This window comes from Lissotriton vulgaris, chromosome 10, assembly GCF_964263255.1.
Source record: "Lissotriton vulgaris chromosome 10, aLisVul1.2, whole genome shotgun sequence".
Taxonomy (NCBI): Eukaryota; Metazoa; Chordata; class Amphibia; order Caudata; family Salamandridae; genus Lissotriton; species Lissotriton vulgaris.
The window spans coordinates 466,551,851-467,426,655 of NC_141698.1; the positions used below are offsets into that span (position 1 = coordinate 466,551,851).

Consider the following 874,805-nt stretch of genomic DNA (forward strand, 5'->3'; position numbering starts at 1 on the left):
TCTGCATAAAATCTTAAAGTCCGGTATTCAGATGCAGGAATTTGAACAGGTCGGTCATCATATCGACCACCTTGACCTGTTGGAAATAACTGAGGAAAACAACGAGCTTCCAAGCTTTCTTCCCATACGCTAATGGGACTTCCTTTTGCTTCTTTCATTTGGAACAACTCAATAGCATTCCCCATTACTTCTTTGGAATGCAGAGGATGAACACTATAATGTTCATACATGTCTTCACTTCTAGACACATCTACTTTTTCAATTTGCCCAGCTGAGAAATCACTGTCCTCTTCTACAATTGTTTCTTCTTCCCCTACATATTCATTTTTGTAGTACTGATTGTTTTTTACCAAATGCAACGTTTCCTTTTTGACTTTCCTAACATCTACTAATTCTTACCAGATTTTCTTACTCTTTTTAGGAACGCCATTAACTAGAATAACCAGAGGTACCTCTTTCACTTTTTCAACACCAATTGTATCAATATTTTTCTTTAAATCTAGAGGCAAATAAACAACTCTTCCCTTTAATCCTCTCTGTAAATCTGAAGGAGGCAATTCCCCTGTCTTAGGCTCCATGCGAACAATAGCCTGAAATGGATGCACACATTGAATCAGAATAGACTCATAAGTATTTAAAACCATCAATTCAGAAGGAATGTTTACCAACTCAAGATTATTATGTACAGCTCTATCGGGAATTTTGTTTTCATTTAATTTATTATAACAATATTTACAAATTCCGCAGATCAGAACCCAAATCAAAACAATTCTCTACCAACAAATAAGTTGCAAAATCTTTCCACTCATTATTATTTTCTTTTCACTTTTTACATATAAATCAACTAACCTAGTCTGATTCTTATAATGAGTTCGTCGACAACACACTCAAGAAAAATTTGGCCTTTCACTTTAAATGACCTTAAACTTTATAATTTCATGGTAAAAAATGTCTGTACTTAAATTCTGTACATTCTCTTCCACATTACCTTCTATTACTGTATCAGTTTCTGCACTGCCTCTTTTTCACCAAAGTAACTAAACTCAATTTCTTCACAAATGTTCTTCACATATAATACAGATCCATGCAAAAGAGCACTGTTTAACTGTTTTAGCTTAAGTGCTGGACTTTTTCCATAATACAACCTTCTCACTAATTTCCTCACTTTAGTATGATGTACTGCTAACATCCTAAAATGATGAAAAACACTCTGACATACTTTTCTAGAAAGACAAGCCAGTGAATGCCCATGCAAACCTGTTTTTTCTCTCACTCTGCAAGGATCTAACACTTGCAACATCTTAATTTTTTGTTTAAGACTTTTCTTAGTATATGTACGTAAGTCATTGCAAAACAAATCAAATGAATCCTGTCGCACACTACAAATACTACTACAATTCCAAGTGTACACTGGAGCCTTAGGATGTCTCCCTAAAACTTCATCAGCTAACACCTCTTCTGCATTTCTAGGCTCAATTTTTTCTTTTTCAATCGGACAACCGTCCTTCACCTCATATCCTCGACCACTGGTGTCAACTGCATGTGCCAAATCATTATCCTGAAAATAACTCTCTTTATTAAAAAATGGCTCACATCTTGAACTATGCTTCCATTCTCCATAAAAAACATCACAAAAATTAGTCCGATTAATTACTCTTTTCCACTTACTTTTTGATTTCAAAACATTGATTGCCTTGTCTAGGGTACGAATTCTATTAATTACTAAAATATATATATATTTTTTCATTTCAAAAGCCTGATCAACTATCCTCTCTATACTTTTCTTTTTCTTGTAAAAAGCAGATTTCCTTTTATAATTCTTAAATTTTTTAAATAAATTTAAAACAATTCTGTTATAAAACATTCGCCTACGAATGTCAATGAACTGATTTTTACATCTATTAATATAGAAAATATCATCTCCATAAACTTTTTCTACATTTTTGCTGGGATTTTGCTTTTTCTTTGTAGTTGCAGACACGTTTATTTTCTTTTGTGCATTTTCTTGACTTTTTTTACATTGAGTTAATTTCCTTATAAAATCCTTTGTTGCCTTACCAGGAGCATTCTTCTTTTTCTCCGTATTTTGTTTTTTACATACATCTTGTAATTGCGTTTTCTTGGAAAAGTAAGCTTTTTATATTTTCTTCTTCGAACAGATTTAGTAGGCATATTGCTTCTTCTTTTTGTAGATAATTACAATCTGTTGTAAAGAAAAAAGAACATATTATAGACCACTACTAACATACTACATAGCAATTACAATAACTAAACGATATAAACACTAGTTTACAACTTAAGTAAGTTTATAGCACAGCAACTGTGTCTCACCAGAGTAGGAAATCATGCAGTGAGTGCTGTTTCTCAGTTTATGGCAGTGCAGAACAGTTTCAACATTAATGTCACTCTCTGCCTGCACCATCTCTCTCTTTGCTTGTGTCATCTCACCCTCTACCTGCATCATGTCTCCCTCCACCTGCGCCATTTCTCTCTTTGCGTGTGTCATCTCATTCTCTGACTTCGTCATCTCTCTCTTTCCGTGTGTCATCTCACCCTCTGCCTGCATCATGTCTCTCTCTACCTGCGTCATCTCTCTCTTTGTGTGTGTCATCTCAGTCTCTGCCTGCGTCATCTCTCTCTTTGTGTGTGTCATCTCACTCTCTCACTGCGCCATGTCTCTCTCCACCTGCATCATCTCTCTCTTTGCGTGTCATCTCTCTCTCTCCCTGTGTCATGTCTCTCTCCACCTGCGCCATTTCTCTCTTTGCGTGTCTCGTCTCTCTCTTTGCGTATGTCATCTCACCCTCTGCCTGCGCCATCTCTCTCTTTGCGTGTGTCATCTTACTCTCCGCCTGCGTCATCTCTCTATTTGCGTGTGTCATCTCACTCTCTGCCTGCGCCCTCTCACCTTCTGCCTGCATCATGTCTCTCTCCACCTGCGTCATCTCTCTCTTTGCGTGTGACATCTCACTCTGCCTGCATCATTTCACCCGCTGCCTGCATCATGTCTCCCTCCACCTGCGTCATCTCTCTCTTTGCGTGTGTCATCTCACTCTCTGCCTGCACCATCTCTCTCTTTGCATGTGTCATCTCACTCTGCCTGCATTATCTCCCCTCTGCCTGCATCATGTCTCCCTCCACCTGCGTCATCTCTCTCTTTGCATGTGTCATCTCACTCTCTGCCTGCGCCATCTCTCTCTTAGCGTGTCATCTCTCTCTTTGTATGTGTCATCTCACTTTCTGCCTGCACCATCTCTCTCTTTGTGTGTGTCATCTCACTCTCTGCCTGCACCATCTCCCCTCTGCCTGCATCATGTCTCCCTCCACCTGCGTCATCTCTATCTTTGCGTGTGTCATCTAAGCATGGGCGAATATTTTGCAAATCTGGTGTTCGCGAATTTTGCGAATTTGCGAACTCGCAATCCGCAAAATCCGCGAATTCTCGCGAATTTGCGGATTTTTTTTTGTGTTCGTAGAGATTTCTGCCAGTTCGCAAGGATTTCTGACAGTTCGCGAGGGTTTTGTACCAGTTCGCAATTGCGAACTTACATGTCGGCTCGCAACAGTCACGATTATGTTGTTTCTACGTCTGGTTCATCATCACAGGTTCCCAGCACCCTCTGTTTCACCCCTGCCACCCTCTGTTTCACCCATGCCACCCTCTGGTACATCAATGCCACCCTCTGGTTCATCATCACTGTAGATTATGGGGGGAAAAAGCAAGCACACCTGCCTGCTTCAACTGACATGAATTAATTTGGGGTTGATTTATTAATGTGTCACTGTTTTAAAATTCCAGTCTGGCACCTGCTTCCTTATCTGTAATTTGCTTTCTGTTGCAGTGCAATTTTTTTTTCCAGGACCTTTGTGGCCTACTTGTAGCTATTCTATAAGCCTGCTGTGAGGGTCAGAGCAGGGTCATACAATTGTTGCAACTAGCAACTGAACTCTGGAGGGGCCCTTGTCAGGAAGCACTACAGGGAATGGTTACTAATGATGAGTTTGAACTTTTGAACCTGCTTTCACTTTTGCAAAACTCGTTTTTCTGCAGAACAGCATTACAGCAACTGTAATGCCCCAAACAAGCTTATATGAGAAAGTTGATTTCTAATCCAAAAGTTATCCAAAGAAAATCAAAAGGCCTCAAATCCAAAAAAGTGCAGGCAAATGTCAACCTGAGGAGTTATTCTGATAAAAATCATCATTTTCAGAAGGTCTATGCTGCTTGCTAGTAGATTTCTTGTGCAGAATTGCAATTTTTGTAATTTCCCGAGTGCGAGATTGTTGCTGCCCGCCGCACCTACATGTTCGCAATTGCGAACTTACACCGCACGCCGCAAAATTGTATCACCAAGAAAAAAAAATCCGCTGCGTGCGAATTTGCGGATTTTCGGTAAATTTACGAGCGTTCGCGGATTGCGAATTTACCGAAAATCCCCAAAATCCGCGAGCGGAACGGATATTCCGCCCATGCTTAGTGTCATCTCACTCTCTGCCTGCACCATCTCTCTCTTTGCATGTGTCATCTCACTCTCTGTCTGCGCCATCTCTCTCTTTGTGTGTGTCATCTCACAGAGAGAGAGGTGCCACAGGCATAGGGAGTGATGGTGCAGGCAAAAGAGACATGGTGAAGACAGAGGGGAGAAATAATGCAGGCAGACGGCAGATAGCGCAGGCAGAGGGAGAGATGGCGCCAGCCCAGGGTAACATGACGCAGGCAGTGGGAGAGATGGCGGAGACAGAGAGTGAGATGGCACAGACAGAGAGGGAGAAATGATGCAAGAAGAGGGAGAAATGATGCAAGAAGAGGGTGACACAGCAGAGGGTGAAATGGTACAGGCAGAGGGAGAGGGCTTGTGCAGTCAGAAAATACATTTCCAATTTACAGCACTATCTCTATACCAGCATTGAATGAAAGCATGAGAAACAATATAAAAAAAAGAGTACCCTATAAGCAAAGAGATGCAAACTGTGAGGAGACACAGGTGACATTATAGAAAAAGGTGCAAATATAATTCTTTACAAACATGAGACACAATGCCAAAAGAAACAGTACCCTATAAGCAAACAGATACAAACTGTGAGGAGACATTGTAAAAAAATGTGCAAATATAATTCTTTAATTTACAAAGACACTCAGTGTGATCCTAGTTAAAAATGTTAAAAACAATCATTTTACCTAAAAACATGTACCACAATAAATCATTTAAAAGACAGAGCACAGCCCATATAAATAAGCACTACATTACAATGCAGAAACCTGACTCATTTCCAAAATACATTTCCAATATGCACCATTAATTTTTTACCAGCCTTACAAAAAAACATGAGACACAATGCAAGAATAAAGAAGCCCAATATGCTTGTTAATCTACCCCATAGTGCATACAGCACCCTCTCTATCTTAAATGTCAGTCACACACACACCAGATTGTCTTAAGCAGAATCTCTGAAATGCACCTCAGACACTGCAACCACAAAATGGCCCTGATGCCCTCTTACTTTTCGCACATATGCCTGTGTATAACCAATCAAATTTCTTCCCACACAAATTCAAAACCAAACTAACATTTTAATTGGTTCTACATTTCAACACTTTCAAACTCACATCATATTCACCCATCCCCCCACTGCTCTTTCTGCCTGTTACCATGGTAACACTCCACACATCACCTATCTGAGCACACAAGTGAAAAGTTCATCATATTATGTTGCAAATGAACCCAGCAAGGGTGTTTGACTTCTCAATATACCAGCTTATCCTGTGCAACGTTTCTTTCAATGACTTTTTCTCAACCATTAGAATTACTTCTTTAAAAAAACAGTAGCATGCACCCTAATTTTCAGTGTTGAATTTTCAGAAACCACCAATCAGTTCTTATTCTTCAAGTGCACTGAATCTCATCCACATTTTTTTCTAAACTCCTACTTTTCAAATTGCCATTTCATTTCCAGAGCCCATCTGAGTACAACAAAATCTCCCTTCAAGATGCCTAAAGTGTGGATTGTGGGACACAGCTATATTTACTGGAGTGAAAGGCATGCAGCAAACAGAGGTATTCCCAACCTTGATTTACCAAATGTGGATATTATGTGGATTGGCCAGAGAGGATTGAGATGTCACCAATTGATACCATTGGTAAAATCCTTTTTGCATCTCCCACACCCTGACCTCATAATTGTGCACTGTGGTGGAAATGACCTAGGCACATTGACTGGGGTAGGTCTGGAAATGCTTTTAAAGGACACCTCTGGGAAATTGATCTCACTTTTTCCTCAAACTGCCTTTGTATGTTCTAATATATGCCAAAGGCAAAAATTGAAATGGTCCAATCAATATTGTCCACAGATTGAAAAAGCAAGGAAACATGTGAATAAGTCTGTTCCTGCGTTCCTCCGAGACTATGGTATGGGTTGTATATACCACAACAACTTAAGTTACAAAATGCAAGGCATTTATTGAGGATACGGTGTACATTTCACAGATGAGGGGAACAGAATCTTCCTCTTGAATTTTAGACTCCCCATCAGTACCTACTTGTAGGTACTTAAATCACCCACATACCACAACAGCTCTTTTTAGAGCTACCCTACCTCTAAGCACTCTAAATTCTTATTTTACTCTATTTTTTCACTGTTTTTCCCCGTGGTACGCTCAGGGTACGCGTACTTGTAAACGCACATGTAAGCGTACATGTAAACGCGCCCTGAGAGTACTCACCGACATTGTAAAAAAAAATAGTTTTTTTGCTCTTCGGGGTCCTTCTAGGCCCCCTGAGAAAACTTAGGAGGTCAGGGGGTCTCTACCCTGCCCCCTTTTAATGTTTTCCCCTTTTGTTTTTCACCTCTTGTGTCTCGGTTCTTCCGAGACACAAGATGGCGGACTCTCCGGACCATTTGGAATGTTCACAGACACCCGAGAGCCAATCAGCTTTCCGCTCGCGTACTTCCGTGGCGCGCCAGGTGCGCTTACCGGTACGCGTACCCAATGCGCTCGAAGCGCGCATATAGATATATCAATTTTATTGAAGTTAATTTTCATAAAAACCACTGGAGCGATTTTCACCAAATATGGAAAAGGCCCTACTGCGTACCAGTCCCTACCATTTTGTCAAGTTTGGTGTAATTCCGTTCAGCAGTTCGGGCTGTAGCCATGTCTAGTCGTCCCATGGAAATGAACATGGGGAAAACACGTTTTGGGACCCCCCTTTTTTCTCGGCCCCCGCTTCACGAATCCCCCCGACACTTTCAGGGAAGGAGCGGAGCGTAACGAGCCATCTTCTTTGAGAAATTCACAAAGATTCATCCACCGGCGCAAAAGTTATTCCCAATAGAATTTTGCGGATTTCCTATGGAAACTAGGTCCTAACTATAACTACCTACTGGCGACCGCCAGTAGGTAATAAAAAAAAAATATATATATATAGCCCCACATTATTCAATCAATAGTGAGGCCGCTGTCGTCAAGCATTGGGGCATGACTATGGTCTCCTATGCTGACGACACGCAGTTGACGGTCGCCTTGAGTGGGGACTCCGACCTTGATGCCACCAGATTTCGGGATGGACTCTTGGCAGTAGCCAGCTGGATGAATACCAACTGTCTCCAGCTTAATGCTAAAAAAACGGAGGTCATGATAGTGGGCAAGCGAACGGATCTCTGGGGTGACATGTGGTGGCCCTCTGAGCTGGGTGTAACTCCTATTCCAGTCTCAGAGGTAAAAAACGTGGGGGTCTGGTTAGATCCTGCACTCAGTTTCTGTGGCCTCACAAAAAAAGTGGCGGCCACCTGGTTTGGCATCCTACGAGGGTTGAGGCCTATTTTGAGGTTCTTTGATGCCTCTACTAGGCAGTTGGTCATACAAGCATCCATACTATCTCGGCTTGATTACGCCAGTTCGCTACTGTTGGGGGCCAACCAGGCTGAAATCGCCTGGATGCAACTTATCCAGAACGCCGCAGCCAGAGCCCTGGTGGGTTTACCGAGGTTCTGCTCTGCAGAGAGTACCATCCGTTCTTTACACTGGCTGCCTATGGCACAGAGGATCCACTTCAAGACCTTGTGCCTTTCCTTCAAGATCCTCAAGTTTGGCTCCCCCCAGATTCTTGATAATCTTCTGAGGCCTTACGTGCCCTCGCGCTCCTTGAGATCCTTGGGCCAAAACTTGGTCGTGGTCCCACGGTTCAGACTGTGCAGGGCGGGAGGTCGCTCCTTCCGGGTTTTGGCAGCAAAACTGTGAAATTCTCTTCCGTCCCACATTTGTGAAATAGATGAGCTGCTGAAGCTCAGGAGGGCTATCAAAACGCATCTGTTCCCTCATAGATCTTAGTATCCTGATCTGTGCGCTTCCGCTCTTGTACTGCTGTGTTGTGTCTGGGTACCCTTTCTGAAGCGCCGGGACGCCCCTTGGCTGGGGCAGCTGCGCGCTATAGAAGTGTTATTAACATAACATATATATATATATATATACACAAGGCCAGGTCCAACAATATATATATATATATATATATATATATATATATATACATACATACATACATACATACATACATACATACATACATATATATATATATATATATATATATATATATATATATATATATATATATATATATTCACAGAAAAAAACATAGGTTATACTCCATATATAGTTAGGAATTTGCATTTACAAAACCTTGAAAATTCAATGAAAAAACCATTGGTTTTAGGCCATATATAGTTAGGGATTTGCATTTAGAAAACCTTATTTTACTCGCATAAAACCATTGAAATTCCACATATAGTTATAAGCGCTAACTATATATCGCGCACCCGCAATCCACTGCTGATGATGTCACATATTACATCATTCATGACATGGTTAGTGACATCACTGATGACATCACTGATGACATCTCAAATGACATCACTGATGACATCACTGATTACAACATCCAGTGACTCTATGTTTCTGTAAAGTTAAAATATGTTTTACATATTGAAGAATGAGTAGATATATAAGTGTCTGGATGAAGGATTTAGTAGGTGCATGACTGACTGTATGAGTGAGTGATTAAATGTGTCTCACTGAGGGCATGAGTTAGTGACTAAACTGTCTTAATTTGTACATCATTATATCTGTTGTTCTACAAACTGCTGCATATGTTGATCAGTAGCTATATGAGTAACTGTATGGGTTATTGATTGGTTGTCCAAGTATTTGTATGGGAAACTGAGTGTGTGTGTATGGGTGGCTGGGAGGTGTGTGACTCTGTACATAGATGTGTGAGTAGTTGATTCACTATATGTATAGATTCAAAACTGCATGTGGAAACAGCTGTATGGGCGGTTGACTGAACATGAGTGTATTAGTGAGTGAATGGATATCTCAGTGCTACATGTCAAATTAAGTACATATGTAAAACACAGTACATGTGAGAGTTGACATCTATAAATAACTGTGCATAAGAGCCAGTGAATGTGTGAGTGGCTGTATGGATCATTGTGAACATGTATCAGAGATTGTATAAGAGAGTAAAGTAAATATGTGTTAGTATATGTTTGAATAAGTAAGGTGTGTATAACTGTATAGTTGAGAAAATGGAGGTGTGATTGATTTTTGGCATAACTGACTAGGTGTGTGAGTAACTCCATGGATGAGTGACTGTCTGTTTACACTGATTGTATCTAAGGTTATATTAGAGTCTGAAGAGGTTCATGGTATTATCACATGAATGATATCATCAGTGATGTGATCAGTCATGTCAAATGAGATGTTATCAGTGATGTCATCAGTGATGTCATTTGAGATGTCATCAGTGATGTCATCAGTGATGTCACTAACCATGTCATGAATGATGTAGTATGTGACATCATCAGCAGTGGATTGCGGGTGCGCGATATATAGTTAGCGCTTATAACTATATATGGAATTTCAATGGTTTTATGCGAGTAAAATAAGGTTTTCTAAATGCAAATCCCTAACTATATATGGCCTAAAACCAATGGTTTTTTCATTGAATTTTCAAGGTTTTGTAAATGCAAATTCCTAACTATATATGGAGTATAACCTATGGTTTTTTCTGTGAATTTCAATGGTTTTTTAATAGCAAACATCAAAAGCTGTCAAATGTCAAGTACGTGATAGGTAAAAACGTTTTCGTGTTTATGCACGCTGATGTGCTTTAAACGCTGCCCCCCCTCCCCACTCCCCTCTTTTCTCTTAGTAGTACTCTCTCTTTGCAGATAGTGAACGGTAGTTAACGCAGACCTTTACCCCTGTTGTAATCCGTCGTACCTGCTTGTCTCTCCATTTGATTGATTATTATCCAAGCATTTACTGTTTTACAATTGGTTCTCTTTGGATCATTCTCTATTTACAAACAAGCACAAAGTCGCAATACTCTGTTTAGTCTTTGCAGATAGTGAAAAATCGTGTAAAAAAATAAAAGTAATCGAGCAAAATCAGTAGGCCACTAATTCGATCTCTTTTTAACCTCGGTAAAATACAAACATTAGGAATAACCCTTCATGAGAAATACGAAAATAGTGAAATGAATTGAGCTCCACACCATGAGGGCTGCAAAACAGCTCGACTCCGCCACCCACACCGCCCAAAATAACGGCAAACCCTATGCAAATATTATAAATATACACAACACACCACCAAAGAAACAGAATAAAACATTTTATTAAATAACTATTTACATAACTATTTTATACTTTTTATTGCCCGATCCGGCTAGCTCAATCGATCGAGCATGAAACTCATGCACTGATAACAAGCGTTGAGAGTTTGTAGAATGATGGCTTCAGATTTTCCACATACGGTGTAGTGGCGCGAACTGGCAGGGGGCGTTTGGATTCTACCCCTTCTCCAAATAAGATTTTCATACGTGAATGTTCGTTCATGCTTTTTGTCCCTGAGTTGCTTCCATGTCACTGCCTTACATAAATGGCATAAGTCTTGGTTATTGAGTGCCATACTTCAGAATTCTAAGCAGTTCTTGTAACACTGTTTAAACCTTATTTGCACCTGCTGCAGCTTCACTATTCAAAGTAAGTGGGGTCCATTTGTGGACCTGACTGCATTGGAAAACAATGTGATACGGTGCCTCCCTAAACCGCTTGACGGAGGCCCCCGAGGGGCGGTGAGATGGCGCGGACTGAGAGGGGGCGCTTGGCTCCTGCCCCCTCCCCAAGTCGTGTTGCCCTGGTGAGGCCTGAGATCGCCCCCGGCATAGGCGGCCGGCTCCCGGGGTCCGGCGGAATTTTTTCCCTTTTGAAGAATCTTTCATTCTGGACCTTGTCCCACAATCCGTTTCACCTGAAGACACGCTGTCGTAGGGCGCCCCTTTACCGTTTTAGTTGCCATTCCGCCCGCTTTTGGTACTCTGTGCCTCTTCCGCCATTCAACTGTTTACCGCTCGCTCTTGCGACTACAAAGTCTCGCTCACCATGTAGTTGAGTTGCTCCCGCTCTTAAGATTTGACCGAACTTTTTGGACTGCTGAAAGCGGTGGAATTCCGACCGCTGGTTGGTGGAGACATTTTGACTATATTCGGCACCTGCATTGTCGCGTAATGCGTCATATGACGCGACGCGTTAGCGCACCCGGAAGTGCTCCGGTGCGCAAGGCGCAGCTTCCCGGAAACGATCCAGAGCGCGCCGCGCAGCGCGTAACGTAAGCATAACAGGTCATGTGACTTGTTAATAAAACTTTTCATTGGTTCATTTTACTTTTCTTTTCCTAATTATGTAAGACTAGGTCATGTGACCTAAAAATAACACTTTTCATTGGATTAAAACATTTTTTTTCCCCAAACGATGAAAGCCCCACCTTGTTTCTGGATGTTTCAGACTGAAGCTGGCGTCACCATGAGAGCACCACCATCTCGTAGCTCCGTCGTGGCCATTCCGCAAGCAATCATGGCAGCCGCTCCCCACCGGAAGCCTGCGGGAGTCGAGGGCCCCCAAGACTTTTGTACAATCTTCAAGGCTGAGGGGACGCTTTCGAGAATGGAACCCAAGCCCTGGCAGACAAGCGTCCGAGTTCCAAGGTGTCCCAGGGCCATTTTACTGGACCAGGCCCAAATCCGAAGAGCCGGCCGCCATTTTAAGAGTCCTGTGGCAGCCGCCTACCGCTGCACCGCAAGAGTGGGAACAACTCAACTACATGGTGAGCGAGACGCTGTAGCCGTAAGAGCGGGCGGTAAACAGCTGAATGGCTGATGAGGCACAGTGTAGCAAAAGCGGGCGGAATGGCGACTGAAACGATAAAGGGGCGCCCCACTACAGCAGACAAGCCTCCGCCATGTGCTTCAAAACTGCATATGTATCTCGTGATATCAAGGTTGGGCAACCAGTACAGAACAAGCAGTTACGAGTCCCATTTACACCGGCGCCATTTTGGGCGCGGCCGGGCAGGTCCAGGATCTACTGAAACATAAAAAATGAGGCTGACGTCTCTGAAGCAGTTCACGAACAGCAGGACATAGCAAATAAACATGAACTCTCTAAAGCTGTTAACTCACTGCAGAACAAAACAAGTGAACCTGAAACCTCTGGAATAATTGTCGCTCAAAAGAACAACACACAAAACTCTGTAGAGCCTGAAGAAAAAAAAACAGAAGGGCACTGTAGTTTCAGACACACTTAACACTAATGACGAAACAAAGATATCGTCTGTTTATAAAGCAGTTATCATCTTGACAGAATTGACAAAGAAGTGTACAGACACCAATGCATCAGCATTCTCGGAGATAACATCTTAAGGAACAAAGAAAGACCTGTTCACTCTTGACACCCCAGGTGCTGTGTATATTGCACTATAGTGCTGCATCGAGAAAACGGGCAACCCTATTGATGTGGATTTTTCATTATTGATTATTGTAAAGAAATGGCGACTCCCCCCTTTAGCAGATTAGCTAAATGTTTGCGTAATTTAGGCATAAAAGTTATATTATTGTTGTTGTTGTTGTTATCGTTATAGTTCTGGTTAATTTCAAAAAATGGTTAAATATATTTACAGTTTTTGTTGCGTTCGTTATATTTAAATATTAATAAAGTTTTAAAATGTAACTGTCTTGGAGTACTATATTTTTTTAAAAAATCGGGTGAATGGGGCCTTGAATCGGGTTATTGTCATGTGTGGGCTTTGCAAGTGTACTACTACAAGATCGGACATTTCAAACTCAAATGCACGTTCTTTTTCTTACCTTTCCGAAGCATGGAGCGCAATAGCAGGCAGAGAAAAGGTGATGCACGTGTTGAACACTGCCTGGCCTGCAAATTGCTGCCAGTGCCCCCCCGCCCGCTCCTGAAAGAGGACACACACACACCGCCGCCCCGAGTACTTCACAAATCTTTAAAAGACCATGCGCTTGTTCAATGGGAAGTGGATAACATGGCTAAGAGCATTTGCTGACTAATGCATGAATATCGCTGACTTTTCAGCGATATTCATGCATTGCGGCCGTTTTTTATCGCATTTGCGATAAACCTTGCTAATAGCAAGGTTTATGTGCGATAAAATTCGCCGAAGTGCGGCGATAATTATTGTCTCTAAACAAGTTAGAGACAAAAATTACCGCTAGATGTTGGAAATATGCCCCCGGGTTTTTCCTTGCAGGAATCGGGAAGCGAAAGACTAGCACTGAAATCAGTAGTCTCACACCTGAATCGGGAGGGTTGGCATGTCTGGATACTCTACAGCTGGAGCCATAAACTACATCCGCAGGGCTAGGTGATAGCCTAGGTCCGGCCTGGACAATCGGACACAGAGGAAGAGAAGTGTCAGAGGGTGCGGTAGTGAATAGGGTGAAAGGGAGGTGTCGAACGGGCACAGGGTGTGATTCTCAGAGAAGAGCAGCGCAGATGGGGGAAGTATATGGCCCATGCATGAGAGAGAGAGCGGGGGTGACCATTGCGTGGGGGAGATGCGTGCGAGGGTGGGGAGCCATGCTGAGAATCGACGGCGTGCAGAGAGTGGCCCTGGTCAAGGCATCTAAAATGGCTGCCGTGCACGACAAAATTGTGGCATTGGACAAAAACGCAAGATGGCGCAGACAATGTTTATCAATAAGGATTCATTTATAACAAAATATTTACTCGCAGTGACAAAATGGTGTTCAACACTTCCTGATTTCCATCGAATCGAACGTTAACAAACGTCACGCAGCAAAAAAAAAAAAAAAAAAAGCTCACGCACAGAGCGGTTTTTAGCCATGTTATCCAATGGAAGGTGGATAACATGGCTAAGAGCATTTGCTGGATAATGCATGAATATCGCTGACTTTTCAGCGATATTCATGCATTGTGGCCGATGTGCGGCGATAATTTTTGTCTCTAAACAATTAAAACGAAGCACAAAATGGCGAATTCCCGTTTCACTACCAGTTTGCGGCCCAGTTCGCGGCCCGTGAAGCGCTTCTACCGTGAAAAATCAATTTTTTTTTATTTTCCCCACGGGACCCTTTAATAACTCCAACAACATTCCTAGGGGGTCAAGAGGGGTATACCTTGCCCCCTTTCAATAAATTCCCCCTTCGTTTTTCACCTCTTCTTCTCTCTCGATCCTACCGAGAGATAAGATGGCGGCCGCTCCGGACTATTTAGAATGTTGACAGACACCGGAGAGCCAATCAGCTTTCTGTTATCCAATGGAAGGTGGATAACATGGCTAAGAGCATTTGCTGGATAATGCATGAATATCGCTGACTTTTCAACGATATTCATGCATTGTGGCCGATGTGCGGCGATAATTTTTGTCTCTAAACAATTAAAACGAAGCACAAAATGGCGAATTCCCGTTTCGCTACCAGTTTGCGGCCCAGTTCGCGGCCCGGGAAACGCTTCTACCGTGAAAAATATATATTTTTTTATTTTCCCCACGGGACCCTTTAATAACCCCAACAACAATCCTAGGGGGTCAAGAGGGGTATACCTTGCCCCCTTTCAATAAATTCCCCCTTCGTTTTTCACCTCTTCTTCTCTCTCGATCCTACCGAGAGATAAGATGGCGGCCGCTCCGGACTATTTAGAATGTTGACAGACACCGGAGAGCCAATCAGCTTTCTGTTATCCAATGGAAGGTGGATAACATGGCTAAGAGCATTTGCTGGATAATGCATGAATATCGCTGACTTTTCAACGATATTCATGCATTGTGGCCGATGTGCGGCGATAATTTTTGTCTCTAAACAATTAAAACGAAGCACAAAATGGCGAATTCCCGTTTCGCTACCAGTTTGCGGCCCAGTTCGCGGCCCGTGAAGCGCTTCTACCGTGAAAAATCATTTTTTTTTTATTTTCCCCACGGGACCCTTTAATAACCTCAACAACATTCCTAGGGGGTCAAGAGGGGTATACCTTGCCCCCTTTCAATAAATTCCCCCTTCGTTTTTCACCTCTTCTTCTCTCTTGATCCTACCGAGAGATAAGATGGCGGCCGCTCCGGACTGTTTAGAATGTTGACAGACACCGGAGAGCCAATCAGCTTTCTGTTATCCAATGGAAGGTGGATAACATGGCTAAGAGCATTTGCTGGATAATGCATGAATACCGCTGACTTTTCAACGATATTCATGCATTGTGGCCGATGTGCGGCGATAATTTTTGTCTCTAAACAATTAAAACGAAGCCCAAAATGGCGAATTCCCGTTTCGCTACCAGTTTGCGGCCCAGTTCGCGGCCCGGGAAACGCTTCTACCGTGAAAAATAATTTTTTTTTTATTTTCCCCACGGGACCCTTTAATAACCCCAACAACAATCCTAGGGGGTCAAGAGGGGTATACCTTGCACCCTTTCAATAAATTCCCCCTTCGTTTTTCACCTCTTCTCTCTCGATCCTACCGAGAGATAAGATGGCGGCCGCTCCGGACTGTTTAGAATGTTGACAGACACCGGAGAGCCAATCCGCTTTCTGCGCGCAAAGTTCCGTTTCGCGAAAAGTAAGCGGACCGGATCGCTGCCCGGAGCGCTGTTACAGATATATATCTTGTTTTGAACGTTAATTTCTCAAAAACTACTGGAGCACATATATTGAGACCTAGCAAAGGCACATCGGGCTAACAGTCCCTACAATTTTGCCAAGTTTCGTGCAAATCCATTCAGCCGTTCGAGCTAAAAGTGAGTCCAACCGCCCTATGGAAAAATGAATGGGAAAAACGCGTTTTGGGACCCCCCTTTTTTCTCAGGCCCCCCTTGACGAAACCCCCCCAAATTTTCAGGGGCTGCTCAGAAACAAAATGTGCCATTTTCCTGAAAATTTCAGCCGATTCCGTCCACAAACGCCAAAGTTATTAGGCATAGAATTTTCAGAAATCCCATAGGGAAAAAATCCTAACTATATATACCTACTGGCGATAGCCAGTAGGTAATATATATATATATATATATATATATATATATATATATATATATTCCTCACAAAGAACGTATTCCAGCACTCCGTTAGTTATCAATGTTTGGTTTATTCAGTGCAAAATGTACAAGCCTACGCGTTTCGAACCCACTGGTTCCTTTTCACGGCGGCATATGCCGCCGTGAAAAGGAACCAGTGGGTTCGAAACGCGTAGGCTTGTACTTTTTGCACTGAATAAACCAAACATTGATAACTAACGGAGTGCTGGAATACGTTCTTTGTGAGGAATCTAAATACGGAACCCGGTCCTGGTTCCGACTCCAGCACCAATCTGCCAAGCGCTCCCTCTGCGACAGGACAGCTAGCGTTGAACATATATATATATATATATATATATATATATATATATATATATATATATATATATATATATATATCCCGGTGTATGTATGTATATATATGTATATATATATATACATATATATACATACATACACCGGGACATATTTACGTGCACCCACACTTGCTTTGTTTAAGTTCACCAGCACCTACTATAGGGAAAAGAGTTGACGTTTAGCGCGTACCTGCCAGCCAAAGATGGTGCTTCCTGGGTAATGCAGTCCGCAGATGGAGACTGCGTTCAAGTGTTCAAGTGACCTTTCAACTCATCTGGGCTCCGTAATTAGGCGGCAACATGGAACATTTAAAAAGCGGCGGATGGCAGTTACCGGTGTAATGGCATTTGAAAAAGGCAATCCCAGCCGAAACGCATCATGCCTCCTGCTGAAATAAAGGTGATCTTCTAATTTCCCTGTGTGTCCCTCTGGTTCCTTTCCGGCCGGCGAGGGATCTTGTTCTTCATTGTTTGCACACTAGCCCTAGATGTGCTAAAGGAGGACCCGCCTCGCAAGTGCCAGAAGATACAAGGGCAAACCACTTTACAGCAACTTTCTTTCAAGGTATTGGATCAGCTTTGGCCCCCGCATCCCCAGGATGTTGCAGTGCCACTGTGAGAGACAGTGTGTGACTTCACACAGAGACCCGCTCACGGCAGTTGTGTCTCCATCATTTGCTTGGACCTGGAATTGTGGTATGAGACGTTAAGGGGTCCCGGGAGAGATCCTTTGTACAGCCGGCATACCGGGACATATTTACCTGCACCCAAACTCGCTTTGTTTAAGTTCACCAGCACCTACTATTGGGAAATGAGTTTACATTTAGCGCTTACCTGCCAGCCAAAGATGCTGCTTCCTGGGTAATGCAGTCCGCAGATGGGGACTGCGTTCAAGTGTTCAAGTGACCTTTCAACTCAGCTGGGCTTCCGTAATTAGGCCGTAACATGGAACATTTAAAAAGCGGCGGATGGCTGTTACTGGTGTAATGGCATTTGAAAAAGGCAATCCCAGCCGAAACGCGCCATGCCTCCTGCTGAAATAAAGGTGATCTTCTAATTTCCCTGTGTGTCTCTGTGGTTCCTTCCCTGCCGACCAGGGATCTTGTTCTTCATATATATATTACTATCCTTTATTTTAAGATGCATTTTTATGTTTGTAAATGTATCAAGTGGGGGTGCGCAGCTCAAAAAGTCCAACAGACCAAAGTAGATAGAAAAGTCACTTCTTTATTTGAAAATATTTCTTTTATAGAAAACATTCATAATAAATCATCCAGCCTACGCATTTCATTCCCTTACTGGGAACTTCATCAGGGCTTTAAAGATACAATGAAAAACATATATAAATGACAAATACAACAGAACGCAACATACAGAAAGCAAAATTCTAACAAATTAAACAAAGGGTTCTCGAAGCTCGAGGGGATATAAATGCCCTCGAGCTTCGAGAAGCCTTTGTAGAACATTGGAATGTTGCTCTGCGGGCCTTGACCGGCCCGCAGAAGCAGGGAGCACACCATTGTCTGCAATGGAGCTCCCAACATTCCAATGTTCTAATGATAAGTATACCACTCTGTTACTTCCATACTGGTTTTGACTACAACTGTTATATTAATATTTTGTTTACAATAATCGTTATAGATTCTATGTAAATTGCCTTATTAGAGAAATGTATCATGCCTTCACGGTATGGTGTCTTTTCATGCAACACTTTGGATTAACACCTTCGCCGCGGGGCTAATTCCCCTGCGGGGCGTGGGGGAGGGGGGCCGGGCACGGCGCTGCGGTGCTTGTGACAAGCTCGCTCGTCAAGCTGCACGGTGGCGCTGTGCTCATGAAAAGCTGAGCTCGTCACAACTCCGCCCACATAATGGAACGCCCCGCACAGGAGGGGAATTATCCCCGCGTGGGTTTTCCACAGCGGTTATGACGAGCTCAGCTTGTCATGAGCACAGTGCCACTGTGCCTCATGACGAGCTGAGCTCGTCATGAGCACCGAAAGTGTTGACAGGTTTGTTTCTTATATCCTTTTTAGGTTGCGCCTAGCGTTGCAGCGCGTGCGCAGCACGCTTTGTGAGGCATGCTGTAGTAGGGTATGTTTTAGAAGTGGAGTGGAAGCCCTACCCATATTTTTCAATGGCTGGTGTCATTGTGCAATTGTAAATGCTGGCTTCCGATTGATGATGAGGCTTTTAAGACCCACCTTGTTACCGCCCTGTCTCCTTTTGTGACCGCCCATCAGGACTGCATCTTTTACTTGCGGCGTTACCCTGTCCCTTTCATTAGTCGGTAAGCACTAATTTGGCAGTGGCGGCCGGCTGCGTGTTTATTTTTGCATCGCGCTTTCACTTTAGCTGCCTCCCCACCCTTCGAGTGCTTTGTGGGCCGGCAGCTATTGTAAAGTGAAAGTGTGATGCGAATCTAAACAGGCAGCTGCCTTTGCGCAATGGCGACAGCTTGTTTATATCGCTTGCTAACCCTATTCGAGATGCTCAAAGGCCTCCCTGTTCGGGCAGCACGCTACTCCATGTAGGGTTTGCGGTTGAAAGAGTGTCGTCCTTGTTTTTGATCCTATGCAGGTAAGTGTTTCGAGTCTCTCCCCTGGGCTCGCCTCCACCCTGACACCTCCTCAAAGTAGTACAGTATTTGATATTGTGTGTGCCCTTGGCCTGGTACCATCGCGCCATGCTACGCTGATGGTGGTTTCTAGCAGCTGCTGCCCTGGAAAGCAAAGTCTGGCACAATGAGAGCGGCCAGGCTGTGAAAGGGAGAGAGGTGCCATCTACACCGAAAGCTGGGTAGGGGCTGCGGCGGGAGATGCAGGGGTGACTGTGAAGGCCAGGACATACATAAGGTAGGGCTGGAGACACAGAGACTAGCTGTACATCTGCCCATGACCGGCAGGAGGCACAGAGTTAGGGGTCATTTGCATGACCCTCATGGCTCGATGCGAGGCCTGAGACATATGCAGTGCTAGGCAGGAGACCTGCAGTAGACTTGCAGTTGGGAGGAGACCTTCTGCACACCAACAGCTGGATAACAGACCTGCAGGAGCGCAAGGGTCGGAGGGGCGACCTGTGGGCAGTGGGAGCAAGCAGGGCTTTAAGTGGCCCGGGTCTTGCCGATTCTGAGCACTGGCAGGTTTTAAAATTGGACAGGCAAGCCTAGGGTATGTTGGGCTAAAGCGCGTCCTTGTGGGAGCTTATGTCTTGCATCCGTGTGTACACAGTAATCCCAGATGCGTGCATGTGGCATCTTATTTTACAATCGGAGCAGAAAGCGTTTCGATCTCTAAGCTGTCTGTGGGCTGCACCAAGTCTAACAGCAGTACTGACTGTAGTCTCCGCAGAGAGGTCAGTCAGTCAGTCAGTCAAAATCTTTATTCGATTAATTAAAATCATAAAAGAAAAACAACACATACATCCCCTGTTGCACCAGAATAATTACAGACAAAGTTTCAGTTAGTTAAAAACAATCATTCAGTAATGATCACGGAAAGGGCGGTATACGCTAGCAGGGCTTGCCCGAGGAAATGGAACAAGATCTGGACCCCATGGAACACATACAGGGGTGACATTTGTGAAACCTTACCGGAAGACGAACCACTAACGTCTGATGAGGAGGGGGAGGACGGTAAGCGAAAATTGGGGATGAGAGGAGTGGAGTTGGGGGTAGGAACTGGGAGAGACCTTGGAAGTCGGGAGGGGTGAGATAGAGGGGCATATAGGGCAGGGACATAGAAGAAAGTTCCGTTTACACATATCCCCGGTAATAAAAGCAGCGAATGACCCGGCAAACACATATACAGACAAACCTTTCAGTAATCTGTCGTAACGCAATTAATGCGAATTCACTTTATCACTTGATGACCTAAATGTGATTTCTTTGTTGATTCTTACGTTGTTTATTGTTTAAAAAAGAAAAAACCAAACCTACTCATATTAGTAAACTACTTGAGATTGATGTACCTTTACTGTATTGCGAAGTTGCCGAACCCCGAAATTGGAGGCCACTGTACGGAATTATCCAATAGTTACCCTATTGTTACGACTGTGTAGCGGCCGGCCCCCCGGGTTGTAGGCCAGAAGCTGTGTAGAATGAAAGGTGCAATAGAGGTTTTATAAAAAAAATCAAAAAAAAAAATCATTCATATATATACATTATATACTATTGCAGGAGAAGAAGTTGCAGAAAAATTTTCAATAGTTAAGAATAATCCTTCATATATATACACTTTTATACACTGTACAACCCCATCAATTAATAAACCGTTATTTGGGGAAATTCACTAGGTCAGACCTAAAGGCATTATGCAACAGTGTTTCCCAAATCCTGATCAGTTCTCCACTGTGCTATTATTTATAATCAAACTTTTTTTATTAGCCCGTGCTGCAGCCACCAAAAAACTTGCCACGCTAAAAATAACGTGCACGCTACTTAACATTTGCAGGTATAAGAGCGCGGGCCTTACTTGCACAAAAGCAGCTTCTCTCAGAATGGGATATAAATATATTTTCCTTGCCTTAGAGAAGTGCTTGCAAAACATTTTGAGATGAAGTGTATCTTCTGTAGAGAAGTTATCACAAGAGCATGGTACAGTGTCTTCCGGTTTTCCCCAATGCGGAAAATTACCCAGGGAAAAATGGATTAAATTAAACCTAAATCTGGTCAACAGAAAGCGATGGAATGGCTTTGTGACGATCTTCAGGTAAGGTTCAATAGAGGGAAGAGTCTGTAGGCCATAGATATTTCTAGCCCCCGGCTTTTTAAGCTCCTTTTCTTCCCTTTCCGTCTCCATCATGATCCGGAAGTTGTGTTTAATCCAGCTCAGATTTTCTTTCCTAATAGACTCCGGGGCAGTGTATAGGTCAGAGCGTCCCATCCTGGCACACGGCGCTCTAACGTATGCCAGCCATGGGATTCTATCTGCCCCATCCAGGGCCAAGCAGTCCTTGAGGATTAGGTGATTTAGAGTGATCTCCTCACTAAGCCATGTATTTGCCCAACTAGTCAGTGGGGCCAATTTTAAATGATCAGTTATGTAGCCCAGGCCTAGTTCAACGTGTATAGCAAATGTCGGCGATGACTGGGGTACCGCTAGTAGAGATCTGAGAAATGTATTTTCAGCCAGTTGTATTTTTCCCACTGGTGCATAGCCCCATATTGCTGCCCCATAGGAGGCGATTGCACAGCATTTTGATTTGTATATTTTGAGCATGGCCTCCATGGGCCTTGCGCCTAGCCTCTTAGAGAAGCTTAGAAGTGCTGTTGTAGATCTTGCAACAGCATTGCACTTAACTGCTTCTGCTGGGGACCCCTGGTGCCCTATTCATCGGAAAGCACACCCAGGTAGGTGAAGCCTGGGACCCTTGAGATTTCCGCGCCCAAGCAGGTAAAAGACTTGACCTTACTGTTCTTCCTCTGCGCCCCTCCGATCATTACATGGGATTTAATTACTATTGAACTTTAGGTCTATAGACTCCATCAAGCAGCCAAAGTGATCCAGCATCTTTTGTAGGCCTATACCTGAGCGAGCAATTAAAACGGCGTCATCTGTGTACAGGAGGACCGGGATACCCGTTCCCCCGGCACGCGGAATGTCTTTGCAAGCTACGGCCAATGATTCTTCCAAGGTATTAATGTAGATCGTAAAAAGGAGGGGGGCCAGAATGCAACCTTGTCTGACCTCCCGCCTAGAGCTGAATTTGTCAGTACAGCGGCCTTCCTGCGTCACCCTGACGACAGCAGAAAAGTCCTGGTGGAGGTCACTAAGGAAATTAACCAAAGGGGCTTCTATACCTATGTCTCGCCGAATGCGCCATAATTTGGAACGATTCACCAGGTCGAATGCCGAGGATAAATCCATGAACCCCAGATATAAAAGACCACCCTACGCTATTGTATATTTACTTATAAGAAGGTGTAGGTTCAGGCATTGGCCTATAGAGCTTCTGTGCTCTCTGAAGCCATACTGGAGGTTAGAGAGGACCCCCCTGCCTGACATCCAATCTCCCAGTTTTTGTAAGATTACTCTGCCCAGGATTTTAACAGATGAGTCCAACAGAGAGATTGGCCTGTAGCAGGCTGGGTCCCCTCTATTCCCCTTTTTAAAGATAGGAACTATGACAGATGAGGCCCAAGTGGGTGGGAAACCTACTGACGATGACGCATTGAACACATTGGTTAGGATCTTCGCCCAGAAACTTGGGTACATGATGTAAAGATCACCTGGTACCCCATCCGGACCTGGGGCCTTGTGTTTAGACGTGGGTCTAATCGCCTTTTCTACTTCGGCTAAGTCGAATTTAACTGGGTTAGTATGCCGGGAATTGGCAGTACTGCCTGCTAATAATGACTCCCTATGGTCTTTGTCATCATAAATGCTCCTAAAATGTTGGAGCCAACTGTCATCGGGATGACGCAGTCCGTGTCTAAGTTCTCACTTTCAGAAAAAAAGGTGATTCATGGTGGACCAAAACTTTCTGCTGTCCCTAAGATTGAAGGTTATCCCATGCCTCCTCTTTGATTTCACGTTTGCGCTCATTGGTTGCCTGTGTGTACTCTTTGCGAAGAACGGCAACTAGTGCCTTATCCCTAGGGCTTCTCTTAAGGGCCTTGAGGAGTGCGTATGTAATAATTAGAGAGAGACCCCGTTCAAACCAGGGGATTAGGGTACTAGTCAATAGTAAAAGAGAGAAGAATCCCTTGGTGACACAAACTAATATTAAACCGTGATGTATAATTTACATCAATTCAGTCCATATATTAGAAATAGATGTTTGAAAACCAAACCATGAGTTATATGATTTCTCTTTATTTTATGATAAAAACTGAATATTTGCACAAGATTAAAAACAGTCCATTACAAATGCATTCAAATACATATACTTTAACAACACATGATATTAAAAACGATCCTTTACTGAAAAAGGTTACTAATACATATAAAATCATAAAAGGTAGAGAAAGAAAAAGGAGAGAACAAAGGAGACAATCCTGTTTGTCATACAAATACATATCAGGGAACCAAAATTAAAAAGCTACTCCAGAATACGCTCTAAATTTGGTATCTATAGAGTAGGCTTAGTCCCTTGATTATGTGAATCTGGGCGTCGACGCGTTTCGATGGTTTAATTACAATTGACCATCTTTTTCAAGACCAAATAGATACGTCCCTCCTATTTTCAGGCACTGGGTGGTTGCCAATTTCGAAGAAATCCTGTGGGTAGACATACTTAAATAAGTATTCTATATCAAATAATTCAAACCTATCTAGTACAGTCACATTATTGTGATCTCACATCATTTTAATCCATATTATGCCTCATGTTACACGATCTATCCACAATTCATTTTGATTTTACCAACATAGAGCACTGAGATATTTATGTGCTGTTAGACACTCATCATTACGATCCCTCTTTTACCTTTCTTTGGTACAATTGGACAATCATTTGTTGTACTTTTTCAGCATATTCAGAAAGCCGATGTAACCGCTATTAATTATACATTTCTAGTCATTGTTGGGTCTCACAAAGATGTGATATCGGATTCTAACCATTTCTTATATATGGGCTTTTAATGTTCTTAATTTTTACCCATTATATAAACCCGGTAGGTAATGTGATCAAACCACCTTTTCTCTTCCCACCTAAGATGTACGTTATATCAAAAAAGGGGGGGGGGGGAAATAGGTGGATTTTACTGTTGTTTTTACCTTATATCATAATCGTTTTATTTCTTCCACTCTTCTTGATTACATTTTTTGTTGTTTATTGATTGTTATTTTTTCGGTCATTGACATGGGGTCTGTAAGAAAATGTTCTTTTATCAATATCCTCTAAGTATTAACTTTTATGTCCCTAAATATTTCCTTCTTTCACTATTACCTTCTATTGGATGATATTCCGTCTATTTCTCGCAATTTTCTTTCTACTCAGGTTTTAATCATCCCCGTTTAGGATCGTACAGTCATTTGCTGCTTGATTCCTAACTCTGTAATGAAGTGCAATAACATAGTCTGTTGTTATAATTGTTGCTGCTTTTATACTTAATGTGTATTGGCACAGAAACCAAGAGTGACAACATACCTTTTATTGGTTTTTGTCACTGTTTCCCAAAGAAATCTTCCTAACTGCCGATTTTTATGACCTCCTGATAAGCGGTTTTAAGAAACATACACCTTCCTTCCACACTGGAAATTAAGGAGACATCACAGGTAGATGTTAGATAGTGCTAAGAGATTCTCCAAAAATCTCCAACTGCTTGGACGGACAAATATATACCACTTACAATAAAAAAGGTAGATGGGATCCTCCCTTGTAGTTGTGACCGCCGGGGTGGTTATTTTGAGGAGTGCTCCATGTGCCTTAGAGCAGGCCGTGTCAAACCACTTGTGTGCCTTCTTTAAAGAGGGTCTACTCTCTTTCTGTAAGTTCTTGGCAATATGCCTGCACACTGCTTCATAAGCTATTATAATATCCGTACCCAGTGTGGCTCAATCAAGGCAGATGGCTAAGATATCCTCAGCCTCCCTGGCTAGGTCCTCAAAAAAGACCTCTGGGACTACATCATTCCATTTGGTCCTCCTTCCCTGATCTCTAGTTTCGTAGGCCCCTTCCCTCCGATTGTGTGCTCTGGGTGTGACAACCCACGTCAACCTCTAGTGAAAGCGGGTGTGATCACTGAAGGTCACCACTCTGTATGCCAACGTCTTTGCAAAAATTAGGGGGGACACTAAAATATAGTCGATAACCGACTTTGCTCCCCTTCCTATAAAAGTTGGGACCCTCTCACTCCCCTCCTCCTTGCTTGGTTCAAATAGGTTTAAGTTGGATAGTAGTTCCTCAAGGGCATCGCCCTTCCTGCTGTGTTCAAAGTGGGGTACCCCCCCTGGCAGCCCGCCATGATCATCTCCATAACAGTCCCACAAACAGGGATGTATATTAAAATCTCCCATTAATAAAACTTCTGGTACACAGGACTCATTATGCTTATAGACTGACAAACATTTTTCTAAATTACTAAAATGCTCCTTCTGCTGGGAGCCTTCCATTGCATTATATAAATTTATTAAAAGGTATTTCTGATCGGAAATGGTTCATTCAACTATAATAAAATTACAGGATTCCGTAGTCATTTTTTAAAGGTGCCGGCAAGATTTAAGGAGAAAAGGAAGAGCAGGCCCCCCTTTGGCCTCCCCACATGTCCTTGGGCTGCAGGGTTAGTGAAGCTAAGGTAGCCGTCAAATGCAAAGCTAGAGGCGGCATCCCAGGTTTCCTGGAAGGCCAAGATATCAAATTGCCTTATAAATTTCAGCCAAAGGGGGTCTGTGCTTTTCGAACGTATCCCTGCCACATTCCAACTTAGGAGTTTACAGGGTACAACCTGGCTGATAACTGAGCCGCTTGTAGTACCCAAGACCCCAGCCTGCCCTGGATTTTCCGTGGGTAGTCAATCAATTGACTCCATCCCTGACAGAGGGGAGAAGCGATTGGAAATGCTTAAATCCCCCATAGAAAGCGAAACTGGCCGTGGGGCTGGGGCAATGTTTGTGGTAGAGACTTCCCCCCCATGTAAATTCCCCTGAGCAGTACTCAACTTTGCAAAGTCTCTACCCTGGTGTGGAGCCATGTGCACAAGGTTATGCGGTGCATATACCCTCCTAGGTGGCTGAGGGGGTCTTTGCCGAGTTACTGGGGGGTAGAAAAATCCCAAGGGAAGTGGCCTGATACCCTTATTATCAAGATCTGAGGCGTCCCAAAAGAGTCTTTCCGCACTGGCCCTATTATTAACGGAAACCACCACGCAGTCCCCTGGAATACTCTTGTGACTCCGCCCTACCCACCCAACCCTCCTAGCCATTATTACTGTGTGTGAAATATCAACTCCTCCAGTGCTAAATTCCGCAGATCACTGCCTAGCTTGAGACATGAGGTCATGGGTTGATTCATATGAGCCCTCCCTTAATGGCGGTACCCCTGTGAAGACCGCCATCAAAGGGGCGGCCTCTGACGGCAAATCCAGGGTTCGGCCATATGATCTATGCTGCCTAGAACCCCCTTGTGCCTGGTTCTCCCTAGTACTCACTTCCGGGTTACAACTCCCACCCCCTGCCCTTGTGGGTGAGTGAATCTCTATGCCTACGAACCCAGTGTCATGACAAGGTCTACTGGGTGTGGGGCCCGTGGGCATTGCTCCTACCAAAGGCTTATTCCCCACGGTTACTTGTGGCAGAGTTGCAGGCACCTTCCCCCCTGGGTACTGTTTAAAGAACAAGTCGATTTTCTCACATTTAGACAGTATCCCCGCCACACAGGTATTAAGTGTATCCACAATGTCTTTAGCAATAGACACTAATGCAGGTTCTAGTCGTGAGGTGAACAAGTCCTCTATTAAGTCCTCAATTTTGTCTTTCAGGCGTTGGTCAGGTTGACTACCCTCAACCCTTGGTTTTGTCCTCCTGCCGGCTGTTATAACTGTCTTGCGCTTTCTATGCCGCTTATGTGGTTGCACACCATGTGGGGTGTCGCTCAGTAGCCCAGGACTGGCCAGTGGGGTTGGTAATGTTAGTTGCTGTAAGGCCAGACCTTGGTTAGGGTTCGTGATCACGATAGACGGTTCCAGCGGTATGACCCTGGTGCGATTTGTGCCTGCTGCTGGGTCATTTTCCGTCCCCCCCCAGACCCAGTTCTTTCTCCGCTTTGGCAATCTCTTTAGACAGAACCCCCACCGCTGACGTTAAATATGATATTATAGACTCAGACTTTCTGGGGTGCTTTGCTCTTTTACCTTCATCTGCGTCCCTAGCGCAGGCCTGCTTCCTCTTCCCCATGGATGGACTTTAGGGGGGTGGCCCGTCCCGTCCTCTGCTGGCCCCTGATGGCCACAGATGGCCCGCCCTCTGCCCGGGCTCAGCCCGGCGCTGCCGGCGTGCGTCCCGCGGGGCGGGAGAAGTTCCGCGATGTTATAGCGCCAGCAGGCGCAGCAGGAGCGTCCCAGGAGCGCCGGGGGGCCAGGGCTGCTGGGGGATGTAGTCTCTGGCCCAGGAATGCCTTGGTGTGCTGGCCGTTTCCCTCACGGCAGGAGTGTCTCTGGGTGCTGGCCGTTTCCTTCGCGACAGGTTATAGCGGTAAGTTGCTGTAGCATGCAAGTTCAGGCGTCCCCTCTGTCCCGTACTGACTGTAGTCTCCGCAGAGAGGTCAAAGACTGAATGGGCATGGAACATGATTTGGAAATCTTCATGTGGGATTCGATGAGGTGATAAAGTATCTGTAGTGTTCCAGGGCAAGGTTGAGGCATTTTGGCTTCGTTGTACTTGGGCTCTAGGCAGTGCTTGAAATGGAAGCATAAAAGTGTAGGTATACAGTACCTGCTTTCTTCTGAGGATGATGGTACTGTGCAAGTGAAAGTATTGTACCTCTGCTGACAAGTGCAGGTACTGTCCCTCTCTAAATAAAGACATGCAGGTACAGTACTCGGGCCTACTCATTTAAAGCACTGGCTCTAGGGCTGTACCATCTGGGGGCTCCATAGGTCAGATCGTACAAATGACGCTGGTGTGTGTTCTGGGGTCCAAGTCTTAGACAGGAAGTACTTCTTGAGTTCAGACTGGAGGCAGTCGGTTTCTGTAGACACTAAACGGCGATGAGTCTGAGTCCTGAAACCCTACTAACATGTGATGTTACATGTGGACGGACTGGGGGGAGGGGGCAGTCTTGCTCTCTCTCCTGACATAGACCACTTGTGCTGAACATGGGCGCGCTGGGGCTCATGAACTACGCGTGTGGTCCTGGGAGTGAGCTCTCCAGGCACGACCCCCCTCGCTGCTCTGCACGTGGTAGCACCCGAGCCATCTCCGGCGACACGTGAGTGAGAGGAGGAGAGCACATTGGGAGGGAAGGGGTAGAGGTGCCAAGAGGGAGTAGAGTATTTTTCTCTTTGCTCTTTAGAACCCCTCATTCTTTCTTTCCTTCGCTCTTTGTTAATATCCTCTCAATTGCCCTTGCGCTCTCTTCGTCCTTCTTTCGCCTCTCCCTTCTTCCCCATCCTAGTTCCCTCCCCTCCCCACCCTAGCTCCATCTCCGCTCTTGCTTATCCCTAGTTTCTCGCTCTCACCTGCTCTTGCTCCCCTCTTGCTGCGAACCCCTTTCGATACCCTACATTCTTCCTTTCTTATTTTCTTTCCTTATGCTGTCCCCGTTTGTTTCCTGCACTCTCACTCACTCATCTACCTTTGCGCAGTCCTTCATTCTTATCATCTTTCCTCTTGGGCCCCCCTCTTCTTGCTTGACCTCGCATTCTCTTGCTGTTCATATTCTCACAAAGGCTATATCTCTGTCTTTTTTATGACACCTTTCCTTTTTCAGTATCACAAGTTACCTCACTCCCTCGCGTACTCTCACACCTTCACCATCCAGCTTTTACCGGCTATGTCTCTTATGCGCTGTATCGACTACTACTTTTTAGGTCGAGCCTAGCGCAGCGCGCATGGGCTGCTCTAGGAGAGGGCCTCTTGGAATCACTTGGAACCTTCAGAAAGCTTGTGCCTGTGGTTGTTACATTTTGTTGGCCTTTGCATGTGGCTTTCAAAAAATGAAAGCACGCAATTGGGGGGTGCATGTCCCACCTCTTCGTAAAATGTTCACTCCCATGGCGTTTTGCTCTCGGGAGTGAGCTGGCTGACAGCTGCATTCCTCCTTGGTCACTTGCTTTTGCTTGTTATCTGATAAAGCAATGTATTGCCTTTCCGAACGCTGCCGCCCTTGCTTAACCTAGTATCCTGTATCATGTTACTAATTGATTTTAATGCGCTGCCCTGCTTTTCTTTGAAAAGCTTGTTTTTTTAATGATTACCTGCTTGTCCCAGCTTTGCCCTCTACGTCCATGCAATTATGGTTTCCTACGCCGGGCTGAGAGAGCTTCTTGTCATGGCAACATGCCACACAGGGATACATTGTTTCTCGCTCTCTCTGACAGCCCTGCCCGCCCGGTCTCGTTGAGACTCACATGCAGCTGCTGGATCTCCCAGCGCGAGCGGGGATGCTTAATTGTGTGTGTGTTGGGCTATGACCTTGTGCACCCATACCAGCAGGGACCCCGGAAACAGCCGTATGGGACAGTTTAAATTACTGCCAGCCTGCTCTGCACGTCGTATTTTAAGATTCCGGGACAATCCCCAGACAAGAGTAATCACTCTCAGCACACCGTCCACGCTTTTTGGGCTGAATAATTCCTGAGGCCTTCAAGAGCACACAGGGGGTATCTCTTCCTTCCGTACAGGTGTACCCAGTCAGCGTTTTCATAGCGGAAGAGTAGGCCGCTTGGATGCCCTGCTGGCTATTAAGTTCGTAAACACAAACGTATTAAGTCTGCCTTGGGAACACTGCACTACATCAGGGTTTTCAAATGTTAAGCAGGAGAAAACCAACCTACACGGAAGAGCTATCTTAACTAGCAATCACATGTGATGTATATACTACATGCATATTTGTTTGTACCACTCACCCCTAAACTGGGACAGGGGATGTCCAACCACATGCGAGGCGTATTACACTCATGCTCTCCGTACCACTCACCCAAAACACGAGACTGGATTTCCAAACACATGCTAGGTGTATTACTCTCATGATTGTCTGTACCACTTACCCCCAAACAGGGACAGGGGATTTCCAACCGCATGCGAGGAGTGTTTGTCTCTACCACTCACTCCCAAACAGGGGACAAGGTATTTCCAATCTCTTGCGAGGTGCATTACTGCATGTTTGTCTGTTCAGTGCACTTGAAACCGAAGGACATGTCTGCGTGTACCCCAGCTACCTGACTGTGTGTGCGCGTCTACAGGTGCTGAGATGCTGCTGCTGGACAGGGATGCGAAGGGCGGGGAGGAGGACGGGGGGGGGGGAGGGAGGGTTGTGCTCAGTCCGTGACTGCCCGTTACAAAAGAGGACACGCATACCTGCCCTAGCTCCTGCCATCCCACAGACAGAGCTGGTGTATACTCCGAGGTTATGTCGTTTATTGGCCAACCTGCGCTGTCTAAACCGAGGGACCTCTGTTTTCATAATCCCGGCTTTCCTACGCAGCAGTGTGATCTTGGGCGGATAGTTCTATCTACCACAGCATTTGTTTCCTTTTAGCAGAATATAGGGACCACTTTCAGATTGGTGTTCTATGCTGTCCCTGGACGTTCGATTTGTCCTTCTTTGAAAAAGCGACATTCCTCATGTCAAATAAGCTATGAAAGCACCTCTCCCTGATCCTACAATATTGGAGTTTTCTGAAGTGGCAGGACTGTGTGTTTAGTTTTAAGTTGATACATGGCCGGGAAACATCCTTTACAACGCAACTTTTACCACGCAGTGCTTTTACATCGCAACTTTTACAACGCAAACCATTACAACGCATTGCGCTGGGGGGCGCTCTAGGATAGGGAATAGATTTATTTTACTATCCAACACCTTCCCTACTATCCACGGGGACTACATTTGGAATAGTAAATTAAACTATTCACTATCCAGCACCCCTCAACACTATGCGTTGTAAAGGCATGCGTTGTAAAACTTGCGATGTGAAAGCATACGATGTAAAAGCATGCGTTGTGATGTCATACATCCACATGGCCGGTCTGTGTTTGTAAATAAACTGATGGTCTTTAAATGGGATGGAAAAACTGGGGCGTCTAGAGTCGGAGAGCATGTGCTGCTCTGCGAGGCATGCTATATTCTGTGAGGTTTGAACACTCCAACTTAGCTAACAAACATTGGCAAAACCAATAGCTGTAGCTAAACACTTATAAAGCCCCAAAGGCAAGACCTATTGGCTATGCCAATGATTGTTCTCTTTTGTCCTTCACTGCGTCATGGTCTTTCAAACACTCCCTCGTTCTTATTTTTTCTTGTACTTCTCACTGTTTTTCCTCTGTTGCCGTCAATCTCTCTCCTTTTTATTCTCACACTTTCAGTCAGTCAAGCTACCTGGAGCTTTTTTTTTTTATTCCCTTGACTTGATTCTCTCACACTCTTTCTCCTGCTCTAGCATAAAATTCCCCTCTTGTATTTTCTCTAGCTCGCTCTCTTGTGATCTTTGACTTTCTTTCTTTTTCTCTTCCCTCTTTATCTCTCTCCCTCCCTATTTATCTCTTTCACTCACTATTTTTCTCTCCCTCCCTCTTTCTCTTTCTTTCTCTCTTCTTCTCTCTTTATCTCCCTTTCTCTCCCTATTCCTTTCTTACTCTTTCCTTCCCAATTTCTCTCTCCCTCCCTCTTTCTATTCCCCTCCCCCTCTCTCTCACTCTTTCTCTCTCACCTATCCCTTATGTTCCTCTACATATATCTTTTTCCTCTATAATTACACAAAGGTTCTGGATAGTTACTCCATGTAGGAAGGACACTATCTAAAAGGATAAATGAGAGCAGCCCAGGGCTGTTAAGACACTCATGTGTCCTTGATTTAAATGACAAACAGGTTCCTTATTTGGGTCACAAAAATCCCATCTTTGACCAGACCCATTATTATTTTGGCCTCCTTCCTTATCCTTACACCCCTTGAATTGCTCTTTCTAGCAGTGGCCCAGTGACTTGGTTGCAGTAAGTGGTGATCGGGATTGTGCTCCCCACCAGAGTGTTATGATTTGCTGTCATGAGAACATGGGATTTACATCCAAAAGTACTATAGGTCTGCAAATACATTGCCTTTGCCTGATAATTTGTTTTATCTTTATTTCATCTTCGGCCATATCGTACAAGATCAAATGCCAGTTAAAAAGAGTGGCCTGTCACTAGCAGAAATGCCTTTCCACCTACAGGAAGCAGGTACAAGGCTGGCTGCTTTCAGCGTCCTTCCATGGTCCGGAATAGGCACAATTCTCTAGGGGAAAGAGAGAAGGAGCCATGTTCAGGAAGATTTATTTTTGTATTATATAGCCAAACTTATCAGAGAGCTTTACATGAGCACCAGATGCGAACGCATTCATTTTGTTGGGCACAGGGAGATTGAGTGATTTGCCCAGAATCACAGGATGTTGAGCATCCCTGCCGACACTCGAACCTGGTCCCCCAGCTTTGAGGTCGACCGCTCTAGTCATTAGGCCGCAACATAGTTTGCCTGTAACCTCAGGACTATTGATGGGTACTTTTAATTCAGTCCCTTTTTAGGTCGAGCATAGCATGCGCTGCTCTGTGAGGCTTGTAGTATTTAGTCATGTTAGTTAGGCCACGCCCACCGCTTTCCATTTGTTCCTACTCTTGCCTTTCTTAATTCCTTTGTTCTTATTGGCAAGACGCTGCTCTTTGGCCCGCCTTTGGGTGCGTTTTTCACTTTGTGGCGACGACCCATGTTACACGTCCCCTTACACTCTTATCATATTTCCTGTGTTTGCCGTACTCTTTTTTCACTCCATTAGACCTGTGCTGTGAACACAGCAGCTCTTTGTGTCTTCCCTGCCACGCACCTTTCACAAACGTTCTTTGTGTATGAATGTTTTTGCACCCCTGCCAAATACGTTTCAAAAGTCCCTTGCTTCCTATTTCTTTACATGCCAAAAATGGCCACCCGGAATTTCCTTTCGTTTTCATTACTGTTCAACATGTGAGCAAATGGGAAACAAGCATTTGGAATGCAATAGGTCTCGCATTTACGCAAGTTTAAACTGATGGCATTGTATTTAGGTTTAAAAACCAAACCATAAATAAAAGGCATTGTCATTTACAATGCCAATAGCTCAAAGTCACGCAAATGCGAGACCTATTGCATTGCAGATGCTTGTTTCATAGCCTTCCAATGTATGGTCGGCTTATTTACCCTCCTTTTGCCTTTTCAGCGCTTTTTAGGTCTCGCCTATGCAGCGAGCATGCGCTGCTTAGGAGAGAGACCTAATGCCATCAGCACAGCTTTGGGGGCAAAAACGTGCACACGTTGCATTGCTTGCAATGGGAACTCATGCACGTCTGACGATTTCCTTGCAGAAGCGTGCAGCACCATATGGTCGCACGCTTCCGCAAGGGAATCGCGCAGGCCCCTTCCTCCTGCTGCTGCTTGTTCTGAGACATAGACGACAAGCGCCACCTAAAGACTCTAACTCATCGCTTTCCATAACATTTGTTGACCTTGGACGCCACCGTCTGTTCATAGCAGAGAATACAGCCAGTGCTTTGTGCTTTCGACAACTGCCTTTTGGATTAAACCGTTTTTTACCAAAATACGCTCAACAAGTTCATTTACTAGAAGCAAAAGTTGAACATTAGCTTCACACAGTAATTTCTTTACCTTGAATTCGCTGGAAGCAAAGTTTGTATATTTCTAAGCTTACAAGCCTCTTTCGCCCTCTACTTCGTCTGTGTGGACCATCAAGAACTGACTCCCCGACTTCACATCGGCACAGTTATTGCCCTCAGTAGTTTCCAGTAACTCATCAGAGCCGCATGCTGAATGACAGAGTCCTCTTAAATCTGCAACTAAACTAAGTGATGAAAAGACTACAATAGCAGCTGGGCCTGTTTGGAAACAAACTAATTTATTCCGCAGTCCGTTGCTCATGCTGTTCACATACTGATAGCTGTATTTTAAACCTAGTTTAATGTTAAATCAATGCCAGCATCAACCAGGCTTAGTCCCTCCTTGGAGAGGAACCTGGCAACCTACTGCATTTATCCACTGTCTTTTTCTGGACCCTTTGTGGAAGAAGAGTAATTGGTCCAGTAAAACTGTGATAAAACTGAAATCTTGATCAGAGGGTCTGGCAATCGTTCCCCTTCCTTCTGCCTTGGCCTGATGAACTGGACACTCCCAACCTTTGTGGGAAAATCATAGTTTGAGAGTGCTCTTTGCCTGCAACCTACCATTTACTCCCCAAAATCAAGGCATTCTTCAAAACAGACGCTCCTTTTTCAACTTTCTACTGCTTAGCTGCATGTGGTCCACTTGACCAGTTCTACATCGCACAATGGATCTCTTATGGATTAGGGCAAAGCACCAAGCCATCAGACGCGGGCAGCCTGAAACACAAGATTAGGACTGGCTGACTGCTCCCCACGGAGGGGTGACCCGAGTTCTCAGCCTGACACACAGGCTGTCTTCACCAGCCCCTTCTGTTTTTAATCCCATCTATTTTCATTTAGTGTTGAACGTTACCCACCCACCTGTCAGTGATCAACATAAGAGAAAGGATTGTCTTCATGCGCTATATTTTTCTTTATTCATACGTTTTTTCCTTATTTAATTTGTTTGTAAATGGTCTTTTTATTGAGCTCCTTTGTCTTCTTTCTGCTTTTACATATCTGAAGGTATTTAAAAGAAATGTGTGCCTTGTCAAGTGGGAGAAAAGGTTTGCATCTGTTTTATTCTTGACCCAGTCCTCCAATTTCACACCCCATGCGGTTGGCACGGGTCTGGAAGTGCCAAAGTGAAGCTTATACTTTGCACGTAACGGGTTATGTATGCTCAAACTTTGGAAGAACTGGCTCTAGTTGTCAAAGAAACGTGTTGGTGGTACCAATAATTCTTTAACTTATAATTTGAAAGACTGAAGTCCAACCATAACTCAAGTGAGCAAATTTTGGAGGCTGTGATAAAGGGAAATCAATGATAAAACTTATATCATTCGGACGTTATTATTGCCAAATACTTTTACGTCAGCACTCGATCCAGCGATATCCAGGTTCCTGACTGATAAATGTTCACAAATGTGCATTAATCCACTGAGCATTCATATTGAGTGCATTTAGTGCATGTTTGGCTCATCTCGGACACCAAAGGGACATGGGGTAAGTTACTGTGTTTTTTTCAAAGCTGAAAGTAAAGTGTCTCGCGTATTTCCGCTCTCGCCTCTATTTCCCAGTCCTCTTCACCTCCACCCTGAGGTCTCCCCTCTCCCTCATGCTCCCTTAAGTATGCTTCCTTCTCATGGTTAATGTGGATGTTCCTGCTTTTTAAAGATGCATCATTTTTTGGAAGTCAAACGCTGATCTAGACTTAGCCAAACAATGTCTGCTTTGAGGTAAAGTTGCTGTCTGTTCAGTATTCTGAGGTGCTTTCATCTGCGCTTCATTGCATTTTTAAGCTATTAGTATTGTAAATAACAATGCCTTGTATTTAAAACCCAAAACATAAATAGAAGGCATTGTCATTTTCAATGCCAATTGCTCAAAATCGTGTGAATGCGAGACCTATTGCATTGCAAATGCTTGTTTATAAAGGATCCTTGCCTTCATAATGTTCTAAACAATAGTGCTGGAATTGGGTTCGACATAAAATTACAATGTACACTCCCGAGGTGAGGCGCAAACTTTAGACGCCTCAACTCGCTTCCTATGTATCAATTTTAATTAAAAAAAACAACTTAAAAGTTCAAGCTCGATCCCCATGGCAGTGGCTATCAAGTAAGCTCACTGAACTGGCAAGGCAGAGTGCTGTGACCTCACACGAGGAAGTCCTTCCTCTCTGCCGGTATCCTTCTCCTCCAGCGTAGCCATAGTTACAGCTCCAAACAGACTAAGGGCTGCGCAGGAGAAGGACTGCTACAATGACGATCGCATTCACATTTAGGCTGAATTTAAGCATTTTTGACATTCTGGCACCACCTAGTGCCCGTTTCTGGTATACTTTTTAAGCATGCAACAGAGATACACAGTTTTTAGCCAAAGCTTAATTTCAAGGGTTCTTTACCCTTAACATATATTTAAAGCTGTCTACTAGCCTATTAACTCCCATTTGAATTGTCATACATTATTTTTCAGCCTAATGGAGATGAATAACTTCCAGAACCAGGGAGAATCAGGCATTCTGGGGGACAATATTAGAAAGTATTTACAGGAGGAACTCAAAACCTCCTTCAAAGAGGCAGTAGATGCCTCTTTGTCTAAAAGAAAGAGAGGATCTCCCTCTGAGGACAATTATTTCTCACTATCTGATGAGGATTTACCCTCAAGCTCTCTTCCTAAAAAAGGGAAAAAGTTGATCATAAAAGCAAACACCTATCTAAGCTCTTGAACAAAATTTTTTTCTGGTAGCCCTTGCACTACAATAGATTCAGGTGCTCGCTGCAGCACAAGAGAGAATGGGCACTTTTACGGAGCACAGAGAAAGGTAGCCCATGGCGGCGCAATAAGAATGAGTGACGTTAATGGTACAATAGATGTTGAAAATACTATGTCATCAGCTGATAACTAGGTAGACGAGTTTATCTTTGACCCACCGGATAAATTCGATCTAGATGACCTGGATGATGATATTGACCAACCCTCTACTTCCCAGGGAATTAAGTATCCCTTTGGGGAAGAGGTGTTTAACCCCACAACTATTAAGCATCCATGCAGCGCAGACTGGTGGCCACTATAACATGTCTCCCACTTTTTAAGTGTATGGGTCAAAAAAAACATTGACAAGGACACACATAACCTCCTTAGGAGTGAGTGTCCAAGACTCTCTACAGAGGACAAAGTGTGTATAACACCTAATTTGGATCCCGAGACTATACATTTCCTTTTTAAATATGGCAAAGACCAGTGGTGGCTGGTGACATTTGAAAGTGGTGGGGCGAAAAGGTTGTCGCGAGTGAGCACAACTATCATAAGTGAGCTTCGGGAGTGGGGGGTTTCCCCCAAGAAAATTTGAAAAAAAGACTGTGAAAATCATGCATTTCAAAGCAAATTTGCTGAAGCAAGACGGTCTATGAAGCAATAGTGATTGTGTAGACTTGAAATATTAAAACACATGAAAAATATTCCATATTTTAAAGAATTATAATTGTTTAGTTACTGTAGTGTGCAAATTTTGAAATGCAACAAGCAAGGTTTGTAATTAGTTTACCTGCCCACACGTTTGTCTTGTCTGTCTACTGTCTGCAGTGCACCTGTCTGGCATTTTCTTCTTATGTTGTGATGTTAATAAAGGCATTTTATGATAACGACAAAGCTGCTCCATTCGGTAATTAGAGAACTTTACATTGGACTTGAGATAACAGTGCTCTGCTGCAAACCCACTGGAAGTCCGGACTAATGCTGACGAGTAGTACTGTGTCACAGGGTGATGTTTTACGCCTTGTTCAGGAGATTAAGAAATATGATCATCTAGACATTTGTTTCGTTCCAATGCCTGAACTCAGAGTCCCGGTGAACTGCATGAACTCAGACAAGGGTGCTAGCAGCCTTGTCTTGTACACAGGAGTACAGGAACAAGCGATGAAAGGAGGAAGTGGAGCTGGTAGGAAGTGGATAAGAGAGAAAGGAGGGGTAATAAAGGAAACAGAAAGCAAGATACGAGGCACGAAATAAGAGAGTATTGAAGCATGGGGAAGAGACATGTGGGGGAAGAAAGAAATGGAGAGAGAGAGGAATGGAGGGAGAAAAGAAAAGCGTGAGGTACAGGCATTAGAGTGAAGGAAGAGAATGGTAGAGACATGGAGGAAGGAAATAAGATAAAGAAGAGACATGCAAGGAAGGAGGGAGGAAGGGAAGCCAGAGAGGGATAGAGACTGAGTCATGGAGAGAGGAAAGAAAGAGGAAGAACTTGCCGTTCCAGGGGCACAGATAACAATAAATAATAATGTGGCTGTGCAGGCTGTAGCGCTGGCGGAGGCCCGTGGAGGCAACAAACGAGACATCATACATTCAAAATGAGAGGTTTACTGTTTCCCAGACTAGAGCTTTGCGCATCCGTCCATTATATTATTAAAAGTATTCAGCCTCAAGGAGCCTACAAAAGAAAGTGATTTGAGCAAACAATCACCTATTTGATAGTGTGACATCACACAACGGTCCTCCAACTTGCAAGGCTGAGCACAATACTTAAGAAAAGGGGGCCTCTTAGAAAGTAGTGCCCTGGCTAACCACCACACACTTTTCCCAAGCCTTACAACAACGTCTCGGTTAATCAGTAATTGCAAACACACCTATCTATCAGACAGCCATGCCTTAGCTTACAGGAAGGGGCAGCCCTTCTCAACCATCCCAAAATGCTCGGTGCAACACACGATGAAAAACAGCAATCTCATAGCCAGGCCTCAGCATGCACCGTTCAGTACAGGTCACTCATGGATAGACCGTTACAACATGCACCTTCCCACAAATGGCCGTACACAACAACCAGGGCTTAATTAGTGAAAAATCTTACACGGGGTCGGTCTCAGAGATTCTTTTAGGAACCCACCGCTAGCGCTGGTGAATGCCAGGGTCCCGGAGAGGACGGCTCTACTCCAGGAGACAGATAGGGGGTCTAATGGAGAACAGCTACTGAGGTGTGGAGTAGTGACGTGAGGTAACTGAGTATAGCCCTCGTATTGACCTCGGAACCAGGAGACCCAATTAATTGTGATTCTCGCTTCCCATCACGACCGAGCTGTGTGATCCTAGACAAACACTCACCACCTTCTTGTCTCATTTGCAGGCGTCTTGAGTTTCAGCAGTTTCTGTCCCCCCTCCTCCTCCCGGCCCTCAGTAGGTCAGCGTATCCTCCCTTCTCTTCAGGCACTTGGGTACTGCTTTTCCTGACCATATTAGTCCAGCTCCTACTCCCCCGTCCCCACCTCTGCTTCCTTTGTTTAAGGATTACACACCATGGCTACTGTGGATATTGTTTAGCCAACAAGAGGAGGGTGAGGAATGGATGGAGGGGCTGACTCAGCCCATGACACAACCAGAGCCCCGGGTCGAAAAGCCTTGCTTGAGGAGTGACAACAATGCAGGAGAGGCGGACAGATGAAAACGGCGGGGAGGACACGGAAAAGAGAGAAAGAGAGACTCGGGAGGCATCAGAGTCAGAGAGATATATTGCACAAATACAGTCGCGGCTGGGGTGGGTGGGTGATGTCGCGTGGAAGGGGAGGAATTAAATATTATTAAATATAAAAAAACAAAACTTACCTCTGGCTCAGTCACCGTGGTCCGGGTCCACGCCACCTCTGCTCCCCGACCCCTTGGTACCTCACGTCACGAATGGGGACTGGCAGCCCCTCGCAGCCAATCCTGGCGCTGCTGCCGCGCCAGGATTGGCTTGGGGCACAGGTTTCTCTTCGCCCGCAGCACGCCCATTAGGAGCCCGAAGGGCTCCTAATCGGCATGCGCAAAAAGTGGAAACGCAAGTGCGCATGAGTGGGCACGGGTAGAAAATTCACCCTCCTTCCCCACTCATGAGCACTTGTGTTGCTTGCCCTGGTGACATGACATCATCATGTCAGTCAACATGACGCCACCCCGCCCACCTCCTTCAGACTCTGAAGGGGGTGGGCGATGTGATGTCATGCTGACTGACATGATTGGAATGTCAGTTCTGCTCGGCTCGTCTTTACTTTGAACTATTACTTTAAGTAAACTGAACTGATTCAGTTTACTTAACGCCGAGGGAGCTGCGGGCGGCTGCGGGCGGGGGGGCTACGCCCTCACGCCCCAATGGACGCACCACCCCTGGCAAAGACCCTAGGAAAGGCATAGAGAGGTGCCTGAGACAGTCTCAGGATAAGCTCTTGGATATCCTAGGGCCCCTAACACGCATCCTGGACATGACCAAAGATGCCAGGGGTAAAAATATTCCTGTGAACATTGACTTACTAAGAGGTTGGGTGCAAAAGGCCTAATGCATGCTAGGCAACGCAAATGCAAACCTCATAATCGAGAGATGTAAGGCCGTCCAATGATGAGAATTAACCCGAAGTTAGCAGATCTTGCTTTCAAGGAAGACACTAATCCTACTAACGATTTTCTTTTTGGTGACAACTTTATAATAACTTTGGGCATATACGTTTCAACCTTTCCTGCCTTCAGCAAAGCTCAATACAACATGTGTAGAGTCTTTGCCTTACGTCCACTTTTTGGAAAGGCTGACAGAAGGGGGCAACCTGCCAGCCGTGGATCCTTCAGGTCCCAATTCCATCAGCCAGAATACTGCGGAGGAGGAGCAAGAGCCTCCACTCAAGATTATCAAGGTGTACACCTCTTTTTCTTCACTGATACTAAAAGTGGGGAGCAGACTAAAACTCTTTACCCAGAATTGGAAATTGATCACTCTTCACCCCTGGGTCTAGAAACAGTTACAGGCTTCATAATAGATGTTTGGTGAACACCACATCAAGTTAGGGAATTGATGGAATTACATGTAGAAGAAGAGAATATGTCTCTTATAGACATAGAGGTAACTCAAATGTTAAGCAAGGGTGCTCTAGCAACAGTGGGCAAACGGGACACTACACAATGTTTTGTAAGTCCAATATTTCTGGTAAAGAAAAAGGACAAGGGTTGGAGTCCAGTCATAATTTTGAGATACCTGAACAGATTTTTAACATACATGCATTTCCGAATGGACGGTATTCACCTGTGAACCCCTTCCATGCTCATGACGAGCCCAGCTCGTCATGAGTCACAGTGGAGCTGTGCTCATGAGGAGCTGGGCTCGTCATGACGCCGCGGCCCTCCCACACGCGATTGATTCCCTGCCTGTGCTGGAGAATTAATCAGTAGGCGGGGTCGTGATGAGCCCAGCTCGTCATGAGCACAGCTCCACTGTGACTCATGATGAGCTGGGCTCGTCACGAGCATCGCGACGCCGCGGGGGAATTACACCCACGGCAAATGGGCTAAGGGACATCCTACAGTCAGGAGATTGGCTAGTAAAACTAGACCTCAAAGACGCCTACTTCACCATCCCCATGGACAAGGACGGACAAAAATATCTCCGCTTCAGATGAAGGGGCATACTTTACCAATTTCTTTGCCGCCCTTTCGGGCTGTCCTCAGCCCCTTGGTGTTTCACGAAAGTACTTCGTCCAGTGGTCGCTCATCTCAAGGAGAGGGGAGTGAAGTTAATTATTTACCTAGACGACCTACTCATCATGTCACAGGACAAGCTAGACTTACAAAATCATTTACTTATGGCTAGGAATCTCCTGGAAAGTCTGGGTTCCGTTTTAAATACGGAGAAGTCAGTTCTGACTCCAACTCAAGATAGAATTCCTAGGTTTTCAGGTAGACTCTGTCCTATCCCACCTGATTGTACCTCACAAGAAAGTGGTAAAAATAAAGAAAGATGGCAGTTGTTCTTATCCAAGGACACAGTACTAATCAGAGACCTTTCAAGGGTTTTGGGACTCCTTTCATCTTCCACCCAGCCCATATCTTGTGGCCCACTACACTACAGAGGTTTACAGAGACTGAAGACCTTTGGTCTAAGGAAAGGTCTATGGTACGAAGACACTATTCCCCTTTCACCTGGTGCACGAGAGGATCTGACATGGTGGTTAAACAACCTCGGTGCATGGAACGGCAGGCCATTTTTCGGGAATGTACCGGACTTTATAATAGAGTCTGATGCAAGCAACACAGGCTTGGGAGCCAGTCTAGGAGAATTAGAGGCAGGGCATTCTCCTATTATTATGCAGAGAGAATCTTGATTGTTATACATGTTCATGAACATTCTACTTGTTAATGATGTATTAATGTTCTTTAAAGGGCTGCATGTTTGGGCAGCAAATAAAAGTATATGCATAATGTTAGCCTCCGTTTGCCTTTAATAAAATGAAGATTCTCTCCGCATGATAATTGGAGAATCGTCATTTCATTTCACCTGAAGACACAAGGGTAGAGAATTCATCTGTGGATAATGCTTTGAATCTAGTAAAAAAGAGTGGAAATCGGGCTGATGTAGGGACTCTGCATACAGACTATTGCCAGTTAATGCGGCTTATTTTTACCTCTCAGGCATGCAGTATGAAGGGGCAATTTACGTAGCTAGAGTTCTGCCTATGGGCTTTGCAATATCTTGTTTACTATTTGAGATTGTTAGTACCTTTTTGCAGTGTTTTTTTCCTAATATTTCACATTATTTCGATGATTTATTGGTAAAAAGATACAGGTGAGTGTAAGAGAGCTTTACAACACTTTGAAGACATGCAATTTGAGTTAGGTGTACCTTTAGATCCAGAGAAAACAGAAAGCCCAATTACTGTGCTGACAATTTTAGGCATTAAACATGACCCACAAGAATTGGAGGCAAGGATGCCACAGACCAAAGCAGTAAAATGAAGAGATTTTCTGGATGAAGTAATTGACATGAGGCGACTGGAACTGCGACGGGTACACAAGCTCTTGGCTCTCCAAATTTTACATGTAGAGTACTGAGAAGAAGTCTAACATTTTGCAGAAGACTGGGGGCGGCAAACTTAGGGGCAACTTTACCGCACCAGAATGTCCATATTAATAAGAACTGATTCTCTCATTTGGAGGATGTTTTTGGAAAATTTCACATAGCATCTTTGTTTTTTCTGAATGACAACACAATTTGGCAAGTTCATATTGTTCCTAACAGCTCAGTGGCACCTGGTTTTGGCCTTCTTTGGGATGGAAAGTGGAGTGCTGAGAAATGGCCGGAGCATTGGATAGGACAAGACAATAGCATTACCTTTTTGGAGTTCTTTCCCTTAGTAGTAGCTTTAGTTGTTTGGGGCAAAGGATTATCAAACATATCAGTGATATTTAGGGCCTTATTATGATGTCCTGACATTGTCTCGGTCAGGGGACCGACCAACACTCGGTCAGTGGTCCCCACTGACTAATTAGGATGCGACCGAACACTGTTTGGTTGCACTCCTATACTTTACAATGGAAGCATGCATTCCGGCCAGAATGTATTCTCTCATTGGAAAATGCAAGGTGCAATTCATCCTTGCACCCCATGGCAAGCACCTCAAGGTGCCTGCCACAAGGTGCAGGGATCAACAGTGGCGGCCTCCAACCGGAGGCTGCACACCAAAGGGGGCACTACTGGGTCCCCCAAGTCGAGTTCCGACAGCCTTTCTGTGTTGGAAAGGCCAACACAGAAAGGCTGTCTGAACCTGACATTGTAATCCCTCTGGCAGAAAGAGCCGCCTTTGAGATTAGGGGCCGCATTCCGACTTGCGGTTGGCTCTCTAAGCTCGTCGAAGCGAGTCGGAATGACTGGTCTCATTCCTTTCTGACCGACTCCATCATAATGGGTCGGTCGGAAAGGAATCCGACGGGCATATTATGATGCGGTCATAACGGCTCCAACCGTTTCCGACTGCATCATAATTAGGCCCTTAATGTAGATAATACAACAGTTGTGGAGTTGGTGAACAAACAAAGCATGTGACCATAGGGTTTTATGGTTGCTGAGACAATTTATGCTACTATGTTTGCATCTAAACATTGTGTTTTGGGCAAAGCATATGCCAGGTGTGAAAAATATATAGCAGATGCTTTTTCTTCTTCATAGTGACAAATATTCTAAATGCTGACACCTGGAGCTGAAGACATGAAGACACAGTTACCACAAGACATTTGGGCATGGGGAGAATAAGTGTTATTGAACCAGTTTAAAAGCCAGTAGCAAATTCCACAAGGAGCATGCATGACAGGTAGGAGTTTAGAGGTTTGTTTCATTTGAACAGATTTGGAATAATAATGAGCATGAGAATATAGAACTTAGGGTGATATGTTTTGTACCGCAACTAATAGACAGAGGCTTATCTCTAACTAAAATAGCTAGTAAACTAGCAAGTGTGTCATTTTATGGAAAGTTATACTGGGGCTATGATCCGGCAGAAGGTGAGTAGGTACAGAGGAGTTTGGCTGGTTAGACTAGGGAGTGTAGTTCAATTGCTAAGTTGAGAGAACCAGTGACATTTGATTTGTTGCAGAGATTCTTGGAAATATTACCAGAGTGCTGTTATAATTTGTTTGAAGTTACTCTTTACAGATTTTGCATGTTGTGAATGTTTTTGGTGGCTTTAGGATTTCTGGATTAATAGGTTCCAAGGTGAGAGCTGGAGTATGCCATTATGCAGTTTGCTTGTATGGCGGAAAACTGCGGATTTGTTACGAAGTTCAAAGACAGATCAGCTAGGCAGGGAAAAATTGCTATGGCTAAACAAAGGAAGAAGAGCAGAGGCATGTCCGAGAGAATGGGAAAGATTTACTGAATGGCTTAGGCAGAGACTGAATAAAAAAAAATACATGTGGGGGAAGGGTTACGGCATCTTATTTGTTGTCCGTGATGAGAATGGCTTTAACTAAATTTAGGTTAGAGCTAGGCAGTTATTGGACATAATGGTTCAAAAGTTGGAGCTCCTATGGAAACAGCAAACTTGGATTGGAATTGGGGCCAGGTAAGACGTATAGGGAGGTGGTAATCAAAATGCTGTGAGCCATATGTAAGGAAATAGGACATAGTCGACAGTTGATTTGCCAATTTTATGGTCTTACACAGCATTTCTTCTTTTTCTATAGGTTGTATGAACGGTCTCACAAGGAGTAAGATGGTGTATAGGGCTTTACAACAGCTGTTGCAGAACCATGGCTTAGTAGATGGGTGGGCAGTAGCGAACCAGGGGGATCCAGAGTATACGTTTTATTCGTACCCATATAATACATTTGTTCGGCTAGACTATGTGTTTTTACCCCGGTTATTTACGGTTGGTGCTAAGATGCAAGTATGGCCACGCATTACATCGGATCACGGACCTGTGCTAGTTGATCTTATCAGCCTTAGTTCCGCAAAGGAAAACAGATCTTTTACTTTTAATAAGAATTTATTATGCGATCCTGATTATATTATTCATATTAAAGTCTGGGCAAAATCGTTTTTGGAGAGTAAGAGAGGCTCAGCTACATTACCAATGGTCTGGGACGCTCTGAAAGCTGGATTTAGGGGGGAGACATTTAGTTATGGATGGAAAAAGCAAAGGATGGGAAGGAGCAAATGCGGGGCTTTTTAGCAGATTTAAGGGTAGCAGAAGAAGAACTTATACAAACAGTTAGAGACAAGGTAGATCCGAAGGCTGCACAAACTAAGACGGCCTGCTGTAAAGCGCAGATTAATGGGATATGGTGTCAGGAAATAGCAGCTCAGTATAAAACCTACAAAGAGGAAAGGTATGAATATGGGGAGACGACTGGTCGCTGTTTAGCTCAAAGGCTGCGGGGGAAGCAAGCTGCCAAGAGAATCTCTATTTTAGAAGATGGGAAAGGGGGTGTTGTAGAGACTAGGGAAGGGATATTGAAGGTGTTTTATTCTTTTTATAAAGAGCTCTATAAACAAGATGTTGTGCAGCAGGCTAATATAGTGTTGAAAAAATGACAAAGTCCCAAATCAGAGGACAAAGTAAAATCTGTCCTATTTTAGTGTTGGTACTATGAGTTATCTCCTAACTTGGCATGTCGACAAATCAACGGGAAAAGCAAAGGTACAATCGAATGTGTTTGATTATCGATCTATATCAGTTCCACATTATATTATCACGGACAAACATAGGTTGTGACAGATTCGGTACAGTGCTAACAACAAGAATATAAATTAAAATAAGACTTATAACAATGTATGTTTGGTAACGATGTTATTAAAATTTTATTCCACATAAACAATTTACAATTCACAATTCATATAAAATCATCATTAAAACATTTGTAATGTGCATCTCAATAAAATAATTTTTTGCCGGTTGACTGAGACGAGGAAAGGCTGCCAGATGACAGGAGCAGGGAGGCCGTAATAATTTACGAAGTGCACGACAACCCTGTGAGGCGAACCCCAAGTGTGTTGATCGTCCCACTGCGAGACGCAGATCTAATTGAAAGAGATCTCCGACTTTAAAGATCGATCCCCTAGGCCTTATGGGAGAAATTGACCGATAACCTTCATACAAACGGTGGCTCCTTCTGGCAGTTTTAACCCGGCAGGATTATATACAGATAAACATATAAATAAACAGAAAATGAGATCAAAAGGAAATTGAGGGTACTCCTTTGATAATAGAATCAGTCCTGAGGAAGGTGTACAAAAGAAAGCCGAAACGCCGCGTCTGTGATTCTTTTCTTGTTTTTATTTATGCAAAAAATTATTTTGTGAATCTGTCACAACCTATGTTTGTCCGTGATAATATAATGTGGAACTGATATAGATCGATAATCAAACACATTCGATTGTACCTTTGCTTTTCCCGTTGATTTGTCGACATGTCAAGTTAGGAGATAACTCATAGTACCAACACTAAAATAGGACAGATTTTACTTTGTCCTCTGATTTGGGACTTTGTCATTTTTTCAACACTGTTTTTCCCCCCCGGTCCCTTATAACACTGCGTGGGGTCCTCCTTCTTCTTCTTCAGCAGGCTAATATAGAACAGTTTTTGCAGGTATTGGAGGTGACTGGGCTCGCACAGGAAGAGCTAGAGGCGTTGGAAACCCTAATAACAGAGCTGGAGGAAGCGCTGGGGTTATTGGCTTTAGGGAAAGCGGCTGGACCAGACAAACTCCCGCTGGAGATCTACCGGATACTGTTCTCTATTCTCAAAGACAATATGTTGGCTAATTTTTTAGAGGCTCAGGTAGGAAACCCTTACCTTCTCTGGACAATGCTAATATTGTGGTTTTTAAAAAGAAAGATAAGCAGGTGAGGCTTCCTGGGTCATATAGACCCATATCATTAATAAATGCGGACGGCAAGGTGTACTCAAAGATTTTAGCAACTAGAATGGCCAAAGTTATATCTCCGTTAGTATCCAAGTATCAACATGGTTTTATACCAGGACGTAGTACGGTTAATCATATACAAAGGGTGATTGCAACTATAGACTATGCAAGTGCACAGCAAAAGCCCATGGGCATAATCCTATTAACGCCGAAAAAAGCGTTTGATCGTGATTCATGGCCGTTCCTTTGGGCTGTTATGTTAAGGATGGGTTTGGACCCTGTTATATAACATCCATATAAACAATGTATAAAAGACCTCGGGCTAAAATATGCACTATGGGCAGTGAGTCATCTTATGTAAATATCACTCAGGGAACAAGACAGGGGTGTCCATGTTCACCCCTCCTTTTTGCCATCTATATTAATCCATTGTTAACTCTGTTGGAAACAACTAATGGAATACAGTCAGTGACACTTGGGCAACACCAAGTGTGTGTCCTTGCTTATGCTGATGACATTGCAATAGTGACGTGCGACCCAGAGCAGGCTGTAAGGGAAATTGAGAACCTTACTCAGAGATATGGTGAAGTTGCTGGGTACAAATTGAATGTATCTAAAACCCATTTAGTCTGCACAGAAGGTCTGTTCCAGGAGAAGCGCGGGTTACGCAGGCAGTTCGATATTTGGGCATTAGGATTAGGATGGTGCTTCAAGAGGTTGTGGATGTTAATTGGGGAGATATAGTATCTTTGGCACGGCAACAATTGGAACGGATTGATTGCTTACATTTGTCAATGGTAGGGAGGTGCAACGTGCTCAAAATGTGCATACTCCCTAAGGCAATGTCTTATTTTAGGACTGTTCTACTAGAACTAACACGTTTTCAATTGCTACAGTTACAAACCCTCGCTGATAAGTTTATTTGGGGCCCAAAAAAACCTCGCAGGGCTTCAAGATATATGACGCTACCATTAGAACGGGGGGGGTGGGCACTGCCAAATTTTTCATTTTATTATTTAGCTTGTTTCCTCCAAAGCATGCAGTATCTAGTGACAGGAGCATAAATACAGCAGGCGGAAGTACCTAACATATATCAAATGTTGATGGAGGCTTCTGTCAGCAAGGCTTTATTCAGGTTTTTTTAACCCAGCTATTTTAAGAGAACATGGTTCAAAATATATTATACAGCATATAAATCCTGGAAGACAATGCGTAAATTGAGATCGCTAGGTCGCATAAATTACTATACACTCTTAAATGCCACAGAATTATTTCCTGTTATTTTTTGGGATGCAAGGATGGCTAGATGGTGTGAGCAGTGGGTGCAAAAACAACAGTTGATGGACAGAATGCAGAACAATGTCATACATTCACCCCAGTACAGAGATCTGGGCCTAAATCCATCGTTTGTTTGCACTCCACACCACCCCAGTTCAGACATGGCCATATGCAAATCAGCCTTGACCCTGTGCCTCATGGGAACAGTCCAGCCCGAACTGCCAAGCCATGTCTTTCCTGGACCGGAATCAAGCATCCTAGGACCGGTTTCTGGCTATCAGCCGTCTTCAGCCAGGATAGCTTGACTCCAGTGGTGTGGAGAGCATGGGACTCACGTCTGAGCATACCCATCCCACTTGGAGTGACAAATGCAAAAACAACCGTTGATGGACAGAATGCAGAACAATGTCATACATTCACCCCAGTACAGAGATCTGGGCCTAAATCCATCGTTTTTTTACACTCCACACCACCCCAGTTCAGACATGGCCATATGCAAATCAGCCTTGACCCTGTGCCTCATGGGAACAGTCCAGCCCGAACTGCCAAGCCATGTATTTCCTGGACCGAAATCAAGCATCCTAGGACCGGTTTCTGGCAGGGGGTGCAACAGCTAGGAGATTTGTACAAGGATGGGATAATGGCCTCATTTACCGAATTGGCTGAACAGTATAATTTAGCCAAACATGATTTATTTACATTTTTACAAATCCGTAATTACTTAACTAAACATCAAAGACACTTAGTGGTGACATCTTATACGGTAATAGAGGCTGTTAAAAAAAGAGCCAGGATTGAGACATTATATGGTATTTTGATTGAGACCCTGCCGGATGATATAGAGAGACATGATGCGAAGTGGAGCGAAAGATTTGGGACTACAAGCACATATGTGCAACAATCAATTGAAATGGTAGCGAAAATTCTGTTGACAGCGAATTTGCGCACACAACACTATAAAACGTTGTTTAACTTATATCATACCCCTGTTAAAATGCAGAAGTGGGGGGGACCCCACGATGGGAAATGTTTTCGGTGTCAGATGAATAATGCTGATATTGTACATACTTTTTTTGATTGTATAGGCTTAGATCAGTTTCGAGAAGACATATTGCAGTTTTTGACTCATATTACGGGGGTACATGTGACTATTTCTAGAGAAGTGATGTTGACAGGAGTGGGTGAAGGCACACAACCTACTCAGACATGTTACTCATTTAGATACCTTATGTTTATGGCAGTTGCACGACTATGTATTACTACTGTGTGGCTTAGGCTGGAAGCACCTTCGTTTGAAATGTGGCGCACAAAGTTTTATAATGTATTTAATTTGGAATATAGGTTCTATAGCATTAAATCAATGAGGAAAAAAACTGGGGGCTAAAATGTGGGGGCCTATGTTGCACCATATGGACAAATCGCTGTGAAAACATCTAACCTCCTAGATATTCATGTAATATTTTTTTATGTTGTCCTTTTTGGTCATATAAATTATGTCTGCATCGATGATTTAATTTCTGGTTGTATAAACATGCTTTGAACTGAACAATAAAGAATCTTTAAAATAAAAAGGAGTAAGATGGTAACATGGATAGTAGGATATACTTTTGCGCGTTGGACAGCTAATTATGCAGATCGGCAAATCTATAGACAAAGTCTTAGACTACATTGTAGCAGACACAAGGTGACATGATGGGGAAGAAGTGGGGGAAGAAGTGGTATGCATTGGGGCAGTTTATTGCTCTTCATAGTGAACCTACTGCCTAAGAGGGTGTAGTGTAGTTCCTATATTTCCAATAGGCTCTGCGCATTGGAATATTATACACTATAGATTTGACATAGGACTAAGGTCAATATGTCTCTATCGAGTATACTAAACTTAATTGTGTGTGCCAGCTAACTCAGAGGTCAGTAGAAACTTTCTCGAGTAAACAAGAAGGGATTATGATTAGTCTCTGACAACTGCATAAACATGACAACTTTGTTTCCCCTAGGACTGGAACAAATATCTTCAGAGTCGTGGAAACAATAGATAACTGTTTCACTCAGTCAATCGTGCATGCTGCGTTTATACAGAGTTTTGCACAGAAATAGAGAGAAGGGCGTTTCCATAAAAAGGGTTTATTGAACAGTCTTCTTTCTCATGCAAGAGAGGTGAACTGCTACAATCGTTAGACAGAATGCGAAGTATAATGCGTACAGCGTAAACAGTAATATAAAATTATATTGTAATAGCATTGTCTGTTGCTATGACATATATAAAAATACATACATAAATAACACAGGCTAAAATACTCAACTGGTGCTTCAAAAATACGCCTACCCCAATGTACCTAACTTAGGTCTAGTACGAAGTAAGAAGTAGATGTTGCCTTAGCATAAGTTTTAGTTCTGCCAAGAATTGCCAAAGGTTTATCTAGGTTCTAATCAGCTCCATACCTTAGAATGAGAGAGGTTGGTATCTCTTTCTCAGGACTCGATTTCCCAACACCCCGCAAGGGGAGTCAGAAACACTGGAACTGGATTCTCAGCAGGAGGATGACAGCTCCTGGTCAGTGCGTCAACTGGAGAGTTGGCTTCCTTCGGCACTTGCTGTAGCGAGCGTGCAAGTAGGTAGTCGAACTGCACCGAACTACACCGTGCTTTGCCATAGCAAGTGAAGGTATATTTATACCTTGAAGGTGGAAGTAGCCATGCCTGTATTTTGGTAGCATGGGCTATGCCTAAATAAGGACTGGATTTCTATGCCTATATAAGGGCAATGCAAATTGTACCTATATGAGGGCATGAATCTGGAAATTCATTTGGAATCTAAAACCGAAGACAACAAGGGGCTGTCCTTATATGTTGTTAATACTTTGGAAGAGAATGATTTTATCTAGGTCTCAGGTTTAATACAGTTAAAACAAATGAAAGAAGATTTGCAACTGAAAAAGAACGTTTTCAGGGACCAGTAAAATTCGGACGGAATTTGTGCCAAAAACCATTGGAGAGGAGTGCTAAAACAAGCAGCTATTGACAAAATATAGAGGAAATTGAACAGAGCCATGAGAGGTTTTTGTATATCAGTTAACATGAAGGTATGTTCTTGTTTCGGGATGATGGTGCTCATTTGTCTCAGTTCAGCAATGCTTATTACATGATTGAGTTAAGGGAGTTAGTGGGAAAATTGTGGAGGGAAAAAGTTTGGTGCACAGGTGTTATTTAGTAGGAACTTTTTGCATAAGAGTTGCTGAGTGTGACGCAGTAAAACACCCTTCAGGATTATCCTGGGTGGCATTAGTTTGGGTGAATGGAGGGTCAGGTATGGGCATATTCACTTCTAGGTGGGAGTGGGAGCACAGGTGGGGGGAGAAAAGTTTGAGGCTTTGGAGCAGGACACAGAGGTTTCACTTGGTGATGCTTGATAGGGTGTGAGAGTGGCAAAGGCAAGGCAAGGGGATAAAAAAAGAAAGAATCAGATTTCGGATTCAGCGGAGTTGGTTGGAGAACGGGTTGTACACTTTAGGGAGTTGTTTAAGGGAGGGGATTTGTCAGGAATTTGATGTGTTAGCGTTGTTGATACTATGGTGTAACTGTATTTGAATCAATTTACCCAACTACAAAACTGTCCTAATAAAGTGACTTTTTATGCTATTTACTGGTTTCTGGAATGTGGTTTATTGTACGATACGTATTATACAAATGTGCAATGATCGAAGTTCAAAATAAAATGTAATTAAATCGTATTTTTTATAGTAAACGTATTGAGGAATATACAAAGGTAAAAATCATAATTTTTTTTTCTTCAGGAATTACTGGTGGCTTAGTACTGATCTACGCTGGTTCATTCAGTATACAAAAACTAATACTACTAGCATGTGGATAAAATAAATGTTGTGACGCTGCCAGTGTTGACTGCGTCGTATATATATATAGGAAGGCGGAAGCCGAAATGCATTCGCCGCCACTGGATTTGCACTGAGAAAATAAAGCCTCTTCGACAAGTTTCTCCTCTGGGCTTCTGCTTCTTTCTTTGTTGGAGGGAGGTTCCTGTTCATATTTTCGCGCTTGCCAGCAGCGTGTTACAGAAGCCCCTGTCACGTCGTGGGTCTGGACTGTCAACTGGCACGCCTCACGGCTCACTTTGTTCTTCCAGGAATGGAATGGGTCCGGACCCGCCCCTGCTTTCATGAGGGCAGACGCGGTTGAGGTACATACCTCTCCCTGTGGCAATCTGCACTGTGCATATAGCCCCCGCATTTTGGACATTTTGGAGGCAGCGGCTGTGATAGTACGAGGGGACTCGAGGAGGGGCTGCATGATCTCAGAACAGACTGGTGTTTCACCGCGTCTTGCTCCTTGTGGGTCCCGTGACAGAGGGTCACATCAATCTACTCTCTTTCCCTCAATTTCCACCAACCCGGATTGCTGACATACCTGGGCTCTCTGGGAGTTGTAGTTCGGAGTACTTACACGATCTGCAACAGGTGAGCTCCATTTGCAGGGGGGAGGAGCGGACCCGTGCTCACAGCATCAAAGGAGGCAGGACACACACTCTCACCGTGGCTGTTATTCTGGTGATGGGCGCTGAGGAAGGCGGAAGCCGAAATGCATTCGCCGCCACTGGATTTGCACTGAGAAAATAAAGCCTCTTCGACAAGTTTCTCCTCTGGGCTTCTGCTTCTTTCTTTGTTGGAGGGAGGTTCCTGTTCATATTTTCGCGCTTGCCAGCAGCGTGTTACAGAACCCCTGTCACGTCGTGGGTCTGGACTGTCAACTGGCACGCCTCACGGCTCACTTTGTTCTTCCAGGAATGGAATGGGTCCGGCCCCGCCCCTGCTTTCATGAGGACAGACGCGGTTGAGGTACATACCTCTCCCTGTGGCAATCTGCACTGTGCATATAGCCCCCGCATTTTGGACATTTTGGAGGCAGCGGCTGTGATAGTACGAGGGGACTCGAGGAGGGGCTGCATGATCTCAGAACAGACTGGTGTTTCACAGCGTCTTGATCCTTGTGGGTCCCGTGACAGAGGGTCACATCAATCTACTCTCTCCCCCAATTTCCACCAACCCGGATTGCTGACATATCTGGGCTCTCTGGGAGTTGTAGTTCGGAGTACTTACACGATCTGCAACAGGTGAGCTCCATTTGCAGGGGGGAGGAGCGGACCCGTGCTCACAGCATCAAAGGAGGCAGGACACACACTCTCACCGTGGCTGGTATTCTGGTGATGGGCGCTGAGGAAGGCGGAAGCCGAAATGCATTCGCCGCCACTAGATTTGCACTGACAAAATAAAGCCTCTTCGACAAGTTTCTCCTCTGGGCTTCTGCTTCTTTCTTTGTTGGAGGGAGGTTCCTGTTCATATTTTCGCGCTTGCCAGCAGCGTGTTACAGAAGCCCCTGTCACGTCGTGGGTCTGGACTGTCAACTGGCACACCTCACAGCTCACTTTGTTCTTCCAGGAATGGAATGGGTCCGGACCCGCCCCTGCTTTCATGAGGACAGACGCGGTTGAGGTACATACCTCTCCCTGTGGCAATCTGCACTGTGCATATAGCCCCCGCATTTTGGACATTTTGGAGGCAGCGGCTGTGATAGTACGAGGTGACTCGAGGAGGGGCTGCATGATCTCAGAACAGACTGGTGTTTCAACGCGTCTTGCTCCTTGTGGGTCCCGTGACAGAGGGTCACATCAATCTACTCTCTCCCCCAATTTCCACCAACCCGGATTGCTGACATACCTGGGCTCTCTGGGAGTTGTAGTTCGGAGTACTTACACGATCTGCAACAGGTGAGCTCCATTTGCAGGGGGGAGGAGCGGACCCGTGCTCACAGCATCAAAGAAGGCAGGACACACACTCTCACCGTGGCTGTTATTCTGGTGATGGGCGCTGAGGAAGGCGGAAGCCGAAATGCATTCGCCGCCACTGGATTTGCACTGAGAAAATAAAGCCTCTTCGACAAGTTTCTCCTCTGGGCTTCTGCTTCTTTCTTTGTTGGAGGGAGGTTCCTGTTCATATTTTCGCGCTTGCCAGCAGCGTGTTACAGAAGCCCCTGTCACGTTGTGCGTCTGGACTGTCAACTGGCACGCCTCACGGCTCACTTTGTTCTTCCAGGAATGGAATGGGTCCGGACCTGCCCCTGCTTTCATGAGGACAGACGCGGTTGAGGTACATACCTCTCCCTGTGGCAATCTGCACTGTGCATATAGCCCCCGCATTTTGGACATTTTGGAGGCAGCGGCTGTGATAGTACGAGGGGACTCGAGGAGGGGCTGCATGATCTCAGAACAGACTGGTGTTTCACAGCGTCTTGCTCCTTGTGGGTCCCGTGACAGAGGGTCACATCAATCTACTCTCTCCCCCAATTTCCACCAACCCGGATTGCTGACATATCTGGGCTCTCTGGGAGTTGTAGTTCGGAGTACTTACACGATCTGCAACAGGTGAGCTCCATTTGCAGGGGGGAGGAGCGGACCCGTGCTCACAGCATCAAAGGAGGCAGGACACACACTCTCACCGTGGCTGGTATTCTGGTGATGGGCGCTGAGGAAGGCGGAAGCCGAAATGCATTCGCCGCCACTAGATTTGCACTGACAAAATAAAGCCTCTTCGACAAGTTTCTCCTCTGGGCTTCTGCTTCTTTCTTTGTTGGAGGGAGGTTCCTGTTCATATTTTCGCGCTTGCCAGCAGCGTGTTACAGAAGCCCCTGTCACGTCGTGGGTCTGGACTGTCAACTGGCACACCTCACAGCTCACTTTGTTCTTCCAGGAATGGAATGGGTCCGGACCCGCCCCTGCTTTCATGAGGACAGACGCGGTTGAGGTACATACCTCTCCCTGTGGCAATCTGCACTGTGCATATAGCCCCCGCATTTTGGACATTTTGGAGGCAGCGGCTGTGATAGTACGAGGTGACTCGAGGAGGGGCTGCATGATCTCAGAACAGACTGGTGTTTCAACGCGTCTTGCTCCTTGTGGGTCCCGTGACAGAGGGTCACATCAATCTACTCTCTCCCCCAATTTCCACCAACCCGGATTGCTGACATACCTGGGCTCTCTGGGAGTTGTAGTTCGGAGTACTTACACGATCTGCAACAGGTGAGCTCCATTTGCAGGGGGGAGGAGCGGACCCGTGCTCACAGCATCAAAGAAGGCAGGACACACACTCTCACCGTGGCTGTTATTCTGGTGATGGGCGCTGAGGAAGGCGGAAGCCGAAATGCATTCGCCGCCACTGGATTTGCACTGAGAAAATAAAGCCTCTTCGACAAGTTTCTCCTCTGGGCTTCTGCTTCTTTCTTTGTTGGAGGGAGGTTCCTGTTCATATTTTCGCGCTTGCCAGCAGCGTGTTACAGAAGCCCCTGTCACGTTGTGCGTCTGGACTGTCAACTGGCACGCCTCACGGCTCACTTTGTTCTTCCAGGAATGGAATGGGTCCGGACCTGCCCCTGCTTTCATGAGGACAGACGCGGTTGAGGTACATACCTCTCCCTGTGGCAATCTGCACTGTGCATATAGCTCCCGCATTTTAGACATTTTGGAGGCAGCGGCTGTGATAGTACGAGGGGACTCGAGGAGGGGCTGCATGATCTCAGAACAGACTGGTGTTTCACCGCGTCTTGCTCCTTGTGGGTCCCGTGACAGAGGGTCACATCAATCTACTCTCTCCCCCAATTTCCACCAACCCGGATTGCTGACATACCTGGGCTCTCTGGTAGTTCGGAGTACTTACACGATCTGCAACAGGTGAGCTCCATTTGCAGGGGGGAGGAGCGGACCCGTGCTCACAGCATCAAAGGAGGCAGGAAACACACTCTCACCGTGGCTGTTATTCTGGTGATGGGCGCTGAGGAAGGCGGAAGCCGAAATGCATTCGCCGCCACTGGATTTGCACTGAGAAAATAAAGCCTCTTCGACAAGTTTCTCCTCTGGGCTTCTGCTTCTTTCTTTGTTGGAGGGAGATATATATATATATATATATATCATCAAAAAGCCCGACAGCTTTAGGGGTGCACACCCCTAAATCGGTACCAGAACAGCACAGCATTCCATATGCGTAATTAACCTGCCTGAAAACTCCGATACCTACTAAAGGATTTAAAAGTGCGCACAATGAAGAATGCACATTGAACTTACTATAAGTGAAAAAATGTATTCTCACATCACGGCCTCGTTGTCCCAGCATGTACCAAGGGACTGTGCACTGAGCATTCGGCCACTGTAGGCGGAATTGAAAGAAAAAGAAATAAAGCCGGAAATTTAAATGGATGTGAGCTTTTGATGTGTTTTCTGCAGCAGCCTGTGAAGAAGGGGCTTGTGACCTTGAAACGCGTTGGCGATGACTAATTAACTTTGGAGAAAGAAGGCAGGTAGCATCAAATTGTAAGAATGCTGTCGAGTGCCTTCTCATTGCTTCAAGGCACTTTGTTTTCAATATATATATACACGGCAATATTCATCTAGTTTTCCAATGTGGTAATAAACGCACCAGAATGCTAATATGTATTTACATGTTCCAAGATGGCGCGACCCAGACAGAAATGTAGTCCGTCAACCATGTCTATGATTGTCTGTAGCTATATCCCAGGCTAACTCGCACAATGTAACTGACACTGATGAAGGCGTAATGCTGAAACGCGTCTGTTAAAACTTTGTGAATAAAACTTGATGGTGTGAGCACTGCAAAAAACTTTGGTTCCACGAGTGCGGTTCTTTGGATAAACGAGTTCTGAATCCGAGCAGAGTGTTATTGCGGGCACCCATTACCGCATACCGCACCCGCCCGCGAGTGCCCTGATTTTCCAGTGGGACAGGGAGCGTGGATTTAAAGACGGGCACCACTGCAAAACCGAAGCGCTCGAAAAACAAGAAACACGAACCTGAGGAAGGAGGCGAGCTGTTGGAGACCGGAAGGCAGACGCAGAAAACGCTAACCTCACGGTGAGAGCGCGAGCCCGGATCTAAACGGGCGGCGGTGCATTAGCAGCAGGGCGACAGTGGTTAACCAATTTGGTGCTCACACCAACTCTCACAAAGTAACAAGTGTAATCCATGTGAGGATATGTACTGCGAGAATACGCGCAGGGATGCAGCGAAAGGAATGTTTAAAAAACAAGAGACTTTAACAGCAAGTGCTAGTGCAAGTACAGCTCCCCCACAGCCCAAAACAAAACTTAACGAACTTTTGGTGAAACTTGAGAGACTCTATGAAAGAGAAATTTGGAAGTGGTGGGAGGCTACAAGCCTCCAGAGTTATATAGACGACAAAAGGGTACCAAGGGGTCTAAGAGTGTATACCATTCCCTCCTACGAAAACCCGGACCCTCAGCTCTTAACCGAGTGGGCTGAACACACCGCACAGTACTGTGAAGGTACACTGGCAAAACTAGTGAGATACGCGTGGAGTGACCGCGAAAAGACCTTAGCGGAAATACAGACATTGGAGGAAGAACTGCTAAAGGAAGAAAACCCGGAGAAACTGGCAACTCTGAAAGATCAACTTAAAATTTGTTTGAACAAATGCGAAGAAAAAATCAAAACTCGTAAACAAGAGAAATACGCGAGAGACGAAAACGACTACCTCTCTGGCAGAATATTAACATTCGCCAAAAAGTACGACGCACCCAGAAGAGAAGTTGATCGAAAAAGAGCCCAAGGCGCAGTATCGCCAGTGAACACATCGGAATCAGAAGTCACCGACAGCGAGGCGGTGGAGGAACAAAGAAAAAGAACGACAGCCGGGAAACAAAGAGGACAGACCCCCATCCCTCCTCCTTTTCCCAACGAGTGCACAGTAATCCACCAGTCATGGTTACGAGGCGGCAAGAACAAGCCTCCGGAAAATGAAGCAGGAGGAGAACAAGGAGGGCAGGTGGAGGCAGAAAGAGGAAGGGCCCAGAAATGGAGGAACAGAAGAAAAATCAACAAAAAATAACCACCACCCACACAGACGACCTCACGGTAGTTAACCTATCGAAGAAGAAGTTAACGGAATCAGAGAAGAACTTACTTAGCAGGGGCTTAAGCTTCTGCCCCAACAACAAAAGCGAATATACACAAATGAGGATCGATCTGCACGCATTTGTGAGGAAACTCAAGTTACACAAGTATCACCAACTGAGAATAAACACCAAAGGATCTAAATTTGTAAAAAAGAGACTAACTGCTACCGATATTCAAAGGTTCAAAGGTTCAAAATATGCTTTATTCGATATTTGGCAAAGAAATATCATATAAGCGTAAAATTTCATAAAATATTATACAAACATACAATTACAGAAATAAGTTAAAAACAAGCAATTTGATCAATTCATTAAGATAAGTAAATGGCGACCATTTAAAAGGAAAAAGAAAAGCAAAGAAAAGAAAAACGAAAAGCAAGATCGGGAGAGCCATTCTTTTAGAGTGATTAAGAGTTAATTAGCATGTACGACAAAATACATAAATACAATTGTTAAGAGCATATTTGGGTTTTTCCATTTTTACATGTCTGGGTAAAAGGATGATAAACACATGGTGGTCAAAGTCCCCTTTCACCAAGTGTTATTGTTCATTATTCTGGGGCCCGGGTAAAAATCAAACAAGTCCCAAACAGAAATAGGGCCATCACCGGGTTTTGGTTGGGAAAGTCTTAAAAAGGGGACGATGTTCCTGTGTTTAAATCTGATCAGTATCAGGTCTCCCGAAATGTCTTTAGGGAATCTGCCTAACCACCCCACCCTCCTGACGCTCACAATTCCGCCATCTAGGGCGGGCGGCAGCGGTCTGTTGTTGTTAAGCCAGAAGATGGTCTTATTTAGCAGCTCCTCGCTTGTTTCATGATTGCCCTGGCCAAGTTCGGGCACCCCGGAAAGAACGGACACGTAGGGGGCAGCCTCAGGGGGTAAATTAATTCTATGCCTTCTTGGCTGAGGATGTCTAGAGGCTTTAAAAGGAGCACTATTATGGTTAAGAGTGTTATTATGGCCCCTTGAGAAGGGTATACTCCGGGCAGGGTCAATTGTTCGTGCTTTTATGGGTTCAGTAGGAATTGGCTTGTCCGGGTTTGTACGGAGTGTAGAAAGTGGGGAGACAGCCGGTTTTACAATTGGTGGGTGAGTCATTTTTACTATTTGTTCCACACTGGACAACCTGTCTCCCAACTCCTTAATTTTAGTGACCAGGGGTAACAGAGCAGCATTCAACAATCGTTCAAATTCGGCCAATAGGGTGGGTTGAAGGGGGGAAACAGGATTATTTAATGTGGTCCCTGCTTTATGTGGCGTTAAAATAATTGGAATGGCGGGGAGGGATGAGGAGCTACAACACAATAGATTGGGAGTTTCCTCGTTGTTAAACAGGATTAAATCAGGGGATACAGGAACATCTTGGGTGGTACAGGGTACGAGATCAATGTCTTTGCCCACTCTGGGGGGGGTTAATATATCAGGGACATAGTTAGTGCCACACACGGCATTAAGCTCTTCCCAAAAAGACATCATGGGAGGACTGTGTAGAGCCCGATGACGACACTGGACGATAGAAATATGTATACAGTATTATGTGTCTGTACCTCTTGAGTTGGGACCAAGTAGGGTGGCCCGCCCCGTCCTCCTCAGGTCCTCGGAGGGCCACAGAGGGCCCGCCCTTTGCCCGGGCTTAGCCCGGCTGGTCCCGCGCGCGTCCCGCGAGGCGGGAGGGGCGGCTGCCTCTTATGCGCCTCCGGGCGCTGCTGTGTGATCCGGCGGTTCGGCGCCCCCGGTGGCAGGTAGGGGACGCCGGGAACTGTAGTTTTTCCCTTAGCTCTCTCCCCGCTGCGACCGCGATGTCAGGAGCGGCGCCGGCGGGGGGAGAGAGCGAGTGCAGCAGCGAGTGCGCCAAATGTGGAGAGCTGGTCCCCGCAGGTAAGTGCCCCTGTGTAGAAAGAGATGGCCCCCGCTCAGCAGCAGGGGCGGCTGCCTCTTATGCGCCTCCGGGCGCTGCTGTGTGATCCGGCGGTTCGGCGCCCCCGGTGGCAGGTAGGGGACGCCGGGAACTGTAGTTTTTCCCTTAGCTCTCTCCCCGCTGCGACCGCGATGTCAGGAGCGGCGCCGGCGGGGGGAGAGAGTGAGTGCAGCAGCGAGTGCGCCAAATGTGGAGAGCTGGTCCCCGCAGGTAAGTGCCCCTGTGTAGAAAGAGATGGCCCCCGCTCAGCAGCAGGGGCGGCTGCCTCTTATGCGCCTCCGGGCGCTGCTGTGTGATCCGGCGGTTCGGCGCCCCCGGTGGCAGGTAGGGGACGCCGGGAACTGTAGTTTTTCCCTTAGCTCTCTCCCCGCTGCGACCGCGATGTCAGGAGCGGCGCCGGCGGGGGGAGAGAGCGAGTGCAGCAGCGAGTGCGCCAAATGTGGAGAGCTGGTCTCCGCAGGTAAGTGCCCCTGTGTAGAAAGAGATGGCCCCCGCTCAGCAGCAGGGGCGGCTGCCTCTTATGCGCCTCCGGGCGCTGCTGTGTGATCCGGCGGTTCGGCGCCCCCGGTGGCAGGTAGGGGACGCCGGGAACTGTAGTTTTTCCCTTAGCTCTCTCCCCGCTGCGACCGCGATGTCAGGAGCGGCGCCGGCGGGGGGAGAGAGCGAGTGCAGCAGCGAGTGCGCCAAATGTGGAGAGCTGGTCCCCGCAGGTAAGTGCCCCTGTGTAGAAAGAGATGGCTACCGATATTCTATCCTGCGAAGATCTGAGAGGGATAGAAAATCTGGAGAATCTAAGAATGGAAAGAGATACACAAACGTCACAGGGTAACACCATGATCGACAGAGCCATAATTAATGACATCACACAAGAAAGAGAAGATAGTGGATTTAAACCAATGTCGACATTCTGTCCCGTAATGCCATGGGATGCGATAGACGCCTTCTCTGAAACTGTCTTAACTGATCTGGTGACCCAAAGAGGGAAACGAAAAATCGCAATAAAGAATGACAACATCAACTCGCAAGAGAGAGAGGCTTTACGAAACCTCGAGAAGGATGAAAATACGATAATCAAGCCCTCAGACAAGGGTGGTAACGTGGTGTTACTTACACAGGAATATTACCAAAGAGAAGCACTAAGACAGCTCTCGGATAGACAATACTATCGAATGACAGACGAGAAGCAGTACAAGGATGGCATAAGGAGATATGATGAACTAATCAACAAGTGGTACAGGAAATTGATGCTGGGAAGTGAAGAAAACATGTACCTAAGAAGCAACAACCCCACAATCCCCACTTTTTACCACTTGCCCAAGCTACATAAGAACGCAAAGGAGCCTCCAGGAAGACCAATAGTGGCATCTATCAATGGACTAACAGAAAATATGTCAAAATTCATAGACAGCTTCCTATTTCCCTTGGTAACTCAACTCAAATCCCACGTAAAAGATACCAAAGACTTCTTGTCAAAAATCTCTGACGTAGTATGGGACCCATCATACCTGATGTTGGTATTGGACATAACCAGCATATACACCAATATCAAACATGAACAAGGTTTGGTAGCAGTAGAGTACTTTCTTAACAAAAGACCTGCCAGGTTTGCATTACACAACCGTATGTTGCTGGAATTTATAGAGTTCTGTTTAACAAGCAACATTTTCCTGTTCGATGACCAGCTATACACACAGGTCTCCGGGACCGCAATGGCCACCTGCTTCGCTCCCAGCTACGCGAATCTCTTCGTCGGCTGGTGGGAGGAGCGGGTGCCCATGGTCCTTCAGACTGAGGGGCAGGAAACAGAGAAAGTGATAAGGTGGTTCAGATATATTGACGACCTCTTCATCGTGTGGCAAGGGACGATGGAGGGGGCACAACAGTATATAAAAACCCTGAATGACAACAACTGTAACCTACACTTCTCGGGAACGATAAGTCCAACTACAGCTGACTATCTGGACCTGAGGGGGGATGTAGATAAAAACAGGTTACATACATCACTGTACCGCAAACCGACAGCGGGCAATTCCATTCTGAGAGCCGATAGCAACCACCCAAAAAGACTGATACAAAGTATCCCGTACGGTGAACTGCTCAGGGTGAAAAGGAACAGTAGCAAAGAGCAGGACTTTGAGAAGGCAGCGGAGGGTTGCATAGAAAGGTTCTGCAGAAGAGGATATGATCCTGTGTCTCTAGACAACACCTTAAAAAGAGTGAGGAAAATCAAAAGAGAAGATCTCTTAAAACCGAAACCACCAAAAGAACAATCTAACAATGAAGGGAAATTTCGCTTAATAACACCATATACAAGCGATTCTATGGGATTAAGAAAAATATTGCAAAAAAACTGGCACATCCTGAGAACTGATCCCATACTTAAAGATGACATCCCAGCCAAGCCCTTAATCACCTATCGGAAGGCAAGGTCACTGAGAGACTCCTTAGTGAGAAGCCATTTCAAAAAAACAACACAAAAGACAGGTAAAATCGCAGAGTTGGGGGTTTTTTTCCCCTGCGGGAAATGTAAGGCCTGCACAGGAAGTAAAAGGGTGCGGAAATATGACATCCCTGGCGCCTGCATTTCTAAACCTATCAACAAGTTTCTGACATGCAGCACAAGCTATGCAGTCTACTGCTTGGTCTGCCCATGTGGGCTAAGATATATCGGAAGCACGATTCACCAACTAAAAATCAGGGTGCTTGAACATCAAAGGGCAATAGAGAAAGCAGACCCAGCATACCCTGTCGCGAGACATTTTGACCAAGTACATCAAAGAGACAGGAGTAAACTGCAATACTTTGGCTTAGACTGTGTGCCCGAAAGTCCGAGAGGTAGGGACAGGTTAAAAACATTGAGACGTTTGGAATCCAGGTACATTATAGACCTTATGACCAAAGCACCACTGGGATTGAACAGCGGGGAAGAACTGGCTGTACATCTGGGGAAATAGTTGAGTGAGACACCTACCGCCCAGTACACTAGGGATCAACCATTCCCTTCCATATTTGTGGTTCTATGAGACACTCTGAAACAATATGGATTGAAATATTAGTTAAGTTTTCACTATATGTTTCCCCCTTTTCAAGACTGAATTCAGGAAAATATACATAGTATGAAATATGGCTGTGGCACTGTAAATAAATTGCACTAGAGTAAGCTGGAATATAAGACTCGCCAATACATGGCTTGATGGACATTTGGAAACCTTGAAATGAGGGGGCTGTACGGCTCTAAGCCCCCAACAATCTCCCCGGATGTGCAAACACGGGGAGCTATGCCGATACACGGCAATATTCATCTAGTTTTCCAATGTGGTAATAAACGCACAAGAATGCTAATATGTATTTACATGTTCCAAGATGGCGCGACCCAGACAGAAATGTAGTCCGTCAACCATGTCTATGATTGTCTGTAGCTATATCCCAGGCTAACTCGCACAATGTAACTGACACTGATGAAGACGTAATGCTGAAACGCGTCTGTTAAAACTTTGTGAATAAAACTTGGTGTGAGCACTGCAAAAAACTTTGGTTCCACAAGTGCGGTTCTTTGGATAAACGAGTTCTGAAGCCGAGCAGAATATATATATATATATATATATATATATATATATATATATATATATATAGATAGATATATATGTATATATATATATATATATATATATTTTTTTTATTTTTTTTTACTTCCAGCCATTCTGGACAGCAAGTGAGCGGTTGTACATACAACATGGCTAAAACACATTGACAAAGTCAATAGATGTCACAGACTAGACCTGGTAATTTTTGTCCATGCTCTAAGAACATATTAACGCTTTTTGTGTGTCTGCGGCTGCTACCTGTGCCTCTCTAAAATCATGTATGCTAAAAGTGCTCTGTATTTTGTCCAACATCCTTTATTTTCTTTTAGTTTATAGCTTTGCTGTCTTTAGTAATTTGTTATTATTTTTTTCTTTTTAGATACGATGGGAACTGTGATTGGCGATTCCGTAATTCATGCTATAGCGATCAGCACCGCCTCTTAATTTACAACAGCTTCAGAGTACAGAGTGGAAAAGGGGTTTCACCCAAGGCCAATAGAGAACGGGCAGGGCCAAGTCAACTGACATTGACCTCTCAGCCTGACGGACATGTCAGTACAGATGGATATGGGCTTAAATTGTGTTCTCTAACATACAGCAGACCGCCATCTGCATTATTCATAACGTACCTTATCCAGCAGCTGAATACTCTGACATTCTCTAGTATAACCCAAAACACTTTTTAAAAGTGGTCCAGGACGTGAAAACCGAAGAGAGGCATTAACTCAATAATTAAATACTTACTCTTCTACAAACAAATGTCGAGCCTGTCCATTTTGCAGTGTGAGCTGTAAAGTCGATGTTGTGCGACGTGTCCCGTTTTTATATTCATCTGAATCACGACAGCTATTCCCTTTCAGATTTATAACCTTTAAAAATGCCTGCCAAGTGGTAATCATTGGCACTTTCTGTCACTTGGTCACACTCCTTTGAGTTCTTTTTCATGCTCCGTTACAGGCCTCCAATTCTTGTTTTGTGGCACATGCCCCTATAATGATTATACTACAAAGAGTATAATGATTTCAGCATCTTCTGGGGTCGCCATGACGCCCCCTCTGCCTTGTTCCACATGCACCCTGAGCTGACCTTTCCAGCTCACCCCCGGGGGTGATGGCTGAAACTCGCCGGGTGCAGCTCAGCTCTCTCCCAGTCGTGGCCCTGACACCACTGGACCTCAAAAAAACACTTGCAAGTGATGCTAAAGATGAATCCGTGGATGCTGAGTCAGCAGCTGCAGTCCGAATTACCCTCACCCTCTTTGAGCCTGATCACAAGCGATGCCCGGAGTTTTTCTATCCAGAGCTCGTTCGGAACCCATGGGGTAAAGCAAAGAATGTGCTTGTGGGAGAGAAGGTAAGAGCTGCCACAAAGTGTATTGAACCATCAGTGTTTTAATACTTTACAATGATGAATCAGTGCCCATGCAGAATATGATTTAAATGTGAACTGTACTCAAGTTCTAGTAAGATGGAAAAGAAGTCTAGATTTCCTAATATTACCACTCAATACCCAACCAAGCAAAAAAGGTAGTCCTCCGAACCAGGGGGTTTTGGATAGTGGGGGGTAGGTAAGGGAGAGTGTCTGCAATGTTTTGAGGTGTTGTTAGGAATGCTAGTGGGTGGGCGAGTGATATGCTCCAAGGTGTACATTTTTAAAGCCATTCAGAACTATTCAAGCATTGAGGTATTTTTTGTGATGTATGAAGAGAGCCAGTGGAAGCTGCCAATAGACTGGTTAAAGCTCTAAACGTTGAGTGCCTGCTGTCCTGATTGTTTATTGACCTGCAGGCCAAATATTCTAACCCGTAAGACAGTTGGTGAGTAAATTCATCTGCCGCACAATTCTATGCATGCATGTCTGTAACCTCAAGAATATTCTGTTTTATGTTGGATATTTGCTAGAGCATCAAACCAAACCCAAGGAACATTTGAGCTCCTTACAGAGAGCATTTCTATGTTATCTTGACAATCTCAAACTTGAGTTCCTGTACATAGAACAGTATTGTGTGTCTGGTCCAGTTGAAATCAGAGTACAAAACCTAGAATTTGCTGAGGAAGAAGCCAATAGCAATCTGTTAATGGGGCAGCACTAGACAAGGCACTGTTCAGTTAGTTGCTGCATAAGTAATTGTTTTCTATTAAACATATTCATAGTTTGAGGTATGGAGAGATGAGCCTACTTAGTCACAATTGCAAACCTTCATGTCTGATGTCAAAAGTCTGACTAGAACTGAAACAGAATGAGTGGCCCCAACCTGCACCTAAAGACACCTAACAAGCATAGTTCTTTGGTTTGTTTTTTTCTGGTTGTTACTGCAGTTCTGGTTTAGGGAGGGTCAAAATAAAAAACCTGTAAACAATTTCCTCTCGCTCCTTTATTGTTTCTTTCATTACAGAGCGGCAGCATAGCTGCACGAGCCTCATTGATACATGTGTTAAAGCCTGAACACTGTTTCCATATAACTAAAGATAACAATTGCATTGTCAGTTCAAGGTGACTTATACCTCATAGTTCTTCCCTGTAATACTATTTCACAAAGAACATTCCTTGAATAGGGAAACCGGTTTCTCGTATGTCCAAAGACCAGGATTTAACAATGAGATGTTAACCGGTAGTCTAGCAACACCATCGTCTCCAGATGATACCACTATTAAGCAGGTGTTTGGTCACGTTTATGACAAGGAAATGCCCTCTAGCCAACAATAATCAAATCAAACCGCATTATATTATGGCATGATTATGCAGTATCTCGTGGTAAAGGCCACACCTAAAGGACTCAAAGTGGGCAAAAAGCCAAGAATTTTCTTTAACAATGTGTTTCTATTCAAGGCGCCAAAATCCTACCTACAAACTCTGAGGTCACAAAGGGCAGAGAAGACAAGTGTCTCCATATTCCCCCAGCGCCTAGTATTTCCCCTATTCAAAAAAAGCAGAAAGCGACTCATATGGAGGGCTGTCCTATTAAACAGAAAACCAATAGTCCTAGCAGTGAAAAACTTGATTCTCTCACTAAATTATTTAAGGAACCCCTGTTAGAGAGCACTCCTCAGAGTACTCCCCAAATGATCACCCCTATGTTCCCAATTTTCGCACAAAAGGACCAACCAGCATTTACAATGCAACGGTTTCGCCTTTGGAAAAGTTTGAGCTATTGGCATTGTGAATGACAAACTTTTTATTTATGTGTTGGTTTTGAAAACAGATAAATAAATGGCATTGCCATTTACAATGGCAATAGCTTATTCTCTCGCAAATGCGATTTGTATTGCAACTATTTCAGTTAGCATTTTGCACTACGATGAAAACTGGCTAAAGATAGATACAAAAAACAAGTCTTAGCTAGGAGGTAAGGCTCACCAGACAGAGACACCCGGCAAAAATGACTTCACTTAAACTATCATATGTACAGCACTAAACATTGCACATCCTTCGTTGAATAACTGTTTGTTTACTGCACTAAAGATTGAAGATTACTCTAGTGTTATTTCTATAGTGCTCACATGCTTCAGAGCAAAGAGGACTCTTGGAAAAACACTTGTAAACAAATAATCATCGTGGGGTGAATTATAGTCAGGCATTGTAGAATTACAGTTCGTTTTGGAGCATGTAAATGCTATAGACGGGAAATGGTTAAAGGTGCTGGTTCAGAATTTGTAGCTGTGGTTCTGTGCATTTGCAACGAGTGCATTTAGTCGCAAAGTTTCAAACTAGAAGACATGGAATTCATTCCTAGCCTAATAAACTGATCAAATTGTGTGATCCTGTGTAAATCATGTTTTGCCACTATGCTCTATTTCACTTTCGAGTTTGTGTTGGGCATGAAAATACATTATTTTTTTAGAGGGGCCGGGCAAAGCTCCCACTCAGCCTGACCCAGGCTGCATGTCTCTTTCACAATAACTCCTCACTGCTCCAATATCTACAATCTCAGCCTTTCACCGAAAGTGCAGCAGACTCTGGTGAAATGTCGGTCCGATTACAGCTAGACGCGCCCCCACGTATTCTTCCTGTGGCCCAGTCCGCTGGCACACACTCTTATTATATAGCTCCTCACTAACTCTGTTGTGGGAATTAACAGGTGGGAGTGTAAGGAAGCAGCTGTATTTTAAATAACTAAACGGAATCTCCAATTATTGAGCGCTATAATACCGAAACTCAATTGCTTTTGGGAAAACGAAACACAGCATATAATTTCTTTTAATGTAGCATTGTTACGGGACATCCACTAAATTGTCTCTGATTATTACAATTCGCTCTTCAATGGAAGGGCGTCACCGAAGTTAGGCCCAAGCAACGTTTTGTAAAGCGCTCGCCTATGAGAGGACGAGATGTAGCAATTTCGTTGAACTGAATATTGTTAAGCAGACTAAACAACTTAACTAAAGAAGACGAGTATTCATTCGACTCAGGTCATTTTTGGACATGTAGGATTGTAAATATGATTTGGGCATACGTGTCTATAAACGATATTTCAGCTATCAAGTGGAAATATTACTCATTTAACACTGGCACTCGTACAGCAATGCAAGGCATTGAAGATCATACAGACACACATAACGATCATGTGACGTTCACAAGTATATACACACACACACACGTATGCATGTTTGTAAATAATAACCATGGGGCCTCCAACGAGAACAACTGCATTATCAGAAACATGTCATGATTGGCACTGAAGACGAAGGCTCTACGGGTATCAAATCACTTGACATCTCAATTCATCTGCCTCAAAATCAATCACAGTTAGTGAATCGTGTAGATATATTTGGAGTAAATACCGTATTTAATGTGACCTGGATTAAGATAATACGTTGATTCGCGAGGAGGCGCGCCTATGTTTCAGTAAACTTCAAAAACAGAAGGTGCCCCTCAATCCGGGCCAACGTTTTCAGAGCACAATGCTGCTTCCGCCGCCTACCTATCGCCTACGCTGTACCTGACAGATTAAATGCCTTCGACGAGTGTCCAGTGAACAAACATACCCCAAGAGGAGGAGGGGATCAGAGCACAGAGGCAACAGAGGAGAAGAGATCACAGGAGCGCAGATCAGGGCACAGAGGCAACAGAGGAGAAAAGATGAGAGCACAGAGGCAACAGAGGAGAAGAGATCAGAGCACAGAGGCAACAGAGGAGAAGAGATGAGAGCACAGAGGCAACAGAGAAGAGATCAGAGCACAGAGGCAACAGAGAAGAAGAGATCAGAGCACAGAGGAAACAGAGGAGAAGAGATCAGAGCACAGAGGCAACAGAGGAGAAGAGATGAGAGCACAGAGGCAACAGAGGAGATGAGGTCAGAGCACAAAAGCAACAGAGGAGTAGGGAGCAGAGTTCAGAAGAGCAGAGATCAGAGGAGCAGAGATCAGAGGAGCAGAGATCAGAGGGGCGCAGACCAGAGCCGCAGCCAGCAGACCAGCGCTGGCAGTCCAGATGAGGCGTTCAGAGCGCGGGGGTCGTCTCAGCAGCAGCAGCAGCGTCGGCTCAGCAGCAGCGGAGGGAAAGTTTTCCGAAGCGGCTGCAGGGGATCCAGAGCCACCAGACCCGGGGCTCGGGCTGGGATCCAGCCAGGAAGGGATACGGCCGAGGATGCACCCGGGGACCCACCGCCCGCAGTGCCTCCAGCCGAGCCCTGCCACTGACCCAGCTAGCAGCTCCCGGCGAGGGAGAGAGAGGGAGGGAGGAGGGAGGAGGGAGGAGAAGAGGCAGAGGGAGGGCCAAGGGGAGGAGGAAACACCGACATTAAGGAGGAGAGGGAGGGGAGACGGGAGGATGCGGGGGCCACAAGAGGGCAACAATGCCATGGGAGACAGAGAGGAAGGAGGGAGCAGCAGGAGGAGAAAGAAGAAGGGACCGAGGGGACACTCGGAGATAAAATCAGGCGCAAGAGAGGAGAAGAGGCAGAGGGAGGGCCAGGGGAGGAGGAAACACCGACATGGAGGGGGAGAGGGAGGGGAGACGGGAGGGTGCGGGGGGCACAAGAGGGCAACAGTGCCATGGGAGACAGAGAGAGGAAGGAGGGAGCAGCGGGAGGAGAAAGGAGAAGGGACCGAGGGGACACACAGGGATAAAATCAGGAGCGGGTGAGGGAAAGGGGAGGAGAAAGAGGCGGGGGAAAGAGAGCATTGAGAGGAAATGAGTCGGACAAGGGGAGGGGGGGAGAAGAGAGAGATATGTACTGAAGAGAAAGAAACATATGAGGCAGGTAATCAGTGGAGAAGACGCCTGAAGCAGGAGGGTGAAGAAGAGAGGAAACCGAAAGAGTACGGAGGAAGAAAAGGAAAGACAACAAGAACGGGGGGGGCATGGCCGGGGGTCAGTGCAGGACGGACGGGGAGCAGCCACCCCTGCCCGCAGCTCCAGACAGGGGCACGAGTCTGTGATGGGAAAGTCCGGGGGTTACATAGTGTGGGGGGGGGGGGCGATCAGAACCATGGGCAGAACTGGGGAAAGCGGGAGGAGAAAGGAGAAGGGACTGAGGGGACACACAGGGATAAAATCAGGAGCGGGTGAGGGAAAGGGGAGGAGAAAGAGGCGGGGGAAAGAGAGCATTGAGAGGAAATGAATCGGGACGAGGGGAGGGGGGAGAAGAGCGGGAGGGGGGCGGGAAAGGAACAGACGGCGGGAAAGGAACGCACTCACCTGGACTTCCTCGGCCGGCGGTCGGCCGCCAAATGGCCCAAACAAACCTCGAAGAGCAAAAAAAAAAGCACCACCCACCGCCGCATGACGTGGCCAAAAGAGAAAAATTCTCGGGAACGCCCCCGAATCTGGTCCGGCCTTGACGGACAGATCCGGCACCCAATGGCTAGCCTCCATTTATGGAGCTAGCCAATGGGAGCCGGGGGACGTTCCTGAAGTCCTTTTTGTAAACAATGGATTTCGCCTGCGCCGAACAGCTGCGCAGAGCGCAGCCTTCGGCAGGCGAAACCCAAAAGGAGGACTTAACCTCCTTCCTCAAAAAGATCTCAGGGGAGCATCTAATTTAAAACAAAAAGCTCAATAGAGTTCACAACACGGCAAATCAAAAAAAGGAAAAATACGAACAGAAAAATGTGCAAAAATAACAACAACAAGAAAAGAGCCTAGCGAAGAATATTGAGATCTTCAAGAAAAGTAATGTTTCCTCATTCTTGCTCCACAGAGCAGGCAGAAGAAGAAAACATATGCCATACAAAAGCTATAAACGCAACTCAAATCATAGCCCAGCAGGCTGTTCCATCTGAAACTCAAGAAGTTCTCAAAGTTTTAAATCCTCTCACACCAAGTTTTGCAACAAAATTTGTAAAGCATGTTTACCCTGATACTGTGAAGCATTTGGCCAATCATAAAGCACAGGTCAGCGGGGAACAATCAGTATCAAGTGTTCTTGAATTAACAGATTTATTTCCCAGTGACAATGTTCCACTAAACCACAGGAGAATATTAGATCTATTACATAAAATTCGCTCACTTCAATCAATCACCACTGCAGAAATAAAATTAGACTCTTTTCCACATAAACTCCTCTCTTCGGTGGCAATTATTGAGTTCTGGTCTAATTTAATTCCTTCTATAATTATAAAAGAAAGTGACATTCTTCATGAAAACGGCTTTGACATATCCAAAGTTAAAGAAATCGAAGATCTCTACAAATATCCAAAAGGGACTGATGGGCATAAGGCTTCCCTTTATAATAATAGCTAGCAATTCAAACACAGCAAAACACCTAGGAATATAACGGATGACCCCCTAATCATTTAACTTAAAAATGGAGTTTGTCGGATCTGGAACTGTTCTGACACCAAAAAGATGTCCCAACCTGATGAAAACACTTGGGCGTGGATTGCTGGCGCCTTAAACAGCAATAAACCGGGAAAAGACCAAAAACTACCTTTTTAGCGGCAGCTTAAAACTGGTTTCATGGAATAAAGCCGGAAAAACCTCAGAAAAGTTATCTTTTATTCTGGAAAGCACCCCAGCCATAGTGATGCTGCAAGAAACATGGTCCCTAGCCCTTTTCTTTCAAAAAGATTACTTTGTGCTTTTCAAAACAGCAGAGGCCACAAGAAGGGGTCATGCAAGAGGAGGCCTTGCGATCCTCCTAAAAGAAGAATTTGATTTGTACCTGTTGGACCCGGCCCTTTTGGCAGGTTCACCCCAAAACTTTGTTTGCTTTTGCCTAGCCTGTTTCTGTAACCTCGTTTTGGTGATTTCTGATAGATACATCTGCCGTGTGGATTCCTCACCTTGTGAATATTCCCCTTGCGTCAGCAACATTCGGAAATTCTTTTCGTAGCCTCGCGCCGACGTGGACTTGGACGTCATAGAGACACGGCATCGCTCGCGACTCCGCTGACGTCACCGACGCCTACAATAGGCCCACGCCGGCGTGATGACATCAGTTCCCTTTTTTCCGCATCGTCGACGCTAACGGTTATCGGGAATCTCTGTAGCCAACTGGTACTTTGTTGCCTTTTTGTTGCAAATTTCTGCTTCTTTGTATCCTGTCTCTTCGACGATGTCATCTAAGAAGACCGGCTTCAAGCCCTGCAGGGAGTGCGGTAAAATGATGTCTATTACCGACCCGCATGATGACTGAATCTGGTGTTTGAGTCCCGACCATGATGTGGAAGATTGTTCTTCATGTCGGAAGATGAACCCGAAGGCCCTGAGGGAGAGAGAGGCCAAACTCCTGGTTGCGAAGATGAAGGCTGGGAAAGAGAAATCGTCGAAGTCTCGTTCTCGAAGGGTGAGGTCGAAGTCGAGGACGAAGTCGAGGTCTGGTTCTCGAGAGGGGTCGTCTTCGAGGTCGGCATCGGATCATGTTTCGAAGTCGAAGAAGAAACATAGGAAGAGGAGACATGAGTCCCGACATCGTTCCGGTAAGGAGTCGGGCTCGAGGTCGAGGTCACCAAAGAAGGTACGTTCGAAGGTGGTTACTCTGGATGTCTCCGAGCCTGAAGGTGAGGCCTCACCTTCGGAGTCGCATGGGCGGTCTCCTACTCCGGCTCCGAATCCTTCTCCTGCTCCGAACCCATCTCCGGCGCCGTCCCCTGCCCGAGAAGAGGAAGAGGCTCGGGAGGATGTGGATTCCGCGCCTGTTGAAGAGCCGAATCCGATCCCTCCTCAGGACTGGCCTGAGTGTTTTCAACCGCCCTTTCCTGCCCCAGGCCAGTACCCTTCAGCGTTTCTTAACGCTATGTATGGCGTCTTCTCAAGGGCGTGGTACCCCTCTGGTGCACCTTCGGGTCCCATGGGTCCTTTGGCTTACAGCTTTGGAGTTCCTCACTCCTACCCTCCGGCTCCGTTTATGCCTTATATGCCGGCTCTGACGCCGCTTTGGCAGTTCCCGGCTCCGCCAAAGTCATTGACGCCGATTCCGGCGTCGCCCGCTCCAGATCGTCCTTGAGGGCATTCCTCTGTGCCATCGGATTCGATACCGTATCAAGCAACTACTGGAAATAATGCCAAGGGGTCTTCCAGTTGTGACGAGACCTTTCTCTAAGTTAATCATGAACAAACACATGGTGCAACAGTCGACGCAATGCAAGCAGCCGACAATACAACAGAGCTCTGCACAAACAAGGAATATAGCAGCGAACAGCTGAAATATCAATCCGCCCACCAGACGGATAACAACACAGAGCAAGTTACCTCCTTAAAAAACACATCACTGGACAGCTTAAGTACCGCTTCAAACTTTACTCCGCATCCTCATTTGTGCAGGCCTGTACTTGAGAACTCAATGGATTAATCAGTTCTAACAACTACAATACCGCAGCGGCAGGAGGGCTTAATATTAGGTTCAGATCTGCCAGATTCTCGCATCCTCGCGTGACTCCTTCTGCAGCTGCGACAACTCCAATCGAGGAAGTTCTATACCCTCACAACAAATAGACATTGAACAAAGACTAAACGACCAAGGACCATACTTAAAAACTTCCCCTCGTCAACTTTTGGCAACTATTAGCCTAGATGTAGCAGCACTAGGGTCTCAGGAAGGCCTGTCGCCAATGGACAAACTCTATGGAAAACCGCAAATAGAGAATGGACAATCGCTCCCCAAAGAAGATTCGTCCCTAACAACAGTGACATGTCCTTTTTAGCTTCCCAAGAATGGGAGGACTTAGTTGCTTCTTATAATCAGGACTCTAACACCATTCCAAAAACAGTACAGACAGATAGAATCAATATTGACCATAGTAATAAAAACCTGATATGGGAATCATTATTAAGTACTATACAATATTCAACTGCAGACTTACAATACCAGTCCCACAAACTGGACCACCAACTTACAGTTCTTCAAACACTAGCTGATTTCTGGGATTGATAGGAAGTTAGCCGATCTAAATGCCCTAATAAGGAGAGGGCAAGAAGCGGCCTTCAACACATTGCCTGTGCAACAAGAATGTTCCTGTGCTCCAATTGTGGACAAACTGCTAATGCTCCAGACAATTTTGGGAGACCTACTAATTGTCCTGAAACCAACAGCTATAACCTTGAATACTGCTAGCAAGGATAAAATGACGGTAGATAAAACAACACTGGACCCGCAATTGACAGGGCCATCACCGTTAGGCAGTAATAACCCAATAGAAGGAAGTGCTCCCTTGCAAGTCTCTAAAACCGGACCACAAAACAGAAATTATATCTCACTAAAAACAGGCCGCAAGCAAAAAAGGAAAGGCAGGAAAAAGACACCAACTATACAGGCTATTCATCTTCAGCCGGCTCTGTCCTTAACGGACCAAATAAGAGAGGATATTCCAGACTCAGCAGCTGCAGCACCAGCCTCTGAGACAAAGGACCCGGCGAATGAAAGACCCAACCTCATAGAAATACAGTATAGGCCTTCCTGCCTCTCAGTCGGTGCCAGCGCCCATCTTGAAGTCGGCAATGATTCAACCAGGAAACCTTCTAATAGCATCCCCCTTCTTAGCCCTTTTACCCAGGGCACCAAACAGGCAAGCACCAATCCAAGCCAAGAATCATTCATAACTACTTTAGACAGGAAGGAATCTGCTGAGGATCCACAAGTAATAGATTTGAAAGGCCTAGCCTTACGGGACATCTGTGTTGAACCTTCATTATTGTTAAGTCAAAATTGTGAGCAAGCCATTAGCATGCAAGACAAAGCTTGGTCCTCCTCTGGTCAACCGAAATCTTCCCACAAGAGTTACAACCAAGGAAGAGATAAAGTTAATCCTCTACATCAAGGGGCCCTCGTACATACACTACATAATAGCACTGCCTCACACTGCCACCATCTTGAAACATCTGCTAGCACAGCAATTAATAGTGAAGGCACAATGCTTCAAGCCAAGGACACAACAAAGGAAGAGACAGATACCCTAGTTTTCATCCCTCAATATGAAACACGGGGCGTGAGGACACGTTAAAAAGAGGGAATGTTCTACGGCTCTTACATTCCATCACATCTTTAGCCAACATTGATACATCGGACTTACTATCAGTCGAATTTATGCAATCTAACACCAGTCAGAGCTCTGAAGCGACCTAAACAAGATGGCAAACCCCGGAGGTAGCAGGCAGAATCTTGCGGGAAAGAAATGGATTTCAAAATTGGGGAATAACTTTGAAATCAATTCCAAAGCCACTATATCCAACTCCTTTTCTTAGAAAAGAAGCCAGCAACCTACAACAGACTACCTTCTCAGTTCTGAAAGGAGAAAGGAGCAGAAAACCAGGCATAACTACTGCAGCAAATTTGTCAATTTCAGTATTACCAACTCAAGGTCGACCTGTTCCAATTCATCCTTCAACAACTAATAACATCTGCACGACTAAATTGACAACAGAAGTCTGCAGCACAGCCAATTTATACAGCGAAATATGGCACGTCAATTTGCATCTCTGGAACATCAATGGCTTGGCTTCTAAAACGAGTGACCAAGAGATTCTAGATTACCTGAAATCTTTTGATATGATTTTACTTCAGGAAACCTGGGAAGATAAGCCTTACGATCTGCAAGGCTATACCTCCTACTCACTCCCTGCAATCAAGGGATCTGACTTTGGCAGTCGCTCAGGGGGGTTCTGTTCCTAGCTTCAATAACAGAAATTGGGGACTTTCTTCCTATCACAACACACTTAACACCTCCAAGCTGTATTCAAGCCGTAAAAGTTACACTTAAGATTAACCAGTTCAACAAGGACATAATAATAATGAACGTTTATGTACATCCCAAACAAAAATCAAAGGCAGCAAAGGAGTTGATAATGGAGCTGAAGAGAATAATGGATGGGTAGACAACAGAACTCCTTATCCTTGCCAGAGATTTCTACATGCAGCTTCTAGGGTCCACCCAGGCCGATGATATAACACAGGCCCTTTCGGCTGCTTGGGAAATTCCAACACAATGTCAATTAGAGACCAGAAAGGCCTCAAGAACAGCAAAGATCTTGCTCCAGGATTTGGAGCACCTAAATATGAGAGCTTTAAACGGCTGGTTTAAGGAAGATATCCCCCCCAGCTGCAACGTATCATTCGACTATAGCATCAACTCATCTAGACTATACCTTCACGACAGAAATCCACCAGAAATTAGACGACTAATTGGGCAAGACGAGAGCAGTAATCTTAAAAGAATAAGATGTAACTCTAGTAACATAGACGAAATAACAACAACAGCTAAAGCTCTATTCAACCAGGTAGGAGCAAATTTGGAGCAGCCCGTGGGAAGTTGGGTAGACTTTGTCACATCTTTAAGAGGTAAATTTGAACCGAGGCAAGGCCCGAATCAGAGGAAAGCCCCAGCAACCACTATCAAAGTTGGAAAGAGTCCTGCTTCTAAAAATTTAAAGCAATCTATAGACCGAACGTTAAAGCAAGAACGGAAATTTCCAAACAACCGGGGCCTGCAAGGCACCCTCCGGGAAATAAGGACATCGCTTATACAGCGGAGATGGGTGAACAAAAGAGCAAAGGAAAACGTACTATGGGTACAACTTCTTCATGACGCAAAACAGCGAAATAGGCTAAATTCTGGGAATCGGTAAACAAACTGCAGCGGCCTAATCACCGTGGCATAGATTCTAACATTATAGAGGCAACCTGGGCTGATTATCAATCTCAACACTTTAATGACCTTGAACCAGTCCTTGTCACCCCTCTGGTAAATCCTGGAAACGTCAATGCCGACAATTCAATAGGGGCAGTAGTAATCTATCAGCATTCAAATAATGGCAACAGCATATAATTAGAGCCCACGCAACAGGAGATAGCACTGCAACCAGATCAGCACAATCAATTCAGTGTATTAGATGAGCAAAATGACATCCTGGCTTTAGCAATAAGGGAACAAATAGCAAGAGGTAGAAGGGCGGGTGCACCTGGCCCAAACTGCATACCTCCAATGCTGTACAAACAGGACCCTGAATTTTGGAGCAAAGCACTAGCCCCAGTGATAGGATATGCTTTAAGAACCTCTGTATTTCCAGAGTCATGGAGAGGCTCAATCATTAGCCCAATACATAAGCAGGGGTCAAGGACTGCTCCAAACAATTATCAATTGATAGCCCTAATAGACACTGAGGCCAAATACTATGCGGGCATCATCTTAAACGATCTGGCTAGCTGGTCCTCTGTGAACAACATCGTAACCCATAACTCAAACAGGTTTCCGCCAAGGGCACGGCACCACCACTAACATTATCGCCTTAACTATGCTTATGGATGCTGCGAAGCAGGGCAACTATCTTCTATACCTCTGCTTCATAGACTATTCAGCGGCCTTCGATCACGTTGATCATAAGAAGCTCTGGCATAAGCTGGACAGATGGGGCATACCAGCACGCCTTTTAGACCAGCTCATTAAACTGCATACTAATACATGGGTAAGAATTAAGTTAGGTGCTGGGACCCATCTTTCAACCAAAATCACTACATCAAAGGGTCTAAAGCAAGGATGCGTTTTGGCCCCCCTGTTATTCAGTTTTTTCCTGGTGGATCTACCAGACAAGCTCAACAGCTTCTCTTCCCACGCTCCGAAATAAGGAGGCATAACATTAACAAATCTGTTATACGCCGATGATCTGGTCCTGATCAGCCGGACCCCTATCGGACTTCAGCGCCTCCTAGATGCGACTCACAAGTTCCCCCAATAGAATGGCCTAAATATACATTTCCAAAAAACCAAAACCATGGCAGTAAACCATCACAAGAATGCAAATCCTAGTTGGTATCTGGCCGGCAAACATCTAGACCAAGCAACAATCTATAAGTACCTGGGTGTGTTGTTAGATCACAACAACTCCTTTAAGCCGCAGCTGAAATCCTTGCGAAGGAAGGGAGTCATGACCTATCTAGTGCTGAAACCCCTGAAGAAATTGCTTCTGGACCTAACTCTCAACCCTTTTCTAAAAGTCCTCTGGGCCAAGCTGAAACCTATAATCACCTGCGGAAGTGAATCTATGACTGGTAGAGATGCTGCAACTCTTGACAGCATAATGGTATCCTCCTATAGAGCAATTTTCCACCTTCCCAATTACGTTTCACCAGCTCAAATTAGGCTGGAATTTGGCATTTAAAAACAGGCAGTAGAAAGGAAGGGAGCCTTCATAAAAAGCTGGCACAAAATTAGAGGTGCTGAAATAGGGTCCTTAAATAATCATCTTTGGGTAGAGCTGCACCGCACCGTAAAAATGCCAGCTTACATGTACCTCCAAGAATTCATTAAAACCCTAGGCTTGACAGATGCCTGGAACATCTCAATCGGCTACTTGGAGTTTAAAAAACTAGTAACAAAGACAACAAGATTAATATCATCGATAGAGGACAAGAATACATTGTCCAAACGTGCTCACGGTTGGGCTGTGCTCAATAATTATGATGTCCTTAAACTCCAACCCTACCTTATGGCACATACAAAGATTGCTACCAAGAAAAAGTTCTTAAGACTTCGGCAGGGAGTTGGCCTGATTAATCCATTTCTACCGCCTTGGGAAAGAAAAGGAGGCGATCAGTTTTGCCGTCTGTGCACCTGCGGCACGGAGAGTCTTATTCACATTATATGTATCTGCAAGAACTTAAAGGACATACGGATCTCCTTGCTGAAACCATTCTGTAATCTGCATGGCGTTAGGTCTTGCAGACAGGCGGTGATGCTGTGCTTTAATCCAACTTTCGTACAGCTTAATTGCCGTCTTGTAAAATTCTTCGAATTAACAGGAAAAAGGCTGAAAAATGTATCCTCAGTTGTCATGGACTAGAACCGCTAAACGGCACTGGCTCTTCAAGATCTTGCCCAGTAAAGCTACCTTATGGCTTCCCAAATTGGTATTGCGAACTACAAGCAGGGACATCAGGTAGTTGTCTCATGCTGCACAGACGCATCCCATCAGTTTATGGTGATAAACTTTATCAAACTGACTTTTCACAGACTGAGTATTAATTGCGCAAATGATGTTAGCACGTATGATTCAATAGGAAGCAATTTTTTTATGTAGTTATTTTAGCCTTGCAAACTCTTCATTTATCGTAATTTCAATGTTATTGTTCATGTGCTATATGCAAGGTTTTAATTAATCAAGCATAATAAATTACTTACTTACACTCTGTCCTTTAGATAGTCCTCCTATGACAACAGGATCAGTTCTGTGAAGTGTTGTTCCCTGCTGTGGTTAGATTGGACAGTAATGTGCTTTTCTGAGAGTGGGATGAGATCTGAATTCCTCCTGGTTTTCCACACAATCTAGACTAAACATTCAAGTTTGCATATTTCCATCAGCGTAGCTCATCTGGGAATTGCTGACATTGATTTGATTAATGTTTGCACTGGTTTCACTCCTGTGTCTGCTCTGTTGAGATATGAGTAGAAGCAAGTATTGAAAATCGTTTTTTTAATATCATGCCACATTTACATAAACCATGTAGATGGCCTCATAGTTTAAAATGCTTACCCTTTTCCTAGTTAAATTGAATTGGCTTTCAGAGACCCAACTTCAAGTTCATCAGTGAAATGGGCTATAGAAAGCTAACTTAAAGAAAATAAAACTGGGGCAGTCACCTGGAACATGATTTGGGATGCTGTTAAGGTAGGAGGAGCCAGTTAAATGTTCGCGACTAGATTCATGTTTGGCAAATCCAAGTACATAACTTTGGAGAAATTATTGCACAACTTAATTGTAATACATAGAGTCACATGTTTGCCCACCAACAGTTCGATGTAAGGTGTGATCAAGGGACCTCCCAACAAGTTATCTGCACAAAACAGAAATCATACAAATGCATCGAAAAGGCCAATGAATTTCCAGCCCCCGGTATCAAAGCTGAGTAAAGGAGGAGATGTAATATTCAGATGAAAGATCAAAAAGGTAGCCGTATGAAGGTATTTATCAGATTCTATTCCTTAATATACATGGTTGAGCCACTTGATCTTGGAGCCATGTGAAACGATTTAGTTGACACAATTTTTACATTTCTTAATGAAGATATCTAGCAGTCTTTTTAACTTCCAATCTCAGACGATGAGACCATGTAGGCTATATGTTCCCTACTAGGCAATAAAGAACCACAATTGTACAAGACTTTTCATACCGTCTTGGAATCCCCATTGAAAAAGGTCCACAAGTTGTTTTTACATTCTGGGGCAATCATGGCTTCCATCAATGAATTCAGTCTCACTAACATTCCCAACACTGAACAAGGAGACAGGCCTGTGCTGATGCAAATTACATTGTTGAATGGTGATAGCAAACTATATTCAATTTCAATTTAGTTTTTAGTTGTTACGGAACTCCTATGGAGGTCCACAAAAGTACAACAGTACAGTAAAAGAACATACTTGAAATACTTGTTTTTCTTCTTTTTTTCTTTTTTTAAATACACCAATGAATAAAAACAGAGAAAAGAAAGAAAAACATACTTTGTAACGGATACAAAATTCTACATTGGCCAACCAGCAAACATTACATATACCATCTAAACTCTTTAAAAATGTCCTAATAAATGGCCAGAAGTGTTTTAAAAAATTGAAATATTGTATTGCAAACCATTTCATTTGGTGGGGACAAGACAAAAGATCGAGCCTCCTGAACAGAATGAATATTACATTTGATAAATGAGGGTCTTAAAAACATGCGCCTTGCCCTTAGAAGTTCCGAACACACAAATAGCACGTGATTAAGATCCTGAATTTGAGAACAGCACAATTCGCAGATTCTCTCCTCTCCAGGAGTTTTTACCCAAATCCCCGTCACTTCTCTCAAAGGCAACAGGTCGGTTCTTAAGAGTAGTATCAACCTTCTAATTCCATGTGGAACATTCCATGATAGATAGGGCTGGGTTCTACTCCCCATCGCACTCACACAGATCACCACATTGCAGGCTTTAGGTTGACTTAAGGCTGTGTCTCTCACCGTACTAATCGTGCTTACTGACTTCTTTAGGAATTACTTCAATACAGGCTTGGGCATGGGTGAATCACAATTTAAACTAAGCCCAAATGAGTCTTTTGCGTAAGCAAATGATCTGAAGAAATCTGATTTATCTTTTAATTTAGCAAATATTTCCATCTTCAAGGCGGCCCTTAGGGTGCACTCATACCCCCAAATGAGGGAGTTCCCCCACCTCAGGACCGCTGCCAAGGATGAATTATAAGAAGAGACTAGATGGGAATCCAAGTGTAGAACATCCGGGGCAGCCAAAGAATTTAAATTACAAATTTGGCGAAAAAAACGGCCTTCTGCCTTATCAAAAGCAAGCTAGTAATTCCTGTCCAGTACTTCTGCAGCATATGTTAATGTAGGAGGGATTTTAACCTTAAATACTGACCGAACATGATAAAAATGACGTCTCCCACAGGTTTTATAAAATCTGTTTAAAGCTCCAGCCTGGGTGGCGGCCTTACCAACACACCGTTTGATATGCTCTGAGTCACGCCCGTTTTTAAAAAAAACCTTCCCCAAATACTAATACGAATTGACCAATTCAAGTTCTTCCTGCCCCAACAACGATTTATACCCTTTCTTTATTCTGAGACATTTATTGCGAAAGACTAAAATTTAGCTTTTAGCAATGTTGATTTTCAGAAAATGGTCCTTTGCATATTTGGTCAGGGCATCCAGATGACGCTGTAAGCCAATAGGAGTTCAATCGAAAATTGCAACATCATCTGCATATAGTCGAGAGCCAATGGACATTGTACCAATTCTAGGAGCATCCCCCCTCACTAAGTTGAATTTGCCGGGGAGGTCACATATATAAAAGGGAAACAAAAGAGGTGCCAACAGGCAACCCTGCTTAATCCTACAAGATAACCCCTGCGAGCCTCCCATCATTACTTCACACCTGTTGTCTGTCTGTAATTCTATTATAAGGCCCTGGAGGTGGTATGCCATACCAAGATGGGAAAGCTTTCTCCACAACGTCTGATGATCCACTTTATCAAACGCTGTGGAGAAATCAATGAATGCTGTATAGATTAACATGCTTCATGAGAAGACATATTTCTCTACGATTGTCTGGACAACCGCAGTGTTATCCAGCGTTCGATGGTTCTTTCTGAAACCTGCCTGTTCTGGCGGTAAGATTTTTGGATCATGGGCCCATTGCTGCAAATGCTGAAGTATACTTTTTGCAAATACTTTGCCCGAAGCATCCAGCAGGGCAATCTGTCTAAAGGTAGTAGGTGACCTTTTGGGCCCTTTTTGAACAACGGAACTAATACTCCCCTTCCAAGAGGAGGGAATACTAATCGTTCGAAAACAGAAGTTAAACAGTGGCGCCAGAAAGGCTCCCCATGCAGCTGTTTATTTTTTAATTAGCATAATTGGGATACCATCCGGTCCTTGTGCGCCGGAGGTTCTGGCATTCTTTATATATAGCCCATCACTTCATCCCTTGATGGAGGACCATATTCAACGAAGACAGCCTCCTCTATTACAGGCATCTGAAAAAGCACTGAGCTGTTAAGTTTATATAATAGTGAAATATAGTCCACCCACTCACTTTCTGGGATCGGAATGGGGAGTGCCCTATGTCTAGAATCACAATATTCTGCAATCAAGTGTCAATACTTTTTTGAATTTTTGGCTCTTGCGGCTTGACTGAACCCAATCCATTTAGCATCCATCTCGTTTCTCTTTGCTCTGATTTTATAACGGCTTCTAACTCGCTTAAGGCGATTAATTTCCTGTTGCATACCCGTGGAAAATTGTTGATGTTGTTTTCGAACTAAATGGTTAATTTCTTGATTTAGCGCCTTCAGAAAAGGAGTTCCCTGATTTACCCTACGGGGACCAGTGGAATCTGAGATAAAACATTTTATCTCCCTCATTTGGGCCTCAAAAAAATGTATAAAATTAGCAGAAACATGGCCCTGCTGTTCTGAAAAAGTTTTCTTCACTATCGCACCTACCTTGGTGGTATTTTTTTGTGTCCAAAATGAAGGACCATTAGCTTTATTAAAAACCACTGAACGCTGGCACAAGTGCCCTTGATTCAGTGCAGGTAGATTAAAGGCCAAAGTCAAGCTTATTACACTGTGATCACTCCATACTGACGGGGAACCTCTACATTTTCACAGGCCCCAAACATTTGTTAGGAAACAACTACATAGTCCAATAGGCTTTGTGTGCGATGGGATTGAAATGTAAATTGTGCTGTTTTATCGACTGGCAACCTCCCGTTTAGAATGACCAAGTCTGCACTTCTAATGCTATCAAGCAGGAGGAATCCCCGTTTATCTGTTTTTATTTTATCCGGTAAAAAGGAGTCAGGAATATACCAGATTTCCTCTTTATCTGGGTTAGCATAAATTCCCTGCGCAGAATTTGAAATTTTTGCATTTAGATCTCCCACTAATACCACTAAGTGGCATTCTTCCGTGGTAGCTATCTCATTATATATAAGAAGAGTGGGCTCAACAGATGGTCGAGATTTTTCCCGGGGGGGGATATAGAGATTTGCTACCAGGAAGAAGGTGGGCCTGCCAGACTCTCCCAGACATGCCAGCTTCAGGCAGATACAGAGATTTGATGGATGGTAAAAAAACTTTCTGATTCCAATTAATCGAATTCTTAAGCAGAATGGAGACCCCCCACAGGCATGTCTCCTTTCGGAGTGCTTAGCATAACAAGAGAAAGTAAAAAAAAACATCACAATCAAAATCTTTGCACGACCAAGTCTCTTGTAGGCATATAATCAGAGGATTTAAAGATTTTAAGAAGTTACATTTTTCCTCGTTGTGACCCAAGCCAGCCATATTCCAGGACAGAAGTAACCCCTCCTGGCTACCTCAGAGGAGCGCTTCTTTCTACCTCTGGACAGTTGGTATTCAAGGCTTTTGCTACCCAACTCCACTGGGCTAAATCATCTTCTGTGTTAGGGGTCTGACGCGCAACTACAGAATCAGGAACCAGATTTATCAAGCGGCCCTTTTTATTTAGTGAGACCATGATATTTTTGGCGTTACCCTAAGAGTACTCAAAGGCGGGCCCATAGCGTCTAACATCACAGAATTACCGGCCCTCAGAGCTTGTGAGCGCAATGTTTTACCACACATGGTAGAATATTTCTCAGAATTTGATACAGGTATTATATCTATCCCTCATTTTAAAAAGTGCTCACAGTTCTGTATGGCCAAATTGGCCACTAACAAGGAGCAGAAGGTAACTCTGGAGAAGGAAACATTCTCATGCTGAATAATATTCACATTTAAAATATCCCTGCTTTCTAACTGCGTCAGTGCCTCTATTTTGGAAAAAAGTTTGAGAATGAGTCCTCTATTTATGAGATCGGATTCAGTCTCAAATAACCAAATGAGATCCACTATGGGCGAGGAAGCGTCCTGCACCACATTGTCTTTCTTTACTGCATCTCTTTGGGGAAATTCATAGAGGCACCCTATAACCATTATTAACCGCCTGTACCTCCGCGTTGGACTTAATCTGCGTTTGAGGTCCCACCTCTAGGTTACCATCTTGTCTAACCCCTCGAGCTCTGGACCATGTTTGAAATATAGGAACCCCACTTCCCAGTATTGTTCCCCTTCCCAAAGGATTACCCCCCTCACTGAGCTAAAGAGGATGAGGTACTAGCGGAGACTGCAGAAGAAGACTTGATGGAGCTGCTCCTGTTCCAGTAGTCCCCACTCTCCCAATAGGAGAAAGATGTACTGTAACAGGGTTCCTGGGTGCACCTTCCCATATTAGCAGTTTAGGACCACCCTCCTCTATTATCGTCTGAACAACACTCTTGCTATCTGGGATCTGTAGAAAATGCAACTTTGACACATTTTGTTTAGGGAATCGTCTTGTCCTTTTTTTGTTTCCTTTTCCTATTTTCCCTTTGTGGTTTGTTGTAGGACCTCCCCTCTCCCCTGCTTTTGATCCTATTTTCACGGAAGAATTGGTAGGTTGGGCCTGTAAGGCGGATGGAGTTGGGGCCTCTCCCTCTGTCTCTCCCTCGCCTTTTTGCCCAACGTCACCCTTGATTTTCTCTGCTTCCTCAATGGCTCCACTAGCCCCCTTTTTAATGAACAAAGGATAAGGTTTTAGTGTGACGTTTCCCGAAGGGGGACCCACTGCAGCCTCCTCAAAAAGTGAACTTAGACGCAGCTCTTAATTTTCAAGATTACAGAAAGGTTTAATCGGGGACAATGAGGAGAGAGGTGTTCCTGCTTGTACAGACACATCTCTCTGCTCTCCCCGGGGAGCGAGTAAGGGGGGCCTAACATTGTCTGTTCTTACGATCGCACAGGTATATTAGAGGGGGGAATAATGGTGTCCAATTTTTTTACTTTTTGCACTTCAAACAACATTACAGAGATCATTTCCCGCATATGATCTGAGCTTAAGACAGATTTCTCTAGTAAAGACAGAATGGAACTTAAAAGTCTTTCGATACAAACAAAATATTCAGAAGGCACACCACCCCTCTCATTACCCAGCTTTAGTTATGAACAAGGCAGGAATACATCATGAACATCATGAGCATCATAGACAGACTCCAGAGAATTACCGTTCAAGAGAGTTGTTCTACAATATAAAAGAGGTAAAGAGAGACGCCTAGGGGAGGAGCTTACAATAGGAGTTTTCTCCCTCGGACTGCTCATTGAATAACCATCCTTCAGAGGGTGAGCGCGAGGGGCTCCCCAGCCCCTTGTTTGAGCTTCAATATCAATGTCTGGGTGTGTAAAGTCTTCCCTTGGATTACATTTTCCACAGACTGAAGCCTTATCCACCATTGCAGGGACATCCCTCCAGGCATCCTACTGGGATCCTCTAGCACACCCAAGCGCACCCTCTTCACTGGATCCCTTGCCGGTGTTCCCCTCCGTAGGGGCAACAAATACAGCCGCAGGCTTACTGTTTGTTTTTTTTTTGATAATTGGACAGCACCCTTCAAAAGTTATACACTGTTGCAGAACAATTACTAGAAACATATGAATGAACAACATTAATGGTTTTCCCAGCTTATCCAGATAAGACACACAAAATTAGTGACTAGGATTTTCTTTCTTTTATTCAATTTTTTATTCTTTATTTTCTTTTTTTGATAGTTGCAGATAGCCGACGCGTTTCGTCCGTTGCCGGACTTCTTCAGGGCTATACAAAACACATACAAAAATATATATTACAAAAATTTCATTAATATTGTTTTTCACAATTATTATATACATGGACACCCCAAACCTAACAAAAGGAGAACAGAACCAGAAAGAGTTTGGGGTTCCAATTGTCATTTACAATACGAGTGATTTACAAATTACAAGTTTACAGATAATGGGAAAACATTTGCAATCCATATTAAAAACACTACAGTAGGAAATTGAAAAAACTAGAGAAAAACAGGGATACAATCAATTTTATAAAAAGATCAGACAATGTTCTGTCATCTTGATACATGGGATTAGGTACCATAGCTAAGTAGTTGTTAGTATTCCATACCTAAAGTTGGTTTAAACACAAGAGAACGACATATTGTTTCAAGATTGTGACCTTAAAGAAAACAATGGTAATATATGGCATGAATGCCACAGATGACTAATTGTCGGAAGGCTAATTTAGTTTTAGGTTTATAACTCTAAAAATAGCAATAATATTATATAAACAAACACATGTATTTAAAAGATTTTTTACCTTAAAACAAAACTGTATGATATCTAGTTTCACATCCGTCCTTGTCGGGCTTTCATGGAGTTTCTTTTATTGCTCTGTTAAAATAATCGCCACAGGCTGCATCAGAAATACTCTCTACACTTAAAATCTGTACAGAGCTATCATATCAGTTATAATATGATAACATTTCACTCAATATTAGTGAAAACAGGAAAGCCAAATAGCGATAGTCCAAAACATTGGTTACCATGCCTTTACACTACATTGCTAGAGAAACTCCAGGTCATTCACTATAGCCAGAATAATGTCTATACTCACTGATAAATTGTAATCAAGGTCACAGATTCTAGTCACAGTCGTTGTCAGAGAAGCAAAGGTAGGCCTACAGAAAAGTCTAGAGAGAAATATTTTCAAAACATGTGAATTGGTATTAAAAAAGAGTATATCATATGCATCATCATATGCATAATATTAGATTGTTCTCGGTCATTGATCATTTAATAATCAATTAACAATATACTGTAAAAAGTTAAGATGAAAACAATTCTATATATTCCAAGTTACATTCAATAAAATATATATATGAACTTTGGTTATCTCTAATGTGGAAACAACAAATAATGCTGAGCATAACATGGCCAGGATTGACCCCAGAAAAAACATTGCAATTCAGGACCTATAAGTGGCATTCATCAAGAAAGATGTAAGCCTCAAAGGATTAAGGCAAAGGAACAAACAAACAAAACAATACACCAGATTAGGTATAGAGGAGCCGCCATCTTGGGCAGGGAAGACTAGTCCATAAACCTATCCCCAATAGTAAAGACATGCATATCTCTGATCAGTCTATACAGTCTAACCCTAGGTCCACTCTAAAATCCAGCAGAAAAAGCTAATTGTTACATAAAAAGTTCTAAAAGCGAGCTGAAGAGATATACAGAAATTAATCAAAGTTTAAAAAAGGAAAGTTAGTGTCAGTGCGCAAAGCAAGACTCACCAAGGGGCTGGAACATGCAGGATCATCAAGTTGTGGTCTTCTGGTTCAAAACCTTGGCGCCAATTTATCAGTGAGTATAGACATTATTCTGGCTATAGTGAATGACCTGGAGTTTCTCTAGCAATGTAGTGTAAAGGCATGGTAACCAATGTTTTGGACTATCGCTATTTGGCTTTCCTGTTTTCACTAATATTGAGTGAAATGTTATCATATTATAACTGATATGATAGCTCTGTACAGATTTTAAGTGTAGAGAGTATTTCTGATGCAGCCTGTGGCGATTATTTTAACAGAGCAATAAAAGAAACTCCATGAAAGCCCGACAAGGACGGATATGAAACTAGATATCATACAGTTTTGTTTCAAGGTAAAACATCTTTTAAATACATGTGTTTGTTTATATAATATTATTGCTATTTTTAGAGTTATAAACCTAAAACTAAATTAGCCTTCCGACAATTAGTCATCTGTGGCATTCATGCCATATATTACCATTGTTTTCTTTAAGGTCACAATCTTGAAACAATATGTCGTTCTCTTGTGTTTAAACCAACTTTAGGTATGGAATACTAACAACTACTTAGCTATGGTACCTAATCCCATGTATCAAGATGACAGAACATTGTCTGATCTTTTTATAAAATTGATTGTATCCCTGTTTTTCTCTAGTTTTTTCAATTTCCTACTGTAGTGTTTTTTTTTTTTTTTTTAAATTTTTGAAAACCTTTATTGTGCTCAAAGACAGTACAAATACGGGCCTACAACCATCCGGCCGGCCACGGTCGCACATTTAGCACTGGTGCATGCAATACGGCGCCAGGGTAATGCGGCATGGCAATGGTTACAATGCAAGAACAGACTGGAAAGCGCCGTCATACCTAGGCACAGGAGCAATGTAGGTTAATTTCAAAGTCTTTTTTTTTGTGCAAATATTAAGGTCAGGTCATACTACTCCGTACTTAAACAACGAAAAGAGAAAAACAAGGTCCATGTAGGCGGGACTCGACAAGAGACATCAGTTTCTGGCAGAGCAATTCACAACATGCAAGTCCCGACCAGAGGATGGCCACAGGATAGTCAGACCACAGGAAGCTGCCTCAACAACCCATCTTCAATGGCGCCACCACCCATCCCCCAGCATACCTAACACGGGCCTAAGAAAGAAGGGAAAATCATAAAAGAGCAAAGAAAGGCACCATAGAAAAAAAAAACTCAACTAATAGTTAACCCCCCACCCTACACACATGCAGAGGCTATGGCCTACCCCCCCCCTAGCAGAGTGTCTGTCGCCCCATAAACCCGAAATATAGCGAGAGAAGAGAAGAGAGGAAGAAGAGAAAGCGAAAGTGAAAGGAAAGATAAAGAATAAAATCCATGACATAGGGAGTAGGAACAGGAACCCCGTCCCTAAAACGTCCCTAAGAGGAGATCCGGGAGGAGGGCCAATTAAACATGCGCGCAAGCTCCGCCGGTCCAATAAGCAATCCCCACCCCAATAGCAACATCAATAGAGCTGCAGCAAGCAATACATTGGGGAGAGAATCAATGCGCAATCAACAGTAAAACCAGCCAAGTTCGGGGTCCACCCTACCTCCACCCACCCGCCCGGGTACTAAGCAAAGAAAGTCCCCTATCCCTGGCCAGACCTGGGGCTCAGTCTCTCACCCCCTCCGCTCGCTAGTCCAGTGTAATGCAGGAGAACAAAGGAAGATGGCCGCTCGGGGGAGGGGGGAGGTGCACAATCGAAGAAAGAATGGCGTCCGGTCCCAGGAAAAGAATCCACCTCGGTCCCAGTCCTCTCTGGCATGGTCCAGCCGTTCAAGTCACAAATCAAAGCAATCCGAATCCAAGGCAAGCATACCGGTGGTGAGGCAGGAGGGCAAAACACTGGTAGCCAGGGCCATGATCTCTCGCGCAGCTGCACACAGTCTAGCATGGAGCAAGGGGGAAACACTGTTTCGTTGATGGTACTAATAAGTGGCAACAGTCCATTACCAGCCCCTGCGATGGCTACAGTATCTTCCACTGCGGTCTCACGAGACAATGTTGCGGCATCAGGCTGTAGCAACTCCCGTCCGGAATCTTGTTGAAGACAATGCCCCTGCTCCAGGCTGGAATCTCGAGAACAGGCATCGAGTCGTGCCCCCAGCGCGCTACAGCTGCCCCTCATCTCCAATTGTAACTCACCCAGGGCTGCAACAACGTCAGCAAGGGTGAATGCGGGCTGTAGAGACCCCATGGTCGCAGTCCCGTGGGGAGGAGTTGCTCCGATCCCTTTCGCGCCGGGGAGCTCGCTGCTTTGAAAGGGGGCTGTGTAGACTGTTCTTCAGTGGCCAGCCGTCTTCTGCACCATCTTGATTCCTGCCCAGCGCAGTGCGGGGGGAGTCAGGGGGAAGCAGCGGGACGCGATCAGGCGGCTACCGACCACCCACCGGCTAGCAATGATCCGCCCGTCTCGGTGGATCATCAGAGGGTCGACAAATGCATGAGGAGGCACGCAGATCCGGGGTGGGTTAGCCGTCGTCAGCCAGAGGGACTCTGGGCACGGAGCAAAAATATGGCGGCCAAGAACAAAGGTCCCGCTGGCAAGTCGCCCCAGCCGTCCGGCACCATGCAGCCCAGGAGGTGTACTGCGGTCCCCGTTGGCAGACAGTGCGCCGGTCGTGGTCTCACAGGGAAGCGCCGTCCAGCCGTATCACCCCCGTCACAGAGCAACAGCGGGAGGGGGCGCGAGGGCAGCAGGGCGCTGCGGAAGAAGCTGGGTCTCGGGCCAGGGCGCGTCCGTCCACAGCGTCTGAATCCGGGCGGGTGGAGAGGCCGGCGGAACACCGGCAGCAGCAGCTCCGTCACCCGCACCTTTTAGAACCAAAACTGGGTAGTCGGGCAAGCAGGATCGTGGTGCGGGATTCCGGGGCCGGCGGAGCCGAAGGCTGCACGTCCGCTCAGGTTGCCATCTTGGCTCCTCCCTACTGTAGTGTTTTTAATATGGATTGCAAATGTTTTCCCATTATCTGTAAACTTGTAATTTGTAAATCACTCGTATTGTAAATGACAATTGGAACCTCAAACTCTTTCTGGTTCTGTTCTCCTTTTGTTAGGTTTGGGGTGTCCATGTATATAATAATTGTGAAAAACAATATTAATGAAATTTTTGTAATATATATTTTTGTATGTGTTTTGTATAGCCCTGAAGAAGTCCGGCAACGGACGAAACGCGTCGGCTATCTGCAACTATCAAAAAAAAAAATAAAGAATAAAAAATTGAATAAAAGAAAGAAAATCCTAGTCACTAATTGTGTGTGTCTTATCTGGATAAGCTGGGAAAACCATTAATGTTGTTCATTCATATGTTTCTAGTAATTGTTCTGCAACAGTGTATAACTTTTGAAGGGTGCTGTCCAATTATCAAAATTAGTTTTCGTGGGTGGTAGGCTACCTATCTCCCTTAAGACCCGTGTGGGAATCGTGTGTCTGGGCATAGCACCTTCTATTTTCGACACAATACATGGTACTTCAATAGTGGTGCAGTTTTTTCCTTAATTCCCAGTTCTCTTGCCTCACTTACTGTTTGGGTTTTCCCTGTTCAAGGAGATGATTTGCTAACTCTGCTGGTTAAGAAGGTGATCCGAGCTCAACTTTGCGTGCAAAGCAGCGTCCGATGCAACGGATGTACCAACAACAGAGTGCTCCATTTTTGATAGGTTCAAAGAGATGTGTTGGCTCTGTTGAGACTGTTGGACCTTTGGATTGAATGGTTAACACATAAACCAGGACCCAGATTTGCACGTGAAGAGGTGTCAGGCGGGAAACTACTTGAGCCATCTTCCACGCCTGATCTTGTCTGGCCCAGGGCCCCTTCACAGGATATTATTAGGCTCTCTGCAGGACCACAATGGTTTTCCCGAGCTTCCCCTGAAGACAGGAGGGGCGGCGTTACTACGCCGAACTTGGAAACCAAACTTTCTTGACCCAATGTTGCCTCCACAGGAGCATCCCGGGGAACTTTCCAAAAGAAACCTATGATGGTTGGGTGAGATTTATAGCAAAGGTGCTGTAGATTTCTGGTTCCGCTTTATGATCTCCTCAATTTCCTTGTACAGCTAAGAGACGAGGTAAGTACGCGTCCAGAGCGTAATTTTCTAGAAGTCCTCTCACGCACAAGATAGAAACTTTTGCCTCTCACCCACCACCACCACCACCTTCGCTCGATTGATTATTCAATAATTGTGTGCTCGTAAAATGCCCCCTTGCAGCACCAAACACCTGGTGCTGCTGCTGGTGCTGCCGCTGTAACTGTAGCTGTCGACCAGCAGACAATCAGAGATAACCAGAAATGATGCAGCTGGAGAAAGTCAGAGAAAGACACAAAGCGGCTGGGTCTGATACTGGGTCTGATGCCGGTACAAATTCCAGGGGCTTTTTTCTCCCAGCGACCCAGAAGTGTCACTGAGCGTCACTTACCACACCGCTTAGCACAACTCCCTACAACTTCCCAACAGCTTCACTCCTATTTGTGTTCCCAATCAGTTCTGCTGTTGCTCTGTCCCTGGCGGGTGCAATAGTAGTTGATAGATAATTGATATATTTGTAATATGAGCAGACACACTCACCTGCTGTGCTCACCTTAATGCTTCTTTGCACCGATAACGCCCCCTGCGCTGTGGGGTAGAGCGTGCTGTATCAAAAGAGTGCTGAGTCAGTGGTGCAGCTCCGTGCCTCCAGTAACTCCTTGCGAGTGAAGGGGGGACAGCTGGGCGGGCGGACATGCGAGGCTGCTGAATTGGACCCCTGGAAGGTAGCAGCAGGGGTAGCGGGGGAGGCTGCATGTCCCTCCTACCACACGCTCATCTATAGAGCGGCGTCGCCAAACAGCGGGACTCCCGTAATTGACTACAGAACCTCTACACACCTCTCCAAGGATGCGGGCAGAAAAGCAGGCATGAATCACCCCCGCGGTCATGGTTGCGGTCCCGGAGCGATTAACAACATCCCTGGTAACCCTGCGTCGACTCACTCGCTCTCGTGGCCTCCGGAGGGATCAGCAGGAGCAGCTCCGCGACGGCATGCCACAGCCCCGACCGCAACTCTCTCTCGTCCAAACAGGAAACAGCTGATTGCGATATGCTCAGCGTGCGTCCGAGAATATTAAAATGTGATAATGGTTCAATTAGAAGTGTTTATTTTAACACTCATTCACTTGAACAAGCAAGGTTTATCCAATGTAAACCAGCTGCCGATGAAATAAACTATCTCTGAATACTGCTGACCTAGCTACCCATCCAGGACTCAAGATGTAATTCCTTGACATTTAACTTAAATGGCAATTGATGAATACATAAGGAACTATTTAACATTGGTTTTGTAAAATGCAGGTTTCAGCCATAACATTATCAAATATATTCTAGAGTATTCCACCCAGATAAGATAAGACACGATCTTCAGACTAGCTCTCAAGAGGCTTTAAGAATCTCATCTCCCTGAAAACATTCACACACCCAAATAACAAAATAAGACACCTTGGTTCAATGAAGGAACAATGAAGTTGCAATCAGAAAAGCTTCCACTTTTTAGCCGATCGAAGAACTTGAGGTCAGCCCTTGAGAAAATCTGCTGAGTGGGTTGATTTATAACTAAGTAAAAACGTTTGGGTGCAGAAGACGTTTTAGTATGGACAGATATTTAGCTTGTGTTGAGGGCTTTTGGGATACCAGTAGAGTTTGTGAAATGTATGATTTAAGTGGCCCGGATGACTAAGGTTTGCCAATAGGTTTGTGACTCCACTATGGTAAATTGCACATTGTGGGGGTTGTTTGTGTGTGGCCCAGACATTGCAAGTGGCCGTAATCAAGCCAGAAGGTTAAATGGTCAGAGCAGGAAGTATGACAATCTTCAGTTTAAGCCCTAATTATTGGATATCAGGGTTTCCAAGCCTGGGCTATTTTCTTTCATTTTTTATGTGTGTGCAGGAGAATTGAAAGTCAAGGGTAACCCTCTGTGATTTATCCTGTGTACCGATTAATGTCTTTGAGTTATGTGATATTATGTCATTTTTGTAAAGTTGCCTCTTGATGCTGATTGCAGTAGGTGATTCCATGTACTTGTATGTTTTTATTCCAATTTCAATTTCAATACCACTTTATTCGATTCATAAAAAATCATAAAAGTAACAATACAAGAGGGGTTACAATGATATACATAAAACAGTTTAAAAAATTGTATATATACATGTGCAAAATCTTTTTTTTATTTTTTTAAAAAGACATATTTCATTTGATGTAATAAATGTACAGCAACAGTATCAGTTAATCTATCGCATTCCGTGTCTTACAGCGAATGGAAGCCACTATAAAACTTGCTACTCCAAACATGATCACTGGGGACTCCATTAACTGCAAATAAAGTAGCGCTGGTTTAACTTGCAGGAATCCCTTTTCCTTTAACAATGGTACAATAAACTTTCTTCTGGCTATTCTATACAAAGGACAAAAAAACATAAAATGACTGGTATCCTGAAGTGAATGGCCATCACACCTACAGGGGGGAGCATCCTCTGGCTTACACCATGTTTTGTGATCAGTTAATAATATGTGCAGCTGATTAAATCTAAACTTTGTCAATACCCAACGATGGAACGGAATTGTTTCTATCGTAAGATATGGTTGGATGGACAAGGTCGAGATCAATAAATAGTGCTCCCTAACCGTGGGTTTTCTGACTTGTTCCATCTCTCGCTCCTGCTCTCTAATTTTAATAAAATTCACTTTAATCCATTTTAAGTCAGCTTTTACCAAGGCCTCAGGATTTGTAAAAATTTCTGGTCGACACATGTCCTTAGTAATTGTTTTAATGTAAGATAGCCATTGGATGTCCCTGGCTTTCTCTAGGCTCATGCAATCCCGCAATATAATGTGATTCAATGTCAGGTTAGAGTTCAGCCAGGTTTTTACCCATAACAGGATGGGTGCCATGTTGATCATATCAGCATTGTAGCCCATACCTAATTCCTGGTGGATTGAAAAGGTGGCTAAAGATTGGGGTAAGCCAAGGAGGGCACGGAAAAATGTATTTTCCTCCTGCTGGATTAGCTCAGGGTTCTTATATCCCCATATTGCAGCCCCGTATCTCGCAATGGCAATTGTTTTTGCTCTATAGATGGTTAGAATTGCTTCACAGGGTTTCCCGCCAAGCCGCTTAGCAAAACCTAAGATTGCAGCAGATGATCTTCTTACGGTGTTGACCTTAGACTTAATTTGGGGAACCCAAGCACCTCTGTCATCAAATACTACACCCAAGTATGTAAAAACATTAACTCTGGAGATCACACTACCATTACAAAGGAAGTTTTTTGTACTATACTTTCTAGCTCCCATTGTCATCACATGTGATTTTCCCACATTGATCACTTGGTCCAGGGACTTCATAAACTCACCGAAGGAGTTTAATAGCCTTTGTAAGCCCAGTGGTGTCCGAGCCAAAAGAACAGTATCATCTGCGTACAGGAGTACGGGTGTCGACGTCCCTCCCATACGCGGTATATCAAGCGTTGCCTTCCCCAGTGCGTCTTCCAGAGAATTTATTTAAAGGGTCAATAAAATTGAGGCTAATATACACCCTTGGCGTACCCCTCTCCCTGACTTAAATCTTGCTGAGCATTTACCCTCCTGGGACATTCTTATTGAGGCGTATAGATCTTTATGTAAATCTGCCAGGAAGTACACGAGCGCCTTATCGAGGCCCAGGTCCAGTAGTATTGTCCACAGCCTTGACCTATTGACTAGGTCAAAGGCTGTGGACAAATCCATGAACCCCAAATAAACCGAGCCTCTAGAGGCAACCGTGTATTTATTTATTATTAAGTGCAAGTTAAGGCACTGGTCTACGGTCCCTCGACCCGCCCTGAACCCGTATTGAGCATTAGCTAGGAGGTCTTTCTTTGAAACCCAGTCATCTAGTTTTGCCAAAATAACTTTCCCTAAAATTTTGAAGGACGAGTCTAAAAGAGATATGGGCCTGTAGCATCTAGGGTCCCCTCTTTGCCTCTTTTTAAATACGGGAATAATTGTTGAACATGACCATGTTGCAGGGAACCCAGAGCTTACTGCGGAATTGAATACATTTGTTAAAAGTTTGGCCCAATAGCTAGGGTTGTCTTTATACATATCCGCAGGAACACCATCGGGCCCAGGGGCCTTACCTCCAGATGTGGTCATAATGGCCTTCTCGACCTCCTCAACCTGAAAACCAATTTGTGGCCTAAATGATGTAATTGGGACGACTTCAAAGGGTTCTATAGCCAAGTTGCTACCATATATAGATTTAAAATGGCATAACCAGTCCTCCTCTGTGATGTTAACTTCTAACATACAATTCTCTACGGCGGAGAACAGAGGGGTATTGACAATGGCCCAGAACCTAGAGCTATCCCTCATTGTCGCCTTGTCCATTAGGGCTTCCCAAGCCTCCCTTTTTAGTTCATTTTTGCGCGCTTGCACTATAACTTAATATTCTTTCCTGAAGCGTGCAACCTGCAATTTATCCCTAGGTGTTTTTTTAAGGGCCTCCAGAAGCATCCTATGTGCTCTTGAGCAATTACTGTCAAACCGCCTCTTAACAGGGGTTTTATTTTGACGGGTTTTTACCGTAAGTTCTTTATCCACTAGGAGACAAATGGCTTCAAATGAAGAAATTACTTCCCCCCCCCGGCTGGATGAATCCAGGCAAATATTTAGTTCCTTACCAGCTTTTTGATTAATAATATTAGCAAAGTCTTGTGGAATAACTTTGCTCCACTTTAGTCTCCTCCCTTGATCTTTAGTTTTAAGGGCGGTTATTGCTTGTGTGTTGGTTGGTTTGTTAAGGAAATTATTGCTATTGTCCAGTTCCAGGACCACCGGATTGTGGTCACTAAAAAACTGATACAACAGCATTATAGAAGATCACGTAATTTAGTAATCCCGGGGAAATAAATATATAATCAATAATTGATTCAGACTCCCTCGCAGAATATGTTACTACACGATCGTTATTATCGTGAAATCCAGGTTCATAAACGTGAATCTTTGAAATAAGTTCCTCCAGCGCCTCCCCTTTAGAACTATGTTCAAAATGTTGGACTACTGAGTGTGCAGGGCCCTCCAGCTCTTGATATTGACATTTCAAATTACACAAATGAATATTAAAATCCCCCATTAAAATGTAATTCGACAAAAGTGGACTGTTTCTCTTTGTAACCATTTAAAAAGATGCCTCATGAGCAAAGATGCTCATTAGGTTGCCCATCCAGAATATATTTATAAAAATTGACTACCAGAAGTTTTGAGTTATTTTTCCTAGTTATTTCCACTATTAAATAGTTATCAGAGGCGGTGTCTAGCTTTTTGACAGTCCCAGCTATGTTGACTGATAACAGGAGTAAAAGACCCCCCTTATCTCTCCCTGCAATCAAGCTACATGCAGGGACAAACCAGTCACCCAGAAATTACACCCCCTATCCCAGGTCTCCTGTAAGGCAAATATATCATACTGCTTTAAAAAGTTGAGCCAAATATCCTCTTCTCTTTTCGAACGTAGCCCGCGATGTTCCAGCTCAGTAGTTTCACCTTCATCTCCCCCCCCTTAACAGATGATACTTCATGATGATGTGTTATTTGGGGCCTACTCTGAGGGCCAACCAGTCAGTCTATCTCTCCCACCTGGGACAGAGGGGAAAAACGGTTCTGTAGGACCAGGCCCTCCAAATTCTTGCGACCAAACTCGCTAAGTGTCTTTGGACGTAATCCCATTTTAATGGTTGCCCAACTGTAACTTGAGTTCTAGCAGGATAAGAAGGTGAAATATACATAGGGTGCTTCAAGTTAGCTATATTCCTAGCCTGGGGAGGCCTCACTCCCATAGTGCCTAATCTAGCATCTGGGTAAAAAAAAACCAGAGGTAGTGCTCGAATTTCTTCGTCCAGAGTGTCTAGTTGTGAAGCATCCCAAAAGAGGCGACATGCCTCATTCGGATTAGCAAAATTAACAGTAAGGCAATCTCCTTTTAAAGTTTTTTTGGTTCGGCCCAACCATCCCACCCGTCTCCTAGTTAATATGCTACGAGATATATTCTTTTCCCCTGAGCAGTTTTCATCACACCAAGTCTTAATGTTTTTTAATAAGGTCTCAGGTGATTCCCTCTCACCAACAGCAAGGGGAGGGATGTTGACAATAATAGCAACATACGGGGTAACCTCCGGGGGCAAATTAATGGTCGGTTAGGTGATCAGAGGTTTCCTTATAATGGGGCCTTTCCTTGTATCTTTTTCCCCAGACAATAAAGATTGTCCCTGTGGCTCAGGTCCCTTAATAGCTTGATTTGGATGGGGGTGAATTATTACCAAGGGGCTCTGCAAGAGACATATCCACAGTGGTTGGTGGGACTAGACTCTCAATCCGTTCGCTGAATTCGTTAGAGGATTGAGCCCTCCGAGGAGTCATAGTGACTCCCAGGACTACAGGGGGTAAAGAATCTTTAGCTATCATAAAGGCATTCAAGCGTTCACATTTTTTTAGAATCCTCGCAACACAGTCTTTTAAAGTCTCAATAATGTCATTAGCAATAGTTGTCAATACAGTTTCCACTTTTTCAGTAAGTATAGTTTCCACCATATCCTTGATTGAAGATTCGAGTGGACTCAGGGTAACAGGTACTTTGGCCATCAAGTCCTTATTCAAGGTCTTCCCCTTTTTCTGTTGACTTTTGCACTGATTCCTTACTGGCTTTGAAGTCTCTCCCGCTGGGCTAATACTGGGTACAGTTACACAAATCCCAGGGGGCGAGTCTGGCAAAGGGGTTACATCTATAGTAACAGTGGGGTTGGGACGTTCAATTATGACCCTAGGCTCTAGTGGTACCTGGTGCTTAGCTAAGTTACCCCCCCTCCTTAGTGTTACAATTGTCAATTTCCAGTCCCAGTTCGCGTTCAGTGTTCGCTATTTCGGTATTCAAAGCCCCTACTGCCGTGATCAAGTAGGAAATGATACTAGATGCATTTCGGGGTACTTTAGCCTTTATTCCCCCTCCACTGGTGGGTGACGGCAATTTGCGCTTACCCATGTTCTGGAGATGTTAGGGAGCTGGCCCGTCCCGTCCCTCGTCGTCCCCGGACTGCCACAGACCACCCGCCCTCTGCCCGGGCTCCGCCCGGCACCGCCCGCGCGCGTCCGCGACGCGGAGGTAGCAGCTGATCTTTATGAGCCTCCAGGCGCGCTCCGCCAGGAAATGGGCGGTTCTGGCCCCTGTGGACGCTGGGAGCAGTAGTCTTCCCCCACAGCGGCAGTGCAGTGTTACAGGCAGCGGCGGCGGGGAAGAACACACAGCGTCAGGGCCTCAGCGATGATGATAGGAGCAAGCATGGCAGGTTAGTCTGGCCCCCAATCCGTGTGGCGATGTCCCCCGCTCCACCGAGGTAGCAGCTGATCTTTATGCGCCTCCGGGCGCGCTCCGCCAGGAAGTGGGCGGTTCTGGCCCCTGTGGACGCTGGGAGCTGTAGTCTTCCCCCACAGCGGCCGTGCAGTGTTACAGGCAGCGGCGCGGGGAAGAACACACAGCGTCAGGGCCCCAGCGATGATGATAGGAGCAAGCCTGGCAGGTTAGTCTGGCCCCCAATCCGTGTGGCGATGTCCCACGCTCCACCGAGGTAGCAGCTGATCTTTATGCGCCTCCGGGCGAGCTCCTCCAGGAAGTGGGTGGTACTGGCCCCTGTGGACGCTGGGAGCTGTAGTCTTCCCCCACAGCGGCCGTGCGGTGTTACAGGCAGCGGCTGCAGGGAAGAACACACAGCGTCAGGGCCCCAGCGATGATGATAGGAGGAAGCGTGGCAGGTTAGTCTGGACCCCAATCCGTGTGGCGATGTCCCCCGCTCCACCGAGGTAGCAGCTGATCTTTATGTGCCTCCGGGCGCGCTCCGCCAGGAAGTGGGCAGTTCTGGCCCCTGTGGACGCTGGGAGCTGTAGTCTTCCCCCACAGCGGCTGTGCGGTTTAACAGGCAGCAGCAGCGGGGAAGAACACACAGCGTCAGGGCCCCAGCGAGGATGATAGGAGCAAGCGTGGCAGGTTAGTCTGGCCCCCAATCTGTGTGGCAATGTCCCCCGCTCCACCGAGGTAGCAGCTGATCTTGATGCGCCTCCGGGCGCGCTCCGCCAGGAAGTGGGCGGTTCTGGCCCCTGTGGACGCTGGGAGCTGTAGTCTTCCCCCACAGCGGCATTCCAGTGTTACAGGCAGCGGCGGCGGGGAAGAACACACAGTGTCAGGGCCCAAGCGATGATGATAGGAGCAAGCGTGGCAGGTTAGTCTGGCCCCCAATCCGTGTGGCGGTGTTTTTATCCCAAGATGCTATGTGTAATGGGGAAATGGTGCTTGAGTAGCAATTTTACAACTTGAGGAAATGAGCAGATTGGCTATATGGGACTTTAGTGTGGAACGTCTGAGGGTGATGTTAGCCTTGTTCAATGGGTGGTGATTGATATTGACAGGGACTATATTTCAAATCGGAGGGGGACCCCACATCAATTTAGGCAGGTCGATGGGGAAAGTAACAATCAAACACTGAAAGGGGACCTGCCCGCAATAATTTTAGTCAATGGCCTAGGAGAGGTCCTTTGTATTATAAAAATTGTCCTGAACCCAAGCAACTCATATAACAAGTTAGATTTTATCAAAATATATTTTTTATTTTCATGAATTCATTATCATTGTATATAGATATAAATAGTTATACATCCAAATAAATAAACATCTTGACAACAATTAAATGGTGGTTCTGACTTCATACTAACATACCCTTCACATTCTTACAAAAAACATTCACACATCATGCATCCTACAACACTAGGCAGAGATGATTTTTAGATGACAGGGGGACCGATGATCAGATGTCCGGGTTGGTTCAGAAGGTTCCTAAATAGGAACAGACGCCAACGCGCGTTTCGGTGTATGGCCCCGTCCGGGGCAACACCTTCATCAGGGCAAAGTGGGGTAGAGAAGAAGGAACCACACATGTACAGAAAATTGGTAGCGGAAGGAGCTGGCGTATGGTTAACCACAGTTGAAGGCAATTTGCTTATGCCTGGAAAAGATCGTGTTGCCGTGGGTGAATGGCTGGGATAGAGGGAATCCCGTCCCCAATTGTATGTGGCGGAGTCAACCCCAAGGGGGGTAACGCAAGGATAAGTAAGATTGTGAGTCCCTTCACATCAAGAGGGAGATACCGTGGAGGACAGTTGGAGGATGCTGACCTTGTCTGCTACTCGTATAGAATAAATATACCTTTTCTAGGTTGGGGCGAAAACCACAGTTGGATTCTGGTCAGAGCTGGGGCCGCCGGCTGAGAGTGTAGGTTAGACTTATCACAGAGGATGTCTTGGGCGAATTCGTCAGTACTGCCGTCAGGTTGGTTTCGAGTTTAGTCTGATCCCTTCTAGATGGAACCTGGCGCATAGGCAAGGGGCAGTCTCCAGTCGGCGGTCCGGGTCGCTCGCACGAGGATAGGCAAAAACAACTGTGGTTAACCATACGCCAGCTCCTTCCGCTACCAATTTTCTGTACATGTGTCCCCTGTCATTGACAGGGACTATAGTCAATCCCTCATCGGCGTCTTATCTTTTCTGTTGAAACAGGCATGTTTTACTAATTCCCTGAAAGTAAGTAGATGATTGATGGTGCTTAGGCTGCAGGGAGAGCATTCATAGTGCTAATCACTGACTGCAAATGACCATTCTCCCATTACGTTGTTTTGTAGTTTGGCAGTGTGTACAAGTGAGCTGAGTCTGATAGAGTTTGGAGCGGTAGGAGTTGTCAGGCTCTGCTTTCTGGCCTCTTCGGGGCTGTGCTGAATTACCTATAACCTCCCCTATGAACGACCTCAGAGTCTGAAGTAGAAACATAGACCACTAAGTGAGTCCAACCGGGAAGGGAAAGGAAGGGAACAGCAGGGAGGGAGATCTGCAACGACAAACAACAGGTATTTAGAAAACACCCCCACGTAACTTTAAGTGCTGACCCACCCGCGTGTGCCCCTTTTACTCAAGCACTTCAAAAGAGTCTCACTCATACCTGTAAAGGAAAATACTGTTGACCATATCCTAGGAGCCCAGGCATGAGGTGGTACCAGAGATTCTACCCAGCTGCAGGGAAAACACAGAAAGGCATACAATGAAACATGAAACCTAATAAGGATTGTGCAATACTTAATGAGGACCTACACACATACCAAAGTTCATGAACGAACACACTTCAATGGGTGAGATGTAATCCTTCTGAATTGGTACCCCTCATGTGTCTCCTGCATAGGGTAAAGATAAACAACGTTGTGGAAACAAAAGGAACAAGATAGCAGACAGGGTTAAAGTACTATCAACTCAGTCTTCCAGTGGTGTTATGCACACACCTACATTCTTTAACACAGTTCGCCTGTTAGAAGGAAGTCCGCCTTCGTTTGCAACTAGATGAAAGCAAACGCGGCAGTGTTCCGGTCGTACCAAAGTTGAATGCACTCTGGAAAAACGGGAATGCTTTGTAGAAATGAAGCCACAATGTCCGCAGAAAAATGCGGCAAAACAAGTTCCCTCTCAGCCGAGAGGAGAAATCAATGGAACAAGGTATCATGCAGGAAACGTGGCTTGACTCCCGAACACGGAAGTTCCAAGATGATACTATAGTAAGTATCTCAGCTCCGGAGGTGAAAGACCCGCTTTCTTACCGTGACACCAGGAAAACCAACCAACAGTAAGGCACTTCACGGCAATGGTAGGAATTATCGGCATGGCCGATTCCGCAAGTTTCTCTTTATTTCCGGGGATGCGTGCGCACTTCGTGTCACCTGCGTGACGTGCCTCCCGGAATGCTGGGAATTGTAGTTCCTTTGCCATCCCAATGTTTTCAAGAGTGCGCTGACGTGTCAACGCACTGCATGCTAGCGGGTTTTGACAGGAGTATAGAATACTTGTTGTGTAATGCAGAAGGGAGTGAATGGAAGTCCATATTTGATAGGCAGCCAGTTTGGGCTTCATTGTGCTGCATAAATTAGCTCCCTTGTTCTGTATTGAGTACTTTTCTGCCCGTGTTGTTTTGAAAACGCTCAAGTCATCGGAGGAAGTAAAATGGAAGGCATTTGTAGAGACGGCTGATGTCAGTTTAGTGAAGTAGAACAAAGGCATTAGTTGTTATATCCTTGTGATGGAATACCAGTCGGGGAAGATTCCTCTCTGGTTTCCATATTGGAATTTGAATGTGCTGCTTGGTGACTGGTTTTGTGCCTTTGCACTAGTTCCCTTGGGGCAGTTAGTTAGTATACATTTTTATTAGGATAAAGTGTAGCCATTTGGTCAACTGTGCATTTGATTTTGTCCATCGTGATTTAAATGTACAATTACAAACCAGCTGTGGATTGTGCAAATGAGGCCACCAGCTTTTGTAAGGGATACCGAAGGGTGACATATTGTTCGAAAAGTAAGGCAAGAAGATGGATCCTTGTGGCACCTTTCTGGGCAAGGGATATCAATAGGTTGATTGCTGCAGGCCTGTGCACAGGTCAACGTAAAAAAGCAGAGTAAGTACTCCTTTCAAAGTTCCATAGTACCACAATCAATATATGTTTGAATAAAGACAAAGTGAACAATCTTGTGTGTTGTGTTCTTCTTTTACAGTTTTTTTTTTTTGAAAAACTTTATTGTGCAAAAAATATCATTACAAGTATGGGCCTACAACCACAAGGGCCGGCCACTAGAACATGTGAAGCAATTGCGTAAACTCACAAAGCAGCGACCGCTCTCCAGTGGTCCGAAATAATACAGGATACCTTTTCGGCAACACAGGATTTAGGCAGGATATAGATGTTTAAAAAATTTTAAAAACAGAACAAAAAGGAAAACAAAGAAAAGAAACTCAAGGCGAAAGGCGTTCTAGACAATGTCAAGCTCTGATGGGGGGGACCTACAGTACCAAATAACGAATCAGGAGGGCATGAAAGATGGTCAGGGGGGGAGGCAGTGAGGAAGTCAGACAATAGGAAAAAGGAATAAATCGTTCCAGGAACCTCAGGATCAGGGGGAAAGTGGAAAGTCCAAAGTGTCTTCGAAGGGGGGTGTGCAGATGTTCCCTCGGTAGGCGTTCGATTGACCCCAAATTTTACTCCACGCCCTAGGCTTGCCTCTAGCCAAGTGTACCATCTTCTCTCTAAACATGCACCAGTCCATATTCTCCTTCCATACCGACACGGTGGGAGGGCGTGGGGAACCCCACAACTGCGCAATATCTCTTTTTGCGATCATGTTCCCCAGTGCCGCCCACCGGGCCTGGGCAACGTTGTAATCATTCGGCTCCCACACATTCAACAGACATCTACGACCCTCAGGCAGCAGAGCGACCCCTGTTACACATTCCATGACCGCATGCACCCGCTGCCAATACGCCGCCACCTCCCGGCACTCCCAGAGGATGTGGAGAAAGGTGGCACTCATTCCACATCCAGGCTTACACAACCCATCCAAGGAAAAACCCATCGCAACCAAACGAGGACCTGTAACATACACACGATGGAGAATCTTGAGCTGGACGAGACGGAGACGGGCAGGAATGGCGACCTCTTTCGGGGAGGATAAGGCGGATTGCCAGTCTTCGTCATCCAACTCCAACCCGTCTCCGGTCCAAACCTCTCTGAGACGCACAAGGAGATCTGCCCGATTGTTAATTAGTTTCTTTTAGATCAAGGAGATCGTACTATCGGGCAGATGACCGTCAAGTATACGGTCCTCGAGTGGGGAAGATTCAGAAACCGGAACATCAGCTGTGAAGACAGACAGCACAGCGTGGCGAACCTGCACATATCTGAAGAACTCCCGATCCCCCAACTCGTACTCACTTTGAGGCATCGGAAAGGTCTTCACCGCGCCTTTCACCCAAAGATCACCCACTCTGCTAATACCAATCATATCCCAGTTCTCAAAACCCTTCGTCGCCCAGAGGCATCCCAATTGTTCAGAAGCATACAAAGGGGTCGCTTGCGTCAAGCGATCATTCCATCCCAAAGCCACAATGGCATATTTCCACACACGTACCACAATCTTAGTGGGTCCCGTTAGGTTCCTCCCCGCCGTCCGAGAGTAAAGCGCTCTATTGAAGTTACCACCGGGCAACTGATATTTGTCCATCTCAAAAGCAGGAGTCGGACCGGTTGCATACGTAGCATTGTTGATGGCGGACAACTGGGAGGCCCAGTAATACCTCCTGATGTCCGGGAACGCGATGCCCCCGTCATACCAGGGGAGAGTCAGCTTTGCAAGAGCGATGCGTGCACGACCGTCCCAAACGAGCCTCCTCTGCAAACCTTCCACTTCCCGAAAGTATGCATCCGGAATAACGTCAAAAGAATTTTGAAGCGCGTAGAGAAATCGAGGCAGACATCATTTTAAAAAGTGCCGCTCGACCAAGTGGCGACAACGGCAATCTTCGCCACCGAGCCACGTCCAACTTTAATCGTCGGATAGGAGGAAGGAGATTATGCTCATAGCGGGCAACTGGGTCCAATGATATATGGACTCCCAAGTACTTGAAGCCTGCTTGCGAGATTTGAATGGGAAACCTACTCGGTAAGGGGGAAGGCCGCCCGAGATGACATACACACACGATTTGGACCAATTAATAATCAAGCCGGAGTTCTTGCCGAAAGAAGTGAGAACGTCGAACAGGACGTTAAGGGATTTACGAGGGGAGGTAAGGTATAGGAGGATATCGTCAGCGTACAACGAAACACGATCTTCAAAATCGGGGGTCCACTGAATGCCCTTTATCGACGGCTCCCATCGAAGCCAGGCTGCGAGCGGTTCTAGAGCAAGAGCAAAAAGCAAGGGGGACAGCGGGCATCCCTGCCGAGTACCCCTCCCGAGAGCAAAGGACTGGGACACTCTGCCATTAACGACAACCTGAGCTAACTGATCAGAATATAAAAGTCTAACCCAACTGATAAATTCCGCGCCGAAACCAAACTTCGCCAGATTGGCCCAAAGATATGGCCATTCAATCGTGTCAAAGGCCATCGTGGCGTCCAAGGAAGCCAAGATGGCCGGCTCCGATAGAGACTCCGCCCTAGCGAGAACATCGTGTAGGCGCCGCAAGTTAAGAGCAGTGTTCCGGTGCGGAATGAAACCGGATTGATCCGGATGGATCAGGTCACAAATTACAGTGAGTAAACGATTAGCAAGAACCTTGGCGAGAATCTTCGGCTCGGCATTCAGTAGGGAAATAGGCCTATACGACGCACAGCGATCACGAGGCTTGCCCTCCTTAGGAATTACAACTATAGTAGCCAAACGCTGGTCACAAGGGAGGGCGCCAAGCTCACGTGACTCCCTGCACATTGCACGAAGATAAGGCGCGACTTTGTCCGGGCACAGTTTATACAGTTCGATAGGCAGGCAATTAGGGCCCATAGCCTTGCCAGAACGGAGGGAACGGATTGCGGTAGCAATCTCATCGACCGACCAAGGGGCCTCCATGCGCTCTCAATCCTCCTCAGACAGACAAGGCAGTGCGATGTCCCTCAGCAGCAAACGAGAGTCATCTTCGTCTCTGTCAGACACCGGGGAGTAGACCACATGAAAATAATCGGCAAAACATTCCACAATCTCGCCAGGGTCAGTCACACACACACCATCCGAGGTCTGAATCACAGGGACCACACGATTCGCTCTTTCCTTTTTATCAAGCCAGGCAATCAATTTACCCGCCTTATCCCCAACATCGTACAATCTACCCTGCTGTTCCCTGAACATTGTCTTGGCAGCATCCGTAACATGGGATTTATAATCAAACTGCTTCAAACTAAGGGCGTGGAGTCTCTCCCGGGTGACGCCTAATTCTAGAGCAGCCACCAATTCAAGTATTTCTGCCTCCAGACTCACAACCTCCACATTTCTGGCCTTCTTGGTCTCAGCTATTAAAGATAGAGCCTGACCACGAATAACAGTTTTGAAGGCCTCCCACAGGGACACAGAGGACAAAACAGACCCCTCATTCTCCAGGAAGTAGTGATCTAGGTACTTTATCAGGCTGCTACGGGTCTTGGGGTTGCGCAAGTACCATGGATTGATAGGGGCGATCCGCCCGCAGCGTGTATCCCCGTATCAAAACTAAGCCACAAAGGAGATTGATCAGAAATGCCTCGGGCCAAGTGTCTGATCTCCCTAACGTAGGAAGACTGGACAGCAGGCATAAGGATATAATCAAGCCTGGATAGACTCCCATGAGCCCCGAGGTGAAAGGTATATTGACATTGCGTCGGATGCATTAACCTCCAGCAGTCCACCAGACCAAAGGTGTCTATGAACCCACCAAGCCAAGATTGGGAAGTGGGAAGAGTCCTGAGAGGGTGGCGATCCAGACCGCCTGAAAGCACAGAATTAAAATCCCCACCCATGAGGAGAAGACTGTAAAGGAGGTCCAGCATCATCCGGCCAACATCCGAGAAATTAGAGGTCTGGAGACCCGGGGGAACATATACAGTAACCAATGAAAGAGTCTTACCCTCCCACCTACCAGTGAGGGCGGCGTAGCGCCCTCTGTCATCAAGGATGACATTATCAATCTCTAGGGAGAGAAGACCGGATCAAAATACCAACCCCTCTGGAACCAGTGGTGAATCCAGCGTGAGCAACCAATCGGTAACCCCACCTATTCAAAGCATGACACATATTTCCCACCAAATGCGTCTCCTGCAGGAGTACCACATCAGGAGACAAACGATGCAAATATTGCAGTACAACACCCCGTTTTATACGATCCCCCAATCCATTGACGTTCCATGACACCAACCTCAACCCACTACCCCCCATCCCCACAAGTGATGCATAAGTCACCCCACAAAGAGCCGGACACCTGACACAAGGAAAAAACCAATACGCCGCCTTGAGAGAAAAAAGCACACACACAAACGGCTCATCCCACCACCCCAACCAACGCCCGTTACAACTCCCCCCTCCCTGCACCCCTGCAGTAGACTAAGAAGCCACCCCAACATGCAGTGTGCCTGTCGCCCTAACAACCCCATTCTACAAAAAGACCCCGGAGGAGGAAAGAGGCCCGTCACCACCCGCCACCCAGACGTGGACAACAATGAAACATACTATAAAAAGAAATAGAACCCAGCTGAGAAATGTCGAATGTTCGGAGGTCAAGGACCGAGAAGTCACTTCTGTGTAGGCTCACCACTCTCGGCACCGCCAAAAGTGCTCCGTCCGATCGCCTCGGGTAGTCAGGGAATCCAACCAGTCACTAACATTGTCCGGTCGATCGAAAAAGAAGATCTGCTCCTCATACTCCACTAGAAGCCTAGTAGGGAAAAGCATTGCGTACTTTAGACCCAGGTCCCGAAGGCGTCGTTTTACCCCCTGAAAAGCCATCCTTTGTCTCTGGACAAGTTGAGTGAAGTCCGGGAAAAAATTGACAGAGGAGTTCTCAAATTTTACCGGACCGTGCACTCTCGATGCCTGCAGGATCGCATCTCGGTCTCTGAAGTGGAAAAGTTTTGCGATAATAGGCCGCGGAGGGGCGCCCGGCTTGGGCTTACCACCCGGAACACGATGTGACTGCTCCACTGCAAAAAACTAGCTGAGTCCAGAGGGGGAAAGATGGTTCAGGACGAGATCCTCGACCAGGAGATCCACTGAGTGAGGCTCGGAATTTTCTGCAACACCTATGACGCGAATGTTGTTGCGTCGCGCCCTGTTCTCAAAATCCTCCAGCCGGTGGGACATCAAGTCATTGGCCGATTTCAAATTGCCAAATTCTGTTTGGAGGTCCGACACATCGGCCGTGAGGCTGGAAGTCTTCAGGTCCAATGACTTCACTTTCTCATTGGTCTTGGACAGGTCGGCCCTGATCAAGGTGACATCAATGACGACCGTGTCGATTTTACGAGCCAGAGCCTCATATTGCTGGCCGATGGTCTCCTTCATATTGGAGATGGCGCCCATAATGTCCTGCAGGGACAGATCAACAGGAGCGGACGGGTCCTCTTTGGCATCCTCTGGGGTACGACTGGAGAGTCCGGGGGATCCTTTGGATTGAGTGTATCGATCCATAACATTTGTCTGGACCGGTCCCCCATGAAGAGGTGTCTTTGTCTTCCGCTTCTCAGCATCACCCCTGCCAGCCATGTTGGAAGATGCGCCCCGGAGGGGCCCGTGAGACCTGGTGAAAATGGCCGCTGGTGGGCCGGGCTCCAACAGACCACAACGGCTGGCTCGTACGGCCAAAACAAAGTCACAAAGTGATCCAAAAGGCTGTGATGTTAAAGCAGTGCTTGCATTAAATGGAGGCTGGACTGGCCCCCCGCCGAGCGAAACGGTCTCTCAATCAAACCGTGCCGGGATCCAGAAACGAAACCGAAAGTTGTGATGGGGCTACCAAGGAGACCCCCCTGCCGTTGTTGTTCAACATCGCCCATGATCCACAAGTCGCCCAGTCCCCGGCTCGCCTCCAGGTGGGCCCAAAAAGTTCAGATCGATGTAGTTTCGGTTGCCCAAGTCCGATTTAAGTTTTGAAAAGAGTTATGGACCCAGCTGAGGTTCATCTCAAGCAATCCGTCCAAGAAATCAGGATATAGTCAGGATAGATTGCAAAGGGTGGCGAGGGTCCGGGGAGCCCTGTGCTCACGCGCCCATCTTGGATGCGCGCTAAGCTCCTCCTCCTCTTCTTTTACTGTTGATTGATTGCCCAGCCAACACATGTTTCATCTGGGGAGGAACCCCAAGACTTCTTCAGGGCTATGAAGCCAAGCCAGGCGGTGTCTAGATTCTCTGAGCTGTTAGCATGTCCGTCCTGACAATCTAACAGGAGTTTGATGAGATCCGCCAGAGTACAGGGTCCTGGATGCGGAACTCTGTGGTGGAGCCAAGAGTATGCTTCACTCTAAGCCTGTTATACTTCCGTCCCGGCTGGGAGCTAATGAATACGGAGTGGGGAGAAGTCCGGCGTGGGGGACTCTCTGTGCATGCCCCTGGGGGCAATTCTGAAACAAATGAGTACGCTTTCAAAGTTGACGACCGCAACTATTGGGACTGGCCCTCTACAGACCACATTTGACCAAAACCCTTCCCTCTGCTTGCATCATTAGATTGATGATGGCCAAATATTTCAATTTGGGTTCTGTCTTGCAGAAAGAAGAAGCTATAGTTGAGCAGTTTTGGTGTTGAAACAGAAATGTGTGATTATGGTGTCAAAGACAGATAATGAGCTAAGCGAACATGGTAAGCAATCACTGCTTGAGTCCTGGATCACCAGCATTTTATTTAAGTAACTTCTGACATGTTTTTAGTGCTGGTTAGTTGGTTGAAACAGGATTAGCAGTTGTTCAGGGACTAAGTGCTATGTGACATTTTTGCTGTTGAATGATTGCATTTTCAGGATAGATACCAGGTATTGGGCACTTGATTGAAACTGTTAAAATCTTAGGCTAGAGATGCATATTATTTGTGTTGATTCACTTTTGTTGTTGGTGATGCATGGAGTATGTGATTGTCGTTATGTGAAGTATTCCCTTCCTCTGCAATCCTCAATCAGAAAGGGACTATGACCTCAAGCTGAATGAAAACACCCACTCTCCTGGTGGAAGGCCTCTATGTGCACTGATCCCTGAAGTAAAGCAGAGAACCCTACTTCCATATCCTTATGGTTGAAAAATTCCTTTCAACAGGAAGGTTTAAATTAAATGTTCTTTTAGGGCTATTGTAGGGTTTATTGACATGAGGTGGTGAAGCACTCGTTGTTTAAGGATCACATGCGTAAATGTTATCTGTAGATGTAGTTTTTGTTGAGAGGGTGTTTCCACAGCAAGGCCTGTGTATAGTTGTTAATCCCAACGTTCTATTTGGGACTTCATTTAAAACATGTACCAAGGTAACACTGAGTGGTTTATTCTCTTTTGCAGACCAAGGGAGCCTCAACTCCTTTTAATGATGAAGAAAATGAAAGGCTTGATGTTGAAGCTCTGGCTAAGAAGTTTGAAGAGAAGTATGTAAGTGTTGTCCATGGATTCGCATGTTAAGTCTGTAAGGCATTTAAAAGAGAACTCTGTGTGCCACAATTGTTATCACTTCCTTCCTTCCTCTTGTGTGTTGTGTCGTTAGTAATATCTTTTTTAAATGCTTGCAACACGTGCAAAACTTATCTTTGTACGTTTACTGCTATTCATGAATTTTAATTCAAACCAGTGCATGCCCCGGTACACAGAATTATTAAAAAACTTTACAGCAGCATTTTAAAGTGCCTAGAATAGGATCCACTCAAAATGCAAGAGAACAGTTCAGTTTACTGTCTTTCATAAGCTTTTATGGGTTTCATAAATATATTGTTGCCACTTGCCAGATGTTTAATCCCGCTTTTTGTGGCTTCTAATGGCAGTATGTATAAATTAAGTCACTTTTAAATTGATAAACCACCTGTGATTTTTAGATTCTCAAGGCTCCCTGTAGACTCCTTCAGGTGGTCAGTACCATTCAACAGTTGAGTTAGAATCTCAGAACATGTTAGTGTGATCGGAAGAGAGCATGATAGGTACTCTGTGACTCTTCATTTTAAGGAAATTCATAACAGTGAGTTTACGATAATTAGGTTTTGCATGAATTTTGTATGTTACCAGATAATCCACTTGGGAGGAAAGGTAAGTGCAAATTATTTCAATTACAATCATAACTTCATTTTGAACTAATAAACCTTATGGACTTAATCTGGGTGATGATCTCCATTCTTTAAGGCGGCTAAAGTTAGGTTTGTCTCCTGAAACTGAATTTGGGTAGGGTCTCCTAGTGACCTGTGATTATATCAAAACTTGTAATTCCTCAATCTTTCTTGTGCTATTGACTGGGGTATTTATTATATCTTTTGTATTTCTTCTCACTATTTGTGGTCTACATGAACTTTAATTTATGGAATATTGCATATTCCCTATATGAGTGTTGTATAAAATATTCATTCATAATGTTTGAAGCTCCTTACCCATTGATTTCAGGGATATTTTATGAATAGATTGTCTTTGCAGTTTTTACACGTTATCTGTTATCTTTGCTACATCAAGAAAAGTGTTTAGGTTATGAATCTATATAACTTGATTTTTTTTAATGTTTGTATTCAGATATATATATATATATATATATATATATATATATATATATATATATATATATATATATATATATATATATATATATATATATATATATATATATATATTACGTCTCACAAAGCCCACTTAGGAGAGCCCACGCAGATAGCAATATTTCGTTTTTATTGGGAAGTTGCAGCACAGCAAAAGCAAGTTTGTTCCAGAAGAATTACACAGCCTGACGCGTTTCATGCTTCACACAGCATTTCTTCAGAGGCTAGAGTCCTTGTGAAGTGAAGCACTCGGCATTACAAAAATAGTCTCACCAGCTGCCCCAGTGGGCGTTGGCTCTCGCTTGGCCTGCTGGTTGTTGTAGTGCCGACAATAAAACTCCAGTGAGTTGCTTGCACTCGACAAACTTTGGACAAGAATTAAAAACCAAGTGGTTCTGGAAAAGAGTCCCGCTCTCACCATGTTGTGTCATGTTGCCTCCCAAACGGCTAATCTGCCTGCAGTGCTGCCTCAAGTGAAAAGCAGCGCAGTCCATCCATCCATGGCAGGTCTCTCCCACGACCGGGACCGGCCGTCATTTAATTACGTCTCACAAAGCCCACTTAGGAGAGACCTGCCATGGATGGATGGACTGCGCTGCTTTTCACTTGAGGCAGCACTGCAGGCAGATTAGCCGTTTGGGAGGCAACATGACACAACATGGTGAGAGCGGGACTCTTTTCCAGAACCACTTGGTTTTTAATTCTTGTCCAAAGTTTGTCGAGTGCAAGCAACTCACTGGAGTTATATTGTCGGCACTACAACAACCAGCAGGCCAAGCGAGAGCCAACGCCCACTGGGGCAGCTGGTGAGACTATTTTTGTAATGCCGAGTGCTTCACTTCACAAGGACTCTAGCCTCTGATGAAATGCTGTGTGAAGCATGAAACGCGTCAGGCTGTGTAATTCTTCTGGAACAGACTTGCTTTTGCTGTGCTGCAACTTCCCAATAAAAACGAAATATTGCTATCTGCGTGGGCTCTCCTAAGTGGGCTTTGTGAGACGTAATTAAATGACGGCCGGTCCCGGTCGTGGGAGAGACCTGCCATGGATGGATGGACTGCGCTGCTTTTCACTTGAGGCAGCACTGCAGGCAGATTAGCCGTTTGGGAGGCAACATGACACAACATGGTGAGAGCGGGACTCTTTTCCAGAACCACTTGGTTTTTAATTCTTGTCCAAAGTTTGTCGAGTGCAAGCAACTCACTGCAGTTTTATTGTCGGCACTACAACAACCAGCAGGCCAAGCGAGAGCCAACGCCCACTGGGGCAGCTGGTGAGACTATTTTTGTAATGCCGAGTGCTTCACTTCACAAGAACTCTAGCCTCTGAAGAAATGCTGTGTGAAGCATGAAACGCGTCAGGCTGTGTAATTCTTCTGGAACAGACTTGCTTTTGCTGTGCTGCAACTTCCCAATAAAAACGAAATATTGCTATCTGCGTGGGCTCTCCTAAGTGGGCTTTGTGAGACGCAATTAAATGACGGCCGGTCCCGGTCGTGGGAAAGACCTGCCATGGATGGATGGACTGCGCTGCTTTTCACTTGAGGCAGCACTGCAGGCAGATTAGCCGTTTGGGAGGCAACATGACACAACATGGTGAGAGCGGGACTCTTTTCCAGAACCACTTGGTTTTTAATTCTTGTCCAAAGTTTGTCGAGTGCAAGCAACTCACTGGAGTTTTATTGTCGGCACTACAACAACCAGCAGGCCAAGCGAGAGCCAACGCCCACTGGGGCAGCTGGTGAGACTATTTTTGTAATGCCGAGTGCTTCACTTCACAAGGACTCTAGCCTCTGAAGAAATGCTGTGTGAAGCATGAAACGCGTCAGGCTGTGTAATTCTTCTGGAACAGACTTGCTTTTGCTGTGCTGCAACTTCCCAATAAAAACGAAATATTGCTATCTGCGTGGGCTCTCCTAAGTGGGCTTTGTGAGACGTAATTAAATGACGGCCAGTCCCGGTCGTGGGAGAGACCTGCCATGGATGGATGGACTGCGCTGCTTTTCACTTGAGGCAGCACTGCAGGCAGATTAGCCGTTTGGGAGGCAACATGACACAACATGGTGAGAGCGGGACTCTTTTCCAGAACCACTTGGTTTTTAATTCTTGTCCAAAGTTTGTCGAGTGCAAGCAACTCACTGGAGTTTTATTGTCGGCACTACAACAACCAGCAGGCCAAGCGAGAGCCAACGCCCACTGGGGCAGCTGGTGAGACTATTTTTGTAATGCCGAGTGCTTCACTTCACAAGGACTCTAGCCTCTGAAGAAATGCTGTGTGAAGCATGAAACGCGTCAGGCTGTGTAATTCTTCTGGAACAGACTTGCATTTGCTGTGCTGCAACTTCCCAATAAAAACAAAATATTGCTATCTGCGTGGGCTCTCCTAAGTGGGCTTTGTGAGACGTAATTAAATGACGGCCGGTCCCGGTCGTGGGAGAGACCTGCCATGGATGGATGGACTGCGCTGCTTTTCACTTGAGGCAGCACTGCAGGCAGATTAGCCGTTTGGGAGGCAACATGGCACAACATGGTGAGAGCGGGGCTCTTTTCCAGAACCACTTGGTTTTTAATTCTTGTCCAAAGTTTGTCGAATGCAAGCAACTCACTGGAGTTTTATTGTCGGCACTACAACAACCAGCAGGCCAAGCGAGAGCCAACGCCCACTGGGGCAGCTGGTGAGACTATTTTTGTAATGCCGAGTGCTTCACTTCACAAGGACTCTAGCCTCTGAAGAAATGCTGTGTAAAGCATGAAACGCGTCAGGCTGTGTAATTCTTCTGGAACAGACTTGCTTTTGCTGTGCTGCAACTTCCCAATAAAAACGAAATATTGATATCTGCGTGGGCTCTCCTAAGTGGGCTTTGTGAGACGTAATTAAATGACGGCCGGTCCCGGTCGTGGGAGAGACCTGCCATGGATGGATGGACTGCGCTGCTTTTCACTTGAGGCAGCACTGCAGGCAGATTAGCCGTTTGGGAGGCAACATGACACAACATGGTGAGAGCGGGACTCTTTTCCAGAACCACTTGGTTTTTAATTCTTGTCCAAAGTTTGTCGAGTGCAAGCAACTCACTGGAGTTTTATTGTCGGCACTACAACAACCAGCAGGCCAAGCGAGAGCCAACGCCCACTGGGGCAGCTGGTGAGACTATTTTTGTAATGCCGAGTGCTTCACTTCACAAGGACTCTAGCCTCTGAAGAAATGCTGTGTGAAGCATGAAACGCGTCAGGCTGTGTAATTCTTCTGGAACAGACTTGCTTTTGCTGTGCTGCAACTTCCCAATAAAAACGAAATATTGCTATCTGCGTGGGCTCTCCTAAGTGGGCTTTGTGAGACGTAATTAAATGACGGCCGGTCCCGGTCGTGGGAGAGACCTGCCATGGATGGATGGACTGCGCTGCTTTTCACTTGAGGCAGCACTGCAGGCAGATTAGCCGTTTGGGAGGCAACAAGACACAACATGGTGAGAGCGGGACTCTTTTCCAGAACCACTTGGTTTTTAATTCTTGTCCAAAGTTTGTCGAGTGCAAGCAACTCACTGGAGTTTTATTGTCGGCACTACAACAACCAGCAGGCCAAGCGAGAGCCAACGCCCACTGGGGCAGCTGGTGAGACTATTTTTGTAATGCCGAGTGCTTCACTTCACAAGGACTCTAGCCTCTGAAGAAATGCTGTGTGAAGCATGAAACGCGTCAGGCTGTGTAATTCTTCTGGAACAGACTTGCTTTTGCTGTGCTGCAACTTCCCAATAAAAACGAAATATTGCTATCTGCGTGGGCTCTCCTAAGTGGGCTTTGTGAGACGTAATATATATATATATATATATATATATATATATATATATATATATATATATATATATATATATATATATATATATATATATATATATATATATATATATATATATATACACACACACACACACACATTTGAAACTATTGAACGTCGATGTGCAAATGTTGTTGTTCATTCTGGTATAGCTTACCCTTGATTGTTATTAAATAAAATGAGTACTTTTTGGGAGGGCCTGGCTAGCAGCCCGTGGAGTATCATTGGCTCCACTCAGCTCTCCACCAACAACACCAGCACAATTCATCCTGAGCCAGTGGCAGGTTTTGAGTTCCCTAAACGTAGAGTGGAAACAAAAGATAGGCTGTAGAGCCTGACAACATCGTAAGGCTTGGTGAGAAATGCCAAGGAGAAGCAGATTGTTGGCAGAGACTGCCATGAAACGATGGGCAAAATAGCAGGTGTATCAACCTTAAGCATTCAGACACTGCCCTGTACAGTGGGTCCATGGACTAATCTTATATTATGTTATTTTAATTTATAGCACGCACAGATACTCATGAGTGTCAAGGTGCGATACCAGCAAAGGGGAAAAGTGTCTGATTAAGCGAATAGATGTGTTTTCAAATGTTTCTTAAATATCACCGGGTGCTGAAAATTACGTAGGACAAGGGGCAGAGCATTCCAGGCAGCAGCCACCTTCCTTGTCAGTGAGTTACCTCCAAGCCTCTGGTATTTGAATCGAGAAACCTGCGCAAAGCGGAGGAACATGGAGCGCAGCTGTCTGGATGGAGCATAAAAAGAAAAGCGTTTTTGTAGATATAGTTGGCCAAGCCCATGCAGCGCTCTGTGAGCCACAACCAATGATTTGTACTTAACCTGTTTCGCAACGGGGAGCCAATGCAGTGAATGTAGATGATGTTGCACACTGCTTCTGGTAGAGATATCCAGAAGTAGTCTGCCCACCGCATTTTGGACAACCTGCAGCTTTTTCAGCAGGTAACCCGAAATGCCAATCTATAATGCATTGGCATAGTCCAACCGGGACAAAATGAGTGCGCAGGTCACAGTTTCTCTCGCTGCCTGGGGTAGAAGAGGGAAAAATGTCCCCAGAGTTTTGAGAAGGCCCAAACAGTTACTGGCCAGCTTCTTAATATGGTATTAGAAAGATAAGCTCTCATCAATCCATACCACCAAATTCTTGGCAGGTTTCCCTAGAGAAGTTGGCACCAGGAGCTCAGGAGGTCAAGGAGCTTCTCGGAAATTAAGAGGAAATGTCCTGAATAGGAGAATTTCGGACTTCTCCTCATTGCACTTTAGCTGTGCAGCTGCCAACCATTTAAAAATGGATGAGAGGCAGTGATGGACTGAAGAAACTGACTCATCATTGTTGTCTCAAGTGAATAGCAGCTGGGTATCGTCAGCGTAGGCCATCACCTTGGCTCCCAAGCTCTCTGCCAAGTAGACTAAGGGTGTAACATAAATATAAAAAAAGGGGGCTAACACAAGACCCCTGGGGCACTACCGTGGACACAAACTGTGTAGAGGAGGAGCACGGGGGCATCCAGATCTGTTGGGCCCAATCTTCTAAGAAGGATCTATGCCAGTTCCAGGCAGTGCCCAGCACACCTATCTCGGTGAGTCGTGAGAGAAGAACAGAGTGGGGGACCGCGTCAAACGCCTCAGAGAGGTACAACAGGATCAGTGCTGCCCTCCCGCCGGCGTCCATACACTCCCAAATAGCCTCCACAACCTCCACCAGGATCGACTCTGTGCTATGGGCAGCCCGAAACCCAGATTGTGCAGGGTGCAAAATACCCTTTCTCTCAATGAACTCAGTGAGTTGATTATTGACAACCTTCTCACACACTTTAGCCAGCCCCGGCAAAAGGGAAATAGGTAGATAGTTTCCCGTATTGAGGGGATCAAGTGAGTTTTTTTTATAATTGGCAGAATCCTGACCTGCTTCCAGCCCGCTGGAACACTGGCTGTCTGGAGAGGTAAATTCACAATGCTATTTACCTCTGCGTTGATAGTTTCTGCTGCTGCGGCAACCAGTCTAGGAGGACAAGGATCAGAGGGTGAGCCAGATTTTAAGCTCCTAATAATTTTCAGAGAGTCCTGTAGATCCACTGTCTTGAAGGCGTCCATCCAGTGTTCGGCCCTGGGAGTTGGAGCCCGGACAGATACCACAGTCTCTGTATCACCGTGTGAAAAGGCCGCTTGAATAGTGCGGATATTATCCAGGAAGAAATTCGATAAAGTATTTCACCAGGTTTCAGAGGGTAGTAGCACACTAACAGCAAGGCACACACATTAGAGAGGATATTAAGCACCACCCAACTTCAAACTGTGGTCACTTATACAGAATACTGATGTAAAACAGTTTGTGCCACAACCCCCTTTTGTAATACTAATTGCAATAATTACCACCCATTGTGATGAAATAAGCCTGGAGCCTCCCTACTTACCTTGTACTTGTCCCTGAAACCGCACCGCCGACTCTCGACACCAATAGAACACCTATGCTGGAAAGAGAAAAAGGATTCAAGGAGGGAAAACAACACTAACAAAGGACTGTCATGATTTTCCACGGAGGGGCAGAGTTTCCATTAATGAGGGCAAATCCAGAAGAGGAGGAGGAGGATAAAAGGATGCCAAACCAGGATCGACGAAAAGCTAGGAGGAAACTGGAAAGGAAGAAGATGGAGAAACCACGGAGCGACCCAGCGAGAAGCCATCAAAGTGGAACCAATGTGTTGGGAGACGCTGTTGGCCTGGACGAGATTCCTGACTCCTGGAGTAAGGAGTGGTGGACACTGCCAGAGGATGCTGGAAAGCCAGTGCAACTTGGGAGAGTTGCAGTATAGCGGGTGACTGTCGAAGTCGAAGATTTGTGTGACTATTTAGGAGGGGGAGGAGGGAATTGAGGTAGGATTGAGCTCAGAGGGTTACTTTGTTGTTTTACGCTGATTGGGAAGTCTACAAATGTCCTAGGGGTTATATTGGTACACCCAGCCTTGCATGGTTTAGATATTGGCACAACGAACCTTGCCTCGTAAAAATGCGGGCACAAATCTTTGGGAGACATGAGACCTTGATTCCAAATGATGTTAACCTGGCTTGTATCCTTAGCCCTTACAAGAAGGGGAGGAGGTCTGAGGCCTGCAGGAACAAGGTTGATTGTGGGTTAGATCTTTTCAAACCAAATAGGTGCATGCTATCCTCGTCCCCAGGCGCAACCTTCCCTAAATAAAAACTTACCCAAGTTGTAAAGGCACACATACGGGTGTGGTGATGGATAGAAAGGAGCATATCCTAGCACACACTTACCACTATTTTCTCATTTCTTTGAGACTCTGGATGGCGCCATCTTGAGAAGAAGATCCTGAGGAAGGAAAGAAGACAAAGCTAGGACTGATTAAAGACGTGGCACCTGCTACCTTTAGGCCCAACAAATTATTTACGCAAAATATAAAATAAACAGCAGCATTCAGAACTATGTTCAGCCTCCACATGTATATATATCTGCCCAGCCCTCTAACAGGTGGTGTCAGAAGTGGGATCTGGCGATATGGAGACTATGGTCAACAAAATGTCAGAGAGTCAAGAAAAACTAGAGAATATTGTGGGAAAATGCCTAGCGGTAACGACGGAAGATAGAGAAACCCTCCACAAAGCATTACAAGGCCAAACTCAGACCCTGGAAAGCTCGCTGGTGTTTTGGGACAGCAAAGGGACCGTACGGCCTCACCCTCTGTTGTATTAAAGAAGTATGTTGGAGGAGAGGATACTGGCTTCTTTTTCAATAACTTTGAGCGCAAGGCTCAGGCTGCAGCCTGGCCCCCAATTAAGTGGCCACAGTACCTAGGCCTCTCAGTTATCCATCGACCTCCAGACTGCCTACCAGGCTGCTAACCCAAGGGAACCACTGCCTATTGCAAAATTAAGAGAAGTATCCTCGAACGATTAGGGGTAGACGAGGAGGCCTACCAGATTAAACTGCAACAAATCATAGAAGGACCACAAGAAGCACCACAAGCCCTATACAAGTGCATCAAAGGTATGACTGATCAGTGGTTACAACCTCTCACTGCCTCAAAAGAAGACATTCTGGAGAAAATATGTTTGGAACAGTATCTCACCTCACTTCACCCCCTATACAGATGTGGGTCTGTCAGCATGCTCAACCAACCCTAGAAAAGCAGTAGACAGAGGGAGTGCTTTTAGTCGGTCTCATGAGCTGCAGAGGAGATGGGTGGACTCCAATTGGAGACATCCAGGAGGGGGTAGTCAAAGACTCCAGAGACCCCCTCTGACCAAGAAGCCAGATACCATGACTGTGTTACCTTGGCCTATATCTAGACCTAATCCTCTAGGTCCGCAATATTTCCTGTTTGGCGGTTTTGGCCACAATACTTTTATTTTTTGCCACCGAAGGAAGAAACCATAGATATAGGAATGGTTAGGACTCTGTATTGCTCTCCCTCGGAAGCTAGACCTCCCTATCATTGTCGCATATCTGTGAATAGTAAACCCGTTGCCGCCCTCTTGGATACAGGGTGTCTGCTGAGTGTGATGTGCAGTGGTGTAACGAAACTTGAGGGGGCCCCCTTGCAAGGTTTGTGGATGGGCCCCCTCCGAACTCAATTAGGGGATATCTGCCCGGGGTACTGTGCTGAGGGAGGCCCCCTCACAACGAGGGCTGCAGGGTACTATGTTACGCCACTGGACAGGCCCTTCAAGGGTTTGGGGCCACCCTGTGCCGCAGGGGCCTGCATTAAGTCTTTTTTTGGTGGGCGTAAATTTCACTGCTTTATAATTTTGATTCCAACCCCATGCCTCTTTTATTCACCCCCAGAAACTCCCTGCCCATGTATCTCACTCTTTCAGGTTCTTTTTCCGTATCTCCTTTCTTTTTTGTCACTGTTTTTTTGTCTTTTTCCTTTCTCCTTCTTTCCCCCTTTTGTGTTTTTCTCTCTTTTGCTCTGGATCACAGACTGATGGAGAAAAATAAATGCTGGTCCTCAAGCATGAATACCTGTGGGACCCATCGGTTCATATTAAGAACTAGAAATACACTTTTATTTTTCTATCCCTTTTAGGTGACATTTAGGCACCAATATGTCTTATATTTGTACCTAAAATCAGCATTTAGCACTTGTACACTTGCATTGAATTTTTTTTATGTATCTTGGATAATCCTTTTATAGGTTTATCTTCTTCTGGGTCGATTTTTATCTCAGGCTGCCAGAATATAGCAAAGCTGCTATCCAGAATAAGTACCTCTTTCACATTAGATTTTGTTTTTAATATAATTTTTAAAATAACTTTGTTTGCCATACGCTGACGTGCCTCTTCGGACCTGCTGCTGGGGATCCTTTTGGGACGCGATCCTCTTTGCCCAATTCAACGCCGCACCCGGTCTCTCCCTGCCGCCGCAGCAACTCGAACTCGTGCGCGGCCGCAGTGGGGGGAGGGGGGGAAAGGCAAGGGACACAACAGACTACACCTCCCAGGTGCCCTTGCGGCCAGAGTGCCGCTTCCAGCGGAGTACGCGCCAGGAGGCGCTTTAAATACGAACTTCCCCTTGGTGGAGCGGGGACTTTGTTTGCCATACGCTGACCTGCCTCTTTGGACCTGCTGCTGGGGATCCTTTTGGGATGCGATCCTCTTTGCCAAGTTCAACGCCGCACCCGGTCTCTCCCTGCCGCCGCAGCAACTCCAACTCGTGCGCGGCCGCAATGAGGGGGGGGACCGAGGGGCACAACAGACTACACCTCCCAGGTGCCCTTGGGGCCAGAGTGCCGCTTCCGGCGGCGTACGCGCCAGGAGGCGCTTTAAATACGAACGTCCCCTTGGTGGAGCGGGGACTTTGTTTGCCATACGTTGACCTGCCTCTTCGGACCTGCTGCTGGGGATCCTTTTGGGATGCGATCCTCTTTGCCCAGTTCAACGCCGCATCCGGTCTCTCCCTGCCGCCGCAGCAACTCCAACTTGTGCGCGGCTGCAGTGGGGGGGACCGAGGGGCACAACAGACTACACCTCCCAGGTGCCCTTGCGTCCAGAGTGCCGCTTCCGGCGGAGGACGCGCCAGGAGGCGCTTTAAATACGAAATTCCCCTTCACGCCGCGGGACACGCGCGGGCGGCACCGAACTAAGCCCGGGCAAAGGGCGGGCCATCTGTGGCCGTCCGCGGACGGAGGAGGACGGGACGGGCCACCCCCCTAACATCGTGATATCCATGACCCAACAGTATTGGTGTTTATTTTAGATTCTCATTCGTTTGTATTGATTTGGGGTAGGGGGTACACTATACTGGCTTTTGAAGGTGGTTCCTATCCCGCGAATAATGACTAAAATTATTTGAAGGGGTGGTGGTGTTGGGACATTGGACGCATTTCTTAAACGGGCTGAAGTGGAAATTAACAAGGAGATAGCACTAGTAGAGAGGAGACTCTCACTAGAGCCATTACAAAGTCAAAATTCTAACCCTGATTTAGCCGTGGCCCCAGATGCTTCCGATAATATATGTCCTGACCCTGGTGCTGGTACCGCCCTCCCTGGACGACAGTGAGGGCGTTTTACAAATTTCAAACTCAGATGGTTCATCTATATCTAGCCCCACACCCTCCCCTCCCTCTACACGTACTAGGCAGTCACGACCACCTCCTGGGGCTAGAAAGAAAGACCAACCTATGAAGATAAAAGCTCAGTGTTGGACCCGGCCTTGTGGCGTGGTTCCACTCCTCCCGCATGGCGGGCCCTGGACGACATCGACCCCTGTCCTCCGGCCTGAAGCTACCCTCTCCAACCTTCACGAGAGCCGCCACTCATGGCGACCCCCGAGTCTCCCTCTCCAGAACATGGCGACCCCTACTCGCCCCACGCTGCTGGTCCGACCCCTATCCCGGGCCACCCTCTCAGGCCCCGACTCCATCTTGGGCCTTCCACGTCCGGGCCCCGTGGCCTCGGCCCGACCTCGGCCGCAGCCCCAGCGAAGCCCCGACATCGAGTCACCAAGATCCGACCAGGTGGTAAAACGGCCACTTGACGGATCAAGGAGGAGGAGAGTTTCGATGGCCCTCCAGTCGTCCCCGGAGACGAACTCACTATGGAACCCTGAACCCTACTCGGAGCCCTGCTGGCGCTGCCGCGGCCCGACCTCGCTGAACCATCTTCGGAGCCCTGCTGGCCCTGCCGCGGCCCGACCTCGCTGAACCATCTTCGGAGCCCTGCTGGCCCTGCGGCGGCCCGAACTCGCTGAACCATCTTCGAAGCCCTGCTGGCCCTGCCGCGGCCCGACCTTGCTGAACCACCTTCGGAGCCCTGCTGGCACTGCCGCGGCCTGACCTCGCTGAACCATCTTCGGAGCCCTGCTGGCGCTGCCGCGGCCCGACCCCGAGGAAACCCCCAGCTAGAGGATTGAGAGCTGAGCGCCGGGTATCCCGGTACCAGGCTGGTACCAAGACTGTCCCGCTACCCCCTTCCCACCGTTACTGAGACATTAAGGATCCCTCGATCCATTTGTACATATATCACTGAGATAACCTGCCTTGATTGCTGATAAAGACGTTACGAATCTATCCTTGTGGGGTGTCCATTTGTAGTGGTGTGATTGCTTACCCGTACCATTCTAGGAAAGGAACCTCGCCAGGAGGCCTCTCGACGGCGCTCAGCCAACTCCAGAAGGAGAGGTGGGTCTCGGGGTGGTCGGCCAGACAACCGCAGCCTCCCCCCTAGGATCGCCTTTCTAACATTGATGGCAGGCGGTGCGATCCGAGCCGACGCAAATCGTACAGAGAGTGACTCGCCCACTACTGACAGAAAAACACTACAACCATGACTACCAAGGAAACCAGACCGACCACGGAGTTCCAGAAGGAACGGTTGGAAGACTATAACCACAAAGAATTGAAACAATTCTGCAAGGACCTGGGCATCGCTACCACAGGACTAAGCACCAAGGACGATTTCAAACAGGCCCTACAAACATGGGTAGAGGCAGGAGCAACGCCACCCCAGAACGAAGACAACACGATCCTAGATGTGCACCCGGAAACCATCACAACCGCAGCAGAGGAAAGAAATACCAACGTAAACGCGGGCCTCTCCCACGAAGACCCCCGAGAGCGAGAAAGAAGCCGGCTCCACGAATTGGAGCTCGCCCGACTCCGTCTGGACGGAGAACTACAGCTGGCCGAGAAAAAGATAGCCCTTGAGCAACTATGGCTGCAAGGGGACCTGGAGGAGAAACGAAGGCAGAGGGACTTAGAGGAGAAGAAGCTCACGTTTGAGCACGAGTGTGGTTTAAAAGAACTTGAGATCAAGGCCAAAAATGGGGAGGCCGGCGCCTCCGGGAACCGGAGCCCAACTCCTCCTGCGGACACGAAGGTCCACATCCCCAAAGATGTCGTCAGAGAATACTATAAAAACGACAACATCCAACAATGGTTTAAGGCCTACGAGGTAGCCATGACCTCGCACCGGGTACCGCAAAAAGACTGGGGTGCCGGCTTGTGGGGGAAGTTTGTCAACGAAGGGAGAGACGCCCTACTGGAGCTCCCAGACGCCGAGATGACCTCTTACGAACATATGAAAGCCGCCCTCCTTACTCGCTATGGACTCACCCCCGAGATGTACCGGCAGCGATTCCGAGACTGTAAGAAAATCCCCGGTACTACATGGGTGGAGTATGTGAACTTCTATAGTAGAGCCCTAGAGGGGTGGATCAAAGGCAGCCAGGTCACCACCTACGAGCAGCTGTTCAACCTCATTGTATGGGAGCACCTTTCCAACAACTGTTTTGTCGAACTCAGGCAGCATCTCCTTGACAGCAAGCTGACCGAGCCACGTAAACTCGCCGTCGAGGCCGATCGGTGGGAGAGCACCCGGGTCCCCCGGAACTCGATGGGAGACCACGGCCGAGCTCCCCAGGGGCCCTAGCGTCCGCGAGGCGGCGGAGGAGGCCAGAACAGGAACCGAGACTCCCCCGCGGTGCCTCCCCCAACCAACACTTCGCCCTCCCTGGCCAGAAGAGGGCCCCCCCCCCAGCACGGCCGGGGCCCCACTCAAACGTTATCTACCACAAATGCCAGCGACCCGGTCACTATGCCAATGACCCCAACTGCCCAATGAACCAGCGATCCGGCGCCACCGGTCCGCCAAACCGCCAGATCGCCGCCGCCTCCCTGGGTGAGGAAAGGGGCGAAGAAGAGAACTATGACCAAGACCGAGTGGGAGCCCGCCGCCATGTCCCTGGTATGTCTGGGCGAAAGAGACATGGTCCCCCGGGCCCGATCCCGGGCAACACTCAGAAGTACCGCCAGTGGGTCACCATTAATGGACACCGGGCCGAAGCCCTCCGCGACACGGGAGCCAGCGTGACGGCCGTCCGTTGCCACCTGGTGACCCCTGACCAAATCCTGCCCAATGTACTGTGCCCAGTGCGGTCAGCGGACAATTCAGAGAGCCTGTGCCAGATGGCCCGAATCCCCTTTGAGTGGGGGGGGAGTGTCGGGCATGCTGAAAGTGACCGTCCGGGACGATGCCCCCGTGGACTGCCTCCTCTGGAACGACCTGGAAAGTTCCCCCTGGGCCGACGTCGAGCGGAGAGAGCATCTAGGGATAATAGGCCTCCCCGAGTGGGTCTGTGTGACCACCGGATCCATGAACCGCCCGGGCCACCACCACAACCGAAGAACCGGAGTGGCCCGAGCCTCCACCGCCCGCCGTCTCCGAAGACTCCGACCCTGAGCCCGGTCCACTGGGGCCCAACGGTGAAGGAATTGCCCCGCTCAGCGACCTCCCGGAACTGGCCCAATGGCGCCAAGAAGGTGGCCCCACACGAGAACAGTTCCGTCAAAAACAGAAAACGTGTCCCTCCCTCGAGGGGATCCGACAGCAAGCCGCCGCTCAAACCGCAGGAGACCCCTCGGGGTCCCACTGGGTCTATTGGGACAACGATCTCCTCTACAGCGAACAAAAGATTGCCGAGCTGGGGGCCAGCCGGGTGCTGGTGGTCCCCCTCCGGTTCAGAGACTTCCTCCTGAATCTGGCACACGATGTGCCCCTCACCGGGCACCTGGAGCAGGACAAGACATACAGCCGCCTGGAGACCCATTTCTACTGGCCCAAGATGAGGAATGATGTAACCAATCACTGCCGGACTTGCCCCACCTGCCAAGCCAGCGGGAAGAGCGGCGGGAAGCACAAGGTTCCCCTGCAACCATTCCCAGTCGTCAACACCCCATTCCAGCGGGTGGGGATCGACATTGTGGGACCCCTGGAGCCCCGAACATCTCAAGGTCACCGTTTTATTCTCGTCCTGGTGGACCATGCCACCCGCTATCCCGAAGCCATCCCTCCTAGGACCGTGACGGCTCACATGGTGGGCCAGGCGCTGATGTGGATCTTCTCCCGGGTGGGCTTTCCCCGAGAGGTCGTCAGTGACCGGGGTACGAACTTCATTTCCCGCTACATGAAGTCCCTGTGGCAACAATGCGGGGTCACGTACAAATTTACGACCCCCTACCACCCCCAAGGGAACGGTCTGGTGGAACATTTCAATCGAACCCTCAAGGGGATGATCATGGGCCTGGAAGAGCCCTTGCGACGCCAATGGGACGTGTTGCTGCCCTGCCTCCTCTTCGCCTATCGGGAGGTCCCTCAGAAGTCCCTGGGGTTCAGCCCCATCGAACTATTGTACGGGCACCCCGTCCGGGGTCCCCTAAGCCTGGTCAAAGAAGGCTGGGAGGTGGCCGCCCAAGATACTCCCCCCGACGTATACCGGTACCTCCTGACCCTCCGAAACCAGACTCGGCGGTTCCGGGAACTTGCCAAAGACAACCTCGAGTCCAGCCAAGAAGAGATGAAACGCTGATATGATCAAAACGCCTCTTCCATTGAGTTCGAGCCATGCCAACAGGTCTGGGTCATGTCCCTGGTCGAACCATGTGCCCTCCAGGACAAGTGGACTGGGCCCTTCAAAGTGGTGGAGCGCAAGAGCCCTGTCACATACCTGGTGGACATGAAGTCCCCCAGGAACCCCCTCCGGGTCCTCCACGCCAACAGGCTCAAACCTCACTTTGTCCGGACGGAACTTAGCCTCCTGATGGCTACTGACAACAGGACCGAAGACGACTCCGAGCCCCTACCGGACCTCCTGAACGCCTCCGAGAAAGACGGCTCCGTGGAGGGAGTCAACCTCTCCTCCGCCCTGACCCCAGAACAACGCCGAGACTGCCAAAAGCTGTTGGGACAATTTGCAGACTTGTTTTCTCTCACCCCCGGAGTCACCCAGTGGTGCGTCCACGATGTCGACACCGGGGACAGCCCGCCTGTGCGACATCGGGCCTACCGAGTTCCTGAACGAGTTCGGCCTGCATTCAATCGGAAGTCTCCAAGATGCTGGCTCTGAGAGTGGTCGAACCCTCTGACAGCCCGTGGGCCAGCCCTGTCGTCCTGCTCCCCAAAGCCGCCGCCCCTGGCGCTTCTCCCGAACTAAGGTTTTGTGTAGACTACCGGGGATTGAACGCAGTCACCCGGACCAATGCCACCCCATTCCCCGGGCTGATGAACTGATCGACCGCCTGGGGGCGGCCCGCTACCTAAGCACATTCGACCTAACCTCCGGCTACTGGCAGATCGGACTCACACCAGGCGCCCAAGAGCGCTCCGCTTTCTCGACCCCCGATGGCCACTACCACTTCAGGGTGATGCCCTTCGGGATGAAAATCGCCCCCGCAACATTCCAGAGACTGGTGAATAAGGTGCTGGTGGGGCTAGAAGAGTTCAGCGCCGCATATCTGGACAATATCGCGGTGTACAGCCTCCACTGGGCCGAACACCTCCAGCACCTCCGGGAGGTCTTGGCGGCCCTCCGCCGGGCCGGATTGACCATAAAAGCAAGCAAATGCCAGATCGGCCAAGGTTCCGTGACCTATCTGGGACACCAAGTGGGGAGCGGCCAGGTGGCCCCCCTCCAACTCAAGATCGACGCCATCTTGGCCTGGGAGCCCCCGGTCACCCAGACAGCGGTCCGCACCTTCCTGGGGCTCACTGGGTATTACCGGCGCTTTGTGAAGAATTATGGCAGCATTGTGGGCCCCCTCACTGAACTCACTTCCAAGAAGCAGCCACAGAAGGTACACTGGAGACCCGAGTGTCAGGCCGCCTTTGAGACTCTAAAGACAGCGATGTGTACCGCCCCCGTGCTCCAAGCCCCAGACTACAGCCGGGAATTTGTAGTCCAAACAGATGCCTCCGAGCACGGTGTCGGGGCAGTCCTGTCCCAAATCAACGCCGAAGGAGTTGATCAGCCGGTGGCCTTCATCAGCCGACGTCTGCTGGCCCGAGAGCAACGCTGGAGCACCATTGAACAAGAGGCCTTCGCCGTGGTGTGGGCCCTCAAGAAACTCCGACCCTATCTCTTCGGCACCCACTTCCGGGTGCAAACTGACCACCGACCCCTGCGGTGGTTGATGCAGGTGCGAGGGGAGAACTCGAATTTGCTACGTTGGTCCATCTCCCTGCAAGGGATGGACTTCACTGTGGAGCATCGCCCCGGCGGCGACCACGCCAACGCTGACGGCCTGTCCCGCTTCTTCCGCCTCTCCCTGCCTTCAGCTGGGGGGACGTGTATTGGACCCGGCCTCGTGGCGTGGTCCCACTCCTCCCGCATGGCGGGCCCTGAACGACATCGACCCCTGTCCTCCGGCCTGAAGCTACCCCCTCCAACCTTCACGAGAGCCGCCACTAATGGTGACCCCCGACTCTCCCTCTCCAGAACATGGCGACCCCTACTCGCCCCACGCTGCTGGTCCGACCCCTATCCTGGGCCACCGTCTCAGGCCCCGACTCCATCTTGGGCTTTCCACGTCCGGGCCCCGTGGCCTCGGCCCGACCTCAGCCGCGGCCCCAGCGAAGCCCCGACATCGAGGCACCAAGATCCGACCAGGTGGTAAAACGGCCACTTGACGGATCAAGGAGGAAGAGAGTTTCGATGGCCCTACTGTCGTCCCCGGACGCCTGGTCTCGATCGCCCTCCGGCCTCCCTGGGCGCTGGCTCCACCCCCCTGCTGGGTGTCTGGACACTCTCATCCGTGCCCCTCTGACCCCCAGGTGCGAGGGTCCGGACATCAAAGGACTCCAGACCTATATCTGGGGCCGCTCTGAAATGGGTCGGCGGTTGTATCCTGGAGTCGAGAGCCCTGCAGGTTGAACCGCGGCTGACCCTGAGACGAACTCACTACGGAACTCTGAACCCTACTCGGAGCCCTGCTGGCGCTGCCGCGGCCCGACCTCGCTGAACCATCTTCGGAGCCCTGCTGGCCCTGCCGCGGCCCGACCTCGCTGAACCATCTTCGGAGCCCTGCTGGCCCTGCGGCGACCCGACCTTGCTGAACCACCTTCGGAGCCCTGCTGGCACTGCCGCGGCCCGACCTCGCTGAACCATCTTCGGAGCCCTGCTGGCGCTGCCGCAGCCCGACCCCGAGGAACCCGCCAGGCTCGAGGATTGAAAGCTGAGCGCAGGGTATCCCGGTACCAGGCTGGTACCAAGACTGTCCCGCTACCCCCTTCCCACCGTTACCGAGACATTAAGGATCCCTCGATCCATTTGTACATATATCGCTGAGATAACCTGCCTTGATTGCTGATAAAGACGTTACGAATCTATCCTTGTGGGGTGTCCATTTGTAGTGGTGTGATTGCTCGCCCGTACGATTCTAGGAAAGGAACCTCGCCAGGAGGCCTCTCGACGGTGCTCGGCCAACTCCAGAAGGAGAGGTGGGTCTCTGGGTGGTCGGCCAGACAACCGCGGCCTCCCCCCTAGGATCGCCTTTCTAACACTCAGGGCCCCCCGAAGGGTAGCCGCCAACAAGCAAAATTAGCAAAAAACTAAAATTCTGCAACTGGGTCAAGTGAAAATCTAGAAAACTCCATCCCTCAAATGTTTCGCCCAGTGCCCAATCCCAGGTCTGATACACAGTCCATTCCTTCAAATGGCCCCATTGAAGGAACCATGTCCGATCTGATTGGGCACATGGAGAAGCTATTCGGATCCCTTCTTCGTCCAGTAATGAAGAAACTTGAGATGATAGTATGTAGGCTGGATCTAATGGAAAATCATCTTAGAAACGATTGTCTGCCCGCCAAAGGGGCTCAGAAAATATCAGCATTAACTGCTAAAACATCTCTTGCTCCTGTAGGTTTAAAGTCCAATGACCCAGGAAGTTCAAAGATCATTAGCACTAATGTCCCCATAGCCCCGGATCTTCCCTTAGTAACACCAACCATTAATCCCCCAGCTAAGTCTCCCCCCAAGGGCCCGAGTGGGAGATTATTTCCAAATGGTAAGCTACTCTTCATCTACCCCCGTAGGCTTGTCCTTACACTGTCATTCTGGGTAATGTTCCCAAGCTTCCAGAAGGTGAGGTAGATTACTGGTCATCGTTGAAACATAAGGCCCTACACTTCCTGAGTATTAAAACAGTTTTGGGAGAACACTTATATGCTAATTTCAAGATGGTTCGCAGAGTATCTTGGTTGGGTCACTCAAACAAGGGAATGCGGGGGGACTGTGTTATTGTAAATTTTAGTTCACCTGAATTGGTCAGACTCATTCTTATGCAGACTGGATCGTTTAGGATTCATCAGGACTCTGTAAATGTCCTTCCACTGGGCTATTTCTACCGTCCACACTCCGAATTAGGAATATACACAAAGGGCCAGGGCTTGCCACTAGCTGCCCCCTTACGTAGTACTCTTCCACTAAGTAATAGATTTGAGATGTTTAATTCTCTAGACTGTAATGACTGACTCCCTCTAGCTAAGAAGGGGGACCATGAGGAATTATGGCCTCTCAGAAATGTGATAGAACTTTGCCCCATGGTAAATATTTTACCAGAGGATTCCACCTTCCTTGGGACTGATGGTCTAGCAAAGAGTAGTACTGACCCAATTCATGAATTAGTAAAGGTCAGGAACTGTGGGGGTATTACTTTAAAGGAGGGCAAGGATGGCACCGGATCCTCTGTTCAACCCAACAGTACTAAACATCCATATGTATCCACCCTGGTCTCATGGAATGTGGCAGGGCTGAGAAGTAAACTAACATCCCTGGATTGGCTAGCCTTTTTAGATACCAGAGATATAATCCTTCTCCAGGAAACATGTCAGGTGACCCCAGAATTTAAGCAAGGATATTTAAATTGTTATAGTCCGGCTAGTCCTAGTTTGTGGGGGAGAACAAAAGAAGGCCTACTTACATGGGTAAAGCAGGATAGTAGGTATTCTACTTCCCAGTTGGCTACTAATAGCCCAGACATTTTGCTAATTAAACTTAAATGTCCTGATTATAAAGGCCTATTCATTTTTAATATTTACTCAAGGGGGCTACCAGGTGGCAAATCTACTGAAGCAGTTGACCAATTAGATGCTCTTCTTGAGCGCTACCGCTCAAAGGGTGATATTATTGTAGCTGGAGATTTTAATTGTTGTTTAGAACCTCTAGACAGCTATGACATAGACCTCACGCTGGAAGAGGATTATATCTGGAATATCCCTCAGTTGATAATACCACCTATTAAAAGATGGACAGAGGCCGCGCTGCAACTTAAAGTCCTATGTGTAGAGCATGGCCTACGTGCCACGAATGGAAGAACGGGTTCTGACAAACAGGGCGCATCTACCTTTAATAATGGTGTATCCCATAGCCGTATAGATTATATCCTCACTAATAAAGAGAATTGGGCTAGTATTGAGGATATGCGGATAGTGGAAAGAGTAGAGAGTGATCATGACCCATTAATCCTATCATTTAGGCTATTTGAATTATCCTAAAGCGAGGGCCAATTTGATTGTGTGGAAATAGCCCTCTCAAATGACTATAGACGAGTAAGATGGGCTAATTGTGCAATGAATGAAGAAAGTATTGCTGCTATGAGTGATTTGACTCTCCAGGCTATACAGGAACTTCAGAATAACTCCACTGTGGAGGAAATTGTATCAAATACTGGCCTAATCCATGAACATTTTTTTAATCAGTTAAGATTTTTTTTATTAAAAAAGTGACTAAAAAACCGAGTAGGCCACTGAGGAAGGAAGACCAATGGTATGGCAAGACTTGTAGAGTAGTGTATAAGGCCCTATCAGATGCAGTTAAAACCAAAGACATAGTTAGGATTAAGACTGCCCGAGTCATGTATAAACAAACCCAATATAAAGCAAAACGTGACTGGGACGAAGAATATTGGAGGGAATTGCTGAGCGCCAGTAGCGAAAGATCAATGTGCTCCTTTAGGGATATGGTCAAATGGGGAAGGGGGTTAAAAGGGGCGAACCCATTAATTATGTTTCACCTAATGCCTGGGTTTCTCACTATGCATCCCAGTTTGCGTCTACTGACAAAGATGGTGATGAACGTGAGGTTTTTTCTAATATAACCCTGGGTACAAATCATCTTTCCTTTACCAGAACAGATGGTATTAAGATTTTGAACAAAATCCCCAAAGCTAGAGCTCCAGGCTTAGACTCAGTCCCAGCAGACCTCTTCATGCATGACAAGGATCTTTGGGCTTCCTATATCCACTTGTTAGTAAATGGCATTGCTATGGGCTCACCTATACCAGAGTCCTGGAAGGGTGGCGAGATCATCCCAATTTTTAAGAAGGGGGAGTGCTCGGACCCAGGAAATTACAGGCCAATTAGCCTTATAGCATGCATACAAAAAGTGGTGGCGAGGCTTTTACTACAGCGTATCCAGGGCTGGATAGAAACTGACGATGTTTTATCGCCACTCCAGGCCGGATTCCGTAGCCATACCAGTACGGTTGACCAAGTCTTTAGATTTGTCTTAATATATTGGTGAGTAGTGTTGTTAGGGGGGGTATGCTGTTTGCAGCCTTCGTTGATCTTAAATCAGCGTTCGATCTGGTGCCACGCGCAAAACTGTGGGCATCCCTAAAAGATCAGGGTATCCCTTTGGATATCCTGTCCATCCTAATTAGACTTCATGATGACAATTTTGCCCGAGTTCGTTGGAACCAGCAGGGGAGTGTAACTGACAAATTTCCTATCGCAAGGGGAGTCCGCCAAGGGTGCGTGCTAGCCCCTACACTCTTCTCACTGTACATCAACAGGGTGATCAGCTACTATGAACAGCAACCAACTGATGCACCGAAGTTGGATGGTAAGCTGATCCCCCTGTTGATGTTTGCAGACGACACGTTATTAATTTCGAAAACACAACAGGGCCTTCAGAAGGCCATTGATGTTTTCAAAGTCTTCTGCAATGACCATGGACTTGTCATTAATACGACTAAGACTAAGTTCATGGTCTTACATAAAAATAGATATGTTAAAGGGAAAGTGGTTATGGATGGGGTTCAATTTGAACAGACACAAGTATTCACTTATTTGGGTATCACCTTATCATCCAAATTAGATTGGAGATACCACACTAACCAGCTGGTCACAAAGCATGCACAACTATCGGTAGCACTTACTAAGGAATTTTATTTGTTACATACCAGGCCAATTACTCCGATTTTAAAGATTTACGATGTGAAAGTGGGAGCGGCAGTCCTCTATGGAGCGGAACTGTGGGGACTTAGTAACTTAAAAAAGTTGAGGGGTGCGCAATGTACATTCTTGCGCAATATTACAGGTCTCCCGGCTTCTACTCCGCTGATTCCTCTTTGCTACCACCTGGGAATTTATTGCCTCTAAGATATGGCCAGATACAGATCAGCTGCCTACTGGAGGAGAATATGGGTTATCCCGGAACTCTCCCAGTATGCACGAGCCTTTCTCGAGGTTAGAGATGCTGATAGGGCTCACAAAATATTATGGTTGAGGGAGGTAAAAGCAATATATTCGGCCATGGGCCTATCCCCATTGTGGGAAGACCCAACAGGGAATACCTTTCCACCTAGGAAAACATTTAGAGACCTGTACTGGAACATGCTTGAGGTAAAAAGTTTTGGCCGTTGTATTCAACCATCATTTACGACGGAATTCCTAGGACTGAAACACTCTCCAGCCTTTGAGGGTTACTGGGAATGGATTACCATCCCGGGGGACAGGAAGAAATACCATCAGTTCAGGGTGGGGACACTACCAACAATGCCTTCACTGCGAGGTGGCACGGGGGTCAAGGCTTTGTCTGCCCCTTTTGCCCCACCCAGCGGGAAGACTTTGGGCACATCTTATTTGCCTGCCCTGAATATAAGGTCCCTAGATTATCCTGGATAAAACCCATTTGTGTTCAGTTAGGTCTCAAAACAGGTTGTGAGTCTGTCAGGATCCTTCGAACTGATAATTCCCAGGCTGTGTTATAGCTGTGGCTAAGTTCCTTCACTGGATATGGATCATCCGGCCCCGTAAAATGAGCTTACAGTGATATTTTAGTGGCACTTCCTTTTTCCCTAATGTCTTTTTATGGGTTAACCTTACCTGAAATTATGGAATGTGTTTAATGATGAATTTATAAAGTTTTTTTTAACTACAGAAATGGTTTTTTTTTAAAAACTGTAAAAGAATCTTTTTAACCAGATTTAATTAATATTTGCTTATATGTATGTAATTTATGTGTTAAATTATTGTTGGATGGCCAATAATTGATGCGGTGTTTAGTGGTTGTTATTAACTGTTAATGGAGGGCAATTTTAAAATCTAAAAATCTAAGTATTTGAATATGACTAGTTGCTGTAAATGTCTTTTATGATCTAAAAATTGAAATAAAGACTTATGAATTGAATTGAATATAATTTGGAGAGATCTGATAATTTGTAACAAGATAATATTACATTTATCTTAATATGTAAGTGATGGCTTTATGAACATTTTATTGTTAATATCCAAAATAAAACTTTCTGAACAAAACCTCTGTTTCCTTTCAGCTAGGTTAGTGCTATGCAAACAGCAAATACGTACATATATACCAGGCCATCCATAAGGGGGCTGTTGGGTCACAATTTAGGGCCCCATGATCTTTTGAAACAATTAATTATAAAGTTTAAAGCTAGCCTGCCCTATTTAATGTTGAGGGCGCTAACATATCTAACACCACAGGATGGCGCCATGTGTAACACCACAGGATGGCGCCATGTCTAGCACCACAGGATGGCGCCGTGTGTAGCACCAAAGGATGGCACCCGGTGCTAGATCTGTTGTGCTTTATCTTTCCCTGCAGAACATTTTGTTTTAAAAAGATTGAAACAGATCTTCATGCCACTGGGGCCCCATTCCAGGGAGAGGTGTGGCGCAGCGGTGGACTCCGGAGCAAGGGGATCGCCGGCGCCGTCTCAGCATCAGGTGACTCAGGGAAATAGCTCCGTTAATATCCCTGAAGCCCCCCAGTGCCTTGAAACCCTTAAGGAGGCAATATGTTTGCGCTTTACAAATAAGGATTATTTTTATTGTCCCAGGTCTCGCAGCAGCTCCTAACATGCCTTATTATATACATGCAAGAGATTACCATTAAAGCACACTGTACCAGAAAGGTACCATTAAGGTAAACTGCATGTGATGCCATGGAGTAGTATTTTATTTACATGTGTGCATAACAGGTCAACATGCTGCCAAGATCCACCTGAGTGAAAGGGAGGAACCGGCCCCAACCGTACCTAGACAAGTTTCAATATATTCCTCTCCCTAGTTTTAGAACACTTTCACATTATTTATATGATGCGACCAGACAGGCAGGTACACATTACAGCCATAGCTTTGGGAGGAGGGTACAGGGTACCCTACCCAACAGGCCATCACTAGATCATTGACAGCAGGAGGGAGATTATCTGCTTGAGCTATCTGCTGGTGCTGGTGGAATAAATTTCCTTTTCGGGCGGTCAGGTAAAACCTTCCATTTTTATTCTCGCCTGGTTCAGCCAATTGTGGTGAAACGCACATGGAAGGTTAGTTTAGTGCTTTCAGGTGTGAAAGGATGAAGCTGGTAAGCAGGGCCAGCCCAAGGATCTTTGCTGCACTAAATGACGTACTGCTTCTGGTCGTTACCCACAGTGGTGGGCCTTTTAGCTGACAGCTCTTTGCTGACGGTGACCTGGTCTGTTACCTTGTCACAGTTTATCAGTGGAACAACCCTGGCTTGAAACATACCCTCAGATCGGGGGTTGCAGTCTAGATCACTCACCGTTTGTCACAGAAAAAACGAAAATGCAATCAGTTTTAAATTTTTAAGCTGTTATCAGACCCTTACTGGCCCTATTGGGCACGGGACATTTTCCAGAGAGGCTGGAAAGGTGGGGGCTCATTTTGATGCTGGGGAGCAGGGAAGATTTTCTTACACATGCTTTTAAAGCTCGCACAGTCATATCGGCAACGCTTTAAACAAAATTTGTTTCTTACATTTTGCTTTAAAGTGCCGCAGGAGGAGGGATGACTACCACCCAACTCCCGCAGCACCGCAATGAGACCATGAGGCCACGAGAAGTGCGGACCTCAGCGCATGGATGCCATCATGAGTTAAGCTTGGCATTTGCCAAAGTCCAGCAAGCTGTCTCAAGTCCTAACCTGGGGCCTGCAGGATACAAACACCCAGAGGAAGCTTACAGCGTTATTCACAAACCTAGTGAAATAATATTTTTCGTACTCACTTTGAAACTGTTGCCCCCAGCATGCAAGTCCCTGTCAGTCCCTCTCAGCTGCCTCCTCACCTCACATGCACTTTTAATTGCGCAAAGTGGCATGCACATATGAATGCCCAGCCCCACCCTATGCTCCACCCTAAGAGTGAAGATTTTGCATTTATGATGAGGCTGCGATTGCAACTACGGAGAGCGTTACGTAAGTAACATAACTCCTATCTTAGACGGATGTGTGTAGTTCTAAGTCAGTGTTTCCCAAACTTTTTCGACCTGTGGCTCCCTTGACATAGTTGGCAGTTGGCCTTGGCTCCCCATCATGTCATTTTATTTACCGGTGGGGGTTGTTTTATTGTAAGATTCATTCTGGGGAGGCTGGGTTATGTCAGGGTACACTTCTAAATGTATTTTTATCTGTGAATTTTTATTATAATATGTTCTTTTTTGTACACGTTGTCACATTAAATGTATACTTGTTGAATATAGGATGTTTACTTGATGTATGCGTTGCACTTATCTTGATGAAATATATATAATTGTATGATTAACTGATCAAAATTTGAATCATTTATTCCTCTTTGTCATCATAAATATAAAAATAAAATAATGAGACTTTTCCTTTGGCTACGTATTTACCTTCTGTAGATTGTAAGTGCTTTTTGTGGTTTCACTTTTAGTAAAGATTTCTAATAGCTGAATGAATGATTTGAGCGTCAGATGAATTCTACAGGTCTACAGTAATAGACCAGAGTGAGGAAGGTGCAATATTGTTGAGTTAGACAACCAAGGGAATCCCCTTTTTTTGACTTGATCTTTTACCCTGTTCCCTTGTGGTTGAGTAAGGGTGACTCTCTTTCTTTTTATACTGTAATCCGGATTCAGCCATCACAAGTTACCGGCTGAATATGTGGATTGCAACTTCCACAGAATAATCTCCTGTTTGTGTTTACCCATCCCCCAGCATTTTTACGCGCTAAACGTGGTTTAATCTCTGGGTGAGAGATCGGATGAAAATGGAGAATTGCCACACAAATGTGTGTGCGGCGGTAATAGCAATTCCTGAAGTAAATCTCCATTTTTCAAAGACCATGGTCATTGTCAATGTCAAAATAACAGTAGTTACCAAATTTACAACTAATTATTTGCCATAGTAATAATTTTATTTGGGAGCAGAATACCACATCAGCCTCCTTGCCCTCCTCGTTATGCGGGTTATCGAGCTTAGCAAAGGCAAAACAATGAAGCTGGTAACAAACATCCACCAAGTGATAAGTTACACACCAGATGTCACTTCTGGCAAAGATTTAAATGCGTTTTCTGTCCATGGGCAAGAAGTGTGTGATACCATGAGATTGTTGGTGAAGCCTTAGGAGAGCCTGTGAGGCACACATAGAGGTCACAATCAGGCAGGCTGACTATTATTTCAAAAATATGACAGCAGTATAATTAAGTGAGCAGCCAGGGTGTCCGGTGGGCCGTCTGCTACTGCTGCGAGTATAGAATCTATTAATGAAGAGTGACGCTCGTTTACTTTTAGGTTATTCTTTATTCAGGACGGAGCGCCGGGTACACACTACTGCTCTGCGTGGAGCGGTCGGCGCCAATGACTACAAATGGCCGCCTTCCGTCCTCGCGTGACGTGTTTCCTGTTCCGCCTAGCGGAACACTGGTGCGCTGACCTAAGTGCGTCACCACATATCTCCCCCCTTTACACATCGTAACTCAACAATAAAAGTTCTTACTTCCAGTCCATGTTAAAGTCCTTGAATCTCTCTGGCGTCTTCACTTCTCTTCCCCTTCTGGTTCTCACCTTCATCATTCCCTCTTTGCACTCCTGTTCCATGCTCTCACCAATTTGCGTACCACTCTTGTCTTTCATGTCCTTGTCCTTCTCTCCGTTCCTTTCGCTTCTCCGCTCTTCTTGCTCTCCTGCACCGTCTTCTTCCTCGGCTACTTCGTGCTGTCCTTCTTCCACATCCACGTTCCTTCCTCTGTTACTTTCTTCTTCTCCGTCGCTTCCGACATTCTCTAGACCGTCTTCCACATCACATTCCACTTTGACTACTTTGCTGCACTTGGCCATCCTGTCCTGTGACCATACCTTTCCGTCGCTTAGCAAGGCTGATCGGCCATACGGTTCCAAGACTTGTAATGGCGGCGAGAATTTGCTCTCACCCTTCTTCTTGTGGACTGCTAGTTTGACTCTAACCCAGTCCCCTTTGTCCAGCTCTGCCTCCTTTACTTTGTGGTTCTTGTTGAAGTGAGTCGTATAGATCTCCTGTGCTCTTTCTAGGTTTCTTTTCACTATTGCCGGAGACCATCTGCTCTGTATCACCAGTTTCCTCCACGCCTGATTGTCCTTGGTGAACGCTTCTCTTCCCCGCAAGATCTTGAACGGGCTGTACCCGGTGCTGCCCGGGGTGATCCTGTATGCCCATACCATCTTCTCCAGTTCCTTCTCCCAATCCAACCCATCGTTGATGGCTGCTTGGATGGTTCCCATGATCACGCGGTTAAACCACTCCACTTGGCCATTCCCTGCGGGGTGGTAAATGGGTGGGTGCTTCACTTCAATCCCATTCCTTTCGGTGAAGGTTGTCCATCTTGTCGAGGTGAACTGGGGACCGTTATCACTAACGATGATCTTGGGAATGCCCTCTCTTAGGAATGTGGACTGTAAGAAGTTTATCACCGCTTCCGTGTCCATGGTTTCTCTAACTTCGATTTCTGGCCATTTGGAGAATTTGTCCACCAGCGCTACCACATATTTCTGGGTCCCCGTTTTGTTTAGGACCGGTCCTAAAATGTCCACTGAAAGCACTTCCCACGGACCATCTGGTATGGGGAATTTCCCCAGGGGCGGTCTGATTAGGTGTTGAGATTTGTCTGCCTTGGCGCAAGATTCGCACTGTCTCACGTGCCTTTCTATCTGCGTATCGATAGCCGGCCACCAGTAGGCCTGTCTGGCAAGGGCTTTGGTTTTTGTGATGCCCTGGTGTCCTTCATGTAGTAATCCCATCAGGTGTTCCAGTACTCCCCTGGGTGGTATCACCTTGTCTCCTCTCAACAGGAAGATGGAGTCTTCCGCTAGTGATAGTTCCTCCCTGACCTCCCAGTATCTTCGGAGTTCTTCTCTTAGGTGCCTCTTTTCCGGCCACCCGTGGACTACATACCCCTTGATGGCTTCCAGATCATCATCCTCTTTGTATGCCTCCTCCCACTCTTGCATACTTATTGCCTTCTCTACCTCCTGGATCGTGGCGACAACATAGCCTGCCCATTCATGATCTTCATGGTCACTCCTCGCTTCCATGGCAGCTGCCCTGCTGAGGAAGTCCGCCACCTTGTTTTGAGGCCCAGGAATGTGTTCCACGTCGTAGAGGAAGTCTAACAGGCGCAGGGTCATCTTTGCGATCCTAGGAGTGGCATGCGCATGGCCGCTTGATGTCAACACACGGACTAAGGGTTTGTGATCCGTTTTTACCAAGAATCGCGCTCCCCACAGATACTGACGGAATCTCTCCATAGCCCATACTACTGCCAGCATCTCTTTCTCCACCACGCTGAACTTCTCCTCGTTGGGGGCTAGAGACCTGGATGCGAAGCTGACGGTGTGCAATTCACCCTTTTCCGAGCGTTGCATTAGGACTGCTCCCAGTCCTCGGTCACTTGCGTCTGTCGTGAGGATTGTCTCTGCCTGGGGATCGAATCCTTTGAGCGGGATGGCGTCGCTCATTTCTTTCTTTAAATTGTCGAATTCTTTTTGTTCCGCTTGACCCCACTGGAATCCGTTCCTCTCTTTGAGTAGCTGTCGTAGGTGGTGGGTTTTGGAGGCAAATTGTGGCACAAACTTGCTGTAGTATTCGGCCATTCCTAGGAATGACCGAACGTCCTCCTTTTTGCTCGGGGTGGGTGCGTCTTGAATGGCTTTCATGTTGGCGGCTTTGGGTCTGATTCCTTCTTCACTTATTTCGTGGCCCAAATAAGTGACTGATTTCACTCCCAATCTGCATTTGGACCATTCCGCAGTCAGACCATTGTCCTGTAGGATCTTGAACACTTTGTGGAGCTTCTCATTGTGGTCGTGCATGGACTTCCCCATTACCAGGATGTCATCCTGAAAGAATTGGACGTCGACCACTCCCCTCAACAATTTGTGCATCATCTTTTGAAAGACTGCGGCTGCTGACGCTAGGCCGAATGGCATCCTTAGGAATTTGTAACAGCCAAACGGCGTGATGAACGAGGTGAGGTGTGTACAGGAAGGGTGTAGCTTGACCTGATGGTATGCCGATGACAGGTCCACTGTCGAAAACCACTTGATGTTTTTGGTCTTGGACAACATCTCGTTTATGCGTGGCAGGGGGAACTTGTCAACGAGTATGCTTTTGTTCAACTCTCTCAGGTCCACGCATAATCTGACCTTGCCGTTGGGTTTTTGAGCTACCACCAAGGGGGAGAGCCACTCTGCACTTTCTATGGCCCTGATCACCCCTTCCTCTCGAGCCTGTCCAACTCTTGCTGTACCGCCTCTCTACTTCTGAACGGGATGTTCCTTACTTTGTGCACCACCGGCGTTGCTCCTTCCTTTAGTCTGATTAAGTGTTTGTATTTCGCCAACTCCCCTATTTGGCCATTGAACACTCTTGGGTACGCTCTTCTCCATGACTCCACATCGTCCCTTTTCTCCATGTCCATGAGTAGGATTTTCTCGATACCACCTGGATTCAACTGGATCCCTAAGGCTCCCTGGTCTCTCCAGCTCAGGACTGAGGGGCCTTTCTCAGCTATGTACAGTTTGCATATCGCTTGGCGGTCTCTGAACTCGAATGACAGGGGACAAAACCCCAACATTGGGATCCTCTGCCCAGTGTACGTGACTGGACGCAAGTCCATGGGACGCAGTTTCTCACCGTGTGTGGATGCAAATTTGTCTTCCCATACCTTCCTTTGGATGATCGAGATGGGGGCCCCGCTGTCCGCTATCATTTCTAACGGTATACCTCCAATGTGCATGTCCAACCGGGGCTTGTCGTTGCCCGAGTCATCCATCTCCAACACTTGGACATCAATATACAGTATTTCCTCCTGGTCATCAGTTTCCTCTGAGTCATTGGTATCGTCTTGCTGTTCTCGGTCAACGAATTTCACTGTGGCCCCTTTCGGTTTCCGGCGGCATACCTTCTCGTAATGGCCAAATATGCTGCAAAACGAGCACTTAGCTCGGAACGCCGGGCACGCTTTATCGTTCCCTAGATGGTTGACACTCCCACATCTGTAACAGCTCGGGCGTTCTCCCTTAGCTCCCCTCTGGTCGGTGGAATATGTGGACTTCTGCTTCCTGCCCTCCGGTTTCTTCTGTGGTTCCTTTAGCCTCGGGCGTTCTCCTTTCTGGTGCGTCGATATCTGGCACACAGACTGCGTACCTCCTGAGTCTTTTTTGGCTGCTTGGGCACAGCGTTTTGATAGTTCGGCCTTCTTGACCATGGCCCAAATTTCTTTGAGTGGGGCATCTCCGTTTACCCACAGTTTGTCCTGGACATGGGAGCTCGACGTATGCATGATAATTTGGTCCCGGATGAGCTCGTCGTGTAGAGCGCCGAATTTGCATGAGAGGGCGAGCTTCTGTAGGGCAACAACATATTCATCTACTGTTTCGCTACTCCTCTGTTTCCTTTGGAAGAAGTTGTAGCGGTCAATCGCGACACAAACCACGGGCCGGAAGTGTGCGTCCAAGTCGGCAATGGTGTGGCTGAAGACATCGTCGTCAGGTGCGTCTCTTTCTGCCTTCGCAATGGTGTCATAGATTCTTATCCCCTCCGGGCCCAGGTTGTGTAGCAAGATCTTCTTTCTGCGTTTACTTGAGTATGGAGCGCCTGCTTCTTCTTCCAAAGCGTCGAGGTAGTTGAGGAAGTACCGCTTCCAGTCCTCCCATTTCCGCTCCGGTTCCCCTGGGTTGGTTAGGAATGGCACCAGTTGCGTGAGGGACGACGAGTGTACCGCCATTCTGCCTTCTCTGTTTCTGGAGGGTTGAACAGATACTGACTTCCCTTGGGGGCTGCCCGGAGCGTTGTGCTTGGTGGGGTCCCCTTCTTCCGGGTCACTCTCGCTGTCTTCCCTTGGTTGTGCGTTGGACGGGGTGAGTAGTGGTTGCGTCCCAACCCCTCCTGCTGTCTGCACTCCTATGGATTCTTTAGGGCGAGTGTTCGAAGACTCTCCCCTGCCTTCACTCTGTTCCGCCAGCTTGCTCGGCTGGTCTTGCTATCCTTGGGGTGGTGCTCCCCACTGCCCCTTGGTTCGCCTCTGTTGGCGCGGGCCCAGTCGCTACGCTCGCTCGCCTTTTCGAACCTCCGTGGCGCCTGGTGCCCCGTGTGTCTGCAGGCCTACCTCCTCAGCTGTGCAGTCCTGCTTACTCCGATAGGGGTGCGCGCCGCGTGGAGCCAGGTGCAGGCCTCTGCCACGCTCCGTCCTGCTGTTCAGCACGTGGAATGCGAGTCCGCCGGTGGGATCAGCGTCTTCTGACCTTTTTGCTTGCATCCGGGGTTCTGCGTCAAATCCTATGCCTCGTCGCCATTATAGAATCTATTAATGAAGAGTGACGCTCGTTTACTTTTAGGTTATTCTTTATTCAGGACGGAGCGCCGGGTACACACTACTGCTCTGCGTGGAGCGGTCGGCGCCAATGACTACAAATGGCCGCCTTCCGTCCTCGCGTGACGTGTTTCCTGTTCCGCCTAGCGGAACACTGGTGCGCTGACCTAAGTGCGTCACCACAGCGAGTTCAGATAGTTAAGTTAACATTTACTTGCAACAGTTAATAAACTAAAGAATAGCGAGTATTCTGTAGCAAACAGAAAGCATTTACGTAATTATAAACACACCCTTGCTGTAAAATGCAGCTTTGCCATTTCACCCTTCAGTGCCAGAGCCTTCCCTCCCACGCTGTCAGGACTCCATCTCCGTAAGAGATCTCTGAACTGGTATCAACTTTTCCAATTCGATACAGTCAGTTTCTCTCACGTGAAGGGAAACCTCATAACTCTATTTCAAATAGGTTTAATCTTTCTTTTGTTAGATGAGGCAGCTCACACACCAGCTGGCGCGGAGCCGCGCCGAACCTTCCTCACAGCTTCCCGATTTCGGGCAGCAGGATATGAGTGGCGTCCCCCTCGAATCGACACCTGACTGGCTGTGGCATGAACAATTTTGGATCATGGGGTCATGACGTCAGGCTATCATCAGAGGCACTGGCGCTGCAGTGAAGAATCTGATGAAATGAAGTGAAGTTTGTTTATCCCCCGACACAGCCCAACACAGCCAGTAATGCATAGACTGTTGACAACAAAAATTTCACTGAACCCGCTCTTAAACTAAACAAAAGTAATCTCTCCCAGCTGGTCATGGGTAGGGTGAGATAGGGCGGGACTGGTTGCCTACACAATTCATTTCTCAAATATTTTGCGACAGTTGATTTAGATGATTCTCTTCCCATCCGTTCAAATGTATAAAGTGCATACAGTGCGTGTCTGACCTCAACATTATCCTTAGGCTCAATCCTGGTGGGGTCTGAGAAAAGATTGCCTCGGTCCACGGCGCTCAGTGTTTTGAAAACTCCTGAAAGCCATGGAATCGCCATGCCATGATCACAGTTTAAGCAATCCTTTATAATATTTTGTGTGAGGGTAGCTGAATTGTTCCTCCAAACCCTGATCCAGAAAAGTGCTGGTCTGGCTCTGATAAAATCGCTTACAATTATCATTGATAGTTCTTTGTAGGAGCAAAATCTGGAACTTCTACAGGCCGCTATACAAGCCATGGGTACAAGTGGGTTGAAGATCAACCCTGCGAAGAGCCACTTAGTGGGCCAGGAAGGTAAAAAACTTGGGGTTACTTTTGGTGGAAGGCCATATAAATCCCCAAGCGCAGAAAGCAGCAGCAATTTCCAGTGTTCCCTTACCCAGAAACAAAAGAGATCTCTGTTCCCTTTTTGGTCTCTTTGGATACTATAGACCATTCATTTGATGATTCTCTCAGCTAGCAGCCCCCTTAACGGATTTGCTAAAGAAATCCACAAAAACCAAATTAGAGCGGTCTTCGGAAGTCCTGGAGGCCTTCCATGCTCTGAAGCAGACCCTCTTCTCCTAGCTGGTTCTAATCTGCCCTGATTATATCAAACCTTTCATTTTACAAACAGATGCATCAGAAATGGGTCTAGGGTCCCTATTGTCACAAACAGGTGGTTAAGGGGAGGAACGTCCCATTGTATATATCAGCAGGAAACTGTTCCCTAGAGAGAAGAACTACGCAGTAGTGGAAAAAGAAGCAGTAGCCATCAGATGGGCCTTAGAAACACTTCATTACTATCTAGAAGGTCAAGAATTCACCCTCTTTACGGATCATGCCTCTCTTGAGTGACTGGCCCCCAACAAAGGCAATTATGAACAGGTACTTCATTGGTTTTAGCCTTACAGCCATTCTGCTTCCAGACCTTACAGAGGAAAGGAACTGAGCCGGTGAATGCAGACTTTTTGTCTAGATATCCCAAGGAACTGTTTCTTACCAGTAAGAAAGTAAGGGAATAGAAATGTGAGGAAATAGGCCCAAGCCTCCCTATTTACCTCGTACTTGTCCCCGAACTGCGCCGCCGACTCCAGATGCCATGGAACACCTATAATGAAAAGAGAAAAGGATTACAGCAGGGAAAACACAAACAATACTCACAAATGACTGCCATGTTTTTGGACAGAGGGGCAGAGTTTCCATCAGCGAGGGCCAATCTTGAAGAGGAGGAGAAAAGGAGGACAAAAGGATGCCACAGCAGGACAGACAAAAAGTGATTAGGAAACCGTAAAAGAAGAAGACGGAGAAACCACAGAGTGCCCCAGTGAGCAGCCATAGAGTCCAACCAACTTGTTGGGAGACGTCGCTGAGTGTCAGAGGGGAGTGTTTGTGTGAATGTTTGGGAGGGGGAGGAGGGACGGGTCACAATATGTAATTGAGCTCAGGGAGTCACTTTGTTGTATTAAGCTGACTGGGAAGTCTACAATTGTACCAGGGATAATATTGGCCCACCAGGCCTTGCATGGTTCAGATATTGTTACACCGGATTTTGCATCAGTAAAATTACGGGCACAAATCATTGAGAATCATGAAACCTTGACTCCAAGTGATGTTAACCTGGACTGAATCCTCAGCACTGAAGAGAAAGGGAGGAGGTCTGAGGCCTGCAGGAACGGGGCTGATTGTGGTCCAAATTTTCCTAAACCAAATAGGTTCATGCTGCCCTCGTCCCAGGGCACAACCCCCTCCAAATAAAAACCTACCCCAGCCTTAAAGGCACACGTACGGGTGTGGTGACGGATAGAAAAGAAAGGAGCATTTCCTAGCATGCACTTACAGCTATTTTCCCATTTATTTGAGACTCCGGTTAGCGCCGTCCTGAGGGGAGGATCCTGTAAAAGAGAAGAAGACAGGACTGATTAAAGACCTGTTCATCTGCTAACTTTTGTCCCAACAAATTCTTTATGCAAATTGCAAAATAAAGTGCAATGCTCAGAACTATATTCAGCATTATAAATATGCACAGTCCTCCCACACCCATTCATTCGTTGAATGGGAGGACTTTAAGGTGGTGATTGAGAGTCTTTGTATAAAAACAATGTTAGAAGAAAGGCAGGCATTTGGGCGAAATGTGGGCAAACAGGAGTAAAAACTAAAGAAGCTAGAGAGACAGATACCCGGGGATCACTCAAAACTTGACAGCCCGGTGACAGAGAGGGAATGCCTGCTCCCCTTCTGGAATGCTTGTACTATAAAGGAGAGGTTTTTTTCTCTACAGTTTCATACGTGGTCTTACTTTAGGCGTGACTGAACTTCTTTGTTGTGTATTTCAGTTTACCCAGATCGCAATTTCCTGGAGCATTTTTTTTGTTCCTCTGATTCTTCACATGAGCACTTGATATTTACTGTTCATTGTCAAATTGTACGCAGGTTTACTTATGTGGTCTAATTTGAGGTGTTACTGAATTTTCTTTGCTGTCTAGTTCAATTTCCCAGATCGCACTTTCCCTGCCTTTTTCACTTGTGTTCTATATTTTAGGTGTGACTGTACTCTTATCTTCAGTGTGGTACGGTTTATGTGTTAGGTGTACGCCACCTGTTTTCTTTCTTTACTTTCATATCTTCCTTGTTTCCTTCTTCCTGTTGTTGTGTTCAGTGGTTCCATACTTCCCGCTAGCCTGGCTAGTTGGTGTAGTTGTGATGGTCACACTCGTGCACTACTTCTTTGTTAGTCTTCATGGTATTTTTACTTCTTGCTTATGTACATTTTCTTAGTTTGCTTTTATATTCTTTTACTTTTTCCTTCCTTTTGAAACTTCTTACTTCAACTTTTCTCTGCTAAGGAAGGAGATGTGTGTCTTTTCTATTTTTGTATTCCTTTCGTGCTGTAAAATTTGTAATTGGAGGAAAGCGGTTCAGAGGTGGTGTGCACTGTAATACACAGACCAGGGAGGTCTTAATCCTTTATATTCTTGTTCGAAATAATTTTTTCAAAATCCAAAAATAGTTTCAAACCATGTTTGTTTATTCATCAATTTTTTCTATAATTCTTCTTTCTGAACTTTCTGTTGGTGATTTTCACATCATCACGAAACACAGTTTATATTTTCCCAATGCATTTCGGGTCATCTTGGACCCTTCCTCAGTGGTCTATGTTGAAACAAACAAGGAAAATATTATGAGCCGTCCGGCCTGATAATCTCACATACCATACTTAACATTTTAAATGCTCAACATAATTAAACGTTTTCTGCTGATGGTACAATGTAAATATATCGGTAAACATCATCTCATACAATCCTGGTCGACTTAAAGCTCTATGTTAAGACTCTAAATTACACATGACCAATTGAACTCATAATCTAAACAAAGTTCTAAAGAACAATTCAAATGAAAGTGTAACATCTGGTTGAACTCGTTCCGGTAACAAAATTCTATCCAGTGTCAGTCACTAATTCGTTTATACATGCTTAAACTCGAGCCTAAAGCAAAATGCTAACCTATTTCTAAGTTACTTCTAAGTTATTTCTAAGTTACAGAAACAACGCGCTAAGTTTCTAAACATAAATTTGTCATACTGTTCTCACTTTGTACTTTATTACATGTTTTCTTTTCCTTTATTGCTTATGTATGTGGAGTGGTGTGGCTCACTGGTTAGAGGCGGCAGACCCGAGAGCAGAGGAGGGCCCGGGACCAGGGTTCAATTCCCGAAACGGCAGGGTCGTGGACCAGGGTCATCGGACTCGATAATTCTCATCTCGGTGCCTACTCTAACCAGGGATCACACTCGGCAACTCTGGGCATTAGCTTGCCTGGTTTCACCTTGGAGATACCCAGTAGGGACCATCTCACAGGGAAAGCCAGGACGGGTTCCCCAGCGGTCTACTGCGCAGAGATACTCCTTCGGGAGTCGATTCTAGCGCATTACAAACCCACAATTAATAAATTAATTAATTAATTAATTAATGTTTACATCACATTTCACCTTGCTTATTTTAAGTTTGTGTGCATTCACAATTTTCTACTGCAATTTCTTTTTGATTATTCTGTGATGTTACTTTACATTTGCTATTTACATTTGCTTTCTCTTTGTTCATTTTATAAAGAGGGAAGGTGTGTTCTATCTAAGGTTTCTAGAAATCTAGATTAGGAGGGAAATCGCTTTCCCATCTTGGCCCTCGTCTCTGGAATGAGCTCCCTCTCTCTCTTAGACAGTGCTCTGAACATCTGATTTTTAGAAAATCGCTTAAAACCCTCTCGTTCTGTAAGAGTTAATCTGCTAGTACCGCTGCCTCTTCTTCAAGTCCGTTAAGCGCAGAGATACCCCTTCAGGGGTCGATTCTTGCGCTATATGAACAAACAAACAAATAAATAAATAAAGAATGTCAAGTAAGATTCCACAACAAGAGCAATAAGGCAGAGAGGCTCCTGGCAATGTTGTCTAGGATGGAGGTGAGGTCACTCTTTATTAAAATACACACAAAAAAGGGAGATACAGTGCGCGCACAAACAAATCATTTAGGTGATCACTCCTAATCCGATTTATAGAAAGCAAAGTACACTACTATTGAGAGTTATATGGAAAAATACATAAAACGGGCAGGTTGGGATATATTTATTAATTTATACTGAGTTTATAAAGCGCCTGGTTACACTAGCCAGTGTGTCCCCGCGCTATTCAGTGGCCTAGGAAACCCCCCAGTACAGCTCACAAACTAATGCAGTTAACCTTTTGTGAACAGATATGTTTTAAGTTCTCTGCGGAAGACTTTTTCAGAGGGCTCCGCCCGGAGTCTAAGAGTAAGAGCATTCCAACTCCGGGCCGCCAAAAGGCAGAAGGATCTGCCACGCATCCTGGCCCTAATGGTCTTTGGGATACACATCAATCCAGTACCCGCAGACCGCAGAAGCCGTGTGGGTTTGTACAGTGTGAGCAGGTTCCGCAGGAAACTTGGGCCAGTCCCATGGGCGATCCGATGGCCAATGCAAAGAGCTTTGAATTGGATACGCTCCTTGATTGGCAGCCAGTGTAGCGTCTTCAAGGCCTTCATGGAGGAGGATCTTTTCGGCAGTGTCAATACTAGACGTGCAGCAGCATTTTGAATGTGCTGCAGTCGCTGGAGACACCTCACATTGGCTCCCAAATATAAGGCATTCCCGTAGTCCAGCCTGGAAGTAACCTGGGCATGGACCAGGGCCCTCCTAGCTGACACCGGGAGCAAGTCGAGCGTCTTCCTTAGGCAGCGGAGGATGCCAAAGCACGTTCCAGCTACATGTCTAGTATGACACTCGAAAGATAGTTTTGAGTCCATCCAGATACCAAGGTTCCTGACCTGATCTTTAGGTTGGGGTAGAGGGCCCAAGGTCTGGGGCCACCATGCAGATGTCCAAACTGACGGAGACTTGCCAACAATTAGCACCTCCGTCTTGTCCCCGTTTAACCTAAGACAGTTGTTTGACATCCAGCTGGCCAAGTCCTGAAGACATGACGCAAATCGACTGGCTGCCTGCTCAGCTGGCTGTGAGAGAGCCACAACCAGCTGAGTATCGTCAGCGTAAGTCACTACATCAACCCCATGTTTCTCCGTCACTAATGCCACCGGAGCGACATAGAGGTTGAATAAGGTGGGGCTCAGACTGGAACCCTGCGGCACTCCCTGGGTCAGGGCAATATCCCTGGACCTATGGGGTCCCTACTCCACGTAGAAACTGCGCCCGTGGAGAAAGGATTCCAGCCATTTCCACGCTTTACCACCGATTCCACCCTCCCTCAAACGCTGAAGCAGAGTGTGATGAGCCACCTTGTCAAACGCGGCACTGAGGTCAAGAAGAATCAGTACCACTGTTTGACCTTCATCCACATGTTTCCGCAGCATCTCCGTGGAGTGGAGTAATGCTGACTCCGTGGAATGGAGAGCGCGGAAGCCTGCCCGAGTGGAATGTAACAGTTGGTGGGTTTCAATATGAGCCGAAAGACGTTGATTGACCAATTGTTCCGCTATTTTCGAAATATAGGGAAGGAGTGAGATAGGCCGTAGGTTACTCATTTGAGTTATACTAATCTGTGGTTTCTTCTTAAGTGGGAGTACCACCGCTTGTTTCCAAGTTGTCGGTACCCTACCAGAGTCAAAAGACAATGTACGAAGTTGCCTCACATACGGCGCTAACGTCTCCATATTGCCTCGCATAATTTTGGCTGGGGCCGGATCTCTAGGAGAGCCAGATTTTATGCCTCCGGCCACTTTACCCAGTTGGTCTATGTCCGGGGCTGTAAAAGCACACAGACTGTCTGTGACCAAGGGTCCCTCCTCCATTGGTGTATTACCACTGGCCCGAGCTCTGGCCGTGCTGGGAAAAGCAGAGTAGATATCCCGCACCTTATTATGGAAAAGGTCGGCTATCTGATTGCAAGATTGCACAGAAGTCACCACTCGTTCTTCAAGAGAGGCCAATGAGGATAACTCCTTGTATACTACAAATAGTTCTTTAGCGGAGCAATCAGCTTTGACAATCCGCTCAGTGTAGTAGGCAGCACAGGTTTTCCTTATCAAGGCATGATACCCTCTAAGACTCAGTTTATATGCCCTCTCATGGTCTGGCAAGTACCCCTGTCTCCAAAATCTTTCGTGACGCTTACAGGCTGTCTGCAGCACGGGTTTTCCTTATCAAGGCATGATACCCTCTAAGACTCAGTTTATATGCCCTCTCATGGTCTGGCAAGTACCCCTGTCTCCAAAATCTTTCGTGACGCTTACAGGCTGTCTTAGCCCTTTTTAAGTCATCGTTAAACCACGCTGCCGATTTAGTTCGCCGCGTGGGTCCCCTATTGGACCAAGGGGCGGTTTCATCCAAGGCAGCCTGGATACGACGCTCAAGCGTTTCGCTGGCCCCATCAATTGTTAAGCTGAGGCTTTCCGGTGGTCCCCCCTGCAACAAACTGGTCCTAAAATCTGCAGGGGAAAACCTAGCCCATTTCCTCTGTTTCTTAAAAGTGCCAACTGCTTTCCCTGGGATAATTCCCATGGAGCAGTTGATCTGAAATGGCACCAAATAATGGTCGGTCCAGACCATAGGTTTTGGGTAATCAACTTTAAGAGTATCCCAGTTACAGAAAATGGGGTCTAACATGTGTCCGAATCGATGTGTGGGTAATTCAGATTTTAAAGCTAATTGCAAGGTTAGCAGTTCATTGCGAACCTCTTGGGCCAGAGTACTTGAGGTATCATCAAAATGTATATTGAAATCACCCAGCAACAAAAAGTTCTCATAGCGCAAAGCTGGTGAAAGTATATTTTGCATAAGACTAGCAGCAAACTGGCTACCATTTCCAGGGGGTCTGTACACTAGGATCCCTTTAATTATGTAGTTTTTAGACACAGTTATAGAAAAAGTGCCCGCCTCGCTATCCGATATCGAGGTAGTCTCAATGGTGCACTCAATCTCGTCCTTATAAATGACCGTGTTCCCCCCCCCTCCCCCCCTCCCCCCCCTCCCGCACGGTCTATCTAGTCTGCATATACTGTAATCTGGAGGGAGAGCTTCCAGTACTTCAGGAGCCGAGTCCTCATCTAACTTGCTATCCTCAAATAGATCTCGCACTTCCATACTGTGTTTCCTAAGGGACCTGCAATTAATTAATGCGCAACTGAGCTTTCTATTGAATCCTCTCAGAGTCTTCCAGTGGCTAAACGAATAACCACAGAAACTGCATGTGTTCCCGGGGCAGTCTGCATCAAGGTCCCCAGCATGCATGCAATTGGGTTCGGTGCCCACGCGCATTCCAAGTAGCTCCTGACGAGAATAACACAAGTCTACCTGAACTCGAGCAGGGGTCCTGGCCCCAGGCCCCAGCCGGCCACGGACGGGCGCAGACGGGCTTGCCTTTGGCGCGCCGCCGGCGTGCCCGCTGCGCGGTCGCTGGGGCATGTGAAATTTATGGCCGACTCTCTCCCTGCAGCTAGAACGCTGACCCACCAAACCGGAAGTGCCCGACTCTACTCGAGTGTAGAAAATCACCTCAGCCACCAAGCGAGTGCAGGAGGAAGCTGCCACCGACCCCCTTTGCTCACAGCGCCGCCGCTGGACCAAGCGATATTTATGGCCGAGTCTCCCCCTGCAGCTAGAACGCTGACCCACCAAACCGGAAGTGCCCGACTCTACCCACCACGCCCTCCGCGCAACGGTACTAGTTACCGCGTCGGACCGGGCGGGTGGGACCGGTCACTGAGTGCAGGCAGACCCCTTCAGGTAAGGTGAGCGCTAAGCAGCGCAGATACAGTTGTAATCACCGCAAATGCACACGTTTAAGATATCACAGTTAAAATGTGTTAAAATTCAGATTTTAAAAATAGCATTAAATCAGTGAGCGAGTGTAGGAAATCACCTCAGCCACCAAGCGAGCGCAGGAGGAAGCTGACACCGACCCCCTTTGCTCATATTACTACATTATGTAACTGAAGAGTCAGAAACAGAAATATCAGAAGTTGAAATTAAAGCCGCAGTTAAAACTATAGCCATGCAGAACACCTGCTGTAATAGCCTGGCTGTTGAATTCTACTCCACATTTTTAATGGGTAAGAATCAATACCTGCAGAGGTATGTCTTATAAGAAAGACTCCTCGCTCCAAAAGATTGCAAGGCTCTCATAGTGTCACTCCCCAAGCTTGGATGCGATGTCGTTGACATGGCGGCAAACTGCCCTGTAGCGATCTTAAACATCAGTTGAAAAATCTTGAGTAAGAGTTGGCTAAAAGACTTATCTCGTTACTCTCCCGGTTAGTTGATCTGGCTCAGCATAGTTTATCCTAAAGCGTAATTGATATCCCTGAATATTAGACAACTATTCCAAAATCTGAATGGGTAAATTCAATCACGAACAGTGATCTTTTTTTTCACAACATATTTTATCGAAGTTTAGTACCATATGAACCGGGAGGACCCGGACAGGATAAAATGCATATTTCCCTATTAAGATAAAGCACAGCAGTAATTTCGGATCTCCAACCATCTATGGCTGTAGCATATACATAGAAGAAAAAGGAACTCAAGAAAACAGTGTAACACATTGTGCATCCACACATTGTGTCCCCCACCGTATTCACCCCCCTACCCCCACACACACACACCGCCTTTAGTTAGAAACATTGATTGGTCTAGTATTTTTCAGTTCTCGCCCATATGACATTATCTCATCGTCTAATCGTTGGTCCATTGTGGTATGCGGTTCCAGTGATAGGCCTCTAGTGATCATATTTTTGAACTTCGAAAAAGCATTTGTCAAGTTTAGCTTAGGTTCCTGCTCGCTGGAATGAAGCTGCAGGGCACTTGCTTTATTACATGGATAGTGCTGCTGTTCTTTAACCCTGCAGCAGGGTTTTGCACTGAGAATGTTATCTCCCAGTCATATGCAATTGAAAGGGGAACACAACAGGGGCGTCTGCCGTCTCCGCTGATTTTGATCCTGGCAATGGAGACGTTTGCAAACGTGTTACAGTCGTAAGGGAGGAACAGAGGCGTTAAAATTAACAATTGAATGCATGTCATTTCTCTCTACAAGGACATCAAAGTCTGGGGCTGACAAAACAATAGCAGTGTTGAAGAAATGTGGTAAAATCTCTGAGCTGAAAATCGACTGGAATAAATCAAGCATATTCCCTGTGCATCCTACTATATATTAAAGATTGCTGCCCTGGCCTTATGCCGTGTTTAAATTGGACATTGTCTGATTTCACTATTATTATTTGGGAGTGTGGATTTATCGCTCGGACCCAGACATATTAGAGGGAACTATTAGACCAGCGATGGTGGCTCTCAGGAGCAGCGTTACATTTTTAAATTCCGTACCCGGGACAATCTCCTTACGACAAGTGGTGGTCCTCCCACTCCCTTTATATTATTTTGCTAATTTACCGATCTTCATCGCAAAGACCATGTTTGTGATCTAGGCACAATAATATTGTCCTAAATATGGTGCACAGACCGAGACAGGCTAATGATGAAAAAGCTAATATTACCAGTAAATGAAAGTGTTCTAAGTATTCCGGACCATCCCCTAGATTCATCAAAGTAACGTTTTGCGAGTCCTTAATAGCGAATATTAAGGAATCGCTATTAAAGACTCGCAAAACGGGATGCATGTAGAAATCGCAATATTTTATGCGATTTCTACAGCTTCCTTATTTGCGATTCGCTAATTGCTAATCGCAAATAAGGAATGGCTTTCCCATTCATTCCTATGGGCCTAAAGGCCCATAGGAATGAATGGGGAGTCATTCCTTATTTGCAATTACCAATTAGCGAATCGCAAACAAGGAAGCAATTTCAAGGGTGCCAGGGTGTTCAAAGGACACCCTTTAGCACCCCTGAAATAGCAATGTACACTGGTGTTGCGCACAAACATGTCCAAAGGACATGTGTGTGTGTAACATACAACTTAGAAAAATGCACTAAAGTGCATTTTTCTAAGTTTTACCACGTAGTTAGACTTCGCGGTAAATAGCGGCCCTAGATTGCGAATTTGCAATTTTTAAATGGTTCTTGAATTGCATTTAAGGAATCTCAAATTGAGATTCCTTAAATGCAATTAATCGCAATTTAGCGATTTCTAGAATTGCGATTTTTGCATTTGGGATGATGAATCCCAAATGCAAAAATAGCACTCGCAAAGGGCCAGATTCTCAGAATCTGGCCCTTTGCGAGACGAATTTACTTTGATGAATCTGGCTGCATGAGTTATATTACAGGGCTGTGCAATTTCAATGGTCACTAAGGAATTTAAATACTCAGTAGAAACAGACTCCAGCATAGCAAAAAAAAGGACATTCGCAAAGAGAGAAGTGATGAGTGCACTTGAGGCCCACTTTATAGACTGCTGAGATTGGTAAAGTTCTTTAGGTACTGCTGGACATGCTATCTGAACGAGACGCATATCGTAGCCCAATATGCACCCTGGAGCCTCCTGATGGTTTTACTCTGGCTTGAGCAGGAAAACGTCATGAGAACTAACATCTTGGGTGAAATTATATTAGTACAGTTGACCTCTTCAGCAACGTTAGACAAAGGCAGTTTCAGGATCTGATTCAGGAGAGCAAACAGATTATGAACCACAGTATCCATAGAGGTCTACATATGATGTGCACATTGGGATGGGGGAAAAGACTGTATTTTTTCATATGATATGTCATTGTTCTCAAGATGGACTCAGAGAAGAGGTAAGTGGATATAGGAAGGGAAATTGAGGAAGTAGTGTGGAGTCAAATATTGAAAGATACACCTAGAGTGTTTAGGAATAACCGTTTCAAGTGGATTCAGTTTAACGTCAAACATATAACCCACGCTACCCTTCAGAGGATTCACAGGTTTTCCTTGAAGGCAAATATCTCATGTCCAAAATATGAAACTGGGATTATTTCATATCGTCTGCGATTATCAGTTCTGTCACTGCATTGGATGGAAATTATATTCACTTTAAATGAAGTGCCTGACAGGTTGGTTAAAGCACAACCGAAGGTGTGTCTACTGGGCTTCTTCTTATGCCCAAAACAAAACAAACCATTTAACAGAGTTGTGGAACTTCTCCTATTGTTAGCTAGAAAGTGAGTGAGAGGGTCAGACCTGGTTTGAGCCTGGGATGAGATATTGCCTACTTGGTTTGAGCTTGGGATGAGATAATGCCTGCTATGTCAGGCGACGATGAGGAGGACACTCTATCTTAAAAACCTGGCTGAAATGGCATACAAGACGGGAATGTCTGGTGGAGCCTAGGAAACTCATGCAAAGCAAAACCAAAGGGGATGATGGACGGAGTGTTGAACATTGCAAGCACTCACCCCCAGTCAACTGATCTGGGTTTAATCCATTATCATTCTTTAGCTCACTCCGCCACCCCAGTTCCATCATGGCCATATGCAAATCAGTCTGACCCTGTGCCTCATGGGAACAGTCAAGCCGAACTGCCAAGTCATGTCTTCCCTGGACCTTTAACAAGCATCCTGGGACCGGTTTCTGGCTAATCAGCCGTCATCAGCCAGGCTAGCTTGAATCCAGTAACAAAGTGGGCAAGGTACCCACGTCTGGGCATACCCTGCCAACTTAGGGCGAACAAAGCAAAACCAAAGGGGATGACCTGTGTCATGGGCTCACTGTGCCACTGGAATCAAGCTATCTTGGCTGAAGAGGGGTAAAACCCCAAAACCTGTCCTAGGATGCTTGTTTCCGGTCCAGGGAGGAACTGGCTTGGCAGTTCGAACTGTTCCCATGAGGCACAGTGTCTAGACTGATTTGCATATGACCAGGTCTAAACTGGGGTGGCATGGTGAGCAAAAGAATGATCAATTAAACCCAGATCTTTTGACTTGGGATGAATGTTTTGATTTGTTCTGCATTCCGTCCATCGAGTGTGTGTCTTTTGCTTTCTCGCCCTAAGTGCGCCAGGTATGCCCAGAAGTGGGTCCTGGGCTCACTGTGCCACTGGAATCAAGCTATCCTACTTCAAGTAGGTGATATACCAGCCACAGACGGGATTCCAGGGGATCCCGTACCCTTTGTGAATGGCAGTGAAAACTATTTTTTAAAAGCAGACAGTGGTCCCACGGACTACAGCCTAGTCTTAAAACATGAAACAGAAACGTTTCATTTTTCTTTTTGAATCGCATCCCATTTTCTTTTAAGGGAACGGGCTGCATCTCAGAAAAAAAGTTGCTTTATTTAAGTCAAATACAGACATGGTGGGCTACTGCCCCCAGTAAGCCACCATCCCTGTGTTATTGCCCATTTCCAATGGGTTGCAAATTTCGACCTGCCTCATGAATATTGATGAGGCAGGTCATTTGCGACCCCATTGGGAATCGCTAATGTGTCTGAGACACAGTACATTTCATTTTGCGACTCGCAAAATGTAAAGGTCGTACAGCTGGCCCCATATACCTCTGGTGAAGTTAAACCATCCCAATCCACCCCTTACCCGTAGAGTGCATGTATCTGCCCCCTTTCAGCCTTCTGAGACAGAGGTAATTCTTTATCACCCCTGCCATTGGGGTTGTATTATGCTTGCTGCAGCAGGTCCTCTAAATTCCAGAAACGTTTAAAGCAGTGCTCTACCCTTTAAGGGTCCATAGATTCCCCCCCTAAAAGTCCTGGTTAGGCAGTAATCGTCTTTTTCAGTAGGCTTTGGGAGTTCTAAATTACAGTGGATGCCTAAGTCCTGTGGGTGCTTTCCTACCCTGAAAATGTTGACCATGACAAACCCATTTCAAGATAAGGGATCTTAAGGTTTAGGATCTCTGATGATCTTCAGGCTATGTGTTGGTCCTCTGCTACATCTCTTCCCATTTAAGAGGGCATAAAGACTTGGATTCAAGTTAGGTTCTTAACCAGCCTGCATTTGAAATGGGTCCTGGCGGACAAAAACTAGTGGATCCCGAGTAGCTCATATGAACCAGACACTCGTTCTCCTTGCACCTTAAAGTTATCCCTTTTACCTGGGTGGACACTAGTGGTGTGTTTGTGAATGGAAAGATTTTTGGACCAGAAAATCAGTCACTGGATTTCAAACCGACCGACTTGTCTATTTTGAAGCCAGAGAGCATTAATGCGGAGGTTCTGTCATGTGAAAAAACGCTTGCCAGTTTGTGCCTTTCTGTCTGACGCCTCTGTTCTATTGTCTGGCTATTTGACCCCATGTGATAACATTGACTATTGGGCTCAATGTTATTGAAAAATCTAGTGCTTTGTATCGGAACTCTTTAAAAGCAGTTTTAGTTGAACGTCAACCAAGAATATGTTGGTGGCTACTTGTTATACTCTTTTAAAGCCTTGTCCACTTAACTTTATAAGTCCTTAGCTTAGCGTCCAAAGGGACTCGTTTTTTTGTTGTTGCAGTTGTAGTGAGATGGCGTTGGTGACCCTGGGACACCAGAGAAAATAATAGTAAACAAATTACATTATATGCTTTGTAACCACTGACTGCCCAAGAACAACGGAGCAACAAAATCTGTTTCCAAATATTTTTCTTTTGTATTTTCCAGTCTTCATGCTTGTTTCCCATTCTTGTGATTGTGTTTCTAAGTATTTTTCCGTGTATTTCCTAGTCTTTGTCCGTGTGAATTCCAGTCTTTGTCTGTGTATTACCTAGTCATTGTCTGTTTTTGCCAGTCTCTCTTTTTTCCAGTCCGTGTATTTTTCCATATCTTTGAGTATATTTTGCCCAGTCTTTCTTTCAGTTTTTCCTAGTCTGTTTTTCACAGTATCGTTTTTTGTTTCTTTTCTAGTTTCTGTGCATTTGTTTCCTAGTTGCCATGTTTCCTAGAATGTATGTTTCCCAATGTGCCTGTGTTTCACAGTCTACTTGCACTCTAGTGTCCTTGTCATTCATTTCCAGTCTCTGCTAATCCCAGTCTCATTGTTTTTATTTTCTAGTCCTTTTCTCCAAGTCTCTATTTTTTTTCCAGTTTCTGTGTCTATTCTTCCTGGTCTTTAAGCCTGTGTTTCTCAGTCTCTTTCTTTGTTTCCCAGTCTCTTTGTCTGTTTCCCAGTCTTTCCCTCTCTCTCTGTGTTTCCCACTTTATCTTTCACAGCCTATCTGTTTCCTAGCCTGTAAGCTTGTGGTCTGACTCCTTGTCTCTCATTTGTGACCCCTACCTTTTAACCATCGTGTTTGCCTGTGTCGTGATCTTCCTACATTTGTGTCGCATACTCTCTGTGACCTTGCCATCTTGTTCACGTGGGTGTTGCTCATTGTCTGTGTTGGAGTTTCTGCTCACCTATTTCTGTGTTTTTCAGGCACAGTGATGTTATACACCATTTAAGCCTACCTCCCTGCCCCTCCAGTGATGGCTTGGGGATGGTGGGGCATGGCCTTCCTTCAGCAGTCTTCTTTTTTCTGCTGATTGTCTAGGTGAATGGCGAGGAGGGAAAATTACAGAAAACATATGTGGCTCCGGCAGGCCCATGTATTTTGTGCTCCTGCTACTTCCTTCACAACACCTGAAATTAGACGTAATATTGACAATTCCAGAAGCATCAAAGAGCCCGCTAGAGGTAGCACCTGAGACCCCTAATTAGCGCCCATGTCATTTGAGTGTGTCTCTATGTCTGCATCTCAGTGTCTGTGTCCCCCCTCAATGTGTTCTTCTGCTACTCGATACACTGTGTCTGAGTCACATTCTTGCTATGAAGGTGTACTCATACCTCTTTTGGCCTCCCGTGTTTGTGTTCCCTTATTTGCTTCCACTGTTCTTCTGAGCATTTTTGTTCATATACCCGTGTGCCTCTGTCACAGCACTTATTTACCCAGTCTGTCCTTATGTACCTTTCTTTGTTCCACTGTCTCCGTAACATAGCCACCTCGTTCCCCTTGCTTATTTCCCCGTTCTTATAATTTGGATTCCTGCCCCATAACACTGATACTATGCCCTAAGGTCTTTGTGCTATTGTACCGGAAGTCATTATTTTTCCAGCATTCAATTATTGAATTGTAGTTACGTTTGTGAATTATTCCTCATGGTAGTGTCGAACTGGACTTTTTACAATAGCAGCAAACCATGTTAACATGCTTTAAAAAGGCATCCAATAGTGTTAAACCATGTGAACAAGCTATAAAAGGCCATCCATAGTGTTTGAAAAGCACCCCAACTTCATCCAGTGAGGAGACTGTGCTCTGTACTCTAGTCGCTCCAGAAGCGATGAGAGCTCGGATTTCTCCGGGATGTTATGAATGCAGGAAATCTCCTGTGAGCTGTGCTCTACTACTTCCTATAAATGCTTAATTAGTTCACAATTTCTTCTTATTTTTCCAGCTGTTGGCGTACCAAACTGTCTAGCAACCCCTCCTGCAAGAGAGTGTTGTTTTTAAAGCCTTGGACCACGGGAAATCTTAACTTCTGTGGTGATAGCTGAACCTGTGGTGGAAAAAAATCCTTCTTCAGCCTTTGTGCTAAATGTGGGCATAAAAAAGCTTTGTAGAGGACCATCACACAGACTATGTATACTGCCTGCATCCTAATCAAAATTTGCAAGTGATTTGAATATCTACCACTCTTTTTCAACTAGAACCTCGAATGATTTGGAAAGAGCTAGGTGGCTTTATCACTATCTGGAAGATTTGTCTTTCAAAGCTTTCACGTTCTTATGGGATGAATACGTTAAGAGTAATCCATCATAACCCACCAAAAAAGCCTAGAAAATTAAAGAATTTTACATTTGTAAAACTCAAATGATTCGCACAGTGACATCCACTGAGTACCTGTCTTTCACTTCCATAGAGCTACGTTGAACAAAATCAGGATAGACCTTAAACATTCCACAAAACCAATTTTCATATCTGCATTTCGTCCAACCAAACACTTGTTTATGATATTGGCATTCAGGTCATTCATTATTTCCTCATCAGAGACGAAATTTTCTGCGACATGGATGACCTCTTTGTCTGCGACCAAACTAATAAAAACTTAAATGTCTGGACCTGCTGCCTTATCTTTGAGAGATTCATTGTCGACTGTCGACAGCCATCCCCATAATCTGTCAGCGCTTCATCAGCGCTATTTTGTCAAAAACACCTTATCAAATACTGGTTCATCAGTAGTTGCCTCATCGACAACCACTATTTTAAGAGGAGATTGACCAGCACTGGCACTATGACAGAACCTACTGCAACATTCGGAGCCACCAGTGTTATACATCCTCCTGGGTCATCACAGCTTGGTAGGCTACAATCCATACTTTTGCACAATGGTTCCTTGTTTCAAGCAACCCCATCCACCACCGCAACCTTTACCACCACTCTTCTCCTGCGATGCAGCAGCCTTTCTACAGGTGTCTCTGCTACCGGTACTAATGCCCCGCAGGCCAAGGTTCACACTATGGAAGATGATGAAGAGAAAGGGGACATCCTAGAGATAAATGGGACTGTGACAAACACCTGTATCACCCAGTTCACCACTTCATGGTTTTGCTATATTTCTTTCAGAGATTTGTGGTAAAACACAGAAAATAAATTATTCAGTGCGCTAGTACACTTCACAGTGGCACTGGTCACCTCTCCTCTCCAGAATGACGAAGTTAAATGAAATCTAACCAAGTTGGAAGCACCTCCTAGATGTTTAAATACTTCTTATCAACCCTTATTATATGATAAATATATTGTAAAACTCCACTATGTATAAATTGGTCTTGATTTTACTTAACCTTCAACAGGTACTTTCGCAATTCTTAGTCATTCATCAAAAAATTTTCATTGACAGCCAGCACTTGTTTTACTGTATGTCAAAATATCTTAGTCAGAAATATTTCTTGTCATAAATATTGTATACTAAATATTATTTATAAACGGAAGGTCACATAGGGTGTAGATTTTCTATTATTAACTCTGATGGGGTAATATTTCTGTAGAAGCTACTTAGAGCACAATATTTATGTCAGACGATGTTTTGATTACGACATTCTGGTACTGCACCATTTTGCTCTTAGTTTACTGCTTTTTCAAAAGAAATTATTCAAGTTTCAAACTTAAAACCATAGTATTCAGAGTAGGTCCTTCTTATCAAATTGAACATTCAGTTTCTGTAACCACCCTAGCATTCACTCCAGTCCCATCACAATGCTGTGGATTTTCAGTCCTCAAATGTATAGAATCTAAAGAATGATCCCTGTACTAAACCAATTAGTGTACGGTTTAACTTCATTTATTAGAATCTCTGGCATCTCAAATGTGTGTGTGTGTGTGTGTGTGTGTGCGTGTGGGTGTGTGTGTGTGTGTGTGTTCGCAATCAAAGCTGGTTTGTTATTTTAGATTCTATGTCAGGACCGGAGCTTCGGATTATGCTTTTATCCTTTCTTCGCTTTTATTATCAAAAATTCACAGCAGCCCAAAAAACATAAGGAATGCTTCATAAATACCCAAACAAGGTAGAAAAGCATTAAACAGTAAGGACAGAAACGTTTTCCTGTGTCCAACAAACTACGACTCCCATCATGCCATCTAAGCAGAGTCCAACATTAGTCCTTCAACTGTGTCCATAATATGTAGAAAGTCCCTCCATCTTGAGTCCTCCTCCTCTTTCTTCGCTGCTTCGCAGCCAGTTAAGGGCCCCTTTTTTTCTTCATCTCTTGTGGGGTTTGTTGCGGTTTATAATTAATTCCTGGCAGGTTCTTGTGCTAGGGGAGGGCTCTGCGGGGTGTCAATTGTTGACTTTCATGCTGTTTTGCCCCCACAGAGTCCCTTTTAATCGCGGGAAAGCTCCGTCGTTCCTCACACGATTTATTCCTGTGTTGTGGCCTGTGCGGCCACTAGGGGGCGCTGTGGCGTCGTTGCTCCTCGGCGCGGTTTTTCCTCACATAGAGGAGCCGCGCTGAGGAGCAAGTCACGTCGGAGCCTTGACCCCGCCGCCTCACCTTGAACGCCCAGCTCCTGGGTCTGTACTAAGCCCCATAATCATTTAAAACGCCCCATGTGGGTCCGTATTGCGGTTCTGCCACTTTGAACGCCTGCGGGCGCATTTTTCAACACATTGCGTTTTTTTTTTACCGCATTGGGCCTATACGTGAAGTGGTGACTTGTGGTAAAACAGGGACAGGTTCTTACAGCAGCGCGCTGGGAGGCGGCTGAGACCCGGTCCTAGTGAGGGTCTGCGCGCTGTGAAGGGGGTGTTGCCTTCTATGCCGGTCTCTGGCCGGGTATACTTGTTGTGGGTCTCTGGCCTTCACTGAATTTGGTCTATTACAGACTGCCTTCCCCAGCCTTTCCTGGTGCTTAGTTCTGACGCTCACCTTAGCCACGCCCTGCAGGGTTCGTGCTAGCAGGTATGGAGCAGGAGGGGTTCTATGAGGAGGAAGAATACCAATACCTAAATGATGATGAATTCTACAATGCAGTAGACCGTTCAATCTACCAGTGTGTCACAGAGATAGTGGGCCCTATGGAGGACCGCTTATCCGCCCGTATTGTAGAGGAATGCGCAAAAATGGTGCAGGGTCGCACTGTTTCGCCGGGGACTTTACCAGCCCCTGTGGGGGAGGAGCCTCCCGCCCCAAAAAAGCCCTGCAGGGAGGGGGTCTCTGCGGGGGCGCAGGGTGTGGACAGGGACGCCTTTGAACGCCTGCGTGATGCGTTTCTGGCCAAGGCGACCACTTCCACCCCGGCGCCTCTGTCGGGCCCAGAACCCTCGGGCCTTTGGGCACGGCTCCCTCGTCACCTGGAGTGGTGACGCCGGCGGATACTGACGACGACGAGGACTCAGTGCGTTCTTGGAGACCGTTCACCTCAGCCACTGCCTTGCCGCAGGATGGTTCAGGTATACTGGACCCGGATGAGATCATTCACCTGCGGTCCGCGGCCTGGGCTCCCGGGGACAAGGTGGCTAAGTTTGTGGCGGGGCGTCTCCAGAAGCCCCTCGAGAAGGAGGCAAGGAGTTGCCTGCGGGGGGAATGTCTTCGGCCTACACTAGAGGGAAAGGTGGCTATGACACCGGAGCTAGATCCTAAGATGGCCACGTTCCTTGCGAAGTTTGTAAAGGATCCCCGCAAGGGCATAGACTGCTCCTGGCGCTCCTGTCAGGATAAACTGCTGGACGCAATAGGGCCCATCACTAAAATTCTCGATATGGCGGAAGAGGCGAAAGTGACAGGGGCCACGATATCACTAGACGTCCTGTCGAATTGGGCGCAGAGGGTAGTCATCTTCTTGGGGAACGCCAACTGCGCCCTCTCGACCGACAACGACGCTCCCTTTTAATTAAACTGGACCCAAAGTTGGGAGATTTGGCCTCCTCGGAGGCAGGAGCGGTAGCCCAATGGGGACTCTTTGGAGACCCTTTCATCAAAGAATTAGGCAAGTTTGTATCCACATTTACCTCCCTGGACAAGGCCCAGTCCAGCATCAAGAGGGTTTTCCAACAGCGTTTTTCTCGTGGGGCCTCGTGACCGGCTGAGGCGGTCAGAATTTTAACAAAGGTCAAGACTCCGGGCGAGGACAGTACAACACCTCAGCCAACTATAATAACTTCTACCCCACCAGGGGTCAGCGCTGCAGGGGCCGAGGAGACTTCAGGAATAATTCTGGCAACACCAATTCTGGCAGTAAGTGTTATTCCTGCACAGCAGGTGCGCATTGGAGGCCTCCAATGCGCACCAGCTGTGCAGGAATAACACCGCCGGAATTGGTGTTGCCGTGGCTTGGGCACTGATCACAGCAGACGCTTGGGTATTGCAAACGATCCGCGGGTTTCACATAGAGTTTTACGACCGCCCCTACCAATCCAGGCCCCGCGGCCTATCGTTTTCTCAAAAGTAGATGCACAACTGATCAACGGAGAGGTGGCGGAACTGCTTCGCAAAGGGGCCATCGGTCGATCTGTTCGGCATCCTGCAGGTTTCCTCAGCATCATTTTTCTAGTGGAAAAAGCGGACGGGGGCAGACGACCGGTGATCAACCTCAAAGAATTCAATGGATGGTTGGTCTACCGGCACTTCAAGATGGAGGGAATCCATCTCCTTCGGGACGTTCTCCTCACGAACGATTGGATGGTGCGCCTAGACCTCAAAGATGCGTACGTGGTGGTGCCCATCCATGCTCCTCACTGTCGTTTCCTCCAATTCATCTGGAAGGATCAGGTCTTTGAGTTTACGGTCCTTCCGTTCGGTCTTTCCTCTGCTCCTTGGTGCTTCACCAAGCTGCTCCATCCGGCAATGGAATTCCTTCGGAGCCAGGGTATACGGATGATTGTATACCTGGACGACATTCTCTTGATGGCCCAGTGCCCGAAGCAGCTGGGCCTTCAGCTTCAGCAGACAATTTCCCTTCTTCAGGGCCTAGGTTTTGTCATCTACAAAGAAAAGTCGGTCCTGTCTCCCTCTCAGAAAGTAGTTTTTCTGGGTTTCGTAGTAGATTCATTGCAAGCCTCCTTGAGCCTTCCATCCCGGCAGATGGCCAGGATCAGACACATTTTACGTCAGACGGTGGCCAAGTCACATACTTCCCTACACCAGATTGCCAGGCTGGTGGGACTTCTCTCCTCGTCCATCCAGGCAATCTTCCCGGGGCCCCTCCATTACCGGGCTCTCCAGCGTCTCAAAGCGCATCACCTCAGAAAGGGTATGACTTACGATCAGCTAGTTCCCCTGTCCGCAGAGGTGAAGGACGAGATGTCTTGGTGGCTCACTCACATGGAGGCCTGGAACGGACGAGCAATCTTTGCGTCCATCCCGGATCTGGTGATCGAATCCGACGCCAGCAGGTCATGTTGGGGCGCCCGCTGCGGAGAGTGTTCCACAGGCGGCGCCTGGTCCTCAGAGGAGCAAGCTTTGCACATCAACTGTTTGGAGTTACTGGCGGGGTCTTTCGCGGTGCGCTGCTGGACCAGAGATTCAGTACACTCATGCGTTCTTCTTCGGATGGACAATATCTCGGCGGTTCGATACGTCAACCACCTGGGCGGTCCACGATCCCGAGCTCTGGCGGATTTGGCGAAAGAGTTTTGGGATTACTGCCTCAATCACCATGTTACCATTTCAGCAGAGTACCTACCAGGCCGGGCCAACCAGATAGCGGGTTGGCACTCGAGGCATTTGTGGGATTCCAGCCAGCGGAAGCTGGACGTTGGGGTGTTCCGCTGGTTGAGCAACCTCTGGGGTCCGTTTTCAGTGGACCTGTTTGCATCCCGCTTGGATCATCAGCTCCATCGGTTCTTCAGCTGGAGGCCGGGCCCTATAGCGGAGGCCACGGATGCTTTCCTGCAGGATTGGAGTCAGGAGAAGGCGTAGGCATTCCCTCCTTTCTTGATGGTGTTACGGACGGCGGCCCAACTGCGCCGTCAGAGAGCAGAGCTGGCGGTGATCAGGCCAGTTTGGAGATCTCAAGTCTGGTTTTTGGTTCTGGAACTTTCTTGGGATTTTCCAATCCTACTCCCCTGATTTCATCACCTTCTTCTCAATCCGGACGAAGAGCCGCATCCCCTCATAACTCAGGGGTCTCTTCAACTCATGGCATGGCGCCTTTCAGGCGACGCTGGTCGCTCCCAGGCCTTTAGAGACCAGCTGAAGACTTTTTGTCCAAGGCCTGGGCCAGTAGTACCGCAAAACGCTACAGTTCCGCCTGGAATAGGTGGGTGCGTTGGTGTCTTCGACTGGACCTGGATCCCATGGTCGCGGGTGTCGTTCCCATCTTGAACTTTCTGGCCGAGCTGGCCTCGGAAGGACTAGCCTACCGCACCATTAACGCGGTGCGTTCGGCGATTTCATTTGCGCATTCCCCAGTTGAGGGATCGCCAGTGGGTGAGCACCCTTTTGTCTGTAGGCTCCTTCGGGGTATACGTCTTTCGTTACCTCCAGAACCTCGTTACTCAGTCCTAATGTCGTTTTCAATTTGTTTTTGTCTTGGCAACCTAACAAATATCTCTCCTTGAAAGAGTTGTCAGCTAAGCTAACTATGCTCTTATGTTTAGTATCTTTCCGCAGGGTATCAGATGTCCGGGCATTGGATGTATCAGCGAGAGTTTTATCCCCAGACGGGGTCACGTTTACTGTAGGTCGTCGCACAAAATCTGCGTCTAGAACCATTGCTTACCGGGCGTTTGTGGACACTCCCAAGCTGTGTGTTGTTCAATGCCTGAAGACCATTACGTGTAATGGGGTAACCCTGTAACCCTCAGAACCTGGGCGGGTAACAAAATAATTAATGATGGTTCTGTCGGACCGACAGAACCATCATTAATTATTTTGTTCAATGCCTGAAGGCGTACGAAGACATGACCTTGGAACTTCGCCCTCCGGGGGAGCGTCAATTGCTCATTGCTTTCAGAAAGCCACACAAGGCTGTCTCTTCACCCACCATTGCTAGATGGGTGAGATGGGTCATGCAAGAGGCAGGTATTGACACTAGTCTGTTTGGAGCACACTCAGCTAGGGGAGCCATGGCGTCCAAGGCTTCCACGTTAGGAGCGCGGTTAGAAGACTTAATGCGTGCAGCTGATTGGTCTTCAGATTCCACCTTTAAGAGGTTTTATTTTAAGCCAGTGGTGGATATTGCACATTTGGTGGTAAGTAAGCTTTGAACTAGCATAATCCGAAGCCTCCGGTCCTGACATAGAATCGAAATTTGCCTAGCTTAGTAACAGAAAGTTTCAATTCTATTAAGGACGTGGAGGCGAGGATTATCCCGCCCGATTCCTCCTTCGAAAGACTTCCCACCCGTACTTCAGTAAGTAATTGAGTCTTAATATCTCTGATGGTGTTCAGTTCAATGTACGTTGATGCAGTTTACATGCTTTCAGGGAAGTTCTCTTTCCAAACGCTTACGCTGTTCTTTTTCCGGTAGGAAATGACGTCCCGAAGCAGGATCAATAGGATGGGAGCATGACTCACGCGAAGAAAGAGGAGGACGACTCAAGATGGAGGGACTTTCTACATATTATGGACACAGTTGAAGGACTAATGTTGGACTCTGCTTAGATGGCATGATGGGAGTCGTAGTTTGTTGGACACAGGAAAACGTTTCTGTCCTTACTGTTTAATGCTTTTCTACCTTGTTTGGGTATTTGTAAAGCATTCCTTATGTTTTTTGGGCTGCTGTGAATTTTTGATAATAAAAGCGAAGAAAGGATAAAAGCATAATCCTCGCCTCCGCGTCCTTAATAGAATTGAAACTTTCCGTTACTAAGCTAGGCAAATTTCGATTCTGTTTTATAGTTCACTGTAATAAGGTTTAACTTTATTTCTTAGAAACCCTTGATGTAGCTCTTGGTCCCTGTACTCTCGTTCAAATATGTTATTTGATTGTTTTTGTTTGTTTTGGGTTGTGAACACATATTTGAACAAGACTGAATTGTCAAGCAGTGGGTATCCTAATTTGGCTGAAGCAGCAATTCGCTGCCACCAATGATGGTTAAGGAACATCTGCTTACAGTTACTATGTGCTATCTGTGCTCTCATGCCTTTCACTAGGGGGCCTACCTGTGTGAATTTTCATTGTTAGCCTAAAGTCCCTGATTTTGTGCTGTATCCGTGTACTGACCTCCAGCATCCTAAACAATATTTTGAACTTGCCTTTCATTTTTGGGTTCATGTTGGGGTTTGTGACAGCTTGAATGCTTTTCCTTTTAAAAAACGATATTTCCCAGAATCTTTACCTTGTGACCTTTCCCGGTACTGATGTGCAGCTTCCCAGACAAAGGTTCAGGACTTTTATTTGTATTTTAAGCCCCATGCCGGAGTTCTACCCGCCTGTTTGATTTCCTGCCAAATTTTGCAATTCTAGAATCCCCTTCATGCTGCTTTGTCTCCACCCTCTCAGACCAGAGGTGGATGGAGGAGTTGCCACATCTGTGTCTGACAAGTGCTAGCTTGGGCACAATTGAGGCATGTGATATTTAGTGGGATCTTTATAAGTATCTATGTGGTTCAGTCCAGCACTTTTTAGGTCTAGCCTAGCGCAGCCGGCAGCCGCTGCTCTAGGAGAGGGCCTCTTGTAATCACTGCAGACATTCAGAAAGCTTTCTGAAAGCTCTTGCATCTGCTTGTCAAACTCTATTGACCTTTGCGTGTGGCTTTCAAAATTTGAAAGCCCGCAATTTGCCAAAGGCGGGTATATGTCCCGCCTGTTGGGCCCGGGGTCTCCGGTCCACCTAGGGTAGCTTGGCTCAAGGGGTATAGGCTTCACTCCAAGACCACTGTTTTGTACTTGCTACACACTCAATGCAGTAACTCAACGTACCTCCACCAAAAATGACACCACACCATATTTAGAAATGCTTTATATTTCTTTTAAGTTTGTTTTTTCAGTTGCAACACCAATAATAAATTCACATTATAGACATTTCATTTGGATTACCTGCTTTTGTAAACATAAGCCATGACATAAGATTTCGTTGCCCTGGTGCATTAGAGAGCAGGCTAGCTGTAAAAGATTAATTAAATTAATTACTCCCTTCAATACAACAGTAAAAGAGAAAGGCTCTAGGCAGTTTTGCTGTATTCTGTCACCACATCTAGGCCTCAAGCATTAGAATCCATTAAATTAAACACAGGTATGTATCAGGTCGATTTACCAGTCAAGTAAGCAATTAATTGTTCTAGAATGGTAACATTCAGAAGCATTAAGTTCAAGCAGACAGTGGTATTATAATAAATGGCAGGGCCCTTGGAGACCCAGCAAATTCAATCAACTTTCACCTCCTGCCGTTTAACTTTCCTCTTCTTTTAAGTCCCTCCTTTGTGGAACTGTGTGGGGGGAATTAGTCCCGTCTCAAGTGCTCCCCCTCCTGTTCTTTCCGCTACTTCCAGCAGTCCCCAGTGAAGTTTTGGAGGCAGTAGTGGGGCCCTCTCACCACCTGAGGCCCCACACAACACTCCGACGATCTTACCGGGTTTCTGTCAGGTCCTTGGCCCAGCCAGTCTATTCAGCCGTTACCTGTCACCCGTGCGATCAGGTCTCTACGATGTCAGTTTCTGCCTTATAACCCGGGGCAGGCTCCCAGCGACTGGCCTGAACCGGGACTTCACAGCGTCTCTTCCGTGCGTTCCAGCTGGCTCTGCGTCCCGCCCTCTCACTCTTCAGAGAGGGAGGGAACTTAACACGGGCTCGGCCTCCTTCAATCCCGCCCCCTTCTTCCTGACGCTCACTTCGTCAGTGCCGGAGCAGGCTTCCGCTATGCCTCAGTGGGGGCCCGCAGATGCTATCAGCCCCGGGCAAAAGGCGGCTGCCCAGGGGCAGGGACTTCAACGGGGCCAGCAGCGATGAGGTGAGGTCCTCGTGGAAAGCGCCAATGAATCTAGGGGCAGCGGTGGTGATTTATCCTGCGCTACTTTCTGAGGTAGAGGCTCAGGTGGCTTTCTTTTGGCGGGACAGCTAAAAAGTCTTTGCGCACCCTGACTCCAGGCAGCAGCAAGGTTGAGGAGAGCTAGGGCAGAGGTCAGAAGCCCTTACCAATGACAACAACACGCACCCCTCAACTCCCTGGTCAGATGTCCTCCACTCACCAGAATGAAACCAGGGTTCCTCTATGAAGGGGCATAAGGGGGGGGTAGGTAGCCCCAAGGAAAATGATGTTGTCAGGGCTTGGTCAACCAGCAGGGGGTAGTGTCAGCAAAGAGGGATAGCAAGTCCAGAGACAATCAGACCCCCCTCAGTGCACCAACCTCCACACAGGCAGCTTTAACTCCTGACTGGTCTCACTCCTCACACAAAGACCAAATTAGCCGCACAACATTCCACCTTTTATAGCCTGGGCCAAGAGAGTCCAGAGTGGACCAGAAGGTTCTGGAACCCCTCAATGCAACCCCATGGCCCCCAGGGTATTAGGTGATTTGGACAGGCCACCATTTTGTGTTTCACATACTCTCCCTTCATTTTAGAGGAGCCCTCTCGCCACATTGTTAATGAGCAACCATGGGCGTCCAGAGACCTAGGGTCAACAGCAAAAATATGTAGTGGACACACAAAAAAAATACAGAAGGCCAAAAAGAGGATAAAAAAAATATTAGGAGGGACCACCCAAAGGGCTGACAGGTCTAACAACGCCTTCTCTCTAAACGTTGACTCCCATGGCGTAGGGGTCTCGGGAGCAAGTAGCGGCCCGCAGAGTGCCTGCTGCATTCCTCGAATTCCTTGCAGTGCGCGCACACCACTTGCAGGCTTGTTTTTTTTTTTTAAACAAGCGTTTCGGAACTGTTGATGCTGACCTTCATTTAACACTGCTCCTCGGAGCCTAGTCCCTATATTTTTTTATGTACTTCACCCTCTGGGTGCGTGGAAGAAGCATGCGGCCTAAATATATTCGGTGGGTGTGCAGAAGTCCATGGACGTACGTCCCACCTCTTTAGCTCTTCTTGCTGGGTTTACAAGTAAGGGCACCCCCTTTCTGTCTTCCAAAAGCAGCCCGCTGTGCCTCTTGCATGCACTGTGAGGGTGTCCGGCCCATTCGGTGAGTGGGAGGAGGGGTTAGAATTTTTATTCCTCGTGACCTGGCACTCCATGCGCGGGCTCTGAAGCAGCGCCTCCTCAGTGCCACAAACACAGGGCGACCTGTTTCTGGTTCCTGTCTGCTTCCCTCAGCTGAGCAGGCTTCAAGGCCGGAAGCTGCGTGGGCCTCCAACGGGGCCATGGGGCGACCTGCGCAGCGCTCCGCAATGCAAGGCCTCTCCACGGTATAACTTCCGCAGGGCCCCGGCAGAGAACCCTTCAACCCGGGCCCATGGAAGCCCCAACACCTGTCTAGGTAGCCCCCGGGTGCACCACAGCACGCCCAACTGTCTTTCAGTCACGTGGTACAACCCGCACCCAAAGAGAGTGACTAGGGAGGGCAGGCTTGAGAAAGAGGACAAGGAGACTGCGTCCATAAGCTAATGATTGAATCTCCGTTTCCAGCTTTTCCCCTCTTCTATTCCTCTCGACCCGTATTTCTCCCTCCCTCCCTTCTTTCCATCTTCTGATTCTTCGTCTTTCCTCTCTGTTTTCTTCTCCTACTCTTGCGACTCTCCTCACCTTCCGAGCTCCAGTAAAAAACCTGTGTAAATCCGTGAGAAGTGCAAACTGATCCAACCCGGAAACCTCTGCAAATCAAACCTCGGATGTTGAAAGAGTTGATCCGAGTTCAAAGATTACGTTGTATTTGTTGATGGTTCATAAAACTATACAAATGTCATGAAACGCTACTTATAAAGATGTCCTTCGTAATATCAAACCTATATGGTTCTATGCTGCACACTTAAAAAAGCTTCTCATATATGTTCCTTATGGCACATTTTAGAAAAAAATAGCGGCTCCTAATACGTCCTATGGTGATATCTATCCCTTGTCAGGCAAATTAAGCCTTGAATGGATGAAGAAAAAAACAACCTCTACTGAACATAAAGCAGCCAATCAGATCGCTCCCTCTGTAGTGCAAAGACATACACAGGTGTCTATTGTAACGAGGTCGCTAAAACACAAGGTCTTTGAGAATAAGGGCCCACAGAACTTGCATTCCCTTCTCAAACCTTCCACTTAGAAACCTCGGATCTTCTGGTGCCATGCTGGCCTGCATCCCGGGAGCTAAGAAAGCGCGCATTGGGGGTAGCTCCATAGCTATCTAGCGCCTAAACTCTGGAACTCCCTCCCTCTCTGAGTACATCTTCCTGTCCTCGTAGCGCTAAAAAGACACAAGTCACTATTCTCCTCTGCACTAACCAAGATTTATTTCTGTTTCCTGATGCCAGCATGTATTCCTTAATCAGACTGCATGGCCCAGTGTGTAGTAATTGTATAGCTCTTCAATCCGTAACAGCACAGCACCCATGGTAATATGCTGTATGGTTAAACACTTATAAGGCTCCAAAGGCAAGAACTATTGGCTATGCCAATGCTTGTTATTAATGCAGTGTTTCTGTCTAGCTGAAAGTGCCTGTTTCCAGAGATTCCGGATTTCTGTACTTAAGATGTGCCTTCTTTTCTGAATCTGCCCTGTTATGCAATGTTTCCTTGCTGCTTCAGGTGGTATTGTCACACAGTGGTTTTACCTAAATTTTACTATTCTGCAGTGTTTCCCTGTTTACTGAGCTAGAATTATTCAGTGCCATCTTAGTTCTTGAACTTCTCTATCTGTCTCTCTCCACAGTCCTTGCTTTGTTTTCTATCTTCTTTGATTTCCAGTGTGCTTACATCCCTGCTGCCTTAGTTCCCCTTTCATACTGCGTTATGTTTGTTTGCTTTCTATTAAGCTGTGTTTTCCATTGACCTGTTAATTACTATTTGTTGGACTTGGCCCTTCTGGCAGGTTCATCCCTGAACTTTTTGCTTAGTGATTTCTGGTCTTTGCACACTTTGACACTGTGGCGCAGTGTAAAGTGCGTCCTCTCCCTGAGTGCATGTGTGAGATTGGCCTGCTCTCCCATAGGAATGCATGGGGAATGTCTGTGTCCCTGGTAGTTCCTGATGCGTGAGGCGTGCATGGTCAAGTCTGTTATGTGCGAACTCGTGAGAGTGAATGCTGCGCAATGGTATGTGCGGTGTGTATGTGTCTTGTGCGGAAGCGCCACTTCTAGACATGGCTGAGTATGTGCTGTGAAGGTGCTGGCGTGTGATTGGCTGGAGCTGGCTGGGATGCCAGGCTCCAGGAAGTCTGTGTGGGTCTGCCCCGGTGGTGAATGGAGAGATTAGCATGCTGATGTGAGGGAGGGGCTGCGCCTGTGTCCTGAATGAGGCTGGGTTTCCCCCACACAATGCTGGCTCCGCCCCCTGTGGTGCGACTGATGACCCTAGCCTGCCTGATGAATGAAAGGGGTGGTTGAGCCATCAACAGTGCTCACAGACCAGCTGCGACTGGTTCTGCCCCCACCCTGCACCGCCAGACAAAGGAAAAGGTGTATAAAAGAGGGGCTGTGACCCCAAGAAAATTTTCTTGTTTGCTGCTTGAATCTGCCAGGGGCGTGCTGCTGCTTGGGCCCAGGGGAAGGCTTGCCTCCCCTGGGCTCTGCCCAGCCCCTGGACTCCTAAAGGACTTTTGCTGGACCTTTGTTTGCCATAGCGCTTGGGAGCGCTGTATTTACCCTCCAAGCGCCTGAAAGTCCTTTCTTTCCCCTCCTAGCGCAAGGAGCGCTTTATTTGCCTTATAGCGCTGGGAGCGCTTTTATTTGCCTGCCTGGGCAGAGCGCTGTCGTTTTCCCTCTGAGGGAAGCGCTCCTGCCCCTTTTGGTACCCCCGAGTGCTTCGTTGAACTTTATTCTTAATTGACGGGTGCCACCCCGATTATGGCGCCCTTTGCGAGTGCCCACCTCGCTTCACTGTTTACTTTTGGTCTCGAGGGTGTCCACCCCTCTTAAATGCCCGAGAATCACCGCCGCGGCCCGAGCGCCGCAAAACAGGAAGCCAGGCACTACGGTGCCTGACGTGGGGCGGGACTTCCGCATTTGGAGGGAAGTCCCGCCTGCCGCCGCGCACCGATTGGCTGCCCGCTGCCGCCGGGAAAAAGAAACAAACAGCGCGAGCCATTGACGGCCCGGTCCCGAGATGGGGGACCGGGGGAACAGGTAGCGGGCCGGGCGCATTGTGAAGGCGGGGCTCTCATGTGCTGAGAGAGCCCCGCAAAGCGCTACCGCCACCCAGGAGAAAGGACCGGAGTCCCCCACGAACCGCCCGGTAAGTGAAGGAGGGCTGGTGGGGGCTCCGTGACTGTGCAAGGCTCTGGGGGCAGTTCCTATTTGTTTGCCGAGCGGCCCCAGTTGGCAGAGGGCCGCTCCAACGCGTCAGGTGGCATCTTCTTTTCGAGCCGGGAGGCTCAAGGGGCATTGGCGGCATCTCGAGTCCCCCGAGCGGGACTCCAGCGAAAGGGGGCATTTCTGTGCATTTCGAGTCCCCAGGAGGGGGACTCCAACCCGAGCCAGAGAGGCTCTTGCTGCCATTGGTCTTCCTGAGTCCCCAGGAGGGGGGACTCCACCGTGCCCACATTTGGTTACTGAGTCCTGAGAGGCTCACAGTTCTGAGAGGGGCACCAGGCGCCCTAAGTGTTCCTGGGTCCCCCGTGAGGGACCCCCCTGCCTAGTGAGGCAGAACTCCTGTTGGAGAGCCTGAGAGAGGCTCAGAGGGACATTCTTTTTGTGCAAAGAGCCCAGCGAGGCTCAAAGGGGCCAGTTGGTTGGTTCAGAGCCTGTGAGGCTCCAACGTTGTCCCCACCATTCTCACCAGTTGCCCAGCACTTTGTGGGCAACTGCCACGTTTAGGACCCTGACTTTGGACACAGGGCGTCCTAGCCCTAGAGAGGCCAGTTGGCCTAGGGACTGCCACAGGTGGTGGCTAATGTGATTTTTGCGCAACTGTGTGTTTTTTGTTTACACCTCTGAATGGGTAGATTATTCATCATGTGTTCTCTTGTGCTACACCGCTGAACGTGTGTTGATGCGTCATGTGTTCCTTACACCGCTGAATGTGTTGTTGATACATCATGTGTTTTGTCCCCCAGGTCTATACCCCTAAATGTATGGTGATATTTAGTTGGTTGTTCTTGCTTGTACAGGTGGTGCTAGTGAGGTCCTGGTTCCCTGCGTGACCTGTTCCTAAGGTGGTTAGGATTGCGTAGGGAGTACTTACCTGATTACCAGTAGTTACTTGTATTGAGCTACAGTGATTTTCTGTTATGGGCTAAGTGATATTCCAAGGGCTTGATACTGAGCTTGCCCCCTGACCAGAGTCCCAGGACCAGTGGACTCTATTGTGCCTGCCCTGACAAATTGCTGGGACTTGTCTGATCTCCCTTGGGCCCCTGGGGCCTCGCTGAAATGTGCCTCGCTCATTCCCCTCGGCAGCTCGTGCACGGCAGCCCGTCCAAGCCTCGAGCAGCACCACTCTCCCCTGAGCCGCGCCGCTTCGCTGGGTCGCCTGCATCCTGCCTTCCCCTCCTCTTCTGAGCCGCGCACATTGGTCGCCCCAGAGAACCGCTTGTACCTTGCCGGTGGCCCGCTCAAGCCTCGAGCCGCACCACTCTCCCCTGAGTCGTGCCGCTTCGCTGGGCCGCCCGCTCAAGTTTACTGAGAAGGTCACTCGCATTATCCCTGCAACCAGGTCGGGAGGTACTGTCCGTTAGGCTCTATGTTTAAGTTCTAGGCCTACAAGTATTGTATTCTAAGTTCTAAAAGTGCTGATTCCTGACAGTGGTCCAGGTGGCCCTGTCTTGTAAATATCCCTTGTAAATTCTGCCCGTGCCTCTGGCACAATGTAAAGTGTGTGTTTTATCTAATGTATGTTTATTGGAATACAAAGGCTATTTTTATATATACCCTGGTGTGGAGTTTCCTTTGTGGTGGGCCTTGGGTGTTGTTGCTGGGGTGCGTGCGCAAATACTTAACTCATATCGCCTCCAAGTTTAGCCTTGCTGCTCGCGCCACGTTACCTAGAGGGCGAGTAGGGGTTATCTTGGCGTGTAACTCCCTTGCCCTGACTTAGGAGTGGTGGTCTCTGACTGACTTTGGCGCAAGCCCTGGCCAGCCAGGGATCCCGTTTCTAACATTGGTGGCAGCGGTGGGATAAGGATTTGTGTTTGCGTTGTACCACAGTGGCAACTGGCCACTACAAAGCTCTGCATTTTAGATAAATCACATTTTGGGGATTATTGTATGGAGTTTGCTAAAAATGTCATTTCTGTGGAAATGTGTTTCTTGTGCACTTTGAGTTAGGTGTCCCTAGCTCGGGAGGGTAGATCATCCCCCTAAGTGCAGTGTGTTTTCTGGATTCACCGTGAGGGTGGGATCCAGTGGTGGCAGCATAAGTGTGTTCAGTGCATGTGTCCCCCGTCCCTGCCCTGGAGTAATGGTACCTGTGTCACTTGTGGTCAGGTTGAGAAATCAGGGGTGGTAGAAACTGCCTTACCAGTCTGGGGAGGGGTGTGTGTGGATGAATGGTGTGTGGCACTGGACGTGTGTGTGAGTTCTCTGGATGGGGAGCTTGCTGAATGCTTGTGTACTCTTGTTTTGCTCAGATACCTAAAGTTCCGTGTGTTAAACTTTTCCCAAGAACGTCTGCAGACAGTGGAGCTGGCTTTTGATTTCTGTGGTCTATTTAGAGACAGATGTTTGGAGTTGGTAATGTTCTGGGAGGAGAGAGGCATGGGGGATGGAGTGATTCCAAAAGGAGTGGCTGAGGTGTCTTCCAGCCCAGAGTGGTGGAAGAGGGTTAAGTGTAGCCCAGCTAGGTCTCGGTGTAGGGGCTCACGTCCTGTCTCAAGAGGAGAAGGAGTGGGTGGGACTGCATGTCTCCAGGTGCCCGAAACCCAGTGTCAGGGCCTGGAATGTTTCTGAAGGGAACGTCAGGTCGGTGGCCTCGGCTGTACCAATAGGTCATTTGAGGAAGATCTCCCATAGTATTTGAAGAATGTAGAACATCAGTGAACAGGATTTCATGGGTGGGCCTGAAGCTCATGGGAGTTTCCCCTGCCCTGTGCCATTGTGTTAATTGTTGGGGAGTGACCCTAAGGAAAGGTTCTGGTCTTCCAGCCCAGTGTGGTGGAAGTGGCTCAGAGGAGCACAAGCCTGGTCTTCGTAGTCTGGGTGTTTTTTTCTTAGGAACACCAGGTGAGGGAGCCTAGCATGTCCGTATGGAGCGTCCTTGTAGGGAGATCTCCCAGTGTGGAGAGAACGTGGAGCGCCTGTAAGCAGGGCTCTGGTAGTTCTGTTATCTGGCAGTACCGCTCCAGTTGGGAGGGTGCAGAAGTCCAGATGGAGGGGTGCAAGGGGGATAGGTTCCCCAGTGGAGTAACCAGTGGGTCAGGGGCCAACCAGAAGGGTTGTGTCGCCAGGGAGTGACCAGGGTGATGCCACTTCTGTCCTGAGTGTCAGGAAGACTTGTACACGACACTTTAGTTATGTGTCACCCTCAAGGAAGTCCTGGTGCGCCAGGCATCTGACCAAAGGGGTACGTCCCTCGGTTGGGGAGCCAGTAGCCGGTGTTTCCGGATCTGGACGTAGGGGCAACTGTACGTAGTGTCCTGGAGTTACAAGAAGGAACTCCTGCCTGAAGAGAAGGAACCGGGTAAGCTGTATGGGGGATTGACCTACAGTGGTTGCCTTGCTGCTGAAGGAGGAGAGAAAGTCTTAGATTTTTGTTTTCAACTTGTAGAAGTCCTGGTGCGCCAGGCATCTAACCAAAGGGTAGCGTCCCTAGGTTGGGGAGCCAGGTTCAGGTGGTTGCCTGTCCTGGACGGCAGGGCGACTGTAGCCAGTGTCCTGGCCGGTTTGTCTTCTAGGGGTACCCCTGTGAACACAGGTGGGGCTCATCTTAAGTGAAGAGACCCTGTGTTTCCCAGAAGGGGTGGTACAGGCCTAGCAGGGATTTTTAGGGTTCTTGGCTGAGTGTTGTGGTACTACCCTGAGAGCAGGTGGGGCCTACCTTAAGTGGAGGGACCCTGTTCTACAGTGGGAGGGTGCTGAACTCTGGAAGGGGGTCAGAGGAAGTCTGACCCCTGTGCATCCGGTGAATTTGAATCCCAGGTGGGAGAGTTGTGTTCTGGAGGGTGCTTCAGAAGTAGAGGTAGGGTGGGGCATTCTTGCCCGTGACTTCTGGTCAGCCTGAGGGTGTGGACCCTAGGTTGAAGGATCAGTGGTAGTTTGGAACTACACTGAGAAAGGGAGTGGAGAATGGCTATTGTAGGCCAGGGGTTACTACCCCCCACTCTATGTATTGGCAGGGACCAGTGGTATCTGGATGGCCTAGGGCCTGGTCCTAGCCGTGGACAACTAAGGAGTACCAGTGGGGTAGCCTAGTTGGGCCTGTTCTTTTTTTAAGTATGTGCTTGTCTTATGGATAGACGTGGCGTAGAACCGGAGGGTGTCCCTGCAGTGCGGGCCCGCGTCCGTGTTCTATCGCCCCAAGCAGGGAAGTCCATCACGGTGGTGATTGTTCTCCCCTGCGTTTTGGCTGGAAGGGGGTTGTGTTGGACTTGGCCCTTCTGGCAGGTTCATCCCTGAACTTTTTGCTTAGTGATTTCTGGTCTTTGCGCACTTTGACACTGTGGCGCAGTGTAAAGTGCGTCCTCTCCCTGAGTGCATGTGTGAGATTGGCCTGCTCTCCCATAGGAATGCATGGGGAATGTCTGTGTCCCTGGTAGTTCCTGATGCGTGAGGCGTGCATGGTCAAGTCTGGTATGTGCGAACTCGTGAGAGTGAATGCTGCGCAATGGTATGTGCGGTGTGTATGTGTCTTGTGCGGAAGCGCCACTTCTAGACATGGCTGAGTATGTGCTGTGAAGGTGCTGGCGTGTGATTGGCTGGAGCTGGCTGGGATGCCAGGCTCCAGGAAGTCTGTGTGGGTCTGCCCCGGTGGTGAATGGAGAGATTAGCATGCTGATGTGAGGGAGGGGCTGCGCCTGTGTCCTGAATGAGGCTGGGTTTCCCCCACACAATGCTGGCTCCGCCCCCTGTGGTGCGACTGATGACCCTAGCCTGCCTGATAAATGAAAGGGGTGGTTGAGCCATCAACAGTGCTCACAGACCAGCTGCGACTGGTTCTGCCCCCACCCTGCACCTACAGACAAAGGAAAAGGTGTATAAAAGAGGGGCTGTGACCCCATGAAAATGTTCTTGTTTGCTGCTTGAATCTGCCAGGGGCGTGCTGCTGCTTGGGCCCAGGGGAAGGCTTGCCTCCCCTGGGCTCTGCCCAGCCCCTGGACTCCTAAAGGACTTTTGCTGGACCTTTGTTTGCCATAGCGCTTGGGAGCGCTGTATTTACCCTCCAAGCGCCTGAAAGTCCTTTCTTTCCCCTCCTAGCGCAAGGAGCGCTTTATTTGCCTTATAGCGCTGGGAGCGCTTTTATTTGCCTGCCTGGGCAGAGCGCTGTCGTTTTCCCTCTGAGGGAAGCGCTCCTGCCCCTTTTGGTACCCCCGAGTGCTTCGTTGCACTTTATTCTTAATTGACGGGTGCCACCCCGATTATGGCGCCCTTTGCGAGTGCCCACCTCGCTTCACTGTTTACTTTTGGTCTCGAGGGTGTCCACCCCTCTTAAATGCCCGAGAATCACCGCCGCGGCCCGAGCGCCGCAAAACAGGAAGCCAGGCACTACGGTGCCTGACGTGGGGCGGGACTTCCGCATTTGGAGGGAAGTCCCGCCTGCCGCCGCGCACCGATTGGCTGCCCGCTGCCGCCGGGAAAAAGAAACAAACAGCGCGAGCCATTGACGGCCCGGTCCCGAGATGGGGGACCGGGGGAACAGGTAGCGGGCCGGGCGCATTGTGAAGGCGGGGCTCTCATGTGCTGAGAGAGCCCCGCAAAGCGCTACCGCCACCCAGGAGAAAGGACCGGAGTCCCCCACGAACCGCCCGGTAAGTGAAGGAGGGCTGGTGGGGGCTCCGTGACTGTGCAAGGCTCTGGGGGCAGTTCCTATTTGTTTGCCGAGCGGCCCCAGTTGGCAGAGGGCCGCTCCAACGCGTCAGGTGGCATCTTCTTTTCGAGCCGAGAGGCTCAAGGGGCATTGGCGGCATCTCGAGTCCCCCGAGAGGGACTCCAGCGAAAGGGGGCATTTCTGTGCATTTCGAGTCCCCAGGAGGGGGACTCCAACCCGAGCCAGAGAGGCTCTTGCTGCCATTGGTCTTCCTGAGTCCCCAGGAGGGGGGACTCCACCGTGCCCACATTTGTTTATTGAGTCCTGAGAGGCTCACAGTTCTGAGAGGGGCACCAGGCGCCCTAAGTGTTCCTGGGTCCCCCGTGAGGGACCCCCCTGCCTAGTGAGGCAGAACTCCTGTTGGAGAGCCTGAGAGAGGCTCAGAGGGACATTCTTTTTGTGCAAAGAGCCCAGCGAGGCTCAAAGGGGCCAGTTGGTTGGTTCAGAGCCTGTGAGGCTCCAACGTTGTCCCCACCATTCTCACCAGTTGCCCAGCACTTTGTGGGCAACTGCCACGTTTAGGACCCTGACTTTGGACACAGGGCGTCCTAGCCCTAGAGAGGCCAGTTGGCCTAGGGACTGCCACAGGTGGTGGCTAATGTGATTTTTGCGCAACTGTGTGTTTTTGTTTACACCTCTGAATGGGTAGATTATTCATCATGTGTTCTCTTGTGCTACACCGCTGAACGTGTGTTGATGCGTCATGTGTTCCTTACACCGCTGAATGTGTTGTTGATACATCATGTGTTTTGTCCCCCAGGTCTATACCCCTAAATGTATGGTGATATTTAGTTGGTTGTTCTTGCTAGTACAGGTGGTGCTAGTGAGGTCCTGGTTCCCTGCGTGACCTGTTCCTAAGGTGGTTAGGATTGCGTAGGGAGTACTTACCTGATTACCAGTAGTTACTTGTATTGAGCTACAGTGATTTTCTGTTATGGGCTAAGTGATATTCCAAGGGCTTGATACTGAGCTTGCCCCCTGACCAGAGTCCCAGGACCAGTGGACTCTATTGTGCCTGCCCTGACAAATTGCTGGGACTTGTCTGATCTCCCTTGGGCCGCTGGGGCCTCGCTGAAATGTGCCTCGCTCATTCCCCTCGGCAGCTCGTGCACGGCAGCCCGTCCAAGCCTCGAGCAGCACCGCTCTCCCCTGAGCCGCGCCGCTTCGCTGGGTCGCCTGCATCCTGCCTTCCCCTCCTCTTCTGAGCCGCACACATTGGTCGCCCCAGAGAAACGCTTGTACCTTGCCGGTGGCCCGCTCAAGCCTCGAGCCGCACCACTCTCCCCTGAGTCGTGCCGCTTCGCTGGGCTGCCCGCTCAAGTTTACTGAGAAGGTCACTCGCATTATCCCTGCAACCAGGTCGGGAGGTACTGTCCGTTAGGCTCTATGTTTAAGTTCTAGGCCTACAAGTATTGTATTCTAAGTTCTAAAAGTGCTGATTCCTGACAGTGGTCCAGGTGGCCCTGTCTTGTAAATATCCCTTGTAAATTCTGCCCGTGCCTCTGGCACAATGTAAAGTGTGTGTTTTATCTAATGTATGTTTATTAGAATACAAAGGCTATTTTTATATATACCCTGGTGTGGAGTTTCCTTTGTGGTGGGCCTTGGGTGTTGTTGCTGGGGTGCGTGCGCAAATACTTAACTCATATCGCCTCCAAGTTTAGCCTTGCTGCTCGCGCCACGTTACCTAGAGGGCGAGTAGGGGTTATCTTGGCGTGTAACTCCCTTGCCCTGACTTAGGAGTGGTGGTCTCTGACTGACTTTGGCGCAAGCCCTGGCCAGCCAGGGATCCCGTTTCTAACACTATTCCCCTAGAGCGCCTCGTCTTTCATGACTGTAGTAGGTTTCCTACCTTTTCTGTGTTACCTTGTGTGTTACTATGTTATTGCCAGGATTCATGGTCATAGTTGGCAACCTCTGTGTTGTTTTTTGTCCACTATGAGTATTGTCCTTTTGTTACTTTTTATAGTACCACCAAAGATGTATTGACTTTGCCCTTACACCTTTCTCCTGCATTAAGATATATTGTAGACAGTATGTGTAAAAGCAATTGTGGGTTAGGAACCTACTGAGTATGTAGAACTTACTTTTGTCACACCACGTACCTCTAGTATAAATGTTATTATGTGTATGCCTTGCATGCCCCAGGTGTTAGTACTTATCAATGTTGATTTGCCTTTTGAATGCTTGCTCTTGTTGAGCTTTGACTTAAAAAAATTCTTATTCTACTTTACTTCCCTGTGCATCTTGCACAGTTCTGTTAACATTAATCGCTTCCTTTTGTCTTCCTTGCTACAAGTTTCTGATAGACCCCTGTCAGACCCTTGATACTTCCATCAAGAATTGCGAAACATTAAATATTTTGAAATATGCAAGTAAGCTACAAGATGTGGCACAATGGGTGGCAGAAGGCAGCATTTGGGCGAAGTCTCCGCTGAGGGGCATCGATGGGGGCACTCCACTGAAGAAGTAGCTTAAGAGAGGCTTGAGGGTTATTTGAAACTTCCCCTACCTAGTACGACAAACGCTGCATATGGGAGAGATTGGCCATCAGAGCTATGAAACGACCCTCACTCCCTTTGCAAGAGATTTGGATTTGTGAAGACCTTGGAGACCCTGGGGAACGGTTCATCTAATTCGCAGATGCCTGCAAGGTGTTTTACATGAGGACTGGTTAGCTCCTACAGTATGTCAAAATTGCGGGAACAGCACGAGAAATCTGGACATAAATCCTTTGAAGCTCCCCCTCATACAGAGACCCTGCAGATTGTGCTAGACTGCAGGTGCCACCTGACATCTTGTGTCGATCTTTTACCAAGCGCTTAAAAGGGACAGGGTCAAGGAGAGCCTTAAAGCCTGACAGGCATGGATTGACGAACTACAGGACTCGCTGATGGACAGAGAATATAAGGCAACATGTAAGCTGATTTCAAAGGTATTACGCAACACCAGGTTCAAATTGATATATTTCAGTTATGTCCACTGTACTTGCCTGACACCAGTTAAATTAAGTACAATGTTTATGGGAAATAAGGCGTCTTGCCCGAGATGTGGAGTGGACAAAGCCTCTTTTCTACACCTGACTTGGCTGTGTTCAAGAGTATGTGCATTTTGGACGACGGTGGTGATAAGATTTGAGGCGGTGACTGGAGTTGAGCTCGAAGGCTCCCCACAACAACGCCTCCTCAGTGAAACACTGTAAGCCAGGGGAGGGGAGAAAATGCAATGGAAATTATTACAGCTGGCACTGGTCCTCACTAAGAGACAAATAGCCATGGGATGGCAAGTAAACTTAACTCTGTGATGCAGGGACACAATCAAGTGGGCGTTAGCAGAAGAGGCGCACATCAGATTGTCTAGAAAGGACAAAAAAGTACTCAATGATCCAGATGCTTGGGCTGCGACGCTTAGTGCATTCCAGAATGCAGAAGCGGGCACTCAGCACTCGTGGACACAGAGTAATGACAGTGGTACCCTACACACTGGCATTGAGATGGAGGTAGACAGAACGACCATTGTGGGGTCCACAGCACTGGAAAGGCAACTGAGTGATTGAGAGAGACATAGTGATTCTTGAGAGGTTTTTGGTCACTTCATGGACAATGGAAATGGATGCGTTCTTTGTAAGACTGTGCTGAGGAGGATAAAGACCCACATCTAGCAAAGAACATTGAACTACAATGTAAGTGAACACTCTGATGCTGTTGACTATGGTTTATGGCATATTTTTATGATGTGTATGAAAGTGAAACCGATAAGTTGTCAAGGCTGGCATGGATATTGCTTGGTCTCTCAGGGTTCATGAAGTTTTAATGCAAATAGCCTTTTTTTCTGCCACCGTTCCCAGACATCCTTGGTCTTGAGGAGGCTTCCGTCATTACCACTAGTTGCAGCCACAAAAGACCTTTTGACAGCCTTGCTATTCTCAAAAGACTAGACTTCAGCAGATATCCTCGTTTACCAGGCAGTTGTCTAGTCTAAGAGGGGCATCCCATTCCAGATTCCACAATACAATGAAGGGAATCTGACTCCTCACCTACACCGACCACTCTTTCATCATCTGCATCTACAGTGCTCCCTAGAGATGGAATATCAGACTGTCTTCATTACTGGCAGTCCTGACCAGTAGGTCATTGACCTATTTGGGCACATGCAAGAGTTCTTCAAATTGCCTCTTCGTAGCCCAATGCAAAGTGTTCCTTCAGCTTCTCAGGCTCATTGAAGCCTAAGTACTCTCAATGTTAATTGAACGGCCATCGGAACCCCTTCCCCAATCATAGTGAAGCAAAGGTTTCTATTTTACCTTATTCCTTGCAAGGAAATTCAGGACACTGACTTCTCAACTTGAGCTTGTACTACTTGAACACATATTTTAAAAAGCAAATGCTTTGAATGGACACTCTTCAGGAAGTTCTACAATTGCTCCAAGAAGAAGAAATCCATGATATTGTTGAACTAACAAGACTCTTACGTTATTAGCCCAAGACATTCCAAGCCACATCGTTTTCTGGTCCTGTGAGTTTGAGGTAGCATTTTGGGTCTTGGTGATTAACCTTCAAAGAAATGGCTTGAAAGGGTGTATGATAAGTTTTGATATTTGTTTGCCAGAACAGATTCAGGATCTTTTGGGTCAGGGAGATTGTTTTTATCAGCATTGTAAGTTTACTCAAACTTCTGATTGGTTTTGTTTCTGAGATGCCTGGATGCGATAGAGTGGCACTGCCATTGTTACATGAAATGCATTTGTATGCTAAATTGGTCAAGCTCACAGATGAATAATTGGTCTGACCATATTAGTGGGTGTACAGTGAGGTTCGATGATTCAAGGTTATGGGTAATATTATGTTGAGCTTATGAGCAGATGAGTTCAGTGGGCCACTCAATTCCTGGTTGAATTTAAGAGCCAACATGTTTCCGATTAGACCAGCAGCAGGTTTTGAGTATGGTCTTTGAATCTGCAGATTAAATTCTCCCATGATCAAAATGTTGTTGAATTTGAACTGTTAGTTGAGTGTCATCTCAAGGAACTCCTCTATGTAGGTTTGGCTGTGGCTTCTTTGGCACTTAGTAGTACTGCTACATTTTCTTTTTTTTTTAATAAAAACCTTTATTTCCGATATGCGCAGTACACAGTGTCTGCCTACAACCCAACGGGCCGGCCGCTATGACAGATAGCATCATAACATTGTTTCTTGAAGCTTACATTTCACTCATAGATCAGCAACTTCTCGGTGTATCAAGCGCATGGTACAGGGTAAGCAAAAGGATGAAATAGGTTTTATTTTAAAATTTTGGTGAAAGAACATCTAACAAACAAACCACACAGACACATGGCAAAGAACGATTCCAGGGACTCTGGTAGAGAGGGCAGGGTAATCAATAGTACTGCTACATTTAAAGAGATTTTGGAGTTGATGGAGAAGCTATTGGCTACGCACTTGTAAGTGCAGAGCTAACTCAACCCCCCTGCTAATTTCTCTCTCTTATTTAGGGAGATTTTGTGACACGTGGGATTTAGGTAATTGAGTATTTGAGCCCCAGTTCCTATGTCTGGTGTCTAGTAATTGTCTGTGTCCATGTGTTTGTTTGTGTTGTTCAGACTGTGATCCATTGTCCATCAAGTCTGAGTACCTCTCAGATTCTCTTAGTGATGTCCCTTCTTGGCCCATTTTGTTTCTTTCTTAGTTTAGCGTATTAGATGTTTTAGGCTGTCTTTGCTTTGCACAGCCAAACTTTACCCTAACTGTCGATTGTAAACTCATTACTTCTCTCATATTAGGTCTTATAATCTCTTTGCCTTCCTTATTTGATACTGCCTTAGTTAAAAACATGTCTTTAACTTTAACGGATTCCACCTATGAAATAGATTCCCAGTTAGAGAACAGCTCGGGTCTGACAACAAATTTCAAGGTTTTTGGGAAATAATTCAGCCATGGAATTCTTAAACCATAGTCAGAAGACAGAAAATCCTCAATGATCTTGCGGTTGAGGGAGTGTGTTGCTTCACCCTACCAAATAATAGAAAATACCGCCTTTGCACACGGAGGCACAAACACGGCGGAGGAATAAAAACACCACCTGGAATGGAATTTCACTCTCATAAAATGAGGAACATCAAAAGACCGTTCTCAGAATAATTGTGTATGAGGACACAAGGGCCACCCTACTCCCACGGAACCAGGGTAAATAAAGCTTAACAAGGAACAGTGGTTCCTGTGGACAATCAACATGTAGTAAACAATAATAAACAGCACAATGACCTTCAATTATTGCCATTGTGCTGTTTATTATTGTTTACTACATGTTGATTGTCCACAGGAACCACTGTTCCTTGTTAAACTTCTCTCCGAATAAGGCATGGGGGTTTATTTGTGCAACACTCTTTACCAAAAAGGTTTTCCCAGATGTCAAATGAACAACATTTGTTTGTGTGTCTGTGTGTATATATGTATGTACGTGTGTGTGTATATATATATATATATATATATATATATAGAGCCTTCCTATTCGCTTGTGCATGACATTTGCGTAATCTAAGCTTTCTGACGCTTTTATAGATGTCAACTCTTGATTTTGTGTAGTTGAAACTACTTTCCGGACAAAATGATAGCCCCAGGGCTAGCAGTTGTGTTTCAGCCGTATTCAGTACCAGATCAGTTAAATTAACCACTGTTTTGGCACTGCTCTCCAGGATATTTGGTGGTGTTATTTTTCCAGAAGGTTTTCTGGTGTCTCTTCTTCTGTTGCTGCTTTTTGTTGCTGTTATTGGGCAATCCGCCTTCTGCAGGCTTTTCTTCTTTCCCGCCTGCTTTTGTTCCTCCTTTGTTTTCGCCTAGTTGAGGCTTTCTCGGTCTTAATGTTTGCAGGCGTTCCCAACATAAAAAATCGACTTCCTCAGAGAGTGAAAACATACGTCCCCTGGTTTGCTTTGCCTTATTCCGGGTATCGGATTCAGAGCCGCTTTCCACTGTTGAGCTGTCTTCCGATGCTGAGGTCAGCTCAGAGAGTTGATTTTCTGTTGCTGGCCCCTGTTTGGATGCTCTATTATCTGCTTTCAGAGCATCGAATTTCCGGGCAAAAGTAAAGATTCTCCCTTGCTCATAATCACAGCGGTCGCAGTGAAATTTATAGGTTTTACGTTCCCTGATTATGTCCTCCTCTTTTTTATTTGTTTCTTCATTTCGTCTTTTAGCTTAATAATTTCCTCTTGTTCCTCCATAGCATCAAGCTCTATAGTTAGAGTGTCAATTTCATCTGCCAATTTAGCACAGTCTTTTTCAGCGTATTTTACTAATATAAATAGCAATTTACGGGATGAGTCTAAGTTTGTTTCTGCCCATTCACGCATCATTTCGCGATCCGGTGCCTCATAGCTCGGGGCTATCAGGATTCTAAACCCGGGATGGACTCTCCCTACATCAATATATCGCTGTAAGGATTTTGCCTGCAACCATCTTTTCTTCTCAGTTCTCCATAATTTTTCTAGCTGCTTGCACTTTTCTTTTATCCCAATATTCGTGTTAGATACTGTTGCCCTCTGGGAGTTACAGTCCACTCTCAGAACTGTGTCATCACTAAAAATGGTTGCTGCCGCCTCCTCCCTTTCCCTTCTGGCGTCGTCCGCCGACATTGTGTTTGTGTTTACTGCATGTGCTTTGCAATTTCACAGGCTCCTGTCAGACTGATAGGCTCGATGAAGAAATCCTCTTAAGCGACCGTGCTGGCCGCTTGCTGCCCCAGAGTCTGTCAGTACGCTACTTCCTCGCACCCAGCATTAAACTTCTCCCAGGTTAAACGCCGCGTTACTCCTTACTGGTGCACCAGTGTCCCGCCAGTCGCGTCCTCCGACACTCCTCTCGTTCACCTTCGTGCTTCCTCCGGATTCGGGGAGTCCACAGCTGTGTCCCGTAATTGTTTTGCTGGGGGACTCATATGCCGTTAATCCTTCCGGATTGCTCTGCTGACTTGTTGCCGAGTAAAGAAACTCCTTTGTGGCCAATTGAGCCCATTGTGCGAGGGGGTCCGTGTGAAGGCAGGCGGAGTCAGAACCTGCTGTGTCAAATCGCCGAAAACTCCTACTGCTGCTGCTTTTCCCTCGCAGGATGCAAACAGAGAGCACGGACCACCAAGCTATTTCAAATGCCTTTTAGTTTATTTGCAGCCATGAAACGTTTCGTCCCTGCCGGGGGGACTTGATTACATGACGCTTCACTACCAATGGCAATTCTTTAAATAGGTAATCACTTTTTTTCATTTTTTGTCATTTTTTTTCTTCTTTTTTTTTGTCATACTTATTGATTCACCAAAACTTTATTCAACGAAATGGCAATGACATTGAGGTGCAGTTAACGTGTACAAAAAACAGACCGGTATTAACATGACATAAAATTGTTGTTAGCTATAACTTATTTTTTTGACATTGGTTGATGTGGGGCATAGAATAGTAGTTACAGTAGTTACAGTGCTAGGTTAAACACATACAATTAGTGCATCAATGCAATTTCCGTTATAAGTGGCTTTGTACTTTGTAGAATTATTCTATATATATATAAATATATATATATATATATATATATATATATATATATATATATATATATATATATTCCAAAACAATCCACTCCAATTCGGCTAGAAAGATGACCAGCACACAATACCATAGATTGTGAATTATTTTAATTCAAGCCCCTACCCCCACAACAGACGCGTTTCCCCAGAAGGCTTCGTCAGTGACAAAGCCTTCTGGCGAAACGCGTCTGTTGTGGGGGTAGGGGCTTGAATTAAATAATTCACAATCTATGGTATCGTGTGCTGGTCATCTTTCTAGCCGAATTGGAGTGGATTGTTTTGGAATACGTTGGCGGCTCACCACCGCTGACCAAGCACCCGGGACTGAGAAGAGCGACGGCGGTGAGGACTCTGTCTTGCAAAATATATATATATATATATATATATATATATATATATATATATATATATATATATATATCGAAGCTCCAAAATCCTAAAAATGCCCAGCCGGGTCATAGGAAGGAAAAAGCACTCGCAAGCACGGCACAGCTCGTTTTCACAGGGCAGGTTTATTGAAGACAGACGCGTTTCGGGAGAGCCCTCCCTTTCTCAATGTTTTCATCTTACAAAACGGGCGCAGCGCCATTATGAATGTTTACAAACACATATGAAAACAAACAAAGGACTGGTGCTTTTTCGCAGCAAGGGGCGCCATCTTAGAATGTATCATTTTTACATATGTTATACTGTTTTGCTTATCGTAAAACCACAAACAACAATAATGCCGTGTATCGGCTATCCTACTGTCAAAGAAAAACCCAATACTATTCTCATATAGTATATCACAAGGCTAAGACAGTAGTAAGATGTTGGAAACTGACCAACCTACGACATGAACACCGTGTTTATAATGTGCACAGGTCGGATAAATCTTGCCGTGGATCGGCAATTGCAGCCCCTGAGTGGACTGCAAAACATACAATGTGGTTACCTATTTAAGCATATCCTCCAGTATAATTTCAGTGGTGATGAAGGCATCCATCACACAACAGAAACAGAGAACAAAAACAAAAACATACAAAACAATCCCAATGAATCTTAGCACAAATTAACAGAATGTCAAGTCTATGTTGGAAATTCAGTACTCAACTTGACGGGAAGTCATAGCATAGAACTGCACATGTGTTCAACCCAGGTGAGAGGCCAGTTCCTCTCCCATATTTAAGCCTCCAGGTGCTTTCGTCTCGAGGTCTATGATATACCGGGACTCGAGTCTCCTGAGTGCAAGTAATCTATTACCCCCTCTGGGATTTTCCTCGACTCGGTCCAGACAGAAATATCTAAGAAGGTTTCTATCACTGTTATGTTTCAGGGAGAAATGACGGGCCACTGGATACGTGATGTCCTTATTCACAATGGCCCGCATATGTTCCAAAATTCTCAACTTAACAGGATTGATGGTACTCCCAACATACTGTAACTGACAGGGGCACATTAGGCAATAAACAACAAAGTCAGACTGGCATGACATAAACTTTGCTATTTTCCTACCATTCTTTATACCTGGGACTTGGTATGTTAAAGTCCTTTTACTTGAAGCGCAAGCTTTGCATTTTCCACAAGGAAAAAAGCCTTTGGCGTCTTTCAAGGTTCCTAGTGATCTTTTCATAGGTGGTAAGTAGCTATGAACCATTTTGTCCCTGAGTGATCTGGCCTTTCTAAATGTGATCAGTGGGGTGTTGGGAATATCCGGCCCTACAATTTGATCCGATTTTAAAATGTGCCAATGTTTGGACAGAATGGATCGCAGTTTACATGAGTCGGCAGCATATGGTGTTATGATGCGAAATTTACCTTCAGTATCAGGGCCTTGTTCTTTGACAAAAAGACTAGCACGTGGTATTTTTCTGACCCTGTCTAGGGTGTTTTGCAAAAGGGAAAAGCTGTAACCTCTTGTTAGAAATCGTTCCATGCATTCACCAGCTGCTTTCTCGAAGTGGGTGTTGTGGCTGCAATTACGTTTTAACCGCAAAAACTCCCCGTACGGGATGTTATTAATTAATTTACGGGGATGGCCGCTGGAAGCGTGTAAAACGCTATTGCCGGCCGTAGGCTTGCGGTAAAGTTGCATGCAGATACGTCCCTCATTAACACTCACTTCTAGGTCTAGATAGTTGACCCTGTCCCTGCTGATTTCACTGGTAAACCTCAGATGGTATTCATTTTCATTGAGCAGTTGGATGTATTGGTTAGCTTCCTCAACCGTACCATTCCACACCAGGAACAGATCATCTATGTATCTGCTCCAGGTGACCACCCTGGTGTTCCAGGTGGCCAGTCTGGGGGCCCAGGCTACCTGCTCCTCCCACCAGCCGACGAAAAGATTCGCGTAGCTGGGGGCGAAGCAGGAACCCATGGCCGTACCAGAGAGTTGACGGTACATAGTATCCTGGAAGAGAAAGATGTTATTATGCAGGCAGTATGAAATCAATTCCAAAAGCATCTTATTATGCATCGCATATTTGAGTTCTTTTTTGTTGAGGAAGTATTCGACTGCCTGTAACCCCTGTTCGTGGTCAATACAAGTGTATAAACTTGTTATATCCATGGTAATCAAGATGTAAGATGATTGCCACTCCAACTATTCCACCTTTTCAATGAAATCAGTAGTGTCTCTGATATATGATCTGAGGGACAGTACAAAGTTAAACAGGTGGTGATCCAGGAATTTGGACAGATTTTCAGTCAATCCTCCTATGGATGAAATAATTGGTCTCCCTGGAGGTTCCTTGATGTCCTTGTGAACCTTAGGTAGGTGGTAGAAGCAAGGTAATATAGGATTCGTAGTTTTTAGAAACAGATATTCCTCCAGCGTTAGCATTTGTTTATCATACCACTTCTTGAGTAAGGTATGAAGATCGTTGATGCTGTTGAGATATTCTTGTTTTTTAATCACAGCATAACATGACGTATCCTGTAGCTGGCGCATGGCTTCTGCGATGTATTTAGGCCTTGACATGATTACAACGTTGCCTCCCTTATCTGAGGGTTTGCATACAATGTTCTTGTCCTCCATGAGTGAGTTAATGGCATGTTGTTGCTCCTTCGTGGTATTGAATTGCGTCTTCTGGTTGCTTTCGGCGTTTCTCAAAGACATCAGATCCCTGATGACCACATCAGAAAAGACGTCAATAGGATCCACTGGTGATTGGGGCACAAATTTGGAAGCCAACTTGAAATCACTCTTTGGTGCAATCTGATCTATGTCGACATTGGCCAGTCTTTGTGTGAGTGTATTTTCTACTAGACTGGCTTCCAAGTCGCCTTCTCTTCTCAGATTGTGTAATACTTCGCAGGCTGTCAGGTCGTTAACTGTGAGGAGGTCCGTTACATTCCGGTTCAATCTCAGTTGTTGAACTTCTTTTGCTGTGGGCTTAGTTTTGTGAAACTTGTGAAGTTTGACTTTCCGAATAAATTTATACAAGTCAATACGCGTTTGCGTATATTCCATGTTCCTATTCGGACAAAAAGTGAGTCCTAGCTTTAATACAGACTCTTCAGTTGGCGTGAGGTGTCTTTCGGAGAGATTAACGATGGTGAGTTGTTCTGACAGATTTACCGTCTTCCTCTTCTTTGACTCCTGGTAACCCTGGCTGTCGGTTTGGTCTGGTTGGTGCCTCTGCCTTTTCCCTTTTCTTTTCCAGCCTCCCCGTCGGGTTTGTCGGCCACTTCTGGTGGCTTGTTCTTGCCGCCCCTTAGCCAACTTTCTTGGATGACCGTGTACTCCTGTTGAAAAGGGGTCTGTTCATCTACTGCCTCAAATGAGGATGCCGCGCCAGATGTTTCTTCGCCTGACAGTTCACTGGCATTAACGTCGGAGTCTGAAGTTTCCACTCTCGTGGCGACGTTTGATTTGGGCAGTTGTCTTTTTCTTGCCACCTCCTTGCGTGGCTGATCATATTTTTTAGAAAAGGTCAGAACCCTTCCCATGGCATAGTCCCGTTCATCTCGGTCAAACTTTTCTTGTTTCCGTAATTTAATTTTTGTTTCATATTTTTGGAGTCTTTTTTTCATATTAGCCCTCAGCGTGTCTTGCTCCTCTTTGTCAGTGTTTTGTGCTATGACAGATTCCAATTCTTCAATTTCTTTAACCACTTTGTCGCGATCACTCCAAGCGAACTGGATTAAGATGTGCAAGCAATAATGACACACTTATAAGTAAGCAAATGCAACTGTTAAATGCATGGAATATAAATACATGAAATATAATCCAAGCAGATAATGATATGAATGTCCACTGCAAGAAATCAGAAAGATAGATACACTTAAATACATCATATAATTATAACCACTTTAGACTTGAATGTGCACACAGACACACTCACATATCACAATACCAGTAACCAAAAATAACACCTCAGATGATTATAACCACTTGAGACTTGAATGTACATACATACACAATCACACAGAACAAAGTCAATAATCAATGAAAACACACCACACACTGCAAACACTGCATCTTAGCCCACTCCAAACTGGGGGATTCACAGCCGGGGTCAAGAGCCTCAGCAAGCCGGGTTCTGCTACACTGAAGTAGACGCGTCCATCCCCATTTGGTTTCCAAGTCAACAAACTCCGGTTTTATAATCTCAAAGCACTAGAAGTTTCCGAGAGACCCTTCTCAGCTCCAAGGAAACTTACAGGAGTTGGCCACTTTCCATGCAAGAATTCCAAAGGCAAAAGAGTTCTCACGTATCCTTCTGCGCTCTCACATTTTCCAGCCCCTTATCTTACGAAGCTTACCTCCAACAGTACAGAAAACAATATAAAACAACCTTGAACGTGAATAGCCTGAACAACTTGACTAATCTGGGGGCCTGATTGTTTTCTCAAAAGCTCAAGCTAAACAGTGTCCAAATTCAAGATGGCATGAGGGCATGCCAAAGCCAATAGTCAGAACTTCATAATACTTTCAAATGTACAACACAATGCACATTTGTGCACCACTGCCTATAGCATGACACACTTCATCTCCCAATTACAACATAATTCACATTTGAGCACCAGTGCATATAACACTACACTTCAGGATTGAGAAGGACATTTCACACCTTTCTCTTCATCATGCTTTCCAATGCACATCCTGCATGTTCTGTTCCTGGCAAGGCTGTTCTGCTCTGTGAAAGTGTTTTGTAGGGGAGAGCAGTTTACATACAGGAGGTAATCCATAATCAGGCTCAGGTTAGCCATAACTACCATGGCTGTGACGCTAGGGATATCAATACCCTTCCATTTCAGTCTTAGTCCCTTATCCTTGATGGCCAGGTTAATAGCACCTTTCGGTGGAACAAGTTGATTGGACTAGGGGGAGGCTAAGTGTCATTTCTATGGTGTTATGGTCATTAAAACTACTGGGAGGACTCCCTTGAACACGACCCAGTTGGCTATCTCCCATGATAATAAGACATAGTCTATTGTTGTACTCTGGCCCCAGACTATGAAAGATGGAATAATAACATAACATGTGAATTTGTAAAGCACATGTTCACCCAAGGGTATCTTGATGCTCAATGGAACTCATAATTGATTTTTGGCTCCCTCCAAATTCAGTCAAGTTAGAAAAAATAAAATCCAGTAAATTTTTCATAAGGGTGCGCTCCCTAGAATCAATCTCCCTGCTAGGCCCTGTCATGGTGGTCACTGAAAAAGGATCACAGGTTGTGTCACAGAAGCCAATTTTGGCATTGAAGACCCCTCCCCCACAATTGCCAAAAATCCACCCAACTTGCACTCTGCTCTATGCTTGAGTAGCCTGATAGCAGTAATGAGTGCATTAATTGGGCATCCCATTTCCACAACAGCATTATAAAAATTAAACACAAAAATGGTAAAAGTGGAGTAATGGACAACCCATAAGCTCTGGATCCTGGGGTGGTTGCATGCAATGGGGAAGGTTCTAAAAAATGTTGTGATCCTTACTGTAGTTACCTCTTGCCCTCCTTCCGGTTGAACGTATAGCGGGAACAATAGAAGATTCAAAACCATCCAAGCTGATCTCCCCTGTGGTCCAGGTTTCTTGCATCATAATGATGTCAAATTTAGAAACGGGGAAACACCAATCCTTATCATGCTTTATGGACTGTACTGCAATTTTCAGCTGGGAGGAAACAGATGAGCCTCTGAGGCAACCACCTTTGATGAGGGTTCCCAGCTTGCTCAGATGTGTCCGAATCCCCCCTGCTCTTGCTCCAATCAGTCCAATTCCTACAAGCCTGATAAGATGCTGAACCTATTAAAGGTAGGTAAGCAAGGTACAGATGGTTCATACTCCAAGGCCGGGGCCTTATAAGACGTGTCCCACATTGTAAATTGAGAGGTGTTTATTTGTCCATTAGGCGGTCCTCTGTTACTGGCTTTGGGTGTGCTAAGATGACTATAGAAATAAACTAGCGGGAGTGCTGTAGTACCATTGTGCTCCATTGCAGGATGGGCATGGGACAAGATTTAACGTACAGCAAGGGCCGGGAATCTGCAGTTCACCACAACACAATCATCCGACAAGTCCTACGGAGAGGGTTCCATCTAGTCCACCCTTCTTACAAATAAAATGTCCTCAAACTCGGCGCAAGGCAGGGCCTTTTTTTTTAAGCCAATGGCATCCTTTGTTCTTTAGGGCCGCATGGGGTAGTTCTTCTACTCTTGGATATACATGGCACATTGGTTAAAACCACTACATACGGGCAGCATTCTGGTGGGAAAACAAGACAGGAGGAGTTGGCAACCAGGCGTAGAAATTGTTATACACAGCACCCTATAAAATAGCATAAGCTGGATTATCATCGCGATTAATCTCAGGCTAGGTAGATGGGGGTATAGATGACAAACCTGCCCGGCACAGGTTTGTGACTGTCCTTGTTGAGGGCCACAGAATGAGACGTCATGAGCCTTCTTGGGTTTCCTTTAGAGTCAGATCAAAATTAACAGAGGTGCAATCAGTATCGACATACGCTGCCCCTGATTTAAGAGTAGAAACTCATTTGGAGGCATTTGAAACATTTGATTCGAGATACATAATTTTGCCGATTTAAGGGGGCAGCACATCCTTGAATTCTCTTTCAATTTATCACACAGCTGGTCAAACATAGGGTTTTTCGTTGCACAGACAAAAAATCGAACTTTTAATTTAGACCTACATTAATATCGAGTTTTAAATATCGTAGGGACAGAATAGCGACATCAAGGTAAAAAATATCGTTTTTGTTAATATCGAAGTTATTAATATCGATTTTAAAAATATTGGTGTTAATAATATCTATGATTATGTTAGTGTTATGTATTTTAGTATGTATTTTACATGTACGTGTTCCACGTGGTTTGTTATGTTTTATATTATTTTTTTTCAATATATGTAATAATTGTTTAGAAGTTAGTACATTTTTTTAACAACATTTTGCGTGTTAGTACCATAGCGGGTTGTGGGTTTATTGGGGAATAGGGTGGGCAGTAATTTAATTATAGTAAAATAATTCATACTTTTTTTAAATTATTAATTATTTTGAATCAAATTTTGCATTTCAGTTCAGTAGCTTGTTGTGGGTTTATAGTGGAATAAGGTGGAAAGTAATGAAATTGTAATTAAGTAATTATTCATTTTTATTTATTGGTATTGATAATTAATTGTTAATTATTAATTGGTAATTCATTTTTATTAATTGATTGATAATGATATTGTATACATTTTTATTGGAGCGGGTTGGGGGTTTATGGGGGAATATGGTGGGAAGTAAATAAATTATTATAAAGTAATTCATAATTTTTATGTTTGGTATTGATAATTAATTGATTGTTTAAATAATTAATTGTTATTAATTAATTATTTGATAAATATACTAATTGGGTTAGTTTGGGATCGGGTTGTATGTAGATAGGGGAATAGGGTGGGAAGTAATTTATTATAATTAAGTAATTATTTATCAATATTGGTATTGATAATTAATGTATTGTTAATTATTAATTGGTAATTATTTTGTATTAATTATTATTGGTATTGATGATTATTGTATTGTGAATTAATTTTTATTAATTAATTGATAAATCTATTAATTGTGTTAATTTAGTTTAGGAGCGGGTTGTGTGTATATAGGGGAATAGGATGGGAAGTAATTTATTATAATTAAGGCTCCCGGTTTTCCGTTTTTACGGATTTTTACAGATAAATACAGACAGAAAACAATTTGTTTTCGGTCTGCATTTATCTTTAAAAGTGGATAAATACAGAAAATTGTGCTTCTTTTAAGGGACTCTCCGTGCTTTCTTTCATGAATTATAGGCCAGCAGCTGAGCATATGGACAGCATGGAAAATTAAGAAACAGGATGAAATGTCTTTAAATAATGGAATATGTTAAGATGTATTGATGGTATAGTGCTAATATCTACCAGTGTATGTATTGTGTAATATTTGGCAGCTTAAATAGCTAAAACACGACAGACATCAAAGTATGAGTACGCGTCTGCCAGTTAAATAGATATGGCAATGTACAGTTTTACAACTTTATTTATATGCAAACTCAAAATAAATATGGATAAATACAGATAAAATGGCCAAAAAATAAATATGGATAAATACAGACGGAAATGGCCAAAAAATAAATACCCTAAAACCGGGAGCCCTAATTATAATTAAGTAATTATTTATTGGTATTGATAATTAATGCATTGTTAAGTATTAATTGGTAATTATTTTTTATTAATTATTATTTATTGATATTGATAATTATTTTATTAATTCATTATTAATTGGTGATTAATTTTGATTAATTCATAGTTCTATTAATTGTGTTACATTTTGGGGTCGATTCCGATTCGGGAAACAAATCCATACGACGATTCGAATTCGTAGCCCTTTCCGTACGAATCGTACAAATCCATCCGAATCGCGTAGTACGATCCGTAGGAAATAAATACGTCCGCATTTTTGCGAACCGTACGAAAAGCAAGGGAAAATCCGTACGATACGGACCCTGAAAGTGAACCGTACGATTCGTAAACATGCTGTACGACCCGACAAATACGATCCAGACCGGGGAATCCGAATGCGATTCGTACGGAAAACGTCGCCTATGAGCTGCAATTTGTACGGTAAACTTCGCGTATGAGCGCGCCAAAAAATCGAATACGAGACGAACCCACACTGAACGAAGCACACGCGAACCCCTTAAAAACTTTGCGTATGAGCGAGCCACAAAATCTAATACGAGATGAACCCACATTGAACGTAGCGTACGCGAACGCCGTAAAAACGCCACGTATGAGTGAGCCACAAAATCTAATACGAGACGAAACCACACTGAACGAAGCATACGCAAACCCCGTGAAACAGCACAAGGAGGTAGAAAACGACCCGTACCGCGAGAATGTCGTGTTGGACACACAAATAAACAGAAGTAAATACAAGTAAACAAGCCGTACTGAACCACGCGGACACTGTAAAACAGCAAAAGGAGAGTAAAAACGACTTACACAACACCACAAAACACGTCTCCAGTGTACAAACCATGGAAATGAATGTCCTGGGCAGATCCAAACAGGAAAACAGAGGGGCTAACTAAGACCACCCCATATAACACACCCACAAAAAATCTACTAAGCCCCACCCACAAATGGACCAATAAAAAGGGCCCAAACACACAAACCATGATCCTTTGCAACATACCCAATTAGCAGGAGACACTGACAACGCACCACCAACTGCACACATACACCTTCACACATACCCCCAATCACATTCAGACCCACACACCCCCATTCACATTCAGACCCACACACCCACATCCATACACACCGTCACCCCACACCATGTCTGCACAGAAGAATCCAAAGTTCACAAAGGAGGAGATGGAGATCCTTGTAGATGAAGTCATCAGAGTCGAGCCACAGCTGATTGGCGCATTGGTCAGACGGACCAGCATAGCTGAGAAAACACAACTGTGGGAGAGGATAGTCAATAGGGTGAATGCTATTGCACCCATCAGACGCACAAGGAAGGAGTGCCAGGCCAGGTGGTACGATCTGCGGAGGATGATCAAGCGGAAAATGGACGAAGAGTACCTACAGATCCAGCACACTGGAGGTGGTGGTCCCCGCAGACCAGTACAGTACCAGCCCTGGGAGGAGAAGGTGATGGCCCTCATACCACCGGTAAGAGTACATTGAATTGAAGGAGTCGTAGAGCCTGGTGAGTACACAAACAGCTCATGTAACATGGGGGTAATGCCATCCACACCCCAAGTACAAAACATTCCTGCACCAACCCCCAAGCGCCCAGTGCCCACAACTACATCCAAAAACAACGATAATGCCACTAACAAGTGTATGCCCCATCGAGAAAGCAAGGCCATGCTATGTCCCATGCTACAGGAAGCACAGTCCCAAAATTGGACGTCTGGTATCCTGGGAGGGTGGGTGTCACAAAATGCATTGTGGGACTCCAAATCTGACCCAATTGCATGGGCGTCTGCAGGGGGGAGCAAGGGGGGCTCTTGGCCTCCCTGGATCGCCAGTTCATCTGGTGTGGACCCAGTCAGGGCCAGACCTAGTCCATCATGCTTTTGAAATAGTGACATTGTTCCAGGTGGCAGCCCCCTCCATTGGGTGGGAAGGGTGCAATGGGGTGTCCGACGAGGGTGCAAGGCAGAGGGCGAGAAAGGTGCAAGGGGGAGGGCGAGAAGGGTGCAAGGGTGAGGGCGAGAAGGGTGCAGGGGGGAGGGCGAGAAGTGTGCAAGGCAGAGGGGAGAAGGGTACAAGGGGGAGGGCGAGAAGGGTGTAAGGCGGAGGGGAGAAGTGTGCAAGGCAGAGGGGAGAAGGGTGCAAGGGGGAGGGCGAGAAGGGTGCAAGGCAGAGGGGAGAAGGGTGCAAGGGGGAGGGCGAGAAGGGTGCAAGGCAGAGGGGGAAGGGTGCAATGGGGAGGGCGAGAAGTGTGCAATGGGGAGGGCGAGGAGGGTGCAAGGGTGAGGGCGAGAAGGGCGCATGGCAGAGGGGAGAAGGGTGCAAGGGGGAGGGCAAAAAGTGTGCAAGGCAGAGGGGAGAAGGTTGCAAGGGGGAGGGCGAGAAGGGTGCAAGGCAGAGGGGAGAAGGGTGCAAGGGAGAGGGCGAGAAGGGTGCAAGGGGGAGAGTGAGAAGGGTGCAAGGCAGAGGGGAGAAGGGTGCAAGGGGAGGGCAAGAAGGGTGCAAGGGGGAGGGCAAGAAGGGTGCAAGGGGGGCAAGAAGGGTGCAAGGGGGAGGACGAGAAGGGTGCAAGGGAGAGGGTGAAGATGGTGCAAAGCAGTGGCGAGACGGGTGCAAGTGGGAGGGCGAGAAGGGTGGAAGGCAGTGGGGAGAAGGGTGCAAGGGGAATGGTGATGAAGTTAAAAATGTGCCTGCCCCTATAAACATATCTGTGGACGCCCCTGCCCAATTTCCCTCATCCCATATGGCCCAGATACACACCCATGCACCATGCTCAATGCATAGGGAGTGTGATAGTACTGACAAGATAGCTGACACTGGGCCCTGGTGTAGGCAGCACAAGGCCCTCCTGTGACCAGTGCAAACACAAACACCAGGACAACAAGGTCAGATATCTTAAACAGGAACCCACAACCACTGTCTTGGCAGCATGCTCCATGGGGGGACAGTCACACCACAAGGGAAGCCCAGTTCCAAATCAGACTCCAACTACCAGCAAGGCCTTTCACACACACCCCTTACGCAAACATAGCCTCCTGGGACAGGAAATGGAGTGCCCCACTGTCACAATGGCCATGTAACACAAAGAAACCAATACAGATCTGCTGAAGCATCCAAGCAAAAAATGCACGGTGCAGATTCACAAGCCCCTTGCGCTTCTTTCACGCCGCTGTTGCGTCACCTCTGTGACGCAGCGGGCGCACAAATGTGGCGCCATGGTGCTGGGTATTTACCAGGTGACGCATCTGGGAGATGTGTCACGTTCTAAAGCCCTGCGCCAGAAGTAGGTGTTCTGGGGTGGTGTGGGTGGGCGTTCCGGCACAGCAACGCCTCCCAAAAGTGGCTGAGTGAAATCTACAAGATTTCACTCGGTCACTTTTAAGCACATGCTGTGTCAAAACCCTGCACATGCTTGAAGCAGGCGTAAGGATTGACGCAGCATTGTGCAGATAGGGCCCCACAGAGCATTGCTGGAGCTGCGTTGCGCTGGTGACGCAACTCCAGCAATGCGCCACTTCTACGGCACATATGAGTGACGCAGCTGTGCCGTCTTTCCCCTATGGTGCTCCGCATTGTAAATGTGTTGCATCCATGCTGGCATAGCGGTGGTGCACAATGACAATCGAATCCCTGCTGAAATGCAGGGCTGTGCCAGTGATTGTATATATGCCCCCACATGTCAATGACTCCTGAGCACAGATCAATCTGACCCCACAACATACCCATCCACTAGTGAACATTGAGGACAATCCAAAAGCATCGACAACTACCTGGTGGAACAGTGCCAACTACAATGTGTATGAAAAATGGATGTTGCATTAAATGACATTAACGTTGTCTGTCTTTCACACCCACAGGGCAACGTGCTGAATCTAACCCCAACAATGGCGGAGATGAATCGCAGTCCCAGGCTACGCAGGACCCTGATCCCACCGACAGCGACGCCTCTCACCACTCCACGGATGCCCCCGACCAATCTGGCACCTCTGGTGCCCAAACCCGTGCAGCAGCTGAATCAGGAACATCTGCGTCAACCACTACCACCATTCCTGCCACATCCCAGCAGACATCTCGGAGCCCTGCCCACAGTCAACAACTGAGCCAGTCTGACAATGAGGGACAAGCTTCCCCCGGGCTCCCAGGAGGTGGCAGACAACACCACCACTGCCATCCCTCAGGGAACCCGTCGACCCGATGTGCCCACAAGGGCAGGTCAGGCTCGTGTGGGCAGGGGTGGTGGGAGTGGTGCCAGGCGGAGGCAAGAACCTGACCAGCCAGCTGTAGGGCCCGGTATGTCTCAACTACGCAACATCATGGAGGCATACCGGCGGGACACCAGGGAGATCAGCCAGGTAGTGGGGACCCTCACAGAGATGAAAAACCTGCAGGCTGAGCAACACGCCAGTCAACAACAACACCAAGGACGGATGGAGGCAAGACTGGCTGATCTCTTGGCGGTGCAAAGGGACATAAGCCATTCACTCCGTCAGATCGCTGACAACATGGAGCACCCTCCCTGTGTCACCAGGCAAGACACTTCTAGGCGAAGACCGCCACCAGGCACAGGAAGGGAGGAGGAATCGTCCGAGCAAGCGTCCCATGGATCGACAATGCCTGCATATGAGGGTCCCCCAAGGAAGGTGGGTCGTCCACGGAAAAGACAGTGAGAGGCAGCGGGCCATGCCCATCTCCCAGGTCACCTGGTCTGGCACCTGGACTTTGCATGCAACAGCATCACCTCATTGACTGTCCTACTCTGCCACATGGACTTGCTGGTTGCAGTTTCAACAATGATGCCAAGCACTGTGGTCTGGACTCTGGTGACTCCAACTGCAAAGCATCACATCTCCCTCTGTGAACTTTGGATTCCCAGCATTTTTGTACAGCACCTATCACTTACTCACGATTCACGCACCTGACAGATAAATGAACAAAACAATCACAAGGAAAATTGATGTTCTATTCATTTTGCATGAGTCAACAATATACATGTGGGGACATGTCAAAGTATTTCTGAGTGTGGAACAAACTCAAGCTGGGATCTGAGTCCGTTCGAGGACACACATAGGTCACATTCTATCATCAAATACATACATGGAGTGCAAAACTCACCCATGATGTTTTCAAGCTGATGAGGGGGGGGGGCTTGCCATACTGCTCGGAAAGACAGGTTTTGAAGAGTATCATGAAGGCGTAGAGGTCATGGGTCATGTGGAAGTGCCCAGGGAGGGAGTCCCAGGTCTGTTTGGTTAGGTGGGAGATCTATCTCCCGCATTCAGTTGTTCTGTGGATGTGATGAATGGTGGCCAGGGCAACGTTGGCTGGACGGAGTTGGGGCAATGGGGTGTTGGATGGGAGACGTCAATGTTCGTCTTTGGGGCTGGGGTTGTGGAGTTCCTCCTGGGTGTGGCTGAGGAGTCTGAAGCTGATCCTGCAGTTGACAGTGAGCCTATTGTAGGTATCTCAGGTGGACGGTCATGTGGCTGTGGCAGGGGATGTTGAGCATGAGGTGTGTGGATGCACCCTGTATGTGTAGATGTCCTCCTGGAGTCTGGCTGTTGTTCCTGCGTAGAGGGCGTTGCAGTAGTTGACCCGGCTGGTGTTGTGGACCTGAGTGACTGTCTGTCTTGCCTAGGAGTGGATCTATCTGAGGATCATTTGCAGCATGCGGAGGGTGTTGCAGCATGAGGTAGAGATGGTGTTGAGTTGTGAGCGAGGAGTCTACGATGAACACCAGCTTGCGTGCGTGGCTACTGGGTGCTGGTGCGCTGCCCAGGCCGGTGGGACACAAGGATTTGTCACAGCCGTAAGGGGACAATCCTCAGAGGATGACCTAAGTCTTGTCCAAGTCCAGCCTTAGGTGGCTGATGTTCATCCATTCGTCAATGCCTTCATGAAGGTTGGATCGGGGAGTGGCTGGGTCTTTGCTGAGGGTGAGGAGCAGCTGGGTGTCAATGGCATAGGACATGATGATGAGGTTGTGTGCACATGTGATGGTGGAGAGGGGGGGTCATGGAGACATTGAAGATCGTCACGCTGAGAGATGAGCCCTGGAACATGGGCCAGATGACCCCAGTGTACTACGTGCTGAAGGGGGGAGGCGGACTCCCTGGGCCTTGCTGGTGAGGTACTTGGCGATTTAATCCTGGGCCCTCCTCTGGATCCTAGTGTTGGAGATGTGTGATTTGACAGTGTGGTAGCACATGATGTAGAATGCCGTTGAGAAGTCAAGGGGGTGAGGTTGGTGGTCTCACCATTGTTGAGCAGGGTCCAAAATGTCGGTGGTGGCAATGAGGCCAGTTGCAGTGGTCTGATTACTGTGGAAAATGGACTGGGGCGAGTTGCCTGGAGGTGTTTGCTTGGAGGGATTTGGTCAGTTGCTAGTTGACTGTCTTCAAGATTACATTTGCCAGGTAGGGAAGCAGGGTGATATTCCAGGAGATCCTGCGGTATTGCCATCTGTTGTTTAAGAACGGCCTGGGTCTCTGCATGCCTCCAGCTACCATGGAATGTGGCGTACTCAAAGGAGACATTCAAGACGTGCCGGAGGTGGGCTTCAAGGATGGGGTATTCTGTGATTGAGATGTTGTGTGGGAAGGGTCCTGATGGAGAGCCAAAGTGGATGGTGTACATGAGCCGGGTGGTGTCTGTCCTGCTGACGGGAGTCTAGGAGCTGAGGGGGGGGGGGGTGTATGTCCCGTGGATAATAGCGGTGTCTGCCTCAGTGTGGCGAGGCTGTCGTGTATGTCCACGAGCTTGCAGTGGTAGAATGTTGTGAGGGATTCCCCTGGCCTTGCAAGGGTGGGATGTCTTTTGGATGGAGAGCTGGGGTTAGATGGTTCACTCATGATGCTGATAAGCTCCTTGATGTTGTGTGTGTGTGGTGCCTGTGCCCTACCTGAAGGATGTCCTCTTGTCCGTGCTGATGATATGGTGATGTCTGTGTGTGGTGGGTTTCAGGGCTGAAAGGTAACTGATGGTTGATTGTTTCGCAAGGTATGCATGAGAGTCCGGCTAGATCTGTATGAGTCCAGTATGTCTGCCTTGTCCCAGGTGGCTTAACTGTCGCTGTGATTCACAGGAAAGTCCGCCAATGTGGCAAGAGTGTAGGATCAGTCGCTGATCCAGTGTGTGAGGTTGCAGGTAGTGGCGGTGGCTTTGGTTGGATTGTCCTGGGCGAGGGTGCCACACAGCCCGTCTGTGGTGACTTAGATCAAGCATCTTTGGGGGATCTGTAGCGGAGTGTGGGGCAGTGTGTAGCTTGTCGGAGAATTGGATGCAAAGGTTGATGTACCAATGAAGGATGGTGGTGTGGTTGTCCTCCAGCCAGAAGTTTCTGTCCCCCAGCCACATGTAGTCTGTGGAGGTGAGGGCCTGCGTGCTGATGTATTTGTTGATGGCTTAGCGGAATTGTGGGTGGAGGGTTGGAGATCTGTGGATGACTGTTAATCTGAGGGTGGTCAGGGTGTTGGTGTGAAACCTGAAGTGCAGGTGCTTGGCAATGCTGAGTGTGTCCTTGGTGTTGTATGTGACTCTGAGGATGTACTTCTGAATGAATTGCAATTCATCCTCCTGGATTGATGGTGCTGTCCCTGCAGGTGATCTTGTATCCGTCTGTGATGGCAATGTTGAAGTTGTGTGCTGAGGATGTATACAACAAGGTTACTGTAATGAAGGTGATGTGTGGGGCTGTTGTGTTGAGGAAGTAACAGAGTCCAATGGCGTGCTGGTGGACGGAGCGGGTGTGGAGTAGGAGGCACATGACCTAGTTGTACGGGCATGGTCTGGTAGGCGGGGCAGCGTTGTGTAGGCAGTTGGAGTTGCACACCCAGCATGCAAAGCTGTCGTGTGTGCGCTTAGGGTTTGCCTGATAGCAGGTGGTTGATTGTCTGGTGTTCATTGCTTGGAGGATGGCTGGAGCATGAGTCTGTTGTGTCACATGGTACATGCAAGCACCAGAGGGTCTTGCACTGTGCACGTTGCAGGCGCTGACGGTCCTGCCTTTGTCACGGCGTTGGTGCAACAGTGGCACATACAAGCTGCTTCCTGCATCAAGAATGGTTGGAGAGAGGGAGGAGCCTCTGGCAGGCGTGTGTGTTGCAGATTCAGGGCCCTCGGTGAGGTAGTGCCGCACGGGAGGCAGCAGCAGGAATGCGTGAACACATGATGGTGGCAGGGGTGAGAAACTAGGTGAACACTAGCACATAAAGACAAGGAGGTTAGAAAGCCACAGTGTAACAGGTGTATGGAAAGGAAGGAGTGTCTGGTCACTCATGGGTCACTTAAAAAAAAAGGATGAACAATAACCAAAAATGACGGGCACAGAATCAGGCTCCAAAAGGCCAAGCTTCGCACAGGACACACAGCGTCAGCAGGTGTTGCCTGCCCGTTGTGGGTAGCAAGCAGCACAAATAGATACACAACCAAGTACTTCATGCACAATAGGGATCATTAACCATGAAGAACTGCATGCATGTTTGACAGTTATGCCATAGATGATGCATGTAAAGTGGCAAGAGATCTGCGGTGAGAGATGAGGCACATTGTACTGTGGTGAACACATTTACTACACCAACGGATCAAGTATGTGTTTTGGGCCATGCTGCATGAGCCAATGTCCGTGGCCAGTGCCATTGTTCTGCGGAAATTAACAGTAATGTAATGAGTCTACCTGTACTGCTGGTGATCCAATGTGCACAGGACTGCCTGTGACTGTCAGGGCCTTTAATCGTCGGAAATGTGTGATGCTCAAAGGGGTCCATCTCCCGATAGCCCCTTGGTCTGATTAGAAATGACAGACTCAAAAGGGTGATCAGGCGAGGGAAGGAAAGGAAGGGAACAGCAGGGAGGGAGATCTGAAACAAAGGTAAACAAGCATAAGGATTCTACACTTCTTGTCACTGAATCACAGAATACTTCAGGACCTATACAGTAACAGTAATACCTGTAAAGGAAAACAACAGCCACTGTATCCTAGTTGAGATCCCAGTAATGAAAGTGCTAGTGGATCTGAGGATCGAACAAGGACATTACTACACACTTACAAAGAAGGCAGTTCCATACGTTTCCATGTATTTATCCAGCAGATAGCAACATACCCAAAAAAGTCTTAAGAGCCACGTACCTGGGGAATTGGAGTTTTCTTCCCGACGAGCTCTACAAGCCCCTGCTGTGAAAACAGAGATGAACAATCCACATGAATTAATAGCACATGTAAAGTTGATGAAACACCATAACACACCAAAGATATTGTTGTATGAGTTGCAAAATAAATGGCCAACATTATGATCCTGTTCCAAGGATTGTGCAACTAGCACAGGGATCACAGAAGAAACATAACAGGTAGCAGAGTATTGCAGCGATATGAGGGGGTATAACGCTCTGCAGGCTGCTTCAACAAAATTAAAGGCATGCAGTCATCCAGAAATTCACAGTGTATGAATAAAGTCCAGGGAATCAGTGAGGGTCAAGAAGGGAAATTACACAGCCCCCGCAAGAGTCTTAAGAAGCTTGTCCAACGAGGGAGGGAATTTGGTAAACCCAAGGAAGCCCCACAAGAGCCAGTCATCGGCTCGTCCAACTGGGCTTTAAAATGCCAAACATAACAAGGTGCTGGGCCGGAACTCAACAGAGTAATGAGGAGTGATGGCGCAAATGCACCCCTACCGTGACCAGGATATGCAGCACGCCACAAGAGAATCTTGGAATAAATGGCACCCGACTGGTGCCACGGTAGCGTTTGCATTCCTTCCACGCAACGTTGTGACGTCATCAGCGCCATGTTCTTGGCTTCATGGGAAATATAGTTTCTCATCCACTTACTGAGAAGGCTTGCACCGCAGTGTTATCCACCGACCCTGAGGAAGCGACATGACAGTGACATGACATACTGGCACAAAGGGCAATGCATCCATACGAACAGACTCACAGGACGGTTGACAGAACATGTGGGACATACGCTGGCCCCCACCTTCACAACATGGATGTTTGAAATCCAATTGTACTGGCACACACGATTAAGTGGATGAGCCAAACACATCCTGCTGCACACAGAGAGTCTGCAATTCCCCATAGAGCCTGTTGTTGTGATGTCCCACACAATGTCAACCCGTGGCATCCGCAATGTGTCAGGGGCAAAGTTTAAACACATTGATGCCTTCACCAGAGTCCACACTCGAATACAGATGACTGTCACGAAGGGTGATTGTCATGTCATGGGAATGGTGAAACATGTTAATTGATCCATGGTGATGAGACATGTATGCATGGTACAAACATGCGCAGAAACAGTTTCCACTCATTCCCAAAGCGTACCAACACCAAAAAGCCTGTTTGGCTCTCTTACCCGAACTGACATTTACACATGTCTGTACATGGAACGCTGATTCAGCCCACGTTGCAATCATCATGAGGAATAGTAAGAGGACAAAGATGACACGAGCAGACAACAGGCACAGCAACCAGGGAATGACAGACACACAAGAGGTCACCGGTAAAAATCTTTGCAATAGACATGGGCAGTTACGAAACATGAACAATATAGGATACATGCAAATATCAAGGAAAGTCATTGTGCATTACTGTGTGGCCTGACATCAGCACAAGAGTGACACATCAGAATACACATCAAAGTCACTTTGCATACAGTCAGCTGGACACACATATTGCAACACATGCCACTCAATGCTACAAGCTTGCTCACTCATACCCAGTGACTCACAGTTATGAGAAGAAGTTGCGTATGAGCTGACTCCGGATATCATCCTCCTCCTCCTCATCACTTGCATCGTGACCAAGCCCTTGATCCTCAACTTGTGGATGTTCCTGCTCCTCAGGATCCAGGATGAGTGGCAATGCCTTCTCAACTGCCATATTGTGCAGCATGCAGCACACAATGAAGATCTTACAGACCTTGTCCGGTGCATATGGGAGGGATCCACCGGTCTTATCGAGGCACCGGAATTGGCTTTTCAGAAGGCCAATTGTCCTCTCAATCCCTCGCCTGTCTGCCCGTGTGCATTATTGTACCGCTGATCTGCAGCTGTTCTTGGGTTGCGGAGAGGTGTCATTAGCCATGGCATGTTGGAATATCCCGAGTCCCCTACATAGATACATCATGTAAAAAAGTGGGTCAGGAGATGCTGTTAGAGCAAAAGATACTGAAACACACAGGACAAACAGAGTTTACCAACCAACAAGCCATGCCCGCCCGTTGCGCAGCTGCAGCATCATTTGTGGCACCCTGCTACGCCTCATGATGAATGCATTGTGTGCCGATCCTGGAAAACGTGCACAAACGTGGGAAATCAGCATGTTAGCAAGACACACCACAAGGGCATTTATTGAATGCCCTTGTGGTGATGTTTACGGTTGCAGTAAGCCTGCTCCTGTGCCTGTGGTGGCACCAAAGCCACATGTGTCCCATCAATGGACCCAATACATGTGGCATCCCTCCCAGGACAAAGAAATCACCCTTGACATCTCTCAACTCTTCAGGAGTCGGAAATTTGATGAATTCATCAATGTGCTCCAACATGGCTGCCAAAACATCACTCAGGACACGGCTGAACATCGTCTGTGATATTCCACCAACATCAGCTATGGTTAATTGAAACGTACCTGTTGCAAAAAAATGTATGGCTGCCATCACCTTTATCTTGGGGATCAGCGCAGTAGGATACCTGTGTTGCGGTTGGAGATTTGGTGCCAGCTTGTTTGTCAACTCCTGAATCAACTGTTGAGTTAATCTGTAACGTCGAATGCTGGCACGTTCCCTCATGGTAGCCAAGTCCGGGAATGGCCTTGGTAGAGGCGGTGCCCTGCAGGACATATTTTGGAATAATGGAGATTGACAGTCAGCCAACATCAATGGCAATGTACATGCAAAACTGCTACTAGAGATCAGGTCACTATGGAGTCTGGCGTGTGCTATACATCCAGGACACATATGCCAGCTTGCTGGCACTCCTACGAAAAACCAGATACACCTGTTGATTGACAAATCAACATGACATGCCCTGAAATGAGCTGCTGGGCAGGTCTGAGTGAACAGCCAGAGATATCACCGGAGTGACACACGTCACAATACCTGCAGTGGAAGGATGTCATCCCATCCAGACAGCTGACTGCAAGGCACCCTCACAGGTCACATGGAATGTCAAATGTACATATCAAACACATTGCGATTAAGGTGTACACATGACAACAACACAACACATCCAGTGACACGACGCAGACATGTATGCCTGGGGAAATATGATGTCTGATGCACACAGACCCAACAGCTGTGGGAATTCACATGTGGCATGGTGTACATAGATGTGAAACCATTCCCATCTCAACACAGACCCATGTTCGATGCACCAACAGCAGATGCAGTTTACGGAACACAAACAGAAAACTCAATATAACACATGACACACATCTGACATAGTCACATAGGGTAATGCTGAGCGTGACATGTCAGTTGACAAACTGCCCCAGTCCCTGGCATCAGGAGACAGGTGCCGGTAGTGATGACTGTGCCATCCCAGTGTTGCTGTGCATGACAAAATTGGACTAATTATATACATGTGACAAGTGTCAAGGTGAATTGTGCCACATAGTGCCCCATCACACATGACGTGTACACAGGTCATCCGACATTGATTTGATTGTGCGACAAGATTAGATGCCCTGTGCTATGTCACTGTCTGCCACACCTAGGGCCTGCACATGAAAGTATGCAATTACAAGTACTTGATAGACATCCTTGTGCGAACCGTACCCCTGCATTCGCATCAATGTGTGAAACGCACCGTACCCCTGCATTGGCATCAGCGTATGAAACCCACCATGTGAAACGCACTGTACCCCTACATTGGCATCAGCATGTGAAAAGCACCGTACCCCTGCATTGGCATCAGCGTATGAAACCCACCATGTGAAACGCACTGTACCCCTACATTGGCATCAGCATGTGAAAAGCACCGTACCCCTGCACTGGCATCAGCGTGTGAAACGCACCGTACCCCTGCATTGGCATTAGCGTGTGAAACGCACCGTACCCCTGTGTGTGCAACTCACCATGTGATACGCACCATACCCCTGCATTGGCATCAGCGTGTGAAACGCACCATGTGAAATGCACCATACCCATGCATTTGCATCAGCGTGTGAAACGCACCGTACCCCTGCATTCGCATCAGCGAGTGAAACGCACCGTACCCCTGCATTGGCATCAGCGTATGAAACGCACCATGTGAAACGCACCGTACCCTTGCATTCGCATCAGGGTGTGAATCTCACCGTACCCCTGCATTGGCATCAGCGTGTGAAACTCATCGTACCCCTGCATTGGCATCAGTGTGTGAAACGCACCGTACCCCTGCGTGTGAACCGCACCATGTGAAACGCACCGTACCCCTGCGTGTGAAACGCACCATGTGAAACGCACCGTACCCCTGCATTGGCATCAGCGTGTGAAACCCACCATACCCCTACTTTCCGGGCGTGTGTGCGCATTGTATCACTATTGTAATGGTGCCATACGCGAGCGCGAGAAACGCAACGTACACGTGTGTGGATCTCAAAATTACTTAGGGGACGAGTCGTAGGACCTGAATGCATCCTGGGTGTCATGGATACTAAGTTTTGAGTAGCTATGTGTCCAACAGGTGTCCTGCAGAAGTCAGTTGGCCCAAAAAATACAATGTTGCAAAATGATTGTTGAGCTGAAACTCAAATTGTAAACGATGTGAATGCGTGTCAGAGCCGTATGTTTAAAGGGATTGAAGGAAACTTACAATGCGAACAAATCTGACCTATCACTCTGTACTCCTCGAAGTGAAAGCCCCTCAGCAGCACTGATTTAATGCAGCATGAACCCCTGAGAGGGCACTTGCTTGCACAACATTGGAGTGGACCACACTGCTGCTGTGTCTACATCCTCTGACATATCATGGCACGTACTATGGAGAGGGCCCCAGCCTTCACAGAGGCGGAGAACCAGGCCCTGCTGGGCAGCCTCCTACCACAGTACAGCAAGCTGTATGGGAGACCAGAGGAGCAGGTGAGTGCTGACTTCACTACCTTTGACTGTGCACCTGTTGTGTGAGTGTCACAACAGGCATTGTGTATTGGTGGGACAGACATGCAATGTGGTTTGGAGTAAGTCCCAGGGGATGTACATGGTGGTGTCTCATGCAGAGCATGATGTAGTTCATGTGTGTTCACTCCTCACTTGCATTGTGCTTACTGTGACATTCTCTGCATAGTGAATGACACATTCAGCAATGCCAGACCTTGGTCGCTTTATTTCCAAATGTCCTGAGGTGGAGCAGTGGTCCCCCTGGAGTGACAGGTGACTGTACTCACAGATGTTTATGACTTGAGGGGACCTGTGGTGAGATTGTCCAAATGTTGTGTACAACCTTATGGACATTGATGTGTGTGAATGTGCCTTGTCATGTGGGTGAGTGTGTATGTGATGTGTTGCACCACTGCTACATGGTGTATGCAGCAGCTCTACCCATCTGATGTGACAAGTAAGCAGTGCTGTGTGCCTGACTTGAAAAGCTGGCACGACACCTGTGTCACCCCAGTGGCAAGTGGCACATGTGCAAAGTGAGGGTTGTATCCGCTGTTGTCAGTGACAGGCGAGTGATCTGTGGCAGGGTGTGTCTGTCTAGTCTGCTCAGGGTTCTTCAGTGGAGTGGGATATGTGGCTGCTTGGCACGTGCTGTCCCACACCCTGCCTTTGCATGTGTTGCTCAGTGTGTGCCATGATCAGTGAGTGTGTTGCCCCCGTTACGCCATCTGTTGGCTTTCAATGCCATGTAGTGCATTGGGGCTTGCACACAGGCCAAATTCACAGTGACAATGATGCAAGTCCTGTCAGCATCCTGGGCCCTGTTCACATTATCAAAGATGTGCAACTGTGTGTATCTGGGACATGGAGCAGGTGTAGTGATGTTTCACTGTGTCTTTCTGACAGGTAACTGCCTACGAGAAGGGGAAAATCTGGCGGGACATTGTCAGGGCCTTCAGGTCTGCGGGGGGCCCTCGCCGGCGCCTGAGGAACGTGCAGAAGAGGTGGCAGGACATCCGGTGCTGGACCCGGGGTATTGCCCGGGTCCAGCTGAAATTGTCACCTCCACGCCGGCATGGTGGACGCCGTCACCGGACCCCCCACATGCTCCGTGTCCTGGCGGTGGTGTTCCCAGACCTCAATGGGCAGTTGCAGGAGAGACAGCAGCAAGGAGGGGGTAGGTACATGGCTGTTTGTTGTGTTGTGTGTCACCTGCTTTTTGAAGTGCTCTGAAGCCTGGCTACACTCCCACAGTTGGGGTGTCAGCTCAGACAGGTTATATGTGCAGTGCCTTTTCACCTCCCCATAGTCACCTGGTGCTCATTTTCATCCCTTCCCCTCCTTAACATGTGTCCTCTGGTCTGTGTGTAATCACATTTGCACATGTTCATCAAGGGTGCAAGAAAATCAGACTGCACATTGATTTCCGCATCATGTGGGAGGGTGGTCTGTGACATGTGTTGGGACCTTGCCTGTGCCATGACCTTTGCACTGTGTTGGGGCTCCATATTTGTTGGCACTGATGATGACTCTCAACATAGGAGTGTAAGGTTTCAACTGCACACCCTTGCAGCATGCATGACCTATGTAGTGTCCTCCGACATGATGTACATCAGTGGGAGATATGCATAGTGCCATGATGGTTGCTCATGGTACTGTCAGCTCCTTTCAGACCCACGGATCAGTGTGCCCACTACAGTCTCCTGCGACACCCTGGCCTCCTAATCATTTGTGTCATCCAACACTGTGCCCATTGTATGTGGGTTCAGCAAGGGTCTGCCTCTGTGGCATTGGTCCCTGCCATAGTTTGTATTTTTTTTGTGTCTGCTACATGTGTCCACTGGACAGGGGTACAACATTTGGCTTGTGCATACTCACACTGGGCAGTGCCTGTGTGCCTATTCACAACAATCTGTTGATGGTTCTTTGTCACAAATATGTATTGCCAGCCCCACAAGGTGATGTTGGGTTGCTTTTGAAATTGTTGCTGCACAGTTTATGTAACCCCCATTCAGAGGTCTCTCTTCTTGAGCTGTATCAATCACATTGACTGAGGTATGGGGGTGTTGTGCGGGAGAGGTCTACATGGGCCCGCCTGATTTTGCCCTGCCAGGTCTGACCTGTGGGTGAGAATTGGCTTAACAATGATTCACCATGCACTGCCCCTGTGATGTTGGCCAGTGATTTCATTTGGAGCTTTGCAGCCTATGTTGTTTTGTTCCAGACATGATTCAGACTCATACATTGTTGCCACATGTATGTAGTTCAGATGCAACGCTGTTTTGTCTTTTTGTGCAGACATCTGTGTTGACATTTTGCCAGGGGATAAGGGTGTGTTCACAATGCAGCAATGATTTTGTTCATCACAATTGCCGGCCCCTTAGCTTAAGCATTGTCCTGAGTTGGGACATGTGTGCCACTCACATGAAAGCCAGTATGTTTTACTTGCAAGCAACTGTGTCATCAGGGAATGGATGCCCATTTGAGGACTGACATATTTGAAGTTGTGTCACATAAATGATAGTACCTTGGAACTCACAACACTTGTTAAAAGTTGTTCATGTTTAGAATGTGTTAATATGACGATTTGTGTAAATAACACATCTGAAAGAAACAGGTTAGTATTAGATTCCTTACCTTAGAATATCCCCAGGCGTCAGACTGGATCTGGAAAATTTTGCGTAGCAGTACCCCTGCACGTCGGTAGGCGTCGTCTGCGGCTCCGCGTCCGTCGTTGGCGCCGGGATGACGTCGTCCGAGTACTTGGACACCGCCCTCGCGCGCTGACGTCAGTTCTTCTTTTTTCCACGCCAGCAAGCGTAGGTCCGGAGAAAGTGGCACCCTTTAGTAAATTTTTGACTAAACTTCTTGGATCTTTTTGACCGACTCGGATGGTTCCGGTAGGGATGCCCGGATTCAAACCCTGCGTCGACTGCAGCCGACTGATGTCGGTTACCGACCCCCATCGCCGGTGCCTTCATTGCCTGGGGCCTGACCACAACGACAAGTCTTGCCCCGACTGCCGGGACTTGAGGTCGAAGGCTAGGCGGGAGCGGTCCCGCAAGTGCCTCGAGCACCGGCAGTCGGCCCGCACCGTTCTAGGTCCGGGTCCGGAAGGAGGTCGAGGGACCAGTCGCAGGGCCAGAGTCGTCATAGCTCTGGGAGTCGTCATCATTCCTCGGGCTCCAAGTCCTCAGGTAAGAGGCACAAGAAGTCGAAGAGGCGACATCGCTCTTCTGACTCCCCCCGACGCTCGCGCGATGCGACCAGGGGTCCGGGTGACACCGCCACGCGGCTCCACCGGAGCCGCAGGCGTCGCGGCCTGCTCCATACCCGCCGGTCCCTGGGCAGAACGCGGCACCAGAGGAGATCGAGGCCTTCCTCATGGCCATGAGGTCGCTCGCTCCTCCGTCGGGTTCCGCGGCGCCTTCGGCTGGGTCCCCAAGCGGGCCCGGTGCTTCGGCCCCGGCGCCATCGGGTGCTTAGGCGCCGTCGGCGACTTCGGTCCGGGCGCCGCAGGGCCCCGCCGGATCCGGGTCGTCGGCGGTCGACCTTACGACCTTGCTGGCGCCGACTCCCAGGGTGTCGCCCCCAGTGCCGTCCCAGGATGACGCCGTCCCCAGTCATACCCTCGACTCAGGTCCGGCACCGGAGCGTTCGACGCCGCTAGGAGATTTTTACTTCTATGACCTGGCCCCATCCTTTGACCCTGAGTATCAGGAGATGGGTGGCGACGAGGATTGGGAGGAGTCTGAGGACCCTCTGGCACGTGAGTGTCAGCCTTACCAGGACTGGGCAGGTGAGCTTGGGGATGCCAGTGGTCTGGACATTTCGCCAGACACTGGTTTTGTCTCCCCCTACCGTGGCTACGGAGGAGGGGGCTGCCTATAGTGTGGTGTTGACGCGGGCAGCCAAGGCCTTATCCCTTGAACTCCCCGTCGCGGCCGTGAGGAGTAACCTCCTCACTGAGGTCCTTAAACCGCAGGCAGGCTCTTCGGAGCCTCAGCTGCCGTTTAATGAGGCCTTATCTGAAGTTCTTCTGGGCACCTGGTCCAGGCCCGCTACAGGTCCGCCTGTAGATAGGAACGTGGCCAGACACCATCGCCCGGCTCCGGGCGACCCTTGATTCCTGTCCACCCACCCCACCCCTGAGAGCCTGGTCATCCAGGCCTCTAACTCCCAGCCCGCATTCCCGACGGCTCCCCCCGATCGGGAATCCAAGAGGTACGATCAGCACAGAAAGAAAATGTTCGCCTCCATAAGTTTGGGGTTGCGGTCAGTTAACACCGCATGCCTCTTGGGCCGTTATACCCATTCTCTGTGGGACACGGTCGCGGCCGTGCTGCCACAATGTCTGGAGGAGGCCCGGACTAAACTCGGCCAAGCCCTTGCGAAGGGTTGAGATGCGGCATGGTATTCTATCCGATGTGGACTGGATACAACGGACTCGCTAGGTAGAGCGATGGCAACGACGCTGGCGATTCGACGCCACGCCTGGCTGAGGTCCGCCAACTTTTCAGCTGATGTCCAAAACACCCTTATGGACATGCCGTTTGATGGCCGTCGCCTCTTTGGCGACAAGGCAGACAGTGCGCTTGAGCGCTTTAAGAACTCCAGGGCTACTGCCAATACCTTGGGCCTGTTGGTCCCGCACCAGCAACCTGCTGCCTTTCGCTCCTTTCGTGGCCATGGAAGGGGCGACCCTACACGTCCTGCCAGCCACGGGCCGCAGACTAACATCCAGTGCGGTGGCGGACGTGGTAACTGCTGTGGCGGTGCCCGGGGACAACGGCGAGGCCAGTCCACATCCACCCCCGCAGCATCCGCCTCAAAGCCTTCCTAGTCCGAGCTTTCAGGCCCACATGACGCCAGTGGGGGGCAGGGTTCGCCATCACCTCCTTCACTGGCGCAACATCACTTCCGACAGGTGGGTGCTGCAAATCGTCCGAAGGGGCTACTCCCTCCCCTTCGAGGCGACCCCTCCAGCCATACCACCGCAGTACCACAGCGTGTCGGGGGATCACTTGAATCTTCTGCGAGAGGAAGTTACGGCCCTCTTGGCCAAGGGGGCCATCGAGCGTGTTCCTGGGCCAGAAGTAGGGTGTGGTTGTTACTCCCACTACTTTCTGGTTCCCAAGAAAGGGGGCCTACGCCCTATCTTGGACCTGCGGAACGTCAACGGCTTCCTCCGGAAGGAGAAGTTCAAGATGCTGACTTTGACTCAGGTCTTAGCTGCCCTGGACCCGGAAGACTGGATGGTAGTGTTGGACTTGAAGGACACTTCTTTTCACATTCCCGTCCTGCCAGCCCACCGGCGTTACCTGCGGTTCACGGTAGGCCACGAACACTATCAGTTTACCGTGCTCCCCTTCGGCCTCACCAGCGCCCCATGGGTGTTCACGAAAGTGATGGCGGTGGTCGCAGCTCATCTGCGCAGGTTAGGAGTTACAGTCTTCCCCTACCTCGACGACTGGTTGTTGAAGGCGGGCTAGCCCCAGACAGTCGTCAGCCACCTCCAGACTACGGCCGACCTTCTGCACCTGCTGGGGTTCTACATCAATGTGCCGAAGTCACACCTGTGTCACTCTCAGAAGCTCCTCTTCATCTGTGCGGTTCTAGACTTGGCGCAGTTTCGGGTTTATCCTTCCGAACAGCGGGTTAAGGATATTCAGGCTCTGATTCCGATCTTTCAGCCGTTATCCCGAGTCTCGGTCAGGTTGACGCTGCGGCTTCTGGGGCTGATGGCCTCCTGCATCCTTCTGGTGCATCAAGCCAGGTGGCGGATGCGGGCTCTGCAGTGGGCCCAGCATCAGGGCAACTTGTCCGACTATGTCTTGATCTCGGAGGGCACTGCAAGACAGTTACAGTGGTGGCTCACGACCGCGATTGGGTTAGTGGCAGATCACTCTCCCTTCCCCAACTGGAGCACGTAGTTGTGACGGACTCGTCCCTCCAGGGCTGGGGGGCCACATGGGAGAGGCGGAGATCAGAGGCCTCTGGTCTCCGGCGGAGTCCCGGTTCCACATCAACCTTCTGGAGCTGCGGGCAATCCGGCTTGCACTGAAGGCTTTCCTCCCCTCTGTCCGGGGGAGTGTAGTGCAGGTGTTCACGGACAACACCACCGCCATATGGTACTGCAACAAACAGGGCGGGTGGGGTCGTGGACCCTATGCCAGGAGGCTCTGCACCTCTGGCAGTGGCTGGAACATCAGGGCGTGACCCTGGTGGTTCAACACCTGGCAGGTTCCCTGAACGCCAGAGCGGACAAACTCAGCCGTCGGTGCATGATGGATCACGAATGGCGTCTGAACTCGGACGTGGCGCAAGGCCTCTTTCATCAGTGGGGAGAGCCTTGGTTAGATCGATTCGCCACAGAAGAGAACGCGCAATGTCATCAGTTCAGCACGTTGGAATTTCCAAGGCGGCACTCGCTCGGAGACGCTTTTCGGCGCGAGTGGATCTGCGGTCTGTTGTATGTCTTTCCGCCTATACCACTTCTGCCCAGAGTGCTGAAGAAGATCAGACGCAACCCGGCCCAAGTTATCCTTGTGGCTCCGGACTGGTCACGAGGATACTGGTATCCCGAGCTACTCAGCATGTCTGTCGATCCCCCGATTTGTCTGCCTCTTCAGGAGGACCTTCTGTCACAGCAGCAGGGGACGGTCCTCCACCGGAACCTGTCCAGTCTCCACTTACATGCGTGGAGATTGAGCGGCGGCAGTTGAGGCCATTTGACTTGCCTCCTGAAGTTTGTAATGAGATTCTGGCAGCCAGGCGTCCTGCCACAAAATCGGTATATGCCTGCAGGTGGAACAAATTTGTGGCATGGTGTACTGCAAAGGCTGTGGATCCCCTTTCTGCCCCTCTTTCAGAGGTTCTCCTCTTTCTTCTTTCTCTTGCCCAGCAGGCCTCTGCTCTGGGCACTATCAAGGGCTACCTCTGTCCCATTCCCGCCTTCTTAAGTCTCCCTGATCAGCCTTCTTTGTTCAACTCCCGAGTTGTAAATAGGTTTTTGAAGTGCATCACTCATATGTTTCCTCCTGTTCCTTTCGTGATGCCTCAGTGGGACTTGAACCTTGTTCTGACTTACCTGATGTGCTCTCCTTTCGAGCCACTTCATAACTGTCCTCTTCGTCTTCTTACTCTCAAGACTGCATTCCTGGTTGCCATCACCTCTGCCAGGAGAGTGAGTGAGCTCCAGGCTCTTTTCTCTAAACCTCCTTTCCTTTCTGTCCATCCGGACAAAGTTGTGTTGCGGACGCGACCCTCTTTCCTGCCCAAGGTAGTCACAGCCTTCCACATCGGGCAGTCCATCACCTTGCCCACCTTCTTTCAGCCTCTGCATCCCTCAAAAGAGGAAGAGAGGCTCCACCGTCTGGACCCAAAACGTGCGCTCTCATTCTATTTGGATCGCACACGCCAGTTCCGGGTGGATGACCAACTCTTTGTTGGTTACGTGGGCGCTAAGAAGGGTCGGGCGGTACAATCTCTCGGTGGGGCGTGTTGTGCATCAAGGTATGCTACTCTTTGGCTAAAAAGGAGCCTCCTGTTGGGCTGAGGGCCCATTCCACTCGGGCCACGGCAGCTACTACTGCCCTGGGTCGGGGAGTCCCTTTGCAGGACATCTGTCAGGCAGCTATGTGGGCCTCGCTGCACACGTTTGCAAGACACTACTACCTGGACAGCCAAGTCCGGAGAGATGGCTTCTTTAGCCGTTCCTTATCTCCAGAACTTTCTGGTGTGATCATTGGTTCGCAGACCCACCACCGGGGTTGGTATTGCTGGGGTATCTATTCTAAGGTAAGGAATCTAATACTAACCTGTTACTTTCAGATGCACAAGTTACTTATCTTCGGTAACGATATATCTGTCAGAAACAGTAGTTAGTATTAGATTCCTTACCGCCCCACCCATCCACCCCATTCTGCGAACCGATATCTAGGGTTAAGGTCATCCTCTTTCAGGGCCCTAGTTTCATGGCACCAGTGTTGGTTTTTATCATGGCTCTGCGTTTCTGGCGCGGAAAAGCTATGTATAAGAACTGACGTCAGCGCGCGAGGGCAGCGTCTAAGTACTCCGACGTCATCCCGTCGCCAACGGCGTTGACGACGGACACGGAGCCGCAGACGACGCCTACCGACGCGCAGGGGTACTGCTACGCAAACTTTTCTGGATCCAGTCTGACGCCTGGGGATATTCTAAGGTAAGGAATCGAATACTAACTACTGTTTCTTATAGATATATCGTTACCGAAGGTAAGTAACTTGTGCTTATAAGCCAGCATGATAGATGTCTCACAAGGTAGTGCACCCAAAACGACATTTCCACTTTCATGTAAGACGCTGGCACCTTTTCAAAGAGGCTAGTGGTAGCGATAAATGGTGTGCCTTGATCTCCATATACATCTTCCCACAGTGGTCTTGGGGGTTTTGAAAGTCCTTTGTTGTCGATTATACAAACTAAGGAGTGTCAAGACATCAAGACCTCCGTTGGCCTATGTATATGGACAATCTGCAAGGCCATTTGTTTCTAAGTGTTTTATTTAGTAGGGTGCCAGCTTTTTCAATGAATGTGGAAATGTTTTTAGTGTGCATTTCCTTGTGAGACATCTTTCATGCAGGCACATAAGTGTCCTTTTCTCAAAAAGGCGAATTACAACATTCAATACATGTAGATTGTGTAAAGTTTCGTGAGTCCCAAGGTAGCAACATTTATTTAAATTACATTTTTGGCCAATGTACTTACAGGGCTCCGAGTGTGGTGACACCTTAGGGAGTGAGGTTGTTTAGTTTGCCCTGAGGGGCACCACTACTGTTTCTTTCTTGGTGAACAAGAGGTGGCATCACTTCATTGTATTGATCTTCTCACTTGTAAACAAACACTAGCTTCTCTGTGTATTTCTCATTCAAGGTGTGGCATGAATCATTTTGTCCAAGTAGCATTGTGTCTATACCAACTGGGCAGTACAAGGCTCAAATATGTGCAGAGTTATCTGGCTGTAAGTCATGATGCATGGCATGATTTCCAGCGTGACCTATTGATTTTGTGATCATGTGTACAGGTGACTGATGCATTTCTGTTTCTTCTCCTTGCCCACAGCATCATCACCCGAAACTGGAGGAGACACCTGCACGGAACAGGAGGACGGACCCAGCCACGGTGCCACCAGCGTGGAGAAGTCAGAGGGAGCCAGTGCACGCAGGGTGAGGGGAGACGGTCTGCGGACCTGTTGGAAGGCGAAACATCTTACCACACTGATGGATCCGCATCTGACTCCCAGGATGAGGGGGAGTTTGCAGCAACACCGGGCAGCAGCACCGAGCCTGTCCCCGTCCCCTCCAGCACCATATCCACGCTCCCAGTTGCTCCTGTCCCTTCTGTCCATACAGCCCCCCATGTCTCCTTCAGCCCCGGCCCGCAGCTCCTGCCCCTGTCACCCCTGCTGCCCTCAGTGCGGAGTCTGTGGACTTACTCCGCCAGTTACAGGTTGGTCAGACATCGATGCTGAATGTCCTCCATGCCTACACACAAATCTTGACATAGTTGTTGTCTTTCATGGAGGGCACGTCAGCAACGATGTCTGACCAACGTCGGATCATGCAGTCCATGGACTCATCACTGACGACTGGGGGATAGATATATATGGTGCACAGCACTTTTGGTGCATTTTAAGGAGAAGGTATTGTGATTGAACATAGCGATACAAAGGTAAGCAGTGGTTTAGCCCTGATAATTAGAAGTGAGTGTGATTAGGAATGTTTAGATTCCTCCTTGTTATATATTTCTTTTATAAAATCGACAAAAATTATCATTGGGCTCTACAATCAAAAAACAAAGGCTGAGAGATAAGAAATAGGTTAGTTTCTTTTTGAACTTGACTTCCCAAAAAATCCTATGGTTTTGGTCTATTGATAGGAATATAATCCTTGCCTTTTCGTTGGTTGCAGTTTGGTTAACGCAATTGAAGCGTTTCTGTGTCACTGAGTTCCTAAAGGTCCCGGCTCTGAAAGACTTTTTCCAGTTAGAATACGTGAAATATATCACAAGTAAGCATTTATAAATGAAACCTCTTCGCAATCTAAGGAATAGACTTGGTTTATTATAAAAAAGGAACATTTATAAGAAGAATAATAAATCTGAGAAGAATAGGCTCTCTCTGTTGAAAAATATTTATTTTCTTTCTCCCTTTCTTGCTTTGAAAGATTCTGATTGTATCTATATCACATATGGCATTTTTCATGTCTTGTATAGTTTAAAAAATAACATTGGGCAAAAAGTGAAAAAATGTATATAATGTGATTCTCAAGTTGTATCGGTTTATATTGGATTCATTAAATAAAATGTGCAGTTGATTTTATCTTGTAAACGTCTATAGCTAGAAAAGAACAAAGCCTCTGCATATGTAATAGATATTTTATTATTGAGACTGTGAAAAGTTTTCAAGTGTGAGTTCAATTGTTTTAATTTTGTAATTTGAATTTTTAGGAAATTGGTTGGCTTTTCCTGAAGAAGACACCTTTTTGTGTCGAAACGTGCGTCGATTTAATTATTGCCACCCATGTAATTTTGAATAAAAATTAAATGTTTTTAACATTTAAATGTGTTTCTGAGAATGTATTTTTTTAAAGATTTCTATATATTTTAAGCTTTTTTTTAACTCATTTAATTGTTTGACAGTCTCTGTTATATGCATACCTGTGTAAAGTTACTCGGGAAAGATACTTTTCATTGTGCTCCTCACTGACGACAGCAATTTTCCTCCTGCAGCGGTCCGTCGGACCCATCCACACTCCCCTCTCCCATACCTGTCCTACGCACACGCAGGAAGACACCATCATGCACACCAACAGACACAGGCAGCACACCCCCACAAAAGGCGAAGCGCACACCTCCTGGCACGCACACTCGGGGCTGCAGGCACACCCACAGGGACTGGGGATAGACCGCATACACGCAGCCAGAGTCACAGTCCGCAACCCTCACAGCCCTCTCCCTCCACTCCCATAGTGTCCTCGGTTGCAGGGCACCAGTGTGCAGTGCAGAGTATCTGTCCACCTTTGGCGCTGCACAAGCCACTGAGGAGGATACGTCCAGCCCTGCACCCACCACACCTACTCTTCCCACTCCTGTCCCTGCGTTGCCTGGTCCTGCCCCCGATGATGCCCCCCCAAGGATCAACATCCCATTAGCTACTCCATGTGCAGGCAAGTTAGGGGTAGACGGCCTACCCAACGTTCCCCTAAAAGGACATTTGTGTGGACTGGCCATTGGCCTTATTTGAGCACGGACTAATTTTTGCACATCTCATTTTTTCCAGCTGAATAAAGCCTTTTATTTTACGTTCAACACCATTGCATTTCAGGTACTTGATGTTGGTGATGGGGGGCCTGGAGTTGGTGTCATGGTAATGTTTTGGGGTTCTGAAAGATGTTTTTTGTTGATGGTCATGAGGTGGCCCATGGTATCTGTGTGCCATCACAATGTCTCTGCAATTAATCATTGGTTGTGTGTGTTCAGTTTGGCTAGAGACATTGTCCCAAGGAGTGTTCCTTCCTCTGTGGCACCTGACATCTTCACTGCAGACAGTTGCACAATTGTTGTGCTGACAGGTGTGCACATTTCCTTTTTAGGTGACAGTTCCCTTCAACAATGGCCATGACTGCTCACAGATGTCTACTGCTAATTCGTTTGTGCCATGCTTGCAACTCATTGTACTTGTGTTTTGAGTATGTACAAATGCCTTCATGGACACATTCACCCTTTTCACCACTATGCATGTGTGTGTGTAATCACAGCCTACCCCTATGTTGGGAATTGTTATGCAGGGTATTTGGGCACATGACTGACAATTGTGTGCATTGCGCTTGAGAGACTACATCTTGGTGGTCTAACAACACCTGAACATTCACATCAGTCCTGAGATGTGCGTGACAGTGTGTGTTCCCTTTCGCTCTCTTTGTTTGGTAGGCTGTTACATCACTATACACTATTGTGTCATGATGGTAGGGTATGTACTTCGCCTGCAGCCTCCATGGGTGGGTATGCATGTGGAATTTGACATCACACCCGCATGCGGGGTGTCACGCAGTGTGTGGAAGTAATCCATCCTTCCGGGAGTGGGACACTGCTGTAAGTGATGTGTTGCTATGGCACTATCATTATAGTCACAAGTTAGGGATGTGCACATACCCCCATGTAGTTGTGGTATGCTGATGATGATGTACCCCCCATATATCTGAGCACTTCTGGTAGTCATATCCACCCACCCCTCATATGGCTGGGCATTGCTGGGAGTACTCTGCACCCACCCCCATACTGTTGGCCACTGCTTGGAGTCATCTGCACCCACCTCTCATATGTCTGGGCACTGCTGGGAGTCCTCTGCACCCACCCCCATACTGTTGGCCACTGCTGGGAGTCCTCTGCACCCACCTCTCATATGTCTGGGCACTGCTGGGAGTCCTCTGCACCCACCCCCATACTGTTGGCCACTGCTTGGAGTCCTCTGCACCCACCTCTCATATGTCTGGGCACTGCTGGGAGTCCTCTGCACCCACCCCCTACTGTTGGCCACTGCTGGGAGTCATATCCACCCACCCCTCATATGTCTGGGCACTGCTGGGAGTCGTATCCACCCACCCCTCATATGTCTGGGCACTGCTGGGAGTCCTCTGCACCCACCCCCATACTGTTGGCCACTGCTGGGAGTCCTTTGCACCCACCCCTCATATGTCTGGGCACTGCTGGGAGCCCTCTGTACCCACCCCCATACTGCTGGCCACTGCTGGGAGTCCTCTGCACCTACTCCTCATATGTCTGGGCACTGCTGGGAGTCATATCCACCCACCCCCATACTGTTGGCCACTGCTGGGAGTCCTCTGCACCCACCACTCATATGTCTGGGCACTGCTGGTAGTCATATCCACCCACCCCTCATATGTCTGGGCACTGCTGGGAGTCATATCCACCCACCTCTCCTATGTCTGGGCACTGCTGGGAGTCATATCCACCCACCCCTCATATGTCTGGGCACTGCTGTGAGTCATTTCCATCCACCCCTCATTTGTCTGGGCACTGCTGGGAGTCCTCTGCACCCACCCCTCATATGTCTGGGCACAGCTGGGAGTTGTCTGCACCCACCCCCATACTGTTGCCACTGCTGGGAGTCCTCCACACCCACCCCTCATATGTCTGGGCACTGCTGGGAGTCCTCTGCACCCACCCCCATACTGTTAGCCACTGCTGGGAGTCCTCTGCACCCACCCCTTATATGTCTGGGCACTGCTGGTAGTCATATCCACCCACCCCTCATATGTCTGGGCACTGCTGGGAGTCATATCCACCCACCCCTCGTATGTCTGGGCACTGCTGGGAGTCATATCCACCCACCCCTCATATGTCTGGGCGCTGCTGGGAGTCCTCTGCACCCACCCCTCATATGTCTGGGCACTGCTAGCAGTCCTCTGCACCCACCCCCATACTGTTGGCCACTGCTGGGATTCCTCTGCACCCACCCCTCATATGTCTGGGTGCTGCTGGTAGTCATATCCACTCACCCCCATACTGTTGGCCACTGCTGTGAGTCATATCCACCACCCCTCATATGTCTGGGCACTGCTGGGAGTCATATCCACCCACCCCTCATATGTCTGGGCAATGCTGGGAGTCATATCCACCCACCCCTCATATGTCTGGGCACTGCTGGTAGTCATATCCACCCACCCCTCATATGTCTGGGCACTGCTGGTAGTCATATCCACCCACCCCTCATATGTCTGGGCACTGCTGGGAGTCATATCCACCCACCCCCATACTGTTGGCCACTGCTGGAAGTCCTCTTCACCCATCCCCCATATGTCTGGGCACTGCTGGGAGTCATATCCATCCACCCTCATATGTCTGGGCACTTCTGGGAGTCATATCCACCCACCCCTCATATGTCTGGGCACTGCTGGGAGTCATATCCACCCACCCCCATACTGTTGGCCACTCCTGGGAGTCTTCTGCACCCACCCCTCATATGTCTGGGCACTGCTGGGAGTCATATCCACGCACCCCTCATATGTCTGGGCACTGCTGGGAGTCCTCTGCACCCACCCCTCATATGTCTGGGCACTGCTGTGAGTCCTATGCACCCACACCCATACTGTTGGCCACTGCTGGGAGTCATATCCACCCACCCCTCATATGTCTGGGCACTGCTGGGAGTCATATCAACCCACCCCTCATATGTCTGGGCACTGCTGGGAGACCTCTGCACCCACCCCCATACTGATGGCCACTGCTGGGAGTCATATCCACCCACCCCTCATATGTCTGGGCACTGCTGGGAGTCCTCTGCACCCACCCCCATACTGATGGCCACTGCTGGGAGTCATATCCACCCACCCCTCATTTGTCTGGGCACTGCTGGTAGTCATATCTACCCACTCGTCATATATCTGGGCCCTGCTGGGAGTCATATCCACCCACCCCCATACTTTTGGCCACTGCTGTGAGTCCTCTGCACCCACCCCTCATATGTCTGGGCACTGCTGGTAGTCATATTCACCGGCCCCTCATATGTTTGGGCACTGCTGGGAGTCCTCTGCACCCACCCCTCATATGTCTGGGCACTGCTGTGATTCCTCTGCACCTACACCCATACTGTTGGCCACTGCTGGGAGTCATATCCACCCACCCCTCATATGTCTGGGCACTGCTGGGAGTTCTCTGCACCCACCCCCATACTGTTGGCCACTGCTGGGAGTTCTCTGCACCCACCCCTCATATGTCTGGGCACTGCTGGGAGTCATATCCACCCACCCCTCATATGTCTGGGCACTGCTGGGAGTCCTCTGCACCCACCCCCATACTGTTGGCCACTACTGGGAGTCATATCCACCCACCCCTCATATGTCTGGGCACTGCTGGTAGTCATATCCACCCACCCCTCATATGTCTGGGCACTGCTGGGAGGCATATCAATCCACCCCTCATGTCTGGGCACTGCTGGGAGACCTCTGCACCCACCCCCATACTGTTGGCCACTGCTGGGAGTCATATCCACCCACCCCTCATATGTCTGGGCACTGCTGGTAGTCATATCCACCCACCCCTCATATATCTGGGCACTGCTGGGAGTCCTATCCACCCACCCCCATACTTTTGGCCACTGCTGTGAGTCCTCTGCACCCACCCCTCATATGTCTGGGCACTGCTGGTAGTCATATCCACCGGCCCCTCATATGTTTGGGCACTGCTGGGAGTCCTCTGCACCCACCCCTCATATGTCTGGGCACTGCTGGGATTCCTCTGCACCCACACCCATACTGTAGGCCACTGCTGGGAGTCATATCCACCCACCCCTCATATGTCTGGGCACTGCTGGGAGTCCTCTGCACCCACCCCTAATATGTCTGGGCACTGCCGGGAGTCCTCTGCACCCACCCCCATACTGTTGGCCACTGCTGGGAGGCATATCCACCCACCCCTCATATGTCTGGGCACTGTTGGGAGTCATATCCACACACCCCTCATATGTCTGGGCACTGCTGGGAGTCATATCCACCCACCCCTCATATGTCTGGGCACTGTTGGGAGTCATTCACCCACCCCCATACTGTTGGCCTCTGCTGGGAGTCCTCTGCACCCACACCCATACTGTTGGCCACATGGGGTTCATGGCGTGTGTGTGCCTCGTATCACTATTGTGATGGTGCCGTACGCGAGAGCGTGAGGCGCACCGTACCCCAACATTCCTGGTGTGTGTGCGCCTCGTATCACTATTGCAATGGTGCTGTACGCGAGCGCCTGAAACGCAGCGTACCCCAACATTCATGGCGTGTGTGCACCTCGTATCACTATTGCAATGGTGCCGTACGCGAGCGAGTGAAACGCACCGTACCCCAACATTCATGGCGTGTGTGCGCATAGTATCACTATTACAATGGTGCCATACGCAAACGCGTGATACGCACCGTACCTCAACATTCATGGCGTGTGTACGCATCGTATTACTATTGCAATGGTGCTATACGCGAGCGTGTAAGACGCACCGTACAAGTACACTTCCGTTGTTGCGGTACGTTGTTCTCACCGTATGCGCTGTCATCAGTTTCTGTGCACCAGGTTGTAGGCGTACAGGACTGGGATGACACGGACGATGGGGTTCATGGCGTATATGTCGTGTACCGGGGATGAGGTTCGGCTTGGACTCTGCTTTTACGGATGTTTTCGGGTCGTACTTCATCGTACGTACGGGAAAGTTTATGGGTACGATTTGTACGGGAAATATGCAACGTACGGCTATTTGTAGGGGATTTTACCGAATCGGAATCAACCCCTTTATGCGAAGTGGATTTTGTGTTTATTGGGGAATAGGGTGGGGAGTGATTTAATGTTATTAAAGTAATCATTCATTTTAATTTCTTTGTATTTATAATTCATTTATTGTTAATTTATTAATAAATCATTATCTAATTAAAAAAAGATTTAATTGATAATAATGTTATTTTTAACCCCTACGCTATCCAACACTTTCCCTACTGTTGCACCCTGGAGTGAGAATAGTAATTTTTACCCCTACGCTATCCAACACTTTCCCTACTGTTGCACTTTCTGGAGTGGGAATAGTAATTTTTACCCCTACGCTATCCAACACTTTCCCTACTGTTGCACTCTCTGGAGTGGGAATAGTAATTTGAACCCTTTCACTATCCAACACATTCCCTACAATTGCACTCACTAGAGTGGGAATAGTAATTTTTACCCCTATGCTATCCAACACTTTCCCTACTGTTGTACTTACTGGAGGGGGAATAGTAATTTTAACCCTTACTCTATCCAACACTTTCCCTACTGTTGCACTCACTAGAGTTGGAATAGTAATTTTTACCCCTACTCTATCCAACACTTTTCTACTGTTGCACTTTCTGAAGTTAGAATAGCAATTAAAACCCCTACGCTATCCAACATTTTACCTACTGTTGCACTCTCTGGAGTGGGAATAGTAATTTTTTAACTCTACGCTATCCAATACATTTACTACTGTTACACTCACTGGAGTGGGAATAGTAATTTTTACCCCTATGCTATCCAACACTTTCCCTACTGTTGCACTCACTGGAGTGGGAATAGTGATTTTTACCCCTACGCTACCCAACACTTTCCCTACTGTTGCACTCACTGGAGTGGGAATAGTAATTTTTACCTCTATGCTATCCAACACTTTCCCTACTGTTGCACTCACTGGAGTGGGAATAGTAATTTTTACCCCTACGCTACCCAACACTTTCCCTACTGTTGCACTCCCTGGAGTTGGAATAGTAATTTGTATCCAACACTTTCCCTACTGTTGCACTCCCTGGAGTTGGAATAGTAATTTGTATCCATACGCTATCCAACACTTTCCCTACTGTTGCACTCACTGGAGGGCGAATAATAATTGTTACCCCTACGCTATCCAACACTTTCCCTATGTTGCAGTCTTTGGAGTGGGAATAGTATTTTTTTTCTCTCCGCTATCCAATATTTTTCTGTATTGTTTTAGTTAATGTTGTGTATATATATCAAATTTAAAAAAAACATTTTTTGCCAAAGCTTTTTATTCAGCAACACAGGTAAATGTCATTACAAGTGCTTAGAAGAAGGCATCGGGCCTTGAAACGAAATAGATAGCTACTTACAGTCCAGTTTCGCCTATCAAAAGAGCTCAATACTTCCCCCTCTGAAATATGCAGAAATGCTGGGTTTTCAACAACATGTTTCATGGGGAGGCCCCCTAAGTACAACCAACAACAGAAAAAGGCAAATGAAGAGAAAGAAAGAGAAAAAAAAGGAAAAGAACCCTCCCACTCCCCTGGTGGTGATGATCGCTCAAAACTTTACATTGGTGTCCTCGGACACCATGGGCAAGCGAGACAGCGAGTGGCACATCCTGATCTTACACGGAGAAGAGACTATGGTCCTGAACAATAAGTAATAGGTCTAGAATTGAAAGAGGCCATTATGAAAAAATGGGGTCACCCAATAAAGTCAAAGGTCCTGGGTATTGGTCGGCACAAGAAAAACAGTGGTCCTAGACTAACGTAGCAAGAAATTAAGTCGTAGCATTGAATAATTCAAGGGATCTACTTCCAAAAGGCACATCCAGTGTTATAGGCAATAGAAAAAAAAGACCAAAAGATCAATCTTTGAGGCCACTATAGTAATGATTAATAACACAATTTATTACTCAATCAAAAAAGATAATCATTTCATAGAGCCCACCCAGTTAATTCAGAAAAAATATATATTTACATGGTTATCATCAGAAAAAAAGGGGGGGTTGTGTGAAAGATCAGTGCTCTTGTGAGAGAGAGTAAAGAAAAGAACAAGGAAAACAGTCGTTATTTACAAACTGAGATTCCAATATTTTCAGCATATGAGATCCAGTACAAGTGAAAATGGTCTCTCATCAAAATTCAGGCCAGCCCCTATATGTACAGTTTGATGTAATATTCTTAGTTAGACTGTTGTTCTCACAGTGTAACCTTATCTGTGTTACAGGTGTAGGGGGTCAGGTTTAGGGTGCCGGCTGGTGCCGGCCCATTTGACATCCCCCAAATAGGCCGGCACCCGAAACCTGTATAAATGTATTTATAATTTATCAAATGTTGTTAACAATTTGTAAGTCATTAAAATAATTATTTATGAATAAGTATATATATTATATGTTATATGTATATGTTTAATTAATTTTAACCTTATATGTATAAGTTTTTATTTTTAATTAAAAAAATTTTTTTAACTGTTTCTTTTAATTATATGTATTATTTACTTTATTTTACATAATTTGTTTAACATTTTGAAAAAAAACTATTTTTTTAGAACAATATTTTTGACATCGATATTTTTTTCTCGATATTTTTGTACTTACCATGATGTAGATAGGATGTCGATATTCTTGGCTTCGATATTTTTGTCACAATATTTTTGTACATCCAATATTTTTTAAGCCGATCTTTAGGTCGATCTGGCGTAAGCAGTGCGAAGCGCTGCTGTCTACAGCGAGCTCTATTGTTAGGTAATTGCCTTGGAAGTGGGACAGGAGATGAGCACGAGCTTTCGGCGATTTCAGCAGGTGCACGCTCACGTACAGCCACACGCAGTGCACATATCCTGTCCCGCTTCCGAGGCAAGTTAGCCTCAAACAATAGCATTATTTTGACTAACACACACACACACGCACACGGATACACAGACGCACACGCATACACAGGCGCACACACACACACACACACACGCGCACACACACACACCCCCGCCCCCAGCCAGTGCACGCAACTTGTCTTCAAACAGCCTGCAAGCTCTCACTTACCGGGTCGGTCCTTGCCCGTCTCCTGGCACGCCGCGGGGCTCTCCTCACCACTCGGGAGCCCCGTGTTGCCTCTGGTGCCATGCAGTCTTCGCCCGGTCCCTCTGATGGGGCCAGGGACTTCAGCATTGAGCCTGCAGGGTTTCGGACGTTCTCCCGGCGGTTCCTTCCTGTTTCTTTTGCAGGCCCCGCCCACGTCCCAACGAAGGCTGCCTGACTTTCACGATGTCGCCTCAGTTCTTCCGGTCAGTATGATCGGCATTTGTAATTTTGTTTCTATTGCTTGTTTTATTAGCGCGTTTACATGAAACCGACATGAGCGAATTTTGCGGATCTCGCGTTCGCGAATTTGCGGATTTTTGAACTCGCAATCCGCAAAATCCGCGAATTCTTGCGAATTTGCGGATTTTTTTTTTTTTTTGTGTTCGCAAGGATTTCTGCCAGTTCGCGAGGGTTTCGTACCAGTTCGCAATTGCGAACTTACATTTCGTCGCGCAACGGTCGCGAATTATGTTGTTTCTACGTCTGGTTCATCATCACAGGTTCCCAGCACCCTCTGTTTCACCACTGCAACCCTCTGTTACATCAATGCCACCCTCTGGTTCATCATTACTGTAGATTATGGGGGGGAAAAGCAAGCACACCATCCCTGCTTCAACTCAGATGAATTAATTTGGGGTTAGTTTATTAATGTGTCACTGTTTTAAAATTCCAGTCTGGCACCTGCTTCCTTATCTGTAATTTTGCTTTCTGTTGCAGTGCATTTTTTTTCCCCAGGACCTTCTTTGTGGCCTACTTGTAGCTATTGTATGAGCCTGCTGTGAGGGTCAGAGCAGGGTCATACAATTGTTGCAACTAGCAACTGAATTCTGGAGGGGCCCCAGTCAGGAAGCACTACCGGGAATTGTTACTAATGATGAGTTTGAACTCTTGCCCCTGCCGAGTGCTTTCACTTTTGAAAAACTCGTTTTTCTGCAATTTCGCGGGGTTCGCGGGGTGCGAACACGCGCAAGATCGGATTCGGAAGCCGCAAATTCGTGCGAATATGCAATTTGTTTTTTTTGCAGCGTGTTAGTTGGCAAGGTTTTGTGCGTTTTTGCGAGCCGCTCGTAGCGCAAGACGCGAAGTTACCCTCGCGGTCGTGCAAGGGCGCAGCCATCTTGTTTGCCTGACGTATTTCCGTTTCCGGGCGCGAAGTGTAATCTCGCAAAGTCCGCGGTTTGCCAGTACAGTCTCGCGCGTGTTCGCAAGGAAAATCTCGCGCGAACTTACCCGCGCGGTCGTGAACGGGCGCGGCCATCTTGTTTCTCATTCATTGCTATGGTTCTGGGCATGGTCTTTGTATCCTCTGTCAATCTCTGCCATCCTTTGCTTGTTTGAAGTTTTTTTTTATCTATTTTACTTATTATCTATCCCTCTATTTTTCTAGCCCTATATTTTTGTGTTTACTGCTACTTTTGGTTAATTTTAAACTACTTTTGTAAACTCTTTTCTTTTCTTCTCTTCCCTATTCTATTTTCTTTATTCCTTTCCGCCCAGACCATGGTGAAGGGAGCCGGGAAGCATCCCGAGAAGGGGAAGGGTCCCGCACCCCGAGTCCGGCTCCCGTGCGGGCGTTTGAGGGGGGAGCTAGTGATGCCACGGGAGATCTTTACCCCGGAGGAGGTGGGCCAGCTCATTTTTTATGTTCAGCGCCGCCTCCCCAGGACCATCATGGGAGGCGGCAAGATCAGTGCCGGGTACGGGGCCCGGGAGCGCCGGAAGCGGTGGGAGAAGGTGTGCCAGGCCATTTACCACCACTCTCGGGTCTGGCGCACCTACAACCAGGCCACCCACCGCTGGACGGATGTCCTGACCCGTGAGCGAGATCTGCTCGACCTCCTTGGCCTTGAGATCCCCGGGCTTGGTGAGTAGTAGTAGCTATGTCTTTACTACTATGTTTTCTCCTGCTGTGTTATTATATTGCAAATTTTTGTTTTTTTTACAAGAGCAATAATGCTGCTCATTACATTGTAGGTACATTTTATTTCAAAATCTTCTGTGCATTTCAGGTACACTGCTCTCCTTCTCAGTAGTGTTGCTACTATGCTTATTTGTTTTAGATTTTGTGTTCATTTCATTGGCCTGTGAAATTATGTATGAGTGTAGTTGAAAGAACTGCGCAATGCTACACACTAAGGTTCAGATTTTTAATTACCGGCGCATCCCTGCAAAGTTGCAGGGATGCGCCAGTAATTGTGCGTCACGCCACCATCACCCATGGTGCGCCGTATTACAATGCGGCGCGCCATGGGCCCAAAACGTCACCAAAGCGTTACGCATCTGTGCCGTAAAGGTGGCGCATTGCTGGAGTTGCGTCGCAACGATGGTGCAGCTCCATCAATTCTCTGGGGTGCCCTATCTCCCCAATGCTGCGTCAAGCCGTACGTCTGCTTCAAGCAGGCGCAGGGTTTGAGTCACGCATCATTGTCCTCAAAGTGACTGATTGAAATCTTGTAGATTTCCCTCAGCCACTTTTAGGATGCGTTCCTGCGCAGGAACGCCCTCCCTTGCGCCGGAACACCCCCATTGGCGCAGGGCTTTACAACGTGATGCATCTCCCAGATGCGTCACGTTGTTAATATACGCCGCACCATTGCGCCTCTTATGTGCTGTCGCTGCGTCACAAAAGTCACGCAACAATGGAGCAAAAGAGCCGCAAGGGCCTTATAAATCAGCCCCTACAGACTCAAGTCCAGTCCTTCCTTTGTACACATGGCGATAAGAAGAAATAGTGGTGGTGGATTAATAGTTTGAGTATTTTAATGACTGGTGAATGTAGTAGGAAACTTTAGTGTTGTCGCTGATCTTCAATCACAATGGACTTTGGCTGTCACTTTGCGTGCTGCGGACTGCTGCCTGCCAATCCTAGGCAAACCTTTTTAGTACTTTGTTTAGTGAGTTACATAGGGTAGTTTCCAATTCGACGGTCCGCAAATCAAGCAATACTAAAGTAATGACGTAGTCGACCACATGAGATTGGTCAATAATATATCCCGTGGAGTCGTTCCCTATTTGCTATTTCGCAAAAATATTTTGTTACTTTGTTAGTTCTTTTTTAAATGTTTGATTTGGTTGAGAAATAAATATCATCCATGTTTTCTGTTTTTCTTTCTTTCATGTTGTACATCAGCTTCCCCCAGGGGCAAGAGGAGGACACAGGAGGAGGAGGAGGAGGGTGCTGTTGTCGATGCAGGCCAGGACCGGGCAGTCGAGGGCTCCTTTGCTGGCCCCAGTAAGTTTTAATTTTAATATAGAGTACTTATTTTTTCCTAGCGTTCCTCATTCGATTTTTTCTAAATCGTCTTTGATCTTCTTGTAGACAGGATCTAAATTCTTATCCCTATGACTCCGTGTGGTATTACTAGATTATTCTTATTAGTCTGTCTGTGTAGCTAACTAAGATTGCACATTTGGCATTTCCATTGGACTCCCATTCTAGTCAGCAATAGCTCTATGCACTGAGTGTAGTCCTCTGGGATTGTCCATATTGTCTTTTCAAGTATTCTAAATGTTTATGCTTTGACCATTGCCAACAATAAAAAGGTGAATGACCACCACCAAGAAATAATAAGATACTACTTTACTTTTGGTTTGGATAGGACAATCCATTCTACTACTGTTGCAGGGACAAATCTGCACAAACAGAACTATGGACACTAAATAATGCATCGCTTAGCTTATCAATTATAATAGGTGCTGTAACTGTTAGACTTTCCACATACCTCAGTGATAACAGACTTTGTAGTTGAACCCCGGCCCCAATCTCCTTACTGACTAGATAGTGTGGCAGAGTCATTTAGCTCCCAAAGTCACCGATGGCAGAGGCACGGACTCATGCTTGCAAAAATTCGAAAACCTTTAGCTCATCCACTCTAGTCTGGAGGACCAAAAACCACAGACTCTATTTAAGTTTAAAAGCTTTATTAAAAGTAAACACATTTATTAAATTCAAGTTTGTCATAAAAGTGAACGTGTAACTGAAAATGGAAAAGTGCTTAGTGCTGACGATTAATTGGACACATTTCTTGTGGTCGAGCCGAGCTCTCACCTGGTTTGAACTTGATCCTGCTCGTGTTCTTAGAAGTCAAGGTTCTGTCTGTTAGGAGAAAAAGTGGTGCGTGTTAAAAAGTAAAAAGCAAACATTCATCAGTTGTGCCAAAAAGTGCAGCAAGACAACAGCCTTCCCTGGAAAAAGGGACCTTTTTACTCTAGAGTAGACAGTCAAAAATTATTAAATTGTACACTTTTTTTCACATTTCTTTCTTCCTCCTAGACCAAATATTATATAGTAGTGAGTGGTGTATTCTAACATTATTAAATGTACTTTGTAGGTGGAACATCTGGAGACGGGGCCAGCGCGGAGGTGGTGGCATTGGACGAGGAGGACAACTCTGGGGAGGAGGCGGTGCAAGTGCCGGAAAAGGACATGCCTGTGAGGGTTCACACGGTGGTGGCGGGCAGAGGTAAGCTATACATTCCTTAGTCATTGAGATTGAAGACTGCAGAGTGTGCTTTCTGCACGGGTGTATTATAAAAAAAGCAGGTAGTAGCCTCCTCTAAATGTACTTCGACTTAGCTGTGAAGTTTTTGGCGAGAAGAATCCCAATCAGATCTGAGGTGAACTTGATGGATGGGATGAACGAAAAGCGAAAGAAGGGTGTAAGTAAGTGTGGAAGCACGAGAAATGTAATGATGACTGGCAAAGAAGAATGATATGTGTTTGCTTGGTCCCCGAGGTGGCTGGGAAGGTAAGAAAATGGTATGGTGCATGGCTGGGTGAATGATGAAGCAAGGATGGGTGGAAGGAGAACAGCCTGGGTGGGTGAGACAGAAACTGTATGTGTGCAATATACTTTGAATGGATGGATGCCTGGATCATTCATGGTACTATCTGACTCTTAGATAGCATATGTGAATCTAGAGAGAGTAGACGGTCACTGGATGAACTAAGTGTTACTTTGAAGAGCATGTAACACCGCACCCGCACGTCCGTTCCAGTGTAGGAAAGGCAAGGAAAAGAAGTTGTAACGTTGTCCAAAGACTACCATGAATAGTAGCAGTAGTTTGTATTGCAACTGCAAGCACAGCATATATCCAGTTATTACGGTGGGCACTCCCTACCTCCCTTAATAACTTTAGTTTAGTAGTAGTACGTCATTCATGTGTGGGGGTATCACTGTTCACTCAATAATAAGCAAAGCACCTAAAGTCATCCCATATGTCATCAAATACATCCCATGTGAAGTGATAGATAATCAGATAATTTAGCTTCTTCATTTTCCTTTTCTAATACTCATTTGCACTGTAGGGTGAAAGCTAAATTAATTAAGCAGTAGCCCTTTTAACAGAGTATTCTCAGTGCCACCCGTAATAGAAAAGTAAGAGCTTCACCACCTGCATGTACTGGACCGGTACAGTAACGCAAGTCTGTCTCACTCACCATGGTGTGCGTCTGTTTTTCTCGGGTGCAAGTTCACTGCGCTGGCATTATGCCGGCTTGCATAAGATAACGTACCAATTGTCCTAAACAAGAGAGAAGAAGAAGAATAAGAGTGGTGTACTGTCATAGTCGACTGTAATAGAAGTCCATAGTGCTCGTAGAATTTGTTCCTTAAACTCCCACTAATGTTAGAGCAAGGATGAAGAAGTCGGAGGTTACATAGATACTGTCCTCAATAGTTATGCACTGTGCTTTCAATTTGCTACTTGTACTGTGACAACTTTCTGCTCAATCATTTTGTGTTAATCTTAAGGAGCATTGGTTACAGACTATGTCTTTCTTTTTTCATGTAGTTGCTCCTTCCAAATCCAAGACACCATCAAGGAGGAAGGAGCAGGCTCGAATGGCCCGGCAACGGAGGCTGGATGCCACTGTTGCTGAATATCGGCGGCTGGTGGCCCTGGAGGAGGAGGAGACGCAGTCTGGAACAACAACAACGTCCACTGGGACAGCTGCCTCCTCCTCCGTGCGGGCTGCCAGCCAGCGCAGTGCTCCAGCGGTACGGAGCCGGGCTACCAAAGCCAAACGCCACCGCCCAGCAGCAAAGAAAGCAGCTGCCCCTCACAGGAATTGCAAGGCACACCGGCGCCGCTTATCCCTCAGACTGTCCTACCTGGAGCAGGAGGTCCATAATTATAAGAACGTGGTGGAGGGCCTCCGCTTCGAACTTGCCACCCTCCGCAAGGAGCATGATGCCCTGGCTGCTAATTCCAACAGCACCCTGCCATAGTGTCCCTTGCCCCTTTTTTAGAGACTTTTGGGGGGTGGGAATTGGGAGTTGTGATTTTTGGGGACTTTTGAAGGACAATCGTTGGGGTTAGGGAGGGTCTTGCGGGAGATTCTTTTGTTAGGGCTATAAAAATATACTTTTTGAAACTTTATCTGACCATACCTGTTTTTTACTGCTTTTGAGTCTGGTGGGTGGGGGTTTAACATAACAGTAAGTTTGTTTTCCTGAATAGTCCTAGGACTTTAGTAGTACTACCGTCAATCAAATCTCTCGTCTCTCCTAATACTCCATTATACTACCTCCAACCAAACGCCTATCTTACCTGTAATTTCTGTTTGCAAGTAGGGCTAGGCCCAGGGCTGGCTCCACGGGAAACAGCAAATAAGGTTGGCAATCCTGGGCGGATAAAATTTCCTCATAGCGGTGGTACTAGTGGTGTGACACAGTGGCAGTTGCTTGCCTATGAAAAAAAGAAAATGAAATCTGGTTTGTGCTCCTGAGCAATACAAAGGTACAATACAGAATATAGCAGGTGACAGAAGTACACTAGAACAGTGCCACGTTGTAGCCTAACAAATGTTAAAGTATAACTAATTCGGTTGAAGTTCTTTGACATTAGCCATGGGTCTTTGTCAAGCAGAGTAAGAATATATCATCGGATTTCTTCACCAGCCTGTTGCTATCACCTTATCCTCCCCAGCAAGTGTGTGGATTTATTGCTGTAATTTAGTCACACATCAATCAAAACCACACAGCCCGGGGGAAGAGGGTTAGGGTTTGAAAAATGGATGGGTACGGGGGTTTTTGGGAAAGGTTTTGGGAGACAAGAAAAAGTAGCACAGCATGGACGAACAATTGTGAACATAAACAAATCTTTGGGTACAAACCTATCCATCAATCTTTGAAAGTGCATACACTACTGTAACTGCATGCATGTCAGTTAAAAGTAATTAGTACTTTCGACAACTGTGGAAGAAAGAATGCGACAGTACAGGGCGTGGGTGGAAATATTGATAACTATATTCAACATAAGGTCTCTGTAGCCAGATACCTGAGAGCCTTGCTGGTCACTATAAATCCATTCACAACAACACTCAATGGGGTTGGTCTGGAAGGTGTCAGGTTTACTCCCCGTGATCCAGTCGATGCAAATATGGTTCCACTTCCAAATGTCACCAACACCCAGAAGTGTAAACACAGGGTGTTCGAGGCATTAGGCGGGGGAGAAAAATAACAAACTAAAATAAAAAATGTGGGATGGGTAAAGGTAGGGTCAGCAGGGAAAGGATACCTGTAACAGAAGACAAGACAGGCATCAGTGAAGTGCTGTCCTAACATACAAGGGTACTCTCATATAGTCTCACTAAATAGTCTGCAAGTCTCCCGCCTACTCATGGGAAATGTAGTTTCATAGTACGGTAGGCGCTTAGGGGCTGCGTAACCTGACAGAAGGTATAGTAGATAGAAAAGGAGAAATTGCTTTTTTTCTAGGTGTCCCCTCACTCACCAGGGTTGCCCCTTGGTGACATGCTTCATCATTGGGGCCATCCCAGTCCTCTACGGCCTGGGGCGTGCTGCGACTTGCGAATTACGTAGGAGCACTTACAAATGACTATGTGTGGTGCAGATGTGATAGTGGAGTGGACTAAGTGATGTGTTAAGGGATCAATGTAGAAGCAGAGAGAGAGCCAAGAAATGCAGTCACAGTCAGAGAAAAAGGCAAGGGATACTGTATCTATGTGGTTGTAGTGGTCCTGTTGGAAGTGGTAAGTAAGTTGCCCGCAGAAAAAAAATCCTCCTATTAGCGGCACTCCTCCATTGCAGCCGACGCTTCGTCCATCGATGTTGGTCACCAGAAGACACCCTGTCCACTGCCTGCCTGATGCTGAATTGTGGCTCGCTACTGTGAAGCCTGACTCCATCCTTTTTTCCCCATTGCAGAGACTGAAACCCGGCCTGTAATTATTCAACGAAAAACAGGAAGTGATATAATATTACAACACCACTGATAAATAAATATAAGGCATGTAGGCTGTGGAGTGCAAAAAGTCACAATTTGTTTTTCCTAGTAGACAGTACAATGTTTTTGAAAGTGCGTACTCTGAGTCACCTTTTGAAGGATGTATGGGCAAATTAATGTATCGGATCTTGCCCCTCAAGCTAGGTGTACTGTAAACTGTGTTTTAGAACAAAATTAGATCTTCCTAGCAGTGCTCCCACCCAGACCCTTACTAAAGCCAGTCGCAAAAATGTAGAAGACCCCCAATCAAATCTCAAAAAACGAGGCCTAGCAGAAAACTGGTGACAAAACTTACTTTGAAAGTAAAAGTAGGCCGAAGTACCCTAATTACCCATTACCCACCGTGGATTGCATTCAAACCACTTGCAAGCAACCAAGCAAAAGTAGCCATAGCCAGCATCGCTCCAAGACTCGAAATCCCCCCCACTCAAACACATGCAATAGAAATACTGCTAACCCTAACGAACCCTAAGTTAAGAATAGTGGCAAAGGCTTTCTTTAACTATGCCAAATCCCCCCTTTCCCACCATGGATTTTCTTCAAATGACTTGCAACCAAAATTACACATTCTCACGAGTGCTCTAAGACCCCAGAACTCAGTTTGAAAAATCTAGAACACCCCGAAACACATGCAATCCTGCTGCTAGGGCTAACCCTAACGAACCCTAAGTTACAAAAAGTGCCAAAACTAAAGGCTTTTCCGCGCGGATTTTGTCCCAACCACTTCTACCCGGTATTAGACCTTCCCAGGAATGCCCCAAGACCCGGCAACCCACCCGCCAAGAAGCGTAACACCCCCAAACAGGCCAAAAGCAAAATCTCATACTTGCAATATTTCTGGGCCTTCGGTCCAAACGCGCTGCGTAGCTAGGCCATAAGTCGGGGTTGGCACGACGGATTTCCTGAAAAGCAAATGCAATCAAGATTAGAGTGTCCCAGCAGTGCTCCCAGACCACGAAACTCACCCGCAAACAGACGGAACCCCCCCTAAGAGCACGTCAAAGGCAAGCAAGTCATCAAAAACACAAAAAAAATTCCGCCTGGGATTTGGTCCAAAAGACTTTTATCCGGTATTAGAGCTTCCCAGCAATGGCCCCAGAGCCGTCAACCCAGGAGAAAACGAGTAGAAGACCCCCAAACAGCCAAAGAGCAAAAGTACAAAAATGGGGACTTAGTCACTTTTTCACAAATTTCCCAAATCACTCCGCGCGCGCTCTGCAGCTAGGCCCTAAGTCCCCTCAGCCACCATGGATTTGCTTCAAACCTCTTGCAAAGTAAAGTATATATAGCCAGCAGTGCTCCCACACCACGAAACTCACCCGCAAACACCAGGAAGCCCCCCAAACAGGCCCCCGAAAACGCTACATAGAGCAAAATGTCAGAAATAGCCCAAAAAAAAATCGGCCTGGATTTTGTCCCAACCACTTCTACCCGGTATTAGACCTTCCCAGGAATGCCCCAAGACCCGGCAACCCACCCGCCAAGAAGCATAACACCCCCAAACAGGCCAAAAGCAAAATCTCATACTTGCAATATTTCTGGGCCTTCGGTCCAAACGCGCTGCGTAGCTAGGCCATAAGTCGGGGTTGGCACGACGGATTTCCTGAAAAGCAAATGCAATCAAGATTAGAGTGTCCCAGCAGTGCTCCCAGACCACGAAACTCACCCGCAAACACCAGGAAGCCCCCCAAACAGGCCCCCGAAAACGCTACATAGAGCAAAATGTCTGAAATAGCCCAAAAAAAATCGGCCTGGATTTAGTCCCAACCACTTCTACCCGGTATTAGACCTTCCCAGGAATGCCCCAAGACCCGGCAACCCACCCGCCAAGAAGCATAACACCCCCAAACAGGCCAAAAGCAAAATCTCATACTTGCAATATTTCTGGGCCTTCGGTCCAAACGCGCTGCGTAGCTAGGCCATAAGTCGGGGTTGGCACGACGGATTTCCTGAAAAGCAAATGCAATCAAGATTAGAGTGTCCCAGCAGTGCTCCCAGACCACGAAACTCACCCGCAAACACCAGGAAGCCCCCCAAACAGGCCCCCGAAAACGCTACATAGAGCAAAATGTCAGAAATAGCCCAAAAAAAAATCGGCCTGGATTTAGTCCCAACCACTTCTACCCGGTATTAGACCTTCCCAGGAATGCCCCAAGACCCGGCAACCCACCCGCCAAGAAGCATAACACCCCCAAACAGGCCAAAAGCAAAATCTCATACTTGCAATATTTCTGGGCCTTCGGTCCAAACGCGCTGCGTAGCTAGGCCATAAGTCGGGGTTGGCACGACGGATTTCCTGAAAAGCAAATGCAATCAAGATTAGAGTGTCCCAGCAGTGCTCCCAGACCACGAAACTCACCCAGAAACACCAGGAAGCCCCCCAAACAGGCCCCCGAAAACGCTACATAGAGCAAAATGTCAGAAATAGCCCAAAAAAAAATCGGCCTGGATTTTGTCCCAACCACTTCTACCCGGTATTAGACCTTCCCAGGAATGCCCCAAGACCCGGCAACCCACCCGCCAAGAAGTATAACACCCCCAAACAGGCCAAAAGCAAACTCTCATACTTGCAATATTTCTGGGCCTTCGGTCCAAACGCGCTGCGTAGCTGGGCCATAAGTCGGGGTTGGCACGACGGATTTCCTGAAAAGCAAATGCAATCAAGATTAGAGTGTCCCAGCAGTGCTCCCAGACCACGAAACTCACCCGCAAACACCAGGAAGCCCCCCAAACAGGGCCCCGAAAACGCTACATAGAGCAAAATGTCAGAAATAGCCCAAAAAAAAATCGGCCTGGATTTAGTCCCAACCACTTCTACCCGGTATTAGACCTTCCCAGGAATGCCCCAAGACCCGGCAACCCACCCGCCAAGAAGTATAACACCCCCAAACAGGCCAAAAGCAAACTCTCATACTTGCAATATTTCTGGGCCTTCGGTCCAAACGCGCTGCGTAGCTGGGCCATAAGTCGGGGTTGGCACGACGGATTTCCTGAAAAGCAAATGCAATCAAGATTAGAGTGTCCCAGCAGTGCTCCCAGACCACGAAACTCACCCGCAAACACCAGGAAGCCCCCCAAACAGGCCCCCGAAAACGCTACATAGAGCAAAATGTCAGAAATAGCCCCAAAAAAAATCGGCCTGGATTTAGTCCCAACCACTTCTACCCGGTATTAGACCTTCCCAGGAATGCCCCAAGACCCGGCAACCCACCCGCCAAGAAGTATAACACCCCCAAACAGGCCAAAAGCAAACTCTCATACTTGCAATATTTCTGGGCCTTCGGTCCAAACGCGCTGCGTAGCTGGGCCATAAGTCGGGGTTGGCACGACGGATTTCCTGAAAAGCAAATGCAATCAAGATTAGAGTGTCCCAGCAGTGCTCCCAGACCACGAAACTCACCCGCAAACACCAGGAAGCCCCCCAAACAGGCCCCCGAAAACGCTACATAGAGCAAAATGTCAGAAATAGCCCCAAAAAAAATCGGCCTGGATTTAGTCCCAACCACTTCTACCCGGTATTAGACCTTCCCAGGAATGCCCCAAGACCCGGCAACCCACCCGCCAAGAAGTATAACACCCCCAAACAGGCCAAAAGCAAACTCTCATACTTGCAATATTTCTGGGCCTTCGGTCCAAACGCGCTGCGTAGCTGGGCCATAAGTCGGGGTTGGCACGACGGATTTCCTGAAAAGCAAATGCAATCAAGATTAGAGTGTCCCAGCAATGCTCTCAGACCATGAAACTCACCCACAAACAGACGGAACCCCCCCTAAGAGCACCTCAAAGGCAAGCAAGTCATCAAAAACACAAAAAAATTTCCGCCTCGGATTTGGCACAAACCACTTTTAGTGCTTCCCAGCAATGGCCCCAGACCCGTCAACTCACCTGCAAAGAGGTAGAACAACACCCCCACAAGTGCTGAGTCTTTCTTCATTGGGCGTAAACCAGCCCTCTGCTTTGATGGAAATAGGAGTCTGGAGGAGGAGGATAGAGGAGCATGTTCTTCTGAACTTGTGAACCTGAGGAATGCAGACTGCGGCACCTTCAAATAAATTAGCAAACAAGTGAAGACAGTTCTGCTGATGGGCTTGTCTTTGTGATTATCTGATTAAAGTTTGAATTATATTAACTGTGCACAACAAAGAAAGACAGACACACAGGAATAAAAGTGAATAAGGATGAAAAAGAAAGTTATTGATTCGTTGTCTCATTTTCAGGGCTCGAAGTCGGAATCACGGTCCAGGAATAAGAATAAGGCTTCGTCATCATACTCTGCGAATTCAGCCCGGGTGAGGTCAGTGCCACCTGACAGAGTAGAAATTCCCTCATCTATGGTGCTGGCCACCTCCTCTTCATCCGGCACGCTCTCTCGTACTCTTATATCTGGTGGTATGAGGTGCTGATTCATCTTGATCATTGTTAACCTCTCCACATTTTTGGGCGAGAGGCGGCTCCGTTTGGGAGTTACAATCCCACCAGCCGCACTGAAAACCCGTTCAGAAGACACACTTGCGAGTGGGCAAGACAAGTAGTTTAAAGCCAGGTTGGTGAGCTGTGGCCACAATTCTTTTTTCCCATGCCAATACGCCAATGGGTCAGAATTAACATAGACCTCTGTGGAGTCATTCAGATAGTCCTTCACCATCGACTCAAGGTCCTCCTCCAAGGTTCCTCCACTTTGCGTAGCTCTTGCTGTGCCTCTGGCCTTTTGAGAACCAAACCCACGCAGAGCTAGCCAATCCTCTTCAGCCTCCAATGTTTCTGCTGCCTTTCGTGCAGATGATGCGGTTGCCGGTGTCTTTAACGGCTGAGAGGTCACTTGTGCCACAGCCACAGGTGCAGAAGTGGATTGTTTTGACTGGGGATGGCCTGCTGATGTACTGCCATTTCCTTCAATTTCCAGCCGTTCTGTTTCAAACTTCTTGGCTGACAAGGCTAGCCAACGTTTGTACTTTGTAACATCTTCATCAGCAAAAGGAAAGAATGCTCTGCCTGCCAGCGCCTTTTTGTAGCGTGGATCCAGAATAGTAGCACAAATGTAATGCTGTTCTGAGTGGATCTTTTGAAGACGTTCATCACCTTGTAGGAGCTCTAATAATGTCTCAGCCAGAAGCAAAGAGTCTTTCTTTTTGTCATCTTTTCGAAACACAGAACACACCTCCTTCAGTTGGTCCTCCAGCATGTACAACAATGGGATAGCTTTTCCCAAATTAGAGTCCTCCTTGCTGACTGCACGTGTGAAGACCTCAAAAGGACGAAGCATGCGTGTTAGGCTTTCAACTATGTTCCATTGCGGCCCACCCATCCTCAGCTCCTCTATACCCTCTTTCAAGAAAAATTGATCGAGTTGCGTATACTGCTCATACAGACGCTCAAGCATGTAGAAGGTTGAGTTCCAACGTGTTACCACCTCCTGGATGAGTGCTTTCACTGGCATTTGACTTTGATATAGCATGCTCCTCAGCTGCTTGCGGGCCTTAAAAGAATGCCTGAAATGCTTGCAAATTTTTCGGCAGTTCTCCAATACACTGTACGCTGCACTGCGTTTATTACCCAAGAATTTTTGGACAACCAGGTTTATACAGTGCGCCAAACACGGCACTCTGAAATAGTAACCGTCCCTCATGGCCTTAACTATATTGGAGCCATTGTCTGTGGAAACATAACCAACCTTGCGTTTTAGTGGGGACAGACAGTTAAGGACCTTTGTGTTAAAGACATCCAAAATGTTTTCTGCTGTGTGACGTTTCTCCAAACCAAACATGGCTAGTGTTGCATGTTTCCGAGCACCTTTAAAAACAATGTTAGTGTCAACACCTGAGTTTAGCTTTGCTTTAGCCCCTGAAAAAGAGACCCAGTGTGCAGTGATGCACATGTAATCAGCGCCTGCGCCACTGGTCCACATGTCTGTTGTCAGATGTATAGTGTGAACAGCACTCTTCTGCAAAGCTGCCCCAATCACCTTCAGAACATCTTCATGTAGTGCTGGAACCGCAACTCGGGCAAAATAGAACCGGCTAGGAACCTTCCATTTAGGGCAGAGCACTGTCACTAATTCTAGAAAACCAACCCCTTCTACAAAAGAAAAAGGGAGAAGGTCCAGAGCTAGCATTTTAGCCAGCTTAGTGTTATACAGACGGGTCATTGGGTGGTTGCGTTCATATTGCGCTTCTGTAAACAACATCTTTTTAATGTTGCCCTGGACCAATGATTTACGGGATGATGATGATCTCTTCGACCCAGTTACGCTCGCTGATGAACTTTTCCGCATTGATGTCTCACTCTCTCCCACACTCTTAGTGTGGCTCCCATGGGGTGTGCTGCTGACATGGGAACTGGGTGTAAGTGAAGTGTTTGAATCGTCTTCTACCTCCTCGTCATCAGCAGATGACAAATCAACGTTTTCATTACGTGCAATTCCGGCTTTCTTGACCGCCTCTAGGTGCGGAAACCATTCGACAGGGTGCCTTCTCTCAAGATGACCTCTCTGGCCTCCGGTACCATAGTTAGAACCAAGCTTACCACGACTAAATCGAAGCTTACAAAGGCTACAAATGGCTACGTTTTCCTTTTTTGGGCAAACACTAAAGAAGTCCCAAACTGGAGACTTGAAATGTCTTCGGGGGCCGGAGGAGGCGGCGATACTGGTGGTGGTGGTCCTGCTGCTAATGACAGATGAAGTGGAGGATGTGGATTGCCGAACTTCAGTACGTTTTGCACTTTCACCACCACGAATTGAGGTCGAGGACGAGGTGGGTACCTTCTTGCGAGGAAGAAATATGGAAGCGGTAGGTTTTGGTGTACTACTTAACTCCAAATCTAATGATTCCATTTCCATTGCCTCCTCGCCGACATCATCATCACGCTCAGCAGCTTCTCGGGATAGGGTCAAAATGTCTCTTTGCTGCATGCCCGGTGGGGCTGCAGTGACCTTTGTGATGACTGCCTCGTCGTCATCGTGAGAGGCTTCATCACCAGCAGTATCTGTCACTTCTTGTTGAGCCTCATCACACTCCATAGGTTTGAGTTTTTGGACGACCTTCCTTTTACGCTTAGGTACCGGTGGCAGATCATGGTGTGCCTCTGCCTCACTGTCAGACCGCAGTTGTCGTGGTTCCCAAGACAGATCACTTGCACCAGAACGAGGTGGGCTTGAAGAAGATGTAGACACCCCCCTTGATCTTTTCCTTGCTAGGGATGTGGAAGACAATGAATGATCATCAGGAGGAGTGGCTTCCAATGATACCTCAGCTTCATTGTCGATTTCCAAATGTGCCCCTACTTCGGGAGGAACAACTATTGTGGGCACTTGTGAACGTCCATGCACCTTTGCTTGCGCATCTCCTTTTGCTGCCTCTCCTTCCACATGTACTTGGGCGTGTACTTGCACATGGTGTTGTTGTTGCGGCTGTGGTTGTTCAACACTTGTCAGATGAGTTACAACAACCTGTGTTGATTCAGGGACATTGCTGCTACTTTCTTGCGATGAGCCAACATCACTGGTCGATGGTGATTGGAGAAGTACACTGACTGCCTCTGAAGCACTCAAGGGCTTTGACTTAAGTTGGCGTGGTGGTGGAGGCACTGAACCCAATGGAGCAGGGGTGCTGCTCTCAGGTTGGTCCCCAGCAGATCCTGCTGCTGCAGGCGTACTTTTTTTTTTGCTCCCAAAAAAAGTGGCGGGTGGCACACCAGCCTCCTTGGTAACTTGCTTCTTCTGCTCCTTACTAGCAACTTTCTTGCTAGAGGAGCTACGGAGAACTTTCTTTGGGGCCATCTTCTTCAGAGCAGGTCAGACAGCAGGCCGCAGTTGCACGAATTGTAGAGTTGTCTGAGGCCAGACGTGACGTCGCGTGACGTTATGCTGCACACACACACCGCTGCAGGACTTCTTCCTGGCACTGGTGGTTCTCTTGAGTCTTGTGCACCTAAAAAAAATGGAAGACAGAGGAACATCAGTTCAGTTATAGAGCACAAAAAAATCGAAAAACACTGCAAAATCAGCACAATCCCAATCCATCCATGCCCTCCATAATGTTTAAATTCAAGACAACCCACAGAAAGACTAGGCCCATGCAAGACTCACTACCCCTGGGCATAAATAAAGGTTGAAAAGTAGGCAAAATGGTTGGAGGCCTAACAACAAAGCCTGCATTCAAAATGGCCACTTGCCTGCCAAGCACATGGCCAGTGCCTGTAGCTGCACTCAAAATGGCCACCAGCCACATGGCATGTCCCTCCCCATGAACACCCCCAAAAATCGAAAAACACTGCAAAATCAGCACAATCCCATTCCATCCATGATGTTTAAATTCAAGACAGCCCACAGAAAGACTAGGCCCCATGCACCACTCACTACCCCTGGTCAAGGCCCCAACAACAGGTCAAAAATCGAAAAACACAAAATTTTACAAAAAAAAAAAATCGAAAAACACAGAAAAATCAGCACAATCCCAATTCATCTATGGCCTCCATGATGTTTAAATTCAAGACAACCCACAGAAATACTAGGCCCATGCAAGACTCACTACCCCTGGCATAAATAAAGGTTGAAAAGTAGGCAAAATGGTTGGAGGCCTAACAACAAAGCCTGCATTCAAAATGGCCACTTGCCTGCCAGCACATGGCAAGTGCCTGTAGCTGCACTCAAAATGGCCACCAGCCACATGGCATGTCCCTCCCCATGAACACCCCCAAAAATCGAAAAACACTGCAAAATCAGCACAATCCCATTCCATCCATGATGTTTAAATTCAAGACAGCCCACAGAAAGACTAGGCCCCATGCACCACTCACTACCCCTGGTCAAGGCCCCAACAACAGGTCAAAAATCGAAAAACACAAAATTTTACAAAAAAAAAAAATCGAAAAACACAGAAAAATCAGCACAATCCCAATTCATCTATGGCCTCCATGATGTTTAAATTCAAGACAACCCACAGAAATACTAGGCCCATGCAAGACTCACTACCCCTGGCATAAATAAAGGTTGAAAAGTAGGCAAAATGGTTGGAGGCCTAACAACAAAGCCTGCATTCAAAATGGCCACTTGCCTGCCAGCACATGGCAAGTGCCTGTAGCTGCACTCAAAATGGCCACCAGCCACATGGCATGTCCCTCCCCATGAACACCCCCAAAAATCGAAAAACACTGCAAAATCAGCACAATCCCATTCCATCCATGATGTTTAAATTCAAGACAGCCCACAGAAAGACTAGGCCCCATGCACCACTCACTACCCCTGGTCAAGGCCCCAACAACAGGTCAAAAATCGAAAAACACAAAATTTTACAAAAAAAAAAAATCGAAAAACACAGAAAAATCAGCACAATCCCATTCCATCCATGGCCTCCATGATGTTTAAATTCAAGACAACCCACAGAAATACTAGGCCCATGCAAGACTCACTACCCCTGGCATAAATAAAGGTTGAAAAGTAGGCAAAATGGTTGGAGGCCTAACAACAAAGCCTGCATTCAAAATGGCCACTTGCCTGCCAGCACATGGCAAGTGCCTGTAGCTGCACTCAAAATGGCCACCAGCCACATGGCATGTCCCTCCCCATGAACACCCCCAAAAATCGAAAAACACTGCAAAATCAGCACAATCCCATTCCATCCATGATGTTTAAATTCAAGACAGCCCACAGAAAGACTAGGCCCCATGCACCACTCACTACCCCTGGTCAAGGCCCCAACAACAGGTCAAAAATCGAAAAACACAAAATTTTACAAAAAAAAAAAATCGAAAAACACAGAAAAATCAGCACAATCCCAATTCATCTATGGCCTCCATGATGTTTAAATTCAAGACAACCCACAGAAATACTAGGCCCATGCAAGACTCACTACCCCTGGCATAAATAAAGGTTGAAAAGTAGGCAAAATGGTTGGAGGCCTAACAACAAAGCCTGCATTCAAAATGGCCACTTGCCTGCCAGCACATGGCAAGTGCCTGTAGCTGCACTCAAAATGGCCACCAGCCACATGGCATGTCCCTCCCCATGAACACCCCCAAAAATCGAAAAACACTGCAAAATCAGCACAATCCCATTCCATCCATGATGTTTAAATTCAAGACAGCCCACAGAAAGACTAGGCCCCATGCACCACTCACTACCCCTGGTCAAGGCCCCAACAACAGGTCAAAAATCGAAAAACACAAAATTTTACAAAAAAAAAAAATCGAAAAACACAGAAAAATCAGCACAATCCCAATTCATCTATGGCCTCCATGATGTTTAAATTCAAGACAACCCACAGAAAGAATCAGTCCACCCACCACTGAGTACCCCTGGGAAAAGGCCCCAAAACAGCCCAAAAATCGAAAATCCCAAAATTTTAGTTGCAGCAACTGTAATGCCCCAAACAAACTTACTTGTAAAATTTCTAATCCAACAGTGATCCAAAGAAAGTCAAAAAGGCCTCAAATCCAAAGATCCAGCAGCATCCACAAAAGGTAATCCTTCCAGGTCCACATCCGAATGAAAAGTGACCAGGAGATGGACAAAGCACTGGGAGGAGCCTGCTGAACAGGAACAGGAAGTTGAAGACTATGGGGCACTTCCTTCCTCCCACCCCCCTGCCCCCTCCCCAAAATGGACTCCTCGCTAAAAAAGTGCAGGCAAATGTCAAACTAAGGAGTTATTCACATAAAAATCATCATTTCTAGAAGGTTTATGCTGCTTGCTGGTGGATTTCTTGTGCAGAATTGCAAATTTATATTTTCGCTCGCCGCATCTCAAATCTCGCAAATTGCGAAGTACCGCGAGACGTGATCTCGCCGTACTCGCGTTGACAAACTATCGCTGGCAAGCCGCGATGACGTAATCGCGCTCGCCAATTCCCGCGGGATCACACAGCAAGATCCAAAATGGCGCAGCACTCGCAAACTATCGAAAAAAACAACTCGGCAAACGATGATAAGCGCCGCGCGCCGCAAAAATTGTATCACCAACGCCGCGCGCCGCCAAAAAAATCCGCTGCGTGCGAATTTGCGGATTTTGCGGGAAATCCGCAAATCTCGCGGATTGCGGATTTCCCGAAAATCCGCAAAATCCGCGAGCGGAACGGATTTTCCGCCCACGCTTACTCTAGACGCTACACGTTCTCAATAAGATGAATTATTGTAGGTGATGTGTGAAAGCATGTATTTTTTCACTTGTAAAATCCCATGAAAATTATGCAAAATGTTGATTTTTAGCACGAAAGGGTGTGGTTTGGGGATATCTTACATCAGTTTTTTCCCCCACGAAGACATACTTCAGACTGATTTGAAATTTTCATCGCAAACCTCTATACTGCAGGCCAAATAGCATTTTGGGAAATGTGAATTTCGGTTAATTTGTCATTGTAATTCCAATTTCGCCCAGACTTAGTTTTCCCGAAAGTGCTGAATGTGATGGGACAGGCTTCAAGCCCTGAGTGGACTGGTAAGAGCTTTTCACAGTTTGAAATCAAGACTTGTGGGCATCCTCCTACCCCAAAAGTTCTAGCCTTTGAATCACGAATTGGTTAAGCATAGGCATAGCGCTCCTGTGTCTGCCTCAAAGCTAGATTCTGCTGCAGGTCGAATGGCCCAGTTTAAGGGAATCCTTTGTATATAATCACTTGATTCCATGTTGATGCTCGTGGTGCTTGAGAGGAGAGTGCGCGACCGGTGATCAAAATTGACTTCTCCTTGGCATATCCAGGGTTTAATACGCGCACGGATTGAGCTCTAAGAAACCCAGTGTCAGAAAGCACCAGACGCCATGCAGAGCGCTGGGGAAGCCACGGTAACGCCGGAGACTACGGGCAGCCGAGGCAATACATGGGAGTCGTACTTGGAAGGGATGTCAAGTAGAATAAGTGTAAAAATGTTGGGATAATCCATGTACTTTCTGTTCATATTTCACCTGCTTTATGTAATCTTGCATTCCCAAAGAGTTTGAGCTATTTGTAGTATGCTGTGTTATGGTATATTTTTCAAGCAGCCTGTTACTATTGTATAGTGCATGTTTTGAATTGAGTCTCATCCAGGTGATTCTAGGGGCCATGATTGAGTTGAGCCTGAATGCACTGAACGTTTCTCTCAATGCGGCTCAGTGGCTAAAACATGTTTTTGGAACACATGGACATTCAATTCTTGGCCTCCCTGTAGAGAGTGCACAGAGCAGTGATCATGTATGCTAGTTGCTCTTGGGATTTTCTGCAATTGTGTGGTAGGTTATCAATCTGGGAATTTTAGTTTACATGTTTAAGCCATGCCCTTAATTATACAGCCCTCACCCCTTTTAGTCCCCCCCCCCTTTTATTTCATCCCCTGTTAAGCCCTGGATGTCTGGCACCGCACATCGTTTGTTTACCACATCTTCTGGACCACTAAGTCTGTGTGTAGTGTCCTACTCTAGCTACCTCCGTGAATTCACTGTGTGGCACGTTGGTGCGTCTTGAAACAGCTGAACACATTGCTTGGTTGGCGCATAGCTCCTTGTGTTTTCTAGAGGCGCTGTAAAACACATGTTTAGATGCAGCATTACACTTAACAGCTGCCAGACACAGAGTTTTCTTCCTCTTTTATTTAGTTTTTGTAGCCTGTATCCAAACCTCACTTTTTACTAATGGTCATCCCTGGTTAGGATTGCACCATTTATTCTCTGGGTAGCCGTTGCATTGCCGCATAAGGCGCAGTAAGAAATACTGCCATTTACATGCACATGTTTCTTACGTTTCCTTCATTTCTTCACAATGACTTTTGACACACATTTGCCTGTGTGACAGTGCAGGATTAGTTGATCTACAACCACAATGCTTACATATCCACTTTGTAAGTACACTATAACGACACCTTGAACAGTTAGTACACAGCCTATTCATCAATTGTGCAAATGTTGTTGTTTGTTATTTGTCCGTAAGGCGACATAGCTATCACAAGAGGATAAAAAATGACAGCCTGACTGAGCCATCAGCACGAAAGCATGGATTATATGTACACACACATTTCCGTGTTCAAATCGAAGAAGCACTTTGCTGTCACTGCGAGGTAGCTGTTATCAGAGTCTCAGCCCAGCTGATTCCTGTTTTCCCTCTCCGAGGATGGATGTCCAATTTGTGACCAGGACGGGGACTTGAACACATTCACCCTCTGGTAATGGGGAGTTAGATCATCCAGTAGGGGATTTTGGCAGATCACCTGCCCTAGGTAACTTTATTGATTTATTAATTAATTATGTATTTTGAAGTTTAATATAGCGCTGGCCAGACCCGACCACACACACAACCACACACAACCACACACACAGCCACACATACAATTACACACACACACACAAAACCATACACACACACAACCACACCCACACAACCACACACACAACCACACACACAACCATGAAACCACACACAACCACAAACACAACACACACAACCACAGCCACACACACACACAACCACACACACACACACAACCACACCGTTAGTGCACACTTTCACCAGGCACAGACACCATCAGCCACCCGTGCACGCTTTCATCGGGCACGAACACCACCACCGTCAGTGCAAAAGGGGGTAGGAGGGAGGAAGGATTAGGGGACAGCCACAAGTACTAGTGTGTTGTGGTTGAGGGCCACTTCACATTTTTTTTCTCTGCTGGAACGTGTCTACTGTACAGTTGTCCCTGAAGGGCACTACATTTCCGAAAAGCCACCTGGGTAGCTTTGGGAAAAAGCAGACGCAGCTTTCAAAAAGAATTAAACAAAGAAAAAAAATGCTCAGAATCCATTGGCACCTTTATCGTTTTTCTTAAGGCATAAACTCTGAGCGATAAAGAATCATCCCACAGGCCCCTTGGAGGGGGGCGATATAGTTTAAAAAGGACAGAAGGGTTGTCTGTTCCTCTCTCACTTGGTATTATAGCCCCCTTTCCATGTATATATGTTTGGATAACCCTATCTTCGGTTTTCCTATTTCTTTGGATTGGATTCCTGACAGTTTTCCTCTTGCTAATAAATAGCCATCACCTTCCAGAACGCTCTGCCTCAGAAGTGGTCGACAAGGTGTTAACGCCTCACACATCTTCAGATAAACTGGAAAAAAGACTTGTCCCTTGTGAACATTTCAGCTGTCCCAGTAACTGCTGGAGTTTTTTGGAATAAGGCCCCTTGTGATATTTTTGGCCATACAGAAATACTGCACATTCCTTATGTTTTTAAGGTGTGTATGGTTGGTGTTATTGTATCTGGTTGCATTTTGACAATTGGGATGTTGATACTGTAAACTCCATGCTCTCTGAGGTGTAATATTATACTGTTTTTGAAAGTGAAGACTTGTATCTAAGTTCTAATTATGGTGAAATGTTCTGTTATCATTATAGACATCTTTATTTACATCTAGCTAGTGTTCAATGCACGCTTTTTAATTACACAATGGGAACATTGACCAACTCCATCACAGGGGAGCCCAAAAACGTATAGCAATAAATGTACTTTTTGTTCTGGCCATGATTCATTAGACCCAAACTCTTTTTATTTTAAACTTATCCCTACACTGGCAAAAAAATGAATGCTGACACAAACCAAGCTAATATATACAGATTTGTTTGTCAAACAGTTATCCTTAAAAGGCTATGAGTATTTGAAGGGTACAATTGACATGAAATCAATTTGAGATACCAAACATTAGAAGGTTCAGGAAACAGACACCTTATTTAGAGCCTGTTTAATTACAAAACAAATGATTTTTCTAAATTACACAGCTCAACAGACTACTTGTCTAGGACTCGCTAAAATTAAAGACATGAATTGCCCAGGATTTCATCCATTGGCCAGCAAAATTTAACAACTTATACTGAAGAACCGCTGAATAGTATGGTGCAGTATGGTCCATTCTGCACCATACTATTCAGCGGTTCTTCAGTATAATTTGTTAAATTTTGCTGGCCAATGGATGAAATCCTGGGCAATTCATGTCTTTAATTTTAGCGAGTCCTAGACAAGTAGTCTGTTAAACTGTGTAATTTAGAAAAATCATTTGTTTTGTAATTAAACAGGCTCTAAATAAGGTGTCTGTTTCCTGAACCTTCTAATGTCAAGGAGGGGGGCCTTCTTTTGCCAGTGTAGGGATAAGTTTAAAATAAAAAGAGTTTGGGTCTAATGAATCATGGCCAGAACAAAAAGTACATTTATTGCTATACGTTTTTGGGCTCCCCTGTGATGGAGTTGGTCAATGTTCCCATTGTGTAATTAAAAAGCGTGCATTGAACACTAGCTAGATGTAAATAAAGATGTCTATAATGATAACAGAACATTTCACCATAATTAGAACTTAGATACAAGTCTTCACTTTCAAAAACATTTTTTAATATACTTTTTAGTTGTTTTGCCTTTTGTAAAACATTACAAACATGTAGGAGAAATAAAACCTAAGGGGGAAAAGGGAAAAATGGGGAGGGATGGGGAGGGAAAGTCCAGGGTAATCGAGACACCAATAGAAAGTAAGCAAAAGATGTGAACACAAAGGGTAATTGCGCCACATTGGTACATAGGGTAATGAAGTACAGTCAGTAGTTAAAACATGAAGAGAGCCATTAAAACATCATGACAAAGTAATATTACTAGCAGGATTGGTTCTGGTCGCACCTCGGTCCTCATGTTCCAGTTTTCCATTGGATGATAAGAGGTCCTCCATACGGGCGCGCCACAGGAGAGTGGGTGCAACGATGATGAGGTTCACCTTTCTCTCTTGACATACATCTTGGGTGACCAAATGCGCTCAAATTTAGACATCTTGTCCGCAATCAAAGCAATCAGTTGTTCCATAGCATAAGTGTGCCATATATTAGTCCACCACAGAGCCAAACTAGGCAGGAGGGGGGCCTTTCCAGGTCTGAGCTATTGTAAGCCTAGCCACCAATAGGAAAAAGGTGAGTAATTTGCCCAGAGAGGTTGTTTATGGATAAGTGGAATCTTCCCAGCCAGAATGGTACATTTAACGCCACACTTTCACGTCCAAACTGTTAGTTATTGTGGCCAGTGGACACAAATGGTTGTTATGGTCATTTTTTGTATTCCACTCAGGGGTTTAAGGCAAACAGACCTGACCCTCGCTATTCCCACACTCAACACTCAGGGATTGTCCCCACCTATTTGATTGGAAAATTGTACCAATAATGGTTGAAACATTCCACACTGTCTGCAGTAAAACAAAATGGGTCCCTCCTGTCCAAAGACAGGGACTTGTCTGATTTCTTGTTGGATCCTAAGCCTTTGTATTCTTGAAGATTAATTTATGCAACTTACAATGACATTTGAAAATTGCCACAAATGGAAGCAGCTGCACGTTTAAGGCAAATTGATCAAGATAATTTGGATAAAGTACTTGCTGTTATTGATAATAGCATTAATACACAGTCTTCTCACATTTACAGTTTGAATAACATTGTATTGTCTGTTATTGATAATATGCAAAGTAACATGTCTTTACTATACCATGGGCAAATCAGCTTTGATCTATCATTCAGTTTAGTTGGACACTACAGGTTCTTGAAAATGGCCACGTGCCATGGCGTCACCTAAATTCTACATAGCTATTCTTGCCTTTCAACCTGCCATGTAAACAACAACTCATGGCCAAAAAAGATGCCACTTACACATTGTTACATATAGAGATGTTAGAATAATTACCCTTCAATGTAGCTGAAATACCTTCCACTGTATAGTACATGGTGTAATAGCTTTGCCAATTTCCACATTCCAGTCCACTTCTTGCATGAAACATTTCCCAGTAGGTCGATATGAAACCCTGGGAGGGATCTTTATTCATGAGTTGTAGTCACTTCCTTTTATTATCGATGTGAACGGGCATACAGAGAAGTATTACTTACTGGAAATTAATGTGACTCTTCTGTCAGCCCCACACCTTTTTCTAAAAACGTTACCTTCCACAGAGCATGTAATACTTCGGTAGCAAATTTGCCCTGTTGTTTAAAAGGAATACCAGTCCTTTCAATTCTCCTCCTTATAACTGTTCTTTCCAATGGCAGTTATTTCATCTTAAGCGACCAAGACTGTTGTGGAATGAAGGATGGAATTCTGTATGTCCTTTCTGTTTGAACTGAAGGTTACAACGACGTCCAGTGAAATGCAGTCACTTTTAAGCACAAATCTCCCACTGCATTTCGCAAGCTTGCTGATTGAATTATTAATGTCGGTATTGCACACTTTTTATTTCAAACAATCGGGACTGGCTTAATCAGTACCTTTCAAAAAATCTGTGGAGTAATACTGGCTTTTATACATTCCATGTTTTTGGGGGCATACCCTTTGTGTTATTCCTTATTATCAGCGTTTTGTTCTATTTTTGCTACTCTGCTATGGATATTCCATTCCGAAGCCCACTGGTACTGGAACTACCTCTAGTCCAGTTTTACTATGAGCGCATGATACAAATCTTTGGCGTCCATCCTCTCCAGGAACTGAACACTGACTGGTCATTGCCATTCCGACCTGCCTGGTTTACCTTCATACAACCTATGTTTTATTGCCTGTGGTGTCCCTGGGCATTTGATATTTACCTTGCGCTGCAATTGCCTGTTTCTATGAACATGAACCTGTTGATGAGTCCGATGATTTCCGAACTCAGGCGCTGAGCAGGACAACAAACTACTCCCTCGGCATCGGGTGATTACGAGGATCAGGTCTGTTCTTTGGAGTTTTTGAATGGGGCTCTTAAGGAATCATCGTCTGCCGAGACTAAATCCATTTTGGATTCTCTAAACATTGATACTGTGGAAAAGAATCTTGGGCGCCCCTGGCTCGACCTTATTCAGCCACCTTTTTGTAATTTTTAGTTTCGGCTTATATCTTTGAATATTATGCTTATTAGCTTAGCATTGAATTTGCTTAGAGTGTGACATTTATTATTTTGTCATTTGCTAAGGTATTTACCCAACCAAGGAGGGGATGTAGTGATGTCCCTTCTGGGCCCTCTTTAGTTCTCCCTTAGTTTAGAGTATTAGATGTTTTAGGCTGCCTTTGCCTTGCACAGCCGCCTATAACACATTTGTATTCATGCCATTATTTTAAGAATAGGATTTGCATGTTGTTTTGTTATACAGTGATTCTTCTGGAGAGTCATTCTGCTTGTTTTGTACAAGGTTGCCTGGAATACATATCAGCATAATGTACTTTTTTCTTTTGCCCTGTCAGCAACAGCTCCTAACGAGTTAGACACAACACGGTAGCACAGCTGCAGCTTTCCACCACACTAGTTTTATTATAACTATTATATAAACACTGCCTGTCCCCTTGGGGACTGAGAGAAGAAATCTGGCAGAGGAACCTGTCCTGGAATGAACGCCCTTTGCAGCCTGACATGCAGCTTTGCGTAAACTGAGTTTACACCTATGATGCATGTAGGAAGGTGGATATCTGACTATATGGTTACCCCAACTTTTTGCCTAGTGTTTAGCTGGTTTTTGACTTAGTTGGCCTGGGATCCTGCTATTCAGGACCCAGGTTATCTGCTCTCTCTGTAAAATGGACTCCATGTACTTTAAGTACGTACCTAATTGGGGAATGGGTCACCTTGTGAGCCCCTGTATAGTGTACCATAGGTACCCAGGGCATAGGTGCATCCAAGGCCTACCAGGGGCTGCAGCATGAATTATCACCTTCGCTGCGGCGGCTATTCCGCCCCAGCGCTAACGGTCGCGGGGGGCGCGCGGCTCACCTGCGCGGGTGACAGAACCGTTCCGTCGCGGGTGAGCTGTGCTTGTGACGGAACGGTTCCGTCACGGCCCCCCCGCTTAATGAAACGCGCCGCGCAGGCGCAAAATCAGCGGCGAGCGGGTCTTGATGCCCATTGGGCTGAGTTCAGCGCGTTATAAATCTATTTTCATTTCATTTCCTTCATTTCATTCATTTCATTCATGAGCACAGCCCACCCGAGAGGCGTGACGGAACGGTTCCGTCAATAGCGTCGAAGTGGTTATGCCACCCCTGGCTGGCCATCCAAACTGACACCACAGGCTGATCACTCAGCTTGGGCACGGTGGTGTAATCACCCCTTGCTTAGATATAGTATTCCTATATCTACCCTTATTTGTAGACACATATATACCTATAAGTCACTCCTATGGCAGGCCTTGACAATTCTGAAGGCAGAATACTTGGTTTTATGTGAGATGGTGCTCTAGCATGAGCTGAGCCTGTCTGCAGCTTTCGGAACCATGTCCTTATTGCTGTTCTATGATATAGCCATACCATATACTCTTAAGTGCATTATAATCCTTGCAGTTAATGCTAACTTTGGTTTGGCTTTATCAAAACATGTTGAGTAAGGTGTCAAACACTTTGGAATACTACGCCCCCCCCCCCCCCACCACCCCCGGCGGGGGTAACATTCCACCCTTCTAGAGGGAGAAGACATGTAGTTACTGCTTTACCCGTTTAAAGTTAAACAGAGCCTCAGCATCACAAAATGGATGCTGCTGCCACAGACACAAGTCTGACCTCCTGCAGCTGGACGAAACTCCAGCAAGGGAGGCCTGGACAATAGGTTTCCTGTGAAGGGAGGTGCTAGCACCTCCCCAGACAGCCCGTAGTGGATTGGGACAGGGTGGGTTCAATGGAAAGATGCTTTTCCAGACACTGCCTGGGGCACACAAGGTGCTCCATGCATAGCCCGGTTCAAACCAGTTGCTGGGGCACTCCAGGCCCAGCTCTGGCGCGAAACTGGACAAAGGGAAAGTGGTGTAACCACCCCTTCCCTGGTTCCACCCATATGAGGGACCTTGCAGATAATCCAGCCCCTTAGTTTAGTATAAAGATAGGAGCTGTGTCTAGAGACATTAGATTATCCTGGAAAGAAACTCTGAAACAAAACTCTTGGACCTTCGACGTTCCATATCGACTGGAAGACTGACATCTCCCTTGTGGTCAAGGAGAGACCACCCTGTGCAAACAGGCATCACCAGTAACTTGCCGGTTTGCTTTGTCGACGCTCCCGCCGGAACCCGAAGACATACGACTCAGGAACTGGACTTCCAGACTTCTCCGACTCTGATCCACATCCACAGCAAAGCTGAGACTCGTGGCGGACACAAGAGACTTGGGACCGGACATCCTGGACTACCTGCTCTTTGCTACCTGTGCAGCTTCTGAGGTACCCTCGAAGGTGTGCATTGGGGTTTGAGAAGCCCCAGACCCGAGAAGCATTTGCACCGAAGCTCAGCCCTCCACACTCCACGAGTGCCACGAGGGGCCTGCGCCTGCATTTCAGCTCAACGCGTCTTCCCGGTTGCTAGCCCTTTGGCTAGTTAGCCCTCCGAAGACTTCTTTGTGAAACTACACTGCTTGCCTGGTTGCTCCGGGCTTGCTCCAGCTTCCCTGCGAAGGAGAAGCTCCCCAGACCTTGCTGGTCTGAACTGAAGCCAAGCTTCCCATCCTGCGTGGATTGCGTTTGCCAAGGCTTGTTGGGTCCAATCTGGATACCGACACCGCAGTCAACTAGATCCTTCGTGGGACAGCTCGAATCCAGCTCCTGGTCATCGTCGACGCCTCCTGGTACTCGTGGCTGCATACACAAGCTTCACCTCTTCATGTGATTGCATCTCGACATCGCCTGGTTCCTTCCTGGTCACTGGCTAGTGACCCAGACTCTGTCCCCTCTGCTTTCAGGTTCTTCTCGACTCCGATCCACCCTTGGATCCACCCGGACACTTTTCTTCTGGTTGCCTGCAGCACTTTCTTGCAGCTCTCCATAGGAATCAGCGACGAAACCCGACACGAAAGAACACCTATGCACCCGGCTTCCCTGGGGGAGGTAACTCGAGTACTCCGGTGCTCCTGTGGGTGTTAACTATCCAAGTGTCTTAGTTTAAAAGGGTTTTACCGTAGTCCATCCAGAAGTGTCCAAAATCTACTACTTTGTAACTTTTACGTTCCCATTCTAACTCTATGGTAACTCGCGGGTGTGTTTAGACATAGCACACGCCTCCTGTGGGCCTCCTACTTCCAATCCCTTGGTTGTTCAGTGTAGCCCCAGCGATTCTCTAGGCCCTAGGCCTATTCACCTTTCCTGAAGTGGGTCTTATACCACTTACTTAGTATATGGGTCGTGAGGCCCCTAGGGGAGAATTGTATTTGTGCAACTTATAGTATGCTTAATGAGTAACTTGTAACGTATCTCGAACTCTGACCTCATAAATAGTGCAGAGGGGTTGTGTTAGTAATAAATACATATATATTTGATATATCACTTCTGTGGTGTCCTTTCATTTGATATTCATGGGATTATTATTGGTAAAACAGCTGGCTTCACATGCTCTGTGAAGTTTTAGCCTAAGACTGCTTTGTCCATGCTACCACTAGGATATCTGGTCTATAAGGTTGACTTTACAACCATCACCATAAGGGTTGTTTGGACTGGTGCAGGGTGCCCACTAGAATAGTGGACATCATATACCAGGCCAACTTCTCACAATGCAGACCACTGAACCATGTACACCAGGTATGGGGTCTATTGCTAATCCCAGAGATCACTAATATATCCCTTTGCTTATACAGTAAGGATAGGAATAGACAGAAAATGTGCCATGGTGTGGTTGTTTATTGTATACAGCCTGCTAGTAATATTCATTATGTTGCTTAGTTGTATTTGTCTACTTATCGCAGCACATTCGCTTTCTAATAGACTTCAATAGTTTCAATAAATATATTGTAAACCTTCCTTGTGTATTTCTGTTGTTTACTATGGGCATGTATGAGTGGGAAGTGAAAGGTGATGATCTATTTCCACGGTTTCCTTGGGGACTTGAGGATCATGTTCTAGGTTGCCAAAATCACCTGCTATTCTGGGAAGGTTAGGAGTTCAGGTGAAGCACTGTGAGCTAGCCAGGATTTGGGTTCTGATGTTTTAGAGATACTCAGTCCCTACATGGTAAACATCTATTAGTACGTGGCTGTTACACCGCCTACCATTACTTCGCAAGTGTTTACAACGCATGCCATGTTACAAAGCGTAGCCTTTACTACGCAAGTTGTTACATCGCATGCGTTGTAACACATGTGAAGTAAAGGCTATCCACATAGTTGTGTGTAAACGGACGCGCTTCCGCTTCGACGTGCTTCCGTTTCATCACAACGATGTAGAGGCATTGCCCCTCTCAAGGAACAGTGAATGCAGGGTTAAATTGGAATCTAATGGGAAAGAAATGCAGGGAAGCCGCGCAAGACCGCCAGGGGGAGGGTCGTGCTGGGGGTAGTGTTTTAGGATTTAGGATAGTGTTGTGGTGTTAGTGTAGTGTAGGGTGTTTTAGGGTTTAGGGTAGTCTCGGGTTGTCTTGCAGGGTAGTGTTTCAGTGTAGGGACCGTCTTGTGGGTAGGGGCAGAGTTTTAGGGTTTAGGGTAGTGTTGTGGTTTTTGTGTAGGGTAGTGTTTTAGGGTTTAGGGTAGTGCGTATAGGATAGTTTTTTGGGAGTAGGGACATGAATGGGTGCAGAGGCAGAGTCGTGCTGTGGGTAGTGTTTTAAGATAGTGTTGTGTTAGTGTAGAGTAGTGTTTTAGGGTTTAGGGTAGTGTCGGGGTGCGTGCAGGGTAGTGTTTGCGAGTAGGGAGCGGGCTGGGGGAAGTGGGAGGGTCATCCAGAGGGTAATGATTTAGAGTTTAGGGTAGTGTAGTGGTGTTTGAGTAGTGTAGGGTAGTGTAGTGTTTGATGGCTTGGGTAGTGTTTTAGAGTTTGTGATGTGTAGGGTAGTGTATTTAGTATTTAGTGTAGTGTTGGTTTTTTATTACTAGGCAAGTTTTCAGTTCGCATACATTAACCCTTGCAATGTAAAGGTATGCGAACGAAAAACCTGCGTAGTAACAGTATTTGCTAAGTAAAAACATTGCAGTAAAAAGCTGCGCAGTAATGGCTGAGGACAAGACATGTTGATTTAAAAGGTTGACACCAACACCATAAGAGACCATTGCCTTTGTAGCTCAACTCCTCCTGTAAATTGAAGTAGCAGTCATGAGGTTTGAGATTTCATGATTCTGGGCAACCTATTACATCCTTATATGATTTCATTCTAGTGCAAAAGGGAGTTCCTACCTTACAAAGCCACTTGTAACACAAACACATCTAGATCCACTCTGGGATTGATGAAGTACCCAAAGCCAAATTCACCAAAAAGGGTCAGTTGGCAACAGTCTAGGTTTCTTTCATTGGAGGTTTTGTCAGGGTTCTGGTACACTTGTACTCGTGTGCTGCCCGGGTCCTGGTAGCTCAAAGTTGCATGCTTCTCTACCATACATAATCCATGCTCTAAATCTACCTTCTCAACAAGCTGAACAGTTCCATTACATTGTACCTCTGCCAAAACAATGGTTATAAAAGTGAACACTGACACCAGGTCTGAAGATGGTCTATCGCCGCCTTACTCAACAAAACAGTTTCAGGCAGCCATACACAAGGCAAAGCAAACCTTTCACTGGGTTCCACCATCTAAAGCGCCTTCAACTGGACTAGTTTCTAGGTTTACACATTTGACCAGGTCAAAGCTATTGTTATGTTATGTTATAGGCACTTGTAGAGCGCTCGTACACCAAAAAGGCTTCTTGGCGCTGTGCACAGCGGGGAGAGAGGAGACACAAGATCTAGATTAGGTCACTATATGCTTGAGTGAACACCTGTGTCTTGAGTGATTTCCTGAACTGGGCATAGGGGGGCACAGACATTAGCTCCACGGGAAGGGAGTTACAAAACTGTGGGTCCAGGAAGGCAAATCTGGAGCCGCTGTGCTTCTTGCGTTTGAAGGATGGCGTAACTAACAGATTGAGGTGGGAGGATCGCAAATTTCGAGAGGCAATGTAGCGTTGGGTCGTGAACGATATAAAGGATGGACTGTTGCCAGGAAGAGCTTTGAAGATAGTGCATCCCAGTTTGAAAGCACACCTCTTGGCCACCGGAAGCCAGTGTAGCTTTTTCATGAAAGATCTGATATGTTGCCACTTGGGTAGATGAAAGATGAGTCTGGCGGCTTGGTTTTGAACTAGTTGGAAGGGTCTAAAGCTGGGATGACGACATACAATGAATTGGCGTAATCCAGACAGGAGATGGCTAAGGCTAAAATAACCAGGGTCAGAGCTTCTCTTGACAGGAATCTGCGGATCTTTTTTATTCTCCTCATTTGAAAGAAGCTAGCAGAAACCACTCAGCCGATCTGGGCATTTAGTGACCGGTCGTTAGAAATAATTATTCACAAACTTTTGGCGGAACTGGCTGGCACCAGGGGATTGCCCAGAGATGATGGCCAAAAGCTGGAACGCCACTGGTTGGCAGGTACACCTGTCAAAATCAGCTCAGTTTTATCTGGGTTCAACTTAAGTTGGTTACAGTTCATCCAATCACTGATGAATAACATGGTGGCTTGAAAGTTGAGAACAGATGATGCTGATGAATTTAAGTCAAACACCAGTTGAAGATCATCAGCATATTTATATGTGCTAATCTTTCCTTCTGTTAGATAGCGAATTAGGGGACAAAGGTACAGATTAAAAAGAAGGGGGGACAGCGAAGAGCCCAGGGGAACCCTGCACGTCAATTCTCTTTTACTGGAGGAAAAATTGCCAAGCCACACTGCTTGGGACCGGTTGCTAAGGAAGGAGGATAGCCACTTCAGCGCCAAACCCTGGATCCCAAAAGAACAAAAAGAATTGCCAGTGCTGATGTGAATACTATTTAAACAACCAATGTCCAAACCTGAACTCAAAAAATAAGAACGGGGTGCACTATTTAATAGTTTTTTATTTTAAACAAAATTTAAACCAAGCAGAAAATTTTCAATATTTTCATTTACACAGGGACGTATTTACAAAAGGACACAAAAAGCTAAGATCGTGATTTGGAAACCATCAATCATACCGAATTTCATACATATCACATCCATTCAAAACACAATCACACCATTCAGGGACAGGGGGAATATACAGCGCGATTAAAAATCTGTACACCAGTATATACTACAAAATCAAACAATAGGCCACTGTCTGCGAAGACCTTTTTTCGAAAACAGATAACAGAACAGATCGTTGTGTATTGTACAATCCTATACAAGTTAACAAAAAAACCTCTAAATAATAGAACACAGTATTGTACTAGCGACCAAGGGAAAACAAATCAACTCTTGTCGCTCTGGCAGACACGTTGTGGCTAGGGGCCTACGCGTTTCGAATCCCGCTGGTTTGTAAGGGATTCTCCTCAGGGCCTTCTGTAGTATCAAAGGAAACTGAGCAGATTTAGAGCTGAAGCGTGGGGTGATACAGAGGTCTTGATGTCTGGTGTCCTTGCGTAAAGAACCGGCGGAGGCGTGAAGAACAAAAGGACAAAGTTCCTTCAATAGTATGAGCTGGCCTTGAAGTATCAAGGTGGATTTTGTCGTCCGTTCTGGGCTCATCCAGCGCGGCGCGTTTGAGGAGATACTAAATTCTTCACAAGGAAGGAAGGAAACGCTCCGGGTATCTGAAGGAGCTGGAAAATCCGCCTAGGATATCAATCAGGCTTTCTACTATTGATAATTCTGACACGTTCAGGGGATTTTAACTTTAGTCCGACTAGTGCAGTCAGCCGGCAGCCGCCGGTCTACTGGCGTTGTAAGGGGTGCTACTCTCTGGCGCATGCGTCTCAGATTGATATCCTAGGCGGATTTTCCAGCTCCTTCAGATACCCGGAGCGTTTCCTTCCTTCCTTGTGAAGAATTTAGTATCTCCTCAAACGCGCCGCGCTGGATGAGCCCAGAACGGACGACAAAATCCACCTTGATACTTCAAGGCCAGCTCATACTATTGAAGGAACTTTGTCCTTTTGTTCTTCACGCCTCCGCCGGTTCTTTACGCAAGGACACCAGACATCAAGACCTCTGTATCACCCCACGCTTCAGCTCTAAATCTGCTCAGTTTCCTTTGATACTACAGAAGGCCCTGAGGAGAATCCCTTACAAACCAGCGGGATTCGAAACGCGTAGGCCCCTAGCCACAACGTGTCTGCCAGAGCGACAAGAGTTGATTTGTTTTCCCTTGGTCGCTAGTACAATACTGTGTTCTATTATTTAGAGGTTTTTTTGTTAACTTGTATAGGATTGTACAATACACAACGATCTGTTCTGTTATCTGTTTTCGAAAAAAGGTCTTCGCAGACAGTGGCCTATTGTTTGATTTTGTAGTATATACTGGTGTACAGATTTTTAATCGCGCTGTATATTCCCCCTGTCCCTGAATGGTGTGATTGTGTTTTGAATGGATGTGATATGTATGAAATTCGGTATGATTGATGGTTTCCAAATCACGATCTTAGCTTTTTGTGTCCTTTTGTAAATACGTCCCTGTGTAAATGAAAATATTGAAAATTTTCTGCTTGGTTTAAATTTTGTTTAAAATAAAAAACTATTAAATAGTGCACCCCGTTCTTATTTTTTGAGTTCAGGTTTGGACATTGGTTGTTTAAATAGTATTCACATCAGCACTGGCAATTCTTTTTGTTCTTTTGATATTTTGGCTCAGCCTTGCTGATTAGAGCCCCCCCGTAGTTGTTTTCCACTGAAACCCTGGATCCCAGCATTTCTGACATGGTCGACCCAAATATTGTGATCGACCGTGTCGAATGCAGCAGATAGTTCTAGAAGGTATGTAGGAAAAAGAGCACCTAGGCAACTGAACAGTTCAACAAAACAAAATAAATGTATCTATATAGAACGCAACAGATCAAGAAATGTTAGACTATATTTCAAATTATTTAATAATCAATTATTAAAAACATCATCATTTTATAAGAAATACATATTATTCAAAACATGATTTATTTTCTTGAAAACACATTAAAAACCAAAACGTGGCAATGAATTAGGTCTTCGCACGTTTCCGCATACACAACGCCTTCGTCAGGAGTAGCCCCAACTTTATCTGAAAATGATAAAGAATGCATACTCAATGCCAAAATTTAATATAATGCTGAACACATTGTTAAATAAAATCATTTATCTATAATTTACAAAAATATTTATAATAAAACATATCACCATTTCAATCTATTACATTCGAAATCTGTTGCTGACAAATGCCAGGTAAATGAAACCGACATTGGCAGAAACATGTTGACCATCACTTAATATTACTGGAAACAGACCAATCAACTTAGTTGGTCTAGTTTTCCAACACATTTTTAATATGTCTTATTGATCAGCTAATAAAACATTTTTTGATACAATTAAGGCATTTTTAAACTCACTATTCACACGTTTATCACTGACACAATCACTTAGCTCCCACATCTTCACATTACCCGCTCCGCAGTAAATCTGGCGTTGAAGCACACTGGGGTGGCACTCGGTCATTCCCAGTGGGGCCCAATGATGAAGCATGTCACCGACCAGGTCGGTGAGTGAGGGCTTTCTAAACACACCAAATAGGTGTTGTTTTCCTTTGTGCTTGAATACTCCTTTGTTCTATAGTTAATAACACTCTTTCATTGTTGTTCATGATGTCGAGTGGGGAATAAGAGTGTTGCTTGCTCCCTACCTCTCTTCTTGTTGATACACACATTTCCTTTATGTAGTCATTGATATCAATATGAGTGTCCCTATTTAAACAACGTACTACAAATTATGACACAACTTTTTAGATGCAAAAACGGATAAAGCAAGAAGAGAAAATGAAGAGAAATAAACAATATAAAAATAGAGGGGATTCCTAATATCAATTAGGACCTGAAGTAGCTACTTTTGAACAAGTTGTTCTACAACGGTTAGAACAATCTCTCCGTTTTATTCCTAAACTCAGATACAACCTAAATAAAGAAGAATTTGTAGCATTGAAATTTTGATCCCAGAATAAAACAGTAACAATAAAAAGCTGTGATAAAGGAGGAGGGATTGTGATCATCACACTGATGACTACGAACAAAAGATTACATCAATGTTCAGATCAAATCAAAATTATCTTTATTCGGGTTTCATTTGATGGTACAGAAAAACCATAAAAGTACATTTTAAAAACAATAATTAAAAAGAATTTTTCAATCTCATTAGACATTACAATTTAAAAATCACTGTGCAAATAGCAAATTCATGGTTTTTTGTATTGAGCTCGAAAGCGAACAGGAAGTAGTAAAAAAGTTAAAAGATAAGCTTATTTGCTGAAGCAAATTCATAATAAAAACCATTTTCACAAGTTTTCCCTATGCCTAATACTAGTTTTCAGAAATTGTCCAATATTTCTCGCAAAGCATTCTGCGTCTAAATATTGCAATGCGAGACAGGCTGGTCGACATTGTCTCATGCCCCAAATTTTTAAAATCGGTTTAATCCATTTTTTCCTTATTTCATTGTAATATTTACAAAACAGAACCACGTGCATTGATGACTGGAGTGATAACTCGTCACAGGGGCAGTTTGATAGATTTTTTGCCCAATCATTCATTTTTGGGAAGCTAACCAAGCGATGGAATATGTTTAGCCTCAACCGTGTGAGTACAAATCTGTCGTGCCCACTTGAAATATATGTGAGATACGGTTGAATACTGTGGCTAGTGTGCATCATTAAATTATTTTGAACAATTTGCTTGGTTGCCTCTACTGCAAATCTCAACCCCTCCATATGGCTCATACATTTGTTTTTGAACACTTTCCTGGGAGTTTGGGCTAGTACGATAGGATTACTATCATAATTTGGCAGTCCCATATCAAACAGGAAGTTTTTTACATAGCTGAGCCAACCAATCTTAAGGACATTCTCAAGGCCTAAAAGATCTTTCAGTACCTCCCGATTAAATGATGTTTTTGGGCATGACCAAATACGATGCCATAATAGGAATGGTTGAATTTTTATTGTATCTGTGATAAAAGGTATTCCAAGTTCTGTGTGGCACAGAAATGTTGAGGTGCCTTGTGGTACCGTCAATAAATACCATAGAAAGGCATTCTCAGCTTTCTATATTTCGTCCACGGGTCCGTGTCCCCAGAGGTCGCTGTACTGACACACTTGGCTTTATATATTTGGAGCATTTCCATCAGGGGTCTCTTGCCCAGCCTCTGCGAAAAGTTGTCCGCATAAATTGTAGCTTCCTAGCTCTGATAGCCTGACGCCATAAGCCTTTGTTGTCAATTAGGATACCTAGATAGGGATTTTTCAATAAAGATATCCTTATGTTTGCTGCTACCTATTCCACAGGTCATTACAAAAGTGTTCTTAATATTTATTCTTAGGTCTATATTTGCCATGTATTCATAGTAAATATTGAGGGCACGTTGTAACCCCAGAGCTGTCCGGGCCATAATTACGGCGTGTCCGCATGGAGTAGGGCAGGTATTGGGGGTTTCAGCAGGAGTGGTACATCCTGGCACCCCTCCAACAAGGCTTGTTCCAAACCATTTGTATAGAGTTTAAAAAGGAAGGGTGCCAGGACGCAACCCTGCCTGACCCCCCCTCTCTACTTTGAACGGACCCGTATACTCCCCATTTGCACCGAACCGCACCCTGGTAGTGGCATTTCCATGGAGCTCTCTTAGGAAGTTAATTATGGGGATCTACACACCCATTTCTTCCAAGGCCCCCCATAGCTTGGCATGGCTTACACAGTCGAAAGTGGCTGTTAAGTCGACGAAAGCCATGTGCAGTTTTCCCCCTTTCACGCTTACATATTTACCCCTAAGAAGAGCAAGGTTAAGGGCTTGCTCGATGGTGCCCAATCCTTCCCTGAATCCAAACTGGAGGTCCGACTGGCACTAAGACTGGTGTTAACCGTATCTACTATCGTATGAGTCTCCTCAGTAGCCAGGCCAAAAATACGGTAAAAGTGATCCATCCAAAGTCTTTCGTCTATCACGATTTCTATTGATGGGAGATCCTCAGCCATTGTGAGGAAAGGGGATTTAACCACTCGCCAAAATGCTGTGCTGTCCTTGTTAATACAACTTTTGTGCAACTCCTCCCAATTTTCTTTTTTTTATTCAGTTTTCCTTGATTTGACTGCCTGGTTATAAGCTTTTCTAAAGTGTCTAATTTCTAATGCATCCCTGTCCTTTTTGTGTAAAGCTAATTTTAAGTTGGTGTATTCTCTTGTACAGTTCTTATTGAACCATCTTCTTTGCTTACCTTTCCTCGATTTCGTTTGGATTCTCCGAGTTTCCCGAATTGCTTTAGTAATCTCCCCATAGTTTTTTAAAACCTCAGAGTGTAGAATTGAGGGGTCTAAGCACTTCATAATTGGGTTTAAAGATTTTTGACCACTACTTTTGTGAACACCTGTGGTTCAACTTTATTCCATTTTAAGAAATAACCGTTTATTTTGTCAATTTCCAGATTTTTTAGCCCATACAGCTTCTTATTTTTGCTTCTGCTGGTTAGCTGATGGCAAGATAGTGTCACACTTATTGGGAAATGGTCCCTAATAGCACTTTTATGCGTACAGAAATTTAATATGCGAGAAGCATACCGATTTGGTATTAGGATGAAGTCTATAGTTGTACTTGCTCCTCTGCCATTAAAGGTCTGTGAGAATGGGATTGGTGGAGAAAACAGATCATTCGCAAAACCCATTTCCAGGACGAATAGAATCTCATTCAAGCAGTCACCATTGGTTGTGTGAAGGAAGTGGAATAGATTACTATTATGCTCGTCAGTAAGGCCGCATGTTAGTGTATCATTTTTTGAACACAGTGATACATTAAAATCCCCCCCCCAGACAAATAATACATTTTGAGTGCAATTATTCTGTATTTCCAACAAAGTGTTTCTAAGTTGTTTTAACACAACCACCAGATGTTACTTTTTTACGTTATTGTAGAAATTGATCAATACATACATATCTTGTTTATTCATATTAAGGGTTACTATTAGGAAATTTGGTTCTGATTTTACAGAAGTAATTTCCCTTATTTTCAGCAAGTTGGAAATATATACTATCAAACCGCCCTTGGCCCTCCCAAAGGTGGACGGAATAGTTGGAGTGAAGTATGTCTTGTAACCCTCAATATGAATTTTCAGACAGCTTAAACTACGAGTCTGTTTTCCATAGCATTTACTGTGTAGTTCCGATCACGTGATACTGTTTCAGCTGGTTTTAAATGGTGGCAAACTTTATTCACTCTGTGGTGAACAAGCCTGTAAACTAGGCGAAACGCGTCCAGCAGCCGTTTTGTAAATAAATTCTTATTTATGCAAGACATGGCGTTGTCTCCCTGTACTTGGGTATAGGTTCTTGGAATTAATTACGGACGTTGTCGAGTCAGCCCACACAAGACGACGCACCCTTTGGTTTGGAGCAGCGGCAGTTTTTGCGACTTGGCGTGTGGAACTGTGTTTCAATTGACTGCCGCCCCCCCCCCGCATTATCTAGTACCGGAGGGAATGGTACTTTGAAAGGATACCCTGAAGCAGAGCCTGGAGGAGTAGGTGGAGAGACCACGAGTCGGAGGACCCGCGGCCAAACACCGAGACTTGAGGTAAGCGAGGGCTATTTTTCTACACGGTTCCAAGGGGAAAAGGGGAAGCCAGGAAAAAGAAGCATTTTTTACGCTGCATTGGCAGTGTGGAAACTGGCGGTTCTTGCAGGAAGAAAGTACCACTTATTTCCAGATTTCAACATCTACAATTAAAATGTCGGCTGACGAATTAAAGGAAAGGGAGGAATCTGCCTTATCTGTTTTTGATCTTACCACGAACAGACCTCTTATTAGTAACACAACACCAACAGATGCTAACAAAGTGGATGCCCTGTCACGCCTTAAGAGGTTGGAAAAATTGAAACAAGCAGAACTATCTAAATGGTGGAAAGCGAAATCTTTAACTAAGTATTTGGAAGTGAAACGAATTCCGAGAGGACTCAGAATTTTAGTGGCACCCACCTATGAAGATCCGGACCCTAAGATGTTAAGGGAATGGGCAGAGAACAATCATGAATCCTCGGCCAGAATGTTACTTATTCTTATTAAATATGCTGAAACAGACAGAATAAAAATTATTGAAGAAATTAATCAAATCTGTGAATTTCTGGCAAAAGAGAGTGATCAAGATTTTATAGTCAAATTCAAAGGAGAGATGCAAACGAGACTGCGTAAATTAGAAACCTCAATTAAAGACCGAAAGGCCCAGAAATTCCTGCGCGATAAATTGGCCAAGAGAAAGGCCAGATTTATACATTCGCCAAGAAATTTGAGACGATTAGAAGACAAAAAATCAACATGGCAAGTAAAAATACATCACAAGGCCAGTCTGAGTTGAGCAGTGCAGTGAGCTCGGAAGTCGAGACAGATGCCGAAGAAGGGTCCAGCAATCGCGACATACACAGTGGGCCTGCACCATCAGTAATTGATGAATTCGCTTTTTTAGAACAGGAGCAGAGATTCAATCTCAGACCCAGACAATTTGTCCAGTATGCCAAACCTCAAAGGGGAAGAGGCAAAGGCACAAGAGGAGGAAAGGGGCAAAATTACGCAGATGCAGGAGAGAACTTGAAGAGCAAGAAGAAGCAATAGAGGAAGATAACCCCACTATTGTAAACCTGACTAACATCAGTCTGACAAAATCAGAAGAGAAAATTCTCAAGTTAGGTCTATCATTCTGCCCAGAAGAAGATTGTGTCTATGTAACCACGAGAATAGACACTTTCAAATTCATTTGCACCCTGAAATTGAAAAAACACTTTATTAACAACACCAATTCTCCAACCCCAGTAAGAAATTCTCCTGAGATAAGCGAAAACAATGAACTGAGAGTGGATGATATGAATCTTATGTTGGATGTATACCAAATGCAAGAAAGCACAGCAAGCACAGTAATGGAAGCAACGATTGGAAAGAGCCTAGGACAGGCATCTACAGTAGCAGAAGAAGAAGGACTATATATGTCATGAGCAATAATCCTACGACCTTTAGACCAGCTTCTAGATTCACCCCCATGACAGGGAAAGACTCAATTGACATTTACAATGAGTTAGTTGTGAATGATTTGAAAAAACTTTGCAGCAGTATTCTCACAAAAACTAATAAATTCTCACAGCAGCAAAAAGATTACTATGCGTTGGTGAATAAATTGGCTACAAATTCAGACTGCATAGTATGTAATGCCGACAAGGGAGGGAATGTGGTGCTGTGGGGGAGAAATCAATATCTCTTAGAGGCTTACAAACAGTTAAACAATCGTTCTAACTATGTAAGAGTGTCGGAATCAATCATGTTCAATAGTCATTCAATATAAATCTGTAAACTGTCCGATTGGTATTTGCAAGGTCTGCTTAAAAGAGAGGAAATGGCATTTCTTAAAATAGAAAAACCAGTAACACCTGTAATGTACTTGATACCAAAAGTACACAAAGACCAGCACAATCCCCCAACCCGCCCCATAATATCTGCAATCCACAGTGCTCTCTCAAACACCTCGAAGTACATAGACACATTTCTATGCCCATTGACAAAGTCCCTTCCTTCATACATTCAGGATACGGGGGATTTTTAAAAAAAGGTGTATGACCTACCTTGGGAGGAGGATTTTCTGCTAGCAACAATTGACGTCACAAGTCTGTAGACTAGTATATGCCACTGTGATGGCCTTAATGCAGTTAAACACTTCCTAGGCAGCAGACCAGTGAAATATTGGGCGCATACACAATTGCTATTGGAAATGACGTCGATATGTTTGCAAAATAACTACTTTTTGTTCAATGGGGGAATTGTTTCACCAAGTCTGTGGTACTGCGATGGGCACCTGCTTCCACCCCAGCTTTGCTAATTTGCATATGGGCTGGGGGCCGAGGAGCAGGTGGTCCAGAAGCAGTACCCAAGCATTTGGCAGAACAACATTATGCATTGGAGTAGGTTTATCGACGACCTTTTTATTGTATGGAAGGGTCCGGAAATACAGTTGGTAAACTTTATTAAGACACTGCAATCCAATGACTTGAATTTGAAATTCACCAGCAGCATCAGTAGTACAGAGGTGAATTTTCTGGACTTGACAGAATACATCCACAAGGGCAAACTCAAGACTGCACTATATCGTAAGCCAACAGCCGGCAATACATTGTTGCACGCAAAAGATTTTCATCCCCAAAAACTCATTATGAGCATCCCCTATGGGGAAAGTCTGAGAACTATTCGCAATTGTAGTAACACTGAGACCTGTGAGGAAGCTTTGGAAACACTAGAAACACGTTTCAAAGCTAGAGGCTACACTAAAACCTGTATCACTTCTGCTCTTGTTAAAGCCAAAAAACGTACTAGAGAAGAGATTCTCTTTGGTAAAAACAACAGTAGAAAAAGAAAGGAAGGGAGTAACAGAAATGAGTGTAGAATGATTACAACATATAATACCCAGCACAATCGAGTCAGGAGCATTTTCAACAAACACTGGCACTTAATCCGAAGTGATCCAGTCTTGGGTAAAATTGTGGCTAGAAGACCTGAACTTACATTCAGAAAAGCAAGATGCTTCAAACAGATATTAGTAAGTAACACATTAAAAGTCCCACCACCTAGGAGACCGACTTCGATGTGGCTCAACAAGAAGGAAGGCTTCCTCAGATGCACCAAGTGCAAAGCGTGCCTCCTTGGGAAAAATACCTCAACTTACACTTCTAACCTCACAGATAAGGAATTTAAAATTAAAGGCCATTTCAACTGCAAAACGGATCATTCGATCTACGTACTTCAGTGTCCTTGTGACCTGAAGTACGTGGAGAGCACGACACTTCCGGTACATATGCGAATTTTATAACATCTAAGAGCAACCAAAAATGGAGACAAGTCGTACCCAGTGGCAGGATCCTTTGATAAACAGCATCAAAAAGACATATCTGGATTAGTGTACTATGTAATAGATGCGGTAAAACATCATGAACGGGGTGGAAATCAAGAGAAAAAATTTAGAAAATTAAAGTCTAAGTATATAACTAAGCTCAATAGCAAAACCCCGGGAGGTCTTAACATGGAAGAAGATCTACATACACATCTGCAGTTATTAAGCAAAAACTATCCTCTGCTCCTGTTTGCTCAGTAATTTTATTTTTTATGTTTATTTATATTTTTTGACACTTTATATTCTTTTAGGGGATTATTTAAAACTTAGGAGCAGTAGGAAGACACAATATGAATCAAAAATCTGAAAATGCCCACTTGGGCAGGAATTATGATCTCTGTTTACTGTAAATAATTGTGGTTTTGAGTGTAATCAATAGTGATATTTGATATCTAATGCTGGTATCATTATGTTTGGTTAATTGGGGCACTTGCCGGTAATGAACTAACAATGTTCTCCAAACCCAACAGGGTGTCGGTATGAATTGTAAGCCAGCGCCTACCATCTGAGAAAAAATCAGTTCACAAACAATCACAAGTAAACAATAAATTATGCGTCATGATAATTATATTGACAAATAATATGTTACATGGATATTTCACACTATGTGGTTAAATGAATTAACATAATGTTTGATGTGTGCAGACAGCTTAAACTACGAGTCTGTTTTCCATAGCATTTACTGTGTAGTTCCGATTACGTGATACTGTGTCAGTTGGTTTTAAATGGTGGCAAACTTTATTCACTCTGTGGTGAACAAGCCTGTAAACCAGGCGAAACACGTCCAGCAGCCGTTTTGTAAATAAATTCTTATTTATGCAAGACATGGCATCGTCTCCCTGTACTTTGGTATAGATTCTTGGAATTAATTACGGACTTTGTCGAGTCAGCCCGCACAAGACGACGCACCCTTTGGTTTGGAGCAGCGCCAGTTTGCGACTCGGCGTGTGGAGCTGTGATATATATAAATATATATATATATATATATATATATATATTTTTTTTTATTTTTTTTTGATGAAGCTAACTGGCGAAACGCGTCTGTCAGGGGTGAAGGGGGGTTTGGAAATGAATAAATCTTAAAAACAACATCTCAGCATCGGAGTGCTTGCCGTTTTTTGACCTGGATAGGTTGGATCGTGTGGACATATATATATATATATATATATATATATATATATATATATATATATATATATATATATATATATATATATATATATATATATATATATAATTTCACCTATACTCTACAAATGAGTAAATTAGCTGGTTTTTAATTTAAGCAGATAATCAAAACCGGATGATGCATTATAAAATCGAAATATTGGAAGTATTGTAATAGACATTGAATTACCTTCTCCAATAGAAATCAGAATCAGAAAAATGCTTTATTCGATTTTAGCAGAATAATAAAATCATAAAAGCAGCAGTTAAAATAAACAAATTCATACAAAATTACATTTAAAATCATTCCATGCAAAAAAGGTAATACTTTTCCCTTTTAAAATATCTAGCAAGTTATAGGGTTCCGCTTCCTCAGAATACTCTTTAAAAGACCAGTCATAATTCCAGTACAATATTCATTATCCAGTAGCGGTAAAAATAAAAAAGCTGGACGGCATTGCCGCCATGCACCCTGCTGCGGATAAGGCTTAATCTCACGTTCCCTAACGTAAAATTTACAAAATAGGCCCACATGAATGGTCGTTTTCAAAGAGAGATTATCGCAAGGGCAAAGCACTAGGTTCCTTGACCAATCATTTTTAGTTGGAAAGGTTACCAGTCGATGGAAGGTCTCAAACCTAAACCTGGTCAAAATATATCTATCAAAACCCCTTAAACAATAAAGCAAATAGGGTTGGATAGTATAACAGGCCAAGGTCATTTGGTGCTGAATCACAGTTTTTTGTTAATTGTTTGCTCGAAGTGATTAATGCATAATATTTTCAGTTTTTTTCTGGTTATAGAACAGATCAACTCAGACTTGTCATAAAATTCTGGTCTATTTAAATCACATAATAAGTTTCTGACGTAATTTAACCAAGGGATATTTCTAGCATGGTCCAGGCCCATTGTATCCTTAATGATTTCTCGGTTTAGGTCTAAAGTGAGCGAAGTCCAGACTCTATGCCAGAGTAAAATAGGTTGTAATTTGATAACATATGTGATATATTCAATTCCCAATTCAGTGTGACAGTTAAAAACAAATTTACTCTGTGGAACAGCTAAAATGAACCTTAAAAAAGCATTTTCTACAATTTGTAAAGAAACTACATTATAAAAACCCCAAACGCCCCATAGATTGCTATACTTCTACATTTTGCTATATAAATTTTTAGTAGGATCTCCGGGGTTCTTTTTCCCAGTTTGCGGGCAAAATTAATTAGCGCCGCGGTCGAACGTTTAAACAAAAGAGTCCTACTCTTGACCGCTTGTCCCCAGGAGCCTGAGTCCTCAAGGAGCATTCCAAGATAGGAAAATGTTCTAGTGGATTCGATTCTATCATCACCCACTACTAAATTCCTACATTTAGTTCCCCCTTTCCCACACGTCATCACAACAGTTTTCTTTGCATTGTTTTAGGCCCCTATTGGCCATAAACTCAAATAGGTGGAAAGTGCTCTCTGTTGGCCTATCTTGGTTCTAGCCATTAACACTGCGTCATCCGCGTAGAGAAGGGAGACAATCTGCTTGTTGTTATATCTCAGTGATTCTCTTACATTGGCTCCCAGTTCCTCCTCCAAAGCATTGGTATATATGGAAAAGAGGAATGGGGCCAAGATGCAGCCTTGCCTAACACCCCTCTCTACGCGGAATGACTTGGTGCACTCTCCCTTGAGGCCATGTCTCACCTTCGCAGAAGCTCCCGCCTACAATTGTCATAAAAATTGCACAATCGAGGTTTCTGCCCTTATATCTTCTAAAATTTTCCATAGCTTGCTATGGTCCACGCAATCAAAGGCGGCCGTTAGGTCGACAAACACTGCATGCAGACGCCCTGTCTTTGCTTAAGTGTATTTCTCTTGAAGTAAAATAAAATTTAAAACCTGTTCAATAGGTATGATAACTGATTCGGACCAGGATTTTATAAACCCAGTTGAACAGCATGCATCTAGAACTCGTGTTAAAAGAGGGGCCCAGAGATCAGTAGCGATTTAAATAGATCAATGGGAATCCCATCAGGACCCGGTGCTTTGTTTCCTTTGCTCATATTAATGGCCATCAGCACTTCCCCAAGGGAGAACTCAATAGGGATCGGTACATGAGCTAGTTGACCCCCCTGCACATCTATAGTGTCTGAATGACTTACAAGGTCACCAGCCTCATTACTATAAACTTTGGAAAATAAATTAATCCAGGTATTTTCATCAATCGCGACTTCTACGCTCGGCCTCTCGCTGGTAACAAAAAAGGGGGCCTTCACTGCCTGCCAGAAATAGTAGGAGCTCTATGCAGAGAGGCCTCATAGATTATCCCACACCTGCTCCTTAATTTCTTTTTTACGTTTTTTCCTGGCCTTCCTGCATACTCTAATTTTCTCGCCATCCCTCATTGAGTTACAGAGTGCGGCCTTGAGAAGGGAGTACATTTTGGTACACTGGCTATCAAACCACTCATTACTCCTATTTAGAGGCTTCTTACTAGGGGTGGACAATATATTTTGTATGACCTGTGTAATCTGCATCAAAGCATTTAAAGTGTCAACATGGGGAGTATCTTCTTTTAGACATACTAAAATCGGGGCTAAGGCCTTTGATATAATTTTAGTATTCATCGCCGTGGGGTCTTTCTTTCCCCACCTCAATGAATATCCATTTTGGCGGGCCAACGCAATATCTTGGGTCCACGCCAAACTTTCTACGGTGGAAGGGGCGTTATTAACGATTACCGTTGAATTCATACTAAGTGGCAAATGGTCACTAAGACCATTAGAATGAATCATATATTTTTCCACCCGGTTAGCATATCGGGTTGGAATAATAATTAAATCAATCACTGATTTGAAACCTCGGCCTATATTTGTTGGACCAAACTCCATGGTTGAAGAGCACATCATGTTAGCAAACCCGAGGTCAAACATGGCCATGATGTCATTGAACTTTTCCCCTCTATCTCTGTGTACGAAGTGTTTAAAGTGACCATTTTCCTTTAGTTATAAGAGAAAGGCCAGCAAGGGGTTTTATTATCTTTCTATTACTCAGCACTGGTAGGGCCTGTTGTAAATAATCAGGATACCTAAAACTGTTTTTAATCAGAGGCTGTGATATATTATTAGCTTTTAGTGAAGGAGTCCCAAAGGATCAGTGCATACAGTGTTACCACACTAACACAGTAAATATAGTAGATAGTGAATAAATGCAAGAAACCAGGGTTTTGTATTGTCTGAAGATTATTATTTGTTTTCAAGACAAAAACATATTTTTATACAAAAGAGATAAACATTCATATAAAATAGGGTACATACACAGATAATAGTTAGATATTCAAGGTATCGGTTGTTTCCTCCTTTGATATATCTAAATCATAAGTCCAGACTGCTCAAACACAATGATACATTGATTTCAACTCCAAATCAGAAGAAAATCAAAGATGATATATTAAATCAAAATGCAGAGTTGGACTAAATAGTCGATGTTTCGGTCTCTTTAGGAGTTTTTCACAAGACCATCATCAGGACAAAATAATTCTACATACAGTAGATGACCCTCTGTAAAGAAAACAACATTATATTACAACATATTCATATATATTCAAAAACCTGGTTACAAATCTATACAACTTTAATTTAGAACAGTCTATAATTATTTACATTATTGCAAGCCTATTACTTAGTTTCCTATAAAAGTCGGTGTGGCGACTAGAAAACATAGGCAAGACAGATTTTTAATCTAGCTTAAAAAAAGGTCAAAGATCCAAGATATTCAATTCTTAGTATTATGAACTCACTTTTACTTAGATAGAGAGAAGTCCCTTCTCTAGTCAGGACGGCAGCAGCACTTTCAATTGTAGCGTTGATGCAGGGCATAGAAGTAAACCTTTTAATGCCAAAGTTTACTGTAAAACATGGGGGCAAACGGTAAGCTATCTTCCCACCATGAATTTGGAAAAAACATTTGCATAAATTATTAAACCAAAGAGGAGTTTATTAGTTTACCTCGTATTATATACAGGAGTGCTGTCAAAAATTACTGACACGGTATCCAAATTATGGTCAATTCCAAGACACCTGTGTAGTTCTAATTGGGTACAAAAATGCGCAATTTCAGATTACCAGTATATTGCTTGTCCAACAAAGATTAATGTAAATCCAGTTATTTAATTCATTTGTTATCGCCTCTAAAAAGACTGAAATATATTGAGTCCTGTCAATGGTGGCTTAGAAAAACCATTGGCTATTATTGAGCAACCTATGCGTAGTTAGATAGTAATTATCGGTTGTACTCCCATGTATTCGTTATATTCAGTGTACAGACCGGTTTAGCCAATTAGCGGTATTAGTATACAAAAGGTTTGTGTATAGAAAGCTGTTAGATCTAATACTAGCAACTAATTGGAACGTTCGTTGAATTTAACATGTAGCTGTTACAGTTGCTATTGGCACCATCTTATCTTAATCATTTAAATGGGTACCAGTATACACAAGACAAAAATAATGTCCCTTAAATATTTCATATACGGATATACCGTTCGGGGGGCAACGCACTCTGGCTATAGTAGTGCATCAACAAAGCATTAAAGTCTCAATAATTAAACAAGTACGGTTCGCTTTAACGATTATCGCGGTAAGGGATATCTTTCCTTTAGTTTACTTACTTCGAGTCTCGATCGTAACCGCGCCAAACTCCAAACGAATCAGGTTAGGGCTTGTAACAATGTTACCGTATTGGTGCTTGTTTATAAAGCGTCACGGATGTCAGATTGTTGCGTAATCTCGCGAGATTACGCAATGAAGACAGTCGCTATGTCCTTGAGTGTAACCAAGGCGGCCATTTTAACCTATGCAATTTGCATATGGGAAACCAGTATTGTATCTCAATTGCAATTAATCGGTGGACCTTTTAATTGATCATTAATAAAAAAGAAAGAATCAATACACCGTGTTATTGTTGTTATATTCTAGGATTTGAATCGATGCAATTTCAAGTGTCACGTAACTGATTAAGAAAACACTTAAAGGGGTACAGTCAATCAACAAATCATATTTGGACAAGTTTGTATCAACTGTGTTGGTCCTGTCGCCAAGGAGGAGGCGCTCACAGTCTCAGAGTTTGTCACCATGGTAGAGGCGCTCACAGTCCACGCAATTATTATACATATTTATCTAGATGAACCAAGTATATATTTATGATTAACATATAATTAACACAGCATTGTAATCTACACATATCTTTTCGTAAAAGTGTGTTGTGTCAATATGTATATATACTTCAAATAGTTGATGGCTGACTTCAGACTTAACCCAGATTTAACTAAACTACTCAGAACAGGTATAGACAGTTTTAGGTCAAGCATGCAAGAGTATGCCACTCAGTATTGACCTAAAACTGTCTATACCTGTTCTGAGTAGTTTACTTAATCAGTTACGTGACACTTGAAATTGCATCGATTCAAATCCTAGAATATAACAACAATAACACGGTGTATTGATTCTTTCTTTTTTATTAATGATCAATTAAAAGGTCCACCGATTAATTGCAATCGAGATACAATACTGGTTTCCCATATGCAAATTGCATAGGCTAAAATGGCCACCTTGGTTACACTCAAGGACATAGCGACTGTCTTCATTGCGTAATCTCGCGAGATTACGCAACAATCTGACATCCGTGACGCTTTATAAACAAGCACCAATACGGTAACATTGTTACAAGCCCTAACCTGATTCGTTTGGAGTTTGGCGCGGTTACGATCGAGACTCGAAGTAAGTAAACTAAAGGAAAGATCTCTCTTACCGCGATAATCGTTAAAGCGAACCGTACTTGTTTAATTATTGAGACTTTAATGCTTTGTTGATGCACTACTATAGCCAGAGTGCGTTGCCCCCCGAACGGTATATCCGTATATGAAATATTTAAGGGACATTATTTTTGTCTTGTGTATACTGGTACCCATTTAAATGATTAAGATAAGATGGTGCCAATAGCAACTGTAACAGCTACATGTTAAATTCAACGAACGTTCCAATTAGTTGCTAGTATTAGATCTAACAGCTTTCTATACACAAACCTTTTGTATACTAATACCGCTAATTGGCTAAACCGGTCTGTACACTGAATATAACGAATACATGGGAGTACAACCGATAACTACTATCTAACTACGCATAGGTTGCTCAATAATAGCCAATGGTTTTTCTAAGCCACCATTGACAGGACTCAATATATTTCAGTCTTTTTAGAGGCGATAACAAATGAATTAAATAACTGGATTTACATTAATCTTTGTTGGACAAGCAATATACTGGTAATCTGAAATTGCGCATTTTTGTACCCAATTAGAACTACACGGGTGTCTTGGAATTGACCATAATTTGGATACCTTGTCAGAAATTTTTGACAGCACTCCTGTATATAATACGAGGTAAACTAATAAACTCCTCTTTGGTTTAATAATTTATGCAAATGTTTTTTCCAAATTCATGGTGGGAAGATAGCTTACCGTTTGCCCCCATGTTTTACAGTAAACTTTGGCATTAAAAGGTTTACTTCTATGCCCTGCATCAACGCTACAATTGAAAGTGCTGCTGCCGTCCTGACTAGAGAAGGGACTTATCTCTATCTAAGTAAAAGTGAGTTCATAATACTACTGATTGAATATCTTGGATCTTTGACCTTTTTTTAAGCTAGATTAAAAATCTGTCTTGCCTATGTTTTCTAGTCGCCACACCGACTTTTATAGGAAACTAAGTAATAGGCTTGCAATAATGTAAATAATTATAGACTGTTCTAAATTAAAGTTGTATAGATTTGTAACCAGGTTTTTGAATATATATGAATATGTTGTAATATAATGTTGTTTTCTTTCCAGAGGGTCATCTACTGTATGTAGAATTATTTTGTCCTGATGATGGTCTTGTGAAAAACTCCTAAAGAGACCGAAACGTCGACTATTTAGTCCAACTCTGCATTTTGATTTAATATATCATCTTTGATTTTCTTCTGATTTGGAGTTGAAATCAATGTATCATTGTGTTTTAGCAGTCTGGACTTATGATTTAGATATATCAAAGGAGGAAACAACTGATACCTTGAATATCTAACTATTATCTGTGTATGTACCCTATTTTATATGAATGTTTATCTCTTTTGTATAAAAATATGTTTTTGTCTTGAAAACAAATAATAATCTTCAGACAATACAAAACCCTGGTTTCTTGCATTTATACACTATCTACTATATTTACTGTGTTAGTGTGGTAACACTGTATGTACTGATCCTTTGGGACTCCTTCACTAAAAGCTAATAATATATCACAGCCTCTGATTAAAAACAGTTTTAGGTATCCTGATTATTTACAACAGGCCCTACCAGTGCTGAGTAATAGAAAGATAATAAAACCCCTTGCTGGCCTTTCTCTTATAATAAGTATTGCCAAAGCCCGCAAGGGTATATTGGGTTGCTCACCTACATATCTTGTTCATTTTCCTCTAGATCATTTTCCCCAAAGCCACAGTCATTCAGGCTACAGATGCTTGTGTTAAAATCCCCACCTCATATCAAAATTACATCTGTCCCTTTAGGGATAGCCTGGCTACTTAGATCATCATGAAAACTTTTTATAACATCAACAAATTTAGCTTTATCTATATTATTATAGAAGTTTACAACCAACAGCTTTACAAGCGAAGACAAGTAGATGGTAACGATTGGTAATAAGCAGTACGTTTTAACATCTTGATGTTCTGGAACCTCATCATGTTATACATATATACACAAATTCCCCCTTTATGTCGCCCATGTGCTGACCGCAATGCAGGGGCGTGAAATGTTTTGTAGCCATCCAGGTGTTTCTCATTTATTAACCACGTCTCCCAGAGACAAAGAATATCAAAATTATGAATAAAGTCACTCCAGACTTCATTAGTGAACTTCGACTCAAGACCACAAATGTTCCAGAAAGCTATTCCAACAACCCCAATAGTTGAAACTGGTTGAGAATATAGGGCAAATGCTTTTTTTCCTTGACCCATAGGTACTACCGCCTGTGATGGAGGGTCCACATGATCTTCAACTTCAATAAAGGGAACAAAGGGTTCACTTGTTCCACGACAATCCAGTTCAAGCGGGATGGTTATTAAGGTTGCTATTGGGGATGAGTCATCCCTGCTCTGAGATTCTGGATGCACGTACTTATGATCAAGCTGATTACAAGACACTTCAAGCGGTACTTTTACACTCGTCAGATCACAGGGATCAAGAGGGGAAGCCTTAGTGAGTACCCTGACACGTACCCAATAGGATTAAAATAGAACTATTAAATATATATAAGGACCTTAAATTAATCCGCAAATATAAGTTACAGGAATGTAAGATTAATCTGTAAATATAAGTGATAGGAAGGTAAGGTTAAACGCTATCCCTGTCTGGAGTAATCAGGTTGAAAAAGATAATGAATTAAAATCTGTCTCCCTCCAAAGGAAGAATAAGATATATCATCCTCACATGAACTGAATTTGAAATATATGGACATAAATGAATGCATTGTGATTATCACTGATATAAATAATTAAAATACCTATATATCGCCCACCATATAATGTGAGTTGTCATTAACATCAGTATAAATAAAGTTATTGACAGAATACTGACTTTCGTGAATATATACGCAATAAAGACAAGTTTATTATTTTTAGTTTTCCGTTTAAATCATTTTTGCTATCTGATGGAATGTCTGAATCATATGACCGGGGATGAAATAAATAGAGAATAGTTAATACTACAGAGAGTTCAATGTGATGCAAATAATTATTGACAAAATATAGTGAGGTCAAGTACACAACATTTTCCAGCCAGTAGGGCCCGCGCCCCCTCCCCCCGCCTGGCTCAGCTTCTGCCTGCAAAATCTGGAGAGAGCATCATAAGAGGACTAAGGGCCTTCTGAGAAATGACATGAGTCATAACGACCTCCTGACCCGCCCCCCCCCCCCCCCCCAACCTGGAGAGAGAGCAGAGAACCCTGCCAAACACGCACCACCGTAAAAGACTTAAGACCATTAAACCCTCTCAGTTTATTAGTAGTACATCATCATGATTAACTAACTTGCGCCATTTTATAAATTAAGGACAGTGTGTGTGTGCAGATTGTGACATCACCTAACGAACTCAAAACTCAAGTAAACATGAAATTAGCATCTGATTTTAGCTACAGACTCAGTCACTGGCTGACATTTAAAAATTCCTTAAGAAAGCTGAGGTAAGTTTAATTACTTAAATTACCAGAGTAGTAGGGTCAGCGTCAAGGCTAAATGTTTTCAATGAGGTGGAGCCCAATGAAAAACCTCAGAAGGTGTCACGAGACAAAGCAGACCTGCGGCATGTAGATTATTGTCTTCTGAAATCAGATCTTTCAGATAAACCTGAGAAGGATGACCAGACAAAGCAGCCCTGCCTGCAACTGTGTCTGACAACAAGTAAGACTACAACACATCATTACTACAAACTGGCAGCAGGCGGGCTGCCTGGCCAATAAGTACTTACTTGGTAGTCTATCCCTATCACACTGCAGGTCCGCGCCGCACGGGGACTCCAGACTCCCCGCAGCGCCCACGATCTGGATCACGATGCCTCTCATGCTGTGCCCATAATTGCTGAGAGTGCCTGAGTCAGGTCGATGATGCTGCTGTCCCCGCCGCCGCCAGCCTCGTCGATGCCGGAGTTATGTGCAGGCTGAGGCAGCACTGGACGATGAGGTCAGTCATTTTCACATGATTCATCACTTTCAGACTGTGACCCATCAAAGTTACTTCATTAGCTATCAGGTCCATTGTGATCCTCGAAGGTACTGGCGGAGAGGGCGAGTGCTCGGATTGGAAGAGCATCTCCATGAAGAGCAGCTGCCTCTGTGACTTTCTAGTTGCTATTGTGGGACGGTGCATAATTGACAAACCTCGTAGTGGGTAATGTGAGGTGGGGAAGGAAAACTTGGTGCAAGAGCATGATGTGAAGAGGCACTCAGTGGGAGAGGCAAGAAAAGGTGCAGTGCTCAACCCTTTAAGGTGGGGCGGTAGACAATTGGGGGGGATGAGGGAGGAGAGATATCTAGGACCGTAGAAGGCAAGTCCTCCGAAAAGAAGAGGGGGAAAGGAGGTAGTGTCTCGGATTGAGCGATCCGAAATTGGGTGAGGCATGGTTCAGCAGGGTATGGCCATGTTACACATGGCCCGGGCTTCTCTGAAATAAAATTGCAGTCGGGCAGCATTGGCATTTTGTTCCTGGGCCTGTTCTGTCCCAGCGTGGGGGCCTGACTGCAGGGCAGGTCTGAGGAGGTGCGAACAGCAGTGTGGTGTGAGCGCGGCCATAAAACAGTCAGGCTGTGCAAGAATGACGACGATCCAGTTCCAGCAGAGGCCTCATCAAACACAAATTCGCCACTTCGCGCGATGTTAGCAGGACGTGTGATGTCATATTCTTGCGGGCCTGAGACTGTCACTCAGCCCCTTGGCGCCGCGGAAAGCAAAGAGATACATTGTAGCAGCACTGACTGACTGCCACTGCAAGGATAAGAGCACCTGCGAAGGCTCCTGGAACTGCCCGAAGCCTGTGAGACCAGCCAGCCAGGAACTAGAGCTCGCATCTACTACTGTTTGTAGTGTGCTTTCTGACACCTGAGACCACGGCATTATGCGTGACAATGCATTTCAGCGCGGTGATGCGGAGCACCACACTGAAATGCTTTAGTGTCACACCTGAGGCGTGATTCTTGGCAGGACTGAGCCTGGAGTTTACATGTCAACCAGAGGCTGGAGATTTGAATCTCTACACACAATGTTTCTTCTGTCTGTGTTTTTACTTACTGGTTGGGGTTCTACATGAAGATCTTGTGCATAAATAAATAACAGGAGGCACATTTTGGGCTCGAAAAATATCGAAAAACATCCTTTAACAAGAAGCAAAAAATGCGAGACCTATTGCATTGCAAATGCAATAGGTCTTGTTCTAACATGCGTTGCATAACGAATGCACCCAAAAACTAACATGTCCACATCTGTAGAGCTAGACGATGTTTCACGAACAGAACACGGACAAAAATTTGAAAAGTTATCTTCTTGTAAGAGACACGCTTTCACTTTAAATATCCAGCAACTTTGCCCTGCAATTACAACATCCATTACAGTCTTCCCCGATTTCTAGCAAGTGGTTGCCAGCACAGCCAGTAAATCACCTGATCCGATTCCAAAATCAATTACTGCAGTACATCTCCACTGCTACCAACCTTGAGATGCCAAAGGGATATTGATTAACTCGCTGCAAGGTCAACAATTTCCTAAAATCCTCGGCTCAGGGACTTTTAACGTGACTCCAAAGGACACTGCAATGCATCGGCTTCAATCTGAAAAGAAACAAGTTACCTTTGGCTGGCTTGGGCACTCGATGGACAGACTCTGCAATAGGTCCGATGTATAGCTGCAGGACAGCACGTCGGAGCAGCAGGTCGGCGCGGCCCAGCCTCTTCATGAAGGAAGAAATGATGCTCCCGCCACAGCCGCACATTGACTTGTTCATCAAAGGTGGTTTTTCGGACGTTAACTGCAGCTGGTGCTATGCCAAGTGCACTTGGACTGCTCCGGCTGCCTCATTCCGCAGCTCGCCTGGCAGGACCCAAGGGTGGCAAACAAGGGAAAACAAGACCAGCCCTGCAGCAAACACCGACCTATATCTCATCAGTATTAAAACAACGGAGTCACCTGGACAAAACATTAAAAGGTATGAAAGATCCTGTAGGGCTTCCAATCACCCTCTTGGCAATGAGGGCAGAAGAGTTAAGAAGAAATGACATTGAAGGAACTAACATCTCCCAAAAAGCATTTCCCTTGGCCACGACTGCTCTCCTCAGCTCCATTTCCACACTTCAGTAGCTCAGCACATTCACCCTGCTCCTCCCCACTGCCGGTACCCTCGGTTCCGGCAGCCAACGCGAAGGAGCCACACCTCTCTCCTCGCTGTCCCTATGAACACTGTGCTCTGGAACCGCTCGATACCTGGAAAGGAACTCACCTCGTTCCTCACCGGAAGAACCCAAAGAGTCCGCCTTCCTCCGTTCAAGTCCGAGGCCTCTGAAGTCATCTGCGGCGTACCTCAAGGATCCTCACTCAGTCCCACCCTCTTCAACGTATACATGAGCCCCCTCGCGGCCATCGCCCGCCAACACAACCTCAACATCATCTCTTACGCGGATGACACTCAACTGATCCTTTCTCTCACCAAGGACCCCTGCACCGCCAAAACTAACCTACACGAAGGAATGAAAAAAGTTGCCGAATGGATGAAACAAAGCCGTCTGAAACTGAACTCAGACAAAACAGAAGTCCTCATCTTAGGTACATCCCCCTCTGCCTGGGACGACTCCTGGTGGCCGGAAGCCCTCGGAAAAGCACCCATCCCGACAGACCACGCACGGAACCTTGGCGTCATCCTGGATTCTTCACTCTCAATGAACAGACAAGTCAGCGCCGTATCCTCTTCCTGCTTCAACATTCTTCGCATGCTCAGAAAAACATTCCGCTGGATCCCCTCCGAAACAAGGAAAACAGTCACCCACGCTCTGGTCACGAGCCGACTGGACTACGGAAACACCCTCTACGCAGGCACCACCGCTAAACTCCAGAAGAAACTCCAACGAATCCAAAACGCCTCAGCCAGGCTCATATTAGACATCCCACGTAACGAACACATCTCTGGTCACCTTAAAGACCTCCACTGGCTACCCGTCAATAAGAGGATCACTTTCCGACTGCTTACCCACGCACACAAATCACTCTACGACATCGGACCAGATTGCCTCAACTCTCGACTGTCCTTCTACACCCCCTCCCGCCAACTACGTTCTTCCAGCCAAGCCTTCGCCACTGTACCTCGCATCAACAAGACCACCATGGGAGGCAGATCCTTTTCATACCTGGCTGCTAAAACATGGAACTCACTCCCCGCTTACCTTCGCCTCACCCAGAACCACCTAGCGTTCAGAAAGCAGCTTAAAACGTGGATATTTGACATATAATCCTCCTCCCCTTCCTAAGCGCCTTGAAACCCTCTGGGTATGTAGTGCGCTATACAAATTATTTGACTTGACTGACTTGACTTGACTGCAGCGATGCTCGGGCAGGGAGCACGGCTCACTGGCTGTATTCAGCTGCAAATCAGCGGTGCTGACCTTTCATGACTCGATGCTTAGTAGAAGCTGCTAATTACACAAGGATGCTGCTCTAACCGCGCCATCCATTTGTCACAAGCGTTCAACAAGAAGCGGCAACAATCACCCTTCAAAGCAAATCAAATCAAATTACCTTTATTCGGTGCAACAAATACCACCATAAAAGCATACTAAACAACATACATTCCTACAATATATCGTATAAAGGTATGCAATTTTAACAATTTTAACAATTTATTTATTTATTTTATTTATTTACTGGCTTGTATAGCGCTGGTATCGACTCCCATGGGAGCATCTCCGCGCTTTTGACATCTGCCACAGTGCGATCGGGAGAACGTGAGCTGTCTAGGAGCTGAAAAGGAGGGTCTTTAGCATCTTCCTGAAAGGAAGGTATTCTGTGCAAAGCCTTAGGGAATTGGGAAGGCTATTCCAAAGAGACGGCCCAGCTATTGAGAGAGCTTTACTGCCCTGTCTTGCCTTCCTTGCCCTAGGCACTACTAGAAGGCCTTGTTCGCTCGAGCGAAGAGGGCGGGAGGGCTTGTAGGGGACAAATTTGGTGGCCAGGTATGCCGGACCCATACCATTGAGACTCTTATGTATGGTACAGCATACCTTGAATTTAGCCCTCTGTCTGATAGGTAGCCAATGAAGCTTTTCCAGTAGGGGTTTAGAAGGGGAGCAAGGGGGCGCATTTAGGACTAGACGGGCAGCCGTATTCTGGACTACCTGCAGTCTTGCCATGACTCCCTCATTGGCAGCTAGCAACAGGCCGTTACAATAGTCAAGACGGCTTATGACTAGTGCCTGTACCAATGTTCTTCTGCTGGCATCTGGCAGGAGGGGGAAGAATTTGCGTAGCATACCAATTATGTGGAGGCAGGATCCCACCACCTGGTTGGCGTGTTGCTTGAGGGAAAGTTCCTGGTCCAGCCGGACGCCCAGGTTTTTTACAGATGGTTTCGGCTCTGGTACTGGGCCAAGGTCTTGTGGCCACCAGTCCGGAGTCCAGAGTTGTCTTACCCCCCCAAACAACATGACTTCCGTCTTTCCAACATTGCATTGTAAAAAGTTGGAAGACATCCAGTGTGCTACCGCTTTCATTCCCAAGGAGAAGGAGTTCCTAACTTCGGGTATTAAGGTTTTAAAGGGAAAGAGGAGTTGAGTATCGTCAGCATAGGATATAGGAACAAATCCATATGCTCTCAAGATGTTGGCCAGGGGTGCCACATATATGTTGAAAAGAGTTGGGCTCAAGCATGAGCCCTGTGGCACCCCCTTGGTGATCTCAACTTCCTCTGACCGAAAATTGCCCATGATTACCTGTTGGGTCCGATTGGTTAGGAAACTCCTTACCCATTCGAGGGCTTCATCTTTTAGGCCGATGTTCTCCAGCCTGGTCATGAGAATGGGGTGAGATACGGTGTCAAACGCCGCAGACAGATCTAGTAGTACCAGGATGACGGAAAACCCCCCATCCTGGTACATATGCAAATCGTCTGCGACTGACATTAAAGCGGTCTCCGTACTGTGTTTGGGCCTGAAGCCCGATTGCGATGGATCCAGTACTCCTGCAGACTCAATGTATCTCGACAGATGTTTATTCACATGTTTTTCTGTGATTTTGCCCAAGAAGGGGAGTAAGGATATTGGTCTGAGATTGTTAAGCTCACTCCAGGAAATGGTGGTATTTTTCCTGAGAGGTTTAACCAGTGCCTTTTTCCATCCAAGTGGGACCTGCCCCGTACTAAGTGAGAGATTTATTAATCTCTGGATGGTAGGTCCTAGGGCTTTAGCTAGAGTGGGCATAATACGTGCTGGGATAATGTCTGTGGGGGAGCCACTCTTTATCTGGGACGTAAGCGCCAGTACTTCCTCAATCTGAATAGGGGAGAATACAGAAAGGGAGTTCTCAGGAGGGAGAGGACTAGCAGGGTTTGTTATGAGGTTGTTTGTAGTACTGTGTGTCGAGTTGGAAAGTAGGATTTTGTCATAAATGGCCTCGATTTTATTTGTAAAGAAGTGGGAAATATTGTCGCATAATTGTTGCGATGCCACTTCCGGACTTTCACAGGCAGTAGGTTTAGTGAAGGTCAGTAAAATCTGATACAGGGTCTTGGAGTTATTGCCGGCCGCCAAAAGCTGTGAGGCTATATGGCTCTTCCGTGCTGATCGGATTTCTTTGTGGTATGCCTTCAAAGACTCTTTGTAGATATGTTTGTCGCTGTCTAGGCGGGAGACCCTCCATTTCTTTTCTAACTTCCGTGTGGCTTGTTTGGATAGTCTCAGGCTTTCCGAGAACCATATCTCCTGTTTAGGAGTGGGTTTAGGTTTAAAAGTTCTCAAAGGGATGGTCTTATCAATTGTATGCGACAGCATTTCTTCATATTCCTGTATGGCTTTGTCTATGTTGTCATTCCCACTCATTGTGGGCTTTCCAAATGCTTTACAGAAGTTTTCCTGAGTTAATCTGTGCCAGGGTCTTCTTTTACAGGGTAAGGTATGATGTTTTTGGGTGTGAGGGGTGGGAGGGGGGGTGGAGAATTCCAGAACATAGTGATCTGTCCAGTCTACTTGGTAAGGGAGGGAGCATTCGATAGATAAAGAGTTAGTGAAGATTAGGTCCAACGTGTGTCCCGCCGTATGGGTGGGCCCGTTGTTGACCTGTTTTAAACTTAGTGAGCTTAGATCACTAATAAAGGTTTTAACTTCGGAGCTGTTAACGACCTCACTGTGAATGTTGAAGTCCCCTAAGAGAAGGAAGTCTGAGTTATCACATACATAGGGTGCCAGAGCTTCCATTAATGTCACAGAGGTGTTTTTACATGGACCAGGGGGGCGGTATATTAACGCTCCTTTCCTGCTAGATTTTGTAGAAAAGTTAAGATTGAAAATCATAAGTTCTAGTTCAGGGGTACATATTTCATCCAGAATGTTAACATTGATTTCCTCCTTGTGTACTATCGCTATCCCGCCACCGATTTTCAATGGCCGATCCATCCTAGCTATTTTGTAGCCTATAGGGATTCCCAGTGTTATAACGGGTGTTAAATGGGGTTTGAGCCAGGTTTCTGTCAAGAAGCATAGGTCCGGCTCCCTACTGGAGATCAGATCCCATACTTCGACGGCATGTTTTGATAGTGACCTGATATTACAAAGCATGTTTTTACTGGTGGTCTTAATCTTGATATTGGTTGAATCGTCAGATAGGTACCTTATTTCAGGTTGATAAATGTGAAAGCGAGGATTAGAAGTATGTGCTATGCTCGTGGGGGCCTCAAATTGAGTTTTACAGTGACGACAGGAGAATGGACCCTCAATATTGTCTATCATCCTGTTAGAACAGTCGCTGGCGGAGTTATGCAGTATATTTAGTTGTACCTGTGAGGTGTAACTTAGTCGGTGTGCTCGTTGATCCGACATGGTTACCGGCCCCCGGCCACGTCCTGTCGCGGACGGGCGCAGACGGGCCTCTCTCTGGCTTGTCTCAGGCGCGTCACTGGCGCTTCCCTGCGCGCTCAGGGCGACGAGAGGGCTAAGTAGCCCCTCCTAACAGCAGGCTAGAGCGCTAACCACTCCGCAAATGTGGAAAGCGGAAGTGGTGTAGTCCCGGTAAAACGCGACCCAGTGTTCCCCCAACAAATGTGTGCAGATAGCAGCAAAACAGGCTGTTGTAATTGAGGTAGTGTGCAACAGGTAAACACCAATTTAAAAGTGAGCGAGTACAATTCTATAAAATACGATTTTTAAAATTGACAATTTCACAGTTCTCTGTTTAAAATTATGCTTGGAGCACTGGCAGGCGTCAAGTGGCTCGGTCGACACTGCCACTGTCTCCCTTACCACCGTCGGCGGCCGGCTCCTCGCTGCCTAAGTAGCCCCTCCTAACAGCAGGCTAGAGCGCTAACCACTCCGCAAATGTGGAAAGCGGAAGTGGTGTAGTCCCGGTAAAACGCGACCCAGTGTTCCCCCAACAAAATTGTGCAGATAGCAGCAAAACAGGCTGTTGTAATTGAGGTAGTGTGCAACAGGTAAACACCAATTTAAAAGTGAGCGAGTACAATTCTATAAAATACGATTTTTAAAATTGACAATTTCACAGTTCTCTGTTTAAAATTATGCTTGGAGCACTGGCAGGCGTCAAGTGGCTCGGTCGACACTGCCACTGTCTCCCTTACCACCGTCGGCGGCCGGCTCCTCGCTGCCTAAGTAGCCCCTCCTAACAGCAGGCTAGAGCGCTAACCACTCCGCAAATGTGGAAAGCGGAAGTGGTGTAGTCCCGGTAAAACGCGACCCAGCGTTCCCCCAACAAATGTGTGCAGATAGCAGCAAAACAGGCTGTTGTAATTGAGGTAGTGTGCAACAGGTAAACACCAATTTAAAAGTGAGCGAGTACAATTCTATAAAATACGATTTTTAAAATTGACAATTTCACAGTTCTCTGTTTAAAATTATGCTTGGAGCACTGGCAGGCGTCAAGTGGCTCGGTCGACACTGCCACTGTCTCCCTTACCATTTATTTAAAAGCATCAATAATATTTAAAGGTAAAGCAGATACTAATGCATAAATATATTTCAAGTACACAAAATGTAACAATATCATAGTTTTAAAAATTAATAATACTTCATATTAATCAAGTTACAAAGCGTACATACAGGGGGTGTAAAGTGCCAACGCATAGGAGTACATTGGGTAATATAAAGTACAAATTCCACCTCCCATCTTGGAACAAGAAACTGGTCTAAAAAGTTTCATCCTGGTTTTCATATAACAATGCTTCTAAGTATGAACAGTCTTTTTTTTTCCTAATTGCGAGGTGTACAAAAAGAGAGACAGCATTATTAATTTTCACATTTTCCAGACTGCATATGAAATTAAAAGCATATTTATAATTAAAAAGTCTATGTGATAAAAAAAGGGGTTTTAAAACTGATTTCCGAATATCTTTATAAAAGCTACAAAAAAGAATCAAATGCAACGTGGTTTGTTTGAATTTTCCATTGCAGGGACAATTTGGTAATTTATAATACCATTTATCCATTTTTGGAAATGCAACTAAATGATGTATTAAACCCATCCTCATTCTAGTTAAATAAAATCTCTGTTGTACGTTTCTCACCATTGTTAAATAGGGTTGTAAGCCTGTACTAAGTGGGCGTTCACAATAGGAAACAACAGTAGATTTATGGCCGGCACTTCTATCTCTTTCATTTTCTGCGACATTTAAAAATCTTGACTTCAACTCTGTTTTACTAATATCCTGTATGAATATAGGATTCTTAATATCGATGGTAACTTCACAATATTTATGTAGTTCAAAAATATATTCCAGCCAGAGTATTTTTCTACTTTGGTCAAGGGTTAAACAATCCATAATTAATTCTTTTGTGAATTTAGTTTCATCCTTAGCCCAAATTCCATGCCATAAAGTGAGGCCAATCGATCTTATGGAGTTGCTTATATAAGGGGCTGAAAGTTCTTTATGTACTATGTCATTTGCTGTTTGCCTGGGACCTGCCAACAGTGTCTTTAAGAATTTATTTTCCAAACCTTGTAGGGGAGCTACATTGGCTCTCCCCCAAATTGCAGCCCTATAGCAAACCCTAGTAACACATTTACTCCCGATACAAAGTCAAGATCTCTCGGATAGGTTTATTGCCTATTATCGCTGAAAATCTTAGTATATTCTCTATAACTCTTAGGAATTTCTTACCCTTCTTATGGCGATGTATGCAGATTGAAGTCTGCATACAAATGCACACAAAATGCATAGACATGACTCTTAAATAAAAGTTACATTTAGAGATGCTGAACAGAGTATATCCATACCCTGCGAGGAGCCTCTGCGGTGCCACGGTGACTCCTTTGGCAATCAATTCACCAGCGGATTTCAGGATAATTGCTGATGAAATAATTGCCTCTTGCAAGCCCGTTCCTTGGGATATAAGCACTCGACTTCATTGACGGCATACTCAGTGCAAGGTGTAACCAGAGGCAGGGAAAGCGTTCGCTTTCACTTCCTATTGAAAAAAAGAAAAAGCCTGCGCGCGCGACTGCGGGCCATGGCCTATTGGTGTCTATTACGCGCACCTAGCGCGTAATAGACTCTAATAGGCCACGGGCGGAGCAATGCGCCCGCCTGTGGCCTATTGCGTGCAGTCTATCATTAAAAGACACACGCAAAGGCCAATCGGGTCTCACCTAAGGAAAAGCACACGCACGAGTGTGTGAGATTCCTAGGTTAGCCTGATAACCCTGTTTTTTCACTCACTAAATGTCTCGCGCTGTGCAAGCACTGCTGCAAAGTGCAACGCTAGGCTAGATACCTAAAAATCTATGAGGGATATGCAAATGCTCCATCTGGCAAGCAAAAAGGAGCCACCAGGAAGCATTACAGCTGGAGCTATTGCTGGCTTGCCGAACCAAAAACTCTAAAGCCTTTTGGATCGTAATAAATCGACTAAACAACAAAAGCTCCACTCCTCGACTTAAAGGAAAAAAAAGATGACTTTGGACAGCTGGTCTTACTACATCAGCACTCTGTATCAAACTGAACCCAACCTGTCTACCATCCAAAACTTGCACTCCCAAACGGACCAAATTCCAAGAATCCTGGAGGACGTCAAAGACCAAATGCACTACCTAGTCCAAACCATCACGGCTAAAAGGATCGCCATCTTAATCAAAAAAAGTAGAGCAGACGGTGCTCCCGTACCAAAAGGTATCCCTGTCTCCATTTACAAACTAGATATCGAATTTTGGTAGCAATTGCTGGAAAGACTGTTTAGAACCTGTCTCACCACATACACTATCCCCCCTCATGGCAAGGATCAATGCTGCACCTCATTTACATAAAAGACCCAGTGGCTAACCGTGCGAGCTCATCGCTCTCCGAGACATCAAAGCAAAATACTTTGCTTCCCTATTAGTGGAAGATCTAGAAGCATGGGCCAGATCAAAACACCTCATCTCATTTAACCAAACTGGATTCAGACACATGTTGGGCACTACCAATAATCTAGTAGCAATCTGGATGTTAGTATCAAAACAGATAAAGAAAAAACACCTCCTTTGCAGCTGTTTTATTGATTAAAGCAAGGCCTTCGATCATATCCAACAGGAACTTTTCCAGTCAAAACTCAAAAATTGGGACATCACTAAACCGTTGCTCCTAGGCATCAAAGTACTCTACTCCGAAACACAGACCAGATGTAAACTTGTTATTAATTCAATAGTCTCCAACAAGATCAGGATAGAGTAAGAAGTGAAACAAGGGTGTGTTTTGCCCCTGTTCTTTTTTAACTTATTGATGAGTGACTTTGGCTTCTGCCTTTGATGCTGTTGTTAGTGACGTGTCAAAACTGGGACATCATTACATCACTTCCCTTCTTTACGCTGAAAATGTAGTTCTCCTGAGTCACACAGCCAAGGGACTACAAAGGCTGCTTGACGTTTTATTTGCACATTGCACGGCAAACGGCATGATAGTGAATTTTGAGAAGAACAACCTTGTAATCTTCGGACGGAAAAAGAACAAGTCTAGAACATAGTACTTCCGCAAACACCGTCTGTCCACCGTCCCCAGTTACAAGTACCTTGGATGCTAGCTAGATGATAAGGGAGGGCACCTAACTCAAAAGAATTCCCTCAAAGTGTGCATTGCTACTCTTTGCATTTCAATCCATATTTAAACACACGAAGATACCCACCTTAGAACCTCTGCTGAAAGAGTAAAATCAAAACTAATCCCCATGTTGGCATGCGGTTTGGAAGCCTTTCGGAGTAAACTAGGCACCTTTCTGCACAAACCTCAGAGCCAAGTGTTCAGAGCATTATTTAAACTCCCAACCCATTCTGCAGTAGCCCAGATTAGTTTGATATTCATATTATGCAATCATGTCCTGGCACAAAAGGGCTGCATTCTTAAATATCTACATGCTACGCATGCTGCTAAAGTAGGAATGCAGAAAAATTAAATCTGGAAGGAACCATCCTCAACTAACCATACAATCGTTCAAAATCCTTGGACTGTCGCCTTTTATAAGATTTGAAACTTAAAATAGCCATGACTCTTTGGAACAAAAATGTTCCACACCAAAACTTTAAAAGGGTGTTAAACCAAACAATCCAAAAAGCTTAATTTGTACAAGACCTTTGGGCCCTCATGGTCCGAAAGCATGCTAAACTCATACAAAGAAGCTACAACAAAATAGAAATTCAAAAATATCTTACATACATTTTTGCTATGTACTACAAGATCAAGTATTGCTTTATTAGGATGGAAAACTTCACATCACTCAATCTTTACTGCCATGGTCGACCTGCCCATTGTCAACCGAGTGTCGGCTATGTGGTCGATTTCAGGAGAACTTAGCTCACCTTCTCTGTATTTGCCCAGCCTTAATCAATGACCGCAGGAAATTCCTTCGTCAAGTATGGATCAAAAAAGTATCCCGAACAACTCAAGCAGCAGTAGATTTCCTGCTCAACGACGCTCATCCTCTAGCTATTTGTGGGCTGATCAAATTTCGAAGTAACACCGACAAGCTGCTAAGAGCTTTCACCCCGCCAGTCACCTTTGTAAAATAAACTGTAATTCACAATCCCTTCTTCCATATGAGTCTTTATGCTTAAAGCACTGTTGCATGCAAACTACCCTCACTGACTTGCACTTTTAATCATGCACAAACTCACGAAGTACTGATCCACGACTAATCAAACAAGAGCGCAACCAAAAGCGCATTTGACCATCAGACTTTTAGGAGTTTGACTCCAGAATTCTATACTAATGCCTCACGCAGGACTTGAAAAAAATCTTGCCTTTGTGGAACGTGCTTACTTTTATTAAACATTGACACTTTAAGCTTCACCATAACGGGTGCAACAGCAGTGACTGTGGTTTTAATCAAACACGTATTGCTATTAACTCGCTTATAAGATTCAATGGTTGCAACCAGCTACCACTATCATATACTAAGATTACCATGTTGATCCGGGTAATATTCTGACATTGTGTAGAGTGAATTATTTTTTTAAACAATGATGTATTGACAATTTTTTTAAATGATTTTTTAATTTGTGCAAAGGCATTGTCCAACACTACTTGTTATTGTAAGCAGGCATTTTTGCACGCAACATTTACTTGTAAAAAAATGGTACATTTTTCTCTGAATTATATTTTATGAAAGTGTTTGGTGCGACACTTAGCTGCGTTTGTTTTTTATGTTTTATCAATTTGTAATGTCTTTAATTAGCTGAGCTTAAAAAAGAAACTGGAAACTTTGCAGCGGAAGTATCTCAAAGATCTGAAGCATACGCTCATGGTAATGTTGGAGCGATGCCAGCTCCCGGGCGTCCACAGAAGGAGCATCCATTACGAAACAGCAGCGACAGAACGAGAATGCCTCCATGAGCAACAGCAATAATGGGAACCCGCAGAACACAGTGGAAAAATGGTGTATAAAAGCTAGAACTACTCCAAAGATAGTCTGAAAAGATATCACGAGGCCAGAGACTACAAGTTAAAAAAAGTGGGCTAGACCAGCTGTATCAGAAGCAATAAATATTTAATGTATCAGTTCTCGGAAATGCAGGGGAAGTTTTATATTTAACAATGATTGTATTTCACTGGAAGTTCTAGCCACTTGCTATTCGAAGGTATCAGGGGCAGATGTGAGAGCCACTTGTTGGGACAATAATGCTTTCGGTCTGCTTAGCTTGTTAAATTCTGCTTTGAAAGTTGGAATGGAAGTCATCAACGAGCTATCTACAATCCTATGCTAAGGGGGGAACAAGACATTGTTGCAATAAGTGACTAACTGGGAAACTGATACAATATACGGGACTCCCGCCCGCATACCACAACAGTCTTGATTATGAAGTATGAGATAGCTTCCATTTGAAAGTAGTGTTACGAAGGGATGAATTACAGTATTTAGAGTTCCTTTCAAATAACAAGCCAAATTGGGTGCTAATATGTGTGCCATGAATTGTAACTTGCTGGCAAACGAGTGTTCGGCAGTAGAGGCACATTCCCTCGTAAGAAAAACATCCCTATCAGCACGTTCACAGTGATAGGAAGAGGGCAGGGACCATAAGTAGTGTATATAGCTGCTCCCAAGCGGTTCATATCTACCTATTGGAAAATGTTTCATGCAAGCTGTAAACTAAAAAGTCGAGATGGGCAATGAAATAACGCTGTGGATTAACCACATCGCTGAAGGCGTTTCGACAATAGTAAATGGGCGTCTTTCTAACTTTTCTAAATGTGACTTTGTGTAAGTGGCGTCTTTCATAGCCATTGCACGTTGGTTATGTGTTAAATTGAACGGCAGAAACAATGCAGTACAGTTCAGGTAATGCCAAGGAACGCATCCATTTTTGAGTGTTTGAAGTGTTCAGTTAAACTGCATAATAGATGTGAGCTGACTTTGACCACAATAAAATGATGACTTAACACTCTGCAAAATATCAATAACAGACAACACAATGTTATTCAAATTATAAATACGGCATGACAGTGTGTTAATACTGTTATCTCCTACACCAAGTACCTTATCCAAATTATCTTGATCAATTTGTACAGCAACTTCCATTTGTAAAGCTGGATATATAAATCTTTTAAAACAAGGGGACTTAGGACCCACTAAAGAATTGGATAGATTCATGTCCTCAGACAAAAGAGAAACATGTTGTTTTGCTGCAGATAACGTAAAATGTTCTTATTATTGCTGGCATAGCTTACCCACTGAATAGAGGATAATAGTGTTTGAATGGGGTGACTGTGAATTTTGTATATCAGGTCTGCTTGATTTGAACCTATGTGTGGAGTTAAGGAAACAAGCATGACAACCAATGGTGTCCACTGGCCACAATAACCACACACCAAGATTTGAAAATGACGAGTTAAATGTTCCTTTTTGTATCATACCATTTAACTGATCTTCAGAATAGTTTGTCTAAGACTACCGATCGTCAAAGCGGGCAATGGAAGGGATGGTCAGGGTATTAATTTCTTACATTTTTGCCAATCCCAGAAAAGTAGTCTGTTGGATCATTTAAAAAAAGTATTTTTGTGGGGATGAGACAGGCTCTAAATAAAGTTTCTGTGCCCTGGACTTGCCAGGATCTTGTACCCCAAATTGATTTCAGGTCAGTATTGTCTTGCCAATAATCATAGTCTTTAAAGACCTGCTGGTTGACAAATGAAGCCACATATATCAGCTTGGACTGAGTTAGTATATTTTTTTTCGAAGGGGTTTGAACCAATTTGAAATAGTATGACCTCTGGTCTGAAATATCTTAGCTCATAAAATATGTGTATTTGTCTATGTGTGTTTTTGAACTTCCTTGGACGGCAGTTGGACAATCTTCCCATTGTGTATAATTATAATGGAAACACTGTCTACTTGCCCTATGCAGACAATTATGTCATAATGGTGGTAGCACAACATCTCAGCATAGTTAGCAGAATTGTTATAAATCTTCTGATTCAAACACAGTATATTATTCTAATTTAGAAAGCCATGAATTCAAGGTGTCAACATCCCAATCATCTGACTGTAACTCCTGTACTATTACATCAACTATAGCAACTTTGAACGCATATGGTATCTGCAGGGTCTCAGTAGGACTGAATATATCAAAAGGAACTTTATCCCAAACAAATCCATCAGTAACTGAAACGGCTCAAATCTTGACAAGTGACAAGTCTCTTTTTTTTATGTGAGGAGGAACGGGGCTCAAACACCCTGTCGACTTGTTCTGTAGCAGAATGGTCTGGGAGGTAATGGCCATTAATCAACAGGAAGAAAGAGTCACAAATCCAATCCACATGAATAAAACAATCATGGAAAATACGGTCCAGACATATATCCAAGGAGGGACCATTAAGTATGTTTTAACCAAGAAATGAAAACACAGATCTGTGCTTGAGGTGGATGCAACACAGAAGAAACTGACGAACTGTTAGAATAAAAATGGTCTTGATCTTAGAGGAGCCTAGCGCGCGCCGAAGATGGCCGCTTAGGTGAGCAGCTCCGCCGGGATGGAACTCTCACCCCATCATCCTGACCTAATCCTGGCACGCTATCTCGATATTCGGGCAGCGGAACCCCGTGGCAGCATCCTTCTGCAACTCCGGTCCCGCTGCACCACTGGGGACCGGAGCGCTGCGCTTGATAACTCCTGGCCTCCGTGACGTCTGGAGCCGGGGGCTCGCGTCCCTGCAGCGGCTGACCCCGAGTTTGTCAACACCCGCGGCCGCGACCGGAAGTGACCCGAGGTACGGAGCTTCCCGAATTCCTTTTGATGGTTAGGGGGTGGGCCCCACACCCGCGGCCGGGGGACCCTTTTGTGCAGCACTGCTTCGTTCTGTGATGGTTGTTGGCGCCGGGGGCCCTGCCTTCTGCCCCGAGAGGATTTGATTACTGTGGCTGAGGCCAAAGGATCTGAAGCGGGCCATGGGGGTGGGGGTTGGTGGTCCGGTCTCGCTCGTTGTGTGGCTGGGACTCCCCCCTCCTGGAGCAGGCCCGGTCGGCTGGTCTGTAAGGGGCCAGGACCCGAGAATTGAGGTAGTGGGCCTTCTGGACACCCTGAGCCGGGGAATTGAGAGTGGTGCACGGCTGGCAGTGAATCCTGCTGCGCCTGTGGCTTGCTGACGACGACCAGCTCCTCCGGGGCTCGGTGGGAGCTGTGACCGAGGCTGTGAGGGGCATTGCCCAGACTGATCCTTGACCCCCGGGCTCCACCCACTGGCACAGAGCCGTCTTCATATACTGTGGACCCTGCAGGATTGCTGGCAGGATTGACCAGGCGGCGGCTGGGGCTCTGAGAGGTGGCTAAGGTCGCTGCAGCGGTGGCTGGGGGTCCATTTTCGAAGGGCATGTGAGAGCTGCTTCGGCTGGTGGTGAGGCGGGAGCCCGGACTCGGAGAAAGTTGGGCTCCCGGGGCCTATTGACCACATTGCTTCATCAGGGGGGTCATTGCTGCGACGTCCTCTCCCCCTGGGCTTTCTCCCCTCTGGATCACTGGCGGGTGGGCACGGAGAACCGGTGAGTGCATAGAGACGATCCTTGACCACTGACCGGCCGGCTTGATTGTGGTTGATGCCTGGAGTTGTGCTGCTTGGTGGGACCGGGGCCCTCGGTCTGATCCATCACTAGAGATACAGTGGATGCTGAGTTGACGGAGCAGGGGTGCTGGAAGGCTGAGGCTCCGGACGCGTCTACAGTGCGGGCTGGAGTTGTCGTGAGGCTCTGTGCCGCCTTGGTGGTCCTGGTTGAGGCCCCGGGATGGCGTCCAAACCTGAATCCGTGAAGCCTCAGCCCCGATCCTCCAGATGTCCCCGTTATGTTCAAGCTAACAACTTAGACCGTTACACGACGTCCAAGGGGTCCCCACAAGACCTGCGGAAGGTGCAAGATTCCAGGAAGGAGTCACATAGCCCGCTGGTTGAGCCGACGCTTCTGGATGTTATGGCAGCAATCGATGGAGTTAAAACATCCCTCGGACAGAAAATTCAGTCACATGACCATAAGTTAGACACTGTCACTATTGAAGTCAACCTCATCCGAGCTGACCTCACCAAAACTAGCAAGAAGGTCAAGTCACTCGACGTCAAATCGGTGAGCCTGACTTACGATGTAGCCTCAGTGCAGGTGGAGATGCGGGAGCTCCGGAGAGCTGGTGAGCTTGCGAGTCAGAAGCTCGATGACTATGAAGGGAGGGCTCGGAGAAACAATGTCAGGATAGTGGGGGTTCCCGGATCTGTTCGTGGAGGACCTGGTTCTCAATCACCTTCAGCCCAAAGGATTGAGCAACTTCTTTACAGTAGAAAGGGCGCATAGGGTCCCGGGTGGTAGGCCTCGGCCGGAGGCCCCCCCACGTCCGATGATAGCGAGAGTGCTGAATTTCAGAGATCGAGACGCTATCCTGCAGGCCTCCAGATCCGGAGGTCCTCTGAAATGTGAAAATGCTAATCTCTCCTTTTCCCCCGATTTCACGCAAGCGGTCCAGAAGCAACGCCAAGGTTTTCTGGACATTAAGAGGAGACTCAGGGAGAGAGGTGTGAAATACACCATGATGTTTCCGGCCTGACTGCGGATTGAACTGGGTGGGAAAGTGTGGTTTTTCGACAATCCGGGAATCATTTTAGATTCGTTGGATTTGCACCCTGAGCCGGAGTCTGAGGCACCGGGGAACATGGAAGGGGGTGAAGTTTTAGAGTAGGAAAAGGGGCGCGTCCCTGGAAATGCCCACGGCGTTTCCGATATATGTGTTTGCTATTACGAAGTTAAGAGATGTGTGTAGTTAGTGAAAGGGAGTTCTGTGGGTGGAGGGGGGGGGATGTCCCTAGGAGCGGTCTTCCTCCTCATTACTATTTTTAGTTAGTCGGTTAGTTAGAGTGTAGGGCGACAGGCACACTGCAAGTTGGGGTCAGGCGTAAGCCAGGAACAGGGGTGCAGGGAGGGGGGAGGAGGGTTGGTAATGTTTTTTCATTTGTTGTGTGTGTTATTTGTTGATTGTGGTTTTTTTTGTAATTATTTTTTGTACTCAGGTGATAATATTGTCGTATTTTGGCTTCACCAGGGGTCCGTGGACACAGTATAGTCGAGGGTCGGGGATGAGAGTGTTGAGTTGGAATGTAAATGGTTTGGGTGACAAGATTAAAAGAGGGATGGTTTAATCAACTGGTTAGGAGGCACTCCCCAGATGTGATTTTATTGCAGGAGACACACTTAGGGCTCCATTAGGATGTCGGGCGTATCGCCACCGCCATGGTGGCGGTGGCGATCCGCCCGACAGAAATGACCGCCCGCCACCCTTTTCCCCCGCCACATTACAATGGCGGGGGGGACCGCAACGGAGGCAAACACCGCCCGCCACTATTCCGCCCCGGTCGCATTGCGGCCGGGGCGGAAAATGATTAATATGGTGGCGGTGTCTATGAGACACCACCAGCCATATTACAATGGCAAGTGTACAATGCCTTTCCGCGGCGGCAATGCCGCCACGGAATGGCAGGCGGTGTTCACTCTGGGGGCCCCCTGTGGGCCCCCGGAGTGAAGGCCAAAGGGGGGTGGCACACGGGGGGTACGTGTGGTACCCCCCTGCATTTGCATAATCAAAGCGGCAGGCACCGCTCGGTGCCTGCCGCTTTGATTATGTAAATGCTGCTAAGCATTTTTAGTATTGTGGCGGGCGGAGCAGAGAGCTCCGCCCGCCACAATACTATACATACAGGATGTGTCCACCACTGTGGCGGGCACATCCTAATGGTGCGTGCGGGACCCCCGCCCTTAGGGTGGGCGGTCCCGATTTCCGATAGGATGGCGGGCGGGCAAAGCCCGCCCGCCAATTTAATGGGGCCGTTAGTTTGTAATAGGTGTATGGCCCTTCATAAGGGAGGGTATAAATTGGTGGTCCACGCCTGATTCACTACTGGCTCCAGAGGTGTCGGTATCCTGGTTAAGAACTCTTTCCCCTATCAGTGCAGGCCACATGGATTGACCAACGGGGTAGATATGCCGGTGTCTCCGGTAAGGTGGGGGGCCGGCCGGTTACCTTTCTATCTATCTATGTCCCGCCTGTCTTTCAGACAGAGACTTTCGGAGATTTGAGTACTATATTCCTTACACTGCCTCTTGGTGGTCTAGTCTTGGGTGGCGATTTTAATTCAGTGATTGACGGAGAGGTCGATCGGAGTCCGCCCGGGCGCTCAGGCTGACGCAGAGATGGCTCTCCGAGGTCCTAGACACGCTGGGACTGGTGGATAGCTGGTGAGTACGAAATCCGACTTTGACGCACTACACCCATGTCTCGGCTGCTCATGGTAGCCTGTCTAAGTTGGACTATTTGCTTCTCCCCGCGGACATGGCGCCCATGATCCAGGAAGAAAGATATCTCGGTCGGGGAATCTCTGACTTCTCCCCGTTATGGCTGTCCCTCGCTCTAGATATGCCTACGGTGGGTAGGGTGGCTCCCATTGCCACCTGGCAGTTAAGAGACCCTGTCCTTATGAAGGAGATTCTCTGGATGTCCGATAGTTATTTTAAGGAGAATAAAGGGTCAGTAGATTCCGCGCAGTCCCTTTGGGAGGCATATAAAACGGTTGCCAGAGGTGAAGTACTGTCTTTGGTGTCCGGGAAGAAGAGGGCGAGCCAGGCGGAGGTGGCGCGGAAAGAGGCGGAGGTTATACTCCTGGAGGAGAAGGTTGCCAGGGCGCACACGCAGGCGGGGCTCCATTTGTTGCTCCTTCGGGAGGAGGAATACAAGAATCTTGTCAGGAATAGAGCTGTGACGCAACATAATGCCGTCCAGAGCCGTATATACGAACACAGCGATAAAGCGGGTAAACTGATTGCATGGCTCGAACACTGGGAGCCTGCGTCCAGGTTAGTGCCTGAGCTGGAAGGGCTGGGATCACGTATGGTCACGGAACCGCAGGCTGTGGCGGATGAGTTCTCTGCTTACTACCAGAAGGTAGTGACTTCACTGAAACGGATAACGCCGAAATGATTAATGATATAATTATGCCGCGTCTGACAGAAGAAGACAGGGACTCCCTTGACTCGCCGTTGTCGGACGATGAGGTAGCTCAAGCTATTAGGCAACTGCGATCGGGTGAAGCGACGGGGCCCAATGAGATACCCATTGAATTGTATAAGTTGCATGCTAATAAACTTGCCCCTCACATACGCGCCATGTTCCTTGAAAGTAAAGAAAAGGGGGATCTCCCTTATGATCAGCGGATTGCCAATATAGTGGTAATACACAAGCCCGGCAAGCCTCCAACACAATGTTCCTCTTATAGGCCCATATCACTACTTAATGCGGAACCTAAAATACTGGCGAAACTCTTGGCCACTAGATTGATCAAAGTGATCACCACCCTGATTCACCCGGATCAGTCCGGGCTTATGCCGCGTCCCAGCACGGCACTGAATCTGCGAAGGCTCCATGGAGACCTTGGTGGCTCCTTAAAGATCCACTAGCCAGCGGTGTTGGTATCCCTTGACGCCACAATGGCCTTTGATAGGGTAGAGTGGAGATATCTGTTTGCCGTATTGGCAAAGCTGGGTTTCGGAGATGAATTTGTTGGTTGGGTTCACCTGCTATAAGCGAACCCCCTGGCCAGAGTGGTTGTCAACAATTGCAAGTCGGGCGACTTTCTCTTACAGAGGGGCACCAGACAGGGGTGCCCACTGTCCCCGCTGCTTTTCGCTCTGGCTATAGGAGCCTTTGGCAGCCTGGGTTAGGTGGGATAGGTCGATACAGGGTTTGAGGTGGACGCCTGACTGGGAAGCTAAGATCTCCCTATACGCGGATGAAGTTTTCGCTTTATCTCACTCACCCTAAGGAATCTTTCCGGAATTTTCTCGATGCGCTGGTGATTTTTGGTAGTTACTCTGGGCCAGCTATTAACTGGACAAAGTCGGTGCTTTTTGTATTAGTTGGGAACCCACCAGTGATCCCCGTGTCGTGCCCTATCCATATCGAGAAAACGGGGTTCAAGTATTTGGGTATATTTATCACACTGGACCCGAAGGTACCGTATGATAGAAATCTGGCCTCTCCACTGAATAGATGCAAGAAAGACGTGGAGCGTTGGAAGACTCTTCCACTCTCCCTGCTTGGGCGGGCCGCCCTCTTCAAGATGATGGCTCTGCCTCGGTTCTTGTACGTTTTGCAGAATTTGATGGACCCGGTACCAGCCGCATACTTTAAGGAGATAAAGGCTCTCCAGAAACAGCTCCTCTGGGATGGTGGGGCCCGAATCGCCTTTAATAAGCTGACCCTTCCGTAGTATGATGGTGGAATCGGGCTCCCAGACCTGCGGAAGTACTATTGGGCCACGCAGCTGGCAGCGGTGAATAATATTACCTGCGGACTCCCCGGGGAGCCGGGATATGCTATGGACCGGGCCCAGGCTCCGGGTGGGATGTTTGACCGAGCTTTATACGCTAGGCCCGGGAGATTTCCCTTAACTGGTCTGACCGCAAATGCGGTGCAGGTATGGCACGCTTCCAATAGAGGTCTTGGGTGGGAGGGCAAATTGACACTTGCGACCCCCCTCTTGAATTCCGAAAGGTTGGGCAGTTTGTGGAGGTCCAAGGGATTCAATAGATGGGATCTCATTGGGATTACGCAGGTTAAAGATGTATGGGATAAGAACTCAGTACTCACGTTTGAATCCCTTGTACAGCAGTATAGGTTGCATCACAACGAGTACTTTCACTATCGGCAGGTTAGGCATGCTCTCACCACTCATGTTCCCAAGGGTACTGAGCTTCCAGAGACATCTCCTCTTAAGGACCGTGTGTTGGATGGTCATATTCCAGAGAAAACCATCTCGCTGATCTACAGGAAGTTAGTTAATAACTCGGATGACCCCTTGGTGTGGCTCAGGGCTCAGTGGGGTGCAGATGGGTTAGAGCTTGATGATGAGGATTGGACAGAGGCGGTGTCGTCCCCCAAAGTGGTAGCTATCCAGATGCGGCAATTAAGCAGGCAGATTTGAGAAATGTAACTCAGAAATGGTACCCATCGGCGCATCAGTATAAACAACCTCCATCGTAGAAGACGGAAAAGTAGAAACGGGTACTACATATATTGAGGTCCCCCCGCTGCAAACAAAAGTCTTGTGGGGTACCGATCCTGGGCATACTATGGAGAATCAGTCAGACAGTGTAATTTGACATGTTAAATGGAGACAAAGCGGTTTTCTTTATATCGAGGACGTGTTGGTAAAATCACAGTTCGTGTACCCTGCATGCCAAGGACTGGAAAAAATGCAAAAAGAACAATTGAGGGACTTAATGCTGATCAATGTCAAACATTCACCCGATTTGGTGGAGCTGGATCACCACACAGCTGTTGTGGAGAAACTGCTGCTGAGACTCTGAGTTAAGACCTCTTCAAATAGTAGCAGACTTCTTTGTTACTGAGCTTTTAGTAGAGGAGCACTCAGCAGAGAAGATTCTTCTTTACTATAAGTCTTTAAGTGACCAGGCGCATGAACTATGGACCAATCCTAATTCTACTCCATCAGTAGCCAGGTCTTCGTCTAAGAAATAATGACCAGTCCCTTTAGGCCAGCGATAGTTGTCAGGTCCTTTAACAGGTGAAAGTTTAATCCTTCAAGCTTTGCTAGTAAACGTGAACCAGAATAGTGTTATGGCCAAGCATATTGATAGGGAGCCCAAAAAGTGGATATGGTACAGAATATGTTAATATTAACTTGTTTAGCTCTTTATTCATTTAATACTAAACACTTGCTGTTGCTACATAACCAAACATTGTGAGAGTTTGTGGCTACTGCCGTCCCTGCTATTACTGTAACCATACGTGCTTTTCTTAGACCTAGCATCCTTGGCATGGTTACCCACTACAAAAAACAAAACAGGTGTGTGGAGGGTCTTGGGGAATATTTTATGACCTGTCTACTCACTCCCCTGTATCAATATGCAAAACACACAAGAGCAGACCAGGTCAAAGAATGGTGTATAACTACCACAGCTACTGCGAAACAAAGAAGGTGGATGCGTTGAACAAGTTGTTGAGAACAGCAACTGTGGATGACAGAAGGCTGAGACAATTTCCATCAGACCCCACGCAGGTGGAGTGTTACATCACGTGGAAATTGCTGATCATACCATGCTGACTCCGACCGTAAAGTGTCGGTACGGACAAGATGTCAGGAGTTCTCCTAATAACGTACATCCTAAAGTGGTATGAAAAAAGTGCAGTGCTTATGTAGTGATAGTGAATAAAAATGACTACTCAGACTCCAGATAGCATTTACACAGGAGGCTAAGTGACAAGGGTTAAAAACACGCCAGGTGGTGAAGTTGACCTATGGCGCTGTGCAGTACGGTCGACATATTTCAGCCTAATGGACATTTAGCCCGGCTTTCTTCAGGACCTTGGATTAAATAGCTACTGCAGTCACATATGGGAGATTTGTTCTTAAACATGATCTTTCTCTTCTTGCCATTGAAAGTCCCTATAAACTGCTGTGCCCGGGCCGGTATTTTTTCACAGGGCGCATGACAGAGGAGCAGTGGCTCTCACCGGGTTATGCTAACGAATCACATGAAGAGATTGAGCTATTCAGAAACTATACTGGACTTTTAACACCTTATTTTCATAAGATTGAGAACGACTCCTACAGAATTCACACTTTCTACATGCATAAAAAAACGGCATACTTTTGATGCGCACGATCAGAGGTTTGCGCGTGCGCCAGGGATTAGTGACTACTGCTTTTCGCGCATGCGCGATAGTAGCAGCGTCGCCCTCCGTCACTTGGCCAAATATTTACGCGATGGAGCTCTTGTCACGTCTTAAACGGATGCTACTTAAGGAGGAATGGCGGCATCCCACTTACCTCCACTTCCGCTCGCTACCGGATTTAGGGCACCGACGGACAGGTCAGTCACCGGGCGTTTTCTCTTATTTACAGTCAGTTCCTTCTCAGGACGCTACATTAACTATTGTCGGCAAAGGGAGGAAGTTCTGAAATAGTCAGGATGATACTGATCCTCCTTCATACTTTGCTTCTGGGAGGTTTGTCTGTCGTTTAGATATTCGTTGACAGTCAAGGAGTATAAGACTATGAGTGGCCCATTTTGCTTCCCTCTTATGTTTTGAAGTACCCCTACCCATTGCTTTATAAAATATTTTCCTACAGTGTGTTGAAAATAAGTGTAATAAAAGCCATTTAAGATCTAACTAGGGAGTCAGCAGTAACCCTGCAACATGGCTCACATAGTAACAGGTACCATCCCTATGCGCCTTTTGGTAACCCTTGAGTTGTGGGTGTTTGGCATGGCAGCAGGGCACTATCACACGTGTGTTGAGTTTTAGGTGTAGAGCCATTGGTCTGGACACTGTAAAGTAGTGAGCTTGCTGTGTCCTTTTTCTCTACACTGCAGAGCGGGGCCTTGCACTCCCGAGCGGTCGCCGGGTGAGGTGAGGCCATCACCCACACAAAGCTGGGTGAGTATCACTCCGAGGAAATGCCTCGGTGCGATTAAGCTAGTATGCTTTTTACTGTACAGGTTGTAAATTACTCCTGTAGGTGTGGCTATACGGTCTCTGTGTACATATTTAGGTGGATGTGTTTGTTTGAGTGTTGATTTACATATTGTCCAACTTTTTCTGTTTTTTTGATAGGAAGAAGACGTATATCTTCCCCCTCAGTGGACACTTAAGTATCTTAGTTTATGATATAGATGTAACTCTCTAGTAGTACATTCTTGTTACTTGTAATGCAATATATCATATGTGACTGCAGTAGCTATTTAATCCAAGGTCCTGAAGAAAGCCGGGCTAAATGTCCATTAGGCTGAAACATGTCGACCGTACTGCACAGCGCCATAGGTCAACTTCACCACCTGGCGTGTTTTTAACCCTTGTCACTTAGCCTCCTGTGTAAATGCTATCTGGAGTCTGAGTAGTCATTTTTATTCACTATCACTACATAAGCACTGCACTTTTTTCATACCACTTTAGGATGTACGTTATTAGGAGAACTCCTGACATCTTGTATGTACCGACACTTTACGGTCGGAGTCAGCGTGGTATGATCAGCAATTTCCACGTGATGTAACACTCCACCTGCGTGGGGTCTGATGGAAATTGTCTCAGCCTTCTGTCATCCACAGTTGCTGTTCTCAACAACTTGTTCAACGCATCCACCTTCTTTGTTTCGCAGTAGCTGTGGTAGTTATACACCATTCTTTGACCTGGTCTGCTCTTGTGTGTTTTGCATGGTTACCCACTAACCTTTTGCCTTCAGGCATCCTTGTTATGCTGCCTTTGTTTTTGATTGCCTTCATGACTCTATGAACTTTACCACTGCTAACAAGTGCTTGTGCTCTCTCCTCTAAACATGGTAACATTATACCAATTGGCATATTTAATTTACTTGTAAATCCCTAGTGAAGTGGCATTACGTGTGCCCAGGGCCTGTAAATTACATTCTAATAGTGGGCCTGCAGCACTGCTTGTGCCACCCCCTTAAGTAGCCCTTTAAACATGTCTCAGGCCTGCCATTGCAGAGCCTGTGTGTGGAGTTGTAACCTGGCAAAATAAACCTTTCGACAGGCCAAAACCGTCCTTTTTAATACATATAAGAAACCCCAAAGGTGGGACTAGGACAGCCCTAACTTTTGGGGAAGTCGAATTTTAAATTGCAATCTTGAAAATGCCACTTTTCGACTGGGTCTGAACTGGAAAGGCATGGGGAGCACAAAAATAATGGATTTAGGCCTAGATCTCTGTACTGGGGTGAATGTTTGACATTGTGCAGCATTCTGTCCATCAATTGTTCTTTTTGCACTTTTAGAAAGTTGGCATTTTCTTGCTTTATATCACAGAAAAGTATCAGAGGGTCAAGAGTTCAACAGGCAACTATTCAGGACAGAGAGGGTGAAAGTGAAATGCTACCTCTAGCCATATGACTGAAAAGATAGTGAAAAGGCCAGGTCAAGTTGGTGATGCCGCGCTGGAGTACCGACGGTTAGAGCGGTGCTTCACCAATATCCTGAGCCGCAGCCAGGTGGGGTGAGGTCTCTACTTCTCAAAAACCAGTCCACTGCAGACTGTGTGAGAAGACTTGGAACAAGCACACCTAGGATGTCCAGGTGACATTTACATATTGATGTAGTTCCAGTACTCTTTTTCTCCTAATTTATGACACTTCTATCACTTTTTTGGGGTTTTTTTTCTGTTTGCAGTAGCGAAATACATAGGTCCTGAAGAAAGCAAGGCTATTGGCCCTATTTGCTGAAACATGTCGACCACGTTCCACCACTAGACAGTTTATAAAGTTTCCCTGTCTTGGCTATTTTTAACATTGGTGCTGGGAGTTTAACCCTAGTAAAAAAAAATTTGCTCCCTAAACCAATTTTATTCACTCTTTTCCTTGGTTTTCCCTTGCACTGCACGGTTTCTTACCCCATTGGCTACATCACCAACACTCTAATACCAACATACACTGACTAACAGGAAGGCCAATCTCTTTCTGTTAGAGAATAAGATCATGTACAGTGTTGGTCCTCGGAGCCCCAAATGATGAAGGGCGTTTCCGAGTGGTGACTGATGGGTGCCAGAGACCAGACACCAACTTGACCTGGCCTTTTCACTATCTTTTCAGTCATATGGCTAGAGGTAGCATTTCACTTTCACCCTCTCTGTCCTGAATAGTTGCCTGTTGAACTCTTGACCCTCTGATACTTTTCTGTGATATATGTCTGTTGGGCGTGTATTCAGAGCTGGTCGTTAAAATTGCCCTTGGGTCCCCCATATTGTATGTAGTTTAATTTTCTTGCTTTAGCCATTTGGTGCCTGCAGAGTGTCTCTGAATGCATGAATGCATGACTGGGTGTAGTTAGCAGTTGGACTTTGTGTATTCTTCCTAGACAGCCACACACAATGGGATCTTAGATGTGACTGAATGGTTCATCACTGGCAGGATGGGAAGGAGGAGCTGGATCCAGCCTCACTTACACCTGAGTAGGCTGTGGATCTGTCCCCACACAAAGGGATTAATGACCCTGCATTGTCACTTCAGCCATCCTGGAACCAGGGCAGGGGAGGCGGGAAATTCCATGCACTTCAAGGCCACGGTCGCACTGGAACCGCACCACTCGCATGGAGAATCAGTTCAAGCCACCGCAAGTCCATCTCTCCGCACAGCCAGCATCGATCACCCGCTTGAACCATTAACGACAGGCTCCAGCCTGCCTGTCTGCGATGCCCAGCCTACTCCTTGTGCCACCGACCACCACCAGCGACGCTCTTCTTGCTTTCTGTGGCCCCCTCCAATGCGAGTGGGACACTTGGCACAAAATTTGTGCTGGTAAACCTGCAGCGGGACTAACCTAGGACAGTTTCTGATCCGTGCTCCACTGCAGTCAGCCTGAACTTTTGACCTTGACCTGGTCTAGCTTGACCAGATAGCCGCGTTTGTCGCTATGTCTGCTTCTAGGGGCTATTTTACAATTTATTCTTAAAAAATGAATAACTCAGTTTCTACTGATTGGATTTTTGGTCTTGTTATATTTATTAAATTAAGCAGTATGTTTTTTAACCTGATGTGGGATCTTTTCGTGTGGTGTTTTCACAATTTTAATGTTTGCAGTGTTGCGCAAATACTTTACATATTGCATGTAAGTTAAGTCTGACTGCTCTGTGGCAAGCTACCAGGGGTTGAGCACAAGTTAATTTAGTGTTTGCTTGTGCCTTACCCTGACTAGAATTGTGTGCAAAGCTAAAAACCGCCTCTATAGTTTTAAGAAACTTGGATCTCTTACCCTCAATAAGCTTACTCCAGTGGTTCTTGGCGTCAAATAAAATCCCCAAATTGGGAAAGGCCGAGACTTTTCCAAGTGTACGATTTGACACTTTAAAGGTCTTGGCAATAGTGGACTTCTGTCCGACAACCCTAATGTAGGACTAGTCCAAACCCTCTCATAAAGGAGACTAACGTGTCCAAGATTAAGTCCCTCCTCCTAGCTGTGCGAGCCATAAGGACTGCATCATAGGCGTATTTCAAAACTGGAAGAGATCTAGCTCCTATCCTAGGTCAACCAGCCTGAGCTGAAAGGTTGGCAACCTCCAACCCGATCACATATAAGGTAAACAGAAAGCGCAAGAATGCACCCCTAGTGAACACCCCTACAAGTGGGGAATGACTAGGTGCGAGCAGCACCCTGTGAAAAGTGCACTGAGGCAGAGTTATCGTAATGTAAATTAGCTGAGAGGGCCACCATGTTCAGGTCATCCCCCATCTTCGAGAGCAGTGCCCAAAGTTAAGCATGGATGACCCTGTCTAATGCGGACGGCAAGTACATAAAAGCTAAGGGTAACGTTTCAGACCGGATAACCATGTATTTAAATGATAAGATGAAGAGTCAAGCATTTATCAGTGGTGGACCTGCGAGACCTAATGCCATATTGAAGAGCCCTCATGATATGCTTAGTGTCTGCCCACTCTTGCAGCCTATAAGGATTACCCATCCCAAGACCTTGAGCGCCGCATCTATTAATGATATGAGGTGGTAACATTGGGGATTGTCTTTGCCCCCTTCTTGAACACAGTACAATCACACCCGTGAACCATGAGGGTATCGCCCCCGCCTGTATGGCTGCGTTCAAGACCTGGGTCAAGAGAGGCCCCCGGACCTCTACATCAGCCCACATCAGGTCGGGAGGAATTCCATTTGTGCCCTGGGCTTTGTTGCGGGATAACACCATAATGCCCTTTGTAACTTCGTCCAGAGGAAAACCCACTGGGGCGCTACCTGGGACTGCTACTGTCCCAACATTACCCCCCACCCCACCCCTGGTTATAGACACCTTCAAAGTGATGGACCCATTGTTGTTCGGTGATGTGGTGGTATATTGCGGGGTCAGAACCCTCCAGAAACCAAGGCCTGTTTACCACCTTCCCAAAGAGAGAGCTGTCCCCACTCTCACTTGCCTGAAATAACTCCTCACAGGCTAACTCTTGCTGAATAGATTAACAATTGGCTAATGCATGCTTATATGCCTGCCTACACCCTGCAACCAAACTCCTATCCCTGGGCGACTGCTCAAGTGTAGCCTTCAACTGCCAAAGAGACCTTGCACAATCCCTGTCAAACCATTTAGGGTCTTGCGGACCTGTAGTGGGAGTTGTTATTTTCAGTAGATTAAGATAGCCCCTGGGCAATACTATTGAAGGCTGGCAAGACCTCGCTTTCTGCAGCATTTATGTCCAAACAAATAGCAAACTGATGAGCATGCTTAACAAAAAGGGAAGTTTTGAGGGGCAAATGATCCACCTTGGACCAGTTGAGCCTTCTACCTGGATCCACAAGGTAAAGCCTCCTGAGTCCCACCCCATCCCCCACCAGGAAAGCTGAGGAGGTATGGGAACATCCAAGGCCAATGACAAGTGGTTATGGTTACTAAAGGTACTATGGATGATATTCAACTATCAATAAGCGGGAACAATGGAGCAGACACAAAAATAAAATCAATAAGTGCCATGCAGCCTCACCCCTTGGAGGTAAGATAAGTAGTAGGATTAGGGAAGTTTACCAATTTGTCCAGGGCAGATACAAGATTATGTGAATTCCAGATTGAACTGGGCTCAAGGACCTCTGTGCAGTTGACAAAGTGAAGCCCCTCAGACAGCAAACAGTTAGGTTTTAATTCCATGAATCCGGGGGGGGGGGGTCCCATAGGTGTCAATTAAAGTCCCCCAAAAGCACAATTTGTTCCCTTTCAGTGCCCATCTCTCACAGGGTGTTCAGGGCCAAATTAAGAAGAGAGAGACTATAGACCCTATCCAGCCCCACCCTGACATTATAAAAATTCGTTAGAGGTATTGGACGGAATCCTGGCAGTGAGAACAACAACCCCTGCAACATCTGTGCCTCCCAGTGCAGATCACAAACATTCCCACTCAATTCAACTTCTATAAACATAATCAAACACCCTGCCCCCCCCCCCACCCCCCAACCCACCGAGCCCTCATGCCACCGAGGGCCCAGTTGGGTGAAAGTAGGTGTTTTTAGCCTCCCATGTTTCCTGGAGGGAGATGATTTGATAAGTTTTGACAAACTGCAACCAACTAGAGTCGGAGAACTTCCCTGATAAAAGCCCACCCCCCGAATGATAGTGGAGTGGCCTCTGGAGATGGTGGGTCCCCGGGGACAGCAAAGGGTGGGAGGGGAGGGTCATGGAAACACCGTCAGTCGTACAGCTCTAAATTACTCAGGGGGTACATCTATTTGATGTGCTCAGAGGGATTGGCAGCCTGGGTGTCCAACAGATGCTCGCTACGGGGGAGGGGGTGGGGCACTCTCCCCCTCGTAGTTGAAACCCGGGTTGGGGGGGAGGGGGGGGGCACAGACGCTTTCGAGCTTATAAAAAAAAAAACAAGGGGAGGGCAAACTATGCCAAGTCGTCACGTATCCTACGCCGGAGCAGGACAGACAAAACATCGGCCACAATACAATCAAGGGATTGTTAACATTTTCCACCATGCAATCCCATGTCCATCTTTTCCTGTCCATACCCACCCAGCTGATTCGCTGGGCCATTATGATGGATTCTGATATCCACCGAACCATACGAGAATGCAAGTTAAACCAGCGCACCACCTTGTTTTTAAGCTCATTGTAGGTTCCTGAAGCTAGATTGAATCGGGATGGGATATTCCCTAGGACCACAACATCGGGGTTCGCCTCCATAAGTAAATTGAGCACCACACCTTGGATCGTGGGTGGAGGAGAAGCAGGAACACTGGAGCGCTAGCTGCTTTACTGTATGCAGTTTGGGATGGACCGGTCACGGGGGATTCTACTACCAAGCTCAGTGGCTTAGGAGCACTCAGACAAAATCCTGCCGCAGCAGACAACCCACTAAAACTGGGATCTGGAGCAAGGGAAGCCAGAATTTATAGGGTTCACCTGTGTCATTGAAGAAAGATGTTTCTGCTGCAGCCCTCTCCTCCCTTGGCTTACGTGAGTCAGGAACACTTAGATATGGGCCTCAATGTGGGTGAGCCTAGATATGATTGGGTCAAGTTTAGCATTCCAAATCGCCTTGAACTCCCTTAATAGCCCCTTAGTGGAAAGGTGGCCTCCCTTTGCACAGATGAAATTGTGATCAGTTTGGGCCATCACATTAACCTGAGAACTGCACTGAGTAGTGACAGGTCCTCGTCTTTTTCGCTTACATCTAGGACTAGCCACCGGGAATAAGGGAGTTTGTGAACATAGTTGTCATGTTTACATATCCATCACACATCCCCTGGTTTGGTATATGTAGCCACCACCTGTGGAATCTCTACCCAAACGCACAACGTGTCACACCTGTTGTTAGCACTGAGCAAGGGCCACGCTTGAGAGATTCCTTCAGTGGAGGGACCTTTCTCCTTTGCCACACACAGTCTGCAAACCGAGCAGCCTGAGCTTCTATGTCATCACCTCAAGGCAGTTGTGTGTCAGAATTGGTCTAGTAACAGTATCATTGTGTCCCAGATTAGGCCCGCATGCATCCCCTTTCCTCCGCTGTAGTGCTGTGAGATCATCTACCTCTGTGGTAGCCCACTTCAAGTCACTTCTTTGGCCTGGTGCTTGGGAGCGGCTTTCCCAAACTCGAGAGTCACAGGCACAGTCCTTTCTTCTTTAGCCCAAGTTGCGGCAGGTGCAGCCTCTCTTTGCCAAGTCAGGGGTCAGCAGGGCAGTCCTTCTTCGGTCCTCTTTCCAGTTCAGGTGTGGTGTGAGGTTCAGGGTGCCAGGGGTGCCATATTTATGCCCAGAAAGTGTGTGGGGGAGGGGGATAATGGGGTCACTAGCAAATGAGCTTCTAGGTCTCCTCCCTCTTGGTGGGGATTTTCTGGCTATGTGTGGCATCTATCAATGCCAGAGTGCACTATTCTGTCTACTCTTAAGATGTTTGAACCATTCGTCAGGTGTTAGAAGCTCCATAGCTCATCCTAGAGGTGTGGCTACCTGTGGGCTATCCACCCACGAGAAAAACGGTTTGGAGATTGGTCTCTCCTCTTTCCCCGCCGCCAGCTTGTCTACTTGTACAAAGGGAAGCCCCTCAGGAGTGTGACCGCAATTTGCCCACCAAAGGCAGCTAAGTGACTTCATGTGCAGGGGAGGTGACATCTCTTCCTGTAGGAGACTTCTGTTGTTCCTAAGTTTTGCAAAGTCATCCTGTGTACCCTCATTTTTTGCTGTCCCTGGGCTCAGTCTAACCAGGCCCAGGGCAATGTTGAAAGCACAGTGAAAACACACACACACATGAGAGTACACTCTATGTTAGGGTACACTTATAATTGGCATGACCTCCCCTATATGTCCCTAGTACATAATAGTGCAGGGGTATAAAAACTACCTTAAATCCCTCGTACATAATACGCATGGTAGTTTAGAGACCAGCAGCCTTTGTTGCACTTGCATGTGGGCACTGCTGAGAGCCTGAGGTCATTTTAAAAACAGCCCTGTGTTGCAGCACTGCTTTTAAATTTAAAGTGTGCCCAAATTGTACTTTGGTGGTAGGGGCACTTAAAAAGTCATACACTACAACATTGTGTCATTTTAGGTCACCCTAGGGTCTCCACTAGGTCTTATAGGGGTGGGAGGGTCATGTCATTATAGGGAAGACCCTTATAAAAGATGTTTTATGTGCTCTGGGGATACAGAAATTTCACATTTCACCTTCCCTATTTCATTAAAGTGCCTCCTAAAACAGACTTTGGTGCTACTAGCACGGTGTAATGAGGATCTACACTATTTGTGAATATTCAAGACCTCTATGATCTTGACTAGGAGTCCCAGGGGCAGGGTAGGGGGTCCTGTAACTATAAGCAGGGTTCTTATAAAAGATGTTTCATATTACCTGATGATGGAGAAATTGCACATTGCAGGTTCTCCATTGTAGATGCGTAGCCCCATAAGATTACATTTTCAGTAGTTTATTAACTCATAACTATCACTAGGAATTAAATAAAATACCACTCAAGGACTTAGGAGAATGGTATTGATAAATCCAGCAATATGCCATTGTTGAATTTATCCTAAAATATACAGAACAGAAGTTAGAAGGTTTTCTTGTCTGTAAGCCAAAATTCAGCATTCCTGTGGTCTCCCCAGATTGACAAACAAAGTGTGTACCTGTGCCCACCCTATTAAATACGACGCGCTATGCTTATAACTGTTTGACTAAGCGTGCATGCTGTCTGGTGGAAGGGAAGCCAGCCCAATTGAGAGAACAACAGCTAGTGGAGCAACCACTGGTATACCAGACACACAGTAAAAGTTAAAGTATAACAATGTTACACATACATTAAATTGTTACCACTGATAGAGATCAATTAAGAGTTCAGTTTTGCAACCAGAAAAGTTTAACTTGTGTATTCATTTTCATTATCATGTAACACATAAAAAAATTAAATGTGTTGCTAAGCTATTCTAGTAATGTGAGAAAAAAATCTTCACAGTAATATGATTGATGTACAAAATGAACATTGCTGTCTAATAACAAGAAAGTCAATCATAAGTACATAATGTTAATTGCACTACCAAAAAATATTTTTTGAAATAGCCCAATGCATTTCGGGTAGATCCCCAGATTGGTCATAGTTAACAGGATTAACCTGGCTGCTGTTAATGAAGTAATAAGTGGCTCGCTTAGAGAGAGGCTATTTGTTGGAGAGAGCTCTGCTACACAGGAATGCCAGATTGAAAGTGGAGGGGTCGTAAAGCTTGAGCTTTATTGTAGGTATAACACAGGCAGTAAATCCCTGGTCCATTTATCCTCCCAGTCCCTCTGATCTAGCCAGATGGCAGGCTTCAGGCAGGAATTTGCAGAGTAGAGCTATGAAAATGAGCCATACTGGAGGTTGGGTTAACTTGTTCTTGCTCCTCTGCTTGGAGTTCAACCATACTGAATTTTGAAGTAATAGTGCTTTCTGTGAGAAGATTATGCCACACTTTGGAGAAAGTGATCATGCTCTGGGGTCTTGCCCTGTACCTCATTGGACAGGATTGCTCCTCTGTTTGACCCCAGAGAACACTAAATAAATATGAGAGGTGCAGAGCCACTCAGCTCTGCTGCTTGAAACTAAGAGAAGAATAAGGCTTGCCAAGCTGGAAACTTGATTTGCGCCATCAGGTCCTGCAATCTGACTAAATATCCCTGCTGCAACTACAGCCCTTTGGTTGTAACTTGCTTCAAGAGGAATAAGGTTAACCGGGGTCACCTACATCAACTCCACCAGTTTTATAAAGCGCGCTACTCGCCCGTGAGGGTCTCAAGGCACAAGGGGGAGAGGGGGTGCAGCTCCAAATCAGTCAAAGAGCCAGGTCTTGAGGCTCTTCCTGGAGGTGTGCAGAGTAGGGAGCATCTGATGTTGACTGGGAGCTCGTTCCAGGTGTTTGCTGCGACGTAGGAGAAGGCTCTTCCGTGTGCTCTGGTTCTGCAGGTGTGTGGGGTCTCTGCCAGGGCGAGGTCAGCGGAGCGGAGGTTCCTTTTCGGTGCGTGGAAGGAGACTCTCTCATTGAGGTATTTGGGTCTAATGTTGTGGAGGGATTTGTAGGCATGGGTGAGTATCTTGAAGGTTACTCTCTCCTCGACAGGGAGCCAGTGGAGGTCTCGTAGGTGCTGGTGCCCGTGTCGTGGGGTTCCGAGGACGAGTGGGTGTTCTGGATGGTTTGGAGTTGTGTAGCAGAGTTCTGTTGATTCCGGCATAGAGGGCATTGCTGTAGTCCAGTCTGCTGGTTATGAGTGCGTGGGTGATGGTCTTTCTGAATTCGGGGGGGATCCACTTGAAGGTCTTGTGGAGGATGCAGAGGGAGTTGAAGCAGGTAGAGGCGATGGCGTTGATTTGGCGGGTCATGATGAGGGAGGAGTCTAAGATGATAGAGAGATTTAGGGCGTGGTCTGATGGAGAGGGTGGGTTTCCAAGGGAGGAAGGCTACCAGGGGTTGTCTCGGGTGGTGGAGGAGGGTCCGATGGCGAGGACCTCTGTCTTCTCCGAGTTGAGCTTCAGGCAGCTGTTGTTCACCCAGGCTGCGATGTCCTTCATTCCTTCCTGGAAGCAGAGTCTGGAGTCTTCGGGATTCTTTGTGAGGGAGAGGATGAGCTGGGTGTAATAAGCATAGGATACTATGCTGAGCCCATGCTGTCTGACGATGCCGGCGAGGGGAGCCATGTAGATATTGAAGTGCGTGGGGCTGAGCGAGGATCCTTGGGGTACTCCACAGTTGATCTCTGTGGGTTCGGAGAGGAAGGGTGGGAGTTTGATTCTTTGGGTTCTGCCGCAGAGAAAGGAGCGGATCCAGTCAAAGGCGGTTCCTCATATACCGGCGTCATGGAGTCTGGCTGCGAGAGTGCAGTGTGAGACGGTGTCGAAGGCTGCGGAGAGGTCTAGTAGGATGAAGGCCGCAGTGTGGCCCTGGTTGAGTAGCATGCGCATGTCATCGGTGGCAGCGAGAGGGCAGTCTTGGTGCTGTGGTTGCTGCAAAATGCAGACTGGGAGGAGTTGAGGATGGGGTTCTCTTCGATGAAGGTGGTCAGCTAGGCGTTGACGAATCTCTCAGTGATTTTGGCTTTGAAGGGAAGGAGAGAGATGGGCCGGTAGATTTTCAGGTCCGTCCGGTCTGCCGAGGATTTCTTGAGTAAGGGCTTGACTTCTGCCTGCTTCCAGTCGTCTGGGAAGATGCCGGATTCGAAGGAGGCATTATTGATCCAGCCTAGTTCGGGTGCTATGGCGGCGGTGGCTCTGTGGTAGATTTGCGGCGGGCAGGGGTCCGGGGGGGCTCCTGAGTGGTTATTCTTCATGGTTGTGGCAGTGTCTTCAGTAGTAGCAGGTTTCCAGGCGGTAATGGTGGGATGGTTGTTGGTGGTGAAGAGGTGGGTGATGGCTGGAGTCTGTTCGCTGAAGTTGTCGTAGAGGGCCTTGATTTTCAGGTGGAAGTAGGAGCTGAACTTGTTGCAAAGGTCCTGGGATGGTGTGATGTCCGTGGCTTCGCTGGGGGGTTTGGTGAACTGCTGTATGACGTTGAAGAGTTCTTTTGCGTTACTGGCGTTGGTGTGGATTGTGTTCTTGATAAAGGTCCGCTTGGTTGCTCTTATCCGCTGGTGGTATTCAGTCGAGGTGTTCCTGTAGGTGTTCTGGTCTTTGGTGGTTTTCCTGTTCCTCCAGAGTTTCATAAGTCGTCTTAAGGAGCGCCTGGTTTCTTGGAGGTCGGTGGTGAACGAGGCGGCCTTCAGGAGGCATTGTTTGACGGAGTGGCGGAGGGGTGCAAGCTTGTCTGCGTAGCTGGAGATCCAGCAGTGTAGTTCTTTGGCTGCGGAGTTGGCGTTGGTGGTGGCGGCGGAGGGGGGGTCGTGGAGGAGGGTGATGTTGACGTGTTCCTCTGTGATCTTACTCCAGTTTCTTCGTGGCGGGCACGGGGCTGGTTTGGGTGCAGTGGTGGTGTTGAAGGTGAAATGTACTCAGTGGTGGTCTGTACAGAGGGGTTACGTGGGTTGGCTGAAGTGGATGTTTGTACCTCCTGCGAAGACGGGGTCGAGGGTGTGTCTGGCTCTGTGGGTGGGGGTGGTGATGAGCTGCTTCAGTTGGCAAGGTTGTTAAGAGGGTGGTGGAGTCGGGTGTTGCTGCGGTTGTCGAGGTGAAAGTTCAGGTCCCTGATAAGAATGTAGTCAGTGGAGGCAATGCCGTGGGTTGCAACGAGGTCGGCAATCGTGGTGGTGGAAGAGGCGCGTGGCCCGGGGGGGTCTGTAGACGAGGGTCTTGCGCAGCATGGTTCTGGGGCTGGTCTGGATCTGGAAGTGGGGTAGCTCCGTGTTGGAGAGGGGGTTGCTCGTGCTGGAGGTGGAGAGTTGGAGGGAGCTCTTGTTGGCAATGGCAAGTCCTCCTCCTGGGCGGTGGGGGCGGTCTTTGTTTGGATCTTGTATCTGTCGGGGATGGTGATGACGATGTCGGGGATGGAGTTGGCGTTGATCCATGTTTCCATGAAGGCGGTGACGTCTGGCGAGAGGGTGTTGAGCAGGTCCCAGATCTCCATGGCGTGTCTGTATAGAGAGCACACGTTGAGGCGGATGCACATCAGGGTTTCGGTGGTGCGGGCATCCGGCGTGGGTTCAGCAGCCTTGGAGGGGGGGGGGGGGCTATTGATGTTGAAGGATTGTCGGCAGTGTCGGCAGGAGAACTGGCCGTGGGAGGTGTTCGGCGTCGCTCTCTGGCAGTCGTTTCTTCCGGGTTGAGTGCAAAGAGGGCGCTGGAGTTGTAGTGGTGGGGGGTCGTAGATCCAGGATTCGTGGCTCTGGCCGCAGTCGGGTTGGGCGCAGAAGGGAGGGGGAGGGAAGCAGGAAATGGGAACTGGCAAGGGGGAAGGGGCCATGGGGGTAGCAGCGGCGGGAACGGTACAGAGACAGAAAATGGCTAAGTAAACAGAGAGGACACAGGTACAATTACTAGCACAATAAAAGACAGAGAGGAGGCAGAAAACAGGCACAAGAGAGACAGAAAAAACAAAATGGCACAAAGACAGACACGGGCACAAGAGGGATAGAAAAAGAGAAAGGTGGCACAAAGACAGACACAGACAACCAGGCAAGCAGAAGAGCAAGGCTCTCCCACAGGGCCACCAGGGATGAGACGCAGACAGGAGCCTGCGGGTGGAGGAGGGCCTCGAACACCTGCCTGAGTGAGCAGGTCACAGTGCCTGGAGGGGTGGCACTTAACAGCGGAGCTGCAGGGGAGAGCAGATCCCTGACCAGGAGGTCAGAGGTCTTGCTCGCAGTCCCTCGCAGCGGCTGCCATTCCCATTGTGGGAACTGTGGTCACAAACATTCCAGGTCCATCTTAGAGCTTCCAGACCCTTGGATTGTGCTTTGGACCCTCAAGAGGAACTTCAGAGGAAGTTTCAGAAGTTTGGCCCAACTTGGGAAATAAACACCATAAGGTGTCTAAGTGTTAGAAAGTGTTTATTCTTTAAAAATTCATATCTCCGTTTCCCTAGATTGGATTTATGTAGTTTTGTTGTCATTATAAAGATAAAAATATTTCCTATTTTATATAAATTGGTGTGGGGCTTTTATTGTGTATTGTGTCTTCATTATTTGCTGAATTTGTGTTTTTAAATGCTTTACATACCTGTCTCCTAAGTTAAGCCTGCCTGCTTGCAACCAAGCTACCAAGGGTGGATCATGAGAATAATTTTCTGAGACCTATACTGAGCTCTAGACCGTGTTAGTGGCCCTGTTGCCAGAGGTAGATGCCTATTTACCAATACTAATAATCCACTTTCCAACACTAAGCCTGGGAGTTGTTCACATTACTCACCAAGAGGGCAGAAAGTTGTGTGGTGGCCTGTGACTGTGTGAGGTCAGTGGACAAACTGGGTCACTGAGTGGCAACTTTCTAAAACATTGCCTTTAATAGTGACATTAAAATTGACCTAGGCATCAAGTCAGGTTTAATGCCGCTATTAATTTGATACCTTACAGTACCCATCTAAGTCGTCCCATTCAGAAGTTAGCCGGACTGAGCGGTTAGCTGGTAACCCTGTGTTAGCCAATGGGGCTACTAACTTTCCCACCGCAAAACAGCAATTTGGAAGTGTTGCTGCCAAGGCATATACATAAAATACATGTCTTACTTAATAATATACAGGTGTCTGCCTTACAGTTCGATGGGCCTTCCTTATGTGAGACTTACATATATTGTTAAGGGGAGTGGATGGCTTTGCTATTGGTTTGAACGGCAAAGTCGAACTAGCAGTGTTAGCACTGCTCTTCCAGTCTGCAGTTGCAGGCTGGGAACCATTTTTTACTTTGTCACACATAGGGTGGCACAATCAGTGCTGGAGCCCAGGCCGGACACTCAGCCTTACATGTCCTGAGTACCCTGGGTACCATATGTGAAGAAGTTGGCCTGGTATATGATGTCCACTAATTAAAGTGGGCACCTTGCTCCAGTCCAAACAACCCTTATGGTGATTTAAGAGATCAAAGATAACCTTAGCAAGCTATCCAAGTGAGAGCAGCCTTTAGGCTTAGTCTTGAAAGAATGTTAAGATGCCTGTTTTTACAATAAAGCAACCTTATTGTATTGATTAAATGAAAGGAGAACCACACAGTAGTTCTAAGACTATATATTTATTATTATAATACCTTAAATACCTCACTGTATCTGCTACTCACAGATAACCACAAAGCACGTAATACTTTAGCACAGAAACAATCGTAAGTAGCACTAATACACAGTGGACCCCACGGGGAGACCACACCATATACTAAAATAGTGGTATAAGACCCCACAACTCGAGTCAAGACAATGTCTAGAGGATGTAGAATCGCTGGGACCCCAAGAAACCACCAAGGTATGTAAGTAGGGACCCCCCAGAGGATGGGTGCAGTGTGAGAACACGACTGCGTGCTACGTGCAATTCAATGGGAGGGTGCCATTTTTAATATAAAGGATCCCTTCCAGTGGATTACGAGGAAACCCTTTGGAACATAGAAGGTTGGAGATCCACCCCACCTATGGATACCAAAGTACCAGAGTTACCTATCTCAGGGAAGCCGGGTGCATATGTCTGAAGTGGCATCAGAAACCACAGTCGTTCTCAATGGCAGTCTTCCAAGAAATGCCACTGTTGGAAAGAAAAAAGTGCCCAGTGGAATCCACAGGTGGATTCTTGATGGAAGGAACATGAAAGCTGAGGGGATAGAGTCTGGGTCACTCAGGAGTGACCAGGGGCTCGGTAGACGAATGCCCACCGATGTTGGGTGCTTCAGGTGCGAAAAAGGAGACTGTAAGAAGTTGGCCTGGCATATGATGTCCACTATTCTAGTGAGCACCTTGCACCAGTCCAAACGACCCTTATTGATGGTAGGTTTAAAGACAGCCTATATAGAAAGCTATCCTAGTGGTAGCTGTCCAGAGCAGCCTTCAGGCTAAGTCTTCAAAGAAATGTAAAGCAGCTTGTTTTACCAGTCTATAATCTCTAGAATGATCAAATGAAAGTACACCACGCAAGGTATATATCAAATATATATGTATTTATTCTAAACACAACCCATCTGGTCTCTTTAAGAGGCTAGAGGTAAAAGTACAATACAAGGAACTTAATTAGCATATGATAAGTTGCACAGTAAACGTTATGCCCTAGGGGCCTCACAAAACATATACTAAAATAGAGGTATAAGAACCACATGAGAGTTAGAAGTGAGGCCTAGGGCCTGTAGAACCGCTGGGGCAACCAGGAACCACCCAAGGTAGGGACGCAGGAAACCCACGGGGGACGCGTGCAGTGTCTAAACACAGCTGCGAATCACCTTTGACTTCTATGGAAGAAAAGCAAGTTACAATTTTAAAGATTAAGGACACTTGGGAGTGAACTACGATGGAACCCTCTTAGACTGGAACACTTTGAGAGTCAAGACCCATGGGAGCACTGGAATACTCGTGTTACCTCACCCAGGGAAGCCGGGTGCATAGATGTCTTTTGGTGTCGGGTTTCGTCGTCTATTTCAATGGAGAGCTGCAAAGAAGTGCTGCAGACGACCAGAGGAAAAGTGTCCGGGTGGATCCAAGGGTGGATCGGAGATCTGAAGAACCTGGAAGCAGAGGGGACAGAGTCTTGGTCACTAGCCGGTGACCAGGATGGCGACAGGAAGATGCCAGCCGATGTCGGGTGCTTTCAAGTGAAGTAAGTGAAGCTTGACTCTTCAGCCACGAGACCAGGAGGCGTCGACGATGACCAGGAGCTAGATTCGAGCTGTCCCACTAAGGATGTCGAGTGCTGCAGCATCAGAATCCGGATTGGACCCAACAAGCCTTGGCAACAGCAACCCACGCAAGATGACAAGATTGGCTTTGTTGAAGACCAGCAAGGTCTGAGGGACACCCCCTTTGGAGAGTAGTCAGAGCACGTCTGGAGCAACCAGGAAAGCTCAAGAAACAAAGGATTGTCCTTTGTGGGGACCCACTAGCCAACGGACTAGGGATCGCGAAGGAGCCTCGAGCTGCGGTGAAGAAAGGGGACTCACAGGACACTTGTGAAGTGCAGGCCTCTGTGCTTCGGTGCAAAAGGTGCTCGTGCAGGGGCTTCAAATACCCCAATGCACAACTTCGGGAAGTAGGTGCAGATGCAAAAATGCAGGATGTCCAGGAGTTCCGGTCCCACGTCTCTCGTGTCAGCTACAGGTCTCAGCTCTGCTGGGAACTCGTGTCAGCTTCAGAGATGTCTGGAAGTCTGTGTCCTGTGTCGCAGATTCTTCGGGATCCGGTGGGAGCCTCGAAAATGCAGACCGGCAAAGATGCTTCTTGGTGCCTGGTTGAACAGGGAGGTCACTCCTTGACCTCAAGGGAGATTTCTTTCGTCTTCCAGTCGATATGGAATGTCGAAGGTCCAAGATATATGTTGCAGAGATTCGTCCAGGGTAATTTAAAGTCCTAGGGACTGGGTTCCTATACTTATAATCAGTTTAGGGGTCGGACGAACTCTAGGGCCCCACCTATGGGAGGACCTGGGGAGGGGGTAGTTAGTTTCGCGCCAGAGCTGGGGCTGAGTGCCCCAGCAACCAGTTTGATCTGGGAAATGCATGCAGCACCTTGTGTGCCCCAGGCAGTGTCTGAAAAGCATTCACTGAATGCAGCCCACCCTGCCCCAATACACTAAAGCCTGTCTGGGGAGATGCTAGCACCTCCCTGGACAGGAAACCTATTGTCCAGGCATCCCCTGCTGGGGTTTCGTCCAGCAGCAGGAGGTCAGACTTGTGTCTGTGGCAGCAGCATCCATTTTGTGATGATGAGGCTCTTTTAGGCTTTAACCAGGTATACCAGTGTGTACATGTCTTCTCCCTCTAGAAGGGTGGAATGCTACCCCCGCCGCCAGAACTGGCGGGGGGGGGGGTAGTATTCCAAAGCGTTTGACACCAAACACGACATGTTTTGATAAAGCCAAACCAAAGTTAGCATTAACCGCGAGGATTATAATGCACTTAAGAGTATATGGTTTGACTACTATAAGGAGATATTTCCGAAAGCTGCAGAGGGGCTCAGCTCACGTTAGGGCACCCTCTCACACAAAACCAAGCACTGCCTTCAGGATTGTCAAGGCCTGCCATAGGAGTGACTTATAAGTTACTATGTGTCTATATATATATATATATATGCAGATATATGTATACTATATCTAAGTAAGGGGTGTTGACACCACCTTACCCAGGCTGCAAGTGCAGACCTGTGGTGCCATTTTGGAAGGCTTCCCAAGGGTGGTATAATACATGCTTCATATACCATATACCAAGGTACCATATACAGGGACTCACAAGGGTAGCCCAGTAGCCAATCTGGTATGTACCTAAAGTACATGGTATCAATTTAGATAGAGAACAGCTAGGCTGGGGTCCTGATTAGCAGGGCCACAGCCAAACTAAAGTCGATAAACCAGTTAAACACAGCAAAAAGTGGGAGTAACCATAGGAAGCAGATCCTACTCTCCTACAGAGACCTTGACTCTGCAGCTGCAGGGACCAGGAGATGTTGAGGATAACCAGGAGCCGGATACGAGCTGTCCCACGAAAGATGTCGAGTGCTGAGGGGTCGGTGTCCGGCAGGAGCACCAACAAGCCTTGGCAGCGGCAACCCAAGAAGAAGGTCAAAGAAGGTTACAGTCTGGCCCAGCAAGGACCAGATTACTCACCACAGCAGGGGGAGTTAGGGCAGGCCTGGAGCAACCAGGGAGCCCAAGAAAAGCAATGTTGTCCCTTAAATGGATCCACAGGCCGAAGGCACAGAAGTCACAAGGGGACCTCTAGCAGTTTCACAAAGCAACAGCTTGCAGAGCGCAGAGTAAGAGGAGGCCAAAGTCCTTTGTAGGAAATGTGCGCAGAGGTGAGGGCTATCGCCAGCCCAATGCACAAAGTTGGGGAAGACCAACAAGCATATATAATTGCAAAAGTATGCAGTGCACAGGGGTTCGGCTTATGCGGTCCCCACAAGAGATACTGGCCTCAAACTTGGTGAGAGGTCAGCTCGACCTCAAATAACGTAGGGACCATCCTCCGATGTTGCTGGAGCCTTTGGAGTCTGCAGGAGCTCAGGATCAGCAGGAGAGCGCCTCCTTCACTCTAAGGGAAATACTTTAGTTGTCCTTGATGCTCCACAGGTCCTGCAGGGAGCCTGTATGGTGCATGGGCTCAGACGATGCTTTGAACGGAGAGGGAGATGGAGGGGAAACAAATTCGGGCCCAGTTGAAGTCCAGCGAAGTCTAGTGTCCAGACGGTCGAAGGTCAGTGGTTTCTTGTTCAGAATCTTGTCCACGTCGAATCTAAGGTCCTAAACTCAGGTAAGCCCTTTTGTACCCAGGAGAGAGGGTTGGACAGATTCAGGGGACCCTACCAGGGGAGGGTCAGGCCTGGGGGGTTGGTTACACCCATGTCCTTTGTCCAGTTTCGCACCAGAGCAGGAGCCAACAGCTCCCAGAACTGGTTTGAACTGGAGTATGCACAGGGACAGCAAATGTACCCCTCGTGCAGACTTTCAAGCACTTTGGAAGTGCACCCACCCAGCTCCAATACACTAAATCCTGTCTGGGAGGTGGTCACACCTCCCTCTGACTGGATGCCTATTGTGCTGCCTTCCTCTGCTCAAGGCTGGCTCAGCAGCAGGAGTGCAGAAATGTGTCTCTGGTTGGTAGCATCCATTTTGTGTTGTCTGGGTCGAGAAGGCTGGCACAGGGAAGACCAGGGACCCACAAAGCTAGATTCTACCTCCCACACCTGTTATCGGTGTGGAGATATGATTCCAAGGTGTTTGATACCAAGCACAACATGTTTTGTTTCAGCCATTTTTGAAATGACATTTACCGCGAGGTCATAATGCACCTCTACCTATATTTCTGGGTGCGTCACCAACAACCTGGGAGAATGGTCTCCGCAGGCTGCAGAGGGGCTGTGCTCATGCAGGGGCACACTCTCATGTAAAACCCAGGACCCTGCCTTCAGGATTGTCAAGGCCTGATATAGGGTTGACTTATAGGTTTTAAGTGTAGTGACCTACAGATATAGTAAACCTATATCTAACATAAGTGGTGCATGCACCATCTTACACAGTTCCATTTTGCATGCCCTTTCATGGGTGGCATAATACATGCTTCAGCCCATGGGAGGCCTCTGGGGTACCTATGCCCTGGGTACAGGTGTACCATATACTAATGACTTCTAGGGGTACCCCAGTATCCAATCTGGAGTGTACCTAAGCACATGTAAATACATTTTAGGGAGAAAGCAGATAGACGGGGGTCCTGATTAGCAGGATCCCAGTCAGACTAGTCAAAAACAGAGTAACATCAAGCACAAAGTGGGGGTAACCATAAGAAGCTGATCCTACTTTCCTACACCATACATTAGAGACTTATAAGTAAGTCAGTCTCTGTCAATTGGGAGTATCCAATTCGACATACACCTTGTAAGGGGTTAGAACACTGGCACTGGGGTCTGGTTAGGCCTCAGTGCACTCTCACAGTTGATAAACCACCAGCATCAGTTCGGAGAATGTGGGGGTGACCATGCAAATAGAGGCATTTCCTTACAATGGAACATTGCCACACCATATGGTAAAAGCTGTCTTTGACCTAACAGCGGGGGAGGAGGTGACAACTTGAACTAGCACCCTCAAATGTGTGTATTATACCGGGGGGGGGGGGGGGGGGGGTGAGATATGTCTGGTGAAGGTAATTCAATTGGGTGCATTACAATCGAGGATTTTACAAAACCTTTTGAACAAACTGCAGTATAGGGGTCCAGTTCTTTTTCAGCTATATCTTGTCCCAAATCTTACACCCATTTGTCCCTTATAGATGGTTGAAATTTTGCCTGTAATGACAGCAGTGAGGTGTAGAAGCTGGATACTGCCTTATTTGCTCGCAAATAAGTGATCAAAAGCTGCAGTGTGGACGATGTTGACTGCTCCTCCGATCCTGAAACCTTATCTGGCCCAGCACGCAGACAAGGGCATTGTACCTTAGAAATTGACCTGGTCTCAGACCCTGCTCGTTTCTGAGATGCTGTAGCATCAATAATGATCAGTGTATAAAGAGGTAACCCAGAGCCATGACCCCAGCATCCTCCCTGGATGTTTTATCATGGGCAGCTCCCAGTGACATAAACCTCCAGATTAGCCCATAGCAGAGCGCATGAAGCATACAGATATGTACAGTCCTTTGGTTGCACGTAGACTTACCAACAGTCCCTGACTACCTTTTCCAGCATGTGCATTTTCCATTCTCCCAGTGCTGGAGCCATCAGCCAATGCAATATCTCAATCTCCAGTGTTACAACAAATATATCCTCCTAGTCTGGGACCTGATCACACCTCAGCCTCTTCATTACCCACTGTTGTTTGGGCTGCTGCATGTGAAGGCTCATACCTAGGGGCCCACAATCCCACAGCTCCGATTGAGGTCTTCAGCTTGTGTAACACCACTCTCTTTCTCCTTGTTCCCCATATAAGGTCGGATGGAATCTTGATGAGCACTTTAAAGAACCGATTGGGCAGCTTCACCGGCAATGCAGATGAAAAGTAAAGTGATCTGGCCGTTGCCAGGTTCTTGGATATATCTGTCCTACCTGTTGAGGACAGCGGCAATGACATTCAGAATTTCCCGGTTTAGAATGTCGCTGCCACCAATGTTTCAATGAGATACTCATTCACGGCAAAATATTTGAAGGAACCAAACTTCCATTCCATTCTTATTGGGGGAGCCTCCTTGTGCTTCTTCTCTGCCTGTGGTCAGAGCGGAAACAGACATAACTTACTCTAGTTGATCCTCAGCCCAGAGTTGTCTCCAGAACCTTTTAAGATTTATATCACCTCTATTAATGCCCCCAGTCCATCTCTTAGCTAAATAAGGGAATTGTTTGCATACTGCGAAACAATCTGCCATCTGTCACCATATGTATACCCCAATCATCCTGCTGCTGTGCAAGAGGCACGCCTGTAATATGAACTGCATTGACTTGTTGGCCTATTGATAACCTATGTACCTATGTAGGGTTTCATGACCACTGTAATGTAATATCCCTGGTGGGTGTGGGACCTTACTGATTCTTGCTTTTTTGCTCATTTGGGTTTTGAAGGGAGGTTGGCTGTTGGTCCTAAGAGTTATGTATTTACACCATTCACTCAGGAAAGAACCAAGCTTACCAAGATTTATAGCCATTGCAAATATACCAGATACAGCATGATGCTTACAATGATCTGTAGCGTTTGCGAGTATGCCAAATACAGTAGTATTTGTATTTTCCGCCAAGAATCTCTTTACTGGGCATGTGGAGTCTCCTCTAAGAGTTTGTTTGTTTACGTTATGTTACTTCTTTGTTCTCAGGGATCAAAACAACGCCGAAGAGATCGTGTTCAGGATCTTGTTGATATGGGCTATGGGTATGATGAGAATGATTCCTTCATTGATAACTCTGAGGCGGTGAGTACTAATCATGCAAACCTCTAGTTTGGTGATTTGCGTTTGAAACTTTATTACATTTTCCTTTGAGGAAATAGATTCTGTCAGAAAAGGGCGGTCAGTCCTCCTTTGCAGGAACATCTCAGATTCAGTTATGTTTTATTCTGAAGAATACGGCCCCTCAAACCTTAAACATGCTTTTCTCCCTCTCAGGTGATTGTGGAACTGTATTGGGATTCAGAGGGGGTGAAGTTTCTTGGAAAGGTTGTAAGGAGTTAAGAGTATGTGGATGTTAAATTGCAGGAATGCTGTTGATAAACTGGAGAGTGGGTTAGGTAATGTAACACTGAATCTTCTATGGCTTGTCGTGCTAAATCAGATGTCTTTTGCTGTCAGTAAAGGCATTGGATTTAAAAGGGCAAAAACATTTGTACCCCTCTCTGTCAAACTGATCACCTTCCTTGTTATGCGATGTCAAAGACACTACATCAGGCTGCCAGTGTTTCTACCCCCAGTACCATCTAAAGAGTTCTTCTTTCCCGTGACATATCTAGGGATGAAACTTCCTCTATTGAGTCAACAGCAATCCTATCCTGTGCTTATTCATTTTTTCTAGCTTGCTGATTCTTTTTTCCCATTTGGCCTTGCATGCTGTAGTTGTTGCATATCATTTTTATTACTCCAGGAGCACACTTGCGGGTGCTATAAATATATTACACACTGGCAGCCATTTTGGGTTTTCTTTTTCCCACTTTTTTAACAGTACTTCATGTCCTGTTTTGGATTGGTTTCTCTTCACAGCACTGGCAAGCATAACACTCTGTATAAAATACAGCACCTGGCATCTGGCTATTAACTCATTGTTATTAATTTCTCCGTTTTTATACATGACCTACTGATGTGGAGCTACTCTCCTCGTCTTATTCTCTCTGCTTCCCTCAGTGTAGTGAGAAGGAAAACTAGTACCTGTCTCCACCCAAGATGTCTTAGAGGACATGACATCTCCCCCCCCCCTCCCCAGTTACAAAGAAATTCAGTCAATCTCTTCAGTGCATCCTTTGAGCTCTGTAGTTGGTTTCTTTGCTCAGCGAATGTTGAGAGTGGTTGTGCAGATGTTGCAGGTGTTGTCTGTTGCGGAGAGTGTTCGTTGGGGAAGTGAGCATCCTTTGGGCTCCTTGATTGGTTTGTTAGCTCTGTGGATGTTGAGTGGGGTTTCTGTTGGGAAAGGTGTTTGTTGTTTTGATGCTTCACGAGAACAAGGGTCGGCTCTGGGACCCATTTACTTGTTCTGTTTACCTCACCCACTCCTAGTTGCATTTGGGTATGTTGAAGTCTTTGACCATCCGGGCATATGCATGTTCCTTTCTCATCCCCCTTTCCTTGAGAATGACATCTCTCTGTCAACACATTTCTGCCTTTCTTACAGAGTGATGAGACCGCCTTTTCCCAACATTTTTGGGTAATGTCCATACATTCGTTCTTATTCTGCAAGCTCTTTGAGTCAGCCGAGCTGTCTCCTTCAGAGGTGAAGGTATATTATTCATGTCTTGATGTGAATATAACTGACATGACATGTTGCGTTGTGGAGTAAGTGATTGTTCTGAGTCATCGGCATGTGATGTTTTGCTCTGAACTGGGAAAACGTTCTTTGATTCCATTGTGCATTTGGGTGATTGACGGAATGGGCAAAACGCCCATGCCGTCAATCACCCAAATGCACAATGGAATCAGAGATTCTGTTCACCTGAGTGAATGTGCAGACATGCTTTCTGAATCAGATGAATCTTCTGCGGATTTCCTTTGTGGAAGTTCTCTTGGGTGTGTTCTGACTGGTGAATCTCTTGAGCTGATGGGGCTGCTCCCCTCACCTCCCTCTCCTGATGGTATTGTAAAACTTACTGCTACTGCTAATCAACTTGCCGTACTGTTAACTTCATTTATCAGCACTGTGCAGCGCTCGTGACCCACGCGCTTGTTTAACCTCATTAGCATTGTGATCTTCTAATCAGCTGTGTGCAGCGCTTGTGACCCACGCGCTTGTTTAATCTCATTAGCATTGTGATCTTCTAATCAGCTTTGTGCAGCGCTCGTGACCCAAGCGCTTGTTTAATCTCAATAGCATTGTGATCTTCTAATCAGCTTTGTGCAGCGCTCGTGTTGTTGAACAACTGACTTTGGAAATAATTAACTCTGGGTGCAGCGCTCAATAACGCTACTTGGCATTCATTAATCACCGCTAGCGCTTTCATTGCGGTGCACACTGAGGTTTGTAGCGCTTTGGATAATTTTCCTTCGTACATTTGTTTACCCTGCAGCCATTTTGCATTGACCCCTTGGCCCGTCCCAGACCCTCCCTGCACCTAGATCCCGCCTCCCAGCTGACCCTCCCACGCTCCGCCCCCTCCACCATCCATTTATGGCCAATGCCCCCACGCGCAGCGTCCACGCGCTGCGGCCTCGCCGAAGGTGCGCCAAAGGTAAGCCCGTCTACGCCCGTCCGCGCCTGGTCCGCGCCCAGCGCCAGAGCCCCTGGTTCTCGCATTGTCCACCCCTCCCGCATTACTTACGATGCCACCACCCTCCTAGCCCTTAACCCCGGCCGCTCCCCCAACTGCGTCCAAGCCGCTCCTGGACACACCCATGGACCCTTTTCCTGCAACTCCTGCAAGTTCGACGGCACCAAGAACAACTCCTCATCTACGAACACACAACAGATATCCGACCCCAACCACCTACAATGCATCCTGCTCAACACCCGCTCGGTCCACAGGCACGCCATTGACCTCTGGAATCTACTAGACACCATCTCTCCGGACGTCGCCTTCCTAACAGAAACATGGATGAACGCCACATCAGCCCCAGACATCACCATTGCCATCCCGGAAGGCTATAAGATCATTCGCAAGGACCGTACCGGCCACACAGGAGGAGGCATCGCTATCGTCCATAAGAAATCTACTCCGCATCTCAACCAGCTCAGACGTCAATCTCGCCAACTCTGAACACCTTCACTTCCAGATCCACATCGACCCCAAGACCACACTCAGGGGCACCCTCCTTTACAGGCCACCAGGACCCCGCGCAGACCAAGCAGCCACCAACCTTACCCAATGGTTATCCAACAGCGCCGACATCCTAGCACCACTGAAAAAACGACAAACCAAACAAGGCAGCAAGAAGGCCTCCTGGTTCAACGATGATCTTAAGAAATCCAAGAAACTTTGTCGCTCCCTCGAGAATGCCTGGAAAAAAGACCCAACCACCAGCACCAAGGACGCCTTCAAAAACGCCACCCGCATACACCACCAACTAATCCGAAATGCCAAGAAAGCCGCTTTCAAGGACCGTCTAGATAACAACGCCCACAACAGCAAGGAACTATTCAACATCGTCAAGGAATTTACCAACCCCTCAGCCAACTCCAACGACATCACCCCCTCTCAAGCCCTCTGCGACTCCCTAGCCTCATTCTTCCACAACAAAATTGCAGACATCCACAACAGCTTCGACAACCAACCCGGAGACCAACCCACCCAATCCCCTGCAGGACCCCCACCCCCCCTGAACATCCTCAATGACTGGAAGCCAATCTCCACTTAGGACACCATCCGTCTGATGAACTCTATCCACTCAGGATCCCCCACAGACCCTTGCCCTCACCACATCTTTAACAAAGCAGACTCCATTATTGCACCGCACCTCCGTGACATCATCAACTGCTCCCTCAACTCCGCAACCTTCCCGGAACGCTGGAAACATGCCGAACTCAGCGCCCTCCTGAAGAAACCCACAGCTGACCCCACCGAACTCAAAAACTATCGCCCTATCTCACTCCTTCCATTCCCGGCCAAAGTCATCGAGAAAGCGGTCAACAACCAGCTTGCCGCATTCCTCGAAACCAACAAATCCCTCGACTCCTCACAATCCGGCTTCCGAGCCAAGCACAGCACTGAACCCGCCCTCATCGCAGCAACAGACGACATTCCAACTCTACTGGACAATGGAGACACAGTCGCCCTCATCCTCCTCGACCTCTCCGCAGCCTTCAACACGGTCTGTCATAGCACCCTTCTACAACACCTCAGAAACGTCGGAATCCAAGGAAAAGCACTGGAATGGATCACCTCGTTCCTCTCCGGAAGAACCCAGAGAGTCCGCCTTCCACCATTCAAGTCAGAGGCCACTGAAGTCATCTGCGGCGTACCACAAGGATCTTCACTCAGCCCCACCCTCTTCAACGGATACATGAGCCCCCTCGCGATCATCGCACGCCAACACAACCTCAACATCATCTCCTACGCCGACGACACTCAACTGATCCTATCACTCACCAGAGACCCTTACACGGCCAAAACCAACCTGCACGAAGGAATGAAAGAAGTAGCCGAATGGATGAAGCACAGCCGTCTGAAACTGAACTCAGACAAAACAGAAGTCCTCATCCTAGGCACCTCCCCCTCCGCCTGGGATGACTCTTGGTGGCCAGAGGCCCTTGGAAAAGCACCTATCCCGACGGACCACGCACGGAACCTGGGCGTCATCCTGGATTCCTCACTCTCGATGAACAGACAAGTCAACGCCGTTTCTTCATCTTGCTTCAACATTCTTCGCATGCTCAAAAAAACATTTCGCTGGATCCCTACCGAAACTAGAAAAACAGTCACCCACGCTCTGGTCACGAGCCCACTAGACTACGGAAACACCCTCTACGCCGGCACCACCGCAAAACTCCAGAAAAAACTACAACGCATCCAGAACGCCTCAGCCAGGCTCATATTAGACATCCCGCGTAAAGAACACATCTCTGGTCACCTGAAAGACTTCCACTGGCTCCCCGTCAATAAGAGGATTACTTTCCGGCTCCTAACCCACGCACACAAAGCACTCTACGAAATCGGACCCGAATGCCTCAACACACGACTATCCTTCTACACCCCCTCCCGCCAGCTACGATCCTCCAACCAAGCCCTCGCCACTGTACCTCGCATCAACAAAACCACCATGGGAGGTAGATCCTTCTCCTACCTAGCAGCTAAAACTTGGAACTCACTTCCCACTCACCTTCGCCTTACTCAGAACCACCTAGCATTCAGAAAGCAACTCAAAACGTGGATATTTGACAAGTAATTCCCCACCCTTCTTCAAGCGCCTTGAGACCCTCTGGGTATGTAGCGCGCTATATAAATCTATTGACTTGACTTGACTTGACATCTTTGGAAAGTTTCTTTAGATACATCTCTTGAAGTGCCTTATGTGCTCTTGCAACGGAGGGATAATTTCATATCCATTTGTTTATTTTTTGTTTGTTTGACCCCAGTGCATTTTGTCTCTGCTCCTCTCATGTGATGTTAATTGTCTCCTCTCAGTTTTCTCCTTATTGTCATAGAGCGCACTACATACCTGTGAGGGTCTCAAGGCGCTAGGAGGGGAAATGCTGCTATTGTTCGAAGAGCCAGGTCTTGAGGAGTCTCCTGAATGTTAGGAGGACTTCGGTCTGCCGTAGGCGGATGGGGAGGGTGTTCCATGTCTTGTCGGCAAGGTGGGAGAATGATCTGCCGCCGTCGGTCACACTTCGGATGCGGGGGACGGTGGCGAGGGCGTGGTCTGCGGAGCTGTCGGGCGGGGCTGTAGCGGCCGAGTCGTCTGTTGAGGTACGCTGGTCCGGTGTCGTGGAGTGCCTTGTGTGCGTGGGTGAGGAGCTTGAAGGTTATCTTTTTGTTGATGGGGAGCCAGTGCAGGTCTTTCAGGTGCGGTGTGATGTGGCTGCGGCAGGGGATGTCGAGGATCAGGCGCACGGAGGCGTTCTGGATGCGTTGGAGTCGTTTCAGGAGTTTGGCCGGGGCTCCTGCGTAGAGTGCGTTGCCGCAGTCCAGTCTACTGCTGACGAGGCCTGGGTGACAGTCTTTCTAGTTTCGGTAGGAATCCACTTGAAGATCCTGCGAAGCATGCGGAGGGTGTTGAAGCAGGAGGAGGAGACGTCGTTGACCTGCTTTGTCATGGAGAGTGTGGAGTCAAGGATGACCCCGAGGTTCCGTGTGTGGTTGGTGGGTGTAGGGGGTGCTCCTAGTGCTGTTGGCCACCAGGAGTTGTCCCAGGCCGAGGGGGTGGACCCGAGGATGAGGACCTCCGTCTTGTCCGAGTTCAGCTTCAGTCGGCTGTTCCTCATCCAGTCGGCGACGGCCTTCAATCCTTCGTGGAGGTTGGTTTAGGCGTTGTGGGGGTCCTTGGTGAGCAAGAGGATCAGCTGGGTGTCGTCAGCGTAGGAGATGATGTTTAGGTCGTGCTGTCAGGCAACGTGGGCGAGTGGTGCCATATAAACGTTGAACAGCGTTGGGCTGAGGGATGAGCCTTGGGGTACGCCGCAGGTGATCTCGGGGGCTTCGGAGCGGAAAGGGGGCAGGCGGACGCTCTGGGTTCTCCCGGAGAATTAGGAGTTGGTCCAGTCAGGGCCTTCTCTTGGATTCTGGCGTCGTGGAGGCGTGTTCTTAGTGTGCTGTTGCAGACTGTGTCGAAAGCGGCTGACAGTTCCAGGAGGATGTGGGCCGCGGTTTCTCTGTTGTCGAGCATGATCTTGATGTTGTCGGTGGCTGCAATGAGGGCGCTTTCGGTGCTGTGGTTGCTGCGGAACCCGGACTGGGACGGGTCCAGGATGTTGTTCTCTTCGAGGAAGCTGGTCAGTTGTTTGTTGACAGCCTTTTCCGGGAACGGGAGCAGGGAGATGGGCCGGAAGTTCTTGAGGTCCTTGGGATCCGCCTTGGGTTCTTGAGTAGGGCGTTGATCTCTGCGTGAAGGGCGCGGTCTCGAACAAGATGTTGATGGTTTTCCGGAGGTGGGGTGCGATGGTGCTGCTGGCTTTGTTGAAGATGTGGTGTGGGCAGGGGTCTTCTGGGGATCCGGAGTGGACGCTGTTCATGAGCTTGATGGTGTCGGCGTCGTTGATGTTGGTCCAGGCGAGCAGGCGGTTGGTGCGGGGGTGGGCATGGGAGCGGGGGTGTCAGCTGTTGCCGGGGTGGTGATGGTGTCAAAGCAGTCATGGATGTCAGTGATCTTGCGATGGAAGAAGGTGGCTAGTGCGTCGCACAGGTCTTGTGACGGTGGGAGGTCGTTGGTGTTGGAGCTGGGGTTGGAGAGTTCCTTCACGATGCTGAAGAGCTCTTTGCTGTTGTGTGCATTGTTGTCTAGGCGGTCTCTGAAGGCGGTCCTTTTGGCGATCTGATTAGTTGGTGGTGTCAGTGGGTTGCGTTCCTGTGGGCTGTGTAGTTTTCCGGTGTTCTTTCGCGGGTCCAGTTTTTTTCTAGTTTCCGGCAGGTTCACCTGGAGGTCTTCGGTGAAACAGCTGGCTCTTTTGCTGGTGTGGGTGTTGGGGGGCTTCTTGAGCGGGGCGATGGTGTTGGCACAGTCGGTGATCCATTGTCTGAGGCTGCAGTGTGGGTCGGGGTCGGTCGGGTCTGCGGGTGGGCTCTTAGCGAGGGCAGTGGTTAGCTGGTTCTCGGTGATCTTGCCCCAGCTGCGGCGAGGCATCTGCTGGGTGCGGTGGTGTGTAGTGGGTTTCCGGAAGGTGAAGTCGATGCAGCAGTGGTCAGTCCAGTGGAGTTCAGTGGTGCGGTCGAAGAAGACGTGGGTGCTTGCTGTGAAGAGGGGGTCAAGCGTGTGGCCGGCAGAGTGTGTGGGTGCTGTGACGAGTTGTCTGAGTCCAAGGTTTTCGATCAGGGTGGAGGAGTTGGGGTCGTTGTTGTTCTCGAGTTGGAAGTTCAGGTCCCCGAGGAGGAGGTAGTCCGTGGAGGCGAGGGCTTGTGTGCTGACAAGGTCGGTGATGGAGTCTCTGAATTACGGTTGTGGTCCGGAGGGGTCTGTAGATGAGGGTGCCTCTGAGGGTGGTGCTGGGGTCGGTGTGGATCTGGAAGTGCAGGTGTTCGGCGGTGCTGAGGGTGTCGTTGTCGTGCATTGAGATTTTGAGAGTGTTTCTGTGGACGATGGCAATCCCTCCTCCTATTCCATTGGTGCGGTCCTTACAGGTGATCTTGTATCCTTCCGGGATGGCTATGGGGAATTCAGGTGCCAAGGAGGTGGTCAGCCAGGTCTCGGTCAGGAAGGCAACGTCTGGGGCGTTGGTGTCAAGTAGGTCCCAGAGTTCGACGGCGTGTTTGCAGGTGGAGCAGTTGTTGAGCAGGATACATCTGAGGAAGTTGGTTTCCATGTTGGGCGGGTTGGCGGGCCGGATGCTGGTGAAGCTGCAGTTCTGGCAGGTGAAGGGTCCCTGGGTGCGTTTCGGGACGGCCTGGCAGCAGGTGCGAGATCATCCGGCGTTGAGTGCGTGGAGAGTCCTGGAGTCGTAGCAGAGGCAGGCGTCGTGGTGTGTGCGGGGACCAGGGCGGTTTGTTTCTTCTTCACGCTTGTTGGGTGCACTGTCATCTGTGCCATGTAGGTGATACATCCCACTGCTTGATGCTTATTCTGAAAAGTCTAAGAAGTTCGATGAACAGTGGGTGGCTCGTGTGTGTTGGTATCCCGGTTTCCAGAGTAGGTGTGAATCGCCCAATCTTCTGTAGTTTGTTTTTTCTTCACGCTTGTTGGGCATGGTGTTGCCTGTTCCATTTGTGTGATCTGTCCCACTGCTTCTTCTGAATAATCTATAAGTTTGATGAATGACTCCTTGAAGTTATTTCAGTTTGGCTGTCGCATTCCCAGATTGTCCCGGTCTTTTGTTTGCGATCCTCCACTGCCTTTTGTATTGTTAAATCTGAGTATTTCATGTCACTTTGTCTATCGTGATATCTTGTCTCTGGTCTTCCTTTGCCCTCACTCTTTCTGGCTCTTTTGGTTTCTTGGGCTTTACTCACTGACATGAGAAACATCTAATTCCTCTTGTCTTCCTTTGTTGCATTGCGGTGCAATTCTCCTGCTTTGGCCCGCTCTCCAGCTTCAGTCCTCCTGATGATTTCCTTTAGCGAGAGCTGCTTTTGAAGGATCTTGTGCTTCGTGTCTGCTATTGAACAGCCCTCAATTACCCTGAGTCAAATTGCTTCCTGTTAGAACCGGCTGTCTCTAGTTGGCAGAGGTATACACTTCTGACAAATAGGGACACACCTTTTCTAGTCAGGGCAAGGGGATCACACCCTTTGATAACCCCTGCTCAACCCCTTGGTAGCTTGGCAGAGCAGACAGGCTTATCTTAGAGGCTGTGTGTTAAGCATTTATGACCACATACAGTAATAAAGTGAATACACTACAAATGGACACGACACCGTAGTATTATAAAAATAAGGATCTTTATATAAGGCTTAGCACAAGACCAAATAACGACAAAAATATACACAATCTTAATAAATACTCTTGGAAGGGAAAATAATAGTTCAAAATGTAGTTTCTTCTGTAGTACAAAAGTCTTTTCGTAACAAAGCAACTCTTCCTGGAAACACAGTTCTTGGCAACAGGGTAACCCACACGGGGGTTACACAACGTCGAGGCAAAGTTAATCCAAAGGTTCGGCGTCGACCGCGAGGAGCGCTACGTCGAGCCCGGAGTCACACGGACCCCCAACAACACAGTACCTTAGGAAAATGAAGCACACGATGATCAGCGGCATCGAGCAATCCGGCGTCGCGTCGTCGGTGTCGATCAGGCCTCAGCAGGCGTCGTTGTCGATGATGCAGTTGCAAGAGTGAGCAGCGCTCACGGCGTCGAGAGGGCACAGAGTCGATGCGATCTGCAGCGGTGCAGACAAGAGGTCCCTTGGAGCTGGAGCCGAACTCACTACTCACTGGCGTTGCTGCTGGCGTCGATCGGGCCCGGCGGCCGGCGTCGAGGGAGCGGGACACTGGAGCCGTTACTCACTATGTCGAGCTGGATTCGGCGACGTCCGTCCGCGTCAAGATTGCTGGTTCTTTCAGAGGTGCTGGATTCACAGGTTCCAGCCAATAGCACTTTAACCCCTTCCACACTCATGACGAGCCCAGCTCGTCATGGAGCAGGGCGCTCGCACGCTGATGCCGAGCTGGGCTCGTCATGAATAAAGGAAAATAGCAATTCCCAGCACAGCAGGGGAAAACGCCTAGCAGCCATGGTGTTAAGCAGATAAAGTCCTTTAGCCCTGTGACTTCAACAGGAGACTGGCACTCTTCCAGTCCTTGGAGATTTTCTTAGCAAAGCGTGAGAGTACACACACAGTTCCTCTCTCCTGGTTCCCTGGCAAAAATAAAGAAGCACTGTAGGATTCCCCCTAGTAAACAGCACACTGGCAGAAGGGGTAGGCAAGTCCTTGGATCAGCAGGCTTCTTGTCCTTGGTTTCAGGGTTCCTTGTCAGAAGTGATCTAAATTCTTGGTTCAGGGGTCCTTCTCTTATACCCCTTTTCGGCTTTGATCCCTTTGTCCATGCAGGGGAATTTCCCAACAGCCTGGGTCCCTTGTGGGTGGAGCCAGGCAGAGGCACCTGGCCTATTCACTGAGCAGGGCTGGGTCCTCAGATGCCCAGCAGGAGGTGGAGCCAGCATTGTCACTGGCAGGAGTAGAGCTATCGGCCTCCTGGTAGGAGGTGGGGCTAGGATCGTCCATGGCAGGCACAGAGCCATCAGCCGCTTGGCAGGAGGTGGAGCCAGCATTGTATCAGGCAGGGCAGGCTATCAGCAACTACTCTCCCCCTACTCTCAACGCAAATGTCCCACTCATCCCACACTGACTCATCCAGACATCTGGAGCCACCCAGCTCCTGTCACACACACGCAAAACCAGCAGAAACCAGAAATGGTTAGACAAGAAAATAGACACTTTCTAAAAGTGCTATTTTCAAACCCAGAGTCCAAAAACCATCCACACCAACGGATGCGTAATTAAACCCCGAGTTCAGGGATACCACACTCGACATTGCACCATGCTCCCTGAGCCAGCTAGGACTATACCATTAATAATCCGGGCATCCCATTCTAACTAATGGAGAGCGGGTTACCTCGCAATAGTGAAAAACGAAGATGGCTGTAATTCACTATTAGGACATGCCAACTTGGTCAGGCGTGTCCTACCTTATACTTACAACGCAGCCTGCCCGTGGGCCTACCATAGGGGTGACTAACATGGAGTTAAGGGAAGGTTTAGGGACTGGCAAGTAGGTGTACTTGCGCAGTCAGCGTGACAGTACCAGACTGCACGTAGGTCTCGCAATGACCGACCCGTAGACATTCTTTTACGAGGCCGCTCTGGTGGGTAGCACAACACGTGCTGCAAGCCCACGAGCGGCATTTGTATTTACAAGCCCCGGCACTCCTGGTGCACTAGACTAGGGACTGACAGTAAACCAAATAAGCCAAACATGGAAGTCAATCGATACATCAATTTAACATAGGGAGCACTTGCACTGTGGCACTGATAAGCAGTGGCACCGTGCCCAAAGCATTAACCAGCAAAAACATCGTAAAACAGTGGAGGCAAACAGAAAAAATGGAGGAGAGACTCAAGCCAATGATGTCAGATCTAACACATGTCCCCTCCAGCTGAAATGTGGGGAGAACTACCCTTGACCTAGGGAGTCCTCATCACTAAGGCGGAAAAATCTGGACAGACCATCAGCATTGGCGTGATCTGTACCAGGGCGGTGTTCCACCGTGAAGTCCATCCCCTGTAGGGAAATGGACCACCTCAACAGTTTCGGATTCTCACCCCTCATTTGCATCAACCATCTGAGGGGCCTGTGGTCTGTCTGAACCCGGAAGTGAGTCCCAAACAGGTAGGGTCTTAGCTTCTTCAGCGCCCAGACCACAGCAAATGCTTCTCTCTCTATCACACTCCACCTTGTTTCCCTTGGAAGTAACCTCCGACTGATGAAGGCTACAGGCAAGTCTCTGCCCTCTTCATTCACCTGAGCTAGAACAGCTCCCACGCCATGCTCTGAAGCCTCCGTCTGGACAATAAACTCTTTCGAAAAGTCGGGTGCCTGGAGTATAGGTGCTGTGCACATTGCAGTTTTCAGGGTGTCAAAGGCCGTCTGACAGGCGTCAGTCCAGATCACATTTAGTGGCTGCTTCCTGGAAGTCAGCGAAGTCAAGGGGTGCACAATGTTACCGTAATCCTTGACAAACCTCCTGTAGTAACCCGTGAGACCTAAGAAGGCTCTCACCTGAGTCTGAGTTTTGGGCGGCGCCCAAGCCAGGATGGTATCAATCTTGGGTTGCAGGGGGGCAACCTTGCCGCTCCCTACTTGGTGCCCCAAGTACACCACAGAACCTTGCCCAATCTGGCACTTACTGGCTTTGATTGTGAGGCCTGCTCTGCGCAGGGCCAACAACACTTCCTGGAGGTGGCGAAAGTGTTCCTCCCAGCTGGCGCTGAACACTGCGATGTCGTCCAGGTAGGCGGCACTGAAATCCTCTACTCCAGCCAAGACCTGGTTGACCAACCTCTGGAAGGTGGCAGGGGCATTCTTCATCCCAAAGGGCATCACCCGGAACTGGTATAACCCATCTGGTGTGGAGAATGCGGACCCCTCCTTTGCCCCATCAGTTAAGGCGATCTGCCAGTACCCAGATGTTAAATCAAACGTACTAAGGTACCGGGCAGCCCCCAACCGATCAATGAGCTCATCAGCTCTGGGGATGGGGTGCGCGTCAGTCTTGGTGACTGAATTGAGTCCTCAGTAATTCACGCAGAACCGAAGTTCCGGTGAAGCACCAGGCGCTGCATCCTTCGGGACCAAGACCACTGGGCTGGCCCAAGGACTGCTAGAGGACTCAACCACCCCTAACGCAAACATTTTGGAGACCTCCTCCTTAATGTATGCTCGGACCTTGTCAGTCACCCTGTAAGCCTTGTGCTTCACAGGAGGGCTGTCTCCGGTGTCAACATCATGGACACACCAATGAGTGACACCCGGAACCAAGGAAAACAGATCCGGGAATTGTCCCAACAGTTGGCGACAATCCTGTTTCTGCTCAAGGGTCAGTGTGTCAGAGAGGACAACACCATCCACTGACCCATCTTGCTCTTTAGCACACAGGAGGTCAGGAAGAGGCTCACTCTCCTCCTCCATTCCAGCATCTGTAGCTAGGAGCATGCCCACTTCGGACCTTTCTAAGTGGGGCTTCAAACGGTTGACATGCAGGACCCGTAAGGGGTTCCTGGGAGATTTCAAGTCCACCAAGTAGGTGACATTACTCTTCTTCTCCACAACCTTAAACGGTCCAGTCCACCTGTCCTTGAGCGCACAAGGTTCCACAGGGGACATGACCCAAACTTCCTGACCAGGCTGAAGCTCTACCAGAGTGGCATTCCGGTCGTACCAACGCTTCATCTCTTCCTGGCTGGCCTCCAGATTTGCCTGAGCAAGATCTCTGAAGCGCCGAGTCTGGTTCCTGAAGGCCAGCATGTAACTGTATACATCCTGGGGAGGTTTTCTGGGAGATTGCTCCCAGCCTTCTTTGACCAGACTCAAAGGTCCACTTACCGGGTGACCATACAAAAGCTCAAAGGGGCTGAACCCTAGAGACTTCTGCGGCACCTCTCGGTAAGCAAACAACAGGCATGGCAAGAGGACATCCCATTTCCGCCTCATTGGTTCTTCAAGACCCATGATCATGCCTTTAAGGGTCCGGTTGAATCTCTCAACCAGCCCATTACCTTGAGGGTGGTAAGGAGTGGTGAACTTGTAGGTTACCCCACACTCCTTCCACAGAGACTTCATATAGTTGGAAATGAAGTTGGTGCCCCGGTCTGACACCACCTCTCTGGGGAACCCCATTTGGGAGAAAACACCCATCAGTGCCCGTCCCACCACGGGGGCCGTCACTGTTCGGAGAGGGATGGCTTCCGGGTACCGTGTGGCATGGTCCACCAAGACCAGGATAAACCTGTTGCCCAGGGCTGTCTTGGGGTCCAGGGGCCCAACAATGTCAATCCCCACCCGGTCAAAGGGGGTACTGACCACTGGAAAAGGTTGGAGGGGAGCCTTCTGCTTCCTTCCACTTTTCCCACTTGCCTGGCAAGTGTGACAAGTCTTACAATGGATGTCTACATCCCTTCGCATCTGAGGCCAATAAAAATGGGTGACCTGCCTGTCATAGGTCTTGTCCTGCCCCAGATGTCCAGCTAACGGTACGTCATGAGCCAAACCCAGTAGGAAGGCTCTGAAGCGCTTGGGTACCACCAGCACACGGGCTGACCCAGGCTCAGCAGCCTTAGGCTTGCTATACAGGAGGTCGTTCTCCCAGTACACAAAATGTGACCCTGACTGATCACCTGAGGATTGGGCTGAGGCCTGCTGCCTCATCCCCACAAGAGAAGGGCACACTTTCTGTTCGGCACAGAATTCCTCCCTGGAGGGACCACCATCCTGCTGCCAATGGGTCAGCTCGGGCAGGTCTCCCAGTTCGGCAATTTGTTCCCCTGTGGGCTCCAGGGCATCCCCCTCAGGGTCTACCTCCTCCTGGACCACGGGAACTACGGGGGCCGGTTTCCCGCGCCTCCGGCCTCTTCTCTTCACAGCTGGGTCCTGGGCCGTACTTTCAGGCTCCGGGACCCCATCAACACCCTTACTCGCTGTCATGGATCGAGTGGTTGCACACACCCACTCTGGTACGCCCAACATTCTCAAATGCGTCTCCCTCTCCACCTTAGCCCAAGGGGAGTCTTCCAAATCATTGCCCAGGAGACAATCGACAGGCATGGCGGGCCTAACAGCAACCTGAAGAGTACCTGAAACTCCCCCCATTCAAAGGAAACTTGAGCTACCTCACACTCTTTCTGGGAGTTGTCAGCAGCTATCACGGGGTAGAATGCGTGGGGAACCACCTGCTCTCTGGACACCAAGTGACACTTGACAGCTGTCACACTCGCTCCGGTGTCTCTGAGAGCTTTCACCCTATGGCCATTAATGGTCACCCACTGCCTATATTTACTAATGTTACTAGGCAGAGGGGGTGGAGGGACCATTTGCATGTCTCCTAGCGAGACCAGGGACATTTCTGCGGGACCCCTCCCACCAGGGACAACCATCTCCTCCCCTCCCAGGGCTACACTCGCCAACTGACGGGGGGTGCACGCGGCGGTGCATTCGAATTCTTCATGGGACACTGGAGGTCATAATACCGGTGTCCCACCTGCCCACAAATGTAGCAGGTTAGGGGGCCCCTGTGAACAGGTTAACCCGTCGGGGCCCCTGGCTTCTTCTCAGGGGGAGGCTGGGAACCTTTCCCTTGGTTCCCTTGGGGATTACTTTGGGGCCCTTTCTGGGACTCCTTCTGTTTACCCTTGTCCCCCCCACTCTTCTGCTGGGGACCCTGCCCACCTTTGGCTGAGTCTCCCACTGGACCCTTGTGGACCCTGGTACTGACCCAGCGGTCCGCCTCCTCAGCAAGTTTTCTAGGGTTAGATATCTTGCTATCAATAAGGTGCTGGCGCAGCTCTGGAAAACAGTTATTAGACAAATGCTCCCAAGCAAACAAATCATAAAGAGCTTCATAGCTTTCCACTTTGCTGTCCTTTACCCAACCATCCATGGCTCTGCAAAAATAAGACACATATTCAACCCACGTCGTACCAGGCAATTTCTTACATTCTCTAAAAGCTTGTCTGTACTTCTCGGGGGTTAGGCCATACCGCAACATTAAAGCATTCTTCATATGAGCATACGACATCCTATCCTCAACTGGCATGTCTAACAGGGTATCTCTCCCCTCATTCACAAAGCGACCCCACAACCCCGCTCCCCAATCCTTCTCAGGGACCCGGTGGGCCAACAATGCTAACTCATACGCTTTAAACCACTGACCAATATCTTCGTTCCTATGATAATCTTTTATCACATCTTTCGGGAAATAAAACCTACTTTCTGCAGGCACAGATGGGATGCTGCCACCAGAGGGATTCAATTCTAACTTCTTAGCTTGGATGTCCAACTCCCTCAACTTGGTATCACGCTCCAAAGCTAACTTCTCTCTTTCAAAATCCAAACTTTTGGTCTCCAAATCAGCTTCTCTCCTACCTCGTGCATTTTCTAACTCCAACTGCCCATTTATCTTTAGCCTTGCCATTTCCAAGTTGTATGCACGCTCCTTCGCCCTTTCTTCTCTTTCTTCAGGGGAAAGACCTTTGGAGGAAACACTGCTACCGGGAGAGGACACAGGCCCATTCACTGGCGCCTCCTCATCCCCTTCCCCTGGCGGTACCACCACCGCATCAGAGGGATCTCTGGACTCCAACCAGGCTTGCAATGCTTTGACAACTTCTGGTTTGTTTATGCAGCTCTTAGTAGGAACATTGAACTGCTTGCAATAATGGTCTAATTGCTTTCTGCTGTAATCTTCGATCTTGCTTCTATCGAATTCCTCCACAACAACAACAGGGGTAGTGACTCCGGTGTCACTCATGGTCAAAACTGGCAGTGTTCAAAAAATCAAGCTTCAGAAAAGCGGAGAACCAAAAATGGAATCCTTCCAAGTAGATTGTGGCTGCGCTATGGTCTGCTTTCACTATGTAGCGCACACTAATCACTGCACATGGGTCATAAATGCAAGGTTCAAATCCTCACCGCTGTGTCCAATGTTAGAACCGACTGTCTCTAGTTGGCAGAGGTATACACTTCTGACAAATAGGGACACACCTTTTCTAGTCAGTGCAAGGGGATCACACCCTTTGATAACCCCTGCTCACCCCCTTGGTAGCTTGGCAGAGCAGACAGGCTTATCTTAGAGGCTGTGTGTTAAGCATTTATGACCACATACAGTAATAAAGTGAATACACTACAGATGGACACGACACCGTAGTATTATAAAAATAAGGATCTTTATATAAGGCTTAGCACAAGACCAAATAACGACAAAAATATACACAATCTTAATAAATACTCTTGGAAGGGAAAATAATAGTTCAAAATGTAGTTTCTTCTGTAGTACAAAAGTCTTTTCGTAACAAAGCAACTCTTCTTCCTGGAAACACAGTTCTTGGCAACAGGGTAACCCACACGGGGGTTACACGACGTCGAGGCAAGTTAATCCAAAGGTTCGGCGTCGACCGCGAGGAGCGCTACGTCGAGCCCGGAGTCACACGGACCCCCAACAACACAGTACCTTAGGAAAATTAAGCACACGATGATCAGCGGCGTCGAGCAATCCGGCGTCGCGTCGTCGGTGTTGATCAGGCCTCAGCAGGCGTCGTTGTCGATGATGCAGTTGCCAGAGTGAGCAGCGCTCACGGCGTGAAGAGGGCACAGAGTCGATGCGATCAGCAGCGGTGCAGACACGAGGTCCCTTGGAGCTGGAGCCGAACTCACTACTCACTGGCGTTGCTGCTGGCGTCGATCGGGCCCGGCGGCCGGCGTCGAGGGAGCGGGACACTGGAGCCATTACTCACTATGTCGAGCTGGATTCGGCGACGTCTGTCTGCGTCGAGATTGCTGGTTCTTTCAGAGGTGCTGGATTCACAGGTTCCAGCCAATAGCACTTTAAGCAGATGAAGTCCTTTAGCCCTGTGACTTCAACAGGAGACTGGCACTCTTCCAGTCCTTGGAGATTTTCTTAGCAAAGTGTGAGAGTACACACACAGTTCCTCTCTCCTGGTTCCTTGGCAAAAATAAAGAAGCACTGCAGGATTCCCCCCAGCAAACAGCACACTGGCAGAAGGGGTAGGCAAGTCCTTGGATCAGCAGGCTTCTTGTCCTTGGTTTCAGGGTTCCTTGTCAGAAGTGATCTAAATTCTTGGTTCAGGGGTCCTTCTCTTATACCCCTTTTCGGCTTTGATCCCTTTGTCCATGCAGGGGAATTTCCCAACATCCTGGGTCCGTTGTGGGTGGAGCCAGGCAAAGGCACCTGGCCTATTCACTGAGCAGGGCTGGGTCCTCAGACGCCCAGCAGGAGGTGGAGCCAGCATTGTCACTGGGAGGAGTAGAGCTATCGGCCTCCTGGTAGGAGGTGGGGCTAGGATCGTCCATGGCAGGCACAGAGCCATCAGCCGCTTGGCAGGAGGTGGAGCCAGCATTGTATCAGGCAGGGCAGGCTATCAGCAACTACTCTCCCCCTACTCTCAACGCAAATGTCCCACTCATCCCACACTGACTCATCCAGACCTCTGGAGCCACCCAGCTCCTGTCACACACACGCAAAACCAGCAGAAACCAGAAATGGTTAGACAAGAAAATAGAGACTTTCTAAAAGTGCTATTTTCATACCCAGAGTCCAAAAACCATCCACACCAACGGATGCGTAATTAAACCCCGAGTTCAGGGATACCACACTCGACATTGCACCATGCTCCCCGAGCCAGCTAGGACTATAGCATTAATAATCCGGGCAACCCATTCTAACTAATGGAGAGCGGGTTACCTCGCAATAGTGAAAAACGAAGATGGCTGTAATTCACTATTAGGACATGCCAACTTGGTCAGGCGTGTCCTACCTTATACTTACAACGCACCCTGCCCGTGGGCCTACCATAGGGGTGACTAACATGAAGTTAAGGGAAGGTTTAGGGACTGGCAAGTAGGTGTACTTGCGCAGTCAGCGTGACAGTACCAGACTGCACGTAGGTCTCTCAATGACCGACCCGTAGACATTCTTTTACGAGGCCGCTCTGGTGGGTGGCACAACACGTGCTGCAAGCCCACGAGCGGCATTTGTATTTACAAGCCCCGGCACTCCTGGTGCACTAGACTAGGGACTGACAGTAAACCAAATAAGCCAAACATGGAAGTCAATCGATACATCAATTTAACATAGGGAGCACTTGCACTGTGGCACTGATCAGCAGTGGCACCGTGCCCAAAGCATTAACCAGCAAAAACATCGTAAAACAGTGGAGGCAAACAGAAAAAATGGAGGAGAGACTCAAGCCAATGATGTCAGGTCTAACACTTCCTCATTTGTGAATGTATTGAAATTGCAGTATTGTACCAGACTTTGTAACCTTGTAATGAAATTTGTTAATGATTCAACTGGTTCCTGACGTGCTGCGTTGAAGATGAGGTGTTCTTGATCCACGTCTTTCTCTCTGTTGAAATGGGCACGTAGTGTCTCTCTGACTTTTTCATATTTCTCTGTGTCCTTTGTTGAAAGTGTTCTAATTAGGCATTGGCCTTCATGCCCCACCTGCAGAAGTAGTAGTAGCAGCAGACGTTTTTCGTCTTCGCTTACCGGTTGTTGCAAGAAACTCATCCAGTGACTCCAGCCACAGGTTCCATTTGGGACCCAAACTCTTGGTGCGGGTCTGTGTCACTTGGGGTGGCACTTCAATGCAGGGGTTTGATTTTTGTGTTTCTTTTCCCACGGACATGATGGTGGAATGTGCTAGTATGGTAATGCCACAGGACTGCTCACTATACTTTATGTATTATTTGTTTGCCCTCTTCGGTAGATATCTTGCGTATAGTTGTTTTTCTTTGATCTTGGGAAAGCTCACTCAAAGGTGACCACTGTACTATTTCTTGCAGCTTCACATTTTCCTTGTAGAGCTGTTCCAGCTTTGATACCCCCAGCTTTGTGTATTTCTTTCAAAAACCAACCTGGCTTGGTGTCTACACTTATTATGGCTGTCTTAGTAGGCTTCAGTGAGTTAGGCTTGGATTGTCTGATTCCAATATGGCCGCAACATTGATTTTAGTGGATTTGTCTCAGGGTGCCTGACTTCAAGATAGTGTATTTGAGATCAGTTGGGAGTCGTATCAATAGTATCAAACTCCAGTGTAACAAGTATCACATATTTACTAAAATAGAAAGCAAACTTATGGAAGGCAAAGGAAACACGGAGAAATTATGAAATATGTTCTTCAAAAATTTTTTTTTATATAAATTCAATAAAGTAAATTTCAATTCAAAGTATGGGGAGACATACATAGAAAGCAAAAAAGAAGTGAAAAGGGGTACATATCACTTCACCGCATCGATTCACAACTTAAACATCAACTCTATTCAATTTATAACAACAACCAAAAGAAATCAATTAGTGATGGTTGTATGCCTGTGCACAAGCAACAGAAAAGGAGATGATGTAACTGTCGACGTTTCGGTCTTATATTGCTGCCGTCGTCAAGATCATCATCAGGACCATGAAGTTCATTTGCAGGTAAAATAAACCCCCTGAAAATTCCAGTTATATTATTCTCATATGGAATTCTGTGTATTAAAAACGATTCTCATACGAAGCGTATGTGGTCTCAGCGATGAGGTGAATTCTACCACTGAGATACAAGGCCAGTAAAAAAAAATTTTGATTTGGAACGGATGGCAGGATGTCTCTCGGTCACGTCGCGAACAATCTGTATCGATACAGATTGTTATAAATTGATTGGAGTTGATGTTTAAGTTGTGAATCGATGCGGTGAAGTGATATGTACCCCTTTTCACTTCTTTTTTGCTTTCTATGTATGTCTCCCCATACTTTGAATTGAAATTTACTTTATTGAATTTATATAAAAAAAAAAATTTGAAGAACATATTTCATAATTTCTCCGTGTTTCCTTTGCCTTCCATAAGTTTGCTTTCTATTTTAGTAAATATGTGATACTTGTTACACTGGAGTTTGATACTATTGATACGACTCCCAACTGATCTCAAATATCATATAAACAAATCCCTTGTAGCACTCCTTTGACCTGAAATAATCATTGCCCAAGCCTACAAGGGTTTATTGGGTTTCCCCCGGTACGATCACGTGACTTCAAGATAGCCACCCCACAGACTTCAATGGACTGTCTCTCAACTTGCCTGACTTCAAAATGGCTGCCACCCGGCTGCAGTATCCATCGCTTGTAGCTCAGAGAATTCCTTTGTTTCTTTAATGCTGCATGCTAGCTGCAGGTGATTTCTCAGCTTTTATACATGACCTACTGATGTGGAGCTACTCTCCAGATGTCCTATTCTCTCTGCTTCCCTCAATGTAGTGAGAGGGAAAACTTGTACTTCCTGCCTCCACCCAAGAAGTTCCTGGCATCTCAATTCTGTCTGGACTAGCTGGACCACTGACCAACTTATATACAAATGTCCTTTCCTGGAGGACATGACGCTTCACAACCCAGCATTGGCAATTCCCTTTTTCTTGGCCTACTAGACGTTCTAACCAGCTGCCTACAAGTGGTACAAAATGCTGCAGCTCTTGTCATTTTTAAGCTTTCTCTCATCAGGTATGCCACTCATCTTAAAGAACATCACTGGCTTGCCATCTGCACAAACACTGCTTTTAAAGCACTGTGCATGGTGCATAGAGTTTCCACAGGTGAGGATCTCACAATCTTAGGCTAAGTGCTACTTTACCGTTCAGACTGGCTGGCTGGGTGCAGCTAATCTTATTTTATTTGCTCGCTTTAAGAAAGTGCAAATGGGTGACCTTTCTTTTTCTTTTGTATCCGCTAAATGGTGGAGCTCCTTACTCGCTAATATCAGTCACGTTCACTCCCGTTTTTTCAGGGAGAAGCTAAAAACTTTTTCATCAAGCTTCTTCATCTGGCCTGTGTTGCAAAGCTCCTTTGATATCAGGATGCCCGTCCAGGGTAGCAGTATGCCCATAAATATTTATAATATGAATAAAGTCAGTACTTGGTACTCATTTTATAAAGATGAGGCCTTTCGGCTTTGCATGTGTGTATTCGCTCTTTCTGAATCTCGTTCACACTGCTCACAATTACTGCAGCCCTATGATAAGCTGCTCAAAATTCACATTTGGTCCTCTCTAGATGCTAAAAATATGTTGATGTACCTATGGCTGAAATTCCTTCCCTAGAATTAAACAACAACTGGCAAAGCTAATAAGACTGGTTTAAATATGCTAATGCATACAAATTAAAGCAAGAATAAATGATGCTTGAATTTAATAGCACATTAAAGGGAGACCAATGGGCTTTGCAATTTCACACACTCTTTCAGCAGATTTACCGTTTACATACACTGCACATATGCTTTTTGTGCTTCCACTAAAATGTAAAGGTCATTTGGCAAAGACTTTGGCTTTGCTTATATGTGGAGATGGATAATGCCACTGTGCATAATATATGCATACCCACAATCCTCTAAAAAAACCTCCACTGACATTATTGGGGTATAAAAAAAACACGTGCACTGTGTGTACATCCTAAAGATAAAAAAAATTGCCAAATAAACGGATAACTGTCGTAAAGGAGAGATCGACCTGTGGGTAAGAGAAGAGACCTACACCACCTCACAGCTCCCAGCAGCAAAGCTATTGGTGCTAAGGGGAGGAGGAGGGGCGGCAGCTGAAGAGCACGCAGTGGAAGCGGCTTCTCTGCCACTGGACGCAAGAGAAGAAGGGGAGACTGGGGAAGGGAGCAATATTTGACTATTAGGACACCATCCCTCAAGGTTGTTGCTTCAAGTCTCTCAAGTTCAAAGGCTTTGGCCGCCATCTTTGGGAGGGGTTGTAAGCGTCAAAATCTGTGAAATGAGAATGTAATGGGCTCATAATTGAATCCTGGCAAGCACATTACAATACAAAAACGAATGCAGTAGAAAGAAATTCAACATAGTTGCTTTAAGTACCCAGTGAATATGCAACATAAATATCTGACATAATTGAGTGTTTACTGATCGTACTTTTTATGTCTCGCGTCTAGCGTTGCAGTGCGCAGCATTGCTCGTGCAGCGAGAGACCTCCTGGAGGGGGTTTAAAAACGGCCATTGGAATCGCACACGCTTGTGCGTGTGCTTTTTCTTTTGGGCCACCCTATTGGCCTTTGTGTGCGTCTTTTTATGAATGACTGCACGCAATTGGCCAAAGGCTGGTGCATTGCTCCGGCTACTGCCTATTGGTGTCTAGTACGCGCACCTGCCGTCATGTGATTTCAATGATAATGCTCAGACGCAGGCGAGATAATTGAAAGCACATGGTTCGCTGTGGCGCACGCGCGCACCGCTCGCAGGCTTGTTTTTTTCACTGCCGCTTGTTTTCTTTCAAAGCGGCATTGTCACTGGCCTCTTGTTCTCAATGGGCTTTGGACTTTGTGAGGTATCAAGCGTCGAGATCCGATTTCTATATCTGATGTGGTTTGTCCCGAGGTATTAAATGTTGGTAAAAGAGATAAAAGTACTGCCTGCAGTTTTTGGGGTGCCACTCCAAGCATTGCTGGTTTTGCTGGGGTATGTGGCTGAAATACCAGCAGGAATATGCAAAGTAAGTGCATGTGCTTTGTTACTGGTAGAGCGATGAGTAGCATTTTGCTGGGAAAAATGACCCGTCCCAAGAGTTAGAGACTGGAGAAAAGGCTTGATGCACTATGCTGAAATGCCAGATTTATAATCTGTGACACTGCCAGCTTCATCCAACCTGCACGACCTCTGCAACACCTCTGACTACATGTCTGGTCAGTACCGGCAACATGGCTGAGCTTTAATGCAGTAGGTTAAGACCTCAGAGGTAGAGAGCTGAGGTAGCTGAGGTCAATACTCGAAGTACAGAGATACGGCCCCAGATTCTGAAGAAGAAGGGGCTAGCGAGGCAAATAATAGATCCATTTAGTGTCCTGTTTAATTTGCGGGAATTCCATCCGGTGGTGCTGTGCCCATTTAACTTGCATAATGTAAGTAGGCCCCCTCTCCACTACTACCTTGTATTGGAACACAGGTATATGTGCCTATTAGTATATACTGTAATGACATTGTTTCTTTTGTTTGCCAAATTGTATGTCTTTCCTATGCATGAAAATAAATTAATAAAAAATCAGATATAAAGTGATCCCTTGGAACCAATAGCTCGGAATGTGTGTAATAAATAACACGTTAAAGTGAATGGATCGCCTCGTGAAACATAAGGATGTACAGTGGGCTGGATTGCGTAATGACGAATAATAGCGTGGACTGTAGATTTGCGAATGAGTAAATAAGGGGGCATAGATGAAATCCGACCAGAAAGGGCTGCGGCGGCTCCCAGCACAGCACACCTGGCTTCCCCCGCTGTAACTCGAACCCGCTGTTTGCCTTAATAGGTTGCTGCACATTATCAGGAAGTCTGCGTTAAAGTGCACACAACAGTGAAAAGCCGGATGGGCGTGATTACAGGACTTGAGTAATACTTTGTAATACATTAATCAGCTTGGCCAGGAGGGAGCTTTCAGTCTGATTAAGTGGGAGGGCGGAATTGCGATTCTCAGAGAAAATATTGCACGTGTTAATATTGACTGTTCCGCTAAATCCACTATGGGAACAGTGACCGAGCAGCACGCACATGCGTGTAGCGTGACCTGGAGCATGCGTCCAATTATCTGATAGACTAATGAAGAGTGAAGTGAGGCTCTCAGTCACGTTGGTAAACCCTATGTGCAGCATAGTAACAGACAACATGAACCGCAATTGTATGGCAGAACACAAAGCCTTCAGTTCTTATTTTTAGCATTAAGCAAATTAAGTTACACAAGAAAACGTTTGAATCCAAAGAACTCTGGGAGGTGGATGCTTTCCAAGGAACTGATTATTGTTACTGTCTCTTAGGGCCTTCGCCTTCAGTAAGACTTTTCAAGCAAATGTTCAACATTTGTTTACATTTTTTTTTATAGGTTTTGAAATATGACTATCGCCCTCTCGTAGCAAATATACAGATAAAACAAACATAGACAAACCCCTGCGCGCTCATCCCTACTCCACTTAGCTTTCCTCCGCCTTCCGACCAGGAAACTCGGTGGTGTGCAGCTCGGGCAGATGCTAGGGGTCCAGAAGCAAAGTGCTAGCTGTTTACTGCCCGAGTAAGCCTGGGATTGGGGTGGCTTCCAAACAGAAACAACAGGCTGGCATGTGGTGAGGTGCTGACTGACCCCGCGCACTTTAAGTAGTGGCCACGTCGCCATTGAGGCCTGCTGTGACGACATCGCAGCCCGGGGCAATAGGGTAACCAACCGTCCGTAAATTTCACGGACTGCCCGTTATTTGGGCCTCTTGTCCGCCAGAAAGTCTTTCACGGACGGCTTTTGTCCGTATTTCTGGGCGTTGGTGCAAGCTATCCCCCCTGCCAGCAGCTTGAGAGTTCTCTAAATCTCACTGCAGGGGCCCAGCTCGCACTGCTGTGAACTGAAAGGCCTGCAGCAGCACCTCTCGGCACAGATTGTTATGGGCACCTCTGTACAGATACCGCATTTGCTGGGCCTCCTCCTGCCAGAGTTCTTCATGCAGTGAGGCACGCCCCCTGGGGTCCGTGACTGCATTCCCAGAGGGGTGCAAATGCCTTAGCAAAGAAGTGTAAATGAGGACGGCCTGGAAGTGTGGCCTTTTTTATTGGTGAAATTCCAGGCGGTTTTCATTTACAGACTTGAAGTGTAAAATATACAAATAGTGCTAAGGGGGCTGGGGTCATTTGGAGTGGTGGCAGGGTCAAAGCGGTGGCTGAGAAGAACAAACTATTCTGTAAGGACTTTATTTCATATGCATTTACGAACGCAAAAAAGTAGCAAACACTCAATGAAAGAAAAAATAAATTCAGGTTTAAACATCGTGTTATTCTGGAAAATCCCTTAAACTCCAGTGCCTGAAAACTAATGTGACCTTGTGTAATGTAATAGGTGCTCATGGCATTCTGGTTTTGTTCAGAAACTATTGATAGATGAAGGCGTCCAAAGGTAGTAATGTAAGACGTCTGATATTTATCAGAAAATACTTCTACTATGTCACACCTGTAGGTACACAAAAAAAACCTGGAAGGGTCCAGAAATATACAAATGAAAAAAAATTCAAATTGGTATAACATACTTATATTTGTGAATAGTGTGGCAAATTCAACAAATGCATATGCCGGGTCAGTTCACCCAAACTGATTTAAGTGTTCTTGAGCGTCTGCATGAGGCTGGTGTCTTATCTCTCGCACAAGGGACAGGATTCCTCTCTGTTAATAACAAGTTGTGCAGCCTGCAATAGATTTACTCAAAACACAGCTTTGATAGAACTGGCTCTGGTCTAATACCACTGAGGTAGTTAAGCCTGTAGATGAGTGTTCTCAAGAAAATTTAAGAAACTTAGAATCTTGTGTCAGTTTTTCATTATTCCTCATAGTCCTTTCCCGATGCTGCAAAAGCGCTCCATTTTCTAAAGTCTTTTGCTTTAATTTTATTAGGGACTTTTGCCGAAGTGTACACCACACCCAGAGCGGGGACGGTGTCTTATTTTATTTTTTTTAGACTAGGTGGGCTGCTTGCTCTTCTGTCACTGTAAAATGCTGACTCAGCAAATATAGAAGTCAATAACAAAGGTTTTCCAAATATTTGCCCATTTTCACATGTTTTAAGCATATATGATTTTAATTTATGGTTTGCGTATGTGTGTTTGTGTTATTTTAGCAACTTGTGATGTCATTGGATTTATGTGAGTTCCTACTCTGTGCATATGACGTGGCATGTGTGCGTGATGGTCTGTGTGTGTATGTGAGGGTGCATCCTTATGTGATTATGCATGATGTAGGGCAGGGGTACTCAAAGTACGGCCCGCGGGCCAGTAGCGGCCCGGCAAGCCTTCAGTGGCGGCCCGCGGAGCTTGAGACATCGCACCTGTGTTTTTTTGTTGTTTTTTTTAAACTTCAGCAAACACCTCTTGGAGCAGCAGTGCGGAATCCGAGAGACTGCTCTGTGGGGGCCGGTCGATTCCAGCCACAGTCAAGAGTGGAGCTGCAGGGGCACTAAGAGGTGAACAAAGCCTCATTAACAAACAAATGGTCGTTTAAAGACCTGTTAAGTACTGGGGTGCCCGGGAGGCTGTGTCAGCCCAGGCTGACACACAGGATGGGGGGGCGGTGGGGGGAGAGGACAGCACGAACTGAGAGCTGGGTGAGGTGTGAGGGCAAGGCAGGGAGTGAGAGCCCGGGTGAGGGAGGTGGGAGGGCAGAGCAGGGAGTGAGAGCCCAGGTGAGGGAGGTGGGAGGGCAGAGCAGGGAGTCAGAGCCTGGGTGAGGGAGGTGGGAGGGCAGCAGAGAGTCAGTGCCCGGTGAGGTGGAAGGGCAGAGCAGGGAGTGAAAGCCCGGTGAGGTGGGAGGGCAGAGCAGGGAGTGAGAGCCCTGTGAGGTGGAAGGGCAGCAGGGATTGAAAGCCGGTTGAGGTGGGAGGGCAGAGCATGGAGTGAGAGCCCAGGTGAGGGAGGTGGGAGGGCAGCAGGGATTCAGAGCCTGGGTGAGGGAGGTGGGAGGGCAACAGGGAGTGAGAGTCCGGTGAGGTGGAAGGGCAGAACAGGGAGTGAGAGCCCGGTGAGGTGGGAGGGCAGAGCAGGGAGTGAGAGCCCGGTGAGGTGGGAGGGCAGAGCAGGGAGTGAGAGCCCTGTGAGGTGGGAGGGCAGAGCAGGGAGTGAGAGCCCGGTGAGGTGGGAGGGCAGAGCAGGAAGTGAGAGCCCGGGTGAGGGAGGTAGGAGGGCAGAGCATGGAGTGAGAGCCCGGGTGAGGGAGGTGAGAGGGCAGAGCAGGGAGTGAAAGCCCGGGTGAGGGAGGTGGAAGGGTAGAGCATGGAGTGAGAGCCCGGGTGTGGGAGCTGGGAGGGCAGCAGTGAGTGAGAGCCCGGTGAGGTGGGAGGGCAGAGCAGGGAGTGAGAGCCCGGGTGTGGCAGGTGAGAGGGCAGAGCAGGGAGTGAAAGCCCGGGTGAGGGAGGTGGAAGGGTAGAGCATGGAGTGAGAGCCCGGGTGTGGGAGCTGGGAGGGCAGCAGTGAGTGAGAGCCCGGTGAGGTGGGAGGGCAGAGCAGGGAGTGAGAGCCCGGGTGTGGCAGGTGGGAGGGCAGCAGTGAGTGTGAGCCGGGTGAGGTGGGAGGGCAACAGGGAGTGAGAACCGGGTGAGGTGACAGAGGGCAGCAGGGAGTGAGAACGGGGTGGGGTGACAGAGGGCAGCAGGGAGTGAGAGCCGGGTGAGGTGAGACAGATAGAGATGGAGACAGATAAAGTCAGATAGAGACAGATAAAGACAGATAGAGGCAGGGGCAGACGGAGCTAGATAGGGTCAGAGAAAGGGACAGACAGACAGAAGCAGAGACAGACAGCGAGAGAGACAGACAGCGAGAGAGACAGACAGCGAGAGAGACAGACAGCGAGAGAGACAGACAGCAAGAGAGACAGACAGCGAGAGAGACAGACAGCGAGAGAGACAGACAGTGAGAGAGACAGAGAGAGAGAGAGAGAGAGAGACAGAGGGAGAGAGGGAGACAGACATAGAGAGAGATGGAGACAGACAGAGGGAGACAGATAGAGGGAGACAGACAGGGGGAGGGAGACAGACAGAGGGAGACAGAGGGAGGGAGACAGACAGAGGGAGAGAGGGAGACAGGCAGAGGGAGAGAGGGTGAGAGGATGACAGACAGAGGGAGACAGAGAGACAGAGGGAGGGAAACAGAAAGACAGAGGGAGAAAGACAGAGGGAGGGAGACAGACAAACAGAGGGAGACAGAAAGACAGAGGGAGACAGAAAGACAGAGGGAGGGAGATACGGACAGAGGAAGGGAGACAGAGGGAAGAAGGGAGAGAGGCAGACAGAGGGAGACAGAGGGAGAGAGGGAGATGGACAGAGGGAGACAGACAGAGGGAGACAGACAGACAGAGGGAGAGAGGGAGACAGACAGAGGGAAACAGACAGAGGGAGGGAGAGGGAGAGAGGGAGACAGACAGAGGGAGATAGACAGACAGAGGGAGACCGAGGGAGGGAGGGAGACAGAGGGAGGGAGGGAGGGAGACAGACAGACAGAGAGAGGAAAGACAGACAGAGGGAGGGAGGGAGACAGAGGGAGGGAGACAGAGACAGAGGAAAGGAGACAGACAGAGGGAAGGAGACAGACAGACAGAGGGAGGGAGACAGACAGACAGAGGGAGGGAGACAGACAGACAGAGGGCTGGAGACAGACAGAGGGAGGGAGACAGACAGACAGAGCAGGGAGACAGACAGACAGGGGGAGGGAGACAGACAGACATAGGAAGGGAGACAGACAGACAGAGGGAGGGAGACAGACAGAGGGAGGGAGGGAGACAGACAGAGGGAGACAGACAGAGGGAGGGAGGGAGACAGACAGAGGGAGGAGGGAGACAGACAGACAGGGGGAGGGAGGGAGACAGACAGAGGGAGAAAGGGAGACAGACAGAGGGAGGAAGGGAGGGAGGGAGACAGAGGGAGGGATGGAGACAGACAGAGGGAGGGAGGGAGGGAGACAGACAGAGGGCAGAGGGAGGGAGACAGAGGGAGATGGACAGTGGGACACAGATAGAGGGACCATGAGATAGTGCACACATCAACAGTGAGTGCATCCCTGCATTGAGCACATCTTTAGTTCTTCATAGAAGACTCCAAATGCACTTAATCATTATATGAGTTGATTTATTTTTCATTATTTGAACACTGGTTTCATTCAATATTGTTTCTTCATATCAAATGTATTTACCAAAACAATTCATCTGTTCAATACATTCTTCATAGAATTTTTAACCTCTCCGATGCATTTCGGGCTATTTAGCCCTTTATCAAGGAGCTTTGGAAACGCAAATAAACCATAATGTACATCATGTCAAGATTCACATGGATAATGGTCATAATATGTACATTTCAAAAAGATGCAAAACAGTACACATGCTTGGGATAATTAATAAAGAAATACGATCATATGTTAGTGCCTAATCAAAAGCACCAGATCAATTCAGGCAGCAAAAAGGCCCCCTGGTTCAATGATGACCTTAAAAAATCCAAGAAGCTATGCCGCACCCTAGAGAAAACATGGAGAAAAAACCCAACCACCGACAACATGGCCACCCTCAAGTCGGCCACCCGCAAACACCACCAACTGATTCGTTCCACCAAGAAATCAGCTTTCAAGGATCGTCTCGACAATAACGCCCACAACAGCAAGGAACTTTTCAACATCGTCAAAGAATTCACCAACCCCGCCGCAGCATCTAACGACATCACTCCCTCCCAAGACCTCTGCGATGCGTTATCCTCCTTCTTCTACAACAAAATTGCCGACAATCACAACAGCTTCAAGAACACTCCCTGCGAACAACCCTCCCCACCCCCCTCATATCCTACACCGCCAACTAACAACCTCAGCGCCTGGAACCCAATCACCACCGAAGACACCATCCGCCTAATGAACTCAATCCACTCTGGCTCGCCAACCGACCCCTGCCCCCACCACATCTTCAACAAAGCTGACTCCATCATCGCACCCCATCTCCGTGATATCATCAACTGCTCATTCAACTCTGCCACCTTCCCAGAAAGCTGGAAACATGCTGAACTCAGCGCCCTCTTGAAGAAACCCACAGCAGACCCCTCTGAACTTAAAAACTACCGACCCATATCCCTCCTCCCCTTCCCCGCCAAAGTCATTGAGAAAGCTGTCAACAGCCAGCTCGCCGCCTTCCTTGAATCCAACAACTCCCTCGACCCCACACAGTCCGGCTTCCGAGCCAAACACAGCACCGAAACCGCCCTCATCGCAGCTACAGACGACATCCGAACGCTACTGGACAACGGAGAAACAGTGGCCCTCATCCTACTCGACCTCTCCGCCGCCTTCGACACAGTCTGCCACAGCACCCTTATACAACGCCTCAGCAACATCGGCATACAAGGAAAAGCCTTGGACTGGATCATCTAATTCCTCGCCGGGAGAACTCAAAGAGTCCGACTTCCCCCATTCAACTCAGAGGCCACTGAAGTCATCTGTGGAGTACCACAAGGATCATCACTCAGTCCCACCCTCTTCAACGTTTACATGAGTCCACTCGCCTCCATCGCGCGTCAACACAACCTTAACATCATCTCTTACGCCGACTACACCCAGTTAATCCTTTCCCTCACCAAAGACCCTAACACCGCCAAAACCAATCTTCACAAAGGCATGAAAGAAGTAGCCGAATGGATGAAACATAGCCGCCTAAAACTCAACTCAGACAAAACGGAGGTGCTCATCCTAGGATCCTCCCCCTCTGCCTGGGACGACTCTTGGTGGCCTTCCGCTCTGGGCACAGCACCCACACCCACAAACCACGCACGCAACCTGGGCTTCATCCTAGACTCCTGCTTCAACGTACTTCGTATTCTCAAAAATATCTTCCACTGGATCCCCCTCGAAACAAGAAAGACTGTCACCCACGCACTGGTCACGAGTCGACTGGATTATGGTAACACACTATACGCCGGAATCACAACAAAATTACAGAAAAAACTCCAACGCATCCAAAACGCATCAGCAAGACTCATATTGGACATCCCTCGCCAAGATCACATCACCGGACACCTAAAAGACCTCCACTGGCTTCCCATCAACAAGAGAATTACATTCCGTCTTCTCACCCACGCACACAAGACCCTCTACAAACTAGGACCCGAATGCCTCAACACTCGACTGTCCTTCTACACACCCACCCGCCAACTGAGATCGTCCAATCAAGCGCTCGCGCAGTCCAGCGTATCCGAAAATCCACCATGGGTGGCAGATCCTTCTCCTTCCTGGCGGCCAAGACCTGGGACTCACTACCCACTCACCTCCGCCTTACTCAAAACCACATCTCCTTCAGAAAAGAACTTAAAACCTGGCTATTCGACAAAAATTGAACCCCCCTTCCCCAAGCGCCTTGAGACCCTCTGGGTGAGTAGTGCGCTATATAAATCCCTGAACTTGAACTTGAACTTAATCGGTGAAATGTGTTTAGGTGCTCCGGTACGGTAAAGTGAATCATGCATCGCATAAAAACATTGGGAATGCTTACCTGAACTGGCTTAATCAGTTCGCCAGCTGAAATAAAAGTAATAAATCAAAGTTAGCAACTAACAGCCTCTCGGGCGCAATAATAGCGTTAGAGTAACGGTGCCATGGTGATTGCGGGTTAAACGCCGACTTACTTATATTGCACGGAGGTTGCTGCGAGCGCGTATCAGAAACTCGTTGTTCGTCACTGTGCGTCTATTTCTTCCCGTAATTTAAACGTGTGCGCTAAGAGGTGAACCCGGAAGAGGCGTATGTTAGTCTTTGTGTAAGTAATGGTAATAAAAAACAGACTATCAGATCGACTTAACAGTGTGGCGGCCATCTTAAAGAGTGTTATTAGAATGGTAATCTAATTGTTAGATATGAAAACATCCAAGTAAATGTACATCATGAAATTATACAAAAGAAATTTCATTATCGGCAGCAAAAAAGTCTTATGCATTAGGTCTCCACCAATTTGGTGGTTTACAAAAAACAACTGAACTCAGTCCTTTCATTAAGCCCAAAGGGCTTCATGGCTTGAAGACGGTATATCCAGGTGATTTTTCGTTGGAGCAACGTTTTACTATTGTCTTTGCCCTCTTTTTTTTCAATGATTTCTAATACCAAGAATTTGAGTTGTGCAATGTTGTGTTGATGTTCAAGAAAATGCATTGCAATGTTCGATTTTTCATTTTTTGTTCGAATGTTCGATTTGTGTTCATTCAATCGTGTTTTTCTTTTTCTTTCACTCTTTCCAATGTAAATTTTGCCACATGGGCATTTCAGCAAATAAATGAGATTAGATGAGTCACAGGTGGCATTTACATTCAATTTGATACTGTGCCCCTTCATGGGGTGATTGATGGAGTTGCCTTTCATTACATTACTGCAGCTGTTGCAGTTTAAACATGGTTGAGTTCCTTTAGACTCTTTCTTGACCTTGGTTGTCTGGAGAGGATTTCTTTGAGATTATTGTTCCTAGAGTAAGCAAATATGGGTGGATTTTTGAATATGTCATTGAACTCGGGTTCTGATGTTAGGATACGCCAATGCCTTAAAATTATTTTTTTGTAGGACACACTTTGTGTAGAGTATTTGGATACTAATACCATCCTCGTGTCTTCCTGTTTGGTTGTTCTAGTAAGCGCTTTTTCTCTAGTTATTTTGGATACTCGATTTTCAGCATCTTTTATGGTATCATCAGGATAACCTCGTTCACGAAATCTAGACCCCATTTTTTTATCCGTATTTCACATGTTTTAGGGTTAGATGCTATGCGTTTGGCGCGTAGCATCTGAGAAAAGGGTAGGTGACGTTTGAGTGAGTCCTGGTGAAAGCTAGAGTAGTGTAATGTGTTATTGCGGTCTGTTTTCTTCCGGAAAAGGTCAGTTTCAAATCCAGTGTCAGTTTTTGTGATTAACACATCTAACAATGTAATAGTGTCCTCGCTTATTTGCCATGTCAGTTGAATTCTGTTGTCTTTAGAGTTTAACTCAGTTAGAGCTTGTTCCAGATTGTTTTTGGTATCTTTCCAGATAAAGAAGAGATCAGCAATATATCTGACGAATAGCTTCAAATTCTTATTCCAATTGGGGTTCTTAAAAATATTGGTAACTTCAAAATCTTGCATATAAATGTTCGCGTACGTGGGCGCTGCACAGTTACCCATGGACATTCCAGATAGCTGCAAAAACCATTTGTTGTCATGTACAAAATAGCTATGGTAAAGGGTATACATCATGAGTTCCATAAGGAAAGTTTGCTTTTTTCCCCTCTATATTACTGTTCAAAATAGCTCTTTCAATTGCCTCAATACCTCCATCGTGGGGGATAGATGTATATAAACTGTTCACATCTGCCGTGCAGAGAATCAACTTTTCCCCTTCTTGGATGTTAACTTCGGAGAGTTTGATGAGGAAGTCTGTTGTGTCTTTAATATAGCTTTTCATTTGTTTGACGATGGGTTGAAGGTATAGAGCCAGACATTTTCCAACTGGCTCATGTAAGGAGCCTCTGGTAGACACTATTGGTCTAAATGGAGGGTCTAGCAAATTCTTGTGAATTTTTGGCGTCATATTGATGGTAGGGCTCTTTGGGTGTTCCAATAGTAGAAATCTTTTAGTTCGTTCATCAATTGCGCCAGATTTCTGGGCTTTGTCAAGTATTTCCATCAGGGTTGCTTTAAACTGATTGGTTGGATTTGCTTCCAATTGCATGTATGTGCACTGATCTGATATATGTTCATGTACTTTATTTTGGTACATACTGGTGTTTACAATTACCAAGGCTCCTCCCTTGTCCGCTTTTATGCATTTGATGTCTTTATTAGCTGCTATTCTTTTCAATGTGTCTTTGTCTTTTTGCGTAATATTTTCTTTGATTTTTTTGTGATAATTGATTTTCAGCAAGTCTTGTTTGACTAGGGTTTCAAACATATCAATACATTTGTGACTGAATGGGGCTAGGCAGGAACTGGGTGGGCGTAAGCCCATTAATGGATCAGGTTTCAGTGCTGTATTCGATGGCACAATGTTATCGAAATAGTGTCGCAATCGAAGTTTCCGTCTAAATTTGAAGGTGCTAACTTATAGTTCCAGTAGGCTGGTTGAGGTGGTTGGAACGAATGATGTACCCTTTTGAAGTAATTTAATTTCCTTTGATGTGGGATGGTGTCTGATATATTGATAACTAGGTGTTATTCTTTTTTTTTTGGTGTCTTTCTTTTGTTGTTGGATTGTGCTCCTCGTATTGGGATGATCTTTTTCCTTTTCTTTTGCCCCTCCTGGGTCTGCTGTATCGCTTTGGCCTTCTACTAAAAAAGGCACTGATGTTGATGGATGATCTTCTCTAGAGGTCGGCCTTTCACTAGTGTCTCTATGCCCTTCAGATGTTGTGGGAGCTGTTTTTCTTGTTGGGCGATTAGATGATTCACTTCCAAATGAGGAGGTGTCCGTTTTTCTGACTGTAAGGTTTATTCCGACGTCTCTGGGCGTATACGTCCGCACAGGTGTATACTTCTCCAAGTTTATAGTCTAAGGTATCGCGTCTGAATTTGCAAATTTTTCTTTCATTTATTTCTTTTGTGTGTTTATCAAGTTGTATATTGATATCCTCTAATGTTTTAGACCATTCATCAGATGGGATAGAGTCCTCTAGTTCTTTTTCAATTTCTTTAATTTCCTTGGTGAGGTCTACTTGGATGTTGGATAATTCTTCCATTATGAGTAGGATCAACCAAAAACTCCACGCTAACACTCTGATTAAATACCATAGAGTATTAAGGATACCACGTGGACTAAGGATAGCACTCAAACCGTCACTCTGCAAAAATTCAAAAAGTTTTCAAGACAAGTGGAATGCAATTCTCAATAAATGCAGCCTCGACCTCATCCTACTCATAGTGGTACGTGATACCTTAGACTATAAACTTGGTGAAGTATACACCTGGGCGGACTGAGTTCAGTTGTTTTTTGTAAACCACCAAATTGGTGGAGACCTAATGCATAAGACTTTTTTGCTGCCGATAATGAAATTTCTTTTGTATAATTTCATGATGTACATTTACTTGGATGTTTTCATATCTAACAATTAGATTACCATTCTAATAACACTCTTTAAGATGGCCGCCACACTGTTCAGTCGATCTGATAGTCCGTTTTTTATTACCATTACTTACACAAAGACTAACATACGCCTCTTACGGGTTCACCTCTTAGCACACACGTTTAAATTACGGGAAGAAATAGATGCACAGCGACGAACAACGAGTTTCTGATACCCGCTCGCAGCAACCTCCGTGCAACTTATAAGTAAGTCGGCGTTTAACCCGCAATCACCATGGCACCGTTACTCTAACGCTGTTATCGCGCCCGAGAGGCTGTTAGTTGCTAACTTTGATTTATTACTTTTATTTCAGCTGGCGAACTGATTAAGCCGGTTCATGTCAGCATTCCCAATGTTTTTATGCGATGCATGATTCACTTTACCGTACCGGAGCACCTAAACACATTTCACCGATTAGGCACTAACATATGATCGTATTTCTTTATTAATTATCCCAAGCATGTGTACTGTTTTGCATCTTTTTGAAATGTACATATTATGACCATTATCCATGTGAATCTTGACATGATGTACATTATGGTTTATTTGCGTTTCCACAGCTCCTTGATAAAGGGCTAAATAGCCCGAAATGCATCGGAGAGGTTAAAAATTCTATGAAGAATGTATTGAACAGATGAATTGTTTTGGTAAATACATTTGATATGAAGAAACAATATTGAATGAAACCAGAGTTCAAATAATGAAAAATAAATCAACTTATATAATGATTAAGTGCATTTGGAGTCTTCTATGAAGAACTAAAGGTGTGCTCAACGCAGGGATGCACTCACTGTTGATGTGTGCACTATCTCATGGTATCTCACAAACGTAACACGGACGGATACGTTACCTGCAGGAGCACCCAACCGCCTCAAAACATTAACCACAATATCTAAATATTCAACAAAGCTATTCAACCCAGCGGTGCACTCAGCCTATCTCATTTGATTGACACAGATAGAGGGAGACAGATGGAGGGAGACGGAGAGAAGGAAGGAAAGAGAGGGAGGGAGACAGAGAAAGAGAGGTGAGACAGAGAGAGACAGATGGAGAGAGACAGAGGGAGACAGAGAGAGGGAAGGAGGGAGCGAGAGAGAGAGATAGATGGAGGGAGACAGAGAGAGGGCGGGAGAGATAGGGAGAGAGAGAGAGAGAGAGTGAGAGAGAGAGAAAGAGAGATGTGTGTGTGTATGCTGGTCTGTTGGTTCAGTGGATGAATGAGTCAGGTGCAGGGGCCTGTGTTCGACTTCATGGTCACAGTTTTTTTCTTTCTAGCCCCTTCCCTCTCCCCCACTGACCCCGCCTCCACTGGTGCGGCCCTCTGCCACAAACCACACTGTAAATTCGGCCCGAGAGAAAGTTTGTGAGTACCCATGATGTAGGGTGACTAACCATCCATAAATGTCATGCTCCGTGCGAAATTTGGACCTCATGTCGGTTGTCCTTGAGGATCCCTTTTACGGATGTCTTTTGTCCGCAATTTTGGGCATTGCAGAGAACAGCACTGTTCCCTGGATGAAGCCTCAACTTCCCTGATGGGGCTCCTCGCACTCCTCCTTGGAGCACAAGAGCAGCCCCACCCGCCCGTTGTCATTCTGTATGCTGGCTGATTGTCACATACAGAATTACAATGGTCCAGTCTAGGTTGGTAAAGCATGTGGTGGCCTCCCCCAGGCTCTGTCTAGGGCAGGACATTCTGTCAGACAGAAGAAATGTGCAAAAACGCCAATGTTGCTACTTGAGAACCCAGCTCAACAAAAGAAGCTGGTGAAAGAAGTTAGAAAGAAGGGGCTAGAGTTATTTCACAGTCTCGTCATTTTAGAACTAATACATTTTCAATATTATATTCAAGGAAGCCAGATTGCTACTTTTTTATTTTATGCAACTAACAACCAATGACAAAGCCAAAAGTTCTGGGATGTTGCAGGTGTAACATTACTTGTTGTTATATATCTGGATACAATGACAGAAGAGGCGAAATACCAGTTAGGTGGTACACTCTACTAAGCACGGATTTTTAGCTTACGTGTTTTAAGCCACGTCCTTAATCACATCGAACACCCCCTTTAGAGAACCCCCCAATATTTTCATCCCACTTAAAGCCCTGGAAACAACACCTTGTCACAGTCACCTCAGGTCCTGGCACTGTGCATCATGCATGACCCATGAATTTCATGTTTTCAGATTTCCTATGTGCAGGGGCATAGGAAACCCTACCCCTACCCATTAGAATTTACAGCATGGGTGACATTCTTGATGTTTCTCTTCTGTCTGCATTTCTGCAGACAAAGGCTCAGCTCATAATTAATATGAAAAGGTGGGCTGGTAAGTAAATGGAGGGATGGATGGATGGCTGGATAGATAAGTGAATGGGTGAAGGGATGAACGAAAGGGTGAATGGATGGATAATGAGAGAAAGGATGGATGAGTGAGTGGAAGGATGGATGAGAGAAACAGTAAAAAGGGGTAAGTATGGGTGGAAGGGTAGATCGATGGGTGAAAGGGTGGATGGATGAGTGAAAGGATGGATGGATGAGTGAACGGGTGGATGATGGGTGAGTTAATGTGTGGATGGAGGAATGAAATTATGGATGGATTGATAAATTGATAAGTACAAGGGTGAATGGCTGGACAGATGAGTGAGCGGGTGGATGTAAGGATGGATGAGGAAGTGAAAGGGAGGGTAGATGGACAAATGGATGGATGGATAGATGAGTGAAGGAGTAAAAGGGTGGATGGATGAATGATAGGGTCAATGGATGGATTCATGAGTGGATGGGTGGAAGGAAGGATGGCTAAGTGAAAGGGGTGATGGAGAGAGAAAGGGAGGATGGATTGATGACTGAAAGGGTGGAAGGATGAGTGACTGGGTGGATGGATGAGTGAGTGAAAGGATGGCTGGATGGGTGAAAGGATAAAAGGCTGGATGGATGAGTGAATGGATGGGTGGGTGGAAGAGTGGATGGATGAGTGTACTGATGAATAGGGTGATAGGATGGATGAATGGATTATGGATGGATGAGTGAAAGGGTGGATGGAGGGATGGATGAGTGAAATGATGGATAGAAGAATACATGATGGATAGGTTTACAAATGATTGAATATGTTTGGATATGGATGGGCTTAATTATATTCTATTGCACGACCTCCTCTGATGTGTCTGTAAAACTTACTTTTTGTCTGGAAGTTTTGTCCTGAATTTTGACCTTCTGTCCTGAATTTTTGTCCTGAATTTTGATCCTTTGTCCTGAATTTTTACACTCACCGTCCTGAATTTGCACGCATGTCAGTTGGTCACCCTACGGGGCAAGCTCCCATGATATCATGTGCCAAGTAGTTGCAAATACGGGAGAGCCCTGGAGACACAGCTCGGGCGCTGCTGGTGTGCACCCGGTATACGACTGAGTCTCAGATTGGAGCTGAGGCCTAGGATCCCTCTGAGGCCGGAGTACGCTTGGACCTGGCTGGGTGGTGCTACAGGCTGCTAAGGAATGACATCTGTTGAGTGCGGTAGCTCCTGCTGAGATTGGCGCCTTGGAAAACAAAGACGCCTCTGGCATAGTACCTGTGTGTCCCCCCAGGCGTGAAGTGGTAGAGACGGAGCTGCAGGCCCGATGCGTGGACCGTGTAAGTACGCTATTATACCTTGGGAGCTGTTGGCCTTGGTGGGAGCTTGTGGCCCTTCCCGTGGATCGGGGCATTGCAGCCGTGTGCCTCATTCACGTGGGTTGAGCCCGGTACCGGATGGCGAAGTGCGGAGCTCGAGGATGACACAGCGTGGGCGCAGCGGGTGGCGGGTCTAGGCCGGTGCTGAGGCTATTCGTGGACTGGCCACGGTGGGGGCTCCATTCAACACCTGGCACTGTGCAACTTACCTGCACACAGGGGGCCCTACATATAGGGGAAGACGATTCCCCCCTACACACAATCAGCAGAACCAACTAGCACTGAGGTTGACTACTTTCTACATGCTGTGAAGGGAGGCAAGCCCAACCGTACCAGTCTTCAGGACCTTTTATCACTAGTCAATATGGGGAAAAACGACCCCAAGCAGTCAAAATTACCATTTGAGAATATGGTCTCGCATTATTAAAGTTTGAGCTATTGGCATTGCTAATACTAATGCAACACCAATAGCTCAAACATTCAGTAATGCGAGACCTATTGCATTGCAAATGCTTTTTTTATATGTAAAGAAGTCGCTTATGCATTGCACTGCAGAGGAACAAATTTCATGAATTGAAAGAGTAATTCTCCCATGGGCAGGCCCAGAAGCCTTCGTCTGTGCTTAAGTATTCTGTGGAATGCATCTTCTTCCGAGCATTTCTTTAGCATTAATGTGTACTTTGCACGTTAAACTGTTTCCCAAAGTGATGGGTACCTCTGTTCTGCTTTTTTTCTGGCTGATTCAGGTAGTTTGATTTGGGGTTTCTTTTGTTGTTTCCGAAGTATACATCTCATTATCTCATATAAGGTGATGATTTCTATCTTGAGATCTTTAATATTTTTAAACCCAGTAGATTGCACCTAAATGTAGACGCCTGCTGCACTATCACAACAGAAATATCTACGATAATAAAAATGGCTAGAATATAATGTAAGCATTTTCTTTTAATTCTGATCTTTTTAATGTAATTCCAAAAACAAATATTCAAAACTTGGCCAATTAAAACTGGATTTAAAACATGCACCACTGCCTGACTACTAAACTCTGTTTAATTTTCACCCACTTTTCAAAGAGAAAAAAATGAAAGGCAAACATCATTGTCACTTTAAGGATCCAAGAACTCTACCGTCTTAGCCTACACAGTGGCAGATAGTTAGCCGTTAGGTGGCTATGTCAGCAGAAAGACTGTTAGGAAGTAGAAATCTCTGAGGAATAGGTCTACATAGGACCTACAGTTCAGGACTGCCACCATTCCAAATTCCAGGGCTTTTCACCCCTGAAGCATAGTAATTTGCTGCATTACTGAGGCAGTCTGTATTGTGGCTGTGGTGTGATTTCTTGTTAGAGCAAGACAGAGCGAGATTGAAAGTTTGACCATTAGAAGTTGCCCACCAGTGTGAGGTATCCCCAGATGGAAATGACTTCTTAAAACATCTGCACAATAAGACTGTGTAGAAAACAATTTTCCCTGAGGAATCACTTCGAGATAGTCTTATAATTCAGCAAATGAACTACAGTATATGTCAACCCTGCTATTCAACCAAAATCAGTGTTTTTACTTTTTAATCTTTTATCTAATACATGTGTCATAAATACATGGGAAATAGACAGTTCAAAAAACAAAAGGTGCTCATGGTAACGGCGCAGTGCAGGTGAAGAAAGCGTCCTAACAAAAATTATCAACACAGTGAGCAGATAATATATACAAATGTCATAACCATCTGAACATACATTATTCTGGAATCCAGTCAAATGAGCGATCAGGATTTCACAATGTCCGACATCTCATAAGGAGAGAATCTCATCCCCCCATGGAGGTGCGAATTATAGTTTCTTCCGTTAAGCCTAACTTGATAGTCTGTGAATTTCAGTGTTTAAAAAAAAAGTTAACATTTTTATTTTTAACTGACATTTTCGCCAAACTATGTCACTTTAATCTTTGTTTTTTTCAGTGAATTCCTGCTTGTTTTAAAATAAAGAAAGATGTTAATACCATATGTAACTATGGCAATCCTCTGTAGTTTATGGCCTTTGTCCATACACGGTGTGAGTTTGGCCATAGGGCCTGGACTGTGGCCAGGCCCTGTCCCTAACCCCTTGCAGGTGGCCAACCCCCTTCTGTGCATGGTCTTTGGCTGTGCCTGCGCCCAACCCGCCATAGGTACATAAGTAGCTAAAGCCCCACCACGCACAATTATTTTTGTTTTTCTTGATCTTGCTTGGACACTTGGAGAGACTTACGTGGGATTACAGCTCCCTAAAAAACTTTTTTTCAAATTTTAATCCCAGAGTGTCACTCATGGACTTCCCATACAAGGTCTAGAAGTCTGAATATGCCTTTCCAGCCCCATTATATCTTAATTTGTAAAAGATTTCAGGACATGGGACTGAGTTCTTGAGTCTTGTAATGGGAGACACAAAATGTCTTTTTTTGTAGCATCCAGCCAATTAGAGCGTATATATATATATATATATGTCAATCCACTCAGGGGCCCCCACAGACCCCTGCCCCACCACATCTTCAACAGAGCCGCTGACACCATCGCACCCATGCTCTGCCACACCATCAACCGCTCCCTGGCGACCGCCTCGTTCCCCGACGACTGGAAACACGCCGAGGTCAACCCCCTCCTGAAGAAACCCTCAGCGGACCCCACCGACCTCAAAAACTACAGACCCATCTCCTTGCTCCCTTTCCCAGGGAAAGTCATCGAGAAAGCCATCAACAGCCAACTCGCCACATTCATTGAAGAACACAACATCCTCGACTCCTCCCAATCCGGCTTCAGAAAAAACCACAGTACGGAAACCGCCCTCCTCGCCGCAACAGACGACATCCGCACTCTACTGGACAAAGGAGAAACAGTAGCCCTCATCCTCCTAGACCTATCAGCGACGTTCGACACAGTGTCTCACTGCACCCTAATACGCAGACTCTACGACGCAGGAATCCAGGACAAGGCCCTTGACTGGATCTGCTCCTTCCTCTCCGGCAGGACGCAACGGGTCATACTCCCCCCTTTCCTCTCAGACTCCACACCTACCACCTGCGGAGTCCCCCAGGGCTCCTCCCTCAGCCCGACACTCTTCAACGTCTACATGGCTCCACTTGCCCCCATCGTCAGAACCTACGGACTCAACATCGTGTCATACGCAGACGACACCCAGCTCATCCTCTCCCTATCCAACGAGCCCAACACCGCCAGACGCAACTTTCGAGAAGGCATGGAAGCCATCACCAAATGGATGAAAAACAGCTGCCTACAACTAAACACCAACAAAACAGAAGTTCTCATCATGGGCCCAAACCCCGACACCTGGAGCGACACCTGGTGGCCCACCGCCTTCGGAAACCCGCCAACCCCCACAGACCATGCATGCAACCTGGGAATCATCCTGGACTCCGAGCTCAAAATGGACCGCCAGATCAACTCTGTCTCATCTTCCCGCTTCCACACCCTCCGCCTCCTTCGTAAGACCTTCAAATGGATACCCCTCGAACACCGAAAGACAGTCACTCACGCCCTGGTCACCAGCAGACTCGACTACGGCAACGCACTCTACGCCGGAATAAACAAAAACCTCATCCGAAAGCTACAGAACATCCAGAACGCCGCCGCAAGACTGGTCCTCAACCTGCCGAAACACTGCCACATCCCCCAGCACCTGCGCACACTCCACTGGCTCCCCGTCGAGGCGAGAATCACCTTTAAGATGCTCACCCACGCACACAAGGCCCTCCACGGCACCGGACCAGCATACCTGAACAGCCGGCTCAAATTCCACGCACCCCAAAGGACCCTACGATCAGCCCAGCTCTCCTACGCCGAGGTCCCCCGCACCAGAAAGACCAGATCGGGAGGCCGCTCCTTCTCCTTCCTCGCGGCCAAAGCATGGAACGCCCTTCCGCTCCACCTCAGACAGACAACATCGCTCCCCAACTTCGCAAGAAACCTCAAAACCTGGCTCTTCGACAGACCCCCTCCTTGATGGAATGGAACCGGCACCCCCCCACCCATAGCGCCTTGAGACCCTTACGGGTGAGTAGTTGCGCTTTAACAAACTCCTGATTGATTGATTGATATATATATAGAGAACTGAACAACATTTGAGTAAGGCAGTAGCCGAAACGCTTCATGTTGTGGCTGCTAGCATTTGAGAAATAAAATTTGCTGTAACGCCGATACCCCTGTGAGTGCTTTATTCACCCAAACGGGAGAAGAAGGAGCGTGCATATATATATATATATATATTTATATATACCGCAACAACAATGGCGAACTGAGCCCGCGCCACTTATTTCTGGCGGGCCTCAACGGGGTTTCGCCTTACCCCAGTAAATCCACAGAGAACGCTGTCAAATCCTTTTTACAGAGACAACAAATTGAGGCCCATTTTGCATTTCACGGTGAGTTTTATTTAGCGTCTCACACCCAACGCGTTTCGCAGCCTCTGCCGCTTGATCACGAGTGCGTTTAAAGTGTAAACAATAAAGTTTTATACAAGTGAAAAAACAACTTCCATCATGTGACATTCGATTGACAGTGAAAACATACTTTCTCAAACTCGGTCATTTATGATAAATCATTTCATCTTAAACAATTTGTGTTAAATCACACTTTTGCATTCCCGATGAAATATCCGGCTCATTAATGTTATCCTCAACAATTTTGGTGAACGTTTGAACTCAGGGACTACAAATCCCATAATCCCTGAGCTAATTAAATCAAAGGCTGGGTTCAAGTTGCATAACATTTGTGGTTTTTGTATCAGATACTATTATTTGAACCCCAGATTTCCGCTAGACACACATGTCATATTGCCATATACACATGTTGCCCCAGTGGGCTAAATATCATGATCACATCGGGACCAGGCCCGGCTCCAGGAATTTTTATTTGGGTGGGCCAAGGGTGCATTTAGGTGGGCCATTGCGGGATCGATTTGCCGCATATATGTCTGGGCAGGCCTGCTTCAGGGCCTTCTTTTATCTCTTCTTAGTCTTACAAGGCCCAGTAAAACACACTATTTTCCAAATCTCTTTCTAAATATTATCACTCTCAAAAAGTGTTTTTTTCCATGTAATGTTCCTTTGATGGGAAGAGGAGGTTTCTGAGATGGGAGTATCAGGCAAGTGACACTACTCGGGCTCCCTCTGTGCGAGCCTTCAGGGAGAATCCCTCTTCATTACTACCTCCACCTGACCCCGGACTCTGCAACGCACTCACTTACAGGCTTGATTATCCACTTTTCTACCGCCCTTCTCCAGTGCACCTTATCTCACAGCTGACCTTGGGCCCCAGCCCCATATCAGGCACCATCGGGCTCCACTTTCATTTTTCCCAGTAAAAACATCAGTAAAACACCTTGAAACTTAAAACATTGAATATAGCAGTAAATATAATTAGCACTTTAAAGTATGCTCCACTGAAGCCCTTTTGATCCTACTGCTAATTAAATAAACAAAAACAGAAAGGCCATGACAGGGTCAGCTTTAGCACTGGTGAGAAAGTCCTTTTTGGCGCCCCACCACTGACCTCTTTCTCCGTAAATACCTTTACTACCACCTTCCAACAGTGCCCCTCATCCCTCCATGGGCCCCCTATTTACCTCCTCCGCGGATTCCCTCACTGCCACCCTCCTCCTCATGACCTCCTCCTCAGACTCCCTCACTACCACCCTCCACCAGTGCCCCTCATCTCTCTGTAGCCCCTCCCCCCTTATGACCTCCTCCTCAGACTCTCTCACTACCACCCTCCACCAGTGCCCCTCATCTCTCCCTAGCTCCCTCCCCACCCCATGACCTCCTCCTCCGATTCCCTCACTGCCACCCTCCAACAGTGCCCCTCATCTTTACGTAGCCCTTCTCTCATATGCATTTCCTTTTTGTATAGCGCTACTCATATCAGTGTAGTGTGTGTCAGTACTTTACACCACGCACACATTATACAGAGACAATTAATCATACAAGTATGTAAATCAGTCTACAGGGAATGTCACATAAGCCAATGAGGATTACAATGTGTAGGAATCACGTGTCATCCATACTGGTGGACAGTATATTTAAAGAGGGTTTGGTCTGGGGAAACACAACCTTAGGATTTAAAGAGTATTCCATGGGGGTCAGCTTTACTGATAAAAATGTATATCTGCCCAAACATACTCATGTTACCAATATTAGAATAATGAGAGACTGGGGAAGTTCTAACTATATCACAAAACAAAAAAAGCGAAGTTCTAACTATACTATTCGTGTTTGTATGCAGCTCTTTGGTGACAGTTCATTGGTCGCTGTCCTATGTTAGGATTGTAACTTCTGAACTGCAAGTAACACAAGGATCTCTGTGACAAAGGCAGGAACCCACTGAGCTATCCACATAAAATACAGTTCATCTGCATTTAAAAACTACCAACAGAAAAATGATTGTTCTCCAGCAGGATCATTAATCCCCAGCATTATCTGGGCACTTTGTTTTGTTTTATTGTTGTCCTGCATCAGCCATTTTATTTGAAAAGTTTTATATAGCACTGGTTAAACCCGGAGCTATCAGAGCGCTTTACATGGGGAGGTACAATTGCATCAAAACATAGTTACATAGTTACAACAGTTTCAGGTACGTAGTTACTGGAGATACAAGAGATACAAAGGGATGGCTCAGGTATGGGGAGGGAAAGGCTGGCAGGGGAGAGAGATTCGGTGATGAGAGGGAGGGAATAGAAGAGGAAGATAAGGGGGGAATAGAAGAGGAAGATAAGGAGGGAGGGAGGACAGAGGAGAGGGCGGGGGTAGGAAAACACAAGGGGCGACAAGAGAAGAAACCGTGTCTGAAGATCGGATGGGTAGGTGATGGCCAAGGGGGGAACCAGAGCCAACTCCTCAGTAGCTGCATAGGGCAACTCCACCGGTTATCAGCTCAAGGTTGCTCGGTCGCCGAAGTACATCAGAGGGTTGAGGTATCAGTCTAGAGGAGATTATCAAAAGGTTTCAAGGAGAGCGCCTTTCACAGTGTGAGGTGCTGGGTTCCCAGCGATAATGGGAACATTCCTAAACCTTCGCTATGTGAAGAATCCCTTAACACTATGGACTCTCTCAGATGGGTGTCTGAGACTCCAGGGCATGAATGCTAGGATCCCTCCCCAACAAGGGGAGAAGGAGTGCTTTGGTAAGGGGCACATTCAAGGAGGCCAATTAAGGCCTTTTTCCCCTATGTGGGAAACCCTTAACACTGTGGAATCTCTCAGAGGGGAATCTGAGACTCCAAAGCAAAAATACTGGATCCCTCCTCAACAAGGGGCGATTGAGTGCTTTGGCAAGGGGCACAAACATGGAGGCCGTTTAGGGACAGTTGGGTGGTAGGGGAGGACTAATACAGCAGACGGGGAAATGAGAGTAGGTACACATGTACAGACGCCTTCTGCCCTAGATCAGCTAACGATGGAGGTAGAAGGAAAAAAACATGAAAATAAAATAAGTAGTCTGCCGAACTGAACGTAGCTTAATCAAAGTCAATAACCCTCCCGGTCTAAAATGGGAGGGCTAGCAGAAAGAAGTGAGTTATGGGTGAAAGAGCATAGGCAGAATAAGGAGATCGTAAAAACATTGCAAACAAATGATAGTAGAGGGGAAGGGAAGATGTGGCCCAGGGAGAGGTTTGATGTCAAGCTGGTACTGGCAGTCTTCACAGGGATGCTCACCAGGGGTCCTGGAAAGACCTGGAGGATTTAGCGTGTTAACAAGGGAATTAGTAAGATACAAAGTTACAGAGAGTAAACAAAGGACAGATGCAGTGCTGCACATTACGTACCATGGTGTTAAAACAAGCGAATAAACGGGGGTGTAGAATATGACATAAAGAGTGGGGTGAACAGTGGTATCAGCAATATTCTTAGACGATGCCTGGATCAGTGGAGAGGAGAGAAGATCAAAGGTAGTCCATGTTAGAGTCTCAGGAACGTTCTGAGTCGATCTCAGTATCAGGAAGTGCCTGGGCGTACGACGTGTATCGAATGATAGTTTGGGCTGTTTATCAATTTTGCCCATGTTGCTTGATGAGTCTATATTTTGCACCCTGGGGAGAATGAGTATGGGAGTTAATCTTTGTGTATTGGGCTAATTAAGGGTCCCGATGAGTGCTGCCCTGGTGCCACCCTTCAGATCCAAACAGTCTGTTTCACTGGGGTTGTAGTGGTATAATGGGGTTGTCATTAGCCATGCGTAGCAATGAGGAAATTACTGGGGACTGGCTCCGTCTGTGAGATCTGGTCATTAGGTATTTTGTTTTCGGGCTCATATGGGTACTTTGCTTCTCCTCAGTGGTGCAGTGCCCTGATGTTTGCCCACGTATTGTGTAGGTATTATTCATCTATTCAGGCAGCCTCCAGGGATCAAGGTTGTGCAGTTCGTGCATTGGAGCAGATGGGCTGTTACGGTGGGGACTCCGTAGGATGCCACCAGATATTAGCACTATTTCAAATAGGTGCCACAGCAGCGCAGGCGTTCAGTGTGTGCGGTCCAGTGTATTTTTACAATATTGTGCCCCACTCTCAGTCTATATGGTGTCCATAGCATGTCGCGGGGTATGGAAGTTATTGCCAATTCGTGGCAGCATACTCACGGCCCTGCAGGGGTTCAACGGCTCTCAGTGCGGCTGTGATGGGCAGCGTCTCAATAAAGTTTTACTTATGTCCATTACAGCCATTTGCTTTTGCCTGGGGTCGCGCCACAGGGGTACACACTATAATCACTATGTGGCACAAAGGTGAATCACCGCAGTTATCTTTTGTGAAAGCTCTGCTTTCCTTGGTGCATATTCACTTCTCGCATAAATTGCAGTCAGGATCGTGCCTGCGAGTATAGATCCTGTTGGACAACTTGCTGGTCTGGAATTTGTACTGGCTTTGGAGTAGAGTTGAAATTGGCTCTGAGGCATTAATACTGAATGTCCTAATCGTCAATGGCAAACTAAGGTATTATCAATGTTCGTCAATCTTCATGGCAATATGAAAAAAGGCATTTTTACCATCTGCAGAACTAGAAAACACACGCCAAGCGTAACACTAAGTGATAGAAGTGACAGTCACAAATAATATAGGCAACATGGTGACCTACATCGAAACTAACAATCTTCTGCAAAGTGTTTTGTCAGTCTTCTTTGTGGAGAGAGTGCCGAGGTCCCTGCCCCCAAGCCAATCCCTGGGGGGATCCTGTGACAGATTATACCACATATCATGAACTATTGTGAGAGTGATATGTTGCGGAGACTGGCACATAAGATAGGAGAGGGAACATACGTTGTCCTTTTACCCTCATTTTTCAATTCAGGTGCAGGAGGCCAGATTGTCATTTCTACAGACCAAGAAAACAACTACAAGTAATCAAAATACCCGATGTCATGCTATATCCAGTCAGGGTTCATGAAAAAGAAGAGCAATATCCGAGGGGCAATTAGAGGGCTGCACAAAATGAGCTAAGTGGCAATGACTGAACAAAGCTACTGTGAAGTGACTGGGGTTCATTATAACAACCTAAACTATCAGAGGACTAGTAGTAAAATGTTACATGCTTTTGCATGAGAGTATAAATAGCTTGTAATATGCGGATGTTCATTCGTGAAAATATCATATTTAAGCTTCTCCAAGACAAGTTAAAGGAGGCCTCTATGTACCATCAAAATTATAATGACAAACATGAGTATGCTGGGTTGGCCCCCTTGCACAGTTGGCATTTCTCATACTTTGGTTGGTATTCGATTGTGCTGTGAGTGAACTTATTTTAGAGTGGATATGTTTAGATTATCCAGCAATGACACCTCTAGTGTAGAGGTCAGGAAAGGTGAATAGGAATAAACAAACTTCTTTTCTACTGCGCTGCATAGAAATATCCACAGCAGAACAGCAGGCAAAGGTTACCCTTAACAAAGAAAGGATTTGTCGCCTTTACCATGTGGAGATGAAGGGGTGAAAAAATAAACAAAGCCTCGTTAACCTTGTTAATGGTCTTTTAAAGACCCGTGAAGTACTCGGGTGCGGCTGCGATTATCTCTAAAACTGTGTGTGTATTCACCCGGGAAGCTGTCTGGCCCGGGCAGACGCACACGACCTGAGCGTTGCACGCCTGCCTTCAAGCCCTCACTGCGAGGGCCAAGGATCCTGTTTGGGTTGGCCAGGCTCATGTTTGGGTGGGCCTGGCCCACCCGGCCCACCCGCTAGAACCGGGCCTGATCGGGACCCTTGAGTCTCTTCCTCCACATAATTTCATTGGCCTGAGTAGCATCCGCTACCATTCATTAATCATTGAGCCCAAGTGGGCTTTTATCAACAAAGCTTTTCTGCCCAATAACACAGCACATCACACGTTATGGCTCATGATTTCGCCCATCAATTCCCAAAAATAAAGAAAATACCGCCCCAGTGGGCAAAATCAAATTTGTGTCAAAAATGCCTTTGATAACCGTTTTCCATGTACCAGTCTGTAATGTCATTTTAATGTGAGCCTTTAATACTCGGGAATGCTTAAATCTTCATTGACCTGTGAAAATGAGAGAGCAACCCATTAAAATGTATACTTATGAAAGATCATTTAAAATACTAATTTTCAACATACTTATTTATGCAGCTATATAAACCAATTTCAATGAAACAACTCTGAACCTCTTATCAACCAAGATGGACCGCTAGTGCCTCATCTCCATTGTGCCCTGATGGGAACATTGTTTGATATTTAATTATCATTCTAGACTCCATTTGTCTCAGTTCTTTCAACCTGTCACCTCCTCTTTCTCTTCGCGGTATACAGTCTAATACCACAAAAGATAAGAGGCTTGTGTTCTGCTTGTGTTCTTTGAAAAAATGTCTTGCAATAGGGTATTGCTTGTCATGATGGTTAATTGCCCTTAGGTGCTCTAGCACTCTTTTCTTAGCCTTGTGCAGCGTACTGCCAATGTAGTATAAATTGCACAGGCACCTAAGGGCATATACCGCATACTCGGTCTCACAGGATACATGTTTTTGAATTTTGAAGGGACTACACTTGCCTGAAAGTTTAACATATTTACAGTTGGCACTATATCTACAGGCTTTGCATTTCCCACAGCTAAAAAATCCTTGCACTTTTCCACTTGCCATACTCACTTGTTTGGGCAACATTGCTGGACTGACCATATCTTTAATTGATTGCACTCTTCCGAATGTTATTTGAGGCGAATTACTTACTGCTTTCTCTAAATCTGGGTCTGTTCTCAATATATTCCAATGTTTCTCCAGACATTTTCTTATCTCACATGCCTTATTACTGTATGTAGTTACAAATCTTACTTTTTCTTCAGACGGAATACTCTCTCTGATCTTAAGTAAATCAGTTCTCTCTCTTATTTCCACCTTACTGCAAGCAGTAGCTATGCATTGATTACTGTATCCCCTCTCTTTGAATCGTTTGACCATGATTGTACTCTCATTCTTATACCCTTCGATAGTGCTACAATTTCTTTTTGCACGTAAAAGTTCTCCATAAGGAATACTTTGCACCAGACTGTTTGGGTGACAGCTTCGGGCATGCAGCATGCTGTTGCCAGCTGTACTTTTACGGTGTAGGGCTGTTTCATTCTTTCCATTCTCATCTTCAAGCACCATCCCAGTTTCAGAACCTGGCTGTATGCAAATTAGTCTGTTCCTGTCCCAGTGCATGATGGGAACAGGGCAAACCAAACTACAAAAGCCAATTCTTACACTGGGAAGGAAACAAGCTCCCGGGGACCGGTTTCTGGCATTACAGCCGTCTTCGGCCCGGTTTGCTTGAATCCTGATGGTGCAATGAATGAATCATTTTTGTCCACCATAAGCGTGGAAGGGTATTCTCAGATGTGAGACCCTTGCTCATTGCACCATCAGGATTCAAGCAAACCGGGCCGAAGACGGCTGTAATGCCAGAAACCGGTCCCCGGGAGCTTGTTTCCTTCCCAGTGTAAGAATTGGCTTTTGTAGTTTGGTTTGCCCTGTTCCCATCATGCACTGGGACAGGAACAGACTAATTTGCATACAGCCAGGTTCTGAAACTGGGATGGTGCAGTGAGCTAAAAAACGGTGTTGGATCTAGCCCTGATCTTTTGACTGGGTGAGAGCTTTCTGCTTAATTCAGAGACTCTGTCCCTCACCACCCCTTGTTGTAAATATTTTTGTCCACCCTAAGCGTGGAAGGGTATTCTCAGATGTGAGACCCTTGCTCATTGCACCATCAGGATTCAAGCAAACCGGGCCGAAGACGGCTGTAATGCCAGAAACCGGTCCCCGGGAGCTTGTTTCCTTCCCAGTGTAAGAATTGGCTTTTGTAGTTTGGTTTGCCCTGTTCCCATCATGCACTGGGACAGGAACAGACTAATTTGCATACAGCCAGGTTCTGAAACTGGGATGGTGCAGTGAGCTAAAAAACGGTGTTGGATCTAGCCCTGATCTTTTGACTGGGTGAGAGCTTTCTGCTTAATTCAGAGACTCTGTCCCTCACCACCCCTTGTTGTAAATACAATGGAGATGAGGCACTAGCGGTCCATCTTGGTTGATAAGAGGTTCAGAGTTGTTTTATTGAAATTGGTTTAAATAGCTGCATAAATAAGTATGTTGAAAATTAGTATTTTAAATGATCTTTCATAAGTATACATTTTAATGGGTTGCTCTCTCATTTTCACAGGTCAATGAAGATTTAAGCATTCCCGAGTATTAAAGGCTTACATTAAAATGACATTACAGACTGGGAAATGGAAAACGGTTATCAAAGGCATTTTTGACACAAATTTGATTTTGCCCACTGGGGCGGTATTTTCTTTATTTTTGTGAATAGATGGGCAAAATCATGAGCCATAACGTGTGATGGGCTGTGTTATTGAGCAGAAAAGCATTGTTGATAAAAGCCCACTTGGGCTCAATGATTAATGAATGGTAGCGGATGCCACTCAGGCCAATGAAATTATGTGGAGAAAGAGACTCAAGGGTCCCGATGTGATCATGATATTTAGCCCACTGGGGCAACATGTGTATATGGCAATATGACATGTGTGGCTAGCGGAAATTTGGGGTTCAAATAATAGTATCTGATACAAAAACCACGAATGTTATGCAACTTGAACCCAGCCTTTGATTTAATTAGCTCAGGGATTATGGGATTTGTAGTCCCTGAGTTCAAACGTTCACCAAAATTGTTGAGGATAACATTAATGAGCCGGATATTTTATCGGGAATGCAAAAGTGTGATTTAACACAAATTGTTTAAGATGAAATGATTTATCATAAATGACTGAGTTTGAGAAAGTATGTTTTCACTGTCAATCGAATGTCACATGATGGAAGTTGTTTTCTCACTTGTATAAAACTTTATTGTTTACACTTTAAACTCACTCGTGATCAAGCGGCGGAAGCTGCGAAACGCGTTGGGTGTGAGACGCTAAATAAAACTCACTGTGAAATGCAAAATGGGCCTCAACTTTTTGTCTCTGTAAAAAGGATTTGACAGCGTTCTCTGTGGATATATATATATATATATATATATATATATATATATATATATATATATATTTCACTGAGAAAACAAAAGGTCAAAGTGACATTAAAGTTAGGTGCAATAAAAAGATCTGATTTTGTTTAAGATGTCATCAGTGATGTCATAAATTATGTCATAGAACATGTCGAGTGATTTTATATGTGAGGTCATAATCAGTGCACTGTGAGGGCCGAAGTTATAGCTAGCTTTGCTAACTATAACTGGTGAATTTTTCTGTTTTTTTAGTTGGCGCTGACAAAGTCACCTAACTATAATGTCACTTTAACATTTGTTTTTGTCAATGAATCTATATAAATCTATGTATCGATATAGCCAAATATTTTCCCCAATTTTCAAATTGATATATATATTAATCCTCTCTCTCTTTTTCTACCACACACTGGTTCTGAAAAATAAACTCAATTGAGATATCTTAAGTGATGTTCTGAAAGCTATGATTTGACATGGAATGAGTGATGTCATATGTAAGGGCAAAACCAGTGCATTGAAGGGGTGCAAGTTATTGTTAATATAGTATGGCGAGTGAGGTGAGAACACTGTGTATCGAGATGCGCAACTTATAGTATTAGAAGGTGGTGTGTAAATTTAAGCTACAACTATCATTTTAGAATTTCTAATCTTTGTGTAGTTTAAGTATGGTTTGCATGGAAAGAATAAATAAAGTGTTCTTAGCTATAACTTATTTATTTATTTATTGACATTTGTAGAGCGCGGCGAATACCCGTGGGCGTCTCGGCGCTAGTTAAGGGATGGATCAGCAACTGGGGTAAAGAAGATATACAAGGCTATTGGTCAAATAACTACGTCTTTAGCTGTTTGCGGAATGTGAACAGGGAGGGACTTGCCTGGATATGTGCAGGAAGGGTGTTCCAGAGTCTAGGGGCGGCAACCAGGAAACGCCTGTCGCCCCAGGTGACTGTTCTAGTGCAAGGCACAGCCAAAAAGTTCTGAATAGAGGAACGAAGAGATCGGGTTGGGACATGATGGAGAAGATTCTGTTTGAGAAAGTGGGGACCTTGATTATTGAGTGACTTGTAAACAATACACAGCGATTTGAATTTGATACGGCTGCGTATCGGGAGCCAATGGAGATCCCTAATGATGTTTGTAACTGGTGCGAACTTGGGGATCCCAGCCAGCATTCGTGCGGCTGCATTTTGGATTGACTGCATCTTATTTGTCACTCGGACTTGGGCATTTAAGAATAGAGCGTTACAATAGTCCAAGGAGGACAGGACTAGTGAGCTGACCAGTGTTTTCCCGGCCGTGTTCGGTAGGAAAGGTAGTATTTTCCTAATCATTCTCAATTTCATATGAGCTGAAGCCGCAGTTTTATTCGCATGTGCCATAAAATTGAGGCCAGCATCGAAGATGACGCCTAGATTTCTCACTTTGCTAGCTGGACTCGGCGGGGGACCGAAAGATGGTGGCCACCAGACAGGTGACCAGCCCGGGGAGAGGTGACCGAAGATGACCACTTCAGTTTTTTCTGAATTGAGTTTTGACAATTATCTTTAACTTTTGTTTTTTTCCTGAAATTTCAATGGTTTGTACGTTTTTAATAAAAATGTGTATCAAATCGTAGTAGTGAATGTTATTTATTAAGATCTTGTTAATTGGAGTGTCATACAGTAAAATGGGGGAGTGTCTTACAGTCAAGTGTCGTAGAGTTGAGTAATGTATAGTACACTGGAGTGCAGTGTAGTAGAATGTAGTGGAGTAGAGCGGGAAATAGTGTAGTAGATTGTAGTTGTATAGAGTACAGCAGGGTGTTGTACAGTGGAGCTGCGTAGAGTTGATGATTGGACCATGGCATAGAGCGAGGTAGTCTCTTAGTGGAGTAGAGTTCAGTGGATTTGCATTACGTAGTGTGGAGTAAAGTATAATACAGTGTATTAGCATGTCGTAGAGTAGAGTGGTGTGGATTATAGTGTAGTTGTATGGCGTATAGTCAAGTAAATGCTTTTCAAATTGGAGTGGCATCTCATACAGTAGAGTGGAGTGGGGTGTTGTAGAGTATTGAAAAGTGTGGTTTAGTGGAATACAGTGTCGTACAATGGAGTGTATGCCATAGAGTGTACTGTAGAGTTAGACAGTGGAGTGTACATGGATAAAGTGAAGTAGAGTCTCTTAGAGTGCCATAAAATGCAGTATAGTTTTATAGAGTGCAGTTCTAGAGAGTGGATCAGAGTGTCATACAGTGGAGCCGCAAAGAGGGAAGTAGTTAAGATAAAGAGTAGCTACAAGGGATTTTGTTTAGAATCTTACTCAATTATTTTTTTAGATTCTTAGTTCTAACAATAGAACCCAAAGTATCCTCAGGATAACTAAATGACTTGGTTGAACACTAATTATCAAATGACAATACGTTCATTGTTGGCAAATTTAAAAAATAACAAGTAAAAAGAAGAAGCACACAGCAAGGAAGGGTGTCAGGTTAAAAGAATTATTTATATTGATATAAATCACACAAAGAGAAAAATTAATTAAATGGGGATACAAGTTGAACAAAACACTACAAAAACTATTATGAAGAGCAACAAGTATGCATTTCAATGACAATTCATAACAGTGAAATCAACTCCAAAAGTATATATAAGGGAACCAAACATAAAAATATATCTAGGTATCCTGTGGCAAAAGTGCCTTGGGAGATGATCTTTAGGTCGACGTTTCGGTCTTTTAGGCTGTCGTCAACAAGACCATCATCAGGACTAATTATTTTTGAGTCAAATCCCTTGGAAAGACCAAAAGAAGTAAGTGGTCTTAGTGGAATTGCTGAAGTTACACTCTGAGGTGGTTTATTGATCACGCTGAGAGGATCGCTAAGAGTCAAGAAACGTGTCTTTCTTAGAAGGAGACTCTTATGAGAGTGATTCAAAGTTCTTTGAAGCAGCACCAAATGTACGATCTGGATAATATGTGGTACATATAGATACTTTCAAAGAAAATAGCGATTAATCACGGTGGATCAGTCACAGTCGTCAAATATTTTCAGTAGAATGACAAGCGGAGGTTCGATAATCACTCGGCTAGCATGCAGCAAAGAGCGAGAGTCGTCTTGCAAGACGACTCTCGCTCTTCGCTGCACGTTTCTTGACTCTTAGCGATCCTCTCAGCGTTGTTGTGATTTATATTAATATAAATAATTCTTTTAACCTGACACCCTTCCTTGCTGTGTGCTTCTTCTTTTTACTTGTTATTTGTTAAATTTGCCAACAATGAACGTATTGTCATTTGATAATTAGTGTTCAACCAAGTCATTTAGTTATCCTGAGGATACTTTGGGTTCTATTGTTAGAACTAAGAATCTAAAAAAATAATTGAGTAAGATTCTAAACAAAATCCCTTGTAGCTACTCTTTATCTTAACTACCGATCGCCCAAGCCTACAAGGGTAAATTGGGTTTCCACGTTTGTCTACATTGCAAAGAGGGAAGTGGCATACACTATAGTGGCGTGAAATGGAGTACTGTACAGTGGAGTAGAATAAATGTAAATGTAAATGTAAATGTAGCCATACTTGTAAAGCGCACTGATACTCCGGAGTGTCCTGGCGCTGTACTCATACCACCAGGGAACCCTTCCTGGTTTTTCCCAGTGAAATGTCCACTCCTGGGCATCCCCAGGGTGCAACCAGGCATCCCTAGCGCTGTTGGGGGCCGTTGTGGAGACTAAGCAAGCTATTGCCCAGAGTTGCAGCGTGGGACCCATGATTAGAATAGGCACCGAGGCGAGGAATCAGGTACGAGGAATTATGTGCCCAAGATCCGCAGAGACCAACCAAGGCGGGAATTGAACCCTGGTCCCGGGCCAGACCTCTGCATCAGGGTCTGCCGCTCTAACCATTGAGCCACACTTCTCCATATAGTGGAATACAGTACAGTCTAATAGCGTACAGTAGAGTGTAGAAGAGTGGACTGCTGTAAAGTAGACCTAAGTGTCGTAGAGTAGAGTACACTACAATGAAATGGTGTACAGTGTAGTAGAGTACAGTGGAGTGTGTACACTGGAATAGCATACAGTGGATTAGCATACAGTGGAGTGGCTTAAAGTGGAGTAGCTTAAAGTGGAATGGCTTAGACTGGAGTGGCATATAGTGCAGTGTGATAAACTGGAATACCCTATAGTGGAGTGGCATACAAAGGAGCAGAAGTCCCATGGAATAGTTCAGATTGGCGTGGTTTGGTGTACATTTGGGTGGTATCCAGTGGTGTACATACAGTGGAGTCGTGAATATTGCAGTGGTGCACAATGGAGTGTGGTAGAGTGGAATATCACATAGTAGAGTGTTGCAGAGTGTAGTGTCTTTCAAGGGAATAGCGTAGAATGGAATGGCGTATCATGGACTGGCAGAGAGTGGAGCAGCATACAGTTGAATAGTGAGCATTGGAGTGCCGTATAGTGAAATAGCATAAGGTAGAGTAGAGTAGCATATAGTGGACTAGCATAGAGTGGAGTGGTGTTGAGTGGAATGGCGTATAGTGGAATAGCGTGGAGGTGAGTGGTGTATAGTGTAGCTGGCTAATGAGGGGTTTTACTCCGAAACTGGTCCCAGGTTGCTTTTTTTCGGTCCAGGGAAGACCTGGCTTGGCAATTCCGGCTGGACTGTTCCCATGAGGCACAGGGTCAAGACTGATTTGCATATGGCTGATTCTGAATTGGGGTGACGCAGTAAGCTAAAGAATGATGATGGATTCAACCCAGATCTGTGATTGGGGGTGAGTATTTGCAAAGTTTCAGGACTTAGTCCATCATCGCTTCGTGTTTGGTGTATAGTGTAGTGCCTTACAGTGTAGTGGAGTATGGATGTACTTGAAAATCTGAAAGAGACAATCAGTTATAGATTCCTTACCTTAGAATTACCCCCAGGCCTCAGAATGGATCTGGAGAATTTTTTTGTCAGCAGTACCCCTTTGCGTTGAAAGGTGGCGTCGGTTGGCTCCACATTCGTCCTTGGCGTTGTGGTCGCCCGGATGACATTGTGGTAGCTACTTAGACGTTGCTCGTGCGCCCTGACGTCAGTTCTTTTTTTTTCCGAGCCAGCCAGCGCAGATCCGGAGAGAGCGGTACCTCCAGTCACTTTTTGACTGACTTTTTGCCGACTTTTGTCGACATCGATTTTGAGTCTTTGACTCCTGGTGCATGTTAGGGATGCCCGGTTTCAAGGTTTGCGGCTCCTGCAGCCTGCTAATGTCAGTAACGGATCCACCCTGCGTGTGCCTGTTTTGCCTGGAGCGCGACCACGACCCTAAGTCATGCTTCGACTGCCAGACCATGAATCCGAAGTTTTTGCGGGAGCGGTCCCGAAAGCTTCTTGAGGCCTGGCAGTCGACTCCACGCCGTTCGAGGTCCCGGTCACATGGGAGGTCGAGGGACTGGTCACAGAGCCACCACCATCAGTCTTCTTCAAAGCCTTTGCACTCCTCAGGTAAATCGAAGCACAAGAAGAAGTCAGAGTAGCATCATCACTATTTGACTTCTCCCCATCGGTCGGTTGAGGCGATAAGGTATGCGGGTGGGGGAGCTCCCGCGGCTCAGCTTGCAGAGTCCCAAGGGTCGACTACGAGTTCCCCTCTCTTCCCGGGACCCGTAGTGACCCCAGCCCAGCTTTGCACCTTTTACAAAGCAATGCTTGCCATCTTTGGGCAGCCCGACTCCGCCAGCGCGCCTTCAGGCTTCGCAGACTCGTCTGGGGACCCTGGGCCTTCGACACCTGCGGCTCTGGCCCCCTTGGACCCAGGCCTGGATCCGGATTGGCGCCGGTCGACCTGATTACACCTCCCCCGGCGCCGATCACACCGGCACCATGTCCGCAGCCAATGCGGGTTGTGTCTCCAACTGGCATCGACCCCGGCCTCCACCCTGATGTAGACATGGAGCCGGATCTGGCCCGACCGGTACTTTTGTGCCCCTGTTGTACCCTGGCTCTTTGAGACCAGATTGGCAGCCAGAGGAGGGTGAGGAGGACTGGAGAGAGGAACTGGGGGAAGCCAGTGGTCCAGATACCTCACCAGATCTTGTCATGTTGTCTCCTCCTACCGTGGCTATGGAGGAGGGAGCGTGTTATGCTGTGGTGTTGTGTAGGGCAGCAGAGGCTCTGAACCTCGAGCTACCTATGGTGGCAGTCAGAATTGAGCTCCTGACAGAGGTGCTTCAACCAGCAGCAAGCTATTCAGAGCCCCTGCTACCGTTAAATGAAGCCCTCACTGACATCCTTTTGGGCACCTGGTCCAGGCCCAACACCGGAGCTCCTGTAGATAGGATGATGATTGCCCAAAGCCACCACTCGGCCCGGGCGACCCCACTTTCCTCTACCAACACCCCTCCCCTGAGAGCTTGGTGGTCCAAGCCTCCACATCCAAAGGCTCATTCTCTAACGCACCACCTGATTGGGAATCCAAAAAGCTGGACCATCTTGGGAAGAAGATGTTTTCTTCCTCCAGCTTGGGACTGCGGTCGGTAAACACTGCATATCTGTTACAACCACTCGGTGTGGGATACGGTGGAGCAAGTGCTGCCCCAGTGCCCGGAGGAGGCCCGGGCCGTACTCTTCTGTGCAGTTGCCAAGGGGAGAGATGCAGCAAAGTTTACCATTCGCTGTGGACCGGATACCGCCGACTCGCTAGGCAGGACGATTTCCATGTAGGTAGTCCTTTGACGCTACGACTGGCTGAGGTCGACTGTTTTTTTCAGGGGATGTCCAATCCACTCTTATGGACATGCCTTTTGATGGCCGTCGCCTGTTCGGCAACAAGGCAGACAATATGCTAGAGTGCTTTAAGGACTCTGCTTTTCGCCCCTTTCGTGGCTACGGAAGGGGTGCCCCACCATGTCCCCCCCAGAGCCACAGACTGGTGCAAGCTGTTCAGCCCCTACGTGGCCGGGGATGTAGGAACCACTGCCGGGGTTCTGGGGGCCAGCAGGCAGGCCAGTCCACCACAGCCCTCTTTGCAGCAGCCTCCAAACACTCCTAGTCCAACTTCTCAGGCCCACCAATCGTCAGTGGGTAGCAGGATTTGCCATCACCTCCCCCCCCCCCCCTGGTGCACCATCACGTCAGACAGGTCGATTTTGCAAATAGTCCAAAGGGGCTACTCCCTCCCCTTTGAGACTCCCCCTCCATCCATACCACCTCAGCACAATGGCATGTCGGAGGATCATCTGACCCTTCTCCAACAGGAAGTAATGGCTCTCTTGGCCAAGGGAGCCATCAAACGAGTTCCTGCCCCAGAAAAAAGTTGTAGTTGCTACTCCCACTAATTTCTGGTGCACAAGAAGGAGAAAGGCCTGCGTCCTATCTTGGATCATAGGAACATCAACTGCTTCCTCAGGAAGAATTTCAAAATGTTGATGCTAACTCAGGTTTTATCTGCCCTGGAGACTGGATGGTAGCATTGGACTTGCAGGATGCCTATTTTCACATCCCTGTCCTGCCGGCCCACAGGTGTTACCTACGGTTCACTGTAGGCTACAAGCATTTTCAGTTTCAGTGCTCCCCTTCGGCCTCACCAGCACACCTCAGGTGTTCACGAAAGTGATGGCGGTGGTCGCAACTCATCTGTGCAGACCAGGGGTTCCAGTCTTTCCCTATCTCAACGACTGGCTGTTGAAGGTGGGCTCGCCCCAGGCTGTCGTCTACCACCTCCAGACTACGGCCGAACTCCTGCATTCACTGGGGTTCTCCATCAATGTGCGGAAGTCGCACCTGACTCCCCCTCAGAACCTACTCTTCATCTGAGCGGTTCTGGGCACTACGCAGTTTCGGGTCTATCCCCCCGAACAGCGAGTCTGGGATATTCGGGCTATGATTCTGATCTTTCAGCCTCTATCCCAGGTTTCGGTCAGGCTGACACTCTGGCTACTGGGCCTGATGGCCTCCTAAGTCCTGCTGGTGGACCATGCCAGATGGCATATGCAGGCTCTGCAGGGGGACCTGAAGTTCCAGTGGGCTCAACATCAGGGGAACCTGTCTGATTGCGTCCAGATCTGGGAGAGCACTGCACGCCAATTGCAGTGGTGACTAACTCCCCACCAGGATTGGGTCGACAGCTAATCCCTCTCCCTTACCCAACCAGAGTTCACAGTGGTGACCGATGCATCACTTCTGGGATGGGGCTGTCACATGGGGAAGGCGGAGATCAGAGGTCTCTGGTCTCTGGCGGAGTCCGGGTTCCACATCAACCTTCTGGAGCTTCGGGCAATCTGTCTTGCACTAAAAGCATTCCTTCCCTCTGTCCGGGGAAGAGTAGTGCAGGTGTTTACGGACAACACCACCGCCATGTGGTACAGCAACAAACAGGGTGGGGTCGTGGACCCTTTGTCAAGAGGCTCTCCCTCTCTGGACATGGCTGGAACATCAGGGCATATCCCTGGTGGTTCAATACCTGGCAGGTTCCCTTCCTGATCAGCCTTCTCTTTTCAAGTCCCCTGTTGCAAATCGCTTCCTTAAAGGCATTACTCATCTTTTTCCTCATATTCCCTTTGGAATGCCTCAGTTGGATTTGAACTTGGTTCTTACCTACATTATGTGCACTCCCATTGAGCCACTTCATAACTGTCCTCTCTGACTTCTTACTTTAAAAACTGCCTTTCTGGTTGCCATCACCTCTGCTCGCAGAGGAAGTGAGCTCCAAGCCCTTTCTTCCAAGCCTCCTTTTCTAGCTGTTCATCCGGACAAGGTCATCCTCAGAACCAGACCTTCCTTTCTTCTCAAGGTGGTTACTTCTTTCCACATTGGTCAAATCATCACTTTGCCCACCTTCTTTCCGCCTCCGCATTATTCTAAGGAGGAAGAGAGGCTCCACCGTCTGGATCCAAAACATGCGCTTTCCTTTTATTTGGATCGTACCAAACAATACACGTTGGACGACCAGCTCTTTGTTGGTTACGGTGGCACCAAGAAAGGTCGGACCGTGCACAAATGGACCATCTCTAGGTGGGTCGTTTTGTGCATTATAGCTTGCTATTCTTTGGCAAAGAAGGAGCCTCCAGTGGGACAGCGCGCCCATTCCACCAGGGCGATGGCAGCTACTTTACTCTGTGCTTCATATGTGATTTAAAATTTTTAAATATAGTTTACTCACAATTTTTCTAAAATCATGGTATTATTTAGAATTCATGGCCCGTACGGGCCGTATGGAGTGTATACCAGATCATTTTGTATCACATATCTGATCGGCTCCCTTTTCTTCTTACATCCAGGAATCGGGAGAGTAGCTGTTTACTGGACGTGTGTTCCCACTGGGGCTGTTATAATGAATTGATATTTTACGTGGACTCTATATTTGGAATTCCAACTTGGGAGTATTATTTATGGCCCATCAATGTGTTTAATTTGTGACAAGGAAAGACATGCTGAAATGTTAACCAAATTAACGTTGCTCACTAGGGTTTATTTATTTTACTTTATATAAGACTAATATGCTTTGAATGCTTCAAGCTATGATTATGCAAGGACTTGTCAAGGCTTCACAAGTCATAACGTTATGAATATTTGATGGCAACACGGCATGTCCAATCTATATGTTGTATATTGGATTTGGGACCCATGAGTTCTATTGTATATAGCAATGTAATTATGTGTACGGCTCCAAATGATTAATAGCATCAATGTATGACGGATGTATTAATTTATTTACACTTGTAATACTAGGAGAGCCGATTATCATAGTGTGTACAGATACACCACTCCAACATGGCCGCGAGATTGCAGGAGTGAGTCCTTTGTTGATTTTCACCATTTTTCACGTGAAACTTTATTTATTGTTTGAGCACTTTCACTAAAAACACCCGTGACCAAGGCAAGTGCTTCGCCGAAACGCGTTGGGGTTTGTTCCCTTGCCCGTATTTCACATGCAGCAATTAAATTAATAAATACCTTTGGAAATGCGCAAATGACGATTGGAGTGGTCTGTTATCTACCGGAGGAGAGTGCATCTGCGTAGCGGTGGCTACGTCCTGTGAACCTGAATCTAACTACAGGGTTACCTCGGCCCCTGCGATGCACCGCAGTCTCGGTGTCCCGGCGGCTAAGCGGAGAATGTGAACTTTAATATATATATATATATATATATATATATATATATATATATATATATATATATATATATGTATATATATATATATATATATATATATATATATATATATATACACACATATCAACAGGAATCCAAATGACGCGAAGCCACACGGAGGTAAACTTCGCTCGTTTTATTCCTTTTGACAGCCTGCCAGCAGTAAATCTTCGAGGACCGCATAACAATAAATGCCAATGCCAGCCAGACGCGTTTCAGGTCTGTACGAACTGGCTCCCTCCCTGTAAGGGCACCAATTCTCCTTCGTCAACATGCAGCAGCACCAGCGTGGTGCTGCTGCTGACCCGCCTTCCACAGTGGTGGACTTCGTGTTGCGGCTGGGTTCGGGCCGTTTTACATCCAACTACAGGAACCCAAATGACGAGAATCCACACACAGGTAAACTTCGCTCGTTTTATTCCTTTTGACAGCCTGCCAGCAGGAAATCTTCGAGAACAGCATATAACAACAAGCATTTACAATGCAATGGTTTCGCCTTTTGAAAAGTTTGAGCTATTGGCATTGTAAATGACAAAATTTGTATTTATGTGTTGGTTTTGAAAACATAAATAAATGGCATTGCCATTTACAATGCCAATAGTTTAATCTCTGCCAAATGCCACACAAAAACACACAGACCCACACACACACACAGACCCACACACACCAGCAGAGCCCCCCCCCCACACACACACAGAGCCACACAAACACACAGAGCCACACACACAGAGTCACACACACACAGACCCCCAAACACACAGACCCACACACACACAGACCCACACACAGAGAGAGAGCCACACCCAGAGACACACACACACACACACACCCAGAGCCACACACACCCACCCAGAGCCACACACACCCACCCAGAGCCACACACACCCACCCAGAGCCACACACACCGCCCAAAGCCACACACACACACCCAAAGCCACACACACACTCAGGAGAGCAAGCACAGCGAGGGGGCAGGGAAGCAAGCACAGCGAGGGGGCAGGGAAGCAAGCACAGCCAGGTGGCAGGGAAGCAAGCACAGCCAGGTGGCAGGGGAGCAGGCACAGCCAGGGGAATGGGAACCAGGGGGCGGCGGAGCAAGCACAGCCAAGGGGCAGGGAAGCAAGCACGGGCAGGGAAGCAAGCACAGCCAGGGGGCAGGGAAGCAAGCACAGCCAGGGGGCAGGGAAGCAAGCACAGCCAGGGGGCAGGGGAGCAAGCACAGCCAGGGGGCAGGGAAGCAAGCACAGACATGTTTCCAGTGCTTGGCTATTCTGAACAAACCATTGGTATCCGGCCTGCCACTCAAACGAAAACAACTCCCAGAATACCTTCTATGAGCATTGGTAACCAGGAACCTGCACTAGCCTAACTGACTTGATAAAGTAACAGTGGCCAAGTGTTCTCACTAGTGGTGTGACACCTTGAGCCAGTTCGGACCTTTTATACAATCGCACTTTTGACTCTGGGAATAGTGAGTCGTTGACTTGTGACTGTAGTATGTTTCTACAGATCCCTACACACATCGCAACAGCTGGTAAACGTCAGACAATATAGTGCTACCTATTGTGTGTGGGAAGAGGGGGTGCACACTGGTTTCAAAATGCTTGAGCATATCTTCAGCCCTGACTATTTATAGGTGGGGGGAGCCAACATGTTAACAGGCAGAGCAAGGAGCAAACGAACCATAACAACCCTGCCACTGATAACTGGGTGCGGTTATCTTGCTATTGTCTGGGATTTATAGCCCCAATATAACCAAGCCACACAAATACGAATAGCATCAATAATAGAAGTACAAGTACATACATGTATAAGCATTTAATACAAATTATTCAAATATACTTTGATACCTTATGTAAACAGTTCAATAAACAGAGAAAAAAAAACTTACAGCCAATAACTGACAAACGACTAGGAACTTGGCCCCACTATCCAATTCATTCAAACTCCTCACCCATACCTACACACCACAAACACAAACCATACAATGCTATTTATTATCACCTACCACACTACATCTCCTTTGGTACCCACAATACACATAAAGGTAAATAATTACAACAGGGGCAAAATAAATACATCAGGATAAAGATAAAAGCAGTCTAGCGCTGGATAGGTTTGTCAGTATTGAGTTAGATGGGGTTCTTACTCTCCTGTTTAAATCAATAGGTTCATACTTTGTCTTGAATTCCTGGCGAATGAGGTTCACGGGCAGCAAGCTAAGCCACTTGAAAGTTAAATCATTTGGGGCTTGAAGGTCCAAAAGTTATTTCCGCTCAGCTAGAGCCACGCATTTGGCTCGAGCCTAGCCTACCTCTGTCTTTTCCTTATTAGAAGCAGACAAACAAAAATAATGTAAATTATGCACTATTTATATTGTGTGTTTAGTGAGAGAGTATGTAAACAAAGCTCCGTAAGGGCAGAGGAAAGACTGTAAACACCGCTTTATTTGCACCGTGTGCTTCATGAGGGAAGACGGTGGCCACTGCTCTGTTTGCAGCATGTGCTTAGTACGGGCAGACTAAAGTCTGTAAACAGTGCTCGGTAAGGGCAAAGCAAAGTCTGTAAACAATGCTCTACTTGGATCATTTGCTTAGGGAGGGCAAATACTCAGACTGTTAAGGTGCGCGTTTGGGATGCTTTTGAAGGTTGACACAGGAACAGAATAACAATAGGTCTTCAGCATCATATAATCATCGTGAGATTTACATGTAATGGTGAAGTCCTTTCTTTCCAAAACTCATTGGTTGGTTCGGGGTTGTCCGTATGTACACACTTACCCTGTTGCAGCATCTGGGAGGTGAAGCGGTATGAAACCCGCCTGTCCTTCGCTATGTACCCCATATACTAACTGAACTTAGGAAAAGGGAACTGGAGTCTCACACATCCGCATTATGAGTATTTGAAGTGGGCTCTGGTTGCGTGCACAATTTTACAGAGGTACAAAAGTAAGAACGCCAGCCCCCAAGCGACAGCAGAAGTCTGGGTCGGGTCTCTATTTTGGACGTGCCCACATTGCCACAGGTGAAGGGTATAATGCCACAAACAAAGGGGCGCTTTCTGAAACTGCCGTTATGGAACAGGAATCGACTGAAGGGCACCGCTTTCTATTTCACGCAACTTTGATCGCTGGCCTTACAAGTTCCAAGGAGAGGGGGGCATGCTCTCAACGTGGCCATTCTGGTTCCAAATTGCAAATTGTACTTGCACAGTGTGAATGGGGAGGTGATGCTGCATGGGGCTTGGCGTGTCCCTCGCAGTATGTTCATCTGGGCCCCTGAGATGAAGCCCGACCTCCTTGCTGCCTATTCATGTTTTAGTTTAACGCTCTTCAGCCACAGGCCACTGGTGCATCAGCGGGAGGGGGGACAGGCACACGGACAGCAGGAGGGGGGACGGGCGCACGGACAGCGGGAGGGGGGACGGGCTCACGGACAGCGGGAGGGGGGGACGGGCACACAGACAGCAGGAGGGGGGTGCAGGGACGGGCACACGGACAGCGACAGGGGGGCAGAAACGGGCTCACGGACAGCGGGAGGGGGGGCGGGAACGGGATAAAAAAAGTATTAAAATATGCCGCTTACCTGCTAGCAACTCTTGGAAAGTGAAATCGCGCAACCCACCCCTGCAAAGCACACGTTGCAAATAAAACCAACATGCCGATACGAAAAAAAAACAACAACCGCCCATCACCGCATGATGCACGAAAATGGGGGGGATGAGTAAAAATCGCCGGAACGCCCACGAATCTGCTCGGGGAATGAGTGACGCATCTCTGTTCCAATGGCTAGCCTCCATTTATGGAGCTAGCCAATGGAACAGAGAGGCGAAACCTAATAAACGCCAACGCCAGCCAGACGTGTTTCAGGTCTTCACCTTTCTTCAGTAGCTTTCGGTTGGCACCAAGACAAACAGCGCTGCAATGAGTGCGCAATTTAAGTTCCAACAGCTGCGGGCGTGGCCATCCTCATGGCCTTATGGTTGTTGTAGTGCACTCATATTAAACCCCAGTGGGTGCATTAATATATATATATATATATATATATATATATATATATATATATATATATATATATATACTTGTTTATATATTGTTTATATATTGTTTATATATTGTTTATATATACTTGTGTATATACACTTGTTTCCAAAAAATAAAAAAAATAAAAAATAAAAGTTCTTTTCAGAACTAACTCTTCGTACCAAAACGAGCTCCAAGAGCATATTATGAGATGTTTTTTCGCCGCTTTCTTTTAGTGCGCGACCGGGTGCGCGCACCCACCTATCGCGTACAGGTCCTGAGACTCGCATGTGAAGTCATGTGACTTCAAAACAACACTTCCAATTGGTTCTTGGTAGTTTCTATTCTGGAATTTACACGCAGCACTCCACCCACTTCCATCACTTTCTTTTCTACTCTCAAGAGAGAACAACGTCGAACATCTTCCCGAAGACTTTGCTGAAATGGCTGCCGTTCCGCATTCATCTTCCGAATCTGAAGGAAATGAGCGACCACCTTTGAGAAGAAAAAAGGAGGCCACGCTATTACCATCAGAAGTGACCAGCACATCTTCTGCAGGACGACCTGTATCTCCATCGAGTGCTGAGATGGACTTGAGACCATATCTTGTGAACGTGCTCATGAAATGCAAGAACTGTGGAAAACTTCTTCTATACGGAGATCAAAGCCTTATTCTAATTAAACTCAAAATTGAGAGTCATAAATGCTCCGAGAAAAGTTAAATTTCTTCACTTTATTTTGATAGTATGACATACTGAAAAATGTCGTAACAACTTTAAGAAATCAAAAGCATCAACACACTTGTTTCCAAAAAATAATAAAAAAAAAAAAGTTCTTTTCAGAACTAACTCTTTGTACCAAAACGAGCTCCAAGAGCATATTATGAGATGTTTTTCACCGCTTTCTTTTAGTGCGCGACCGGGTGCGCGCACCCACCTATCGCGTACAGGACCTGAGACTCGCATGTGAAGTCATGTGACTTCAAAACAACACTTCCAATTGGTTCTTGGTAGTTTCTATTCTGGAATTTACACGCAGCACTCCACCCACTTCCATCACTTTCTTTTCTACTCTCAAGAGAGAACAACGTCAAACATCTTCCCGAAGACTTTGCTGAAATGGCTGCCGTTCCGCATTCATCTTCCGAATCTGAAGGAAATGAGCGACCACCTTTGAGAAGAAAAAAGGAGGCCACGCTATTACCATCAGAAGTGACCAGCACATCTTCTGCAGGACGACCTGTATCTCCATCGAGTGCTGAGATGGACTTGAGACCATATCTTGCGAACGTGCACATGAAATGCAAGAACTGTGGAAAACTTCTTCTATACGGAGAGCAAAGCCTTATTCTAATTAAACTCAAAATTGAGAGTCATAAATGCTCCGAGAAAAGTTACATTTCTTCACTTTATTTTGATAGTATGACATACTGAAAAATGTCGTAGCAACTTTAAGAATTCAAAAGCATCATAACACTTGTTTCCAAAAAAACAAACAAAAAAAAAAAAGTTCTTTTCAGAACTAACTCTTTGTACCAAAACGAGCTCCAAGAGCATATTAGGTGATATTTTTTCGCCGCTTTCTTTTAGTGCGCGATCGGGTGCGCGCACCCAACTATCGCGTACAGGCATCGAGACACGCATGTGAAGTCATGTGACTTCAAAACAACACTTCCAATTGGTTCTTAGTAGTTTCTATTCTCCAATTTACACGGAACACTCCACCCACTTCCCTGGAGAAATAGTTTATCGAAAAACTTTTAAACCCTCCTCTTATGAAACATTCGACATCGTTCACATAGCAGTGTAGTAAATAACACTAGATGCACTCCGTCCCTTAATTACAAGGGACATATTGCTATGTGAAAACAACTTTTGTTTTCACGCGATAATGTGAAATGCTGAGCCTGTTACAGAATTTTCTATCACATATATGTTACTATTATCCTTCAAGTACTAACACCGTAGAAAATACCACCAATAGCGGTGATATTTTTTACACCGAGAACGGGCGATTTGTATCGCTTAGAGCCCTTGCTATCATAAAGTTTTATTTCCTAAGTCTCTGATCTCCAACTGTGCAACGCGGCTCCCCTGTGTGTCGTAATGAGGTGCTAAGAGCACCACGCACACTCTACTGTGACTAAGCATCCATAAATTCCACGGACATCTCTACCCTGCTATCTGCAATTGTAAACATCAAAAGGAGCTACGCTGCGCCCCTTGAAGAGGCCTCACTCCCACTGCTACAACGGCTTGGCAGTCACCAAGATCCACAAGAACAGCGTCTCTGATCCATTGAACTTCTGTGACGGTCTCAATGAAAATAAGCACTAAACAATATTCAAGTATGTAGTAGTCCTCCTGCTTGGTTAGAGACTAAAAATTTACCGCAGCGCTGCGGCGATTTCTACCGCAAATAAACCTTGGTATTAATAAGGTTTAACGCAAATGCGGTAAAAATCGTTGCAAAGCATGAGTATCACAGAAAAGTCTGCATTATTCATGCATAGCGACCTAATGCTATTAGCCATGTTATCCACCTCCCATTGGATAACATGGCTAAGAACTGCTCAGGGCAGGTGTTAGCTTTTAGAGATATTCCCGCTTAGCGCAAATATCTCCAAAAGCTAGTAATAAGAGATAGCGATGTTAGAGACTATTTACAGTCGCTAACATCTTGGCACGCCCACTTTGCATCTCATTAGATATAAATATAACTGACATGCACAGTGCGGCCCAAAATGGTCACTATCTCCTACTAGCTGTCGCTAACTGGTGTTAGCAGCAGCTAGGTAATAGAGAGATAATTTTATCTCTGCTTTCTTGGCTTTTAAAGCCAAAAAACACAGATAAACCCCCTTGATAATATACCCCTATATTCAAATTGCTGCGTCAAGACCTACGCCTGCTTCAATCACATGCACAGTTTTGAAACAACATGGGCCTGAAAGTCACTGAGTAAAATCTCATAAATTACAGTCAGCCACTTTCAAGACGCATTACTTCAGAGGAACACTTCTTTATGATACAGGGCTTTAGAATGACACATATCTCCTCTTTATAGAGACCCCTCAGGTTTTTTTAACAGCTGTTAAATCCTTCCATACTCATCACAAAGCCGCTCCATCATGAGCATTGCCTCAGCTGTCCTCAGGATGGACAACATTTGTGATGAACTTGCCGCTGTGCTTGCACAACACTAACATTGCGCTTCCTTGACACGTTCTATTCACTAAGCAGAACCATGAAGGAACCACTCTATCATAAACACACCTCAACCATGGCTCAGAAAGGAGTAGCTCTATCATGACCATACAAGTACCACTAAGCCCCCCAGCCCCCTAATATTGAGGCAGAATTAGCACTGCAACACAGGATTTAAAGTCCTGCAAAGAACACCATGTAACATTTAATATCATATCCACCATTGTTTTCATATATCACTATTGCTAAACTCACTCAGTGAAATGTCGCTCATTTGATTAAATCACTTTTAAAGCATGCCTTCTAACAATGCACCCAATCCTATGTGGAAGTGTTTAATATAAAAGATGACATTGCTTTAACAAGGATAGACAAATAAATAACACAATGATGTAAAAATGTCTTTATTATATATACTTACCTAAAAAAAAAGTAAATTTCTTATTAAAACGTAGCACATGTGGAAGAAAATTAAAAATAAGATTATAAAGTATATTTATTAAAGAAAAAACAATAGGAGACAATAAGAGAGATGCAAAGAAAACTCTCAGATATTATTAATTAAACTTACCTTATAAATATAATATCTGTGGAGGAGAGTAAAAAAAAAATCTGTTATAATACATATTTCTGATTGCAATGTAACAAAATAAGTAAAACAACATATTAAATGATTTATTTTTGCTGTCCTCAGAATACATTGATTTTCACTATCAAGAGTGATTTCAATATTAATCATCATATAACAGCGGGGAAAAAAAACACAATCAAAATGATTGTGTTTAAAAAACCCATACAAAATCTGCATACATATTATAAATACCTGAAAAAAACATGTCTTAAATGTTTTCCTCAAATTCGCAATTTCTTGAGTAAGCACACTACATCTTCCACAGTTACAAACTAATTAAAGTATACCACTTATTTTTCAAGATATCTCAACAAAGCCCTGTGCAGCTATCTCCTATAAAAAATGTATTTGAAAGACAGTTTCTTCTCTCATACCTTTCCGCGTGGCCAAATTGTATAAGCTAACTCATTATCTTTTAAATACCTCTCCCAAACACTTGCGTCCATATAAGTTTTGAAATAATTTTCAAAAGTACTAATTTTCTTCTCTCATATTTTTCCACGTGGCCAAATACTATGAGTTAAGTAGTTTTTTTCTGAAATTATTTAATCTTAGTCTTTTATCTACTGTTTTCTGTACCTTCACAATTAAAATTTGTACCATATTTTATACCATCAAACATTAAGTAAATTTGTACCTGATGTTATCACTATGCCAAACACAAATTTCATTTATAGATTTGTACACCCTCATTTACATGATATTTGTAAACTAGTAAGTTTCAGATCTTTACAGTATACATCTTCCTACAGCAAGTCATTCTACTGAAATTTGGGTTCCAAAAATAACAAATAAGAGTTAGTTAAGGCAAAAGGCAAACGTTTTTTAAAAGTCAATTGGCTATCATTGCAAAGCGTCCAGCCACTAGCACACTTCAAATAAGCTGTATAATGTCCTGATGATGTAGAAGGCCATTCATGAAAAATAATGGCTACAGTTACAAATGTTCTTCTAGAAATAGAAACTTGAGAAGCCACAAAATTTTTCATTAAAGTTGACAATTTACTCCCATCAGCTCTGCATCGTTGAAACATTAAAATTACATATTGTCCGTATCTATGGATAAATAAAGTTGATAACATTTCAGACTTGCATTGAGAACAGACCTTGTTCTGATGCGCATCTTTAACTAGTTTATTAAAAGGCACTTCTTTGCAGTCTGGTAATGTCAAATATAAAAATCTTTCACTGGGTATCTCAGTACTACTTAAAAATGAGCAATTATCACACTTATGTTCCCATTTATAAGAAAGCCCAAAAAGACTATCAATATCTACACCTTCATCTTCCAAAACTGTAAACATATACATGATAAATTCCTGACAATCTTGCTGAATATTCTGAGAAAATTGATTTACTCCTGCACATATGTCTAAAACATTCCTTAGTTCTGAAACACTTGCTACTTCACTATCACCACTACTACACATTTCAAATATAGAATTTAAAGAATAGCAAAATGTATGCTCCTGATTTTCTATAATCTGTTCCTTAACATTTTTCTGAAAGAAAACAACATTAACTACTACATTTGCATAGCAGTTGACACCAGACCTATTTTCAAACTTAAATCCAACAATCTCTTCAATATTAACAGTTTTGCTACGGCTACCAACAACAGCTACATCTTTTTTTCGTCGTTTCTCGACTACTTCAGCACATTTGTCCTCATTTTTCCTTTTCTGACCAACTATACGCCTTTCAATTAAAGGATATTGAGGTAAACTTGGAGCATATTCTCTTCTTAACCTATTATACTCCTTCACACAATTTAAATCTGCACTAATCTTTGTCTCATCATAATCAATTAGATAAAGTCCACATAAAGTTCTAACTCGCGATAGAGCAACATACGCCATGCCCTCTTTGAATACAGTGCTTCCAATATTTACCAAAGCACAATCAACACTTAAACCTTGATATTTATGTATAGTCACTGCATATGCCAAACAAATTGGAAATTGCTTACGACGGACATATAAGTCTTTCACAAGCAAAAAACGAGTTGAACATCGACTAATTTGTTGAACTTCCTCAATCCCATCAAATTTTATCCTCAAAAATTCAATCTCATCTCTATTGGTATGATTGACAAAACGAACAACATTACCCATTGCTCTATTTACCAATCCTCTTTCTACATGTAAATTTCTCCTTAAAATTATCCGACAATTTAAACATACATACAGATTTTTCTCTAAACCAGCAGTTTTAGATATAGTTTTTTGAAGAGAATCCAATTTTAATTTCAACTTTTCAGACAAAACAATAGTACTACCTTCATGCTCTATTCTATCTTTAGCTTCCAGTTTCTTAATTTCTCGATTTTCTAAATTCAACATTTTCTCATTAAAAACTGAACATTCTTTCAGAGTTGGCATCAAGCATATCACTGACTTATCTGCTACCTCTTTACTATATATTTTCTCAGGTACATTATCTTCATTAGGAAACAGCTTGGAAAGTAATCGGGTTCGTAGAGTGTGTTTCTCATCTTCAGTTAATTTTCCAATCCTAATATCTTGAAGAATACTTCCATATTTAGTATCCTTTGCCTGTCGCATATTTTGAATCAGTTCAGTATATTTGAAATGTGACCATATATTTACATTTCCAATACTGCCCAGGCACTTTCTGGTCTCCTCATGTGTAACAGTTTAAAATACAGGTTGTCCTTTCACAGGAGTTAGCTGCAGTAGATCTCCAAAAACTATGACATGTTTACCTCCAAATAACACATCATACTCTGTCTTAAGTGTCTGTTGCATTCTTAAATGCACAAAAGCAAGCATTAAATTGGAGACCATGCTTACTTCATCAATAATAAGAAGTTTCATTTTTTTAAGGACTCTAGAAACTTCAAAACAAGCTTCTCCAGATAACTTCTGATATTGTAATTTATTTTCATGTTCAACTGGCAGCATCAGTAAACGATGTAAAGTAACACCTTTAATATTATGTGCTGCCAATCCAGTTGGAGCAGTAACAACACACGACAGTGTTGACTGAGTTGTTTGCTGTAAATATGTAGTAATTCCTTTAATTAGTAAACTTTTACCAGTCCCAGCTTCTCCACTTACATATAATCGAATAGGTTCAAATGACATACATGAGCAATCTTTTCTCTCATGACGAAAGCCATGCTCAATGTGCTCTGTCACTTCATCATATATCTGTCTTTGCTCAACATTAAACTGCTTCTTTAATTCTTCTAAGTCGATTACTTCCTCTTGACCTTGCTGCATTGCGCTTTCCACCTCATCCATGGTGGTGGCTGCTTCATTTTGAATAATTGGTTGTCCCAGTGGATCTTGACTTAATGAAGCCGAACTTTGACTACCTTGTGAACTATCTCTAGCAATCTCCGCTGCAATTGTCGCTTCTTGCTCTATTTCATCATTCAACATTTGGAGATAAGTACTAAAAACAGGACATTCAATATTACTTTTAGATGCGTTGAATGAATCTTCATAACTATCAAAGTCTCCAAGTAGTTCCTCTTCTCTACGCCATGGTTTAAAGAGTTTCAAAAGAGCAAAATAGTAAAATTCTCTTTTATCAGGTGTTTCGCAACTCAGTTTCCGATGATTTATCAAGTGTCCTTTTCTTTGTTTTACCAGACATCCTTCATGTCCAATTACAGCATGTACACCTTTATCAATATTCTCCGTAACATTTCTTTTAAAAGTATAATTTTGAAGTATTTCATACAGACAAATGTTTTCAAGCAGAGTACTTCTATTTGGATAGTATGTATCCAACATATTTGTTTTCAAAATGTCTGTACTGTTTGGTTCTTTCTGGGCTAAATACTCAATTTCTTGCACAGGTTTCAGAAAACGGTTTCGTGTTTCTGCTAGGCCCAAACTCACCCAGAGAATAGTCCTTGATTTCGCATAAAGACTTGCTGATGATAATCTGTCACAACATTCATATGCTCCAATTTCTCGATGAGACAGCATCTTCAAACTGTATGTATACAATTTCTTGCTCAGGCTCTTTTCATGAGAAATGTCTTCCCACATCTCCTTCAGTTCCGTCTTTTCAGATTTCGTGATGTAAGACGTTACATATCGAGCCACAGCAATAGAGTTGTCTGCAACATATTGTATGTCCATGTTAGCATTCCACATGGACAAAATGACTGGGTTATAGTCATTAATATATTTCGATTCTTCACCTCTTCTTAAATTGTACGTATTTTTAGGTGACCTCCTTCTGATATTATGTCGCAAACATGACATCAAATTGTTGACTCTTCCTTTTGAAAGTACCGGTCGTGCAAATCCAAAGCGACATTTGGTGTAAAATTTGCTCTTTGATTTGAATTTTCGCCGACAATATTTTCCACAGCAATGACTTTGAAAACGTAACACTTTTCCTCTTAAGTCCTTATCAGTGGTACTATTAGGTATGTCACAAGTGGCATACTGTTCAATAAAAGACAGTACAGTCTCATCCGAGTCTATTCCAAATTTAGGAGCATCCTTGATCCATAGCAGCATATGAATATGAGGAGCACCTCTTGCTTGATATTCTTTTCTCCAAAAGAAATCCAGTACTTCACCAAGAGGCGGATTTTTCTTGTTAGTAATGAAAGACATCATAGCTTCAAATCTATGATTAAAATATCTGCAAACATTAACTGGATCTAATGAACACAGTTCTCCAGGTGTCTTGTAGTTTATGTTTTCTATGTTTGCATTCGCCTCCCGAAGAAATTCAATTAAATCTTCCCAAGCATACTCTGCACAGCTTAGAGTTATAAACCATGTTGGTGCTCCTAAGTTTCTAAGCATGCACTTCAAATCTCCATGACGACGGTACCAATACTCATTAGTACCCCGCTGATAAGCCATTAAATTAATTAGATGTGAATCCAAAACACTATCTTTCTGTTGCACTTTATCCATAAATTCCTTTGCTGAAATATTTTGCAGATGTACACCACTTTTTAAGATATGATTTACTGCATAAGACAGACCAGATAAGTCACTCTCAAACAGAAGATGAAACAGATATGGAATGCATTGGCGAAACCTTGGATCTTCTGCATATAATCTTGTCGTCCGGTAGTCAGATGCAGGAATCTGCATAGGTCGATCATCATATCGTGTACCTTCACCTGTGGGAAATAACTGTGGAAAACAACGACCTTCCAAACTTTCTTCCCAGACACTAATAGGATTTCCTTTCGCCTTTTTCATCTGAAATAATTCAATAGCATTCCCTATTGCTTCTTTGGAATGCAGTGGATGAACACTGTAATGTTCATAAATTTCTTCAGATCTGGATACATCAACTTTTTCAATTTGTCCACTAGACAAATCACTATCCTCTTCTTCACTTACATCTTCTTGTTCTACGTATACATCTTTGTAATACTTATTATTTTGCGCTAAATACAACGTTGCCTTTTTCACTTTCCTAACATTCACTAAATCTTGCCAGATTTTCTTACTCTTTGTAGGTACACCATTAACTAGAATAACTAGAGGTTCCTCTTCTACATTTTCAAAACCAATTGTTTCCATATTTTTTTTTAGATCAAGAGGCAAATACACAACTCTACCCTTTAATCCTCTTAGTAAGTCTGAAGGATTTAATTTACCAGTCTTAGGCTCCATTCGAACAATAGCCTGAAAAGGATGTACACATTGAATCAGAATCGTCTCATAAGTATTTAAATCCATCAATTCTGATGGAATATTTACCAACTCTAGATTATTACCCCCAGGTCCCTCCTGACCCCGTCCCATTCCTTAAAATAGGGAGATAACCATCTCCACGACAGAAAAAAGAAAAGGAGCATGCTGGGATACCCTACCTGCTCCCTCCCACTGGGAGTACATAAGCAGTACCAACCCAGCATGCAGCCTGTTCTTTTTTCTGTCTCCGACAGAATGGATTGTTCGTGTGTGCTGTGTTCCCTTACCTGGATTCTTCTTCCGGACGGCGCCCGCTCCTGCTGGGCTGGGGTGGCGTGCTGGTCCTTCTCTACTCCCCCTGCCCGGCTGCCTGGCTTCGCGGGCAGGGGTGCTGTTCCTGGTGGTCTGCATCCCGGTCTGCCTGGCTTGCTGGGTTGCGAGGCTTCTTCCTGGCTGCTGTTCCGGATTACCGGCCCTTTGCGGCTGGTGCGCCGTCTCCCGATGGAGCTTCCGGGTCGCCTGTGCGCGTCTCCCCGAGCTTGGCCGGGTGGGAGACGCGCTGCTCCTGCTGTTGGTGCCTCGGCGCTGGATTTGTTTTGTGGATTCTGGTGCCTGCTGGGTGTGTGGGGGCCTGGTTCGTGGTGCTGCGGCCCCCACTCCGGGTGAGTCCCGCTTTGCGGTGTTGGCTTTCTCTGTGCCCTGCGGGCGTCTTCCGTGGTGTGTGCTGTGCTACCCATGGAGCTTTGGCTCGATGGTGAGTCTTGTGCCTTTGGTGTGGCCTGCCCTCACCGTCCAGGGTTCGAGTCCTGCCACTGCTGTTGAAATGTCCGAAGGTGGGAAATGTTCAGACAGTGTTTTCTCGATGCCGGCCACTTTCACGGGCGCCTAGGCTTCTTTCCTGGTTCAGCCTGGGCTTTCCTGCTCTGTCGGCCACCGTGCCCTGCTTCCGATGGGTGTGTTTGCCTGGCTGATGCTGGGTCTGGTGGCTCGGCGGACTGGTGCACCTGCTGCAGTGGACTGTGTTCGACCTCATGGTCACAGGTTCGTGTCCCGGCGGGTCCACTCGGACTTTCTTCCATCTGAGGTCGATGATGTTTTTCAGCGCCGTGTCTCCCGTGGGGGTGACCGTGCGCATTACGACTGCACATGTTGTGTTGGCGCCTTTCGACTGCACATGTTGTGTTGGTTTCCACCTTTCTTCCCCAGGTGTTTTCCGCTGATGTCGCGGTGGTGTCGTCTGCTCTGCCTGGCGCTGTTGTCCTGGAGGGCGCCTGGGCAGTTTCTTGGGGGGCGATGAGCTGTTGGGGCGCTCCTCCTGCCCTCCTGGTGAGTACCGCATAGCGGTCCCTCTTTGTGGGTTTTTTGTTGCCCGCTTTTTCCCGCTGTCTTTCTTTTGCAGGTTTCCTCCTGGCCTGGTCCTTGGCTCCCTGCCTGTGGCCACTGTGGGTCTTGCTGTGGCCTCGGCAGGACGGACTTCTCTGCCCGGCGCTGGGTTCTGGTGGGCGCCTGGACAGTCTGTTGGGGCTAAAGGGGGGGGGGGGGTGCTGTTGTGGCCCTCTTCCTGACCTCCTGGTGAGTGCCGCGTAGCGGTTCCTGTTTCCTGCCTTTTTTCCTGTGTCCTGTGTTTCCTGCTGTCTTTCCTTTGCAGGTTCCTCCTGGGCCTGGCCTGGGCTCCCTCCCTGCGGCCGGTGTGGTTCTTGCTGTGGCCTCTTCAGGGGGGGGGGGACTTCTCTGCCCTGCGCTGTGTTCTGGTGGGCGCCAGGGCTCCCTGTTGGGGGAAGGGGGGGTGTTTTGGGGCCCTCTTCCTGCCTTCCTGGTGAGTACCGTGTGTGGTACGCCCCTGTTTCCTTCCTGTTCCCTGACCTTCTTTGCGGTGTAGCGGTTGGGCTGGGTATGGGCGGGTTGGCCTTGATGGGCTTGGTTCCGTCTCTTGGCCTGTTGTCCATGGCTGTTGCTGGTGGGAGTCGTCCTTTGGGCGTCTCTCTGCCGGTCCTGTTGGGTGGATGCTGTTTTCCTCAGTTTCCTCCTCTCGTTTCCGCCTTGGTTTGCCTTCCCCGTGCCTCCTCGGCTGGTTGGGTTCTGTTGGTCGAGGCTGTGGGCTGGGGGTGCGTTATTCCTGCCTCCTTGCTCTCCTTTCTCCTCCTCTGGAGTTTCGGCTTTGGAGTGGCCCTGGGTTTGGGTGGGCCTCCTCCTTTTGGCTCTCTCGGGGGTTCTCCGGCCCTTCTTTCTTGCCGGGGGGGGGGGGCGTCCGCCTGTTGCTTGGACTCCCCTGCTCTGCTGTTGTTCTGCCCCTGGTGTGGTGCGCTTGGGCCTTCTCCTGCTGCTGCGGTTCCCTCTGCTTTCTGGTTCCAGGGTTCTTGCTGCTTTGCTTTGCCGTTTCTGTCTGGCCTGCTGGGGCTTGTCCCTTGGTGTTGGTCGTTTGCCGCTTGTCCTCTGCGGCTGTGTTGCCTTGTGGCTTTGGCTTCTGGTCCTCCGGGCCGTCCCTGGTGGGGGGTCTTCCTGCGGGGCCGGGGCTTGCTTTCTGGGGCCTGCTGCCCTTTGGTTCCTGGCGTTCCTGTGGGTTCGGTCCTAGGGCGTGCCTGTCGGGTTCCTGCGGTTTTCCGCTGTGGGTTGCTTCTTGCTCCCTCTGGGTTCCCTTGCTTGGGCTCTGCTCCGGGCTTCTGGCTTTCGGCGGGTTCCTGTGTCCTCCCCTGGTTTCCTTGTCGGGGTGTTGTTGGGCCCTTCCTCTGTCCTGGGGGCGCCTTGTCCTTGTTCGGCTGTTGCCTCCGGACCGGCCGGCTTGGGCTCTTGTTGGGTCCTGTTGTTGGGGGTTTTTCCTCTCCCCTTCTGCTTGCTGGGGTTTGGTTTCCAGTTGTGGTTGCCTTCTCCCCTCTTGTCTCTCAGGCTGGTTTGTGCTTTGGGGCTTTGCTTGGCTGGCCGCTCTTGCCTCAGGTGGTGGCGGGGTTGTGGCTCTGCCTTGGGTGGACGCTTGTTCTTCGTCTGCCTGGCTCCGGTGCCCCGTTCTGTTTACCGGTTCTGCCTGGACTGTGCCCTTTCCCTGCTGGTGGGTTTTTGGGTGTTGGTCTCCCCGGGTGTGTGGCCTTTCTGCTGCCTTCTGGTGGTCCCTCCCCCCCCCCCTCGGGTTTCTAGGGGGGGGGGGGGTTGTGGGGCCCTTCCTCGGTGCTGGTGGGCCTTGGCCTTTTTTTGCTGGTGTTGGCTTTGCCTGCTGTCCTGTTTCCCTCTGGTGGGGGCTGGGTTTTGTTGGTCGTCCTTGGCTTTTGCTTTGGGTGGCCTCTTGTTCTTGGTTTGTTCGGCTCTTGTACCCTGGCTTTTGGCCGTGCCTTGTCCCTGCTTGTGGGGTTGGGTGTCTGCCTTTCCGGGTTTCTGGGCCTTTGCTCTCTTGTCGGTGCTGGGGTGTTCCTTCGCGCTCCCTTCTTGTGTGGTGCGCCTTGGGCTTCTCGGGGCTCCTCTCCTTTGCTTTCGGGTGCAGGGGTTTTTTTTCCCCGTGTGCTCTGGTGGCCGGGGCTCTGCCTCTGTGTTTTTGCCTCACGGTCTCCGTTTTGCCTTCCCGTCCTCTTTGCGGTCGGGTCGCTGGTGCTCTTCCTTGGTGGTGTTGAGCTTTGTGCTGTGTGGCCCTTCTTTGCTTGGGGTCCTTTTTTGGTCCCTGCTGGGGTTCTTTCCTGGCTGCTCCTTCTCTTGGGCTTTGTCGCGGTCCTGGGGTGTTCTTCGGTCCCTTCGGGGTCCGCTCCCTTCGGTTGGCTTTGGCTCTGGGTCCGTTTTGTGGCCTCTGGGCTCCCTCCTTCGTTTTCTGTTTTCTGGGGCGGGCTGGCTCTGGTTGGCTGTTGTGCTTTCCTGGCCTCCTTCCTGGTGGGCGGTTCCTTTGTGGCTCTCCGTCTGGGTCCTGGTGGTCCACTGTTGTGTGCCTCCTGGCTGGCTGGCCTGCCTCTTCTGCGGCTGGCCCTGGGTTTTTCCGGGTCTGTTTTTGGTTGGGCTTTTTGCTCTCCCTGCCCTCTGTTGTGGTGGTTGCTGGTTCTGCTGGGGTTGGCCTTTGGTCGTCCCTGCCCTGTGGCCTGGTTCCTTTGTGGTTCCTTGTTGCTGCCCTCTTTCGGTTCTGCTGGGGGCCTCCCCTGCTGTGTGGGGGTCGTTCTTCTGCTTTGTTCCTTCCTGGTCCTTCGGCTTCTCCGCCCTGTGTGGGCTGTTCTTTCTGCCTTTGCCCTTTGGGCTGGGTTGGCCTGTTGGTCTCTGGTTGTTTGGCGGCCTGGGGGGCCTGGTTCCGGGGGCTGCGCCCTTGGGGGTTTCTCGCGGATTGGTTGCCTTTTCCTGGCTCCTTTCTCCGTTGGGTCGCGCGCTCTTCTCCTGGCCTTCCGTTGGTCGGGGGGGGTCCTTGGTTTTGGCCCCCTCTGCTTGCTCCCTTGGGGGCTTGGCTCTGCTTCTGTGCCTTCCTTCCGGCTTGCCGGTTTGGTGGTTTTTGTTTTCCTGGCGGTCCCTTTCTGACCTTTGGAGGTCTTGGTTCGGGTCTGTGGGGTTCTGTTTTTTGGTCTGGTGCCCTTGTTGTTGGTGGGGTTCCGGAAGGCCGGCTTCTCTGCTTTGGTATTCTCCCTATTTTAAGGAATGGGACGGGGTCAGGAGGGACCTGGGGGTAATGTCCTATTACTTACCGGTAATCTTCATTACTCCTGGTCCCGTTGACCCCGTCCCATTCCTTACTTCCCTCCCTCCCTCCCTTGCGGCCGGCCTTCCTGTTGTTGGCTTGGTGTTTTTCAGGCTGCATGCTGGGTTGGTACTGCTTATGTACTCCCAGTGGGAGGGAGCAGGTAGGGTATCCCAGCATGCTCCTTTTCTTTTTTCTGTCGTGGAGATGGTTATCTCCCTATTTTAAGGAATGGGACGGGGTCAACGGGACCAGGAGTAATGAAGATTACCGGTAAGTAATAGGACATTATGAACAGCTCTAGTAGGCATTTTATTTTCATTTAATTTATTATAACAATATTTACAAACACGTTGCTGAAAACCCAAATCAAAATAGTTTTCCACCATCAAATAAGTTGCAAAATCTTTCCATTGTCCATTACTTTCATCTTCACTTTTTAAATATAAATCAACTAACCTCGTTTGACTTTTGTAATGAATGCGTCGGCAACAGACACAAGAAAAATTTGGTTTCTCACCTGCAATTACCTTAAACTTTATTATTTCCTGTTCAAAATTTTCAATATTTACATTTCCAACATTTTCTAACACATTTCCTTCTATAATTATATCAGCTTCTGCATTATCTTCCTCTGGACCAAAATAACTTACCTCAATTTCTGCACAAATCTTCTTAACATCAAATTCACATCCATACAAAAGAGCACTATTTAACTGTTTAGGTTTAAGTGCTGGACTTTTTGCATAGTACAACTTTCTCACTAATTTTCTCATTTTAGTATGATGCACTGCTAACATCCGGAAGTGATGAAAGACACTCTGGCATATTTTTTTAGAGAGACAAGCCAGAGAATGGCCTTGCAGACCTATTTTCTCGCGCACTCTGCATTCATCTAATTCTTGCAACATTTACATTTTTTTTTTAGACTTTCTTTAGTGTACTTACGTAAGAAATTGCGAAAGAAATAAATTGAATCTTGTCGTACACTACAAATGCTACTACAATTCCAACTGTAAACAGGAGCATTAGGACGTCCCTCTAAAGCTTCTCTAGCCATAACATCTTCTGCATTTCTAACCACAATTTTCTCTTTCTCAATAACACAACCATCCTTCACCTCATACGCTCGACCACTGGTGTCAACTGCACGCAACAGATCGTTACTTTGAAAGTAACTCTCTTCATCAAAAAAGGGCTCAGAAGTTGAAGTATGCATCCACTTCCCAGAAAACACTTTACAAAAATTACTCCTATTTATATGTCTCTTCCATTTACTTTTACCTTTGAAAACTCGAATCGCCTTATTTAAAATATTTATTCTATTAAGTATTAAAATAAATAATTTTCTTTTTGTCTCAAATGCGCGCTCAACGATACCCTCTATATATAGTTTTTTTTTAAGAAAAGCAGATCTTCTTTTAGAAACTTTCTCCTTTTGTAATAAATTCGAAACGACTCTGTTGTAAAACATACGCTTCCTGATTTGGCTGAATTGATTGCTCCGGGTTTTACTGTACAGACTTTCATCTTTCCTAATTCCAGAAACAGTATTATGTTTGACTCCAGATCTCCTTTTAGATAGTGATATCGTTTTCTCCTTCTGAACTTCAATATTTACATTTTTCCTTCCCAAAATTCTTTTTAAAAACTTTTTAGTTTGCTTACCAGGAGCACTCTTCTTTATATCCGTCCTCTCATTCTTTGAAAATAATTCTGTACTTTTCTTCTTCAAACTAGAAGTCCGTTTGTAGAGTTTCTTTTTTTCAATTCTGGTCGGCATCTTAATTTAAAATTTTGATGAAATTGTGAATCTGTAAGACACAAAAATAACAAATATTATAATTCACTACTAGCATATACCGTACAAATTAAAACCACACATTCATTTTCTAATAAAATACAGATAATAACAGAAAATCTCAGAACAAAGTAGTAAATCCTGTAGTGAATTTTCCTTGTAAATTTATCACACTCTATATTTCTTTAAACTTTATAGACAATTTAAAAAAATTTTTTTAAAGCATACAAACAGTACACTTTTTTCAAGAACTATCGGTCATCATAAGTGTTTTAATCTTTTTTTCTACGATCTCTTTTACACTTCATGAGAACATATCTTATCACTCTCATGAAGCACTTCATCGACGAATATACCAAGAAAACTATCATCACGAATGCTTTGCTATCATTTTTTTTATTTATTCAAAAGTTCATAATTTAAAAGAACTTCCAACATCAGTTCATCACGGACTTCTTCAAGTCCATTGTCCTCATCTTCTATCAGCTCTAAATAGGCTGAATCTAAGGAAATGTCCATAAAATAATAATTTTCATCGGCTTCCTCTCCAACAACCGCGTCTAATATTTCCTCCATCAATTCATTTATTATATCAAAATGAACTAAATAATCTTCTGAAAAATTCTCCATAGTAATTTTTGAATAAATTCTTCTTTATCCTTTTAAAAAAATATATACTAATATATACTAAATTATATCTTTGTCCATAAGTGTATAACTGAAAACTACCTTTACTAATTTTTAAACTACATATAATTTTATAATCTCTAACTTATTAACTCTATATATTGTAAGATACCACATTCCTCTTGTTTTGAAAAAGAAATTGGCAATATAACTCTAAACATTGACACTGTGCTTTTTTTCAATGAATTAATTACTGTTGATAAAAGACATTTCACTGTAAAATTTATTTTTAGATTTTCTAGATATTTGAAATATTTATTACCTGTACAATAATTTTTAGAGACCCATTTTTTTTATTTCATCACTACAAAGTGCAATATAAATTTATACACTCTAAAGAAAAGGATCACACTATACAAACCATTTAATTCACTTAACAGATTACTACTTCCCACAGAGACAGTTCCATTTATGTTACAACACCATACTCACCATGTCAATGTCTTAGCATATGCAAAATGTCATACTAACCATGAACAACCACCTCATAATAAAGCTCTACATTAATATGTAAAAAAGTGCCTATACATAGTATATTCACAGATATGCAGGAAACATGAGCATTACATTTAGATCCATATCATAATACCTCTCTGTAAATAAAGGTGGAACACTGCCAAACATAATACAACAAGATTTCAAAAATAATGAGCACTTCACAAGTATTAATTAAAAGAAGCCTGAAAGAATTATACTCCAATGATTTCTAAATCTGAACTCCTTGCAAAAGAACACATGTACCAAGCTCATTAAAACATAATTTGAACTGTCAATGGAGAACATCTCAAAAAACATATGTACTATAAGCAGATAGAACCACATGTGAAAAATTTAAGATAAAATCATGTTCTAAACATTTACAAATTATTCTTTATTATTTTCATCACCACCCACAGAAATTGCCAAAGCAAAAAAAGGAACTCACCTGAAAAAAAGAATATATACTCTCAATATATGAATTCAAATAGCAGGTTGTTCTTTTCAGGCACCAAACACTCTAAAAATGGAAATAATAAAATTTTATTAACTTATTACAAACTTATTTCCTACACAATAAACAATCATTATAGCATTGAACAAGCATAACTAATAAGTTTCCCAAAATCCTCTCCATTAAAAATAAATACAAAATTTCTCATTTATAAAAGCATTGTGCCACAGATATGTCACTTTTCCCCATGTTAAAATGCATGCACCTACAACAGTAGGCTTTCAAAACTAAAAGGCCAAGTCACAAAAAAACAAAAGCCTTATTTATGAAAACATTGCGCCGCCACTGCGTCACTTTTAGCATGGGAAAAGTGACGCACGGGTGGCGCAAGGCCGTCATAAATAAGGCCCCATGTCCATAGACAAAAACTACAGAGCCAGTAACATACACATGCAAGCAGTACACTTGCACAGAACCACAAAACCCCAAGAGCCACCATGTTAATATATATCCTTAATATAATAAACCTCTGAGAATGGATACATATTTGCGTGGCAGCCCATAACAGAAATTTGGCGTCCTCTGACTCTGATCCACTACCAAACACCCTAACCCCCCCCCTCCCTCTTCACTAAACTCTGCACTCCACCCCACCCGGACCCCCTATTACAAACCCCCTACCTACCCTCCCTGCCCAAGGCCACCATGAGCCTCAAACCGCCCCTGGTAAAGTTATTGAACAAGCATAACTAATAAGTTTCCCAAAATCCTCTCCATTAAAAATAAATACAACATTTCTCATTTATAAAAGCAGTGTGCCACAGATATGTCACTTTTCCCCATGTTAAAATTCATGCACCTACAACAGTAGACTTTCAAAACTAAAAGGCCAAGTCACAAAAAAACAAAAGCCTTATTTATGAAAACATTGGGCCCCCACTGCGTCACTTTTAGCATGGGAAAAGTGACGCATGGGTGGCGCAAGGCCGTCATAAATAAGGCCCCATGTCCATAGACAAAAACTACAGGGCCATCATTATACACATGCAAGCAGTACACTTGCACAGAACCACAAAACCCCAAGAGCCACCATGCTAATATATATCCTTAATATAATAAACCTCTGAGAATGGATACATATTTGCGTGGCAGCCCATAACAGAAATTTTGGCGTCCTCTGACTCTGATCCACTACCAAACACCCTAACCCCCCCCTCCCTCTTCACTAAACTCCGCACTCCACCCCACCCGGACCCCCTATTACAAACCCCCTACCTACCCTCCCTGCCCAAGGCCACCATGAGCCTCAAACCGCCCCTGCTAAAGTTATAAGACACACCATTACTAAAACTCAAAGAATAGGCAACAGGCAGATAATCTAAATAGTACATAAAGACACATATTTTTTACATAATACTTTTGAAAAACATGTAGTATTTTTTTTAAATCTATCATGCAACTGGCCCTCTAGAACCGCTTTCAAAACGTCAACTATAAACCTTTACATTTCATTTTTAAACCATACACTTTCAATTACATTATTTTTTTATTTACAATTCATGTAATGTTACACACCTTTCCTAAAATACACCAGTCCCTGTTATTTATAAGAAATTAATTTCATTCTTCATCAGTGATCATTTCTTAACAAATAATGAAAATCACTGTAACGTTTCAAACAGCAATGCTAACGCGGTAATAATAACTCTCCATTTGCTTTCCTTTAAGAATGTAGATTATGTACCCCACGCATGCGTTTCTTGATATTTGCATTTGGCAGCGAACACCGACCTTGAATCGGAAGACATGAACAAGAGCTCCATTGTCACATTTAAAACTGAACGTAGCATCTGCTCACACACATATCTTTCACTTAGCTAATGTCGTGCTTGTTAGGAGGATGTCTCGGAAACACCATTAAGTTGAAGCTCTTTCCTGACCTCCCCCACACCGGTTCACTCCACACCAATGATATATATATACTTGGTGAAAAGAGTAGATGCCAGTGTCAGGGACACAGGGGAACAAAACAAGGAAAGATGGGGAAGACACAGGAATCCGAAATCCAAGATGCAAAGAGAACTGGTCAACACTCACTGTCTCTCCAGAACCCCTCCTGTAGGTAAAGAAAGAGTGATTAGGAATATAATGTATTCTATCTGTGAGTGTATATGCTAGAAAGCAGAGATGTATGGTACCTGATGATTACTTGCAGTGCTTCTACCTGTAATCAATCTTCCTTCTGTTGACTTCACAGTAAGGTAGGTAAGGTGATATATGAACAATGTATATTCCTATAACATAGGGGTATTTGGTTATCAATAAGGGAGAGCCCACAGAATGCTTATATGTATAAGTATAGGTAATGGAGTGTACCTAACATTTCCAGTGCCTTTATGAATGTTGACTCCCTGTTCTCCACAAAAGTAAATCCCGCATCATATAAGTAATTCCCGGTAAATATAAAGGATATTATCAGGAATCTTCCACAGAGTCTACTGCATCTATTTATTTATAAGGTATCGCTTGTACCTGTTTTGTCTATGTAAAGGAAGTTCGTAATCACTTCTGAATTTTACATATAATGTTCCGTGTAAACTAAAGAGATAAACCTCACCGAGGTAACATAAAGCGCGAACAATAACTTCTGCAGCTAATGTCTGTAAACAAAGACTTCCCCTTGTAAAACAACACGGATTAGCAAACACTGACGAGTGTTCACTCTAGAAACCATAAGCGACTCTCTAACTTATCTGAGCAGTAGAAGAGAGTCCCGAACCGAAGACCAACGCCGAGACAAGAGGAAATCCGTCGGAGCCCGAAACGCCACCACCGTGACCCGGAAGCTATGCAGGAAACCCGGAGGGAACGCAAAGCGTCTTCGATACGGAAAGGGGAAACTATATAGCGAGAACGCGCATGCGCTAGACTTGCGCATGCGCTTTCCTGATGCCTTCTATTCCGCCAACCATGTCTTTGCCAACCACGGCTATCGTGGATCGGCAGGCATGACAGTACGCCCCTCCCAAACTGTCCCCAACCGGTTTGGGCTTTCCAGGATGGCGTCTATGAAACAAACGCACCAATCTGGGTGCATGTATCTGACTTGCAGGCTCCCAACTACGTTCCTCTATGCCATACCCTTTCCAATGTATGAGGTACTGCAGTCTGCCTCTACTCCTACGGGAGTCAATAATACTTTCCACCTCGTATTCCTCATCTGAATTCACTATAACAGGTGGCGGGCTCACAGGTAACTGAGTACCCGGTGTGACTGGCTTCAGGAGCGAGACATGAAATACAGGGTGTATCTTCATGGACACAGGGAGGTCAAGTTTCATGGCAACTGGGTTGATAACCTTAGAGACAAGGAAAGGGCCAATGTATTTAGGTTGGAATTTGCATGCACCTCTCAATGCAATGTATTTGGAGGACAGCCATACTTTGTCCCCCGCCTTATACACTGGTTCAGGTGTTCGATGTGCATCTGCCCCCTTCTTATACTGTATCTTGGCTTTGTCTAAATTGTCTGAAACGGAATTGTGAATAGTCTGTAGATGTTGCACCAAAGCAGATACCGAGGGAGTGTTGCAAGTACTGGAAAGGGGTATAGGTAACACTCGAGGATGAAACCCATGAGCCCCATAGAAAGGAGTGAATAAGGTGGAAAAGTGGTGACCGTTATTGTATGTCAACTCCGCTAACCAGATGACTTCGTCCCACTCTTTCATAGACTGGAGACATTGACATCTAATTAGTTGTTCTAGACTCTGGTTGACCCTTTCGGTTTGCCCATCCGTTTGAGGGTGGTGACTGGAGGACAACCGTACATCCACTTGTAAAAGTTCACATAATTGTCTCCAAAATCGGGAGACAAATTGGGTACCCCTATCCGTAATCAAAACAAAGGGTATGCCATGCAACCGAACAATGTGTTGTAAAAATACTTGAGCAAGCTTCATTGAAGTAGGTAAACTAGACAGAGGAATGAAATGGGCAGTCTTTGTAAACAAATCCACTACCCCTAATACAGTAGTATTCCCCGTGCTAGTACGAGGCAGTTCTACGATAAAATCCATAGATACTGTATGCCATGGAACTGGAGGAGTCGGAATTGGATTTAACAGACCCACGGGTTTGGTGTGTGTTGCTTTACTCTGTGCACATATATGACATGTCTTCACGAAGTTCTGTACGTCTTGAGATATACTGGGCCACCAACAATACCGTTTTACCAGTTCTATAGTTCTCTTGCATCCAGGATGGCCTGCTAAACCTTGAGTATGACACAACTGTAAAACCTTTTGTCTTAATTGTTCTGTGGGAATATATAAACCTCCTTGTACATATCCTAGCCCTTCCTTCCATTGGGTTTCTTGATCCCCCAAATATTCCAGGATCTGGGGATTCTGCTGTGAGTCTTTGACCTCCTTCAGGAATCTCTCTTCCATACTGATTGCCCCTATGATTTTCTTGGATTCAAGAATAGAAGGTGGTACTTCCATAGTGGGCAAGGGATCAAAACCTAATCTGGAAAGAGTATCAGCTTTCCCATTCTTTCGTCCTGATCTGAAATGTATCTCAAAATCATACCCATTGAAAAATTGAGTCCACCTTAACTGTCTCATAGAAAGGGCTTTAGTAGTCTTCAGATATTGAAGGTTTCTATGGTCAGTGATGATGGTGACCGTATATCTAGAGCCTAACAAATAAGGTCTCCACTCTTCTAGTACCTTCTTTATTGCGAGCAGCTCCCTTTCTCCCACTGCATAATTGACTTCGGGTGCGGTGAGCTTGTGAGAATAGTAAGCCACTGGATGTAATTCACCCGTGTCAGGATGAACTTGGGACAACACACCCCCTACCGCTACTTGGGAAGCATCCACTTCCACCACGAAAGGGCTGTTTTGGTCAGGATGTCTCAGGACAGGAGCACTAGTGAAAGCATTCTTTAATTTCTGAAACGCTTCTTCTGCCTCAGCCGTCCAGATGAAGGGAATACCCTTCCTCAATAATCTGGTAATGGGTGTCACGATGTCCGAGAAGTGATTAATGAAGCGTCTGTAGAAGTTGGCAAAACCAATGAACTGTTGTACCTCCTTCACAGAGGTGGGTGCCGACCATTGCACTACCGCTCGGACCTTGTTGGGATCCATTTCCAATCCCTGAGAGAAATGATATATCCCAAAAAGGACACTCGTGACCTATGGAAAAAACATTTATCCAGCTTACAGAACGAGTAATTGTCTTGTAACCTCTTTAGGACAGATTGGACATGAAGGATGTGTTCTTGCAATGTGCTTGAATATATCAGTAAGTCATCGATGTAGGCAATGACACATTGATCTAGAATGTCTCTCAGTATGTCATTTATGAAAAATTGAAAGGCAGAGGGAGCGTTGCATAAACCAAACGGCATGACTAGGTATTCGAAAAGTCCATATTTAGTACAAAAAGCCGTTTTCCATTCGTCCCCCTCCTTAACTCTTACTAGGTGGTAAGCACCTCTTAAGTCAAGTTTGGTCAAGAAATTGGCCGTCTTTACTTGATCAAATAAAGAGGAAATGAGAGGGAGCGGGTATCGATTCTTGATGGTATCAGCATTGAGGGAGCGATAATCGATACAACACCGCAGACCCCCTTCCCGTTTCGGTATGAAGAAAAGGGCTGAAGAAGCGGGTGATCTAGACACTCTAATGAAACCTAAGTCCAACATCTTGTCTAGATACTCCCTCAAGTACACATTTTCCTTTTCGGTTAACGCATAGACCCTACTAGTAGGAATGCGAGCACCTGCTTGTAAGTCTATCCTACAATCATATACCCTATGTGGGGGTAAACAAGTGGCCTCCTTGGCATCAAAAATAGACGAAAAAGGTGCGTAGACACTAGGCAGGAAGGTGTCTGGTTCATCTATTTGCAACTCTGTATGTGTAATAACACTACAACCTATATGCATTATCTCCTGGTCTTGATATGAAGAGGCAGGTTCTTCTGTGGTTTCTTGTAAGTCTTGTAACTCCAATGGTTTAATATGATCACTACACACTTTGGGATCGAACTCTATACTGCCCTTCTGCCAGTCAATCGAGGGATTGTGGGTTCTTAACCAAGGTAGTCCTAATACTATAGGAAACTGCGGTGACTAGATAAGATCAAATAACAAGTTCTCTGTGTGAACATCCAGTAAGGTAACCAGTATGTTATCGGTGGATTGTGTAATAGGACCTGATTTAAGCGTGCTGCCATCAATGGTACAAACTTCTTCTACGATGTCTTTTGAGGCTACAGGAATCTTATGTTGCTGAGCCCATTCCTGATCCATAAAATTACCAGAGGCTCTGGAATCAAGCATGATAGGGATTTGTGTCTTAGACTGTTGCCACTGCAATAAAGAAGGCACTAAGAAATGACTCTGACTGTGAGAGGTTGAAGAGACTATAAATCCAGAATGACCCGATGCCTCAGTCTCTTTTGGCTTCGGGTCTGCTAGTTTTCCGACCTTTTATTTTGCTTAGGTTTGATAGGGCATTCTCTTAAGAAATGACCTGCCTTACCACAATATAAGCATAGCTTCTGGTCACGTCTTCTCTGTCTTTCTGCTTCACTGATTGGCCCCTTGATACTCCCTATTTGCATGGGTTCAACACCTTCCGAGGGAGAGCCCGTAGAGGATTCAGATTCTGTCTTTCTCTCTCTATAATATGTTTTACTATAATCATATCTATTCTTATCTTTTCTACGTTCACCCAAACGGTGATCTAATTTGACCACCAGATCTATCAACTCAGGACATGTATCAGGGGGATCTACCACATGTGCCAAGGCGTCCTTTAGCTCATCACGGAGCCCTTTATAAAATAAAGCACTACGTTTGTCCTGTGGCCAACTAGCTTCTGCCACTAAACGATTAAAGGTGGCTATATAAGTAGGCAAATCCTTATTTCCCTGTTTCAACAGAAGCAGTTCTGTATCGGCAGTGTGGGTGAAGGTGTGTTTATCAAATAGTTTACGGAGTTCGCCCTTGAACCTATCATAATCTATAAGTAATGGATCGTCTCTTTCTATCAATGGTATAGCCCAATTGGAAGCGGAACCACCCAAGTATGAAATCATGAATGCCACTTTGGCCTGATCAGTCGGAAAACAAGCAGGTTTACACATAAAATGTAATTGACACTGACTGATAAAGGCAGCACATCTCGTAGGTTCACCTGAAAATCGTTCCGCGGGAGCAAGAGGCAAAGGGGGAGCAGGGGTAACTACCTGTATAACAGGTGTTTGCGAGCCCGAAGCTGTCCCAGTTCCATCTCTATCCATTCTATCTAGTCTTGTAGCCAAGGCCTGGGTTTCCAGCTGGAGATTACCCATCATATTAGCTAAATCTGTTAGCGTCACTTCCATGGTGTTTAGGCGACAAATATGTTAATAAGGCTTTGCGTTCTGTCGTGCCTGTTGGGAGGATGTCTCGGAAACACCATTAAGTTGAAGCTCTTTTCTGACCTCCCCCACACCGGTTCACTCCACACCAATGATATATATATACTTGGTGAAAAGAGTAGATGCCAGTGTCAGGGACACAGGGGAACAAAACAAGGAAAGATGGGGAAGACACAGGAATCCGAAATCCAAGATGCAAAGAGAACTGGTCAACACTCACTGTTTCTCCAGAACCCCTCCTGTAGGTAAAGAAAGAGTGATTAGGAATATAATGTATTCTATCTGTGAGTGTATATGCTAGAAAGCAGAGATGTATGGTACCTGATGATTACTTGCAGTGCTTCTACCTGTAATCAATCTTCCTTCTGTTGACTTCACAGTAAGGTAGGTAAGGTGATATATGAACAATGTATATTCCTATAACATAGGGGTATTTGGTTATCAATAAGGGAGAGCCCACAGAATGCTTATATGTATAAGTATAGGTAATGGAGTGTACCTAACATTTCCAGTGCCTTTATGAATGTTGACTCCCTGTTCTCCACAAAAGTAAATCCCGCATCATATAAGTAATTCCCTGTAAATATAAAGGATATTATCAGGAATCTTCCACAGAGTCTACTGCATCTATTTATTTATAAGGTATCGCTTGTACCTGTTTTGTCTATGTAAAGGAAGTTCGTAATCACTTCTGAATTTTCGTATAATGTTCCGTGTAAACTAAAGAGATAAACCTCACCGAGGTAACATAAAGCGCGAACAATAACTTCTGCAGCTAATGTCTGTAAACAAAGACTTCCCCGTGTAAAACAACACGGATTAGCAAACACTGACGAGTGTTCACTCTAGAAACCATAAGCGACTCTCTAACTTATCTGAGCAGTAGAAGAGAGTCCCGAACCGAAGACCAACGCCGAGACAAGAGGAAATGCGTCGGAGCCCGAAACGCCACCACCTTGACCCGGAAGCTATGCAGGAAACCCGGAGGGAACGCAAAGCGTCTTCGATACGGAAAGGGGAAACTATATAGCGAGAACGCGCATGCGCTAGACTTGCGCATGCGCTTTCCTGATGCCTTCTATTCCGCCAACCATGTCTTTGCCAACCACGGCTTCCGTGGATCGGCAGGCATGACAGCTAACATTCACAGAAAACAGCATTGGTGTAAAAAAAAATTGACCTTGCTTTACAACTTGCTCAAATGACTCCCTTATTTTTTAACGCATCCTCCACTTCAAGACAGGCTATTTTTTTGATAACTACTAAGCAATATTTAGGTGACTAGACTGCTAGAAAATTTATCAAGTCATTCTGCTCCTCTCCACTGCATAGCCGGCGACCTAATTCTGTGGAGTTGCTATACAACCGGCAGTGCTGCGCCGTTTCCTTTACCATCTTGGTAAATTCAAAATGGATGTCCCTCCTGCCTTCGCAAACGAGCCGGACCACTTAGAACTATTTCGACAGAGAATGCTTCTCTACTACGGCACCTTAGCACTCTCAACTTTGAATACTTCATATCGATTATCATTTCGATATTCATATTTCACCTGTGTGCAGCCTGTATTTTATTGCCTGAGCTGTGATTTCACGTGGGCCCTGGATTTATGTCTCTGCATTTTGGTACCTCCTGAAGCGAATTACAATCACCTCATGAATCCGTTACTTGATCATGAACAGCTTTGTTACAACGGAGGGTTTATGGCCTTTGCAGCGATACAAGGAGTTCTGGGTCATTGGAATATATTCGCAGCGGCAAAAGATTTCCTAACAGAGAGCTACATCGAAAACCCACCGAGCTGCCCTCTGATGGTAAAAGACGCTCCGATAATGACAGATCATGAATGCTCCTTTCCTCTTCTCAATTGGATGGCTGACATGTTTTCAGATAATAACAGTGATTTCCTGTTAGAAGCACTTGCTGCCTACTTTGCCTACACAATGGACGGTTAACTCTTTCCTAACAGAGAGCTACATCGAAAACCCACCGAGCTGTCCTCTGATGGTAAAAGAAGCTCCGATAATAACAGATCATGAGTACTGCTTTACTCTTTTCCATTGGATAGCTGACATACTTTCAAATGATAAAAGTGATTTCCTGTTAGAAGCAGAAGCTACCTACTTTGCCTAAACAATGCTTCGATAACTCTTATGCAAGCCATTGACGTCCTCATTTCCCTATATTCTTCACGTTCTTTTCCATATTTTCGTATGAAGAACCGACCTATTGGCTTTACTAACAGTGGACATTATGATTTCGTGCTGGTTAAATTTTGGTCTTTTATGTGGACTACATTTTTTTCTTCAGCTACTCGATTTTCAACTTTATTTTTTTACAGTCTAATCTCAACAATTCTATTGCATATCTTATCTAAGGTTATTTCAAACGTACTCGATGCAAAACTCGCTAATATATGCTACATGTGCCCTAATTAATGTGTAAATTTTAAACTAGTTTTTTATAACTGTAAACGCCATTTCGCATCTCAACTGCTTATTTCCGCCTCACACGCCTCTGCTCCTTTAATTTTCTATAAAATTATTTTTTTTAAATACTTTACAGAAAAATATGTTCTTTCAACAATATTTCCATTGTTACTTGTGCTGTATTTCAAATGCAATACTGCAACCTTCAAAAGATATCTCAATACAGTAGTTCTCCTCAATAGTGATTTGCGCACCATCCAACAGATTACATACATGCACCTCTCACCATTTTGTCGCTTTTGGCACCTTTTTTTCCCCTCACACAGTAACATAACACAAACTTGATAGTGCTTCGCATGTAGACAGCTGATTGATTATGTAATGATGTATAACCACTTGCATTTTCATATATCGTTCCTAAACTGAAAGGCCAGAGACCTTCTTCCATTTATTAAAATATAATATACTTCCTTATAAGAGTGTAGAATTTTTTTTCCAAACTATATTCATTTTTCTTCAACTATAGCGTTTGTATTCCATGTACTACTGACAATACCAATTACTGTGTTTTTTGCAATTTCTGTACTCATATTACATAATGATTTGCCTTCAAAACAGTGCATTTCTGAATAAACATTTCAAATATTCACGTTTTCTCTTTTAATCCATAATCTCAACTGAAATAATTATATATTGAAAAACTATTTATGTGTTCCACGTAACCTTAACTGTACTAACTGAGGACCTTATTTATGAAGACCTTGCGCCGCCGGTGCGTCATTTTTTACAATGGGAAAAAGTGACGCACCGGTGGCGCAAGGCCTTCATAAATAAAGCCCTGAATGTTTTCTTTTCTCGACCTCACTTACTGATACTAGAACCTGCAAGCCAATTACGGCCCGTGAACTCTTTCTTAGTAGGTCGCGCACCGTACAGACAGTTGTACCTCTGTTAAAAAAAATGTATTACTGTTACCAAGCACCGCCACAGTTCCGCTTCACTCAGAGTTAATCACTGCTCCCACGCTTCTACAGGCCAGACGCTATGTCATATTTCTCTCCTTATCACCCTTTCATCTCCACAATAACAAACAGTTCTCCGCCAGCCACCAGAGAACAGAGTCAGATGCAGAGGCACCAAAGAGTGAAATACGACATACCCTCTGCTCTGAGAAAGCAACCAAGCGGTAATTGTGAAAGAAAACATTCAGTAGCGCTTTAAAAATACCAATGCAATTATATAATTATTTTTTTGAAAACGTTCCAATTACTTTGATAGGACTATCTGTGTGTGCCTCCACAGCAAACTTCCTCAGCCCGGACTGAAGGCAGACACACACAGACAATAAGATAACACAGGGCAACGGAGATGGAAAACAGAAGGGACATGAAGATGCAGTCAAACAGCAGGACTGAGAGAGATATTTATATACTCCGTTTCCAACCTCATGGTCAAAACTTTTCATTTTATTTCACTCGACCACCTCCCTCACCCCACCAGTGCAAACGGCGACCAGAAACCGCACTATAATTTTGACGTCTAACAGAAACTTTGTGAATACCTTAATCATTACCACTTTAGCCCCCTTCCCCGTCCCTCTCGCCCCACCCCCACCAGTGCAGGCCACGGCCACCAACCAGCCTGAAATTTTGTCGACTGACAAAGTTTACGAATTCATTAACCATTAGCATTTTTTGACAACGGTATCACTAGTAATTTACCATTTCTCTCTCTTTCTGCATTATCTGTCTCTCTGCTAATATCATTTCTTCACTTCCTGAACAACTTCTCTCATTATATATAAACGCTTCAAAATTTCAAAAATAATTACTCTCGATATTAAAAATATTTTTTACTGCGTATTCAACATTTAAATGGAAGAAATTACTTTTAGAAATACAACACATTATGACAGCCAAAAATTAGTTATTACGTGGAAAATCAATCACTGTTTGTGATTAAACTATATTATACGGTACATGACAAAACAAACAGTTACACACTTACCTTTACCAATGCTTTGTACGATGTAGAACAGTGACAGTCACAAAACAGATATTCGTTTGCGGAACTCTGAATAATGCTTCTATCACTGCAACCAAAATTCAATGGCACAGATATCCAGTCAATACACACTCATATAACTCTCTTCAGCCAATCACATTTCCTCACGCAAAATTGTAATATCAAATTTACATTTCAATTGGTTGTCCTTCACAATATTTCCAATCTCACGTGAGAGTCACCCATCACCAACTGCCATCTCCGGCTGTTTCCATGGTAACACCTCATTCTGCACCTGGCTGAAGGCACAGGTCAAAAGTTCATGTCTCAACGTTCTACAGCAAACTAAGAAGACTGTTTTCCCTCCAGAAACACCTGCCAATCCACAGCTCTGTTACATGTCTTTTTTTTCACACCCAATAGTACTTTTCGTTTAACATAAACATTAACATGCAACGTAGTCTTCAATCTCCAGTTATTACAATCAACCAATCATTTTTATTTTTTTAACCACACCCAGCCTCATCCTTTTTTTTTATCCTAACTTTCAGCTTCTAACTACCATTTCACTTCCAGAACCGATCGGAGGACGACTACAAATCCCTTGAAAATGAAGGTCTGGCTAATAGGACACAGTTATATTCACTGGAGTGAAAAATATGCAGTAAGCAGACGAATTTGCAACCTCGGCTTACCAAATGTACACATAACGTGGATTGGCAAAAGAGGATTGAAATGTCACCAATTGATTCCATTGGTGAAAACTTTTATGCATCTCCCAGAACCAGACCTTATAATTGTGCACTGTGGTGGGAACGATCTAGGCACAATCACTGGGGTAGGTCTGGAAATGCTTCTAAAAGACACCTTTCGACAATTGATGACACTTTTTCCTCGAACTGCCTTGGTATATTCCAATATATGCCAAAGACAGAAATGGAATTGGTCCAATCAACATTGTGCACAATTTGAGAAAGCAAGGAGACATGTAAATAAATCTGTTTCTGCTTTCCTCAGAGATTATAGCATGGGTTCTATTTACCACAACAACTTGCGTTACCACATGCAAGACGTCTATAGGAGAGACGGTGTTCATTTCACGAATGAGGGAAACAGAATCTTCCTCTGCAACATCAGGCTCTGCATCGGTACTTACTTATAAATGCAGAAAACATTCAATTAACACAAGGGCTCTTTTCAGAGCCACCTTATATCTAAGCACTCAAATTTCTGATTCATCTCCATTTTCACACTCTTGTGAATAGGTGTGCGCGACCGGGTACGCGTACCCCGAAACTTAAAAAAAATATATATATATATCTTTTCGCGTTTAAGGGCCTTACTGCACACCCCGAGAAAACCTACGCAGCAAGACTATCTCTACCTTCTCCCCTTTCCATGTTTCAACGCTTTGAAATGAACAATATATTTACTCGCAGTGACAAAATGGCGGTCAACACTTCCTGATTTCCTTCGAATCGAACGTTAACAAACGTCACGCAGCAAAAAAAAATTACGCTCACGCGCAGCCGCTTGGTTGCGCGCACCCGTGCGCACCTATAGATATATAATTGACTTTAACTTTAATTTTCTCAACAACTACTGAACGGATTTACACCATTCCAAAAAAAGCGTAATCTGCGAACCGGACTCTACAGTTTTGCCAAATTTCTTATAAATCCATTCAGCCGTTCGACCTGTAGCCGAGTCTAAAGGTCCTATGGAAAATAACATGGAGAAAACACGTTTTGGGACCCCCCTTATATCTCAGCCCCCACTTGACCAATCCCCCCCAAACTTTCAGGGAAGGTGCGCAGCGGACCGAGCCATCTTCTTTGAGAAATTCGCTAAGATTCTTCAACCAGGGCCAAAGTTATTCCAAATAGAATGTTGAGGATTTCCTATGGAAACTAGGTCCTAACTATAACTACCTACTGGCGACCCCCAGTAGGTAATATATATATATATATATATATCTATACTACTATTATAAAGAGAGAACAGAAACCTTTTGGCAAGGTAAACTCGGGAACCACAGCGCCAATCCACACACCCAATACATTGTTGTAATCCTCAGGGTGTGTAGATGGACATAGGCTGCATAAAATAAAAAACAAAACGTAAATTAAAAAATTAAACTTTAAAAACAAAGTAGTCCCCTAAAAGTAGCGCCGGCCGCGATGTAGCGCTGGCCGCGACCTAGCGATGTCCGCAACGTGCGTGATGACGACAGGCGGGGAGGAGCGGTGACGAGCAGCGAGGAGTGGCGGTGAAGTCCGGAGCGCGGGGAAGAGCGGCGGCACAGGTAAGGCAAAGGCAAAGGCAAAGGGGAGGCGGTAGGCGGGAGGCTGGAGGTGGGAGGCGGGAGGCGGAAGACGGTCTGGGCAATGTCGGGGCGGGCGGGTTAAGGCAAAGGCGAGGTGGGAGGCAGACGGGAGGCGGTCTGGGCAATGTCGGGGCAGGCGGGGGCCGGGGCGGGAGTGCACCCAAGCCCCCTTCTGCCCCGGGCAACGCTGCCGCAATCCGGAAATGCTGCCCCCAGCCCCCTTCTGCCCCAGACAACGCTGGGGCGGGCTGCTAGTATATATATATATATATATATATATATATATATATATATATATATATATATATATATATATATATATATATATATATATATATATATATATATATATATATATATATATATATATATATCTATAAATTAATATTACCTACTGGCGGTTGCCAGTAGGTAGTTATAGTTAGGACCTAATTTCTATTCAAAAAGCGTTTTTACTTTTGCCAATATCTTTGGCGAAATTTTCAAAATCAATGGGACACTCCGGTGTTGAAAATTTCAGTGTGATTCGTCAAGCGGGGGCCGAGAAAAAAGGGGGGTCCCAAAATTTGTTTTTCCCCATGTTCATTTCCATAGGAATTCTGAAACAGGTTACAGCCCGAACTGCTGGGTGGAATTACACCAAATTTGGCAAAAAGGTTCAGAAAGAGACCTTTTTATTCAGTGGTGTAAATCCATTCTGTAGTTCCTGAGAAATTAAAAAAAGCTAAATATCGATATCTGAGCACTGAGGAGGGTTCGCGAACCCTCCCAGGCATGAGCTTCACTCTGATTGGCTGCCAACACTCCAAACCAGAATGTGTTGGCAGCCATCTTGTAACTCGGTAACCGAGTCACCAAAAAACAGTGAAAAAAACATTAAAAAACAAGAAAACAGGGCAGGTAAAAACACCCTCACCCCCTAGGCCTGCTGAGGCCAAAAAAGCATTTGAAAAAACAGTGACTCGTTATTGTTAAGCCCCCTGGTGGGCCAGGTCTGGGGGCATGCACAAATTATATAGCAGAGGCCCCCACAGCCCTGGGAACTGCCACCTCCCCGGGGCTTCATTGATGCTTTGTGGGGACAACCACATCCTCGGGGCTCTTATTTTTTAATTATTAAAATGTGTGTAGCGGGCTCGAGCCCCCCCACAGGCCCGGGGATGCCACCTCTCGGGGCTCTGTTTTAATTTTTATAAAATGTGTGTGGGCGGGGGCTAAGCCCCCCCCCCCCCACACACATGCACCAGGGACCACCACCTCTTCGGGGCACCAAATATTCAAATTTGGGGGTCTTTTATGGACCTCCGGGGACCACCACCTCCCCAGGGCTTTAGAAATGAAGAGAGGGGGGCCGTGCAGCCCCCTCCTGGAGCCTTTGATGGCTCTGAGGACCGCCACCCCCCAGGGCCGGCCCCTGCAATGTCCTGGGGTACCCACCCCAGGACATTGCTGTTTGCTATGGCAGGGTGGGAGCACGGCTCCCGCCTTGCCATAGCAAACCCTGCTTTACTTCATTGAAGCAATGTAGTGTAGTTCCTATTTTCCCAATAGGCCCTGCGCCTTGGAATAACATAAACAGCAGTATGGACGTAGAAGTGCGGATCTTCCAGGTCTCTACTGACTATGCTAAACTTAATTGAGTTTGTTACCAACTAGCTCAGAGGTCACTGGAAACTTTCTTGACTGAATAGGAAGTGATCAGCTTCCCTGGTACAGACAAGAAGGGATTCAGTTTTCCAACAACCGCATAAACATGACAACTTTGCTCCTTAGAATAAGAGTCAATCTCTAGAGTCGTGTGAAACAACAGACAGTAATTTTACTCAGTCAGTTGTGCAGATTACTTTCACCAAGATGCAAAGAATAGAGAGGCGGGCGTTTTCAATAAAAAGGTATTATTTATTGAACAGTCTTTCTTCTCGTGCAAGAGAAATGAATTGCCACAATTGCAAGACTAGTTATTATAAAAAGTGCGTACAGTAAAATGAGGATTGCGAAATAATACTGTAAAAGCATTGATATGGTTTCTTAGCCATACAATGGTTTAAAATGAATAAAATATATACATAAATGTATACATTCAGCTAACGTACTCAACTGGTGCTTCTAACTACGCCTACCCCAGTGTACCTGACCTAAGCCTAATACTTGGGAGGGAGTAAGTAGCAGTTTTAGTTAAGTTGGTTTTGCCAAGGTTTGCTTCAAGAATTCTCTCTAAGGGTTTAATCAACACCATACCTCTGTAATAGAATGTTGGAGGTCTTGTATATCCTTCCAGGACTCGATATCCCAGTCACTCGCAAGAGTAGGCTGGAAACGCCGGAGCTGGATTTTCTCGGCAAGAGAAAAGACAGCGTCTCTTTCAGCGCGTCGAGGAGGAGGAGGGGCAGCGTCCGTGGGCAGCTTGCATCTGCTGGGCTCTGTAAGGGACAGCTGTTCTGCTCCTATGTTCACCACACCATCGCTATCATCGATGTCGTTGAGGCAGCAGCGTTTGCTTAAGGCAACTTTGGTAATATTTATACCTGAAAGGTGCCTGGTTTGACGTAAGCTTTTGGACATAAGACGTCAATAAAGATGTCACTAGGAAGTGATCGTCTCTCAGTGCTCATTAGAGTTCTATTACTAATCAAAACATAGCAAGCGGGGTTTTCCCAGGTTGCTGAGTTTTATCTTGTTGAAGAACTCGGAGTGTAATCTAGGAATCTTAGATAGTGGCTTCTGCTGTGTCATTTGCTCTAATGAGCTGCAGAGGAAGAGATTCTGAAATGTGGCTCTGATCGTGTTAGGCCAGAGACGAGTTTCTGAAATATCACTCTTGATCGTTTATGCCATTATAGGGGTACAAATGGATTATAGCCGTATAGGGGCATAAGGTCACATTATTGATCGGGGTCCTAGATTAGAACGCGACAGCAAGAGCAGGAAAACCTGCTTTCGCTTCAATGAAGCAAAGCAGGATTGCTTTTGAGCAAGGGGAGCTGCATGTTAGCAGCTCCCCTTGCTCAAAAGCAATGCTGGCTCCCGCAGGAGGCGGGGAGCCAGCGGTACAGTGGAGGCATTGGGGCTCCCCCCACGGTCCCCAATGGGAAGGGCCGGCCCAGGGGGAAGGCTGCCCCCCTCCGCGTTAATTAAAATAAAATTGCTGGGCCCCATGGGGATGGGTTCCCTGGGGCCAGAAATGGCCCAGGGGAGGGGGGCCACACAGCCCCCCTCCCCGTAAATATATATAAACACATTTTTTAAAAACAAGCCAGGCCCCAAGGATGGCGTCCCCGGGGCCAATAGTGACCCAAGAAATGGGGGGCCACACGGCCCCATTCCCGTTTGTTTCATTAAATTAAAAATTAAAAAGAAAATGCTCAGGCCCTGGGGTATGGGGCCCCGGGGCCAAAAGTGACCCAGGGAAGGGGGGTGGGGCATGCAGCCCCCCTCCCATAAAATAAGAAAGAAAAATAGAATGAAAAAAAACCTGTAACTCGCGGAGGCCCCGCCCCCTCTCTGCAGCCCCCTGGCGCATTCTTAGTTTGGGGATTAAGTCCCCTTGAATCCTGAGGATCCCTGGGGGCCAACTAGCCCACCAGGTACCTTCAGTAAGTGCCACACAGCTGCATTGCAGAGAGGTAGTCTGTGGCCACACCCCTTTTGAGACCTCTCTGCAACACGGCTCTGTGGTGCTTACTGGAGGTACCTGGTGGGCTAGTTGGCCCCCAGGGACCCTCAGGATTCAAGGGGACTTAATCCCCCAACTTACAACACGCCAGGGGGCGCGTTTGCACAGTGGTGCAGGGAGGGGGCGGGCCTGACATAACAAGTGTGCAAACGCGCTCACAGAGTTAGCAAGCCCTATGCTCTGTCTTCCAAGCCACACTATCTATCTGTCCATCCAGAAAAGATGATGCTTTGAACAAAAGCTTTGTTCCTCTCTAAAGTGGTCATGCCCTTTCATGTAGAACAATCCATCACTCTGCCCACCTTTTACCTGCTCCCGCATACCTCTAGGGAAGAGGAGAGACTCCATTGCCTGGACCCAAATTGTGCGTTGTCTTTTTATCTTGATCGTACCAAAGATTTCTGGGTGGACGATCAACTCTTCATTGGCTATGTTGGTGTCAGAAGAGGTTGAGCGGTACGGAAAAGGACCATCTCTCGATGGGTTGTCCTCAGCATTAAATTGTGCTACGCATTGGCAAAGAAGGAACCTCCTATGGGTGTACGTGCTCACTCTACTAGAGCAACAGCGGCAACCACTGCGTAAGCATGTGGAGCCCCAGTCCTTGTCAGGCGTTAACGTGGGCATCTCTGCACACATTTACCAGACACTACTGCCTGGACAGCCAAGTCTGGAGGGACCTCCATGTGTGATCTTGGTTCGCAGATCCTCCTCCATGGTTGGTATTTCTGGGTTATCTATTCTAAAGGTAAGGAATCTACAACTAGAAGTCTATCAGATGAATAAGTTACTTACATTCGGTAACAATGTATCTGGAGAAATATTCTAGTTGTCGATTCCTTACCGCCCCACCCATCCTCCCCGCTCTGCAAACTGATTTCAAGGGATAGGGACTCCCCTAACTGACCCTACTTTTGACGCACCAGTGTCTTTCATAGTTCTGCGCTTCTGGCGTGGAAAGTTGTGTTAAGAACTAACGTCAGCACTCCCGGGCGGCGTATATGTTGGTCCTGCTATGTCATTCCCGCACACATGACGCTGACGACAGACATGGAGCCCACCTACGTCACCTACCGACGCGCAGGAGTACTGCTAAAGAAAATTTTCCGAATCCAGACTGACTGACGCCTGGGGGTATTCTAAAGGTAAGGAATCTACTACTAGAATATGTCTTTACCAAATACATCTTTACCGAAGGTAAGTAACTTATTTGTATTCTTCTCTGTCCTGTTTAGTATGTCTATATTACTTCTTGAACTTATCTGGATTACCACACCTGTTGAGTACTGCTTGTGGATTGTTCCGTATCACAGGAATTGCTCTTGCAGGAGTTAATTTTTGGACAACAATGCTAGAAAGTTCTCAGCTAACCTGCAGAATCTATATCTCCCAGTGTTTCTATTTCCACATATGCCCATTCAGTTATCTGTCCATTTGCGCCGTAGTTCAATATTAATTGGAACCCCTGAGTGGTAAGGCTGGCGTATCATTTTTGAATTTTGTATCATTCTGTCCTAGAATTTTGTGCCAACCATCGCTAGTTATGGAGTGTCTTGGGTATTTTGTATTCAGTAGCAGGTTATTACAGCTACCTTCTTTCATCTCTACCTGGGTCGTCCCAGATTCTGGCAATGCTTTCCCATCTAAACTTCTATCTTTGAAAATCAGGTGCCCCCATACCACTTTCGCTAACTGGGAGTTTTATTTTTTGCAGCACTACTCTGTGTCTTTGAATGCCCTACGCAAACTCAGCTAGCAGTTTATCTAGGTCTGAAAAGAAAGTAGTCCTTTGGTTTCAAAGTGGCAAGTTAATAAATCAATGCAACAGTTTAAGCAGGACAATCATTGTTGTTACTGCTAATGATCGTGAGGCACTTGGGTAGTGTTCCTACTGAATTCCATACATTTCATCTTACTTAAATTGTCTTTAAATAGATCTGTATTTCTGTGACAACTTTGTATCCCTAGGTAATTAAATATTTTAGGTTCCCATCTTAGTTCTAAGTCTCCTGTTTCAAGTTGTATCTCAGATCTTTCAGTGTCGATTGTGAAGAAGCATGATTTTGCTCAGTTGACTCATAGACCTGTTATTTGCCCAAATATTGGAAGTATTCACACTGATTCAAAGTAGAAGATCATCCTCATAGAGTGAAGTAAAGTGAATACCACCCTTAAGGGAGATTCCTACTTCTTTTCCCTTTCCTCTCATCTTTGTACCCAGTCGGGGCGACAGGAGACATCTTTGCCTGGTGCCTCTCTCTATTCGTAATTGACTTGAAATGCGACTGCCTGTGCAGTCTCTATCAACTGGCTTTGTAAACAATGTCACTGTCGCTGGGCCATTCACGCGCGAGATCCAGTAAGAAAACATGAGGCAGGGGGAGAAAAGACTCACAGGACAGGTTCCTTTATGTCTACCCAGCCCGAAGGATGTCGGCGTTTCAGAATGGGTTTGCCGGACGAAGAACAGAATGTTTGGAACCTGGCCCCTTTAACTGGAAACAGGAAGCGGGAAAGGAAGAACATCAGGATGACGTCATCGAGAGCTGGCCATTAGAGGGAGACCCTGAGGAGGAATCTGGAAACGTCTGAGCGAGTTGAAGTATAGAGGAGCCGAAGGAAGCGAGGAGTCTGAAGCAGAGTTACCGAACCTCGCTACACTCACTCTACACAGAAGTGGTACTGCCGAGAGCACCAGGAGGCCTCCAGGAAGATGCTGCGCCGGGCCACGCTCCAGGAGGAGCGTGGCTTCATAAGGTACAAGAGCGCGTTGCGGGGTGAGTGGGGAGAAAGCCTGCTATTTAGCACTTTTCCCAATATCCCGCAATTACCCAGGACTTCGTGCACCATCACCTCCCTTAGTATTGCATGTGGTTCTGCATTGGTGGTCCTTCACTCCCTTCCCTGATTCATACCGATAGGGAAAACGTCTTACATGCACCATATTCTTTCTTTTGTCTCCTTCAAAAACTTTACACGAGCGTGAAGAAAGACAAAGGACGTGCTGGGAGCCTGTTTCCAAGACAAGAAGAGGTCGAATACCAAAGAAGATCTAGCACACCATTAGCCCTGAAAGTACACTGGTGATAAGACAAATTATCCCATACTATCTTGATTTATCTAAGAAACCGTAATTGAAAAAACAAAAACAATAAAAATTCACCTTCATAGAACTATCTGTCTACTCCTCTTATGACCCGCAGTTACACTCACTCATATAATGAATCCTCTTCTGAGCCCAGACTTTTGTAAGACTTTAACTAAATTATTCCATCTTAGTGTTTGAAATCCCTTTCCGAGATATATAGATAATGATAGCAATCTTACCTGCATGTATCTTCCAGTATTCTATGTAAACATCTAGTGTTCTTAGATGTGTTATGGAATGGGATAAATCAATTTTGATCTGGTTGGATTATGCATTGCGGCATGCAGCACAGGGTCTAGTCTTACTGTCTTTATTTTACTTAGCATTTTGATTTTGTAATTGAAATTAAAAATTGATAGGGGTCTATAGAAGCATCTTTCATTGTTGGCTATGCAAAATATCATGGGGACTTTCAGAAATCTGAACTGAAAGTGCATTCCGCCCATGGCTTGCTATTGGCTTTGTGGTTTGTAACAAATGTTTTTCACCTTTTCATTTGCTGGCTTTATGTGCTTTGGGCTGTGCAGCTTGAATTTGTACCTCCCCATGCTAAAGCCGTGTTTACAGTATTCTTCCATTAACTTGTTTTCTGTAATAAACAGGCCCCTTTAAATCTTGTTCTGCTCTTGTCACATTTGCTGGGCATTCCGAGACCGAGGTCAAATGTCAAGCTGTGTTTTCATGGGAGCCTAGTGCTTATTTTGCTTTCGGCTGACTTCAAAGTGAGAGCGTTTATAGGAAAAAATAATGCAGTGTACTTTTACCATAGAGCCTGCTTATGCCCTTTTTTAAATGTTATTTTATACATAGCCATATGTATACGGAAGAGTATATTGGATATTTTACACAACATGATTGGCCTACCTGTACTGTAGATGGCTCTCCGTTTAGGAACCGACAAGAAGAAGTAGGTTGGTGTGTTCAGAGGGGTAAAATAGAAAACACCAGCTGATGCACTGTGGAGAATATATACTGTCATTGTTTGGATAATGCAGCTGTAAATAAAGAGTTTAAAAAAATAAATAAATTAGTACATAGCCATCTTCAAAGGTATCTCGTTCTTCAGCTGCACAAAACATTTGCACATTTTTTGCAAAATTCCTCTTCTGTGGTGAGTCCATTTATTTTGAGAAACTGTCTTTTAAGGAACAAAGTACACAACTGCATTTCAGTCTCAGCATCAGCCTAAGATGTGGTGATCTTAGGCAATTTACACGGTTTATGGCCCATTCACTGTCAAGCACAGAATACGATTTTTTCACAGGAAAGAGACGGCCACGTTGTAACACTTTTTAACAATGCTAAGTTTTTACTTTATTATGTAAAGCATATGCTTTATTTATCATATCTGTGGCAACTCTTTTTTTAGAGTTGGATACATTTAAAGGTATGTTTTATGAAAGCATTTATGTTTAAGTTTAGCTACACAATAATTATGTATTCTTTATGCAACTGTGCCTTTTTCGGAACACAATTTACTGGATATAAACGATATCCTCATTTGTCCTTGCTGTCACTGGGGTAATGATTTAAATGCTGCAGCAGGTGCAGTGGCACAGGCGCCTAAAACTCTAGGAAACCTACTGAACACTGATTATTGCTATATTTTACTAGTAATCAAACAGTCACAAAAGCAGTTACCTTGCAGGCACCAGGGTCATAATTTGAATGGTGCCATAGGTGCAGTGGCACAGGGGCCAAAAGCTGTAGGAAACCTACTGAACACTGATTATTGCTATGTTTTACTACTAATCAGTCACACGAGCAGTTAACTTGCAGGCACTAGGGTCATGATTTGAATGGTGTCGCAGGTTCAGTGGCAGAGGAACCAAATGGTCTAGGAATCCCATTAAACACTGATTATTGCTATGGTTTACTACTAAATAAGCAGTCAGGAGTGTTTTTTTCTGGATCTTTTTAAACGTTGCACCCAAAGTAACACATAGCCTAAAGTATCACTGTAATAAAAGCTGGTACCTATTGGACTTTTTTGTCCACCTACAACTTATGGTACATTCAGCGCATTTATATGGCACATTTTCACATTTTTTGTATGGTCCTAAAATGGTTCTGCATCTGGTCACACTAACACCTTGACAAGGGCATTCTCCATTCTATAACATTAGCTCTTCAGCCGTTATAAACATTTTATAAATACTTATAACTTACCATAAGACAGTCCATATCAGACATTGGCAAACTCAATAGGGCTTGCATATGCGAGATCTACTGGCTTTATCAATGTTTTTTTAGTCATATTTTAACGCAGCGCTAGCTTCAGTGTAGCATAACTGGAAAAAAAGTGCTACAATGCGGACAATGCGGGTTGTGTCATACAGTTTTTTTTACCTTGCTTTCAGACATTTGCAACATAGTTAAAAAACATTAGCAAAGCCAATAAATGTCACATAGGCAGGACCTATTGGCTTTGCCAATGCTTGTTCTATTACAGTAGTATACATTTTAGCTAACTTACAGGCCAATATGTTTGTATATATTGCAAAATATTATGTGTGGAGTCCGACCTCTCCAGGTTGTTTTCCCTAGTTGCATATTCTTAATAGTATGCCTCACCTCTCCTCTGCTTCTGTGATTGGTTAACCTTTTTGTGCTGGTTCTGGGGTAACTATTGACAATCTCATTGAACTCTGGTGATCTACTATTGTATTCTCTATCGGAGTTTCTGCTCCTGTATAAAGGTCTTTGTAGTAGCATAAGAAAGCATTTTTGATTTCTTGGGCATGCAGGATCGGATTATCTTCGTCATATATTTGTGTAATTTGGTTGTTTTACATTTTTGTTTTAGTTACCTATGCTAGGAGAGTGCCTGATTCTCAAACTCTCTGCATGATGTTTTGATACATATTTTCCAAAGCGTAGACTAATGCCACAAGTTCCCAAGTCATAAGGAACACTCGGACACCCAGGCTTCTTGCAGTAAATTTAATAGGCAAGTGCATAAACGTGGCGTTTCACCATTACGGCTTGCTCACGCTCGTAAAACAATGCAATCCACCAGATTTAAATACACTTCACAACGTGTCATTCGTGTGTCACCCTACCCAGTGATAAAACATATGCAACTATGGCGGCCATATTTGAATGTTAATACATGCCTGAGTTCTAACACAATCAATGACATATCAGCATCTACCTGAAATCAGATTATACTATGATACATTCCCTGTGTAAGTTTCATTTTGTAGATTTTGTCTGAATTAATTGTAATGAAAATATCATCTCGAAAAAAAGTACATCCAAGTCGGGGCATCGGCAAATGAAATTAACCAAGAATTCAGCAATAATACATTCACATTGTTTACGCTCTTGCCACATGATACAACCACATTTGTTACTGTGGTCTGTAAACATGAACCGCACTGACTCAATTGATCTCTCATTTGTCAGTGTAGATTGCATTTTAGTTATACGCGCACCGATAGGCTCAAGGTATTCAATGTGTCAACTGGCATTCTAATAAAGTTATATACAAAAGCTCTATCATAACAATTCCGCCCAAGTGGGCCATGATTATTGATTTCCTTATTCCATTGCCATATATACAAGATGCAATATCTCATCCTACACAACAATAAATTCATGTGTCCATGTTAACCTTAATACACAATAAAATGTTCATAGATGCCTCCAAGATGTCTTGACACAATGTTCATCCATTAGTTAGCTCCAATAGTTGCAAAGAATTGGAAGTGCACCCATCTGTGAAAACAAATATTAAAATCCATAAAAACAATAGACTACTATGCAGAACTAATATTGTACATCATTAATTATACACATGAATAGCTAATTCTTCGCTTAAATTAAGTCCTTTAGGGGCAAGAGTATCTAGATCGATGTGATATCGGGACTCCAACTTTCTCAAGGATAACTCCCGATTTCCCCCTCTCACACCTAGGGAAACTGCATCAATGACCACCATGCGTACCAACTTGTCATCTTGCATATGCTATTCATGAAAGTGGCGAGCTATCGGGTATTGCCTATTATTGTTACGAATCGCACGTAAGTGTTCCAATACCCGTTTCTTCGTTTCATGTTTCGTGCTGCCAATGTACCATCTGTCACAGGGACATATCAGGACATATATGCTGTATGATGTTGTGCAAGTAAGTTTCTTCCTGATAACAAACTCCCTTTTGGAGTTTGGTACTTTGAGTTTCTTACAATCAAAGCTGTTCTTACAAGCTTTACAATTGTGACAACATCTGAAACCAGGTATCCCATCCATAGTCCCACTGTCCTGTTTAGTAACATAATTATAACTTAGTTAGTCCCTCAAAGATCTTCCTTTCCTAAATGTAATCTGTGGATTACTATTTAGATTTTGTTTAAGATGGTGATCTTTCATTAAAACATGCCAATGTTTTTTAAAGATTTTTCTGACTTTGCTCGCTTGCCCTGAGAAGGTAGTAATGAACCTGATATTTTCTGTTCCCTCCTCTTACTTTCTTGGATGTAATAATTCATTCTGAGTTTTCAACTCAACTCTGGAGATAGCTTCAGCAATAGTTTTTTTACTGTACCCCCTATCCAAGAATCTCTGACACAAGACGGCTTCCTCACTTTTGTATGCTGCCCTGGTACTGCAGTTCCTTTTGGCACGCAGTAATTCCCCATAGGGAATACTGTGTCCCAAATTAAATGGATGGCTACTGTTTGCACTGAGATTACTGTTGCCTGTAGTACTCTTGCGAAACAGTTTGGTCGTCAGTTGGTTATTCTTGACCTCTAATATCGCATCCAAAAATTCCATCCTGTCCTTGCTGATATGTTCCGTGAACTGTAAATTCAGAATATTCATGTTGAGTATGTTAATAAAGACTCTCACAGCAGCCTCTTTTCCACACCAAAAAATATATCATCTATATATCGCAGCCACAGGGCCACGTTGTTGAACTCTACCATTTTGGTGACAACCTGCTTCTCCCACCAGCCCATGAATACATTTGCGTAGCTGGGGGCGAAGCAGGTTCCCATTGCCGTGCCCTGTGACTGCTTATATAAGGTGTCATCAGAGATAAAAAATGTGTTCTTCAGGCAGATCTCTATCATAGATATGATCATTTGTGAGTGATGGAAAAAGGAAATTAACTTGGTTTTGAGGAAGTGTTTAATGGCAGAGAGTCCCTGGTCATGTTGGGTACTGGTGTAAAGGCTACTAACGTCTAGGGAAACTAAGATGTAATTAGTTTCCCAATGGATTCCATCAATATTTTCAAGAAGTGAGTCGTGTCTCTCACATAAGATGGCAAAGAGACTACATAAGGTCTTAAAAAGTAGTCAATACATTTTTATGTGTTTGCCAATAGTGATCCTATAGAGGAAACTATTGGTCGTCCTGGAGGATTGCACACATCCTTGTGTAGTGTGGGTAGTAAATATAGGACAGGGATTCTTGGGTGGGCACAATACACATAGTTATATTCCTCCCATTCCATGAACCCTCTGTCTCTCCACTCCACAAGTGTTTCTCTGTACATGGTAGTTGCCTTTAGTATATCAGCCATATCTTTCTTGCAATACCAGGCGGTGTCATTTAGTTGTCTAAAACCTTCCTACAAGTATTTATATTTGTCTAGGACAACCACATTGCCCCCTTTGTCGGATTGTCGAATGACAATGCTCTTATCTGAATTTAATTTGTCAATAGAGGCGATTTGATCCATTGTAAGATTTTTTCTATTACATGGTATCTTCCTGTATCTGATTTTATGTAGATCTTGTAAGACTCCTTTCTCAAAAACCTCAATGGCATCACATTGTACGTTAGGCAGAAAAACAGATTTGGGTTTAAACTGGCTGCCTGAATTACCCCCAAGATCTTCACCCCACGCCACCCAATCAGGTGCAGATGCCAATACATCATTCTCATCATCAAGAGCATGTAACATTTCAATATTAATTACATTGAGATTACTAGATCTTTCTCTGTTACTCACAGTTTCCGTATTTGAAGGTTTCGTACAGAACCACTTTTTCAATTTCAGTTTTCTCGAAAACAGGAACAAATCAATTCTGGTCTGTGCAAAATTTAAATTAAGTGATGGACAAAAGGAAATATCCAGGGAAAGTGTCTCAATTTTGTCCTGCGAAAGAGACCTCTGAGATAAGTTGATCACAGTCATGTTTTTTGTTTCCTGCCCCTTGTTTCCATTCCCATGGGGCCTTTGTCTGCGTTTATTGCTCCTCTTTTTGGCTTATTGGTTCCGCCTGTTCTTCCTCTGTTCCCTTGTCCCCGTCCTCTCTAAATTCCCCCATCCTGATGAAATTCTGTCCTGTTATGGCTGACCATTTGGAACTGTAATAAAAAATGACTTGATCTCTTTTGTGGGTCACTCGCAATTTCTTGATTGATTCCAGAGGTAGAAGCATCAGAAAGATTTCCATCTTTGAAGTCACTCTCACTGACCTCTCTCAATACATCTCTAATGTTGACTGAAGTTACTGCCGTACCTGCTTTCTTTTCAAACAAATGATCATATTTCCTCTGAAAAATATTTCCTAAAGCCTAGGCAGCTAAGCCCTTCAATTGTAACAGCATATTTTTCTTTCTCTGCTAGATGCTGTTTCCATTGCAGGGTTTTAGTTTGATGTTTTCCTGCTATTCATATTTCAGCATCTAGTTTAGTATTTATTTCTATTGTTGCACAGATACCCACTCTTGCAGCTACAAAGTGCCCCAATCACTGTCCTAAATGCTTCTCATCCAACTAATAGGTTTGATACTGTGTCGTGTTTCCCTGAACAGCCTGTCTTCCAGCATTACACTCTGTAACCCCAATGCAGAGGTCCATGCTGGTCGGGTGGGATGAACATTTGTTTTTTTTTAATGGTACGAAGGCTCAGATTATCCCTTCCATTATTTCCTGCCTAATGATGAGTATACTCTGTGTTTTTCTAAGCGTATTGATTAGTGTCTTCATCTGGATGGCAGTGCTTGGTTAAAGATTCAGTTGAGGTTAGAAGAAGACCAAAGGATGTAGTGGTTCTTGTGCTAACTTGCTAAATGCTTATATGTTGTTAATCTTTTATAAATTTGTTTACAGCTTGACTAGAAGGAAAATTGCAGCATGTTATGTTGTTTTACAAGAAGCACAATGTTGTCGAGTTCCACATTCCATATTCTTTGTTGTCCTTCGAGAAACAATAAAAGTGAATATGCATAATCTAATCCTCAGTATCTTTAATAAAATCACGTCATACTAGTAGTGGCAACATTATGGACTATGTATCTTGTTCTTTCTCGAAGTCTATTTGCATTTAAATGTAATAGAAAACGGCTTGAAATGAAAAATAAAATCCACATTTTGTTTATAACTAGGCTGTGAAAAGCTACATTTTCCTCATATAAGATACACCTTACAGCTATTATGGTTTATCAAAAATGTTCTTTACAAACCTTTTTTGTGCAGCATCTCTTCGATAAATTCATTATTGAAAGGAATCAAGAAGGTATTTCCTTTAGGAGGTTGTCTCCCCAGTAGGAATGAACATATCTTTCAAACCTTTTGATTCCAGCACTAGTGCTAATGTGTAAAGCCTCCTTACATCTGTCTTAGAAAGCAGTGTGTTCTTGATGGCTATCACCACAACGAGTGAGCATTAGCCATATATTATGTTATTATAAATATTACACAGTGTTTCATAAGAACAGTGTAGTCATGAGAACACATTGAGCTTTTGTTTTTTAAAATCTAAGGATACTTTGAATCTCCATTTCAATCAGTGTGGATCCTTTCCTACCTTCTTCAAAAGTAAATCACTCCAGCAGAGAACTGTGTACATTTATCTGCTAAACACACAAGATGATGGATGGAATGTTGCACAATGGCAAAACATTTACCCCCAGTCACAGATCTGGGTTTAAACCATCGTTATTTTGCTCACCAAGCCACCCCAGTTCAGACATGGCCATATGCAAATCAGTCTTGACCCTGTGCCTCATGGGAACAGTCCAGCCCGAACTGCCAAGCCATGTCTTTCCTGGACCGGAATCAAGCATCCTAGGACCAGCTTCTGGCTGGGGTGAATGTATGACATTGTTCTGCATTCTGTCCATCAACTGTTGTTTTTACATTTATCTGCTATCAGGAACATTATAAGGCTTTATTTTAACCGTAAAAGTTAAGGGAACCTTTAAACCTTAGTTCCTACCAATGCTGTCCTTACTCAACCTAAACGTATGCACTTGCAGGCCGTGTTTCCATGTTTCCATACAAATAATACCACATTACAGTGTAGACCTTGTTGGAGTTGAGGTAATACCTTAACATTTGCTGTCAACCTACTTCTCCTCATCCATCCTTACTTCACACTGCCACAATAATGCAATACTGTACATTATTTATGTACATTATGTATGATGGAGTCCTGTTTGATGTTGGAAGCAGTGTATGACAGGGTAGTAACTTAGGTGTGGGGTTATTATGCAGCCACCTGCCTCCGCCTACTTGGCATTGTGTCGTAATATATTTCTCAATATCCATAAGCATCAAAAGTTGAACAAAAATGTGCCTTAAATGTATTGCATTTCTGACTAAATTACAGTTTCATTAAATGATGATATTTGCTGAAAAAGGTGCTACTTTCCCTACGTGTGCCATGCCCAGGGGAAGGGTAAAAGTGTGATATTATGTAATGTCCTCCTATCTTTCCTAATGTCTTGGTCAGCTGTATGCTGGGCCAGTTCTTCATGGCCTGCCAAATGCTGGATGTCTTGGAGGATGGGAAGAATTAAGAGCTTCACCTGCATCCTGTTAACTATTAGGAACAATGGCATCTTTGAGCTGCCCTGATCCTCTGTGATTTGCAATATTAATTGCTCCCTCTGCTCTCCCTTTCCTTGTTTGCAATATTGAAAATACTATTGCATAAGAATAAGTATATCTGACTCACCTCAGTAACCTCTGTATTCCAGGTCCTTCAGTCCCGCAGATCCGTGACCCTCTCATCCTGTCCTAATCCAGGTCTTGCATATAAAATATTACAGCTCAAGTACAGAAAATAGAGTAGGGGAGCTGGCTGGTTTCCGGTCAGCCTTTGGAGCGGGAAAGTCCAATTATTGTAAGCCTTTTGTAACTTAGGTTTCAAAGCACTTAGAGCTCTTGTGCACCAGCTCTGTATTACTGTTGAGTCGAATGACCCACTGTCATAAACTGAAAGGGCCTGATGGATTAGAGGATGTACTAATTTAACAGAGTTAAGGACTTGCTCATGCTGGTGCTAAAGTGTACTCTTTGGATTGAACCCTTTTACTTGTCACCCACTATATGCCATTCACACAAACACAAGCTGGCACCCCCTAATAAAAATAATTGACATCCTCTTTATTGGGAGAACGGTCTTACTCACAGTAATTATTTTTTTATGTCTTTCTTTTTTATTCACAGTATGATGAGCTTGTGCCAGCGTCTCTGACCACCAAGTATGGAGGCTTTTACATCAACTCAGGAACATTACAGTTCAGACAAGCTTCCGAGTCAGAAGACGATTTTACTAAGGAAAAGAAGAAAAAGTCTCTTAAGGTGCGAACTTGAGATATCTGAGACGCTTAATTGACAATGTTGTGTTACAATACTGAATAGAACACTACCAATAAAATTGCTCCGACTTTTATCGATTGGGTCAGCACCTGATCACCTCTGTTTTGTGGAACATCATCTAAACTCTTGAAAGGAGGTTTCTTTTCAGACTCCTGCTTTCTCTTACCAACTCGGGAAGACCATTCTCACTTGGGTAGTCATTTTTGCTTTTACAGTCATGTCTAAATTGTCTTTTACTGTTTCCTGGGAAGACTATTTCCTACTAGGCTATCCTTACTCAGCAACAATCCTCCATAATTAATCCTTCATTCATCCTTCGACTGCAGTTCCAGAACACCATTACTCACTTGCTATGATTTATTTTTCAATAATTTTGGATGGATTTTTCTGTGATGGTTTCCTGCCCTTGTTACCCCAATGTTCAGTAATCATGAAAGAGCTGTCTCCATTTTTGCCCCTTCTATTCTTCCACAAACATGAAGGCTGCTCTCCATTTTTCAGTTCTTCTTTCCTCTGTCCACTCACAACTTGCAAAGAAGGGAGGTTACTCACATTTCTCCAACAGTATAGCACAGACATTCCATGGAGGATTGTCTCCCCTAACTTCACTTTCCACCATAGTATGCCCAATGATCCTTTTCGTATGTATACTTCTGCCTGCAGATTTCGATAGAATAACAACTGCACCCGGAAAACTTCAAAGCTCTCAAGTCGCTGTCAGGGAGTGCCGATCTCAGTCAATGCTGGAAGTGATGTCAGGCAGCATCACTGAGGCCATAAGGCACCAGCCTCGGCAAAGGATGTCAGTTTCCATCCTTATTACCCCGAGTCTTCAGGTAAGGGAATAGATTGACATCAATCTAGAAGCGCAGTACTTAAAGATATGATTTAAGATCCTATTAACTTTCCCTACAACTAAGAGAATGAGACAATCGCCCTCCCACTGGCTTTGTGGGAGCTTGGCGATGCCACCTAGACCTGCTTTTCTGCTAATGCGGGCTAGGAGGAGGAACTGGAGGCAGATTGCAAGGCGGATCCATCTTGTCTCTCTGTATTACCTGATGAGGGGGATTAGGCTCTTATTTGAGTTGTGGCTGATATTGTCTGGGACAAAAAGATCCTCTTGAGAAGATGCGAAAGTGACAAAACTGGTAGTAGTCTTTGGTCGGAGGTGGCAGTTACAGGCCTTGGGAGTTTGCAGTGGCCTTGCGGGTTTTAAAATGCTCCAAAGCTGAATCAGCCTTATTACCAAAAAGTGGCACCGCATCAAAAGGAAAATTCATAAGATTTGCCTGAAAGTCCTCTGAAAAGTTTTATGTACGGAGCCAAGGATGCCTACAAATAGTGACAGAAGTGCCTAAAGCTTTGACCTCAGAATCTGCAGAATGGCGGGAGGCATTCTGACCATCTAAAATGAGCTCCTGGAAATGGTCTTTCATATCGTCGGGAGGTTGTGGCAAGATCATTTGAGATTTATCCCACAAGGCTTGATTGTATCTGGCTAGAAGGCAGGTAACGTTAACGGACATCAGGGCCATTCCCCTTGTGGAAAAAGCCTTTGTTGCCTCAAGCCTTAAGTCGTGTGATTCTCTGTCAATAGGAGCAGTCAGAAAAGGCACCTCCGGATTATTCTCCTGAACAGGAGACTTGAACAATAAGTTCTCTGGTGATGGGTGTGCTGAAATCAATGTAGGGTCACTGGGAGCTGGGCGAAAACGGCAACCTAGGAGCTGGTTGACTGCTGCAGTGGAAGAGGGCTGTTCCCTTGCTGCCGAAACGGTACTCTAAATGAGCCTAATTAAAGGTAAGAAGGGGTTCCGACATTACAGCAGAAGGCAAAAGGACCTCAATAAAAACATTGGTCTTGGTTTTTGTAATGGGCTGTTTAAGATCTAAGACGTCAGCAGCCTTCAGCATCACCTTATGTAAAGAGACCATTTTAGACATTGGTTGTTCAGTGGGGAAGTCCATATTTAATTTCGGGTAGGTGTCTGTGCTGCTGGTGGAGAACAGACCTTGAAATACAAAAAAGAGCATGGTCAGGGGTCTCCATAGGGGATGAAATCAACAGGGTTGGAGTCCATCCCAAAGATGTAATGTAGACTGTTTCTTTATTCCTCCTCTTCCAAAAGATGCTGGGCATCCCTACAGACCTGTTCTGAGGGGTGACGTTAGGCTGCAACTCGAGTCGGTGATAAAGTGGTGGCAGCAGTGGAGGCGGGGAATCTACAGTTATGGCTGCCAAGGTGCTGCATACCTGAGTGCTAGATCAAAATAATGTGGTGTCAGTGCAGGATCCATCAGAGAAGCGCCGAAGGGCTGTGGATACAAGGGCACGAACATTGGAAGCCAATATGGGATAACTGGTCCTGAAGGGACTTCTGCCAGCACCAAGGTATTAAAAAATATGGAATACATTTCAATCAGGAACACTGCCGGACCCAACTCTGGTAAGGGAACTCAGGGAAGGCCAACGCCGGATACTCAGGTGGCAGAGGCACTGTTGCTAGGGCTCCTGTGCTCCCATGCCTAGTCCACTAGTGGATTAGGGCTGAATGGAGGAGAATTGATTGAATTGATTGAATACAATTTATACCGCGCAAACAATAACCCGAAGGCATCAAGGCGCCTAACAAAACAAATCATAAATGTAAGCACTACACCACTACAGATACGCCTGCGCAAAGAGATGTGTTTTCAGAGCACTTCTGAATGCCTGAAGAGTGGGTAGGGATCTTATTTCCGGCGGGAGGGCATTCCACCACTTGGGCGCCAAGGTGGAGAAGGCCCTGCCGCCCCATTTCGCTCTCCTGAAACGGGGGGTAGATAGGAGGAGTCTGCCAGAGGAACGCAGATCCCTAGAGGGAGTGTAGCGGGACAGGATGGATCCTACACCAGTGGGACTGTTTTTAGCTAAGGCCCTGTATGTCATACATAGGGTCTTGAAGTGAATGCGGTCCTCAACAGGAAGCCAATGCAAAAGCTTTCTGGCCGCTGTGGCTGAGGTGCGTTTAGGAAGATCCAGGACAAACCTGGCAGCGGCATTCTGGACTACCTGCAAGCGCTGTAGTAGACTCTTATTCATTCCCGCATACAGCGCATTGCAGTAGTCCAGTCGGGAGCCAATGAGGGCAACAGCAAGCTGTTTCCTTGCCTGCAGGGATAGGTAATGCCTGATCCTCCTCAAGACATGAATAATGCCCCAGCAGGTGGAGATGGTTCTGCTGACCTGTTTACCCATGTTGAGGGCAGGATCAATCATAACCTCGAGATTTTTTGCAGAGGAGGTAGGGGTGGGGCAGGCTCCTAATGAGTCTGGCCACCAGCAGGATGACCATACGTCATCTTTCCCTCCAAACACCATTACCTCCGTCTTCTCTCCATTCAGTTTAAGCGAATTAAGGATCATCCATTGACCGACTGCCTCCATACAAGATCTAAAATTGGAGGCAGTCGGGACGCTAGACTGGGAGAGAGAGACAAGGATCTGGGTGTCATCCGCATAGGAAACTATCTCCATCCCAAAGGATCTGATAAGCCTGGCAAGTGGGGTCACATAGATGTTAAATAGGGTCGGACTAAGAGCCGACCCCTGGGGGACCCCACATTGCACAGGAAGGGATGGAGATAGATACTCCCCCAACTTCACTCTTTGCACTCGATGATTAAGGAAAGAAGTGAGTAGATCTAGAGCTGCACCTTGCACCCCAATCTCCCTCAGCCGAGATGTTAATACTGAGGGAGAAAGGGTATCAAAGGCCGCCGTCAGATCCAGAAGGATCAGAAGGGTGGTCTGGCCCCCATCAACGCGTGTGCGGATATTGTCCAACACTATGGTGAGGGCCGACTCAGTGCTGTGTTCCCTCCTGAAACCATGTTGAGAGGAGTCAAGGCAGGCCGAGCTCTCTACAAAAGCAGCAAGATGCGTGTTAAGATGCGCTTCTAACATCTTTGCTGGAGCTGGAAGTAGTGAAATGGGCCGGAAGTTTTTTAAAACCGACGGATCCAGGGAGGCCTTTTTTAAAAGAGGTTTTACCACCGCACTTTTCCATTGGGTGGGGAAGAGGCCATCTCTCATGGCTCTCTTCATGATATCAACCCGAGGAGACAGGAGAGTTTCCCTGCACTGTTTAAGGATCTTGAGGGGGCACACATCCAGAGGAGAGCCCAATTTAGTTTTATTAAGGAGGCTATCCAAATCCTCTAAAGAAAGTGGGGGGAAGGAATCTAAGATTCCCAAAGGGAGTTTTTCAGCCGGGGCGTGGTCCATAGCCCCTAAAGCAGGGGGCCCACTCATAAGAGATTTTTGCAGCTCCAAGGCAGAGTAGATATCTAATATTTTTGCCTGGAAGAAAGAGGCAATGTTGTTACAAAGCTCTTGGGATGCTACTACAGGATCTGGGGTTTGGAGGATTATAATTGAGTCTACAACCCTAAAGAGCTCTCTTGGGGAGGACAATGAAGTTGTCAAGGCCGTAAAATGCTCTTGTTTGGCCTTTATGATTTCAGCCTTATACTTCCTCAACAGAGTCTTATGAGCTTCCTTATCTTTTAGGTCCCATCCAGAGTGCCAGAGGCGCTCCCGCCTCCTTACCTCCTGTCTCAGGAGTCTAAGGTGTTCTGAAAACCAGGGGGCTGAGGGCCTTTTTCTGGCACGGCGGCCGGGTTGGAACGGGGCTAATTCATCTAGTGCCTCAGTCATGGTTCTTTCAAACTGCATGACAGCTGTAGAAACACTTTCTTCTTGAGGTAAACACAAATTGGGTGCCCACGGGGAGAAGGAGCTGTTTGAGATATCCTTGAAGTTCCTACGAAGTTCTTGGTTGCTGGGTGTATTTGTGGGCGCATAGATAAGCGGACAGATTAGCTCAAATGGAACGGCCAGATGATCAGACCATGACAGAGGAATAGAATCCTTGATCGTCAACCTCTCGTCATTGGAAAAAATTCCATCGAGCGTGTGCCCAGCTCGATGAGTAGCCCCTTTAACCAGCTGGTCAAAGCCACAAGCTGACATGACATCCAACAACGAGATGGTATCCTTGATGTCGTGCCTCTCTAAATGGAAATTAAAATTTCCTAGAATCGTAAAGTCTTTTTGACCAAAATAGGGTTCTAGGACGTGGAGCAGCCGTTGCCCAAAATCAGTTCGTGGGCCAGGGGGGCGGTATGCCAGGATTCCATTAAGGAGGGCTCTATGGCCACTTTTTATGGAAAAGGAAAGTGCTTGAAAGCTGTCCTTTGGGTCAGAGATAGCAACAGTGTGGCAGTGGAAATGATCCCTATAAAGAATTGCTAGCCCTCCTCCCACCCGGCCCAGTCTATCTTGCCGAGCCAAGCAATATCCTTCCGGGATTGCTTCAATGAGATCTGGACCGGAGGAGTCCTTTGCCCAGGTTTCCGTAACAAAGACCAGGGAAGGCTTCCTATCTGATATAAATTCCCTAAACATAATGTTATTTTTAATGAGCGAGCGGGCATTAAGGAGAATACAGTCTTCCTTCCCTGCCCTAACTCCAGGAGAGGTGAGTTGTTTAGGCCTATGCCTGGATGGTAGGGAGGTGGACCTTACCGTGTCTGATGTCTAGCAACCACATGATAGAGGGCGTAAAAGATCGTCAGGTGAACAGGTATGAAAACATGTGTGCCTCGGGGGTTTAAACTCGAGCAGAGTCTGAAGGGTATATCTAAGATATGGGGAGTCAGAGGTATCAATACCAAGCGTACAGCTGTCCAGCTCGTCCTCAGCGCGGACGGGCGCAGACGGGCTGGACTCTGGCGTGACTCCGGCGTCACTGCGGCGCACACGCAGCGCGCACACGCAGCGCGCACACGCTGCGCGCCATAGTACCCGGTTTAAGTAGGGCTCTAGCCAGTCCACCTGACTGCTAGAGCGCCATTCAGTGCAGCGCTTCCCCAACACCCACCCAAGATGGCGCCCACCTAAATATGGAGGCGAGGGACCGGCCCGCCAAAGTAGCGGTGAGGGTACAATTAGCGTGAGGCAATGCGGGCAGTGTCAATGCGGGATTAAAACCAGGGGAAAACTAAGTGCAACAGAAAAATAAAACAAGAGACCAAAACGGGAAATTTTAAAATACACGAGCGTCCTAGTGCAGGCGTAAATAAAGCGGCAATGAGAACCAGATGGGATCAAGTCAGCCGACTCCGGCTTCGAGGACGAAGGTCCCATGGGAGACAGAAAGTTACGAGGAGACTTACGCTTAGATCGTTTCTTCAACTTCCTTTGCTTCTTCATTTCTTACCTGCTGTGGGGGAGGATGTATAGTGAGCGCGATAATATCTCAATCATTGGTGGTGTTGATGGTCCACCATGGGCCTGCCCATGAAGAGCTTGGCTTTCCCTTCTTTTATGGTATTAGGGTGCATGCTGAGGCAAAAGGAGAGGTCTGGAAATCATGATCTGATCCCAGTCTAAAGTCAAACTGAGTGGGTGTCCGTAATGGACATATGTCACTCACAATTTCTGCAGGGTGTGAACCCTGATTTCCTGGAGGAGGTATGGTGCTGCAGTTAAGACATATGGAGGAAGAACGATTGCTGCCATAGGCAAGGCTCTTTATCTTCCTGGCTTGAGTCAGTGACAACAAAGGTTAGTGACAACAAAAGGTTAGGCAATACTTTTAGAGCAGGTGAGTAAAAGACAACCCAGCACATCTACTGCATAAAACCCTCTATCCCAACATGTAGTGGCAACAGTGTTTTCTTGCACCAGAGGTCTAAGTAGTCCTACAGGTAACATTCTGGTGTACATTCTGTCTGGTCTTGCTCTGTTATAAAATATGCATGTGGGCATCAGGATTATACCAAAATCTTGCAAAGTTGCATTGAGCAACTAAGTTATAAATTTCTGGATCCTGAACATGGAACACTCCTTTTATATAAGCGAGTGTCATTGTGCTCCGAGTGGTCTTGACCACACCATTGGTTTGTATCTACTTGGTTGATATGGTCTAAAGGGACTTAAAGAATGTTTGTTTTCAAGGGTGGGGATAGTCATGAAGAGATAGAGTAATTTTGGTAGCACAACCATTTTGATTATTGCCACTTGTCCCACCAGTGACATTCGTAGTTTAAGCCAAGTACCAACATGTCCTGTCAACTTGTCTATCACAGGACCATAATTAATTTGAACAATTTGATCCGGTTTTTGGTGTATAATTACACCTAGATATTGTCGTAGCAGGAGTATCTCCCTTACCAGTGGTGCAATATTTATCTCTGGGTTATCAAAGATTTAAAAATATCTTCTGCATACATAGACAAACACAGCTGGCAGCCACACAAGAATGGTCCCTTATTTTTATGTTTCTCATTGTTTCCATGGCCAGTATAAATCAGAAAGGGGATAGGGTACAGCCCTGTCTGGTGCAACTGGCTATTGGAAGGGGATCTGATGTCAGGCCATTAGCGCATACACAAGCCGTGTGTTTGTATATAACATTCATATCAAAGCAAGAAAATCCTTTGCCGAGCCATATTGTTGGAGGGTCTCCAGTAGAAAAGGCCATTCCAGAGAATCAAATGCCTTTTCGGTGCAAGAAGATTAACTGCTACTTTAGTCTCTGGGTTGATTTGGTTATTCACTGCAAATATTGCATATAGTTTAAGAACAGTTGACCTGTGAGGCACAAATCCTGACTGTACAGGGGATACTATACTCTCAAGTAGCAGGGACAGCCTACTTGCAATAACTTTAGCCAGAATCTTTTTATCACAATTTAGCCGTGAAAATAGGCAGTAGAAGGAAGATTAGTTAGATCTTTCTTTGGTTTCATCACTATGAAAATTATTGTTTTCCTGCATGGACCGGGGGAGTTGGCCATTCTGTAGAGAATCAGCATAGACCTCTAAAAGGTGAGGGGCTAAAATATGCTTTTATGTCCTATAAAAGTCCATAGTTTGACCATCCAGAGCCTACCCCCAGCTAATGAGTCCATAGCTTTAACTTTCTTCCCCAACGATATCTGTTGACTCTACAACTGCTGATGCCATCTCTTCAAGCACACCAATGCAATTTCTTTGAGATATGTAGTGATACCACCATGACATCAACAATTTAGCAAGCCTCGAAAAATCATAAAAATGTTACTAGACTTGCAGATCTGGTGACTTAAGTAATCTACTCAACCCCCGTATAATCCTCAAGACGTACACAGGTTTTAAATTATGTGATCTTGGACAAATATTTTAATTCACTGAGCCACCATTGTCTTCTTTATCACATATGAGAACACCTTAAAATACGCAAGTTCAGCATATCTGCTGTACAAAAAACACATTTGTTTGATTTAATAGACTAAGCTTTTGGTGCATATAGTATACACAACTAGCCACATATAGGATACACATGACTGCTGAATTGCCTCCTAGTTCATTAACCACATTATCATCAGGGCGGGGGTAGGAATGTTTCTCAAGTCGTGTTTAAAAACTGTCAATTTTCATAAATACATACCTGAAGCATAAAGTGGTAGCACAATTGCAAAAAGCAGATTTTCCATGGAAATGGCCACAACATTTACCACTGATGAGGCATTTTACCGATAAGACGATATAGTGTATAATGTTTGGAAATTGAGTATCTGCAAATATTTGTCAGTCAGTCAAAATAGTTTCTTTCGGGAACAACCCCATAAAATCATTAAATTACATATAAAACAAAATATGTTAAAATCAAAGTGGCTGTGCGTAGTGCAAGAACAAAGTAAGCAACTACAAGTAATATACATTAAATATGCAAATGTTAACATCATGAACATTTTCAAGATAGTATACATGCATAAAAACATCTTTTACACACAGTATAAAGACAGATTTAACTATCACGAATATTATGCTAATTGACATGTTAGAGAAAAGTTTATCTAGGAAGACTTCTTCTCTGTGCTTACAGTGGGATATCAAATACTTTTCTTATACGCCTCACTGCTGTAAGGTAGCAATCAAGATTTAAAGCCATCCCACTACTGCAATCGGATCTTAGAATCCTATAAGCTTTAGCATAATGTCTTGAGCCTAAAGCAATACGTAGCTGTCTTATCCAGGACCTCTTGGACTTAACATATGCAGAGCAAAAGAAAAGTAAATGTTCTATGTCCTTAGCATGACTGTAGCATAATGGATAATTCTGTAAGTTTTGTCTAGCAGGGTCCCACTTATACTTAAATCATTTACAAGATGCATGCCAAGTCGAAGTTTAGTTAGCAAGGTGGTTGTTAGTGGTGGAATAAAAGCATCCATAAATTATTCTAATGCAGGGTCAGGTTTAAAAGTCAAGAAATCCTCCGTCAAAACACCTGTCTTTGAATTGCGATGATATGACTCAACGGTAAAGCCCAGTATTTCTCTTTAACATTTGCCTTGGAATTAGCATTAATCTGAGATGGGTTTATGCAGAGCATACACAGGATTTCAAAATTCAAATGTGTTTTTATAAAATTAACCCATGGGATGGTGTTACCATTCCTTAAAGATAAAGCATCCTCAAAAGCAGACATGTATATAGCCAGTTCGCGGGTAGACCATAATCTATCGCAATAAAGTAAAGGTCTCAGTTTAACAAGTTCCCCAATTCTTTTGAGGCCACTGTCAAAGAAAAGGAGGACTGATGGCGTACTTCGTGGTTAACAAAACAATAATTTATTAACACAATGTTCTTAAACAGACAACCCATGAGTATTCTTCACTACCCGTACTTCTGCCCCATAAGAAGCCACAGGTTGTACTTTGGGCCTTTAAATTTTCTGGGGGCACGGATTTAGGTGTTGAGGCTTTTAATCGTTTGCTGACTGAGGTTGCACTGTGTAGCAAAATAAGATCAGATTTTAGAATATGGGCCTGCCATTTGGGGAATTTACCAAACCTCACCCCCAGATAGTCAAATTGGTTGACGTGCTGACGTTGTGCTCCACACATGTGGGACCCCCAATGAAAAGTTTTATTGGGACTTAGAATCCTACTCTTGGTTTTGGAGGTGTTAACTTCCAAACCGCTAGAGCCGCAATAATTAGTAAAACTGTTCAATAAGTTCTGTAACCCCCTGGGACTGCAGGAGAGTAGCAATGTGTTGTCTACGAATAGTACAGACATTCTGTGGAGGAGTCCGTTTCAATTGTTAATTTGTGCTATACTGTAGCATAAGCGCCAGTTGAAATAATCATGTTGGGGTAATTAGTTTCCCTAGGCGCTGATACATAGGACTACCTGGTAGTGTAGCATTGAAATTCAGGAATGCGCGCATAGACATATAAGTGTTTTTTTGTGTAATTTTTTGTCTTTTGTAGGGCTGTGTTCTTTGAGCAATTCGAGTGTAAATATATATATGTGATGTATATGTTGTATATTGTATTATATGGAAAGATTGAGTACAAGTGAAGGTACTCTCATTGTATATAATCATTTGTTGCTTGTTTTATGTGCTCCACCTAGTTGTTTGATATAGCTATATATGTGACCTGAATTTGTGTATTCATTACTTCATAAAATTCATTTTTGAATATAACAAGGCTTTTAATTTAACCTTGATTATAAATAAATACTGAATCGATCCCTCTGTGCCTCTTTGTATTTATATACATCTTTTTGATGTCATGTGCTCATGTACATGAGGGTAATTTGGGCACAACCCCCACCCCCCTTTTTTCCTAGACTACGAATAGTAAGGCAGGAATGGGGAGCCCCCTAATTTTGGGCAATCATGACACCTTTTAGTAAATAATCCACCAGGTCATTGATATAGAAGGAGAACAAGGTTGGAGCAAGAACGCAGTCCTGTTCCCCTACCTTATTTAGTCTTAGGTCCTATCACGCAATCAAATTAAATTGTCTACTAAGTTTGAATCAATATCCATGCTGGTCAATGATGACCAAAGTAAGCTTTTCTGGATCAGATCAAAAGTGACCCTCAAATCATCAAAAGTAATATACATGTGATATTTTGAGAGGGCCACATACTTCCACCGTAGAAGATTTAAACGAAACACCTGATCTATGGTGCTCACTTTCAAGTGGAACCCTGCTTGATATGCGGAAAGAATCATCTTCTCACTCCTCCAGTTTTGGAGGGTAGATAGAATCTGGTGACAGAAAGCCTTTTGCAGGTTATCAATCAAGCTTATGGGCCTCTAATTGCCTGGGGAGGTCCTCTCGCCTTTTTTAAAGATAGGAATTATCCCTGTTGCCAACCAAGACTGAGGTATGTCTTCACCTTCCAATATCTTGTTTGAGAGGGCATTGCTATAGGGGCCCCATATGTTACCTTCTGAACGGAAGAGGTAACCTGGGACTTTATTAGGTCCTGGCTCTTTACCTGGACGGAAAGCATTTATGGCAGTTAAAGTCTCACTCAATGAGGATCTGTTGCACTCTTCTAATCTAGCTGATCGAGATACAGCATGAGAGGGGAATGGCAAAATAGGAGCAGCATATAGGCTGGTGAAATAATTTACCCACTGCAGCAGTTGTACCATACATTTGATGGTGCTCGTAGAAACAGCATCCCCATGAGAGGACATCTGGCAGAAGAGGCTATTATCTTTCTTAATAAGGGCTTCAATAAGGATTAACCAACCTGAATCTATCCATTCCTGCTTGGAGATTGTAGTGATTTAATTATATAATACATGTTGCAGTCTGATCAGGTCACGGTCACCTGCTTTGATGACACTTCTCAGTAATTCCTTGGTGCAGTGACACTCCCTTTTATACCAGGGAGGGTCCTCATCCCCCGCGCCCCCTGCTTATGAACCTTATCGGCTTTAGCGCATAGGGAATGTAGGGCAGAGGTCTTCAAACTTTTGTAGGTTGAGCCCTCCCAGCTGATTTTTTTTAGATGTTGGGCCCCCTCACCACCTGACAGAAATGTCTGGACTCGACCGCCACGCGCACATTCCGGGCATATTCAGCGAATAACATTCAATACAATAAGAGTGCTTAGTAAACTGCAGGTTTGTGAGTAGGTGGGTGTGGTGAAATGACAGAGGCGTATTACACAGCTCAAATGAATACATAATTCTTATTTATCAGCCTGCCTGTGTAATTTAAAAATAAACTTTCAGGGACATTTTAAGGATTTTGGGGCCTGTGGGCCAAATGTATTTTTGGGGCCCCTGTTCGGACCAGCTTTGATTTTATGATCAAGTCTCAGCTCTTTCATGCCTTCTTTGGTCAAATACTAAATGTGTGTACATCGGATATTCAGGGATAGTGATGTGTGTTTTCAGTATGTGACACAACAGCAGTTCACTAATATTACTGTAAATAATCTGTCACCACCTTCTATTTCTCATATGTGAGGTCATGTATTGATCTAAAATAAACTTTTTATATGGAAGTCGCATGACGCATAAACGCATAAACACATTTTGTCTGTAAAATGTATCTAATAGACTTTTACACATTAAAAATGAATGGTTGAAAAACGATATTTACAACATTGTGTTTTAAAATGATTCAAGGTCATGAGGCAAGACTGTAAAATAGAGCTGGCACTTTCAGTCCCCCCCCCACCCAACCCCTTTATTTATTTATGTGTTTTTATATAGCGCAGACTTTACCGAAAGGGGTCAGAACGCTTCACAATAGGAACAGAACTGATACATGATAGAACATTACAAGTGAACAAATTACAAAAGCAAACGCTAAATTACATGAGGCAAACGTGACAATCATGAGCAAACAAATACAAGAGAAAGTAAACGGAGCATTATGTCCCTGGAAACTTCGTCTCCGTTCCGGGAAGAGCTAACTCTCTCAGGAGTGGGTTAATTCACAGAGCTGACATGCTTCAGGTGCAGTGGGAGGCGAGGGGTCTCCTCTGCTAAAAACCAAAAGCGTGTCCCACTGCAGCTGAAGCCGTCAGCTCTGTGATTAACCCCCTCCTGGGAGAGTTAACATAACAAAAGAACGGGCACCTCCTGCGCTATCGATCTCCCCTCCCTCCCCCTTCCACATACCGGAGTCCGGAGTGCTTCAAGAAGACTTGCACGGACAGACAGACGACTGCAGGGCACAAAGGTCAAATTGAAGTGGAGTGCGCGCCCCCCCCCTGGGAAGGTGTCACGCCTCACAGATTGAAGAACACTGTGTAGGGCATTAAACACAGCATTATGGAGCTTGCCTATTGGAATTGTATCCAAAGAGAGGTTAGCAAAGGGGTCTAGTATGATATTAAGAGTGATGTAAATTTGAGTATCAGAGGGTTAACGCTAATCTCAGACCAATTTACTGCCCTCCTTTCATTTACAAGAAACAGTGTTGTTACAGAATGTGGGATTGCTGTTTTCGTGTGTTTGAGCAGTTTTTAGGTTTCGCTGGGGAACGGAGCCTTTAGGCTCCGCCTCCAGAGAAATCTTATGTTTCTTAGTGTGTACTCTTAGTCCCTCCCTCTGTTTCATTGGCTAGCTCCATAAATGGAGGCTAGCCATTGGAACAGAGAGGCGTCCGTCATGGCCGGAGGAGACTCGGGGGCGTTCCCGAGAATCTTTGGCTTTTGGCTACGTCATGATACGTCAGCCAAAAGCCGGGAACGCCCCCGAATCTGTTCCGGCATTGCCGGCACCTCCCTTGCTGCTCGGGACGGGTCTCCTTATTTGTTCCTAGCTGCCCAGGTCTGGAGGTGAGTGACCTTCCCCCTCCCTCCCTTCCTCCTCCCCCCTCCCTCCCTTCCTCCTCGATCCCCGCCCGGGGGTTTCTTCGGGCCTTGAGGGTGACCCGGAAGTGACTAGCCGGCCGGCCAATCCTAGCGCGTCCGGCCGGAAGTGCCCGCCCCCCGCCGCCCGGGGGAAGAAGGAAGACGGCGGCCCAGAAGTAGTATGGCGGCCCACGCGGGGCTCCCGTGGCCTGCCTGGAGGGAGCCCCATTGTAAAAACAGGTACAGCTTTGTCATCAGCACCCGGTGCTGGTGCTTCTCCTCTACCAGGTGTTGCTGGGAGGCTCGGTGGGGCTCGTCCCCGAGCTGGGCCGGCGGCGGTTCGCCGAGTCGAGCCGGGGCCCGGCCAGCGCGGGCCCGCAGCAGCAAGCTCACTCGGAGGACCTACTGCGCGAGTTCGAGCTGCGCCTACTGCACATGTTCGGCCTGAAGCGGCGGCTGAACCCCAGCGCGGGCGCCCCCATCCCGCCCTACATGCGGGACCTCTACTGGGGCCAGGGCCTGGACCTGCGGCAGGAGCGCTCCGCCAGCCGCGCCAACACCGTCCGCAGCTTCCACCACGAAGGTAAGAAAGAGTCCGAGGAGTTCTCTTTACAGTGGCCCTAGTAGTAGGCGCAATGCTGCCACGGGAGGGGGCACTGCTGACTGGCATGTAGAGAGGGAACCCTAACGGCGTATGGCTGTGCGCTTTCTGCGGAGAACCTAGCATGGGTGGGCACCCTTTACCCGGAGTCTTGCGGGCATCACCCTACCGTACATGCACGATAAACAGAGTAGGTGCACTGCTAATCATAACCAGTTACAGGGTGACCACGAATTCTGCCGTGTGGGCCCAGGGCAGGCGCCAGAGGTGGGCTGGGTGCGATTACTGTTGTCTGTGATTTTACTGCTTGTGGTATCTTTCTTTGAGTGTGTATGTGTGTATATATATATATCTCCCATTTTCCTTACTTGGGCTGGTGTCATGTCCTTATGAGCCTCGGTGTCAGTGTTAAAGTTTACTTGTCCTAAACTGATTATTTTTCAGTGTTTTTATCTTCTTTACCATGCACGCTTACTCAAAACATGATCTAGACTATTATTCTTAGAAATCTGAATCATTTTTGTTAAAAACTTTTTTCTGTTTCTGCTTACACTAACAACCACGTGTAAGTAAACCAGTGAGAAAACAGAAAGGTGCTCTGAAATACTGGCTGGTATTTTTATACATAAAAAAAGTAATTTATTCTTGTGTTATTTACTAAAGGCCTGCATGCGATGCAAATCCTTCTTAAATGGAGGACTTGGCGGTGCATTTTGAAAAGTTTACAAACAATCGGGGAGGGGATCACACAGGCAGAAGTCCACTCTTCTTCCCTGTGCCCCATTGTAATTAAATTAAAATGGCCGGGGGCATGTGTTTGTACCCGCTGTTCAGTTCGCTTCTTGCTTCAGGTGGAGGAGGGCTATGTGTGCCATTAAAGACCAAGAGCTGCCAGGTAACAGAGGGCTATGGGTGCCACCAGTGCATAGAAACTGCCAGAAAATCCTGGCGGATGGTACCACCTTTGTCCAGGAAATGGTGGTGGAGGGCTGGCTGTGGCTGCCTTTGGAGCAACAAGCGGACCTAGCAGATGAACAGAGGAAAAAAATCACAAAAGCTGACACTTTAATATTTTCCCAATGAAGACTTTTTATTTATATAATAAAATGACAAAACAGCTATTTTGAAAATATATTTATGTCTACAAAGTTGGGGAAAATGTATTTTAATCCAGAGAATTATTCCTTAAAAAGATGTTTAAATGTATTTTTTAGTTGTACATTTTATATGAGTTTTTGCCCCAGCACATGAAGTATAATAGTCAGATTCCTATTTTGTATTTATTTACTATTATAACCACTTTTTAGAAGAATAGCTAATTTGTATTTATATGTAATCAAAAGAAAAATATAGGGTTTGTACATAATTTTAAAAAAAAATGTGCAGCCGTTTGACTTTTGTGTTTGGAAGTTGAGAAGTGTATGTGTAGAGTTTGATTGCACCTTTCGTCAGAATGGCATGTTCAGTAAAGAAAGGTAATGTGGTCTGGTTCGTTTAAAGAAAGAATACATTGCACTGTGAGCCGTTTAGTACCATTGAATGTTTGGCTTATTGCCAGAGTTTAGGGTTGCCCATTCTGTGGAGTGAAAAAGAGAGGGTAAGTACTATATCTGTTGGACCTTTTTTACTTGTTCTCCTCACTTGTGTTGTTACCCTTTTGGGGGGTGGAGGGAGGGAAATTAATCAAAATAGCGGAAGTGACCTCATCCAACCTCTGAATGCAGGAGATAACACGTTTGATTTTCCCCTTGCTCCACGCGTGCTCCTTCCTCGCTTCCTATTTGCTGTGGATCTAAAAGATGGCCATATCATCAGAAGCGCTGGTAGTAAACCTCACCACCAGTGGCCTGTTTTAATTTAACTGCATTGCTTTCTAGTGCGAGACGTTTCACTACAATGGGAAACTTTCATATTCTGCTCTCTGAGTTGTAATATGCAAAATCGTAGCATTAACATTTGTAATTTGAAAGTCTTCTGAGAAGGGGAGGAAACATCTGGATAAATATGTATGTCTTAGTAAATTCAGCAATTTTTAGAATTAGTTTTCCACATATTTTAAATGGTAACTTTTGGTGCCTACCGAAAAGCGATGTAATATACTCAAGAGGTATATTAGTATTTGGCAAGCCAATCACGTTTTCTGTGAATACTCTGTGCACTTACTTGCATGTTTTTGTAAACTAGAGGTTTTGCTTGCCTTGAGTAGCAGTGATTGTATGCTTGTGGTATTTGTCTGTCGCTGTTTGATTTAAATGGCTGTTGTTGCTTTGAGGGGGTGGGGTTGAACACAGATGCAAAGTGAATAGTTCCAATACAAATCCCTATTTTGTGTTCTTAGGAATCGTGCATTTTCCTCTTTCTTGAATTTCTATTGACCTGATTTCCTTGACCTGTTTGGTGGCGGTTCTCGTGCCCTGTCTGCAGTCACGAGTCATTCAAAGCAGTGTAATGCGAGGCCTTGACATTGATGGTGCAAGCGTTGTCGAGTTTTGTGCTCTGAAGTTTTCCGTCGTACTGACTGTTTATATAATGCGCCCTTTTTCCTCTAGACTGAGTTAGATGTTCTTATTTCCGTGTCCTTTACCCTCCTTACGTTTTGCTGGCGGTGTGGTAGCCTTTCAGGAGCTAATATTCACATCTATAACAATCATCTGGATTTTTTGCGCCTTAGAAGGAATCCGCAGCATCTCTGTCACACAGCTCATTTAAGAGTATAGGGTCTGGACCAGCCTTATGTCCTCAAGCAGTTTCCCATTTTCTGTTCTCTGTGCCTCACCCAAAAGCGTTTATCTACTTGGAAGGTGGTCTGGTTTGGTTGATCAGTGTTGCCAGACCAGTTGTTCATTTGCAGGCAGGTCCTTGATTTCCAAAGAGTCGAGTATGCTTCATAAGGCTTGAGGAAATATCTCTGGCTAGCTGACAGTTTTATGTATACAATATATTATTGGTCAGATGCCAGTATATTTGCTCCAAATTTCTCCAGACCCTTCTTGCATCGCTCTTTTTTCTACTTTGTAAAAGAAAGCATGGATAATAAATTCACTTTTTTTTTTACAAATGAAAGGAAAAAAACAAGCGGTGTCTTTGGACAAGACTCGGTGCGGTGCTTAATCTCTGTTTACCACTTTTTCTGTCTGCTTTCTCTCCATGGTGACCACTTTTCAGAGTATTAGTGCTGTAGTTGTTATCTCTTTCAACAAGAACAACTATTTTCCGAGTCGCTCCTGGGAAGAGTCAAGTTAATATTGCAGGCCTTTAGTCCTGAGGGGCCATATTTCCCGGGACAGTCTTCTATCACAGCTTGGCCTCACTACGCTGGCTGATGTGCTTGGAACGTTAAAATGGCATTTGCGAGAGATTAAGCTACTGCCATTGTAAATGACAATGCCATTTATTTATCTGTTTTCAAAACCAACACATAAATAAAAAGTTTGTCATTCACAATGCCAATAGCTCAAACTTTTCCAAGGGCGAAACCGTTGCATTGTAAATGCTTGTTCATCTGGTGACAAGATAGGTGCATTGTGATCACCGCTTGCTGTCTGCTCGGGCAATAACTTCAAAATCTAAGGCTGGGTGCCACAAATCAGTGTCTAGCAAGATGTAATTGCTTTTGCACTTGTAAGACCCTCTGGAGAAAATAATAGCAGGGGGAATTTCTGACTTGAATCTACCATTACATGCTCGCAGCCCAAAGGATAGTGTAAGTGACATTGGTTGGGTTGCTGCAGAAGACCATGTTTAGTGGTTTCATTTCCAGTTTTGGTATACCCATGGCTTCACCTTGCCATTCTGTAATCAGTGACAGACTTTCAAGGGGATCAAAACAAGTATTAAAATCTCCAAAAACTATAATTGCAGCATTGCTTGAGGTCTCATTCAGCAGAGAGGCTAAAAGTTTCAGGGTAGGTGATTCCTTATTCCTACGTGTAGAATGAATGAAAACGTTAAATATATTTAGCTTGAGCTTCTGTCCACTAATTTGTAGGCCCAAAATATCCTTACTACTTGTATCTATACATTTGACCAAAACTCCTAGCATGGTCTTAATCCAAATTAGGAAGCCGCCAGACTGGCGACCGGCCCTAGAAGGGACTGCTTTTATATTGTAGTTGGAATACCCTTGCAAAAAAACTTTGTCCAAAGCCCACATCTCCCGTATTAAATCAATATTGTACCCATTAATAAAACGATCCTATTCTGGATCTATCATTTTTCCTCTTACACCAGCGACATATATTCCATGATATGATTTTAAAAGCACTGGTACTACTGCTGACTATTTAATTAGCGGCTGGGAATTCCATTTCCAGGCCTATGCAGGTAGGGTCCCGAAAACGTGTGTCCACGATGGAGTAGGTATTCAGTAGGTAGGGATTGGGATAAATGGGAGAGATTTTAGATGTTGGTTAGGAACAGAATTATTAACACAACCAGCAAATCTCTAGTTGTATAGCATATAAGCATTATCATCAGCTGGTAGAGAGTATTGGATACTATGGGCATGGGTTGCAGGTCTGGCAGCAGACTCTTCTTTTAGTTAATATATTTTATGTGGGTCAGACTTGGCTAGATTTAGATGACTAACCAGTCTTTTTGTGTTATGCGCATTCTCTTTTACGGGTATACTGAAATCATCAGTAGTGTAGGGCTCAGGTTTTTGTAGCTATCGAGGGATGCTTGTTCATCGAGTAAAAACCTTTAGCTCTTCTTAATTGGATCAAAGAACTTGAAGGTGAATATGAGTGTGCTTCCAAGGCTAGTAACCGACTGGCCAGTGTGGAATCCTTCAGTGTTACCCTTATTGTGTCTCAGTCCTCCCAATAAAAAAAAATAAAACTTTGACTTTAGCATTAGTCAATTTCAAGAGTACCTTTATGTCTTATTGTCATTCAATAAAGTAGTAACAAGCGCAGCTAATTCAACCACTTCTCCCTGGCCTTCTGGTGTAGTAGGAGGTACTTTAACTGGGGCATTGTTACTCTGGGTCGGGGTAATTCCTGTTTGCTGATAAATGTTTAATAAAGAAAACATAAAATACTAGTGGCAATTGTTAATATAGTTTATCATCCATTGGACCAGATACATCAGCAAAACATTTGACCTAAAATAACATAGGAAACAACTGTATACAGTTAAAATACTAACACATGTAAAGTGTAACATTGTGATGGTCCAACGGATGATGAACTATATTAACAAATATCACTAGTATTTTATTTTTTGACATCAAGGGGAAAACATTTGTATTGGTAATACTACCATAGGCCTCCTCTTCCACCCTCCCCAAGTGTATATTATTGTACAAACTCCTCAGGATATCCTCATGATCTGTCATCATAATCTTATTGCCTCTCTCCAGTCAGTGTTCGATCTTTGTGTTTTGTCCCTAATACCCATGCGAATGTTTTGACAAGTCATTCTCCCTCCCCACATTGCCTGGCTAGTGCATGCATTTTTTTTAACAGATTTGTATTCATTTGTGATAAAGCAATCAGTAGCATCACAGAGATAATGCTGTAATTACAGTCCAATTCCAGCGTACATCCTGCTACATTTACACAGACTAATCTCAGGCTGTCTTTCCACAAGAAGGCATTAGTCCTGCTCCAGTGCAAGGAGATGATGATTCACCTAGTGCAGCCTAAATTCTTCGGACCTGTTGGTCTCAGTACTGCCCTTATTAGGTATGTATCAAATCAGTATTCTGCTCCACAATTAACTCCTAACAATCCAACAAGGAGAGAGGAAAAAAAACCCTCCTCCCTTCAAATATCCACCCACCCCACCCCCCAGGCATGTCACTTAGTCACCTGATTCCCTGCATGGTAATGCTAATCAGTCCAACGGGGCATCGGGCATGCTATTCCAGGTAATGTAGTTCTGCAGTGGGGCCACGCCGACCAGGAGCTCTATCAGGCAGCCCGAGCCCTCGGGCAGCTGTCCGGGTCGTCCAGTAAATCAAACGCTCGATCCCCTACAACTGGATCTCCACCGTCACGGGGTATATCGTTATCGTCACTCGGCTGTTTTAACACCTCCACTAATGCGACCCATGCCATTGGCGCTTCCAGTGTCTTTTCACTCCTAGTTCTTTGAGCCATTTGCAGTCTGAGGATCCCTTCACAGTCTGCCCACCTTATAAGCTCCCTTGTCCATCTCAGCACGCTAGGGGCATTTTTCATCTTCCAATGGCTAGTAAGTTCCCTTTTGGGCAACACCAACCCCAGATCTATAAATTTATTAGTGACCTTATTCCTGGCAGTGTGAGGGAACCAGTGTAGGAGTGACCCTTGTGTCAGCGCTATATCACGTTCCATCATGTCCACTAAACTAGTTGTCACCCCTCCCCAGAACTCTCCCAGAATCGTGCAGTCCCAAAACATGTGTGAAAATCCTGCATTTTCCAGGTTACACCTTGGGCATGTGGAGTGGGCCCTGAAATATTCATTAATCTTACGCGGTGTAAGGTATGCCATGTGGAGGACAAAGAAGTGAATCAGCTGGAAGCGCTCATTTCTGAAACTTTTCCAAGCCCTTTCTACCAATTCTCCCCATGGTTTCTCACCGATGGGCTCGCCTCAGTCCGCTTCCCATTTGAGACGCAGGGCTGTAAGGGGTCGTCGTATCTCCTGCGTGAGGCGTCGGTAGAGGCAAGTGACCGTCTTAATCATTCCAGCCGCTATCACTATATACTGACAAGCCAGGGAGGTTGGAGGTTCTGCCAACCCTTCCCGTCAATGTTAAGGGATAGCTGCTGTCAGGGTAGCATGTAAAAGGAAATCCTCGGATCTGTCCATTTCATGTTCACTGACATTCCTGTTAGGGCTCGTGTCTCCATGGCTACTCTCCGCTACTGCTTTCACAGCTTTGTCTCGCCCCAGTCTCAGCCCCTTCGGCGAAGGAGCTTTCGAAAGAGGCGGATTAGATTAGTGTTCGGCTCCCACGGGGACGAGCCCGTGATGAAGTGCGATTTCCAGTGTTCCGTCCGGTCTCCAGCCATGCCCATGCATCATGCGGGGTAGTAAAGAAATGCGTCTCTGAGTTATCAGTCACCCGGAGGCGTGCCGATAACAACATAGCATAGGGGAGTCGCAGCTGGCGTAGCTTCCGCTTGATGCCAGGATGGAAGCTCACTGGCGCTGCACCTCCCTGATGAAATCCGGGAAGATCATCACTTTACTATTTCCAACCTGCAAGTCCTGTTTCTCCCATGCTCGTTGCATGATATGATCTCGATCACAATAGTGAAGCAGCGTTGCCACCAACGGGCGGTGTGGGGCTCCAGGCTTGGGCGGCCGAGCTGGGACTCTGTGGAAGCGTTAAAGTGCATAGAAGGGGGAGAGACCCTCCAATGCCACCTCCGCCTTCAACCAAGCCTTCAGGAATTGGCCAGCATCAGCCCTTTTTCTCTTTCCGGAACCCCCACTATACTCAGGTTATTCCTACGTGAGCGCCCTTCACTGTCTTCTGCTCTCAGTTCCAACATTTTGATCTTGGTTTCCACATTTTTTAGAGCGCGCTGTAATATAGTAACCGCCTCCGGGACTTCCTTCATCGTTTTCTCATTGAGGGTCACTCTCTCTTTAAGTTTACGGTGATCATCTTTTAGCAAGGTGAGATCTGTCCCTATTGAGTCTATTTTTGTCTCCAGTGCTTCTCTCGATGAGGTAATGGCCTGCATAATGTCGGCTAGGGAAGGGACTCCAGGAGCACTCTCTGTTCGCCTCCCTTCACTCGCAGGACCTCAAACGCCTTCCTTCTGGATACTTTCCCCATCTGGAGTAATAGGACCCGGAGTGACCTGGAGCACTCGTAGGTCGTCAAGCTCACAGGTAATTACGAAGGCCCAGGAGCCTTGTGAATGATCTGCCATCTCCCTACCCCACTGCGTCCACCTCCTTCAACCAGCAGATGATGCAACACAACAGCAAAGCCTCCGTGTATTCTTCCTCTCTGTTGTACAGTGTCAACCAGGCCTTTAATGAAAAGAGGCACTCCCGTGCATTACATAGTTTATGCACAGTGGTAGTGAGTCTCAAAGAACCCGCCTGTAGGCACTACGCAGTCCCACGCCGTCCATGAGTTCCCCAGCTAGCACTCAGTGCAAGTCAGCTGTTCCTCATCCTCCAACCGCCAGCTGGCCTTTGTCTTCAGTGCCATCACACTACTGTTGTCACACAGCGGGCCCAGTCCAGTCGCTATCTCACCTCACAATTTTGCGGGTCCAGGCACAAGGCGCACGTCTCACCAGTCCTTTTATTGACCAGTAATCACCGCACTGCCCTGCGCCTCGGATCAGCTCCCAACCGCTCAGTCACTTAGCAGCCTCCGGCCTCAGTGCCAGTTCGCAGTGAACTTCGCCGTCTTACCTCCCAGTGCTGTGGTTCCAGGCTCAAGGCGCGCATCTTATCGGCCAGTCGTTTCTCCCGCAAGCAGCGCCTCCTCGCCGCTCCGTTTTGGCCCACTCTCCGCGTTTTCTGACACCAGGTCTCTCCTTCACATCAGAGAGACGCCATCTTAGGAATGTAAGACAGCACTAGGATATTCTGGCAATCCCGTCACTCCAGCTCGCCCCCTCTGGGCCATTGCCTCTGTAATTTCTCGTTGCGGGCTTCGCTCTGATTCCTGATACCGTCGCTCATAAACAGAGCCCAAAACTCCATATTCAGTGATAAGTGCCTCACTGATTTCAGGGCGTAGGTGGCTCTTCATCAAATCAGATTTTTTATGAGCGGGGGGATTCCTATGATAAAGATGACACCTGGTGATGTGTGAGGACATCCCGTCGCATTTTTGTGTATGTCTAGCTGCAAGCTGATATAACATGAATACATTGCATAATATGATAAATTAGAAAATACAAAAAATCACTTGTTGGCTTTTTTTATGTATAAAAGGTTTTGTCTGGAAGCCAGCTCACCCTTGAGACCCTGTAGCCTCTGGTTCCCTAACATGGATATTCTTCAGGGTTATTTGATTTGATGCTTTAAATCTTTCCCAGATAGTGTCTGGAGCTACCCATTCAACGGGGCATACTTCAGATCTTATATTACAAGGGCTGCTAATCTTGATCACTCTATGCCAGTTCTGCTCATTTGGACTGACAATTATGTGGTTCTTTTTCATTTAAGGGTTCCTACACACAGAAAGCATATGGCTTCGCCCCCTGAAATTTATAGACCATGGCAACAGGTCACTGAACCAATGTTTAATGGAGCTTTGAAAGCCACTCACCCTGAATTATTAGGCGGCACAGATATAGACTTTCACCCATTGCAGAAGTGGCTAATGGCCATTTTAAATCTGATAGACCCTTAAAGTGGAAAAAAGTTTGCCAGAAAAAAGTCTTGTCACAGGTTTAACCAGGCGCTTAGGGATTAGGAAAGAAAATCTCACTGACAATAGAGGAAATGTCCTAAGTCTTTGGACGAGACCAACAACATTAGATATCATAATGCCATCGGATTGTATTATAAAGAGATTTATTTAGTTAAATCTACTTTTTATACTGAAAAGATAGATGCCACAAAACACTCTTCCAAAGTACTGTTTTCAATAGTTAAATCAACAATTCAGCCATCTTCCCTTGTTCAGTAAATGCCACACTCTCAATCAGCCTTTGATTTCATTGTAGGCTATTTTAAAGATAGGATTCTGATGATCCAAGGTTCATTTAAGACACATGGTTATTCTACTCCTAAACTGCAATGTTTTTAGAACTCAGTGAAAATCACTGAATTCTCCCTTATTTCATCTTTGAAGATGCAGGACCTTTTACTAAAGTGCAAATATGGTTTACCTGCTGGTCCTCTATCCTTAAACCGGATCCTGGTCAATCCTGCCAATATTTTGCCCTACTCTTATTGCGGCTATTGACTCTGCTTGTGTATGTAAGGCACGGAAACAAGCGCCAGTTACCCCAATTCTAAAAAAATCAATCCAGATACCCTGGTTCTTTCAGATGTTAGGCCCATTTCCTTGTTGCCAGCTCCTATAAAAACGTTAGCGATGGATAATCAACGACAACTTTAAAATTATCTGGAGGAGCACAAGCTATTGGATCCATTTCAATTTGCCTTTCAGGCCCTTCATAGCACAGAGTCAATTCTTTTATCAAACTCTCATTTGATAGAGGTGACACTTCGGCCTTCATTGTATTAGACCTTTCTGTGGACGTCTACACCCTCTCACACTCTATTCTCATTCAGATACTACAGGAGATGGGGGTTGATGGTCCTGCAATATCTTGGATATCCTATTTCTTAGCCAACAGAGCTAAGTCTGTGCCCCTTCCTCCTTTTCTTTCTGATCCTTCCCCACTACATTGTGTGTTACCACAGGAATCGTCTTTGAATCCTAGCCTTATTAATATTTACGTGGCCCCTCTTGCTGTTTTGATCTGTAGCTCTGGTTTTGAAGTAAAGTTCTATGCAGACGATACCCAGTTAATTGTGTCATTGATAAGTGATTTAGTCTCTAGTGAAGTACATTTTAGGATTTGTCTTATTTTAGTGGCAATGTGGATTTAAAAAAATCATCTAAAGATAAATACTGACAAAACTGAACTGTTAATAGTAGGGCCTCAGGAATTTGTTCCACTTCCTTCCCGGGTTGAGTTTGTAAGGAATTAAGGTGTTAAATATGACAGTAAGCTCTCTTTTAAACATCAGATTTTATCAGTTTCATCCACTGGTTTCAGATTACTTAAAATCCTTTAAGGTACTATGCGTTCTTCTTCTCAAGGCCATAAAGACGGTGATCCATGCATTAATAACATCTCAACTGTATTATTCTAATGCCTTATACCTGGGCCCTACTAAACAAACTCCAGCAGGTTCAAAATGCTGCAGCAATGCTTCTCCTTCCCAAATGGTTTTCATTGTCTTTACATTAAAAGATCTTCACTGGCTTCTTATTCAAAAGAGTATCAAGTTTAAAACTTTAACGCACATGCATAGGGCTATTTTTCAATATGGTCCATTGAGCTTACAGAAGTTATTTAAAGGTTTATGTGCCTCCCAAACCTCTTAGATCCTCTAATGCCTTCTTGACCTTTCCCCTTAGATACTGCTCCTACTTGGTTGGATGGAGGCTCTGCAACAGTTGTGGGAACCAAACTTTGGAATTCACTTCCTATATTTCTTCACTCTGAACCTAACAGAACCTGGTTTTCTAAGAACCCTAAAATGCGTCTTCTTTTCTGAAAACTGATCTCTGTCATTTCTCTTCAATTTTGATTTCTTGCAATGTTAGCATCTTAAACCTCTGTTATGGGCTTAAGTTGTGCTCTATAAATCATGTTTCAATTTCACTTTTAGGTGTTTGTTCACCAGTAAGGTTAATCCTAATGCCTTTCCCCAGCACCCCAACTTTGGCAAACACATCTTCTCATTCATTAGTCTTGCTCTTTAGTCTGAGAACGCCAGCAGTCTTTTGGACTACTACTCTCATGCCCAATGGGAACAGAAACCCAGGTTTTACCAGCAGTCCTCGGTAACCTCTGGGTGTCTCGGACTCAAACTATCTAGGATGGTCACAAACCAGCTAAATTTTTAATACGCTCTGGCTTGGGAATGACTGACTGCTTAGGTCGTGCTATAAGTATGAATGTGGTACTTTGGTATCACACCTAGATGAGGTCTACAGCCTTCTCTGGGGATGTCCAGGCATCCTCAATGGATATACCATTTGTTCATTCTCTCCTTTCTGGCAACAAAACAGATTCCAGCATGTAATAGTTTAAGGAGAGCAGGGCCACAACGTGTTCCTCGGGTCTGTCTTTCCCCACCAGACATTTCCACCATCAAGTTAGCCCCCTCCAGGGCTATTGCTTGGATCTTCAATTTAACCACAGCCAGACATTTCCACTGGCCAAGCAGGCCCTCCATCCTTTTATTTAACTACATTGTGGCTTGTAAAGGCAACACCTAGGGTATCAGGGACACTGTGCAGATCAGTCTCTCCAGCAACTGCAGTCACAAAACTGCGTTATTGTGTCCTTTCAGACAAATAGTCACCCTGTTTGCTGCAGGATATTTTGTTTCCTCTTGCGGGTGACAACATCAGCTCTTCTTCGGGATCTGCACAAAGGTCTTTACTTCCAGTTCTAGGCAGCCCCAACTCAGAATGCTGTTTTAGACTGAGGATTGGAGTGGCCAGATAAGAGAAAGGGACTTGGGGAAGGATCAGCACTAAGGGAGATCTAAAAAGGGAAAAACAAGGCAAGAATCGACTTTGCTTGATTCTTGAATTAAGGTACTCCACAGATAACTACATACCAATAATTGATGCTGCTCTACGAATATAAATAATGTTATAAATATAGGGATACTGTTCTCAAGACGATGACCTATTGTTATCTGTGTTCTGTTTTGCCGGAAAGAGAGCGTACTTTTGACGACTATAGCAGTGTCAACCATGCATGTCTCACACATCAAATCACTAATAGCACACAAACAATACCACAGTTTTGGCTTTCGCTGAGGAATGCTCAGAAGTAGAGATTATAGTCAACTTCTTGGTTGATTCCTCTGGAACAAATAAAAATGAAACAAAAGAAGCCCATAAATCCTATGAAGCCTATTCACAGTAGGTTACTTTATGTGACTAATTGCATCTAGGGGGGAAAACGCGATATGCTTAAACTGGGCAAAACTCGCCAAGGATAGACCCCACTGAAAATGCTGGGTACTGAAAACTGCTGACAAGTTCACTGCTTACCAGGGAGACCTGACCGCTCTGCACAAGGCTCCCCGAATCCTGAAAAATACTGGCTATTACTTGCTCTGCCTTCTTTTGATGAAATTTCTCCCTGCAGGTGCCAACTGCTAAAGAGGTTCCGCCCTCCAGTAGAGATGCTGAATAGTAAGTGCGTACTCCTGGGCAGGGTCGCTCTTTATACTAAAGCCACACCTGAAGTCACTATCAGGATGGCCACTGCACCAGGGAACATGGGAAATGTAGTGCAGGTTGATGGAGCTGGGATTTGATGGGAAATAAACTAGCAGTTAGTAGTGAGAAAGGCAAGGGGCATTAAGTAGAGGACGCAACAAGCTACAACGCATCCACCAATAGAAGTTCCCAGAAGGAAGGCCCCCCACTTCGTGCCTTACAAAACAGGGACACTGCCTTATAGGGGACTGAAACAGGGATAGGAGCAGGCTGGAAACTGTACACTGCTGTGATATTGACATGGGGTGGGAAGGCATCACTTAAGACAAATGGGCCTTTTAAATCGTACATAGGGGCTGTACCCTACCGTTTCTTTCTACCCTGCCTCACCTTCAGGGTGACCGATTGAGGACTCCCTGTCCATCTTACAGCACAAAGTGCCAAGGGGGCCATTTAGAGGGTTCTGGCATTAGTGGTAGGACTTAGGTGTTACTCTTTCTACTTCCTGGGGCTGAAGTTCAGAGGTCTTCATCCTATTTTAGATCTCTGCCCTCCTTTCAAAGGACAAATTCAGATTGCTCATTCTAGCCCCGGTCTTGTCTGCCGTAGACCTTGGAAAATGGATGGTGGCATTGGACCTGCAGGTCGCCTATATAAATAGCCCTGTCCTGCAGGCCCACTGGTGCTACCTGCGGTTCACAGTCGGCAAGGAGCATTTTCAGTTTGCAGTGCTCCCTTTTGGCCTCACAGGTTCCCATCAAGTGTTCACAAAAGTGATGACGGTGATCGTAGAATACTTCCGGAGGTCAGGATTTTCCCCTACCTTGATTACTGGCTGTTGAATGCAGGCTCACTCTAGACAGTGGTCAACCACCTACAGACAATGGGCAACCTCCTCAGGTCATTGAGGCTCACAATCAGTGTGCCAAAGTCACATCAGATTGCTTTGCAGATGCTCCGTTTCATATGATCTGTTCTGGATATGGTACAGGGCTGTGCCTTTCCTCCCGGAGCTAAGAGTCTGGGTAATTCTGGCTGTGATTCTGATGTTGTAGCTTCTCTCTTGGATTTCAGTGCTGATGACTCTGAGGATGCTTAGATTGTTAGTCTCCCGTATCCTGATGGTGACACATGCCAGAATGCCTCTGCAGGCTCTACAGTGGGACCTTAACCCCCAGTGGGTACAGCACCAGGGTAGTCTGTCAGATTGTACCCAGATTTTGGAGGAGCCTGCAAAAGATCTGCATTGGTGGCTGCTGGACTGTGATTGGGTTAGTGTCACAATCCTCTCCTTACCTCAACCTGATTTGACAGCGGTGACAGATGCATCACATTTTGATTGGCAGGACCATCGGGGAGAGATGGAGATTAGAGGACTCTGGATAAGCCGGGCTTCACATCAATCAGTTGGAGTGGCGGACAATACGCTTGGCATTAGAGGCCTTCCTGTAAACCATCAGAGGTAGACTGTTAGAGGTGCTCACGGACAACACCACTGCCATGTGGTAGAGAAAAGCGCAAGCTGGGGTGAGGTCCTCTGCCAGGATGATCAAAGCTCTCGAAGTTAGCTGGACTGCCATGGAATTTATCAGGTGGTGAACCACCTGGCGAGTTCTTTATACACCAGGGTGGATGAACTTAGCCGCCGACACCTACAGACAATGAGTGGCAGTTGCTCCTAGAGGTGGCACTGGGCAACTTCCAAGAAACCATCAGAGGTAGACCTTTAGGGGCGCTAACGAACAACACAACCGCCATGTGGTAGAGCAAAAAGCAAGGTGGGGTCGGGTGGGGTCTTGGGTCGTGAGCCAGGAAGCTCTAAGCTTCCGAAATTATCTGGTTCTTTATACGCCAGGGTGGACGAACTTAGCAGCCAACACCTACAGACAATGAATGGCAGTTGTCCCAGATGTGGCACTGGGCATCTGCCATGAAACCATCAGAGGTAGACCGTAGATGTGCTAACGAACAACACAACATCCATGTGGTAGAGCAAAAAGCAAGGTGGGTGCGGTTTTGGGTCCTGTGCCAGGAGGCTCTAAGCTTCCGGAAGTAGCTGGACTGCCTGGGAATTTCTCCTGTGGCGAGTTCTTTATACACCAGGGTGGATAACCTTAGCCTCCAACACCTACAGATAATGAATGGCAGTTGCTCCCAGAGGTGGCACTGGACATCTCCCAAGAATGAGGCTCAATCTTTTTGCCACAGCCGAGAATGCAGTGTCAGCACTTATGTACATTGGAGTTCCGAACACTACTCTCCCTCTGAGATACATTCCACATAGAATGGAGTTCGGGTCTTCTGTATGCCTCCCCACTGCTACCTCTCCTGCCAGAATTCTGATGAAGATCAGGAACAACTGTGCCAAAGTTATTCCAGTAATGAACAAAATAGGTGCAAATGCCTCTAACAATGGATAAGACAACTATTTGGTCCAAACATACGGATAAGACAATATGTTTGATGGTTTTTAATCCAATTCATTTATTTTCTTTCTTATTTTTGAATTTTTTCACTCTTGTTTAGGTGTATGATTTGACAGATTTTTATACAAATGTTAAAACCTGGTGTACACAACACGAAATGTGACATTCAATATATCAAAAACAATTCTCATATTTACAAAAATTTACATTCTATTGTACATTCATCCACACTCATTCATCAATCATACCAGTACAAACAACACAAAGAAACATCAATGGTGCAATATCTGCTGGAATCACAGTATTCACAACAAAAAGCCAATAAGTGTTTTGAAACATATATATGCACAATTTTCAATTTATCTTCAATTGTTAATTAGTAACTTTGGCTTATAACATAAAGTCTACGCGTTTCGAACTCGTGTTATTTGTGAGTTATTTGTGAGTTCTCATCAGGACCAATATCTCGCGTTCATCAGAATTAACTGGGAGTGTCCACGAAGTCAAAAGTTGTATGTTTTTGAAAGCTCGATTAAAGCTGCCTGACTCCCGGTGTTCTGGAGGGGAGAGTCAGGCGCGTTGTGTACGAAGTTGCAGAGTTGCCGTTATTAGTTTTTCTTTGGATGGAACCCGTTGTGGCTGTGGATGCCAATTTGGAAATGCTTTCTTGCTCGCATTCACTTCCTGGTCCGCCTAGGATCATGGGACACCCCCAGTTAATTCTGATGAACGCAAGATATTGGTCCTGATGAGAACTCACAAATAACACGAGTTCGAAACGCGTAGACTTTATGTTATAAGCCAAAGTTACTAATTAACAATTGAAGATAAATTGAAAATTGTGCATATATATGTTTCAAAACACTTATTGGCTTTTTGTTGTGAATACTGTGATTCCAGCAGATATTGCACCATTGATGTTTCTTTGTGTTGTTTGTACTGGTATGATTGATGAATGAGTGTGGATGAATGTACAATAGAATGTAAATTTTTGTAAATATGAGAATTGTTTTTGATATATTGAATGTCACATTTCGTGTTGTGTACACCAGGTTTTAACATTTGTATAAAAATCTGTCAAATCATACACCTAAACAAGAGTGAACAAATTCAAAAATAAGAAAGAAAAGAAATGAATTGGATTAGAAACCATCAAACATATTGTCTTATCCGTATGTTTGGACCAAATAGTTGTCTTATCCAAATTCCAAATTCCAAAAATTCTTTATTTCGGCCATATAGGCCATAAAAGATGCAATAATATACAATACATACATTTAAAATACAAAGTTAAATACATGTAAAAACTGTCTCTAGTGGCCCAGCGAGGAATAGAGGTTACAGGGCAATATCAATTCAGTGAGACATTTTCCTTCTAATTAACCATGCTGCCATTAAGAATTTAGATACGGCAAACACAATGTGGCCCAGAGTGCTGGTCTTCATGACCCTGTATGCCTGTAAGTACTTCCTGAACCCCAGGTTCCGTCAGAGCGGGGCTATCCAGTGTTTCCTGGGTCTGTGGTAGGCATGGCATACAAACATTATATGCAGGTCATCTTCCTCATGGGCGTTGCAGCATGGGCACAGTTTGTCACCCCCTGTGGACCATTTGCAAGTAAATGTTTTGGTGGGAAGTGTGCCGAACCTCCATTGCACAAACAATTTCCTCGCCGGGACAGGGAAGATAAAATCCATTAAGGGTTCAAAGAGATAAGAATTTTTGGATTCCATAAAGCGTGCCGAGAGGGTGCCTCTAGTGTGAGCATTTTCCATGAGAGACAGGTTCTTGTTCTTATAGATCTGGGCCAGGGTTTTACGGGTAATCCTTAGGCAGCCTTGGGCTGGATCCTCCCAAAGGTCTGGCAAGTTCAAGCTGAGCAATTCATTTTTGATGAAGGCAAGCCAGGGGATTTTATTGTTACCATTCAAGCTCATTACGTGAATAAGGTCCTGCCTGTAGTGGTGCAGTTCATCAGTGGACCAAAGCCGGTGCCAAAACTTCACAGGTTTAGACACAAGATCTTCAGCGATGGAGGGAAGGCCCAAGTCTAATCTTAAGGGCTGAAGTGGTGTGCCTTGCGGGAGACCAAGTAGGCGTCTTAAAAAGCTATTTTCCACTCCTGCCAAGACTTTCCCTGCTTTCTGGCCCCATAACTCACTGCCATACATGGATGCTGCCTTGGCTTGAGACCTATAAGTTTCGAGGGCCGGGTTTAGGGGCTTGAAGGTGGATTTGTTTGCCACCTTCAGAATTGCACCCGATAGCTGGGACAGTTTTACCCTGGATCTGGCTATCTGGTGGTCCCATGAGAGGTTTTCCTGGAGTGTTACCCCCAAGAATATAAAGGTCGACACCCTCTCAAGGGTAACTGATCCCAAGGTAGGGTTGGGTCTGGTTTTAATGGGAGGATTGAAGATCATGAACTTGGTCTTTTCTGTGTTCACCTCCAACCCATGTTGGCGGCAGAAAAGACCAAAACCGTTCAAGATCCTCTGAATCCCCATGGGTGATTTGGAAAGCAGGAGGGTATCGTCAGCAAACATTATTGCCGGGACCCTCCTGCCTGCCAGGAGTGGGGCATCATTGTCCGTAACGTTATCTAGATGCAGTATAACGCTGTTAATGAAAAGACAGAATAGGGTCGGTGCCAGGACACAGCCCTGTCTGACTCCTCGGTGGACCGGAAACCTGGACGAGAGCTTACCATCCCCCCCACACCTCACTTGTGCATAGTTGTTCTCATGCAACCTGATTATAGTGCTGAGTAGTTGAGAGGGGACTCCTAGCTTTTCCAAAACCTCCCATAATTTCCTTCGAGGGACTAGATCGAAGGCTGACCTCAGATCCACGAAGACCATGTACAGCCTTCCCCCCTCCAATGTCACCGTCTTCCGGTAGAGGAGGAGGAGGCGGAAGATCTGGTCCATGGTGGACGTATTCTTTCTGAAGCCAGCCTGGAGGGGGCTCATGATGTCATTATCCTCCACCCAATCCAGCAGATGGTTAAGAATGAGGCGCGCAAAGAGCTTTTGGGGTACATCTATTAGGCTAATCGGCCTATAGTTGGCCGGGAGGAGAGGAGACCCCTTCTTGTAAATAGGTACAATCTCTGCTCCCAGCCAGGAGCCGGGGATCGCCATACCTTCTAGAATGGCATTGAATAGAATAAGGAGGTACGGACCCCAGATGTCCGGGTGGTGCCTGAAGAGATCCCCCGGTAACTTATCCAGCCCCGGCGCCTTCCCCAATGTTAAGTGCTCCAGAGCAGACTCCACCTCCCCTAGAGTAAATTCCAGGGCCGAGTCCGGGGTGCTTGTGTGCGCTAACAAGACTCTGTCTGGCCAAGTGTTAGTGTCTTGGTAGAGCGCCCCAAAGTGGGCCTCCCAAAGCGAGGGGGCAATATTAGGTTCAATTGCTGTTTTGAGTTCCCCCATCCCATTATTTACCAGGGCCCAGAATATCCTTGAGTCTCTGGCTTTTAGGGCATCATGGAGGTCGTGCCAGTGGTTCCAATCCCACTCGGCCCTTGCATTAGCCAATACTGATTTATACTCCCTCCTTAGGTCTCGTACCTTGGCCTTGTTTGACCCCTCCTTGATTGTAGCAATGAGCTCAGATTTAACTGCCCTGCAGGAGGAGGTATACCAAGTGAGAACACGGGTCTTTTTCTTTCGGGTTGGTACCTCCGGATGGATTTCCTCTGCCAGATCCCTCACTAACTCCTGGTGGATGCTACCAAGTTTCTCGTTGTATTCTGGGGTTCTTGGTTCATTTAGAAGCGCATCCACCTCCATGAACCTAGGGAGTGGCAGACCGTATAACTTATTGATAGCATCTTCTGAGCTCAAGAGCTTTTCCCATTTGATCCGGCGTCTATTTGTTGTGAGAAGTATGTCCCCCAGGTCCTCTCCGCCGCTTTCGGCGGGCAGGCCCACTAGGGGCAGGGGCTGCTGAATGTTTAAGCAGAGGGCATTATGGTCACTGTCTGACCTATTTATCACCCTAAAGTCAAGGACTTTTGGCCACAGTGTGATGTCTATCATGATATAATCTAACCTCGACTCATGGCCCTTTCTGTTGAACATACACACTGAGGGGGTATCGGAAGGAGTGCGACCGTTACAAGCCCTCAGTGCGAAGTTCAAGGTGAGGGACGTGAGTTGTACTGCTAGAGGGGACCAAGCTTTAGGGTAGGGCGAGGACGGGGGTGGGACCCCCCAGTAGTCATCCTCAGCAGTGAGGGCACCCTCCAGTAGGCCTTCCAGGGGCTCAAAGTGACAGTTAAAGTCACCTCCCAGCACTACCTTATAGTCTCCTGGCAGTTGACCCAGGAAGGAGGACAGTTCATTAAGGGTGGGTGATTCATTTGGCGCGGCAACTGGTCGTGAGTAGACATTAACAATGGCCCACGGTGGCTTGCCAGGCCATGTGAGCAGCACACATTGGATGTCCTGCGAAGACGTATGCATCTTTTGCGCCTGGCACCCAATGTGGCTCGCCAACCAGATTGCTAAGCCTCCTGAGGGCCTCCCCCTCCCACTCCATTTAGCAGGGATTTCAACTATTTCGAACCCTCTCCTAGTTTGTGGTTCCCTCGCCAATGTTTCCTGAAAAAGGAGAATATCACTAGCACCCAACAGGAGATCCCACTCTGGTGTGCCTTCCTTGTTTGCAATTCCTGCCACATTCCAGGATAGAATTCTCAACCCTGGATCTTGTGGTAGTGTGCCTGGGCCTCCAGTGAGAGGTGGTACGGTGACTGTCGGGGGGCTGGAGTCCTGCGGGCCATTGTTATGAACCGGGATAATGGATAAAACATCCATCTCCACTGGTTGTAAACAGTGACCAACCCCAGTATTAGATGATGGCCCTAGTTGGCCCAGAGTATCATCCAGGGTACCCAATCGTTCTTTGGCGGTATCCTGTGGGCCATAGTCAATCGCAGGGAGAGCACTCAATCCCATTCCACTCGAGACCTCACCAACTAGTTTCCCAGGGCTGAGTGGGATCTCCCCTGTTTGTGGTCAGTCCACTTGATCTAGACAGGAAAATCTATTGTGATGCATGATATTGGTCGGAACAGGGGGTAGGTAATGCTTTGATCTATAACGTGAGCCGTCTACAGCAAAGCCTACTCTAGTCCACCCTTGCTCCCTCCCCGCTTCCGTGTTGCAAATGTTTGGGTAGAAGTGAGAGAGGGGTACTAATTCGATGGTGGACTTATCAGGCCTTACAAGCCAGTTACAAATATAGTTGGCAACATGGGGGCGTTTGAAACTGACAATGATACAATCCCCTGCCCTGTTCTTTGGGGTAAAGCCAATCCAAGGGATCCTCCTGACCATCAAAACCTCACCTTTCAAGTTCGGGGGTAGAGGCCTGTTGATTCTAAGCCAACTTATGACCTTGTTACGTAAAGAGTCCTGTGGCTCCCTTGTGTCACCAGTTAGCTCAGGCACTCCCACCATGATTGCCGTGTACGGTACTGCTTCTGGGGGCAGGTTAACCACTCTACGCCTGTCATGGTGGTTGGTGATATGGCCAGTGGGACCGCTAGTTGAGTTCTCATCTCCCATCGGTTGAGAAGCTGGGGGTAGCTTAGATCTCCTGGGAGCAGGAACAGGGGGCCTTGGCGTTAGAGATGGCAATGGGTGCGTTTGAGGGGCAGGCGCACCGTTTTTATATCGCAAGTCCAAATTTGGATCCTGGCTGGTCAATACAGGAGCCGGCGGTCTATTCCCAGACGTCTCCCGGGAAACTGATGGAGCATTTGGGGCCAACCCGGGGCTAGTCCTTTTGTGAGTATTTTCCATAGCCAGGAGTCTAGCCTCTATGGCATCCAGTTTGTCAGAAATAGGGGTCAGCAAGTTCTTGACAATGTCTGAGAATGAGCTGATTAGCATAGCTGTGCTATTTGAAGTTGCCCCACCAAGTATAAATGGACCCGGCTGCAGTGTTAGGGCCTTAGATAATGAAGGACCTGCATGATCCGACGTAAACCCTGGTGAAGTTACCTCTGGGGAGACCGAAATGTCTGTACTGACATCCAGATTTTGCTCGGTTGTATCAACTTTGGCCCTCTTTGCCCTCTTTGGTTTCCTAGACCTTTTCTTTTTTGGTGGATGCTCCACTCCACTATTAACAGGCTCCGTGAGGAGGGCAACCTGGCTCACTTCCTGCGACTCTGGTGCCATATAGGCCACATTAGCAGAGTGGTCAATGATCTGAGTCGGCCGAGGGGAGTCTCTATCCCTCTGAGAGTTTGATGGAGTTCTTAGCTGCTGCAGGAACGACTCAATAGTCTGATCGATACTGTCCATAAGTGACAGATGGGTGGCGTCCAGTAGTATAGGGGTACTGTCATCAATGGAAGAATCCGCAGGATCCAATGTCACACTTTCGGAGCCCAGCTCCAGTTGTGTTTCCATAACTGACTGGCATTTATTAGCTAGAGCACTGGCCTTAGGGAAGAATTTCTCCAATGTACTAGAACACTGTTGTGCAGATTTACTCCTTGAGACCCTGGACGCCATGGTGCTGTAATACAGGTAAGGGGCGTGGGACAGGAGACGTCAGAGGGGTGGCCCGGTCCGGTCTCTTCCGACCTCTAACGGCCTAAAACGGCCCGCTCTTTGCCCGGTCTTCGCCCCGGTCACCGCCCCGCGCGCGTCCCGCAATGCGCGTAACCAGGGTCACTTATGTATGGCAAGGGGGCTTGGCTCTGGAAGGGGGCGCGGCTCGGCGGGAAGAGGAACCAGCTGATGATGTTGCAGGAATGCTGGTCCTCGCAGTCCCGTTCGCCGCGCCTCTCACCTCCTCTGCGGCCACAAGGCACCAGGAACAGCCTTCTATCACTCCTCAGTGTCCAGGGGAAGGTAGGGTTATTCTGCGCACTCCCGTGCGTGTGAGCAGGCTTCCCGGTAACTGACAGACTCTCGAGCGGCACCCGCAATGGATAAGTTGTCTTATCCATTGTTAGCGGCATTTGCACCTATTTTGTTCATTATAAGCTTGCGGCAAGCTATGCCGTTGGGAGCCCAGACCCAGTGGTGTTTTTTTGTTTGAAAGTTATTCCAGTGGCACCTGTTTGGGCCCGGTGGCTCTTCTATTGCAGCAGCAGGTCCGGGTGCTGCATTGGGGCCTGCACATTCTTCATCTTTATGCTTGGAGATTGAGTGATGGCAGTTGATCTAATTTAACCTTCCTACTGCAGCTGAGAACCTTTCTCTCAACATACCTTATACAAATTTCTTCCCACATAAGTTGGTGTTGAGGACCCGAGCTGACATTCTGCCAAAAGTGGTCACTCCATTTCATGTCAGGCTGTGAACGAGACTCATTTCAACCTAAGAGGGCACTATGCTTTTATACAGATTATATCAAAGAATATAGGATGGATGACCAGCTTTTGTGGGGTTATCTAGGTTAAAGGACGGCACAGCCATTTAAAAAAATTGACCACCTACTGATAGGTTGTTCCCTGCATTAAGATTTGCTATGTACAGGCTAAGACTCAGCCTTTAAAATCCTACGGCTCACTCCACCAGAGCCAAGCTGCTGCCACTGCGCTGGTATGCAAGTGGCTATTTGGGTGTTGATTCATATGCGCACAAAACAATACTACCTCTGCAGTTAGGTCTGTTGAGAGTGGGCATTTCGTTTGCTTGGTCCTGCAGGACATTTTGGTTTGAGCCCATTCACAGAGCTGCCACTTGGGAGGTACTTTTGTTATATATATTCTCAAATTGAGGAATCTGTAATTATAAATGAAGAACAAGCTACTTACCTTGGGTAACAATCTTTCAGTTTTATTCTCCAACTAGCCATGGATTCCTCCTTGACTGCCAACCTCCCCTTTTTTAGAACAAAACTCATTTTCATCTAGAAAGTTCCCAATTCGGGGTTCGGCTCACTGGTCACGCCCTTCAGCTGATAGGCTCTACACCTGAAAGCAACTGACATCAGTTCCATGGGTGGCACTTACACGTGCCTCCTCTCTTCATTTCCGGAGCTGAATGACGTTGGTACAGGCCCCCACAACACCAGCTGCCGACGCACAGGAGTCCTGCTTTAAAGTTTCTGGCATAAAGTCTGACACCTGGGGAATATTCACACGTTGAGGACTCTGCGGACAAAGTATCCACCAGAAAGTTAATTACCGAAGGTAAATAGCCTGTTCGTTGTCAATCTTCAGCTCTGTCTGGGGCAGCTTTGGGCCTCAAGGGTCCACAGATGTTTCCAGCCGGGTTACCTCTTATGAGCCAGCCCTTCACGCCGTCTGTTCCTCCTGAACCCATCTCTGGTTCCACTCTGATGTTCAAGTCTGGTACCAAAATCTATGATGGTTCCTTTGACATCGGTGCCAGCCCAACACCATCAGGGAGAGACCCTGTCCCTATAGTCCTATCAGCTGAATTCACCTTGGCCCTGATTGAGGTCACACCCTTTAGCCGTACAGAGGCACCTGTCCTCAGTTCAATCTGACTCCAACAGAACCATTTCTCAGAGCTGCACTCCAGCCCTCCAACAACTTTTTAGTTCTGACTGATCACAGTCAACCAGTCTTTGAAGATGTCAGTGGAGATGCTGGGGATTATGTTACCTAAATCTATGATGATAACAATTTTGTTCATGAACTTGCAGGTGGTCAGTGGGCTGGACGCTTTCCCAGACACTAGGATGTGTTCTCCCCTGGGCGGGCCATCAACTGAAAATTGTGCCTCCTTTGCTGTGGTGACAAGATTGGTAGCAGAGATTTACAGTTGCTGACTTTGAAAGTCAAAACTAATGTGCTGACATAAGTTTTGCAACCTGGGCAGACTTCCTTTGAGTCTTTCCTACAGTTTAGTAAAGACCTGACAGAAACCCTAATGGGCACCTGTTCTAAGCTGGTCTTATGCTCACTGGTCGAGCAGGCATGTTGACAGCCCAATGCCAGACAACCCCGGCTTCTTAACACAACACCCTAGACCAGAAAGTCTGGTGGCTCAGGCCTCCACAAGCAGGAAAAACCCCAATTCATTCCTTACAACTTCTCCAGATAGAGTTGAAAAGAACTGAAGCATTCTGGAAACAGCCTGGCCCACTAGCCAGTTGTTGCCAGATTTTTGCAAGGGTGATATTTACATGGTTTATGGGACATTGCTGGGGAGATGTTCCCAGCAATCCCTAAGGAATTTCGGATCACACTCTCTTAAACCATCCAGGATGGTCAGAATGCGTACAAATACATCATCCGTTCTGGACTGGACACAACTGCCTTTAGGCAGAGCAGTTGGCACTAGTGTAGTGCTTTGGTGTCATGCTTGGATGAGATCCTCTCCCTTCAATCGTGACGTGCAGGCCTCCTTGGTGGATTTGCCATTAGACAGGTCTCATCTGTTTGGCAAGAAGGGTGATTTAGCATTAGAATGCTTCAAAGAAAGCCATACCAGTCTGTGTACCTTGGGTCTTCCCACTCTGACAAGACAGAACTCTCAGCAATTTCACGCCCTTTAAGGCTACTCCAAACGTTTTGAAATATCGGCAGTGCCAAGGCCCACCACCTCCACAATAGGTACCCCAGCCCTTTTGGGGTCGAAGATCAACCAGACAACGTTCAGACCCCAAAGGCAGTGAATCTCCCAGCCCTATCTTCCCTGTGGCATCAGCCTTAAAGCTGTTTTAGTTTGCCCTTAGTGGTACTTGACCACCCTGTGGGAGGCAGTATGAGATATTTCCTCCAAGGAAGGCTAAATAAAACCTCCAACAGCTGGGTCTTTCAAATAGTTCAACAAGACTATGTCCTGTCATTGCTTTTACCAACTGCATCTTCTACCCACATCAGAGCATCTTTTAGAGGAGCACCTATCCATCTTGCTCCAACAAATGCAGGCTTATTTGGCAAAAGGAGTCATAATGATGCTTCCTGCCACTAAAATAGGGCACTCGCCCCATGGATGGGGATCAAAGGGATGACAGGAACTGAATACCAGGGTAGCGGCACAGGGACATGGTTAACTCTCTGCGAGATTGCTTTTGTTTCTTTTCCTTCTATCGCAGCATGCTTATTGTTTAGTTATGTAATACTCTGTATTATACTTATGCCTATGCTATATCCTAGCACGAATATGTATAATATGGCTCTTCGAGCACAATATTGGCAAAAATCTATAAAACTTAAAAAAAAATAAAAATTAGGGCACTCCCTGTTACGTATTTCCTCGCGCGGAAGAAGGACAGAGGCCTTTATCCTGTTTTAAATCTACGCCCTCTCAATTTCTTCTTGAGAATTGACAAATTCAAAATGCTCACATTGGCCCAAGTTCTGCCTGCCTTGGATCCAGAAGACTGAATTTTAGCACTGGACCTACAGGATGCCTATTTTTAGCTGCTGGTCCTGCAGTCCCGCAGGCGTTATCTGCAGTTCAGGGTAGACCAGGAGCATTTCAGGTCTCCTGACTCTCCTTTGGCGATACCAGGGCCCCTCGGGCGGTCTCAGCACATCTTAAGGGGTTGGGTATACCAGTCTTCCCCTACATCAATGACTGGCTGTTGAAAACAGCTTTGCCACAGTTACTCGGCCCATCTTCAGATATTGGCGAACCTTCTAACATCTCTGGGGTTCTCGAATAATGTACCAGAACCAGCACCAATCCTCCTCTCGCAGCAAAATCTTTCCACAACAAAGTATTCAAATTCATGCCACCAGTGCTGCAGTAAGAGGCCAGGCTATCAAGGAACACGAGGCCAAACTTTATGTCCCATGACGACCATCTGGGTTGACGTCTTTCATGTTCCAGGTCAAGGACAAGGTCTCCCTCCTGTTCTTCACCTTCCTCCAGCTCCTTCAAAGAAAAGCAGAGGAAGCATATGAATAATAGGCATGGATGTTTGCCCACTCAGCACCAGTTGAGGTCCAAGAGGAAAACGCCTCAGCCACTCTACAACCAGCTGAGTCGTCCACAGAGATGGAGCACATTGACATGAATCTGCTTGAGGGGCTGTCTCCAGCAGCTCTGCCTGTCCCAGCTCCAGGGCCTTTCCTAGTCCCATTGCTACTGATGCTTCCTGGGCCTCCCCCACTGGACTATCCGAAATTCCTGGTGTTGGGACCGATCCAGCCCCTTTTTAACCTTTCAATGATGGCGATGTTCTAGTGTGCCTCCACCCCATCTGGTGCTCCTCAGACCACCATGGAACCATTCCGGGCTCTGCTTGGTTTTCTCCCTGTGTGTTTTTCGTGCATCCGCTTTTGTTTGAGGAGAACACCTCCAGAGCTCAGCAGATTCCTTCCAGCAGTGAGGCCCTTGCCAATTGGCTCTTCTCCAGTGAGAACTTTGGCTCCAGATCTGCTTCTTGCTCCACCAGTATCACTATCTGCTCTGCTGCCTCTGACTTACAAAGCACAACTAACATGAGGCTGTGCAAAATTCCTTCTGAGGTCCAGAAAAGCGTTCCAGACGATTTTGGAGGAATTAAGACATAGGGAAGAACATGCCACCTCCTGTCAGCACTGCTGGCTAACCAGGCACAACTTATTTGAATCTGACTATGGTGCCTATAAATGCCGGAAGGGTTGCCTCACAATTCAGATGACAGCGGCAAAGCTGCTGCATTGCTACCACATCCTTCCCTAGAATTATTTGCAGCAGCAGTGCTTAATTTGAGCTAGTGGTTCCAGGTGGGGCTCACCTGCATTCACCTTTGGGGACCAGCACTTATTTTCCCTTACAAACTTTGATCAAGAGAAAAAAAGGCAAAGGCGGGGGGGGGGGAGAAGAAGAGAAAAATGGAAAAAGAGAAAAAAAGTGAAAAAAGGAGACGCAAGAATGGAACCAACCCTGCAAGAGTGAGACAAAGAGACGGGGAAAACCAGAGTCAAGAGTATGCAGCCTTGGCATTCGGACTGCTGACATTCAAAGCACCAGCCACAGGCTTTTTAGCAAAACGTTGTGCCCTAGTGCTTATTCTTTCACACATTAAGCACCGGTTAGTGAACTAGACACTTAATCGGACATTGACATTGATCCTCAGGTCTCCGGACTACCCCTTGTGAAAGTGGTCTGATTTCATACTTTCCTTAGGAAGGTGAGTAAAGTTTTTGAATTGTCCCTTACATCTGCATTATACACATCAAACATGCTCACCTAGATCTCACAACCTGCCCCCACCTCGGCTGAACCAATGAGGGACTCTTGGGAGACATCCACTTTGCCAGGATAGCCCCTGGTGATCTATCATTACTGACTGTTCACCTTCTTCCAGAAAACCTGGTGATGCATGCTTTGTTCTGGGCAAATCAAAATTCAGCATCTTTCCTGGCTTTCCTTCCTGACAGGAAGTAGGTAGTGCTAGGAGCCATAGCGAACAAAATGGTTTCTTCAGCCTGGCCTTCTTCTGCATTAATGCTGCCTATCTCATAGGCTGATTTATGCATGCCCTTTGGTATATTGCTGTACAAAAATTGTACCTCTTTGGTATATTTCAGTTCTAGTCATACCCAAATTACCAGATGTCCTTAGGGAGCATTTTGTAAAGGTGGTAATGGTGGGCAAGCAGCCTTAAGGCACATCCTTAGATGAGAATTTGCTTCAGCAGACTCTTTTGTGAGTGACAGGGGTTCTTCAGTAGCCTTTCACTGGCATGTCGGGCTCAGGTGCATGGGCTTTTTTCAGGGGCTGCTCCAGATGTGCCCTTTGTTGGAGCCTGCTTTTTTTTTAAAGACAAAGCAGATTTTGCAGTAGAGAGTTTAAAAATGGACTGTAGGCAGTAAGTTTTAAGAGTTCTTGAAAGGTTTTACTTTTTTGACAATCGCAACCCTCTCAGCCCACCCTGCAGAAGCACCCACTATTCCAGCATTAAAGAGGCAGGGGAAAAGGAAGAAAGCAAACACAAGGAGATGATGGACGGAGCACTGAAACTTCTCAGACACTCACCCCCAGTCACAGATATGAGTTGAATCCATCATCATTCTTTAGCTCACTTCACCACCTCAGTTTAGAGGTTTCTAGGTAACACCCTTCATCAGCCAGTCTAGCTTAAATCTAGTGGCAAAGTGAGCAAGGGACCCACGTCTGGGCATACCCTGACAACTTAGGGAGAACAAAGCAAACACAAGGAGATGATGGACAGAGCACTGAAACTTTTCAGACACTCACCCCCAGTCACAGATTGAAAAGGAAGGAAGGAAGCCATCAAGCCTAGCAGCTCTTCTCCCCCACACTTCCTCTTCCTCAGCACAACCTGAAAAATCAACTTTAGCTAGCCCTTGAGGGAGCATGTGAGACCCATGAGAGCACTGGTATTCTCCTTGCTGCAGACCTGAACGGTCATCGGGTCAGACCAATGGGCCCTTTAGATTGCAGAAAGAGATATTTATTACCATTTCAGAACCCCAAATTGATGTCCTAGCTTAAGTTTCTCAGGCGCTTGAGGTGGAAGACTGGATAAAGTCATCTTGAAGTATGCATATTTCACATATCAATCCTTGTTTTGTGGTTGAGTCCACTCACTACCAGGTTGTAGTCATCCAGTTCGGATTTACATCGTCACCTTGAGTCTTTACAGAGGTAAATGCAGTGGTCTCTCCTCATCTTAGGAGGTTGGGATCTCTTCATTCTCATACCTGAGTGACAGCTTGTTCAAAGCCAGTGTGCCACGGATGGTGCCAAGCCACATATAGGCAATGACATCCCTGCTGTTCAGTTTGGGGTTTTTCATCAACGTGCCCAAGTCTCACCTAGAGCCCTATCAAAGCCTTTTTCATAAAGGCAGTACTGGAAACAATATCTGTGTGAGCCTTTCACTTGCCTGAGGATGCGGAAATTCTAGGTATTAATCTGATGTTTTGAGATGGAGCTAATGTTCCAATCACAAAGGTTCTTTCTCTGCTTGGTCTGCCGGATACCTGCATCCTCCTAGTCATATATGCACCAGGCACATGAGAGCTCTCCAGAGGTGCCTCCTCAGGCAGTGGTTCAGATGCAGAAGTAATCTGTCACATTCCATTCTGATTTTTCATGATATAGGGGTGGACCTGCAATGGTGGCTGATGGAGGATTACCTGATCAGAGAGTTCCTTTTTATCCCCCACCAGCTATGACATGCGTGACTAATGCATCCACCCTTGGGTCAGGTGCTCATCTGGGGGCACTGGAGTTCAGAGACCTCTTGTCTCAAGGGAAGGACTGCATATCAGTCTGATAGTATTGAATGTGACTCAACTGGTGCTTATGGTCTTCCTCTCTCCCCTTCGAAGTCAGTCTGTTCAGATCTTGACTGACAATATGACCATGATGTGCTACATCAGCAAGCAGGAAGCAGTGGGGTTTCAGCTTTCTTAACTTATCTTTCAGGAAGTGCAGAGGCTGTGGGCATATGCACACCAGCATGGAATATAGTTAGGCACCCACCATCTCCAGCTCTTTGAACATCAAGCCAACAATATAATTTGAAGGCATCTTGCCGACCATTAATGGCGTCTCCATCAGGATTTGAAGCAACGCATGTTTGCCTTTTGGGTGCACTCCTCAGGTGAACTTTTTTCCACTTTAAACAGTGCCCATTGTCCTCCAGTGTTCTCTGTAGGAAGCTCTGCAGAAAATGTTTGTCCTCCAGTATTGTCTGTAAGAAGCTCTGCAGGAAGTGTTTCGCATGAGGTGGAACTTTCTACTTCGCTGTGCATTTTCTCTTGTACCCTTTTATAAATTATTTTACTGAATATTAAAACCATACAAGATGATGGATGTACACAATGATTATTGGGATTGGAAACACAATCCTACATTATCACTCAACTAGGACAGTCTGCTGTCAAGGACCATCTAGTCTAGTATGTTTCATTGTGAATACATGTACAATAGAAATATACCATTATCAAATAACATTGGAGTATTTGAAAAACTGAAGCTTCCATGGATGACACATTGCAGGTCTAGAGTGTCCCTTGAACTCAACTATCATTGCAAGCACAACCCAATTTGGCTAAGATTAGAGTTCCTCTGGTATAACAGTGTGTACTTGTCCCCAGCATGTCTAAGGTAATAAGGTAGTGTGAAGAGGCTGTCATTTATTAGGCCTGCAACACCTGAATGTCCATTCGCAGGAGCTTATCAGCCTCAGTCATTTGGGCTAAATAATGAGGCAAGGGGCTCCATATATCTTTAGGCTGTGAAGTTGGAGGCTGGAGATTAGCAAATAGCGTGCTCTTATCATTACAATGTGGTAAGTCTTTAAGCCAATCTGCTTTGTGCAGACCATTTATTCTCCCATACCTTTGATTCCTCTTGTTCTGAAGAAGGTTCCTCAAGACCCATCTGAAATTATCTTCATTGCCCTGGACTGGCAGAGAAGGGGCTGGAATTCAGAACTACTGAGTTTTACTTGTGTCTCCTGCTCCGTCTTTCACTCAGGGTGGACCTCCTCACCCAGTTGGAGGGACAAGTGCTGTACCCAGATCATCCACCATCATGCCTCCTGGTTGATCGTGGCAGCTCAGCCCCTTCCATGCATGCTTTTTCGAACCACAACTCATCGAGCCGGATTCTCCCCTCAAGTCAATTTTGCGCATTGACCTGTTTGACAATTCTAGTGCACCTCATGAGTGCCTCCTGATTCGCATCAATTCCAGCTGGCTTCTGCCATTTCCACATTAATTACGGCATCCCAACCTCATATCCACACGAGCACTCCTGACCAGGACTTTCATGCTCACCACTGGATTAACTCCCTTCTGTTAGTGTGACCAGCTGTCAGACTTCTTTGCCAGCCTAATTCTTTCCGCAACATACTTTGATTCATCTCCCACCCAACATAGGCTTCATCGAGTTCCAGTTCTGGCACGCCACATTCTTCACGTCCCAGGATAATCAACAGGCAACAATCATTATTGAATGTGTTCTATTTGTCCTGATGATGATCTCAAAGTAGTGGTTGAAACGCCGTCGACATACAGGATTCAGTGATATTTTGATTTATGCTATGATGTTGACAAAACTTTACCAAATCAATGCTAACTCATACTTAATATCTGTCAATTTAATGTCTGTATGCTGCTTTTTCTTCCTCTTGTTCACGCGTTTTACTTGTGGCGTTCACTGTTCTTTCATGAGCAGTAACTGTTCACTCTGCACTTTATCACACATTGTATAAACCTTGATGCTGTGTCTATACTCCTTTGTTTATCTTTTGAACATATAATCGCATAACTCTACCATTGGTGTTATTTTTATTGTATTTGTAATTTAGTTATATTATATAATTTATTGCTATAATTGTTATCTGTTGAGACGTTGAATGATATTTTGATCTGTCTGGCGGCGACATGAGCGTCCTTCACACCACACCAAACAATGTCATTTGGAAGTGAGATGGAATGGCTATTTGGCTTGCGCAGTATTGCAGGATTATTTAGTCTGACCTTTCCTTTAGGACCATCCCTTGGCAGGATGCTTCTGTGCAATCTTTTCAACAGGTGAGAAATCTGCAGGTAGAAGTATCCATCAGAAGAAAAAGTTACTTATTTGCAGTAACTATCTCTCTGTACATACTCTGGTCACTAGTAGATTACTCACCAATCCCACCCACCTCTCAATCCTGAATGATGATCATAGACAATATGTTAAAAAGGTTTCAATTTAGATTCCTGCATTGCCACACATTGTAATTCCTCGTCTCTGTCACTAAGGCAGGACAAATATGGACGGGCACCTGAAGTTGGTACAGCAGAGTGGGCACTTTATCACTCCAGTGATGTCTCTGTGGCATTGCACCCAGTGCTAAAATGGAGCCAGTGCCCTCTACTGCTATGGAAATGTTTCTGGATTCAGTTCAGCATCTGGGATATTCAACAAGTGAGGAATCTGCAGATAGAGTATTCTCCAGAAAGATCATTACCAAAGGTACATAGTTATTCTTTAGGGCTCTCTATAACCTTCTTGACTGATATCAGTGTATTCTGTTTAAATCATCGAAGACCTCCTGTGTTGCCATGGCATCACACCTTTGCAAGTGCTGCACCAATACCAACTGCTCAGACTCTGGAGCTTCTAAAATAAAGTTCATTTTGCTCAGGCAGAAGGGAAAGTAAGATCTCCTTGAGCATGGTCTTCTTGGTGAATGTGCCACTGTGCATTTCCAGTGCTGCATTACTACCATGGAATTTGAAAGATGGCTCAGTTCATGACAGATAGTCTTCTGGATCACATGCTGGGGTCCATTTGTACAGCTAGTCAAAGATGGCAAAGACTCAGCCATGAAAACTTTGTGGTCTGAGTTGGAAACAGCTGATTACGTTGCTGGATCTGTGGCCACTTCCATCACTATTAGATTGCACTTTCTGTGTGCGTTCAACGTTTTTTTCCCTGTTAACCATTTAGTTTGAAGGTTCCAGGCTTTGTGGCAATAAGTCTGATTTGGCATTATAGCACTTCAAGCAAAGCCATACCACAGTGTGCCATACAACGGACCACGCCCGCAACCTGGGCTTCATCCTGGACTCCTCCCTGTCAATGACCAGATAAGTCAACGCCGTTTCTTCCTCGTGCTTCAACACCCTGCGCATGCTCCGCAAGATCTTCAGATGGATCCCCACTGAAACCAGGAAGACCGTCACCCAGGCACTCGTCACCAGCCGACTGGACTACGGGAACGCCCTCTACGCCGGAACCACAGCCAAACTCCAGAGAAGACTCCAACGCATCCAGAACGCCTCCGCACGACTCATCCTGGACATCCCCCGACACAGCCACATCACCGGACACCTGAGAGAACTGCACTGGCTCCCCGTCAGCAAGAGAATCACGTTCAGACTCCTCACCCACGCACACAAGGCTCTACACGACCTGGGCCCCAAGTACCTCAACGACCGCATGACCTTCTACACGCCCACGCGCCAGCTACGATCAACCAGCCATGCACTCGCCACCGTACCACGCATCCGCAGAGCCACCGCCGGAGGAAGATCCTTCTCCTACCTGGCAGCCAAGACTTGGAACTCCCTCCCCATTCACCTTCGGCATACCCAAGACCATCTCTCCTTCAGGAAGCAACTCAAGATCTGGCTGTTCGAGCAGTGACACACCCCTCTCCCCCAGCGCCTTGAGGCTCTCCCGGGTGAGTAGCGCGCTATATAAATGCCTTGATTGATTGATTGATTGATTTTGAGCTAGAATTCTCAAGTGCCCCAATTTCACTAACAGTACTGGAAGTCCTGGGCTTTTTGAGTGACCAGCCCCTTTGCTGAACAAATCAAACATTCACTCCCAGTCAGAGATCTGGGTAAAATCCATTGTTGTTTTGCTTGCCATGACATTCCACTTTCGGGGTATCACCCCTCATCAGCAAGACTAGCCTGGAGAGATGACCTGAGCAGTAAGAGTTTGGGGTCACAGCATGAATCGCTTGATTCATTAGGACAGGAGGAGGGTGAAGATGAAGATATTGAGCAGCCTGAGGATGAGGAGGAAGATGTTCCGCAACATAGACTTGGAGTTACTCTCCCTAGTGACCTAAGTTTGGTTGTACCACAGAATCTGCAGACCCAGGAGACTACCCAGGATACTATCCAGGATACTACGCAACCACAAGCGACAGGTACTACACTAGATACCCTTTGTCAGCTTATGATTCAGCATCGGGAAGAGACAAGGGCAGAAAATTTGCGCACACAAGGTGCTATTCGACGGCTTCAGAATAATCTCAGAAAAGTATAGCGCCAAGAAACCTAATGGTGTTAGCGCGCTCAATAAGCTAATTTAACATAACATAACATAACATAACATAACAAAGTCGCTAAATCCTGTAATGATACGTCCGCAAGAGTGACTGAGGCTGAGGGGAGAATATTTGCGATAGAAGACTCTATGACAAGCTCAAATTTCATCATTAGTAGGGCTGAGAGACGAGATAAATTGGAAACTTGTGGATTTGGAGAACAGATCACACAAAAATAATCTTCGAATCCTGGGTATTCCGGAGGGAAATGAAGGCGGTAATATAAGACAATATGTAATTGACCTTTTTTCAGAAGCCTTCCCAGAACTAATACAATGGAAATGGGATCTGGAAATTCAACGGGCACACCGATTTCCATTTCAAAAAAATACTAGACAGGGTAGCAATTCAAAGCCTAGGGCGATCTTGATTTGTCTGAACAACTTCTTGGCTAGAGAGGCTCTCTATGATTTGGCCAGGCCTAACAGGAAAAGAAGGGGGAGGGGAGTAGAATTCTTTGTTCGGCCTGACTACTGTCATGCCACGGTAGAACAACGATGGCAGTTTCGACAATTAATTCCTGCCTTCCAAGCCAAAGGTGCACAGGCTTTCCTTTTGAACCCGTCGAAACTCAAAATAATCTTTAAAGAAAAATCGTATTTTTTGACCTCTGAGGGGGCTGCTAAAGAGCTTTTGGCCTCGCTTTGAAAGTAACTGTTGTAAGGGGAGGGAAGAGAAAAGAAAAAAGAGAGAGGGAAGAAGCCACCCTTTTTTCTTTTTTTTCTTTCTTTTTTCTTTCTTCTTTGTAGTAGCATTCATTTAGTCTTATGAAGCAGCATTTATCTAATTATCTCTTTACTTGATGACTAAAATAATAAAATAAAACATTCTCTTCTTTTGTTTGGGGATCGAAAAAAAAAATATATATATATATATCTTTTTTGATCAAAAGTTAACGGGCGAATAGTAAGAGTTTAAGATGGGAAGGAGTGGGTAGTGAGACACCAGACGCTTCTCACATCATCCATACTAGGGACTTCCAGTCCTTATGCCCGAGATGGGGTGGGGTCAAGGGGAAGGGGATGAGGGGGGGAGGGAGGGGGGGAGTGAGGGGGGGACACCAGGGTGGGTGGTGGGTGCAAGCAAAAACAGTAAAAGAAAACTACTAAATCATCTGACTATAGCTCCAATAATGTTTATTATGATCTTTTTCTTTGAAGGGGGTGAACATAGAAATTGGAATGGATATATAAATGAGCAGTGTATTAGACAGCTTGGATATCTGCAGATGGTTAGAAAAGAAAAATGTATAAATGATGACGATGGGTAAAATTCGAATTTGCTCTTGGAATGTGTGTGGATTAAACAACAGAAAAAAAGGGGAATTTGTAATCAGATTATACAGAGTATGAATATTGATATAATGTGTCTTCAGGAAACACATATTAGATGGAGTGATAAAAATATGTTTAAGGATCTAGGTTTGCAACTATTAGCGTGTACTAAACAAGGCACCACCACAAAAGGTGTGGCAATTCTGATGAGATATGGTTGAGGCCGCTTAAAACGTTCAAAAGTTGATCAATATGGATGATGGGCAATAGTCGAGCTTGAGATAAATACTAAATTATGGACAATTTGCTCAGTATATGCTCCAAATACAGATGACCCCGAGATAATAGATTATCTTAGCTTAGAATTGGCGGACTGGCCATCCTCGCTTATATTTGGCGGAGACTTGAACTTGCATCTTCCAGGGGGGCTTGATATATCTAGCGATACTTTATACCCTGGTATTAAAAAAAGACATATAATGCAGTTAAAGGGCTAGTAACTGAATATGGTTTAAAAGACGTGGGATTCATAAAAAATCCTTCTTCACCTGGATCTACTTTTTTTCTAATCCCCATCAGAAATTTGTACGCATAGATTATTTTTTTTAAATAGTAGGTTAGTAAACAACACATTATTTAAAATATTTCCCAGAATAATTTCTGACCACAATCCAATAGTAATTGAAGTGCCGACAATGACTGGTACTTCTGTATCTACAAGACCCTGGTCATTTGATCGGAAATTATTGGCAGATCCATCTTAATTAGAAACAATGAGTAGATGGATTAAAGATTTTTTTCATTTTAATGGAAATAGTACTTCTATACAGATAATTTGGGACGCTTTTAAAGCGGGGGTCCGGGGTGAAACACTTTCCTATTCAATTAAAAAACAAAAAATAGTTAAAGAGAAAACAGAACAGAACTTTAACCTAGTACGAGAATGGGAGGAAAAACTTGCTAGAGCTATCTCCAGGCATCAAGAAACTGAACAAATTAAAACCACACTAGATATTCATAAGGCCAGGGTTTATGAAATATTTGCAGCCAAATTAGCGGAACAATATGCAACCTTTCGATCTCAGATTTATGAAATGGGAGAAAATTCTGGAAAGATACTTGCAAAAAGAACCAGGGAGAAAGAAATATCAAACTCTATTAACGCAATACAAGATGAGATGGGTCAGGTCCATGAGGATCCAGATCGAATTCTTGAAGTATTCCGACAATTCTATTCTCAACTGTATAAAACTGATAATATGACATATTCTCATGACATGTTGCTAAATTTTATAGGAGAAAATAATATTACAAAATTAAATGAATTACAAGCAAACGCCCTGGAAAAGGATATTACATGGGACGAAATTGAATTAGCTTTACTCTCGTTGGCTACGGGAAAAGCCATGGGTCCCGATGGTATCCCTCTCGAATTTTTTAGGATATTTAGAAATGTTATGAAAGAAGACCTATTGCTTAAATTTCAAGAAGCTCAGAGAGGGTCTCCACCTGTATCTTGGAGTCAATCCACATTGATGGCTTTCCTTAAAAAGGATAAGCCTCCCCTCAACCCAGCGTCCTTCAGACCGATCTCTTTATTAAATGCTGATAGCAAGGTCTTCTCCAAAATTTTAGCTACCAGCATGTCAACAGTGATATCTTCCATCGTTTCACTTTGGCAACACAGGTTTATCCCTAATAGAGACACTGCGGACCATGTCCGAAGAATAATACCGAAGATTTTGAGATACACCCCCTTGTCATCTAATTATATATTGCCTGATATTTTTAGAGATCATATTATGTTAAAATGGAGTAAACAAGGAATCAATTGTATCAATGACTTATGGCAGAATGATGAGATGATATCTTTTCTGACTCTTCAGGCTAAGTTTAATATCCCGACTCTGGACTATTTTAAATACTTTCAACTACACAGCTATTTTAATACTTTATCTCCAGAACAACGTTTAGGGCTTCAGAAAATACCTCTGATTTAATCTCTATACATCAAAAGAAAGATAGGTTTCCTGTACAACATGACAGTCTACCTAAGAAAGGTGGCCTGGGACTGCAGTCCCTGTAGCTAGCCGCACTGTCAGATTATCACAACTACCCTGTTTGAAAAGTCATCTGTATTGGTCTCCTATGTCTATTTGCGCACCCTGCTAATGAAGCTGCGTCCAAGCAAAATGTGCACATTCTATACACATCACTCCAGCTTCAGACATAGCAACCATCGCTCACCATCAACACCCTACTCTCGCCCTCACACTCACCTATCAATGTACACCGAAAAGTCATCTGCTGCCAGTGACGAGACATAAAATGACCGCCAACCCACTCTGAGGTGAGCACGTGAGCACTGAGTAGTTTATGCCTCTGGCTTCCGTTAGTCAGTTTCATACACTGGTGCCCTTTATCCAAAGTGACTGCTCTTTCTCCTATAGTTTGCGCAGGTTTGTAACATGTTACACCGATATTGGTACGTACATTTTTGTTCAAAGTGGTATTTATGTGAAATACACGATAGGAAGCATGAGAACGATTTTGGAGAGTACAAAGATAAGTAATGAAGGATTCGGATCAAACGCCAGAGAGGCTATTACAACAAGCGCGTGCCAAAAGTGGGATGGTTGAGGGGAGTGCGTCAGACAGCACACAAAGCGTTTCCCTTGCGGGAGCGAGCCAGGGACACCATATGTTTGTAAGTTAATTACAAACATATGGTGTCAAGCTTACTCCCGCCAAATGTGCACGCGTGCCATTGAAGGCAATGAAATGTGTGCACGTTTTTGGAACAAAAACCTAAGCAATTGCTAAAGGTCTTTTTCCTATGTAGCGCATGCGCGCTGCGTAGGCGAGACCTAAAAACATGTGTTGGCGAGGGCAGAACAGAATAATGGAAGTACAATAAACCTCAACTATTGATTGCCTGGGGGCTTGGAGAATCTTCTCTTACTTTTGGGTGTCTCTTCCTCCTCATAGCAGACACTTTGAACATTGATACACATAATGGACTTGGACTAATCATAAAAGACTGTGCTGTGTGCTCCAACATTACCCAGCACCACATGTATACCTCTACATCTGCAGTTGGTGGTTGGTTCCACTTCCTACAAGTTAATTATTTTTCCCTTCTGCCTTACATTGGCCCCTTGATTCTTTACAAAGGTTATGTCGGTAATCACAACTCGTCTGCACAGATTGGCAATTCATGTATTCTTGTACCTCCAGGCAAACAGGCTTGCTATAGCTCATGTTTTGATCACCTCCAGAGCACAAAATCTTTTCCCTTTGACTTAGGGTTTTCATTCAGCTACTACCAAGTCCTCCTATAGTTCGTTTAGCGTTTGATCGGGTCTGAAACTGCCCCAATGAAAAGCACTCTGATGGATTTCTTCTCGTATGAGGAGCCTGCTACATTTAGAATACAATCCCTATGTTTCAGGTAGGGGTTCATTTTCTGCCTCTATCAGCACTGTGCCTCCCGGACTACCTACATCTGCTTGTCCCATCTGTGTTGTGACACACATGGGTGCTTCAGAGTTACTGCTGTTTCTAAATGACTTGAAATCTTTTGGACAGTATTCAAATGAATATTTCTGACCGAAGTCTGTTTACCTGGTGAATACCCCCAGGATCCAAACTGGCTCCGGAGAGGTTTCTGCATTGCTCCTGTGTGCCACCAGGTGGGGTCGTGGGGCTCTACATCGACTGCATCCTGCCCTTGAAGTGATGCCGCAGTAACAAATAAGTGCCACCCCTGCATGCGGATGTCCGTCCCTTTATTTCAGCATTTTTGTGCACGTTAATGAAGGTACCTCCTCCAGTTGACAAGTTTCTTTCTTTAAAATGTTTCCAGTGTGCAAGGGAAATGTGATTTCCTAAAAAAACAGGCTTTAAACCTTGTAGGGATTAATGCAAACCAGAACAGATCCCACGAGATGGGTCCCTCAGGGTCTAGGGTAGGGCTGCGACTCCAGGTCAGACAGGTAAATTGTCTTGTTGAATTCAAAATTGATCCTGGACCACAAAGCCAAGCTGTACATTGTAAAACATTGTAAAAAATTGCTTAAAGGCTGCTCCCACTTGACGTCAAGGACTCTGACCCTTTCTCGAGGACGGTCCTGTGACAGACCTTCCTCACATTTCAATTCTTTGGGAAAGTCCAAAACAAAAATAAAACACAAGAAGTCCCAGCAGGCCTTGTCCTAGCCTGCCATTCTCTTTCTGAAAAGTCACATGGGCATCAAGGTGCCCTGTAGTCTCTCTGCCAGCTCCATCCTGAGGATCTGATTTTACAGCTCATTCCGAAGCAACTGAGTTTGCAGGTCTGTCTGCACTGCAGCAACAAATTGAGGCCTTCAAAGATGCCTTACTAGTTCCCTATGGCGTTCCTTCGAGCCCCATGTATCCGCAGAGGCCTTCAGTCTGGTTACTGCCTGCAAGTCGATCCTGTGCCCTCTCTAAGTCTTCTGACTCAGATAAGATATTTCCTTTCCCTTGAGTTCGCCCTCCAGTACTCCACTAACTCTATGGATTGGATTCAGATCAGAGGCAACCTGTATTTAGTGATCATGGTGGGGATGATTTTTACCCACAGCAAAATGATGCCAACTTATTTATGGACTTATAATAGGCCACTGGGCTAGATAGGTCGCGTGACTCAATGCTGGTGCCCTCCACTGGTGCTTCTACAAAAGAGTTTGTGTCCGTTGCTACAATAATTATGAGGGGAGCTGAAGTCCAGGATTTGCATCTACCTTTAATTGAAGTAAAGACTAATGTTCTCACAGAAGTGCTACACACAGGACAATCTTCCTCATAATCTTTTTTTCCATTTAATGAGGAGCATCCATCATTTCTTTGTGTTTGCTTTGTTTGCCCTAAGTTGGCATGGTATGCCCAGAAGTGGGTCCCTTGTTCACTTTGCCACTGGATTCAAGCTAGCCTGGCTGATGAGGGCTGCTAGCCCAAACCGGTCCCAAGATGCTTGTTTCCGGTCCAGGGAAGACATGGCTTGGCAGTTCGGGCTGGACTGTTCCCATGAGGCTGAGGGTCAAGTTTATTTCTGGCTTTATCTGCATTTCTTTATTTACCTGATCAGCATTCATTGTTTAACTCACCCAGGGTTGGACTGGCCTATAGGACAATAAGGCAGTGTGTGAATGGGTGGTTTGACTGATCAGTGTATGGGCTGTTTTTTGGCTGTTTGTGGACTTGTTTTTTGTTCTATTGGGCTGGTCTTTACTGTTAATTTGACAGATATTACCACAACCATTGCTTGCAGGAAGCAAATGCATGCAGTCTCCCATCCCTTGCAAAATACATGAACAGCTTGTCTTTATACGGTTGAAACTGCCCTGATGAGTAAATGTGAGTCACTCTGTCAGTTGTCCGATTCACTAATGAGGGACACTTTTCATTTGGTGCATAGGCCTACTTTCTGTCCCATTCTGACCCTAAACTCACCTGTTGTGATACAGCCCATGAGAGATCCAACCCACGTTACTTCCTTCTCCATTCATCATCTTTCATTGAGACCTGAATTTAATTCTGACTTTTTTGCTGGAGTTCCCTTTTGAGCCAATACACAGCTGCTTTCTGAGAACTGTAGCTTTACATTTGATCTCTCTTATTTCTCTGTCTTGATCCTCCATTTACCCTGTTCTTTCTGGACAATGTTGGTGCTTTGAAGGCAGGCCTTCTTTCTACTGAAGGTGGATCCTCCATTTCAGGTTTGTCAGTCCATCATCCATCAATGTTCTTCACTCCTGTGCATCTTTCGAGGGAGGTAGAGAGGCTGAATTGATTAGACCGGAGTTGGACTCTGATCTTTTACATTGACCAAACTAGGGAGCATCATGTTGATGATGATCAACGGCTCCTTGGCTTTGCACAACTGAAGTGCAAGGAAGGCGGGTTCATTTCCAGCTAGATTATCCTCTACAACGTGTTATGCTATGCCCTCGCCATGAAGGAGTCATCTGGGACCTTCCTGCTAGGACTAAGGTCGATTAGTCTGTTGACCATGTGCGTTCCTGCTTTTAACATCTGTTGAACCACGACCTGGACTTTGGTCCACATGTTCACAGAGCACTATTGCCTTGACTGCCAAGTCCACAGACAATCAATCAATCAGGGATTTGTGAAGCGCACTACTCCACTGTGAGGATCTCAAGGCGCTGGGGGCGGGAGGAGGGTTCAAGCTGCTCCATCTTATCCGAAGAGCCAGGTCTTGAAGCTCTTTCTGAATGTTTGCTGAGTGGGGGTCCATCTGATGCTGATGGGAGTTCGTTCCAGGTCTTGGCTGCTATGTAGGAGAAGGTTCCCCCCCCCGCTCTGGCTCTGCGGATGTGTGGGAATTTGGCCAACTGAAGATCAGTGGAGTGGAGGCTTCTCATTGGTGCGTAGAGGGAGACTCTTTCATTGAGGTTGTGGAGGGATTTGCAGGTGTGAGTGAGGAGCGTGAAGGTCAGTCTCTTTTCGACAGGGAGCCAGTGGAGTTCTCGTAGGTGGTGGGTGATGATGTGGGATGTCGAGGACAAGTCTAGCTGCGGTGTTCTGGTTGGTCTGGATTTTGAGGAGTAGAGATTTGTCTATTCCAGCCTAGAGGGGATTCCCGTTGTCCAGTCTGTTGGTTATGAGTGCATGGGTGATGATCTTTCTGGATTCAGTGGGATCCATTTGAAGGTCTTGCAGAGGATGCGAAGGGTGTTGAAGCACGTGAAAGAAACTGGGTTTATCTGTTGGTTCATGGTGAGGTAGGAGTCGAGTATGATGCTGCGGTTGCGAGTGTGGTCTGTGGGTGTGGAAGGGTTGCCGAGGGTGGTGGGCCGACAGGTGTTGTGCCATGCTGAGTGGGTGGATCCGAGGATGAGGACTTCTGTTTTCTCTGAGTTGAGCTTTAGACTGCTCTTGCTCTTTCAGGCGGCAACGTCTTTAATTTCCTCTTGGAAGCTGTGTCTGGTGATGTCGGGTTCGTTGGTGAGGGAGAGGATGAGCTGGGTGTCGTCGGCATAAGATGCTGAGTCCGTGTTTTCTAACGATGATGGCGAGAGGGGCCATGTAGATGTAGAAGAGCGTGGGGCTGAGTGAGGATCCTTGGGGTACTCCGCAGCTGATCTCTGTGGGTTTGGAGAGGAAGGACAGGAGTCTGATTCTTTGAGTTTGGCTGGTGTGGAAGGAGCAGATCCAGTCAAGGGCGGTCCCCCGAATTCCAGTGTCGTGGAGTCTGGCAGTTAGTATGCGGTGTGAGATGGTGTTGAAGGCTGCTGAGAAGTCTAGTAGGATGAGAGCAGCCATGTGGCCCTGGTCGAGGAGGGTGCAGATGTCACCCGTGGCAGCTAGGAGGGTGGTCTCGGTGCTGTGGTTGCTGCAAAATCCGGATTGGGAAGAGTCGAGTATCGAGGTTGCTTCAATGAAGTTAGTGAGCTGGTTGTTGATGATCTTCTCTGTGACTTTGCCTGCAAAGGGGAGGAGAGAGATAGGTCTGTAGTTCTTGAGGTTCGTCGGGTCTGTGGTGGGCTTCTTGAGGAGGTGCTTGACTTCTGCGCATTTTCAGTTGTCAGGGAAAGTGCTCATTTTGAGGAAGCAGTTGATGGTACGTCGTAGTTCTGGTGCTATGGCGGAGGCGGCTCAGTGAAAGATGTGGGGCGGACAAGGGTCATTGGGTCTTCTGAGTGAAGGTTATTCTTCTAGATCAGTTTTGCAATGCTAGACAGTGAGTATGGGCTCCAGGGTTTTCTACAGTATGGGCATCTGAGGCTCCACGACTGCAGTGGTTACACAGCACTGAAGACCAGCTGCATGACTGACTACAACCACTGGCAGAATAGAGAAGCGAAAGAAGGCCAGAGCCATTGGCTGCTGGTAAGGAATGCTGGGTGCTCAACCATAACTGCCACTCAGCCCCTTCGGCTTCAATGGCACTGGAGCCAACTAAGGAGGGGAGGGCCACTAGGGGTCCAGTGAGGGACTGTTTTGGGGGGGTGCTGTGGCATTACAAGTTGTTTATGGTGGGGTCCTCACAACAATGTGTTAACCTGATTCACTGCATGCCCGGCAAGTGCAGAAGTGGTCAGAAAAGACCCAATGGCAGACTCCATCTAGCATTATGCTGCCTTGGAAAAACGTGTCTCTGTATAAGTCAACTGCATGCTTTTCTTCCTGCACTATTCTTGAAGGACAGGCCAGCGGATACTGGAAACTTTCAAGCTATTTGGAATGCTTTCAGCCGTTGAGGCGTCTTAGGAAATAAAATGCCTGTGATCCTTCCTGTGCTGAGCAGGGATTCTGCAGTGAATTTTCAAACCTGCCTGTGGTATGAGAAAGTGAACTTCAGATATCTCAGCATGCTAGTAGCTCATGATCTGGGCATGAGCTGGATGCACAACATGATATTCTTTTTGGAGATTTCTGCGTAAGAACATGGAAGGTTGGGCAAACCCTACTGATGATGAAAAGAGTTGCCTTATTTAAAACAACGGCTCTCCACAATGTACTAGCTGTTTTGTAAAACTATCGGAGGTTCTGGAAAAACCGATTTCTTAGTGTCTCACAGAAATGGTGCATATAGTCTTTGCGCAGTGAAGGCAGAATGGCTCTGGACAAATGCTAACTGTTGAATGATGGAGACTCGAGGATGGCCAATTTTCAGTCTTTTACTGGGCGGGCTACCTCATAGTTATAAGTGACTAGTTGCTTGTGCTTAGTGGTGATCTGACTGTAAGGTTGGAATATTCAGCAAAGTGGGCCTCTCAAATGCTTTATTCCAACGACAAATGCAGATGGAAATTCCTCTCGCCCGTGGAGTGGCACTTTATTGCAGGTGTAAAGCTCTAATAGTGATTGGGTGAGATGGTACATTTTTGTAAAACCTCCTTGTGGTACAGAATATCGTTGAGCTAAGTGCCTGCATTGACACAACTCAGCTTCCTATCCTATTTATGCTTCTCTTTGACCATGTACATCGTTGTGCTGCCTTTAGCTTTGTGCGTGCTATAGAGATACCATATGCCTGCATACTGACCTCTTGGGCAGGGATTTGATTGGTATTTTTAATTGGAGTATATATTTGGTGGGAGCCAGATAAATAATTTTCCAAGCTCAATGCAGAGAATGAATAAGAAAGCTCTGACTGCCTCCCTTTAACCCAAAATTGCAAACCCTAAAACAGATAAACTGAATGGTGAGTCTGTCTTCAAGACAGTAATAATTAAGCACCACATGTTTTTATCTCCCCGAAATCACTGTGAACGTGACTATGAGATGTTGATATGGGATGCCAAGATATTTAGGACGGAAGTGGCAATATCAGCCTCGATCCAATTGATTCAATGCAGTTACCTTCTTGGAGTATTACATACTGAAGAGGCTCTGGTAGCTGCAAATGAGCCAATGCAGGAGTTTTGGAAGGCAGTTGCCAGAGTTCTTCCTGAGATACAGGGTTGTAGACTCAAAGTCACCCCTAATGCTTACTCCTCTGCTCTGTTGAAGACCTTACATTTCCCAGATGAATCGAAGCTTTAATAAACATGGTGTGGCTGTTGGCCAGAAGCAACATTGCGGAAAACTGGAGGAGCATATCAGTGCTGGGGATTGTCGATTGGCTCCTAGTCATTGATAGGTATTTGGTAGTAGAATCACCCATAAACCTTGCTGTGGGATGCCCACACAAGTGCACCATGTTAAGAGATCCCAGGAACACTTCAGCATTTTCCTGTAGGCATCATAGAGATATATGACTAAATCCAAGAGCTTGTGTGTTAACATCAACCACAGACCTTGCAAAAGTGAGGGTGGGGGAATGCTGCTAGGACAAATGACCACCCCGTTAAGTAATCATGTTAGTTGTTGCTGCTTTTAACTGGCATTGCAATATATTATTTCTGGGATATATATGTGGACCCAGAGTTCCAATAATGTTCTTTCTATTGCTACTTTTTAAATATCATTGCAGTATGCTGTTTCTTTGTACCATGCCTATTCCAAAATGCTAATGCTGTTGTTTATTATTTTTTTGAAACCTAAAATAATGTATAGCGTTAAAGATAGTTCACACTATGAACAGGGCCATTATTTGACTGGTAGACAGTAGAGAAGACAGACTGTGGAGTGAAAATATCTGTTTTGAAATCTTATTGTGTAATAAAACTATGCTTCTGACTTTAATTTGGTGCTGGCTGTGAGCATATTCAAGGACCATGCATGCAATATTTGCCACTATGTCCTCACACCACATGGTTCAGGTAATTACCATGGGGAGATCTTTATCTTGTGTGTAACTCTCAATTATTATCTTTCAGAAACGCAAGTTAAAAGATGGTAATGACAATCCAAAGAAGAGGAGAAAAAAATATCTTCTTGAGAAGGAGAAGAAATCCAAAAAGTCCAGGTATCACAAAACTGAGTGAGTGTGCATCTGTTTTAGCGTTAAGAGAGATTGGGAGGCGGTTGGTTAGTTGCTTACTTGAATGGCCGAGCTGAAAATGCTGGAAGGCTGTGACAGAAGGAGAAAAACAAGCGTCTAGGCTGTTAACGAGGACAGGTGAGGACATGCATCTGTTGCAGTGAAAGAGTATAGTGAAAAAGGTTCTCTAAGCAGTAGAATGAGGTATGGAGATTGTGACAGCAGGCGAAAGCAAACATGTTACTGATAATAGGGAAGCTGTGATAGAAGTGCGATAAGTGGGAAGGGAAGGGAACAACTGAGAGGTAAGGACATGAAAACACAAGCAAAAGTTTGGCAGTGACAGTAAGAGATGGCTAGCTCTGCTGACAACAGAGGAATTGTCATGTCGCAAAAGAGTTACTCTGGTAGGCTTTTAGCCAGAAGAGACAGGTCATGACCCAACGAAAAATGAATCGGTAGAAGTGGAGAGAAGTAGGAAGACCAAGCTATCAGAAATGTGAGTCAGGAATCATGTAATAGTACGAAGTCAGGGGAAAGGCTGGTTAGACCAGGGAAGACAGTGAGTGAGACTGAAAATAGTGAAGGCAGTAGAAAGACTTTTAAATAAATATATTTTTCTTATATTGATAGATGTATGCTGTGAACAATATTATTTACTTCTAGTGAGGATCCTAAAAGATTGTAAAGAATCCAAATAGTGTGTCATTTGTATTACTTTACCAAGTGTGACCTTGATGGCACAGATAGAGCACAAGGTTCTCACCGTCTGCATGATTTTTAGATAGATTCAGCATGGGTTCTTTCCAGAAATGCTTTTGGATTGAAACGTTGAAAAGTATTTTCTTCTGGATAACCATTTTTACTGGAACTCCAAATGCCTTGGTTGATGAATGTTTAATTTTCTTACTAGTTGCCTTCACATTGCCAACATTACAAAGAAAGGGGCAATGATATACTTCTAGTGCTTGAAATGAGTCTTGAAATGATTTTCCTGGGCTTCAGTGAAATTGTAGGTCTGTTATGGCAGCCTTATGATGGGGCAAAGTTTGGTTGCCTGCCAAGAAGCATAATCACACATACTGCTCAATGTTCTACACTTAGTAGTACACCTACAATTATTGAAGCAACATTTACTGAATCTTAGAGACATAAGGATTATAAAAAACAAAGCCTAGAAATTCTAAAGAGGTTTTTACGATTTTCTTTGTTTAGTAAGCAATGTGAATTTTAAACCTGGCACCTCCAGTACTTACTTCCAGGCTATCACTCAAAGTAAAACAAATCCTGAGGTTTTGTTGAATTGAACATTCTGATAGATACTTATAACAGCAGATACCTCAATGGCATATAAGTTGCACCCATGCATGCTTACGCCACTTCCTTTCTTTCTGCATCTTCAGATGAATATCCAATTCTTCTCCTTGGTCTTCAGACCCTTTTTTGTCAAAAATGTTACAGTGTGCAAGGGAAAATGTCACCCTCGAAGAAAACTGAGTACAAACTGTGTAGCGACAAACATATGTCCATGGTAGATCCTCATTAAAGAGCTGATTACAAGTCTTGCGTCCTTGGGCTGCTAGACTTGTGGGGGCATGGCTGTGGCGGGCCAGCCACCGCCGCACCATCGGTCCAACTGCCCCATTACGAGTTGAGCAGTCAGACTGCTCTGGGACCGCCGCCAGGGACCTGCCATTGTCTGGTGGTGTTGTGCTATATCAGGGGCGGCTGGTGACATTTGAAAGTGGTGAGGCGTAAAATGATTGGCATACTGCACCGTTCCGAGCGAGCGCAGGGAGCGAGCCTGAACCACCATTAGGAGGGTTCGGGGGGTTCTCCATCTGAGAAAATTTTGAAAAAAGAGAAGAAAAATCGTGCATTTTCAAGCAAATTTGAGAAAGCAGGAAGGTTAATAAAGCAATTGTGAAAGTGCAGTTATTACATTAATAGATGTCATAACATAGGTAGCTGCTTATTCAGTATAACCACAGAGCTTCATACATTCCGTCCCATTACGCTGCTGAATTCAGACTATAAGACTTTCATGAAAATCTCAGCTCTAAGAGTAGCAGAAGTTAAAAGAGCCTTTACAGAGCATTGGGAACCACGCATTACCTTTACCACGTTTCCATTACAACGCATGTGACTTTACCACGCATGTCTTTCCACACAGTTTATAGTGTTTAGGTGCTACTGAATGTACTTAATATGCCATTTCATCAGTAAAATCTGTTTAGTCCCCAAGTAGAACAAACACTAGAAAACTTTTAAAAACAGAGATAACAATGCATTTCTGAGTACCTCACTCACAGATGTTTTTTATTTAACAAACAAGTAGCAGCATTCAACTTTGTTTACTTTTTGTAAATGAAATCAAGACGTCTCTCTTTAAGAGTAGCGAACTTGTCAATAACTTTAATGTTAAAGTCCGGTATTTTTTGGACTAGCTTGCTCTCTACAGAGAGCATTGCCAAAGCACTGAGTCTTTCCTCTAGCATGGTGTTCCTGAGGAATGTCTTAATGCGCTTTAAGGCTGAAAAACATTGTTCAGATTCGGATGTTGTCATTGGAGTGGTAATGACAATTTTTAGTAAAGTCACTGTTTCTGTAAGTGACTTTTCCATATTCAGTTTATGTATTAAAGCCAGCAAAGTCAAGGCCCTTGTGGCGTTCCGGTACACAGGCATTGCGTACAGTACAGTCAACTCTGTTCTCGCTGCTCTTTTTTGAGCATAGGATATGCTTGCACAGCCTCATTCAGAGCACGCTCCGGGAAGGATTCATCATATTTTGCAAACTATTTACTTTGCAATAATAAGGCATTCACCAAATGTTTAGTGAATGAAAAACGTTCTTGTGCCTGCACAATTAAAATGTCACATATCTAATTTGCTATTCGAACCAGAGTGTTGATGTTTTTCCTGCGGTTTGCAAAAGTAGAATGCTCTGGCAGTTTGCTCTCTAAGTTGTCAACCCCATCTCTCACTTTCCTTATGCTTTGTACAAACGTAGTGGTACATTCTTGCACTTTGACAGTATCTACCTCTCTTCCTTGTAACTGATTGTATAACATGTCGACAGCAAGCATTATTTCATGAAATAAAAACAGTAAGAACTGAAACTCTCTCTTGTAGTGTTCTAACAAAGCCACGGGCTTTATTCTGACTTGTGTAATCAAACTCATCATTGGCTTCTATGGCGACAAAACATTTCTCAAGGTCCTCCCTATGTTCAAAGATTAGGTTGACTGTACGGATGTTAAAGTTCCAACGAGTTGACAATCCCCTTGGAACGCTTTTGTCCACAATCTTATGAAGGGCTTCTGTTCTTTTGGGCGAACGTGAGAAGAATGCTGCCATGCCTCCTATATCCTGAAAGAAAATGTGTGTCTCGTTGATCTTTGATACTGCCTGTTGCATATTAAGATTGAGTTGGTGGGCGTAACAGTGCACATAATGAGCATTAGGGTACACATCTCAAATTCTTTTCTGTACTCCACTATGGCTTGAACTCATTACGGACGCACCATCATAGCTTTGTGTGATAAGTTTTGTTTTTGAGGCAGTTCCGGAAAAATTAAGTTCAGTTGACACAGTATAGCTGCAGTAATGGTTGCTGCACTGCACTAGAGTCTCTTAGGTGTGTGAAACCATAGAACCTCTCCACAACGTCTCTTTCATTGTCAAGGTACCAAAACACTAATACGGACTGTGTTTTAGTGGCCACATCAGTGGTGTCATCAGCCTGAATAGCCAAAAAGTCTGTGTTTTGCAACTCTTGCACAATATGGCTTCTTATAATTTCGAGCATACACTCAAGGAGTTCATTTTGTATCGTTTTAGAGGTGCTCTTAAAGACTGTAGCACTTGCTAAATGTGTTTCCAAATCCTTGAACATGCTTGCTATTAAATCCACTAGGCCTCTGAAGATCCCAGGTTTTGAGGAACTTTCTGATTCATCATGGCCTCGCAGTGCCAGTTGGAAAGCACCACAGTAACGAAAGCAATCAATTATCTTCGATAGAATTTGTCCGTTCCTATCAATGGCTTCATTGTGTTTCTGTATAGTTTTGCGGTATGCATCGTTTATCTGCTGCTCAATTGGTGCGTCTTCCCCCAACATTCCCAGTCTCGTCAGGTTTTCCATATGCTTTCTTGTATATGCATGCTTCTTTATTTTTTCCGACAAATGCTTCAAGTCTGTGATTCCTTGATGTGTCCAAGAAAACTCACCACCAAAGAGCAAGCAGGGTAAGCAGAACAGAGAATTTCTTAAAGGGCACCCTGTAAGCCAATCAGCTTTTGTGTACCAGGCATTTGAGAATGTACGTTTTGAAATTTTTCCTCTGTCCTGGGAAGTTTTCTGTAGGTTTATGTGAGGCTGATGAGGTCCTAATTGCTTTAAAAGTAGTTTCTCTTCAAGTGGCTATGCCTGGAATGACCTTGTATTCAGCTCTTGTACTGTATTCATGATGCCGATGCTGGCCTTACCAATATAAAGAAACCTGTCAATAATCAAAGTTCAACGTATAAGGTGCAGTGCAATAATATCACATTTCAATATAAATACATATATCTTGTGCAGTAGCTCAATACATCTCCAACAGCTCCCCTTTCCACAAAATGACTGCTAAAAATACAGCCTTTCTGCCTTCTGCCTCTCTGTGCCATAATGGTTGGTGGAGGCACTGAAACAGACACTGCTTGAGGGCCTTGAGAGTGACCACATACATAGCCCTAACTCACATGTAAAAAATATAGCATCAGTTTCCTTACCTTTAACACTGGTGTTTGCTGGGTCGTAGCCGGGGTGAAAGAGCAGCAAAGGAGGATGGGGGCGTCTTGTTGTTCGCCGAAAAATTGCCTCAAAATGTGGTAATGTTTCAGGTTGTCAGGCTTTACCAGGTGCTGAAAATTAAAAGATAACAATTTATTTTTGAAACACTAGGGCAATCAAACAAAGACTGTGGGGGAAAAACATAACGCTCTAATTTTTTCCTTGCAGTTTACATGCAACTCTTAGATGACAGTTAATAGCTCGCTGTTGTATGTTAGGATTTTAACTTACAAACTGCAAGTAACAAAAGAATCTCTCTGACAAAAGCAGTGACCTAATAATGAATAATGAGCATAAGAATGTTATGGCACTCCCCTATTGTAAATAAAATATTGAAAGGACAAAATGTCGAGAGGTAAGTGCCCAGAGGTAAGTATTGCTTTAATATTCTTAATTCCATGAAGATATATACATTGTGAAGGTATGTGTATGTGCAGTTAGCTATAGAAAATCTATAATACCTTTTGATGTTTGGTTCCTCAATAGTTTGTGCACAATTTAGTCTCTCACAATATCCTGGACTTGACATTCAGGAGACACAACTCCTCTGTCAATGACTCTATCGCAATCTCTCTTCCTCTTCCCTGCCCACCTCAACCTCTGACAGCGTCCTCAAGTAATTTAAAGGACTTTTGACCACGGGAAAGTCATATTTCAGGTGTTTAAGTGTGACCCTGCTAGTGAACGTTTAACTTTAATTCAGTTTGAGACCATTTGGGCTTTAAGTCGCAAAAAATGAGTCGTAAAATTGACGGTTCATTTAAATATGGCCCCCCAAAATATGTCTTTCACAGAGCACCGAAAATCCTTAAAACGATACCGAGCTGGGTCAAGAGGCCCCATCGAGCCCACGCCTCCCATGAGTAGGTGTATTTCAATGATTCCCATAAAACTAGCAAGGAGGTATAGGAAATGCCCCAATATATTCGAGATGGGGAGGATTTACTATTTTAACTCCAGTCCTCGAATATTTGGGGAAGTTTTGTCTGTGAGCATTGATGTACATTAACTGTAGCATAATTTTGGTGATTTCCTGTTATGCTTGTTACATGAAATTCCTGAAATTAAGGCAATTACACCACACAATTATGTACCACTCTTGGCAGAAAATTGAAAGTGCATGAGAACAACATGAATGACTAGAGCGTCAGCAGCTATTGCTTGCAGTGCTTGTGTTTGTTTTGCTATTTTTTTGCAGTAAATATGCCTTTGTGTCCAAAGTGCATGCAAAGAAGTACTTCACACTAAAACAAAACCCCAAATGCCTGTTTGTATTTCATATGTAATTACTCATAATTTCTCAGATTTTTCAGAATGTTTGCATAATTACATAAAAGCAAATTTACACATATCTCACACACCCCTAGTTATAAGAGCATCCATCCTCTTCTTGTGCCTCTCTTCTGACACACATCGTCTGGGTACAGTTATTCAGAATAGGACTGCCTGCTTTGAAATAATTTGGATTTTAATTATTCAGGGTGTTTATTATTTTTTATAAAGTTCACCCACTATACCATTAAGGCAAGATTTTCTGTTTTCAGAGAGTTCATCTCGTTATATCTGACCTACACATTTTGTTATCTAAGTTCTCTAAGGCTTAAGTTGATAAATAGTTCCTATATGTGGGCAAAATTTGAATTTTTCAAACCACCACTCTGTTAGCGCCATAAGGCAAATCATTTATTTAAAAACGATTATCTCCTGATACTCTCTCTATAACTCTCATGCTTCGATTTTGCTTCATTGTTCTTGTTCCCTCTCTCATTCTTTCTGTTTCATTAATGAAAACCTCTATCGCCATTAACAGTAAGGCATATGATATATATTATTTTAATTGTGTTGGTTCAATTTTGTGGGATATATTTTAATGTAACGTGGATTTGTTCGTGCAGTATGCACGCGGTGCAAAGCAGGACAGGGGAACACAAACCCAAAAGGAAAAACAACCCCTGCAATGGTGTAGGAAGGCCTAAACCAAAATAGAAGAAAAACAGATTCTGTGCACATGCTAATGAAGCACGTGGTCCTAGTGTCAGGACTCGAAGTTACGTGCAGAATGAAAATTACGTGGAAGTTCAAATAAACGTCAAGCACAAAGGTTCATGTGGGTGAAGAATGTTTATAAGTCAATTGTTGGTCAGTACAGAAAATAATAGCCAGCGGACACGTGTTTCGTCCCACCGTGAAGGAGAAGTGACTCATCAGGGCTAGGAAGGACACAAGGGGAGACAATAAAAAAGAGGGAGGTAAAATTAAAAGGGGGTAAACAAAATATGTAATCAACAATTGAATGGGTGACTATGTGTGAAAATGAAAAAAATGATAAGTGGCTGTGGAGACCCTATGGTGCGTAAAGACATAATGTGAAAAAACCAAGAAACATAATGTCCCAACATATAAGTGAAGTTATGTTAAATGTTATGTTAAAAAGCTTGTACCGCGCACGTACATCGAAACGGTTTCTTGGCGCTCGAAATTGCACGAAATTATGTTTTAAAGCCATGGGCAGATGTAGTGTAATGATCTGAGAATGGGAGACTCAGATCCGACCAGAAACTGTACCAGGATGACCTAAAAGAAGACAAAAGGCAAAACATTGTTGCAGGTTGAACAACATGTGAAGTGTATTACCGTGAAAAAAAAAGTGCTGAACATGCGTACCATAATAAAGCTCGACTGTAAGCGTCATTTAAACTGGGAATGGAAAAGACATACAAAAGATAGCAAAAATCGACTATAGGTTGTGGGGAGTTGAAAATCATCTCGTATAACAAGTATGACATAGGTACTGCGTGGCAGGCGCGATCTAGGTAGTGTATGCAAAAGGAAAAAGAGAGTAACAATATGATATTCGAGGTAAAGAAAAACATTAGGCATCATGCAGTAAAAAGTCAAAATAAACACAATCGATGGATGTTTTCGCTTTTGAAACGTCCGCGTATGAAGTATTTGACTCCTTAAATAATATTTTCTGTAGCATATTCCCTACTGCACTACTGCTGTTTACTTGTATACTCTTACCTCTGTTATTTTCCCTATGTCCCATGTTCACTTACCCTTGCCTGCCCGGTGAGTCTGAGGGACTCACCCTTTGGAGGGAAGTCAGGGCACGTCTGGAGCAACTAGGGAAGCCCAGGAAACAAAGGATTTACCTTTGTGGGGACCCACCAGTCGACAGACCAGGGATCGCGAAGGAACCTCGAGCAGAAATGCCAAAAGCGGGCCCACGGAACACTCGTGGAGTGTAGGCCCACAATCTTCAATGCAAAAGGTGCTCAGGGCTTGGACTCCAAGTAGCCCAATGCACAACTTCCGGAAAGCTCGGGAAGTAGGTGCACTTGCAAATATGCACGGTGTCCAGGAGTTCCGGTCCCACGTCTCCCGTGATGGCTACAGGTCTCAGCTTTGCTGGGGACTCGTTTCGGCTTGGAGATGTCTGGAAGTCCGTGTCCTGTGTCACAGATTTTTCGGGATCCGGCGGGAGCCTCAAAAATGCAGAGGCTTATTTAGTGCCTGTTTGAATAGGGGAGTCACTCCTTGACCCCAAGGGAGATTTCTTCAGTCTTCTAGTCAAAATAGAATGTCGAAGGTCCAAGATATATGTTGCAGAGTTTCGTCCAGGGTAATCTAAAGTACTAGGGACTGGGTTCCTATACTTATACTAAGTTTAGGGGTTGGACTAACTCTAAGGTCCCACCTATGGGAGGATCTGGGGAGGGGGTGGTTACACCCCTTCCCCTTTGCCCAGTTTCGCGCCAGAGCTGGAACTGAGTGCCCCGGCAACCGGTTTGAACTGGGGTATGCACAGGGACTTCTTGTGTGCCCCAGGCACTGTCTGAAAAGCATTCACTGAATGCACCCACCTTGCCCCAATACACTAAAGCCTGTCTGGGGAGGTGGTTACACCTCCCTGGGCAGGAAACGTATTGTCCAGGCCTCCCCTGCTGGAGTGTCATCCAGCAGCAGGAGGTCAAACTTGTGTCTGTGGCAGCAGCATCCATTTTGTGATGCTGGGGCTCTTTTAAACTATTATCGGGTAAGTAAGTGTGTACATGTCTTTTCCCTCTAGAAGGGTGGAATTCTACCCCCACTGCTAGGACTGGCAGGGGGATAGGATTCCAAAGTGTTAGACACCAAACACAACATGTGTTGATGCAGCCATTCCAAAGTTAGCATTTACCGCAAGGTTATAATGCACTTAAAAGTATATGGTATGGCTGTATCATAGAACAGCAATAAGGAAGGGATTCCGAAAGCTGCCGAGGGGCTCAGCTCATGCTTGGGCACCCTCTCACACAAAACCAAGCACTCTGCCTTCAGGATTGTCAAAGCCTGCCATAGGAGTGATTTATAGGTGTATATGTGTCTATATATAAAGGTAGATACAAGTATACTATATCTAAGTAAGGGGTACAAGTACCACCTTACCCAGGCTGCAGCAGCAGACCTGTGGTGCCATTTTGGAAGGCTTACCAGGGGTGGCATAATACATGCTTCAGCCCCTGCTAGGCCTCTGGGGTACCTATGTCCTTGGTACCTAAGGTACCATATACTAGGGACTCAAAAGAGTAACCCAGTAACCAATCTGGAGTGTACCTAATGTACATGCAGTCAATTTAGAGAGGAAGCAGCTAGGCTGGGGTCCTGGTTATTTATTTATTTATTTATTTTATTTACGTAATTTTTTTAGCGCAACAAATACCCTGGGGTGTCTCGGCGCTGTGGAGCTACTGGGGTCAGTCATCCTCTCACTGGTTAAATAACCACGTTTTTAAGAGCCTGCGGAAGCTCACCAGGTTCGGGGCAGTTTTGATGGAATGTGGCAGAAGATTCCAGAGTTTTGGGGTGGCCACCAAGAAACGTCTATCTCCCCAGGTGGCCATTCTTGTGCGTGGCACAGTGAGGAGGTTGGTATTGGCCGATCTTAATTGCCGTCTAGGAGTGTATGGCTGAAAGGCTTCCGTCAGGAACCTGGGTCCTATGCCGTGTACTGCCCTATATGCAATGCAGAGGGCCTTGAATTTAATGCGGCTCTCTACTCTCAGCCAGTGGAGTTGACGAATGCCAAGAGTGGTGGAGTTGCGGCGAGGAATGCTCAGGAGAATCCTGGCTGCCGCATTCTGGATGGATTGCAGCTTTGTTATAACACGCTTCTGGGTATGGAGAAAGAGAGCGTTTCCATAATCCATTTTGGAGAAGACTAAGGTAGAGACCAGAGTCTTCCCAGCTGAGGGAGGGAGATAAGGCAGCAGCTTCTTAATCTTTTTCAGAATAAAGAAAGAAGACGACACAACCTTGTTTGTATGAAGGTCAAATACCAACTTGCTGTCAAAAATGATTCCCAGGTTTCTGGCTTTTTCCACTGGGACAGGTGGATAGCCGAGCTTTTCCGGCCACCAGTTAGAAGACCATTCTGGAGAGAGTTTTCCAAAGGTCATAACCTCGGTCTTGTCCGAGTTGAGCCTAAGACAATTAGAGGCCATCCAGGTACTGACCTCAAGCATAGCTCTCTGGAAGTTGGCTGCCACAGCGCAGCCGTCCTTATGGATGCCCAGGACCAGCTGGGTATCATCTGCATAAGATGTTAGCCGTACTCCATGTGCCTTTATTACCCTCGCTAAGTCTGCTACATAAATGTTAAATAGCATGGGACTTAGCGAGGAACCTTGTGGGACTCCACAGGGGAGTGCAGAGGTGGGTGAGTAGAAATCTCCCAGCCTTACTGTCTGGGTACGGTTTGCCAGGAAAGATGAGATGAGATCGCTGGCCAGACCGTTTATCCCCAGGGCTGTGACACGGTCGACTAGAGTGACATGGTCGACCGTGTCAAAGGTCGCTGACAAATCCAAAAGGATGAGGACAGCCGCCCCTCCCTGATCCATGATCGCCCTGATCTCGTCAGAGGCCTTTATCAGGGCGGTCTCTGTCCCATGCCCTTTCCTAAAGCCAAACTGCGATTCATCGAGAAGTTGGTGGGTCTCAACGAACTCTGAAAGCTGTCTATTCATCATGGATTCGCATACTTTGGCGGCAAAGGGTAGACACGCAATGGGTCTATGGCTGGCGACGGCTGTAGGGTCTAGGGAGGGTTTTTTCAGAAGGGGTTTTATAACAGCCTTCTTCCATATACTAGGAAATTGTCCTGTCTGAAATGCAGTGTTGCAGATCTCCATAAGGGGGCGTGCAATCACCTCTGTGAGTTTTTGCATCACAGAAGGAGGGCAAGGGTCCAAAGGGGAACCCGATTTAGTGGATGAAATGAGAGTGATAACGTCATCAAGTGAGGCAGGTGAAAAACATAAGAAAGGGTCATAATTATGATGAGAAGGTACCTCTATCACACTACCGCCTCTGTGTTCAGTTTTAATATCCCCTTCAAATGAAGCATATATATCTGCCACCTTTGTGGTGAAGAAGGTGGATAGATCATTACAGAAGGTCTGTGAGGGCTCTACCCCCGGGCCAGAGGGGGGGGTGGACAGAGTCGTAACAACGGAGAACAGCTCTCTGGCAGAGTTGGCGGCGGTTTCAATTTGTGCCGAAAAAAAGACCGTTTTTCGGGCCACAATTGCCTTTTTGTAAGTCATAAGGGCATCTTTATAAATTTGTCTGGCTATGGGGCAGTAAGCTTTTCTCCATCGCCTTTCTAGGTTCCTACAGTGTTGGCGATAGAGTCTTAAATCTTCATTATACCAGGCAGCCGAAGGAGATGCTCTGTTAGGTCTCGTAAGTTTTTCTGGGGCCACTAGATCGGCGGCACTTCGGATCCAATCTTGGAAATCTATAGCTGATAATGCTGAAGAATTTCCTCCCTGAGGATGGGAGGAGGCAAGGGACTCTAGCATCTGAGGAATGTCAGCGTTTTTCCAAGCACGTGTCCCCACCCTAATTCGGGGTCTCGGAAGTAAAGGATGTAATGCCCGTATATTTTGCTGAAATATAATAGCCCTGTGGTCTGACCACGTGATGGGAATAATGTCCAGCACAGAGATGTCAGGATCATTAGTGAACAGGCCATCAAGGGTATGTCCAGCTTGATGTGTAATGCCCTTAACTAATTGGTGAAGTCCTAAATTAGCGAGGTCAGTCGTTAGTTGAATTGTATCAGAATTATCCTTCTCTTCCAAATGAAAATTAAAATCTCCAAGTATCGTGTAATTTTCTGAGCCGACAACATTGTCATTTAGGTCAGAGAGAGTGGAGAGAAAGGCGCTGCGAGGGCCAGGCGGTCGGTATAATATTATACCCTTTAGGGCTTGCTTGGGGTTAATGCTAATCGCAAAGGCAGCTGACTCACAATTAGCAGAGTTTATAGGATCGAGTGTGGTCCGGTATTTGTCCTTGTAAATAATTGCAAGGCCACCACCTCTTCCTATGGGCCTATCATGTCTAGCAACGCTAAATCCATCTGGGATAGCGTCGCAAAAATCCTGACCAGAGCCGGCATCTGCCCATGTCTCAGTAGCGAACAGTAAATCTAGGTTATGAGCGATGATAAACTCCTTGATGTGAAAACTGTGGCAAGGAAGTGAGCGCGTGTTGATAAGCGCGGCTCGACAGCCATGCGGAGGAGCATTGTTTGGAACGTGTGACGAGATATAATTAGGATCTAGATGGGCTAGAGGGTGGGAATGAGGAAGTTGGTAGCCACAGCCTGGACAGGGGGGGGGGGGGGGGCTAGTGTCCCTCCCAACAGTGAGAGAGACGGGGGTACAATCCTGATGAGCGTTACCTGGATTCAGCTCTCTTAAGTACAGGGATGAGTACAGCAGTCGGGGACCAGAGGTTATGGCCCTGGGCCGTGTCCGGCCGCGGACGGGCGCAGACTGGCTTGGCTTTGGCGCGCGCCCGCTGCGCCAGCCCGCTGCGCCGTCTGTTGTTAGTGCTCATTTATAGGCTGTGAGGAGGGTGGGAGGCCAGCGTGACTAGAGCGCAGCCCAAGCCCACACCCAAAATGGCGCCCGCCGCAGCCTGCAATCAATGAGAGCAGCTGGCTAGCAAAGGAAAGGTAAGATAGCGTGGAGAGGGGTGTTAGAGTGCCTTTGACTAATTCCCCATTAATCTAATACATTAAAATGCCCCCAGAAAGATTTTCAGCACGATTTAAAAATAATGTTAAAAACGAGTGCAGTCACGTTTTAAAAGCAGCAATAACAGGTACTGGTCTCAGGTAGCTCGCAGCCCTAGTGCTCACCCAGGGAGAGCTCAAAAAGGCAGCGAACAGCTGAAAAACGGCCAGCTAAGTAGTCTGGGAGGGTGGGAGGCCAGCGCCACTAGAGCGCAGCCCCAGCCCACACCCAAAATGGCGCCCGCCGCAGCCTGCAATCAATGAGAGCAGCTGGCTAGCAAAGGAAAGGTAAGATAGCGTGGAGAGGGGTGTTAGAGTGCCTCTGACTAATTCCCCATTAATCTAATACATTAAAATGCCCCCAGAAAGATTTTCAGCACGATTTAAAAATAATGTTAAAAACGAGTGCAGTCACGTTTTAAAAGCAGCAATAACAGGTACTGGTCTCAGGTAGCTCGCAGCCCTAGTGCTCACCCAGGGAGAGCTCAAAAAGGCAGCGAACAGCTGAAAAACGGCCAGCTAAGTAGTCTGGGAGGGTGGGAGGCCAGCGCCACTAGAGCGCAGCCCCAGCCCACACCCAAAATGGCGCCCGCCGCAGCCTGCAATCAATGAGAGCAGCTGGCTAGCAAAGGAAAGGCAAGATAGCGTGGAGAGGGGTGTTAGAGTGCCTCTGACTAATTCCCCATTAATCTAATACATTAAAATGCCCCCAGAAAGATTTTCCTCAGGTAGCTCGCAGCCCTAGTGCTCACCCAGGGAGAGCTCAAAAAGGTTAGCAGGGCCCTAGCAGGGCCCTAGCAAGAATAAAGTCTATAAATCAGTGAAACACAGCAAAAAGTGGGGGCAACCATAGTAAGCAGATTCCACTCTCCTACATGAGGAGCAAGGCATGTTCCGCCACTTCCAAGTCCAGCAACTTAAGGTGCTTTCTAATGAGCTTCAGCTGTCTCTGTGTCTTGTGGGACCCTGTTTACCTGTGTGACTCCTCCAAATACCTGACTTGTGCCTCTAGTGTACTACACTCATCCTTCCTGTCCTTGTTAATTCTTGCGGCTATTGCTATATAGGCTCTTCATACCACTGCCTTAAGTGTGTCTCCCACAGTAGGGCGTCTGATGTGTGTGGAGTTACTTTTGTTGTGAGATACCCTTGGATTACACCCGTTTTTTCTTTAACGGAGGGCTCATAAGCCAATAACTTAGGATTGAGTCTCCTTTGCTGGGATCGAGGGCAGCTGGTGGGAAGCTGAAGTGTGAGTGTGATGGGGACGTGATAAGAGAGCACTGCCACTCCTATTTCTGTTTAAGTAACTGCAGACAAAAAGGATGTGGTGACTAAAATGTTGTCTATCCTAGCATAGTTCTGTAGGGCAGCACAGTAAAAGGAATAACTCTTCATAGAGGGGTTCTGAAACCTCCATGCATCCACTAGGCCCGCCTCCCCAAGCCACTTCAATCCCTGGGGAGTGTATAGCCCTCCCAAGCCATCCGCTGAATCGAGCGATCCATAAGGGCATTAGGAACTAAATTGAAGTCTACCCTAATTAGTATGTTTAATTCTGAGTTGGTGAGGACCCTTTCAATTGCTTGCTGAATAAAGGATTCCTTGTGTTCATTAGGGGCATACAAACAAGCAATCGTAAAGGTATGAGTGGGGAGTGAGTCTCTTAGGGAAAGCACATGGCCCACAATTTCAGACTGTACGTGGAGCACATGCCCCAGAAAGTGGCTAGCTAAGAGGATCTCCACCCCGCCTTATTTCCGGGGTCAGATGAGAAATATTGTCTATCATACCATTTCGATTTCATATGGCCCCAGTCCCATCGAAGAAGGTGCTTTTCCTGTAGGAGACAGACATCACTTGCTTTGCCAAGAGGGCCAGACGTTTGGCTAGAGTATTAAGTCCCCGGACATTAATCCAGTTTCGAGGGTGGGTCACAGCCCCTACTTCCTGGATCATCCATTCACTGAGACCATGAGCAGGGCCTGGCTGGGAATGCAAACCAGCCCTGGCAATGATGTCCGACGGATGCAGTGGAGATGGGTGGGGGGACTGATGGTGCTGGTGGGAAATACTGCTGCTGTGCTCTTGTTACAGGGTGTCGATATTGCAGCACTGCTGTAAAACCGGCCCCCAGTGCCATAAAACGCCCCACTGATCCAAAACTGGCCCCCACCTTTTCGGCCCCCCGGGAAAACGCCCAGTGCCTGCTATGGCCAGTCCGACCCTGACCTTGAGCATACTTTGTGGCTGTGTCATAGAAGATGGGATGAACGAGTATGTAAATGGTGAGCATCATTGGAGTAGGGCGGAGAAGAAACTGGGGATGTCAACAACTCCACTGTTAACAAGTAGAGATTCGTAGAGACAGGGTCTATGTCGCTGGTGAAATTCCTGCAGAAGAAGGATACGAGCAGGATCCCCCCGCATCCGGTTGGCAAGTGAGTAAAGTCATGAAATGTGAAAGAAGCCGTCCTCAGCCCAGGGAGGGGGTTGCTTTGTAGGCAGAGCATCTTATCTTTTTTGCCATTGGATGTATCTCGTGCAGGAGGACTACAGGCCAGCAGGAATAGAGTGAAACTTTTCCTTACTCCACCGTGGAGTACTCTCTGCGGTTAAGCTGCTGTATCAAGGACGAACGTACCCTATTGCTTTTCTCCGCTGATGGTTTGTTCAGTTTCTTCCGGGTCTTGGGTTCAGTGCAGTGCACCATGTGGGGCTACGGGGAGGGGGGCGCTGATGGTTGGACAGCACGGCCTCCAGCTTCTCTCATTCTATTCCCAGAATCGAGGCCTCCTCCTGATGTGTGCGGGATGGCGTGCGTCTCCCCTTCCCATATAAAATAGAGGCAAAATGATGGCCCCACCTGTAGCGAATATGCTCCTCGCATAGCAGTGAGGTTACCGGTTGTCTCTGCAGTGTAATAAATTAAAGGTCCTGGTAGAACCAGATCCTACAGCGGTTTTGGAACATGCAGTACTGGGTACCAGCGGAGCAGCGTAGGGGCAACACGGAGAAATTTCTACCCAGAGTTTGTTGCAAATTTAGCAACAACAATACCCTCTACGTTCACTTGATGCTCATGAAGCAAGAAAACCTAACACATTAGGTCATGCGACTGCATGTTCCAAAACCGCTGTAGGCACACTGTAGCCTTAGTTAACCTTAATAACACTGTAAATAGTCCTTCACTTTTTGGTTTATCTTACACCAAAATAGAAAAACGTGAGTACGGTGGGGAAGTTGTGCCCCCGTCCTGAAGAAGGAGCACCAGCTCCGAAACATGTCGACGCACACCAGAGGTACTGTCCATAATCATGACAGCTGATTACCTCAAACTGCACTTCTTTTACTAGTACCAGCCCGAGGTTGAATAAAAAATGTTTCTTTAACACCTACGAGCCAGGTACTTTTTAACCTTCACCACATCCCACCACTCACATTGTTCATAAAGTACCCTACCACTTCCACCACACGCACCACACATATCCATACTATAAGTGCTCCCACGTAGTCGTAGGTCGCAGCACGCCACATCCCGTTAGAGGGGTGCGAAGGCCCCAATGATGAAGCATGACACCAAGGGGCCTGTTGGTGTGTGAGGGGAATTTTACAAAACATTGAATGTCCCCACATCTGTGGTCGACATTACCCCCCCCCCCCCCCCCCCCCCCGGGTCCACAGTGAGTAGGATTCGTTTTGTTTATGTAGCTGTAACATGACCTTATTGATGTTGAGTATCTTAAACATGGACATGAGTGGTGTGATCATACTTCCGGATTCTTCGATGCCTATCATGTCAATGGTGTATGGATAGTTGTTCATGATGCAATCAGGGTTGTGTTTCTCCTTGTTCCATTTTTCAGGAAGTGGTTCCCTAGAGGGGGTACATGAGTTTGGGGTACCTGAGTTTGAGGCACATAACCCCCTAGGTTTTTCTTTCTGTTGTGGAGTATGAGCATTTTTGAAGATGATTTAGAAAGTTCTTTTCCCCTTAAACGAATGACATCTCAGTCCTTAAGAGTCCTCCACAACATCTTTTTAGCAGAAGAGACATTTCTCTACCGTATGGCTGTCTGGCCGGCAACGAATGCAAAGAGCATGAAGTTCTTTTCCAGTCTTTTTTCTGTTGAAGGAGAAGCATTTCACAAATTGTGAAGACATTTCTGACAGGAATAAAGCTGTAAAATTGTCAAAAATCACTAAAAAGCATTGGAAATTGAAAACTGCACATTTAGATGTATAATAGTGCTACTACTTCTTCCATAAACTCTTTTTCTTTTATTTCTTTTCCTCACCAGGACCATGTTGGCCGTCTTCACTACTTATATCACAGCCACCAGCCATGTTAAGCCTCTGTATTGTAAACTAATGAGGACATGTGCAGCTTGGTACTTTAGACATCTCTGATCATCTACACTACCTAGAAAGAGCTTTATAGCATTGTCAGTGGCCCATATGGTCATTGGTGTTGAGGTGATAAACGTTTCCCATTCTACTTATTTTATCTGATTATGTTGTGTGCAGTTGTGCTTTTCTTATTGGTTCCTTTGCAATGCAATATGTCTTGCATTTGTGAGCATTTGAGATATTGACATTGTAATTGAGAATGCCTTTAATTTATGTGCTTTGAAAGCCTGCAAGTGGTGCGTAAACATGCACTTTGTACGTATAGTCGTTGCTTATGAGAAGTAAAGCTGGCAGGAACTGCACCTTTTTTACTGCCAGCCTTGCTTCTCGTACGCAAGGACTATAAGTACAAAGTGCGTGTTTATTCACTGCTTGCAGGTTTTTAAAACATGTAAATAAAAGGCATTATTATTTATAATTCCAATAGCTTAAACTCTCGCAAATGAGAGACCTATTGCATTGCCAGTGTTTGCTATATTTACTGATCCAAGGTTATGTATGCTACTTGGATTGGTAAAATAAAAAAAAAGGAAAATACACTTAATCAAAAACACTTGTTGTAATGAGGAAAGGCCCAGTGGCAAATGGCAGCTGCCAAGACTTCCCAACAGAAAACAAAATGAACATGGTACATTTTATTTAATGTACCACTAGGTGTGGGAGAGCAACAAAGGAGTCTGTGGGAAGGGGGGTTGGGTGTAAAATATACGTGCTTCAACCAAGATTAGGCCTTATTATAAATGTTGAATTACAGGGTAATGGGAACGGTAAGAGGCAATCATGGCGAGCCTGCTTGAGCCTTGTGGTGGAAATATTGTCAGCAAGTCTTGTGTTATATTTTCTCAGTAGACTACTTGTTCCCCTGCGAAAATGTGTTATTTCTTTAACTGTATATTCTTTTCTAATCAAAATAGCAGTAATAAAAGAAACATAAGTAGATTTGTTAATTTTTTTATCTACTGTGTTTTTAAGGTTTTAAACAGAGGGTAGGAAAGACACTATTCAACTTCACTTTTCACTACAACTGAATAGTTCAGGTATTATTTAGTACACAAACCAATACTTAAAGACATTGTCTGGTGTGTCACTACAAAATAAGGAAAATACACTTGTGCAAAAACATCTGTAATGTGGATAGGCCCAATGGCAAATGGCAGCTGCCAAAACCTCCCAACAGAAAACAAAATAAGCATTGTATTTAATGTACCACTAGGTGTGGGAGGGCAGCAAAGGAAATGGTGGAGGGAATAATGGCTAGTTGGTGGGGTATGGGAGCGACGGAGGCGCTTGAGAATGACCAGCTGCACAAAGAGGAATACATTTTTTAGCAAAACTATAAACACTGTAACATTGGCCCTGGAAGATGTTCTTAGAACAAAGAATATTTGTGAACGAGCTCGGACTAAGTTTTATTTTAGTGAACTTTAGATGAGGAAACGCCAACCTCTGTTTTGATTAACCCTTCTTTGAAGTTACTGATCTTCTACCAGATAAGCGTGACAGACTGCAGAAGGAAAAAATAAAACAAACGAAAAGGGCACTAAAGGTAGACCGGAGGAAGGGGCTAGGTATAAAATAAAGACCTTAACACAACACTTACCCTGCAAGTGATACATATATGCTTGGATCTTGTAGTGGAAGGCGAAGGCCTCTTCGCCCAGTTTACTGATGACCCACACCAACAGTGGAGGAGGCAGTGGTGAAGATAGAACACTGACACAGTCTTATGTGTATTTGTTCTTTTCCTTCTGCTGTGGATGCCTTTTTGGAACAGACACATGTCCGCCTTAGATTAATGCAAACATTGACACACCTTAATCCAGTTAGCTGTTATTTAAACATTTGTAAATTGAGTTCTGTTTTTAAAGATGTCAGAATAAAAATAATATAATAAAGATCACACGGGGTCCCAGCTGCCGAAGGAATGAGGTGCCGTTATCAAGACCGCTCGGGTATGGAAACCAAATAATAATGCGCAGGAAGGAATATAAAAGAGCCTGCGATTCAGGATAGGAGTTCTGCGCTGGTGGGTTCACCCAACTTTTGTTTTAGAATAAAAATCACATACAAAAGATCGCATGGGCACCCAGTGGGCGAAGGAATGCGGTGCAGTCATCAAGACTGCTCGAGTATGCAAAGCACACAAAAAATATGTATAGGAAGGAACATGAATAAAACACGCTGCAATTCGTAAGGGGATTATGCACTGACACGTTCATGCAACAGATGCAATTGGAGAAACATAGAAATACAAGACCTAAAACAACAAATTAGAAAGCTGCAATGTACCTGGCTCAAAACAAACGCCAAACAAGACAAACTTCACCTACAAAAAATTACCAGATGATAAAAGTCGGCTATCAAAAAAGCTAAGAAAAGGTACTATTCAGACAATCAATCAATCAATCAATGACATTTATAGAGCGCACTACATACCCGTAGGGTCTCAAGGCGCTGGGGGAGGGGGGGTGCCGCTACTGCTCGAACAGCCAGGTCTTCAGCTTCTTCCTGAAGGAGAGGTGGTCTTGGGTCAGGCGCAGGTCGGTCGGGAGGGAGTTCCAGGTCTTGGCGGCCAGGTAGGAGAAGGACCTTCCTCCTGTAGTCGCTCTTCGGATGCGGGGGACGGCGGCGAGGGCGTGGTTGGCTGATCGGAGGTGGCGTTTGGGAGCGTAGAAGTTGATTCGGCTGTTGAGGTAGCTCGGGCCTTGGTCGTGTAGGGCTTTGTGTGCGTGGGTGAGGAGGCGGAAGGTGATTCTTTTGTTGACGGGGAGCCAGTGAAGGTCTCTCAGATGTCCGGAGATGTGGCTGGTTCGTGGGATGTCGAGGATGAGTCTGGCAGAGGCGTTCTGGAACCGCTGGAGTCTCTTCTGGAGCTTGGCGGTGGTACCGGCGTAGAGGGCGTTGCCGTAGTCCAGTCGGCTAGTGACGAGGGCCTGGGTGACGGTCTTCCTGGTCTCGGTGGGGATCCACCAGAAGATCTTCCGTAGCATGCGTAGGATGTTGAAGCACGCCGAGGAGACGTTGTTGACTTGCCTGGTCATGGAGAGGGAGGAGTCCAGGATGAAGCCCAGGTTGCGTGCATGGTCTGTTGGTTTGGGTGCGGTGCCCAGGGCAGGAGGCCACCAGGAGTCGTCCCAGGCGGAGGGTGAAGAGCCCAGGATGAGGACCTCCGTCTTGTCCGAGTTCAGTTTCAGGCGGCTGGTCGTCATCCACTCGGCTACCTCTTTCATCCCTTCGTGCAGGTTGGCTCTGGCGGCGGCGGGGTCGTTGGTCAGGGAGAGGATCAGCTGGGTGTCGTCGGCGTAGGAGATTATGCTGAGGTTGTGTTGGCGTGCGATGGCCGCGAGGGGGCTCATGTAGACGTTGAAGAGGGTGGGGCTCAGAGAGGATCCTTGAGGGACGCCGCAGATGACTTCGGAGGCCTCTGACTTGTACGGTGGTAGGCGGACTCTCTGTGTTCTTCCGTCGAGGAAGGAGATGATCCATTCCAGCGCCTTGTCCTGGATTCCGACGTTGCTGAGGCGCTGTACTAGGGTGCGGTGGCAGACAGTGTCGAATGCCGCGGAGAGGTCTAGGAGGATGAGGGCCGCTGTTTCTCCGTTGTCCATCAGGGCTCGGATGTCATCGGTGGCGGCGATGAGGGCGGTCTCTGTGCTGTGATTGGCTTGGAAGCCGCACTGTGAGGGGTCGAGGGATCCATTTGTCTCGAGGAAGGCGGCCATCTGCTTGTTGATGGTCTTCTCGATGACTTTGGCTGGAAACGAGAGGAGCGAGATGGGGCGGTAATTCTTGAGTTCGGTGGGGTCCGCTGTGGGTTTCTTGAGTAGAGCGCTGAGTTCGGCGTGCTTCCAGCTCTCAGGGAAGGTGGCGGTGTCGAAGGATGTGTTGATGATGTCTCGCAGGTGGGGTGCGATGACAGCGTCGGCCTTGTTGAAGACGTGGTGAGGGCAGGGGTCGGTCGGTGATCCGGAGTGGATGGAGTTCATCGTGCGGATGGTGTCTTCGGTGCTGATCGGGGTCCAGGCGTGGAGGGTGGTGGTGGGGGGTGGTTGTTCGGTCTTGGTGTGCGTTGGTTGGTTTTTGAAGCTGTTGTGTATGTCTGCGATCTTGTTGTGGAAGTATGAAGCGAGGGAGTTGCAGAGGTCTTGCGATGGGGTGATGTCGTTGTTTCCTGCGCTGGGGTTGGATAGCTCTTTCACGATTTTGAAGAGTTCCTTGCAGTTGTGTGCGTTGTTGTCCAGCCGGTCCTTGAATGCAGTTTTCTTGGCGGCGCGAATCAGCTGGTGGTGCTTCCAGGTGGCCAGCTTGAAGGTGGTCCTGTTGTCCGGTGTAGGTTCCCTTCTCCAGACTTTCTCGAGGGCTCGGCAGTTCTTCTTGGAGCTCTTGAGTTCGTCGGTGAACCACTGGGCTTTCTTGCTGCCGGGTCTGCTGGGCGGGGTCCTCAGCGGGGCGAGCTCGTCCGCGCAGATGCTGATCCACTTCGTGAGGTTGTCGGCAGCCTGGCTGGGGTTCGCTGAGCTGGCAGGAGGGTGCTGGCTCAGGGAGGTGGCGAGCTGGTCTGCTGTGATCTTGTTCCAGCTTCTGCGGGCGGCCTGTTGCTGGTGGTGGTGGGTCGTCGTTCTCTTGAAGGTGAAGTGGACGCAGCTGTGGTCCGTCCATTGAAGCTCTGTGGCGTGGCTGAAGTCGATGTCTGTGCTGGAAGAGAAGACTGCGTCGAGTGTGTGTCCGGCGAGGTGGGTGGGGGTGGACACCAGCTGCTTGAGTCCAAGATTGGCGAGGTTGTCGAGCAGGGAGCTGGTGTTGCGGTCGTTGTTGTTCTCCAGGTGGAAGTTGAGGTCCCCCAGGAGGATGTAGTCAGCGGAGGGGAGGGCATGCGGGCTGACGAAGTCGGCGATGTCCTCGCTGAATTGTGTGCGTGGTCTCAGGGGTCGGTAGATCAGGGTGCCTCTGAGGGTGGTGTTCGGGTCGGTGTGGATCTGGAAATGCAGGTGTTCGGCGGTGGTCAGGGTGTTGTCGGTGCTGGTTGTGAGACGGATGGTGTTCCTGTGTATGATGGCGGTGCCTCCTCCCATCTGGTTGGCGTTGCGGTCCCTCCGGACGATCTTGTAGCCCTCTGGGATAGCGATGGCGATGTCGGGAGCTGAAGAGGCGTTCATCCAGGTCTCCGTGAGGAAGGCAACGTCAGGGGCTGTGGCGTCTAGGAGGTTCCAGAGTTCGATGGCGTGTCTGTGGACGGAGCGGGTGTTGAGCAGGATGCACTTGAGGTGGGTGCTGCTGGTGTTCGACTTGGCGGGTGCTGGTGCGAGGCAGGTCCGGGTGCAGGTGAATTTGCAGGCGTGGCAGCTGAAAGGTCCGTGGGTGCGTCGTGGTGAGGCTTGGTGGCATTCTGGGAGTCGGCCGGTGTTGAGTGCGATGAGGGTGGCGGCGGAGTACGTCAGGCGGGTCGGTCGGGGTCTTCGTGGGCCAGGGGTCCTGGCGATGGTCGCGATCCGGTCGCGGACGGGCGCAGACGGGCTTACCCTTGGCGCGCCTTCGGCGCACAATCGGCGCACCCGCTGCGCGTGACCGCTGCGCGTTCGCACGGTCTCCATATAAGGCCAAGTGCGCGGGTGGGCGGAGCAGCTGGGAGGCGGGAGCGGGGAGGGTACAGAAGAGAAAAAGGGGTGGGGTAATCGGCGGTGGCGGGAAGCGGGGAGGGAGAGCGGAGGGCGGCGAGGTAGGCGGGCAAACAGGAAGGAAAACGTTAACACAAGAAATACTAAGAAACAAGCACAAATGGAAAGCAAAACAAGGGCAAAAGCAATCAAAAAGCGAAGGTAGCCGGCAGGCGAGCACGGACCACGCCGCTCGGAGGAGGGGGCGTGGTCAGCGTCAGCGAGGCAGGCAGCGAGGCAGTAGAGGCAGGGCAAGGGGCACACGCAGCAGCTGGTGGCCGTGCGGCGCGGGGGTGTCCCACAAGTGGGTCACACTCACCTGCGTCGCACGGTCTCCATATAAGGCCAAGTGCGCGGGTGGGCGGAGCAGCTGGGAGGCGGGAGCGGGGAGGGTACAGAAGAGAAAAAGGGGCGGGGTAATCGGCGGTGGCGGGAAGCGGGGAGGGAGAGCGGAGGGCGGCGGGGTAGGCGGGCAAACAGGAAGGAAAACGTTAACACAAGAAATACTAAGAAACAAGCACAAATGGAAAGCAAAACAAGGGCAAAAGCAATCAAAAAGCGAAGGCAGCCGGCAGGCGAGCACGGACCACGCCGCTCGGAGGAGGGGGCGTGGTCAGCGTCAGCGAGGCAGGCAGCGAGGCAGTAGAGGCAGGGCAAGGGGCACACGCAGCAGCTGGTGGCCGTGCGGCGCGGGGTTGTCCCACAAGTGAGACAGAATTCAAAACGCTGAATGTGCAAATAAAGAATTCTATAAAATACTCCATGAATTTCGAAAACCAAATTGCCTAGAAGGAACTCATCCTGTTACTCAAGATTTCACAGACAAACTGTCAAATCATTATACGGACAAAGCAGACACGTTGGACTCGTACTTACAACAGAAACAAAGCTCCAGCACTAACCAATGTACAATTCAACTATCCAAGAATGCTCTAATCAAGCCTCTCCGTTCCTTCTAACACATCTCACACGATGAATTTATGGACCTGGTCAAAGCAAGCAGGCCTGCCGGCAGCCCTTCTAACCCCTGTCCGCCACAAACTTTCAAGACAATTCTTTTAACAACCTCTGCTGCCATTCCAGTAAGAAGAATCAGCAACGATTCCTTAACTACTGGAATATTTCCAGAAGAACTCAAAAAGTCATACATACACCCTTTACTGAAGAAAACAAACTTGGACCCGCTGAACCCTGACAAATACAGACCCATTACAAATGGGCCTTTCCTGGGCAAACTGATAGAAAGAGAAGCGTTCGCCCAGATGTCACAATTCATAGAAGAGAATGACATATTTTCAGATTTCCAAACAGGATTCCGACCGGGAAGAGGCACTGAATCTACCCTCCTTGCCATCTGGGATGGCCTAAAGAATACAGTCTACTGCAACGGGGTTGCTGCACTACTCCTCTTGGACCTCTCAGCTGCCTTTGACACGTTTGACCATGACACTCTGAAACAAAGACTTTATGACGCCGGCATAGAGGAAACTGCTCTAGACTGGATCGCGTCCTACCTTCGAAACAGAACTAATGTCATCCACACCCCACCTTTCTCTTCCAAACCGTACTCCACAAAAGCAGGGGTCCCTCAAGGTTCTATCATCTCGCCCATGCTTTTCGACATCTACATGAAGTCTTCACCAGTACTGATCAATAAATTTCAACTCATGTGCTACAACTATGCAGATGACACGCATATACTCCTTCAACTGGAATGCCCCAAAGACATTGGAAAATCACCAATTTTCAGCTGTCTCAGAGCCGTGGATGACTTGGAGCCATCTCAAATTGAATGCTTCAAAAACTGAGATACTCACGTGTGATGATTGGAAAAATTACAACCCGCTTGCCGCATGGCCTGATGAACTGGAATCACTGCCTAAAGTATCGAAGGAAGTAAGAAACCTCGGAATGACCATGGACTTGAAGCTGTCGATGAATGTCCAAGTGGATAAACTAGCAAGATCAAGCTTTGCTACTATAAAAACACTGCGACAAATTTACCCTCATTTGGGATTTCCACACAAGGTCCAAGCTACCATCTCCCTTGTTCTATCCAAAGTCGATTATGCCAATAGCCTCTACCACGGATCACCATTAACGACCATGAAAAGACTACAACGGTTTTAGAACTCGGCTGCCAAACTACTCTTGCATATCAAACCACAATACCACATCTCCCCTGCCTTGAAAGGCCTGCATTGGTTACCGGTTGCCAGAAGATCCACGTTCAAGCTGCTTTGTATTACCCACAAAGCAATACATGGAATAGGACCACTCTTCATCAGGAATAAAATCACCAAACACATTCAAGAAAGGAACCTCCGCTCTAAAGGAGCATCTCGCCTCAAAATCCCACCATACAAGAAAAAAAACATGGTTGGCACATCCTTCTCTGTTCAAGCAGCCAAACTATGGAACTCTTTACCCCTCAACATAAGATCCACTGACAACCACCTTATCTTCAGAAAACTCAAGATCTGGCCCTTCCCCAAATAAGCACCATTCGGAAACAGAAATTTACAGCATATCCCTCTGTATATAAGCATTTGTTTTCACTATAGATGTGTACCTATGTTTGTGTATTACGTTATAAAACATGTAAAATAATTATGTTGTTAAGAGAAAATAAAAAATAAAATAATAATAATAATAATATTCATCAATAAATAAAAATCATCTTTGGTCTACATGTACATACTTCCATTGTGCATCTATGTACCTTCCATGTACTTGGATCTGTGTGTCTGTTACTTTTCTCCTGAAAAAGCATATCCAATGCACTACCCTATTTCTCATCCTGTGCCTCTATCAATATATTTAATCTAAATATACTTCCTTCCTTTATGTATCTATATGCTTTCAATGTACTTGTGGATCTATATATTTATCACTTTCTTCTAATTTAGCATTTCCAATGCACTAGCCTATTTCTCAGTCTATACTTCGCTCAATATATCTTCTACCCAACCTTCTGACTCATATCAAACTTCTTTCTACTACTCCTTCTAATGCACTACCCTATCTCTCATCCTATATATCTATCAATATATCCTCTACATCCACTCTCTCATTTATCCCAAACCCCATACCACTACTATGATCGCCAAAATAACCCTTTCTAGACTCTCTCCTGCTCTACCCCTCCTTGCATCATCTGATATCTCTTTTTACTACACCGATCCCCTAAAACAAACCTTTCTAAACTCTCCCCTCTGACTCCTTCCCAAACTCCTTTTTACTCATCCAAAAGCCTCTTCCTACTGCTAAGACCTTAAAAAAATTAAAAAATCCTTCACTCTTTTATCCCTCCACTATCCTTTTCAATCAAAATTAACAGACTAACATGTTCACTTCTCAAATTCCATATTCCATATTCAACTATACTAATATTCTGCCCAAATAACTGAATAACATATCTACTACTCAAATTATTTCATATTTATACTATATTAATTTTCAACACTAATCCTTTATGGGTTCCGGAGTGGCGTGCTACTCGCCAGAAAAGCGCTTCAACACCTATCAGGGGTAACAAGTGTTATATGAATGCAAATCTTTCTTCCCCTTTTATCCATCCGCTATCCTTCTCACTCCAAGTAACAGACTAATATTCACCACTGAAATTACCTCATATTTCACCATATTAATTCACCACTAATCCTTTACAGGCTTCCTGAATAGCCAAGTCAAATAATGCTTTATTCGAGGTTCACTCATTAAAGCAAGTACATAGAACAAAAATTAACAATAATTTACAATCGTTACTATTAAAAAATAAGACTTTCAATTAAAATTAAGACTTGATAATAAAATACAATTTAGATACATTTACAATGTAAAATTCCATACATAACATTTTTTTTAAAAGGTACAAGTATAAAAATGTGTGAGAATAAAAAGTTTTAGATAGAAATGACAGTATAAAATGCAGACCGACTAACTAGAAGAAACACAATCAAGTGGCTATCAGTCTCTGTCTAATAGACCACGCCCATCCAAGGTACTTGGCTGTAGCTATCGCTAAAGGCATTAAAGTGCTTGTGCGAATGATACGTAAGGCAACGGTACTACTGGTGGTACCCAGATTTTTGCATGTTGGTGCTAGCCAAATGCGTCTTGGGTCAGAGTACGCTGTACAAGAAAATAAAAAATGACCAACTGTTTCTTTGGTGGCACCACAAGCAGGGCAACTATCGTGTAATCCACCTCCCCGTCAGTGATCTAAGTGGGAGCGCTCCTGCTCTTAGTTGGACGAGGAGCTTTCTGTCGCCTAGTCTTGTTATAGCGTCCCAGTACGGTTCAAGGCAGGGATATAGCTTGGCTTCTAGAAATCCTCCAGCCATGGACAATGCACTAGAACTACTCCAGGTACAAACAACTACCTTCTCCCAATAGATTTCTTTTATGATTCTTTTTGTTGGGAAGGGGGTACCCGCTGGATCTTCCCACAGTGCCTGAAGACCAAGTTCGCTCAGTGTTAGACTAAGAGTTTTAAGCCATCCGATTTTGTGGAACTCATCCCTTTTGATGATATCTAGGAAACCCTCGGCATAATGAGAAAGCTCAGGCGTAGTCCAGAGCCTTCGCCAGTACAAGATCGGACAAAGTCTAACCAAGTCTCCCACTGCTTTTCTGCCCAGATCGTACCTGAGAGGCACCAGTGGGCTACTCTTGGGGAAACCAGTGATGGCCCGGAAAAACTTGTTTTCCGAGGTTTGGAGTGCTGCTACCTTCTCAAATCCCCACAGCTCAGCACCATAAAGTGCAGAGCCGAGAGCCTTAGCTTCATATACCTGCAATGCTGGCTTTATTGGTCTAGTCTATTGGTCTGGGACTGTTCTCAAGTGGTTCACCTCCTTTTTACACAACAGGTTGCAGAAATTCAAGAGTAACAACCGGATGTCCTCTCCAATACCTGTATCGTTAGGCGTCCCACAAGGATCTTCCCTATCACCAACCCTGTTCAACCTAGTTATGGAACCTTTCACCACCTTGCTCCAAGCATCCAATGTACTCTTTCACATGTACGCAGATGACACCCAACTATATCTCAAATTACAATCCCCCAACGACATTTTACTACTGAACTCTACGATCAGAAGCACTCAATCCTGGCTTGCTGATAATCATCTCAAACTCAATGCTCTGAAAACAGAATTCCTGCTGATCTCACCCCCGGCGAAGATCCCCATCACGCAAACCTGGCTTAAACAGTTAACTGCACTCAATGTCCAACCCATCATAGTGGACTCAGCGAAATCTTTAGGCATAACCCTCGACTCCAACCTTAACATGCAACATCATATCAGCAAGGCTACTAAGGGAGCAAACTTCCAAATCAATACACTGAGGAAGCTTAAACCCTTCCTGCCAGCCAAAGACTTCCAAACTGCAGTACAAGCTCTAGTTATCCCTCGAATTGAATACGGCAGCATCGCCCTTTGCGGTCTCCCGTTAACCAGCACTGCACCCCTAAGAGCCTCTCTAAACGCTGCAGCCAGACTCATCACTGGATCAAAAAAACACTCACACATCACCCCTGATCTGAAAACACTGGACTGGCTGCCTTTTGAAGCCAGAATACATCTGAAAATCGCCTGCATGACACACAAGGCTCTACACCTGAGCTCTCCCAGATACCTCACTCAGAAGCTGTCAATCTCTGGCGGCTCTAGAATCACTAGAGGCACAGACAACCTTCTGCTAAAACCTCGAAGATTCCGGAAGGTAAAAACATATAAACGCTCTTTCTCAGGAATGGCACCCAGGATCTGGAACTCACTCCCCCCTGAAACTAGGCTCATCTCCTCCTTCACTCTTTTTAAGAAAGAAGTAAAAGCCATTTTTATGGCCAAATACACTTGACCGATTAGCATGGTTTTCGGAAGACCCTACTCCGACCTGTATTACTTTGCTCGAACTCTATGCATGTATGATCATGTATGATTATGTATTTCACCTGAATTATTGTTGCTACTACCATCTACGCACACATTTAAATCGCTGTTCGAACTTTATGACTATGTATCTCACCTGTATTATCGATGCTACTGACTATCTATGCACACATTTAACTGTTATATTTGTATTATTGATGTGTTGTTCTACCTATGTGTAACCCCAATCTCTTGCTGGCATTATCGATGCTACTGACTATCTATGCACACAGTTAACTGTTATATCTGTATTATTGATGTGTTGTTCTACCTATGTGTAACCCCAATCTCTTGCTGGCATTCCCAGCCGTGTAAAGCGCTCTGATATCTGCAAAGATCCTGTTCGCGCTATATAAAACTTTCAAATAAATAAATAAATAGTCAAAGATTTTCTATGTTCTAGACCAAGAGCGCAAGCCAATTGCCTATGCCTTAATGAAGCAATGTCTATATGCTGGGACCATCTGAGATCGTTAGACACATGGATTCCCAGATATGTAAAAGCATCCACTACCTCTAAAGAACGACCATTCATAGTTAACTTGGATTTAAAGCTACGGTGGGGGTTAAAAACCATAAGTTTTGTTTTTGTCACATTAGCTTCTAGACCATGCTCCCCACAAAATTGGTCGAAAATAGACAGAGCACGCTGTAGACCGCTCGGCGTCTTAGATAAAATCAACGTGTCGTCTGCAAACATCAAAATAGGAATTTTAGTGCCAGCTAATGAGGGAGCATCCACATTCGAAGACAACATACGTGCAACAACCCCATTGATATATAGTGTAAAAAGTGTGGGCGCCATCGAACACCCTTGCCTGACGCCATGCTCAACTGGGAAATCTGCAGTCACCATTCCCTGGCCCCCCCACTGGATCTTAGCGAAGTTAGCTTCGTGGAGCCTAATTATCATTGTCAACAGCTCTTCTGGTACTCCCTGATTCCTCAACACCAGCCACAGCTTGGACCTAGGTACTAGGTCGAAGGCAGCCCGCAAATCGACAAAAGCCGCGTACAGGCTGCCCCCGCCCAGCAACACAGTCCTCCACTGGAATAAGGTGAAGCGGAACACCTGATCGACCGTACTAGTAGATCTTCGAAATCCTGCTTGGAATTGGGACAGGGCGTTGTTCTCCTTAGCCCAGTCAAGGAGCCTGTTTACAACTAGATGACCAACTACCTTTTGTATGGTGTTAATAATGCTTATGGGCCTGTAATTGCCCGGCTGGGATCGGTCACCTTTCCTAAATACAGGTATTATTACTGCACCCTGCCAGGATGTTGGTACGTTTGTGCCCCGAGCGATTGCGTTGGTAAGGAGATAAGTATACTTGCACCATCGCTCTTTGTCATTAATAAAGATGTCAGCTGGAACACCGTCTAATCCTGGGGCTCTGCCACTGGACACTGTGTTGAGGGCCGTCAATATTTCTTTAGTACTAAAAGAGTCATCTTTATAGTAAACAGGACTTAAGTCAACCACCACAGTGGCATGGTGGGTCTCAGCATATTAGGGCTTAAAATATTTGACCCACTCCTCTTCTGACACATTATTATTGGGAGGTTCAGGTAGTCCCTCTCAGCCCCATTTTACGATATTCCAAAAATGCCTGGAATCTTTCCTATCGCTTGCTACTTTTAGTTCTAACCAGTGGAGCTCGTCCCATGCTTTCTTTGCCTTTATTATACTATCCTTGTATTCCTTTCTAGCAAATCGAATAGCCATAGGTTGCCTCTCTTTAATAGCGGTTCCTAGGGCTAAACGGGCCTTCCTGCATTGGGTATTATACCATTTTGCCTGCTTATGGGGTCCTTCTTCCTTGCTTCTCACAGGTTTTACAAAATGGTTCTTAATGGCACAAAAGAGAGTATCATGAATTGCAGCTAGACTGCTTGAGCCTGGATTGGACAAATTACTTTGTTTAATGGCCAATATTGCTTTGTCAGCTTCAAAGTTAATGCTAGCAATAGCCTGTTGGTTAGTCTCAACATGAGCCCATCTTAACCTGCGCATGTCGTTTGAAGGGACAATCGGAGACGGAAGAGCACCCTCAGTGTTAGAGACCACATTGGTAGAAGTCCACCATTTGTGCTCTACACACATTGGGTTGTGGTCGCTCTCAATCGGACCCAAATGGTTAAGCCACCCATAGGTCTCCCCTTTGCACCCTTGGATGCAGTCACAGAATAATTTAGGTATCCCTGGACAAAAAATGGTTCACATAACCATGTTTCCTGAAACATGCACATATCAGAACTATTAACAAAGCTTACCCAATCCTGAGAGTCTTGTTTGGAACGCAACCCTGCAATGTTCCATGAGACCAACCTCCCCATACCCTCCTTGTTGCCACCAGGGGATTTAGATGTAATAATTATAGGGGTAAGTGTGGACTGGCCTTGATCGGATACACTTGGCATCTCTAGATGTGAATTGGTTTTAAAACCAGCCCTATTCGTGGTATCACTCTCTGAAATAAAGCTCAGTGGAGAGGTAACATCCCGCAATGCAATCCCTGCGGCCTCTGCAATTACTGGGACTTCCATACATTCCCCACCATTCGGTACCACCAGATTTCCGCTGTCTGACATCAGTAGTACCGCTGTTTGTCAATCATTGTTGTCTAACCCCGAACAATTCCTTACATTTACTTTTCCTACGGTATTTGGAATTGGAGACAAAATATGGGGACAGGTTTTCCTTAATTGGAGCTGTGATTGAGATGGGGCACTGGATCTAAACTCCAATGTAAAGAGGTTGTCAGCAAGGAATGCAGATTTCAAAGTTAACTCTATAGAGTCACATGAGAAATTCGGGGAACTTAACCTTTTCGCCTCTAAGATGTCCTCCCTGATTACCGAGCGGCATCCTCTAACATAGCGTAGCCAGTGGATAGCCTTGTTAGTTAGGGAGTCTTGGCGCTCACTGGTACCTAACTTCGAAGGCCTTAGTTTGGGAACATTGGTCATATATATTGTGTTCCTTTTATAGTAAGCTTTATTAGAGAACGAATTCCCCTTGTTCCGGGGGTTATTGTCCTCAACATTTGTCGGGCCCACAACCACCCCTAATGGTTTTACTTGCAGACTAGCTAGACCAAGCGTTTTTTCCCTTGCCTCTTGTCTACTGCCCTCTCTTCCCCAGGCTTGGGTTGAAAACCCTTCCTTCCTGTCTTTCCGGAGTGGCGGGCCAGTACTCAAACCAGCGACTTTCCCTGTATTCTATTCATCTCGCTTATTCAAGCTTTTAGCTAGGGGTACTTTAATTGCATCGTGCGTTTTTGTGGGGAAAAAATTTCGTGCAGCAGGTATAGCATTAGATGTTAATCTAGTTACGCCTCGCATTTGTCATTGACAATAGAAGTTAAGCTAATGACCAAAGCCCTCAGGGACTCTATTTCATCCCGTAAAAGTATAACAAGGTTAGTCAGAGCACCGACTTCCCGGGTGGTGCCTTGTCTCTGCTATTATCAATGATTGAAGGGACAGGGGGCTCATTGTGGATTTCGGCCAGAACCGCAAACCTGTTGCCAAGAAGTACTTGCGAGACGGATGGCGGAGGCTGGTTTACGCTCTCGGGGTCAAGATGGATAGACAAATCATCATTATTGAGAGTCTCGACAGATGGAGTTAAACAATCCCCAGATAGGTTAATCATGCTATCCTTGAGATTTCTTTTGGCCGTAAACATTTCTGGGATTGTTGTTGGGAGTGCAGCGGGGTCATTTACTGTCTTTGAGGGAACCCATCCCTTTGGGCTTGGGGCAATCTCACTCGTACCTCCTTGATCAGTCACAAGAATATCCCTGCACCCATCCACAAGAGCTTCAATACGGTCCATTACATTATTTCCGGCTGATAGGTTTGTCTTTTTTGATGATTTCTTCCCCTTACGAAGCTTCGAGGGATTACCAGATCCGTCCCCCCCCTCCATTGCTTTATGTTTCCCCATGGAGCCTATAGAAACTTCCGCTAGAATATCAACAAAATCCAGAGAATTTCCACTTACAGTATTGATGATGGATATCTTCTAGTTAGATAGTTGTTATGTATGTGGCCCAGCCCGGCCTCTGTCGGCCCCGGACGGCCACAGATGGCCCGCCCTTTGCCCGGGCTTAGCCCGGCGCGTCCACGCGCGTCCCGCTGGCCGGAACCTTGTGCTGGTAATGTCCGGTTTGGTGGGGGCGTGGCCGGGGAGCGCTGGTGTCTCTCGCGCTCACCCCGGTGTTCTGCTCGCTGCTCTGGCGCTGCGTCTCCCGCAAAGCGGGAGACGCGAGGTTGAATTAAAAGGCCCAGCTTGGTGGGGGTGTGGCCGGGTAGCGCTGGTGCCTCTCGCGCTCACCCCGGTGTTCTCCTCGCTGCTCGCTGCTCTGGCGCTGCGTCTCTAGCGAAGCGGGAGATGCGAGGTTGAATTAAAGGGCCCGGCTTGGTTGGGGCATGGCCGGGTAGCGCTGGTGCCTCTCGCGCTCACCCCGGTGTTCTCCTCGCTGCTCGCTGTTTTGGCGCTGCGTCTCCCGCGAAGGGGGAGACGCGAGGTTGAACTAAAGGGCCCGGCTTGGTGGGGGCGTGGCCTGGTAGCGCTGGTGCCTCTTGCGCTCACCCCGGTGTTCTCCTCGCTGCTCGCTGCTCTGGCGCTGTGTCTCCTGAATAGCATGCGTCAACAAGCGAGCGATAAATCAATACAAACCTTTATCCTCCTCTAACCTTCTGCTATCATTCCAAATCCAAATAACTGACTAACCTATCCACCACTTAAAATGTACTTGCATGTTTCACTATACTAATTCAACACTAATCCTCTATGGGTCCCGGAGTAGCGTGCTACCCGCCCAAAAAGCGCTTTGACGCCTCGTCAGGGGTAGTAAGCGCTATATAAATGCAATTACAATACAATACAATACAATATGTTTCAATGGTTCCAATCTGGGGTGAAGCACAGAAGAAAATGATTTCCCCCAAAGAACAGATGAAAAGTGAAGACATAAGGAAATTGTACTTGACCAGTGCTCCTTAGCCTTCAACGGAAGTGACGTGTTGGCTATTGGAAACCGTTAGGAGCCAGCTAAGAAGATCGACACAGGGTCAATAAATGGTAAGCAGCTGGCGGGAATAAAGTTGTTTTATTGAATACAGCAGGTCCTATAGTCAGCGTATGTGCACTGATGCTCGACCTAAAAAGACTTGCATAAAGACAGACACAGAAAGACAGACTGACACGCAGAGAGATGCACCTGATGGACGTACACAGAGACTGACAGATATAGACAGACAAACACATACAGATAGACAAATACACAGACAGACACAATCAGACACAGAAAGACTTACGTACAGAAAGTCATAGATACAGAAAGACGGACAGACTGACACGCAGACAGAGAGATAGACAGAGACGGACAGGTCCAGCCAAACACAGATAGACAAGCACATGGACAGACACATATGTAGACACCTGCACACAGACAAGCACATTGGCATACAAATAGACACACACAGACATTTTGCTCTTCTGAAATTTTCTGGAATCCTAACCAGCAGAGGCATTCACTGTTAATGAATTTAGCAGAGATTCCCATCATAGAGAACTAGCTTTACAACTATTTTTTTCTTAATAAAGTTTGAGTAAGATTACATTAGAAGGGGTGACCCTATCTGATAATAGGAAATCAGCTGCAGTTTTGCAGTCTGACTACAGCAACATGACATTTCTATACACAAATACTTCAAAAGGCCTCATTTACTAAATCCTGGCTGGCAGGCGGACAGCAGCAGCCATTTCCAAGTATCATTCTAACCAAAAGTTTGTCTTATTGGAAACTGAGCAGGTTTTGGGAGATTGAATGTAGGGAAAAAAGCATGCCTATATACTCAGACGTGAGTCCCAGGCTCTCCACACCACTGGAGTCAAGCTATCCAGGCTAATGAAGGCTGATAGCCAGAAACCGGTCCTTGGATGCTTGATTCCGGTCTGGGAAAGACATGGCTTGGTAGTTCGGACTGGACTGTTCCCATGAGGCACAGGGTCAGAGCTGATTTGCATATAGCCAGTGTCTAACCCAGGGTGGTGTGGAGTGCAAAAAAACGATGGATTTAGGCCCAGATCCTTGTACTGGGGTGAATGTATGACATTGTTCTACATTCTGTCCATCAACTGTGTTTTTTGCAAAAAAGCATGCCTAACCTTATATTTGAACCGATGAAAGTTGCTGAAAATCCTAATAATCAGCTACAGTAATAATAATACTAATTGTTTTTTTTATTGATCATTGACACACCACTGTGGGCTATGGTGGTGGGATGGGAGGTAAATTACAGGTGCTACTTTTTACTACTTCATTGATACCCTTTATATTGCACTCTGCGCAGTGAAAAAATCAGATTTGGTATTTTTTGTTTTTAAGCCTGTATGGTTCATGTTGCATGTCGATCTCTGCAGCATGGTTGTTGATTTACTGAGGAGTGTTACCTGCTATCTCATCAAGCAAAACAAATTGGTTACTCTATTAAAGTGGAGAGTGAATACAATAAAGCGAAATTTCTTTCCCAAAATATATTCATAATCAATATTTCGTTCAATTTTGCAAAGAGAAAAATACCTAAAGTGCACAGTCTTAACTTGTACAGATCGATTCTTAATTCATGGCGATATATTTCCATTCAATTCTTTCAGCCTTAACAGCCAACAGCTGTTTCACCGTGATTTAATTCCACTTCCTCTTGATTAAAAAAAAATTGATCAGCGAGAAAACACGTTTAAATTACTGTACCAATCGTGTCATCAGTTAGGCATAATTATGGCTCCAGAGGCGAGAGTACAATTCGAATTTGAAGGTAATTAGTCGTACATCCTTGTAAGAAGCTTCACTGCATGCGGTGTCCATTCCTTTAGCGGGAACTTAAGTCATTATTCCTCTGATTGAGAAGCAAGTGCAGATACACAGATCACTTCTTACCGGCTGCTGTTCATCTAGCGCACCAATCTATTTTTTAATCCAGGAGTAAGTGCCTTACTGGGTCTGAAGGGAGGTAAGACTACTGGAAAAACCCTTAGAAATGTATTTCCTTTTATTATCGTTAAACCCTATGTGATGTAATTGTACTTGCTATACCTTCACTATTAAGACTGGGTCTTTTGCCTCTTCAGATTTACTGCTCTAAATGGGTTAAAGGAGAAGAAGAAGAAGAAATATTCCATGAGTGTAAATGAGATGTTGAGAAAGTTCCAGAAGGAGAAAGAGTCCCAGAAGAAGGAAGACGAGCAGACAGTAACCTCTTCCTCACAGTCTGCGCCTGTTGTGATGCCTACTCAACAGGAAGCGGAATCTATTTCTGACCCTCTTCTGACACTTCTTGGCTCAGCCACAGCCACAGACTTGCTGCAAGCGGCCAATGTGATGAACACTCTGAGCGATCTAGACCTTGAACGTCTGTTGAATGATTCTCCGGATAGCAGCCCATTCCCTGAGGTGGAGGATGGGAGCGAGCCGTCGTTGGGCGCATCACCAGAGCCTAGTGTGAAACCGCCCCCCTCGGTCCCTGAAGGTCTACCTTTACCATTGGAGAAACGTATAACAGAACTCACACAGGTATGGCGAATATGTTATCAATGCCCTTCATTTTGGAGCCTGTCTAAAGAAGCAAGCCTGTGCAATGCAATAGGTCTCGCATTTACTAGAGTTTGAGCTATTGGCATTCTAAATTACAATGTTTTTTATTCATGTGTGGGTTTTGCAAACAAATAAATAAAAGGCATTGTCATTACAATGCCAATAGCTTAAACTCTGGCAAATGCGAGACCTATTGCATTGCAAATGCTTGTTTACTAATGCACCTTCAGAATCACCCTGGGAAGGGGGGAGGGGCAGAAACAAGCACAAGTCCATATTATGATGTGCATTAAATCAAAAGATAGAATGTAGCTTCTACCGATAAGATCGAGGCACTTCTTAGCTTGAAAAGCACTGCTAAATGCAGCACAATGTCTTCTACATATTTGTTGGTTTATGCACTGGGTAAATCGGGTGTGAACGTGTGCAGTATGAGATGCCCCGTCACATCCTCCCTCCAGCCTCCTCGCGACATCATACAATGAAACCCATCTAGCATGTTAGACCTGGGAAAGAAATGTTCTCTAATGTCTCTAGCATAGGCGCATAGAAGGACGCTCGTTATTCATCTATAAGCCATGTTTAATCATTGTCCAATTCAGCATCCATTTCGCTCAGAAATGTACTTTGTCTTTCCTTAAGCATTGTTTGTATTCAGATCTGCAGAATCCATTGTGATTAGTTCAGTGCTTTTTCTTCCCCAAGGTACTTCATTGGGAGCAATTTGTTTCTATTTAAACATTTGAAATTATTTTATTAGCCAAGCAAAAACACTCCCAACCACCCCTGATGGAAATGTAATCATCGGGGATTAAGTTACCCAAATTCACAGATGTTTGTCACAAGTGCACAAGTGTGCACCCTGTTTTTCCGAAATTGGTGGCACCCTTGCATTGGGCAGTCCATTATGCTTCCAGCATTCTTCTCCTTGCCTCATCCCTCTAAAGAAGGGAAGAGGCTGAACTCGTTGAATTCATTGCAGCCCTTTATTTTTTGCATTGATGGAACTGAGGAGTACAGGGTGGAAAATGAACTTTTGGTTGAATTTTCCACAGTGCTTGAAACTGGAACGGAAATAGAGAAGTCTAGGTATTCACTATTCCAGAGTACATATTTTCTAATAAGAACTGCCAGTAATCTCCTATTAAAAGCGTTGTACCTCTTCTGAGAAGTGCAGGCAGTTAGTACCTGCCTATTTACGCACTCTTTTGCCTGGCGAAGGAAGAGATGGTAGTTTTCAAACAGTCCTTTTTGTGATGGATTCTCCTTTTCATCAAACTGTGTTATGCCTTGTCCATAATGACCTTCTTGAAGGCCTTGGGGATCATTCCACCTGAGCTAAGCCTATGGCTAAAGGCCTGACTCAGGTTGTCCCTGTTTTGGACACAGTCCCCCTTACGCAAAATCCAATAACAACTATTCTAAAGTTAGATAACCACAGTAGTATTAGGTGGATAAAATATGTGGAGTCAGAACTATCCGCACTTGGTTTAAGTCGCCTTTTTAATGATCCTTCTACCTGTAAATCCCTATCCAAGCAGAAAGTAACTGAGACTTTTATTAAGAGAGCCCAATATTTAAGAAGGGAAAAACACTTCCACACTCAGTCGGCACGACTTTATTATCTAACCCCAGCATTGGAGGAGAATAGCTATTATTATCTGGCCGATGTTACTTTCCCACAGCACAAATATATCTTGCTTGGATTTTGTTTAAATCTGAGTCCTCTGATGGTGGGATATCCAGGGAAGAAATGTAAACATTCAGAACTTTCCCTATGTCCGTGTGACAACTTGTCTACACAGGATGATCTTCACTTTTTTGTTGTTGTGGTTTCTACCATTAGGAAAGGTACACTTTTATTGTACCAATTTGCAAGCGCTACAATTTTAAATATTGTCGTGTAGCACTGTTTTTTCTCAAATCTTTGCAAAATTCTTTTGTGTACTTTTCGTTAGCGTCATTCCTATGGGCATGCATTAAAAAGAGGAAGCAGATTGGCGCATAAGACGACTTAAAAATGACTTTCATAATTTGTATGGCATTATGTAAATAGATTAAATTAATTTTTATATAAATTGTATGGTAGCCCACTTTTAAGACTCAGGTTTTAAGCTCTTTTTATAATTTCTCCTTTCTAAAATGGGATTGTAAATATTTTTCTGACGCTTTTCAGATCTTATGTGTAAGATCGAATAATGGATTTGATTGATTGATTGACTCCTGCAGCCAGCCACATGTGCATCCCTCCATACTTTCACCAGGCACTACTGTATTGATTCTCTGGTCTGGAGGGAGGACCTTTTTACCTACTCTTTCTTACAGGACTTCGTATTGTAAAGTTCCACTCTTGAGACTCAGCTCCTTGGAGGGGCTTTGGTATCAGTTCACAAGATGAGAACTACTGTGGTTACAAATATTCATCAGAAGAAGAGTTACTTATCTGCGGTAACACTGTATCCTGTAAAGTGTCATCATGTCCCGTGGTGTACAGAACTATTAAAGAGAAAGTCTAGATCCATTCTGCTTGGGGAGATTCACACGCCGAGGAATCTGCAGATAGAGTATTCATCAGACAGGGCGTTACCAAAAGGAATGCACTTATTGTTTTCAAGGTTATCCCCTTAAAACTAACTGCTGCACAGGAACTGCTGTGCATAGTTGGAAATATTCAGTGTCTGGTGTGTTTTAAGTGACACAGACACATTTTAGTCTAATTGGATCCTTTACAGGAACCCTGCTTTCCTGTTTTTATCTGCTAATTAAAGTTTTCTTTTGCAAGCTAGTGGTTTCAGTCTAATATACCTTCCTTAACTTATTTGGCTAATTGACATGTAAAAAAACAACAAGCATCGGCATATCCAATAGGTCTTGCCTTTGGGACCTTATAAGTATTTAGCCATACAGCACATTATCCTAGGTGGTACAATATCTACTGTTACTTCACGTGCCACTGGTGCACAGCCACACACACCCAAGGATGGCCTTCCATGCTATTCAATGAAAATCAGACAGTGCAGCAACCACAAAGGGCCTTTAAGGATATGCAGAAACATGCATGATTGAGAACTATAGATCTAATCAAAGCTACGCTACAAAGACAAATCTTCTGGCATGAGGGGGCAATACAACTTAAATAATCACACAAGTGCAGGCCACACTTAGTTTAATTATTTCTACTCCACATCCTTAGCATGCAATGTGTTTGAAAAAAAATATTTGTCGGGTTCCTGTACCATGACCTTTGTTCCCAAAACGCTAGCCAATTTTACGTACCTGCGTAATGTCCCAGGCACAAAAAGTAGGACAAAACAAACCTGTTGTTAATGCTCCACTGTGGTTGTGCACTGCTGCATAAAGCTTCTACAATAATGCAGCAGACTGGACCGATCACTAATTCATTCGCTGCTTGGAGCAGGAGTTGGAATTCAACACCACCCAGTAAATGAATAAAACTAACCTTCATCTCAAAGCAGACTTTGCCTTTAGAAACTCCATAGAAAGCCCTCCCTCCAGCCCAAAAGAAGGCAACGGTTTCATGGTCAGAGAAGAAGAATCCAAGAGATCTCTTGAGATTTTGAAGAGAAGATCACTGTTATCTGTCAAGACAATAAACATGACAGATTGTTTGGGTTTAAACCATTCAGATGCCGGGAATATAGTTTACAGAAAGCATCATCAGTATTTGAAAGTTGACATGTAATGGGCATATGTCCTAGTAGACTCCTGCAAAGATGAAGCATGTTACAACAAGCAGTCGACAAGTACTGGGATAATCTGATGCTACACCAACTATTGAATAGAAGTAAATTAGCACAAAGTTCTTTTGGTATTTATAGCAACGTTGCTTTTTTTATATGGCAAGCGATATAAAAATTGCAATACAAGACAGCAAAGTCAGTACATTGAATCTTATATGCATTTGATTAAGTAATTTGAAACAGAGCGTGTTGGCATTTTGGAGAATGCTCCAATGCAACTAATTAATGGCACAGAATGCAATGAGGATGCCAATGAAATATACAAATCCAAGTCTGAAAAGGGTTGGCAAGTCAAACTCCAATGTATCCGCGCTAACCATCATATAGCGTGTTATGCAGAGGCACTTTGTTAGTGCGGTTCCACGCGCCCAAGCATACCAAACTACATTACATCACCCAAGACAGGCTCCTGGGTGTAACACGTTTCATTTGGAACTAACATCATAATGAATAAATGCACGCCTCAGTTTAATTCGCCAAAAGATTCAGTCGATAGGTCACGTTTAATAGTTTCTAACAACCAGAAATGAATGAGAAAAAATATGTAACCCTCTGTAGATGTAAGCGTTGAAAACGGACCAGGCCAGGAGGTCTGGCCGTATTTACGCAAGTAGGAAAGGTCCCTATTTTTAGCCAGACCTTCCAAAAGAAAGAGCACCCACATATCCCCATCTAACGAAATGCATTTAAATGTATTATAATTGTAAACTGCTTTGGGTTCCTACTCTGCAATAACGTGTGTATGCTACCTCTTTTACGGTATCGAATGCAGACAGACGGTTGCCCTAGATTTCAAACCAAGCTTCGTTTTTACAACATGGCAAATATAAATTTATGCTGATGGAGAGCACCCCTAGAAACAAAAAAGTATTCCTTTCATGTGTCCCAAAACGCCATAGCTCCGACACCTTCCTCAAAACGTAAGTTTGCCCCACACACCAAACGCGAGTGTATTGTCTTGACAATATATTTGCTGCTTCTTTGAGCAGGCGATACTGGCCTATTCTTCTGAGTGCCCATCCCACAAGTTCTGCTGCCTACCATACATAGTCCTCGTTAGTTCAAATAGTACTGGTGATTTTACACAGAAGTAATGAACATACGTATCTTGCCATAAGTCAATCAAATGAGCTTCTTTCGGAACTGGCACAAACTGTTCTGGCAACATTCAAAGTTATCCCAGGAGTTTACAGTGCTCTCGGCTTGCGTACCAGATAGGCCAACACCAGGTAATATTGAGGAAGTGGGCTTGAGAAGCTTCTCACTATAATAGCCGGAAGCTGGTGTCAGCTTCTGCCATGCTTCTGTCCATCATCTGTTCTTATGGCATTTTCTGCCCTCCCCCACTACAGCATCATATGGTTGCTACCGTTCCAACACTCCTTTTGGATGGGGTTAGCCGGACCATGCCTACCATCGCAACAGTTCACCACCGGCTTATGCACCCATCCCACCGTATCCACTAGCTGCTTCACATTAATTGGTGAACTCATTGCACTGTTGAACTGCTACACATCCGTTGCTCTGCCTCTTCAGGTGGCAGTGTGGAAGCCTAAGAAGGCACCACAACTCTGCTAAACACACTCACTTGAAGTTCGGGAGGGGCCAGGTGCGACAGGGGCGACCAACGGTAGCCGGGGATGCAAACAAAGTGCGAAACCCCAAGGAAACAGAAAAGGTCCACACAGACACTTGGGCCATATGTGGTTGCAACAGGGAAGCAAATCTGAATGTGTGCACCCCTTATACAACAAAGTTACCTTCTGATTAAAGTAAACAAGCAAAAAGTAATGCTATTTCAGGCAGACAAACGCACAAACGTCTCTTCACTGTATAACCAAGACAAGGTGGACCTGTGAACAAATAAAGCATGTACAACAAATATAAGCCTTCATCGAACATCTTCATCGAACATCTCATGGACATTGTTTCTACTAATGACGCACAACAAAACACCTAAATATTTCTCGGAGACCTCAATATCCACTGGAATGACCCTAAGGACTCAGTGGTCAATAGCCTCAAAGCCTTCCTCTCGCACCTTGACCTCACCCAAATCTATAACAGCGCCACACATGATAAATGCTTAATCCTTGACTTAGTCATTTCTAAGGCCGAATCCATTCAGCACGATACGATCCTGCCATGTGATTGGTCTGACCATCACATCATCACTTTCTTCATCAACGAAACAGTAAAACGTAACTCTGCTCAACCCACGAGAACTAAAATATGGAAAAGGAATCTGAAAAATATCGATGCTGACCTAATTGCAACCTTCAGTTCCAACATCCTTCTCTCTCCAGTAGGACTATCTGATGTTCAAGATCTTACCAACCCCTACTTCCACACCATGAACATGGTATTAAACAAGGTCAACCCACCTTCCCCCCTCGAACTGAAGAGAGTCTCCACTAAAGACTTAAAACCCTGGTACGATGGAAGACTCAATGAGGACACACAATCCCTAAGATTAATTGAACGAAGATGGAGATCCGCACCATCAGCTAACCACCTCAAGCTGCTAAGAACGAAGAGACTTGTACAGAAAGATCAGATGATCTAAAGCAGACTTTTTCAGTAATCAATTAGACCAAGTCAAGAATCATCCCAAAAAACTATTCGATCTTCTCAAAACACAATCTAAGGGTGCACCTCACCCCCCGACAATACAGGTTCACTACCCAATTGCGAAGCGTTTGCCTCCTTTTTCACTATGAAGAACGAAAACATAAAGAAGGACCTACTCAGTGATTTAATAACGTATACCGACACACACATGGACACTTCATCATCCCTTCCAGGAGTCCCACCCAGAGGTTCACCAAAGTTCAACTTAAAAATGAATGCCTCCTGGTCCTCCTTCAATACTTACAACGAGGACGCTATACTAAAAAAATACTCATGGCTTTGAATCCTCCAATCACTTCACAGACCCTCTTCCTGCAAACTGCATAACAGACTTCATTCCATTGCTACTGCTTTTATGGACCAAGATTATAAATACCTCTCTTCTTCAAGGAATCATCCCTGAAATCCCTAAATCTGGGCAGATATCCCTCATCCTAAAGAAGCCAACGGTGGACCCTGAGGACCTAAATAATTACTGTCCAATATCTAACATCCCTACCCTGACCAAACTATTAGAAAAATGTGTACACATTCAGCTTGGTAAACACATAGACCATTTCAACCTTCTCAACTAATACCAATCTGGCTTCTGGACAGGGCACAGTACTGAATGAGCCATGACGCACATAATAACGCAAGAAAAAACTCAGAGCTGGCTGGCCAAAAACCATCTAAAACTAAACACCCTCAAAACCGAATTCCTCCTAATCACCCCTCCCTCCCAAGTAACCAATATCCAAGATTGGCTGAAACATCTAACAGCACTCAACTGCCAACCTCTTATTATCAACACAGAAAAATCGCTGGGAGTAACTCTGGACAGAAATCTAAATATGCAGAAACACATCAGCGCCACAACAAAAGGAGCATTCTTTCAGATGAATACCTTGAGAAAACTATAACCCTTCCTGCCCGCAAAGGACTTCAAACTGGCAGATCAAGCACTAGTTTTCCCAAGAGTGGAATATGGGAGTGTCTCTTTGCGGTCTTCCCAGATCCTCGACCGCCCCTCTGAGAGCTTCAATCAATGCAGCAGCTAGACTTATTACTGGCTCCAAAAGAAACCCTCTCATCTCCCCGGACCTCTGAACCCTGAACTGGCTACCTTTTGAAGCCAGAATTCAACTAAAATCAACTGTCTGACACATAACGCCATACATCACAACACTCCAAGCTATCTGGCACAGAAACTGGTGCGTTCATGTGGTAACAGATCCTCCAGAAGTGCTAGTAACCTTTTACTGAAACCACAAAGATTCAACAAGAAGAAAACATACAACTGAGAATTCTCGGGGATGGCGCCCAGGATTTGGAATGCACTACCCTCAGCAACTAGACGGAATCCCTCTACTGCATCTTTCAAAAAAGAAGTGAAATTGTTTTCATGTTCAAATTCACATTAGCCAAGTTTATAGGTGTATATTCGATTTTTGATTTATATGGAACATTTCTTTTCTTCACTATATGCCTGTTTCCTATATTTACCTTGTAAAGCGCTCTGATACACGCAAGGGTCTTGTTCACGCTATTTAAAACCTTCAAAATAAAATAAATAATAAATAAAAATAAGAATGAGATAAAAACTAGTACTAGGAAACAACACTTAAACACACCAGTGGAACAATACCAGTACTTAGTTTCCTACTCCCTGGGTATTAGCAACAGATGAAAAAGAGAAAAAAAAAACGTTACTCACTAGAAAGCAAGGCTTTTTAAATGACAATCCAAGTGACCAGTAAAAAGCCAGTGAGTGGGTTCTAAACCCATACAGTGAATACATCATGTTGCGAAGATAGTGCATGCATACTGCCTAGGCTTGACCTGAAAAGGGTAGTGTTCTAGTCCATATTGTTTCTTATTTAGGTATAATATGTTTCTTGATTAGGCACATTCATGGTGCCATTCAGTAGTTAGCAATTCAGAAGAAATACCCATGTACCCCTTGATTAAGATCTAAGGCCACAGACATAATTTTCTCTTTATGATGATAGACAATATGTTCTTTGTATTTAACTCTGACTTCTTACCTTTTCCATTTTCTTTAGAACTGTGTATTGTTTTTAAATGAACAAAGCATTTTTGTGTTCTCCAGTATTACATCTTGCATAGATTCACATGCTTGTATCTTCCCTGTCGTCATGGTGGGAGTCTCACGGTAACAGAATGACCAAAGCAGTATCATAGAGAAGAAAACTGCATAGAAAAACCCCATAGGGACTGTAGTATTTGGTTACCAGACCATCTCATTGTTTGGTCCAAAAGTCAGCCAATCAGCATTGCTGCCCTGACACTCCCCAGCAGAAGCTTCCTGCCTCAGATTTCCAACCGCCTTCGTGTGAGAAAAGAGTCTCCCTGAGCTCTGCTCAGTTTACTGTTCCTGAGTGAACTATTGACCTTTTACTTCTACTGTCTTGTCTACTGGATTAAGGAATTGTGTATACCTATTTTCTTCATTATGGCTGAAAGCTCTAAAAAGAGGCTGTTCAGGCCTTGCAGATCCTGTGGGAAGGCCAGGCTTTACTCTGAAGATCCACACAAGGACTGCCTATACTGTCTCCACCCTAAGCATGTTGCTAAGGATTGTAAATATTGTAGAACCTTTTCTGTCAAAACTCTTAGAGACAGAGAGGCTCGATTGCAGTTATGGCTTCAGAAGAAGAAGGCCACATCAGACACAGATTCTGGGGGTGGAATCTTCAAAAATGACACCTAAAAAGAGAAAGGCCTCTTTTCCTGAGGAGAAAGTGGAGCCTAAGAAATCTAAATCTAAAGAGAAAGCAGCGTCCTCTCTCCCTATTACTCCTTTGAAGAAGCTTTCAGGTCTGAAAGGGACAGGGTCTGCTCCGTCGACCAGTTCCCTAGCTTCTACTTCAAAATCTGTGGAAAAATCTTCAGCTCCGTCGACGACTTCACCGCCGACGACGACTGTTTCGACGACGACGGCTTCGTCGACGATAGGATCTAAAGCAACGTCGACAACGTCGACGACAACAACGTCGACAAGTATGATTATCCCGTCGACGAAGAGACCGTCGACGACGACGACATCGTCGACGAAAGACTCGACGACGAGGATGTCGACGGGGGCCTCGTCGACGGTGGTCCTGTCGACGACGGCTGTGGTGACGACGGCTCCGTCGACGGTGACCGCGTCGTCGACGACACCGTCGACGAAAATCATACTTTCAGCGGCAAAGGCTTTTAAATCGCCACAGTCGAAGACTATGATTTCTATCCGGTCATTTCAGTCGTCCAGGGGATCAGCGACTATCTGCAAATCTGCGGAATTCAAACCTTGGACGCAGATTTCACCTCTACCCCCATCTTCTTTATTGGAACAAGACTCAGATGGAGTGGAGTCCTCAGGTGCTGCCTACAGACCTTCACAGCTCAAAATAAAGAGCCAGGACACAGACGAAGAGGAGGTATTTTCCTTCAAGGACAGGGCTCAGTCTTCTAGATATGAGTCTTTCCAGGAAACATGTGATTATAATGAGGAAGAAGAGCAACAGGAGGAATCACGAGAGGAAGAGCGACAGGAGACAGTTTCCATTCCTGTGTCTCTCGTATCTGACCTCAGGTTCATGATAAATGACTACTACCGTCGTTTTCCTGAGGCAAACGCCCCTCAATCATCTACTCCGGTGGCTTCCTCACAACCTCCAAGGACACAATCTACCTCTCAAGAGCAGGGGGTGAGATCACCGCCAGTGATTACAAAAAGGGATGACCTTACGGAATCCGACGAGGATGAGCAACCTGAAGAAGGGGAGCTTGTTCATGATGCTTCGGGGCAGGAATGTAATGAATACATCTTGCCATCGGCCCCGTCACCTACCCTGCTGCCATCCACCTCTCCTCCTCAAGACATCGGAGGGTTCCATGACATCATGGAGAAGGCGGCGAAGAGATTTAATTTGGATATGGAAGTTAAAGAAACGGAATGTTTCTTGTATGATTTCAAGGATGATGCCAGGAAATCAACTCGATCTTATTGGATGCCGAGAAGGCGTTTGACCGTGTTGTTTGGGATTTTATGTGGGAGGTGTTGGAGAAAAGAGGTTTTGGAGAAAACTGTAGGAAAGGTATTAAGGCTATGTATACGGATCCAGTCGCCAGAATCACTACTATGGGGCTTCAATCAGAGGAGGTAACGATCAAAAGAGGTACACGCCAGGGCTGTCCCTGCTCACCTATATTGTTCGCCTTATATATAGATCCGCTGATTAGGAAAATTTTGGCCTCAGATAGAATATCCCCTGTTATTTCACATGGTCATACTACTAAGATATTAGCGTATGCGGACGATTTGGCAATTGTTACAAATAAGCCGGATATAGCAATACAGGAACTAAATAATTTGGCTCACCAGTTTGGGACATATTCAGGGTATAAACTCAACACGGATAAAACTATAATAATTTGTACAAAGAATATCCAGAAAAGAGATCAAAGATATGTCGATGCTGCAATTTATTTAGGAGTTAAAATTAATGCAGATGTGGGAAAAATAATCCAGGAAAATTATCTGCCAGTATTGGCGGTGATAGAGAAAGATTTGAGGAGAATCGATGTTCTACATCTATCTTTGATTGGAAGAGTTAATGTTCTCAAAATGACAATGTTTCCGAAACTGCTGTATCTATTCCGTGCTATTCCCTTATTAATTGAAGAAACTCTGATGAAAAAAATGGTAATCAGTCTTCTCACAGTTTCTCTGGCAATATGGTAAAGTAAGAAGATCGCTAGCTAAATTGTCTTTACCCTTAGAGAGAGGAGGGCTAGCAGCCCCTAATCTCAGACTATATCACTGGGTTTGTTTATCGTTGCATAGGAAACAGCTATTATGCTCTAATACTCCTGTATGTCAGCCTGGCTTTTCCAGAATTCCTACAATCTATGAATTAGTAATAGGTGAAAAAGCCAAGGGGATTTTAACACGGGAAGTGAATGTGCAATTTTATAAGAGGAGTAAAAGTAAACTGATGTTAGATGCATGGGGTGTATGGAAACAAATGTTGAAATTTCTTAAGATCCCGAAGATTAATGGCATTTTAGACCTCTGGGATTCAAACCCATTTAAACATCTTGGACAGAATAGGAATAGTGCCCTGTGGAAAAGGCTGGGTATCCAGTATCTGGGTGATGTTATGAGTAAGGAAGAGTTGTTGGGGTTTGAGATTTTGCAACAAAGATTTGGCATCTCAGCGAACCACTGGATGCTGTACAACCAAATAGAACAATCAGTGAAATCCATAAGACCTAGGATTTCTATCCAGGAGATGAATCCGATTGTTCAGTATATAAGGAATGGGGGTAGGAGGATCAAAATGGGTTATGGTCTTTTGTTACAGAGTCTGGAAGATGATGTGGTGCAAGTGGAAAACGCATGGGCTCTTAGAATTGGGGATCCAAATGTAGATGTGGATTATGCATTGGCATTGAACAAGAAAATATTAAGAGCAACCAACTTAAAAACACAACATTATAAAATGATTTTTAATCTATACTACACCCCAGCAAAGCTGTTCCAATGGGGTAAAAGGGATACAGATAGATGCCCAAGATGTGACCAAAGCCCAGCAGATTTGACTCATATGTTTTATTCTTGTCCAAACTTGAAACCTGTTTTAACTGAAATGGAGAAATTTTTATCGGGGCTGCTAGAGGGACAAATCTCTCTATCCCCAACGGTTGTGTTAATCGGCAGGGATGAAAATCTGAAAATTACACATGAAGCGGAAGCTTTTGTCTTTCTGTGTGTTGCAGTGTTAAGGATTTTAATAGCGGCGGCATGGAAAGACTCAGTAGCCCCCTCATTCCAGATCTGGTTGACTAGATTGCTTGGAATTCATAATATCGAGGAATGTTTATATAAATTCAAGGGACAGAAGAAGAAAGTATATGGAAAAAAAATCTGGGCACCTCTCAGTAAGTGGAGGGAAACAAGAGGATGAAATGATCGAACTCTTACCTGTTTGTCAATTACTTTTAGATGGTGACTCGTATTATGTATAGATGAATTGTTTTTAAACCCTTGTGTATTTTGTACTTATTCTCTTATCCAGCTGGTATTTCATTGTTTGTATGAATGTATTTCTTTTTTTGTTGTCTTATTCTAATCCATCTCAATAAAAAATAAAAAAAAGACAATAATTTTGTCATGACACTGAGAATTAAACATCATTATAGTCCATGGAAAGATGTGATCTTCAGAGTGTCTCAGTCACTCCTGTTTTCGTGTTTACCCCACTTTCCTCTGCAGTCTTTCACTCTGTTAGAGACGAAGCCCTTTCTCACTTCATGTTTCTGATTTCCTCCATCTGCATTTATCATGAGTAATTCTCCTTTCTCTTCATCATTGTCTTTTCACTCTCTCCTACTGCACGTACTTGTTTACATCTCCACTTCACCATCCCTCCCTCCCACATATACAACCCACCCACTCACTTGTAAGCACTGCATTTTCATTTTGTTTTGCAATGCCATTATTTCAACAGCTGTGTATACTGCCTTCCCTCTCTTTCCCATAGAATCCCAATTATTATTGGCACACAGGTGACCACTGCTATGTGACCTCTACAGTGAGGATTGGATCAGCATGTAGTCCGCACACCTTTAGCTCTGTCGTGCTCTGTCAAAAACTCACCCACACACTCCGAGACAACTTAGTTCACAGTGTGTACCATACAAGAGTCATGTGTTTCAGTAAAAAAAAATAGAAACACAACATCTGTAAAAAGCTAATGCTCTTAAGCAGTGCATGCCAAGTAAAACATATGAACTATAAATAGGGACTGCACCACTGACATGGACATGGACTACCTATCAGCGGCTCAGTCCTTGTTGAGAAATCGATCATTGACTTTGTTAAGGACATAAATTATTTCTTTGACAGAGCACTCTTTAGTAAATAATTCATTTAAAATGTACTGTCATTCTGCTGAAAATCTTATGTTTCCATCCTTTTAAAGAATTTGAAACGGTAACACTCCCTTCCTTTTGTTGTGACACAGGCCGCTAGAGATGCAGACGGAGACCCGAAGCACAAGTTCTTCACAAAGGAAATAAATGCCATCCTGCTTGAGTGAGTAGCTCATAGAGGAAGAAACCTTATTTATTTATTTTTATTTATAAAGTTTCATATAGCGTGAACAAGATCCCGAGGGATAACAGAGCGCTTTACAATCTGAATGGGAATAATAACATCAATGCAGGTGAGAGTATCCCTCCTAGGGTAAGAATTTGTTCATAAGGAATCATTTAGCTTCCAAATTGAAAGCCTTCTTTGAAGAGATTCTGCGTACTTCCGGTGGAAGGGAGTTCCCAATCTTTGGTGCAGCGCCGTAGAAGGCTCGGTGACAAGTTCTTTTCTTGTTCAGGATAAGTGGTTTCAGGAGAAAGGTAGTGGCACTTCTTGAGGCTCTAGAACCACAGGATAGTTCAAGTTTTTGCGCAAGGTATCTGGGAGTGTTGAAGTGAAGGGCTTTGTGAGCCAGAACTGTAATTTTTAACTGGATTCAAGCTTCGTAGGGTAGCTAATTAAGAGATTTTAGGAATGGGGATATATGTTCATATCTTTTGGTGCCTGTGACCAGTCTAGCCGCTGCTTTCAGAGTTGACCTTAGTGGTGCCAGGGCGTATTTGGGAAGGCCACTGAGAGTAGGGCAGCCGTAGTCAAGCCTCGACAAGACAAGGGCTTGGACTACCTGCTTGAAATCCATTAGTGGAAGGAAAGGTTTGATATTTCTGAGTGACCTCAACACATGGTTTGCTCCCTTACATACATTACTGATATGTTTTTTCATATTCAGGTGCTTGTCCATGGTGACTCCGAGGGATTTTGCTGAGTCAATGATGAGAGGAGTCCAATTGAAAACAGCGAGGTGACTCAGTCATAGGTCTATCTTGGGGATGTGGTTCGCAGGGGAGATGAGCAGGAATTCAGTTTTGGAAGTGTTAAGCAGGAAATGGTTCTCGGTTAACTAGTTTTGAGTAGATGTTAGAGTAGTGTTTAGGGAGATTATGTTATCCAAGGATGAGATTTTCAAATAGAGTTGCGTGTCATCCGCATACATGTGGAAGAGAATGTTCATAAAGTTTAATGAGTTAGTGAGAGGTTCCAGGAAAAGGTTGAATAGGATGGGAGATAGGGCAAATCCTTGAGGGACCCCCATGAGAATGGGAGAGGGCTGGGAGATGGAGTTGTTTGTCTTGACTCTTTGTGATCTGTGATGATGGTAAGACGAGAACCATTGTAACACCTGATCAGCAAAACCCATTCTATTTTGCAGGATGGATAGAAGGTTGTCATGATTAACCGTATCAAAAGCGGAGGAAAGGTCAAGGAGAATCAGAAGGCAGGATTTGTTTTTGTCAAGCATTTTTAAAATGTCAACCATAATGTGGGTGAGAGCCGACTCAGTGCTGTGTCCCTTCCTGAAACCAGATTGATGTTGGTCTAGCAGTTGATAGTTCTCTATGTGATTGCAAAGTTGAGATTTAACACATTTTTCTAGATGTTTCGCAAGAGTGGGGATGTTGGAAATGGGGCGGAAATTATTGAGATCAGTTTTGTCAGCGTTAGTTTTTTTTTTTAAATCAGTGAAACCTAAGCTGCTTTTTGGCAACTGGGGATCGTGCCTTGTGAGAGAGAAGCATTTACTATCCTTGTCCAGGTGGGGATGAGTGCATTCTTTATTTCTTTGAAGATAGCCGGGGGCAACGGGTCGCTGAAGTGGTTGGAGGGGTTGATATTCTGAAGAATCTTGTGGATGTCATTTTCACTAAAAGGGGTAAAGGTTCCCCACAACGCCTTGTTCTTAGTGTTCATGGTGGTCAGTTTGTCCTTATCAAAGGGGTCAAGGGGAGAGGCAGCACCTGAGGGAGGCAAAAGAACCTTCTTAAAGGCGAGGTCAGCAGAGATGAGTCTTGATTTCTCCAAGAAGAAAGTGGGAAGATCATCGCATGAGGGTGGGCAGCCACCAAGTTCAGAGTGGTTTGGACCAACGACTGATTGCTGTTTGAACAATTCAAACAACTTCTTGGGGCAATTTGCCGCTTGATTCAGTTGGTGTCTGAAGTAGTCAGCCTTGGCACTCCTGATTTGTTTATTGTGGAGGCTCCTGGCTTCTCTAAGGAGTTTTTGTTGGTCCGCGGAAGGATTGGATCGGCAGGACCGTTCCGCTGCCCTGAGGTTGCGTCGTTCTGTGTGTAAGTTGTCACTATACCAGGGTTTGGATATTTTAGTTGAGGCATTTTTGTGTTTGAGAGGACCAATGTCCTCCATGATGCAGGACATCATGGAAATTGTCGAATTGTAGGCGTTAGTGAAAGATTGCACCTCAACCAGATCAGCTTTAGCGAAAGGGCAGACTTACATTGGGCAGCTAGTTTGTTAGAATTAATTGATCTGAGGTCCCTTTTGCATATCTTCGATTTCAAAGGTTGAGCCCTCTTCATCAATACGTCCCTGTTAATGTAAAAGAGATTACTATGATGGTTGGACTAGTCACAGGGGGTAATGGAATCTAGGGTGATGGTGTGCTCTTTAGAGATGATGAGGGTCTAGAGTTTCTTCTTTAGTGTGAGTTGGTTGGTCGCAGTGCTGAGTCAGATCCTGATTAATTAATAATGATTTCAAGCAGGATACAGCTGAGTCATTGGGGTTGGACCAGTGAAGGTTGAAATCACCAAGAAAGATTTGGGCAATCCGCTGAGTCGACATTAGTAGTGATGATTTCCATTAGATGCTCAATGAAGGGGAGATTGTCACCCCGGGGGGTGATAAAAGGTATGAAGTTTGCAAACCAGTAGGTTCATACTAGAGATACTAAGACACAGGTATTCAATGGAGGAAGGCGCAGAGGACTCCAAGAGAGAAATCGAGAGTGTGTTCCTGTGGATACCGGCTAGGCCACCGCCCAACTTCAGTGCTCTGTCGAGCCTAATTATGTCATGAGTGGGAGGAACTAGGAGGTCTAAGATAGGGGTGGATGCAGGATTTAACCAGGTTTCGGTGAGGATGATAATGTCTACCTCATTGTGTTGGATGAGGTCGAAGATATCGGAGTCGTGTTTACTGGCTGATCTACAATTAGTAGTACACATTTAAGTCATAGTGGATAAGGGGGGGAAGGAGTCTGGGAGATGTTCACACTGGTGAGGTTGTCTGAGTCGTTGCCTCTAAGATTGCGAGGAGGTTCTCTGTTTGGGTTGGAAAGGATTGAATGTATTTGACTCGGCTGGAGCATGTTCGATTTGGAACCAGAAGAATTAGAAATGTGACTGTCCAGACGATCAGTGGACGCCGGGGGTGCCCCAGATCCTATGGGGCTGGCGGAAGCATTGGGTAGGGGTAAGGATTTCAAAAAGGCGGGGGCTGGCGACTGATCCGTGTGGTCGCAGTCCCTGGTGGACGATCTGGGCCAATTCAAAGATGTGAAGAGAGAACTAATCATTGGGAAAAAGTCATTTGAGTGGGATTTCAGGTCGTGTAGCTCAGAAGTGAGAAGGAGCAACTGACTAGAAATCTTGTCAAGGCGCTCAGCCAGGTCTGAATGTTGGTCTAGGGGTGGGGGGTGTGAGGGAGAAAAGATCGGTGATGGGGGGCATGGGTGTAAATCAGTTGAAGCCTGTGTGGGGACTCGTTGGTCAGAATGTGGCATAGTCTGTGGTAAGGTAATATGGATGGGGGAAGGGGCCTCATCAAGTAATCGAGGAAACTGTATGACTTTAGGGAACCTCTCCGATTGAGCGAAACCCAGTGACGAACTGACAGACAGTGATGAGATTGATCCCATAAATCCGTCTGCCACCTGAGAGGGAGCTCTGGTGGGATTCCATATTTCCCCCGGGGACAAGGCGGTGCTAGGATCGTCTACAACTGATGAGGGGTTAGGGTAGAGTGGGGTACTCGCAACTGTTAAGGGGGGAGTACTAGTTAAGACCAACAGAGAAGTAGAGGTTGAGTAGGAGTCAGAGGGGTTGCCATACACAGCATTTGTAAGAGTGGGGTAAGTTTGCTAGGTTGCTATTAGAAGCTTTGATTAGGATGATACCATTATTGTAGAGGGTGATAGTGGTGGAGGCTTTGAGGGAGGACGAGAGAGATGTTGTTTGCCGAAGTTATGGACTGTTACAGGTGGGCGGGCTAGGGGGGGCGTGGTCTGTGGAGCACTAAGAAGGTGAGGGTAAGGATTTACAGCACAAAACCAATGTCTCTCTGTAACCCTTGGCTGCTCAAGCAACGCAGTTTTAATCAAAGGAACATCGAATTGTTTCATTTGTAATGAAGCGTTCTCTTTTCTAATACCTGTTCATTTACCTAAAAATAACTGCTGTGGTACCGCTGTTGCTGTATGTCTAGGGCTCTAAACTTTGTAGTGGAGCTGCTGTTACTCGTCGGGAGGTTGGCAATTAAGCAGACCCTTGCAGGGTTTACTTGTGACCGGAAGTTTAAACCATTAAACCTCAGAGGCATCCTACTAAGTTGTCATTATGAGTTTCCCCTGAAACCAGAAGGACGCTGTGCCTGAACTGAAAAGATGAAGATCGTTGTGTCTGTTTCACAAAGTAGTTAATCTTACATTTATCAGGAAATCCATAGTAATCTGGGAGTTTCTTTGGCTTGCCAGAAGCACAGATCACACGTTTTCTCTGTTATATGATCCCCAGTCCTATTTCTATTGTTCCATGTCCTGACGTCCTTCTATGTAGTTCGGGACTCTGTCATCACACTGTCCCTCCTATTCTGAGTTCTTCAAAAGAGCTCTTAAGGGAATGCAGAGCTTGTCCAACCTTAGATATTAACAAGGTATACAAATTAGTAAGCTAAAAGGCGGAATCCTATCCATATCAAAGGTGGAATTATGGATTACATGATTGCATCTATTCACCAAATCAAGAGCAGATCCAGAATGGCCTGGGATAGGCTCATTCCTCAGACATTAGAAAATGAGTGGAATTTCTTGTAGTGGCTGAAGGCTAGGAAACCCCATGATGCTTCAAGCCTGTTAGGTAAGTACGTAATGCGGCTTTTCCGGTGCTGTATTTGGCGCCTCTGTTTAAACCAGTCTCTTCAGTTATGCAGGTATGTATAAGACTTTCACAGTCTTCTTCATGAAAACCCCTTTTATACACTGTTATGTTTGTTTTTAGGGCTCGCCTGCTGTGCGCAAGCGCACAGCTGGAAGCTCTATAGGGGCTTATCCAGTGTTTAACCACCACTGGCGATTCCACTGGCGATTCCTTTGAGTGCATGTGCTTTTTAGGTCATTGCGCAAGCGCAAGCCCTAAAAAGCGCGTGCACAATGCCACCAGCCATCTGCCTGCCTGCCTAGCATTACCACATCAAAGGCAGCCGTCCCAGGTAATTTGTCACCTCCTAATTATTCACTGTCTGCCGGCAGTATTTTCAGTTTTGTCTCCTAATCTTCCCGCCCCTTGCTGCAACAACTGTTTATGCTCTGCTTGAAAAGAAACATGGAATGCATGCTGTATCCTTTTCTGTAAAGATAAATGCCGCTCTGTCAGTAAAACCATTTTTTGAGTGAATCAGTGTGCCGTCTTTTGGGAACACATCTCCCCCAAAAATGTGCCTCAATAACTTAGGACTACGAATTCCATGCTTCTTAAGAGGACTTTTCGGAGTTTTGGTTTAAGTACTGAGTGCACTGTGTAGTAGCTAGCTAAGGCGCAGTTATGTTGCCATGTGCTGTTGCCGTGCCCAGACAACATTCATATATATTTTCTTTCCTTTCTGCACACATTGTTGCGATTTATTTTGCCCTGCTACTTATCATTTTCTAAGCAGACCTTTAAAATTCGTCATTCCTTAAAATATAGTGTAGCTTCGGTATTAATTAAACACCGACAGGTTTAACAAAACCTTCTCCCAATGCAGATGTTAACAAACAAACCTCCCTCATTTACGGTTCGTACTCTTTTCTTTTCTGTGATTTAGTTTTCCTTCCAAAATAACGTCCTACATATTTTTCTGCATGTATCTGTTGGAACAGTAGCAAGCACTTGTCATAATTTATCCAGCATCGTTAAAGGATAGATTTTTTTTGTTTTGAGAGTTGTAATTTTCGTTAAGGCTCCCACCACACAGCTTCACCTACACAGCTCCACCAAGGCACCCACCACACAGCTCCACCAAGGCACCCACCACACAGCTCCACTGATGCACCCACCACACAGCTCCACCGACACAGCTCCACCGATGCACCCACCACCTAACTCCACCTACACAGCTCCACCGATGCACCCACCACACAGCTCCACCGATGCACCCACCACACAGCTCCACCGAGGCACCCACCACACAGCTCCACCGAGGCACCCACCACACAGCTCCACCGAGGCACCCACCACACAGCTCCACAGATGCACCCACCACACAGCTCCACCGATGCACCCACCTCACAGCTCCACCGATGCACCCACCACACAGCTCCACCGATGCACCCCCCACACACCTCCACCGATGCACCCACCACACACCTCCACCGATGCACCCACCACACACCTCCACTGATGCACCCACCACACATGCCCCCACTACACATGCCCCAACCACACAGCTCCACAGATGCCCCCACGACACAGCTCCACCGATGCACCCACCACAAAGCTCCACCGATGCACCCACCACACAGCTCCACCGATGCACACAGCTCCACCGATGCACCCACCACACAGCTCCACCGATGCACCCACCACACAGCTCCACCTATACAGCTCCACCGATGCACCCACCACACAGCTCCACTGATGCACCCACCACACAGCTCCACCGACACAGCTCCAGCGATGCAGCCACCACACAGCTCCACCGACACAGCTCCACCGATGCACCCACCATACAGCTCCACCGTTGCACCCACCATACAGCTCCACCGTTGCACCCACCATACAGCTCCACCGTTGCACCCACCATACAGCTCCACCGATGCACCCACCACACAGCTCCGCCGAGGCAACCACCACACAGCTCCGCCGAGGCACCCACCACACAGCTCTGCCGAGGCACCCAACACACAGCTTCACCGAGGCACCCACCACACAGCTCCGCCGATGCACCCACCACACAGCTCCGCCGATTCACCCACCACACAGCTCCACCGATGCACCCACCACACAGCTCCACCGATGCACCAGCCACACCGCTCCACCGATGCACCCACCTCCACAGATGCACCCACCACCCAGCTCCACAGATGCACCCACCACCCAGCTCCATCGATGCTCCAACTAAGCTCCACCAATGCACCCACCACACAGCTCCACCAATGCATCCACTAAGCTTCACCGATGCACCCACCACACAGCTCCACCGATGCACCCACCACACAGCTCCACCGATGCACCCACCACACAGCTCCACCGATGCATCCACCACACAGCTCCACCGATGCATCCACCACACAGCTCCACCGATGCATCCACCACACAGCTCCACCGATGCATCCACCACACAGCTCCACCGATGCACCCACCACCCAATTCCACCGATGCACCCACCACACAGCTCCACCGACACAGCTCCACCGACGCACCCACCACACAGCTCCACCTACACAGCTCCACCGATGCACCCACCACACAGCTCCACTGATGCACCCACCACACAGCTCCGCTGATGCACCCACCACACAGCTCCACCGACACAGCTCCACCGATGCACCCACCACCCAACTCCACCGATGCACCCACCACACAGCTCCACCGACACAGCTCCACCGACGCACCCACCACACAGCTCCACCGACACAGCTCCACCGATGCACCCACCACACAGCTCCACCGATGCACCCACCACACAGCTCCACCGATGCACCCACCACACAGCTCCACCTACACAGCTGCAGCGATGCACCCATCACACAGCTCCAGCGATGCAGACACCACACAGCTCCACCGACAGAGCTCCACCAATGCACCCACCACACAGCTCCACCGATGCACCCACCACACAGCTCCACCGATGCACCCACCACACAGCTCCACCGATGCACCCACCACACAGCTCCACCGATGCACCCACCACACAGCTCCACCGACACAGCTCCACCGACGCACCCACCACACAGCTCCACCTACACAGCTCCACCGATGCACCCACCACACAGCTCCACTGATGCACCCACCACACAGCTCCACCGACACAGCTCCACCGATGCACCCACCACACAGCTCCACCGATGCACCCACCACACAGCTCCACCTACACAGCTGCAGCGATGCACCCACCACACAGCTCCACTGATGCACCCACCACACAGCTCCACTGACACAGCTCCACCGATGCACCCACCACACAGCTCCACCGATGCAGCCACCACACAGCTCCACAGATGCAGCCACCACACAGCTCCACCGATGCAGCCACCACACAGCTCCACCGATGCAGCCACCACACAGCTCCACCGATGCAGCCACCACACAGCTCCTCCGACACAGCTCCACCGATGCACCCACCACCCAACTCCACCGATGCACCCACCACACAGCTCCACCGACACAGCTCCACCGATGCACCCACCACACAGCATCACCTACACAGCTCCACCGAGGCACCCACCACACAGCTCCACTGATGCACCCACCACACAGCTCCACCACCCAACTCCACCGATGCACCCACCACACAGCTCCACCGACACAGCTCCACCGATGCACCCACCACACAGATCTACCTGCACAGCTCCACTGATGCATCCACCACACAGCTCCACCGATGCAACCACCACACAGCTCCACCGATGCAACCACCACACAGCTCCACCGATGCAACCACCACACAGCTCCACCGATGCAACCACCACACAGCTCCACGAGGCACCCACCACACAGCTCCACTGAGGCACCCACCACACAGCTCTACAGAGGCACCCACTACACAGCTCCACAGATGCACCCACCACACAGCTCCACAGCTGCACCCACCACACAGCTCCACCGATGCACCCACCACACAGCTCCACAGATGCACCCACCACACAGCTCCACCGATGCACCCACCACACAGCTCCACCGATGCACCCACCACACAGCCCCACCGATGCACCCACCACACAGCTCCACCGATGCACCCACCACACACCTCCACCGATGCACCCACCAGACAGCTCCACCAGTGCACCCACCACACAGCTCCACTGATGCACCCACCACACAGCTCCACCGATGCACCCACCACACAGCTCCACCGATGCACCCACCACACAGCTCCACCGATGCACCCACCACACAGCTCCACCGATGCACCCACCACACAGCTCCACCGATGCACCCTCCACACAGCTCAACCTACACAGCTCCACCGATGCACCCACCACACAGCTCCACCGATGCACCCACCATACAGCTCCAACTACACAGCTCCACCGATGCACCCACCACACAGCTCCACCGATGCACCCACCACACAGCTCCACCTACACAGCTCCAGGGATGCACCCACCACACAGCTCCACCTACACAGCTCCACCGATGCACCCACCACACAGCTCCACCTACACAGCTCCAGCGATGCACCCACCACACAGCTCCACCTACACAGCTCCAGCGATGCACCCACCACACAGCTCCACCTACACAGCTCCAGCGATGCACCCACCACACAGCTCCACCTACACAGCTCCACCGATGCACCCTCCACCCAACTCCACCGATGCACCCTCCACCCAACTCCACCGATGCACCCACCACACAGCTCCACCGACACAGCTCCACCGATGCACCCACCACACAGCTCCACCTACACAGCTCCACCTACACAGCTCCACCGATGCACCCACCACACAGCTCCACTGATGCACCCACCAAACAGCTCCACCGACACAGCTCCACCTACACAGCTCCAGCGATGCACCCATCACACAGCTCCAGCGATGCAGCCACCACACAGCTCCACCGACACAGCTCCACCGATGCACCCACCACACAGCTCCGCCGAGGCACCCACCACACAGCTCCGCCGAGGCACCCACCACACAGCTCCGCCGAGGCACCCACCACACAGCTCCGCCGAGGCAACCACCACACAGCTCCGCCGAGGCACCCACCACACAGCTCTGCCGATGCTCCACCAATGCACCCACCACACAGCTCCACCAATGCACCTACCACACAGCTCCGCCGTGGCACCCACCACACAGCTCCGCCGTGGCACCCACCACACAGCTCCGCCGTGGCACCCACCATACAGCTCCACCGATGCTCCAACTAAGCTCCACCAATGCACCCACCAAACAGCTACACCGATGCACACACCACTCAGCGCAACCACAGCATCACTGGTTCAAATATGTTCTTTCAATTTTTCAAGCTTTCACGCTTTATTACAAATCACAAAAAGATGTTAATATTTCACTTCTGTTCTTGGATTTTCGTCACAATAAAAAACACTGAACATAATCTTTACAAAAGTTATTTACAAAAGTTTAAGCTATTGCCATTGCAAATTAAATAAATAATTAAGTATTAATTATTTAAACAAATTAAAAGCCATTGTTATTTGTAATATCAATACATCTAAGTCACGTAAATACAAAACATGTTGTATTGCAAATGCTATAGGTGTCACATTTGCGAAAGTTATAACTATTGGCATTGTAAATGATAAAGCTATTAATTTAGCTATTTAAAAAAAAACACATAAATAAAAATAATTCATTTATAACACCAATAGCTCAAACTTTCCTAATGTGAGCCCTATTGCATTTCCAATGCTTGTTTAATTGAGACGTTTAGTTCAAAATAAAAAGTTAAAAATAGTGGTACATTTTGTATCAATAAAATTGTTTAAAAAAATAGTGGTACAGCCACGGTGTAGATACAAATGCTACATGGAACTGAATCCCATTTTCTGGTCTTAACATGTTAAAAGCATCAATTTCCATAAACTTTGATGCAATAATTTTGCTGCCAAACAATGTTCCCCAGGCACGGCATAAAGCATCTCCTGCTATCATTTGTAATCTGCGGACATCAAAATGATTTTTAGTGTTTAAACCTGTCAAGAAAATTGAAAACATTTTTTAATGATTTACTTGTCCAATGTGAGAGAATTTCGGAAGTAGAGTTCTAATAACCCTGTAGCAAAGGGCAAGCAGCAAATTAATAGGTATGTTCCTCCATGGTGATGACACATCAAGGTTACCCAGGATGAGTACGTTGTTTAGCCCTTTGAGCTATTTTAGCAGTGGTACAATTACATTCAAATATAGTTTTATGATGCTGGGCATTATAGTTATTGGATGTCTTGCTCTTATGCAGCATTATCTACGAATCATTGACAACCTGTGACTTAGTAAAATTCTGAAACAAGGTAAACAGATGCTCCCATACATAAAGCAATCGGGATGGCGTTTGCTGTCAAGTCTGTGCAATTATCAGAATGAAAAAGTCTGTTTTGGAGATATTTATAACATTGTAAATAGGGTAACTTGTATTCACAGGAAGTTTGATTAAAAAACTTGAATGCGTCATCACCATAGAACTCAAAGGGACACATTAAGGTAGACCTAGCACAACCCATGATATATGCAAATCAAAGAAGTTCTCATCTTTGTGGCCTGTATGGTAAACTATAACAGAAAAGTTTCAACATTTCCCTCCCTATGGTCAATGAAGTTAGAAAAATCTTGAAAAGAATTTGCTCAGAAACAGCTTATCAGCAATTTTCAGTGTGTGGCACATTCGTTGAAGAAGAGAAAACATCAAGCAAGGCAAAACCTTCATTGAAAGTCTGACAAAGTAGAATCAGTCCTCTAACCCATTGCTGCCCAATAGTGTAATCCCATATGCGGTAGAGCGGTAGAGCCTAACTACATTTTTTGTTTCCACCCCCCTTCGGGGCCCTATCACAGGCAACAAAAGTTCACTACTTCTCTTCGTCAGACCTTATGGTGTACTGCGATTCAGAACGATAGGAAGGTCCTTATATACAGGTTCTTCACCCAAGAGGGACAATATTCTGTGATGTTGCAAGAACACACAGTATTGTGGGAACTTGAGTTAGATGGCTTCTTTGTTAGTTTGTTGTGGGTGAGCCACTCCAATGGATATATGAAGTTGAGAAAGTTCTTCTTGTACGCCGCGAGGTGTCCTTTCGTTTTGAGTGGCAAGGAGGTGTACTGCTCCTGTAGAATGTTGTGCACTACTATGGTTGTTGGTGAAGGCAGCAGCCATTGCACCTTGATTGCTGACTATATGGCTGCCAGATGTCTGGCACCAAGATGAAGGAAATAGAGCACAATGTAGAAACACAAATGACAATTAGTGCTAGGTTCCTACTATGCCGGTATCTCACTTTGTGTCTGTCTGTGCACCTTATATGCCTGTGCCGAACTGTGTGTCCCTAATGCTCTCAGACTCCTTTCTAGGACTTGGTCTTTGTTGTGAGGCCCTGACACACATAGAAAAATCTGTACTGTCAAAGTAACAGTGCATCACTTTTTTCTCTCTTGAACCACAACAACTGGTTCGTGGTTCCTGGGAACAGTCGACCTTAGGGCATTGTGCAACCATGTGGTACCTTTAGCTAGACTGAACACGAGCCTGCAGCTCTCCACTGCTATCAACAAAGATGTTGGCAATTTTCACTCAACGGTTAGATTTTATTTTAACTGGAGCTCTTAATGCTGCTGAATGGATGTCATTTTCGAGCTTGTATACCTCACTTCCAAGGGCTTACTCATCAGGCACATAATTCGAACACTTCACTTCAAAAGTTTCATATCAGTCCTGCTGAAGACAAGCCTGTTCTTCTGAGCCTTAACTCCTTTCTTCATTTTCTGAAGGTGATATTTTCAGGCGTGAAGCATATACAACTCAAATGCTCTGCTTCAACAAGACACTATGGCCTCTCGCTCATAAACAACATTTACTTGTTGTGTCTTATCTGAAGAGGATTAAGAATGCGGAAACAAATGCACCAGGTAAAGTGCAATATGATCCACTAGTGGCACAGCATTGAGAGTAATTTAAACTGAATTCTTCAATATTGGTTTCTCTATGACATTCATAAGAGGTAGAGAATAGATGCGAAATTTGGGACTACAGCGTATTTTTTAAAACATCTTTTCAAATGTTACAAAAGCATAATTAGAAAACAAGCCAAACGAAGCAAAATGTTAAACTTTTTTTTCAAACCAATCTTTCAAATTAAACATCCAAGTACATTTGGCTGAAAACACTGCTGATACTTAACATTTTAAAACCAAAACATAAGTAGAGCATAGTGACCAAATGCAAAGACTGTTAACACTAATAAACCCACCAAACCTCTTTATAAATCTTAGAGACTGCCCTATTCCATCCTTGCCAGCATGCAATCAGTTATGCAGTTTCATTTCAGAACACAGGGAAGGTAAGAATCAGGGACACCCAGGTTTTCAACTGTGGATGGATTAGGTCTTGTGAATTCAAAGAGAAGGGGAAGAATGACGATTATAACGTTTCCTTTTTTACCATGGCAATCTCTCTCTGACAGGTATATAGTAGAATAGAAGTGTAAGCTAACCCAACCTTGAAACCTCTGTTGGAGTCTCAGAAGAACCTTTATTTAAATGGACTGCGCAATAAAGCCTGACCAACTATTGTAACTAATCCTGGAGTCCCAATCCAAAGAATAATGCCTCATAAAATTATGGACAGGTTCCCATGTACTAGCTGTGCCTTAGTGACTGCCTTGGACGACCTTCAAATGCGTGCGTACAGGGGACAATCAGCTATATTGATCTTGTTGGACCTGTCCGCCGAATTCGATACGGTCAATCATGAGGTCTTACTGACTAGACTGGCTGGAGTTGGAGTAGAGGGTATGGCACTGAAATGGTTTCAATCCTACCTAGCTAACAGATGACAGGCAGTAGCCATCCCTCTTTATCGATCAGACTTCACAAATATCCAGCAGGGTGTTCCACAAGGGTCCGCGATCAGCCCAATTTTATTTAACATGTATATGAGCCCATTGATGGCTGTCATTAAGTCACATAATGGTAATCTAGTAAACTATGCGGATGACGCTCAACTTATCTTGTCGCTGGAAGGAAACCATTCTATACCATTGTAAGACTTCCATGCGTGTATGCAGGACACCGAACAATGGCTGAAAGACAAGGACTTACAATTTAAACAGCGACAAGACAGAAATTTTACACTGCACAGTTGGGAAAGCCCCTCTTCCACTTTCTTCTAGGTTCTGGCCTATCCCCATGGATGTACCACCAACACCTTTAGAGACGTTGCGTAACCTGGGAGTTAGCTTTGACAATAAGCTAAGTTTAGATACTCATGTGAACAAAATATTTGGGAGTTTTTTTTCCCTGATAAGAATGCTTCGGAAGGGTCTTCCACTGCTACCTACACAGGCTAGAGCACTGGTAGTAGGAGTCTCATCCTAAACCGACTGGATTAATGCAACTCTTTGTTGCTGGAGTCCCCAACATTTTTGATCGGGAGACTACAGAGGATCCAGATAATGGCAGCCAAGTTAGCTCTAATGAAGCCAAGGCGCTCATCAGCCTCTCAGGCTCTTTCAGAGCTTCACTGGCTCCCTGTTCTACAGAGGATACAATTCAAGTCACTCTGTATTGTTTTTAAGGCCCAGCATGGACTTGGGCCTCTACCATTGCAGAACGCATTTGAATGGTATATCCCGTTGCATAATCTTCGCACCTCCTCAGCTAAACTGGCGAAAGTACCCAGATTCAGGAAAATAAGATTGGAAGGAAGGGTTTTCAGGGTCACAGCGGCACGGCTCTGGAATCAACTCCCTAACGATCTCAGACAGATGGAAAATCTGATGCAGTTCAGGAAGAAATTAAAGAACTTCCTCTTCCCTAGAGCATAATTTTTAGTCTTCTAATCCGGAAGGGAATACTATCCTCTTACTGCACTTGGGCTTGGCAAATTATATGTATCTCAGCACCAGGATTCCCGTAGGGTCACAGTGCGTTTTATAAGTCTTGCTAACTATAACAATAACAATATATCTGGTGTGGAGGCATTATTTATCAGATCAGTAGTGACTGTCTTTCCCCCTTGTAGAGTGGGCCCTCTCTTTACCTTTTAAGGCACAAGTGGCCTTCTCTATCTGAAATTCTTTATTTGGTGTTTTACAACCATAAAAAAAAACTTAAAATATATTACAATATAAATTAATAACAAATTTTATGATAAAATACATCATTATATCTGGATATGTGCAAAATAGATTCCTACTCATTATTAACCATGTTCACGGTTGAATGTATCATTAAGTCTAGATCTGTACAGGGTTTTCCAACTCATTAGTAAACATATTCACAGGTTCAATGTCTGCTTTTTTTTAAGAGTGTGCCAATCAAGGTTAGTAACTTTACACCACGACAAATTAAAATGGTTGATGATCCGCCCGCCCAGCGGGTGATGGTCTGCCCACATGTAGGAATATCAAGCTCTTTTACAATTGGTTTTAAAAGCGTTCTTCTCGCTTCACTGACTGTAGGACAAACACACATCACGTGGCATAGGGACTCCTTATGATATCCACACAGTCTGCAAGTTGTGATAAATCCCTTTCCAACTTGGTTGCAGATCCTTTGTTTCGTATAATCCAAACCGATACAGCATATACTTATTTTTTGTGGCCTTCTCATTCCAAATGAAAATACAAAAGGCTACCCAGCTGCCTGTAGCCTGTTTGACACCGACTAGACCGATACACATAGTTTCATAAATTAACAAAGAGATGTTTGACTCGCCTAGAATCCATAGTCTTTTTTAAATGCATCCAAAGTATGCAGCAACCTTTCTGTCGTAGTAGGATTTTGGGAAAAGGTCAGCAATGAAATTGCCGGACTAATGTGAACAACAGAAATGACTAGGAAGAAAAGAAGGGTTAGTCCTGAAGGAAACTTTATTCCGATTGTAAACTGTGCTCTGTTCCTCGAAGCAAAGTAGGAATCACTCACCCTTGGTGTTTCAGCAGAAACCGGTTTCCCGGGAAGTGTAATGTTAGGTTTGAATTTGGTTTTTCATTTAAACTACAATGTTGCCTAATTTGACATGTTTTCTAGTTATGTGTTTTTTTTACAATTGAAAACAAGTTGCTTAAAAAAGTTTTCCAGAATGCCACGCATGTGCAAATAGTCTACCTTTTATGAATTCGGAGAGCATGCCATTTTGAAGAACTAAGATTAGAAGGGAGTAACGTTTCTTCTCCTTCAAGTTATTTTCTACTAATGTTAGGGGATTCTCTTAAACCTTTCAGGTAGGGCTCCCGTGAGGCCTTCCTTTCAATTGCCACTATGTCAGTGATTATTCAGTACTTAATGTCAGGAATCGGAACAAAATATTGATGGTGTTTCTGGACTCGTTCATTGTGGTTGTCTGACTTTTTACACCAGTCAGACAACCAGTGGATTCCTGCCGATTCCAGATTTTCTCATTCCCCAGGAGAGTTTAATTCTTCACCCCTGCTTTTTCTCGCTGAACTTGAGAGATTGGCTTCTACAAAATTACCATAATTGCATATGGCAACTATGGAGTAATATTTATTTTGTGTGCGGCTAGAAACGATCCCACCCATATACAGGATAATAGCAGTTGTCGAAGGATATTTTAGAAGCAGATACATCCTCCTATAGCTACAGTTTGATATTATGCCATTTGACTAGTTCAGAAATTGCAGTGGACCTTATGCCTTCTTTCTTTGAAATCAGTTTTGTGGTAGTTGTTAACTATACATGCCCTTTGAACAGTTAATTTTTTAAGTTCTAAAATTCTCTCTGAGTTCCACATCGATTAAGAGAATTTTGACTGATTTGCAACAGAGGGTTCAGTATGCTGCTGAAACAAACTACATGGTCCTTTTTTTAATGGATTTTCTTACTGAATAATGACATTTGTTTCTCCTTGAAGGGATACTCATTTAACTTATAAGCATTGAATATTCCCACTCATGCCTGAGATATATATTCGTAGCATGTGTGACTGTAGATATCCATGCTCTTTATACTCCAGCATCTAGTGTTGGAAGCGTACGTTTCAAGTTGTTTTTCTTCTAAGAGGTTTAAGTCACAAGACCTCTTGTGACTATAATCTTGGTCCACCATTCCCCAGAACTCAGGCTCCAACTCATATTGCTTTTTCTGCCTTTGGGCTTCAAAGTTCGAGAACGCAGCTCAGAGACCAACTTGTACCTCGCTTTATTCTTTGGTGCCAGACAAATGTCTATCAATCTCCGCACTGAAAAACAACATCCTGCCTGCAAAGAGTGTTCTCTGTGACATCCATAATTTCTTTTCCAATGCACATTAGCTATTAGCTTTCATCGCACAGCTCTTGGAGAGCCCATGCCTTCAACAACAGTAAGTCTATATCAGGTACACCATGCCTGCCAAGAGTCTTTTTCTGCGACAGCTGCAACTTCTTTCCAGGACACCCATTGTTAGCCTTGGATGTACAGAGCCTGCAGAGCTCTGGCCTTCTCCAGCTTTTAATCTACCTCTAGTCATGTCTTAGGGGAGGCATCTAGGGCAGTGGGATGGAGCATATACCTTTCTGTTTTTTCCCTGGGTGTAGCACCAAACTCCCCTGGATCGACCAGCAAAGTATCTGCAAACTTGCCTTTTGTAAACCAAAATCAAAACTTCCTGTAATGCCTGTCATGCCTTCTGCTGCAAGAAGATCTTCTGGTACTGCAGAGAACGCTGGTGGGCTCAGCAGAAAATGCAGTGGCAAGCTTCTTCTGGGGCTCCTGAGATCTTCGGACCCTAAAACCGTGTCAATGATGAAAAGGAGCATTCCAGCCCATCGAGAATACCAGGGAGTCAAGCTATGAGCCCCAATTGAGCCGAAAACGGCACAATCCTTTGGTATCAGCTTTCACCTCTTCAAACCGGAAATCCCAGGCCCTGAGGTACCGAGTTGACACCCGCCAAGGCTCCGCTGTAAGTTGATACCCCTTGACTGCAAGGCCTGAAAAGTTCCACTCTGAGCAGAAATCAATACCAAAATCGCACTGCCTCTTGTTACTTTTTTTTTTGTCCTCATCAAGCAAGATTTTTGGGAGTATGGAGGAGTCGGAGGCCCCTTTATCCGTTCTGTACCTAATTTGCTGTGACCATACGGTGTCCCGTAAGGGATACGATTAACCTTCTCCTCTGGGGCCCCTTTTTGTCCATCCCCAGGCACACGATTTTTGGAGGGGGAGGAGCTAGTCATGATGACTGCTCAGTTCAAGACCCAGCTTGAAATCGTTGTTACCTTTGCCTTAATCATTGGACCCCCTGTTATTTGGTTTGTTGTATCTCTCCCAAATATTCCAGAATGTATTTTTCTTACTATCCTTCCCCTGCTTATCCAGTTTATACACCCTTAGTACAGAGTTTAGCAGTCAGTGTGGTTTGGTGGTGTTTGTTTTACCCAGTTGATAATATTTCCCTTCAGGCTAACAGTGTTAGCAAGAAAAGGATGTTTTCCTGTACCTTAGACATTGTAGGAAGGTGCGTATTATAACTAATCCCAAAAACAACCATTTCCATGCTTATCTCAATGCATTGCTCCATTACATCAGAAAGAGTCTTACCAATCTGCTCCCAATATTCATCCAACTGAATGCAGTCCCGGAACATGTGCAGATCGTCTGCTCTTTTTTCCCCACATTTAGGACACTTTTTTATCTTATTGCTGTTGATCTTTGACAGTCTTTTTGGGGTCCAATACGATCTATGTATCGTGAAGAGATGGTTTTTCTTCAGTGGGGCAGATTTTACTAAACGCCCAACAATTGCATTTGAGGTTTGCCAGTAATTGGAGATGTCTAGCCCCGGCATAACTTTCCCCCACATTTCGTGATGGGCTTTATATTCTGTTTCGCCTGCTCTTATAAGAGCCCAGTACCAATACGATATTTCCTTTTTAAAAGCTTCTGTGTTCAGTAGTTTTTGCTCGATGTCGTCGTCCCCTTGTAGGTTTTCCTTTATGTCTTTTATCCAGCTATTTAATTGATAGTATTTGAATCTGGATAGCGACCCTTGAGTCTCCTCGTTTAGGGTATCCCATTCTATGATTTTGTTGTTTTCTATCAACTGCCCCCAATAGTTTATGTTTCCTTCCCTCAATGGGTGCACTAGGCCATCTTTTAGACATTTGGGGGTACCTGGAGAATCCCAGATTGGTGCATAATTATTGTAGTATGGTATTTTTAAAGTCATCCGTATTCCATACCCGGTTCTTGCTGCTGCCTTCAATGTCTTTAATTTGATCTTTTTGAAAAATGTGGGATTACCAAATTTATTGAGATAATGGTCACCGTCAGGGCCGATAAGGGCTTTCAAGTACGTAGGCCATGCTTCCAGTTTGTCCAAAAGTCTCCTTATGTTCTTGAACTGAAAGGCTCTGCAATACTCAAGTATATCCGGGCTAGCAATCCCTCCCTGCGCTTTATTCCTTCTTAGCTTTTTCCAACTAATTCTTACCCCCTTGGCTGCCCAGATGAAACTAGATATCTCCCCTTGCAGCTTTTTGATCTGCTCTGTCTTAAAATCCAGTGGGATAGAACTAAATGAGTATGTACATTTTGGCAATATTGTCATTTTGATTAGGTTGGACTTCCCTAAGAAGTATAATTGTAAACCTGACCAGGCCTTGAGGAGTTTCCTTGTATCTTTGTGGATTCTGGTGAAATTTAAGCTGGCGATCCCGTCTATGTCTTTTATATATTCTATTCCTAGGTATTTTATTTTGTCCTTTACTAGTGGGTTTCTAGATTTTGCGTTCCACTCCAGAATTTCCAATTTCGATTGTTTCACCAGATAGCCTGAAACTGCCCCAAATTGGTCTATAATCTCCTCTATCTTTGGGAGTGAGCTGTTTAAATTGCCAGTAAATATCATCAAGTCATCTGCATACAGAGCAACTTTTTTTCCAAATCTCGATGCTTAAAAGGTGCGATCCCCTCTTCCCCTCTCAAGAGACACGCTAAGGGCTCTATGTAAAAGTTTAATAGGAGGGGGGAAAGGGGGCACCCCTGCCTTGTGCCTCTTTTAATCTGTATGCTATCTGTAAGAGCATCATTAACTAATATTTTAGCTGCAGGGTTTTTGTAAATATTTTTTATTGCGTTCTCAAACTTACCCTCAAGATTAAATTTAGTTAAGGTGGCGTTCAGAAAAGGCAAGTTAACACTGTCGAACGCTTTTGCAGCGTCAACAGTTATAACTGCCAAAGGTGTAGAGTAATGGGTTGCGATGTCTATGGTGCTAATAAGCTCATGCGATAATTCGTATACTTGCCTGCCTTTAATGAAGCCTTTTTGGTTTGAGTGGATCAGGGACCCTGCCACTGCCCCTAATCTTTTGGCCAGTGTCTGTGTGTAGATTTTGTAGTCTGAGTTCAAAAGGGAGATGGGCCTGTATGACTCACATTTGGTTGGATCTTTTCCTGGTTTTAGAACAATACTTACTATTGCGTCGTTCCATAAATTAGGGAGATCTTGATTCTCTAGAAATATATCATTAAGGAGGTCTGTAAGGGGGGGGCTAAAAAAACTTCCCGGACAGTTAGGTAGATTTCGTTTGGTAGTGCATCTGGGACTGCCGCCTTTCCTCTCTTTAGGCTCTTTATTGCGGCTAGGACTTCTTCTCTGGAGATCTCCTGGTTGAGGTCTATTTTATGTTCCGGGAAGGCCGCTGGGCTTGCAATTTTATCTAGAGAATTTTGTATTTGCTAGATGTCTCTTCCGTGTATAGTTTGTCGGAAAATACCGTAAATTCTTGCCTAATTTGGGAGTTTTCCGAGCAATATCCCGGTTGGTCTTGTTCCGAGTTAGTTTGGTTTTCGCTTTCCATGCCAGGATCCTCCCACAGCCTTCTCCATATTCGTATTGTGAAAGTTTACTGGCTTCCCACTTCTCCCTAACTATTGCTTCAAGAAAATCTCATAACTCTACCTTTTTGCTTTTCATTTTTTCCTCTATTTCTACGCTTTCTAGAGTGGTGTTGACTTTTTGAAGCTCTACATCCAAAGTCATAAGGTCTCTTTCAATTTTTTCAATAAAGATTTTTTTCTCCTTATTTTTGTGCACCGCCATGCTTAAAATTCTCCCACTGATAAAAGCTTTCTACTCATCCCAGGTTATTTGCTTTGTAGTGCCTTCTTTGTTCAGTTCCAAGAACAGTTCTGTCTCATCTGCTAACTTATCGGTGCAAGTTGGGTCTAAAAAAATGCTCTTGTCCACTGTCCACCTCTGAGAGGAGGGAGAGGTTATTAGGGCCAGACTAAGTTGTACTGCTGAGTGATCTGAGATGTGCGCTGGGAAATGTTCAACTTTTTTTGTATATTCCACTAGACTCCTGCTGATCAGAAAGAAGTTGATTCTGGATGCATGGCGTAGCCTTTTGTTTTTAAAAGTAAATTTATGATTTTTATTCCATTTTTCCTTCTACACATCTACAATTCCCAGATCCTTAATACATAGCCCAGCCCATTCTCTCATTTTCTGTAAATTGTTTTTTTTGTTGCTGGGTACCGATCTTGTTTGGGGTTTAACAGGATGTTATAATCCCCACCCATTATTATTGGTGCGTTGGCTGCCAGGAGATTAGAGTAAAGTTTTTGAAGTAGTTCAGGGTCGTCAACATTCGGTCCATAATAGCCCACCACTGTGTAGGAGTTGTTGTAAATTCTTGCTTTTACAATGACCCATCTTCCCATTCTATCTATTTCTGTTTTCTCAATAACTGCTTTCAGAGATTTTTTAAATATAATCGCCATGCCCTTTACATTACAGTCTTGACTTGTACATATACAATGTTCTATCCAGTTTTGGATTTTACAGATCGGTGCCCATTCTTCTTTTCTCAGATGCGATTCCGGAATTATAATTATTTCACAGTCACTGTTTTTTAGGTATTCCAGGATCTTCATTCTCCGTTTTTTTATTCTCAGCCCGTTTGTGTTCCATGTTAAGATATTAATTAAGCCTCTTTTCTTTTGCTCCCTTACCCGTAACTGTCATCTCTTTTTAGTCCACTGTATTCTACTTGTGGGCCATCGTTCTCCTCTTGATCTGCTTTTAGGACTCTTTTTCTTTTCCCATTTTGTTCCCCACCCAGTGTTGTGATTTTTTTCTTTTTTCAACATTTTTGGGTGAGCATTTGTGCAACGTGCCTCCGCCCTCCCTGGAGAAGCCTCCCTTTTCTTATTTCTTCTTGGCAGGATTCCGCCCTTTTGATCTCCTTGCCCTTCGGTATGGTTCAAGGTTTTTTCATCTCTCATCGGTTTGAGCCCGCCTTGTGACTCGCGGGTTTTATTTCATTTCCTAAGAGTGATCTTCCAGTTGTTTTGATTTGTTCAATGAGACTTTCGACTTCCTTTGTTCTCTTATATTGAGCATTTTATTGTTCCACATGATTTTCAGTGAGGCAGAAAAACGCACCTGAACACTTGCCCCAAGTGCCCTTAGTTGTGGCATATGCTGGCCCAACTCCCACTGCCTATCCTGGGTCGTTCTTGATATGTCTGACCTGATTCTACAGGACCTGTCATCCTTGGCAAAAGATACGGCTTTTAGGCCCTCACTCAGAATTCTCTCCTTCAGGGAGTACGTCATAAAATTGATCAGAACTTTTCTGGAATTTTTTTCTTGATTTTCCCTTCCTGAAGGGGTCCCGATGTATCCTTTGAATGTCTTTGGCGAGGTTGGCTGATTTGGTCCAGGGGATTATTTCCTCCAGTAGCTGGATCGTGAACCCCTTTATGTCTTCCCCTTCAAAGCCTTCCGGTACATTTACGATTTTGAGGTTATTCCTCCATGCGTGGTTTTCTAGAGATTACATTCTTTTGCTGATCTCAGTTTCCCTGGTTTTTAACCTGGTTATTTCTTGGTGATTCACCTCTGTTCTCTTGCTCAGCGCCTCTACTTCGCCCTCCACATGCGTCACTCTATCTATGAGTGTGTTTATTTTTTGATCTAATGTCTCACAGGCGTCTTGTATCTTAGTCTGGTTCCTTTCAGAGATCGCAAACTTGGCTTTCATCTCCTTCATCATCTCTTCCAGGATCTTCTCTGCGGGTGAACTGTTAGAGGGTATTTGATCGTGTCCGGTGGTGGCACTCTTGAGAGCTCTCTCAGTAGCTTCCCCTCCAGTTTCTGCTTCTTGAGTAGAGAGGTTGATATTTATTGCTTGTTGTTAAATCAAAGCTCCCATCTTTCAGTTTCTCCGCCATTCTCTTGCCTTTTGTTTCTATGGCTCTTTTCGGTGCAGGAGGGGATGACTGAGGGTCAGCTTATAAGGTAGCGTGACCACCGGTCTCTGAGGCTTTTGGCTCACTCCTACCTTTCTCTATATTGTAGTTCTTTTACTGAACCTTAAAGAAGGATCTTAGGGACGGAGTGATTTTATAAGCACTGCTGTGTCCTGGTGCTTTTAGGCTTGCACGGCTTGAACTGGATAGCGGTGCTTGTGGCTGCCCCGAGATATGCTTCTTGTTTTTCCTTTTTACCCCCTTGGGTGATGGACTAGCTGGACTAGCTGTTGGCTGACTTTTTTCTTGGGTACTTTTAATCTCCCTTACCTCCAGGTATCTGCATCTCAGGCTAGAGCCCACTCCCTCGTTATTTTCACCCGCCTGGCCTCTGTCATTTGTAAGGGGGGGCCTTAGTGTTTTCCATGTTCTTTACTGTTATTGCCCTTTGCCTGACAGGGGTGCCAGAACGTGCCCCTCGTGGCGCTTCCGCAGCTGCTTTCCCCCTTTCCTTATCAAATACTTTCAGGTCCCCCTCAGGCTCCCCAAAGCACAAACACAAGAAAATAGGCCAGGGTCAGTGCCACACACACAAGTAGCCTTTGTAAAGATGTCTCAGTTCTGCCACTGCAGCCTGTTGGCAGTTTTAAACTGCCATTTCGACCTGGCACAATAAACCTTTGGCCGGGCCTCAACCCTCCTTTTTAATACTCATACTAATTAGGTATCCCTAGATTAGGCCCTAAACAGCCCTTTGGGCAGGATGCTATATATTTAAAAGGTTGGACATGTATTTTAAAGTTTTATCGTCCTGGTGGTGAAAACCTCTCAAGTTAGTTTTTCACTGTTGCAAAGTTTACCTCTCACATAGGATAATATTGGTTATCTTATTACATTTAATAGGAGCTAACTTTTAATTGGAAGTAGGTAAGAAAGTTAAGTTTGATGTCTGAGGAATTGTAATTTAAAATCCACTTTAGTGATAAAGTCGGATTTTATTAAAAATATATATATATATCTTAACCATTTGGTGCCTTCAGCATGTTACTGGGTCACATAACTAGGTGTAGTTTTCCGTTGCCCTTTGTGTATTCATCCAGACAGCTTAACAATAGAGAGTCTGGGTGTTGGCAAAATGGGCTATATCTGACTTGATGGGGAGGGCGAGCCTTCACCTACTACACTTGCACACCAATAAGCTGTGCAATGCCTTCACACAAAGAGCTTCACACTAGCCAATTGTACCTCCAGACAAACCTGGGCAGGAAGGCAGGAAATTCCAGTCAATTATGTAGGAGAACTCCAGAATCTTCGAACTTGTGGAAAGTAGGTCTGCCCAGCTGTGAAGTCGGCCCAGTGGCCAGGAACTATTTTGCTGCCCAAAGGCCTGATCTGCTGCTCAAGGATTCTTCTGCTGCTGCAGACTGCTCGGCTGTGGCCAGCCTGCCTGTCCTGACCAGATACTCCTGAGTGTCTCAAACGGTCAGTTATGTGGCCTCCTCTTCTGAGCTAATGGGACATAGCAAGCGCCACGCATCTCGATGCAATGCGACGCAGCTCGACACCAGCCTAGCGCAACGCATCTCGCCCTCCACACATCGCAGCCTGAGTCCTTGCGACTACAGCAGCTTCACAGTATCAAGGGAATCCCATCTAACAATTTTTATTTTTTGTAGGTCTGGGAGAAAATGGGGACAACAAACAACCAAAACCAGTATCAAAACCTCCCATTTGACCTATAATTCTTTTATCAAGGCTGATTCCAGCTCTATAGGGCTACCTGCATGAAAAACATGATGCACAAGCAATCTACTATTTCGCCAAAACATTTATTTTCTTCCAGAATCATTTTTTATTTGTATCTAAAAATATTTTAAAACATTCATTATATCATTAATTTTTTCATATTTCTTTTACATAAATATGTCAAAATTAAATTTTTTGGTAGAAAGCGATCAGCATGAACGTTGTCCTTCATAAGAATTTTGAATGACCCCTACAGATTGACCGCATTTACATACTAGCCTCCCACATACACATACATACTCATTCATACCACAACTCGTATCCTACCCTCCCAAGATCGCATACACTATATGGTCACCCAAAAGACAGGTGTGTTAAAGTCTTCGTGACAGTTTTGTGGGCCGGGTATTTCACAGACAGGTCAACGCACGTTTTGGTGGATATTGACCATTTTTGACCACCTCCTTCGGGACCACCATTGCAACAGAATTAAGGCGAGTGGTTGGGGCATAAAGTCTGGAAAAAGAAATGGTTTTATTTATGACTATGGAATAAATTTTCCACGGTGATGATATCCTTTAAGTCTTTTATGACCTCACTCAACAGGACAGAACATGAGTCTCCACACTATGCTGGTATCGGTAATGTCCAAACGTGTCTGTCCCAGTATGGACCGGCAATGTTGTTAAGAGTCTTTAGTTACCCACGGGCGGACTATGTAGTACATCAATGATACCTGTGTGTTGTCCTTTTTCTACCATATTAGATTCGGGTCGTACTATAATCAATCAATCCGCAATCAAGAGCGCTAGCACCTCTGAATTTGGGTGAATGTAATGCCAGCCTATTTTGAGAATGGCGTGTCGGCGGGCGTGGGCTGCCCTTCCCTCCGTGTAAATGTGGGCTTCTTCAACAATGACTCATCTTATACTTGGTGCTGAATTATCGCAGCGTAAGTCCTCACAGCCCCAGCGATTCCCTTGAAGGTGACGCAGCGCATCGCATCTCAGCACCAGACCTCCTTTCAATCTCCCATCGACGGATACATTGGTTCCGCCACTCCATCACAGCTCCTTGTCGACGCCTCCTCGACACTGGCTCTCGCAGCTCGACTCAAGGACTCCACATCTCGACACCCAGGCCTCAAGCTACTTTATCAGCGTGCTGAACTCAGTCCTATATCTGGCCCGAACTTCATCGCCATCGGCCTGAACTTGTGACTTAGACCCTTTTCACCTCAACCAATTAACTGCGGTTGCCTTGCTTGACCTGAAAGTGCTTATTTTCTTTAAAACCTTTAGAATTGCATAGCTCCGATTCTACTAGTTGGATTTTATCATTTTATTCTTAAATTATTTATTAAATTTTACTGTACTTTTCTAAATTAGTGTGGGATTTTTCTTGTGTTGTGTTGTCACTTTATTACTGTGTGGTGATTGCAAAAATACTTTACACATTACCTCTAAGTTAAACCTGACTGCTTTGTACCAAAGCTACCAGGGGTTTCAGCACAGGTTAATGTAGGGTTAATGTAGGGTTTGTTTGACTCGACCAACAACCCAATTGCCTACAAACAGCAGTACATCTCATAATCAAACATAATGTATCCCACCCATCCTCTGGTGAATAAAGAGGCAGTGAATAATTATGAATGTTCTGTTTGCTTGGGAAAAATAGAGTCATCTATCTTAGAAGTCTGTAAGTATCTTCAAGCATTAATAAGCCTTAGGTCACCTGTCACACCTCTCAGATTTTTGCTTGCTGCCCTAGTTCTTTGCACTGTGGGACTCGACCTTTCAACTTGCATCTGAGGCCAGGGTGAGGTCACATCCCAGTATTACCTCTCTCTCTAAGAGGTGACTGTGCAAGCGTATGATTTCAAGAATTTAAGTGTAATGCATTTGTATGTCTCCACCATGGCTCTGTACTGTTCTGGAAGTGACGGATTAAAGGTGCATATAGGCAAAGCACCAAACCTTCATACTTAGGTCATTTCTTTTCTTTCCACACACATTGATATGTATCTGAAGCTCCCCTTCCAACTCCTTCGGTTAATATTTGCAAACACTGCGCTAGAAAAAATTTCCCCACCGAAAACAATATTCAAATTATGCAGAAAGCACTAGAACAGATGTTGGTTACGGATCTGCACAAGATGTATTTGTGGTGCTTAGCTCCTGCCACAACTCTTAAGTTGGGCGATAATTGACACCTTGGTACTCCAAGGTTATTCAGGACCAGGAGGCGAAACACTACATTGCCGAGCACAAGAAAAGAGGTTGCATTCCAAGCATAGGTGCCACTCCAAGTTTGTGGCCCGGTAATGGTCCTGAGGCTGTTCCTGCAAAAAATCCAATTCCTGGTCAAAATGTTTCGGTAAGTCCAACTTTAAGTCTACCCATAACCACCAGAATGCTAAGCTGGAGTCAACCCCATCTTGCCACTTGAAGTCTGGTAAGAAGGCGCAAGACAGTCAAGATCCGGACCACACACCTCAATTGTCTCCTCCATCTGAACCGATCCCGCAGTTGGTCTCGGTGCGCCCTTAATTTCCCAGGCCATTGTTCATCTCACAGAAGATAGCTGCCTTTAAAGAGGCAATGCTTCAGATATTTGGGGACTTCTCACTTCCTCTGGGGGGCTTTCAGGCCCATCAGAGTTGCAGTGGTTCTCAGTTGGAATTCTACTAGTGGGTCTGCTTCAACTGCCCCAACATGGCCAGTTACTATGTGCAGATTGAAGGGTGGCAGCAAAATGTATTTGATTTGCCAACTGAGGTGGTTGATATCCTTGCGACTAGATGCTTATTTCAGGAAATCAGTCTATATTGGGACAAATTGGTTGCCTGGTGTGATGCTCAAAATATCGACCGATGTACGTGGCAAACTTTCTGATTTTCTGTTGTTAGTTCTTTCCTCTGCCTAGAGGTATGCATGCCGCAAAGTTATTTATCATCCCTTTAGACGTCTCTGTGCTTATCTGACAAACTATCTTTGTTTAAGTCACTGGGTATGATGTGTTGTATAAAACGTTTGACTTTTATGTTACCCCCAAACCATTTATTGTGCCTGAACTTGGTTTTGACATTTGTCATGTGGTTTTCCTTCAAGCTGATGCACAACTGCCCCTTAAGTTGTGTTATGAGGAAAATGGCCTGCAAGGGGTTTTATTGTTTTACTATTTCTCAGCACTATTAGGACCTGTATTCAATAGTCAAAGTACCTAAACCTGAGATTAATCAGTGGCTGTCCTATGTTATTAGTTTATAGAAAAAGTCCAACAGAATCAGAACAAAAAGTGTTACCACACTAACACAATATATACAATAAATGATAAATAAAATGTGAAAAAACAGGATTTTGTGTTGTCTGAAAGTTAATATTTGATTTTCACGACAGAGAAATATATTTATATACAAAAAAGATAGGCATTCATGAAAATTAGGGTACATACATAGATATTATTTAGATATTCAAGGTATTAGTTGTTTCCTCCTTTGACATATCCAAATATTAAGTCCAGACTGCTTAAACACAATAATACATTGATTTCAACTCAAAATCAGAAGAAAATCAAAGGATGACATAAGATCAAAAGTGCAGAGTTGGACTAAAGTAGTCGACGTTTCGGTCTTTTTGGGAGTTTTTCATAAGACCATCATCAGGACAAAAACAGTTCTATATACAATAGATGACCCTCTGTAAAGAAAATAACATTGTGTTACAATATGTACATATATATTCTAATACCTGGTTAGATCTACGCTATAATTGAAAGTGCTGCTGCCGTCTTGAATTTAATACTGACGTGTTTCTAACTAAGTAAAAGTGAGTTCAAATTACTACTGATTGCATCTCTTTTGATCCTTGATCATTATTTGACTTAGAGAATTCATCTTTTTTGGACCTTTGACCATTTTTTCACCTTGAAATTTGTTCTGCCTATATTTTCTAGTCGCCACACCGACTTTTTATGAAAACCTAGTATTAGGCATACAAAAATGTAAATATATATAGATTTGTACTAAATAAAAATTGTGCTTAGATTTGTAAACCAGGTATTAGAATATATATGTTTTTGAGTTGAAATCAATGTATTATTGTGTTTAAGCAGTCTGGACTTAATATTTGGATATGTCAAAGGAGGAAACAACTAATAACTTGAATATCTAAATAATATCTATGTATGTACCCTAATTTTCATGAATGCCTATCTTTTTTGTATATAAATATATTTCTCTGTCTTGAAAATCAAATAATAACTTTCAGACAACACAAAATCCTGGTTTTTCGCATTTTATTTATCATTTATTGTATATATTGTGTTAGTGTGGTAACACTTTTTGTTCTGATTCTGTTGGACTTTTTCTATAAACTAATAACATAGGACAGCCACTGATTAATCTCAGGTTTAGGTACTTTGACTATTGAATACAGGTCCTAATAGTGCTGAGAAATAGTAAAACAATAAAACCCCTTGCAGGCCATTTTCCTCATAAGAAATTCTCCCCGAGCCCGCAAGGGTATATTGGGTTGCTCACCTTCATATCCACCTTAAGTTGTGTGACACTTAAAACCATCTTCCTAATTGCCATCATGTCAACACGCTGCATGAGTAAATCTTTCAGTGCAACCGCCCTGCGCCACCTTTTTTCAGGTCAAATTGGTCCTAAAAACCTGGATGGCCTTCCTACCTAAAGCCATTACTCCCTTCCACGTTGCCCAGTTGAAAACCTTTACGGAGTACTTTGAATCACTTTCTGGCAGGAGAATTATGCTGAGTTATCCCACTTTGTCAGCGTTTTTCACAGATTTTTCACTTTGACAAATGTTTTGGGTGAGAAAAAATATATATTTTTTCCTCTACAAGAAAAAGACAGCTGAGGAAAAAACGTTAGAAGTGTTGCTGGGCTGGGTGTCCATGGCTTTTCAGAATTGTTTTGTGTTAGACTTTGCATCATTGGTGTGAGTCTCCCTTCCATTTTTACTGATTGCCTCCTCCGTTTTTGATATGTTTTGCTGGATATAAGCGTTGGGCACTGTGCCACTGCTATTCAGTGCCACAGTGCAAGTGCTCCCTATGTTAAATTGATGTACTGATTAGTGACTCCATGATTGGGTTATTTGATTTACTTGTCAGACCCTAGTACAGTGCACCATGTGTGCCCAGGGCTTGTAAATCAAATGCTTCTGGTGGGCTTGGAGCACCGGTTGTGCCACCCACAGAAGCAGTTTGTAAAGTGTGTCTCAGGCCTGCCATTGCAAGGCCTGTGTGCAGTCTGTGACTGCCATGTCGATTTGGCAAGTCCACCCACTTGCCAGTCCCTAAACCTTCCTTTTTTCATATCAGACACCCCTATGGTAGGCCCAAGGGCAGGGTGCATTGTAAGTATAAGGTAGGGCATGCCCTGGTGTTTGTGGCATGTCCTAATGGTGAATTACAGCCATTTCCACTATTGCAAGGCTACCTGTTCTCCATAGGCCAGAATGGGTAGCTAGATTATTACATTTTATAATCCTAACTGACTCAGGGAACATGGTAGAAGTTCGAATTTAGTATGCCTGAACTCAGAATGTAAAATACATCTTTTAGTTAAGTTGGTTTTAACATTCTGTGTTTGAAAATAACACTTTTAGAAAGAAGGTACTTTCTGGTCTAACTATCCAAGCCTGGCTCTGCTAGGTTGTGTATTCCTTATCTGGAGCTTGAGTGACAGGACTGGGCGATTCCAGGAGACAGGATGAGTCAGCCCAGTGGTGAATAGAGAGATCTGCATCTAGATGGGAGGGAGGAGTTGCACCTGAGACCTAAATAGGGCTGTGCCTTCCCTCTACAATGCTGGCTCCACCTCCTGTGGTGTGTCTGATGTCTCTGCCCTGCACTGCGAAAGGAGAGAAGGAGTCATGTCAACAGAGTGATCCAGGGTTGTGCCTTCCCTCCACAATGCTGGCTTCACCTCCTGTGGGGCGTCTGATGTTTCTGCCTGCACTGTGAAAGGAAAGAAGGAGACATGTAAACAGAGTGCTCCAGAACTGATTTGGACTAGGCAAAGGCCCCTCTGCCCTCAGAGGACAAAGGATTTTGGGGTATAAATATTGGGACCCAGACCCAAGAACTTTAGATCACTTCTGGGAACAAGACAAACCTTTTGCCAAGGAGAAGAACCAAGGAAGCTGCAGGAGTTTGGACTGCCCCTCTACCAGTGTGCTGTTTGCTGGGTTGGCCTGCAGTGGATTCTTCTTTGCCAAGGAAAGGTGAAGAAACTTTCAAAGAACTTTCATCATCTTGCAGAATATTGCTCCAAGGGCTTGAACTTGTGCTTGCCTCCTGCTGAAGTCTCAGGGACAAAAGACTTCCAGCTCCCCTCAGAGTTTCCTTGCTGGGAATTCTGTTTACAAAAGCCTTCGTGTCGCTGGGAGCTGGAAGCGCGACACATCGGGAGAAGCGTGTCGCAGCTGTTGCCATCGCATCGCTGGAGAAGCGTGTCGCCGCCGCCGAGGTTGTCGCCGCATCGCCAAAGAAGCATGACTTCGTCAAAGCTGTTACCCGATGCATCACCGGAGAAGCATATCGCCATCGCAATGTCGCCGTCGCATCCCCGGAGAAGCATGTCGCAGGGCCTGTCTTTGCTCAAAAGCTACAGAGTTCGCCGCTCGGCCGCCAGACGTATACGCATCGTCTTCACGTCATCGCATCAAGGGGGCCATATTCATCTCATCGAGGCGCCATCTTGCGCATAGCAACCAGGCCGCAGGACGAGAATCTACGCATCACCTCAGCTCCGGTAAGGATCAAGACGCATACCCTACTCTGCGCAAGCATTGTGGCGCAACGCATCACCTCCCCCGAAGCACGGAACTGACGCATCGCTCAATCTGCGAGCCTTTTGTTTGTTTTGCGGTACAAAAGGGGGTTCCCATGAGGCACAGGGTCAGACTGATTTGCATATAGCCATGTCTGAACTGGGGTGGTGTGGAGTGCAAAAAAACGATGGATTTGGGCCCAGATCTCTGTACTAGGGTGAATGTATGACATTGTTCTGCATTCTGTCCATCAACTGTGGTTTTTGCATTTGTCACCCCGAGTGGGATGGGTATGCTCAGACGTGAGTCCCATGCTCTCCACACCACTGGATTCAAGCAAGCCGGGCTGAAGACGGCTGGAATGCCAGAAACCGGTCCTCGGTAGCTTGTTTCCGGTCCAGGGAAGGCATGGCTTGGCAGTTCGGGCTGGACTGTTCCCATGAGGCACAGGGTCAGACTGATTTGCATATAGCCATGTCTGAACTGGGGTGGTGTGGAGTGCAAAAAAACGATGGATTTGGGCCCAGATCTCTGTACTGGGGTGAATGTATGACATTGTTCTGCATTCTGTCCATCAACTGTGGTTTTTGCTTTTGTTTGTTTTGCAGTCGGCATCAAGGTACTTTTGAGAGAACTGTGTCGCATTTATTACCAACTTAAACTAAGTAAATTTTACCATCTTTAAGTAATTTTTAAGTACGGTATTGTGGATTTTTGTTGTTTGTGGTCTTGTGTTAAGTCTATATAAAGAATACTTATTTTTATAAAACCTGTGTGGTGTTCATCTGTAGTGTTTTCACTGTATTACTGTGTATATTCACAAATGCTTAACACTGCCTCTGAGATAAGTCTCTCTGCTCGTGCCAAGCTACCAAGGGGGTGAGCAGGGGTTATCTAGGAGTGTAATCCCCTTGTCCTGACTTAGAAGCAAGGGTCTCTATTTGGTCAAAGGTGTATACCATATCCCCAGTTCTAACATTTTGTTTTCTCACTAGCGCAGTGCAGAAGTGGGGCATGTAGGAGCTATGCCCCTGCCTAATTACTTCAGCCTCCCCTGTGATAAACTCGAAAGGGCCCCCAGAGGCATTAGCTTCATTGCATGAGTTCTTGAACATCAAGAGAATGCTCTATTGATTATTGACTATGGCAAGTAGTGTTGGCATGACTCATAAAGAGATTCTCATGGTCTGATGGAAACCATCAATGTCGAGAGGGTGCCATTGATGTCAAAAGGTTTATCATTGTTGAGCATTCCCTTGACATTTTGGCTGTGACCTCAGTTTCAAGAAATTTCTTAGCACAAGATATAGAAAATGCCGCACGGCCCCCGTGTGCCAGGTCACCACTGCTTCCAGCCCGTGGTTAGCCACTGCCTGCTAGGGACTCTGCCCTCAGGCCTTCCCACCTCGCCGCTACCGCCGTTTTTTTCCCGCCACTCCTCTTCCCCGCCACTGCCCCCCTGCGGCGCGCCGATTGTGTGCCGAAGGCGCGCCAAAGGCAAGCCCGTCTGCGCCCGTCCGCGCCTGGACCGCGCCCATCGCCAGAACCCCTGGTCCCTGCCGATGCCAGCCCACCCGCCGGACCAACGATGCCGCCACCCTCCACGCACTGAACGCCGGCCGGAACCCCGCCTGCTACCGAGCCACCCCGAAAAGCACCCACAGACCCTTCACCTGCCAAGCCTGCCAATTCACCTGCCTCCGGACCTGCACAGCACCCGCCAAGCCGATCACCAGCAGCAACCACCTCAAGTGCATCCTGCTCAGTACCCGCTCCGTCCACAGACACGCCGTGGAACTCTGGAACCTGCTCGACACAACATCACCAGACGTCGCCTTCCTTACGGAAACCTGGATGAACGCCTCCTCAGCGCCCGACATCGCCATCCCAGACGGATACAAGATCACCCGAAAGGACAGCGTCAACCAGACTGGAGGAGTCATCGCCATCGTACAAAAGAACACCATCCGCATCACGACCAACTCCGACGACACCCTCACCGCCGCCGAACACCTCCACTTCCAGATACACACCGACCCCAAGACCACACTCAGAGGCACCCTCATCTACAGACCCCGGGACCACGCAGACAATTCAGCGAAGACATCGCAGACTTCATCAGCCTGCACCCCCTCCCCTCCGCTGACTACATCCTCCTAGGGGACCTCAACTTCCACCTGGAGAACAACAAGGACAGCAACACCACCACCCTGCTGGACAACCTCGCCAACCTCGGACTCAAGCAACTGGTGAACATCCCCACCCACTACGCCGGCCACACGCTTGACCCAATCTTCTCCTCCAGCAAATACATCTCCTTCAGCCACTCCACCAGACTTCATTGGACTGACCACAGCTGCGTCCACTTCAGCTTCAGAAGAACCACGACCCACCACCACCCGCAACAGGTTCCTCGCAGGAGCTGGAACAAGATCACTGCCGACCAGCTCACCACCTCCCTCAGCCAGAACCCTCCCGCCAGCACAACGGACCCCAACGAAGCAGCCAGTAACCTCACACAGTAGATCACCAACTGCGCAGACGACCTCGCACCACTGAAGACCCCTCCCAGCAGACCCGGAAGCAAGAAAGCCTCTTGGTTCACCGACGAACTTAAGAACTCCAAGAAAAACTGCTGCACCCTCAAGAAAGCCTGGCGCAACGACCAGACCACAGACAACATGACTGCCCTCAAGCACGCCACCCGCAAACACCACCAGCTGATCCGCACCACCAAGAAGACCGCATTCAAAGAACGACTGAACAACAACGCCCACAACAGCAAGGAACTCTTCAGCATCGTCAAAGAGCTCTCCAACCCCAGCGGCGGAAACAACTACATCACTCCCTCGCAAGACCTCTGCGACTCACTCGCCTCGTTCTTTCACAGCAAGATCGCCGACATACACAACAGCTTCGGCGCACAGACCATGCACCCAACCTCCGTACCAACGCCCCCCACCAACACCCTCTGCGTCTGGACCCCGGTCAGCACCGAAGACACCACCCGCACGATGAACACCATCCACTCCCGATCACCAACCGACCCCTGCCCCCACCACGTCTTCAACAAGGCCGACTCTATCATCGCACCCCAACTCCGGGACATCATCAACACCTCCTTCAACACCGCCACCTTCCCGGAGAGCTGGAAGCACGCCGAGCTCAGCGCCCTCCTGAAGAAACCTACAGCGGACCCCACCGACCTCAAGAACTTCCGCCCCATCTCGCTCCTCCCTTTTCCCGCCAAAGTCATCAAGAAGACCGTCAACAGACAGCTTGCCGCCTTCCTCAAGACGAACGGATCCCTCGAACACTCGCAGTCCGGTTTCCGAGCCAACCACAGTACCAAGACCACCCTCATTGCAGCCACTGACGACATCAGATCCCTGCTCGACAACGGGGAAACAGCAGCCCTCATCCTCCTGGACCTCTCCGCAGCGTTCAACACTGTCTGCCACCGCACCCTAGTGCAGCGCCTCAGCAACATCGGAATCCAAGACAAGGCACTGGAGTGGATCATCTCGTTCCTCACCGGAAGAACCCAGAGAGTCCGCCTCCCCCCGTTCAGATCCGAGGCCACCGGAGTCATCTGTGGCGTACCACAAGGATCATCACTCAGCCCCACCCTCTTCAACGTCTACATAAGCCCCCTCGCAGCCATCGCACTCCAACACAACCTCAACATCATCTTCTACGCCGACGATACCCAGCTGATCCTCTCCCTCACCAACGACCCCGCCACCGCCAGAACCAGCCTACACGAAGGGATGAAAGACGTCGCGGAGTGGATGAAGAACAGCCGCCTGAAACTGAACTCAGACAAGACAGAAGTCCTCATCCTGGGATCATCGCCCTCCGCTTGGGACGACTCCTGGTGGCCACCTGCCCTGGGCACCACTCCCAAGCTAACGGACCACGCACGTAACCTGGGCTTCATCCTGGACTCCTCCCTCTCGATGACCAGACAAGTCAACGCCGTCTCATCATCGTGCTTCAACACCCTGCGCATGCTCCGAAAGATCTTCCGGTGGATCCCCACCGAAACCAGGAAGACGGTCACCCAGGCACTCGTCACCAGCCGACTGGACTACGGAAACACCCTCTACGCCGGAACGACAGCCAAACTTCAGAAAAGACCCCAACGCATCCAGAACGCCTCCGCACGACTCGTCCTGGACATCCCCCGACACAGCCTCATCTCCGGCCACCTGAGAGACCTGCACTGGCTCCCCGTCAGCAAGAGGATCACGTTCAGACTCCTCACCCACGCACACAAGGCTCTCCACGACCTGGACCCCAAGTACCTCAACAACCGCCTGACCTTCTACACTCCCACCCGCCAGCTACGATCGACCAGCCTCGCCCTCGCCGCCGTTCCACGCATCCGCAGAGCCACCACCGGAGGAAGATCCTTCTCCTACCTGACAGCCAAGACATGGAACTCCCTCCCCATCCACCTCCGGCTAACCCAGGATCATCTCTCCTTCCGGAAGCAACTCAAGGCCTGGCTTTTCGAGCAGTAACGGACCCCTCTCCACCCGCGCCTTGAGACCCCTCCGGGTGAGTAGCGCGCTATACAAATGTTATGATTGATTGATTGATTGATTGATTCTTGTGTTACAGCTGCCTTGGTGCACCTCTCCCATATAGTAGGATGCCAGTGTCTGATCCCAGTGGTAGTCAATATAGTAGATGTGGGTGAGCTACTGATAACTTGAGCAAGGCTCAACCTGAAATCTGGCTCTGACTCAGCTCAAGTCATGCTGGAATCTCCAGCCCATATAACGAGCTGAGCTTTCGAGTGGCTTCTGCCTGCCACTGCCCCTCTACCCAGGATATGAGATTCCGGCCTGAGCTGGGGTTCCAGGTTTGAGTGACTGCGTCGGATCAACATCCAGTGATTCTTGGCAAGTCACTTGGAACCTGATTGTGATCTTGGCGGATGGGATACTCTGTCACAAAAGTGACGAATATCCCATCAGCTGTATTACATGTTCCATAGGATGTAATGGAATTATAATTTGCCAGACAAGATATCCGTCAGATTTCTGACTGAGTAAGCCTGTCTTCCAAGATCGTAATTAGGCCCCTATTCTCCATGTGCCTGTCAAAAATGAATGTGATCTTGTGTAATATAACTGGTGCTCATGCAATTAAAGCCTTCCAGTCAAGTTTGCACCACGTGAAAAACGCTCAAAAATTAAAAAATAAAGCGTTAACATTAAAAGGAAAGACAAAATACCAATTTAGTGGCTAGTTTGTACAAAGTGGAACCAGAAAACTTGGATAAATCATGGTTTATCCAGTTAAAATTGTGTGATCCTTGGCAAATATTTCATTTCACCAAAGCTCCTTTTACTTCATTATCGCGTAGGAAAGCACTATCAAATATGTGCGTTCAGAATATCAGTTGTACATAACCTATTGTGTTTGATTTAATCAACTATTATGTTGCTCTGTAATAATCTGGGCCATGCACAGCGTTTACATGACAACTGTCTTGCCTCTTAGTGGTTCATATTTAAAAATGATCACTTTTAATAAGTACTTCTCAGTGCAATGCTGTAATGTGATGTATTAGTGTTAAAGATTCTATATGTTAAAGAAATACGCTTTTTTTATTTTGAAGAGGCTTTATTATAGTTTATGTGATGTTTGTTGTATGATGTACGTAGCAAATGTTTTGATGGCTTGGCTTGTGCACACGCTCTTAAGAGCCGATCCAGACCCCTGGCTCTGCACTCCCTGTTAATGTGTTCATTTGCCCACCTCTGCAATTTATCACCTAAGCAACATGTAACATTGTGATACTACACATAACTCCTTCTTGAAAGCCATGAAGCCAACCAGCCGTTCCTTTACTTGGCCAGAATGTCAGGCCATACAAGAAACAAGTACCCAGAGGAATATTTAGTCAGTGTATCCCAGTTCTGAATCATGGAGAGCTAAATCTTTCTAGTGCTGCTCAGATGCCTGACAAGCCAGAGGCCTAATTACCTTCAGCATCACTACATATCCAGCATTCTGTTCAAGGTACACACTTTTGGTGAAGGATCAGTCTAAACTGTGAGTCTCTCTTTCTGTAAACTGCATCACAAAAGGACTACTCATTCGGAGGATGACCTCCAAATGTTAATGATTCCAGAGAATCGGTCCATAAGATGACTAGCTCATACATTGTAGGTTATTTTGCAGTTTCACAGTGAAGCACTCATTACACTATGAAGACATGATTCAAAAGCATTGAGGCATAGTAGCTCAACACGTTTTGTTAAATGTTTTTTTTTTTTTTGAAGACCTTTATTGTTTGAAGAATATAGAAATACAGTTGTACATGTCACATAGCCTGCAATCCGCAGGAACAGCAGCTGAAAAAAATAATAAAGAATATTCAAGAAAGCCACTGATAGGGGGGAGGAGCCAAGCTCGCGACCGTGATGGCCGCACTGTAACTCGGCTCCGGAAACCTTTCTGCCTGAAACACATATCCTGTACCTCATCCTGCCCTGAGGAGACACAATCGGCTAAATATGGGAAGGTGAAACATTGCTAGCACTTACCGTCCGTCCCGGGGGCTCCTAGGTGCCGCGGTTCTGGAGTTGTGCCCTTGCTTGTTCCGGAGCCTCCGCGGCGTGCAGGCCTGGTACTCGCCTGCGACGGTCGGCCGGAGTGGGGTGTTGACTCCGGCCCCCGGTGGAGGAGAGGGGTCGGCTGAAGAGGCCGTTGTGCGGTTGTTCCGGTGGCGACTGACCGGGCCCGGTCTGGTGGCCCGGGGGCTCTGTGGTGGGGCGCGGCCCGCCTTGGACGGGGGTAGACCATGCAGGAGGCTTGTCCTCCCCTTTGTTGCCTTGTCCGGCCATCTTGAAGCCCTTCGCCCGGATTCGGCGGGCGGCGCCCGTGAGACGGTGGCGCCGGCGACCCCTGTTTTTTGGTGGCCCATCTTTCTGCACCAAGATTGCCATTGCTGGGGCTCGAGGAGACTCCGGTGGGCCTTATTCGAGGGCCCGGTCCAGAGGTTGAGGAGGGGAGGGTCCCTGCTGCACTGACAAGATGGCCGCCGACGCCCCGGGTCCCGGACCAGCTTCGGGCGGCGAACCGAGTTTGTCGAACCACACGACGGCTGAGGCCTGTGGGCTTGAGCCCACGATCGGTGATGTCCTTGCCGCCCTATGTTCTTTACGTGCGGCCATGGCCTTCGATGCTGTTACGCAAGATAGCGGTTCTGCCGCCGTGCCTGTTGACTCGTCCCCCATGCCTGCGGCTCAACTGATGGTGTGTGCTGCTTTGCCCCCCTTGGCTGCTGCTAAGAGTGATGCCGCTGGGCACCTACGAGACTGTATGTCAGCGGCCCCGAATCTCCAGGAAGCTTCGACTGAGGCGAACATGAGCGAGGGCCCCACGTCGGGGCCCGTCCATGCTGGTCTGGATGGGGAGCTCGGCGGATGCTTGCTTCGAACTGCTTTGGTGTGGTCCCGCGGCTGCCTTGCAGGGGTCACCTCGTTTTTTTGGACGGCGGGGCCGCACCCAGTTTGTTTGTTGCTCCTGATGCTGCTACTTGACAGTCTGGTCTGCCGCAGCCACTGCTTGCTTTGCAGTTTGAGACTGGAGTCCTCCGGACTGCACCCATGGCCTGCCTTGTCTCGATCCTGTGTGTCTTCCATGCCGAACTGCTTGCTACCTACCACTTTGTTACGCACGGAAGCTATGATCAGGAAAGGACAGGGGTGAAACAGAATTGCTTCGGTGGACTACTGTTTAATGTACGTAGAAGAGGACTATCCGCAGCTATGACAATATGGCCGACTTCTTTTCCCGTTCCTTATGTTTGGGGTTGTGTCTTTCTCGCTTTGATGTGGGTTTCAGTTGTGTTAAGGTGGGGGGTAGGAGCTGAATGTTCGATTGCAGATCTCCTCTCCCACTGGATCCCTTTTCCCCTTCCCCTTTTCCTTTTCTTTTGATCTGTTGTGTTCTTTTTCTCACTTTCTGATTCTTCTACATTTCGGGTTCTAATTAGGGCGACAGGCACGCTGCTGGGGGGGTAGGCCGTAGCCTTCTGCAGGGGTGCAGGGTGGTGTGGGAGGGACGGGGTCTTTTTGCTGTTCGTTTTTCTCTTTAGTTCTATAGCTCTTTTGTATCCCTTTATTGGGACGCTGTGTCTGCGCGCGTCATCCATGGAGTGTTAGCTGGTGGTGAAGGGGTCGCTTTGCCGCTTCCACGATATCGACTGCACATATGGCATGTCTTACACGATTCGCCCCGATATCAGGTCCTCCAGTTCTGCGTGCTTTATTGCCGTGGGGCGAGTGCAGTAGCGCTGCGTTCTTTCTTTCCCTCTTTCTGACATTCTCTTCTCTACCCCTCCCCTCTTTTTCTCCTTATTTGGGTTAGTATAGTGGATGACTATTATGTTGCTGCTGATTCTTCTGATCTGTGTCAGCACGCATACGGGTGGTGACGGGTGTGTGGCGGGCCGTGGTGGGAACTGATCTGAAACGGGGCGACTACAAGTTGATTCCTATCAATTGCTGCTATTACTTCCACTTATCAATGCCCCTTTGTACTGATGCTCTTCATATAACCCGCCATGGGAATTCAGATTTTGATAGTTGCACCTGATCCTGCTATACTTCCCTACTATATTATAAAATTAACCTTATTTAATCCTGCCTCTAGCGGTTGCATTCGGCTTATTAATGTTGGATTGCTTGCCTGTATACCACTGGGTGACTGCTGGGGAACTTCAATGTTGACTCATGTGCGTTCATAATGCGTCGTGGCCGGCCTGATTGGTTGTAGGCCCGTATTCGTATGCTTCTATTCGCACAATAAAGGTTTTCAAAAAAAAAAAAAAAAAAGAAAGCCACTGATAAGTTAACACAGCCATTTAGCCGGCAACCCTGGGGTCCGGCGGCGCAGTTCAAGAAAAGAAAAAAAAACATGGATGTAACATTGAACATGCTGTATAATGACAATCTGGCCTGTGGTTTTTGTGTGTTTTTTATGTTTCTAATCTTAAACATATCGTCGCATTATTAGAATCTGCATCATATGAGCTGTAAGTTAAGTCCACATCATAATTCAATCAAAAGGTGGCAATAGCTCCCAGGTAAGGTGTGGACTCAGAGTACAGACCCTGAAGTTTTTGTGTTTGCGATGCCATCATGTCGTGGGCAGATGTTCAGTGGTATAACTCACTAATGTAAGGTAGTAGGCACTTGTGGTCGACGACACCAGGTTGCGACCGCCTCAGCGGGGTCCCAGGCGACTGTTGGCCGAGTATGGGTTGAGCCCTCCAGTGTTCACGGTCCATATATGGATGCTAGAGGTGGGGGTTTGTATGAGGATGCATTCACCTGGCGCCGGATGGCAGTTATTCTGCGCATGGTCCGCATCCTTCGTGTGTGGTGCGCTGTGGCCTGCCGTGGCAACAAAGATGTAATGTGTCTACATGTATATAGCATTCTGCGACTTGTCACGGCATGTAGGCCGACTCCGTAAGTAACAATATCGGACTTGGTCAGAAAATGTGACCGGTTAATAAACAATAACAAGCATCAACGCGATAGTGAAAGAAATAGGGAAGGGAGGGGAAAGAGTTTGCATGTGTAATGGCATGTTAGAAGAGGGGTGGTAGCAGTTCCGGCGAAGGGTCAACGACCCCGATGCGGGGCATGGCGGGATGATTTCTGAAGCATAGGGGAGGTCCGGGTGGAGGCGTACATGTTATATCCCCAGATTATAGCTATCCGAGGGATTTTTCTCTAAAAAGACATGGTTTGGAACTGTCATGTGGGAGATATCATGTGGTATGTCAGACATGTCGGTCTGTCGAGTGCAGCAGGGCGTGTACCGCGAACGGGTGGGAACGTGTGCTTGAAAGCAGTTTGGTGCTACACAGGATTGCTCAAGTTATTCCTTGCTCCTGACTGGCATGTTGGAAGGATGCAAGGAGATCGCCCCAGAGCTGCGCGATGGGGAGTTTTCGAAGTCCAGCTGTTTCCTCCCGGAGGAGCACTGTGCCCTCCGCCCGTGCCCAATTAATGAAGGATGTGTGCCAATGTCGGGTGTGGGAGGGGCGCTGGCCTTCCAATGTTTGGTGAGTAAGCGCTTAGCTGTGATGAGGCCCATGTCCCAGAACCTTGTTTGTACCTTGTTGAGCTTCGTGCATTTGTAAAGCCCCAAAATACAGGCTTCCCACGTCTTCGGTACTTGTTCATCAGTGCACTGCGTGAGTAGTGTCGTGACCTCATCCCAGTATGTCTGTATGACAGGGCAGTGCCAGAGCATGTGCAGGAGATCCGCCCCTATCAAAGAGCATCTTTGGCAGGCAGTGTCAGTGGCCGAGAAGTATCTGTTTATCTTGGCGGGTGTGAAGTAGGCCCGGTGTAAAATATAGAATTGGATAAGTTTGAAACGGTAGTTGCGTGGGATATTAGTCGGCCCAGCTAGTATCATCGCCGACTCCTTGTCAGTCAAATCCCTCCCCCTGTTGGTCGCCCATTTCTCTCTGAGTGGCAGTGTGGAAGGCTGCGTGTGCAATAGTAGGGCCTGCGCTAGCCAATATATAATGTGCGAACCGTTGCCCATGACATGTAAGTACTGCACGAAATGGTGCAGCGGCAGTTCCTCCGACACATCGCCCCAAGTGGCAGTCAGTGCGTGGGTAAGGGATGCGTGTAGTAGAAACTGTCCAGCAGGGAGATCCGTGCTGGCGGCGAGATCCGCAAAAGAGAGCAGCGCGCCATCCGCATAGAGATCGCCCAGCGTTTCCACCCCTGCGCATGTCCAGCTAGTCAAATGGGCCTCCGTCAGTGTTCCTGCCGTTCCAGGAGTGCCTAAGAGTGGGAGTATCGGGGCATATGGCTTCGTGGCGCGGGTAAGCCGCAGGCAACGCAAAAAACATTGTCGTGCCACCGCCAGATGTAATTGTGAAGGACAGGGGGTTCGGGTCATAGGGTGAAAGAATGTGCATATTTGTGTCTGGGTGCAGATAGTTGTGTCCGAGGCAGTGTCCCCCAGGTTCTTGCCGCAGAGCCATCCCGACACCCATTGCAGCTGCGCTGCTAAGTAGTATAGCTCCATGTTGGGGACCGCCAGGCCTCCCGATTCATTGGTCATGTACAGCTTGGTCAGTGCCACTCGGGGTCGGCCTGTATTCCAGATTAGGCCACGAATCAGGACCTCCAGTTCCCGAAATACTTTGGTAGGCACATATGTCGGGATGTTGGCGAAGTAATATAGGAGTCTCGGCAGGACAATCATCTTGGTCAGCGCCACCCGACTAGGCACATTCAAGGGTAGGGTCTTCCAGAAACCAATTTGGGCGCGGATGCAGGCAATCGCCCGTTGCAAGTTTCCCTCTAGGATGTCTGCCGGGGCCCGGTAAATAAGAATTCCCAGATACCGAAACGTGGTGAGGTACCACTGTAGCCTCTCCCCGCCGATGTGGATGTCACTTTCAGGCGTATCTGTACTAAAAGAATAGGCTCCCGATTTGGACCAATTGACCCGCAGTCCCGACACGTTTTCGAAGGTCTGGAAAATTTCCGTAAGAGATTCCGGTACATTAGTCAGGTCTTTGACATATAATAGCAGGCCGTCTGCGTACAGCGAGACCACATGTAGTCCATCGTCCATCGGGATTCCCCACTCCTGTCCCCTGTCCCTAAGGATCGTGGCCAGGGGTTCCATGGCTAACGAAAACAGTAGGGGTGACAGGTGGCAACCCTGTCTGGTACCCCTCCGCACACAGATGGCGTCAGATAGTAATTGACCGGTACGGACTCGGACCGTGGGCCCGCAGTATAGCAGGTTGACCATAGTCTCGTAGCCATCACCCAGGCGGTACTTCTCCATCACAGCCGTCAGATACGGCCACTCAACCAAGTCGAATGCCTTCTCAAGGTCTAGTACCAGGCACCCTGCTCGCGGCCAGCGGTGGACAGCATATTCCTGCATCCGGAACAGTCGACGGATGTTGTATGAGGTGTGGCGCGCTGGTACAAAGCCATTCTGGTCATGGTGCACCAGGTGGGGAACCAGAGGGGCCAGCCTCCGAGCCAGAGTGGAGGCCAGTATTTTATAATCTGTATTCAGAAGGGCTAGGGGGCGATAAGAGCCCACTCCTGTGGCGTCTCTACCGGGTTTAGGGATGGAGATCAGATTGGCTTTGTTTAGAGTGGGAGGGAGGGAGGAGTCTTCCGCAGCCGCGGTGTAAATTTTTAGAAATTCCGGAATGAGGATGTCCGAACCAGCCTTGTAAAATTCGGCCAGTAGGCCATCCGGGCCAGGGGATTTACCGTTGGATAGGTTGAATATGGCATCACGTAGCTCCTCCGGCGTGAGCAAGGCCCCCAGATCGTCCTGTTGCGCAACGGTAAGTTGCGGCATCTTGAGGGGGGATAGGTATTCCAATACGTCGGGGCGGGGATCGCGAAGTCGGGAGCGATAAAGGGCATCAAAGTGGGATGAGAACGCCTCATGGATTTGGCGTTGAGAGTATATCAGTCCCTTCCCGTCAACATGCAACGCCGCCACCGGAGCCGCTCTGTCCTCTTGTGAAATCAACCAAGCCAATAGTTTGCCGGGCCTATCGCTTAGGTGATGCGTTCGTGCTGAGTGTGCAGCGTAGTTGAGGTTGCGCAGCCTCTCTAGGAGGCGCATATGTTACGCGCGTGCCTCCGTTAGCGGGTCGTCAGTGCCACCTACCACTTCCCGTTCTCGATTAAGTAGGTCAGTCTCCAGTCGCATTAAGTCGCCCTCCTGTTGACGCCTCATGTGTCCCTGTGTTCCCTAGCAATGGCCCCGTATCACAACTTTAAAGGCATCCCATTCAACCTGGGGAGAGGATGCCGTGCTAGAGTTCTCTTCAAAGTATTGGGCAGTTTGTGCAAGAAGGGAGTCGCGAAAAGCCGCATCTAGTAGTAGTGCCGGTTGGAGTCGCCACGTGGGGATGGGCGAGTGAGGGCGCTCCCAGGCTATAGTTAGGAAGTGCGGGTTGTGGTCTGAGTGTGTGCGTCCCATGTATCTTGTGTCCGTAACAATTGGGAGAAGTTCTGCGGACACCATAAATCTGTCCAAGCGCGCGTGTAGGTTATGTGCGCCCGAGTAATAAGAATACACTCGTGTTGCAGGGTTGTGTGATCGCCACGCGTCATGTAGGTCCCATTGTGCAGCCCATTCAATCAGTGCCTTCATGGCTCCGTGTGTTGGTGCACCCGGTGGGGGTGGGAAAGAGCGGTCTAGTGACGTATCCAATACACAATTGTAGTCGCCCCCCAGTACCCAAGGGACTGCATGCCAGGTCGCCATTGTCATCGAGAGGCGCGCCAGGAAACCGCCCTGGTCAGTGTTTGGTGAGTAAAGGGAGGTGAATACCACTTGTTGCCCATCCAATCTGCCCTGCGCTGCCACAAATCTACCCTCGGGTCTATATGTATATCCGTGGCTTTCCAAGGGATCCCAGGGCGAACCCATATCAGTGCGCCGCGCGCATATGAAGAATAATCTGGTGCATAAAGCTGCCCGCGCCATCTGCGATGTAGTGCTCGCGCCTCTGTTCTGTTCAGGTGTGTCTCTTGAAGCAGCGCTACATGTATCTTATGGCGTTTTAAATATGAGTATATCTGGTACCGCCTAGTCGGGTGTGCATGCCTCTAACATTCCAGGTACATATCCGAATTTCAGCCATAATCTTTGTCCATGAATGTCCTGCCCATGTTCGCCAAGGCCTGTCCCCCAGCCTTGGTTCCCCGCCAGTTCCTCAATTCCATACCCTCCTTCAGGTTATTCGTAGCTGCTAACACATTATGCGATAATTCCCCTTGAAATAAAATGGTGGGAAAAGAGGGGAACTGAATAAACCAAAAAAGAGTAACACAGTAAATAATACCAAAAGGTCGGCTGCACAACATGTCGCCGTCCAAACACTCGAGTGAGCTATAGTAAACTATACAGTTCAATGGGGAGATAAGTGGCTTATGCAACAAGAGTCTGTGTGTCAGTCTTATTGATGAAAAGAGGTATCACCTCTCCCGGGCCGGCAAGGAGCGTCCGTGTGTGACTGGCAGGCCCGCCAGTCCGCCCGCCCTGTGCAGTCCAGGTACTGCCCTCCGGTGCCAGAGAATGAGGAGAAGAGTTCTCACAGGGTCCCCGCCGCTGGTAAGTCCAGCACAGGGGCTGCTGGTAGGTCTATGGTAACAGTCTAGGGGTCGAATCCATCAGTGTTGCAGACAGATTCGTGTGTGTATAAGAAAATGTTACTCACTGCGTCCTGATAGGTTTCGACTCTTCAGGGCAGGGGGACCCCGCACCAAATAGTTCTGCAGTTCGCTCACCTGAGGGCAAGTCCGGGGACAGTTGCGTAGGCATATCTGCCCCGTATCACGAGGGAGCAAGTTTTTCAGGGCCCCGTCAACCAAGAAGGTCCACTGTTTGCGGTGTGACATCAAGGATGTCTGCAGAGCGCTGGGAATCCGGCAGGCCGTAGATTGCCTCATCATCACTCGGGAGAGTGGTCGGGCTGGCATTCGGAGCAGAGGATTGGGCCGGAGAGCTGCTGATCTCTGTAACCCTGCGGAGCGCATCTTGTTGTTCCTGCAGGATCAGATCCGCGGCCGGGGAGCGGTGTGGCGTGTCCTGGGCGCGGGTGGGCGTGGGTGTTGTGCGCCTTCGGCGTCGTCTCGGCCCGCGCATGCGCGAGGACATCGTGGTTCCGTGTGCTTTTCTAGGTGTCTCAGATACTCCTCCATCCAGCCAGGCCTCCACCTCTTCAGGGCTGGTGAAAAAATGTGTTTTGTCCTGCGCCACCACCCTCAGTTTTGCGGGGAAGAGTAATGAGTATTTAAGATTCGCCTGCCGCAGCCTTCTCTTCACTGCCAGGAAGGAATGGCGTTGTCTCTGCGCCTGTATAGTGTAATCCGGGAAAAACATCACTGTGGCGTTGTCTATTTGGATGCCACCGAGCTTCCTGGCTTCTCGCAGGATTGTGTCGCGGTCTCTGTAGTTCAGGACACGTAAGATGAGAGGTCTGGGGTTAGAGCCAGGGGGAAGGGGCATTGTGGGCACCCGGTGAGCACGTTCCACCACAAAGTGAGGCGACAGTGTGTCTTCAGGCAGCAGTTCGCGTAACCACTCTTCCACTCGCCGAGTAGGGTCCATCCCTTCCCATTTCTCCGGGATGCACACGAGTCGAATGTTGTTTCTCCGTGCCCTCCCTTCCACATCCTCCGTGCGTTCTTCTAAAAATTCCACTCTATTAAGCAGATCTCGGATGTGTTTGTCGGCTTGGGTCACTGTGGGTTCCAGCGCCGCCACCGCCCCCTCCAATGTCGTAGTGCGATCTTGAAGTTTCTTGTGGTCGGCTTTGAGATGTGTCAGGTCGATCGCTACGCTGTCTATCGTTGTCTCAAGGGAGGTGCGAGTCTGCTGCATTGATTCCTCTAGCCGTTCCATGACAGCTAGCACATGATCGAGCTGAGGTCACCAGTTCCGCATCCATCTTGGACGTCGTTTTGGAGAGCTTTCCCTTCGGTATCGTGCCTCCGGTTCCGGTCCGTGTCTTCACTCCTCCAGACATGGGCCAGGTGTGGCAACTGTGCCCGGCTTGCACGCCAGTGGGATTGACCCAAGTCTCTCTTCGTTTGGTAATTGTGCGATTTACCTGGAAGTCAGCGGTTCCCTACAGTCCCGGCCGGTAGGGGGGACAACTGTAATAGCACTACTAAGCTTGTGTAGTGTCACGGCAGTGTAGTCCTCCCAGGCCTCAGCAGGCACTCGTAGACGGGCTGGTGAGCGGGGCTGGTGGTGAGGGTGCCCTGGTGTAGCTGCAAGAGGGTCCAGGCAGTAGGTCCAACAGTAGCTGATAGCAACAGGGTGCACAGCCAGGCAGGGCAGTCGTTGAGGGGCACCCTCCGACACGGGCAGTGGTAGGCGGGTGTTCCAGCGTGTGACAGCCGTTTCGTCGCAGCAACTCGCAGGTCTGCAGCCAGCGTTAGGGCCCCAGATCGCAGAGTAGTGTCCATCCCCTGGGGCTGGGGTCCACATGCCGCTTCCCGATGCTCCCACCAGTCCGCCGCTACATCTGCTCCTCCGGGCGCAATGTCTTAGCAAGGGTGGGGGCAGCAAGGGCGTCAGTTACTCACAACGCTATCTTGTGATGGCGGAATTTGAGCAGGAAATTCCTGGATGGCCTCGGTTCCTCTCGTGTCCCAGGTCACCGTGCCAAGTACTGCCTGCTTTGGCCTGTTTCTGGTGGTGAAGATAGGGGCACGCAGCAGCGCCTCGTAGAGATTGCGTGGTACGGGCAGCCCCCCGATGTCGGGGCACACTGGACGTTGCTGTTGTTGCCTCGTGGTGGTCGCAGTTAAGGCCCAGCACCCTCACCGCGTCTCACAGCCCCGGTCCCCAAGTCGCATGGGCCCGGTCAGGATGTACTTGGCCGTGTCTCCAGGCGTCCCGAGCAGTTGTTCCCAGGCGAAAGTATCCGCGTGGGGGGGGTGCCGTCCGTGTGTGGATCGCGCCCCTTCTCTGTCACTCACCGGCGGTGTCTCAGTATTGCCCCAATGCAGCCAGGCAACATCCCCGGGGGGCCGCCGATGTGGCCGCGTCGTTCTCCGCCCGATACAGCGCCTCCGCGCTCAGCTCCTCCGGCGGCGGCCTCGTCCGGGTTCCCAGTCTCCTCCGGCCTCCCACCTCAGCTGTCGGCGGGGGCGCAGGCAGGGAGGGCTCAGCGGTGTGATGGGGACCAGGCAGCGGTGCAGGTGTTTTCACTGCTGCCACTCGTGGATTCCGCAAAGTCCGGTCAGGCCGCACACAGGCCGTGAGGTCAGGCCTAGCTCCGGCGCCCGAGCCCCGGCCTTGCGTAGTTGGGGATCCCAGGGGGTCCCGCGTCAGCGTCAGCTACCGCTGCTCAGTGTGTCCCGCTGCGGGCCCCAGCATCCGATCCGCAGCCGGTCAGTGGGTGGGTGGGGGTCTTGTACGGGTCCGCCAGCAGTCTGCAGCCGAGAGGGAGAATTATGCCGGAGAAGCGGCCCGGGAGAGGGGAGCTCAAGTAGGAGCTCTACCCGTGCACGTCTTCCTTCATCGCGCTTCAAGCCACGCCCCCAACACGTTTTGTTCAATAATATGCTGTGACCCTCTCTAAACTAAGAACATCATGTATTAATAAAGTTGTGACTTAAAACGTTTAAAATATGAAAGTCTTAGAGTTCACTGACAGCATGTAAACCACAAATAAATTTTTCACTTATAGCAGTCCTGAAAACAACAAGAAATCAAGAAGGCAAATACGTCTGACCCTTGCCACCAGGTTCTACTCCAAACTGGATAGCATATTTGACTATTCATAAGCTTATAGGCTGCGTGTCTCGCTCTTGGCATAATCATGCTGCAAATGGCTTTACCTATACTCAGGTTTGAAGTGTGTTGTTGTCACTGTTCACTTCTTTTCAACCTTACCGTAACTAACTTTTTCTTGTGAATTAGAGATCATCCATCGCTCAGCACTGGCAATAATAGCACATTGAGCTTTGAATATCTGCATACACAAAGCCCCCACACACACACACACACACACTTACTTACTTCGCTATCATTGAATCTTTCACATAATTGAATAATTCACTGTAGCCGGGCTGGGGATTCCCATTACATTTAAATAGCAGTAAACAGTGTTACATTGGCTATAGGCTTTTACAGCAGTTTTTGTTTAGAAGCACATCCAACTCATTTGCTTAACTTCAGCCAATGAGGTGGAAGTAGAAGGTCTGCTACTCACCTTAGAGGTCACTATGGATCAGCTTTCTACTACACGTCGTGTGCAAGGGAATCCCGAGGCAGACATCTGCTCTAACCTTTCAGTGAACTCAAAATTGTTACGTTTCTTAGTCTACCCTAGGACTGATCCGTCCCTAATGTGAGCTTCTACAGTACTGTAGGTTGTTTTTAGGGAAATGTGCTATGTTCTAGGATAGTGGGCCCCTGTGACTTTGTGGCCAACTGTTTCCATGGCTGACACAGAACAGAAATCTCTCTTCAAATCCTGTTCATCGAATGAGAAGAACAAGATTTAAACGGATGATCCTCATTCTCAGTGTTATTGTCTTTTTCCTGGTCATAAGGCTTCTCGCTTTGACATTTGTAAAGCCCTTACTTCTAAGACTCTAAAAGACAGAGAGAGTATGTTGCCATTATATTTACTGGAAAAAGAGAATTTCCTACCTGCAAAGGGGTAGATCCTGTGAAATGTTCACCTAAAAGCACTCCCATGAAGGCAGAGCAGAAAAGGACTTATACAGTTTCCAGATTTAGATTTGTTTGGTACAGTGCTTGCAGCCACCTTCTCACATAATAAAACGGAGGTTGGAAAACACCCCAGAAAAGAAGAATGTCTGCCTGCCCAGAAATGACATTATAATGATGACCAACTATCTAAAAAAAAGGAAGAAATCCTCAGAAGGCGCTCTGTCGGTGGCAGCCACAAGAAAGACCTTGTCCATGTTTTGTAAACAACAACAAGACCGTAGACGACTGCGCCATACATGTCTCTTTTGCTGCCACCATCAGTGCGAAAGCTTGAATGTTGAACCCATAAATGACGACAGCAACAACATTTTTAACGGCGACACCGTTGATGACAGTATTTGCTTAACCTGCTTTTTCGACATTAAGGATGGCATCATCTCTGCCTTCCCAAATTTTGGAGTCAGAAAAGGAAGATGTCAGTGACCTTATTTTAAAGACTACATACATTCCAACACAGTTGGATGTACACTATGTTCTGGATTTTGGAGATGAAATGAATGAAGATGAACCTTACCACGAATATGGGTATCAGCAAGATTATGTTCCTCATAATTCACACTCTTATGGAGCACCACGATACAGAATGGGAGCCAGAGTTAATGCAGGTACCTGTGGCTTTCTCATTTATTTTACAACAAATGTTGGACACTTTTCAAAGACTGCTACCACAACCTGCTAGTCAACTTCCTCACCCCCCCCCCCACCATCCACCATGCACAGTTTTTTCATCAATAATGTCACTGCAAATGTTGTCACAGAAGATGTCATGTCATGAGTGATGTAATATGTGGGGTAATTAGCAGTGCATGGCGAAGGCGCGAGTAATAGTTACCTTAGGGCACAAGTTATAGTTACTTAAGATAACTATAACTGGTAAATATTTGTGGTTGTTAGAGTTTAAAACGTTATGTTGCGTTTTTACTGAACATTTGACCTAACTGTGATGTTACTTAAACCTTTGTTTTTTTCAGTGCATTTCTACATTTTTTTCAACGTAAAGTAATAGTCATACGTACATCCAACCCCATGCTACGTATGGCCTGCGGTTAAACCCCCAAGCAGCCTACCCCCCCCCAAAAAAAGGCAGCCTACTCCACACTGCACATGGCCTTCGGTTATGCACGGCAAGGGGGGGTTGTCCACAGGGTTGACCCCATCCCCCAGGGCCTTTTTATTTTAAAGGGGAGGGGGCCTTATGGCCCATCTCCCTGAACTTGCTATGTTCCTGGAGACCCCATCCCCAGGGTCAAATATAGTTTAAAGAAGAAGGGGCTGTGTGGCCCCTGCCTCGAGCCTCATTAGTCCCTGGCGACCCCATCCACCAAGGCCTTATTTATTTTAAAGGTGAGGGGTGCTGCTTGGCCACCCTGCCTGAGCCTTATCAGGCCATGGGGATCCCCATCCCTGATCCTTTTTAATTAAGGGGCAGGGGAGCCATGTAGTCCCATCTCTTTTAGCCTCATTAGGTCCTGGGGACCCCATCCCCAAGGCCACTACTTAAAACAATCAGTAGACGGGCCGCATGGCCACCCCCTCCCTGAGCCTTATTAGGCCCTGGGACCTCAATCCCCAAGGGAACCCATCATCCAGGGCCACTACTTAAAATAAAGAAGAGTGGGGCCGCGTGGCACCCCTCCCCAAGCCTTGTTGGGCCCTGGAGATCCCATTCCCCAGGACCCTTAATTTTCTGTTAAGGGGTGCTGCATCCGAGCCTTGTTAGGCTCTGGGGACCCCATCCCCATACCCCAAGGTCATTTTTAAAAATGAATGGGAGGTGCTGCACGGCCCTCCCTCCGTCCCTATATTTTTTAAAGGTTGGTACACACCCAGGGCACCCACCATATATTTATTGGGGGTCATTGGGGGAAGATCCTCAAGGCTCCTGCGGCCCCAGCCGACTACCCGCGAGCAATGAGAGCCATCATTGCCCCCACCCTCAAGGAGCAGCTACTAATGCTGCTCCCTCCAGGTGAGAACAATATTTTGATCAGTTTCCCTGCCCGCATCAGGGTGTGCTAGAAACAAATTAAAAGTATGCTCCTAGCCCGCAGGAGCATTTTCAAAGCTCCTGCCGGCTGGGAGCAGACTTCGTGTTTGCTCCTGTTTGACGGGAGTTTTGAAAATGTTCCTGCAAAACAGAGCAAACACAGTTTTCCCTGATCGTGCCAGTGAGTGCAGACATACCACAATGTCCCGGGGTGGGCTCCCTGGGACACAGCTAGTGAGCTGGCCCGAGGGGATGGATTCCCTGGAAGATTAATGCTCAGGGAGGGTAGGGGGCGTGCAGTACCCCTCCCTTTCACTTAGTTCATGGCTCTGGGGGATGGATTTCCTGGGTCGTTTAGAGGCTCAAAGATGGGGGCCTCGCAGCCCCCTCCCCTTAAAAAATACGACTGGACCCTTGGGCCAAAATAAACCCTGACTGAGCCCGAATGTGTCTGCCATCACTTCCTGGTTGAGGTGGTGGCAGCCAGTCAGATCTCAGCTTGAGATCTGTCAGGATCCGCGAAGGCTCCGTATCCCTAGATATTTTTTGAGCATTAATTGCTCAAAACCTGCGGAATGGATTTACACAAAAGTTCCTATGGGAAAATGAACGGTGAAAACGCTTTTAGGTGTCCCCTTTTTTCTTATATATTTACATATATATATATATATATATATATATATATATATATATATATACATATATATATATATATATATATATATATATATATATATATATATATATATATATATATATATATATATATATATACATTCGTATGTAGGAGAGTAGGGTCTGCTTTCCTATGGTCACCCCACTTTTTGCTTTTTGCTTCACTGGTTTTCGACTTAATGTGGCTGTGGGCCTGCTAATCAGACCCACAGCCCTGCTGTTCTCTCTCTAAATTCACAACCATGTACTTTAGGTACATCACCAATTGGGTATTGGGTCACCTTATCAGCCCCTGTACAGTGTACTATAGGTACCCAGGGCACAGGTGCATCCAAGGCCTACCAGGGGCTGCAGCATACCTTTTGCCACCCCTGGCTGGCCATCAAAACTGACACAACTGGCTGATCACTCAGCTGGGGCAAGGTGGTGTAATCACCCCTTGCTTAGATATAGTATACCTATATCTAAACCAATATCTGGACATATATACACCTATAAGTCACTCCTATGGCAGGCCTTAACTATCCTGGAGGCAGAGTGCTTGGTTTTATGTGAGATGGTGCTCTAGCATGAGATGAGACTGTCTGCAGCTTTCGGAACCATGTCTTTATAGCTGTTCTGGGATATTGCCATACCATATACTCTTAAGTGCATTATGAACCTCGCGGTTAAATGCTAACTATAGTTTGGCTTTATCAAAACATGTCGTGTAAGGTGTCATACGCTTTGGAATACTACCCCCTTGCCAGTCCTGGCGACGGGGGTAGCATTCCACCCTTCTAGGGTGAGAAGACATGTTACTATCCTTAAACGCGGTTAAATCTAACCAGAGCCTCAGCATCACAAAATGGATGCTGCTGCCACAGACACAAGTCTGGCCTCCTGCTGCTGACCGAAACTCCAGCAGGGGAAGCCTGTACAAAAGGTTTCCTGTCACAGGGAGGTGTTACACCACCCCAGACAGAAGATAGTGGATTGGGGCAGGGAGGGTTGAACGAAACTAGACACTGCCTGAGGCGAACAAGGTGTCCCAGGCAAAGCCCAGTTCAAACCGGTGCTGTGGGCACTCCAGCCACAGCTCTGGCGCTAAACTGGACAAAGGGAAAGGGGTGTAACCACCCCCTTCCTGGGTCCCACCCATAGGAGGGACCTAGCAGGAGATCCAGCCCCTTGATTTGGAATAAAGGGAGGAGCTGTGCCATGGCACATCAGATCATCCTGACTGAAACTTTGATACGAAATTCTGGACCCTTCGATATCCTACTCGACGTAGAAGACTGAAGAATGTCCCTTGTGGTCAAGGAGTGGCCACCCTGTGCAAGCAGGCACCATCAGCGCTCAAAGGTTTTCTTTGCCATTACTCCCACCAGAGCTCGAACGACAGAGACCGACAAGACCTGGACTCCCAGACTTCCAACAGTCCTAGCAAAGGTGAGACCCGTGGAGGCGACGTGAGACGTGGGACCGGCCATCTTGGAAAGCCAGCGAAGTGCTTCCTGTGCAGCTCCCGAGGATCCCTCGAAGCTGTGCATTGGGGATTGAGAAGCCCCAGCCCCGAGCAGCTTTTGCACCAAAGATCACCTCTCCACACTCATCGAGTGCTGCGTGGGGCCCTTTTGAATTTTTCCTGCTCAACGCGTTGTCCGGTGACTTGCCCGTTGGCTAGTGGCCTCTGTGACGACGATCCTTCGACTTTACACTGCTGGTCTGGTTGCTCCAGACTGGCCCTAGCTCCCCTGAAAAGGAGCCACCGATCTGACCTTGCTGGTCCGATCCAGAAGCCATCTTCGAGTCCTGTGTGGGTTGCATTTGCCAAGGCCTGTTGACTCCGATTCGAGAACCGACACCGCCGACAGCGAGAGCCTTCGAGGGACAGCCCGTGTTCAACTCCTGGTCATCCTCGGTACTTCCTGGTCCACGTGGCAGCGGAGACAAACTACTCGACAACACCTGATTGGAACCTGACATTGCCTGATTCCTTCCTGGTTCCATCCTGGTCACTGGCTAGTGACCTAGACTCTGTCCCCTCTGCTTTCAGGTACTCTACATCTTCGATCCACCCTTGGATCCAACCGGACTCTTCTCTCCTGGTCGCCTGCAGCATCTTTTCCTCCATGCTCCACAGAACTCTACGAACAAACCCGACCCACTTTGACACCTATGCACCCGCTTCCTGTGGGTGAGGTAACGAGGGTACTCCGGTGCCCCTGTAGTGATGCAAATCCCTAGTGTCCTAGTTTCAAGTGGCTAAGTTCTAGTCCAGTCGGAAGACTCCCAAACCTATAACTTTCTAATTTTTACACACCATTGACTTGTATGGTAAACGCGGTTGCCTATAGACACTGCACCCGCATCCTGTGGGCCTCCTATGTCCTAACCTTCGTTAGTCCAGTGTAGCCCCAACGATTCTCAAGGCCCTAGGCCTTACCATTGTTTGTGACGTGGTACTTATACCACTTTTTTAATAGATGGTTTGAGGGGCCACCCGGCCTATCCATAATTGTGCAGCTTATTGTATGTTATATGAAGTTCTTTGTTTACCGCTTGTGCTTCTGTGCTCATAAAGAGTATAGGGGATTATTCTAGTAATAAATACATATATTTTATAATATATAACTTGTGTGGTGTTCTTTCATTTGATGTTTAAAGGATTGCATATGTTAAAACAGCTGGCTTCACATGCCCTCTTGAGTTTAGCCTAAGACTGCTTTTGTCCATGTTACCATTAGGATAGCTGGTCTATAAGGTTGAATCACATAAGGGTCATTTGGACTGGTGCAAGGTGCTCACTAGAATAGTGATCATCATATACCAGGCCAACTTCTCACATCGTATATCTCAGTTAAAGGCATTTTATGGTTCCAAAGTCAACGGAAAACCCAAAGCCCCCAAAATTAGGCTGTTATTGCTAACCATACCTTGTGCCCACTAAGCCCTGCCCATCACCAAATGGAGTAATTGATAATATCACCTATGGCATCTCAAATAGAAAATTTGATAGTACCACTGATAAAATCACATATGCCATAATTGGTGTGGTCAGTTTTACTAAATGTTCTATCGTTAACATCAATTCTTACTTGACAAACAGTTTTTATTGGCACAGTTTCAGCAATTTAATCCTCACTACCCCTACTCACACTACCATTTGTGCAAAGTATGCTGTTTGTGTACTACAACATTGTTTACATTCTTTTGCCATTTGGCCACGCCTTTACTTTCAGCTGCCTCATTAGCTTCAAATCTTGCCTTTGACAATATCTCACAGTGTGTCCCAGTATCCGACACTGAATCCTAGACTTTCAGCATCTAGTTATTTTAAATCATTGGTACTCACTCTTCTCTATGCCAAAGCAAGTTATTATTTGCTTTATTTTAATTCATTTATGTCTTCCTCCTGTAATATTTTCAGGGATGCTTCCCTTTTGAGGGCTACTTGTTAGGCTGGAGCCATTGTTTGCACACTTGTCTATTTGACTTGCAAGACGGGGCTTAAATAAATGCCTGCAGGCCTTTGTTCTCTTACAGGAACTTTATGATATCCCTCCTACACACATCAAGTGGTGAATTGGTGTCAATAATGAAACATGCGAAAATACACACTATAAGATTTCGGAAGACATTTTTGGGGTAATGGACAAGGAGGTGCGTACACTTCTGTGGGATGGAGGGCAACCAAGAACAACGCTCCAGACGCTCTATCACAACCAATATAACGGGGGTTGCTCTTCCTGAGATAAGGTCACACTACTGCTCAGCACGTCTGATAGTAATTAATGAATGGAGACACCTGCCAGGGACGCACTCGGCATAAGGTGCCAGTTTGAGACATGCACGCACCTACACTACTTATACAGGGGTAAGAGGTCTAGACACTTATTACCGGCTACCCTAAGGACAGTGGAGGTATGGAAGGAGGCAGAGAAACAAATCGGATGGGATAGAAAAGTCACGAGGGAAACCCAGTTATGGGAAGGCGTGCGCCTCCCAGAAATAGGGAAATTGCGGGGATTTAAAGTTTGGGACACGATTGGAATATCCAAATTAGGTGACCTTGTTGTGTGGCGTTTTAAGCTGCGAGTGAATTTTCCCGATTCATGCCCTTATATAGGTACAATTCACATGGCCCTTATATAGGCATAGAAAACAAAGCCCTTATTTAGGCATAGCCCATGCTACCCAAATACAGGCATGGCTACTTCCCCCCGTACCAAACGTCTCAACGATTTCTTGGAAAACCAGCCTAAGCAGTCAGGGACTTCCCTTTGCTTGAATATTGATTTGTCCAAGAACTCAGTTACTTTACAAAGAACAACTATTCCCTAGGGGTTCTTTCCTGACGTTCATATGCCTGACTTTACGTCAAACAATGGCATTCCTAAACACCTTCAAGGTATAAATATACCTTCACTTGCTATAGCAAACTACGGTGGTTTGGAGCAGTTCGAAGACCTACTTGCCCGACGCAGCTCTCTACAGCAAGTGCAGAAGGAAGCCGACTCTCCAGCTGACGCACTGATCAGGAAGCTGCCTTTTTCCTGCCGAGAATCCAGCTCCAGTGTTTCCGGCTCCCCTTGCGGGGTGTTGGGAAATCGAGTCCGAGAAAGATACGAGACCTCCTTCATTCTAAACCAAGGTATGGAGCTGATTAGAACCTAGAGAAAACTTTGGTAGATTCTTGGCAAAAGAACTAAAAACCTATGCTACACAATACTTACTTCTTCCCTCGTACTAGACCTAGGTTAGGTACATTGGGGTAGGCGTATTTTAGAAGCCCGAGTTGAGTATTTTAGTCTATGTTATTTATGTATGTATTTTTATATGGCTTAGAAACCATACAATGCTCTTACCGTATTATTTCATATTACTGTTTAGGCTGTATGCATTATACTTTGCAGTCTGCATAACAATTGTAGCAGTTAACCTCTCTTGCATGAGAAAGAAGACTGTTCATTAAACCTTTTTTTGAAAACGCTGTCTCACTATTTCTCTGGAACTCTGTAGAAACGAAGCATGCACGATTGACTGAGTGAAATACTTATCTATTGTTTCCGCAACTCTGAGAGATATATTCTTATTCTTGGGAATCAAAGTTGTCATGTTTATGCGGTTGTCAGAAACTAATCCCTTCTTGTGTATTCGAGAAAGTTTCTAGTGACCTCTGAGTTAGCTGGCACACACACAATTAAGTTAAGTATATTCGATAGAGACCTAGTTGACCTCAGTCCTACGTCAAATCTATAGGATATATTTTTCCAATGCGCAGAGCCCATTGGGAATATAGGAACTACACTACAACCTGATAAAGGACGGCACCCATATCACATTCGACACCCTGCAGCGAGACTTCCAACTGAGTGGCTGTCAAAGATAGAAATATCTGCAACTACAGCACGCTTGGAACGCTGAGGGAGTACATATAGCGAACACACCTGAGTATGCACAGCTAGAGGGAAGACTCCTTCAAGGGGAAATAGTAGAGAAGGTCATTTCCTGGACATATTAGTCCCTCATAAACAACATTCCAGACAACTTGGAAGGCCTGAGGACACACTGGTAATCTACCCTGGGAGAATTAGAAGATGGAGATTGGGAACCCGCCCTAATGCATTCAAGGGAACCGGCTATTAAATCAAGGTTACGCCTGATTCAGTTTAAAATCCCCCTTTGGGGGCAGAACAAGTGACATACAAAATGAGATGGTGCCCCCAAAAATTCTTTAAGATACTCTGGACTGGAATTGAGCGCTATGCCGGCGATCCACAACCACGACCATAACCCGGGGAGGGAGGGATGCGAATGAACACCCTTCTTCCGGGACTGGAGAGTCTGATGTTCAATAATTAATAATATACATAATAATTAAACGTGTGGCACCAGCCCGAAAGATCTGCATATGTGCATCGTCTCTCTGTGCTGTTTATTTGCATCTATGATGCACTGCCTATCGATCCTTATTCAGGGTGCCAGTCACTTTGAAATGTTAGAGATGGCCGATCCGACTGCTTCCATACAATTTCATGTCTTGGACCAGGAAAGCTGCCGAAAGTACAGCTTTCTTGGTACATGACAAAATGTAAGTCTCAAATACTTCTGTTTATCTTAATTTTTTTTAATTGTGTTTTTTCTCCTTTAATAAAATTTTTTTTTAAAAAAGCCTCTGGTTTCCACCCTGTTTGAAGGGAAATATTCGAAGCATAACTATATGGATAGGATGCCCTTGCTAAGGTACTGTTATTCCAGGTAAGTAACCTTTCATTAATTTGCAAAGGTAGAATGCAATTTATTTTACAGTGAGCTATTTAAATTGTTCCTTTCTCCGTAATCCTTTACCGTAGTCATCCTTTGGAGAGTTATCATTACAGCTTCTATAATTATTAATTCCTTTTTTTCAGGGGTCTCACCTACAAGAAATAATGTTACGCCTGAATCCAAAGAGCAGATTTGTGCTCATTCTTAGGTGTGCAAACAATGTAATTACAATAGTAAATTTCCTATCGGATTCACAGAATCAAGATTTGTGGCATTTTGCAATCATACATTGCACTTCCAGTTAGTGGAAAACTGCTATTGGTAGAGAAATAGATCTGAAAAGTCCAGCTAGTTTCCCACATCGAAAGTGCCTTTCCAAATTGGGAAAGATAAAGGTAGCCCCGTACATGTAATGGGTGGAAAGGAAGGGGTTACTCTAGAGGTTTAAAATATTTCCTGTGGGGTAAAATAAAATAAAAAGTTAGATGTGGAAATTGGCATGAGTAAATTGAGGTACTTCTTGAATCCCAAAGATGTCAGAAATCTATTGCATCGTCACCAATACTTTTTTGTACTCGCTGTAGATCTTTTAAACCTAGGTTGTCTTCAATCTAATGGGTATTTCTATTTGTCTTTCTCAGTATTGAGTTGCAGTCTCGGGAACTCAACGGTTCACAGAGGTCCAGTGTGTATTCCCACCTGGCATTGTTTTTGCCATTCAGTAAGGAGACTTTGTTAAAGCGTGCCCGCAGGCTTCACCGACATGAGCAGGTAGAGTGTACATTACTTCAACATCGAATCTTGTGCCTGGAAAGCACTTTAACATTCGGACTGTTGGCTGAATGGGGACAGAAAGTTTCAAAGCTCTATACACAATACCAAGACTGCAGTGGGCACAGGGAAAAATTGTCTATAGACCCTGTTGTTTGGTTGATGTGTATATTTGTGGTGATCATTTCCGATCATTTATAAACACAAAGTGCCATCTGAAGGAGGAAACCTTTCTGTAAACTATTTAAGTGTTAAGAGGATTTGTTGTTAGTAATCATGGAATCCCACTGACAAAATTAATTAAAGCAAGAGAATAATACATTAATTATTAGTGATGCAAGGCATGCTTCTTTGCTATCAAAACACTATTTAATTTTTGTCAAACCTCATATATTTATCTTAGAGGGTCAAAATGGCAGCACAGACCGCTCTGTCTAACAGTGATCTCAAAAATTACATAATTTACAGAGAGTGATCTGAGAAAGGGTGAGCACCCAACTGCTCTTCAATAGTACATACACATTCTTTCATTTATAGAGGCATTTGTGATGATCAATCCATCGATGTGTTGGTCTCCTGGCAACTAAAGAGTACTTGAGACCCTCTTCAGGACAAGGTATCAATGTCACTATTGAAATATATGTAAAACTCCTTACATAAAATATAACATTCATGTACAATGACAAAAGCCATAATTTCAATATGATTAAAGCGAAAACATTTATTGAAGCATGCCACCAATAAAACCAAGATGTGAATCAGCCTGCATGCAATCGAGGTGCAAAAAAGAGAGAACCGGAAAAGATCCTACGAGCTCAAAGAGGAACATCAAAGACCTACATCCTGAAAAGAACTATCCCAACACTTATGTGGAACTATGCAGTGAACCATAGGTGAATGGGTCAACTGCCAAGTTTAATTTTTATATCCAATGAAATGTGCATCACCACTGTGTAAACTTATTAAAGTTACAAGGAGTAAATCCTGAAATGCAGCATGTGAGAACACAAATGTCCCAGATCCGACCAGTATGTGATGAACCAAATCTGAAAAACAGAATTGGCAAAATATTTTTACTTCTTCAAGGGGGCACTTTGTGTTTACAAATATTTGTACCCAGTCCCTTGGGGAATTATTGGGTTGCCCTATTGTGTGGTACAATTTCCATTCATTATTACATGTAGGTCCCCAAGTATTTCCCATATTTAATATTATATTTTAATCTTGCGCAGGGTGGGTGGTTGAAGGAGCCCCTTTTGAAGCTGAAAGAAGCAATTTGTAGAGCAATGCCACAGCAGATGGACAGGTACCGTGCCGACTGTCAGGCACACACTCAAGCTAAGTTTGCTAGGTGAGTGGTGGCTCTTTGTTGTTATTTTTTATGCCTCATCATATCTTGTGTTGTGGATTTTCTTAGCCAAAACGTTGTTTTGTTTTGTTTCTTTGTTAAACCTCTAATCCTTTGGAGAAGTTATCTTCCATATTTCTATCGACAGCAGTTTTCCAGCTACATAGATCTTTTGTAAACTTTGATCTTACAGATATTCATTCTCAATGATATTGCTCTCCATTTCTCCTGCATTCCCCACTTCCTTTTTCACGCCCCATCTTGTTTGTTTGCTCTCAACTTGACTTCTTTCTCTTTGTACTAAGTCCAGCCAGTACTTCCATAGTGAAGAAATACCTATATTGTTTATTGACTTAAATCTGTCCACCAAATAAAAGGTGTAGCTTTACAATTTCTTCTCTATCATTATTTGTACTGTCATGGAAATGGAATGTCACATTGCCAAAACATCTATGCTTATAGGTACCTGATAAGTATGTCAACCCCCAGTAACAACAGTTTCTCCTTCTGTTGTCTGCCACAACACTTTTTTCAATTGCTCTTCTACTTTATCTGTAGGCCAGTCCATAAGGTTGCAAAACGTGAGATGGTTGGGAAACTTGCCAATTCCTATATTGGAGGGTTTGTGTTGCCTCTTAAGTGTGGGTTAGGGTAGCCATTCCCTGACTTTAGATAGTTATAGGTGCCTGCCTCATCTGATCAGAAAAGAAGAGAATACAAAGAGGGGCTTTCTATGTTCATTTTCATAGATGTATGTTTTGCATGGCTGCGGAGGAGTAAAAAGTAGTCATCCAAGCTATTACAGTGCCAGTTGTGCTATCCGCACCCCCCTCCCCTCTGCCAGCCAGGGACCACTAGTAAGGTTCTCAGCCCTTTGTGGGAGTGGTAAGGACTCTTTTGCTGTTTGCACACACAGCCCATCAAGCCTTGTGTGGCAAGAAATGCAGGTGCAGTGCACAGCTGGCTTAGAGACAATCATTTCTCCTTTCCTATGATTTTCTTCTCATTATCATTCTCTTTGCCCCTCTCCCCAGAGCTCTTTCTGCTGCCCCAACAGTATATTCTCCCATCTACTTTGCCTGTATGCATTGCCCCATGTCACAGTTTTTGCTCCTCAGATCCTTCCTTCACATCCACTTTTTTCTCACATCTCTCTCTCCCACTTTGTGCCCCTTTTTTTTATTGATATCCTCATTTGTATCACCAGAATTTGTATATTCCAGCTGTTTGTGAAAGATGTCTATCAGGGTTTGCACAGTAAGGGCACTAGGGAAGACATGTATTTGCCTGCTTTGTGCTACAGTAATGCGTTTATGACTACTAGATCAAAGAAATGGCAATATCTGGTGATGGTCTATTTGGGTGTGGGCAATCCACTGTATCACTTCACAAACCGAGCCTAAGATGGCTAATGTATTGAGCACAAGCCAACACAAGCGTGAAACACAGCTGTCAGTGTCCAGTAAAGACGTCTAGAGGGTAGGGGACAGTCACAGTGAACCAGTGGACAGCTAAGTTAGGGCTCACCAGCTGCAGTCCACAAAAATGGTCTACAGGAAAGCTTTGCTTTAACCGGAGGGGGATCAGTGTAGAGTTATTGATGTGGAATGAGACTTGCTAAGCAGAAGGACTTTAGGGTCATCAATATTTGTCTATGAGGATCTAGGTGAGCGTGCCCTTAGAAAGACTGTATGCCCCAAAAATGCAAGGAGAAGGCAGAAAGGATTAGGGGAGGGTCCAGGGTAAGCTAGAGAGGGTGAGGGGAGAGCAGTAAAGTGGATGAAGGGGGCAGCATACAGCCTTGGTGCAGAGGATGGGAGGAATGCCGGGAGACTCTAGTGCAAAGAGTTTGAGGGAATACCAGAGGCAGAGAGGTTCATGGCAGCAGAGATGCTGAAGGGGGCAATGGATCATGGACACAAAAGACACAAGGATGATGCATGGGAGGTGTGCATCTACTACGCTGCCCCCAGTACTGAAATGACCCTGGAGAAAAGGCTTTCTCTGGCAATCTGTTGGCCCTATTTCTTTTAATTGTTTGTACCAAAGGGTTCCTGTGGAACCAACCATCTAGATATACCTACATTTTTAACCCCTTCAAGCCCAACCCAAGCACCTCTATCAATCCTACTTTAAAAAAACACAGCTGAACAAATTTTCACCAAATCACAAAAGGCAGACTTCTTGACTTTGTACCAAATGTGATGTAATTCCATTTAGCCATTTTTTCAAGACGTGTTAGAGTTAGGGAACCACCACCTCCTCCTACCTTGACGAATTGGTGCAAAACTTTCCATGAAGGAGTCGAAGTGGAAAATCATTCTTTTTTTGGAGGGGAAAGTGTTTTGCTGATTCATCGAAATTGTCAAAGTTATTAGCAAACCCAAAGACGCTCTTCCAATGGAATCTCTGACTTAAGTATAATGACATAGTGGCAAGCGCCACATTGTTATTTACAGGTTGCTCTCAATAAAGAAAGTATACTGCCACGTTAAGATCTTGTTATGCTCTTTTTATTGAGCTAGGGCTGGACGTGTTTTGACTGGTACTCACAAAAATGAGAGAGCAACCATTCAAACAACTGGGTTAAGATACCTATACCCAAGAAAAATTCCCTCTCGTGTATTCGTATATTTATCATTACCTCACTAGAACATTCACTCAGCACTCTTTCCTTCTACCAACCATACTATGAGACCTGTTTATTGAAAAAATATCTGTTCTTTTATTAAAAATTATGATACCAATAATCTCTTCTGCAGAATAAAATCTCATAAAACAATTTTAAAATACATTACATTATATGTCATCAAGAAAGTTTCAACATAGAATCAATCAGTATTGCATATAAAACAGCCACTTATGTTTTTGCTATATTTCTTCAGAATTTTCCTATGTCATTACATTACTGGGAGCTATACCAACCATTGTTGTTTCGTACATGTAATGAGAGAAAATATTATCCAATAAATGCAACACATCTAAACATCTTCCTGTGACTTAAAAAACAATATCACAAATATAACAAACAAATGTTCAAATTGTCCAATATTACAAATATAAAAAACAAATTATCAGGTTGTCGACGCTGCGTTTCGGTGGTACACAGTTGGTCAACCCCAACTTCTTCATAACAAATTATTAAAATTAATGATGTTCTCTTGTCAATTTCTCTAAAGACCATATAGGCATCAACTGGATTTTTACAAATAGATCGCCTTCATGGTTTTAGTCATACGCCTTGTGCTTTTCCTCTCATTATGGTTAGATACCCAGAGATCACTTTCATGCCCATCATTTAATTCCTCACGGGTATGTTCTGTATAAGCCACTTATCAATTCCTGGCTAGGGTTCATCAGTAAATGGGACATTGTAACATATCTCTCCTCTTGTCCTGATTCTGTGTTCTGTAGGGTGTTGAGCTTTTCTTTCTGCCCTTGTGTTCCTTTAAAAAAAAGTGATCTTGTCTGTTCGATTGAGTCTTCCATATGTTAAAAAAAATCTGATGATCCCTAGAGGGACCGTTTCTTGTTGATACGTGTTTTGACTGGTGACAAAGGTGTTTAGCTGAAACATGTCCAATGTTAGAGAGGAAACTAAATGTGAACAAGTTGTGCTACCGCAGATATCAGTAGAGAGTGTCTCAGAGTTAAACGCTTTGAAATAGCAGTGCAGGCCCAAATCCCATGCTGATGCAAGAGAGATGAAGAGTTCACTAGAAAATAGAGTGCATGACCTGCAAGGTCTTAGCAAAATGAAAACTCGTGTTTGTAGGCCTGAAGCACATATTCTGTTTAAGAATTCAAGAACATGACTTGAATAAGAGCTGGAGTTTGAATAAGCCAGGAGCACACAGAATCTGATAAGAGTCCTGGAGACAGAGTAATAAAACACACACATGCATAAAAAAGAAGCAAATAAATTGTTGAGCATTGTTAGAATTACAATGAAGAGTGTGTAAAGAAAAAGGTCAGGAGTTTGAATATATAGGTGATGTGATATTTTGTAACAAAAATGCAAATTATTGAGTAACCTATTATTTGACTTTTTTGAAAGACACATTGTTTGTGTGACTATTTAAGGTACAGCCTGCAAGCAGCAATTTGAGACCATCTGTTTACCTGCATTGAGATAGCTACTCTCCCTGCTGCGACAGTAAACCTGCTTTTGCCTTGCCAAGAGGACTCTTGGCTTTTCTTTTATCCCAGTTTTCCCGCAACAGTTGGTGGGTCATCATAGGAGACCCATTTGCCCTCAACCGACTGCTGCCACCGGAATACCGCGTACCCCCACTGTATAGATCATTGCACATCCTTGATGAAGTAAGCAGACACTGTTGCTGTAGTTCAAAGGGTGGGTAGTACCCGGAGATTGATAACTTTGAAGTGAGGACAGTACGGACTTCGTTCCATGTTTTGTATATTATTTGACTTGTCTCTTTGGCAATGGTAAACGCAGATGTAATGAAAAAGAGGGTATTGCATGCAATATTGTGTACAAGTGTTGCACAATAGTGAGTTACGGTGTTGCATAGTCGGTAGAGTGTTTATCCCAATATAAAGTTGGGAATGGTCAATGTGGGTGATTAGAAGTTGGGTGCCCAGTACGTGTTCCAGCATTTTGAAATAGAGGTACGGCTGAAAGGCTGATGTCCTTAAACTTTACCTTCAAGTATGATCTGTACATTCTAATTACTGTCCTGGACTTATTGTCCAGAAGTCATGCCATGGTCTATGAGACGAATGGTTTGAGGGTTATCCTCTCTTGTGCGCAGAGGGAAGTGACCAGTTGTTCCAGATTTAGTTGATAATGTAGAGTCAAACAATTGTGATCAACATTTGGAAGTAGTTAAAGAGAGGAGCCGCACGCGGAACTAAGATGGCCGCTTGAGCTCTCAGCTCCCGAGACCCCGGCCGCCTTCTACACTATCCTGTTCCAAACCTGTGCCCTGAGGTTAAATCGGGCGGCGGAGGGCACAATCCTGTGCCCTGAGGTTAATGTCGGGCGGTGGAGGGGAAGCTCTATCTCAATCGAGAGCTGGGAGAGTAACTACAAGCCTTGCGCACAACTCCTATGCTGGAAGAGGTAGGTGCCACCTGGTGCTGTCCTGGCGTTTGCTGCCGGGGTTGCGACCCAGTTGAGGCGTACTCGCTACCTCCCGCTGCGTGACATACTGCTGCTTGCACCTGAAGCGAGGTAGGTCGCTGAGACAATCATCACTTGATAGTGCACCCGGAAGAAGACCCTACCAACATAAGCATATCTAGGGGAAGACACGCTGAGAGTGGCATTGTACAGGGCAAGGGGCTCCTGTGTATCCTGGGCCGCAGCGGATCATCTGCGATCTCAGTTCTGAAGTGGCCAGTTGAGGCCCCGCGGAGGGGTGACGACCGCTGTGATGGCAACGAAGCAAGATCCGGATAAGACTCTGCCCAGGTCCTCGAAAGGTTCGAAACAAGTACAATCCAACAAGCTTGACCGCTACACGTTGCCTAAGGGGTCCCAGGTGGAATCTGGAAGGTCCATGTCGTGGGGGGACGCGAGTGGCGCCCTCTCGGAACCAACGTTGATAGATGTTATGGCGGCGATAAATGGCATCCAGTCATGGCTGGGGGAAGAATTGAATCAATAGACAATAAACTTGCCGCGGTCACGATAGAGGTCAACCTGATACGTGGGGATCTCATGAAGGCCAGGGAGAAGGTGAAGTCACTAAACATTAAGACGGCTAGTTTGACAGATGATGTGGCGGAGCTCCAGAGGGAGGTGCGTGACCTTAAGACATCCCGAGATGCCACAGACTGTAAGCTTGATGAGTATAAAGGGGGGGCAAGACGCAACAAAGTGCGTGCCCTTGGAGTGCCCGAGAGGTCAGAGGGACCGGCGCCGGATTTGTTTGTAAAGACATTGTTCTTAAACATCTCAAGCCTAGGGGTCTTAGTGACTTCTTCACAATTGAAAGGGCCCACAGAGTGCCAGGAGGGAGACCACAACCTGGGGCGCCCCCTCGCCCGATGATCGCCAGAGTACTTAATTTCTGAGACTGTGATGCCATCCTGCAGGCGGCACGGATGGGGGCTCCCCTGAAATATGAAAACACAACGCTTTCCTTCTTCCCGTACTTCACCCAAACAGTACAGAAGCTAAGGCAAAGTTTCCTCCCAGTGAAGAAGAAACTCGGGACAAGGGACTGCGCGATGCAATTATGTATCCGGCTAGGCTGCGAGTGGAAATTGAGTGGAAGGCCTGGTTTTTTGACAACCCAGAAGTGGCCTCGGACTGGATTGACAGCAGACCCCCGGCTGGGGCAGTGGGACAGGAACCTGATGGTAGGGAGCAGCAACTTGAACAGGACAGTTGACAGCAACGGAACTGTTTGATCTGCTGGAGAGACTTCGATGTGGGGGCGGTTCAGAGGTTGTTTCTCCTTATCCTGATAGACTGCACTATGGCTGCAAACTGATTCAGGGCACAAGAGATTCCTTCCGGGGCTGGGGGGGAGGGGTGGGGCAATAGTTACCTCCTCTTACTACCTTTAGTTAGCCATTGGGGGGGTATTGGGCGACAGGCATACTGCGGTTGGGGATGGGCGTTAGCCATATGCAGGGGTGCAGGGAGGGTGGTGGAACGTGGGTGGTTAAAGAGATCTGGATTGGAGATCCTATTGTATACAGTAATGTTTGCATTGTTGGGTTTTTCTTGATGTTTTTTCCTTTATGCATCGGGTGGTAATGTTGCAGTTCCACGATACACACATTGGTCAGATGTCAAGTGTTAGCCAGGGATAGGGAATGAAGGTGATGAGCTGGAATGTGAACGGCCTGGGGGACAGGATCAAGAGAGGAATGGTTAATCAATTGGTGAGAAGGCACTCTCCAGATTTAGTACTATTGCAAAGACGCATCTAGTCGGCAACCGCTGTATGGCTCTCCATAAAGGAAGGTATAATCCGGTGGCTCATGCTGGGTTTACCACAGGGTCCAGGGGGGTTGGGATCTTGCTGAAAAACTCCTTCGCCTTGACAATCCATGCCACGTGGTCCGACCAGAGGGGCCGTTATATCGGGGTTTCTGGGCAGTGGGGGGGGGGACGGTCACCTTTTTGTCGATATATGTCCCCTCTGGCCTCCAATCTGATACCTTTTGCGACCTGGGGTCTTTCTCGCCTTGCCCCTGGGCCTCCTGGTGTTGGGGGGCGACTTTAATGCGGTGCTCGATGGGGAGATAGATAGACACCCTGCTAGAGAGCACTTAGGCCAGCTCACAGATGGCTCTCAGACTTTCTGGAAACAATGGGGCTTGTAGATAGCTTGCCAATACGCAACCCGACCCAGACGCACTTCACACATGTGTCCGCCGCATACCGCAGCATGTCCAGACTAGACCACGTGTTGATACCGGCGGCACATGCAGCCACGGCTAGAGAGGCAAGATAACTTGGTAGGGGCATTTCCGACCATTCTCCAATGTGGTTACGGGTGGAGCTTGGGCAGCCCCCAGTAGGTAGAGTTGCGCCAATCAGTGCGTGGCACTCAAAAGACCCCGAAACTAAGAAAGAGGTTATTACGATTTCAGATCGCTACTTCCAGGAAAAGGTGGGCACGGTTGAATCTGCGCAGTCCCTGTGGGAAGCGTACAAGACGGTGATACGTGGGGAGGTTTTGTCCTTGGTGGCGGGGAAGAAAAAGAAGCTCCAGGCAGAGGTTGAGAGGGAAGAAGCAGAAGTAAAAAGGTTGGAAGAGTGAGTGGCAGAGACGGCGGCTCCGATGGACCTGTATCCTTTAAAATTACGGCAAGATGAATATAAGGGCCTAGCCAGAGATAGGTTGATTGCTCAAAATAATGCCACCCAGAGCCACATATATGAACATGGTGACAAGGCTGGTAAACTGATTGCGTGGCTGGAACGGGGGAGTGGGCGTTGCAACTGGTGCCCGAGATACAGGGGAAGGACACTGCCGTGGTTACGGATCCACAGGCAGTGGCAGATGTGTTCTCCGACTATTATAGAGAAGTATATGCCTCGGTAGGGGGATATACAGAGGCGGAAAACAGCGACATGATTAGGGATATCCGTATGCCCGAGCTGTCAGAGGAGGATAAGGGATATCTAAACTCCCCTTTTACTGACGATGAGGTGGCACAAGCCATTAGAGGGGTAAAATCAGGAAAGGCGACCGGCCCAAATGGAATGAACTGCATAAATTAAATGCGCATAAACTCGTGTGTTGAGGGCAGTGGCACACGCTGCCTCACGACCGTATATTCGATCCATGTTCGCAGAAAGTAGAGAGAAAGGTCGACTCCCGTACGATCAGCGGGTGGCAAATATTGCGGTTATCTATAAGGCACGCAAACCCAAGACTCATTGCTCCTCATATAGACCTATATCACTGCTCAATGCCGAGCCTAAAATACTGGCGAAGCTCCTTGCGACTAGATTGGTCCAAGTAATCACTTCTTTGGTACACCCAGATCAGTCAGGCTTTATGCCACGCCGGAATACAGCTCTCAATCTGAGTAGGTTGCATGGGACACTGGGTGGTTCCCTGAAGATTCATGAGCCGTTGGTGCTGGTGTCCTTGGATTCCACTATGGTGTTTGACAGGGTTGAGTGGTCCTACCTGTTTGCGCTGCTGACAAAGATGGGTTATGGTCCGGAGTTTGTTGGTTGGGTACGTTTACTGTATGTTGATCCCTTGGCCAGAGTAGTTTTACTGACGATGAGGTGGCACAAGCCAGTTCACAACTGCAGGTCGGCAGATTTTCCCCTCGGCAGGGGTGCCCCTTGTCCCCGCTTCTCTTCGCTCTAGCATTGAAGCCTCTGGCAGCATGGGTCAGATGGGACCGGACGATACGTGGCTTGCGGTGGACGCCGGAATGGGAGGATAAAATTTCACTCTATGCCGATGATATACTGCTCTATCTCACTAACCCTAGGGAATCCCTTATCGGATTTCTGGATGTGCTGGCCATATATGGGAGATATTCTGGATTTGCGATCAATTGGTCGAAATCGGTGCTCTTCGTCCTCAAGGGCGATCCACCAGTGATTCCGCAGTCATGCCCTATACAAATTGAGCCAGTTGGGTTTAAATACTTAGGTATTCATGTTACACTGGATACGAAGTTGAGATACGCCAATAACCTGGGACTCAACTTGAACCGGTTTAAAAGGGACGTGGATCGCTGGAAGGCCCTGCTGCTTTCCCTGTTGGGTAGGGCAGTCTTGTTTAAGATGTTGGCTCTTCCCCTATTTTTGTATGTACTCCAGAATATAATAGACCCGGTGCCGGCGCCGTACTTCAAAGAAATAGAGGCCCTCCAGAGGAAACTTCTGTGGGACGGTAGACCCGGTATAGCATTTTCTAAACTTACCCTCCCCTGGTATGGTGGACGGATTGGACTGTCAGACCTGCGGAAATATTATTGGGCGTCACAGGTTGCGGTGGTGAACCACGTAATATACAGACCCCCAGGGGATCCAGGCTATGCCATGGATCCGGCTAGGCCCCAGGTGGCGATCTTACTAGGGCGCTGTACGCCAGGCCTCGGCGGTTTCCCCTGACGGGTCCCACGGCGCATGCAGTCCACGTGTGGCACGCGGCCAATAGATGTCTTTCCTGGGAAGGGAAGCTAACTTTGGCCACTCCCCTATAGAATTCGGAGAGGCTCGGGAGCCTGTGGAAATCTAAGGGATTTGACAGGTGGGACCTCATCCGGATCACACAGATTAAAGATGTGTGGAGCGGGGACACGATACATACATTCGAATCTCTCAGACAGCAATATAGCTTACAAAATAGTGAGTACTATCATTATCTCCAGATTAGATACGCTCTCCTCACACACATACCCGTAGACTCTACGCTTCAAGAGGCCTCTCCCCTGGAGGATCGAGTGTTGGATGGATACCTCCCCGAGAGGACTATCTCTTTAATATATAAAAAGCTAATCAATAATATGGAGGACCCGCTGGGGCTTATTAGGACACAGTGGAGTGCGGAAGGCATGGAGCTCGACGATGAGGACTGGACGGAGGCGGTCTCCACCCCTCGAGTAGTTGCAATCCAGATGAGACTTAGACTGGTGCAGCTAAAGATCTTGCATAGGTCGTACATTACAGGGCCTCGTCTGGTACGAATGGGCGAATGGAGAGTGGGGAGTGCCGCAGGGGATGTGGAGAGCTAGGCACCTTCATGCATATTTTGTGGCACTGCGCGGAAGTACAGGAATATTGGAAGAAGATTCACGAGACGATGAGAGTCGCCTTGGGGGTGTAGATACGACCGGAGGCCTGGAGGTGTATACTGAATGTGTGGGAACCCACAGACTTGAACACGTATGGGAAGCAATGGGTGATACTGGCTTGTATGGTAGCGAAGAGAAATATTGCGCATTTGAGGGGAGCCAGCCAGCCCCCCGGGTAGCCAAATGGGTGGAAGACCTGGATTGGTGTATGTTCAGGGAGAAGTCAGTGTATGTGGCCAGGGGTTGTCCTGCAAAATGGGGAAAGGTGTGGGGAGCCTGGAATAGTTATCGAGGAGAGATTTGTGTACCTCCGGCGAGACGAGCAGAGCTGGAAGCGCCAGAATCCCTGTGATCCATATTCACATATTGGCTTTATAATTCTGTATAAATGACATTGTATTCTTGACCAAGCTGTAACTGTTAACTCACCCGATGTCTTTTCTTTTTCTTTGCTAATTTTGTTAATAAAAAGATATACCAAAAAAAACATTCGGAAGTAGTTGAAGTTTTTATATTTTTTAAATATGTTTATCGCTTCGCTGAAGGGGGATTGTGTCGCTGTTGATTCTGCTTTGCCTGGACTCGCGGGAGGGCTCCAGGCTCCAGGATCCCCGCGCCTGACACCTGAGGCTCGTTAGCCCCTCCGGCCCCTGCCTACACAACCCCTTGTGGCACCCGCTGCGCGGGTGCCGCTTCGCTGAAGGGGGATTGTGTCGCTGGTGATTCTGCTCTACCTTGACTCGTGGGAGGACTCCAGGCTCCAGGAGTCACGCGTCTGACTTCTGAGGCACGTTAGCCCCTCCTGCCCCTGCCTACATAACTCCTCGCGGCACCCGCTGCGCGGGACGCGGGCGGGCGCCCGCCAGACCAAGCCCGGGCCAAGGGTGGGCCCGTTTGAGCCCGTGGAAGACCGGAGGAAACCGGGCCGGGCCCCCCTCTATCGTCTCACCCTCCAAAGATTGGATTCTTTCTCTGTAAGTGCTCATCAAGTGTCACTTGAATATTTTTCCTATACTGATTAAGCAATGACAGGGCGTGAAGGAAAGGGGAGGAAAGCTATAGCCGGTGGCTATGTAGCCGGGACTCTTGATCAGTTTATAATGAGCAAAAAACACAGTTGATGGACAGAATGTAGAACAATGTCATACATTCACCCCAGTACAAGGATCTGGGCCTAAATCCATAGTTTTTTTGCACTCCACACCACCCTGGGTTAGACACTGGCTATGTGCAAATCAGCTCTGACCCTGTGCCCCATGGGAACAGTCCAGTCCGAACTACCAAGCCATGTCTTTCCCAGACCGGAATCAAGCATCCAAGGACCGGTTTCTGGCTATCAGCCTTCATTCAGCCTGGATAGCTTGACTCCAGTGGTGTGGAGAGCCTGGGACTCACGTCTGAGTATACCCAGCACACTCGGGGTGAAAATTGCAAAAAACACAGTTGATGGACAGAATGTAGAACAATGTCATACATTCACCCCAGTACAAGGATCTGGGCCTAAATCCATCGTTTTTTTGCACTCCACACCACCCTGGGTTAGACACTGGCTATATGCAAATCAGCTCTGACCCTGTGCCCCATGGGAACAGTCCAGTCCGAACTACCAAGCCATGTCTTTCCCAGACCGCAATCAAGCATCCAAGGACCGGTTTCTGGCTATCAGCCTTCATTCAGCCTGGATAGCCTGACTCCAGTGGTGTGGAGAGCCTGGGACTCACGTCTGAGTATACCCAGCACACTCGGGGTGAAAATTGCAAAAAACACAGTTGATGGACAGAATGTAGAACAATGCCATACATTCACCCTAGTACAAGGATCTGGGCCTAAATCCATCGTTTTTTTGCACTCCACACCACCCTGGGTTAGACACTGGCTATATGCAAATCAGCTCTGACCCTGTGCCCCATGGGAACAGTCCAGTCCGAACTACCAAGCCATGTCTTTCCCAGACCGGAATCAAGCATCCAAGGACCGGTTTCTGGCTATCAGCCTTCATTCAGCCTGGATAGCCTGACTCCAGTGGTGTGGAGAGCCTGGGACTCCCGTCTGAGTATACCCAGCACACTCGGGGTGAAAATTGCAAAAAACACAGTTGATGGACAGAATGTAGAACAATGTCATACATTCACCCCAGTACAAGGATCTGGGCCTAAATCCATCGTTTTTTTGCACTCCACACCAACCTGGGTTAGACACTGGCTATATGCAAATCAGCTCTGACCCTGTGCCCCATGGGAACAGTCCAGTCCGAACTACCAAGCCATGTGTTTCCCAGACTGGAATCAAGCATCCAAGGACCGGTTTCTGGCTATCAGCCTTCATTCAGCCTGGATAGCTTGACTCCAGTGGTGTGGAGAGCCTGGGACTCACGTCTGAGTATACCCAGCACACTCGGGGTGAAAATTGCAAAAAACACAGTTGATGGACAGAATGTGGAACAATGTCATACATTCACCCCAGTACAAGGATCTGGGCCTAAATCCATCGTTTTTTTGCACTCCACACCACCCTGGGTTAGACACTGGCTATATGCAAATCAGCTCTGACCCTGTGCCCCATGGGAACAGTCCAGTCCGAACTACCAAGCCATGTCTTTCCCAGACCGGAATCAAGCATCCAAGGACCGGTTTCTGGCTATCAGCCTTCATTCAGCCTGGATAGCTTGACTCCAGTGGTGTGGAGAGCCTGGGACTCACGTCTGAGTATACCCAGCACACTCGGGGTGAAAATTGCAAAAAACACAGTTGATGGACAGAATGTAGAACAATGTCATACATTCACCCCAGTACAAGGATCTGGGCCTAAATCCATCGTTTTTTTGCACTCCACACCACCCTGGGTTAGACACTGGCTATATGCAAATCAGCTCTGACCCTGTGCCCCATGGGAACAGTCCAGTCCGAACTACCAAGCCATGTCTTTCCCAGACCGGAATCAAGCATCCAAGGACCGGTTTCTGGCTATCAGCCTTCATTCAGCCTGGATAGCTTGACTCCAGTGGTGTGGAGAGCCTGGGACTCACGTCTGAGTATACCCAGCACACTCGGGGTGAAAATTGCAAAAAACACAGTTGATGGACAGAATGTAGAACAATGTCATACATTCACCCCAGTACAAGGATCTGGGCCTAAATCCATCGTTTTTTTGCACTCCACACCACCCTGGGTTAGACACTGGCTATATGCAAATCAGCTCTGACCCTGTGCCTCATGGGAACAGTCCAGTCCGAACTACCAAGCCATGTCTTAATTTCGCCCATTACGGAATGAGCAGGGGTAGGAGCAGCCAGCCTGCTATGCAGAGTTATAGAGAAGGGCTGGAGAGTACAGTTATTACCAGGTGTTCCACTGAGCAATAGATTCAGTGTATTGGAACAGGTGGATTGACTGCTACTTACCGATTCCTGCTCTTTGATAGAGACTAAGCAATTGTGTGACAAAACAAGGGGGTTGGGTGTCGGGGTGATGAATCAACATTCTTTGCTCACTGATGAAATAGGGTCTATCGAAAGTGGTAAAATATGCATAGTTAACGCACTAGAGGAGATGGGGAATTCTACTGTTCTAACTGGGATTAAATCCTTGTATCTGTGATGCTGGACAATACCCCATGGAACTAGTTCCACCTCCTGCTAGACCTAAATCCCCTGGAATGCCAGATAGTCGTGATTTGGAGGCAAATGTTGGGAGTGGTATGGAAGTGCGAGCCGGTGGTCTAAGAATCCTGTCTTGGAATATTGCGGGCCTCACGGCTAAATTAGTTCTGCCTGTTTGGGGGGATTATATTGACTCTCATGAGATCTGCTTATTCCAAGAAACCTGGGCTCTAAGCCCTTTATACAGAGTGGGGGTTGTGGCATATTGCGAGGTGGCAGTTAAGGGACCTAGGGGTAGACCATCGGGGGTCTATGTATATGGGTGGGATCCCATTTAGGATGCAAGGTAAGAGCGAATAGAAACCCATTCCCCAGACATTACATGCATCCTTTTGACTCATAGAAATCTACCGAAACTAGCCATCATTAACGTTTATTCCCGGCCAGTTCAGCATGGTGGGATTTCCCTGACGTTAGATTCTTTGGTAAGCCTTCTCAACTCACTTTCGGGGAATGTGTATTTTTTAATTGGTGGGGATTTTAATTGCCACTTTGAACCCCTTAATGATATTTTAAAACCTATTACTAGTAATGAGGACACAATTTGGTCAATCCCAGCGCCCAATATATATTCGATCAGAGGGTGGACACCACTTGTCCTCCAATTAACTTCTCTTACTCTGACCTTTTCTTTAAGGGCTTGCAATGGACGGTTTCCGGGTGATAACCCAGGGCGTCCTACTTTTGAGAGACCTGGCCAGGCATCAGTAATTGATTGCCTTTTGTTTAGTGTAGAGATATGGCATAAAGTGGCAGAGTTTAGCGTTGATGCACGCATTGAAAGTGACCATAATCCTCTGGTTGCTTTGCTAGACTTCCAGATGGGAGGAATAGTCAGAGGTTCAGAAAATCCCCTTCGAAATAACTTAGTTGTTGTTAAAGGAGGGAGATGTATCCGTTGGGCTATAATAAACCAATCCCCAGAAATAATGTAAAAAATAGTACAATAGTATTATTCCCCTGTTAGAGAAGGCAAGCCTTATATCTGAAAATCCTACTAATTTAGGACCCTATAGTGGCTTTGGGGAAAATTCACCAGGACATGGTCTCAATCCTGGTGGATTTTTTCTTTAACAGTGGACCTGCTAAGACCAATGTCGGTAGTGAAGAAAAAAACCCTGGTATAGCAGGAATTGTAGGGAAGCAAAGCGAGCCCTGCTATCATCCCTCAAGGGGGGTGACAGTGTGCGTATTAGGGAAGCTAGGGTTGTTTTTAAGAAAACACTTGTAAAAGCAAAATCTGAATGGGAAGCAGATAGATGGTAGGCTATTAAGATGGCTTTGGATTCAAAAGATAGTAGAGGTTTTTGGAATCTGGTCCAGATTGATAAAATTGAGGGTAGGACCACTATCGAGCCAAACATTGATGAGGAAGCCTGGCATCTATATTTTAAGGAGTTATATTCAAGCCCGCCTATTGGATCTAGTGTGAGTGAGACTATGGTGTGTTGTCCTACCCCTGAACCGTTAAGGGAAATACCCCCATGTACAAAACCTGAGGTACTATCTGCCCTAGCCAAGTTAAAACCGAACAAAGCACCAGGATTAGATAGTATCCCTGGGGACCTTTATAAAAATCAACAGGCAGTGTGGGCCCCATATATTCTATTACTTTTTAATGCAATTCTTCATGGCCTCCCAGCCCCGTCTACGTGGGCTGGTGCAGAGATCATCCCAATTTATAAAAAAGGGTCCCCCATCGAACCTGCTAACTATAGGCCAATCAGCCCTCATTGACGTTACACAAATGTTTTTTGCAAGGGTGTTACTAGGAAGACTACAGGATTGGATGGAAGACTGTGACGTTTTAACCCCACTGCAAGCAGGCTTCAGAGTTAAAACTTCAATTGTAGACCAGCTGTTTAGGCTCCAGTTGATCTATTGGAAGCATGTAGTCCTGGAAGGTGGGAGCCTGTATCTTACCTTCGTGAATTTAAAATCAGCGTTTGATATGGTGGACCGTGACAATCTGTGGGGCATCCTGCTGGACATGGGAGCTCCATCATATCTTTGTTTCCAGCTCAAACGCCACCACGAGGGTACATATGCTAGAGTAAGGTATGGCAAGAATGGGCAATTAACGGCTCCCTTCCCTGTTTGTAAGGGGGTGAGGCAGGGTTGTGTGCTCACGCCGACCTTTTTTTCCCTCTTCCTAACTGGGTTAATTGAAGATCTACTTGCCGCCAAGGATATAGACTCCCCCCAAAATAGCACTTTGTAAATTCCCCGCACTAATGTTTGCGGATGACACCCTGCTCCTCCCGAAATCATCTATGGGGCTACAGCGAGTGTTAAAGGAATTTAGCCAGTTTTGCAAGAAGAGAAACCTTGTGGTAAACATTAATAAAACAAAATACATGGTCTTCAATGCCAATTCTACTAACTGTCCACATCCAATGATGGACGATAGGCCTCTGGAGCAGGTCCATATTTTTGACTATCTTAAATGATAAAATGTGGTGGGGTCCCCAAATATAAAAAGGCAAACCTGAAGCTATCCCAGGCAATCAGGGGAATTTTAAAAGCCCAGAAGAGCTGCGTTCTAAAGGTTATAAGCCCACCGCTGGAAATCTACAAAGTACAAGCTCGGTCGGCCTCTTTATATGGGGCAGAATTGTGAGGGCACAGCCCATCTAATGCCCTCACCCTAGCTGAAAATAATTTCATTAGACATATTCTGGCCCTTCCAAAAAAAAAACACCCTTAGTACCTCTAAGGATGGATTTGGATATCCTCCCAATTATGGATTTAATCTCCTCACGTCCGTTGCTCTATTGGCGACGGCTGTGGAGTACCCCAGAGCTGAGTTATTTTAGGGAGGAATTAAAAGCGGTAATGTCATCACTGGGGGCTGGGGGTAGTATACCCTGGCTGTCCTTTGTTAGGGATTCTTTCCGTGCAATGGTTAGTTAGAATCTATGGACCACTCCTGAAGAATCCTGCTTAGCTACTTCTAAAAAAAACCCTAGCTAATGCAGTGAAAGAGTTCAAACTGATCAGTATACTACAGGTAGCTAAACCCATGAGCTTAACATACGGGTTCTTTGATTTTAAATCACAATACCAATTTGAGCAGGTGTTAGACTCGATACAACCGCCATTAGCAAATAAGTTGTTTCTGCAATTCAGATATGGGATGCTCCCGCTTTACGCCATAACCAATAAGTGGGCGGGCGCAACCCATCGCCTATGCCCTGGATGCCTAATGGAGGAAGAAACAGTAATTCATGTACTGTTCTTCTGCTCGGCATACAAACAGGCTAGGTCTAAATGGGTTATACAACTATGTAGAAACTTGGGCATTAGGAACTTTTGTGATTTCTTTAGGATCATAAAATCTGATACTGACCCAGTTTATGTTGTGGTAATTTCGTAATTCTTCTTTGCTATGTGGTCCAAACGAAGGTATTTGCTAAAATCTGATCCGATTCTTAGTAACACCTAGTTTCATTCTTTCTACCTGCTGTGATTATCCATTTTGTAATAATTAACCCTGTAGCTAGCCATTGGGAACTAAATATATGTGAGAGATATAACTACCTGCCTGCTGGTTGGTATATTGATCCTGAACTTTTAAATGTTATTGGATGTGTTTAATTATCTTCTTATATACTTTTAGCATAAATTATATATATATATATATTTTTATCTGTTTTTATTATTTTCATTCAAAACATCGGCAAAAATAACATGATGCTCATAATCGTATGTTACAATTAGTTTGCAGAACCATCAACATATATCCCTGTTCAACCCCTCATGCAATTGGGTATCATCAATCATAACCTTAGGCAGTATGCTTATCACTGTCACTCTACTCCTCCCCAGGTTCCTCTTCTGAACTGTCCACATCAGAGTCAGGTATCGGATCACATATGTCTCCCCGGTATGCATTCCATGCTGCCCATATTTTGGTCCATTTCCGAGGGCATTTACGATTTATGTAGACTGTCCTCTCCGCTAGCATATTGAGGTCCATATCCCTACACCAGGTCGCTAGTGAAGGTAGCTCCATCGCCCCCCATTTCTGCGCTATATTACTTTTCGCTACTATGAGTCCCAGTGTGACCCATGCTAGCCCAGGATGCGCAAGATCATTCGGTTCTCACACGTTTAAAAGGCACCTGCGCGGTTCTGGCAGAAGTGATACCCCCATTGTCTGTGACATTGTTCGTAGAACCGCCCGCCAGTAGACTGCTATTGCTGGGCAGTTCCACAATGTGTGAAAAAAGGATCCCTCCTTCCCACACTCCCTGAGGCAATACGTATGTTGTGCTCTCCCCAGTTTGTGCAGTGTAGTTCTAGTATGATACGTGCGGTGTAAGATCTTTAACTGCACCAATCTAAGCCTTGCCGGTATTCCTACCTCTCTGGGCGAGACCAGGGCCTCCTGCCATTCTGTTTCGTCCATGTCTCCCACGTCCTCCACCCACCTATCTCTTAGAGGTTTGTAGGATCTGGTAGATTGTTGATTATTTCGCGATATGTAAAGGACGTGGCACTCTTGGGCATGTGATCTGTAAGAAAGCGATCTTCTAGTGGGGATGCCTCAGAGACCTCATTGTCTTGTGGTAATACGCCAGTAGCGCGTGGCATATTTGTGCATAGCGGAAAGTCTCCGTCGGGCCTAGGTCATATTGTTGCCGGAGCTGGTCAAATGGTATCACGTTCCCCCTGTCCCAAAGGTCTCCCACTGTGGAAATACCTATAGTGTCCCATTGGTCAAACCCTTAGCTTTTTCTCAGGTGTCCTAGCCGCTTAGTGTCCCAGAGAGGTGTGAGTTTGGTAATGACCCCTTTCCACCCAATCCGTGTCTGCGCTGCGTGCCACAGCATGGCTGTATGTTTTGTGGGTCCCATTAGTTTTGTAGCTAGTCCTTTGTTGTATAGAACTGCGAGCATATTTCCTGTTCCCAGTTGAGCCCTATCTGCCCTGTAAGCGGGGTCTGCCTGTGATGCATGTATCCATTGGTTAATGATTTTGAGGTGTGCTGCCCAATAATACATCTGGATGTTCGGGAGTGCTATTCCTCCATCGTACCAGCCACGATGCAATTTTGCTTGGGCAATTCGCGCCGGTCTGTTACCTCAGAGTAGCGTGGATACTTGTGCTGCTATCTGTTTGAAATATGTTGGTGCTACTGGATACGGTGTGCTTTCAAAGGCGTACAAAAACCGAGGTAGGGCCATCATTTTGAACAATGCGGCCCTTCCCAGCAGTGTCAAAGGAAGGGACTCCCAATGTTTTACATCTTGTTTCAAGCGTTCCAGGGGGTCGCCAGATTCTTGGAGAAAAAGTCAGCTGTGTCTGTCGTAACGTGAATGCCTAAATACTTAAATGAGTCCTGCATGACCATTAGTGGGCAATCATCAGGGAGCCGTGGTGTGGGGCCCTTTAGTACATATAAGACTGACTTGGACCAGTTGATAGTGTATCCTGATATTTTCCCGAAGCTATCACGCGCCTCCAGTAGCACCGGCAAGAAGCTCTCGGTATCCGTTAGGTATACCAGGACATCATCAGCGTAGAGAGAGAGGCGGTCCTCCCACCCTTCCGCCCACCGTATGCCTTTCAATAATGGTGCACCTCTAATCCAGGTCGCCAGGGGTTCTAACACTAATGCAAAGAGGAGCGGTGACAAGGGACAACCCTGACGCGTCCCCCTCGTCAGCAGTATAGCCTCCGATAGGTGCCCATTAGCTGTTATACGTGCCAGAGGTTTTGCATAGAGGAAGCGGATCCATGCGCAGGACCGCAAAAAGGTAGTTCCATTCCACCATGTCAAAGGCCATCCTCGCATCCAGGGACACGAGAACCGCCGGATCTGATAAGGATGGTGCCTTAGCCAGTGCCCCGTGCAGGCGTCTAAGGTTCAGCGCAGTGTTTCTATTTGGCATGAAGCCTGATTAGTCCGGGTGGATTAATTGTGGGAGGTGTGTCATCATTCTATTTGCTAGTAGTTTAGCCAGAATTTTAGCCTCTGCATTTAGCAGGGATATTGGGCGATAGGAAGTACATTTGGACGGAGGTTTACCAGGCTTTGGGATAGCTACTATTGTGGCGAGTCGTTGATCAAGCGGGAGTTCGCCTTTCTCAAGACTCTCAGTGTACATTCTAAGTAGGTGAGGGCTAACAGTTTCCGCCAGCTGTTTGTACAATTCTATCGAGATCCCGTTGGGTCCCAGCGTCTTTCCTGATTGCAGCGAACTGATTGCTACTTGCAACTCGTCCTCTGTAGAATCCGCTTCCAACTCTAATAAATTATATTTTTAATGTATGTTTTAATTAAGGAGTTCCCATAAATGATGATTTTGTATTCCCCAATTCTTATAGTGGCTTGCTTATTTTTATATGTTTATACTCCAGTGTTCCCTATGATCTTGTACCTTCTCCCTTTGATATGGATTTTATTGTGTTGAAAATTTAAATGTGCTTTTATGGCTGTAATAGCCGAAATAAAGTTTTTTTGATGATGATGAATATGTTGACAATGAATGCAGTAAATAGACATTTGGCCACAGAGTGATGTTGCTTTATAATGCTGCATAATGTTAATATGACGTTTAATGTTTAACATATGACTGAAAAGTCAAATTGACGGATTTCATATTTGTGAGGACTAGTGTAAGAAATTAAAAAGAATATTGAGAATATAGATAAAAGATTAGATTATAAAACTTCTAAGAATAAAAGGGACTAAGGAGACTCCCTTAGTGCATATGAAAAAGACCTTTCCAGGTGACAAGAAAAGGTTACAAAAATACTGTAGGAAATGGTTTAAGGCTACTCTGAAACATATCCCTGGCCAAAAGAAGAGACATTTGATGGCAGTATATTAGAACATATTGTTACGCACCTTAGCAGTAAATTGGCAGCAGTTCAATCACAGAAGTGAGATGCCACCTTAGCCTTGTGGCGAGTCTTCTGTAAAAAGTCTAAGGACCCCTCAAATGCTGATGCATCTAGTACCCCGTCTGCTTTCCCACCTCCATATGATTCTATGAATACTTCCACCAAGGTACCTGGTATTTATCCTTTGGCGTAGCTACAGCAAGCTGCACTGGGATTTGAGAACCCTGAGGTTGAGACCCTATCACAATCTCCAAAGGGACCCCCTAATTTTGCCCCACAAATGATGTCAAAGCAGAGACACACGAGTATTCCAGACAGCAAGAAAGGGGGTGGGTGACTCAGCATTTAGATACAGCCTCTCCCCAGTACGGAAGAGGTTAAGAGCAGGGTCCAGGAGACAGTGACAATCAGTTGCTTATTTCATGAACAACTTCGCACTTGTTACAGAAGAGATATATCAATAGGAGTAAAGGGGGAAAGAGGTAAGGCCGCCCCCCACTCAAACAACTGTAAACAAAGTATGCCTTACCTACTGAAACTACATCAAAGATTCAATGACCGCCCGGGACAGTCTGATGCGTCGTCCAGATCCTCCAAGTGTGTTAACTAACACTAAACCCATGGGTCAGAGATGTAAATTTAAAACAAAAACAAAGACAGGTCCCAACGTTTCAGAAAAAATGTGTGGGCACAGAGAGAGCGCCTCACGGACGTAACTCCCGAGGTTCCTGGTTAGCAATGTCCAGTGTACCCACTTCTCATCATCGGTCACTCTCTCTGTGTGAAGTGTGAGAAGAAAACAAGAAAACAAATAGTGGTATGTAAAGACAATCACCAATACCACAGTGCACCTTTACATGTAGTGTGTCTGTGCACATATGACCCCAAAAACAAAGACTAATAAATAAAATGGTGTAAAGTGCAACCAAAATATTAAAAAAGATTAATGGTGAGGGTTGCTAGCTTTCTGTCTTTATTCTGGTGCTGCAAGCCTCCCAGATTAAAAATGGATATTCATATACCATACAAGTTCAAAGTGCCGACATGTTTCATTGCTATCCATTCAGCAAATTCATCAGGGCAGGCTGGGGTTCTTAGTCATCACACTCATATGTATATCTAGGACCTGTATTAAAAGATAAAACAGAACACAGAGGTAAAATCCTATCACCCCTCACCAGGGGTTTTCTAGTGGTGGTCACTCATACAGCGTACACTGGTATAAGGGACTCACAATTACCTTATGGTTGCCACATCCGGACGTATCGGCAACCATACATAGGACCCTGTGTCAGCTGATCACGTGTCCACCGGTGCTTTGGTAAAAACTCAAGCCCGCTAGAAAAGTAAGTATGTATAAAGAAGAACAATCACTTATTGGCGGAAAATATGCAGATGTTTAATTCGCCACGCACAACCCCAGGGAATCCTATAAATCGCCATCCCGTTCTACCGACATCATCCATAAATATGTGCCTCCGTTCCAAAAGTCTAGCCACATGCACCGCCATCTATTCAGCGTAGGCAGTATTCATTTGAACTTGCCTGCTGTACCCAAAGTGTATCTCAAGCAATGCTGTGGGGGTTTAGCGCGTCATATTTACAAGCATTCCGACCGCACGAGCAGCCCGGAGAACCTGCAAACATGCTCACCCCCTGTGCCCGTAACATTTCTCTAGCCGATCAAAGTGGCGAACGCGTCATGTCTAAGCATCAAGAAAAAAGTTTCAAAAACGCGTACGCCGCCGATGTAGCTGCCTCTGTCCCAGTATCTATCCTCCTTACTTGTGCCGCGTCCCTCCGGCGCTTCCGACGATCCTGCAACAAGCTACCGTCGCGGGGTGGAAGAAATACAAACGGAATGAGGACCCCGCCCTCTACGTGACGTAGCACGTCACGCACCTGGTGACTCCGGCGGCCATCTTAGGTCGGGAGACAACTCGTATAATATACGAGATGCATGCAGAAGGGCTCACAGGATGCGATATTCTAAAAAAAGGGGGGAAACCCAATTCGTATTAGATATAAATTCAGCGCATATTACAATTAACCAACCGTAATCACAGCCGGAGATTTTACATCAAGTTACCATCAAGGCAAAGGATATTAGAGTGCATGGTGTAATTTACGAGGAAAGATTCAAGGGATACGGTATTCATTAAAAGAAAGAACGGGTCGATTGGATGTAAGTTAGAGAGACAGTGAAATCAGCCAATCGCTATCACAGCCGGGAGGGTCATGTTCTGTGTATGCCAAATCATGGGGGATATTAGGAACATGATGTATGTATATGTGAAAAAGAACCCGGTGACACGGGCATACAGAATCTGTGTCAAAGCTCTTCACATCCAGTTTCAAAATAGGTTCATTTCAACAACAACACTGCACGTTCAGAGTGGGCTCAAAAGATTGAATGTACACATCCTCCCACTTCTACCTGTAAGCTAAAGTCTTGGATGAATACAATATGGGGGGACAGAACTGGGTTTTTTTTGGGTTGCAGAGTCAATAAGGAGTCAAATGAATAGGGGGGAGTTACCTCCTACTGACTTTATTCCATTCAATATTCTCATTCAACCCCTCCTGGTCTGCCCTCTCCGAAAAAATCCATTTAGCTTCTTTACGTGCCAGAATGAGATCTAAATTGTGTGTGTCCCCCACTATTTTCTCTAGGACAGTTCATGTCAGGTCTTTTTGGTCATGTCCTTTCTCAACAAAATGTTGTACTAGGCGGGTGGACAATTTCTTCGCTGTTATATTACTCAAATGTTCTTGTATGCAAATTTTCCCCTTGCGGGAAGTAAGGCCAATGTAATGCAGCCCACAGCTGCAATTCAACCTGTAAATAACATGTGATGTGTTACAGTTACTAAAACGGTTAAGAAACCATATTTTCCCATCCTGCAAAACAACACTTTTGGTAGCCGTAGTGTGGCCACACATAGAGCAGCCCCCGCAGGGATAGTGTCCATTTGGAACAGTACTAGGCTGTCTTGTCACAGGGCATCTAGTATGGACCAACTTATCCCGTAAGTTAGATGCTCTTTTGAAAGCAAATCTTGGTACCGGCATCTTGCTTGTTGGAGTGTCTAGAATGGACCAGTGCTTTCTGATGATTTGTCTCATTTTCGTGGACAACGGGTCAAAAGTGGTAACCACTGGGAGGCAGTTTTGTTTCTCTTTAACATTCCTCTCTAGAAGAGCCTCACGAGGAGTGTTCAGAGCCCTCTTACGAGCATGTTTTATGACCTTCGCCAAGTATTCCCTATTCCTGAGTTTGACCGCCAAATCTTCAGACTGACTTATGAAGGTCTCTGTAGTGGAGCAATTACGTCGGTATCTCAAAAACTGTCCTACTGGGAGGTTATCCCTAAGTGCTCAGGGATGAAAGGATTGGTAATGGAGGAGGGAATTCCTGTCAGTGTTCTTGTGATGTACACTAGTGATCAGTTTCTGTTCTGATACTGTGATGTCCACATCAAGGTACACCGCAGACCTGTTGCTGATGGTCCAGGTGAACCTCAGGCTGGTATCAGCTTGATTTAACCATTGCAAGAATAACTGGAGTTGGTCCTCTGCACCTGTCCAGATGCAGAGGACATCATCAATATATCTTTTCCAAACTGCAATGTTTGCCAAGTATGGATTTGAAGGGTGGTACACCACATTGTTCTCGAACTGGCCCACATATATGCAGGCCAGACTCGGGGCAAATGTAGCCCCCATCGAGGTCCCGAATGTCTGCAGATACAGCTGGCCTCGATACTCAAATTTTTTTTTGTAAGGGCCAACTTTATACACTGTAAGACAAAGGTCTGAGGTGTATCATAAAACCACTCCATCTCCCCCAGTGCCCTCGCTGCTGCCACCAGCGTAGCATCCTGGGGGATACTGGTGTATAATGACTCAATGTCGATAGTAACCAGAATTTGGGTCTCAGGATCAAATGCGATATAATTAAGAATGTTCAAAACATCAGTCGTGTCCTGAACATAGGATTTTTTGCTAACCACTGCTTCCCTTAGGAAGAAATCCGCGAACTGAGACAATGGTTCGAGGACAGATCGTATCCCCGAGACAATGGGGCGGCCAGGAGGTGAACGTTGGGGCTTATGGATTTTGGGCAAGATGTAAAATGCTGGTAGCCGAGGCTTAGTGTTGATAATAAAATCAGCTTCTTTGGAGATCCGCACCACCAAGAAGACAGCATTCAAGGATTGACTAGACAACAATGCACATAACAGCACGGAACTCTTCAGCATCGTCAAAGAGCTCTCCAACCCCAGCGCCGCAAACAACGACATCACTCCCTCACAAGACCTCTGCGACTCACTCGTCTCGTTCTTCCACAGCAAGATCGCCGACATACACAACAGCTTCGGTGCCCAGACCACGCACCCAACCACCGAACCGACGCCCCCCACCACCACCCTCCGCGCCTGGACCCCGATCAGCACCGAAGACACCATCCACACGATGAACACCATCCACTCCGGATCTCCAACCGACCCATGCCCCCACCACGTCTTCAACAAGGCCGACTCCGTCATCGCACCCCAACTCCGGAACATCATCAACTGCTCCTTCGACACCGCAACCTTCCCGGAGAGCTGGAAGCATGCCGAACTCAGCGCCCTCCTGAAGAAACCATCAGCAGACCCCACCGACCTCAAGAACTACCACCCCATCTCGCTCCTCCCTTTTCCGGCCAAAGTCATCGAAAAGACCGTCAACAGACAGCTTGCCGCCTTCCTCGAGACAAACGGATCCCTCGACCACTCGCAGTCCGGCTTCCGGGTCAACCACAACACCGAGAGCGCCCTCATCGCAGCCACTGACGACATCCGCGCCCTGCTCGACAACGGGGAAACAGCGGCCCTCATCCTCCTGGACCTCTCCGCAGCGTTCGACACTGTCTGCCACCGCACCCTAGTGCAGCGTCTCAGCAACATCGGAATCCAAGAGAAGGCACTAGAGTGGATCATCTCGTTCCTCGCCGGAAGAACTCAGAGAGTCCGCCTCCCCCCGTTCAGATCCGAGGCCACCGAAGTCATCTGCGGCGTACCACAAGGATCATCACTCAGCCCCATCCTCTTCAACGTCTACATGAGCCCCCTCGCAGCCATCGCACGCCAACACAACCTCAACATCAACTCCTACGCTGACGACACCCATCTGATCCTCTCCCTCACCAACGACCCAGCCACCGCCAGAACCAACCTACACGAAGGGATGAAAGACGTAGCCGAGTGGATGTCGAACAGCCGCCTGAAACTGAACTCAGACAAGACGGAAGTCCTCATTTTTGGATCATCACCCTCTGCCTGGGACGACTCCTGGTGGCCCCCTGCCCTGGGCAGCGCACCCAAACCTACGGATCACGCACGCAACTTGGGCTTCATCCTGGACTCCTTCCTCTTGATGACCAGACAAGTCAACGCTGTCTCATCATCATGTTTCAACATCCTACGCATGCTCCGAAAGATATTCCGTTGGATCCCCACCGAAACCAGGAAGACGGTCACCCAAGCACTCGTCACCAGCCGACTGGACTACGGAAACACCCTCTACACCGGAACCACAGCCAAAATACAGAAAAGACTCCAACGCATCCAGAACGCCTCCGCACGACTCATCCTGGACATCCCCCGACACAGCCACATCTCCGGACACCTGAGAGACCTGCACTGGCTCCCCGTCAACAAGAGAATCACGTTCCGACTCCTCACCCACGCTCACAAGGCCCTCCACAACCTGGGCCCCAGGTACCTCAACAACCGCCTGACCTTCTACATCCCCACCCGCCAGCTACGATCGACCAGCCACGCCCTCGCCGCCGTTCCACGCATCCGAAGAGCCACCATGGGAGGAAGATCCTTCTCCTACCTGGCAGCCAAGACCTGGAACTCCCTCCCCATCCACCTCCGCCTGACCCAAGACCACCTCTCCTTCAGGAAGCAACTCAAGACCTGGTTGTTAGAGCAGTAGCGGACCAAAAGCGCCTTGAGACCCTCCGGGTGAGTAGCGCGCTATACAAATTTCGTGATTGATTGATTGATTGAGGTAATCCATTTTTTAGCTACTGCGTCCACCACCATTTGTTTGATGGTATTAAGAAGTTCAGAAGTGGGGTCGCGCATGAGCGGGTGGTAATTAGTGCGGACCCCTAACAGTTTGAGTATTTCCGCTTCATAGTCAGCGGTGTTGAGCACCACAACCGCCCCGCCTTTGTCGGCCGGCTTGATTGTAATTGTGGTGTTCTGTTGTAAACACTTCACCGCTTGCCAATCATCCCTGCTCATGTTCTATCCAAAAGGTGTGTTTGCCTGGCTTCTAATTCATCTATTTCATGAAGAATACGTTGTTCAAACACTGCGACCTCAGGGCCAAGAAGAGAGTTAGGAGGACAAAAAGTGGAGGGGCGGTGTAAATTAGTGTCAAAGATGGACAAAAGTGTTTTCTCCTTGTCAGCAAAAAATGTATGCAGTTTAATCTTACGCATCATTTCTGACATTTCCATCCTACATAGAAAGGCATGCTTGGGAGTGGGAACAAAGCCCAAACCTTTGTTCAATACCTTGCGCTCATTAGAGGTCAACTCATATGAAGAGAGGTTAACAACAATATCAATGCTGTCTGGTGTAGGGGGTTCACTTATAGCCCCTGATTCTGAAAAGGATCTGCTCCTGCTCCGTGTGACCCGGGGTGAGTGAGTCTGCCATGTTGATTGCCCTCTGCCCCTGCCTTGACCTCGTTGTGCCTGACCATTGCCTCCCCGAGCACCTCTCGGGGTTTGCCCTTAAACAGCTCTCAATAGTACCCCCAAACCCTCGTCTGATCTATTTTCAGGAGCGAAACTCACCCTGTTACTTGTGGATGCGGGGTAGCGGTCTGGTGTCTCCTCGTCTTCACTACTGGTGTTATCAAAGCGCCAGTTGTTAGGTGTGCGCCTATTGTCTCTATGGGGACATAGAAATGATGCGTAAGATTAAACTGCATAGTTTTTTTGCTGACAAGGAGAAAACACCTTTGTCCATCTTTGACACTAATTTACACCGCCTCTCCACTTTTTGTCCTCCTAACTCTCTTCTTGGCCCTGAGGTCGCAGTGTTTGAGCAACGTATACTTCATGAAATAGATGAATTAGAAGCCAGGCAAACACGCCAATAAGGACAGAACATGAGCTGGGATGATTGGCAAGCGGTGAAGTTTTTACAACAGAACACCACAATTACAATCAAGCCGGCCGGTTGTGGTGCTCAACACCGCTGACTATGAAGCGGAAATACTCAAACTGTTAGGGGTCCGCACTAATTACCACCCGCTCATGTGCGACCCCACTTCTGAACTTCTTGATACCATCAAACAAATGGTGGCGGAGCAGTAGCTAAAAAATGGATTACCTCCAAAAAAGCTGATTTTATTATCAACACTAAGCCTCGGGTACCGTCATTTTACATCTTGCCCAAAATCCATAAGCCCCAACGTCCACCTCCTGGCCGCCCCATTGTCTCGGGGATACAATCTGTCCTCGAACCATTGTCTCAGTTCGCGGATTTCTTCCTGAGGGAAGCGGTGGTTAGCCAAAAATCCTATGTTCAGGACACAACTGATGTTTTGAACATTCTTAATGATATCGCATTTGATCCTGAGACTCAAATTCTGGTTACTATCGACATTGAGTCATTATACACCAGTATCCCCCCGGATGCTACGCTGGTGGCAGCAGCGAGGGCCCTGGGGGAGATGGGGTGGTTTTATGATACACCTCAGACCTTTGTCTTACAGTGTATAGAGTTGGCCTTACAAAAAAGAAATTTGAGTATCGAGGCCAGCTGTAGCTGCAGACATCCGGGACCTTGATGGGGGCTACATTTGCCCCGAGTCTGGCCTGCATATATGTGGGCCAGTTCGAGGAGAATGTGGTGTACCACCCTTCAAATCCATACTTGGCAAACATTGCAGTTTGGAAAAGATATATTGACGATGTCCTCTGCACCTGGACAGGTGAAGAGGACCAACACCAGTTATTCTTGCAATGGTTAAATCAAGCTGATACCAGCCTGAGGTTCACCTGGACTGTCAGCAACAGGTCTGCGGTGTACCTTGATGTGGACATCACAGTATCAGAACAGAAACTGATCACTAGTGTACATCACAAGAACACTGACAGGAATTCCCTCCTCCATTACCAATCCTTTCATCCCCGAGCACTTAGGGATAACCTCCCAGTAGGACAGTTTTTGAGATACCGACGTAATTGCTCCATTACAGAGACCTTCATAAGTCAGTCTGAAGATTGGGCGGTCAAACTCAGGAATAGGGAATACCCGGCGAAGGTCATAAAACATGCTCGTAAGAGGGCTCTGAACACTCCTCGTGAGGCTCTTCTAGAGAGGAATGTTAAAGAGAAACAAAACTGCCTCCCAGTGGTTACCACTTTTGACCCGTTGTCCACGAAAATGAGACAAATCATCAGAAAGCACTGGTCCATTCTAGACACTCCAACAAGCAAGATGCCGGTACCAAGATTTGCTTTCAAAAGAGCATCTAACTTACGGGATAAGTTGGTCCATACTAGATGCCCTGTGACAAGACAGCCTAGTACTGTTCCAAATGGACACTATCCCTGCGGGGGCTGGTCTGTGTGTGGCCACACTACGGCTACCAAAAGTGTTGTTTTGCAGGATAGGAGAATATGGTTTCTTAACCGTTTTAGTAACTGTAACACATCACATGTTATTTACAGGTTGACTTGCAGCTGTGGGCTGCATTACATTGGCCTTACCTCCCGCAAGGTGAAAATTTGCATACAAGAACATTTGAGTACTATAAGAGCGAAGAAATTGACCACCCGCCTAGTACAACACTTTGTTGAGAAAGGACATGACCAAAAAGACCTGACATGGACTGTCCTAGAGAAAATAGTGGGGGACACACACAATTTAGATCTCATTCTGGCACGTAAAGAAGCTAAATGGATTTTTTCGGAGAGGGCAGTCCAGGAGGGGTTGAATGAGAATATTGAATGGAATAAAGTCAGTAGGAGGTAACTCCCCCCTATTCATTTGACTCCTTATTGAATCTGCAACCCAAAAAAAAAAACAGTTCTGTCCCCCCATATTGTATTCATCCAAGACTTTAGCTTACAGGGAGAAGTGGGGGGATGTGTACATTCAATCTCTTGAGCCCACTCTGAACGTGTAGTGTTGTTGTTGAAATGAACCTATTTTGAAACTGGATGTGAAGAGCTTTGACACGGATTCTGTATGCCCGTGTCACCGGGTTCTTTTTCACATATACATACATCATGTTCCTAATATCCACCATGATGTGGCATACACAGAACATGACCCTCCCGGCTGTGATAGCGATTGGCTGATTTCACTGTCTGTCTAACTTACATCCAATCGACCCGTTCTTTCTTTTAATGAATACCGTATCCCTTGAATCTTTCCTCGTAAATTACACCATGCACTCTAATATCCTTTGCCTTGATGGTAACTTGATGTAAAATCTCCGGCTGTGATTACGGTTGGTTAATTGTAATATGCGCTGAATGTATATCTAATACGAATTGGGTTCCCCCCCTTTTTTTAGAATATTGCATCCTGTGAGCCCTTCCGCATGCATCTCGTATATTATACGAGTTGTCTCCCGACCTAAGATGGCCGCCGGAGTCACCGGGAGCGTGACCTGTTACGTCACGTAGAGGGCGGGGTCCTCATTCCGTTTGTATTTCTTCCACCCAGCGACGGTAGCTTGTTGCAGGATCGTCGGAAGCGCCGGAGGGACGCGGCACAAGTAAGGAGGATAGATACTGGGACAGAGGCAGCTGCATCGGAGGCTTACGCGCTTTTGAAACTTTTTTCTTGATGCTTAGACACGACGCGTTCGCCACTTTGATCGGCTAGAGAAATGTTACTGGGCACAGGGGGTGAGCACGTTTGCAGGTTCTCCGGGCTGCTCGTGCGGTCAGAATGCTTGTAAATATGATGCGCTAAACCCCCCCAGCGTTGCTTGAGATACACATTGGGTACAGCAGGCAAGTTCAAATGAATACTGCCTACGCTGAATAGATGGCGGTGCATGTGGCTAGACTTTTGGAACGGAGGCACATATTTATGGATGATGTCGGTAGAACGGGATGGCGATTTATAGGATTCCCTGGGGTTGTGCGTGGCGAATTAAACATCTGCATATTTTCCGCCAACAAGTGATTGTTCTTCTTTATACATAATTACTTTTCTAGCAGGCTTGAGTTTTTACCAAAGCACCGGTGGACACGTGATCAGCTGACACGGGGTCCTATGTATGGTTGCCGGTACGTCCAGATGTGGCAACCATAAGGTAATTGTGAGGCCCTTATACCAGTGTACGCTATATGAGTGACCGCCACTAGAAAGCCCCTGGTGAGGGGTGCTATGATTTTACCTCTGTGTTCTGTTTTATCTTTTAATACAGGTCCTAGATATACATATCTGTGTGATGACTAAGAACCCCAGACTGCCCTGATGAATTTGCTGAATGGATAGCAATGAAACATGTCGGCACTTTGAACTTGTATGGTATATGAATATCCATTTTTAATCTGGGAGGCTTGCAGCACCAGAATAAAGACAGAAAGCTAGCAACCCTCACCATTAATCTTTTTTAATATTTTGGTTGCACTTTACACCATTTTATTTATTAGTCTTTGTTTTTGGGGTCATATGTGCACAGACACACTACTTGTAAAGGTGCACTGTGGTATTGGTGATTGTCTTTACATACCACTATTTGTTTTCTTGTTTTCTTCTCACACTTCACACAGAGAGAGTGACCGATGATGAGAAGTGGGTACACTGGACATTGCTAACCAGGAACCCCCTCGGGAGTTACGTCCGTGAGGCGCTCTCTCTGTGCCCACACATTTTTTCTGAAACGTTGGGACCTGTCTTTGTTTTAAATTTACATCTCTGACCCATGGGTTTAGTGTTAGTTAACACACTTGGAGGATCTGGACGACGCATCAGACTGTCCCGGGTGGTTATTGAATCTTTGATGTAGTTTCAGTAGGTAAGGCATACTTTGTTTACAGAAGAGATATATAACAGGAAGGGTAGTTAAGGAACAAATGTCTACCCCACAATGAAGAGATGAAGATGATGCTAGATGGAATGACTATGTAGACACAGCAGTTAGTATGACGCGATGTCCAATATCTCAAGAAAGAGATGAGGTTTTAGGAGGACTGAAGATAATTTTCCACATTGGCAGAAGGAGAAGGGGTGCGTAATAGTTTCACCAGAGAGTGTTCAGGAATAGTTATCACAAAGTGAGGATAGAAGAGGTGCAAGGAGAGAAGAATATTGTGATAATCTCTCAGGACAGATTCAGGGAAGTCTTGAGATTATGGCAAATAGAGTTGAGTTAATACATAGGCGTGTAGACAATATGGGTGAAATACTCTGATCTCCAGAGGCTAGGTACCCTACTTATAACACCAGCACTCAAAAAAAGCCCCCTATCAATTTTGGTCACACAAAGCAGGTGATAGGACTGCCTAATTTCACCAACACTAGAGAAGGAGAAAAGGACATGCTCTCTAGAGCTAGAAAGCCCAGAGCAACTGAGCTTGAGTGGTTACGTTTTCAGTGAACACATAGCCAGCCCGACCCCAGGATGGGATCTTGTGAAGCTAAAAAAGGATTGACACTACATGATAGACCAATGCAGCAGATGAGTGTTCAGTCAGTCCTACGCTGCACTGATCTTGCCCCCAGTGAGATAGTCGCTAAAAGGGAAAATAGTTGGCACAGGATTATACCCTATGTGGATAATGTAGAAGAATGGACTGAAGCTTTAGCCCCACAGATGAGTTCATGGCCATGAGAAGGCTCCTTAGAACCACGTGAAGGGTCGTTTGATACACATTACATTGTAAATGCTGATGATTACATTCTTTATGGCAAGGGAGATCCAGACTGGGATTATCCCTACATGTGGAAATGTTTGTGCATGTGGCAACAATATGCCAGATAGCACATCCCCCAACTTTCTGTTACTCCCCTATATCAAATGCCTCTGATATGTTATGGACCTGGAGCACCTCATTATGTTCCTAGGCCACAAATGGACAAGGAGAACCTTTAAAAGTTATTATCACCGCTTACAGAGGGAGGAGGTAAATGGATTAGAGCCTTTGAAAAGCAAACTGCAGGCATCAACCTGTCAGTAGGGAACATAAAGAGTTTACTTAGCTCTCTTGTAGGAGATAAACAGATACTGTTATCCATATGGTTGAATTGAGAAATGTTACCATCACTGAGACTAGGTATGATGGTTCTCCATTCAACTTAGTCCGGGCAGTGGTCTGGGACCAGCTGAAGAAAATAATTCTTGATAGGCCAGACATTGGGTCCTCCCTCATGGCTCAATCAAAGCAGCCAAATGATGACCATGCTCAGTTTCTCAGCAGTATGAAAGAAAAATGGACTCAAGAAGTAGGTCAGGGTTCAGAAGTAAAAGGGGGAAATACTGTGCTTTTTTATAATGTAATGAAGAAGGGTTTACCCTCTGATGAAACTACAATATAGAGGGCTTGAGGGGTAAATTATAAAGACCATCAAGGATTCAATCCCCCTAATTTAAATTTGTCAAAAAACACAATAGAATCTGTGGACGTAGAAACAGTGCGCATCAAGACATAAATCTGAAGACACCTACCGCTTTATGTACTCACCTCCACTCAAGTGAAGTTTCCCACCTGGAGGTACCGACGGATAGAGCAGACCTCTTCACAAAACTTGAGCTGGTGCCGAGTGAGGTGGGGTCCAGTCCTTGACAAGCAATGATGCCGTAATGCATCATGCTTCTATCGAGGATTTGAATATTACTACAACAGAATCTATACTGTATGTATAAATCCCCATAATTTTGCAGTGACAAAAGGTGTGTTTGTTTAGGTCCTGAAGAAAGCCAGGGAGACTTATCCTAGTGGCTGAAACATGTTGACCGTTGAGACAGTGAATAATTCTTAACAGTTTCTTTTTCACCTGCACATTGGTTTTAAGCGGGGAAACAAATCAGAGATCGTAGAAAAATATTATTTGCCTTTCTCATCTCTGTTGTTTATCCTATTTTAATTCACACTTTTCATTCTTCTTGCACTGCACCTATGAAATACTTTATACTATAGTACAAAAAGAAAAGAGTCCCTCTTGTATTTGCGTTCTCTTGGGAGAACTACATACGAGGATACAACTCATTCTCTCTGTTCCCCTTAGGGCTCAAGGCTGGACGAGAGAGAGTTGTTTGGAATCCCAGATGATGACACTGGACACTTGAATGTGTAATGATGGGACACCAATCATCCTTAGGTGGTGTGTGCCTATCTTTTCACTTTATCACTTTCTCTGCACCTTCTTGCTTTCTTTAACTAATTCTAGGCAGTACATAAAGCGGTAGGTGTCTTCAGATTTATGTCTTGAGGCACACTGTTTCTAAGGCCACAGATTCTATTGTGTTTTTTTACTTTTTTTTACCCTTTGATGTACAGGATAATCTAGATAATGTAGAAGTGTTGGAAGCGAAACCCTGGATAGAGATGCAGGGTAAACAGCATTTACAACACTGTTTCCACAATGCATGGCTTTACAACATGGTCGTTACAACGACCACGTTGTTACAGCGCATGCCATTACATGGCAAGTCGTAACAGCGACTTGCTTTAGGGGGTGTGCGACACCAGGGAATGTGTTAGATTTTAAATCCAACACCTTCACTGCTGTTGCACAAACAGGAGTAGGAATAGTAATTAACACTATTCCTAAGCCCAGCTCGCCCCTTACAACAAGTCGCTGTTACGACTTGCGATGTAATGGCATGCGTGGTAACAATGCGGTCATTGTAACTACTGCTTTGTAAAGCCATGTGTGGAGAATGTATGCGTAGTAACGTCATACATTCAGATACAGGCACCTATAATACATTTTTGTAAGAAGAAACAGGAGAAAGAGAGAAACAAGCAGGATGTAAGTTAGTGCAGCAAAAGTTGGCAAAGAAAGGACCAGTGGAAGAAGCTGTAATAGCAGTCACCACTCAGATTACTACAGTGTTTGTGGGTCCGATCCAAGGAACTGACAAACAATAGTACTCACAACGGCAGGATAGTGTAAGGGCACAAGGATGTAGCAGAGAAAGATGCAGAAGGATAGGAAGGAGCAGGATAGGTCCCCAGAGGATGGATCAAACATGTCATTATTGTCACAGATCTGGTATTATTAAAAATTGTAAGACTAAGAGATGGGATAAACAAAATGGAAGAACAGAGGTTTACAATCTTCATGGAAATACAGTAATGCAGCCACAGTCAAACCTGCGAATAATATATGTACCTCAGACACCATTACAAAATGTGCAGGGACCAGCAATGCCTCAGGTGCAACAAATGCCACCACAGCAAAGTTACCGAGCACCCCAAATGGCAACTCTACCTCAAAGTAGACAGGGAGGTGTGATTGTGAGAGGAGGAAATCCCTTCCAAACAAATTGTGTGGGCGGATATACACAATGAACATGCCCAAAGAGTAGTTCAATGTGTCCAGTGTTGTCAGTGATGTGCCAACCAGATGATGAACCCACTGTGACAGTAGCTGTCAATAACAAGAGGTGTTCATTCCTCATAGATACGGAAGCATCCCGATCTTGTATTAGGAAACGAGACCTTCCAATTTCTAATAGATCAAAGGACACACAAGAATTCTCTGAGGTGATGATGAGGGTTCCGTTTACTAAACCAGGAGAGTTGGGAATAAGAGCAATGTAGATTGACGGCTGCTTACTGTTGTCTCTGGCTGCCCCATCTAATCTATTGGGGGACATCTTATGGCTAAATTAAACATTACAGTTCATTTTGAGCCTGATGGTACTGGGATTTGTTCTACCCCTGGAGCTCCTCCTTCCAGTATCATGGCTGTAAAAGTTGATTCTTCTACTGAAGATCAATTCAGAGTTCTACCCACATAAAGAAGCATTTACCACATAGGTGTGCACAATAATAGCAGAAACAATAGAGTTATTGGGACGGGAGGTCCAGTTACCCAAAGAGTTTCTCTTCCAGCGACAAGGGCAAGATTCTTGGATACCTGACAATGAGTTGACATTATAAATAGATGCCTTAGACATAACACCAACCTATGGCGCTCTGATAGCTGACAAGACAGCCAGACCAAAGTTGCTGATGTACATGTGGGAGACAGGTTGAAGATAAAATGCCCAAGGGGTGTGTCAAATTATCGAAATTCTCCAAAGCCCTGAGAGTAACTAAATTCTTCCGCAATGCAGTTAAAACTGAAGATGGCAGAATATGGAACCTAGGGAGGGAAGCAATGCTCGACCATTCAGCAGCTTTGGCTAATGTGACCTGCCAATTAGGCAGTTTGGCCAATGCCAATAATAGTAAGCTAGGAGATAAGACCCATATACTGAATAGAGGAGTAGACAAGCATCCCAAGACTGAAACCCCATGTCGATTGCAGGCAAATCCAATTAGACCATTAAGTACTTGAAATACTATGTCACTGAGTGAAGTCATATTATACTCTTCAGCATGCCACTCTGTAACTGTTATAACAACGTTTCTTGGTTAAGTGATAGAGTTGTAGTCATTCTTCTCTTTTCCTTATCCTAGTCTCAGTCATATACTGTGACTTCGTCAGTTTGTTCTCATTGTACAAATGCTAATTTTAATGTAAAGTGTACTGCAAGTACAATTTACTATTCAGAATGATCAACTGTTTGCCCCATGCTGTTAAGAGGTTACCCCTTCTATTCCTGTGACATCCTTCCCTGCTCTCAATTTCTGTTTTAGGAAATGGGGATGGGGTATCTTCCATGGTATTTCCCCGTTATGTTCTCCCCTCCTCCTTGCTATGTATACTGGAATGTTCCACATCACTGAGATTCCATTAGGTGTCAGCTGTAGTGGTAAAACCTCCTCTGTCAGCTGTTTCTGGGGTATTTAGAATAAAGCTCAAGATCCTCATGCTTTCGACTCCTGTCGTGCTTTCCATCCAATTTCACACTTTTATAACACATGTAACCCCTTTGTATTGTTTCAGTGTCAACAAAATGTTAACAATTGGTTGCTTTCAGAATTATTATCTCACCAATACGAATTGTGATTTGACTCTTTTTCTTTTGATGCTCTACTTTCCTGGGGTTATTTCTCTGCACCCCAAAAGTCAGTGGTTGTGCAACCTAGCCAAGGAGACCCTCTTCATGAAACGAGACATCTGTCTAATGTGTTCTGGATGGAGTGAATGTCAAGAGCCAAATGTAGCGCTTGGATCTGTGTGAGACGGTTAGCTGGGTGGGTGTAAGTGTCTATACCAGACCCCCCTGTATCACACACGTGCTTAAGTGCAATGAAATCTTTCTGTTTTCCAAGGTCTATGAATATAGAAAAAGTCAGTTGGACTAATCTTGATACCTTTTATTTATAATGCAGTGAAAGTGCATGGTAATGAAACCAAGTCTTTTATTTCATCAGGATTTTTAAGCGGTTCCTACATCCACGAGAAAGCAGAAGATTTGCGGTTGGGTTTCCTTAGGTTGTGAGTAAATGTATGGTTAGTAAGACAGAATCTTACCAAACTCCATCCCTACTTTTAATCTTGCAGTAAGGACTGCATGGTCCCTAGGTGCTTGACTTGCAGCTTGAGACTCTCCCAGTGGGCCAAGATGAATGCCAGTGCCTCCGCAGGAGCCTTCACAGCCGGTGTTTTGAATTTGTTCTCTGTGGCCAAACAGGTCTCACCGTTGTCTATTGGTGTTGCCACTTTCACCTTAATTCCAAAGCTTTAATATCATGTTACCTCAAGCTATTGTGTCATGATAGCATGGGTAGTATGGGGAGAGTGGGCAGCCAAAGCAATTTACAAAGGGTGAGAGTAACTGTGTAAGTACGACTGGGGTAAAAAATTAAGCAGGCTACAGACTGGCAACAAATATTAACAGCCGTCGTGGGTCATGACGCCCCAACATCATTGGATGTGGCCAGTGGGAATGATGGCTGTTCTGGAGAACTGGGATCTGAATCTCCTCATCCCCACTTCCATGTAGTGTGGTCCTAGCAAATCATGTTTTTCTCCCTGAGCTTCAGTCATTTCATCGTCCACAGGCATCATCTTGTGTAAGCGCTCTAAGTAACAATGCCATGTGGATGGGTCAACGTAACATTGCCCCTTTGCGACCTTCACCAGTCTATTTCCCAACCTATATTCTCTATGCCCTAGGGGTTTTCCTGACAAGGCATGGGGATTGGTGGTGTTCCCTGACAGATGTGTTATCCTGAGCACATCTTTTGCTAACAAGGCACGGGCACACATCCAACAACCTAGAAGCTGACACCTTTTACTGGACAGCTCGAAAGTGCCAGTCTACCCTTGGAATAGGGTGAATCCAAGGATCCCCGTATATGGTGTGTGATATATCGCCTTCCACCTCTGCCATATCTATTACCAACACTGTCTTAACAATACATTCTCAAGTAAAGCCACTTCAATGCTCAAAACGAAAACAGATTGAACCACCCTCTGACAGGTTTCGATTCTTTTATGTTATCCCCATCCAGAGGTTAGTGAAGATAAGGCTGGTGCTGCACAAACACCTCACCCACCACACCACTTCCGACAAATATTCTTCCGTCAACAATTGTAGTTTAGCCTCGTGGTTTTCGGATTTTGTAACCTGGTGCTTCCCCCTTTACAAGTTCTAGTTCGAATTCCAAAGGAAAGTTCCAAACACAGACATCAGTGCCCTTCTAGAATCCTAGCACCTAAGAAGTCGTTAGCAGAGTCTCCCACAGTAAATGAATTTACATCAATGGCATCTGATTCGCGCTTACACAGCATTCTTAGTTGCCAGCATTTTATGAACGAACCACGTAAGGTAAAAGGAGGTGCTGCCCTTGCGGACTTGGAACCTGTCTACTGCTCTGTAGTACACGCTCAAACTTGCAAAGGTAGGGCACGAGGTTTGTTTTTACCTGGATTTTTTTGTATACCATTTGTAGAGTGCCTGCTCTTTGAGGCTAGACACAGAGTCCATGCACTGCCCTCACCAGGCCTGTCCTGGGTTGTGATCACGGTGGCCAACTTCAGGAAAAGTAGGTGTTCAGCCATCAATGGTCTAGTGGCCCTTTGTTAATTCTTGTTTTAGATGCTCTCAATTTTGTCAGCGAAGCAAACAAACTAAGGCACTGTGGGGAAAATATGATTTGCGTTTTGGTCACACAATTCATTTAAGCACTGAAAGCTGAGATCTGACACCAGGTTTTTGTATGTTTATAGCTTTGTATGGAGTGGGAGTTTGTGTCCAGCCATTGATCCACCTTTTAGATGGCATTTGCCTGCGCTCCTATGGCTTTCCGGTGGAGATAAGACACTGGGGTGTGTAGGAATGTAGACAGGGCTCCGCTTAGAAATTTAGTGAGGCCCTCATTAGGGAGGAGCTGCTAAGTACTTGTTTTTTCTGACCACTGCTGATTCTTTAAATATGAAGTGTGAAGAGTGGGACTTAACGTTTCTATTACTCAGGTGAGGACGTTTCGAAGCATCTACGCTGGGCCTTTCCTTTTGTGTTTCTAATTACTGCTACAGGAAGGCAGAATGACAGCCAGATGCAAGATCTCACACTTCATTTTGCTATGTTGTGGGTGCTCCAGATTAGACACAACCCTAGTGCTACCTGCCCTGAGAAGCATTACTTTACACAAATCCACTACAACAGATCCTGTTCTCCTTCATTCCACCCTGATAATCCAAGGGAGAGGGGAGGAGCATCTCTAGCACAAACATTTAAAGTGCCACATTCCTATTTAGGTGTTTTTCTTTCATCTGATTTTATGAGGAAATTAAACCATAATTATTTTAATAAAATGTACAAATGTGGTGTGTGCACACAGTGTTGTTCCCATGGCCTGCTATTATTTGGCAGCACATGCAAATAATGTAATTTTTTTAGTTATAGGTCTGCATGCTTTCTCAAACAGACTCCGTGATATTCTTAAAAACCATGCAAGAAAACTGACTTGACCTAAAGCTTTCAACTCTTGACACCCCTTTTCTTTCAATTGACTCTCTTTAGTTTCCATCCTCTGCATGCCTCTACTCTCTGAGTACAGTCCACTTGAAATAACATGCATATTTTCCTTAATCCTTATTATTGTAGTCCTGCAATTGGCCACACCTTATTTTAAAGATCACCACCTCTCCTTTACCCCTGCAACCTAGCAATACCTAACTTCCTGTATCTCATCTATTAATACTGCCAACCAATGTGTAATAAAAAGAAATGCCCATTTTCCCCTCTCCAAGTAAAGATCACATAGAATTCCTACGGATGTAATCTACCACATGGAAACTGGATTTAAGTTGTGGAATTGTTGCTGTAGAGCACAATACTAACCCTAATAACCCACAATATCTACCAGAAAACCCTCAAAAACACTAAACTCGGAACTTAAAGCAACGTGATGCCCAGCGTAAAAGCACAACACTGCCTCGTCAAACGTAATGAGTGCTATATAATGCAATTACAATACAATATATAACCCACACTAAAACAGATACTATAACACTCATTAGTCAGACAGTCAATTTTTGTTCATACAGGCTGCTTAATAATTCCCTTTTACTGCTTGACACTCTTACACTAATATAAGACAAACTGCTAAGGGTCATATCAGTCACCCAGTACTATACCAGTCCAAAGCACCAAACCACCTCTTACCAACTGAACAAACACAGAATAAATGAAGAGAACTGCCACATACATCTGGCCAAAGGAGGACTTTAGTTTAATCCAACACTGCAGATCCCGACTAGCAACATACTATAGTAACTTCTTGGTATCTCCCAATGGTAATAAGATTTGAGATGACGCTAACAAAACCAATCCCAGCAGATCTCTCCACCTCTTTTCCCTTTAACCTATGCCTTCTCAGGACCCTAAAGTTTAAACATAATATCTCAGAATGGACCATGCAGTACAGTAACCAGCTAAATTGACTATGAACATAAGAGATACCAAAAGGAACCTGCAGAGCTGCTCAAAGCTGTCAGCTTTCTTAAAAAACAAATTGCACACACATCTCTCTCACTTTTTCATCCATCACACTGCTAAGATTACTGCTCCCCATAGCACAATAACCGCACCTCAGTGGCCCTCACACAAAACATGGAAACGTTTCCCACAGAGGAGCAAAACAAAGACAACACACACTTCCAACCAAACAGCCTACAAGGTGTAGCATGCTACCCCTATGGGTAAGTGCTTCAAAGATCCACAAGCTCTACATAAACGTTGCAGTACAATACAATGTATTAGAGGTCAATCTGCCGGAGCAGAGCTAGAGGCATCAATTCTGAATCATAGGAGACTGGTACACAAGAGAAGGCTTGTTGCCTTTATCTCATTATTGAATACACAACAGGGGAGAGCGTGTAAGGTGCAGTTTTATGTTTGTTGTAGATTGCAGTTCTCTGTGTTATTGTGGGAATTGGAGTTTTACTGGTTGCATCTCTATTTTACTGCTGCTGTGAAAATTAGGTGAAGAGAGATGAGCATAATACTCCCCGCCCATCTGACAGAATGAAAAATAAAGGGTGGAGTAGAATATGCACTCTCCAGTTAGTTATGAAGCTATCCTGCTGCACTGTACTGTATCCTATATGGAAGGCTCAACACTGGTAAGACAGGATGGGCCCTGTCTTACCACCATATTCGAACATGTGAGGGTTGGTGGCTATATTTCTCCATGACGTGTGAGAGACAGCTGAAATATCCACCAAATGCACAGGGTCGCTGTCCAGCAGCAGCTCCATTTTTCTGACCTGATCCTGATCCGATCCTGATCCAGACCTGTTGGCCCTGCCCACCCCCTATGCTGCTAGCTGCATAGGCCATGAAAAACGTTACCAAGCCTCTGCAGTCATCTCACTCTCCCTGGGTGGGCAAGAGGAGAAGTCTAGTGCAGTCTACCCAGATTCCGGAGTGTGTGTTGGGCTGCACTAGTCTACCTCCTTGCTCCTCTGCTGCTAGTACTCAGCAATGTGGCGAACGCTAGGTAAGTTGTTTTCTTTTTTTTCTTCTTTTTTTTACCCCTCGTCGTCTGTTGACTCCTCCCCCACCTCACCTAACCGCTCTTACTGGCATGGACCACTCCTGATCACTGGAGCCATATATTGCCACCCTGGTACACCAATATCACTTGCCTTTTGTCTGTGCCTTTCGATACGGAGCTGGAGATTTTTCCATGTTTTCAGTGTATTTTCTTCACCTTTTGAAAAAATGATTTGATGCAGTGCATAATGATGTCACTGCCAAAGAAATCCAGCTTCAAACCCTGTCACACTTGTAAAAGACAGGTGTTCATTTCATATCCCTATGAGCTTGTCTGTGGTGCTTGGGGTTTAAGCACAACTTAAGTTTGTGCAGCAAATGCAGCTTCGTTCACTCCAAGGCAGCAAAAGAGTCTGATGCCAAAAGTGTTTTATGAGTTATGATTAGCATCGAGCTCGATGCCGGTCGAGGTCTCTCTCAAAGTCACATTTCTTTCCTTCATCAAATTCTTCTAAAGACAAGAAGAGGAATCATTATAACGGCTCCTCCCAACATTAATAACGTCGAGGGGTGGTCACCTCAATGCAGTTATCTCCTGCTAAGTCCTTGGAGCTGAATCTCATAGATATCACTTTGCCCGTAAAGCATCTCCCGATGGCGCATCCTGCGTTAAAGCTTACCCCGTGCCCTGTTTCAGGACCCCTGCACCTCTCCCATATGCAGTGCCAATACTGGCATACCTGATGTTCCTGACTCAATTCCTCAATGCCATGATGGCACAGTTCAGTGAGGCTGCAGTCCCCTCAGGTGCACCTTCAGGCCTCATTTGTCCATTAAGGGCTCTGTTTGGGTTTCCCCTGGCAAGTTTGCCCTCAGCACCATCCGTCCCTAAGACTCCCCCTTTAAGTGATCGCCCCCGGGCTGGCTCCAGTTCCTTCATCAGTAGCAGTTCTGCTGGTGTTGTTGCTGATGCCTGCTGCTGTACTGGTTCCATGCCTATACTGGCACTGGTTCCTTCACAAGAAAATACTAGGACAAAAAGCAATCCCAAACAGGTCTCATAGGGAGGCCCAACGATTAGCAGAGCAGGCCAGGCAAAGAGAACTTTTATTGCCTGATTTCTACCTTGTGTATGCTATTGGAAAACTATGGAGGACATCACTGGGTCAGATTAAATATCCTATCTAAATACCAGACCTGGTCGTATGTGATGATGGTGACAACAGTGAGGGGGTGAATTTGTGTCCCGTCAGTCCTCTGACACACCAGACTACCTGGCTCTCCAGAATGCTGAAACACTGGATACATTTCCAGAGATTGAAATGAAATGCCCTGCAGGTCCTCCTCCTTCAGGAGTGACATCCTGCCAGTAAGTTCTAAGGAAGGCAGCAAAGGTCTTAGAACTTCCCCTCCCCACACTGGAAGCCAGGTCAGATATACTGACTAAGGTCTTACAGCCCACTTGGCAGCATTGGAACCTTTCTCACCTTTCAACGACTCCCTACGTCAGCCCATCACAGCAGTGTGGGACAAGCTCACATTGACCTCCATTGTGAATATGTTTTTACCAGGAGGTCAAACAGTTGCATACATTTCGGAACTTTTCAAAAGACTTCTCCTTTCATCAGCACCAGCCCTCTCAACCAGTCCGAAGGAGGAACCAGCTGCTACACCAATACAGAGGTAAATGCAAATGAAAGGGTTGTCAAGCCCAGAGCGCTTCTATTCTTCCTCTGCCTGTAAAGTCACTTTAACTTCTCCATAAGGTAGCACTGGGGCCCTTTGGAGGGAGGGTGTCTTCCTTTCTGCAGGCCTGGAAAGCCATAACTTCAGATCAATGGGTCCAACAAATGATGAAAAGTGGGTATGCCCAACCCTTCAAACAGCCCCCAACCCAGATTCCTTTTTCCTCATTCCCAGACAGAGGAAAACCTTTGGATTGTTAGTTGTTGCATTGCACTCCAAAGATCAGTATGATGTCCTCATCTCTAGCCTCTAAGAGAATGGAAAAAAATAAATAGGGAACTGATGTTGATGCACCTGTGTCGCACTATATGTCTCAAGTGATGTCACCCCTGTGCTGCTTCTGGCACCGAGAAGGGGTTAGTGCTACCTGCTGGTATGGGAGTGGTATGAAAACTTTCCAGATCCAGTCTGCCACCTAGAGGCCTTGAAGAACTGACGAATCTGCAGGTCAATGCTTAATTTGTGCCAGTGATTTCCCATGCTTAGCACCTGCACTTATTTTACAGGGCTGGGTCTATTGAATTTTTCTCCCTTAGGCGGTGGCCCCCACAATTATTAAAAATAACTGTACTTGTGTTCTATTCTCGGATGTCTGCCTGGTATGTCTTCAGATGATGGCCCACCCAGGTTCAGGCATAATGGCTGTATCATGTTAGTGATGTCAGCAGTGCACGCCTGCCTTTCACTAAGGAGCATCACTGTTTCAGTGGATTATTTATGTGGTTTAGGGTGGGCTGATGGGTGAGCTAGGGGCAAACCAGGCTGGGAAAGTAGGTTCAGGTCGGAGAAGCTAAGTGCGTAGCATACTTTAACAGCTCTAAGGGTACGCAGAGAACTCCGCTCCACCGCCGGAGATTACTGAGTTTTGGAACTCCGCGCTCCGCTTGGAGCACGAAGTACAGCAAAAAAACTCTGTTACCTGCCGGTGGAGCCTGTTACTGGCGCGCTCACCCCACTGACATGGCTGCAGTGATCAGGATAATCAATTTAAAAACAAATGAGAAATCCAAGTCCCAGCTGAAAAATGAAACCTACTACCCTTTGAAACGTAGGGACCATAGTCAAGTCAAGTCAAGTATTTGTATAGCGCACTACTCCCCCAGAGGGTCTCAAGGTGCTTGAGAGGGGGGGGCGTTCGCTACTTATCAAATAGCCAGGTTTTGAGTGGTTTTCTGAAGGATAGGTGGTTCTGAGTAAGGCGGAGGTGGGTGGGGAGAGAATTCCAGGTTTTGGCCGCTAAGTAGGAGAATGATCTTCCTCCCATGGTGGCTCTTCGGATGAGTGGAATCGCGGCGAGGGCTTGGTTGGAAGATCGTAGTTGGCGGGTGGGGGTGTAAAAGGTCAGGCGCGTGTTGAGGTATTTGGGTCCTAGGTCGTAGAGGGCTTTATGTGCGTGGGTGAAGAGACGGATCGTTATTCTCTTGTTAACGGGGAGCCAGTAAAGGTCTCTCAGGTGGATGGATATGTGATTGTGGCGGGGTATGTCTAGGATGATCCGGGCGGAGGCATTCTGAATGCGTTGGAGTTTATTCTGTAATTTGGCTGGGCTCCGGCGTAGAGGGTGTTTCCGTAGTCCAGTAGGCTAGTGACAAGTGCTTGGGTGACCGTCTTTCTTGTTTCGGTGGGGATCCATCGGAAGATTTTTCTGAGCATACGTAAGATGTTGAAGCATGATGATGAGATGGCGTTGACTTGTCTGGTCATCGAGAGGGAGGAGTCTAGAATGAATCCCAGGTTGCGGGCATGGTCCGTTGGTTTGGGTGCGCTGCCTAGGGCCGGTGGCCACCAGGAGTCATCCCATGCAGAGGGGGATGAACCTAGGATGAGGACTTCCATCTTGTCTGAGTTCAGTTTAAGGCGGCTGTTCTTCATCCACTCGGCTACGTCTTTCATCCCTTAGTGTATGTTGGTTTTGGCAGAGTTTGGGTCTTTGGTGAAGGAGAGGATCAGCTGGGTGTCGTCTGCGTAGGAGATGATGTTGAGGTTGTGCTGGCGTGCGATGGATGCGAGGGGACTCATGTAGACGTTGAAGAGGGTGGGGCTGAGCGATGATCCCTGTGGTACGCCGCAGATGACTTCGGTGGCCTCTGATCTGAAAGGGGGGAGGCGGACCCTCTGGGTTCTTCCGGAGAGGAACGAGATGATCCACTCCAATGCTTTTCCTTGTATGCCGGCGTTGCTGAGACGATGTACTAGGGTGTTATGACAGACCGTGTCAAATGCTGCGGAGAGGTCCAGGAGGATGAGGGCAGCTGTTTCCCCGTTGTCGAGTAGTGTTCGGATGTCGTCTGTGGCTGCGATGAGGGCGGTCTCGGTGCTGTATTTGGCTTGGAAGCCGGACTGTGAGGGGTCGAGGGAGCCGTTGGATTTGAGGAAGGCGGCGAGCTGACTGTTGACGGTCTTCTCTATGACTTTGGTGGGGAAAGGGAGGAGTGAGATGGGGCGGTAGTTCTTAAGTTCAGTGGGGTCTGCTGTAGGTTTCTTCAGGAGGGCACTGAGTTCGGCATGTTTCCAGCTTTCCGGGAAGGTAGCGGTGTTGAGGGAGCAGTTGATGATATCCCGGAACTGGGGTGCGATGATGGAGTCGGCCTTGTTGAAGATATGGTGGGGGCATGGGTCGGTTGGTGATCCGGAGTGAATGGAGTTCATCAAGCGGATGGTGTCTTCGGTGCTGATCAGGTTCCAGGCGCAAAGGGTGGTGGTGGGGTGCTTCAGTTCGGTGTTAAGGGCGGAGGACTGGTCGCCGAAGCTGTTAGGTATGTCAGCGATTTTTCTATGGAAGATCGAGGCTAGAGAGTCGCAAAGGTCTTGAGAGGGAGTGATGTCGTTGGTGTCGGCGCTGGGATTGGTAAGCTCTTTGACGATGCTGAAGAGTTCCTTGCTGTTGTGGGCGTTGTTGTCGAGTCGATCCTTGAATGCTGATTTCTTGGTGGATCGGATCAGCTGTTGGTGTTTGCGGGTGGCGTCCTTGAGGGCGGTCATGTTGTCTGTGGTTGGGTTTTTTCGCCAGGCTTTCTCGAGGGTGCAGCAGTTCTTTTTGTATTTTTTGAGGTCGTCATTGAACCAGGAGCCTTTTTTGCTACCTGGCTTGTTGTGTTGCTTTTTCAAGGGTGCTAATTCGTCAGCGCAGTGGGTGATCCATTGTGCGAGATTGATGGCTGCTTTATTTGGGTCCGATGGTTTGGCGGGAGGGTTTTGGTTTAGCGATGTGGTGAGCTGGTCGGTGGTAAGTTTGTTGCAGTTTCTGCAGGGGACTTGTTGTGGGTGGTGGTGGGTTGTGGTCTTTCTGAAGTTGAAGTGGACGCAGCTGTGGTCCGTCCAGTGGAGTCCTGTGGCGTGATTGAAGGAGATGTGCTTGCTGGAGGAGAAGATTGGGTCGAGCGTGTGTCCGGCGTAGTGGGTGGGGGTGTTTACCAGTTGTTTGAGTCCGAGATTGGCGAGGTTGTCCAGAAGGGTGGTGGTGTTGCTGTCGTCGTTCTTTTCTAGGTGGAAGTTGAGGTCCGCTAGGAGAATGTAGTTCTCGGAGGGGAGGGCGTGTGGGCTGATAAAGTCGGTGGTGTCTTCGCAGAATTGTGTGCGGGGTCCTGGTGGTCTGTAGATGAGGGTGCCTCTAAGTGTGGTCTTGGGGTCGGTGTGTATTTGGAAGTGAAGGTGTTCGGCGACTGTGAAGGTGTCGTCGGAGCTGGTCGTGATGTGGATGGTGTTCTTGTGGACGATGGCGATGCCTCCTCCTTTTTGATTGATGCAGTCCTTTCGGATGATCTTGTAACCGTCCGGGGTGGCTATGGCGATGTCAGGCGCTGATGTGGCGTTCATCCAGGTCTCTGTAAGAAAGGCGACGTCCGGTGTTGTGGTGTCTAGTAGGTTCCATAGTTCAGTGGCGTGTTTGCGGACTGAGCGGGTGTTGAGCAGGATGCACTTCAGGTGGTTGTTGTCGGAGCTCGGTTTGGCGATTGTGGATGTAGTGTGGGTCCTGATGCAGCAGAATTTGCAGGATTGGCAGGTGAAGGGTCCATGGGTGCGTCCTGGGACGACTTGGTGGCAGTCGGGGAGTCGGCCGGTGTTGAGTGCAGAGAGGGTTGCGGTGTCATACGTTAGGCGGGAGGGGAGGTTTTTGCGGGGGCCGGGGGTCTGGCGCTGGGCGTGGTACAGGCGTGGACGGGCGTAGACGGGCTTACCTTTGGCGGACCTTCCGCGCCCATGGGGCGCGTCCGCTGCGCGTAGGTGCATCTGACATAAGTGGAGAGCGGAGGGGGGGCGGAGCGAGGGAGGAGCAACTGGGAGGCGGGAGCGGGGTGGCAAGTGGGGAAGAGATTGAATTGGAGATGCGGTAGGGGACGGGGGGTGGTGCCGCGGGGGAGCAGCGGCACGGACGGGCTGAGAGGCACAACAAATGGCACAACAATAATGCAGCCGAGATCGGGGCACAGTCAGGAGGTCACTAGCATTAATAGCAGAAAATGAAAATCGAAGCGCAGATACAGGAGTGCGGAAACAGACGGATGAAATTAACACTTATACCAAATAAAATCTAAACAATGCAATGCTACTCTGAGCACAGATGCAGGGGTACGATACCAAGCAGGCAGTCCGGGCAGATGGAATTACGATGTTGGCAAAAGGTAATCAGTCACAGTGAGGAGCGGGAGGAGTGTCCGGTTCTGACCAGGTCAGGTCGGCCACAGTTCCTCTTGCGATCCTTACCTTGGGATACCAGTGGGAGGGAGGAGCAGCTGGGAGGCGGGAGAGGGGTGGCGAGTGGGGAAGGGATTTAATTGGAGATGCGGTAGGGGACGGGGGGTGGGGCCGCGGGGGAGCAGCGGCAGGGACGGGCTGAGAGGCACAACAAATGGCACAACAATAATGCAGCCGAGATCGGGGCACAGCCAGGAGGTCACTAGCATTAATACCAGAAAATGAAAATCGAAGCGCAGATGCAGGGGTGCGGAAACAGATGGATGAAATTTACAGTTATACCAAATAAAATCAAAACAATGCAATGCTACGCTGAGCACAGATGCAGGGGTACGATACCAAGCACGTCCTCCTGGCTATCAAATACTCCGCCTTGACCGGAAAAAAGGCATTTGCGGTGGTCTAGCTATAATCTACAAATCAGATTACGTTGTCACCAGTACTCCCGTTAATTTCCCAGACTGTGAATGTCTTCCTTTTTTTATAAAATTCAGTGTTACACATACCTTTTCGGGTATGCTTATATACCGCCCGCCTGGACCACAAAGGCAGTTTCTTTCAGACCTTGCCTCGATAGCGGCAAGTCTTGCAGTCAGCACTGCCAATTTCACTATTCTGGGTGACCTTAACATCCACCTGGATGACCCAAATGATTCTATAGCAAGAGAACTATCCTCAAGCTTAAGCGCCCTCGAACTGCACCAACGTGTCACTGGTCCCACCCACTTAAAAGGACACCTCTTAGACCCCGTCTTTAGTAACTGTAAAAATCTTCACTCTGGAAATCCTTCTCCCCTTCCCTGGTCTGATCACTTCCTTATCCCGCTCACTTGGACCCTGCCTCCTCACCTCCCCCCCCAAACCCCCGATGACTCAACGATCACGCAATTGGTCTAAACTCCACCTATCTGAATGGGAGGATCTCCTACATGGTACCAAACCCACTAACACATCTACCCCCACTCAAGATAATGATAACTATAACACGTGGATCACCAGCTCCCTAGATACAGTATTACCACTAAAAAACTCCCATCCCAAGCGGGGCAATCCTACATCCCCATGGTATACGAATGAACTACGAGAGGCCAAACGTGTATGTAAACGACTGGAGAGGAAATGGCGCCTCAGCTACCTCCCATCAGATAAATTGAGCTATAGAACAGCAATTAAAAACTACAAGACAGACATTCACATAGCTCAGGCTAAATATTTTGAACTCAAGATTGAGAATGCAGCGTCCAAACCCAGGGAGATCTGTCGAATAGCCAAGAGCCTCTTGCAACTACCGGAGGCACCAAAGCATCATAACAATACTCAGACTCATTGTGAGGAAATAGCCGAGTTTTTTTACCAGAAAATAGAAACCATCAACTCTTCTTTCCCCCACCCTGTCACTTTGCCCACAGATTCTGTCAACTCAGGTTGTACGACAGTTCCTTCTCTCGTTCTCAATAACTTTCCTCCCTTAGAACTCACTAAACTGGAAAAACTTATGGGACAGGTTAAATCTGGATCACCCACCGACCCAGCTCCTCCCAGCACTCTCACCCAGATAACCCATCAGATCTCCCCCACTGTCCTAGACCTGCTGAACTCCTCACTCCATACTGGTACTGTCCCTCCTCTATGGAAAAGAGCAATGGTCAAAGCTCTATTAAAAAAACCTAGTCTCGACCAATCTAACCCCGCTAACTACCGACCCATCTCCCTTCTACCATGTCTCAGTAAGCTTCTCGAGAAGCATGTCAACTCGGTTCTCACTGACTTCCTGGAAGTCAATAACATGCTAGATCTCTCCCAGACCGGCTTCAGGCCCCGTCACGGAACGGAGACCGCACTGATTGCTGTGACGGAGGAGGCAAGAAGGATCTTGGACGATGGCGGGTCCACTGCCACCGTCCTACTCGACCTGAGTGCCGCCTTCGACACTGTTAATCATAATATCCTACTCCATCGTTTAGAAGGAATAGGATTGTCAGGGACTGCACTCAGATGGATGAGATCTTTTCTGACAGACAGATCCTTCAGGGTTTTTGAGAAGGATTTCACTTCTGCCAGTAGACCCCTTAATTGTGGAGTGCCTCAGGGCTCCTCCCTGAGCCCTACCCTTTTTAATGTCTATCTACGCCCCCTAGCTGATGTCGTCTGCCCATTTGGGGTGAAGATCGTTACTTACGCTGACGACACGCAGCTAGTGGTAGCGCTGGACCCCCCCCTTAACTCTCATCACAGTTTACACAAATGCCTGGAAGCAGTTGCTAACTGGATGTCTGGCTCTTGTCTTAAACTTAACGGGGACAAAACAGAGATAATGCTCCTTGAAAATAACATCGCAAAAACCATTGACCCTATCTGGCCTCTCTGTTTAGGGAGTCCCCCGCAACCCAAGGAGCAAATCAAGAGCCTAGGCATCTGGCTTGACCACACTCTTTCCTTCAACCATCAGGCCACCAAGCTCGCTGCCACCTGTTTCGGGCTGATGAGACTGCTTCGAAAAATCCTTCCTCTCCTTCCATTCCACTCAAAACGAATTATGGTTCAAGGATTGATCCTCTCCCGCCTCGACTGTGGAAATGCCTTATATCTTGGGGCACCTCAATCCACACTCAACAAACTCCAGGTCATTCAAAACTGTGCGGCAAGAATTCTCCTGGATATTCCCCGCCGAACCTCAGTAAGAGCCAGACTGAGAGATCTTCACTGGCTCCCGGTGAGGTCCAGAATTGAATTTAAGAGCATGTGCATCGCACACCGCTCTTACTGGGGAACAGGTCCCTACATCGATTCCCCCCTTGTGAAAGCCTACCAGCCCACCCGTTCCCTCAGATCTGCGACCTACCACCTCGCCTCAGTACCACGCATCAGGAAGGCCAGATGCGGAGGCCGCTCGCTCTCCTACAACCTAGCCAGGATCTGGAACTCCCTCCCCCTCCATATCAGATCTGAACCCAACCTTCTCACTTTCCGGAAGATTCTCAAAACCTGGCTATTCAGCAAAACTCCGGTTTAAAACTTCACTCAGCCCCACCTATTCCAGCCTCTCCAGCTCAGCTCAAGCTCTTTACAGCGCTGGGACGCCCCTGGGTAGCCATCGCGCTTTACAAATCCTCATTCCATTCCATTCCATACCAAGCAGGCAGTCCAGGCAGATGGAATTACGATGTTGGCAAAAGGTAATCAGTCATGAATTAAACTACATATCACATGAAGCAGGTGGCTAAAATCGGAACTTGTCGGCCGCCTTAGCTGTTAAGCCACACCTTCTCCCCACACTGCTTCCCACCACCTCCTCTTCAGGGCTTACGCTGGGAACTTGGATGGCAGAGTGAGTGCTTTTATTTAAATTAACTGCAATGTAAAGAGGGCACGCCGTACTTATTTTGAGTGCCCTTTAAATCTCAGAACGCACCATGTTTATTCAGTTGTGTCCTGAGTGCTGCGCTCATTCTCACTGTCCTTCTTGCCTGTGCTAGGTGGGCTGGGTCTCGGTCTGGTGTCATGCCCTTCTGTACCGGTCTCACAAGAGTCTGGGCCCCGGGTGCTGATGCAGGCTGCTGGCAGGGGATGTATAGGAGATGCGTTCTCTCCTCTCGCCCCTCCTGCTCGCACGCTTACTCACTCCACCTTTGCATCCGCTGCCAGATGGTGTCTCCTGGGACTCAGGTGTTTTTTCGTTGGTACTGGGAAGTTTTGCTGGAGCTTTTTCAGTATGTGTTCTTCTCAAGTCAAGTCAAATACAACTTTATTCGATTGTCAAAAGCAATCATAAACGCATATATGTTTAAAAAATTTGCATTTCAATAAATTTTACATATCATACAAAACAATTCATTGGTGACCAAATTCCATAAAAACATCCTTCCTATAATTAAAAATACATTACATAATCAATGTTTTCCTAAAATATATCACTTGTTTCAGGAACGCTGTGATTGTTGCTACACATAGCTCATTGTCCAAATATTGTATGCTTAACATGGCCAGACGACATTGGCGCAGGCCCATCTGTCTCAATAGAGGCAGTAAAATCCTACACCTAGGAAAATCATAAAATTTACAAAACAAAAGGACATGAATAGTACTTTCGGGTGACACATCGTCACATGGACAAGGCTGTAAATCATGCGACCAGTCATTTATAGTTATAAAACTAACCAGTCTATGGAAAATTCCAAATCTAAAGCGTGTTAGTAAGAATTGATCATGATTGCCACGGACATAAACCAAATAGGGTTGAATTATAAAAGAAGTTAATAACAGTTGATGTTGTAGGACAGTTGGTTTTAAAACCTCTGTGGTTGTCCTTCAGTTATCCCGAAAAGACAAACCCTCCTTCCTCAGATCTTTTCTTGAGATGGCTGAGATAGTAAGAGGATTTAGAAAGTATTCCGGCTTTCCAAAATCAGTGAAAAACTTGAACAAATAACTCATCTATGATATCCTCATTGCTCCATCCAATTTTAAAATATCTGACATAATATCCCTGTTCAGCTTGGTTTCTTCTTTGGTCCACAGTCTGTGCCATAAAAGCACAGGCTCAAGCTTGATCAGGTCAGATATAAATTGGAGTCTTAATTCTGCGTGGCAGTTATAATTAGGAGTGCCATTAGGCACTACGAGGATATGTTTCAGGAAGGAGTTTTCGGCTACCTGGATGGGATTAGGGTCAGCAAAACCCCATATCCCAATCCCATAGGTAGCACCAGATACACATTTGGCTTTATATATTTTAATTAGCTCAACCGGCGGTCTCCTACCTAGTTTATTAGCAAAAGTCTTCAGGGCAGCAGTAGAACGGAGCATCGCAAGTTTTTTAGCTGCTGCTGCCTGAGTCCAAGACTTGTTCTGAGTGAATAGTATACCCAAGTATGAGAATTGTTTAGTTGCCTCAAGCTTCTGTCCTGCAATGAAAATCGCCCTTTTGATCTTACAGTCCTTACCACATCGCATGATGAATGTTTTTGACGTGTTTACCCTTAGCCTCAGATCTTTCATGAAAAGGGCAAACCTATCTACCATGCGTTGAAGTCCCACTTGAGTACGAGACATTAGCACAGCATCATCAGCGTACAAAAGTGCTGGAATTGGCCGACCAGCTACATATAGGGAATCTAAGCTGTCACTGCACAGGGCTCCCTCGAGGCCGTTTATGTACAAATTAAAAAGGAACGGAGCCAGGACACATCCCTGCCTGACTCCACTCCTAATTGGGATTTTATCCGTGCGTTCCCCCTTCAGACCGTAACGAACACAAGCTGACGCATTACTATAAAAGCGTTTAAGAAAATAAATAAAATTTTCATCAACCCCTAGTTGTCCCAGCGAAGCCCACAATTTGGAATGTACCACACAATCAAAAGCGGCCGAGAGGTCAGCGAAGGCCAGGATCAGACTCCCCTTCTTGGCCCACGTGTACTTCCCCACCAACATTAAAAGGTTTAAGCCTTGCTCCACTGTTCCTAGGCCGGCACGAAAACCATATTGCAAGTCAGATAAAATGGAGTTGTCATTAGCCCAGTCTAAGAGACGGTCCAGAATTATCCGCCCAACTATTTTCGTAAAGGAGTCCAACAGGGAGATGGGTCTATAACATCCCAGATCGTGTCTATCCCCCTTTTTGAAGATGGGCACGATTATGGACTCCACCCAGGTGGGCAAAAATCCTGTAAGACAACTAGTATTAAGCACCTGGACCAGAAGGGGACCCCACAGAGGAATAATAGCTTTAAAAATATCTATGGGGATACCGTCTGGGCTAGGCGCCTTACCGCCCTGACTAGCATGAAGTGCTTTTTCAACCTCCTCCAAAGTAAACATCAGATTCCTTGATGCAGGATAAAAAGTAGGAGAGCAAGGGGGAGTTATAGGTACCTCTACCTCGTATACCTTAGCAAAATGCTCAATCCAATCCGCCTCTGCGATTGCAATATCTATTTTAGGGCCAGACTCTTCCATTAAAAAAGAAGTTCTAATAATCTTCCAGAAGCCTGCACTATCATTATTTACAGATGCTGAGTACAGTGCTTCCCATGCTTCTGCTTTTAATGTATTCTTCCTATCTTTGACAGCAAGTTCATATTCTTTCCTAAGTCTCCTAACCTCCGAGACACATCTGGGTTTGTTATGCAGTTCTTTCTTTAGAAGTGCATAAGCTCGAGTACAGTTAGAATTGAACCATCCTCCCTTTTTTCTGTTGTTTTTACACTGTCTCGTAAGAGAGGTCCTAATCTCATTAGAGATGGTCAAGAAAGAAGCAAGGAGAATTTCCGGGGTAGAGTCTTCCCCCCAAACAAATTGCTAACTCGGACGTGCATTTGCCCATTACTGTATTAAGTATTTTTGTTTGATCGACCAAAGCCCATCGTAACGAATAGTCGTTCATACTGCCAATAGACACATTTTCTCCCCCTCCATCTTTTTCAAGGTTGCTCCTTGGAAGGGTCTCCTTTGGCATCAACATGGTCAAACAAAGTGGAAAATGGTCGCTTAATGCAACATCTGAGACCATAAAAGAATAGATTCTATCAGCATGATTATTAGTTACAAGGGCATAGTCAATAGTGGAGGAACAACCCCTCCCACTAAATGTTGGGGGTAAAAGGGAAGGTGGCACACAAACTTCATTCACAAATCCCAGGTGAAACTTACTAATTACTTTGTTTAGCTGTTCACCCAGAGAAGTGTGGGTAAAATGTGATTGAGGCAAGCCCTCTTCCCATACTACTCCACATCTATTATCTTCTGCCACACTACATAAAATACAATTAAAATCTCCAACCAAAAGAGTCATCATATCTTGCCTAGCACTTTTGGCCTGTAAAGATAATGCTTTGGACAATTTGTTAAATACATTAGGTACTTCATCCAAGGGAATGTTATTATATAAGTTAACCAGGACAATTGAAATTCCAGGGTCCAATACCAATAACAAAAGCTGAAAATAAGTATCTTTATTGGGCTCAATGACCCTAGTTATTTTTAGATTATTTGACAAATAAAGACTCAAACCCCCATGCAAAATTTCAATAGCTGAAGTATGAAAAGTCTTGTACCCATTAAGGTGGACATTTTCCTTGCTCCAAGTTTCCTGGAGACAGATCAAATCTTGTGACTGGATAAAGTCCTGCCAGAGTGGATTATCAATTTTAGACTTAATTCCAGCAACATTCCAAGAGGTAATATTGCATAAAGGGGCTACAAGGGGGCGTCGCACATAAAGAGGGGGCCTAACACCTACAGTTAATGATCCAGTCCCATTTAGGAGTACTGACTCACCACCAGGTTCCAAAGACTCCAGCCCCTTATTACTACCCTTGATCCCCAAGCTACTTTTATCACATTGTTCTTTGTTTGAAGATATCCTTTTAATCCTCATAAACTGAGATACAGGAAGATTGTTAATTAAGTTTGCCGGGTGAAAACTTCCGAACACCAATGCTGTGTTTTTATCAGTTGCTTTCTTATGTAATTTTGTTTGGATAGAATCTGTATCTCAGTTTATGAGGATTAAAAGGATATCTTCAAACAAAGAACAATGTGATAAAAGTTTGGAGGAGCAGAAACAGAGATACCTCGACAGGGGCTACCCTAAAAAATTGCTGGAGGCGCATTTGGAAAAGATCAAAGCAATACCTAGGACAGAACTTTTACAAAAAAGACCCAAGACAGTCAATAAAAGGATGGTCTTTGTATCCAAATATTCGACAGTTTCTAGGGATATAAAGAAAATAATTCTAAAAAGATGGGAGATCTTGTTAGCTGAGAAGGACTTTGGGGCATTGTTTGCTGACAGGCCATTATTTGCTTATAAAAGAGCCCGAAACTTGAAGGAGCTTTTAAGTAAACCAACAAAGGAGATTGCACAGCAACAAGTTATCTTTAAAGGCACAACTCGGTGTTTCAACTGTAAAAATTGTAATAATGCCATACTAGGAAATGTTTTATTGCATCTGCGCACTGGTGAGAAAATACAACTCAGACACACAACCAACTGCAATTCTGAACATGTAGTTTACTCAATCAAATGCCCATGCGGGCTACTGTACATTGGGAAGACTGACAGGAAACTAAAGTTAAGACTTTCTGAACATAAAAGTCGGATTCGCAACAAAAACCACACTTCTCCTTTGGCTAAGCACTGGATTGAAAAAGGTCATTCTATAGCTCAACTACGATTTCAAATTATTGAATTAGTACCGCAGAGATTAGGAATGGACAATGCGAAAATCCTTCTCCAGAGGGAAGCTTTTTGGATACGCAAATTGCAAACACTGATCCCAAATGGGTTAAATGACAAAATGGAGATGATATGTTTTCTTTGAGCTTCAAATACTCGAACCTCCAGGGGCTCCAACGCACAGTGATATGCATGTTTACACGACCACACACATTAACACACATGAGAGAAAGAGCTGTAAGCATGATGGATAGGGTTTTTCATAAAAATTTGTCGTTTCTAAAGACACCATTCACATAGAATGTAAATAGGCAGGAATATACTTAGTTCATTGTTATACTTTTTGTATATTTTTTGACGTGTTTTGGATTTATGTTTGCTTTAGTTGCATTTGATCACTACTCCTTTTTATAGGCGAATTAACAAAATAGAACAAAGGACAAAAATCCATGTGTAAGCCTTAAATCACTTCGTTAATAATGCATTTTTTAACTATTCACCACTTAATAATGGTGACCGAATTAGTATGCCAAACCAATTATAAACTCCCCCTTCTGGACCGAACATCGTTCAGGGAGAAATCAGCAATAAATAAATAAATAAAGACCGTCCATTGTTCAGGGCAATTTTCGTTTACAAGCTAAACTCCTTTTAAAATATGAATGCTTCGTGCTATTTTCCAACACACAATTCCATATGCTTCGACAACAGTCATTAGCAAGGGAGATATCGAATAATTTTGGCCGTTGCTTAATGGCAACCATCTCTAATCTGAAGCTATTTTGAATCCTTTGTCTATTGCTACACATCGGGTAACATGGAAGTAATAATAGAGAACGGACTACTGTCTGTTATTCAGTTTCCAGTCGGCAGGCTAGGTGCTGGACGCTTTTCCGAACGGCAGCATTTTTGAGTCAAACGGTAAGCTTGCACTTGTGGAAATGCCCCATATATAACGACCCGATTTCAGTTTGGGGTGGCAAGTTTTATAACTAACCTGTTCTTTATATTCACAGTGCCGTGAAATGAGATTATAGCGAGACCGAAGTTAAGTTTACAAGGCTCGCAGGTAAAAGTCATCTTCTTAACTTTTGACAACCCGCTAACATTATAAAACAGAATATTATACTCATGGGCAATTGCAATTCTTGTCCCATTCAGGTCTTTTCACGTATGCGCGACCTAGAAAATCACAGGTGAGCTCATAACAAGAGCGTGAATATGTACAACACATGATGTTTGTTTCTCTTTAAAATAATCTTAAACAACCCTCGCCCCCTCCTTTTGTTACAGATATTTCAGTACGCAAAAACATTCAGGTAACCTTATCTTCCTGCAACAACTTCACAGTTTAGTTCCGAATTAAATAAATTTTCTCTTTCTAATCGTGCATCATTTTTCTTTAGATAGAACACTGCCAATTGATTGTAACAAGCTAATAAGGAATCGTATGATTTCCCTACACTTGTGGTAAGAATAGACTGAACTTATAAACTTTAGAGACTCGGGAACCTCCGTAAGCACCAAGAGTAATGTATTTTCCTTGTTCTTTTTCTTTTTAAACAGACCCCCGACGAAGGGGCCTCAGCCCCGAAATGCATTGGGTTTTTATTTTTATTTCTATTTTGTGTTAGGAAATGTAAATTTGTTTGTATTCATAATGTTATAATGATGAAATAATTGCTGATGTTGCAAGCAAACATGTATGAGCATAAAAATTAAGTGTGATGTTCTTATCATTTGAAATATTGATAAAAATAAATTAAATGAAATACAGGAGAATTTGTATCTTAGTAGTGCATACTAGAGCCCTGGTTACTTGTTGCACCAGGCCATATATATCACTTAGGCAATATAGGCTTACCTGGTCAAGGATAGCCTTATCTACTTTCGTTTGGCGGGGGGGGGGTTGTGTAGGAAGGTGGATATCTGACTATATGGTTACCCCAACTTTTTGCCTAGTGTTTAGCTGGTTTTCGACTTAGTTGGCCTGGGATCCTGCTAATCAGGGCCCCAGGCTATCTGCTCTCACTGTAAAATGGACTCCATGTACTTTAGGTACATCTCCAATTGGATATTGGGTCGGTCACCTTATGAGCCCCTGTATAATGTACCATAGGTACCCAGGGCATAGGTGCATCCAAGGCCTACCAGGGGCTGCAGCATGTATTATGCCACCCGTTGCTGGCCACCCACATTGAGACAACTGGCTGATCACTCAGCTGGGGCAAGGTTGTGTACTCACCCCTTGCTTAGATATAGTATTCCTATATCTAACCTTATATATAGACACATATGCACCTATAAGTCACTCCTATGGAAGGCCTTAACAATCCTGAAGGCAGAGTGCTTGGTTTTATGTGAGATGGTGCTCTAGCATGAGCCGAGCCTGTGTGCAGCTTTCGGAACCATGTCCTTATAGCTGTTCTATGATATAGCCATACCATATACTCTTAAGTGCATTATAATCCTCACGGTTAATGCTAACTTTGGTTTGGCTTTATCGAAACATGTCGTGTAAGGTGTCATACGGTATGGAATACTACCCCCTTGCCAGTTCTGGCGACGGGGGTAGCATTCCACCCTTCTAGAGGGAGAAGACATGTAGTTGTAGCTTTACCTGGTTAAAGTTAAAACGAGCCTCAGCATCACAAAATGGATGCTGCTGCCACAGACACAAGTCTGACCTCCTGCAGCTGGGAGCCCTTCTAGCGAGGGAGGCCTGGACAATAGGTTTCCTGCCTTGGGAGGTGCTAGCACCTCCCCAGACAGGCCATAGTGTATTGGGGCAGGGTGGGTTGAAAGAAATGAGACACTGCCTGGGGCACACAAGGTGCTCCATGCATAGCCCAGTTCAAACCAGTTGCTGGGGCACTCCAGCCCCAGCTCTGGCGCGAAACTGGACAAAGGGAAAGGGGTGTAACCACCCCCTTCCCTGGTCCCACCCCTAGGAGGGACCTAGCAGGTAATCCAGCACCTTTAATTGGTATAAAGCTAGGAGCTGAGCCTAGAGCCTTTAGATTATCCTGAACTGAAACTCTGAAACGAAACTCTGGACCTTTGACATTCTACTGCAACTAGAAGACTGAAGAATCTCCCTTGTGGTCAAGGAGTGACCACCCTGTGCAAACAGGCACCACCTAGCAAATTGCCGGTTTGCTTTGTCGACGCTCCCGAAGGATCCCGACGACTCTGCTTCACAGGACTGGACTTCCAGACTTCTCCGACCCCGACCCACACCTCCAGTAAAGCTGAGACCAGTGGCAGACACGAGAGATGTGGGACCGGACACCTGGCCATTTTGCTCTTTGCTAAACTGTGCAACTTCTGAGGCGTCCTCGAAGTTGTGCATTCGGACTTAAGAATCCCCAACACCGAGTCGTAAGTGCACCGAAGCTCAGCCCGCCACACTCCACGAGTGCCGTGTGGGGCCTGCTCTTGCATTTCCTTTCGACGCGTCTTCGCAGTTGCTAGCCCGCTGGCTAGGGGCCATCTTGAAGGCTCCATCTTGAAACAACGCTGTTTGCCTGCTTGCTCTGGGCTTGCTATTGCTTTCCTGTAAAGGGGAAGCTCCACAGACCTTGCTGGTTTGTACAAGAAGCCGATCTTCACTTCCTGCGTGGGTTGCCTTTACCAAGGCTTGTTGACTCCAATCCGGAAGCCGACACCGCTAACAGCGAGAACCTTCGTGGAACAGTCCGTAACCAGCTCCTGGTCGTCGTCGACGCCTCCTGGTCCACGTGGCTGCGGAGACAATCTTCACTTCTTCACCTGTTTGCAGCTCGACATCGCCTGGTTCTTTCCTGGTTCCTTCCTGGTCACTGGCTAGTGACCCAGACTCTGTCCCCTCTGCTTTCAGGTTCTTCACTTCTCCGATCCACCCTTGGATCCATCCGGACATTTTCCTCCTGGTCGCCTGCAGCATCGTCTTGCAGCTCTCCATAGGAATCGACGACGAAACCCGACACGACTTCACACCTATGCACCTGGCTTCCCTGGGTGAGGTAACTCGAGTACTCCGGTGCTCCCGTGGGTAATAACTATCCAAGTGACCTGTTCTAACTGGGTTTCCCCGCAAGTCCACCCGGACTGTCCGAAATCAACTAGTTTCTAACATTTATGTTCCCATTGAAAGTCTATGAGAACTCGTGTGTGTGTTTAGACACTGCACACGCATCCTATGAGACTCCTACTTCCTAACCTGTGGTTGTTCAGCGTAGTCCTAACGATTCCCTAGGCCCTAGGCCTATTCACCTGTTCTGAAGTGGTTCTTATACCACTTATTTAGTATATGGTGCGTGAGGTCCCTAGGGCAGAATTGTATTTGGGAAACATATAGTATGCTTATTGAGTCACTTGTGCTGTATCTCGAACTCTGGACTCATAAAGAGTGCAGAGGGGTTGTGTTAGTAATAAATACATATATATTTGATAGTTACCTTGTGTTGTGTCCTTTCATTTGGTATTCAAGGGTTATTATTGGTAAAATAATTGGCTTCACATGCTCTCTGAAGTATTAGCCTAAGACTGCTTTGTCCATGCTACCACTAGGATAGCTGGTCTATAAGGTTGACTTTACAACCATCACCATAAGGGTTGTTTGGACTGATACAGGGTGTCCACTAGAATAGTGGACATCACATAACAGGCCAACTTCTCACAAGTACTGCTGAAGATTATCCATATGCTGTCTGATGCCGGTCTAAAGTGATTAATCTTAGGTTAGATAGAGTCTCTACCGGAAAAAGCGTTATCCAATTTAAGTCCGTTGTTCCTCTCAGTAGTTTACCCAGTGGTTTACTACATTTTATTAAATCAAACACAAGATAAGGTTTTGGCTGACCCAAAGCCTGCTCTAAGTATGTTATGTTTTGGAAGCACTAGGCCTTGTCACCGGAGCTAAAATCTTAGCAGAGATTTAAAAATAGATGTTTTACCCCTAAGTAAGGTAGAAGTGAAACTATCCTCCTCAAACAACTGTCCTGGTCTTTGAATGGATAAGCAAGGTAGTCAAAAATGCCTTACGACCTTTTTGAAACCCAGTACCACTTCCCTGAAGTTTGTTTTTAGATATCTGCATTTACAACTCCTGGCTATTTCGCTAATTTTAATTCTTAATTTTATAAAAGTAAAATTGATGCCAAACTTATGTTGTGGTTACGGTGCCTTTCCAGGTAGGTTGTCAAAGTGGTTAGTTTGAACTGAACGCTCAATATTCAGAAGGCCGATTTACTTTTCGAAATTCAATATGGAGCCCCATATATATGGTTGAAATTTCAGCCTGGTTCAGCTAACTTTTGCTCAACAAGCTCACTTTGTTAAGGTCTGGTTTAAACTGAGGGAAGCCACTGTGAGGACATTTAAGTTGTAGGTTCTGTCAGACTTCAAACCAAAACCCCATTTCTAAACTTCAAATGAACGATAACCCGTGATACCTTAGTTTGTGCAATGCTCAGGTAGAATTAAAGCTGGGAGTGTGTTTTGTCTTCTGTGGCATTCAAGGCTTTGGTTAGAGATACACTAAAATCAAGATCGTTTGAGGGAGATTATTTTGACTTGGCACTTGAAAACGTTCCTAATTCATTTCTGTGGGGGCTTTTAGAATATCTTTATGTCCCACTGGCCAATTGTATGTGGTTTGCAAGTGAAAAACAGCGGTCACAGGTAAGTACCGATTTGCATGTGAAATGAAATGAAAAGGGGTTTTATTAAGCGCAACTGCTGCCCTGAGGCGTCCAGGCGCTAGAGAACTAGGTTAGTACCCTCCAGTGTGATCGGCCCAGGGGTTAGCCTGATTTATTGAAAAGAAAAGTTTTGAGCTGTTTGCGGAAGGTCATCAAGTTAGGATTAGATCTTAAATGGAGAGGGAGTGAGTTCCATAACTTGGCTGCGTAGGAAAATGACCGACCTCCAGCTCTGGATCTCCGGATCCGGGGAACTGCCGCCAAAAAGGCGTGGGAGGAGCGAAGCTGTTTGTTAGGCCGATGAAAGGTAATCAGAGAGTGACTGATTGCTGGGCCAGATTTCCAGTATGCTTGATGGGAGATGCACATGGACTTGAACTCAATTCTCTCCCTGACAGGGAGCCAGTGCAGGGCTCTCAGCCCAGGCTTCACCGAGGTTCTGCGATACAGGGCGTTACTGAAATCAAGGCGGGACTGGATTAGACCCTGCATGACTACCTGCTTGGCTTCAAAAGGTAGAAGGGGAAGGTTTTTTTTTGATGAGACCGAAGCAAGTCGCAGACAGCTTGGTTGCTTGGGTGTTGAAGGTCAGGGATTTGTCCAACCACACCCCAAGACTTTTTATATTGTCTCTGGGTGTGGGGGGCGCGCCCAAGCTAGCGGGCCATAACAGCTCCAAGGTGGAGGGAGCTGATGTACCAAGAAGCATAAGCTCGTTTTATCACCGTTAAGTTTGAGGCACGACTTCGTCATCCAACTCTTGACCTAATCCAAGCAAGTTGTCAGACTGGTCTGTGGTTGGTGGCAATTCTTTTGCGCAAGAGAGACCACTAGCTGAGTATCGTCCGCATATGTAATGATCTTAATACCATATGGACGAACGATCTCAGCCAGCGGTCTTATGTACGCATTAACTAGTGTGGGGCTCAAGGATGAGCCCTGCGGCACCCCACAGCCCAGAGGCTTGCTTGCGGAGACAGAGGGTCCTTCAAAGACTTGAAAAGTCCTGTCACTTAGAAAGGACTTGAACCAGGCCAAAGCTTCTCCTGATACTCCTACACTATAGAGACGGCGCAAAAGGATTTTGTGGTTCACCGTATCAAACACTGCGCTCAGATCAAGGAGGATCACTGCCACTGAGCCCCCCTGATCCAAGATCCGCCTAGCTTCCTCTGTGAAGTAGTGTGGCTCACTGGTTAGAGGCGGCAGACCCGAGAGCAGAGGACGGCCCGGGACCAGGGTTCGATTCCCGGCGCGGCAGGTTTCTGGACCAGGGTCAGCGGACTCGATAATTCTCTCGCCTCGGTGCCCACTCTGATCAGCGATTACACTCGGCAACTCTGGGCATTAGCTTGCCTCATCTTCACTAACGGCCCCACCAGACCGCCGGGGATGCCTGGTCTCACCCTGGAGATACCCATTAAGGGACCATCTCTCAGGGAAGCCAGGAAGGGTTTTGCAGCGGTCGAAGCGCCTTGGGACCCTACGGGTAAGTAGTGCGCTATATAAATGCCTATACATACATACATACATGTGACCGCCATCAAAGCAGTCTCTGTCCCATGTTTGGGACGGAAGCCCGTCTGGGTAACGTCAAGCAGATGGTTACTCTCGAGAAACCTAGTTAGGTAGATATTATGTGCAGCTTGATTCTTTTGTAGTTGCACGCGCTATTACTTGGTTAAAAAGCAGTGTCACCTACTTTACTGTGTGGCGGTTACGGCCATTTAGAGACATTAAATAAAGCACTTTCTCTTTAGCGACATTTCCTACAGCCCCAGAAGATACCACAACCGTTCCTATAGTATTCACCAACATGGCAGCCTTTCTGTACATAAAGCCCTATTGCCCATCTGTTCTTGCAGCAATCATCACTCCTTTCCATGGCAGCTGCACCAAAAAACACAGCCTTCATTTTTATCCATCCTAAGAAAACATAACCCTTCGTCCGGTTTGAGTGCCCCATATGACAGGCATTCCTGTCTACCTAAATACATAATCCTTACTTAACCGTGCATCAGATACCACCCCACACACCGAGCAGCCTTTATCAAACTACCATTCATGAGGTAATCCTTGCTAATTCAAATTGTTCTTGAAAGTCAACAGCTTACTACGTTTTTCCCACATTTGCTTCTACAAGCATGTTTCAAGAAGCTGTCCCCCATCTAACAATGACATGAGGATCAACTACATCACTTGAAAGTAAAACTTTGACCATTTTAGCCTATGCATTATGTAACTAGTGGCTGCACTGATGAACTCGCTAGTTGCCTTGTCACTTCAAACTACTTAGTCTTTGTTTTTTCTGGTCCATCAGGATACTGGAGGAGGAGAAGGAAAAAGACCCAACAGATAGAATGTGCTCTGAAAATGAGGACGATGATGATAAAGGTGTCAAGAGAGTTATTAGCCCACGCAAAAAGTTCCAGTGGAACGAGGAAATAAGGTATGTGCAGGGAATGGGGCAAAGAAGAATGTTTCTCATTGGTGTGGTTTTGAAAAGTGTAAGTGGTGAGCATGGAATTCGGAAAATGTGATGTCGGCAATGACATACATTCCTTTCACCACTCTATTTAGACGTGCTGTGTTTTCTTATTTAACCCTTCCTTTTTAATCAAAAGGGAAGAGACCAGAAGACCTTATTAATTAAAACAAGCATTGGCAAAGTCACATGGTCATGCTTTTGCTACTTGCTGCTGACTATTGGCATTGCCAATGTATTGTTTCTCTTGTTCCCAGATGCATACAAAGCAGCCATCTTGTGCCTGAGTTTACGAAAAGCATAGGAAACTCCATTCCAAGTTTGCCACAGTAATAATGAGGGGAAGGAGATTATAAACACACCTATAGCTCTAATGTGCTTCCTAGTTAGTAGCTATGTGTTATATAAAGATAAGATATTTCAGGAGTGTCTGCCAAAGATGACTCAATCACTCAATCAGCAGGGAAGTTTAAAGCGCGCTACTCACCCCAGAGGGTCTCAAGGCGCTGGGGGTGGTAGGCGTGGGGGGGGGGGGGGTAGCAGCTCTGGTCAGTCAAAGAGCCAGGTCATGAGGGACTTCCTGAAGATGTGCAGGGTGGGGGCGCGTCTGATGTTGATCGGCAGCTCGTTCCAGGTCTTGGCCACAATTTAGGAGAAGGTTCTTACCCCATTCTTGCTCTGCGGATGCTCAAGGGTTCGGCGAGGTCGGCATATCGGAGGTTCCTCTTGGGTACGTGGAAAAAGATTTTATCGTTGAGATATAGGGGTTTGGTGTTGTGGAGGCATTTGTAGGCGTGGGTGAGTATCTTGACAGTTACTCTTTTCTCAACGGGGAGCCGGTGGAGTTTACGCAGGTGTCAAGGGATGCAGAGGACAAGTCTGGCTACGGTGTTCCGTATGGTCTGGAGTTTGCAGAGAAGAGATTTGTTGATCCCGGCATAGAGGACATATCCGTAGTCCAGTCCACCAGGTGTTGACCCATGCAGAAGGGGAGGATACTAAGACAAGGACCTCTGTCTTCTACAAGTTAACCTGCAGGCAGCTGCTGGTTTTCCAGGATACAACATCCTTCATTCATTCCTGGAAGATGAGTCTGGGAGTCTGGTGGTGATTGGGTCCTTGGTGAGGGAGAGGATGAGCTGGGTGTCGTTGGCATAGGGTACCATGTTGAGTCTGTGCTGTCGACGATGGAGGTGAGGGGGGCAATGTAGATGTTGAAGAGCGTGGGGCTGAGCGACGATCTTTGGGTACTCCACAGTTGATTTCTGTGGTTTCTGAGAGGAAGGGTGGAAGTCTGATTGTTTGGGTTCTGCCGGTGAGGAAGGAGCGGAGCCAGTGAGGGCGGTCCCCTGTATGCCGGCTTCGCGGAGTCTAGCAGTGGGAGATGGTGTCGAAGGCTGCAGATAAGTCGAGTCGGATCAGGGCTGAGGTGTGTCCTTGGTCAACGAGGGTGCGAGTAGAGCGGTCTCAGTGCTGTGGTTGCTGTGGAATCCGAATTGGAAGGCGTCTAGGATGGAGTTTTAGTTGATGAATTTCGTTAGTTGGATGTTGACGGTCTTGTCTGTGACTATTGCCACAAAGGGGGAGGGAGATGGGTCGGTAGTTCTTGATTTCTGTGGGATCTGCTGAGGGCTTTAAACTTCTGCACGTTTCCTTTCATCTGGAAAGATGCCGATTTCGAAGGTGGCGTTGATTGTGCGTCGTAAATTCAGGAGTGATGTCGGTGGCGGCTCTGTGGAAAATGTGCGGGGGCAGGGGTCCGTGGGGGTTCCCGAGTGGATGCATTTCATGGTGGATGCAGTGTCTTCGGTAGTGATTGGGTTCTAGGAGGAGATGGTGGCCTTGCTGGCTTTGCTGGAGGGGGCATTGGTTTCAGAGTCAGATGTCTAGTCGTTGAAGTTGTCATAGATGCCTTTGACTTTCTGATGGAAGTAGGAGCCGAGCTTGTTGCAGATGTCCTGGGATGGGGTGATGTCCGTGGTTTCGTTGGGGGGTTTGGTGAAATCCTGGATGATGCCGAAGAGTTCCTTGGAGTGGCTGGAGTTGGCTAGGATGTTGTTCTGGATAAGGTCCTTTTCGTGGATCTGATGCATTGGTGGGATTCTGTAATGGCATTCTTGTAGGTGTTGCAGTCCTCCGAGGATTTGCTGTTTCTCCTGTTCTTCTCGAGACGTCTGCAGGTGCGTCTGGTTTCTTGGAGGTCAGCGGTATACCAGGTGTCCTTCCTTGGGTGTTGTTTGTCAGGGTTATGTAGGGGTGTGAGCTGGTCTGCTCAGTTGGAGATCCATCTGTGGAGTTCTTTGGCTGTGAGGTTAGCGTCAGTCAAGGTGGCGGGGGCATTGCGGTTGAGGGTGGTGTTGAGCTGCTCCTCAGTGATTTTGATCCAGTTTCTTCATGGAGCGCGGGATGCGGGTTTGGACGCCGTGGGTTTGCCTACGTGGAAGTGTACGCAATGATGGTCCGTCCATGGGGGTTGAGTGGTGTGGCTGAAATGGGTGTTGTTACCTCTTCCGAAGATGGGGTTGAGGGTGAGTCCTACCTTGTGGGTGGGTGTGGTGACGAGTTGGTTCAGTCCAAGGTTGTCCAGTAGGGTGGTGGAGTTGGGGGTCGCTGATGATGTCGAAGTGGAAGTTGAGGTCTCCGATGAGTATGTAGTCCGTGGAGGTGATGACATGGGGCGCAATGAAGTCGGCGATGGTGAACGCAGTTCGCGGTCCAAGAGGTCTGTAGATGAGGATGCCTCTTAGGGTTATTCTGGGGCTGGTCTGGATCTGGAAGTGGAAGTGTTCGGGGCTGTCGCTCGAGCTGGAGGTCGTAAGTCGGAGGGAGCCCTTGTGTACAATGGCTAGTCCTCCTCCTGGGTGTTGGGGTGGTCCTTCATCTGGACCTTGTATATGTCGGGGATGGCGGTGGCGATGTCGGGGTGGAGGTGGAGATGGTCCAAGTTTCTGTGAAGAGGACAATGTCTGGTGAGAGGGTGTCGGAGAGGTTCCAGATCTCTATGGCGAAGGCACCTCAGGGATTTGTTGGTGTTGGCATCCGACGTGGGGGTGGTGGCCATGGGGGTGCTGATGGCAGTGAAGGTCTGGCGCAGTGATGGCATGAGAACTGGCAGTGGCTGGCGTTTGCCGTGGGCAGCTGGCATTTGTTGTTCCTTCCGGAGTTGAGTGCGAGGAGGATAGCTCTGTCATAGCGGTTGGTGGCCGGAGATCCAGGGTCCCTGGCGCTGGTCGCGGTCTGGTCGTGGACAGGCGTAGACTCATTTAATATGGAAGGGGGAGGGAAGTGCAGCTGGAAGGTGGCAACGGGAAAATCGGCAGGGGTGAGAGGCCGCTGGGACTGCAGTGGCAGGGGACACTTCTGACCTGGGCATGTCTTGGGGCACAGAAGCTGCAGTGCAGGGCAGAAGCAAGGAGATCTCTTGAGAAGTTACCACGGAGCACGGGGGTCTACTTAAAGCCGCATGCAACCTTGCGCTGAATGCCTTTGTTTTAAGAACAACCCATGCAGCTAATGGCAACCTCTTAAAAAATACCAAAAGCCAGTGACCATAGGGAACTGTTCAGCAGATAAGCAAGCATTGATCCTACCATGTGTAAGCCATGGATCCTGCCAATATGTAAGCTGATGCAACCTGGCAATCCTGCAAGAACCAAGCACAGAACCATGCCATTGATGTCCACTAGTGCACTGCTGAATCATGGGCACCAAAATGGACAGAGCAACTGGGGACCACCATTTCCAATCACTTGAGTAAGATCAGCAAGGACCAACCCACCAAGCAGTGCGCTGACAACTTGAAGCAGGGAGCCACTCACAGAAATGACAAGTGTGATCAGTAGCCATTGTGAAGGTACCTTGTCTACCAGCCTTGAAAGGACGAGTCAGCCTTGCCAGGAGTTGAAGACATGCTGATGCTTTACATACCACGGTGATACGGTTTGAACATACTGAGCTTTCCTGCCCATGTCAGAAGAAGGGCCTGCATTACACAAAGGCTTCTGAAGTATTTGTACATGGAATGCTATGATCCGGAGTCAAACACACAATAGAAACACCAGAAAGACTTTTGAGTATGAAAGTCAGTAACCTCCAGACGAGCAGACTTAGGAGACCTGACTCAGTAGGGGAAACAAGCTTGCAAGTCTGAAAGTGCAACCAACAGGGTGAAAGTGCTCACCAGGATAAAGAGCAGCAAGGGTACCTCTTTTGGGCAACCTTGGAAGGCAAGACACCCAAGGGTATTTGCACGCTCTACAAATCGCTTACATAAATAAATAAATAAGAACAGTTACCCATTACCCAGGAAAAACAGCTCAAAAATGGTTTGGGATACCCAGAAACCAGTAGGCTACTAACGACCCTCTGAGGATGATGTGGAAGCCAAAGAAGCACCAGACATGGACACTGCCACTGCTGGCAAATCTCTTCCAGGTGTTAACATCTTTAAAGAAAAAATGTTTTTCCAATGCTGTGTTTTATAAGACAGTCTTAATTGTTTTAGCGACTGTCTTCCTAGCAATATGTAACTACTTTCAGACCTCTTTATTAGGCTGCCTTTACAGTTTCTGCTCACACTTTACAGGGCTTCACAATGGACATACCACCAGGCCAATTCAAAGCATGAAGTTGGTCATTCGAGGCTTCTCAGTTCACCCCTGGATGTTGGAAGGCTATTATAGGACTCGAAGGAAAAACGATCATTATTGGCCTTGTCAGGATTGGACAGCTGTATCTTCAATCCGCCGTCATCTCAGAGCACTGCGGGGAGTGTGTGGGCTGAGGGTATAGAGCAAGGCTGGGCAGGCTTGACATAGAAAGCTACTTGGCTCCTTCATACTCTGCTGTCTATGGGCACTGTGGGGAGGGATTGGGGCATAATGGACTTTGAAGGGATATACGCCAGCAGAGGGCTATGGTTGCCCACTATGGTCACTGAGAGTACTTGGGGGAGGGAATAGGTCTTAAAGAACCATTCAAAGGCTTTCAGGCTAGTGGAGCGAATCTTCTCCTTCCTCTGTACCCTACTGTATTGGCATACTGCAGGGGGAAATGAATGGACACTTCACGAATCCGGTCCTGGAGCACTATTAGAGGCAGTTGACTCAAAGGACAGTACAGGGATGGTGCCTTGGTGGCATAGCATTACTGCTGCTGCCTTCTCCATTCTCCTTTAAATCAGAGAGCACTAAATGTTCCCCTACTGTCTCAATGTCTAGACACACTAGCATGAAACCCAACAGTAATACATCCCATTCACGCATGTTTGCGGTGTAGTTTTACTTAAAAATAAATGAAAAAATGTGCCATGCTGCAACTCCATGCATTACAATCAGGACCATGTCAACTCTCTTCTGTAGGAGGACGGAGGTAGAATGGTTAGATAAAGTAATTTCTCTTGTAACTTCCATGGCTCCTGGGCCTGTTCATGTAGCCCCACAGCCTTATACTTCTGACATCTGGGTACAGTGCTCCTAGACACCAACATTTTAAAAAACTGAAAAAGTGGCATAAAATGTTGTTTTATCACGGCTGAAACAGTATCTCTAAAGATTCTGCAACATAGCTGCAGTACACAAGAAAAATGTGCCCAGGCGTCACCAGGTCGGGGCCCTTCTTTTCTGTGGATGGTATACCCCACGTCAGAGCGAGAATGCATTGAAATTAGTAATAATCAATTTCACATAACTACCTGAAATGGTGCAATTGTGGTTTCAGGGGCTCCACGGCCTTATTTACTCTTGTGTCCTTGTTTTTCCTATTTTCCATCTGAAAATGAGAGATGTGCAACTTTATCTCACTCTTTTTCAGGGCCATCTGTTCAAGCCACAGTCAAAGGGAATTCTAATTCCAAACGAAAGTGTACAAGCAGCAGCATCAGGATTCAAATCTTCTGAAAGGTTAATAGTTTCAGCCACTTTCCAAATATACTTTGCATACAAACAGCCTTAGGAAATGGCTCTTCATTGCATGGCTTATGAACACGCTTTGATGACTTGCTGAGTCAAGGAATGTGAGCAGCCTAAGAAAAGATGCTTACCATAAATCCCCTATAGTTAAAAGCTGTCTTCTTAGTTTTATATTAGTATCATACTCTACTAAAGGGAAACGTTGTTATAGTCCTCACAGAAAATACAGAACCTGTTTTCATGTTGAATAAACAGGGTAAAAAAAATATCTTACTCTTTGTGTCAACTCACTGTTCTGCTGTGGGACAAGTCTTCCCCCTGGCTGTCCATCTGGCGAGGAAACACCAAATGTTAGTGAAAACGCAGATCAGATTGTACAATGTTCCTCATGAGGCAGTTGAACACTGTGTAAATGGACAGATTAGACCCATTTAGGTCAAGGTACAATTACCAATTTGTTCAGTTTGCCTCTTGCTTGGGAACACTAGAGGCTTCTTGGAGAAATTCTGCATCTAGATTGGTCAGGATCATGTTTTATGCTTTTCTACAGATTTCACTGATTCACTGTTTTTTCCCATGAAGTCGATAGTTCCTACAGCATAATGATTATACTCATAGACTAATTTTTCCCAAAACAGGTTTGTATTTCAAACCTAATTGAGCTCTTCAGTCACGCTTACTTAGAACTGGTGAGAGTGTGAGCTCTCTTGGTTTAGCTGGGGTGTCTAAGAACTATTATCTTTCAGAAATTAGTTCACTTCTTGATCACATTCAGTGGTTTTAACCCATGCAGCAGGGTGGCAGATGCTACTATGCCAGGTGGATAGTCTGGTGCCTACCCGCCGCTACCACAAAACGGTACAGATTCCGCCTGGATTTTATTGATGGATGCAGGGCCGGTCCTAGAACTCTGGGGCCCCGGATGAAAGTCAAGATGTGAGGCCCCTCTAATTTGCCTGTAACATCACAAGAAGTGACATCACAGAAAGTGACATCTCAGGACTATTCATCTTATTTGGCATCACTGAAGAGACCTAATGTGAATGTCAGTAATATGGAGAAAAAGATAAATATACAAATTAAATAATTCCATATATTTTAAAACTGTAATAAATGGATTACATTTGTCACCATGGATGGGAAAGCTAGGTGCAGGTCTCACAGAGATGCATATTTTTTACTCCATGTTAACTGATTGTTTCCAGATGAGTGCATGATAAACATTTCAGTCCTGTTTCATAAAGGGGAGAGATCCTGTTGAGGTAATGAGGGGCGGGATCATTAAAAATGTAAAATTAAACAAGAGAAAACCCCTCACCCCATGGATACAATCGCAAATTTTAAAAGGCTCTGTTATCTTCCCGTGCCAATATTGTTCCACCTTAGGATGATTAATACTTAGTAATTTGTTTTAACGTAAATCCTCTCACCAGTATTCCACACGCACATGCTAAGACTCGTAGGACAATCTTTTTTGTGTGTGGGCTCTTTACTCGCCAGAATAATGTTAAGTGCAAAAACACAACACATATAATACAAAAATACAAGACAGCATTGCAAACAAATAAAGATTGTACATAAATAAAAAAAAGACTTAGAACAACGGAGACCACTACTAAATCATACATTGACTTGAAGGTATGCTGCAGGGTTTTCAAATCAACGTTTTTGATTTGGTGTTAGAACTGTAGGAAGTGGACGTGGCCAGCTTTAGCACTGGTGGAGTCTTGTGCGACAATGTCTGTTGGTGTCCCCCAATGACCACCTCTGCCACGGAATTCCCTCACTACCACTCTTTAACAGTGCCCCTCAAGTCTCCATAACTACACTCTCTCAGACGTATTTAATTAGATTCACAGCGCCGGTCATACCAGTATAGGGTGTCAGAGCACTTTATGTCACACGCATTACACAGAAACAATCAATCATACGTGTGTAAATCACTGTATAGGAAATGTTACGTAAGACAAAGGACTACAATGTGTAGGAGTCACATGACAATCATACTAGTAGGCAGTATAGTTTAATAGTGATTGGTCTGGAGCAACACAAACTCTGAATTTAGAACGTACTACCATGGTTGGGGGTTCTCTTTAATAACCATAATTGATTTCTATCTAAAAGAACCCTTTTTGCAAAATTAGGATAATCAAAGACTAGTGAAAAAACATAAATCTCTAATTTATACCTTGAAGTTTCCATGCAGCTCTAAGATGACAGTTAATAACTCACTGTTCTATGTTAGGATGTTGACTTATAAACTGCAAATAACAAAAGGATCTCACTGACAAAATCAGTAACCCACTGACCTATTTACATTATGTGCACTTTGTGATCTGCATGGTACATATCCTTTGCAGCAGGCACATTAACCCTCTGCGCTATCTTTTCACGGGTCAAAACTTACACCTGACAAACTCCATCTCTTTCTAGGAAGAACATCAACCACACACAGGTTCATGGCATTTTTATTGTTGCCGAAAATTGCTGGAGGCCAGGAAGGAGGCAACAAGTGCTTTTAAAAACAGAATGTACTTGCAATAATGACGCCCCCCACCCAAAGTCAGCGCTCGGTGCGATCTCACCGGTCACACCACCCTAGAGCCTCCCTGTTCAAGGATTGTGTGCACTCAGTGACAGTCACTGTCGCTCTAGGGTGTGCTGCTTCATAGGCCTGCCCCCAAGACTGGTGGTGAACTTCAGTATGGATTGTGGTGGACAGGTCTACAAGGTTATCCCACACTTGCCACTTCTAGGATCCACCTACTGATGCTTAGACACCACAGCTTCTAAAGTTTTGCGGGGCCTTCTAAGGTCTAGCATGGTTTGGTGCTCCATCAGAAGAGTAGTCAGGTGGGCTGATCCTGGTTCCGCAGTCCCAAATTCGTCAGCTCTGACAATGGTGCCACATCTTACTGAGAAAAACTTGTACTGTCTTCAAGTACAACTCAATTGTGCCCCGCTATAAACACCTTGATGCAACTCACTTCAAATTACGCACTAAACAAGAGTAATATGCTGCCTAAAAAAAAAGTTACAACATCCTGCAAAAAGCAAACACTCAAGGGAATGCAAGATTATGTAAGGCACACAAAAACCAAATTTTTAGTGAAAAGGCGTCTTTCTTCCGCAGCCAACTAGTTATGGCTAAAAATAGACTGAGAGAACTCTTCAACATTGTCAAAAGCCAAACAAACTGCACTCCCTCTCACGAAATCAAAGCCACCAAAGAGCTATGTTAAGAAATTGCCACCTTCTTCACTAATAAAGTAAAATATTGATCAATCCCTCATCCAAACCTCAAATCTTCCTTCCCTCTTAACCTGCCCCCCTTTAATCACCCTTGGCCAATCAGAAAGTGTTCCTATCAAGGTCAATCGGTCTGACTCCAGCTAAAAAACAATGCGCATTGGTCCGACTTTGAGCTAATGTTGGAAAAAGAGGTCTTCAGTATAATTTCAAACCTAAAACCTTCTTCCCACACTATGGACCCCCTCACACCCACAATTATAAAAGAACTCAACCACACCATTTACCCTTTCTGGACAAAAATCATCAATGCCTCTCTCATCTTAGGCTGTGTCCTAGACTCCCTTCAACTAGGACAAATCACACTCATTCTCAAGAAACCAGGGGCCGACCCTAATGATCTTAACAACCTCAGACCTATCTCCAACCTCCCGTTCCTTGCAAAAACATTGGAGAAATGTGTTCTCCATCAACTCAACAAAGACATTGATGAGTTCAACCTCCTCAACACCTTTCAATCAGGATTCAGGAAAGGCTATAGCACTGAAACAGCTATGTTCAACATCTCTGACGATACAATGCTTTAGATGAAGGTGATGCTTGCCTACTCATCCTTATTGACCTATCTGCGACATTCGACACAGTAAATCATCCAACTCTTCTGGAGACCTTGAGGAAGCGCTCCGGCATTAATGGCACAGTACTAAAATGGTTCACCTCCTTCCTTCAACACCGCTCGCAACAAATTAAAATCAACTCCTGTCTCTCGAAGCCAACAAAAGTCACACTTGGGGTCCGCAAGGCTCGATCCTCCCCACGTCCCGCTTCAGTCTCTTCATGAAGCCCCTCACAGTCATCTTGAAAAAAGCTGGAGTGAATTCCCACCACTTTTATACTGATGACACCCAAATCTATTACAAAATCAAATCACCCAGCGACATCCGACACCTCAATGTGACTCTAACCGAGATCCAAACTTGGTTCAACGCTAACCACTTAAAGCTCAACCCAGATAAAAAGGAACTAATCCTATTCTCTCCAAAAAGTAACCACTGCCCAATCCAAGAGTGGATCAAGAATTTGGTTGCCCTAAACTGCCCCCTCAATCTATCCGACTCAGTTAAGTCTCTAGGCAATACCCTTGACAAGAACTTATCAATGGAGCCCTATATCAAAAACGCTGCAAAAGGTGCGCTTTTCTCACTAAAACACCTCAAGAAATTGAAACATTTTCTTCCCCATGATGACCTCAAGACAGTAGTTCAATTCCTAGTTCTCTCTAAAATCGACTACGGGGAACGCCATCCTAACAGGGACTCCAAAAGCTCACCTAGCCCCACTAAGGGCAGTGTTGAACATGGCCACACACCTCATATCTGGAATAAAAAGATTTGAACACATCACTTTAGCTCTCAACTCCCTCAACTGGCTTCCATGGAAGGGGGGTGTAGTTACAAGCTGGCCTGCATCACACAACAATACCCTTCACTCTCTGGCCCCCAACTACCTAAACAACAAACTGGTAAGAGCATGAAAATCCAGAACTCTGACACGTTCCAACTCACTCCTTCGTATCCCTCCGAAACTGAAAAAGAAAACCACTCAGTACTGATCCTTTTCTGGCAACGCTGCCAGGATGTGAAACGCTCTCCCTAGAGTCCTCAGATGCAACCCCTCCTTCTCCTGTTTCAAAAGGGACCTGAAACTCCATCTCCTTAATAAATACTTTTCCTGACCAACGTCAACAAACCTAGACATCTGAAAGAAACAGGTTAGTATTAGATTCCTTACCTTAGAATATCCCCAGGCGTCAGACTAGATCCGGAAGTGTTTGCGTAGCAATACCCCTGCGCGTCGTTAGGCGTCGTCTCTGGCTCCGCGTCCGTCGTCTGTGCCGGAATGACGTCGTCAGAGTACTTAGACGCCGCCCATGCGCGCTGACGTCAGTTCTTAGACACAGCTTTTCCGCGCCAGATATGCAGAGCCATGCTAGAACCAACACTGGTGCCATGAAACTAGGGCTCTGAAAGGGGATGACCTTTTCCGCGCCAGCTAGCGCAGATCTGGAGAAGCTCTACCCCTTAGTCACTTTTTGACTAAAACTTTTTTGATCATTTTTGATCCTCTTTCGACTCTTCAGGTGCCGGTAGGGTTGCCCGGGTTCAAACCCTGCTCAAAGTGTAGTCGACTGATGTCGAATACCGACCCCCATCGCCGGTGTCTGCAGTGTCTAGGCCTCGACCACGACGACCGATCCTGCTCCGACTGTCGAGCCCTGACGTCTAAGGCTAGGCGGGAGCAGTCCCGCAAGCGGCTCGAGCTCCAGCAGTCGGCCCCGCGCCATTCAAGGTCCCGGTCCCACGGGAGGTCGAGGGACCTGTCGCGGGGTCGGAGCCCTCGCAGCTCCGGAAGTCGCATTGGTCTTCTGGTTCCTCCTCAGGTAAGAGGCATGAGAGGTGGGAGCGTCGTCATCGCTCCTCCGACCGCCCCCGATGCTCGCCCGACGCGGCCGGGGTTTTGGGTGGCACCACCCATGCGGCTCAGCCGAAGTCGCAATCACCGCATCCTGCCTCATACCTATGGGTCCCTGCGCACGATGCGACGCGAGAGGAGATCGAGCAGTACCTCATGGGCATGAGGTCGCTCTCTTCTCCGCTGGGCCCCACGGCACCTTCGGGCCCAGTGGGCCCGGCTCCGGGGCCAAGCGGGTCGGGTGCTCCAGCACCGACGCCGTCGGCGACTTCGGTCCTGGCGCGCAGGCCCCGACCGGATCCGGATCGACGCCGGTCGACCTCACGGGTGCCGTCCCCGAGGGTGTCACCACCGCCGCCGACTTCGGTCGACGCCGGCCCCAGTCCTTCTGTCGCTCCTGTTCAGCCGTCGACACGGCCCCGTTGGGAGCCGTATGAGACGGCGGTAGGTACATTCCACTTTAATGAACGGGCCCCGATTGTTGATCCTGGCTACCAGGAATTGGGTGACGACGAGGTCTGAGGACCCTCTGACACGGGAGTGTCAGGACCAAGCGGACTGGACAGTGGAGCTTGGGGAAGCCAGTGGCCTGGATCTCTCTCCAGACACTGGTTTTGTCTCCCCTCCTACCGTGGCTACGGAGGAGGGGGCAGCGTACAGTGTAGTGTTGATGCTGGCGGCTAAGGCCTTGAACCTTACGCTCCCCTCAGCGGCCGTGAGGACTAATCTCCTCACCGAGGTCCTCAAACCGCAGGCAAGCTCAGTCGAGCCGCTGCTGCCGTTCAATGAGGCCTTATGTGACGTTCTGCTGGGCACTTGGTCCAAGCCCGCCTCAGGACAGCCTGTGGACAGGAACGTGGCCAGACGCTACCGACCGGCTCCGGGTGACCCTTGCTTCCTGTCGACCCACCCCACCCCGAGAGCCTGGTTATCCAGGCCTCCAACTCCCAGACCGCATTCCCGTCGGCTCCTCCCGACAGGGATCCAAGAGGTTTGAGCAGTTCGGTAAGAAGGTGTTCTCGTCCCTGAGTTTGGGACTGCGGTCAGTCAATACCGCATGCCTCTTGGGCCGCTACACCCACACCCTGTGGGACACGGTTGCGGACGTGCTGCCACAATGCCCTGAGGAGGTCAGGGCTAAACTCGCCCAAGCCCTAGTGGAGGGTCGAGATGTGGCACGGTACTCTATCCGGTGCGGACTGGATACCACCGATACACTGGGCAGAGCGATGGCTAGGACAGTGGCGGTTCGACGCCACGCCTGGTTGGGGTGCGCCAATTTTTTGGCTGATGTCCAGGCTACTCTTCTGGACCTGCCGTTCGATGGCAGTCGCCTGTTTGGCGACCAGGTAGACCACGCGCTTGAGCGCTTTAAGGACTCCAGGGCTACGGCCAAGTCCTTGGGCCTCTCAGCCCCGCGCCAGCAGTCGGGTGCCTTTCGCTCCTTTCGTGGCCAAGGAAGGTGCACCCCACACGTGCCGCCAGCCACACGCCACCTCAACAGAATCTTCAGCGCGGTGGCGGCCGTGGAAACCGCCGGGGAGGCGGTCAGAGACAACGGCGAGGCCAGTCCGCACCCGCTCCATCTGCCTCAAAACCTTCCTAGTCCGAGTTTTCAGGCCCATGTAACGCCCGTGGGGGGCAGGGTTCGCCATCACCTCTCCCACTGGCGCACCGTCACACGGACAGGTGGGTGCTGCAAATCGTCCGGAGGGGCTACTCCCTCCCCTTCGAGACGACCCCTACAGCTATGCCACCGCAGTACCACCGCATGTCAGGGGACCACTTGCGACATCTACAGGAGGAAGTTACGGCCCTCTTGGCCAAGAAGGCCATCGAGCGTGTTCCTGGGCCAGAAGTAGGGTGCGGTTGTTACTCCCACTACTTTCTGGTTCCCAAGAAGGCCAAAGAGGGCCTACGCCCTATCTTGAACCTACGGAACGTCAACGGCTTCCTCCGGAAGGAGAAGTTCAAGATGTTGACTTTGGCTCAGGTCTTGGCTGCCCTAGACCCACAAGACTGGATGGTGGCGTTGGACTTGCAGGACGCTTACTTTCACATCCCCGTCCTGCCGGCCCACCAGCGTTACCTGCGGTTCACGGTAGGCCACGAGCACTTTCAGTTCACCGTGTCCCCTTTGACCTTACCAGCACCCCACGGGTGTTCACGAAAGTGATGGCGGTGGTCGCAGCTCATCAGCGCAGTTTAGGGGTTTCAGTCTTCCCCTACCTCGACGACTGGTTATGAAGGCGGGCTCGCCCCAGACAGTCGTCAGCCACCTCCAGATGACGGCGGATCTCCTGCACCTGCTGGGGTTCTCCATCAACGTGCCGAAATCACACCTGTGTCCCTCCCAAAAGCTCCTCTTCATCAGGGCTGTTCTCGACTCGGCGCCGTTTCGGGTCTATCCGCCTGAGCAGCGAGTCCGGCATATTCAGGCTCTGATTCCGATCTTTCAGCCTTTATCCCGGGTTTCGGTCAGGTTGACGCTGCAGCTTCTGGGGCTGATGGCTTCCTGCATCCTTCTGGTGCATCACGCCCAGTGGCGGATGCGGGCTCTGCAGTGGGACCTGAAGTTTCAGTGGGCCCAGCATCAGGGCAACCTGTCCGACCATGTCCTGATCTCGGAGGGCACTGCGAGTCAACTGCAGTGGTGGCTCACAGACCGCGATTGAGTCAACGGCAGATCCCTCTCCCTTCCCCAACCGGAGGACGTGGTTGTGACGGACGCGTCCCTCCAGGCCTGGGGAGGCCACTTGGGAGAGGCGGAGATCAGAGGCCTCTGGTCTCCGGCAGAGTCCCGGCTCCATATCAACCTTCTGGAGCTGTGGGCGATTCGTCTGGCACTGAAGGCATTCCTCCCCTCTGTCCGAGGGAGTGCAGTGCAGGTGTTCACGGACAACACCACCGCCATGTGGTACTGCAACAAACAAGGCGGTGTGGGTTCCTGGACCCTCTGTCAGGAGGCTCTGTCCCTCTGGCAGTGGCTGGAACATCAGGGCATGACCCTGGTGGTTCACCACCTGGCAGGTTCTCTGAACGCTAGGGCAGACGAACTCAGCCGACGGTGCTCGATGGGTCACTAATGGCGTCTGAACTCGGACGTGGTGCAAGGCATCTTTCTGCAATGGGGAGAGCCTTGGTTAGATCTATTCGCCACCGAAGAGAACGTGCAATGTCTTCAGTTCTGCGCGTTGGAGTTTCCAAGGCGGCACTCGCTCGGCGACGCATTTCGTCGCGAGTGGAGTTGCGATCTGTTATACGCCTTTCCGCCTATACCACTTCTGCCCAGAGTGCTGAAGAAAATCAAGCGCGGCCGGGCCCAAGTCATCCTTGTGGCTCCGGACTGGGCTCGAAGGTACTGGTATCCTGAGCTACTCAATATGTCAGTCGGTCCCCCGATCCATGTGCCTCTTCAGGAGGACCTTCTGTCGCAGCAGCAGGGGACGGTCCTCCACCCGAACCTGTCCAGTCTCCACCTCCATGCTTGGAGATTGAGCTTCGACAGAAGAGGCCATTTGACTTGCCTCCTGAAGTCTGTAATGTTATTCTGGCAGCCAGGCGTCCCTCCACAAAGTCGGTATACGCCTGCCGGTGGAACAGATTTGTGGCATGGTGCACAGCAAAGGCTGTGGATCCTCTTTCTGCCCCTCTTTCTGAGGTTCTTCTCTTCCTTCTTTCTCTTGCCCAGCAGGGCTCTGCTCTGGGCACTCTCAAGGGCTACCTTTCTGCCATTTTGGCCTTTCTAAGGCTGCCTGATCAACCTTCTTTGTTCAAGTCCCCTATTGTCACTCGTTTTCTGAAGGGCATCACACACATGTTTCCACCTCTTTCCTTTATGATGCCTCAGTGGGACTTGAACCTGGTTCTTACTTTCCTGATGTGCCCTCCCTTTGAGCCACTTCATTCTTGTCCTCTCCGTCTTCTCACCTTGAAGACAGCTTTCCTGGTTGTCATCATCTCTGCCAGGAGAGTGAGTGAGCTCCAGGCTCTATCTTGCAAACCTCCTTTCCTGTCTGTGCATCCAAACAAGGTGGTGTTGCGTACAAGACCATCTTTCCTGCCTGAGGTAGTCTCTGCTTTCCACATCTGGCAGTCCACCACCTTGCCTTCCTTCTTTCCGCCTCCATATCCCTCAAATGATGAAGAGCGGCTCCATCGTCTGGACCCAAAACGTGCGCTTTCATTCTATATGGATCGCACACGCCAGTTCCGGGTGAATGACCAACTCTTTGTTGGTTACGTGGGTGCGAAGAAGGGACGGACGGTGCATAAGCGGACCATCTCTCGGTGGGTCGTCTTATGCATCAAGGCGTGCTACTCCTTGGCTAGAAAGGAGCCTCGAGTTGGACTGAGGGCCCATTCCACTCGGGCCACGGCGGCTACTACTGCCCTGGGTCGGGGAGTCCCCCTGCAGGACATTTGCCAGGCAGCTACGTGGGCCTCGCTGCACACCTTTGTGAGGCACTACTGCCTGGACAGTCAAGTCCGGAGGGATGGCTTCTTTGGCCGTTCCGTCCTCCAGGACTTTCTGGTGTAAGTATTGGTTCGCAGACCCACCACCGGGGTTGGTATTGATGGGGTATCTATTCTAAGGTAAGGAATCTAATACTAACCTGTTTCTTTCAGATGAACAAGTTACTTACCTTCGGTAACGATATGTCTGTAAGAAACAGTAGTTAGTATTAGATTCCTTACCGCCCCACCCATCCTCCCCGTTCTGCGAACTGATACCTAGGGTTAAGGTCATCCCCTTTCAGGGCCCTAGTTTCATGGCACCAGTGTTAGTTCTAGCATGGCTCTGCATATCTGGCGCGGAAAAGCTGTGTCTAAGAACTGACGTCAGCGCGCATGGGCGGCGTCTAAGTACTCCGACGACATCATTCCGGCGCAGACGACGCCGACGACGGACGCGGAGCCAGAGACGACGCCTAACGACGCGCAGGGGTATTGCTACCCAAAAATTTCTGGATCCAGTCTGACGCCTGGGGATATTCTAAGGTAAGGAATCTAATACTAACTACTGTTTCTTACAGATATATTGTTACCGAAGGTAAGTAACTTGTTCTTCAATGTCCGAGTTGACTCCTCTCTCTGTTTACCTATTTTTCATGTTGTATTTTTTATCTCTGTTTTGCCTCCTTTCCGCCTTCCTACTATGTAATGGCTACAATGCCTGAGAAAGGGGCCCCCATACCTGGATCTTGCAGCTTTCTCCAGTGCTTCGAGGCCCAGGGATGGGGGCCCCTCCCCTGTAACGAGGCCTTTAGCAAAACACTGCCCTACCACTGGCAGTTCTACATACATTTGAAATGCACATTCACATAGAAAAAATCTTTGTTATGGGTGTTGCAATGGTTAATAAAAGCCAGTTGATCTGATTGCTCCTTCTACCCTTCACCCTCGTCTCTTTACCTGTGTCCGGCTGGTCCTGGAAACAAAGGGGCCTTCTGTCACCTAGCAACAAAATGCAGAAAGGGGGCCTAGAATGGCCGGTACTTATCAGAGGCGCTACCCCGCCCCTTACTGTGCCAGACCCATTCGGTTCGTTCCTTCCTCCCCCCTTGCACATCCAGGAATGCCGCCACGCCCTGACCAGCAAGGTCAAGACATGTCTCATTTGTAATGCGATTGTGTGAGGCAGGGGGACGCTGCCCATGCCTAGCTCCGGCCCTGGATGAATGCATCAAGGCCGGCAGTCTGCCTACATGTTTTTTTATTAAGTCATTCCTGCGGTGCAGGCAATTTCCGGGGAGTTTTGAAGGTGATAGAGCAAGAGCTAAGAATTCCAGAATGACTTCAAGTATATCTTACTTCACTGGCCATTTCAATACATTTTGAATATAAACTCATCAATCTATGATCCAAAGTATTGTCAGCCACACTCTTAAGGTCTGACAGTAGTGTTTAGAATTCAGTTGCTACACATGGCATACAATATACGATTAAGGCCCTTCAAACTTCATATTATTACAGATATTGACGATCGGCTTAGAGTTTCATTGTTACATTATCATGATCTTTTTCTGATCTTAACCTGGTAGATCTCCCTTGGCCCTCACACAAGCCCAGGTACAAACTTAATAAGCGGAAAAAACTATGGCCCTAACATCTCTCTCAACCTACCTGGAGAGAATGTATCTTAGGCACACTACAAAGCCTTCCAGATACCATCAGGGATTTGAGTTATTGTTGTGAGTTAGTGGCACACTTTCCCCACAAGTGCGCCCCACACCAGAAAGACACACTGTTATTTGTAAGGCTTTATTAGAAGCCGATTTTAGTGCAAAGTAAATATACCAACAATGTTGCAGATGCAAGGATAATAGTAGCAAACATAAATGCACAAGAATTATGAAGACAGGTCACAAGTACAGTGTGAAGACCCTACACATCGAACCCTAGCTGACAAACACATTAGCATCAAAAGTCTGCTATTCTATGAGGGTTCAATGTTCAGATGTTATAATCGCATGCCTGAACTTCATTGATAATCTCCATTCCGCAGCTTGTCGCTAAGCAATGCTAAATGGTGTCTCTGTGGCCACGTTTGTTATTGAATGATGACCTTGGTGCAATTAGACGGAGGACACCACTGCTCGCTCCAGAACCTGAAATTCACGCCTCTCAATGGGAAAGGAGTGAATGATAATTTTATGCCATTAATAACATTATTTTGGGGAAAATTACCTTTTGTAATTCGTGATGTAAGGTGAGAGGAAAAGCATGTACATAAATTTACATATTCATGTTAATAGAAGGAGCTCCTAATACACATGTAAGGGAAAACATTTTGCTGACACTTTACTCCGAGCCCATGGAAAAGCTCCTTGGTGCAGATTCAGAGCAGCTTTGTATACCAAACCTGGAGTTACAGTGCACTATATATGCTTATGGCCTCCCCCACCTTCTTATACCGATGCTGGGCTTTATCTTTAGTCTTCAAAATGCCAGTGCTTTGATGTGTTTCCCTAGGGGGATAGTCCCTATCTTTTGGACTGTCCCTTTTAGGATGTTCCTTCATTCACAGCAATTGTTCATAAAGCTGAGAAGGCCCTATAAGTTGCCTTTCCTGTCTGCTCAGCCGAAGTGTAACCTCCTCATGGAAATTACAGCCTCCCTCTCAGCTCCTGAACCACTTCTACCCGTCAAGAAGGCTTTGCTTGTGCCAGTCCTTGCTGCCTGGGAGAAATCCTTTTCAGGCCTGGCATTCCATATGTAGTGCAGACCCAAAGTCCTTGTCTGCTCAAACGCCTTTGTCTTCACCTCTTCCCTTCAAAATTCCAAATATATTGATTTCATGGAGCGAAGATTATTAGCATGAGGTCTTTCTCCATGCACTGCCAGTGCAACATGTCTTTGTGTGCCATGTGTTTATGTCTCTTGGCAAATGGTCGAACTGGCTACCATTAGTCTCCGAAACATGTGAAAGTTTTGTTGTTTTAACTTGTCAGGAACGGTCTTGACGTTTCCAGACAAACTCATAAATGCGGACTGGAGTTGGCTGACATTATGGCACTTTTTGTGGCAACAGAAATAATCTTACGCAGACATTCATAGATGGGCTTGACAGGAGTTCTCAGATAGGCCCAGCCTTTATAGACGGGGTTTGCTATTTAATAAAGAGAAGCGCTTCGGAGAGAAAGTAGACTCCTCCTTGGATCCGTTTAAGAATAGTCAAGCCTTAGCATGCTTCCTGGGTCTGGCCTTCTACAAAAGTATTTCCCTTCAATGCTGCCACTTTGTGTTTTTTTAAGAGCCCACCTTTCCCAGCAGAGACAACTCTCTCAGACGCTATAGACCACAAAGTAATTTTTCCACTCATTTTATGAAAAAAGGGTCTGAAAGAAACACGTTCGTTATATATTCCTTACCTTAGAATTACTCCCAGGCATCCGACTGGATCTGGAAAGTTTTTTCGTCAGCAGTACCTCTGCGTGTCGGAAGGTGGAGTCGGTCGGCTCCGCGTCCGTCGTTGGCATTGTGGTCGCCGGGATGACGTCACAGTAGCTACCTAGACACTGCCCTCACACGTTAGTTCTTTCTTTTTCCGCGCCAGCCAGCACAGATCCGGAGAGAGTGGTACCTCCAGTCACTTTTTGTCTGAACTTTTTGAGCGACTTTTGTCAACGTCTTTTTAGAGTCTACGACTGCTGGTGCACGAAGAATTATCGGATTCATGGCATGCGGTTCCTGTACCCGACTGATGTCGATTAAGGATCCGCACCCCGTGTGCCTCTTTTGCTAGGAGCGCAAGTCGTGCTCCGACTGCTGGTTAATGTTAAATGATATTTATACAACGCAGCGGTTACCCGGGGGTGTCCTGGAGCTAGTTACATCTCCTTTAGGCAAGGAAATATTATTTGGCAAAAAGCCAGGTTTTTACACTTTTCCTAAAGACCAACAGATCTGAGACATCTTTTAATTGGAACAGCAAAGCATTCCAGGCTTTAGCTGCACAGTAAGCAAAACTTCTGCCTCCCCACCGCACTTTTTTTATGTGGGGTACTGAGACCCACCTACCCTCCAGTGACCAGAGTTGTTTCCTTGGTATGTACCAGTGGAGCTGCTGTCTTAAGTATTCTGGCTCCATACCGTCCAGAGCTTTAAAAACCAGGCAAAGGGTTTTAAAGTGCACTCTGTTCCTAACCGGTAGCCAGCGTAATTTTTTTATTTCCTTGGCTACTTAGTCGAATCGAGATGTGCCAGTAAGCAGTCTGGCCGCTGCATTTTGTAGCATCTGAAGTTTGTTCATCAGCCTTTGTTGAACATTTAGATACAGGCTATTACAGTAGTCTAACTTTGACATTACAAGGGTCGCGACCACCGTATGTTGGCTACTTGAGGGCAAGAATGGCAATATTTTCCTCAGTGTTTTGATTACATAAAAAGTTTTTGATACCACTGAGTTTACCTAATGATTGAAAGTGAGCCCATCATCCACAATCATTCCCAAATGTTTTACTTTTTTTTACATGTGACGGGAGAGGGCCCATAGAATCAGGCCACCAGTTGGGTATCCAGAAATTGACATCATTGCCGATAGTATGATCTCAGTTTTTCCAATGTTGAGCTTCAGGCAATTCCACGCCATCTAATACCCCACTGCCATCCTACATTCTTGGAAACGTATGTCCCCTCCTGTCCTCACCGGGTAATAGAGACACCACAATTTGGTTGTCGTCCGCATAAGAGGTGAGGCCGAATCCAAAAGCTCTGATGACACAGGCTAACGAGGAGACATACACATTAAAAGTGTGGGACTGAGAGAGGACCACTGTGGAACCCCACAGAGCAGTACAAAAGATTTTGACTGATAGTCGCCCAGGGCCATGATTTGTCTCTTGTTAGTTAAAAAAGCTCTTAAAAGGTCCACAGCTTTCCCCTGGATTCCACATGCCCTTAAACGGTCCATCAGGATGTCATGGTGGACCATATCAAAGGCGGCAGACAGGGCCAGTAAAAGCAGAGCTGCCCTGCCGCCCGATCTACTACTTCCCTAATCTCATCTGTGGCCTTGATGAGAGTGCACTCAGTATTATGGCCTTCTCTGAAGCCGTATTGAGAGGGATCCAATGCTTGTGTCTCCTTTAGAAAGGTACTAAGTTGTTTATTCATAACTTTTTCTATTAATTTTGCTAGGAGCGGGAGCCTGGAGATAGCACGAAAATTATTTGGGTCCTTGGGGTCCAAACTTAGTTTTTTTTAGGAAGGGAAAGATAGAGGCTAACTTCCAGCATTTCGGGAACTGTCCTGTTACAAACATGCTATTAAAAATGGAAGTTAGCCTCGAAGCAATTGGAACCGGGGCTAATTCGGCCCCTGCCACCGGACAAGAATCATAAGGGGACCCTGAGTTAGCTGCCTTGAGAAACCCTTGAATATCTTCAGGAAGCACTGGAGAGAAGTTCTCGAAGAGGGAAATGGGAGCCCTGCTTGACCTGGATTCCTCCCTAGCCACAGTTAATCCACCAGTGCTTGGTCCATTAAGGTTAGGAAAATAGACTCCACTTTTGTCAAGAAAAACATGGCGATATCTTTGCACAGATTCTGACTTGATTGAACTTTGACCAGGCTGGGAGAGGCCAGGCTGAAGACAGTTCTAAACAACTCTTTTGCCAAGTTCTTGGCTAAATCAATGTGAGTTCCAAAATACTGTTGTTTAGCCAAGAAAATGGTGTGTTTATAGTTCTGCAGGCTAAGCTTGTATGACTTTTTATCAGTTTCCTCATAGCCTTTCCTCCACTTCCGTTCAAACCGTTTGCATTTAAACTTCTGAGTTCTCAGTTCCTCTGTAAACCAAGGGATCGAGGATTGTGATCTTTTAAGGGCATAGGGTTTTAGCTGGGGCTATTACCTCACAGGCTTGTTCCAGCCATTCTGTGTATACCACTGGCGCCTCCTCCACCTCCTCTGGTAATTGCCCTGTTTTGGTGGTGAGCTGGTTCTGCAAAACTGTCTCATTAATTTTATTCCAAGCGCTAGCACTTATAGGACCTTTAGGATATTGCCCAGGTGCCCGCTGCGCCATCAACATTAAATCAAATTGGACGGCAACATGATCCGACCACACGAGTGGTAAAAGCCTTACAAATTTGAGACACGGATCATTCATAAAAATACCATCTAAGGTATGTCCTGCCACGTGAGTCCATGGCACTGAAGGCTTTGCGGGAGCAGTCCAGGAAGCTGCTTGAGCGCTGGCAATCGGCTCCGCATCGTTCGAGGTCCCGGTGGCGATGGAGGTCCAGGGACCGGCCGCGGAGCCATCAACACTCGCCAAGTCATCAAAGTCTTCCCGCTCGGGGTCGGGTAAGTCAAAGCACAAAAAGAAGTCGAAGAAGCATCGTCTCTCTTCGACTTCTCCCCATCGGTCGGCTGACCCGACGAGGGATGCGGGCGGTGCCCCTCCCGCTGCTCCGCGCGTGAAGCCTGAAGAGTTGACTCTGGGCTTCCCTTCCTTCCCGGGACCTGAAGCAACTCCTGCCCAGCTTTGTAAATTTTACGAGACGATGCATGCCATCTTCGGGCAGTCTGAACCCGCTGGTGCGCCTTTGGGCACCAGCGGACTCAGTTGGGGGACCTAGGACTTCTCTGCCGTCGGCTCCGGCGCCCCAAGGCCCAAGTGGATCCAGGCCTGGATCCCGAACTTCACCGGTTGACCTAATTACACCTTCAGGGGCGCCGCTTCCTCTGGCACCGCAGCCTCAATCGATGCCAGTTGTGTCGCCGGCCGGCGTTGACCCCAGCCTCCATCCTGATGTGGACCCGGAGCCAGACTGATGTCACCCGACCCCGGATCCGGCGCTGAGAGGGGCTTTTGTGCCCCTGTTCAGCCTGGGGTCCCTTTTCAGCCAGATTGGCAACCTGAGGATGAGGAGGAGGCCTGGGAGGGCTCAGGTGACCCTTTAACTGATCAGCTAGGATCTGAACAGGACTGGAGAGAGTAACTGGGGTATTCCTGTGGTCTTGACACCTCCCTTGACCTTGGCATGTTGTCTCCTCCTACCGGGGCTACGGAGGAGGGAGCGTCATATGCAGTGGTGTCGCATAGGGCGGCCGAGGCTGTCAACCTCGAGCTTCCTACGGTGGCGGTCAGGACTAACCACCTGCAAGAGGTGCTTCAGCTGGCTGCGAGCTCTTCGCAGCGCCTCCTGCCATGTAATGAAGCCCTTACCGATGTCCTTTTGGGCACATGTTCCAGGCCCAATACGGGGGCTCCCATGGACAGGATGATTGCCCGACGGAGCCGCCTGGCTCTGGGCGACCCCACTTTCCTCTCCCACACCCCACCCCGGAGAACTTGGTCGTCCAAGCCTCCAATTCCAAGAGCGCATTCCCTACCGCTCCACCGGAAAGGGAACCACTGAAGCTGGACCATCTTGGGAAGAATATTTTCTCTTCCGACAGCTTGGGACTGCGGTCAGTAAACACTGCATGTCTATTGGGCCGTTATTCCCACTCTGTGTGGGATACGGTTGCACAGATGCTGCCTCAGTGTCCGGAGGAGGCCCGGACAGTGCTCTCCCAGGCTATCGCTGGTGGGAGAGATGCAGCAAAGTTTATCATCCGTTGTGGGCTGGATACCGCCGACTCTCTAGGCGGGACGATTTCCACATCTGCAGCCCATCGTCGCTACGCCTGGATGAGATCAACTGATTTTTCGGGTGATGTTCAGAACACATGGACATGCCCTTTGATTGCTGTTGCCTTTTTGGTGACAATGCGGACAACGCTTTAGAGCGTTTCAAGGACTCACGGGCTACGGCCAAGTCCTTGGGCCTCTCCAGCCACCCAGCGCATTCTACTTTTCGCCCCTTTCGTGGCTACGGAAGGGGTGCCCACTACGTCCAGCCCAGAGCCACAGGCCGTAGCAAGTTCCCCAACATTCGCGCGGCTGGGGACGTGGGAACCACCGCCGTGGTTCAGGGGGCCAGCGGGCGGACCAGTCCACCAAACCCCTCTCTGCAGCAGCCTCCAAACCCTCCTAGTCCGACCTTTCAGGCCCATCAAACGCCAGTGGGTGGCAGGATTCGCCATCACCTCCCCCACTGGTGCACCATCACGTCGGACAGGTAGGTTTTGCAAATAGTCCGAAGGGGCTACTCCCTCCCCTTCGAGGCTACCACTCCAGCCATGCCACCTTAATACCACCGCATGTCGGAGGATCACCTGGCACTTATCCAACAGGAAGTTTTGTCTCTCTTGGCCAAGGGAGCCATCAAGTGCGTTCTTGCCCAGAAGTAGGTTGTGGTTGTTATTGCCACAACTTTCGGGTACCCAAGAAGGACAAGGGCCTGTGTCCTATCTTGGATCTCAGGAACGTCAACAGCTTCCTCCGGAAGGAGAAGTTCAAGATGTTGACGCTCGCTTAGGTCTTGTCTGCCCTCAACCCTGGAGACTGGATGGTAGCGTTGGACTTGCAGGACGCTTATTTTCATATCCCCGTCCTGCAGGCCCACCGGCGTTACCTACAGTTCACTGTACGCCACAACCACTTTCAGTTTACCGTGCTCCCCTTTGGTCTTATCAGCACCCATCGGGTGTTCACGAAAGTGATGGCGGTGGTCGCAGCTCATCTGCGCAGATCAGGGGTTCCAGTCTTCCCTATCTCTGCTATTGGCTGTTGAAGCCAGGCTCACCCCAGGCAGTTGTCTCCCACCGCCAGACTGCAGCCGAACTCCTGCATTCGCTGGGGTTCTCCATCAACATGCCGAAGTCACACTTGATTCCCTCTCAGAAGCTCCTCTTGATCGCAACGGTCCTGGACACGATGCGGTTTCAGGTTTATCCTCCCAAACAGCGAATCCGGGATATTCGGGCTATGATTCCTATCTTTAAGCCTCATCCCGGGTTTCGGTCCGGATGACCCTGAGGCTGCTGAACCTCATGGCATTCTGCATCCTGCTGGTCGATCATGCCAAGTGGCATATGCTGGCTCTGCAGTGGGACCTGAAGTTCCAGTGAACGAAGCAGCAGGGGAATCTGTCCAATTGCATCCAGATCTCGGAGGGCACTGCTCAACAGTTGCAGTGGTGGCTCACAAACCAGGATTGGGTCAACAGCAGATCCCTCTCCCTTCCCCAACTAGAGCACACAGTGGTGACGGACGCATCCCTTCTGGGATGGGGCGGTCACATGAGAGTAGTGGAGATCAGAGACCCCTGGTCTCTGATGGAGTGCGGGCTCCACATCAGCCTTCTGGAGCTTTGGGCGATTCATCTTGCACTCAAAGCATTCCTTCCCTCTGTCCGGAGAAGAGTAGTGCAGTTGTTCACTTACAACCCCACCTAGAAAGCAGACCTCTGAACTGACCTATATTTCTTTTCATGTGGCCAGTGTTGGCTCAAAGCTGACCCTTCCCCAAAATCATGTCATGTAACACAGTTGGCCACAAAAATATATTATTTTATTTTATTTTATTTTTCGTTATGCGAAATTGTTTTGTATCTTTTTATATAATAAAATTGTTCTATCATTCTACAGTTTAAAAAAGAGACAAATACAACATTTGACATACATATACACAACCATTAGATGCAACAGGTAATTGCCTAGAGAAGTGTATAATTACGAGAGTTCAAATGTGCTATAGTCACATATTATTCCATCTCTTGAGTTATCCGTTATCAATCTGATTATTGCGTATTGTTCTTAAAACATGTATTGAATCAACATAGGATAACTAAGGAGTACTCATCAATACATACATGAATAGAATAAATAACCCCAGAATCACCATCCACAAAGCTCACTCACTAATCACACTTACTCATTCGCACCTTCACACATACTAGAAAGAGATTCAAACAACAAGGGAGGGCCCAAAATGATCTACTAGTAGCTGACTCTATAATTGTTGATTGATGTGAATCACCCCCTCAGATGTCTATGGTGTGTCTGTCTCTATGGGAAGTCTCCAGATATGAAGTGTTGGTCAACGTGCGTTTTGGTGGATCTACAGTTACACCCCCTTCCTCAGGACCAAAAATAATAAAGAGGAATCTCAAACAAGGTGGCTTGGGATAATCTGTGAAATAATAACAATAGTCAGGGAATGCTTGGATAGGGTAAATCTTTTAAAAGAGATGACTTAGATGCCATTATTTCCAGCCAAATTCTGAGCCAGATACTCACATGCGAACCTGTCTCTTGCAACGAATGTCTGTGACGAATAGGCATAATACACCTTATCAAACCATTGTGTGTCATGCAAACAGACCTGGTGATCAGGAAAGAACAACTGTGCAATATGTTGAAAAGTCTCAGACAAAAAATATGAAGAAAGTTTAAAAAAAAGGAAGAGAAAGCTAACTTCACTGTGTGGCTAGAGCACAATATGTGCAATCAGTTTGAAAGAAAGCAGAGAAGATATTTTACATATTTACAGCTCACAGGAGCATGCATAGTTGTTTAGCTAAAGGATCCTGTTAACAGCAACGAATCCAATCTTATTCCATAGAGCTAGGAATTCTTGTCATTAGCAACAGAGTCACTTCGGACCAAGATTTATATTTTCCAATTGGCCAGATATACGTTTAGTCTATGAAATGAGAAAAAGGCCTTAGATATGATACATATTCAAAATGTATGTTCTAAAACCAGTTTGTGCATGGATTTATACAGTGAATATCTTACCCTGAGCAGGACCATAAGTTGGGCTTCCTTCAAAGAGAGGGACTATGACGAATGTGTTTCTAGAATATCTGCTATGTGTTTTTTTTTAAAACCAATTTTGCTTGACAGCAAAAGAAAAAGAGAAATTATATGTATGTGCCAGCTTTATACTCCGATGACACACAAACATATTTTCATAACCTCCAGAGCCTTCAATGGGGCAACTCTTTATTATGGCATATATCTCAAGCATAAGGAAAGAATTGTTATTTGTCTTTCTGATAGTTACATTATTTCTCACAAAAGAATAACCAGACTTATATCTGTACCGTATGTACCACAGCTTATGCATATATAAGGGGGCACAGCAATGCTCCTTAACAGATTCTTCTCTGCATATATCTTATGGAAAATCGCTGCGGGATGTCGGATTCGAAGAATCCCTTACTTTACTTCATAAATAGGGAAGACATGTGAGACTATAATACTGGAAACGTACCACTCTACGGTGCGGTTTCCAAAAAGGTATGTATAACTATATTAAGAATCTCCCACTTACAAAGTTCTCTGAGAATCCTAATAACAATGACACGGTTAAAGCAAACCCCCCTGGGTGCTTTTCCTTCCTTACCTAGTCATCGCACAAACGTGTCTCAAAGGAGCTCCCAAGTGTCCCAATCGATCACGTTCGGCAGTACTCGTTGGCTAAAATCCTATTCCTTTTAAGTGGCGCCAAAAACGCGGCAAATTAGATCTACTTGCGTCAAATTGATGATGTCATCGATTATGTGACCAGTGTGACAGGCATATTCATTCTCTTTCATTGCTGCCATATTGAAAAGATAAACTGATCCAGAAGTAGCCGAACTAAGTCAAATATATTGTATGCTGAGGTTGTAGGTACTTTTCTAATTTAAATTACCAATGTCTGTAAAGCAAAAAGGTCTAACGCATACAAACTGCAGTTCTGATATGCGTAAAATCTGATCCATATGTTTTCAAATGAGTAGATCTCCTCTCGATATTTGAATTACATTGCATGTCATGTGATCATGATGGCAAACGTATTCCTACTCCTACCCTGCCACTATATTGCCCATGTGTTCTCAACCAGGATGAGTGTTAGTAATCAACTTTCTAATGGATATATCTGCCAGTGGATTCCTCACCTTGTGAATATCCCCCTGCGTTGGCAACATTCGGAAATTCTTTTGTAGCTCTTCACGCCGACGTGGACGACGGCACAGAAGCATGGCATCGCGCGCGGCTTCGTTGACGTCACTGACTCCATAATAGGACTCCGTTGACATCAGTTCCCCCTTTTCCGCGTCGTCGACGCTAACGGTTTTTCTAGGGATCCTCAGTAGCTCGTGGGTAACTCTGTTACTGTTGATTGTTTCTAGTGCTTTCTTGCTTCTTTGTTTCCTGTCGAGATGTCTTCGAAGAAAACTGGGTTCAAGCTGTGCGGAGAGTGCGGGAAGATGATGTACATAACGGATCCGCACGAAGACTGCGTATGGTGCCTTTCTTCTGACCATGATGTCCAAGGGTGTCCATGCTGTAAGAAGATGAACCCCAAGGCGCTGCGAGAAAGAGAGGCGAAGCTTTTTGTGGCGAAGATGAAAGGCAAGAAAGATAGGACGAGTTCGAAGTCCCGCTTGAAGCAGTGGAGGTCGCGTTCGAGGTCCCGCTCGAGGTCGCCTTCGAGGTCGTCTTCCGGGCATGCTTCTCGATCCAAGAGGAAGCATAAGAAGAGGAAGCACGGGTCTCGACGTCATTCTGAGAGGGAGTCGGACCTGAAGTCGAAGTCTCCAGGTCGTAGACATCGGAAGGATTATGTGTCTCCTTCACCTGTTGTTCCGGATCCGGAAGGTGAGCCTTCGCATGTGGAGTCTCCGGAGCATTCTCCGGCTCCGGCATCGAATCCTTCTCCTGCGCCCACACACTCACCACCTCGAGAGGAGGAAGAGGCTCCATTGCCAGAAGGTTCTGCGACTCCGGAGAATTCCAGAGGGTCTGGCTGACACAGTTCCTGCACCTCGACAGGAGCAGCCTGTGGGTCAATACCCTCCATTTCCAGGCCCGTGACAGGACCGTACGTATTATTTAAATGTAATGTATGGTGTCATCTCGAGAGCCATGTATCCCTCTCGTGCACCGGCTGGTCCCATGGGTCCGATGGCCTTTAATCTGGGCGTCCCTCAAGCATATGCACCGGCGCCGTTTATGCCTTTTATGCCGACGCCGGCTTGGCATTTTCCGGCTCAGAGATCATCAACGCCGGTTCCATCTTCACCGGCTCCGGTCCGACCTTGTGCGCTCCAAACTGATCCACCAGCTCTGAGTTCAACGCCGGCACCAGCTCCGTCGGAGTCGGTTGTGGCTCTGTCGACGCCGACCCCGAAGATGAGGTCTAGGCGGGAGGCTCAAATGCTTTTGAAGGAGCTGAGATATAGAGCGAAGGAGGTGGAAGGAGAGCTGCAAAACTCCGATGACTTCTTTGATGACCTTAAGGAAGCTAGCGCTTGGAGTTATCTCCAGAGTGGGAGCTTTCCTCAGCTCCTGACGTCCCTTCGAAGGATGTAGCACCATATCACATGGTTATTAGAAAGGCAGCTGAACCTTTGGATTTGAATCTGCCCACTGCGGAGTTTAAGTCGAACATTTTGACCGAAGTACTCCATTCTCCCTCTTCAGTGGTGAAACCGATGCTGCCTTTTAATGAGGCAATTACAGAGCCTGTCCTAGAAGTGTGGAAAAAGCCCTTTTCATCGCCTGCTGTATCAAGGGCTGTTGCTAGGAGATATAGGGTGGCTCCTAGAGATCCTGACTTCCTCTCAACACATCCGTCTCCAGAGAGTTAAGTTATTCAGGCAGCCTGTTCCAAGACATCAACTGGAGCTTTTCCACAGGTACCTGGTGACAAGGAGTCTAAGAAGCTGGACCAATCAGCTAAGAAGGTATTCTCTTCGGCTAGCATGGCTCTCAAGTCCACAAATGCCATGTGCCTTTTAGGACGCCATAACATGGAAAATTTGGCTGGTCAACACTCTGTTGACGCAGGCTCAGCTACGCACAACCTTAATACAATTTACCGATCAAACTCCACTTTTAACATAGTATTCATATTTTTAATTTATATACATCTTAACATTCAGTCAAATTTTTTCAAAGGTATTGTGTGTACATATAGTCATCACAATATTTACAAAAACAATTAACCACATAATATACAATGTAGAACATTAGATTCTTTGGTGTACATCATAGTTCGCCCAATGCATTTCGGGACAAAAGTAGGGTCCCTTCGTCAGGGGCAATGCTGTAAAATAACATATACAGACGCATAAGTTCAATTATATATATAAGACCAAGTATCATGGTTCATCACACTTTTAACAAAACACCTCCACCTAAAGAAAACACCCAACGTGTGTCTATGAAGAAATAATAGCTTCGAGAAGCCAGTAGATGCTACTCACATATACACAAATAAATCGTGTCTTCGTCTGAGCTTCCCAAGTCCAACACAGTTCTTAAAAAAATACGCGAAAAAAATCAAATTTGTCAACTCGGTCTATCAATAAACACTAAACAAGAAAAGCTCCATCAAAAGTATACTCAAAAAGCTCAATAAGAATGCATACCTGCTTTTCAATCCAACAAAAAGCTATGCGTGGACACTCTCCCACTAGACACGTGCTTGTTCTTCAAGACCTGTGTACAATATAAACCCATTTAGAGGTCGTCCATATACATCACCGCGTTCAGACACACCAAACCGTTTAATGCCAAAATACCAGTTCTTACCGTTATTCCAAAAAACGTAGCTCCTCTATAGACCTCCGTGTAAACTTTCCAGCATTCGAAGACACCGGCGTGTGTGGAGATACATCGTTCCCTGGTATAAAAATTCAAACGTATCACCCTATTGGAGGCTACCCTGATCATGTGCACCAATGGCCAACGGGTTCTCAATCTATTCTATTTTCGTCACCGGTAACTATGGTGACCGTCCTCACGACTCTCCATAGGTCGCCGTCTGAATTGTCAACTATCAGGCTACAAACGTCGAATATATAGCGACCATATGTTAATCAAAAAGTTGCTTATATCACGCAGTTATGGCGTGTTCAAATTATGCAACATATAATATTCACTAATCGAACGTGAATCTACGTCGGTCACCAAACCACGTGTTACAACACATCAACAAACTTTACAAATACGGCGCAACGCTACCTCCAGCTCTACAAATAACAACATGCATTGGCTACCAAAAATAGAACGCGAGTATACGTGGATCACTAAACCACGTGTTCCAACACATCAACAATCTTCGGTTGTGGCTCTGTCGACGCCGACCCCGAAGATGAGGTCTAGGCGGGAGGCTCAAATGCTTTTGAAGGAGCTGAGATATAGAGCGAAGGAGGTGGAAGGAGAGCTGCAAAACTCCGATGACTTCTTTGATGACCTTAAGGAAGCTAGCGCTTGGAGTTATCTCCAGAGTGGGAGCTTTCCTCTGCTCCTGACGTCCCTTCGAAGGATGTAGCACCATATCACATGGTTATTAGAAAGGCAGCTGAACCTTTGGATTTGAATCTGCCCACTGCGGAGTTTAAGTCGAACATTTTGACCGAAGTACTCCATTCTCCCTCTTCAGTGGTGAAACCGATGCTGCCTTTTAATGAGGCAATTACAGAGCCTGTCCTAGAAGTGTGGAAAAAGCCCTTTTCATCGCCTGCTGTATCAAGGGCTTTTGCTAGGAGATATAGGGTGGCTCCTGGAGATCCTGACTTCCTCTCAACACATCCGTCTCCAGAGAGTTAAGTTATTCAGGCAGCCTGTTCCAAGACATCAACTGGAGCTTTTCCACAGGTACCTGGTGACAAGGAGTCTAAGAAGCTGGACCAATCAGCTAAGAAGGTATTCTCTTCGGCTAGCATGGCTCTCAAGTCCACAAATGCCATGTGCCTTTTAGGACGCCATATACACGCAGTGATGGACTCTGCAAAACAGTTGGTACCAAAGATACCGGAGGAGGACAGGGGAAACTTCAGTGAGGTTCTTGCGGATACTCAGGCTGGTGCTCGCCAGGTGATCCAGAGCAGTTTGGATACAGCTGACTCTGTGGCAAGGGTCATGGGATCAGCTGTTGCCACCAGGAGGGCTTCTTGGTTGAAGTCTTCTGAATTTTCTCCTGATGTACAGGCTACTTTAATAGACCTTCCATTTGATGGTTCCAGCCTGTTTGGAAAAAAGGCAGATGCTGCCTTGGAAAGGTTCAGAGGCAGTAAGGCGACGGCTAGGTCTTTGGGACTTCAGACCAGGGGTACATCGGTTAAGAGATAGAGGATTTGGGAGATCTTCCTTTCGCTCTTACAAGCAACCACAGCAGCAGCAACAGCAGCAGAATTCTCTGTACAAATCGTACCTAGAGGTCGTCTAGCTTCCTCCTCCTCCTCCTCCTCCTCCTCCTCCTCCTCCTCCTCCTCCTCTTCCTCTTCCCACCCCCCTCCAACCACAGCAAAGCAGCCCTAGATCCGCCATTCCGGATCATGTTGGTCCTGTAGGGGGTCGGCTTACTAATTTTCTACAGGATTGGGAATCGGTCACATCGGACCTTTGGGTTCTCAATCTCGTGGAGTATGGGTATGCTCTTCCCTTTCAGGAGTTTCCCCCGAATTATCCTCCTTGCAGAGGATTTTTCACAAAGGACCACCTGCATCTCCTGCAGGAAGAAGTCCTGGCTTTACTAAGAAAAGGTGCAATAGAGGTGGTTCCGGAGCAGAAAAGGGGTCAGGGATGCTACTCCCGGTATTTTCTGATACCCAAGAAGGATGGTAGACTTCGTCCAATCCTGGACCTTAGGGTCTTGAATCTCTTTCTGAAACTGGAGAAGTTCAAGATGTTCACCCCTGCACCGGTTCTTCAAGCGCTGCTAGAAGAAGACTGGATGGTGTTGATCCACTTGCAGGATGCGTATTTTCATATTCCCATCCTGAAGTCACACAGAAAGTATCTCTGTTTCACAGTGGGATCGCAACATTACCAGTTTGCGGTCCTTCCGTTTGGTCTTACTACTGCACCTCGAGTCTTCACCAAGGTGATGGCAGCACATATCAGAAGGTCAGGAATACCAGTATTCCCTTAGCTGGACGATTGGCTGATCAAATCAGAATCTCCGGAGAAGGTGCTCCATCATCTGCAAGTCACAACTCAGTTGTTGTACAGATTGGGCTTTTCGGTAAATGTGCCCAAATCTCAACTGGTGCCCTCCCAGCGCAACCTGTTCATAGGTACTGGATATCACTGTGTGTCGGGCATTCCCTCCTCCACAAAGGATTCGCGACATACAGGATATGATTCCTTTATTTTACAATGGAGCAGTCGTTCCAGTCCTGAAGGTCCTTCGTCTGCTCAGTCTGATGGCTTCCTGCATTCTGCTGGTCAATCATGCACGCTGGCACATGAGGGCACTCCAGTGGTGCCTCCGCAGGCAGTGGTATCAGCACAACGGAGATCTCAGGGAGTCAATCAGGATCTCCAGAGAAGCTGTGGCGGATCTGTCTTGGTGGAGCGTGGAAAGCAATCTGACTCAAGGGAAGCTGTTCCACTTACCTCCATCGGTGGCCACGGTGATAACGGATGCATCCCCCCTGGGGTGGGGTGCTCATCTGGGGGATCTGGAGATCAAGGGTCTTGGTCTTCAGAGGAAAGGTTGCTTCACATCAACCTTCTAGAGTTACGGGCGATACGTTTGGCGCTCAAGGACTTCCTCCCTTCCCTTCGCGGTCAGCCGGTTCAGGTCCTGACGGACAACACTACCGCAATGTGGTATGTCAACAAGCAGGGAGGAGTGGGGTCGCAATCTCTCTGCAGAGAAAGAGGCTCTGCGACTCTGTTCCTGGGTTCAGGACCATCAGATTTGTCTGATGACAAATCATCTGGCCGGAGTTCTGAACATGCGTGCAGACAGTCTCAGTCGGCAGTTCTCAGCCAACCACGAGTGGAGGCTTTATCCGGAGGTGGTTCGTCACATCTCAGGTGGACCTGTTTGCCACTTGCGAGAATGTTCACTGCCCGTCATTCTGCAGTCTCCAGTATCCGATGCAGGGAGCTTTGGGGACGCGTTTCAGTTGAGTTGGGAGTGAAAACTCCTTTACGCGTTTTCTCCCATAGCCTTGATTCCTCGGGTTCTGAGGAAGATACGCCAAGACCGGGCCCAAGTCATATTGATCGCCCCGGATTGGCCAAGAAGGGTGTGGTACACAGATCTTCTTCACCACTCCTTGTGCCCGCCGCTCCGTTTCCCTCTCAGGGCAGACCTCCTCTCTCAGATGGAGGGGCAGGTTCTACACCCCCACCTCCAGACCTTACACCTTCATGCCTGGAGATTGAACGAGGCAATCTGAATTATTTTTTTCTCCCACATGATGTGGTGGATGTCATCTTATCAGCCAGGTGTCATTCCACCAAGTCTATCTACTCTTATCGGTGGTCCAAATTTCTCTCTTGGTTTGGGGAGAAATCCATTGACCCTTTGAAGGCTCGATTGTCTGGCATTCTTCAGTTTGCGCTTTCTTTGGCTCAGCAAGGGTTTGCTGTAGCTACAGTGATGGGTTATCTATCGGCTTTGTCTGCATTTCTCTGTCTGCCGGATCAGCCGACCTTATTTAAGTCTCCTATTGTGTTAAGGTTTTTAGGGTTTAAATGTCTTTATTGAGTTTTAACACATAAGCAGACCCATGTACATTTAGCTAGTTTCAGGCAATATCTACTCAATACAACCAGACAATGTTAATTGAGAGCGCGAGCCCAGTATGCAAAACGGAAGCAGTCTGTATAGTGTACATGGAAGAAAGCTATGGAAATATAACAAAGGAACAAAACAACCCCCTTCCCTAGAAACCCCTCCCTCCCCAGTCCAGTGCTCTTTTTCCCTCGTCAACCCCATCTTTCCCCTGCCAACCACGCAACCCCGATGGCTTATCTAGCAATCCGTCTCTCGCGATTCTGTAAGGCGTAACAGTCTAAGATATCATGGACATGTGACCTCGCGAAACTCTGTCGCTAAGAGTGACAGAAATGAGTGCCATAATTCATCATAGGTAGATCCCTCTCCCGCTATAGTAAGGATTAACTTCTCCATCCCAAGGACATGCCACAGTTTATGAAGCCATCCCACAAAAGAGGGTGTGGTGGGAATGCGCCATGTGTAAGTAAATTTTGCACCGCTGAGCCTAGAGCAATAGCTATCTGACTGCCTTTAGAGGATTTCAGCGGGTAAGTTAGGGGGTTAGAATACCCAACAGTACATAAGCTGGAAAGCGCGGGATTTCTGTCTCAAAGTGCTTGTCCACTTCTGTTAACACCTGAGTCCAGTAGGGCTGAATGTGTGCGCATTCCCACAACAAGTGCACCAGAGTGCCTACCCGGCCACAACCAAGCCAGCAGGTCTTTTCTCGCTGGCGATCAAGTGCATGTAGTCCCTCCGGAGTATAGTACCCATATATCACCACTTTTGTGAAGGTCTCCGTCAACCCCATGTGGTATGCAGAGTGTCGAGCTCAGTAGAATATCCCCTCCCACTCTTTGCGACTGAGTGTCCTACCTAGTTCTCTCTCCCACCTTTCTCTGCCAGGGCTATATGTGTTTGTCTAGGTAACCTGGAGCATCTTATATAGGTCAGAGACAAGTTTAGCATCTGATGTGAGGGTGATGAGCCAGCGTTCATAGAGCGATATGCGCCTGTCTGCACTCGAGCGTATCTGGGGTTGGAGTGCTCAGTGACGCACCTGTACGTATCTTAGCCGCTCGGTCTCAGGGAGTCCGTATTTCTGCCTGAGTTGGGGAAAGGGGATAACCCCCTCGGCTCTGTACACATGGGACAAAACCCGGCAACCAGCAGGCCTCCAGCGTGCAAAGGCCAACCTGTCAGTGGGGTGAAATCAGGGTTGTCGACCAATGGGGTGAGAGGGGATGGAAAGGTTGTAAGGTCGTGTTTGATATTAGTGGCATCCCACACTTCAAGGGGGACCCGCGTTATATGCGAGGCATACAAATTAGGGGGCCTGTGTGGTTTGTGCAGGAAAGGGATTTCCTGCAGCGGTCTTGCCGCAACTGCCTGATCTTGAAACAGCCAGTGTTTCTCCGACTCCCACCGACTCCACTCAACCAAGTACCGTAGCTGTGCCGCCTGAAAGTACAACTGTAAATCGGGAACCCCTAGGCCTCCCATCTCAGGGGGGAGCGTCGCCAATGCTCGCCGCATTCTTGGTTTCCTGCCATTCCAAATGAACTGGGCCAAGTTGGACTGTGTCTGTCGTATCCACCCCGCTGGCGGCAGAGGAAGGGTGCGGAATAGGTACAGAATCTTGGGCAAAATAGTCATTTTGACCGCCGCAATCCTGCCCAACCAGGAGAGAGGATAATGTTTCCAGTAGCCCATCTCAAGTCGGATGGTCCCCCGAAGGGCAGCGTAATTAACGGAGGCCATAGTAGGAAGGGAAGAGGCTAGCTGGATCCCCAAGTATGGGATAGTGTCCGCCACCCCATGCACGGGAAACAAGTTCTGTAGGTATTCCTTGGTAGAGCGCGACAGCGAGAGATCCAAAGCCATGGACTTGTCTGTATTGACTTTAAATCCGGCCACCCGAGCAAAGGCATCAAGGTCCGCCAAGCACTCCGGCAAGGCTTCCTTCGGGTTAGTCAGGGAAATCAGAACGTCATCGGCATACAAGCTGATCTTGTGAACATAGCCACCAAATAAAGGTGCCGAACTTTTCCCGTATCCCCACCCTCTCCAGCACCCGCTCCAAGTAGGGCCAGTGAACACTGTCGAACGCCTTCTCAGCATCTATGGCTAGCGTCATGTATTCTTCAGGCACTCGGGTAGCTTTCTCTATGAGGTGGACGATCCTTTTAGTGTTATCTGATGTCTGGTGTACGGGGATAAAACCTGCCTGGTCGGGGTCGATATGACCGGGCATGTGGGGGCCTAGACTGGTGGCAAGAATTCCGGTGTACAGTTTAAGGTCAACATTAAGGAGGGAAATCGGGCGATATGATCCGCACTTAGTTCTGTCCTTCCCTGTCTTGGGTATCACCGCTATGGATGCTCCCAACAGGTCATTCGGTATTGCTCCCTGCTCCGCGAAGGAGTTAAACAAGCGGGTAAGGATTGGGGCAAGCACAACGCAGAACTTTTTTATAAAAAACAGCAGGGAAGCCGTCTGGGCCAGGGGCTTTCGCCAATTTAAGGCGAGATGTAGCTGCAATGACTTCCTCCATTTGAATAGTCCTGTCCAAGTGTTCGGCCTGCGCCGGTGACAGAGATGGTAGGGAGACCGAATCCAAAAAGGCGACCTCCTCGGAACTGGCTACATGACCCCCGGTGTAGAGGGCAGCATAAAAGTCGCGGAACGTTTCTGCTATAGCCACATCCTCAGAAACCAAAGTTCCATCCGACTGGGAAATTTCTTTAACCCCCTCTTTTAAACGGGCCTCTCTAAGCCTATTTGCCAACAGGTGTCCACATCTATCCCCCCCAGTATAATAGGCTTGCCGCAGCCGAAGGGCCGCATACTCTGCCCTATCTTGATCAAGCGCCACTAATTGTTGGCGTGCAGCCTTAAGCTGTCGCCACACCCTGGGGGCGCCCGTCCTTTGGTGCATCTGCTCTAGTTCGGGGACCTGTCATGTGAGCTCCTCACGCTTACATTGGCGTTCCCTGTTATCGGCCGTTGAGAGAGCAATGAATTCCCCCCTAATCACAGCCTTCAGTGCTGCCCATTGCGTCGCAAGAGATGTATCTGTATGCGCATTATGGGAGAGGTAGTCAGTGATGGCGTCGTGTATGTGCTTTACAACCTCAGTTCTGTGTAAGAGAGTATCCCTAAGGCACCAAACCCTGGAAGGTCGTGATGTGGGTGGGAGGGAGAGTGTGGCACCACTGGGGCGTGATCCGATAATGAGTCCACCCCTATTTCAACTGAGGTCGTGAATATGCTTATAGGGGCGGAGACTAATAGGTGATCAAGTCTTGCGTAGGTCTTATGTGCGTTAGAATAGTAAGAGTATTCCCTATCTAGGGGGTGGAAACTACGCCAAAGGTTACAGAGCCCTAGCTCTGGCAATCTTCCCAGCCCTTCTACAGGGAGCGCCCCCACCTGATGGGTGCACTGGCTGGATCTGTCTAGCAGATTGTCAAATACCAGATTTAAGTCGCCTCCCAAAATGATATTACGATCCGGCGTGGCTGTGACCTCATTCAGGGCAGAATGTAGGAACCTCTCCTGACCCTCGTTTGGGGCATAGAGGGACCCAATAGTAAACGTTAGGCCGCTTAAGGCAAAACAGTATGCTAGAAGTCTCCCCTGAATCTCAGTGCTTTTGTGTAGGACTTCCCCCTTGAATCGCTGCGCCACTAGGATCACGACCCCAGCCATCTTAGTAGAGCACGAGGGGAAGAACTGCATGGGAAACCTATGCGCCCTTAGTCTATGACAATCGCTCCCCAGCAGATGGGTCTCCTGAAGTAAACATATATCAGCCTGGGTGTGTTCTAGGCATGACAACACTGCTCTGCGCTTCAGCGGGTTATTAAGACCCCTCACATTGAGGGTTAAGATCTTAAGGGTGGTATCGGGCATGACAGATTACTGGCAAAGCCATGCTTAATGCTTAATAATAGGGAGCCCAGCGGGGCAGCTTCAGCGGTCTTGATCGCCAAACAGGGGAGGGCCATATGGGCCGGTGGAGCTACGCGGGCACTGGACACCCCTCCCTCGAACCCCCCACAATTCCCCAACTACCAAACAGTCTAAATAAGAAAAAAAGGCAAAGACAGATAGTCCATCAACCATGGTTGATCAGTAAAAGATTATCGGGGTGAAACACCTACAGAGACAATATCTCCCTCCCGCCAACAGCCTGGGCCATAGAAAATTAGGCAGACAGTTAGGTTTGTGTCCAAAGTCAGCCGGTGGGGCCGCTTGATGGATCCGCCGAGACAGCCTACAGTGCCGCCTTCCTGCCCTCCATTACCTCTGCTGCTCGGGGTTTCCTAAGCTGACGCCTGCGGCCCTGCATTCGCCACCGGTGCCTGGAGTCCTCAGCTTCCTCCTTGGAATCAGCATCCTCACTCTCCGACTCCAGGCAGTTCTACAACAAGCAGTCTGCAGGCCTCAGACAAGGAGCGCAACTGGTACAGTTTATTATCCATGCGGAACACTAGTCGGAACGGATGACCCCAGCTGTAGGTGATGTTGCGTTGCTGCAAGTGCAAAGTAATCAGCTTAAAGGTTCTTCTCCGTTGGAGAGTGAGGGCAGAAAGTCCTGCACACAAACAAGTATATCGGGTGGCGGCACTAATGGGGCCCTCGATCCAGCCTTAACTCTGTCTCTAGCGGCCTGCCTAGTATGCGATTGAAGAGTTCCTTGGAGTAGGCGAAAAGGTCTTTCGAGCTCTCGTCCACCCTCACCCCCCTGATGCTTATATTGTGGCGCGGGACCTGTTCAGTCTTTGACGTGTGCTTGGAGGTCCACTTGCTGGTCGTGGATCCTGAGAAGCTCTTGTTGCAGAGCTGCCACTTCCGTGTCCCTCCCATCGCTCTTCCCTTCCAGGTCCGCCACTCTCTCGCCAATGCCGTTCATATCACGCCTGACTTCCCGGATCTCAGACGTGAACTCTTGTTTTAGGGTATGGATATCTTCCCTCAGGGCGGCGAACATGAATTCGAGAAACACCTTCGCGATGGGTTCTGTTACGTCCGCCTTCTTGGATTGCGGGTCCGAGGGCCCCGCTTTCCCATTAGAGGCCATTTGGTCCACTTGTGCTTTGACGAATAAGTCCTTAATAGTCTTATCCTTCCGAGTTCTGGAGGAGGACATAACACACTCCACTCAGGGCTCAGGAGCGCCGTATAAAGCTCCCCCTCAGCTCCGGGACCAGCCTCTCATCAACAGATTGCGACCATAAGCGTCCCTTCCACCCTGCCAAGGGGTCGACGTGGTGCGCTCTTCTGTGGGAATGTCAAGGGGCACCGCCGCTACTACTCCCTAGGTCACTCAGGTGTTCCCAACTACCACAAAGTCTAGCCACTCTGGCCCGCTGCGCTCCAACGTTCCACACGTGTTCAGGCTGTGAGACCCTCCCCTGTGTCTGCTCCTTACCCCTGTACTGTTGGCCGGGTTCACTCTCGGCGCTCAGCTTCGCACACTCAGTTCTAGGGCAAGTAGTTATAGGAGCCAAGTCTGAGTACGGGCGATATGTGGGCCTCAGTCACGCCGCTCCCTTATCTGCTGCACTGTCGGTACTCAATCAAGGGCCACGGGGACTCCTCCACAGGTCGCTCCGTTTCCGCTACCACAGTCACCAACCTCCTCCGTATGTACCAGGGATAGGGATCCCAGTAGGGCGTCCTCAGGAGAAGCACTTCCTCCCTTCCATGCATTAAGGTGCTCCTGCGCAGCCCCCCCAACCACCGCTATGACCCACAGGCAGCCAACGATGCCACACCAGCCTCCTACTCCACTCCGCGCCGACCCCCCCATCTTCTCTCCACTCACCGATGTTTCCAGGTGGCTCCACCGCCGTCTCCCCCCGTCGCAGGGCAATCCAGACGGGAGGCCTGAACACAGGGCTACCGCAGCTGGTGTCTCGAGTCCCCTTCACTCCCGTACGGGGGCCGGGCAATTCGCTTCCTCAGGAGGTCCCAATCTGACCCCGGAGGGCCCACACCAGCGTCCCTCGCTCACCAGCCACCCCGTTGGGTCCTTCTCCTGTGGACCGCTCCGTCACAGCTGCAAAATGGCGGGAGCGCCGCTTCCTCGCGGCAGAGCCGCCGGGTCCCCCCTCAGGAGGTGTTGCTGGATTGGGGGCCTGTTACTCCCTGAGGCCAAGCTCTGAGGCCTCTCCTCGCTGTTTATCCGCAGCCGGAGGTCACGGCGCGGCGCTCTCCTGCCGGCAATACATTCCAGCGGACCGGGCCCAATTGAGATGGCGGCCAGCCCGGCTCCGCCGCGTTGCTGTCTTCCGTGGTTGCCCCGGGCGGAGCGCACCCGCCTGTCACTGTCGCGGCGTTGCAGGGCAGTCCTCTTCACTGCGGAGGGGCAACCAGTGATCGCCGGCCCGACTGGGGTGATGGGCGGCCCGATCCACTACTCGCCACGCCGCCGCTGCACCAGGCCGCACCAGCCTCCTCCAGTCGCAGCAGTTGCTAACTCATTTCTCGGGTAGACGGCATTCCAGGAGCTGCTACCCGCATCCGCTCCGCCACCGCTGGATCACGGTCAAAATCGCGCGTGGATGGGTGCCGACTGTTGCAAGAACGGCTTTGAAAGCCGGTGCTAATGCTGGCCGTTGGCGGGAGCTCCGGAGCAGCTTATGGATCCTCCAGGTACCCTACACCCAGTGAAACATGAAGTATCTCCAGTGGTATCTCAAATTACAATGGTCCCTTCATTAGGGGAGTCACTTTATTTGAGTGTAAACCTTTACCCAAGTCCTTTGGGACTTCGACTGACGGATATACCACCCAATCTTACAGTGAGATAAATATTCTTTCTGCAACTTTCCACCCTTTCCAACCTCTCTCCCTCTGACTGAAACAGGCCACTTTGGTGACAGATGGCTCCTCCTTGACCTGGAACGGCCATCACTTGGGCTATTTGAGGATCCATCTCCTTTGCCCCTGGCAAAAAAATGCCTGCACGTCAGCGTGCTGAAGCTGTGGGTATTCCACTTGGCATTGAAAGCGTTTCCTCCCTCCTTTTCATGCTGTGCGGTGCAAGTCCTTGTGGACAACACTACTGCTTTCCACTAACTCCACTTACCAAATACAGTATCTGCCTTCCATATGGGCAATTTGTTTACTCTTCCATCTCTCTTTCAAGCTCCTCACCTTACGTTACAATGGAGCTCCCTCTCTGACAACATATAAATTAACCCCTAAGTCAGAAGGTAAAGTTTTTTCCAGTCCAAACTTGGCACCTGTGTCCGACCCGCACTCCATCGCAATCGGCCTTCATTTTTTACTTTGACAAGCTCTACTGGCACCAGATAACCACAGTGGCCGATTTACGCTTTATAGCACTAGAATCATTTAGGAAATCATTTCTATGGTTCCACACATTTAATTTTTGTCATTTTGTTATCAATTTGCTCATTAAAATGTTCTCTATTTTTATAAACTGGAGTAGTAATTTTACTCTGTTGTGTTTTCTCCTTTTCAACTTATTTGGTACTGATAAACTCTTTACACATTCTTCTACATTAAGCCTGTCTGCATTGTACTACAGCTACCAAGGAATTAGATCAGGTTTAAATGATTGGAACCTATTAAGAAATAGTGTAATTATTACTTGAAGCGGGCTACCATCCACTTCAACTAATAATTCACTTTCTCAGACCTATCCTTTGCATTAAGATCGGTTACCCCATGGCAAAGAGGGAATGCTCTGTAGATATTAGAGACAATTTCATAAGAACCATGGAAGATATTATTCTGTATAGAGACGTCCTGGTAGCTGATATTTGCTGGGCGGCACTTGGTCTTCATTTCACACCTGTGGTAGGTATATATGCCTTGGTGCTCATATGAAAAGTTGTTAATGCTTCATTTGGAGTTGTTCTGAATGATTTTCTTTAACCTTTCCTTACGTTGACACTTATTCATAGGGTGAATAAAAGGGATATGTTTCTTACGTTTGATATTGTTCTCCCTAGGGGGTACTTTATTTCCCTGAACATTCCTGACCAGCATCAGACATCACTTTCTCAGATTGTCCTGGGTTTCTAATTTTCTTGTTTTTGCTGCAGTAGAGTCTGCTATTGCAAGCCCTCTTTCGGTTCCTCTCTACTTGCTTCACTTTGGTTTGATAAAAGGTAAAGATAATAATGTCATATATACTTATCTTTGATAATGCTTGTTCCGGGGTGTACTATATTCTCTTGAACATTCCTCACCAACTTCAGTCGTCCCTTTCAATGGTCATCCTGGTTCCAATAAAGTTCCTGAGTTTCTAATTGTTTTGTTTTTGCTCCAGTGCAATGCCATTGTACCTTTGGGTCAGGTCCAGCACCTGTGGGTTTTTTTGTTTTCATTTTTTAAATAGTGGTCCAAATAACTATTGCATCCTGGGATTCAGATTACCTCTCCCACTGTGTATGGTACCACACAAACTTTGCCTGGGGAAGGTGGGCACCCCTTCCTTCTTGGGTATCTTTTCGTTGAATGATTCCCGCTATTTGTCCGGTGGAATTGAGACCATTTTCTCATGTGGCCAACAGGCAAGACGTTTAATTCTTCTCATCTCTGGTTGATAAGGCTTGTCCTGCTCAGTTGATGAAGGGAGAGAGTTTCCAGGTTGGTGAGTGACGCCCTGCCCATAGACTCAATTTTAAGGTGTTGATTTCTTCCAGTTATGCAGTTCTGGGATTCAGTGCTCTGCTGAGTGGAAAGTATGCAAAGAAGGGTGGGTGCCAGGAGGCACTATCACCTGCTGAGGTCCACTCTTTCGACCAGCCATTCACATGAGTATGAATAGACATCTCTGTCCCACAATCTTAAAAGTAGGTTATCGTATTTCCTTTCTACTTAATCAGATCTTGGAGAGAACACCACTCGGATTATTCCGAACTGTGTGAGCACCCTCTAAAGAGTCCTTGCAAATGATCTTGAAGGACTATCCAATGAGGCACTGTCACTGGAGACTAAAGACATTTATGTGCTGGTGGCTTCCTCTAACCCCAACAAAATCATTTGCTTCCCTGTGTCCTCCAGCAGGCTTAGGAATTGTGGAGGACGGCATGCAGTCTCAATATCTTTGAACTAATACAGAGCCTGCAAGGATGTAATTACCTTTGCCTTCAAGAATACTGTAGTTTAATCAATAGTGACCTTTGCACCAACATATGAAGAAATTAACCAAATGTTTTAAAAATTACAGAAAGAAGACAAATCTGACATGTGATCTCTTAGTGAGACATGCTATGCCAGAGGGATCGAAACCCCCTTCCTTCTAAATCTCTGCCACTATCAGCATGTCTCCCTCTCTCTACAAATGTCCTGTTGATTCATGGTAACAAGGTGGAGATGACGGAGGCAATTAGGGAATGCCTGGATGGGGGCGGCAGAGCGGCTCTGATTCTATTGGACCTCTCTGCCGCCTTCGACACGGTACCTCACCAGCTTCTTCTCTCCCACCTTTCTGCCATCGGCCTCTCTGGTGCAGTGTGGGCCTGGCTGAAATCTTTTTTGAACACCCGTTCCCAGCAGGTCTGAATGTCTCCCTTCTCATCCTCGGCCAGGGAGGTCCTGACTGGAGTTCCTCAGGGCTCGACTGTGAGCCCTCTGCTTTTTAACATCTATTTGACTCCACTGATCTCCTTGGCTGAAGAGCTGGGTGCCAAAATTATGGCTTACGCTGACGACACCCATCTTCTGTTTACCTGGAATGGCCCTGACCTGTGCATGGAGATGGCACAAAGGTGCCTAGCTGCCGTGTTCACATGGCGTGCACAGGCCAAACTTAAGTGCAACGAGGGAAAATCAGAAATTTAGCTCTACGGCCAATTTCCTCCTTTATTTACAGAAGCCTTGTGACCTCCTGATTTCCCCCGCCCACTCTCTGAGGGTGGTCCAGCTAAGAACCTGGGAATCTGGTTTGGGGAGGATCTCAGGTTCTCGGAACACATCAAGAGACTAACGGGTGTCTGCTTTGGTACTCTTAAATCTCTCAGCAGATTCTTCCCTTTGCTCCCCCAGCCGGCCAAGGAAATGGTGGCTCGGTTGCTTATCATGTCCCGCTTGGATTATGCCAATGCGTTTTTTTTTGGAATTCCTGGATATTTTGTGAACAAACTGCAATTATTCCAGAACGCGGTGGGCAGACTCTTATTTAACATCTCCAAGAGATCAAGTATTAGATCACACTTGCGTGACCTTCACTGGCTGCCCGAGGTCCAGCGGGTGCAGTTCAAGGCTCTCATTTTAGCTCATAGAGCTTTGCACGACTTAGGACCCTCCTACATCAGGAAAAGGGTGGCCTTTTACACACCTTGGCGATCCTTACGATCTGCTTCCTATCGGCTGATGGCCACCCCCCACTTTCGTCGCTCTAGGATGGGTGGCCAGTCACTTTCAGTCAAAGTAGCCACTCTATGGAATGCCCTTCCTGTCTTGCTGCGTCACACCCAGGATTTCCGCTGCTTTAAGAAACTTCTCAAAACTCATCTTTTTAAACAGGCTTCTTAATTTTCTTTCTAGCTGCACGTCTGAGACCAAATTGCGCCAGGATACTCAAGAGTAATTGTGCGCGCTACAAATCCCATATAACATAACATAACATAACATAACAAGGTGACACAGAAAGAGCTACTAATGTCTATACACATCATTGATTATGCTGCCACTGCCACAAACACTTTTCTTTCTGTATTTTGGTAAGTGTGGCTGCAATTATCAGTCGAAAATACAAAATACAGGATACGTTTATTAACTTGCCTTTTGATGGAAAGCATTTATTTGATACAGATGCAAGGCAATTCCTGAAGCAATGTTGCTCTCCATCAGCAAGATGGGGCTGGGTAGTTTCATTCTGAAAGGAGCACTGCGTCTATATCTGACCACTCCCTACCAACAGAGACAAATAGATCTGGTGATGAATAGAGAAGTGTACCTGCAGGCTTGCCTGCCCTATCCAGGATGCATTCATTTTGCCTTGCAGAAAGCCTACCACCATCTTAAATATTGAGTAGTGGGTTGGATGTAGTGTTAGAGCAGTAGACAAGTATACATTTATGTCAGCCATAACTCTCAAGGGACCCATACTTTGTATTATTTTGAAATGTGTTTCTTTTAAAGGTTGTAGCCAATGTTTTCTTTTCCTTTTATTTGCATAATCTGCTCACTCCACAACCTTTGGCTGAAAATAATGTCACAATGCCATCCCAAAGGTAATTCCATTCTCTATTTTGGATGCATTCTACTCCATTGGGGGAAATGCTTTTCTTTCACTGCTGCCAATGAATCCACTAAATACTTCTGAAACATTTAGGTGGCTCATAATGCCTAAGTTATTCAGCTTTAGGCAGGCTCTGCCTTCCTTAGTGACCAAGGAACTTCTGGAGAAAATTATGTGACTGCTTCTTTAAGGGGCAATGGAGCCCGTCAAGATATCTGGAACAGACAGAACATCTGCTCTCTCTATATCATTGTACACAAAAGGTGATGGGGTCTTGCCCAACATTGAATTTGCTCTGAATCTTTACCAAGCAATAGTCCATGATGCTTACTGACTCCCGCGACCACCCCTCCTTCCAAATTAGAACTGGTTACACCAACAACCATTCCATTCCTGCCCTTCTGATAGATACTTCTAACTGCAGATTCTTCAACTTGTGAATATTCCCCAGGCATCAGAATATATCCATGAAAACGCCAAGACAGTACTCATATGCTCTGGTAGGTGGCACTGTGTGGGTCTGCACAAACTTCATTCCACTTCAGAGATGACCAGCAGAGCCACATATAAATTCCACTTAGGCGCGCTCATGTGAGTTCCTATCTTTCCTTTCCTTCAGGCGTGGATCCAGAGCTCTACTCCTCTCTTCTGTGATGAGATTTTTTTCTCCGTTCTCAAAATGTTGCCAGGGTGCAAGGGAAATGTCCACTCCTAAAACGACAAGTTAAACACTTATAGGGGCTGTCGCAAAAAAATGTCTGTTTCAGATCCCCGCCAGATATGCCTCTGGTGCTTGCAGTCAGAAAACAACAATAGAACTTGCAATGCTTGCGCCTGGATGAAACCAAAGTCTATTTGGAATTGCAAAACGAAATGTCACAAAACACCACAAGAATGCACTGTGACTGGTCAAGGGAAAGGTCCCATTCCAGCAACAAATCTTCATTGCTGTCGAAATCTTTTGGTAAGTCAAAGAAGAAGCATAAGAAGTTCTAGTGGTAATCTGCCCCTTCCCTTCATTCTTGATCTCCAGAGAAGGCACATGTGTTTCAACTTGCCAGCCAACCATGTTCCCATACTCCTGAGGAGCTGATTCAGAGTCTGGTCCCGATTCACCCTTATTTTCAGGGTTTGGTGGTGCCTACGCAGCAAGTCGAGGCCTTGGGTATTACATATTGCATATTTTCAGCAAGCTTCCAGTTTCCTCTAGAGGACCTTCAGGCCCCAAGGTTCCACAAGAGCCTGAAGTTGCACTCCCTGTGGTCGGTTCACCCTGGGCCCAGTCTGGGCCTCTCAAACCTGCTTTGCGCTCCACTCTGGCTTGGCTGACCACTTCAGTGCCACACTCACCTCTGGCTCATTTGATGCCGTAGGAGGATGCACAACCTATAGTGATCTCCAACTCTGAGCCAAACCTGTCTTGACCTTAGCTGAGTTGAAAGACTGAAGAGTTGATTTACGCTGTACATCCTGGAGTCGAGTGCCACCACACTCTTGTATATTTTACTTGACCTTAGCTGAGGCCACGCTCCTACCCCGTCGGAACACAGCCTTTTGGCAATCCTTCTGGCTCTGATATATTGCCTTTACAGTGTAGTTGAGTGCAGACGCTACACCAAATATTTGTCTCAGATTCAGACTGAAGCCAGATGATGGGAGTGAATTTGTCCCACAATTCAATGAGGACAATTGGTAAGAAGTCTACAGGATGCCAGTCATCTGAACACTTGCCAGATACTTTGTTTGTCTTTCCCCCTGGTCCTTACATGGAGTAAACAGCATCTTTTGCACTTGTCGCTCCCAAATGTGGAAGTTAAAACCAACATCCTTGCAGAGGTGCTTCAGACCTCTCCTGCCCTTATATGAGGCTCTAACAGATATGCTGTTGGACACTTGGGCAAAACCATGTTCTGGCCCTCATCTACAAACCACCTCCAGGCGACCCTATATTTTTCATGCAGCATCCAATGCCAGCGAGTTTGGTATTTCAGGCATCCACCAGTAAAGTCAACCCTGACACCTTTTCTGTGAACCCTCCTGGCAGCAAATCCAAATGTATGGAAGTGTTTGGCAGGTGCAGGTTTTCTTCTGCCTGCTTTGCTCTACTTTCAGTAATTGCTAGCTGTCTCCTTGGTTGCTACATCCATGCACTACAGGATGTAGTCGGTCAGATCTTAATGGCAGTCTAAGGCAACCTACAGGCATCTTAAGCATAAACTATTTAGAATGACTGGGATGCTGCGAAATTTGTTATCCGGTCTGGCCTGGATCTGATCGATTGCTTAGGTTGGACAATTGGCTCAAGAGTGCTGCTTCGGTGGATTTGGCCCCAAACTGATTCAAAGAGAGCCTTGTCACAGCCCGCTCTTTTGGTCTCTCCACATCTGCAAGTTTGCCAGTCATTCTGCCCATTTCGTGGTTGCGCTAGGGGTTTGGCATATTGACAAAGCCAGACTCTGCTACCAGCATAGCATGCTCCTCAGCCCTTTTGAGGTCAAGACCACTGCTCCCACGTGCAACACTCAGGACATTAGGGACACGGCACACCTCAGTCCCCTTGCCCCTCCAGCAACCACAACTTCAAAAATGCTTTAGTGTGTCATTGTGGCACACAGCCAACCTGCAAGATCTGCCATTTTCTCCAGGGGTAACAAAGCATCACTTCTGACATATGGGTCCTCCAAATTGTACAGTGGTTCTGTACCCTCCCATTTCTTTCCACCCCACAGCACCTTCCACCCCCATCCGAGTGGCTGACAGAGGACCACATGCGGTTAAGGCCTTGGAAGCCGAAACTAGATGTTATTCCCGCTAGTTGCTTGTGCTGAAGAGGGATGGAGCCTTTCGTCCTATTTTAGATCTCCGCCCTCTCAATGCCTTTCTGCAGAATGGCAAATTTACACCAGCCCAGGATCTATCTGCTCTGGATCGTGGAGAATGGATGGTAGCATTGGACCTATAGGATATTTAATTCCATATTCCCAACCTGCAGGCACAGATGTGTTATGTGCGTTTTCACAGTTGGTCAGGAGCAATTTCAGTTTGCAGGGCTCCCTTTTGGCCTCACCAGTCCTCTTTTGGGACCCCACCATTGCTAATCTAACATGTGAGGTGACGTATCTTGCCGGATATCTATCAGACCATTCCCCACTCTTGTTACTTCTACCTCGAGAGAAATCACGGCCTGCGCTCCCACAATGGTGCCCATGTGCTGAGGCGCTTAAAGACCCACCATTTCTGCATACTGTACAGACATCACAAAAGTGATGGTGGTAGTAGTCACACAGCTTCGAAGGTTAGGTGTTTTAGTTTTCCCATATTGAGGACTGACTGTTGAAGACGGGCTTGCCTCTGGGAGTGATAGACCATTCCAATTAGTGTCAACCCTTCTGATACTATTAGGGCTCACTATGTGCAAAAATCAAACTTGACTTCTCAGACGATCGGGTTCACTGGAATCTTTCTCAATATGGTGTAGTTTCATGCCATTCCCCGAAGCAGAGAGTCCAGGACATTCAGACTATAGTACCCATGTTTCAGCCCCTTTCCTGGATTTCAGTGAGTATGACTCTGAGGCTACCGGTTCTGTTGGTCTCTGTATCCTGCTGGTCGAACATGCCAGATTGCTCATGTGACTCTGCAATGGAATCTGAAATCCCAGAGGGCACAGTGCCAGGGGAAGCTATAGAATGTCATCCAAGTTTCAGAGCAGATTGAAAAAGATCTGCAGTAGTAGCTGCTCAACTGCGATTGGGCCAGCAGCAGACCCCTCTCCTTAACCCATTCAGAGCTGACAGTGGTGACGGATGCAGTGCTACTGGGTTGGAGAGGCTATCTGGAAGAGATGGAGATCAGAAAAACCTGGTCTCTGGTGGAAATCCGACTCCACATCAATTTCTTGATGTTGAGGGTCTTCCTAGGAACCATCAAAGGGAGGCTGGTACAGCTTCTCACGGACAACATCACTGCCATGTGGTACTGTAATAAGCAGGACGGGGTGGAGTCTCAGCTCTTGTGTCAGGAGTCTCTGTCTCTGGAATTGGCTGAATTGTCATGGCATTTCTCTGTTTGTGAACCACCTGGCGGGATTCTTAAACACTAGGGCGGACTAACTCATCCACCAATGCTTACCAGGTCAAGAGTGGCAACTACACCCGGACATGGTGCAGGCATCTTCCAGCAATGAGGAGAACCCTGGCTTGATTTCTACGCAATCACTATGAATGTGCAATTTCATTATTTTAACACGCTGGAGTTTCCAAAAAGGCTCTCTCTCAGAGATGCATTCCACCTAGAGTAGAACTCAGGGCTTCTGTATGTCTGCCTGCCTCTACCTCTCCTTCCTTGAGTTCTGCCAAAGATCAGGAACAACCAGGCCTAAGCCATCTTAATGGCTCCGGATTGGGTCAGTAGAGTGTGGTGTCCGTAACTCTTGAGCATGTGCCGTTCAATCGAGCTTTCACTTCAGGAGGATCTTCTGTTGCAGCAGCAGGGCAAGGCCTTTCTCACAGGCCTGTGAAACCTACACCTCCATGCATGGAGATTGCACTGCTGCAGTTGATTATATTTTATCTCCCACCTGAGGTTGTTGATTATATCTTGCCATCTAGATGCCCTTCCACAAAGTCACCTATTACCGGCCAAACTGTCAGATGTTTTGTTTGTTTTATCTTTAGCACAGTGAGGGCTTGCACTAGGCGCTGTTGAAGGTTGCATGTCTACTCTTTTGTCCTTTTTGCTTTTGTAGGACCAGCTTTCTTTGCTCAAATCACATTTCATAGTAAGATATCTTGAAGGTTCACAACACATGTTCCAGCTGAAGCTCTTTGTGATGCATGCCCAGTGGGAGTTGAATTTGTTTTTCACTTTCATTAATCACACCCCCTTTGAACTTGTGCAGTTATCCACTACTCATCTTTACTCTGAAAACCATGTTGTCCAGCCTCCTATGGTTGCAAATTGGCTGAATGAATTGGGGGAGGTTAGTGCTTTAGAGGCCTCCCCAGCTTCAGATTTACTTTCCCCACCTAGTATGGCAACAGAAGAAAGTGCTTCTTTGTCTGGAGCATTGAAAATAGCGCCTGTGGTGTGTGTTGGATTGTCAATTTCCCTTAGTAGAGTTATCCATGGATCCCTTGGTGAATATTCTTCATCAAGGTGAGACGGGGTGGAACCCATGCTCTTTTTTAATGAGTCTCTTTTTGATTTTCTTTTGGGACCTTGGACAAAGTCCTTGTCTGGAGCTCCAATTGACCGAGCTGTTGGCCATAGGCAACGTCCTGCCCCTGGAGACCCTCAATGTCCCCTGCTTCATCCTACTACAAAAGGACTGGTGGTTTAAGCAGCAAGAGCTTCTTCAGACCCTGATGCTCTTTCTTTAGTTGCAACAAGCAAGGAATCCAGATGGTCATAGAGTTGTGGGAGAAATATATTTTCTTCTTTAAACTCGGCTTTGAGATCTTGTAACAATACTTGTCTTATAGGCGTTTCTTCACATGACTTATGGGATTTAGTGGCACAAAGGCTGCCTTCTCTATCAGAGGAAGCCAGAAATTATTCATTGCAGGGAGTGCAAGATGGCCAGGTAGCAGCATGATTGACTATCAAATGTGGTTCGGATACCACAGATTCTGTGGGTAGAGCCATGGCTCAATCCGTTGCTCTGCGCAGGCATGCGTGGCTACGTCATTCTGTATTTACAGGGGCTGTGCAGGAAAGCTTTAAAGATAGCGCAAAGAGAAGGACGGATCGCTGAAACTTTTCAGAACGCCCCAGTTCCCATTAGATCTGGGTTGAATCCATCATTGTTGTTTAGCTCACCTCGCAATCCCAGTCCAGACCTAGCCATATGCAAATCAGTCTTGACCCAGTTCCTCATGGGAACAGTCATGCCCAATCTGCCAAGCCAGGTCTTCCTTGGACCGGAAACAAGCATCTGGGAGCAGTGTCCGGGGTAACACCCCTCATCAGCCAGGCTAGCTTCAATTCAGTGAACAAGGGACCCACATCTGGCCTTAAAGATCTGCTATTCGATGGTGTCCACTTATCTGATGAACAGGCTGATTCAGCCTTAAGGTGATTCAGAGCTAGCCTGTCTGACAAGTCCACTTGAGTTTGGTATTGATCTTGTGTAGAGAGGTATACATGACTGAATTATGTTGTATTTCAACCAGTACGGCCAGGGTAGTATTTTGCTTGATTCAAAGGTTATTGATACCTAGTCTGTTTTAATCCTGGGCTGTTGGGATTATAGAAGTTATATACCACGATGATTGGTTTTCTAGGTTATTCTGCTAGATGCAGAGGTGCTGGAATCTGTCATTGACATTTTTTTCAGTGTTATACTTATGCTATATTATTTTTCTGAGCCCTGTGACAGGTTCGCCACTTTGAATTTCTCTGGAGAAGAGTTTTGGCTCAAGAGTGATAACTTTGTGGTATATACTACACCCTAGGTGGGGTACTGTTAGTATGCTGTTGTCAGCATCTTCCAATGGGATGAGGAGAGTCTGTCCAACGTATGCACTGTTTGTCACAAGGTTCTACTCTAGGTTTAGGATAGTTCTCAGTGGCGTTTTTGAAATTGTATCTCATGGAGACATGGAATGTACAATTTTTCCCTTTATTATTGTAGGGTAGGCCACTAAGGTGCTTATCTTGTAAATAAAATTGGTTATAAAAAACGGTGTCAATTTTAAGATTCCTTCTGAAATGTTCTCAGAAGGTGCCTATGGCCTGCTTTCATTATTATGTGACTTGGGCTTTACCATGGTATGGGCCTTATGTACTCGTAGTGGATGAAGTTCTCTATGTCTGTTGTAGGTAGAACATTATTAATAAACAACTGTCTTGTGAAGTTTTATTGTGATATAATGCGTTCAGGTTCTTTCTTATGGACAGTGTAGCAAACATGTTCATGTTCTCTCAGCATTATTGGTTGCTGACTTTCCTGGTGTGATATCAGGTTATTGTATTGTAGGCCCTCAGGCAGATATAGTGTAAGTGATTCTGTTCCTTATATTGGAAAAGGTCATTTAGTATTTTGTCCTTTTTGGGGCATAACGTTATGCGTTATTACTAAACATAATGGGGCACAGGCATCAATGTAAGGAATTGGGATTCCTTAATATCAATTTTTAAGGAATCGCTATTAAGGATTCGCAATTCCCTATGCATGTAGGAATTTCTAAATAAATTGAGATTCCTACACATTCCCTATTAGCGAAGCGCAAATTGGGGCTGCCTAGAGCACCAAGGGAATGAATGGGAAACCATTCTCAATTTGCGATCATCAAAAAGGTAATCGCAAATTGCGAATGCAGTTTCAAAGGTGCTAGGGGGCCGAAAGCCCTCCCTGATGCACCCCCAAAAATGGCATGAGTGCACCTGTGGTGCACATATGTCCTAAGGACATGTGTGTGAGCCACAAGGAACTTAGAAAAATGCAATTTTGAGCTCTTTTCTAAAGAAATTGCAAATTACCATCAACTTGAAGTTGATGGTAATTTGTGATTCCTTAATGCAAAGTCGCATTCTCAGAATGCTTCTTGTATAGCATTTAGGGAATCGCAAATTGCGATTCCCTAACTGCATTCACTAAATAGGTCATCACAAAAATTGCAATTACTATTTTGCGAATGGCTTTGGGGTTGATGCATCCCAAAATGCTATGTATCGGTTGCAAACTGCCCGATTCTTCGAATCAGACTGTTTACTACCGGTATTTAACTTGATGCATGTGCCACATGGTTAGGTACGTTACTGCTCACCTATATTATCATGAGTTTCCGGTCTATTCTCTTCTCCTGGCCCTGTTAGTCTTAGTAAGAGACAGTTTACGGATACAGTTCACGGACCCTCCTCCGGAGATGGTATAGCTTTGGCATTTGATTCTAACATAAGGAATCTGTGGCTAGATGTCTTTATCAGATGAACAAGTTACTTACTTCGGTAACGCCTTATCTGGTTGAGACAGGATCTAGCCGCAGATTCCTTAATAATACTCTCCTGTCTGCGAATGGTCTCAATTGTTTTGTCTTCATCTTTTTTTTTAAATAAAAGAGAACAGAAGATTAGGAGAATCCAGTGCTAATGAACGTAAGAATTTTCTTTCACCGCAAGATTTTTTATTGAGATATTCATATACTGAATTTTTGTTTAGGAATTTAGTATTTGTTTGACACAAGTTTATTTTGTTTAAGCACACTGTTCAATATGCAGTTTCATTTTCTGGCTCCATGTTTGAAGTGTGGTAAATAGTCACGGAAGAAACTGATGTCGGAGAGGGGGTTATATGGACTCAGTTGAAGTCATATCCAGTGAATAATGTCAATGTGGAGTTGTGTGACGCACTATGCCGGCACGCAGACGTGCTGTGGGAATATTTTCCGGATCCAGTTGTGCACCAAGGAATCATTCTAAAGTAAGGGATCTACAACTAGATACTGTCTCTACCAGATAAGACGTTACTGAACGTAAGTAACATGTTCATTTATGTATATTGAATTGATATACAATTGTTGTTGTGCTCATCTGTAAATTAGACAGACACCGCCACGATGTGGCAGACTGTCATAAGCGCCGGTCTTGACAATTAAGTACCAGTGCCGAGCACCAGAAACCACAAACTCAAATTAAGCACTGCTCCAAACACATTATTTTATGGAAGATTTCTACATTTATGTGGGCCACCACACAGATGAATCTTTTAAAATCAAAGTTTTTGATGCTTCCTCCAGGGGCAATTCCGATTCTGCTAAGATGTCTTTAGTCACCTTTCTGTCTTAGACTCGAACTACCAAATGCTGTTTCCCTTTTCCTTTTTTTGTCCCTTTATGGCAGAATCTACTCGCATATGGGAATAAGGGGAATATAGGAGCAGAGTAAAGTACCTATTTGGCCACTCATTATTGCTAGTCTGTAGGATATCTGCTATTCCCAACACCATCCTGTTTTCATCTCTGTCATTGGTCAAAGTATAAACACTGATGTGCTACGTTTTAAACCGAGCGAAGCCTTAGAGCTCTTTCAGTATAAAACCCTGCCACTGTTTCTGCTTCCATTATGCCTCTGAAATTCCTTGTTACATCCTTGGGGTTCAGGCTCTAATTGGAGCTAAGTAGTAAAAACATAAATGATTGGCTCATAGCCACCAATTCCTTCTTTTAAAGGCAGAAGTCTTCAAGCCTTTTTTTCACTGAGCCCCCCCTAAGCAAAATGTTTTGAAGTCTGACCCCCCCTCCAAAAATGTTTGGTAAGAATAGGGGGAGCGAGAGGGGCAGGACTGAGCACTGGAGACAGAGACGAGAAGATAATGTCAGGGTTATTTTGCTGTAGCTATTAATCCACACTAAATATGAAATGTATTAAAGTGCAAATATATCAAACAGAAACTGACCAAAAACACTAGGACCCATAATTTGGGTTTTGTGAGAGCCTGGGTTCCAATGCAACTGCACTTGCTGCACTGGTGGTACCTGTGGTCCTGAGAAGCAGGCTGTCTTCTCTGCCTCTTTCTCCCCTTTACCTCAGCCTGGCCATCCCTCCAATCGTGAAACTGACTCTATCTCTTTCAGTAAAAGATTAGCTCCTATGTGTTGAGCCACCCCTCTGCAGTATGGGTACCCTCTGCCCCAACACTAGAAGGAAAATGAGCCTTCCATGTGCCCCTTTGGTAAAGGCTGTCAGTATTTTGATAGATATTGCCTTGAGAATCAGGCATTCTTCTCTGCCCTTTGCTAAAAACATGTGCCCCCATCTTGCCCCACCCATTTTTTGCCATCTCTCTGAGACCCAGCGAACATATCTCCTCTGCTTCATTTTTCACCTCCGTTGGGCCATGGGTCCAAAGACCAAAGAAACACTGGCACAGCAAATATTTACTTGGGTTTAATGTCAACAGCCATGACCAAGGTTTAGTTGGCCTTCACACCTTGGTGTCCAGGTGCCACGGCACCTGCAGGACTAATGATACCTCCAGTGCTGCGAAGCAGGATATGTCCTCTGCCCACTCCACTGGGCCATGACTCCTTGGCCTGAGGCCAAATCAGGTTGCTTGAAAAATAAGGGGAACAATTCCATCTCGCCCCATGTTTCTTCAGCCCTGTTCTCTGTGCACAAGGGTGACATTGTCCCTACTGCTAGCAAGGAAAATGTATCCCATCCCTTTTTGCTATTAAGACAGCCACAATTGTGGTGTGGTGGCCCCTCACAACCCTGGCATCAGTGCCACTGTACTTGCTGCACTAATGGCCCTTTAAAAAAAAAGAAAATTACTCCCCACCTATCTCAAGGCCTCTCTCTGGGCAAGCTGTATCTGTCATTTGTACACTAAACAATTACCCCCATATATTTCTCCTTCCTCTGGGCCATCTCTTTGACACTATTCAGAGATCGTACTACTTTGCTCTTTCTCCTGGGCCATTCCTCTGCGGCCCAAGGAGCCGGGATGATCAGAGCCCTGCATCTAAATGTGACCCTGCTGACCTCCTCCCTGTCATCCCCTCGACTCACCTTGATAGACAGCTCGATGTAAACAGAGGTCAAAGTGGATGGGATCTATAGGGCCTCACATACCCATGCTTTTTTAATTTTAGAAAAGCAGTTCCCATACTCATGTTAAAAACAACCATCTCTGAACAGTTAAAACAGCCCTTGAGATTCCTTTACGGTTATAGTTAATTATTCATGTTTTTCTTTTTTACATTTAAATAATTTTATTTTGCAAATGTTTATTATTTTTTGTGATTCTTGTAAAGTATATATTTTTAATTTAGGTTTTAAAGTTATGAAGAGCAGAGCAGATAAGCAAACTCCGGGTGCCCTGGTGCTGTTAGACCTCTCCGCTGCATTTGACACCGTTTGTCACAAACAACTATTGTCGCGGATGAGGGATTTCGGCATTCAGGGCACAGCACATGCATGGTTCTCCTCTTCCCTCCAAGGGAGGACACAGAGAGTGCAACTTGGTGACCTGCTTTCCACCACAACATCGATCTCCTGCGGAGTGCCGCAAGGGTCTGCCCTGTCACCACTTCTATTCAATATTTATTTACAGCCTTTGATTCTGTTGCTCAACCAGATGGACTGCCAGGTGTACAATTACACGGATGACACCCAGATCATCATCCAATTGGATGATGGCCAGGATGCTTTCGCAAGATTGCAAAACATCTTGATGTGCACAGCCAACTGGATGTCCATGAACTCCTTAAAGATCAACCCTGATAAAACCGAGGTGTTGCCAATTACCATTGCTGGCAACCCATGGAATGATCAATTCTGGCCAAGGGAGCTAGGGTTACCCCCGGAACCGGCGGCCGTTGTCAAAAGCTTGGGCATCCATGTGGATGGTAAGCTGTCCATGAGAAAAAACAAGTTATGGCTGTGGTGGGTACTTGTGTCGGCCTTCTTCGACAACTTAGGAAAGTTTCCTCGTTGCTGTCCTTCTCCACCTTGAGACGTGTGGTCTCTGCTACGATCCTAGCCAGGTTGGACTACGGTAACTCGTTGTACATAGGGCTGCCGCAAAAACTTCTGAATAAATATGCAGGTTGTCATGAATGACGCTGCTAGACTTATTTTTAAAAAGCCGAGGAACACGCATGCATCCCCCCTCTTGCGAGAACTGCATTGGCTGCCAGTTAAGCAGAGGGTAATGTTTAAAGGGTTGTGCATTGTGCACAAAGCCCTTTATGATAGGGCGCCAAGTTATATGAAATCCCGCCTGACCCCTTATAGGCCAGGTAGGGCGCTACGATCTGCAGAAGCTACCCTTCTCACTCAACCACGTTGCAGACTGGCTACCGTGGGTGGTGGCGCCTTTTCCTATACTCTCCCACCTTTTTGGAACAAATTGCCAATGGAACTGCGGAAGGAAACCAATTTGTTGTCCTTCCGAAAGAAATTAAAAACAGTGCTCTTTCAGCAAGCGTGGGGTTGCCTGTAATATTTGATTAGCTGTTCCTCTGTATTCGTGTGTGTGGATCCTGACAAAGCGCTTAGAGACCCTTGGGTTATAACGCGCTATATAAATCAAATAAATAAATAAATAAATTGTTATCTATTTTTTATATAAGTATATATATATATAGTGTTTAAAGTTAATATTATATCTAATAGTTACAATTCTATATACTCACCTATTTTATCTTGACATTGTTGTCTTCTATATTTTGTAGTTGATATTTTTGACTTTACATATTTAATCATAAAACCTTGCTGTTATGTCTGTAGGTTTCAACTCCTTAATGTCGATCTCTTAAAGAATGGTGATAGGAATCTAGTATCACTATCAGGGGTTTCTTCTTGACTTAACCAGCTTTTATCAAAACAATAGCACCACGGACTGGGAATTCAAATGTACCCATTTTTCCATATATGTTTAATAAGATTTCTGTAACTTCTGTGCTACATTAAAAAAAAATCTTGCAATCTGTGTTCTCAACCAGCTAGTTAAATGTGAGGAATTAAATACGGGATCTCACCTTGGTACTCTTGTTCGTTTTACAGTTTTGTACAGAAGAATGGGGAGGGTCTTGCCTCTAGCAAAAAAGACATAAACCTTCGAAGACATGATCTCTTTTTGTAGGACCACTGGATTTAAGAGAAGGAGCATTAGTCCCTTCATGCATCAGTACAGATGTGACTGCAGGAGGCTAGTGGGCCATAGAGATCAACATACTGTAATCGCCTCTTTAACGAACCTAGATTCAAACATCTTTGTAAGACTCATTTGGTTAATTACAATTGAAGTGCAAAACTGAGCTATATTGATATTTGTGATATGTGAGCCCAGAGTTTAATTCCACTTGCTGCTTGTTTCAAAGGGACTAAAGTAAGGACTCTAAGTGGGATATTTTGTGGAGTCTCAGTGTGAGCATAGTTGCCCATGTTCAGTATTTTTTGTTTTTTTTAAAGTTTCATTGCTGTCTAGTTATTGGACATGTCACTTAAAAGACTGAAGTTCTACCTTTCTCAGAGTTACTAACATTTAATCATTCTTCTACATGCATGTCACAAGATCACCTTCATTTCACTTCTATTTTTTTGTCGTTGTTGCTACAGAGAACTGCTCTCGCGTGTAGTGAAGATGAAAGTTGATTGCTTTGAGATAGGGAAAAGCAAATCCGTAGAGCACTACCTGAAAGCTTTTTTGGATGCTGAGGTCAAGCCTCTGTGGCCCAAGGGTTGGATGCAGGCAAGGTGAGTACTTGGTATCGAGAGCCAGATCTGTATGTGAGAATGCCACATGTTAGAGAGGTATCCACTGCTTATTGCCCTTTATGTATTTTTCAGGACATTATTCAAGGAGAGCAGACGAGTCACTTCTCATCCAGCATTGAAGAAGTGAGTATTGCTTTTGCCCTTTTTAGAAATCTGGTGTAGCTGTTACTTACCTATTAACCTGCTCATGTGCTCTTTTCTTCACTGCAGGGCCAGGAAGAAAGTTATGACTGTCGACAAAACAAAGGTTGGTGTCTGGCTAAGGCTTTTATGTTGTAGTCCCAATAATTGTCATTTAATACTAGCCTGTATGTGCCATACTGATTAGGAAGAATGAGCTTCCACTATCTCCATCTGTTTGAGATTCTGCAACTAGCCATTGTAGGTCTTAAATGTCACCTCCTGACTTATTCCTTTGATTTGTTATTGTCTGCATTCAAAATAGTTTGGTAGATATTTCTTGATTTAAAGATGGGCACATGTATAAAGATTCTGAGAGGAAAGCCATTAAGAAGTAAGACAAATATTAAAAACAAATATTGATGGATTCTATTTTTCATGTTCGTGAAAACCCTGGACTACTTAAAAGGAAGTTGTGAAAATCATTTTGGACGGTGGTTAGTTAGGCAAGTTATCCATTATTGGGTTATCTTTCATACATGCCTGAATCATTCCCTGTCGTTTAGATGGGAGCCCCAGGGTAACATTTTCAAGCAGTGCTTCAAATATTTCATTGGCTGTAATGGCCCTAAGCCATATCAATAGTAGACTTTCTATGACATTTCATAAAAAGGACCTAATGTTGGAACCCAGCTAACCAGCTGCACCCTCTAGAACACTCTCAGCTGAGGCAGATTCTCTCAGATTTTCACAGCATTCCGTGATGAAGGAAGTCTCCCTGAGTGCTACTCAGTTTTTCAACAATTTTTACAAATCTTGGCATAATGTCTGACAAGAAAGGTCTTTTCTGCCCATGTAAGACCTGTGGCAAGAAAATAGTCCATGTGCATGATCCACATAAGGAGTGTATTTACTACCTTCACCCAAGGCATGATGTGAGCGAATGCAAAATTTGCTGTAACTTTTCGTCTAAAACCCTCAAGGATAGAGAGGGAAGGTTGTTTCTGTGGCTTCAAACCATGAAGCACCAGATGCCTTCTTCAGAGGAGGAGAGTGAGAGATCCTCCACATCTCATAAAAGGGCCTTAAATAAAGACGGTTTCTCAGGAGAAGGTAGGAAACATCATAAACATTCCCAGGACACCAAGAGCCCAAAAAAAAGACAAAGGAGCTAAACACTCCTCAGAATCACTCCTCAGAAGCGGTGCTGTCTGTGCCTTCTACACCATCTAGAAAAGAAGGAGATCACTGAAAAGTCTCCTCTTCAGATCCTGTGGGGCAGAAATCTCTTTAAAAATCATCGCCGACGACGTTCCATTACTTGTCCACAACAATGAGTGTTACATCGTCGATGCCGTGGTCGATGGCAGCAGTGACGATTACGGCAATCCAGAGTTCGGTATCATTTAGGAGAATCTCCAGATGCCCATCGATGGCGAGAACTCCATCGTCGTCAAAGACCATCAACGCTCCCCCGTCAACTAAGATACCGTCGGCAAAGATCCCGTAGGCGACAACTGCACTTCTGTTGACGACGACACCAATGAAGATTGTACCGTCGATGACGACACCTTCGACGAGGGTTACTCAGGTTACCAGAGTGACCAAGACTTTCCTACGTCCAACCATGCAGGAATACAGTAAGGCGTCACCTTTAATCCCATCGTATCTGCTAGAGGGCTAGGTGGATAATGATGATGATAATGAAGATGATGGTCTTTATGGTGTGGCTCCCAGTCCATCTGAGCTCCAAGTAAAATGTCAGGACAGTGACGAAGAAGAGGATGAAGGCTACCATGAAGAATTGCAATACTATCAGCAGAGATATATGGCTCAACGTCACTGTTACCATTCATACAGTGTTCAGCCAGAGCCGCGCACCAGGGAAATGGCCCATCTGCCATTTTCACTTGTACAGGATCTGCAGGGTATGTTGGCAGATTACCAGCAGCCGTTTACTCTGCAACAGGACCAGCCAGACAGGCCGATACCTCAAACAGATCCTCCAGGTACATCAGTTGTTCAGCCACCAACAACACCTGTAAATGTTCCTGATCCCAGGCCAACTGACCCTGGCGCACCGATGCGTCCTCTTCAGATGAAGATAGAGATGAAGGTGAGCTGCCGGATCCAATCTCTGCTCCGGATTCTTGGGAGGATTATATTTTACCAACACCCTCCCCACCTCCCATCAGATTCTCCTCCGCAGAATGCAGAGAGCAGCCAACGGGTTTCATCTGCTTATTACGGTCAAGCTGATCTAATGCTTTTTATATGATTTTAAAGAGGAGACCAGGAAACTGCCTTCTCCATACCCATTATAGATCATAAATGACAGGTAGGCATCAAATTATGAAGACACCAGCAACCGTACCACCGGCGCGCCCTTGTATTGGGAAGAAGTAAAAGGCGCCAGAGGATTTTCCATCTTGCCTCATTGGGCTTCCCAAACTGGACTCGGTCATCTCTCAAGATGTTCCAGGAACCCTCTACCCCTATCACTTCTCCTCATGATAAGGAAGGGCGCAGGATGGACATTCTATGGAAGCTTTTCTCTTCTGTGGTCGTAGTTACGATCAGGGCAGCAAATGCATTGGCCATCATCAGCCTCTACAACTACCAGATGTGATCCGATATGGCAGGTTTAATAGACCTTATACCTGACGACAAGAGACGAGAAGCACAGAAGATACTTTTAGAAGGAGAGTGTGCAACTTTGAAAGAAGATGGCTTACAATCTGCAGTGGTGGCGGTTCGACCAGAATATGCTACTGCAGCAGACACCTCTCCCTTCCCGAGCTGACCGTGATTATGGATGCCTCCCTGCTGGGCTAGCGAGGTCTGCGGAAGATCAATGGACTCTAGGCTCCATCTGAAACCCTGCTGCACATCAATCCGTTGAAGTTGTGAGCCATTCTCTTTGTCTTAAAGGCCTTTCAGCCACCCAGACTGAAGCAAGTTCTCATGGGCAACACCACCACCATGTGGTATTGTTACAAACAGGGCATGATTGGTCTTGGGACATTTGCCAGGAGGATGTGTGCCTTTGTGGTTGGTTGGTGCGGCAGGTCATTCCCTTGATCCCACCCATGTGGCAGGGTCCCTGAATTCCAGAGCAGACAAGCCGAGCAGACAGCATCTCGGAGACCACAAGTGGCATCTACACCCCAGGTGGTGCAGGGCATCTTCCTGCAATATGGAGAACCTGGCTAGACACACTATCCATGTAAGCAAATTGTTTAAATTGTAATGTCTGCACAGTAATGTTTGATTTATGATTAGTTCCGGAAATGTAAGCATGTATAAGATTACTGATGAAACCTGTTGATATACATGAAAACGTAATAAAGAAAGGTAAAAATAAAAATGGAGAACCTGGCTAGATGGTATTGCCACCCTTGAGAACACTCAATGTCGAAAGTTTTGTGCTTTAGAGCTTTCACAAGAGCATTAGTTCTGGCTGCAATGGAACACAGGACACAAGACTCATACATTTTCCTACTCCTGTCTCTCCTTCCCAAAGCTCTCAAGAGGATCAAGAATGACTGGGCCCCATGTCATCCTAGTGGGTCCAGATTATGCAAGGAGGGTATGTTACCCATAGCATCTGGGCAGAAAGATCTTCCTTCCCAAGGATCTTCTGTCGTAGCAACAGGGCAGGGGACTAGACCAGAATCTTTGCAATCTACACATCCATGTGTAGAGATGGAGCGGGAGCAGCTGACTACATTTGACCTGCTGCTTGAGGTGGTGGATGTTATCCTTACCACCTTGCGCCTTTTCAGGAATTCATTTAGGCCAGGTGTTGGGACAAATTTGTGTCCTGGTGTGGCGCTCATAAGACTGATGCCTTAAAAGCAAGGCTGTTAGATTTCCTTTTTGTGTTTTATCTTTTGCCTAGCAAGGTCTTGTAGTGGAACTATTAAAGTTATTTTCGGCCTTTTTATGTTTACAGGACTAACTGTTCTTGTTGAAATCACCTAATCTGAAGAGATTTATTAAAGGTTTGACACATGTTCCTCCCCAAGTCATTGGTGAGGCCACAGTGGGACCTTAAGTTGATCTTGATATTTCTCATGTGTATGCCCTTTGAGCGTAGTTGCTCGCGGCATCTCCTTACCTAAAGACTGTTTTCCTCAATGCAGTTACATCAGCTCGTTGCATGAGTGAACTCAGGCACTTTCAGTGCAACCATCATACACCACCTTTTTCCCCAGACTAATTGGTGCTGAGGGCTCAGGCGGCATAGCTGCCAAAACCTCTGACAGCTTCCAGATTGGGCAATACATAACTATACTAGCATTCTTTTCCCCCTCTTTAACCCTTGAAAGCGGTGGACAGGCTTCTTCAGCTGGACCCCAAATGGCCTGTGAAATTTTACATTGATCGTACCAAGGAACACTGTTGGCAGTTTTTTGTGGGGTTCTGCAGGGTGAAGAAAGGGAAAGCTGTGTAGAAGAGGTCCCTATTGAGGTGGGTAGTTCTCTGCTATGTACTGGCCAACACCTCCCCTAGAAGGACTGATAGGCCATTTTTACCAAGGTTAAGGCTACTACAACTGCATTATCTCATGAATTTCCTCTCCTTGCAATCTTCCACGCCACTAGACGGGTGTCATTACATACATTCATGAAGCACTACTGCCTTGACGGCCAGGTCTGGTTGGAGGGGCACTTTGTCCACTCGATCCTGCTGACATTTTGGTTTGATTAATCTCCACAGACCCTCCACTGGCCCAGTTACTTATTTGATATGTATTATACGGTGAGGAATGCACAGTTAAAAGTATCTAATAGAATAGCAAGTCATTTACCTTTGGTAATACTGTTTCCGATGGATACTCTATCTAACTGCAGATTCCTCACTGCCCTCCCACCCCCATTCGGCAGAATGTTATCTTTTTATCATCTAAAAAGGTCCCACATTAGTATTCAATACACTGGTATCAACATTTGTTCACACCCTTCATGTGAGGGCTCAGAAAGGAAAAAATAAGAAACTTATGTCAGTGCGCAGAGCTGGTGCTTAATTGCAGTTCTCCTCAGTACGGTACTGAGCCAACGCAGAGCGACACAGTGCCTCCTAGTGGTGCATGGGGCACTGCTGAAGAAAAGATTCTGGTTCCAGTCTGGTGCCTGGGGAGAATTCGAAGGTGAGGAATCTGTGGTCAGACAGATCATCAACTAGAAAGAGCATTACTGAAGGTAAGTAACTTGATCATTAAGGGCATGTTTGCCAAGGCCCTTTAGCTTTTCCTTCGTACTCCAGGGTCTCCAGCTTCTCAGGGGAGCAGAACTGCCTGTATTGTATCCGAGTGTGTGGTGGTTTGAACATGCTAGTATTTAACATTGTAAACCAGTGTCTGTATTGTATTTTGAAAGATATTATGCATACTGTTCGCATGTGAATTGTTAGCACTGACATGTAACTTCTTTCTTAAATATATACTCATTTGTCTCTCACTAGGTCTCTTCTGTTAAGCCTGATAAAAAGCCCTCGGTCACAAGCCAGTTGACAGAAACAACCGGTTCTATGTCATTGGAGCAGGCAGAAACTAGCTGTAACCCCGAGAAGTCAGCCATACATGTCTCTTCCAGCACTTCCTATTCCTCCAGTAGTGGTCTGCCCCCTGCACCCTGCAACAAGGACACCTTAGGTGGGGCTTTCAGTCTTCAAGCACCTTCCACGGATGGCATGTCTGGAACTGCAGATTGCTGCTCCACTGATGTACGTCCTTCGTCACAAGCATTCCTCTCTGTACAGAAGGTCTCTGCAGCTGCCAGTTGTGAAGATAACCTCCTGAGATGCAACTTAACTTCGCATCCTGAATCCCTTCATCAATCTCGAAGTTTCCCCATGGACCACCCAAAAGATCTGGAACAGGCCCACAGTGAGAAAAAGCTGGGTCGCATCAGCTACAAAGGCCTCTGCAACCCACTTCTTACTGGCAAGCTCCTGCCAGAGATCTACCAAGCAAAGCAACAACTTCATATTTTGCAGCGATCTACCTTTCCCAGCCCCCAAGCACCAATCCATGCCTCTACCACCTTGCCAGTGAAACCTTTCCACCTAAGTCAGCAACAGAAAACATTATCTCTTCAAGTTCATTTGGGTAAACAACAGGTTTCCAAGGCAGCGTCATCCCCTCTGCCTCAACACCCTGCTGGCCATTCTACCAAGCCTTCTACTAAGTCCCAGAATTTCAATTCATTGGTAACATCATCCTCATCCTCTGGAGGGGCCATGCAGGTGTCCAGTACATCTTACAGGAACCCATGCTTGGGCATTGCTGGGAAGCATACTGTTAGCTCGAGCTCTCCAGCCCAATCCTTCAGGCCTTCATTCCTGCTCGGCTCCATATCCAAGCAAATGGCTCCAATCAGCAGTACAACAGCTACAATGTCTGTAACCCCGAGCTCCATGTCACCTAGCTTACCGACTGATTCCTTAGGTCTCACACCAAGCACTTTGGTGAAGAAACCTACACCGGCTCAAAAGCTGACTTTGGTAGCACCACCATGTGGCGCAAATGGAGAAAGTAGTAGGGGAGCTCAAGGAGTAGCTAAGTTACTTACATCTTCTGTAACTTCGGCTATGGTCTGCAGCACTGTATCATCTACTCCACGTATGGTGAGTATGCTGTTAATTAAAGCAGAGTCTGCTGCTAGGTTTAATAATGTAAAGTTAGTCATTAAGCAATATGAAAACTTAAATTTATTCAGTAAATATGGCGCAGTCGCTATTTCTAGAGTAGTGTATTTGAGGAGCTCGTTTTGGAGACTTTCTTTTGTACATTGAGGTTATGTCCTTGCTTTTTGCTGTAGTGTTGGTGTCCTTCAACTTAGAAACAATGTTTCTCTGCCATGGAATCGCTGGCATTCATAAACAATGGATCTCTCCACCTATGATCAGTTTAGAATAGTCCATATCTCTTTTTTAACGACCATACAAGCTTATGTACAGTCATATTTTCCTTTCATTTTTGATTCAGAGTTTTGATGTTGCCTCTTTCAGCCATTGGCTTTCTTTGGTCAGCCTCTTTCAGCCATTGGCTTGAGACTTTGTCATTCATTTCTTGACTCTCGTCTCTCACTTTATAGTATTGGCTGTTTGATTGTATTTGTATCCTTCTGCATAGAACTGCATGAGGAACTACTTTACAATTATAGCCTCATCTGTCTGCCCTTGCTGCGTTTCATTTGCCTGTGCTGTATATATCAATACATGACAACCAAGACCTGTTGGTTTTGCTAATACTTGTTAAGGTAGACGGTGAGTAACTGCTCAACTGAACTTGTAGTGGCACCTGCTTCTAAACTTTAATACATCTTCTTATTAGTTGTAACAATGATACAGTATACCGAAAGGCATTAAGACTTACATAGAGACAGAACTGCACACCTGCCCTTTGCCTTTAATCATATAGGCTCCCTCTATATTTCCAAAGTGCACTGCTTTGGCAGCTGACTGGGGGTTCATTTTCCACTCTGAATGCTTTGGTCTGCTTTTTTTGCTTATATGTTGCAAAATATAGTCATATTTTTTACATATTTGGACACCATCCAGCATTTTGTGGCTTCATCCCTCAACTTTAAAAAAAATTGTGTGAATGCTTTGTTTTGAATAGATGTTCTTCCATTAGAGGACCTCAGAATTGTACTGTTTATGTAGTGTGTATCTTGTCTCAAGAATTTTTTTTTATTATTTTTCTTCAGAAGCTCCTCCAATACAAGGAGCTGGACTTACTGGAGGTACTGAATTGAAGAACATGTTTCTTTCATTCCAAGTCGTGAGTTCCTCGGGGGATATTGCATAATTGTCAGCAGAAAGATATTGGTAGAACCTATGTGAACTCTATTATTTCTCAGGCTCACCGGTTTTAAACCAAATGCACATCAATAATACAAGCCTGCCATCCCTAGGAAGTATTCTGTTTTGTTCCCATGCTGTTGAGGAGATACTAAAGATCTGATAGAGAAATCTAGCCGCAGATTCCTTACCTTTGAACTTCCAGGCATCAGACTGGATCCTGAAGATTTTTACTTAGCAGTGGCTCTGTGCGCTGGTAGGTATAGTCGGTCGACTCCGGGTGATGGCGGCCGCATCGTGTTCCTCGTCGTTGTGACGTCAGTCGTCAATATAACCATCACTCTGGCGCGCTGACGTCAGTGCTTTTCACGAATTACCACACCAGAAGCGCGGAGACATGAAATAACTGACCATGGTGTGTTAAAAAGAGACTAGGGCCCTGAAAGGGTACAGCCTAGAGACTAAAAGACAATTCGGCAGTGCAGGGAGGATGGGTGGGTCGGTAAGGTATCTGCGGCTAGATCATTTCTCTACCAGATAAGGCATTACCGTAGGTAAGTAACATTAAAGCAAATCTGATACATTAAAAGCCCTGTAACAGGGAGTGAAGGACTATTGCTGTAGGCCTGTCTTGAGACTTTTGGAACAGTGCCATCACCATGACTTTGTTTGTCACCGAAACTGTCAGCAATCGCCTCAGAAACAAATTCAGAAATCTCCCCCTCATTCAAGGGGAAGAGGCTTTGGCTTAAACCATAAAGCTTCCCATCAAATCATAGGATTAATTTTCCCAATTCACCCAAACTTCTTCCAAGTCTGATAATAGTATTGAAATCAGCATGGTAGTGTGGCAAAAATATTTAAAAAATGTAAGTGGAAGTCTACGCTTAGAGGTTCAAAATATCACTTCTAGACATGCCTCCTTCCTCCTACAAGGTCTAGGACATTTCATATCCACTATTTGGCTTATGGTCTTTACATGAGGTTCATCCAGGTGATTACAAGAAGTTTGCAAAAGGAAAACAGACCTATCCTAGACCTGAAGACAGCAAAATAGCAAGTGAGAAAAGAAGCATAGTGCAAAGCCAGAACCATTTGTTGTGTCAGCTTAGTAATTAATTACCATCTGTTCCGCAACCGCACCCCCCCCACCCCTCCCCCCCCCACCACCACCACCAGGACTTTTTAAGCATTCCACAGGCAGCAGTCCAGAAAATATTAAATCATTTTAAGAGCCTCAGCTTCCTGCTTTTCTCAGGGATCTTTACCTTTATGTCTCCCTCCCATTTGGTTTGGAGCGTGTCTAATGGTAGCAGCACGTCCCCTCTGATCGCCCTGTATGGTGCCAAGATCACCTTATAAGTTCCTGAAGCCGCCACTGCGTACTGGCAGGTCTTATGGTGGAGTGGTTCTGCCAATCCCATGTTCCAGTGTTTGCGGAGGGCCCTCGTCACCACTGTGTGTGGCATTTAATTTCTATACTGAAGTCTTCAAAAGAGAGCAGCTCACCATCCCTGAAAAAGTCTCCTACCCTAGTTGCCCCTGCCATCACCCACTCGGTGATTCCCCTCCAACGCCCTCCATTTGGCAACAATATAAGCACAGAGAGGGGAAAGTTTGGCTAGTATGGGGCCTTCCGCCTTGGCTTTTGGAGGCAGCGTGCCCAGCATTTACTCACGACTTGCAGTTCTCTTGTATCATATATCGCTGTGAATATCAGGAGCGTCACCAGAACTCTATGTTCTGCTTCAGTGTTTTATTAGCCAGGCTTATATTCCCTTCTAGTAGGTCAGTGTAATCATGGAAGATGCATACCCCTAAGTTTTGTAAGCAGCAAGGCTCCCAGCGCAGGTTCCCCATCCCTGGTGGGGGATCTCGGTGCGCTTGGGGCAGGCAGACTGGATTTTTGCCAGTTTTCTTGGAGCCTCGATAAACCCCCAAAGTCTTCTTGCTTTAGCTTAGCTCCCCTCAGGTCCTCTCCTGTGTCTCTTAGGAACATGAGCAAGTCATCTGCGTATAGGACTATATGGCGGTAGTGTTAATTCACTTGAAGTCCTTGGTGCCAGCAACTCTGCCAGGCTGGTCAGGCCACTATCTCCATTGCTAGCGTGAAGAGCAACAGAGACAGGGGAGTCCCTGCGGTGTCCCCCTGCCAATAGGATATTTGTCTGAGATGTAGCCTGTGTGAACTCTTGCCATGGGGTCTCTATAGAGAAGCCTTGTCCAGTTCGTGTATCTTCTTCCTAGCTGCATCCCTTCCATCACACCAAAAAGTTATGACTACTCAAAGCTCTCAAATTCTTTTTCAATGTTAATACTAAATATTGCCGCCTCATCTTGGTCGTATGTATCTACATCAGTAATACTGAGGAGTTCATAGTCTATGTTTACATAGATAGTGGCTGTAAGCCCTGCAGTCAGTTGCCGGTTTCCCAGGTTTCAGCTGTAGTTTCGTTATCACTTCTGATGTGGAGCTGGGGAGGAGCCCTGCTGTCTTTGCCACCTGGAATAGCTATTCCAGCTTCGGCGCTAAGAGCGTCTAGTATTTGGCATAGAATTCCATTTGCTAGGCCCTTATTTCCTCCCCAAATTTCTTGGATTGAAAGTTGGCTCCTAGTACCTGTGCTTCTTTCACAGAGAGGCTCCAGATAATCCCTGACTAGGTTGTGATTTGGGTCCAGGGTGCTTGTGTATAGTTGTCAATATTAGGTAAAGAAGTGGTGGTTTCTCTCGGTTTGCCGTAATAATCTAGTTAGTTTGTCAGTCTGCATTTCTAATATAGTAAAGCCTCTCTTTACGGTATTAGCCAGCCACGCAAGAATCATGCCCGTGTGGTCCCTCTCTGCATGTGTCTTGATCATATAGTTCCTGTAATCAAAGCACCAAAGGCGTTTCACTTGTCTCGCTGCTTGCTCCTTACTTTCCATGAGCTGTTGATGTAGCTCAGGATGCCCAGATCTATTCTTCTCCACCTCCCTTATGGCTTGCGCTGCTGTGTGGGTCGCATGAAGTAATGTTTTCCTAATTCACGTAGAGTCTTCTAGACATTTGCCCCATATGACTACCTTAAATGTATCCCATTCAAGAAAGGTACATTTTTTTTATTTATTTATATATATTGCCGGCCGCTACTGGAAGTAACGCGTACAAGGGTTCCTCTCAATAACTAAATGTTTTTATTCTGTGGAGTTCAAGGCCTGCATGAGACAGGGAATCAGGGAATGCTGAGGTATGCATTTAAGGACCTGCCTTGATGTGGTAGCAGAGTACGGATGCCAAGGGCCTTAGTGCAAACAAGGAAATGCAACTGCCCCCATCCGCTAATTGGTTAGTGCCAAAACAGTCGTAATTAGGGTTCATTGGGTCCCTAAAGCCCATAGGCCCCGGTGCCACTATACTTACTGTACTATTGGTAGCTATTCCACCCTGCTGCCTACAACAAGGAACACCATGGGCTGGATGTGACCAAAAATGCTATGCTAGTTGTAAAATGTGGACTCCAAAGGACAATGTGTGGACTGTGGAGAAAAAATAATCTAATGAAATTAAAATAGGCAAACATCTCTCAAGGATTTGATTAATCGAATAAGACAGTGCATTACATTAGATTGTATTAAGACTCTAGTTCCGCTTAAGGCAATTTAAATCATGTTTCGACCATGCTGGTCACCCTCCCTTTGAGGGGCATTGGCTGTGTTGAAGATTCGCGCGCAGGGTTTATTGAATTCATGCAGTCAACTGCGCACTAATTAAACAGCTTTGGCACCCAATCCTGTTAGCCTTTGTACACCAAACAGATGTTACAAGCTTGAATAATACATAGGAGAGGTAGCACTTTTGGTATTTGGTAGCAGTAATGGATACTGCCACAGCACGAATCCTGGATTCTGCTGGCCTTTTTGTGACTCCCTTCGCCTGGGCCAAAGATAGTCCCTCGCCATGCCACCCAACAGTTATTACTTCTGCTGAGTGCCTCGCGATTTCCACTTCCTGTGCCCAGGCCCAAGATGCTGCTCCCTATGCCCCACCTGCAAGTGACCATCTCTAAATACCCCATGCATTGCCACTGTTTGCCACAGGTGTCCTTTTCATATTCCCCGAGCACCTGTTGGCGTCTTTAAGTGCACTAGAGTGACCACCCCACCCCTCACTGTGCCCTGACTTCACTCCACTGCTCCAAATTGCTTCTTTAGGTGCCCCGAAGCTCCAACTCATTGAGAGTTAAATGCCCTCTCCACATATCCATTAATGACCTCTTGCCCAAGATACTCACTCTACATACACATATTCAGCTAATCTGCCTCCTTTATCAGTGACCACTGCCCACCATGAACTGCCCCCTTTAATTAACTCAGATCGCCTACTCCTGCCCCGTCCAGAGCAGCCTTCAGAAACCGTTTTTAAACACACTCCCCCTGGGACCCAGGTCAAAGGGTCACAACTGCAGACAGCTCCAGCACCCCTTCAGAGGTCAGCGCCCTAGGCGTGGTCCCAGTTTGCACATGCTAAAGGCGTGCATTCCCTTCCATACAGTAGCACTAAAAGTCTAAAAGTCTCTGTTGAACTCTCTTATAACGTGCACCAGCGCTGCTCACCCATTGCTCTGTTTACCTAATATAGATCTTTAATTGAGCCTGGGAGATTTGAGTGGAAATTATGGACTGCAGTGTAAATTTTCAACTCTAGTGCTCTTTTCACATCTTTACAAATAAGAGGTAGAGTGACATATTTGTTATGATTACTGCACCCTACCTGAAATATTGATCCACGGTTAGGTTGTGATTACCGGACCTTACTTGTGTTGTCATTGCCATTGAATGTCCTTTATTTGGACACTCTGGAACTTTCATGCATGAGGGGTTCCAACCAACGGCTTCCAGTGGCAGTTGCTTCGGGACTCTCATGCTGAGGGATGCGTTTCAATGGGCTCCTCATAATATTTAAGATTACACTTATTGAAACCTATCTTCTGTTTTCTGGTAGTCTCTATCTCACCATATTGGCGATGAGGAGTCCTGAGGAGCTCACCATGCATTGGAATTACACATTTTGTTTCCGTTATTTTCATCACCGATTCCGTCCGTTCTTCTCATTATTGCTTGAAAATGCACCATTTGCCAAATCTTTTTTCAAAATTTTCTCGGGGTAGACCCTCACCCCCCGTAAGTGCTTCAGGCTCGCTCGCTCGCTGCACTCGCTCGCTGCAGTGAGGTACGACAATTGTTTTACGCCTCACCACTTTCAAATGACACCATCCACCCCTGCTTCTATTATCTCTGATCTGAATGACCAATCTGCTTCAAGTCAGTCTCCCTCCTGCAGCGGTGGTCTGGTCAGTTGACCATGCAGTCTGACATCCCTCTGCCCACAGCTTCCTCCGGGTGCTGGCCCTCATGTGTGCTTCAAGACTAGGTTGCGCTTCTCCCCTTGTGGCCTCCTCTAGGTAGGCGCGATGTGGCTGACTTCTGCATCTTTGGGCCAGGTCGACCCTCCCTCCCCGCGCCCACTGCAGCAGGCAGTGTGGGGGACTAAGTCCAGGACCCCCGGAGAAGCCCCTTTGCTGGGGGGCCACATTCAGGGTGGGTGTACCAGTCCGCCCGCCTCTGCTTCCGGGCTCTCCTCCTACCGCTAACCTCTCTGGTTGATGGAGTGGGCCTCTGTGCTTCCCTGGTGCAGTGCTTCGCAGACCACAGTCGCGCTCTACGAGTCCCAGGGAGGCTGTGTGGGCCTCAGTCCCGGCCTCTGTGCTCCGCGTTCCGGATCCCCAGCTTCACTAGACTGGTGGCCAACATGTCCCCTCCAGGGCCTGCATCCAGCCGGGCCTCTTCAGGTCAGGAAACGGTGTGATGGCCGAATGCTGTTGTGGCATAGACCTCCGCCGCTATTGCCACATTGCATTACAGGCTGCAGCACTAGCCCGTCTCTGGGAGTCTGTGCTCTCCCCGTTCTCCAGCAGATCAATGGGTATGTCCCCTCATCTGCATTGTGGTCCACTTACTTACGGGCACCATTTTGCAAAGGCGCTCGCTACTTGCTCCAGGCCTCAAGTCGCCAAGTCCGCCCCAGGGTCTTCTGCATTGCGGGAGGTTGCCTTTCTGTCGCACCCGCCGCTTCTCTTCAGTTTTGACTCCCTTGCACCCCTCAAACTTGTCAGGATGCGGTCGGATGGGGATCAGTCAGCAGAAGCTCTAGCCTTTGCCTCTTACACCATTGGCGTCAAGCCATACCCCCTCATGCAGCCACACTGATCAGCCTGCACTCACACACACACACAATACCCTTACCATGCACCCACACAGGCACATCCCTCACCCCACTTTTACACAATCAAAACTAACTCAGTACTGATACATACCACTCCACCTGAGCTCACACAGAAACCCACTCACCTTGCATTCATACCAAGCCACTCAATACACAATTAAACCATGTTCTCAGGCACACTGCTACCCTATACTCACACAGACTGCATTCACTGTACACTCACATGCTACCCCTTTTACTCTGTGCTCTGACAGCACACTAGTCATGCACTCATACATATACTCCCTTCACCATGCACTAACACATGTAGACAGCCTACCAGGAGCTCACATAGGCATAACTCACTCTATACTCATATAGATAAACCCATCTCTTGTACTCATACAGGCCCTTCTCCTTGACCTCAGAGAAGCAAACCACTCCCCGCTCAGACAAGCAAACCACTCCCCCTGCACTCAAATACTTCTCCCACCCTGTAAATTCACAGACACAACTCAATTTGTACTCCTACAAAAAGACTTTCTGCCTTACACTCACACAGTCACACTCTTGATTGCACTCACAAAGCCAAACCTCTCACTCTGCAGTCACACAACTTCTGTTTTCCTACAGACCCCTCTGCCTGTACTCACACAGGTTCAACTCGCTATACTCACAGAGGCACTACCACCCCCCTTCACATACACACATGTACATTCCACTCACTCTAAACTCAGACACTCCGCTCACTCTGCCCTCACAAACTGCTTACCATGCAATGATGCAGACATGCTCCTCACCCTGTGCTCTCACAAAAACTCCACTCACCCTTCACATAATCTTCCTGCAGATTCCTCATCTTATGAATTATCCTTGCTGACACCATGCAGCTTCAGCAGTCAACTGCGCCTCTGAACAAGATGACATTGAAGCGTAATAGGCTCCAGTGGGTGCGCTAGCATCAGTTCCATTTTTACACTCCGCATTGATACGGTTCTTGAACTCTTTCTTGGTGTCTCGCTACATTTCTCATAGTTAAACAGCAACTAGGTCAATATCTCCTCCGAAACTTTCAGATTTCAAGCCTAGTCAAGGATGCCAGAGGAAGATGCCCATTCCAGATCCACATCATTACATAATGTGGTGCTTTGGGTCAGGGCATGGTGCTGTGGTTTGCTTTTCGGATGCATGGAGGCAAAAGAAGACCATAAGGTAGCAGGAGGCCAAGTTTGTTCTGGTAATATCTTCATTGATACACTTAAGCAATCTCCTTTTACTTGTAGATTGGTAATTTAGAAGGAAGCATTCTCCTGAAAGAGTTGTCTACAAAACCCCCCACAAAAGTGTCATTAGATATAGAAGTCCTCTTTGAGGAAACAGCCTTGCTCTGATGGGAGTTTCAATGTCAAATTCCTCCTCATCATAGGAGAAGATTCCAACACTGTAAAATACACCAGAGTTTCTGGGTGCGTTGACCAAACTCATGCGTGCTATGCTGGATTTATCCGGATGTCTCTTGAGATCTCTGGCTTCCCCCCTAAGAGGGAACAATGACCCCAGTGCTTTCCAACTCCAGTCCTTCAGGGGATAGCCTCTGTCCTTTAAAAGAAGTTGTAACCGACCAAGGTGCAATCCCCCGTCTGGTCGGCATCAGGGCCCCCCATGGAGCCAGCTACGGTGCTGTTATCAAAGCTGTCTATGTTGGAAGAAATCTGCGAGTGGAAGGAAAAGCTGTGGATAACTTTAATGATGTTCCCTTGCTAGAGCCCTTCCCGGGGCTCGTAGATTTGCCCAGATGGAGGAGATTTTTGGATGCAAATCAGAAGTCCTCATGATGCCTGATCAAGATTGTGGCCGTACAGAAGATGATTTGGAGTCTGCTAACCTCCCTCCCAATTAAAATACTGATGCTGGCTTATATCTGGATTTACAGAATGTGAGTGGCCTTGACAGTAACCAGAAGGGGATATCCCTTGGCTGTCTGGCCTTCTACTCTGGAATTTTCCTCATATCCAACTGTAGTACGTAAAATTCCTAAAGCAAGGGTGTAGTGAAGCCCCTGCTATACCAGCATAAGAGGAGAGTCTTCGTCGGGGACTACGTGTCCCAAGAGCCGGCGGAGCATCAGATGCAACCCGCATTATCACTCACACCTACTGCTGATTTTACCGGCGCTATATAGCGCAGCAACAGGCACAGCTGTGCGTGAGAGTTATCATCGGGGAGTGTGTTTCCTAAGAGTCTGAGGGGCACGAGAGGTGGCCCGCATCATCCCTCACACCTGCTGTTGGTGGTACCGGCGCTACATAGCGCAGCAACAGGCACCGCTGTGCGTGAGAGTTATCATCGGGGAGTGTGTGTCCCAAGAGTCTGAGGGCACCTGAGGCGGCCCGCATCATCCCTCACACCTGCTGCTGATGGTACCGGCGCTACATAGCGCAGCAACAGGCACAGCTGTGCGTGAGAGTTATCATCGGGGAGTGTGTCCCCCAAGAGTCTGAGGGGCACGAGAGGTGGCCCGCATTATCCCTCACACATGCTGCTGATGGTACCGGCGCTACATAGCGCAGCAACAGGCACCGCTGTGCGTGAGAGTTATCATCGGGGAGTGTGTGTCCCAAGAGTCTGAGGGGCACCTGAGGCGGCCCGCATCATCCCTCACACCTGCTGCTGATGGTACCGGCACTATATAGCGCAGCAAAAGGCACCACTGTGCGTGAGAGTTATCATCGGGGAGTGTGTGTCCCAAGAGCCCGAGGGGCACGAGAGGTGGGCCGCATCATCCCTCACACCTGCTGCTGATGGTACCGGCACTATATAGCGCAGCAAAAGGCACCACTGTGCGTGAGAGTTATCATCTGGGAGTGCGTGTCCCAAGAGTCTGAGGGGCACGAGAGGTGGCCCGCATCATCACTCACACCTGCTGCTGATGGTACCGGCGCTACATAGCGCAGCAACAGGCACAGCTGTGCGTGAGAGTTATCATCTGGGAGTGCGTGTCCCAAGAGTCTGAGGGGCACGAGACGCGGCCCGCATCATCCCTCACATCTGCTGCTGGTGGTACCGGCGCTACATAGCGCAGCAACAGGCACCGCTGTGCGTGAGAGTTATCATCGGGGAGTGTGTGTCCCAAGAGTCTAAGGGGCACCTGAGGCGGCCCGCATCATCCCTCACACCTGCTGCTGGTGGTACCGGCGCTACATAGTGCAGCAACAGGCACCGCTGTGCGTGAGAGTTATCATCGGGGAGTGTGTGTCCCAAGAGCCCGAGGGGCACGAGAGGTGGCCCGCATCAACCCTCACACCTGCTGCTGATGGTACCAGAACTATATAGCGCAGCAACAGGCACCGCTGTGCGTGAGAGTTATCATCGGGGAGTGTGTGTCCCAAGAGCCCGAGGGGCACAAGAGGTGGCCCGCATCATCCCTCACACCTGCTGTTGATGGTACCAAAACTATATAGCACAGCAAAAGGCACCGCTGTGCGTGAGAGTTATCATCGGGGAGTGTGTATCCCAAGAGCCCGAGGGGCACGAGAGGTGGCCCGCATCATCCCTCACACCTGCTGCTGATGGTACCGGCACTATATAGCGCAGCAAAAGGCACCACTGTGCGTGAGAGTTATCATCGGGGAGTGTGTGTCCCAAGAGCCCGAGGGGCATGAGAGGTGGCCCGCATCATCCCTCACACCTGCTGCTGATGGTACCGGCACTATATAGCGCAGCAAAAGGCACCACTGTGCGTGAGAGTTATCATCGGGAGTGTGTGTCCCAAGAGCCCGAGGGGCACGAGAGGTGGCCCGCATCAACCCTCACACCTGCTGCTGATGGTACCGGCACTATATAGCGCAGCAAAAGGCACCACTGTGCGTGAGAGTTATCATCTGGGAGTGTGTGTCCTAAGAGCCCGAGGGGCACGAGAGGTGGCCCGCATCATCCCTCACACCTGCTGCTGATGGTACCGGCGCAATAAAGCGCAGCAACAGGCACCGCTGTGCGTGAGAGTTATCATCGGGGAGTCTGTGTCCCAAGAACCCGAGGGGCACGAGAGGCGCCCCGTATCATCCCTCACACCTGCTGCTGATGGTACGGGCGCTGTATAGTGCAGCAACAGGCACCGCTGTGCGTGAGAGTTATCATCTGGGAGTGCGTGCCCCAAGAGTCCTAGGGGCACGAGAGGTGGCCCGCATTATCCCTCACACATGCTGCTGAATTTACTGGCGCTATATTGCACAGCAAGAGGCCCCGCTGCACAGGACGTGCGCTGGCCGCACCTAGCGGGCTCGTCCTGCTTTCGTCATTGTCTCAAAGAGTCTTGGCTAGGCCACCCCTCTTCAGATTTCTTCATCATTGTGCATTGAATTTCTCTGCTTTGGGGTTTTGCTTAAAACTTCCTGGGGATAGAGACACTTCCACTAAAGCTTCAGGAGGCACCAACCTTGTCTCCTATCTGGCCAGTGCAGTGGGAGTCATAGCGAAAGAAATAGACTTCGTGGAGAGGCATCTATCCCTGATCTGGGGGAGGGCTTGCTGGGAACTTTGGGGTACCATTTAAGCGTGGGTAATGTGGCCTCCCCCGCACTGCCCAGCCCTGCACTTGATGATTTGTCAAAGCTGCAAGTCCTTTCACAAGCAGCCACATCTAGCATGCCTATTCACCAGAATCATTTGGACTTCAGCGATAATGGCCCCCTAGCCAAAAGAAAGAAGAGGAAAGCCACGGAAGTGGGTTTTTCGAGGGCATGTAGATCGGCCAGAGTAATGTTGTACGGGATAGTGTGCCTGATATCGCCCTCTGCAGTAGGTAGAGCATAAGAAGTTCCCAACACTGACTGGGATTATTACTGACCTCGTATCCTTAGATGGGTACCGCTCGTTCCAAACAAAAGCAATTCCATCTCCATAAGGTAGAGCTAGAGGGGGTTTATTAACATTAATTTCAAATACTTTGCCAATAAAAATAAAGAAATTTGAGAATATGAGTCCCTACTTTCACCTTCTCTTATTCGAGTTTGATACAGACCAGGACTGGCTTCTCATAAATTATCTTAACAACCACTTTTGGGGAGGGGATATGCAGTCAGTGGTGGAGTCACTAGATAAAGAGATTGCTAAAATTAGTAGACCCAGCACCAAAAAAGGTTTTAATATTTTTTCGGTAGGTGATTTCAATGCTCAGCCATGTAAATACATACAAAATAAGGTATGTGGCCTAGAAGACATCTTGGGCTACTCAATCTATCATTTTTCCCATCACGAATATGGAAACTCCCTAAATAGGATGCTATACGCTAGAAACCTGGAAATAACTAACAGGGTTGATGCTTTAACGGCAACCCTCGAAAAGACCTTTGACGCAACACATTTGAATCCACAATTGATTTCGTATTAGTGTCTAATTATTTTCGTGGAAAGCTCGCCTTAGTGGACACCTTATTTGCAGAAAGCTTTACGATCACGCAATTCTCCTTACCCAGATGGAAGTGGAGTGTAGGAAAACCACGCCAGTACTAAAAGCCCAGAAGCCAACCCTGGCTTGGAAGAACTGTTACCAGTTCAAGTGGAGTCAAATTGATAAGCTAATAATGGAACGTCCTAAACTGCCTTGGATTTGAGATTCCTCTTGGCTCACTGTTGCCCCAGTTTGTGGATTTGCTTGAAAAAGAGAAATTGTCTCTGACTCGTTGCAGAAAGCTGGTGAATACCCAGTAAACCGCTGGTTTGACCATACATGTACACCATCTTTAAAAACCCTCTATAAAGCCCAGAACTCTCAGCCTGAACCTGAATTAGCAGCTTGCACTAAAGCAGTAGAGATTTATGGATGATGATCAATGCTCCGTTCTTTAAAAACCCCAAGGACCCCACGCTGGACGTCCACATTGGCAAAGAAGCTTGGGCCGCCCAGTTCTAGCAGATGTTTGGCACAAGTGACATTGCCCCCCCCCCCCTGAGTTTAGAAAGAGCCTCGGAAGAACACCTAACATTCTCTCTGGAAGAAATTAGAAGCGGATTGGATACATGCCACTCCAGTAAGGCTCCGGGCCCCGATTGGGTGCTCATTGACCTCTTTTTAGATCATCAAGATCTGTGGACCCCCTTACTAACAAACGCATTCAATGAGATAGCAAACGTTGGCCCCCTTTCTTGATGGAGAACTAGCATAATAGTTCCAATAAACTCAAAGGGAGACAAAGAAAATCTCCAGAATTATAGACTAGGGTACAATAGACCAATGTCTAAACATAACCCTGTCCATAAATAAATACACTAGAGCCATGGGTGGCCAGAGTTTCATGGATATATCAGCAGCATTTGACTGCGTGAGCCACCCTAAACTATGGAATATAATGGAGTTGATGGGGATCGAGCCAGCAATATTTAACTGCATTCTCACTCGTGCGCAAATTTTCGTTATGACAAACATTAGGAATGTACCCATCCGTTTAAGATTGCCAGAGGAGTCAGACAAGGGTGTGTCCTCGCCCCGTTCTTATATTTCATCTATACAAACGGGGCTGAGGCAGCCCTTTTGGGAACAACACCAGGCCTCCCTGTGTTTGACACTTCTCCTGTCCCGATATTGGCCTACATCACCTATGCTGTACTTATTGACAGAATGGGGGTGGCCCTCCAACGTCTAATCACGGCCTACGTGACATTCATGTCATAATTGGACTTGAGGGTCGAAAGATCTAAAACCATTGCCTCATAGCAGGGGCCCGTCCCCACAAAAGAATACCACACTTTCACATAGGCTCGTGTAAACTTGAGGTGTAGACACCTTTCCGTATATGGGGATCACGTTTGATAAAAACTAGACATGGTCAAGCATGGTGGACAACAGGGCCCTAGTAATGGAGAGGAGTATGGCAGCCAATTTTATTGTTTGCAAAGAAGCTGGGCACAAGACCCTTAAACCCAATAAAAAAGATATATTTATATATTTTTAATTTTAACAGAATTTTTGATAGGCATGGGGAGATTAAGTGGTTTGCCCATTGCCCATAATCACAGCATGTTGCGTGTCCTTGCATAGATTCCAACACGGTTCCCTAGATTTTAGGCTGACCGCCCTAGCTGTTAGGCCGCATCCTCTCCCCAAGATATATCATGCAAAGACGGTATGGGCTGTAACCTATGGGGCAAGAGTCTGTGGCACGGCTCCTATAGCTTCTCTCCAAATACTTGAGGATAGATTCTTCAAGAGACTTGCTTCTCCCCCTGTGACGAGGGGGACCCGGACTCGGGCCCCCCTGGCCTGCCTATTCATGTGTTTCCTCTCTTTACATAGCACACAGACTCATGGAAAACCGCAGACGTGGTCAGCTGCCTTCCTGTGCTGGACACTGAGGGACCCTGTTACTTTAAGTGGGCGGACCCGGATCTGGGACCCGCCCTCGGCACCTCGGTAAAACCCTGCCCTGAAACAGCACAGGTGTGTGTTACACCCGGAGGAGGAGAGTGGAGACTGGAGAGCGAGGACGGAGCGGAGCGGAGGAAGAGCGAGGACGGAGAGGAGTGGAGGAAGAGCGAGAACGGAGAGGAGTGGAGGAAGAGCGAGGACGGAGAGAAGTGGTGGAAGATGGTGGACGGAGCAGAGGGGAGAGAGATCGACGCGCGGAGCGGTAAAAGGAGAGACCAGACCGACCCAGGAGCGGAGAACAGCAGAGTAAGCCCTGCGGAGCAGCACGACTGCAGCGACACGCCAGGAGGCCACCGAGAAGGCGCATCGACCAGCCACGCTTCCCGGGAAGTGTCGCTAGGACAGGTACGGTCTCGTTTCCTGGGCTGGGCGGGACGTAAACGGGACAAACCCCCTTGACCCATACGGTGCACAAGTTACGACTATCCCCCTTCCCCTCACTGTCCCTCACGATTAGCGGGGTAGATAGTGTGCACGTGTGTGTCCTCACCACCCCTCCCTTACCGCTGTTCGGCTGAACAGCCGAGTAATACTGGTTTTCTCTTTTTCATTCTGGTATCGACTCCCGGACCCCACGCGACAATGGCGGAAGCTCGGACTACGCCTCCCAGACGACACCGGGAGACGAGACGACGGGGAGGCACTCGGGAGGCTGCAGAAGAGGCTGCCAATCCGCTTCCCTACTACCAGATACCTGTTCTAAAGCGAAGACTATACAAAATAATAAAACCCGCACTTCCTAAAACCCCTTTGTCCGTAGATTTGTTCGGCGATCCCCCGGAGTCCCCACACCCCCCAAATCATGTTCAAGCTACCTCTGCCACTTAGAACTGGGATTAAATTACGTGTCGAACAACATTAGGTTAGCTCCGGTTTTACTATGGCACTCAATTTGGCAAAGGGACACGGTAAACTTAACCCAAACCCGCATAAAAAACTGTTTAAAACTGGATACCTCACGCAAAATCATGTGGTTAGAATATAATAGGTCAACTTTGATAGCACTTGGGTTAGCAGAATTATTCACTGACCCAAGTACATGTATGAAGATCATGAAGCAAAACTAAAGGCCATCTACTTATCCAAGGCTGGTTATGATCGCCAGGAAAGCAACTGAGCACAACAAACAGTATGCCAATACCAATTGACACCGCCCATTTTCGATCTTGGGGGGGGGGGGGGGTATTCTTAGTTAGAGAACATTGAAATATTACAGCATAGATTTATACTGCTGAGGTTCCATTTGAATTTAATCCCCCTGATGTTGGGATTTCCCTGCGAGGAGGTTCAGGCATACTGAATTGATACCCTACCCGCGCGACTGCAGTTCACCAGTCTGACATCCACATAGTTTTGTTTTGCGGGCTCTATAAGAGAGAACATGACAAACGTATCCTTCCAATTTTAAGACGTCACAAATTTAAGCAATGCTGAATTGCATTATATTTTTTAAAGAGCCTCTCTGACCTGTTCATCTCTTTTTCGATAGCCACATTCTTATGGGCCTGTCTAATAGGAGGTAATCTTTGGGTCCCTAGCTTTTGTAAGGTGCTCAGGAGCTAATGAGTTAAATAAATTGGTCTGTATTATATTCCATCAATTTACCCCCGGAGCAATGTTTTTAAGGGAAAATTTGACTGTTTTAAATGTTTTAGGGATGTACTACTTTTTTATTATCTTCACCTGATTTTTAATTGTACAAAGCCTATGAATTACCAGAGCACTGTGCCGCATTTAGGGGCCTATGGCACCTCTATTTAAGAATTATTATTATGGAAACGAATTTGGGCCCAATACTTTTTTAATGTTTCTGTATTTTTTCACTTGTACTCTATAAGATCTGTATTTTTAAACCAATCGAATAAAAGAGATTGATTGATAATTGACTGGGATTATGTTTTTGATAAATTCCGACTTATGATTGCTACGAGTGTGTCTCCGCTTACAGACAGGATACACAGTTTTGAAGACACTGTCACCCAGTTATCAAAGACTTATTCTAATTTTTTGGCTCATCTGGCCCCTGTGCATGTCCCTTTAACCGAAATTGCTAAAACATTCTTTGAGCCCTGCCCAGTCATGGTCCATCATCCGCCTTAGGGTGTATTGACTTTCAGTATTTTTCCCTCCTCCTCCTTGTAAGCTTCGGGAACCTTGGAGCATGGGGAGGCGGTGTAGGGCTCTTTGAGGAGACCTAAAGCCCTCCAAGGAGCATCAGTTCAAGGAGTTTAGATCAAGGCACAGTCCTTTCCCAACCATTCCTGCCTAAACGTACTTCCAGAGTTCTGCCCCTATGTAGCTATTATGACTTGTGTACCTTAGTCAAACTCTCCAAGGGTGGAACCCACTCTCCTGCTCAAAAACTAAGTGTGTCATTGGCTGTCTTGTAATTCAGACTTTGATATTAACAAATAAGTCATTCTGTTTGTGGGAATGGTCGGGTGGGTGTGTTTTTCAATCAAGCATTCAAGTAGGAATTGTATTGTGACTAACTGTAAAAGTCCAGGTTTGGATCACCAGCTAATTCAGTGTGGCCGTAGGAACTACCAGCAGAGTGCTGGTATTAATATTGTCCCCTTAGGTTATTTTTATAAACACCGTCAATCTAGGGTGTCAGACAGGAGTGAAACGTTGTCACCAAGGGAGGTGAGCCACCTAGATTTGCTTTCCCAGTCTCCAATAGATTTTTCCCATTGTCAGATCAAGCTGGAGTTGATTGACGCCTAGAGCCTATATCAACATCCACAGAGTTATCCATACACGTTCTCCCTTGAGGATGCAGGTTTTTGTTGAGTGTATAACATTTGAGAGGGTTGGCTGGAATATTTTATCTCAAAATTTGATTTAGTTTTACTGCAAAAAACCAGGGCCCATGACAAGTTGTCCGGGATGGATATGAGAGCGTTATTGTTCCTTCTGTGACCTCCCAGGGACATAGAGCACGGGTGGTCTTGCGATTTTTATCACGACCGTGTTGGCCCTAAAAGGTATTCTAATAGCTACTAGCCATAGTGTATTCAGGTAGCTTGAGTCTTATTGTCTAAAAAGTTTAATTTTTCGAATTATTTTTTTATACTTCTGAATGCGATTTCTGCTGAGAGACAGAGAGACCCTTTTCCAGGTGGTCTCTACTCTGAATTCTAGATCTTCAATGTTGGGCAGCAACATTTACATTATTTTAGGGGGGTGATTTAATGCACAATTGGGCTCTATGGCCACAGCGGTTGACCCTTTCTTGATGCAGGAAATGCCTATTCATTGTGCCTCCCTTGACCAGAGGTATGGTAAATTGTATATGGCCTAGTGCAACTCATATATTTTCAGTGTTATTGAACTGGCGGGGAGCCCCTTAACCAGCCACCTACTTTTGTGGGTTGAGGCCGGAGTTCCACCATTGATTAGGTATTGATCTCCAGGAATCTGAAATATTGTGTCCATTCAAGTGGGGTCATAGACTCTTCTCATAGTGATCACAAACCAAATGGATTTCAGTTGAATTTATCTATTCATGTTGCCCTCGTGTTGCCTCAGGGGCCATCAACCTTTCCTAGCAGGATAAGGGCTTAAGACTTAAATGAAGTGCACTCAATATTTTCATACCTTGACACATTACTGATATCAGGGAACCAGGCTATTGAGTTCCTGCTATCTAGTGATTCCACAGCCACTGATAATTTTGACTTCAGCTTCTTCAGTTAGGACTACCCTGCTGAGTCACTCCCGGCGAGTGGGGAGAGAAAACAGGGATGGTTTAATACAGGGTGTTAGACCCCATGATCAGCCAAGTATTTTGGCTGCCAGATTGGATTATAAAAAGGCCATACAGAGTAGGAACATCAAATGAAAGGAGGAGAGACGTGAGCGCTTACTTGCAATATGCAGATTGAGGGATAACAGAGGGTTCTGGGAGATTATCAGTGGCAAGCCGGCCTTTCTCTATTCATCAGACGACCTTGAATCGAACATTAATTATGAGAAATGGGTGGTCCATTTTTTTCTCATCTGATATGTGGGAATCGCCTGCCTCAGTTTCCCCTTAACATCTTCTTTGAGCTCTCTGAAGTCACCCATGCTACTGAGGCTTGCCCAATTAACAAGCCCAATTAACAAGGCTCCTGGGTCCCCTATGGATATGTTTAAGGCTAATATCAAGCTCTGGGCTCCCCTCTTCACCAATGTTTTAAACGCTATTATGGAAACGTGCAATGACAGTCCTGGTCTTCAAGAAAGGCAGCAAGCAGGAGCCCTGTTATAGACCCATATTGCTAATAGACTCCACAGTGAAGATTGTGGGGTGGTTCATTCTTAATCGAATCAAGGCCTGGCTGTAGAATAATGTCCTTAGCTGTGTGCAATATGGTTTTAGGGACTTTACAGCAATGTCTGAGTCTCAACCTAATTATTTGAAAAGTATGAAACAGCGAAAAAAGGTGTACTCTACATAGCCTTCATGGACCTAAGAAGCGCTTTCGATGGGGTCAATCGGTCCTACCTCTGGGACATTTTAACTTGAAAAATATGCCCCCTCCATTAGCAGATTTTTTACGTGCACTACACACAGGGATTAGTGCCCGTGTTAGGTATAGTGCCGAGGGGCAATTCACAGATCTGTTTGAACTTTCCTGAGTTGTCCGGCAAGATTGCATTTTGGCCCCCATTTTGTTTTTATTATACATCAATGGTCTGAATTCCTTCTTAATAACTAATAAAAAGGATATGCCCAAAGTTAAATCTGCATCCATCCTGGTTCTTCTGCTCTCCCATACCACTAATAGCTTTAGGGGGCTTGTGGGTGCCATCGTGAGGTTTGACAGCCTCGACTTTGACACCAACATCTTAAAGGTGCTCTATATGGTGTGTAGTAGGTCTTAGTAAAACAAGGCTGATTTTTCTTAAGTGAAAATCAGTCAGGAGGGTCGGCACGTTTTCTTATTAGGGATTATGTTTGATGCATGGAACAGTTGGGCTCCTTGTCTTTCCAGTCACTGCTGGTGATTTAATCAATCTTGTGGGGCCCTATTTAGGTTCTCTTTTAGCGTTGGCAGAAAACCTATCCTGCCCTTGCTGGAAGTGTACAACTTAAAGTGCCTACCTATGTTGACTTATGGGGCAGGGATATGGGGAAACTGTCACAGCTCCAGGTTGCAGCGAGAAGAGAACTATTTTTGTAGGAGGCTGTTGGGTTTGGAACCCCTAACTTCTTCTTGTACAAGGAACTCAATTTAGCCTATGTTGAGGATGCAATCAGGATCGCCCTATTACTCTTATTGTTGACGGTATGGAGTAGCAAATTTACCTCCCTTAATCAAGATGTGATTGAGGATTGCTTAAATTATGAAGAGGGGCCACAAGATTCTGTGGCTCGCCACTGTCAAGCGGTTGGCAGACTCCGTGAGCAGACCTGAATTGTGCTCCTCTCCCTAGATTGATAGGTAGGAGCGAGCATTCTAAAATAAGAGAGCTGAGAGGCATGGTCAAATTGTGGCGGAGTAGCACCGTTTCTTCGTAGCTCCGCTCGCCAGGGCCGATAAAGGCATCTACACGGCGCATTAGAGATCCCGAGAGAAGTGAAATTGATGCCCCGTGGTCCAGGACACTAGTGGTTGGGGTGGGACGGGGGTTTCTCCCCCAACGGAGCCACGACCTGTACCGGAGTAGCTGCGGCTGAGGACAGGCTCTTCTGAGACCTGGATGACAACATCCGGTTGCAGTGCCCGGCTGTCACAGAGGAAGAGGGCTGCCACGCTCGTGGTGATCGGCGGCAGCTCCAATGAAGTCCCTGCTGCACCCCTGTGAGAGCGGAACCGCAATATCTGAGCGAGTGACCTTGGGGGAGAGGTGGCCTAGATGGACCCCGAGGCCGCGGAGGCAGAAAACCGTGATACAGCCCAGCAACCAGACCGCATTGCTGTTGAGCGGCCGTAAGCAACACCCTCATCCTGGTGGGCAGGTTTCGGAAGCCACAAGAGGCTGAGGCGGCCGAATCGTAGTTTGGTGGGTTAGCCCGGTAGAGAAGCCTTACCCTGGCCTGAAGGCCCCAAACAGTGCGCAGCCAAAGGAAGAGTCTGGGGCCTGCAACATCCCATTGCTGTTGCTAATAGTGAAAGGCCCAACGAACACTGGGGACTCCCCTAGCAGGTAGGCTGGACCCCACTGGGGGCTAGGTAGCGTGCAAATGAGCGGGGCGACGGCACTGGGAACCAGAGGCTGGGCGTCAGCCCACACATAACCCTGGGACCTGCAGTGACTTGTCGCTAAGCTTGATTGGGCCGTGGCCTTCCTTTGAGTGCAGAGCGGAGGCACCAAAGTGGCGGGGAGTGAAACCGGCCCTGGGAAAGACCTTTGGAGCTCTGCGCACGCCGTGGGCAGGGCGGCCATCTTGACTGTTGCATTGAAGCCCGGCCTTCGGTTTGAAAGTGCAGCCCCCCTAGTTTGCAAGGTAGTCACTGCTGACGAGGAGAAGGGTAGATCTCAGGGTATAGATCGTAACCCTCACCTCACGACCCCAGGGGAGCAGACTCAATTGGCCGAGGGGCAGGAGATGGAGGTCACTGACCCAAGGGCCGACTAGAGGAAGGAGGAGAATGACTTGTGGCCTACCGACTGTGCAGTCTCCTGGTCCCGCTCGCCGATGCCCCACAGAAATGTCTACGCAACGAGTGAAGAAGGACCCCACAATTAAAGACCTCCTCCAGAAACCAGGCACCAAGAAAACGGGAGGACACGGATCTGAACAGCAGGGGACCCAACCCCATGAGAAAGAAATGTAACCTGCCAGAGAGCCCACAGATGTTCCGATCACACAGGCTTTCTGGAAAAGTTGTTTAGCACGCTCAGGGAGGACTTTGCAGGCCAACAGCAAGATATAGCCTCTGATATCAAACAGCTGAGGACAGAGGTCCAGGAAATTGGGGACCGTGTGGACTCCTTGGAAAGAAGTGGGGACCGCAGAGAGGAGGAAATCACTGAACAAGCCCGGGAATTGATAAACCTGCGTGAATGCAACAAGAAGCTCTACCTCAAGTTGGAGTATCTTGAATACTGCTCTAGGCCGTCCAATATACGCATTAAAGGTGTACGACTCAGGCAGACAGCAGCAAGCTGGAGCAATGGGTGTCTCGCTTCTTCCAACACTCTGCACCAGCTCTAGGCGATCATCTTGGACCGCACCCACCGTACCGGACGGCCTGCCTCCAGACCGCGACAACAGCAAGATATTCTCACCTGTCGCCACTCATACAGGCAGAAGGAGATCATTATGAATGCCACTTGTGATAAAGCAACCATTGCGTTTGAGAGTCTTCAGGTGGGAATCTTTCAGGACCTTTCGCCTCTCACTCTCCAACGCTGCAAAACTCTGAAACCGATCACGTCTTATCTACGAGACCAGGGGGTCTGCTACCGTGGGGCCACCCGTTTAGACTATCTTTTGTCAGGAATAAAGAGGTACAAGTGGTGTGATCCCTCAAAGAAGCACATGAAGTCCTCGGGATCGAACTGGAAGACGAAGGAGGCTCTGAGTTGCTAGAGGAAGGTCCTGCATCTAAGTTGCCACCCAAAATGAACCGAAGACGAGGTCCTAGAAGGGAGAAAAGCACAAAACCCTCCGAACAGGAAAGCCAGAAAGAAAGAGAAGCTCTGTAGTGGCAGATACAAAACCGCGAGGGTGCTGGTGGCCCCCTGAATGAGTGAACCACTTGGCACACTTCTCCGAGGCACACAGACTGAGATGTCTGACCGATGGGCCTTGGGGTGATCAACTTTGGCCTTGGTGAGGGGAGCCCACCCCTTTGGAGGCGATGTCCGACTACTGGATACACAGACCCTTGCACGATGGTGCGATTCACAGCTGTCAGACGGCGATTCATCTGTTTAATTTGTTCTGTCTCCTTTTCACCTTTCTTGTTCTTTCTATAATCTTGACATCAGAGGTCTCCCCCTGCATAGGTAGAGAGAGGTACCGACCTGCTGGATTATTCATGCCACGGAAAGGCCTTGGGGGCACCGAACCACAACCTCAGTGGGCACGGGTGGGGTGGTGGGGAATGCTTTAGCACTCTGTGTTTTTTGCCGGTCCCCTCCCAGTAGGTACTAAACCCACCAATGCATGCCTTCAAGCTCATAAGTGGAACACAAACAATGCGCTCACAGCACTTGTAGGGTGCTGCTGGGAGGTGGGGAGTGGAGGGGTCATCGATCCATGTCCATTGGCACCCACCTGAGACTTGCTATGGCTTATGCTTACATATCCCCCTGTGATAGTTCTTAGGATCCTAATCATGAGTTTTAATGTCCAGGGACTTAGCTCACCCATTGAACGACGGGCGCTACTAGCAATGCTGAAAGATGCTAAGTGCGATATCTGCCTCTTACAAGAGATGCTTCTCATGCGGGCCGACTGCAAGCGCCTCAGATCGAATTTGTTTGATAGACAGTATGTCTCATCTGTGGCCTGGAAAAGGTCGGGTGCGGCCATCCTGTTTTTGCAACTCAGTTCCATAGGAAAATACTGGGCATTCCAGGCAGAAACACTGGGCAGAATGCTAGTACTTGGGGTATCCCTGGGAAATCACACATAGTCATTAGCTTCTGTTTACAGCCCTAATGAACAGCAGGAAACCTTCTTTCGGGACTCGCTTTATACGATCTTCGAGTCTCTGGATGAGGATCTGGTGGTGGGGGACTTCAGCCTTGGTCCATACTTTCAGATGGACAGAACGTTTCTGCGAGTGGGTCACCCCGGGTCCCTCTCAGCCTCCATGCTACAAAGACTGGGGGAAATTGGTCTGACGGATGCTTGGAGGCATTGCTACCCTAAAGCTCAGGAATACATTTTCTTTACACGGCGCACCAAACCTATGCGCTCATAGAACTGTTCTGGACTTCCCCAAGAGACACGAGGGCCATAGGGGATGTTGCGATTGGGACGGCGGCGCTTTTGGATCATTCCCCAATTTACCTTACGCTGCTTCTACCCGGGGGATCTCCCCGCCAGAGCGTATGGAGACTGAACCAACTCCTCACATACGACTCCATTGTCACTGAGATACAGGCTTCTATACAAGCTTAATTGGCAACCAACAACGATGGCTTGGTGGCCGTCCCTTTGGTGTGGGATGCGCTAAAGGAGGTCATACGGGTTAGGTTCCTAGCTCTTGCGGCGAGATTGAATAAAGAGAGGAGGGATAAGTGGGAGCACCTGGAAGCCCAAATCAGGGAGCTGGAAGGGGTTCACCACTAGGCGGGGTCTGTCCAGACGCGACGGCTACTCAATACAGCGAGGAAGCAACTAATAGCCCTAGATCTTGATTGGGCCGAATACGCCCTTTTGCGCACTAGGCAGCACTACTATGAGGGGGGGGGGGGACAAAGCTGGGGAGCTTTTAGCACATCTGCGTCGAGCCCAGACAAATGCTCTACGCATCACAGCGATTAAAAACGGTCGAGGAGAGACCCTCCGGTCGAACGAGAACATTGCGGCCGAATTTGAGTCTTTCTACACTGCTCTTTACACAGCAGATCAATAAGATTCGTTGGTGGCAGAGGACTACACTCGTGGCGCACTGGTGTCCTCCCTCCCACCCCTGGACGCCACCAGGTCGGAAGAGGATATCCAACCTGAGGAGGTATTGCGGGCCATACAGGGACTCACCCCTGGGAGAGCCCCGGGATAGGACAGCTTTTCAGACGATTTTGATAAAGTCTTTGCTTCTGACCTCATCCCTCTCCTTACCGTAATGTTCAACAATTTCAGTGACGCTGGGAATCTGGCCCCATTGATGTCCATGGCAGAGGTGGTCGGGATTCCCAAACCGGGAGAGAACCCTCTGGACTGCGCATTGTATTGTCCTATATCCCTATTAAACATAGATTTTAAGAATGTTACCGGTATCCTAGCGGCCCGTCTTGCTCCCCATATGCAAGGGCTGGTAGACCCGGATCAGTCAGGATTTATCCCGGAACGTAATTGCAGCGACGGGACCCGGCGACTATGCCACTTCCTGGACAAAACCCAGCACACACAGTTACCTGCAGTACTCCTGTCGGTTGACGCTGAGAAGGCGTTTGACCGGGTCCACTTGCCCTACTTGAGACAAGTCCTGTATAGATTTAGCATTGAGGAGCGATATTTGCGTTGGGTGAACTGCATATACAAAGGCCCTGAGGTGCATATCAGAGTAAACGGGGTTGCTTCCCACCCCTTCCAGATTGGGAGGGGGACTAGACAGGGGTGTCCCCTCTCAGTCCTTCTCTTTGCGCTCTATATGGAGCCGTTTGCCAAAAGAATCAGGCAGCTCCCCACTATCACAGGGATTCGAATGAGAGACCGAGAACACAAGATTTTGCTCTACGCGGATGATGTGGTGCTTTTTCTCACACAGCTGTCGTTATCCATGCCCCCCTCTTGGCGGAGATAGAGATCTTTAGGCTTTAAAATCAACATTCAGAAGACACAGGTAGCCTCACCCTCCTCAAAGCTGACCAACAACAACTGGTGACGCAGTTCCCATTCATGTGGGCTGCCAGGCACATTACTTTCCTTAGATTAAGGATATTTATTCCCCATGGTCGAGAAGATAGCCCCGGTGAACTACTCAGTGCTCCTAGCTAAGGTACAAAAGGAGCTCCTCACTTGGAATAAGCACAAAATGTCGTGGCTGGGCACTTTGTCGGTTATCAAAATGACTCTCCTACCCTGCATCCTATATATAATGAAGACGCTTCTGCTACATCCTCCGCCTAGACTAGTGGCCCAACTCCAGCAACTCATGGGGGGCTTCATATGGGGTGGGAAGAAGGCATGCATGGCTCGCCACCTGACGTATCTGAAGCAGGAGGATGGGGGACTTGGGGTCCCAAACTTGGGACAATACTTCGAGGCAGCTAAATTACACTACATCAATCAATCAATCAATCATAAAATTTGTATAGCGCGCTACTCACCCGTAAGGGTCTCAAGGCGCTGAGGGGGAAGGGGGGGGTCGCTACTGCTCGAACAGCCAGGTCTTGAGCTGTTTCCTGAAGGAGAGATGGTCCGGGGTCAGCCGTAGGTGAGTGGGGAGGGAGTTCCATGTCTTGGCTGCCAGGTAGGAGAAGGATCTACCTCCGGCGGTGGATTTCCAAAAACGAGGGACGGAGGCGAGGGCGAGGCTGGCGGATCGGAGCTGGCGGGAGGATGTGTAGAAAGTGAGGCGGCTGTTGGGGTACTTCGGGCCCGTGTCGTGGAGAGCCTTGTGTGCGTGGGTGAGGAGTCTGAACGTGATCCTCTTGTTGACGGGAAGCCAGTGCAGGTCCCTCAGGTGGGCAGAGATGTGGCTGCGGTGAGGGATGTCCAGGGTGAGTCGTGCTGAGTCGTTCTGAATGCGCTGGCGTCTTTTCTGGAGTTTGGCTGTGTTTCCAGTAGTCCAGTCGGCTGGTGACGAGGGCCTGGGTGACCGTCTTCCTGGTTTCGGTGGGGATGACAGAGTATTACAAATTGGAATCAGAAATGCACTGGTGCTTCATTGATCGTCCTATCAAGGGCATGCATTTTTGGAAGGTTCCCTGGCTTCCTAAAATACACCGCCCGGTCGGGGTGTATAGCTCCCCGGTTTTGAGGTCCACCCTCGGGTTTGGAACAGAGTGCAGGAGAAGCGCAGGCTATCGTCCTCTATGCAACCTCTGACCCCCTTCATAGGCAACCATGACTTCCCCCCAGCTAGCTTAGGGGATGGTTACTTGAAATGGCAAGAGGCCAATTGCAAGAGAATAGGTGACATTTTAGACAAGCGGGGTGTCATGGACTCCCCCCAATTAGTGTCAGGCTTTGGGATCCCCAAAGATGAGTACTGGCAATACCTGGCGCTTGCCACTGGGTTACCCAACCCCAGGTGCTACCCCATGCAAGTCACCCCTCACTAAGATTGAGCTCTGGTTCATCATCTGTAATTCAGACAAACATCTACTGTCAGACATCTACAACTTTTTGAACAAGGCTACAAACAACACTAAATCTCCGGCGCAGAGGAGGTGGGAATCAGGATTAGAACGGGAATTTTCCCCAAAGGAATGGCTGGACATTTTCCATAGGGCCAGAACCTCCTCCTGTAACACTGCTGGTAAGGATATGTTTTTAAAGATAGCACATTATTGGTACTATACTCTTGCCCTAATTGCACGATGGAAAACAGGTTGCGGATAATCTCTGCTGGCGTAGATGTGGCCAGCTTAGCACACTAACCCACATCCTCTGGCAGTGCCCTAAGATACAGCCCTTCTGAGACTCCATCTTACCAGACATTGATGATAGCCACCACAACGAAATACCCAGATTTCCCAGCTATATCCTATTGGGTCTCCCCAATCCCCTTACATATCCCCTTAAGTCTTGCCGGGGTAGACCAACCTTAGCATTAGGTGCCGCCAAGCAAGTGTTGTTGTCTAGATGGGAAACGGAGTATATCCCAACGAAGTTGGACTGGCTACATAGGGTTTTGGAGGTTGTGGGCATGGAGAGAATCACAGCAGGGCCCTCCCACACCTAGATTTGGTAAGACATGGGGCTCCACTGTTACATATTTAACTTCTGAATATGTAGAGCTCATGTGCTGCGGGTCCTCAGACTCCCCGTTGCCACTCCCTTCGAAGAGGAACGTGCGCATGCAGAAAGGGTGTTCCCCCCCACTGGCTAGAGTCTCACTTTATCCGGATTCAGACCGTATTTTGACCTCTGACTATCATCTTCCCCATCTCTTTGGATGCTTTTTCTTCTCTCTCTACAGAGTATTTATACGTTTCATCACTTCCCGCTGGCCAATGGTTGTAGGTGATGATTTTGTTTAACTTTGTCACAAAAATTAAATAAAAGATTTCAACCATAAAATCAGAGAGCTACATATTTAGAGTGCGAAAGAATCTAGAGAAAGGGAGGCCAAAGGGTAAAACCACCCTGAGAGATTATTTGATCATCAAAACAAGTGTTGGGGCAGAGGCTTACTTGTCACTAGTGACGAATCCCTGGGAAAGATCTCTGCTAGCTAAATTTTGTATAGGATCCATCAAAAGTTTTTCCTTGCTTCCCTCTGGCCAGTTCGATCTATCTCAGATGCAACACTGTTTGTGTGATGGCACTGCCGCCCCCCCCCCCAATCTCTTGAGTGATATATCTTATACGGATTATGTGCAGTTTCGTTTTCATTATTTGCTGCCTATTTTTAGAACTCTTGTACTAAGAATTTCTATTAGTTTGTATTTTTTCTTGCAGACACTAGGATCGAGGTAGATTGTTAGTGTCATTAACTTCCAGTGATTGAGGTCAACACTGCTGAGCTTTAAGAGCTTTTCTGGAGAAAAATGACGAAGCCAGATAATTGGTTGACTGTTACATTCTTACCCTATGAGGAAACGTACAACCCAGTGGGACTTTTTTTTACAGCATTGTGATATTAAATCTCCTAAGACTGCTTTTATCAGCACAATAAGACATTTCAGAGTGAATTGCTTGCAAGAACAAATGTCCCTTCATGTGCAGTCACTTTACCCCTTTTGTGTTCTTCTGAATTCAGTTTGTTTTGCCCTTTGATATGTTGCATTCTTTATACAACTAGAGGTTGTGCTTCACATTTTTTATCACTTTCCATAGGCTACTAGACTCTACTGGATTGGATTTCTCTTAAAGTGCAAGGCAACCTATAGTCAAAGTAGGCTCCTCTCATTCTCAGGCTATGAGAATGGTGGTTGGTGACAGTAGATTTTACAGTGAGGTGTGCAAGCCTTTTTAGGTCTGCCTAAGGAAATGGTGTACTAGTATTCTGTGGTAAAAGCCACTCAATATCTCATAACTGGGGTTTCTCAGATGTCATCCCCAGTTTCAGCCCTGAGCCGGATCCTGCGCCGGAACGGCAGCGCTCGACGCCGATTCCGACGCCGATGCGGCCTTTTTACCCCTATGTCCGTCCTCCTTATTTTCAGCCTGTTTCAATCAATCAATCAATCAATCAATCAATCAATCATGACATTTGTATAGCGCGCTACTCACCCGGAAAGGTCTCAAGGCGCTGGGGAAGAGGGGTGCATTACTGCTCAAAAAGCCAGGTCTTGAGTTGTTTCCTGAAGGAGAGATGGTCCTGGGTCAATCGAAGGTGGATGGGAAGGGAGTTCCAAGTTTTGGCTGCCAGGTAGGAGAAGGATCTTCCTCCGGCGGTGGCTCTGCGGATGCGTGGTACGGCGGCGAGGGCGAGGCTGGTCGATCGTAGCTGGCTGGTGGGCGTGTAGAAGGTCAGGCAGTCGTTGAGGTACTTGGGGCCCAGGTCGTGGAGCGCCTTGTGTGCGTAGGTGAGGAGCCTGAACGTGATCCTCTTGCTGATGGTGAGCCAGTGTAGGTCTCTCAGGTGGCCGGAGATGTGGCTGTGTCGGGGGATGTCCAGGACGAGTCGTGCGGAGGCGTTCTGGATGCGTTGGAGTCTTTTCTGAAGTTTGGCTGTGGTTCCGGCCTAGAGGGTGTTCCCGTAGTCCAGTCGGCTGGTGACGAGTGCCTGGGTGACGGTCTTCCTGGTCTCGGTGGGGATCCATCGGAAGATCTTACGGAGCATACGCATGGTGTTGAAGCATGATGAGGAGACGTAGTTGACTTGTCTGGTCATCGAGAGGGAGGAGTCCAGGATGAAGCCCACGTTGCGTGCGTGGTCCGTTGGCTTGGGAGTGGTGCCCAGGGCAGGGGGCCACCAGGAGTCGTCCCAGGCGGAGGGCGATGATCCCAGGATGAGGACTTCCGTCTTGTCTGAGTTCAGTTTCAGGCGGCTGTTCTTCATCCACTCGGCGACGTCTTTCATCCCTTCGCGTAGGCTGGTTCTGGCGGTGGCAGAGCCGTTGGTGAGGGAGAGGATCAGCTGGGTGTCGTCTGCGTAGGAGATGATGTTGAGGTTGTGTTGGCGTGAGATGGCTGCGAGGGGGCTCATGTAGACGTTGAAGAGGGTTGGGCTGAGAGAAGATCCTTGTGGAACACCGCAAATGACTTCGGTGGCCTCGGTTCTGAACGGGGGGAGGCGGACTCTCTGGGTTCTTCCGGCGAGGAACGAGATGATCCACTCCAGTGCCTTCTCTTGGATTCCGATGTTGTTGAGGCGCTGTACTAGGGTGCAGTGGCAGACAGAGTCGAACGCTGCGGAGAGGTCCAGGAGGATGAGGGCTGCTGTTTCCCCATTGTCGAGCAGGGATCTAATGTAATCGGTGGCTGCGATCAGGGCGGTCTCGGTGCTGTGGTTGGCTCGGAAATCGGACTGCGAGGGGTCGAGGGATCCATTTGTCTCGAGGAAGGCGGCGAGCTGTCTGTTGACGGTCTTCTCGATGACTTTGGCAGGAAAAGGGAGGAGCAAGATGGGGCTGAAGTTCTTGAAGTCGGTGGGGTCCGCTGTAGGTTTCTTCAGGAGGTGCTTCCAGCTCTCCGGGAAGGTGGCGGTGTGAAAGGATGTGTTGATGATGTCCCGTAGTTGGGGTGCGATGATGGCGTCGGCCTTGTTGAAGATGTGGTGGGGGCAGGGGTCGGTTGGTGATCCGGAGTGGATGGTGTTCATCGTGCGGGTGGTGTCTTCGGTGCTGACCGGGGTCCAGTTGCAGAGGATGGTGGTGGGGGGCGTTGGTACGGCGGTTGGGTGCGTGGTTGGTGCGCCGAAGCTGTTGTGTATGTTTGCGATCTTGCGATGGAAGAACGAGGCGAGAGAGTCGCAGAGGTCTTGCAAGGGGGTGATGTCGTTGTTTCCGGCGCTGGGGTTGGAGAGCTCTTTGATGATGCTGAAGAGTTCCTTGCTGTCGTGGGCGTTGCTGTCCAGTCATTCTTTGAATGCAGTCTTCTTGGTGGTGCGGATCAGCTGGTGGTGTTTGCGGGTGGCGTACTTGAGGGCGGTCATGTTGTCTGGGGTCTGGTCGTGGCGCCAGGCTTTCTCGAGGGTGCGGCAGTTCTTCTTGGAGATTCACAGACTTCGGAGGAAGGGGAGGACTGGGAGTGGTCTGAGGACCCTCTCACACAACAGTTATGGATCTGTGCAATTCAAACAAGTTTCTCAAAAATAAAACATTTCACCTGGTGAATTTGTAAAAAGTACTCTAGCCTCCCCGCCAAGGAGATTACATGACATTTCTAGGCTTACAGGATGTATATTTTCATATTCCAAAAAATGCCACTCGTCTGCAATATCTGACATTCCAAATGGCCAGTTACCGCTATTAATTCAAAGTCATCTTGTTTGGCCTCAGGTCAGCTCTGAGAATACACCCAAAGTGCATGGCTCCTGGTGCATCTCATCTGAGAAAACTAAGGGCCATATGTATGAAGATTCCGATTTGCGATTCAGGTCCTTTTTGTTAGAGATGATGTCATCCTGCATCCCTTTGATCCTACATTGCCACCTTAACAAGTGGCCATTCCAAGAAGATCTCAACAAACAGTGGTTTCAAACAAAAAACAATCTTTGCCTTGGTGGATACAACACAAAATACTAAGGGCAGATTGTCTTTTCTCAAGAAGAGCGCCTGCTTTATGACGAGGGGCACCTCCCTAGAAATTTGGGATGTGAACTTGCAGAAGCTAACAGCAGCAAGTGGTCCCACAAAGTCACCCACAATTGCATATCAATTTCCTCAAATTGAGAGCCATAGCACTGGGCTGGGACTTTTTTCTTCCAAGAATAAAGAACCCCCTCAGTGTTTAGGCACACAGATTGCACGATGATTATGAAATGCATCAAATAGCAAATAAGACCACGTTCCTGTCGACTTTTAAACGAAGCACAAAACATATGGGACTGGGCCATTCAGAATGAAATCCAAATAACAGCGAAGCATGTACCAGGCATTACTAACTCCTGGGCCGACAATTTCATTAGAACAACTAACGTGTGTCATGAGTAGGAGCTGAATCAAGCGCAGTTGGACCACATCTTTCACCTTTGGGGCAAACCAGCTAATCAGAACCAGATTACTCCAGAAGGCACAGCCTTCCTGGGTCATAGGAGAATTTGTATTTTTTGAACACTTGGTCAGGAAGTTATGCGTATGGTTTTCTGAGAGTCTTCACAAATATGAGCCTCATTCTGCTCACCCCTTAGTAGCCCAAACAGTACTGGTTCACAGAGCTACATGTCATCTCAGAGCAGCCTCATAATCTACTGACGCTGTCACCGAATCTACTGTCTCAATGCAATGGCCAGATTCTGATGGCTTGGCTCCAGAATGCAATGAATTTAGCTTTCTATACATTTTAGATAAATGCAAAGACATACTATCTAAAGAGCAGTCTTTACAAATCAGACTTATAGGGCAAAATGAAAAAAATCCTGTTCTTGGTGTGCTGAGCATAGTACCACCAATATCGTCTTGACTAAAGCAAGTACCACCTTATTTGCTTCCCTTAGAAAGATCTGCCCTTAGTCACACATCAGTTAAAATCTATTGGGCTGTCATTTCACACTTTAGGCGGACACCAACCCAGCCAACACTTTGGATTAATAAACTCTTAAGGGAATTCCTTAATGTTCTTTTCAGAGTCTTTCCTTCAATTAAACCTCCTCCTAGTCCAAGGCGGCTTAACACAGTTCTATCCCAGTTGATTAGGAGTCCTCTGAACCAGTTCACAAGGCAGAATTGAAAATTCGTTCTGAAAAGATGGGTCTTCCATTGTCTTTAAGGGTGTCTTCTATTGTCTTTAAGGGTGACTCCTGTTGTCTTTAATTGTCTTTATTGCCAGACGGGTGAGTAAAATCCAAGTCTTTGCGATTAAAGGACCCCATTTTTCAATTCAGAGATAAGTCATACTACAAACAAACTCACTTTTTATTTCCGAAGTGCCATCTGACTTTCATTTGAAAAAACACAGTAGACCTAAAAACATACTTTGACAATCAATGTAGTGCAGCTGAAATCCCTTTACACCTTAGATGTAAAAAGAAGTGTGTCTACATCCAGACCCTTATTCACATGAGGTCCCTTATCGGGTTTTTGTAGGGCAGTAATGTGGAAGAACAGACACATCTTTATGTAACATTGTTGTCTGTATTCAACACCACACAGACATGCAGTGGTGGGACAAGCAATTCGTAGTCATCTATTTCAATGTGGTGAGCCTTTTCTTTTCATTGTGTCCCACAAAACGCTAACAGTATCTGGTGAATTTACTGGGCGCTACTCTGATCCAAAAATTTGATTCTATGAAAGATCCAATATTGAAGGAGGGAAACGTTACGTACCTGTAACTGTAGTTATCTAGTATTGGTATCTTTTATAGCTTTGCTTAAGAACCACACTCCTCTTCATCACAAGGTCACCCTTGTCATATTCTTCCTCAACACTTGTGTTTAACTAAATATGAGCCATTGTGACCTGGGTTGAGAAGGGTGAATGCTGTTCTGTATCCTGATTGGCTGAAATATGGATCTCCTAAAATAATATAAATAGGCTACATATTTGGCTTTATTAAAGCTTTTCTGCCAGTGTTCAACATTGGACTGTTCTCTTTGATTTCCATGGAACTCCCAGCTCGACAATGGGGGTGATTCAAGCATGTGAATCTATGAAAGATAACATTACTGGAGAACTACAGTTACAGATAAGTATACTTTTGTTCATCTCCTTGGGCTCCCAAGTTTATAAACTGATCTGGCAGTCAGGTGGTCCTGTGCCTTTTCCAGACATATTTATGAACGAGGAGACCGCTCAAGGCAAAAACTATGAATACGGAATTTGAAGTGTAATGTGTACTTATATGGACTTCTCTCTGCTTGGACTGGTCTGGCTTATTCTATCATTAGAATATAAGTGAGTTGAAGCACGGTCTGATATCACAGCTTAGTTGCTAATAATATTGTTGAAGACTTTGTGTTACTCCTACCATTTAAATTCTAACTCGTGTCTCTGTCCTAAGACTCTGAAAGGCGCTGGGGGAACTACGTTTATGACTGCTTCGTCCTCAGGAAGTGTCCTGGCTCCCAACTTCAAGTCGACCAACCTGCCTGGAGCCCTGAGCTCTGCTCCACTTGGGATTCTGTCCCCCATACACTCCTTTCCTCTGCATGTCATCTCTTTTACGTCAGAAAGTGCAGTGAAAGCGGGAGTGTCCACTAAGGATGCCATCGTCACAGGGCCTGCGCCAGGGACATTCCACCATGGCATTCACAGTAAGTGGCAATGTCTATTGAATCTCTCATGCCTACTATTGCATTTTACTTTCCTCCACTGCATGCCTCTGTAGATATGATTACTCGGGTGCCTCTCACTCTTCTAATTTTCCTTATATACAACCTGTCCAGTTAAGGAGTTGCCATTAAGGAGTTGCCATTAATTGTCTTCTTTCCTTTAAGATCATCTTGTAGTGTCTTTACTTTTTTGTTTTTCTCTGCAGGTCTCTTGGCAGACCAGCAGACTATCTCACCAACAGCGATGCCTTTCATTCGCTCCTCTTTATCCACTCATGTACCACCCAGTTTTGAAGGTAAAGGGTTTGAATCTCTCATCCAGTCCAATAGGAAATCACTTCTCCATCTTGCCATAACCATGTGTTTGAAGCATTGGGAGGCAACTCATCCTTTCATAACCTTTGTTTATTCTACCGTGGGATAGTCTATTTCTAATCCATAACCTTTCCTACAGATTCCTTAAGTGAAACCCTGACAGACAAAATGCTAGACAAAATCTTAAAAATAATTTTTAGATATTCTATTGACTTACTACTCCATGGACGTGATGTATCAGAGATATTTTAATCATTGATGACCTAAGTTTTTAAGGGATTCAGAGTAGCCAAGGATTCCCTAGTTCTCATGTTTTTTTTCTCATTTATCGAAATATTCTTTGAATATGTTAGGGCGGAGGTCTTCGGGATTAAAGCCCTCGTGCCTACTGCTGAGTAATGGCAGTAACTGGATCTACCCCCTGATTGTCTGTGGTGTCTTGCTAGCTCCAATGGCGCTGCTTCCTGCTCTCTGAGTGCCTTTATGCTTTTAGGCCCATTTGTAAATGGAGGACAAATTGATGATGGCAGTTGTCCAAGTGAGAACGACTTTGGTGTGAACAAGTCTTCACTTTCCAGCTATCTCTCCCAGGATGCCTGTGATTACTGCCCAGAAGCATTAATAATGTTGCAACTCCATATTATGTGGAAAAAATTGCTTTAATTTGATCATCCCGGAGGCATCCAATCATTATCAGCCTTTGCGTCTGATTTATTTTCTTTTTTGTTGTGTACATAGTATGCAAGTATTTAAATTGGGTATATTCTAGCCTCACATTTCTTGACCCCTTGTGTGGAAATTGCAGAGACCTTTGTCATCCCCAGTGGAAAAAACGTATAAAGATTGCTCTGCAGAATGAACCTCATAAGCAATCTCGGTGGCTTGCTAAAACTCAACATGGCATAGGGACAGTGAAGAAACATCATAAAAAAGCATTGCTCCACATAACTCTCCTTTGTCGCTTTCTGGGCAGTTATCCCTGCCCCCCTTCATTCTAGGCGTTGTATTCACCCCTCTACCAAATCCACATGAAGCATTTTGGCCCCCATGTCGTATGTGAAGTCAACCAGTGTCTGCACTGAGACTGTCAACTTAAGCTCCAGCTGTATCATTTTGGAGACCATCAGTTGCCCCCACTCAGGTGGAACATGGTATTGTTAGGGACTTCCTGGGCACACAATAGGTATCAGAGGGCAGTACATTTTTCCCATATCCAAAAACGTGAGACTTATATCAGATGCCAAAGGCCCATCGTATTAATTTGGCTGCTGTACCTCACAGTGCAGGCAAGTAGGGTTATTTGGAGGTGGCAAGGATTCCCAATTTTCATTGTGTTAACATTCCTGAATATCCAGCAACTGAGGTGATACACCTACTGAGCTAAGGAGGTGCCCTTTTGGTAGCAGTTGTTTGTTTCCCTGTCGGTCCCTGGCTCGGAGGACAAATGCTGATCCAAAACATAAGGAAACATTCTGCATGTCCAGAAATTGAAGAAAACACAGGAACGTTTACTCAATGTTCCAATCTTCATAATGCTTCTCCACTTGTCTACATTTTGGCAGTATGTTGATGACAATTTTGCTCTGGAACATTTACGCATTTCATTCCATGTTCCAACCTTCATAAGCTTCTCTACTAGTCTGCATTCTGGCCATATCTTGATTGAAATTTTTCACTCGGCTACATACGATTGGGTGGAGGTCCTCAGCACTGTGATACAACCTCAAATATTTGCGGTTTTAGGATGAGTGATGGGTTTCCAGTCAATACGGACATGAAATCAAGCACACTACTAGGGGTACCTGTATGACAACTTTGAACCATGCTCAGCTTCAGCTTCAGCTCCAGCTCCACCCTGGCCTGGGTTTAAGTGGGTAGAGGCACCCCAGTTATTCATGTGGGAACTAAGGCCCATATGTACAAAATTAAGAAATTGTGATTCCCAAGTAGCGGATCTGTAGAAATCGCTATTTGGGAATCGCTAAACAGAATGTATGTAGCCTGCGATTTCCTAATAGTGATTCCTACAGATTTGCATTCGCTATTTGGAAATTGCAAATTAGGAAATCGCCATGGTGTGATTTCCTAATAGGAACTCAGAAAATGTACACCTATGGGCCTTAGGGCTAGATGTACGAAGCTATTTAGCATTTGTTGATGGACCAAATCGCTATTTCAGGCCATTCATAAATGCTAAATAGCCTTTAGGCATATACAAAGGCCTAAAGGCGGTGGCAAAAGGCGATTTCTACCCAGTAGAAATCACATTTTGCAATACGCTAAATAGGAAATCGCAAATAGGGCTTACCTATTTGCGATTTCTTATGCACATGTACAAAGTATTTCCCAAATGTGAAATGGGCATGTAGGAAATGGTATTACCATCGATTTCAAGTCGATGGTAATGATGTGCAGTTTTGAAAATGCACCTAAAATGTATTTTTTCCTGTGCCATAGAGCACCCACTTGCTCTAGGGCAATTGAACGCTTTACACCAGCGCCATGCTTTTTTCCCCTTTAATTTTGGGCAGAGGGGTGGCTGGGGCTTTAGGTCCGTAGGTAGAAATCCTTTTGCATTCCTAAATTTGCAATTTCCTATTAGGAAAAAAACATTCTTACCTTTGACTCTTAGGCCCAGACGAACTAATGGGTTTGAATCTCCTAAATAGAGATTTCCTAATATGTGACATGGGACTGATCAAGGAACAATGCATACTCACTGAAACCTTCTTTGGGTGCACCCCAGAAAGAGGTACTTAATGATTAGATAGAGGCCGGCTGACCCTATTTGAAATTGTGGGTGCCTTTTTAATGTGTGCACCTCTGGTTACCATCAGATCCAATTCAATGGTAATTGCATTTCTTAAATGCCCTTTTTGCGACTAGTAGCAATTAGGAAATCCGCTGTACATGTGGTTACCGAATCGCAAATAGTCTATTTGCAATTTTCAATTTTGCGATTCCCAAAATGCAATTTCTACAAGGAAGAAATCGCATTTGTGACACCATATACGCCTTTCATACATACCGAAAGGCAATTTTGCATTTCGTAATAGCCCGAAATACTGATTCATACCGTTAAGAAATGCAAAATTTGGGGGGGTGGCCAACTGCCAAGAAAGATGGCCGCACACTAGCGCGAGTCCGGCACAACTCACCCGGCAAGTCCAAAAACCAGTGTATTAATCTGCTGAAAGAGCCATAATCATCCTCGCCACAACCCGTAGGCACCAGTAGACCCCGGAGACAAGCGATGTGAGAATCGAGGGCCGGAGAGCAGAGATACACCCTCATAATCGGCGCTCGTAATAACTGCAGCAAAGCATCCCTGAAACATGCATCCGCCGGAAGAATCGCCCCCCGCGGAGTGGGGAGTGCGGCGCAGGCAGAAGGGATTACGTTCATCTCCTTCTGCGGCGGATGGTGAAAGCGGCTCCAGAAGCGAGTCGGCCCTGATTGCAGCAAGAGGCCGATCGGATCGGTGAGTAGCACGGCCTAACAGATAAGCGAGCGGTTTGCGGGAGCGCAGGAAGCCACCGGGCATAAACTATCCAAGACCTGTCCACGCCAACAAAAAAATGACTGATGCCTCTGCGTTGGAAGTGGAGAGACCAGAGTTAAGACAGCGCTTACCCGCGGGTCGCAGCGGCGACCTAGAAGCACAACTCAAGACCTAAGAGGACTAGAAGAAAAAGAACAGACTGGGGACTAATTTTAGTGGGCACCACCCACCTGGATGTGATAGACAAGATACATATGCGAGCCTGGGGGACTGCTACCAAGACAGGGGAGCAATCCTGATGCCATAACAGCCCGAGGGAGGTGACAATCGACGGTGGGGAGCGCAAGGGGACAGAGTCTAAATTCAAACAAGACCTGGCTGGCAAAACCCGACAGGCTGGACAGGGCCCAGGCCCCAGAGCAGGCGGCGGAGAGTAGCCAGACAAGTTTAAACACCCAGATCAACTTCTAGATACCCATTGAGAGAAACAATGTCAAGAGGAAGAAGTGGCCGAGTTGCGATGCAAGCGAAACTGGACAAATATACATGGCAAAAGGGGGCTGACACAAAAGAAAAAGTGTGGGAAAATGAACACAAAACAATACGCTCCACTGAAGGGTAAGAGGATTTGACCCTACAGGACATAATGTCAGCCATTACTACTGCCCGAAACTCCCTGGAATCCAGAGTAAAGTTGGCTGTCTCCAGCAGAGTAACTTTACCTGAGGCGTCCCCGCTAGAGGAAAGACTTCTCACAGAACCTGTGGCCCATAAAGCAATATCCTTGACTTACAGGAAACTGATAAACAATAGACCGGACCCACTTATGTGCATAAGGCACCAATGGGGGACAGACGTAGGAGCTTAGAAGAAGACGAACAGCCGGAAGCTCCTTCCTCCTCACGAGAGGTAGCTATACCAATGAGATTAAGGCTGATCCAACTCAAAATCCTGCACAGGACGCACTTCTCAGGGGGATCCTGGTTAAAATGGGGAGCAGGCCAGACTCAAGAGTGTCTGAGGCTCTGTACCCAGGAGGGATCGTTCTTCCATACGCTTTGGGAGTGCCCCGCAATTCAACCCTATTGGGGGGGAATTATAGCCAAACTCAAAAAGAATTGTGGGAAAGAGATTTCCGGCTCCTCACAACTCTGCCTGTTTATTGTATGAGAGGCTAACGATTTCACGCACACTGAAAAATCCTGGGTCTCCCTGGAACTGGCCCTGGCTAAAAGAAACATTGCCCGAAAATGGGTAGTGGTTGACATGCCATCATTGATGGGGTGGGAAATAAACATGGACAGAGCTATGATTACAGAAAAAGAGGTATTCAAAAACAGAGATGGCCCGAAGAAATGGGACTTAAAATGGGCTAACTAGAATGCATCTACCTCACAGATGAACTGCGAAGTGGGAGGAATAGGATCGACCTACTGCAACAGTGAAACGTGATAAATGCACAAGATAAATGGCAATCCGGGACTGATTGCAACACTAAATGCAATGCTGAATGCAACACTATAACTTGAGCTTACTGTCCAACCTACTGTAAGACTGATATTTGTCCAAAATAAAAAGAGTTCATAAAAAAAAGAAATACAAAATCGTTCGTATATATGGGCCTAAATGCATCTTTAATTGGGTAGGAGCCATGTATTAAAATTGCCTGTGTTTGGTGAGGGCTAGGTCTCGTCCCCGCAACTATAGCAATGCGCTGATACTATCTGACACAGGAGACTATTTGGCATCTGGCACAGGAAAGATGAACTCTTTACCTTCTTTTTTTATTATTTTTATAAAGGTATCCTCTCAGGACCTGGATGCAAATGGTATGACTGCAGAGCAGTCAGTGGCTCTCCTGTTAATGTGGGCTTTCAACTTAGGACGCCTTGATATTCTATATATTTAAGCTTGTGTCCCACCATTAACACTCTGGTTCCATCTAGTGTAGTACTCACTTGCCTCTAGGGGACCTTTTGGAAAGTGTATAAACAGTTAATAGGAGAGTCAAGGTTATGGTATTAGATAGACAGTAAGGTGCACCGCAAGCAGTAGCCTTGTAATGTAATTGTACTTTTGACTCTTTAAGACATTTACACATGCTGGGTGTATAATAACTTTGGATACCTGATGCTGAAGAAGCCAGACATGCCAATTGTGGACACACCTTCAAACGGCATCAAGAAATGTGTAACTAAATATGAATGTTAGTTTTGGTGTACAGAGGTACACTTACTGCTCGGCCTTTGTTCAGTTCAACAGACTACTAAAACATTTAGTGGCAATTGTATACTGACTTCTTTACAATTGGAGGCACCTAGGTGCAGTACCTTAGCAAGAGTAATTTTCAAACACAGGTATCCTCTTCAACCTATATTGCATTGAGAGCACAAAGGGGCAGCACCTTAAGTTGCCTCTCTGTCATACATTTAAATTATGTCCAATAGTGTTGCATTGGTTTGCACGAATAAAACAAGCTCCTATGGCGGGTGAATGGTGCTGCCAGCATAGACACGTCACCAAGCCACTACCTAATGAAACATCCACAGTTGGGGCAAAGTTTAGGGCCCCCGTCTCCTCTAGATCAGTGGTCTGGGCGACCGTTTGTTGTGTATTACTGGTCCTCATTGTCTAACCAGGCGGGCAGCCTGCTTAGGTCTTACCAATCACTTGATGCCCTTGGATCACCCATAAGTTAACCATTACCATACCAAATAAACCTGCAACATAACTTTCTACCAACAAATGGGTGTGGTTTCAGTCATTTAATTGTGGACTTTCCCTTTGCATGCATTTGTTTATGTAATTTAGTGTGTGTGCCTGGCTACATAATTGTGTGCTTTGCCCAATTAGCCCCTGGCTTGCCTCTCTTCAAAGTACTTGCAGGGCGCCAAACCAGCTACCCCAGATCTCTGCCTCTGTTGATGCCCCTCCTGGCCGCCTGAAATGTTAACAGGCCTGCCCAGCTCTGTCACATGTATACCTCAGCGATGCGCTTTTACCGAAATGTCATCTCTTCTTGCACCCTGATGAGGAGTCTAATTGCCAAAGCTGTTGTCACCCTGCTTACTTATAAACATACCTTTCACTTCTGAAATTTTTTCACTATAGGCTTATGGCCATATGCGAATCCTACATATTCCTTAATTGCGAATCTCAAATTACGATTCGCAATTAAGGAATACCTCCCCATTCATTCCTATGGGCCTAGAGGCCCATAGGAATGACTAGGAAGACATTCTGAATTTGCGGTTAGCAATTAGAGAATCGCAAATTGAGAATGCAATTTCAAGGGTGCAAGGGTGTCAAAATGACACCCTGTTGCAACCCTGAAACAAGCATGGATGCACATGTGGAGCACATACATGCATTTTGCTTGATACATATGGCCCTTAGTCTGATATGTCACATCTTAACTCACATTCATTCTTCACTGTCCAGAGATTATGTCCAACGCAGTCTGTGTCCATCATAGAGTGTTTCTCCTAACGCAGCCTGTGCCCATCATGGAGTGTTTCTCCTGATGCAGCCTGTGTCCATCATAGAGTGTTTCTCCTAAAGCAGCCTGTGTCAATCATGGAGTGTTTCTCCCAATGTAGCCTGTGTCCATCATGGATTGTTTGTCCAAACGCAGCCTGTGTCCATCATGAGTGTTTCTCCTAACACAGTCTGTGTCCATCATGGAGTGTTTCTCCTAACACAGCCTATGCCCACAATAGAGTGTTTCTCCTAACGCAGCATGTGTCCAGCATGTAGTGTTTCTCCTAACGCAACCTGTATCCATCATGGAGTGTTCCTCCTAACACAGTCGGTGCCTATCATGGAGTGCTTCTCCTAATGCAGCCTGTGTCCATCATGGATTGTTTCTCCTAACGCAGCCTGTGTCCATCATGGAGTGTTTCTCCTAATGCAGCCTGTGTCCATCATGAGTGTTTCTCCTAACACAGTCTGTGTCCATCATGGAGTGTTTCTCCTAACGCAGTCTGTGTCCATCATGGAGTGTTTCTCCTAACGCAGCCTGTGTCCATCATGGAGTTTCTCCTATTCCTGCCTTTGATCCACCTGGCATCCTATCACCATTGTCTTTATTTATCCACAGGGCTCTCTCCCAGACATGCCTTTGCCTCTCTGGGAGCCTACCAGCCACAGTCTTTGTCTGTCTAGGAGCCTCTAACTCACCCTCAAGAGTTCCACCCCGCAGCCTGTGTCCGTCATGGATTGTTTCTCCTACCATAGTCTGTTTCCATCATAGACTGTTTCTCCTAACGCAGCCTGTGTCCATCATGAGGTGTTTCTCCTAACGCAGCCTGTGCCCATCATGTAGTGTTTCTCCTAACGCAACCTGTGTCCATCATGGAGTGTTTCTCCTAACGCAGCCTGTGTCGATCATGTAGTGTTTCTCCTAACGCAACCTGTGTACATCATGGAGTGTTTCTCCTAAAGCAGTCTGTGTCCATCATGAAGTGTTTCTCCTAACGCAGTCTGTGTCCATCATGGAGTGTTTCTCCTAACGCAGCCTGCGTCCATCATGGAGTGTTTCTCCTAATACAGCCTGTGTCTATCATGGAGTGTTTCTCCTACCACAGTCTGTTTCCATCATGGAGTGTTTCTCCTAACGCAGCCTGTGTCCATCATGGAGTGTTTTTCCTAACGCAGGCTGTGTCCATCATGGAGTGTTTTTCCTAACGCAGGGTGTGTCCATCATGGAGTGTTTCTCCTACCACAGTCTGTTTCCATCATGGAGTGTTTCTCCTAACGCAGCCTGTGTCCATCATGGAGTGTTTCTCCTAACGCAGCCTGTGTCCATCATGGAGTGTTTCTCCTAACGCAACCTGTGTCCATCATGGAGTGTTTCTCCTACCGGTGTGTGTGTCCATCATAGAGTGTTTCTCTTAATGCAGCCTGTGTCCATCATGGAGTGTTTCTCTTATTCAGGCCTTTGATCCGCCAGGCATCCTATCACCATTGTCTTTATTCATCTATGGGTCTCTCTCCCAAACATGCCTTTGCCTCTCTGGGAGCCTACCAGCCACGGTCTTTGTCTGTCTGAGAGCCTCCAACTCACCCTCAAGGGTTCTACCCCACAGTCTGTGTCCATCATTGCTCAGTTTCTCCTCTATGTCTGCTCTTATTTCTACAGAGAAGTTTCCACCACTGCCTGTTTCCATTGTCGGTCTTTTGAAGTCAAGTCATAACAGCTTCATTCGGTGTAAAATGTACAACCATAAAAGCATACTTATAACAGAAAATCATTGAAATACAATATACAAGTTTTAAAAATGTCAGTTCATATACAATTGATTTTTGTGGAGACATCAAGGGATCATTGTTCAACGTAAACATATTAAAGGGTCAGGGAGGGCTGTATACAAGGGGGAAAAAAATCCAAATATCATACAATAATTTAATGAAAATATCAGTGCTTCAAATTATAAAACATTATTAAATACAGCAATAGATACAATATATTCTATATGCAAACCAATTCACGATATGCAAACCTGTATGTTAAAAATTTTTATTGTAAATAATTTACATCAGATTTAGCACCTTTACTTAGGCCAAAATACAATAAACTCAAGACAGAGTAGATTATGTGCAAACAAATGCATCATGTACAAGGCTGCATAATAAGACCCCTTCACAAAAGTAACTAGAGTCCTTCTACAAATTTCATGTCTACACTTGTTAATAACGCAGCTAGTTACTCTGGTCAGATTTTTCATATAGTAATGCGTATAAATATGCTAAATCCTTTCTTTTCCTAACCGCCCTCACTATAAAGCGGATTAGAGTGTATACAGTCTTCAATTATCCAGGCTACATAGAAATGTAAAAGCATTTTTATAATTATAAAGCCTATTAGTCAGGAAAATTGGTTTTAAAACAGATTTCCGAATATCGTTATACAAGCTGCAGAATAATATAAAATGTAGTGTGGACTGGGGGTTCTTTCCATTACATGGGCAATTTGGTCAATTATAAGACTACTTTTCTTTATCAAAGAATGCGGTTATATAATGTAATGTGTCAATCTAAGCCTTGTTAGATAAAATCTGTGTTGGGTATTTCTTACCATTGTAAGATATGTCTGTATACCCAGCACAGAGGGGATTTCGCAATAGATAGTAGCACTATTGCCCACATGCATCAAGCACTTTTGCATTCGCAAACGGTGCGATTCCTTAAAATCGGCCGTTTGCGAATGCAAAAGTGCTTTTTCAGATGCATCATCATTTCTGAATGGAATTCGCTGATTTTGCGACTTTCCAGAATGCGAATGCATTTAAGGAATCGCAAATTTGCGATTCCTTAAATGCAATGCATCATTCAGAAATGAAATTGCGAGAACAAGGTTTGGAAGTGCAAATTACCACGAGGTTGACCCTCGTGGTAAATTGCGAAAAAAAATTAAAATGTACTAATTTACATTTTAAACGATGTCATGTTACAGACACACATGTCCTTAGGACATGTGTGTGTGAAACATCCATTTCAAATTACATTTCGGGGGTGCAGGGGGGGGTCCTTTGGACCCCCCCCTGCACCCATGAAATTTTCTAAGTGCCATTCGCAATTTCCATTGATTCCTATGGGCCTTTTGGCCCATAGGAATCAATGGGAATTGCGAATTCGCAATTTTGAAGTCACAAAATATTTGCGAGTCGGTAAAAATTGCGAATTTTACCGAATCGGAAATATTTTGCACTTTCCATGATGCATCCCGTTTTGCGAATCCATATTTGCGATTCGGTAAAATTCGCAAATTTGGAAACGCAAAACGGGAGTTTGATGCATGTGGGCATATGTTTTTGTCTAGCATTGTCAGTTCTATCACAGTCCCTGGCAGAAATATATCTTAACTTCAAATCATTTTTACTAATGTTTTGGATAGATACCTGGTCCCATTTATTATAGTCTATCGTACAATATGTTAGTAAGTTGTGGATATACTCTAGTCATGGGATTTTTTTCCAATAATCAAGGGCCAGGCAGTCCTTTATTAGATCCTTGGTGAATTGTGCCTCTTCTTTCACCCACAGACCTCGCCAGAATGTTAGTCCTGCTATACTGATGGTATCACTTATGCATGATGCAGACAATTCTTTGTGTACAATATAATTAGCTGTTGATTTTGGAACCGCCAGCACTCTTTTAAAAAATGTATTTTCATGTATTTCTAGGGTCGTCATGTTTGCTCTCCCCCATATTGCAGCCCCATAACAAACACCAGTCACACACTTAGTTCTGTACAAAGTGAGTATCTCCCATGCAGGTTTATTTCCCAATTTAGCGGAAAATCTAAAGATTCCCTCAGTAATTCTTAAAAATTTCAAATTACATGATTCAATGTGAGGTTTCCAGCTACCCGTTCTATTAATAGGAAGGCCCAAATAAGGAAAAGTTGGGACTCTACCTAAAAATACTCCTCCCGCATGGTGTGGTCTATACTTCAGTTTGATGTTTCCACATGTCATGACAAAAGTGTTAGTAAGGTTTAGCTGTGAATCCTTTTCCGACATCTACTGAGCAAATTTCTCAATTAGACATTCATCAAGGACAGCGTCATCGGCATAGAGTAATACTGGGGTAGTACGTCTACCTACTTTTGGGCTGTCTGCATTTTGCTTCTTTAAAAAAGGGTCCACATTATTGATCTATAAGGAGAACAGCAGTGGCCCCAGTACACAACCTTGGTGTATTCCTCTTGTAACCCTAAAATCCTGTGTACATTCACCCTTTGTTCCGATTCGTACTCTTGAAGTTAAAAAGGTATAAATCTGGGATAAATATATAATGATATCATTTGGTGCTCCTAACTCTTTTAGGGTTTGCCACAGTTTGGCGTGATTAACGAGGTCGAACGCACTTGTGAGGTCTACAAAACAAAGATGTAGAACCCCCTCCTTAGCTAGAGTATATTTTTCTATTAGGAGCTCCAAATTCAAACACTGTTCTACCGTTCCAATACCTCGTCTGAACCCATACTTGGCTTCTGAGATAATATTATTCTTATCAACCCATTCTTCTAACCTCCCTAGGAGAATCCTTCCCATTAACTTTGAAGTTGAGTCCAGAGCGGTAGCAATTTGCCTTCCCTCTGTCTCCCTTTTTAAAAATGGGTACAATGATACTTTGTGCCCATGATGCAGGTAGCCCCCCCCCCCCTATAACAGCATTAAAGACTTTTAATAAAATGGGGGACCAAAAATCCATGTCACTTTTAAAGACATCTGGTCCTGTGGCTTTCCAACTAGCACTTTTTTTGTAGGGTGGTTTTAATTTCCACTGATGTAATTGGCAAAGATTTTACAGGTTCAACTAATATGAAATTGCTATTATTTATTGTAGTTACACTAGCAGCTTCGGATTAAAAATACACTCAAAATGTGTGATCTAATCTTCTAGGGGTACGTCAATTTCTATTTTCGAAGTTGTATTATTTTTTTAAAAAGGGTGGTCAATGTATGCCAGAATATAGCCGCATTTCTAGTTTCAGCGGTCTGAATTAGAGTCACGCAAGCATCCTCCCGGATTTCAATTTTCCTTCGATTTAAAGTTCTTTTGTAATTTTCCTCAGGATGCTTATTTTGGCACAGTCCTTTGGTTTTAATTTAAGGGCTGTTTTTAAATCCCTGTTTAGCCTTGAGCATTCTCTGTTGAACCATCTAGGGTTATTATCACATACCGTTATCTGCTTTTTGAGGGTTAAATCGCTCACTATTTCGGTAATAATATTGCAGAAGGCATTTATAATTAACATATCTATAGAGGAGCTATTCATACAGGTGACAATATCTCTTTGTTTTTTCCCTCTTAAATTATAGAAAAAATGGTTGGATCTACTCCTAACCATTTAATGGATACTCATTTCCTTGGAGTTTTATGTCTGTATGTGTAGTCTTACCCCTGGGTTGATGAGCCATGCCAAGTCTAAGCGTCGGTATTAATGGATGATGGTCAATAAGCCGATTTTCGTTAATTAGGGATTCGATCACCAAAACAGTTGCTAAAACCACATTGTTCTCCCACTAAAATATCCCAAATTTCACAATTAAAATCACCTCCCCAGATAAGTATATACTCCCCTCCCAATTCCTTTACAAAGTGATCTAGATCAACCTCCAGGGCTTTGATTACCCTTGATCTAGTACTATTGAAAATATTATTATAAAAATTAATCAAAACAATTGTCTGTTTTCCTTCCGAATATAGGTGTATCAGCTGGTAATATTGTGACTTGATATTAACATCCTTCACTAGCAGGGGCGCAGTAACTGCAATTAACGTTGCTAAGTCTCCCTTTGCTCTCCCTCTTCTTGAGGCACTGGCATAAGTGCAAATTACTTTAAAACCATTTATAAAAAAGGGCTCAGTATTCCATGTTTCCTGTGTTATAATTACAGCACACCTCGCTATCGATGTATTCCATTCATCATTATTTATCTTATTTTTAATCCCTGCTACGTTCCAAGACATAATATTCGAGGACCTATGGGCTTGTGTAGATGGACAGCTCAAAACCACATCTTCCATATTCCAAGTGAGGGTACCTAAGGTATTATCTTTATCATCAGCTATTAGTTTGTGTTGGTCGTCATTAAATAATTTGGAGCACAAAACACCATCTAACTTGTTTGCAGAGCTGTTAGAAACGTTATCCTTAATGTGGACTACCATATCGCATCGGTCCTCAATAGGTATTTGTGTGCTCAAACAGCCATCTAACTTATTTTCCTTTACATTAACATCAAGCTCATTTGCATGGGGATTGTGCTCTAGCAATCTATAAGAAACAATTTCTTCATTTTCCTGAATCAATCAATCTCACTACAAGATCTGAGCAATTCATACCTATTGTAAGTAGGGATATTTAAAATCGGTCTGCGCACATTAAAACTATTTGCCTTTGTATTTACATAATTTGGCCTATAAAAATAGCCCAGTGGGACAGCACTTATACATTCCATCATATTAGAATTCATTTTCATAGCATTATTCGCAAATATCGCCATCAAGTCTTCTAGCAACTTTCTACTACGAAAGTTCACCACTACACAGTGTCCTGCACATTGTTTCCCAGAGCTACCCACCCAGCTCACTCGCTTCAACATTATAATGTTTTGTTGTAATACATTGATGTCGGTATTCGTACTTACAGTAAGCCAGTGTGTCACTTGATTTTCTTGTTTCTCATAGGATTCGTGGATCTTATTTTCCAACTTGGGCACATTTTTAAGAATGATGACATAAGGTGTCGCCTGAGGCAGAAGATGTAAAGGACCATCTGCAGTGTTGCCTAAATTCATAGTCCTATTTGGTTTCTCAATTTTATTAATTTATTTTGTTACCTTAGGAGGAGTTTTGAGATCAGTAGCCGACCTTTGTGTTTGGATAGATGGCATGCTGTCCCTTGATGGAAGCTTGGTAGGAACCATTCCTTGTTTAATTTGGGTTATAACGTTGGTACCACCATCCTCCTTTTGCCTGATTAGTGGGTTATCATCTGAAGTTGGTAATCTCTGATTTTTTAGGCAAATAGTCCCGACACCAAGTCTGTTAAAAAAGTTACATCTTTCTGGACCAGTTTTATCTCAGACATAACACGACGTTCAATGCTTCAATTTTGAATGTACTTTTTTAAATCATATCTCAAAGTTATGCTTCCCTTCTATACTCTCAATTGCATTAGTCTCTCCCTTTGGCGTTCCTTCGTGTTTGCTACCTTTTTTTACCTTCTGTTTTGGTCTGGGCTTCACAACCTGGCTTTCCTCAGAACTTTTCTTCCTTTTTGGCAGTTGTTTAGCTTTTTTTTTGCTGGTGGGGAGACTAGAGTTGTATTATCGGATAATTCTGAAATCTCTAGATGTTACGATGCATGGATTGTCCCTACTATTTGGCATGTCCTTTTTATTTGCAGTATTACCCACTGGCGCTATCTCAGACTCTAGCGCCTTCTCACTATTTATTGTCTCATGTATTATTAGGTCTTGACTAGCCTCTGGTACCGGTGCCGAGACCAGCAGGGCAGCATCTAACACAGTTTTAGTCACTACCAATTGTTCCTTCACAAGGACTATCTCATTGTCAATCATTCCCACTGCTGATTTTAGATATTTCGTAATCTGCATGTTATCAGAGTGTGACTTCCCCAGCGATTGTGGTTGCTTCCTCTTACCCATTTTGGCACAATTATACTGTTGAAATAACGCCTTACCAGTGTCTTACTTGAAATCCTTTGACACAACTAAGGGCCCGATGTAGGTAAATCTCATTTACCGACTCTAGAATACCGAATTTTACTGATTCGGTATTCTAGATTCGGTAAATGAGATCTAGTAAATAATTCTGTAATTTTTACAGAATCTGTATGATTCGGAAATTACTGAATCGGTATTTACCGATTCGGTAATTGCCATTGATTCCTTTGGGCCTTGAGGCCCATAGGAATCAATGTCAATTACAGAATCGGTAAATATTGATTCGGTAAAGTTACTGAATTGTCAAGGGGGACAGGGTGTCACTTTGACACCCTGTTGCACCCCTGATTCTGGCTTGTGTGCCATGTGACACACGTACATGCCCTTAGGGCATGTATGTGTGCCACATGGCACAGGTGTACATGCACAGATGTGCATGTACACAGGAATTCGTTATTTACCACTAAATATTATTTTGAGGTAAATAACGAATTCTTAAGGGCCTGTGGCACTGTTTTCAGTGCCACCTACATCTAGATTTACCGATTCGGTAACTTTACCAATTCGGTATTTTACCGAATCGGTAAATTTACCGAATCTGTAAATGTACCGATTCTGTCAATTTTAGGCCCCCTACATATCAATTACCAAATACCGGTCGGTAACGGCCGAAATCGGCCAATACCGACGGGTATTTGGTGTCCTACATCTGGCCCTTAGAGGGATGGCCCAGCGCTGCCTCCTCCTGTCGCCGAGGGGCGCACGGACCTGCCCTTGGCTCGCGCTGTGGGAGCACTGGCCGTTATTTGAGCGCCTCCTGGCGCTCACCTCAACGTCGGCGGTGTGCGCGCCGCAAGGAATGCAGGGAAATGGAGTTCTTCTGTTTCCCCCGCAAACCGGCATTCAGCAATCCAAACCGGTAATCGGTAATCCGGCGATACCAGTGGGCAAAAACAGCAGACTGCAAAGGCTTTAAGGCTTTAAGGACTTATTGGAGGGTTGATTGGTCTCTTCTGCCTTCTTCAACCCCAACCACGCTCCATCTTGCCCAATCACCGAAGTGCAAATATTTCATGTCGGTCTTTTAATTTCATTACTTTCCCTTCGACTGCATGTGTTTTTTATCTTTAGTTCTGTACGCGGTTACACTGTCTTGACTTCTAACCCGGTGGTAGTCCTTTACGTTGCCCTCTTTTCTTGCGTAAGCCCCCTGTTTTGTCTCGATGGCTTGTCGCGTGGCTTCAGTGCTAACTGTTGTCCTCATTTCTGTGTTACAGATCACTTGAAGTCAGCAGACGGACAGCAGAGAAAGCTGTGACCGTCTCATGAAAGGAACCAGGCCGGAAATAGGAGCAGCTCTGCGGTCACTGAGGAGCTGGCTACACCTGCTGCATATCAAGCGCCACCAGCTGTGTATAGAAGCCATGTTTAGGCTGGAAGGGGGGCGTGTTCAAAGCAAATGTTCCTTCCTGCTGTAATATGAAAGAGGCACTTAACAAAATGTCTGTTTTGTGTCAGTAGGTAATTGTCGCGTTGTGTGTGTGGGGTGTGGGGGATTTGTTTACAGTAGGTCTGTCTGCAACAACCAGCTGCCCCTTATGTCATAGTAGCGACATGCTGTATTTATGTGTTGTGGCAGCTGTTCACGGTGGCCGTGTGTGCTATTGCCAATTGATGTGTATGTGGAGTGAGTGACAATATTTGCTTGTGGTAGCTGGGTGGGTTTATGCATGCATCCACATTCGGTGGCTAAATGTGTGCATGGAGGGTGAGGCCGTGTACTCAGTGGCTGCTGTACGGCCATGCCTCCCTGCACAGTTGCTGGGGGTTACCACTGCCCATGTTCGCAGTTGAATGTGTGTTCCTCCCTTGCGGAAGAATAAAAAACGCGTCTCTCTACGCACGCTTGTCCTGTATCGGTACAGTCATGTTTTTAATGGCTGTTTGGGTTATGCCTGCAGGTGTGGTAGACCTGTCGCTATGAATGCATGCTGGCAGTCTGTGTGTGTATGTAAATAGAAATACTTGGTGTGTGCATCCATGAGTGACTACAGCGCTCCCTGAATGTGCACATATGTTGGCGCTATGTCTGTGGGTATACCCACCGTTTCTGTATGTGCTTAATAACTGAGCATGCAGCGACAATGTGTATGTGTTTTTGTATGGATTGCTGTGTACTCCGTGTGGTGGCTTTTTGTGTGTGTGTGTGGAAGCAGTGTCTCTGGAAATAAGCACACTGCACAGAAGAGCACACGACGAATGCCCAAATGTAGTCATGTCCACCTGGTTGTAGATAGAGTACGTTTTTAAAATGAGCCCAGCCCTCGAGGAAATCACCTACGCATTAAATTGTCTTGTTCAGGCTTGTCCAGGCTTGTCCTGGTACACATGCATTTTTATTCGGTGTTTCTGACATTCCAGACAGTTGGTCACGTGACTCTATAGCTACATCAGGTTGGCTTCTGTTCCTGTTATGTTTAGATTGCCGGATTTTTTAGGGATATGAAACCGCAGGACTGTGGACCAATAAATAGCAAGAGACACCCATACATGATGTCCAACATTTGTGCTGTCGAAAGCAACCAGGTTTTGTACTAATAGCACGGCCTCGGATTCTGCACTGTCAAGGGTCAATGCTGTGCACTCATAAGAGACCGACGTGCCACCTCCGAATAACAGAAAACACTTAACTGTGCAGACACATCAAGAGGCTTCCAGATTGGCCAGTCAAAGGCACCCAGATTGTGCACTGAAAAACGAACCTGTTCACTAAATAAACAGTTACATGGCTCTGTGGGATCTTACACCAGATAATTCAAGATCTCGCTGAGCGCAAAGTGATTGCATTAGCTAGATGGGTACCTCAACTCCACCTAAAAATAGCAGAGCTAAGCACAGCATATTCAGTTTCTTTTTGTCCCTGGAAATATGGCGCTCTGGCGAGGATGATCTTGTTTGATATAACCCTAAGGTAGAGCTGCCTATCGCAGTGCCTCCTCTCAACAGGCTTGTTTAAGAGCAATGTTCCCAGCCACGGCCCATGGTCAGTGCGAGTAGCCATTTCCACATTTTGTGTCTGTTGTTCTCTGCTCGGGGTTGTCAATTTAGATTGCATATGGAAAGAAAGTTTTTTTGGACCATATTATATACTTTGTTGATTTTCTTACTGACCTTCCGCATAGCACCTGGGTGCCTGCTTCTCCCTTTATTCTGACCTTATTTGAGAAGCTCCGAGAAAATTTTGAACAAAACAAAATAATTTTCTAGTCGTAAGAAAAAAACACTTATGGTCTTCTTCCACAGTCGTAAATTATGTAAAGCATTGTGGGTGAGCTGTTAATTTGGATTTAAATACGTGTTAATTTGTGTAACCTGGAAGAATTGGCAGATAGGCCTCCATTTTGTTAGAAAAGCCTGTTATCTGGTTGAGTCCTATGAATTATAATTTGAAGCAAGCACGTCTATGGAAGGATACACATGCTGATCTGCAAATATGTTGCCTGACCCTTGGTACATTGAAAAATATTGTATTAGGCAACTCGCCAGACAACGAGATGTCTGGCTGAAAATGAGGTACAGCAGAGTGTGAATAGATCAGCATGGTAGAACTGTACCAAAGCCCATTTAACTTGGAAAAGTATTTGTCCAAAAACGTGTTCTACACCCACCCAAGTCTCTCTGACTCCTTTGGCTACGCATACCCATCCCATATCTCTTCAGCTTTATAGATTGTGGGTTAGAAGTTCTCCCATACATCATTTTGAAGCTGAATTGCCTACAGTTCTTCACTGCACTGTCAGTTCCCCTTTGAAAAAATGTTCCACTCCTGTTACTCTCCGCTCTGTTGGCAGCCCTGCCATCATCTGCTGGATATTGAATGGGAAGATGGAGAAACCCTCTCCAAGGTCCTGATTTCTCAGGTAGTGGGCACCTGACATCACATATCCTGCTACTGCGAAAGTTGATCATCGACAATATCCAAATTTCTTATAAAAACAATCTTTCTGCACTTAAAAATAAACAATTTACATTTGTTGTTGGGGAAAATTAGGAGAGCAAGGCAGGAAGCTTATATTTGGGAGATCCTGAACAGCCTATAGACACAGAAACAAATAGTAGGATATTATTTCATATGCTATTCATATTGGTCTGAGGGTTCTGCTTTTAATAGTAATATTGCTACCCTTTGCCACGTGGTGATTGCACTAAACTCCCAGAAGATGTGCTCAGCTGCAGCTAAGAATGACTTTACATCCTATTTGTAAAGACGTTTCAGGGACTCCACTGCACACAATTCTGATAATTTTACTTATTGGGATTGCTTTTGCAAACCTAATTATTTGTAACGAGTAAAATTATCTTTCTACGGGTGCTTTTATGCGTCCAAGTGCTTCTTTATTTACTGCTGTGCGTAGAACTTTGTTGGGAGAACAGCAATGCAGATGTGTGTGCCAAAGGAGCAGGGTATTCAGTTTACAAAATGTGGAGTACCCCTGCCATTAGAATGTGGGTGTGGTTGCCTGTAATAATGTGATTTGTGGCCCATTTCTGGGTGATTGCGTATGCCTGAAGAAGGGACAATCCGGAAGAACTATATTACAGAACGGTGGCCTGGGAGATACACAGTTCCCAACCACACGAAGTTCTTCCTGGTGCAAGGATGAATGACTCGCCACGGAGCCTGTCAGTGGGATGAGTGAGCGCCATCGTCCAAGATTACTTTATTACTTCGTGTGTGTACCGTGCCTATGGTTATAGAGTGACTTTGTTTTCATGCATGAAGAAATCCCATTTGTACTGCCCTTTCCCCAGATCTATATTCAATTTCTTTCTGGATGAAGCTTTCTTCGACATTAGTTTCTGCAGCCTAGTCGCCATCATTGGCTGGGAGTCTGACTTGCCGCAGCCTTGTGTGCGGTGTTTACCTCTCCTGCTGCCAGTACTGGAGTAAAGCCATAACCATGACAGAGTGTGATGTGGTGACGCTAGAACACATTGTGTGAGAAGCACAATATTGCGTTATAATTGTGTTCTTTGCAGCCGAATGGATACAACTCGTGCTACCGGTTACCACAGGAGCCCACCATGGGACATGAAACCTAATCCATAAGCTAAAAGAAGCTGAGGAGCAGGAAGGAGGCTTATTCTTTTAGGTAGCGTGTACTGTGATTCACAGCAGTCTCTAAACAAACGTGTTCTGCAAATGAAACAGTTGTTCGGCCCTTTTTAATTTCTTTTTCCTCATTGGTACTTGTTCAAACATTCTCTTCATCCATAAAACATGATTTTTGTAGAAAGCAATTTTTCTGTGTGTATGCAGTCGGGATGTACATTTATAATGCTGTAATTTAATAGTCTTTTGCTTGGAAGTACTCTTGTGTTGAGTATGAGCGTGAGGGTGCAGTGACAAAAACACTTGCGCTACCAAAAGCACACATTGCACAAAGTATGAACAAAGACACATCTCCAGCATACGCTTAAAAACGAATGTATGCATTTATAAGTAACAGAACAACAATTATGTTCCATTTCTCTGGAACTGTTGTTGAACATTCCCTGGTGTGACAAGATGCCTTTCGAACAAAATGAGTTCCTGCTGTGTGGTGTCAAGTGAGCTGTGACAAAAGGAAGTGCCTCTTTACTTTGCATGAATTCTGTGGTAAGCAAGGAACCATACATGGTTCTGGACAGATATTTCCACATCAGGGTGTAGAGCGTCTCAGGGGATAATTCTGCCAATGCCTAAGTGCACACTACATTTTGAAGAAGTAGAGATGGTTGCTTCTTCAATTTCCTACCAGCCCCCCTCATGGAATTGTGTTCATGGATTGGTGTGACGGTTCTAAACTTCACACTGGGCACGAGCAGCTGTGTTCCAGCTTCATTTCTGAAGCACTTCGGGGCAGATTTATGAAGGACTTGCGCCGCTGGTGCGTCACTTTTTCCCATGTTAAAAATGACGCACCGGCGGCGCAAGGCCTTCATAAATCTGCCCCTTCATGTTTAAGGGGCTTTGTGTCTGTGTAAGGGTGCGAGTGAGGGGGGGTTTATCAGCTCTGGATTATGTACAGATGATGCACAAAACTGGAAAGGATACACCGAACGCACACATTCCTGTGTGTTGTAGCAAGGTGATGGCACTTGCCAGTTCCGCCCAAACAGTGCAGATTTCGCTATCTGTAAATTAAAGCAGTGCCATGTTATGTCTTGCTATTGGCAGAAAGACAGTGGGCCTTCTTCATAAGTGAGAAGACATGCCAGTTTGGATCTCTAGAACTGCTATGTGCACCAACATCTCAAGGATTTGCTGATTCAGAATAAAGAATTGTGGTCGAGGTGAAACACGGACAATTATGTGAGTTGCCTTTGGCCAGTTTGCAAAATATTTTTTAATGTCTTTTTAAGACTTTTAATTTGGTGAAATAAATAATTTTTCCACAACTATAACATCTCGTGGAGTTATTCTTGCCCTGGTATGCCCTGCCGTTAAAACGAAGCTTAATCATTTGCATATTGCTGCGTGTATTGGACAATGTTATCCTATCCAGAACAGACGTTATACATTTCTAATGGCCTTTATAGCTCGGTTCGTATTCGTAATTTACAGACATTGTGGCAAGTAGGGCATTATGAAGTTGCTGAGCAGCTCCCATTAATATTCAACAGAAATGTTGTTTTTATTTTGTCCTTCCCTCCCAAACTGGCTGAGAAACCTGACAGTTTTGGTCGGACCCTCTAAATACATCTTGTTGCATTAAAGAACTGATCTCAGAGAGACTATTAGTTATGGATTCCTTACCTTAGAATTACCCCCAGGCGTCAGAGTGGATCCGGAGAATTTTTCTTCAGCAGTACCCCTGCACATCGGTAGGTGGCGTCGGTCAAATCTGCATTCGGCATTGGCATCGTGATCGCCGGAATGGTGTCGCGATATCTACTTAGACGCTGCCCCTGCGCGCGTACTTCAGTTCTTTCTTTTTCCACGCGAGCTAGTGCTGATCCGGAGAGAGCGGTACCCTTAGTCTTTTTGACTAGACTTTTTTTTGACGACTTCTTTTTTCGAGTCGTTCGACTCCTGCTGCAGAGATGTCTCATTGGCGGACTGGCTTCAAACCTTGTGACTCCTGTCACAACTTGATGTTGATCACGGACCCACATCTTGTGTGCCTCTGGTGCCTGGAATGTGATCATGACCAAAAGTCGTGCTCCGACTGCAGGGCCATGAACCCGAGTCTTTGCAGGAGCAGTCCCAAAAGCTTCTCACGGCCCGGCAGTCAGCTCCATGCCGCTAAAGCTCCCGGTCAAGAGGGAGGTCGTACCACCATCACTCCTCTTCGAGGTCTTCGCGTAAGTCGAAGCACATCAAGAAGACCAAGAAGCACTGTCACTCTACGCCTTCTCCCTGTCTGTCTGCTGACGTGACGCAAGATGCGGAAGGGAGTCATCCGACTCCGCCCGCAGAGCCTGTTGGGTCGGCTCCGAGGTTCCCTCCCTTCCCGGGAACCGGGGCTACCCCAGCCCAACTTTGTAGCTTTTTCAAAGCCCTCCACTCCATCTCTGCTATTGACCCTCTAGCAGACCAGTTGGAAGAGCCGGACTGGAGAGAGGAACTGGGCGAGGTCAGTGGTCTGGATACCTCCCCAGACTTTGGTATGCTTTCTCCCCCTACCGTGGCTACAGAGGAGGGAGCCTCCTACGCTCTGGTGTTGCTTAAGGCAGCTGAGGCCTTGGGCCTTGAGATACCTATGGTAGCAGTCAGGACTAGCCTCCTGACTGAAGTGCTTCAACCAGCAGCAGCCTCTTTGGAGCCCCTGCTGCCGTTCAGTGAGGCCCTCAGAGAAATCCTTGTGGGCACCTGGTCCAAGCCCAGCACAGGGGCTCCTGTGGATAGGATGATTGCCCGACGACACCGGCCAGCCCCGGGTGACCCCACTTTTCTCTCCCAACACCCTACCCCTGAGAGTTTAGTGGTCCAAGACTCATCATCCAAAGGCATGCTCCCTACTGCTCCACCTGATAGGAATCCAAGAAGCTGTATCATTTTGGGACGAAGATGTTTTCTTCTGCCAGCTTAGGACTGTGGTCGGTGAACACCACATGTTTTTTGGGCCCTTAGCACACACTCCGTTTGGGACACAGTTACGCAGGTACCGCCACAGTGCCCGGAGGAGGCCCGGGCCATACTCTCCCGTGCGGTCGCTGAAGAAAGGGACGCAGCAAAGTTCACCGTTTGCTGTGGGCTGGACAACGCTGACTCGCTAGGCAGGACGATTTCAACATCGGTAGCCCTGAGACGCTCGCCTGGCTGAGGTCCAGTAGCTTTCGGGCAATGTCCAGTCAAATCTTTTGGACATGCCCTTTGATGCCCATTGCTTGTTTGGCGACAAGGCGGACAATGCGCTCAAGCGCTTCAAGAATTCTAGGGCTATGGCCAGATCTTTGGGCCTCGCTACCACCTCTCGCCCCACTCAGTCTGCTTTTCGTCCCTTTCGTGGCTACGGAAGAGGTGCCCACCATGTTCTGCCCAAAGCCACAGGCGTGCTTTAGCTGTCCAGCCTCTGCGGGGACGTGGGACCCACCACCGTGGGTCTGGGGGCCAGTGGGAGGGCCAGTCCACTGGTGCTCCCTCTGCAGCAGCCTCCAAACATTCCTAGTCTGACCTTTCATTGCCACCAGTTGCCAGTGGACAGCAAGATCCGCCATCAGCTCCCCACTGGCACAAAATCACGTCAGACAGGTGGGTTTTGCAGATAGTCTGAAGGGGCTACTCACTCCCCTTCAAGACTACCCTTCCCTCAGTGTCACCTACACTCCATCGCATGTTGGAGGATCACTTGGCCCTTCTCCGTCAGGAAGTTGTGGCTCTCTTGGCCAAGGGAACCATCGAGCGAGTCCCTGTGCCAGAAGTAGGTCGTGGCTGCAACTTCCACTACTTTCTGATGCCCAAGAAGGACAAAGGCCTGCGTCCTATCTCAGACCTTAGGGACGTCAATCACTTCCTCCGATAGCAGAAGTTCAAAATGTTGACAGTGGCTCAGGTCCTGTCTGCTCTCGACCCTGGAGACCGGATGGGAGCGGGGGACTAGCAGGATGCTTATTTTCACATCCCTGTCCTGCCTGCCCACAGGCGTTACCTACGGTTCACGGTAGGCACGAGCATTTTCAGTTTACCGTGCTCCCCTTTGGCCTTACTGGCACCCCTCAGGTGTTCACGAAGGTGATGGTGTTAGTCCCAGCTCATCTGCGCAGATCAGGGGTTCCAGTCTTCCCCTATCTCAACGACTGATTGTTGAAGGCGAGCTCGCCCCAGGCTGTCGTTGCTCACCTCCAGACTATAGCGGACCTCCTGCAGTCGCTAGGGTTCACAGTCAACGTGCCGAAGTTGCACCTGAACCCTTCTCAGAAGCTCCTTTTCATCAGAGTGATTCTGGACTGAGCGCAGTTTCAGGCCTATCCTCCTGAACAGCGAGTCCAGGATATTTGGGATATGATATGATGTTTCAGCCTCTATTCCGGATTTTGGTGAGAATTACCCTGAGGCTGCTGGGCCTCATGGCCTCCTGCATCCTGCTGGTGGATCATGCCAGGTGGCATATGCGGGCTCTACAGTGGGACTTGTTCAAGTGGGCGCAGCATCAGAGGAATCCTTCCAATGTCTTCCAGATCTCGGCGGGACTGCACACCAGTTGCAGTGGTGGCTCACAAACCAGGATTGGGTCAATGGTAGATTCCTCTCTCTTCCCCAACCAGATTTCACAGTGGTGACAGATGTGTCACCCATGGGATGGAGCCACCACATGGGAGTGGCGGAGATCAGAGGCCTCTGGTCTCCGGTGGAGTCCGGGGTCCATGTCAACCTTCTGGCGCTTAGGGCGATTCATCTAGCACTGAAGGCATTCCTTCCTTCTGTCAAAGGAAGAGTAGTGCAGGTGTTCACAGACGACACTTCTGCCATGTGGTATTGTGACAAACAGGGCGGAGTGGGGTTGTGGACCATCTATAAGGAGGCCCTTTGTCTCTGGAAGTGGCTGGACCATCAGGGCATGTCCTTGGTGGTTCAACACCTGGCAGTCCGATCCTCCAAGATGACTCTCATCCAGTCGTTGGCAGGATACGCCATCTCCTCCACCACAGGCGAGACATAATATCGGAGAGGTGGGTTTTGTAAATTGTCAAAAAGGCTTTTCCCTCCCCTTCAAGACTACCCCTCCACCTATGTGTCCAGTACACGATCAGCTGACAGAGGATCACCTTGCCTTACTCTGCATGGAAGTCAAAGCTCTTTCGGCCAAGGGGGCTATAGGGATGGTTCCTGGGCCAGAAGTAGGTAGTGGTTGCTATTTCCGCTACTTTCTGGTCCCGAAGAAGGACGGAGGCTTTCATCCTATTCTAGACCTCAGAACCCTCAACTACTTTCTGAAAAAGGAGAAATTCAAAATGCCCCCAGGCTCAGGTCCTATCTACCTTGGACCCGGAAGACTGGATGGTAGCGCTGATCTTACAGGACGCCTATTTTCATATCCCCTCCTGCCTGTCCATCGGCGCTACCTGCGGTGTATGGTGGCCCACAAGCACTTTCAGTTTACAGTGCCACCCTTCTGCCTCACCAGTGCCCCTCGGGTGTTCACAAAGTTGATGGCGGTGGTCACAGCCCATCTGCGGAGATCAGGGATTTCAGTCTTTCCCTATCTCTAAGACTGTTTGTTGAAGGCAGGCTCACCCCAAACAGTTGTCTCCCACCTCCAGACTACCGCGAACCTCCTGCATTCGCTGGGGTTCACTATCAACATGCCGAAGTCACACTTGACTCCCTCCCAGACTCACCCATTCAGTGGAGCAATTCTGGACACAGTGCAGTTTCGGGCCTATCATCCCGAGCGAGGAGTCCAGGATATTCAGGCTATGATACCGATGTTTCAGCCTCTTTCCTGGATCTCGGTGAGAATGACTCTGAGGCTGTTGGGCCTCATGGCTTCCTGCATCCTGCTTGTGACCCACACATGGTGGCAAATGCGGGCTCTGCAGTGGGATCTGAAGTTCCAATGGATGCATCATCAAGGAAATCTCACCAACCTGGTTCAGATATTGGAGGAAACTGAGAACGGCCTGCAGTGATGGCTAACGAACCGCTATTGATTTCAGGGCAGACCCCTCTCCCTTACCCACCCAGACCTTACAGTAGTGACGGATGCGTCCCTTCTGGGATGAAGCGGCCATCTGGGAGAGGTGGAAAACAGAGGACTCTGGACTCTGGCGGATGCCAAGCTCCCTATCAATCTGTTGAAGTTGCGGGCGATCCAGCTGGTACTAAAAACCTTTTTACTGTAAAAAAGGGAAAGCTCATTCAGGTGTTCACGGACAACAATACCGTCATGTGGTACTGCAATAAACATGGTGGAGTGGGTTCGTGGACCCTCTGTCAAGAGGCTCTGCGCCTCAGAACTTGGCTGGGACAACAGGGAATTTCCCTAGTGGTCAAACACCTGGCCGGTTCCCTGAACCCCAGGGCTGACAAGCTCAGCCGAAGGTGCCTGGCGGATCATGAATGGTGTCTCCATCCGGAGGTGGCACAATGTCTCTTTCAGCAGTGGGGAGAGCCTTGGTTAGATCTGTTCGCCTCTGAAGAGAACATGTAGAGTCAGCGGTTTTGCACGCTGACGCTTCCAAAGCGGCGCTCGCTCAGCGATGCTTTTCGTCTCAAGTGGAGTTCAGGCCTCCTATACGCCTTTCCGCCAATACCACTCCTGCCCAGAGTGCTCAAGAAGACCAGGAGCGACCTGACACAAGTTATTCAAGTGGCTCTAGACTGGACATGTAGAGTTTTGTATCTCAAGCTTCTAGACATGAGCATCGATCCTCCTGTCAGGCTGCCTCTTCGGGAAGATCTTCTGTCACAGCAGCAGGGGGGCATTTTCCACCCGAACCTGTCTGTCCACTCTCCGCCTCTTTGCATGGAGATTGAGCAGCAACATTTGAAAGCTTTTGACCCACCTCCTGAAGTCTGTGAGGTTATTTTGGCAGCCAGATGTCCCTCCACAAAATCAGTATACGCCTGCTGATGGAAAAAAAATGTTAAAAAATTGTACAGACAGACCTATTGACCCCTTATCTGCTCCATTATCTCAAGTTCTTCAGTTTATACTTTCATTTAGCCCAACAGGGCTCTGCTCTTGGCACTTTGAAGGGCTACCTTTTGGCCCTTTCTTCTTGTTTTCGGCTGCCTGATAAGCCATCCTTATTCAAATCTCCTATAGGGCAGAGATTTTTGAAGGGGCTAACCCATGTGTTTCCCCCTTCACCTTTCATCATGCCAGAGTGGTACCTTAATTTGGTGCTCACCTTTTTGATGGGTTCACCATTTGAGCCGCTGCATAACTGTCCTCTGCATCAAGACAGCTTTTTTGGCAGCAAAACCTCTGCCAGGAGATTCAGCGAACTACAGGCGCTATCCTCAAAGCCTCCTTACCCGACGACCTTCCTGGACAAAGTAGTACTCTGGACTAGGGCAATCCTTCCTTCCTAAGGTGGTTAGTAACATCCTTCCATCTGGGACAGTTGGTTACCTTGCCCACCTTCTATGCACCTCCGCATCCTTCCAAAGAGGAGGAGAGTCTCCACCATCTGGAACCAAAAAGAGCGTTATCGTTCTACCTTGATTGAACCAAAGAGTTCCTGTTGGATGACCAACTCTTTATAGGTTACGCGGGTGCAAAGAGAAGCTATGCTGTTCAGAAGAGAACTATTTCCCAATAGTTTATCCTCTGTATACCAATGGTTTATCCTCTGTATAAAAGTTTGTTATGCCTTAGTGAAGAAGATCATCCTGAAGGGCAAAAGTGGCCACCACGGCTCTCCAACGTGGTGTTCCCGTTTCCGATATCTGCCAAGCTGCCATGTATGCATCTCTGCTCACGTTCGCCGTAAACTACTTGCTGGATTCCCAGGTTTGCAGAGAAGGCCTGTTTGGGCGATCTGTGTTGCGGGATTTTCTGGTCTAAGACGTTCCGCAATCCCTCCTCCGGCGATGGTATTGCTTGGGTATCTGTTCAAAGGTAAAGAATCTGCGGCTAGATGTCTCTATCAGATGCACAGGTTACTTACCTTCAGTAACGCCTTATCTGGTGGAGACATGATCTAGCCGCAGATTCCTTACCAACCCACCCATCATCTGCGGAATTAGCATTAAGTGGAAGGGACGTTCCCTTTCAGTGCCCTAGATATTCATTTTTTGACACACCATGGTCAGTCACTTCATGGCGCTGCGCTTCAGGCGTGGAAAGTTGTGAAAAGAACTGACATCAGTGCCCCAGAGTGGCGGTTATACTGATGACGCAGACTTCACAACACAATGTCACACTGAGTCGACTGACTCCACCTACCGGCGCGCAGGAGTACTGCTAAGAAAAATCTTCCAGATCCAGCCTGACGCCTGGAAGATCAAAGGTAAGGCATCTGTGGCTAGATCATGTCTCTACCAGATAAGGTGTTACCAAAGGTAAGTAACTTGTCCCATAGGAGCATGGGAGTGGGGCCTGAATAGGCCTTGCATGTACTTTCCAAGTAGAACGACGTCTGTGTGGAGCTGCATTGCGCCATGTACTGGCACACAGAGGTACTTTTAAAAAGTTTATTAATCCAGTCTGAATCCTGAGGAATATTCAGAAGGTAAGGTTAGATAGAGTCTTTACAAGAGAGAACATTACTGAGGGTAAGTAACTTGTTCCCCAAGAACTAAGCACAAGGTTTAACCTTACATGAATTACCATGGAAATAATTTTGTATTACTTCTGTGTTCTGGCTCTTTTCCATTCTCAGTATGGAGCTACTAATCATTAAAGACTCAGTACCAGAAAATGCTCCAATAGATTTTAAAACCATTGTCTGCTCTCTACGTGCCACAAATATGGTTGAGCCTCATGCTCTAACACTTCTCATTCTTTCGCCTATAGGTGGGGATTGGAACCTGTTACTCTTGAGCTCAGTGATTCCTTCCAATGGGCATAAGCTCTTTGTTGTCAAAGATTACTTATGCCTCAATGCAGCAAATTTGAGGCATGTTTGTCATGTCACTTAACATCTGCAGAAGCTAATAGGAATATCCTGTTTCTCCTGTTTGGAGGGCAGTCATACAGTACCCAAAAGAGCTACAGGTGCTATCAACAGGAAAAGCTCTGCGCAGAAGGGTAGGGCGGATATACAAAGCAAGGAAAATTGTTCTGACAGGACGCTAAGATTAAAAACATGTTAAGAACGTACTTGATGCAGGTTTAGAGTGCAGTTTTGGACCACAGACAGTGCAAGTGCTCATTGAATACATTATAATAAAAGAAATGATCAAAGTAAGAGGAGAGGGACTTGGTACCTAGCATAGGTCAGCATAGGGTTACACAACATCGAATTAAAAGTTAGGTTCGCAAGTGCTAAACATGACAATCCAAATACAGCCATACTTGGATTCTGTGACAGGGGCTAGCTAATGCCTATAGACAGTGGTCGAAGTGGGGAAAAAATAGTAGGGGAACTGTGGGTGGAGAATCAGAGGGAGGGAATAACCCGAGGATTGGATCAGTGGGCCGACTTAGAGGTGTGACCAGGATGCGCAAAACATCCCAATCTTTAGTATTTGTGTGGCATTTCACTGACCAGTTACCTGACATTTCACTGACCAGTTACTTCAAGAATGCCACCCGCAAACACCACCAACTGATCCGATCCACCAAGAAATCAGCATTCAAGGATAGACTTGACAACAACGCCCACAACAGCAAGGAACTCTTCAACATCGTCAAAGAATTTACCAACCCCACCGCCGGCACCAACGACATCACCCCATCCCAAGACCTCTGCGACTCCCTAGCCTCTTTATTCCACAACAAAATCGCCGACATTCATAACAGCTTTGAAAACCAGTCTGGAGACCAATCAACCCCACCCACCTCCGAACCAAAACCCCCCTCGAACAACCTTTGCGCCTGGAACCCAATCACCACGGAAGACACCATCCGCCTGATGAACTCCATCCACTCAGGATCGCCTACCGACACATGTCCCAACCACATTTTCAACAAAGCAGACTCCATCATCGCACCCCATATCCAAGACGTCATCAACTGCTCCCTCAACTCCGCCACCTTCCCGGAAAGCTGGAAACATGCCGAACTCAGCGCCCTTCTGAAGAAACCCACAGCTGACCCCACTGAACTTAAGAACTACTGCCCCATCTCGCTCCTCCCATTCCCTGCCAAAGTCATTGAGAAAGCCGTCAACAGTCAGCTCGCCACCTTCCTCGAATCCAACAAATCCCTCGACCCTTCACAGTCCGGCTTCCGAGCCAAACACAGCACCGAGACCGCCCTCATCGCAGCAACTGACGACATTCGAACTCAACTGGACAACGGAGAAACAGTCGCCCTCATCCTACTTGACCTCTCCGCAGCCTTCGACACGGTCTGTCAAAGCACCCTCATTCAACGCCTCAACAACGTCGGAATACAAGGAAAAGCATTGGACTGGATCATCTCGTTTCTCGCCGGAAGAACTCAGAGAGTCCGCCTCCCCCCTTTCAGATCGGAGCCCACCGAAGTCATCTGCGGCGTACCACAAGGATCATCACTCAGTCCCACCCTCTTCAACGTATACATGAGCCCCCTCGCATCCATTGCGCGCCAACACAACCTCAACATCATCTCCTACGCAGACGACACCCAGCTGATCCTCTCCCTCACCAAAGATCCAAACTCCGCCAAAACCAACCTACACGACGGGATGAAAGAAGTGGCCGAGTGGATGAAGAACAGCCGCTTAAAACTGAACTCGGACAAAACGGAAGTCCTCATTTTAGGATCATCCCCTTCTGCCTGGGACGACTCATGGTGGCCACCAGCCCTAGGAAACGCACCCAAACCTACGGACCACGCACGCAACCTGGGCTTCATCCTGGACTCCTCCCTCTCGATGACCAGACAAGTCAACGCTGTTTCCTCATCATGCTTCAACAACCTTCGCATGCTAAAAAAAATATTCAGTTGGATCCCCACCGAAACAAGAAAAACGGTTACCCACGCACTGGTCACAAGCCGACTGGATTACGAAAATACCCTTTACGCTGGAACCACAGCCAAACTACAGAATAAACTCAAACGCATCAGCCAGACTCATACTCGACATCCCCCGCCAAGCTCACATCTCCGGTCACCTGAAAGACCTCCACTGGCTCCCCGTCAACAAGAGGATAACGTTCCGACTCCTCACCCACGCTCACAAAACCCTCTACGACCTAGGACCCGAATGCCTCAACACGCGCCTGTCCTTTTACACCCCCACTCGCCAACTTCGTTCGTCCAAGCAAGCCCTAGCCGCTATTCCGCGCATCAACAGATCCACCATGGGGGGAAGATCCTTCTCCAACTTAGCGGGCAAAACCTGGAATTCGTTCCCCACCCACCTCCGCCTTACACAGAACCATCTCTCCCTCAGAAAACAACTTAAAACTTGGATATTTGATAAGTAAAGTACCCCCCCCCCCCCCCCCTCCTCCCCCAAGCGCCTTGAGACCCTCTGGGTGAGTAGTGCGCTATACAAATTCATGAACTTGAACTTGAACTTATTATGTTATGTAATTCAACCAATGGATACACATGATTATTTAACGATTAATATGAGCTATTGACATTAGAAACATATTCCACTTTGTGAATTTATTTTAATCACAGAATGTCCCAAAAATGCTTAAAAGTGGAAGCACAAGCCATTTGTTTCCGAGCCATGGAGTTTCTGTTGTCAGCAATATACACAGAAATAATACATTTTACGTGTGTAAATGACTGTATAGGAAATGTTACATAAGACAAAGGACTACAAGGTGTAGGAGTCACATGATAACCATACTAGTAGACAGTATAGTTTAATAGTGAGTGGCCTGGAGAAACACAAATTCAGAATTTAAAACTTAATACCATGATTGGGGGTTCTCTTTAAAAATCATTATTGATTTGTATAAACAATAACACTTTTTGCAACATTAGGATAAGCAAAGGCTTAGGGAAAAAACCATAACGCTCTAGTTTATACCTTGCAGTTTGCATGCAGCTCTTAGATGAAAGTTAGTAGCTCACTGTTCTTTGTTAGGATTTTAACTTATAAACTGCAAGTAGCAAAAGGATCTCACTGACAAAAGCAGTAACCCACTGACCTATTTACAATATGTGCACTTTGTGATGGGCCTGGTTCATTTTCTTTGCAGCAGGCACATTACCCTCTGCGCTATCTTTCCATGAGTCAAAACTTCCACTAGACAAATCTCCGATCTCGCTCTCGGAAGAAGTTTATTCATCAGAGTTATCATGACATTTTTATTATTGCCGAAAATAGCTGGCGGCCAGGAAGGAGGCAGCAAGTGCTTTTAAAACCATAATATACTCCGCCCCCACTGAAAGTCAGCGCCTGTTGCGGTCACAACAGTCGCACTGCCCTAGAGCCAGCTCTTCTCAGGGGTCCTGTGACCTCAGTGACAGAGTCACTGTTGCTCTAGGGTCTGCTACTTCGTAGGCCTGCCCGCAAGACTGGAGGTGAACTTCAGTATGGATTGTGGTGGGCAAGCCTTCAAGGTGTACCCACACTTGCCACTGCTAGGGTCCACCTGATGGTGCTAACACACCAGGGCTTTTCTGTTGCCTTCTACGGTCTGGCATGGGACTGTGCTCCCTAAGGAGAGTGGTCTGGGGGACTGTTCATGAAGGCTGAACCTGGTTCCCCAGTTCTTAAATTTAGCAGCTCTGCCCCCAGTGCTACATCTGCTCCTTCACTGAACACCATACGGCCCCACTGAGAGAAACTCATACTGCCTTCAGTTACAATCCAGTTTGACCTGTTATAAATAACTGGATGCGACTCAATTCAAATTACACACTAGGCAAGAGCAATATGCTGCCTAAAAGAAAAGGTAACAACATCCTGGAAAAAGCAAACATCCATAAGGAATGATAAATTTAAGAAAGCATGTAAAATGTAAGCAGGAACATGGTGAACTTAACGCTTTTACAGTCATTATTCAGAAATCAACAAGTATTTTTGCCTGAAAAGTTAAGGACATAACTACAGGGCCCAGAAAGGACCCATTTCAATGTCCACTGCTTATATGCTTACAAAACGTAAGCAGTATGGTTTCAAAAGATCACATTTGTGAACACAAAGCCGCCGTACACATTTCGTTTTCCAATCCACCCATCAACCAGGTATTGCCGTACCTCCAGGCAGGGTCAGTCCTAGGATTTTCGAGGCCCTGGGCAAAAGGGAATGTGGGAGGCCCCTGCAATCTACATAAATGACACCTTCTGATCTCGGGGAAGCTGCTTTGTGCAGACTCCACTTGGGCCGCAGCTCCTCCTCTCAGCCACCTCAAGCACCTCTTGTACAGCCCATTTCGAACTGAAGGTGTGAGAATTGCTTGGGGGCTGAGTTAAACTTGTGTGGGCTAAAGTGCTGACAATGGGCGCCCTGCCGAGTCTCTGAACTGGCTGCCTGAGTGGTGTACCCTCCCCATGGCCTTCCCACACCATCCATTAGAGGCCCCCGGGAGGGGGGCCCCCTCCCATGAGCCCGTTTGTGAAGCATTTCTTTCACTCTGATCGGCAGACATACACAAGGAGAAGTGGGGTGTTAATTGAAAGACAAGAAAACAAAAGTAGCGCTTTACTGGCAAACTCTGTAAAGTGGCACTAATGTGTTGGGGTTTGAAAAAAATTATCTGGCCACTTTAAGAACACTTCATCTTGCTTTATTTAATTATTTTTCAGAGTTTGAACATTTTATTTCCGAGGCTGCACTTTGGAATAGAAAAATGTCAAAACGGCATTTCCAGCCAAAGTGGTTTTCTTTTTTGCATCCATTTCACAGGGGTACAAATGGACGACAGGAAGAGATGATGAGAACCATTTCTTGATTCATGGTTTTCGGAAAAGTGAGAAGGAGTTAGACAGAACGAAAGGGAATAGGAGTAAGAAAGAGGGGGCAGCTGCCAGTGGCAGAGCAGAAGCGGACACCTTCCTTGTCTTGTCTGGGCAGGAAGTAAGAGACGGAGACCTTTTCCTTCTCTGCTCCCCGCCCGTCCACGAACAGAATATTTCTGACGTCCAGGGACGCATGTTCATAATAAAAAAGTAGGGGAACGGAATCTATGGAATTAAAGAAGTAGGGGCACGCCGTGCCCTGCCGTTCCCGCCCACTTCAACCACTGCCTATAGATCTCTTTTCCCTGTTGCTGGATGTGCAAATAAGCAGCAAAGTGTTATATCAGAAATCTTAAATAGGGCATACAATCTCACAATTAATTATTCACAAAGTGTTTGAAAGATAAAAGAACATTAAAACCAGGAGTAGATTTACTCCCATCATCGTGACACTCTATTTTGCCATTTCCTAAACTGCTACTGCTTGGAAACGCTTCCTTCTCCAGATCGAGACTGACATTAGGAATCAGAAAATTCAAAAGCTATTAGTCTGCTTGTGTCAGTGCAGAGAATTCTATATGCCTACATATATCAGCGAGTGTCCAACTCCCTAAAAAAGGGATAACCCACTTTCTTCTCTGGTACTAATATGCTGGGCAAAAACACTGAATGTGTGCGAGAGATTCTTTCGCCTCTCCACAGACTCGACATAGCTCATCCCAAGTACAGCTCTAGATCAATTACTACAGAATTTCTTGGTCGGAAGCTTCCTGTACCTAAACTGAAAATACAGTTTGCGTGCCCAGGAGGAAGTGATTTTGTCTAGGACAAGCTCGTAGCATGGAAATGGTTTTACATAAAAAAAGTTCCTTATCAAAGAACCTCTGCTGGTTGTAATTGATTAATACCAAATTGCTCATAGATTTCTTTTAAACTGGCTTTCTCAATTGAACATGTCTCATTCGGGAGAGACCCTAAGAGTCAGCAACCACAATTTCCCCAGTAGCCATCTTATAGAATTCGGCCACAGGATTTTGCGTACACATGCGCGGGACATAAGGTCTTTCAGGCCCACAAAGTAAGAGCTTAACGCTGCTGTTGACCACAACCGATGCCAATAGAAAAGCATTCTACACTCAGTTTTTTGGGTAATATATCTTTGGGCCAAATCTAGACTTAACGGAAACACCAGGGGGCATATGTATCAAGCTAAATTGTGATCGCAAACGCTCAAATTCGCAGAATTTCAGCATTTGCGATCGCAATTTAGCTGTGTGCAATGTATGAGAAAGAAAACTACTTGCTATTTTGCGATTGCATTTAACGAATTGCGATTCCTTAAATGCAATGTAGGAAGCACAGAAAAAGTGTGATTTGGCCGTAAGGAATCGCAAATTACCACCAACTTCAAGTTGGTGGTAATTTGCGATTTCTTTGAAAAATGCACATTTGGGCATTTTTCAAAGTGCCATGTGGCGCACATACCTGCCCTTAGGGCAGGTATGTGCACACATACATATCTATGGGGTGCAACAGGGTATCCTTTTGACATCCTGGCTCCCTTTAAATTGCATTCTCAATTTGCGATTCTCTAATTGCTAATCGCAAATTGAGAATGCCTTCCCATTCATTACCCCCAGGTCCCTTATGTCCTCGTCCCATTCATAACTATGTGGAGATAACCATTTCCCAACCGAAAAAAAGGATCAAAAGAATGCTGGGACACTAACCCAGCCCCTCCCACCGGAAGTACATACGGGGTACTTACCAGCAGTCGCCCTGTTCTTTTGTCGACAGTTTGGACTGGATGCTGGTGCTGCTCTAGCTCCTGCTGGGCTGGGGTGGCGTGCACTTCTTCTCATCTCCCCCCCCTGCCTGGCTGCCTGGCTTCGCTGGCGGGGGGTTTCATTAGTCTGACTCCTGGCCTGCCGGGCTTGCTGGGTGGCAGCGCTATTCCTGGCTGGAAATCCTGTTTGCTGGCCCTTTGTGGCTGGTGCGCCGCCTCCCGAGGGTTCCTTCTGGGTCACTGAGCGCGTCTTCCTGTAGCCTGGCCGGGTCGAAGACGCGCTGCGCTTTCTGTCTCGTGGATTTCCGGAGCCGGATGATTGGAGTGGGGGCCTTGTTCCTGGGGGTGTTCCGGCCCCCGCTCAGGGTGAGTCCCGCATAGCGGAGGTTTTGTACTCTCCCTGCCTGTCTTTGTCCTGCTCCCCGCCTGGTTTGTCTCCCTTTGCAGCTCAGTCGTGAGTTCCTCAATACCGCGGGAGTGCAGAACGCGGGTATTTTCGCAGCGCTGTCCCCCGGGCTGCTGAACGATGTTTGCAGTGAGAAGCCCGAGCTGTGGAAGTCACGGGGCGTCGAACGCATGTGGGAGTCGTTCCTTTCTCTCACGATGAGATCTTTATCTGGGCAGAAAGATGTGTGTCAATGGCCCTCCTTCTAAATCATTAGGTCAAGACAGGTTTAAAAGCCTCCGGCGATGCCCCTGTCGGGTGTTTGGGGCCGCTGTGCCTCGCTCCGCTCCTACTGGGCTGGTTTGCTCTGTTCTTCATCTCGTGACTGATGCGGGCTTCACACGGCGTGTTCCTGTGTTGTCCCACGTAAGGGGGGGGGGGGTCTCCTCCTGTTGTAGTACTTGTTTCTGTCTTCTGGTGCTTGACTTGTACTACTGTGAGCTGGCTGCTGCCGAGGCGAGCTGTATGTCGGTGGGACCACGGATCCTACATGCTGTTGGGTGTCTGTCGTGGTATGGCAGACTTGCAGTGGCACTGGTGATCAACAAACTTATGTGAGTGCGTGTGGATGGTCTCAGCGCTGGTGGTTCGCAGGCTACATTGATGTTTTTATCTGGTGCCTTTGTTCTGGCAGTTTGCTGGCTCTGGTTGCTGGTACTTTCCCTGCAGGTGTTTGTGCTCGGCTTCCTGTTAACATGTTCGGTCTCCCGCTGATGCACTCTGCGTTTTGTGCCTCATTGTGGTATGTGCGTGGTATTGGTCTGGGATGCCGGGAGGCTTGGACCCAGGGCCTCCTGGGTGCCATTCCTGCTCTCTGCCCGGGCCTTGTGCTGTGGGGTGTGTCCGTCGGTACGCCTTTTGGGTCTTTGTTGGTTTTCACTACTGTTATTTTCTGACCTTGCACTACTGGCATGTGGGGGTCTGCGTCACGGGTGCTGCACATGCTCCATGGCCTCCTGTGCGGCTTGGCTGTCGCTGTGTTTCTGGACGCTCCGTTGGGGTTGTGCTTCTTAATGCTGCCGGTTTTTGGGGCCTGGAGTCCCTTGTTTGATATCCCGACCATTGCTCTGGGCATCTCTCATGTTTCTGCCTTGCTGTGTGGTGTGCTGTGTCTTTGTGTGCTCCCTTATGTTGGTAGCTCCCGCTTTTGCTCTGTTGCGCACTTGGGTGCTTCTTGTGTGCCGTGTGTGCTGGCCTGGAGGATTGCGGGTGCTGTTGCGAGGTGGATCTGCACTGCGGTCTTCTCCTTGTGCTTCAGGGCTGTGCTCTTTCTTCTCGGCTCTGGCGTTGCCTACCTGGCTGCCTGGGGTTCTCTGTCGGTTGGGGGCCTTGTTCTTGGTGGTGTCCCATCCTCTCCTCCGGGTTTTCGGGGGCTGTGGCCTTCATGATCCAGTGGGTGCTCTGAATTTCCCCGTTTCTGGTGGGAGTGTATTTGTGGCTTCCTCTCCTCCTTTTTGCTGCGGTCCCTATCTGGTTTTCTCGCTCCTGGCCTCGCCTTGGCATTGCCTGTGTCTCTGGGGTGGTGCTCTGGGCTCCCATGCCTCTGTGGGTCTCTGCCTGTGGCTTTTGCTGGATTGTGGTGCCTGTGGCGGCGGTGCCGGGTTGTTGTTTTGGTCTTCCTGCTGCTGTTCTGCCTCTCCTGGTCCCTTTCCGTGTTGCCTTGCCTGCGCATCTGTGTGGTTCTTCCTGTCATGCTTGTTTGTGCTGCTTTTCACCCTGTTTGTCTGCTGGCCCTGTCGTTCGGGCTTGGTGCCTGTATTCCTTGGCCTTGCCCTGGGACTGGTTGTTGCCGTCCTGGCTTCCGTGGTTTTGTTGCCTGTGGCCTTTCCTCCCTAGGGTTGGCTTCTCTCCTAGGTGGGGTCTCCCGCTTGGGTTTCCGGTTGGGGTTGGTTTCCTCTTTTTCTGCTTCCCCGGGCTCCTCTGGCGCTGTGTTGCTGGTCTGGCCTCCTTTCGTGGTCTGTCTCCCTTGCCGGTGTACTTGGGTTGTGCTGGTCGCTCCTCTCTGGTCTTCGCTGCTGCGTAGTGTTCTGAGTGGCTCGTCTGCTCTGGTGCCTTGGTGGATTTTGGCTTCCCCTGGGGTGTCTTGTGTTCATCTTGGCTATTGGATGTGCTTCTTCCTTTGACCTTTCCTCCCTGCTTTTTCTGTGCTCGTCTGGTGTCCATGATGCTGCTGGGTGGGCATTGTTTGCTGCCTGGATGGATTCCCCGGGAGCTGTTTGCCTCCGCTGGGTCTCTTCTGGCCTGCAGTGTTTTTTTCTCTTGCTTGGCTTGCTGTGGTGCAGGGGGGTGTTGTCCCTTCCCTTTCTGGTGGTTCTTTTTGCCGGAGTTGTGCCTCCGCTTTCCCTGTTCTCCTATCCGGGGGCCGTGTTTCGGTCTTCCTGGTCTGCAGGCTTGCGGTTGCTTCTGCTCCCTGATGGCTCCTGTTCTTGGCTGATCTGCTGGGTTGTTGGGTGCGACCTCCTTGGGGTTGTCTGGTTGCGCTCTTTCTGCAGTCCTGGCCTTCCTGATAGGGCTGTTTTGGTTGTTGGGTGGCCTTGCACTTCTTTGCGGGTGTCTTGTCTGCCTGGGGGGTGGCTGGTCCCTCTGCTTTCGGGTTCCGGTCCCTTGTGGGTATGGTGTGTTCCTGCCATTGTGGCATCTTGGTTCTGCATCTGTCGCCCACTCCGGTTTCCCTGCTTCCCTCCTCGTAGGTTTCGTTTGGGCGCCGCCGGGACTGTTTGCTCTCTGGCCTGAGCTCTGATGGGGTCTTCCCTTCCTTGGCCTTTCCGCGGTTTTTTGGGTTCGGCCTTCGGGTTGTGCGGGTTGCTTGGCTTCAGCTTTGGCTTCCTGGATGTGTCCTCGGTTGCCGTTTTTGCCCTGGGGGGGTTCGTCCCCTGCGCGTGCCCTGCCTTGGGTCATGCCGGGCTTCCTCGCTGGCTTCTGTTTACTTCTGTGTTCCCTCTCCCCTGGTGGGTTGGGGTTCCGTGCTGTGATGTTTGGGTCTGTCCCGCCCCTTTGGGTCCTCTGCGGGTTATTGACCCTCGGTCTCGTTGGCCTATGTGTTTTTGACTCGACCCTCTGCTTCAGCTGTTTGGGGTCTTCTCTGGCTGGCCTGTCTTTGTTGGGCTTGGCTGTGGTTGGTGTTGGCCCCCTTTGAGTTCCCTTGCTTGGTCTTGGGTTCCCTGGGTCTTGTGTCCGTCTGGTTGCTCTCATTCTCTGTTGTTCGGGTGTGCCTTCTTCAGGCTGTTGCTTCCTGCTCCGTTTTCCTCCGGTTTGGCTGGGGATATGTTCTGGGGTTCCGGTGGTTCCTCCTGTTCCCTTTTTCTCCTTGTTGTTCCAGGTCTCTTTGTCCTGGTTGGTTGCCCTTGTTGGTTTTTGCTGCTCTGGTTTCCTGGAGGTGCTTGGTCCCTTGGTGCCTTGTGTTTCCCTCTTTTCCTGTCCGTGGGCTCTGTCTCGCCTTCCGGGCTGGATGCTGGTGGTCTGTCTGCTGTTGCTGGCCCTTTTCTGTTCGGCCTGCTGCTCTTTTGTGAGTTTCCGGAGGTTTTTTCCTCTGGTCTCTCTGGGGTCGTGTCTTTTACTTCCCTTCTCTTCTGGTTTGATCCTTTCCTTGGTGGGCTTCTCGGCCCCCTCTTTCCATACACAGGGCCGGGTTTACAACAGCGACGTCAGAATGTTCGTGAACAGCAGGGTGTGCTCCTTTTGTTATTCATCGATATCTACTTTCCACTTCCAGGGACCAACATCAGCCACGGCGTGAACGCTGGCAGTATATGGGTGCTGCAGCACCACGTCGAAAGCAGACACAAACACAAAACTAAACTCGAGATGGCCATTCCGTCTCGTGGATTCCCTACACAGACCTATATATACCTATATATAATTTCAGATATTTATTTATATGTTTCCTTTGTCTTCATTGCTTGATTTTGCTCGCAAGAAAGTGCCACTCATAGTTGTTGAAATGTCACTCATAATTACACTTAAGTTATGAAAATGCCACTCATAGCAATCTCAAACCTTGAAGCTATGCATGATATATAGTACTTTTCCCACTCCGTTAATCAGTATCTTCCTATAAATACAAGTTTAGACTGATATAATTACACTTAAGTTATGAAAATGCCACACATAGCAATCTCAAACCTTGCAGCTATGCATGATGTATAGTACTTTTCCCACTCCCTCAATCAGTATCTTCCTATAAATACAAGTTTAGACTGATATAAGCAGGCAAACAATGAGCGTGCACTCCACCGTTTCACCGGGGGACAAGCAGGGACCTCCTTGTGGGCTCCCATGTTCTTTGTGCACTCTTTGGTGCCCCTGGGGCCAAACCATCCACATCCGTGTGCCTTGTTTCTTTTGCATCCTTTTGAGTCATGCAGTAAGCAGAGTAGGGTGTGTTTTCTTTGGACAGTGGTCCTTTCATGCTTTGGACTGCAACTCCTCAGAAAGGCAATAGAGTCTGTGTTTACATTGGCTTTGAACTTCAGTGCCTCAAAGTAAGTGGGGAAGTTGTTTTAGTACATTAAATCAGTGCAACCCTGCCACTGACAGCTTCGCGGGTGCTATTTTGTGGCAAATCAATCCAGTCTCCTCATTTTCACTGTCATCCTTTCTTGGTCGTACTGACAACCTAGCCGTTCATTTTCTAACATTTTTTTTATCTCTCTTGAGAGTGGCATGTAATGTACGCTGCAAACTGTCATCATTCGTGATAATGTTTTTATTCATGTGTATAGTGCAACTCCGTTTCTTGTTTTTAGAGGCCTTGCTTGTTTGGTTTACTTTTGGCCAATCACTCTCTAAGAGAGCATTTTGGCAGTCTGCCTCCCGCTGCTCCCTCCCTCCTCCCTTGGTAGGTAAAAAACATTGCCATTTACAATGTCAATAGCTCTAACTTAAAAAAAGCGAGACCTCTTGCATTTCCAATGCTTATTTAAAAATTCTAATCATCTCCGCCATTTTGCAGGAGGGTGGAATCGCCATACCTAATAAAATGGCTTTGGACAAAAGGTAAATGTATGATCCCCAAACTTCTGCATTTGCCATGTATAGGTCTTTGGGTAACTTATGGCCATGGAGCTCTTGCTGCCAAAGCTGTCATTATTTAATTTAACCCAAAGTACTAGAATCACTGCACTTGCTTTTTTAAAAAAAACTTTGTCATTTTGTCTTATACCAGAAGAAACCATAGCATCATCTTGATACAGACTTGTACAGTACCGAAGTTAGGCGCATAAGAAAGTAAGTAAATCACCTAATTTACAAGTAAGCATTATACAATATTAGCCCAGTAAGGTGTTAAAAAAAGGGATTTGTTTATACCCCACGGTATACATACCCACCGGGGACTATAGAGGGCCGTTAGCAAGGAGGAGGAAAGGGGAAAGAGAGAGTGTGGTTCAGCGCCCCGCACATGTTGTGCATACCAGCTGAGCATACAGTGTACATAGTAGGGGGCCATGCAAGTCCTTCAGGAGGCGTCGTCCTGGCTCACAGCCGAGGGGTGTCCCTCAATATCCTCACTGTGTGCCTGCAGGTATGTAACCAGTGGCTCCCAAATGTCCTTGGGGCGGGAGGTAGTCGGTAATAATTCTGAATGCTCTGTCAATTGGTTTTTGCCAAATATTAGGTCCTGCAGCCAGTCCTTGAATTCGGGAGCTCGCCCCATGCCGCCCCCTGCAGGCCACTCTCCACTTGGCCAGAAGTAGCCCCATGGCAGTGAAGTTTCTACTCTTCTTAGGGATGTCTGCCGTGTAGCCTAGCTGAGTAAGCAAAGGAGAGGCCCGAAGAGAAACCGCAACAATCTCGGACCGTGCTCCAAGGACCTCTCTCCAATACTCCAGGACACGAGGGCATGCCCACGTCAGGTGTAAGAAATCAGCCCCCTCCTGGTGACGGCGTACACAGCGATCATCCTCTTGCAATTTGTATTTACGGAGCAATGTGGTTGTGTAGTAGAGACTATGTAAAAATGTAAAGTGTATAATACGTAGCCTACAACTAGCTGTGATTTCCGCTGTCTGTGCACAGCAAAATTCCCATTGCTTGTCTGTCGTGGGGTCAACCAGGTCATGGTACCAAGAAGCCCTGGGGCCCGGTTATTCATATGGTCTCTCCAGCAGCGCCGCGCGGTAAATGCGGGACACCGCATGGGGTAGCCCGGACATTTTGAGTGTGGTGTGTAGGACTTCCAGTGTGTCAGGTTCCTATGGGAAGCAAGGTGTGTTAGCGTGCATTTCATGTTTCAATCTAATGTAGAGGAACATCTCCAGGAGGGTGATGCCCTCCCCAGTCAGTACCTCTGCCTGGCTTTTAAATCGGCCTTCGTGATATGTCACCCCAAGTGTGGAGTCCCTGTTTCGCATCATATCCCGGCAAATTGCTTCTTGTGTTACAGGGGCGTACGGGAGGTGTAATAAGGGCATGAGGGGGGAGTAGAGGATAGTCGTACCCATCATCTTGGTTAGGCGCTTCCAAGCAGTGTCGGTGCAGGAATTTGTGTGGCATGTTACCTTTTCACCTGGTACTCGCGCCCCCAGTAAGGACGTCAGTGGTGTGGATGACATATAGCCCTGCTCAATTGCCAAGTGTACTACTATAAAGAACAAGGGAACCCGCTAGGTAGGCAAGGACCTGGGGTATCAATTTTACGAAAAACAATTGTCCTTGACACAGGGATAGAAGGGTATAATAATTATAGGCCACAATGTGCACTATAATGGCAGAAAAAGTCCAGCCGGACTTGCAAAATTTATTCACTAATTCATATAACCAGTTGAAAAGAAGCAATAAAACAGTGGGACACAGTCCTGTATCCACAAAGCTTACACAGACTCAGGGACAATACAAACATATACAAATACATCAGGCATGTAAACGAAAAATGGAGCAAGAAGGGGACTCTGTGATATACTTGCTTCACATATGTGGGGAACAAAACATATTATGCACATAATAGTGAACTATTGTTAAGCCCACATATCATGTCGACGGCGTTTCGATCCTTTCATGGGTAACGGATCATCATCAGGACTACCATTGTTTGCCTGAAAAAAGCATCAATTTGGTGAGTGAGACATGGAAATCCAGTGGTGTTCGGACGTGGTCGCTGTGAATTAACCGAGGTACATCTGGGCGCTAGTAACTGCATCAACAATAATTGACTGAGCGTGAAAAAGGGTAGCTATAGACTGAATATCCCGAAGAAGGCTTCGTGGGGATCGGGCAACTGTATGCCGGTTAAGGATTGCTGAGCGTACTGTGGTCTGCAGCTTGGACCAACGTGGCAATACTAGAAGGCGTAATGCAAGGGCACTTCTAGGTTAGTTGAGGGATAGTGCTGAGGTAGTGAGCGGGGATCCAATTAGGTAATAGCCCGCAGTTCCAGCAAGGGATAGGCTGAGTCGGTACCTGCGTTCGTAGTAGAACGGCAAGAAGGCATCCCGGTGCACAATCGCGCCGTGGATCCTTCTAATTATTGTTGATGCAGTTACTAGCGCCAAGATGTACCTCGGTCCTGATGATGATCCGTTACCCATGAAAGGATCGAAACGCCGTCGACATGATATGTGGGCTTAACAATAGTTCACTATTATGTGCATAATATGTTTTGTTCCCCACATATGTGAAGCAAGTATATCACAGAGTCCCCTTCTTGCTCCATTTTTCGTTTACATGCCTGATGTATTTGTATATGTTTGTATTGTACACAACAAACAATGGGAGGAGGGTCTAAGGGCGAGTTTACCGACCAACCAGGTACATGCCCCAAAATACAATATTTTCACAACAAAAGTGCCTGGGGGTCAAGAAATAAGTCAAACAGAGTGGATCGCAACACCAATACTACACAAAAGACACCAGTGAGGACATCAACCGTGTTAGTGAATGCAGGCCAAGTGGAGGCTCAAGAGCATATGGAGAAATAGTTCCCATCAGAAGCCACACTGTACCGCCCTCTTTGTCATCATTTGGGATCTCCTTACCCAGGAGACAGAACGGCCGGTCAGATGTTACCGTGACCGATATATGTGATAGGGGGTGGTGTCTTGAGTACAAAAGATAAGGTGGCTACTGAAAAAGCAGTGTTAAGGTGGTAAGAGTGTTAAAGTGAGGGAAGGTAAAATTAGGTGAGTCGGGTAGACAAACAAATTTTATTAGTGTCTCCCAATCCCTAAGGTTTAAAAAGCAAGTGTGAGTGCGGGTTTTGAATAATCACCGTACTTAATAGTGGTCGACATGTTTCTGCATTATATCGAACATAGTTTCTAAATGCATTCCATAACTTCGAACAGCAGGAAGTCCTAACGCCCGGCAACCCATACTTATCATCATTACATATATGGAAACGATATATTGATGATATATTGGTGGTATGGCGAGGCACAGAAGAAGATCTAGCGCGATTTCATGTGTGGTTGAATAGCAAGAATGCCTATTTGAAGTTTACCATTGAATATAGTAGAACATCTTTAGCCTTCCTGGATTTGAGACTGCATGCAACCAACAATGGTATCGAATCAGAACTCTACCGTAAGCCGATGGCTAGGAACGCACTATTGAGGTACGATAGTTGCCATCCACGCGCCCTGAGGGATAATTTGCCTTTTGGCCAATTTCTTAGGGTACAAAGGAATTGCTCCAGCAAAGAAGCCTTCAAAACCCACTCAAAAAACCTAGAAGCCCAACTGAGTGAAAAAAACTATCCGAAAAAGATCATTCACCAGTCAAAAAAGAGGGCGTCTAACAATAACAGGGAGTCCCTTTTGGAGATACAACCACCAAAAGACAAGACTAATCGTATTGCTTTTGTCAACACATTTAATACTCGTTCGAACCAAGTGCAGAAAATCATAAAAAAGCATTGGTCGATCTTAAAGACTGGCAATGACGATATAGCCTTACCTATTTTTGCCTTCAAAAGAGGACAAAATCTTAAAGACCAGTTGGTCCACACACGTCCACGCAATAAAGAACCGAGACAAGTGGGTACGTTGTGGGACTTACCTCCAGTCATTGGACACCACCCCTGCGGAGCTTGCACTGTCTGCCCCCAGACCCGTAAATCCATTGAGGTCGAGATCGGGACCAGTCGCCCTTGGAGACAAAAAAGATTCACAAACTGCAACAGCAGTAACCTCATATACCTGATAACATGCCCATGCTCTCTGCGATACGTTGGCATGACGACCCGTAAAATCAGGACGAGGATACAAGAACATAAAAGTACAGTGCGGTGCAGAAAACAGGCTACTCGTCTGACCGCACACTTTTTGGAGAAGTGACATGGCCCTGATGATTTATGTTGGACCGTCCTGGAACAACCACAAATACCCCTGGCTTGTACTGACATTAGCCGTTTCCTGTTCAAAATTGAACAGAAGTGGGTGTACCGCTTGAACAGTGATAAAGAGGGACTAAATGAGCCAATTCCCTGGATGTCCCTATAATAAACACATTCTCATTCAGTCTGAGCCTTAATGTAACTAATCACATGGGTTTTCGCTAGTCTATCTCTCAGTACCCTCACAACATCATTGAGTTATTCATAATACTCCTGGAACCATGAGCTCCTTGATCTAAAATGTGGCCTCTATCTGTATGCGCTAATTACACTCAGACTAATATCCTCATAACATCATTATGTTATTTACAATACTCTTGGAACCATGAGCTCCTTAATCTAAAATGTTGCCTCCATCCGTATGCGCAACTCACACCCAGACTAATATGCTTTATTGCCCATAACTCTATTCATGAATTTTCGGTTTGGGACTACATGTCCCAGCATGCCTGGTGTCACGTGACTGAACCACATCACGTGCCTGCTCCAGACTGACTGAGAAAGCATAATACGGTCATCTTTGAGAAGCGCCGGTGCCCCCCCAGACAGTACAGCTGACTGCCAGGAGACACCGACGGACAGGTAGGCGAGCGCTCGCCTGCAACGCGCACGCTTTCTGCCTGTCTTTTACCGCGCTGTTAACTTTTAATACAAAGGCGCCGATTTGAAAGCGATCGCGCGCCTGTTTGTTTATTCGACCGACGGACCGACTCTTTGAGAAGTTTAAGGCGCACGCCGGCTTTTCTGACATTTGAGCCGGTAATTAATAACGCGCTGCCCTGAAAGCGCTCGCCTCTTTGTTTACCCACTTGACAAGCTAACTACCGCGCTGAGAAATCTAACGTGTGCACTGGCGGCCAAATAGTTATCGCGTTGGTGATTAACCACACAAATGCGATACCTTGTAAGCGATCACGTTAAACGCGCTGCACTGAAAGCGATCAAGCTACCGGTACTGGGGTTTGAAAATACACTGAAAAGCCCAGCTTTTCATTAACATCTCTTGCAACTTAGTTCATCTCTGTCGCGCTGATGGAGTAGAACACAGGCGGGAAGCCCCACATAATACTAAAGTATATTCTGAAGGATTAATTAAGGAATCTGCCTCCCTGTGAACTCATTCTAATTTTAAATTCCAGCTCTGAATGTTACTTGTGAATTGTTTTTAGAGCGGTGCTCCTCATACCTGCGCTGCAGCCAGGTGGGGTGAAGCCTCTCAGCCACCACAGATGGGTGAGTCTGCAAATCTGAAATGTTTGTCCATATACATGTGAATGTTTATCCAGTATATTATTCATGGGAATATGACATCTTCATGTTCTTCTTTTTGTTTGTTTGTCTTTCTGTGTGGATCCAATACCGTGCGATGCAACAGTATTTGGTTGAGTATGTACCTGAAGTTCAGGTGATATTGATCTTAATTTCTACTTCCATCACTATAAGTAGCAGTGTTTTTACATGGTCCTGAAGAATGCATTTAGAAACTATGTTCGATATAATGCAGAAACATGTCGACCACTATTAAGTACGGTGATTATTCAAAACCCGCACTCACACTTGCTTTTTAAACCTTAGGGATTGGGAGACACTAATAAAATTTGTTTGTCTTCCCGACTCACCTAATTTTACCTTCCCTCACTTTAACACTCTTACCACCTTAACACTGCTTTTTCAGTAGCCACCTTATCTTTTGTACTCAAGACACCACCCCCTATCACATATATCGGTCACGGTAACATCTGACCGGCCGTTCTGTCTCCTGGGTAAGGAGATCCCAAATGATGACAAAGAGGGCGGTACAGTGTGGCTTCTGATGGGAACTATTTCTCCATATGCTCTTGAGCCTCCACTTGGCCTGCATTCACTAACACGGTTGATGTCCTCACTGGTGTCTTTTGTGTAGTATTGGTGTTGCGATCCACTCTGTTTGACTTATTTCTTGACCCCCAGGCACTTTTGTTGTGAAAATATGTTTGTATTGTCCCTGAGTCTGTGTAAGCTTTGTGGATACAGGACTGTGTCCCACTGTTTTATTGCTTCTTTTCAACTGGTTATATGAATTATTGAATAAATTTTGCAAGTCCGGCTGGACTTTTTTTGCCATTATAGTGCACATTGTGGCCTATAATTATTATACCCTTCTATCCCTGTGTCAAGGACCATTGTTTTCGTACCATTGCCAAGTGTGGCATGAAGGGTGGTGGATGGAGCCAATATGTTGCATGGTGGGCTTGCGGGCTGAGATAGTACAGTACCATGTCTGGAACTTCGAACCCTCCCCTATAGAATGTCAATATCATGACTTCCCAGCTTAGTCAAGGTTGCTGCCCGCCCCAGGCCAGCCTTATGAGCAGAGAGCGGAGGGTATTAAAAACAATGGCGTCCTGGATTGTAAGGGATATTAATGAAAAGATAGAGGAGCTTAGGGAGGATGTTCATTTTCATCAGAGCCTCCCTACCGGCCAGGGAGAGCGACCCATAGGTCTATCCATGTGCCAGTTTGTTCGATCGCAGCGCCGTAATTCGCACGGATGGTCTCCTCTGGCATCCAGGCGATGTTAATGCCCAGATTTTTAATTTCATCATTGCTTAGTGGGTAGTCAGTCGTGAAGCTAGGGGTATAAGAGGTAAGCGGGAAAATTAGTGACTTGCCCCAATTTAGTTGTATCCCCGATATGCCAAATTAGATAAATTCCCTCAGGGTGGGGTTAAGGCTAACACTAGGCTCCCGGAGGTAGAGGGTGCTTCCTGCATAGAGAGATATTAAGATTTGGAGAGATGGGTAGATTATAACATGCTCTCTGTGATGTTGCCTGATCTTGGCGGCCAAGGGCTCAATAGCCAAGCAAAGAAATGTGGGGAGGGCGGACTGCCTTGTTGGGTGCCGCGCTTGAGGGAGATAGGATCTGAGTACAGCCCATTGATCTGGACCACCGCCTCCGGTTTGGTGTACAGCAGTTGGATCCAGGCCAGGAATGGACGGGGCAAGCCCATTTGCCCTAGAATTCCCCAGTGTTTCCTCCAGATTTGTTGTAATTTGTTGGATTCGGCTGAGAATGTGCCCACCTGAGGGCGAGCTGTAATATGCCTGGCAGGCAGAATTATAATACAGGAAAAAATAAAGACCAAATAAGCATGATGAAACATACATTACAAAAATGGATTTATGCTTACTGCCGATCTAAAGACAGCATATTATTCTTTGACAAATGAAAACAAGTACATTATGAGAATTACATGCATCTCAAAACAGAATGGGACACACCCATATGAGAAAGAGAAGATCTGAAAGCTCTATTGCTGACCACAACAACCATAATACATCTGCCTTACATCAAAATCACACATATGATTTGAAAAGAACATATGGCATATGGGTATGTGCACACTCAAGCAAATGTATGACGCGTTTTCAAGTGAAATAAATCTGCTTGGTTTACAAAACACCCTAATCTTGAGTAGGGGACACTGACAAAATAACTTGGGCACCTTGAATGTGTGAACCACACGAGAAGATGAAATAGGTTGCATAGAATAATGCACGTCTCCTAAGAGATCTCTTTTCACGTTCAAGCAATTTCATCTGTAATATATGGGCATAAATTGTATATATTGTTTACACACTAGCACTTTTTCTTTGTAAAAATAACCCAATGTTGAGTAATAGAAACAAACAAAAAACTGAACAGCGTTGCAGGACTCGCGGACATTCGCCTGTGCTCAAGGTCCAGTGGGACCGTAACGCGTTGAGCGCATTTTTACACTGCTTGCTGACTCTGTGAAATTCGATGAAATCAGAGGAGACCTTCACTCGTGAGTGTGACTTGTTCTTCCAATACAGGGGTAACAAATTTCGAATACATTGTAGCCGAGAGGTCCTACCATGAGAGCAGCACACCACCACAAAACAAGCTATTAGAGTGCTGCATAACCCGACAACAGGATCACTTGGTGCTACAGTATGTATATATATATATATATATATATATATATATATATATATATATATATATATATATACATATACATTCTTACGTACACTATGAAAGATTTGTGATTATATGCTATTGATTTTGTGATTGGTTAAATCCAAATGAATACAAGTGACGTATAAAACTCCATATGTTCGATTGACGTGAACAATAGGTGTAATGTATTAGGAGATGTAATGATTAGTCTCTACCTGTTTGTTAATAATAATTTTTTCCTGAGTATTTTCATTTTTACTTAGTTTATGAATTGGTATATAAACTTTATTTTTTAGTTAATTAAAACCATAACAATCAAACAAGTGAAGTAAAACAAATTACATTTTTTAAAAAAAAAATTCCTTTACAATAAAACGATTAAAAGTCTTCAGAATTTGTTTTAAAAAAATGCACTTCAGTAAGACAATTAGTAATATAGAAAACCTTTTTGTTTAAAAATTTCATATTGCTTTCAAGCGCTTTTCAAAGGCTGTCAAGAACGTTTATCAGCTTGCAATTGATTATGGAGGCTGTTGAATCCAGGGCACCAATAATGGCAGACCTACAGGTGCGTAGTTTCTTGACCCTAAAAATGTTCTTTAAAAAGTAGGTGCACTCCCGGTTCAGAGACTTACAGTGGCATATAATGTGGATTATATTTTCTTTTGTGGTGCCGCATAGTCGACAGACTACTGAATCTAATCGTTTCCAGACCGTTTCGTCCGCCAGAGTTGGTAATTTGCCAAATCTCAGGGCCATCAGCCTTTTCTTAAAGAAGACCGAATATGTTGTTTCTAGATAGGCAGCCGGGGTGAGTTTTTTAGAGCTATTAATCACAGTCCAAGAATGGGAGCAGTCTGAAAAGATGGCTTTATCAGTAATTAACAAATGAAATTTGGCCGCCTTATTTAATGCCTGTTTAAAGGAGGTGAATGGCAGGGTTTTGTCCCACAGGTTGGCAGTGCATGTTTGCTCCAGAGCACAAGTCAGATATTTTTTAGCTGCTGAGTTTTGTTGGCTTTCTAATTCCTGCCATAAGAATCTATTCATAGTGTTATCTGTGGCATTCATTTTAATTCGGTACCATACTCTGATGCTTGTGTAGAGCCGTCCCAATGACTCATTCGTTAGGCCAAATTCTAGGCGCGTCTGAGCTGGTGAAGCAGACCTTGGGAGTTGTAAATCCTTCTTATATATTTTTATGATAAGATTGTTTAAAATAAAAGCATCCTTGCCCTGCATTGCGACACTAGCATACGCTAGGGTAGGAAGTACTTTGGTGGCCATCACTGTCAAAAGTTTATGAATTGTTTATTTAATACATTGACAATTGAATTCCAGTATTTATTGTTGTTATGGTGTATGCGGAGCATTGGACAGATAAACTAAGAGTCTGTCTTTTAGCTTTAGCACTGTGTAGTTTCACGTGATCTACGTAACCCGCACGGGATTTAAAAATGGTGCTTTTGTATTGTAACTTTATTTGTGAACAAGCCTCTGCTGGGACAGGCGAAACGCACTGAAGATCGACAATAAAAGCAGATTAAATCACCACATGGCGTCGTCTTTCCTCATTGTTAATGAGGTTGATGTTCACCACCTGTAACTTAAGCAAAGGAGGAAGATATACATATATTGGGTTTCTAGTTTATGCTTATATTATTTTTGGGGTTATAATATAATTTCTGGTATATATTTTTGGGGGTGAAAAGCTAATGTAATATATTTTTGTTTAATTTAAGTATGTGTATAGAACGTTTTTGTTATATTTTAAGCAATTGCTTTTATGTTAAAGTGTTTTTTAATTAGTTTATGAGTGAATATTTTGCTATTTTGGTGCTATTATTGTGTTTCGAACTTTTTGACATATTCATATTTTATTCAATGGTAACAATATTTTTGTATCCGAGATTGTTGTTTTTGATAGTTAAAAATTGATATTTTTAACAACAATATTTTTGTTTTTGATATTTGTGCCTGTACCAGTTAAGTATAAGCATTCAATATTTTTGTGATCGATATTTAATTTACGATGTTTTTGTGCTTTGCTATGTATGCATCAATATTATATCAGTGATCCGTTAATATGTGCAGACACAACTGAAAGTTACAGATAGTACTAACTGGTGTGATTTATGATATGATAGCTTTAACACCCTTAAAAGACTATAAGTGGTTGTTTTGGGGACCATCTTAGGGTTATCCTGGTCATGGTCAATCACAAGGAGTGGACTGCAGCATATGAAAGCAAACAAAAAAGAGAGATTGGCAACTAAGAGCTTCATTATATTTGGCCATTGACACAGCTTTAGGTATCTCACCAGATTACTGAATTTCAAAGTGAATCACACATGATGTACGTACATAGAGGGACGTTTGTTCAGCAGGCTTTATCCACTGGTCTGTTAAATTGTCATTCACCTTGTGCTTGCACCCACCACAGCAAATACATCGGTAGGCGCGTCTCAGTCCATTTTTCCCATGGTGTAGGAGAGTAGGGTCTGCAATCCTATGATCACCCAGATTTTTTGCTTTTGTTTCACTGGTTTACGACTTTCTCTGGCTGTGGGCCTGCTAATCAGACCCACAGCCTGGCTGTTCTCTCTCTAAATTACAACGTGTACCCTAGGTGCATTTACCAATTGGTACTGGGCCACCTTATCAGACCCTGTAACTCAGGGCATAGGTGTACCCAGGGCCTACCAGGGGGTGAAGCATGTATTATGCCACCCCTGGATGGCCTCCTAAATTTGACACAACTGGCTGCATGACAGCTGGGGCAAAGTCGTGTAATCACCCTTTGCTGTAGATATAGTATACCTATATCTAACCCTAAAAATGGACACACAGATTCCTATCAGTCACTCCTATGGCAGGCCTTGACAATCCTGAAGGCAGAGTGCTTGGAATCGAGTGAGATGGTGCTCTGGCATGAGCTGAGCCTGTCTGCAGCTTGCGGAACCAAGTCCTAATAGCTGTTCCATGATATCGCATACCATATACTCTTAAGTGCATTATAATCCTCGCGGTTAAATGCTATCTTTGGTATTGCTTTATCAAAACATGTCGAGTAAGGTCTCATACAAATTGGAATACTAACCCCTCGCCAATTCTGGCGACGGGGTTAGCATTCCACCCTTCTAGAGGGACACAACATGGATGTAACTGTGAACCCCGGTTAAAGTTAAACGAAGCCTCAGCTCCACAAAATGGATGCTGCCACCACAGACACGAGTCTGACCCCCTGCAGCTGGGAGTCCTTCCAGCGAGGGGAGCCTGGACAAAGGGTTTCCTGTCGAGGGCGGTGCTAGCACCGTCCCAGACAGGGTTTTGTGTATCCTGGGTAGGCAGGGCTTTACAGGAAGGTGACTGCTGAGTGGCACCCCGGTGCTCACTACGCATAGGCCGGTCAGAACCAGTTCCAGGGGCACACCAGCCCCTGGCCTGGGGGAAGTCCGGCATGGGAGAGGGGTGTAACCACCCCCCTCCTAGTCCCACCCCTAGGCAGGACCTAGTCACTGGGTCAGCCCCATTTCTTAGAAATAAAGATAGGAGCGGGCCCCCTGTTCAAATTAGATCATCTTTGGAATCAAGACACGACTTTCTACGAAAGGACATCAAGATTTCTTCTTCAAGATTCTCCCTTGTGGCTAAGGAGTAGTCACCCTGCATCCGCAGGCACCATCCTAAGAACACTGCGGTCTGCTGCAAGTCCTTCCTCCGGAATCCGACTGCCCAGCTCGACGAGACCCGGCTTCCCTGGCACCTCTGACCTCTACTCACCTCTACAGCCAAGCTGAGCAGCGTGAGTGCGACGAGACCTCGAGGGACCGACGATCGCCAAGACTGCACGACTTCTTTGCAACAAGCCCACCGTGTGCTCCACTGGTGAGTGCTTTGGGGTCCGAGAAGCCCCAACCCTGAGCAGCTCCAGCACCGAAGATCAGCCCTCCAGCATCTCCACGATCTGCGTGGGGCCCTTCTGCTTTTGCCTGCTCACCGCGCTGTGTGGCTACTAGCTGGCTGGCTTGTGGCCTTCTTCACGACGCCCGACGACATCACTGCTGCTGGTCTGGTTGCTCCAGACTGGCCCTTGCTTCCTTCTTCAAGAGAAGCCCCCCGGACCCTCCTGGTCCACTCCAGACGCCATTTTGAGTCCACCGCGTGGGCTTGAATTTGCCAAGGCTTTGTTGCCCAATCCTGGGTCCAGCGACGCCGACAGCTTCATCCATCGTGGGACAGCTCGCTCCTCCATCCTGGTCGCCGACAATGCCCCCTGGTCCGTGAGATCTGCAAGCACAGCGTCACCCACTCACCTAGTCGAGGTGGCTACCATCCGGTGCCCTCCTGGTACCCACTGACGACTGGCTAGTAGTCTCGAACTTGGTCCCCTCTGCTTTCAGGTGTCATCTGTCTTCAAGATCCAGGCTTGGATCACTTCGAACTCTCTTCACTGGTCGCCTGCCAGCATCTTTCTTCCAGGCTCCTGGTCCGTCTACGAGGATTCCCGACGTCTTTTGAGACCTATGCAGCTGCAGCCCCTGGGCTAGGTAACTTCGGCATTTCGGTGCCCCAGCATAGCCTCACTATCCAAGGGTCAGAATCCACTTTCGTTTTCCTCCTACCAGGTCGGGTTCGCCCGAGAACACTAACTTTGTGAAATCTAGCTACCATAGACTTCGTCCCGCATCACGCGTGAGAGTGCACACTCTGCACCCGAGTCCCCTAGGCCTCCTAGAAGTAATCTAACGATTCTATAGTCAAGTCCTAGCGATTCCAAAGCCTATTAGTACTGTACTTACCTGCTAGTAATTTCGCATTCCACTTTCAGAGTATATGGTTTTCCGTGCCCCTCGGGCATTTGTATATACTGTGCTAACTTAAGTATTTTCATAAGAGTTTTGTTTTGTGCTTAGTGCCCTGTCCTCATAAAGAGTACAGGGCTGTTGTGATTTAAATAAATACACTGTTTATTTTCATAACACTTGTGTGGTGTCCTTTCACTTGGTGTTCAAGGGGTATATGTGTGGTATAACAGCTGGCTTAACACGCCCTCTCGAGTCTTTAGCCTTAGACTGCTCGTATCCATGCTACTAGGATAGCTGGTCTATAAGGTTGACTTACAACCAATCATCAATAAGGGTTGCTGGACTGATACATAGTGTTCACTAGAATAGTGAGCACTGCATATCAGGCCACCTTCTCACATTGGTGGCAGCGGTGGGATTTGAGCTTGCTGTTGTTTTACCACACGTATCCAAAGAATATCTTGTTGAAAGATCACATAAGTACTTTAGGTACATATAACTTAGCTTAGAATACTCTGAGTTCTACTGAACCAGCTGTTGCAGCTCCTCAAGGCTTAGCACACCTTGGCTGCAACTCTTAGCAAGGGATCAGTAGGCAAACACATAGTGTAGGTAGGTGCATCACTTACACCACACTAGAAGCATGTCTAACCACGGAGAGTCTACTGAGACCCCTCAGGTGGTTGAGGACCCTCCACAGGCCTCTTCTAGATATGCAGCCCTTAGCTTCCAGGAGATGAGACAAGTGTGTACCTCCAGGAAGCTAAAACAGGGGTCTAACCCCACAATCCCATTTCTGATTGGTCTCTTAGAGACTTATGATGCCAGGAAAGCTGAGAAACTTCTTAGCTCTCCTCATCCAGAAGGGGACATGCCAGCCCTAGAAGGAACCAGGGGTGACCCAGATCTCATCCATCTCTCAGGTGAGGAGGATGATGATCAGGAGACATCTGGGGATGAGGCAGACAAAGGCCCAGAAGTAGTTAGTCAGCTAACTAGGGACAACTTAAGCAGGCATGAGAATGGTACTAGGAGAGCCCTGGGACCCCTCTCAGGCCAGCTTAACATTGGGAATGGACGAGTTAGATCTCTTTCAAGAGGCTCTGGCAGATCTATTCAAACCAATGGCTCTCAGAACTCTGCTGTGAGGAGGATGACTTCCCCTCAGAGGAGAGTGTATGAAGCTAAAGAAAGGGCAGCCAATCTGAGGATTGAAAGGGAAGAACTTGCCCTGGCCAAAGAGAGGCTTGCCTTTGCTAGAGAGCAACAGTTAAGTGGGGTAGCCCCCACTGGTGGCAGCAATGTACCTAGCAATAGGGAAAGGAGTTTTGATACAAAGCACCTGAATAAGATAGTGCCCCCCTTTAAACAAGGGGATGACATCCACAAATGGATAACTGCTTTGGAGAGGGCCTGCACTGTGCAGGGTGTTCCCCAAAGTCAGTGGGCAGCTATCTTGTGGCTCTCCTTTGAAGGTAAAGGTAGAGATAAGCTCCTCACTACTAGAGTTGAGGATGCTAACAATTACCAAATCCTGAAGAACACACTGATTGATGGGTTTGGCCTAACCACTGAGCAGTACAGGTTGCTGTTCAGGGATACCCAGAAAACTCAGTCTCAGGATTGGTCTGATTTTGTAGATTGTGCCACTAAGGCTTTGGAGGGCTGGTTGCTGGGCAGTAAGGTTACTGATTACACAGGATTGTATAATTTGATCATGAGAGAACAAATTTTAAACAATTGTCAGAACCAGTTGTTGCATCAGCATCTTGTTGACTCAGATCTGACCTCTCCCCAAGAATTGGGAAAGAAGGCAGACAGATGGGTCAGAACAAGAGTTAAACAGAACCAGGGCCAGAATCAAGGTGGTCAGAAGAAAGCAGACCAGAAGGGTAAAGATTCTAAGGGGGAACAAAATGACCAGAAGTCTTCGACAGGTCCCCAACAACCCAAAGAGGGTGGGGGTCAGGCTCCCCAGAAAAAGAAGAATCAAGAAGGCCAGTCCAAAAGGTGGTGCCAATACTGCAAAAGTAAAACTCACTGGTTTAGTGAGTGCACCAAGAAAGGAGGAGGGCAGACTCCTGCCACTGCAGCCCCTAAAGCACCTGTGCCCCCTAGTACAGTCAGCAGTGGTAGTGCACCTCCCAAGGGTTTAGTTGGGTTAACCTTGGGTTCTGAGGGGTATGACAACTTAGTTGGCACACTCACTCAGGCTGTCCTTGTCTGTACAGGGGATGTGGATATGTCCCCTGACATAAGTCCCAATACTTTGGGCAAATACAGACAGACACCTTTCATTAATGGAAAAATGGCTCAGGCCTATAGGGACACTTGTGCCAGTGTCACCATGGTGACACCTAACTTTGTGGACCCTGGACAGATCATGCCAGGTACAGATTTCCTGGTGACCAATGCAAGCAATGTCACTACCAGTCACAGTATGGCAATTGTAGCTTTCTCCTGGGGAGGGGTAACTGGCCAAAGGAAGGTTGTAGTTAGTTCAGACCTCCCAGTGGATTGTTTGTTGGGCAATGATTTGGAGTCATCACAATGGTCAGAAGTGGAGCAGAGGACTCACATGGAAATGTTAGGCTTGCCAGCACATGTGTTTGCTGTGACCAGGTCACAGGTCAGGAAATGCCCCACTGAACAGGTGCTGGATCCTGGAACAATGGACCAGACACCTTCCAAGAAGAAGAGCAGTAGGGTTGAGGCTGTGCCTTCCCCCTTGCCCCAGGTTGAGGATCAGGTCTCTGAGGAGGCTGACCTACAGGAATTGAGGGAAACTGAGTCTAAAGAGTTTGAACTTGATCAAGTTGAATTCCTGGGCTCAGGGGGACCCTCAAGGGAAGACCTGGGGAAGGAACAATTAGACTGCCCTTCCCTTGAACCCCTCAGACAGCAGGCTGCTGCTGAGGCTGCTGGGAACGCCACAGGTACCCACAAGGTATACTGGGAAGATGGACTCCTGTACACTGAGGCAAGAGACCCCAAGCCTGGCATGACCAGGAGGCTGGCTGTACCCTTGTCTCAGAGAGGTTTCCTCCTTACCTTGGCCCATGAGATTCCCTTAGCAGGTCACTTAGGCCAGACAAAGACTTGGGACAGGCTTGTCTCACACTTTCACTGGCCTCACATGAATGAGGATACCAAGGAGTTTTGTCGCTCCTGTGTCACTTGCCAAGCCAGTGGTAAGTCAGGTGGCATAACAAAGGCCCCCCTTATACCAATGCCTGTGGTGGGGGTGCCCTTTGAAAGAGTGGGGATTGACATTGTTGGTCCAATGGAACCCCAGACAGCATCAGGGCACAAGTTTATACTGGTGGTAGTGGATCATGCCACCAGGTATCCTGAAGCTATTCCACTTAGGACCACTACAGCACCTGTAGTGGCAAGGGCCCTAGTTGGAGTGTTCTCCAGAGTGGGCTTCCCTAAGGAGGCTGTCTCTGACAGAGGTGCAAACTTCATGTCAAGCTACTTAACTGCTATGTGGAAGGAATGTGGTGTCAACTACAAGTTCACCACACCCTATCACCCACAATGCAATGGGCTTGTTGAAAGGTTCAACAGGACCCTAAAAGGGATGATTCATGGACTACCTGAAAAGCTCAGGCGTAGATGGGATGTCCTGATTCCCTGCCTTCTGTTTGCTTACAGAGAGGTCCCACAGAAGGGGGTTGGCTACAGCCCTTTTGAACTTTTGTATGGGCATCCTGTGAGAGGCCCCCTGTGTTTGGTGAAGGAAGGATGGGAGAGACCTCTCAAAAAGCCTGCAACCAACATAGTGGACTATGTACTTGGTCTCCGCTCCAGGGTGGCTGAGTATATGGAGAAGGCATCTGAAAATCTTAAGGCCAGTCAAGAACTTCAAAAAGCTTGGCATGACCAAAAGGCTGTCCTGACTGTTTATCAGCCTGGACAGAAGGTGTGGGTGTTGGAGCCAGTGGCCCCTGCATCACTCAAAGACAAATGGTCTGGGCCCCACACAATTCTTGAGCAAAAGGGAGAGGTCACCTACCTGGTGGACCTTGGAACTCCCAGGAGCCCCCACAGGGTGCTCCATGTCAACAGGCTCAAAGCATATGTCGACAGGAAGGACATGAGCTTGCTCATGGCCATAGATGAGGGACAGGAGGAAGAGAGTGACCCTCTCCCAGACCTGCTCACTCAGAATCCTGATGATGGGTCAGTAGATGGTGTTGTCTTTTGTGGCAGCCTCTCTGAGCATCAACAGAAAGACTGTAAACAGGTTCTTCAGTCTTTCAGACATATGTTCTCTCTGACACCCAGTCAGACCAATTGGTGTACCCATGAGGTTGACACTGGTGACAGCCTGCCAGTCAAGAGTAAAATCTACAGGCAGCCTGATCATGTTAGAGACTGCATAAAAACTGAAGTGCAGAAAATGTTGGAGTTGGGAGTCATTGAACCCTCCGATAGCCCTTGGGCTAGTCCAGTAGTTCTAGTGCCAAAACCTCACACCCAGGATGGTAAGAGAGAGATGAGGTTCTGTGTAGACAACAGGGGTCTCAATGCAGTCACTAAGACTGATGCCCACCCCATACCAAGGGCAGATGAACTTATAGATAGATTGGCTTCTGCCAACTACTTAAGTACATTTGACCTGACAGCTGGGTATTGGCAAATCAGGTTAGCTGAGGATGCCAAGCCCAAGACAGCATTTTCAACCCCTGGTGGGCATTATCAATTTGTGGTAATGCCCTTTGGTCTGAAAAATGCACCTGCCACCTTCCAAAGGTTGGTGAATCATGTTCTCACTGGGCTGGATGACTTCTGTGCAGCATATCTAGATGATATTGCTGTCTTTAGCTCCACCTGGGAGGATCACCTGGTCCACCTGAGGAAAGTGTTAGAGGCTCTGCAAGCAGCAGGTCTCACTATCAAGGCCACCAAGTGCCAGATAGGGCAGACACAGGTTGTATACCTGGGCCACCTTGTAGGTGGAGGCCAGGTTCAGCCACTGGAGAGCAAAATACAGTCAATCAGGGACTGGGCTCCTCCAACCACCCAGACTCAAGTTCGAGCTTTCTTGGGCCTGAATGGTTACTACAGAAAGTTTGTCGGGAACTATGGATCAATTGTGACTCCATTAAATGAACTGACAAGTAAGAAAATGCCAAAAAAGGTTCAGTGGACAGCAGGATGTCAAAAAGCATTCGATGACCTAAAGCAGGCCATGTGCACAGCACCTATCCTTAAGAGTCCAGACTACTCCAAACCATTCATTGTCCAAACAGATGCTTCTGAGTTGGGTGTGGGAGCTGTTCTATCTCAACTGAATTTTGATGGTCAAGACCAGCCCATTGCTTTTATAAGCAGAAGGCTGACCCCCACAGAGAAGAATTGGTCAGCTATTGAGAGGGAGGCCTTTGCTGTGGTTTGGGCCCTGAAGAAGCTGAGGCCATACTTGTTTGGCACTCACTTCAAGATTCAGACCGACCATAAGCCCCTCTTGTGGCTAAATCAGATGAAGGGTGAAAACCCCAAACTGCTTAGGTGGTCCATTTCCCTACAGGGGATGGACTTTACAGTGGAACATAGACCTGGTACTGATCATGGCAATGCCGATGGGCTCTCCAGATATTTCCACTTAGAACAAGAAGACTCACCTGGTCAAGGTTAGCTTATTGTCCCAAAGTTTGGGGGGGGGGTCATGTAGGAGAGTAGGGTCTGCAATCCTATGATCACCCAGATTTTTTGCTTTTGTTTCACTGGTTTACGACTTTCTCTGGCTGTGGGCCTGCTAATCAGACCCACAGCCTGGCTGTTCTCTCTCTAAATTACAACGTGTACCCTAGGTGCATTTACCAATTGGTACTGGGCCACCTTATCAGACCCTGTAACTCAGGGCATAGGTGTACCCAGGGCCTACCAGGGGGTGAAGCATGTATTATGCCACCCCTGGATGGCCTCCTAAATTTGACACAACTGGCAGCATGACAGCTGGGGCAAAGTCGTGTAATCACCCTTTGCTGTAGATATAGTATACCTATATCTAACCCTAAAAATGGACACACAGATTCCTATCAGTCACTCCTATGGCAGGCCTTGACAATCCTGAAGGCAGAGTGCTTGGAATCGTGTGAGATGGTGCTCTGGCATGAGCTGAGCCTGTCTGCAGCTTGCGGAACCAAGTCCTAATAGCTGTTCCATGATATCGCATACCATATACTCTTAAGTGCATTATAATCCTCGCGGTTAAATGCTATCTTTGGTATTGCTTTATCAAAACATGTCGAGTAAGGTGTCATACGAATTGGAATACTAACCCCTCGCCAATTCTGGCGACGGGGTTAGCATTCCACCCTTCTAGAGGGACACGACATGGATGTATCTATGAACCCCGGTTAAAGTTAAACGAAGCCTCAGGTCCACAAAATGGATGCTGCCACCACAGACACGAGTCTGACCCCCTGCAGCTGGGAGTCCTTCCAGCGAGGGGAGCCTGGACAAAGGGTTTCCTGTCGAGGGCGGTGCTAGCACCGTCCCAGACAGGGTTTTGTGTATCCTGGGTAGGCAGGGCTTTACAGGAAGGTGACTGCTGAGTGGCACCCCGGTGCTCACTACGCATAGGCCGGTCAGAACCAGTTCCAGGGGCATACCAGCCCCTGGCCTGGGGGAAGTCCGGCATGGGAGAGGGGTGTAACCACCCCCCTCCTAGTCCCACCCATAGGCAGGACCTAGTCACCGGGTCAGCCCCTTTTCTTAGTATAAAGATAGGAGCGGGCCCCCTGTTCAAATTAGATCATCTTTGGAATCAAGACACGACTTTCTACGAAAGGACATCAAGATTTCTTCTTCAAGATTCTCCCTTGTGGCTAAGGAGTAGTCACCCTGCATCCGCAGGCACCATCCTAAGAACACTGCGGTCTGCTGTAAGTCCTTCCTCCGGAATCCGACTGCCCAGCTCGACGAGACCCGGCTTCCCTGGCACCTCTGACCTCTACTCACCTCTACAGCCAAGCTGAGCAGCGTGAGTGCGACGAGACCTCGAGGGACCGACGATCGCCAAGACTGCACGACTTCTTTGCAACAAGCCCACCGTGTGCTCCACTGGTGAGTGCTTTGGGGTCCGAGAAGCCCCAACCCTGAGCAGCTCCAGCACCGAAGATCAGCCCTCCAGCATCTCCACGATCTGCGTGGGGCCCTTCTGCTTTTGCCTGCTCACCGCGCTGTGTGGCTACTAGCCGGCTGGCTTGTGGCCTTCTTCACGACGCCCGACGACATCACTGCTGCTGGTCTGGTTGCTCCAGACTGGCCCTTGCTTCCTTCTTCAAGAGAAGCCCCCCGGACCCTCCTGGTCCACTCCAGACGCCATTTTGAGTCCACCGCGTGGGCTTGAATTTGCCAAGGCTTTGTTGCCCAATCCTGGGTCCTGCGACGCCGACAGCTTCATCCATCGTGGGACAGCTCGCTCCTCCATCCTGGTCGCCGACAACGCCTCCTGGTCCGTGAGATCTGCGAGCACAGCGTCACCCACTCACCTAGTCGAGGTGGCTACCATTCGGTGCCCTCCTGGTGCCCACTGACTACTGTCTAGTAGTCTCGAACTTGGTCCCCTCTGCTTTCAGGTGTCATCTGTCTTCAAGATCCAGGCTTGGATCACTTCGAACTCTCTTCACTGGTCGCCTGCCAGCATCTTTCTTCCAGGCTCCTGGTCCGTCTACGAGGATTCCCGACGTCTTTTGAGACCTATGCAGCTGCAGCCCCTGGGCTAGGTAACTTCGGCATTTCGGTGCCCCAGCATAGCCTCACTATCCAAGGGTCAGAATCCACTTTCGTTTTCCTCCTACCAGGTCGGGTTCGCCCGAGAACACTAACTTTGTGAAATCTAGCTACCATAGACTTCGTCCCGCATCACGCGTGAGAGTGCACACTCTGCACCCGAGTCCCCTAGGCCTCCTAGAAGTAATCTAACGGTTCTATAGTCAAGTCCTAGCGATTCCAAAGCCTATTAGTACTGTACTTACCTGCTAGTAATTTCGCATTCCACTTTCAGAGTATATGGTTTTCCGTGCCCCTCGGGCATTTGTATATACTGTGCTAACTTAAGTATTTTCATAAGAGTTTTGTTTTGTGCTTAGTACCCTGTCCTCATAAAGAGTACAGGGCTGTTGTGATTTAAATAAATACACTGTTTATTTTCATAACACTTGTGTGGTGTCCTTTCACTCGGTGTTCAAGGGGTATATGTGTGGTATAACAGCTGGCTTAACACGCCCTCTCGAGTCTTTAGCCTTAGACTGCTCGTATCCATGCTACTAGGATAGCTGGTCTATAAGGTTGACTTACAACCAATCATCAATAAGGGTTGCTGGACTGATACATAGTGTTCACTAGAATAGTGAGCACTGCATATCAGGCCACCTTCTCACACATGGGTTCTCTGCATTTTGAGTGACTGTACAAAGGTGTGCACATTGTTCACACTCACCTAAAAATAGTTTCTTCAGGACCGGACTGGGAACTAAAACCGGCCCCGTCAAAGTGCTCGGCCAGTCCCCGGGGGGAGGTCTGAGCTCTTTGCGGGGCCGGTTTTCGGCCGATTTTGCAGCTATGCTGCATAAACAGCCCTGACACAAAACCAGCGCCCAGGGCCCCAAAACCAGCGCCCATCCTTGCGCGCACCGGGGGATTGCCAGTCCGGGCCTGAGTTTCTTTCTCCCTAGTAATAAATCTTATTCACATTGTGTTTTATTTCATTTAGTTTTTTACATTACCCTCAAATACTATCTATCTATTTTGCCTGCATATATGTTGCTCAGTTAGATGGCGATTTATTTTCTATCTTTTTAAAACTGCTGTTATAAAGTTTAAGTGACATGGTAACATCATAACTGCATGCCATTTGCTCACTTAATTTATTCTTTTCACCTTCACAAATAAAAATAATAAAAAGCATGACACAACTTAAAGGTTTGTTGTTTAAAAAGCATCACTAGTAACATGGCTACATTTGGGTTACTGTTTTTCAATTTTTTTCTGTTAGGCACATGATTGCAGTAACAAAAAGTAAGCATTGCGCCAGCTTCACAAGGTAAGCCTATTTGCTTTGCCTGGGCTTATTTATAGTGTGGTGCTGCCCAGGTTGTAGCTCAGCTGCCAGATCTAGTTTGCTGGTGGTTCGCTTGGCTTGATTTTGCTGAAAATGCTACTGCTGCCATTGTGGAAGCAATTCGCACAATTCCAGGTGGTCCACTGTGCAATGGTGACATGGTGGGCCAGTTCCCATATTAGTTTGTATTCAGAAGTCATAAGCCCAAAGTGGAGTTTTTTTTTTTTAAACAAATAAAACTGCACCTCTAATGCAACCGAGAGTTTTCTGCCATCGTTTGGGGGACATTGTTTCTTTTGTTCTGTCTGGTACCAACCAGCTGTGCATGGATGTTGCAAGCAGGAACAAAAGATGGTTGATATGGCATTGGGGAGCTGTTAAAAAATTCCGGCCTTCCAGTGTCATTTCAGTCGGTTGTCCACTGCCAATGAGAGGGTATTTCTTACACTGGTGCGGTCTGAGAAGGTATTTCACAGCATTTTCCCTGCCTATAAATGAGGCAAAGAAAGAGAGGGGTTGGCCAAAGAGGCAACTGCTAATTTTTAGGTCTCGCCTACGCAGGGGAAAAAGAACAATAAAAATCACTTTGGCTTTTCAGCCAAAAACGTGCACGCATTGCATTGCTTTCAATGGCAATGCGCGCACGTTTGGCGATTCCCTTGCGGGAGCGAGCTTTGGCAACGTATGTTTGCTCGCTCCCGCAAGGGAATCGCTGTGTGTTCTTTCGGTTTCACTTTCGCAGCCGCGGGCCGCATTTGTGTTTCAGCGCTTGTTTCTATTCTAAGCTTTCAAGGGATGTGACGGTCTACTATCGATTTATAGCTAGGGTTAAAGAGCTACACTGAGAGAGAGGGTCGGGGCAGAGTGATGTGGAATACATTGCTGATTTTGGAAGGGAAATTGGGACGCTGCTATACGTTTAACGCTCTTTCAGGGTGAGAACAGATAGAAAAAGCGCATAACTTTCATGGCAAAAACTACATTTATCAAATATGTGAGGATCGTCAACCTCCTTATCAGAAGCTTCTAGATGAACTGGGACAGCGAGGGCGCCTGATTCAACAGCAGTTTTAGAAACAGCCCAGTCGCTCTCAAGGCAGAATCACTAATTGTGTCGCCCTTTCACCCCAACAAATCTCGCTCTCTTGACCGCAACACTGAAAGTCGTGCTGAGAAAGCAAAAGCGCTTCAGGCAGCCAAGCAGCAACATGGCCTTATCAACCCTTGCAGGCCCTCACAGAGCAGAGTACCAAGGCTGTGAGCAATTCCCTGATTACACGCCACTGCAGTCTGTGCTCAGCCCCGTGTGATGGCCGCTATTGGAACTTTCATTTACCGGTTTTGTGGGATTAAACGTTAAACATGGCAGCTCAGGGCCAGACTGGGAACGCAAACCGACCCAGGCAATTGAGTCAGACCGGTTGTGTGTGGGGGGGGAGGGAGGGGGTTGGGTGCGCATGGATAACACTGCAGCTGCTTTTGATACATTGCAGTTATGCTGCAAAACCGCCCCTCCCATTACAACAAGCATTGGCATAGCCAATAGGTCTCGCTTTTGGGACCTTATAAGTATTTAGTTATGCAGCACAATATCATTGGTGCAACAACATCAACTGTTGCATGGCTAAACCCTTATAAAGGTCCCAAAGGCAAGACCTATTGCTATGCCAATGCTTGTTGTAGATGTCCTGTCCATGTCATCCTCTAAACAAGTAAACCAGGGGGTCTGCTAAGGAATAAAGTATACTCCAAAACGATAAGACTCAGAGCCAAACAATAAGTGCCAGGTATAAATACCTTGGAGTCTTCAGAGAAATACTCATAAACCAACACACATATAACAACCAGCAACAGTAGGTGAGACCCAATGTCCAGAGATGGATTCCCATCAAAGTCTTGTTAGTGATCAATATTCTCATCTGGTCATCCAAGGTTGGAATGGTGCGTCTCTAGATCATTGAGACAATATCCATATCCAACATGTAAGACAGGATTTCAAACCGCAATTGTTAGTAGACCATACATGTGATCACTAAATGGGATATGTGCAGTGCAAAAATTATAAGTGTAGTAGTGGTGCTTAAAAATAGAATAGTGGACAAACAGCAAACAACTTTAATAGCCGTTGGTCTCTTTCTGATTAAAAACAAGAACAGCGCAAAAAAACAGTTTCAACAAATAACTGTGTACCTGGCACTTATTGTTTGGCTCTGAGTCTTATCGTTTTGGAGTATACTTTCAGCCTGATTCATGAAGTAAAATTGCACCCGCAATCGCTGCGAAAATGCAAATGCGGGCGCAATTTCCGTAATCGGCATTCAACATCAAAATAGCGAATTCGCAAACACAGAATTGCGAATTCGCTAATATATTCGCAGAATCCCGGCAGGTGAGCATTAGCGAATCGGAAATTGCGTTACACCACGGATTCTGCGAAAATAATAGCGAAGTCGCTATATAATCGCAATCGGTATTCAAGAATAATCGCTATTAGCGAAAAACCCAAAAATCGCTATTTGCACCGCGCAAAATAAGGACAACTCAAAGCAGGTGGTAACCATAAAAGCCATGCAAAAAAAACTTTCAAAAAACCGTTGTCCTATCACCAACAGGTTCTGGCCTGACCAATCACACATAAGGACCATCATCATCAGCAGCATTAGGAGTCCCACAATGCCAGGAATGTACATGGTGGTGAGGCGTCGTAGGCTAGAGCGATTAGCACGGAGGAGACGCAGGATCCAGGACAGGATATTCCACCAGCGGGTCACCTTGCTGGGCCAAACCAGAGAGCAGATATATGCTAAATACAGGCTGAATGGGGAAATGATAATGCAGCTAATACAGGACCTTGACCCCCTGATGCAGCACCCAACAAGCCGTACCAATGCGGTGCCTACACATGTGCAGGTATTGTGTAGCCTGCACCTCCTGGCCTCCGGGAGTTTCCAGGGGATAGTAGCGGCTGCTGGGGGGATATCCCAGCCCACCATGTCACGCTGCCTCCACACTTTTGTTGACGCCATGCTCACCCAGCTACACCGTCACATCAAATTCCCCGCCAGCCAACAGGAATTGGACATGACAAAGCTACAATTCTACAATGTAGCCCATTTTCCACATGTGTTCGGATGCATAGACTGTACCCACGTCGCTATCTGCCCACCAGCTGCCATGGAGTATATGTTCCGCAATAGAAAGTCCTACCACTCCCTCAACATCCAGATGGTCTGCAATGCTAAGACATACATCACTGACATTGTCGCACAGTACCCAGGGAGTACCCATGACTCCTTCATTTTCCGGCACAGCGGCCTCCACACACGACTGGTCAGGGGAGAGTTTGGGGAAGGACACCTACTTGGTAAGTACACTTAGTTGAAAATGTCACATTGCTAAGATGTAACAGCGCAGCACAGGCAATCACCATCTGCTCCTCTCATTCAGGTGACAGTGGCTACGCCCTCCGTGAATACCTCCTGACCCCATACCTCAACCCTGCTACACCCCAGCAACGGCGCTACAATATTGCACACATACGGACAAGGAATTGCATAGAAAGGACATTTGGCCAGCTCAAGAGCAGGTTCCGCATACTGCACAAGACAGGTGGGGCCATGTATTACAGTCCTGAAATGTGCTGCTGCATTGTGGCTGTCTGCGCAATACTACATAACATTGCAACCAAGCGCCGGATACCTGTTGACATCTCTGGCAGTGAATCTGAGGGGGACAACCGGCCACCTGCACATGCACGCCATGCACATGGGGAGAACCCAGCAGAAGGGCACAGACGTCGCAACCACATCACAGTGAACAGTTTCTAGTACAACCTCTTCCATCACCCCACAAATCAACAATGCATGCAAAATGTAATGATGACACAACGCTAATGTGTGTTGCAAAATAAATGTATTTGTTCAATTCACAAAAAATAAATAAGGTTCCAGTCCAAATAACTACAACAAACAGTATTACAGCATACTGCTGTGTATTACAACATGGCAGGCCTAACGTCAGCCTGTGCCAATGATAGTCTGAAGTTCTCAGGTGCGCCTACTGCGCGTTGCGCCCAAGCGCCTCTGAGGGGCATCCTCCTCCGGGGCTTCAGGCCCTGGCGTGGGCCTGGTGCTGCGGCTGTGTGGTGGGATCTGTGAGGCAGAGTGGGAGCTGACGCTGGACGCCCCCTCACTAGCATCATCACCCCCCACAGTGGATGGTATTGCTGGAGGGTGAAGTGCAATGACGGCCGTGGTGAGGTGCTCCAGCACCCTAGTCATGTCCTCACTGCACTGTACTAGTTGGTGCTGCTGGGTCAGGGAGCGCCGAGCCAACAGAGAAGTAGCATTTGCTGCTACATAACTTGCCCTGCTGTATGAGGCCAGCCGGCTCATAAGTTGGCGGTGGCGGCGGCGTGCTGCACTGCGCTGTGTCGACATGGCAGCGGTGTTTGCCTCCATGGCTGCAGCCATGCGGGCCATTCCCTCACCCACACCTGCCATGGCTGCAGTCATGTTGTCTAATCGTTCCCCCACACCTCCCATGGCTGCCCTCATGCCGTCCATGTGGCCTGCAACTGTGGCCACATTGCACCCTATCATATGGAGCTGCAGCTGAATAGCTCCTTGCTGTTGTGCCTGGCGCTGGTGTATCCGCAGCATGCGTCTTTCAATGCTGAGCCGCGCCAGTCCCTGTTCATTGGCCCGCCTGCTTGCTGGAGTGGAGTGCTGGCGTGACCTGCCACGCCTGCCCTGCTGGCCTGAGTCTGTGGCTGGCCGCTGTGTGGAAACTGGCGCGGCCCCGGATGTTGTGGCGACAGCTGCTGGGGGTGTGACCGCAGGTGTTGCTGGTGCGCCAGATGCAGGGGGTGTGACTGCTAGTGTTGCTGGTGTACAAGATGCAGGGGGCACAATGGTAACTGCCCTGGCTGCCGCTCTAGGTGGAGCAGCGGTAGCAGGAGGCACAATGGTGGCTGGCCTGGCAGCGGCTGTGGGTGCTGCACCAGTCGCAGGGGGGACACTGCAGGTGGATCTTGCTGCTGGTGTTGATGCAGCGGCAGGGGCTGGTGCCTGGGTTGGTGGTGGCACCTCCTCCTCCTGGACCTCCTCATCGATTTGCAGCCTTTCGCTATCGCTGCTTTCGCCACCTGTGGGGGTAAGTGGTGGATCATTAGTTGCATGTATCTGGCAGACGTGCAGTTGCTACATGCATGCTGGGTGACATTCCCTGAATGGCTGTGGCTTTGTGTGCTTTGGGACCTGTCTGGCTGCATTGTGGTACTACAACATTGTGGCCAGACTACATCTCCCACAATGCTTCAGGACATTCCTTGATGTGCAACTATGGCATGCCTATGGGACATTAGGGGAGCCTATTTGGTCATGGACATCCATAGGGGGCAGGGTCGCAGTCGCATGCCACTTACCTTGGGTGTCTTGGGTGGTGCGGGATGAGTCTAGTCGTGTAAATCCTACACAGGCCTCCTTCTCCAGGGTGTCCTCCACCTGGTCCTCCATGGCAGTATTGGGTGGGACAGTTGGTCCTCCTCCTCCAGTGCCCGACTCCCCAAGGCGCGCCGCCACCTTCTCCTTGGCACTGCCTCGGAGGTCATACCAGCGCTTCTTTAACTCCTCGAGGGACCTGTCCGCCACTCCCACGGAGTTCACAGTCGAGGCAATCCCCTGCCATATCCTGCGCTTCTCTTGTTCAGGGACCCTCCTGGAATCTTTTCCAAACAGTCTCTCATGGTTTGCCACCACCCCCTCTATCAGGTGTTCTAGCTCCTGCTCCGAAAATTTTAATTTCCTTTTGCGCCCAGACGAGCTGCTGGTGCCAGGTGCAGGTTCCTCAGACATTGTAGCAGAGTTGTGGTTCTGTGGTTCTCTCCTGAATAGCTGCAGCTCTCCAACTTGCTCCCTCTCAGTCAGCCTCACTGTGGAGAATGGTGGTGGGAACCGGCAGCTTCCTGGTTGTGATGTCATCACTGGGCTCGAAATGCGACTTCCCGTTTTCCCGATCTCGGGAGTTTGCGATCTCGCAAATAGCGATATCGCAAATAGCGATATCGCTATTTGCGAGTTCGCAATCCCGGCGCGGGTAGCCGAAAATATCGATTTTTCTGCGATTATCGGTCATCGCTAACGGAATTTGCGATCGCTTGCGAATCGCTTTTTTTTATCGCAATTCTTCATGAATTCGGATTTGCGATTTCTGAATAGCGATTCGCTTTTTTCGCTATTACAGAATCGCAAATGCCGATTTTCATGAATATGGCGGTTTGTTCCTTAGCAGACCCCCTGGTTTATTTGTTTTTTTCATTGTGGCTATATAGGGGATGATTACCGGGGCAGGTCTATAAACTTCCCTTAGACCCTCCTTTTCATGAGTTGTTATATATAGCCTCTAAATAAGGCCCAAACTGAGGACGTTTTGGACTGTTGCATGCAGTCCTGTGGCCAGATTTACCACTTCATGCAGTGCATAGCCGCAAATGCTGCGCTGCTTTAAAAGGAGAACGGAGGAGAGCGCCATATTTACAGAAATATGGCACGCTCCTCCCCTTTCTCTAGCGCCGGCTCTGAAATCAGCTGCGGTGCGCCACTGAGACGACTTCGCCTCATAGTGCACAGGTGTCTCAGTGAGTCTAACATAGGTTTTGTACTGGAAGGGGTACCTACCCTTCCAGTCCAAAATAATATGCATAGACTGACTTTAACCGTTTTCCCTCTTTATATGTGTGCTGTAAAGTGCAGCACACGTACAAAAAGTCGGAAAAGGAAAGAGAAATGAAAGCATTTCTCCATTGCACCTACTTCAAAAGGGTGCAGTTTTCTGTTGCTGAACCCTGTCTACTTTATTTAGTAAATACGATTTAGCATCAGAAACCTTGGGTGGTTGCATGGGGACGCCCATGTTCCACCCATGGTATGTGCCCTTGGCGCTAAGTAATGCAAAGCAGTGCTATGCAATGCTCTGCACTACTATTTTAAAAAAAATAAAAATTTTATTGAGTTTCAAAATACCATGTCTTACAAACACAGTCTTGTCAGTGTACAAAATACATTGAATTGTGGCTTCTCTCTAAACAGGAGTGAAGATTACATACACAGCAAGTCAGATCAACTTAACACCCCATACATGATTTATTCAGCAGCGACCACAGTCCGGTCATGTTCTGGGGTCAGATCAACCATGGGATTCAACACTGGTGGGCGTGGCCAAGCAGCATGGCCGACAAGACGTGAGCTCCTTCGGCTCCCGGCAGACTGGCCCAGAAATCCTGTTTTAATTATCCTTTACAGGCTACTTTCTCGAACGAACGCGAAGTGCACGACTCCCAGGTGCCTGGGGACACATCCTGAGGGGACTCACGACTGACCGCTGGGAGAGGAGCACAGGCGACGGCCCGAGCAGTGTGGGGGCGGACCAGGATCCACGCAAGGCCGGGGTCTGAGGCCTGCTCCCAGGGGATGGCGGCGCCCCGGTGATCGGGGGGCCTGCAGACATCTGGGGCACTGGGTCCCGAAAGCGCCACTATGGGAGCGGGACCCACTGCCATCCAGGGCCCGACTTGCGGAGGATCGCTGGGGGGCCTGCCTGGGGTCACGGAGGTCCATGGAGTCTGTCGCGCCACCCGGCGCTGGTGTGGAGGAGGTAGCGGCTGCGCCTCGGACCCTGCCAATATCCCCCGTGGGTGGTGATCCGGATGCTGGGGTGCCTGCTGCCATCGGGGGCTCTCTCCTGGTGCGCCGGGCCTCTGTGGCGAGAGTGTGGCCTAGAGGTGCTTGGAGTGCCGGCTCGGGAGGAGTGGAGGCGGGGTCGATGCTAAGAGAGGCCCCGGTCTGCAGCCTAGATCCCTGGACAGGTGGAGGCCCATAACCCAGTGCCTACGACCATCGAGCCCTGAGACGAGGGGACGACTGCCTTGGGAGAGGGGCCCACTGCAATCTGGGGCCCCGGAGTGTCGGAGATCACCAGCGGCCTGGCCATCGGCTGCGGGGGTGCCTGAACTGCTGCTCACACCGGCCAGCGCTGAAGCAGGGGGGGGGCGGCTCGCGCGGCTTGAGCCCACTAGACTGGCCCTCTTGGGTGGCGCCCTGATTGAGGAGGTGTCCCTGCCATCGGGGCCCTCCTGGAAACATCGGACCTCGGCGGCAGTGAGGGGGCCTGGAGGCGGGAGTAAGTGACGGCCGTGCAGGGAAAGAAGACCCGGTGACAAGTGAGGCAGAGGTCTGTGGATTATTTACAAGGACGGTGGAGGCCCATAAGCTGGGAACTTCCCTGCCGTTGGGCCCCAAACCACAGAGAGTGCTGGTGCAGAAGTGGGCCCACTGCCATCTGGGGCCCCGACAAGGAAGGGGTTGTAGGAGGACCCGCCGGACGACAGAGGGCACCAGCAGTGGTGGCCGCACGACAGGTCCTGGAGTGGGAGACACGCCTCGTGCTGCTGGTGACCGACGGGTCTGTCCGTTGGAGAGGTGGTCCGGCTTTGGGGGGCCTGCAGACGTCGGGGCTCTCCCGCATGAACCGGAGCCCTGCAGTGCTATTGGAACTCGGTGACTGTCTCCAAGCAGCGGCCGGAGAGGCCGGTGGATTGAGTAGCGGCTGAACCAGGGGTGAGTGAGCGCCGACGCTGTGGGGGCCTGCTGCGGGAGACCGGATCGCTAATCGCCTGCATACACGCAGGTCATTGTGTGTGACTGGTAGAGACTTCCTATCTAGGATCTTGCGGGGGGGACCTATTGGAGGCTTGAAATGTGTAAGGACAAGATGGTCCGTGCGTCGCAGCCCAACACCATAACGCAGTACACTACTCAGCGGCTCCCTTCTCAGCGGATCACGCGTCAATCGGGGCAGGACGAGGGAGGCGAGGCCTCTGACGAACCTTCCAGAGCGGAATTGCTGAAGGCGATCCAAGGATCCCACACTGCCTTGGAGCGGCAAATTGAGACGGTGTCCATAGATGTGAACTTATTGCGCACAGACCTACGTAAGGTGGCGGATAAGGTCTCTAATGCGGAGGGAAATATTGTCCAGTTGCAAGGAGAGGTGGCGTCTCTGAAAATAACAGTCTCACAACTTACGGCCACGACGGGGGCACTGGAGCGGAGAGCGGAAGTTGCGGAAGGGGGGGGCGGGCGCGCCAAAGTAATATCAGGGTCCTTGGCATTCCTGAACGGGCGGAGGCAGGCAATGCGGAGTGCTTCCTGGAGCACTGGATCCGCACAACGCTGTGCCCGACGGGTCTATCGGAGGTCTTCGTGATCGAACGGGCCCATAGAGCGTTGGTCCCGCCGCCCAGACCTGGAGCTCCTCCAAGAGCCCTCATCGCCATGATCCTCAATTATCGGGATAGAGACTGCATCCTGAGGGCGGCGAGGAAGTCTGCCGATCTCGCCTTTGAAAACGCTAAGGTCTCCCTCTATCAGGACTATACCGAACAGGTACAGGAACAGCGGAAGTCCTTCTTGGCAGTTAAACAGAAGCTTCGGGAGCTGCACCTACAGTATATGCTGCTCTACCCAGCTAAGCCTAAGGTCCTGATGCAGGGTAAAGCGCATTTCTTTGAAACCCCGGGAGAAGTCTGGGAGTGGCTGGAGATTAGGGGAGATGCCCTCCCCCCCGGCGAGCGGAGGGGGTCCTAAGGTACGTGGGGGACACGACCACCAAGGAGGCGCAATAGTAGACGACGACGATGCTCAGACATGGCTGAAAGCGAGGAAAGGCGGAGAGTCACAGTGGGGGAGGACGGGGCCATCCGTCTCGCACCACTGGAGTCTGGGGGTTTGCCGGTGCTATCAATGACTCCCCCTCCGGGAGAGGTACTGGTCCTGGACACTTTGCAGCCCACAACAGACGCTGTATTACCTACCAGTGCTACGGTTCCTGAGACAATGGGAGCCCAGCTGCCTGCCCCGGGGGCCTCAACTTGAAGGATCAGAGTGGTTAAGCATAGTCGTGTGATGCCAGAGTTGCTGGCTGGCCTTGGTGGGCCTTCCCCCGGGAGTATATGTGCAGGTTTCTGTGTAACGGGGACATGACTCCTCACTGGGGAGCGCTGAGTGGGGATGGGGGGGGGATAGGAATTTTGTGTTTTTTCTTTATATAAAAGGGATCGAGCGTTGTATTTAGAATGTGGTAACTGGCCTAGCCGGGGGCTGGGGTGGGGGGTGGGAAGTTGTTCCTTCTTTTTTCTGGTTTTTGGGTGGTTTGCCCAGTTGGGCGAATGGGGTGGCTGTGGACTTCCTGGCACCAGCATGGGAAGGGCATATTGGTGAGTTTTGTTGTTGCACGAATATTGCTCGTGGGTGGGGAGTGGGGGCGTGTTGGGAAGGGATGTTGAAGGGGTATGTTTCAGGCATTGTATGTATTACATTTCAGGCACAGGATTGGAGTGACACTGGGGGTGAGGAGCTATGGGAGGGCAGACTACATCGACAGACATGGGGTATAAGCTTATGAGCTGGAACTTGAGGGGACTGGGCACATGCACTAAAAGATATAGAGTCCTTTCTTTTCTTCATAGACATGGGGCCTCAATTGCATGCCTTCAAGAGACCCTTCTCACGGATGAGGGAGCACAGAAATTGGGGAAAAAGTTGCGGGGTCAGGTATACCACTCCTTTTCTACGTATGCTAGAGGGGTATTGGTTTGGGTGGCGCCTGGTGTCCCGTTCGCTATCCAATATGTAGAGGCGAACATCCATGGTAGATACCTGCTTCTTAGGGCAAAACTGGATGGTAGGGAAGTGGTCATACTGAACACCTCTGCTCCCAACGTTGATTACCCGGTCTTCTTCCGGGCCCTCTAGGACGTTTTGATTCATGATTTGGGGGCCCCAGTCCTTTGATTTGGGGATTTTAATTGTGTCCTTAACCCGGTCCTTGATAGGTCCCCTCCCCGAGAAGGTACAAAACCCTGAATGACTGCGCAGCTTAGAGAGGTTATGGAAAATATAGGGGCAGTGGATGTCTGGCGCCAGAAAAACCTGACGCAGAAAGTATATATCTGTTTATCCCCCACACATAACACATATAGCCGCCTTGATACGGTCTTGGTAGTGAATCCTGAGCTTAATATGTCCATTGAGGTTAACCACCAGGCTCGCTTTCTCTCTGATCACTCCCCGGTAGCATGCGTGGTGCAATGGGGAACCCTGGTTTCCCGTCCTCGGGCTTGGAGACTTCCAGTCGATATCCTTCAGGCCCAGGTAGGGAGGGCCCATCTAGAAACGGCCCTTGGGGACTATGTGGACCTTAATTGGGAGGAGGAAGGCCTCTCTCTGGCCACCAAGTGGGAGGCCCTAAAGGCGGTGGTGAGGGGAACCTGCATGGGACTCACATACGGTGTCCGGAAACAGCTTCACCAGGATCTCCCGAAAGCGGAGGATAACATTTTAAATATCCTAGTCGCGGAGGCCCCTGACGCCCTGCAGAGGGAGGAGGAGCAGATTGCCCGAGCCCGGGTGCATGATATCCTTGACTGGCTCGACAAGTATACTCTGGGCCAGTATAGGCAGCGCCTTCTTAGAGAGGGAGACAAGTCGGGCGGCTTTTGGCTTGGATTCTTCAGAAGGAGCAGACCCCGGAGCGTGTAGTAGCCTTGCGAGACTCGAACGGGGATATGGTTCATTCGGAACGTGCCATCCTTGGGGTTCTCCGGTCCCACTTACAACAAGTATATACCACAGACCCAGATATCTCCGAGGCCTCTTATCTCCCTTATTTACAGGGATTGACCTGCCGTCCCTCTCTGAGGCAGACCGGGAGGACCTGGATGTGGCCCTCACATTGGGTGAGGTGCGCGCAGCTCTGGCTCGCCTGCCGCGCGCAAAGTCGGCCGTGAGTGATGGGTTCCCACTGGAATTTTATCAGGAGTTTGGCGGAACGCTGTCTCGTCTCCTCTTGCAGGTATTTCTCGAGGCATTTGAGTGCGGGTCTCTCCCACAGAGCATGGCAAGGGGGGAAATCTGCGTGATCCTTAAACCAAGGGGTGAAAAGCACGATCCCTCTTCGTATCGTCCGATCACTATGATTAATACGGATGTGAAGATATTGACCAAGCTATTGGCCACCCGTCCGGCACCCCATATGGCGCATCTGGTCCACCCGGACCAATGCGGGTTCATTCCTGGGCGTAATACCGCCATGAATCTACGGCGCTTGAACCACATTAAACACAAAATCCAGGGAAATGAGTAAGACAGTGCTGGTATCCATCGACCTCGCCAAAGCCTTTGATACGGTTGACTGGGGCTACTTGCAGCAGGTACTTCGGGCGATGGGCTTGGGGCCCAAATGTTGCCGTTGGATCCGTATCCTATATGAATCTCCCCGGGCTAGGGTACGACTTGGAGCCGCGCGTTAGGAGGAGTGGCAACTGGAACGGGGTACACGACAGGGGTGTCCCCTCTCGCCACTACTATTTGCTCTGGCTATAGAGCCCTTTGCCATTTGGATCCACTCTGTGATGTCCCAATGGGGTATTCTGGTGGGAGACATGTAATGTCATTTCTTTGTACGCGGATGACGCCTTGTTTTATTTGAAAGCCCAGAGAGAGGCGCTTCCGATGTTGTTATACCATCTAGATCGGTTCAGCAAGGCGTCGGGACTGCGGCTTAACAGACACAAGTCCCTGATCTTCCCGCTGTCTGGTCTTGAGTCAGTGCCCCAGGAGGATTTGCCGGAACTCGGACTACGCTGGGAAAGGGAAGGTTTTCGTTACTTGGGTATCCAAGTGGCCTCAACAGACGCACGATTATTGGCCCGCAATATCGATCGGGTGATTAAGTCCCTGCAGCAATCTGTGTCCTTTTGGAATACCCTGCCACTATCCCTCATGGGGCCGCTCGCCATCGCTAAGATGGTGATGCTGCCGAGGACACTTTCCCCCAGAGTCTTTTGTACCCTGAACATGCTACTTACGACCCTGCTTTGGGCGGGCCGGCGCAGTAGAGTGGCTCTTCATACGGTGGTGCGCTCCTATGAGGAGGGTGGCCTAGAGGCTCCGCGCTTTGACTTATATTATTACGCGGCACAGCTGCAACCGGTGGCCACATGGTTTGCTGAGGCGGATGTTTGGGAGACGTGACTAATAGCGGGTAGAGCAACGGTACAGGAGATACAGGTGGCTTTGATGCGGGGTAGGGGGGCAAGTGACACGTTGCCTTACGTTGTAAGACACACGGCGTGTGTTTGGCAACGCTTCATTGAGAGAGTCTTGCGCCTTTCCATAGGGACCTGCCGATCTGGATCCTGGCCCCCATGGTGACAATGGAACAACATATTTCCTTTCGTGCCTGGCGAGAGGGGGGCTGTGAGCTCCTGGCAGATCTATACCCTACTGAGACCTTCCTCACCTATGAACAGGCAGAGGAGACATTTGACCTCGGCAGAGGACAATATTTACACTATCAGGGCCTGCGAGATGTTGTGCGGTCAATCTGGCCTCAGTGCCCGGAGGCGCCCCCAATGACCTACACCTTACATGTTCTTCTGTCTTGCGGCAGGGGACGCAGACTTATCTCCCTACTATATACAGCTATGTAGCGTGACTCTGCCCCGCTGGTGCCACCGGCCTGGGCGGCCTGGGTGGTGGATTTGGGTACGCCGCTGGACCAAGGGCAGCGTAAGCGAATAGGGACTCTAACACGGAAGGTCTCATGTAACGCACGCTTTAAATAAATACACGTTATCTTCCTACACCGCACCTACCTCACCCCGCTCCGGTTGGTGCGTTACGCTGCAGACAGGGGCGATGGATGCACCAGATGTAGCGCAGAGAGAGCGGGCTTCCTACACTTAGCCTGGGACTGCCCTTGTTAGTTAGGTGAGTCTGGATAAGCGTTGTGGAACACATAACTGCCACTACAGGCCTCCGCATCACACTCACGCCCTTGCACTGCCTACTCGCGCTGGTCCCTAAGCCGAGGAAACTGAAGCTTTCCTATAGATTACTGCAACTGATGTTGGTGCTGGCTAGGCGCAGGGTAGCCATTACTTGGATGGGACAGAGAGCCCCAGAGATATCCCAATGGCTCAGGGACTGAGAGAATGGTCCCTAGCTGAAGAAACACATATGCAGCGCAGCAGGAGAGATGAGAAATTGCAAGAGGACCTGCTTGCTTGGAGAGCCATGTGTATGTCAGGTTTGGAAGTGGGAAGACAATCTTCCCAGAGTGATTCTGAAGGGACGAGTGGCGAGTTATTTTCACCGCAGGGATCGGGATCCGATGAGGAAAACGGGGGAGTTTCCTAAGATGGGGTTAGTACACTGTATGGTGCAGGTCTGGTCACCTCCTCACAACACTATCTGCTTATTTGTATGTTATTCTGCCATGCCTTATGGGTCTATGTGTCTCCGGGTGAAGCTTATATCCAAAACGAACAAAGTGCCATAATGAGTTTGTCTATTTGTATACATGGATTGTACTGATGCCATTTGGGGGAGGGGGGGTTAACTGTTACCTTGCAAAACTGAAAAATAAAAACAAAAATACATGGTATTCAACAAATAGGCTGTGAAGGGTTCCCAAAAGTCATTTGGCCTCGACCTGGCTGGCAACTCTTCTTCGTAAGTCTTTAAAGACCAGATCTGCAATCCATTTCTTGATCGTTGGGCTACTCCTACTGTCCCAATGCATTGACACTCTACGTTTTGCCATGAGCAGTGTAATTGCCAGCAGCTTCCTCTTCGCTATAGGGACCCCCCAGAGGAGACCCAGGAGACACCTCTGCAGAGCGCACTCTATGTCACACTGCGCAACCTTACGCAGAACAGACACAACTTGCACCCAATAGTCCCATACCCTCCCACAACTCCACGCAAGGTGTACAAAATCTGCATTCTGTGCCCCGCACCTACGGCATGCGGCGTCCTCTCTCAAACCCTGGCGCTGCAGCTTCTGTGGTGTGTGGTATGCCTGATGCAGGTATTTTAGGTGTATTATGCGTAGATTGCCGTTTGGTGTCAACATGTTGACGAGGCTGCAGCAGGCTGGCTGATTCCACCTTTCTAGGGTTCTTGTGCCAGTCAGTGCACATTCTGTCTGCATTGAGCGGTACAGTCGGGCTACCAGGTGTCATCTAGAGGGCTCCACTATTATCATTTGCAACAGGGTTAGGGCCGGGGGCTCCGCTGGGAAACTAGGGAACAAGTCCCTTAGTGCCGCTTTCAGCCTGTGATAGTTAAAACGGAATAATAGTGTTTGGTTAGTTATATAGTGCAGTTCGGATGCTTCCACAAACTGCCCGGCAGCATATAGATCGCCCAGTGTACTTATACCCACTGCTCGCAATGTGGCAATATTGCCTGCGTCTTGCGTCGCTGATAGCTTAGGGTGATTAGCAAGCGACATTGCAGTGGCGTATAGAGGCAGCTTATTTGCCCTGTCTCCCAGTCGCAGCCTTGCTTCAGTGGTGGCCTGCATGCGATTAATTTCAGTGTGCGCGTCCTCTTTCCGTTTGTATGGCAGAATGTGGTGCAGCGGGACATGGTGCGCATCTCCCTCTTCGACCGCCAAATGGGGCAGATATGGTTCGGGATTGTACCAATAACTAGCATAATGTGCCTGTGCACATAGGTAGTACAATTTAAAATTTGAGGCAGCAAACCCACCCTGATTGTAGGGGAGTGATAGTGTGTCCCAACTAATTCTCGCTTGTTTCCCCGCCCACACCCTTCTGTTAATGTGTGTTTGCAGTGTTCCAAAGAAGTGGTTCGGAAGTGTGATCGGGATATTGGTAAATAGATAGAGAAACTTGTGTAACACTACCATTTTAATAATGGCTATCCTATCTGCCAGTGATAATGGGAGCTTGGCCCACTTGTCCACCTGTCCTTCAAGTGTGTCGATTGCCCTCCCGTAATTCTGTCTGAGTACTAACTCGGGGTCCCTGTGGATCCAGATGCCCAGAAATTTGACTGGGTCAAATTGCCGTTCCAGTGGATAATCCAGCGCAAAGGTTTGAGTGCCCTCTGTAAGTGCCACTATCGTGGATTTGTTCCAGTTAATCTGGAGTTCAGAGAATCCCCCAAATCTGATGTATTCTCTCAGTAGTCTTGACAGTTTGTGCTGGGGCTCTCTCACATAGAGGACCATAACGTTGGCATATAAAGATATGCCTATCTGACGTTGGTGGAACCGGAGCACTGTGTTTGCATATTTTAGACGGATTTTGCAAGCGAGCGGTTCCAGTGCAATGGTGAAGAGTAATGATGATAGCGGGCAGCGTTGTTGTGTGCTGCGTCTAATTGGGACCAGTTAGGAAACCTGCCCATTCACCCTAATTCTAGCCACTGGGTTTGTGTATAAAAGCTTTATCCACTGGAGGAACATAAAAGGCATTTCCCTCCTTCGCATTATAGCAAATAAATATTCCCATTCCACTGTATCAAAAGCTTTGGCCGCGTCCAGGACAGCGGCCACCTCTAAATCTGGGTTTAAAATATGTAATAGTGCAAAAATAGTGCGAATGTTGTGGGAGGTCGAGCGGTTCGGGATGAATCCTGATTGGTCTGGGAGTATGATGGTCAGCATTAAAGGAGTCAGTTTTGCGGCTATCAGGGTAGCCAGTATTTTAGCATCAGTGTTTATTAGAGACAGCGGGCGGTAGGAGTCCCATCTGTCTGGGGGCTTGTCAGGTTTAAGAAGCGTGATTATGAGCGCCTCCCTGAGAGTGGTGGGGAGGGTCTGCTTCTCATGTGAGTCTGCGTACATAGCCAGGAGATGTGGACTGAGAAGATCCGCGTATGCTTTATAGAATTGCCTTGTGAGTCCGTCAGGGCCCAGCGCTTTGCCATTTGGCAAGGATCTGATTGCTTCCTGGATCTCTGGGACTGTCACTGGCTGCATCATATATTCCCTGTGGCCTTCAGATAACCACACCAGAGCTATGTCCTCTAGGTATACTGTCAGTGCTGTCGTGTCTCTGGGGCCCGCCAACGTGTACATTTGGGTATAGGTTGTAGCAAAGGCGGAGGAGATGCCTGCATTGTCATAGTGGGTTTCTCCGTAGTCATCGGTAATGTGTGTCACTGTGTGTATTACACTGCACTGTTGCATTTTCAGAGCAAGGGCGTGCCCTGATCTTCCCTCTCACCATAGGCTCTAGCTGTCTGCCTCTTCCACATATATTTAATCTCGTCCTCCGCAAACTTGTTATAAAGAAGGAGTTGTCCCCTTATACACCCCAGGACCTCTTTACGCTGTGTGGTTTGATATTCGCTCTCTAGTTGTTTGATGGCCTCCTCTATAGTCCGTAATATGAAGCGGATATCCTTCAGGATCCCTGCGCTGGTACTAATGCGCACCCCACGTATGTATATAAATGCCTCCCACAGCAGCCCGAGACCTCAACTGACCCCACATTCAGCTTGAAATATTCCTCTATTGCCTACCGTAAGGTGTCACTGTAAACAGGGTCCAGTGGGGATTTTGCGTTAAATCGCCAGCTATATTGCGGTGGTGCATATGTGGGTATGTTCATTATAAGTAACACAGGCTTGTGGTCGGATAGTGTCCGGGGGAGATGCCGGACGTCCATCACCCAACCATGAGCGCGAGTGGTGGTCAGCCAATAATCCAGCCGGGACCAACTAACATGCGCAGTAGAAGAATATGTGCCATCCCTGGTGTCTGAATGTCGAAGTCTCCATACGTCGACTAGATCTAGTTCATCCATGCATGCCCGCATCTCCTTGGCGGCCTGTCTGTTGTATTTAGTCGCCTCCCCTGACCTGTCCAGTTTTGCGTCTAATGTGAGGTTGAAGTCACCCCCCATATAATGTCAGTGCAATGCAGGTCCCTCAATTGGTTACGTATGTCCGTGTAGAAATTGGGATCATCTATATTAGGCACATAGGAGTTGACCAGTCCCACAAGTGTGCCACGGAGTATGCCCGTCAAAACTACCCAACGACCTTGGTCATCCCTTAGCACTTGGTCTAGATGGAATTGTGTCCCCTTTTTAATCAGGGTGATGACTCTCCTAGGAGGAATAGGAGGAAGCCGCAGTTAATTCCGCCCAGCCTCTGCCCAATGCTTTGTCATTGTGGACGTTGAGGTGTGTTTCCTGTAACATTGCTATCTCTATGTGATGTCTGTTAAGGTAGGCCATCACCTGACGTATTTTCCTAGGATTATTCAACCCCCGGACGTTCCAGGTCAAACACCTTAGTGATCTATTACCATCAGGGTCTTGCATCTCAGTGTGCTAAGTGTAGGTAGAAATAATATTAAAAAGGCCACTTCAACGATATTGTTCCAACATGACATGGTTTCATAAATGAGGAAACATAAACTTACAATCCTAACAAGCTCCCCCCCCCCCACCCACTCCCGCATCCCAAATATGCTGGGGAATGTACCCAGAACATTTGAAACTGGAGCCTCTGAATGAGTGCCGAACGCACTCACAAGAGGGCTTTCAACTTTATAAACAACAATTCGGGGCTTACCCTTCAGGGGGGTGCGCCTGAGTCCCAACATGCTCCCCTGGTAGTACCTGGGAGGGCCGTGAGACCCACAGTCAGTTTTACGCCAGACCTGTGTTGTTCCCATATAGGGGACTCATCTGTCTTGCTTGGAGCGATGCTTACATTGTCTATGGCGCTAGAGGTGGGTACAGTTGCCTCCACGTGCTGCACTCCAACAGTGGGCTTCCTCAGCCCTCCTCCCCGGAGTGCGGACCCTGTCGATCGTTTCTCTGCCTTCGGAGTGGTGAAGATCTTGTCTTTGCGCATTATTTTAAGACAGACCGGGTAGAGCATTGCATACTTTGATGTTAACCTTTTGCAAGCAGGACTTCACCTGCTGATACTCTCGTCGCGCTGTTTGCACCGACACAGTGAAATCCGGGAAAAATTGGAGATCGTTCTCCTGATGTTTAATGTGCCCTTTTATCTTACCAGCCTGAGAATCACATACCGATCTCCATAATTTAAAAGCCTGGCCACAATCGGTCTCGGTGGCGCTCCCCGTGGGGGTCGTGGTGCAAGTGTTCGGTGTGCTCTCTCTACTACGAACACATTGGACAGTTCTGTCATCCCAAAAATGTCTTTGAACAGATTTTCTACACATTGCTCCATGCGCCCGGTGTTTGTTGACTGCGGCACTCCTGTAATGCGGAGGTTGTTACGTCTGGAGCGCGCCTCCAACTCCTCGTTCTTGGCGTGGATGACAGCCACGACTTTCTCAATATTGAGGCTTTTGGTCTGCAGTTCATGCACTGTGTCTTCCGTCATGGAGACGCGAGTCTCCACATCTGTGATCCGAGCTGCCTGTTGTTCCAGTTTGGTGGATATGTGGTTGATGCGGAGATTAATGTGATCTTTTTTTCTGTCTATAGTATTCAGACTCTGCTTCACCGCCGCCAACGTGGCCGCAAGCGCATCCAAACTCGCACCCTGTCCTTCCATATTGGCCGCGGCGTCGCTGATAGCACGGGTAAGCTTTCTCGCCTCGAAGGACAGCTTTGGTTGCGCCTTGTCTTGTGCGTGGGATAGAGCGAACCTCCAGGAGACATGTCGGGGACCCGAGGACCAGGCCAACACTTAGGTAGACTCTCCGCTCCTGGTCACAAGGCTGTACTCTCCAGCGGGCCCTCTCCAAAATAGCATCCTGGCGGTGAGGTCGTCGGCTTCCCACCTCCCCCAAGAGGCTCAGAACTGTCCACACCTGTCCGCGTAGAATGGGGTAGGTGTTGGCGCTAACTCTCCGGCAGATGTTTACCGGCCTGTGGGTCTCGGCCGGGGATTAATGGCACTAGGATTGATCAGCACGGTTGGTCTGGTGCAGGTGTGCCTACAACAGGATGAATCGGCGGTGCGCTTCCACTACCCTCTGCCTGTCTCGCTCTTCAGCCACCATGCACTAGAGAGGTCTCACCTTGGCAGCAAGGCTGGCGGCCGCCCTGGATCATGTACACAGGGCGACAATCCCTTTCAGGCTCTCCCGCACACACAGCGCTGCTAGGCCTTACTCTCGTGGTTGGGTTGGGCCTCGGTGTTAACGCCGCAGTCTCAACTCAGCAGTCGGTGCTCCTCTTCCGGCTATATCCTGTGGGGCTGCCGCACAGAAGGCTAGGTCGCCAGCCACCCCCGTGCCGGTCGCTGCAGCGGCCGCCACGCCAGGGCCGAGGGAAGGAACCCAGGTCCCCAGCGCCAGCGAGTGCCTGCGCGCAGCAGGCAGACAGCGTCCCAGGGTCGGGCAGCACAGCTCCGCATTCTACACAGTGGGGTCGCGGCTCCAGCTAATGCAGCGCCTGGTTCTTGCCACAGCCCGGGATCAGTGGATCCAGGGCGCCCACCTCAGTGTGTGCTCCGGCAGATCCGCATCGGCCTTCACAAGTGGGAGTTATATCTCCGGCTCGCCGTGGCGATGAGTGCTGCAGGGAGGCCGCCATTTGCTCAAGCTCCACCGCTGCAGTTCCACTCCGCATTCGCTCCGCTGAGTCTCATTTTTTTGGCTCGCTGGTGTCCGCTGCATTCAGGGTGAAAAAAACCCCAGTTTGGTGCTCGTAATCTAGCGCAATAACAGGATAATGAGATGTTATTGGCTCACGGCTGGCCGAGCTGCACTAATGTGCGGCCATTTTGCCGTGGGCTCTCTAGCGCCCCCTGCTCTGCACTACTTTCATGTTATTTGCACGCTAAAAAGGTTTAGTGCTGGAAAGCAAATCAGAAAAAAAGATTTTGTGTCGATTTGTGTCACTTTTGTGATGCAAACACAGGATAAAATCTTAGTATATCTCCCCTTGGTGTTTAGGATGTTGTCCATGCAGGGATATGGAACAGGTTTTCGTGATGGTGGTAGTTAAAGGACCTAGGCCTCTTTTCTATGTCCCGTCCTTCTGTTTTGGAATTCGCACTCTCCCTAGCTAGTGTTGACTTGAACCTCTGCAACAATAAAAAGGTATGTAGCTGCAGGGTTTGCCTTAAAAATGTCGCTAAGCGATGGTCGCCCTACACAGTATTGCTTTAAATGAGACCAGTTAATCTGTCAAGACCATTTGCTTTCACCAGGTTGGATCTTCATTTCATTCAGAATTCAGATATATTCCTCCGAGGTTAACATTGACTACTTTTTGACTGCTGTCCCATCATCGAGCGTTGAGGTCTCGCAGGCTTTATAGGTTGATTCATCAAGGAAGGAAAATGCTACTTACCAGTATGCATCTGATTTTGGCATGTAGAGCTGTAGATTTGTATAATGTAGCATAGATCGCCATCTGGTGTAGGGCTCGGATGTTTGCACTTTGTTATTGTAGAAGTCTTTCTAGTCACGAGATAGGTGAGTCCTCCTTTGGTTAGTAGTGCGCATGGGCATCGACTCCTTCTCCAGATTGTTTTCGCCATAAAGGGTGATTATGGAGTTAGATATAAATAGAAAGATGTCCATGTGTAATGTATCTAAGTAAAATATTACTGCAACAGACACAGGTATCCGGGAGGTGGGTGGGCGGATACGAATCTACAGCTCTACATGCCAAGAACAGATGCATATTGGTAAGTAGCATTTTCGTTCGAGGCATTTGAGCTGTAGATTGTATACTGTAGCATAGACTATACAGCAGTTGTGCCTTAGCTGTGGCTACCTGTATCGGTTGCCGCAGTTCGAAACAGTGTTTTTAGTATAGCTGGGCCTACACTAGCTTGTTGTTGTGCTTGCACATCCACACAGTAACGTTTAGTGAATCTGTGTGGTGTAGACCATGTTGCTGCTTTACAAATGTCATCCATAGGGATGTTCCCCAAGAATGCCATAGATTCCCCAATTTTGTGTGTGGAATGCCCTTTGGGGGAATTGATAATGTACGTTTTGCTTTTTGATAGGATACTTGAATCTTTTAACAATCCATGTGGCAATTCCAAATTTTGATATAGGATTGCCCTTATGTGGTGGTGAGAAAGCTACAAAAAGTTTAGTTTTTCTGAAACTTTTGGTTCTGTCAGCGTAGTAAAGAATAGCTCTTTTAACGTCAAGCGTATGAAGAGCTCGTTCTGCTACTGAGTCTGGTTGAGGAAAGAAGACTGGAGCGCAACCGACTGGTTAAGGTGAAATGGAGAGACTACTTTAGGTAGGAATTTAGGGTTTGTCCTAAGAACCACTTTGTTGTGATATATTTGTAAAAATGGTTCTTGTATGGTTAATGCCTGGAGTTCACCAACTCTCCTGAGAGATGTGATGGCCACAAGGAAGGCTACTTTCCATGTGAGAAATTGTAACTCACATTTGTGTAAAGGTTCAAATTGGGGACCCATGAGCCTGGTAAGGACAATGTTTAGATTCAAGATAGGAGAGGGTGGAATTCTGGGAGGAATTATCCTTTTGAGACCTTCCATGAATGCTTTAATGGCAGGAACCCTAAACAATGGCAACTGTTGTCTGTTTTGCAGGTAAGCTGCTATGGCATTAAGATGTAATCTTATGGATGTGTATGCTAAATTACATCTTTGTAGATGCAAGAGATAACAAATAATGTTTTGAATGGAAGCATCTGACGGATTGATTATGTTGTTATTACAATAAATCACAAATATTTTCCATTTAGCTGCATAGTAAGCTCTAGTAGTAGGACGTCTAGCCTCCTTAATAACATTCATGCAGTCTGGTGGGAGGTTGAGGTACCCAAACTCTAAGACTTCAGGAGCCAGATCGCTAGGTTTAGTTGAGCTGGATCTGGATGCCTTATGTCTCCATGGTTCTGTGTGAGAAGCTTTGGGGAAAGGTGTAACTTTTGGTGTGGAACTACTGAGAGTTCCAGTAGTGTTGTGAGCCATGGTTGCCGGGCCCAAGTTGGAGCAACTAGGATCATTGTGAGAGACTGTTGTTTCAGCTTGCGGACTAGTAGCGGAATGAGTGGGAGACGCTGAAAAGCGTACGCAAATCTCCCTGACCAGTTCATCCATATTGTATGGCCCTTGGACAGTGGGTGTGGATACCTGACCAGTTCATCCATATTGTATTGCCCTAGGACAGTGGGTGTGTATACCTGGAGGCGAAGCTTGGGCATTTTGTGTTTAAGTGTGTGGTGAACAGATCTATGTCTGGATGGCCCCACATTTGAAAAAAGGGATAATGAACTTTGGGATGAAGTTCCCACTCGTGAATTTGTTGTAGCTGACGACCGAGCACTATCTGATAGTGTGTCCCAGGTAGGTGCTCTGCTAAGAGGTATATCTTTTGAGAATGGCCCATCTCCATATGCTTTGTTCTAGTTGTGAAAGCTGTAGGGAGTGTGTCCCCCCGTTTTTGTATGTAGTACATTGCTGTCATGGCGACCGTCCGGACAAAGACAGCTTTGCCTACGAGGTGTACCTGAAATGACTTGAGAGCGAAAAATATGGCCAGTAACTCCAGATGATTGATGTGAAGGAGTTTCTGTTGAGGGGTCCATATACCCTGGATGGTATGAGTTAAGAGATGAGCTTCCCAGCCGGTGAACGATGCGTCCACTGTTAGCACTATCTGTGGAACCGGGTCCAGGAACGGCCGCCCTCTGGAAAGATTTTGTGTGTTCCACCACTGCAGAGAGCGATGTGTGCGGCTGTCCACCAACACCAGATCTGTAAGCTGAGCCTGATTCCACTGATGTGCCAAACATTCCTGTAATGGACGCATTTGGAGTCTTGCGTAAGGGACAAATAAGGCCATCATCCCTATGAGCTGCATAAAAACTCGAGCTGGTAGTGATTTTTGTGGTTGAAATTTTGTTATGAGAGATAGCATTCTGGCTATCCTGGCAGGATTGGGGAGTGCTAGTGCCTTGGAAGTATCTATTGTTGCACCTAGATACTGCTGTGTTTGGGATGGGTTAAGATGTGACTTGGTAAGGTTTATTGTAAACCCTAAGTCATGCAGCAGCTGGATTGTCTTCTGTGTTTGTTGTAGACAATCTGTGTGTGACTTTGCTTTTATGAGCCAGTCGTCCAGGTAAGGAAACACATGAATGTGTTGTCTTCTTAAGTGGGCTGCTACCACTGCGAGGCATTTTGTGAAGACTCTGGGTGCTGTTGTCACTCCGAATGGAAGGACTTTGAACTTGATTTTTTTCGATCCACCCCTATAGAAGGAGCGGCAAAAGGACTCTTGTGTTATTTGAAATTGTAATGCTCCCATAGATTTAGCAGTGTCAGTGTCTTTTTTTCATTTTTTCTAGAGCTGTGTCTACAGCTGGTCCAAAAGTGGTATTTTCTTTTTTATTTTATTTTAGGAGTTTTATATAGCGCTAGCTGGACCCGAGGGTATCAGAGTGCTTCACATTAAGTAAATTATGTGCAAATAGGCAGTACAGAGTATAGTAGAACATAAGGGTTCGAGCCGGGTATAGATCGAACAAAGGCGCAGTCGAGTAGAGGGGCATGGAGGGTCCAGGTCAAACAAGACGAGCATCCAAAAAGTTTCTTTGTTCAAACAGGACGAGTGTCCAAAAAGTTTTCTTGATCCGTGTCAGTGTCAACGGTCATAATATTAAAGTTAGATAGAGTGCCGGCTAAGGTACAACCTTGGCTCCTATCGGTTCGATCGAGAGCGGTCGAGGAGGAGGACTTTGAGCAGATTTTTTAATTTTGGAAATGCGGGGATTGTTCTGATGTGGGTGGGGGGGGGGGGGCGGGTGGAGTTCCAGATTTGGGGGGCGTTTCCAGAAAACGATTTTGCCGCAGTTTTTTGCTTGCGAGTATTCAGCGGGATGAGTAACAGAGTGTTGGAGCTCCTGAAGTTCGTGAACTGGCCGGCCCTTTTGAGTTTGGCGGCCAGGTATTTTGGTTAGCCTGTGGGCAGGGCTTTGTGGGTGAGGCAGGCTGTCATGAAACTGGGTCGCAACTCAATTGGGAGCCATTGAAGTTCTCGGAGTGCAGGGGAGATGTGTTTGAATTTCTTAGTACCGGTAACCATTCTGGCTGCTGCATTAAAGGTTGTTTTCAGGGGGGCAAGATGGGATTTTGCTGTCCCAGTCAGGGCTGCAATCCCATAATCAATTCTGGAGAGCACCAGTGCTTGGGTGGTCTGTTGAAGGTCCTTGGGCGGGAGGAAGGGTTTTATTTTGTACAGTAATTTCAAATTGAAAAAGGCACTTTTAGCGGATCTTGTAATGTGTTTTTTCATGTCCAGTTTGGGGTCTAGGGTTATACCTAGAGATTTTACCGAATCCGCCAGGGTGAGGTTACCGTTGAGGGCGTCAATAGCTTTGAACCATTCTGCAATTTGTTTTTTTTGTCTTTGTTGGAGATGAGGAGTATTTCTGTTTTCTTTTGATTGAGTTTCAGGTGATTGCTTGAGAGCCAATGTTGTACCTCTCTGAACGTGGCGTTGATTCTCTGGATGTCGTCAATGGAAGGGGTTTCCGGATATAGCTGTGTGTCATCCGCATATAGGTGGAAAGGGATGTTGGATTTCCTGAGTAGAGTTGTAAAGGGTTCATTGTAAATGTTGAAAAGCTTAGGGGAGAGCATTGACCTTTGGGGAACACCCCTGTTGACGGGGTAGAGGTCGGATTCAAAGTTTTTAATTTTTATTCTTTGTGAGCAGTTGAGGAGAAAGGAAGAGAACAATTGGAGGACCGTCTCTTCAAGACCAGCCCTTTCTTGTAGAACCTTGATGAGCAGTTTGTGATCGACTGTATCAAATGCAGCGGATAGGTCTAAGAGGATGAGAAAGCAGCATTGGTCTGAGTCAAGTGACTTGTGTAGATTGTCTATGACATTGAGGATTGCAGTTTCAGTGCTGCAGCCTTTTCTGAATCCCGATTGATGGGGATCTAGAAGATTGATGTCTAAGTGTTAGGTCAGCTGAGGAAGTACACATCTTTCCAGGATTTTGGACAGAATGATTCTTGATCAAATGATTGGTTTAAAATAGTTGTTTGCACTTACTGTTTGAAGCCTGAAATGCGTAACCATGCATGTCTGCGGTGTAAGACACTAGTGTTACCTGATCTAGATGCAGTGTCAGCTGCATCAAGGACCCATTTGATGGAGGCATTTGTAATTAACTTGCCCTCCTGGACTAGATCATTGGCCTTGGCTTTGTATTGGTCAGGTAAGTTGTATAAGATTTTCAAGCTCATCCTAGTGTGCCCTGTCATATCTGGCAAGTAGAGCTTGTGCATTGGCTATCCTCCAGTGATTGGCTGCTAGGAAGCAACACGTTTACCTGATGCATCCTGCAGTTTAGACTCTTTATCTGGGGGCGGTGCATCACCAGAGGTTTGGGAATTAGCCAGTTGTCTTGCATTGGAGACTACCAAGGAGTCTAATGAGAGCTGTGCCTTGATGTACACAGGATCTTTAGGGGCTGGTCCATATTTTTTCTCAATGCGTGGATTGAGAATCCTGGCCCTGACAGGGTCTTTAAATATGTCAGGTTCATGTTTAATTACCCCTTTAAGCATGGGCAATGTGTGTATGACTTTATGGGACTGAGCAAAAGTGTCCATTAAGAAATCTTCCATGGGGTATGAATGTAGTGACACGCCATGGCACTGAGCAGCTCTATTAATAAGTTGGCTAAATCCTATATTGTCGTCTGGGGGTGATGGCTTAGATGGGTATGCATCTGGATCGGGACTGTCTGGAGGATCGTCATAATCATCCCATGTATCCTGTGGAGGGGTAGTGTTATTATCATTAGGGTCATCTACAGGATAATTACAATGTCCCCCCCCCCCACTAAATCATCATCATCCTGTGGTAGCAAGGGTGAGTATGGAGATAATCTAGGAGATTGTGTAGGAGAGTTTATAGGAGAGAAAGTTTTAGCAGGAAGAATAGGAGAGGAGGGTCTTATGGGCGAAGTTGCAAAGTCTCTCTTTTTAGCAGGCAACGCGGGTGTATGTGAGGCATCAGATTTCCTCTTGTTTGCTGGAACACTGATAATATGGCCTGTTTTAGGGTCTACGTGTAATGTTTTCTGCTTTGGGTCGAGAGGATCTGGTCTAAACAGTTCATCCTGGTTATCTGTTTTTGGTGCCGATTTTTTTGGTTCTGAACATGGCTTTAGTTTGGTGTCTAGAGCCTTAGAAGGAGTTTTATGCTCAGTCTGCTTCGAAGTTGGCGTTGAGTCAGAACTTTTCCTTGGAGCAGAAGATTTTTTGTGTTTGTCCGGTTCCGAGACCTTATGGTCTTTTGTTGCCGAAGGGCTCGGTACGGAGGCCTTTTTTGGAATGGGGTGTATCCCCGATTTTGGCACCGAAGGTGGTTTAAGGATAGTAATATGTGGCTTGCTCGGTCCTGAGCTGGCTGAAGGCTTTTCTTTTTTCTTCCGAGTCGGGCCCGGAGGCGGGGCTTCTGAAGTTCTTTTCTGGTCTCGACTAGGGCCTGCAGGTGAAGTCTTGACTAGACCCTTTTGCTTTTGTGGTGGGGCAGGAGCAGGTGCTTTTGTACTCACTCGTTCACCTGGAGGGATGTCATCGGACCCGGAGTCAACTTCTTCGGAGACAATCTCGAGCTCCTCCGAATCTTCTGCCTCTGGAACATTGGGGCCTTCATCAAAGATATTTTCTATTAACTGTGCAGCTTGTTGAGCTATGACGTGTCATCGAGCCCGGCGATCACGGATGGTTTTCTTCGATCGAAAAGAGGCGCAGGCTTGGCAATCCTTTTCCTTGTGTTACGTTGATAGGCAAAGGTTGCCGACCTGGTGATAGTCACTGTGTAGAAATTTACAGCCTGATTCATGTACGGGCCGTTTTGCGTGGCCCTAATAGCGAATCATAGCGACTCGCTATTGAGGACACGCAAAACGGCATTCATGTAGGAATTGCTAAATCAATAGCGATTCCTACATGTTCTCTATTTGCAAGTAGCAATTTGCTACTCGCAAAAAAAGGAATAACTCCCCATTCATTCCTATGGGCCAAAAGGCCCATAGGAATGAATGGGGAGTATCCCTTATTTGCGAGTAGCAATTTGCTACTCGCAAATCAGATAGCGATTTTAAGGGTGCCAGGGGTGTCCAAAGGACACCCTGTAGCACCCCTAAAATGCACATTTGAACAGGTGTTGCGCACACACATGTCCAAAGGACATGTGTGTGTGCAACATGCAACTTAGAAAAATGCTTTTAAAAGCATTTTTCTATGTTTTTGCTATTTACCGAGAGGTCTGACCTCTCGGTAAATAGCGGCCCAATTTTGCTAAATCGCAATTTTTGCAAGTGTCATGAATAGCATTTAAGGAATCTCTAATAGAGATTCCTTAAATGCTAATCCTCGCATATTTGCTAATTCCTCATTAGCGATTTTTGCATTTGGGATTGTGAATCCCAAATGCCAAAATTGCACTCGCAAAAGGCAAGATTCTGAGAATCTTGCCCTTTGCGAGTGCAATTTTGCTTCATGAATCAGGCGGTTAGCTCCACACTGGTTACATTTTTTGAATAGGGTTCTTTCCATTAGCCGTAGGCCCGAAAGGCGTTGATAGGCCCCACGGCCCGCGCCGACAGCTGGAGTCGAGAGATTTGAGTTAGCGCGTCGAAGGCACGCAAACGAGAAAATACCGTAGAATATGATGGATTGTGCATCGAAAAAGCGGAGAAATTAAGGTGCCGAGCCAGAGCGCAGCAAGTTTCATCCAGACCCAATGGCGAAAACAATCGGGAGATGGAGTCGATTCCCATGCACACTACTAACCAAAGGAGGAGTCACCTATCTCGTGACTACAAAGACTTCTACAATAACAAAGTGCAAACATCTGATCCCAACACCAGATGGCGATCTATGCTACAGTAGACAATCTACAGCTCATATGCCTCGAACATCATCTTTCCATGTACTTCCAGTTTCTTTATTCATCTATCTCATCCATCCATCTAAACTGGAAGAAAGGAGGCCTGCACAGTTCACACTAAAAGTAGTGGCAAAGAAGTAAACTGTAACCAGGGTGGCTGTTTCTCATTGGACAGTATCCTGCACAACGATGCGTTATGAGCTGAAGGAGAGCCCGCTGGAATGCATGAGGATGGATTCCACCAGTGGGAGATCTGTACTTCTGGCTCTTTAAGAAACGTGCCCTACCTGGATATAGTTAATGGTAAAGAACTATCATGCTTCAGAATACAAGCATGGCAATGTTGGTATATCCTTTCACAAAGCGAATAAGGAGCAGACTAAATGTGTACAAGGATATGACCAGAGTTGCTTTTTCAAGTAAGCAACAGTCATTAATGCATGCCAGTAGACCCTTCCTGATTTTTGCCATAGTCTGGAAGGGGGGAGAGTGTATGCAAAAGAAATGTAGCTCTGCCAGCAATGCCTCATGCCACTTCTAAGGCAGGGGTTCGATGCAGCATGCACATAAGACCCGCCCCTAAAATCTACATCTGTGTAATGAATGCAACTCATCAGTTAAAGCTGATTGTGGAGATTAGGCTATGGGCCCACAGTAAGCTATTCGGTATTCCGCTACCATGTACTTGCTCCCATTGTGCATCTATGTCCCTTCCATGCACTTGGATCTGTGTGCTTGTTACTTTTCTCCTGAAAAAGCATATCCAATGCACTACCCTATTTCTCATCCTGTACCTCTACCAATATCTTTAATCTACATATACTTACTTCCTTTATGCATCTATATACTTTCAATGTACTTTGGGATCTATATATGCATCACTTTCTTCTAATTTAACATTTCCAATGCACAACCCTATTTCTCAGCCTATACTTCTCTCAATATATCTTCTAGCCCAACTTTCTGACTCATCTCAAACTTCTTTCTACTACGGTTTCCAATTCACTACCCTATTTCTCACACTATACATCTATCAATATATCCTCTACATCCACTCTCTCATTTATCCCAAACCCCATACCACTACTATGATCCCCAAAATAACCCTTTCTAGACTCTCCCCAACTCTACCCCTCCTTGCATCTTCTGACATCTCTTTTTACTTTACTAATCCCCCCAAACAAACCTTTCTAAACTCTTCCCTCTGACGCTTCCCCTCCAAAACCCCTTTTTACTCATCCAAAAGCCTCCTCCTTCTGCTATGACCTCCAAACAGAAATAATATTAAATATTCAAATCCTTCACTCTTATCCCTCCACGATTCTTTTCAATCACAATAACAGACTAACATGTTCACTTATCAAATTCCATATTCCACTATACAAATTCACCACTATTCCTTTATGGGTTCCAGAGTAGCATGCTACTCGCCAATAAAGCGTTTCAACATCTCATCAGGGTTACAAACGCTATATAGATGCAAACCTTTTTCCCCCTTCTCTCCCTCCCCAACCCTTCTCAATCCAAATAATTGACTAACAAATACACCACTCAAATTGCTTTCATGTTTCACCATACTAATTCAACACTAATCCTTAT

General features: G+C 46.3%; 1 protein-coding gene across 1 annotated transcript; it reads left to right on the plus strand.

The window, feature by feature from the left end:
- Nucleotides 1-43,955: 43,955 nt before the first annotated feature.
- On the plus strand, nucleotides 43,956-797,503 carry UBN1 (ubinuclein 1). The gene is made up of 17 exons (XM_086941332.1): nucleotides 43,956-44,097; nucleotides 64,299-65,272; nucleotides 110,938-111,024; nucleotides 330,972-331,067; nucleotides 445,532-445,666; nucleotides 505,601-505,704; nucleotides 541,759-542,200; nucleotides 555,630-555,700; nucleotides 615,270-615,399; nucleotides 616,632-616,750; nucleotides 681,241-681,369; nucleotides 740,187-740,324; nucleotides 740,418-740,468; nucleotides 740,556-740,592; nucleotides 745,932-747,095; nucleotides 780,833-781,085; nucleotides 797,399-797,503. The coding sequence occupies exons 2-17, from the start codon at nucleotides 65,030-65,032 to the stop codon at nucleotides 797,437-797,439; spliced, it is 3,240 nt and encodes a 1,079-aa protein (XP_086797458.1). The 5' UTR covers nucleotides 43,956-44,097; nucleotides 64,299-65,029; the 3' UTR covers nucleotides 797,440-797,503.
- Nucleotides 797,504-874,805: the final 77,302 nt, after the last annotated feature.

Coding starts and splice junctions, on each gene's coding strand:
- UBN1 (XM_086941332.1), top strand. CDS start 65,030: ATGGCTGAAACTCGCCGGGTGCAGCTCAGCTCTCTCCCAGTCGTGGCC. Junction 65,273..110,937: donor ATGTGCTTGTGGGAGAGAAG/GTAAGAGCTGCC, acceptor TCTCTTTTGCAG/ACCAAGGGAGCCTCAACTCC. Junction 555,701..615,269: donor ATAAATGCCATCCTGCTTGA/GTGAGTAGCTCA, acceptor TGTCTTTCTCAG/TATTGAGTTGCAGTCTCGGG.